The sequence below is a fragment of the Heterodontus francisci genome, chromosome 14 (genome assembly GCF_036365525.1).
Source record: "Heterodontus francisci isolate sHetFra1 chromosome 14, sHetFra1.hap1, whole genome shotgun sequence".
NCBI lineage: Eukaryota > Metazoa > Chordata > Chondrichthyes > Heterodontiformes > Heterodontidae > Heterodontus > Heterodontus francisci.
This window is the reverse complement of record NC_090384.1, coordinates 10,779,636-11,761,671: the sequence shown is the minus strand read 5'-3', so window position 1 is coordinate 11,761,671 and position 982,036 is coordinate 10,779,636. Positions and strand designations below refer to the sequence as shown.

The 982,036-nt window shown below is 44.2% G+C and overlaps 3 protein-coding genes across 8 annotated transcripts in view; all 3 read right to left on the bottom strand.

Annotated features, from left to right (window-relative positions):
• The window catches only part of fbxo3 (F-box protein 3), a 48,362-nt gene extending 7,456 nt beyond the window's left edge, over nucleotides 1–40,906 (bottom strand). The window contains exons 1-10 of the mRNA XM_068046779.1: nucleotides 40,746–40,906; nucleotides 21,579–21,668; nucleotides 17,721–17,884; nucleotides 17,132–17,246; nucleotides 8,003–8,207; nucleotides 5,653–5,698; nucleotides 1,614–1,698; nucleotides 1,299–1,421; nucleotides 932–1,035; nucleotides 433–503 (exon numbers count right to left, since the gene is read on the bottom strand). Coding sequence (XP_067902880.1) covers nucleotides 433–503; nucleotides 932–1,035; nucleotides 1,299–1,421; nucleotides 1,614–1,698; nucleotides 5,653–5,698; nucleotides 8,003–8,207; nucleotides 17,132–17,246; nucleotides 17,721–17,884; nucleotides 21,579–21,668; nucleotides 40,746–40,861 — 1,119 coding nt within the window. The 5' untranslated portion in view covers nucleotides 40,862–40,906. The remainder of the gene's footprint in view (nucleotides 1–432; nucleotides 504–931; nucleotides 1,036–1,298; nucleotides 1,422–1,613; nucleotides 1,699–5,652; nucleotides 5,699–8,002; nucleotides 8,208–17,131; nucleotides 17,247–17,720; nucleotides 17,885–21,578; nucleotides 21,669–40,745) is intronic.
• Nucleotides 40,907–60,739: 19,833 nt separating this feature from the next.
• rapsn (receptor-associated protein of the synapse, 43kD) lies at nucleotides 60,740–883,115 on the bottom strand. Its single transcript, XM_068046786.1, has 7 exons — nucleotides 883,059–883,115; nucleotides 776,759–777,807; nucleotides 669,172–669,270; nucleotides 654,548–654,670; nucleotides 337,818–337,871; nucleotides 332,553–332,752; nucleotides 60,740–61,449 (listed from the first exon to the last, which is right to left on the bottom strand). Exons 2-7 carry the CDS (start codon nucleotides 777,467–777,469, stop codon nucleotides 61,377–61,379), a joined length of 1,260 nt encoding a protein of 419 aa, XP_067902887.1. The 5' UTR covers nucleotides 777,470–777,807; nucleotides 883,059–883,115; the 3' UTR covers nucleotides 60,740–61,376.
• A 36,834-nt stretch (nucleotides 883,116–919,949) lies between these two features.
• The window catches only part of celf1 (cugbp, Elav-like family member 1), a 271,714-nt gene continuing 209,627 nt past the window's right edge, over nucleotides 919,950–982,036 (bottom strand). For 3 of the 6 annotated variants that reach the window (XM_068045883.1, XM_068045884.1, XM_068045885.1), the window contains 7 exons: nucleotides 981,956–982,031; nucleotides 980,321–980,449; nucleotides 953,041–953,151; nucleotides 948,149–948,334; nucleotides 935,169–935,312; nucleotides 926,760–926,927; nucleotides 919,951–920,789 (listed from right to left, as the gene is read on the bottom strand). In XM_068045883.1, coding sequence (XP_067901984.1) covers nucleotides 926,800–926,927; nucleotides 935,169–935,312; nucleotides 948,149–948,334; nucleotides 953,041–953,151; nucleotides 980,321–980,449; nucleotides 981,956–982,031 — 774 coding nt within the window. In that variant the 3' untranslated portion in view covers nucleotides 919,951–920,789; nucleotides 926,760–926,799. Of the gene's footprint in view, nucleotides 920,790–926,759; nucleotides 926,928–935,168; nucleotides 935,313–948,148; nucleotides 948,335–953,040; nucleotides 953,152–980,320; nucleotides 980,450–981,955; nucleotides 982,032–982,036 lie in introns of all 6 variants that reach the window. The other 3 variants (XM_068045886.1, XM_068045888.1, XM_068045887.1) reach the window with 2 other exon arrangements.

The following is a 982,036-nucleotide window of genomic DNA, read 5'->3' as shown; positions in this document are numbered from 1 at the left end:
GCTGTCTTTAAATAGGAGATAGCTCGGGTACAATCAATGCACATTCCACGAGGGGGGGTGGGGGGAAGGGAGGTCAAACAGATCCAGATCTCCCCGGATGACAAAAGACAGAGACACAGAAAGTAAAATGAAGCAGAAAAAGGGTGGATACGACAGATGTCAGGTAGATAATACAATTGAGAACCAGGCTGAATGTGGAATGTTCTGGGGGTAAGTGAAAAAACTAGTGAGAAGGAAAGAGAGAGAAGAGGAGACTGGCACCTCACATAAAAGGGAATCTAAAAGTCTTCTATAGGAATATAAATAGTAAAAGGATGGTAAAAAGAGAAGTGAACCCGGGTCCCTGGAGCTGTGAGGCTGCAGTGCTAACCACTGCGCCGCCCAATCCTTAATTATAAACACTAGCAATATCCTAACAGATGTCAGGCTCACTGGTCTACTATTTCCTGGTTTTCCTTTGTCCTCTTTCTTAAAAACCCGAGTGACATCAGCAATTTTCCAACCTATTTAGAATGGTTTCCAAATCAGGAGAATTTTGGAAGATTATAATTAGGGTATCTGCAATGTTCTCACCTACTTCCTTTAAAACCCTGCAATGGAATCCACCTGATCCTGGGGATTTGTCACTCTTTAGTGCCATTATTGCCTTCATTATTGTTATTTTGCTTTTAATTTTGTTCAGTCCCTGTCCCTGATTCAATATTACTTTCCTTGCAATGTCTGGCATACTGATCTTCCTCTACTGTAAATACTGCGGCAAAGTAATTGTTCAGCGTGTCTGACATATTCTTATTTTCACGGACAATATCACAGTTATCAAGGGACCCATATTGCTCCTGACCACTCTCTTGCTGAATGTAATTCTAAACGTTCATGTATCAGTTTTGATATCACTTGCAAGTTCTTCATCCTCCTTTTTTGTAGTTCTTACTATTTGCTTTGTCATCTTTTGTTCTTTGTATCTCTCCCCATGGTTTTTTTTCTTTTTTATACGTATTTTCTTTTTGCCTTATGTTGTCCATGGCACAAGAAACTCTTCAGAGAAAGGGAGATTGAGGCTATTTGCTCCAGTGAAGGGTAAAGCCGGCAGTGAGCGGATGGACCAAATGGCCAGTCTCCCTGTTGTAATTTGGATGTATTGTCACCAGAGTCTATGCTTATTCGACCACTGACATTCAGTGCCCTCAGTACAACATGACAATAGGTTCTGTCCAGTTTCGCAAGTGCTATTTGCCCTGCTCATGCTCTATCCTATCCTAGACATAGGATTAAGCAGTGACAGGGAAAGGCTAGCTTACCTGATCCTATAGGAGTAGAAGTAGTGGGGTGGGTGCACCGAACTCAGCTCCGGGAGGAAGGAGGTGGACACGGATATAATGATGTCACCTGTTCGAGCCACACATCTCTCATCATGGACATACCTGAGAAAGAGGGAACCATGTTAACCCAACAAGAGAGGCTGAACTGCTATTCAACACAACCCAGCACGGACCCTGATGACACTGTAACAGAGTTATATACACTGTGGTGAACACAGCGGGCCAGGCCAGGCCAGCGCGTGGTCACGCTTTGCCAAGATGCACATGCACACACATTGTATGAGATACACTGACCGAAAGATCTGGTCCCGGATGATGGGATAACGTCCTGATGTTACATTGAACACAAATGTGGTGAACCATTCTGTGAATGAGGAGCCTGGAAACAGGAAAAGAATCATTAACCCTTGACTGCCCGACACTCTGCCATGAGAACCATTAACCCTTCGCTGCCTGAGATACTGCAGGAAGAACCGTTAACCATTCACTGCCCGAGATACCATAGAGAATACAGAAATAGCTGTAAATCAGGACGTGGAAGGGAGGGAGGAACACAAGAAAATTACCATCACCAGGGAAGTGGTACTGAGAAAATTGTTGGAGCTGCGGGCTGACAAGTCCCCAGGTCCTGATGGACTTCATCCTAGGATCTTAAAAGAAGTGGCTAGTGAGATAGTTGCTGCGTTGGCTTTAATTTTCCAAAATTCCCTAGTTTCGGGAAAGGTTCCATTAGATTGGAAAATAGCGAATGTAACTCCTTTATTCAAAAAGGGAGACAGAAAGCAGGAAACTACAGGGCAGTTAGCTTAACATCTGTCTTAGGTAAAATGTTAGAAGCTATTAAAGACTTTTATAGTAGGGCACTTAGAAAAATTCAAGGTAATCAGGCAGAGTCAACATGGTTTTGTGAAAAGGAAATCATGTTTAACCAATTTATTGGAGTTCTTTGTAGTAATGTATGCTGTGGATAAAGGGGAACCAGTGGATGTACTGTACTTAGATTTCTAGAAGACATTTGATAAGGCGCCCCATCAAAGGTCACTGCAGAATATAAAAGCTCCTGGTGTCGGGGGTAACATATTGGCATGGATAGAAGATGGGCTAGCTAACAGGAAACACAGTAGGCATAAATGGAGCATTTTTCAGTTGGATGGAACGAGTGGTGTGCCACAGGGATCTGTGCTGGGGCCTCAACTTTTTACAATTTATATAAATGACTTGGATGAAGGGACCGAAGGTTTGGTTGCTAAATTTGCTGATAAGACAATGATAGATTAGATTAGATTAGAGATACAGCACTGAAACAGGCCCTTCGGCCCACCGAGTCTGTGCCGACCATCAACCAACCATTGGTCGGAAAGTAAGTTGTGAAGAGGACATAAGGAGGCAAATATCTGGCAAATGGAGTATAATGTCGGATAATGTGAAATTGTCCATTTTGGCAGGAAGAATAAAAAAGCATATTATCTAAATGGTGAGATTGCAGAGCTCTGAGATGCAGAGGGATCTGGGTGTCCTAGGCCTTGAATCGCAACAGGTCAGTATGCATGTACAGCAAGTAATTAGGAAAGCTAATAGAATGTTATCGTTTATCACGAGGGGAATTGAATAAAAAAGTAGGGAGGTTATGCTTCAGCTATCCAGGGCATTGGTGAGACCGCATCTGGAGTACTGTGTGCAGTATTGGTCTCCTTAATTAAGGAAGGATGTAAATGCATTGGAAGCACTTCAGAGAAGACTAATAGCTGGAATGGGCGGGCTGCCTTATGAGGAAAGATTGGACAGGCTTGGCTTGTATCCGCTGGAGTTTAGAAGAGTAAAAGGCGTATTTATTGAAACATGTAAGATTCTGAGGGGTTTTGACAGGATGGATGTAGAAAGGATGTTTAAGACTGAGATGAAGAGAAATTTTTTCACTCAGAGTTGAGTCTTTGAAACACTTCTTCAAAAGGCAGGGGAAGCAGTCTTTGAATATTTTTAAGGCTGAGGTAGATAGATTCTTGATACGCAATGGGGTGAAAGGTTATCGGGGATAGGCGGGAACGTGGAGTTAAAATTGCAATCAGATCAGCCATGATCTTATTGAATGGCAGCGCAGGCTCGAGGGGGCAAGTGGCCTACTCCTGCTCCAGATTCGTATGTTCGTATACTGCAGTACAAACCATTAACCCTTCAGCATCTGACCAAACACTGCAATGAGAACCATTAACCCTTCACTGCCCGAGATACTGCAATGAGAAACATTAACCCTTCACTGCCCGAGATACTGCAGTGAGAAACATTAACCTGTCACTGTCCGAGATACTGCAGTGAGTAACATTAACCCTTCACTGCCCGAGATACTGCAATGAGAACCATTAACCATTCAGCGCCCGAGATACTGCAGTGAGAAACATTAACCCTTCACTGCCCGAGATACTGCAATGAGAAACATTAACCCTTCACTGCCCGAGATACTGCAGTGAGAAACATTAACCTGTCACTGTCCGAGATACTGCAGTGAGTAACATTAACCCTTCACTGCCCGAGATACTGCAATGAGAACCATTAACCATTCAGCGCCCGAGATACTGCAGTGAGAAACATTAACCCTTCACTGCCCAAGATACTGCAGTGAGAAACATTAACCCTTCACTGCCTGAGATACTACAATGAGAAACATTAACCTTTCACTGCCTGAGATACTGCAGTGAGAAACATTAACCCTTCACTGCCCGAGATACTGCAGTGAGAACCATTAACCCTTCATTGCCCAAGATACTGCAGTGAGAAACATTAACCCTTCACTGTCAAAGATACTGCAGTGAGAAACATTAACCCTTCACTGCCTGAGATACTACAATGAAAAACATTAACCTTTCACTGCCTGAGATACTGCAGTGAGAAACATTAACCCTTCACTGCCTGACCATACACTGCAGTAACCATTAACCCTTCACTGCCCGAAATATTGCAGTGAGAACCATTAACCCTTCACTGCCCGAGATACTGCAGTGCGAACGAATAACCCTTTACTGCCCGAAATACTGCAGTGAGAACCATTAACCCTTCACTGCCCGAGATACTGCAGTGAGAAACATTGACCCTTCACTGCCTGAGATACATCAGTGAGAACCATTAACCCTTTACTGCCCGAGATACTGCAGTGAGAAACGTTGACCCTTCACTGCCTGAGATACATCAGTGAGAACCATTAACCCTTCACTGCCTGAGATACATCAGTGAGAACCATTAACCCTTCACTGCCCGAGATACTACAGTGCGAACGAATAACCCTTTACTGCCCGAGATACTGCAGTGAGAAACATTAACCCTTCACTGCCCGAGATACTGCAGGGAGAACGATTAACCCTTTACTGCCTGAGATACATCAGTGAGAACCATTAACCCTTCACTGCCTGAGATACTGCAGTGCGAACGAATAACCCTTCACTGCCCGAGATACTGCAGTGAGAACCATTAACCCTTTACTGCCTGAGATACATCAGTGAGAACCATTAACCCTTCACTGCCTGAGATACTGCAGTGAGAACGATTAACCCTTCACTGCCCGAGATACTGCAGTGAGAAACATTAACCCTTTACTGCCCGAGATACTGCAGTGAGAAACATTAACCCTTCACTGCCCGAGATACTGCAGTGAGAAACATTAACCCTTCACTGCCCGAGATACTGCAGTGAGAACCAATAATCCTTCACCTACTGACCATACAGTGAGCAGCATTCACACATCACTGCCCAAACTGTCAGATCTATTAATGAAGAACGAAGTTGGAGTGTGACACAATCACTAAGTTATAAAGACAGGAAGCTAGATGTTTGAGAGCGAGAACAGCAGGTTCCAAGAGACTAATACATTGCTGGTTGCACTGAGATGGTGAGGTCTGAGATACTGGGTTAAACACTGATGTTGCTCCTCTTCCAGTGCATTCAAAGGTATCTGCACACAGTGAGTGCACAGCTCAGGACTAATTCCCAAAGCACACTACAGAGGAGGAGACAGAACAGTCAAGATGGCAATATATACTGAAACCCTGAAATTAAAAACGCGACACAACCATCAGCTGCTGAGTTTAGGAGGATGGGGTGAAAGATAAGATTGTCTCATGATTCCTCACAAATGAATCGCCATGAGTTCGGGAAAAAGGCGTTGAAATGGATGAACAGCCATGATCGTATTGAATGGTGGAGCAGGCTCGATGGGCTGAATGGCCTACTCCTGCTCCTATGTTCCGATCAGCACAGATTTGGCCATATTCCCCTACAGCCAATCAAATGGTGCCATTTCCACAATGTTCTTTATCTACAAGGAGAGGCTAATAGAATTCCGTGCCTGTGATGAACATGTCGACCACTGAAGGGTCTGAAGCCATCTGGTCCTGTGGGTAAGAGAAAACACAAATCACTCACTGACCAGCCTCTGAGGGCAAACAGCAGTTATGCAGAAAACACATAACACAGGCCAGAAACTGAGATCAGGTAGCTGTTACACTGCAGCAGGCATCACTCACGCTGGGCACCGAGGTCAGGCAGCTGTTATACTGCAGCAGGCATCACTCACTCTGGGCACTGAGGTCAGGCAGCTGTTAAATTGCAACAGGCATCACTCACACTGGGCACCGAGGTCAGACAGCTGTTGTACTATAGCAGGCATCACTCACTCCGGGCACTGAGATCAGACAGATGAGTGGGTAGGAATGGATGTGCGTTGGTGAGACCGAGAGCTCTGTTTCGTGCTCTGTGAGAGTTGCAAAGTACTCATTTAATATCTCAACCATGCCCCCCTACCTCCACGAGTAAATCATCTTTCAGGTTCCTAATCAGCCCCACACTCTTCCTTTTACTACCTTTTTACCATATATACATTTATCAAAGACTTTTGGATTCCCCTTGATGTGAGGTGCCAGTCTCTTCCCATTCTCTCTTTTACTACTTTTTTTTTTATAAACTCTACTATATTCAGCCTGGTTCTCAATTGTATCAACCTGACATCTGCCATATGCATCCTTTCTCTGCTTCATTTTCCTCTCTATGTCTTTCATCACCCAGAGAGCTCTGGATCTGTTTGCCCCCCCTTGCCCCCCCCAAGGGAATATACCTTTATTGTATTTGAACTATCTCCTGTTTTTAAAGGCAGCCCATTGTTTAGTTACAGTTTTGCCTGACACTCCTCGATTCAAATTTATCTGGGCCAGATCCATTCCTGCCCTATTGAGATTGGCACCCCTCAATTAATTTTTACTCTGGATTGCTCCTTGTCCTTTTCGAAAGCTAACCTAAACCTCATGATTCAATGATCACTGTCCCCTAAATGATCTCCAACTGACAGTTGACCCACCTCATCCCCCAGAACCAGATCAAGCAATGCCTCCTTCCTCTTTGAAATGTAAAAATACTGATCTAGAAAATTCTCCTGAACAAACTCTAGAAACTCTCCCACTCTCTGCCCTTTACACTATTACTATCCCAGTCTATATTAGGATAATTCAAGTCCCTGATACAACTATTCGATAATTTTTGCACTCATCATTTCCTTGCAAACTTGTTCCTCTATATCTTTCCCACTAGTTGGTAGCCTACAGAATATACCCAGAATGGTACCTCGACTGTTTCTTAGCTCTAACCAAACAGATCTCTCCGTGACCCCTCCAGGACATCTCTCTTCGGCACTGTAATGTTCCCTGAATCAATACAGCTACTCCACCTCCTTTCTTTCTTTCCTTCCTTATCTTCGCCTTATATCTAGGAATATTTAGTACCCAGTCCTGCCCTTTCTTGAGCCAGGTCTCCGTTATGGCCACATCATATTTCCACGTGACTATCTGTGCCTGCAGCTCACCAGTCTTATTTACCACACTCTGTGCATTCACATACATGCACAGTAACCCTAATTTATGCCTTATTACATTCCTTTTTACTCTGACCCCCAACTAATAACTTACTAATTCCTACTCTAGTGTCATCTGTCTTTCCCAATTCTTTGTGCACCTTTGTCTTTCTTTATTACAACCTGGTTCCCACACCTGTCAAGTTCGCTTAAATGCTCCCCAATAGCACGAGCAAACTGCCCCACAAGAACTTTGGTCCCAGCTCTGTTTCGGTGCAATCTGTCCAGCCTCTACAGGGCTCATCTCCCCCAGTAACAGTGCTAATGTCCTAACAATCTAAAATCCACCCTCCTGCAGCACCATCTCTCCAGCAACACATTCATCTGTTCTATCCTCCGATTTCTGTACTCACTAGTATGCCGTACTAGGAGTAATCTGGAGATTAGTATCTTTGAGATCCTGTGTGCTCATTTCTTCCCTAGTTTCCTAAACCCTGCCTGCAGGCATTTATTCCTCTTTCTACCCATGTCAATGGCACCGATATGGACCACGACAGCTGGCTGTTCACCCTTCACCCTCAGATTGCTCTGTAGCCATACTGGCAGAGTGCTGGACGGCCAGAGGGGCAGTACTGAGGGGTACTACACCGTCAGAAGACAGTACTAAACATTAAAAAAGGTTATATGTTCATTTATCTCACTGCAGTTCACGGGATCTTACTGTGGACAAATTGGCTCCTGAATTGCAACATTTGACTTCAACAGTATTTCACTGGTTGTAAAGCAATTTGGGGACATCCTGAGGTGGTGAAAGGTGCTACAGAGATGCATGTCTGTTGTAATGGCAGTTCCTTACCACACAGTGGTAGAAGATGTCATATGGTTTTCGCCCCTCCACCTCATCCAGCGCCATGTACTGGCTGAGCCCTGTGTGAATGCAGAATGTCAGCGGGAGGCAGTGCTTCAGGCCCTTGCGCTGCTGGAAGCCTCCTGCAGCTGTGTCGATGTCTAAGAGATCCTCGGAGCGGTAGTGACTGGACAGAGCCATACTGCCCATCAGCCTGTGGAGAGGGGGGAAAGACAGCATTAATCTGCCAGTCTCCCTCAGTTTCTTAATACAAAAGCAAAATACTGTGGATGCTGGAAATGCTAAATAAAAGCAGAACATGCTATAAAATACTCAGGTCAGGAAGCATCTGTGGAGAGAAAAATGGAGTTAATGTTTCAGGTTGGTGACCTTTCATCAGAACTGGAAAAAGGTTTTATGCAAGTACAGAGGCAGGAAAAGGTGGTGGGGTAGAGAGGAAGAACAAAAGAAAAGGTCAGTAATAGGGTGGAAGGTGAGAGATTAAATGACAAGATGGAATGCGGTTGCAAGGCAAAAGGGAATGGTAATGGGACAAGTAAAGAAAAAGAATGTTCTAGAGGAGTGTAAATGGGAAATAACAAGATCGGCAACAACTACAGTCCAAAAGAAATGAAATTATTGAACTCAATGTGGAAACAGGAAGGCTGTAAAGTCGTGAATCAAAAGACGAGGTGCTGTTCCTTGAGCTTACGTTGAGCTTCACTGGAACAGTCTGGGAGGCCGAGGACAGAGCTGTTTGAATGGGAGCAAGGTGGAGAATTAAAATGACAGGTGACTGGAAGCCCAGGGTGTGCTTCCAGACTGAATGGAGGTATTCCATAAAGCAGTCATCAAATCTACATTCATGGAGAAGACTCGGAGGGCAAAGTTCCAGACTGGTATGTATGATATATGATAGAGGTTTACAAAGTTATGAGCGGCATGGACAGAGTGGATAGTCAGAAGCTTTTTCCCAGGGTGGAAGAGTCAGTTACTAGGGGACATAGGTTTAAGGTGCGAGGGGCAAAGTTTAGAGGGGATGTGCGAGGCAGGTTTTTTTACACAGAGGGTGGTGAGTGCCTGGAACTTGCTGCCAGGGGAGGTGGTGGAAGCAGATACGATAGTGACGTTTAAGAGACATCTTGACAAATATATGAAGAGGAAGGGAATAGAGGGATATGGGCCCCGGAAGTGCAGGTGTTAGTTTAGGCAGGCATCAAGATCAGCGCAGGCTTGGAGGGCCGAATGGCCTGTTCCTGTGCTGTACTGTTCTTTGTAAGTATTAAAAAAAAACTTACCTTGGGTTAAAAAAAACTGAAAAGTGACGTCACAGGAAAGCTGTGACCTGATTGGCTGGTAGGGAAGTTGTACTGAATTTGAAAATAAAAATTGATAAAAATTGATTAAAACCCTAATTAACAAGTAGAGTAACTAAACCAGAGGGAGGAGATTACTGTATTTAGTCAGCATTTAATATTTATAGTAGGAATCTAGCACTAGGGACCATATAGTTAATTAAAACAAATTAGTAAGGATTTAACAAGTATTTATTTATTTTATATTAATTAATTATTTAGTGCTAGAAATGTCAGTTAGAAGGGTGAAGTGCTTCACCTGAGAGATGTGGGAGGTCTGTGATGCTTCCAGCGTTCCGGATGACTACATCTGCAGGAAGTGTACCCAGTTGCAGCTCCTCACAGAACGCATGGATCGGTTGGAGCGGCAACTGGATGCACTTAGGAGCATGCAGGTGGCAGAGAGCGTCATAGACAGGAGTTTTAGAGAAGTGGATACACCCAAAGTGCAGGCAGATAGATGGGTGACCGCTAGAAGGTGCAGGCAGTCAGTGCAGGAATCCCCTGTGGCTATCCCCCTCTCTAACAAGTATGCAGTTTTGGATACTGTTGGGGGGATGGCCTATCAGGGGAAAACGGCAGCAGCCAGAGCAGTGGCACCACGGCTGGCACTGTTGTTCAGCAGGGAGGGACAAAGCGCAGAAGAGCAATAGTTATAGGGGACTCGATAGTCAGGGGCACAGATAGGCGCTTCTGTAGACGTGAAAGAGACTCCAGGATGGTATGTTGCCTCCCTGGTGCCAGGGTCAAGGATGTCTCTGAACAGACAGGGGACTTTCTGAAGGGTGACGGTGAAGAGCCAGAGGTTGTGGTACACATCGATACCAAACACATGGGCAGGAAGAGTGATGAGGTCCTGCAGGGGGAGTTTAGGAAGTTAGGTAGAAAGTTAAAAGACAGGAACTCTAGGGTTGTAATCTCGGGATTACTCCCTGTGTCACGTGCCAGTGAGGCTCCATAATTCCATAAGTTTTAAGGTACTTGTGAATAAGGATAAAAGTAGTCCTCGGGTGAAGGTGCTAAATTGGGGGAAGGCTAATTATAACAATATTAGGCAGGAACTGAAGAATTTAGATTGAGGGCAGCTGTTTGAGGGTAAATCAACATCTGACATGTGGGAGTCTTTCAAACGTCAGTTGATTAGAATCCAGGACCAGCATGTTCCTGTGAGGAAGGATAAGTTTGGCAAGTTTCAGGAACCTTGGATAACGCGGGATATTGTGAGCCTCGTCAAAAAGAAAAAGGAAGCATTCGTAAAGGCTGGAAGGCTAGGAACAGACGAATCCCTTGAGGAATATAAAGACAGTCGGAAGGAACTTAAGCAAGGAGTCAGGAGGGCTAAAAGGGCTTATGAGAAGTCATTGGCAAACAGGGTTAAGGAAAATCCCAAGGCTTTTTATACACATACAAAGAGCAAGAGGGTAACCAGGGAAAGGGTTAGCCCACTCAAGGACAGAGAAGGGAATCTATGTGTGGAGCCAGAGGAAATGGGCGAGGTACCAAATGAGTACTTTGCATCAGTATTCACCAAAGAGAAGGACTTGGTGGATGATGAGCCTAGGGAAGGGAGTGTAGATAGTCTCAGTCATCTCATTATCAAAAAGGAGGAGCTGTTGGGCGTCTTGCAAAGCATTAAGGTAGATAAGTCCCCAGGGCCTGATGGGATCTACCCTAGAATACTGAGGGAGGCAAGGGAGGAAATTGCTGGGGCCTTGACAGAAATCTTTGCATCCTCATTGGCTACAGGTGAGATCCCAGAGGACGGGAGAACAGCCAATGGTGTTCCTTTGTTTAAGAAGGGTAGCAAGGATAATCCAGGAAATTATAGGCCGGTGAGCCATACGTCAGTGGCAGTGAAATTATTGGAGAGGATTCTTCGGGACAGGATTCACTCCTATTTGGAAACAAATGGACTTATTAGCGAGAGGCAGCATGGTTTTGTGAAGGGGAGGTCGTGTCTCACTAATTTGATAGAGTTGTTTGAGGAAGTGACAAAGATGATTGATGAAGGAAGGGCAGTGGATGTTATCTATATGGACTTCAGTAAAGCCTTTGACAAGGTCCCTCATGGCAGACTGATACAAAAAGTGAAGTCACATGGGATCAGAGGTGAGCTGGCAAGATGGATATAGAACTGGCTCGGTCATAGAAGACAGAGGGTATCAGTGGAAGGGTGTTTTTCTGAATGGAGGGCTGTGACTAGTGGTGTTCCGCAGGGATCAGTGCTGGGACCTTTGCTGTTTGTAGTATATATAAATGATTTGGAGGAAAATGTAGCTGGTCTGATTAGTAGGTTTGTGGACGACACAAAGGTTGGTGGAGTTGCAGACAGTGATGAGGATGGTCAGAGGATACAGCAGGATATAGATCGGACGGAGACTTGGGCGGAGAAATGGCAGATGGAGATTAATCTGCACAAACATGAGCTAATGCATTTTGGAAGTATACAGTAAATGGCAGAACCCTTCGGAGTATTGACAGGCAGAGAGATATGGGCGTACAGGTCCACAGGTCACTGAAAGTGGCAACGCAGGTGGATAAGGTAGTCAAGAAGGCATACAGCATGCTTGCCTTCATCGGTCGGGGCACAGAGTATAAAAATAGGCAAGTCATGCTGCAGCTGTACAGAACCTTAGTTAGGCCACACTTAGAATATTGCGTGCAATTCTGGTCGCCACACTACCAGAAGGACGTGAAGGCTTTGGAGAGGGTACAGAAGAGATTTACCAGGATGTTGCCTGGTCTGGAGGGCATTAGCTATGAGGAGAGGTTGGATAAACTCGGATTGTTTTCACTGGAACGATGGAGGTGGAGGGGCGACATGACAGAGGTTTATAAAGTTATAAGTGGCATGGACAGAGTGGATAGTCAGAAGCTTTTTCCCAGGGTGGAAGAGTCAGTTACTAGGGAACAGAGGTTTAAGGTGAGAGGGGCAATGTTTAGAGGGGATGTGCGAGGCAAGTTCTTTACACAGAGGGTGGTGAGTGCCTGGAACCTGCTGCCGGGGGAGGTGGTGGAAGCAGGTATGATAGCGATGTTTAAGAGGCATCTTGACAAATACATGAATAGGTTGGGAATCGAGGGATACGGACCCCGGAAGTGCAGAAGGTTTTAGTTTCGGCAGGCATCAAGATCGGCGCAGGCTTGGAGGGCCGAATGGTCTGTTCCTGTGCTGTACTGTTCTTTGTTCCCAGTGTACAGCACACCACATTGGGAGCAAATGCAGTATAATAAATTGAAAGTACAGATAAGTCGCTACCTCACCTGGAGGAAATGCTTGGGCACTGGACGATGACAGGGGAGGATGTAAAAAGACAGGTGTTGTCACTCCTGCGCTTGCATGGAAAGGTGCCTTGGCAAGGGGAGGGGGCACTGAGGGTGATTGAGGAGTGGACTAGGATGTCGCGGAGGAAATGGTCCCTTGGGAATATTGACAGGCAAGGAGAGAGGAAGATGTGTTTGGTGGTGGCATCGTGCTGGAAGTGGTGAAAATGGCAGAGGATGATTTGAACAGAGAATCTGGAAGGGTGGAAAGTGAGGACAAGGAGAACTCTATCGTGGTTCCAGGAGGGAGGAGAAGGGGTGAGAAAGTATCTGAAATGAAGCAGATGAGAGAAACTGGGAGAATAAAGTCCTTGCAGGAAGCAGAGGAAGGAAGGTAAGAGAAGAGCAGAGAATGGAAGCAAAGAAGATGAAATTTTCAAGTTTGGGGCAAAAGCAGGAAACTGCAATAATGTTCATCAAAGTAAGGGAAAAAGAGGAGAACCAAGCCCCACCAAACCGAAAACATGACCCACTGTACAGACTGTGAGAAACCCCCGAGAACACGACCCAGTGTACAGGGAGAAACGGAGAACACGACCCACTGTACACACAGCAAAAACCCCCAAGAACACGACCTACTGTACACACAGCGAGAAACCGAGAACACGACCCACTGTACACACAGCGAGAAACCGAGAACACGACCCACTGTACACACAGCGAGAAACCGAGAACACGACCCACTGTACAGTGAGAAACCGAGAACACGACCCACTGTACACACAGCGAGAAACCGAGAACACGACCAACTGTACACACAGCGAGAAACCGAGAACACGACCCACTGAACACACAGCGAGAAACCGAGAACACGACCAACTGTACACACAGCGAGAAACCGAGAACACGACCCACTGTACACACAGCGAGAAACCCCCAACACGACCCACTGTACACACAGCGAGAAACCGAGAACACGACCCACTGTACACACAGCGAGAAACCCCCAACACGACCCACTGTACACACAGCGAGAAACCCCCAACACGACCCACTGTACACACAGCGAGAAACGGAGAACACGACCCACTGTACACACAGCAAAAACCCCCAAGAACACGACCTACTGTACACACAGCGAGAAACCGAGAACACGACCCACTGTACACACAGCGAGAAACCGAGAACACGACCCACTGTACACACAGCAAAAACCCCTAAGAACACGACCCACTGTACACACAGCGAGAAACCCCCAACACGACCCACTGTACACACAGCGAGAAACCGAGAACACGACCCACTGTACACACAGCGCGAAACCGAGAACACGACCCACTGTACACACAGCGAGAAACCGAGAACACGACCCACTGTACAGTGAGAAACCGAGAACACGACCCACTGTACACACAGCGAGAATCCGAGAACACGACCAACTGTACACACAGCGAGAAACCGAGAACACGACCCACTGAACACACAGCGAGAAACCGAGAACACGACCAACTGTACACACAGCGAGAAACCGAGAACACGACCAACTGTACACACAGCGAGAAACCGAGAACACGACCAACTGTACACACAGCGAGAAACCGAGAACACGACCCACTGAACACACAGCGAGAAACCGAGAACACGACCAACTGTACACACAGCGAGAAACCGAGAACACGACCAACTGTACACACAGCGAGAAACCGAGAACACGACCAACTGTACACACAGCGAGAAACCGAGAACACGACCCACTGTACAGACAGTGAGAAACCGAGAACACGACCCACTGTACACACAGCGAGAAACTGAGAACACGACCCACTGTACACACAGCAGGAAACCCCCGAGAACACGACCCACTGTACACACAGGGAGAAACCGAGAACACGACCCACTGCACACACAGCGAGAAACCCCCGAGAACACGACCCACTGTACACACAGCGAGAAACCGAAACCACGACCCACTGTACACAATGTGAAATCAAGAACACGATCCACTGTATACACAGCAAGAAACCCCCGACAACACGACCCAGTGTTCAGGGAGAAAAGGAGAACACGACCCACTGTACACACAGCAAAAACCCCCGAGAAAACGACCCACTGTACACACAGCGAGAAACCGAGAACACGACCCACTGTACACACAGCGAGAAACCGAGAACACGACCCACTGTACAGACAGCGAGAAACCGAGAACACAACCCACTGTACACAGTGAGAAACCGAGAACACGACCCACTGAACACACAGCGAGAAACCCCCAACACGACCCACTGTACACAGAGCGAGAAACTGAGAACATGACCCACTGTACACACAGCGGGAAACCGAGAACACAACCAACTGTACAGTGAGAAACCCCCCAGAACACGACCCACTCGACACACAGCGAGAAACCCCCGAGAACACGACCCACTGTACACACAGGGAGAAACCCCCGAGAACACGACCCACTGTACACACAGGGAGAAACCCCGAGAACACGACCCACTGCACACACTGCGAGAAACCCCCGAGAACACGACTCACTGCACACACTGCGAGAAACCCCCGAGAACACGACTCACTGTGCACACAGGGAGAAACCCCCGAGAACACGACCCACTGCACACATAGCGAGAAATCGAGAACACGACCCACTGTACACACAGCAAGAAACCGAGAACACGACCCACTGTACACATAGCGAGTAACCGAGAACACGATCCACTGTACACACAGCGAGAAACCGAGAACACGACCCACTGTACACACAGCGAGACGAGCACACGACCCACTGTTCACACAGCGAGAAACCGAGAACACGACCCACTGTACACAGTGAGACAATGAGAACACGACCCACTGTACACACAGCGGGAAACCGAGAACACGACCCACTGCACACACAGCGAGAAACCGAGAACACGACCCACTGTACACAGTGAGACAATGAGAACACGACCCACTGTACACACAGCGGGAAACCGAGAACACGACCCACTGTACACACAGCGGGAAACCGAGAACACGACCCACTGTACACACAGCGAGAAACCCCCAACACGACCCACTGTACACACAGCGAGAAATCGAGAACACGACCCACTGTACACACAGCAAGAAACCGAGAACACGACCCACTGTACACATAGCGAGTAACCGAGAACACGACCCACTGTACACACAGCGGGAAACCGAGAACACGACCCACTGTACACACAGCGCGAAATCCCCAACACGACCCACTGCACACATAGCGAGAAACCGAGAACACGACCCACTGCACACACAGCGAGAAACCGAGAACACGACCCACTGTACACACAGTGAGAAACCCCCAAGAACATGACCCACTGTACACACAGTGAGAAACCCCCAAGAACATGACCCACTGTACACACAGCGAGAAACCCCCGAGAACACGACCCACTGTACACACAGCAAGAAACCCCCGAGAACATGACCCACTGTACACAGTGAGAAACCGAGAACACGACCCACTGTACACAGCGAGAAACCGAAAACACGACTCACTGTACACACAGCGAGAAACCGAGAACACAACCCACTGTACACAGCGAGAAACCGAGAACACAACCCACTGTACACACAGCGAGAAACCGAGAACACGACCAACTGTACACACAGCGAGAAACAGAGAACACGACCAACTGTACACACAGCGAGAAACTGAGAACACGACCAACTGTACACACAGCGAGAAACCGAGAACACGACCCACTGTACAGTGAGAAACCGAGAACACGACCCACTGTACAGACAGTGAAAAACCCCCAACACGACCCACTGTACACAGAGCGCGAAACCGAGAACACGACCGGCTGTACACAGTGAGAAACCGAGAACACGACCCACTGTGCACACAGAGGGAAACCGAGAACACAACCAACTGTACACAGTGAGAAACCCCCAAGAACACGACCCACCCGACACACAGCGAGAAACCGAGAACACGACCCACTGCACACAGTGAGAAACCCCCAACACGACCCACTGCACACACAGCGAGAAACCGAGAACACGACCCACTGTACACACAGCGAGAAACCGAGAACACGACCAACTGTACAGACAGTGAGAAACCGAGAACACGACCCACTGTACAGTGAGAAACCGAGAACACGACCCACTGTACACACAGCGAGAAACCGAGAACACAACCCACTGTACACACAGCGAGAAACCCCCAACACGACCCACTGTACACACAGCGAGAAACCGAGAACACAACCCACTGTACACACAGCGAGAAACCCCCAACACGACCCACTGTACACACAGCGAGAATCCGAGAACACGACCCACTGTACACACAGCGAGAAACCGAGAACACGACCCACTGTACACACAGTGAGAAACCGAGAACATGACCAACTGTACACACAGCGAGAAACCCCCAACACGACCCACTGTACACACAGCGAGAAACCGAGAACACGACCCACTGTACACACAGCGAGAAATCGAGAACACAACCCACTGTACACACGTTTCGTCAATACCTTACCCAGGGACGACCAGCCGCTGCCCATTGTGTATGCGAAGTGAACAGCGGTAATCATTGGGTATCTTGAAGTGAATCCGCTTTTCGACTGCATCTAACTCTTCTTCAGTTATACCCGCTGTGGACAAAAGGAGTCCAGACTTCAGAAACAATCTCAGCTGCTCAAAACACAAACAGAATGCATCCACAAAAGGGGCAGCAATGAGAGGGCCCAGTGGGTAGGTGTCTCTATCCATCCTCATCTGCCTCTTCCCTGCGTTCCCCTCCATTACCCCTCAAAGCCTGTGGCTTTCCTCATCTTCACCCCATCCCCCTCACGCGCTCTGTAATCCTCCCCTTAGCGGCAGCACCCCTCCCCCCCCCACAGAGATTAGAGTCTCTGGGCAGACACTTTGATGAAATCTGCTGCTGTGCATCAGCAGTTTGTCGTGCTGACATTAGCTATTCCGAGCTCGGGATGTTTGTGGCACTGCCCAAAACCCACTCCGCCCCTTCACCACCCCCCCCCCCTCCCCCGGACCTCTCCAATATCGCAGCACCAGCCTTGCCGGGCACCACATCACTATTTGAATGACCACCCTTGTCTAGTTACCATTCAGTGAGGCGATCATACGAGGACACATCCGCCCCAAATACTCCTTCAAATCCTCCCAGGCCCTTTTCTGTTCTGCATAGTGATCGATGTATCGGCCCAAGTCGCAGTAGAACTGGCGGAACAGTTCCATCCAACCAATATTCCACTTCGCTTTATCACCCCTGACAGGAGGCAGCAAGCACATGTGAGTGATAAATATTCAGCAAGCTGAACATTCAAAATGCCTGTGTATACACAACTCTTACATCAACAAACACACACAAGTGCACACGCAGAAACAGGCAATTACAAAATCATTAAATGTTGCTGAAAACAGAGACTTTTGTCCAAGGTTTCGTCTTGCACTCATCAGGACAATTCAAAAGAGTACCAATATAAGAGAAACAACAAATTTATAATGTATGAGAAGCGAGTGCTGATTGGTTGGCAAGTGGACTCTGATTGGTAGAGGCTTTGCCATGAAGAATGCACCAGTTTATAGTGACTGATAGTTAACTGCTAAGCTTTGTTTGAAACTTAAGTGACAGCCATTCGCTCGTTCATTCCTCAGGGCAATGCCTTGACCAGAGTCAAGTTGCCTGGTTTAAATTTCAAACAAAGCTTGCAGTTAACTATCAGTCACCGTAAATTGGTGCATTCTCCATGGCAAAGCCTCTACCAGAGTTCACTTGCCAGCCAATCAGCACTCTCTTCTCATACAGTATAAAGTTGTTGCTTTCCCTTGTATTGGTATTCTTGCGAATTGTCTTGATGAGTGCAAGACACAAAGCTTTGAAAACACGTCTCTATTTTCAGCAATACTCAAGTTCTGTACTATCAATTGACAAATCATTGAATGGTTACTGCACACAGGCGGCCATTCAGCCCATTATGTGCATGCCGGCTCTCTGCAAGAGCAACTCACTAATCCCACTTTCCTGCCTTTTCCCAGTAGCCCTGCAAATCTTTCCTCTTCAGGTGATTATCCAATTCCCTTTTGAAAGCCTCAATTGAATCTGCCTCTACCATTCTCAGGCAGTGCATTCCAGATCTTAACCACTCGCTACGTAAAAAAATTTTCATCAAGTTGCCGTTGGTTCTTTTGCCATTCACCTAAAATCGGTGTCCGCTGGTTCTTGACTCTTCCGCCAATGGGAACAGTTTCTCTCCATCTACTCTGTCCAGACCGCTCATGATTCTGAACACCTCTATAAAACCTCCTCTCAACCTTTTCTTCAAGGAGAACAGCCCAGCTCCTCCAATCTAGGCACGTACCTGAAGTCCCTCATTCTTAGAGCCATTCTTGTGAATCTTCTCTGCACCCTCTCTAAAGTCTTCACATCCTTCCTAAAGTGTGGTGCCTAGATTTGGACAATACTCCGGGGGTGGGGGGGAGAAGACGCGCATGCCAACAGTGCCCGTGGGGGAGGGGGGAGACGCGCACGCCAACAGCGCCCGTTTGATTTTTCATGTCCATATGTGGGTTAAAATCCCCCACAATTATCGCAGTACTTTTCTCACAAGCTGCCATTTTTTCTTCCTTTATACCCTGTCCCACAGTGTGGTTAATGTTAGGTTGCCTGTACACCACTCCCACAAGAGACTCTGCCCAACCTGCTTCTACATCCTGGTTTCCTGAACTTCGGTCATCCCTCTCTATTGCGCTATCATTGATTAACAGAGCTACCACTCCTCCTTTTCTGAGCTTCCTGCCCTTCTTAAATGCCATGTACCCTTCAATATTCAGGTCCTAATCTGTCATCCTGCCACCCATGTCTCTGAATTGCATATCAGATCGTACTTATTTATTTCTATTTGCGCTCTCAGTTCATCTGTTTTGATTTGAATGCTATGTGCATTCAGATACAGAGCCTTTAGTTTTAACATAGAACAGAACAAAAAAAAAGTACAGCACAGTACAGGCCCTTCGGCCCACGATGTTGTGCCAAACCTTTAACCTACTCTAAGATTAAACTAACTACCTACCCTTCATTCTACTATCGTCCATGTACCTATCCAAGAGTCGCTTAAATGTCCCTAATGTATCTGCTTCTACTACCACCGCTGGCAGCGCATTCCACGCACCCACCACTCTCTGTGTAAAGAACCTACCTCTGACATCTCCCTGAAACCTTCCTCCAATCACCTTAAAATTATGCCCCCTTTTATTATTGTAACCTCTAGCCTTATCTGTTGATTTACTCTTAGACTTGTATGCTCTGTTCCTTCCTGTCAGTCTGTTTATCATGTCCTATATTAATACCTCTCTCCTTGATTTACCATATCTTTCCAAATTTGAGCCCTTGCCCCACTATTCAGTTTAAACCCTCTCTACTTCCCTAGTTACGTGGCTCGCTAGAACACCGGCCCCAGCACGATTCAGGTGTGGACCGTCCCAATGGTACAGCTACCACTTTCCCCAGTACTGGTGCCAGTGCCCCATGAACCGAAACCCACTTCTACCACACTGGTCTTTGAGCCACGCGTTAATTTCTCTAATCTTATTTGCCCTATGCTAATTTGTACGTGGTTCAGGTAATAATCCAAAGATTATTACCTTTAAGGTTCTGCTTCTTAATTTGGTGCCTAGTTCTTCATACTGACTATGCAGAACCTCTTTCCTTGTCCTGCCTATGTTGTTGGTAACCACATGGTCCACGACGACTGGATCCTCCTCCTCCCACTGTAAGTTCCTCTCCAGCCTTGCGCAGATGTCCTGAGCACTGGCACCAGGCAGGCAACACAGCCGTCTGGACTCTCGCTCTTTGCTGCAGAGAACATTTTCATTCCCCTACTACCACTGCATTTCTTTTTTCTCCCTCCATTTGAATGGCTTCCTGTACCATGGTGCCATGGTACAGGTTGTTCATCCACCCTGCAGCCCACACTCTCATCCAAACAAGCTGAAAGAACCTCAAACCTATTGGACAATCACAAAGGCTGAGGCTCCTGCACTCCTGCCCTCTGGGTCCCCTTACCTGTCTCAGCTGCAGCCACACTCTCCTGTGCCTGACCACTGACCAAATCAGAAGACCCTATTCTAAGGGGTGTGACTGCCTCCTGGTAACTTTCCCCCTCCCTGATGTGGCACAGTGTCTGTAGCTCAGACTCCAGTTCAATGACTTTGAGCCGAAGCTCTTCGAGCCGCAAACACTTACTGCAGACGTGTTTGCCCTGGATCACACTGGCATCCAGGACTCCCACATGCTGCAGCCGTGACACATCACCTGTCCTGCCATCCTTAATGTGTTTTAATTTACGACTTAATTATTTGATTACCTTCTGACCACACAAGGAGATTGGTCTGTGTGGATAGATTGAATAGGCTAGGCCTATATTCAATGGAATTTACAAGAATGACAGGTGACGTCATTGAATTGTATAAAATTCTTAAGGGGCTTGACAAGGTAGATGCTGAGAAAATGTTTCCCCTAACTGAGGAATCTAAAGCACAGGGTCAGTGTTAGAATAAGGGTTCGGCCATTTAGGACTGAGATGAGGAGACATTTCTTCATGCAGAGGGTTGTGAATCTTTGGAATTCTCTACCCCAGACGGCTGTGGATATTTACACAAGATAGAGGTGGATTGATTTTGGATACTATGGAAGTAAGGGCAGTGACAATAGTCTAGGAAGGTGGAGTTGAGGTAGATGATTAGCCATGGTCTTGTCGAATAGAACAGGCGGCTCGAAGGGCCAAATGGCCTATTCCAGCTCCACTTTCCATACAGTTACAGAGATACATAGTACACTGTACAGACAGGAGAGGTAAATTGCATAGACACAATCACAGTATAGGGTAAGGGACACGACACTCAAAGGGCCGTTAGTGAACAGGCCTCACCCTCCCCGCTCACCCCACCATCCTGATACTCACTCTGACAGCAGCCAGTATCTCTTGCAGTGCCTTTTCCACAGAGGGTCATGACTGCACAGCTGATGGAATCTCCGACACACAGACCTGCAACTAGAGTGGGTGGGGAAGAGAGAGAAGACATGTGCTGCTCGATAATTAGTGATAATGACTGCTGTCTTGGCGCAACTTCAATATTCTGCTTTACACAAAGACCGAAAAGAGCTAAAACTATTTCAATTATAGGACATTCAGCCAGTACACTGCTTCCCTCTCCTTTGTTTGTTTTCTCTTCCTGTCCTGCTCTCCCAGTCACCACCCCCCACCCCACTTTCAGTCGCTCACTCCCTGCCTGTGTGTCTGTACCTGGCTCTGTCTCTAGCGCTTACTCTGCCTGTCACACTCTTTACCCATCATTCGTGTTGTGTGGCACTATCACTGTGCTAAATGGGATAGACTTCGAACAGATCTAGCAATGCAAAACTGAGCATCCATGAGGCGTTGAGGGCCATCAGCAGCAGCAGAATTGTACTCAACCACAATCTGTAACCTCAGGGCGGCACAGTGGCGCAGTGGTTAGCACCGCAGCTTCACAGCTCCAGCGACCCGGGTTCAATTCTGGGTACTGCCTGTGTGGAGTTTGCAAGTTCTCCCTGTGTCTGCGTGGGTTTTCTCCGGGTGCTCCGGTTTCCTCCCACATGCCAAAGACTTGCAGGTTGATAGGTAAATTGGCCATTAGCAATTGCCCCTAGTATAGGTAGGTGGTAGGGAAATATATGGACAGGTGGGGATGTGGTAGGAATATGGGATTAATGTAGGATTAGTATAAATGGGTGGTTGATGGTCGGCACAGACTCGGTGCGCTGAAGGGCCTGTTTCAGTGCTGTATCTCTGAACTCATGGCCTGGCATATCCCCCACTCTACCATTACCATCAAGCCAGGAGACCAACCCTGGTTCAATGAAGAGTGCAGAGGGCATGCCAGGAGCAGCACCAGGCATACTTCAAAATGAGGTGTCAACCTGGTGAAGCTACAACGCAGGACAACTTGCATGCCAAACTGCATAAGTAGCATGCAATAGACAGAGCTAAGCGATCCCATAACCAACGGATCAGATCTAAGCTCTGCAGTCCTACCACATCCAGTCGTGAATGGTGGTGGACAATTAAACAACTAACTGGAGGAGGTGGCTCCACAAATATCCCCATCCTCAATGATGGCGGAGCCCAGCACATCAGTGCGAAAGATAAGGCTGAAGCATTTGCAACAATCTTCAGCCAGAAGTGCCGAGTTAATGATCCATCTGGGCCCCCTCCATTACAGATGCTAGACTTCAGCCAATTCGATTCACACCGCATGATATCAAGAAATGACTGAAGGCACTGGATACTGCAAAGGCTATGGGTCCTGACAATATTCCAGCGATAGTACTGAAGACCTGTGCTCCAGAACCTGCTGTGCCCCGAGCCAAGCTGTTCCAGTACAGCTACAACACTGGCATCTACCCTCCAATGTGGAAAATTGCCCAGGTATGTCCTGTACACAAAAAGCAAAACAAGTCCAACCCGGCCAATTACCGCTCCATCAGTCTACTCTCAATCACCAGTAAAGTGATGGAAGGTGTCATCAACAGTGCCATCAAGCAGCACCTGCTTAGCAATAACCTGCTCAGTGACGCTCAGTTTGGGTTCCGCCAGGGCCACTCAGCTCCTGACCTCATTACAGCCTTGGTTCAAACATGGACAAAAGAGCTGAACTCAAGAGGTGAGGTGAGAGTGACTGCCCTTGATATCAAGGCAGCATTTGAACGAGTATGGCATCAAGGAGCCCTAGCAAAACTGAAGTCAATGGGAATCAGGAGGAAAGCTCTCTGCTGGTTGGAGTCATACCTAGCACAAAGGAAGATGGCTGTGGTTGTTGGAGGTCAATCATCTGAGCTCCAGGACACCACTGCAGGAGTTCCTCAGGGTAGTGTCCTAGGCCCAATCATCTTCAGCTGCTTCATCAATTACCTTCCTTCAATCATAAGGTCAGAAGTGGGGATGTTCGCTGATGATTGCACAATGTTCAGCACCATTCACGACTCCTCAAATACTGAAGCAGTCCGTGTAGAAATGCAGCAAGACCTGGACAAAATCCAGGCTTGGGCTGATAAGTGGCAAGTAACATTTGCGCCATACAAGTGCCAGGCAATGACCATCTCCAACAAGAGAGAATCTAACCATCTCCCCTTGACATTCAATGGCATTACCGTCGCTGAATCCCCCACTTTCAACATCCTAGGGGCTACCATTGACCAGAAACTGAATTGGAGTAGCCATATAAATACCGTGGCTACATGAGCAGGTCAGAGGCTAGGAATCCTGCGGCGAGTAACTCACCTCCCGACTCCCAAAAGCCTGTCCACCTTCTACAAGGTACAAGTCAGGAGTGTGATGGAATACTCTCCACTTGCCTGGATGGGTGCAGCTCCAACAACACTCAAGAAGCTCGACACCATCCAGGACAAAGCAACCTGCTTGATTGGCACACCATCTACAAACATTCACTCCCTCCACCACTGACGCACAGTGGCAGCAGTGTGTACCATCTACAAGATCCACTGCAGCAACGCACCAAGGGTCCTTCGACAGCATCTTCCAAACCTGCAACCTCTACCACCTCGAAGGACAAGAGCAGCAGATGCATGGGAACATCACCACCTGCAAGTTCCCGTCCAAGTCACACACCATCCTGACTTGGAACTATATCGCCGTTCCTTCACTGTCGCTGGGTCAAAATCCTGGAACTCCCTTCCCAACAGCACTGTGGGTGTACCTACCCCACATGGACTGCAGCGGTTCAAGGAGGCAGCTCACCACCACTTTCTCAAGGGCAATTAGGGATGGACAATAAATGTAGCGTAGCCAGTGACGCCCACATCCCATGAATGAATAAAAAAAAATTCTACCCATCAAGTCTACACTGACTCTTTTGCAGAGCTACCAAGTTAGTTTTATTCCACCATGCTTTCCTCATACCTCTACAATTTTATTTTCTCCAAGTATTTATCCAATTCCTCCCTACTGCTGAGTATGTTTTACCACCCTTTCCAAGCAATGTATTCAAATTCCAACTATTCGCTGTGTAAAACTGTTTGTCATGTCACCTCTGGTTCATCTGCCAATCCATCTTCAACCTCTGGTTCTGGACCCTTCAGCCATTGGAAACCCATTCTCTTTGTTAACTCTATCTATACCCTTAGGATTTTAAACAACTCTATCAAATCTCATTCTCCGCTCTCAGGAAAACAACCCCAGCTTCTTCAGTTTATCTATGTCACTGTAATCCCTCATCCCTGGAACCATTCTGGTAAACCTCCTCCTCACCCTCTCCAAAACTTTCAGGTCTTCCTTAAAGTGTGGTGCCCAGAATTGGACACAATACTCCATCTCGGGCCAAACTAATGTTTTACATAGGTTCAGTATAACTTCCTGACTTTTGTACACTATACTAAAGGCCTGCTACCTGACCCAAACTTGATGGGACCCAACATGTGTTGGGTTTTGGTCGAGTCCAGCTTTCGGGTTCGGGTCGGGCTGGGCTGGGTCGGACACAGTCCCACAGTATTACCCTTTGCTCTGCTGGGAAGTTGAGTTTAGTAAGTGTCAAAAGTTGAAAAGCCTGCCTGATCTGGGAGTCCAGGACATCAAGGAGGGAGACTCGGTGTGCACAGTGAGCGACTCTTTTGTTGCTTACCAGCACAAACTGAAAAAGTGAAAAACGGATTTGGAATCAGAAGGTAGGTAAAGTGAACATTCTGGTGGTGGGGTTGGGCCGGGCGCAGGAAAAAATGGAAGGACTCGGGCCGGTTGGACTCAGGTCCGATGTGGTACTGTCAGGTTCGGGTTGGGTTTTTTTTCCTGACCTGAGGAGGCCTTTACTCTACGCCTCTATTTATAAAGTCCAGGATCCCATTTGCCTTAACTGTTTTGTTAACCTGTGCTGACACCTTCAAAGATTTGTCCACAAAATCCCCCAGGTCTCTCTTTGAAACTGTACCAATGAACTTGTATTACCTCCTCAAATGTATCATCTCATAATTGTGTGTTGAATTTCATCTGCCGACATTTAGGGAGGATAGGCAAAAAGAAAAAGGAGATGGGGTAGCGCTGTTAGTAAAGGATGAGATCAGTACATTAGTGAGAGGGGATCGTAGATTAGGAGATCAAATTGTAGAAGTTTGGGTGGAGCCAAGAAACAACAAGGGGTAGCAAACATTGATAGGAGTTGTTTATAGCAGTGGTAATGTAGGGTGTGGTATATATCAGAAAATTAGAGGTGCATGTAACAAGGGTAATACAGTAATTATAGGGACATCAATCTACATATAAACTGGGTAAACCTAATTAGCACTAATGCTGTGGAGGATGAATTTCTGGAATGTATACAAGATGGTTTTCTAGAACAGCATATTGAGGAACTCACTAGAGAACAAACTATTTTAGATCTAGTATTGTGCAATGAGAAAGTGCTAATTAATAATCTATTGTAAAGGAACCTCTAGGGAACAGTGATCATATGATTGAATTTCACAATAAATTTAAAAGTGATGTCATTCAATCTGAAACTAGGGTCTTAAATCTAAACAAAGGAAACTAGGAAGCTATGAGGGACAAACTGGCTGTGGTAGACAGGGAAACTACATGACAAGGTATGAAGGTAGACAGGCAATGGCTAGCATTTAAAGAATTAATACATAGTTTACAACAGATTTACAATTCCTTTGAGGCACAAAAACCCAGTGGGAAAGGTGATCCAGCCATGGCTAACAAGAGAAGTTAAAGACTGTATTAAAGAGCAAAGGAAGAGGCTTATAAAGTTGCCAAAAAAGTAGTAAGCCTAAGGATTGGGAGCATTTTAGAATTCAGCAAAGAAGGACCAAGGAACTGACAGAGAAAATGGAACATGAAAGTAAACAAGCAAGAAACAAATAGACTGTAAAAAGCTTCCACAGGTATGTAAAAAGGAAAAGATTAGCAAAGACAAATGTCAGAGTCATTTATGGCACAGAGGGAGGCCATTCAGCCCATTGAGTCCATGCTGGCTCTCCGAGTAGCTATGCTGTCAGTCCACATTCGCTGGCTCGATCCCTGGAGCCCTGCAAGTCCATTTCTCCCAGGTGGCTATCCAACCTCCTTTTGAAGTCATTGATCATCTCCACTTCCATCACTCTTGTGGGCAATGAGTTCCAGGTCATTACCACCTGCTTCATAAAAATATACTTCCTCATGTCCCCCTGCATCTTTTGCCCAAAACTTCCAATTTATGTCCCCTCGTCCTTGTACACCATTCTGCCATCACCATCCCCACTTCCTTTAGCAACCTGGGATACCAAGCCATGCAGATCAGGTGACTTATCTACCTGAGCATAGCCAGCCTTTTTAGTACCCCACCCCCGACCCTGTCAATCTTTATCCTATCCATTGCCTGTACTCTCTCTGCTTCTACTGATAGTTTGTCAGCCTCCATTTCCTTAGTGAGCACTCTGAGTACATTAGCCTTGCCCTGTGCCTCTAATCATATATTACCCTCTCTGTCCCTAAGAAGCCCCACTCCTCTTACTGCTTGCTACTATTTACATACTTTGGGTTTCCTTTTATGTTGACTGTCATTTTATTTTCACTACTAGCGAGAGACAGCATGGTTTTGTGAAGGGGAGGTCGTGTCTCACTACTTTGATTGAGTTTTTTGAGGAAGTAACAAAAATGATTGATGAAGGAAGGGCAGTGGATGTTATCTATATGGACTTTAGTAAAGGCTTTGACAAGGTCCCGCATGGCAGACTGGTACAAAAGGTGAAGTCACACAGGATCAGAGGTGAGCTGGCAAGATGGATACAGAACTGGCTCTGTCATAGAAGACAGAGGGCATCAGTGGATGGGTGTTTTTCTGAATGGAGGGATGTGACTAGTGGTGTTCCGCAGGAATCAGTGCCAGGACCTTTGCTGTTTGTAGTATATATAAATGATTTAGAGGAAAATGTAGCTGGTCTGATTAGTAAGTTTGCGGATGACACAAAGGTTGGTGGAGTTGCGGATAATGATGAGGATTGTCAGAGGATACAGCAGGATATCAATCGGTTGGAGACTTGGGCGGAGAAATGGCAGATTGAGTTTAATCCGGACAAATGTGAGGTAATGCATTTTGGAAGGTCTAATGCAGGTGGGAAGTATACAGTAAATGGCAGAACCCTTAGGAGTATTGACAGGCACAGCGATATGGGCGTACAGGTCCACAGGTCACTGAAAGTGGCAACGCAGGTGGATAAGGTAGTCAAGAAGGCATACGGCATGCTTGCCTTCATCGGTCGGGGCATAGAGTATAAAAATTGGCAAGTCATGCTGCAGCTGTACAGAACCTTAGTTAGGCCACACTTAGAATATTGCGTGCAATTCTGGTCGCCATACTACCAGAAGGACGTGGAGGCTTTGGAGAGGGTACAGAGGAGGTTTACCAGGATGTTGCCTGGTCTGGAGGGCATTAGCTATGAGGAGGTTGGAAAAACTCGGATTGTTTTCACTGGAACGACGGAGGTGGAGGGGCGACATGATAGAGGTTTACAAAGTTATGAGCGGCATGGACAGAGTGGATAGTCAGAAGCTTTTTTCCAGGGTGGAAGAGTCAGTTACTAGGGGACATAGGTTTAAGGTGCGAGGGGCAAAGTTTAGAGGGGATGTGCGAGGCACGTTTTTTTTTTACACAGAGGGTGGTGAGCGCCTGGAACTTGCTGTCAGGGGGGTGGTGGAAGCAGATACAATAGCGACGTTTAAGAGACATCTTGACAAATACATGAATAGGATGGGAATAGAGGGATACGGACCCCGGAAGTGCAGAAGGTTTTAGTTTAGGCAGGCATCAAGATCGGCGCAGGCTTGGAGGGCCGAATGGCCTGTTCCTGTGCTGTACTGTTCTTTGTTTGTTCTCTCCGTCAGTCTTATTTTCCTCTTCTGGTCCCCTCTCAACTTATTGTATATGGCCTGGTTCGCAATTGATGAGTTCAGCTGACATGCATCATACACACTCTTTTTTTGTGTCATCGTCATCTCTATCAGCACCAAACAAGGAGCCCACTACAGGCAGAGACAAGAAAATCTATAATGGGGAATAAGTAAATGGCAGAGAAACTAAAATACTTTGTGTCTGTCTTCACAGAGGAAGATACAGAAAAACCTCCCAGGAATACTAGAGAACCAAAGGACTGATGAGAATGAAGAATGGGCGGCACAGTGGCGCAGTGGTTAGCACCGCAGCCTCACAGCTCCAGCGACCCGGGATCAATTCTGGGTACTGCCTGTGTGGAGTTTCCAAGTCCCCCCTGTGTCTGCGTGGATTTCCTCCGGGTGCTCCGGTTTCCTCTCACATGCCAAAGACTTGCAGGTTGATAGGTAAATTGGCCATTATAAATTGCCACTAGTATAGGTAGGTGGTAGGGAAATATAGGGACAGGTGGGGATGTGGTAGGAATATGGGATTCGAGTAGGATTAGTATAAATGCGTGGTTAATGGTCGGCACAGACTCGGTGGGCCGAAGGGCCTGTTTCAGTGCTGTATCTCTAAACTAAACTAAAACTGAAAGAAATTAGTATTAGTAAAATAGTAGTACTGGAGAAATTAATGGGGCTGAAAGTTGAGTCCCTATCGGCAACCAACTAGTGGGAAAGATATAGAGGAACAAATCTGTTAGGAAATTAGATAGCAGTGCAAAATTTATAGGATAATGATAATGAGGGAATTCATTTATTGCTGAAAATAGAAACATGTTGAAGCTTTTTGTCTTGCACTCATCAGGACAATCTGTAAGAATACCAATGTAAGGGAAAGGAACCACTTTATACTGCACGAGAAGACAGAGCTGATTGGTTGGCAAGTGAACTGTATTTGGTAGAGGCGTTGTCATGGAGAACGCACCAGTTTAACGTGACTGACAGTTAACAGTCAAGCTTTGTTTAAAATTTAAACCAGGCAGCTTGACTCTGATTGATCAAGACATTGCCCTGAGGATGAACCAGAAAATGGCTGCCACTTGTTTTGCTTGGATGAAACAGGTGCAATGTATATGTTCTTTCTGTCTGCAAAGAACAGGGTCTTGTGTAGCTTCCAGTATGTGCAAATGTGCCACACTGCGAGCCCAACTGACAATCTTAAATTGGTTGTCAGTGTAATTCTTAGCACACTGAGGATTATTTAGCAAATGTGGTCCAATCGCGGAATCACATCTAATGTTGGACACTGCGTTTTGAGTTTCGCAAGCACGGACTGGTTGGGTACGGCCTGTACCTTGCCCGTTGCAAACTGCAGAGGGGACATGTTGTTTGATACGATCCGCCAGTCTTTGGGACATATGGCCTAGCATCGTACTGGCATTGAAATTCATATATCACGTTACTAATTTGTGTGACAGACAGGACATCTTTTTTGGCTTGACGGCAGCATCCTGTCAGTGGTGAACACCACACATATTGTGACTGCAGAGTAGCAATGTGAAACAGCTAGCTTCACCTGTTGCTCAAATTTTTGGATAATGTGAGGTAGACTGGGCACTTTTCAGGGCCGAAAATGATGGCCTTCGTCCCGTTCCGAAGTTTGTGTGAAGTAGTTCAGCCATGATCTAGTTGAATGGCAGAGCAGGCTTGAGGGGCTGAATGGTCTCTCTGCTCCTATTTCCTATATTACATGTACCCACCCATTCCACCAGCCTGTCCATACCTTCCTGAAGTCTATTACTATCTTCCTCACTCTACTACACTTCCAAGTTTCATGTCATCTGCCCTGTACCCTCAAGTCCAATTCATTAATGCATCTCAAAGCAGCAGTGATTCAGCTACTGAACCTCAGGGAACATCGCTGTATACCTCCCTCCTGTCTGAAGAACAGCCAATCATCACAGCTCGCAGTTTCCTATCACTTAACCAGTTTTGTATCCATGCTACTACTGACCCTTGTATCCCATGAGCTTCAATTTTCCTAACAAGCCTAATACCTGGTACGTTATCATATGTCCTTTGGAAGTCCCTAAACACAGCATCAACTGCACTGTCCTCAACCACCCTCTCTGTTACCTCATCAAAATCTCAGTGAAGATTTGCCTTGAATAAACCCGTGCCAATTATCCTTCATTAGTCGGTGCTTATTCTCCTGTTGATATTCTGCTGAATTATTGTGTCTAAAAGCCTCCCCAGCATCAAAGTTAAACTGACTAGCCTTTAACTACCAGACTTACCCTTCCCACCTTTTTTTGTAATTTTCTAGTCCTCTGGCACCACCCCTGTATCTGCGAAGGATTGGAAGATTATGGCCAGTGCCTCCACAATGTTCACCCTGACTTTCCTCAGCATCCTTGGATGCATCCCATCCAGACTGGGTGACATACCCCCTTTAAATACTGTCACCCTTTCTCGTAGTTTCTCTAATTTTTATGCCATCCAGTATCCCAGCAATCTCCACATTTACCATAACTTTAGCAAAGTCCTCTTCCTCACAATCTGTGCCAGGCTTTCTCTCCCCCGTCTCTCTCTCTCTCTGCCACCTTTGCCTCCTTCTTTCACATAGATGCCCTCCACCTTTCTCTGCCTCTCAATCTTTCAGTCTGGCTCTCTCCAACTCAGATTCCTCCCCCTCTAATTCCCGTTCTAACACTGACACTCCCTCCCCCTCTCGACATAATTCCTATAATTTAAGAGGGAAATAGAACATGTTGGGGCAAAGCCAATTTTACTAAACTGAGGAGTCATTTAGCGAAAGTGGACTGGAAACAGCGACTTGAAGGTAAATCAGTGTCAGAACAGTGGGAGGCATTCAAAAGGGAGAGTCAAGGGGTTCAGAGTAAACATGTTCCCACAAAGAAAAAGGGTGAGGCAGCCAAATCTACAGCCCCATGGATGTCAAGGAGCCGACAGGGTAATATAAGGCAGAAAAGGAAAGCTTATGTCCAACACCAAGAACTCAATACTACAGAAAGCAAAGAGTATAGAAAGTGAAGGGGTGAAATCAAAAAGGAAATTAGGAAAGCAAAGAGAGAGCATGAAAGAATATTGACAAGAAAAACATCTTTGGGTTCACCTTGATTTTATCAATACATTATACCATATATGCACATATAATACACATCTAGAATACGCTGCCTGAGAACGTGGTGGAGCAGGTTCAACTGAAGCATTCAAAAGGGAATTAGACAATTATCTGAAAAGGAAGAACGTGCAGGGTTATGGGGAGAAGGCAGGGGAATGGTACTGAGGGAGTTGCTCTTTCAGAGAGCTGGTGCAGACACAACGGGCCGAATGGCTGCCTTCTGCACTAACAATTCTGTGATTCTCTGAATACATTAAGAGTAAGAGATTAACTAAGGAGAGAGGAGGGCCTATAAAAGACCGTAGTGTAGGAGCGGAAGATATTGGTATGTTTTTAATGAATACTTTGCGTCTGTCTTCACAAAAGAGAGGGACAATGCAGAGATAAGGAGGAAGAGTGTGAAGTAGTGGATGTGATAAACATAGGGAGAAAAGTATTAATCGGATTAGCATCCTTGAAAGTCGATAAATCACCAGGGCCAGATGAAATGTACCCTAGGCTGTTAAAAGAAGCAAGAGAGGAAAGAGCAGAGGGTCTGACCATCATTTTACAGTCCTCACTGGATACAGGTGTGCTGAGATGACTGGAGAACTGCTAACATCATACCTCTGTTTAAAAAGGGAGCGAGGGATAGACTGAATAATTACAGGCCAGTCAGTCTAACCTCAGTAGTGGGCAAACTATTGGAATCTATTCTGAGAGACAGGATAAACTGTCACTTAGAAAGGCACAGGTTAATCAAGCATAGATTTGTTGAGGAAAGATCTTGTTTGACCAACTTGAATTTTTTGAAGTAACAAGGAAGATAGTGCAGTTGATGTGGTGAACATGGATTTTAGCAAGGCTTTTGACAAGGTCCCACATGGCAGACTTGTTAAAAAAAAAAATACCATGGGATCCAGGGAAATGCAGCAAGATGGATACAAAATTGGCTCAGTGGCAGGATAAAAAGGGTAATTGTTGACGGGTGTTTTAGCAACTGGAGGGTTGTTCCCAGTGGCGTTCTGCTGGGCTCAGTACTGGGTCCCCTGCTTTTTGTGGTATATATTAATGACAAATGTAGAGCCAGAAGACATAAAGATTGGCCATGTGGTAGATAGTGAGGAGAATGGCTGCAGGAAGATATTGGATGGGAAGATGGGCAGAAAAGTGGCAAATGGAATTCAACCTGGAGAAGTGTGAGGTGATGCATTTGGGGAGGTCAAACAAGGCAAAGGAAAACACGATAAATGGGAAAATACTGAGAAGTGTAGAGAAAGTGAAGGATCTTGGAGTGATTGTCCACAAATCCCTGAAGGTAACAGGACAAGTCGATAAGGTGGTTAAGAAGGTATATGGACTCCTTCCCTTTATCAGCCGAGGTATAGAATATAAGAGCAGGGAGGTTATGCTGGAACTGTATAACTCATTGGTTAGGCCACAACTTGAGTACTGTGTGCAGTTCTGGTCACCTCATTACAGAAAGGATGCAATTGCACTGGAGAGGTTACAGAGGAGATTTACCAGGATGTTGCCAGGACTGGAAAAATGCAGTTGAGAAAAGATTGGATAGGCTGGGATTCTCCTTGGAACAGAGAATGCTGAGGGAGATCTGATTGAAATGTACAAGATTTTGAGGGGCCTGGATAGAGGGAGGTGAAGGGTCTGTTCACCTTAGCAGAAAGGTCAGTGATGAGGGGGCATAGATTTAAAGTGATTGCTGGAAAAATTAGAGGGGAGGTGAGGAAAAACCGTTGCACCCAGAGGATGGTGGGGGTCTGGAACTCATTGCCTGAAAGGATGGTTGAGGCAGAAAACCCTCAACTCATTCAAACGGAGTCTGGATATGCACCTCAAGTGCCGTAATCTGCAGGGCGACAGACCAAATGCTGGAAGGTGGAATTAGAATAGGTCGATCGTTTTTTGGCCGGCACAGACACGATGGGCCGAGTGGCCTCTTTCTGTGCCTTAAACTTCCTATGATTCCGCATCCAGCGAATTATAGACCAGTCAGCTGAACATCAACGATAGGAAAAATAATGCAATCCCTACTAAAGGAGAAGAACAGCTAGAAAAGTATAATAATGAATAGTCAGCATGGATTTCAAAAGAAAATATCTTGCTTGACCAACCTATTGAATTGTTGCAGGAAGTAAGAGAGAGTAGACAATGGTAATGTAGAGATTAAGTGGCGCAGTGGTTAGCACTGCAGCCTCACAGTTCCAGCGATCCGGGTTCGGTTCCGGGTACTGCCTGTGCAGAGTGTGCAAGTTCTCCCTGTGACCGCGCGGGTTTCAGCCGGGTGCTCCGGTTTTCTCCCACAGCCAAAGACTTGCAGGTTGATAGGTAAACTGGCCATTGTAAATTGCCCCTAGTGTAGATAGGTGGAAGGAGAATTGAGGGAAGGTGGGAATATGGGATTAATGTAGGGTTAGTATAAAATGGGTGCTAGATGGTAGGCACAGACTCAGTGGGCCGAAGGGCCTGTTTCAGTGCAGTATCTCTAAAAAAAAATGTAGTTCATCTGGATTTTCAAAAGGCCTTCGATAAGGTGCCGCATAATCAACTAATGGATAATGAATGTGGAGTCAGCAGACAAGTGGCAAAATGGATTTCTTGCTCGCTGGCTTCAAGACAGAAAGTAGAGCAAAGGATTAAAGGGTAAAAAATTCAGGGTGGCAGGAGGAGGGAAGGATCTGTGCTGGGACAGCTGCTGTTCACAATTTATATTAATGATTTGGACTTTGGAATCAAAAACACTTTCTAAACTTGCAGATGACACCAAATTGGGGAGGATAGTCAATACTGAGGGGTATGCAACAAATTACAGGAGGACATGGACAAACCTGTAGAATGGGCAAATAATTGGCAAATGACGTCCAACACAGTTAAATGAGAGGTAGTACATTTTAGTAGGCGGAAAAGGGAAGTCACACAATACTTGGAACGTGCAAGTCTAGGTGGGATAGGGGAACAAAGTTCTTCCTCACATCCCCCTGCATCACTTGCCCAAAACGTCAGATCTGTGTCCCCAAGGCTTTATACCATCAGGCGAATGAGAACAGCTTTTCTTGTCATCCACTGCCCTCTCCTCACACACTACCCCGCTCCCCTCATACCCTCCCCCTCCTTCCTTCCTGTTGTCTCACACACTTCCCCCACCCCCTCACTCACTCCTGCCCGCACATCCTCCCCCTCGCCCTCCTTCCCTCACCCTTCCTTCACATCCTCCTCTGCCTTCAGTCTCCGCACTCCCCCTCCTTCCCTCCCCTCTCCCCTCCCTCCCTCCCCTCCTTCCCTCCCCTCCCCCTCCTTCCCCTCTCCTTCCCTCCCCTCTCCCCGCACTCCCCCTCCTTCCATCCCTCCCCTCTCCTCGCACTCCCCCCTCCCTTCCCTTCTCCTCGCACTCCCCCCTCCCTTCCCCTCTCCCCGCACAGCCCCTCCCTTCCCCTCGCAGTCCCCCTCCTTCCCTCTCCCCCGCCTTCCCTCCCTCCTTCCTTCCCTCCCTACCCTCTCCCCCTCCTTCCCTCCCTACCCTCTCCCCCTCCTTCCCTCCCTACCCTCTCCCCCTCCTTCCCTCCCTACCCTCTCCCCCTCCTTCCCTCCCTCCTCCTCCTCCTCCTTCCTAACCTCCCCCTCTTCCTCCCCTCTCCCCCTCCTTCCTTCCCTCCCTTCCCTCTCCCCCTCCTTCCCTCCCTCACCCCCACTCCCTCCCCACTAACAACCCTCCCTCCCCTCCCCCCCCCACTCCCCCTCCTTCCCTCCCCTCTCCCCCTCCTTCCCTCTCCCCCCCCATCTCCCCCTCCTCCTCCTTCCTTCCCTCCCTCCCCTCTCCCCCTCCTTCCCTCCCACCACTCCCCCTCCTGCCTTCCCTCCCTCCCCTCTCCCCTTCCTTCACTCCCCTCCCTCTCCCCTCCCATCTCCCCCTCCCCTCTCCCCCCACACACCCTCCTTCCCTCCCCTCTCTCCCCACTCCTTCCCTCCCTCCCCTCTCCCCCCACTGTCCCTCCTTCCTTCCCTACCTCTCCTCTCCCCCTCCTTCTTTCCCTCCCTCCCCTCACCCCCCTCCTTGCCCTCTCCCCTCCCCCTCCCTCCCCTTCCTTACCTCTCTGCCCTCTCCCCCCACTGCCCCTCCGTCCTTCCCTACCTCCCCTCTCCCCCTCCTTCCCTCCCACCCCCTCCTTCCCAACCTCCCCTCTCCCCCTCCTTCCCAACCTCCCCTCTCCCCCCCCCTTCCCAACCTCCCCTCTCCCCCCCCCTTCCCAACCTCCCCTCTCCCCCCCCTCCCCCCTTCCCAACCTCCCCTCTCCCCCCCTTCCCAACCTCCCCTCTTCCCCCCCCTTCCCAACCTCCCCTCTCACCCCCCTTCCCTCCCTCACACCCACTAACAACCCTCCCTCCCCTCTCTCCCCACTCCCCCTCCTTCCCACCCCTCTCCCCCTCCTTCCCTCCCTCCCCCTCCTTCCCCCCACTCCCCCTCCTCCCCCCCCCCCCATCTGCCCCTCCTCCCCCCCCCCCATCTCCCCCTCCTCCCCCCCCCCCCATCTCCCCCTCCTCCCCCCCCCCCCCATCTCCCCCTCCACCCCCCCCCCCCATCTCCCCCTCCTCCCCCCCCCCATCTCCCCCTCCTCCCCCCCCCATCTCCCCCTCCTCCCCCCCCCATCTCCCCCTCCTCCTCCTTCCTTCCCTCCCTCCCCTCTCCCCCTCCTTCCCTCCCTCCCCTCTCCCCCTCCTTCCCTCCCTCCCCTCTCCCCCTCCTTCCCTCCCTCCCCTCTCCCCCTCCTTCCCTCCCTCCAATCTCCCACCACTCCCCCTCCTGCCTTCCCTCCCTCCCCTCTCCCCCTCCTTCCCTCCCCTCCCTCCCATCTCCCCCCACTCCCCCTCCTTCCCTCCCATCACCCCCTCCCCTCTCCCCCCACACACCCTCCTTCCCTCCCTCCCCTCTCCTTCCCTCCCTCCCCTCTCCCCCCACTGTCCCTCCTTCCTTCCCTACCTCTCCTCTCCCCCTCCTTCCCTCCCTCCCCCTCCTTCCCAACCTCCCCTCTCCCCCCCCTTCCCAACCTCCCCTCTCTCTCCCCCCCTTCCCAACCTCCCCTCTCCCCCCCCCCCTTCCCAACCTCCCCTCTCCCCCCCCCCCTTCCCAACCTCCCCTCTCTCCCCCCCCCCTTCCCAACCTCCCCTCTCTCCCCCCCCCCCTTCCCAACCTCCCCTCTCCCCCCCCACTTCCCAACCTCCCCTCTCCCCCCCCCCCCCTTCCCAACCTCCCCTCTCCCCCCCCCCCCCCTTCCCAACCTCCCCTCTCCCCCCCCCCCTTCCCAACCTCCCCTCTCCCCCCCCTTCCCAACCTCCCCTCTCCCCCCCCTTCCCAACCTCCCCTCTCCCCCCACTCCCCCTCCTTCCCTCAATCCCCTCTCCCCCCACTTCCCTCAATCCCCTATCCATCCCTCCCCGCACCCCCTCTCCCCGCACTCCCCCTCCTTCCCTCCCCTCTGCCCGCACTCGCCCCCTTCCCTCCCCTCTGTCCGCACTCCCCGCCCCTCTGTCCGCACTCCCCGCCCCGCACTCGCCCCCTTCCCTCCCCTCTGTCCGCACTCCCCGCCCCGCACTCGCCCCCTTCCCTCCCCTCTGTCCGCACTCCCCGCCCCGCACTCGCCCCCTTCCCTCCCCTCTGTCCGCACTCCCCTCAGACCTTCCCTCATACCCGCACTCCCCTCAGACCTTCCCTCATACCCGCACTCCCCTCAGACCTTCCCTCATACCCGCACTCCCCTCAGACCTTCCCTCATACCCGCACTCCCCTCAGACCTTCCCTCATACCCGCACTCCCCTCAGACCTTCCCTCATACCCGCACTCCCCTCAGACCTTCCCTCATACCCGCACTCCCCTCAGACCTTCCCTCATACCCGCACTCCCCTCAGACCTTCCCTCATACCTTCCCTCATACCCGCACTCCCCTCATACCTTCCCTCATACCCGCACTCCCCTCATACCTTCCCTCATACCCGCACTCCCCTCATACCTTCCCTCATACCCGCACTCCCCTCATACCTTCCCTCATACCCGCACTCCCCTCATACCTTCCCTCATACCCGCACTCCCCTCATACCTTCCCTCATACCCGCACTCCCCTCATACCTTCCCTCATACCCGCACTCCCCTCATACCTTCCCTCATACCCGCACTCCCCTCATACCTTCCCTCATACCCGCACTCCCCTCATACCTTCCCTCATACCCGCACTCCCCTCATACCTTCCCTCATACCCGCACTCCCCTCATACCTTCCCTCATACCCGCACTCCCCTCATACCTTCCCTCATACCCGCACTCCCCTCATACCTTCCCTCATACCCGCACTCCCCTCATACCTTCCCTCATAACCGCACTCCCCTCATACCTTCCCTCATACCCGCACTCCCCTCATACCTTCCCTCATACCCGCACTCCCCTCATCCCTTCCCTCATACCCGCACTCCCCTCATCCCTCCCCTCATACCCGCACTCCCCTCATACCTCCCCTCATACCTCCCCTCATACCCGCACTCCCCTCATACCTCCCCTCATACCTCCCCTCATACCCGCACTCCCCTCATACCTCCCCTCATACCCGCACTCCCCTCATACCTCCCCTCATACCCGCACTCCCCTCATACCTCCCCTCATACCCGCACTCCCCTCATACCTCCCCTCATACCCGCACTCCCCTCATACCTCCCCTCATACCCGCACTCCCCTCATACCTCCCCTCATACCCGCACTCCCCTCATACCTCCCCTCATACCCGCACTCCCCTCATACCTCCCCTCATACCCGCACTCCCCTCATACCTCCCCTCATACCTCCCCTCATACCTCCCCTCATACCTCCCCTCATACCTCCCCTCATACCCGCACTCCCCTCATACCTCCCCTCATACCCGCACTCCCCTCATACCTCCCCTCATACCCGCACTCCCCTCATACCTCCCCTCATACCCGCACTCCCCTCATACCTCCCCTCATACCCGCACTCCCCTCATACCTCCCCTCATACCCGCACTCCCCTCATACCTCCCCTCATACCCGCACTCCCCTCATACCTCCCCTCATACCCGCACTCCCCTCATACCTCCCCTCATACCCGCACTCCCCTCATACCTCCCCTCATACCCGCACTCCCCTCATACCTCCCCTCATACCCGCACTCCCCTCATACCTCCCCTCATACCCGCACTCCCCTCATACCTCCCCTCATACCCGCACTCCCCTCATACCTCCCCTCATACCCGCACTCCCCTCATACCTCCCCTCATACCCGCACTCCCCTCATACCTCCCCTCATACCCGCACTCCCCTCATACCTCCCCTCATACCCGCACTCCCCTCATACCTTCCCTCATACCCGCACTCCCCTCATACCTTCCCTCATACCCGCACTCCCCTCATACCTTCCCTCATACCCGCACTCCCCTCATACCTTCCCTCATACCCGCACTCCCCTCATACCTTCCCTCATACCCGCACTCCCCTCATACCTTCCCTCATACCCGCACTCCCCTCATACCTTCCCTCCCCGCACTCCCCTCATACCTTCCCTCCCCGCACTCCCCTCATACCTCCCCTCATACCTCCCCTCATACCTCCCCTCATACCTCCCCTCATACCCGCACTCCCCTCATACCTTCCCTCATACCCGCACTCCCCTCATACCTTCCCTCATACCCGCACTCCCCTCATACCTTCCCTCCCCGCACTCCCCTCATACCTTCCCTCCCCGCACTCCCCTCATACCTCCCCTCATACCCGCACTCCCCTCATACCTCCCCTCATACCCGCACTCCCCTCATACCTCCCCTCATACCCGCACTCCCCTCATACCTCCCCTCATACCCGCACTCCCCTCATACCTCCCCTCATACCCGCACTCCCCTCATACCTCCCCTCATACCCGCACTCCCCTCATACCTCCCCTCATACCCGCACTCCCCTCATACCTCCCCTCATACCCGCACTCCCCTCATACCTCCCCTCATACCCGCACTCCCCTCATACCTCCCCTCATACCCGCACTCCCCTCATACCTCCCCTCATACCCGCACTCCCCTCATACCTCCCCTCATACCCGCACTCCCCTCATACCTCCCCTCATACCCGCACTCCCCTCATACCTTCCCTCATACCCGCACTCCCCTCATACCTTCCCTCATACCCGCACTCCCCTCATACCTTCCCTCATACCCGCACTCCCCTCATACCTTCCCTCATACCCGCACTCCCCTCATACCTTCCCTCATACCCGCACTCCCCTCATACCTTCCCTCATACCCGCACTCCCCTCATACCTTCCCTCATACCCGCACTCCCCTCATACCTTCCCTCATACCCGCACTCCCCTCATACCTTCCCTCATACCCGCACTCCCCTCATACCTTCCCTCATACCCGCACTCCCCTCATACCTTCCCTCCCCGCACTCCCCTCATACCTTCCCTCCCCGCACTCCCCTCATACCTTCCCTCCCCGCACTCCCCTCATACCTTCCCTCCCCGCACTCCCCTCATACCTTCCCTCCCCGCACTCCCCTCATACCTTCCCTCCCCTCCCCATCCCTCCCTCTTCATTCCCTCCCCTCACTATCGTCCTCCATCTCCTAACAACTCTCCCCACACCCCTCATCTTCTACCCCTTCCTCAGCCCCTAACCCCTACCCTTCCACATTCTCTCCTCACCCTCCTCCTCCTGCCCTCTCACCTCCATCCCCTCCCTCATCTCCTCCCCCTCCTGAACCCTGCCCACCCTCAATCCTTCATCCACACCCTCCCACACATTCACCCCTTCCTCCCCTCACGATAACCCTCCCCCCATTCCCTCCTCAGCCCCTAACCAGTCTCCCCCACTCCTCCTTCTATCTCCTCCGAACATCTCCTGCTCTTACCCTCACCCACCTCCTCTCTCCTCCACTCCCCTTCCCCAGCCCCTCCTCACCTCTCACATCACGCTCCTTCTCCTCACCTCCTCCCCCTCGCCTCTCAACTCCTTCCCTGACCCCCGCCCCTCCGGGCCTGCTCGTCAGCCTCTAATTCTCGCCTCCCGATTCTGGTCCTAGTTTCTCCGCCGCAGCTACCTGATCAGGTCTCGATATCCGAGAAAGGAGAGGACGAGGAGGAGAGGCTCTGAGGGCAGGAGCTGCGCACACAGCTGATCCTCGGCCTCAACAACATCCAAGCCCGCGGCCGCCATCTTACCGCCGGATCCGAGCCTGCCCCGAAGGCGGAGCTTCCGTACAGCCCCACCCCTGGGCGGAGCTCCGCAGAGTCCCTCCCCCTCAGGGCGGAGCTCCGCAGAGTCCCTCCCCCTCAGGGCGGAGCTCCCGTACAGCCCCACCCCCGGGCGGAGCTCCGCAGAGTCCCTCCCCCTCAGGGCGGAGCTCCCGTACAGCCCCACCCCCGGGCGGAGCTCCGCAGAGTCCCTCCCCCTCAGGGCGGAGCTCCCGTACAGCCCCACCCCTAGGGCGGAGCTCCGCAGAGTCCCTCCCCCTCAGGGCGGAGCTCCCGTACAGCCCCACCCCTAGGGCGGAGCTCCGCAGAGTCCCTCCCCCTCAGGGCGGAGCTCCCGCACAGCCCCACCCGCGGGCGGAGCTTCCGCACAGCCCCACCCCCGGCCGGAGCTCCGCAGAGTCCCTCCCCCTCAGGGCGGAGCTCCCGTACAGCCCCACCCCTAGGGCGGAGCTCCGCAGAGTCCCTCCCCCTCAGGGCTGAGCTCCCGTACAGCCCCACCCCAAGGGCGGAGCTTCGCAGAGTCCCTCCCCTTCAGGGCGGAGCTCCCGCACAGCCCCACCCCCGGGCGGATGTTCCGCACAGCCCCACCCCCGGGCGGAGCTCCCGCACAGCCCCACCCCTGGGCGGAGCTCCCGCACAGCCCCACCCCTGGGCGGAGCTCCCGCACAGCCCCACCCCTGGGCGGAGTTCCCGCACAGCCCCACCCCCGGGCGGAGCTCCCGCACAGCCCCACCCCCGGGCGGAGCTCCCGCACAGCCCCACCCCTGGGCGGAGTTCCCGCACAGCCCCACCCCTGGGCGGAGCTCCCGCACAGCCCCACCCCTGGGCGGAGCTCCCGCACAGCCCCACCCCTAGGGCGGAGCTCTGCAGAATCCCTCCCCTCAGGGCGGAGCTCCCACACAGCCCCACCCCTAGGGCGGAGCTCCGCAGAGTCCCTCCCCCTCAGGGCGGAGCTCCCGCACAGCCCCACCCCTAGTGCGGAGCTCCAGCACAGCCCCACCCCTGGGCGGAGCTCCAGCACAGCCCCATCTCTGGGCGGAGCTCCCACACAGCCCCACCCTCTACCTCACCTCCGGGGCGGTGATCCCGCACAGATCCTCCCCTAGGGCGGAGCTCCGCAGAATCCCTCCCCCTCAGGGCGGAGCTCCCACACAACCCCACCCTCTCCCCTCTTCGGGACGGAGATCCCGCTCAGCCCCTCCCCCTCAGGGCGGAGCTCCTGCAATGGCGAGCTCCCTAGGTGGAGATCCCACACAGACCCTCCCCCTGTGAATGAGGTGAGAGTAACTGCCCCTGACATCAAGGAACCCCAGCAAAACCGGAGTCAGAACCTTGCACGAAGGAAGATGGTTGTGGTTATTGAGGTCAATCATCTGAGCTCCAAGAAAGCATTGCAGGAGTTCCTCAGGGTAGTGTCCTAGGCCCAACCATCTTCAGCTGCTTCATCAATGACCTTTCCTTCACCCCAGGCCCTCAGTGGCAGCAGTGTGTTTCATCTGTAAGATGAACTGCAGCAACTTGCCGAGTAATGTTCGACAACAACTTCCAAGCCCACGACCTCTTCCACCTTGAAGGAGAAGGGCAGCAGACGCATGGAAAGAGCACCATCAGCAAGTTCCCCTCCAAATCACACACCATGCAGTTTATCAACCTTCATTCACCATCACTGGGTCAAAACCTTGGCAGCCCTCCCAAACAGCACCTACACAGATGGACTGCAGTGACTCAAGAAGGTGGCTCCGTACCACCTTCTCAGGGGCAATAACTGCTGGCCTTCCCTGTGACTGAATAAGTAAAACATAAAGCACCTTACCCATCCTTTCCCTCTATTATCATCAGCCCTACATATTCATCTTTTCTCTATGTCCTTTAATCCCACCTACCCACCTTCTCCCCTATCCCCAAACCTCACCTTCACCCCTATCCCCAAACCTCACCTTCTCCCCTATCCCCAAACCTCACCTTCTCCCCTATCCCCAAACCTCACCTTCTCCACTATCCCCAAACCTCACCTTCTCCCCTATACCCAAACGTCACCTTCTCCCCTATCCCCAAACGTCACCTTCTCCCCTATCCCCAAACGTCACCTTCTCCCCTATCCCCAAACGTCACCTTCTCCACTATCCCCAAACGTCACCTTCTCCCCATCCCCAAACCTCACCTTCTCCCCATATCCCCCACCTACCCACCTTCTCCCCCATCCCCAAATCTCACCTTCTCCACTATCCCCAAACGTCACCTTCTCCCCATCCCCAAACGTCACCTTCTCCCCATCCCCAAACCTCACCTTCTCCCCATATCCCCCACCTACCCACCTTCTCCCCCATCCCCAAACCTCACCTTCTCCCCATCCACAAACCTCACCTTCTCCCCTATCCCCAAACGTCACCTTCTCCCCTATCCCCAAACGTCACCTTCTCCCCTATCCCCAAACGTCACCTTCTCCCCTATCCCCTATCCCCAAACGTCACCTTCTCCCCTATCCCCAAACGTCACCTTCTCCACTATCCCCAAACGTCACCTTCTCCCCATCCCCAAACCTCACCTCCCCATATCCCCCACCTACCCACCTTCTCCCCCATCCCCAAATCTCACCTCTCCTATCCCCAAACCTCACCTTTTCCCTATCCCCAAACCCCACCTTCTCCCCTATCCCCAAACCTCACCTTCTCCCCTATCCCCAAACCCCACCTTCTCCCCTATCCCCAAACCTCACCACCTCCCCTATCCCCAAACCTCACCTCCCCATCTCCCCCACTTACCCACCTTCTCCCCATCCCCAAACCTCACCTTCTCCCCATCCCCAAACCTCACCTTCTCCCCCATCCCCAAACCTCACCTTCTCCCCCATCCCCAAACCTCACCTTCTCCCCCATCCCCAAACCTCACCTTCTCCCCTATCCCCAAACCTCACCTTCTCCCCATCTCCCCCACTTACCCACCTTCTCCCCATCCCCAAACCTCACCTTCTCCCCATCCTCAAATGTCACCTTCTCCCCATCCCCAAACCTCACCTTCTCCCCATCCCCAAACCTCACCTTCTCCCCCATCCCCAAACCCCACCTTCTCCCCTATCCCCAAACCCCACCTTCTCCCCCATCCCCAAACCTCACCTTCTCCCCTATTCTCAAACCTCACCTTCTCCCCTATTCCCCACCCTAAGCTACCCACCTTCTCCCCATATACCCCACCCCCACCGACCTACCTTCTCCTCATGTCCCCCACCCCCACCTACCTTCCTTCTCTCCATATCCCCCAACCCACCTACCCTCCTCTTCCCCTTATCCCCCACCCTCAACTACCGCCCCTTCTCTCCATATCCCCCAACCCTACCTACCCTCCTTCTCCCCATATACACCACCCTCACCTACCCTCCTTCTCCCCATATCCCCCACTCTCACCTACCTTCCTTCTCCCCATATCCCCCAACCCCCACCTACCCTCCTTCCCTCCATATCCCCCACCCTCACCTACCCACCTTCTCCCCATGTCCTCCAACCCCACCTACCCTCCTTTTCTCCATATCCCCCACCCTCACCTACCTTCCTTTTCCCCAAATCCTCCACCCTCACCTCCCCTCCCCTCCTTCTCCCCTCCTTCACCTTCTCTCCTTTCACCCATATCCCCCACCCTCACCTACCCTCCTTCTCTCCATATCCCCCACCCTCACCTACTCTCCTTCCCCCCCATATCCCGCACCCTCACCTACCTTCCTTTTCCCCATATCCCCCACCCTCACCTACCCTCCTTCCCCCCCATATCCCGCACCCTCACCTACCTTCCTTTTCCCCATATCCCCCACCCTCACCTACCCTCCTTCCCCCCCATATCCCCCACCCTCACCTACCCTCCTTCCCCCACTATCCCGCACCCTCACCTACCTTCCTTTTCCCCATATCCCCCACCCTCACCTACCCTCCTTCTCCCCATAATCTCTCCACCATTAGGGGTTCAGGTATGTTCTCATAACATGGAAGCATTGGAGAAAATGCAAAAACAATTGACAAGGATGGTACTAGAACTGGGAGATTGCAACTACCAGGAAAGATTGAACAGGTTGTGACCTTTTTCTTTCAAAAAGAGATCCAGCAGAGACTTGATAGAGGTCTTTAAAATTAGGAGTCGATTAGACAGGGTAGATATGGAGAGAATGTTTCCACTCTTGGGAGAATCCAAATCTCGGGACCATAAATGTAAGATAGTTACTAATAAATCCAATCGGGAAATAAGGAGAAATTTCTTTACTCAGTGAGTGGTGAGAATGTGGAACTCGATACAACAGGAAATGGTTGAGGCACATAGGTTAGATACTTTCACAGAATCACAGAATTGTTACAGCACAGAAGGAGGCTATTCGGCCCATTGTGTCTGCATGGCTCTTCAAAAGAACATTTCACCAAGTACCACTTCCCCGCCCTCCCCCCTTCTACCCGTAACCTTGCACTTTCTTCCTTTTCATATAACAGTCAAATTTCCTTTTCATTGCCTCCACTACACTCTCAGGCAGTGCATTCCAGACCTTAACCACTCGCTGCGTGAAAAAGATTTTCCTTATGTCACTTTTGCTTCTTTTCCCAATTTCTTTAATTCTGTGCCCTCTCGTTCTCGATCCTTTCATGAGTGGGAATAGTTTCTCTCTACTCTGTCCAGACCCCTCATGATTTTGAATACCTCTATCAAATCACCTCTCAGCCTTCTCTTCTCCAAGGAAAACAGTCCTAACTTCTCCAATCATCTTCATAACTGAAATTCCTCATCCCTGGAAACACTCTCATGAATCTTTTCTGTCCTCCCTCCAAAGCCTTCACATCTTTCCTAACATGCGGTGCCCAGAACTGGGCCCAATACTCCAGCTGATCTCCTTAATTTACTCAAATCTCTCCAAGTGCCAATTAATTTTTTTCCCAATTATTGTTTCTAAAACCTTACCCAACTGATGTTAAACTGACCAGCCTATACTTACCAGGAATGTCCTTATACTCATTCTTGCATAAGGGTGTCACACATTTGCTACTTTCAATCCTTTCTGGCACCTCCCTCATATCTAGGGAAAATTGGAAAATTATGGCAAGCCCTTCTGCTATCTCCATTGCACTTCCTTCAGCAACCTGGGATGCAAGCCATCCAAATCAGGTGACTTATCCACTCTCAACATAGCCAGCCATTCCAGTACATCCTGCCCATCAATTTTCACCCCATCCATTACCTCTACCGTCTCTGCTTCTACTGATATTTTGTCAGCATCCTCTTAGTAAACATCGATACAATGTACTCATTAAGTATTATAACCTTGGCCTGCTCCCTGTTACAGCCACGTGGTGAAGGGTAAGGGTGGTTCCCACTGTCCAATTCCCACCTGACAGCAGCAAGTGTTTTTTGTTATTAGGGTTTAACCCCCTTGTGTTTTATTTGTCAAATAAACAGACAGTGACAGGTTTTCTTGTAGGTTTCAGACAGAAGATGAATTATTCATTGAGCAATACACCTTATCCCAAAATTGTCGCAACCTCATCCACTCTCACATTCATTCGAATACTCCCACACAAGAGACAGAGAAGAAAAGGGGTCATTGTTTTTTAAGTGACGTAGGGTTTTGGGTGTTCACGGTAAACCTGTTTAATTCTCTCAGAAGTCAAGTTCCTGGTGGTTGCAGGCCTGAGCTGTTTGTAGATTTCTCTGTGGGTTGAAAGTTCAGTTTGAAGACAGAGAATCACTTCCAATTCACTGCTGCACCAGTTGTAAATGTAGAATTATCACCCTCTTTGTCCCTATCGGACTGACCTCACCTTTTACTACCTACTTACTATTTACATGTCAGTCGAAGATGTTTAGATTCCCATTTATGTTAACTGCCATTTTATTTTCATATTCTCTCTTTGTCAGTCTTATTTCCCTCTTTATTTCCTCTCTTATTGTATTTGGCCTTGTATTTGGTTCTCAATAGAAGAATTCACCTGACATGCATCATACACCCTCTGTTTTCCGTTTCATTATATTCTCTATCTTCCTCATCATCTGAGGAGCCCTGGCGTTGGTTCCTTTACCTTTCACTCTTGTTGGAATGTACCGAGCCTGTAGCTGAAACTTCTCCTTCTTAAAGATCAACCATTGTTCTGTTACAGTTTTTCCTGTCTATCTGTAGTTCCATTTTACCCTGGCTAGATCCCCTCTCATCCCATTGAAGATAGCCCTCTTCCAATTTAGAAGTTTTACTTTAGATTGTTCTTTGCTCTTGTCCATTACTAATCTAAACCTTATGATACAATGATCACTCTTACCCAAGTGTACCCCACAGACACTTGATCCAATTGGCTCACCTCATTCCTCAGCACCAGATCCAGCAATGTCTCCTTCTTAATTGGACTGGAACATACTGGTCAAGGAAGTTCTCCTGAAAACATTTCAGAAATTCTTCCCCCTCCTTTCCCTTTACTCCAACATTATCCTAATTGACATTTGGGTAGTTAAAGTCCCCCAATGTCACCACTCTATTGTTCATGCACATCTCTGTGATTTCCCTGCAGATTTTCTCCTCTATCTCTCTCTCACTATTTAAGGCCAAAGAATACCCCCAGTAGTATACTAAATGGCTTCTGTCCTTGCCCCCTTTCCAACACTACAGTGTCTTCTCTAATGAGTAATGCCACCCCACCTCACTTTTTCCTTCCTTATCTTTTCTGAACATTTTGTATCCTTGAATATCGAACACCGAGTATTCACCATTTTTAAGGAACATTTCCATTATTGCCACTACATTATGTTCCTGCATGGCTATTTGTGCTTGTAGCTCACCAACCTCATTCACCACACTTTGTGTATTCATATATATGCATTCTGAACCAGCCTTTGTATTCCTCATAGTACTTCTTATTCTGCTCCTTTATAATATACCACTTTGTTCTCTAGTACCATCCAACACTCTCTCTCCTTTATGCACCTTATTCCTCTTTTCTGCTTCTATTTACTGGTGCCCATCCCTCCTGCCAATTTAGTTTAAACCCTCCTGAACCACACTAGTGAACCTCCCTGATAGGACATTTGTCCCATTCCTAGTTAGGTGCAGCCTGTCCCTTTTGAATAGGTGCTTCCTGCCAAAAATGGCCCCAATGCCCCAAGAATCTGAAGCCCTCTCTCCTGCACCATGCCTCTAGCCATGCATTGATCCTCCCCATCTTCCTATTACTAGTGTGTGACACAGAGAGTAAACCAGAAATTACTACCTTGGAGGTCCTATTCTTTAACTTTCTCCCCAGCTCCTGAAGGTCTGACTGTAGGACCTCAGTACCTGTTCTCTCTATTTTGTTGGTACCAACGTGTGCCACAACTTCTGGTTCACCCCCTTCCTCCTGCAGAATATTCTGCACCGACTCCGTGATGTCCTTTACCCTGACACCAGGGAGGTAACACACCATGCAGGACTCACGATGATGGTTACAGAATGCCTGTCTGTCCCCTTAACTATGGAATCTTTCTATAACGACTGCATTTCTACTCTTGGCTCTTCCCTCCTGTGCAGTCCCTTGCCCATTGGTGCCATGGTTTGAACTGCACTCCTTCAATGTGTTGACACTCTCAGCTGTTTCCAAAGCTGAATACCAGTTTGAGAGTGGCACACATCCTGAAGGCTCCTGCACCTCCTGCTTCTTCTTATTTTTCCAGATGGCCACCCATCCACTTTCCTGAAATCACCCTGCCTGTGGGGTGATCACCTCCTGGAATGTCCGATCCTGGAAACTCTCATCCTCCCTGATGCTCCGCAGTGTCTCCAGCTGTCCCTCAAGCTCAGAAATCCTGAGCTCAAGCTCAAGCAGCTAGAGATGCTTCCTACACACCTGGTTCCCTAAGATACATGAAGTGTCCTGAAGTTCCCACATGGTGCAGGAATTGCAAGAAACAGGCCTCAGCTACCCATCTATGGTCTTAAAAAAACTCTATTCCCTCTTTCAGAATCTGGTGAGTATGTTGTTTACACTATTAACTTTAATAATGCCTCCAGACCTTTTCTGTGCAAATACTCAATACTAATTCCCTTACTGTTATACTTACCCTGATTAATATTTGAGTAATTAGTTTAATAGTTAGCTCTAAATGTACAGTTTCCCAGTCCTAATTTAAACCACTACCCTAGTTTTTTTTTAACAAAATCTAATACTCACCAACCAATCACCAACCAATTGCTTCTTTGGAAATACACTGATCAGGTCCGTGTTTTTCCTGCTGTCTCTCTCTCACATTTATATTCTCTGCTGCTGCTGTTGGCTGTGGTCTGGCTGTGCTGTTCCCCGCTCTCTCTCTCTCCTTTATCCTCTGTCGCACTGCTGATGTCTCAGTTGTATGCCTTTGTCAGGATGTTGCTTGACTAGTCTATGTCCCAATTTTGGCACAAGTCCCCAGATGTTAATGAAGAGGACTTTGCAGTGTTGGCTGGGCTCTGTGTGCTTTTGTCATTTCTGGTGCCTAGGTCAAAGTTGGGTGGCCTGTCCAGTTTTATTCTTCTTTTATTACTTTTGTTGTGGTGTGATACAATTGAGTGGCTTGGTAGGCCATTTCAGAGGGCAGTTAGACCACCTAAACAGAGCAGGGACAGTTGTGTGAGGGGTGGTTTGCTGGTGCTTTTGGGGAGGGTTCGAACTAACTTGGCAGTGGGGTGGAAACCAAGATGTAGTATTGGAAAGGGGAAATGAAGTATTGGGAGGGACACATAGCACTAGAATAAGAAATAGTAAAGTATTAGGTGGGTCCAGCCTAAGAGGGAATCCAGTAAGTTCTAAATTAGGTTTACAGTGCATGTATGTAAACACACGGAGCATAGTGAATAAGGTTGGTGAGCCTCAGGCACAGACAGCCATATGGGAATATGATGTAGTGATAATGGAGACCTGCCTCAAAAGGTATCCAGGAAAGATAGAGAAGGAAAGAATAGAGGAAGGGTGGGGGTATTGATTAAGGAGAATATTACAGTGCTGGAAAGAGAGGATATTCTAGAGGGGTCAAGGACAGAATCTATTTGGTTAGAGCTAAGAAACAATAGAGGTTCCATTATTGAGTGCACCCTAGATGACTCAAGCTAGTGGGAAAGATATATAGGAATAAAGTTGCTGGGCAATTACAGAGAGGTGCAAAAGCTATTGTGGTGGCCAGGTGGTATGACATGGGTGGTTCCCATTGTTCAACTCCCCACCTGACCACAGCAAGTGTATTTGTATTAGAATTTAACCCCTTGCTGTTTTATTTTTTCAAATAACCAGACAGTGACAGGTTTTCTTGTAGGTTTTAAAAACAGAAAAGTCAGTTGTTTATTGATCACTACACCTTATCCTGAAATTGTCGCAACCGCCTCCACTCATGCATTCGCTCGTGCGCACACACATATGCACACAAGAAGAAACACATAGAGAAGGGAAGGAGGAAGGTGGATTTTAGTGGGACAGAAAGGTTACAATAAACGTCTTCTCTTGAGATTGTTGCAGGCCTGAGATGATTGTAAATGTCTCTCTTGATTGAAGGTTCTGTTGAAGATGGTGGGTCACTTTGAGGTCTCGTAGCTTCACCTTCTGAGTCAGTCTCTCTCTCTCTCTTTCTCTCTCTGTCTTTGTTTTAAGGTGAAACTATCTCTAACCTCCTGTTAGAGAAACTCTGGTTTCTCCCCATGGTGATCACACAATGGCCCAGGATGTGGCTACTTCACACCTCCTTCGTTTTAGAAGAAGACATTCAATTTTGATGAAAGGTCACCGAACTGAAACTTTAACTTTGCTTCTCTCTCCACAGATGCTGCCAAACCTGCTGAGTATTTTCCAGTACTTTTTGTTTTTATTTTAGTTCTCCAGCATCAGCAGTATTTTGCTTTTATTCAATTCTGGAATGTTTTTAGGATAGGTGTAAAATGGGTTTCATTAACACCTTTTGGCTTTGAAGATTTGCCTTTTGTCTTTGTCAGACTGTTTGTATACATAAAAGACCCCTTTTTCTTCAATGGCCATTTAAAACAAAGGTTCAATTTTTCATAACTCTTCAGAGTTAGTCTGTGAATGTTGTATCATCACACTTTTGGTATGTGTGACACCTCTCCCAAAAGAGAAAAAATGAAATTCCTTGGATTTAATGTTTATTTTTTGGGGGGGCGGGGTGCAGGGTTAAGTAAGAGGGAAAAAAGAAACAGTAAGACAGTTTAGGGTCACATCACTTTACGCATTAATTTCATTCACTCTTCAGGCTTCCAGCCCCAAATCTGATATCAATTTGACTAGACAGTGTTCTTTACATTCTGGACAATACGTCAGCTAGGACATTGTCTGTTCCCGCTATGTGTGAAATTTTCTGGTTGACTGGTTGGAGGAGTAAACCCCATCGAAAAAGCCTGGTGTTTTTATTTTGAATTTTTCCAGGAAGGTGAGTGGATTGTGGTCCGTATGCATTTGAATCTCTTTATGCCCGTTATTGGCGCAGACCTCGAATGTTTAAGAGCTAAGAGGAGCCCTAATGCTTCCTTTTCGAAAGTGGAGTATTTCTTTTGGTGTCTGTTCAGTTTTTTGGGGAAATAACCAATTGTTCTTTCCAAACCTGAATCATCATCCTGGAGTAGGACTAGTGTCAATGGGCATTTTATTGAAATTTTGTTGAAAGTCGGTGCTGCCAATACCGGGTCATTTGTTAGAATTGCCTTCAACTTTGCAAATACTAGCTAACATTGCTCTGACCACATCACTTTTCCTCAGCAGGCTGAGGTGCTGAAATTAGGAACAAATTTGCAGTAGTTTACCTTATTCACCTTTTTCCCTACACTATATGGGCCACTAAACCTTTGAGGCCTTTAAAGGTTTGCCCTGCAGGGGTAGCAGTACCAGAACTTGGTCCCCTGGTTTAAACTCATGGACTGCAGCTTTCTTATCTGCCTGCCATTTCATTTTATCCAGAGAAGTTTTGAGGTATTCCTTTGCTATCACACAGGCCTGGGAAAGTCTCTCCCGGACGTGGTCACCTAGTTTAGTATTAAGGTTTCCTCGCTTTGATCTAGGAACATTTCCTTGATCAATTTTAGTGGGCCTCTCGTCTCATGTCTGAAAATCAATTTGAGGGGAGGAAAGCCTATGGATTCATTGGGGGAATCCCCAGTAGCAAAAAGCAAGAAAATGACTCCTTTGTCTCAGTCGTAGGGATATTCATTGCAATACACTCGGAGCCTAGTTTTTAGGGTCTGATGGTACCATTCCAGAGCCCCATGTGATTGGGGGTGATACTCTGAAGATTTCAGCTGGTCAATACCGAGGCACTGTATGACCTCCTGCAACATTCAGAACATGAAATTGGTTCCCTGATCAGACTGTATTTCTCTGGGGAGTGCGTATCTAGTGAAGAACTGGGTTAACCCCTCGACTACAGCTTTGGTAGTATTTTCCTCGGGAGTATGCCTTCTGGGAATCTGGTGGTCATATTCATGTTAGTTAACAGGTACTGGTTTTGGATAGCAGGTTCCATGCAATTGATTAGAACTCTACTGAAAGGTTTTTCAAAAGCAAGAATGGGGATCAGTGGTGCAGGTTTAATAGCAGGTTGGGGTTTCCCAATAATCTGGCAGGTCTGGCAGAATTTAACCACATCCTTGTGGAGTTGTGGCCAGTAAAAGTGTCAGCTAATTTGGGCTTGGGTCTTTTGGATACCCACATGTCCAGTGTCATGAGGACCCCGCCTGCCAAGAATGAGGCATATTAATTTCATCATATGAACATTAATTTTAAACTGTTGCTGGAGTGAAGAAATGACTTGTTTATAAAGAGATCAGCAGTGGCTGGAAGAACATTAGTATACTAAGAGACAGTGCTTGGAGAGACAAAAGAATTATTCACTGATTCAATTAACAGAGATTGGGCAATGGTGATCCACACCTTGTTGGTGTAAGAGACAGCACTACACCCCACACCGAGAGCTTTGGAATATACAAACGCAAGAGTTTGTTGAAAAAACTTAGTCACGTGACTAACCTGCTAGCCAAATTGGAGTTTTGAATTGTGTTCACAGGACAGTTTCGGGACAGACGGCAGGTTGCAATTGAACCTGGAATAAGACAGCCTCTCGCCTGGCTGGCTCTCTCTCGCTTTCTCACAAACCTCCGGACCCACTGAAGTTTCTTAAACCTTAAGAGAGAAAAGACTCCGATATCGAAACAAGTTAAAGCATGCAGTGGGCTCCAATGAACAGCAAGACTTACCAGCAACCAAAGACTCCACATTGAACTCAAAGACCGTAAATAACTACCAGATATTGCCTCACACTTTTCCTCTTCTACTTTTTCTGTCTCTATCTGCGTGTGTGTTTATCGCATATGCATGCTAGTGTAGTCGCTTCGTGTATTCATAGTCGTTATTTGAATTAGAGTTTAAGACTAATAAACTTCCACCTTTCTGGTTTAAATCTAAGAAAACCTGTCTGATTTTTTCGCCTTACAATTGGAAAGCAATGAACAAGGATTCACTGATTGGGAGTTAAAGCACAGTGTTTTTAAAATTAAATCCTGTTACAGTTAAACCAGGCAAAGGCTGAGAGGGAACCCCCAAGACCCCTTTCACACCTGGTCGTAACACCACCCATAGGGATTTCATGGGCAATTCACAGAATCTCTCTGCGATATTTAGGGGGGACTACAATTTGGTGAACTACTGTCCACTCCACCTCTGTGGGTCACTCCTCATTAAAATTTCATTTTTTAAATAGTAACACTCAAGCACCTTCCCTGCATCTGCCTCGGAATAAGCAGTCTGCCTTTGTTTTAAATCAGGCTCTGCTTTTTGGGCTTCAATTATGGAGGGTCTGTCCTATAGAGTCATAGAGTCATACAGCACAGAAACAGACCCTTTGGCCCATCGTGTCTGTGCTGGCCATCAAACACCTAACTATTCTAATCCCATCTTCCATCACTTGGTCCTTAGCCTTGTATGCTATGCCATTTCAAGTGCTTATCTAATACTTCTTAAATGTTGTGAGGGTTCCTGCCTCTACCACCTCTTCAGGCAGTGTGTTCCAGATTCCAACTACCCTCTGGGTGAAAAATTGTTTCCTCAAATACCCTCTAAATCTCTGCCCCTTAGCTTAAATCTATGCCCCCTGGTTATTGACCCCTCCGCGAAGGGAAAAGGTTTCTTCCCATCTAATCTATCAATGCCCCTCATAATTTTGTATACCTCAATCATGTCCCCCCTCAGACTTCTCTGCTCTAAGGAAAACAACCCTAGCCTTTTCAGTCTCTTTTCATAGCTGAAATGCTCCAGCCCAGGCAACATCCTGGTGAATCTCCTCTGCACCCTCTCCAGTGCAATCACATCCTTCCTATAGTGTGGTGACCAGAACAGTACACAGTACTCCAGCTATGGCCTGACTAATGTTTTATGCAGCTCCATCATAATCTCCCTGCTCTTATATTCTATGCCTCAGCTAATAAAGGCAAGTATACCATATGCCTTCCTAACCATCTTATTTACCTGTGCTGCTGCCTTCAGTGATCTATGGACAAATACACCTCTGCACTTCCTTCTGTACTTCCTAGGGTCCTACCATCCATTGTACATTCCCTTGCCTTGTTAGTCCTCCCAAAATGCATCACCTCACACTTCTCAGGATTAAATTCCATTTGCCACTGCTCCGCCCATCTTACCAGCCCATCTACATCATCCTGTAATCTCAGGCTTTCCTCCTCACTATTTACAACACCACCAATTATCGTGTCATCTGCGAACTTACTGATCATTCCTCCTATACTCACGTCTAAATCGTTAATGTGCAAGGCAAACAGCAAGGGTCCCAGGACCAACCCCTGCGGTACACCACTAATCACAGGCTTCCACTAGCTGAAACAACCCTTGACCATCACCCTCTGCCTCCTGCCACTAAGCCAATTTTGGATCCAATTTGCCAAATTGCCCTGGATCCCATGGGATCTTACCTTCTTAACCAATCTCCCATGCAGGACCTCATCAAAACCTTACTGAAGTCCATGTAGACTGCATCAACTGCTTTCCACTCATCTACACATCTAGTCACCTCCTCGAAAAATTCAATCAAGTTAGTTAGACACGATCTCCTTCTGACAAAGCCATGCTGACTATCCCTGATTAATCCTTGCCTCTCCAAGTGGAGATTAATCCTGTTCCTCAGAAATGTTAGACTCACCGGCCTGTAATTACCTGGTTTATCCCTGCTACCCTTCTTGAAAAATGGTACCACATTCACTGTCCTCCAGTCCTCTGGTACCTCTCCTGTGGCCAGAGAGGATTTGAAAATTTCTGTCAGAGCCCCTGCTATCTCCTCCCTTGCCTCAAATAACAGCCTGGGATACATCTCATCTGGGCCTGGGGATTTATCCACTTTTAAGCCCACTAAAACAGCTAATACTTCCTCCCTTTCAATGCTAATATGTTCAAGTATATCACAATTCCCCTCCCTGATCTCCACACCTACATCGTCCTTCTCTATAGTGAACACAGATGAAAAGTAATCATTTAAAACCTCACCTACGTCCTCCGGCTCCACACACAGATTGCCACTTTGGTCCCTAATGGGCCTTACTCTTTCCCTGCTTTTTCTCTTGCCCTTAATATACTTATAAAATGCCTTAGGATTTTCCCTTATCTTGCCTGCCAGTGTTTTTTCACGTCCCCTCCTAATTACTTTTCTAAGTACCCCGCCCCCCCCCCCTACACTATCTATACTTCTCTAGTGCCTCCGCTGTTTTCAGTGCTCCGAATCTGCCATAAGCCTCCTTTCTTTCCTGATCCAATCCTCTATATCCCTGGACATCCAGGGTTCCTTGGAGTTGTTGGTCCTACCCTTCACCTTAACGGGTACATGTTGGCTCTGAACTCTCACTATTTCCTTTTTGAATGACTCCCACTGGTCTGGTGTAGATTTTCCTACAAATAGCTGCTCCCAGTCCGCTTTGGCCAGATCCTGTTTTATCATATCGAAATCGGCCTTCCCCCAATTCAGTACCTTTATTTCCAGTCCCTCTGTGTCCTTTTCCACAACTACCTTAAATCTTACAGAGCTATGGTAACTATCCCCGAAATGCTCCCTCACTGACACTTCTACCACTTGTCCGGCTTCATTCTCCAGGATTAGGTCCAGTACTGCTCCTATATTTCCCCATAATCTCTGAAAAGAGTTTCAGCCAGCCAGACCTCTGAGTCATCGGATTTATTTTCTGGCTCACCTCTCTCTGGGGGAGCTTGCTTGGCCATGGCCCTTGTTACTGCACAGGTAGGAAAGATTCCAGGGACTTCCTCCTGTATTTGCTCTGTCTCCTTGGTCTAATATCACTGGGGCTGCAACCACCTTACCTCCAGCCAAATCATTGCTGAGTAGCAGGTCTATGCCAGCCGTGGGTAGATTTTTTTAAATTATTGATTCATGAGATGCGGGCGTCGCTGGCTAGACCATAATTTATGCCCATCCTTAATTGCCCTTGAGAAGGTGGTGGTGAGCTGCCTTCTTGAACCGCTGCAGTCCATGTGGGGTAGGTACACCCACAGTGCTGTTAGGAAAGGATTTCCTGGAATTTGACCTGTGACAGTGAAGGAAGACGATATAGTTCCAAGTTAGGATGGTATGTGACTTGGAGGGGAACTTGCAGGTGGTGGTGTTCCCATGCATTTGCTGCCCTTGTCTTTCTAGGTAGTAGAGGTCACGGGTCTGGAAAGTGCTGTCGAAGGAGCCTTGGTGAGTTGCTGCAGTGCATCTTCTAGATGGTACACACTGCTGCCATTGTGCGTCGGTGGTGGAGAGAATGAATGCTGAAAGTGGTAGATGGGGTGCCAATCAAGCGGGCTGCTTTGTCCTGGATGATGTCGAGCTTCCTGAGTGTTGTTGGAGCTGCACCCATCCAGGCAAGTGGAGAGTATTCCATCACACTCCTGACTTGTGCCTTGTAGATGGTGGACAGGCTTTGGGGAGTCAGGAGGTGAGTTACTCGCCTCAGGATTCCTAGCCTCTGACCTGCTCTTGTAGCCATGGTATTTATATGGCTACTCCAGTTCAGTTTCTGGTCAATGGTAACCCCCAGTATGTTGATAGTGGGGGATTCAGTGATGGTAATGGCATTGAACATCAGGGGAGATGGTTAGATTCTCTCTTGTTTGAGATGGTAATTTCCTGGCACTTGTGTGGCGTGAATGTAGCTTGCCACTTATCAGCCCAAGCCTGGATGTTGTCCAGGTCTTGCTGCATCTGGACATGGGCTGTTTCAATACCTGAGGAGTCACGAATGGTACTGAATATTGTGCAATCATCAGACAACATCCACACATACAGTGATCCCACACTGCTCAGCCATTTTCCTCAACTCCTCCATGGACAATGCTTTGAACTTACCCTAAGTTATTTCACCCTGGCTTGGGGAGCTACTAGCTTCAGTCAGACGTTAGTATTCTAGCACACACAACCACAAGAAAACCTGTATTGAAATCTTTTCTCTTTTGTTTGGGATCAATTTGGCTTCCTACTTCCAATTTCTCATTTGTCTGTGGGTCAAATCCAGGACAGTAGCCCCCAAATTTCTGTTATGACTAGGTGAGAAGGAGTCTAGGGGCTCCCTCACAGCCTTTGCCTGGTTTAGCTGTGACAATTCTTATTTCTCTCCCATATTCTGTAAAAACTAAGAGCTCATTCCCCCTTTATTTCGCCAAGCCTTCTTTCCCCGTCCAACTCCTACCTCCACCCCCAGATTGTCTTACACTGAACAAGGTCCCTTAGTTGAGGTCTCAGACTCCAACCAGTCAATGTCAGTTTCAAACCAAACTTTAAGACCAAACAAGCAACAGGCTGAAAACTTCCAGACAAGGCCAAGATTGAGGGATATCTAATGAGGATATATTTGACACGCAAGTGTTAAATCCTGAGTTTCTAATTGCCCTGAATATTACTGAGAGCCAAATTTAAAGGATCAGGTTGATTAATGGAGGAACAGCAAATGCAGAAATACTAAGGCAGTGCTCCTAGACTTAGTGAAAATACTTACATTCATGCTCACTGATTTATTCAGTCTAGACAAAGCACACAATTCACACCTGATAACATTGCATTTTCTATATCAAACCATATCATAATAATGCAAAGAACAGTAACATTACTACAATCAATCAATCACACACAGATGTGTAGACAATGCCAGAAATCTGTAAGGGTCGAATCAGAGATTGAGTCAGGGATTGAGGGCGAGGGCAGGGATTGAGTCAGGGATTGAGGGCGAGGGCCAGGATTGAGGGTGAAGACAGGGATTGCGGGTGAGGGCAGGGATTGCGGGTGAGGGCAGGGATTGAGTCAGGGATGAGGGCGAGGGCAGATATTGAGTCAGGGATTGAGGGTGAAGGCAGGGATTGAGGGTGAGGGCAGGGATTGAGTCAGGGATTGAGGGTGAAGGCAGGGATTGAGTCAGGGATTGAGGGTGAGGGCAGGGATTGAGTCAGGGATTGAGGGTGAGGGCAGGGATTGAGTCAGGGATTGAGGGTGAGGGCAGGGATTGAGTCAGGGATTGAGGGTGAGGGCAGGGATTGAGGGCGAGGGCAGGAATTGAGGGCGAGAGCAGAGATTGAGTCAGGGATTGAGGGCGAGGGCCGTGATTTAGGGCGAGAGCAGGGATTGAGTCCAGGATTGAGTGTGAGGGCAGGGATTGAGTCAGGGATTGAGGGCGAGGGCCAGGATTGAGAGTAAGGGCAGGGATTGAGTCAGGGATTGTGGGCGAGGGCCAGGATTGAGAGTGAGGGCAGGGATTGAGTCAGGGATTGAGGGTGAGGGCAGGGATTGAGTCAGGGATTGTGGGTGAGGGCAGGGATTGAGGGTGAGGTCAGGGATTGAGGGTGAGGGCAGGGATTGAGGGTGAGGGTGGGATTTGAGGGTGAAGGCGGGATTTGAGGGTGAGGGTAGGGATTGAGTCAGGGATTGAGGGTGAGGGCAGGGATTGAGTCAGGGATTGAGGGTGAGGGCAGGGATTGAGGGTGAGGGTGGGATTTGAGGGTGAGCGTAGGGATTGAGTCAGGGATTGAGGGTGAGGGCAGGGATTGAGTCAGGGATTGAGGGCGAGGGCCGGGATTGAGGGTGAGGGCAGGGATTGAGTCAGGGATTGAGGGTGAAGGCAGGGATTAAGTTAGGGATTGAGGGTGAGGGCAGGGATTGAGTCAGGGATTGAGGGTGAGGGCAGGGATTGAGTCAGGGATTGTGGGTGAGGGCAGGGATTGAGGGTGAGGGCAGGGATTGAGGGTGAGGGTGGGATTTGAGGGTGAAGGCGGGATTTGAGGGTGAGGGTAGGGATTGAGTCAGGGATTGAGGGTGAGGGCAGGGATTGAGTCAGGGATTGAGGGAAAGGGCAGGGATTGAGGGTGAGGGTGGGATTTGAGGGTGAGGGTAGGGATTGAGTCAGGGATTGAGGCAGGGATTGAGTCAGGGATTGAGGGCGAGGGCCGGGATTGAGGGTGAGGGCAGGGATTGAGTCAGGGATTGAGGGTGAGGGCAGGGATTGAGGGTGAGAGCAGGGATTGAGACAGGGATTGAGGGTGAGGGAAGGGAATGAGGGTGGGGGCAGGGATTGAGTCAGGGATTGAGTCAGAGATTGACGGTGAGGGCAGGGACTGAGGGTGAGTTCACAGGGAAAGGGTGAGATCACAAACTGTGTCACAGTTTGACGGAGGTCATGGATTGAAGGCGAGGTGATGAGTTAAATCAGGAATTGAGGATGAGGTGAGGGGCTTGAATCCAGCTTCAGTTATGATTTGGGTGAAGGGTTGGGAATAAGAGTGAGGTTGAGGATGAGGTCCTGGACTGGGGTGAGGATAAAATTACCACTGAGTGAGAGGGGTGAGGATGAGGTCAGAGTTGAGTGAGGGGTTGAGGATGGGGTCAGAGTTGAGTGAGGGGTTGAGGAAGAGGTCAGAGTTGAGTGAGGGGTGAGGATGAGAGCAGAATTTCACACCAGATGATGATGCAATTGGAACTCCGGGTAAAGGTGAAGGGTCAGGATAAGAACTGGGTTGAGAGTGAGGAAACTGCTTGAATTGGGGGCAAGGATGAGGTTTGGGTTGATTTTATAGTTGGTCCTTTCAGGTGGGAATCAGTTTGACGGTTCAGGAGACGTAGAAAAGAGGCTGGGATTGAGTGAATTGAGGATGAGATCAGTGTGAAGTAGGGATAAAGATGAAGTTGATGCTAATATTGGGGTGAAGGTGAGATGGGGTTGAGATGAGCTGAGGATGAGTGTTGGGGTTAATTTGGGGATGAGGATGAGGTCAGGGGTTTAAATTGGAATAGTGTTGAGGTCAGTGCTGTGTGGAGGACCTGAGCATGTGCTGTGGATAATAATTGAGGCAATGATCAGGGTTAGAATAAGGTCAGGAACTGGGAGCCAAGGTTGGTGATGGATGGGTCAGCGGTTGGGCAGATCAGGTTATGAGGAGGTTTGTTTTGGAAAGGGGTCATGGAGTTAAAGTTAGAATGGTATGGTTTTAAGATGAGGAAAGATGGGGTCAGGTTTTCGGATGAGGTTGGAGGTTGGGATGGGGTCAGATTGCAGATCAGGTTGGAATGGGGTTAGGGGTCAGAATGGAGCTGTCACAAGCTCTCTGCTTTCCCAGCCTCACTGAGATTTTTTTGATAGAATTTGACTCCTTTCTCAGGGATCTCCAGCTTTTACCCCAGAGACAAAACTAATTCAAAACTCAAAGCAAAACAAGAAGACAGAAAGCGGCAGAAATACTCAGCAGGACAGGCAGCATCTGTGGAGAGAGAAATAGAGTTAACTTGTCAGATCGATGTCCATTTCAGTTCTGATGAAAGGTCACAGACCTGAACCGTTAACTCTGCTTCTCTCTCCACAGATGCTGCCTGACCTGTTGAGTATTTCCAGCACTATTTTTATTTCAGATTTCCAGCATCTGCAGTATTTTAGCTTTATTAAGAAAGAAAACATTTTAACAACACAAGATGAATTAGGCTTGGAAGAATTGCTTCCCGACTTCATGCTAGGCTCTGAATGAAACGTTAAAATCTTCCAAAATCAGGCAAACAGAGCTCCTTTTCTATTAAAGCCCAGTGTTCGAACCTTCAGATTAACAAAGCTGTGAGGAAGGGGACACCAGCTAGTGATTCTCAGACAGTGACCCCAATACATTAAACCCAGGCATCAGTCACATATACTACCATCTGATACAATGAACCATCTCAGCAAGCACTGAGTGGGACCGCTGGCTGTAAAAGTCCAACATTCGAACAGCTTCATTGTGTCCGCGACCATAACTTCCAACCCACCACTGTCTACAAAGGAGTCATCAGTCACCCACGAGGAGTGAGGCGAGCCTCAGATTCTCCATCCAATCACGAGGTATAGTCAGGCAGTTGCTCCAACATGTGTCTTACTTTCTGGGTTCCAGTAATTCTGCCTTCTGAATCCATTGCTCTTGGCGAAGGATTGAATAAAGAATAAATTTCGCACCTTCCCCTTGTCATACATAGCCTGGTTTCACAGCTGACCGTCTGCAATTCGGGCAGGCCCTGGTACCATTGCTTTCTAAACATCTGGAAGAAAAGTGCATACCATTAGAAGTAGTCCCTTGCCAAGTCACCTCCCAAATGTCGACAGGCACAAGAGTTCAGGCAAGAGCTTAACTTGCTGCCTGCTTTGTTATGCCCCAAAAGTGGGAAAGGACTGGATCAAAATCACAATTGAAACAGCTGCAAGGCCAACAATCAGTGAGTATAACACCCAGCACCCAGTTACTGACCATTACATACAGAGAGTGTAACACCCTGCACCCAGTGACTGACCATCACATGAAGAGAGTATAACACCCAGCACCCCGTTACTGACCATCACATACAGAGAGTATAACACCCAGCACCCAGTGACTGACCATCACATGAAGAGAGTATAACACCCAGCACCCAGTGACTGACCATCACATGAAGAGAGTACAACACCCAGCACCCAGTTACTGACCATTACATACAGAGAGTGTAACACCCTGCACCCAGTGACTGACCATCACATGAAGAGAGTATAACACCCAGCACCCCGTTACTGACCATCACATACAGAGAGTATAACACCCAGCACCCAGTTACTGACCATCACATGAAGAGAGTATAATACCCTGCACCCAGTTACTGACCATGACATACAGAGAGTGTAACACCCTGCACCCAGTTACTGACCATCACATACAGAGAGTATAACACCCAGCACCCAGTTACTGACCATCACATGAAGAGAGTATAATACCCTGCACCCAGTTACTGACCATTACATACAGAAAGTATAACACCCAGCACCCAGTGACTGACCATCACATGAAGAGAGTATAATACCCTGCACCCAGTTACTGACCATTACATACAGAGAGTATAACACCCAGCACCCAGTTACTGACCATCACATGAAGAGAGTAAAATACCCTGCACCCAGTTACTGACCATTACATACAGAGAGTATAACACCCTGCACCCAGTTACTGACCATGACATACAGAGAGTGTAACACCCAGCACCCAGTGACTGACCATCACATGAAGAGAGTATAATACCCAGCACCCAGTTACTGACCATCACATACAGAGAGTATAACACCCAGCACCCAGTGACTGACCATCACATGAAGAGAGTATAACACCCAGCACCCAGTGACTGACCATCACATACACAGAGTATAACACCCAGCACCCAGTTATTGACCATCACATACAGAGAGAATAACACCCAGCACCCAGTGACTGACCATCACATGAAGAGAGTATAATACCCAGCACCCAGTTACTGACCATCACATACAGAGAGTATAACACCCAGCACCCAGTGACTGACCATCACATGAAGAGAGTATAACACCCAGCACCCAGTGACTGACCATCACATACACAGAGTATAACACCCAGCACCCAGTGACTGACCATCACATGAAGAGAGTATAATACCCAGCACCCAGTTACTGACCATCACATACAGAGAGTATAACACCCAGCACCCAGTGACTGACCATCACATGAAGAGAGTATAACACCCAGCACCCAGAGACTGACCATCACATACAGAGAGTATAACACCCAGCACCCAGTTATTGACCATCACATACAGAGAGTATAACACCCTGCACCCAGTTATTGACCATCACATACAGAGAGAATAACACCCAGCACCCAGTGACTGACCATCACATGAAGAGAGTATAACACCCAGCACCCAGTGACTGACCATCACATGAAGAGAGTATAACACCCAGCACCCAGTTACTGACCATCACATACACAGAGTATAACACCCAGCACCCAGTTACTGACCATCACATACAGAGAGAATAACACCCAGCACCCAGTTACTGACCATCACATACAGAGAGTATAACACCCAGCACCCAGTGACTGACCATCACATGAAGAGAGTATAACAACCAGCACCCAGTGACTGACCATCACATACACAGAGTATAACACCCAGCACCCAGTTACTGACCATGACATACAGAGAGAATAACACCCAGCACCCAGTTATTGACCATCACATACAGAGAGTATAACACCCAGCACCCAGTTACTGACCATCAAATACAGAGAGTATAACACCCTGCACCCAGTTATTGACCATCACATACAGAGAGTATAACACCCAGCACCCAGTTATTGACCATCACATACAGAGAGTATAACACCCAGCACCCAGTTATTGACCATCACATACAGAGAGTATAACACCCAGCACCCAGTTATTGACCATCACATACAGAGAGTATAACACCCAGCACCCAGTTACTGACCATCACATACAGAGAGTGTAATACCCAGCACCCAGTGACTGACCATCACATGAAGAGAGTACAACACCCAGCAACCAGTTACTGACCATCAAATACAGAGAGTATAACACCCAGCACCCAGTTACTGACCATCACATGAAGAGAGTATAATACCCTGCACCCAGTTACTGACCATGACATACAGAGAGTGTAACACCCTGCACCCAGTTACTGACCATCACATACAGAGAGTATAACACCCAGCACCCAGTTACTGACCATCACATGAAGAGAGTATAATACCCTGCACCCAGTTACTGACCATTACATACAGAGAGTATAACACCCAGCACCCAGTGACTGACCATCACATGAAGAGAGTATAATACCCTGCACCCAGTTACTGACCATTACATACAGAGAGTATAACACCCAGCACCCAGTTACTGACCATCACATGAAGAGAGTATAATACCCTGCACCCAGTTACTGACCATTACATACAGAGAGTATAACACCCTGCACCCAGTTACTGACCATGACATACAGAGAGTGTAACACCCAGCACCCAGTGACTGACCATCACATGAAGAGAGTATAATACCCAGCACCCAGTTACTGACCATCACATACAGAGAGTATAACACCCAGCACCCAGTGACTGACCATCACATGAAGAGAGTATAACACCCAGCACCCAGTGACTGACCATCACATACACAGAGTATAACACCCAGCACCCAGTTATTGACCATCACATACAGAGAGAATAACACCCAGCACCCAGTGACTGACCATCACATGAAGAGAGTATAATACCCAGCACCCAGTTACTGACCATCACATACAGAGAGTATAACACCCAGCACCCAGTGACTGACCATCACATGAAGAGAGTATAACACCCAGCACCCAGTGACTGACCATCACATACACAGAGTATAACACCCAGCACCCAGTGACTGACCATCACATGAAGAGAGTATAATACCCAGCACCCAGTTACTGACCATCACATACAGAGAGTATAACACCCAGCACCCAGTGACTGACCATCACATGAAGAGAGTATAACACCCAGCACCCAGTGACTGACCATCACATACAGAGAGTATAACACCCAGCACCCAGTTATTGACCATCACATACAGAGAGTATAACACCCTGCACCCAGTTATTGACCATCACATACAGAGAGAATAACACCCAGCACCCAGTGACTGACCATCACATGAAGAGAGTATAACACCCAGCACCCAGTGACTGACCATCACATGAAGAGAGTATAACACCCAGCACCCAGTTACTGACCATCACATACACAGAGTATAACACCCAGCACCCAGTTACTGACCATCACATACAGAGAGAATAACACCCAGCACCCAGTTACTGACCATCACATACAGAGAGTATAACACCCAGCACCCAGTGACTGACCATCACATGAAGAGAGTATAACAACCAGCACCCAGTGACTGACCATCACATACACAGAGTATAACACCCAGCACCCAGTTACTGACCATGACATACAGAGAGAATAACACCCAGCACCCAGTTATTGACCATCACATACAGAGAGAATAACACCCAGCACCCAGTTATTGACCATCACATACACAGAGTATAACACCCAGCACCCAGTTACTGACCATGACATACAGAGAGAATAACACCCAGCACCCAGTTATTGACCATCACATACAGAGAGTATAACACCCAGCACCCAGTTATTGACCATCACATACAGAGAGTATAACACCCAGCACCCAGTTATTGACCATCACATACAGAGAGTATAACACCCAGCACCCAGTTACTGACCATCACATACAGAGAGTGTAATACCCAGCACCCAGTGACTGACCATCACATGAAGAGAGTACAACACCCAGCACCCAGTTACTGACCATCAAATACAGAGAGTATAACACCCAGCACCCAGTTACTGACCATCAAATACAGAGAGTATAACACCCTGCACCCAGTTATTGACCATCACATACAGAGAGTATAACACCCAGCACCCAGTTACTGACCATCACATACAGAGAGTGTAATACCCAGCACCCAGTGACTGACCATCACATGAAGAGAGTACAACACCCAGCACCCAGTTACCGACCATCAAATACAGAGAGTATAACACCCAGCATCCAGTTACTGACCATCAAATACAGAGAGTATAACACCCTGCACCCAGTTATTGACCATCACATACAGAGAGTATAACACCCAGCACCCAGTTATTGACCATCACATACAGAGAGTATAACACCCAGCACCCAGTTATTGACCATCACATACAGAGAGTATAACACCCAGCACCCAGTTATTGACCATCACATACAGAGAGTATAACACCCAGCACCCAGTTACTGACCATCACATACAGAGAGTATAACACCCAGCACCCAGTTACTGACCATCACATACAGAGAGTATAACACCCAGCACCCAGTTATTGACCATCACATACAGAGAGTATAACACCCAGCTCCCAGTTATTGACCATCACATACAGAGAGTATAACACCCAGCACCCAGTTACTGACCATCACATACAGAGAGTATAACACCCAGCACCCAGTTATTGACCATCACATACAGAGAGTATAACACCCAGCACCCAGTTACTGACCATCACATACAGAGAGTATAACACCCAGCTCCCAGTTACTGACCATCAAAAACAGAGAGTATACCACCCAGCACCCAGTTACTGACCGTGACATACAGAGAGTATAACACCCAGCACCCAGTTATTGACCATCACATACAGAGAGTATAACACCCAGCACCCAGTTACTGACCATCAAAAACAGAGAGTATAACACCCAGCACCCAGTTACTGACCGTGACATACAGAGAGTATAACACCCAGCACCCAGTTACTGACCATCACATACAGAGAGTATAACACCCAGCACCCAGTTACTGACCATCAAAAACAGAGAGTATAACACCCAGCACCCAGTTACTGACCATTACCTACAGAGAGTATAACACCCAGCACCCAGTTACTGACCATCACATACAGGGAGTATAACACCCAGCACCCAGTTACTGACCATCAAAAACAGAGAGTATAACACCCAGCACCCAGTTACTGACCGTGACATACAGAGAGTATAACACCCAGCACCCAGTTACTGACCATCACATACAGAGAGTATAACACCCAGCACCCAGTTACTGACCATCAAAAACAGAGAGTATAACACCCAGCACCCAGTTACTGACCGTGACATACAGAGAGTATAACACCCAGCACCCAGTTACTGACCATCACATACAGAGAGTATAACACCCAGCACCCAGTTACTGACCATCACATACAAAGTATAACACCCAGCACCCAGTTACTGACCATCACATACAGAGTATAACACCCAGCACCCAGTTACTGACCATCACATACAGAGTATAACACCCAGCACCCAGTTACTGACCATCACATACAGAGAGTATAACACCCAGCACCCAGTTACTGACCATCACATACAGAGAGTATAACACCCAGCACCCAGTTACTGACCATCAAAAACAGAGAGTATAACACCCTGCACCCAGTTACTGACCGTGACATACAGAGAGTATAACACCCTGCACCCAGTTACTGACCGTGACATACAGAGTATAACACCCTGCACCCAGTTACTGACCGTGACATACAGAGTGTATAACACCCTGCACCCAGTTACTGACCGTGACATACAGAGAGTATAACACCCAGCACCCAGTTACTGACCATCAAAAACAGAGAGTATATCACCCAGCACCCAGTTACTGACCATCACACACAGAGAGTATAACACCCAGCACCCAGTAACTGACCATCACATACAGAGAGTATAACACCCTGCACCCAGTTACTGACCGTGACATACAGAGAGAATAACACCCAGCACCCAGTTACTGACCATCACATACAGAGAGTATAACACCCAGCACCCAGTTACTGACCATCACATACAGAGTGTATAACACCCAGCACCCAGTTACTGACCATTACATACAGAGAGTATAACACCCAGCATCCAGTTACTGACCATCACATACAGAGAGTATAACACCCAGCACGCAGTTACTGACCATCACATACAGAGATTATATCACCCAGCACCCAGTTACTGACCATCACATACAGAGAGTATAACACCCAGCACCCAGTTACTGACCATCACATACAGAGAGTATAACACCCAGCACCCAGTTACTGACCATCATATACAGAGAGTATAACACCCTGCACCCAGTTACTGACCATCACATACAGAGAGTATAACACCCTGCACCCAGTTACTGACCATCACATACAGAGAGTATAACACCCAGCACCCAGTTACTGACCATTACACACAGAGAGTATAACACCCAGCACCCAGTTACTGACCATCACATTCAGAGAGTATATCACCCAGCACCCAGTTACTGACCATCACACACAGAGAGTATAACACCCAGCACTCAGTTACTGACCATCACATACAGAGAGTATAACACCCAGCACCCAGTTACTTCCCATCACATACAGAGAGTATAACACCCAGCACCCAGTTACTGACCATCACATACAGAGAGTATAACACCCTGCACCCAGTTACTGACCATCACATACAGAGAGTATAACACCCAGCACCCAGTTACTGACCATCACATACACAGAGTATAACACCCAGCACCCAGTTACTGACCATCACATACAGAGAGAATAACACCCAGCACCCAGTTACTGACCATCACATACAGAGAGTATAACACCCAGCACCCAGTGACTGACCATCACATGAAGAGAGTATAATACCCAGCACCCAGTGACTGACCATCACATACACAGAGTATAACACCCAGCACCCAGTTACTGACCATGACATACAGAGAGAATAACACCCAGCACCCAGTTATTGACCATCACATACAGAGAGAATAACACCCAGCACCCAGTTATTGACCATCACATACAGAGAGTATAACACCCTGCACCCAGTTATTGACCATCACAGACAGAGAGTATAACACCCAGCACCCGGTTACTGACCATCACATACAGAGAGTATAACACCCAGCACCCAGTTACTGACCATCACATACAGAGAGTGTAATACCCAGCACCCAGTGACTGACCATCACATGAAGAGAGTACAACACCCAGCACCCAGTTACTGACCATCAAATACAGAGAGTATAACACCCAGCACCCAGTTACTGACCATCAAATACAGAGAGTATAACACCCTGCACCCAGTTATTGACCATCACATACAGAGAGTATAACAACCAGCACCCAGTTATTGACCATCACATACAGAGAGTATAACACCCAGCACCCAGTTATTGACCATCACATACAGAGAGTATAACACCCAGCTCCCAGTTACTGACCATCAAAAACAGAGAGTATACCACCCAGCACCCAGTTACTGACCGTGACATACAGAGAGTATAACACCCAGCACCCAGTTATTGACCATCACATACAGAGAGTATAACACCCAGCACACAGTTACTGACCATCAAAAACAGAGAGTATAACACCCAGCACCCAGTTACTGACCGTGACATACAGAGAGTATAACACCCAGCACCCAGTTACTGACCATCACATACAGAGAGTATAACACCCAGCACCCAGTTACTGACCATTATATACAGAGAGTACAACACCCAGCACCCAGTTACTGACCATCAAAAACAGAGAGTATAACACCCAGCACCCAGTTACTGACCATTACCTACAGAGAGTATAACACCCAGCACCCAGTTACTGACCGTGACATACAGAGAGTATAACACCCAGCACCCAGTTACTGACCATCACATACAGAGAGTATAACACCCAGCACCCAGTTACTGACCATTATATACAGAGAGTATAACACCCAGCACCCAGTTACTGACCATCACATACAGAGAGTATAACACCCAGCACCCAGTTACTGACCGTGACATACAGAGAGTATAACACCCAGCACCCAGTTACTGACCATCACATACAGAGAGTATAACACCCAGCACCCAGTTACTGACCATTATATACAGAGAGTACAACACCCAGCACCCAGTTACTGACCATCAAAAACAGAGAGTATAACACCCAGCACCCAGTTACTGACCATTACCTACAGAGTGTATAACACCCAGCACCCAGTTACTGACCATCACATACAGAGAGTATAACACCCAGCACCCAGTTACTGACCATCAAAAACAGAGAGTATAACACCCAGCACCCAGTTACTGACCGTGACATACAGAGAGTATAACACCCAGCACCCAGTTACTGACCATCACATACAGAGAGTATAACACCCAGCACCCAGTTACTGACCATCAAAAACAGAGAGTATAACACCCAGCACCCAGTTACTGACCGTGACATACAGAGAGTATAACACCCAGCACCCAGTTACTGACCATCACATACAGAGAGTATAACACCCAGCACCCAGTTACTGACCATCACATACAAAGTATAACACCCAGCACCCAGTTACTGACCATCACATACAGAGTATAACACCCAGCACCCAGTTACTGACCATCACATACAGAGAGTATAACACCCAGCACCCAGTTACTGACCATCAAAAACAGAGAGTATAACACCCAGCACCCAGTTACTGACCGTGACATACAGAGAGTATAACACCCTGCACCCAGTTACTGACCGTGACATACAGAGAGTATAACACCCAGCACCCAGTTACTGACCATCAAAAACAGAGAGTATATCACCCAGCACCCAGTTACTGACCATCACACACAGAGAGTATAACACCCAGCACCCAGTAACTGACCATCACATACAGAGAGTATAACACCCTGCACCCAGTTACTGACCGTGACATACAGAGAGTATAACACCCAGCACCCAGTTACTGACCATCACATACAGAGAGTATAACACCCAGCACCCAGTTACTGACCATTACATACAGAGAGTATAACACCCAGCACCCAGTTACTGACCATCACATACAGAGAGTATAACACCCAGCACGCAGTTACTGACCATCACATACAGAGATTATATCACCCAGCACCCAGTTACTGACCATCACATACAGAGAGTATAACACCCAGCACCCAGTTACTGACCATCACATACAGAGAGTATAACACCCAGCACCCAGTTACTGACCATCATATACAGAGAGTATAACACCCTGCACCCAGTTACTGACCATCACATACAGAGAGTATAACACCCTGCACCCAGTTACTGACCATCACATACAGAGAGTATAACACCCTGCACCCAGTTACTGACCATCACATACAGAGAGTATAACACCCAGCACCCAGTTACTGACCATCACATACAGAGAGTATAACACCCAGCACCCAGTTACTGACCATCACATACAGAGATTATATCACCCAGCACCCAGTTACTGACCATCACATACAGAGAGTATAACACCCAGCACCCAGTTACTGACCATTACATTCAGAGAGTATAACACCCAGCACCCAGTTACTGACCATCACATACAGAGAGTATAACACCCAGCACCCAGTTACTGACCATCACATACAGAGATTATATCACCCAGCACCCAGTTACTGACCATCACATACAGAGATTATATCACCCAGCACCCAGTTACTGACCATCACATTCAGAGAGTATATCACCCAGCACCCAGTTACTGACCATCACACACAGAGAGTATAACACCCAGCACTCAGTTACTGACCATCACATACAGAGAGTATAACACCCAGCACCCAGTTACTTCCCATCACATACAGAGAGTATAACACCCAGCACCCAGTTACTGACCATCACATACAGAGAGTATAACACCCTGCACCCAGTTACTGACCATCACATACAGAGAGTATAACACCCAGCACCCAGTTACTTCCCATCACATACAGAGAGTATAACACCCAGCACCCAGTTACTGACCATCACATACAGAGAGTATAACACCCTGCACCCAGTTACTGACCATCACATACAGAGAGTATAACACCCAGCACCCAGTTACTGACCATCACACACAGAGAGTATAACACCCAGCACCCAGTTACTGACCATCACATTCAGAGAGTATATCACCCAGCACCCAGTTACTGACCATCACATACAGAGAGTATATCACCCAGCACCCAGTTACTGACCATCACATACAGAGAGTATAACACCCAGCACCCAGTTACTGACCATCACATACAGAGAGTATAACACCCTGCATCCAGTTACTGACCATCACATACAGAGAGTATATCACCCAGCACCCAGTTACTGACCATCACATACAGAGAGTATAACACCCAGCACCCAGTTACTGACCATCACATACAGAGAGTATAACACCCTGCATCCAGTTACTGACCATCACATACAGAGAGTATATCACCCAGCACCCAGTTACTGACCATCACACACAGAGAGTATAACACCCTGCACCCAGTTACTGACCATCACATACAGAGAGTATATCACCCAGCACCCAGTTACTGACCATCACATTCAGAAAGTATAACACCCAGCACCCAGTTACTGACCATCACATTCAGAGAGTATAACACCCAGCACCCAGTTACTGACCATCACACACAGAGAGTATAACACCCTGCACCCAGTTACTGACCATCACATACAGAGAGTATATCACCCTGCACCCAGTTACTGACCATCACATTCAGAGAGTATAACACCCAGCACCCAGTTACTGACCATCACATACAGAGATTATAACACCCTGCACCCAGTTACTGACCATCACATACAGAGAGTATAACACCCTGCACCCAGTTACTGACCACCACATACAGAGAGTATAACACCCAGCACCCAGTTACTGACCATCACATACAGAGAGTATAACACCCTGCACCCAGTTACTGACCATCACATACAGAGAGTATAACACCCAGCACCCAGTTACTGACCGTGACTTACAGAGAGTATAACACCCAGCACCCAGTTACTGACCATCACATACAGAGAGTTTAACACCCTGCACCCAGTTACTGACCATCACATACAGAGAGTATAACACCCTGCACCCAGTTACTGACCATCACATACAGAGAGTATATCACCCTGCACCCAGTTACTGACCATCACATTCAGAGAGTATAACACCCAGCACCCAGTTACTGACCATCACACACAGAGAGTATAACACCCAGCACCCAGTTACTGACCATCACATTCAGAGAGTATATCACTCAGCACCCAGTTACTGACCATCACACACAGAGAGTATAACACCCAGCACCCAGTTACTGACCATCACATACAGAGAGTATATCACCCAGCACCCAGTTACTGACCATCACATACAGAGAGTATATCACCCAGCACCCAGTTACTGACCATCACATACAGAGAGTATAACACCCAGCACCCAGTTACTGACCATCACATACAGAGAGTATAACACCCTGCACCCAGTTACTGACCATCACATACAGAGAGTATAACACCCAGCACCCAGTTACTGACCATCACATACAGAGAGTATAACACCCTGCACCCAGTTACTGACCATCACATACAGAGAGTATATCACCCTGCACCCAGTTACTGACCATCACATTCAGAGAGTATAACACCCAGCACCCCGTTACTGACCATCACATACAGAGAGTATAACACCCAGCACCCAGTTACTGACCATCACATACAGAGAGTATAACACCCAGCACCCAGTTACTGACCATCACACACAGAGAGTATAACACCCAGCACCCAGTTACTGACCATCACATACAGAGAGTATATCACCCCGCACCCAGTTACTGACCATCACATACAGAGAGTATAACACCCAGCACCCAGTTACTGACCATCACATACAGAGAGTATAACACCCTGCATCCAGTTACTGACCATCACATACAGAGAGTATAACACCCTGCACCCAGTTACTGACCATCACATACAGAGAGTATATCACCCTGCACCCAGTTACTGACCATCACATTCAGAGAGTATAACACCCTGCACCCAGTTACTGACCATCACATACAGAGAGTATATCACCCTGCACCCAGTTACTGACCATCACATTCAGAGAGTATAACACCCTGCACCCAGTTACTGACCATCACATACAGAGAGTATATCACCCAGCACCCAGTTACTGACCATTACATACAGAGAGTATAACACCCTGCACCCAGTTACTGACCATCACATACAGAGAGTATAACACCCAGCACCCCGTTACTGACCATCACATACAGAGAGTATAACACCCAGCACCCAGTTACTGACCATCACATACAGAGAGTATAACACCCAGCACCCAGTTACTGACCATCACATACAGAGAGTATAACACCCAGCACCCAGGTACTGACCATCACATACAGAGAGTATAACACCCAGCACCCAGTTACTGACCATCACATACAGAGATTATATCACCCTGCACCCAGTTACTGACCATCACATACAGAGAGTATAACACCCTGCACCCAGTTACTGACCATCACACACAGAGAGTATAACACCCTGCACCCAGTTACTGACCATCACATACAAATATTATAACACCCTGCACCCAGTTACTGACAATCACACACAGAGAGTATAACACCCAGCACCCAGTTACTGACCATCACACACAGAGAGTATAACACCCTGCACCCAGTTACTGACCATTACATACAGAGAGTATAACACCCAGCACCCAGTTACTGACCATCACATACAGAGAGTATAACACCCAGCACCCAGTTAATGACCATCACATACAGAGAGTATAACACCCTGCACCCAGCTACTGACCATCACATTCAGAGAGTATAACACCCTGCACCCAGTTACTGACCATCACATACAGAGAGTATAACACCCAGCACCCAGTTACTGACCATCACATACTGAGAGTATAAGACCCAGCACCCAGTTACTGACCATCACATACAGAGAGTATAACACCCAGCACCCAGTTACTGACCATCACATACAGAGAGTATAACACCCAGCACCCAGTTACTGACCATCACATGCAGAGAGTATAACACCCAGCACCCAGTTACTGACCATCAAAAACAGAGAGTATAACACCCAGCACCCAGTTACTGACCGTGACATACAGAGAGTATAACACCCAGCACCCAGTTACTGACCATCACATACAGAGAGTATAACACCCAGCACCCAGTTACTGACCATCAAAAACAGAGAGTATAACACCCAGCACCCAGTTACTGACCGTGACATACAGAGAGTATAACACCCAGCACCCAGTTACTGACCATCACATACAGAAAGTATAACACCCAGCACCCAGTTACTGACCGTGACATACAGAGAGTATAACACCCAGCACCCAGTTACTGACCATCACATACAGAAAGTATAACACCCAGCACCCAGTTACTGACCGTGACATACAGAGAGTATAACACCCAGCACCCAGTTACTGACCATCACATACAGAGAGTATAACACCCAGCACCCAGTTACTGACCATCACATACAGAAAGTATAACACCCTGCACCCAGTTACTGACTGTGACATACAGAGTATAACACCCTGCACCCAGTTACTGACCGTGACATACAGAGAGTATAACACCCTGCACCCAGTTACTGACCGTGACACACAGAGAGTATAACACCCAGCACCCAGTTACTGACCATCAAAAACAGAGAGTATATCACCCAGCACCCAGTTACTGACCATCACACACAGAGAGTATAACACCCAGCACCCAGTAACTGACCATCACATACAGAGAGTATAACACCCAGCACCCAGTTACTGACCATCACACACAGAGAGTATAACACCCAGCACCCAGTAACTGACCATCACATACAGAGAGTATAACACCCTGCACCCAGTTACTGACCGTGACATACAGAGAGTATAACACCCAGCACCCAGTTACTGACCATCACATACAGAGAGTATAACACCCAGCACCCAGTTACTGACCATCACATACAGAGAGTATAACACCCAGCACCCAGTTACTGACCATCAAATACAGAAAGTATAACACTCAGCACCCAGTTACTGACCATCACATACAGAGAGTATAACACCCAGCACCCAGTTACTGACCATCAAATACAGAAAGTATAACACTCAGCACCCAGTTACTGACCATCACACACAGAGAGTATAACACCCAGCACCCAGTAACTGACCATCACATACAGAGAGTATAACACCCAGCACCCAGTTACTGACCATCACACACAGAGAGTATAACACCCAGCACCCAGTAACTGACCATCACATACAGAGAGTATAACACCCTGCACCCAGTTACTGAACGTGACATACAGAGAGTATAACACCCAGCACCCAGTTACTGACCATCACATACAGAGAGTATAACACCCAGCACCCAGTTACTGACCATCACATACAGAGAGTATAACACCCAGCACCCAGTTACTGACCATCAAATACAGAAAGTATAACACCCAGCACCCAGTTACTGACCATCAAATACAGAAAGTATAACACTCAGCACCCAGTTACTGACCATTACATACAGAGAGTATAACACCCAGCACGCAGTTACTGACCATCACATACAGAGATTATATCACCCAGCACCCAGTTACTGACCATCACATACAGAGAGTATAACACCCAGCACCCAGTTACTGACCATCACATACAGAGATTATAACACCCTGCACCCAGTTACTGACCATCACATACAGAGAGTATAACACCCAGCACCCAGTTACTGACAGTGACATACAGAGAGTATAACACCCAGCACCCAGTTACTGACCGTGACATACACAAAGTATAACACCCAGCACCCAGTTACTGACCATCACATAAAGAGAGTATAACACCCAGCACCCAGTTACTGACCGTGACATACAGAGAGTATAACACCCAGCACCCAGTTATTGACCATCACATACAGAGAGTATAACACCCAGCACCCAGTTACTGACCGTGACATACAGAGAGTATAACACCCAGCACCCAGTTACTGACCATCACATACAGAGAGTATAACACCCAGCACCCAGTTACTGACCGTGACATACAGAGAGTATAACACCCTGCACCCAGTTACTGACCACCACATACAGAGAGTATAACACCCAGCACCAAGTTACTGACCATCACATACAGAGAGTATAACACCCTGCACCCAGTTACTGACCATCACATACAGAGAGTATAACACCCAGCACCCAGTTACTGACCGTGACATACAGAGAGTATAACACCCAGCACCCAGTTACTGACCATCACATACAGAGAGTATAACACCCTGCACCCAGTTACTGACCATCACATACAGAGAGTATAACACCCTGCACCCAGTTACTGACCATCACATACAGAGAGTATATCACCCTGCACCCAGTTACTGACCATCACATTCAGAGAGTATAACACCCAGCACCCAGTTACTGACTATCACACACAGAGTGTATAACACCCAGCACCCAGTTACTGACCATCACATTCAGAGAGTATATCACCCAGCACCCAGTTACTGACCATCACACACAGAGAGTATAACACCCAGCACCCAGTTACTGACCATCACATACAGAGTGTATATCACCCAGCACCCAGTTACTGACCATCACATACAGAGAGTATAACACCCAGCACCCAGTTACTGACCATCACATACAGAGAGTATAACACCCTGCATCCAGTTACTGACCATCACATACAGAGAGTATATCACCCAGCACCCAGTTACTGACCATCACATACAGAGAGTATAACACCCTGCACCCAGTTACTGACCATCACATACAGAGAGTATATCACCCTGCACCCAGTTACTGACCATCACATTCAGAGAGTATAACACCCAGCACCCAGTTACTGACCATCACATACAGAGAGTATAACACCCAGCACCCAGTTACTGACCATCACATACAGAGAGTATAACACCCAGCACCCAGTTACTGACCATCACATACAAATATTATAACACCCTGCACCCAGTTACTGACCATCACACACAGAGAGTATAACACCCAGCACCCAGTTACTGACCATCACATACAGAGAGTATAACACCCTGCACCCAGCTACTGACCATCACATTCAGAGAGTATAACACCCTGCACCCAGTTACTGACCATCACATACAGAGAGTATAACACCCAGCACCCAGTTACTGACCATCACATACAGAGAGTATAACACCCAGCACCCAGTTACTGACCATCACATACAGAGAGTATAACACCCAGCACCCAGTTACTGACCATCAAAAACAGAGAGTATAACACCCAGCACCCAGTTACTGACCATCACACACAGAGAGTATAACACCCAGCACCCAGTTACTGACCATCACACACAGAGAGTATAACACCCAGCACCCAGTTACTGACCATAAAAAACAGAGAGTATAACACCCAGCACCCAGTTACTGACCATCACATACAGAGAGTATAACACCCAGCACCCAGTTACTGACCATCACATACAGAGAGTATAACACCCAGCACCCAGTTACTGACCATCACATACAGAGAGTATAACACCCAGCACCCAGTTACTGACCATCACATACAGAGAGTGTAACACCCAGCACCCAGTTATTGACCATCACATACAGAGAGTATAACACCCAGCACCCAGTTATTGACCATCACATATAGAGAGTATAACACCCAGCACCCAGTTACTGACCATCAAAAACAGAGAGTATAACACCCAGCACCCAGTTCCTGACCGTGACATACAGAGAGTATAACACACAGCACCCAGTTACTGACCATCAAAAACAGAGAGTATAACACCCAGCACCCAGTTACTGACCATCAAAAACAGAGAGTATAACACCCAGCACCCAGTTCCTGACCGTGACATACAGAGAGTATAACACCCAGCACCCAGTTACTGACCATCAAAAACAGAGAGTATAACACCCAGCACCCAGTTACTGACCGTGACATACAGAGAGTATAACACCCTGCACCCAGTTTGACCGTGACATACAGAGTATAACACCCTGCACCCAGTTACTGACCGTGACATACAGAGAGTATAACACCCTGCACCCAGTTACTGACCGTGACATACAGAGAGTATAACACCCAGCACCCAGTTACTGACCATCAAAAACAGAGAGTATAACACCCAGCACCCAGTTACTGACCATCACATACAGAGAGTATAACACCCAGCACCCAGTTACTGACCATCACATACAGAGAGTATAACACCCTGCACCCAGTTACTGACCATCACATGCAGAGAGTATAACACCCAGCACCCAGTTACTGACCATCACATTCAGGGAGTATAACACCCAGCACCCAGTTACTGACCATCAAAAACAGAGAGTATAACACCCAGCACCCAGTTACTGACCGTGACATGCAGAGAGTATAACACACAGCACCCAGTTATTGACCATCACATACAGAGAGTATAACACACAGCACCCAGTTACTGACCATCAAAAACAGAGACTATAACACCCAGCAACCAGTTACTGACCGTGACATACAGAGAGTATAACACCCAGCCCCCAGTTACTGACCGTGACAAACAGAGAGTATAACACCCTGCACCCAGTTTGACCGTGACATACAGAGTATAACACCCTGCACCCAGTCACTGACCGTGACATACAGAGAGTATAACACCCTGCACCCAGTTACTGACCGTGACATACAGAGAGTATAACACCCAGCACCCAGTTACTGACCATCAAAAACAGAGAGTATAACACCCAGCACCCAGTTACTGACCATCACATACAGAGAGTATAACACCCAGCACCCAGTTACTGACCATCACATACAGAGAGTATAACACCCAGCACCCAGTTACTGACCATCACATGCAGAGAGTATAACACCCAGCACCCAGTTACTGACCATCACACACAGAAAGTATAACACCCAGCACCCAGTTACTGACCATCACATTCAGGGAGTATAACACCCAGCACCCAGTTACTGTCCATCACATACAGAGAGTATAACACCCAGCACCCAGTTACTGACCATCACATACACAAAGTATAACACCCAGCACCCAGTTACTGACCATCACATACAGAGAGTATAACACCCAGCACCCAGTTACTGACCATCACATACACAAAGTATAACACCCAGCACCCAGTTACTGACCATCGCATTCAGAGAGTATAACACCCAGCACCCAGTTACTGACCATCACATACAGAGAGTATAACACCCAGCACCCAGTTACTGACCATCACATACAGAGATTATATCACCCAGCACCCAGTTACTGACCATCACATACAGAGAGTATAACACCCAGCACCCAGTTACTGACCATCACATACACAAAGTATAACACCCAGCACCCAGTTACTGACCATCACATACAGAGAGTATAACACCCAGCACCCAGTTACTGACCATCACATACAGAGATTATATCACCCAGCACCCAGTTACTGACCATCACATAGAGAGATTATATCACCCTGCACCCAGTTACTGACCATCACATACAGAGAGTATAACACCCAGCACCCAGTTACTGACCATCACATACAGAGATTATATCACCCTGCACCCAGTTACTGACCATCACATACAGAGAGTATAACACCCAGCACCCAGTTACTGACCATCACATACAGAGATTATATCACCCAGCACCCAGTTACTGACCATCACATACAGAGAGTATAACACCCTGCACCCAGTTACTGACCATCACATGCAGAGAGTATAACACCCTGCACCCAGTTACTGACCATCACACACAGAGAGTATAACACCCTGCACCCAGTTACTGACCATCACACACAGAGAGTATAACACCCAGCACCCAGTTACTGACCATCACATACAGAGAGTATAACACCCAGCACCCAGTTACTGACCATCACATACAGAGAGTATAACAACCAGCACCCAGTTACTGACCATCACATACAGAGAGTATAACACCCAGCACCCAGTTACTGACCATCACATACAGAGAGTATAACACCCAGCACCCAGTTACTGACCATTACATACAGAGAGTATAACACCCAGCACCCAGTTACTGACCATCACATACAGAGAGTGTAACACCCAGCACCCAGTTATTGACCATCACATACAGAGAGTGTAACACCCAGCACCCAGTTATTGACCATCACATACAGAGAGTATAACACCCAGCACCCAATTATTGACCATCACATATAGAGAGTATAACACCCAGCACCCAGTTACTGACCATCAAAAACAGAGAGTATAACACCCAGCACCCAGTTACTGACCGTGACATACAGAGAGTATAACACCCAGCACCCAGTTATTGACCATCACATATAGAGAGTATAACACCCAGCACCCAGTTACTGACCATCAAAAACAGAGAGTATAACACCCAGCACCCAGTTACTGACCGTGACATACAGAGAGTATAACACACAGCACCCAGTTATTGACCATCACATACAGAGAGTATAACACCCAGCACCCAGTTACTGACCATCAAAAACAGAGAGTATAACACCCAGCACCCAGTTACTGACCGTGACATACAGAGAGTATAACACCCAGCACCCAGTTACTGACCGTGACATACAGAGAGTATAACACCCTGCACCCAGTTTGACCGTGACATACAGAGCATAACACCCTGCACCCAGTTACTGACCGTGACATACAGAGTATAACACCCTGCACCCAGTTACTGACCGTGACATACAGAGAGTATAACACCCTGCACCCAGTTACTGACCGTGACATACAGAGAGTATAACACCCAGCACCCAGTTACTGACCATCACATACAGAGAGTATAACACCCAGCACCCAGTTACTGACCATCACATACAGAGAGTATAACACCCAGCACCCAGTTACTGACCATCACATACAGAAAGTATAACACCCAGCACCCAGTTACTGACCATCACATTCAGGGAGTATAACACCCAGCACCCAGTTACTGTCCATCACATACAGAGAGTATAACACCCAGCACCCAGTTACTGACCATCACATACAGAGAGTATAACACCCAGCACCCAGTTACTGACCATCACATACAGAGATTATATCACCCAGCACCCAGTTACTGACCATCACATACAGAGAGTATAACACCCAGCACCCAGTTACTGACCATCACATACAGAGAGTATAACACCCAGCACCCAGTTACTGACCATCACATACAGAGATTATATCACCCAGCACCCAGTTACTGACCATCACATACAGAGAGTATAACACCCAGCACCCAGTTACTGACCATTACATACAGAGAGTATAACACCCTGCACCCAGTTACTGACCACCACATACAGAGAGTATAACACCCAGCACCCAGTTACTGACCATCACATACAGAGAGTATAACACCCAGCACCCAGTTACTGACCGTGACATACAGAGAGTACAACACCCAGCACCCAGTTACTGACCATCACATACAGAGAGTATAACACCCTGCACCCAGTTACTGACCATCACATACAGAGAGTATAACACCCAGCACCCAGTTACTGACCGTGACATACAGAGAGTATAACACCCAGCACCCAGTTACTGACCATCACATACAGAGAGTATAACACCCTGCACCCAGTTACTGACCATCACATACAGAGAGTATAACACCCTGCACCCAGTTACTGACCATCACATACAGAGAGTATATCACCCTGCACCCAGTTACTGACCATCACATTCAGAGAGTATAACACCCAGCACCCAGTTACTGACCATCACACACAGAGAGTATAACACCCAGCACCCAGTTACTGACCATCACATTCAGAGAGTATATCACCCAGCACCCAGTTACTGACCATCACACACAGAGAGTATAACACCCAGCACCCAGTTACTGACCATCACATACAGAGAGTATATCACCCAGCACCCAGTTACTGACCATCACATACAGAGAGTATAACACCCAGCACCCAGTTACTGACCATCACATACAGAGAGTATAACACCCTGCATCCAGTTACTGACCATCACATACAGAGAGTATATCACCCAGCACCCAGTTACTGACCATCACATACAGAGAGTATAACACCCTGCACCCAGTTACTGACCATCACATACAGAGAGTATATCACCCTGCACCCAGTTACTGACCATCACATTCAGAGAGTATAACACCCAGCACCCAGTTACTGACCATCACATACAAATATTATAACACCCTGCACCCAGTTACTGACCATCACACACAGAGAGTATAACACCCAGCACCCAGTTACTGACCATCACATACAGAGAGTATAACACCCTGCACCCAGCTACTGACCATCACATTCAGAGAGTATAACACCCTGCACCCAGTTACTGACCATCACATACAGAGAGTATAACACCCAGCACCCAGTTACTGACCATCACATCCAGAGAGTATAACACCCAGCACCCAGTTACAGACCATCAAAAACAGAGAGTATAACACCCAGCACCCAGTTACTGACCATAAAAAACAGAGAGTATAACACCCAGCACCCAGTTACTGACCATCACATACAGAGAGTATAACACCCAGCACCCAGTAACTGACCATCACATACAGAGAGTACAACACCCAGCACCCAGTTACTGACCATCACATACAGAGAGTATAACACCCAGCACCCAGTTACTGACCATCACATACAGAGAGTATAACACCCAGCACCCAGTTACTGACCATCACATACAGAAATTATAACACCCTGCACACAGTTACTGACCGTGACATACAGAGTATAACACCCTGCACCCAGTTACTGACCATCACATACAGAGAGTATAACACCCAGCACCCAGTTACTGACCATCAAAAACAGAGAGTATAACACCCAGCACCCAGTTACTGACCATCACATACAGAGAGTATAACACCCAGCACCCAGTAACTGACCATCACATACAGAGAGTATAACACCCAGCACCCAGTTACTGACCATCACATACAGAGAGTATAACACCCAGCACCCAGTTACTGACCATCACATACAGAAAGTATAACACCCAGCACCCAGTTACTGACCATCACATACAGAGAGTATAACACCCAGCACCCAGTTACTGACCATCACATACAGAAAGTATAACACCCAGCACACAGTTACTGACCATCACATACAGAGAGTATAACACCCAGCACCCAGTTACTGACCATCACATACAGAAAGTATAACACCCAGCACCCAGTTACTGACCATCACATACAGAGAGTATAACACCCAGCACCCAGTTACTGACCATCACATTTCTAGAGTATAACACCCAGAACCCAGTTACTGACCATCACATACAGAAAGTATAACACCCAGCACCCATTTACTGACCATCACATTCAGAGAGTATAACACCCAGCACCCAGTTACTGACCATCACATACAGAGAGTATAACACCCAGCACCCAGTTACTGACCATCACATACAGAAAGTATAACACCCAGCACCCAGTTACTGACCATCACATTCAGAGAGTATAACACCCAGCACACAGTTACTGACCATCACATACAGAAAGTATAACACCCAGCACCCAGTTACTGACCATCAAATACAGAAAGTATAACACCCAGCACCCAGTTACTGACCATCACATTCAGAGAGTATAACACCCTGCACCCAGTTACTGACCATCACATACAGCGAGTATAACACCCTGCACCCAGTTACTGACCATCACATACAGAGAGTATAACACCCAGCACTCAGTTACTGACCATCACATACAGAGAGTATAACACCCAGCACCCAGTTACTGACCATCACATACAGAGATTATATCACCCAGCACCCAGTTACTGACCATCACATACAGAGAGTATAACACCCAGCACCCAGTTACTGACCATCACATACAGAGAGTATAACACCCAGCACCCAGTTACTGACCATCACATACAGAGTGTATAACACCCAGCACCCAGTTACTGACCATCACATACAGAGATTATATCACCCAGCACCCAGTTACTGACCATCACATACAGAGAGTATAACACCCAGCACCCAGTTACTGACCATCACATACAGAGATTATAACACCCTGCACCCAGTTACTGACCATCACATACAGAGAGTATAACACCCAGCACCCAGTTACTGACCGTGACATACAGGGAGTATAACACCCAGCACCCAGTTACTGACCATCACATACAGAGAGTATAACACCCTGCACCCAGTTACTGACCATCACATACAGCGAGTATAACACCCAGCACCCAGTTACTGACCATCACATACAGAGAGTATAACACCCAGCACCCAGTTACTGACCATCACATACAGAGAGTATAACACCCAGCACCCAGTTACTGACCATCACATACAGAAAGTATAACACCCAGCACCCATTTACTGACCATCACATTCAGAGAGTATAACACCCAGCACCCAGTTACTGACCATCACATACAGAGAGTATAACACCCAGCACCCAGTTACTGACCATCACATACAGAAAGTATAAAACCCAGCACCCAGTTACTGACCATCACATTCAGAGAGTATAACACCCAGCACCCAGTTACTGACCATCAAATACTGAAAGTATAACACTCAGCACCCAGTTACTGACCATCACAGACACAAAGTATAACACCCAGCACCCAGTTACTGACCATCACATACAGAGAGTATAACACCCAGCACCCAGTTACTGACCATCACATACAGAGAGTATAACACCCAGCAGCCAGTTACTGACCATCACATGCAGAGATTATATCACCCAGCACCCAGTTACTGACCATCACATACAGAGAGTATAACACCCAGCACCCAGTTACTGACCATCACATACAGAGATTATAACACCCTGCACCCAGTTACTGACCATCACATACAGAGAGTATAACACCCAGCACCCAGTTACTGACCGTGACATACAGAGAGTATAACACCCAGCACCCAGTTACTGACCATCACATACAGAGAGTATAACACCCTGCACCCAGTTACTGACCATCACATACAGCGAGTATAACACCCTGCACCCAGTTACTGACCATCACATACAGAGAGTATAACACCCAGCACTCAGTTACTGACCATCACATACAGAGAGTATAACACCCAGCACCCAGTTACTGACCATCAAATACAGAGATTATATCACAGAGCACCCAGTTACTGACCATCACATACAGAGAGTATAACACCCAGCACCCAGTTACTGACCATCACATACAGAGAGTATAACACCCAGCACCCAGTTACTGACCATCACATACAGAGAGTATAACACCCAGCACCCAGTTACTGACCATTACATACAGAGATTATAACACTCTGCACCCAGTTACTGACCATCACATACAGAGAGTATAACACCCAGCACCCAGTTACTGACCGTGACATACAGAGAGTATAACACCCAGCACCCAGTTACTGACCATCACATACAGAGAGTATAACACCCAGCACCCAGTTACTGACCGTCACATACAGAGAGTATAACACCCAGCACCCAGTTACTGACCATCACATACAGAGAGTATAACACCCAGCACCCAGTTACTGACCATCACATACAGAGAGTATAACACCCAGCACCCAGTTACTGACCATTACATACAGAGATTATAACACTCTGCACCCAGTTACTGACCATCACATACAGAGAGTATAACACCCTGCACCCAGTTACTGACCATCACATACAGAGAGTATAACACCCAGCACCCAGTTACTGACCGTGACATACAGAGAGTATAACACCCAGCACCCAGTTACTGACCATCACATACAGAGAGTATAACACCCAGCACCCAGTTACTGACCATCACATACAGAGAGTATAACACCCAGCACCCAGTTACTGACCATCACATACAAAGAGTATAACACCCAGCACCCAGTTACTGACCATCACATACAGAGAGTATAACACCCAGCACCCAGTTACTGACCATCACATACAAAGAGTATAACACCCAGCACCCAGTTACTGACCATCACATTCAGAGAGTATAACACCCAGCACCCAGTTACTGACCATCACATACAGAGAGTATAACACCCAGCACCCAGTTACTGACCATCACATACAGAGAGTATAACACCCAGCACCCAGTTACTGACCATCACATACAGAGATTATATCACCCTGCACCCAGTTACTGACCATCACATACAGAGAGTATAACACCCAGCACCCAGTTATTGACCATCACATACAGAGAGTATAACACCCTGCACCCAGTTATTGACCATCACATACAGAGAGTATAACACCCAGCACCCAGTTATTGACCATCACATCCAGAGAGTATAACACCCAGCACACAGTTACTGACCATCACATACAGAGAGTATAACACCCAGCACCCAGTTACTGACCATCACATACAGAGAGTATAACACCCAGCACCCAGTTACTGACCATCACATACAGAAAGTATAACACCCAGCACCCATTTACTGACCATCACATTCAGAGAGTATAACACCCAGCACCCAGTTACTGACCATCACATACAGAGAGTATAACACCCAGCACCCAGTTACTGACCATCACATACAGAGATTATATCACCCAGCACCCAGTTACTGACCATCACATACAGAGAGTATAACACCCAGCACCCAGTTACTGACCATCACATACAGAGATTATAACACCCTGCACCCAGTTACTGACCATCACATACAGAGAGTATAACACCCAGCACCCAGTTACTGACCGTGACATACAGAGAGTATAACACGCAGCACCCAGTTACTGACCATCACATACAGAGAGTGTAACACCCTGCACCCAGTTACTGACCATCACATACAGAGAGTATAACACCCAGCACTCAGTTACTGACCATCACATACAGAGAGTATAACACCCAGCACCCAGTTACTGACCATCACATACAGAGATTATATCACCCAGCACCCAGTTACTGACCATCACATACAGAGAGTATAACACCCAGCACCCAGTTACTGACCATCACATACAGAGAGTATAACACCCAGCACCCAGTTACTGACCATCACATACAGAGAGTATAACACCCAGCACCCAGTTACTGACCATTACATACAGAGATTATAACACCCTGCACCCAGTTACTGACCATCACATACAGAGAGTATAACACCCAGCACCCAGTTAATGACCATCACATACAGAGAGTATAACACCCAGCACCCAGTTACTGACCGTGACATACAGAGAGTATAACACCCTGCACCCAGTTACTGACCATCACATACAGAGAGTATAACACCCAGCACCCAGTTACTGACCGTGACATACAGAGAGTATAACACCCAGCACCCAGTTACTGACCATCACATACAGAGAGTATAACACCCAGCACCCAGTTACTGACCATCACATACAGAGAGTATAACACCCAGCACCCAGTTACTGACCATCACATACAAAGAGTATAACACCCTGCACCCAGTTACTGACCATCACACACAGAGAGTATAACACCCAGCACCCAGTTACTGACCATCACATACAGAGAGTATAACACCCAGCACCCAGTTACTGACCATCACATACAGAGAGTATAACACCCTGCACCCAGCTACTGACCATCACATTCAGAGAGTATAACACCCTGCACCCAGTTACAGACCATCACATACAGAGAGTATAACACCCAGCACCCAGTTACTGACCATCACACACAGAGAGTATAACACCCAGCACCCAGTTACTGACCATCACACACAGAGAGTATAACACCCAGCACCCAGTTACTGACCATTACATACAGAGAGTATAACACCCAGCACCCAGTTACTGACCATCACATACAGAGAGTATAACACCCTGCACCCAGTTACTGACCATCAAAAACAGAGAGTATAACACCCAGCACCCAGTTACTGACCATCACATACAGAGAGTATAACACCCAGCACCCAGTAACTGACCATCACATAGAGAGAGTACAACACCCAGCACCCAGTTACTGACCATCACATACAGAGAGTATAACACCCAGCACCCAGTTACTGACCATCACATACAGAGAGTATAACACCCAGCACCCAGTTACTGACCATCACATACAGAAAGTATAACACCCTGCACACAGTTACTGACCGTGACATACAGAGTATAACACCCTGCACCCAGTTACTGACCATCACATACAGAGAGTATAACACCCAGCACCCAGTTACTGACCATCAAAAATAGAGAGTATAACACCCAGCACCCAGTTACTGACCATCACATACAGAGAGTATAACACCCAGCACCCAGTTACTGACCATCACATACAGAGAGTATAACACCCAGCACCCAGTTACTGACCATCACATACAGAACGTATAACACCCAGCACCCAGTTACTGACCATCACATACAGAGAGTATAACACCCAGCACCCAGTTACTGACCATCACATACAGAAAGTATAACACGCAGCACACAGTTACTGACCATCACATACAGAGAGTATAACACCCAGAACCCAGTTACTGACCATCACATACAGAAAGTATAACACCCAGCACCCATTTACTGACCATCACATTCAGAGAGTATAACACCCAGCACCCAGTTACTGACCATCACATACAGAGAGTATAACACCCAGCACCCAGTTACTGACCATCACATACAGAAAGTGTAACACCCAGCACCCAGTTACTGACCATCACATTCAGAGAGTATAACACCCAGCACCCAGTTACTGACCATCAAATACAGAAAGTATAACACCCAGCACCCAGTTACTGACCATCACATACAGAGTGTATAACACCCAGCACCCAGTTACTGACCATCACATACAGAGATTATATCACCCAGCACCCAGTTACTGACCATCACATACAGAGAGTATAACACCCAGCACCCAGTTACTGACCATCACATACAGAGATTATAACACCCTGCACCCAGTTACTGACCATCACATACAGAGAGTATAACACCCAGCACCCAGTTACTGACCATCACATACAGAGATTATAACACCCTGCACCCAGTTACTGACCATCACATACAGAGAGTATAACACCCAGCACCCAGTTACTGACCGTGACATACAGGGAGTATAACACCCAGCACCCAGTTACTGACCGTCACATACAGAGATTATAACACCCAGCACCCAGTTACTGACCATCACATACAGAAAGTATAACACATAGCACCCATTTACTGACCATCACATTCAGAGAGTATAACACCCAGCACCCAGTTACTGACCATCACATACAGAGAGTAAAACACCCAGCACCCAGTTACTGACCATCACATACAGAAAGTATAACACCCAGCACCCAGTTACTGACCATCACATTCAGAGAGTATAACACCCAGCACCCAGTTACTGACCATCAAATACAGAAAGTATAACACTCAGCACCCAGTTACTGACCATCACAGACACAAAGTATAACACCCAGCACCCAGTTACTGACCATCACATACAGAGAGTATAACACCCAGCACCCAGTTACTGACCATCACATACAGAGATTATATCACCCAGCACCCAGTTACTGACCATCACATACAGAGAGTATAACACCCAGCACCCAGTTACTGACCATCACATACAGAGATTATAACACAATGCACCCAGTTACTGACCATCACATACAGAGAGTATAACACCCAGCACCCAGTTACTGACCATCACATACAGAAAGTGTAACACCCAGCACCCAGTTACTGACCATCACATTCAGAGAGTATAACACCCAGCACCCAGTTACTGACCATCAAATACAGAAAGTATAACACCCAGCACCCAGTTACTGACCATCACATACAGAGTGTATAACACCCAGCACCCAGTTACTGACCATCACATACAGAGATTATATCACCCAGCACCCAGTTACTGACCATCACATACAGAGAGTATAACACCCAGCACCCAGTTACTGACCATCACATACAGAGATTATAACACCCTGCACCCAGTTACTGACCATCACATACAGAGAGTATAACACCCAGCACCCAGTTACTGACCGTGACATACAGGGAGTATAACACCCAGCACTCAGTTACTGACCGTCACATACAGAGAGTATAACACCCAGCACCCAGTTACTGACCGTGACATACAGGGAGTATAACACCCAGCACCCAGTTACTGACCATCACATACAGAAAGTATAACACCCAGCACCCAGTTATTGACCATCACATACAGAGAGTATAACACCCAGCACCCAGTTACTGACCGTGACATACAGGGAGGATAACACCCAGCACCCAGTTACTGACCCTCACATACAGAAAGTATAACACCCAGCACCCATTTACTGACCATCACATTCAGAGAGTATAACACCCAGCACCCAGTTACTGACCATCACATACAGAGAGTATAACACCCAGCACCCAGTTACTGACCGTGACATACAGGGAGTATAACACCCAGCACCCAGTTACTGACCATCACATACAGAGAGTATAACACCCAGCACCCAGTTACTGACCATCACATACAGAGAGTATAACACCCAGCACCCAGTTACTGACCATCACATACAGAGAGTATAACACCCAGCACCCAGTTACTGACCGTGACATACAGGGAGTATAACACCCAGCACCCAGTTACTGACCGTCACATACAGAGAGTATAACACCCAGCACCCAGTTACTGACCGTGACATACAGGGAGTATAACACCCAGCACCCAGTTACTGACCATCACATACAGAAAGTATAACACCCAGCACCCAGTTACTGACCATCACATACAGAGAGTATAACACCCAGCACCCAGTTACTGACCGTGACATACAGGGAGTATAACACCCAGCACCCAGTTACTGACCATCACATACAGAAAGTATAACACCCAGCACCCATTTACTGACCATCACATTCAGAGAGTATAACACCCAGCACCCAGTTACTGACCATCACATTCAGAGAGTATAACACCCAGCACCCAGTTACTGACCATCACATACAGAGAGTATAACACCCAGCACCCAGTTACTGACCGTGACATACAGGGAGTATAACACCCAGCACCCAGTTACTGACCATCACATACAGAAAGTATAACACCCAGCACCCATTTACTGACCATCACATTCAGAGAGTATAACACCCAGCACCCAGTTACTGACCATCACATACAGAGAGTAAAACACCCAGCACCCAGTTACTGACCATCACATACAGAAAGTATAACACCCAGCACCCAGTTACTGACCATCACATTCAGAGAGTATAACACCCAGCACCCAGTTACTGACCATCAAATACAGAAAGTATAACACTCAGCACCCAGTTACTGACCATCACAGACACAAAGTATAACACCCAGCACCCAGTTACTGACCATCACATACAGAGAGTATAACACCCAGCACCCAGTTACTGACCATCACATACAGAGATTATATCACCCAGCACCCAGTTACTGACCATCAAATACAGAGAGTATAACACCCAGCACCCAGTTACTGACCATCACATACAGAGATTATAACACAATGCACCCAGTTACTGACCATCACATACAGAGAGTATAACACCCAGCACCCAGTTACTGACCGTGACATACAGAGAGTATAACACCCAGCACCCAGTTACTGACCATCACATACAGAGAGTATAACACCCTGCACCCAGTTACTGACCATCACATACAGCGAGTATAACACCCTGCACCCCGTTACTGACCATCACATACAGAGAGTATAACACCCAGCACTCAGTTACTGACCATCACATACAGAGAGTATAACACCCAGCACCCAGTTACTGACCATCACATACAGAGAGTATAACACCCAGCACCCAGTTACTGACCATCACATACAGAGAGTTTAACACCCAGCACCCAGTTACTGACCATCACATACAGAGAGTATAACACCCAGCACCCAGTTACTGACCATTACATACAGAGATTATAACACCCTGCACCCAGTTACTGACCATCACATACAGAGAGTATAACACCCAGCACCCAGTTACTGACCGTGACATACAGAGAGTATAACACCCTGCACCCAGTTACTGACCATCACATACAGAGAGTATAACACCCAGCGCCCAGTTACTGACCGTGACATACAGAGAGTATAACACCCAGCACCCAGTTACTGACCATCACATACAGAGAGTATAACACCCAGCACCCAGTTACTGACCATCACATACAAAGAGTATAACACCCTGCACCCAGTTACTGACCATCACACACAGAGAGTTTAACACCCAGCACCCAGTTACTGACCATCACATACAGAGAGTATAACACCCAGCACCCAGTTACTGACCATCACATACAGAGAGTATAACACCCTGCACCCAGCTACTGACCATCACATTCAGAGAGTATAACACCCTGCACCCAGTTACTGACCATCACATACAGAGAGTATAACACCCAGCACCCAGTTACTGACCATCACACACAGAGAGTATAACACCCAGCACCCAGTTACTGACCATCACACACAGAGAGTATAAGACCCAGCACCCAGTTACTGACCATCACATACAGAGAGTATAACACCCAGCACCCAGTTACTGACCGTGACATACAGGGAGTATAACACCCAGCACCCAGTTACTGACCATCACATACAGAAAGTATAACACCCAGCACCCATTTACTGACCATCACATTCAGAGAGTATAACACCCAGCACCCAGTTACTGACCATCACATACAGAGAGTATAACACCCAGCACCCAGTTACTGACCGTGACATACAGGGAGTATAACACCCAGCACCCAGTTACTGACCATCACATACAGAGAGTATAACACCCAGCACCCAGTTACTGACCATCACATACAGAGAGTATAACACCTAGCACCCAGTTACTGACCATCACATACAGAGAGTATAACACCCAGCACCCAGTTACTGACCGTGACATACAGGGAGTATAACACCCAGCACCCAGTTACTGACCGTCACATACAGAGAGTATAACACCCAGCACCCAGTTACTGACCGTGACATACAGGGAGTATAACACCCAGCACCCAGTTACTGACCATCACATACAGAAAGTATAACACCCAGCACCCAGTTACTGACCATCACATACAGAGAGTATAACACCCAGCACCCAGTTACTGACCGTGACATACAGGGAGTATAACACCCAGCACCCAGTTACTGACCATCACATACAGAAAGTATAACACCCAGCACCCATTTACTGACCATCACATTCAGAGAGTATAACACCCAGCACCCAGTTACTGACCATCACATTCAGAGAGTATAACACCCAGCACCCAGTTACTGACCATCACATACAGAGAGTATAACACCCAGCACCCAGTTACTGACCGTGACATACAGGGAGTATAACACCCAGCACCCAGTTACTGACCATCACATACAGAAAGTATAACACCCAGCACCCATTTACTGACCATCACATTCAGAGAGTATAACACCCAGCACCCAGTTACTGACCATCACATACAGAGAGTAAAACACCCAGCACCCAGTTACTGACCATCACATACAGAAAGTATAACACCCAGCACCCAGTTACTGACCATCACATTCAGAGAGTATAACACCCAGCACCCAGTTACTGACCATCAAATACAGAAAGTATAACACTCAGCACCCAGTTACTGACCATCACAGACACAAAGTATAACACCCAGCACCCAGTTACTGACCATCACATACAGAGAGTATAACACCCAGCACCCAGTTACTGACCATCACATACAGAGATTATATCACCCAGCACCCAGTTACTGACCATCACATACAGAGAGTATAACACCCAGCACCCAGTTACTGACCATCACATACAGAGATTATAACACAATGCACCCAGTTACTGACCATCACATACAGAGAGTATAACACCCAGCACCCAGTTACTGACCGTGACATACAGAGAGTATAACACCCAGCACCCAGTTACTGACCATCACATACAGAGAGTATAACACCCTGCACCCAGTTACTGACCATCACATACAGCGAGTATAACACCCTGCACCCCGTTACTGACCATCACATACAGAGAGTATAACACCCAGCACTCAGTTACTGACCATCACATACAGAGAGTATAACACCCAGCACCCAGTTACTGACCATCACATACAGAGATTATATCACCCAGCACCCAGTTACTGACCATCACATACAGAGAGTATAACACCCAGCACCCAGTTACTGACCATCACATACAGAGAGTATAACACCCAGCACGCAGTTACTGACCATCACATACAGAGAGTATAACACCCAGCACCCAGTTACTGACCATTACATACAGAGATTATAACACCCTGCACCCAGTTACTGACCATCACATACAGAGAGTATAACACCCAGCACCCAGTTACTGACCGTGACATACAGAGAGTATAACACCCTGCACCCAGTTACTGACCATCACATACAGAGAGTATAACACCCAGCACCCAGTTACTGACCGTGACATACAGAGAGTATAACACCCAGCACCCAGTTACTGACCATCACATACAGAGAGTATAACACCCAGCACCCAGTTACTGACCATCACATACAAAGAGTATAACACCCTGCACCCAGTTACTGACCATCACACACAGAGAGTTTAACACCCAGCACCCAGTTACTGACCATCACATACAGAGAGTATAACACCCAGCACCCAGTTACTGACCATCACATACAGAGAGTATAACACCCTGCACCCAGCTACTGACCATCACATTCAGAGAGTATAACACCCTGCACCCAGTTACTGACCATCACATACAGAGAGTATAACACCCAGCACCCAGTTACTGACCATCACACACAGAGAGTATAACACCCAGCACCCAGTTACTGACCATCACACACAGAGAGTATAAGACCCAGCACCCAGTTACTGACCATTACATACAGAGAGTATAACACCCAGCACCCAGTTACTGACCATCACATACAGAGAGTATAACACCCTGCACCCAGTTACTGACCATCAAAAACAGAGAGTATAACACCCAGCACCCAGTTACTGACCATCACATACAGAGAGTATAACACCCAGCACCCAGTAACTGACCATCACATACAGAGAGTACAACACCCAGCACCCAGTTACTGACCATCACATACAGAGAGTATAACACCCAGCACCCAGTTACTGACCATCACATACAGAGAGTATAACACCCAGCACCCAGTTACTGACCATCACATACAGAAAGTATAACACCCTGCACACAGTTACTGACCATCACATACAGAGAGTATAACACCCAGCACCCAGTTACTGACCATCACATACAGAGAGTATAACACCGAGCACCCAATTACTGACCATCACATACAGAGAGTATAACACCCTGCACCCAGTTACTGACCATCACATACAGAGAGTATAACACCGAGCACCCAATTACTGACCATCACATACAGAGAGTATAACACCCTGCACCCAGTTACTGACCGTGACATACAGAGTATAACACCCTGCACCCAGTTACTGACCATCACATACAGAGAGTATAACACCCTGCACCCAGTTACTGACCGTGACATACAGAGAGTATAACACCCAGCACCCAGTTACTGACCATCAAAAACAGAGAGAATAACACCCAGCACCCAGTTACTGACCATCACATACAGAGAGTATAACACCCAGCACCCAGTAACTGACCATCACATACAGAGAGTATAACACCCAGCACCCAGTTACTGACCATCACATACAGAGAGTATAACACCCAGCACCCAGTTACTGACCATCACATACAGAAAGTATAACACCCAGCACCCAGTTACTGACCATCACATGCAGAGAGTATAACAACCAGCACCCAGTTACTGACCATCACATACAGAAAGTATAACACCCAGCACACAGTTACTGACCATCACATACAGAGAGTATAACACCCAGCACCCAGTTACTGACCATCACATACAGAAAGTATAACACCCAGCACCCAGTTACTGACCATCACATACAGAAAGTATAACACCCAGCACCCAGTTACTGACCATCACATACAGAGAGTATAACACCCAGCACCCAGTTACTGACCATCACATATATAGAGTATAACACCCAGAACCCAGTTACTGACCATCACATACAGAGAGTATAACACCCAGCACCCAGTTACTGACCATCACATACAGAAAGTATAACACCCAGCACCCAGTTACTGACCATCACATTCAGAGAGTATAACACCCAGCACCCAGTTACTGACCATCAAATACAGAAAGTATAACACTCAGCACCCAGTTACTGACCATCACATACAGAAAGTATAACACCCTGCACACAGTTACTGACCATCACATACAGAGAGTATAACACCCAGCACCCAGTTACTGACCATCACATACAGAGAGTATAACACCGAGCACCCAATTACTGACCATCACATACAGAGAGTATAACACCCTGCACCCAGTTACTGACCATCACATACAGAGAGTATAACACCGAGCACCCAATTACTGACCATCACATACAGAGAGTATAACACCCTGCACCCAGTTACTGACCGTGACATACAGAGTATAACACCCTGCACCCAGTTACTGACCATCACATACAGAGAGTATAACACCCTGCACCCAGTTACTGACCGTGACATACAGAGAGTATAACACCCAGCACCCAGTTACTGACCATCAAAAACAGAGAGAATAACACCCAGCACCCAGTTACTGACCATCACATACAGAGAGTATAACACCCAGCACCCAGTAACTGACCATCACATACAGAGAGTATAACACCCAGCACCCAGTTACTGACCATCACATACAGAGAGTATAACACCCAGCACCCAGTTACTGACCATCACATACAGAAAGTATAACACCCAGCACCCAGTTACTGACCATCACATGCAGAGAGTATAACAACCAGCACCCAGTTACTGACCATCACATACAGAAAGTATAACACCCAGCACACAGTTACTGACCATCACATACAGAGAGTATAACACCCAGCACCCAGTTACTGACCATCACATACAGAAAGTATAACACCCAGCACCCAGTTACTGACCATCACATACAGAAAGTATAACACCCAGCACCCAGTTACTGACCATCACATACAGAGAGTATAACACCCAGCACCCAGTTACTGACCATCACATATATAGAGTATAACACCCAGAACCCAGTTACTGACCATCACATACAGAGAGTATAACACCCAGCACCCAGTTACTGACCATCACATACAGAAAGTATAACACCCAGCACCCAGTTACTGACCATCACATTCAGAGAGTATAACACCCAGCACCCAGTTACTGACCATCAAATACAGAAAGTATAACACTCAGCACCCAGTTACTGACCATCACAGACACAAAGTATAACACCCAGCACCCAGTTACTGACCATCACATACAGAGAGTATAACCCCCAGCACCCAGTTACTGACCATCACATACAGAGAGTATAACACCCAGCACCCAGTTACTGACCATCACATACAGAGTGTATAACACCCAGCACCCAGTTACTGACCATCACATACAGAGATTATATCACCCAGCACCCAGTTACTGACCATCACATACAGAGAGTATAACACCCAGCACCCAGTTACTGACCATCACATACAGAGATTATAACACCCTGCACCCAGTTACTGACCATCACATACAGAGAGTATAACACCCAGCACCCAGTTACTGACCGTGACATACAGAGAGTATAACACCCAGCACCCAGTTACTGACCATCACATACAGAGAGTATAACACCCAGCACCCAGTTACTGACCATCACATACAGAGAGTATAACACCCAGCACCCAGTTACTGACCATCACATACAGAGATTATATCACCCAGCACCCAGTTACTGACCATTACATACAGAGATTATAACACCCTGCACCCAGTTACTGACCATCAAATACAGAGAGTATATCACCCAGCACCCAGTTACTGACCATCACATACAGAGAGTATAACACCCAGCACCCAGTTACTGACCATTACATACAGAGATTATAACACACTGCACCCAGTTACTGACCATCACATACAGAGAGTATAACACCCAGCACCCAGTTGCTGACCAACACATACAGAGAGTATAACACCCTGCACCCAGTTACTGACCATCACATACAGAGAGTATAACACCCAGCACCCAGTTACTGACCATCACATACAGAGAGTATAACACCCTGCACCCAGTTACTGACCATCACATACAGAGAGTATAACACCCAGCACCCAGTTACTGACCATCACATACAGAGAGTATAACACCCAGCACCCAGTTACTGACCATTACATACAGAGAGTATAACACCCAGCACCCAGTTACTGACCATCACATACAGAGAGTATAACACCCTGCACCCAGTTACTCACCATCAAAAACAGAGAGTATAACACCCAGCACCCAGTTACTGACCATCACATACAGAGAGTATAACACCCAGCACCCAGTAACTGACCATCACATACAGAGAGTACAACACCCAGCACCCAGTTACTGACCATCACATACAGAGAGTATAACACCCAGCACCCAGTTACTGACCATCACATACAGAGAGTATAACACCCAGCACCCAGTTACTGACCATCACATACAGAAAGTATAACACCCAGCACCCAGTTACTGACCATCACATTCAGAGAGTATAACACCCAGCACCCAGTTACTGACCATCACATACAGAGAGTATAACACCCAGCACCCAGTTACTGACCATTACATACAGAGAGTATAACACCAAGCACCCAGTTACTGACCATCACATACAGAGAGTATAACACCCAGCACCCAGTTACTGACCATCACATACAGAGATTATATCACCCAGCACCCAGTTACTGACCATCACATACAGAGATTATAACACCCAGCACCCAGTTACTGACCATTACATACAGAGAGTATAACACCCAGCACCCAGTTACTGACCATTACATACAGAGAGTATAACACCCAGCACCCAGTTACTGACCATCACATACAGAGATTATATCACCCTGCACCCAGTTACTGACCATCACATACAGAGAGTATAACACCCAGCACCCAGTTATTGACCATCACATACAGAGAGTATAACACCCAGCACCCAGTTATTGACCATCACATCCAGAAAGTATAACACCCAGCACCCAGTTACTGACCATCACATACAGAGAGTATAACACCCAGCACCCAGTTACTGACCATCACATACAGAGAGTATAACACCCAGCACCCAGTTACTGACCATCACATACAGAGATTATATCACCCAGCACCCAGTTACTGACCATTACATACAGAGATTATAACACCCTGCACCCAGTTACTGACCATCAAATACAGAGAGTATATCACCCAGCACCCAGTTACTGACCATCACATACAGAGAGTATAACACCCAGCACCCAGTTACTGACCATTACATACAGAGATTATAACACACTGCACCCAGTTACTGACCATCACATACAGAGAGTATAACACCCAGCACCCAGTTGCTGACCAACACATACAGAGAGTATAACACCCTGCACCCAGTTACTGACCATCACATACAGAGAGTATAACACCCAGCACCCAGTTACTGACCATCACATACAGAGAGTATAACACCCTGCACCCAGTTACTGACCATCACATACAGAGAGTATAACACCCAGCACCCAGTTACTGACCATCACATACAGAGAGTATAACACCCAGCACCCAGTTACTGACCATTACATACAGAGAGTATAACACCCAGCACCCAGTTACTGACCATCACATACAGAGAGTATAACACCCTGCACCCAGTTACTCACCATCAAAAACAGAGAGTATAACACCCAGCACCCAGTTACTGACCATCACATACAGAGAGTATAACACCCAGCACCCAGTAACTGACCATCACATACAGAGAGTACAACACCCAGCACCCAGTTACTGACCATCACATACAGAGAGTATAACACCCAGCACCCAGTTACTGACCATCACATACAGAGAGTATAACACCCAGCACCCAGTTACTGACCATCACATACAGAAAGTATAACACCCAGCACCCAGTTACTGACCATCACATTCAGAGAGTATAACACCCAGCACCCAGTTACTGACCATCACATACAGAGAGTATAACACCCAGCACCCAGTTACTGACCATTACATACAGAGAGTATAACACCAAGCACCCAGTTACTGACCATCACATACAGAGAGTATAACACCCAGCACCCAGTTACTGACCATCACATACAGAGATTATATCACCCAGCACCCAGTTACTGACCATCACATACAGAGATTATAACACCCAGCACCCAGTTACTGACCATTACATACAGAGAGTATAACACCCAGCACCCAGTTACTGACCATTACATACAGAGAGTATAACACCCAGCACCCAGTTACTGACCATCACATACAGAGATTATATCACCCTGCACCCAGTTACTGACCATCACATACAGAGAGTATAACACCCAGCACCCAGTTATTGACCATCACATACAGAGAGTATAACACCCAGCACCCAGTTATTGACCATCACATCCAGAAAGTATAACACCCAGCACCCAGTTACTGACCATCACAGACAAAGAGTATAACACCCAGCACCCAGTTACTGACCATCACATACAGAGAGTATAACACCCAGCACCCAGTTACTGACCATCACATACAGAAAGTATAACACCCAGCACCCATTTACTGACCATCACATTCAGAGAGTATAACACCCAGCACCCAGTTTCTGACCATCACATACAGAGAGTATAACACCCAGCACCCAGTTACTGACCATCACATACAGAAAGTATAACACCCAGCACCCAGTTACTGACCATCACATTCAGAGAGTATAACACCCAGCACCCAGTTACTGACCATCAAATACAGAAAGTATAACACTCAGCACCCAGTTACTGACCATCACAGACACAAAGTATAACACCCAGCACCCAGTTACTGACCATCACATACAGAGAGTATAACACCCAGCACCCAGTTACTGACCATCACACACAGAGTGTATAACACCCAGCACCCAGTTACTGACCATCACATACAGAGATTATATCACCCAGCACCCAGTTACTGACCATCACATACAGAGAGTATAACACCCAGCACCCAGTTACTGACCATCACATACAGAGATTATAACACCCTGCACCCAGTTACTGACCATCACATACAGAGATTATAACACCCAGCACCCAGTTACTGACCATCACATACAGAGAGTATAACACCCTGCACCCAGTTGCTGACCATCACATACAGAGAGTATAACACCCTGCACCCAGTTACTGACCATCACATACAGAGAGTATAACACCCAGCACCCAGTTACTGACCATCAAATACAGAGAGTATAACACACTGCACCCAGTTACTGACCATCACATACAGAGAGTATAACACCCAGCACCCAGTTACTGACCATCACATACAGAGAGTATAACACCCAGCACCCAGTTACTGACCATTACATACAGAGAGATAACACCCAGCACCCAGTTACTGACCATCACATACAGAGAGTATAACACCCTGCACCCAGTTACTCACCATCAAAAACAGAGAGTATAACACCCAGCACCCAGTTACTGACCATCACATACAGAGAGTATAACACCCAGCACCCAGTAACTGACCATCACATACAGAGAGTTCAACACCCAGCACCCAGTTACTGACCATCACATACAGAGAGTATAACACCCAGCACCCAGTTACTGACCATTACATACACAGAGTATAACACCCAGCACCCAGTTATTGACCATCACATACAGAGAGTATAACACCCAGCACCCAGTTACTGACCATCACATACAGAGATTATATCACCCAGCACCCAGTTACTGACCATCACATACAGAGATTATAACACCCTGCACCCAGTTACTGACCATCACATACAGAGAGTATAACACCCAGCACCCAGTTACTGACCATCACATACAGAGATTATATCACCCAGCACCCAGTTACTGACCATCACATACAGAGATTATAACACCCAGCACCCAGTTACTGACCATCACATACAGAGAGTATAACACCGAGCACCCAGTTATTGACCATCACATCCAGAGAGTATAACACCCAGCACACAGTTACTGACCATCACATACAGAGAGTATAACACCCAGCACCCAGTTACTGACCATCGCATACAGAGATTATATCACCCAGCACCCAGTTACTGACCATCACATACAGAGAGTATAACACCCTGCACCCAGTTATTGACCATCACATACAGAGAGTATAACACCCAGCACCCAGTTATTGACCATCACATCCAGAGAGTATAACACCCAGCACACAGTTATTGACCATCACATACAGAGAGTATAACACCCAGCACCCAGTTACTGACCATCACATACAGAGAGTATAACACCCAGCACCCAGTTACTGACCATTACATACAGAGAGTATAACACCCAGCACCCAGTTACTGACCATCACATACAGAGATTATAACACCCAGCACCCAGTTACTGACCATTACATACAGAGAGTATAACACCCAGCACCCAGTTACTGACCATCACATACAGAGAGTATAACACCCAGCACCCAGTTACTGACCATTACATACAGAGAGTATAACACCCAGCACCCAGTTACTGACCATCACATACAGAGATTATAACACCCAGCACCCAGTTACTGACCATTACATACAGAGAGTATAACACCCAGCACCCAGTTACTGACCATCACATACAGAGATTATATCACCCTGCACCCAGTTACTGACCATCACATACAGAGAGTATAACACCCAGCACCCAGTTATTGACCATCACATACAGAGAGTATAACACCCAGCACCCAGTTATTGACCATCACATACAGAGAGTATAACACCCAGCACCCAGTTATTGACCATCACATACAGAGAGTATAACACCCAGCACCCAGTTATTGACCATCACATCCAGAGAGTATAACACCCAGCACCCATTTACTGACCATCACATTCAGAGAGTATAACACCCAGCACCAAGTTACTGACCATCACATACAGAGAGTATAACACCCAGCACCCAGTTACTGACCATCACATACAGAAAGTATAACACCCAGCAACCAGTTACTGACCATCACATTCAGAGAGTATAACACCCAGCACCCAGTTACTGACCATCAAATACAGAAAGTATAACACTCAGCACCCAGTTACTGACCATCACAGACACAAAGTATAACACCCAGCACCCAGTTACTGACCATCACATACAGAGAGTATAACCCCCAGCACCCAGTTACTGACCATCACATACAGAGAGTATAACACCCAGCACCCAGTTACTGACCATCACATACAGAGTGTATAACACCCAGCACCCAGTTACTGACCATCACATACAGAGATTATATCACCCAGCACCCAGTTACTGACCATCACATACAGAGAGTATAACACCCAGCACCCAGTTACTGACCATCACATACAGAGATTATAACACCCTGCACCCAGTTACTGACCATCACATACAGAGAGTATAACACCCAGCACCCAGTTACTGACCGTGACATACAGAGAGTATAACACCCAGCACCCAGTTACTGACCATCACATACAGAGAGTATAACACCCTGCACCCAGTTACTGACCATCACATACAGCGAGTATAACACCCTGCACCCAGTTACTGACCATCACATACAGAGAGTATAACACCCAGCACCCAGTTACTGACCATCACATACAGAGATTATATCACCCAGCACCCAGTTACTGACCATCACATACAGAGAGTATAACACCCAGCACCCAGTTACTGACCATTACATACAGAGATTATAACACCCTGCACCCAGTTACTGACCATCAAATACAGAGAGTATATCACCCAGCACCCAGTTACTGACCATCACATACAGAGAGTATAACACCCAGCACCCAGTTACTGACCATTACATACAGAGATTATAACACACTGCACCCAGTTACTGACCATCACATACAGAGAGTATAACACCCAGCACCCAGTTGCTGACCATCACATACAGAGAGTATAACACCCTGCACCCAGTTACTGACCATCACATACAGAGAGTATAACACCCAGCACCCAGTTACTGACCATCACATACAGAGAGTATAACACCCTGCACCCAGTTACTGACCATCACATACAGAGAGTATAACACCCAGCACCCAGTTACTGACCATCACATACAGAGAGTATAACACCCAGCACCCAGTTACTGACCATTACATACAGAGAGTATAACACCCAGCACCCAGTTACTGACCATCACATACAGAGAGTATAACACCCTGCACCCAGTTACTCACCATCACAAACAGAGAGTATAACACCCAGCACCCAGTTACTGACCATCACATACAGAGAGTATAACACCCAGCACCCAGTAACTGACCATCACATACAGAGAGTACAACACCCAGCACCCAGTTACTGACCATCACATACAGAGAGTATAACACCCAGCACCCAGTTACTGACCATCACATACAGAGAGTATAACACCCAGCACCCAGTTACTGACCATCACATACAGAAAGTATAACACCCAGCACCCAGTTACTGACCATCACATTCAGAGAGTATAACACCCAGCACCCAGTTACTGACCATCACATACAGAGAGTATAACACCCAGCACCCAGTTACTGACCATTACATACAGAGAGTATAACACCCAGCACCCAGTTACTGACCATCACATACAGAGAGTATAACACCCAGCACCCAGTTACTGACCATCACATACAGAGATTATATCACCCAGCACCCAGTTACTGACCATCACATACAGAGATTATAACACCCAGCACCCAGTTACTGACCATTACATACAGAGAGTATAACACCCAGCACCCAGTTACTGACCATTACATACAGAGAGTATAACACCCAGCACCCAGTTACTAACCATCACATACAGAGATTATATCACCCTGCACCCAGTTACTGACCATCACATACAGAGAGTATAACACCCAGCACCCAGTTATTGACCATCACATACAGAGAGTATAACACCCAGCACCCAGTTATTGACCATCACATCCAGAAAGTATAACACCCTGCACCCAGTTACTGACCATCACATACAGAGAGGATAACACCCAGCACCCAGTTACTGACCATCACATACAGAGAGTATAACACCCAGCACCCAGTTACTGACCATCACATACAGAAAGTATAACACCCAGCACCCATTTACTGACCATCACATTCAGAGAGTATAACACCCAGCACCCAGTTTCTGACCATCACATACAGAGAGTATAACACCCAGCACCCAGTTACTGACCATCACATACAGAAAGTATAACACCCAGCACCCAGTTACTGACCATCACATTCAGAGAGTATAACACCCAGCACCCAGTTACTGACCATCAAATACAGAAAGTATAACACTCAGCACCCAGTTACTGACCATCACAGACACAAAGTATAACACCCAGCACCCAGTTACTGACCATCACATACAGAGAGTATAACACCCAGCACCCAGTTACTGACCATCACACACAGAGTGTATAACACCCAGCACCCAGTTACTGACCATCACATACAGAGATTATATCACCCAGCACCCAGTTACTGACCATCACATACAGAGAGTATAACACCCAGCACCCAGTTACTGACCATCACATACAGAGATTATAACACCCTGCACCCAGTTACTGACCATCACATACAGAGATTATAACACCCAGCACCCAGTTACTGACCATCACATACAGAGAGTATAACACCCTGCACCCAGTTGCTGACCATCACATACAGAGAGTATAACACCCTGCACCCAGTTACTGACCATCACATACAGAGAGTATAACACCCAGCACCCAGTTACTGACCATCAAATACAGAGAGTATAACACACTGCACCCAGTTACTGACCATCACATACAGAGAGTATAACACCCAGCACCCAGTTACTGACCATCACATACAGAGAGTATAACACCCAGCACCCAGTTACTGACCATTACATACAGAGAGATAACACCCAGCACCCAGTTACTGACCATCACATACAGAGAGTATAACACCCAGCACCCAGTTACTGACCATCACATACAGAGAGTATAACACCCAGCACCCAGTAACTGACCATCACATACAGAGAGTTCAACACCCAGCACCCAGTTACTGACCATCACATACAGAGAGTATAACACCCAGCACCCAGTTACTGACCATCACATACAGAAAGTATAACACCCAGCACCCAGTTACTGACCAGCACATTCAGAGAGTATAACACCCAGCACCCAGTTACTGACCATCACATACAGAGAGTATAACACCCAGCACCCAGTTACTGACCATTACATACACAGAGTATAACACCCAGCACCCAGTTACTGACCATCACATACAGAGAGTATAACACCCAGCACCCAGTTACTGACCATCACATACAGAGATTATATCACCCAGCACCCAGTTACTGACCATCACATACAGAGATTATAACACCCTGCACCCAGTTACTGACCATCACATACAGAGAGTATAACACCCAGCACCCAGTTACTGACCATCACATACAGAGATTATATCACCCAGCACCCAGTTACTGACCATCACATACAGAGATTATAACACCCAGCACCCAGTTACTGACCATCACATACAGAGAGTATAACACCCAGCACCCAGTTATTGACCATCACATCCAGAGAGTATAACACCCAGCACACAGTTACTGACCATCACATACAGAGAGTATAACACCCAGCACCCAGTTACTGACCATCGCATACAGAGATTATATCACCCAGCACCCAGTTACTGACCATCACATACAGAGAGTATAACACCCTGCACCCAGTTATTGACCATCACATACAGAGAGTATAACACCCAGCACCCAGTTATTGACCATCACATCCAGAGAGTATAACACCCAGCACACAGTTACTGACCATCACATACAGAGAGTATAACACCCAGCACCCAGTTACTGACCATCACATACAGAGAGTATAACACCCAGCACCCAGTTACTGACCATTACATACAGAGAGTATAACACCCAGCACCCAGTTACTGACCATCACATACAGAGATTATAACACCCAGCACCCAGTTACTGACCATTACATACAGAGAGTATAACACCCAGCACCCAGTTACTGACCATCACATACAGAGAGTATAACACCCAGCACCCAGTTACTGACCATCACATACAGAGAGTATAACACCCAGCACCCAGTTACTGACCATTACATACAGAGAGTATAACACCCAGCACCCAGTTACTGACCATCACATACAGAGATTATAACACCCAGCACCCAGTTACTGACCATTACATACAGAGAGTATAACACCCAGCACCCAGTTACTGACCATCACATACAGAGATTATATCACCCTGCACCCAGTTACTGACCATCACATACAGAGAGTATAACACCCAGCACCCAGTTATTGACCATCACATACAGAGAGTATAACACCCAGCACCCAGTTATTGACCATCACATACAGAGAGTATAACACCCAGCACCCAGTTATTGACCATCACATACAGAGAGTATAACACCCAGCACCCAGTTATTGACCATCACATCCAGAGAGTATAACACCCAGCACACAGTTACTGACCATCACATACAGAGAGTATAACACCCAGCACCCAGTTACTGACCATCACATACAGAAAGTACAACACCCAGCACCCAGTTACTGACCATCACATACAGAGAGTATAACACCCAGCACCCAGTTACTGACCATCACATACAGAAAGTACAACACCCAGCACCCAGTTACTGACCATCACATACAGAGAGTATAACACCCAGCACACAGTTACTGACCATCACATACAGAGAGTATAACACCCAGCACCCAGTTACTGACCATCACATACAGAAAGTACAACACCCAGCACCCAGTTACTGACCATCACATACAGAGAGTATAACACCCAGCACCCAGTTATTGACCATCACATCCAGAGAGTATAACACCCAGCACACAGTTACTGACCATCACATACAGAGAGTATAACACCCAGCACCCAGTTACTGACCATCACATACAGAAAGTACAACACCCAGCACCCAGTTACTGACCATCACATACAGAGAGTATAACACCCAGCACCCAGTTACTGACCATCACATACAGAGAGTATAACAACCAGCACCCAGTTACTGACCATCACATACAGAAAGTATAACACCCAGCACCCATTTACTGACCATCACATTCAGAAAGTATAACACCCAGCACCCATTTACTGACCATCACATTCAGAGAGTATAACACCCTGCACCCAGTTACTGACCATCACATGCAGAGAGTATAACACCCAGCACCCAGTTACTGACCATCACATACAGAGAGTATAACACCCAGCACCCAGTTACTGACCATTACATACAGAGAGTATAACACCCAGCACCCAGTTATTGACCATCACATACAGAGAGTATAACACCCAGCACCCAGTTATTGACCATCACATACAGAGAGTATAACACCCAGCACCCAGTTATTGACCATCACATCCAGAGAGTATAACACCCAGCACCCAGTTACTGACCATCACATATATAGAGTATAACACCCAGAACCCAGTTACTGACCATCACATACAGAAAGTATAACACCCAGCACCCATTTACTGACCATCACATTCAGAGAGTATAACACCCAGCACCAAGTTACTGACCATCACATACAGAGAGTATAACACCCAGCACCCAGTTACTGACCATCACATACAGAAAGTATAACACCCAGCAACCAGTTACTGACCATCACATTCAGAGAGTATAACACCCAGCACCCAGTTACTGACCATCAAATACAGAAAGTATAACACTCAGCACCCAGTTACTGACCATCACAGACACAAAGTATAACACCCAGCACCCAGTTACTGACCATCACATACAGAGAGTATAACCCCCAGCACCCAGTTACTGACCATCACATACAGAGAGTATAACACCCAGCACCCAGTTACTGACCATCACATACAGAGTGTATAACACCCAGCACCCAGTTACTGACCATCACATACAGAGATTATATCACCCAGCACCCAGTTACTGACCATCACATACAGAGAGTATAACACCCAGCACCCAGTTACTGACCATCACATACAGAGATTATAACACCCTGCACCCAGTTACTGACCATCACATACAGAGAGTATAACACCCAGCACCCAGTTACTGACCGTGACATACAGAGAGTATAACACCCAGCACCCAGTTACTGACCATCACATACAGAGAGTATAACACCCTGCACCCAGTTACTGACCATCACATACAGCGAGTATAACACCCTGCACCCAGTTACTGACCATCACATACAGAGAGTATAACACCCAGCACCCAGTTACTGACCATCACATACAGAGATTATATCACCCAGCACCCAGTTACTGACCATCACATACAGAGAGTATAACACCCAGCACCCAGTTACTGACCATTACATACAGAGATTATAACACCCTGCACCCAGTTACTGACCATCAAATACAGAGAGTATATCACCCAGCACCCAGTTACTGACCATCACATACAGAGAGTATAACACCCAGCACCCAGTTACTGACCATTACATACAGAGATTATAACACACTGCACCCAGTTACTGACCATCACATACAGAGAGTATAACACCCAGCACCCAGTTGCTGACCATCACATACAGAGAGTATAACACCCTGCACCCAGTTACTGACCATCACATACAGAGAGTATAACACCCAGCACCCAGTTACTGACCATCACATACAGAGAGTATAACACCCTGCACCCAGTTACTGACCATCACATACAGAGAGTATAACACCCAGCACCCAGTTACTGACCATCACATACAGAGAGTATAACACCCAGCACCCAGTTACTGACCATTACATACAGAGAGTATAACACCCAGCACCCAGTTACTGACCATCACATACAGAGAGTATAACACCCTGCACCCAGTTACTCACCATCACAAACAGAGAGTATAACACCCAGCACCCAGTTACTGACCATCACATACAGAGAGTATAACACCCAGCACCCAGTAACTGACCATCACATACAGAGAGTACAACACCCAGCACCCAGTTACTGACCATCACATACAGAGAGTATAACACCCAGCACCCAGTTACTGACCATCACATACAGAGAGTATAACACCCAGCACCCAGTTACTGACCATCACATACAGAAAGTATAACACCCAGCACCCAGTTACTGACCATCACATTCAGAGAGTATAACACCCAGCACCCAGTTACTGACCATCACATACAGAGAGTATAACACCCAGCACCCAGTTACTGACCATTACATACAGAGAGTATAACACCCAGCACCCAGTTACTGACCATCACATACAGAGAGTATAACACCCAGCACCCAGTTACTGACCATCACATACAGAGATTATATCACCCAGCACCCAGTTACTGACCATCACATACAGAGATTATAACACCCAGCACCCAGTTACTGACCATTACATACAGAGAGTATAACACCCAGCACCCAGTTACTGACCATTACATACAGAGAGTATAACACCCAGCACCCAGTTACTAACCATCACATACAGAGATTATATCACCCTGCACCCAGTTACTGACCATCACATACAGAGAGTATAACACCCAGCACCCAGTTATTGACCATCACATACAGAGAGTATAACACCCAGCACCCAGTTATTGACCATCACATCCAGAAAGTATAACACCCAGCACCCAGTTACTGACCATCACATACAGAGAGGATAACACCCAGCACCCAGTTACTGACCATCACATACAGAGAGTATAACACCCAGCACCCAGTTACTGACCATCACATACAGAAAGTATAACACCCAGCACCCATTTACTGACCATCACATTCAGAGAGTATAACACCCAGCACCCAGTTTCTGACCATCACATACAGAGAGTATAACACCCAGCACCCAGTTACTGACCATCACATACAGAAAGTATAACACCCAGCACCCAGTTACTGACCATCACATTCAGAGAGTATAACACCCAGCACCCAGTTACTGACCATCAAATACAGAAAGTATAACACTCAGCACCCAGTTACTGACCATCACAGACACAAAGTATAACACCCAGCACCCAGTTACTGACCATCACATACAGAGAGTATAACACCCAGCACCCAGTTACTGACCATCACACACAGAGTGTATAACACCCAGCACCCAGTTACTGACCATCACATACAGAGATTATATCACCCAGCACCCAGTTACTGACCATCACATACAGAGAGTATAACACCCAGCACCCAGTTACTGACCATCACATACAGAGATTATAACACCCTGCACCCAGTTACTGACCATCACATACAGAGATTATAACACCCAGCACCCAGTTACTGACCATCACATACAGAGAGTATAACACCCTGCACCCAGTTGCTGACCATCACATACAGAGAGTATAACACCCTGCACCCAGTTACTGACCATCACATACAGAGAGTATAACACCCAGCACCCAGTTACTGACCATCAAATACAGAGAGTATAACACACTGCACCCAGTTACTGACCATCACATACAGAGAGTATAACACCCAGCACCCAGTTACTGACCATCACATACAGAGAGTATAACACCCAGCACCCAGTTACTGACCATTACATACAGAGAGATAACACCCAGCACCCAGTTACTGACCATCACATACAGAGAGTATAACACCCAGCACCCAGTTACTGACCATCACATACAGAGAGTATAACACCCAGCACCCAGTAACTGACCATCACATACAGAGAGTTCAACACCCAGCACCCAGTTACTGACCATCACATACAGAGAGTATAACACCCAGCACCCAGTTACTGACCATCACATACAGAAAGTATAACACCCAGCACCCAGTTACTGACCAGCACATTCAGAGAGTATAACACCCAGCACCCAGTTACTGACCATCACATACAGAGAGTATAACACCCAGCACCCAGTTACTGACCATTACATACACAGAGTATAACACCCAGCACCCAGTTACTGACCATCACATACAGAGAGTATAACACCCAGCACCCAGTTACTGACCATCACATACAGAGATTATATCACCCAGCACCCAGTTACTGACCATCACATACAGAGATTATAACACCCTGCACCCAGTTACTGACCATCACATACAGAGAGTATAACACCCAGCACCCAGTTACTGACCATCACATACAGAGATTATATCACCCAGCACCCAGTTACTGACCATCACATACAGAGATTATAACACCCAGCACCCAGTTACTGACCATCACATACAGAGAGTATAACACCCAGCACCCAGTTATTGACCATCACATCCAGAGAGTATAACACCCAGCACACAGTTACTGACCATCACATACAGAGAGTATAACACCCAGCACCCAGTTACTGACCATCGCATACAGAGATTATATCACCCAGCACCCAGTTACTGACCATCACATACAGAGAGTATAACACCCTGCACCCAGTTATTGACCATCACATACAGAGAGTATAACACCCAGCACCCAGTTATTGACCATCACATCCAGAGAGTATAACACCCAGCACACAGTTACTGACCATCACATACAGAGAGTATAACACCCAGCACCCAGTTACTGACCATCACATACAGAGAGTATAACACCCAGCACCCAGTTACTGACCATTACATACAGAGAGTATAACACCCAGCACCCAGTTACTGACCATCACATACAGAGATTATAACACCCAGCACCCAGTTACTGACCATTACATACAGAGAGTATAACACCCAGCACCCAGTTACTGACCATCACATACAGAGAGTATAACACCCAGCACCCAGTTACTGACCATCACATACAGAGAGTATAACACCCAGCACCCAGTTACTGACCATTACATACAGAGAGTATAACACCCAGCACCCAGTTACTGACCATCACATACAGAGATTATAACACCCAGCACCCAGTTACTGACCATTACATACAGAGAGTATAACACCCAGCACCCAGTTACTGACCATCACATACAGAGATTATATCACCCTGCACCCAGTTACTGACCATCACATACAGAGAGTATAACACCCAGCACCCAGTTATTGACCATCACATACAGAGAGTATAACACCCAGCACCCAGTTATTGACCATCACATACAGAGAGTATAACACCCAGCACCCAGTTATTGACCATCACATACAGAGAGTATAACACCCAGCACCCAGTTATTGACCATCACATCCAGAGAGTATAACACCCAGCACACAGTTACTGACCATCACATACAGAGAGTATAACACCCAGCACCCAGTTACTGACCATCACATACAGAAAGTACAACACCCAGCACCCAGTTACTGACCATCACATACAGAGAGTATAACACCCAGCACCCAGTTACTGACCATCACATACAGAGAGTATAACAACCAGCACCCAGTTACTGACCATCACATACAGAAAGTATAACACCCAGCACCCATTTACTGACCATCACATTCAGAAAGTATAACACCCAGCACCCATTTACTGACCATCACATTCAGAGAGTATAACACCCTGCACCCAGTTACTGACCATCACATGCAGAGAGTATAACACCCAGCACCCAGTTACTGACCATCACATACAGAGAGTATAACACCCAGCACCCAGTTACTGACCATTACATACAGAGAGTATAACACCCAGCACCCAGTTACTGACCATCACATACAGAGAGTATAACACCCTGCACCCAGTTACTCACCATCAAAAACAGAGAGTATAACACCCAGCACCCAGTTACTGACCATCACATACAGAGAGTATAACACCCAGCACCCAGTAACTGACCATCACATACAGAGAGTACAACACCCAGCACCCAGTTACTGACCATCACATACAGAGAGTATAACACCCAGCACCCAGTTACTGACCATCACATACAGAGAGTATAACACCCAGCACCCAGTTACTGACCATCACATACAGAAAGTATAACACCCAGCACCCAGTTACTGACCATCACATTCAGAGAGTATAACACCCAGCACCCAGTTACTGACCATCACATACAGAGAGTATAACACCCAGCACCCAGTTACTGACCATTACATACAGAGAGTATAACACCCAGCACCCAGTTACTGACCATCACATACAGAGAGTATAACACCCAGCACCCAGTTACTGACCATCACATACAGAGATTATATCACCCAGCACCCAGTTACTGACCATCACATACAGAGATTATAACACCCAGCACCCAGTTACTGACCATTACATACAGAGAGTATAACACCCAGCACCCAGTTACTGACCATTACATACAGAGAGTATAACACCCAGCACCCAGTTACTAACCATCACATACAGAGATTATATCACCCTGCACCCAGTTACTGACCATCACATACAGAGAGTATAACACCCAGCACCCAGTTATTGACCATCACATACAGAGAGTATAACACCCAGCACCCAGTTATTGACCATCACATCCAGAAAGTATAACACCCAGCACCCAGTTACTGACCATCACATACAGAGAGGATAACACCCAGCACCCAGTTACTGACCATCACATACAGAGAGTATAACACCCAGCACCCAGTTACTGACCATCACATACAGAAAGTATAACACCCAGCACCCATTTACTGACCATCACATTCAGAGAGTATAACACCCAGCACCCAGTTTCTGACCATCACATACAGAGAGTATAACACCCAGCACCCAGTTACTGACCATCACATACAGAAAGTATAACACCCAGCACCCAGTTACTGACCATCACATTCAGAGAGTATAACACCCAGCACCCAGTTACTGACCATCAAATACAGAAAGTATAACACTCAGCACCCAGTTACTGACCATCACAGACACAAAGTATAACACCCAGCACCCAGTTACTGACCATCACATACAGAGAGTATAACACCCAGCACCCAGTTACTGACCATCACACACAGAGTGTATAACACCCAGCACCCAGTTACTGACCATCACATACAGAGATTATATCACCCAGCACCCAGTTACTGACCATCACATACAGAGAGTATAACACCCAGCACCCAGTTACTGACCATCACATACAGAGATTATAACACCCTGCACCCAGTTACTGACCATCACATACAGAGATTATAACACCCAGCACCCAGTTACTGACCATCACATACAGAGAGTATAACACCCTGCACCCAGTTGCTGACCATCACATACAGAGAGTATAACACCCTGCACCCAGTTACTGACCATCACATACAGAGAGTATAACACCCAGCACCCAGTTACTGACCATCAAATACAGAGAGTATAACACACTGCACCCAGTTACTGACCATCACATACAGAGAGTATAACACCCAGCACCCAGTTACTGACCATCACATACAGAGAGTATAACACCCAGCACCCAGTTACTGACCATTACATACAGAGAGATAACACCCAGCACCCAGTTACTGACCATCACATACAGAGAGTATAACACCCAGCACCCAGTTACTGACCATCACATACAGAGAGTATAACACCCAGCACCCAGTAACTGACCATCACATACAGAGAGTTCAACACCCAGCACCCAGTTACTGACCATCACATACAGAGAGTATAACACCCAGCACCCAGTTACTGACCATCACATACAGAAAGTATAACACCCAGCACCCAGTTACTGACCAGCACATTCAGAGAGTATAACACCCAGCACCCAGTTACTGACCATCACATACAGAGAGTATAACACCCAGCACCCAGTTACTGACCATTACATACACAGAGTATAACACCCAGCACCCAGTTACTGACCATCACATACAGAGAGTATAACACCCAGCACCCAGTTACTGACCATCACATACAGAGATTATATCACCCAGCACCCAGTTACTGACCATCACATACAGAGATTATAACACCCTGCACCCAGTTACTGACCATCACATACAGAGAGTATATCACCCAGCACCCAGTTACTGACCATCACATACAGAGATTATATCACCCAGCACCCAGTTACTGACCATCACATACAGAGATTATAACACCCAGCACCCAGTTACTGACCATCACATACAGAGAGTATAACACCCAGCACCCAGTTATTGACCATCACATCCAGAGAGTATAACACCCAGCACACAGTTACTGACCATCACATACAGAGAGTATAACACCCAGCACCCAGTTACTGACCATCGCATACAGAGATTATATCACCCAGCACCCAGTTACTGACCATCACATACAGAGAGTATAACACCCTGCACCCAGTTATTGACCATCACATACAGAGAGTATAACACCCAGCACCCAGTTATTGACCATCACATCCAGAGAGTATAACACCCAGCACACAGTTACTGACCATCACATACAGAGAGTATAACACCCAGCACCCAGTTACTGACCATCACATACAGAGAGTATAACACCAAGCACCCAGTTACTGACCATCACATACAGAGAGTATAACACCCAGCACCCAGTTACTGACCATCACATACAGAGAGTATAACACCCAGCACCCAGTTACTGACCATCACATACAGAGATTATAACACCCAGCACCCAGTTACTGACCATTACATACAGAGAGTATAACACCCAGCACCCTGTTACTGACCATCACATACAGAGATTATATCACCCTGCACCCAGTTACTGACCATCACATACAGAGAGTATAACACCCAGCACCCAGTTATTGACCATCACATACAGAGAGTATAACACCCAGCACCCAGTTATTGACCATCACATACAGAGAGTATAACACCCAGCACCCAGTTATTGACCATCACATACAGAGAGTATAACACCCAGCACCCATTTACTGACCATCACATTCAGAAAGTATAACACCCAGCACCCAGTTACTGACCATCACATACAGAGAGTATAACACCCAGCACCCAGTTACTGACCATCACATACAGAAAGTATAACACCCAGCACCCATTTACTGACCATCACATTCAGAAAGTATAACACCCAGCACCCATTTACTGACCATCACATTCAGAGAGTATAACACCCAGCACCCAGTTTCTGACCATCACATACAGAGAGTATAACACCCAGCACCCAGTTACTGACCATCACATACAGAAAGTATAACACCCAGCACCCAGTTACTGACCATCACATTCAGAGAGTATAACACCCAGCACCCAGTTACTGACCATCAAATACAGAAAGTATAACACCCTGCACCCAGTTACTCACCATCAAAAACAGAGAGTATAACACCCAGCACCCAGTTACTGACCATCACATACAGAGAGTATAACACCCAGCACCCAGTAACTGACCATCACATACAGAGAGTTCAACACCCAGCACCCAGTTACTGACCATCACATACAGAGAGTATAACACCCAGCACCCAGTTACTGACCATCACATACAGAGAGTATAACACCCAGCACCCAGTTACTGACCATCACATACAGAAGGTATAACACCCAGCACCCAGTTACTGACCAGCACATTCAGAGAGTATAACACCCAGCACCCAGTTACTGACCATCACATACAGAGAGTATAACACCCAGCACCCAGTTACTGACCATTACATACACAGAGTATAACACCCAGCACCCAGTTACTGACCATCACATACAGAGAGTATAACACCCAGCACCCAGTTACTGACCATCACATACAGAGATTATATCACCCAGCACCCAGTTACTGACCATCACATACAGAGAGTATAACACCCAGCACCCAGTTACTGACCATCACATACAGAGATTATATCACCCAGCACCCAGTTACTGACCATCACATACAGAGAGTATAACACCCAGCACCCAGTTATTGACCATCACATCCAGAGAGTATAACACCCAGCACACAGTTACTGACCATCACATACAGAGAGTATAACACCCAGCACCCAGTTATTGACCATCACATCCAGAGAGTATAACACCCAGCACACAGTTACTGACCATCACATACAGAGAGGATAACACCCAGCACCCAGTTATTGACCATCACATCCAGAGAGTATAACACCCAGCACACAGTTACTGACCATCACATACACAGAGTATAACACCCAGCACCCAGTTACTGACCATCACATACAGAGAGTATAACACCCAGCACCCAGTTACTGACCATCACATACAGAGAGTATAACACCCTGCACCCAGTTACTGACCATCACATACAGAGAGTATAACACCCAGCACCCAGTTACTGACCATCACATACAGAGATTATATCACCCAGCACCCAGTTACTGACCATCACATACAGAGATTATAGCACCCAGTTACTGACCATCACATACAGAGAGTATAACACCCAGCACCCAGTTATTGACCATCACATCCAGAGAGTATAACACCCAGCACACAGTTACTGACCATCACATACAGAGAGTATAACACCCAGCACCCAGTTACTGACCATCACATACAGAGATTATATCACCCAGCACCCAGTTACTGACCATCACATACAGAGAGTATAACACCCTGCACCCAGTTATTGACCATCACATACAGAGAGTATAACACCCAGCACCCAGTTACTGACCATCACATACAGAGAGTATAACACCCAGCACCCAGTTACTGACCATTACATACAGAGAGTATAACACCCAGCACCCAGTTACTGACCATCACATACAGAGATTATAACACCCAGCACCCAGTTACTGACCATTACATACAGAGAGTATAACACCCAGCACCCAGTTACTGACCATCACATACAGAGAGTATAACACCCAGCACCCAGTTACTGACCATTACATACAGAGAGTATAACACCCAGCACCCAGTTACTGACCTTCACATACAGAGATTATAACACCCAGCACCCAGTTACTGACCATTACATACAGAGAGTATAACACCCAGCACCCAGTTACTGACCATCACATACAGAGATTATATCACCCTGCACCCAGTTACTGACCATCACATACAGAGAGTATAACACCCAGCACCCAGTTATTGACCATCACATACAGAGAGTATAACACCCTGCACCCAGTTATTGACCATCACATACAGAGAGTATAACACCCAGCACCCAGTTATTGACCATCACATACAGAGAGTATAACACCCAGCACCCAGTTATTGACCATCACATCCAGAGAGTATAACACCCAGCACACAGTTACTGACCATCACATACAGAGAGTATAACACCCAGCACCCAGTTACTGACCATCACATACAGAAAGTATAACACCCAGCACCCAGTTACTGACCATCACATACAGAGAGTATAACACCCAGCACCCAGTTACTGACCATCACATACAGAGTGTATAACACCCAGCACCCAGTTACTGACCATCACATACAGAAAGTATAACACCCAGCACCCAGTTACTGACCATCACATACAGAGAGTATAACACCCAGCACCCAGTTACTGACCATCACATACAGTGTGTATAACACCCAGCACCCAGTTGCTGACCATCACATACAGAGAGTATAACACCCAGCACCCAGTTACTGACCATCACATACAGAAAGTATAACACCCAGCACCCAGTTACTGACCATCACATACAGAGAGTATAACACCCAGCACCCAGTTACTGTCCATCACATACAGAAAGTATAACACCCAGCACCCAGTTACTGACCATCACATTCAGAGAGTATAACACCCAGCACCCAGTTTCTGACCATCACATACAGAGAGTATAACACCCAGCACCCAGTTACTGACCATCACATACAGAAAGTATAACACCCAGCACCCAGTTACTGACCATCACATACAGAGAGTATAACACCCAGCACCCAGTTATTGACCATCACATACAGAGAGTATAACACCCAGCACCCAGTTATTGACCATCACATACAGAGAGTATAACACCCAGCACCCAGTTACTGACCATCACATACAGAAAGTATAACACCCAGCACCCAGTTACTGACCATCACATACAGAGAGTATAACACCCAGCACCCAGTTATTGACCATCACATACAGAGAGTATAACACCCAGCACCCAGTTATTGACCATCACATACAGAGAGTATAACACCCAGCACCCAGTTATTGACCATCACATCCAGAGAGTATAACACCCAGCACACAGTTACTGACCATCACATACAGAGAGTATAACACCCAGCACCCAGTTACTGACCATCACATACAGAAAGTATAACACCCAGCACCCAGTTACTGACCATCACATACAGAGAGTATAACACCCAGCACCCAGTTACTGACCATCACATACAGAGTGTATAACACCCAGCACCCAGTTACTGACCATCACATACAGAAAGTATAACACCCAGCACCCATTTACTGACCATCACATTCAGAGAGTATAACACCCAGCACCCCGTTTCTGACCATCACATACAGAGAGTATAACACCCAGCACCCAGTTACTGACCATCACATTCAGAGAGTATAACACCCAGCACCCAGTTACTGACCATCAAATACAGAAAGTACAACACTCAGCACCCAGTTACTGACCATCACAGACACAAAGTATAACACCCAGCACCCAGTTACTGACCATCACATACAGAGAGTATAACACCCAGCACCCAGTTACTGACCATCACATACAGAGAGTATAACACCCAGCACCCAGTTACTGACCATCACATACAGAGATTATATCACCCAGCACCCAGTTACTGACCATCACATACAGAGAGTATAACACCCAGCACCCAGTTACTGACCATCACATACAGAGATTATAACACCCTGCACCCAGTTACTGACCATCACATACAGAGAGTATAACACCCAGCACCCAGTTACTGACCGTGACATACAGAGAGTATAACACCCAGCACCCAGTTACTGACCATCACATACAGAGAGTATAACACCCTGCACCCAGTTACTGACCATCACATACAGCGAGTATAACACCCTGCACCCAGTTACTGACCATCACATAGAGAGTATAACACCCAGCACTCAGTTACTGACCGTCACATACAGAGAGTATAACACCCAGCACCCAGTTACTGACCATCACATACAGAGATTATATCACCCAGCACCCAGTTACTGACCATCACATACAGAGAGTATAACACCCAGCACCCAGTTACTGACCATTACATACAGAGATTATAACACCCTGCACCCAGTTACTGACCATCAAATACAGAGAGTATAACACACTGCACCCAGTTACTGACCATCACATACAGAGAGTATAACACCCAGCACCCAGTTGCTGACCATCACATACAGAGAGTATAACACCCAGCACCCAGTTACTGACCATCACATACAGAGAGTATAACACCCTGCACCCAGTTACTGACCATCACATACAGAGAGTATAACACCCAGCACCCAGTTACTGACCATCACATACAGAGAGTATAACACCCAGCACCCAGTTACTGACCATCACATACAGAGAGTATAACACCCAGCACCCAGTTACTGACCATCACATACAGAGAGTATAACACCCAGCACCCAGTTACTGACCATCACACACAGAGAGTATAACACCCAGCACCCAGTTAATGACCATTACATACAGAGATTATAACACCCTGCACCCAGTTACTGACCATCACATACAGAGAGTATAACACCCAGCAGCCAGTTACTGACCGTGACATACAGAGAGTATAACACCCTGCACCCAGTTACTGACCATCACATACAGAGAGTATAACACCCAGCACCCAGTTACTGACCGTGACATACAGAGTGTATAACACCCAGCACCCAGTTACTGACCATCACATACAGAGAGTATAACACCCAGCACCCAGTTACTGACCATCACATACAAAGAGTATAACACCCTGCACCCAGTTACTGACCATTACACACAGAGAGTATAACACCCAGCACCCAGTTACTGACCATCACATACAGAGAGTATAACACCCAGCACCCAGTTACTGACCATCACATACAGAGAGTATAACACCCTGCACCCAGCTACTGACCATCACATTCAGAGAGTATAACACCCTGCACCCAGTTACTGACCATCACATACAGAGAGTATAACACCCAGCACCCAGTTACTGACCATCACATACAGAGATTATAACACCCAGCACCCAGTTACTGACCATTACATACAGAGAGTATAACACCCAGCACCCTGTTACTGACCATCACATACAGAGATTATATCACCCTGCACCCAGTTACTGACCATCACATACAGAGAGTATAACACCCAGCACCCAGTTATTGACCATCACATACAGAGAGTATAACACCCAGCACCCAGTTACTGACCATCACATACAGAGAGTATAACACCCAGCACCCAGTTATTGACCATCACATACAGAGAGTATAACACCCAGCACCCAGTTATTGACCATCACATCCAGAGAGTATAACACCCAGCACACAGTTACTGACCATCACATACAGAGAGTATAACACCCAGCACCCAGTTACTGACCATCACATACAGAAAGTACAACACCCAGCACCCAGTTACTGACCATCACATACAGAGAGTATAACACCCAGCACCCAGTTACTGACCATCACATACAGAGAGTATAACACCCAGCACCCAGTTACTGACCATCACATACAGAAAGTATAACACCCAGCACCCATTTACTGACCATCACATTCAGAAAGTATAACACCCAGCACCCATTTACTGACCATCACATTCAGAGAGTATAACACCCAGCACCCAGTTTCTGACCATCACATACAGAGAGTATAACACCCAGCACCCAGTTACTGACCATCACATACAGAAAGTATAACACCCAGCACCCAGTTACTGACCATCACATTCAGAGAGTATAACACCCAGCACCCAGTTACTGACCATCAAATACAGAAAGTATAACACCCTGCACCCAGTTACTCACCATCAAAAACAGAGAGTATAACACCCAGCACCCAGTTACTGACCATCACATACAGAGAGTATAACACCCAGCACCCAGTAACTGACCATCACATACAGAGAGTTCAACACCCAGCACCCAGTTACTGACCATCACATACAGAGAGTATAACACCCAGCACCCAGTTACTGACCATCACATACAGAGAGTATAACACCCAGCACCCAGTTACTGACCAGCACATACAGAAGGTATAACACCCAGCACCCAGTTACTGACCAGCACATTCAGAGAGTATAACACCCAGCACCCAGTTACTGACCATCACATACAGAGAGTATAACACCCTGCACCCAGTTACTGACCATTACATACACAGAGTATAACACCCAGCACCCAGTTACTGACCATCACATACAGAGAGTATAACACCCAGCACCCAGTTACTGACCATCACATACAGAGATTATATCACCCAGCACCCAGTTACTGACCATCACATACAGAGAGTATAACACCCAGCACCCAGTTACTGACCATCACATACAGAGATTATATCACCCAGCACCCAGTTACTGACCATCACATACAGAGAGTATAACACCCAGCACCCAGTTATTGACCATCACATCCAGAGAGTATAACACCCAGCACACAGTTACTGACCATCACATACAGAGAGTATAACACCCAGCACCCAGTTATTGACCATCACATCCAGAGAGTATAACACCCAGCACACAGTTACTGACCATCACATACAGAGAGTATAACACCCAGCACCCAGTTATTGACCATCACATCCAGAGAGTATAACACCCAGCACACAGTTACTGACCATCACATACACAGAGTATAACACCCAGCACCCAGTTACTGACCATCACATACAGAGAGTATAACACCCAGCACCCAGTTACTGACCATCACATACAGAGAGTATAACACCCTGCACCCAGTTACTGACCATCACATACAGAGAGTATAACACCCAGCACCCAGTTACTGACCATCACATACAGAGATTATATCACCCAGCACCCAGTTACTGACCATCACATACAGAGATTATAGCACCCAGTTACTGACCATCACATACAGAGAGTATAACACCCAGCACCCAGTTATTGACCATCACATCCAGAGAGTATAACACCCAGCACACAGTTACTGACCATCACATACAGAGAGTATAACACCCAGCACCCAGTTACTGACCATCACATACAGAGATTATATCACCCAGCACCCAGTTACTGACCATCACATACAGAGAGTATAACACCCTGCACCCAGTTATTGACCATCACATACAGAGAGTATAACACCCAGCACCCAGTTACTGACCATCACATACAGAGAGTATAACACCCAGCACCCAGTTACTGACCATTACATACAGAGAGTATAACACCCAGCACCCAGTTACTGACCATCACATACAGAGATTATAACACCCAGCACCCAGTTACTGACCATTACATACAGAGAGTATAACACCCAGCACCCAGTTACTGACCATCACATACAGAGAGTATAACACCCAGCACCCAGTTACTGACCATTACATACAGAGAGTATAACACCCAGCACCCAGTTACTGACCTTCACATACAGAGATTATAACACCCAGCACCCAGTTACTGACCATTACATACAGAGAGTATAACACCCAGCACCCAGTTACTGACCATCACATACAGAGATTATATCACCCTGCACCCAGTTACTGACCATCACATACAGAGAGTATAACACCCAGCACCCAGTTATTGACCATCACATACAGAGAGTATAACACCCAGCACCCAGTTATTGACCATCACATACAGAGAGTATAACACCCAGCACCCAGTTATTGACCATCACATACAGAGAGTATAACACCCAGCACCCAGTTATTGACCATCACATCCAGAGAGTATAACACCCAGCACACAGTTACTGACCATCACATACAGAGAGTATAACACCCAGCACCCAGTTACTGACCATCACATACAGAAAGTATAACACCCAGCACCCAGTTACTGACCATCACATACAGAGAGTATAACACCCAGCACCCAGTTACTGACCATCACATACAGAGTGTATAACACCCAGCACCCAGTTACTGACCATCACATACAGAAAGTATAACACCCAGCACCCAGTTACTGACCATCACATACAGAGAGTATAACACCCAGCACCCAGTTACTGACCATCACATACAGAGTGTATAACACCCAGCACCCAGTTGCTGACCATCACATACAGAGAGTATAACACCCAGCACCCAGTTACTGACCATCACATACAGAAAGTATAACACCCAGCACCCAGTTACTGACCATCACATACAGAGAGTATAACACCCAGCACCCAGTTACTGACCATCACATTCAGAGAGTATAACACCCAGCACCCAGTTTCTGACCATCACATACAGAGAGTATAACACCCAGCACCCAGTTACTGACCATCACATACAGAAAGTATAACACCCAGCACCCAGTTACTGACCATCACATACAGAGAGTATAACACCCAGCACCCAGTTATTGACCATCACATACAGAGAGTATAACACCCAGCACCCAGTTATTGACCATCACATACAGAGAGTATAACACCCAGCACCCAGTTATTGACCATCACATACAGAGAGTATAACACCCAGCACCCAGTTATTGACCATCACATCCAGAGAGTATAACACCCAGCACACAGTTACTGACCATCACATACAGAGAGTATAACACCCAGCACCCAGTTACTGACCATCACATACAGAAAGTATAACACCCAGCACCCAGTTACTGACCATCACATACAGAGAGTATAACACCCAGCACCCAGTTACTGACCATCACATACAGAGTGTATAACACCCAGCACCCAGTTACTGACCATCACATACAGAAAGTATAACACCCAGCACCCATTTACTGACCATCACATTCAGAGAGTATAACACCCAGCACCCCGTTTCTGACCATCACATACAGAGAGTATAACACCCAGCACCCAGTTACTGACCATCACATTCAGAGAGTATAACACCCAGCACCCAGTTACTGACCATCAAATACAGAAAGTACAACACTCAGCACCCAGTTACTGACCATCACAGACACAAAGTATAACACCCAGCACCCAGTTACTGACCATCACATACAGAGAGTATAACACCCAGCACCCAGTTACTGACCATCACATACAGAGAGTATAACACCCAGCACCCAGTTACTGACCATCACATACAGAGATTATATCACCCAGCACGCAGTTACTGACCATCACATACAGAGAGTATAACACCCAGCACCCAGTTACTGACCATCACATACAGAGATTATAACACCCTGCACCCAGTTACTGACCATCACATACAGAGAGTATAACACCCAGCACCCAGTTACTGACCGTGACATACAGAGAGTATAACACCCAGCACCCAGTTACTGACCATCACATACAGAGAGTATAACACCCTGCACCCAGTTACTGACCATCACATACAGCGAGTATAACACCCTGCACCCAGTTACTGACCATCACATAGAGAGTATAACACCCAGCACTCAGTTACTGACCGTCACATACAGAGAGTATAACACCCAGCACCCAGTTACTGACCATCACATACAGAGATTATATCACCCAGCACCCAGTTACTGACCATCACATACAGAGAGTATAACACCCAGCACCCAGTTACTGACCATTACATACAGAGATTATAACACCCTGCACCCAGTTACTGACCATCAAATACAGAGAGTATAACACACTGCACCCAGTTACTGACCATCACATACAGAGAGTATAACACCCAGCACCCAGTTGCTGACCATCACATACAGAGAGTATAACACCCAGCACCCAGTTACTGACCATCACATACAGAGAGTATAACACCCTGCACCCAGTTACTGACCATCACATACAGAGAGTATAACACCCAGCACCCAGTTACTGACCATCACATACAGAGAGTATAATACCCAGCACCCAGTTACTGACCATCACATACAGAGAGTATAACACCCAGCACCCAGTTACTGACCATCACATACAGAGAGTATAACACCCAGCACCCAGTTACTGACCATCACACACAGAGAGTATAACACCCAGCACCCAGTTAATGACCATTACATACAGAGATTATAACACCCTGCACCCAGTTACTGACCATCACATACAGAGAGTATAACACCCAGCAGCCAGTTACTGACCGTGACATACAGAGAGTATAACACCCTGCACCCAGTTACTGACCATCACATACAGAGAGTATAACACCCAGCACCCAGTTACTGACCGTGACATACAGAGTGTATAACACCCAGCACCCAGTTACTGACCATCACATACAGAGAGTATAACACCCAGCACCCAGTTACTGACCATCACATACAAAGAGTATAACACCCTGCACCCAGTTACTGACCATTACACACAGAGAGTATAACACCCAGCACCCAGTTACTGACCATCACATACAGAGAGTATAACACCCAGCACCCAGTTACTGACCATCACATACAGAGAGTATAACACCCTGCACCCAGCTACTGACCATCACATTCAGAGAGTATAACACCCTGCACCCAGTTACTGACCATCACATACAGAGAGTATAACACCCAGCACCCAGTTACTGACCATCACACACAGAGAGTATAACACCCAGCACCCAGTTACTGACCATCACACACAGAGTATAACACCCAGCACCCAGTTACTGACCATTACATACAGAGAGTATAACACCCAGCACCCAGTTACTGACCATCACATACAGAGAGTATAACACCCAGCACCCAGTTACTGACCATCACATACAGAGAGTATAACACCCAGCACCCAGTTACTGACCATCACACACAGAGAGTATAACACCCAGCACCCAGTTACTGACCATCACACACAGAGAGTATAACACCCAGCACCCAGTTACTGACCATTACATACAGAGAGTATAACACCCTGCACCCAGTTACTGACCATCAAAAACAGAGAGTATAACACCCAGCACCCAGTTACTGACCATCACATACAGAGAGTATAACACCCAGCACCCAGTAACTGACCATCACATACAGAGAGTTCAACACCCAGCACCCAGTTACTGACCATCACATACAGAGAGTATAACACCCAGCACCCAGTTACTGACCATCACATACAGAGAGTATAACACGCAGCACCCAGTCACTGACCATCACATACAGAAAGTATAACACCCTGCACCCAGTTACTGACCGTGACATACAGAGTATAACACCCTGCACCCAGTTACTGACCATCACATACAGAGAGTATAACACCCTGCACCCAGTTACTGACCATCACATACAGAGAGTATAACACCCAGCACCCAGTAACTGACCATCACATACAGAGAGTATAACACCCAGCACCCAGTTACTGACCATCACATACAGAGAGTATAACACCCAGCACCCAGTTACTGACCATCACATACAGAAAGTATAACACCCAGCACCCAGTTACTGACCATCACATACAGAGAGTATAACACCCAGCACCCAGTTACTGACCATCACATACAGAAAGTATAACACCCAGCACCCAGTTACTGACCATCACATACAGAGAGTATAACACCCAGCACACAGTTACTGACCATCACATACAGAGAGTATAACACCCAGCACCCTGTTACTGACCATCACATACAGAAAGTATAACACCCAGCACCCAGTTACTGACCATCACATACAGAGAGAATAACACCCAGCACCCAGTTACTGACCATCACATACAGAGAGTATAACACCCAGCACCCAGTTACTGACCATCACATACAGAAAGTATAACACCCAGCACCCATTTACTGACCATCACATTCAGAGAGTATAACACCCAGCACCCAGTTACTGACCATCACATTCAGAGAGTATAACACCCAGCACCCAGTTACTGACCATCACATACAGAAAGTATAACACCCAGCACCCAGTTTCTGACCATCACATTCAGAGAGTATAACACCCAGCACCCATTTACTGACCATCACATTCAGAGAGTATAACACCCAGCACCCAGTTACTTCCCATCACATACAGAGAGTATAACACCCAGCACCCAGTTACTGACCATCACATACAGAAAGTATAACACCCAGCACCCAGTTACTGACCATCACATTCAGAGAGTATAACACCCAGCACCCAGTTACTGTCCATCACATACAGAGAGTATAACACCCAGCACCCAGTTACTGACCATCAAATACAGAAAGTATAACACTCAGCACCCAGTTACTGACCATCACAGACACAAAGTATAACACCCAGCACCCAGTTACTGACCATCACATACAGAGAGTATAACACCCAGCACCCAGTTACTGACCATCACATACAGAGATTATATCACCCAGCACCCAGTTACTGACCATCACATACAGAGAGTATAACACCCAGCACCCAGTTACTGACCATCACATACAGAGAGTATAACACCCTGCACCCAGTTACTAACCATCACATACAGAGAGTATAACACCCAGCACCCAGTTACTGACCGTGACATACAGAGTGTATAACACCCAGCACCCAGTTACTGACCATCACATACAGATAGTATAACACCCAGCACCCAGTTACTGACCATCACATACAGAGAGTATAACACCCAGCACCCAGTTACTGACCATCACATACAGAGAGTATAACACCCAGCACCCAGTTACTGACCATCACATACAGAGAGTATAACACCCAGCACCCAGTTACTGACCATCACATACAGAGAGTATAACACCCTGCACCCAGTTACTGACCATCACATACAGCGAGTATAACACCCTGCACCCAGTTACTGACCATCACATACAGAGCGTATAACACCCAGCACTCAGTTACTGACCATCACATACAGAGAGTATAGCACCCAGCACCCAGTTACTGACCATCACATACAGAGATTATATCACCCAGCACCCAGTTACTGACCATCACATACAGAGAGTATAACACCCAGCACCCAGTTACTGACCATTACATACAGAGATTATAACACCCTGCACCCAGTTACTGACCATCAAATACAGAGAGTATAACACACTGCACCCAGTTACTGACCATCACATACAGAGAGTGTAACACCCAGCACCCAGTTGCTGACCATCACATACAGAGAGTATAACACCCTGCACCCAGTTACTGACCATCACATACAGAGAGTACAACACCCAGCACCCAGTTACTGACCATCACATACAGAGAGTATAACACCCTGCACCCAGTTACTGACCATCACATACAGAGAGTATAACACCCAGCACCCAGTTACTGACCATCACATACAGAGAGTATAACACCCAGCACCCAGTTACTGACCATCACATACAGAGAGTATAACACCCAGCACCCAGTTACTGACCATTACATACAGAGATTATAACACCCTGCACCCAGTTACTAACCATCACATACAGAGAGTATAACACCCAGCACCCAGTTACTGACCGTGACATACAGAGAGTATAACACCCTGCACCCAGTTACTGACCATCACATACAGAGAGTATAACACCCAGCACCCAGTTACAGACCGTGACATACAGAGAGTATAACACCCAGCACCCAGTTACTGACCATCAAATACAGAGAGTATAACACCCAGCACCCAGTTACTGACCATCACATACAAAGAGTATAACACCCTGCACCCAGTTACTGACCATCACACACAGAGAGTATAACACCCAGCACCCAGTTACTGACCATCACATACAGAGAGTATAACACCCAGCACCCAGTTACTGACCATCACATACAGAGAGTATAACACCCTGCACCCAGCTACTGACCATCACATTCAGAGAGTATAACACCCTGCACCCAATTACTGACCAACACATACAGAGAGTATAACACCCAGCACCCAGTTACTGACCATCACACACAGAGAGTATAACACCCAGCACCCAGTTACTGACCATCACACACAGAGAGTATAACACCCAGCACCCAGTTACTGACCATTACATACAGAGAGTATAACACCCAGCACCCAGTTACTGACCATCACATACAGAGAGTATAAAACCCTGCACCCAGTTACTGACCATCAAAAACAGAGATTATAACACCCAGCACCCAGTTACTGACCATCAAATACAGAGAGTATAACACCCAGCACCCAGTTACTGACCATCACACACAGAGTGTATAACACCCAGCACCCAGTTACTGACCATCACAGACACAAAGTATAACACCCAGCACCCAGTTACTGACCATCACATACAGAGAGTATAACACCCAGCACCCAGTTACTGACCATCACACACAGAGTGTATAACACACAGCACCCAGTTACTGACCATCACATACAGAGATTATATCACCCAGCACCCAGTTACTGACCATCACATACAGAGAGTATAACACCCAGCACCCAGTTACTGAACATCACATACAGAGAGTATAACACCCAGCATCCAGTTACTGACCATCACATACAGAGAGTATAACACCCAGCACCCAGTTACTGACCATCACATACAGAGATTATAACACCCTGCACCCAGTTACTGACCATCACATACAGAGATTATAACACCCAGCACCCAGTTACTGACCATCACATACAGAGAGTATAACACCCTGCACCCAGTTGCTGACCATCACATACAGAGAGTATAACACCCTGCACCCAGTTACTGACCATCACATACAGAGAGTATAACACCCTGCACCCAGTTGCTGACCATCACATACAGAGAGTATAACACCCTGCACCCAGTTATTGACCATCAAATACAGAGAGTATAACACACTGCACCCAGTTACTGACCATCACATACAGAGAGTATAACACCCAGCACCCAGTTACTGACCATCACATACAGAGAGTATAACACCCTGCACCCAGTTACTCACCATCAAAAACAGAGAGTATAACACCCAGCACCCAGTTACTGACCATCACATACAGAGAGTATAACACCCAGCACCCAGTAACTGACCATCACATACAGAGAGTTCAACACCCAGCACCCAGTTACTGACCATCACATACAGAGAGTATAACACCCAGCACCCAGTTACTGACCATCACATACAGAGAGTATAACACCCAGCACCCAGTTACTGACCATCACATACAGAAAGTATAACACCCAGCACCCAGTTACTGACCAGCACATGCAGAGAGTATAACACCCAGCACCCAGTTACTGACCATCACATACAGAGAGTATAACACCCAGCACCCAGTTACTGACCATCACATACAGAGATTATATCACCCAGCACCCAGTTACTGACCATCACATACACAGAGTATAACACCCAGCACCCAGTTACTGACCATCACATACAGAGATTATATCACCCAGCACCCAGTTACTGACCATCACATACAGAGAGTATAACACACTGCACCCAGTTATTGACCATCACATACAGAGAGTATAACACCCAGCACCCAGTTATTGACCATCACATCCAGAGAGTATAACACCCAGCACACAGTTACTGACCATCACATACAGAGAGTATAACACCCAGCACCCAGTTACTGACCATCACATACAGAGAGTATAACACCCAGCACCCAGTTACTGACCATTACATACAGAGAGTATAACACCCAGCACCCAGTTACTGACCATCACATACAGAGATTATAACACCCAGCACCCAGTTACTGACCATTACATACAGAGAGTATAACACCCAGCACCCAGTTACTGACCATTACATACAGAGAGTATAACACCCAGCACCCAGTTACTGACCATCACATACAGAGAGTATAACACCCAGCACCCAGTTACTGACCATTACATACAGAGAGTATAACACCCAGCACCCAGTTACTGACCATCACATACAGAGATTATATCACCCTGCACCCAGTTACTGACCATCACATACAGAGAGTATAACACCCAGCACCCAGTTATTGACCATCACATACAGAGAGTATAACACCCAGCACCCAGTTATTGACCATCACATACAGAGAGTATAACACCCAGCACCCAGTTATTGACCATCACATACAGAGAGTATAACACCCAGCACCCAGTTATTGACCATCACATCCAGAGAGTATAACACCCAGCACACAGTTACTGACCATCACATACAGAGAGTATAACACCCAGCACCCAGTTACTGACCATCACATACAGAAAGTACAACACCCAGCACCCAGTTACTGACCATCACATACAGAGAGTATAACACCCAGCACCCAGTTACTGACCATCACATACAGAGAGTATAACACCCAGCACCCAGTTACTGACCATCACATACAGAAAGTATAACACCCAGCACCCATTTACTGACCATCACATTCAGAAAGTATAACACCCAGCACCCATTTACTGACCATCACATTCAGAGAGTATAACACCCAGCACCCAGTTTCTGACCATCACATACAGAGAGTATAACACCCAGCACCCAGTTACTGACCATCACATACAGAAAGTATAACACCCAGCACCCAGTTACTGACCATCACATTCAGAGAGTATAACACCCAGCACCCAGTTACTGACCATCAAATACAGAAAGTATAACACCCTGCACCCAGTTACTCACCATCAAAAACAGAGAGTATAACACCCAGCACCAAGTTACTGACCATCACATACAGAGAGTATAACACCCAGCACCAAGTAACTGACCATCACATACAGATAGTTCAACACCCAGCACCCAGTTACTGACCATCACATACAGAGAGTATAACACCCAGCACCCAGTTACTGACCATCACATACAGAGAGTATAACACCCAGCACCCAGTTACTGACCATCACATACAGAAGGTATAACACCCAGCACCCAGTTACTGACCAGCACATTCAGAGAGTATAACACCCAGCACCCAGTTACTGACCATCACATACAGAGAGTATAACACCCAGCACCCAGTTACTGACCATTACATACACAGAGTATAACACCCAGCACCCAGTTACTGACCATCACATACAGAGAGTATAACACCCAGCACCCAGTTACTGACCATCACATAAAGAGATTATATCACCCAGCACCCAGTTACTGACCATCACATACAGAGAGTATAACACCCAGCACCCAGTTACTGACCATCACATACAGAGATTATATCACCCAGCACCCAGTTACTGACCATCACATACAGAGATTATAACACCCAGCACCCAGTTACTGACCATCACATACAGAGAGTATAACACCCAGCACCCAGTTATTGACCATCACATCCAGAGAGTATAACACCCAGCACACAGTTACTGACCATCACATACAGAGAGTATAACACCCAGCACCCAGTTACTGACCATCACATACAGAGAGTATAACACCCAGCACCCAGTTATTGACCATCACATCCAGAGAGTATAACACCCAGCACCCAGTTACTGACCATCACATACAGAGAGTATAACACCCAGCACCCAGTTATTGACCATCACATCCAGAGAGTATAACACCCAGCACCCAGTTACTGACCATCACATACAGAGAGTATAACACCCAGCACCCAGTTACTGACCATCACATCCAGAGAGTATAACACCCAGCACACAGTTACTGACCATCACATACAGAGAGTATAACACCCAGCACCCAGTTACTGACCATCACATACAGAGATTATATCACCCAGCACCCAGTTACTGACCATCACATACAGAGAGTATAACACCCTGCACCCAGTTATTGACCATCACATACAGAGAGTATAACACCCAGCACCCAGTTACTGACCATCACATACAGAGAGTATAACACCCAGCACCCAGTTACTGACCATTACATACAGAGAGTATAACACCCAGCACCCAGTTACTGACCATCACATACAGAGATTATAACACCCAGCACCCAGTTACTGACCATTACATACAGAGAGTATAACACCCAGCACCCAGTTACTGACCATCACATACAGAGAGTATAACACCCAGCACCCAGTTACTGACCATTACATACAGAGAGTATAACACCCAGCACCCAGTTACTGACCTTCACATACAGAGATTATAACACCCAGCACCCAGTTACTGACCATTACATACAGAGAGTATAACACCCAGCACCCAGTTACTGACCATCACATACAGAGATTATATCACCCTGCACCCAGTTACTGACCATCACATACAGAGAGTATAACACCCAGCACCCAGTTATTGACCATCACATACAGAGAGTATAACACCCAGCACCCAGTTATTGACCATCACATACAGAGAGTATAACACCCAGCACCCAGTTATTGACCATCACATACAGAGAGTATAACACCCAGCACACAGTTACTGACCATCACATACAGAGAGTATAACACCCAGCACCCAGTTACTGACCATCACATACAGAAAGTATAACACCCAGCACCCAGTTACTGACCATCACATACAGAGAGTATAACACCCAGCACCCAGTTACTGACCATCACATACAGAGTGTATAACACCCAGCACCCAGTTACTGACCATCACATACAGAAAGTATAACACCCAGCACCCAGTTACTGACCATCACATACAGAGAGTATAACACCCAGCACCCAGTTACTGACCATCACATACAGAGTGTATAACACCCAGCACCCAGTTACTGACCATCACATACAGAAAGTATAACACCCAGCACCCAGTTACTGACCATCACATACAGAGTGTATAACACCCAGCACCCAGTTTCTGACCATCACATACAGAGAGTATAACACCCTGCACCCAGTTACTGACCATCACATACAGAGAGTACAACACCCAGCACCCAGTTACTGACCATCACATACAGAGAGTATAACACCCTGCACCCAGTTACTGACCATCACATACAGAGAGTATAACACCCAGCACCCAGTTACTGACCATCACATACAGAGAGTATAACACCCAGCACCCAGTTACTGACCATCACATACAGAGAGTATAACACCCAGCACCCAGTTACTGACCATTACATACAGAGATTATAACACCCTGCACCCAGTTACTGACCATCACATACAGAGAGTATAACACCCAGCACCCAGTTACTGACCGTGACATACAGAGAGTATAACACCCTGCACCCAGTTACTGACCATCACATACAGAGAGTATAACACCCAGCACCCAGTTACAGACCGTGACATACAGAGAGTATAACACCCAGCACCCAGTTACTGACCATCAAATACAGAGAGTATAACACCCAGCACCCAGTTACTGACCATCACATACAAAGAGTATAACACCCTGCACCCAGTTACTGACCATCACACACAGAGAGTATAACACCCAGCACCCAGTTACTGACCATCACATACAGAGAGTATAACACCCAGCACCCAGTTACTGACCATCACATACAGAGAGTATAACACCCTGCACCCAGCTACTGACCATCACATTCAGAGAGTATAACACCCTGCACCCAATTACTGACCAACACATACAGAGAGTATAACACCCAGCACCCAGTTACTGACCATCACACACAGAGAGTATAACACCCAGCACCCAGTTACTGACCATCACACACAGAGAGTATAACACCCAGCACCCAGTTACTGACCATTACATACAGAGAGTATAACACCCAGCACCCAGTTACTGACCATCACATACAGAGAGTATAAAACCCTGCACCCAGTTACTGACCATCAAAAACAGAGATTATAACACCCAGCACCCAGTTACTGACCATCAAATACAGAGAGTATAACACCCAGCACCCAGTTACTGACCATCACACACAGAGTGTATAACACCCAGCACCCAGTTACTGACCATCACAGACACAAAGTATAACACCCAGCACCCAGTTACTGACCATCACATACAGAGAGTATAACACCCAGCACCCAGTTACTGACCATCACACACAGAGTGTATAACACCCAGCACCCAGTTACTGACCATCACATACAGAGATTATATCACCCAGCACCCAGTTACTGACCATCACATACAGAGAGTATAACACCCAGCACCCAGTTACTGACCATCATATACAGAGAGTATAACACCCAGCACCCAGTTACTGACCATCACATACAGAGAGTATAACACCCAGCACCCAGTTACTGACCATCACATACAGAGAGTATAACACCCAGCACCCAGTTACTGACCATCACATACAGAGATTATAACACCCTGCACCCAGTTACTGACCATCACATACAGAGATTATAACACCCAGCACCCAGTTACTGACCATCACATACAGAGAGTATAACACCCTGCACCCAGTTGCTGACCATCACATACAGAGAGTATAACACCCTGCACCCAGTTACTGACCATCACATACAGAGAGTATAACACCCTGCACCCAGTTGCTGACCATCACATACAGAGAGTATAACACCCTGCACCAAGTTATTGACCATCAAATACAGAGAGTATAACACACTGCACCCAGTTACTGACCATCACATACAGAGAGTATAACACCCAGCACCCAGTTACTGACCATCACATACAGAGAGTATAACACCCTGCACCCAGTTACTCACCATCAAAAACAGAGAGTATAACACCCTGCACCCAGTTACTGACCATCACATACAGAGAGTATAACACCCAGCACCCAGTTACTGACCATCACATACAGAGAGTATAACACCCAGCACCCAGTTACTGACCATCACATACAGAAAGTATAACACCCAGCACCCAGTTACTGACCAGCACATTCAGAGAGTATAACACCCAGCACCCAGTTACTGACCATCACATACAGAGAGTATAACACCCAGCACCCAGTTACTGACCATCACATACAGAGATTATATCACCCAGCACCCAGTTACTGACCATCACATACACAGAGTATAACACCCAGCACCCAGTTACTGACCATCACATACAGAGATTATATCACCCAGCACCCAGTTACTGACCATCACATACAGAGAGTATAACACCCTGCACCCAGTTATTGACCATCACATACAGAGAGTATAACACCCAGCACCCAGTTATTGACCATCACATCCAGAGAGTATAACACCCAGCACACAGTTACTGACCATCACATACAGAGAGTATAACACCCAGCACCCAGTTACTGACCATCACATACAGAGAGTATAACACCCAGCACCCAGTTACTGACCATTACATACATAGAGTATAACACCCAGCACCCAGTTACTGACCATCACATACAGAGATTATAACACCCAGCACCCAGTTACTGACCATTACATACAGAGAGTATAACACCCAGCACCCAGTTACTGACCATTACATACAGAGAGTATAACACCCAGCACCCAGTTACTGACCATCACATACAGAGAGTATAACACCCAGCACCCAGTTACTGACCATTACATACAGAGAGTATAACACCCAGCACCCAGTTACTGACCATCACATACAGAGATTATATCACCCTGCACCCAGTTACTGACCATCACATACAGAGAGTATAACACCCAGCACCCAGTTATTGACCATCACATACAGAGAGTATAACACCCAGCACCCAGTTATTGACCATCACATACAGAGAGTATAACACCCAGCACCCAGTTATTGACCATCACATACAGAGAGTATAACACCCAGCACCCAGTTATTGACCATCACATCCAGAGAGTATAACACCCAGCACACAGTTACTGACCATCACATACAGAGAGTATAACACCCAGCACCCAGTTACTGACCATCACATACAGAAAGTACAACACCCAGCACCCAGTTACTGACCATCACATACAGAGAGTATAACACCCAGCACCCAGTTACTGACCATCACATACAGAGAGTATAACACCCAGCACCCAGTTACTGACCATCACATACAGAAAGTATAACACCCAGCACCCATTTACTGACCATCACATTCAGAAAGTATAACACCCAGCACCCATTTACTGACCATCACATTCAGAGAGTATAACACCCAGCACCCAGTTTCTGACCATCACATACAGAGAGTATAACACCCAGCACCCAGTTACTGACCATCACATACAGAAAGTATAACACCCAGCACCCAGTTACTGACCATCACATTCAGAGAGTATAACACCCAGCACCCAGTTACTGACCATCAAATACAGAAAGTATAACACCCTGCACCCAGTTACTCACCATCAAAAACAGAGAGTATAACACCCAGCACCAAGTTACTGACCATCACATACAGAGAGTATAACACCCAGCACCCAGTAACTGACCATCACATACAGATAGTTCAACACCCAGCACCCAGTTACTGACCATCACATACAGAGAGTATAACACCCAGCACCCAGTTACTGACCATCACATACAGAGAGTATAACACCCAGCACCCAGTTACTGACCATCACATACAGAAGGTATAACACCCAGCACCCAGTTACTGACCAGCACATTCAGAGAGTATAACACCCAGCACCCAGTTACTGACCATCACATACAGAGAGTATAACACCCAGCACCCAGTTACTGACCATTACATACACAGAGTATAACACCCAGCACCCAGTTACTGACCATCACATACAGAGAGTATAACACCCAGCACCCAGTTATTGACCATCACATCCAGAGAGTATAACACCCAGCACACAGTTACTGACCATCACATACAGAGAGTATAACACCCAGCACCCAGTTACTGACCATCACATACAGAGAGTATAACACCCAGCACCCAGTTACTGACCATTACATACATAGAGTATAACACCCAGCACCCAGTTACTGACCATCACATACAGAGATTATAACACCCAGCACCCAGTTACTGACCATTACATACAGAGAGTATAACACCCAGCACCCAGTTACTGACCATTACATACAGAGAGTATAACACCCAGCACCCAGTTACTGACCATCACATACAGAGAGTATAACACCCAGCACCCAGTTACTGACCATTACATACAGAGAGTATAACACCCAGCACCCAGTTACTGACCATCACATACAGAGATTATATCACCCTGCACCCAGTTACTGACCATCACATACAGAGAGTATAACACCCAGCACCCAGTTATTGACCATCACATACAGAGAGTATAACACCCAGCACCCAGTTATTGACCATCACATACAGAGAGTATAACACCCAGCACCCAGTTATTGACCATCACATACAGAGAGTATAACACCCAGCACCCAGTTATTGACCATCACATCCAGAGAGTATAACACCCAGCACACAGTTACTGACCATCACATACAGAGAGTATAACACCCAGCACCCAGTTACTGACCATCACATACAGAAAGTACAACACCCAGCACCCAGTTACTGACCATCACATACAGAGAGTATAACACCCAGCACCCAGTTACTGACCATCACATACAGAGAGTATAACACCCAGCACCCAGTTACTGACCATCACATACAGAAAGTATAACACCCAGCACCCATTTACTGACCATCACATTCAGAAAGTATAACACCCAGCACCCATTTACTGACCATCACATTCAGAGAGTATAACACCCAGCACCCAGTTTCTGACCATCACATACAGAGAGTATAACACCCAGCACCCAGTTACTGACCATCACATACAGAAAGTATAACACCCAGCACCCAGTTACTGACCATCACATTCAGAGAGTATAACACCCAGCACCCAGTTACTGACCATCAAATACAGAAAGTATAACACCCTGCACCCAGTTACTCACCATCAAAAACAGAGAGTATAACACCCAGCACCAAGTTACTGACCATCACATACAGAGAGTATAACACCCAGCACCCAGTAACTGACCATCACATACAGATAGTTCAACACCCAGCACCCAGTTACTGACCATCACATACAGAGAGTATAACACCCAGCACCCAGTTACTGACCATCACATACAGAGAGTATAACACCCAGCACCCAGTTACTGACCATCACATACAGAAGGTATAACACCCAGCACCCAGTTACTGACCAGCACATTCAGAGAGTATAACACCCAGCACCCAGTTACTGACCATCACATACAGAGAGTATAACACCCAGCACCCAGTTACTGACCATTACATACACAGAGTATAACACCCAGCACCCAGTTACTGACCATCACATACAGAGAGTATAACACCCAGCACCCAGTTACTGACCATCACATACAGAGATTATATCACCCAGCACCCAGTTACTGACCATCACATACAGAGAGTATAACACCCAGCACCCAGTTACTGACCATCACATACAGAGATTATATCACCCAGCACCCAGTTACTGACCATCACATACAGAGATTATAACACCCAGCACCCAGTTACTGACCATCACATACAGAGAGTATAACACCCAGCACCCAGTTATTGACCATCACATCCAGAGAGTATAACACCCAGCACACAGTTACTGACCATCACATACAGAGAGTATAACACCCAGCACCCAGTTATTGACCATCACACCCAGAGAGTATAACACCCAGCACACAGTTACTGACCATCACATACACAGAGTATAACACCCAGCACCCAGTTACTGACCATCACATCCAGAGAGTATAACATTCAGCACCCAGTTACTGACCATCACATACAGAGAGTATAACACCCAGCACCCAGTTATTGACCATCACATCCAGAGAGTATAACACCCAGCACCCAGTTACTGACCATCACATACAGAGAGTATAACACCCAGCACCCAGTTATTGACCATCACATCCAGAGAGTATAACACCCAGCACCCAGTTACTGACCATCACATACAGAGAGTATAACACCCAGCACCCAGTTACTGACCATCACATCCAGAGAGTATAACACCCAGCACACAGTTACTGACCATCACATACAGAGAGTATAACACCCAGCACCCAGTTACTGACCATCACATACAGAGATTATATCACCCAGCACCCAGTTACTGACCATCACATACAGAGAGTATAACACCCTGCACACAGTTATTGACCATCACATACAGAGAGTATAACACCCAGCACCCAGTTACTGACCATCACATACAGAGAGTATAACACCCAGCACCCAGTTACTGACCATTACATACAGAGAGTATAACACCCAGCACCCAGTTACTGACCATCACATACAGAGATTATAACACCCAGCACCCAGTTACTGACCATTACATACAGAGAGTATAACACCCAGCACCCAGTTACTGACCATCACATACAGAGAGTATAACACCCAGCACCCAGTTACTGACCATTACATACAGAGAGTATAACACCCAGCACCCAGTTACTGACCTTCACAAAAAGAGATTATAACACCCAGCACCCAGTTACTGACCATTACATACAGAGAGTATAACACCCAGCACCCAGTTACTGACCATCACATACAGAGATTATATCAGCCTGCACCCAGTTACTGACCATCACATACAGAGAGTATAACACCCAGCACCCAGTTATTGACCATCACATACAGAGAGTATAACACCCAGCACCCAGTTATTGACCATCACATACAGAGAGTATAACACCCAGCACCCAGTTATTGACCATCACATACAGAGAGTATAACACCCAGCACACAGTTACTGACCATCACATACAGAGAGTATAACACCCAGCACCCAGTTACTGACCATCACATACAGAAAGTATAACACCCAGCACACAGTTACTGACCATCACATACAGAGAGTATAACACCCAGCACCCAGTTACTGACCATCACATACAGAGTGTATAACACCCAGCACCCAGTTACTGACCATCACATACAGAAAGTATAACACCCAGCACCCAGTTACTGACCATCACATACAGAGAGTATAACACCCAGCACCCAGTTTCTGACCATCACATACAGAGAGTATAACACCCAGCACCCAGTTACTGACCATCACATACAGAAAGTATAACACCCAGCACCCAGTTACTGACCATCACATTCAGAGAGTATAACACCCAACACCCAGTTACTGACCATCAAATACAGAAAGTATAACACTCAGCACCCAGTTACTGACCATCACAGACACAAAGTATAACACCCAGCACCCAGTTACTGACCATCACATACAGAGAGTATAACACCCAGCACCCAGTTACTGACCATCACATACAGAGATTATATCACCCAGCACCCAGTTACTGACCATCACATACAGAGAGTATAACACCCAGCACCCAGTTACTGACCATCACATACAGAGATTATAACACCCTGCACCCAGTTACTGACCATCACATACAGAGAGTATAACACCCAGCACCCAGTTACTGACCGTGACATACAGAGAGTATAACACCCAGCACCCAGTTACTGACCGTGACATACAGAGAGTATAACACCCAGCACCCAGTTACTGACCATCACATACAGAAAGTATAACACCCAGCACCCAGTTACTGACCATCACATTCAGAGAGTATAACACCCAGCACCCATTTACTGACCATCACATTCAGAGAGTATAACACCCAGCACCCAGTTACTGACCATCACATACAGAGAGTATAACACCCAGCACCCAGTTACTGACCATCACATACAGAAAGTATAACACTCAGCACCCAGTTACTGACCATCACATTCAGAGAGTATAACACCCAGCACCCAGTTACTGACCATCACATACAGAGAGTATAACACCCAGCACCCAGTTACTGACCATCACATTCAGAGAGTATAACACCCAGCACCCAGTTACTGTCCATCACATACAGAGAGTATAACACCCAGCACCCAGTTACTGACCATCAAATACAGAAAGTATAACACTCAGCACCCAGTTACTGACCATCACAGACACAAAGTATAACACCCAGCACCCAGTTACTGACCATCACATACAGAGAGTATAACACCCAGCACCCAGTTACTGACCATCACATACAGAGATTATATCACCCAGCACCCAGTTACTGACCATCACATACAGAGAGTATAACACCCAGCACCCAGTTACTGACCATCACATACAGAGAGTATAACACCCTGCACCCAGTTACTAACCATCACATACAGAGAGTATAACACCCAGCACCCAGTTACTGACCGTGACATACAGAGAGTATAACACCCAGCACCCAGTTACTGACCATCACATACAGATAGTATAACACCCAGCACCCAGTTACTGACCATCACATACAGAGAGTATAACACCCAGCACCCAGTTACTGACCATCACATACAGAGAGTATAACACCCAGCACCCAGTTACTGACCATCACATACAGAGAGTATAACACCCAGCACCCAGTTACTGACCATCACATACAGAGAGTATAACACCCTGCACCCAGTTACTGACCATCACATACAGCGAGTATAACACCCTGCACCCAGTTACTGACCATCACATACAGAGAGTATAACACCCAGCACTCAGTTACTGACCATCACATACAGAGAGTATAACACCCAGCACCCAGTTACTGACCATCACATACAGAGATTATATCACCCAGCACCCAGTTACTGACCATCACATACAGAGAGTATAACACCCAGCACCCAGTTACTGACCATCACATTCAGAGAGTATAACACCCAGCAACCAGTTACTGTCCATCACATACAGAGAGTATAACACCCAGCACCCAGTTACTGACCATCACATACAGAGATTATATCACCCAGCACCCAGTTACTGACCATCACATACAGAGAGTATAACACCCAGCACCCAGTTACTGACCATCACATTCAGAGAGTATAACACCCAGCACCCAGTTACTGTCCATCACATACAGAGAGTATAACACCCAGCACCCAGTTACTGACCATCACATACAGAGAGTATAACACCCAGCACCCAGTTACTGACCATCACATACAGAGAGTATAACACCCAGCACCCAGTTACTGACCATCACATACAGAGAGTATAACACCCTGCACCCAGTTACTGACCATCACATACAGCGAGTATAACACCCTGCACCCAGTTACTGACCATCACATACAGAGAGTATAACAGCCAGCACTCAGTTACTGACCATCACATACAGAGAGTATAACACCCAGCACCCAGTTACTGACCATCACATACAGAGATTATATCACCCAGCACCCAGTTACTGACCATCACATACAGAGAGTATAACACCCAGCACCCAGTTACTGACCATTACATACAGAGATTATAACACCCTGCACCCAGTTACTGACCATCAAATACAGAGAGTATAACACACTGCACCCAGTTACTGACCATCACATACAGAGAGTGTAACACCCAGCACCCAGTTGCTGACCATCACATACAGAGAGAATAACACCCTGCACCCAGTTACTGACCATCACATACAGAGAGTACAACACCCAGCACCCAGTTACTGACCATCACATACAGAGAGTATAACACCCTGCACCCAGTTACTGACCATCACATACAGAGAGTATAACACCCAGCACCCAGTTACTGACCATCACATACAGAGAGTATAACACCCAGCACCCAGTTACTGACCATTACATACAGAGATTATAACACCCTGCACCCAGTTACTGACCATCACATACAGAGAGTATAACACCCAGCACCCAGTTACTGACCGTGACATACAGAGAGTATAACACCCTGCACCCAGTTACTGACCATCACATACAGAGAGTATAACACCCAGCACCCAGTTACAGACCGTGACATACAGAGAGTAGAACACCCAGCACCCAGTTACTGACCATCAAATACAGAGAGTATAACACCCAGCACCCAGTTACTGACCATCACATACAAAGAGTATAACACCCTGCACCCAGTTACTGACCATCACACACAGAGAGTATAACACCCAGCACCCAGTTACTGACCATCACATACAGAGAGTATAACACCCAGCACCCAGTTACTGACCATCACATACAGAGAGTATAACACCCTGCACCCAGCTACTGACCATCACATTCAGAGAGTATAACACCCTGCACCCAATTACTGACCAACACATACAGAGAGTATAACACCCAGCACCCAGTTACTGACCATCACACACAGAGAGTATAACACCCAGCACCCAGTTACTGACCATCACACACAGAGAGTATAACACCCAGCACCCAGTTACTGACCATTACATACAGAGAGTATAACACCCAGCACCCAGTTACTGACCATCACATACAGAGAGTATAACACCCAGCACCCAGTTACTGACCATCACATACAGAGAGTATAACACCCTGCACCCAGCTACTGACCATCACATTCAGAGAGTATAACACCCTGCACCCAATTACTGACCAACACATACAGAGAGTATAACACCCAGCACCCAGTTACTGACCATCACACACAGAGAGTATAACACCCAGCACCCAGTTACTGACCATCACACACAGAGAGTATAACACCCAGCACCCAGTTACTGACCATTACATACAGAGAGTATAACACCCAGCACCCAGTTACTGACCATCACACACAGAGAGTATAACACCCAGCACCCAGTTACTGACCATCACATACAGAGAGTATAACACCCTGCACCCAGCTACTGACCATCACATTCAGAGAGTATAACACCCTGCACCCAATTACTGACCAACACATACAGAGAGTATAACACCCAGCACCCAGTTACTGACCATCACACACAGAGAGTATAACACCCAGCACCCAGTTACTGACCATCACATACAGAGAGTATAACACCCAGCACCCAGTTACTGACCATCACATACAGAGAGTATAACACCCAGCACCCAGTTACTGACCATCACATACAGAGGGTATAACACCCAGCACCCAGTTACTGACCATCACATACAGAGAGTATAACACCCAGCACCCAGTTACTGACCATCACACACAGAGAGTATAACACCCAGCACCCAGTTACTGACCATTACATACAGAGAGTATAACACCCAGCACCCAGTTACTGACCATCACATACAGAGAGTATAACACCCAGCACCCAGTTACTGACCATCACACACAGAGAGTATAACACCCAGCACCCAGTTACTGACCATCACACACAGAGAGTATAACACCCAGCACCCAGTTACTGACCATTACATACAGAGAGTACAACACCCAGCACCCAGTTACTGACCATCACATACAGAGAGTATAACACCCAGCACCCAGTTACTGACCATCAAATACAGAAAGTATAACACTCAGCACCCAGTTACTGACCATCACAGACACAAAGTATAACACCCAGCACCCAGTTACTGACCATCACATACAGAGAGTATAACACCCAGCACCCAGTTACTGACCATCACACACAGAGTGTATAACACCCAGCACCCAGTTACTGACCATCACATACAGAGATTATATCACCCAGCACCCAGTTACTGACCATCACATACAGAGAGTATAACACCCAGCACCCAGTTACTGACCATCACATACAGAGAGTATAACACCCTGCACCCAGTTACTGACCATCAAAAACAGAAAGTATAACACTCAGCACCCAGTTACTGACCATCACAGACACAAAGTATAACACCCAGCACCCAGTTACTGACCATCACATACAGAGAGTATAACACCCAGCACCCAGTTACTGACCATCACATACAGAGAGTATAACACCCAGCACCCAGTTACTGACCATCACATACAGAGAGTATAACACCCAGCACCCAGTTACTGACCATCACATACAGAGAGTATAACACCCAGCACCCAGTTACTGACCATCACATACAGAGAGTATAACACCCAGCACCCAGTTACTGACCATCACATACAGAGATTATAACACCCAGCACCCAGTTACTGACCATCACATACAGAGAGTATAACACCCAGCACCCAGTTGCTGACCATCACATACAGAGAGTATAACACCCTGCACCCAGTTACTGACCATCACATACAGAGAGTATAACACACTGCACCCAGTTACTGACCATCACATACAGAGAGTATAACACCCAGCACCCAGTTACTGACCATCACATACAGAGAGTATAACACCCTGCACCCAGTTACTCACCATCAAAAACAGAGAGTATAACACCCAGCACCCAGTCACTGACCATCACATACAGAGAGTATAACACCCAGCACCCAGTAACTGACCATCACATACAGAGAGTTCAACACCCAGCACCCAGTTACTGACCATCACATACAGAGAGTATAACACCCAGCACCCAGTTACTGACCATCACATACAGAAAGTATAACACCCAGCACCCAGTTACTGACCAGCACATTCAGAGAGTATAACACCCAGCACCCAGTTACTGACCATCACATACAGAGAGTATAACACCCAGCACCCAGTTACTGACCATCACATACAGAAAGTATAACACCCAGCACCCAGTTACTGACCAGCACATTCAGAGAGTATAACACCCAGCACCCAGTTACTGACCATCACATACAGAGAGTATAACACCCAGCACCCAGTTACTGACCATCACATACAGAGATTATATCACCCAGCACCCAGTTACTGACCATCACATACAGAGAGTATAACACCCTGCACCCAGTTATTGACCATCACATACAGAGAGTATAACACCCAGCACCCAGTTATTGACCATCACATCCAGAGAGTATAACACCCAGCACACAGTTACTGACCATCACATACAGAGAGTATAACACCCAGCACCCAGTTACTGACCATCACATACAGAGAGTATAACACCCAGCACCCAGTTACTGACCATTACATACAGAGAGTATAACACCCAGCACCCAGTTACTGACCATCACATACAGAGATTATAACACCCAGCACCCAGTTACTGACCATTACATACAGAGAGTATAACACCCAGCACCCAGTTACTGACCATTACATACAGAGAGTATAACACCCAGCACCCAGTTACTGACCATCACATACAGAGAGTATAACACCCAGCACCCAGTTACTGACCATTACATACAGAGAGTATAACACCCAGCACCCAGTTACTGACCATCACATACAGAGATTATAACACCCAGCACCCAGTTACTGACCATTACATACAGAGAGTATAACACCCAGCACCCAGTTACTGACCATCACATACAGAGATTATATCACCCTGCACCCAGTTACTGACCATCACATACAGAGAGTATAACACCCAGCACCCAGTTATTGACCATCACATACAGAGAGTATAACACCCAGCACCCAGTTATTGACCATCACATAAAGAGAGTATAACACCCAGCACCCAGTTATTGACCATCACATACAGAGAGTATAACACCCAGCACCCAGTTACTGACCATCACATACAGAGAGTATAACACCCTGCACCCAGTTACTAACCATCACATACAGAGAGTATAACACCCAGCACCCAGTTACTGACCGTGACATACAGAGAGTATAACACCCAGCACCCAGTTACTGACCATCACATACAGATAGTATAACACCCAGCACCCAGTTACTGACCATCACATACAGAGAGTATAACACCCAGCACCCAGTTACTGACCATCACATACAGAGAGTATAACACCCAGCACCCAGTTACTGACCATCACATACAGAGAGTATAACACCCAGCACCCAGTTACTGACCATCACATACAGAGAGTATAACACCCTGCACCCAGTTACTGACCATCACATACAGCGAGTATAACACCCTGCACCCAGTTACTGACCATCACATACAGAGAGTATAACACCCAGCACTCAGTTACTGACCATCACATACAGAGAGTATAACACCCAGCACCCAGTTACTGACCATCACATACAGAGATTATATCACCCAGCACCCAGTTACTGACCATCACATACAGAGAGTATAACACCCAGCACCCAGTTACTGACCATTACATACAGAGATTATAACACCCTGCACCCAGTTACTGACCATCAAATACAGAGAGTATAACACACTGCACCCAGTTACTGACCATCACATACAGAGAGTGTAACACCCAGCACCCAGTTGCTGACCATCACATACAGAGAGTATAACACCCTGCACCCAGTTACTGACCATCACATACAGAGAGTACAACACCCAGCACCCAGTTACTGACCATCACATACAGAGAGTATAACACCCTGCACCCAGTTACTGACCATCACATACAGAGAGTATAACACCCAGCACCCAGTTACTGACCATCACATACAGAGAGTATAACACCCAGCACCCAGTTACTGACCATCACATACAGAGAGTATAACACCCAGCACCCAGTTACTGACCATTACATACAGAGATTATAACACCCTGCACCCAGTTACTGACCATCACATACAGAGAGTATAACACCCAGCACCCAGTTACTGACCATCACATACCGAGAGTATAACACCCTGCACCCAGTTACTGACCATCACATACAGAGAGTATAACACCCAGCACCCAGTTACAGACCGTGACATACAGAGAGTATAACACCCAGCACCCAGTTACTGACCATCAAATACAGAGAGTATAACACCCAGCACCCAGTTACTGACCATCACATACAAAGAGTATAACACCCTGCACCCAGTTACTGACCATCACACACAGAGAGTATAACACCCAGCACCCAGTTACTGACCATCACATACAGAGAGTATAACACCCAGCACCCAGTTACTGACCATCACATACAGAGAGTATAACACCCTGCACCCAGCTACTGACCATCACATTCAGAGAGTATAACACCCTGCACCCAATTACTGACCAACACATACAGAGAGTATAACACCCAGCACCCAGTTACTGACCATCACACACAGAGAGTATAACACCCAGCACCCGGTTACTGACCATCACACACAGAGAGTATAACACCCAGCACCCAGTTACTGACCATTACATACAGAGAGTATAACACCCAGCACCCAGTTACTGACCATCACATACAGAGAGTATAAAACCCTGCACCCAGTTACTGACCATCAAAAACAGAGATTATAACACCCAGCACCCAGTTACTGACCATCACACACAGAGAGTATAACACCCAGCACCCAGTTACTGACCATCAAATACAGAAAGTATAACACTCAGCACCCAGTTACTGACCATCACAGACACAAAGTATAACACCCAGCACCCAGTTACTGACCATCACATACAGAGAGTATAACACCCAGCACCCAGTTACTGACCATCACACACAGAGTGTATAACACCCAGCACCCAGTTACTGACCATCACATACAGAGATTATATCACCCAGCACCCAGTTACTGACCATCACATACAGAGAGTATAACACCCAGCACCCAGTTACTGACCATCACATACAGAGATTATAACACCCTGCACCCAGTTACTGACCATCACATACAGAGATTATAACACCCAGCACCCAGTTACTGACCATCACATACAGAGAGTATAACACCCTGCACCCAGTTGCTGACCATCACATACAGAGAGTATAACACCCTGCACCCAGTTACTGACCATCACATACAGAGAGTATAACACCCTGCACCCAGTTGCTGACCATCACATACAGAGAGTATAACACCCTGCACCCAGTTATTGACCATCAAATACAGAGAGTATAACACACTGCACCCAGTTACTGACCATCACATACAGAGAGTATAACACCCAGCACCCAGTTACTGACCATCACATACAGAGAGTATAACACCCTGCACCCAGTTACTCACCATCAAAAACAGAGAGTATAACACCCAGCACCCAGTTACTGACCATCACATACAGAGAGTATAACACCCAGCACCCAGTAACTGACCATCACATACAGAGAGTTCAACACCCAGCACCCAGTTACTGACCATCACATACAGAGAGTATAACACCCAGCACCCAGTTACTGACCATCACATACAGAAAGTATAACACCCAGCACCCAGTTACTGACCAGCACATTCAGAGAGTATAACACCCAGCACCCAGTTACTGACCATCACATACAGAGAGTATAACACCCAGCACCCAGTTACTGACCATTACATACACAGAGTATAACACCAGCACCCAGTTACTGACCATCACATACAGAGATTATATCACCCAGCACCCAGTTACTGACCATCACATACAGAGAGTATAACACCCTGCACCCAGTTATTGACCATCACAAACAGAGAGTATAACACCGAGCACCCAGTTATTGACCATCACATCCAGAGAGTATAACACCCAGCACACAGTTACTGACCATCACATACAGAGAGTATAACACCCAGCACCCAGTTACTGACCATCACATACAGAGAGTATAACACCCAGCACCCAGTTACTGACCATTACATACAGAGAGTATAACACCCAGCACCCAGTTACTGACCATCACATACAGAGATTATAACACCCAGCACCCAGTTACTGACCATTACATACAGAGAGTATAACACCCAGCACCCAGTTACTGACCATTACATACAGAGAGTATAACACCCAGCACCCAGTTACTGACCATCACATACAGAGAGTATAACACCCAGCACCCAGTTACTGACCATTACATACAGAGAGTATAACACCCAGCACCCAGTTACTGACCATCACATACAGAGATTATAACACCCAGCACCCAGTTACTGACCATTACATACAGAGAGTATAACACCCAGCACCCAGTTACTGACCATCACATACAGAGATTATATCACCCTGCACCCAGTTACTGACCATCACATACAGAGAGTATAACACCCAGCACCCAGTTATTGACCATCACATACAGAGAGTATAACACCCAGCACCCAGTTATTGACCATCACATAAAGAGAGTATAACACCCAGCACCCAGTTATTGACCATCACATACAGAGAGTATAACACCCAGCACCCAGTTATTGACCATCACATCCAGAGAGTATAACACCCAGCACACAGTTACTGACCATCACATACAGAGAGTATAACACCCAGCACCCAGTTACTGACCATCACATACAGAAAGTACAACAACCAGCACCCAGTTACTGACCATCACATACAGAGAGTATAACACCCAGCACCCAGTTACTGACCATCACATACAGAGAGTATAACACCCAGCACCCAGTTACTGACCATCACATACAGAAAGTATAACACCCAGCACCCATTTCCTGACCATCACATTCAGAAAGTATAACACCCAGCACCCATTTACTGACCATCACATTCAGAGAGTATAACACCCAGCACCCAGTTTCTGACCATCACATACAGAGAGTATAACACCCAGCACCCAGTTACTGACCATCACATACAGAAAGTATAACACCCAGCACCCAGTTACTGACCATCACATTCAGAGAGTATAACACCCAGCACCCAGTTACTGACCATCAAATACAGAAAGTATAACACCCTGCACCCAGTTACTCACCATCAAAAACAGAGAGTATAACACCCAGCACCCAGTTACTGACCATCACATACAGAGAGTATAACACCCAGCACCCAGTAACTGACCATCACATACAGAGAGTTCAACACCCAGCACCCAGTTACTGACCATCACATACAGAGAGTATAACACCCAGCACCCAGTTACTGACCATCACATACAGAGAGTATAACACCCAGCACCCAGTTACTGACCATCACATACAGAAGGTATAACACCCAGCACCCAGTTACTGACCAGCACATTCAGAGAGTATAACACCCAGCACCCAGTTACTGACCATCACATACAGAGAGTATAACACCCAGCACCCAGTTACTGACCATTACATACACAGAGTATAACACCCAGCACCCAGTTACTGACCATCACATACAGAGAGTATAACACCCAGCACCCAGTTACTGACCATCACATACAGAGATTATATCACCCAGCACCCAGTTACTGACCATCACATACAGAGAGTATAACACCCAGCACCCAGTTACTGACCATCACATACAGAGATTATATCACCCAGCACCCAGTTACTGACCATCACATACAGAGATTATAACACCCAGCACCCAGTTACTGACCATCACATACAGAGAGTATAACACCCAGCACCCAGTTATTGACCATCACATCCAGAGAGTATAACACCCAGCACACAGTTACTGACCATCACATACAGAGAGTATAACACCCAGCACCCAGTTATTGACCATCACATCCAGAGAGTATAACACCCAGCACACAGTTACTGACCATCACATACACAGAGTATAACACCCAGCACCCAGTTACTGACCATCACATACAGAGAGTATAACACCCAGCACCCAGTTACTGACCATCACATACAGAGAGTATAACACCCTGCACCCAGTTACTGACCATCACATACAGAGAGTATAACACCCAGCACCCAGTTACTGACCATCACATACAGAGATTATATCACCCAGCACCCAGTTACTGACCATCACATACAGAGATTATAACACCCAGCACCCAGTTACTGACCATCACATACAGAGAGTATAACACCCAGCACCCAGTTACTGACCATCACATACAGAGAGTATAACACCCAGCACCCAGTTATTGACCATCACATCCAGAGAGTATAACACCCAGCACACAGTTACTGACCATCACATACAGAGATTATATCACCCAGCACCCAGTTACTGACCATCACATACAGAGAGTATAACACCCTGCACCCAGTTACTGACCATCACATACAGAGATTATATCACCCAGCACCCAGTTACTGACCATTACATACAGAGAGTATAACCCCCAGCACCCAGTTACTGACCATCACATACAGAGAGTATAACACCCAGCACCCAGTTACTGACCATCACATACAGAGAGTATAACACCCTGCACCCAGTTACTGACCATCACATACAGAGAGTATAACACCCAGCACCCAGTTACTGACCATCACATACAGAGATTATATCACCCAGCACCCAGTTACTGACCATCACATACAGAGATTATAACACCCAGCACCCAGTTACTGACCATCACATACAGAGAGTATAACACCCAGCACCCAGTTATTGACCATCACATCCAGAGAGTATAACACCCAGCACCCAGTTACTGACCATCACATACAGAGATTATATCACCCAGCACCCAGTTACTGACCATCACATACAGAGAGTATAACACCCAGCACCCAGTTACTGTCCATTACATACAGAGAGTATAAAACCCAGCACTCAGTTACTGACCATCACATACAGAGATTATAACACCCAGCACCCAGTTACTGACCATCACATACGGAGAGTATAACACCCAGCACCCAGTTATTGACCATCACATCCAGAGAGTATAACACCCTGCACCCAGTTATTGACCATCACATACAGAGAGTATAACACCCAGCACCCAGTTACTGACCATCACATACAGAGAGTATAACACCCAGCACCCAGTTACTGACCATTACATACAGAGAGTATAACACCCAGCACCCAGTTACTGACCATTACATACAGAGAGTATAACACCCAGCACCCAGTTACTGTCCATTACATAGAGAGTATAACACCCAGCACCCAGTTACTGACCATTACATACAGAGAGTATAACACCCAGCACCCAGTTACTGACCATCACATACAGAGAGTATAACACCCAGCACCCAGTTACTGACCATTACATACAGAGAGTATAACACCCAGCACCCAGTTACTGACCATTACATACAGAGAGTATAACACCCAGCACCCAGTTACTGACCTTCACATACAGAGATTATAACACCCAGCACCCAGTTACTGACCATCACATAAAGAGAGTATAACACCCAGCACCCAGTTATTGACCATCACATCCAGAGAGTATAACACCCAGCACACAGTTACTGACCATCACATACAGAGAGTATAACACCCAGCACCCAGTTACTGACCATCACATACAGAAAGTATAACACCCAGCACCCAGTTACTGACCATCACATACAGAGAGTATAACACCCAGCACCCAGTTAATGACCATGACATACAGAGAGTATAACACCCAGCACCCAGTTACTGACCATCACATACAGAGTGTATAACACCCAGCACCCAGTTACTGACCATCACATACAGAAAGTATAACACCCAGCACCCATTTACTGACCATCACATACAAAGAGTATAACACCCAGCACCCAGTTTCTGACCATCACATACAGAGAGTATAACACCCAGCACCCAGTTACTGACCATCACATTCAGAGAGTATAACACCCAGCACCCAGTTACTGACCATCAAATACAGAAAGTATAACACTCAGCACCCAGTTACTGACCATCACAGACACAAAGTATAACACCCAGCACCCAGTTACTGACCATCACATACAGAGAGTATAACACCCAGCACCCAGTTACTGACCATCACATACAGAGAGTATAACACCCAGCACCCAGTTACTGACCATCACATACAGAGATTATATCACCCAGCACCCAGTTCCTGACCATCACATACAGAGAGTATAACACCCAGCACCCAGTTACTGACCATCACATACAGAGATTATAACACCCTGCACCCAGTTACTGACCATCACATACAGAGAGTATAACACCCAGCACCCAGTTACTGACCGTGACATACAGAGAGTATAACACCCAGCACCCAGTTACTGACCATCACATACAGAGAGTATAACACCCAGCACCCAGTTACTGAACATTACATACAGCGAGTATAACACCCTGCACCCAGTTACTGACCGTGACATACAGAGAGTATAACACCCAGCACCCAGTTACTGACCATCACATACAGAGAGTATAACACCCTGCACCCAGTTACTGACCATCACATACAGAGATTATATCACCCAGCACCCAGTTACTGACCATCACATACAGAGATTATAACACCCTGCACCCAGTTACTGACCATCAAATACAGAGAGTATAACACACTGCACCCAGTTACTGACCATCACATACAGAGAGTATAACACCCAGCACCCAGTTGCTGACCATCACATACAGAGAGTATAACACCCAGCACCCAGTTACTGACCATCACATACAGAGAGTATAACACCCTGCACCCAGTTACTGACCATCACATACAGAGAGTATAACACCCAGCACCCAGTTACTGACCATCACATACAGAGAGTATAACACCCAGCACCCAGTTACTGACCATCACATACAGAGAGTAGAACACCCAGCACCCAGTTACTGACCATCACATACAGAGAGTATAACACCCAGCACCCAGTTACTGAACATCACATACAGAGAGTATAACACCCAGCACCCAGTTAATGACCATTACATACAGAGATTATAACACCCTGCACCCAGTTACTGACCATCACATACAGAGAGTATAACACCCAGCACCCAGTTACTGACCGTGACATACAGAGAGTATAACACCCTGCACCCAGTTACTGACCATCACATACAGAGAGTATAACACCCAGCACCCAGTTACTGACCGTGACATACAGAGAGTATAACACCCAGCACCCAGTTACTGACCATCACATACAGAGAGTATAACACCCAGCACCCAGTTACTGACCATCACATACAAAGAGTATAACACCCTGCACCCAGTTACTGACCATTACACACAGAGAGTATAACACCCAGCACCCAGTTACTGAACATTACATACAGCGAGTATAACACCCTGCACCCAGTTACTGACCGTGACATACAGAGAGTATAACACCCAGCACCCAGTTACTGACCATCACATACAGAGAGTATAACACCCTGCACCCAGTTACTGACCATCACATACAGAGATTATATCACCCAGCACCCAGTTACTGACCATCACATACAGAGATTATAACACCCTGCACCCAGTTACTGACCATCAAATACAGAGAGTATAACACACTGCACCCAGTTACTGACCATCACATACAGAGAGTATAACACCCAGCACCCAGTTGCTGACCATCACATACAGAGAGTATAACACCCAGCACCCAGTTACTGACCATCACATACAGAGAGTATAACACCCTGCACCCAGTTACTGACCATCACATACAGAGAGTATAACACCCAGCACCCAGTTACTGACCATCACATACAGAGAGTATAACACCCAGCACCCAGTTACTGACCATCACATACAGAGAGTAGAACACCCAGCACCCAGTTACTGACCATCACATACAGAGAGTATAACACCCAGCACCCAGTTACTGAACATCACATACAGAGAGTATAACACCCAGCACCCAGTTAATGACCATTACATACAGAGATTATAACACCCTGCACCCAGTTACTGACCATCACATACAGAGAGTATAACACCCAGCACCCAGTTACTGACCGTGACATACAGAGAGTATAACACCCTGCACCCAGTTACTGACCATCACATACAGAGAGTATAACACCCAGCACCCAGTTACTGACCGTGACATACAGAGAGTATAACACCCAGCACCCTGTTACTGACCATCACATACAGAGAGTATAACACCCAGCACCCAGTTACTGACCATCACATACAAAGAGTATAACACCCTGCACCCAGTTACTGACCATTACACACAGAGAGTATAACACCCAGCACCCAGTTACTGACCATCACATACAGAGAGTATAACACCCAGCACCCAGTTACTGACCATCACATACAGAGAGTATCACACCCTGCACCCAGCTACTGACCATCACATTCAGAGAGTATAACACCCTGCACCCAGTTACTGACCATCACATACAGAGAGTATAACACCCAGCACCCAGTTACTGACCATCACACACAGAGAGTATAACACCCAGCACCCAGTTACTGACCATCACACACAGAGAGTATAACACCCAGCACCCAGTTACTGACCATTACATACAGAGAGTATAACACCCAGCACCCAGTTACTGACCATCACATACAGAGAGTATAACACCCAGCACCCAGTTACTGACCATCACATACAGAGAGTATAACACCCAGCACCCAGTTACTGACCATCACACACAGAGAGTATAACACCCTGCACCCAGTTACTGACCATCAAAAACAGAGAATATAACACCCAGCACCCAGTTACTGACCATCACATACAGAGAGTATAACACCCAGCACCCAGTAACTGACCATCACATACAGAGAGTTCAACACCCAGCACCCAGTTACTGACCATCACATACAGAGAGTATAACACCCAGCACCCAGTTACTGACCATCACATACAGAGAGTATAACACGCAGCACCCAGTCACTGACCATCACATACAGAAAGTATAACACCCTGCACCCAGTTACTGACCGTGACATACAGAGTATAACACCCTGCACCCAGTTACTGACCATCACATACAGAGAGTATAACACCCTGCACCCAGTTACTGACCATCACATACAGAGAGTATAACACCCAGCACCCAGTTACTGACCATCACATACAGAGAGTATAACACCCAGCACCCAGTTACTGACCATCACATACAGAGAGTATAACACCCAGCACCCAGTTACTGACCATCACATACAGAAAGTATAACACCCAGCACCCAGTTACTGACCATCACATACAGAGAGTATAACACCCAGCACCCAGTTACTGACCATCACATACAGAAAGTATAACACCCAGCACCCAGTTACTGACCATCACACACAGAGAGTATAACACCCAGCACCCAGTTACTGACCATTACATACAGAGAGTATAACACCCAGCACCCAGTTACTGACCATCACATACAGAGAGTATAACACCCAGCACCCAGTTACTGACCATCACATACAGAGAGTATAACACCCAGCACCCAGTTACTGACCATCACACACAGAGAGTATAACACCCAGCACCCAGTTACTGACCATCACACACAGAGAGTATAACACCCAGCACCCAGTTACTGACCATTACATACAGAGAGTATAACACCCTGCACCCAGTTACTGACCATCAAAAACAGAGAGTATAACACCCAGCACCCAGTTACTGACCATCACATACAGAGAGTATAACACCCAGCACCCAGTAACTGACCATCACATACAGAGAGTTCAACACCCAGCACCCAGTTACTGACCATCACATACAGAGAGTATAACACCCAGCACCCAGTTACTGACCATCACATACAGAGAGTATAACACGCAGCACCCAGTCACTGACCATCACATACAGAAAGTATAACACCCTGCACCCAGTTACTGACCGTGACATACAGAGTATAACACCCTGCACCCAGTTACTGACCATCACATACAGAGAGTATAACACCCTGCACCCAGTTACTGACCATCACATACAGAGAGTATAACACCCAGCACCCAGTAACTGACCATCACATACAGAGAGTATAACACCCAGCACCCAGTTACTGACCATCACATACAGAGAGTATAACACCCAGCACCCAGTTACTGACCATCACATACAGAAAGTATAACACCCAGCACCCAGTTACTGACCATCACATACAGAGAGTATAACACCCAGCACCCAGTTACTGACCATCACATACAGAAAGTATAACACCCAGCACCCAGTTACTGACCATCACATACAGAGAGTATAACACCCAGCACACAGTTACTGACCATCACATACAGAGAGTATAACACCCAGCACCCTGTTACTGACCATCACATACAGAAAGTATAACACCCAGCACCCAGTTACTGACCATCACATACAGAGAGAATAACACCCAGCACCCAGTTACTGACCATCACATACAGAGAGTATAACACCCAGCACCCAGTTACTGACCATCACATACAGAAAGTATAACACCCAGCACCCATTTACTGACCATCACATTCAGAGAGTATAACACCCAGCACCCAGTTACTGACCATCACATACAGAGAGTATAACACCCAGCACCCAGTTACTGACCATCACATACAGAAAGTATAACACCCAGCACCCATTTACTGACCATCACATTCAGAGAGTATAACACCAGCACCCAGTTACTGACCATCACATTCAGAGAGTATAACACCCAGCACCCAGTTACTGACCATCACATTCAGAGAGTATAACACCCAGCACCCATTTACTGACCATCACATTCAGAGAGTATAACACCCAGCACCCAGTTACTGACCATCACATACAGAGAGTATAACACCCAGCACCCAGTTACTGACCATCACATACAGAAAGTATAACACCCAGCACCCAGTTACTGACCATCACATTCAGAGAGTATAACACCCAGCACCCAGTTACTGACCATCAAATACAGAAAGTATAACACTCAGCACCCAGTTACTGACCATCACAGACACAAAGTATAACACCCAGCACCCAGTTACTGACCATCACATACAGAGAGTATAACACCCAGCACCCAGTTACTGACCATCACATACAGAGAATATATCACCCAGCACCCAGTTACTGACCATCACATACAGAGAGTATAACACCCAGCACCCAGTTACTGACCATCACATACAGAGAGTATAACACCCTGCACCCAGTTACTGACCATCACATACAGAAAGTATAACACCCAGCACCCAGTTACTGACCATCACATACAGAGAGTATAACACCCAGCACACAGTTACTGACCATCACATACAGAGAGTATAACACCCAGCACCCTGTTACTGACCATCACATACAGAAAGTATAACACCCAGCACCCAGTTACTGACCATCACATACAGAGAGAATAACACCCAGCACCCAGTTACTGACCATCACATACAGAGAGTATAACACCCAGCACCCAGTTACTGACCATCACATACAGAAAGTATAACACCCAGCACCCATTTACTGACCATCACATTCAGAGAGTATAACACCCAGCACCCAGTTACTGACCATCACATACAGAGAGTATAACACCCAGCACCCAGTTACTGACCATCACATACAGAAAGTATAACACCCAGCACCCATTTACTGACCATCACATTCAGAGAGTATAACACCCAGCACCCAGTTACTGACCATCACATTCAGAGAGTATAACACCCAGCACCCACTTACTGACCAACACATACAGAAAGTATAACACCCAGCACCCAGTTACTGACCATCACATTCAGAGAGTATAACACCCAGCACCCATTTACTGACCATCACATTCAGAGAGTATAACACCCAGCACCCAGTTACTGACCATCACATACAGAGAGTATAACACCCAGCACCCAGTTACTGACCATCACATACAGAAAGTATAACACCCAGCACCCAGTTACTGACCATCACATTCAGAGAGTATAACACCCAGCACCCAGTTACTGACCATCAAATACAGAAAGTATAACACTCAGCACCCAGTTACTGACCATCACAGACACAAAGTATAACACCCAGCACCCAGTTACTGACCATCACATACAGAGAGTATAACACCCAGCACCCAGTTACTGACCATCACATACAGAGAATATATCACCCAGCACCCAGTTACTGACCATCACATACAGAGAGTATAACACCCAGCACCCAGTTACTGACCATCACATACAGAGAGTATAACACCCTGCACCCAGTTACTAACCATCACATACAGAGAGTATAACACCCAGCACCCAGTTACTGACCGTGACATACAGAGAGTATAACACCCAGCACCCAGTTACTGACAATCACATACAGAGAGTATAACACCCAGCACCCAGTTACTGACCATCACATACAGAGAGTATAACACCCAGCACCCAGTTACTGACCATCACATACAGAGAGTATAACACCCAGCACCCAGTTACTGACCATCACATACATAGATTATATCACCCAGCACCCAGTTACTGACCATCACATACAGAGAGTATAACACCCTGCACCCAGTTACTGACCATCACTTACAGAGAGTATAACACCCAGCACCCAGTTACTGACCATCACTTACAGAGAGTATAACACCCAGCACCCAGTTACTGACCATCACATACAGAGAGTATAATACCCTGCACCCAGTTACTGACCATCACATACAGCGAGTATAACACCCTGCACCCAGTTACTGACCATCACATACAGAGAGTATAACGCCCAGCACTCAGTTACTGACCATCACATACAGAGAGTATAACACCCAGCACCCAGTTACTGACCATCACATACAGAGAGTATAACGCCCAGCACTCAGTTACTGACCATCACATACAGAGAGTATAACACCCAGCACCCAGTTACTGACCATCACATACAGAGAGTATAACACCCAGCACCCAGTTACTGACCATTACATACAGAGATTATAACACCATGCACCCAGTTACTGACCATCAAATACAGAGGTATAACACACTGCACCCAGTTACTGACCATCACATACAGAGAGTATAACACCCAGCACCCAGTTACTGACCATCACATACAGAGAGTATAACGCCCAGCACTCAGTTACTGACCATCACATACAGAGAGTATAACACCCAGCACCCAGTTACTGACCATCACATACAGAGAGTATAACACCCAGCACCCAGTTACTGACCATCACACACAGAGAGTATAACACCCAGCACCCAGTTACTGACCATCACATACAGAGAGTATAACACCCTGCACCCAGTTACTGACCATCACATACAGAGAGTATAACACCCAGCACCCAGTTACTGACCATCACACACAGAGAGTATAACACCCAGCACCCAGTTACTGACCATCACATACAGAGAGTATCACACCCAGCACCCAGTTACTGACCATCACATACAGAGAGTATAACACCCAGCACCCAGTTACTGACCATCACATACAGAGAGTATAACACCCAGCACCCAGTTACTGACCCTCAAAAACAGAGAGTATAACACCCAGCACCCAGTTACTGACCATCACATACAGAGAGTATAACACCCAGCACCCAGTTACTGACCATCACACACAGAGAGTATAACACCCAGCACCCAGTTACTGACCATCACATACAGAGAGTATAACACCCTGCACCCAGTTACTGACCATCACATACAGAGAGTATAACACCCAGCACCCAGTTACTGACCATCACACACAGAGAGTATAACACCCAGCACCCAGTTACTGACCATCACATACAGAGAGTATAACACCCAGCACCCAGTTACTGACCATCACATACAGAGAGTATAACACCCAGCACCCAGTTACTGACCATCACATACAGAGAGTATAACACCCAGCACCCAGTTACTGACCCTCAAAAACAGAGAGTATAACACCCAGCACTCAGTTACTGACCGTGACATACAGAGAGTATAACACCCAGCACCCAGTTACTGACCATTACATACAGAGATTATAACACCCAGCACCCCGTTACTGACCATCACATACAGAGAGTATAACACCCAGCACACAGTTACTGACCATCACATACAGAGAGTATAACACCCAGCACCCAGTTGCTGACCATCACATACAGAGAGTATAACACCCTGCACCCAGTTACTGACCATCACATACAGAGAGTATAACACCCAGCACCCAGTTACTGACCATCACATAGAGAGTATAACACCCAGCACCCAGTTACTGACCATCACATACAGAGAGTATAACACCCAGCACCCAGTTACTGACCATTACATACAGAGATTATAACACCCTGCACCCAGTAACTGACCATCACATACAGAGAGTATAACACCCAGCACCCAGTTACTGACCATCACATACAGAGAGTATAACACCCAGCACCCAGTTACTGACCATCACATACAGAAAGTATAACACCCAGCACCCAGTGACTGACCATCACATACAGAGAGTATAACACCCAGCACCCAGTTACTGACCATCACATACAGAAAGTATAAAACCCAGCACCCAGTTACTGACCATCACATACAGAGAGTATAACACCCAGCACACAGTTACTGACCATCACATACAGAGAGTATAACACCCAGCACCCAGTTACTGACCATCACATACAGAAAGTATAACACCCAGCACCCAGTTACTGACCATCACATACAGAGAGTATAACACCCAGCACCCAGTTACTGACCATCACATACAGAGAGTATAACACCCAGCACCCAGTTACTGACCATCACATACAGAAAGTATAACACCCAGCACCCATTTACTGACCATCACATTCAGAGAGTATAACACCCAGCACCCAGTTACTGACCATCACATACAGAGAGTATAACACCCAGCACCCAGTTACTGACCATCACATACAGAAAGTATAACACCCAGCACCCAGTTACTGACCATCACATTCAGAGAGTATAACACCCAGCACCCAGTTACTGACCATCAAATACAGAAAGTATAACACCCAGCACCCAGTTACTGACCATCACATACAGAGAGTATAACACCCAGCACCCAGTTACTGACCATCAAATACAGAAAGTATAACACTCAGCACCCAGTTACTGACCATCACAGACACAAAGTATAACACCCAGCACCCAGTTACTGACCATCACATACAGAGAGTATAACACCCAGCATCCAGTTACTGACCATCACATACAGAGAGTATAACACCCAGCACCGAGTTACTGACCATCACATACAGAGATTATATCACCCAGCACCCAGTTACTGACCATCACATACAGAGAGTATAACACCCAGCACCCAGTTACTGACCATCACATTCAGAGAGTATAACACCCAGCACCCAGTTACTGACCGTGACATACAGAGAGTATAACACCCAGCACCCAGTTACTGACCATCACATACAGAGAGTATAACACCCAGCACCCAGTTACTGACCATCACATACAGAGAGTATAACACCCAGCACCGAGTTACTGACCATCACATACAGAGATTATATCACCCAGCACCCAGTTACTGACCATCACATACAGAGAGTATAACACCCAGCACCCAGTTACTGACCATCACATTCAGAGAGTATAACACCCAGCACCCAGTTACTGACCATCACATACAGAGAGTATAACACCCAGCACCCAGTTACTGACCATCACATACAGAGAGTATAATACCCTGCACCCAGTTACTGACCATCACATACAGCGAGTATAACACCCTGCACCCAGTTACTGACCATCACATACAGAGATTATATCACCCAGCACCCAGTTACTGACCATCACATACAGAGAGTATAATACCCTGCACCCAGTTACTGACCATCACATACAGAAAGTACAACACCCAGCACCCAGTTACTGACCATCACATACAGAGAGTATAACACCCAGCACCCAGTTACTGACCCTCAAAAACAGAGAGTATAACACCCAGCACCCAGTTACTGACCATCACATACAGAAAGTACAACACCCAGCACCCAGTTACTGACCATCACATACAGAGAGTATAACACCCAGCACCCAGTTACTGACCATCACATACAGAAAGTACAACACCCAGCACCCAGTTACTGACCATCACATACAGAGAGTATAACACCCAGCACCCAGTTACTGACCATCATATACAGAGAGTATAACACCCAGCACCCAGTTACTGACCATCACATACAGAAAGTACAACACCCAGCACCCAGTTACTGACCATCACATACAGAGAGTATAACACCCAGCACCCAGTTACTGACCCTCAAAAACAGAGAGTATAACACCCAGCACCCAGTTACTGACCGTGACATACAGAGAGTATAACACCCAGCACCCCGTTACTGACCATCACATACAGAGAGTATAACACCCAGCACCCAGTTACTGACCGTGACATACAGAGAGTATAACACCCAGCACCCCGTTACTGACCATCACATACAGAGAGTATAACACCCAGCACCCAGTTACTGACCATCACATACAGAGAGTATAACACCCAGCACCCAGTTACTGACCATTACATACAGAGATTATAACACCCTGCACACAGTTACTGACCATCACATACAGAGAGTATAACACCCAGCACCCAGTTACTGACCGTGACATACAGAGAGTATAACACCCAGCACCCAGTTGCTGACCATCACATACAGAGAGTATAACACCCAGCACCCAGTTACTGACCATCACATACAGAGTGTATAACACCCAGCACCCAGTTACTGACCATTACATACAGAGATTATAACACCCTGCACCCAGTTGCTGACCATCACATACAGAGAGTATAACACCCAGCACCCAGTTACTGACCGTGACATACAGAGAGTATAACACCCAGCACCCAGTTACTGACCATCACATACAGAGAGTATAACACCCTGCACCCAGTTACTGACCATCACATACAGAGAGTATAACACCCTGCACCCAGTTACTGACCATCACATACAGAAAGTATATCACCCTGCACCCAGTTACTGACCATCACATTCAGAGAGTATAACACCCAGCACCCAGTTACTGACCATCACACACAGAGAGTATAACACCCAGCACCCAGTTACTGACCATCACATACAGAGAGTATATCACCCAGCACCCAGTTACTGACCATCACACACAGAGAGTATAACACCCAGCACCCAGTTACTGACCATCACATACAGAGAGTATATCACCCAGCACCCAGTTACTGACCATCACATACAGAGAGTATAACACCCTGCACCCAGTTACTGACCATCACATACAGAGAGTATATCACCCAGCACCCAGTTACTGACCATCACATACAGAGAGTATAACACCCTGCACCCAGTTACTGACCATCACATACAGAGAGTATATCACCCTGCACCCAGTTACTGACCATCACATTCAGAGAGTATAACACCCAGCACCCCGTTACTGACCATCACATACAGAGAGTATAACACCCTGCACCCAGCTACTGACCATCACATTCAGAGAGTATAACACCCTGCACCCAGTTACTGACCATCACATACAGAGAGTATAACACCCTGCACCCAGCTACTGACCATCACATTCAGAGAGTATAACACCCTGCACCCAGTTACTGACCATCACATACAGAGAGTATAACACCCAGCACCCAGTTACTGACCATCACATACAGAGAGTATAACACCCAGCACCCAGTTACTGACCATCACATACAGAGAGTATAACACCCAGCACCCAGTTACTGACCATCACATACTGAGAGTATAACACCCAGCACCGAGTTACTGACCATCAAAAACAGAGAGTATAACACCCAGCACCCAGTTACTGACCGTGACATACAGAGAGTATAACACCCAGCACCCAGTTACTGACCATCACATACAGAGAGTATAACACCCAGCACCCAGTTACTGACCGTGACATACAGAGAGTATAACACCCAGCACCCAGTTACTGACCATCAAAAACAGAGAGTATAACACCCAGCACCCAGTTACTGACCATCACATACAGAGAGTATAACACCCAGCACCCGGTTACTGACCATCACATACAGAGAGTATAACACCCAGCACCCAGTTACTGACCATCAAAAACAGAGAGTATAACATCCTGCACCCAGGTATTGACCATCACATACAGAGAGTATAACACCCAGCACCCAGTTACTGACCATCACATACAGAGAGCATAACACCCAGCACCCAGTTACTGACCATCACATACAGAGAGTATAACACCCAGCACCCAGTTACTGACCGTGACATACAGAGAGTATAACACCCAGCACCCAGTTACTGACCATCACATACAGAGAGTATAACACCCAGCACCCAGTTATTGACCATCACATACAGAGAGTATAACACCCAGCACCCAGTTACTGACCATCACATACAGAGAGTATAACACCCAGCACCCAGTTATTGACCATCACATACAGAGAGTATAACACCCAGCACCCAGTTACTGACCATCACATACAGAGAGTATAACATTCTGCACCCAGTTATTGACCATCACATACAGAGTGTATAACACCCAGCACCCAGTTACTGAACTTCACATACAGAGAGTATAACACCCAGCACCCAGTTACTGACCATCACATCCAGAGAGTATAACACCCAGCACCCAGTTACTGACCATCAAAAACAGAGAGTATAACACCCAGCACCCAGTTACTGACCATCACATACAGAGAGTATAACACCCAGCACCCAGTTACTGACCATCACATACAGAGAGTATAACACCCAGCACCCAGTTATTGACCATCACATACAGAGAGTATAACACCCAGCACCCAGTTACTGACCATCACATACAGAGAGTATAACACCCAGCACCCAGTTACTGACCATCACATACAGAGAGTATTTCACCCTGCACCCAGTTACTGACCATCACATTCAGAGAGTATAACACCCAGCACCCAGTTACTGACCATCAAAAACAGAGAGTATAACACCCAGCACCCAGTTACTGACCATCACATCCAGAGAGTATAACACCCAGCACCCATTTACTGACCATGACATACAGAGAGTATAACACCCAGCAACCAGTTACTGACCATCACATACAGAGAGTATAACACCCAGCACCCATTTACTGACCATGACATACAGAGAGTATAACACCCAGCACCCAGTTACTGACCATCACATACAGAGAGTATTTCACCCTGCACCCAGTTACTGACCATCACATTCAGAGAGTATAACACCCAGCACCCAGTTACTGACCATCACATACAGAGAGTATAACACCCAGCACCCAGTTACTGACCATCACATACAGAGAGTATAACACCCAGCACCCAGTTACTGACCATCACATACAGAGAGTATAACACCCTGCACCCAGTTACTGACCATCACATACAGAAAGTATATCACCCTGCACCCAGTTACTGACCATCACATTCAGAGAGTATAACACCCAGCACCCAGTTACTGACCATCACACACAGAGAGTATAACACCCAGCACCCAGTTACTGACCATCACATACAGAGAGTATATCACCCAGCACCCAGTTACTGACCATCACACACAGAGAGTATAACACCCAGCACCCAGTTACTGACCATCACATACAGAGAGTATATCACCCAGCACCCAGTTACTGACCATCACATACAGAGAGTATAACACCCTGCACCCAGTTACTGACCATCACATACAGAGAGTATATCACCCAGCACCCAGTTACTGACCATCACATACAGAGAGTATAACACCCTGCACCCAGTTACTGACCATCACATACAGAGAGTATATCACCCTGCACCCAGTTACTGACCATCACATTCAGAGAGTATAACACCCAGCACCCCGTTACTGACCATCACATACAGAGAGTATAACACCCTGCACCCAGCTACTGACCATCACATTCAGAGAGTATAACACCCTGCACCCAGTTACTGACCATCACATACAGAGAGTATAACACCCTGCACCCAGCTACTGACCATCACATTCAGAGAGTATAACACCCTGCACCCAGTTACTGACCATCACATACAGAGAGTATAACACCCAGCACCCAGTTACTGACCATCACATACAGAGAGTATAACACCCAGCACCCAGTTACTGACCATCACATACAGAGAGTATAACACCCAGCACCCAGTTACTGACCATCACATACTGAGAGTATAACACCCAGCACCGAGTTACTGACCATCAAAAACAGAGAGTATAACACCCAGCACCCAGTTACTGACCGTGACATACAGAGAGTATAACACCCAGCACCCAGTTACTGACCATCACATACAGAGAGTATAACACCCAGCACCCAGTTACTGACCGTGACATACAGAGAGTATAACACCCAGCACCCAGTTACTGACCATCAAAAACAGAGAGTATAACACCCAGCACCCAGTTACTGACCATCACATACAGAGAGTATAACACCCAGCACCCGGTTACTGACCATCACATACAGAGAGTATAACACCCAGCACCCAGTTACTGACCATCAAAAACAGAGAGTATAACATCCTGCACCCAGGTATTGACCATCACATACAGAGAGTATAACACCCAGCACCCAGTTACTGACCATCACATACAGAGAGCATAACACCCAGCACCCAGTTACTGACCATCACATACAGAGAGTATAACACCCAGCACCCAGTTACTGACCGTGACATACAGAGAGTATAACACCCAGCACCCAGTTACTGACCATCACATACAGAGAGTATAACACCCAGCACCCAGTTATTGACCATCACATACAGAGAGTATAACACCCAGCACCCAGTTACTGACCATCACATACAGAGAGTATAACACCCAGCACCCAGTTATTGACCATCACATACAGAGAGTATAACACCCAGCACCCAGTTACTGACCATCACATACAGAGAGTATAACATTCTGCACCCAGTTATTGACCATCACATACAGAGTGTATAACACCCAGCACCCAGTTACTGAACTTCACATACAGAGAGTATAACACCCAGCACCCAGTTACTGACCATCACATCCAGAGAGTATAACACCCAGCACCCAGTTACTGACCATCAAAAACAGAGAGTATAACACCCAGCACCCAGTTACTGACCATCACATACAGAGAGTATAACACCCAGCACCCAGTTACTGACCATCACATACAGAGAGTATAACACCCAGCACCCAGTTATTGACCATCACATACAGAGAGTATAACACCCAGCACCCAGTTACTGACCATCACATACAGAGAGTATAACACCCAGCACCCAGTTACTGACCATCACATACAGAGAGTATTTCACCCTGCACCCAGTTACTGACCATCACATTCAGAGAGTATAACACCCAGCACCCAGTTACTGACCATCAAAAACAGAGAGTATAACACCCAGCACCCAGTTACTGACCATCACATCCAGAGAGTATAACACCCAGCACCCATTTACTGACCATGACATACAGAGAGTATAACACCCAGCAACCAGTTACTGACCATCACATACAGAGAGTATAACACCCAGCACCCATTTACTGACCATGACATACAGAGAGTATAACACCCAGCACCCAGTTACTGACCATCACATACAGAGAGTATTTCACCCTGCACCCAGTTACTGACCATCACATTCAGAGAGTATAACACCCAGCACCCAGTTACTGACCATCACATACAGAGAGTATAACACCCAGCACCCAGTTACTGACCATCACATACAGAGAGTATAACACCCAGCACCCAGTTACTGACCATCACATACAGAGAGTATAACACCCAGCACCCAGTTACTGACCATCACATACAGAGAGTATTTCACCCTGCACCCAGTTACTGACCATCACATTCAGAGAGTATAACACCCAGCACCCAGTTACTGACCATCAAAAACAGAGAGTATAACACCCAGCACCCAGTTACTGACCATCACATCCAGAGAGTATAACACCCAGCACCCATTTACTGACCATGACATACAGAGAGTATAACACCCAGCACCCAGTTCCTGACCATCACATACAGAGAGTATAACACCCAGCACCCAGTTGCTGACCATCACATACAGAGAGTATAACACCCTGCACCCAGTTACTGACCATCACATATAGAGAGTATAACACCCAGCACCCAGTTACTGACCATCACATACAGAGAGTATAACACCCTGCACCCAGTTACTGACCATCACATACAGAGAGTATAACACCCAGCACCCAGTCACTGACCATCACATACAGAGAGTATAACACCCAGCACACAGTTACTGACCATCACATACAGAGAGTATAACACCCAGCACCCAGTCACTGACCATCACATACAGAGAGTATAACACCCTGCACCCAGTTACTGACCATCACATACAGAGAGTATAACACCCAGCACCCAGTCACTGACCATCACATACAGAGAGTATAACACCCAGCACACAGTTACTGACCATCACATACAGAGAGTATAACACCCTGCACCCAGTTACTGACCATCACATATAGAGAGTATAACACCCAGCACCCAGTTACTGACCATCACATACAGAGAGTATAACACCCTGCACCCAGTTACTGACCATCACATACAGAGAGTATAACACCCAGCACCCAGTTACTGACCATCACATACAGAGAGTATAACACCCAGCACACAGTTACTGACCATTACATACAGAGATTATAACACCCTGCACCCAGTTACTGACCATCACATACAGAGAGTATAACACCCAGCACCCAGTTACTGACCGTGACATACAGAGAGTATAACACCCAGCACCCAGTTACTGACCATCACATACAGAGAGTATAACACCCTGCACCCAGTTACTGACCATCACATACAGAGAGTATAACACCCTGCAACCAGTTACTGACCATCACATACAGAGAGTATATCACCCTGCACCCAGTTACTGACCATCACATTCAGAGAGTATAACACCCAGCACCCAGTTACTGACCATCACACACAGAGAGTATAACACCCAGCACCCAGTTACTGACCATCACATACAGAGAGTATATCACCCAGCACCCAGTTACTGACCATCACACACAGAGAGTATAACACCCAGCACCCAGTTACTGACCATCACATACAGAGAGTATATCACCCAGCACCCAGTTACTGACCATCACATACAGAGAGTATAACACCCAGCACCCAGTTACTGACCATCACATACAGAGAGTATAACACCCTGCACCCAGTTACTGACCATCACATACAGAGAGTATATCACCCAGCACCCAGTTACTGACCATCACATACAGAGAGTATAACACCCTGCACCCTGTTACTGACCATCACATACAGAGAGTATAACACCCTGCACCCAGTTACTGACCATCACATTCAGAGAGTATAACACCCAGCACCCCGTTACTGACCATCACATACAGAGAGTATAACACCCAGCACCCAGTTACTGACCATCACATACAGAGAGTATAACACCCAGCACCCAGTTACTGACCATCACATACAGAGAGTATATCACCCTGCACCCAGTTACTGACCATCACATTCAGAGAGTATAACACCCAGCACCCCGTTACTGACCATCACATACAGAGAGTATAACACCCAGCACCCCGTTACTGACCATCACATACAGAGAGTATATCACCCAGCACCCAGTTACTGACCATCACACACAGAGAGTATAACACCCAGCACCCAGTTACTGACCATCACATACAGAGAGTATAACACCCAGCACCCAGTTACTGACCATCACATACAGAGAGTATAACACCCAGCACCCAGTTACTGACCATCACATACAGAGATTATAACACCCAGCACCCAGTTACTGACCATCACATACAGAGAGTATAACACCCAGCACCCCGTTACTGACCATCACATACAGAGAGTATAACACCCAGCACCCAGTTACTGACCATCACATACAGAGAGTATAACACCCAGCACCCAGTTACTGACCATCACATACAGAGAGTATAACACCCAGCACCCAGTTACTGACCATCACATACAAAGAGTATAACACCCAGCACCCAGTTACTGACCATCACACACAGAGAGTATAACACCCAGCACCCAGTTACTGACCATCACATACAGAGAGTATAACACCCAGCACCCAGTTACTGACCATCACACACAGAGAGTATAACACCCAGCACCCAGTTACTGACCATCACATACAGAGAGTATATCACCCAGCACCCAGTTACTGACCATCACACACAGAGAGTATAACACCCAGCACCCAGTTACTGACCATCACATACAGAGAGTATATCACCCAGCACCCAGTTTCTGACCATCACATACAGAGAGTATAACACCCAGCACCCCGTTACTGACCATCACATACAGAGAGTATAACACCCTGCACCCAGTTACTGACCATCACATACAGAGAGTATATCACCCAGCACCCAGTTACTGACCATCACATACAGAGAGTATAACACCCTGCACCCTGTTACTGACCATCACATACAGAGAGTATATCACCCTGCACCCAGTTACTGACCATCACATTCAGAGAGTATAACACCCAGCACCCCGTTACTGACCATCACATACAGAGAGTATAACACCCAGCACCCAGTTACTGACCATCACATACAGAGAGTATAACACCCAGCACCCAGTTACTGACCATCACATACAGAGAGTATATCACCCTGCACCCAGTTACTGACCATCACATTCAGAGAGTATAACACCCAGCACCCCGTTACTGACCATCACATACAGAGAGTATAACACCCAGCACCCCGTTACTGACCATCACATACAGAGAGTATAACACCCAGCACCCAGTTACTGACCATCACATACAGAGAGTATAACACCCAGCACCCAGTTACTGACCATCACATACAGAGATTATAACACCCAGCACCCAGTTACTGACCATCACATACAGAGAGTATAACACCCAGCACCCCGTTACTGACCATCACATACAGAGAGTATAACACCCAGCACCCAGTTACTGACCATCACATACAGAGAGTATAACACCCAGCACCCAGTTACTGACCATCACATACAGAGAGTATAACACCCAGCACCCAGTTACTGACCATCACATACAAAGAGTATAACACCCAGCACCAAGTTACTGACCATCACATACAGAGAGTATAACACCCTGCACCCAGCTACTGACCATCACATTCAGAGAGTATAACACCCTGCACCCAGTTACTGACCATCACATACAGAGAGTATAACACCCAGCACCCAGTTACTGACCATCACATACAGAGAGTATAACACCCAGCACCCAGTTACTGACCATCACATACAGAGAGTATAACACCCAGCACCCAGTTACTGACCATCACATACAGAGAGTATAACACCCAGCACCCAGTTACTGACCATCAAAAACAGAGAGTATAACACCCAGCACCCAGTTACTGACCGTGACATACAGAGAGTATAACACCCAGCACCCAATTACTGACCATCACATCCAGAGAGTATAACACCCAGCACCCAGTTACTGACCATGACATACAGAGAGTATAACACCCAGCACCCAGTTACTGACCATCACATACAGAGAGTATAACACCCAGCACCCAGTTACTGACCATCAAAAACAGAGAGTATAACACCCAGCACCCAGTTACTGACCATCACATACAGAGAGTATAACACCCAGCACCCAGTTACTGACCATCACATACAGAGAGTATAACACCCAGCACCCAGTTACTGACCATCAAAAACAGAGAGTATAACATCCTGCACCCAGTTATTGACCATCACATACAGAGAGTATAACACCCAGCACCCAGTTACTGACCATCACATACAGAGAGTATAACACCCAGCACCCAGTTACTGACCATCACATACAGAGTGTATAACACCCAGCACCCAGTTACTGACCATCACATACAGAGAGTATAACACCCAGCACCCAGTTACTGACCGTGACATACAGAGAGTATAACACCCAGCACCCAGTTATTGACCATCACATACAGAGAGTATAACACCCAGCACCCAGTTACTGAAAATCACATCCAGAGAGTATAACACCCAGCACCCAGTTACTGACCATGACATACAGAGAGTATAACACCCAGCACCCAGTTACTGACCTTCACATACAGAGAGTATAACACCCAGCACCCAGTTACTGACCATCACATCCAGAGAGTATAACACCCAGCACCCAGTTACTGACCATGACATACAGAGAGTATAACACCCAGCACCCAGTTACTGACCATCACATACAGAGAGTATAACACCCAGCACCCAGTTACTGACCATGACATACAGAGAGTATAACACCCAGCACCCAGTTACTGACCATCACATACAGAGAGTATAACACCCAGCACACAGTTACTGACCATCAAAATCAGAGAGTATAACACCCAGCACCCAGTTACTGACCATCACATACAGAGAGTATAACACCCAGCACCCAGTTACTGACCATCACATACAGAGAGTATAACACCCAGCACCCAGTTACTGACCATCACATCCAGAGAGTATAACACCCAGCACACAGTTACTGACCATCACATACAGAGAGTATAACACCCAGCACACAGTTACTGACCATTACATACAGAGATTATAACACCCTGCACCCAGTTACTGACCATCACATACAGAGAGTATAACACCCAGCACCCAGTTACTGACCGTGACATACAGAGAGTATAACACCCAGCACCCAGTTACTGACCATCAAAAACAGAGAGTATAACATCCTGCACCCAGTTATTGACCATCACATACAGAGAGTATAACACCCAGCACCCAGTTACTGACCATCACATCCAGAGAGGATAACACCCTGCACCCAGTTACTGACCATGACATACAGAGAGTATAACACCCAGCACCCAGTTACTGACCATCACATACAGAGAGTATAACACCCAGCACCCCGTTACTGACCATCACATACAGAGAGTATAACACCCAGCACCCAGTTACTGACCATCAAAAACAGAGAGTATAACACCCAGCACCCAGTTACTGACCATCACATACAGAGAGTATAACACCCAGCACCCGGTTACTGACCATCACATACAGAGAGTATAACACCCAGCACCCAGTTACTGACCATCAAAAACAGAGAGTATAACATCCTGCACCCAGGTATTGACCATCACATACAGAGAGTATAACACCCAGCACCCAGTTACTGACCATCACATACAGAGAGTATAACACCCAGCACCCAGTTACTGACCATCACATACAGAGAGTATAACACCCAGCACCCAGTTACTGACCGTGACATACAGAGAGTATAACACCCAGCACCCAGTTACTGACCATCACATACAGAGAGTATAACACCCAGCACCCAGTTATTGACCATCACATACAGAGAGTATAACACCCAGCACCCAGTTACTGACCATCACATACAGAGAGTATAACACCCAGCACCCAGTTATTGACCATCACATACAGAGAGTATAACACCCAGCACCCAGTTACTGACCATCACATACAGAGAGTATAACATTCTGCACCCAGTTATTGACCATCACATACAGAGTGTATAACACCCAGCACCCAGTTACTGAACTTCACATACAGAGAGTATAACACCCAGCACCCAGTTACTGACCATCACATCCAGAGAGTATAACACCCAGCACCCAGTTACTGACCATCAAAAACAGAGAGTATAACACCCAGCACCCAGTTACTGACCATCACATACAGAGAGTATAACACCCAGCACCCAGTTACTGACCATCACATACAGAGAGTATAACACCCAGCACCCAGTTATTGACCATCACATACAGAGAGTATAACACCCAGCACCCAGTTACTGACCATCACATACAGAGAGTATAACACCCAGCACCCAGTTACTGACCATCACATACAGAGAGTATTTCACCCTGCACCCAGTTACTGACCATCACATTCAGAGAGTATAACACCCAGCACCCAGTTACTGACCATCAAAAACAGAGAGTATAACACCCAGTACCCAGTTACTGACCATCACATACAGAGAGTATAACACCCAGCAACCAGTTACTGACCATCACATACAGAGAGTATAACACCCAGCACCCAGTTACTGACCGTGACATACAGAGAGTATAACACCCAGCACCCAGTTGCTGACCATCACATACAGAGAGTATAACACCCTGCACCCAGTTACTGACCGTGACATACAGAGAGTATAACACCCAGCACCCAGTTGCTGACCATCACATACAGAGAGTATAACACCCAGCACCCAGTTACTGACCGTGACATACAGAGAGTATAACACCCAGCACCCAGTTGCTGACCATCACATACAGAGAGTATAACACCCTGCACCCAGTTACTGACCATCACATATAGAGAGTATAACACCCAGCACCCAGTTACTGACCATCACATACAGAGAGTATAACACCCTGCACCCAGTTACTGACCATCACATACAGAGAGTATAACACCCAGCACCCAGTCACTGACCATCACATACAGAGAGTATAACACCCAGCACACAGTTACTGACCATCACATACAGAGAGTATAACACCCAGCACCCAGTCACTGACCATCACATACAGAGAGTATAACACCCTGCACCCAGTTACTGACCATCACATACAGAGAGTATAACACCCAGCACCCAGTCACTGACCATCACATACAGAGAGTATAACACCCAGCACACAGTTACTGACCATCACATACAGAGAGTATAACACCCTGCACCCAGTTACTGACCATCACATATAGAGAGTATAACACCCAGCACCCAGTTACTGACCATCACATACAGAGAGTATAACACCCTGCACCCAGTTACTGACCATCACATACAGAGAGTATAACACCCAGCACCCAGTTACTGACCATCACATACAGAGAGTATAACACCCAGCACACAGTTACTGACCATTACATACAGAGATTATAACACCCTGCACCCAGTTACTGACCATCACATACAGAGAGTATAACACCCAGCACCCAGTTACTGACCGTGACATACAGAGAGTATAACACCCAGCACCCAGTTACTGACCATCACATACAGAGAGTATAACACCCTGCACCCAGTTACTGACCATCACATACAGAGAGTATAACACCCTGCAACCAGTTACTGACCATCACATACAGAGAGTATATCACCCTGCACCCAGTTACTGACCATCACATTCAGAGAGTATAACACCCAGCACCCAGTTACTGACCATCACACACAGAGAGTATAACACCCAGCACCCAGTTACTGACCATCACATACAGAGAGTATATCACCCAGCACCCAGTTACTGACCATCACACACAGAGAGTATAACACCCAGCACCCAGTTACTGACCATCACATACAGAGAGTATATCACCCAGCACCCAGTTACTGACCATCACACACAGAGAGTATAACACCCAGCACCCAGTTACTGACCATCACATACAGAGAGTATATCACCCAGCACCCAGTTACTGACCATCACATACAGAGAGTATAACACCCAGCACCCGGTTACTGACCATCACATACAGAGAGTATATCACCCAGCACCCAGTTACTGACCATCACATACAGAGAGTATAACACCCTGCACCCAGTTACTGACCATCACATACAGAGAGTATATCACCCAGCACCCAGTTACTGACCATCACATACAGAGAGTATAACACCCTGCACCCTGTTACTGACCATCACATACAGAGAGTATATCACCCTGCACCCAGTTACTGACCATCACATTCAGAGAGTATAACACCCAGCACCCCGTTACTGACCATCACATACAGAGAGTATAACACCCAGCACCCAGTTACTGACCATCACATACAGAGAGTATAACACCCAGCACCCAGTTACTGACCATCACATACAGAGAGTATATCACCCTGCACCCAGTTACTGACCATCACATTCAGAGAGTATAACACCCAGCACCCCGTTACTGACCATCACATACAGAGAGTATAACACCCAGCACCCCGTTACTGACCATCACATACAGAGAGTATATCACCCAGCACCCAGTTACTGACCATCACACACAGAGAGTATAACACCCAGCACCCAGTTACTGACCATCACATACAGAGAGTATAACACCCAGCACCCAGTTACTGACCATCACATACAGAGAGTATAACACCCAGCACCCAGTTACTGACCATCACATACAGAGATTATAACACCCAGCACCCAGTTACTGACCATCACATACAGAGAGTATAACACCCAGCACCCCGTTACTGACCATCACATACAGAGAGTATAACACCCAGCACCCAGTTACTGACCATCACATACAGAGAGTATAACACCCAGCACCCAGTTACTGACCATCACATACAGAGAGTATAACACCCAGCACCCAGTTACTGACCATCACATACAAAGAGTATAACACCCAGCACCCAGTTACTGACCATCACACACAGAGAGTATAACACCCAGCACCCAGTTACTGACCATCACATACAGAGAGTATAACACCCAGCACCCAGTTACTGACCATCACACACAGAGAGTATAACACCCAGCACCCAGTTACTGACCATCACATACAGAGAGTATATCACCCAGCACCCAGTTACTGACCATCACACACAGAGAGTATAACACCCAGCACCCAGTTACTGACCATCACATACAGAGAGTATATCACCCAGCACCCAGTTTCTGACCATCACATACAGAGAGTATAACACCCAGCACCCCGTTACTGACCATCACATACAGAGAGTATAACACCCTGCACCCAGTTACTGACCATCACATACAGAGAGTATATCACCCAGCACCCAGTTACTGACCATCACATACAGAGAGTATAACACCCTGCACCCTGTTACTGACCATCACATACAGAGAGTATATCACCCTGCACCCAGTTACTGACCATCACATTCAGAGAGTATAACACCCAGCACCCCGTTACTGACCATCACATACAGAGAGTATAACACCCAGCACCCAGTTACTGACCATCACATACAGAGAGTATAACACCCAGCACCCAGTTACTGACCATCACATACAGAGAGTATATCACCCTGCACCCAGTTACTGACCATCACATTCAGAGAGTATAACACCCAGCACCCCGTTACTGACCATCACATACAGAGAGTATAACACCCAGCACCCCGTTACTGACCATCACATACAGAGAGTATAACACCCAGCACCCAGTTACTGACCATCACATACAGAGAGTATAACACCCAGCACCCAGTTACTGACCATCACATACAGAGATTATAACACCCAGCACCCAGTTACTGACCATCACATACAGAGAGTATAACACCCAGCACCCCGTTACTGACCATCACATACAGAGAGTATAACACCCAGCACCCAGTTACTGACCATCACATACAGAGAGTATAACACCCAGCACCCAGTTACTGACCATCACATACAGAGAGTATAACACCCAGCACCCAGTTACTGACCATCACATACAAAGAGTATAACACCCAGCACCAAGTTACTGACCATCACATACAGAGAGTATAACACCCTGCACCCAGCTACTGACCATCACATTCAGAGAGTATAACACCCTGCACCCAGTTACTGACCATCACATACAGAGAGTATAACACCCAGCACCCAGTTACTGACCATCACATACAGAGAGTATAACACCCAGCACCCAGTTACTGACCATCACATACAGAGAGTATAACACCCAGCACCCAGTTACTGACCATCACATACAGAGAGTATAACACCCAGCACCCAGTTACTGACCATCAAAAACAGAGAGTATAACACCCAGCACCCAGTTACTGACCGTGACATACAGAGAGTATAACACCCAGCACCCAATTACTGACCATCACATCCAGAGAGTATAACACCCAGCACCCAGTTACTGACCATGACATACAGAGAGTATAACACCCAGCACCCAGTTACTGACCATCACATACAGAGAGTATAACACCCAGCACCCAGTTACTGACCATCAAAAACAGAGAGTATAACACCCAGCACCCAGTTACTGACCATCACATACAGAGAGTATAACACCCAGCACCCAGTTACTGACCATCACATACAGAGAGTATAACACCCAGCACCCAGTTACTGACCATCAAAAACAGAGAGTATAACATCCTGCACCCAGTTATTGACCATCACATACAGAGAGTATAACACCCAGCACCCAGTTACTGACCATCACATACAGAGAGTATAACACCCAGCACCCAGTTACTGACCATCACATACAGAGTGTATAACACCCAGCACCCAGTTACTGACCATCACATACAGAGAGTATAACACCCAGCACCCAGTTACTGACCGTGACATACAGAGAGTATAACACCCAGCACCCAGTTATTGACCATCACATACAGAGAGTATAACACCCAGCACCCAGTTACTGACCATCACATCCAGAGAGTATAACACCCAGCACCCAGTTACTGACCATGACATACAGAGAGTATAACACCCAGCACCCAGTTACTGACCTTCACATACAGAGAGTATAACACCCAGCACCCAGTTACTGACCATCACATCCAGAGAGTATAACACCCAGCACCCAGTTACTGACCATGACATACAGAGAGTATAACACCCAGCACCCAGTTACTGACCATCACATACAGAGAGTATAACACCCAGCACCCAGTTACTGACCATGACATACAGAGAGTATAACACCCAGCACCCAGTTACTGACCATCACATACAGAGAGTATAACACCCAGCACACAGTTACTGACCATCAAAATCAGAGAGTATAACACCCAGCACCCAGTTACTGACCATCACATACAGAGAGTATAACACCCAGCACCCAGTTACTGACCATCACATACAGAGAGTATAACACCCAGCACCCAGTTACTGACCATCACATCCAGAGAGTATAACACCCAGCACACAGTTACTGACCATCACATACAGAGAGTATAACACCCAGCACACAGTTACTGACCATTACATACAGAGATTATAACACCCTGCACCCAGTTACTGACCATCACATACAGAGAGTATAACACCCAGCACCCAGTTACTGACCGTGACATACAGAGAGTATAACACCCAGCACCCAGTTACTGACCATCACATACAGAGAGTATAACACCCTGCACCCAGTTACTGACCATCACATACAGAGAGTATAACACCCTGCAACCAGTTACTGACCATCACATACAGAGAGTATATCACCCTGCACCCAGTTACTGACCATCACATTCAGAGAGTATAACACCCAGCACCCAGTTACTGACCATCACACACAGAGAGTATAACACCCAGCACCCAGTTACTGACCATCACATACAGAGAGTATATCACCCAGCACCCAGTTACTGACCATCACACACAGAGAGTATAACACCCAGCACCCAGTTACTGACCATCACATACAGAGAGTATATCACCCAGCACCCAGTTACTGACCATCACATGCAGAGAGTATAACACCCAGCACCCAGTTACTGACCATCACATACAGAGAGTATAACACCCTGCACCCAGTTACTGACCATCACATACAGAGAGTATATCACCCAGCACCCAGTTACTGACCATCACATACAGAGAGTATAACACCCTGCACCCTGTTACTGACCATCACATACAGAGAGTATATCACCCTGCACCCAGTTACTGACCATCACATTCAGAGAGTATAACACCCAGCACCCCGTTACTGACCATCACATACAGAGAGTATAACACCCAGCACCCAGTTACTGACCATCACATACAGAGAGTATAACACCCAGCACCCAGTTACTGACCATCACATACAGAGAGTATAACACCCAGCACCCAGTTACTGACCATCACATACAGAGATTATAACACCCAGCACCCAGTTACTGACCATCACATACAGAGAGTATAACACCCAGCACCCCGTTACTGACCATCACATACAGAGAGTATAACACCCAGCACCCAGTTACTGACCATCACATACAGAGAGTATAACACCCAGCACCCAGTTACTGACCATCACATACAGAGAGTATAACACCCAGCACCCAGTTACTGACCATCACATACAAAGAGTATAACACCCAGCACCAAGTTACTGACCATCACATACAGAGAGTATAACACCCTGCACCAGGTTACTGACCATCACATTCAGAGAGTATAACACCCTGCACCCAGTTACTGACCATCACATACAGAGAGTATAACACCCAGCACCCAGTTACTGACCATCACATACAGAGAGTATAACACCCAGCACCCAGTTACTGACCATCACATACAGAGAGTATAACACCCAGCACCCAGTTACTGACCATCACATACAGAGAGTATAACACCCAGCACCCAGTTACTGACCATCAAAAACAGAGAGTATAACACCCAGCACCCAGTTACTGACCGTGACATACAGAGAGTACAACACCCAGAACCCAGTTACTGACCATCACATACAGAGAGTATAACACCCAGCACCCAATTACTGACCATCACATCCAGAGAGTATAACACCCAGCACCCAGTTACTGACCATGACATACAGAGAGTATAACACCCAGCACCCAGTTACTGACCATCACATACAGAGAGTATAACACCCAGCACCCAGTTACTGACCATCAAAAACAGAGAGTATAACACCCAGCACCCAGTTACTGACCATCACATACAGAGAGTATAACACCCAGCACCCAGTTACTGACCATCACATACAGAGAGTATAACACCCAGCACCCAGTTACTGACCATCAAAAACAGAGAGTATAACATCCTGCACCCAGTTATTGACCATCACATACAGAGAGTATAACACCCAGCACCCAGTTACTGACCATCACATCCAGAGAGGATAACACCCTGCACCCAGTTACTGACCATGACATACAGAGAGTATAACACCCAGCACCCAGTTACTGACCATCACATACAGAGAGTATAACACCCAGCACCCAGTTACTGACCATGACATACAGAGAGTATAACACCCAGCACCCAGTTACTGACCATCACATACAGAGAGTATAACACCCAGCACCCAGTTACTGACCATCACATACAGAGAGTATAACACCCAGCACCCAGTTACTGACCATCACATACAGAGAGTATAACACCCAGCACCCAGTTACTGACCGTGACATACAGAGAGTATAACACCCAGCACCCAGTTACTGACCATCACATACAGAGAGTATAACACCCAGCACACAGTTACTGACCATCAAAATCAGAGAGTATAACACCCAGCACCCAGTTACTGACCATCACATACAGAGAGTATAACACCCAGCACCCAGTTACTGACCATCACATACAGAGAGTATAACACCCAGCACCCAGTTACTGACCATCACATCCAGAGAGTATAACACCCAGCACACAGTTACTGACCATCAAAAACAGAGAGTATAACACCCAGCACCCAGTTACTGACCATCACATACAGAGAGTATAACACCCAGCACCCAGTTACTGACCATCACATACAGAGAGTATAACACCCAGCACCCAGTTACTGACCATCACATACAGAGAGTATAACACCCAGCACCCAGTTACTGACCATCACATACAGAGAGTATAACACCCAGCACCCAGTTATTGACCATCACATCCAGAGAGTATAACACCCAGCACACAGTTACTGACCATCACATACAGAGAGTATAACACCCAGCACCCAGTTACTGACCATCAAAAACAGAGAGTATAACACCCAGCACCCAGTTACTGACCATCACATACAGAGAGTATAACACCCAGCACCCAGTTACTGACCATCACATACAGAGAGTATAACACCCAGCACCCAGTTACTGACCATCAAAAACAGAGAGTATAACATCCTGCACCCAGTTATTGACCATCACATACAGAGAGTATAACACCCAGCACCCAGTTACTGACCATCACATCCAGAGAGGATAACACCCTGCACCCAGTTACTGACCATGACATACAGAGAGTATAACACCCAGCACCCAGTTACTGACCATCACATACAGAGAGTATAACACCCAGCACCCAGTTACTGACCATGACATACAGAGAGTATAACACCCAGCACCCAGTTACTGACCATCACATACAGAGAGTATAACACCCAGCACCCAGTTACTGACCATCACATACAGAGAGTATAACACCCAGCACCCAGTTACTGACCATCACATACAGAGAGTATAACACCCAGCACCCAGTTACTGACCGTGACATACAGAGAGTATAACACCCAGCACCCAGTTACTGACCATCACATACAGAGAGTATAACACCCAGCACACAGTTACTGACCATCAAAATCAGAGAGTATAACACCCAGCACCCAGTTACTGACCATCACATACAGAGAGTATAACACCCAGCACCCAGTTACTGACCATCACATACAGAGAGTATAACACCCAGCACCCAGTTACTGACCATCACATCCAGAGAGTATAACACCCAGCACACAGTTACTGACCATCAAAAACAGAGAGTATAACACCCAGCACCCAGTTACTGACCATCACATACAGAGAGTATAACACCCAGCACCCAGTTACTGACCATCACATACAGAGAGTATAACACCCAGCACCCAGTTACTGACCATCACATACAGAGAGTATAACACCCAGCACCCAGTTACTGACCATCACATACAGAGAGTATATCACCCTGCACCCAGTTACTGACCATCACATTCAGAGAGTATAACACCCAGCACCCAGTTACTGACCATCAAAAACAGAGAGTATAACACCCAGCACCCAGTTACTGACCATCACATACAGAGAGTATAACACCCAGCACCCAGTTACTGACCATCACATACAGAGAGTATAACACCCAGCACCCAGTTATTGACCATCACATACAGAGAGTATAACATCCTGCACCCAGTTATTGACCATCACATACAGAGAGTATAACACCCAGCACCCAGTTACTGACCATCACATACAGAGAGTATAACGCCCAGCACCCAGTTACTGACCATGACATACAGAGAGTATAACACCCAGCACCCAGTTACTGACCATCACATACAGAGAGTATAACACCCAGCACCCAGTTACTGACCATCACATACAGAGAGTATAACACCCAGCACCCAGTTACTGACCATCACATACAGAGAGTATAACATCCTGCACCCAGTTATTGACCATCACATACAGAGAGTATAACACCCAGCACCCAGTTACTGACCATCACATACAGAGAGTATAACACCCAGCACCCAGTTACTGACCATCAAAAACAGAGAGTATAACACCCAGCACCCAGTTACTGACCATGACATACAGAGAGTATAACACCCAGCACCCAGTTACTGACCATGACATACAGAGAGTATAACACCCAGCACCCAGTTATTGACCATCACATACAGAGAGTATAACACCCAGCACCCAGTTATTGACCATCAAAAAAGGAGAGTATAACACCCAGCACCCAGTTACTGACCATCACATCCAGAGAGTATAACACCCAGCACCCAGTTACTTACCATCACATACAGAGAGTATAACACCCAGCACCCAGTTACTGACCATCACATACAGAGAGTATAACACCCAGCACCCAGTTATTGACCATCAAAAAAGGAGAGTATAACACCCAGCACCCAGTTACTGACCATCACATCCAGAGAGTATAACACCCAGCACCCAGTTACTGACCATGACATCCAGAGAGTATAACACCCAGCACCCAGTTACTGACCATGACATACAGAGAGTATAACACCCAGCACCCAGTTATTGACCATCACATACAGAGAGTATAACACCCAGCACCCAGTTATTGACCATCAAAAAAGGAGAGTATAACACCCAGCACCCAGTTACTGACCATCACATCCAGAGAGTATAACACCCAGCACCCAGTTACTTACCATCACATACAGAGAGTATAACACCCAGCACCCAGTTACTGACCATCAAAAAAGGAGAGTATAACACCCAGCACCCAGTTACTGACCATCACATACAGAGAGTATAACACCCAGCACCCAGTTACTGACCATCACATACAGAGAGTCTAACACCCAGCACCCAGTTATTGACCATCACATACAGAGAGTATAACACCCAGCACCCAGTTACTGACCGTGACATACAGAGAGTATAACACCCTGCACCCAGTTACTGACCGTGACATACAGAGTATAACACGCTGCACCCAGTTACTGACCGTGACATACAGAGAGTATAACACCCTGCACCCAGTTACTGACCGTGACATACAGAGAGTATAACACCCAGCACCCAGTTACTGACCATCAAAAACAGAGAGTATAACACCCAGCACCCAGTTACTGACCATCACATACAGAGAGTATAACACCCAGCACCCAGTTACTGACCATCACATACAGAGAGTATAACACCCAGCACCCAGTTACTGACCATCACATACAGAAAGTATAACACCCAGCACCCAGTTACTGACCATCACATTCAGAGAGTATAACACCCAGCACCCAGTTACTGTCCATCACATACAGAGAGTATAACACCCAGCACCCAGTTACTGACCATCACATGCACAAAGTATAACACCCAGCACCCAGTTACTGACCATCACATACAGAAAGTATAACACCCAGCACCCAGTTACTGACCATCACATTCAGAGAGTATAACACCCAGCACCCAGTTACTGTCCATCACATACAGAGAGTATAACACCCAGCACCCAGTTACTGACCATCACATGCACAAAGTATAACACCCAGCACCCAGTTACTGACCATCACATACAGAGAGTATAACACCCAGCACCCAGTTACTGACCATCACATGCACAAAGTATAACACCCAGCACCCAGTTACTGACCATCACATACAGAGAGTATAACACCCAGCACCCAGTTACTGACCATCACATACAGAGAGTATATCACCCTGCACCCAGTTACTGACCATCACATACAGAGAGTATAACACCCAGCACCCAGTTACTGACCATCACATACAGAGAGTATAACACCCAGCACCCAGTTACTGACCATCACATACACAAAGTATAACACCCAGCACCCAGTTACTGACCATTACATACAGAGAGTATAACACCCAGCACCCAGTTACTGACCATCACATACAGAGACTATATCACCCAGCACCCAGTTACTGACCATCACATACAGAGAGTATAACACCCTGCACCCAGTTACTGACCATCACATACAGAGAGTATAACACCCTGCACCCAGTTACTGACCATCACATACAGAGAGTATATCACCCAGCACCCAGTTACTGACCATCACATTCAGAGAGTATAACACCCAGCACCCAGTTACTGACCATCACATTCAGAGAGTATAACACCCAGCACCCAGTTACTGACCATCACACACAGAGAGTATCACACCCAGCACCCGGTTACTGACCATCACACACAGAGAGTATAACACCCAGCACCCAGTTACTGACCATCACATACAGAGAGTATAACACCCTGCACCCAGTTACTGACCATCACATACAGAGAGTATATCACCCTGCACCCAGTTACTGACCATCACATTCAGAGAGTATAACACCCAGCACCCAGTTACTGACCATCACACATGAGAGTATAACACCCAGCACCCAGTTACTGACCATCACAAACAGAGAGTATAACACCCTGCACCCAGTTACTGACCATCACATACAGAGAGTATAACACCCTGCACCCAGTTACTGACCATCACATTCAGAGAGTATAACACCCAGCACCCAGTTACTGACCATCACATACAGAGATTATATCACCCAGCACCCAGTTACTGACCATCACATACAGAGATTATATCACCCTGCACCCAGTTACTGACCATCACATACAGAGAGTATAACACCCAGCACCCAGTTACTGACCATCACATACAGAGACTATATCACCCAGCACCCAGTTACTGACCATCACATACAGAGAGTATAACACCCTGCACCCAGTTACTGACCATCACATACAGAGAGTATATCACCCAGCACCCAGATACTGACCATCACATTCAGAGAGTATAACACCCAGCACCCAGTTACTGACCATCACATTCAGAGAGTATAACACCCAGCACCCAGTTACTGACCATCACACACAGAGAGTATAACACCCAGCACCCGGTTACTGACCATCACACACAGAGAGTATAACACCCAGCACCCAGTTACTGACCATCACATACAGAGAGTATATCACCCTGCACCCAGTTACTGACCATCACATTCAGAGAGTATAACACCCAGCACCCAGTTACTGACCATCACACATGAGAGTATAACAACCAGCACCCAGTTACTGACCATCACACACAGAGAGTATAACACCCTGCACCCAGTTACTGACCATCACATACAGAGAGTATAACACCCTGCACCCAGTTACTGACCATCACATTCAGAGAGTATAACACCCAGCACCCAGTTACTGACCATCACATACAGAGAGTATAACACCCTGCACCCAGTTACTGACCATCACATACAGAGAGAATAACACCCTGCACCCAGTTACTGACCATCACATACACAAAGTATAACACCCAGCACCCAGTTACTGACCATCACATACAGAGAGTATAACACCCAGCACCCAGTTACTGACCATCACATACAGAGAGTATAACACCCTGCACCCAGTTACTGACCATCACATACAGAGAGTATAACACCCTGCACCCAGTTACTGACCATCACATACAGAGAGTATAACACCCAGCACCCAGTTACTGACCATCACATACAGAGATTATATCACCCAGCACCCAGTTACTGACCATCACATACAGAGAGTATGACACCCAGCACCCAGTTACTGACCATCACATACACAAAGTATAACACCCAGCACCCAGTTACTGACCATTACATACAGAGAGTATAACACCCAGCACCCAGTTACTGACCATCACATACAGAGCGTATAACACCCAGCACCCAGTTACTGACCATCACATACAGAGAGTATAACACCCAGCACCCAGTTACTGACCATCACATACAGAGATTATATCACCCTGCACCCAGTTACTGACCATCACATACAGAGAGTATAACACCCAGCACCCAGTTACTGACCATCACATACAGAGATTATAACACCCTGCACCCAGTTACTGACCATCACATACAGAGATTATATCACCCTGCACCCAGTTACTGACCATCACATACAGAGAGTATAACACCCAGCACCCAGTTACTGACCATCACATACAGAGATTATATCACCCTGCACCCAGTTACTGACCATCACATACAGAGAGTATAACACCCAGCACCCAGTTACTGACCATCACAGACAGAGATTATAACACCCTGCACCCAGTTACTGACCATCACATACAGAGATTATATCACCCTGCACCCAGTTACTGACAATCACATACAGAGATTATATCACCCAGCACCCAGTTACTGACCATCACATACAGAGAGTATAACACCCTGCACCCAGTTACTGACCATCACATACAGAGAGTATAACACCCTGCACCCAGTTACTGACCATCACATACAGAGAGTATATCACCCTGCACCCTGTTACTGACCATCACATTCAGAGAGTATAACACCCAGCACCCAGTTACTGACCATCACACACAGAGAGTATAACACCCAGCACCCAGTTACTGACCATCACACACAGAGACTATAACACCCAGCACCCAGTTACTGACCATGACATACAGAGAGTATAACATCCAGCACCCAGTTACTGACCATCACATACAGAGAGTATAACACCCTGCACCCAGTTACTGACCATCACATACAGAGAGTATAACACCCTGCACCCAGTTACTGACCATCACATACAGAGAGTATAACACCCAGCACCCAGTTACTGACCATCAAAAACAGAGAGTATAACACCCAGCACCCAGTTACTGACCGTGACAGACAGAGAGTATAACACCCAGCACCCAGTTACTGACCATCACATACAGAGAGTATAACACCCAGCACCCAGTTACTGACCATCACATACAGAGAGTATAACACCCAGCACCCAGTTATTGACCATCACATACAGAGAGTATAACACCCAGCACCCAGTTACTGACCATCACATACAGAGAGTATAACACCCAGCACCCAGTTATTGACCATCACATACAGAGAGTATAACACCCTGCACCCAGTTACTGACCATCAAAAACAGAGAGTATAACACCCAGCACCCAGTTACTGACCGTCACATACAGAGAGTATAACACCCAGCACCCAGTTACTGACCATCACATACAGAGAGTATATCACCCTGCACCCAGTTACTGACCATCACATTCAGAGAGTATAGCACCCAGCACCCAGTTACTGACCATCACACATGAGAGTATAACAACCAGCACCCAGTTACTGACCATCACACACAGAGAGTATAACACCCTGCACCCAGTTACTGACCATCACATACAGAGAGTATAACACCCTGCACCCAGTTACTGACCATCACATTCAGAGAGTATAACACCCAGCACCCAGTTACTGACCATCACATACAGAGAGTATAACACCCTGCACCCAGTTACTGACCATCACATACAGAGAGAATAACACCCTGCACCCAGTTACTGACCATCACATTCAGAGAGTATAACACCCAGCACCCAGTTACTGACCATCACATACACAAAGTATAACACCCAGCACCCAGTTACTGACCATCACATACAGAGAGTATAACACCCAGCACCCAGTTACTGACCATCACATACAGAGAGTATAACACCCTGCACCCAGTTACTGACCATCACATACAGAGAGTATAACACCCTGCACCCAGTTACTGACCATCACATACAGAGAGTATAACACCCAGCACCCAGTTACTGACCATCACATACAGAGATTATATCACCCAGCACCCAGTTACTGACCATCACATACAGAGAGTATGACACCCAGCACCCAGTTACTGACCATCACATACACAAAGTATAACACCCAGCACCCAGTTACTGACCATTACATACAGAGAGTATAACACCCAGCACCCAGTTACTGACCATCACATACAGAGCGTATAACACCCAGCACCCAGTTACTGACCATCACATACAGAGAGTATAACACCCAGCACCCAGTTACTGACCATCACATACAGAGATTATATCACCCTGCACCCAGTTACTGACCATCACATACAGAGAGTATAACACCCAGCACCCAGTTACTGACCATCACATACAGAGATTATAACACCCTGCACCCAGTTACTGACCATCACATACAGAGATTATATCACCCTGCACCCAGTTACTGACCATCACATACAGAGAGTATAACACCCAGCACCCAGTTACTGACCATCACATACAGAGATTATATCACCCTGCACCCAGTTACTGACCATCACATACAGAGAGTATAACACCCAGCACCCAGTTACTGACCATCACAGACAGAGATTATAACACCCTGCACCCAGTTACTGACCATCACATACAGAGATTATATCACCCTGCACCCAGTTACTGACAATCACATACAGAGATTATATCACCCAGCACCCAGTTACTGACCATCACATACAGAGAGTATAACACCCTGCACCCAGTTACTGACCATCACATACAGAGAGTATAACACCCTGCACCCAGTTACTGACCATCACATACAGAGAGTATATCACCCTGCACCCTGTTACTGACCATCACATTCAGAGAGTATAACACCCAGCACCCAGTTACTGACCATCACACACAGAGAGTATAACACCCAGCACCCAGTTACTGACCATCACACACAGAGACTATAACACCCAGCACCCAGTTACTGACCATGACATACAGAGAGTATAACACCCAGCACCCAGTTACTGACCATCACATACAGAGAGTATAACACCCTGCACCCAGTTACTGACCATCACATACAGAGAGTATAACACCCTGCACCCAGTTACTGACCATCACATACAGAGAGTATAACACCCAGCACCCAGTTACTGACCATCAAAAACAGAGAGTATAACACCCAGCACCCAGTTACTGACCGTGACAGACAGAGAGTATAACACCCAGCACCCAGTTACTGACCATCACATACAGAGAGTATAACACCCAGCACCCAGTTACTGACCATCACATACAGAGAGTATAACACCCAGCACCCAGTTATTGACCATCACATACAGAGAGTATAACACCCAGCACCCAGTTACTGACCATCACATACAGAGAGTATAACACCCAGCACCCAGTTATTGACCATCACATACAGAGAGTATAACACCCTGCACCCAGTTACTGACCATCAAAAACAGAGAGTATAGCACCCAGCACCCAGTTACTGACCGTCACATACAGAAAGTATAACACCCAGCACCCAGTTACTGACCATCAAAAACAGAGAGTATAACATCCTGCACCCAGTTATTGACCATCACATACAGAGAGTATAACACCCAGCACCCAGTTACTGACCATCACATACAGAGAGTATAACACCCAGCACCCAGTTACTGACCATCACATACAGAGAGTATAACACCCAGCACCCAGTTACTGACCGTGACATACAGAGAGTATAACACCCAGCACCCAGTTATTGACCATTACATACAGAGAGTATAACACCCAGCACCCAGTTACTGACCATCACATACAGAGAGTATAACATCCTGCACCCAGTTATTGACCATCACATACAGAGAGTATAACACCCAGCACCCAGTTACTGACCATCACATACAGAGAGTATAACACCCAGCACCCAGTTACTGACCATCACATCCAGAGAGTATAACTCCCAGCAACCAGTTACTGACCATCAAAAACAGAGAGTATAACACCCAGCACCCAGTTACTGACCATCACATACAGAGAGTATAACACCCAGCACCCAGTTACTGACCATCACATACAGAGAGTATAACACCCAGCACCCAGTTACTGACCATCACATCCAGACAGTATAACACCCAGCACCCAGTTACTGACCATCAAAAACAGAGAGTATAACACCCAGCACCCAGTTACTGACCATCACATACAGAGAGTATAACACCCAGCACCCAGTTACTGACCATCACATACAGAGAGTATAACACCCAGCACCCAGTTATTGACCATCACATACAGAGAGTATAACACCCAGCACCCAGTTATTGACCATCACATACAGAGAGTATAACACCCAGCACCCAGTTACTGACCATCACATACAGAGAGTATATCACCCTGCACCCAGTTACTGACCATCACATTCAGAGAGTATAACACCCAGCACCCAGTTACTGACCATCAAAAACAGAGAGTATAACACCCAGCACCCAGTTACTGACCATCACGTACAGAGAGTATAACACCCAGCACCCAGTTACTGACCATCACATACAGAGAGTATAACACCCAGCACACAGTTATTGACCATCACATACAGAGAGTATAACATCCTGCACCCAGTTATTGACCATCACATACAGAGCGTATAACACCCAGCACCCAGTTACTGACCATCACATACAGAGAGTATAACACCCAGCACCCAGGTACTGACCATCACATCCAGAGAGTATAACACCCAGCACCCAGTTACTGACCATCAAAAACAGAGAGTATAACACCCAGCACCCAGTTATTGACCATCACATACAGAGAGTATAACATCCTGCACCCAGTTATTGACCATCACATACAGAGAGTATAACACCCAGCACCCAGTTACTGACCATCACATACAGAGAGTATAACACCCAGCACCCAGTTACTGACCATCACATCCAGAGAGTATAACACCCAGCACCCAGTTACTGACCATCAAAAACAGAGAGTATAACACCCAGCACCCAGTTACTGATCATCACATACAGAGAGTATAACACCCAGCACCCAGTTACTGACCATCACATACAGAGAGTATAACACCCAGCACCCAGTTACTGACCATCACATACAGAGAGTATAACACCCAGCACCGAGTTACTGACCATGACATACAGAGAGTATAACACCCAGCACCCAGTTATTGACCATCACATACAGAGAGTATAACACCCAGCACCCAGTTACTGACCATCAAAAAAGGAGAGTATAACACCCAGCACCCAGTTACTGACCATCACATACAGAGAGTATAACACCCAGCACCCAGTTACTGACCATCACATACAGAGAGTATAACACCCAGCACCCAGTTACTGACCGTGACATACAGAGAGTATAACACCCAGCACCCAGTTACTGACCATCAAAAAAGGAGAGTATAACACCCAGCACCCAGTTACTGACCATCACATACAGAGAGTATAACACCCAGCACCCAGTTACTGACCATCAAAAAAGGAGAGTATAACACCCAGCACCCAGTTACTGACCATCACATACAGAGAGTATAACACCCAGCACCCAGTTACTGACCATCACATACAGAGAGTATAACACCCAGCACCCAGTTACTGACCGTGACATACAGAGAGTATAACACCCTGCACCCAGTTACTGACCGTGACATACAGAGTATAACACCCTGCACCCAGTTACTGACCGTGACATACAGAGAGTATAACACCCTGCACCCAGTTACTGACCGTGACATACAGAGAGTATAACACCCAGCACCCAGTTACTGACCATCAAAAACAGAGAGTATAACACCCAGCACCCAGTTACTGACCATCACATACAGAGAGTATAACACCCAGCACCCAGTTACTGACCATCACATACAGAGAGTATAACACCCAGCACCCAGTTACTGACCATCACATACAGAAAGTATAACACCCAGCACCCAGTTACTGACCATCACATTCAGAGAGTATAACACCCAGCACCCAGTTACTGTCCATCACATACAGAGAGTATAACACCCAGCACCCAGTTACTGACCATCACATACACAAAGTATAACACCCAGCACCCAGTTACTGACCATCACATACAGAGAGTATAACACCCAGCACCCAGTTACTGACCATCACATACACAAAGAATAACACCCAGCACCCAGTTACTGACCATCACATACAGAGAGTATAACACCCAGCACCCAGTTACTGACCATCACATACACAAAGTATAACACCCAGCACCCAGTTACTGACCATTACATGCAGAGAGTATAACACCCAGCACCCAGTTACTGACCATCACATACAGAGAGTATAACACCCAGCACCCAGTTATTGACCATCACATACAGAGAGTATAACATCCTGCACCCAGTTATTGACCATCACATACAGAGATTATATCACCCTGCACCCAGTTACTGACCATCACATACAGAGAGTATAACACCCAGCACCCAGTTACTGACCATCACACACAGAGAGTATAACACCCAGCACCCAGTTACTGACCATCACACACAGAGACTATAACACCCAGCACCCAGTTACTGACCATCACATACAGAGAGTATGACACCCAGCACCCAGTTACTGACCATCACATACAGAGAGTATAACACCCTGCACCCAGTTACTGACCATCACATACAGAGAGTATAACACCCAGCACCCAGTTACTGACCATCACATACAGAGAGTATAACACCCAGCACCCAGTTACTGACCATCACATACAGAGAGTATAACACCCTGCACCCAGTTACTGACCATCACATACAGAGAGTATAACACCCTGCACCCAGTTACTGACCATCAAAAACAGAGAGTATAACACCCAGCACCCAGTTACTGCCCATCACATACAGAGAGTATAACACCCAGCACCCAGTAACTGACCATCACATACAGAGAGTACAACACCCAGCACCCAGTTACTGACCATCACATACCGAGAGTATAACACCCAGCACCCAGTTACTGACCGTCACATACAGAAGGTATAACACCCAGCACCCAGTTACTGACCATCAAAAACAGAGAGAATAACATCCTGCACCCAGTTATTGACCATCACATACAGAGCGTATAACACCCAGCACCCAGTTACTGACCATCACATACAGAGAGTATAACACCCAGCACCCAGTTACTGACCATCACATACAGAGAGTATAACACCCAGCACCCAGTTACTGACCGTGACATACAGAGAGTATAACACGCAGCACCCAGTTATTGACCATCACATACAGAGAGTATAACACCCAGCACCCAGTTACTGACCATCACATACAGAGAGTATAACATCCTGCACCCAGTTATTGACCATCACATACAGAGAGTATATCACCCTGCACCCAGTTACTGACCATCACATTCAGAGAGTATAACACCCAGCACCCAGTTACTGACCATCACATACAGAGAGTAAAACACCCAGCACCCAGTTAATGACCATCACATACAGAGAGTATAACACCCAGCACACAGTTACTGACCATCACATACAGAGAGTATAACACCCTGCACCCAGTTACTGACCATCACATACAGAGAGAATAACACCCTGCACCCAGTTACTGACCATCACATTCAGAGAGTATAACACCCAGCACCCAGTTACTGACCATCACATACACAAAGTATAACACCCAGCACCCAGTTACTGACCATCACATACAGAGAGTATAACACCCAGCACCCAGTTACTGACCATCACATACAGAGAGTATAACACCCTGCACCCAGTTACTGACCATCACATACAGAGAGTATAACACCCTGCACCCAGTTACTGACCATCACATACAGAGAGTATAACACCCAGCACCCAGTTACTGACCATCACATACAGAGATTATATCACCCAGCACCCAGTTACTGACCATCACATACAGAGAGTATGACACCCAGCACCCAGTTACTGACCATCACATACACAAAGTATAACACCCAGCACCCAGTTACTGACCATTACATACAGAGAGTATAACACCCAGCACCCAGTTACTGACCATCACATACAGAGCGTATAACACCCAGCACCCAGTTACTGACCATCACATACAGAGAGTATAACACCCAGCACCCAGTTACTGACCATCACATACAGAGATTATATCACCCTGCACCCAGTTACTGACCATCACATACAGAGAGTATAACACCCAGCACCCAGTTACTGACCATCACATACAGAGATTATAACACCCTGCACCCAGTTACTGACCATCACATACAGAGATTATATCACCCTGCACCCAGTTACTGACCATCACATACAGAGAGTATAACACCCAGCACCCAGTTACTGACCATCACATACAGAGATTATATCACCCTGCACCCAGTTACTGACCATCACATACAGAGAGTATAACACCCAGCACCCAGTTACTGACCATCACAGACAGAGATTATAACACCCTGCACCCAGTTACTGACCATCACATACAGAGATTATATCACCCAGCACCCAGTTACTGACAATCACATACAGAGATTATATCACCCAGCACCCAGTTACTGACCATCACATACAGAGAGTATAACACCCTGCACCCAGTTACTGACCATCACATACAGAGAGTATAACACCCTGCACCCAGTTACTGACCATCACATACAGAGAGTATATCACCCTGCACCCTGTTACTGACCATCACATTCAGAGAGTATAACACCCAGCACCCAGTTACTGACCATCACACACAGAGAGTATAACACCCAGCACCCAGTTACTGACCATCACATACAGAGATTATAACACCCTGCACCCAGTTACTGACCATCACATACAGAGATTATATCACCCTGCACCCAGTTACTGACCATCACATACAGAGAGTATAACACCCAGCACCCAGTTACTGACCATCACATACAGAGATTATATCACCCTGCACCCAGTTACTGACCATCACATACAGAGAGTATAACACCCAGCACCCAGTTACTGACCATCACAGACAGAGATTATAACACCCTGCACCCAGTTACTGACCATCACATACAGAGATTATATCACCCTGCACCCAGTTACTGACAATCACATACAGAGATTATATCACCCAGCACCCAGTTACTGACCATCACATACAGAGAGTATAACACTCTGCACCCAGTTACTGACCATCACATACAGAGAGTATAACACCCTGCACCCAGTTACTGACCATCACTTACAGAGAGTATATCACCCTGCACCCTGTTACTGACCATCACATTCAGAGAGTATAACACCCAGCACCCAGTTACTGACCATCACACACAGAGAGTATAACACCCAGCACCCAGTTACTGACCATCACACACAGAGACTATAACACCCAGCACCCAGTTACTGACCATGACATACAGAGAGTATAACACCCAGCACCCAGTTACTGACCATCACATACAGAGAGTATAACACCCTGCACCCAGTTACTGACCATCACATACAGAGAGTATAACACCCTGCACCCAGTTACTGACCATCACATACAGAGAGTGTAACACCCAGCACCCAGTTACTGACCATCAAAAACAGAGAGTATAACACCCAGCACCCAGTTACTGACCGTGACAGACAGAGAGTATAACACCCAGCACCCAGTTACTGACCATCACATACAGAGAGTATAACACCCAGCACCCAGTTATTGACCATCACATACAGAGAGTATAACACCCAGCACCCAGTTACTGACCATCACATACAGAGAGTATAACACCCAGCACCCAGTTATTGACCATCACATACAGAGAGTATAACACCCTGCACCCAGTTACTGACCATCAAAAACAGAGAGTATAACACCCAGCACCCAGTTACTGACCATCACATACAGAGAGTATAACACCCAGCACCCAGTTACTGACCGTCACATACAGAAAGTATAACACCCAGCACCCAGTTACTGACCATCAAAAACAGAGAGTATAACATCCTGCACCCAGTTATTGACCATCACATACAGAGAGTATAACACCCAGCACCCAGTTACTGACCATCACATACAGAGAGTATAACACCCAGCACCCAGTTACTGACCATCACATACAGAGAGTATAACACCCTGCACCCAGTTACTGACCATCACATACAGAGAGTATATCACCCTGCACCCTGTTACTGACCATCACATTCAGAGAGTATAACACCCAGCACCCAGTTACTGACCATCACACACAGAGAGTATAACACCCAGCACCCAGTTACTGACCATCACATACAGAGATTATAACACCCTGCACCCAGTTACTGACCATCACATACAGAGATTATATCACCCTGCACCCAGTTACTGACCATCACATACAGAGAGTATAACACCCAGCACCCAGTTACTGACCATCACATACAGAGATTATATCACCCTGCACCCAGTTACTGACCATCACATACAGAGAGTATAACACCCAGCACCCAGTTACTGACCATCACAGACAGAGATTATAACACCCTGCACCCAGTTACTGACCATCACATACAGAGATTATATCACCCTGCACCCAGTTACTGACAATCACATACAGAGATTATATCACCCAGCACCCAGTTACTGACCATCACATACAGAGAGTATAACACTCTGCACCCAGTTACTGACCATCACATACAGAGAGTATAACACCCTGCACCCAGTTACTGACCATCACATACAGAGAGTATATCACCCTGCACCCTGTTACTGACCATCACATTCAGAGAGTATAACACCCAGCACCCAGTTACTGACCATCACACACAGAGAGTATAACACCCAGCACCCAGTTACTGACCATCACACACAGAGACTATAACACCCAGCACCCAGTTACTGACCATGACATACAGAGAGTATAACACCCAGCACCCAGTTACTGACCATCACATACAGAGAGTATAACACCCTGCACCCAGTTACTGACCATCACATACAGAGAGTATAACACCCTGCACCCAGTTACTGACCATCACATACAGAGAGTATAACACCCAGCACCCAGTTACTGACCATCAAAAACAGAGAGTATAACACCCAGCACCCAGTTACTGACCGTGACAGACAGAGATTATAACACCCAGCACCCAGTTACTGACCATCACATACAGAGAGTATAACACCCAGCACCCAGTTATTGACCATCACATACAGAGAGTATAACACCCAGCACCCAGTTACTGACCATCACATACAGAGAGTATAACACCCAGCACCCAGTTATTGACCATCACATACAGAGAGTATAACACCCTGCACCCAGTTACTGACCATCAAAAACAGAGAGTATAACACCCAGCACCCAGTTACTGACCATCACATACAGAGAGTATAACACCCAGCACCCAGTTACTGACCGTCACATACAGAAAGTATAACACCAAGCACCCAGTTACTGACCATCAAAAACAGAGAGTATAACATCCTGCACCCAGTTATTGACCATCACATACAGAGAGTATAACACCCAGCACCCAGTTACTGACCATCACATACAGAGAGTATAACACCCAGCACCCAGTTACTGACCATCACATACAGAGAGTATAACACCCAGCACCCAGTTACTGACCGTGACATACAGAGAGTATAACACCCAGCACCCAGTTATTGACCATTACATACAGAGAGTATAACACCCAGCACCCAGTTACTGACCATCACATACAGAGAGTATAACATCCTGCACCCAGTTATTGACCATCACATACAGAGAGTATAACACCCAGCACCCAGTTACTGACCATCACATACAGAGAGTATAACACCCAGCTCCCAGTTACTGACCATCACATACAGAGAGTATAACACCCAGCACCCAGTTACTGACCATCACATACAGAGAGTATAACACCCAGCACCCAGTTACTGACCATCACATCCAGAGAGTATAACACCCAGCAACCAGTTACTGACCATCAAAAACAGAGAGTATAACACCCAGCACCCAGTGACTGACCATCACATACAGAGAGTATAACACCCAGCACCCAGTTACTGACCATCACATACAGAGAGTATAACACCCAGCACCCAGTTACTGACCATCACATACAGAGAGTATAACACCCAGCACCCAGTTACTGACCATCACATACAGAGAGTATAACACCCAGCACCCAGTTACTGACCATCACATACAGAGAGTATAACACCCAGCACCCAGTTACTGACCATCACATACAGAGAGTATAACACCCAGCACCCAGTTACTGACCATCACATCCAGAGAGTATAACACCCAGCACCCAGTTACTGACCATCAAAAACAGAGAGTATAACACCCAGCACCCAGTTACTGACCATCACATACAGAGAGTATAACACCCAGCACCCAGTTACTGACCATCACATACAGAGAGTATAACACCCAGCACCCAGTTATTGACCATCACATACAGAGAGTATAACACCCAGCACCCAGTTATTGACCATCACATACAGAGACTATAACATCCTGCACCCAGTTACTGACCATCACATACAGAGAGTATAACACCCAGCACCCAGTTACTGACCATCACATACAGAGAGTATAACACCCAGCACCCAGTTACTGACCATCACATACAGAGAGTATAACACCCAGCACCCAGTTATTGACCATCATATACAGAGAGTATAACACCCAGCACCCAGTTATTGACCATCACATACAGAGAGTATAACACCCAGCACCCAGTTACTGACCATCACATACAGAGAGTATATCACCCTGCACCCAGTTACTGACCATCACATTCAGAGAGTATAACACCCAGCACCCAGTTACTGACCATCAAAAACAGAGAGTATAACACCCAGCACCCAGTTACTGACCATCACGTACAGAGAGTATAACACCCAGCACCCAGTTACTGACCATCACATACAGAGAGTATAACACCCAGCACACAGTTACTGACCATCACATACAGAGAGTATAACACCCAGCACCCAGTTACTGACCATCACATACAGAGTGTATAACACCCAGCACCCAGTTACTGACCATCACATCCAGAGAGTATAACACCCAGCACCCAGTTACTGACCATCAAAAACAGAGAGTATAACACCCAGCACCCAGTTACTGACCATCACATACAGAGAGTATAACACCCAGCACCCAGTTACTGACCATCACATACAGAGAGTATAACACCCAGCACCCAGTTATTGACCATCACATACAGAGAGTATAACACCCAGCACCCAGTTATTGACCATCACATACAGAGAGTATAACATCCTGCACCCAGTTACTGACCATCACATACAGAGAGTATAACACCCAGCACCCAGTTACTGACCATCACATACAGAGAGTATAACACCCAGCACCCAGTTACTGACCATCACATACAGAGAGTATAACACCCAGCACCCAGTTATTGACCATCACATACAGAGAGTATAACACCCAGCACCCAGTTATTGACCATCACATACAGAGAGTATAACACCCAGCACCCAGTTACTGACCATCACATACAGAGAGTATATCACCCTGCACCCAGTTACTGACCATCACATTCAGAGAGTATAACACCCAGCACCCAGTTACTGACCATCAAAAACAGAGAGTATAACACCCAGCACCCAGTTACTGACCATCACGTACAGAGAGTATAACACCCAGCACCCAGTTACTGACCATCACATACAGAGAGTATAACACCCAGCACCCAGTTATTGACCATCACATACAGAGAGTATAACATCCTGCACCCAGTTATTGACCATCACATACAGAGAGTATAACACCCAGCACCCAGTTACTGACCATCACATACAGAGAGTATAACACCCAGCACCCAGTTACTGACCATCACATCCAGAGAGTATAACACCCAGCACCCAGTTACTGACCATCAAAAACAGAGAGTATAACACCCAGCACCCAGTTATTGACCATCACATACAGAGAGTATAACATCCTGCACCCAGTTATTGACCATCACATACAGAGAGTATAACACCCAGCACCCAGTTACTGACCATCACATACAGAGAGTATAACACCCAGCACCCAGTTACTGACCATCACATACAGAGAGTATAACACCCAGCACCCAGTTACTGACCATCAAAAACAGAGAGTATAACACCCAGCACCCAGTTACTGACCATCACATACAGAGAGTATAACACCCAGCACCGAGTTACTGACCATGACATACAGAGAGTATAACACCCAGCACCCAGTTACTGACCATCACATACAGAGAGTATAACACCCAGCACCCAGTTATTGACCATCACATACAGAGAGTATAACACCCAGCACCCAGTTACTGACCATCAAAAAAGGAGAGTATAACACCCAGCACCCAGTTACTGACCATCACATACAGAGAGTATAACACCCAGCACCCAGTTACTGACCATCACATACAGAGAGTATAACACCCAGCACCCAGTTACTGACCGTGACATACAGAGAGTATAACACCCAGCACCCAGTTACTGACCATGACATACAGAGAGTATAACATCCAGCACCCAGTTACTGACCATGTCATACAGAGAGTATAACACCCAGCACCCAGTTACTGACCGTGACATACAGAGAGTATAACACCCAGCACCCAGTTACTGACCATGACATACAGAGAGTATAACACCCTGCACCCAGTTACTGACCGTGACATACAGAGTATAACACCCTGCACCCAGTTACTGACCGTGACATACAGAGAGTATAACACCCAGCACCCAGTTACTGACCATGACATACAGAGAGTATAACACCCTGCACCCAGTTACTGACCGTGACATACAGAGTATAACACCCAGCACCCAGTTACTGACCATCAAAAACAGAGAGTATAACACCCAGCACCCAGTTACTGACCATCACATACAGAGAGTATAACACCCAGCACCCAGTTACTGACCATCACATACAGAGAGTATAACACCCAGCACCCAGTTACTGACCATCACATACAGAAAGTATAACACCCAGCACCCAGTTACTGACCATCACATTCAGAGAGTATAACACCCAGCACCCAGTTACTGACCATCACATACAGAGAGTATAACACCCAGCACCCAGTTATTGACCATCACATACAGAGAGTATAACATCCTGCACCCAGTTACTGACCATCACATACAGAGAGTATAACACCCAGCACCCAGTTACTGACCATCACATACAGAGAGTATAACACCCAGCACCCAGTTACTGACCATCACATACAGAGAGTATAACACCCAGCACCCAGTTATTGACCATCACATACAGAGAGTATAACACCCAGCACCCAGTTATTGACCATCACATACAGAGAGTATAACACCCAGCACCCAGTTACTGACCATCACATACAGAGAGTATATCACCCTGCACCCAGTTACTGACCATCACATTCAGAGAGTATAACACCCAGCACCCAGTTACTGACCATCAAAAACAGAGAGTATAACACCCAGCACCCAGTTACTGACCATCACGTACAGAGAGTATAACACCCAGCACCCAGTTACTGACCATCACATACAGAGAGTATAACACCCAGCACCCAGTTATTGACCATCACATACAGAGAGTATAACATCCTGCACCCAGTTATTGACCATCACATACAGAGAGTATAACACCCAGCACCCAGTTACTGACCATCACATACAGAGAGTATAACACCCAGCACCCTGTTACTGACCATCACATCCAGAGAGTATAACACCCAGCACCCAGTTACTGACCATCAAAAACAGAGAGTATAACACCCAGCACCCAGTTATTGACCATCACATACAGAGAGTATAACATCCTGCACCCAGTTATTGACCATCACATACAGAGAGTATAACACCCAGCACCCAGTTACTGACCATCACATACAGAGAGTATAACACCCAGCACCCAGTTACTGACCATCACATCCAGAGAGTATAACACCCAGCACCCAGTTACTGACCATCAAAAACAGAGAGTATAACACCCAGCACCCAGTTACTGACCATCACATACAGAGAGTATAACACCCAGCACCGAGTTACTGACCATGACATACAGAGAGTATAACACCCAGCACCCAGTTACTGACCATCACATACAGAGAGTATAACACCCAGCACCCAGTTATTGACCATCACATACAGAGAGTATAACACCCAGCACCCAGTTACTGACCATCAAAAAAGGAGAGTATAACACCCAGCACCCAGTTACTGACCATCACATACAGAGAGTATAACACCCAGCACCCAGTTACTGACCATCACATACAGAGAGTATAACACCCAGCACCCAGTTACTGACCGTGACATACAGAGAGTATAACACCCTGCACCCAGTTACTGACCGTGACATACAGAGTATAACACCCTGCACCCAGTTACTGACCGTGACATACAGAGAGTATAACACCCTGCACCCAGTTACTGACCGTGACATACAGAGAGTATAACACCCAGCACCCAGTTACTGACCATCAAAAACAGAGAGTATAACACCCAGCACCCAGTTACTGACCATCACATACAGAGAGTATAACACCCAGCACCCAGTTACTGACCATCACATACAGAGAGTATAACACCCAGCACCCAGTTACTGACCATCACATACAGAAAGTATAACACCCAGCACCCAGTTACTGACCATCACATTCAGAGAGTATAACACCCAGCACCCAGTTACTGTCCATCACATACAGAGAGTATAACACCCAGCACCCAGTTACTGACCATCACATACACAAAGTATAACATCCAGCACCCAGTTACTGACCATCACATACAGAGAGTATAACACCCAGCACCCAGTTACTGACCATCACATACACAAAGTATAACACCCAGCACCCAGTTACTGACCATCACATTCAGAGAGTATAACACCCAGCACCCAGTTACTGACCATCACATACAGAGAGTATAACACCCAGCACCCAGTTACTGACCATCACATACAGAGATTATATCACCCAGCACCCAGTTACTGACCATCACATACAGAGAGTATAACACCCAGCACCCAGTTACTGACCATCACATACACAAAGTATAACACCCAGCACCCAGTTACTGACCATTACATAGAGAGAGTATAACACCCAGCACCCAGTTACTGACCATCACATACAGAGAGTATAACACCCAGCACCCAGTTATTGACCATCACATACAGAGAGTATAACATCCTGCACCCAGTTATTGACCATCACATACAGAGATTATATCACCCTGCACCCAGTTACTGACCATCACATACAGAGAGTATAAGACGCAGCACCCAGTTACCGACCATCACACACAGAGAGTATAACACCCAGCACCCAGTTACTGACCATCACACACAGAGACTATAAAACCCAGCACCCAGTTACTGACCATCACATACAGAGAGTATGACACCCAGCACCCAGTTACTGACCATCACATACAGAGAGTATAACACCCTGCACCCAGTTACTGACCATCACATACAGAGAGTATAACACCCTGCACCCAGTTACTGACCATCACATACAGAGAGTATAACACCCAGCACCCAGTTACTGACCATCAAAAACAGAGAGTATAACACCCAGCACCCAGTTACTGACCATCACATACAGAGAGTATAACACCCAGCACCCAGTTACTGACCATCACATACAGAGAGTATAAAACCCAGCACCCAGTTACTGACCATCACATACAGAGAGTATAACACCCAGCACCCAGTTATTGACCATCACATACAGAGAGTATAACACCCAGCACCCAGTTACTGACCATCACATACAGAGAGTATAACACCCAGCACCCAGTTATTGACCATCACATACAGAGAGTATAACACCCAGCACCCAGTTACTGACCATCACATACAGAGAGTATAACACCCTGCACCCAGTTACTGACCATCAAAAACAGAGAGTATAACACCCAGCACCCAGTTACTGCCCATCACATACAGAGAGTATAACACCCAGCACCCAGTTACTGACCATCAGATACAGAGAGTATAACACCCAGCACCCAGTTACTGACCGTGACATACAGAGAGTATAACACGCAGCACCCAGTTATTGACCATCACATACAGAGAGTATAACACCCAGCACCCAGTTACTGACCATCACATACAGAGAGTATAACATCCTGCACCCAGTTATTGACCATCACATACAGAGAGTATATCACCCTGCACCCAGTTACTGACCATCACATTCAGAGAGTATAACACCCAGCACCCAGTTACTGACCATCACATACAGAGAGTATAACACCCAGCACCCAGTTAATGACCATCACATACAGAGAGTATAACACCCAGCACACAGTTACTGACCATCACATACAGAGAGTATAACACCCAGCACCCAGTTATTGACCATCACATACAGAGTATAACACCCAGCACCCAGTTACTGACCATCACATACAGAGAGTATAACACCCAGCACCCAGTTATTGACCATCACATACAGAGAGTATAACATCCTGCACCCAGTTATTGACCATCACATACAGAGAGTATAACACCCAGCACCCAGTTACTGACCATCACATACAGAGAGTATAACACCCAGCACCCAGTTACTGACCATCACATCCAGAGAGTATAACACCCAGCACCCAGTTACTGACCATCAAAAACAGAGAGTATAACACCCAGCACCCAGTTACTGACCAGGACATACAGAGAGTATAACACCCAGCACCCAGTTACTGACCATAACATACAGAGAGTATAACACCCAGCACCCAGTTACTGACCATCACATACAGAGAGTATAACACCCAGCACCCAGTTATTGACCATCACATACAGAGAGTATAACATCCTGCACCCAGTTATTGACCATCACATACAGAGAGTATAACACCCAGCACCCAGTTACTGACCATCACATCCAGAGAGTATAACACCCAGCACCCAGTTACTGACCATCAAAAACAGAGAGTATAACACCCAGCACCCAGTTACTGACCAGGACATACAGAGAGTATAACACCCAGCACCCAGTTACTGACCATCACATACAGAGAGTATAACACCCAGCACCCAGTTACTGACCATCACATACAGAGAGTATAACACCCAGCACCCAGTTATTGACCATCACATACAGAGAGTATAACATCCTGCACCCAGTTATTGACCATCACATACAGAGAGTATAACACCCAGCACCCAGTTACTGACCATCACATACAGAGAGTATAACACCCAGCACCCAGTTACTGACCATCAAAAACAGAGAGTATAACACCCAGCACCCAGTTACTGACCATCACATACAGAGAGTATAACATCCAGTACCCAGTTACTGTCCATCACATACAGAGAGTATAACACCCAGCACCCAGTTACTGACCATCACATACAGAGAGTATAACACCCAGCAGCCAGTTACTGACCATCACATACAGAAAGTATAACACCCAGCACCCAGTTACTGACCATGACATACAGAGAGTATAACACCCAGCACCCAGTTACTGTCCATCACATACAGAGAGTATAACACCCAGCACCCAGTTACTGACCATCACATACAGAGAGTATAACACCCAGCACCCAGTTACTGACCATCACATACACAAAGTATAACACCCAGCACCCAGTTACTGACCATCACATTCAGAGAGTATAAAACCCAGCACCCAGTTACTGACCATCACATACAGAGAGTATAAAACCCAGCACCCAGTTGCTGACCATCACATACACAAAGTATAACACCCAGCACCCAGTTACTGACCATTACATACAGAGAGTATAACACCCAGCACCCAGTTACTGACCATCACATACAGAGAGTATAACACCCAGCACCCAGTTACTGACCATCACATACAGAGATTATATCACCCAGCACCCAGTTACTGACCATCACATACAGAGATTATATCACCCTGCACCCAGTTACTGACCATCACATACAGAGAGTATAACACCCAGCACCCAGTTACTGACCATCACATACAGAGAGTATAACACCCAGCACCCAGTTACTGACCATCACATACAGAGATTATATCACCCAGCACCCAGTTACTGACCATCACATACAGAGATTATATCACCCTGCACCCAGTTACTGACCATCACATACAGAGAGTATAACACCCAGCACCCAGTTACTGACCATCACATACAGAGACTATATCACCCAGCACCCAGTTACTGACCATCACATACAGAGAGTATAACACCCTGCACCCAGTTACTGACCATCACATACAGAGAGTATAACACCCTGCACCCAGTTACTGACCATCACATACAGAGAGTATATCACCCAGCACCCAGTTACTGACCATCACATTCAGAGAGTATAACACCCAGCACCCAGTTACTGACCATCACATTCAGAGAGTATAACACCCAGCACCCAGTTACTGACCATCACACACAGAGAGTATAACACCCAGCACCCGGTCACTGACCATCACACACAGAGAGTATAACACCCAGCACCCAGTTACTGACCATCACATACAGAGAGTATAACACCCTGCACCCAGTTACTGACCATCACATACAGAGAGTATATCACCATGCACCCAGTTACTGACCATCACATTCAGAGAGTTTCACACCGAGCACCCAGTTACTGACCATCACACATGAGAGTATAACACCCAGCACCCAGTTACTGACCATCACACACAGAGAGTATAACACCCTGCACCCAGTTACTGACCATCACATACAGAGAGTATAACACCCTGCACCCAGTTACTGACCATCACATTCAGAGAGTATAACACCCAGCACCCAGTTACTGACCATCACATACAGAGATTATATCACCCAGCACCCGGTTACTGAACATCACATACAGAGATTATATCACCGTGCACCCAGTTACTGACCATCACATACAGAGAGTATAACACCCAGCACCCAGTTACTGACCATCACATACAGAGATTATATCACCCTGCACCCAGTTACTGACCATCACATACAGAGAGTATAACACCCAGCACCCAGTTACTGACCATCACATACAGAGACTATATCACCCAGCACCCAGTTACTGACCATCACATACAGAGATTATAACACCCTGCACCCAGTTACTGACCATCACATACAGAGAGTATAACACCCTGCACCCAGTCACTGACCATCACATACAGAGAGTATATCACCCAGCACCCAGTTACTGACCATCACATTCAGAGAGTATAACACCCAGCACCCAGTTACTGACCATCACATTCAGAGAGTATAACACCCAGCACCCAGTTACTGACCATCACACACAGAGAGTATAACACCCAGCACCCGGTTACTGACCATCACACACAGAGAGTATAACACCCAGCACCCAGTTACTGACCATCACATACAGAGAGTATAACACCCTTCACCCAGTTACTGACCATCACATACAGAGTGTATATCACCCTGCACCCAGTTACTGACCATCACATTCAGAGAGTATAACACCCAGCACCCAGTTACTGACCATCACACATGAGAGTATAACACCCAGCACCCAGTTACTGACCATCACACACAGAGAGTATAACACCCTGCACCCAGTTACTGACCATCACATACAGAGAGTATAACACCCTGCACCCAGTTACTGACCATCACATTCAGAGAGTATAACACCCAGCACCCAGTTACTGACCATCACACACAGAGACTATAAAACCCAGCACCCAGTTACTGACCATCACATTCAGAGAGTATAACACCCAGCACCCAGTTACTGACCATCACACATGAGAGTATAACACCCAGCACCCAGTTACTGACCATCACACACAGAGAGTATAACACCCTGCACCCAGTTACTGACCATCACATACAGAGAGTATAAGACGCAGCACCCAGTTACCGACCATCACACACAGAGAGTATAACACCCAGCACCCAGTTACTGACCATCACACACAGAGACTATAAAACCCAGCACCCAGTTACTGACCATCACATACAGAGAGTATGACACCCAGCACCCAGTTACTGACCATCACATACAGAGAGTATAACACCCTGCACCCAGTTACTGACCATCACATACAGAGAGTATAACACCCTGCACCCAGTTACTGACCATCACATACAGAGAGTATAACACCCAGCACCCAGTTACTGACCATCAAAAACAGAGAGTATAACACCCAGCACCCAGTTACTGACCATCACATACAGAGAGTATAACACCCAGCACCCAGTTACTGACCATCACATACAGAGAGTATAAAACCCAGCACCCAGTTACTGACCATCACATACAGAGAGTATAACACCCAGCACCCAGTTATTGACCATCACATACAGAGAGTATAACACCCAGCACCCAGTTACTGACCATCACATACAGAGAGTATAACACCCAGCACCCAGTTATTGACCATCACATACAGAGAGTATAACACCCAGCACCCAGTTACTGACCATCACATACAGAGAGTATAACACCCTGCACCCAGTTACTGACCATCAAAAACAGAGAGTATAACACCCAGCACCCAGTTACTGCCCATCACATACAGAGAGTATAACACCCAGCACCCAGTTACTGACCATCAGATACAGAGAGTATAACACCCAGCACCCAGTTACTGACCGTGACATACAGAGAGTATAACACGCAGCACCCAGTTATTGACCATCACATACAGAGAGTATAACACCCAGCACCCAGTTACTGACCATCACATACAGAGAGTATAACATCCTGCACCCAGTTATTGACCATCACATACAGAGAGTATATCACCCTGCACCCAGTTACTGACCATCACATTCAGAGAGTATAACACCCAGCACCCAGTTACTGACCATCACATACAGAGAGTATAACACCCAGCACCCAGTTAATGACCATCACATACAGAGAGTATAACACCCAGCACACAGTTACTGACCATCACATACAGAGAGTATAACACCCAGCACCCAGTTATTGACCATCACATACAGAGTATAACACCCAGCACCCAGTTACTGACCATCACATACAGAGAGTATAACACCCAGCACCCAGTTATTGACCATCACATACAGAGAGTATAACATCCTGCACCCAGTTATTGACCATCACATACAGAGAGTATAACACCCAGCACCCAGTTACTGACCATCACATACAGAGAGTATAACACCCAGCACCCAGTTACTGACCATCACATCCAGAGAGTATAACACCCAGCACCCAGTTACTGACCATCAAAAACAGAGAGTATAACACCCAGCACCCAGTTACTGACCAGGACATACAGAGAGTATAACACCCAGCACCCAGTTACTGACCATAACATACAGAGAGTATAACACCCAGCACCCAGTTACTGACCATCACATACAGAGAGTATAACACCCAGCACCCAGTTATTGACCATCACATACAGAGAGTATAACATCCTGCACCCAGTTATTGACCATCACATACAGAGAGTATAACACCCAGCACCCAGTTACTGACCATCACATCCAGAGAGTATAACACCCAGCACCCAGTTACTGACCATCAAAAACAGAGAGTATAACACCCAGCACCCAGTTACTGACCAGGACATACAGAGAGTATAACACCCAGCACCCAGTTACTGACCATCACATACAGAGAGTATAACACCCAGCACCCAGTTACTGACCATCACATACAGAGAGTATAACACCCAGCACCCAGTTATTGACCATCACATACAGAGAGTATAACATCCTGCACCCAGTTATTGACCATCACATACAGAGAGTATAACACCCAGCACCCAGTTACTGACCATCACATACAGAGAGTATAACACCCAGCACCCAGTTACTGACCATCAAAAACAGAGAGTATAACACCCAGCACCCAGTTACTGACCATCACATACAGAGAGTATAACATCCAGTACCCAGTTACTGTCCATCACATACAGAGAGTATAACACCCAGCACCCAGTTACTGACCATCACATACAGAGAGTATAACACCCAGCAGCCAGTTACTGACCATCACATACAGAAAGTATAACACCCAGCACCCAGTTACTGACCATGACATACAGAGAGTATAACACCCAGCACCCAGTTACTGTCCATCACATACAGAGAGTATAACACCCAGCACCCAGTTACTGACCATCACATACAGAGAGTATAACACCCAGCACCCAGTTACTGACCATCACATACACAAAGTATAACACCCAGCACCCAGTTACTGACCATCACATTCAGAGAGTATAAAACCCAGCACCCAGTTACTGACCATCACATACAGAGAGTATAAAACCCAGCACCCAGTTGCTGACCATCACATACACAAAGTATAACACCCAGCACCCAGTTACTGACCATTACATACAGAGAGTATAACACCCAGCACCCAGTTACTGACCATCACATACAGAGAGTATAACACCCAGCACCCAGTTACTGACCATCACATACAGAGATTATATCACCCAGCACCCAGTTACTGACCATCACATACAGAGATTATATCACCCTGCACCCAGTTACTGACCATCACATACAGAGAGTATAACACCCAGCACCCAGTTACTGACCATCACATACAGAGAGTATAACACCCAGCACCCAGTTACTGACCATCACATACAGAGATTATATCACCCAGCACCCAGTTACTGACCATCACATACAGAGATTATATCACCCTGCACCCAGTTACTGACCATCACATACAGAGAGTATAACACCCAGCACCCAGTTACTGACCATCACATACAGAGACTATATCACCCAGCACCCAGTTACTGACCATCACATACAGAGAGTATAACACCCTGCACCCAGTTACTGACCATCACATACAGAGAGTATAACACCCTGCACCCAGTTACTGACCATCACATACAGAGAGTATATCACCCAGCACCCAGTTACTGACCATCACATTCAGAGAGTATAACACCCAGCACCCAGTTACTGACCATCACATTCAGAGAGTATAACACCCAGCACCCAGTTACTGACCATCACACACAGAGAGTATAACACCCAGCACCCGGTCACTGACCATCACACACAGAGAGTATAACACCCAGCACCCAGTTACTGACCATCACATACAGAGAGTATAACACCCTGCACCCAGTTACTGACCATCACATACAGAGAGTATATCACCATGCACCCAGTTACTGACCATCACATTCAGAGAGTTTCACACCGAGCACCCAGTTACTGACCATCACACATGAGAGTATAACACCCAGCACCCAGTTACTGACCATCACACACAGAGAGTATAACACCCTGCACCCAGTTACTGACCATCACATACAGAGAGTATAACACCCTGCACCCAGTTACTGACCATCACATTCAGAGAGTATAACACCCAGCACCCAGTTACTGACCATCACATACAGAGATTATATCACCCAGCACCCGGTTACTGAACATCACATACAGAGATTATATCACCGTGCACCCAGTTACTGACCATCACATACAGAGAGTATAACACCCAGCACCCAGTTACTGACCATCACATACAGAGATTATATCACCCTGCACCCAGTTACTGACCATCACATACAGAGAGTATAACACCCAGCACCCAGTTACTGACCATCACATACAGAGACTATATCACCCAGCACCCAGTTACTGACCATCACATACAGAGATTATAACACCCTGCACCCAGTTACTGACCATCACATACAGAGAGTATAACACCCTGCACCCAGTCACTGACCATCACATACAGAGAGTATATCACCCAGCACCCAGTTACTGACCATCACATTCAGAGAGTATAACACCCAGCACCCAGTTACTGACCATCACATTCAGAGAGTATAACACCCAGCACCCAGTTACTGACCATCACACACAGAGAGTATAACACCCAGCACCCGGTTACTGACCATCACACACAGAGAGTATAACACCCAGCACCCAGTTACTGACCATCACATACAGAGAGTATAACACCCTTCACCCAGTTACTGACCATCACATACAGAGTGTATATCACCCTGCACCCAGTTACTGACCATCACATTCAGAGAGTATAACACCCAGCACCCAGTTACTGACCATCACACATGAGAGTATAACACCCAGCACCCAGTTACTGACCATCACACACAGAGAGTATAACACCCTGCACCCAGTTACTGACCATCACATACAGAGAGTATAACACCCTGCACCCAGTTACTGACCATCACATTCAGAGAGTATAACACCCAGCACCCAGTTACTGACCATCACATACAGAGAGTATAACACACTGCACCCAGTTACTGACCATCACATACAGAGAGTATAATACCCTGCACCCAGTTGCTGACCATCACATTCAGTGAGTATAACACCCAGCACCCAGTTACTGACCATCACATACACAAAGTATAACACCCAGCACCCAGTTACTGACCATCACATACAGAGGGTATAACACCCAGCACCCAGTTACTGACCATCACATACAGAGAGTATAACACCCAGCACCCAGTTACTGACCATCACATACACAAAGTATAACACCCAGCACCCAGTTACTGACCATCACATACAGAGAGTATAACACCCAGCACCCAGTTACTGACCATCACATACACAAAGTATAACACCCAGCACCCAGTTACTGACCATCACATTCAGAGAGTATAACACCCAGCACCCAGTTACTGACCATCACACACAGAGAGTATAACACCCAGCACCCAGTTACTGACCATCACATACACAAAGTATAACACCCAGCACCCAGTTACTGACCATCACATACAGAGAGTATAACACCCAGCACCCAGTTACTGACCATCACATACACAAAGTATAACACCCAGCACCCAGTTACTGACCATCACATTCAGAGAGTATAACACCCAGCACCCAGTTACTGACCATCACATACAGAGAGTATAACACCCAGCACCCAGTTACTGACCATCACATGCAGAGATTATATCACCCAGCACCCAGTTACTGACCATCACATACAGAGAGTATGACACCCAGCACCCAGTTACTGACCATCACATACACAAAGTATAACACCCAGCACCCAGTTACTGACCATCACATACAGAGAGTATAACACCCAGCACCCAGTTACTGACCATCACATACACAAAGTATATCACCCAGCACCCAGTTACTGACCATCACATACAGAGATTATATCACCCTGCACCCAGTTACTGACCATCACATACAGAGAGTATAACACCCAGCACCCAGTTACTTACCATCACATACAGAGATTATATCACCCTGCACCCAGTTACTGACCATCACATACAGAGAGTATAACACCCAGCACCCAGTTACTGACCATCACATACACAAAGTATAACACCCAGCACCCAGTTACTGACCATCACATACAGAGAGTATAACACCCAGCTCCCAGTTACTGACCATCACATACACAAAGTATAACACCCAGCACCCAGTTACTGACCATCACATTCAGAGAGTATAACACCCAGCACCCAGTTACTGACCATCACACACAGAGAGTATAACACCCAGCACCCAGTTACTGACCATCACATACACAAAGTATAACACCCAGCACCCAGTTACTGACCATCACATACAGAGAGTATAACACCCAGCACCCAGTTACTGACCATCACATACACAAAGTATAACACCCAGCACCCAGTTACTGACCATCACATTCAGAGAGTATAACACCCAGCACCCAGTTACTGACCATCACATACAGAGAGTATAACACCCAGCACCCAGTTACTGACCATCACATACAGAGATTATATCACCCAGCACCCAGTTACTGACCATCACATACAGAGAGTATGACACCCAGCACCCAGTTACTGACCATCACATACACAAAGTATAACACCCAGCACCCAGTTACTGACCATCACATACAGAGAGTATAACACCCAGCACCCAGTTACTGACCATCACATACACAAAGTATATCACCCAGCACCCAGTTACTGACCATCACATACAGAGATTATATCACCCTGCACCCAGTTACTGACCATCACATACAGAGAGTATAACACCCAGCACCCAGTTACTTACCATCACATACAGAGATTATATCACCCTGCACCCAGTTACTGACCATCACATACAGAGAGTATAACACCCAGCACCCAGTTACTGACCATCACATACAGAGATTATATCACCCAGCACCCAGTTACTGACCATCACATACAGAGAGTATAACACCCTGCACCCAGTTACTGACCATCACATACAGAGAGTATAACACCCTGCACCCAGTTACTGACCATCACATACAGAGAGTATATCACCCTGCACCCAGTTACTGACCATCACATTCAGAGAGTATAACACACAGCACCCAGTTACTGACCATCACACACAGAGAGTATAACACCCAGCACCCAGTTACTGACCATCACATACACAAAGTATAACACCCAGCACCCAGTTACTGACCATCACATACAGAGAGTATAACACCCAGCACCCAGTTACTGACCATCACATACACAAAGTATAACACCCAGCACCCAGTTACTGACCATCACATTCAGAGAGTATAACACCCAGCACCCAGTTACTGACCATCACATACAGAGAGTATAACACCCAGCACCCAGTTACTGACCATCACATACAGAGATTATATCACCCAGCACCCAGTTACTGACCATCACATACAGAGAGTATGACACCCAGCACCCAGTTACTGACCATCACATACACAAAGTATAACACCCAGCACCCAGTTACTGACCATTACATACAGAGAGTATAACACCCAGCACCCAGTTACTGACCATCACATACAGAGAGTATAACACCCAGCACCCAGTTACTGACCATCACATACAGAGATTATATCACCCAGCACCCAGTTACTGACCATCACATACAGAGATTATATCACCCTGCACCCAGTTACTGACCATCACATACAGAGAGTATAACACCCAGCACCCAGTTACTGACCATCACATACAGAGATTATATCACCCTGCACCCAGTCACTGACCATCACATACAGAGAGTATAACACCCAGCACCCAGTTACTGACCATCACATACAGAGATTATATCACCCAGCACCCAGTTACTGACCATCACATACAGAGAGTATAACACCCTGCACCCAGTTACTGACCATCACATACAGAGAGTATAACACCCTGCACCCAGTTACTGACCATCACATACAGAGAGTATATCACCCTGCACCCAGTTACTGACCATCACATTCAGAGAGTATAACACCCAGCACCCAGTTACTGACCATCACACACAGAGAGTATAACACCCAGCACCCAGTTACTGACCATCACACACAGAGACTATAACACCCTGCACCCAGTTACTGACCATCACACACAGAGAGTATAACACCCAGCACCCAGTTACTGACCATCACATACAGAGAGTATAACACCCAGCACCCAGTTACTGACCATCACATACAGAGAGTATAACACGCTGCACCCAGTTACTGACCATCACATTCAGAGAGTATAACACCCTGCACCCTGTTACTGACCATCACATACAGAGAGTATAACACTCAGCACCCAGTTACTGACCATCACATACAGAGAGTATAACACCCTGCACCCAATTACTGACCATCACATACAGAGAGTATAACACCCTGCACCCAGTTACTGACCATCACATACAGAGAGTATAACACCCAGCACCCAGTTACTGACCATCACATACAGAGAGTATAACACCCAGCACCCAGTTACTGACCATCAAAAACAGAGAGTATAACACCCAGCACCCAGTTACTGACCGTGACAGACAGAGAGTATAACACCCAGCACCCAGTTACTGACCATCACATACAGAGAGTATAACACCCAGCACCCAGTTACTGACCATCACATACAGAGAGTATAACACCCAGCACCCAGTTATTGACCATCACATACAGAGAGTATAACACCCAGCACCCAGTTACTGACCATCACATACAGAGAGTATAACACCCAGCACCCAGTTATTGACCATCACATACAGAGAGTATAACACCCTGCACCCAGTTACTGACCAACAAAAACAGAGAGTATAACACCCAGCACCCAGTTACTGACCATCACATACAGAGAGTATAACACCCAGCACCCAGTAACTGACCATCACATACAGAGAGTACAACACCCAGCACCCAGTTACTGACCATCACATACAGAGAGTATGACACCCAGCACCCAGTTACTGACCGTCACATACAGAAAGTATAACACCCAGCACCCAGTTACTGACCATCACATTCAGAGAGTATAACACCCAGCACCCAGTTACTGACCATCACATACAGAGAGTATAACACCCAGCACCCAGTTACTGACCATTACATACAGAGAGTATAACACCCAGCACCCAGTTACTGACCATCACATACAGAAAGTATAACACCGAGCACCCAGTTACTGACCATCACATACAGAAAGTATAACTCCCAGCACCCAGTTACTGACCATTACATACAGAGACTATAAAACCCAGCACCCAGTTACTGACCATCACATACAGAGAGTATAACACCCAGCACCCAGTTACTGACCATCACATACAGAGATTATATCACCCTGCACCCAGTTACTGACCATCACATACAGAGAGTATAACACCCAGCACCCAGTAACTGACCATCACATACAGAGAGTACAACACCCAGCACCCAGTTACTGACCATCACATACAGAGAGTATAACACCCAGCACCCAGTTACTGACCGTCACATACAGAAAGTATAACACCCAGCACCCAGTTACTGACCATCACATTCAGAGAGTATAACACCCAGCACCCAGTTACTGACCATCACATACAGAGAGTATAACACCCAGCACCCAGTTACTGACCATTACATACAGAGAGTATAACACCCAGCACCCAGTTACTGACCATCACATACAGAAAGTATAACACCGAGCACCCAGTTACTGACCATCACATACAGAAAGTATAACACCCAGCACCCAGTTACTGACCATTACATACAGAGACTATAAAACCCAGCACCCAGTTACTGACCATCACATACAGAGAGTATAACACCCAGCACCCAGTTACTGACCATCACATACAGAGATTATATCACCCTGCACCCAGTTACTGACCATCACATACAGAGAGTATAACACCCAGCACCCAGTTACTGACCATCACATACAGAGAGTATAACACCCAGCACCCAGTTACTGACCATCACATACAGAGATTATATCACCCTGCACCCAGTTACTGACCATCACATACAGAGAGTATAACACCCAGCACCCAGTTACTGACCATCACATACAGAGATTATATCACCCTGCACCCAGTTACTGACCATCACATACAGAGAGTATAACACCCTGCACCCAGTTACTGACCATCACATACAGAGAGTATAACACCCTGCACCCAGTTACTGACCATCACATACAGAGAGTATAACACCCAGCACCCAGTTACTGACCATCACATACAGAGAGTATAACACCCAGCACCCAGTTACTGACCATCACATACAGAGAGTATAACACCCAGCACCCAGTTACTGACCATCACATACATAGATTATATCACCCTGCACCCAGTTACTGACCATCACATACAGAGAGTATAACACCCAGCACCCAGTTACTGACCATCACATACAGAGAGTATAACACCCAGCACCCAGTTACTGACCATCACATACAGAGAGTATAACACCCTGCACCCAGTTACTGGCCATCACATACAGAGAGTATAACACCCTGCACCCAGTTACTGACCATTACATACAGAGAGTATAACACCCAGCACCCAGTTACTGACCATCACATGCAGAGAGTATAACACCCTGCACCCAGTTACTGACCATTACATACAGAGAGTATAACACCCTGCACCCAGTTACTGACCATTACATACAGAGAGTATAACACCCAGCACCCAGTTACTGACCATCACATACAGAAAGTATAACACCCAGCACCCAGTTACTGACCATTACATACAGAGAGTATAACACCCAGCACCCAGTTACTGACCATCACATACAGAGAGTATAACACCCAGCACCCAGTTACTGACCATCACATACAGAGAGTATAAAACCCAGCACCCAGTTGCTGACCATCACATACACAAAGTATAACACCCAGCACCCAGTTACTGACCATTACATACAGAGAGTATAACACCCAGCACCCAGTTACTGACCATCACATACAGAGAGTATAACACCCAGCACCCAGTTACTGACCATCACATACAGAGATTATATCACCCAGCACCCAGTTACTGACCATCACATACAGAGATTATATCACCCTGCACCCAGTTACTGACCATCACATACAGAGAGTATAACACCCAGCACCCAGTTACTGACCATCACATACAGAGAGTATAACACCCAGCACCCAGTTACTGACCATCACATACAGAGATTATATCACCCAGCACCCAGTTACTGACCATCACATACAGAGATTATATCACCCTGCACCCAGTTACTGACCATCACATACAGAGAGTATAACACCCAGCACCCAGTTACTGACCATCACATACAGAGACTATATCACCCAGCACCCAGTTACTGACCATCACATACAGAGAGTATAACACCCTGCACCCAGTTACTGACCATCACATACAGAGAGTATAACACCCTGCACCCAGTTACTGACCATCACATACAGAGAGTATATCCCCCAGCACCCAGTTACTGACCATCACATTCAGAGAGTATAACACCCAGCACCCAGTTACTGACCATCACATTCAGAGAGTATAACACCCAGCACCCAGTTACTGACCATCACACACAGAGAGTATAACACCCAGCACCCGGTCACTGACCATCACACACAGAGAGTATAACACCCAGCACCCAGTTACTGACCATCACATACAGAGAGTATAACACCCTGCACCCAGTTACTGACCATCACATACAGAGAGTATATCACCATGCACCCAGTTACTGACCATCACATTCAGAGAGTTTCACACCGAGCACCCAGTTACTGACCATCACACATGAGAGTATAACACCCAGCACCCAGTTACTGACCATCACACACAGAGAGTATAACACCCTGCACCCAGTTACTGACCATCACATACAGAGAGTATAACACCCTGCACCCAGTTACTGACCATCACATTCAGAGAGTATAACACCCAGCACCCAGTTACTGACCATCACATACAGAGATTATATCACCCAGCACCCGGTTACTGACCATCACATACAGAGATTATATCACCGTGCACCCAGTTACTGACCATCACATACAGAGAGTATAACACCCAGCACCCAGTTACTGACCATCACATACAGAGATTATATCACCCTGCACCCAGTTACTGACCATCACATACAGAGAGTATAACACCCAGCACCCAGTTACTGACCATCACATACAGAGACTATATCACCCAGCACCCAGTTACTGACCATCACATACAGAGATTATAACACCCTGCACCCAGTTACTGACCATCACATACAGAGAGTATAACACCCTGCACCCAGTCACTGACCATCACATACAGAGAGTATATCACCCAGCACCCAGTTACTGACCATCACATTCAGAGAGTATAACACCCAGCACCCAGTTACTGACCATCACATTCAGAGAGTATAACACCCAGCACCCAGTTACTGACCATCACACACAGAGAGTATAACACCCAGCACCCGGTTACTGACCATCACACACAGAGAGTATAACACCCAGCACCCAGTTACTGACCATCACATACAGAGAGTATAACACCCTTCACCCAGTTACTGACCATCACATACAGAGTGTATATCACCCTGCACCCAGTTACTGACCATCACATTCAGAGAGTATAACACCCAGCACCCAGTTACTGACCATCACACATGAGAGTATAACACCCAGCACCCAGTTACTGACCATCACACACAGAGAGTATAACACCCTGCACCCAGTTACTGACCATCACATACAGAGAGTATAACACCCTGCACCCAGTTACTGACCATCACATTCAGAGAGTATAACACCCAGCACCCAGTTACTGACCATCACATACAGAGAGTATAACACACTGCACCCAGTTACTGACCATCACATACAGAGAGTATAATACCCTGCACCCAGTTGCTGACCATCACATTCAGTGAGTATAACACCCAGCACCCAGTTACTGACCATCACATACACAAAGTATAACACCCAGCACCCAGTTACTGACCATCACATACAGAGGGTATAACACCCAGCACCCAGTTACTGACCATCACATACAGAGAGTATAACACCCAGCACCCAGTTACTGACCATCACATACACAAAGTATAACACCCAGCACCCAGTTACTGACCATCACATACAGAGAGTATAACACCCAGCAACCAGTTACTGACCATCACATACACAAAGTATAACACCCAGCACCCAGTTACTGACCATCACATTCAGAGAGTATAACACCCAGCACCCAGTTACTGACCATCACACACAGAGAGTATAACACCCAGCACCCAGTTACTGACCATCACATACACAAAGTATAACACCCAGCACCCAGTTACTGACCATCACATACAGAGAGTATAACACCCAGCACCCAGTTACTGACCATCACATACACAAAGTATAACACCCAGCACCCAGTTACTGACCATCACATTCAGAGAGTATAACACCCAGCACCCAGTTACTGACCATCACATACAGAGAGTATAACACCCAGCACCCAGTTACTGACCATCACATACAGAGATTATATCACCCAGCACCCAGTTACTGACCATCACATACAGAGAGTATGACACCCAGCACCCAGTTACTGACCATCACATACACAAAGTATAACACCCAGCACCCAGTTACTGACCATCACATACAGAGAGTATAACACCCAGCACCCAGTTACTGACCATCACATACAGAGATTATATCACCCTGCACCCAGTTACTGACCATCACATACAGAGAGTATAACACCCAGCACCCAGTTACTTACCATCACATACAGAGATTATATCACCCTGCACCCAGTTACTGACCATCACATACAGAGAGTATAACACCCAGCACCCAGTTACTGACCATCACATACAGAGAGTATAACACCCAGCACCCAGTTACTGACCATCACATACAGAGATTATATCACCCTGCACCCAGTTACTGACCATCACATACAGAGATTATATCACCCAGCACCCAGTTACTGACCATCACATACAGAGAGTATATCACCCAGCACCCAGTTACTGACCATCACATACAGAGATTATATCACCCTGCACCCAGTTACTGACCATCACATACAGAGAGTATAACACCCAGCACCCAGTTACTTACCATCACATACAGAGATTATATCACCCTGCACCCAGTTACTGACCATCACATACAGAGAGTATAACACCCAGCACCCAGTTACTGACCATCACATACACAAAGTATAACACCCAGCACCCAGTTACTGACCATCACATACAGAGAGTATAACACCCAGCTCCCAGTTACTGACCATCACATACACAAAGTATAACACCCAGCACCCAGTTACTGACCATCACATTCAGAGAGTATAACACCCAGCACCCAGTTACTGACCATCACACACAGAGAGTATAACACCCAGCACCCAGTTACTGACCATCACATACACAAAGTATAACACCCAGCACCCAGTTACTGACCATCACATACAGAGAGTATAACACCCAGCACCCAGTTACTGACCATCACATACACAAAGTATAACACCCAGCACCCAGTTACTGACCATCACATTCAGAGAGTATAACACCCAGCACCCAGTTACTGACCATCACATACAGAGAGTATAACACCCAGCACCCAGTTACTGACCATCACATACAGAGATTATATCACCCAGCACCCAGTTACTGACCATCACATACAGAGAGTATGACACCCAGCACCCAGTTACTGACCATCACATACACAAAGTATAACACCCAGCACCCAGTTACTGACCATCACATACAGAGAGTATAACACCCAGCACCCAGTTACTGACTATGACATACAGAGAGTATAACACCCAGCACCCAGTTACTGACCATCACATACAGAGAGTATGACACCCAGCACCCAGTTACTGACCATCACATACACAAAGTATAACACCCAGCACCCAGTTACTGACCATCACATACAGAGAGTATAACACCCAGCACCCAGTTACTGACCATCACATACAGAGAGTATGACACCCAGCACCCAGTTACTGACCATCACATACACAAAGTATAACACCCAGCACCCAGTTACTGACCATCACATACAGAGAGTATAACACCCAGCACCCAGTTACTGACCATCACATACACAAAGTATAACACCCAGCACCCAGTTACTGACCATCACATTCAGAGAGTATAACACCCAGCACCCAGTTACTGACCATCACATACAGAGAGTATAACACCCAGCACCCAGTTACTGACCATCACATACAGAGATTATATCACCCAGCACCCAGTTACTGACCATCACATACAGAGAGTATGACACCCAGCACCCAGTTACTGACCATCACATACACAAAGTATAACACCCAGCACCCAGTTACTGACCATCACATACAGAGAGTATGACACCCAGCACCCAGTTACTGACCATCACATACACAAAGTATAACACCCAGCACCCAGTTACTGACCATCACATACACAAAGTATATCACCCAGCACCCAGTTACTGACCATCACATACAGAGATTATATCACCCTGCACCCAGTTACTGACCATCACATACAGAGAGTATAACACCCAGCACCCAGTTACTTACCATCACATACAGAGATTATATCACCCTGCACCCAGTTACTGACCATCACATACAGAGAGTATAGCACCCAGCACCCAGTTACTGACCATCACATACAGAGATTATATCACCCAGCACCCAGTTACTGACCATCACATACAGAGAGTATAACACCCTGCACCCAGTTACTGACCATCACATACAGAGAGTATAACACCCTGCACCCAGTTACTGACCATCACATACAGAGAGTATATCACCCTGCACCCAGTTACTGACCATCACATTCAGAGAGTATAACACACAGCACCCAGTTACTGACCATCACACACAGAGAGTATAACACCCAGCACCCAGTTACTGACCATCACATACACAAAGTATAACACCCAGCACCCAGTTACTGACCATCACATACAGAGAGTATAACACCCAGCACCCAGTTACTGACCATCACATACACAAAGTATAACACCCAGCACCCAGTTACTGACCATCACATTCAGAGAGTATAACACCCAGCACCCAGTTACTGACCATCACATACAGAGAGTATAACACCCAGCACCCAGTTACTGACCATCACATACAGAGATTATATCACCCAGCACCCAGTTACTGACCATCACATACAGAGAGTATGACACCCAGCACCCAGTTACTGACCATCACATACACAAAGTATAACACCCAGCACCCAGTTACTGACCATTACATACAGAGAGTATAACACCCAGCACCCAGTTACTGACCATCACATACAGAGAGTATAACACCCAGCACCCAGTTACTGACCATCACATACAGAGATTATATCACCCAGCACCCAGTTACTGACCATCACATACAGAGATTATATCACCCTGCACCCAGTTACTGACCATCACATACAGAGAGTATAACACCCAGCACCCAGTTACTGACCATCACATACAGAGATTATATCACCCTGCACCCAGTCACTGACCATCACATACAGAGAGTATAACACCCAGCACCCAGTTACTGACCATCACATACAGAGATTATATCACCCAGCACCCAGTTACTGACCATCACATACAGAGAGTATAACACCCTGCACCCAGTTACTGACCATCACATACAGAGAGTATAACACCCTGCACCCAGTTACTGACCATCACATACAGAGAGTATATCACCCTGCACCCAGTTACTGACCATCACATTCAGAGAGTATAACACCCAGCACCCAGTTACTGACCATCACACACAGAGAGTATAACACCCAGCACCCAGTTACTGACCATCACACACAGAGACTATAACACCCTGCACCCAGTTACTGACCATCACACACAGAGAGTATAACACCCAGCACCCAGTTACTGACCATCACATACAGAGAGTATAACACCCAGCACCCAGTTACTGACCATCACATACAGAGAGTATAACACGCTGCACCCAGTTACTGACCATCACATTCAGAGAGTATAACACCCTGCACCCTGTTACTGACCATCACATACAGAGAGTATAACCCTCAGCACCCAGTTACTGACCATCACATACAGAGAGTATAACACCCTGCACCCAGTTACTGACCATCACATACAGAGAGTATAACACCCTGCACCCAGGTACTGACCATCACATACAGAGAGTATAACACCCAGCACCCAGTAACTGACCATCACATACAGAGAGTATAACACCCAGCACCCAGTTACTGACCATCAAAAACAGAGAGTATAACACCCAGCACCCAGTTACTGACCGTGACAGACAGAGAGTATAACACCCAGCACCCAGTTACTGACCATCACATACAGAGAGTATAACACCCAGCACCCAGTTAATGACCATCACATACAGAGAGTATAACACCCAGCACCCAGTTATTGACCATCACATACAGAGAGTATAACACCCAGCACCCAGTTACTGACCATCACATACAGAGAGTATAACACCCAGCACCCAGTTATTGACCATCACATACAGAGAGTATAACACCCTGCACCCAGTTACTGACCAACAAAAACAGAGAGTATAACACCCAGCACCCAGTTACTGACCATCACATACAGAGAGTATAACACCCAGCACCCAGTAACTGACCATCACATACAGAGAGTACAACACCCAGCACCCAGTTACTGACCATCACATACAGAGAGTATGACACCCAGCACCCAGTTACAGACCGTCACATACAGAAAGTATAACACCCAGCACCCAGTTACTGACCATCACATACAGAGAGTATAACACCCAGCACCCAGTTACTGACCATCACATACAGAGAGTATAACACCCAGCACCCAGTTACTGACCATTACATACAGAGAGTATAACACCCAGCACCCAGTTACTGACCATCACATACAGAAAGTATAACACCGAGCACCCAGTTACTGACCATCACATACAGAAAGTATAACTCCCAGCACCCAGTTACTGACCATTACATACAGAGACTATAAAACCCAGCACCCAGTTACTGACCATCACATACAGAGAGTATAACACCCAGCACCCAGTTACTGACCATCACATACAGAGATTATATCACCCTGCACCCAGTTACTGACCATCACATACAGAGAGTATAACACCCAGCAAACAGTAACTGACCATCACATACAGAGAGTACAACACCCAGCACCCAGTTACTGACCATCACATACAGAGAGTATAACACCCAGCACCCAGTTACTGACCGTCACATACAGAAAGTATAACACCCAGCACCCAGTTACTGACGATCACATTCAGAGAGTATAACACCCAGCACCCAGTTACTGACCATCACATACAGAGAGTATAACACCCAGCACCCAGTTACTGACCATTACATACAGAGAGTATAACACCCAGCACCCAGTTACTGACCATCACATACAGAAAGTATAACACCGAGCACCCAGTTACTGACCATCACATACAGAAAGTATAACACCCAGCACCCAGTTACTGACCATTACATACAGAGACTATAAAACCCAGCACCCAGTTACTGACCATCACATACAGAGAGTATAACACCCAGCACCCAGTTACTGACCATCACATACAGAGATTATATCACCCTGCACCCAGTTACTGACCATCACATACAGAGAGTATAACACCCAGCACCCAGTTACTGACCATCACATACAGAGAGTATAACACCCAGCACCCAGTTACTGACCATCACATACAGAGATTATATCACCCTGCACCCAGTTACTGACCATCACATACAGAGAGTATAACACCCAGCACCCAGTTACTGACCATCACATACAGAGATTATATCACCCTGCACCCAGTTACTGACCATCACATACAGAGAGTATAACACCCTGCACCCAGTTACTGACCATCACATACAGAGAGTATAACACCCTGCACCCAGTTACTGACCATCACATACAGAGAGTATAACACCCAGCACCCAGTTACTGACCATCACATACAGAGAGTATAACACCCAGCACCCAGTTACTGACCATCACATACAGAGAGTATAACACCCAGCACCCAGTTACTGACCATCACATACATAGATTATATCACCCTGCACCCAGTTACTGACCATCACATACAGAGAGTATAACACCCAGCACCCAGTTACTGACCATCACATACAGAGAGTATAACACCCAGCACCCAGTTACTGACCATCACATACAGAGAGTATAACACCCTGCACCCAGTTACTGGCCATCACATACAGAGAGTATAACACCCTGCACCCAGTTACTGACCATTACATACAGAGAGTATAACACCCAGCACCCAGTTACTGACCATCACATGCAGAGAGTATAACACCCTGCACCCAGTTACTGACCATTACATACAGAGAGTATAACACCCTGCACCCAGTTACTGACCATTACATACAGAGAGTATAACACCCAGCACCCAGTTACTGACCATCACATACAGAAAGTATAACACCCAGCACCCAGTTACTGACCATTACATACAGAGAGTATAACACCCAGCACCCAGTTACTGACCATCACATACAGAGAGTATAACACCCAGCACCCAGTTACTGACCATCACATACAGAGATTATATCACCCAGCACCCAGTTACTGACCATCACATACAGAGATTATATCACCCTGCACCCAGTTACTGACCATCACATACAGAGAGTATAACACCCAGCACCCAGTTACTGACCATCACATACAGAGATTATATCACCCAGCACCCAGTTACTGACCATCACATACAGAGAGGATAACACCCTGCACCCAGTTACTGACCATCACATACAGAGAGTATAACACCCTGCACCCAGTTACTGACCATCACATACAGAGAGTATATCACCCTGCACCCAGTTACTGACCATCACATTCAGAGAGTATAACACTCAGCACCCAGTTACTGACCATCACACACAGAGAGTATAACACCCAGCACCCAGTTACTGACCATCACACACAGAGAGTATAACACCCAGCACCCAGTTACTGACCATCACATACAGAGAGTATAACACCCAGCACCCAGTTACTGACCATCACATACAGAGAGTATAACACCCTGCACCCAGTTACTGACCATCACACACAGAGAGTATAACACCCAGCACCCAGTTACTGACCATCACATACAGAGAGTATAACACCCAGCACCCAGTTACTGAACATCACATTCAGAGAGTATAACACCCTGCACCCAGTTACTGACCATCACATACAGAGAGTATAACACCCAGCACCCAGTTACTGACCATTACATACAGAGAGTATAACACCCAGCACCCAGTTACTGACCATCACATACAGAGAGTATAACACCCAGCACCCAGTTATTGACCATCACATACAGAGAGTATAACACCCAGCACCCAGTTACTGACCATTACATACAGAGAGTATAACACCCAGCACCCAGTTACTGACCATCACATGCAGAGAGTATAACACCCAGCACCCAGTTACTGACCATTACATACAGAGAGTTTTACCCCCAGCACCCAGTTACTGACCATTACATACAGAGACTATAACACCCAGCACCCAGTTACTGACCATCACATACAGAGAGTATAACACCCAGCACCCAGTAACTGACCATTACATACAGAGAGTATAACACCCAGCACCCAGTTACTGACCATCACATACAGAGAGTATAACACCCAGCACCCAGTTACTGACCATCACATACAGAGAGTATAACACCCAGCACCCAGTTACTGACCATCACATACAGAGAGTATAACACCCAGCACCCAGTTACTGACCATCACATACAGAGATTATATCACCCAGTTACTGACCATCACATACAGAGATTATATCACCCAGCACCCAGTTACTGACCATCACATACAGAGATTATATCACCCAGCACCCAGTTACTGACCATCACATACAGAGAGTATATCACCCTGCACCCAGTTACTGACCATCACATTCAGAGAGTATAACACTCAGCACCCAGTTACTGACCATCACACACAGAGAGTATAACACCCAGCACCCAGTTACTGACCATCACACACAGAGAGTATAACACCCAGCACCCAGTTACTGACCATCACATTCAGAGAGTATAACACTCAGCACCCAGTTACTGACCATCACACACAGAGAGAATAACACCCTGCACCCAGTTACTGACCATCACATTCAGAGAGTATAACACTCAGCACCCAGTTACTGACCATCACACACAGAGAGAATAACACCCTGCACCCAGTTACTGACCATCACATACAGAGAGTATATCACCCTGCACCCAGTTACTGACCATCACATTCAGAGAGTATAACACTCAGCACCCAGTTACTGACCATCACACACAGAGAGAATAACACCCTGCACCCAGTTACTGACCATCACATACAGAGAGTATATCACCCTGCACCCAGTTACTGACCATCACATTCAGAGAGTATAACACTCAGCACCCAGTTACTGACCATCACACACAGAGAGTATAACACCCAGCACCCAGTTACTGACCATCACACACAGAGAGTATAACACCCAGCACCCAGTTACTGACCATCACATACAGAGAGTATAACACCCTGCACCCAGTTACTGACCATCACACACAGAGATTATAACACCCAGCACCCAGTTACTGACCATCACATACAGAGAGTATAACACCCAGCACCCAGTTACTGACCATCACATTCAGAGAGTATAACACCCTGCACCCAGTTACTGACCATTACATACAGAGAGTATAACACCCTGCACCCAGTTACTGACCATCACATACAGAGAGTATAACACCCAGCACCCAGTTACTGACCATTGCATACAGAGAGTATAACACCCAGCACCCAGTTACTTACCATCACATGCAGAGAGTATAACACCCAGCACCCAGTTACTGACCATTACATACAGAGAGAATAACCCCCAGCACCCAGTTACTGACCATTACATACAGAGAGTATAACACCCAGCACCCAGTTACTGACCATCACATACAGAGAGTATAACACCCAGCACCCAGTTACTGACCATCACATACAGAGATTATATCACCCTGCACCCAGTTACTGACCATCACATACAGAGAGTATAACACCCAGCACCCAGTTACTGACCATCACATACAGAGAGTATAACACCCAGCACCCAGTTACTGACCATCACATACAGAGATTATATCACCCTGCACCCAGTTACTGACCATCACATACAGAGAGTATAACACCCAGCACCCAGTTACTGACCATCACATACAGAGATTATATCACCCTGCACCCAGTTACTGACCATCACATACAGAGAGTATAACACCCTGCACCCAGTTACTGACCATCACATACAGAGAGTATAACACCCTGCACCCAGTTACTGACCATCACATACAGAGAGTATAACACCCAGCACCCAGTTACTGACCATCACATACAGAGAGTATAACACCCAGCACCCAGTTACTGACCATCACATACAGAGAGTATAACACCCAGCACCCAGTTACTGACCATCACATACATAGATTATATCACCCTGCACACAGTTACTGACCATCACATACAGAGAGTATAACACCCAGCACCCAGTTACTGACCATCACATACAGAGAGTATAACACCCAGCACCCAGTTACTGACCATCACATACAGAGAGTATAACACCCTGCACCCAGTTACTGGCCATCACATACAGAGAGTATAACACCCTGCACCCAGTTACTGACCATTACATACAGAGAGTATAACACCCAGCACCCAGTTACTGACCATCACATGCAGAGAGTATAACACCCTGCACCCAGTTACTGACCATTACATACAGAGAGTATAACACCCTGCACCCAGTTACTGACCATTACATACAGAGAGTATAACACCCAGCACCCAGTTACTGACCATCACATACAGAAAGTATAACACCCAGCACCCAGTTACTGACCATTACATACAGAGAGTATAACACCCAGCACCCAGTTACTGACCATCACATACAGAGAGTATAACACCCAGCACCCAGTTACTGACCATCACATACAGAGATTATATCACCCAGCACCCAGTTACTGACCATCACATACAGAGATTATATCACCCTGCACCCAGTTACTGACCATCACATACAGAGAGTATAACACCCAGCACCCAGTTACTGACCATCACATACAGAGATTATATCACCCAGCTACTGACCATCACATACAGAGAGGATAACACCCTGCACCCAGTTACTTACCATCACATACAGAGAGTATAACACCCTGCACCCAGTTACTGACCATCACATACAGAGAGTATATCACCCTGCACCCAGTTACTGACCATCACATTCAGAGAGTATAACACTCAGCACCCAGTTACTGACCATCACACACAGAGAGTATAACACCCAGCACCCAGTTACTGACCATCACACACAGAGAGTATAACACCCAGCACCCAGTTACTGACCATCACATACAGAGAGTATAACACCCAGCACCCAGTTACTGACCATCACATACAGAGAGTATAACACCCTGCACCCAGTTACTGACCATCACACACAGAGAGTATAACACCCAGCACCCAGTTACTGACCATCACATACAGAGAGTATAACACCCAACACCCAGTTACTGAACATCACATTCAGAGAGTATAACACCCTGCACCCAGTTACTGACCATCACATACAGAGAGTATAACACCCAGCACCCAGTTACTGACCATTACATACAGAGAGTATAACACCCAGCACCCAGTTACTGACCATCACATACAGAGAGTATAACACCCAGCACCCAGTTATTGACCATCACATACAGAGAGTATAACACCCAGCACCCAGTTACTGACCATTACATACAGAGAGTATAACACCCAGCACCCAGTTACTGACCATCACATGCAGAGAGTATAACACCCAGCACCCAGTTACTGACCATTACATACAGAGAGTTTTAACCCCAGCACCCAGTTACTGACCATTACATACAGAGACTATAACACCCAGCACCCAGTTACTGACCATCACATACAGAGAGTATAACACCCAGCACCCAGTAACTGACCATTACATACAGAGAGTATAACACCCAGCACCCAGTTACTGACCATCACATACAGAGAGTATAACACCCAGCACCCAGTTACTGACCATCACATACAGAGAGTATAACACCCAGCACCCAGTTACTGACCATCACATACAGAGAGTATAACACCCAGCACCCAGTTACTGACTATCACATACAGAGATTATATCACCCAGTTACTGACCATCACATACAGAGATTATATCACCCAGCACCCAGTTACTGACCATCACATACAGAGATTATATCACCCAGCACCCAGTTACTGACCATCACATACAGAGAGTATATCACCCTGCACCCAGTTACTGACCATCACATTCAGAGAGTATAACACTCAGCACCCAGTTACTGACCATCACACACAGAGAGTATAACACCCAGCACCCAGTTACTGACCATCACACACAGAGAGTATAACACCCAGCACCCAGTTACTGACCATCACATTCAGAGAGTATAACACTCAGCACCCAGTTACTGACCATCACACACAGAGAGAATAACACCCTGCACCCAGTTACTGACCATCACATTCAGAGAGTATAACACTCAGCACCCAGTTACTGACCATCACACACAGAGAGAATAACACCCTGCACCCAGTTACTGACCATCACATACAGAGAGTATATCACCCTGCACCCAGTTACTGACCATCACATTCAGAGAGTATAACACTCAGCACCCAGTTACTGACCATCACACACAGAGAGAATAACACCCTGCACCCAGTTACTGACCATCACATACAGAGAGTATATCACCCTGCACCCAGTTACTGACCATCACATTCAGAGAGTATAACACTCAGCACCCAGTTACTGACCATCACACACAGAGAGTATAACACCCAGCACCCAGTTACTGACCATCACACACAGAGAGTATAACACCCAGCACCCAGTTACTGACCATCACATACAGAGAGTATAACACCCTGCACCCAGTTACTGACCATCACACACAGAGATTATAACACCCAGCACCCAGTTACTGACCATCACATACAGAGAGTATAACACCCAGCACCCAGTTACTGACCATCACATTCAGAGAGTATAACACCCTGCACCCAGTTACTGACCATTACATACAGAGAGTATAACACCCTGCACCCAGTTACTGACCATCACATACAGAGAGTATAACACCCAGCACCCAGTTACTGACCATTGCATACAGAGAGTATAACACCCAGCACCCAGTTACTGACCATCACATGCAGAGAGTATAACACCCAGCACCCAGTTACTGACCATTACATACAGAGAGAATAACCCCCAGCACCCAGTTACTGACCATTACATACAGAGAGTATAACACCCAGCACCCAGTTACTGACCATCACATACAGAGAGTATAACACCCAGCACCCAGTAACTGACCATTACATACAGAGAGTATAACACCCAGCACCCAGTTACTGACCATCACATACAGAAAGTATAACACCCAGCACCCAGTTACTGACCATTACATACAGAGAGTATAACACCCAGCACCCAGTTACTGACCATCACATACAGAGAGTATAACACCCAGCACCCAGTTACTGACCATCACATACGGAGATTATATCACACTGCACCCAGTTACTGACCATCACATACAGAGAGTATAACACCCAGCACCCAGTTACTGACCATCACATACAGAGAGTATAACACCCAGCACCCAGTTACTGACCATCACATACAGAGATTATATCACCCTGCACCCAGTTACTGACCATCACATACAGAGAGTATAACACCCAGCACCCAGTTACTGACCATCACATACAGAGATTATATCACCCAGCACCCAGTTACTGACCATCACATACAGAGAGTATAACACCCTGCACCCAGTTACTGGCCATCACATACAGAGAGTATAACACCCTGCACCCAGTTACTGACCATTACATACAGAGAGTATAACACCCAGCACCCAGTTACTGACCATCACATGCAGAGAGTATAACACCCTGCACCCAGTTCCTGACCATTACATACAGAGAGTATAACACCCTGCACCCAGTTACTGACCATTACATACAGAGAGTATAACACCCAGCACCCAGTTACTGACCATCACATACAGAAAGTATAACACCCAGCACCCAGTTACTGAACATTACATACAGAGAGTATTACACCCAGCACCCAGTTACTGACCATCACATACAGAGAGTATAACACCCAGCACCCAGTTACTGACCATCACATACAGAGATTATATCACCCAGCACCCAGTTACTGACCATCACATACAGAGATTATATCACCCTGCACCCAGTTACTGAGCATCACATACAGAGAGTATAACACCCAGCACCCAGTTACTGACCATCACATACAGAGATTATATCACCCAGCACCCAGTTACTGACCATTACATACAGAGAGTATAACACCCTGCACCCAGTTACTGACCATCACATACAGAGAGTATAACACCCTGCACCCAGTTACTGACCATCACATACAGAGAGTATATCACCCTGCACCCAGTTACTGACCATCACATTCAGAGAGTATAACACTCAGCACCCAGTTACTGACCATCACACACAGAGAGTATAACACCCAGCACCCAGTTACTGACCATCACACACAGAGAGTATAACACCCAGCACCCAGTTACTGACCATCACATACAGAGAGTATAACACCCAGCACCCAGTTACTGACCATCACATACAGAGAGTATAACACCCTGCACCCAGTTACTGACCATCACACACAGAGAGTATAACACCCAGCACCCAGTTACTGACCATCACATACAGAGAGTATAACACCCAGCACCCAGTTACTGACCATCACATTCAGAGAGTATAACACCCTGCACCCAGTTACTGACCATCACATACAGAGAGTATAACACCCAGCACCCAGTTACTGACCATTACATAGAGAGTATAACACCCAGCACCCAGTTACTGACCATCACATACAGAGAGTATAACACCAAGCACCCAGTTACTGACCATCACATACAGAAAGTATAACACCCAGCACCCAGTTACTGACCATTACATACAGAGAGTATAACACCCAGCACCCAGTTACTGACCATCACATGCAGAGAGTATAACACCCAGCACCCAGTTACTGACCATTACATACAGAGAGTTTTACCCCCAGCACCCAGTTACTGACCATTACATACAGAGAGTATAACACCCAGCACCCAGTTACTGACCATCACATACAGAGAGTATAACACCCAGCACCCAGTAACTGACCATTACATACAGAGAGTATAACACCCAGCACCCAGTTACTGACCATCACATACAGAGAGTATAACACCCAGCACCCAGTTAATGACCATCACATACAGAGAGTATAACACCCAGCACCCAGTTACTGACCATCACATACAGAGAGTATATCACCCAGCACCCAGTTACTGACCATCACATACAGAGATTATATCACCCTGCACCCAGTTACTGACCATCACATACAGAGAGTATAACACCCAGCACCCAGTTACTGACCATCACATACAGAGATTATATCACCCAGCACCCAGTTACTGACCATCACATCCAGAGAGTATAACACCCTGCACCCAGTTACTGACCATCACATACAGAGAGTATATCACCCTGCACCCAGTTACTGACCATCACATTCAGAGAGTATAACACTCAGCACCCAGTTACTGACCATCACACACAGAGAGTATAACACCCAGCACCCAGTTACTGACCATCACTCACAGAGAGTATAACACCCAGCACCCAGTTACTGACCATCACATACAGAGAGTATAACACCCTGCACCCAGTTACTGACCATCACATACAGAGAGTATAACACCCAGCACCCAGTTACTGACCATCACATACAGAGATTATATCACCCAGCATCCAGTTACTGACCATCACATACAGAGAGTATATCACCCTGCACCCAGTTACTGACCATCACATTCAGAGAGTATAACACTCAGCACCCAGTTACTGACCATCACACACAGAGAGTATAACACCCAGCACCCAGTTACTGACCATCACACACAGAGAGTATAACACCCAGCACCCAGTTACTGACCATCACATACAGAGAGTATAACACCCTGCACCCAGTTACTGACCATCACATACAGAGAGTATAACACCCAGCACCCAGTTACTGACCATCACATTCAGAGAGTATAACACCCTGCACCCAGTTACTGACCATTACATACAGAGAGTATAACACCCTGCACCCAGTTACTGACCATCACATACAGAGAGTATAACACCCAGCACCCAGTTACTGACCATTGCATACAGAGAGTATAACACCCAGCACCCAGTTACTGACCATCACATGCAGAGAGTATAACACCCAGCACCCAGTTACTGACCATTACATACAGAGAGTATAACCCCCAGCACCCAGTTACTGACCATTACATACAGAGAGTATAACACCCAGCACCCAGTTACTGACCATCACATTCAGAGAGTATAACACCCTGCACCCAGTTACTGACCATTACATACAGAGAGTATAACACCCAGCACCCAGTTACTGACCATCACATTCAGAGAGTATAACACCCTGCACCCAGTTACTGACCATTACATACAGAGAGTATAACACCCTGCACCCAGTTACTGACCATCACATACAGAGAGTATAACACCCAGCACCCAGTTACTGACCATTGCATACAGAGAGTATAACACCCAGCACCCAGTTACTGACCATCACATGCAGAGAGTATAACACCCAGCACCCAGTTACTGACCATTACATACAGAGATTATATCACCCTGCACCCAGTTACTGACCATCACATACAGAGAGTATAACACCCAGCACCCAGTTACTGACCATCACATACAGAGATTATATCACCCAGCACCCAGTTACTGACCATCACATACAGAGAGTATAACACCCTGCATCCAGTTACTGACCATCACATACAGAGAGTATATCACCCTGCACCCAGTTACTGACCATCACATTCAGAGAGTATAACACTCAGCACCCAGTTACTGACCATCACACACAGAGAGTATAACACCCAGCACACAGTTACTGACCATCACACACAGAGAGTATAACACCCAGCACCCAGTTACTGACCATCACATACAGAGAGTATAACACCCTGCACCCAGTTACTGACCATCACATACAGAGAGTATAACACCCAGCACCCAGTTACTGACCATCACATACAGAGATTATATCACCCAGCACCCAGTTACTGACCATCACATACAGAGAGTATATCACCCTGCACCCAGTTACTGACCATCACATTCAGAGAGTATAACACTCAGCACCCAGTTACTGACCATCACACACAGAGAGTATAACACCCAGCACCCAGTTACTGACCATCACACACAGAGATTATAACACCCAGCACCCAGTTACTGACCATCACATACAGAGAGTATAACACCCAGCACCCAGTTACTGACCATCACATTCAGAGAGTATAACACCCTGCACCCAGTTACTGACCATTACATACAGAGAGTATAACACCCTGCACCCAGTTACTGACCGTCACATACAGAGAGTATAACACCCAGCACCCAGTTACTGACCATTGCATACAGAGAGTATAACACCCAGCACCCAGTTACTGACCATCACATGCAGAGAGTATAACACCCAGCACCCAGTTCCTGACCATTACATACAGAGAGTATAACCCCCAGCACCCAGTTACTGACCATTACATACAGAGAGTATAACACCCAGCACCCAGTTACTGACCATCACATACAGAGAGTATAACGCCCAGCACCCAGTAACTGACCATTACATACAGAGAGTATAACACCCAGCACCCAGTTACTGACCATCACATACAGAGAGTATAACACCCAGCACCCAGTTACTGACCATCACATACAGAGAGTATAACACCCAGCACCCAGTTACTGACCATCACATACAGAGAGTATAACACCCAGCACCCAGTTACTGACCATCACATACAGAGAGTATAACACCTAGCACCCAGTTAGTGACCATCACATACAGAGAGTATAACACCCAGCACCCAGTTACTGACCATGACATACAGAGAGTATAACACCCTGCACCCAGTTACTGACCATCACATACAGAGAGTATAACACCCAGCACCCAGTTAATGACCATCAAAAACAGAGAGTATAACACCCAGCACCCAGTTACTGACCATCACATACAGAGAGTATAACACCCAGCACCCAGTTACTGACCATCACAAACAGAGAGTATAACACCCTGCACCCAGTTAATGACCATCACATACAGAGAGTATAACACCCAGCACCCAGTTAATGACCATCAAAAACAGAGAGTATAGCACCCAGCACCCAGTTACTGACCATCACATACAGAGAGTATAACACCCAGCACCCAGTTACTGACCATCACATACAGAGAGTATAAAACCCTGCACCCAGTTACTGACCATCACATCCAGAGAGTATAACACCCAGCACCCAGTTAATGACCATCAAAAACAGAGAGTATAACACCCAGCACCCAGTTACTGACCATCACATACAGAGAGTATAACACCCAGCACCCAGTTACTGACCATCAAAAACAGAGAGTATAACACCCAGCACCCAGTTACTGACCATCACAGACAGAGAGTATAACACCCAGCACCCAGTTACTGACCATCACATACAGAGAGTACAACACCCTGCACCCTGTTACTGACCATCACATACACAGAGTATAACACCCAGCTCCCAGTTACTGACCATCACATACAGAGAGTATAACACCCAGCACCCAGTTACTGACTATGACATACAGAGAGTATAACACCCAGCACCCAGTTAATGACCATCAAAAACAGAGAGTATAACACCCAGCACCCAGTTACTGACCATCACATACACAGAGTATAACACCCAGCACCCAGTTACTGACCATCACATACAGAGAGTATAACACCCAGCACCCAGTTAATGACCATGACATACAGAGAGTATAACACCCAGCACCCAGTTACTGACCATCACATACAGAGAGTATAACACCCAGCACCCAGTTACTGACCATGACATACAGAGAGTATAACACCCAGCACCCAGTTACTGACCATCACATACAGAGAGTATAACACCCAGCACCCAGTTACTGACCATCACATACAGAGTGTATAACATCCAGCACCCAGTTACTGACCGTGACATACAGAGAGTATAACACCCAGCACCCAGTTACTGACCATCACATACACAGAGTATAACACCCAGCACCCAGTTAATGACCATCAAAAACAGAGAGTATAACACCCAGCACCCAGTTACTGACCATCACATACAGAGAGTATAACACCCAGCACCCAGTTACTGACCATGACATACAGAGAGTATAACACCCAGCACCCAGTTACTGACCATCACATACAGAGAGTATAACACCCAGCACCCAGTTACTGACCATCACATACAGAGAGTATAACACCCTGCACCCAGTTACTGACCATCACATATAGAGAGTATAACACCCAGCACCCAGTTACTGACCATCACATACAGAGAGTATAACACCCAGCACCCAGTTACTGACCATCACATACAGAGAGTATAACACCCTGCACCCAGTTACTGACCATCACATATAGAGAGTATAACACCCAGCACCCAGTTACTGACCATCACATACAGGGAGTATAACACCCAGCACCCAGTTACTGACCATCACATACAGAGAGTATAACACCCTGCACCCAGTTACTGACCATCACATACAGAGAGTATAACACCCTGCACCCAGTTACTGACCATCACATATAGAGAGTATAACACCCAGCACCCAGTTACTGACCATCACATACAGAGAGTATAACACCCAGCACCCAGTTACTGACCATCACATACAGAGAGTATAACACCCTGCACCCAGTTACTGACCATCACATATAGAGTGTATAACACCCAGCACCCAGTTACTGACCATGACATACAGAGAGTATAACACCCAGCACCCAGTTACTGACCATCACATACAGAGAGTATAACACCCAGCACCCAGTTACTGACCATCACATACAGAGAGTATAACACCCAGCACCCAGTTACTGACCATGACATACAGAGAGTATAACACCCAGCACCCAGTTAATGACCAGCAAAAACAGAGAGTATAACACCCAGCACCCAGTTACTGACCATCACATACAGAGAGTATAACACCCAGCACCCAGTTACTGACCATCACATACAGAGAGTATAACACCCAGCACCCAGTTACTGACCGTGACATACAGAGAGTATAACACCCAGCACCCAGTTAATGACCAGCAAAAACAGAGAGTATAACACCCAGCACCCAGTTACTGACCATCACATACAGAGTGTATAACACCCAGCACCCAGTTACTGACCATCACATACAGAGAGTATAACACCCAGCACCCAGTTACTGACCATCACATACAGAGAGTATAACACCCAGCACCCAGTTACTGACCATCACATACAGAGTGAAAAAGACCCAGCACCCAGTTACTGACCATCACATACAGAGAGTATAACACCCAGCACCCAGTTACTGACCATCAAAAACAGAGAGTATAACACCCAGCACCCAGTTACTGACCATCACATACAGAGAGTATAACACGCAGCACCCAGTTACTGACCATCACATACAGAGTGAAAAAGACCCAGCACCCAGTTACTGACCATCACATACAGAGAGTATAACACCCAGCACCCAGTTACTGACCATCAAAAACAGAGAGTACAACACCCAGCACCCAGTTACTGACCATCACATACAGAGAGTATAACACGCAGCACCCAGTTACTGACCATCACATACAGAGAGTATAACACCCAGCACCCAGTTACTGACCATCACATACAGAGAGTATAACACCCAGCACCCAGTTACTGACCATCACATACAGAGAGTATAACACCCAGCACCCAGTTATTGACCATCGCATACAGAGAGTATGACACACAGCACCCAGTTACTGACCATCAAAAACAGAGAGTATAACACCCAGCACCTAGTTACTGACCGTGACATACAGAGAGTATAACACCCAGCACCCAGTTACTGACCATCACATACAGAGAGTATAACACCCAGCACCCAATTACTGACCATCACATACAGAGAGTATAACACCCAGCACCCAGTTATTGACCATCACATACAGAGAGTATAACACACAGCACCCAGTTACTGACCATCAAAAACAGAGAGTATAACACCCAGCACCCAGTTACTGACCGTGACATACAGAGAGTATAACACCCAGCACCCAGTTACTGACCATCAAAATCAGAGAGTATAACACCCAGCACCCAGTAACTGACCATCACATACAGAGAGTATAACACCCAGCACCCAGTTACTGACCATCACATACAGAGAGTATAACTCCCAGCACCCAGTTACTGACCATCACATACAGAAAGTATAACACCCAGCACCCAGTAACTGACCATCACATACAGAGAGTATAACTCCCAGCACCCAGTTACTGACCATCACATACAGAAAGTATAACACCCAGCACCCAGTTACTGACCATCACATTCAGAGAGTATAACACCCAGCACCCAGTTACTGACCATCACATACAGAAAGTATAACACCCAGCACCCAGTTACTGACCATCACATACAGAAAGTATAACACCCAGCACCCAGTTACTGACCATCACATACAGAAAGTATAACACCCAGCACCCAGTTACTGACCATCACATACAGAGAGTATAACACCCTGCACCCAGTTACTGACCATCACATATAGAGAGTATATCACCCAGCACCCAGTAACTGACCATCACATACAGAGAGTATGACACCCAGCACCCAGTTACTGACCATCACATACAGAGAGTATAACACCCAGCACCCAGTTACTGACCATCACATACAGAGAGTATAACACCCTGCACCCAGTTACTGACCATCACATACAGAGAGTATAACACCCAGCACCCAGTTACTGACCATCAAAAACAGAGAGTATAACACCCAGCACCCAGTTACTGACCATCACATACACAGAGTATAACACCCAGCACCCAGTTACTGACCATCACATACAGAGAGTATAACACCCAGCTCGCAGTTATTGACCATCACATACAGAGAGTATAACACCCAGCACCCAGTTACTGACCATCACATACAGAGAGTATAACACCCAGCACCCAGTTACTGACCATCACATACAGAGAGTATAACACCCAGCACCCAGTTACTGACCATGACATACAGAGAGTATAACACCCAGCACCCAGTTACTGACCATGACATACAGAGAGTATAACACCCAGCACCCAGTTACTGACCATCACATACAGGGAGCATAACACCCAGCTCGCAGTTATAGACCATCACATACAGAGAGTATAACACCCTGCACCCAGTTACTGACCATCACCTACAGAGAGTATAACACCCAGCACCCAGTTACTGACCATCACATACAGAGAGTATAACACCCAGCACCCAGTTACTGACCATCACATACAGGGAGTATAACACCCAGCTCGCAGTTATAGACCATCACATACAGAGAGTATAACACCCTGCACCCAGTTACTGACCATCACCTACAGAGAGTATAACACCCAGCACCCAGTTACTGACCATCACATACAGAGAGTATAACACCCGGCACCCAGTTACTGACCATCACATACAGAGACTATAACACCCAGCTCGCAGTTATTGACCATCACATACAGACACTATAACACCCAGCACCCAGTTACTGACCATCACATACAGAGAGTATAACACCCTGCACCCAGTTACTGACCATCACATACAGAGAGTATAACACCCTGCACCCAGTTACTGACCATCACATACAGAGAGTATAACACCCTGCACCCAGTTACTGACCATCACATACAGAGAGTATAACACCCAGCTCGCAGTTACTAACCATCACATACAGAGAGTATAACACCCAGCTCGCAGTTACTAACCATCACATACAGAGAGTATAACACCCAGCACCCAGTTACTGACCATCACATACAGAGAGTATAACACCCAGCACCCAGTTACTGACCATCACATACAGAGAGTATAACACCCAGCACCCAGTTACTGACTATGACATACACAGAGTATAACACCCTGCACCCAGTTACTGACCATCACATACAGAGAGTATAACACCCAGCACCCAGTTAATGATCATCAAAAACAGAGAGTATCACACCCAGCACCCAGTAACTGACCATTACATACAGAGAGTATAACACCCAGCACCCAGTTACTGACCATCACATACAGAGAGTATAACACCCAGCACCCAGTTACTGACCATTACATACAGAGAGTATAACCCCCAGCACCCAGTTACTGACCATCACATACAGAGAGTATAACACCCAGCACCCAGTTACTGACCATCACATACAGAGAGTATAACACCCTGCACCCTGTTACTGACCATCACATACAGAGAGTATAACACCCAGCACGTAGTTACTGACCATCACATACAGAGACGATAACACCCAGCTCGCAGTTATTGACCATCACATACAGAGACTATAACACCCAGCTCGCAGTTATTGACCATCACATACAGAGAGTATAACACCCAGCACCCAGTTACTGACCATCACATACAGAGAGTATAACACCCTGCACCCAGTTACTGACCATCACATACAGAGACTATAACACCCAGCTCGCAGTTATTGACCATCACATACAGAGACTATAACACCCAGCTCGCAGTTACTGACCATCACATACAGAGAGTATAACACCCAGCACCCAGTTAATGACCATCAAAAACAGAGAGTATAACACCCAGCACCCAGTTACTGACCATCACATACAGAGAGTATAACACCCAGCACCCAGTTACTGACCATCACATACAGAGAGTATAACACCCTGCACCCAGTTACTGACCATCACATACAGAGAGTATAACACCCAGCACCCAGTTAATGACCATCAAAAACAGAGAGTATAACACCCAGCACCCAGTTACTGACCATCACAGACAGAGAGTATAACACCCAGCACCCAGTTACTGACCATCACATACACAGAGTATAACACCCAGCTCCCAGTTACTGACCATCACATACACAGAGTATAAAACCCAGCACCCAGTTACTGACCATCACATACAGAGAGTATAACACCCAGCACCCAGTTACTGACCATCACATACAGAGAGTATAACACCCAGCACCCAGTTACTGACCATCACATCCAGAGAGTATAACACCCAGCACCCAGTTACTGACCATCACATACAGAGAGTATAACACCCAGCACCCAGTTACTGACCATCACATACAGAGAGTATAACACCCAGCACCCAGTTACTGACCATCACATACAGAGAGTATAACACCCAGCACCCAGTTAATGACCATCAAAAACAGAGAGTATAACACCCAGCACACAGTTAATGACCATCAAAAACAGAGAGTATAACACCCAGCTCCCAGTTACTGACCATCACATACAGAGAGTATAACACCCAGCACCCAGTTACTGACCATCACATACAGAGAGTATAACACCCAGCACCCAGTTACTGACCATCACATACAGAGATTATAACACCCAGCACCCAGTTACTGACCATCACATACAGAGAGTATAACACCCAGCACCCAGTTACTGACCATCACATACAGAGATTATAACACCCAGCACCCAGTTACTGACCATCACATACAGAGAGTATAACACCCAGCACCCAGTTACTGACCATCACATACAGAGAGTATAACACCCAGCACCCAGTTACTGACCATCACATACAGAGAGTATAACACCCAGCACCCAGTTACTGAACATCACATACAGAGAGTATAACACCCAGCACCCAGTTACTGACCATCACATACAGAGAGTATAACACCCAGCACCCAGTTAATGATCATCAAAAACAGAGAGTATCACACCCAGCACCCAGTAACTGACCATTACATACAGAGAGTATAACACCCAGCACCCAGTTACTGACCATCACATACAGAGAGTATAACACCCAGCACCCAGTTACTGACCATTACATACAGAGAGTATAACCCCCAGCACCCAGTTACTGACCATCACATACAGAGAGTATAACACCCAGCACCCAGTTACTGACCATCACATACAGAGAGTATAACACCCGGCACCCAGTTACTGACCATCACATACAGAGACGATAACACCCAGCTCGCAGTTATTGACCATCACATACAGAGACTATAACACCCAGCTCGCAGTTATTGACCATCACATACAGAGAGTATAACACCCAGCACCCAGTTACTGACCATCACATACAGAGAGTATAACACCCTGCACCCAGTTACTGACCATCACATACAGAGACTATAACACCCAGCTCGCAGTTACTGACCATCACATACAGAGAGTATAACACCCAGCACCCAGTTACTGACAATCACATGCAGAGAGTATAACACCCAGCACCCAGTTACTGACCATTACATACAGAGAGTATAACACCCAGCACCCAGTAACTGACCATCACATACAGAGAGTATAACACCCAGCAACCAGTTACTGACAATCACATGCAGAGAGTATAACACCCAGCACCCAGTTACTGACCATTACATACAGAGAGTATAACACCCAGCACCCAGTAACTGACCATTACATACAGAAAGTATAACACCCAGCACCCAGTTACTGACCATCACATTCAGAGAGTATAACACCCAGCACCCAGTTACTGACCATCACATACAGAAAGTATAACACCCAGCACCCAGTTACTGACCATCACATACAGAAAGTATAACACCCAGCACCCAGTTACTGACCATTACATACAGAGAGTATATCACCCTGCACCCAGTTACTGACCATCACATACAGAGAGTATAACACCCTGCACCCAGTTACTGACCATCACATCTAGAGAGTATATCACCCAGCACCCAGTAACTGACCATCACATACAGAGAGTATGACACCCAGCACCCAGTTACTGACCATCACATACAGAGAGTATAACACCCAGCACCCAGTTACTGACCATCACATACAGAGAGTATAACACCCTGCACCCAGTTACTGACCATCACATACAGAGAGTATAACACCCAGCACCCAGTTAATGACCATCAAAAACAGAGAGTATAACACCCAGCACCCAGTGACTGACCATCACATACACAGAGTATAACACCCAGCACCCAGTTACTGACCATCACATACAGAGAGTATAACACCCAGCTCGCAGTTATTGACCATCACATACAGAGAGTATAACACCCAGCACCCAGTTACTGACCATCACATACAGAGAGTATAACACCCAGCACCCAGTTACTGACCATGACATACAGAGAGTATAACACCCAGCTCGCAGTTATAGACCATCACATACAGAGAGTATAACACCCTGCACCCAGTTACTGACCATCACCTACAGAGAGTATAACACCCAGCACCCAGTTACTGACCATCACATACAGAGAGTATAACACCCGGCACCCAGTTACTGACCATCACATACAGAGACTATAACACCCAGCTCGCAGTTATTGACCATCACATACAGACACTATAACACCCAGCACCCAGTTACTGACCATCACATACAGAGAGTATAACACCCTGCACCCAGTTACTGACCATCACATACAGAGAGTATAACACCCTGCACCTAGTTACTGACCATCACATACAGAGAGTATAACACCCAGCTCGCAGTTACTAACCATCACATACAGAGACTATAACACCCAGCACCCTGTTACTGACTATGACATACACAGAGTATAACACCCTGCACCCAGTTACTGACCATCACATACAGAGAGTATAACACCCAGCACCCAGTTACTGACCATCACATACAGAGAGTATAACACCCAGCACCCAGTTACTGACTATGACATACACAGAGTATAACACCCTGCACCCAGTTACTGACCATCACATACAGAGAGTATAACACCCAGCACCCAGTTACTGACTATGACATACACAGAGTATAACACCCTGCACCCAGTTACTGACCATCACATACAGAGAGTATAACACCCAGCACCCAGTTACTGACCATTACATACAGAGAGTATAACCCCCAGCACCCAGTTACTGACCATCACATACAGAGAGTATAACACCCAGCACCCAGTTAATGATCATCAAAAACAGAGAGTATCACACCCAGCACCCAGTAACTGACCATTACATACAGAGAGTATAACACCCAGCACCCAGTTACTGACCATCACATACAGAGAGTATAACACCCAGCACCCAGTTACTGACCATTACATACAGAGAGTATAACCCCCAGCACCCAGTTACTGACCATCACATACAGAGAGTATAACACCCAGCACCCAGTTACTGACCATCACATACAGAGAGTATAACACCCTGCACCCAGTTACTGACCATCACATACAGAGAGTATAACACCCAGCACCCAGTTACTGACCATCACATACAGAGACGATAACACCCAGCTCGCAGTTATTGACCATCACATACAGAGACTATAACACCCAGCTCGCAGTTATTGACCATCACATACAGAGAGTATAACACCCAGCACCCAGTTACTGACCATCACATACAGAGAGTATAACACCCTGCACCCAGTTACTGACCATCACATACAGAGACTATAACACCCAGCTCGCAGTTATTGACCATCACATACAGAGACTATAACACCCAGCTCGCAGTTACTGACCATCACATACAGAGAGTATAACACCCAGCACCCAGTTAATGACCATCAAAAACAGAGAGTATAACACCCAGCACCCAGTTACTGACCATCACATACAGAGAGTATAACACCCAGCACCCAGTTACTGACCATCACATACAGAGAGTATAACACCCTGCACCCAGTTACTGACCATCACATACAGAGAGTATAACACCCAGCACCCAGTTAATGACCATCAAAAACAGAGAGTATAACACCCAGCACCCAGTTACTGACCATCACAGACAGAGAGTATAACACCCAGCACCCAGTTACTGACCATCACATACACAGAGTATAACACCCAGCTCCCAGTTACTGACCATCACATACACAGAGTATAAAACCCAGCACCCAGTTACTGACCATCACATACAGAGAGTATAACACCCAGCACCCAGTTACTGACCATCACATACAGAGAGTATAACACCCAGCACCCAGTTACTGACCATCACATACAGAGAGTATAACACCCAGCACCCAGTTACTGACCATCACATACAGAGAGTATAACACCCTGCACCCAGTTACTGACCATCACATACAGAGAGTATAACACCCAGCACCCAGTTACTGACCATCACATACAGAGAGTATAACACCCAGCACCCAGTTACTGACCATCACATACAGAGAGTATAACACCCAGCACCCAGTTACTGACCATCACATACAGAGAGTATAACACCCTGCACCCAGTTACTGACCATCACATACAGAGAGTATAACACCCAGCACCCAGTTACTGACCATCACATACAGAGAGTATAACACCCTGCACCCAGTTACTGACCATCACATACAGAGAGTATAACACCCAGCACCCAGTTACTGACCATCACATACAGAGAGTATAACACCCAGCACCCAGTTACTGACCATCACATACAGAGAGTATAACACCCAGCACCCAGTTACTGACCATCACATACAGAGACTATAACACCCAGCACCCAGTTACTGAACATCACATACAGAGAGTATAACACCCAGCACCCAGTTACTGACCATCACATACAGAGAGTATAACACCCAGCACCCAGTTAATGATCATCAAAAACAGAGAGTATCACACCCAGCACCCAGTAACTGACCATTACATACAGAGAGTATAACACCCAGCACCCAGTTACTGACCATCACATACAGAGAGTATAACACCCAGCACCCAGTTACTGACCATTACATACAGAGAGTATAACCCCCAGCACCCAGTTACTGACCATCACATACAGAGAGTATAACACCCAGCACCCAGTTACTGACCATCACATACAGAGAGTATAACACCCGGCACCCAGTTACTGACCATCACATACAGAGACGATAACACCCAGCTCGCAGTTATTGACCATCACATACAGAGACTATAACACCCAGCTCGCAGTTATTGACCATCACATACAGAGAGTATAACACCCAGCACCCAGTTACTGACCATCACATACAGAGAGTATAACACCCTGCACCCAGTTACTGACCATCACATACAGAGACTATAACACCCAGCTCGCAGTTATTGACCATCACATACAGAGACTATAACACCCAGCTCGCAGTTACTGACCATCACATACAGAGAGTATAACACCCAGCACCCAGTTACTGACAATCACATGCAGAGAGTATAACACCCAGCACCCAGTTACTGACCATTACATACAGAGAGTATAACACCCAGCACCCAGTTACTGACCATCACATACAGAGAGTATAACACCCTGCACCCAGTAACTGACCATCACATACAGAGAGTATAACACCCTGCACCCAGTTACTGACCATCACATACAGAGAGTATAACACCCTGCACCCAGTAACTGACCATCACATACAGAGAGTATAACACCCTGCACCCAGTTACTGACTATCACATACAGAGAGTATAACACCCAGCACCCAGTAACTGACCATTACATACAGAGAGTATAACACCCAGCACCCAGTTACTGACCATCACATACAGAGAGTATAACACCCTGCACCCAGTTACTGACCATTACATACAGAGAGTATAACACCCAGCACCCAGTAACTGACCATTACATACAGAGAGTATAACACCCAGCACCCAGTTACTGACCATCACATACAGAGAGTATAACACCCAGCACCCAGTTACTGACCATTACATACAGAGAGTATAACACCCAGCACCCAGTTACTGACCATCACATACAGAGAGTATAACACCCTGCACCCAGTTACTGACCATCACATACAGAGAGTATAACACCCTGCACCCAGTTACTGACCATGACATACAGAGAGTATGACACCCAGCACCCAGTTACTGACCATCACACACAGAGAGTATAACACCCTGCACCCAGTTACTGACCATCACATACAGAGAGTATAACACCCAGCACCCAGTTACTGACCATTACATAGAGAGTATAACACCCAGCACCCAGTTAATGACCATCAAAAACAGAGAGTATAACACCCAGCACCCAGTTACTGACCATCACATACAGAGAGTATAACACCCAGCACCCAGTTACTGACCATCACATACAGAGAGTATAACACCCTGCACCCAGTTACTGACCATCACAGACAGAGAGTATAACACCCAGCACCCAGTTACTGACCATCACATACACAGAGTATAACACCCTGCACCCAGTTACTGACCATCACATACAGAGAGTATAACACCCAGCACCCAGTTAATGACCATCAAAAACAGAGAGTATAACACCCAGCACCCAGTTACTGACCATCACATACAGAGAGTATAACACCCAGCACCCAGTTACTGACCATCACATACAGAGAGTATAACACCCAGCACCCAGTTACTGACCATTACATACAGAGAGTATAACCCCCAGCACCCAGTTACTGACCATCACATACAGAGAGTATAACACCCAGCACCCAGTTACTGACCATCACATACAGAGAGTATAACACCCAGCACCCAGTAACTGACCATTACATACAGAGAGTATAACCCCCAGCACCCAGTTACTGACCATTACATACAGAGAGTATAACACACAGCACCCAGTTACTGACCATCACATACAGAGAGTATAACACACAGCACCCAGTAACTGACCATTACATACAGAGAGTATAACACCCAGCACCCAGTTACTGACCATCACATACAGAGAGTATAACACCCTGCACCCAGTTATTGACCATCACATACAGAGAGTATAACACCCAGCACCCAGTTACTGACCATGACATACAGAGAGTATAACACCCTGCACCCAGTTACTGACCATCACATACAGAGAGTATAACACCCAGCACCCAGTTAATGACCATCAAAAACAGAGAGTATAACACCCAGCACCCAGTTACTGACCATCACATACAGAGAGTATAACACCCAGCACCCAGTTACTGACCATCACATACAGAGAGTATAACACCCTGCACCCAGTTACTGACCATCACATACAGAGAGTATAACACCCAGCACCCAGTTACTGACCATCACATACAGAGAGTATAACACCCTGCACCCAGTTATTGACCATCACATACAGAGAGTATAACACCCAGCACCCAGTTACTGACCATGACATACAGAGAGTATAACACCCTGCACCCAGTTACTGAACATCACATACAGAGTGTATAACACCCAGCACCCAGTTAATGACCATCAAAAACAGAGAGTATAACACCCAGCACCCAGTTATTGACCATCACATACAGAGAGTATAACACCCAGCACCCAGTTACTGACCATCACATACAGAGAGTATAACACCCAGCACCCAGTTACTGACCATCACATACAGAGAGTATAACACCCAGCATCCAGTTACTGACCATCACATACAGAGAGTATAACACCCTGCACCCAGTTACTGACCATCACATACAGAGAGTATAACACCCAGCACCCAGTTAATGACCAACAAAAACAGAGAGTATAACACCCAGCACCCAGTTACTGACCATCACATACAGAGAGTATAACACCCAGCATCCAGTTACTGACCATCACATACAGAGAGTATAACACCCAGCACCCAGTTACTGACCATCACATACAGAGAGTATAACACCCAGCACCCAGTTACTGACCATCACATACAGAGAGTATAACACCCTGCACCCAGTTACTGACCATCACATACAGAGAGTATAACACCCAGCACCCAGTTACTGACCATCACATACAGAGACGATAACACCCAGCTCGCAGTTATTGACCATCACATACAGAGACTATAACACCCAGCTCGCAGTTATTGACCATCACATACAGAGAGTATAACACCCAGCACCCAGTTACTGACCATCACATACAGAGAGTATAACACCCTGCACCCAGTTACTGACCATCACATACAGAGACTATAACACCCAGCTCGCAGTTATTGACCATCACATACAGAGACTATAACACCCAGCTCGCAGTTACTGACCATCACATACAGAGAGTATAACACCCAGCACCCAGTTAATGACCATCAAAAACAGAGAGTATAACACCCAGCACCCAGTTACTGACCATCACATACAGAGAGTATAACACCCAGCACCCAGTTACTGACCATCACATACAGAGAGTATAACACCCTGCACCCAGTTACTGACCATCACATACAGAGAGTATAACACCCAGCACCCAGTTAATGACCATCAAAAACAGAGAGTATAACACCCAGCACCCAGTTACTGACCATCACAGACAGAGAGTATAACACCCAGCACCCAGTTACTGACCATCACATACACAGAGTATAACACCCAGCTCCCAGTTACTGACCATCACATACACAGAGTATAAAACCCAGCACCCAGTTACTGACCATCACATACAGAGAGTATAACACCCAGCACCCAGTTACTGACCATCACATACAGAGAGTATAACACCCAGCACCCAGTTACTGACCATCACATACAGAGAGTATAACACCCAGCACCCAGTTACTGACCATCACATACAGAGAGTATAACACCCAGCACCCAGTTACTGACCATCACATACAGAGAGTATAACACCCAGCACCCAGTTACTGACCATCACATACAGAGAGTATAACACCCAGCACCCAGTTACTGACCATCACATACAGAGAGTATAACACCCAGCACCCAGTTACTGACCATCACATACAGAGAGTATAACACCCAGCACCCAGTTACTGACCATCACATACAGAGATTATAACACCCAGCACCCAGTTACTGACCATCACATACAGAGAGTATAACACCCAGCACCCAGTTACTGACCATCACATACAGAGAGTATAACACCCTGCACCCAGTTACTGACCATCACATACAGAGAGTATAACACCCAGCACCCAGTTACTGACCATCACATACAGAGAGTATAACACCCAGCACCCAGTTACTGACCATCACATACAGAGAGTATAACACCCAGCACCCAGTTACTGACCATCACATACAGAGACTATAACACCCAGCACCCAGTTACTGAACATCACATACAGAGAGTATAACACCCAGCACCCAGTTACTGACCATCACATACAGAGAGTATAACACCCAGCACCCAGTTAATGATCATCAAAAACAGAGAGTATCACACCCAGCACCCAGTAACTGACCATTACATACAGAGAGTATAACACCCAGCACCCAGTTACTGACCATCACATACAGAGAGTATAACACCCAGCACCCAGTTACTGACCATTACATACAGAGAGTATAACCCCCAGCACCCAGTTACTGACCATCACATACAGAGAGTATAACACCCAGCACCCAGTTACTGACCATCACATACAGAGAGTATAACACCCGGCACCCAGTTACTGACCATCACATACAGAGACGATAACACCCAGCTCGCAGTTATTGACCATCACATACAGAGACTATAACACCCAGCTCGCAGTTATTGACCATCACATACAGAGAGTATAACACCCAGCACCCAGTTACTGACCATCACATACAGAGAGTATAACACCCTGCACCCAGTTACTGACCATCACATACAGAGACTATAACACCCAGCTCGCAGTTATTGACCATCACATACAGAGACTATAACACCCAGCTCGCAGTTACTGACCATCACATACAGAGAGTATAACACCCAGCACCCAGTTACTGACAATCACATGCAGAGAGTATAACACCCAGCACCCAGTTACTGACCATTACATACAGAGAGTATAACACCCAGCACCCAGTTACTGACCATCACATACAGAGAGTATAACACCCTGCACCCAGTAACTGACCATCACATACAGAGAGTATAACACCCTGCACCCAGTTACTGACCATCACATACAGAGAGTATAACACCCTGCACCCAGTAACTGACCATCACATACAGAGAGTATAACACCCTGCACCCAGTTACTGACTATCACATACAGAGAGTATAACACCCAGCACCCAGTAACTGACCATTACATACAGAGAGTATAACACCCAGCACCCAGTTACTGACCATCACATACAGAGAGTATAACACCCTGCACCCAGTTACTGACCATTACATACAGAGAGTATAACACCCAGCACCCAGTAACTGACCATTACATACAGAGAGTATAACACCCAGCACCCAGTTACTGACCATCACATACAGAGAGTATAACACCCAGCACCCAGTTACTGACCATTACATACAGAGAGTATAACACCCAGCACCCAGTTACTGACCATCACATACAGAGACTATAACACCCTGCACCCAGTAACTGACCATCACATACAGAGAGTATAACACCCTGCACCCAGTTACTGACCATGACATACAGAGAGTATGACACCCAGCACCCAGTTACTGACCATCACACACAGAGAGTATAACACCCTGCACCCAGTTACTGACCATCACATACAGAGAGTATAACACCCAGCACCCAGTTACTGACCATTACATAGAGAGTATAACACCCAGCACCCAGTTAATGACCATCAAAAACAGAGAGTATAACACCCAGCACCCAGTTACTGACCATCACATACAGAGAGTATAACACCCAGCACCCAGTTACTGACCATCACATACAGAGAGTATAACACCCTGCACCCAGTTACTGACCATCACAGACAGAGAGTATAACACCCAGCACCCAGTTACTGACCATCACATACACAGAGTATAACACCCTGCACCCAGTTACTGACCATCACATACAGAGAGTATAACACCCAGCACCCAGTTAATGACCATCAAAAACAGAGAGTATAACACCCAGCACCCAGTTACTGACCATCACATACAGAGAGTATAACACCCAGCACCCAGTTACTGACCATCACATACAGAGAGTATAACACCCAGCACCCAGTTACTGACCATTACATACAGAGAGTATAACCCCCAGCACCCAGTTACTGACCATCACATACAGAGAGTATAACACCCAGCACCCAGTTACTGACCATCACATACAGAGAGTATAACACCCAGCACCCAGTAACTGACCATTACATACAGAGAGTATAACCCCCAGCACCCAGTTACTGACCATTACATACAGAGAGTATAACACACAGCACCCAGTTACTGACCATCACATACAGAGAGTATAACACACAGCACCCAGTAACTGACCATTACATACAGAGAGTATAACACCCAGCACCCAGTTACTGACCATCACATACAGAGAGTATAACACCCTGCACCCAGTTATTGACCATCACATACAGAGAGTATAACACCCAGCACCCAGTTACTGACCATGACATACAGAGAGTATAACACCCTGCACCCAGTTACTGACCATCACATACAGAGAGTATAACACCCAGCACCCAGTTAATGACCATCAAAAACAGAGAGTATAACACCCAGCACCCAGTTACTGACCATCACATACAGAGAGTATAACACCCAGCACCCAGTTACTGACCATCACATACAGAGAGTATAACACCCTGCACCCAGTTACTGACCATCACATACAGAGAGTATAACACCCAGCACCCAGTTACTGACCATCACATACAGAGAGTATAACACCCTGCACCCAGTTATTGACCATCACATACAGAGAGTATAACACCCAGCACCCAGTTACTGACCATGACATACAGAGAGTATAACACCCTGCACCCAGTTACTGAACATCACATACAGAGTGTATAACACCCAGCACCCAGTTAATGACCATCAAAAACAGAGAGTATAACACCCAGCACCCAGTTATTGACCATCACATACAGAGAGTATAACACCCAGCACCCAGTTACTGACCATCACATACAGAGAGTATAACACCCAGCACCCAGTTACTGACCATCACATACAGAGAGTATAACACCCAGCATCCAGTTACTGACCATCACATACAGAGAGTATAACACCCTGCACCCAGTTACTGACCATCACATACAGAGAGTATAACACCCAGCACCCAGTTAATGACCAACAAAAACAGAGAGTATAACACCCAGCACCCAGTTACTGACCATCACATACAGTGAGTATAACACCCAGCACCCAGTTACTGACCATCACATACAGAGAGTATAACACCCTGCACCCAGTTACTGACCATCACATACAGAGAGTATAACACCCAGCACCCAGTTAATGACCATCAAAAACAGAGAGTATAACACCCAGCACCCAGTTACTGACCATCACATACAGAGAGTATAACACCCAGCACCCAGTTACTGACCATCACATACAGAGAGTATAACACCCTGCACCCAGTTACTGACCATCACAGACAGAGAGTATAACACCCAGCACCCAGTTACTGACTATGACATACACAGAGTATAACACCCTGCACCCAGTTACTGACCATCACATACAGAGAGTATAACACCCAGCACCCAGTTAATGACCATCAAAAACAGAGAGTATAACACCCAGCACCCAGTTACTGACCATCACATACAGAGAGTATAACACCCAGCACCCAGTTACTGACCATCACATACAGAGAGTATAACACCCAGCACCCAGTTACTGACCATTACATACAGAGAGTATAACCCCCAGCACCCAGTTACTGACCATCACATACAGAGAGTATAACACCCAGCACCCAGTTACTGACCATCACATACAGAGAGTATAACACCCAGCACCCAGTAACTGACCATTACATACAGAGAGTATAACCCCCAGCACCCAGTTACTGACCATTACATACAGAGAGTATAACACACAGCACCCAGTTACTGACCATCACATACAGAGAGTATAACACACAGCACCCAGTAACTGACCATTACATACAGAGAGTATAACACCCAGCACCCAGTTACTGACCATCACATACAGAGAGTATAACACCCTGCACCCAGTTATTGACCATCACATACAGAGAGTATAACACCCAGCACCCAGTTACTGACCATGACATACAGAGAGTATAACACCCAGCACCCAGTTACTGACCATCACATACAGAGAGTATAACACCCAGCACCCAGTTAATGACCATCAAAAACAGAGAGTATAACACCCAGCACCCAGTTACTGACCATCACATACAGAGAGTATAACACCCAGCACCCAGTTACTGACCATCACATACAGAGAGTATAACACCCTGCACCCAGTTACTGACCATCACATACAGAGAGTATAACACCCAGCACCCAGTTACTGACCATCACATACAGAGAGTATAACACCCTGCACCCAGTTATTGACCATCACATACAGAGAGTATAACACCCAGCACCCAGTTACTGACCATGACATACAGAGAGTATAACACCCTGCACCCAGTTACTGACCATCACATACAGAGTGTATAACACCCAGCACCCAGTTAATGACCATCAAAAACAGAGAGTATAACACCCAGCACCCAGTTATTGACCATCACATACAGAGAGTATAACACCCAGCACCCAGTTACTGACCATCACATACAGAGAGTATAACACCCAGCACCCAGTTACTGACCATCACATACAGAGAGTATAACACCCAGCACCCAGTTACTGACCATCACATACAGAGAGTATAACACCCTGCACCCAGTTACTGACCATCACATACAGAGAGTATAACACCCAGCACCCAGTTAATGACCAACAAAAACAGAGAGTATAACACCCAGCACCCAGTTACTGACCATCACATACAGAGAGTATAACACCCAGCACCCAGTTACTGACCATCACATACAGAGAGTATAACACCCTGCACCCAGTTACTGACCATCACATACAGAGAGTATAACACCCAGCACCCAGTTAATGACCATCAAAAACAGAGAGTATAACACCCAGCACCCAGTTACTGACCATCACAGACAGAGAGTATAACACCCAGCACCCAGTTACTGACCATCACATACAGAGAGTATAACACCCTGCACCCAGTTACTGACCATCACAGACACAGAGGAGAACACCCAGCTCCCAGTTACTGACCATCACATACACAGAGTATAACACCCAGCTCCCAGTTACTGACCATCACATACAGAGAATATAACACCCAGCACCCAGTTATTGACTATGACATACACAGAGTATAACACCCTGCACCCAGTTACTGGCCATCACATACAGAGAGTATAACACCCAGCACCCAGTTAATGACCATCAAAAACAGAGAGTATCACACACAGCACCCAGTAACTGACCATTACATACAGAGAGTATAACACCCAGCACCCAGTTACTGACCATCACATACAGAGAGTATAACACCCAGCACCCAGTAACTGACCATTACATACAGAGAGTATAACCCCCAGCACCCAGTTACTGACCATTACATACAGAGAGTATAACACCCAGCACCCAGTTACTGACCATCACATACAGAGAGTATAACACACAGCACCCAGTAACTGACCATCACATACAGAGAGTATAACACCCAGCACCCAGTTACTGACCATGACATACAGAGAGTATGACACCCAGCACCCAGTTACTGACCATCACATACAGAGAGTATAACACCCTGCACCCAGTTACTGACCATCACATACAGAGAGTATAACACCCAGCACCCAGTTAATGACCATCAAAAACAGAGAGTATAACACCCAGCACCCAGTTACTGACCATCACATACAGAGAGTATAACACCCAGCACCCAGTTACTGACCATCACATATAGAGAGTATAACACCCTGCACCCAGTTACTGACCATCACATACAGAGAGTATAACACCCAGCACCCAGTTAATGACCATCAAAAACAGAGAGTATAACACCCAGCACCCAGTTACTGACCATCACATACAGAGAGTATAACACCCAGCACCCAGTTACTGACCATCACATACAGAGAGTATAACACCCTGCACCCAGTTACTGACCATCACATACACAGAGTATAACACCCAGCTCCCAGTTACTGACCATCACATACAGAGAGTATAACACCCAGCACCCAGTTAATGACCATCAAAAACAGAGAGTATAACTCCCAGAACCCAGTTACTGACCATCACAGACAGAGAGTATAACACCCTGCACCCAGTTACTGACCATAACATACACAGAGTATAACACCCAGCTCCCAGTTACTGACCATCACATACAGAGAGTATAACACCCAGCACCCAGTTACTGACCATCACATACAGAGAGTATAACACCCTGCACCCAGTTACTGACCATCACAGACAGAGAGTATAACACCCAGCACCCAGTTACTGACTATGACATACACAGAGTATAACACCCTGCACCCAGTTACTGACCATCACATACAGAGAGTATAACACCCAGCACCCAGTTAATGACCATCAAAAACAGAGAGTATAACACCCAGCACCCAGTTACTGACCATCACATACAGAGAGTATAACACCCAGCACCCAGTTACTGACCATCACATACAGAGAGTATAACACCCAGCACCCAGTTACTGACCATTACATACAGAGAGTATAACCCCCAGCACCCAGTTACTGACCATCACATACAGAGAGTATAACACCCAGCACCCAGTTACTGACCATCACATACAGAGAGTATAACACCCAGCACCCAGTAACTGACCATTACATACAGAGAGTATAACCCCCAGCACCCAGTTACTGACCATTACATACAGAGAGTATAACACACAGCACCCAGTTACTGACCATCACATACAGAGAGTATAACACACAGCACCCAGTAACTGACCATTACATACAGAGAGTATAACACCCAGCACCCAGTTACTGACCATCACATACAGAGAGTATAACACCCTGCACCCAGTTATTGACCATCACATACAGAGAGTATAACACCCAGCACCCAGTTACTGACCATGACATACAGAGAGTATAACACCCAGCACCCAGTTACTGACCATCACATACAGAGAGTATAACACCCAGCACCCAGTTAATGACCATCAAAAACAGAGAGTATAACACCCAGCACCCAGTTACTGACCATCACATACAGAGAGTATAACACCCAGCACCCAGTTACTGACCATCACATACAGAGAGTATAACACCCTGCACCCAGTTACTGACCATCACATACAGAGAGTATAACACCCAGCACCCAGTTACTGACCATCACATACAGAGAGTATAACACCCTGCACCCAGTTATTGACCATCACATACAGAGAGTATAACACCCAGCACCCAGTTACTGACCATGACATACAGAGAGTATAACACCCTGCACCCAGTTACTGACCATCACATACAGAGTGTATAACACCCAGCACCCAGTTAATGACCATCAAAAACAGAGAGTATAACACCCAGCACCCAGTTATTGACCATCACATACAGAGAGTATAACACCCAGCACCCAGTTACTGACCATCACATACAGAGAGTATAACACCCAGCACCCAGTTACTGACCATCACATACAGAGAGTATAACACCCAGCACCCAGTTACTGACCATCACATACAGAGAGTATAACACCCTGCACCCAGTTACTGACCATCACATACAGAGAGTATAACACCCAGCACCCAGTTAATGACCAACAAAAACAGAGAGTATAACACCCAGCACCCAGTTACTGACCATCACATACAGAGAGTATAACACCCAGCACCCAGTTACTGACCATCACATACAGAGAGTATAACACCCTGCACCCAGTTACTGACCATCACATACAGAGAGTATAACACCCAGCACCCAGTTAATGACCATCAAAAACAGAGAGTATAACACCCAGCACCCAGTTACTGACCATCACAGACAGAGAGTATAACACCCAGCACCCAGTTACTGACCATCACATACAGAGAGTATAACACCCTGCACCCAGTTACTGACCATCACAGACACAGAGGAGAACACCCAGCTCCCAGTTACTGACCATCACATACACAGAGTATAACACCCAGCTCCCAGTTACTGACCATCACATACAGAGAATATAACACCCAGCACCCAGTTATTGACTATGACATACACAGAGTATAACACCCTGCACCCAGTTACTGGCCATCACATACAGAGAGTATAACACCCAGCACCCAGTTAATGACCATCAAAAACAGAGAGTATCACACACAGCACCCAGTAACTGACCATTACATACAGAGAGTATAACACCCAGCACCCAGTTACTGACCATCACATACAGAGAGTATAACACCCAGCACCCAGTAACTGACCATTACATACAGAGAGTATAACCCCCAGCACCCAGTTACTGACCATTACATACAGAGAGTATAACACCCAGCACCCAGTTACTGACCATCACATACAGAGAGTATAACACACAGCACCCAGTAACTGACCATCACATACAGAGAGTATAACACCCAGCACCCAGTTACTGACCATGACATACAGAGAGTATGACACCCAGCACCCAGTTACTGACCATCACATACAGAGAGTATAACACCCTGCACCCAGTTACTGACCATCACATACAGAGAGTATAACACCCAGCACCCAGTTAATGACCATCAAAAACAGAGAGTATAACACCCAGCACCCAGTTACTGACCATCACATACAGAGAGTATAACACCCAGCACCCAGTTACTGACCATCACATATAGAGAGTATAACACCCTGCACCCAGTTACTGACCATCACATACAGAGAGTATAACACCCAGCACCCAGTTAATGACCATCAAAAACAGAGAGTATAACACCCAGCACCCAGTTACTGACCATCACATACAGAGAGTATAACACCCAGCACCCAGTTACTGACCATCACATACAGAGAGTATAACACCCTGCACCCAGTTACTGACCATCACATACACAGAGTATAACACCCAGCTCCCAGTTACTGACCATCACATACAGAGAGTATAACACCCAGCACCCAGTTAATGACCATCAAAAACAGAGAGTATAACTCCCAGAACCCAGTTACTGACCATCACAGACAGAGAGTATAACACCCTGCACCCAGTTACTGACCATAACATACACAGAGTATAACACCCAGCTCCCAGTTACTGACCATCACATACAGAGAGTATAACACCCTGCACACAGTTACTGACCATCACATACAGAGAGTATAACACCCAGCACCCAGTTAATGACCATCAAAAACAGAGAGTATAACTCCCAGAACCCAGTTACTGACCATAACAGACAGAGAGTATAACACCCTGCACCCAGTTACTGACCATAACATACAGAGAGTATAACACCCTGCACACAGTTACTGACCATCACAGACAGAGAGTATAACACCCTGCACCCAGTTACTGACCATCACATACAGAGAGTATAACACCCAGCACCCAGTTAATGACCATCAAAAACAGAGAGTATCACACCCAGCACCCAGTAACTGACCACTACATACAGAGAGTATAACACCCAGCACCCAGTTACTGACCATCACATACAGAGAGTATAACACCCAGCACCCAGTTACTGACCATCACATACAGAGAGTATAACACCCAGCACCCAGTTACTGACCATTACATACAGAGAGTATAACCCCCAGCACCCAGTTACTGACCATCACATACAGAGAGTATAACACCAAGCACCCAGTTACTGACCATCACATACAGAGAGTATAACACCCAGCACCCAGTAACTGACCATTACATACAGAGAGTATAACCCCCAGCACCCAGTTACTGACCATCAAAAACAGAGAGTATCACACCCAGCACCCAGTAACTGACCATCACATACAGAGAGTATAACACCCAGCACCCAGTTACTGACCATCACATACAGAGAGTATAACACCCAGCACCCAGTTACTGACCATCACATACAGAGAGTATAACACCCAGCACCCAGTTACTGACCATTACATACAGAGAGTATAACCCCCAGCACCCAGTTACTGACCATCACATACAGAGAGTATAACACCCAGCACCCAGTTACTGACCATCACATACAGAGAGTATAACACCCAGCACCCAGTAACTGACCATGACATACAGAGAGTATAACCCCCAGCACCCAGTTACTGACCATTACATACAGAGAGTATAACACCCAGCACCCAGTTACTGACCATCACATACAGAGAGTATAACACCCAGCACCCAGTTACTGACCATCACATACAGAGAGTATAACACCCAGCACCCAGTTACTGACCATCACATACAGAGAGTATAACACCCAGCACCCAGTTACTGACCATCACATACAGAGAGTATAACACCCAGCACGCAGTTACTGACCATCACATACAGAGAGTATAACACCCAGCACCCAGTTACTGACCATCACATACAGAGAGTATAACACCCTGCACCCAGTTACTGACCATCACAGACACAGAGTATAACACCCAGCACCCAGTTAATGACCATCAAATACAGAGAGTATAACACCCTGCACCCAGTTACTGACCATCACATACACAGAGTATAACACCCAGCTCCCAGTTACTGACCATCACATACAGAGAGTATAACACCCAGCACCCAGTTACTGACCATCACAGGCAGAGAGTATAACACCCAGCACCCAGTTACAGACCATCACATACAGAGAGTATAACACCCTGCACCCAGTTACTGACCATAACATACACAGAGTATAACACCCAGCACCCAGTTACTGACCGTGACATACAGAGAGTATAACACCCAGCACCCAGTTATTGACCATCACATACAGAGAGTATAACACCCAGCACCCAGTTACTGACCATCACATACAGAGAGTATAACATCCTGCACCCAGTTATTGACCATCACATACAGAGAGTATAACACCCAGCACCCAGTTACTGACTATGACATACACAGAGTATAACACCCAGCACCCAGTTAATGACCATCAAAAACAGAGAGTATCACACCCAGCACCCAGTTACTGACCATCACATACAGAGAGGATAACACCCAGCACCCAGTTACTGACCATCACATACAGAGAGTATAACACCCAGCACCCAGTTACTGACCATCACATACAGAGAGTATAACACCCAGCACCCAGTTACTGACCATCACATACAGAGAGTATAACACCCAGCACCCAGTTACTGACCATCACATACAGAGAGTATAACACCTAGCACCCAGTTACTGACCATCACATACAGAGAGTATAACACCCAGCACCCAGTTACTGACCATGACATACAGAGAGTATAACACCCTGCACCCAGTTACTGACCATCACATACAGAGAGTATAACACCCAGCACCCAGTTAATGACCATCAAAAACAGAGAGTATAACACCCAGCACCCAGTTACTGACCATCACATACAGAGAGTATAACACCCAGCACCCAGTTACTGACCATCACATACAGAGAGTATAACACCCTGCACCCAGTTATTGACCATCACATACAGAGAGTATAACACCCAGCACCCAGTTACTGACCATGACATACAGAGAGTATAACACCCAGCACCCAGTTACTGACCATCACATACAGAGAGTATAACACCCTGCACCCAGTTACTGACCATCACATACAGAGAGTATAACACCCAGCACCCAGTTAATGACCATCAAAAACAGAGAGTATAACACCCAGCACCCAGTTACTGACCATCACATACAGAGAGTATAACACCCAGCACCCAGTTACTGACCATCACATACAGAGAGTATAACACCCTGCACCCAGTTATTGACCATCACATACAGAGAGTATAACACCCAGCACCCAGTTACTGACCATGACATACAGAGAGTATAACACCCAGCACCCAGTTACTGACCATCACATACAGAGAGTATAACACCCTGCACCCAGTTACTGACCATCACATACAGAGAGTATAACACCCAGCACCCAGTTAATGACCATCAAAAACAGAGAGTATAACACCCAGCACCCAGTTACTGACCATCACACACAGAGAGTATAACACCCAGCACCCAGTTACTGACCATCACATACAGAGAGTATAACACCCTGCACCCAGTTACTGACCATCACATACAGAGAGTATAACACCCAGCACCCAGTTACTGACCATCACATACAGAGAGTATAACACCCAGCACCCAGTTAATGACCATCACACACAGAGAGTATAACACCCAGCACCCAGTTACTGACCATCACACACAGAGAGTATAACACCCAGCACCCAGTTACTGACCATCACATACAGAGAGTATAACACCCAGCACCCAGTTACTGACCATCACACACAGAGAGTATAACACCCAGCACCCAGTTACTGACCATCACATACAGAGAGTATAACACCCAGCACCCAGTTACTGACCATCACATACAGAGAGTATAACACCCAGCTCCCAGTTACTAACCATCACGCACAGAGAGTATAACACCCAGCACCCAGTTACTGACCATCACATACAGAGAGTATAACACCCAGCACCCAGTTACTGACCATCACAAACAGAGAGTATAACACCCAGCACCCAGTTACTGACCATCACATACAGAGAGTATAACACCCAGCACCCAGTTAGTGACCATCACATACAGAGAGTATAACACCCAGCACCCAGTTACTGACCATCACATACAGAGAGTATAACACCCAGCACCCAATTACTGACCATCACATACAGAGAGTATAACACCCAGCACCCAGTTACTGACCATCACATACAGAGAGTATAACACCCTGCACCCAGTTACTGACCATCACATACAGAGAGTATAACACCCAGCACCCAGTTACTGACCATCACATACAGAGAGTATAACACCCAGCACCCAATTACTCACCATCACATACAGAGAGTATAACACCCTGCACCCAGTTACTGACCATAACATACACAGAGTATAACACCCAGCACCCAGTTACTGACCGTGACATACAGAGAGTATAACACCCAGCACCCAGTTATTGACCATCACATACAGAGAGTATAACACCCAGCACCCAGTTACTGACCATCACATACAGAGAGTATAACACCCAGCACCCAGTTACTGACCATCACATACAGAGAGTATAACACCCAGCACCCAGTTACTGACCATCACATACAGAGAGTATAACACCCAGCACCCAATTACTGACCATGACATACAGAGAGTAAAACACCCAGCACCCAGTTACTGACCATGACATACAGAGAGTATAACACCCAGCACCCAGTTACTGACCATCACATACAGAGAGTATATCACCCAGCACCCAGTTACTGACCATCACATACAGAGAGTATAACACCCAGCACCCAGTTACTGACCATCACATACAGAGAGTATAACACCCAGCACCCAGTTACTGACCATCACACACAGAGTGTATAACACCCAGCACCCAGTTACTGACCATCACATACAGAGAGTATAACACCCAGCACCCAGTTACTGACCATCACATACAGAGAGTATAACACCCAGCACCCAGTTACTGACCATCACATACAGAGTGTATAACACCCAGCACCCAGTTACTGACCATCACATACAGAGAGTATAACACCCAGCACCCAGTTACTGACCATCACATACAGAGAGTATAACACCCAGCACCCAGTTACTGACCATCACATACAGAGAGTATAACACCCAGCACCCAGTTACTGACCATCAAAAACAGAGAGTATAACACCCAGCACCCAGTTACTGACCATCACATACAGAGTGTATAACACCCAGCACCCAGTTACTGACCATCACATACAGAGAGTATAACACCCAGCACCCAGTTATTGACCATCACATACAGAGAGTATAACACCCAGCACCCAGTTATTGACCATCACATACAGAGAGTATAACACCCAGCACCCAGTTACTGACCATCACATACAGAGAGTATAACACCCAGCACCCAGTTACTGACCATCACATACAGAGAGTATAACACCCAGCACCCAGTTACTGACCATCACATACAGAGAGTATAACACCCAGCACCCAGTTACAGACCATCACATACAGAGAGTATAACACCCAGCACCCAGTTACTGACAATCACATACAGAGAGTATAACACCCAGCACCCAGTTACTGACCATCACACACAGAGTGTATAACACCCAGCACCCAGTTACTGACCATCACATACAGAGAGTATAACACCCAGCACCCAGTTACTGACCATCACATACAGAGAGTATAACACCCAGCACCCAGTTACTGACCATCACATACAGAGTGTATAACACCCAGCACCCAGTTACTGACCATCACATACAGAGAGTATAACACCCAGCACCCAGTTACTGACCATCACATACAGAGAGTATAACACCCAGCACCCAGTTACTGACCATCAAAAACAGAGAGTATAACACCCAGCACCCAGTTACTGACCATCACATACAGAGTGTATAACACCCAGCACCCAGTTACTGACCATCACATACAGAGAGTATAACACCCAGCACCCAGTTATTGACCATCACATACAGAGAGTATAACACCCAGCACCCAGTTATTGACCATCACATACAGAGAGTATAACACCCAGCACCCAGTTACTGACCATCACATACAGAGAGTATAACACCCAGCACCCAGTTACTGACCATCACATACAGAGAGTATAACACCCAGCACCCAGTTACTGACCATCACATACAGAGAGTATAACACCCAGCACCCAGTTACTGACCATCACATACAGAGAGTATAACACCCAGCACCCAGTTACTGACCATCACATACAGAGAGTATAACACCCAGCACCCAGTTACTGACCATCAAATACAGAGAGTATAACACCCAGCACCCAGTTACTGACCATCAAATACAGAGAGTATAACACCCAGCACCCAGTTACTGACCATCACATACAGAGAGTATAACACCCAGCACCCAGTTACTGACCATCACATACAGAGAGTATAACACCCAGCACCCAGTTACTGACCATCACATACAGAGAGTATAACACCCAGCACCCAGTTACTGACCATCACATACAGAGAGTATAACACCCAGCACCCAGTTACTGACCATCACATACAGAGAGTATAACACCCAGCACCCAGTTACTGACCATCACATACAGAGAGTATAACACCCAGCACCCAGTTACTGACCATCAAATACAGAGAGTATAACACCCAGCACCCAGGTAATGACCATCAAAAACAGAGAGTATAACACCCAGCACCCAGTTACTGACCATCACATACAGAGAGTATAACACCCAGCACCCAGTTACTGACCATCACATACAGAGAGTATAACACCCAGCACCCAGTTACTGACCATCACATACAGAGAGTATAACACCCAGCACCCAGTTACTGACCATCAAATACAGAGAGTATAACACCCAGCACCCAGTTAATGACCATCAAAAACAGAGAGTATAACACCCAGCACCCAGTTACTGACCATCACATACAGAGAGTATAACACCCAGCACCCAGTTACTGACCATCACATACAGAGAGTATAACACCCAGCACCCAGTTACTGACCATCACATACAGAGAGTATAACACCCAGCACCCAGTTACTGACCATGACATACAGAGAGTATAACACCCAGCACCCAGTTACTGACCATCAAATACAGAGAGTATAACACCCAGCACCCAGTTAATGACCATCAAAAACAGAGAGTATAACACCCAGCACCCAGTTACTGACCATCACATACAGAGAGTATAACACCCAGCACCCAGTTAATGACAATCAAAAACAGAGAGTATAACACCCAGCACCCAGTTACTGACCATCACACACAGAGAGTATAACACCCAGCACCCAGTTACTGACCATCACATACAGAGAGTATAACACCCAGCACCCAGTTACTGACCATCACATACAGAGAGTATAACACCCAGCACCCAGTTACTGACCATCACATACAGAGAGTATAACACCCAGCACCCAGTTACTGACCATCACATACAGAGAGTATAACACCCAGCACCCAGTTAATGACCATCACACACAGAGAGTATAACACCCAGCACCCAGTTACTGACCATCACATACAGAGAGTATAACACCCAGCACCCAGTTACTGACCATCACACACAGAGAGTATAACACCCAGCACCCAGTTACTGACCATCACATACAGAGAGTATAACACCCAGCACCCAGTTACTGACCATCACATACAGAGAGTATAACACCCAGCTCCCAGTTACTAACCATCACGCACAGAGAGTATAACACCCAGCACCCAGTTACTGACCATCACATACAGAGAGTATAACACCCAGCACCCAGTTACTGACCATCACATACAGAGAGTATAACACCCAGCACCCAGTTACTGACCATCACGCACAGAGAGTATAACACCCAGCACCCAGTTACTGACCATCACAAACAGAGAGTATAACACCCAGCACCCAGTTACTGACCATCACATACAGAGAGTATAACACCCAGCACCCAGTTAGTGACCATCACATACAGAGAGTATAACACCCAGCACCCAGTTACTGACCATCACATACAGAGAGTATAACACCCAGCACCCAATTACTGACCATCACATACAGAGAGTATAACACCCAGCACCCAGTTACTGACCATCACATACAGAGAGTATAACACCCTGCACCCAGTTACTGACCATCACATACAGAGAGTATAACACCCAGCACCCAGTTACTGACCATCACATACAGAGAGTATAACACCCAGCACCCAATTACTCACCATCACATACAGAGAGTATAACACCCTGCACCCAGTTACTGACCATAACATACACAGAGTATAACACCCAGCACCCAGTTACTGACCGTGACATACAGAGAGTATAACACCCAGCACCCAGTTATTGACCATCACATACAGAGAGTATAACACCCAGCACCCAGTTACTGACCATCACATACAGAGAGTATAACACCCAGCACCCAGTTACTGACCATCACATACAGAGAGTATAACACCCAGCACCCAGTTACTGACCATCACATACAGAGAGTATAACACCCAGCACCCAATTACTGACCATGACATACAGAGAGTAAAACACCCAGCACCCAGTTACTGACCATGACATACAGAGAGTATAACACCCAGCACCCAGTTACTGACCATCACATACAGAGAGTATATCACCCAGCACCCAGTTACTGACCATCACATACAGAGAGTATAACACCCAGCACCCAGTTACTGACCATCACATACAGAGAGTATAACACCCAGCACCCAGTTACTGACCATCACATACAGAGAGTATAACACCCAGCACCCAGTTACTGACCATCAAAAACAGAGAGTATAACACCCAGCACCCAGTTACTGACCATCACATACAGAGTGTATAACACCCAGCACCCAGTTACTGACCATCACATACAGAGAGTATAACACCCAGCACCCAGTTATTGACCATCACATACAGAGAGTATAACACCCAGCACCCAGTTATTGACCATCACATACAGAGAGTATAACACCCAGCACCCAGTTACTGACCATCACATACAGAGAGTATAACACCCAGCACCCAGTTACTGACCATCACATACAGAGAGTATAACACCCAGCACCCAGTTACTGACCATCACATACAGAGAGTATAACACCCAGCACCCAGTTACTGACCATCACATACAGAGAGTATAACACCCAGCACCCAGTTACTGACCATCACATACAGAGAGTATAACACCCAGCACCCAGTTACTGACCATCACACACAGAGTGTATAACACCCAGCACCCAGTTACTGACCATCACATACAGAGAGTATAACACCCAGCACCCAGTTACTGACCATCACATACAGAGAGTATAACACCCAGCACCCAGTTACTGACCATCACATACAGAGTGTATAACACCCAGCACCCAGTTACTGACCATCACATACAGAGAGTATAACACCCAGCACCCAGTTACTGACCATCACATACAGAGAGTATAACACCCAGCACCCAGTTACTGACCATCACATACAGAGAGTATAACACCCAGCACCCAGTTACTGACCATCAAAAACAGAGAGTATAACACCCAGCACCCAGTTACTGACCATCACATACAGAGTGTATAACACCCAGCACCCAGTTACTGACCATCACATACAGAGAGTATAACACCCAGCACCCAGTTATTGACCATCACATACAGAGAGTATAACACCCAGCACCCAGTTACTGACCATCACATACAGAGAGTATAACACCCAGCACCCAGTTACTGACCATCACATACAGAGAGTATAACACCCAGCACCCAGTTACTGACCATCACATACAGAGAGTATAACACCCAGCACCCAGTTACTGACCATCACATACAGAGAGTATAACACCCAGCACCCAGTTACTGACCATCACATACAGAGAGTATAACACCCAGCACCCAGTTACTGACCATCAAATACAGAGAGTATAACACCCAGCACCCAGTTACTGACCATCACATACAGAGAGTATAACACCCAGCACCCAGTTACTGACCATCAAATACAGAGAGTATAACACCCAGCACCCAGTTACTGACCATCACATACAGAGAGTATAACACCCAGCACCCAGTTATTGACCATCACATACAGAGTGTATAACACCCAGCACCCAGTTACTGACCATCACATACAGAGAGTATAACACCCAGCACCCAGTTATTGACCATCACATACAGAGAGTATAACACCCAGCACCCAGTTATTGACCATCACATACTGAGAGTATAACACCCAGCACCCAGTTACTGACCATCACATACAGAGAGTATAACACCCAGCACCCAGTTACTGACCATCACATACAGAGAGTATAACACCCAGCACCCAGTTACTGACCATCACATACAGAGAGTATAACACCCAGCACCCAGTTACTGACCATCACATACAGAGAGTATAACACCCAGCACCCAGTTACTGACCATCACATACAGAGAGTATAACACCCAGCACCCAGTTACTGACCATCACACACAGAGTGTATAACACCCAGCACCCAGTTACTGACCATCACATACAGAGAGTATAACACCCAGCACCCAGTTACTGACCATCACACACAGAGAGTATAACACCCAGCACCCAGTTACTGACCATCACATACAGAGTGTATAACACCCAGCACCCAGTTACTGACTATCACATACAGAGAGTATAACACCCAGCACCCAGTTACTGACCATCACATACAGAGAGTATAACACCCAGCACCCAGTTACTGACCATCACATACAGAGAGTATAACACCCAGCACCCAGTTACTGACCATCAAAAACAGAGAGTATAACACCCAGCACCCAGTTACTGACCATCACATACAGAGTGTATAACACCCAGCACCCAGTTACTGACCATCACATACAGAGAGTATAACACCCAGCACCCAGTTATTGACCATCACATACAGAGAGTATAACACCCAGCACCCAGTTACTGACCATCACATACAGAGAGTATAACACCCAGCACCCAGTTACTGACCATCACATACAGAGAGTATAACACCCAGCACCCAGTTACTGACCATCACATACAGAGAGTATAACACCCAGCACCCAGTTACTGACCATCACATACAGAGAGTATAACACCCAGCACCCAGTTACTGACCATCACATACAGAGAGTATAACACCCAGCACCCAGTTACTGACCATCAAATACAGAGAGTATAACACCCAGCACCCAGTTACTGACCATCAAATACAGAGAGTATAACACCCAGCACCCAGTTACTGACCATCACATACAGAGAGTATAACACCCAGCACCCAGTTACTGACCATCACATACAGAGAGTATAACACCCAGCACCCAGTTACTGACCATCACATACAGAGAGTATAACACCCAGCACCCAGTTACTGACCATCACATACAGAGAGTATAACACCCAGCCCCCAGTTACTGACCATCACATACAGAGAGTATAACACCCAGCACCCAGTTACTGACCATCACATACAGAGAGTATAACACCCAGCACCCAGTTACTGACCATCAAATACAGAGAGTATAACACCCAGCACCCAGGTAATGACCATCAAAAACAGAGAGTATAACACCCAGCACCCAGTTACTGACCATCACATACAGAGAGTATAACACCCAGCACCCAGTTACTGACCATCACATACAGAGAGTATAACACCCAGCACCCAGTTACTGACCATCACATACAGAGAGTATAACACCCAGCACCCAGTTACTGACCATCAAATACAGAGAGTATAACACCCAGCACCCAGTTACTGACCATCACATACAGAGAGTATAACACCCAGCACCCAGTTACTGACCATCACATACAGAGAGTATAACACCCAGCACCCAGTTACTGACCATCACATACAGAGAGTATAACACCCAGCACCCAGTTACTGACCATGACATACAGAGAGTATAACACGCAGCACCCAGTTACTGACCATCAAATACAGAGAGTATAACACCCAGCACCCAGTTAATGACCATCAAAAACAGAGAGTATAACACCCAGCACCCAGTTACTGACCATCACATACAGAGAGTATAACACCCAGCACCCAGTTACTGACCATCACATACAGAGAGTATAACACCCAGCACCCAGTTACTGACCATCACATACAGAGAGTATAACACCCAGCACCCAGTTACTGACCATGACATACAGAGAGTATAACACCCAGCACCCAGTTACTGACCATCACATACAGAGAGTATAACACCCAGCACCCAGTTACTGACCATCACATACAGAGAGTATAACACCCAGCACCCAGTTACTGACCATCACATACAGAGAGTATAACACCCAGCACCCAATTACTGACCATCACATACAGAGAGTATAACACCCAGCACCCAGTTACTGACCATCACATACAGAGAGTATAACACCCTGCACCCAGTTACTGACCATCACATACAGAGAGTATAACACCCAGCACCCAGTTACTGACCATCACATACAGAGAGTATAACACCCAGCACCCAATTACTGACCATCATATACAGAGAGTATAACACCCTGCACCCAGTTACTGACCATAACATACACAGAGTATAACACCCAGCACCCAGTTACTGACCGTGACATACAGAGAGTATAACACCCAGCACCCAGTTATTGACCATCACATACAGAGAGTATAATACCCAGCACCCAGTTACTGACCATCACATACAGAGAGTATAACACCCAGCACCCAGTTACTGACCATCACATACAGAGAGTATAACACCCAGCACCCAGTTACTGACCATCACATACAGAGAGTATAACACCCAGCACCCAGTTACTGACCATCAAATACAGAGAGTATAACACCCAGCACCCAGTTAATGACCATCAAAAACAGAGAGTATAACACCCAGCACCCAGTTACTGACCATCACATACAGAGAGTATAACACCCAGCACCCAGTTACTGACCATCACATACAGAGAGTATAACACCCAGCACCCAGTTACTGACCATCACATACAGAGAGTATAACACCCAGCACCCAGTTACTGACCATGACATACAGAGAGTATAACACCCAGCACCCAGTTACTGACCATCACATACAGAGAGTATAACACCCAGCACCCAGTTACTGACCATCACATACAGAGAGTATAACACCCAGCACCCAGTTACTGACCATCACATACAGAGAGTATAACACCCTGCACCCAGTTACTGACCATCACATACAGAGAGTATAACACCCTGCACCCAGTTACTGACCATAACATACACAGAGTATAACACCCAGCACCCAGTTACTGACTATGACATACACAGAGTATAACACCCAGCACCCAGTTACTGACCATCACATACAGAGAGTATAACACCCAGCACCCAGTAACTGACCATCACATACAGAGAGTATAACACCCAGCACCCAGTTACTGACCATCACATACAGAGAGTATAACACCCAGCACCCAGTTACTGACCATCACATGCAGAGAGTATAACACCCAGCACCCAGTTACTGACCATCACATACAGAGAGTATAACACCCAGCACCCAGTTACTGACCATTACATACAGAGAGTATAACCCCCAGCACCCAGTTACTGACCATCACATACAGAGAGTATAACACCCAGCACCCAGTAACTGACCATTACATACAGAGAGTATAACCCCCAGCACCCAGCTACTGACCATTACATACAGAGAGTATAACACCCAGCACCCAGTTACTGACCATCACATACAGAGAGTATAACACCCAGCACCCAGTAACTGACCATTACATACAGAGAGTATAACACCCAGCACCCAGTTACTGACCATCACATACAGAGAGTATAACACCCAGCACCCAGTTACTGACCATCACATACAGAGAGTATAACACCCAGCACCCAGTTACTGACCATCACATACAGAGAGTATAACACCCAGCACCCAGTTACTGACCATTACATACAGAGAGTATAACCCCCAGCACCCAGTTACTGACCATCACATACAGAGAGTATAACACCCAGCACCCAGTAACTGACCATTACATACAGAGAGTATAACCCCCAGCACCCAGCTACTGACCATTACATACAGAGAGTATAACACCCAGCACCCAGTTACTGACCATCACATACAGAGAGTATAACACCCAGCACCCAGTAACTGACCATTACATACAGAGAGTATAACACCCAGCACCCAGTTACTGACCATCACATACAGAGAGTATAACACCCAGCACCCAGTTACTGACCATCACATACAGAGAGTATAACACCCAGCACCCAGTTACTGACCATCACATACAGAGAGTATAACACCCAGCACCCAGTTACTGACCATCACATACAGTGAGTATAACACCCAGCACCCAGTTACTGACCATCACATACAGAGAGTATAACACCCAGCACCCAGTTACTGACCATCACATACAGAGAGTATAACACCCAGCACCCAGTTACTGACCATCACATACAGAGAGTATAACACCCAGCACCCAGTTACTGACCATCACATACAGAGAGTATAACACCCAGCACCCAGTTACTGACCATCACATACAGAGAGTATAACACCCAGCACCCAGTAACTGACCATTACATACAGAGAGTATAACACCCAGCACCCAGTTACTGACCATCACATACAGAGAGTATAACACCCAGCATCCAGTTACTGACCATCACATACAGAGAGTATAACACCCAGCACCCAGTTACTGACCATCACATACAGTGAGTATAACACCCAGCACCCAGTTACTGACCATCACATACAGAGAGTATAACACCCAGCACCCAGTTACTGACCATCACATACAGAGAGTATAACACCCAGCACCCAGTTACTGACCATCACATACAGAGAGTATAACACCCAGCACCCAGTTACTGACCATCACATACAGAGAGTATAACACCTAGCACCCAGTTACTGACCATCACATACAGAGAGTATAACACCCAGCACCCAGTTACTGACCATCACATACAGAGAGTTTAACACCCAGCACCCAGTTACTGACCATCACATACAGAGAGTATAACACCCTGCACCCAGTTATTGACCATCACATACAGAGAGTATAACACCCAGCACCCAGTTACTGACCATCACATACAGAGAGTATAACACCCAGCACCCAGTTACTGACCATCACATACAGAGAGTATAACACCCAGCACCCAGTAACTGACCATTACATACAGAGAGTATAACACCCAGCACCCAGTTACTGACCATCACCTACAGAGAGTATAACACCCAGCACCCAGTTACTGACCATCACATACAGAGAGCATAACACCCAGCACCCAGTTACTGACCATCACATACAGAGAGTATAACACCCAGCACCCAGTTACTGACCATCACATACAGTGAGTATAACACCCAGCACCCAGTTACTGACCATCACATACAGAGAGTATAACACCCAGCACCCAGTTACTGACCATCACATACAGAGAGTATAACACCCAGCACCCAGTAACTGACCATTACATACAGAGAGTATAACACCCAGCACCCAGTTACTGACCATCACATACAGAGAGTATAACACCCAGCATCCAGTTACTGACCATCACATACAGAGAGTATAACACCCAGCACCCAGTTACTGACCATCACATACAGTGAGTATAACACCCAGCACCCAGTTACTGACCATCACATACAGAGAGTATAACACCCAGCACCCAGTTACTGACCATCACATACAGAGAGTATAACACCCAGCACCCAGTTACTGACCATCACATACAGAGAGTATAACACCCAGCACCCAGTTACTGACCATCACATACAGAGAGTATAACACCTAGCACCCAGTTACTGACCATCACATACAGAGAGTATAACACCCAGCACCCAGTTACTGACCATCACATACAGAGAGTTTAACACCCAGCACCCAGTTACTGACCATCACATACAGAGAGTATAACACCCTGCACCCAGTTATTGACCATCACATACAGAGAGTATAACACCCAGCACCCAGTTACTGACCATCACATACAGAGAGTATAACACCCAGCACCCAGTTACTGACCATCACATACAGAGAGTATAACACCCAGCACCCAGTTACTGACCATCACATACAGAGAGTATAACACCCAGCACCCAGTTACTGACCATCACATACAGAGAGGATAACACCCTGCACCCAGTTACTGACCATTACATACAGAGAGTATAACACCCAGCACCCAGTTACTGACCATCACATACAGAGAGTATAACACCCAGCACCCAGTAACTGACCATCACATACAGAGTGTATAACACCCAGCACCCAGTTACTGACCATCACATACAGAGAGTATAACACCCAGCACCCAGTTACTGACCATCACATACAGAGAGTATAACACCCAGCACCCAGTTACTGACCATCACATACAGAGAGTATAACACCCAGCACCCAGTAACTGACCATCACATACAGAGAGTATAACACCCAGCACCCAGTTACTGACCATCACATACAGTGAGTATAACACCCTGCACCCAGTTACTGACCATTACATACAGAGAGTATAACACCCAGCACCCAGTTACTGACCATCACATACAGAGAGTATAGCACCCAGCACCCAGTAACTGACCATCACATACAGAGAGTATAACACCCAGCACCCAGTTACTGACCATCACATACAGAGAGTATAACACCCAGCACCGAGTTACTGACCATCACATACAGAGAGTATAACACCCAGCACCCAGTTACTGACCATCACATACAGTGAGTATAACACCCAGCACCCAGTTACTGACCATCACATACAGAGAGTATAACACCCAGCACCCAGTTACTGACCATCACATACAGAGAGTATAACACCCAGCACCCAGTTACTGACCATGACATACAGACAGTATAACACCCTGCACCCAGTTACTGACCATCACATACAGAGAGTATAACACCCAGCACCCAGTTAATGACCATCAAAAAGAGAGAGTATAACACCCAGCACCCAGTTACTGACCATCACACACAGAGAGTATAACACCCAGCACCCAGTTACTGACCATCACATACAGAGAGTATAACACCCAGCACCCAGTTACTGACCATCACATACAGAGAGTATAACCCCCAGCACCCAGTTACTGACCATCACATACAGAGAGTATAACACCCAGCACCCAGTTACTGACCATGACATACAGAGAGTATAACACCCAGCACCCAGTTACTGACCATCACATACAGAGAGTTTAACACCCAGCACCCAGTTACTGACCATCACATACAGAGAGTATAACACCCTGCACCCAGTTATTGACCATCACATACAGAGAGTATAACACCCAGCACCCAGTTACTGACCATCACATACAGAGAGTATAACACCCAGCACCCAGTTACTGACCATCACATACAGAGAGTATAACACCCAGCACCCAGTTACTGACCATCACATACAGAGAGTATAACACCCAGCACCCAGGTTCTGACCATCACATACAGAGAGTATAACACCCTGCACCCAGTTACTGACCATCACATACAGAGAGTATAACACCCAGCACCCAGTTACTGACCATCACATACTGAGAGTATAACACCCAGCACCCAGTTACTGACCATCACATACAGAGAGTATAACACCCAGCACCCAGTTACTGACCATCACACACAGAGAGTATAACACCCAGCACCCAGTTACTGACCATCACATACAGAGAGTATAACACCCAGCACCCAGTTACTGACCATCACATACAGAGAGTATAACACCCAGCACCCAGTTACTGATCATCACATACAGAGAGTATAACACCCAGCACCCAGTTACTGACCATCACACAGAGAGTATAACACCCAGCACCCAGTTACTGACCATCACACACAGAGAGTATAACACCCAGATCGCAGTTATTGACCATCACATACAGAGAGTACAACACCCAGCACCCAGTTACTGACCATCACACAGAGAGTATAACACCCAGCACCCAGTTACTGACCATCACACACAGAGAGTATAACACCCAGCACCCAGTTACTGACCATCACACACAGAGAGTATAACACCCAGCACCCAGTTACTGACCATCACACAGAGAGTATAACACCCAGCACCCAGTTACTGACCATCACACACAGAGCGTATAACACCCAGCACCCAGTTACTGACCATCACACACAGAGAGTATAACACCCAGCACCCAGTTACTGACCATCACATACAGAGAGTATAACACCCAGCACCCAGTTAATGACCATCAAAAACAGAGAGTATAACACCCAGCACCCAGTTACTGACCATCACATACAGAGAGTATAACACCCAGCACCCAGTTACTGACCATCACATACAGAGAGTATAACACCCAGCACCCAGTTAATGACCATCAAAAACAGAGAGTATAACACCCAGCACCCAGTTACTGACCATCACATACAGAGAGTATAACACCCAGCACCCAGTTTCTGACCATCACATACAGAGAGTATAACACCCTGCACCCAGTTACTGACCATCACATACAGAGAGTATAACACCCAGCACCCAGTTAATGACCATCAAAAACAGAGAGTATAACACCCAGCACCCAGTTACTGACCATCACATACAGAGAGTATAACACCCAGCACCCAGTTTCTGACCATCACATACAGAGAGTATAACACCCTGCACCCAGTTACTGACCATCACATACAGAGAGTATAACACCCAGCACCCAGTTACTGACCATCACAGACAGAGAGTATAACACCCAGCACCCAGTTACTGACCATCACATACAGAGAGTATAACACCCTGCACCCAGTTACTGACCATCACATACACAGAGTATAACACCCAGCTCCCAGTTACTGACCATCACATACAGAGAGTATAACACCCAGCACCCAGTTAATGACCATCAAAAACAGAGAGTATAACACCCAGCACACAGTTACTGACCATCACATACAGAGAGTATAACACCCAGCACCCAGTTACTGACCATAACATACACACAGTATAACACCCAGCACCCAGTTACTGACCATCAAAAACAGAGAGTATAACACCCAGCACACAGTTACTGACCATCACATACAGAGAGTATAACACCCTGCACCCAGTTACTGACCATCACATACAGAGAGTATAACACCCAGCACCCAGTTACTGACCATCACATACAGAGAGTATAACACCCAGCACCCAGTTACTGACCATCACATACAGAGAGTATAACACCCAGCACCCAGTTACTGACCATCACATACAGAGAGTATAACACCCAGCACCCAGTAACTGACCATCACATACAGAGAGTATAACACCCAGCACCCAGTTACTGACCATCACATACAGAGAGTATAACACCCTGCACCCAGTTACTGACCATTACATACAGAGAGTATAACACCCAGCACCCAGTTACTGACCATCACATACAGAGAGTATAACACCCAGCACCCAGTAACTGACCATCACATACAGAGAGTATAACACCCAGCACCCAGTTACTGACCATCACATACAGAGAGTATAACACCCAGCACCCAGTTACTGACCATCACATACAGAGAGTATAACACCCAGCACCCAGTTACTGACCATCACATACAGAGAGTATAACACCCAGCACCCAGTTACTGACCATCACATACAGAGAGTATAACACCCAGCACCCAGTTACTGACCATGACATACAGAGAGTATAACACCCTGCACCCAGTTACTGACCATCACATACAGAGAGTATAACACCCAGCACCCAGTTAATGACCATCAAAAAGAGAGAGTATAACACCCAGCACCCAGTTACTGACCATCACACACAGAGAGTATAACACCCAGCACCCAGTTACTGACCATCACATACAGAGAGTATAACACCCAGCACCCAGTTACTGACCATCACATACAGAGAGTATAACCCCCAGCACCCAGTTACTGACCATCACATACAGAGAGTATAACACCCAGCACCCAGTTACTGACCATGACATACAGAGAGTATAACCCCCAGCACCCAGTTACTGACCATCACATATAGAGAGTATAACACCCTGCACCCAGTTATTGACCATCACATACAGAGAGTATAACACCCAGCACCCAGTTACTGACCATCACATACAGAGAGTATAACACCCAGCACCCAGTTACTGACCATCACATACAGAGAGTATAACACCCAGCACCCAGTTACTGACCATCACATACAGAGAGTATAACACCCAGCACCCAGTTTCTGACCATCACATACAGAGAGTATAACACCCTGCACCCAGTTACTGACCATCACATACAGAGAGTATAACACCCAGCACCCAGTTACTGACCATCACATACAGAGAGTATAACACCCAGCACCCAGTTACTGACCATCACATACAGAGAGTATAACACCCAGCACCCAGTTACTGACCATCACATACAGAGAGTATAACACCCAGCACCCAGTTACTGACCATCACATACAGAGAGTATAACACCCAGCACCCAGTTACTGACCATCACATACAGAGAGTATAACACCCAGCACCCAGTTACTGACCATCACATACAGAGAGTATAACACCCAGCACCCAGTTACTGACCATCACACAGAGAGTATAACACCCAGCACCCAGTTACTGACCATCACACACAGAGAGTATAACACCCAGATCGCAGTTATTGACCATCACATACAGAGAGTACAACACCCAGCACCCAGTTACTGACCATCACACAGAGAGTATAACACCCAGCACCCAGTTACTGACCATCACACACAGAGAGTATAACACCCAGCACCCAGTTACTGACCATCACACACAGAGAGTATAACACTCAGCACCCAGTTACTGACCATCACACAGAGAGTATAACACCCAGCACCCAGTTACTGACCATCACACACAGAGCGTATAACACCCAGCACCCAGTTACTGACCATCACACACAGAGAGTATAACACCCAGCACCCAGTTACTGACCATCACATACAGAGAGTATAACACCCAGCACCCACTTAATGACCATCAAAAACAGAGAGTATAACACCCAGCACCCAGTTACTGACCATCACATACAGAGAGTATAACACCCAGCACCCAGTTAATGACCATCAAAAACAGAGAGTATAACACCCTGCACCCAGTTATTGACCATCACATACAGAGAGTATAACACCCAGCACCCAGTTACTGACCATCACATACAGAGAGTATAACACCCAGCACCCAGTTACTGACCATCACATACAGAGAGTATAACACCCAGCACCCAGTTAATGACCATCAAAAACAGAGAGTATAACACCCAGCAGCCAGTTACTGACCATCACATACAGAGAGTATAACACCCAGCACCCAGTTTCTGACCATCACATACAGAGAGTATAACACCCTGCACCCAGTTACTGACCATCACATACAGAGAGTATAACACCCAGCACCCAGTTAATGACCATCAAAAACAGAGAGTATAACACCCAGCACCCAGTTACTGACCATCACAGACAGAGAGTATAACACCCAGCACCCAGTTACTGACCATCACATACAGAGAGTATAACACCCTGCACCCAGTTACTGACCATCACATACACAGAGTATAACACCCAGCTCCCAGTTACAGACCATCACATACAGAGAGTATAACACCCAGCACCCAGTTAATGACCATCAAAAACAGAGAGTATAACACCCAGCACACAGTTACTGACCATCACATACAGAGAGTATAACACCCAGCACCCAGTTACTGACCATAACATACACACAGTATAACACCCTGCACCCAGTTACTGACCATCACATACAGAGAGTATAACACCCAGCACCCAGTTACTGACCATCACATACAGAGAGTATAACACCCAGCACCCAGTTACTGACCATCACATACAGAGATTATAACGCCCAGCACCCAGTAACTGACCATCACATACAGAGAGTATAACACCCAGCACCCAGTTACTGACCATCACATACAGAGAGTATAACACCCTGCACCCAGTTACTGACCATTACATACAGAGAGTATAACACCCAGCACCCAGTTACTGACCATCACATACAGAGAGTATAACACCCAGCACCCAGTAACTGACCATCACATACAGAGAGTATAACACCCAGCACCCAGTTACTGACCATCACATACAGAGAGTATAACACCCAGCACCCAGTTACTGACCATCACATACAGAGAGTATAACACCCAGCACCCAGTTACTGACCATCACATACAGAGAGTATAACACCCAGCACCCAGTTACTGACCATCACATACAGAGAGTATAACACCCAGCACCCAGTTACTGACCATGACATACAGAGAGTATAACACCCTGCACCCAGTTACTGACCATCACATACAGAGAGTATAACACCCAGCACCCAGTTAATGACCATCAAAAAGAGAGAGTATAACACCCAGCACCCAGTTACTGACCATCACACACAGAGAGTATAACACCCAGCACCCAGTTACTGACCATCACATACAGAGAGTATAACACCCAGCACCCAGTTACTGACCATCACATACAGAGAGTAGAAACCCCAGCACCCAGTTACTGACCATCACATACAGAGAGTATAACACCCAGCACCCAGTTACTGACCATGACATACAGAGAGTATAACACCCAGCACCCAGTTACTGACCATCACATACAGAGAGTATAACACCCTGCACCCAGTTATTGACCATCACATACAGAGAGTATAACACCCAGCACCCAGTTACTGACCATCACATACAGAGAGTATAACACCCAGCACCCAGTTACTGACCATCACATACAGAGAGTATAACACCCAGCACCCAGTTAATGACCATCAAAAACAGAGAGTATAACACCCAGCACCCAGTTACTGACCATCACATACAGAGAGTATAACACCCAGCACCCAGTTTCTGACCATCACATACAGAGAGTATAACACCCTGCACCCAGTTACTGACCATCACATACAGAGAGTATAACACCCAGCACCCAGTTACTGACCATCACATACAGAGAGTATAACACCCAGCACCCAGTTACTGACCATCACATACAGAGAGTATAACACCCAGCACCCAGTTACTGACCATCACATACAGAGAGTATAACACCCAGCACCCAGTTACTGACCATCACATACAGAGAGTATAACACCCAGCACCCAGTTACTGACCATCACATACAGAGAGTATAACACCCAGCACCCAGTTACTGATCATCACATACAGAGAGTATAACACCCAGCACCCAGTTACTGATCATCACATACAGAGAGTATAACACCCAGCACCCAGTTACTGACCATCACACAGAGAGTATAACACCCAGCACCCAGTTACTGACCATCACACACAGAGAGTATAACACCCAGATCGCAGTTATTGACCATCACATACAGAGAGTACACCACCCAGCACCCAGTTACTGACCATCACACAGAGAGTATAACACCCAGCACCCAGTTACTGACCATCACACACAGAGAGTATAACACCCAGCACCCAGTTACTGACCATCACACACAGAGAGTATAACACCCAGCACCCAGTTACTGACCATCACACAGAGAGTATAACACCCAGCACCCAGTTACTGACCATCACACACAGAGCGTATAACACCCAGCACCCAGTTACTGACCATCACACACAGAGAGTATAACACCCAGCACCCAGTTACTGACCATCACATACAGAGAGTATAACACCCAGCACCCAGTTAATGACCATCAAAAACAGAGAGTATAACACCCAGCACCCAGTTACTGACCATCACATACAGAGAGTATAACACCCAGCACCCAGTTAATGACCATCAAAAACAGAGAGTATAACACCCTGCACCCAGTTATTGACCATCACATACAGAGAGTATAACACCCAGCACCCAGTTACTGACCATCACATACAGAGAGTATAACACCCAGCACCCAGTTACTGACCATCACATACAGAGAGTATAACACCCAGCACCCAGTTAATGACCATCAAAAACAGAGAGTATAACACCCAGCACCCAGTTACTGACCATCACATACAGAGAGTATAACACCCAGCACCCAGTTTCTGACCATCACATACAGAGAGTATAACACCCTGCACCCAGTTACTTACCATCACATACAGAGAGTATAACACCCAGCACCCAGTTAATGACCATCAAAAACAGAGAGTATAACACCCAGCACCCAGTTACTGACCATCACATACAGAGAGTATAACACCCTGCACCCAGTTACTGACCATCACATACACAGAGTATAACACCCAGCTCCCAGTTACTGACCATCACATACAGAGAGGATAACACCCAGCACCCAGTTAATGACCATCAAAAACAGAGAGTATAACACCCAGCACACAGTTACTGACCATCACATACAGAGAGTATAACACCCAGCACCCAGTTACTGACCATAACATACACACAGTATAACACCCTGCACCCAGTTACTGACCATCACATACAGAGAGTATAACACCCAGCACCCAGTTACTGACCATCACATACAGAGAGTATAACACCCAGCACCCAGTTACTGACCATCACATACAGAGAGTATAACACCCAGCACCCAGTAACTGACCATCACATACAGAGAGTATAACACCCAGCACCCAGTTACTGACCATCACATACAGAGAGTATAACACCCTGCACCCAGTTACTGACCATTACATACAGAGAGTATAACACCCAGCACCCAGTTACTGACCATCACATACAGAGAGTATATCACCCAGCACCCAGTTACTGACCATCACATACAGAGAGTATAACACCCAGCACCCAGTTACTGACCATCACATACAGAGAGTATAACACCCAGCACCCAGTTACTGACCATCACATACAGAGAGTATAACACCCAGCACCCAGTTACTGACCATCACACAGAGAGTATAACACCCAGCACCCAGTTACTGACCATCACACACAGAGAGTATAACACCCAGATCGCAGTTATTGACCATCACATACAGAGAGTACAACACCCAGCACCCAGTTACTGACCATCACACAGAGAGTATAACACCCAGCACCCAGTTACTGACCATCACACACAGAGAGTATAACACCCAGCACCCAGTTACTGACCATCACACACAGAGAGTATAACACTCAGCACCCAGTTACTGACCATCACACAGAGAGTATAACACCCAGCACCCAGTTACTGACCATCACACACAGAGCGTATAACACCCAGCACCCAGTTACTGACCATCACACACAGAGAGTATAACACCCAGCACCCAGTTACTGACCATCACATACAGAGAGTATAACACCCAGCACAGACTTAATGACCATCAAAAACAGAGAGTATAACACCCAGCACCCAGTTACTGACCATCACATACAGAGAGTATAACACCCAGCACCCAGTTAATGACCATCAAAAACAGAGAGTATAACACCCTGCACCCAGTTATTGACCATCACATACAGAGAGTATAACACCCAGCACCCAGTTACTGACCATCACATACAGAGAGTATAACACCCAGCACCCAGTTACTGACCATCACATACAGAGAGTATAACACCCAGCACCCAGTTAATGACCATCAAAAACAGAGAGTATAACACCCAGCACCCAGTTACTGACCATCACATACAGAGAGTATAACACCCAGCACCCAGTTTCTGACCATCACATACAGAGAGTATAACACCCTGCACCCAGTTACTGACCATCACATACAGAGAGTATAACACCCAGCACCCAGTTAATGACCATCAAAAACAGAGAGTATAACACCCAGCACCCAGTTACTGACCATCACAGACAGAGAGTATAACACCCAGCACCCAGTTACTGACCATCACATACAGAGAGTATAACACCCTGCACCCAGTTACTGACCATCACATACACAGAGTATAACACCCAGCTCCCAGTTACTGACCATCACATACAGAGAGTATAACACCCAGCACTAAGTTAATGACCATCAAAAACAGAGAGTATAACACCCAGCACACAGTTACTGACCATCACATACAGAGAGTATAACACCCAGCACCCAGTTACTGACCATAACATACACACAGTATAACACCCTGCACCCAGTTACTGACCATCACATACAGAGAGTATAACACCCAGCACCCAGTTACTGACCATCACATACAGAGAGTATAACACCCAGCACCCAGTTACTGACCATCACATACAGAGAGTATAACACCCAGCACCCAGTAACTGACCATCACATACAGAGAGTATAACACCCAGCACCCAGTTACTGACCATCACATACAGAGAGTATAACACCCTGCACCCAGTTACTGACCATTACATACAGAGAGTATAACACCCAGCACCCAGTTACTGACCATCACATACAGAGAGTATAACACCCAGCACCCAGTAACTGACCATCACATACAGAGAGTATAACACCCAGCACCCAGTTACTGACCATCACATACAGAGAGTATAACACCCAGCACCCAGTTACTGACCATCACATACAGAGAGTATAACACCCAGCACCCAGTTACTGACCATCACATACAGAGAGTATAACACCCAGCACCCAGTTACTGACCATCACATACAGAGAGTATAACACCCAGCACCCAGTTACTGACCATGACATACAGAGAGTATAACACCCTGCACCCAGTTACTGACCATCACATACAGAGAGTATAACACCCAGCACCCAGTTAATGACCATCAAAAAGAGAGAGTATAACACCCAGCACCCAGTTACTGACCATCACACACAGAGAGTATAACACCCAGCACCCAGTTACTGACCATCACATACAGAGAGTATAACACCCAGCACCCAGTTACTGACCATCACATACAGAGAGTAGAAACCCCAGCACCCAGTTACTGACCATCACATACAGAGAGTATAACACCCAGCACCCAGTTACTGACCATGACATACAGAGAGTATAACACCCAGCACCCAGTTACTGACCATCACATACAGAGAGTATAACACCCTGCACCCAGTTATTGACCATCACATACAGAGAGTATAACACCCAGCACCCAGTTACTGACCATCACATACAGAGAGTATAACACCCAGCACCCAGTTACTGACCATCACATACAGAGAGTATAACACCCAGCACCCAGTTAATGACCATCAAAAACAGAGAGTATAACACCCAGCACCCAGTTACTGACCATCACATACAGAGAGTATAACACCCAGCACCCAGTTTCTGACCATCACATACAGAGAGTATAACACCCTGCACCCAGTTACTGACCATCACATACAGAGAGTATAACACCCAGCACCCAGTTACTGACCATCACATACAGAGAGTATAACACCCAGCACCCAGTTACTGACCATCACCTACAGAGAGTATAACACCCAGCACCCAGTTACTGACCATCACATACAGAGAGCATAACACCCAGCACCCAGTTACTGACCATCACATACAGAGAGTATAACACCCAGCACCCAGTTACTGACCATCACATACAGAGAGTATAACACCCAGCACCCAGTTACTGATCATCACATACAGAGAGTATAACACCCAGCACCCAGTTACTGATCATCACATACAGAGAGTACAACACCCAGCACCCAGTTACTGACCATCACACAGAGAGTATAACACCCAGCACCCAGTTACTGACCATCACACACAGAGAGTATAACACCCAGATCGCAGTTATTGACCATCACATACAGAGAGTACACCACCCAGCACCCAGTTACTGACCATCACACAGAGAGTATAACACCCAGCACCCAGTTACTGACCATCACACACAGAGAGTATAACACCCAGCACCCAGTTACTGACCATCACACACAGAGAGTATAACACCCAGCACCCAGTTACTGACCATCACACAGAGAGTATAACACCCAGCACCCAGTTACTGACCATCACACACAGAGCGTATAACACCCAGCACCCAGTTACTGACCATCACACACAGAGAGTATAACACCCAGCACCCAGTTACTGACCATCACATACAGAGAGTATAACACCCAGCACCCAGTTAATGACCATCAAAAACAGAGAGTATAACACCCAGCACCCAGTTACTGACCATCACATACAGAGAGTATAACACCCAGCACCCAGTTAATGACCATCAAAAACAGAGAGTATAACACCCTGCACCCAGTTATTGACCATCACATACAGAGAGTATAACACCCAGCACCCAGTTACTGACCATCACATACAGAGAGTATAACACCCAGCACCCAGTTACTGACCATCACATACAGAGAGTATAACACCCAGCACCCAGTTAATGACCATCAAAAACAGAGAGTATAACACCCAGCACCCAGTTACTGACCATCACATACAGAGAGTATAACACCCAGCACCCAGTTTCTGACCATCACATACAGAGAGTATAACACCCTGCACCCAGTTACTGACCATCACATACAGAGAGTATAACACCCAGCACCCAGTTAATGACCATCAAAAACAGAGAGTATAACACCCAGCACCCAGTTACTGACCATCACATACAGAGAGTATAACACCCTGCACCCAGTTACTGACCATCACATACACAGAGTATAACACCCAGCTCCCAGTTACTGACCATCACATACAGAGAGGATAACACCCAGCACCCAGTTAATGACCATCAAAAACAGAGAGTATAACACCCAGCACACAGTTACTGACCATCACATACAGAGAGTATAACACCCAGCACCCAGTTACTGACCATAACATACACACAGTATAACACCCTGCACCCAGTTACTGACCATCACATACAGAGAGTATAACACCCAGCACCCAGTTACTGACCATCACATACAGAGAGTATAACACCCAGCACCCAGTTACTGACCATCACATACAGAGAGTATAACACCCAGCACCCAGTAACTGACCATCACATACAGAGAGTATAACACCCAGCACCCAGTTACTGACCATCACATACAGAGAGTATAACACCCTGCACCCAGTTACTGACCATTACATACAGAGAGTATAACACCCAGCACCCAGTTACTGACCATCACATACAGAGAGTATAACACCCAGCACCCAGTAACTGACCATCACATACAGAGAGTATAACACCCAGCACCCAGTTACTGACCATCACATACAGAGAGTATAACACCCAGCACCCAGTTACTGACCATCACATACAGAGAGTATAACACCCAGCACCCAGTTACTGACCATCACATACAGAGAGTATAACACCCAGCACCCAGTTACTGACCATCACATACAGAGAGTATGACACCCAGCACCCAGTTACTGACCATGGCATACAGAGAGTATAACACCCTGCACCCAGTTACTGACCATCACATACAGAGAGTATAACACCCAGCACCCAGTTACTGACCATCACACAGAGAGTATAACACCCAGCACCCAGTTACTGACCATCACATACAGAGAGTATAACACCCAGCACCCAGTTACTGACCATCACATACAGAGAGTATAACCCCCAGCACCCAGTTACTGACCATCACATACAGAGAGTATAACACCCAGCACCCAGTTACTGACCATGACATACAGAGAGTATAACACCCAGCACCCAGTTACTGACCATCACATACAGAGAGTTTAACACCCAGCACCCAGTTACTGACCATCACATACAGAGAGTATAACACCCTGCACCCAGTTATTGACCATCACATACAGAGAGTATAACACCCAGCACCCAGTTACTGACCATCACATACAGAGAGTATAACACCCAGCACCCAGTAACCGACCATCACATACAGAGAGTATAACACCCAGCACCCAGTTACTGACCATCACATACAGAGAGTATAACACCAAGCACCCAGTTACTGACCATCACATACAGAGAGTATAACACCCAGCACCCAGTTACTGACCATCACATACAGAGAGTATAACACCCAGCACCCAGTTACTGACCATCACATACAGAGAGTATAACACCCAGCACCCAGTTACTGACCATGACATACAGAGAGTATAACACCCTGCACCCAGTTACTGACCATCACATACAGAGAGTATAACACCCAGCACCCAGTTAATGACCATCAAAAAGAGAGAGTATAACACCCAGCACCCAGTTACTGACCATCACACACAGAGAGTATAACACCCAGCACCCAGTTACTGACCATCACATACAGAGAGTATAACACCCAGCACCCAGTTACTGACCATCACATACAGAGAGTATAACCCCCAGCACCCAGTTACTGACCATCACATACAGAGAGTATAACACCCAGCACCCAGTTACTGACCATGACATACAGAGAGTATAACACCCAGCACCCAGTTACTGACCATCACATACAGAGAGTTTAACACCCAGCACCCAGTTACTGACCATCACATACAGAGAGTATAACACCCTGCACCCAGTTATTGACCATCACATACAGAGAGTATAACACCCAGCACCCAGTTACTGACCATCACATACAGAGAGTATAACACCCAGCACCCAGTTACTGACCATCACATACAGAGAGTATAACACCCAGCACCCAGTTTCTGACCATCACATACAGAGAGTATAACACACTGCACCCAGTTACTGACCATCACATACAGAGAGTATAACACCCAGCACCCAGTTACTGACCATCACATACAGAGAGTATAACACCCAGCACCCAGTTACTGACCATCACATACAGAGAGTATAACACCCAGCACCCAGTTACTGACCATCACATACAGAGAGTATAACACCCAGCACCCAGTTACTGACCATCACATACAGAGAGTATAACACCCAGCACCCAGTTACTGACCATCACATACAGAGAGTATAACACCCAGCACCCAGTTACTGATCATCACATACAGAGAGTATAACACCCAGCACCCAGTTACTAACCATCACACAGAGAGTATAACACCCAGCACCCAGTTACTGACCATCACACACAGAGAGTATAACACCCAGATCGCAGTTATTGACCATCACATACAGAGAGTACAACACCCAGCACCCAGTTACTGACCATCACACAGAGAGTATAACACCCAGCACCCAGTTACTGACCATCACACACAGAGAGTATAACACCCAGCACCCAGTTACTGACCATCACACACAGAGAGTATAACACCCAGCACCCAGTTACTGACCATCACACAGAGAGTATAACACCCAGCACCCAGTTACTGACCATCACACACAGAGCGTATAACACCCAGCACCCAGTTACTGACCATCACACACAGAGAGTATAACACCCAGCACCCAGTTACTGACCATCACATACAGAGAGTTTAACACCCAGCACCCAGTTAATGACCATCAAAAACAGAGAGTATAACACCCAGCACCCAGTTACTGACCATCACATACAGAGAGTATAACACCCAGCACCCAGTTAATGACCATCAAAAACAGAGAGTATAACACCCTGCACCCAGTTATTGACCATCACATACAGAGAGTATAACACCCAGCACCCAGTTACTGACCATCACATACAGAGAGTATAACACCCAGCACCCAGTTACTGACCATCACATACAGAGAGTATAACACCCAGCACCCAGTTAATGACCATCAAAAACAGAGAGTATAACACCCAGCACCCAGTTACTGACCATCACATACAGAGAGTATAACACCCAGCACCCAGTTTCTGACCATCACATACAGAGAGAATAACACCCTGCACCCAGTTACTGACCATCACATACAGAGAGTATAACACCCAGCACCCAGTTTATGACCATCAAAAAAGGAGAGTATAACACCCAGCACCCAGTTACTGACCATCACATACAGAGAGTATAACACCCAGCACCCAGTTACTGACCATCACAGACAGAGAGTATAACACCCAGCACCCAGTTACTGACCATCACATACAGAGAGTATAACACCCTGCACCCAGTTACTGACCATCACATACACAGAGTATAACACCCAGCTCCCAGTTACTGACCATCACATACAGAGAGTATAACACCCAGCACCCAGTTACTGACCATCACATACAGAGAGTATAACACCCAGCACCCAGTTAATGACCATCAAAAACAGAGAGTATAACACCCAGCACACAGTTACTGACCATCACATACAGAGAGTATAACACCCAGCACCCAGTTACTGACCATAACATACACACAGTATAACACCCTGCACCCTGTTACTGACCATCACATACAGAGAGTATAACACCCAGCACCCAGTTACTGACCATCACATACAGAGAGTATAACACCCAGCACCCAGTTACTGACCATCACATACAGAGAGTATAACACCCAGCACCCAGTAACTGACCATCACATACAGAGAGTATAACACCCAGCACCCAGTTACTGACCATCACATACAGAGAGTATAACACCCTGCACCCAGTTACTGACCATTACATACAGAGAGTATAACACCCAGCACCCAGTTACTGACCATCACATACAGAGAGTATAACACCCAGCACCCAGTAACTGACCATCACATACAGAGAGTATAACACCCAGCACCCAGTTACTGACCATCACATACAGAGAGTATAACACCCAGCACCCAGTTACTGACCATCACATACAGAGAGTATAACACCCAGCACCCAGTTACTGACCATCACATACAGAGAGTATAACACCCAGCACCCAGTTACTGACCATCACATACAGAGAGTATAACACCCAGCACCCAGTTACTGACCATGACATACAGAGAGTATAACACCCTGCACCCAGTTACTGACCATCACATACAGAGAGTATAACACCCAGCACCCAGTTACTGACCATGACATACAGAGAGTATAACACCCTGCACCCAGTTACTGACCATCACATACAGAGAGTATAACACCCAGCACCCAGTTACTGACCATGACATACAGAGAGTATAACACCCTGCACCCAGTTACTGACCATCACATACAGAGAGTATAACACCCAGCACCCAGTTACTGACCATCACACACAGAGAGTATAACACCCAGCACCCAGTTACTGACCATCACACACAGAGAGTATAACACCCAGCACCCAGTTACTGACCATCACATACAGAGAGTATAACCCCCAGCACCCAGTTACTGACCATCACATACAGAGAGTATAACACCCAGCACCCAGTTACTGACCATGACATACAGAGAGTATAACACCCAGCACCCAGTTACTGACCATCACATACAGAGAGTTTAACACCCAGCACCCAGTTACTGACCATCACATACAGAGAGTATAACACCCTGCACCCAGTTATTGACCATCACATACAGAGAGTATAACACCCAGCACCCAGTTACTGACCATCACATACAGAGAGTATAACACCCAGCACCCAGTTACTGACCATCACATACAGAGAGTATAACACCCAGCACCCAGTTAATGACCATCAAAAACAGAGAGTATAACACCCAGCACCCAGTTACTGACCATCACATACAGAGAGTATAACACCCAGCACCCAGTTACTGACCATCACATACAGAGAGTATAACACCCAGCACCCAGTTACTGACCATCACATACAGAGAGTATAACACCCAGCACCCAGTTACTGACCATCACATACAGAGAGTATAACACCCAGCACCCAGTTACTGACCATCACATACAGAGAGTATAACACCCAGCACCCAGTTACTGACCATCACATACAGAGAGTATAACACCCAGCACCCAGTTACTGATCATCACATACAGAGAGTATAACACCCAGCACCCAGTTACTGACCATCACACAGAGAGTATAACACCCAGCACCCAGTTACTGACCATCACACACAGAGAGTATAACACCCAGATTGCAGTTATTGACCATCACATACAGAGAGTACAACACCCAGCACCCAGTTACTGACCATCACACAGAGAGTATAACACCCAGCACCCAGTTACTGACCATCACACACAGAGAGTATAACACCCAGCACCCAGTTACTGACCATCACACACAGAGAGTATAACACCCAGCACCCAGTTACTGACCATCACACAGAGAGTATAACACCCAGCACCCAGTTACTGACCATCACACACAGAGCGTATAACACCCAGCACCCAGTTACTGACCATCACACACAGAGAGTATAACACCCAGCACCCAGTTACTGACCATCACATACAGAGAGTATAACACCCAGCACCCAGTTAATGACCATCAAAAACAGAGAGTATAACACCCAGCACCCAGTTACTGACCATCACATACAGAGAGTATAATACCCAGCACCCAGTTAATGACCATCAAAAACAGAGAGTATAACACCCTGCACCCAGTTATTGACCATCACATACAGAGAGTATAACACCCAGCACCCAGTTACTGACCATCACATACAGAGAGTATAACACCCAGCACCCAGTTACTGACCATCACATACAGAGAGTATAACACCCAGCACCCAGTTAATGACCATCAAAAACAGAGAGTATAACACCCAGCACCCAGTTACTCACCATCACATACAGAGAGTATAACACCCAGCACCCAGTTTCTGACCATCACATACAGAGAGTATAACACCCTGCACCCAGTTACTGACCATCACATACAGAGAGTATAACACCCAGCACCCAGTTACTGACCATCACAGACAGAGAGTATAACACCCAGCACCCAGTTACTGACCATCACATACAGAGAGTATAACACCCTGCACCCAGTTACTGACCATCACATACACAGAGTATAACACCCAGCTCCCAGTTACTGACCATCACATACAGAGAGTATAACACCCAGCACCCAGTTAATGACCATCAAAAACAGAGAGTATAACACCCAGCACACAGTTACTGACCATCACATACAGAGAGTATAACACCCAGCACCCAGTTACTGACCATAACATACACACAGTATAACACCCTGCACCCAGTTACTGACCATCACATACAGAGAGTATAACACCCTGCACCCAGTTACTGACCATCACACACAGAGAGTATAACACCCAGCACCCAGTTACTGACTATCACATACAGAGAGTATAACACCCAGCACCCAGTTACTGACCATCACATACAGAGAGTATAACACCCTACACCCAGTTACTGACCATCACATACAGAGAGTATAACACCCAGCACCCAGTTACTGACCATCACAGACAGAGAGTATAACACCCAGCACCCAGTTACTGACCATCACATACAGAGAGTATAACACCCTGCACCCAGTTACTGACCATCACATACACAGAGTATAACACCCAGCTCCCAGTTACTGACCATCACATACAGAGAGTATAACACCCAGCACCCAGTTACTGACCATCACATACAGAGAGTATAACACCCAGCACCCAGTTACTGACCATGACATACAGAGAGTATAACACCCAGCACCCAGTTACTGACCATCACATACAGAGAGTATAACACCCAGCACCCAGTTACTGACCATCACATACAGAGAGTATAACACCCAGCACCCAGTTACTGACCATGACATAGAGAGAGTATAACACCCAGCACCCAGTTACTGACCATCACATACAGAGAGTATAACACCCAGCACCCAGTTAATGACCATCAAAAACAGAGAGTATAACACCCAGCACCCAGTTACTGACCATCACATACAGAGTGTATAACACCCAGCACCCAGTTACTGACCATCACATACAGAGAGTATAACACCCAGCACCCAGTTAATGACCATCACATACAGAGAGTATAACACCCAGCACCCAGTTACTGACCATGACATAGAGAGAGTATAACACCCAGCACCCAGTTACTGACCATCACATACAGAGAGTATAACACCCAGCACCCAGTTACTGACCATCACATACAGAGTGTATAACACCCAGCACCCAGTTACTGACCATCAAAAACAGAGAGTATAACACCCAGCACCCAGTTACTGACCATCACATACAGAGTGTATAACACCCAGCACCCAGTTACTGACCATCACATACAGAGAGTATAACACCCAGCACCCAGTTAATGACCATCAAAAACAGAGAGTATAACACCCAGCACCCAGTTACTGACCATCACATACAGAGAGTATAACACCCAGCACCCAGTTACTGACCATCACATACAGAGAGTATAACACCCAGCACCCAGTTACTGACCATCACACACAGAGAGTATAACACCCAGCACCCAGTTACTGACCATCACATACAGAGTGTATAACACCCAGCACCCAGTTACTGACCATCACATACAGAGAGTATAACACCCAGCACCCAGTTAATGACCATCAAAAACAGAGAGTATAACACCCAGCACCCAGTTACTGACCATCACATACAGAGAGTATAACACCCAGCACCCAGTTACTGACCATCACATACAGAGAGTATAACACCCAGCACCCAGTTAATGACCATCAAAAACAGAGAGTATAACACCCAGCACCCAGTTACTGACCATCACATACAGAGAGTATAACACCCAGCACCCAGTTACTGACCATCACATACAGAGAGTATAACACCCAGCACCCAGTTACTGACCATCACACACAGAGAGTATAACACCCAGCACCCAGTTACTGACCATCACATACAGAGTGTATAACACCCAGCACCCAGTTACTGACCATCACACACAGAGAGTATAACACCCAGCACCCAGTTACTGACCATCACATACAGAGTGTATAACACCCAGCACCCAGTTACTGACCATCACATACAGAGAGTATAACACCCAGCACCCAGTTACTGACCATCACATACAGAGTGTATAACACCCAGCACCCAGTTACTGACCATCACATACAGAGAGTATAACACCCAGCACCCAGTTAATGACCATCAAAAACAGAGAGTATAACACCCAGCACCCAGTTACTGACCATCACATACAGAGAGTATAACACCCAGCACCCAGTTACTGACCATCACATACAGAGAGTATAACACCCAGCACCCAGTTACTGACCATCACACACAGAGAGTATAACACCCAGCACCCAGTTACTGACCATCACATACAGAGTGTATAACACCCAGCACCCAGTTACTGACCATCACATACAGAGTGTATAACACCCAGCACCCAGTTACTGACCATCACATACAGAGTGTATAACACCCAGCACCCAGTTACTGACCATCAAAAACAGAGAGTATAACACCCAGCACCCAGTTACTGACCATCACATACAGAGTGTATAACACCCAGCACCCAGTTACTGACCATCACATACAGAGAGTATAACACCCAGCACCCAGTTAATGACCATCAAAAACAGAGAGTATAACACCCAGCACCCAGTTACTGACCATCACATACAGAGAGTATAACACCCAGCACCCAGTTACTGACCATCACATACAGAGAGTATAACACCCAGCACCCAGTTACTGACCATCACACACAGAGAGTATAACACCCAGCACCCAGTTACTGACCATCACATACAGAGTGTATAACACCCAGCACCCAGTTACTGACCATCACATACAGAGAGTATAACACCCAGCACCCAGTTACTGACCATCACATACAGAGAGTATAACACCCAGCTCCCAGTTACTGACCATCACATACAGAGAGTATAACACCCAGCACCCAGTTACTGACCATCACATACAGAGAGTATAACACCCAGCACCCAGTTACTGACCATGACATACAGAGAGTATAACACCCAGCACCCAGTTACTGACCATCACATACAGAGAGTATAACACCCAGCACCCAGTTACTGACCATGACATACAGAGAGTATAACACCCAGCACCCAGTTACTGACCATCACATACAGAGAGTATAACACCCTGCACCCAGTTACTGACCATCACATACAGAGAGTATAACACCCAGCACCCAGTTACTGACCATCACATACAGAGAGTATAACACCCAGCACCCAATTACTGACCATCATATACAGAGAGTATAACACCCTGCACCCAGTTACTGACCATAACATACACAGAGTATAACACCCAGCACCCAGTTACTGACCGTGACATACAGAGAGTATAACACCCAGCACCCAGTTATTGACCATCACATACAGAGAGTATAATACCCAGCACCCAGTTACTGACCATCACATACAGAGAGTATAACACCCAGCACCCAGTTACTGACCATCACATACAGAGAGTATAACACCCAGCACCCAGTTACTGACCATCACATACAGAGAGTATAACACCCAGCACCCAGTTACTGACCATCAAATACAGAGAGTATAACACCCAGCACCCAGTTAATGACCATCAAAAACAGAGAGTATAACACCCAGCACCCAGTTACTGACCATCACATACAGAGAGTATAACACCCAGCACCCAGTTACTGACCATCACATACAGAGAGTATAACACCCAGCACCCAGTTACTGACCATCACATACAGAGAGTATAACACCCAGCACCCAGTTACTGACCATGACATACAGAGAGTATAACACCCAGCACCCAGTTACTGACCATCACATACAGAGAGTATAACACCCAGCACCCAGTTACTGACCATCACATACAGAGAGTATAACACCCAGCACCCAGTTACTGACCATCACATACAGAGAGTATAACACCCTGCACCCAGTTACTGACCATCACATACAGAGAGTATAACACCCTGCACCCAGTTACTGACCATAACATACACAGAGTATAACACCCAGCACCCAGTTACTGACTATGACATACACAGAGTATAACACCCAGCACCCAGTTACTGACCATCACATACAGAGAGTATAACACCCAGCACCCAGTAACTGACCATCACATACAGAGAGTATAACACCCAGCACCCAGTTACTGACCATCACATACAGAGAGTATAACACCCAGCACCCAGTTACTGACCATCACATGCAGAGAGTATAACACCCAGCACCCAGTTACTGACCATCACATACAGAGAGTATAACACCCAGCACCCAGTTACTGACCATTACATACAGAGAGTATAACCCCCAGCACCCAGTTACTGACCATCACATACAGAGAGTATAACACCCAGCACCCAGTAACTGACCATTACATACAGAGAGTATAACCCCCAGCACCCAGCTACTGACCATTACATACAGAGAGTATAACACCCAGCACCCAGTTACTGACCATCACATACAGAGAGTATAACACCCAGCACCCAGTAACTGACCATTACATACAGAGAGTATAACACCCAGCACCCAGTTACTGACCATCACATACAGAGAGTATAACACCCAGCACCCAGTTACTGACCATCACATACAGAGAGTATAACACCCAGCACCCAGTTACTGACCATCACATACAGAGAGTATAACACCCAGCACCCAGTTACTGACCATTACATACAGAGAGTATAACCCCCAGCACCCAGTTACTGACCATCACATACAGAGAGTATAACACCCAGCACCCAGTAACTGACCATTACATACAGAGAGTATAACCCCCAGCACCCAGCTACTGACCATTACATACAGAGAGTATAACACCCAGCACCCAGTTACTGACCATCACATACAGAGAGTATAACACCCAGCACCCAGTAACTGACCATTACATACAGAGAGTATAACACCCAGCACCCAGTTACTGACCATCACATACAGAGAGTATAACACCCAGCACCCAGTTACTGACCATCACATACAGAGAGTATAACACCCAGCACCCAGTTACTGACCATCACATACAGAGAGTATAACACCCAGCACCCAGTTACTGACCATCACATACAGTGAGTATAACACCCAGCACCCAGTTACTGACCATCACATACAGAGAGTATAACACCCAGCACCCAGTTACTGACCATCACATACAGAGAGTATAACACCCAGCACCCAGTTACTGACCATCACATACAGAGAGTATAACACCCAGCACCCAGTTACTGACCATCACATACAGAGAGTATAACACCCAGCACCCAGTTACTGACCATCACATACAGAGAGTATAACACCCAGCACCCAGTAACTGACCATTACATACAGAGAGTATAACACCCAGCACCCAGTTACTGACCATCACATACAGAGAGTATAACACCCAGCATCCAGTTACTGACCATCACATACAGAGAGTATAACACCCAGCACCCAGTTACTGACCATCACATACAGTGAGTATAACACCCAGCACCCAGTTACTGACCATCACATACAGAGAGTATAACACCCAGCACCCAGTTACTGACCATCACATACAGAGAGTATAACACCCAGCACCCAGTTACTGACCATCACATACAGAGAGTATAACACCCAGCACCCAGTTACTGACCATCACATACAGAGAGTATAACACCTAGCACCCAGTTACTGACCATCACATACAGAGAGTATAACACCCAGCACCCAGTTACTGACCATCACATACAGAGAGTTTAACACCCAGCACCCAGTTACTGACCATCACATACAGAGAGTATAACACCCTGCACCCAGTTATTGACCATCACATACAGAGAGTATAACACCCAGCACCCAGTTACTGACCATCACATACAGAGAGTATAACACCCAGCACCCAGTTACTGACCATCACATACAGAGAGTATAACACCCAGCACCCAGTAACTGACCATTACATACAGAGAGTATAACACCCAGCACCCAGTTACTGACCATCACCTACAGAGAGTATAACACCCAGCACCCAGTTACTGACCATCACATACAGAGAGCATAACACCCAGCACCCAGTTACTGACCATCACATACAGAGAGTATAACACCCAGCACCCAGTTACTGACCATCACATACAGTGAGTATAACACCCAGCACCCAGTTACTGACCATCACATACAGAGAGTATAACACCCAGCACCCAGTTACTGACCATCACATACAGAGAGTATAACACCCAGCACCCAGTAACTGACCATTACATACAGAGAGTATAACACCCAGCACCCAGTTACTGACCATCACATACAGAGAGTATAACACCCAGCATCCAGTTACTGACCATCACATACAGAGAGTATAACACCCAGCACCCAGTTACTGACCATCACATACAGTGAGTATAACACCCAGCACCCAGTTACTGACCATCACATACAGAGAGTATAACACCCAGCACCCAGTTACTGACCATCACATACAGAGAGTATAACACCCAGCACCCAGTTACTGACCATCACATACAGAGAGTATAACACCCAGCACCCAGTTACTGACCATCACATACAGAGAGTATAACACCTAGCACCCAGTTACTGACCATCACATACAGAGAGTATAACACCCAGCACCCAGTTACTGACCATCACATACAGAGAGTTTAACACCCAGCACCCAGTTACTGACCATCACATACAGAGAGTATAACACCCTGCACCCAGTTATTGACCATCACATACAGAGAGTATAACACCCAGCACCCAGTTACTGACCATCACATACAGAGAGTATAACACCCAGCACCCAGTTACTGACCATCACATACAGAGAGTATAACACCCAGCACCCAGTTACTGACCATCACATACAGAGAGTATAACACCCAGCACCCAGTTACTGACCATCACATACAGAGAGGATAACACCCTGCACCCAGTTACTGACCATTACATACAGAGAGTATAACACCCAGCACCCAGTTACTGACCATCACATACAGAGAGTATAACACCCAGCACCCAGTAACTGACCATCACATACAGAGTGTATAACACCCAGCACCCAGTTACTGACCATCACATACAGAGAGTATAACACCCAGCACCCAGTTACTGACCATCACATACAGAGAGTATAACACCCAGCACCCAGTTACTGACCATCACATACAGAGAGTATAACACCCAGCACCCAGTAACTGACCATCACATACAGAGAGTATAACACCCAGCACCCAGTTACTGACCATCACATACAGTGAGTATAACACCCTGCACCCAGTTACTGACCATTACATACAGAGAGTATAACACCCAGCACCCAGTTACTGACCATCACATACAGAGAGTATAGCACCCAGCACCCAGTAACTGACCATCACATACAGAGAGTATAACACCCAGCACCCAGTTACTGACCATCACATACAGAGAGTATAACACCCAGCACCGAGTTACTGACCATCACATACAGAGAGTATAACACCCAGCACCCAGTTACTGACCATCACATACAGTGAGTATAACACCCAGCACCCAGTTACTGACCATCACATACAGAGAGTATAACACCCAGCACCCAGTTACTGACCATCACATACAGAGAGTATAACACCCAGCACCCAGTTACTGACCATGACATACAGACAGTATAACACCCTGCACCCAGTTACTGACCATCACATACAGAGAGTATAACACCCAGCACCCAGTTAATGACCATCAAAAAGAGAGAGTATAACACCCAGCACCCAGTTACTGACCATCACACACAGAGAGTATAACACCCAGCACCCAGTTACTGACCATCACATACAGAGAGTATAACACCCAGCACCCAGTTACTGACCATCACATACAGAGAGTATAACCCCCAGCACCCAGTTACTGACCATCACATACAGAGAGTATAACACCCAGCACCCAGTTACTGACCATGACATACAGAGAGTATAACACCCAGCACCCAGTTACTGACCATCACATACAGAGAGTTTAACACCCAGCACCCAGTTACTGACCATCACATACAGAGAGTATAACACCCTGCACCCAGTTATTGACCATCACATACAGAGAGTATAACACCCAGCACCCAGTTACTGACCATCACATACAGAGAGTATAACACCCAGCACCCAGTTACTGACCATCACATACAGAGAGTATAACACCCAGCACCCAGTTACTGACCATCACATACAGAGAGTATAACACCCAGCACCCAGGTTCTGACCATCACATACAGAGAGTATAACACCCTGCACCCAGTTACTGACCATCACATACAGAGAGTATAACACCCAGCACCCAGTTACTGACCATCACATACTGAGAGTATAACACCCAGCACCCAGTTACTGACCATCACATACAGAGAGTATAACACCCAGCACCCAGTTACTGACCATCACACACAGAGAGTATAACACCCAGCACCCAGTTACTGACCATCACATACAGAGAGTATAACACCCAGCACCCAGTTACTGACCATCACATACAGAGAGTATAACACCCAGCACCCAGTTACTGATCATCACATACAGAGAGTATAACACCCAGCACCCAGTTACTGACCATCACACAGAGAGTATAACACCCAGCACCCAGTTACTGACCATCACACACAGAGAGTATAACACCCAGATCGCAGTTATTGACCATCACATACAGAGAGTACAACACCCAGCACCCAGTTACTGACCATCACACAGAGAGTATAACACCCAGCACCCAGTTACTGACCATCACACACAGAGAGTATAACACCCAGCACCCAGTTACTGACCATCACACACAGAGAGTATAACACCCAGCACCCAGTTACTGACCATCACACAGAGAGTATAACACCCAGCACCCAGTTACTGACCATCACACACAGAGCGTATAACACCCAGCACCCAGTTACTGACCATCACACACAGAGAGTATAACACCCAGCACCCAGTTACTGACCATCACATACAGAGAGTATAACACCCAGCACCCAGTTAATGACCATCAAAAACAGAGAGTATAACACCCAGCACCCAGTTACTGACCATCACATACAGAGAGTATAACACCCAGCACCCAGTTACTGACCATCACATACAGAGAGTATAACACCCAGCACCCAGTTAATGACCATCAAAAACAGAGAGTATAACACCCAGCACCCAGTTACTGACCATCACATACAGAGAGTATAACACCCAGCACCCAGTTTCTGACCATCACATACAGAGAGTATAACACCCTGCACCCAGTTACTGACCATCACATACAGAGAGTATAACACCCAGCACCCAGTTAATGACCATCAAAAACAGAGAGTATAACACCCAGCACCCAGTTACTGACCATCACATACAGAGAGTATAACACCCAGCACCCAGTTTCTGACCATCACATACAGAGAGTATAACACCCTGCACCCAGTTACTGACCATCACATACAGAGAGTATAACACCCAGCACCCAGTTACTGACCATCACAGACAGAGAGTATAACACCCAGCACCCAGTTACTGACCATCACATACAGAGAGTATAACACCCTGCACCCAGTTACTGACCATCACATACACAGAGTATAACACCCAGCTCCCAGTTACTGACCATCACATACAGAGAGTATAACACCCAGCACCCAGTTAATGACCATCAAAAACAGAGAGTATAACACCCAGCACACAGTTACTGACCATCACATACAGAGAGTATAACACCCAGCACCCAGTTACTGACCATAACATACACACAGTATAACACCCAGCACCCAGTTACTGACCATCAAAAACAGAGAGTATAACACCCAGCACACAGTTACTGACCATCACATACAGAGAGTATAACACCCTGCACCCAGTTACTGACCATCACATACAGAGAGTATAACACCCAGCACCCAGTTACTGACCATCACATACAGAGAGTATAACACCCAGCACCCAGTTACTGACCATCACATACAGAGAGTATAACACCCAGCACCCAGTTACTGACCATCACATACAGAGAGTATAACACCCAGCACCCAGTAACTGACCATCACATACAGAGAGTATAACACCCAGCACCCAGTTACTGACCATCACATACAGAGAGTATAACACCCTGCACCCAGTTACTGACCATTACATACAGAGAGTATAACACCCAGCACCCAGTTACTGACCATCACATACAGAGAGTATAACACCCAGCACCCAGTAACTGACCATCACATACAGAGAGTATAACACCCAGCACCCAGTTACTGACCATCACATACAGAGAGTATAACACCCAGCACCCAGTTACTGACCATCACATACAGAGAGTATAACACCCAGCACCCAGTTACTGACCATCACATACAGAGAGTATAACACCCAGCACCCAGTTACTGACCATCACATACAGAGAGTATAACACCCAGCACCCAGTTACTGACCATGACATACAGAGAGTATAACACCCTGCACCCAGTTACTGACCATCACATACAGAGAGTATAACACCCAGCACCCAGTTAATGACCATCAAAAAGAGAGAGTATAACACCCAGCACCCAGTTACTGACCATCACACACAGAGAGTATAACACCCAGCACCCAGTTACTGACCATCACATACAGAGAGTATAACACCCAGCACCCAGTTACTGACCATCACATACAGAGAGTATAACCCCCAGCACCCAGTTACTGACCATCACATACAGAGAGTATAACACCCAGCACCCAGTTACTGACCATGACATACAGAGAGTATAACCCCCAGCACCCAGTTACTGACCATCACATATAGAGAGTATAACACCCTGCACCCAGTTATTGACCATCACATACAGAGAGTATAACACCCAGCACCCAGTTACTGACCATCACATACAGAGAGTATAACACCCAGCACCCAGTTACTGACCATCACATACAGAGAGTATAACACCCAGCACCCAGTTACTGACCATCACATACAGAGAGTATAACACCCAGCACCCAGTTTCTGACCATCACATACAGAGAGTATAACACCCTGCACCCAGTTACTGACCATCACATACAGAGAGTATAACACCCAGCACCCAGTTACTGACCATCACATACAGAGAGTATAACACCCAGCACCCAGTTACTGACCATCACATACAGAGAGTATAACACCCAGCACCCAGTTACTGACCATCACATACAGAGAGTATAACACCCAGCACCCAGTTACTGACCATCACATACAGAGAGTATAACACCCAGCACCCAGTTACTGACCATCACATACAGAGAGTATAACACCCAGCACCCAGTTACTGACCATCACATACAGAGAGTATAACACCCAGCACCCAGTTACTGACCATCACACAGAGAGTATAACACCCAGCACCCAGTTACTGACCATCACACACAGAGAGTATAACACCCAGATCGCAGTTATTGACCATCACATACAGAGAGTACAACACCCAGCACCCAGTTACTGACCATCACACAGAGAGTATAACACCCAGCACCCAGTTACTGACCATCACACACAGAGAGTATAACACCCAGCACCCAGTTACTGACCATCACACACAGAGAGTATAACACTCAGCACCCAGTTACTGACCATCACACAGAGAGTATAACACCCAGCACCCAGTTACTGACCATCACACACAGAGCGTATAACACCCAGCACCCAGTTACTGACCATCACACACAGAGAGTATAACACCCAGCACCCAGTTACTGACCATCACATACAGAGAGTATAACACCCAGCACCCACTTAATGACCATCAAAAACAGAGAGTATAACACCCAGCACCCAGTTACTGACCATCACATACAGAGAGTATAACACCCAGCACCCAGTTAATGACCATCAAAAACAGAGAGTATAACACCCTGCACCCAGTTATTGACCATCACATACAGAGAGTATAACACCCAGCACCCAGTTACTGACCATCACATACAGAGAGTATAACACCCAGCACCCAGTTACTGACCATCACATACAGAGAGTATAACACCCAGCACCCAGTTAATGACCATCAAAAACAGAGAGTATAACACCCAGCAGCCAGTTACTGACCATCACATACAGAGAGTATAACACCCAGCACCCAGTTTCTGACCATCACATACAGAGAGTATAACACCCTGCACCCAGTTACTGACCATCACATACAGAGAGTATAACACCCAGCACCCAGTTAATGACCATCAAAAACAGAGAGTATAACACCCAGCACCCAGTTACTGACCATCACAGACAGAGAGTATAACACCCAGCACCCAGTTACTGACCATCACATACAGAGAGTATAACACCCTGCACCCAGTTACTGACCATCACATACACAGAGTATAACACCCAGCTCCCAGTTACAGACCATCACATACAGAGAGTATAACACCCAGCACCCAGTTAATGACCATCAAAAACAGAGAGTATAACACCCAGCACACAGTTACTGACCATCACATACAGAGAGTATAACACCCAGCACCCAGTTACTGACCATAACATACACACAGTATAACACCCTGCACCCAGTTACTGACCATCACATACAGAGAGTATAACACCCAGCACCCAGTTACTGACCATCACATACAGAGAGTATAACACCCAGCACCCAGTTACTGACCATCACATACAGAGATTATAACGCCCAGCACCCAGTAACTGACCATCACATACAGAGAGTATAACACCCAGCACCCAGTTACTGACCATCACATACAGAGAGTATAACACCCTGCACCCAGTTACTGACCATTACATACAGAGAGTATAACACCCAGCACCCAGTTACTGACCATCACATACAGAGAGTATAACACCCAGCACCCAGTAACTGACCATCACATACAGAGAGTATAACACCCAGCACCCAGTTACTGACCATCACATACAGAGAGTATAACACCCAGCACCCAGTTACTGACCATCACATACAGAGAGTATAACACCCAGCACCCAGTTACTGACCATCACATACAGAGAGTATAACACCCAGCACCCAGTTACTGACCATCACATACAGAGAGTATAACACCCAGCACCCAGTTACTGACCATGACATACAGAGAGTATAACACCCTGCACCCAGTTACTGACCATCACATACAGAGAGTATAACACCCAGCACCCAGTTAATGACCATCAAAAAGAGAGAGTATAACACCCAGCACCCAGTTACTGACCATCACACACAGAGAGTATAACACCCAGCACCCAGTTACTGACCATCACATACAGAGAGTATAACACCCAGCACCCAGTTACTGACCATCACATACAGAGAGTAGAAACCCCAGCACCCAGTTACTGACCATCACATACAGAGAGTATAACACCCAGCACCCAGTTACTGACCATGACATACAGAGAGTATAACACCCAGCACCCAGTTACTGACCATCACATACAGAGAGTATAACACCCTGCACCCAGTTATTGACCATCACATACAGAGAGTATAACACCCAGCACCCAGTTACTGACCATCACATACAGAGAGTATAACACCCAGCACCCAGTTACTGACCATCACATACAGAGAGTATAACACCCAGCACCCAGTTAATGACCATCAAAAACAGAGAGTATAACACCCAGCACCCAGTTACTGACCATCACATACAGAGAGTATAACACCCAGCACCCAGTTTCTGACCATCACATACAGAGAGTATAACACCCTGCACCCAGTTACTGACCATCACATACAGAGAGTATAACACCCAGCACCCAGTTACTGACCATCACATACAGAGAGTATAACACCCAGCACCCAGTTACTGACCATCACATACAGAGAGTATAACACCCAGCACCCAGTTACTGACCATCACATACAGAGAGTATAACACCCAGCACCCAGTTACTGACCATCACATACAGAGAGTATAACACCCAGCACCCAGTTACTGACCATCACATACAGAGAGTATAACACCCAGCACCCAGTTACTGATCATCACATACAGAGAGTATAACACCCAGCACCCAGTTACTGATCATCACATACAGAGAGTATAACACCCAGCACCCAGTTACTGACCATCACACAGAGAGTATAACACCCAGCACCCAGTTACTGACCATCACACACAGAGAGTATAACACCCAGATCGCAGTTATTGACCATCACATACAGAGAGTACACCACCCAGCACCCAGTTACTGACCATCACACAGAGAGTATAACACCCAGCACCCAGTTACTGACCATCACACACAGAGAGTATAACACCCAGCACCCAGTTACTGACCATCACACACAGAGAGTATAACACCCAGCACCCAGTTACTGACCATCACACAGAGAGTATAACACCCAGCACCCAGTTACTGACCATCACACACAGAGCGTATAACACCCAGCACCCAGTTACTGACCATCACACACAGAGAGTATAACACCCAGCACCCAGTTACTGACCATCACATACAGAGAGTATAACACCCAGCACCCAGTTAATGACCATCAAAAACAGAGAGTATAACACCCAGCACCCAGTTACTGACCATCACATACAGAGAGTATAACACCCAGCACCCAGTTAATGACCATCAAAAACAGAGAGTATAACACCCTGCACCCAGTTATTGACCATCACATACAGAGAGTATAACACCCAGCACCCAGTTACTGACCATCACATACAGAGAGTATAACACCCAGCACCCAGTTACTGACCATCACATACAGAGAGTATAACACCCAGCACCCAGTTAATGACCATCAAAAACAGAGAGTATAACACCCAGCACCCAGTTACTGACCATCACATACAGAGAGTATAACACCCAGCACCCAGTTTCTGACCATCACATACAGAGAGTATAACACCCTGCACCCAGTTACTTACCATCACATACAGAGAGTATAACACCCAGCACCCAGTTAATGACCATCAAAAACAGAGAGTATAACACCCAGCACCCAGTTACTGACCATCACATACAGAGAGTATAACACCCTGCACCCAGTTACTGACCATCACATACACAGAGTATAACACCCAGCTCCCAGTTACTGACCATCACATACAGAGAGGATAACACCCAGCACCCAGTTAATGACCATCAAAAACAGAGAGTATAACACCCAGCACACAGTTACTGACCATCACATACAGAGAGTATAACACCCAGCACCCAGTTACTGACCATAACATACACACAGTATAACACCCTGCACCCAGTTACTGACCATCACATACAGAGAGTATAACACCCAGCACCCAGTTACTGACCATCACATACAGAGAGTATAACACCCAGCACCCAGTTACTGACCATCACATACAGAGAGTATAACACCCAGCACCCAGTAACTGACCATCACATACAGAGAGTATAACACCCAGCACCCAGTTACTGACCATCACATACAGAGAGTATAACACCCTGCACCCAGTTACTGACCATTACATACAGAGAGTATAACACCCAGCACCCAGTTACTGACCATCACATACAGAGAGTATATCACCCAGCACCCAGTTACTGACCATCACATACAGAGAGTATAACACCCAGCACCCAGTTACTGACCATCACATACAGAGAGTATAACACCCAGCACCCAGTTACTGACCATCACATACAGAGAGTATAACACCCAGCACCCAGTTACTGACCATCACACAGAGAGTATAACACCCAGCACCCAGTTACTGACCATCACACACAGAGAGTATAACACCCAGATCGCAGTTATTGACCATCACATACAGAGAGTACAACACCCAGCACCCAGTTACTGACCATCACACAGAGAGTATAACACCCAGCACCCAGTTACTGACCATCACACACAGAGAGTATAACACCCAGCACCCAGTTACTGACCATCACACACAGAGAGTATAACACTCAGCACCCAGTTACTGACCATCACACAGAGAGTATAACACCCAGCACCCAGTTACTGACCATCACACACAGAGCGTATAACACCCAGCACCCAGTTACTGACCATCACACACAGAGAGTATAACACCCAGCACCCAGTTACTGACCATCACATACAGAGAGTATAACACCCAGCACAGACTTAATGACCATCAAAAACAGAGAGTATAACACCCAGCACCCAGTTACTGACCATCACATACAGAGAGTATAACACCCAGCACCCAGTTAATGACCATCAAAAACAGAGAGTATAACACCCTGCACCCAGTTATTGACCATCACATACAGAGAGTATAACACCCAGCACCCAGTTACTGACCATCACATACAGAGAGTATAACACCCAGCACCCAGTTACTGACCATCACATACAGAGAGTATAACACCCAGCACCCAGTTAATGACCATCAAAAACAGAGAGTATAACACCCAGCACCCAGTTACTGACCATCACATACAGAGAGTATAACACCCAGCACCCAGTTTCTGACCATCACATACAGAGAGTATAACACCCTGCACCCAGTTACTGACCATCACATACAGAGAGTATAACACCCAGCACCCAGTTAATGACCATCAAAAACAGAGAGTATAACACCCAGCACCCAGTTACTGACCATCACAGACAGAGAGTATAACACCCAGCACCCAGTTACTGACCATCACATACAGAGAGTATAACACCCTGCACCCAGTTACTGACCATCACATACACAGAGTATAACACCCAGCTCCCAGTTACTGACCATCACATACAGAGAGTATAACACCCAGCACTAAGTTAATGACCATCAAAAACAGAGAGTATAACACCCAGCACACAGTTACTGACCATCACATACAGAGAGTATAACACCCAGCACCCAGTTACTGACCATAACATACACACAGTATAACACCCTGCACCCAGTTACTGACCATCACATACAGAGAGTATAACACCCAGCACCCAGTTACTGACCATCACATACAGAGAGTATAACACCCAGCACCCAGTTACTGACCATCACATACAGAGAGTATAACACCCAGCACCCAGTAACTGACCATCACATACAGAGAGTATAACACCCAGCACCCAGTTACTGACCATCACATACAGAGAGTATAACACCCTGCACCCAGTTACTGACCATTACATACAGAGAGTATAACACCCAGCACCCAGTTACTGACCATCACATACAGAGAGTATAACACCCAGCACCCAGTAACTGACCATCACATACAGAGAGTATAACACCCAGCACCCAGTTACTGACCATCACATACAGAGAGTATAACACCCAGCACCCAGTTACTGACCATCACATACAGAGAGTATAACACCCAGCACCCAGTTACTGACCATCACATACAGAGAGTATAACACCCAGCACCCAGTTACTGACCATCACATACAGAGAGTATAACACCCAGCACCCAGTTACTGACCATGACATACAGAGAGTATAACACCCTGCACCCAGTTACTGACCATCACATACAGAGAGTATAACACCCAGCACCCAGTTAATGACCATCAAAAAGAGAGAGTATAACACCCAGCACCCAGTTACTGACCATCACACACAGAGAGTATAACACCCAGCACCCAGTTACTGACCATCACATACAGAGAGTATAACACCCAGCACCCAGTTACTGACCATCACATACAGAGAGTAGAAACCCCAGCACCCAGTTACTGACCATCACATACAGAGAGTATAACACCCAGCACCCAGTTACTGACCATGACATACAGAGAGTATAACACCCAGCACCCAGTTACTGACCATCACATACAGAGAGTATAACACCCTGCACCCAGTTATTGACCATCACATACAGAGAGTATAACACCCAGCACCCAGTTACTGACCATCACATACAGAGAGTATAACACCCAGCACCCAGTTACTGACCATCACATACAGAGAGTATAACACCCAGCACCCAGTTAATGACCATCAAAAACAGAGAGTATAACACCCAGCACCCAGTTACTGACCATCACATACAGAGAGTATAACACCCAGCACCCAGTTTCTGACCATCACATACAGAGAGTATAACACCCTGCACCCAGTTACTGACCATCACATACAGAGAGTATAACACCCAGCACCCAGTTACTGACCATCACATACAGAGAGTATAACACCCAGCACCCAGTTACTGACCATCACCTACAGAGAGTATAACACCCAGCACCCAGTTACTGACCATCACATACAGAGAGCATAACACCCAGCACCCAGTTACTGACCATCACATACAGAGAGTATAACACCCAGCACCCAGTTACTGACCATCACATACAGAGAGTATAACACCCAGCACCCAGTTACTGATCATCACATACAGAGAGTATAACACCCAGCACCCAGTTACTGATCATCACATACAGAGAGTACAACACCCAGCACCCAGTTACTGACCATCACACAGAGAGTATAACACCCAGCACCCAGTTACTGACCATCACACACAGAGAGTATAACACCCAGATCGCAGTTATTGACCATCACATACAGAGAGTACACCACCCAGCACCCAGTTACTGACCATCACACAGAGAGTATAACACCCAGCACCCAGTTACTGACCATCACACACAGAGAGTATAACACCCAGCACCCAGTTACTGACCATCACACACAGAGAGTATAACACCCAGCACCCAGTTACTGACCATCACACAGAGAGTATAACACCCAGCACCCAGTTACTGACCATCACACACAGAGCGTATAACACCCAGCACCCAGTTACTGACCATCACACACAGAGAGTATAACACCCAGCACCCAGTTACTGACCATCACATACAGAGAGTATAACACCCAGCACCCAGTTAATGACCATCAAAAACAGAGAGTATAACACCCAGCACCCAGTTACTGACCATCACATACAGAGAGTATAACACCCAGCACCCAGTTAATGACCATCAAAAACAGAGAGTATAACACCCTGCACCCAGTTATTGACCATCACATACAGAGAGTATAACACCCAGCACCCAGTTACTGACCATCACATACAGAGAGTATAACACCCAGCACCCAGTTACTGACCATCACATACAGAGAGTATAACACCCAGCACCCAGTTAATGACCATCAAAAACAGAGAGTATAACACCCAGCACCCAGTTACTGACCATCACATACAGAGAGTATAACACCCAGCACCCAGTTTCTGACCATCACATACAGAGAGTATAACACCCTGCACCCAGTTACTGACCATCACATACAGAGAGTATAACACCCAGCACCCAGTTAATGACCATCAAAAACAGAGAGTATAACACCCAGCACCCAGTTACTGACCATCACATACAGAGAGTATAACACCCTGCACCCAGTTACTGACCATCACATACACAGAGTATAACACCCAGCTCCCAGTTACTGACCATCACATACAGAGAGGATAACACCCAGCACCCAGTTAATGACCATCAAAAACAGAGAGTATAACACCCAGCACACAGTTACTGACCATCACATACAGAGAGTATAACACCCAGCACCCAGTTACTGACCATAACATACACACAGTATAACACCCTGCACCCAGTTACTGACCATCACATACAGAGAGTATAACACCCAGCACCCAGTTACTGACCATCACATACAGAGAGTATAACACCCAGCACCCAGTTACTGACCATCACATACAGAGAGTATAACACCCAGCACCCAGTAACTGACCATCACATACAGAGAGTATAACACCCAGCACCCAGTTACTGACCATCACATACAGAGAGTATAACACCCTGCACCCAGTTACTGACCATTACATACAGAGAGTATAACACCCAGCACCCAGTTACTGACCATCACATACAGAGAGTATAACACCCAGCACCCAGTAACTGACCATCACATACAGAGAGTATAACACCCAGCACCCAGTTACTGACCATCACATACAGAGAGTATAACACCCAGCACCCAGTTACTGACCATCACATACAGAGAGTATAACACCCAGCACCCAGTTACTGACCATCACATACAGAGAGTATAACACCCAGCACCCAGTTACTGACCATCACATACAGAGAGTATGACACCCAGCACCCAGTTACTGACCATGGCATACAGAGAGTATAACACCCTGCACCCAGTTACTGACCATCACATACAGAGAGTATAACACCCAGCACCCAGTTACTGACCATCACACAGAGAGTATAACACCCAGCACCCAGTTACTGACCATCACATACAGAGAGTATAACACCCAGCACCCAGTTACTGACCATCACATACAGAGAGTATAACCCCCAGCACCCAGTTACTGACCATCACATACAGAGAGTATAACACCCAGCACCCAGTTACTGACCATGACATACAGAGAGTATAACACCCAGCACCCAGTTACTGACCATCACATACAGAGAGTTTAACACCCAGCACCCAGTTACTGACCATCACATACAGAGAGTATAACACCCTGCACCCAGTTATTGACCATCACATACAGAGAGTATAACACCCAGCACCCAGTTACTGACCATCACATACAGAGAGTATAACACCCAGCACCCAGTAACCGACCATCACATACAGAGAGTATAACACCCAGCACCCAGTTACTGACCATCACATACAGAGAGTATAACACCAAGCACCCAGTTACTGACCATCACATACAGAGAGTATAACACCCAGCACCCAGTTACTGACCATCACATACAGAGAGTATAACACCCAGCACCCAGTTACTGACCATCACATACAGAGAGTATAACACCCAGCACCCAGTTACTGACCATGACATACAGAGAGTATAACACCCTGCACCCAGTTACTGACCATCACATACAGAGAGTATAACACCCAGCACCCAGTTAATGACCATCAAAAAGAGAGAGTATAACACCCAGCACCCAGTTACTGACCATCACACACAGAGAGTATAACACCCAGCACCCAGTTACTGACCATCACATACAGAGAGTATAACACCCAGCACCCAGTTACTGACCATCACATACAGAGAGTATAACCCCCAGCACCCAGTTACTGACCATCACATACAGAGAGTATAACACCCAGCACCCAGTTACTGACCATGACATACAGAGAGTATAACACCCAGCACCCAGTTACTGACCATCACATACAGAGAGTTTAACACCCAGCACCCAGTTACTGACCATCACATACAGAGAGTATAACACCCTGCACCCAGTTATTGACCATCACATACAGAGAGTATAACACCCAGCACCCAGTTACTGACCATCACATACAGAGAGTATAACACCCAGCACCCAGTTACTGACCATCACATACAGAGAGTATAACACCCAGCACCCAGTTTCTGACCATCACATACAGAGAGTATAACACACTGCACCCAGTTACTGACCATCACATACAGAGAGTATAACACCCAGCACCCAGTTACTGACCATCACATACAGAGAGTATAACACCCAGCACCCAGTTACTGACCATCACATACAGAGAGTATAACACCCAGCACCCAGTTACTGACCATCACATACAGAGAGTATAACACCCAGCACCCAGTTACTGACCATCACATACAGAGAGTATAACACCCAGCACCCAGTTACTGACCATCACATACAGAGAGTATAACACCCAGCACCCAGTTACTGATCATCACATACAGAGAGTATAACACCCAGCACCCAGTTACTAACCATCACACAGAGAGTATAACACCCAGCACCCAGTTACTGACCATCACACACAGAGAGTATAACACCCAGATCGCAGTTATTGACCATCACATACAGAGAGTACAACACCCAGCACCCAGTTACTGACCATCACACAGAGAGTATAACACCCAGCACCCAGTTACTGACCATCACACACAGAGAGTATAACACCCAGCACCCAGTTACTGACCATCACACACAGAGAGTATAACACCCAGCACCCAGTTACTGACCATCACACAGAGAGTATAACACCCAGCACCCAGTTACTGACCATCACACACAGAGCGTATAACACCCAGCACCCAGTTACTGACCATCACACACAGAGAGTATAACACCCAGCACCCAGTTACTGACCATCACATACAGAGAGTTTAACACCCAGCACCCAGTTAATGACCATCAAAAACAGAGAGTATAACACCCAGCACCCAGTTACTGACCATCACATACAGAGAGTATAACACCCAGCACCCAGTTAATGACCATCAAAAACAGAGAGTATAACACCCTGCACCCAGTTATTGACCATCACATACAGAGAGTATAACACCCAGCACCCAGTTACTGACCATCACATACAGAGAGTATAACACCCAGCACCCAGTTACTGACCATCACATACAGAGAGTATAACACCCAGCACCCAGTTAATGACCATCAAAAACAGAGAGTATAACACCCAGCACCCAGTTACTGACCATCACATACAGAGAGTATAACACCCAGCATCCAGTTTCTGACCATCACATACAGAGAGTATAACACCCTGCACCCAGTTACTGACCATCACATACAGAGAGTATAACACCCAGCACCCAGTTTATGACCATCAAAAAAGGAGAGTATAACACCCAGCACCCAGTTACTGACCATCACATACAGAGAGTATAACACCCAGCACCCAGTTACTGACCATCACAGACAGAGAGTATAACACCCAGCACCCAGTTACTGACCATCACATACAGAGAGTATAACACCCTGCACCCAGTTACTGACCATCACATACACAGAGTATAACACCCAGCTCCCAGTTACTGACCATCACATACAGAGAGTATAACACCCAGCACCCAGTTACTGACCATCACATACAGAGAGTATAACACCCAGCACCCAGTTAATGACCATCAAAAACAGAGAGTATAACACCCAGCACACAGTTACTGACCATCACATACAGAGAGTATAACACCCAGCACCCAGTTACTGACCATAACATACACACAGTATAACACCCTGCACCCTGTTACTGACCATCACATACAGAGAGTATAACACCCAGCACCCAGTTACTGACCATCACATACAGAGAGTATAACACCCAGCACCCAGTTACTGACCATCACATACAGAGAGTATAACACCCAGCACCCAGTAACTGACCATCACATACAGAGAGTATAACACCCAGCACCCAGTTACTGACCATCACATACAGAGAGTATAACACCCTGCACCCAGTTACTGACCATTACATACAGAGAGTATAACACCCAGCACCCAGTTACTGACCATCACATACAGAGAGTATAACACCCAGCACCCAGTAACTGACCATCACATACAGAGAGTATAACACCCAGCACCCAGTTACTGACCATCACATACAGAGAGTATAACACCCAGCACCCAGTTACTGACCATCACATACAGAGAGTATAACACCCAGCACCCAGTTACTGACCATCACATACAGAGAGTATAACACCCAGCACCCAGTTACTGACCATCACATACAGAGAGTATAACACCCAGCACCCAGTTACTGACCATGACATACAGAGAGTATAACACCCTGCACCCAGTTACTGACCATCACATACAGAGAGTATAACACCCAGCACCCAGTTACTGACCATGACATACAGAGAGTATAACACCCTGCACCCAGTTACTGACCATCACATACAGAGAGTATAACACCCAGCACCCAGTTACTGACCATGACATACAGAGAGTATAACACCCTGCACCCAGTTACTGACCATCACATACAGAGAGTATAACACCCAGCACCCAGTTACTGACCATCACACACAGAGAGTATAACACCCAGCACCCAGTTACTGACCATCACACACAGAGAGTATAACACCCAGCACCCAGTTACTGACCATCACATACAGAGAGTATAACCCCCAGCACCCAGTTACTGACCATCACATACAGAGAGTATAACACCCAGCACCCAGTTACTGACCATGACATACAGAGAGTATAACACCCAGCACCCAGTTACTGACCATCACATACAGAGAGTTTAACACCCAGCACCCAGTTACTGACCATCACATACAGAGAGTATAACACCCTGCACCCAGTTATTGACCATCACATACAGAGAGTATAACACCCAGCACCCAGTTACTGACCATCACATACAGAGAGTATAACACCCAGCACCCAGTTACTGACCATCACATACAGAGAGTATAACACCCAGCACCCAGTTAATGACCATCAAAAACAGAGAGTATAACACCCAGCACCCAGTTACTGACCATCACATACAGAGAGTATAACACCCAGCACCCAGTTACTGACCATCACATACAGAGAGTATAACACCCAGCACCCAGTTACTGACCATCACATACAGAGAGTATAACACCCAGCACCCAGTTACTGACCATCACATACAGAGAGTATAACACCCAGCACCCAGTTACTGACCATCACATACAGAGAGTATAACACCCAGCACCCAGTTACTGACCATCACATACAGAGAGTATAACACCCAGCACCCAGTTACTGATCATCACATACAGAGAGTATAACACCCAGCACCCAGTTACTGACCATCACACAGAGAGTATAACACCCAGCACCCAGTTACTGACCATCACACACAGAGAGTATAACACCCAGATTGCAGTTATTGACCATCACATACAGAGAGTACAACACCCAGCACCCAGTTACTGACCATCACACAGAGAGTATAACACCCAGCACCCAGTTACTGACCATCACACACAGAGAGTATAACACCCAGCACCCAGTTACTGACCATCACACACAGAGAGTATAACACCCAGCACCCAGTTACTGACCATCACACAGAGAGTATAACACCCAGCACCCAGTTACTGACCATCACACACAGAGCGTATAACACCCAGCACCCAGTTACTGACCATCACACACAGAGAGTATAACACCCAGCACCCAGTTACTGACCATCACATACAGAGAGTATAACACCCAGCACCCAGTTAATGACCATCAAAAACAGAGAGTATAACACCCAGCACCCAGTTACTGACCATCACATACAGAGAGTATAATACCCAGCACCCAGTTAATGACCATCAAAAACAGAGAGTATAACACCCTGCACCCAGTTATTGACCATCACATACAGAGAGTATAACACCCAGCACCCAGTTACTGACCATCACATACAGAGAGTATAACACCCAGCACCCAGTTACTGACCATCACATACAGAGAGTATAACACCCAGCACCCAGTTAATGACCATCAAAAACAGAGAGTATAACACCCAGCACCCAGTTACTCACCATCACATACAGAGAGTATAACACCCAGCACCCAGTTTCTGACCATCACATACAGAGAGTATAACACCCTGCACCCAGTTACTGACCATCACATACAGAGAGTATAACACCCAGCACCCAGTTACTGACCATCACAGACAGAGAGTATAACACCCAGCACCCAGTTACTGACCATCACATACAGAGAGTATAACACCCTGCACCCAGTTACTGACCATCACATACACAGAGTATAACACCCAGCTCCCAGTTACTGACCATCACATACAGAGAGTATAACACCCAGCACCCAGTTAATGACCATCAAAAACAGAGAGTATAACACCCAGCACACAGTTACTGACCATCACATACAGAGAGTATAACACCCAGCACCCAGTTACTGACCATAACATACACACAGTATAACACCCTGCACCCAGTTACTGACCATCACATACAGAGAGTATAACACCCTGCACCCAGTTACTGACCATCACACACAGAGAGTATAACACCCAGCACCCAGTTACTGACTATCACATACAGAGAGTATAACACCCAGCACCCAGTTACTGACCATCACATACAGAGAGTATAACACCCTACACCCAGTTACTGACCATCACATACAGAGAGTATAACACCCAGCACCCAGTTACTGACCATCACAGACAGAGAGTATAACACCCAGCACCCAGTTACTGACCATCACATACAGAGAGTATAACACCCTGCACCCAGTTACTGACCATCACATACACAGAGTATAACACCCAGCTCCCAGTTACTGACCATCACATACAGAGAGTATAACACCCAGCACCCAGTTACTGACCATCACATACAGAGAGTATAACACCCAGCACCCAGTTACTGACCATGACATACAGAGAGTATAACACCCAGCACCCAGTTACTGACCATCACATACAGAGAGTATAACACCCAGCACCCAGTTACTGACCATCACATACAGAGAGTATAACACCCAGCACCCAGTTACTGACCATGACATAGAGAGAGTATAACACCCAGCACCCAGTTACTGACCATCACATACAGAGAGTATAACACCCAGCACCCAGTTAATGACCATCAAAAACAGAGAGTATAACACCCAGCACCCAGTTACTGACCATCACATACAGAGTGTATAACACCCAGCACCCAGTTACTGACCATCACATACAGAGAGTATAACACCCAGCACCCAGTTAATGACCATCACATACAGAGAGTATAACACCCAGCACCCAGTTACTGACCATGACATAGAGAGAGTATAACACCCAGCACCCAGTTACTGACCATCACATACAGAGAGTATAACACCCAGCACCCAGTTACTGACCATCACATACAGAGTGTATAACACCCAGCACCCAGTTACTGACCATCAAAAACAGAGAGTATAACACCCAGCACCCAGTTACTGACCATCACATACAGAGTGTATAACACCCAGCACCCAGTTACTGACCATCACATACAGAGAGTATAACACCCAGCACCCAGTTAATGACCATCAAAAACAGAGAGTATAACACCCAGCACCCAGTTACTGACCATCACATACAGAGAGTATAACACCCAGCACCCAGTTACTGACCATCACATACAGAGAGTATAACACCCAGCACCCAGTTACTGACCATCACACACAGAGAGTATAACACCCAGCACCCAGTTACTGACCATCACATACAGAGTGTATAACACCCAGCACCCAGTTACTGACCATCACATACAGAGAGTATAACACCCAGCACCCAGTTAATGACCATCAAAAACAGAGAGTATAACACCCAGCACCCAGTTACTGACCATCACATACAGAGAGTATAACACCCAGCACCCAGTTACTGACCATCACATACAGAGAGTATAACACCCAGCACCCAGTTAATGACCATCAAAAACAGAGAGTATAACACCCAGCACCCAGTTACTGACCATCACATACAGAGAGTATAACACCCAGCACCCAGTTACTGACCATCACATACAGAGAGTATAACACCCAGCACCCAGTTACTGACCATCACACACAGAGAGTATAACACCCAGCACCCAGTTACTGACCATCACATACAGAGTGTATAACACCCAGCACCCAGTTACTGACCATCACACACAGAGAGTATAACACCCAGCACCCAGTTACTGACCATCACATACAGAGTGTATAACACCCAGCACCCAGTTACTGACCATCACATACAGAGAGTATAACACCCAGCACCCAGTTACTGACCATCACATACAGAGTGTATAACACCCAGCACCCAGTTACTGACCATCACATACAGAGAGTATAACACCCAGCACCCAGTTAATGACCATCAAAAACAGAGAGTATAACACCCAGCACCCAGTTACTGACCATCACATACAGAGAGTATAACACCCAGCACCCAGTTACTGACCATCACATACAGAGAGTATAACACCCAGCACCCAGTTACTGACCATCACACACAGAGAGTATAACACCCAGCACCCAGTTACTGACCATCACATACAGAGTGTATAACACCCAGCACCCAGTTACTGACCATCACATACAGAGTGTATAACACCCAGCACCCAGTTACTGACCATCACATACAGAGTGTATAACACCCAGCACCCAGTTACTGACCATCAAAAACAGAGAGTATAACACCCAGCACCCAGTTACTGACCATCACATACAGAGTGTATAACACCCAGCACCCAGTTACTGACCATCACATACAGAGAGTATAACACCCAGCACCCAGTTAATGACCATCAAAAACAGAGAGTATAACACCCAGCACCCAGTTACTGACCATCACATACAGAGAGTATAACACCCAGCACCCAGTTACTGACCATCACATACAGAGAGTATAACACCCAGCACCCAGTTACTGACCATCACACACAGAGAGTATAACACCCAGCACCCAGTTACTGACCATCACATACAGAGTGTATAACACCCAGCACCCAGTTACTGACCATCACATACAGAGAGTATAACACCCAGCACCCAGTTACTGACCATCACATACAGAGAGTATAACACCCAGCTCCCAGTTACTGACCATCACATACAGAGAGTATAACACCCAGCACCCAGTTACTGACCATCACATACAGAGAGTATAACACCCAGCACCCAGTTACTGACCATGACATACAGAGAGTATAACACCCAGCACCCAGTTACTGACCATCACATACAGAGAGTATAACACCCAGCACCCAGTTACTGACCATGACATAGAGAGAGTATAACACCCAGCACCCAGTTACTGACCATCACATACAGAGAGTATAACACCCAGCACCCAGTTACTGACCATCACATACAGAGAGTATAACACCCAGCACCCAGTTAATGACCATCAAAAACAGAGAGTATAACACCCAGCACCCAGTTACTGACCATCACATACAGAGAGTATAACACCCAGCACCCAGTTACTGACCATCACATACAGAGAGTATATCACCCAGCACCCAGTTAATGACCATCAAAAACAGAGAGTATAACACCCAGCACCCAGTTACTGACCATCACATACAGAGAGTATAACACCCAGCACCCAGTTACTGACCATCACATACAGAGTATAACACCCAGCACCCAGTTAATGACCATCAAAAACAGAGAGTATAACACCCAGCACCCAGTTACTGACCATCACATACAGAGTGTATAACACCCAGCACCCAGTTACTGACCATCACATACAGAGAGTATAACACCCAGCACCCAGTTAATGACCATCAAAAACAGAGAGTATAACACCCAGCACCCAGTTACTGACCATCACATACAGAGTGTATAACACCCAGCACCCAGTTACTGACCATCACATACAGAGAGTATAACACCCAGCACCCAGTTACTGACCATCACATACAGAGAGTATAACACCCAGCACCCAGTTACTGACCATCACATACAGAGAGTATAACACCCAGCACCCAGTTACTGACCATCACATACAGAGTGTATAACACCCAGCACCCAGTTACTGACCATCAAAAACAGAGAGTATAACACCCAGCACCCAGTTACTGACCATCACATACAGAGAGTATAACACCCAGCACCCAGTTATTGACCATCACATACAGAGAGTATAACACCCAGCACCCAGTTATTGACCATCACATACAGAGAGTATAACACCCAGCACCCAGTTACTGACCATCACATACAGAGAGTATAACACCCAGCACCCAGTTACTGACCATCACATACAGAGTGTATAACACCCAGCACCCAGTTACTGACCATCACATACAGAGAGTATAACACCCAGCACCCAGTTAATGACCATCAAAAACAGAGAGTATAACACCCAGCACCCAGTTACTGACCATCACATACAGAGAGTATAACACCCAGCACCCAGTTACTGACCATCACATACAGAGAGTATAACACCCAGCACCCAGTTACTGACCATCACACACAGAGAGTATAACACCCAGCACCCAGTTACTGACCATCACATACAGAGTGTATAACACCCAGCACCCAGTTACTGACCATCACATACAGAGTGTATAACACCCAGCACCCAGTTACTGACCATCACATACAGAGTGTATAACACCCAGCACCCAGTTACTGACCATCAAAAACAGAGAGTATAACACCCAGCACCCAGTTACTGACCATCACATACAGAGTGTATAACACCCAGCACCCAGTTACTGACCATCACATACAGAGAGTATAACACCCAGCACCCAGTTAATGACCATCAAAAACAGAGAGTATAACACCCAGCACCCAGTTACTGACCATCACATACAGAGAGTATAACACCCAGCACCCAGTTACTGACCATCACATACAGAGAGTATAACACCCAGCACCCAGTTACTGACCATCACACACAGAGAGTATAACACCCAGCACCCAGTTACTGACCATCACATACAGAGTGTATAACACCCAGCACCCAGTTACTGACCATCACATACAGAGAGTATAACACCCAGCACCCAGTTACTGACCATCACATACAGAGAGTATAACACCCAGCTCCCAGTTACTGACCATCACATACAGAGAGTATAACACCCAGCACCCAGTTACTGACCATCACATACAGAGAGTATAACACCCAGCACCCAGTTACTGACCATGACATACAGAGAGTATAACACCCAGCACCCAGTTACTGACCATCACATACAGAGAGTATAACACCCAGCACCCAGTTACTGACCATGACATAGAGAGAGTATAACACCCAGCACCCAGTTACTGACCATCACATACAGAGAGTATAACACCCAGCACCCAGTTACTGACCATCACATACAGAGAGTATAACACCCAGCACCCAGTTAATGACCATCAAAAACAGAGAGTATAACACCCAGCACCCAGTTACTGACCATCACATACAGAGAGTATAACACCCAGCACCCAGTTACTGACCATCACATACAGAGAGTATATCACCCAGCACCCAGTTAATGACCATCAAAAACAGAGAGTATAACACCCAGCACCCAGTTACTGACCATCACATACAGAGAGTATAACACCCAGCACCCAGTTACTGACCATCACATACAGAGTATAACACCCAGCACCCAGTTAATGACCATCAAAAACAGAGAGTATAACACCCAGCACCCAGTTACTGACCATCACATACAGAGTGTATAACACCCAGCACCCAGTTACTGACCATCACATACAGAGAGTATAACACCCAGCACCCAGTTAATGACCATCAAAAACAGAGAGTATAACACCCAGCACCCAGTTACTGACCATCACATACAGAGTGTATAACACCCAGCACCCAGTTACTGACCATCACATACAGAGAGTATAACACCCAGCACCCAGTTACTGACCATCACATACAGAGAGTATAACACCCAGCACCCAGTTACTGACCATCACATACAGAGAGTATAACACCCAGCACCCAGTTACTGACCATCACATACAGAGTGTATAACACCCAGCACCCAGTTACTGACCATCAAAAACAGAGAGTATAACACCCAGCACCCAGTTACTGACCATCACATACAGAGAGTATAACACCCAGCACCCAGTTATTGACCATCACATACAGAGAGTATAACACCCAGCACCCAGTTATTGACCATCACATACAGAGAGTATAACACCCAGCACCCAGTTACTGACCATCACATACAGAGAGTATAACACCCAGCACCCAGTTACTGACCATCACACAGAGAGTTTAACACCCAGCACCCAGTTACTGACCATCACACACAGAGCGTATAACACCCAGATCGCAGTTATTGACCATCACATACAGAGAGTACAACACCCAGCACCCAGTTACTGACCATCACACAGAGAGTATAACACCCAGCACCCAGTTACTGACCATCACACACAGAGCGTATAACACCCAGCACCCAGTTACTGACCATCACACACAGAGCGTATAACACCCAGCACCCAGTTACTGACCATCAAAAACAGAGAGTATAACACCCAGCACCCAGTTACTGACCATCACATACAGAGAGTATAACACCCAGCACCCAGTTACTGACCATCACATACAGAGAGTATAACACCCAGCACCCAGTTACTGACCATCACATACAGAGAGTATAACACCCAGCACCCAGTTACTGACCATCAAAAACAGAGAGTATAACACCCAGCACCCAGTTACTGACCATCACATACAGAGAGTATAACACCCAGCACCCAGTTACTGACCATCACACAGAGAGTATAACACCCAGCACCCAGTTACTGACCATCACACACAGAGAGTATAACACCCAGATCGCAGTTATTGACCATCACATACAGAGAGTACAACACCCAGCACCCAGTTACTGACCATCACACAGAGAGTATAACACCCAGCACCCAGTTACTGACCATAACATACACACAGTATAACACCCAGCACCCAGTTACTGACCATCACATACAGAGTGTATCACACCCAGCACCCAGTTACTGACCATCACATACAGAGAGTATAACACCCAGCACCCAGTTACTGACCATCACATACAGAGAGTATAACACCCAGCACCCAGTTACTGACCATCAAAAACAGAGAGTATAACACCCAGCACCCAGTTACTGACCATCACATACAGAGAGTATAACACCCAGCACCCAGTTACTGACCATCACACAGAGAGTATAACACCCAGCACCCAGTTACTGACCATCACACACAGAGAGTATAACACCCAGCACCCAGTTACTGACCATCACATACAGAGAGTATAACACCCAGCACCCAGTTACTGACCATCACATACAGAGAGTATAACACCCAGCACCCAGTTACTGACCATCACATACAGAGAGTATAACACCCTGCACCCAGTTATATAGAAACACAGAAAACAGGAGCAGGAGTAGACCCTTTGGGCATGCTCCACCATTCAAAAAAGATCATGGCTGTGGCGTAATGGTATTGGTTCCGCCGTCCGTGATGCTCGGTGTGGGTCACGTGGTGTTTGTCTCACGATCCGGATCACGCGGTGCGGCTCACAGACTTTGACCCATTCTTTGACGGGGTGCTCTCACTATGAATTCCCTTCTCTTGCTCACTTACTTTAGATGGAATAGGTGGGAACATGGCAGCGCCTGCAGTTGTGAGTTTTTATCTCCAATGGAATCTCCGCACATCCCGCAGTATAACTCCATGTCTTCCATACACTCATGGAATTTGACAACATGCTCTCGGAGGAGCCGCTGGGAGCCCTTTGCTCGATAGATGGTCTCACTCAAGCAGTGACCTTTCAGCATGTGCAGCTGGGGAGAGGCACAGTAAACAGCTTTCAGTATGAACAGAGTATATACGCACACACACACTCAGGCACATACATCAACTATTTACTATCTATATTAACTACTTAGAGGAAGGGACAGAGTGTTGTGTATCCAAATTTGCTGATGATACAAAAATAGGTGGGAAGGCATGTTGTGATGAGGACACAAGAATCTGTCAGGGGATATAGATAGGTTAAGTGAGTGGGCAAAAACTTGACAGATGGAGTTCAATGTAGGAAAGTGTGAGGTCATCTACTTTGGTAGGAAGAATAAAAAGACAGATTATTATTTAGATGGAGAAAAACTACAAAATACTGCAGTACAGAGGGATCTGGGTGTTCTTGTACATTAAACACAAAAGGTTAGCATGCAGGTGCAGCAAGTAATTAGGAAGGCAAATGGAATTTTGGCCTTTATTGCTCGGGGGTTAGAATTTAAAAATAGGGAAGTCTTGTTATAACTGTACAGGGTTTTGGTGAGGCCACACCTGGAGTATTGTGTACAGTTTTAGTCCCCGTATTTAAGGAAGGATATTCTAGCATTGGAGGCAGTTCAGAAAAGGTTCACTAATCTGAATCCTGGGATGAAGGGGTTGTCTTATCAAGAATGGCTAAACAGGTTAGGCCTTTATTCATTGGAGTTTAGAAGAATGAGAGATGATCTGATCGAAACATAAGATTTTAAGGGGGCTTGACAGGGTAGATGTTGAGAATATGTTTCCACTGGTGGGGGAATCTCAAACTAGGGGACATAGTTCCAGAATAAAGGGGCACACATTTAAAACTGAGATGCGAAGGAATTTCTTCTCTCAGAGGGTGGTGAATCTCTAGAATTCTCTGCCTCAGAGAGTTGTGGAGGCTAGGTCGCTAAATGTATTTAAGGAGGAGGTAGATAGATTTTTGAAATCTCGGGGAGTCGAGGATTAGGTGGAGCAGGCCCGAAAGAGGAGTTGAGGCCGGGAACAGATCAGCCATGATCTTATTGAATGGCGGGGCAGGCTTGAGGGGCTAAATGGCCTACTCCTGCTCCTATTTCTTATGTACACACACACAAACACAGACACACACAGCCAAACAAATACAAACTCACAGACACGCAAATACACAGACACACATACAGACACTGTCACATACACAGACAGTCACATACATATGCACACAAACAAACACAGTCAGACAGACACAGTCAGACAGACAGACACACACACACATACAGACACATTCAGATTCACACACATGCCCATACACAAAGACAGACACACACACAGACAAACACACGCACATGCAAACAGATACTGTCAACACACAGATAGACAGACATATACACAAACACAGACACACACAAACACAGACAGACACTGTCAGACACATACACACACAGACACAGACAGACACACAGACACAGACAGACACATTCAGACTCACACACATGCACATACACAAAGACAGATAGACAGACACACACATACAGACACTGTCAGACACATACACACACGCAGACACAGTCAGACACAAACATGTACATACAGACAAACAGTCTCACACACACACATATACACAGACAGTCAGACAGACAAACACACACTCTGTGAAAAATATGGGTTATGGTAGCATGTGGTTATGTTACTGGACAAGCAATCCAGTGATGTGAGTTAAAATCCCACCAAGGCTTCTGCGAAATTTAATTTCAGTTAATTAAATAAATCTAAAAAAAATCTATCAGTAATGGTGGCCATGATATTACTTGGTTGTCATTGTAAAGCCCTCATTCATTAATGTCCTCAGGGAAGGATATCTGCCATCCTTACCTTGTCTGGCCGATATGTGGCTCCAGACCCACGACAATGTGGTTAATTCTTAACTGTCCTCGGAAATGGCTGAGCAAGCCACTTATTAGACACAAAGTGGTAGCTCACCAACTCCATCTTGAGAGCAATTCAGGATGGGCAAAAAATGCTGGCCTTGCCAGTGATCCCCACATCCCATGAATGAATAAAATAAAAAGGCATCAGCAGGAACAGAGTGCAGCAGAGGGATCACACACACATATACAGATACATAGCCATCACCAGGCAAGAGATCTCTAGAAAGGAAGATGGCGTGTATCTTTGACATTCATAGCGAAAGCTTTTTTTAGATATGTCAGAAGTCAAAGGACCACTAACGGCCATATAAAGCCATTAAACGATACTGCAAGACAGAGAGTGTGTTACTCCTAGGCAGAGATTGTGTTACTCCTGGACAGAGTGTGGTACTCCTACACTGAGAATGTGTTACTCCTAGACAGAGAGCATGTTAATCTTCGACAGAGAGCATGTTACTCTTAGACAGTGTGTTACTCCTTCACAGTGAGTGTGTTACTCCTAGTCAGGGAATGTGTTACTCCTGAAAGATAGTGTTATTCCTGGCCAGGAGTGTTACTCCGAGACAGATATGTTTCTCTTAGACAGAGAGTGTGTTACTCATAGACAGAGAGTGTTACTCTTAGATAGAGAGTGCGTTACTCCAAGACAGAGTTTCTTACTCCTAGCCAGAGAATGTGTTACTCCGAAACAGAGAGTCTGTTAATCATAGACAGAGAGTGTGTCACTCCTGGACAGTCTGTTACTCCTAGACAGAGTGTGTTACTCCTAGACAGAGAGCGTGTTACTCCTGGAGAGTGTGTTACTCCTAGACAGAGAATGTGTTACTACTACACAGTGAGTGTGTTACTCCTAGACAGAGCGGGTTTTACTTTTAGACAGAGAATGTATTACTCCTAGACACAGTGTATTGCTCCTAGACAGAGTATGTTGCTCTTGACAGTGTGTTACTCCGAGACAGCGATTGGGTTACTCCTAGAGAGTGTGTTACTTCTAGAGAGTGTGTGTTACTCTTGACAGTGTGTTACTCCAAGACAGACAGTGTGTTACTCCAAGACCAGAGTGTGTTTCGCCTAGACAGAGAATGTGTTACTCCTAGACAGAGAGTATGTTACCCCGGGCAGAGAGTGTGTTACCCCGAGACAGAGAGTATGCTACCCCTGGACAGAGAGCATGTTACTCCTGGGCAGAGAGTGTGTTACTCCTGGGCAGACAGTGTGTTACCCCTAGACAGAGAGTGTGTTACTCCTGGGCAGAGAGTGTGTTTCTCCTGGGCAGAGAGTGTGTTACTCCTAGACTGTGAGTGTGTTACTCCTGGGCAGAGAGTGTGTTACTCCTAGACAGAGAGTATGTTACCCCTAGACAGAGAGTGTGTTACTCCTAGACAGAGAGTATGTTACCCCTAGACAGAGAGTGTGTTACTCCTGGGCAGAGAGTGTGTTACCCCTGGACAGGGAGTGTGATACTCCTGTGCAGAGAGTGTGTTACCCCTAGACAGAGAGTGTGTTACTCCTGGGCAAAGAGTGTGTTACTCCCAGACTGTGAGTATGTGACCCCTTGACAGAGAATGAGTTACTCCGAAACACAGAATGTGTTACTCCTGGACAGGCAACGTGTTTCTCCTAGACAGAGAGTATGTTACTCCTGGGCAGAGAGTGTTACCCCTAGACAGAGAGTGTGTTACTCCTGGGCAGAGAGTGTGTTACCCCTAGACCGAGAGTGTGTTACCCCTAGACAGAGAGTGTGTTACTCTCAGACAGAGAGTGCGTTACTCCTGGACAGAGAGAATGTTACCCCTAGACAGAGAGTGTGTTACTCCTGGGCAGAGAGTGTGTTACCCCTAGACAGAGAGTGTGTTACTCCTGGGCAGAGTGTGTGTTACTCCTAGACTGTGAGTATGTGACCCCTATACAGAGAATGTGTTACTCCTGGACAATGTGTTACTCCTAGACAGGGAGCGTGTTTCTCCTAGACAGAGAGTTTGTTACTCCTGGGCAGAGATTGTGTTACCCCTAGACAGAGAGTATGTTATTCCTAGACAGAGAGTATGTTACCCCTAGACAGAGAGTATGTTACTCCTAGACAGAGAGTATGTTACCCCTAGACAGAGAGTGTGTTACTTCTGGGCAGAGAGTGTGTTTCCCCTAGACAGAGAATGTGTTACCCCTAGATAGAGAATGTGTTACCCCTAGAGAGAGAGTGTGTTACTCCTGGGCAGAGAGTATGTTACCCCTAACAGAGAGTGTGTTACTCCTGGGCAGAGAGTGTGTTACCCCCAGACAGAGAGTATGTTACTCCTAGACAAAGAGTGTGTTACTCCTGGGCAGAGAGTGTGTTACCCCTAGACAGACAGTGTGTTACTCCTGGGCAGAGAGTGTGTTACCCCTGGGCAGAGAGTGTGTTACTCCTGAGCAGAGGGTGTGTTACCCCTAGACAGAGAGTGTGTTACCCCTAGACAGAGAGTGTGTTACTCCTGGGCAGAGAGTGTGTTACCCCTAGACAGAGAGCATGTTACTCCTAGACAGAGAGTGTGTTACTCCTAGACAGAGAGTGTGTTACCCCTAGACAGAGAGTATGTTACTCCTGGACAGAGAGTGTGTTACCCCCAGACAGAGAGTATGTTACCCCTAGACAGAGAGTATGTTACTCCTAGACAGAGAGTGTGTTACTCCTAGAGAGAGAGTGTGTTACCCCTAGACAGAGAGGATGTTACTCCTAGACAGAGCGTGTGTTACCCCTAGACAGAGAATGTGTTACCCCTAACAGAGAATGTGTTACCCCTAGACAGAGTGTGTGTTACCCCTGGACTGAGAGTGTGTTACTCCTGGACAGAGAGTGTGTTACCCCTGGACAGAGAATGTGTTACTCCTGGACAGAGAGTGTATTACCCCTGGACAGAGAATGTGTTACTCCTGGACAGAGAGTGTGTTACTGCAAGATAGAGAGATTTCATTACTCTGCAATGTAGAGCTGATGTTATTGGCATGAATCACATGCGGCACTGCAGACGGGTTTTTCTGCGATCACAATAAACTGAATGATTTTTGAGCCAACCTGCGTCATTCTGTGCTCAGCCTTCTATCACAAACATGCTTCCATCTCATAATATTGGAACGTGATTTTTGAATAATCAGTGTTTAATCATTTTCACATTGTTTGCTGTCTGACCTCCACAAGATCGCTTACCTTGTTGCCCACATCTTCAGCCAGTTCTTCTGCTTTCTCCACAATCTCTAGTGCCTAGAAAATATAAAGTGTAAATTCAGGTATAATGTACTTTGTAAATCCAGGAGTGTGATGCAGTGAAAATCCACATTCTTCAGATATTGGGACCAGTTCTCGGGCAGTAGGCACCTATCCAAAAGGGACGGGTTGCAACTCATCAGGAATGTAACCAAAGTTGTCGCAGGGAGGTTCACTAGTGTGGTTGGGGAGGGATTAAGCTAAATTGGCAGGGGGATGGTCACCAGCATATATTTGGCCTCCTTGTCTCGAGAGACAATGGGTAAGCGCCTGGAGGTGGTCAGTGGTTTGTGAAGCAGCGCCTGGAGTGGCGATAAAGGCCAATTCTAAAGTGACAGACTCTTCCACAGGTGCTGCAGAGAAATTTGTTTGTTGGGGCTGTTGCACAGTTGGCTCTCCCCTTGCACTTCTGTCCGTTTTCCTGCCAACTGCTAAGTCTCTTCGACTCGCCACGCTTTAGCCCCGCCTTTATGGCTGTCCACCAGCTCTGGCGATCGCTGGCAACTGACTCCCACGACTTGTGATCAATGTCACAGGACTTCATGTCACGTTTGCAGACGTCTTTAAAGCGGAGACAAGGACGGCCGGTGGGTCTGATACCAGTGACGAGCTCGCTGTACAATGTGTCCTTGGGGATCCTGCCATCTTCCATGCGGCTCACATGGCCAAACCATCTCAGGCGCCGCTGACTCAGTAGGGTGTATAAGCTGGGGATGTTGGCCGCCTCGAGGACTTCTGTGTTGGAGATACGGTCCTGCCACCTGATGCCAAGTATTCTCCGGAGGCAGCGAAGATGGAATGAATTGTGACGTCGCTCTTGGCTGACATACGTTGTCCAGGCCTCAAAGAACAAAGATAATTACAGCACAGGAACAGGCCCTTCGGCCCTCCAAGCCTGCGCCGATCCAGATCCTCTCTCTAAACATGTCGCCTGTTTTCTAAGGTTCTGTATCTCTTTTCTTCCTGCCCATTCATGTATCTGTCTAGATACATCTTAAAAGACTCCATCGTGCCCGCGTCTACCACCTCCGCTGGCAACGCGTTCCAGGTGCCCACCACCCTCTGCGTAAAGAACTTTCCACGCATATCCCCCCTAAACATTTCCCCTTTCACTTTGAACTAGTGTCTTCTAGTAATTGAAACCCCCACTCTGGGAAAAAGCCTCTTGCTGTCCACCCTGTCTATACCTCTCATGATTTTGTACACCTCAATCAGGTCCCCCCTCAACCTCCGTCTTTCTAATGAAAATAATCCTAATCTACTCAACCTCTCTTCATAGCCTGCGCCCTCCATACCAGGCAACATCCTGGTGAACCTCCTCTGCACCCTCTCCAAAGCATCCACATCCTTTTGATAATGTGGCGACCAGAACTGTACGCAGTATTCCAAATGTGGCCGAACCAAAGTCCTATACAACTGTAACATGACCTGCCAACTCTTGTACTCAATGCCCCGTCCGATGAAGGAAAGCATGCCGTATGCCTTCTTGACCACTCTATTTACCTGCGTTGCCACCTTCAGGGAACAGTGGACCTGAACACCCAAATCTCTCTGGACATCAATTTTCCCCAGGACTTTTCCATTTACTGTATAGTTCACTCTTGAATTGGATCTTCCAAAATGCATCACCTCGCATTTGCCCTGATTGAACTCCATCTGCCATTTCTCTGCCCAACTCTCTAATCTATCTATATTCTGCTGTATTCTCTGACAGTCCCCTTCACTATCTGCTACTCCACCAATCTTAGTGTCGTCTGCAAACTTGCTAATCAGTCCACCTATACTTTCCTCCAAATCATTAATGTATATCACAAACAACAGTGGTCCCAGCACGGATCCCTGTGGAACACCACTGGTCACACGTCTCCATTTTGAGAAACTCCCTTCTACTGCTACTCTCTGTCTCCTGTTGCCCAGCCAGTTCTTTATCCATCTAGCTAGTACACCTTGGACCCCAAGCGCCTTCACTTTCTCCATCAGCCTGCCATGGGGAACCTTATCAAACGCCTTACTGAAGTCCATGTATATGACATCGACAGCCCTTCCCTCATCAATCAACTTTGTCACTTCCTCAAAGAATTCTATTAAGTTGGTAAGACATGACCTTCCCTGCACAAAACCATGTTGCCTATCACTGATGAGCCCATTTTCTTCCAAATGGGAATAGATCCTATCCCTCAGTATCTTCTCCAGCAGCTTCCCTACCACTGACGTCAGGCTCACCGGTCTATAATTACCTGGATTATCCCTGCTACCCTTCTTAAACAAGGGGACAACATTAGCAATTCTCCAGTCCTCCGGGACCTCACCCGTGTTTAAGGATGTTGCAAAGATATCTGTTAAGGCCCCAGCTATTTCCTCTCTCGCTTCCCTCAGTAACCTGGGATAGATCCCATCCGGACCTGGGGACTTGTCCACCTTAATGCCCTTTAGAATACCCAACACTTCCTCCCTCCTTATGCCGACTTGACCTAGAGTAATCAAACATCTGTTCCTAACCTCAACATCCGTCATGTCCCTCTCCTCGGTGAATACCGATGCAAAGTACTCGTTTAGAATCTCACCCATTTTCTCTGAGTCCAAGCATAACATTCCTCCTTTGTCCTTTAGTGGGCCAATCCTTTCTCTAGTTACCCTCTTTCTCCTTATATATGAATAAAAGGCTTTGGGATTTTCTTTAACCCTGTTTGCTAAAGATATTTCATGACCCCTTTTAGCCCTCTTAATTCCTCGTTTCAGATTGGTCCTACATTCCCGATATTCTTTCAAAGCTTCGTCTTTCATCAGCCGCCTACACCTTATGTATGCTTCCTTTTTCCTCTTAGCTAGTCTCACAATTTCACCTGTCATCCATGGTTCCCTAATCTTGCCATTTCTATCCCTCATTTTCACAGGAACATGTCTCTCCTGAACACTAATCAACCTCTCTTTAAAAGCCTCCCACATATCACATGTGGATTTACCTTCAAACAGCTGCTCCCAATCTACATTTCCCAGCTCCTGCCGCATTTTGGTATAGTTGGCCTTCCCCCAATTTAGCACTCTTCCTTTAGGACCACGCTCGTCTTTGTCCATGAGTATTTTAAAGCTTACGGAATTGTGATCACTATTCCCAAAGTAGTCCCCTACTGAAACTTCAACAACCTGGCCGGGCTCATTCCCCAACACCAGGTCCAGTATGGCCCCTTCCCGAGTTGGACTATTTACATACTGCTCTAGAAAACCTTCCTGGGTGCTCCTTACAAATTCTGCTCCATCTGGACCTCTAACACTAAGTGAATCCCAGTCAATGTTGGGAAAATTAAAATCTCCTATCACCACCACCCTGTTGCTCCTACATCTTTCCATAATCTGTTTACATATTTGTACCTCTATCTCACGCTCGCTGTTGGGAGGCCTGTAGTACAGCCCCAACATTGTTACCGCACCCTTCCTATTTCTGAGTTCTGTCCATATTGCCTCACTGCTCGAGTCCTCCATAGTGCCCTCCTTCAGCACAGCTGTGATATCCTCTTTGACCAGTAATGCAACTCCTCCACCCCTTTTACCTCCCTCTCTATCCCGCCTGAAGCATCGATATCCTGGGATATTTAGTTGCCAATCATGCCCTTCCCTCAACCAAGTCTCAGTAATAGCAATAACATCATACTCCCAGGTACTAATCCAAGCCCTAAGTTCATCTGCCTTACCTACTACACTTCTTGCATTAAAACAAATGCACCTCAGACCACCAGTCCCTTTATATTCGTCATCTGCTCCCTGCCTGCTCTTCCCCTTAGTCACACTGACTTCATTATCTAGTTCCTTGCAGACTTTTGTTACTACCTCCTTACTGTCAACTGACCTCAATTGGTTCCCATCCCCCTGCCACATTAGTTTAAACCCTCCCCAACAGCGTTAGCAAAAGCACCTCCAAGGACATTGGTTCCAGTCCGGCCCAGGTGTAGACCGTCCAATTTGTAATAGTCCCACCTCCCCCAGAACCGGTCCCAATGTCCCAAAAATCTGAACCCCTCCTTCCTGCACCATCTCTCAAGCCACGCATTCATCCTGACTATTCTTTCATTTTTACTCTGACTATCACGTGGCACTGGTAGTAATCCTGAGATTACTACCTCTGAGGTCCTACTTTTTAACTTGGCTCCTAACTCCCTAAACTCTGCTTGTAGGACCTCATCCCGTTTTTTACCTATATCATTAGTGCCTATGTGCACAATGACAACTGGCTGTTCACCCTCCCCCTTTAGAATGTTCTGCAGCCGATCTGAGACATCCCTGACCCGTGCACCTGGGAGGCAACATACCATTCGGGAGCCTCGTTTTCGACCATAGAGCAAGGTACTGAGGACACAGGCCTGATACACTCGGACTTTTGTGTTCCGTGTCAGTGCGCCATTTTCCCACACTCTCTTGGCCAGTCTGGACATAGCAGTGGAAGCCTTTCCCATGCGCTTGTTGATTTCTGCATCTGGAGACCGGTTACTGGTGATAGTTGAGCCTCGGTAGGTGAACTCTTGAACCACTTCCAGAGCGTGGTCGCCGATATTGATGGATGGGGCATTTCTGACGTCCTGTCCCATGATGTTCGTTTTCTTGAGGCTGTTGGTTAGGCCAAATTCATTGCAGGCAGCCGCAATCCTGTCGATAAGTCTCTGCAGACACTCTTCAGTGTGAGATGTTAAAGCAGCATCGTCAGAAAAGAGGAGTTCCCTGATGAGGACATTCCGTACTTTGGACTTCGCTCTTAGACGGGCAAGGTTGAACAACCTGCCCCCTGATCTTGTGTGGAGGAAAGTTCCTTCTTCTGAAGACTTGAACGTATGTGAGAGCAGCAGGGAGAAGAAAATCCCAAACAGTGTAGGTACGAGAACACAGCCCTGTTTCACGCCACTCAGGATAGGAAAGGGGTCTGATGAGGTGCCGCTATGCTGAATTGTGCCTTTCATATTGTCATGGAATGAGGTGATGATACTTACTAGCTTTGGTGGACATCCAATCTTTTGTAGTAGTCTGAAGAGACCACGTCTGCTGACGAGGTCAAAGGCTTTGGTGAGATCAATGAAAGCAATGTAGAGGGGCATCTGCTGTTCATGTCATTTCTCCTGTAGCTGGCGAAGGGAGAACAGCATGTCAATGGTGGATCTCTCTGCTCGAAAGCCACACTGTGCCTCAGGGTAGACATGCTCAGCCAGCTTCTGGAGCCTGTTTAAAGCGACTCGAGCGAAGACTTTCCCCACTATGCTGAGCAGGGAGATTCCACGGTAGTTGTTTCACCAGCATAGAGAGTGCTTAATATCGAAGGATACAAAGTGTCCAGAAAAGATAGGGAAGGAAAAAAAGGGAGGTGGGGTGGCAGTACTGATTAGGGAAGACATTGAAGGAGAAGATGTCCTCGAGGCAGCAAAGACAGATTCCATTCGGTTAGAGTTGAGAAGCAAAAAGGGGACGATCACACTACTGGGGGTATTCTATAGGTCTTAAATAGTAAGAGATAGAGGAGCAGGGAAATCACAGAGACGTGCATGAACTATAGAGTGGTGATATTGGGGAACTTTAATTTTGTAAGTATCGATTAGGATAATGTTGGAGCAAAGGGTAAGGAGGGGAAGGAATTTCTGAAATGTGTTCAGGAGAAATTCCTTGACCAGTATGTTCCAGTCCAACTGTAAATCTGAGTTCTTTTTGCCTTCAGTCTGGTTCAGTAAATATACCGAGTCGGATGTGTAGGTAAAATCAATTACTTTATTTGCGCATTTAGCCGGCTGACTTACTCTAATGCAACGACACTGACTCCACCCCAGAGTCTGTCGGGTCCACCAGAGTAAGTGAAGTTTTTGATACAGGTACTACTGTTTGTACAGTAAGAATCATGCTACACCTCCTTGTTTAACCAATCAGTGCGATACAATTCGACTTCACCCATGTGGTGACATGCAGAACATCTGTTACTGAGGTTACAATACACTCCATTCTCAATACGTACTTGTTACTAATAAAATATTGTTTTGTACTAGCAAGATAAAACAAAGCGGACAAGCAAGCTAATTAGCAAGAGCATAGGAATCATCAATAATCATTCTGGTCTCACTCCCTACATGGATCATGAGTCTGTTTCTACTTTGTGACAAGTAATTGCGGCGCATCCTGCTATCTCTATTAGGTGTACATTCCTGAGTGTTTCGTGCAGTCTGCAGCTACAAGTAGTGGCAGCTCACGAAGATAAGAGGGGCCTAGCACTCCTTATCACTCACACAGGGATGGACATCATTTGATTCACAGGAGTCCATTTGTTCCAAACCACAGGGAGTCACACAATCAGGCCATAAAGAACAGATGACCTTGCAATTACCAGTGTCGGCTAGTCTTTACAGTCTCACACGCTCTGCCTTTACTTTTAACTATTTCATTGTGGTTTCTGCCACTTAAAATCAAAGCTCAGCAAAGCTACTATTCCTAACTTGGCTATATTTCCCATTAAGCATAGTGCCATGCCTTTCTGCTCACTTCCACACAACTAAGAAGAAGACATTGCTGGATCTGGTGCTGGGGAATGAAGTGGACCAAGTGTTTGTGGGGAACACTTGGGTAACAGTGATCATTGTATCATAAGGTTTAGATTAGTAATGGAGAAGAGCAAAGAACAATCTAAAGTAGAACGTCTAAATTGCAAATAGGGCCAACTTCAATGGGATGAGAGGGAATTTAGCCAATGTAAAATGGAACCAAAGTTAGACAGGAAAAGCTATAATGGAACAATGGGCGATCTTTAAGGAGGAGATGTTTCAGGTCCAGGCTAGGTACATTCCAACAATGGCAAAAGGTAAAGGAACCACAGCCAAGGCTCTTTGGATGATGTGGGTGATAGAAAATATGATGAAACAGAAAAGAGGGTATATGATGCATGTCAGGTGGGAACCTGGCCAAATACAATAAGTTGAGAGAAGTAAAGAGGAAAATAAGACTGACAAAGAGAGAATATGAGAATAGAATGGCAGTTAACATAAAAGGGAACCCAAATATCTTCCACTGACATGAAAATGGTAAGCAGGTAGTAAAAGGTAGGCTGGAACCTATTAGGGACAAAGAGGTGCAGGACAAGGTTAGAATACTTAATGAGTATTTTGTGTCAGTGTTTACAAAGGAAGAGGAATCTGTCAAAATATCAGTAGAAGTGGAAATGTAGAGGTAATGGATGGGGTGAAAAATGTTAGGAAGGATGTACTGGAAAGGCTGGCTATGCTTATCGGGGATAAGTGATTTGGTTCGGATGGCTTGCATCCCAGATTGCTAAAGGAGGTGGGGATGGAGATACTGGAAGGCCTTGCCATATTCTTCCAGTCGTCCCTATTTACAGAGGAGGTGTCAGAGGACTGGAAAGTGGCAAATGTGAGACCCTTATTCAAGAAAGGGTGTAAGGACAGTCCTAGTAACTACAGGCCAGTTAGTTTAATATCAGTGGTGGGTAAGGTTTTAGAAACAATAATCAGGGAAAACATCAACAGACACTTGGAGAGGTTTGAGTTAATTAAGGAGAGCCAGCACGGATTGTTAAAGACAGATCATGCTTGACTAATCTATTTGAATTCCTTGATGAAGTAACAGAGAAGGTTGATTAAATCGATGTCGCCTGCATAGAATTTTAGAAAGCGTTTGACAAAGTACTACATAAAAGGTTGGTCAACAATATTGAGGCTCATGGAATAGGAAGCTCAGTGTCAGCTCGGATAAAAAAAATGGCTCAAGGACAGAAAACAGCAAGTCATGGTAATTGGTTGTTTTACACTCTCCAGGATTGTAGCCAGTGGTATTCCTATGAGATCAAAAGAAATAGGAGCAGAAGACGACCATTCGGCCCCTCGAGCCTGCTCTGCCAGTCAGTAAGATCCTGGCTGATCTGATTGTGGTCTTAACTCCACTTTCCTCATAACCCATGACCCTCGACTCCCTTGATGACCAAAAACCTGTCTAACTCAGCCTTGAATATATTCAATGACCCAGCCTCCACTGCTCTCTGGGAAAGAGAATGCCAATGATTAACAACCTGCAGAGAAGAAATTCATCCTCATCTCAGCCTTAAATAGGAGACCCCTTATTCTGAAACTATATCCCCTAGTTCTAGATTCCCCCACAAGAGGAAACATCTTCTCTGCATCTACCCTGTCAAGCTCCCCTCCGATTCTTATACATCTGGATCAGATCACCTCCCATTCTTCTAAACTCCAATGAGTATAGGCCCAACCTGCTTAACCTTTCCTCAAAAGACAAACTCCTCATCCCAGGAATCAGCCAAGTGAACCTTCTCTGAACTGCTTCCAATGCAAGTATATCCCTCCATAAATAAGGTGAACAAAACTGTACACAGTACTCTAGGTGCGGTCTCACCAACACCCTGTACAGTTGTAGCAAGCCTTCACTACTTTTATACTCCATCCTCCATCTACCTGCATGCTAACCTGTTGTGATTCAAGGTTCAGTGCTGGGACCACTGCATTTTTTGACATATATTAATGACTTAAATATTGGAATACAGCGTAAAATTTCAAAATGATACCAAACTTGGAGATGTGGTAGAAAATGAGGATAATTAAAATTGACTGCAACAGGAAATTGATAGGCTAGCAGAATGGGCCGACAAGTGACAAATGGAATTGAATATAGACAAGTGTGAGGTAATGCATTTTGGCAGAAAGGGCAGGGAGAGGCAATATAGACTAAATGGCACAGTTATAAAGAGTGCAGGGACAGAGGGAGCTAAGGTGGGGGGGTGGGGGGGGTTCATGTGCATTAAGAGAGTAGTTAGCAAAGCATATGGGATCTTGGGCTTTATAAATAGAGGCATTGAGAACAAAAGCAGGGAAGTTATGCTGAACCTTTATAAAGCTTTGGTTACACCACAACTGGAGTATTGTGTCCAGTTCTGGTCACCACACTTGAGGAAGGATGTGAGGGTCCTTGAGAGGGTGCAGAGGAAATTTGCCAGAATGATTCCAGGGATGAGGGATTTTAGTTGCAAGGTTAGGTTGGAGAAGCTGGAGTTGGTCTCCTTGGAGCAGAGGAGATTGAGGGGAGATTTGATAGAGGTGTACAAGATTATGACAGGGTTAAATAAAGTAGACAAAGAAAAGCTGTTCCCATTAGCTGATGGTACAAGGACTGGGGAACACAGAACAAAGAACAATACAGCACAGGAACAGGCCATTTGGCCCGCCAAGCCTGCGCCGATCTTGATGCCTGCCTAAATTAAAACCTTCTGCACTTCCGGGGACCGTATCCCTCTATTCCCATCCTATTCATGTATTTGTCAAGATGCCTCTTAAACATCACTATCGTACCTGCTTCCACCACCTCCCCCGGCAACAAGTTCCAGGCACTCACCACCCTCTGTGTATTGAACTTGCCTCGCGCATCCCCTCTAAACTTTGCCCCAATTACCTTAAACCTATGTCCCCTAGTAACTGACTCTTCCACCCTGGGAAAAAGCTTCTGACTATCCACTCTGTCCATGCCGCTTATAACTTTGTAAACCTCTATCATGTCACCCCTCCACCTCCGTTGTTCCAGTGAAAACAATCCGAGTTTATCCAACCTCTCCTCATAGCTAATGCCCTCCAGACCAGGCAACATCCTGGTAAACCTCTTCTGTACCCTCTCCAAAGCCTCCACATCCTTCTGGTAGTGTGGCAACCAGAATTGTACGCAATATTCCAAGTGTGGCCCAGCTAAGGTTCTGTACAGCTGCAGCATGACTTGCCAATTTTTATACTCTATGCCCCGACCGATGAAGGCAAGCATGCCGTATGCCTTCTTGACTACCTTATCCACCTGCGTTGCCACTCTCAGTGACCTGTGGACCTGTACGCCCAGATCTCAATGCCTGTCAATACTCCTAAGGGTTCTGCCATTTACTGTATACTTCCCACCTGTATTAGATCTTCCAAAATGCATTACCTCACATTTGTCCGGATTAAACTCCATCTGCCATTTCTCCTCCCAAGTCTCCAACTGATCTATATCCTGCTGTATCCTCTGACAATCCTCATCATTATCCGCAACTCCACCAACCTTTGTGCCGTCCGCAAACTTACTAATCAGACCAGCTACATTTCCTCCAAATCATTTATATATACTACAAACAGCAAAGGTCCCAGCACTGATTCCTGCGGAACACCACTAGTCACAGCCCTCCATTCAGAAAAGCACCCTTCCACTGCTACCCTCTGTCTTCTGTGACTGAGCCAGTTCTGTATCCATCTTGCCAGCTCACCTCTGATCCTGTGTGACTTCACCTTTTGTACCAGTCTGCCAGGAGGGATCTTGTCAAAGGCTTTACTGAAGTCCATATAGATAACATCCACTGCTCTTCCTTCATCAATCATCTTCGTCACTTCCTCAAAAAACTCGATCAAGCTAGTGAGACACGACCTCCCCATCACAAAACCATGCTGCCTCTCGTTAATAAGTCCATTTGTTTCCAGATGGGATTAAATTCTGTCCCGAAGAATCCTCTCCAATAATTTCCCTACCGCTGACGTAAGGCTCACCGGCCTGTAATTTCCTGGGTTATCCTTGCTACCCTTCTTAAACAAAGGAACAACATTGGCTATTCTCCAGTCCTCTAGGACCTCACCTGTAGCCAATGAGGATATACAGATTTCTGTCAAGGCCCCAGCAATTTCTTCCCTTGCCTCCCTCAGTATTCTGGGGTAGATCCCATCAGACCCTGGGGACTCATCTACCTTAATGTTTTTCAAGACGCCCAACACCTCCTCCTTTTTGATATCGACATGACTCAGACTCCCTTCCCTTCCCTGGACACATCATCCACCAAGTCCATCTCTTCGGTGAATACTGATGCAAAGTACTCATTTGGTACCTCGCCCATTTCCTCTGACTCCACACATAGATTCCCTCCTCTGTCCTTGAGTGGGCCAACCCTTTCCCTGGTTACCCTCTTGTTCTTCATATACATATAAAAAGCCTTGGGATTCTCCTTAATCTCCTTAAGGTTTTGGGCAAGAGGGGGGACATGAGGAAGAACTTTTTAATGCAGCGAGTGGTAATGACCTGGATCCAGCGACCGACGAGGTGGAAGTGGAAATGATGCAAGATTTCAAAAGAAGGTTGGATGGCCACTTGAGTTAAACAAACGTGCAGGGCTACGGGGACACAGCAGAGGAATTGGACTGACTGGATTGCTCTAGAGAGCTAGCATAGACTCAATGGGCTGAATAGCCTCCTTCTGTGCTGTGAAGAATCTATGACATGCAGTGTAAACCATGGAGTGTAAACTTGTTGAATGTTTTTGTGACTGAAAGGCTTTTTCCAATAGGGCTCCGCAGGGCTCAGTTCTGGATCCCTGGCTTCTTGTTGTATATATCAATGATTTGGACTTGAATGTAGCAGGCATGATTAAGAAGTCCATGTGGTTAATAGCGAGGAGGATAGCTGTAGACTGCCGATATCAATGGACTGCTCCTGGGCAGAATAATGGCAAATAGAATTTAACCCAGAGAAGTGTAATGCAATTCTTTTGGAGAGGACAAACAAGGCAGAGGGACAGAAGGAAGCTGGACAGGCAGATAAGGTGATCAAGAGGACATACGGAATAGTTTTCTTTATTGGCCGAGGCCCAGAGTATAAGAGCAGGGAGGTTATGCTGGAACTGTCGAAAACACTAGTTAGACTGCTGCTGGAGTACTGAGTACAGTTCTGGTCACAGCATTACAGGAAGGGTGTGATCATACGAGAGAGGGTACAGAGGGGATTTACAAGGATGTTGCCAGGTCTGGAAAATTTTAGCTATGAGGAAAGATTGGATAGGCCAGGGTAGTTTTCTTTGGAACAGAGGGGGCTGAGGGGAGATTTAATTGAGGTGTATAAAATTATGAAGGACATGGATAGAGTCGATAGGAAGGATCTATTTCCATTAGCAGAGAGATGACCAACTGGGAAGATAGATTTAAATGAATTGGTAGAAGGATTACAGGGGAGTTGAGGAGTAATTTTTTCACCCAGAGGGTAGTGGGGATCTGGAACTCACTGCCTGAAAGGGTAGTAGAGGCAGAAACCGTCAACATTTAAAAAATACTTTGATATGCACTTGAAGTGCCATAAACTGCAAGGCTATAGACCAAGAGCTGGAAAGTGGGATTAGGCTGGATGGCTTTTTATTTGGACAGCACAGACATAATGGGCTGAATGGCCTCCTTCAGTGCTGTAAATATTTCAATGTTCTATATTTCTTTATATGTTTCAGTGTAAATCTAGTTTGAACCTCAGTGTAATTCCACTACTGACACCCACAAACAGCAATGAGATAATCACCTGATCATCTAGTGTCTCATGATATTGGTTGAGGGATAAAAATTGACTGGAGCTGCTGGGAGAATTCTCCTGCACTTCTTTCAATAGTGTCATGGCATCCTTACATCAGGTTGAGAAGAAAGTCTGGGCTTTGATACTGCCCCTGCGACAGTGCAGCACTCCCTCAGTACTGCCCCTCCGACAGTGCGGCACTCCCTCAGTACTGCCCCTGCGATAGTGCAGCATTCCCTCAGTACTGCCCCTGCGACAGTGCAGCACTCCCTCAGTACTGACCCTCTGACAGTGCAGCACTCCCTCAGTACTGCCCCTGCGACAGTGCAGCACTCCCTCAGTACTGACTCTCTGACAGTGCAGCACTCCCTCAGTACTGCCCTTGCGACAGTGCAGCACTCCCTCAGTACTGACTCTCTGACAGTGCAGCACTCCCTCAGTACTGCCCCTGCGACAGTGCAGCATTCCCGCAGTACTGACCCTCTGACAGTGCAGCACTCCCTCAGTACTGCCCCTCCGACAGTGCAGCACTCCCTCAGTACTGCCCCTCTGATAGTGCTGCACTCCATCAGTACTGTCCCTCTGACAGTGCAGCACTCCCTCAGTACAACCCCTCCGACAGTGCAGCACTCCCTCAATACTGACCCTCCGACAGTGCAGCACTCCCTCAGTACTGTCCCTTGAGGAGTATAGAAAGTGTAGGGGGGTACTTAAAAAAGTAGTTAGGAGAGCGAAGAGGGGACATGAAAAAACACTGGCGGACAAGATAAAGGAAAATCCTAAAGCGATTTATAAGTATATTAAGGGCAAGAGGATAAGCAGGGAAAGAGTAGGGCCCATTAGGGACCAAAGTGGCAATCTGTGTGTGGAGCTGGAGGAGGTAGTTGCGGTTTCAAATGATTACTTTTCATCTGTGTTCACCATGGAGAAGGACGATGTATGTGTAGAGATCAGGGAGGGGGATTGTGATATATTTGAACATATTAACATTGAAAGGAAGGAAGTATTAGATGTTTTGGTGGGTTTAAAAGTGGATAAATCCCCAGGCCCAGATGGGATGTACCCTCGGCTGTTACATGAGGCAAAGGAGGTGATAGCAGGGGCTTAGTTTAGTTTAGTTTAGAGATACAGCACTGAAACAGGCCCTTCGGCCCACCGAGTCTGTGCCGGCCATCAACCACCCATTTAGACTAATCCTACACTAATCCCATATTCCGACCACATCCCCACCATTCTCCTACCCCGTACCTACACTAAGGGCAATTTATAATGGCCAATTTACCTAACAACCTGCAAGTCTTTTGGCTGTGGGAGGAAACCGGAGCACCCGGAGAAAACCCACGCAGACACAGGGAGAACTTGCAAACTCCACACAGGCAGTACCCAGAATTGAACCCGGGACACTGGAGCTGTGAGGCTGCGGTGCTAACCACTGCGCCACTGTGCCGCCCACAGTAACACTGACTGCCACAAGGGAGATGGTGTTTAATATCCTGACACTGTAACACTGACTGTAACAAGGGAGATGGTGTTCAATAACCTGACACTGTAACACTGAGTGCAACAAAGAACAAAGATAAGAACAAAGATAATTACAGCACAGGAACAGGCCCTTCGGCCCTCCAAGCCTGCGCCGATCCAGATCCTCTATCTAAACATGTCGCCTATTTTCTAAGGTTCTGTATCTCTTTTCTTCCTGCCCATTCATGTATCTGTCTAGATACATCTTAAAAGACGCCATCATGCCCGCATCTACCACCTCCGCTGGCAACGCGTTCCAGGCACCCACCACCCTCTGCGTAAAGAACTTTCCACGCATATCCCCCCTAAACTTTTCCCCTTTCACTTTGAACTCATGTCCTCCAGTAATTGAATCCCCCACTCTGGGAAAAAGCCTCTTGCTATCCACCCTGTCTATACCTCTCATGATTTTGTACACCTCAATCAGGTCCCCCCTCAACCTCCGTCTTTCTAATGAAAATAATCCTAATCTACTCAACCTCTCTTCATAGCTAGCGCCCTCCATACCAGGCAACATCCTGGTGAACCTCCTCTGCACCCTCTCCAAAGCATCCACATCCTTTTGGTAATGTGGCGACCAGAACTGCACGCAGTATTCCAAATGTGGCCAAACCAAAGTCCTATACAACTGTAACATGACCTGCCAACGCTTGTACTCAATACCCCGTCCGATGAAGGAAAGCATGCCGTATGCCTTCTTGACCACTCTATTTACCTGCGTTGCCACCTTCAGGGAACAGTGGACCTGAACACCCAAATCTCTCTGGACATCAATTTTCCCCAGGACTTTTCCATTTACTGTATAGTTCACTCTTGAATTGGATCTTCCAAAATGCATCACCTCACATTTGCCCTGATTGAACTCCATCTGCCATTTCTCTGCCCAACTCTCCAATCTATCTATATTCTGCTGTATTCTCTGACAGTCCCCTTCACTATCTGCTACTCCACCAATCTTAGTGTCGTCTGCAAACTTGCTCATCAGTCCACCTATACTTTCCTCCAAATCATTAATGTATATCACAAACAACAGTGGTCCCAGCAGGGATCCCTGTGGAACACCACTGGTCACACGTCTCCATTTTGAGAAACTCCCTTCTACTGCTACTCTCTGTCTCCTGTTGCCCAGCCAGTTTTTTATCCATCTAGCGAGTACACCTTGGACCCCATGCGACTTCACTTTCTCCATCAGCCTACCATGGGGAACCTTATCAAACGCCTTACTGAAGTCCATGTATATGACATCGACAGCCCTTCCCTCATCAATCAACTTTGTCACTTCCTCAAAGAATTCTATTAAGTTGGTAAGACATGAGCTTCCCTGCACAAAACCATGTTGCCTATCACTGATAAGCCCATTTTCTTCCAAATGGGAATAGATCCTATCCCTCAGTATCTTCTCCAGCAGCTTCCCTACCACTGACGTCAGGCTCACCGGTCTATAATTACCTGGATTATCCCTGCTACCCTTCTTAAACAAGGGGACAACATTAGCAATTCTCCAGTCCTCCAGGACCTCATCCGTGTTTAAGGATGCTGCAAAGATATCTGTTAAGGCCCCAGGTATTTCCTCTCTCGCTTCCCTCAGTAACCTGGGATAGATCCCATCCGGACCTGGGGACTTGTCCACCTTAATGCCCTTTAGAATACCCAACACTTCCTCCCTCCTTATGCCGACTTGACCTAGTGTAATCAAACATCTGTTCCTAACCTCAACATCCGTCATGTCCCTCTCCTCGGTGAATAACGATGCAAAGTACTCGTTTAGAATCTCACCCATTTTCTCTGAGTCCAAGCATAACATTCCTCCTTTGTCCTTTAGTGGGCCAATCCTTTCTCTGGTTACCCTCTTGCTCCTTATATATGAATAAAAGGCTTTGGGATTTTCCTTAACACTGTTTGCTAAAGATATTTCATGACCCCTTTTAGCCCTCTTAATTCCTCGTTTCAGATTGGTCCTACATTCCCGATATTCTTTCAAAGCTTCGTCTTTCATCAGCCGCCTAGACCTTATGTATGCTTCCTTTTTCCTCTTAGCTAGTCTCACAATTTCACCTGTCATCCATGGTTCCCTAATCTTGCCATTTCTATCCCTCATTTTCACAGGAACATGTCTCTTCTGCACGCTAATCAACCTCTCTTTAAAAGCCTCCCACATATCACATGTGGATTTACCTTCAAACAGCTGCTCCCAATCTACATTCCCCAGCTCCTGTCGAATTTTGGTGTAGTTGGCCTTCCCCCAATTTAGCACTCTTCCTTTAGGACCACTCTCATCTTTGTCCATGAGTATTTTAAAGCTTACGGAATTGTGATCACTATTCCCAAAGTAGTCCCCTACTGAAACTTCAACAACCTGGGCGGGCTCATTTCCCAACACCAGGTCCAGTATGGCCCCTTCCCGAGTTGGACTATTTACATACTGCTCTAGAAAATCCTCCTGGATGCTCCTTACAAATTCTGCTCCATCTAGACCTCTAACACTAAGTGAATCCCAGTCAATGTTGGGAAAATTAAAATCTGCTATCACCACCACCCTGTTGCTCCTACATCTTTCCATAATCTGTTTACATATTTGTGCCTCTATTTCAAGCTCACTGTTGGGAGGCCTGTAGTACAGCCCCAACATTGTTACCGCACCCTTCCTATTTCTGAGTTCTGTCCATATTGCCTCACTGCTCGAGTCCTCCATAGTGCCCTCCTTCAGCACAGCTGTGATATCCTCTTTGACCAGTAATGCAACTCCTCCACGCCTTTTACCTCCCTCTCTATCCCGCCTGAAGCATCGATATCCTGGGATATTTAGTTGCCAATCATGCCCTTCCCTCAACCAAGTCTCAGTAATAGCAATAACATCATACTCCCAGGTACTAATCCAAGCCCTACGTTCATCTGCCTTACCTACTACACTTCTTGCATTAAAAAAAATGCACCTCAGACCACCAGTCCCTTTACATTCATCATCTGCTCCCTGCCTGCTCTTCCCCTTGGTCACACTGACTTCATTATCTAGTTCCTTACAGGCTTTTGTTACTACCTCCTTACTGTCAACTGAACTCCTCAATTGGTTCCCATCCCCCTGCCACATTAGTTTAAACCCTCCCCAACAGCGTTAGCAAAAGCACCCCCAAGGACATTGGTTCCAGTCCGGCCCAGGTGTAGACCGTCCAATTTGTAATAGTCCCACCTCCCCCAGAACCGGTCCCAATGTCCCAAAAATCTGAACCCCTCCTTCCTGCACCATCTCTCAAGCCACGCATTCATCCTGACTATTCTTTCATTTTTACTCTGACTATCACGTGGCACTGGTAGCCAATATGACACTGTAACACTGAGTGCAACAAGTAAGATGGTGTTCAATATCCTGACACTGTAACACTGAGTGCAACAAGGGAGATGGTGTTTAATATCCTGACAATGTAACACTGAGTGCAACAAGGGAGATGGTGTTTAATATCCTGACAATGTAACACTGAGTGCAACAAGGGAGATGGTGTTTAATATCCTGACACTGTAACACTGAGTGCAACAAGGGAGATGGTGTTTAATATCCTGACACTGTAACACTGAGTGCAACAAGGGAGATGGTGTTCAATATCCTGACACTGTAACACTGAGTGCAACAAGGGAGATGGTGTTTAATATCCTGACACTGTAACACTGAGTGCAACAAGGGAGATGGTGTTTAATATCCTGACAATGTAACACTGAGTGCAACAAGGGAGATGGTGTTTAATATCCTGACAATGTAACACTGAGTGCAACAAGGGAGATGGTGTTTAATATCCTGACACTGTAACACTGAGTGCAACAAGGGAGATGGTGTTTAATATCCTGACACTGTAACACTGAGTGCAACAAGGGAGATGGTGTTCAATATCCTGACACTGTAACACTGAGTGCAACAAGGGAGATGGTGTTTAATATCCTGACACTGTAACACTGAGTGCAACAAGGGAGATGGTGTTTAATATCCTGACACTGTAACACTGAGTGCAACAAGGGAGATGGTGTTTAATATCCTGACACTGTAACACTGACTGCAACAAGGGAGATGGTGTTTAATATCCTGACACTGTAACACTGTGTGTGACAAGTGAGATGGTGTTTAATATCCTGACACTGTAACACTGACTGCAACAAGGGAGATGGTGTTTAATATCCTGACACTGTAACACTGAGTGCAACAAGGGAGATGGTGTTTAATATCCTGACACTGTAACACTGACTGCAACAAGGGAGATGGTGTTTAATATCCTGACACTGTAACACTGAGTGTGACAAGGGTGATTGTGTTTAATATCCTGACACTGTAACACTGACTGCAACAAGGGAGATGGTGTTTAATATCCTGACACTGTAACACTGAGTGTGACAAGGGAGATTGTGTTTAATATCCTGACACTGTAACACTGACTGCAACAAGGGAGATGGTGTTTAATATCCTGACACTGTAACACTGAGTGTGACAAGGGTGATTGTGTTTAATATCCTGACACTGTAACACTGAGTGTGACAAGGGAGATTGTGTTTAATATCCTGACACTGTAACACTGACTGCAACAAGTGAGATGGTGTTTAATATCCTGACACTGTAACACTGAGTGTGACAAGGGAGATTGTGTTTAATATCCTGACACTGTAACACTGACTGCAACAAGGGTGATTGTGTTTAATATCCTGACACTGTAACACTGAGTGCAACAAGGGAGATGGTGTTTAATATCCTGACACTGTAACACTGAGTGCAACAAGGGAGATGGTGTTTAATATCCTGACACTGTAACACTGACTGCAACAACGGAGATGGTGTTTAATATCCTGACACTGTAACACTGAGTGCAACAAGTGAGATGGTGTTTAATATCCTGACACTGTAACACTGAGTGCAACAAGTGAGATTGTGTTTAATATCCTGACACTGTAACACTGAGTGCAACAAGTGAGATGCTGTTTAATATCCTGACAGTGTAACACTGAGTGTGACAAGGGTGATTGTGTTTAATATCCTGACACTGTAACACTGACTGCAACAAGTGAGATGCTGTTTAATATCCTGACAGTGTAACACTGAGTGTGACAAGGGTGATTGTGTTTAATATCCTGACACTGTAACACTGACTGCAACAAGTGAGATGCTGTTTAATATCCTGACAGTGTAACACTGAGTGCAACAAGTGAGATTGTGTTTAATATCCTGACACTGTAACACTGAGTGTGACAAGGGTGATTGTGTTTAATATCCTGACACTGTAACACTGACTGCAACAAGTGAGATGCTGTTTAATATCCTGACAGTGTAACACTGAGTGTGACAAGGGAGATTGTGTTTAATATCCTGACACTGTAACACTGAGTGCAACAAGTGAGATGGTGTTTAATATCCTGACACTGTAACACTGAGTGTGACAAGGGTGATTGTGTTTAATATCCTGACACTGTAACACTGACTGCAACAAGTGAGATGGTGTTTAATATCCTGACACTGTAACACTGAGTGCAACAAGGGAGATTGTGTTTAATATCCTGACACTGTAACACTGAGTGCAACAAGTGAGATGGTGTTTAATATCCTGACACTGTAACACTGAGTGTGACAAGGGTGATTGTGTTTAATATCCTGACACTGGAACACTGACTGCAACAAGTGAGATGGTGTTTAATATCCTGACACTGTAACACTGAGTGCAACAAGTGAGATGGTGTTTAATATCCTGACATTGTAACACTGAGTGCAACAAGGGAGATGGTGTTTAATATCCTGACATTGTAACACTGAGTGCAACAAGTGAGATGGTGTTTAATATCCTGACACTGTAACACTGAGTGTGACAAGGGTGATTGTGTTTAATATCCTGACACTGTAACACTGAGTGTGACAAGGGAGATTGTGTTTAATATCCTGACACTGCAACACTGAGTGCAACAAGTGAGATGGTGTTTAATATCCTGACACTGTAACACTGACTGCAACAAGTGAGATGGTGTTTAATATCCTGACACTGTAACACTGAGTGCAACAAGTGAGATGGTGTTTAATATCCTGACACTGTAACACTGACTGCAACAAGTGAGATGGTGTTTAATATCCTGACACTGTAACACTGAGTGTGACAAGGGTGATTGTGTTTAATATCCTGACACTGTAACACTGAGTGTGACAAGGGAGATTGTGTTTAATATCCTGACACTGCAACACTGAGTGCAACAAGGGAGATGGTGTTTAATATCCTGACACTGTAACACTGACTGAAACAAGTGTGATGGTGTTTAATATGCTGACACTGTAACACTGAGTGCAACAAGTGAGATGGTGTTTAATATCCTGACACTGTAACACTGACTGCAACAAGTGAGATGGTGTTTAATATCCTGACACTGTAACACTGAGTGTGACAAGGGTGATTGTGTTTAATATCCTGACACTGTAACACTGACTGCAACAAGTGAGATGGTGTTTAATATCCTGACACTGTAAAACTGAGTGCAACAAGGGAGATTGTGTTTAATATCCTGACACTGTAACACTGACTGCAACAAGTGAGATGGTGTTTAATATCCTGACACTGTAACACTGAGTGTGACAAGGGTGATTGTGTTTAATATCCTGACACTGTAACACTGAGTGTGACAAGGGAGATTGTGTTTAATATCCTGACACTGTAACACTGAGTGCAACAAGTGAGATGGTGTTTAATATCCTGACACTGTAACACAGACTGAAACAAGTGTGATGGTGTTTAATATCCGGACACTGTAACACTGAGTGTGACAAGGGAGATTGTGTTTAATATCCTGACACTGTAACACTGAGTGCAACAAGTGAGATGGTGTTTAATATCCTGACACTGTAACACTGAGTGTGACAAGGGTGATTGTGTTTAATATCCTGACACTGTAACACTGAGTGCAACAAGTGAGATGGTGTTTAATATCCTGACACTGTAACACTGACTGCAACAAGTGAGATGGTGTTTAATATCCTGACACTGTAACACTGAGAGCAACAAGGGAGATGGTGTTTAATATCCTGACACTGTAACACTGAATGCAACAAGTAAGATGGTGTTTAATATCCTGACACTGTAACACTGAGTGGAACAAGGGAGATTGTGTTTAATATCCTGACACTGTAACACTGAGTGTGACAAGTGAGATGGTGTTTAATATCCTGACACTGTAACACTGAGTGTGACAAGAGAGATTGTGTTTAATACCCTGACAATGTAACACTGAGTGTGAAAAGGGAGATTGTGTTTAATATCCTGACACTGTAACACTGACTGCAACAAGTGAGATGGTGTTTAATATCCTGACACTGTAACACTGAGTGTGACAAGGGTGATTGTGTTTAATATCCTGACACTGTAACACTGAGTGTGACAAGGGTGATTGTGTTTAATATCCTGACACTGTAACACTGACTGCAACAAGGGAGATTGTGTTTAATATCCTGACACTGTAACACTGAGTGTGACAAGGGAGATTGTGTTTAATATCCTGACACTGTAACACTGAGTGCAACAAGTGAGATGGTGTTTAATATCCTGACACTGTAACACTGAGTGTGACAAGGGAGATGGTGTTTAATATCCTGACACTGTAACACTGAGTGTGACAAGGGAGATTGTGTTTAATATCCTGACACTGTAACACTGAGTGCAACAAGGGAGATGGTGTTTAATATCCTGACACTGTAACACTGAGTGTGACAAGGGTGATTGTGTTTAATATCCTGACACTGTAACACTGAGTGTGACAAGGGAGATTGTGTTTAATATCCTGACACTGCAACACTGAGTGCAACAAGTGAGATGGTGTTTAATATCCTGACACTGTAACACTGACTGCAACAAGTGAGATGGTGTTTAATATCCTGACACTGTAACACTGAGTGCAACAAGTGAGATGGTGTTTAATATCCTGACACTGTAACACTGACTGCAACAAGTGAGATGGTGTTTAATATCCTGACACTGTAACACTGAGTGTGACAAGGGTGATTGTGTTTAATATCCTGACACTGTAACACTGAGTGTGACAAGGGAGATTGTGTTTAATATCCTGACACTGCAACACTGAGTGCAACAAGGGAGATGGTGTTTAATATCCTGACACTGTAACACTGACTGAAACAAGTGTGATGGTGTTTAATATGCTGACACTGTAACACTGAGTGCAACAAGTGAGATGGTGTTTAATATCCTGACACTGTAACACTGACTGCAACAAGTGAGATGGTGTTTAATATCCTGACACTGTAACACTGAGTGTGACAAGGGTGATTGTGTTTAATATCCTGACACTGTAACACTGACTGCAACAAGTGAGATGGTGTTTAATATCCTGACACTGTAAAACTGAGTGCAACAAGGGAGATTGTGTTTAATATCCTGACACTGTAACACTGACTGCAACAAGTGAGATGGTGTTTAATATCCTGACACTGTAACACTGAGTGTGACAAGGGTGATTGTGTTTAATATCCTGACACTGTAACACTGAGTGTGACAAGGGAGATTGTGTTTAATATCCTGACACTGTAACACTGAGTGCAACAAGTGAGATGGTGTTTAATATCCTGACACTGTAACACAGACTGAAACAAGTGTGATGGTGTTTAATATCCGGACACTGTAACACTGAGTGTGACAAGGGAGATTGTGTTTAATATCCTGACACTGTAACACTGAGTGCAACAAGTGAGATGGTGTTTAATATCCTGACACTGTAACACTGAGTGTGACAAGGGTGATTGTGTTTAATATCCTGACACTGTAACACTGAGTGCAACAAGTGAGATGGTGTTTAATATCCTGACACTGTAACACTGACTGCAACAAGTGAGATGGTGTTTAATATCCTGACACTGTAACACTGAGAGCAACAAGGGAGATGGTGTTTAATATCCTGACACTGTAACACTGAATGCAACAAGTAAGATGGTGTTTAATATCCTGACACTGTAACACTGAGTGGAACAAGGGAGATTGTGTTTAATATCCTGACACTGTAACACTGAGTGTGACAAGTGAGATGGTGTTTAATATCCTGACACTGTAACACTGAGTGTGACAAGAGAGATTGTGTTTAATACCCTGACAATGTAACACTGAGTGTGAAAAGGGAGATTGTGTTTAATATCCTGACACTGTAACACTGACTGCAACAAGTGAGATGGTGTTTAATATCCTGACACTGTAACACTGAGTGTGACAAGGGTGATTGTGTTTAATATCCTGACACTGTAACACTGAGTGTGACAAGGGTGATTGTGTTTAATATCCTGACACTGTAACACTGACTGCAACAAGGGAGATTGTGTTTAATATCCTGACACTGTAACACTGAGTGTGACAAGGGAGATTGTGTTTAATATCCTGACACTGTAACACTGAGTGCAACAAGTGAGATGGTGTTTAATATCCTGACACTGTAACACTGAGTGTGACAAGGGAGATGGTGTTTAATATCCTGACACTGTAACACTGAGTGTGACAAGGGAGATGGTGTTTAATATCCTGACACTGTAACACTGAGTGCAACAAGGGAGATGGTGTTTAATATCCTGACACTGTAACACTGAGTGCAACAAGTGAGATGGTGTTTAATATCCTGACACTGTAACACTGAGTGCAACAAGTGAGATGGTGTTTAATATCCTGACACTGTAACACTGAGTGCAACAAGTGAGATGGTGTTTAATATCCTGACACTGAAACACTGACTGCAACAAGTGAGATGGTGTTTAATATCCTGACACTGTAACACTGAGTGTGACAAGTGAGATGGTGTTTAATATCCTGACACTGTAACACTGAGTGTGACAAGAGAGATTGTGTTTAATATCCTGACACTGTAACACTGAGTGTGAAAAGGGAGATTGTGTTTAATATCCTGACACTGTAACACTGACTGCAACAAGTGAGATGGTGTTTAATATCCTGACACTGTAACTCTGAGTGTGACAAGGGTGATTGTGTTTAATATCCTGACACTGTAACACTGAGTGTGACAAGGGTGATTGTGTTTAATATCCTGACACTGTAACACTGACTGCAACAAGGGAGATTGTGTTTAATATCCTGACACTGTAACACTGAGTGTGACAAGGGAGATTGTGTTTAATATCCTGACACTGTAACACTGAGTGCAACAAGTGAGATGGTGTTTAATATCCTGACACTGTAACACTGAGTGTGACAAGGGAGATGGTGTTTAATATCCTGACACTGTAACACTGAGTGTGACAAGGGTGATTGTGTTTAATATCCTGACACTGTAACACTGAGTGTGACAAGGGTGATTGTGTTTAATATCCTGACACTGTAACACTGAGTGTGACAAGGGAGATGGTGTTTAATATCCTGACACTGTAACACTGAGTGCAACAAGTGAGATGGTGTTTATTATCCTGACACTGTAACACTGAGTGCAACAAGGGAGATGGTGTTTAATATCCTGACACTGTAACACTGAGTGTGACAAGGGAGATGGTGTTTAATATCCTGACACTGTAACACTGAGTGCAACAAGTGAGATGGTGTTTAATATCCTGACACTGTAACACTGACTGCAACAAGGGAGATGGTGTTTAATATCCTGACACTGTAACACTGAGTGTGACAAGGGTGATTGTGTTTAATATCCTGACACTGTAACACTGAGTGCAACAAGTGAGATGGTGTTTAATATCCTGACACTGTAACACTGACTGCAACAAGTGAGATGGTGTTTAATATCCTGACACTGTAACACTGAGTGCAACAAGGGAGATGGTGTTTAATATCCTGACACTGTAACACTGACTGCAACAAGTAAGATGGTGTTTAATATCCTGACACTGTAACACTGAGTGCAACAAGGGAGATTGTGTTTAATATCCTGACACTGTAACACTGATTGTGACAAGTGAGATGGTGTTTAATATCCTGACACTGTAACACTGAGTGTGACAAGAGAGATTGTGTTTAATACCCTGACAATGTAACACTGAGTGTGAAAAGGGAGATTGTGTTTAATATCCTGACACTGTAACACTGACTGCAACAAGTGAGATGGTGTTTAATATCCTGACACTGTAACACTGAGTGTGACAAGGGTGATTGTGTTTAATATCCTGACACTGTAACACTGAGTGTGACAAGGGTGATTGTGTTTAATATCCTGACACTGTAACACTGACTGCAACAAGGGAGATTGTGTTTAATATCCTGACACTGTAACACTGAGTGTGACAAGGGAGATTGTGTTTAATATCCTGACACTGTAACACTGAGTGCAACAAGTGAGATGGTGTTTAATATCCTGACACTGTAACACTGAGTGTGACAAGGGAGATGGTGTTTAATATCCTGACACTGTAACACTGAGTGTGACAAGGGAGATGGTGTTTAATATCCTGACACTGTAACACTGAGTGCAACAAGGGAGATGGTGTTTAATATCCTGACACTGTAACACTGAGTGCAACAAGTGAGATGGTGTTTAATATCCTGACACTGTAACACTGAGTGCAACAAGTGAGATGGTGTTTAATATCCTGACACTGTAACACTGAGTGCAACAAGTGAGATGGTGTTTAATATCCTGACACTGAAACACTGACTGCAACAAGTGAGATGGTGTTTAATATCCTGACACTGTAACACTGAGTGTGACAAGTGAGATGGTGTTTAATATCCTGACACTGTAACACTGAGTGTGACAAGAGAGATTGTGTTTAATATCCTGACACTGTAACACTGAGTGTGAAAAGGGAGATTGTGTTTAATATCCTGACACTGTAACACTGACTGCAACAAGTGAGATGGTGTTTAATATCCTGACACTGTAACACTGAGTGTGACAAGGGTGATTGTGTTTAATATCCTGACACTGTAACACTGAGTGTGACAAGGGTGATTGTGTTTAATATCCTGACACTGTAACACTGACTGCAACAAGGGAGATTGTGTTTAATATCCTGACACTGTAACACTGAGTGTGACAAGGGAGATTGTGTTTAATATCCTGACACTGTAACACTGAGTGCAACAAGTGAGATGGTGTTTAATATCCTGACACTGTAATACTGAGTGTGACAAGGGAGATGGTGTTTAATATCCTGACACTGTAACACTGAGTGTGACAAGGGTGATTGTGTTTAATATCCTGACACTGTAACACTGAGTGTGACAAGGGTGATTGTGTTTAATATCCTGACACTGTAACACTGAGTGTGACAAGGGAGATGGTGTTTAATATCCTGACACTGTAACACTGAGTGCAACAAGTGAGATGGTGTTTAATATCCTGACACTGTAACACTGAGTGCAACAAGTGAGATGGTGTTTAATATCCTGACACTGTAACACTGAGTGTGACAAGGGAGATGGTGTTTAATATCCTGACACTGTAACACTGAGTGCAACAAGTGAGATGGTGTTTAATATCCTGACACTGTAACACTGACTGCAACAAGGGAGATGGTGTTTAATATCCTGACACTGTAACACTGAGTGCAACAAGTGAGATGGTGTTTAATATCCTGACACTGTAACACTGAGTGCAACAAGTGAGATTGTGTTTAATATCCTGACACTGTAACACTGAGTGCAACAAGTGAGATGCTGTTTAATATCCTGACAGTGTAACACTGAGTGTGACAAGGGTGATTGTGTTTAATATCCTGACACTGTAACACTGACTGCAACAAGTGAGATGCTGTTTAATATCCTGACAGTGTAACACTGAGTGCAACAAGTGAGATTGTGTTTAATATCCTGACACTGTAACACTGAGTGTGACAAGGGTGATTGTGTTTAATATCCTGACACTGTAACACTGACTGCAACAAGTGAGATGCTGTTTAATATCCGGACACTGTAACACTGAGTGTGACAAGGGAGATTGTGTTTAATATCCTGACACTGTAACACTGAGTGCAACAAGTGAGATGGTGTTTAATATCCTGACACTGTAACACTGAGTGTGACAAGGGTGATTGTGTTTAATATCCTGACACTGTAACACTGAGTGCAACAAGTGAGATGGTGTTTAATATCCTGACACTGTAACACTGACTGCAACAAGTGAGATGGTGTTTAATATCCTGACACTGTAACACTGAGTGCAACAAGGGAGATGGTGTTTAATATCCTGACACTGTAACACTGAGTGCAACAAGTAAGATGGTGTTTAATATCCTGACACTGTAACACTGAGTGCAACAAGGGAGATTGTGTTTAATATCCTGACACTGTAACACTGAGTGTGACAAGTGAGATGGTGTTTAATATCCTGACACTGTAACACTGAGTGTGACAAGAGAGATTGTGTTTAATACCCTGACAATGTAACACTGAGTGTGAAAAGGGAGATTGTGTTTAATATCCTGACACTGTAACACTGACTGCAACAAGTGAGATGGTGTTTAATATCCTGACACTGTAACACTGAGTGTGACAAGGGTGATTGTGTTTAATATCCTGACACTGTAACACTGAGTGTGACAAGGGTGATTGTGTTTAATATCCTGACACTGTAACACTGACTGCAACAAGGGAGATTGTGTTTAATATCCTGACACTGTAACACTGAGTGTGACAAGGGAGATTGTGTTTAATATCCTGACACTGTAACACTGAGTGCAACAAGTGAGATGGTGTTTAATATCCTGACACTGTAACACTGAGTGTGACAAGGGAGATGGTGTTTAATATCCTGACACTGTAACACTGAGTGTGACAAGGGAGATGGTGTTTAATATCCTGACACTGTAACACTGAGTGCAACAAGGGAGATGGTGTTTAATATCCTGACACTGTAACACTGAGTGCAACAAGTGAGATGGTGTTTAATATCCTGACACTGTAACACTGAGTGCAACAAGTGAGATGGTGTTTAATATCCTGACACTGTAACACTGAGTGCAACAAGTGAGATGGTGTTTAATATCCTGACACTGAAACACTGACTGCAACAAGTGAGATGGTGTTTAATATCCTGACACTGTAACACTGAGTGTGACAAGTGAGATGGTGTTTAATATCCTGACACTGTAACACTGAGTGTGACAAGAGAGATTGTGTTTAATATCCTGACACTGTAACACTGAGTGTGAAAAGGGAGATTGTGTTTAATATCCTGACACTGTAACACTGACTGCAACAAGTGAGATGGTGTTTAATATCCTGACACTGTAACTCTGAGTGTGACAAGGGTGATTGTGTTTAATATCCTGACACTGTAACACTGAGTGTGACAAGGGTGATTGTGTTTAATATCCTGACACTGTAACACTGACTGCAACAAGGGAGATTGTGTTTAATATCCTGACACTGTAACACTGAGTGTGACAAGGGAGATTGTGTTTAATATCCTGACACTGTAACACTGAGTGCAACAAGTGAGATGGTGTTTAATATCCTGACACTGTAACACTGAGTGTGACAAGGGAGATGGTGTTTAATATCCTGACACTGTAACACTGAGTGTGACAAGGGTGATTGTGTTTAATATCCTGACACTGTAACACTGAGTGTGACAAGGGTGATTGTGTTTAATATCCTGACACTGTAACACTGAGTGTGACAAGGGAGATGGTGTTTAATATCCTGACACTGTAACACTGAGTGCAACAAGTGAGATGGTGTTTATTATCCTGACACTGTAACACTGAGTGCAACAAGGGAGATGGTGTTTAATATCCTGACACTGTAACACTGAGTGTGACAAGGGAGATGGTGTTTAATATCCTGACACTGTAACACTGAGTGCAACAAGTGAGATGGTGTTTAATATCCTGACACTGTAACACTGACTGCAACAAGGGAGATGGTGTTTAATATCCTGACACTGTAACACTGAGTGTGACAAGGGTGATTGTGTTTAATATCCTGACACTGTAACACTGAGTGCAACAAGTGAGATGGTGTTTAATATCCTGACACTGTAACACTGACTGCAACAAGTGAGATGGTGTTTAATATCCTGACACTGTAACACTGAGTGCAAAAAGGGAGATGGTGTTTAATATCCTGACACTGTAACACTGAGTGCAACAAGTAAGATGGTGTTTAATATCCTGACACTGTAACACTGAGTGCAACAAGGGAGATTGTGTTTAATATCCTGACACTGTAACACTGAGTGTGACAAGTGAGATGGTGTTTAATATCCTGACACTGTAACACTGAGTGTGACAAGAGAGATTGTGTTTAATACCCTGACAATGTAACACTGAGTGTGAAAAGGGAGATTGTGTTTAATATCCTGACACTGTAACACTGACTGCAACAAGGGAGATTGTGTTTAATATCCTGACACTGTAACACTGAGTGTGACAAGGGAGATTGTGTTTAATATCCTGACACTGTAACACTGAGTGCAACAAGTGAGATGGTGTTTAATATCCTGACACTGTAACACTGAGTGTGACAAGGGAGATGGTGTTTAATATCCTGACACAGTAACACTGAATGTGACAAGGGAGATGGTGTTTAATATCCTGACACTGTAACACTGAGTGCAACAAGGGAGATGGTGTTTAATATCCTGACACTGTAACACTGAGTGCAACAAGTGAGATGGTGTTTAATATCCTGACACTGTAACACTGAGTGCAACAAGTGAGATGGTGTTTAATATCCTGACACTGTAACACTGAGTGCAACAAGTGAGATGGTGTTTAATATCCTGACACTGAAACACTGACTGCAACAAGTGAGATGGTGTTTAATATCCTGACACTGTAACACTGAGTGTGACAAGTGAGATGGTGTTTAATATCCTGACACTGTAACACTGAGTTTGACAAGAGAGATTGTGTTTAATATCCTGACACTGTAACACTGAGTGTGAAAAGGGAGATTGTGTTTAATATCCTGACACTGTAACACTGACTGCAACAAGTGAGATGGTGTTTAATATCCTGACACTGTAACACTGAGTGTGACAAGGGTGATTGTGTTTAATATCCTGACACTGTAACACTGAGTGTGACAAGGGTGATTGTGTTTAATATCCTGACACTGTAACACTGACTGCAACAAGGGAGATTGTGTTTAATATCCTGACACTGTAACACTGAGTGTGACAAGGGAGATTGTGTTTAATATCCTGACACTGTAACACTGAGTGCAACAAGTGAGATGGTGTTTAATATCCTGACACTGTAACACTGAGTGTGACAAGGGAGATGGTGTTTAATATCCTGACACTGTAACACTGAGTGTGTCAAGGGTGATTGTGTTTAATATCCTGACACTGTAACACTGAGTGTGACAAGGGTGATTGTGTTTAATATCCTGACACTGTAACACTGAGTGTGACAAGGGAGATGGTGTTTAATATCCTGACACTGTAACACTGAGTGCAACAAGTGAGATGGTGTTTAATATCCTGACACTGTAACACTGAGTGCAACAAGTGAGATGGTGTTTAATATCCTGACACTGTAACACTGAGTGTGACAAGGGAGATGGTGTTTAATATCCTGACACTGTAACACTGAGTGCAACAAGTGAGATGGTGTTTAATATCCTGACACTGTAACACTGACTGCAACAAGGGAGATGGTGTTTAATATCCTGACACTGTAACACTGAGTGCAACAAGTGAGATGGTGTTTAATATCCTGACACTGTAACACTGAGTGCAACAAGTGAGATTGTGTTTAATATCCTGACACTGTAACACTGAGTGCAACAAGTGAGATGCTGTTTAATATCCTGACAGTGTAACACTGAGTGTGACAAGGGTGATTGTGTTTAATATCCTGACACTGTAACACTGACTGCAACAAGTGAGATGCTGTTTAATATCCTGACAGTGTAACACTGAGTGCAACAAGTGAGATTGTGTTTAATATCCTGACACTGTAACACTGAGTGTGACAAGGGTGATTGTGTTTAATATCCTGACACTGTAACACTGACTGCAACAAGTGAGATGCAGTTTAATATCCTGACAGTGTAACACTGAGTGTGACAAGGGAGATTGTGTTTAATATCCTGACACTGCAACACTGAGTGCAACAAGTGAGATGGTGTTTAATATCCTGACACTGTAACACTGAGTGTGACAAGGGTGATTGTGTTTAATATCCTGACACTGTAACACTGACTGCAACAAGTGAGATGGTGTTAAATATCCTGACACTGTAACACTGAGTGTGACAAGAGTGATTGTGTTTAATATCCTGACACTGTAACACTGAGTGTGACAAGGGTGATTGTGTTTAATATCCTGACACTGTAACACTGACTACAACAAGGGAGATTGTGTTTAATATCCTGACACTGTAACACTGAGTGTGACAAGGGAGATTGTGTTTAATATCCTGACACTGTAACACTGAGTGCAACAAGTGAGATGGTGTTTAATATCCTGACACTGTAACACTGAGTGTGACAAGGGAGATGGTGTTTAATATCCTGACACTGTAACACTGAGTGTGACAAGGGTGATTGTGTTTAATATCCTGACACTGTAACACTGAGTGTGACAAGGGAGATTGTGTTTAATATCCTGACACTGTAACACTGAGTGCAACAAGTGAGATGGTGTTTAATATCCTGACACTGTAACACTGACTGAAACAAGTGTGATGGTGTTTAATATGCTGACACTGTAACACTGAGTGTGACAAGGGAGATTGTGTTTAATACCCTGACACTGTAACACTGAGTGCAACAAGTGAGATGGTGTTTAATATCCTGACACTGTAACACTGAGTGTGACAAGGGTGATTGTGTTTAATATCCTGACACTGTAACACTGAGTGTGACAAGGGTGATTGTGTTTAATATCCTGACACTGTAACACTGACTGCAACAAGGGAGATTGTGTTTAATATCCTGACACTGTAACACTGAGTGTGACAAGGGAGATTGTGTTTAATATCCTGACACTGTAACACTGAGTGCAACAAGTGAGATGGTGTTTAATATCCTGACACTGTAACACTGAGTGTGACAAGGGAGATGGTGTTTAATATCCTGACACTGTAACACTGAGTGTGACAAGGGTGATTGTGTTTAATATCCTGACACTGTAACACTGAGTGTGACAAGGGTGATTGTGTTTAATATCCTGACACTGTAACACTGAGTGTGACAAGGGAGATGGTGTTTAATATCCTGACACTGTAACACTGAGTGCAACAAGTGAGATGGTGTTTAATATCCTGACACTGTAACACTGAGTGCAACAAGTGAGATGGTGTTTAATATCCTGACACTGTAACACTGAGTGTGACAAGGGAGATGGTGTTTAATATCCTGACACTGTAACACTGAGTGCAACAAGTGAGATGGTGTTTAATATCCTGACACTGTAACACTGACTGCAACAAGGGAGATGGTGTTTAATATCCTGACACTGTAACACTGAGTGCAACAAGTGAGATGGTGTTTAATATCCTGACACTGTAACACTGAGTGCAACAAGTGAGATTGTGTTTAATATCCTGACACTGTAACACTGAGTGCAACAAGTGAGATGCTGTTTAATATCCTGACAGTGTAACACTGAGTGTGACAAGGGTGATTGTGTTTAATATCCTGACACTGTAACACTGACTGCAACAAGTGAGATGCTGTTTAATATCCTGACAGTGTAACACTGAGTGCAACAAGTGAGATTGTGTTTAATATCCTGACACTGTAACACTGAGTGTGACAAGGGTGATTGTGTTTAATATCCTGACACTGTAACACTGACTGCAACAAGTGAGATGCAGTTTAATATCCTGACAGTGTAACACTGAGTGTGACAAGGGAGATTGTGTTTAATATCCTGACACTGCAACACTGAGTGCAACAAGTGAGATGGTGTTTAATATCCTGACACTGTAACACTGAGTGTGACAAGGGTGATTGTGTTTAATATCCTGACACTGTAACACTGACTGCAACAAGTGAGATGGTGTTAAATATCCTGACACTGTAACACTGAGTGTGACAAGAGTGATTGTGTTTAATATCCTGACACTGTAACACTGAGTGTGACAAGGGTGATTGTGTTTAATATCCTGACACTGTAACACTGACTACAACAAGGGAGATTGTGTTTAATATCCTGACACTGTAACACTGAGTGTGACAAGGGAGATTGTGTTTAATATCCTGACACTGTAACACTGAGTGCAACAAGTGAGATGGTGTTTAATATCCTGACACTGTAACACTGAGTGTGACAAGGGAGATGGTGTTTAATATCCTGACACTGTAACACTGAGTGTGACAAGGGTGATTGTGTTTAATATCCTGACACTGTAACACTGAGTGTGACAAGGGAGATTGTGTTTAATATCCTGACACTGTAACACTGAGTGCAACAAGTGAGATGGTGTTTAATATCCTGACACTGTAACACTGACTGAAACAAGTGTGATGGTGTTTAATATGCTGACACTGTAACACTGAGTGTGACAAGGGAGATTGTGTTTAATACCCTGACACTGTAACACTGAGTGCAACAAGTGAGATGGTGTTTAATATCCTGACACTGTAACACTGAGTGTGACAAGGGTGATTGTGTTTAATATCCTGACACTGTAACACTGAGTGCAACAAGTGAGATGGTGTTTAATATCCTGACACTGTAACACTGACTGCAACAAGTGAGATGGTGTTTAATATCCTGACACTGTAACACTGAGTGTGACAAGGGTGATTGTGTTTAATATCCTGACACTGTAACACTGACTGCAACAAGTGAGATGGTGTTTAATATCCTGACACTGTAACACTGAGTGTGACAAGGTTGATTGTGTTTAATATCCTGACACTGTAACACTGAGTGTGACAAGGGAGATTGTGTTTAATATCCTGACACTGTAACACTGAGTGCAACAAATGAGATGGTGTTTAATATCCTGACACTGTAACACTGACTGAAACAAGTGTGATGGTGTTTAATATCCTGACACTGTAATACTGAGTGTGACAAGGGAGATTGTGTTTAATATCCTGACACTGTAACACTGAGTGCAACAAGTGAGATGGTGTTTAATATCCTGACACTGTAACACTGAGTGTGACAAGGGTGATTGTGTTTAATATCCTGACACTGTAACACTGAGTGCAACAAGTGAGATGGTGTTTAATATCCTGACACTGTAACACTGACTGCAACAAGTGAGATGGTGTTTAATATCCTGACACTGTAACACTGAGTGTGACAAGGGAGATTGTGTTTAATATCCTGACACTGTAACACTGAGTGCAACAAGTGAGATGGTGTTTAATATCCTGACACTGTAACACTGAGTGTGACAAGGGTGATTGTGTTTAATATCCTGACACTGTAACACTGAGTGCAACAAGTGAGATGGTGTTTAATATCCTGACACTGTAACACTGACTGCAACAAGTGAGATGGTGTTTAATATCCTGACACTGTAACACTGAGTGCAACAAGGGAGATGGTGTTTAATATCCTGACACTGTAACACTGAGTGCAACAAGTAAGATGGTGTTTAATATCCTGACACTGTAACACTGAGTGCAACAAGTGAGATTGTGTTTAATATCCTGACACTGTAACACTGAGTGTGACAAGTGAGATGGTGTTTAATATCCTGACACTGCAACACTGAGTGTGACAAGAGAGATTGTGTTTAATACCCTGACAATGTAACACTGAGTGTGAAAAGGGAGATTGTGTTTAATATCCTGACACTGTAACACTGAGTGTGAAAAGGGAGATTGTGTTTAATATCCTGACACTGTAACACTGACTGCAACAAGTGAGATGGTGTTTAATATCCTGACACTGTAACACTGAGTGTGACAAGGGTGATTGTGTTTAATATCCTGACACTGTAACACTGAGTGTGACAAGGGTGATTGTGTTTAATATCCTGACACTGTAACACTGACTGCAACAAGGGAGATTGTGTTTAATATCCTGACACTGTAACACTGAGTGTGACAAGGGAGATTGTGTTTAATATCCTGACACTGTAACACTGAGTGCAACAAGTGAGATGGTGTTTAATATCCTGACACTGTAACACTGAGTGTGACAAGGGAGATGGTGTTTAATATCCTGACACTGTAACACTGAGTGAGACAAGGGAGATGGTGTTTAATATCCTGACACTGTAACACTGAGTGCAACAAGGGAGATGGTGTTTAATATCCTGACACTGTAACACTGACTGCAACAAGTGAGATGGTGTTTAATATCCTGACACTGTAACACTGAGTGCAACAAGTGAGATGGTGTTTAATATCCTGACACTGTAACACTGACTGCAACAAGTGAGATGGTGTTTAATATCCTGACACTGTAAAACTGAGTGCAACAAGTGAGATGGTGTTTAATATCCTGACACTGTAACACTGAGTGCAACAAGTGAGATGGTGTTTAATATCCTGACACTGTAACACTGAGTGCAACAAGTGAGATGGTGTTTAATATCCTGACACTGAAACACTGACTGCAACAAGTGAGATGGTGTTTAATATCCTGACACTGTAACACTGAGTGTGACAAGTGAGATGGTGTTTAATATCCTGACACTGTAACACTGAGTGTGACAAGAGAGATTGTGTTTAATATCCTGACACTGTAACACTGAGTGTGAAAAGGGAGATTGTGTTTAATATCCTGACACTGTAACACTGACTGCAACAAGTGAGAAGGTGTTTAATATCCTGACACTGTAACACTGAGTGTGACAAGGGTGATTGTGTTTAATATCCTGACACTGTAACACTGAGTGTGACAAGGGTGATTGTGTTTAATATCCTGACACTGTAACACTGACTGCAACAAGGGAGATTGTGTTTAATATCCTGACACTGTAACACTGAGTGTGACAAGGGAGATTGTGTTTAATATCCTGACACTGTAACACTGAGTGCAACAAGTGAGATGGTGTTTAATATCCTGACACTGTAACACTGAGTGTGACAAGGGAGATGGTGTTTAATATCCTGACACTGTAACACTGAGTGTGACAAGGGTGATTGTGTTTAATATCCTGACACTGTAACACTGAGTGTGACAAGGGTGATTGTGTTTAATATCCTGACACTGTAACACTGAGTGTGACAAGGGAGATGGTGTTTAATATCCTGACAATGTAACACTGAGTGCAACAAGTGAGATGGTGTTTAATATCCTGACACTGTAACACTGAGTGCAACAAGTGAGATGCTATTTAATATCCTGACAGTGTAACACTGAGTGTGACAAGGGTGATTGTGTTTAATATCCTGACACTGTAACACTGACTGCAACAAGTGAGATGCTGTTTAATATCCTGACAGTGTAACACTGAGTGCAACAAGGGAGATGGTGCTTAATATCCTGACACTGTAACACTGACTGCAACAAGTGAGATGGTGTTTAATATCCTGACACTGTAACACTGAGTGCAACAAGTGAGATGGTGTTTAATATCCTGACACTGTAACACTGACTGCAACAAGTGAGATGGTGTTTAATATCCTGACACTGTAACACTGAGTGCAACAAGTGAGATGGTGTTTAATATCCTGACACTGTAACACTGAGTGCAACAAGTGAGATGGTGTTTAATATCCTGACACTGTAACACTGAGTGCAACAAGTGAGATGGTGTTTAATATCCTGACACTGAAACACTGAGTGCAACAAGTGAGATGGTGTTTAATATCCTGACACTGTAACACTGAGTGTGACAAGTGAGATGGTGTTTAATATCCTGACACTGTAACACTGAGTGTGACAAGAGAGATTGTGTTTAATATCCTGACACTGTAACACTGAGTGTGAAAAGGGAGATTGTGTTTAATATCCTGACACTGTAACACTGACTGCAACAAGTGAGATGGTGTTTAATATCCTGACACTGTAACACTGAGTGTGACAAGGGTGATTGTGTTTAATATCCTGACACTGTAACACTGAGTGTGACAAGGGTGATTGTGTTTAATATCCTGACACTGTAACACTGACTGCAACAAGGGAGATTGTGTTTAATATCCTGACACTGTAACACTGAGTGTGACAAGGGAGATTGTGTTTAATATCCTGACACTGTAACACTGAGTGTGACAAGGGTGATTGTGTTTAATATCCTGACACTGTAACACTGAGTGTGACAAGGGTGATTGTGTTTAATATCCTGACACTGTAACACTGACTGCAACAAGGGAGATTGTGTTTAATATCCTGACACTGTAACACTGAGTGTGACAAGGGAGATTGTGTTTAATATCCTGACACTGTAACACTGAGTGCAACAAGTGAGATGGTGTTTAATATCCTGACACTGAAACACTGACTGCAACAAGTGAGATGGTGTTTAATATCCTGACACTGTAACACTGAGTGTGACAAGTGAGATGGTGTTCAATATCCTGACACTGTAACACTGAGTGTGACAAGGGAGATGGTGTTTAATATCCTGACACTGTAACACTGAGTGCAACAAGGGAGATGGTGTTTAATAACCTGACACTGTAACACTGAGTGTGACAAGGGTGATTGTGTTTAATATCCTGACACTGTAACACTGAGTGTGACAAGGTTGATTGTGTTTAATATCCTGACACTGTAACACTGAGTGTGACAAGGGAGATTGTGTTTAATATCCTGACACTGTAACACTGAGTGCAACAAATGAGATGGTGTTTAATATCCTGACACTGTAACACTGACTGAAACAAGTGTGATGGTGTTTAATATCCTGACACTGTAATACTGAGTGTGACAAGGGAGATTGTGTTTAATATCCTGACACTGTAACACTGAGTGCAACAAGTGAGATGGTGTTTAATATCCTGACACTGTAACACTGAGTGTGACAAGGGTGATTGTGTTTAATATCCTGACACTGTAACACTGAGTGCAACAAGTGAGATGGTGTTTAATATCCTGACACTGTAACACTGACTGCAACAAGTGAGATGGTGTTTAATATCCTGACACTGTAACACTGAGTGTGACAAGGGAGATTGTGTTTAATATCCTGACACTGTAACACTGAGTGCAACAAGTGAGATGGTGTTTAATATCCTGACACTGTAACACTGAGTGTGACAAGGGTGATTGTGTTTAATATCCTGACACTGTAACACTGAGTGCAACAAGTGAGATGGTGTTTAATATCCTGACACTGTAACACTGACTGCAACAAGTGAGATGGTGTTTAATATCCTGACACTGTAACACTGAGTGCAACAAGGGAGATGGTGTTTAATATCCTGACACTGTAACACTGAGTGCAACAAGTAAGATGGTGTTTAATATCCTGACACTGTAACACTGAGTGCAACAAGTGAGATTGTGTTTAATATCCTGACACTGTAACACTGAGTGTGACAAGTGAGATGGTGTTTAATATCCTGACACTGCAACACTGAGTGTGACAAGAGAGATTGTGTTTAATACCCTGACAATGTAACACTGAGTGTGAAAAGGGAGATTGTGTTTAATATCCTGACACTGTAACACTGAGTGTGAAAAGGGAGATTGTGTTTAATATCCTGACACTGTAACACTGACTGCAACAAGTGAGATGGTGTTTAATATCCTGACACTGTAACACTGAGTGTGACAAGGGTGATTGTGTTTAATATCCTGACACTGTAACACTGAGTGTGACAAGGGTGATTGTGTTTAATATCCTGACACTGTAACACTGACTGCAACAAGGGAGATTGTGTTTAATATCCTGACACTGTAACACTGAGTGTGACAAGGGAGATTGTGTTTAATATCCTGACACTGTAACACTGAGTGCAACAAGTGAGATGGTGTTTAATATCCTGACACTGTAACACTGAGTGTGACAAGGGAGATGGTGTTTAATATCCTGACACTGTAACACTGAGTGAGACAAGGGAGATGGTGTTTAATATCCTGACACTGTAACACTGAGTGCAACAAGGGAGATGGTGTTTAATATCCTGACACTGTAACACTGACTGCAACAAGTGAGATGGTGTTTAATATCCTGACACTGTAACACTGAGTGCAACAAGTGAGATGGTGTTTAATATCCTGACACTGTAACACTGACTGCAACAAGTGAGATGGTGTTTAATATCCTGACACTGTAAAACTGAGTGCAACAAGTGAGATGGTGTTTAATATCCTGACACTGTAACACTGAGTGCAACAAGTGAGATGGTGTTTAATATCCTGACACTGTAACACTGAGTGCAACAAGTGAGATGGTGTTTAATATCCTGACACTGAAACACTGACTGCAACAAGTGAGATGGTGTTTAATATCCTGACACTGTAACACTGAGTGTGACAAGTGAGATGGTGTTTAATATCCTGACACTGTAACACTGAGTGTGACAAGAGAGATTGTGTTTAATATCCTGACACTGTAACACTGAGTGTGAAAAGGGAGATTGTGTTTAATATCCTGACACTGTAACACTGACTGCAACAAGTGAGATGGTGTTTAATATCCTGACACTGTAACACTGAGTGTGACAAGGGTGATTGTGTTTAATATCCTGACACTGTAACACTGAGTGTGACAAGGGTGATTGTGTTTAATATCCTGACACTGTAACACTGACTGCAACAAGGGAGATTGTGTTTAATATCCTGACACTGTAACACTGAGTGTGACAAGGGAGATTGTGTTTAATATCCTGACACTGTAACACTGAGTGCAACAAGTGAGATGGTGTTTAATATCCTGACACTGTAACACTGAGTGTGACAAGGGAGATGGTGTTTAATATCCTGACACTGTAACACTGAGTGTGACAAGGGTGATTGTGTTTAATATCCTGACACTGTAACACTGAGTGTGACAAGGGTGATTGTGTTTAATATCCTGACACTGTAACACTGAGTGTGACAAGGGAGATGGTGTTTAATATCCTGACAATGTAACACTGAGTGCAACAAGTGAGATGGTGTTTAATATCCTGACACAGTAACACTGAGTGCAACAAGTGAGATGCTATTTAATATCCTGACAGTGTAACACTGAGTGTGACAAGGGTGATTGTGTTTAATATCCTGACACTGTAACACTGACTGCAACAAGTGAGATGCTGTTTAATATCCTGACAGTGTAACACTGAGTGCAACAAGGGAGATGGTGCTTAATATCCTGACACTGTAACACTGACTGCAACAAGTGAGATGGTGTTTAATATCCTGACACTGTAACACTGAGTGCAACAAGTGAGATGGTGTTTAATATCCTGACACTGTAACACTGACTGCAACAAGTGAGATGGTGTTTAATATCCTGACACTGTAACACTGAGTGCAACAAGTGAGATGGTGTTTAATATCCTGACACTGTAACACTGAGTGCAACAAGTGAGATGGTGTTTAATATCCTGACACTGTAACACTGAGTGCAACAAGTGAGATGGTGTTTAATATCCTGACACTGAAACACTGAGTGCAACAAGTGAGATGGTGTTTAATATCCTGACACTGTAACACTGAGTGTGACAAGTGAGATGGTGTTTAATATCCTGACACTGTAACACTGAGTGTGACAAGAGAGATTGTGTTTAATATCCTGACACTGTAACACTGAGTGTGAAAAGGGAGATTGTGTTTAATATCCTGACACTGTAACACTGACTGCAACAAGTGAGATGGTGTTTAATATCCTGACACTGTAACACTGAGTGTGACAAGGGTGATTGTGTTTAATATCCTGACACTGTAACACTGAGTGTGACAAGGGTGATTGTGTTTAATATCCTGACACTGTAACACTGACTGCAACAAGGGAGATTGTGTTTAATATCCTGACACTGTAACACTGAGTGTGACAAGGGAGATTGTGTTTAATATCCTGACACTGTAACACTGAGTGTGACAAGGGTGATTGTGTTTAATATCCTGACACTGTAACACTGAGTGTGACAAGGGTGATTGTGTTTAATATCCTGACACTGTAACACTGACTGCAACAAGGGAGATTGTGTTTAATATCCTGACACTGTAACACTGAGTGTGACAAGGGAGATTGTGTTTAATATCCTGACACTGTAACACTGAGTGCAACAAGTGAGATGGTGTTTAATATCCTGACACTGAAACACTGACTGCAACAAGTGAGATGGTGTTTAATATCCTGACACTGTAACACTGAGTGTGACAAGTGAGATGGTGTTCAATATCCTGACACTGTAACACTGAGTGTGACAAGGGAGATGGTGTTTAATATCCTGACACTGTAACACTGAGTGCAACAAGGGAGATGGTGTTTAATAACCTGACACTGTAACACTGACTGCAACAAGTGAGATGGTGTTTAATATCCTGACACTGTAACACTGAGTACAACAAGTGAGATGGTGTTTAATATCCTGACACTGTAACACTGACTGCAACAAGTGAGATGGTGTTTAATATCCTGACACTGTAACACTGAGTGCAACAAGTGAGATGGTGTTTAGTATCCTGACACTGTAACACTGAGTGCAACAAGTGAGATGGTGCTTAATATCCTGACACTGTAACACTGAGTGCAACAAGTGAGATGGTGTTTAATATCCTGACACTGAAACACTGACTGCAACAAGTGAGATGGTGTTTAATATCCTGACACTGTAACACTGAGTGTGACAAGGGTGATTGTGTTTAATATCCTGACACTGTAACACTGAGTGTGACAAGGGTGATTGTGTTTAATATCCTGACACTGTAACACTGAGTGTGACAAGGGAGATGGTGTTTAATATCCTGACACTGTAACACTGAGTGCAACAAGTGAGATGGTGTTTAATATCCTGACACTGTAACACTGAGTGCAACAAGTGAGATGCTGTTTAATATCCTGACAGTGCAACACTGAGTGTGACAAGGGTGATTGTGTTTAATATCCTGACACTGTAACACTGAGTGCAACAAGTGAGATGGTGTTTAATATCCTGACACTGTAACACTGAGTGTGACAAGGGAGATGGTGTTTAATATCTTGACACTGTAACACTGAGTGTGACAAGGGAGATGGTGTTTAATATCCTGACACTGTAACACTGAGTGCAACATGGGAGATGGTGTTTAATATCCTGACACTGTAACACTGACTGCAACAAGTGAGATGGTGTTTAATATCCTGACACTGTAACACTGAGTGCAACAAGTGAGATGGTGTTTAATATCCTGACACTGTAACACTGACTGCAACAAGTGAGATGGTGTTTAATATCCTGACACTGTAACACTGAGTGTGACAAGTGAGATGGTGTTTAATATCCTGACACTGTAACACTGAGTGTGACAAGAGAGATTGTGTTTAATATCCTGACACTGTAACACTGAGTGTGAAAAGGGAGATTGTGTTTAATATCCTGACAATGTAACACTGATTGCAACAAGTGAGATGGTGTTTAATGTCCTGACACTGTAACACTGAGTGTGACAAGGGTGATTGTGTTTAATATCCTGACACTGTAACACTGAGTGTGACAAGGGTGATTGTGTTTAATATCCTGACACTGGAACACTGACTGCAACAAGGGAGATTGTGTTTAATATCCTGACACTGTAACACTGAGTGTGACAAGGGAGATTGTGTTTAATATCCTGACACTGTAACACTGAGTGCAACAAGTGAGATGGTGTTTAATATCCTGACACTGTAACACTGAGTGTGACAAGGGAGATGGTGTTTAATATCCTGACACTGTAACACTGAGTGTGACAAGGGAGATGGTGTTTAATATCCTGACACTGTAACACTGAGTGCAACAAGGGAGATGGTGTTTAATATCCTGACACTGTAACACTGACTGCAACAAGTGAGATGGTGTTTAATATCCTGACACTGTAACACTGAGTGCAACAAGTGAGATGGTGTTTAATATCCTGACACTGTAACACTGACTGCAACAAGTGAGATGGTGTTTAATATCCTGACACTGTAACACTGAGTGCAACAAGTGAGATGGTGTTTAATATCCTGACACTGTAACACTGAGTGCAACAAGTGAGATGGTGTTTAATATCCTGACACTGTAACACTGAGTGCAACAAGTGAGATGGTGTTTAATATCCTGACACTGAAACACTGACTGCAACAAGTGAGATGGTGTTTAATATCCTGACACTGTAACACTGAGTGTGACAAGGGTGATTGTTTTTAATATCCTGACACTGTAACACTGAGTGTGACAAGGGTGATTGTGTTTAATATCCTGACACTGTAACACTGAGTGCAACAAGTGAGATGGTGTTTAATATCCTGACAATGTAACACTGAGTGTGACAAGGGAGATGGTGTTTAATATCCTGACACTGTAACACTGAGTGCAACAAGTGAGATGGTGTTTAATATCCTGACACTGTAACACTGACTGCAACAAGTGAGATGGTGTTTAATATGCTGACACTGTAACACTGACTGCAACAAGTGAGATGGTGTTTAATATCCTGACACTGTAACACTGAGTGTGACAAGGGAGATGGTGTTTAATATCCTGACACTGTAACACTGAGTGCAACAAGTGAGATGGTGTTTAATATCCTGACACTGTAACACTGACTGCAACAAGTGAGATGGTGTTTAATATGCTGACACTGTAACACTGACTGCAACAAGTGAGATGGTGTTTAATATCCTGACACTGTAACACTGACTGCAACAAGTGAGATGGTGTTTAATATCCTGACACTGTAACACTGACTGCAACAAGTGAGATGGTGTTTAATATCCTGACACTGTAACACTGAGTGTGACAAGGGTGATTGTGTTTAATATCCTGACACTGTAACACTGAGTGTGACAAGGGCGATTGTGTTTAATATCCTGACACTGTAACACTGACTGCAACAAGTGAGATGGTGTTTAATATCCTGACACTGTAACACTGAGTGTGACAAGGGAGATTGTGTTTAATATCCTGACACTGTAACACTGAGTGCAACAAGTGAGATGGTGTTTAATATCCTGACACTGTAACACTGACTGCAACAAGTGAGATGGTGTTTAATATCCTGACACTGTAACACTGAGTGTGACAAGGGAGATTGTGTTTAATATCCTGACACTGTAACACTGACTGCAACAAGTGAGATGGTGTTTAATATCCTGACACTGTAACACTGAGTGTGACAAGGGAGATTGTGTTAAATATCCTGACACTGTAACACTGAGTTCAACAAGTGAGATGGTGTTTAATATCCTGACACTGTAACACTGAGTGCAACAAGTGAGATGGTGTTTAATATCCTGACACTGTAACACTGACTGCAACAAGTGAGATGGTGTTTAATATCCTGACACTGTAACACTGAGTGCAACAAGTGAGATGGTGTTTAATATCCTGACACTGTAACACTGACTGCAACAAGTGAGATGGTGTTTAATATCCTGACACTGTAACACTGAGTGTGACAAGGGTGATTGTGTTTAATATCCTGACACTGTAACACTGAGTGTGACAAGGGTGATTGTGTTTAATATCCTGACACTGTAACACTGACTGCAACAAGTGAGATTGTGTTTAATATCCTGACACTGTAACACTGAGTGCAACAAGTGAGATGGTGTTTAATATCCTGACACTGTAACACTGACTGCAACAAGTGAGATGGTGTTTAATATCCTGACACTGTAACACTGAGTGCAACAAGTGAGATGGTGTTTAATATCCTGACACTGTAACACTGACTGCAACAAGTGAGATGGTGTTTAATATCCTGACACTGTAACACTGAGTGTGACAAGGATGATTGTGTTTAATATCCTGACACTGTAACACTGAGTGTGACAAGGGTGATTGTGTTTAATATCCTGACACTGTAACACTGAGTGTGACAAGGGTGATTGTGTTTAATATCCTGACACTGTAACACTGACTGCAACAAGTGAGATTGTGTTTAATATCCTGACACTGTAACACTGAGTGCAACAAGTGAGATGGTGTTTAATATCCTGACACTGTAACACTGAGTGTGACAAGGGAGATGGTGTTTAATATCCTGACACTGTAACACTGACTGCAACAAGTGAGATGGTGTTTAATATCCTGACACTGTAACACTGAGTGTGACAAGGGAGATGGTGTTTAATATCCTGACACTGTAACACTGACTGCAACAAGTGAGATGGTGTTTAATATCCTGACACTGTAACACTGAGTGTGACAAGGGAGATGGTGTTTAATATCCTGACACTGTAACACTGACTGCAACAAGTGAGATGGTGTTTAATATCCTGACACTGTAACACTGAGTGTGACAAGGGAGATGGTGTTTAATATCCTGACACTGTAACACTGACTGCAACAAGTGAGATTGTGTTTAATATCCTGACACTGTAACACTGAGTGCAACAAGTGAGATGGTGTTTAATATCCTGACACTGTAACACTGAGTGTGACAAGGGAGATGGTATTCAATATCCTGACACTGTAACACTGAGTGTGACAAGGGAGATAAGTTTAATATCCTGACACTGTAACACTGAGTGCAACAAGGGAGATGGTGTTAAATATCCTGACACTGTAACACTGACTGCAACAAGTGAGATGGTGTTTAATATCCTGACACTGTAACACTGACTGCAACAACTGAGATGGTGTTTAATACCCTGACACTGTAACACTGGGTGTGACAAGGGTGATTGTGTTTAATATCCTGACACTGTAACACTGACTGCAACAAGTGAGATGGTGTTTAATATCCTGACACTGTAACACTGAATGTGACAAGGGTGATTGTGTTTAATATCCTGACACTGTAACACCGAGTGCAACAAGGGTGATTGTGTTTAATATCCTGACACTGTGACACTGAGTGCAACAAGTGAGATGGTGTTTAATATCCTGACACTGTAACACTGAGTGTGACAAGGGTGATTGTGTTTAATATCCTGACACTGTAACACTGACTGCAACAAGTGAGATGGTGTTTAATATCCTGACACTGTAACACTGAGTGTGACAAGGGTGATTGTGTTTAATATCCTGACACTGTAACACAGTGCAACAAGGGAGATGGTGTTTAATATCCTGACACTGTAACACTGAGTGTGACAAGGGAGATGGTGTTTAATATCCTGACACTGTAACACTGAGTGCAACAAGAGAGATGGTGTTAAATATCCTGACACTGTAACACTGAGTGTGACAAGGGTGATTGTGTTTAATATCCTGACACTGTAACACTGAGTGTGACAAGGGAGATGGTGTTTAATATCCTGACACTGTAACACTGACTGCAACAAGTGAGATGGTATTCAATATCCTGACACTGTAACACTGAGTGTGACAAGGGAGATGGTGTTTAATATCCTGACACTGTAACACTGAGTGCAACAAGGGAGATGGTGTTAAATATCCTGACACTGTAGCACTGAGTGTGACAAGGGAGATGGTGTTTAATATCCTGACACTGTAACACTGACTGCAACAAGTGAGATGGTGTTTAATATCCTGACACTGTAACACTGACTGCAACAAGTGAGATGGTGTTTAATATCCTGACACTGTAACACTGACTGCAACAAGTGAGATGGTGTTTAATATCCTGACACTGTAACACTGACTGCAACAACTGAGATGGTGTTTAATATCCTGACACTGTAACACTGGGTGTGACAAGGGTGATTGTGTTTAATATCCTGACACTGTAACACTGACTGCAACAAGTGAGATGGTGTTTAATATCCTGACACTGTAACACTGAGTGCAACAAGTGAGATGGTGTTTAATATCCTGACACTGTAACACTGAGTGCGACAAGTGAGATGGTGTTTAATATCCTGACACTGTAACACTGACTGCAACAAGGGAGATGGTGTTTAATATCCTGACACTGTCACACTGACTGCAACAAGTGAGATGGTGTTTAATATCCTGACACTGTAACACTGACTGCAACAAGTGAGATGGTGTTTAATATCCTGACACTGTAACACTGAATGTGACAAGGGTGATTGTGTTTAATATCCTGACACTGTAACACTGAGTGCAACAAGGGTGATTGTGTTTAATATCCTGACACTGTGACACTGAGTGCAACAAGTGAGATGGTGTTTAATATCCTGACACTGTAACACTGAGTGTGACAAGGGTGATTGTGTTTAATATCCTGACACTGTAACACTGACTGCAACAAGTGAGATGGTGTTTAATATCCTGACACTGTAACACTGAGTGTGACAAGGGTGATTGTGTTTAATATCCTGACACTGTAACACAGTGCAACAAGGGAGATGGTGTTTAATATCCTGACACTGTAACACTGAGTGTGACAAGGGAGATGGTGTTTAATATCCTGACACTGTAACACTGAGTGCAACAAGAGAGATGGTGTTAAATATCCTGACACTGTAACACTGAGTGTGACAAGGGTGATTGTGTTTAATATCCTGACACTGTAACACTGAGTGTGACAAGGGAGATGGTGTTTAATATCCTGACACTGTAACACTGACTGCAACAAGTGAGATGGTATTCAATATCCTGACACTGTAACACTGAGTGTGACAAGGGAGATGGTGTTTAATATCCTGACACTGTAACACTGAGTGCAACAAGGGAGATGGTGTTAAATATCCTGACACTGTAGCACTGAGTGTGACAAGGGAGAGGGTGTTTAATATCCTGACACTGTAACACTGACTGCAACAAGTGAGATGGTGTTTAATATCCTGACACTGTAACACTGACTGCAACAAGTGAGATGGTGTTTAATATCCTGACACTGTAACACTGACTGCAACAACTGAGATGGTGTTTAATATCCTGACACTGTAACACTGGGTGTGACAAGGGTGATTGTGTTTAATATCCTGACACTGTAACACTGACTGCAACAAGTGAGATGGTGTTTAATATCCTGACACTGTAACACTGAGTGCAACAAGTGAGATGGTGTTTAATATCCTGACACTGTAACACTGAGTGTGACAAGGGTGATTGTGTTTAATATCCTGACACTGTAACACTGAGTGTGACAAGGGTGATTGTGTTTAATATCCTGACACTGTAACACTGACTGCAACAAGTGAGATGGTGTTTAATATCCTGACACTGTAACACTGAGTGCAACAAGTGAGATGGTGTTTAATATCCTGACACTGTAACACTGAGTGTGACAAGGGTGATTGTGTTTAATATCCTGACACTGTAACACTGAGTGTGACAAGGGTGATTGTGTTTAATATCCTGACACTGTAACACTGACTGCAACAAGGGAGATTGTGTTTAATATCCTGACACGGTAACACTGAGTGTGACAAGGGTGATTGTGTTTAATATCCTGACACTGTAACACTGAGTGCAACAAGTGAGATGGTGTTTAATATCCTGCACTGTAACACTGAGTGCAACAAGGGAGATGGTGTTTAATATCCTGACACTGTAACACTGAGTGTGACAAGGGTGATTGTGTTTAATATCCTGACACTGTAACACTGAAACACTGACTGCAACAAGTGAGATGGTGTTTAATATCCTGACACTGTAACACTGAGTGCAACAAGGGAGATGGTGTTTAATATCCTGACACTGTAACACTGACTGCAACAAGGGAGATGGTGTTTAATATCCTGACACTGTAACACTGAGTGCAACAAGTGAGATGGTGTTTAATATCCTGACACTGTAACACTGAGTGTGACAAGGGTGATTGTGTTTAATATCCTGACACTGCAACACTGAGTGCAACAAGTGAGATGGTGTTTAATATCCTGACACTGGAACACTGAGTGTGACAAGGGTGATTGTGTTTAATATCCTGACACTGTAACACTGAGTGCAACAAATGAGATGGTGTTTAATATCCTGACACTGTAACACTGACTGCAACAAGGGAGATGGTGTTTAATATCCTGACACTGTAACACTGAGTGCAACAAGTGAGATGGTGTTTAATATCCTGACACTGTAACACTGACTGCAACAAGGGAGTTGGTGTTTAATATCCTGACACTGTCACACTGAGTGCAACAAGTGAGATGGTGTTTAATATCCTGACACTGTAACACTGAGTGCAACAAGTGAGATGGTGTTTAATATCCTGACACTGTAACACTGAGTGTGACAAGGGTGATTGTGTTTAATATCCTGACACTGTAACACTGAGTGCAACAAGGGAGATGGTGTTTAATATCCTGATACTGTAACACTGAGTGTGACAAGGGTGATTGTGTTTAATATCCTGACACTGTAACACTGACTGCAACAAGGGAGATGGTGTTTAATATCCTGACACTGTAACACTGAGTGTGACAAGGGAGATGGTGTTAAATATCCTGACACTGTAACACTGAGTGTGACAAGGGAGATGGTGTTTAATATCCTGACACTGTAACACTGACTGCAACAAGGGAGATGGTGTTTAATATCCTGACACTGTAACACTGAGTGCAACAAGTGAGATGGTGTTTAATATCCTGACACTGTAACACTGACTGTAACAAGGGAGATGGTGTTTAATATCCTGACACTGTAACACTGAGTGCAACATGTGAGATGGTGTTTAATATCCTGACGCTGTAACACTGACTGCAACAAGTGAGATGGTGTTTAATATCCTGACACTGTAACACTGAGTGTGACAAGGGTGATTGTGTTTAATATCCTGACACTGTAACACTGAGTGCAACAAGGGAGATGGTGTTTAATATCCTGACACTGTAACACTGAGTGTGACAAGGGTGATTGTGTTTAATATCCTGACACTGTAACACTGACTGCAACAAGGGAGATGGTGTTTAATATCCTGACACTGTAACACTGAGTGTGACAAGGGAGATGGTGTTAAATATCCTGACACTGTAACACTGACTGCAACAAGTGAGATGGTGTTTAATATCCTGACACTGTAACACTGAGTGTGACAAGGGAGATGGTGTTTAATATCCTGACGTTGTAACACTGAGTGTGACAAGGGAGATGGTGTTTAATATCCTGACACTGTAACACTGAGTGCAACAAGTGAGATGGTGTTTAATATCCTGACACTGTAACACTGAGTGTGACAAGGGTGATTGTGTTTAATATCCTGACACTGTAACACTGACTGCAACAAGGGAGATGGTGTTTAATATCCTGACACTGTAACACTGAGTGCAACAAATGAGATGGTGTTTAATATCCTGACACTGTAACACTGAGTGCAACAAGGGAGATGGTGTTTAATATCCTGACACTGTAACACTGACTGCAACAAGGGAGATGGTGTTTAATATCCTGACACTGTAACACTGAGTGCAACAAGTGAGATGGTGTTTAATATCCTGACAATGTAACACTGAGTGTGACAAGGGTGATTGTGTTTAATATCCTGACACTGCAACACTGAGTGCAACAAGTGAGATGGTGTTTAATATCCTGACACTGGAACACTGAGTGTGACAAGGGTGATTGTGTTTAATATCCTGACACTGTAACACTGAGTGCAACAAATGAGATGGTGTTTAATATCCTGACACTGTAACACTGACTGCAACAAGGGAGATGGTGTTTAATATCCTGACACTGTAACACTGAGTGCAACAAGTGAGATGGTGTTTAATATCCTGACACTGTAACACTGACTGCAACAAGGGAGTTGGTGTTTAATATCCTGACACTGTCACACTGAGTGCAACAAGTGAGATGGTGTTTAATATCCTGACACTGTAACACTGAGTGCAACAAGTGAGATGGTGTTTAATATCCTGACACTGTAACACTGAGTGTGACAAGGGTGATTGTGTTTAATATCCTGACACTGTAACACTGAGTGCAACAAGGGAGATGGTGTTTAATATCCTGATACTGTAACACTGAGTGTGACAAGGGTGATTGTGTTTAATATCCTGACACTGTAACACTGACTGCAACAAGGGAGATGGTGTTTAATATCCTGACACTGTAACACTGAGTGTGACAAGGGAGATGGTGTTAAATATCCTGACACTGTAACACTGAGTGTGACAAGGGAGATGGTGTTTAATATCCTGACACTGTAACACTGACTGCAACAAGGGAGATGGTGTTTAATATCCTGACACTGTAACACTGAGTGCAACAAGTGAGATGGTGTTTAATATCCTGACACTGTAACACTGACTGTAACAAGGGAGATGGTGTTTAATATCCTGACACTGTAACACTGAGTGCAACATGTGAGATGGTGTTTAATATCCTGACGCTGTAACACTGACTGCAACAAGTGAGATGGTGTTTAATATCCTGACACTGTAACACTGAGTGTGACAAGGGTGATTGTGTTTAATATCCTGACACTGTAACACTGAGTGCAACAAGGGAGATGGTGTTTAATATCCTGACACTGTAACACTGAGTGTGACAAGGGTGATTGTGTTTAATATCCTGACACTGTAACACTGACTGCAACAAGGGAGATGGTGTTTAATATCCTGACACTGTAACACTGAGTGTGACAAGGGAGATGGTGTTAAATATCCTGACACTGTAACACTGACTGCAACAAGTGAGATGGTGTTTAATATCCTGACACTGTAACACTGAGTGTGACAAGGGAGATGGTGTTTAATATCCTGACGTTGTAACACTGAGTGTGACAAGGGAGATGGTGTTTAATATCCTGACACTGTAACACTGAGTGCAACAAGTGAGATGGTGTTTAATATCCTGACACTGTAACACTGAGTGTGACAAGGGTGATTGTGTTTAATATCCTGACACTGTAACACTGACTGCAACAAGGGAGATGGTGTTTAATATCCTGACACTGTAACACTGAGTGCAACAAATGAGATGGTGTTTAATATCCTGACACTGTAACACTGACTGCAACAAGTGAGATGGTGTTTAATATCCTGACACTGTAACACTGAGTGTGACAAGGGTGATTGTGTTTAATATCCTGACACTGTAACACTGAGTGCAACAAGGGAGATGGTGTTTAATATCCTGACACTGTAACACTGAGTGTGACAAGGGTGATTGTGTTTAATATCCTGACACTGTAACACTGACTGCAACAAGGGAGATGGTGTTTAATATCCTGACACTGTAACACTGAGTGTGACAAGGGAGATGGTGTTAAATATCCTGACACTGTAACACTGACTGCAACAAGTGAGATGGTGTTTAATATCCTGACACTGTAACACTGAGTGTGACAAGGGAGATGGTGTTTAATATCCTGACGCTGTAACACTGAGTGCAACAAGTGAGATGGTGTTTAATATCCTGACACTGTAACACTGAGTGTGACAAGGGTGATTGTGTTTAATATCCTGACACTGTAACACTGAGTGCAACAAGGGTGATTGTGATTAATATCCTGACACTGTAACACTGAGTGTGACAAGGGTGATTGTGTTTAATATCCTGACACTGTAACACTGACTGCAACAAGGGAGATGGTGTTTAATATCCTGACACTGTAACACTGAGTGCAACAAGTGAGATGGTGTTTAATATCCTGAAACTGCAACACTGAGTGCAACAAGTGAGATGGTGTTTAATATCCTGACACTGTAACACTGAGTGTGACAAGGGAGATTGTGTTTAATATCCTGACACTGTAACACTGAGTGCAACAAGTGAGATGGTGTTTAATATCCTGACACTGTAACACTGACTGCAACAAGTGAGATGGTGTTTAATATCCTGACACTGTAACACTGAGTGCAACAAGTGAGATGGTGTTTAATATCCTGACACTGTAACACTGAGTGTGACAAGGGTGATTGTGTTTAATATCCTGACACTGTAACACTGAGTGCAACAAGGGAGATGGTGTTTAATATCCTGACACTGTCACACTGAGTGTGACAAGGGTGATTGTGTTTAATATCCTGACACTGTCACACTGACTGCAACAAGGGAGATGGTGTTTAATATCCTGACACTGTAACAGTGAGTGTGACAAGGGAGATGGTGTTAAATATCCTGACACTGTAACACTGAGTGTGACAAGGGAGATGGTGTTTAATATCCTGACACTGTAACACTGAGTGCAACAAGTGAGATGGTGTTTAATATCCTGACACTTTAACACTGAGTGCAACAAGTGAGATGGTGTTTAATATCCTGACACTGTAACACTGAATGTGACAAGGGTGATTGTGTTTAATATCCTGACACTGTAACACTGAGTGCAACAAGGGAGATGGTGTTTAATATCCTGACACTGTAACACTGACTGCAACAAGGGAGATGGTGTTTAATATCCTGACACTGTAACACTGAGTGCAACAAGTGAGATGGTGTCTAATATCCTGACACTGTAACACTGACTGCAACAAGGGAGATGGTGTTTAATATCCTGACACTGTAACACTGAGTGCAGCAAGTGAGATGGTGTTTAATATCCTGACACTGTAACACTGACTGCAACAAGGGAGATGGTGTTTAATATCCTGACACTGTAACACTGAGTGCAACAAGTGAGATGGTGTTTAATATCCTGACACTGTAACACTGACTGCAACAAGTGAGATGGTGTTTAATATCCTGACACTGTAACACTGAGTGTGACAAGGGTGATTGTGTTTAATATCCTGACACTGTAACACAGAGTGCAACAAGGGAGATGGTGTTTAATATCCTGACACTGTAACACTGAGTGTGACAAGGGTGATTGTGTTTAATATCCTGACACTGTAACACTGACTTCAACAAGGGAGATGGTGTTTAATATCCTGACACTGTAACACTGAGTGTGACAAGGGAGATGGTGTTAAATATCCTGACACTGTAACACTGACTGCAACAAGTGAGATGGTGTTTAATATCCTGACACTGTAACACTGAGTGTGACAAGGGAGATGGTGTTTAATATCCTGACACTGTAACACTGAGTGTGACAAGGGAGATGGTGTTTAATATCCTGACACTGCAACACTGAGTGTGACAAGGGAGATGGTGTTTAATATCCTGACACTGTAACACTGAGTGTGACAAGGGAGATGGTGTTTAATATCCTGACACTGTAACACTGAGTGTGACAACTGAGATGGTGTTTAATATCCTGACACTGTAACACTGAGTGTGACAAGGGAGATGGTGTTTAATATCCTGACACTGTAACACTGAGTGCAACAAGGGAGATGGTGTTTAATATCCTGACACTGTAACACTGAGTGTGACAAGGGAGATGGTGTTTAATATCCTGACACTGTAACACAGAGTGTGACAAGGGAGATGGTGTTAAACCTCCTGACACTGTAACACTGATTGTGACAAGGGAGATGGTGTTTAATATCCTGACACTGCAACACTGACTGCAACAAGTGAGATGGTGTTTAATATCCTGACACTGTAACACTTAGTGTGACAAGGGTGATTGTGTTTAATATCCTGACACTTTAACACTGAGTGCAACAAGGGAGATGGTGTTTAATATCCTGACACTGTAACACTGACTGCAACAAGTGAGATGGTGTTTAATATCCTGACACTGTAACACTGAGTGTGACAAGGGAGATGGTGTTTAATATCCTGACACTGTAACACTGAGTGCAACAAGGGAGATGGTGTTTAATATCCTGACACTGTAACACTGAGTGTGACAAGGGAGATGGTGTTTAATATCCTGACACTGTAACACTGAGTGTGACAAGGGAGATGGTGTTTAATATCCTGACACTGTAACACTGAGTGTGACAAGGGAGATGGTGTTTAATATCCTGACACTGTAACACTGACTGCAACAAGTGAGATGGTGTTTAATATCCTGACACTGTAACACTGACTGCAACAACTGAGATGGTGTTTAATATCCTGACACTGTAACACTGGGTGTGACAAGGGTGATTGTGTTTAATATCCTGACACTGTAACACTGAGTGTGACAAGGGAGATGGTGTTAAATATCCTGACACTGTAACACTGAGTGTGACAAGTGAGATGCTGAATAATATCCTGACACTGTAACACTGAGTGTGACAAGGGTGATTGTGTTTAATATCCTGACACTGTAACACTGAGTGTGACAAGGGAGATGGTGTTAAATATCCTGACACTGTAACACTGAGTGTGACAAGGGAGATGGTGTTTAATATCCTGACACTGTAACACTGAGAGCAACAAGTGAGATGGTGTTTAATATCCTGACACTGTAACACAGAGTGCAACAAGTGAGATGGTGTTTAATATCCTGACACTGTAACACTGAGTGTGACAAGGGTGATTGTGTTTAATATCCTGACACTGTAACACTGAGTGCAACAAGTGAGATGGTGTTTAATATCCTGACACTGTAACACTGACTGCAACAAGGGAGATGGTGTTTAATATCCTGACACTGTAACACTGAGTGCAACAAGTGAGATGGTGTTTAATATCCTGACACTGTAACACTGACTGCAACAAGGGAGATGGTGTTTAATATCCTGACACTGTAACACTGAGTGCAACAAGTGAGATGGTGTTTAATATCCTGACACTGTAACACTGACTGCAACAAGGGAGATGGTGTTTAATATCCTGACACTGTAACACTGAGTGCAACAAGTGAGATGGTGTTTAATATCCTGACACTGTAACACTGACTGCAACAAGTGAGATGGTGTTTAATATCCTGACACTGTAACACTGAGTGTGACAAGGGTGATTGTGTTTAATATCCTGACACTGTAACACTGAGTGCAACAAGGGAGATGGTGTTTAATATCCTGACACTGTAACACTGAGTGTGACAAGGGTGATTGTGTTTAATATCCTGACACTGTAACACTGACTGCAACAAGGGAGATGGTGTTTAATATCCTGACACTGTAACACTGAGTGTGACAAGGGAGATGGTGTTAAATATCCTGACACTGTAACACTGACTGCAACAAGTGAGATGGTGTTTAATATCCTGACACTGTAACACTGAGTGTGACAAGGGAGATGGTGTTTAATATCCTGACGCTGTAACACTGAGTGTGACAAGGGAGATGGTGTTTAATATCCTGACACTGTAACACTGAGTGCAACAAGTGAGATGGTGTTTAATATCCTGACACTGTAACACTGAGTGTGACAAGGGTGATTGTGTTTAATATCCTGACACTGTAACACTGACTGCAACAAGGGAGATGGTGTTTAATATCCTGACACTGTAACACTGAGTGCAACAAGTGAGATGGTGTTTAATATCCTGACACTGTAACACTGACTGCAACAAGTGAGATGGTGTTTAATATCCTGACACTGTAACACTGAGTGTGACAAGGGTGATTGTGTTTAATATCCTGACACTGTAACACTGAGTGCAACAAGGGAGATGGTGTTTAATATCCTGACACTGTAACACTGAGTGTGACAAGGGTGATTGTGTTTAATATCCTGACACTGTAACACTGACTGCAACAAGGGAGATGGTGTTTAATATCCTGACACTGTAACACTGAGTGTGACAAGGGAGATGGTGTTAAATATCCTGACACTGTAACACTGACTGCAACAAGTGAGATGGTGTTTAATATCCTGACACTGTAACACTGAGTGTGACAAGGGAGATGGTGTTTAATATCCTGACGCTGTAACACTGAGTGTGACAAGGGAGATGGTGTTTAATCTCCTGACACTGTAACACTGAGTGCAACAAGTGAGATGGTGTTTAATATCCTGACACTGTAACACTGAGTGTGACAAGGGTGATTGTGTTTAATATCCTGACACTGTAACACTGAGTGCAACAAGGGTGATTGTGATCAATATCCTGACACTGTAACACTGAGTGTGACAAGGGTGATTGTGTTTAATATCCTGACACTGTAACACTGACTGCAACAAGGGAGATGGTGTTTAATATCCTGACACTGTAACACTGAGTGCAACAAGTGAGATGGTGTTTAATATCCTGACACTGCAACACTGAGTGCAACAAGTGAGATGGTGTTTAATATCCTGACACTGTAACACTGAGTGTGACAAGGGAGATTGTGTTTAATATCCTGACACTGTAACACTGAGTGCAACAAGTGAGATGGTGTTTAATATCCTGACACTGTAACACTGACTGCAACAAGTGAGATGGTGTTTAATATTCTGACACTGTAACACTGAGTGCAACAAGTGAGATGGTGTTTAATATCCTGACACTGTAACACTGAGTGTGACAAGGGTGATTGTGTTTAATATCCTGACACTGTAACACTGAGTGCAACAAGGGAGATGGTGTTTAATATCCTGACACTGTAACACTGAGTGCAACAAGGGAGATGGTTTTAAATATCATGACACTGTAACACTGAGTGTGACAAGGGAGATGATGTTTAATATCCTGACACTGTAACAGTGAGTGCAACAAGTGAGATGGTGTTTAATATCCTGACACTGTAACACTGAGTGCAACAAGTGAGATGGTGTTTAATATCCTGACACTGTAACACTGAATGTGACAAGGGTGATTGTGTTTAATATCCTGACACTGTAACACTGAGTGCAACAAGGGAGATGGTGTTTAATATCCTGACACTGTAACACTGACTGCAACAAGGGAGATGGTGTTTAATATCCTGACACTGTAACACTGAGTGCAACAAGTGAGATGGTGTCTAATATCCTGACACTGTAACACTGACTGCAACAAGGGAGATGGTGTTTAATATCCTGACACTGTAACACTGAGTGCAGCAAGTGAGATGGTGTTTAATATCCTGACACTGTAACACTGACTGCAACAAGGGAGATGGTGTTTAATATCCTGACACTGTAACACTGAGCGCAACAAGTGAGATGGTGTTTAATATCCTGACACTGTAACACTGACTGCAACAAGTGAGATGGTGTTTAATATCCTGACACTGTAACACTGAGTGTGACAAGGGTGATTGTGTTTAATATCCTGACACTGTAACACTGACTGCAACAAGGGAGATGGTGTTTAATATCCTGACACTGTAACACTGAGTGTGACAAGGGAGATGGTGTTAAATATCCTGACACTGTAACACTGACTGCAACAAGTGAGATGGTGTTTAATATCCTGACACTGTAACACTGAGTGTGACAAGGGAGATGGTGTTTAATATCCTGACGCTGTAACACTGAGTGTGACAAGGGAGATGGTGTTTAATATCCTGACACTGTAACACTGAGTGCAACAAGTGAGATGGTGTTTAATATCCTGACACTGTAACACTGAGTGTGACAAGGGTGATTGTGTTTAATATCCTGACACTGTAACACTGAGTGCAACAAGGGTGATTGTGATTAATATCCTGACACTGTAACACTGAGTGTGACAAGGGTGATTGTGTTTAATATCCTGACACTGTAACACTGACTGCAACAAGGGAGATGGTGTTTAATATCCTGACACTGTAACACTGAGTGCAACAAGTGAGATGGTGTTTAATATCCTGGCACTGCAACACTGAGTGCAACAAGTGAGATGGTGTTTAATATCCTGACACTGTAACACTGAGTGTGACAAGGGAGATTGTGTTTAATATCCTGACACTGTAACACTGAGTGCAACAAGTGAGATGGTGTTTAATATCCTGACACTGTAACACTGACTGCAACAAGTGAGATGGTGTTTAATATCCTGACACTGTAACACTGAGTGCAACAAGTGAGATGGTGTTTAATATCCTGACACTGTAACACTGAGTGTGACAAGGGTGATTGTGTTTAATATCCTGACACTGTAACACTGAGTGCAACAAGGGAGATGGTGTTTAATATCCTGACACTGTAACACTGAGTGCAACAAGGGAGATGGTGTTAAATATCCTGACACTGTAACACTGAGTGTGACAAGGGAGATGATGTTTAATATCCTGACACTGTAACACTGAGTGCAACAAGTGAGATGGTGTTTAATATCCTGACACTGTAACACTGAGTGCAAAAAGTGAGATGGTGTTTAATATCCTGACACTGTAACACTGAATGTGACAACGGTGATTGTGTTTAATATCCTGACACTGTAACACTGAGTGCAACAAGGGAGATGGTGTTTAATATCCTGACACTGTAACACTGACTGCAACAAGGGAGATGGTGTTTAATATCCTGACACTGTAACACTGAGTGCAACAAGTGAGATGGTGTCTAATATCCTGACACTGTAACACTGACTGCAACAAGGGAGATGGTGTTTAATATCCTGACACTGTAACACTGAGTGCAGCAAGTGAGATGGTGTTTAATATCCTGACACTGTAACACTGACTGCAACAAGGGAGATGGTGTTTAATATCCTGACACTGTAACACTGAGTGCAACAAGTGAGATGGTGTTTAATATCATCACACTGTAACACTGACTGCAACAAGTGAGATGGTGTTTAATATCCTGACACTGTAACACTGAGTGTGACAAGGGTGATTGTGTTTAATATCCTGACACTGTAACACTGAGTGCAACAAGGGAGATGGTGTTTAATATCCTGACACTGTAACACTGAGTGTGACAAGGGTGATTGTGTTTAATATCCTGACACTGTAACACTGACTGCAACAAGGGAGATGGTGTTTAATATCCTGACACTGTAACACTGAGTGTGACAAGGGAGATGGTGTTAAATATCCTGACACCGTAACACTGACTGCAACAAGTGAGATGGTGTTTAATATCCTGACACTGTAACACTGAGTGTGACAAGGGAGATGGTGTTTAATATCCTGACACTGTAACACTGAGTGTGACAAGGGAGATGGTGTTTAATATCCTGACACTGCAACACTGAGTGTGACAAGGGAGATGGTGTTTAATATCCTGACACTGTAACACTGAGTGTGACAAGTGAGATGGTGTTTAATATCCTGACACTGTAACACTGAGTGTGACAAGGGAGATGGTGTTTAATATCCTGACACTGTAACACTGAGTGCAACAAGGGAGATGGTGTTTAATATCCTGACACTGTAACACTGAGTGTGACAAGGGAGATGGTGTTTAATATCCTGACACTGTAACACAGAGTGTGACAAGGGAGATGGTGTTAAACCTCCTGACACTGTAACACTGATTGTGACAAGGGAGATGGTGTTTAATATCCTGACACTGCAACACTGACTGCAACAAGTGAGATGGTGTTTAATATCCTGACACTGGAACACTTAGTGTGACAAGGGTGATTGTGTTTAATATCCTGACACTGTAACACTGAGTGCAACAAGGGAGATGGTGTTTAATATCCTGACACTGTCACACTTAGTGTGACAAGGGTGATGGTGTTTAATATCCTGACACTGTAACACTGACTGCAACAAGTGAGATGGTGTTTAATATCCTGACACTGTAACACTGAGTGTGACAAGGGAGATGGTGTTTAATATCCTGACACTGTAACACTGAGTGCAACAAGGGAGATGGTGTTTAATATCCTGACACTGTAACACTGAGTGTGACAAGGGAGATGGTGTTTAATATCCTGACACTGTAACACTGAGTGTGACAAGGGAGATGGTGTTTAATATCCTGACACTGTAACACTGAGTGTGACAAGGGAGATGGTGTTTAATATCCTGACACTGTAACACTGAGTGTGACAAGGGAGATGGTGTTTAATATCCTGACACTGTAACACTGAGTGTGACAAGGGAGATGGTGTTTAATATCCTGACACTGTAACACTGACTGCAACAAGTGAGATGGTGTTTAATATCCTGACACTGTAACATTGACTGCAACAACTGAGATGGTGTTTAATATCCTGACACTGTAACACTGGGTGTGACAAGGGTGATTGTGTTTAATATCCTGACACTGTAACACTGAGTGTGACAAGGGAGATGGTGTTTAATATCCTGACACTGTAACACTGACTGCAACAAGTGAGATGGTGTTTAATATCCTGACACTGTAACACTGAGTGTGACAAGTGAGATGCTGAATAATATCCTGACACTGTAACACTGAGTGTGACAAGGGTGATTGTGTTTAATATCCTGACACTGTAACACTGACTGCAACAAGTGAGATGGTGTTTAATATCCTGACACTGTAACACTGAGTGCAACAAGTGAGATGGTGTTTAATATCCTGACACTGTAACACTGAGTGTGACAAGGGTGATTGTGTTTAATATCCTGACACTGTAACACTGAGTGTGACAAGGGTGATTGTGTTTAATATCCTGACACTGTAACCCTGACTGCAACAAGGGAGATTGTGTTTAATATCCTGACACGGTAACACTGAGTGTGACAAGGGTGATTGTGTTTAATATCCTGACAGTGTAACACTGAGTGCAACAAGTGAGATGGTGTTTAATATCCTGCACTGTAACACTGAGTGCAACAAGGGAGATGGTGTTTAATATCCTGACACTGTAACACTGAGTGTGACAAGGGTGATTGTGTTTAATATCCTGACACTGTAACACTGAAACACTGACTGCAACAAGTGAGATGGTGTTTAATATCCTGACACTGTAACACTGAGTGCAACAAGGGAGATGGTGTTTAATATCCTGACACTGTAACACTGACTGCAACAAGGGAGATGGTGTTTAATATCCTGACACTGTAACACTGAGTGTGACAAGGGAGATGGTGTTTAATATCCTGACACTGTAACACAGAGTGTGACAAGGGAGATGGTGTTAAACCTCCTGACACTGTAACACTGATTGTGACAAGGGAGATGGTGTTTAATATCCTGACACTGCAACACTGACTGCAACAAGTGAGATGGTGTTTAATATCCTGACACTGTAACACTGAGTGTGACAAGGGTGATTGTGTTTAATATCCTGACACTGTAACACTTAGTGTGACAAGGGTGATTGTGTTTAATATCCTGACACTGTAACACTGAGTGCAACAAGGGAGATGGTGTTTAATATCCTGACACTGTAACACTGACTGCAACAAGTGAGATGGTGTTTAATATCCTGACACTGTAACACTGACTGCAACAAGTGAGATGGTGTTTAATATCCTGACACTGTAACACTGAGTGTGACAAGTGAGATGCTGAATAATATCCTGACACTGTAACACTGAGTGTGACAAGGGTGATTGTGTTTAATATCCTGACACTGTAACACTGACTGCAACAAGTGAGAAGGTGTTTAATATCCTGACACTGTAACACTGAGTGCAACAAGTGAGATGGTGTTTAATATCCTGACACTGTAACACTGAGTGTGACAAGGGTGATTGTGTTTAATATCCTGACACTGTAACACTGAGTGTGACAAGGGTGATTGTGTTTAATATCCTGACACTGTAACCCTGACTGCAACAAGGGAGATTGTGTTTAATATCCTGACACGGTAACACTGAGTGTGACAAGGGTGATTGTGTTTAATATCCTGACAGTGTAACACTGAGTGCAACAAGTGAGATGGTGTTTAATATCCTGCACTGTAACACTGAGTGCAACAAGGGAGATGGTGTTTAATATCCTGACACTGTAACTCTGAGTGTGACAAGGGTGATTGTGTTTAATATCCTGACACTGTAACACTGAAACACTGACTGCAACAAGTGAGATGGTGTTTAATATCCTGACACTGTAACACTGAGTGCAACAAGGGAGATGGTGTTTAATATCCTGACACTGTAACACTGACTGCAACAAGGGAGATGGTGTTTAATATCCTGACACTGTAACACTGAGTGTGACAAGGGAGATGGTGTTTAATATCCTGACACTGTAACACAGAGTGTGACAAGGGAGATGGTGTTAAACCTCCTGACACTGTAACACTGATTGTGACAAGGGAGATGGTGTTTAATATCCTGACACTGCAACACTGACTGCAACAAGTGAGATGGTGTTTAATATCCTGACACTGTAACACTGAGTGTGACAAGGGTGATTGTGTTTAATATCCTGACACTGTAACACTTAGTGTGACAAGGGTGATTGTGTTTAATATCCTGACACTGTAACACTGAGTGCAACAAGGGAGATGGTGTTTAATATCCTGACACTGTAACACTGACTGCAACAAGTGAGATGGTGTTTAATATCCTGACACTGTAACACTGAGTGTGACAAGGGAGATGGTGTTTAATATCCTGACACTGTAACACTGACTGCAACAAGTGAGATGGTGTTTAATATCCTGACACTGTAACACTGAGTGTGACAAGGGAGATGGTGTTTAATATCCTGACACTGTAACACTGAGTGCAACAAGGGAGATGGTGTTTAATATCCTGACACTGTAACACTGAGTGTGACAAGGGAGATGGTGTTTAATATCCTGACACTGTAACACTGAGTGTGACAAGGGAGATGGTGTTTAATATCCTGACACTGTAACACTGAGTGTGACAAGGGAGATGGTGTTTAATATCCTGACACTGTAACACTGAGTGTGACAAGGGAGATGGTGTTTAATATCCTGACACTGTAACACTGAGTGTGACAAGGGAGATGGTGTTTAATATCCTGACACTGTAACACTGACTGCAACAAGTGAGATGGTGTTTAATATCCTGACACTGTAACATTGACTGCAACAACTGAGATGGTGTTTAATATCCTGACACTGTAACACTGGGTGTGACAAGGGTGATTGTGTTTAATATCCTGACACTGTAACACTGAGTGTGACAAGGGAGATGGTGTTTAATATCCTGACACTGTAACACTGACTGCAACAAGTGAGATGGTGTTTAATATCCTGACACTGTAACACTGAGTGTGACAAGTGAGATGCTGAATAATATCCTGACACTGTAACACTGAGTGTGACAAGGGTGATTGAGTTTAATATCCTGACACTGTAACACTGACTGCAACAAGTGAGATGGTGTTTAATATCCTGACACTGTAACACTGAGTGCAACAAGTGAGATGGTGTTTAATATCCTGACACTGTAACACTGAGTGTGACAAGGGTGATTGTGTTTAATATCCTGACACTGTAACACTGAGTGTGACAAGGGTGATTGTGTTTAATATCCTGACACTGTAACCCTGACTGCAACAAGGGAGATTGTGTTTAATATCCTGACACGGTAACACTGAGTGTGACAAGGGTGATTGTGTTTAATATCCTGACAGTGTAACACTGAGTGCAACAAGTGAGATGGTGTTTAATATCCTGCACTGTAACACTGAGTGCAACAAGGGAGATGGTGTTTAATATCCTGACACTGTAACACTGACTGCAACAAGGGAGATGGTGTTTAATATCCTGACACTGTAACACTGAGTGCAACAAGTGAGATGGTGTTTAATATCCTGACACTGTAACACTGAGTGTGACAAGGGTGATTGTGTTTAATATCCTGACACTGCAACACTGAGTGCAACAAGTGAGATGGTGTTTAATATCCTGACACTGGAACACTGAGTGTGACAAGGGTGATTGTGTTTAATATCCTGACACTGTAACACTGAGTGCAACAAATGAGATGGTGTTTAATATCCTGACACTATAACACTGAGTGCAACAAGTGAGATGGTGTTTAATATCCTGACACTGTAACACTGAGTGTGACAAGGGTGATTGTGTTTAATATCCTGACACTGTAACACTGAGTGCAACAAGGGAGATGGTGTTTAATATCCTGATACTGTAACACTGAGTGTGACAAGGGTGATTGTGTTTAATATCCTGACACTGTAACACTGAGTGCAACAAGTGAGATGGTGTTTAATATCCTGACACTGTAACACTGAGTGTGACAAGGGTGATTGTGTTTAATATCCTGACACTGTAACACTGAGTGCAACAAGTGAGATGGTGTTTAATATCCTGACACTGTAACACTGAGTGCAACAAGTGAGATGGTGTTTAATATCCTGACACTGTAACACTGACTGCAACAATGGAGATGGTGTTTAATATCCTGACACAGTAACACTGAGTGCAACAAGTGAGATGGTGTTTAATATCCTGACACTGTAACACTGACTGCAACAAGGGAGATGGTGTTTAATATCCTGACACTGTAACACTGAGTGCAACAAGTGAGATGGTGTTTAATATCCTGACACTGGAACACTGACTGCAACAAGTGAGATGGTGTTTAATATCCTGACACTGTAACACTGAGTGTGACAAGGGTGATTGTGTTTAATATCCTGACACTGTAACACTGAGTGTGACAAGGGTGATTGTGTTTAATATCCTGACACTGTAACCCTGACTGCAACAAGGGAGATTGTGTTTAATATCCTGCACTGTAACACTGAGTGCAACAAGGGAGATGGTGTTTAATATCCTGACACTGTAACACTGAGTGTGACAAGGGTGATTGTGTTTAATATCCTGACACTGTAACACTGAAACACTGACTGCAACAAGTGAGATGGTGTTTAATATCCTGACACTGTAACACTGAGTGCAACAAGGGAGATGGTGTTTAATATCCTGACACTGTAACACTGACTGCAACAAGGGAGATGGTGTTTAATATCCTGACACTGTAACACTGAGTGCAACAAGTGAGATGGTGTTTAATATCCTGACACTGCAACACTGAGTGCAACAAGTGAGATGGTGTTTAATATCCTGACACTGGAACACTGAGTGTGACAAGGGTGATTGTGTTTAATATCCTGACACTGTAACACTGAGTGCAACAAATGAGATGGTGTTTAATATCCTGACACTATAACACTGAGTGCAACAAGTGAGATGGTGTTTAATATCCTGACACTGTAACACTGAGTGTGACAAGGGTGATTGTGTTTAATATCCTGACACTGTAACACTGAGTGCAACAAGGGAGATGGTGTTTAATATCCTGATACTGTAACACTGAGTGTGACAAGGGTGATTGTGTTTAATATCCTGACACTGTAACACTGACTGCAACAAGCGAGATGGTGTTTAATATCCTGACACTGTAACACTGAGTGTGACAAGGGAGATGGTGTTAAATATCCTGACACTGTAACACTGAGTGTGACAAGGGAGATGGTGTTTAATATCCTGACACTGTAACACTGAGTGCAACAAGTGAGATGGTGTTTAATATCCTGACACTGTAACACAGAGTGCAACAAGTGAGATGGTGTTTAATATCCTGACACTGTAACACTGAGTGTGACAAGGGTGATTGTGTTTAATATCCTGACACTGTAACACTGAGTGCAACAAGTGAGATGGTGTTTAATATCCTGACACTGTAACACTGACTGCAACAAGGGAGATGGTGTTTAATATCCTGACACTGTAACACTGAGTGCAACAAGTGAGATGGTGTTTAATATCCTGACACTGTAACACTGACTGCAACAATGGAGATGGTGTTTAATATCCTGACACTGTAACACTGAGTGCAACAAGTGAGATGGTGTTTAATATCCTGACACTGTAACACTGACTGCAACAAGGGAGATGGTGTTTAATATCCTGACACTGTAACACTGAGTGCAACAAGTGAGATGGTGTTTAATATCCTGACACTGGAACACTGACTGCAACAAGTGAGATGGTGTTTAATATCCTGACACTGTAACACTGAGTGTGACAAGGGTGATTGTGTTTAATATCCTGACACTGTAACACTGAGTGCAACAAGGGAGATGGTGTTTAATATCCTGACACTGTAACACTGAGTGTGACAAGGGTGATTGTGTTTAATATCCTGACACTGTAACACTGACTGCAACAAGGGAGATGGTGTTTAATATCCTGACACTGTAACACTGAGTGTGACAAGGGAGATGGTGTTAAATATCCTGACACTGTAACACTGACTGCAACAAGTGAGATGGTGTTTAATATCCTGACACTGTAACACTGAGTGTGACAAGGGAGATGGTGTTTAATATCCTGACACTGTAACACTGAGTGCAACAAGTGAGATGGTGTTTAATATCCTGACACTGTAACACTGAGTGTGACAAGGGTGATTGTGTTTAATATCCTGACACTGTAACACTGAGTGCAACAAGGGTGATTGTGATTAATATCCTGACACTGTAACACTGAGTGTGACAAGGGTGATTGTGTTTAATATCCTGACACTATAACACTGACTGCAACAAGGGAGATGGTGTTTAATATCCTGACACTGTAACACTGAGTGCAACAAGTGAGATGGTGTTTAATATCCTGACACTGCAACACTGAGCGCAACAAGTGAGATGGTGTTTAATATCCTGACACTGTAACACTGAGTGTGACAAGGGAGATTGTGTTTAATATCCTGACACTGTAACACTGAGTGCAACAAGTGAGATGGTGTTTAATATTCTGACACTGTAACACTGACTGCAACAAGTGAGATGGTGTTTAATATCCTGACACTGTAACACTGAGTGCAACAAGTGAGATGGTGTTTAATATCCTGACACTGTAACACTGACTGCAACAAGGGAGATGGTGTTTAATATCCTGACACTGTAACACTGAGTGCAACAAGTGAGATGGTGTTTAATATCCTGACACTGGAACACTGACTGCAACAAGTGAGATGGTGTTTAATATCCTGACACTGTAACACTGAGTGTGACAAGGGTGATTGTGTTTAATATCCTGACACTGTAACACTGAGTGCAACAAGGGAGATGGTGTTTAATATCCTGACACTGTAACACTGAGTGTGACAAGGGTGATTGTGTTTAATATCCTGACACTGTAACACTGACTGCAACAAGGGAGATGGTGTTTAATATCCTGACACTGTAACACTGAGTGTGACAAGGGAGATGGTGTTAAATATCCTGACACTGTAACACTGACTGCAACAAGTGAGATGGTGTTTAATATCCTGACACTGTAACACTGAGTGTGACAAGGGAGATGGTGTTTAATATCCTGACACTGTAACACTGAGTGCAACAAGTGAGATGGTGTTTAATATCCTGACACTGTAACACTGAGTGTGACAAGGGTGATTGTGTTTAATATCCTGACACTGTAACACTGAGTGCAACAAGGGTGATTGTGATTAATATCCTGACACTGTAACACTGAGTGTGACAAGGGTGATTGTGTTTAATATCCTGACACTATAACACTGACTGCAACAAGGGAGATGGTGTTTAATATCCTGACACTGTAACACTGAGTGCAACAAGTGAGATGGTGTTTAATATCCTGACACTGCAACACTGAGCGCAACAAGTGAGATGGTGTTTAATATCCTGACACTGTAACACTGAGTGTGACAAGGGAGATTGTGTTTAATATCCTGACACTGTAACACTGAGTGCAACAAGTGAGATGGTGTTTAATATTCTGACACTGTAAACACTGACTGCAACAAGTGAGATGGTGTTTAATATCCTGACACTGTAACACTGAGTGCAACAAGTGAGATGGTGTTTAATATCCTGACACTGTAACACTGAGTGTGACAAGGGTGATTGTGTTTAATATCCTGACACTGTAACACTGAGTGCAACAAGGGAGATGGTGTTTAATATCCTGACACTGTCACACTGAGTGTGACAAGGGTGATTGTGTTTAATATCCTGACACTGTCACACTGACTGCAACAAGGGAGATGGTGTTTAATATCCTGACACTGTAACAGTGAGTGTGACAAGGGAGATGGTGTTAAATATCCTGACACTGTAACACTGAGTGTGACAAGGGAGATGGTGTTTAATATCCTGACACTGTAACACTGAGTGCAACAAGTGAGATGGTGTTTAATATCCTGACACTGTAACACTGAGTGCAACAAGTGAGATGGTGTTTAATATCCTGACACTGTAACACTGAATGTGACAAGGGTGATTGTGTTTAATATCCTGACACTGTAACACTGAGTGCAACAAGGGAGATGGTGTTTAATATCCTGACACTGTAACACTGACTGCAACAAGGGAGATGGTGTTTAATATCCTGACACTGTAACACTGAGTGCAACAAGTGAGATGGTGTCTAATATCCTGACACTGTAACACTGACTGCAACAAGGGAGATGGTGTTTAATATCCTGACACTGTAACACTGAGTGCAACAAGTGAGATGGTGTTTAATATCCTGACACTGTAACACTGAGTGTGACAAGGGAGATTGTGTTTAATATCCTGACACTGTAACACTGAGTGCAACAAGTGAGATGGTGTTTAATATTCTGACACTGTAACACTGACTGCAACAAGTGAGATGGTGTTTAATATCCTGACACTGTAACACTGAGTGCAACAAGTGAGATGGTGTTTAATATCCTGACACTGTAACACTGAGTGTGACAAGGGTGATTGTGTTTAATATCCTGACACTGTAACACTGAGTGCAACAAGGGAGATGGTGTTTAATATCCTGACACTGTCACACTGAGTGTGACAAGGGTGATTGTGTTTAATATCCTGACACTGTCACACTGACTGCAACAAGGGAGATGGTGTTTAATATCCTGACACTGTAACAGTGAGTGTGACAAGGGAGATGGTGTTAAATATCCTGACACTGTAACACTGAGTGTGACAAGGGAGATGGTGTTTAATATCCTGACACTGTAACACTGAGTGCAACAAGTGAGATGGTGTTTAATATCCTGACACTGTAACACTGAGTGCAACAAGTGAGATGGTGTTTAATATCCTGACACTGTAACACTGAATGTGACAAGGGTGATTGTGTTTAATATCCTGACACTGTAACACTGAGTGCAACAAGGGAGATGGTGTTTAATATCCTGACACTGTAACACTGACTGCAACAAGGGAGATGGTGTTTAATATCCTGACACTGTAACACTGAGTGCAACAAGTGAGATGGTGTCTAATATCCTGACACTGTAACACTGACTGCAACAAGGGAGATGGTGTTTAATATCCTGACACTGTAACACTGAGTGCAACAAGTGAGATGGTGTTTAATATCCTGACACTGTAACACTGACTGCAACAAGAGAGATGGTGTTTAATATCCTGACACTGTAACACTGAGTGCAACAAGTGAGATGGTGTTTAATATCCTGACACTGTAACACTGACTGCAACAAGTGAGATGGTGTTTAATATCCTGACACTGTAACACTGAGTGTGACAAGGGTGATTGTGTTTAATATCCTGACACTGTAACACTGAGTGCAACAAGGGAGATGGTGTTTAATATCCTGACACTGTAACACTGAGTGTGACAAGGGTGATTGTGTTTAATATCCTGACACTGTAACACTGACTGCAACAAGGGAGTTGGTGTTTAATATCCTGACACTGTAACACTGAGTGTGACAAGGGAGATGGTGTTAAATATCCTGACACTGTAACACTGACTGCAACAAGTGAGATGGTGTTTAATATCCTGACACTGTAACACTGAGTGTGACAAGGGAGATGGTGTTTAATATCCTGACACTGTAACACTGAGTGTGACAAGGGAGATGGTGTTTAATATCCTGACACTGCAACACTGAGTGTGACAAGGGAGATGGTGTTTAATATCCTGACACTGTAACACTGAGTGTGACAAGGGAGATGGTGTTTAATATCCTGACACTGTAACACTGAGTGTGACAAGTGAGATGGTGTTTAATATCCTGACACTGTAACACTGAGTGTGACAAGGGAGATGGTGTTTAATATCCTGACACTGTAACACTGAGTGCAACAAGGGAGATGGTGTTTAATATCCTGACACTGTAACACTGAGTGTGACAAGGGAGATGGTGTTTAATATCCTGACACTGTAACACTGAGTGCAACAAGGGAGATGGTGTTAAATATCCTGACACTGTAACACTGACTGCAACAAGTGAGATGGTGTTTAATATCCTGACACTGTAACACTGACTGCAACAACTGAGATGGTGTTTAATATCCTGACACTGTAACACTGGGTGTGACAAGGGTGATTGTGTTTAATATCCAGACACTGTAACACTGAGTGTGACAAGGGAGATGGTGTTTAATATCCTGACACTGTAACACTGACTGCAACAAGTGAGATGGTGTTTAATATCCTGACACTGTAACACTGAGTGTGACAAGTGAGATGCTGAATAATATCCTGACACTGTAACACTGAGTGTGACAAGGGTGATTGTGTTTAATATCCTGACACTGTAACACTGACTGCAACAAGTGAGATGGTGTTTAATATCCTGACACTGTAACACTGAGTGCAACAAGTGAGATGGTGTTTAATATCCTGACACTGTAACACTGAGTGTGACAAGGGTGATTGTGTTTAATATCCTGACACTGTAACACTGAGTGTGACAAGGGTGATTGTGTTTAATATCCTGAAACTGTAACACTGATTGCAACAAGGGAGATTGTGTTTAATATCCTGCACTGTAACACTGTGTGCAACAAGGGAGATGGTGTTTAATATCCTGACACTGTAACACTGAGTGTGACAAGGGTGATTGTGTTTAATATCCTGACACTGTAACACTGAAACACTGACTGCAACAAGTGAGATGGTGTTTAATATCCTGACACTGTAACACTGAGTGCAACAAGGGAGATGGTGTTTAATATCCTGACACTGTAACACTGACTGCAACAAGGGAGATGGTGTTTAATATCCTGACACTGTAACACTGAGTGCAACAAGTGAGATGGTGTTTAATATCCTGACACTGTAACACTGAGTGTGACAAGGGTGATTGTGTTTAATATCCTGACACTGCAACACTGAGTGCAACAAGTGAGATGGTGTTTAATATCATGACACTGGAACACTGAGTGTGACAAGGGTGATTGTGTTTAATATCCTGACACTGTAACACTGAGTGCAACAAATGAGATGGTGTTTAATATCCTGACACTGTAACACTGAGTGCAACAAGTGAGATGGTGTTTAATATCCTGACACTGTAACACTGAGTGCAACAAGTGAGATGGTGTTTAATATCCTGACACTGTAACACTGACTGCAACAAGGGAGTTGGTGTTTAATATCCTGACACTGTCACACTGAGTGCAACAAGTGAGATGGTGTTTAATATCCTGACACTGTAACACTGAGTGCAACAAGTGAGATGGTGTTTAATATCCTGACACTGTAACACTGAGTGTGACAAGGGTGATTGTGTTTAATATCCTGACACTGTAACACTGAGTGCAACAAGGGAGATGGTGTTTAATATCCTGATACTGTAACACTGAGTGTGACAAGGGTGATTGTGTTTAATATCCTGACACTGTAACACTGACTGCAACAAGGGAGATGGTGTTTAATATCCTGACACTGTAACACTGAGTGTGACAAGGGAGATGGTGTTAAATATCCTGACACTGTAACACTGAGTGTGACAAGGGAGATGGTGTTTAATATCCTGACACTGTAACACTGAGTGCAACAAGTGAGATGGTGTTTAATATCCTGACACTGTAACACTGAGTGTGACAAGGGTGATTATGTTTAATATCCTGACACTGTAACACTGAGTGCAACAAGTGAGATGGTGTTTAATATCCTGACACTGTAACACTGACTGCAACAAGGGAGATGGTGTTTAATATCCTGACACTGTAACACTGAGTGCAACAAGTGAGATGGTGTTTAATATCCTGACACTGTAACACTGACTGCAACAAGGGAGATGGTGTTTAATATCCTGACACTGTAACACTGAGTGCAACAAGTGAGATGGTGTTTAATATCCTGACACTGTAACACTGACTGCAACAAGGGAGATGGTGTTTAATATCCTGACACTGTAACACTGAGTGCAACAAGTGAGATGGTGTTTAATATCCTGACACTTTAACACTGACTGCAACAAGTGAGATGGTGTTTAATATCCTGACACTGTAACACTGAGTGTGACAAGGGTGATTGTGTTTAATATCCTGACACTGTAACACTGAGTGCAACAAGGGAGATGGTGTTTAATATCCTGACACTGTAACACTGAGTGTGACAAGGGTGATTGTGTTTAATATCCTGACACTGTAACACTGACTGCAACAAGGGAGATGGTGTTTAATATCCTGACACTGTAACACTGAGTGTGACAAGGGAGATGGTGTTAAATATCCTGACACTGTAACACTGACTGCAACAAGTGAGATGGTGTTTAATATCCTGACACTGTAACACTGAGTGTGACAAGGGAGATGGTGTTTAATATCCTGAAACTGTAACACTGAGTGCAACAAGGGAGATGGTGTTTAATATCCTGACACTGTAACACTGAGTGTGACAAGGGAGATGGTGTTTAATATCCTGACACTGTAACACTGAGTGTGACAAGGGAGATGGTGTTTAATATCCTGACACTGTAACACTGAGTGTGACAAGGGAGATGGTGTTTAATATCCTGACACTGTAACACTGACTGCAACAAGTGAGATGGTGTTTAATATCCTGACACTGTAACATTTAGTGTGACAAGGGTGATTGTGTTTAATATCCTGACACTGTAACACTGAGTGCAACAAGGGAGATGGTGTTTAATATCCTGACACTGTAACACTGAGAGTGACAAGGGTGATTGTGTTTAATATCCTGACACTGTAACACTGACTGCAACAAGTGAGATGGTGTTTAATATCCTGACACTGTAACACTGAGTGCAACAAGGGAGATGGTGTTTAATATCCTGACACTGTAACACTGAGTGTGACAAGGGAGATGATGTTTAATATCCTGACACTGTAACACTGAGTGCAACAAGTGAGATGGTGTTAAATATCCTGACACTGTAACACTGACTGCAACAAGTGAGATGGTGTTTAATATCCTGACACTGTAACACTGAGTGCAACAAGTGAGATGGTGTTTAATATCCTGCACTGTAACACTGAGTGCAACAAGGGAGATGGTGTTTAATATCCTGACACTGTAACACTGAGTGTGACAAGGGTGATTGTGTTTAATATCCTGACACTGTAACACTGAAACACTGACTGCAACAAGTGAGATGGTGTTTAATATCCTGACACTGTAACACTGAGTGCAACAAGGGAGATGGTGTTTAATATCCTGACACTGTAACACTGACTGCAACAAGGGAGATGGTGTTTAATATCCTGACACTGTCACACTGAGTGCAACAAGTGAGATGGTGTTTAATATCCTGACACTGTAACACTGAGTGTGACAAGGGTGATTGTGTTTAATATCCTGACACTGCAACACTGAGTGCAACAAGTGAGATGGTGTTTAATATCCTGACACTGGAACACTGAGTGTGACAAGGGTGATTGTGTTTAATATCCTGACACTGTAACACTGAGTGCAACAAATGAGATGGTGTTTAATATCCTGACACTGTAACACTGAGTGCAACAAGTGAGATGGTGTTTAATATCCTGACACTGTAACACTGACTGCAACAAGGGAGATGGTGTTTAATATCCTGACACTGTAACACTGAGTGCAACAAGTGAGATGGTGTTTAATATCCTGACACTGTAACACTGACTGCAACAAGTGAGATGGTGTTTAATATCCTGACACTGTAACACTGAGTGTGACAAGGGTGATTGTGTTTAATATCCTGACACTGTAACACTGAGTGCAACAAGGGAGATGGTGTTTAATATCCTGACACTGTAACACTGAGTGTGACAAGGGTGATTGTGTTTAATATCCTGACACTGTAACACTGACTGCAACAAGGGAGATGGTGTTTAATATCCTGACACTGTAACACTGAGTGTGACAAGGGAGATGGTGTTAAATATCCTGACACTGTAACACTGACTGCAACAAGTGAGATGGTGTTTAATATCCTGACACTGTAACACTGAGTGTGACAAGGGAGATGGTGTTTAATATCCTGACACTGTAACACTGAGTGTGACAAGGGAGATGGTGTTTAATATCCTGACACTGTAACACTGAGTGCAACAAGTGAGATGGTGTTTAATATCCTGACACTGTAACACTGAGTGTGACAAGGGTGATTGTGTTTAATATCCTGACACTGTAACACTGAGTGCAACAAGGGTGATTGTGATTAATATCCTGACACTGTAACACTGAGTGTGATAAGGGTGATTGTGTTTAATATCCTGACACTGTAACACTGACTGCAACAAGGGAGATGGTGTTTAATAACCTGACACTGTAACACTGACTGCAACAAGGGAGATGGTGTTTAATATCCTGACACTGTAACACTGAGTGCAACAAGTGAGATGGTGTCTAATATCCTGACACTGTAACACTGACTGCAACAAGGGAGATGGTGTTTAATATCCTGACACTGTAACACTGAGTGCAACAAGTGAGATGCTGTTTAATATCCTGACACTGTAACACTGAGTGTGACAAGGGTGATTGTGTTTAATATCCTGACACTGTAACACTGAGTGCAACAAGGGTGATTGTGATTAATATCCTGACACTGTAACACTGAATGTGACAAGGGTGATTGTGTTTAATATCCTGACACTGTAACACTGAGTGCAACAAGGGAGATGGTGTTTAATATCCTGACACTGTAACACTGACTGCAACAAGGGAGATGGTGTTTAATATCCTGACACTGTAACACTGAGTGCAACAAGTGAGATGGTGTCTAATATCCTGACACTGTAACACTGACTGCAACAAGGGAGATGGTGTTTAATATCCTGACACTGTAACACTGAGTGCAACAAGTGAGATGGTGTTTAATATCCTGACACTGTAACACTGAGTGTGACAAGGGAGATTGTGTTTAATATCCTGACACTGTAACACTGAGTGCAACAAGTGAGATGGTGTTTAATATTCTGACACTGTAACACTGACTGCAACAAGTGAGATGGTGTTTAATATCCTGACACTGTAACACTGAGTGCAACAAGTGAGATGGTGTTTAATATCCTGACACTGTAACACTGAGTGTGACAAGGGTGATTGTGTTTAATATCCTGACACTGTAACACTGAGTGCAACAAGGGAGATGGTGTTTAATATCCTGACACTGTCACACTGAGTGTGACAAGGGTGATTGTGTTTAATATCCTGACACTGTCACACTGACTGCAACAAGGGAGATGGTGTTTAATATCCTGACACTGTAACAGTGAGTGTGACAAGGGAGATGGTGTTAAATATCCTGACACTGTAACACTGTGTGTGACAAGGGAGATGGTGTTTAATATCCTGACACTGTAACACTGAGTGCAACAAGTGAGATGGTGTTTAATATCCTGACACTGTAACACTGAGTGCAACAAGTGAGATGGTGTTTAATATCCTGACACTGTAACACTGAATGTGACAAGGGTGATTGTGTTTAATATCCTGACACTGTAACACTGAGTGCAACAAGGGAGATGGTGTTTAATATCCTGACACTGTAACACTGACTGCAACAAGGGAGATGGTGTTTAATATCCTGACACTGTAACACTGAGTGCAACAAGTGAGATGGTGTCTAATATCCTGACACTGTAACACTGACTGCAACAAGGGAGATGGTGTTTAATATCCTGACACTGTAACACTGAGTGCAACAAGTGAGATGGTGTTTAATATCCTGACACTGTAACACTGACTGCAACAAGGGAGATGGTGTTTAATATCCTGACACTGTAACACTGAGTGCAACAAGTGAGATGGTGTTTAATATCCTGACACTGTAACACTGACTGCAACAAGTGAGATGGTGTTTAATATCCTGACACTGTAACACTTAGTGTGACAAGGGTGATTGTGTTTAATATCCTGACACTGTAACACTGAGTGCAACAAGGGAGATGGTGTTTAATATCCTGACACTGTAACACTGAGTGTGACAAGGGTGATTGTGTTTAATATCCTGACACTGTAACACTGACTGCAACAAGGGAGTTGGTGTTTAATATCCTGACACTGTAACACTGAGTGTGACAAGGGAGATGGTGTTAAATATCCTGACACTGTAACACTGACTGCAACAAGTGAGATGGTGTTTAATATCCTGACACTGTAACACTGAGTGTGACAAGGGAGATGGTGTTTAATATCCTGACACTGTAACACTGAGTGTGACAAGGGAGATGGTGTTTAATATCCTGACACTGCAACACTGAGTGTGACAAGGGAGATGGTGTTTAATATCCTGACACTGTAACACTGAGTGTGACAAGGGAGATGGTGTTTAATATCCTGACACTGTAACACTGAGTGTGACAAGTGAGATGGTGTTTAATATCCTGACACTGTAACACTGAGTGTGACAAGGGAGATGGTGTTTAATATCCTGACACTGTAACACTGAGTGCAACAAGGGAGATGGTGTTTAATATCCTGACACTGTAACACTGAGTGTGACAAGGGAGATGGTGTTTAATATCCTGACACTGTAACACTGAGTGCAACAAGGGAGATGGTGTTAAATATCCTGACACTGTAACACTGACTGCAACAAGTGAGATGGTGTTTAATATCCTGACACTGTAACACTGACTGCAACAACTGAGATGGTGTTTAATATCCTGACACTGTAACACTGGGTGTGACAAGGGTGATTGTGTTTAATATCCAGACACTGTAACACTGAGTGTGACAAGGGAGATGGTGTTTAATATCCTGACACTGTAACACTGACTGCAACAAGTGAGATGGTGTTTAATATCCTGACACTGTAACACTGAGTGTGACAAGTGAGATGCTGAATAATATCCTGACACTGTAACACTGAGTGTGACAAGGGTGATTGTGTTTAATATCCTGACACTGTAACACTGACTGCAACAAGTGAGATGGTGTTTAATATCCTGACACTGTAACACTGAGTGCAACAAGTGAGATGGTGTTTAATATCCTGACACTGTAACACTGAGTGTGACAAGGGTGATTGTGTTTAATATCCTGACACTGTAACACTGAGTGTGACAAGGGTGATTGTGTTTAATATCCTGAAACTGTAACACTGATTGCAACAAGGGAGATTGTGTTTAATATCCTGCACTGTAACACTGTGTGCAACAAGGGAGATGGTGTTTAATATCCTGACACTGTAACACTGAGTGTGACAAGGGTGATTGTGTTTAATATCCTGACACTGTAACACTGAAACACTGACTGCAACAAGTGAGATGGTGTTTAATATCCTGACACTGTAACACTGAGTGCAACAAGGGAGATGGTGTTTAATATCCTGACACTGTAACACTGACTGCAACAAGGGAGATGGTGTTTAATATCCTGACACTGTAACACTGAGTGCAACAAGTGAGATGGTGTTTAATATCCTGACACTGTAACACTGAGTGTGACAAGGGTGATTGTGTTTAATATCCTGACACTGCAACACTGAGTGCAACAAGTGAGATGGTGTTTAATATCATGACACTGGAACACTGAGTGTGACAAGGGTGATTGTGTTTAATATCCTGACACTGTAACACTGAGTGCAACAAATGAGATGGTGTTTAATATCCTGACACTGTAACACTGAGTGCAACAAGTGAGATGGTGTTTAATATCCTGACACTGTAACACTGAGTGCAACAAGTGAGATGGTGTTTAATATCCTGACACTGTAACACTGACTGCAACAAGGGAGTTGGTGTTTAATATCCTGACACTGTCACACTGAGTGCAACAAGTGAGATGGTGTTTAATATCCTGACACTGTAACACTGAGTGCAACAAGTGAGATGGTGTTTAATATCCTGACACTGTAACACTGAGTGTGACAAGGGTGATTGTGTTTAATATCCTGACACTGTAACACTGAGTGCAACAAGGGAGATGGTGTTTAATATCCTGATACTGTAACACTGAGTGTGACAAGGGTGATTGTGTTTAATATCCTGACACTGTAACACTGACTGCAACAAGGGAGATGGTGTTTAATATCCTGACACTGTAACACTGAGTGTGACAAGGGAGATGGTGTTAAATATCCTGACACTGTAACACTGAGTGTGACAAGGGAGATGGTGTTTAATATCCTGACACTGTAACACTGAGTGCAACAAGTGAGATGGTGTTTAATATCCTGACACTGTAACACTGAGTGTGACAAGGGTGATTATGTTTAATATCCTGACACTGTAACACTGAGTGCAACAAGTGAGATGGTGTTTAATATCCTGACACTTTAACACTGACTGCAACAAGGGAGATGGTGTTTAATATCCTGACACTGTAACACTGAGTGCAACAAGTGAGATGGTGTTTAATATCCTGACACTGTAACACTGACTGCAACAAGGGAGATGGTGTTTAATATCCTGACACTGTAACACTGAGTGCAACAAGTGAGATGGTGTTTAATATCCTGACACTGTAACACTGACTGCAACAAGGGAGATGGTGTTTAATATCCTGACACTGTAACACTGAGTGCAACAAGTGAGATGGTGTTTAATATCCTGACACTTTAACACTGACTGCAACAAGTGAGATGGTGTTTAATATCCTGACACTGTAACACTGAGTGTGACAAGGGTGATTGTGTTTAATATCCTGACACTGTAACACTGAGTGCAACAAGGGAGATGGTGTTTAATATCCTGACACTGTAACACTGAGTGTGACAAGGGTGATTGTGTTTAATATCCTGACACTGTAACACTGACTGCAACAAGGGAGATGGTGTTTAATATCCTGACACTGTAACACTGAGTGTGACAAGGGAGATGGTGTTAAATATCCTGACACTGTAACACTGACTGCAACAAGTGAGATGGTGTTTAATATCCTGACACTGTAACACTGAGTGTGACAAGGGAGATGGTGTTTAATATCCTGAAACTGTAACACTGAGTGCAACAAGGGAGATGGTGTTTAATATCCTGACACTGTAACACTGAGTGTGACAAGGGAGATGGTGTTTAATATCCTGACACTGTAACACTCAGTGTGACAAGGGAGATGGTGTTTAATATCCTGACACTGTAACACTGAGTGTGACAAGGGAGATGGTGTTTAATATCCTGACACTGTAACACTGACTGCAACAAGTGAGATGGTGTTTAATATCCTGACACTGTAACATTTAGTGTGACAAGGGTGATTGTGTTTAATATCCTGACACTGTAACACTGAGTGCAACAAGGGAGATGGTGTTTAATATCCTGACACTGTAACACTGAGAGTGACAAGGGTGATTGTGTTTAATATCCTGACACTGTAACACTGACTGCAACAAGTGAGATGGTGTTTAATATCCTGACACTGTAACACTGAGTGCAACAAGGGAGATGGTGTTTAATATCCTGACACTGTAACACTGAGTGTGACAAGGGAGATGATGTTTAATATCCTGACACTGTAACACTGAGTGCAACAAGTGAGATGGTGTTTAATATCCTCACACTGTAACACTGACTGCAACAAGTGAGATGGTGTTTAATATCCTGACACTGTAACACTGAGTGCAACAAGTGAGATGGTGTTTAATATCCTGCACTGTAACACTGAGTGCAACAAGGGAGATGGTGTTTAATATCCTGACACTGTAACACTGAGTGTGACAAGGGTGATTGTGTTTAATATCCTGACACTGTAACACTGAAACACTGACTGCAACAAGTGAGATGGTGTTTAATATCCTGACACTGTAACACTGAGTGCAACAAGGGAGATGGTGTTTAATATCCTGACACTGTAACACTGACTGCAACAAGGGAGATGGTGTTTAATATCCTGACACTGTCACACTGAGTGCAACAAGTGAGATGGTGTTTAATATCCTGACACTGTAACACTGAGTGTGACAAGGGTGATTGTGTTTAATATCCTGACACTGCAACACTGAGTGCAACAAGTGAGATGGTGTTTAATATCCTGACACTGGAACAATGAGTGTGACAAGGGTGATTGTGTTTAATATCCTGACACTGTAACACTGAGTGCAACAAATGAGATGGTGTTTAATATCCTGACACTGTAACACTGAGGGCAACAAGTGAGATGGTGTTTAATATCCTGACACTGTAACACTGACTGCAACAAGGGAGATGGTGTTTAATATCCTGACACTGTAACACTGAGTGCAACAAGTGAGATGGTGTTTAATATCCTGACACTGTAACACTGACTGCAACAAGTGAGATGGTGTTTAATATCCTGACACTGTAACACTGAGTGTGACAAGGGTGATTGTGTTTAATATCCTGACACTGTAACACTGAGTGCAACAAGGGAGATGGTGTTTAATATCCTGACACTGTAACACTGAGTGTGACAAGGGTGATTGTGTTTAATATCCTGACACTGTAACACTGACTGCAACAAGGGAGATGGTGTTTAATATCCTGACACTGTAACACTGAGTGTGACAAGGGAGATGGTGTTAAATATCCTGACACTGTAACACTGACTGCAACAAGTGAGATGGTGTTTAATATCCTGACACTGTAACACTGAGTGTGACAAGGGAGATGGTGTTTAATATCCTGACACTGTAACACTGAGTGTGACAAGGGAGATGGTGTTTAATATCCTGACACTGTAACACTGAGTGCAACAAGTGAGATGGTGTTTAATATCCTGACACTGTAACACTGAGTGTGACAAGGGTGATTGTGTTTAATATCCTGACACTGTAACACTGAGTGCAACAAGGGTGATTGTGATTAATATCCTGACACTGTAACACTGAGTGTGATAAGGGTGATTGTGTTTAATATCCTGACACTGTAACACTGACTGCAACAAGGGAGATGGTGTTTAATAACCTGACACTGTAACACTGAGTGCAACAAGTGAGATGGTGTTTAATATCCTGACACTGCAACACTGAGTGCAACAAGTGAGATGGTGTTTAATATCCTGACACTGTAACACTGAGTGTGACAAGGGTGATTGTGTTTAATATCCTGACACTGTAACACTGAGTGCAACAAGTGAGATGGTGTTTAATATCCTGACACTGTAACACTGAGTGCAACAAGTGAGATGGTGTTTAATATCCTGACACTGTAACACTGAGTGTGACAAGGGAGATGGTGTTTAATATCCTGACACTGTAACACTGAGTGTGACAAGGGAGATGGTGTTTAATATCCTGACACTGCAACACTGAGTGTGACAAGGGAGATGGTGTTTAATATCCTGACACTGTAACACTGAGTGCAACAAGGGAGATGGTGTTTAATATCCTGATACTGTAACACTGAGTGTGACAAGGGTGATTGTGTTTAATATCCTGACACTGTAACACTGACTGCAACAAGGGAGATGGTGTTTAATATCCTGACACTGTAACACTGAGTGTGACAAGGGAGATGGTGTTAAATATCCTGACACTGTAACACTGAGTGTGACAAGGGAGATGGTGTTTAATATCCTGACACTGTAACACTGAGTGCAACAAGTGAGATGGTGTTTAATATCCTGACACTGTAACACTGAGTGTGACAAGGGTGATTATGTTTAATATCCTGACACTGTAACACTGAGTGCAACAAGTGAGATGGTGTTTAATATCCTGACACTGTAACACTGACTGAAACAAGGGAGATGGTGTTTAATATCCTGACACTGTAACACTGAGTGCAACAAGTGAGATGGTGTTTAATATCCTGACACTGTAACACTGACTGCAACAAGGGAGATGGTGTTTAATATCCTGACACTGTAACACTGAGTGCAACAAGTGAGATGGTGTTTAATATCCTGACACTGTAACACTGACTGCAACAAGGGAGATGGTGTTTAATATCCTGACACTGTAACACTGAGTGCAACAAGTGAGATGGTGTTTAATATCCTGACACTGTAACACTGACTGCAACAAGGGAGATGGTGTTTAATATCCTGACACTGTAACACTGAGTGCAACAAGTGAGATGGTGTTTAATATCCTGACACTTTAACACTGACTGCAACAAGTGAGATGGTGTTTAATATCCTGACACTGTAACACTGAGTGTGACAAGGGTGATTGTGTTTAATATCCTGACACTGTAACACTGAGTGCAACAAGGGAGATGGTGTTTAATATCCTGACACTGTAACACTGAGTGTGACAAGGGTGATTGTGTTTAATATCCTGACACTGTAACACTGACTGCAATAAGGGAGATGGTGTTTAATATCCTGACACTGTAACACTGAGTGTGACAAGGGAGATGGTGTTAAATATCCTGACACTGTAACACTGACTGCAACAAGTGAGATGGTGTTTAATATCCTGACACTGTAACACTGAGTGTGACAAGGGAGATGGTGTTTAATATCCTGAAACTGTAACACTGAGTGCAACAAGGGAGATGGTGTTTAATATCCTGACACTGTAACACTGAGTGTGACAAGGGAGATGGTGTTTAATATCCTGACACTGTAACACTGAGTGTGACAAGGGAGATGGTGTTTAATATCCTGACACTGTAACACTGAGTGTGACAAGGGAGATGGTGTTTAATATCCTGACACTGTAACACTGACTGCAACAAGTGAGATGGTGTTTAATATCCTGACACTGTAACACTTAGTGTGACAAGGGTGATTGTGTTTAATATCCTGACACTGTAACACTGAGTGCAACAAGGGAGATGGTGTTTAATATCCTGACACTGTAACACTGAGAGTGACAAGGGTGATTGTGTTTAATATCCTGACACTGTAACACTGACTGCAACAAGTGAGATGGTGTTTAATATCCTGACACTGTAACACTGAGTGCAACAAGGGAGATGGTGTTTAATATCCTGACACTGTAACACTGAGTGTGACAAGGGAGATGATGTTTAATATCCTGACACTGTAACACTGAGTGCAACAAGTGAGATGGTGTTAAATATCCTGACACTGTAACACTGACTGCAACAAGTGAGATGGTGTTTAATATCCTGACACTGTAACACTGAGTGCAACAAGTGAGATGGTGTTTAATATCCTGCACTGTAACACTGAGTGCAACAAGGGAGATGGTGTTTAATATCCTGACACTGTAACACTGAGTGTGACAAGGGTGATTGTGATTAATATCCTGACACTGTAACACTGAAACACTGACTGCAACAAGTGAGATGGTGTTTAATATCCTGACACTGTAACACTGAGTGCAACAAGGGAGATGGTGTTTAATATCCTGACACTGTAACACTGACTGCAACAAGGGAGATGGTGTTTAATATCCTGACACTGTCACACTGAGTGCAACAAGTGAGATGGTGTTTAATATCCTGACACTGTAACACTGAGTGTGACAAGGGTGATTGTGTTTAATATCCTGACACTGCAACACTGAGTGCAACAAGTGAGATGGTGTTTAATATCCTGACACTGGAACACTGAGTGTGACAAGGGTGATTGTGTTTAATATCCTGACACTGTAACACTGAGTGCAACAAATGAGATGGTGTTTAATATCCTGACACTGTAACACTGAGTGCAACAAGTGAGATGGTGTTTAATATCCTGACACTGTAACACAGAGTGCAACAAGTGAGATGGTGTTTAATATCCTGACACTGTAACACTGAGTGCAACAAGTGAGATGGTGTTTAATATCCTGACACTGTAACACTGACTGCAACAAGTGAGATGGTGTTTAATATCCTGACACTGTAACACTGAGTGTGACAAGGGTGATTGTGTTTAATATCCTGACACTGTAACACTGAGTGCAACAAGGGAGATGGTGTTTAATATCCTGACACTGTAACACTGAGTGTGACAAGGGTGATTGTGTTTAATATCCTGACACTGTAACACTGACTGCAACAAGGGAGATGGTGTTTAATATCCTGACACTGTAACACTGAGTGTGACAAGGGAGATGGTGTTAAATATCCTGACACTGTAACACTGACTGCAACAAGTGAGATGGTGTTTAATATCCTGACACTGTAACACTGAGTGTGACAAGGGAGATGGTGTTTAATATCCTGACACTGTAACACTGAGTGTGACAAGGGAGATGGTGTTTAATATCCTGACACTGTAACACTGAGTGCAACAAGTGAGATGGTGTTTAATATCCTGACACTGTAACACTGAGTGTGACAAGGGTGATTGTGTTTAATATCCTGACACTGTAACACTGAGTGCAACAAGGGTGATTGTGATTAATATCCTGACACTGTAACACTGAGTGTGATAAGGGTGATTGTGTTTAATATCCTGACACTGTAACACTGACTGCAACAAGGGAGATGGTGTTTAATAACCTGACACTGTAACACTGAGTGCAACAAGTGAGATGGTGTTTAATATCCTGACACTGCAACACTGAGTGCAACAAGTGAGATGGTGTTTAATATCCTGACACTGTAACACTGAGTGTGACAAGGGTGATTGTGTTTAATATCCTGACACTGTAACACTGAGTGCAACAAGTGAGATGGTGTTTAATATCCTGACACTGTAACACTGAGTGCAACAAGTGAGATGGTGTTTAATATCCTGACACTGTAACACTGAGTGTGACAAGGGAGATGGTGTTTAATATCCTGACACTGTAACACTGAGTGTGACAAGGGAGATGGTGTTTAATATCCTGACACTGCAACACTGAGTGTGACAAGGGAGATGGTGTTTAATATCCTGACACTGTAACACTGAGTGCAACAAGGGAGATGGTGTTTAATATCCTGATACTGTAACACTGAGTGTGACAAGGGTGATTGTGTTTAATATCCTGACACTGTAACACTGACTGCAACAAGGGAGATGGTGTTTAATATCCTGACACTGTAACACTGAGTGTGACAAGGGAGATGGTGTTAAATATCCTGACACTGTAACACTGAGTGTGACAAGGGAGATGGTGTTTAATATCCTGACACTGTAACACTGAGTGCAACAAGTGAGATGGTGTTTAATATCCTGACACTGTAACACTGAGTGTGACAAGGGTGATTATGTTTAATATCCTGACACTGTAACACTGAGTGCAACAAGTGAGATGGTGTTTAATATCCTGACACTGTAACACTGACTGCAACAAGGGAGATGGTGTTTAATATCCTGACACTGTAACACTGAGTGCAACAAGTGAGATGGTGTTTAATATCCTGACACTGTAACACTGACTGCAACAAGGGAGATGGTGTTTAATATCCTGACACTGTAACACTGAGTGCAACAAGTGAGATGGTGTTTAATATCCTGACACTGTAACACTGACTGCAACAAGGGAGATGGTGTTTAATATCCTGACACTGTAACACTGAGTGCAACAAGTGAGATGGTGTTTAATATCCTGACACTTTAACACTGACTGCAACAAGTGAGATGGTGTTTAATATCCTGACACTGTAACACTGAGTGTGACAAGGGTGATTGTGTTTAATATCCTGACACTGTAACACTGAGTGCAACAAGGGAGATGGTGTTTAATATCCTGACACTGTAACACTGAGTGTGACAAGGGTGATTGTGTTTAATATCCTGACACTGTAACACTGACTGCAACAAGGGAGATGGTGTTTAATATCCTGACACTGTAACACTGAGTGTGACAAGGGAGATGGTGTTAAATATCCTGACACTGTAACACTGACTGCAACAAGTGAGATGGTGTTTAATATCCTGACACTGTAACACTGAGTGTGACAAGGGAGATGGTGTTTAATATCCTGACACTGTAACACTGAGTGCAACAAGGGAGATGGTGTTTAATATCCTGACACTGTAACACTGAGTGTGACAAGGGAGATGGTGTTTAATATCCTGACACTGTAACACTGAGTGTGACAAGGGAGATGGTGTTTAATATCCTGACACTGTAACACTGAGTGTGACAAGGGAGATGGTGTTTAATATCCTGACACTGTAACACTGACTGCAACAAGTGAGATGGTGTTTAATATCCTGACACTGTAACACTTAGTGTGACAAGGGTGATTGTGTTTAATATCCTGACACTGTAACACTGAGTGCAACAAGGGAGATGGTGTTTAATATCCTGACACTGTAACACTGAGAGTGACAAGGGTGATTGTGTTTAATATCCTGACACTGTAACACTGACTGCAACAAGTGAGATGGTGTTTAATATCCTGACACTGTAACACTGAGTGCAACAAGGGAGATGGTGTTTAATATCCTGACACTGTAACACTGAGTGTGACAAGGGAGATGATGTTTAATATCCTGACACTGTAACACTGAGTGCAACAAGTGAGATGGTGTTTAATATCCTGCACTGTAACACTGAGTGCAACAAGGGAGATGGTGTTTAATATCCTGACACTGTAACACTGAGTGTGACAAGGGTGATTGTGTTTAATATCCTGACACTGTAACACTGAGTGCAACAAGGGAGATGGTGTTTAATATCCTGACACTGTAACACTGAGTGTGACAAAGGTGATTGTGTTTAATATCCTGACACTGTAACACTGAGTGCAACAAGGGAGATGGTGTTTAATATCCTGACACTGTAACACTGAGTGTGACAAGGGTGATTGTGTTTAATATCCTGACACTGTAACACTGACTGCAACAAGGGAGATGGTGTTTAATATCCTGACACTGTCACACTGAGTGCAACAAGTGAGATGGTGTTTAATATCCTGACACTGTAACACTGAGTGTGACAAGGGTGATTGTGTTTAATATCCTGACACTGCAACACTGAGTGCAACAAGTGAGATGGTGTTTAATATCCTGACACTGGAACACTGAGTGTGACAAGGGTGATTGTGTTTAATATCCTGACACTGTAACACTGAGTGCAACAAATGAGATGGTGTTTAATATCCTGACACTGTAACACTGAGTGCAACAAGTGAGATGGTGTTTAATATCCTGACACTGTAACACTGACTGCAACAAGGGAGATGGTGTTTAATATCCTGACACTGTAACACTGAGTGCAACAAGTGAGATGGTGTTTAATATCCTGACACTGTAACACTGACTGCAACAAGTGAGATGGTGTTTAATATCCTGACACTGTAACACTGAGTGTGACAAGGGTGATTGTGTTTAATATCCTGACACTGTAACACTGAGTGCAACAAGGGAGATGGTGTTTAATATCCTGACACTGTAACACTGAGTGTGACAAGGGTGATTGTGTTTAATATCCTGACACTGTAACACTGACTGCAACAAGGGAGATGGTGTTTAATATCCTGACACTGTAACACTGAGTGTGACAAGGGAGATGGTGTTAAATATCCTGACACTGTAACACTGACTGCAACAAGTGAGATGGTGTTTAATATCCTGACACTGTAACACTGAGTGTGACAAGGGAGATGGTGTTTAATATCCTGACACTGTAACACTGAGTGTGACAAGGGAGATGGTGTTTAATATCCTGACACTGTAACACTGAGTGCAACAAGTGAGATGGTGTTTAATATCCTGACACTGTAACACTGAGTGTGACAAGGGTGATTGTGTTTAATATCCTGACACTGTAACACTGAGTGCAACAAGGGTGATTGTGATTAATATCCTGACACTGTAACACTGAGTGTGATAAGGGTGATTGTGTTTAATATCCTGACACTGTAACACTGACTGCAACAAGGGAGATGGTGTTTAATAACCTGACACTGTAACACTGAGTGCAACAAGTGAGATGGTGTTTAATATCCTGACACTGCAACACTGAGTGCAACAAGTGAGATGGTGTTGAATATCCTGACACTGTAACACTGAGTGTGACAAGGGTGATTGTGTTTAATATCCTGACACTGTAACACTGAGTGCAACAAGTCAAATGGTGTTTAATATCCTGACACTGTAACACTGAGTGCAACAAGTGAGATGGTGTTTAATATCCTGACACTGTAACACTGAGTGTGACAAGGGAGATGGTGTTTAATATCCTGACACTGTAACACTGAGTGTGACAAGGGAGATGGTGTTTAATATCCTGACACTGCAACACTGAGTGTGACAAGGGAGATGGTGTTTAATATCCTGACACTGTAACACTGAGTGCAACAAGGGAGATGGTGTTTAATATCCTGATACTGTAACACTGAGTGTGACAAGGGTGATTGTGTTTAATATCCTGACACTGTAACACTGACTGCAACAAGGGAGATGGTGTTTAATATCCTGACACTGTAACACTGAGTGTGACAAGGGAGATGGTGTTAAATATCCTGACACTGTAACACTGAGTGTGACAAGGGAGATGGTGTTTAATATCCTGACACTGTAACACTGAGTGCAACAAGTGAGATGGTGTTTAATATCCTGACACTGTAACACTGAGTGTGACAAGGGTGATTATGTTTAATATCCTGACACTGTAACACTGAGTGGAACAAGTGAGATGGTGTTTAATATCCTGACACTGTAACACTGACTGCAACAAGGGAGATGGTGTTTAATATCCTGACACTGTAACACTGAGTGCAACAAGTGAGATGGTGTTTAATATCCTGACACTGTAACACTGACTGCAACAAGGGAGATGGTGTTTAATATCCTGACACTGTAACACTGAGTGCAACAAGTGAGATGGTGTTTAATATCCTGACACTGTAACACTGACTGCAACAAGGGAGATGGTGTTTAATATCCTGACACTGTAACACTGAGTGCAACAAGTGAGATGGTGTTTAATATCCTGACACTTTAACACTGACTGCAACAAGTGAGATGGTGTTTAATATCCTGACACTGTAACACTGAGTGTGACAAGGGTGATTGTGTTTAATATCCTGACACTGTAACACTGAGTGCAACAAGGGAGATGGTGTTTAATATCCTGACACTGTAACACTGAGTGTGACAAGGGTGATTGTGTTTAATATCCTGACACTGTAACACTGACTGCAACAAGGGAGATGGTGTTTAATATCCTGACACTGTAACACTGAGTGTGAAAAGGGAGATGGTGTTAAATATCCTGACACTGTAACACTGACTGCAACAAGTGAGATGGTGTTTAATATCCTGACACTGTAACACTGAGTGTGACAAGGGAGATGGTGTTTAATATCCTGACACTGTAACACTGAGTGCAACAAGGGAGATGGTGTTTAATATCCTGACACTGTAACACTGAGTGTGACAAGGGAGATGGTGTTTAATATCCTGACACTGTAACACTGAGTGTGACAAGGGAGATGGTGTTTAATATCCTGACACTGTAACACTGAGTGTGACAAGGGAGATGGTGTTTAATATCCTGACACTGTAACACTGACTGCAACAAGTGAGATGGTGTTTAATATCCTGACACTGTAACACTTAGTGTGACAAGGGTGATTGTGTTTAATATCCTGACACTGTAACACTGAGTGCAACAAGGGAGATGGTGTTTAATATCCTGACACTGTAACACTGAGAGTGACAAGGGTGATTGTGTTTAATATCCTGACACTGTAACACTGACTGCAACAAGTGAGATGGTGTTTAATATCCTGACACTGTAACACTGAGTGCAACAAGGGAGATGGTGTTTAATATCCTGACACTGTAACACTGAGTGTGACAAGGGAGATGATGTTTAATATCCTGACACTGTAACACTGAGTGCAACAAGTGAGATGGTGTTTAATATCCTGCACTGTAACACTGAGTGCAACAAGGGAGATGGTGTTTAATATCCTGACACTGTAACACTGAGTGTGACAAGGGTGATTGTGTTTAATATCCTGACACTGTAACACTGAAACACTGACTGCAACAAGTGAGATGGTGTTTAATATCCTGACACTGTAACACTGAGTGCAACAAGGGAGATGGTGTTTAATATCCTGACACTGTAACACTGACTGCAACAAGGGAGATGGTGTTTAATATCCTGACACTGTCACACTGAGTGCAACAAGTGAGATGGTGTTTAATATCCTGACACTGTAACACTGAGTGTGACAAGGGTGATTGTGTTTAATATCCTGACACTGCAACACTGAGTGCAACAAGTGAGATGGTGTTTAATATCCTGACACTGGAACACTGAGTGTGACAAGGGTGATTGTGTTTAATATCCTGACTCTGTAACACTGAGTGCAACAAATGAGATGGTGTTTAATATCCTGACACTGTAACACTGAGTGCAACAAGTGAGATGGTGTTTAATATCCTGACACTGTAACACTGACTGCAACAAGGGAGATGGTGTTTAATATGCTGACACTGTAACACTGAGTGCAACAAGTGAGATGGTGTTTAATATCCTGACACTGTAACACTGACTGCAACAAGTGAGATGGTGTTTAATATCCTGACACTGTAACACTGAGTGTGACAAGGGTGATTGTGTTTAATATCCTGACACTGTAACACTGAGTGCAACAAGGGAGATGGTGTTTAATATCCTGACACTGTAACACTGAGTGTGACAAGGGTGATTGTGTTTAATATCCTGACACTGTAACACTGAGTGCAACAAGGGAGATGGTGTTTAATATCCTGACACTGTAACACTGAGTGTGACAAGGGTGATTGTGTTTAATATCCTGACACTGTAACACTGACTGCAACAAGGGAGATGGTGTTTAATATCCTGACACTGTAACACTGAGTGCAACAAGTGAGATGGTGTTTAATATCCTGACACTGTAACACTGACTGCAACAAGGGAGATGGTGTTTAATATCCTGACACTGTAACACTGAGTGCAACAAGTGAGATGGTGTTTAATATCCTGACACTTTAACACTGACTGCAACAAGTGAGATGGTGTTTAATATCCAGACACTGTAACACTGAGTGTGACAAGGGTGATTGTGTTTAATATCCTGACACTGTAACACTGAGTGTGACAAGGGAGATGGTGTTAAATATCCTGACACTGTAACACTGACTGCAACAAGGGAGATGGTGTTTAATATCCTGACACTGTAACACTGAGTGCAACAAGGGAGATGGTGTTTAATATCCTGACACTGTAACACTGACTGCAACAAGGGAGATGGTGTTTAATATCCTGACACTGTAACACTGAGTGCAACAAGTGAGATGGTGTTTAATATCCTGACACTTTAACACTGACTGCAACAAGTGAGATGGTGTTTAATATCCTGACACTGTAACACTGAGTGTGACAAGGGTGATTGTGTTTAATATCCTGACACAGTAACACTGAGTGCAACAAGGGAGATGGTGTTTAATATCCTGACACTGTAACACTGAGTGTGACAAGGGTGATTGTGTTTAATATCCTGACACTGTAACACTGACTGCAACAAGGGAGATGGTGTTTAATATCCTGACACTGTAACACTGAGTGTGACAAGGGAGATGGTGTTAAATATCCTGACACTGTAACACTGACTGCAACAAGTGAGATGGTGTTTAATATCCTGACACTGTAACACTGAGTGTGACAAGGGAGATGGTGTTTAATATCCTGACACTGTAACACTGAGTGCAACAAGGGAGATGGTGTTTAATATCCTGACACTGTAACACTGAGTGTGACAAGGGAGATGGTGTTTAATATCCTGACACTGTAACACTGAGTGTGACAAGGGAGATGGTGTTTAATATCCTGACACTGTAACACTGAGTGTGACAAGGGAGATGGTGTTTAATATCCTGACACTGTAACACTGACTGCAACAAGTGAGATGGTGTTTAATATCCTGACACTGTAACACTTAGTGTGACAAGGGTGATTGTGTTTAATATCCTGACACTGTAACACTGAGTGCAACAAGGGAGATGGTGTTTAATATCCTGACACTGTAACACTGAGAGTGACAAGGGTGATTGTGTTTAATATCCTGACACTGTAACACTGACTGCAACAAGTGAGATGGTGTTTAATATCCTGACACTGTAACACTGAGTGCAACAAGGGAGATGGTGTTTAATATCCTGACACTGTAACACTGAGTGTGACAAGGGAGATGATGTTTAATATCCTGACACTGTAACACTGAGTGCAACAAGTGAGATGGTGTTAAATATCCTGACACTGTAACACTGACTGCAACAAGTGAGATGGTGTTTAATATCCTGACACTGTAACACTGAGTGCAACAAGTGAGATGGTGTTTAATATCCTGACACTGTAACACTGAGTGCAACAAGGGAGATGGTGTTTAATATCCTGACACTGTAACACTGAGTGTGACAAGGGTGATTGTGTTTAATATCCTGACACTGTAACACTGAAACACTGACTGCAACAAGTGAGATGGTGTTTAATATCCTGACACTGTAACACTGACTGCAACAAGGGAGATGGTGTTTAATATCCTGACACTGTCACACTGAGTGCAACAAGTGAGATGGTGTTTAATATCCTGACACTGTAACACTGAGTGCAACAAGGGAGATGGTGTTTAATATCCTGACACTGTCACACTGAGTGCAACAAGTGAGATGGTGTTTAATATCCTGACACTGTAACACTGACTGCAACAAGGGAGATGGTGTTTAATATCCTGACACTGTCACACTGAGTGCAACAAGTGAGATGGTGTTTAATATCCTGACACTGTAACACTGAGTGTGACAAGGGTGATTGTGTTTAATATCCTGACACTGCAACACTGAGTGCAACAAGTGAGATGGTGTTTAATATCCTGACACTGGAACACTGAGTGTGACAAGGGTGATTGTGTTTAATATCCTGACTCTGTAACACTGAGTGCAACAAATGAGATGGTGTTTAATATCCTGACACTGTAACACTGAGTGCAACAAGTGAGATGGTGTTTAATATCCTGACACTGTAACACTGACTGCAACAAGGGAGATGGTGTTTAATATCCTGACACTGTAACACTGAGTGCAACAAGTGAGATGGTGTTTAATATCCTGACACTGTAACACTGACTGCAACAAGTGAGATGGTGTTTAATATCCTGACACTGTAACACTGAGTGCAACAAGGGAGATGGTGTTTAATATCCTTACACTGTAACACTGAGTGTGACAAGGGTGATTGTGTTTAATATCCTGACACTGTAACACTGACTGCAACAAGGGAGATGGTGTTTAATATCCTGACACTGTAACACTGAGTGTGACAAGGGAGATGGTGTTTAATATCCTGACACTGTAACACTGAGTGTGACAAGGGAGATGGTGTTTAATATCCTGACACTGTAACACTGAGTGCAACAAGTGAGATGGTGTTTAATATCCTGACACTGTAACACTGAGTGTGACTAGGGTGATTGTGTTTAATATCCTGACACTGTAACACTGAGTGCAACAAGGGTGATTGTGATTAATATCCTGACACTGTAACACTGAGTGTGACAAGGGTGATTGTGTTTAATATCCTGACACTGTAACACTGACTGCAACAAGGGAGATGGTGTTTAATAACCTGACACTGTAACACTGAGTGCAACAAGTGAGATGGTGTTTAATATCCGAACACTGCAACACTGAGTGCAACAAGTGAGATGGTGTTTAATATCCTGACACTGTAACACTGAGTGTGACAAGGGTGATTGTGTTTAATATCCTGACACTGTAACACTGAGTGCAACAAGTGAGATGGTGTTTAATATCCTGACACTGTAACACTGAGTGCAACAAGTGAGATGGTGTTTAATATCCTGACACTGTAACACTGAGTGTGACAAGGGAGATGGTGTTTAATATCCTGACACTGTAACACTGAGTGTGACAAGGGAGATGGTGTTTAATATCCTGACACTGCAACACTGAGTGTGACAAGGGAGATGGTGTTTAATATCCTGACACTGTAACACTGAGTGTGACAAGGGAGATGGTGTTTAATATCCTGACACTGTAACACTGAGTGTGACAAGTGAGATGGTGTTTAATATCCTGACACTGTAACACTGAGTGTGACAAGGGAGATGGTGTTTAATATCCTGACACTGTAACACTGAGTGCAACAAGGGAGATGGTGTTTAATATCCTGACACTGTAACACTGAGTGTGACAAGGGAGATGGTGTTTAATATCCTGACACTGTAACACTGAGTGTGACAAGGGAGATGGTGTTAAACCTCCTGACACTGTAACACTGATTGTGACAAGGGAGATGGTGTTTAATATCCTGACACTGCAACACTGACTGCAACAAGTGAGATGGTGTTTAATATCCTGACACTGTAACACTTAGTGTGACAAGGGAGATGGTGTTTAATATCCTGACACTGAAACACTGACTGCAACAAGTGAGATGGTGTTTAATATCCTGACACTGTAACACTGAGTGTGACAAGGGAGATGGTGTTTAATATCCTGACACTGTAACACTGAGTGCAACAAGGGAGATGGTGTTTAATATCCTGACACTGTAACACTGAGTGTGACAAGGGAGATGGTGTTTAATATCCTGACACTGTAAAACTGAGTGTGACAAAGGAGATGGTGTTTAATATCCTGACACTGTAACACTGAGTGTGACAAGGGAGATGGTGTTTAATATCCTGACACTGTAACACTGAGTGCAACAAGTGAGATGGTGTTTAATATCCTGACACTGTAACACTTAGTGTGACAAGGGTGATTGTGTTTAATATCCTGACACTGTAACACTGAGTGCAACAAGGGAGATGGTGTTTAATATCCTGACACTTTAACACTGAGAGTGACAAGGGTGATTGTGTTTAATATCCTGACACTGTAACACTGACTGCAACAAGTGAGATGGTGTTTAATATCCTGACACTGTAACACTGAGTGCAACAAGGGAGATGGTGTTTAATATCCTGACACTGTAACACTGAGTGTGACAAGGGAGATGGTGTTTAATATCCTGACACTGTAACACTGAGTGCAACAAGTGAGATGGTGTTAAATATCCTGACACTGTAACACTGACTGCAACAAGTGAGATGGTGTTTAATATCCTGACACTGTAACACTGACTGCAACAAGTGAGATGGTGTTTAATATCCTGACACTATAACACTGAGTGTGACAAGGGTGATTGTGTTTAATATCCTGACACTGTAACACTGAAACACTGACTGCAACAAGTGAGATGGTGTTTAATATCCTGACACTGTAACACTGAGTGCAACAAGGGAGATGGTGTTTAATATCCTGACACTGTAACACTGACTGCAACAAGGGAGATGGTGTTTAATATCCTGACACTGTCACACTGAGTGCAACAAGTGAGATGGTGTTTAATATCCTGACACTGTAACACTGAGTGTGACAAGGGTGATTGTGTTTAATATCCTGACACTGTAACACTGAGTGCAACAAATGAGATGGTGTTTAATATCCTGACACTGTAACACTGACTGCAACAAGGGAGATGGTGTTTAATATCCTGACACTGTAACACTGAGTGCAACAAGTGAGATGGTGTTTAATATCCTCACACTGTAACACTGACTGCAACAAGGGAGTTGGTGTTTAATATCCTGACACTGTAACACTGAGTGCAACAAGTGAGATGGTGTTTAATATCCTGACACTGTAACACTGAGTGCAACAAGTGAGATCGTGTTTAATATCCTGACACTGTAACACTGAGTGTGACAAGGGTGATTGTGTTTAATATCCTGACACTGTAACACTGAGTGCAACAAGGGAGATGGTGTTTAATATCCTGATACTGTAACACTGAGTGTGACAAGGGTGATTGTGTTTAATATCCTGACACTGTAACACTGACTGCAACAAGGGAGATGGTGTTTAATATCCTGACACTGTAACACTGAGTGTGACAAGGGAGATGGTGTTAAATATCCTGACACTGTAACACTGAGTGTGACAAGGGAGATGGTGTTTAATATCCTGACACTGTAACACTGAGTGCAACAAGTGAGATGGTGTTTAATATCCTGACACTGTAACACAGAGTGCAACAAGTGAGATGGTGTTTAATATCCTGACACTGTAACACTGAGTGTGACAAGGGTGATTGTGTTTAATATCCTGACACTGTAACACTGAGTGCAACAAGTGAGATGGTGTTTAATATCCTGACACTGTAACACTGACTGCAACAAGGGAGATGGTGTTTAATATCCTGACACTGTAACACTGAGTGTGACAAGGGTGATTGTGTTTAATATCCTGACACTGTAACACTGAGTGCAACAAGTGAGATGGTGTTTAATATTCTGACACTGTAACACTGAGTGTGACAAGGGTGATTGTGTTTAATATCCTGACACTGTAACACTGAGTGCAACAAGGGTGATTGTGATTAATATCCTGACACTGTAACACTGAGTGTGACAAGGGTGATTGTGTTTAATATCCTGACACTGTAACACTGAGTGCAACAAGTGAGATGGTGTTTAATATCCTGACACTGTAACACAGAGTGCAACAAGTGAGATGGTGTTTAATATCCTGACACTGTAACACTGAGTGTGACAAGGGTGATTGTGTTTAATATCCTGACACTGTAACACTGAGTGCAACAAGTGAGATGGTGTTTAATATCCTGACACTGTAACACTGACTGCAACAAGGGAGATGGTGTTTAATATCCTGACACTGTAACACTGAGTGCAACAAGTGAGATGGTGTTTAATATCCTGACACTGTAACACTGACTGCAACAAGGGAGATGGTGTTTAATATCCTGACACTGTAACACTGAGTGCAACAAGTGAGATGGTGTTTAATATCCTGACACTGTAACACTGACTGCAACAAGGGAGATGGTGTTTAATATCCTGACACTGTAACACTGAGTGCAACAAGTGAGATGGTGTTTAATATCCTGACACTGTAACACTGACTGCAACAAGTGAGATGGTGTTTAATATCCTGACACTGTAACACTTAGTGTGACAAGGGTGATTGTGTTTAATATCCTGACACTGTAACACTGAGTGCAAGAAGGGAGATGGTGTTTAATATCCTGACACTGTAACACTGAGTGTGACAAGGGTGATTGTGTTTAATATCCTGACACTGTAACACTGACTGCAACAAGGGAGATGGTGTTTAATATCCTGACACTGTAACACTGAGTGTGACAAGGGAGATGGTGTTAAATATCCTGACACTGTAACACTGACTGCAACAAGTGAGATGGTGTTTAATATCCTGACACTGTAACACTGAGTGTGACAAGGGAGATGGTGTTTAATATCCTGACACTGTAACTCTGAGTGCAACAAGTGAGATGGTGTTTAATATCCTGACACTGTAACACTGAGTGTGACAAGGGTGATTGTGTTTAATATCCTGACACTGTAACACTGAGTGCAACAAGGGTGATTGTGATTAATATCCTGACACTGTAACACTGAGTGTGACAAGGGTGATTGTGTTCAATATCCTGACACTGTAACACTGAAACACTGACTGCAACAAGTGAGATGGTGTTTAATATCCTGACACTGTAACACTGAGTGCAACAAGGGAGATGGTGTTTAATATCCTGACACTGTAACACTGACTGCAACAAGGGAGATGGTGTTTAATATCCTGACACTGTAACACTGAGTGCAACAAGTGAGATGGTGTTTAATATCCTGACACTGCAACACTGAGTGCAACAAGTGAGATGGTGTTTAATATCCTGACACTGTAACACTGAGTGTGACAAGGGTGATTGTGTTTAATATCCTGACACTGTAGCACTGAGTGTGACAAGGGTGATTGTGTTTAATATCCTGGCACTGTAACACTGAAACACTGACTGCAACAAGTGAGATGGTGTTTAATATCCTGACACTGTAACACTGAGTGCAACAAGGGAGATGGTGTTTAATATCCTGACACTGTAACACTGACTGCAACAAGGGAGATGGTGTTTAATATCCTGACACTGTCACACTGAGTGCAACAAGTGAGATGGTGTTTAATATCCTGACACTGTAACACTGAGTGTGACAAGGGTGATTGTGTTTAATATCCTGACACTGCAACACTGAGTGCAACAAGTGAGATGGTGTTTAATATCCTGACACTGGAACACTGAGTGTGACAAGGGTGATTGTGTTTAATATCCTGACACTGTAACACTGAGTGCAACAAATGAGATGGTGTTTAATATCCTGACACTGTAACACTGACTGCAACAAGGGAGATGGTGTTTAATATCCTGACACTGTAACACTGAGTGCAACAGGTGAGATGGTGTTTAATATCCTGACACTGTAACACTGACTGCAACAAGGGAGTTGGTGTTTAATATCCTGACACTGTAACACTGAGTGCAACAAGTGAGATGGTGTTTAATATCCTGACACTGTAACACTGAGTGCAACAAGTGAGATGGTGTTTAATATCCTGACACTGTAACACTGAGTGTGACAAGGGTGATTGTGTTTAATATCCTGACACTGTAACACTGAGTGCAACAAGGGAGATGGTGTTTAATATCCTGATACTGTAACACTGAGTGTGACAAGGGTGATTGTGTTTAATATCCTGACACTGTAAGACTGACTGCAACAAGTGAGATGGTGTTTAATATCCTGACACTGTAACACTGAGTGTGACAAGGGAGATGGTGTTAAATATCCTGACACTGTAACACTGAGTGTGACAAGGGAGATGGTGTTTAATATCCTGACACTGTAACACTGAGTGCAACAAGTGAGATGGTGTTTAATATCCTGACACTGTAACACAGAGTGCAACAAGTGAGATGGTGTTTAATATCCTGACACTGTAACACTGAGTGTGACAAGGGAGATTGTGTTTAATATCCTGACACTGTAACACTGAGTGCAAGAAGGGAGATGGTGTTTAATATCCTGACACTGTAACACTGAGTGTGACAAGGGTGATTGTGTTTAATATCCTGACACTGTAACACTGACTGCAACAAGGGAGATGGTGTTTAATATCCTGACACTGTAACACTGAGTGTGACAAGGGAGATGGTGTTAAATATCCTGACACTGTAACACTGACTGCAACAAGTGAGATGGTGTTTAATATCCTGACACTGTAACACTGAGTGTGACAAGGGAGATGGTGTTTAATATCCTGACACTGTAACTCTGAGTGCAACAAGTGAGATGGTGTTTAATATCCTGACACTGTAACACTGAGTGTGACAAGGGTGATTGTGTTTAATATCCTGACACTGTAACACTGAGTGCAACAAGGGTGATTGTGATTAATATCCTGACACTGTAACACTGAGTGTGACAAGGGTGATTGTGTTCAATATCCTGACACTGTAACACTGAAACACTGACTGCAACAAGTGAGATGGTGTTTAATATCCTGACACTGTAACACTGAGTGCAACAAGGGAGATGGTGTTTAATATCCTGACACTGTAACACTGACTGCAACAAGGGAGATGGTGTTTAATATCCTGACACTGTAACACTGAGTGCAACAAGTGAGATGGTGTTTAATATCCTGACACTGCAACACTGAGTGCAACAAGTGAGATGGTGTTTAATATCCTGACACTGTAACACTGAGTGTGACAAGGGTGATTGTGTTTAATATCCTGACACTGTAGCACTGAGTGTGACAAGGGTGATTGTGTTTAATATCCTGGCACTGTAACACTGAAACACTGACTGCAACAAGTGAGATGGTGTTTAATATCCTGACACTGTAACACTGAGTGCAACAAGGGAGATGGTGTTTAATATCCTGACACTGTAACACTGACTGCAACAAGGGAGATGGTGTTTAATATCCTGACACTGTCACACTGAGTGCAACAAGTGAGATGGTGTTTAATATCCTGACACTGTAACACTGAGTGTGACAAGGGTGATTGTGTTTAATATCCTGACACTGCAACACTGAGTGCAACAAGTGAGATGGTGTTTAATATCCTGACACTGGAACACTGAGTGTGACAAGGGTGATTGTGTTTAATATCCTGACACTGTAACACTGAGTGCAACAAATGAGATGGTGTTTAATATCCTGACACTGTAACACTGACTGCAACAAGGGAGATGGTGTTTAATATCCTGACACTGTAACACTGAGTGCAACAGGTGAGATGGTGTTTAATATCCTGACACTGTAACACTGACTGCAACAAGGGAGTTGGTGTTTAATATCCTGACACTGTAACACTGAGTGCAACAAGTGAGATGGTGTTTAATATCCTGACACTGTAACACTGAGTGCAACAAGTGAGATGGTGTTTAATATCCTGACACTGTAACACTGAGTGTGACAAGGGTGATTGTGTTTAATATCCTGACACTGTAACACTGAGTGCAACAAGGGAGATGGTGTTTAATATCCTGATACTGTAACACTGAGTGTGACAAGGGTGATTGTGTTTAATATCCTGACACTGTAAGACTGACTGCAACAAGTGAGATGGTGTTTAATATCCTGACACTGTAACACTGAGTGTGACAAGGGAGATGGTGTTAAATATCCTGACACTGTAACACTGAGTGTGACAAGGGAGATGGTGTTTAATATCCTGACACTGTAACACTGAGTGCAACAAGTGAGATGGTGTTTAATATCCTGACACTGTAACACAGAGTGCAACAAGTGAGATGGTGTTTAATATCCTGACACTGTAACACTGAGTGTGACAAGGGTGATTGTGTTTAATATCCTGACACTGTAACACTGAGTGCAACAAGTGAGATGGTGTTTAATATCCTGACACTGTAACACTGACTGCAACAAGGGAGATGGTGTTTAATATCCTGACACTGTAACACTGAGTGCAACAAGTGAGATGGTGTTTAATATCCTGACACTGTAACACTGACTGCAACAAGGGAGATGGTGTTTAATATCCTGACACTGTAACACTGAGTGCAACAAGTGAGATGGTGTTTAATATCCTGACAGTGCAACACTGACTGCAACAAGGGAGATGGTGTTTAATATCCTGACACTGTAACACTGAGTGCAACAAGTGAGATGGTGTTTAATATCCTGACAGTATAACACTGACTGCAACAAGTGAGATGGTGTTTAATATCCTGACACTGTAACACTGAGTGTGACAAGGGTGATTGTGTTTAATATCCTGACACTGGAACACTGAGTGCAACAAGGGAGATGGTGTTTAATATCCTGACACTGTAACACTGAGTGTGACAAGGGTGATTGTGTTTAATATCCTGACACTGTAACACTGAGTGCAACAAGGGAGATGGTGTTTAATATCCTGACACTGTAACACTGACTGCAACAAGGGAGATGGTGTTTAATATCCTGACACTGTAACACTGAGTGCAACAAGTGAGATGGTGTTTAATATCCTGACACTGCAACACTGAGTGCAACAAGTGAGATGGTGTTTAATATCCTGACACTGTAACACTGAGTGTGACAAGGGTGATTGTGTTTAATATCCTGACACTGTAGCACTGAGTGTGACAAGGGTGATTGTGTTTAATATCCTGACACTGTAACACTGAAACACTGACTGCAACAAGTGAGATGGTGTTTAATATCCTGACACTGTAACACTGAGTGCAACAAGGGAGATGGTGTTTAATATCCTGACACTGTAACACTGACTGCAACAAGGGAGATGGTGTTTAATATCCTGACACTGTCACACTGAGTGCAACAAGTGAGATGGTGTTTAATATCCTGACACTGTAACACTGAGTGTGACAAGGGTGATTGTGTTTAATATCCTGACACTGCAACACTGAGTGCAACAAGTGAGATGGTGTTTAATATCCTGACACTGGAACACTGAGTGTGACAAGGGTGATTGTGTTTAATATCCTGACACTGTAACACTGAGTGCAACAAATGAGATGGTGTTTAATATCCTGACACTGTAACACTGACTGCAACAAGGGAGATGGTGTTTAATATCCTGACACTGTAACACTGAGTGCAACAGGTGAGATGGTGTTTAATATCCTGACACTGTAACACTGACTGCAACAAGGGAGTTGGTGTTTAATATCCTGACACTGTAACACTGAGTGCAACAAGTGAGATGGTGTTTAATATCCTGACACTGTAACACTGAGTGCAACAAGTGAGATGGTGTTTAATATCCTGACACTGTAACACTGAGTGTGACAAGGGTGATTGTGTTTAATATCCTGACACTGTAACACTGAGTGCAACAAGGGAGATGGTGTTTAATATCCTGATACTGTAACACTGAGTGTGACAAGGGTGATTGTGTTTAATATCCTGACACTGTAACACTGACTGCAACAAGTGAGATGGTGTTTAATATCCTGACACTGTAACACTGAGTGTGACAAGGGAGATGGTGTTAAATATCCTGACACTGTAACACTGAGTGTGACAAGGGAGATGGTGTTTAATATCCTGACACTGTAACACTGAGTGCAACAAGTGAGATGGTGTTTAATATCCTGACACTGTAACACAGAGTGCAACAAGTGAGATGGTGTTTAATATCCTGACACTGTAACACTGAGTGTGACAAGGGTGATTGTGTTTAATATCCTGACACTGTAACACTGAGTGCAACAAGTGAGATGGTGTTCAATATCCTGACACTGTAACACTGACTGCAACAAGGGAGATGGTGTTTAATATCCTGACACTGTAACACTGAGTGCAACAAGTGAGATGGTGTTTAATATCCTGACACTGTAACACTGACTGCAACAAGGGAGATGGTGTTTAATATCCTGACACTGTAACACTGAGTGCAACAAGTGAGATGGTGTTTAATATCCTGACAGTGCAACACTGACTGCAACAAGGGAGATGGTGTTTAATATCCTGACACTGTAACACTGAGTGCAACAAGTGAGATGGTGTTTAATATCCTGACAGTATAACACTGACTGCAACAAGTGAGATGGTGTTTAATATCCTGACACTGTAACACTGAGTGTGACAAGGGTGATTGTGTTTAATATCCTGACACTGGAACACTGAGTGCAACAAGGGAGATGGTGTTTAATATCCTGACACTGTAACACTGAGTGTGACTAGGGTGATTGTGTTTAATATCCTGACACTGTAACACTGACTGCAACAAGGGAGATGGTGTTTAATATCCTGACACTGTAACACTGAGTGTGACAAGGGAGATGGTGTTAAATATCCTGACACTGTAACACTGACTGCAACAAGTGAGATGGTGTTTAATATCCTGACACTGTAACACTGAGTGTGACAAGGGAGATGGTGTTTAATATCCTGACACTGTAACACTGAGTGTGACAAGGGAGATGGTGTTTAATATCCTGACACTGTAACACTGAGTGCAACAAGTGAGATGGTGTTTAATATCCTGACACTGTAACACTGACTGCAACAAGTGAGATGGTGTTTAATATCCTGACACTGTAACACTTAGTGTGACAAGGGTGATTGTGTTTAATATCCTGACACTGCAACACTGAGTGCAAGAAGGGAGATGGTGTTTAATATCCTGACACTGTAACACTGAGTGTGATAAGGGTGATTGTGTTTAATATCCTGACACTGTAACACTGACTGCAACAAGGGAGATGGTGTTTAATATCCTGACACTGTAACACTGAGTGTGACAAGGGAGATGGTGTTAAATATCCTGACATTGTAACACTGACTGCAACAAGTGAGATGGTGTTTAATATCCTGACACTGTAACACTGAGTGTGACAAGGGAGATGGTGTTTAATATCCTGACACTGTAACACTGAGTGCAACAAGTGAGATGGTGTTTAATATCCTGACACTGTAACACTGAGTGTGACAAGGGTGATTGTGTTTAATATCCTGACACTGTAACACTGAGTGCAACAAGGGTGATTGTGATTAATATCCTGACACTGTAACACTGAGTGTGACAAGGGTGATTGTGTTTAATATCCTGACACTGTAACACTGAAACACTGACTGCAACAAGTGAGATGGTGTTTAATATCCTGACACTGTAACACTGAGTGCAACAAGGGAGATGGTGTTTAATATCCTGACACTGTAACACTGACTGCAACAAGGGAGATGGTGTTTAATATCCTGACACTGTAACACTGAGTGCAACAAGTGAGATGGTGTTTAATATCCTGACACTGTAACACTTAGTGTGACAAGGGTGATTGTGTTTAATATCCTGACACTGCAACACTGAGTGCAAGAAGGGAGATGGTGTTTAATATCCTGACACTGTAACACTGAGTGTGACAAGGGTGATTGTGTTTAATATCCTGACACTGTAACACTGACTGCAACAAGGGAGATGGTGTTTAATATCCTGACACTGTAACACTGAGTGTGACAAGGGAGATGGTGTTAAATATCCTGACATTGTAACACTGACTGCAACAAGTGAGATGGTGTTTAATATCCTGACACTGTAACACTGAGTGTGACAAGGGAGATGGTGTTTAATATCCTGACACTGTAACACTGAGTGTGACAAGGGAGATGGTGTTTAATATCCTGACACTGTAACACTGAGTGCAACAAGTGAGATGGTGTTTAATATCCTGACACTGTAACACTGAGTGTGACAAGGGTGATTGTGTTTAATATCCTGACACTGTAACACTGAGTGCAACAAGGGTGATTGTGATTAATATCCTGACACTGTAACACTGAGTGTGACAAGGGTGATTGTGTTTAATATCCTGACACTGTAACACTGAAACACTGACTGCAACAAGTGAGATGGTGTTTAATATCCTGACACTGTAACACTGAGTGCAACAAGGGAGATGGTGTTTAATATCCTGACACTGTAACACTGACTGCAACAAGGGAGATGGTGTTTAATATCCTGACACTGTAACACTGAGTGCAACAAGTGAGATGGTGTTTAATATCCTGACACTGCAACACTGAGTGCAACAAGTGAGATGGTGTTTAATATCCTGACACTGTAACACTGAGTGTGACAAGGGTGATTGTGTTTAATATCCTGACACTGTAACACTGAGTGCAACAAGTGAGATGGTGTTTAATATCCTGACACTGTAACACTGACTGCAACAAGTGAGATGGTGTTTAATATCCTGACACTGTAACACTGAGTGCAACAAGTGAGATGGTGTTTAATATCCTGACACTGTAACACTGACTGCAACAAGGGAGATGGTGTTTAATATCCTGATACTGTAACACTGAGTGTGACAAGGGTGATTGTGTTTAATATCCTGACACTGTAACACTGACTGCAACAAGGGAGATGGTGTTTAATATCCTGACACTGTAACACTGAGTGTGACAAGGGAGATGGTGTTAAATATCCTGAAACTGTAACACTGACTGCAACAAGTGAGATGGTGTTTAATATCCTGACACTGTAACACTGACTGCAACAAGGGAGATGGTGTTTAATATCCAGACACTGTAACACTGAGTGCAACAAGTGAGATGGTGTTTAATATCCTGACACTGTAACACTGACTGCAACAAGTGAGATGGTGTTTAATATCCTGACACTGTAACACTGAGTGCAACAAGTGAGATGGTGTTTAATATCCTGACACTGTAACACTGACTGCAACAAGGGAGATGGTGTTTAATATCCTGACACTGTAACACTGACTGCAACAAGTGAGATGGTGTTTAATATCCTGACACTGTAACACTGAGTGCAACAAGGGAGATGGTGTTTAATATCCTGACACTGTAACACTGAGTGCAACAAGTGAGATGGTGTTTAATATCCTGACACTGTAACACTGACTGCAACAAGTGAGATGGTGTTTAATATCCTGACACTGTAACACTGAGTGTGACAAGGGTGATTGTGTTTAATATCCTGACACTGTAACACTGAGTGCAACAAGGGAGATGGTGTTTAATATCCTGATACTGTAACACTAAGTGCAACAAGTGAGATGGTGTTTAATATCCTGACACTGTAACACTGAGTGTGACAAGGGTGATTGTGTTTAATATCCTGACACTGTAACACTGAGTGCAACAAGGGAGATGGTGTTTAATATCCTGACACTGGACACTGAGTGTGACAAGGGAGATGGTGTTAAATATCCTGACACTGTAACACTGAGTGTGACAAGGGAGATGGTGTTTAATATCCTGACACTGTAACACTGAGTGCAACAAGTGAGATGGTGTTTAATATCCTGACACTGTAAAACAGAGTGCAACAAGTGAGATGGTGTTTAATATTCTGACACTGTAACACTGAGTGTGACAAGGGTGATTGTGTTTAATATCCCGACACTGTAACACTGAGTGCAACAAGTGAGATGGTGTTTAATATCCTGACACTGTAACACTGACTGCAACAAGGGAGATGGTGTTTAATATCCTGACACTGTAAACACTGAGTGCAACAAGTGAGATGGTGTTTAATATCCTGACACTGTAACACTGACTGCAACAAGGGAGATGGTGTTTAATATCCTGACACTGTAACACTGAGTGCAACAAGTGAGATGGTGTTTAATATCCTGACACTGTAACACTTAGTGTGACAAGGGTGATTGTGTTTAATATCCTGACACTGTAACAATGAGTGCAAGAAGGGAGATGGTGTTTAATATCCTGACACTGTAACACTGAGTGTGACAAGGGAGATGGTGTTTAATATCCTGACACTGTAACACTGACTGCAACAAGGGAGATGGTGTTTAATATCCTGACACTGTAACACTGAGTGTGACAAGGGAGATGGTGTTTAATATCCTGACACTGTAACACTGAGTGTGACAAGGGAGATGGTGTTTAATATCCTGACACTGTAACACTGAGTGTGACAAGGGAGATGGTGTTTAATATCCTGACACTGTAACACTGAGTGCAACAAGTGAGATGGTGTTTAATATCCTGACACTGTAACACTGAGTGTGACAAGGGAGATGGTGTTTAATATCCTGACACTGTAACACTGACTGCAACAAGGGAGATGGTGTTTAATATCCTGACACTGTAACACTGAGTGTGACAAGGGTGATTGTGTTTAATATCCTGACACTGTAACAATGAGTGCAAGAAGGGAGATGGTGTTTAATATCCTGACACTGTAACACTGAGTGTGACAAGGGAGATGGTGTTTAATATCCTGACACTGTAACACTGAGTGTGACAAGGGAGATGGTGTTTAATATCCTGACACTGTAACACTGAGTGCAACAAGTGAGATGGTGTTTAATATCCTGACACTGTAACACTGAGTGTGACAAGGGAGATGGTGTTTAATATCCTGACACTGTAACACTGACTGCAACAAGGGAGATGGTGTTTAATATCCTGACACTGTAACACTGAGTGTGACAAGGGAGATGGTGTTTAATATCCTGACACTGTCACACTGAGTGTGACAAGGGAGATGGTGTTTAATATCCTGACACTGTAACACTGAGTGTGACAAGGGAGATGGTGTTTAATATCCTGACACTGTAACACTGAGTGCAACAAGGGAGATGGTGTTTAATATCCTGATACTGTAACACTGAGTGTGACAAGGGTGATTGTGTTTAATATCCTGACACTGTAACACTGACTGCAACAAGTGAGATGGTGTTTAATATCCTGACACTGTAACACTGAGTGTGACAAGGGAGATGGTGTTAAATATCCTGACACTGTAACACTGAGTGTGACAAGGGAGATGGTGTTTAATATCCTGACACTGTAACACTGAGTGCAACAAGTGAGATGGTGTTTAATATCCTGACACTGTAACACTGAGTGCAACAAGTGAGATGGTGTTTAATATCCTGACACTGTAACACTGACTGCAACAAGGGAGATGGTGTTAAATATCCTGACACTGTAACACTGAGTGTGACAAGGGAGATGGTGTTTAATATCCTGACACTGTAACACTGACTGCAACAAGGGAGATGGTGTTAAATATCCTGACACTGTAACACTGAGTGTGACAAGGGAGATGGTGTTTAATATCCTGACACTGTAACACTGAGTGCAACAAGTGAGATGGTGTTTAATATCCTGACACTGTAACACAGAGTGCAACAAGTGAGATGGTGTTTAATATCCTGACACTGTAACACTGAGTGCAACAAGTGAGATGGTGTTTAATATCCTGACACTGTAACACTGACTGCAACAAGGGAGATGGTGTTTAATATCCTGACACTGTAACACTGAGTGCAACAAGTGAGATGGTGTTTAATATCCTGACACTGCAACACTGACTGCAACAAGGGAGATGGTGTTTAATATCCTGACACTGTAACACTGAGTGCAACAAGTGAGATGGTGTTTAATATCCTGACAGTATAACACTGACTGCAACAAGTGAGATGCTGTTTAATATCCTGACACTGTAACACTGAGTGTGACAAGGGTGATTGTGTTTAATATCCTGACACTGGAACACTGAGTGCAACAAGGGAGATGGTGTTTAATATCCTGACACTGTAACACTGAGTGTGACAAGGGTGATTGTGTTTAATATCCTGACACTGTAACACTGACTGCAACAAGGGAGATGGTGTTTAATATCCTGACACTGTAACACTGAGTGTGACAAGGGAGATGGTGTTAAATATCCTGACACTGTAACACTGACTGCAACAAGTGAGATGGTGTTTAATATCCTGACACTGTAACACTGAGTGTGACAAGGGAGATGGTGTTTAATATCCTGACACTGTAACACTGAGTGTGACAAGGGAGATGGTGTTTAATATCCTGACACTGTAACACTGAGTGCAACAAGTGAGATGGTGTTTAATATCCTGACACTGTAACACTGACTGCAACAAGTGAGATGGTGTTTAATATCCTGACACTGTAACACTTAGTGTGACAAGGGTGATTGTGTTTAATATCCTGACACTGCAACACTGAGTGCAAGAAGGGAGATGGTGTTTAATATCCTGACACTGTAACACTGAGTGTGACAAGGGTGATTGTGTTTAATATCCTGACACTGTAACACTGACTGCAACAAGGGAGATGGTGTTTAATATCCTGACACTGTAACACTGAGTGTGACAAGGGAGATGGTGTTAAATATCCTGACATTGTAACACTGACTGCAACAAGTGAGATGGTGTTTAATATCCTGACACTGTAACACTGAGTGTGACAAGGGAGATGGTGTTTAATATCCTGACACTGTAACACTGAGTGTGACAAGGGAGATGGTGTTTAATATCCTGACACTGTAACACTGAGTGCAACAAGTGAGATGGTGTTTAATATCCTGACACTGTAACACTGAGTGTGACAAGGGTGATTGTGTTTAATATCCTGACACTGTAACACTGAGTGCAACAAGGGTGATTGTGATTAATATCCTGACAATGTAACACTGAGTGTGACAAGGGTGATTGTGTTTAATATCCTGACACTGTAACACTGAAACACTGACTGCAACAAGTGAGATGGTGTTTAATATCCTGACACTGTAACACTGAGTGCAACAAGGGAGATGGTGTTTAATATCCTGACACTGTAACACTGACTGCAACAAGGGAGATGGTGTTTAATATCCTGACACTGTAACACTGAGTGCAACAAGTGAGATGGTGTTTAATATCCTGACACTGTAACACTTAGTGTGACAAGGGTGATTGTGTTTAATATCCTGACACTGCAACACTGAGTGCAAGAAGGGAGATGGTGTTTAATATCCTGACACTGTAACACTGAGTGTGACAAGGGTGATTGTGTTTAATATCCTGACACTGTAACACTGACTGCAACAAGGGAGATGGTGTTTAATATCCTGACACTGTAACACTGAGTGTGACAAGGGAGATGGTGTTAAATATCCTGACATTGTAACACTGACTGCAACAAGTGAGATGGTGTTTAATATCCTGACACTGTAACACTGAGTGTGACAAGGGAGATGGTGTTTAATATCCTGACACTGTAACACTGAGTGTGACAAGGGAGATGGTGTTTAATATCCTGACACTGTAACACTGAGTGCAACAAGTGAGATGGTGTTTAATATCCTGACACTGTAACACTGAGTGTGACAAGGGTGATTGTGTTTAATATCCTGACACTGTAACACTGAGTGCAACAAGGGTGATTGTGATTAATATCCTGACACTGTAACACTGAGTGTGACAAGGGTGATTGTGTTTAATATCCTGACACTGTAACACTGAAACACTGACTGCAACAAGTGAGATGGTGTTTAATATCCTGACACTGTAACACTGAGTGCAACAAGGGAGATGGTGTTTAATATCCTGACACTGTAACACTGACTGCAACAAGGGAGATGGTGTTTAATATCCTGACACTGTAACACTGAGTGCAACAAGTGAGATGGTGTTTAATATCCTGACACTGCAACACTGAGTGCTACAAGTGAGATGGTGTTTAATATCCTGACACTGTAACACTGAGTGTGACAAGGGTGATTGTGTTTAATATCCTGACACTGTAACACTGAGTGCAACAAGTGAGATGGTGTTTAATATCCTGACACTGTAACACTGACTGCAACAAGTGAGATGGTGTTTAATATCCTGACACAGTAACACTGAGTGCAACAAGTGAGATGGTGTTTAATATCCTGACACTGTAACACTGACTGCAACAAGGGAGATGGTGTTTAATATCCTGACACTGTAACACTGAGTGTGACAAGGGTGATTGTGTTTAATATCCTGACACTGTAACACTGACTGCAACAAGGGAGATGGTGTTTAATATCCTGACACTGTAACACTGAGTGTGACAAGGGAGATGGTGTTAAATATCCTGAAACTGTAACACTGACTGCAACAAGTGAGATGGTGTTTAATATCCTGACACTGTAACACTGAGTGTGACAAGGGAGATGGTGTTTAATATCCTGACACTGTAACACTGAGTGTGACAAGGGAGATGGTGTTTAATATCCTGACACTGTAACACTGACTGCAACAAGTGAGATGGTGTTTAATATCCTGACACTGTAACACTGAGTGCAACAAGTGAGATGGTGTTTAATATCCTGACACTGTAACACTTAGTGTGACAAGGGTGATTGTGTTTAATATCCTGACACTGCAACACTGAGTGCAAGAAGGGAGATGGTGTTTAATATCCTGACACTGTAACACTGAGTGTGACAAGGGTGATTGTGTTTCATATCCTGACACTGTAACACTGACTGTAACAAGGGAGATGGTGTTTAATATCCTGACACTGTAACACTGAGTGTGACAAGGGAGATGGTGTTAAATATTCTGACATTGTAACACTGACTGCAACAAGTGAGATGGTGTTTAATATCCTGACACTGTAACACTGAGTGTGACAAGGGAGATGGTGTTTAATATCCTGACACTGTGACACTGAGTGTGACAAGGGAGATGGTGTTTAATATCCTGACACTGTAACACTGAGTGCAACAAGTGAGATGGTGTTTAATATCCTGACACTGTAACACTGAGTGTGACAAGGGTGATTGTGTTTAATATCCTGACACTGTAACACTGAGAGCAACAAGGGTGATTGTGATTAATATCCTGACACTGTAACACTGAGTGTGACAAGGGTGATTGTGTTTAATATCCTGACACTGTAACACTGAAACACTGACTGCAACAAGTGAGATGGTGTTTAATATCCTGACACTGTAACACTGAGTGCAACAAGGGAGATGGTGTTTAATATCCTGACACTGTAACACTGACTGCAACAAGGGAGATGGTGTTTAATATCCTGACACTGTAACACTGAGTGCAACAAGTGAGATGGTGTTTAATATCCTGACACTGTAACACTTAGTGTGACAAGGGTGATTGTGTTTAATATCCTGACACTGCAACACTGAGTGCAAGAAGGGAGATGGTGTTTAATATCCTGACACTGTAACACTGAGTGTGACAAGGGTGATTGTGTTTAATATCCTGACACTGTAACACTGACTGCAACAAGGGAGATGGTGTTTAATATCCTGACACTGTAACACTGAGTGTGACAAGGGAGATGGTGTTAAATATCCTGACATTGTAACACTGACTGCAACAAGTGAGATGGTGTTTAATATCCTGACACTGTAACACTGAGTGTGACAAGGGAGATGGTGTTTAATATCCTGACACTGTAACACTGAGTGTGACAAGGGAGATGGTGTTTAATATCCTGACACTGTAACACTGAGTGCAACAAGTGAGATGGTGTTTAATATCCTGACACTGTAACACTGAGTGTGACAAGGGTGATTGTGTTTAATATCCTGACACTGTAACACTGAGTGCAACAAGGGTGATTGTGATTAATATCCTGACACTGTAACACTGAGTGTGACAAGGGTGATTGTGTTTAATATCCTGACACTGTAACACTGAAACACTGACTGCAACAAGTGAGATGGTGTTTAATATCCTGACACTGTAACACTGAGTGCAACAAGGGAGATGGTGTTTAATATCCTGACACTGTAACACTGACTGCAACAAGGGAGATGGTGTTTAATATCCTGACACTGTAACACTGAGTGCAACAAGTGAGATGGTGTTTAATATCCTGACACTGCAACACTGAGTGCAACAAGTGAGATGGTGTTTAATATCCTGACACTGTAACACTGAGTGTGACAAGGGTGATTGTGTTTAATATCCTGACACTGTAACACTGAGTGCAACAAGTGAGATGGTGTTTAATATACTGACACTGTAACACTGACTGCAACAAGTGAGATGGTGTTTAATATCCTGACACTGTAACACTGAGTGCAACAAGTGAGATGGTTTTTAATATCCTGACACTGTAACACTGACTGCAACAAGGGAGATGGTGTTTAATATCCTGACACTGCAACACTGAGTGCTACAAGTGAGATGGTGTTTAATATCCTGACACTGTAACACTGAGTGTGACAAGGGTGATTGTGTTTAATATCCTGACACTGTAACACTGAGTGCAACAAGTGAGATGGTGTTTAATATCCTGACACTGTAACACTGACTGCAACAAGTGAGATGGTGTTTAATATCCTGACACAGTAACACTGAGTGCAACAAGTGAGATGGTGTTTAATATCCTGACACTGTAACACTGACTGCAACAAGGGAGATGGTGTTTAATATCCTGACACTGTAACACTGAGTGTGACAAGGGTGATTGTGTTTAATATCCTGACACTGTAACACTGACTGCAACAAGGGAGATGGTGTTTAATATCCTGACACTGTAACACTGAGTGTGACAAGGGAGATGGTGTTAAATATCCTGAAACTGTAACACTGACTGCAACAAGTGAGATGGTGTTTAATATCCTGACACTGTAACACTGAGTGTGACAAGGGAGATGGTGTTTAATATCCTGACACTGTAACACTGAGTGTGACAAGGGAGATGGTGTTTAATATCCTGACACTGTAACACTGACTGCAACAAGTGAGATGGTGTTTAATATCCTGACACTGTAACACTGAGTGCAACAAGTGAGATGGTGTTTAATATCCTGACACTGTAACACTTAGTGTGACAAGGGTGATTGTGTTTAATATCCTGACACTGCAACACTGAGTGCAAGAAGGGAGATGGTGTTTAATATCCTGACACTGTAACACTGAGTGTGACAAGGGTGATTGTGTTTCATATCCTGACACTGTAACACTGACTGTAACAAGGGAGATGGTGTTTAATATCCTGACACTGTAACACTGAGTGTGACAAGGGAGATGGTGTTAAATATTCTGACATTGTAACACTGACTGCAACAAGTGAGATGGTGTTTAATATCCTGACACTGTAACACTGAGTGTGACAAGGGAGATGGTGTTTAATATCCTGACACTGTGACACTGAGTGTGACAAGGGAGATGGTGTTTAATATCCTGACACTGTAACACTGAGTGCAACAAGTGAGATGGTGTTTAATATCCTGACACTGTAACACTGAGTGTGACAAGGGTGATTGTGTTTAATATCCTGACACTGTAACACTGAGAGCAACAAGGGTGATTGTGATTAATATCCTGACACTGTAACACTGAGTGTGACAAGGGTGATTGTGTTTAATATCCTGACACTGTAACACTGAAACACTGACTGCAACAAGTGAGATGGTGTTTAATATCCTGACACTGTAACACTGAGTGCAACAAGGGAGATGGTGTTTAATATCCTGACACTGTAACACTGACTGCAACAAGGGAGATGGTGTTTAATATCCTGACACTGTAACACTGAGTGCAACAAGTGAGATGGTGTTTAATATCCTGACACTGTAACACTTAGTGTGACAAGGGTGATTGTGTTTAATATCCTGACACTGCAACACTGAGTGCAAGAAGGGAGATGGTGTTTAATATCCTGACACTGTAACACTGAGTGTGACAAGGGTGATTGTGTTTAATATCCTGACACTGTAACACTGACTGCAACAAGGGAGATGGTGTTTAATATCCTGACACTGTAACACTGAGTGTGACAAGGGAGATGGTGTTAAATATCCTGACATTGTAACACTGACTGCAACAAGTGAGATGGTGTTTAATATCCTGACACTGTAACACTGAGTGTGACAAGGGAGATGGTGTTTAATATCCTGACACTGTAACACTGAGTGTGACAAGGGAGATGGTGTTTAATATCCTGACACTGTAACACTGAGTGCAACAAGTGAGATGGTGTTTAATATCCTGACACTGTAACACTGAGTGTGACAAGGGTGATTGTGTTTAATATCCTGACACTGTAACACTGAGTGCAACAAGGGTGATTGTGATTAATATCCTGACACTGTAACACTGAGTGTGACAAGGGTGATTGTGTTTAATATCCTGACACTGTAACACTGAAACACTGACTGCAACAAGTGAGATGGTGTTTAATATCCTGACACTGTAACACTGAGTGCAACAAGGGAGATGGTGTTTAATATCCTGACACTGTAACACTGACTGCAACAAGGGAGATGGTGTTTAATATCCTGACACTGTAACACTGAGTGCAACAAGTGAGATGGTGTTTAATATCCTGACACTGCAACACTGAGTGCAACAAGTGAGATGGTGTTTAATATCCTGACACTGTAACACTGAGTGTGACAAGGGTGATTGTGTTTAATATCCTGACACTGTAACACTGAGTGCAACAAGTGAGATGGTGTTTAATATACTGACACTGTAACACTGACTGCAACAAGTGAGATGGTGTTTAATATCCTGACACTGTAACACTGAGTGCAACAAGTGAGATGGTTTTTAATATCCTGACACTGTAACACTGACTGCAACAAGGGAGATGGTGTTTAATATCCTGACACTGTAACACTGACTGCAACAAGTGAGATGGTGTTTAATATCCTGACACTGTAACACTGAGTGCAACAAGGGAGATGGTGTTTAATATCCTGACACTGTAACACTGAGTGCAACAAGTGAGATGGTGTTTAATATCCTGACACTGTAACACTGACTGCAACAAGTGAGATGGTGTTTAATATCCTGACACTGTAACACTGAGTGTGACAAGGGTGATTGTGTTTAATATCCTGACACTGTAACACTGAGTGCAACAAGGGTGATTGTGATTAATATCCTGACACTGTAACACTGAGTGTGACAAGGGTGATTGTGTTTAATATCCTGACACTGTAACACTGAGTGCAACAAGGGAGATGGAGTTTAATATCCTTGATACTGTAACACTAAGTGCAACAAGTGAGATGGTGTTTAATATCCTGACACTGTAACACTGAGTGTGACAAGGGTGATTGTGTTTAATATCCTGACACTGTAACACTGAGTGCAACAAGGGAGATGGTGTTTAATATCCTGACACTGGACACTGAGTGTGACAAGGGAGATGGTGTTAAATATCCTGACACTGTAACACTGAGTGTGACAAGGGAGATGGTGTTTAATATCCTGACACTGTAACACTGAGTGCAACAAGTGAGATGGTGTTTAATATCCTGACACTGTAACACAGAGTGCAAATAGTGAGATGGTGTTTAATATCCTGACACTGTAACACTGAGTGTGACAAGGGTGATTGTGTTTAATATCCCGACACTGTAACACTGAGTGCAACAAGTGAGATGGTGTTTAATATCCTGACACTGTAACACTGACTGCAACAAGGGAGATGGTGTTTAATATCCTGACACTGTAACACTGAGTGCAACAAGTGAGATGGTGTTTAATATCCTGACACTGTAACACTGACTGCAACAAGGGAGATGGTGTTTAATATCCTGACACTGTAACACTGAGTGCAACAAGTGAGATGGTGTTTAATATCCTGACACTGTAACACTGACTGCAACAAGTGAGATGGTGTTTAATATCCTGACACTGTAACAATGAGTGCAAGAAGGGAGATGGTGTTTAATATCCTGACACTGTAACACTGAGTGTGACAAGGGAGATGGTGTTTAATATCCTGACACTGTAACACTGACTGCAACAAGGGAGATGGTGTTTAATATCCTGACACTGTAACACTGAGTGTGACAAGGGAGATGGTGTTTAATATCCTGACACTGTAACACTGAGTGTGACAAGGGAGATGGTGTTTATTATCCTGACACTGTAACACTGAGTGTGACAAGGGAGATGGTGTTTAATATCCTGACACTGTAACGCTGAGTGCAACAAGTGAGATGGTGTTTAATATCCTGACACTGTAACACTGAGTGTGACAAGTGAGATGGTGTTTAATATCCTGACACTGTAACACTGACTGCAACAAGGGAGATGGTGTTTAATATCCTGACACTGTAACACTGAGTGTGACAAGGGTGATTGTGTTTAATATCCTGACACTGTAACAATGAGTGCAAGAAGGGAGATGGTGTTTAATATCCTGACACTTTAACACTGACTGCAACAAGGGAGATGGTGTTTAATATCCTGACACTGTAACACTGAGTGTGACAAGGGAGATGGTGTTTAATATCCTGACACTGTAACACTGAGTGTGACAAGGGAGATGGTGTTTAATATCCTGACACTGTAACACTGAGTGTGACAAGGGAGATGGTGTTTAATATCCTGACACTGTAACACTGAGTGCAACAAGTGAGATGGTGTTTAATATCCTGACACTGTAACACTGAGTGTGACAAGGGAGATGGTGTTTAATATCCTGACACTGTAACACTGACTGCAACAAGGGAGATGGTGTTTAATATCCTGACACTGTAACACTGAGTGTGACAAGGGAGATGGTGTTTAATATCCTGACACTGTCACACTGAGTGTGACAAGGGAGATGGTGTTTAATATCCTGACACTGTAACACTGAGTGTGACAAGGGAGATGGTGTTTAATATCCTGACACTGTAACACTGAGTGTGACAAGGGAGATGGTGTTTAATATCCTGACACTGTAACACTGAGTGTGACAAGGGTGATTGTGTTTAATATCCTGACACTGTAACACTGACTGCAACAAGGGAGATGGTGTTTAATATCCTGACACTGTAACACTGAGTGTGACAAGGGAGATGGTGTTAAATATCCTGACACTGTAACACTGACTGCAACAAGTGAGAATGTGTTTAATATCCTGACACTGTAACACTGAGTGTGACAAGGGAGATGGTGTTTAATATCCTGACACTGTAACACTGAGTGTGACAAGGGAGATGGTGTTTAATATCCTGACACTGTAACACTGAGTGCAACAAGTGAGATGGTGTTTAATATCCTGACACTGTAACACTGAGTGTGACAAGGGTGATTGTGTTTAATATCCTGACACTGTAACACTGAGTGCAACAAGGGTGATTCTGATTAATATCCTGACACTGTAACACTGAGTGTGACAAGGGTGATTGTGTTTAATATCCTGACACTGTAACACTGAAACACTGACTGCAACAAGTGAGATGGTGTTTAATATCCTGACACTGTAACACTGAGTGCAACAAGGGAGATGGTGTTTAATATCCTGACACTGTAACACTGACTGCAACAAGGGAGATTGTGTTTAATATCCTGACACTGTAACACTGAGTGCAACAAGTGACATGGTGTTTAATATCCTGACACTGCAACACTGAGTGCAAAAAGTGAGATGGTGTTTAATATCCTGACACTGTAACACTGAGTGTGACAAGGGTGATTGTGTTTAATATCCTGACACTGTAACACTGAGTGCAACAAGTGAGATGGTGTTTAATATCCTGACACTGTAACACTGACTGCAACAAGTGAGATGGTGTTTAATATCCTGACACTGTAACACTGAGTGCAACAAGGGAGATGGTGTTTAATATCCTGACACTGTAACACTGAGTGCAACAAGGGAGATGGTGTTTAATATCCTGACACTGTAACACTGAGTGTGACAAGGGTGATTGTGTTTAATATCCTGACACTGTAACACTGAGTGCCAGAAGTGAGATGGTGTTGAATATCCTGACACTGTAACACTGACTGCAACAAGTGAGATGGTGTTTAATATCCTGACACTGTAACACTGAGTGTGACAAGGGTGATTGTGTTTAATATCCTGACACTGTAACACTGAGTGCAACAAGTGAGATGGTGTTGAATATCCTGACACTGTAACACTGACTGCAACAAGTGAGATGGTGTTTAATATCCTGACACTGTAACACTGAGTGTGACAAGGGTGATTGTGTTTAATATCCTGACACTGTAACACTGAGTGCAACAAGGGAGATGGTGTTTAATATCCTGACACTGTAACACTGAGTGTGACAAGGGTGATTGTGTTTAATATCCTGACACTGTAACACTGACTGCAACAAGGGAGATGGTGTTTAATATCCTGACACTGTAACACTGAGTGTGACAAGGGAGATGGTGTTAAATATCCTGACACTGTAACACTGACTGCAACAAGTGAGATGGTGTTTAATATCCTGACACTGTAACACTGAGTGTGACAAGGGAGATGGTGTTAAATATCCTGACACTGTAACACTGAGTGTGACAAGGGAGATGGTGTTTAATATCCTGACACTGTAACACTGAGTGTGACAAGGGTGATTGTGTTTAATATCCTGACACTGTAACACTGAAACACTGACTGCAACAAGTGAGATGGTGTTTAATATCCTGACACTGTAACACTGAGTGCAACAAGGGAGATGGTGTTTAATATCCTGACACTGTAACACTGACTGCAACAAGGGAGATGGTGTTTAATATCCTGACACTGTAACACTGAGTGCAACAAGTGAGATGGTGTTTAATATCCTGACACTGCAACACTGAGTGCAACAAGTGAGATGGTGTTTAATATCCTGACACTGTAACACTGAGTGTGACAAGGGTGATTGTGTTTAATATCCTGACACTGTAACACTGAGTGCAACAAGTGAGATGGTGTTTAATATCCTGACACTGTAACACTGACTGCAACAAGTGAGATGGTGTTTAATATCCTGACACTGTAACACTGAGTGCAACAAGTGAGATGGTGTTTAATATCCTGACACTGTCACACTCAGTGTGACAAGGGTGATTGTGTTTAATATCCAGACACTGTCACACTGACTGCAACAAGGGAGATGGTGTTTAATATCCTGACACTGTAACACTGAGTGTGACAAGGGAGATGGTGTTAAATATCCTGACACTGTAACACTGAGTGTGACAAGGGAGATGGTGTTTAATATCCTGACACTGTAACACTGAGTGCAACTAGTGAGATGGTGTTTAATATCCTGACACTGTAACACTGAGTGCAACAAGTGAGATGGTGTTTAGTATCCTGACACTGTAACACTGAGTGTGACAAGGGTGATTGTGTTTAATATCCTGACACTGTAACACTGAGTGCAACAAGGGAGATGGTGTTTAATATCCTGACACTGTAACACTGACTGCAACAAGGGAGATGGTGTTTAATATCCTGACACTGTAACACTGAGTGCAACAAGTGAGATGGTGTTTAATATCCTGACACTGTAACACTGAGTGCAACAAGTGAGATGGTGTTTAATATCCTGACACTGCAACACTGAGTGCAACAAGTGAGATGGTGTTTAATATCCTGACACTGTAACACTGAGTGTGACAAGGGTGATTGTGTTTAATATCCTGACACTGGAACACTGAGCGCAACAAGTGAGATGGTGTTTAATATCCTGACACTGTAACACTGACTGCAACAAGTGAGATGGTGTTTAATATCCTGACACTGTAACACTGAGTGCAACAAGTGGGATGGTGTTTAATATCCTGACACTGTAACACTGAGTGTGACAAGAGTGATTGTGTTTAATATCCTGACACTGTAACACTGAGTGCAACAAGGGAGATGGTGTTTAATATCCTGACACTGTCACACTGAGTGTGACAAGGGTGATTGTGTTTAATATCCTGACACTGTCACACTGACTGCAACAAGGGAGATGGTGTTTAATATCCTGACACTGTAACACTGAGTGTGACAAGGGAGATGGTGTTAAATATCCTGACACTGTAACACTGACTGCAACAAGTGAGATGGTGTTTAATATCCTGACACTGTAACACTGAGTGTGACAAGGGAGATGGTGTTAAATATCCTGACACTGTAACACTGAGTGTGACAAGGGAGATGGTGTTTAATATCCTGACACTGTAACACTGAGTGTGACAAGGGTGATTGTGTTTAATATCCTGACACTGTAACACTGAAACACTGACTGCAACAAGTGAGATGGTGTTTAATATCCTGACACTGTAACACTGAGTGCAACAAGGGAGATGGTGTTTAATATCCTGACACTGTAACACTGACTGCAACAAGGGAGATGGTGTTTAATATCCTGACACTGTAACACTGAGTGCAACAAGAGAGATGGTGTTTAATATCCTGACACTGCAACACTGAGTGCAACAAGTGAGATGGTGTTTAATATCCTGACACTGTAACACTGAGTGTGACAAGGGTGATTGTGTTTAATATCCTGACACTGTAACACTGAGTGCAACAAGTGAGATGGTGTTTAATATCCTGACACTGTAACACTGACTGCAACAAGTGAGATGGTGTTTAATATCCTGACACTGTAACACTGAGTGCAACAAGTGAGATGGTGTTTAATATCCTGACACTGTCACACTGAGTGTGACAAGGGTGATTGTGTTTAATATCCTGACACTGTCACACTGACTGCAACAAGGGAGATGGTGTTTAATATCCTGACACTGTAACACTGAGTGTGACAAGGGAGATGTTGTTAAATATCCTGACACTGTAACACTGAGTGTGACAAGGGAGATGGTGTTTAATATCCTGACACTGTAACACTGAGTGCAACAAGTGAGATGGTGTTTAATATCCTGACACTGTAACACTGAGTGCAACAAGTGAGATGGTGTTTAATATCCTGACACTGTAACACTGAGTGTGACAAGGGTGATTGTGTTTAATATCCTGACACTGTAACACTGAGTGCAACAAGGGAGATGGTGTTTAATATCCTGACACTGTAACACTGACTGCAACAAGGGAGATGGTGTTTAATATCCTGACACTGTAACACTGAGTGCAACAAGTGAGATGGTGTTTAATATCCTGACACTGTAACACTGAGTGCAACAAGTGAGATGGTGTTTAATATCCTGACACTGCAACACTGAGTGCAACAAGTGAGATGGTGTTTAATAGCCTGACACTGTAACACTGAGTGTGACAAGGGTGATTGTGTTTAATATCCTGACACTGGAACACTGAGCGCAACAAGTGAGATGGTGTTTAATATCCTGACACTGTAACACTGACTGCAACAAGTGAGATGGTGTTTAATATCCTGACACTGTAACACTGAGTGCAACAAGTGGGATGGTGTTTAATATCCTGACACTGTAACACTGAGTGTGACAAGAGTGATTGTGTTTAATATCCTGACACTGTAACACTGAGTGCAACAAGGGAGATGGTGTTTAATATCCTGACACTGTCACACTGAGTGTGACAAGGGTGATTGTGTTTAATATCCTGACACTGTCACACTGACTGCAACAAGGGAGATGGTGTTTAATATCCTGACACTGTAACACTGAGTGTGACAAGGGAGATGGTGTTAAATATCCTGACACTGTAACACTGACTGCAACAAGTGAGATGGTGTTTAATATCCTGACACTGTAACACTGAGTGTGACAAGGGAGATGGTGTTAAATATCCTGACACTGTAACACTGAGTGTGACAAGGGAGATGGTGTTTAATATCCTGACACTGTAACACTGAGTGTGACAAGGGTGATTGTGTTTAATATCCTGACACTGTAACACTGAAACACTGACTGCAACAAGTGAGATGGTGTTTAATATCCTGACACTGTAACACTGAGTGCAACAAGGGAGATGGTGTTTAATATCCTGACACTGTAACACTGACTGCAACAAGGGAGATGGTGTTTAATATCCTGACACTGTAACACTGAGTGCAACAAGTGAGATGGTGTTTAATATCCTGACACTGCAACACTGAGTGCAACAAGTGAGATGGTGTTTAATATCCTGACACTGTAACACTGAGTGTGACAAGGGTGATTGTGTTTAATATCCTGACACTGTAACACTGAGTGCAACAAGTGAGATGGTGTTTAATATCCTGACACTGTAACACTGACTGCAACAAGTGAGATGGTGTTTAATATCCTGACACTGTAACACTGAGTGCAACAAGTGAGATGGTGTTTAATATCCTGACACTGTCACACTGAGTGTGACAAGGGTGATTGTGTTTAATATCCTGACACTGTCACACTGACTGCAACAAGGGAGATGGTGTTTAATATCCTGACACTGTAACACTGAGTGTGACAAGGGAGATGGTGTTAAATATCCTGACACTGTAACACTGAGTGTGACAAGGGAGATGGTGTTTAATATCCTGACACTGTAACACTGAGTGCAACAAGTGAGATGGTGTTTAATATCCTGACACTGTAACACTGAGTGCAACAAGTGAGATGGTGTTTAATATCCTGACACTGTAACACTGAGTGTGACAAGGGTGATTGTGTTTAATATCCTGACACTGTAACACTGAGTGCAACAAGGGAGATGGTGTTTAATATCCTGACACTGTAACACTGACTGCAACAAGGGAGATGGTGTTTAATATCCTGACACTGTAACACTGAGTGCAACAAGTGAGATGGTGTTTAATATCCTGACACTGTAACACTGAGTGCAACAAGTGAGATGGTGTTTAATATCCTGACACTGCAACACTGAGTGCAACAAGTGAGATGGTGTTTAATATCCTGACACTGTAACACTGAGTGTGACAAGGGTGATTGTGTTTAATATCCTGACACTGGAACACTGAGCGCAACAAGTGAGATGGTGTTTAATATCCTGACACTGTAACACTGACTGCAACAAGTGAGATGGTGTTTAATATCCTGACACTGTAACACTGAGTGCAACAAGTGGGATGGTGTTTAATATCCTGACACTGTAACACTGAGTGTGACAAGAGTGATTGTGTTTAATATCCTGACACTGTAACACTGAGTGCAACAAGGGAGATGGTGTTTAATATCCTGACACTGTCACACTGAGTGTGACAAGGGTGATTGTGTTTAATATCCTGACACTGTCACACTGACTGCAACAAGGGAGATGGTGTTTAATATCCTGACACTGTAACACTGAGTGTGACAAGGGAGATGGTGTTAAATATCCTGACACTGTAACACTGACTGCAACAAGTGAGATGGTGTTTAATATCCTGACACTGTAACACTGAGTGTGACAAGGGAGATGGTGTTAAATATCCTGACACTGTAACACTGAGTGTGACAAGGGAGATGGTGTTTAATATCCTGACACTGTAACACTGAGTGTGACAAGGGTGATTGTGTTTAATATCCTGACACTGTAACACTGAAACACTGACTGCAACAAGTGAGATGGTGTTTAATATCCTGACACTGTAACACTGAGTGCAACAAGGGAGATGGTGTTTAATATCCTGACACTGTAACACTGACTGCAACAAGGGAGATGGTGTTTAATATCCTGACACTGTAACACTGAGTGCAACAAGTGAGATGGTGTTTAATATCCTGACACTGCAACACTGAGTGCAACAAGTGAGATGGTGTTTAATATCCTGACACTGTAACACTGAGTGTGACAAGGGTGATTGTGTTTAATATCCTGACACTGTAACACTGAGTGCAACAAGTGAGATGGTGTTTAATATCCTGACACTGTAACACTGACTGCAACAAGTGAGATGGTGTTTAATATCCTGACACTGTAACACTGAGTGCAACAAGTGAGATGGTGTTTAATATCCTGACACTGTCACACTGAGTGTGACAAGGGTGATTGTGTTTAATATCCTGACACTGTCACACTGACTGCAACAAGGGAGATGGTGTTTAATATCCTGACACTGTAACACTGAGTGTGACAAGGGAGATGGTGTTAAATATCCTGACACTGTAACACTGAGTGTGACAAGGGAGATGGTGTTTAATATCCTGACACTGTAACACTGAGTGCAACAAGTGAGATGGTGTTTAATATCCTGACACTGTAACACTGAGTGCAACAAGTGAGATGGTGTTTAATATCCTGACACTGTAACACTGAGTGTGACAAGGGTGATTGTGTTTAATATCCTGACACTGTAACACTGAGTGCAACAAGGGAGATGGTGTTTAATATCCTGACACTGTAACACTGACTGCAACAAGGGAGATGGTGTTTAATATCCTGACACTGTAACACTGAGTGCAACAAGTGAGATGGTGTTTAATATCCTGACACTGTAACACTGAGTGCAACAAGTGAGATGGTGTTTAATATCCTGACACTGCAACACTGAGTGCAACAAGTGAGATGGTGTTTAATATCCTGACACTGTAACACTGAGTGTGACAAGGGTGATTGTGTTTAATATCCTGACACTGGAACACTGAGTGCAACAAGTGAGATGGTGTTTAATATCCTGACACTGTAACACTGACTGCAACAAGTGAGATGGTGTTTAATATCCTGACACTGTAACACTGAGTGCAACAAGTGGGATGGTGTTTAATATCCTGACACTGTAACACTGAGTGTAACAAGAGTGATTGTGTTTAATATCCTGACACTGTAACACTGAGTGCAACAAGGGAGATGGTGTTTAATATCCTGACACTGTCACACTGAGTGTGACAAGGGTGATTGTGTTTAATATCCTGACACTGTCACACTGACTGCAACAAGGGAGATGGTGTTTAATATCCTGACACTGTAACACTGAGTGTGACAAGGGAGATGGTGTTAAATATCCTGACACTGTAACACTGAGTGTGACAAGGGAGATGGTGTTTAATATCCTGACACTGTAACACTGGGTGCAACAAGTGAGATGGTGTTTAATATCCTGACACTGTAACACTGAGTGCAACAAGTGAGATGGTGTTTAATATCCTGACACTGTAACACTGAGTGTGACAAGGGTGATTGTGTTTAATATCCTGACACTGTAACACTGAGTGCAACAAGGGAGATGGTGTTTAATATCCTGACACTGTAACACTGACTGCAACAAGGGAGATGGTGTTTAATATCCTGACACTGTAACACTGAGTGCAACAAGAGAGATGGTGTCTAATATCCTGACACTGTAACACTGACTGCAACAAGGGAGATGGTGTTTAATATCCTGACACTGTAACACTGAGTGCAACAAGTGAGATGGTGTTTAATATCCTGACACTGTAACACTGACTGCAACAAGGGAGATGGTGTTTAATATCCTGACACTGTAACACTGAGTGCAACAAGTGAGATGGTGTTTAATATCCTGACACTGTAACACTGACTGCAACAAGTGAGATGCTGTTTAATATCCTGACACTGTAACACTGAGTGTGACAAGGGTGATTGTGTTTAATATCCTGACACTGTAACACTGAGTGCAACAAGGGAGATGGTGTTTAATATCCTGACACTGTAACACTGAGTGTGACAAGGGAGATGGTGTTTAATATCCTGACACTGTAACACTGAGTGTGACAAGGGTGATTGTGTTTAATATCCTGACACTGTAACACTGAAACACTGACTGCAACAAGTGAGATGGTGTTTAATATCCTGACACTGTAACACTGAGTGCAACAAGGGAGATGGTGTTTAATATCCTGACACTGTAACACTGACTGCAACAAGGGAGATGGTGTTTAATATCCTGACACTGTAACACTGAGTGCAACAAGTGAGATGGTGTTTAATATCCTGACACTGCAACACTGAGTGCAACAAGTGAGATGGTGTTTAATATCCTGACACTGTAACACTGAGTGTGACAAGGGTGATTGTGTTTAATATCCTGACACTGTAACACTGAGTGCAACAAGTGAGATGGTGTTTAATATCCTGACACTGTAACACTGACTGCAACAAGTGAGATGGTGTTTAATATCCTGACACTGTAACACTGAGTGCAACAAGTGAGATGGTGTTTAATATCCTGACACTGTCACACTGAGTGTGACAAGGGTGATTGTGTTTAATATCCTGACACTGTCACACTGACTGCAACAAGGGAGATGGTGTTTAATATCCTGACACTGTAACACTGAGTGTGACAAGGGTGATTGTGTTTAATATCCTGACACTGGAACACTGAGTGCAACAAGTGAGATGGTGTTTAATATCCTGACACTGTAACACTGACTGCAACAAGTGAGATGGTGTTTAATATCCTGACACTGTAACACTGAGTGCAACAAGTGGGATGGTGTTTAATATCCTGACACTGTAACACTGAGTGTGACAAGAGTGATTGTGTTTAATATCCTGACACTGTAACACTGAGTGCAACAAGGGAGATGGTGTTTAATATCCTGACACTGTCACACTGAGTGTGACAAGGGTGATTGTGTTTAATATCCTGACACTGTCACACTGACTGCAACAAGGGAGATGGTGTTTAATATCCTGACACTGTAACACTGAGTGTGACAAGGGAGATGGTGTTAAATATCCTGACACTGTAACACTGAGTGTGACAAGGGAGATGGTGTTTAATATCCTGACACTGTAACACTGGGTGCAACAAGTGAGATGGTGTTTAATATCCTGACACTGTAACACTGAGTGCAACAAGTGAGATGGTGTTTAATATCCTGACACTGTAACACTGAGTGTGACAAGGGTGATTGTGTTTAATATCCTGACACTGTAACACTGAGTGCAACAAGGGAGATGGTGTTTAATATCCTGACACTGTAACACTGACTGCAACAAGGGAGATGGTGTTTAATATCCTGACACTGTAACACTGAGTGCAACAAGAGAGATGGTGTCTAATATCCTGACACTGTAACACTGACTGCAACAAGGGAGATGGTGTTTAATATCCTGACACTGTAACACTGAGTGCAACAAGTGAGATGGTGTTTAATATCCTGACACTGTAACACTGACTGCAACAAGGGAGATGGTGTTTAATATCCTGACACTGTAACACTGAGTGCAACAAGTGAGATGGTGTTTAATATCCTGACACTGTAACACTGACTGCAACAAGTGAGATGGTGTTTAGTGTCCTGACACTGTAACACTGAGTGTGACAAGGGTGATTGTGTTTAATATCCTGACACTGTAACACTGAGTGCAACAAGGGAGATGGTGTTTAATATCCTGACACTGTAACACTGAGTGTGACAAGGGTGATTGTGTTTAATATCCTGACACTGTAACACTGAGTGCAACAAGGGAGATGGTGTTTAATATCCTGACACTGTAACACTGAGTGCAACAAGAGAGATGGTGTCTAATATCCTGACACTGTAACACTGACTGCAACAAGGGAGATGGTGTTTAATATCCTGACACTGTAACACTGAGTGCAACAAGAGAGATGGTGTCTAATATCCTGACACTGTAACACTGACTGCAACAAGGGAGATGGTGTTTAATATCCTGACACTGTAACACTGAGTGCAACAAGTGAGATGGTGTTTAATATCCTGACACTGTAACACTGACTGCAACAAGGGAGATGGTGTTTAATATCCTGACACTGTAACACTGAGTGCAACAAGTGAGATGGTGTTTAATATCCTGACACTGTAACACTGACTGCAACAAGTGAGATGGTGTTTAGTGTCCTGACACTGTAACACTGAGTGTGACAAGGGTGATTGTGTTTAATATCCTGACACTGTAACACTGAGTGCAACAAGGGAGATGGTGTTTAATATCCTGACACTGTAACACTGAGTGTGACAAGGGTGATTGTGTTTAATATCCTGACACTGTAACACTGAGTGTGACAAGGGAGATGGTGTTAAATATCCTGACACTGTAACACTGTGTGCAACAAGTGAGATGGTGTTTAATATCCTGACACTGTAACACTGAGTGTGACAAGGGTGATTGTGTTTAATATCCTGACACTGTAACACTGAGTGCAACAAGGGTGATTCTGATTAATATCCTGACACTGTAACACTGAGTGTGACAAGGGTGATTGTGTTTAATATCCTGACACTGTAACACTGAGTGCAACAAGGGAGATGGTGTTTAATATCCTGACACTGTAACACTGAAACACTGACTGCAACAAATGAGATGGTGTTTAATATCCTGACACTGTAACACTGAGTGCAACAAGGGAGATGGTGTTTAATATCCTGACACTGTCACACTGAGTGTGACAAGGGTGATTGTGTTTAATATCCTGACACTGTCACACTGACTGCAACAAGGGAGATGGTGTTTAATATCCTGACACTGTAACACTGAGTGTGACAAGGGAGATGGTGTTTAATATCCTGACACTGTAACACTGAAACACTGAGTGCAACAAGTGAGATGGTGTTTAATATCCTGACACTGTAACACTGAGTGTGACAAGGGTGATTGTGTTTAATATCCTGACACTGGAACACTGAGCGCAACAAGTGAGATGGTGTTTAATATCCTGACACTGTAACACTGACTGCAACAAGTGAGATGGTGTTTAATATCCTGACACTGTAACACTGAGTGCAACAAGTGGGATGGTGTTTAATATCCTGACACTGTAACACTGAGTGTGACAAGAGTGATTGTGTTTAATATCCTGACACTGTAACACTGAGTGCAACAAGGGAGATGGTGTTTAATATCCTGACACTGTCACACTGAGTGTGACAAGGGTGATTGTGTTTAATATCCTGACACTGTCACACTGACTGCAACAAGGGAGATGGTGTTTAATATCCTGACACTGTAACACTGAGTGTGACAAGGGAGATGGTGTTAAATATCCTGACACTGTAACACTGAGTGCAACAAGTGAGATGGTGTCTAATATCCTGACACTGTAACACTGACTGCAACAAGGGAGATGGTGTTTAATATCCTGACACTGTAACACTGAGTGCAACAAGTGAGATGGTGTTTAATATCCTGACACTGTAACACTGACTGCAACAAGGGAGATGGTGTTTAATATCCTGACACTGTAACACTGAGTGCAACAAGTGAGATGGTGTTTAATATCCTGACACTGTAACACTGACTGCAACAAGTGAGATGGTGTTTAATATCCTGACACTGTAACACTGAGTGTGACAAGGGTGATTGTGTTTAATATCCTGACACTGTAACACTGAGTGCAACAAGGGAGATGGTGTTTAATATCCTGACACTGTAACACTGAGTGTGACAAGGGTGATTGTGTTTAATATCCTGACACTGTAACACTGAGTGCAACAAGGGAGATGGTGTTTAATATCCTGACACTGTAACACTGAGTGTGACAAAGGAGATGGTGTTAAATATCCTGACACTGTAACACTGACTGCAACAAGTGAGATGGTGTTTAATATCCTGACACTGTAACACTGAGTGTGACAAGGGAGATGGTGTTTAATATCCTGACACTGTAACACTGAGTGTGACAAGGGAGATGGTGTTTAATATCCTGACACTGTAACACTGTGTGCAACAAGTGAGATGGTGTTTAATATCCTGACACTGTAACACTGAGTGTGACAAGGGTGATTGTGTTTAATATCCTGACACTGTAACACTGAGTGCAACAAGGGTGATTCTGATTAATATCCTGACACTGTAACACTGAGTGTGACAAGGGTGATTGTGTTTAATATCCTGACACTGTAACACTGAGTGCAACAAGGGAGATGGTGTTTAATATCCTGACACTGTAACACTGAAACACTGACTGCAACAAATGAGATGGTGTTTAATATCCTGACACTGTAACACTGAGTGCAACAAGGGAGATGGTGTTTAATATCCTGACACTGTCACACTGAGTGTGACAAGGGTGATAGTGTTTAATATCCTGACACTGTCACACTGACTGCAACAAGGGAGATGGTGTTTAATATCCTGACACTGTAACACTGAGTGTGACAAGGGAGATGGTGTTAAATATCCTGACACTGTAACACTGAGTGTGACAAGGGAGATGGTGTTTAATATCCTGACACTGTAACACTGAGTGCAACAAGTGAGATGGTGTTTAATATCCTGACACACTAACACTGAGTGCAACAAGTGAGATGGTGTTTAATATCCTGACACTGTAACACTGAGTGTGACAAGGGTGATTGTGTTTAATATCCTGACACTGTAACACTGAGTGCAACAAGGGAGATTGTGTTTAATATCCTGACACTGTAACACTGACTGCAACAAGGGAGATGGTGTTTAATATCCTGACACTGTAGCACTGAGTGCAACAAGTGAGATGGTGTTTAATATCCTGACACTGTAACACTGAGTGCAACAAGTGAGATGGTGTTTAATATCCTGACACTGCAACACTGAGTGCAACAAGTGAGATGGTGTTTAATATCCTGACACTGTAACACTGACTGCAACAAGTGAGATGGTGTTTAATATCCTGACACTGTAACACTGAGTGCAACAAGTGAGATGGTGTTTAATATCCTGACACTGTAACACTGAGTGTGACAAGAGTGATTGTGTTTAATATCCTGACACTGTAACACTGAGTGCAACAAGGGAGATGGTGTTTAATATCCTGACACTGTCACACTGAGTGTGACAAGGGTGATTGTGTTTAATATCCTGACACTGTCACACTGACTGCAACAAGGGAGATGGTGTTTAATATCCTGACACTGTAACACTGAGTGTGACAAGGGAGATGGTGTTAAATATCCTGACACTGTAACACTGAGTGTGACAAGGGAGATGGTGTTTAATATCCTGACACTGTAACACTGAGTGCAACAAGTGAGATGGTGTTTAATATCCTGACACTGTAACACTGAGTGCAACAAGTGAGATGGTGTTTAATATCCTGACACTGTAACACTGAGTGTGACAAGGGTGATTGTGTTTAATATCCTGACACTGTAACACTGAGTGCAACAAGGGAGATGGTGTTTAATATCCTGACACTGTAACACTGACTGCAACAAGGGAGATGGTGTTTAATATCCTGACACTGTAACACTGAGTGCAACAAGTGAGATGGTGTCTAATATCCTGACACTGTAACACTGACTGCAACAAGGGAGATGGTGTTTAATATCCTGACACTGTAACACTGAGTGCAACAAGTGAGATGGTGTTTAATATCCTGACACTGTAACACTGACTGCAACAAGGGAGATGGTGTTTAATATCCTGACACTGTAACACTGAGTGCAACAAGTGAGATGGTGTTTAATATCCTGACACTGTAACACTGACTGCAACAAGTGAGATGGTGTTTAATATCCTGACACTGTAACACTGAGTGTGACAAGGGTGATTGTGTTTAATATCCTGACACTGTAACACTGAGTGCAACAAGGGAGATGGTGTTTAATATCCTGACACTGTAACACTGAGTGTGACAAGGGTGATTGTGTTTAATATCCTGACACTGTAACACTGAGTGCAACAAGGGAGATGGTGTTTAATATCCTGACACTGTAACACTGAGTGCAACAAGTGAGATGGTGTTTAATATCCTGACACTGTAACACTGAATGTGACAAGGGTGATTGTGTTTAATATCCTGACACTGTAACACTGAGTGCAACAAGTGAGATGGTGTTTAATATCCTGACACTGTAACACTGAGTGCAACAAGGGAGATGGTGTTTAATATCCTGACACTGTAACACTGAGTGCAACAAGTGAGATGGTGTTTAATATCCTGACACTGTAACACTGAGTGTGACAAGGGTGATTGTGTTTAATATCCTGACACTGTAACACTGAGTGCAACAAGTAAGATGGTGTTTAATATCCTGACACTGTAACACTGAGTGTGACAAGGGTGATTGTGTTTAATATCCTGACACTGTAACACTGAGTGCAACAAGTGAGATGGTGTTTAATATCCTGACACTGTAACACTGAGTGCAACAAGTGAGATGGTGTTTAATATCCTGACACTGTAACACTGAGTGCAACAAGTGAGATGGTGTTTAATATCCTGACACTGTAACACTGAGTGCAACAAGTGAGATGGTGTTTAATATCCTGACACTGTAACACTGAGTGCAACAAGGGAGATGGTGTTTAATATCCTGACACTGTAACACTGAGTGCAAAAAGTAAGATGGTGTTTAATATCCTGACACTGTAACACTGAGTGTGACAAGGGTGATTGTGTTTAATATCCTGACACTGTCACACTGACTGCAACAAGGGAGATGGTGTTTAATATCCTGACACTGTAACACTGAGTGTGACAAGGGAGATGGTGTTAAATATCCTGACACTGTAACACTGAGTGTGACAAGGGAGATGGTGTTTAATATCCTGACACTGTAACACTGAGTGCAACAAGTGAGATGGTGTTTAATATCCTGACACTGTAACACTGAGTGCAACAAGTGAGATGGTGTTTAATATCCTGACACTGTAACCCTGAGTGTGACAAGGGTGATTGTGTTTAATATCCTGACACTGTAACACTGAGTGCAACAAGGGAGATGGTGTTTAATATCCTGACACTGTAACACTGACTGCAACAAGGGAGATGGTGTTTAATATCCTGACACTGTAACACTGAGTGCAACAAGTGAGATGGTGTCTAATATCCTGACACTGTAACACTGACTGCAACAAGGGAGATGGTGTTTAATATCCTGACACTGTAACACTGAGTGCAACAAGTGAGATGGTGTTTAATATCCTGACACTGTAACACTGACTGCAACAAGGGAGATGGTGTTTAATATCCTGACACTGTAACACTGAGTGCAACAAGTGAGATGGTGTTTAATATCCTGACACTGTAACACTGACTGCAACAAGTGAGATGGTGTTTAATATCCTGACACTGTAACACTGAGTGTGACAAGGGTGATTGTGTTTAATATCCTGACACTGTAACACTGAGTGCAACAAGGGAGATGGTGTTTAATATCCTGACACTGTAACACTGAGTGTGACAAGGGTGATTGTGTTTAATATCCTGACACTGTAACACTGAGTGCAACAAGGGAGATGGTGTTTAATATCCTGACACTGTAACACTGAGTGCAACAAGTGAGATGGTGTTTAATATCCTGACACTGTAACACTGAATGTGACAAGGGTGATTGTGTTTAATATCCTGACACTGTAACACTGAGTGCAACAAGTGAGATGGTGTTTAATATCCTGACACTGTAACACTGAGTGCAACAAGGGAGATGGTGTTTAATATCCTGACACTGTAACACTGAGTGCAACAAGTGAGATGGTGTTTAATATCCTGACACTGTAACACTGAGTGTGACAAGGGTGATTGTGTTTAATATCCTGACACTGTAACACTGAGTGCAACAAGTAAGATGGTGTTTAATATCCTGACACTGTAACACTGAGTGTGACAAGGGTGATTGTGTTTAATATCCTGACACTGTAACACTGAGTGCAACAAGTGAGATGGTGTTTAATATCCTGACACTGTAACACTGAGTGCAACAAGTGAGATGGTGTTTAATATCCTGACACTGTAACACTGAGTGCAACAAGTGAGATGGTGTTTAATATCCTGACACTGTAACACTGAGTGCAACAAGTGAGATGGTGTTTAATATCCTGACACTGTAACACTGAGTGCAACAAGGGAGATGGTGTTTAATATCCTGACACTGTAACACTGAGTGCAAAAAGTAAGATGGTGTTTAATATCCTGACACTGTAACACTGAGTGTGACAAGGGTGATTGTGTTTAATGTCCTGACACTGTGACACTGAGTGCAACAAGTGAGATGGTGTTTAATATCCTGACACTGTAACACTGAGTGCAACAAGGGAGATGGTGTTTAATATCCTGACACTGTAACACTGAGTGCAACAAGTGAGATGGTGTTTAATATCCTGACACTGTAACACTGAGTGCAACAAGTGAGATGGTGTTTAATATCCTGACACAGTAACACTGAGTGTGACAAGGGAGATTGTGTTTAATATCCTGACACTGTAACACTGAGTGCAACAAGGGAGATTGTGTTTAATATCCTGACACTGTAACACTGAGTGCAACAAGGGAGATGGTGTTTAATATCCTGACACTGTAACACTGAGTGCAACAAGGGAGATTGTGTTTAATATCCTGACACTGTAACACTGAGTGCAACAAGGGAGATTGTGTTTAATATCCTGACACTGTAACACTGAGTGCAACAAGGGAGATGGTGTTTAATATCCTGACACTGTAACACTGAGTGCAACAAGGGAGATTGTGTTTAATATCCTGACACTGTAACACTGAGTGTGACAAGGGAGATGGTGTTTAATATCCTGACACTGTAACACTGAGTGTGACGAGGGTGATTGTGTTTAATATCCTGACAATGTAACACTGACTGCAACAATGGAGATGGTGTTTAATATCCTGACACTGTAACACTGAGTGCAACAAGTGAGATGGTGTTTAATATCCTGACACTGTAACACTGAGTGCAACAAGGGAGATGGTGTTTAATATCCTGACACTGTAACACTGAGTGCAACAAGTGAGATGGTGTTTAATATCCTGACACTGTAACACTGACTGCAACAAGTGAGATGTTGTTTAATATCCTGACACTGTAACACTGACTGCAACAAGGGAGATTGTGTTTAATATCCTGACACTGTAACACTGAGTGCAACAAGTGAGATGGTGTTTAATATCCTGACACTGTAACACTGAGTGCAACAAGTGAGATGGTGTTTAATATCCTGACACTGCAACACTGACTGCAACAAGTGAGATGTTGTTTAATATCCTGACACTGTAACACTGACTGCAACAAGTGAGATGGTGTTTAATATCCTGACACTGTAACACTGAGTGCAACAAGGGTGATTGTGTTTAATATCCTGACACTGCAAAACTGAGTGCAACAAGTGAGATGGTGTTTAATATCCTGACACTGTAACACTGAGTGCAACAAGGGAGATGGTGTTTAATATCCTGACACTGTAACACTGACTGCAACAAGTGAGATGGTGTTTAATATCCTGACACTGTAACACTGAGTGTGACAAGGGTGATTGTGTTTAATATCCTGACACTGTAACACTGAGTGCAACAAGGGAGATGGTGTTTAATATCCTGACACTGTAACACTGAGTGTGACAAGGGTGATTGTGTTTAATATCCTGACACTGTAACACTGAGTGCAACAAGGGAGATGGTGTTTAATATCCTGACACTGTAACACTGAGTGCAACAAGTGAGATGGTGTTTAATATCCTGACACTGTAACACTGAATGTGACAAGGGTGATTGTGTTTAATATCCTGACACTGTAACACTGAGTGCAACAAGTGAGATGGTGTTTAATATCCTGACACTGTAACACTGAGTGCAACAAGGGAGATGGTGTTTAATATCCTGACACTGTAACACTGAGTGCAACAAGTGAGATGGTGTTTAATATCCTGACACTGTAACACTGAGTGTGACAAGGGTGATTGTGTTTAATATCCTGACACTGTAACACTGAGTGCAACAAGTAAGATGGTGTTTAATATCCTGACACTGTAACACTGAGTGTGACAAGGGTGATTGTGTTTAATATCCTGACACTGTAACACTGAGTGCAACAAGTGAGATGGTGTTTAATATCCTGACACTGTAACACTGAGTGCAACAAGTGAGATGGTGTTTAATATCCTGACACTGTAACACTGAGTGCAACAAGTGAGATGGTGTTTAATATCCTGACACTGTAACACTGAGTGCAACAAGTGAGATGGTGTTTAATATCCTGACACTGTAACACTGAGTGCAACAAGGGAGATGGTGTTTAATATCCTGACACTGTAACACTGAGTGCAAAAAGTAAGATGGTGTTTAATATCCTGACACTGTAACACTGAGTGTGACAAGGGTGATTGTGTTTAATGTCCTGACACTGTGACACTGAGTGCAACAAGTGAGATGGTGTTTAATATCCTGACACTGTAACACTGAGTGCAACAAGGGAGATGGTGTTTAATATCCTGACACTGTAACACTGAGTGCAACAAGTGAGATGGTGTTTAATATCCTGACACTGTAACACTGAGTGCAACAAGTGAGATGGTGTTTAATATCCTGACACAGTAACACTGAGTGTGACAAGGGAGATTGTGTTTAATATCCTGACACTGTAACACTGAGTGCAACAAGGGAGATTGTGTTTAATATCCTGACACTGTAACACTGAGTGCAACAAGGGAGATGGTGTTTAATATCCTGACACTGTAACACTGAGTGCAACAAGGGAGATTGTGTTTAATATCCTGACACTGTAACACTGAGTGCAACAAGGGAGATTGTGTTTAATATCCTGACACTGTAACACTGAGTGCAACAAGGGAGATGGTGTTTAATATCCTGACACTGTAACACTGAGTGCAACAAGGGAGATTGTGTTTAATATCCTGACACTGTAACACTGAGTGTGACAAGGGAGATGGTGTTTAATATCCTGACACTGTAACACTGAGTGTGACAAGGGTGATTGTGTTTAATATCCTGACAATGTAACACTGACTGCAACAATGGAGATGGTGTTTAATATCCTGACACTGTAACACTGAGTGCAACAAGTGAGATGGTGTTTAATATCCTGACACTGTAACACTGAGTGCAACAAGGGAGATGGTGTTTAATATCCTGACACTGTAACACTGAGTGCAACAAGTGAGATGGTGTTTAATATCCTGACACTGTAACACTGACTGCAACAAGTGAGATGTTGTTTAATATCCTGACACTGTAACACTGACTGCAACAAGGGAGATTGTGTTTAATATCCTGACACTGTAACACTGAGTGCAACAAGTGAGATGGTGTTTAATATCCTGACACTGTAACACTGAGTGCAACAAGTGAGATGGTGTTTAATATCCTGACACTGCAACACTGACTGCAACAAGTGAGATGTTGTTTAATATCCTGACACTGTAACACTGACTGCAACAAGTGAGATGGTGTTTAATATCCTGACACTGTAACACTGAGTGCAACAAGGGTGATTGTGTTTAATATCCTGACACTGCAAAACTGAGTGCAACAAGTGAGATGGTGTTTAATATCCTGACACTGTAACACTGAGTGCAACAAGGGAGATGGTGTTTAATATCCTGACACTGTAACACTGAGTGCAACAAAGGGAGATTGTGTTTAATATCCTGACACTGTAACACTGAGAGCAACAAGGGAGATGGTGTTTAATATCCTGACACTGTAACACTGACTGCAACAAGTGAGATAGTGCTTAATATCCTGACACTGTAACACTGAGTGCAACAAGTGAGATGGTGTTTAATATCCTGACACTGTAACACTGAGTGCAACAAGTGAGATGGTGTTTAATATCCTGACACTGTAACACTGAGTGCAACAAGTGAGATGGTGTTTAATATCCTGACACTGTAACACTGAGTGCAACAAGTGAGATGCTGTTTAATATCCTGACACTGTAACACTGAGTGTGACAAGGGTGATTGTGTTTAATATCCTGACACTGTTACACTGAGTGCAACAAGTAAGATGGTGTTTAATATCCTGACATTGTAACACTGAGTGTGACAAGGGTGATTGTGTTTAATATCCTGACACTGTAACACTGAGTGTGACAAGGGTGATTGTGTTTAATATCCTGACACTGTAACACTGAGTGCAACAAGTGAGATGGTGTTTAATATCCTGACACTGTAACACTGAGTGCAACAAGTGAGATGGTGTTTAATATCCTGACACTGTAACACTGAGTGCAACAAGTGAGATGGTGTTTAATATCCTGACACTGTAACACTGAGTACAACAAGTGAGATGCTGTTTAATATCCTGACACTGTAACACTGAGTGTGACAAGGGAGATTGTGTTTAATATCCTGACACTGTAACACTGACTGCCACAAGTGAGATGGTGTTTAATATCCTGACACTGTAACACTGAGTGTGACAAGGGTGATTGTGTTTAATATCCTGACACTGTAACACTGAGTGCAACAAGTGAGATGGTGTTTAATATCCTGACACTGTAACACTGAGTGCAACAAGTGAGATGGTGTTTAATATCCTGACACTGTAACACTGAGTGCAACAAGTGAGATGGTGTTTAATATCCTGACACTGTAACACTGAGTGCAACAAGTGAGATGGTGTTTAATATCCTGACACTGTAACACTGAGTGCAACAAGGGAGATGGTGTTTAATATCCTGACACTGTAACACTGAGTGCAACAAGTGAGATGGTGTTTAATACCCTGACACTGTAACACTGAGTGTGACAAGGGTGATTGTGTTTAATATCCTGACACTGTAACACTGAGTGCAACAAGTGAGATGGTGTTTAATATCCTGACACTGTAACACTGAGTGCAACAAGTGAGATGGTGTTTAATATCCTGACACTGTAACACTGAGTGTGACAAGGGTGATTGTGTTTAATATCCTGACACTGTAACACTGAGTGCAACAAGTAAGATGGTGTTTAATATCCTGACACTGGAACACTGAGTGTGACAAGGGTGATTGTGTTTAATATCCTGACACTGTAACACTGAGTGCAACAAGTGAGATGGTGTTTAATATCCTGACACTGTAACACTGAGTGCAACAAGTGAGATGGTGTTTAATATCCTGACAATGTAACACTGACTGCAACAATGGAGATGGTGTTTAATATCCTGACACTGTAACACTGAGTGCAACAAGTGAGATGGTGTTTAATATCCTGACACTGTAACACTGAGTGCAACAAGGGAGATGGTGTTTAATATCCTGACACTGTAACACTGAGTGCAACAAGTGAGATGGTGTTTAATATCCTGACACTGTAACACTGACTGCAACAAGTGAGATGTTGTTTAATATCCTGACACTGTAACACTGACTGCAACAAGGGAGATTGTGTTTAATATCCTGACACTGTAACACTGAGTGCAACAAGTGAGATGGTGTTTAATATCCTGACACTGTAACACTGAGTGCAACAAGTGAGATGGTGTTTAATATCCTGACACTGCAACACTGACTGCAACAAGTGAGATGTTGTTTAATATCCTGACACTGTAACACTGACTGCAACAAGTGAGATGGTGTTTAATATCCTGACACTGTAACACTGAGTGCAACAAGGGTGATTGTGTTTAATATCCTGACACTGCAAAACTGAGTGCAACAAGTGAGATGGTGTTTAATATCCTGACACTGTAACACTGAGTGCAACAAGGGAGATGGTGTTTAATATCCTGACACTGTAACACTGAGTGCAACAAAGGGAGATTGTGTTTAATATCCTGACACTGTAACACTGAGAGCAACAAGGGAGATGGTGTTTAATATCCTGACACTGTAACACTGACTGCAACAAGTGAGATAGTGCTTAATATCCTGACACTGTAACACTGAGTGCAACAATTGAGATGGTGTTTAATATCCTGACACTGTAACACTGAGTGCAACAAGTGAGATGGTGTTTAATATCCTGACACTGTAACACTGAGTGCAACAAGTGAGATGGTGTTTAATATCCTGACACTGTAACACTGAGTGCAACAAGTGAGATGCTGTTTAATATCCTGACACTGTAACACTGAGTGTGACAAGGGTGATTGTGTTTAATATCCTGACACTGTTACACTGAGTGCAACAAGTAAGATGGTGTTTAATATCCTGACATTGTAACACTGAGTGTGACAAGGGTGATTGTGTTTAATATCCTGACACTGTAACACTGAGTGTGACAAGGGTGATTGTGTTTAATATCCTGACACTGTAACACTGAGTGCAACAAGTGAGATGGTGTTTAATATCCTGACACTGTAACACTGAGTGCAACAAGTGAGATGGTGTTTAATATCCTGACACTGTAACACTGAGTGCAACAAGTGAGATGGTGTTTAATATCCTGACACTGTAACACTGAGTGCAACAAGTGAGATGGTGTTTAATATCCTGACACTGTAACACTGAGTACAACAAGTGAGATGCTGTTAAATATCCTGACACTGTAACACTGAGTGCAACAAGTGAGATGGTGTTTAATATCCTGACACTGTAACACTGAGTGTGACAAGGGTGATTGTGTTTAATATCCTGACACTGTAACACTGAGTGCAACAAGTGAGATGGTGTTTAATATCCTGACACTGTAACACTGAGTGCAACAAGTGAGATGGTGTTTAATATCCTGACACTGTAACACTGAGTGTGACAAGGGTGATTGTGTTTAATATCCTGACACTGTAACACTGAGTGCAACAAGTAAGATGGTGTTTAATATCCTGACACTGGAACACTGAGTGTGACAAGGGTGATTGTGTTTAATATCCTGACACTGTAACACTGAGTGCAACAAGTGAGATGGTGTTTAATATCCTGACACTGTAACACTGAGTGCAACAAGGGAGATTGTGTTTAATATCCTGACACTGTAACACTGAGTGCAACAAGGGAGATTGTGTTTAATATCCTGACACTGTAACACTGAGTGCAACAAGGGAGATGGTGTTTAATATCCTGACACTGTAACACTGAGTGCAACAAGTGAGATGGTGTTTAATATCCTGACACTGTAACACTGAGTGCAACAAGTGAGATGGTGTTTAATATCCTGACACAGTAACACTGAGTGTGACAAGGGAGATTGTGTTTAATATCCTGACACTGTAACACTGAGTGCAACAAGGGAGATTGTGTTTAATATCCTGACACTGTAACACTGAGTGCAACAAGTGAGATAGTGCTTAATATCCTGACACTGTAACACTGAGTGCAACAATTGAGATGGTGTTTAATATCCTGACACTGTAACACTGAGTGCAACAAGTGAGATGGTGTTTAATATCCTGACACTGTAACACTGAGTGCAACAAGTGAGATGGTGTTTAATATCCTGACACTGTAACACTGAGTGCAACAAGTGAGATGCTGTTTAATATCCTGACACTGTAACACTGAGTGTGACAAGGGTGATTGTGTTTAATATCCTGACACTGTTACACTGAGTGCAACAAGTAAGATGGTGTTTAATATCCTGACATTGTAACACTGAGTGTGACAAGGGTGATTGTGTTTAATATCCTGACACTGTAACACTGAGTGTGACAAGGGTGATTGTGTTTAATATCCTGACACTGTAACACTGAGTGCAACAAGTGAGATGGTGTTTAATATCCTGACACTGTAACACTGAGTGCAACAAGTGAGATGGTGTTTAATATCCTGACACTGTAACACTGAGTGCAACAAGTGAGATGGTGTTTAATATCCTGACACTGTAACACTGAGTGCAACAAGTGAGATGGTGTTTAATATCCTGACACTGTAACACTGAGTACAACAAGTGAGATGCTGTTAAATATCCTGACACTGTAACACTGAGTGCAACAAGTGAGATGGTGTTTAATATCCTGACACTGTAACACTGAGTGTGACAAGGGTGATTGTGTTTAATATCCTGACACTGTAACACTGAGTGCAACAAGTGAGATGGTGTTTAATATCCTGACACTGTAACACTGAGTGCAACAAGTGAGATGGTGTTTAATATCCTGACACTGTAACACTGAGTGTGACAAGGGTGATTGTGTTTAATATCCTGACACTGTAACACTGAGTGCAACAAGTAAGATGGTGTTTAATATCCTGACACTGGAACACTGAGTGTGACAAGGGTGATTGTGTTTAATATCCTGACACTGTAACACTGAGTGCAACAAGTGAGATGGTGTTTAATATCCTGACACTGTAACACTGAGTGCAACAAGGGAGATTGTGTTTAATATCCTGACACTGTAACACTGAGTGCAACAAGGGAGATTGTGTTTAATATCCTGACACTGTAACACTGAGTGCAACAAGGGAGATGGTGTTTAATATCCTGACACTGTAACACTGAGTGCAACAAGTGAGATGGTGTTTAATATCCTGACACTGTAACACTGAGTGCAACAAGTGAGATGGTGTTTAATATCCTGACACAGTAACACTGAGTGTGACAAGGGAGATTGTGTTTAATATCCTGACACTGTAACACTGAGTGCAACAAGGGAGATTGTGTTTAATATCCTGACACTGTAACACTGAGTGCAACAAGTGAAATGGTGTTTAATATCCTGACACTGTAACACTGAGTGCAACAAGTGAGATGGTGTTTAATATCCTGACACTGTAACACTGAGTGTGACAAGTAAGATGGTGTTTAATATCCTGACACTGTAACACTGAGTGCAACAAGTAAGATGGTGTTTAATATCCTGACACTGTAACACTGAGTGTGACAAGGGTGATTGTGTTTAATATCCTGACACTGTAACACTGAGTGCAACAAGTAAGATGGTGTTTAATATCCTGACACTGTAACACTGAGTGTGACAAGGGTGATTGTGTTTAATATCCTGACACTGTAACACTGAGTGCAACAAGTGAAATGGTGTTTCATATCCTGACACTGTAACACTGAGTGCAACAAGTGAGATGGTGTTTAATATCCTGACGCTGTAACACTGAGTGCAACAAGTGAGATGGTGTTCAATATCCTGACACTGTAACACTGAGTGCAACAAGGGAGATGGTGTTTAATATCCTGACACTGTAACACTGAGTGCAACAAGTGAGATGGTGTTTAATATCCTGACACTGTAACACTGAGTGTGACAAGGGTGATTGTGTTTAATATCCTGACACTGTAACACTGAGTGCAACAAGTGAGATGGTGTTTAATATCCTGACACTGTAACACTGAGTGCAACAAGGGAGATGGTGTTTAATATCCTGACACTGTAACACTGAGTGCAACAAGTGAGATGGTGTTTAATATCCTGACACTGTAACACTGACTGCAACAAGTGAGATAGTGCTTAATATCCTAACACTGTAACACTGAGAGCAACAAGGGAGATGGTGTTTAATATCCTGACACTGTAACACTGACTGCAACAAGTGAGATAGTGCTTAATATCCTGACACTGTAACACTGAGTGCAACAAGTGAGATGGTGTTTAATATCCTGACACTGTAACACTGAGTGCAACAAGTGAGATGGTGTTTAATATCCTGACACTGTAACACTGAGTGCAACAAGTGAGATGGTGTTTAATATCCTGACACTGTAACACTGAGTGCAACCAGTGAGATGCTGTTTAATATCCTGACACTGTAACACTGAGTGTGACAAGGGTGATTGTGTTTAATATCCTGACACTGTTACACTGAGTGCAACAAGTAAGATGGTGTTTAATATCCTGACATTGTAACACTGAGTGTGACAAGGGTGATTGTGTTTAATATCCTGACACTGTAACACTGAGTGTGACAAGGGTGATTGTGTTTAATTTCCTGACACTGTAACACTGAGTGCAACAAGTGAGATGGTGTTTAATATCCTGACACTGTAACACTGAGTGCAACAAGTGAGATGGTGTTTAATATCCTGACACTGTAACACTGAGTGCAACAAGTGAGATGGTGTTTAATATCCTGACACTGTAACACTGAGTGCAACAAGTGAGATGGTGTTTAATATCCTGACACTGTAACACTGAGTACAACAAGTGAGATGCTGTTTAATATCCTGACACTGTAACACTGAGTGCAACAAGTGAGATGGTGTTTAATATCCTGACACTGTAACACTGAGTGTGACAAGGGTGATTGTGTTTAATATCCTGACACTGTAACACTGAGTGCAACAAGTGAGATGGTGTTTAATATCCTGACACTGTAACACTGAGTGCAACAAGTGAGATGGTGTTTAATATCCTGACACTGTAACACTGAGTGTGACAAGGGTGATTGTGTTTAATATCCTGACACTGTAACACTGAGTGCAACAAGTAAGATGGTGTTTAATATCCTGACACTGGAACACTGAGTGTGACAAGGGTGATTGTGTTTAATATCCTGACACTGTAACACTGAGTGCAACAAGTGAGATGGTGTTTAATATCCTGACACTGTAACACTGAGTGCAACAAGGGAGATTGTGTTTAATATCCTGACACTGTAACACTGAGTGCAACAAGGGAGATTGTGTTTAATATCCTGACACTGTAACACTGAGTGCAACAAGGGAGATGGTGTTTAATATCCTGACACTGTAACACTGAGTGCAACAAGTGAGATGGTGTTTAATATCCTGACACTGTAACACTGAGTGCAACAAGTGAGATGGTGTTTAATATCCTGACACAGTAACACTGAGTGTGACAAGGGAGATTGTGTTTAATATCCTGACACTGTAACACTGAGTGCAACAAGGGAGATTGTGTTTAATATCCTGACACTGTAACACTGAGTGCAACAAGTGAAATGGTGTTTAATATCCTGACACTGTAACACTGAGTGCAACAAGTGAGATGGTGTTTAATATCCTGACACTGTAACACTGAGTGTGACAAGTAAGATGGTGTTTAATATCCTGACACTGTAACACTGAGTGCAACAAGTAAGATGGTGTTTAATATCCTGACACTGTAACACTGAGTGTGACAAGGGTGATTGTGTTTAATATCCTGACACTGTAACACTGAGTGCAACAAGTAAGATGGTGTTTAATATCCTGACACTGTAACACTGAGTGTGACAAGGGTGATTGTGTTTAATATCCTGACACTGTAACACTGAGTGCAACAAGTGAAATGGTGTTTAATATCCTGACACTGTAACACTGAGTGCAACAAGTGAGATGGTGTTTAATATCCTGACGCTGTAACACTGAGTGCAACAAGTGAGATGGTGTTCAATATCCTGACACTGTAACACTGAGTGCAACAAGGGAGATGGTGTTTAATATCCTGACACTGTAACACTGAGTGCAACAAGTGAGATGGTGTTTAATATCCTGACACTGTAACACTGAGTGTGACAAGGGTGATTGTGTTTAATATCCTGACACTGTAACACTGAGTGCAACAAGTGAGATGGTGTTTAATATCCTGACACTGTAACACTGAGTGCAACAAGGGAGATGGTGTTTAATATCCTGACACTGTAACACTGAGTGCAACAAGTGAGATGGTGTTTAATATCCTGACACTGTAACACTGAGTGCAACAAGTGAGATGGTGTTTAATATCCTGACACTGTAACACTGAGTGTGACAAGTAAGATGGTGTTTAATATCCTGACACTGTAACACTGAGTGTGACAAGGGTGATTGTGTTTAATATCCTGACACTGTAACACTGAGTGCAACAAGTGAAATGGTGTTTAATATCCTGACACTGTAACACTGAGTGCAACAAGTGAGATGGTGTTTAATATCCTGACGCTGTAACACTGAGTGCAACAAGTGAGATGGTGTTTAATATCCTGACACTGTAACACTGAGTGCAACAAGGGAGATGGTGTTTAATATCCTGACACTGTAACACTGAGTGCAACAAGTGAGATGGTGTTTAATATCCTGACACTGTAACACTGAGTGTGACAAGGGTGATTGTGTTTAATATCCTGACACTGTAACACTGAGTGCAACAAGTGAGATGGTGTTTAATATCCTGACACTGTAACACTGAGTGCAACAAGGGAGATGGTGTTTAATATCCTGACACTGTAACACTGAGTGCAACAAGTGAGATGGTGTTTAATATCCTGACACTGTAACACAGAGTGCAACAAGTGAGATGCTGTTTAATATCCTGACACTGTAACACTGAGTGCAACAAGGGAGATGGTGTTTAATATCCTGACACTGTAACACTGACTGCCACAAGTGAGATGGTGTTTAATATCCTGACACTGTAACACTGAGTGCAACAAGGGAGATGGTGTTTAATATCCTGACACTGTAACACTGAGTGTGACAAGGGTGATTGTGTTTAATATCCTGACACTGGCACACTGAGTGTGACAAGGGTGATTGTGTTTAATATCCTGACACTGTTACACTGAGCGCAACAAGGGAGATGGTGTTTAATATCCTGACACTGTAACACTGAGTGCAACAAGTGAGATGGTGTTTAATATCCTGACACTGTAACACTGAGTGCAACAAGGGAGATGGTGTTTAATATCCTGACACTGTAACACTGAGTGCAACAAGGGAGATTGTGTTTAATATCCTGACACTGTAACACTGAGTGCAACAAGGGAGATTGTGTTTAATATCCTGACACTGTAACTCTGAGTGCAACAAGGGAGATGGTGTTTAATATCCTGACACTGTAAACTGAGTGCAACAAGGGAGATGGTTTTTAATATCCTGACACTGTAACACTGAGTGCAACAAGGGAGATGGTGTTTAATATCCTGACACTGTAACACTGAGTGCAACAAGTGAGATGGTGTTTAATATCCTGACACTGTAACACTGACTGCAACAAGTGAGAAGTTGTTTAATATCCTGACACTGTAACACTGACTGCAACAAGGGAGATTGTGTTTAATATCCTGACACTGTAACACTGAGTGCAACAAGTGAGATGGTGTTTAATATCCTGACACTGTAACACTGAGTGCAACAAGGGTGATTGTGTTTAATATCCAGACATTGTAACACTGAGTGTGACAAGGGAGATGGTGTTTAATATCCTGACACTGTAACACTGAGTGTGACAAGGGTGATTGTGTTTAATATCCTGACACTGTAACACTGACTGCAACAATGGAGATGGTGTTTAATATCCTGACACTGTAACACTGAGTGTGACAAGGGAGATTGTGTTTAATATCCTGACACTGTAACACTGAGTGCAACAAGGGTGATTGTGTTTAATATCCTGACACTGTAACACTGAGTGTGACAAGGGAGATGGTGTTTAAGATCCTGACACTGTAACACTGAGTGCAACAAGTGAGATGGTGTTTAATATCCTGACACTGCAACACTGACTGCAACAAGTGAGATGTTGTTTAATATCCTGACACTGTAACACTGACTGCAACAAGGGAGATTGTGTTTAATATCCTGACACTGTAACACTGAGTGCAACAAGTGAGATGGTGTTTAATATCCTGACACTGTAACACTGATTGCAACAAGGGACATGGTGTTTAATATCCTGACACTGTAACACTGAGTGCAACAAGGGAGATGGTGTTTAATATCCTGACACTGCAACACTGAGTGCAACAAGTGAGATGGTGTTTAATATCCTGACACTGTAACACTGAGTGCAACAAGTGAGATGGTGTTTAATATCCTGACACTGTAACACTGAGTGCAACAAGTGAGATGGTGTTTAATATCCTGACACTGTAGCACTGAGTGCAACAAGTGAGATGGTGTTTAATATCCTGACACTGTAACACTGAGTGCAACAAGGGTGATTGTGTTTAATATCCTGACACTGCAACACTGAGTGCAACAAGTGAGAAGGTGTTTAATATCCTGACACTGTAACACTGAGTGCAACAAGGGAGATGGTGTTTAATATCCTGACACTGTAACACTGAGTGCAACAAAGGGAGATGGTGTTTAATATCCTGACACTGTAACACTGAGAGCAACAAGGGAGATGGTGTTTAATATCCTGACACTGTAACACTGACTGCAACAAGTGAGATGGTGCTTAATATCCTGACACTGTAACACTGAGTGCCACAAGTGAGATGGTGTTTAATATCCTGACACTGTAACACTGAGTGCAACAAGTGAGATGGTGTTTAATATCCTGACACTGTAACACTGAGTGCAACAAGTGAGATGGTGTTTAATATCCTGACACTGTAACACTGAGTGCAACAAGTGAGATGCTGTTTAATATCCTGACACTGTAACACTGAGTGTGACAAGGGTGATTGTGTTTAATATCCTGACACTGTAACACTGAGTGCAACAAGTAAGATGGTGTTTAATATCCTGACATTGTAACACTGAGTGTGACAAGGATGATTGTGTTTAATATCCTGACACTGTAACACTGAGTGTGACAAGGGTGATTGTGTTTAATATCCTGACACTGTAACACTGAGTGCAACAAGTGAGATGGTGTTTAATATCCTGACACTGTAACACTGAGTGCAACAAGTGAGATGGTGTTTAATATCCTGACACTGTAACTCTGAGTGCAACAAGTGAGATGGTGTTTAATATCCTGACACTGTAACACTGAGTGCAACAAGTGAGATGCTGTTTAATATCCTGACACAGTAACACTGAGTGTGACAAGTAAGATGGTGTTTAATATCCTGACACTGTAACACTGAGTGCAACAAGTAAGATGGTGTTTAATATCCTGACACTGTAACACTGAGTGTGACAAGTAAGATGGTGTTTAATATCCTGACACTGTAACACTGAGTGCAACAAGTGAGATGGTGTTTAATATCCTGACACTGTAACACTGAGTGTGACAAGGGTGATTGTGTTTAATATCCTGACACTGTAACACTGAGTGCAACAAGTAAGATGGTGTTTAATATCCTGACACTGTAACACTGAGTGCAACAAGGGAGATGGTGTTTAATATCCTGACACTGTAACACTGAGTGCAACAAGTGAGATGGTGTTTAATATCCTGACACTGTAACACTGACTGCAACAAGTGAGAAGTTGTTTAATATCCTGACACTGTAACACTGACTGCAACAAGGGAGATTGTGTTTAATATCCTGACACTGTAACACTGAGTGCAACAAGTGAGATGGTGTTTAATATCCTGACACTGTAACACTGAGTGCAACAAGGGTGATTGTGTTTAATATCCAGACATTGTAACACTGAGTGTGACAAGGGAGATGGTGTTTAATATCCTGACACTGTAACACTGAGTGTGACAAGGGTGATTGTGTTTAATATCCTGACACTGTAACACTGACTGCAACAATGGAGATGGTGTTTAATATCCTGACACTGTAACACTGAGTGTGACAAGGGAGATTGTGTTTAATATCCTGACACTGTAACACTGAGTGCAACAAGGGTGATTGTGTTTAATATCCTGACACTGTAACACTGAGTGTGACAAGGGAGATGGTGTTTAAGATCCTGACACTGTAACACTGAGTGCAACAAGTGAGATGGTGTTTAATATCCTGACACTGCAACACTGACTGCAACAAGTGAGATGTTGTTTAATATCCTGACACTGTAACACTGACTGCAACAAGGGAGATTGTGTTTAATATCCTGACACTGTAACACTGAGTGCAACAAGTGAGATGGTGTTTAATATCCTGACACTGTAACACTGATTGCAACAAGGGAGATGGTGTTTAATATCCTGACACTGTAACACTGAGTGCAACAAGGGAGATGGTGTTTAATATCCTGACACTGCAACACTGAGTGCAACAAGTGAGATGGTGTTTAATATCCTGACACTGTAACACTGAGTGCAACAAGTGAGATGGTGTTTAATATCCTGACACTGCAACACTGACTGCAACAAGTGAGATGTTGTTTAATATCCTGACACTGTAACACTGACTGCAACAAGGGAGATTGTGTTTAATATCCTGACACTGTAACACTGAGTGCAACAAGTGAGATGGTGTTTAATATCCTGACACTGTAACACTGATTGCAACAAGGGAGATGGTGTTTAATATCCTGACACTGTAACACTGAGTGCAACAAGGGAGATGGTGTTTAATATCCTGACACTGCAACACTGAGTGCAACAAGTGAGATGGTGTTTAATATCCTGACACTGTAACACTGAGTGCAACAAGTGAGATGGTGTTTAATATCCTGACACTGTAACACTGAGTGCAACAAGTGAGATGGTGTTTAATATCCTGACACTGTAACACTGAGTGCAACAAGTGAGATGGTGTTTAATATCCTGACACTGTAACACTGAGTGCAACAAGGGTGATTGTGTTTAATATCCTGACACTGCAACACTGAGTGCAACAAGTGAGATGGTGTTTAATATCCTGACACTGTAACACTGAGTGCAACAAGGGAGATGGTGTTTAATATCCTGACACTGTAACACTGAGTGCAACAAAGGGAGATGGTGTTTAATATCCTGACACTGTAACACTGAGAGCAACAAGGGAGATGGTGTTTAATATCCTGACACTGTAACACTGACTGCAACAAGTGAGATGGTGCTTAATATCCTGACACTGTAACACTGAGTGCCACAAGTGAGATGGTGTTTAATATCCTGACACTGTAACACTGAGTGCAACAAGTGAGATGGTGTTTAATATCCTGACACTGTAACACTGAGTGCAACAAGTGAGATGGTGTTTAATATCCTGACTCTGTAACACTGAGTGCAACAAGTGAGATGCTGTTTAATATCCTGACACTGTAACACTGAGTGTGACAAGGGTGATTGTGTTTAATATCCTGACACTGTAACACTGAGTGCAACAAGTAAGATGGTGTTTAATATCCTGACATTGTAACACTGAGTGTGACAAGGGTGATTGTGTTTAATATCCTGACACTGTAACACTGAGTGTGACAAGGGTGATTGTGTTTAATATCCTGACACTGTAACACTGAGTGCAACAAGTGAGATGGTGTTTAATATCCTGACACTGTAACACTGAGTGCAACAAGTGAGATGGTGTTTAATATCCTGACACTGTAACACTGAGTGCAACAAGTGAGATGGTGTTTAATATCCTGACACTGTAACACTGAGTGCAACAAGTGAGATGCTGTTTAATATCCTGACACAGTAACACTGAGTGTGACAAGTAAGATGGTGTTTAATATCCTGACACTGTAACACTGAGTGCAACAAGTAAGATGGTGTTTAATATCCTGACACTGTAACACTGAGTGTGACAAGTAAGATGGTGTTTAATATCCTGACAATGTAACACTGAGTGCAACAAGTGAGATGGTGTTTAATATCCTGACACTGTAACACTGAGTGTGACAAGGGTGATTGTGTTTAATATCCTGACACTGTAACACTGAGTGCAACAAGTAAGATGGTGTTTAATATCCTGACACTGTAACACTGAGTGTGACAAGGGTGATTGTGTTTAATATCCTGACACTGTAACACTGAGTGCAACAAGTGAGATGGTGTTTAATATCCTGACACTGTAACACTGAGTGCAACAAGTGAGATGGTGTTTAATATCCTGACACTGTAACACTGAGTGCAACAAGTGAGATGGTGTTTAATATCCTGACACTGTAACACTGAGTGCAACAAGGGAGATGGTGTTTAATATCCTGACACTGTAACACTGAGTGCAACAAGTGAGATGGTGTTTAATATCCTGACACTGTAACACTGAGTGTGACAAGGGTGATTGTGTTTAATATCCTGACACTGTAACACTGACTGCAACAAGGGAGATTGTGTTTAATATCCTGACACTGTAACACTGAGTGCAACAAGTGAGATGGTGTTTAATATCCTGACACTGTAACACTGAGTGCAACAAGGGTGATTGTGTTTAATATCCAGACATTGTAACACTGAGTGTGACAAGGGAGATGGTGTTTAATATCCTGACACTGTAACACTGAGTGTGACAAGGGTGATTGTGTTTAATATCCTGACACTGTAACACTGACTGCAACAATGGAGATGGTGTTTAATATCCTGACACTGTAACACTGAGTGTGACAAGGGAGATTGTGTTTAATATCCTGACACTGTAACACTGAGTGCAACAAGGGTGATTGTGTTTAATATCCTGACACTGTAACACTGAGTGTGACAAGGGAGATGGTGTTTAATATCCTGACACTGTAACACTGAGTGTGACAAGGGTGATTGTGTTTAATATCCTGACACTGTAACACTGAGTGCAACAAGTGAGATGGTGTTTAATATCCTGACACTGTAACACTGAGTGCAACAAGGGAGATGGTGTTTAATATCCTGACACTGTAACACTGAGTGCAACAAGTGAGATGGTGTTTAATATCCTGACACTGTAACACTGAGTGCAACAAGTGAGATGGTGTTTAATATCCTGACACTGTAACACTGAGTGCAACAAGTGAGATGGTGTTTAATATCCTGACACTGTAACACTGAGTGCAACAAGTGAGATGGTGTTTAATATCCTGACACAGTAACACTGAGTGTGACAAGGGTGATTGTGTTTAATATCCTGACACTGTAACACTGAGTGCAACAAGTGAGATGGTGTTTAATATCCTGACACTGTAACACTGAGTGCAACAAGGGAGATGGTGTTTAATATCCTGACACTGTAACACTGAGTGCAACAAGTGAGATGGTGTTTAATATCCTGACACTGTAACACTGAGTGCAACAAGTGAGATGGTGTTTAATATCCTGACACTGCAACACTGACTGCAACAAGTGAGATGTTGTTTAATATCCTGACACTGTAACACTGACTGCAACAAGGGAGATTGTGTTTAATATCCTGACACTGTAACACTGAGTGCAACAAGTGAGATGGTGTTTAATATCCTGACACTGTAACACTGAGTGCAACAAGGGAGATGGTGTTTAATATCCTGACACTGTAACACTGAGTGCAACAATGGAGATGGTGTTTAATATCCTGACACTGTAACACTGAGTGTGACAAGGGAGATGGTGTTTAATATCCTGACACTGCAACACTGAGTGCAACAAGTGAGATGGTGTTTAATATCCTGACACTGTAACACTGAGTGCAACAAGTGAGATGGTGTTTAATATCCTGACACTGTAACACTGAGTGCAACAAGTGAGATGGTGTTTAATATCCTGACACTGTAACACTGAGTGCAACAAGTGAGATGGTGTTTAATATCCTGACACTGTAACACTGAGTGCAACAAGGGTGATTGTGTTTAATATCCTGACACTGCAACACTGAGTGCAACAAGTGAGATGGTGTTTAATATCCTGACACTGTAACACTGAGTGCAACAAGGGAGATGGTGTTTAATATCCTGAGACTGTAACACTGAGTGCAACAAAGGGAGATTGTGTTTAATATCCTGACACTGTAACACTGAGAGCAACAAGGGAGATGGTGTTTAATATCCTGACACTGTAACACTGACTGCAACAAGTGAGATGGTGCTTAATATCCTGACACTGTAACACTGAGTGCAACAAGTGAGATGGTGTTTAATATCCTGACACTGTAACACTGAGTGCAACAAGTGAGATGGTGTTTAATATCCTGACACTGTAACACTGAGTGCAACAAGTGAGATGGTGTTTAATATCCTGACACTGTAACACTGAGTGCAACAAGTGAGATGCTGTTTAATATCCTGACACTGTAACACTGAGTGTGACAAGGGTGATTGTGTTTAATATCCTGACACTGTAACACTGAGTGCAACAAGTAAGATGGTGTTTAATATCCTGACATTGTAACACTGAGTGTGACAAGGGTGATTGTGTTTAATATCCTGACACTGTAACACTGAGTGTGACAAGGGTGATTGTGTTTAATATCCTGACACTGTAACACTGAGTGCAACAAGTGAGATGGTGTTTAATATCCTGACACTGTAACACTGAGTGCAACAAGTGAGATGGTGTTTAATATCCTGACACTGTAACACTGAGTGCAACAAGTGAGATGGTGTTTAATATCCTGACACTGTAACATTGAGTGCAACAAGTGAGATGCTGTTTAATATCCTGACACTGTAACACTGAGTGTGACAAGGGAGATTGTGTTTAATATCCTGACACTGTAACACTGAGTGCAACAAGTGAGATGGTGTTTAATATCCTGACACTGTAACACTGAGTGCAACAAGGGAGATGGTGTTTAATATCCTGACACTGTAACACTGAGTGCAACAAGTGAGATGGTGTTTAATATCCTGACACTGTAACACTGAGTGTGACAAGGGTGATTGTGTTTAATATCCTGACACTGTAACACTGAATGCAACAAGTAAGATGGTGTTTAATATCCTGACACTGTAACACTGAGTGTGACAAGGGTGATTGTGTTTAATATCCTGACACTGTAACACTGAGTGCAACAAGTGAGATGGTGTTTAATATCCTGACACTGTAACACTGAGTGCAACAAGTGAGATGGTGTTTAATATCCTGACACTGTAACACTGAGTGCAACAAGGGAGATGGTGTTTAATATCCTGACACTGTAACACTGAGTGCAACAAGTAAGATGGTGTTTAATATCCTGACACTGTAACACTGAGTGTGACAAGGGTGATTGTGTTTAATATCCTGACACTGTAACACTGAGTGCAACAAGTGAGATGGTGTTTAATATCCTGACACTGTAACACTGAGTGCAACAAGGGAGATGGTGTTTAATATCCTGACACTGTAACACTGAGTGCAACAAGGGAGATTGTGTTTAATATCCTGACACTGTAACACTGAGTGCAACAAGGGAGATGGTGTTTAATATCCTGACACTGTAACACTGAGTGCAACAAGTGAGATGGTGTTTAATATCCTGACACTGTAACACTGAGTGCAACAAGTGAGATGGTGTTTAATATCCTGACACAGTAACACTGAGTGTGACAAGGGAGATTGTGTTTAATATCCTGACACTGTAACACTGAGTGCAACAAGGGAGATTGTGTTTAATATCCTGACACTGTAACACTGAGTGCACAAGGGAGATGGTGTTTAATATCCTGACACTGTAACACTGAGTGCAACAAGGGAGATTGTGTTTAATATCCTGACACTGTAACACTGAGTGCAACAAGGGAGATTGTGTTTAATATCCTGACACTGTAACACTGAGTGCAACAAGGGAGATGGTGTTTAATATCCTGACACTGTAACACTGAGTGCAACAAGTGAGATGGTGTTTAATATCCTGACACTGTAACACTGAGTGCAACAAGGGAGATGGTGTTTAATATCCTGACACTGTAACACTGAGTGCAACAAGTGAGATGGTGTTTAATATCCTGACACTGTAACACTGAGTGCAAAAAGTGAGATGGTGTTTAATATCCTGACACAGTAACACTGAGTGTGACAAGTAAGATGGTGTTTAATATCCTGACGCTGTAACACTGAGTGCAACAAGTAAGATGGTGTTTAATATCCTGACACTGTAACACTGAGTGTGACAAGTAAGATGGTGTTTAATATCCTGACACTGTAACACTGAGTGCAACAAGTAAGATGGTGTTTAATATCCTGACACTGTAACACTGAGTGTGACAAGGGTGATTGTGTTTAATATCCTGACACTGTAACACTGAGTGCAACAAGTAAGATGGTGTTTAATATCCTGACACTGTAACACTGAGTGTGACAAGGGTGATTGTGTTTAATATCCTGACACTGTAACACTGAGTGCAACAAGTGAGATGGTGTTTAATATCCTGACACTGTAACACTGAGTGCAACAAGTGAGATGGTGTTTAATATCCTGACACTGTAACACTGAGTGCAACAAGTGAGATGGTGTTTAATATCCTGACACTGGAACACTGAGTGCAACAAGGGAGATGGTGTTTAATATCCTGACACTGTAACACTGAGTGCAACAAGTGAGATGGTGTTTAATATCCTGACACTGTAACACTGAGTGTGACAAGGGTGATTGTGTTTAATATCCTGACACTGTAACACTGAGTGCAACAAGTGAGATGGTGTTTAATATCCTGACACTGTAACACTGAGTGCAACAAGGGAGATGGTGTTTAATATCCTGACACTGTAACACTGAGTGCAACAAGTGAGATGGTGTTTAATATCCTGACACTGTAACACTGAGTGCAACAAGTGAGATGCTGTTTAATATCCTGACACTGTAACACTGAGTGTGACAAGGGAGATTGTGTTTAATATCCTGACACTGTAACACTGACTGCCACAAGTGAGATGGTGTTTAATATCCTGACACTGTAACACTGAGTGCAACAAGTGAGATGGTGTTTAATATCCTGACACTGTAACACTGAGTGCAACAAGGGTGATTGTGTTTAATATCCTGACACTGCAACACTGAGTGCAACAAGTGAGATGGTGTTTAATATCCTGACACTGTAACACTGAGTGCAACAAGGGAGATGGTGTTTAATATCCTGACACTGTAACACTGAGAGCAACAAGGGAGATGGTGTTTAATATCCTGACACTGTAACACTGAGTGCAACAAGTGAGATGGTGCTTAATATCCTGACACTGTAACACTGAGTGTGACAAGGGTGATGGTGTTTAATATCCTGACACTGTATCACTGAGTGCAACAAGTAAGATGGTGTTTAATATCCTGACACTGCAACACTGAGTGCAACAAGTGAGATGGTGTTTAATATCCTGACACTGTAACACTGAGTGCAACAAGGGAGATGGTGTTTAATATCCTGACACTGTAACACTGAGAGCAACAAGGGAGATGGTGTTTAATATCCTGACACTGTAACACTGAGTGCAACAAGTGAGATGGTGCTTAATATCCTGACACTGTAACACTGAGTGCAACAAGTGAGATGGTGTTTAATATCCTGACACTGTAACACTGAGTGCAACAAGTGAGATGGTGTTTAATATCCTGACACTGTAACACTGAGTGTGACAAGGGTGATTGTGTTTAATATCCTGACACTGCAACACTGAGTGCAACAATTAAGATGGTGTTTAATATCCTGACATTGTAACACTGAGTGTGACAAGGGTGATTGTGTTTAATATCCTGACACTGTAACACTGAGTGTGACAAGGGTGATTGTGTTTAATATCCTGACACTGTAACACTGAGTGCAACAAGTGAGATGGTGTTTAATATCCTGACACTGTAACACTGAGTGCAACAAGTGAGATGGTGTTTAATATCCTGACACTGTAACACTGAGTGCAACAAGTGAGATGGTGTTTAATATCCTGACACTGTAACACTGAGTGCAACAAGTGAGATGCTGTTTAATATCCTGACACTGTAACACTGAGTGTGACAAGGGAGATTGTGTTTAATATCCTGACACTGTAACACTGACTGCCACAAGTGAGATGGTGTTTAATATCCTGACACTGTAACACTGAGTGTGACAAGGGTGATTGTGTTTAATATCCTGACACTGTAACACTGAGTGCAACAAGTGAGATGGTGTTTAATATCCTGACACTGTAACACTGAGTGCAACAAGTGAGATGGTGTTTAATATCCTGACACTGTAACACTGAGTGCAACAAGTGAGATGGTGTTTAATATCCTGACACTGTAACACTGAGTGCAACAAGTGAGATGGTGTTTAATATCCTGACACTGTAACACTGAGTGCAACAAGGGAGATGGTGTTTAATATCCTGACACTGTAACACTGAGTGCAACAAGGGAGATGGTGTTTAATATCCTGACACTGTAACACTGAGTGCAACAAGGGAGATGGTGTTTAATATCCTGACACTGTAACACTGAGTGCAACAAGGGAGATGGTGTTTAATATCCTGACACTGTAACACTGAGTGCAACAAGGGAGATTGTGTTTAATATCCTGACACAGTAACACTGAGTGTGACAAGGGAGATTGTGTTTAATATCCTGACACTGTAACACTGAGTGCAACAAGGGAGATTGTGTTTAATATCCTGACACTGTAACACTGAGTGCAACAAGGGAGATGGTGTTTAATATCCTGACACTGTAACACTGAGTGCAACAAGGGAGATTGTGTTTAATATCCTGACACTGTAACACTGAGTGCAACAAGGGAGATTGTGTTTAATATCCTGACACTGTAACACTGAGTGCAACAAGGGAGATGGTGTTTAATATCCTGACACTGTAACACTGAGTGCAACAAGTGAGATGGTGTTTAATATCCTGACACTGTAACACTGAGTGCAACAAGTGAGATGGTGTTTAATATCCTGACACTGTAACACTGAGTGCAACAAGTGAGATGGTGTTTAATATCCTGACACTGTAACACTGAGTGCAACAAGTGAGATGGTGTTTAATATCCTGACACTGTAACACTGAGTGTGACAAGTAAGATGGTGTTTAATATCCTGACGCTGTAACACTGAGTGCAACAAGTGAGATGGTGTTTAATATCCTGACACTGTAACACTGAGTGCCACAAGTGAGATGGTGTTTAATATCCTGACACTGTAACACTGAGTGCAACAAGTGAGATGGTGTTTAATATCCTGACACTGTAACACTGAGTGCAACAAGTGAGATGGTGTTTAATATCCTGACACTGTAACACTGAGTGCAACAAGTGAGATGCTGTTTAATATCCTGACACTGTAACACTGAGTGTGACAAGGGTGATTGTGTTTAATATCCTGACACTGTAACACTGAGTGCAACAAGTAAGATGGTGTTTAATATCCTGACATTGTAACACTGAGTGTGACAAGGATGATTGTGTTTAATATCCTGACACTGTAACACTGAGTGTGACAAGGGTGATTGTGTTTAATATCCTGACACTGTAACACTGAGTGCAACAAGTGAGATGGTGTTTAATATCCTGACACTGTAACACTGAGTGCAACAAGTGAGATGGTGTTTAATATCCTGACACTGTAACTCTGAGTGCAACAAGTGAGATGGTGTTTAATATCCTGACACTGTAACACTGAGTGCAACAAGTGAGATGCTGTTTAATATCCTGACACAGTAACACTGAGTGTGACAAGTAAGATGGTGTTTAATATCCTGACACTGTAACACTGAGTGCAACAAGTAAGATGGTGTTTAATATCCTGACACTGTAACACTGAGTGTGACAAGTAAGATGGTGTTTAATATCCTGACACTGTAACACTGAGTGCAACAAGTGAGATGGTGTTTAATATCCTGACACTGTAACACTGAGTGTGACAAGGGTGATTGTGTTTAATATCCTGACACTGTAACACTGAGTGCAACAAGTAAGATGGTGTTTAATATCCTGACACTGTAACACTGAGTGCAACAAGGGAGATGGTGTTTAATATCCTGACACTGTAACACTGAGTGCAACAAGTGAGATGGTGTTTAATATCCTGACACTGTAACACTGACTGCAACAAGTGAGAAGTTGTTTAATATCCTGACACTGTAACACTGACTGCAACAAGGGAGATTGTGTTTAATATCCTGACACTGTAACACTGAGTGCAACAAGTGAGATGGTGTTTAATATCCTGACACTGTAACACTGAGTGCAACAAGGGTGATTGTGTTTAATATCCAGACATTGTAACACTGAGTGTGACAAGGGAGATGGTGTTTAATATCCTGACACTGTAACACTGAGTGTGACAAGGGTGATTGTGTTTAATATCCTGACACTGTAACACTGACTGCAACAATGGAGATGGTGTTTAATATCCTGACACTGTAACACTGAGTGTGACAAGGGAGATTGTGTTTAATATCCTGACACTGTAACACTGAGTGCAACAAGGGTGATTGTGTTTAATATCCTGACACTGTAACACTGAGTGTGACAAGGGAGATGGTGTTTAAGATCCTGACACTGTAACACTGAGTGCAACAAGTGAGATGGTGTTTAATATCCTGACACTGCAACACTGACTGCAACAAGTGAGATGTTGTTTAATATCCTGACACTGTAACACTGACTGCAACAAGGGAGATGGTGTTTAATATCCTGACACTGTAACACTGAGTGCAACAAGTGAGATGGTGTTTAATATCCTGACACTGTAACACTGATTGCAACAAGGGAGATGGTGTTTAATATCCTGACACTGTAACACTGAGTGCAACAAGGGAGATGGTGTTTAATATCCTGACACTGCAACACTGAGTGCAACAAGTGAGATGGTGTTTAATATCCTGACACTGTAACACTGAGTGCAACAAGTGAGATGGTGTTTAATATCCTGACACTGCAACACTGACTGCAACAAGTGAGATGTTGTTTAATATCCTGACACTGTAACACTGACTGCAACAAGGGAGATTGTGTTTAATATCCTGACACTGTAACACTGAGTGCAACAAGTGAGATGGTGTTTAATATCCTGACACTGTAACACTGATTGCAACAAGGGAGATGGTGTTTAATATCCTGACACTGTAACACTGAGTGCAACAAGGGAGATGGTGTTTAATATCCTGACACTGCAACACTGAGTGCAACAAGTGAGATGGTGTTTAATATCCTGACACTGTAACACTGAGTGCAACAAGTGAGATGGTGTTTAATATCCTGACACTGTAACACTGAGTGCAACAAGTGAGATGGTGTTTAATATCCTGACACTGTAACACTGAGTGCAACAAGTGAGATGGTGTTTAATATCCTGACACTGTAACACTGAGTGCAACAAGGGTGATTGTGTTTAATATCCTGACACTGCAACACTGAGTGCAACAAGTGAGATGGTGTTTAATATCCTGACACTGTAACACTGAGTGCAACAAGGGAGATGGTGTTTAATATCCTGACACTGTAACACTGAGTGCAACAAAGGGAGATGGTGTTTAATATCCTGACACTGTAACACTGAGAGCAACAAGGGAGATGGTGTTTAATATCCTGACACTGTAACACTGACTGCAACAAGTGAGATGGTGCTTAATATCCTGACACTGTAACACTGAGTGCCACAAGTGAGATGGTGTTTAATATCCTGACACTGTAACACTGAGTGCAACAAGTGAGATGGTGTTTAATATCCTGACACTGTAACACTGAGTGCAACAAGTGAGATGGTGTTTAATATCCTGACACTGTAACACTGAGTGCAACAAGTGAGATGCTGTTTAATATCCTGACACTGTAACACTGAGTGTGACAAGGGTGATTGTGTTTAATATCCTGACACTGTAACACTGAGTGCAACAAGTAAGATGGTGTTTAATATCCTGACATTGTAACACTGAGTGTGACAAGGGTGATTGTGTTTAATATCCTGACACTGTAACACTGAGTGTGACAAGGGTGATTGTGTTTAATATCCTGACACTGTAACACTGAGTGCAACAAGTGAGATGGTGTTTAATATCCTGACACTGTAACACTGAGTGCAACAAGTGAGATGGTGTTTAATATCCTGACACTGTAACACTGAGTGCAACAAGTGAGATGGTGTTTAATATCCTGACACTGTAACACTGAGTGCAACAAGTGAGATGCTGTTTAATATCCTGACACAGTAACACTGAGTGTGACAAGTAAGATGGTGTTTAATATCCTGACACTGTAACACTGAGTGCAACAAGTAAGATGGTGTTTAATATCCTGACACTGTAACACTGAGTGTGACAAGTAAGATGGTGTTTAATATCCTGACAATGTAACACTGAGTGCAACAAGTGAGATGGTGTTTAATATCCTGACACTGTAACACTGAGTGTGACAAGGGTGATTGTGTTTAATATCCTGACACTGTAACACTGAGTGCAACAAGTAAGATGGTGTTTAATATCCTGACACTGTAACACTGAGTGTGACAAGGGTGATTGTGTTTAATATCCTGACACTGTAACACTGAGTGCAACAAGTGAGATGGTGTTTAATATCCTGACACTGTAACACTGAGTGCAACAAGTGAGATGGTGTTTAATATCCTGACACTGTAACACTGAGTGCAACAAGGGAGATGGTGTTTAATATCCTGACACTGTAACACTGAGTGCAACAAGTGAGATGGTGTTTAATATCCTGACACTGTAACACTGAGTGCAACAAGTGAGATGCTGTTTAATATCCTGACACTGTAACACTGAGTGTGACAAGGGAGATTGTGTTTAATATCCTGACACTGTAACACTGACTGCCACAAGTGAGATGGTGTTTAATATCCTGACACTGTAACACTGAGTGCAACAAGTGAGATGGTGTTTAATATCCTGACACTGTAACACTGAGTGCAACAAGGGTGATTGTGTTTAATATCCTGACACTGCAACACTGAGTGCAACAAGTGAGATGGTGTTTAATATCCTGACACTGTAACACTGAGTGCAACAAGGGAGATGGTGTTTAATATCCTGACACTGTAACACTGAGAGCAACAAGGGAGATGGTGTTTAATATCCTGACACTGTAACACTGAGTGCAACAAGTGAGATGGTGCTTAATATCCTGACACTGTAACACTGAGTGTGACAAGGGTGATGGTGTTTAATATCCTGACACTGTATCACTGAGTGCAACAAGTAAGATGGTGTTTAATATCCTGACACTGCAACACTGAGTGCAACAAGTGAGATGGTGTTTAATATCCTGACACTGTAACACTGAGTGCAACAAGGGAGATGGTGTTTAATATCCTGACACTGTAACACTGAGAGCAACAAGGGAGATGGTGTTTAATATCCTGACACTGTAACACTGAGTGCAACAAGTGAGATGGTGCTTAATATCCTGACACTGTAACACTGAGTGCAACAAGTGAGATGGTGTTTAATATCCTGACACTGTAACACTGAGTGCAACAAGTGAGATGGTGTTTAATATCCTGACACTGTAACACTGAGTGTGACAAGGGTGATTGTGTTTAATATCCTGACACTGCAACACTGAGTGCAACAATTAAGATGGTGTTTAATATCCTGACATTGTAACACTGAGTGTGACAAGGGTGATTGTGTTTAATATCCTGACACTGTAACACTGAGTGTGACAAGGGTGATTGTGTTTAATATCCTGACACTGTAACACTGAGTGCAACAAGTGAGATGGTGTTTAATATCCTGACACTGTAACACTGAGTGCAACAAGTGAGATGGTGTTTAATATCCTGACACTGTAACACTGAGTGCAACAAGTGAGATGGTGTTTAATATCCTGACACTGTAACACTGAGTGCAACAAGTGAGATGCTGTTTAATATCCTGACACTGTAACACTGAGTGTGACAAGGGAGATTGTGTTTAATATCCTGACACTGTAACACTGACTGCCACAAGTGAGATGGTGTTTAATATCCTGACACTGTAACACTGAGTGTGACAAGGGTGATTGTGTTTAATATCCTGACACTGTAACACTGAGTGCAACAAGTGAGATGGTGTTTAATATCCTGACACTGTAACACTGAGTGCAACAAGTGAGATGGTGTTTAATATCCTGACACTGTAACACTGAGTGCAACAAGTGAGATGGTGTTTAATATCCTGACACTGTAACACTGAGTGCAACAAGTGAGATGGTGTTTAATATCCTGACACTGTAACACTGAGTGCAACAAGGGAGATGGTGTTTAATATCCTGACACTGTAACACTGAGTGCAACAAGGGAGATGGTGTTTAATATCCTGACACTGTAACACTGAGTGCAACAAGGGAGATGGTGTTTAATATCCTGACACTGTAACACTGAGTGCAACAAGGGAGATGGTGTTTAATATCCTGACACTGTAACACTGAGTGCAACAAGGGAGATTGTGTTTAATATCCTGACACAGTAACACTGAGTGTGACAAGGGAGATTGTGTTTAATATCCTGACACTGTAACACTGAGTGCAACAAGGGAGATTGTGTTTAATATCCTGACACTGTAACACTGAGTGCAACAAGGGAGATGGTGTTTAATATCCTGACACTGTAACACTGAGTGCAACAAGGGAGATTGTGTTTAATATCCTGACACTGTAACACTGAGTGCAACAAGGGAGATTGTGTTTAATATCCTGACACTGTAACACTGAGTGCAACAAGGGAGATGGTGTTTAATATCCTGACACTGTAACACTGAGTGCAACAAGTGAGATGGTGTTTAATATCCTGACACTGTAACACTGAGTGCAACAAGTGAGATGGTGTTTAATATCCTGACACTGTAACACTGAGTGCAACAAGTGAGATGGTGTTTAATATCCTGACACTGTAACACTGAGTGCAACAAGTGAGATGGTGTTTAATATCCTGACACTGTAACACTGAGTGTGACAAGTAAGATGGTGTTTAATATCCTGACGCTGTAACACTGAGTGCAACAAGTGAGATGGTGTTTAATATCCTGACACTGTAACACTGAGTGCCACAAGTGAGATGGTGTTTAATATCCTGACACTGTAACACTGAGTGCAACAAGTGAGATGGTGTTTAATATCCTGACACTGTAACACTGAGTGCAACAAGTGAGATGGTGTTTAATATCCTGACACTGTAACACTGAGTGCAACAAGTGAGATGCTGTTTAATATCCTGACACTGTAACACTGAGTGTGACAAGGGTGATTGTGTTTAATATCCTGACACTGTAACACTGAGTGCAACAAGTAAGATGGTGTTTAATATCCTGACATTGTAACACTGAGTGTGACAAGGATGATTGTGTTTAATATCCTGACACTGTAACACTGAGTGTGACAAGGGTGATTGTGTTTAATATCCTGACACTGTAACACTGAGTGCAACAAGTGAGATGGTGTTTAATATCCTGACACTGTAACACTGAGTGCAACAAGTGAGATGGTGTTTAATATCCTGACACTGTAACTCTGAGTGCAACAAGTGAGATGGTGTTTAATATCCTGACACTGTAACACTGAGTGCAACAAGTGAGATGCTGTTTAATATCCTGACACAGTAACACTGAGTGTGACAAGTAAGATGGTGTTTAATATCCTGACACTGTAACACTGAGTGCAACAAGTAAGATGGTGTTTAATATCCTGACACTGTAACACTGAGTGTGACAAGTAAGATGGTGTTTAATATCCTGACACTGTAACACTGAGTGCAACAAGTGAGATGGTGTTTAATATCCTGACACTGTAACACTGAGTGTGACAAGGGTGATTGTGTTTAATATCCTGACACTGTAACACTGAGTGCAACAAGTAAGATGGTGTTTAATATCCTGACACTGTAACACTGAGTGCAACAAGGGAGATGGTGTTTAATATCCTGACACTGTAACACTGAGTGCAACAAGTGAGATGGTGTTTAATATCCTGACACTGTAACACTGACTGCAACAAGTGAGAAGTTGTTTAATATCCTGACACTGTAACACTGACTGCAACAAGGGAGATTGTGTTTAATATCCTGACACTGTAACACTGAGTGCAACAAGTGAGATGGTGTTTAATATCCTGACACTGTAACACTGAGTGCAACAAGGGTGATTGTGTTTAATATCCAGACATTGTAACACTGAGTGTGACAAGGGAGATGGTGTTTAATATCCTGACACTGTAACACTGAGTGTGACAAGGGTGATTGTGTTTAATATCCTGACACTGTAACACTGACTGCAACAATGGAGATGGTGTTTAATATCCTGACACTGTAACACTGAGTGTGACAAGGGAGATTGTGTTTAATATCCTGACACTGTAACACTGAGTGCAACAAGGGTGATTGTGTTTAATATCCTGACACTGTAACACTGAGTGTGACAAGGGAGATGGTGTTTAAGATCCTGACACTGTAACACTGAGTGCAACAAGTGAGATGGTGTTTAATATCCTGACACTGCAACACTGACTGCAACAAGTGAGATGTTGTTTAATATCCTGACACTGTAACACTGACTGCAACAAGGGAGATGGTGTTTAATATCCTGACACTGTAACACTGAGTGCAACAAGTGAGATGGTGTTTAATATCCTGACACTGTAACACTGATTGCAACAAGGGAGATGGTGTTTAATATCCTGACACTGTAACACTGAGTGCAACAAGGGAGATGGTGTTTAATATCCTGACACTGCAACACTGAGTGCAACAAGTGAGATGGTGTTTAATATCCTGACACTGTAACACTGAGTGCAACAAGTGAGATGGTGTTTAATATCCTGACACTGCAACACTGACTGCAACAAGTGAGATGTTGTTTAATATCCTGACACTGTAACACTGACTGCAACAAGGGAGATTGTGTTTAATATCCTGACACTGTAACACTGAGTGCAACAAGTGAGATGGTGTTTAATATCCTGACACTGTAACACTGATTGCAACAAGGGAGATGGTGTTTAATATCCTGACACTGTAACACTGAGTGCAACAAGGGAGATGGTGTTTAATATCCTGACACTGCAACACTGAGTGCAACAAGTGAGATGGTGTTTAATATCCTGACACTGTAACACTGAGTGCAACAAGTGAGATGGTGTTTAATATCCTGACACTGTAACACTGAGTGCAACAAGTGAGATGGTGTTTAATATCCTGACACTGTAACACTGAGTGCAACAAGTGAGATGGTGTTTAATATCCTGACACTGTAACACTGAGTGCAACAAGGGTGATTGTGTTTAATATCCTGACACTGCAACACTGAGTGCAACAAGTGAGATGGTGTTTAATATCCTGACACTGTAACACTGAGTGCAACAAGGGAGATGGTGTTTAATATCCTGACACTGTAACACTGAGTGCAACAAAGGGAGATGGTGTTTAATATCCTGACACTGTAACACTGAGAGCAACAAGGGAGATGGTGTTTAATATCCTGACACTGTAACACTGACTGCAACAAGTGAGATGGTGCTTAATATCCTGACACTGTAACACTGAGTGCCACAAGTGAGATGGTGTTTAATATCCTGACACTGTAACACTGAGTGCAACAAGTGAGATGGTGTTTAATATCCTGACACTGTAACACTGAGTGCAACAAGTGAGATGGTGTTTAATATCCTGACACTGTAACACTGAGTGCAACAAGTGAGATGCTGTTTAATATCCTGACACTGTAACACTGAGTGTGACAAGGGTGATTGTGTTTAATATCCTGACACTGTAACACTGAGTGCAACAAGTAAGATGGTGTTTAATATCCTGACATTGTAACACTGAGTGTGACAAGGGTGATTGTGTTTAATATCCTGACACTGTAACACTGAGTGTGACAAGGGTGATTGTGTTTAATATCCTGACACTGTAACACTGAGTGCAACAAGTGAGATGGTGTTTAATATCCTGACACTGTAACACTGAGTGCAACAAGTGAGATGGTGTTTAATATCCTGACACTGTAACACTGAGTGCAACAAGTGAGATGGTGTTTAATATCCTGACACTGTAACACTGAGTGCAACAAGTGAGATGCTGTTTAATATCCTGACACAGTAACACTGAGTGTGACAAGTAAGATGGTGTTTAATATCCTGACACTGTAACACTGAGTGCAACAAGTAAGATGGTGTTTAATATCCTGACACTGTAACACTGAGTGTGACAAGTAAGATGGTGTTTAATATCCTGACAATGTAACACTGAGTGCAACAAGTGAGATGGTGTTTAATATCCTGACACTGTAACACTGAGTGTGACAAGGGTGATTGTGTTTAATATCCTGACACTGTAACACTGAGTGCAACAAGTAAGATGGTGTTTAATATCCTGACACTGTAACACTGAGTGTGACAAGGGTGATTGTGTTTAATATCCTGACACTGTAACACTGAGTGCAACAAGTGAGATGGTGTTTAATATCCTGACACTGTAACACTGAGTGCAACAAGTGAGATGGTGTTTAATATCCTGACACTGTAACACTGAGTGCAACAAGTGAGATGGTGTTTAATATCCTGACACTGTAACACTGAGTGCAACAAGGGAGATGGTGTTTAATATCCTGACACTGTAACACTGAGTGCAACAAGTGAGATGGTGTTTAATATCCTGACACTGTAACACTGAGTGTGACAAGGGTGATTGTGTTTAATATCCTGACACTGTAACACTGACTGCAACAAGGGAGATTGTGTTTAATATCCTGACACTGTAACACTGAGTGCAACAAGTGAGATGGTGTTTAATATCCTGACACTGTAACACTGAGTGCAACAAGGGTGATTGTGTTTAATATCCAGACATTGTAACACTGAGTGTGACAAGGGAGATGGTGTTTAATATCCTGACACTGTAACACTGAGTGTGACAAGGGTGATTGTGTTTAATATCCTGACACTGTAACACTGACTGCAACAATGGAGATGGTGTTTAATATCCTGACACTGTAACACTGAGTGTGACAAGGGAGATTGTGTTTAATATCCTGACACTGTAACACTGAGTGCAACAAGGGTGATTGTGTTTAATATCCTGACACTGTAACACTGAGTGTGACAAGGGAGATGGTGTTTAATATCCTGACACTGTAACACTGAGTGTGACAAGGGTGATTGTGTTTAATATCCTGACACTGTAACACTGAGTGCAACAAGTGAGATGGTGTTTAATATCCTGACACTGTAACACTGAGTGCAACAAGGGAGATGGTGTTTAATATCCTGACACTGTAACACTGAGTGCAACAAGTGAGATGGTGTTTAATATCCTGACACTGTAACACTGAGTGCAACAAGTGAGATGGTGTTTAATATCCTGACACTGTAACACTGAGTGCAACAAGTGAGATGGTGTTTAATATCCTGACACTGTAACACTGAGTGCAACAAGTGAGATGGTGTTTAATATCCTGACACAGTAACACTGAGTGTGACAAGGGTGATTGTGTTTAATATCCTGACACTGTAACACTGAGTGCAACAAGTGAGATGGTGTTTAATATCCTGACACTGTAACACTGAGTGCAACAAGGGAGATGGTGTTTAATATCCTGACACTGTAACACTGAGTGCAACAAGTGAGATGGTGTTTAATATCCTGACACTGTAACACTGAGTGCAACAAGTGAGATGGTGTTTAATATCCTGACACTGCAACACTGACTGCAACAAGTGAGATGTTGTTTAATATCCTGACACTGTAACACTGACTGCAACAAGGGAGATTGTGTTTAATATCCTGACACTGTAACACTGAGTGCAACAAGTGAGATGGTGTTTAATATCCTGACACTGTAACACTGAGTGCAACAAGGGAGATGGTGTTTAATATCCTGACACTGTAACACTGAGTGCAACAATGGAGATGGTGTTTAATATCCTGACACTGTAACACTGAGTGTGACAAGGGAGATGGTGTTTAATATCCTGACACTGCAACACTGAGTGCAACAAGTGAGATGGTGTTTAATATCCTGACACTGTAACACTGAGTGCAACAAGTGAGATGGTGTTTAATATCCTGACACTGTAACACTGAGTGCAACAAGTGAGATGGTGTTTAATATCCTGACACTGTAACACTGAGTGCAACAAGTGAGATGGTGTTTAATATCCTGACACTGTAACACTGAGTGCAACAAGGGTGATTGTGTTTAATATCCTGACACTGCAACACTGAGTGCAACAAGTGAGATGGTGTTTAATATCCTGACACTGTAACACTGAGTGCAACAAGGGAGATGGTGTTTAATATCCTGAGACTGTAACACTGAGTGCAACAAAGGGAGATTGTGTTTAATATCCTGACACTGTAACACTGAGAGCAACAAGGGAGATGGTGTTTAATATCCTGACACTGTAACACTGACTGCAACAAGTGAGATGGTGCTTAATATCCTGACACTGTAACACTGAGTGCAACAAGTGAGATGGTGTTTAATATCCTGACACTGTAACACTGAGTGCAACAAGTGAGATGGTGTTTAATATCCTGACACTGTAACACTGAGTGCAACAAGTGAGATGGTGTTTAATATCCTGACACTGTAACACTGAGTGCAACAAGTGAGATGCTGTTTAATATCCTGACACTGTAACACTGAGTGTGACAAGGGTGATTGTGTTTAATATCCTGACACTGTAACACTGAGTGCAACAAGTAAGATGGTGTTTAATATCCTGACATTGTAACACTGAGTGTGACAAGGGTGATTGTGTTTAATATCCTGACACTGTAACACTGAGTGTGACAAGGGTGATTGTGTTTAATATCCTGACACTGTAACACTGAGTGCAACAAGTGAGATGGTGTTTAATATCCTGACACTGTAACACTGAGTGCAACAAGTGAGATGGTGTTTAATATCCTGACACTGTAACACTGAGTGCAACAAGTGAGATGGTGTTTAATATCCTGACACTGTAACATTGAGTGCAACAAGTGAGATGCTGTTTAATATCCTGACACTGTAACACTGAGTGTGACAAGGGAGATTGTGTTTAATATCCTGACACTGTAACACTGAGTGCAACAAGTGAGATGGTGTTTAATATCCTGACACTGTAACACTGAGTGCAACAAGGGAGATGGTGTTTAATATCCTGACACTGTAACACTGAGTGCAACAAGTGAGATGGTGTTTAATATCCTGACACTGTAACACTGAGTGTGACAAGGGTGATTGTGTTTAATATCCTGACACTGTAACACTGAATGCAACAAGTAAGATGGTGTTTAATATCCTGACACTGTAACACTGAGTGTGACAAGGGTGATTGTGTTTAATATCCTGACACTGTAACACTGAGTGCAACAAGTGAGATGGTGTTTAATATCCTGACACTGTAACACTGAGTGCAACAAGTGAGATGGTGTTTAATATCCTGACACTGTAACACTGAGTGCAACAAGGGAGATGGTGTTTAATATCCTGACACTGTAACACTGAGTGCAACAAGTAAGATGGTGTTTAATATCCTGACACTGTAACACTGAGTGTGACAAGGGTGATTGTGTTTAATATCCTGACACTGTAACACTGAGTGCAACAAGTGAGATGGTGTTTAATATCCTGACACTGTAACACTGAGTGCAACAAGGGAGATGGTGTTTAATATCCTGACACTGTAACACTGAGTGCAACAAGGGAGATTGTGTTTAATATCCTGACACTGTAACACTGAGTGCAACAAGGGAGATGGTGTTTAATATCCTGACACTGTAACACTGAGTGCAACAAGTGAGATGGTGTTTAATATCCTGACACTGTAACACTGAGTGCAACAAGTGAGATGGTGTTTAATATCCTGACACAGTAACACTGAGTGTGACAAGGGAGATTGTGTTTAATATCCTGACACTGTAACACTGAGTGCAACAAGGGAGATTGTGTTTAATATCCTGACACTGTAACACTGAGTGCACAAGGGAGATGGTGTTTAATATCCTGACACTGTAACACTGAGTGCAACAAGGGAGATTGTGTTTAATATCCTGACACTGTAACACTGAGTGCAACAAGGGAGATTGTGTTTAATATCCTGACACTGTAACACTGAGTGCAACAAGGGAGATGGTGTTTAATATCCTGACACTGTAACACTGAGTGCAACAAGTGAGATGGTGTTTAATATCCTGACACTGTAACACTGAGTGCAACAAGGGAGATGGTGTTTAATATCCTGACACTGTAACACTGAGTGCAACAAGTGAGATGGTGTTTAATATCCTGACACTGTAACACTGAGTGCAAAAAGTGAGATGGTGTTTAATATCCTGACACAGTAACACTGAGTGTGACAAGTAAGATGGTGTTTAATATCCTGACGCTGTAACACTGAGTGCAACAAGTAAGATGGTGTTTAATATCCTGACACTGTAACACTGAGTGTGACAAGTAAGATGGTGTTTAATATCCTGACACTGTAACACTGAGTGCAACAAGTAAGATGGTGTTTAATATCCTGACACTGTAACACTGAGTGTGACAAGGGTGATTGTGTTTAATATCCTGACACTGTAACACTGAGTGCAACAAGTAAGATGGTGTTTAATATCCTGACACTGTAACACTGAGTGTGACAAGGGTGATTGTGTTTAATATCCTGACACTGTAACACTGAGTGCAACAAGTGAGATGGTGTTTAATATCCTGACACTGTAACACTGAGTGCAACAAGTGAGATGGTGTTTAATATCCTGACACTGTAACACTGAGTGCAACAAGTGAGATGGTGTTTAATATCCTGACACTGGAACACTGAGTGCAACAAGGGAGATGGTGTTTAATATCCTGACACTGTAACACTGAGTGCAACAAGTGAGATGGTGTTTAATATCCTGACACTGTAACACTGAGTGTGACAAGGGTGATTGTGTTTAATATCCTGACACTGTAACACTGAGTGCAACAAGTGAGATGGTGTTTAATATCCTGACACTGTAACACTGAGTGCAACAAGGGAGATGGTGTTTAATATCCTGACACTGTAACACTGAGTGCAACAAGTGAGATGGTGTTTAATATCCTGACACTGTAACACTGAGTGCAACAAGTGAGATGCTGTTTAATATCCTGACACTGTAACACTGAGTGTGACAAGGGAGATTGTGTTTAATATCCTGACACTGTAACACTGACTGCCACAAGTGAGATGGTGTTTAATATCCTGACACTGTAACACTGAGTGCAACAAGTGAGATGGTGTTTAATATCCTGACACTGTAACACTGAGTGCAACAAGGGTGATTGTGTTTAATATCCTGACACTGCAACACTGAGTGCAACAAGTGAGATGGTGTTTAATATCCTGACACTGTAACACTGAGTGCAACAAGGGAGATGGTGTTTAATATCCTGACACTGTAACACTGAGAGCAACAAGGGAGATGGTGTTTAATATCCTGACACTGTAACACTGAGTGCAACAAGTGAGATGGTGCTTAATATCCTGACACTGTAACACTGAGTGTGACAAGGGTGATGGTGTTTAATATCCTGACACTGTATCACTGAGTGCAACAAGTAAGATGGTGTTTAATATCCTGACACTGCAACACTGAGTGCAACAAGTGAGATGGTGTTTAATATCCTGACACTGTAACACTGAGTGCAACAAGGGAGATGGTGTTTAATATCCTGACACTGTAACACTGAGAGCAACAAGGGAGATGGTGTTTAATATCCTGACACTGTAACACTGAGTGCAACAAGTGAGATGGTGCTTAATATCCTGACACTGTAACACTGAGTGCAACAAGTGAGATGGTGTTTAATATCCTGACACTGTAACACTGAGTGCAACAAGTGAGATGGTGTTTAATATCCTGACACTGTAACACTGAGTGTGACAAGGGTGATTGTGTTTAATATCCTGACACTGCAACACTGAGTGCAACAATTAAGATGGTGTTTAATATCCTGACATTGTAACACTGAGTGTGACAAGGGTGATTGTGTTTAATATCCTGACACTGTAACACTGAGTGTGACAAGGGTGATTGTGTTTAATATCCTGACACTGTAACACTGAGTGCAACAAGTGAGATGGTGTTTAATATCCTGACACTGTAACACTGAGTGCAACAAGTGAGATGGTGTTTAATATCCTGACACTGTAACACTGAGTGCAACAAGTGAGATGGTGTTTAATATCCTGACACTGTAACACTGAGTGCAACAAGTGAGATGCTGTTTAATATCCTGACACTGTAACACTGAGTGTGACAAGGGAGATTGTGTTTAATATCCTGACACTGTAACACTGACTGCCACAAGTGAGATGGTGTTTAATATCCTGACACTGTAACACTGAGTGTGACAAGGGTGATTGTGTTTAATATCCTGACACTGTAACACTGAGTGCAACAAGTGAGATGGTGTTTAATATCCTGACACTGTAACACTGAGTGCAACAAGTGAGATGGTGTTTAATATCCTGACACTGTAACACTGAGTGCAACAAGTGAGATGGTGTTTAATATCCTGACACTGTAACACTGAGTGCAACAAGTGAGATGGTGTTTAATATCCTGACACTGTAACACTGAGTGCAACAAGGGAGATGGTGTTTAATATCCTGACACTGTAACACTGAGTGCAACAAGGGAGATGGTGTTTAATATCCTGACACTGTAACACTGAGTGCAACAAGGGAGATGGTGTTTAATATCCTGACACTGTAACACTGAGTGCAACAAGGGAGATGGTGTTTAATATCCTGACACTGTAACACTGAGTGCAACAAGGGAGATTGTGTTTAATATCCTGACACAGTAACACTGAGTGTGACAAGGGAGATTGTGTTTAATATCCTGACACTGTAACACTGAGTGCAACAAGGGAGATTGTGTTTAATATCCTGACACTGTAACACTGAGTGCAACAAGGGAGATGGTGTTTAATATCCTGACACTGTAACACTGAGTGCAACAAGGGAGATTGTGTTTAATATCCTGACACTGTAACACTGAGTGCAACAAGGGAGATTGTGTTTAATATCCTGACACTGTAACACTGAGTGCAACAAGGGAGATGGTGTTTAATATCCTGACACTGTAACACTGAGTGCAACAAGTGAGATGGTGTTTAATATCCTGACACTGTAACACTGAGTGCAACAAGTGAGATGGTGTTTAATATCCTGACACTGTAACACTGAGTGCAACAAGTGAGATGGTGTTTAATATCCTGACACTGTAACACTGAGTGCAACAAGTGAGATGGTGTTTAATATCCTGACACTGTAACACTGAGTGTGACAAGTAAGATGGTGTTTAATATCCTGACGCTGTAACACTGAGTGCAACAAGTGAGATGGTGTTTAATATCCTGACACTGTAACACTGAGTGCAACAAGGGAGATGGTGTTTAATATCCTGACACTGTAACACTGAGTGCAACAAGGGAGATTGTGTTTAATATCCTGACACTGTAACACTGAGTGCAACAAGGGAGATTGTGTTTAATATCCTGACACTGTAACACTGAGTGCAACAAGGGAGATGGTGTTTAATATCCTGACACTGTAACACTGAGTGCAACAAGTGAGATGGTGTTTAATATCCTGACACTGTAACACTGAGTGCAACAAGTGAGATGGTGTTTAATATCCTGACACTGTAACACTGAGTGTGACAAGTAAGATGGTGTTTAATATCCTGACGCTGTAACACTGAGTGCAACAAGTAAGATGGTGTTTAATATCCTGACACTGTAACACTGAGTGTGACAAGTAAGATGGTGTTTAATATCCTGACACTGTAACACTGAGTGCAACAAGTAAGATGGTGTTTAATATCCTGACACTGTAACACTGAGTGTGACAAGGGTGATTGTGTTTAATATCCTGACACTGTAACACTGAGTGCAACAAGTAAGATGGTGTTTAATATCCTGACACTGTAACACTGAGTGTGACAAGGGTGATTGTGTTTAATATCCTGACACTGTAACACTGAGTGCAACAAGTGAGATGGTGTTTAATATCCTGACACTGTAACACTGAGTGCAACAAGTGAGATGGTGTTTAATATCCTGACACTGTAACACTGAGTGCAACAAGTGAGATGGTGTTTAATATCCTGACACTGTAACACTGAGTGCAACAAGGGAGATGGTGTTTAATATCCTGACACTGTAACACTGAGTGCAACAAGTGAGATGGTGTTTAATATCCTGACACTGTAACACTGAGTGTGACAAGGGTTATTGTGTTTAATATCCTGACACTGTAACACTGAGTGCAACAAGTGAGATGGTGTTTAATATCCTGACTCTGTAACACTGAGTGCAACAAGGGAGATGGTGTTTAATATCCTGACACTGTAACACTGAGTGCAACAAGTGAGATGGTGTTTAATATCCTGACACTGTAACACTGAGTGTGACAAGGGAGATTGTGTTTAATATCCTGACACTGTAACACTGACTGCCACAAGTGAGATGGTGTTTAATATCCTGACACTGTAACACTGAGTGCAACAAGTGAGATGGTGTTTAATATCCTGACACTGTAACACTGAGTGCAACAAGGGTGATTGTGTTTAATATCCTGACACTGCAACACTGAGTGCAACAAGTGAGATGGTGTTTAATATCCTGACACTGTAACACTGAGTGCAACAAGGGAGATGGTGTTTAATATCCTGACACTGTAACACTGAGTGCAACATAGGGAGATTGTGTTTAATATCCTGACACTGTAACACTGAGAGCAACAAGGGAGATGGTGTTTAATATCCTGACACTGTAACACTGAGTGCAACAAGTGAGATGGTGCTTAATATCCTGACACTGTAACACTGAGTGCAACAAGTGAGATGGTGTTTAATATCCTGACACTGTAACACTGAGTGCAACAAGTGAGATGGTGTTTAATATCCTGACACTGTAACACTGAGTGTGACAAGGGTGATTGTGTTTAATATCCTGACACTGCAACACTGAGTGCAACAATTAAGATGGTGTTTAATATCCTGACATTGTAACACTGAGTGTGACAAGGGTGATTGTGTTTAATATCCTGACACTGTAACACTGAGTGTGACAAGGGTGATTGTGTTTAATATCCTGACACTGTAACACTGAGTGCAACAAGTGAGATGGTGTTTAATATCCTGACACTGTAACACTGAGTGCAACAAGTGAGATGGTGTTTAATATCCTGACACTGTAACACTGAGTGCAACAAGTGAGATGGTGTTTAATATCCTGACACTGTAACACTGAGTGCAACAAGTGAGATGCTGTTTAATATCCTGACACTGTAACACTGAGTGTGACAAGGGAGATTGTGTTTAATATCCTGACACTGTAACACTGACTGCCACAAGTGAGATGGTGTTTAATATCCTGACACTGTAACACTGAGTGTGACAAGGGTGATTGTGTTTAATATCCTGACACTGTAACACTGAGTGCAACAAGTGAGATGGTGTTTAATATCCTGACACTGTAACACTGAGTGCAACAAGTGAGATGGTGTTTAATATCCTGACACTGTAACACTGAGTGCAACAAGTGAGATGGTGTTTAATATCCTGACACTGTAACACTGAGTGCAACAAGTGAGATGCTGTTTAATATCCTGACACTGTAACACTGAGTGTGACAAGGGAGATTGTGTTTAATATCCTGACACTGTAACACTGACTGCCACAAGTGAGATGGTGTTTAATATCCTGACACTGTAACACTGAGTGTGACAAGGGTGATTGTGTTTAATATCCTGACACTGTAACACTGAGTGCAACAAGTGAGATGGTGTTTAATATCCTGACACTGTAACACTGAGTGCAACAAGTGAGATGGTGTTTAATATCCTGACACTGTAACACTGAGTGCAACAAGTGAGATGGTGTTTAATATCCTGACACTGTAACACTGAGTGCAACAAGTGAGATGGTGTTTAATATCCTGACACTGTAACACTGAGTGCAACAAGGGAGATGGTGTTTAATATCCTGACACTGTAACACTGAGTGCAACAAGGGAGATGGTGTTTAATATCCTGACACTGTAACACTGAGTGCAACAAGGGAGATGGTGTTTAATATCCTGACACTGTAACACTGAGTGCAACAAGGGAGATGGTGTTTAATATCCTGACACTGTAACACTGAGTGCAACAAGTGAGATGGTGTTTAATATCCTGACACTGTAACACTGAGTGCAACAAGTGAGATGGTGTTTAATATCCTGACACTGTAACACTGAGTGCAACAAGTGAGATGGTGTTTAATATCCTGACACTGTAACACTGAGTGCAACAAGGGTGATTGTGTTTAATATCCTGACACTGCAACACTGAGTGCAACAAGTGAGATGGTGTTTAATATCCTGACACTGTAACACTGAGTGCAACAAGGGAGATGGTGTTTAATATCCTGACACTGTAACACTGAGTGCAACAAGTGAGATGGTGTTTAATATCCTGACACTGTAACACTGAGTGCAACAAGTGAGATGGTGTTTAATATCCTGACACTGTAACACTGAGTGCAACAAGTGAGATGGTGTTTAATATCCTGACACTGTAACACTGAGTGCAACAAGTGAGATGCTGTTTAATATCCTGACACTGTAACACTGAGTGTGACAAGGGTGATTGTGTTTAATATCCTGACACTGTAACACTGAGTGCAACAAGTGAGATGCTGTTTAATATCCTGACACTGTAACACTGAGTGTGACAAGGGAGATTGTGTTTAATATCCTGACACTGTAACACTGACTGCCACAAGTGAGATGGTGTTTAATATCCTGACACTGTAACACTGAGTGTGACAAGGGTGATTGTGTTTAATATCCTGACACTGTAACACTGAGTGCAACAAGTGAGATGGTGTTTAATATCCTGACACTGTAACACTGAGTGCAACAAGTGAGATGGTGTTTAATATCCTGACACTGTAACACTGAGTGCAACAAGTGAGATGGTGTTTAATATCCTGACACTGTAACACTGAGTGCAACAAGTGAGATGGTGTTTAATATCCTGACACTGTAACACTGAGTGCAACAAGGGAGATGGTGTTTAATATCCTGACACTTTAACACTGAGTGCAACAAGGGAGATGGTGTTTAATATCCTGACACTGTAACACTGAGTGCAACAAGGGAGATGGTGTTTAATATCCTGACACTGTAACACTGAGTGCAACAAGGGAGATGGTGTTTAATATCCTGACACTGTAACACTGAGTGCAACAAGTGAGATGGTGTTTAATATCCTGACACTGTAACACTGAGTGCAACAAGTGAGATGGTGTTTAATATCCTGACACTGTAACACTGAGTGCAACAAGTGAGATGGTGTTTAATATCCTGACACTGTAACACTGAGTGCAACAAGTGAGATGATGTTTAATATCCTGACACTGTAACACTGAGTGCAACAAGGGTGATTGTGTTTAATATCCTGACACTGCAACACTGAGTGCAACAAGTGAGATGGTGTTTAATATCCTGACACTGTAACACTGAGTGCAACAAGGGAGATGGTGTTTAATATCCTGACACTGTAACACTGAGTGCAACAAGTGAGATGGTGTTTAATATCCTGACACTGTAACACTGAGTGCAACAAGTGAGATGGTGTTTAATATCCTGACACTGTAACACTGAGTGCAACAAGTGAGATGGTGTTTAATATCCTGACACTGTAACACTGAGTGCAACAAGTGAGATGCTGTTTAATATCCTGACACTGTAACACTGAGTGTGACAAGGGTGATTGTGTTTAATATCCTGACACTGTAACACTGAGTGCAACAAGTAAGATGGTGTTTAATATCCTGACATTGTAACACTGAGTGTGACAAGGGTGATTGTGTTTAATATCCTGACACTGTAACACTGAGTGTGACAAGGGTGATTGTGTTTAATATCCTGACACTGTAACACTGAGTGCAACAAGTGAGATGGTGTTTAATATCCTGACACTGTAACACTGAGTGCAACAAGTGAGATGGTGTTTAATATCCTGACACTGTAACACTGAGTGCAACAAGTTAGATGGTGTTTAATATCCTGACACTGTAACACTGAGTGCAACAAGTGAGATGCTGTTTAATATCCTGACACTGTAACACTGAGTGTGACAAGGGAGATTGTGTTTAATATCCTGACACTGTAACACTGACTGCCACAAGTGAGATGGTGTTTAATATCCTGACACTGTAACACTGAGTGTGACAAGGGAGATTGTGTTTAATATCCAGACATTGTAACACTGAGTGCAACAAGGGTGATTGTGTTTAATATCCTGACATTGTAACACTGAGTGTGACTAGGGTGATTGTGTTTAATATCCTGACACTGTAACACTGACTGCCACAAGTGAGATGGTGTTTAATATCCTGACACTGTAACACTGAGTGCAACAAGGGAGATGGTGTTTAATATCCTGACACTGTAACACTGAGTGTAACAAGGGTGATTGTGTTTAATATCCTGACACTGGCACACTGAGTGTGACAAGGGTGATGGTGTTTAATATCCGGACACTGTAACACTGAGTGCAACAAGGGAGATGGTGTTTAATATCCTGACACAGTAACACTGACTGCCACAAGTGAGATGGTGTTTAATATCCTGACACTGGCACACTGAGTGTGACAAGGGTGATTGTGTTTAATATCCTGACACTGTAACACTGAGCGCAACAAGGGAGATGGTGTTTAATACCCTGACACTGTAACACTGAGTGCAACAAGTGAGATGGTGTTTAATATCCTGACACTGTAACACTGAGTGCAACAAGGGAGATGGTGTTTAATATCCTGACACTGTAACACTGAGTGCAACATAGGGAGATTGTGTTTAATATCCTGACACTGTAACACTGAGAGCAACAAGGGAGATGGTGTTTAATATCCTGACACTGTAACACTGAGTGCAACAAGTGAGATGGTGCTTAATATCCTGACACTGTAACACTGAGTGCAACAAGTGAGATGGTGTTTAATATCCTGACACTGTAACACTGAGTGCAACAAGTGAGATGGTGTTTAATATCCTGACACTGTAACACTGAGTGTGACAAGGGTGATTGTGTTTAATATCCTGACACTGCAACACTGAGTGCAACAATTAAGATGGTGTTTAATATCCTGACATTGTAACACTGAGTGTGACAAGGGTGATTGTGTTTAATATCCTGACACTGTAACACTGAGTGTGACAAGGGTGATTGTGTTTAATATCCTGACACTGTAACACTGAGTGCAACAAGTGAGATGGTGTTTAATATCCTGACACTGTAACACTGAGTGCAACAAGTGAGATGGTGTTTAATATCCTGACACTGTAACACTGAGTGCAACAAGTGAGATGGTGTTTAATATCCTGACACTGTAACACTGAGTGCAACAAGTGAGATGCTGTTTAATATCCTGACACTGTAACACTGAGAGTGACAAGGGAGATTGTGTTTAATATCCTGACACTGTAACACTGACTGCCACAAGTGAGATGGTGTTTAATATCCTGACACTGTAACACTGAGTGTGACAAGGGTGATTGTGTTTAATATCCTGACACTGTAACACTGAGTGCAACAAGTGAGATGGTGTTTAATATCCTGACACTGTAACACTGAGTGCAACAAGTGAGATGGTGTTTAATATCCTGACACTGTAACACTGAGTGCAACAAGTGAGATGGTGTTTAATATCCTGACACTGTAACACTGAGTGCAACAAGTGAGATGCTGTTTAATATCCTGACACTGTAACACTGAGTGTGACAAGGGAGATTGTGTTTAATATCCTGACACTGTAACACTGACTGCCACAAGTGAGATGGTGTTTAATATCCTGACACTGTAACACTGAGTGTGACAAGGGTGATTGTGTTTAATATCCTGACACTGTAACACTGAGTGCAACAAGTGAGATGGTGTTTAATATCCTGACACTGTAACACTGAGTGCAACAAGTGAGATGGTGTTTAATATCCTGACACTGTAACACTGAGTGCAACAAGTGAGATGGTGTTTAATATCCTGACACTGTAACACTGAGTGCAACAAGTGAGATGGTGTTTAATATCCTGACACTGTAACACTGAGTGCAACAAGGGAGATGGTGTTTAATATCCTGACACTGTAACACTGAGTGCAACAAGGGAGATGGTGTTTAATATCCTGACACTGTAACACTGAGTGCAACAAGGGAGATGGTGTTTAATATCCTGACACTGTAACACTGAGTGCAACAAGGGAGATGGTGTTTAATATCCTGACACTGTAACACTGAGTGCAACAAGTGAGATGGTGTTTAATATCCTGACACTGTAACACTGAGTGCAACAAGTGAGATGGTGTTTAATATCCTGACACTGTAACACTGAGTGCAACAAGTGAGATGGTGTTTAATATCCTGACACTGTAACACTGAGTGCAACAAGTGAGATGGTGTTTAATATCCTGACACTGTAACACTGAGTGCAACAAGGGTGATTGTGTTTAATATCCTGACACTGCAACACTGAGTGCAACAAGTGAGATGGTGTTTAATATCCTGACACTGTAACACTGAGTGCAACAAGGGAGATGGTGTTTAATATCCTGACACTGTAACACTGAGTGCAACAAGTGAGATGGTGTTTAATATCCTGACACTGTAACACTGAGTGCAACAAGTGAGATGGTGTTTAATATCCTGACACTGTAACACTGAGTGCAACAAGTGAGATGGTGTTTAATATCCTGACACTGTAACACTGAGTGCAACAAGTGAGATGCTGTTTAATATCCTGACACTGTAACACTGAGTGTGACAAGGGTGATTGTGTTTAATATCCTGACACTGTAACACTGAGTGCAACAAGTGAGATGCTGTTTAATATCCTGACACTGTAACACTGAGTGTGACAAGGGAGATTGTGTTTAATATCCTGACACTGTAACACTGACTGCCACAAGTGAGATGGTGTTTAATATCCTGACACTGTAACACTGAGTGTGACAAGGGTGATTGTGTTTAATATCCTGACACTGTAACACTGAGTGCAACAAGTGAGATGGTGTTTAATATCCTGACACTGTAACACTGAGTGCAACAAGTGAGATGGTGTTTAATATCCTGACACTGTAACACTGAGTGCAACAAGTGAGATGGTGTTTAATATCCTGACACTGTAACACTGAGTGCAACAAGTGAGATGGTGTTTAATATCCTGACACTGTAACACTGAGTGCAACAAGGGAGATGGTGTTTAATATCCTGACACTGTAACACTGAGTGCAACAAGGGAGATGGTGTTTAATATCCTGACACTGTAACACTGAGTGCAACAAGGGAGATGGTGTTTAATATCCTGACACTGTAACACTGAGTGCAACAAGGGAGATGGTGTTTAATATCCTGACACTGTAACACTGAGTGCAACAAGTGAGATGGTGTTTAATATCCTGACACTGTAACACTGAGTGCAACAAGTGAGATGGTGTTTAATATCCTGACACTGTAACACTGAGTGCAACAAGTGAGATGGTGTTTAATATCCTGACACTGTAACACTGAGTGCAACAAGTGAGATGGTGTTTAATATCCTGACACTGTAACACTGAGTGCAACAAGGGTGATTGTGTTTAATATCCTGACACTGCAACACTGAGTGCAACAAGTGAGATGGTGTTTAATATCCTGACACTGTAACACTGAGTGCAACAAGGGAGATGGTGTTTAATATCCTGACACTGTAACACTGAGTGCAACAAGTGAGATGGTGTTTAATATCCTGACACTGTAACACTGAGTGCAACAAGTGAGATGGTGTTTAATATCCTGACACTGTAACACTGAGTGCAACAAGTGAGATGCTGTTTAATATCCTGACACTGTAACACTGAGTGTGACAAGGGTGATTGTGTTTAATATCCTGACACTGTAACACTGAGTGCAACAAGTAAGATGGTGTTTAATATCCTGACACTGTAACACTGAGTGCAACAAGTGAGATGGTGTTTAATATCCTGACACTGTAACACTGAGTGCAACAAGTGAGATGGTGTTTAATATCCTGACACTGTAACACTGAGTGCAACAAGTGAGATGGTGTTTAATATCCTGACACTGTAACACTGAGTGCAACAAGTGAGATGGTGTTTAATATCCTGACACTGTAACACTGAGTGCAACAAGTGAGATGGTGTTTAATATCCTGACACTGTAACACTGAGTGCAACAAGGGTGATTGTGTTTAATATCCTGACACTGCAACACTGAGTGCAACAAGTGAGATGGTGTTTAATATCCTGACACTGTAACACTGAGTGCAACAAGGGAGATGGTGTTTAATATCCTGACACTGTAACACTGAGTGCAACAAGTGAGATGGTGTTTAATATCCTGACACTGTAACACTGAGTGCAACAAGTGAGATGGTGTTTAATATCCTGACACTGTAACACTGAGTGCAACAAGTGAGATGCTGTTTAATATCCTGACACTGTAACACTGAGTGTGACAAGGGTGATTGTGTTTAATATCCTGACACTGTAACACTGAGTGCAACAAGTAAGATGGTGTTTAATATCCTGACATTGTAACACTGAGTGTGACAAGGGTGATTGTGTTTAATATCCTGACACTGTAACACTGAGTGTGACAAGGGTGATTGTGTTTAATATCCTGACACTGTAACACTGAGTGCAACAAGTGAGATGGTGTTTAATATCCTGACACTGTAACACTGAGTGCAACAAGTGAGATGGTGTTTAATATCCTGACACTGTAACACTGAGTGCAACAAGTTAGATGGTGTTTAATATCCTGACACTGTAACACTGACTGCCACAAGTGAGATGGTGTTTAATATCCTGACACTGTAACACTGAGTGTGACAAGGGAGATTGTGTTTAATATCCAGACATTGTAACACTGAGTGCAACAAGGGTGATTGTGTTTAATATCCTGACATTGTAACACTGAGTGTGACTAGGGTGATTGTGTTTAATATCCTGACACTGTAACACTGACTGCCACAAGTGAGATGGTGTTTAATATCCTGACACTGTAACACTGAGTGCAACAAGGGAGATGGTGTTTAATATCCTGACACTGTAACACTGAGTGCAACAAGTGAGATGGTGTTTAATATCCTGACACTGTAACACTGAGTGCAACAAGTGAGATGGTGTTTAATATCCTGACACTGTAACACTGAGTGCAACAAGTGAGATGGTGTTTAATATCCTGACACTGTAACACTGAGTGCAACAAGGGAGATGGTGTTTAATATCCTGACACTGTAACACTGAGTGCAACAAGGGAGATGGTGTTTAATATCCTGACACTGTAACACTGAGTGCAACAAGGGAGATGGTGTTTAATATCCTGACACTGTAACACTGAGTGCAACAAGGGAGATGGTGTTTAATATCCTGACACTGTAACACTGAGTGCAACAAGTGAGATGGTGTTTAATATCCTGACACTGTAACACTGAGTGCAACAAGTGAGATGGTGTTTAATATCCTGACACTGTAACACTGAGTGCAACAAGTGAGATGGTGTTTAATATCCTGACACTGTAACACTGAGTGCAACAAGTGAGATGGTGTTTAATATCCTGACACTGTAACACTGAGTGCAACAAGGGTGATTGTGTTTAATATCCTGACACTGCAACACTGAGTGCAACAAGTGAGATGGTGTTTAATATCCTGACACTGTAACACTGAGTGCAACAAGGGAGATGGTGTTTAATATCCTGACACTGTAACACTGAGTGCAACAAGTGAGATGGTGTTTAATATCCTGACACTGTAACACTGAGTGCAACAAGTGAGATGGTGTTTAATATCCTGACACTGTAACACTGAGTGCAACAAGTGAGATGGTGTTTAATATCCTGACACTGTAACACTGAGTGCAACAAGTGAGATGCTGTTTAATATCCTGACACTGTAACACTGAGTGTGACAAGGGTGATTGTGTTTAATATCCTGACACTGTAACACTGAGTGCAACAAGTAAGATGGTGTTTAATATCCTGACATTGTAACACTGAGTGTGACAAGGGTGATTGTGTTTAATATCCTGACACTGTAACACTGAGTGTGACAAGGGTGATTGTGTTTAATATCCTGACACTGTAACACTGAGTGCAACAAGTGAGATGGTGTTTAATATCCTGACACTGTAACACTGAGTGCAACAAGTGAGATGGTGTTTAATATCCTGACACTGTAACACTGAGTGCAACAAGTTAGATGGTGTTTAATATCCTGACACTGTAACACTGAGTGCAACAAGTGAGATGCTGTTTAATATCCTGACACTGTAACACTGAGTGTGACAAGGGAGATTGTGTTTAATATCCTGACACTGTAACACTGACTGCCACAAGTGAGATGGTGTTTAATATCCTGACACTGTAACACTGAGTGTGACAAGGGAGATTGTGTTTAATATCCAGACATTGTAACACTGAGTGCAACAAGGGTGATTGTGTTTAATATCCTGACATTGTAACACTGAGTGTGACTAGGGTGATTGTGTTTAATATCCTGACACTGTAACACTGACTGCCACAAGTGAGATGGTGTTTAATATCCTGACACTGTAACACTGAGTGCAACAAGGGAGATGGTGTTTAATATCCTGACACTGTAACACTGAGTGTAACAAGGGTGATTGTGTTTAATATCCTGACACTGGCACACTGAGTGTGACAAGGGTGATGGTGTTTAATATCCGGACACTGTAACACTGAGTGCAACAAGGGAGATGGTGTTTAATATCCTGACACAGTAACACTGACTGCCACAAGTGAGATGGTGTTTAATATCCTGACACTGGCACACTGAGTGTGACAAGGGTGATTGTGTTTAATATCCTGACACTGTAACACTGAGCGCAACAAGGGAGATGGTGTTTAATACCCTGACACTGTAACACTGAGTGCAACAAGTGAGATGGTGTTTAATATCCTGACACTGTAACACTGAGTGCAACAAGGGAGATGGTGTTTAATATCCTGACACTGTAACACTGAGTGCAACAAGGGAGATTGTGTTTAATATCCTGACACTGAAACACTGAGTGCAACAAGGGAGATGGTGTTTAATATCCTGACACTGTAACACTGAGTGCAACAAGTGAGATGGTGTTTAATATCCTGACACTGTAACACTGAGTGCAACAAGTGAGATGGTGTTTAATATCCTGACACAGTAACACTGAGTATGACAAGGGAGATTGTGTTTAATATCCTGACACTGTAACACTGAGTGCAACAAGGGTGATTGTGTTTAATATCCTGACACTGTAACACTGAGTGCAACAAGTAAGATGGTGTTTAATATCCTGACATTGTAACACTGAGTGTGACAAGGGTGATTGTGTTTAATATCCTGACACTGTAACACTGAGTGTGACAAGGGTGATTGTGTTTAATATCCTGACACTGTAACACTGAGTGCAACAAGTGAGATGGTGTTTAATATCCTGACACTGTAACACTGAGTGCAACAAGTGAGATGGTGTTTAATATCCTGACACTGTAACACTGAGTGCAACAAGTGAGATGGTGTTTAATATCCTGACACTGTAACACTGAGTGCAACAAGTGAGATGGTGTTTAATATCCTGACACTGTAACACTGAGTGCAACAAGTGAGATGGTGTTTAATATCCTGACACTGTAACACTGAGTGCAACAAGGGTGATTGTGTTTAATATCCTGACACTGCAACACTGAGTGCAACAAGTGAGATGGTGTTTAATATCCTGACACTGTAACACTGAGTGCAACAAGGGAGATGGTGTTTAATATCCTGACACTGTAACACTGAGTGCAACAAGTGAGATGGTGTTTAATATCCTGACACTGTAACACTGAGTGCAACAAGTGAGATGGTGTTTAATATCCTGACACTGTAACACTGAGTGCAACAAGTGAGATGGTGTTTAATATCCTGACACTGTAACACTGAGTGCAACAAGTGAGATGCTGTTTAATATCCTGACACTGTAACACTGAGTGTGACAAGGGTGATTGTGTTTAATATCCTGACACTGTAACACTGAGTGCAACAAGTAAGATGGTGTTTAATATCCTGACATTGTAACACTGAGTGTGACAAGGGTGATTGTGTTTAATATCCTGACACTGTAACACTGAGTGTGACAAGGGTGATTGTGTTTAATATCCTGACACTGTAACACTGAGTGCAACAAGTGAGATGGTGTTTAATATCCTGACACTGTAACACTGAGTGCAACAAGTGAGATGGTGTTTAATATCCTGACACTGTAACACTGAGTGCAACAAGTTAGATGGTGTTTAATATCCTGACACTGTAACACTGAGTGCAACAAGTGAGATGCTGTTTAATATCCTGACACTGTAACACTGAGTGTGACAAGGGAGATTGTGTTTAATATCCTGACACTGTAACACTGACTGCCACAAGTGAGATGGTGTTTAATATCCTGACACTGTAACACTGAGTGTGACAAGGGAGATTGTGTTTAATATCCAGACATTGTAACACTGAGTGTAACAAGGGTGATTGTGTTTAATATCCTGACACTGTAACACTGAGTGTGACTAGGGTGATTGTGTTTAATATCCTGACACTGTAACACTGACTGCCACAAGTGAGATGGTGTTTAATATCCTGACACTGTAACACTGAGTGCAACAAGGGAGATGGTGTTTAATATCCTGACACTGTAACACTGAGTGTAACAAGGGTGATTGTGTTTAATATCCTGACACTGGCACACTGAGTGTGACAAGGGTGATGGTGTTTAATATCCGGACACTGTAACACTGAGTGCAACAAGGGAGATGGTGTTTAATATCCTGACACAGTAACACTGACTGCCACAAGTGAGATGGTGTTTAATATCCTGACACTGGCACACTGAGTGTGACAAGGGTGATTGTGTTTAATATCCTGACACTGTAACACTGAGCGCAACAAGGGAGATGGTGTTTAATACCCTGACACTGTAACACTGAGTGCAACAAGTGAGATGGTGTTTAATATCCTGACACTGTAACACTGAGTGTGACAAGGGAGATTGTGTTTAATATCCTGACACTGTAACACTGACTGCCACAAGTGAGATGGTGTTTAATATCCTGACACTGTAACACTGAGTGTGACAAGGGTGATTGTGTTTAATATCCTGACACTGTAACACTGAGTGCAACAAGTGAGATGGTGTTTAATATCCTGACACTGTAACACTGAGTGCAACAAGTGAGATGGTGTTTAATATCCTGACACTGTAACACTGAGTGCAACAAGTGAGATGGTGTTTAATATCCTGACACTGTAACACTGAGTGCAACAAGTGAGATGGTGTTTAATATCCTGACACTGTAACACTGAGTGCAACAAGGGAGATGGTGTTTAATATCCTGACACTGTAACACTGAGTGCAACAAGGGAGATGGTGTTTAATATCCTGACACTGTAACACTGAGTGCAACAAGGGAGATGGTGTTTAATATCCTGACACTGTAACACTGAGTGCAACAAGGGAGATGGTGTTTAATATCCTGACACTGTAACACTGAGTGCAACAAGTGAGATGGTGTTTAATATCCTGACACTGTAACACTGAGTGCAACAAGTGAGATGGTGTTTAATATCCTGACACTGTAACACTGAGTGCAACAAGTGAGATGGTGTTTAATATCCTGACACTGTAACACTGAGTGCAACAAGTGAGATGGTGTTTAATATCCTGACACTGTAACACTGAGTGCAACAAGGGTGATTGTGTTTAATATCCTGACACTGCAACACTGAGTGCAACAAGTGAGATGGTGTTTAATATCCTGACACTGTAACACTGAGTGCAACAAGGGAGATGGTGTTTAATATCCTGACACTGTAACACTGAGTGCAACAAGTGAGATGGTGTTTAATATCCTGACACTGTAACACTGAGTGCAACAAGTGAGATGGTGTTTAATATCCTGACACTGTAACACTGAGTGCAACAAGTGAGATGGTGTTTAATATCCTGACACTGTAACACTGAGTGCAACAAGTGAGATGCTGTTTAATATCCTGACACTGTAACACTGAGTGTGACAAGGGTGATTGTGTTTAATATCCTGACACTGTAACACTGAGTGCAACAAGTGAGATGCTGTTTAATATCCTGACACTGTAACACTGAGTGTGACAAGGGAGATTGTGTTTAATATCCTGACACTGTAACACTGACTGCCACAAGTGAGATGGTGTTTAATATCCTGACACTGTAACACTGAGTGTGACAAGGGTGATTGTGTTTAATATCCTGACACTGTAACACTGAGTGCAACAAGTGAGATGGTGTTTAATATCCTGACACTGTAACACTGAGTGCAACAAGTGAGATGGTGTTTAATATCCTGACACTGTAACACTGAGTGCAACAAGTGAGATGGTGTTTAATATCCTGACACTGTAACACTGAGTGCAACAAGTGAGATGGTGTTTAATATCCTGACACTGTAACACTGAGTGCAACAAGGGAGATGGTGTTTAATATCCTGACACTGTAACACTGAGTGCAACAAGGGAGATGGTGTTTAATATCCTGACACTGTAACACTGAGTGCAACAAGGGAGATGGTGTTTAATATCCTGACACTGTAACACTGAGTGCAACAAGGGAGATGGTGTTTAATATCCTGACACTGTAACACTGAGTGCAACAAGTGAGATGGTGTTTAATATCCTGACACTGTAACACTGAGTGCAACAAGTGAGATGGTGTTTAATATCCTGACACTGTAACACTGAGTGCAACAAGTGAGATGGTGTTTAATATCCTGACACTGTAACACTGAGTGCAACAAGTGAGATGGTGTTTAATATCCTGACACTGTAACACTGAGTGCAACAAGGGTGATTGTGTTTAATATCCTGACACTGCAACACTGAGTGCAACAAGTGAGATGGTGTTTAATATCCTGACACTGTAACACTGAGTGCAACAAGGGAGATGGTGTTTAATATCCTGACACTGTAACACTGAGTGCAACAAGTGAGATGGTGTTTAATATCCTGACACTGTAACACTGAGTGCAACAAGTGAGATGGTGTTTAATATCCTGACACTGTAACACTGAGTGCAACAAGTGAGATGGTGTTTAATATCCTGACACTGTAACACTGAGTGCAACAAGTGAGATGCTGTTTAATATCCTGACACTGTAACACTGAGTGTGACAAGGGTGATTGTGTTTAATATCCTGACACTGTAACACTGAGTGCAACAAGTAAGATGGTGTTTAATATCCTGACATTGTAACACTGAGTGTGACAAGGGTGATTGTGTTTAATATCCTGACACTGTAACACTGAGTGTGACAAGGGTGATTGTGTTTAATATCCTGACACTGTAACACTGAGTGCAACAAGTGAGATGGTGTTTAATATCCTGACACTGTAACACTGAGTGCAACAAGTGAGATGGTGTTTAATATCCTGACACTGTAACACTGAGTGCAACAAGTTAGATGGTGTTTAATATCCTGACACTGTAACACTGAGTGCAACAAGTGAGATGCTGTTTAATATCCTGACACTGTAACACTGAGTGTGACAAGGGAGATTGTGTTTAATATCCTGACACTGTAACACTGACTGCCACAAGTGAGATGGTGTTTAATATCCTGACACTGTAACACTGAGTGTGACAAGGGAGATTGTGTTTAATATCCAGACATTGTAACACTGAGTGCAACAAGGGTGATTGTGTTTAATATCCTGACATTGTAACACTGAGTGTGACTAGGGTGATTGTGTTTAATATCCTGACACTGTAACACTGACTGCCACAAGTGAGATGGTGTTTAATATCCTGACACTGTAACACTGAGTGCAACAAGGGAGATGGTGTTTAATATCCTGACACTGTAACACTGAGTGTAACAAGGGTGATTGTGTTTAATATCCTGACACTGGCACACTGAGTGTGACAAGGGTGATGGTGTTTAATATCCGGACACTGTAACACTGAGTGCAACAAGGGAGATGGTGTTTAATATCCTGACACAGTAACACTGACTGCCACAAGTGAGATGGTGTTTAATATCCTGACACTGGCACACTGAGTGTGACAAGGGTGATTGTGTTTAATATCCTGACACTGTAACACTGAGCGCAACAAGGGAGATGGTGTTTAATACCCTGACACTGTAACACTGAGTGCAACAAGTGAGATGGTGTTTAATATCCTGACACTGTAACACTGAGTGCAACAAGGGAGATGGTGTTTAATATCCTGACACTGTAACACTGAGTGCAACAAGGGAGATTGTGTTTAATATCCTGACACTGAAACACTGAGTGCAACAAGGGAGATGGTGTTTAATATCCTGACACTGTAACACTGAGTGCAACAAGTGAGATGGTGTTTAATATCCTGACACTGTAACACTGAGTGCAACAAGTGAGATGGTGTTTAATATCCTGACACAGTAACACTGAGTATGACAAGGGAGATTGTGTTTAATATCCTGACACTGTAACACTGAGTGCAACAAGGGTGATTGTGTTTAATATCCTGACACTGTAACACTGAGTGCAACAAGTAAGATGGTGTTTAATATCCTGACATTGTAACACTGAGTGTGACAAGGGTGATTGTGTTTAATATCCTGACACTGTAACACTGAGTGTGACAAGGGTGATTGTGTTTAATATCCTGACACTGTAACACTGAGTGCAACAAGTGAGATGGTGTTTAATATCCTGACACTGTAACACTGAGTGCAACAAGTGAGATGGTGTTTAATATCCTGACACTGTAACACTGAGTGCAACAAGTGAGATGGTGTTTAATATCCTGACACTGTAACACTGAGTGCAACAAGTGAGATGGTGTTTAATATCCTGACACTGTAACACTGAGTGCAACAAGTGAGATGGTGTTTAATATCCTGACACTGTAACACTGAGTGCAACAAGGGTGATTGTGTTTAATATCCTGACACTGCAACACTGAGTGCAACAAGTGAGATGGTGTTTAATATCCTGACACTGTAACACTGAGTGCAACAAGGGAGATGGTGTTTAATATCCTGACACTGTAACACTGAGTGCAACAAGTGAGATGGTGTTTAATATCCTGACACTGTAACACTGAGTGCAACAAGTGAGATGGTGTTTAATATCCTGACACTGTAACACTGAGTGCAACAAGTGAGATGGTGTTTAATATCCTGACACTGTAACACTGAGTGCAACAAGTGAGATGCTGTTTAATATCCTGACACTGTAACACTGAGTGTGACAAGGGTGATTGTGTTTAATATCCTGACACTGTAACACTGAGTGCAACAAGTAAGATGGTGTTTAATATCCTGACATTGTAACACTGAGTGTGACAAGGGTGATTGTGTTTAATATCCTGACACTGTAACACTGAGTGTGACAAGGGTGATTGTGTTTAATATCCTGACACTGTAACACTGAGTGCAACAAGTGAGATGGTGTTTAATATCCTGACACTGTAACACTGAGTGCAACAAGTGAGATGGTGTTTAATATCCTGACACTGTAACACTGAGTGCAACAAGTTAGATGGTGTTTAATATCCTGACACTGTAACACTGAGTGCAACAAGTGAGATGCTGTTTAATATCCTGACACTGTAACACTGAGTGTGACAAGGGAGATTGTGTTTAATATCCTGACACTGTAACACTGACTGCCACAAGTGAGATGGTGTTTAATATCCTGACACTGTAACACTGAGTGTGACAAGGGAGATTGTGTTTAATATCCAGACATTGTAACACTGAGTGCAACAAGGGTGATTGTGTTTAATATCCTGACACTGTAACACTGAGTGTGACTAGGGTGATTGTGTTTAATATCCTGACACTGTAACACTGACTGCCACAAGTGAGATGGTGTTTAATATCCTGACACTGTAACACTGAGTGCAACAAGGGAGATGGTGTTTAATATCCTGACACTGTAACACTGAGTGTAACAAGGGTGATTGTGTTTAATATCCTGACACTGGCACACTGAGTGTGACAAGGGTGATGGTGTTTAATATCCGGACACTGTAACACTGAGTGCAACAAGGGAGATGGTGTTTAATATCCTGACACAGTAACACTGACTGCCACAAGTGAGATGGTGTTTAATATCCTGACACTGGCACACTGAGTGTGACAAGGGTGATTGTGTTTAATATCCTGACACTGTAACACTGAGCGCAACAAGGGAGATGGTGTTTAATACCCTGACACTGTAACACTGTGTGCAACAAGTGAGATGGTGTTTAATATCCTGACACTGTAACACTGAGTGCAACAAGGGAGATGGTGTTTAATATCCTGACACTGTAACACTGAGTGCAACAAGGGAGATTGTGTTTAATATCCTGACACTGAAACACTGAGTGCAACAAGGGAGATGGTGTTTAATATCCTGACACTGTAACACTGAGTGCAACAAGTGAGATGGTGTTTAATATCCTGACACAGTAACACTGAGTATGACAAGGGAGATTGTGTTTAATATCCTGACACTGTAACACTGAGTGCAACAAGGGTGATTGTGTTTAATATCCTGACACTGTAACACTGAGTGCAACAAGTAAGATGGTGTTTAATATCCTGACATTGTAACACTGAGTGTGACAAGGGTGATTGTGTTTAATATCCTGACACTGTAACACTGAGTGTGACAAGGGTGATTGTGTTTAATATCCTGACACTGTAACACTGAGTGCAACAAGTGAGATGGTGTTTAATATCCTGACACTGTAACACTGAGTGCAACAAGTGAGATGGTGTTTAATATCCTGACACTGTAACACTGAGTGCAACAAGTGAGATGGTGTTTAATATCCTGACACTGTAACACTGAGTGCAACAAGTGAGATGGTGTTTAATATCCTGACACTGTAACACTGAGTGCAACAAGGGTGATTGTGTTTAATATCCTGACACTGCAACACTGAGTGCAACAAGTGAGATGGTGTTTAATATCCTGACACTGTAACACTGAGTGCAACAAGTGAGATGGTGTTTAATATCCTGACACTGTAACACTGAGTGCAACAAGGGAGATGGTGTTTAATATCCTGACACTGTAACACTGAGTGCAACAAGGGAGATGGTGTTTAATATCCTGACACTGTAACACTGAGTGCAACAAGTGAGATGGTGTTTAATATCCTGACACTGTAACACTGAGTGCAACAAGTGAGATGGTGTTTAATATCCTGACACTGTAACACTGAGTGCAACAAGTGAGATGGTGTTTAATATCCTGACACTGTAACACTGAGTGCAACAAGTGAGATGGTGTTTAATATCCTGACACTGTAACACTGAGTGCAACAAGGGTGATTGTGTTTAATATCCTGACACTGCAACACTGAGTGCAACAAGTGAGATGGTGTTTAATATCCTGACACTGTAACACTGAGTGCAACAAGGGAGATGGTGTTTAATATCCTGACACTGTAACACTGAGTGCAACAAGTGAGATGGTGTTTAATATCCTGACACTGTAACACTGAGTGCAACAAGTGAGATGGTGTTTAATATCCTGACACTGTAACACTGAGTGCAACAAGGGAGATGGTGTTTAATATCCTGACACTGTAACACTGAGTGCAACAAGTGAGATGGTGTTTAATATCCTGACACTGTAACACTGAGTGCAACAAGTGAGATGGTGTTTAATATCCTGACACTGTAACACTGAGTGCAACAAGTGAGATGGTGTTTAATATCCTGACACTGTAACACTGAGTGCAACAAGTGAGATGCTGTTTAATATCCTGACACTGTAACACTGAGTGTGACAAGGGTGATTGTGTTTAATATCCTGACACTGTAACACTGAGTGCAACAAGTAAGATGGTGTTTAATATCCTGACATTGTAACACTGAGTGTGACAAGGGTGATTGTGTTTAATATCCTGACACTGTAACACTGAGTGTGACAAGGGTGATTGTGTTTAATATCCTGACACTGTAACACTGAGTGCAACAAGTGAGATGGTGTTTAATATCCTGACACTGTAACACTGAGTGCAACAAGTGAGATGGTGTTTAATATCCTGACACTGTAACACTGAGTGCAACAAGTTAGATGGTGTTTAATATCCTGACACTGTAACACTGAGTGCAACAAGTGAGATGCTGTTTAATATCCTGACACTGTAACACTGAGTGTGACAAGGGAGATTGTGTTTAATATCCTGACACTGTAACACTGACTGCCACAAGTGAGATGGTGTTTAATATCCTGACACTGTAACACTGAGTGTGACAAGGGAGATTGTGTTTAATATCCAGACATTGTAACACTGAGTGCAACAAGGGTGATTGTGTTTAATATCCTGACATTGTAACACTGAGTGTGACTAGGGTGATTGTGTTTAATATCCTGACACTGTAACACTGACTGCCACAAGTGAGATGGTGTTTAATATCCTGACACTGTAACACTGAGTGCAACAAGGGAGATGGTGTTTAATATCCTGACACTGTAACACTGAGTGTAACAAGGGTGATTGTGTTTAATATCCTGACACTGGCACACTGAGTGTGACAAGGGTGATGGTGTTTAATATCCGGACACTGTAACACTGAGTGCAACAAGGGAGATGGTGTTTAATATCCTGACACAGTAACACTGACTGCCACAAGTGAGATGGTGTTTAATATCCTGACACTGGCACACTGAGTGTGACAAGGGTGATTGTGTTTAATATCCTGACACTGTAACACTGAGCGCAACAAGGGAGATGGTGTTTAATACCCTGACACTGTAACACTGAGTGCAACAAGTGAGATGGTGTTTAATATCCTGACACTGTAACACTGAGTGCAACAAGGGAGATGGTGTTTAATATCCTGACACTGTAACACTGAGTGCAACAAGGGAGATTGTGTTTAATATCCTGACACTGAAACACTGAGTGCAACAAGGGAGATGGTGTTTAATATCCTGACACTGTAACACTGAGTGCAACAAGTGAGATGGTGTTTAATATCCTGACACTGTAACACTGAGTGCAACAAGTGAGATGGTGTTTAATATCCTGACACAGTAACACTGAGTATGACAAGGGAGATTGTGTTTAATATCCTGACACTGTAACACTGAGTGCAACAAGGGTGATTGTGTTTAATATCCTGACACTGTAACACTGAGTGCAACAAGTAAGATGGTGTTTAATATCCTGACATTGTAACACTGAGTGTGACAAGGGTGATTGTGTTTAATATCCTGACACTGTAACACTGAGTGTGACAAGGGTGATTGTGTTTAATATCCTGACACTGTAACACTGAGTGCAACAAGTGAGATGGTGTTTAATATCCTGACACTGTAACACTGAGTGCAACAAGTGAGATGGTGTTTAATATCCTGACACTGTAACACTGAGTGCAACAAGTGAGATGGTGTTTAATATCCTGACACTGTAACACTGAGTGCAACAAGTGAGATGGTGTTTAATATCCTGACACTGTAACACTGAGTGCAACAAGTGAGATGGTGTTTAATATCCTGACACTGTAACACTGAGTGCAACAAGGGTGATTGTGTTTAATATCCTGACACTGCAACACTGAGTGCAACAAGTGAGATGGTGTTTAATATCCTGACACTGTAACACTGAGTGCAACAAGGGAGATGGTGTTTAATATCCTGACACTGTAACACTGAGTGCAACAAGTGAGATGGTGTTTAATATCCTGACACTGTAACACTGAGTGCAACAAGTGAGATGGTGTTTAATATCCTGACACTGTAACACTGAGTGCAACAAGTGAGATGGTGTTTAATATCCTGACACTGTAACACTGAGTGCAACAAGTGAGATGCTGTTTAATATCCTGACACTGTAACACTGAGTGTGACAAGGGTGATTGTGTTTAATATCCTGACACTGTAACACTGAGTGCAACAAGTAAGATGGTGTTTAATATCCTGACATTGTAACACTGAGTGTGACAAGGGTGATTGTGTTTAATATCCTGACACTGTAACACTGAGTGTGACAAGGGTGATTGTGTTTAATATCCTGACACTGTAACACTGAGTGCAACAAGTGAGATGGTGTTTAATATCCTGACACTGTAACACTGAGTGCAACAAGTGAGATGGTGTTTAATATCCTGACACTGGCACACTGAGTGTGACAAGGGTGATGGTGTTTAATATCCGGACACTGTAACACTGAGTGCAACAAGGGAGATGGTGTTTAATATCCTGACACAGTAACACTGACTGCCACAAGTGAGATGGTGTTTAATATCCTGACACTGGCACACTGAGTGTGACAAGGGTGATTGTGTTTAATATCCTGACACTGTAACACTGAGCGCAACAAGGGAGATGGTGTTTAATACCCTGACACTGTAACACTGAGTGCAACAAGTGAGATGGTGTTTAATATCCTGACACTGTAACACTGAGTGCAACAAGGGAGATGGTGTTTAATATCCTGACACTGTAACACTGAGTGCAACAAGGGAGATTGTGTTTAATATCCTGACACTGAAACACTGAGTGCAACAAGGGAGATGGTGTTTAATATCCTGACACTGTAACACTGAGTGCAACAAGTGAGATGGTGTTTAATATCCTGACACTGTAACACTGAGTGCAACAAGTGAGATGGTGTTTAATATCCTGACACAGTAACACTGAGTATGACAAGGGAGATTGTGTTTAATATCCTGACACTGTAACACTGAGTGCAACAAGGGTGATTGTGTTTAATATCCTGACACTGTAACACTGAGTGCAACAAGTAAGATGGTGTTTAATATCCTGACATTGTAACACTGAGTGTGACAAGGGTGATTGTGTTTAATATCCTGACACTGTAACACTGAGTGTGACAAGGGTGATTGTGTTTAATATCCTGACACTGTAACACTGAGTGCAACAAGTGAGATGGTGTTTAATATCCTGACACTGTAACACTGAGTGCAACAAGTGAGATGGTGTTTAATATCCTGACACTGTAACACTGAGTGCAACAAGTGAGATGGTGTTTAATATCCTGACACTGTAACACTGAGTGCAACAAGTGAGATGGTGTTTAATATCCTGACACTGTAACACTGAGTGCAACAAGTGAGATGGTATTTAATATCCTGACACTGTAACACTGAGTGCAACAAGGGTGATTGTGTTTAATATCCTGACACTGCAACACTGAGTGCAACAAGTGAGATGGTGTTTAATATCCTGACACTGTAACACTGAGTGCAACAAGTGAGATGGTGTTTAATATCCTGACACTGTAACACTGAGTGCAACAAGGGAGATGGTGTTTAATATCCTGACACTGTAACACTGAGTGCAACAAGGGAGATTGTGTTTAATATCCTGACACTGAAACACTGAGTGCAACAAGGGAGATGGTGTTTAATATCCTGACACTGTAACACTGAGTGCAACAAGTGAGATGGTGTTTAATATCCTGACACTGTAACACTGAGTGCAACAAGTGAGATGGTGTTTAATATCCTGACACTGTAACACTGAGTGCAACAAGTGAGATGGTGTTTAATATCCTGACACTGTAACACTGAGTGCAACAAGTGAGATGGTATTTAATATCCTGACACTGTAACACTGAGTGCAACAAGGGTGATTGTGTTTAATATCCTGACACTGCAACACTGAGTGCAACAAGTGAGATGGTGTTTAATATCCTGACACTGTAACACTGAGTGCAACAAGGGAGATGGTGTTTAATATCCTGACACTGTAACACTGAGTGCAACAAGTGAGATGGTGTTTAATATCCTGACACTGTAACACTGAGTGCAACAAGTGAGATGGTGTTTAATATCCTGACACTGTAACACTGAGTGCAACAAGTGAGATGCTGTTTAATATCCTGACACTGTAACACTGAGTGTGACAAGGGTGATTGTGTTTAATATCCTGACACTGTAACACTGAGTGCAACAAGTAAGATGGTGTTTAATATCCTGACACTGTAACACTGACTGCCACAAGTGAGATGGTGTTTAATATCCTGACACTGTAACACTGAGTGTGACAAGGGAGATTGTGTTTAATATCCAGACATTGTAACACTGAGTGCAACAAGGGTGATTGTGTTTAATATCCTGACATTGTAACACTGAGTGTGACTAGGGTGATTGTGTTTAATATCCTGACACTGTAACACTGACTGCCACAAGTGAGATGGTGTTTAATATCCTGACACTGTAACACTGAGTGCAACAAGGGAGATGGTGTTTAATATCCTGACACTGTAACACTGAGTGTAACAAGGGTGATTGTGTTTAATATCCTGACACTGGCACACTGAGTGTGACAAGGGTGATGGTGTTTAATATCCGGACACTGTAACACTGAGTGCAACAAGGGAGATGGTGTTTAATATCCTGACACAGTAACACTGACTGCCACAAGTGAGATGGTGTTTAATATCCTGACACTGGCACACTGAGTGTGACAAGGGTGATTGTGTTTAATATCCTGACACTGTAACACTGAGCGCAACAAGGGAGATGGTGTTTAATACCCTGACACTGTAACACTGAGTGCAACAAGTGAGATGGTGTTTAATATCCTGACACTGTAACACTGAGTGCAACAAGGGAGATGGTGTTTAATATCCTGACACTGTAACACTGAGTGCAACAAGGGAGATTGTGTTTAATATCCTGACACTGAAACACTGAGTGCAACAAGGGAGATGGTGTTTAATATCCTGACACTGTAACACTGAGTGCAACAAGTGAGATGGTGTTTAATATCCTGACACTGTAACACTGAGTGCAACAAGTGAGATGGTGTTTAATATCCTGACACAGTAACACTGAGTATGACAAGGGAGATTGTGTTTAATATCCTGACACTGTAACACTGAGTGCAACAAGGGTGATTGTGTTTAATATCCTGACACTGTAACACTGAGTGCAACAAGTAAGATGGTGTTTAATATCCTGACATTGTAACACTGAGTGTGACAAGGGTGATTGTGTTTAATATCCTGACACTGTAACACTGAGTGTGACAAGGGTGATTGTGTTTAATATCCTGACACTGTAACACTGAGTGCAACAAGTGAGATGGTGTTTAATATCCTGACACTGTAACACTGAGTGCAACAAGTGAGATGGTGTTTAATATCCTGACACTGTAACACTGAGTGCAACAAGTGAGATGGTGTTTAATATCCTGACACTGTAACACTGAGTGCAACAAGTGAGATGGTGTTTAATATCCTGACACTGTAACACTGAGTGCAACAAGTGAGATGGTGTTTAATATCCTGACACTGTAACACTGAGTGCAACAAGGGTGATTGTGTTTAATATCCTGACACTGCAACACTGAGTGCAACAAGTGAGATGGTGTTTAATATCCTGACACTGTAACACTGAGTGCAACAAGGGAGATGGTGTTTAATATCCTGACACTGTAACACTGAGTGCAACAAGTGAGATGGTGTTTAATATCCTGACACTGTAACACTGAGTGCAACAAGTGAGATGGTGTTTAATATCCTGACACTGTAACACTGAGTGCAACAAGTGAGATGGTGTTTAATATCCTGACACTGTAACACTGAGTGCAACAAGTGAGATGCTGTTTAATATCCTGACACTGTAACACTGAGTGTGACAAGGGTGATTGTGTTTAATATCCTGACACTGTAACACTGAGTGCAACAAGTAAGATGGTGTTTAATATCCTGACATTGTAACACTGAGTGTGACAAGGGTGATTGTGTTTAATATCCTGACACTGTAACACTGAGTGTGACAAGGGTGATTGTGTTTAATATCCTGACACTGTAACACTGAGTGCAACAAGTGAGATGGTGTTTAATATCCTGACACTGTAACACTGAGTGCAACAAGTGAGATGGTGTTTAATATCCTGACACTGTAACACTGAGTGCAACAAGTTAGATGGTGTTTAATATCCTGACACTGTAACACTGAGTGCAACAAGTGAGATGCTGTTTAATATCCTGACACTGTAACACTGAGTGTGACAAGGGAGATTGTGTTTAATATCCTGACACTGTAACACTGACTGCCACAAGTGAGATGGTGTTTAATATCCTGACACTGTAACACTGAGTGTGACAAGGGAGATTGTGTTTAATATCCAGACATTGTAACACTGAGTGCAACAAGGGTGATTGTGTTTAATATCCTGACACTGTAACACTGAGTGCAACAAGTGAGATGCTGTTTAATATCCTGACACTGTAACACTGAGTGTGACAAGGGTGATTGTGTTTAATATCCTGACACTGTAACACTGAGTGCAACAAGTAAGATGGTGTTTAATATCCTGACATTGTAACACTGAGTGTGACAAGGGTGATTGTGTTTAATATCCTGACACTGTAACACTGAGTGTGACAAGGGTGATTGTGTTTAATATCCTGACACTGTAACACTGAGTGCAACAAGTGAGATGGTGTTTAATATCCTGACACTGTAACACTGAGTGCAACAAGTGAGATGGTGTTTAATATCCTGACACTGTAACACTGAGTGCAACAAGTTAGATGGTGTTTAATATCCTGACACTGTAACACTGAGTGCAACAAGTGAGATGCTGTTTAATATCCTGACACTGTAACACTGAGTGTGACAAGGGAGATTGTGTTTAATATCCTGACACTGTAACACTGACTGCCACAAGTGAGATGGTGTTTAATATCCTGACACTGTAACACTGAGTGTGACAAGGGAGATTGTGTTTAATATCCAGACATTGTAACACTGAGTGCAACAAGGGTGATTGTGTTTAATATCCTGACATTGTAACACTGAGTGTGACTAGGGTGATTGTGTTTAATATCCTGACACTGTAACACTGACTGCCACAAGTGAGATGGTGTTTAATATCCTGACACTGTAACACTGAGTGCAACAAGGGAGATGGTGTTTAATATCCTGACACTGTAACACTGAGTGTAACAAGGGTGATTGTGTTTAATATCCTGACACTGGCACACTGAGTGTGACAAGGGTGATGGTGTTTAATATCCGGACACTGTAACACTGAGTGCAACAAGGGAGATGGTGTTTAATATCCTGACACAGTAACACTGACTGCCACAAGTGAGATGGTGTTTAATATCCTGACACTGGCACACTGAGTGTGACAAGGGTGATTGTGTTTAATATCCTGACACTGTAACACTGAGCGCAACAAGGGAGATGGTGTTTAATACCCTGACACTGTAACACTGAGTGCAACAAGTGAGATGGTGTTTAATATCCTGACACTGTAACACTGAGTGCAACAAGGGAGATGGTGTTTAATATCCTGACACTGTAACACTGAGTGCAACAAGGGAGATTGTGTTTAATATCCTGACACTGAAACACTGAGTGCAACAAGGGAGATGGTGTTTAATATCCTGACACTGTAACACTGAGTGCAACAAGTGAGATGGTGTTTAATATCCTGACACTGTAACACTGAGTGCAACAAGTGAGATGGTGTTTAATATCCTGACACAGTAACACTGAGTATGACAAGGGAGATTGTGTTTAATATCCTGACACTGTAACACTGAGTGCAACAAGGGTGATTGTGTTTAATATCCTGACACTGTAACACTGAGTGCAACAAGTAAGATGGTGTTTAATATCCTGACATTGTAACACTGAGTGTGACAAGGGTGATTGTGTTTAATATCCTGACACTGTAACACTGAGTGTGACAAGGGTGATTGTGTTTAATATCCTGACACTGTAACACTGAGTGCAACAAGTGAGATGGTGTTTAATATCCTGACACTGTAACACTGAGTGCAACAAGTGAGATGGTGTTTAATATCCTGACACTGTAACACTGAGTGCAACAAGTGAGATGGTGTTTAATATCCTGACACTGTAACACTGAGTGCAACAAGTGAGATGGTGTTTAATATCCTGACACTGTAACACTGAGTGCAACAAGTGAGATGGTGTTTAATATCCTGACACTGTAACACTGAGTGCAACAAGGGTGATTGTGTTTAATATCCTGACACTGCAACACTGAGTGCAACAAGTGAGATGGTGTTTAATATCCTGACACTGTAACACTGAGTGCAACAAGGGAGATGGTGTTTAATATCCTGACACTGTAACACTGAGTGCAACAAGTGAGATGGTGTTTAATATCCTGACACTGTAACACTGAGTGCAACAAGTGAGATGGTGTTTAATATCCTGACACTGTAACACTGAGTGCAACAAGTTAGATGGTGTTTAATATCCTGACACTGTAACACTGAGTGCAACAAGTGAGATGCTGTTTAATATCCTGACACTGTAACACTGAGTGTGACAAGGGAGATTGTGTTTAATATCCTGACACTGTAACACTGACTGCCACAAGTGAGATGGTGTTTAATATCCTGACACTGTAACACTGAGTGTGACAAGGGAGATTGTGTTTAATATCCAGACATTGTAACACTGAGTGCAACAAGGGTGATTGTGTTTAATATCCTGACACTGTAACACTGAGTGTGACTAGGGTGATTGTGTTTAATATCCTGACACTGTAACACTGACTGCCACAAGTGAGATGGTGTTTAATATCCTGACACTGTAACACTGAGTGCAACAAGGGAGATGGTGTTTAATATCCTGACACTGTAACACTGAGTGTAACAAGGGTGATTGTGTTTAATATCCTGACACTGGCACACTGAGTGTGACAAGGGTGATGGTGTTTAATATCCGGACACTGTAACACTGAGTGCAACAAGGGAGATGGTGTTTAATATCCTGACACAGTAACACTGACTGCCACAAGTGAGATGGTGTTTAATATCCTGACACTGGCACACTGAGTGTGACAAGGGTGATTGTGTTTAATATCCTGACACTGTAACACTGAGCGCAACAAGGGAGATGGTGTTTAATACCCTGACACTGTAACACTGAGTGCAACAAGTGAGATGGTGTTTAATATCCTGACACTGTAACACTGAGTGCAACAAGGGAGATGGTGTTTAATATCCTGACACTGTAACACTGAGTGCAACAAGGGAGATTGTGTTTAATATCCTGACACTGAAACACTGAGTGCAACAAGGGAGATGGTGTTTAATATCCTGACACTGTAACACTGAGTGCAACAAGTGAGATGGTGTTTAATATCCTGACACAGTAACACTGAGTATGACAAGGGAGATTGTGTTTAATATCCTGACACTGTAACACTGAGTGCAACAAGGGTGATTGTGTTTAATATCCTGACACTGTAACACTGAGTGCAACAAGTAAGATGGTGTTTAATATCCTGACATTGTAACACTGAGTGTGACAAGGGTGATTGTGTTTAATATCCTGACACTGTAACACTGAGTGTGACAAGGGTGATTGTGTTTAATATCCTGACACTGTAACACTGAGTGCAACAAGTGAGATGGTGTTTAATATCCTGACACTGTAACACTGAGTGCAACAAGTGAGATGGTGTTTAATATCCTGACACTGTAACACTGAGTGCAACAAGTGAGATGGTGTTTAATATCCTGACACTGTAACACTGAGTGCAACAAGTGAGATGGTGTTTAATATCCTGACACTGTAACACTGAGTGCAACAAGGGTGATTGTGTTTAATATCCTGACACTGCAACACTGAGTGCAACAAGTGAGATGGTGTTTAATATCCTGACACTGTAACACTGAGTGCAACAAGGGAGATGGTGTTTAATATCCTGACACTGTAACACTGAGTGCAACAAGTGAGATGGTGTTTAATATCCTGACACTGTAACACTGAGTGCAACAAGTGAGATGGTGTTTAATATCCTGACACTGTAACACTGAGTGCAACAAGTGAGATGGTGTTTAATATCCTGACACTGTAACACTGAGTGCAACAAGTGAGATGCTGTTTAATATCCTGACACTGTAACACTGAGTGTGACAAGGGTGATTGTGTTTAATATCCTGACACTGTAACACTGAGTGCAACAAGTAAGATGGTGTTTAATATCCTGACATTGTAACACTGAGTGTGACAAGGGTGATTGTGTTTAATATCCTGACACTGTAACACTGAGTGTGACAAGGGTGATTGTGTTTAATATCCTGACACTGTAACACTGAGTGCAACAAGTGAGATGGTGTTTAATATCCTGACACTGTAACACTGAGTGCAACAAGTGAGATGGTGTTTAATATCCTGACACTGTAACACTGAGTGCAACAAGTTAGATGGTGTTTAATATCCTGACACTGTAACACTGAGTGCAACAAGTGAGATGCTGTTTAATATCCTGACACTGTAACACTGAGTGTGACAAGGGAGATTGTGTTTAATATCCTGACACTGTAACACTGACTGCCACAAGTGAGATGGTGTTTAATATCCTGACACTGTAACACTGAGTGTGACAAGGGAGATTGTGTTTAATATCCAGACATTGTAACACTGAGTGCAACAAGGGTGATTGTGTTTAATATCCTGACACTGTAACACTGAGTGTGACTAGGGTGATTGTGTTTAATATCCTGACACTGTAACACTGACTGCCACAAGTGAGATGGTGTTTAATATCCTGACACTGTAACACTGAGTGCAACAAGGGAGATGGTGTTTAATATCCTGACACTGTAACACTGAGTGTAACAAGGGTGATTGTGTTTAATATCCTGACACTGGCACACTGAGTGTGACAAGGGTGATGGTGTTTAATATCCGGACACTGTAACACTGAGTGCAACAAGGGAGATGGTGTTTAATATCCTGACACAGTAACACTGACTGCCACAAGTGAGATGGTGTTTAATATCCTGACACTGGCACACTGAGTGTGACAAGGGTGATTGTGTTTAATATCCTGACACTGTAACACTGAGCGCAACAAGGGAGATGGTGTATAATATCCTGACACTGTAACACTGAGTGCAACAAGTGAGATGGTGTTTAATATCCTGACACTGTAACACTGAGTGCAACAAGGGAGATGGTGTTTAATATCTTGACACTGTATCACTGAGTGCAACAAGGGAGATTGTGTTTAATATCCTGACACTGAAACACTGAGTGCAACAAGGGAGATGGTGTTTAATATCCTGACACTGTAACACTGAGTGCAACAAGTGAGATGGTGTTTAATATCCTGACACTGTAACACTGAGTGCAACAAGTGAGATGGTGTTTAATATCCTGACACAGTAACACTGAGTATGACAAGGGAGATTGTGATTAATATCCTGACACTGTAACACTGAGTGCAACAAGGGTGATTGTGTTTAATATCCTGACACTGTAACACTGAGTGTAACAAGTAAGATGGTGTTTAATATCCTGACATTGTAACACTGAGTGTGACAAGGGTGATTGTGTTTAATATCCTGACACTGTAACACTGAGTGTGACAAGGGTGATTGTGTTTAATATCCTGACACTGTAACACTGAGTGCAACAAGTGAGATGGTGTTTAATATCCTGACACTGTAACACTGAGTGCAACAAGTGAGATGGTGTTTAATATCCTGACACTGTAACACTGAGTGCAACAAGTGAGATGGTGTTTAATATCCTGACACTGTAACACTGAGTGCAACAAGTGAGATGGTGTTTAATATCCTGACACTGTAACACTGAGTGCAACAAGGGTGATTGTGTTTAATATCCTGACACTGCAACACTGAGTGCAACAAGTGAGATGGTGTTTAATATCCTGACACTGTAACACTGAGTGCAACAAGGGAGATGGTGTTCAATATCCTGACACTGTGACACAGACTGCCACAAGTGAGTTGGTGTTCAATATCCTGACACTGTAACACTGACTGCCACAAGTGAGATGGTGTTTAATATCCTGACAATGTAACACTGAGTGCAACAAGTGAGATGGTGTTTAATATCCTGACAATGTAACACTGAGTGTGACAAGTGAGATGGTGTTTAATATCCTGACACTGTAACACTGAGTGTGACAAGGGAAATGGTGTTCAATATCCTGACACTGTGACACAGACTGCCACAAGTGAGTTGGTGTTCAATATCCTGACACTGTAACACTGACTGCCACAAGTGAGATGGTGTTTAATATCCTGATACTGTAACACTGAGTGCAACAAGTGAGATGGTGTTTAATATCCTGACAATGTAACACTGAGTGTGACAAGTGAGATGGTGTTTAATATCCTGACACTGTAACACTGACTGCCACAAGTGAGATGGTGTTTAATATCCTGACACTGCAACACTGAGTGCAACAAGTGAGATGGTGTTTAATATCCTGACACTGTAACACTGAGTGCAACAAGTGAGATGGTGTTTAATATCCTGACACTGTAACACTGAGAGTGACAAGGGTGATTGTGTTTAATATCCTGACACTGTAACACTGAGTGCAACAAGTGAGATGGTGTTTAATATCCTGACACTGTAACACTGAGTGCAACAAGTGAGATGGTGTTTAATATCCTGACACTGTAACACTGAGTGTGACAAGGATGATTGTGTTTAATATCCTGACACTGTAACACTGAGTGCAACAAGTGAGATGGTGTTTAATATCCTGACACTGTAACACTGAGTGCAACAAGTGAGATGGTGTTTAATATAATGACACTGTAAAACTGACTGCCACAAGTGAGATGGTGTTTAATATCCTGACACTGTAACACTGACTGCAACAAGTCAGATGGTGTTTAATATCCTGACACTGTAACACTGACTGCAACAAGTCAGATGGTGTTTAATATCCTGACACTGTGACACTGACTGCCACAAGTGAGATGGTGTTTAATATCCTGACACTGTAACACTGAGTGCAACAAGTAAGATGGTGTTTAATATCCTGACACTGTAACACTGAGTGCAACAAGTGAGATGGTGTTTAATATCCTGACACTGTAACACTGAGTGTGACAAGGGTGATTGTGTTTAATATCCTGACACTGGAACACTGAGTGCAACAAGGGAGATGGTGTTTAATATCCTGACACTGTAACACTGAGTGTGACAAGGGTGATTGTGTTTAATATCCTGACACTGTGACACTGAGTGCAACAAGGGAGATGGTGTTTAATATCCTGACACTGGAACACTGAGTGTGACAAGGGTGATTGTGTTTCATATCCTGACACTGTAACACTGAGTGCAACAGGGGAGATGGTGTTTAATATCCTGACACTGTAACACTGTGTGTGACAAGTGAGATGGTGTTTAATATCCTGACACTGTAACACTGAGTGCAACAAGTGAGATGGTGTTTAATATCCTGACACTGTAACACTGAGTGTGACAAGGGAGATGGTGTTCAATATCCTGACACTGTGACACAGACTGCCACAAGTGAGTTGGTGTTCAATATCCTGACACTGTAACACTGACTGCCACAAGTGAGATGGTGTTTAATATCCTGACACTGTAACACTGAGTGCAACAAGTGAGATGGTGTTTAATATCCTGACAATGTAACACTGAGTGTGACAAGTGAGATGGTGTTTAATATCCTGACACTGTAACACTGACTGCCACAAGTGAGATGGTGTTTAATATCCTGACACTGCAACACTGAGTGCAACAACTGAGATGGTGTTTAATATCCTGACACTGTAACACTGAGTGCAACAAGTGAGATGGTGTTTAATATCCTGACACTGTAACACTGAGTGTGACAAGGGTGATTGTGTTTAATATCCTGACACTGTAACACTGAGTGCAACAAGTGAGATGGTGTTTAATATCCTGACACTGTAACACTGAGTGCAACAAGTGAGATGGTTTTAATATCCTGACACTGTAACACTGAGTGTGACAAGGGTGATTGTGTTTAATATCCTGACACTGTAACACTGAGTGCAACAAGTGAGATGGTGTTTAATATCCTGACACTGTAACACTGAGTGCAACAAGTGAGATGGTGTTTAATATAATGACACTGTAACACTGACTGCCACAAGTGAGATGGTGTTTAATATCCTGACACTGTCACACTGACTGCAACAAGTCAGATGGTGTTTAATATCCTGACACTGTAACACTGACTGCCACAAGTAAGATGGTGTTTAATATACTGACACTGTGACACTGACTGCCACAAGTGAGATGGTGTTTAATATCCTGACACTGTAACACTGAGTGCAACAAGTAAGATGGTGTTTAATATCCTGACACTGTAACACTGAGTGCAACAAGTGAGATGGTGTTTAATATCCTGACACTGTAACACTGACTGCAACAAGTGAGATGGTGTTTAATATCCTGACACTGTAACACTGACTGCAACAAGGGAGATGGTGTTTAATATCCTGACACTGTAACACTGAGTGCAACAAGTGAGATGGTGTTTAATATCCTGACACTGTAACACTGACTGCAACAAGGGAGATGGTGTTTAATATCCTGACACTGTAACACTGAGCGCAACAAGTGAGATGGTGTTTAATATCCTGACACTGTATCACTGACTGCAACAAGGGAGATGGTGTTTAATATCCTGACACTGTAACACTGACTGCAACAAGGGAGATGGTGTTTAATATCCTGACACTGTAACACTGAGTGCAACAAGTGAGATGGTGTTTAAGATCCTGACACTGTAACACTGAGTGCAACAAGTGAGATGGTGTTTAATATCCTGACACTGTAACACTGAGTGTGACAAGGGTGATTGTGTTTAATATCCTGACACTGGAACACTGAGTGCAACAAGGGAGATGGTGTTTAAGATCCTGACACTGTAACACTGAGTGCAACAAGTGAGATGGTGTTTAATATCCTGACACTGTAACACTGAGTGTGACAAGGGTGATTGTGTTTAATATCCTGACACTGGAACACTGAGTGCAACAAGGGAGATGGTGTTTAATATCCTGACACTGTAACACTGAGTGCAACAAGGGTGATGGTGTTTAATATCCTGACACTGTAACACTGTGTGTGACAAGTGAGATGGTTTTTAATATCCTGACACTGTAACACTGAGTGCCACAAGTAAGATGGTGTTTAATATAATGACACTGTAACACTGAGTGCAACAAGTGAGATGGTGTTTAATATCCTGACACTGTAACACTGAGTGTGACAAGGGTGATTGTGTTTAATATCCTGACACTGTAACACTGAGTGCAACAAGTGAGATGGTGTTTAATATCCTGACACTGTAACACTGAGTGCAACAAGTGAGATGGTGTTTAATATAATGACACTGTAACACTGACTGCCACAAGTGAGATGGTGTTTAATATCCTGACACTGTAACACTGACTGCAACAAGTCAGATGGTGTTTAATATCCTGACACTGTAACACTGAGTGCAACAAGTAAGATGGTGTTTAATATCCTGACACTGTAACACTGAGCGCAACAAGTGAGATGGTGTTTAATATCCTGACACTGTATCACTGACTGCAACAAGGGAGATGGTGTTTAATATCCTGACACTGTAACACTGACTGCAACAAGGGAGATGGTGTTTAATATCCTGACACTGTAACACTGAGTGCAACAAGTGAGATGGTGTTTAAGATCCTGACACTGTAACACTGAGTGCAACAAGTGAGATGGTGTTTAATATCCTGACACTGTAACACTGAGTGTGACAAGGGTGATTGTGTTTAATATCCTGACACTGGAACACTGAGTGCAACAAGGGAGATGGTGTTTAAGATCCTGACACTGTAACACTGAGTGCAACAAGTGAGATGGTGTTTAATATCCTGACACTGTAACACTGAGTGTGACAAGGGTGATTGTGTTTAATATCCTGACACTGGAACACTGAGTGCAACAAGGGAGATGGTGTTTAATATCCTGACACTGTAACACTGAGTGCAACAAGGGTGATGGTGTTTAATATCCTCACACTGTAACACTGACTGCAACAAGGGAGATGGTGTTTAATATCCTGACACTGTAACACTGTGTGTGACAAGTGAGATGGTGTTTAATATCCTGACACTGTAACACTGAGTGTGACAAGGGTGATTGTGTTTAATATCCTGACACTGGAACACTGACTGCCACAAGTGAGATGGTGTTTAATATCCTGACACTGTTACACTGACTGCAATAAGTCAGATGGTGTTTAATATCCTGACACTGTAACACTGACTGCCACAAGTAAGATGGTGTTTAATATACTGACACTGTGACACTGACTGCCACAAGTGAGATGGTGTTTAATATCCTGACACTGTAACACTGAGTGCAACAAGTAAGATGGTGTTTAATATCCTGACACTGTAACACTGAGTGCAACAAGTGAGATGGTGTTTAATATCCTGACACTGTAACACTGACTGCAACAAGTGAGATGGTGTTTAATATCCTGACACTGTAACACTGACTGCAACAAAGGAGATGGTGTTTAATATCCTGACACTGTAACACTGAGTGCAACAAGTGAGATGGTGTTTAATATCCTGACACTGTAACACTGAGTGTGACAAGGGTGATTGTGTTTAATATCCTGACACTGTAACACTGAGCGCAACAAGTGAGATGGTGTTTAATATCCTGACACTGTATCACTGACTGCAACAAGGGAGATGGTGTTTAATATCCTGACACTGTAACACTGACTGCAACAAGTGAGATGGTGTTTAATATCCTGACACTGTATCACTGACTGCAACAAGGGAGATGGTGTTTAATATCCTGACACTGTAACACTGACTGCAACAAGTGAGATGGTGTTTAATATCCTGACACTGTAACACTGAGTGCAACAAGTGAGATGGTGTTTAATATCCTGACACTGTAACACTGACTGCAACAAGGGAGATGGTGTTTAATATCCTGACACTGTAACACTGAGTGTGACAAGGGTGATTGTGTTTAATATCCTGACACTGGAACACTGAGTGCAACAAGGGAGATGGTGTTTAATATCCTGACACTGTAACACTGAGTGCAACAAGGGTGATGGTGTTTAATATCCTCACACTGTAACACTGACTGCAACAAGTGAGATGGTGTTTAATATCCTGACACTGTAACACTGTGTGTGACAAGTGAGATGGTGTTTAATATCCTGACACTGTAACACTGAGTGCCACAAGTTAGATGGTGTTTAATATCCTGACACTGTAACACTGAGTGTGACAAGGGTGATTGTGTTTAATATCCTGACACTGGAACACTGAGTGCAACAAGGGAGATGGTGTTTAATATCCTGACACTGTAACACTGAGTGTGACAAGGGTGATTGTGTTTAATATCCTGACACTGTGACACTGAGTGCAACAAGGGAGATGGTGTTTAATATCCTGACACTGGAACACTGAGTGTGACAAGGGTGATTGTGTTTAATATCCTGACACTGTAACACTGAGTGCAACAGGGGAGATGGTGTTTAATATCCTGACACTGTAACACTGTGTGTGACAAGTGAGATGGTGTTTAATATCCTGACACTGTAACACTGAGTGTGACAAGGGAGATGGTGTTCAATATCCTGACACTGTAACACTGACTGCCACAAGTGAGTTGGTGTTCAATATCCTGACACTGTAACACTGACTGCCACAAGTGAGATGGTGTTTAATATCCTGACACTGTAACACTGAGTGCAACAAGGGAGATGGTGTTCAATATCCTGACACTGTAACACTGACTGCCACAAGTGAGATGGTTTTTAATATCCTGACACTGTAACACTGAGTGCAACAAGTGAGATGGTGTTCAATATCCTGACACTTTAACACTGAGTGCAACAAGTAAGACGGTGTTTAATATCCTGACACTGTAACACTGAGTGCAACAAGTGAGATGGTGTTTAATATCCTGACACTGGAACACTGAGTGCAACAAGGGAGATGGTGTTTAATATCCTGACACTGTAACACTGAGTGTGACAAGGGTGATTGTGTTTAATATCCTGACACTGTAACACTGAGTGCAACAAGGGAGATGGTGTTTAATATCCTGACACTGTAACACTGAGTGTGACAAGGGTGATTGTGTTTAATATCCTGACACTGTAACACTGACTGCAACAAGTGAGATGGTGTTTAATATCCTGACACTGTAACACTGTGTGTGACAAGTGAGATGGTGTTTAATATCCTGACACTGTAACACTGAGAGTGACAAGGGAGATGGTGTTCAATATCCTGACACTGTGACACTGACTGCCACAAGTGAGTTGGTGTTCAATATCCTGACACTGTAACACTGAGTGCAACAAGTGAGATGGTGTTTAATATCCTGACACTGGAACACTGAGTGCAACAAGGGAGATGGTGTTTAATATCCTGACACTGTAACACTGAGTGTGACAAGGGTGATTGTGTTAATATCCTGACACTGTAACACTGAGTGCAACAAGGGAGATGGTGTTTAATATCCTGACACTGTAACACTGAGTGTGACAAGGGTGATTGTGTTTAATATCCTGACACTGTAACACTGACTGCAACAAGTGAGATGGTGTTTAATATCCTGACACTGTAACACTGTGTGTGACAAGTGAGATGGTGTTTAATATCCTGACACTGTAACACTGAGTGTGACAAGGGAGATGGTGTTTAATATCCTGACACTGTGACACTGACTGCAACAAGGGAGATGGTGTTTAATATCCTGACACTGTAACACTGAGTGTGACAAGGGAGATTGTGTTTAATATCCTGACACTGTAACACTGACTGCAACAAGTGCGATGGTGTTGAATATCCTGACACTGCAACACTGAGTGTGACAAGGGAGAATGTGTTTAATATCCTGACACTGTAACACTGAGTGCAACAGTGAGATGGTGTTTAATATCCTGACACTGTAACACTGACTGCAACAAGTGCGATGGTGTTGAATATCCTGACACTGCAACACTGAGTGTGACAAGGGAGATTGTGTTTAATATCCTGACACTGTAACACTGACTGCAACAAGTGAGATGGTGTTTAATATCCTGACACTGTAACACTGAGTGCAACAAGTGAGATGGTGTTTAATATCCTGACACTGTAACACTGAGTGCAACAAGTGAGATGGTGTTTAATATCCTGACACTGTAACACTGACTGCAACAAGTGAGATGGTGTTTAATATCCTGACACTGTAACACTGAGTGCAACAAGTGAGATGGTGTTTAATATCCTGACACTGTAACACTGACTGCAACAAGTGAGATGTTGTTTAATATCCTGACACTGTAACACTGAGTGCAACAAGTGAGATGGTGTTTAATATCCTGACACTGTAACACTGACTGCAACAAGTGAGATGGTGTTTAATATCCTGACACTGTAACACTGAGTGCAACAAGTGAGATGGTGTTTAATATCCTGACACTGTAACACTGAGTGCAACAAGTGAGATTGTGTTTAATATCCTGACACTGTAACACTGAGTGCGACAAGGGTGATTGTGTTTAATATCCTGACACTGTAGCACTGAGTGCAACAAGTGAGATGGTGTTTAATATCCTGACACTGTAACACTGAGTGCAACAAGTGAGATGGTGTTTAATATCCTGACACTGTAACACTGACTGCCACAAGTGAGATGGTGTTTAATATCCTGACACTGTAACACTGACTGCAACAAGTCAGATGGTGTTTAATATCCTGACACTGTAACACTGACTGCCACAAGTAAGATGGTATTTAATATACTGACACTGTAACACTGAGTGCAACAAGTAAGATGGTGTTTAATATCCTGACACTGTAACACTGAGTGCAACAAGTGAGATGGTGTTTAATATCCTGACACTGTAACACTGACTGCAACAAGTGAGATGGTGTTTAATATCCTGACACTGTAACACTGACTGCAACAAGGGAGATGGTGTTTAATATCCTGACACTGTAACACTGAGTGCAACAAGTGAGATGGTGTTTAATATCCTGACACTGTAACACTGAGTGTGACAAGGGTGATTGTGTTTAATATCCTGACACTGTAACACTGAGCACAACAAGTGAGATGGTGTTTAATATCCTGACACTGTATCACTGACTGCAACAAGGGAGATGGTGTTTAATATCCTGACACTGTAACACTGAGTGCAACAAGTGAGATGGTGATTAAGATCCTGACACTGTAACACTGAGTGCAACAAGTGAGATGGTGTTTAATATCCTGACACTGTAACACTGAGTGTGACAAAGGTGATTGTGTTTAATATCCTGACACTGGAACACTGAGTGCAACAAGGGAGATGGTGTTTAATATCCTGACACTGTCACACTGAGTGCAACAAGGGAGATGGTGTTTAATATCCTGACACTGTAACACTGAGTGCAACAAGGGTGATGGTGTTTAATATCCTGACACTGGAACACTGAGTGCAACAAGGGAGATGGTGTTTAATATCCTGACACTGTAACACTGAGTGTGACAAGGGTGATTGTGTTTAATATCCTGACACTGTAACACTGAGTGCAACAAGTGAGATGGTGTTTAATATCCTGACACTGTAACACTGAGTGCAACAAGTGAGATGGTGTTTAATATCCTGACACTGTAACACTGAGTGTGACAAGGGTGATTGTGTTTAATATCCTGACACTGTAACACTGAGTGCAACAAGTGAGATGGTGTTTAATATCCTGACACTGTAACACTGAGTGCAACAAGTGAGATGGTGTTTAATATCCTGACACTGTAACACTGAGTGCAACAAGTGAGATGGTGTTTAATATCCTGACACTGTAACACTGAGTGCAACAAGTGAGATGGTGTTTAATATCCTGACACTGTAACACTGACTGCAACAAGTCAGATGGTGTTTAATATCCTGACACTGTAACACTGACTGCCACAAGTAAGATGGTGTTTAATATACTGACACTGTGACACTGACTGCCACAAGTGAGATGGTGTTTAATATCCTGACACTGTAACACTGAGTGCAACAAGTAAGATGGTGTTTAATATCCTGACACTGTAACACTGAGTGCAACAAGTGAGATGGTGTTTAATATCCTGACACTGTAACACTGACTGCAACAAGGGAGATGGTGTTTAATATCCTGACACTGTAACACTGACTGCAACAAGGGAGATGGTGTTTAATATCCTGACACTGTAACACTGAGCGCAACAAGTGAGATGGTGTTTAATATCCTGACACTGTATCACTGACTGCAACAAGGGAGATGGTGTTTAATATCCTGACACTGTAACACTGACTGCAACAAGGGAGATGGTGTTTAATATCCTGACACTGTAACACTGAGTGCAACAAGTGAGATGGTGTTTAAGATCCTGACACTGTAACACTGAGTGCAACAAGTGAGATGGTGTTTAATATCCTGACACTGTAACACTGAGTGTGACAAGGGTGATTGTGTTTAATATCCTGACACTGGAACACTGAGTGCAACAAGGGAGATGGTGTTTAAGATCCTGACACTGTAACACTGAGTGCAACAAGTGAGATGGTGTTTAATATCCTGACACTGTAACACTGAGTGTGACAAGGGTGATTGTGTTTAATATCCTGACACTGGAACACTGAGTGCAACAAGGGAGATGGTGTTTAATATCCTGACACTGTAACACTGAGTGCAACAAGGGAGATGGTGTTTAATATCCTCACACTGTAACACTGACTGCAACAAGGGAGATGGTGTTTAATATCCTGACACTGTAACACTGTGTGTGACAAGTGAGATGGTGTTTAATATCCTGACACTGTAACTCTGAGTGCCACAAGTAAGATGGTGTTTAATATAATGACACTGTAACACTGAGTGCAACAAGTGAGATGGTGTTTAATATCCTGACACTGTAACACTGAGTGTGACAAGGGTGATTGTGTTTAATATCCTGACACTGTAACACTGAGTGCATAAGTGAGATGGTGTTTAATATCCTGACACTGTAACACTGAGTGCAACAAGTGAGATGGTGTTTAATATAATGACACTGTAACACTGACTGCCACAAGTGAGATGGTGTTTAATATCCTGACACTGTAACACTGACTGCAACAAGTCAGATGGTGTTTAATATCCTGACACTGTAACACTGACTGCCACAAGTAAGATGGTGTTTAATATACTGACACTGTGACACTGACTGCCACAAGTGAGATGGTGTTTAATATCCTGACACTGTAACACTGAGTGCAACAAGTAAGATGGTGTTTAATATCCTGACACTGTAACACTGAGTGCAACAAGTGAGATGGTGTTTAATATCCTGACACTGTAACACTGACTGCAACAAGTGAGATGGTGTTTAATATCCTGACACTGTAACACTGACTGCAACAAGGGAGATGGTGTTTAATATCCTGACACTGTAACACTGAGTGCAACAAGTGAGATGGTGTTTAATATCCTGACACTGTAACACTGACTGCAACAAGGGAGATGGTGTTTAATATCCTGACACTGTAACACTGAGCGCAACAAGTGAGATGGTGTTTAATATCCTGACACTGTATCACTGACTGCAACAAGGGAGATGGTGTTTAATATCCTGACACTGTAACACTGACTGCAACAAGGGAGATGGTGTTTAATATCCTGACACTGTAACACTGAGTGCAACAAGTGAGATGGTGTTTAAGATCCTGACACTGTAACACTGAGTGCAACAAGTGAGATGGTGTTTAATATCCTGACACTGTAACACTGAGTGTGACAAGGGTGATTGTGTTTAATATCCTGACACTGGAACACTGAGTGCAACAAGGGAGATGGTGTTTAAGATCCTGACACTGTAACACTGAGTGCAACAAGTGAGATGGTGTTTAATATCCTGACACTGTAACACTGAGTGTGACAAGGGTGATTGTGTTTAATATCCTGACACTGGAACACTGAGTGCAACAAGGGAGATGGTGTTTAATATCCTGACACTGTAACACTGAGTGCAACAAGGGTGATGGTGTTTAATATCCTCACACTGTAACACTGACTGCAACAAGGGAGATGGTGTTTAATATCCTGACACTGTAACACTGTGTGTGACAAGTGAGATGGTGTTTAATATCCTGACACTGTAACACTGAGTGCCACAAGTAAGATGGTGTTTAATATAATGACACTGTAACACTGACTGCCACAAGTGAGATGGTGTTTAATATCCTGACACTGTAACACTGACTGCAACAAGTCAGATGGTGTTTAATATCCTGACACTGTAACACTGACTGCCACAAGTAAGATGGTGTTTAATATACTGACACTGTGACACTGACTGCCACAAGTGAGATGGTGTTTAATATCCTGACACTGTAACACTGAGTGCAACAAGTAAGATGGTGTTTAATATCCTGACACTGTGACACTGAGTGCAACAAGTGAGATGGTGTTTAATATCCTGACACTGGAACACTGAGTGCAACAAGGGAGATGGTGTTTAATATCCTGACACTGTAACACTGAGTGTGACAAGGGTGATTGTGTTTAATATCCTGACACTGTAACACTGAGTGCAACAAGGGAGATGGTGTTTAATATCCTGACACTGTAACACTGAGTGTGACAAGGGTGATTGTGTTTAATATCCTGACACTGTAACACTGACTGCAACAAGTGAGATGGTGTTTAATATCCTGACACTGTAACACTGTGTGTGACAAGTGAGATGGTGTTTAATATCCTGACACTGTAACACTGAGTGTGACAAGGGAGATGGTGTTTAATATCCTGACACTGTGACACTGACTGCAACAAGGGAGATGGTATTTAATATCCTGACACTGTAACACTGAGTGTGACAAGGGAGATTGTGTTTAATATCCTGACACTGTAACACTGACTGCAACAAGTGCGATGGTGTTGAATATCCTGACACTGCAACACTGAGTGTGACAAGGGAGAATGTGTTTAATATCCTGACACTGTAACACTGAGTGCAACAGTGAGATGGTGTTTAATATCCTGACACTGTAACACTGACTGCAACAAGTGCGATGGTGTTGAATATCCTGACACTGCAACACTGAGTGTGACAAGGGAGATTGTGTTTAATATCCTGACACTGTAACACTGACTGCAACAAGTGAGATGGTGTTTAATATCCTGACACTGTAACACTGAGTGCAACAAGTGAGATGGTGTTTAATATCCTGACACTGTAACACTGAGTGCAACAAGGGAGATGGTGTTTAATATCCTGACACAGTAACACTGAGTGTGACAAGGGTGATTGTGTTTAATATCCTGACACTGTAGCACTGAGTGCAACAAGTGAGATGGTGTTTAATATCCTGACACTGTAACACTGACTGCCACAAGTGAGATGGTGTTTAATATCCTGACACTGTAACACTGAGTGCAACAAGGGAGATGGTGTTTAATATCCTGACACAGTAACACTGAGTGTGACAAGGGTGATTGTGTTTAATATCCTGACACTGTAGCACTGAGTGCAACAAGTGAGATGGTGTTTAATATCCTGACACTGTAACACTGACTGCCACAAGTGAGATGGTGTTTAATATCCTGACACTGTAACACTGACTGCAACAAGTGAGATGGTGTTTAATATCCTGACACTGTAACACTGACTGCAACAAGGGAGATGGTGTTTAATATCCTGACACTGTAACACTGAGTGCAACAAGTGAGATGGTGTTTAATATCCTGACACTGTAACACTGAGTGTGACAAGGGTGATTGTGTTTAATATCCTGACACCGTAACACTGAGCACAACAAGTGAGATGGTGTTTAATATCCTGACACTGTATCACTGACTGCAACAAGGGAGATGGTGTTTAATATCCTGACACTGTAACACTGACTGCAACAAGGGAGATGGTGTTTAATATCCTGACACTGTAACACTGAGTGCAACAAGTGAGATGGTGATTAAGATCCTGACACTGTAACACTGAGTGCAACAAGTGAGATGGTGTTTAATATCCTGACACTGTAACACTGTGTGTGACAAAGGTGATTGTGTTTAATATCCTGACACTGGAACACTGAGTGCAACAAGGGAGATGGTGTTTAATATCCTGACACTGTAACACTGAGTGCAACAAGGGAGATGGTGTTTAATATCCTGACACTGTAACACTGAGTGCAACAAGGGTGATGGTGTTTAATATCCTGACACTGGAACACTGAGTGCAACAAGGGAGATGGTGTTTAATATCCTGACACTGTAACACTGAGTGTGACAAGGGTGATTGTGTTTAATATCCTGACACTGTAACACTGAGTGCAACAAGTGAGATGGTGTTTAATATCCTGACACTGTAACACTGAGTGCAACAAGTGAGATGGTGTTTAATATCCTGACACTGTAACACTGAGTGTGACAAGGGTGATTGTGTTTAATATCCTGACACTGTAACACTGAGTGCAACAAGTGAGATGGTGTTTAATATCCTGACACTGTAACACTGAGTGCAACAAGTGAGATGGTGTTTAATATAATGACACTGTAACACTGACTGCCACAAGTGAGATGGTGTTTAATATCCTGACACTGTAACACTGACTGCAACAAGTCAGATGGTGTTTAATATCCTGACACTGTAACACTGACTGCCACAAGTAAGATGGTGTTTAATATACTGACACTGTGACACTGACTGCCACAAGTGAGATGGTGTTTAATATCCTGACACTGTAACACTGAGTGCAACAAGTAAGATGGTGTTTAATATCCTGACACTGTAACACTGAGTGCAACAAGTGAGATGGTGTTTAATATCCTGACACTGTAACACTGACTGCAACAAGTGAGATGGTGTTTAATATCCTGACACTGTAACACTGACTGCAACAAGGGAGATGGTGTTTAATATCCTGACACTGTAACACTGAGTGCAACAAGTGAGATGGTGTTTAATATCCTGACACTGTAACACTGACTGCAACAAGGGAGATGGTGTTTAATATCCTGACACTGTAACACTGAGCGCAACAAGTGAGATGGTCTTTAATATCCTGACACTGTATCACTGACTGCAACAAGGGAGATGGTGTTTAATATCCTGACACTGTAACACTGACTGCAACAAGGGAGATGGTGTTTAATATCCTGACACTGTAACACTGAGTGCAACAAGTGAGATGGTGTTTAAGATCCTGACACTGTAACACTGAGTGCAACAAGTGAGATGGTGTTTAATATCCTGACACTGTAACACTGAGTGTGACAAGGGTGATTGTGTTTAATATCCTGACACTGGAACACTGAGTGCAACAAGGGAGATGGTGTTTAAGATCCTGACACTGTAACACTGAGTGCAACAAGTGAGATGGTGTTTAATATCCTGACACTGTAACACTGAGTGTGACAAGGGTGATTGTGTTTAATATCCTGACACTGGAACACTGAGTGCAACAAGGGAGATGGTGTTTAATATCCTGACACTGTAACACTGAGTGCAACAAGGGTGATGGTGTTTAATATCCTCACACTGTAACACTGACTGCAACAAGGGAGATGGTGTTTAATATCCTGACACTGTAACACTGTGTGTGACAAGTGAGATGGTGTTTAATATCCTGACACTGTAACACTGAGTGCCACAAGTAAGATGGTGTTTAATATAATGACACTGTAACACTGACTGCCACAAGTGAGATGGTGTTTAATATCCTGACACTGTAACACTGACTGCAACAAGTCAGATGGTGTTTAATATCCTGACACTGTAACACTGACTGCCACAAGTAAGATGGTGTTTAATATACTGACACTGTGACACTGACTGCCACAAGTGAGATGGTGTTTAATATCCTGACACTGTAACACTGAGTGCAACAAGTAAGATGGTGTTTAATATCCTGACACTGTAACACTGAGTGCAACAAGTGAGATGGTGTTTAATATCCTGACACTGTAACACTGACTGCAACAAGTGAGATGGTGTTTAATATCCTGACACTGTAACACTGACTGCAACAAGGGAGATGGTGTTTAATATCCTGACACTGTAACACTGAGTGCAACAAGTGAGATGGTGTTTAATATCCTGACACTGTAACACTGACTGCAACAAGGGAGATGGTGTTTAATATCCTGACACTGTAACACTGAGCGCAACAAGTGAGATGGTGTTTAATATCCTGACACTGTATCACTGACTGCAACAAGGGAGATGGTGTTTAATATCCTGACACTGTAACACTGACTGCAACAAGGGAGATGGTGTTTAATATCCTGACACTGTAACACTGAGTGCAACAAGTGAGATGGTGTTTAAGATCCTGACACTGTAACACTGAGTGCAACAAGTGAGATGGTGTTTAATATCCTGACACTGTAACACTGAGTGTGACAAGGGTGATTGTGTTTAATATCCTGACACTGGAACACTGAGTGCAACAAGGGAGATGGTGTTTAATATCCTGACACTGTAACACTGAGTGCAACAAGGGTGATGGTGTTTAATATCCTCACACTGTAACACTGACTGCAACAAGGGAGATGGTGTTTAATATCCTGACACTGTAACACTGTGTGTGACAAGTGAGATGGTGTTTAATATCCTGACACTGTAACACTGAGTGCCACAAGTAAGATGGTGTTTAATATCCTGACACTGTAACACTGAGTGTGACAAGGGTGATTGTGTTTAATATCCTGACACTGGAACACTGACTGCCACAAGTGAGATGGTGTTTAATATCCTGACACTGTTACACTGACTGCAATAAGTCAGATGGTGTTTAATATCCTGACACTGTAACACTGACTGCCACAAGTAAGATGGTGTTTAATATACTGACACTGTGACACTGACTGCCACAAGTGAGATGGTGTTTAATATCCTGACACTGTAACACTGAGTGCAACAAGTAAGATGGTGTTTAATATCCTGACACTGTAACACTGAGTGCAACAAGTGAGATGGTGTTTAATATCCTGACACTGTAACACTGACTGCAACAAGTGAGATGGTGTTGAATATCCTAACACTGTAACACTGACTGCAACAAGGGAGATGGTGTTTAATATCCTGACACTGTAACACTGAGTGCAACAAGTGAGATGGTGTTTAATATCCTGACACTGTAACACTGAGTGTGACAAGGGTGATTGTGTTTAATATCCTGACACTGTAACACTGAGCGCAACAAGTGAGATGGTGTTTAATATCCTGACACTGTATCACTGACTGCAACAAGGGAGATGGTGTTTAATATCCTGACACTGTAACACTGACTGCAACAAGGGAGATGGTGTTTAATATCCTGACACTGTAACACTGAGTGTGACAAGGGTGATTGTGTTTAATATCCTGACACTGGAACACTGAGTGCAACAAGGGAGATGGTGTTTAATATCCTGACACTGTAACACTGAGTGCAACAAGGGTGATGGTGTTTAATATCCTCACACTGTAACACTGACTGCAACAAGTGAGATGGTGTTTAATATCCTGACACTGTAACACTGTGTGTGACAAGTGAGATGGTGTTTAATATCCTGACACTGTAACACTGAGTGCCACAAGTTAGATGGTGTTTAATATCCTGACACTGTAACACTGAGTGTGACAAGGGTGATTGTGTTTAATATCCTGACACTGTGACACTGAGTGCAACAAGGGAGATGGTGTTTAATATCCTGACACTGGAACACTGAGTGTGACAAGGGTGATTGTGTTTAATATCCTGACACTGTAACACTGAGTGCAACAGGGGAGATGGTGTTTAATATCCTGACACTGTAACACTGTGTGTGACAAGTGAGATGGTGTTTAATATCCTGACACTGTAACACTGAGTGTGACAAGGGAGATGGTGTTCAATATCCTGACACTGTGACACTGACTGCCACAAGTGAGTTGGTGTTCAATATCCTGACACTGTAACACTGACTGCCACAAATGAGATGGTGTTTAATATCCTGACACTGTAACACTGAGTGCAACAAGGGAGATGGTGTTCAATATCCTGACGCTGTAACACTGACTGCCACAAGTGAGATGGTTTTTAATATCCTGACACTGTAACACTGAGTGCAACAAGTGAGATGGTGTTCAATATCCTGACACTGTAACACTGAGTGCAACAAGTGAGATGGTGTTTAATATCCTGACACTGTAACACTGAGTGCAACAGGGGAGATGGTGTTTAATATCCTGACACTGTAACACTGTGTGTGACAAGTGAGATGGTGTTTAATATCCTGACACTGTAACACTGAGTGTGACAAGGGAGATGGTGTTCAATATCCTGACACTGTAACACTGAGTGCAACAAGTAAGACGGTGTTTAATATCCTGACACTGTAACACTGAGTGCAACAAGTGAGATGGTGTTTAATATCCTGACACTGGAACACTGAGTGTGACAAGGGTGATTGTGTTTAATATCCTGACACTGTAACACTGAGTGCAACAGGGGAGATGGTGTTTAATATCCTGACACTGTAACACTGTGTGTGACAAGTGAGATGGTGTTTAATATCCTGACACTGTAACACTGAGTGTGACAAGGGAGATGGTGTTCAATATCCTGACACTGTAACACTGAGTGCAACAAGTAAGACGGTGTTTAATATCCTGACACTGTAACACTGAGTGCAACAAGTGAGATGGTGTTTAATATCCTGACACTGGAACACTGAGTGCAACAAGGGAGTTGGTGTTTAATATCCTGACACTGTAACACTGAGTGTGACAAGGGTGATTGTGTTTAATATCCTGACACTGTAACACTGAGTGCAACAAGGGAGATGGTGTTTAATATCCTGACACTGTAACACTGAGTGTGACAAGGGTGATTGTGTTTAATATCCTGACACTGTAACACTGACTGCAACAAGTGAGATGGTGTTTAATATCCTGACACTGTAACACTGTGTGTGACAAGTGAGATGGTGTTTAATATCCTGACACTGTAACACTGAGTGTGACAAGGGAGATGGTGTTCAATATCCTGACACTGTGACACTGACTGCCACAAGTGAGTTGGTGTTCAATATCCTGACACTGTAACACTGAGTGCCACAAGTAAGATGGTGTTTAATATAATGACACTGTAACACTGACTGCCACAAGTGAGATGGTGTTTAATATCCTGACACTGTAACACTGACTGCAACAAGTCAGATGGTGTTTAATATCCTGACACTGTAACACTGACTGCCACAAGTAAGATGGTGTTTAATATACTGACACTGTGACACTGACTGCCACAAGTGAGATGGTGTTTAATATCCTGACACTGTAACACTGAGTGCAACAAGTAAGATGGTGTTTAATATCCTGACACTGTAACACTGAGTGCAACAAGTGAGATGGTGTTTAATATCCTGACACTGTAACACTGACTGCAACAAGTGAGATGGTGTTTAATATCCTGACACTGTAACACTGACTGCAACAAGGGAGATGGTGTTTAATATCCTGACACTGTAACACTGAGTGCAACAAGTGAGATGGTGTTTAATATCCTGACACTGTAACACTGACTGCAACAAGGGAGATGGTGTTTAATATCCTGACACTGTAACACTGAGCGCAACAAGTGAGATGGTGTTTAATATCCTGACACTGTATCACTGACTGCAACAAGGGAGATGGTGTTTAATATCCTGACACTGTAACACTGACTGCAACAAGGGAGATGGTGTTTAATATCCTGACACTGTAACACTGAGTGCAACAAGTGAGATGGTGTTTAAGATCCTGACACTGTAACACTGAGTGCAACAAGTGAGATGGTGTTTAATATCCTGACACTGTAACACTGAGTGTGACAAGGGTGATTGTGTTTAATATCCTGACACTGGAACACTGAGTGCAACAAGGGAGATGGTGTTTAATATCCTGACACTGTAACACTGAGTGCAACAAGGGTGATGGTGTTTAATATCCTCACACTGTAACACTGACTGCAACAAGGGAGATGGTGTTTAATATCCTGACACTGTAACACTGTGTGTGACAAGTGAGATGGTGTTTAATATCCTGACACTGTAACACTGAGTGCCACAAGTAAGATGGTGTTTAATATCCTGACACTGTAACACTGAGTGTGACAAGGGTGATTGTGTTTAATATCCTGACACTGGAACACTGACTGCCACAAGTGAGATGGTGTTTAATATCCTGACACTGTTACACTGACTGCAATAAGTCAGATGGTGTTTAATATCCTGACACTGTAACACTGACTGCCACAAGTAAGATGGTGTTTAATATACTGACACTGTGACACTGACTGCCACAAGTGAGATGGTGTTTAATATCCTGACACTGTAACACTGAGTGCAACAAGTAAGATGGTGTTTAATATCCTGACACTGTAACACTGAGTGCAACAAGTGAGATGGTGTTTAATATCCTGACACTGTAACACTGACTGCAACAAGTGAGATGGTGTTGAATATCCTAACACTGTAACACTGACTGCAACAAGGGAGATGGTGTTTAATATCCTGACACTGTAACACTGAGTGCAACAAGTGAGATGGTGTTTAATATCCTGACACTGTAACACTGAGTGTGACAAGGGTGATTGTGTTTAATATCCTGACACTGTAACACTGAGCGCAACAAGTGAGATGGTGTTTAATATCCTGACACTGTATCACTGACTGCAACAAGGGAGATGGTGTTTAATATCCTGACACTGTAACACTGACTGCAACAAGGGAGATGGTGTTTAATATCCTGACACTGTAACACTGAGTGTGACAAGGGTGATTGTGTTTAATATCCTGACACTGGAACACTGAGTGCAACAAGGGAGATGGTGTTTAATATCCTGACACTGTAACACTGAGTGCAACAAGGGTGATGGTGTTTAATATCCTCACACTGTAACACTGACTGCAACAAGTGAGATGGTGTTTAATATCCTGACACTGTAACACTGTGTGTGACAAGTGAGATGGTGTTTAATATCCTGACACTGTAACACTGAGTGCCACAAGTTAGATGGTGTTTAATATCCTGACACTGTAACACTGAGTGTGACAAGGGTGATTGTGTTTAATATCCTGACACTGTGACACTGAGTGCAACAAGGGAGATGGTGTTTAATATCCTGACACTGGAACACTGAGTGTGACAAGGGTGATTGTGTTTAATATCCTGACACTGTAACACTGAGTGCAACAGGGGAGATGGTGTTTAATATCCTGACACTGTAACACTGTGTGTGACAAGTGAGATGGTGTTTAATATCCTGACACTGTAACACTGAGTGTGACAAGGGAGATGGTGTTCAATATCCTGACACTGTGACACTGACTGCCACAAGTGAGTTGGTGTTCAATATCCTGACACTGTAACACTGACTGCCACAAATGAGATGGTGTTTAATATCCTGACACTGTAACACTGAGTGCAACAAGGGAGATGGTGTTCAATATCCTGACGCTGTAACACTGACTGCCACAAGTGAGATGGTTTTTAATATCCTGACACTGTAACACTGAGTGCAACAAGTGAGATGGTGTTCAATATCCTGACACTGTAACACTGAGTGCAACAAGTGAGATGGTGTTTAATATCCTGACACTGTAACACTGAGTGCAACAGGGGAGATGGTGTTTAATATCCTGACACTGTAACACTGTGTGTGACAAGTGAGATGGTGTTTAATATCCTGACACTGTAACACTGAGTGTGACAAGGGAGATGGTGTTCAATATCCTGACACTGTAACACTGAGTGCAACAAGTAAGACGGTGTTTAATATCCTGACACTGTAACACTGAGTGCAACAAGTGAGATGGTGTTTAATATCCTGACACTGGAACACTGAGTGTGACAAGGGTGATTGTGTTTAATATCCTGACACTGTAACACTGAGTGCAACAGGGGAGATGGTGTTTAATATCCTGACACTGTAACACTGTGTGTGACAAGTGAGATGGTGTTTAATATCCTGACACTGTAACACTGAGTGTGACAAGGGAGATGGTGTTCAATATCCTGACACTGTAACACTGAGTGCAACAAGTAAGACGGTGTTTAATATCCTGACACTGTAACACTGAGTGCAACAAGTGAGATGGTGTTTAATATCCTGACACTGGAACACTGAGTGCAACAAGGGAGATGGTGTTTAATATCCTGACACTGTAACACTGAGTGTGACAAGGGTGATTGTGTTTAATATCCTGACACTGTAACACTGAGTGCAACAAGGGAGATGGTGTTTAATATCCTGACACTGTAACACTGAGTGTGACAAGGGTGATTGTGTTTAATATCCTGACACTGTAACACTGACTGCAACAAGTGAGATGGTGTTTAATATCCTGACACTGTAACACTGTGTGTGACAAGTGAGATGGTGTTTAATATCCTGACACTGTAACACTGAGTGTGACAAGGGAGATGGTGTTCAATATCCTGACACTGTGACACTGACTGCCACAAGTGAGTTGGTGTTCAATATCCTGACACTGTAACACTGAGTGCAACAAGTGAGATGGTGTTTAATATCCTGACACTGGAACACTGAGTGCAACAAGGGAGATGGTGTTTAATATCCTGACACTGTAACACTGAGTGTGACAAGGGTGATTGTGTTTAATATCCTGACACTGTAACACTGAGTGCAACAAGGGAGATGGTGTTTAATATCCTGACACTGTAACACTGACTGCAACAAGTGAGATGGTGTTTAATATCCTGACACTGTAACACTGTGTGTGACAAGTGAGATGGTGTTTAATATCCTGACACTGTAACACTGAGTGTGACAAGGGAGATGGTGTTCAATATCCTGACACTGTGACACTGACTGCCACAAGTGAGTTGGTGTTCAATATCCTGACACTGTAACACTGACTGCCACAAGTGAGATGGTGTTTAATATCCTGACACTGTAACACTGAGTGCAACAAGGGAGATGGTGTTCAATATCCTGACACTGTAACACTGACTGCCACAAGTGAGATGGTTTTTAATATCCTGACACTGTAACACTGAGTGCAACAAGTGAGATGGTGTTCAATATCCTGACACTGTAACACTGAGTGCAACAAGTAAGACGGTGTTTAATATCCTGACACTGTAACACTGAGTGCAACAAGTGAGATTGTGTTTAATATCCTGACACTGGAACACTGAGTGCAACAAGGGAGATGGTGTTTAATATCCTGACACTGTAACACTGAGTGTGACAAGGGTGATTGTGTTTAATATCCTGACACTGTAACACTGAGTGCAACAAGGGAGATGGTGTTTAATATCCTGACACTGTAACACTGAGTGTGACAAGGGTGATTGTGTTTAATATCCTGACACTGTAACACTGACTGCAACAAGTGAGATGGTGTTTAATATCCTGACACTGTAACACTGACTGCCACAAGTAAGATGGTGTTTAATATCCTGACACTGTAACACTGACTGCCACAAGTGAGATGGTGTTTAATATCCTGACACTGTAACACTGAGTGTGACAAGGGAGATGGTGTTCAATATCCTGACACAGTAACACTGACTGCCACAAGTGAGATGGTGTTTAATATCCTGACACTGTAACACTGACTGCAACAAGTGAGATGGTGTTCAATATCCTGACACTGTAACACTGACTGCCACAAGTGAGATGGTGTTTAATATCCTGACACTGTAACACTGAGTGTGAAAAGGGAGATGGTGTTCAATATCCTGACACAGTAACACTGACTGCCACAAGTGAGATGGTGTTTAATATCCTGACACTGTAACACTGACTGCAACAAGTGAGATGGTGTTCAATATCCTGACACTGTAACACTGACTGCCACAAGTGAGATGGTGTTTAATATCCTGACACTGTAACACTGAGTGCAACAAGGGAGATGGTGTTCAATATCCTGACACTGTAACACTGAGTGCAACAAGGGAAATGGTGTTCAATATCCTGACACTGTAACACTGAGTGCAACAAGGGAGATGGTGTTCAATATCCTGACACTGTAACACTGAGTGCAACAAGGGAGATGGTGTTCAATATCCTGACACTGTAACACTGACTGCCACAAGTGAGTTGGTGTTTAATATCCTGACACTGCAACACTGAGTGCAACAAGGGAGATGGTGTTCAATATCCTGACACTGTAACACTGAGTGCAACAAGTAAGATGGTGTTTAATATCCTGACACTGTAACACTGAGTGCAACAAGTGAGATGGTGTTTAATATCCTGACACTGTAACACTGACTGCCACAAGTAAGATGGTGTTTAATATCCTGACACTGTAACACTGACTGCCACAAGTAAGATGGTGTTTAATATCCTGACACTGTAACACTGACTGCCACAAGTAAGATGGTGTTTAATATCCTGACACTGTAACACTGACTGCCACAAGTAAGATGGTGTTTAATATCCTGACACTGTAACACTGACTGCCACAAGTAAGATGGTGTTTAATATCCTGACACTGCAACACTGAGTGTGACAAGGGTGATTGTGTTTAATATCCTGACACTGTAACACTGACTGCCACAAGGAAGATGGTGTTTAATATCCTGACACTGTAACACTGAGTGCAACAAGTGAGATGGTGTTTAATATCCTGACACTGTAACACTGACTGCCACAAGTGAGATGGTGTTTAATATCCTGACACTGTAACACTGAGTGCAACAAGGGAGATGGTGTTTAATATCCTGACACTGTAACACTGACTGCCACAAGTGAGATGGTGTTTAATATCCTGACACTGTAACACTGACTTCAACAAGTGAGATGGTGTTTAATATCCTGACACTGTAACACTGAGTGCAACAAGTACGATGGTGTTTAATAACCTGACACTGTAACACTGAGTGTGACAAGGGAGATTGTGTTTAATATCCTGACACTGTAACACTGACTGCCACAAGTAAGATGGTGTTTAATATCCTGACACTGTAACACTGACTGCCACAAGTAAGATGGTGTTTAATATCCTGACACTGTAACACTGAGTGTGACAAGTGAGATGGTGTTTAATATCCTGACACTGTAACACTGAGTGTGACAAGGGTGATTGTGTTTAATATCCTGACACTGTAACACTGAGTGTGATAAGTGAGATGGTGTTTAATATCCTGACACTGTAACACTGAGTGCAACAAGTGAGATGGTGTTTAATATCCTGACACTGTAACACTGAGTGTGACAAGTGAGATGGTGGTTAATATCCTGACACTGTAACACTGAGTGTGACAAGGGTGATTGTGTTTAATATCCTGACACTGTAACACTGAGTGCAACAAGTGAGATGGTGTTTAATATCCTGACACTGTAACACTGAGTGTGACAAGTGAGATGGTGTTTAATATCCTGACACTGTAACACTGAGTGTGACAAGGGTGATTGTGTTTAATATCCTGACACTGTAACACTGAGTGTGACAAGTGAGATGGTGTTTAATATCCTGACACTGTAACACTGAGTGTGACAAGGGTGATTGTGTTTAATATCCTGACACTGTAACACTGAGTGCAACAAGTAAGATGGTGTTTAATATCCTGACACTGTAACACTGAGTGCAACAAGTGAGATGGTGTTAATATCCTGACACATTAACACTGAGTGTGACAAGTGAGATGGTGTTTAATATCCTGACACTGTAACACTGAGTGTGACAAGGGTGATTGTGTTTAATATCCTGACACTGTAACACTGAGTGCAACAAGTAAGATGGTGTTTAATATCCTGACACTGTAACACTGAGTGCAACAAGTAAGATGGTGTTTAATATCCTGACACTGTAACACTGAGTGCAACAAGTGAGATGGTGTTTAATATCCTGACACAGTAACACTGAGTATGACAAGGGAGATTGTGTTTAATATCCTGACACTGTAACACTGAGTGCAACAAGGGTGATTGTGTTTAATATCCTGACACTGTAACACTGAGTGCAACAAGTAAGATGGTGTTTAATATCCTGACATTGTAACACTGAGTGTGACAAGGGTGATTGTGTTTAATATCCTGACACTGTAACACTGAGTGTGACAAGGGTGATTGTGTTTAATATCCTGACACTGTAACACTGAGTGCAACAAGTGAGATGGTGTTTAATATCCTGACACTGTAACACTGAGTGCAACAAGTGAGATGGTGTTTAATATCCTGACACTGTAACACTGAGTGCAACAAGTGAGATGGTGTTTAATATCCTGACACTGTAACACTGAGTGCAACAAGTGAGATGGTGTTTAATATCCTGACACTGTAACACTGAGTGCAACAAGGGTGATTGTGTTTAATATCCTGACACTGCAACACTGAGTGCAACAAGTGAGATGGTGTTTAATATCCTGACACTGTAACACTGAGTGTGACAAGTAAGATGGTGTTTAATATCATGACACTGTAACACTGAGTGTGACAAGGGTGATTGTGTTTAATATCCTGACACTGTAACACTGACTGCAACAAGTGAGATGGTGTTTAATATCCTGACACTGTAACACTGAGTGTGACAAGGGTGATTGTGTTTAATATCCTGACACTGTAACACTGACTGCAACAAGTGAGATGGTGTTTAATATCCTGACACTGTAACACTGAGTGTGACAAGGGAGATTGTGTTTAATATCCTGACACTGTAACACTGAGTGTGACAAGGGAGATTGTGTTTAATATCCTGACACTGTAACAATGACTGCAACAAGGGAGATTGTGTTTAATATCCTGACACTGTAACACTGAGTGTGACAAGGGTGATGGTGTTTAATATCCTGACACTGTAACACTGAGTGTGACAAGGGAGATTGTGTTTAATATCCTGACACTGTAACACTGACTGCAACAAGTGAGATGGTGTTTAATATCCTGACACTGTAACACTGAGTGTGACAAGGGAGATGGTGTTTAATATCCTGACACTGTAACACTGAGTGTGACAAGGGAGATTGTGTTTAATATCCTGACACTGTAACACTGACTGCAACAAGGGAGATTGTGTTTAATATCCTGACACTGTAACACTGAGTGTGACAAGGGTGATTGTGTTTAATATCCTGACACTGTAACACTGACTGCAACAAGGGAGATGGTGTTTAATATCCTGACACTGCAACACTGACTGCAACAAGTGAGATGGTGTTTAATATCCTGACACTGTAACACTGAGTGTGACAAGGGAGATGGTGTTTAATATCCTGACACTGTAACACTGAGTGCAACAAGGGAGATGGTGTTTAATATCCTGACATTGTAACACTGAGTGTGACAAGGGAGATGGTGTTTAATATCCTGACACTGTAACACTGAGTGCAACAAGTAAGATGGTGTTTAATATCCTGACATTGTAACACTGAGTGTGACAAGTGAGATGCTGTTTAATATCCTGACACTGTAACACTGAGTGTGACAAGTGAGATGGTGTTTAATATCCTGACACTGTAACACTGACTGCCACAAGTAAGATGGTGTTTAATATCCTGACACTGTAACACTGACTGCCACACGTAAGATGGTGTTTAATATCCTGACACTGTAACACTGACTGCCACAAGTGAGATGGTGTTTAATATCCTGACACTGTAAAACTGAGTGTGACAAGGGAGATGGTGTTTAATATCCTGACACTGTAACACTGAGTGCAACAAGGGAGATGGTGTTTAATATCTTGACACTGCAACACTGACTGCAACAAGTGAGATGGTGTTTAATATCCTGACACTGGAACACTGAGTGCAACAAGTGAGATGGTGTTTAATATCCTGACATTGTAACACTGAGTGTGACAAGGGAGATGGTGTTTAATATCCTGACACTGTAACACTGAGTGCAACAAGGGAGATGGTGTTTAATATCCTGACATTGTAACACTGAGTGTGACAAGGGAGATGGTGTTTAATATCCTGACACTGTAACACTGAGTGCAACAAGTAAGATGGTGTTTAATATCCTGACATTGTAACACTGAGTGTGACAAGTGAGATGCTGTTTAATATCCTGACACTGTAACACTGAGTGTGACAAGTGAGATGGTGTTTAATATCCTGACACTGTAACACTGACTGCCACAAGTAAGATCGTGTTTAATATCCTGACACTGTAACACTGACTGCCACACGTAAGATGGTGTTTAATATCCTGACACTGTAACACTGACTGCCACAAGTGAGATGGTGTTTAATATCCTGACATTGTAACACTGAGTGTGACAAGGGTGATTGTGTTTAATATCCTGACACTGTAACACTGAGTGTGACAAGGGAGATGGTGTTCAATATCCTGACACTGTAACACTGACTGCCACAAGTGAGATGGTGTTTATTATCCTGACACTGTAACACTGACCGCAACAAGTGAGATGGTGTTCAATATCCTGACACTGTAACACTGACTGCCACAAGTGAGATGGTGTTTAATATCCTGACACTGTAACACTGACTGCCACAAGTGAGTTGGTGTTTAATATCCTGACACTGTAACACTGAGTGCAACAAGGGAGATGGTGTTCAATATCCTGACACTGTAACACTGAGTGCAACAAGGGAGATGGTTTTCAATATCCTGACACTGTAACACTGAGTGCAACAAGGGAGATGGTGTTCAATATCCTGACACTGTAACACTGACTGCCACAAGTGAGTTGGTGTTTAATATCCTGACACTGTAACACTGAGTGCAACAAGGGAGATGGTGTTCAATATCCTGACACTGTAACACTGAGTGCAACAAGTAAGATGTTGTTTAATATCCTGACACTGTAACACTGAGTGCAACAAGTGAGATGGTGTTTAATATCCTGACACTGTAACACTGACTGCCACAAGTAAGATGGTGTTTAATATCCTGACACTGTAACACTGACTGCCACAAGTAAGATGGTGTTTAATATCCTGACACTGTAACACTGACTGCCACAAGTAAGATGGTGTTTAATATCCTGACACTGTAACACTGACTGCCACAAGTAAGATGGTGTTTAATATCCTGACACTGTAACACTGACTGCCACAAGTGACATGGTGTTTAATATCCTGACACTGTAACACTGACTGCCACAAGTAAGATGGTGTTTAATATCCTGACACTGGAACACTGACTGCCACAAGTGAGATGGTGTTTAATATCCTGACACTGTAACACTGAGTGTGACAAGTGAGATGGTGTTTAATATCCTGACACTGTAACACTGAGTGTGACAAGGGTGATTGTGTTTAATATCCTGACACTGTAACACTGAGTGTGACAAGTGAGATGGTGTTTAATATCCTGACACTGTAACACTGAGTGCAACAAGTGAGATGCTGTTTAATATCCTGACACTGTAACACTGAGTGTGACAAGTGAGATGGTGTTTAATATCCTGACACTGTCACACTGAGTGTGACAAGGGTGAATGTGTTTAATATCCTGACACTGTAACACTGAGTGTGACAAGTGAGATGGTGTTTAATATCCTGACACTGTAACACTGAGTGTGACAAGGGTGATTGTGTTTAATATCCTGACACTGTAACACTGAGTGCAACAAGTAAGATGGTGTTTAATATCCTGACACTGTAACACTGAGTGTGACAAGGGTGATTGTGTTTAATATCCTGACACTGGAACACTGACTGCCACAAGTAAGATGGTGTTTAATATCCTGACACTGAAACACTGAGTGTGACAAGGGTGATTGTGTTTAATATCCTGACACTGTAACACTGAGTGTGACAAGTGAGATGGTGTTTAATATCCTGACACTGTAACACTGAGTGTAACAAGGGTGATTGTGTTTAATATCCTGACACTGTAACACTGAGTGCAACAAGTAAGATGGTGTTTAATATCCTGACACTGTAACACTGAGTGCAACAAGTGAGATGGTGTTTAATATCCTGACACTGTAACACTGAGTGTGACAAGGGTGATTGTGTTTAATATCCTGACACTGTCACACTGAGTGCAACAAGTAAGATGGTGTTTAATATCCTGACACTGAAACACTGAGTGCAACAAGTAAGATGGTGTTTAATATCCTGACACTGTAACACTGAGTGCAACAAGTGAGATGGTGTTTAATATCCTGACACTGTAACACTGAGTGTGACAAGGGTGATTGTGTTTAATATCCTGACACTGTAACACTGAGTGCAACAAGTGAGATGGTGTTTAATATCCTGACACTGTAACACTAAGTGTGACAAGTAAGATGGTGTTTAATATCCTGACACTGTAACACTGAGTGTGAGAAGGGTGATTGTGTTTAATATCCTGACACTGTAACACTCACTGCCACAAGTAAGATGGTGTTTAATATCCTGACACTGTAACACTGAGTGTGACAAGGGTGATTGTGTTTAATATCCTGACACTGTAACACTGACTGCAACAAGTGAGATGGTGTTTAATATCCTGACACTGTAACACTGAGTGTGACAAGGGAGATTGTGTTTAATATCCTGACACTGTAACACTGACTGCAACAAGGGAGATTGTGTTTAATATCCTGACACTGTAACACTGACTGCAACAAGGGAGATTGTGTTTAATATCCTGACACTGTAACACTGAGTGTGACAAGGGTGATGGTGTTTAATATCCTGACACTGTAACACTGAGTGTGACAAGGGAGATTGTGTTTAATATCCTGACACTGTAACACTGACTGCAACAAGTGAGATGGTGTTTAATATCCTGACACTGTAACACTGAGTGTGACAAGGGAGATGGTGTTTAATATCCTGACACTGTAACACTGAGTGTGACAAGGGAGATTGTGTTTAATATCCTGACACTGTAACACTGACTGCAACAAGGGAGATTGTGTTTAATATCCTGACACTGTAACACTGAGTGTGACAAGGGTGATTGTGTTTAATATCCAAACACTGTAACACTGACTGCAACAAGGGAGATGGTGTTTAATATCCTGACACTGCAACACTGACTGCAACAAGTGAGATGGTGTTTAATATCCAGACACTGTAACACTGAGTGCAACAAGGGAGATGGTGTTTAATATACTGACACTGCAACAATGACTGCAACAAGTGAGATGGTGTTTAATATCCTGACACTGTAACACTGAGTGCAACAAGGGAGAAGGTGTTTAATATCCTGACATTGTAACACTGAGTGTGACAAGGCAGATGGTGTTTAATATCCTGACACTGTAACACTGAGTGCAACAAGTAAGATGGTGTTTAATATCCCGAAATTGTAACACTGAGTGTGACAAGTGAGATGGTGTTTAATATCCTGACACTGTAACACTGATTGTGACAAGTGAGATGGTGTTTAATATCCTGACACTGTAACACTGACTGCCACAAGTAAGATGGTGTTTAATATCCTGACACTGTAACACTGACTGCCACAAGTAAGATGGTGTTTAATATCCTGACATTGTAACACTGAGTGTGACAAGTGAGATGGTGTTTAATATCCTGACACTGTAACACTGAGTGTGACAAGTGAGATGGTGTTTAATATCCTGACACTGTAACACTGACTGCCACAAGTAAGATGGTGTTTAATATCCTGACACTGTAACACTGAGTGTGACAAGTGAGATGGTGTTTAATATCCTGACACTGTAACACTGAGTGTGACAAGTGAGATGGTGTTTAATATCCTGACACTGTAACACTGACTGCCACAAGTAAGATGGTGTTTAATATCCTGACACTGTAACACTGAGTGTGACAAGTGAGATGGTGTTTTATATCCTGACACTGTAACACTGAGTGCAACAAGTAAGATGGTGTTTAATATCCTGACACTGTAACACTGAGTGTGACAAGTGAGATGGTGTTTAATATCCTGACACTGTAACACTGAGTGCAACAAGTAAGATGGTGTTTAATATCCTGACACTGTAACACTGAGTGCAACAAGTGAGATGGTGTTTAATAACCTGACACTGTAACACTGACTGCCACAATTAAGATGGTGTTTAATATCCTGACACTGTAACACTGAGTGCAACAAGGGAGATGGTGTTTAATATCCTGACACTGTAACACTGAGTGCAACAAGTGAGATGGTGTTTAATATCCTGCCATTGTAACTCTGAGTGTGACAAGGGAGATGGTGTTTAATATCCTGACACTGTAACACTGAGTGTGACAAGGGAGATGGTGTTTAATATCCTGACACTGTAACGCTGAGTGCAACAAGGGAGATTGTGTTTAATATCCTGACACTGTAACACTGAGTGCAACAAGTGAGATGGTGTTTAATATCCTGACACTGCAACACTGACTGCAACAAGTGAGATGGTGTTTAATATCCTGACACTGTAACACTGAGTGCAACAAGGGAGATGGTGTTTAATATCCTGACATTGTAACACTGAGTGTGACAAGGCAGATGGTGTTTAATATCCTGACACTGTAACACTGAGTGCAACAAGTAAGATGGTGTTTAATATCCCGAAATTGTAACACTGAGTGTGACAAGTGAGATGGTGTTTAATATCCTGACACTGTAACACTGATTGTGACAAGTGAGATGGTGTTTAATATCCTGACACTGTAACACTGACTGCCACAAGTAAGATGGTGTTTAATATCCTGACACTGTAACACTGACTGCCACAAGTAAGATGGTGTTTAATATCCTGACATTGTAACACTGAGTGTGACAAGTGAGATGGTGTTTAATATCCTGACACTGTAACACTGAGTGTGACAAGTGAGATGGTGTTTAATATCCTGACACTGTAACACTGACTGCCACAAGTAAGATGGTGTTTAATATCCTGACACTGTAACACTGAGTGTGACAAGTGAGATGGTGTTTAATATCCTGACACTGTAACACTGAGTGTGACAAGTGAGATGGTGTTTAATATCCTGACACTGTAACACTGACTGCCACAAGTAAGATGGTGTTTAATATCCTGACACTGTAACACTGAGTGTGACAAGTGAGATGGTGTTTTATATCCTGACACTGTAACACTGAGTGCAACAAGTAAGATGGTGTTTAATATCCTGACACTGTAACACTGAGTGTGACAAGTGAGATGGTGTTTAATATCCTGACACTGTAACACTGAGTGCAACAAGTAAGATGGTGTTTAATATCCTGACACTGTAACACTGAGTGCAACAAGTGAGATGGTGTTTAATAACCTGACACTGTAACACTGACTGCCACAATTAAGATGGTGTTTAATATCCTGACACTGTAACACTGAGTGCAACAAGGGAGATGGTGTTTAATATCCTGACACTGTAACACTGAGTGCAACAAGTGAGATGGTGTTTAATATCCTGCCATTGTAACTCTGAGTGTGACAAGGGAGATGGTGTTTAATATCCTGACACTGTAACACTGAGTGTGACAAGGGAGATGGTGTTTAATATCCTGACACTGTAACACTGAGTGCAACAAGTGAGATGGTGTTTAATATCCTGACACTGCAACACTGACTGCAACAAGTGAGATGGTGTTTAATATCCTGACACTGTAACACTGAGTGCAACAAGGGAGATGGTGTTTAATATCCTGACATTGTAACACTGAGTGTGACAAGGGAGATGGTGTTTAATATCCTGACACTGTAACACTGAGTGCAACAAGTAAGATGGTGTTTAATATCCTGACATTGTAACACTGAGTGTGACAAGTGAGATGGTGTTTAATATCCTGACACTGTAACACTGAGTGTGACAAGTGAGATGGTGTTTAATATCCTGACACTGTAACACTGACTGCCACAAGTAAGATGGTGTTTAATATCCTGACACTGTAACACTGACTGCCACAAGTAAGATGGTGTTTAATATCCTGACATTGTAACACTGAGTGTGACAAGTGAGATGCTGTTTAATATCCTGACACTGTAACACTGAGTGTGACAAGTGAGATGGTGTTTAATATCCTGACACTGTAACACTGACTGCCACAAGTAAGATGGTGTTTAATATCCTGACACTGTAACACTGAATGTGACAAGTGAGATGGTGTTTAATATCCTGACACTGTAACACTGAGTGTGACAAGTGAGATGGTGTTTAATATCCTGACACTGTAACACTGACTGCCACAAGTAAGATGGTGTTTAATATCCTGACACTGTAACACTGAGTGTGACAAGTGAGATGGTGTTTAATATCCTGACACTGTAACACTGAGTGCAACAAGTAAGATGGTGTTTAATATCCTGACATTGTAACACTGAGTGTGACAAGTGAGATGGTGTTTAATATCCTGACACTGTAACACTGAGTGTGACAAGTGAGATGGTGTTTAATATCCTGACACTGTAACACTGACTGCCACAAGTAAGATGGTGTTTAATATCCTGACACTGTAACACTGACTGCCACAAGTAAGATGGTGTTTAATATCCTGACACTGTAACACTGACTGCCACAAGGAAGATGGTGTTTAATATCCTGACACTGTAACACTGACTGCCACAAGTAAGATGGTGTTTAATATCCTGACACTGTAACACTGAGTGTGAAAAGTGAGATGGTGTTTAATATCCTGACACTGTAACACTGACTGCCACAAGTAAGATGGTGTTCAATATCCTGACAATAACACTGAGTGTGACAAGTGAGATGGTGTTTAATATCCTGACACTGTAACACTGAGTGCAACAAGTAAGATGGTGTTTAATATCCTGACACTGTAACACTGAGTGCAACAAGTAAGATGGTGTTTAATATCCTGACACTGTAACACTGACTGCAACAAATGAGATGGTGTTTAATATCCTGACATTGTAACACTGAGTGCAACAAGGGTGATTGTGTTTAATATCCTGACAGTGTAACACTGAGTGCAACAAGTAAGATGGTGTTTAATATCCTGACATTGTAACACTGAGTGTGACAAGTGAGATGGTGTTTAATATCCTGACATTGTAACACTGAGTGTGACAAGGGAGATGGTGTTTAATATCCTGACAGTGTAACACTGAGTGCAACAAGGGTGATTGTGTTTAATATCCTGACACTGTAACACTGACTTTAACAAGTAAGATGGTGTTTAATATCCTGACACTGTAACACTGAGTGCAACAAGGGAGATGGTGTTCAATATCCTGACACTGTAACACTGAGTGCAACAAGTAAGATGGTGTTTAATATCCTGACACTGTAACACTGAGTGCAACAAGTGAGATGGTGTTTAATATCCTGACACTGTAACACTGACTGCCACAAGTAAGATGGTGTTTAATATCCTGACACTGTAACACTGACTGCCACAAGTAAGATGGTGTTTAATATCCTGACACTGTAACACTGACTGCCACAAGTAAGATGGTGTTTAATATCCTGACACTGTAACACTGACTGCCACAAGTGAGATGGTGTTTAATATCCTGACACTGTAACACTGAGTGCAACAAGGGAGATGGTGTTTAATATCCTGACACTGTAACACTGAGTGCAACAAGTAAGATGGTGTTTCATAACCTGACACTGTAACACTGAGTGTGACAAGGGAGATTGTGTTTAATATCCTGACACTGTAACACTGACTGCCACAAGTAAGATGGTGTTTAATATCCTGACACTGTAACACTGACTGCCACAAGTAAGATGGTGTTTAATATCCTGACACTGTAACACTGACTGCCACAAGTAAGATGGTGTTTAATATCCTGACACTGTAACACTGAGTGTGACAAGTGAGATGGTGTTTAATATCCTGACACTGTAACACTGAGTGTGACAAGGGTGATTGTGTTTAATATCCTGACACTGTCACACTGAGTGCAACAAGGGAGATGGTGTTTAATATCCTGACACTGTAACACTGAGTGTGACAAGGGTGATTGTGTTTAATATCCTGACACTGTAACACTGAGTGTGACAAGTGAGATGGTGTTTAATATCCTGACACTGTAACACTGAGTGCAACAAGTGAGATGGTGTTTAATATCCTGACACTGTAACACTGAGTGTGACAAGTGAGATGGTGTTTAATATCCTGACACTGTAACACTGAGTGTGACAAGGGTGATTGTGTTTAATATCCTGACACTGTAACACTGAGTGTGACAAGTGAGATGGTGTTTAATATCCTGACACTGTAACACTGAGTGTGACAAGGGTGATTGTGTTTAATATCCTGACACTGTAACACTGAGTGCAACAAGTAAGATGGTGTTTAATATCCTGACACTGTAACACTGAGTGTGACAAGGGTGATTGTGTTTAATATCCTGACACTGTAACACTGACTGCCACAAGTAAGATGGTGTTTAATATCCTGACACTGTAACACTGAGTGCAACAAGTAAGATGGTGTTTAATATCCTGACACTATAACACTGAGTGCAACAAGTGAGATGGTGTTTAATATCCTGACACTGTAACACTGAGTGTGACAAGGGTGATTGTGTTTAATATCCTGACACTGGAACACAGAGTGCAACAAGTGAGATGGTGTTTAATATCCTGACACTGTAACACTAAGTGTGACAAGTAAGATGGTGTTTAATATCCTGACACTGTAACACTGAGTGTGAGAAGGGTGATTGTGTTTAATATCCTGACACTGTAACACTGACTGCCACAAGTAAGATGGTGTTTAATATCCTGACACTGTAACACTGAGTGTGACAAGGGTGATTGTGTTTAATATCCTGACACTGTAACACTGACTGCAACAAGTGAGATGGTGTTTAATATCCTGACACTGTAACACTGAGTGTGACAAGGGAGATTGTGTTTAATATTCTGACACTGTAACACTGACTGCAACAAGGGAGATTGTGTTTAATATCCTGACACTGTAACACTGACTGCAACAAGGGAGATTGTGTTTAATATCCTGACACTGTAACACTGAGTGTGACAAGGGTGATGGTGTTTAATATCCTGACACTGTAACACTGAGTGTGACAAGGGAGATTGTGTTTAATATCCTGACACTGTAACACTGACTGCAACAAGTGAGATGGTGTTTAATATCCTGACACTGTAACACTGAGTGTGACAAGGGAGATGGTGTTTAATATCCTGACACTGTAACACTGAGTGTGACAAGGGTGATTGTGTTTAATATCCTGACACTGTAACACTGACTGCAACAAGTGAGATGGTGTTTAATATCCTGACACTGTAACACTGAGTGTGACAAGGGTGATTGTGTTTAATATCCAAACACTGCAACACTGACTGCAACAAGGGAGATGGTGTTTAATATCCTGACACTGCAACACTGACTGCAACAAGGGAGATGGTGTTTAATATCCTGACACTGCAACACTGACTGCAACAAGTGAGATGGTGTTTTATATCCTGACACTGTAACACTGACTGCCACAAGTAAGATGGTGTTTAATATCCTGACACTGTAACACTGACTGCCACAAGTAAGATGGTGTTTAATATCCTGACATTGTAACACTGAGTGTGACAAGTGAGATGGTGTTTAATATCCTGACACTGTAACACTGAGTGTGACAAGTGAGATGGTGTTTAATATCCTGACACTGTAACACTGACTGCCACAAGTAAGATGGTGTTTAATATCCTGACACTGTAACACTGAGTGTGACAAGTGAGATGGTGTTTAATATCCTGACACTGTAACACTGAGTGTGACAAGTGAGATGGTGTTTAATATCCTGACACTGTAACACTGACTGCCACAAGTAAGATGGTGTTTAATATCCTGACACTGTAACACTGAGTGTGACAAGTGAGATGGTGTTTAATATCCTGACACTGTAACACTGAGTGCAACAAGTAAGATGGTGTTTAATATCCTGACACTGTAACACTGAGTGTGACAAGGGAGATGGTGTTTAATATCCTGACACTGTAACACTGAGTGTGACAAGGGTGATTGTGTTTAATATCCTGACACTGTAACACTGACTGCAACAAGGGAGATTGTGTTTAATATCCTGACACTGTAACACTGACTGCAACAAGTGAGATGGTGTTTAATATCCTGACACTGTAACACTGAGTGTGACAAGGGAGATGGTGTTTAATATCCTGACACTGTAACACTGAGTGTGACAAGGGTGATTGTGTTTAATATCCTGACACTGTAACACTGACTGCAACAAGTGAGATGGTGTTTAATATCCTGACACTGTAACACTGAGTGTGACAAGGGTGATTGTGTTTAATATCCAAACACTGCAACACTGACTGCAACAAGGGAGATGGTGTTTAATATCCTGACACTGCAACACTGACTGCAACAAGGGAGATGGTGTTTAATATCCTGACACTGTAACACTGACTGCAACAAGTGAGATGGTGTTTAATATCCTGACACTGTAACACTGACTGCCACAAGTAAGATGGTGTTTAATATCCTGACACTGTAACACTGACTGCCACAAGTAAGATGGTGTTTAATATCCTGACATTGTAACACTGAGTGTGACAAGTGAGATGGTGTTTAATATCCTGACACTGTAACACTGAGTGTGACAAGTGAGATGGTGTTTAATATCCTGACACTGTAACACTGACTGCCACAAGTAAGATGGTGTTTAATATCCTGACACTGTAACACTGAGTGTGACAAGTGAGATGGTGTTTAATATCCTGACACTGTAACACTGAGTGTGACAAGTGAGATGGTGTTTAATATCCTGACACTGTAACACTGACTGCCACAAGTAAGATGGTGTTTAATATCCTGACACTGTAACACTGAGTGTGACAAGTGAGATGGCGTTTAATATCCTGACACTGTAACACTGAGTGCAACAAGTAAGATGGTGTTTAATATCCTGACACTGTAACACTGAGTGTGACAAGTGAGATGGTGTTTAATATCCTGACACTGTAACACTGAGTACAACAAGTAAGATGGTGTTTAATATCCTGACACTGTAACACTGAGTGCAACAAGTAAGATGGTGTTTAATATCCTGACACTGTAACATTGACTGCAACAAATGAGATGGTGTTTAATATCCTGACATTGTAACACTGAGTGCAACAAGGGTGATTGTGTTTAATATCCTGACAGTGTAACACTGAGTGCAACAAGTAAGATGGTGTTTAATATCCTGACATTGTAACACTGAGTGTGACAAGTGAGATGGTGTTTAATATCCTGACATTGTAACACTGAGTGTGACAAGGGAGATTGTGTTTAATATCCTGACACTGTAACACTGACTGCCACAAGTAAGATGGTGTTTAATATCCTGACACTGTAACACTGACTGCCACAAGTAAGATGGTGTTTAATATCCTGACACTGTAACACTGAGTGTGACAAGTGAGATGGTGTTTAATATCCTGACACTGTAACACTGAGTGTGACAAGGGTGATTGTGTTTAATATCCTGACACTGTAACACTGAGTGTGACAAGTGAGATGGTGTTTAATATCCTGACACTGTAACACTGAGTGTGACAAGTGAGATGGTGTTTAATATCCTGACACTGTAACACTGAGTGTGACAAGGGTGATTGTGTTTAATATCCTGACACTGTAACACTGAGTGTGACAAGTGAGATGGTGTTTAATATCCTGACACTGTAACACTGAGTGTGACAAGGGTGATTGTGTTTAATATCCTGACACTGTAACACTGAGTGCAACATGTAAGATGGTGTTTAATATCCTGACACTGTAACACTGAGTGTGACGAGGGTGATTGTGTTTAATATCCTGACACTGTAACACTGACTGCCAGAAGTAAGATGGTGTTTAATATCCTGACACTGTAACACTGAGTGTGACAAGGGTGATTGTGTTTAATATCCTGACACTGTAACACTGAGTGTGACAAGTGAGATGGTGTTTAATATCCTGACACTGTAACACTGAGTGTGACAAGGGTGATTGTGTTTAATATCCTGACACTGTAACACTGAGTGCAACAAGTAAGATGGTGTTTAATATCCTGACACTGTAACACTGAGTGCAACAAGTGAGATGGTGTTTAATATCCTGACACTTTAACACTGAGTGTGACAAGTGAGATGGTGTTTAATATCCTGACACTGTAACACTGAGTGTGACAAGGGTGATTGTGTTTAATATCCTGACACTGTAACACTGAGTGCAACAAGTAAGATGGTGTTTAATATCCTGACACTGTAACACTGAGTGCAACAAGTAAGATGGTGTTTAATATCCTGACACTGTAACACTGAGTGCAACAAGTGAGATGGTGTTGAATATCCTGACACTGTAACACTGAGTGTGACAAGGGTGATTGTGTTTAATATCCTGACACTGTAACACTGAGTGCAACAAGTGAGATGGTGTTTAATATCCTGACACTGTAACACTGAGTGTGACAAGTAAGATGGTGTTTAATATCCTGACACTGTAACACTGAGTGTGACAAGGGTGATTGTGTTTAATATCCTGACACTGTAACACTGACTGCCACAAGTAAGATGGTGTTTAATATCCTGACACTGTGACACTGAGTGTGACAAGGGTGATTGTGTTTAATATCCTGACACTGTAACACTGAGTGTGACAAGGGAGATTGTGTTTAATATCCTGACACTGTAACACTGACTGCAACAAGTGAGATGGTGTTTAATATCCTGACACTGTAACACTGAGTGTGACAAGGGAGATTGTGTTTAATATCCTGACACTGTAACACTGAGTGTGACAAGGGAGATTGTGTTTAATATCCTGACACTGTAACACTGACTGCAACAAGGGAGGTTGTGTTTAATATCCTGACACTGTAACACTGAGTGTGACAAGGGTGATGGTGTTTAATATCCTGACACTGTAACACTGAGTGTGACAAGGGAGATTGTGTTTAATATCCTGACACTGTAACACTGACTGCAACAAGTGAGATGGTGTTTAATATCCTGACACTGTAACACTGAGTGTGACAAGTGAGATGGTGTTTAATATCCTGACACTGTAACACTGAGTGTGACAAGGGTGATTGTGTTTAATATCCTGACACTGTAACACTGACTGCAACAAGGGAGATTGTGTTTAATATCCTGACACTGTAACACTGAGTGTGACAAGGGTGATTGTGTTTAATATCCTGACACTGTAACACTGAGTGTGACGAGGGTGATTGTGTTTAATATCCTGACACTGTAACACTGACTGCCACAAGTAAGATGGTGTTTAATATCCTGACACTGTAACACTGAGTGTGACAAGGGTGATTGTGTTTAATATCCTGACACTGTAACACTGAGTGTGACAAGTGAGATGGTGTTTAATATCCTGACACTGTAACACTGAGTGTGACAAGGGTGATTGTGTTTAATATCCTGACACTGTAACACTGAGTGCAACAAGTAAGATGGTGTTTAATATCCTGACACTGTAACACTGAGTGCAACAAGTGAGATGGTGTTTAATATCCTGACACTTTAACACTGAGTGTGACAAGTGAGATGGTGCTTAATATCCTGACACTGAAACACTGAGTGTGACAAGGGTGATTGTGTTTAATATCCTGACACTGTAACACTGAGTGCAACAAGTAAGATGGTGTTTAATATCCTGACACTGTAACACTGAGTGCAACAAGTAAGATGGTGTTTAATATCCTGACACTGTAACACTGAGTGCAACAAGTGAGATGGTGTTTAATATCCTGACACTGTAACACTGAGTGTGACAAGGGTGATTGTGTTTAATATCCTGACACTGTAACACTGAGTGCAACAAGTGAGATGGTGTTTAATATCCTGACACTGTAACACTGAGTGTGACAAGTAAGATGGTGTTTAATATCCTGACACTGTAACACTGAGTGTGACAAGGGTGATTGTGTTTAATATCCTGACACTGTAACACTGAGTGTGACAAGGGAGATTGTGTTTAATATCCTGACACTGTAACACTGACTGCAACAAGTGAGATGGTGTTTAATATCCTGACACTGTAACACTGAGTGTGACAAGGGAGATTGTGTTTAATATCCTGACACTGTAACACTGAGTGTGACAAGGGAGATTGTGTTTAATATCCTGACACTGTAACACTGACTGCAACAAGGGAGGTTGTGTTTAATATCCTGACACTGTAACACTGAGTGTGACAAGGGTGATGGTGTTTAATATCCTGACACTGTAACACTGAGTGTGACAAGGGAGATTGTGTTTAATATCCTGACACTGTAACACTGACTGCAACAAGTGAGATGGTGTTTAATATCCTGACACTGTAACACTGAGTGTGACAAGGGAGATGGTGTTTAATATCCTGACACTGTAACACTGAGTGTGACAAGGGTGATTGTGTTTAATATCCTGACACTGTAACACTGACTGCAACAAGGGAGATTGTGTTTAATATCCTGACACTGTAACACTGAGTGTGACAAGGGTGATTGTGTTTAATATCCTGACACTGTAACACTGAGTGTGACGAGGGTGATTGTGTTTAATATCCTGACACTGTAACACTGACTGCCACAAGTAAGATGGTGTTTAATATCCTGACACTGTAACACTGAGTGTGACAAGGGTGATTGTGTTTAATATCCTGACACTGTAACACTGAGTGTGACAAGTGAGATGGTGTTTAATATCCTGACACTGTAACACTGAGTGTGACAAGGGTGATTGTGTTTAATATCCTGACACTGTAACACTGAGTGCAACAAGTAAGATGGTGTTTAATATCCTGACACTGTAACACTGAGTGCAACAAGTGAGATGGTGTTTAATATCCTGACACTTTAACACTGAGTGTGACAAGTGAGATGGTGTTTAATATCCTGACACTGAAACACTGAGTGTGACAAGGGTGATTGTGTTTAATATCCTGACACTGTAACACTGAGTGCAACAAGTAAGATGGTGTTTAATATCCTGACACTGTAACACTGAGTGCAACAAGTAAGATGGTGTTTAATATCCTGACACTGTAACACTGAGTGCAACAAGTGAGATGGTGTTTAATATCCTGACACTGTAACACTGAGTGTGACAAGGGTGATTGTGTTTAATATCCTGACACTGTAACACTGAGTGTGACAAGGGAGATTGTGTTTAATATCCTGACACTGTAACACTGACTGCAACAAGTGAGATGGTGTTTAATATCCTGACACTGTAACACTGAGTGTGACAAGGGAGATTGTGTTTAATATCCTGACACTGTAACACTGAGTGTGACAAGGGAGATTGTGTTTAATATCCTGACACTGTAACACTGACTGCAACAAGGGAGGTTGTGTTTAATATCCTGACACTGTAACACTGAGTGTGACAAGGGTGATGGTGTTTAATATCCTGACACTGTAACACTGAGTGTGACAAGGGAGATTGTGTTTAATATCCTGACACTGTAACACTGACTGCAACAAGTGAGATGGTGTTTAATATCCTGACACTGTAACACTGAGTGTGACAAGGGAGATGGTGTTTAATATCCTGACACTGTAACACTGAGTGTGACAAGGGTGATTGTGTTTAATATCCTGACACTGTAACACTGACTGCAACAAGGGAGATTGTGTTTAATATCCTGACACTGTAACACTGAGTGTGACAAGGGTGATTGTGTTTAATATCCTGACACTGTAACACTGAGTGTGACGAGGGTGATTGTGTTTAATATCCTGACACTGTAACACTGACTGCCACAAGTAAGATGGTGTTTAATATCCTGACACTGTAACACTGAGTGTGACAAGGGTGATTGTGTTTAATATCCTGACACTGTAACACTGAGTGTGACAAGTGAGATGGTGTTTAATATCCTGACACTGTAACACTGAGTGTGACAAGGGTGATTGTGTTTAATATCCTGACACTGTAACACTGAGTGCAACAAGTATGATGGTGTTTAATATCCTGACACTGTAACACTGAGTGCAACAAGTGAGATGGTGTTTAATATCCTGACACTTTAACACTGAGTGTGACAAGTGAGATGGTGTTTAATATCCTGACACTGAAACACTGAGTGTGACAAGGGTGATTGTGTTTAATATCCTGACACTGTAACACTGAGTGCAACAAGTAAGATGGTGTTTAATATCCTGACACTGTAACACTGAGTGCAACAAGTAAGATGGTGTTTAATATCCTGACACTGTAACACTGAGTGCAACAAGTGAGATGGTGTTTAATATCCTGACACTGTAACACTGAGTGTGACAAGGGTGATTGTGTTTAATATCCTGACACTGTAACACTGAGTGCAACAAGTGAGATGGTGTTTAATATCCTGACACTGTAACACTGAGTGTGACAAGTAAGATGGTGTTTAATATCCTGACACTGTAACACTGAGTGTGACAAGGGTGATTGTGTTTAATATCCTGACACTGTAACACTGAGTGCAACAAGGGAGATGGTGTTTAATATCCTGACATTGTAACACTGAGTGTGACAAGGGAGATGGTGTTTAATATCCTGACACTGTAACACTGAGTGTGACAAGTGAGATGGTGTTTAATATCCTGACATTGTAACACTGAGTGCAACAAGTACGATGGTGTTTAATAACCTGACACTGTAACACTGAGTGTGACAAGGGAGATTGTGTTTAATATCCTGACACTGTAACACTGACTGCCACAAGTAAGATGGTGTTTAATATCCTGACACTGTAACACTGACTGCCACAAGTAAGATGGTGTTTAATATCCTGACACTGTAACACTGAGTGTGACAAGTGAGATGGTGTTTAATATCCTGACACTGTAACACTGAGTGTGACAAGGGTGATTGTGTTTAATATCCTGACACTGTAACACTGAGTGTGACAAGTGAGATGGTGTTTAATATCCTGACACTGAAACACTGAGTGCAACAAGTGAGATGGTGTTTAATATCCTGACACTGTAACACTGAGTGTGACAAGTGAGATGGTGTTTAATATCCTGACACTGTAACACTGAGTGTGACAAGGGTGATTGTGTTTAATATCCTGACACTGTAACACTGAGTGCAACAAGTGAGATGGTGTTTAATATCCTGACACTGTAACACTGAGTGTGACAAGTGAGATGGTGTTTAATATCCTGACACTGTAACACTGAGTGTGACAAGGGTGATTGTGTTTAATATCCTGACACTGTAACACTGAGTGTGACAAGGGAGATTGTGTTTAATATCCTGACACTGTAACACTGACTGCAACAAGTGAGATGGTGTTTAATATCCTGACACTGTAACACTGAGTGTGACAAGGGAGATGGTGTTTAATATCCTGACACTGTAACACTGAGTGTGACAAGGGAGATTGTGTTTAATATCCTGACACTGTAACACTGACTGCAACAAGGGAGATTGTGTTTAATATCCTGACACTGTAACACTGAGTGTGACAAGGGTGATTGTGTTTAATATCCTGACACTGTAACACTGACTGCAACAAGGGAGATGGTGTTTAATATCCTGACACTGCAACACTGACTGCAACAAGTGAGATGGTGTTTAATATCCTGACACTGGAACACTGAGTGCAACAAGTGAGATGGTGTTTAATATCCTGACATTGTAACACTGAGTGCAACAAGTGAGATGGTGTTTAATATCCTGACACTGTAACACTGAGTGCAACAAGGGAGATGGTGTTTAATATCCTGACATTGTAACACTGAGTGTGACAAGGGAGATGGTGTTTAATATCCTGACACTGTAACACTGAGTGTGACAAGTGAGATGGTGTTTAATATCCTGACATTGTAACACTGAGTGCAACAAGTACGATGGTGTTTAATAACCTGACACTGTAACACTGAGTGTGACAAGGGAGATTGTGTTTAATATCCTGACACTGTAACACTGACTGCCACAAGTAAGATGGTGTTTAATATCCTGACACTGTAACACTGAGTGCAACAAGTGAGATGGTGTTTAATATCCTGACACTTTAACACTGAGTGAGACAAGTGAGATGGTGTTTAATATCCTGACACTGAAACACTGAGTGTGACAAGGGTGATTGTGTTTAATATCCTGACACTGTAACACTGAGTGCAACAAGTAAGATGGTGTTTAATATCCAGACACTGTAACACTGAGTGCAACAAGTAAGATGGTGTTTAATATCCTGACACTGTAACACTGACTGCAACAAGGGAGATTGTGTTTAATATCCTGACACTGTAACACTGAGTGTGACAAGGGTGATTGTGTTTAATATCCTGACACTGTAACACTGACTGCAACAAGGGAGATGGTGTTTAATATCCTGACACTGCAACACTGACTGCAACAAGTGAGATGGTGTTTAATATCCTGACACTGGAACACTGAGTGCAACAAGTGAGATGGTGTTTAATATCCTGACATTGTAACACTGAGTGCAACAAGTGAGATGGTGTTTAATATCCTGACACTGTAACACTGAGTGCAACAAGGGAGATGGTGTTTAATATCCTGACATTGTAACACTGAGTGTGACAAGGGAGATGGTGTTTAATATCCTGACACTGTAACACTGAGTGTGACAAGTGAGATGGTGTTTAATATCCTGACATTGTAACACTGAGTGCAACAAGTACGATGGTGTTTAATAACCTGACACTGTAACACTGAGTGTGACAAGGGAGATTGTGTTTAATATCCTGACACTGTAACACTGACTGCCACAAGTAAGATGGTGTTTAATATCCTGACACTGTAACACTGACTGCCACAAGTAAGATGGTGTTTAATATCCTGACACTGTAACACTGAGTGTGACAAGTGAGATGGTGTTTAATATCCTGACACTGTAACACTGAGTGTGACAAGGGTGATTGTGTTTAATATCCTGACACTGTAACACTGAGTGTGACAAGTGAGATGGTGTTTAATATCCTGACACTGTAACACTGAGTGCAACAAGTGAGATGGTGTTTAATATCCTGACACTGTAACACTGAGTGTGACAAGTGAGATGGTGTTTAATATCCTGACACTGTAACACTGAGTGTGACAAGGGTGATTGTGTTTAATATCCTGACACTGTAACACTGAGTGCAACAAGTGAGATGGTGTTTAATATCCTGACACTGTAACACTGAGTGTGACAAGTGAGATGGTGTTTAATATCCTGACACTGTAACACTGAGTGTGACAAGGGTGATTGTGTTTAATATCCTGACACTGTAACACTGAGTGTGACAAGTGAGATGGTGTTTAATATCCTGACACTGTAACACTGAGTGCAACAAGTAAGATGGTGTTTAATATCCTGACACTGTAACACTGAGTGTGACGAGGGTGATTGTGTTTAATATCCTGACAATGTAACACTGACTGCCACAAGTAAGATGGTGTTTAATATCCTGACACTGTAACACTGAGTGTGACAAGGGTGATTGTGTTTAATATCCTGACACTGTAACACTGAGTGTGACAAGGTTGATTGTGTTTAATATCCTGACACTGTAACACTGAGTGTGACAAGGTTGATTGTGTTTAATATCCTGACACTGTAACACTGAGTGCAACAAGTAAGATGGTGTTTAATATCCTGACACTGTAACACTGAGTGCAACAAGTGAGATGGTGTTTAATATCCTGACACTTTAACACTGAGTGTGACAAGTGAGATGGTGTTTAATATCATGACACTGTAACACTGAGTGTGACAAGGGTGATTGTGTTTAATATCCTGACACTGTAACACTGAGTGCAACAAGTAAGATGGTGTTTAATATCCTGACACTGTAACACTGAGTGCAACAAGTAAGATGGTGTTTAATATCCTGACACTGTAACACTGAGTGCAACAAGTGAGATGGTGTTGAATATCCTGACACTGTAACACTGAGTGTGACAAGGGTGATTGTGTTTAATATCCTGACACTGTAACACTGAGTGCAACAAGTGAGATGGTGTTTAATATCCTGACACTGTAACACTGAGTGTGACAAGTAAGATGGTGTTTAATATCCTGACACTGTAACACTGAGTGTGACAAGGGTGATTGTGTTTAATATCCTGACACTGTAACACTGACTGCCACAAGTAAGATGGTGTTTAATATCCTGACACTGTAACACTGAGTGTGACAAGGGTGATTGTGTTTAATATCCTGACACTGTAACACTGAGTGTGACAAGGGAGATTGTGTTTAATATCCTGACACTGTAACACTGACTGCAACAAGTGAGATGGTGTTTAATATCCTGACACTGTAACACTGAGTGTGACAAGGGAGATTGTGTTTAATATCCTGACACTGTAACACTGAGTGTGACAAGGGAGATTGTGTTTAATATCCTGACACTGTAACACTGACTGCAACAAGGGAGATTGTGTTTAATATCCTGACACTGTAACACTGAGTGTGACAAGGGTGATGGTGTTTAATATCCTGACACTGTAACACTGAGTGTGACAAGGGAGATTGTGTTTAATATCCTGACACTGTAACACTGACTGCAACAAGTGAGATGGTGTTTAATATCCTGACACTGTAACACTGAGTGTGACAAGGGAGATGGTGTTTAATATCCTGACACTGTAACACTGAGTGTGACAAGGGAGATTGTGTTTAATATCCTGACACTGTAACACTGACTGCAACAAGGGAGATTGTGTTTAATATCCTGACACTGTAACACTGAGTGTGACAAGGGTGATTGTGTTTAATATCCTGACACTGTAACACTGAGTGTGACGAGGGTGATTGTGTTTAATATCCTGACACTGTAACACTGACTGCCACAAGTAAGATGGTGTTTAATATCCTGACACTGTAACACTGAGTGTGACAAGGGTGATTGTGTTTAATATCCTGACACTGTAACACTGAGTGTGACAAGTGAGATGGTGTTTAATATCCTGACACTGTAACACTGAGTGTGACAAGGGTGATTGTGTTTAATATCCTGACACTGTAACACTGAGTGCAACAAGTAAGATGGTGTTTAATATCCTGACACTGTAACACTGAGTGCAACAAGTGAGATGGTGTTTAATATCCTGACACTTTAACACTGAGTGTGACAAGTGAGATGGTGTTTAATATCCTGACACTGAAACACTGAGTGTGACAAGGGTGATTGTGTTTAATATCCTGACACTGTAACACTGAGTGCAACAAGTAAGATGGTGTTTAATATCCAGACACTGTAACACTGAGTGCAACAAGTAAGATGGTGTTTAATATCCTGACACTGTAACACTGAGTGCAACAAGTGAGATGGTGTTTAATATCCTGACACTGTAACACTGAGTGTGACAAGGGTGATTGTGTTTAATATCCTGACACTGTAACACTGAGTGCAACAAGTGAGATGGTGTTTAATATCCTGACACTGTAACACTGAGTGTGACAAGTAAGATGGTGTTTAATATCCTGACACTGTAACACTGAGTGTGACAAGGGTGATTGTGTTTAATATCCTGACACTGTAACACTGAGTGTGACGAGGGTGATTGTGTTTAATATCCTGACACTGTAACACTGAGTGTGACAAGGGAGATTGTGTTTAATATCCTGACACTGTAACACTGAGTGCAACAAGTGAGATGGTGTTTAATATCCTGACACTGTAACACTGAGTGTGACAAGGGAGATGGTGTTTAATATCCTGACACTGTAACACTGAGTGTGACAAGGGAGATTGTGTTTAATATCCTGACACTGTAACACTGACTGCAACAAGGGAGATTGTGTTTAATATCCTGACACTGTAACACTGAGTGTGACAAGGGTGATTGTGTTTAATATCCTGACACTGTAACACTGACTGCAACAAGGGAGATGGTGTTTAATATCCTGACACTGTAACACTAAGTGTGACAAGTAAGATGGTGTTTAATATCCTGACACTGTAACACTGAGTGTGAGAAGGGTGATTGTGTTTAATATCCTGACACTGTAACACTCACTGCCACAAGTAAGATGGTGTTTAATATCCTGACACTGTAACACTGAGTGTGACAAGGGTGATTGTGTTTAATATCCTGACACTGTAACACTGACTGCAACAAGTGAGATGGTGTTTAATATCCTGACACTGTAACACTGAGTGTGACAAGGGAGATTGTGTTTAATATCCTGACACTGTAACACTGACTGCAACAAGGGAGATTGTGTTTAATATCCTGACACTGTAACACTGACTGCAACAAGGGAGATTGTGTTTAATATCCTGACACTGTAACACTGAGTGTGACAAGGGTGATGGTGTTTAATATCCTGACACTGTAACACTGAGTGTGACAAGGGAGATTGTGTTTAATATCCTGACACTGTAACACTGACTGCAACAAGTGAGATGGTGTTTAATATCCTGACACTGTAACACTGAGTGTGACAAGGGAGATGGTGTTTAATATCCTGACACTGTAACACTGAGTGTGACAAGGGAGATTGTGTTTAATATCCTGACACTGTAACACTGACTGCAACAAGGGAGATTGTGTTTAATATCCTGACACTGTAACACTGAGTGTGACAAGGGTGATTGTGTTTAATATCCAAACACTGTAACACTGACTGCAACAAGGGAGATGGTGTTTAATATCCTGACACTGCAACACTGACTGCAACAAGTGAGATGGTGTTTAATATCCAGACACTGTAACACTGAGTGCAACAAGGGAGATGGTGTTTAATATACTGACACTGCAACAATGACTGCAACAAGTGAGATGGTGTTTAATATCCTGACACTGTAACACTGAGTGCAACAAGGGAGAAGGTGTTTAATATCCTGACATTGTAACACTGAGTGTGACAAGGCAGATGGTGTTTAATATCCTGACACTGTAACACTGAGTGCAACAAGTAAGATGGTGTTTAATATCCCGAAATTGTAACACTGAGTGTGACAAGTGAGATGGTGTTTAATATCCTGACACTGTAACACTGATTGTGACAAGTGAGATGGTGTTTAATATCCTGACACTGTAACACTGACTGCCACAAGTAAGATGGTGTTTAATATCCTGACACTGTAACACTGACTGCCACAAGTAAGATGGTGTTTAATATCCTGACATTGTAACACTGAGTGTGACAAGTGAGATGGTGTTTAATATCCTGACACTGTAACACTGAGTGTGACAAGTGAGATGGTGTTTAATATCCTGACACTGTAACACTGACTGCCACAAGTAAGATGGTGTTTAATATCCTGACACTGTAACACTGAGTGTGACAAGTGAGATGGTGTTTAATATCCTGACACTGTAACACTGAGTGTGACAAGTGAGATGGTGTTTAATATCCTGACACTGTAACACTGACTGCCACAAGTAAGATGGTGTTTAATATCCTGACACTGTAACACTGAGTGTGACAAGTGAGATGGTGTTTTATATCCTGACACTGTAACACTGAGTGCAACAAGTAAGATGGTGTTTAATATCCTGACACTGTAACACTGAGTGTGACAAGTGAGATGGTGTTTAATATCCTGACACTGTAACACTGAGTGCAACAAGTAAGATGGTGTTTAATATCCTGACACTGTAACACTGAGTGCAACAAGTGAGATGGTGTTTAATAACCTGACACTGTAACACTGACTGCCACAATTAAGATGGTGTTTAATATCCTGACACTGTAACACTGAGTGCAACAAGGGAGATGGTGTTTAATATCCTGACACTGTAACACTGAGTGCAACAAGTGAGATGGTGTTTAATATCCTGCCATTGTAACTCTGAGTGTGACAAGGGAGATGGTGTTTAATATCCTGACACTGTAACACTGAGTGTGACAAGGGAGATGGTGTTTAATATCCTGACACTGTAACGCTGAGTGCAACAAGGGAGATTGTGTTTAATATCCTGACACTGTAACACTGAGTGCAACAAGTGAGATGGTGTTTAATATCCTGACACTGCAACACTGACTGCAACAAGTGAGATGGTGTTTAATATCCTGACACTGTAACACTGAGTGCAACAAGGGAGATGGTGTTTAATATCCTGACATTGTAACACTGAGTGTGACAAGGGAGATGGTGTTTAATATCCTGACACTGTAACACTGAGTGCAACAAGTAAGATGGTGTTTAATATCCTGACATTGTAACACTGAGTGTGACAAGTGAGATGGTGTTTAATATCCTGACACTGTAACACTGAGTGTGACAAGTGAGATGGTGTTTAATATCCTGACACTGTAACACTGACTGCCACAAGTAAGATGGTGTTTAATATCCTGACACTGTAACACTGACTGCCACAAGTAAGATGGTGTTTAATATCCTGACATTGTAACACTGAGTGTGACAAGTGAGATGCTGTTTAATATCCTGACACTGTAACACTGAGTGTGACAAGTGAGATGGTGTTTAATATCCTGACACTGTAACACTGACTGCCACAAGTAAGATGGTGTTTAATATCCTGACACTGTAACACTGAATGTGACAAGTGAGATGGTGTTTAATATCCTGACACTGTAACACTGAGTGTGACAAGTGAGATGGTGTTTAATATCCTGACACTGTAACACTGACTGCCACAAGTAAGATGGTGTTTAATATCCTGACACTGTAACACTGAGTGTGACAAGTGAGATGGTGTTTAATATCCTGACACTGTAACACTGAGTGCAACAAGTAAGATGGTGTTTAATATCCTGACATTGTAACACTGAGTGTGACAAGTGAGATGGTGTTTAATATCCTGACACTGTAACACTGAGTGTGACAAGTGAGATGGTGTTTAATATCCTGACACTGTAACACTGACTGCCACAAGTAAGATGGTGTTTAATATCCTGACACTGTAACACTGACTGCCACAAGTAAGATGGTGTTTAATATCCTGACACTGTAACACTGACTGCCACAAGGAAGATGGTGTTTAATATCCTGACACTGTAACACTGACTGCCACAAGTAAGATGGTGTTTAATATCCTGACACTGTAACACTGAGTGTGAAAAGTGAGATGGTGTTTAATATCCTGACACTGTAACACTGACTGCCACAAGTAAGATGGTGTTCAATATCCTGACAATAACACTGAGTGTGACAAGTGAGATGGTGTTTAATATCCTGACACTGTAACACTGAGTGCAACAAGTAAGATGGTGTTTAATATCCTGACACTGTAACACTGAGTGCAACAAGTAAGATGGTGTTTAATATCCTGACACTGTAACACTGACTGCAACAAATGAGATGGTGTTTAATATCCTGACATTGTAACACTGAGTGCAACAAGGGTGATTGTGTTTAATATCCTGACAGTGTAACACTGAGTGCAACAAGTAAGATGGTGTTTAATATCCTGACATTGTAACACTGAGTGTGACAAGTGAGATGGTGTTTAATATCCTGACATTGTAACACTGAGTGTGACAAGGGAGATGGTGTTTAATATCCTGACAGTGTAACACTGAGTGCAACAAGGGTGATTGTGTTTAATATCCTGACACTGTAACACTGACTTCAACAAGTAAGATGGTGTTTAATATCCTGACACTGTAACACTGAGTGCAACAAGGGAGATGGTGTTCAATATCCTGACACTGTAACACTGAGTGCAACAAGTAAGATGGTGTTTAATATCCTGACACTGTAACACTGAGTGCAACAAGTGAGATGGTGTTTAATATCCTGACACTGTAACACTGACTGCCACAAGTAAGATGGTGTTTAATATCCTGACACTGTAACACTGACTGCCACAAGTAAGATGGTGTTTAATATCCTGACACTGTAACACTGACTGCCACAAGTAAGATGGTGTTTAATATCCTGACACTGTAACACTGACTGCCACAAGTGAGATGGTGTTTAATATCCTGACACTGTAACACTGAGTGCAACAAGGGAGATGGTGTTTAATATCCTGACACTGTAACACTGAGTGCAACAAGTAAGATGGTGTTTCATAACCTGACACTGTAACACTGAGTGTGACAAGGGAGATTGTGTTTAATATCCTGACACTGTAACACTGACTGCCACAAGTAAGATGGTGTTTAATATCCTGACACTGTAACACTGACTGCCACAAGTAAGATGGTGTTTAATATCCTGACACTGTAACACTGACTGCCACAAGTAAGATGGTGTTTAATATCCTGACACTGTAACACTGAGTGTGACAAGTGAGATGGTGTTTAATATCCTGACACTGTAACACTGAGTGTGACAAGGGTGATTGTGTTTAATATCCTGACACTGTCACACTGAGTGCAACAAGGGAGATGGTGTTTAATATCCTGACACTGTAACACTGAGTGTGACAAGGGTGATTGTGTTTAATATCCTGACACTGTAACACTGAGTGTGACAAGTGAGATGGTGTTTAATATCCTGACACTGTAACACTGAGTGCAACAAGTGAGATGGTGTTTAATATCCTGACACTGTAACACTGAGTGTGACAAGTGAGATGGTGTTTAATATCCTGACACTGTAACACTGAGTGTGACAAGGGTGATTGTGTTTAATATCCTGACACTGTAACACTGAGTGTGACAAGTGAGATGGTGTTTAATATCCTGACACTGTAACACTGAGTGTGACAAGGGTGATTGTGTTTAATATCCTGACACTGTAACACTGAGTGCAACAAGTAAGATGGTGTTTAATATCCTGACACTGTAACACTGAGTGTGACAAGGGTGATTGTGTTTAATATCCTGACACTGTAACACTGACTGCCACAAGTAAGATGGTGTTTAATATCCTGACACTGTAACACTGAGTGCAACAAGTAAGATGGTGTTTAATATCCTGACACTATAACACTGAGTGCAACAAGTGAGATGGTGTTTAATATCCTGACACTGTAACACTGAGTGTGACAAGGGTGATTGTGTTTAATATCCTGACACTGGAACACAGAGTGCAACAAGTGAGATGGTGTTTAATATCCTGACACTGTAACACTAAGTGTGACAAGTAAGATGGTGTTTAATATCCTGACACTGTAACACTGAGTGTGAGAAGGGTGATTGTGTTTAATATCCTGACACTGTAACACTGACTGCCACAAGTAAGATGGTGTTTAATATCCTGACACTGTAACACTGAGTGTGACAAGGGTGATTGTGTTTAATATCCTGACACTGTAACACTGACTGCAACAAGTGAGATGGTGTTTAATATCCTGACACTGTAACACTGAGTGTGACAAGGGAGATTGTGTTTAATATTCTGACACTGTAACACTGACTGCAACAAGGGAGATTGTGTTTAATATCCTGACACTGTAACACTGACTGCAACAAGGGAGATTGTGTTTAATATCCTGACACTGTAACACTGAGTGTGACAAGGGTGATGGTGTTTAATATCCTGACACTGTAACACTGAGTGTGACAAGGGAGATTGTGTTTAATATCCTGACACTGTAACACTGACTGCAACAAGTGAGATGGTGTTTAATATCCTGACACTGTAACACTGAGTGTGACAAGGGAGATGGTGTTTAATATCCTGACACTGTAACACTGAGTGTGACAAGGGTGATTGTGTTTAATATCCTGACACTGTAACACTGACTGCAACAAGTGAGATGGTGTTTAATATCCTGACACTGTAACACTGAGTGTGACAAGGGTGATTGTGTTTAATATCCAAACACTGCAACACTGACTGCAACAAGGGAGATGGTGTTTAATATCCTGACACTGCAACACTGACTGCAACAAGGGAGATGGTGTTTAATATCCTGACACTGCAACACTGACTGCAACAAGTGAGATGGTGTTTTATATCCTGACACTGTAACACTGACTGCCACAAGTAAGATGGTGTTTAATATCCTGACACTGTAACACTGACTGCCACAAGTAAGATGGTGTTTAATATCCTGACATTGTAACACTGAGTGTGACAAGTGAGATGGTGTTTAATATCCTGACACTGTAACACTGAGTGTGACAAGTGAGATGGTGTTTAATATCCTGACACTGTAACACTGACTGCCACAAGTAAGATGGTGTTTAATATCCTGACACTGTAACACTGAGTGTGACAAGTGAGATGGTGTTTAATATCCTGACACTGTAACACTGAGTGTGACAAGTGAGATGGTGTTTAATATCCTGACACTGTAACACTGACTGCCACAAGTAAGATGGTGTTTAATATCCTGACACTGTAACACTGAGTGTGACAAGTGAGATGGTGTTTAATATCCTGACACTGTAACACTGAGTGCAACAAGTAAGATGGTGTTTAATATCCTGACACTGTAACACTGAGTGTGACAAGGGAGATGGTGTTTAATATCCTGACACTGTAACACTGAGTGTGACAAGGGTGATTGTGTTTAATATCCTGACACTGTAACACTGACTGCAACAAGGGAGATTGTGTTTAATATCCTGACACTGTAACACTGACTGCAACAAGTGAGATGGTGTTTAATATCCTGACACTGTAACACTGAGTGTGACAAGGGAGATGGTGTTTAATATCCTGACACTGTAACACTGAGTGTGACAAGGGTGATTGTGTTTAATATCCTGACACTGTAACACTGACTGCAACAAGTGAGATGGTGTTTAATATCCTGACACTGCAACACTGACTGCAACAAGGGAGATGGTGTTTAATATCCTGACACTGCAACACTGACTGCAACAAGGGAGATGGTGTTTAATATCCTGACACTGTAACACTGACTGCAACAAGTGAGATGGTGTTTAATATCCTGACACTGTAACACTGACTGCCACAAGTAAGATGGTGTTTAATATCCTGACACTGTAACACTGACTGCCACAAGTAAGATGGTGTTTAATATCCTGACATTGTAACACTGAGTGTGACAAGTGAGATGGTGTTTAATATCCTGACACTGTAACACTGAGTGTGACAAGTGAGATGGTGTTTAATATCCTGACACTGTAACACTGACTGCCACAAGTAAGATGGTGTTTAATATCCTGACACTGTAACACTGAGTGTGACAAGTCAGATGGTGTTTAATATCCTGACACTGTAACACTGAGTGTGACAAGTGAGATGGTGTTTAATATCCTGACACTGTAACACTGACTGCCACAAGTAAGATGGTGTTTAATATCCTGACACTGTAACACTGAGTGTGACAAGTGAGATGGCGTTTAATATCCTGACACTGTAACACTGAGTGCAACAAGTAAGATGGTGTTTAATATCCTGACACTGTAACACTGAGTGTGACAAGTGAGATGGTGTTTAATATCCTGACACTGTAACACTGAGTACAACAAGTAAGATGGTGTTTAATATCCTGACACTGTAACACTGAGTGCAACAAGTAAGATGGTGTTTAATATCCTGACACTGTAACATTGACTGCAACAAATGAGATGGTGTTTAATATCCTGACATTGTAACACTGAGTGCAACAAGGGTGATTGTGTTTAATATCCTGACAGTGTAACACTGAGTGCAACAAGTAAGATGGTGTTTAATATCCTGACATTGTAACACTGAGTGTGACAAGTGAGATGGTGTTTAATATCCTGACATTGTAACACTGAGTGTGACAAGGGAGATTGTGTTTAATATCCTGACACTGTAACACTGACTGCCACAAGTAAGATGGTGTTTAATATCCTGACACTGTAACACTGACTGCCACAAGTAAGATGGTGTTTAATATCCTGACACTGTAACACTGAGTGTGACAAGTGAGATGGTGTTTAATATCCTGACACTGTAACACTGAGTGTGACAAGGGTGATTGTGTTTAATATCCTGACACTGTAACACTGAGTGTGACAAGTGAGATGGTGTTTAATATCCTGACACTGTAACACTGAGTGTGACAAGTGAGATGGTGTTTAATATCCTGACACTGTAACACTGAGTGTGACAAGGGTGATTGTGTTTAATATCCTGACACTGTAACACTGAGTGTGACAAGTGAGATGGTGTTTAATATCCTGACACTGTAACACTGAGTGTGACAAGGGTGATTGTGTTTAATATCCTGACACTGTAACACTGAGTGCAACATGTAAGATGGTGTTTAATATCCTGACACTGTAACACTGAGTGTGACGAGGGTGATTGTGTTTAATATCCTGACACTGTAACACTGACTGCCAGAAGTAAGATGGTGTTTAATATCCTGACACTGTAACACTGAGTGTGACAAGGGTGATTGTGTTTAATATCCTGACACTGTAACACTGAGTGTGACAAGTGAGATGGTGTTTAATATCCTGACACTGTAACACTGAGTGTGACAAGGGTGATTGTGTTTAATATCCTGACACTGTAACACTGAGTGCAACAAGTAAGATGGTGTTTAATATCCTGACACTGTAACACTGAGTGCAACAAGTGAGATGGTGTTTAATATCCTGACACTTTAACACTGAGTGTGACAAGTGAGATGGTGTTTAATATCCTGACACTGTAACACTGAGAGTGACAAGGGTGATTGTGTTTAATATCCTGACACTGTAACACTGAGTGCAACAAGTAAGATGGTGTTTAATATCCTGACACTGTAACACTGAGTGCAACAAGTAAGATGGTGTTTAATATCCTGACACTGTAACACTGAGTGCAACAAGTGAGATGGTGTTGAATATCCTGACACTGTAACACTGAGTGTGACAAGGGTGATTGTGTTTAATATCCTGACACTGTAACACTGAGTGCAACAAGTGAGATGGTGTTTAATATCCTGACACTGTAACACTGAGTGTGACAAGTAAGATGGTGTTTAATATCCTGACACTGTAACACTGAGTGTGACAAGGGTGATTGTGTTTAATATCCTGACACTGTAACACTGACTGCCACAAGTAAGATGGTGTTTAATATCCTGACACTGTGACACTGAGTGTGACAAGGGTGATTGTGTTTAATATCCTGACACTGTAACACTGAGTGTGACAAGGGAGATTGTGTTTAATATCCTGACACTGTAACACTGACTGCAACAAGTGAGATGGTGTTTAATATCCTGACACTGTAACACTGAGTGTGACAAGGGAGATTGTGTTTAATATCCTGACACTGTAACACTGAGTGTGACAAGGGAGATTGTGTTTAATATCCTGACACTGTAACACTGACTGCAACAAGGGAGGTTGTGTTTAATATCCTGACACTGTAACACTGAGTGTGACAAGGGTGATGGTGTTTAATATCCTGACACTGTAACACTGAGTGTGACAAGGGAGATTGTGTTTAATATCCTGACACTGTAACACTGACTGCAACAAGTGAGATGGTGTTTAATATCCTGACACTGTAACACTGAGTGTGACAAGTGAGATGGTGTTTAATATCCTGACACTGTAACACTGAGTGTGACAAGGGTGATTGTGTTTAATATCCTGACACTGTAACACTGACTGCAACAAGGGAGATTGTGTTTAATATCCTGACACTGTAACACTGAGTGTGACAAGGGTGATTGTGTTTAATATCCTGACACTGTAACACTGAGTGTGACGAGGGTGATTGTGTTTAATATCCTGACACTGTAACACTGACTGCCACAAGTAAGATGGTGTTTAATATCCTGACACTGTAACACTGAGTGTGACAAGGGTGATTGTGTTTAATATCCTGACACTGTAACACTGAGTGTGACAAGTGAGATGGTGTTTAATATCCTGACACTGTAACACTGAGTGTGACAAGGGTGATTGTGTTTAATATCCTGACACTGTAACACTGAGTGCAACAAGTAAGATGGTGTTTAATATCCTGACACTGTAACACTGAGTGCAACAAGTGAGATGGTGTTTAATATCCTGACACTTTAACACTGAGTGTGACAAGTGAGATGGTGCTTAATATCCTGACACTGAAACACTGAGTGTGACAAGGGTGATTGTGTTTAATATCCTGACACTGTAACACTGAGTGCAACAAGTAAGATGGTGTTTAATATCCTGACACTGTAACACTGAGTGCAACAAGTAAGATGGTGTTTAATATCCTGACACTGTAACACTGAGTGCAACAAGTGAGATGGTGTTTAATATCCTGACACTGTAACACTGAGTGTGACAAGGGTGATTGTGTTTAATATCCTGACACTGTAACACTGAGTGCAACAAGTGAGATGGTGTTTAATATCCTGACACTGTAACACTGAGTGTGACAAGTAAGATGGTGTTTAATATCCTGACACTGTAACACTGAGTGTGACAAGGGTGATTGTGTTTAATATCCTGACACTGTAACACTGAGTGTGACAAGGGAGATTGTGTTTAATATCCTGACACTGTAACACTGACTGCAACAAGTGAGATGGTGTTTAATATCCTGACACTGTAACACTGAGTGTGACAAGGGAGATTGTGTTTAATATCCTGACACTGTAACACTGACTGCAACAAGGGAGGTTGTGTTTAATATCCTGACACTGTAACACTGAGTGTGACAAGGGTGATGGTGTTTAATATCCTGACACTGTAACACTGAGTGTGACAAGGGAGATTGTGTTTAATATCCTGACACTGTAACACTGACTGCAACAAGTGAGATGGTGTTTAATATCCTGACACTGTAACACTGAGTGTGACAAGGGAGATGGTGTTTAATATCCTGACACTGTAACACTGAGTGTGACAAGGGTGATTGTGTTTAATATCCTGACACTGTAACACTGACTGCAACAAGGGAGATTGTGTTTAATATCCTGACACTGTAACACTGAGTGTGACAAGGGTGATTGTGTTTAATATCCTGACACTGTAACACTGAGTGTGACGAGGGTGATTGTGTTTAATATCCTGACACTGTAACACTGACTGCCACAAGTAAGATGGTGTTTAATATCCTGACACTGTAACACTGAGTGTGACAAGGGTGATTGTGTTTAATATCCTGACACTGTAACACTGAGTGTGACAAGTGAGATGGTGTTTAATATCCTGACACTGTAACACTGAGTGTGACAAGGGTGATTGTGTTTAATATCCTGACACTGTAACACTGAGTGCAACAAGTAAGATGGTGTTTAATATCCTGACACTGTAACACTGAGTGCAACAAGTGAGATGGTGTTTAATATCCTGACACTTTAACACTGAGTGTGACAAGTGAGATGGTGTTTAATATCCTGACACTGAAACACTGAGTGTGACAAGGGTGATTGTGTTTAATATCCTGACACTGTAACACTGAGTGCAACAAGTAAGATGGTGTTTAATATCCTGACACTGTAACACTGAGTGCAACAAGTAAGATGGTGTTTAATATCCTGACACTGTAACACTGAGTGCAACAAGTGAGATGGTGTTTAATATCCTGACACTGTAACACTGAGTGTGACAAGGGTGATTGTGTTTAATATCCTGACACTGTAACACTGAGTGCAACAAGTGAGATGGTGTTTAATATCCTGACACTGTAACACTGAGTGTGACAAGTAAGATGGTGTTTAATATCCTGACACTGTAACACTGAGTGTGACAAGGGTGATTGTGTTTAATATCCTGACACTGTAACACTGAGTGCAACAAGGGAGATGGTGTTTAATATCCTGACATTGTAACACTGAGTGTGACAAGGGAGATGGTGTTTAATATCCTGACACTGTAACACTGAGTGTGACAAGTGAGATGGTGTTTAATATCCTGACATTGTAACACTGAGTGCAACAAGTACGATGGTGTTTAATAACCTGACACTGTAACACTGAGTGTGACAAGGGAGATTGTGTTTAATATCCTGACACTGTAACACTGACTGCCACAAGTAAGATGGTGTTTAATATCCTGACACTGTAACACTGACTGCCACAAGTAAGATGGTGTTTAATATCCTGACACTGTAACACTGAGTGTGACAAGTGAGATGGTGTTTAATATCCTGACACTGTAACACTGAGTGTGACAAGGGTGATTGTGTTTAATATCCTGACACTGTAACACTGAGTGTGACAAGTGAGATGGTGTTTAATATCCTGACACTGAAACACTGAGTGCAACAAGTGAGATGGTGTTTAATATCCTGACACTGTAACACTGAGTGTGACAAGTGAGATGGTGTTTAATATCCTGACACTGTAACACTGAGTGTGACAAGGGTGATTGTGTTTAATATCCTGACACTGTAACACTGAGTGCAACAAGTGAGATGGTGTTTAATATCCTGACACTGTAACACTGAGTGTGACAAGTGAGATGGTGTTTAATATCCTGACACTGTAACACTGAGTGTGACAAGGGTGATTGTGTTTAATATCCTGACACTGTAACACTGAGTGTGACAAGGGAGATTGTGTTTAATATCCTGACACTGTAACACTGACTGCAACAAGTGAGATGGTGTTTAATATCCTGACACTGTAACACTGAGTGTGACAAGGGAGATGGTGTTTAATATCCTGACACTGTAACACTGAGTGTGACAAGGGAGATTGTGTTTAATATCCTGACACTGTAACACTGACTGCAACAAGGGAGATTGTGTTTAATATCCTGACACTGTAACACTGAGTGTGACAAGGGTGATTGTGTTTAATATCCTGACACTGTAACACTGACTGCAACAAGGGAGATGGTGTTTAATATCCTGACACTGCAACACTGACTGCAACAAGTGAGATGGTGTTTAATATCCTGACACTGGAACACTGAGTGCAACAAGTGAGATGGTGTTTAATATCCTGACATTGTAACACTGAGTGCAACAAGTGAGATGGTGTTTAATATCCTGACACTGTAACACTGAGTGCAACAAGGGAGATGGTGTTTAATATCCTGACATTGTAACACTGAGTGTGACAAGGGAGATGGTGTTTAATATCCTGACACTGTAACACTGAGTGTGACAAGTGAGATGGTGTTTAATATCCTGACATTGTAACACTGAGTGCAACAAGTACGATGGTGTTTAATAACCTGACACTGTAACACTGAGTGTGACAAGGGAGATTGTGTTTAATATCCTGACACTGTAACACTGACTGCCACAAGTAAGATGGTGTTTAATATCCTGACACTGTAACACTGAGTGCAACAAGTGAGATGGTGTTTAATATCCTGACACTTTAACACTGAGTGAGACAAGTGAGATGGTGTTTAATATCCTGACACTGAAACACTGAGTGTGACAAGGGTGATTGTGTTTAATATCCTGACACTGTAACACTGAGTGCAACAAGTAAGATGGTGTTTAATATCCAGACACTGTAACACTGAGTGCAAAAAGTAAGATGGTGTTTAATATCCTGACACTGTAACACTGACTGCAACAAGGGAGATTGTGTTTAATATCCTGACACTGTAACACTGAGTGTGACAAGGGTGATTGTGTTTAATATCCTGACACTGTAACACTGACTGCAACAAGGGAGATGGTGTTTAATATCCTGACACTGCAACACTGACTGCAACAAGTGAGATGGTGTTTAATATCCTGACACTGGAACACTGAGTGCAACAAGTGAGATGGTGTTTAATATCCTGACATTGTAACACTGAGTGCAACAAGTGAGATGGTGTTTAATATCCTGACACTGTAACACTGAGTGCAACAAGGGAGATGGTGTTTAATATCCTGACATTGTAACACTGAGTGTGACAAGGGAGATGGTGTTTAATATCCTGACACTGTAACACTGAGTGTGACAAGTGAGATGGTGTTTAATATCCTGACATTGTAACACTGAGTGCAACAAGTACGATGGTGTTTAATAACCTGACACTGTAACACTGAGTGTGACAAGGGAGATTGTGTTTAATATCCTGACACTGTAACACTGACTGCCACAAGTAAGATGGTGTTTAATATCCTGACACTGTAACACTGACTGCCACAAGTAAGATGGTGTTTAATATCCTGACACTGTAACACTGAGTGTGACAAGTGAGATGGTGTTTAATATCCTGACACTGTAACACTGAGTGTGACAAGGGTGATTGTGTTTAATATCCTGACACTGTAACACTGAGTGTGACAAGTGAGATGGTGTTTAATATCCTGACACTGTAACACTGAGTGCAACAAGTGAGATGGTGTTTAATATCCTGACACTGTAACACTGAGTGTGACAAGTGAGATGGTGTTTAATATCCTGACACTGTAACACTGAGTGTGACAAGGGTGATTGTGTTTAATATCCTGACACTGTAACACTGAGTGCAACAAGTGAGATGGTGTTTAATATCCTGACACTGTAACACTGAGTGTGACAAGTGAGATGGTGTTTAATATCCTGACACTGTAACACTGAGTGTGACAAGGGTGATTGTGTTTAATATCCTGACACTGTAACACTGAGTGTGACAAGTGAGATGGTGTTTAATATCCTGACACTGTAACACTGAGTGCAACAAGTAAGATGGTGTTTAATATCCTGACACTGTAACACTGAGTGTGACGAGGGTGATTGTGTTTAATATCCTGACAATGTAACACTGACTGCCACAAGTAAGATGGTGTTTAATATCCTGACACTGTAACACTGAGTGTGACAAGGGTGATTGTGTTTAATATCCTGACACTGTAACACTGAGTGTGACAAGGTTGATTGTGTTTAATATCCTGACACTGTAACACTGAGTGTGACAAGGTTGATTGTGTTTAATATCCTGACACTGTAACACTGAGTGCAACAAGTAAGATGGTGTTTAATATCCTGACACTGTAACACTGAGTGCAACAAGTGAGATGGTGTTTAATATCCTGACACTTTAACACTGAGTGTGACAAGTGAGATGGTGTTTAATATCATGACACTGTAACACTGAGTGTGACAAGGGTGATTGTGTTTAATATCCTGACACTGTAACACTGAGTGCAACAAGTAAGATGGTGTTTAATATCCTGACACTGTAACACTGAGTGCAACAAGTAAGATGGTGTTTAATATCCTGACACTGTAACACTGAGTGCAACAAGTGAGATGGTGTTGAATATCCTGACACTGTAACACTGAGTGTGACAAGGGTGATTGTGTTTAATATCCTGACACTGTAACACTGAGTGCAACAAGTGAGATGGTGTTTAATATCCTGACACTGTAACACTGAGTGTGACAAGTAAGATGGTGTTTAATATCCTGACACTGTAACACTGAGTGTGACAAGGGTGATTGTGTTTAATATCCTGACACTGTAACACTGACTGCCACAAGTAAGATGGTGTTTAATATCCTGACACTGTAACACTGAGTGTGACAAGGGTGATTGTGTTTAATATCCTGACACTGTAACACTGAGTGTGACAAGGGAGATTGTGTTTAATATCCTGACACTGTAACACTGACTGCAACAAGTGAGATGGTGTTTAATATCCTGACACTGTAACACTGAGTGTGACAAGGGAGATTGTGTTTAATATCCTGACACTGTAACACTGAGTGTGACAAGGGAGATTGTGTTTAATATCCTGACACTGTAACACTGACTGCAACAAGGGAGATTGTGTTTAATATCCTGACAATGTAACACTGAGTGTGACAAGGGTGATGGTGTTTAATATCCTGACACTGTAACACTGAGTGTGACAAGGGAGATTGTGTTTAATATCCTGACACTGTAACACTGACTGCAACAAGTGAGATGGTGTTTAATATCCTGACACTGTAACACTGAGTGTGACAAGGGAGATGGTGTTTAATATCCTGACACTGTAACACTGAGTGTGACAAGGGAGATTGTGTTTAATATCCTGACACTGTAACACTGACTGCAACAAGGGAGATTGTGTTTAATATCCTGACACTGTAACACTGAGTGTGACAAGGGTGATTGTGTTTAATATCCTGACACTGTAACACTGAGTGTGACGAGGGTGATTGTGTTTAATATCCTGACACTGTAACACTGACTGCCACAAGTAAGATGGTGTTTAATATCCTGACACTGTAACACTGAGTGTGACAAGGGTGATTGTGTTTAATATCCTGACACTGTAACACTGAGTGTGACAAGTGAGATGGTGTTTAATATCCTGACACTGTAACACTGAGTGTGACAAGGGTGATTGTGTTTAATATCCTGACACTGTAACACTGAGTGCAACAAGTAAGATGGTGTTTAATATCCTGACACTGTAACACTGAGTGCAACAAGTGAGATGGTGTTTAATATCCTGACACTTTAACACTGAGTGTGACAAGTGAGATGGTGTTTAATATCCTGACACTGAAACACTGAGTGTGACAAGGGTGATTGTGTTTAATATCCTGACACTGTAACACTGAGTGCAACAAGTAAGATGGTGTTTAATATCCAGACACTGTAACACTGAGTGCAACAAGTAAGATGGTGTTTAATATCCTGACACTGTAACACTGAGTGCAACAAGTGAGATGGTGTTTAATATCCTGACACTGTAACACTGAGTGTGACAAGGGTGATTGTGTTTAATATCCTGACACTGTAACACTGAGTGCAACAAGTGAGATGGTGTTTAATATCCTGACACTGTAACACTGAGTGTGACAAGTAAGATGGTGTTTAATATCCTGACACTGTAACACTGAGTGTGACAAGGGTGATTGTGTTTAATATCCTGACACTGTAACACTGAGTGTGACGAGGGTGATTGTGTTTAATATCCTGACACTGTAACACTGAGTGTGACAAGGGAGATTGTGTTTAATATCCTGACACTGTAACACTGAGTGCAACAAGTGAGATGGTGTTTAATATCCTGACACTGTAACACTGAGTGTGACAAGGGAGATGGTGTTTAATATCCTGACACTGTAACACTGAGTGTGACAAGGGAGATTGTGTTTAATATCCTGACACTGTAACACTGACTGCAACAAGGGAGATTGTGTTTAATATCCTGACACTGTAACACTGAGTGTGACAAGGGTGATTGTGTTTAATATCCTGACACTGTAACACTGACTGCAACAAGGGAGATGGTGTTTAATATCCTGACACTGCAACACTGACTGCAACAAGTGAGATGGTGTTTAATATCCTGACACTGGAACACTGAGTGCAACAAGTGAGATGGTGTTTAATATCCTGACACTGTAACACTGAGTGCAACAAGGGAGATGGTGTTTAATATCCTGACATTGTAACACTGAGTGTGACAAGGGAGATGGTGTTTAATATCCTGACACTGTAACACTGAGTGCAACAAGTAAGATGGTGTTTAATATCCTGACATTGTAACACTGAGTGTGACAAGTGAGATGCTGTTTAATATCCTGACACTGTAACACTGAGTGTGACAAGTGAGATGGTGTTTAATATCCTGACACTGTAACACTGACTGCCACAAGTAAGATGGTGTTTAATATCCTGACACTGTAACACTGACTGCCACACGTAAGATGGTGTTTAATATCCTGACACTGTAACACTGAGTGTGACAAGGGTGATTGTGTTTAATATCCTGACACTGTAACACTGAGTGTGACAAGGGAGATGGTGTTCAATATCCTGACACTGTAACACTGACTGCCACAAGTGAGATGGTGTTTAATATCCTGACACTGTAACACTGACCGCAACAAGTGAGATGGTGTTCAATATCCTGACACTGTAACACTGACTGCCACAAGTGAGATGGTGTTTAATATCCTGACACTGTAACACTGACTGCCACAAGTAAGATGGTGTTTAATATCCTGACACTGTAACACTGAGTGTGACAAGGGTGATTGTGTTTAATATCCTGACACTGTAACACTGACTGCAACAAGTGAGATGGTGTTTAATATCCTGACACTGTAACACTGAGTGTGACAAGGGAGATTGTGTTTAATATTCTGACACTGTAACACTGACTGCAACAAGGGAGATTGTGTTTAATATCCTGACACTGTAACACTGACTGCAACAAGGGAGATTGTGTTTAATATCCTGACACTGTAACACTGAGTGTGACAAGGGAGATTGTGTTTAATATCCTGACACTGTAACACTGACTGCAACAAGTGAGATGGTGTTTAATATCCTGACACTGTAACACTGAGTGTGACAAGGGAGATGGTGTTTAATATCCTGCCACTGTAACACTGAGTGTGACAAGGGTGATTGTGTTTAATATCCTGACACTGTAACACTGAGTGTGACAAGGGTGATTGTGTTTAATATCCAAACACTGCAACACTGACTGCAACAAGGGAGATGGTGTTTAATATCCTGACACTGCAACACTGACTGCAACAAGGGAGATGGTGTTTAATATCCTGACACTGTAACACTGAGTGTGACAAGGGAGATGGTGTTTAATATCCTGACACTGGAACACTGACTGCAACAAGTGAGATGGTGTTTAATATCCTGACACTGCAACACTGACTGCAACAAGTGAGATGGTGTTTAATATCCTGACACTGTAACACTGACTGCCACAAGTAAGATGGTGTTTAATATCCTGACACTGTAACATTGACTGCCACAAGTAAGATGGTGTTTAATATCCTGACATTGTAACACTGAGTGTGACAAGTGAGATGGTGTTCATTATCCTGACACTGTAACACTGAGTGTGACAAGTGAGATGGTGTTTAATATCCTGACACTGTAACACTGACTGCCACAAGTAAGATGGTGTTTAATATCCTGACACTGTAACACTGACTGCCACAAGTAAGATGGTGTTTAATATCCTGACACTGTAACACTGAGTGTGACAGGTGAGATGGTGTTTAATATCCTGACACTGTAACACTGAGTGTGACAAGTGAGATGGTGTTTAATATCCTGACACTGTAACACTGACTGCCACAAGTAAGATGGTGTTTAATATCCTGACATTGTAACACTGAGTGCAACAAGGGTGATTGTGTTTAATATACTGACACTGTAACACTGACTGCCACAAGTAAGATGGTGTTTAATATCCTGACACTGTAACACTGACTGCCACAAGTAAGATGGTGTTTAATATCCTGACATTGTAACACTGAGGGTGACAAGTGAGATGGTGTTTAATATCCTGACATTGTAACACTGAGTGCAACAAGTACGATGGTGTTTAATAACCTGACACTGTAACACTGAGTGTGACAAGGGAGATTGTGTTTAATATCCTGACACTGTAACACTCACTGCCACAAGTAAGATGGTGTTTAATATCCTGACACTGTAACACTGACTGCCACAAGTAAGATGGTGTTTAATATCCTGACACTGTAACACTGAGTGTGACAAGTGAGATGGTGTTTAATATCCTGACACTGTAACACTGAGTCTGACAAGGGTGATTGTGTTTAATATCCTGACACTGTAACACTGAGTGTGACAAGTGAGATGGTGTTTAATATCCTGACACTGTAACACTGAGTGCAACAAGTGAGATGGTGTTTAATATCCTGACACTGTAACACTGAGTGTGACAAGTGAGATGGTGTTTAATATCCTGACACTGTAACACTGAGTGTGACAAGGGTGATTGTGTTTAATATCCTGACACTGTAACACTGAGTGCAACAAGTGAGATGGTGTTTAATATCCCGACACTGTAACACTGAGTGTGACAAGTGAGATGGTGTTTAATATCCTGACACTGTAACACTGAGTGTGACAAGGGTGATTGTGTTTAATATCCTGACACTGTAACACTGAGTGTGACAAGTGAGATGGTGTTTAATATCCTGACACTGTAACACTGAGTGTGACAAGGGTGATTGTGTTTAATATCCTGACACTGTAACACTGAGTGCAACATGTAAGATGGTGTTTAATATCCTGACACTGTAACACTGAGTGTGACGAGGGTGATTGTGTTTAATATCCTGACACTGTAACACTGACTGCCACAAGTAAGATGGTGTTTAATATCCTGACACTGTAACACTGAGTGTGACAAGGGTGATTGTGTTTAATATCCTGACACTGTAACACTGAGTGTGACAAGTGAGATGGTGTTTAATATCCTGACACTGTAACACTGAGTGTGACAAGGGTGATTGTGTTTAATATCCTGACACTGTAACACTGAGTGCAACAAGTAAGATGGTGTTTAATATCCTGACACTGTAACACTGAGTGCAACAAGTGAGATGGTGTTTAATATCCTGACACTTTAACACTGAGTGTGACAAGTGAGATGGTGTTTAATATCCTGACACTGTAACACTGAGTGTGACAAGGGTGATTGTGTTTAATATCCTGACACTGTAACACTGAGTGCAACAAGTAAGATGGTGTTTAATATCCTGACACTGTAACACTGAGTGCAACAAGTGAGATGGTGTTGAATATCCTGACACTGTAACACTGAGTGTGACAAGGGTGATTGTGTTTAATATCCTGACACTGTAACACTGAGTGCAACAAGTGAGATGGTGTTTAATATCCTGACACTGTAACACTGAGTGTGACAAGTAAGATGGTGTTTAATATCCTGACACTGTAACACTGAGTGTGACAAGGGTGATTGTGTTTAATATCCTGACACTGTAACACTGACTGCCACAAGTAAGATGGTGTTTAATATCCTGACACTGTAACACTGAGTGTGACAAGGGTGATTGTGTTTAATATCCTGACACTGTAACACTGAGTGTGACAAGGGAGATTGTGTTTAATATCCTGACACTGTAACAATGACTGCAACAAGTGAGATGGTGTTTAATATCCTGACACTGTAACACTGAGTGTGACAAGGGAGATTGTGTTTAATATCCTGACACTGTAACACTGAGTGTGACAAGGGAGATTGTGTTTAATATCCTGACACTGTAACACTGACTGCAACAAGGGAGGTTGTGTTTAATATCCTGACACTGTAACACTGAGTGTGACAAGGGTGATGGTGTTTAATATCCTGACACTGTAACACTGAGTGTGACAAGGGAGATTGTGTTTAATATCCTGACACTGTAACACTGACTGCAACAAGTGAGATGGTGTTTAATATCCTGACACTGTAACACTGAGTGTGACAAGGGAGATGGTGTTTAATATCCTGACACTGTAACACTGAGTGTGACAAGGGTGATTGTGTTTAATATCCTGACACTGTAACACTGACTGCAACAAGGGAGATTGTGTTTAATATCCTGACACTGTAACACTGAGTGTGACAAGGGTGATTGTGTTTAATATCCTGACACTGTAACACTGAGTGTGACGAGGGTGATTGTGTTTAATATCCTGACACTGTAACACTGAGTGCAACAAGTAAGATGGTGTTTAATATCCTGACACTGTAACACTGAGTGCAACAAGTGAGATGGTGTTTAATATCCTGACACTTTAACACTGAGTGTGACAAGTGAGATGGTGTTTAATATCCTGACACTGAAACACTGAGTGTGACAAGGGTGATTGTGTTTAATATCCTGACACTGTAACACTGAGTGCAACAAGTAAGATGGTGTTTAATATCCTGACACTGTAACACTGAGTGCAACAAGTAAGATGGTGTTTAATATCCTGACACTGTAACACTGAGTGCAACAAGTGAGATGGTGTTTAATATCCTGACACTGTAACACTGAGTGTGACAAGGGTGATTGTTTTTAATATCCTGACACTGTAACACTGAGTGCAACAAGTGAGATGGTGTTTAATATCCTGACACTGTAACACTGAGTGTGACAAGTAAGATGGTGTTTAATATCCTGACACTGTAACACTGAGTGCGACAAGGGTGATTGTGTTTAATATCCTGACACTGTAACACTGAGTGTGACGAGGGTGATTGTGTTTAATATCCTGACACTGTAACACTGACTGCCACAAGTAAGATGGTGTTTAATATCCTGACACTGTAACACTGAGTGTGACAAGGGTGATTGTGTTTAATATCCTGACACTGTAACACTGAGTGTGACAAGGGAGATTGTGTTTAATATCCTGACACTGTAACACTGACTGCAACAAGTGAGATGGTGTTTAATATCCTAACACTGTAACACTGAGTGTGACAAGGGAGATTGTGTTCAATATCCTGACACTGTAACACTGACTGCAACAAGGGAGATTGTGTTTAATATCCTGACACTGTAACACTGAGTGTGACAAGGGTGATGGTGTTTAATATCCTGACACTGTAACACTGAGTGTGACAAGGGAGATTGTGTTTAATATCCTGACACTGTAACACTGACTGCAACAAGTGAGATGGTGTTTAATATCCTGACACTGTAACACTGAGTGTGACAAGGGAGATGGTGTTTAATATCCTGACACTGTAACACTGAGTGTGACAAGGGAGATTGTGTTTAATATCCTGACACTGTAACACTGACTGCAACAAGCGTGATTGTGTTTAATATCCTGACACTGTAACACTGAGTGTGACAAGGGTGATTGTGTTTAATATCCTGACACTGTAACACTGACTGCAACAAGGGAGATGGTGTTTAATATCCTGACACTGCAACACTGACTGCAACAAGTGAGATGGTGTTTAATATCCTGACACTGGAACACTGAGTGCAACAAGTGAGATGGTGTTTAATATCCTGACATTGTAACACTGAGTGCAACAAGTGAGATGGTGTTTAATATCCTGACACTGTAACACTGAGTGCAACAAGGGAGATGGTGTTTAATATCCTGACATTGTAACACTGAGTGTGACAAGGGAGATGGTGTTTAATATCCTGACACTGTAACACTGAGTGTGACAAGTGAGATGGTGTTTAATATCCTGACATTGTAACACTGAGTGCAACAAGTACGATGGTGTTTAATAACCTGACACTGTAACACTGAGTGTGACAAGGGAGATTGTGTTTAATATCCTGACACTGTAACACTGACTGCCACAAGTAAGATGGTGTTTAATATCCTGACACTGTAACACTGACTGCCACAAGTAAGATGGTGTTTAATATCCTGACACTGTAACACTGAGTGTGACAAGTGAGATGGTGTTTAATATCCTGACACTGTAACACTGAGTGTGATAAGGGTGATTGTGTTTAATATCCTGACACTGTAACACTGAGTGTGACAAGTGAGATGGTGTTTAATATCCTGACACTGTAACACTGAGTGCAACAAGTGAGATGGTGTTTAATATCCTGACACTGTAACACTGAGTGTGACAAGTGAGATGGTGTTTAATATCCTGACACTGTAACACTGAGTGTGACAAGGGTGATTGTGTTTAATATCCTGACACTGTAACACTGAGTGCAACAAGTGAGATGGTGTTTAATATCCTGACACTGTAACACTGAGTGTGACAAGTGAGATGGTGTTTAATATCCTGACACTGTAACACTGAGTGTGACAAGGGTGATTGTGTTTAATATCCTGACACTGTAACACTGAGTGTGACAAGTGAGATGGTGTTTAGTATCCTGACACTGTAACACTGAGTGCAACAAGTAAGATGGTGTTTAATATCCTGACACTGTAACACTGAGTGTGACGAGGGTGATTGTGTTTAATATCCTGACAATGTAACACTGACTGCCACAAGTAAGATGGTGTTTAATATCCTGACACTGTAACACTGAGTGTGACAAGGGTGATTGTGTTTAATATCCTGACACTGTAACACTGAGTGTGACAAGTGAGATGGTGTTTAATATCCTGACACTGTAACACTGAGTGTGACAAGGGTGATTGTGTTTAATATCCTGACACTGTAACACTGAGTGCAACAAGTAAGATGGTGTTTAATATCCTGACACTGTAACACTGAGTGCAACAAGTGAGATGGTGTTTAATATCCTGACACTTTAACACTGAGTGTGACAAGTGAGATGGTGTTTAATATCCTGACACTGTAACACTGAGTGTGACAAGGGTGATTGTGTTTAATATCCTGACACTGTAACACTGAGTGCAACAAGTAAGATGGTGTTTAATATCCTGACACTGTAACACTGAGTGCAACAAGTAAGATGGTGTTTAATATCCTGACACTGTAACACTGAGTGCAACAAGTGAGATGGTGTTGAATATCCTGACACTGTAACACTGAGTGTGACAAGGGTGATTGTGTTTAATATCCTGACACTGTAACACTGAGTGCAACAAGTGAGATGGTGTTTAATATCCTGACACTGTAACACTGAGTGTGACAAGTAAGATGGTGTTTAATATCCTGACACTGTAACACTGAGTGTGACAAGGGTGATTGTGTTTAATATCCTGACACTGTAACACTGACTGCCACAAGTAAGATGGTGTTTAATATCCTGACACTGCAACACTGAGTGTGACAAGGGTGATTGTGTTTAATATCCTGACACTGTAACACTGAGTGTGACAAGGGAGATTGTGTTTAATATCCTGACACTGTAACACTGACTGCAACAAGTGAGATGGTGTTTAATATCCTGACACTGTAACACTGAGTGTGACAAGGGAGATTGTGTTTAATATCCTGACACTGTAACACTGAGTGTGACAAGGGAGATTGTGTTTAATATCCTGACACTGTAACACTGACTGCAACAAGGGAGATTGTGTTTAATATCCTAACACTGTAACACTGAGTGTGACAAGGGTGATGGTGTTTAATATCCTGACACTGTAACACTGAGTGTGACAAGGGAGATTGTGTTTAATATCCTGACACTGTAACACTGACTGCAACAAGTGAGATGGTGTTTAATATCCTGACACTGTAACACTGAGTGTGACAAGGGAGGTGGTGTTTAATATCCTGACACTGTAACACTGAGTGTGACAAGGGAGATTGTGTTTAATATCCTGACACTGTAACACTGACTGCAACAAGGGAGATTGTGTTTAATATCCTGACACTGTAACACTGAGTGTGACAAGGGTGATTGTGTTTAATATCCTGACACTGTAACACTGAGTGTGACGAGGGTGATTGTGTTTAATATCCTGACACTGTAACACTGACTGCCACAAGTAAGATGGTGTTTAATATCCTGACACTGTAACACTGAGTGTGACAAGGGTGATTGTGTTTAATATCCTGACACTGTAACACTGAGTGTGACAAGTGAGATGGTGTTTAATATCCTGACACTGTAACACTGAGTGTGACAAGGGTGATTGTGTTTAATATCCTGACACTGTAACACTGAGTGCAACAAGTAAGATGGTGTTTAATATCCTGACACTGTAACACTGAGTGCAACAAGTAAGATGGTGTTTAATATCCTGACACTGTAACACTGAGTGCAACAAGTGAGATGGTGTTTAATATCCTGACACTGTAACACTGAGTGTGACAAGGGTGATTGTGTTTAATATCCTGACACTGTAACACTGAGTGCAACAAGTGAGATGGTGTTTAATATCCTGACACTGTAACACTGAGTGTGACAAGTAAGATGGTGTTTAATATCCTGACACTGTAACACTGAGTGTGACAAGTGAGATGGTGTTTAATATCCTGACACTGTAACACTGAGTGTGACAAGGGAGATTGTGTTTAATATCCTGACACTGTAACACTGACTGCAACAAGGGAGATAGTGTTTAATATCCTGACACTGTAACACTGAGTGTGACAAGGGTGATGGTGTTTAATATCCTGACACTGTAACACTGAGTGTGACAAGGGAGATTGTGTTTAATATCCTGACACTGTAACACTGACTGCAACAAGTGAGATGGTGTTTAATATCCTGACACTGGAACACTGAGTGTGACAAGGGAGATGGTGTTTAATATCCTGACACTGTAACACTGAGTGTGACAAGGGAGATTGTGTTTAATATCCTGACACTGTAACACTGACTGCAACAAGGGAGATTGTGTTTAATATCCTGACACTGTAACACTGAGTGTGACAAGGGTGATTGTGTTTAATATCCTGACACTGTAACACTGACTGCAACAAGGGAGATGGTGTTTAATATCCTGACACTGCAACACTGACTGCAACAAGTGAGATGGTGTTTAATATCCTGACACTGGAACACTGAGTGCAACAAGTGAGATGGTGTTTAATATCCTGACATTGTAACACTGAGTGCAACAAGTGAGATGGTGTTTAATATCCTGACACTGTAACACTGAGTGCAACAAGGGAGATGGTGTTTAATATCCTGACATTGTAACACTGAGTGTGACAAGGGAGATGGTGTTTAATATCCTGACACTGTAACACTGAGTGCAACAAGTAAGATGGTGTTTAATATCCTGACATTGTAACACTGAGTGTGACAAGTGAGATGCTGTTTAATATCCTGACACTGTAACACTGAGTGTGACAAGTGAGATGGTGTTTAATATCCTGACACTGTAACACTGACTGCCACAAGTAAGATGGTGTTTAATATCCTGACACTGTAACACTGACTGCCACACGTAAGATGGTGTTTAATATCCTGACACTGTAACACTGAGTGTGACAAGTGAGATGGTGTTTAATATCCTGACACTGTAACACTGACTGCCACAAGTAAGATGGTGTTTAATATCCTGACACTGTAACACTGACTGCCACACGTAAGATGGTGTTTAATATCCTGACACTGTAACACTGAGTGTGACAAGTGAGATGGTGTTTAATATCCTGACACTGTAACACTGACTGCCACAAGTAAGATGGTGTTTAATATCCTGACACTGTAACACTGACTGCCACACGTAAGATGGTGTTTAATATCCTGACACTGTAACACTGACTGCCACAAGTGAGATGGTGTTTAATATCCTGACACTGTAACACTGAGTGTGACAAGGGTGATTGTGTTTAATATCCTGACACTGTAACACTGAGTGTGACAAGGGAGATGGTGTTCAATATCCTGACACTGTAACACTGACTGCCACAAGTGAGATGGTGTTTAATATCCTGACACTGTAACACTGACCGCAACAAGTGAGATGGTGTTCAATATCCTGACACTGTAACACTGACTGCCACAAGTGAGATGGTGTTTAATATCCTGACACTGTAACACTGACTGCCACAAGTGAGTTGGTGTTTAATATCCTGACAATGTAACACTGAGTGCAACAAGGGAGATGGTGTTCAATATCCTGACACTGTAACACTGAGTGCAACAAGGGAGATGGTGTTCAATATCCTGACACTGTAACACTGACTGCCACAAGTGAGTTGGTGTTTAATATCCTGACACTGTAACACTGAGTGCAACAAGGGAGATGGTGTTCAATATCCTGACACTGTAACACTGAGTGCAACAAGTGAGATGGTGTTTAATATCCTGACACTGTAACACTGACTGCCACAAGTAAGATGGTGTTTAATATCCTGACACTGTAACACTGACTGCCACAAGTAAGATGGTGTTTAATATCCTGACACTGTAACACTGACTGCCACAAGTAAGATGGTGTTTAATATCCTGACACTGTAACACTGACTGCCACAAGTAAGATGGTGTTTAATATCCTGACACTGTAACACTGACTGCCACAAGTAAGATGGTGTTTAATATCCTGACACTGCAACACTGAGTGTGACAAGGGTGATTGTGTTTAATATCCGGACACTGTAACACTGAGTGCCACAAGTAAGATGGTGTTTAATATCCTGACACTGTAACACTGAGTGCAACAAGTGAGATGGTGTTTAATATCCTGACACTGTAACACTGACTGCCACAAGTGAGATGGTGTTAAATATCCTGACACTGTAACACTGAGTGCAACAAGGGAGATGGTGTTTAATATCCTGACACTGTAACACTGACTGCCACAAGTGAGATGGTGTTTAATATCCTGACACTGTAACACTGACTGCAACAAGTGAGATGGTGTTTAATATCCTGACACTGTAACACTGACTGCCACAAGTAAGATGGTGTTTAATATCCTGACACTGTAACACTGACTGCCACAAGTGAGATGGTGTTTAATATCCTGACACTGTAACACTGACTGCCACAAGTAAGATGGTGTTTAATATCCTGACACTGGAACACTGAGTGCAACAAGTGAGATGGTGTTTAATATCCTGACATTGTAACACTGAGTGCAACAAGTGAGATGGTGTTTAATATCCTGACACTGTAACACTGAGTGCAACAAGGGAGATGGTGTTTAATATCCTGACATTGTAACACTGAGTGTGACAAGGGAGATGGTGTTTAATATCCTGACACTGTAACACTGAGTGCAACAAGTAAGATGGTGTTTAATATCCTGACATTGTAACACTGAGTGTGACAAGTGAGATGCTGTTTAATATCCTGACACTGTAACACTGAGTGTGACAAGTGAGATGGTGTTTAATATCCTGACACTGTAACACTGACTGCCACAAGTAAGATGGTGTTTAATATCCTGACACTGTAACACTGACTGCCACACGTAAGATGGTGTTTAATATCCTGACACTGTAACACTGACTGCCACAAGTGAGATGGTGTTTAATATCCTGACACTGTAACACTGAGTGTGACAAGGGTGATTGTGTTTAATATCCTGACACTGTAACACTGAGTGTGACAAGGGAGATGGTGTTCAATATCCTGACACTGTAACACTGACTGCCACAAGTGAGATGGTGTTTAATATCCTGACACTGTAACACTGACCGCAACAAGTGAGATGGTGTTCAATATCCTGACACTGTAACACTGACTGCCACAAGTGAGATGGTGTTTAATATCCTGACACTGTAACACTGACTGCCACAAGTGAGTTGGTGTTTAATATCCTGACACTGTAACACTGAGTGCAACAAGGGAGATGGTGTTCAATATCCTGACACTGTAACACTGAGTGCAACAAGGGAGATGGTGTTCAATATCCTGACACTGTAACACTGACTGCCACAAGTGAGTTGGTGTTTAATATCCTGACACTGTAACACTGAGTGCAACAAGGGAGATGGTGTTCAATATCCTGACACTGTAACACTGAGTGCAACAAGTAAGATGGTGTTTAATATCCTGACACTGTTACACTGAGTGCAACAAGTGAGATGGTGTTTAATATCCTGACACTGTAACACTGACTGCCACAAGTAAGATGGTGTTTAATATCCTGACACTGTAACACTGACTGCCACAAGTAAGATGGTGTTTAATATCCTGACACTGTAACACTGACTGCCACAAGTAAGATGGTGTTTAATATCCTGACACTGTAACACTGACTGCCACAAGTAAGATGGTGTTTAATATCCTGACACTGTAACACTGACTGCCACAAGTAAGATGGTGTTTAATATCCTGACACTGCAACACTGAGTGTGACAAGGGTGATTGTGTTTAATATCCTGACACTGTAACACTGAGTGCCACAAGTAAGATGGTGTTTAATATCCTGACACTGTAACACTGAGTGCAACAAGTGAGATGGTGTTTAATATCCTGACACTGTAACACTGACTGCCACAAGTGAGATGGTGTTAAATATCCTGACACTGTAACACTGAGTGCAACAAGGGAGATGGTGTTTAATATCCTGACACTGTAACACTGACTGCCACAAGTGAGATGGTGTTTAATATCCTGACACTGTAACACTGACTGCAACAAGTGAGATGGTGTTTAATATCCTGACACTGTAACACTGAGTGCAACAAGTAAGATGGTGTTTAATAACCTGACACTGTAACACTGACTGCCACAAGTAAGATGGTGTTTAATATCCTGACACTGTAACACTGACTGCCACAAGTAAGATGGTGTTTAATATCCTGACACTGTAACACTGACTGCCACAAGTGAGATGGTGTTTAATATCCTGACACTGTAACACTGACTGCCACAAGTAAGATGGTGTTTAATATCCTGACACTGTAACACTGACTGCCACAAGTGAGATGGTGTTTAATATCCTGACACTGTAACACTGAGTGCAACAAGGGAGATGGTGTTTAATATCCTGACACTGTAACACTGAGTGTGACAAGGGTGATTGTGTTTAATATCCTGACACTGTAACACTGAGTGCAACAAGTAAGATGGTGTTTAATATCCTGACACTGTAACACTGAGTGCAACAAGTGAGATGGTGTTTAATATCCTGACACTGTAACACTGAGTGTGACAAGTGAGATGGTGTTTAATATCCTGACACTGTAACACTGAGTGTGACAAGGGTGATTGTGTTTAATATCCTGACACTGTAACACTGAGTGCAACAAGTAAGATGGTGTTTAATATCCTGACACTGTAACACTGAGTGTGACAAGGGTGATTGTGTTTAATATCCTGACACTGGAACACTGACTGCCACAAGTAAGATGGTGTTTAATATCCTGACACTGTAACACTGAGTGTGACAAGGGTGATTGTGTTTAATATCCTGACACTGTAACACTGACTGCCACAAGTAAGATGGTGTTTAATATCCTGACACTGTAACACTGACTGCCACAAGTGAGATGGTGTTTAATATCCTGACACTGTAACACTGAGTGCAACAAGGGAGATGGTGTTTAATATCCTGACACTGTAACACTGAGTGTGACAAGGGTGATTGTGTTTAATATCCTGACACTGTAACACTGAGTGCAACAAGTAAGATGGTGTTTAATATCCTGACACTGTAACACTGAGTGCAACAAGTGAGATGGTGTTTAATATCCTGACACTGTAACACTGAGTGTGACAAGTGAGATGGTGTTTAATATCCTGACACTGTAACACTGAGTGTGACAAGGGTGATTGTGTTTAATATCCTGACACTGTAACACTGAGTGTGACAAGTGAGATGGTGTTTAATATCCTGACACTGTAACACTGAGTGTGACAAGGGTGATTGTGTTTAATATCCTGACACTGTAACACTGAGTGCAACAAGTAAGATGGTGTTTAATATCCTGACACTGTAACACTGAGTGTGACAAGGGTGATTGTGTTTAATATCCTGACACTGTAACACTGAGTGTGACAAGTGAGATGGTGTTAAATATCCTGACACTGTAACACTGAGTGCAACAAGGGAGATGGTGTTTAATATCCTGACACTGTAACACTGACTGCCACAAGTGAGATGGTGTTTAATATCCTGACACTGTAACACTGACTGCAACAAGTGAGATGGTGTTTAATATCCTGACACTGTAACACTGAGTGCAACAAGTAAGATGGTGTTTAATAACCTGACACTGTAACACTGACTGCCACAAGTAAGATGGTGTTTAATATCCTGACACTGTAACACTGACTGCCACAAGTAAGATGGTGTTTAATATCCTGACACTGTAACACTGACTGCCACAAGTGAGATGGTGTTTAATATCCTGACACTGTAACACTGACTGCCACAAGTAAGATGGTGTTTAATATCCTGACACTGTAACACTGACTGCCACAAGTGAGATGGTGTTTAATATCCTGACACTGTAACACTGAGTGCAACAAGGGAGATGGTGTTTAATATCCTGACACTGTAACACTGAGTGTGACAAGGGTGATTGTGTTTAATATCCTGACACTGTAACACTGAGTGCAACAAGTAAGATGGTGTTTAATATCCTGACACTGTAACACTGAGTGCAACAAGTGAGATGGTGTTTAATATCCTGACACTGTAACACTGAGTGTGACAAGTGAGATGGTGTTTAATATCCTGACACTGTAACACTGAGTGTGACAAGGGTGATTGTGTTTAATATCCTGACACTGTAACACTGAGTGTGACAAGTGAGATGGTGTTTAATATCCTGACACTGTAACACTGAGTGTGACAAGGGTGATTGTGTTTAATATCCTGACACTGTAACACTGAGTGCAACAAGTAAGATGGTGTTTAATATCCTGACACTGTAACACTGAGTGTGACAAGGGTGATTGTGTTTAATATCCTGACACTGTAACACTGAGTGTGACAAGTGAGATGGTGTTAAATATCCTGACACTGTAACACTGAGTGCAACAAGGGAGATGGTGTTTAATATCCTGACACTGTAACACTGACTGCCACAAGTGAGATGGTGTTTAATATCCTGACACTGTAACACTGACTGCAACAAGTGAGATGGTGTTTAATATCCTGACACTGTAACACTGAGTGCAACAAGTAAGATGGTGTTTAATAACCTGACACTGTAACACTGACTGCCACAAGTAAGATGGTGTTTAATATCCTGACACTGTAACACTGACTGCCACAAGTAAGATGGTGTTTAATATCCTGACACTGTAACACTGACTGCCACAAGTGAGATGGTGTTTAATATCCTGACACTGTAACACTGACTGCCACAAGTAAGATGGTGTTTAATATCCTGACACTGTAACACTGACTGCCACAAGTGAGATGGTGTTTAATATCCTGACACTGTAACACTGAGTGCAACAAGGGAGATGGTGTTTAATATCCTGACACTGTAACACTGAGTGTGACAAGGGTGATTGTGTTTAATATCCTGACACTGTAACACTGAGTGCAACAAGTAAGATGGTGTTTAATATCCTGACACTGTAACACTGAGTGCAACAAGTGAGATGGTGTTTAATATCCTGACACTGTAACACTGAGTGTGACAAGTGAGATGGTGTTTAATATCCTGACACTGTAACACTGAGTGTGACAAGGGTGATTGTGTTTAATATCCTGACACTGTAACACTGAGTGTGACAAGTGAGATGGTGTTTAATATCCTGACACTGTAACACTGAGTGTGACAAGGGTGATTGTGTTTAATATCCTGACACTGTAACACTGAGTGCAACAAGTAAGATGGTGTTTAATATCCTGACACTGTAACACTGAGTGTGACAAGGGTGATTGTGTTTAATATCCTGACACTGGAACACTGACTGCCACAAGTAAGATGGTGTTTAATATCCTGACACTGTAACACTGAGTGTGACAAGGGTGATTGTGTTTAATATCCTGACACTGTAACACTGACTGCCACAAGTAAGATGGTGTTTAATATCCTGACACTGTAACACTGACTGCCACAAGTGAGATGGTGTTTAATATCCTGACACTGTAACACTGAGTGCAACAAGGGAGATGGTGTTTAATATCCTGACACTGTAACACTGAGTGTGACAAGGGTGATTGTGTTTAATATCCTGACACTGTAACACTGAGTGCAACAAGTAAGATGGTGTTTAATATCCTGACACTGTAACACTGAGTGCAACAAGTGAGATGGTGTTTAATATCCTGACACTGTCACACTGAGTGTGACAAGTGAGATGGTGTTTAATATCCTGACACTGTAACACTGAGTGTGACAAGGGTGATTGTGTTTAATATCCTGACACTGTAACACTGAGTGTGACAAGTGAGATGGTGTTTAATATCCTGACACTGTAACACTGAGTGTGACAAGGGTGATTGTGTTTAATATCCTGACACTGTAACACTGAGTGCAACAAGTAAGATGGTGTTTAATATCCTGACACTGTAACACTGAGTGTGACAAGGGTGATTGTGTTTAATATCCTGACACTGGAACACTGACTGCCACAAGTAAGATGGTGTTTAATATCCTGACACTGTAACACTGAGTGTGACTAGGGTGATTGTGTTTAATATCCTGACACTGTAACACTGAGTGTGACAAGTGAGATGGTGTTTAATATCCTGACACTGTAACACTGAGTGTAACAAGGGTGATTGTGTTTAATATCCTGACACTGTAACACTGAGTGCAACAAGTAAGATGGTGTTTAATATCCAGACACTGTAACACTGAGTGCAACAAGTGAGATGGTGTTTAATATCCTGACACTGTAACACTGAGTGTGACAAGTGAGATGGTGTTTAATATCCTGACACTGTAACACTGAGTGTGACAAGGGTGATTGTGTTTAATATCCTGACACTGTCACACTGAGTGCAACAAGTAAGATGGTGTTTAATATCCTGACACTGTAACACTGAGTGCAACAAGTAAGATGGTGTTTAATATCCTGACACTGTAACACTGAGTGTGACAAGGGTGATTGTGTTTAATATCCTGACACTGTAACACTGAGTGCAACAAGTGAGATGGTGTTTAATATCCTGACACTGTAACACTAAGTGTGACAAGTAAGATGGTGTTTAATATCCTGACACTGTAACACTGAGTGTGAGAAGGGTGATTGTGTTTAATATCCTGACACTGTAACACTGACTGCCACAAGTAAGATGGTGTTTAATATCCTGACACTGTAACACTGAGTGTGACAAGGGTGATTGTGTTTAATATCCTGACACTGTAACACTGACTGCAACAAGTGAGATGGTGTTTAATATCCTGACACTGTAACACTGACTGCAACAAGGGAGATTGTGTTTAATATCCTGACACTGTAACACTGACTGCAACAAGGGAGATTGTGTTTAATATCCTGACACTGTAACACTGAGTGTGACAAGGGTGATGGTGTTTAATATCCTGACACTGTAACACTGAGTGTGACAAGGGAGATTGTGTTTAATATCCTGACACTGTAACACTGAGTGTGACAAGGGAGATGGTGTTTAATATCCTGACACTGTAACACTGAGTGTGACAAGGGAGATTGTGTTTAATATCCTGACACTGTAACACTGACTGCAACAAGGGAGATTGTGTTTAATATCCTGACACTGTAACACTGAGTGTGACAAGGGTGATTGTGTTTAATATCCAAACACTGTAACACTGACTGCAACAAGGGAGATGGTGTTTAATATCCTGACACTGCAACACTGACTGCAACAAGTGAGATGGTGTTTAATATCCTGACACTGTAACACTGAGTGCAACAAGGGAGATGGTGTTTAATATCCTGACACTGCAACACTGACTGCAACAAGTGAGATGGTGTTTAATATCCTGACACTGTAACACTGAGTGCAACAAGGGAGATGGTGTTTAATATCCTGACATTGTAACACTGAGTGTGACAAGGGAGATGGTGTTTAATATCCTGACACTGTAACACTGAGTGCAACAAGTAAGATGGTGTTTAATATCCCGAAATTGTAACACTGAGTGCGACAAGTGAGATGGTGTTTAATATCCTGACACTGTAACACTGAGTGTGACAAGTGAGATGGTGTTTAATATCCTGACACTGTAACACTGACTGCCACAAGTAAGATGGTGTTTAATATCCTGACACTGTAACACTGACTGCCACAAGTAAGATGGTGTTTAATATCCTGACATTGTAACACTGAGTGTGACAAGTGAGATGGTGTTTAATATCCTGACACTGTAACACTGAGTGTGACAAGTGAGATGGTGTTTAATATCCTGACAGTGTAACACTGACTGCCACAAGTAAGATGGTGTTTAATATCCTGACACTGTAACACTGACTGCCACAAGTAAGATGGTGTTTAATATCCTGACACTGTAACACTGAGTGTGACAAGTGAGATGGTGTTTAATATCCTGACACTGTAACACTGAGTGTGACAAGTGAGATGGTGTTTAATATCCTGACACTGTAACACTGACTGCCACAAGTAAGATGGTGTTTAATATCCTGACACTGTAACACTGGGTGTGACAAGTGAGATGGTGTTTAATATCCTGACACTGTAACACTGAGTGCAACAAGTAAGATGGTGTTTAATATCCTGACACTGTAACACTGAGTGTGACAAGTGAGATGGTGTTTAATATCCTGACACTGTAACACTGAGTGCAACAAGTAAGATGGTGTTTAATATCCTGACACTGTAACACTGAGTGCAACAAGTAAGATGGTGTTTAATATCCTGACACTGTAACACTGACTGCAACAAATGAGATGGTGTTTAATATCCTGACATTGTAACACTGAGTGCAACAAGGGTGATTGTGTTTAATATCCTGACAGTGTAACACTGAGTGCAACAATAAGATGGTGTTTAATATCCTGACATTGTAACACTGAGTGTGACAAGTGAGATGGTGTTTAATATCCTGACACTGTAACACTGAGTGTGACAAGGGAGATGGTGTTTAATATCCTGACAGTGTAACACTGAGTGCAACAAGGGTGATTGTGTTTAATATCCTGACACTGTAACACTGACTGCAACAAGTAAGATGGTGTTTAATAACCTGACACTGTAACGCTGAGTGCAACAAGGGAGATTGTGTTTAATATCCTGACACTGTAACACTGAGTGCAACAATTGAGATGGTGTTTAATATCCTGACACTGCAACACTGACTGCAACAAGTGAGATGGTGTTTAATATCCTGACACTGTAACACTGAGTGCAACAAGGGAGATGGTGTTTAATATCCTGACATTGTAACACTGAGTGTGACAAGGGAGATGGTGTTTAATATCCTGACACTGTAACACTGAGTGCAACAAGTAAGATGGTGTTTAATATCCTGACACTGTAACACTGAGTGTGACAAGTGAGATGGTGTTTAATATCCTGACATTGTAACACTGAGTGTGACAAGGGAGATGGTGTTTAATATCCTGACACTGTAACACTGAGTGCAACAAGTAAGATGGTGTTTAATATCCTGACATTGTAACACTGAGTGCAACAAGGGTGATTGTGTTTAATATCCTGACACTGTAACACTGACTGCAACAAGTAAGATGGTGTTTAATATCCTGACACTGCAACACTGAGTGCAACAAGGGAGATGGTGTTCAATATCCTGACACTGTAACACTGAGTGCAACAAGTAAGATGGTGTTTAATATCCTGACACTGTAACACTGAGTGCAACAAGTGAGATGGTGTTTAATATCCTGACACTGTAACACTGACTGCCACAAGTAAGATGGTGTTTAATATCCTGACACTGTAACACTGACTGCCACAAGTAAGATGGTGTTTAATATCCTGACACTGTAACACTGACTGCCACAAGTAAGATGGTGTTTAATATCCTGACACTGTAACACTGACTGCCACAAGTAAGATGGTGTTTAATATCCTGACACTGTAACACTGACTGCCACAAGTAAGATGGTGTTTAATATCCTGACACTGCAACACTGAGTGTGACAAGGGTGATTGTGTTTAATATCCTGACACTGTAACACTGACTGCCACAAGTAAGATGGTGTTTAATATCCTGACACTGTAACACTGAGTGCAACAAGTGAGATGGTGTTTAATATCCTGACACTGTAACACTGACTGCCACAAGTGAGATGCTGTTTAATATCCTGACACTGTAACACTGAGTGCAACAAGGGAGATGGTGTTTAATATCCTGACACTGTAACACTGACTGCCACAAGTGAGATGGTGTTTAATATCCTGACACTGTAACACTGACTGCAACAAGTGAGATGGTGTTTAATATCCTGACACTGTAACACTGAGTGCAACAAGTAAGATGGTGTTTAATAACCTGACACTGTAACACTGAGTGTGACAAGGGAGATTGTGTTTAATATCCTGACACTGTAACACTGACTGCCACAAGTAAGATGGTGTTTAATATCCTGACACTGTAACACTGACTGCCACAAGTAAGATGGTGTTTAATATCCTGACACTGTAACACTGACTGCCACAAGTAAGATGGTGTTTAATATCCTGACACTGTAACACTGAGTGTGACAAGTGAGATGGTGTTTAATATCCTGACACCGTAACACTGAGTGCAACAAGGGAGATGGTGTTTAATATCCTGACACTGTAACACTGAGTGTGACAAGGGTGATTGTGTTTAATATCCTGACACTGTAACACTGAGTGCAACAAGTAAGATGGTGTTTAATATCCTGACACTGTAACACTGAGTGCAACAAGTGAGATGGTGTTTAATATCCTGACACTGTAACACTGAGTGTGACAAGTGAGATGGTGTTTAATATCCTGACACTGTAACACTGAGTGTGACAAGGGTGATTGTGTTTAATATCCTGACACTGTAACACTGAGTGTGACAAGTGAGATGGTGTTTAATATCCTGACACTGTAACACTGAGTGCAACAAGTGAGATGGTGTTTAATATCCTGACACTGTAACACTGAGTGTGACAAGTGAGATGGTGTTTAATATCCTGACACTGTAACACTGAGTGTGACAAGGGTGATTGTGTTTAATATCCTGACACTGTAACACTGAGTGTGACAAGTGAGATGGTGTTTAATATCCTGACACTGTAACACTGAGTGTGACAAGGGTGATTGTGTTTAATATCCTGACACTGTAACACTGAGTGCAACAAGTAAGATGGTGTTTAATATCCTGACACTGTAACACTGAGTGTGACAAGGGTGATTGTGTTTAATATCCTGACACTGTAACACTGACTGCCACAAGTAAGATGGTGTTTAATATCCTGACACTGTAACACTGAGTGTAACAAGGGTGATTGTGTTTAATATCCTGACACTGTAACACTGAGTGTGACAAGTGAGATGGTGTTTAATATCCTGACACTGTAACACTGAGTGTAACAAGGGTGATTGTGTTTAATATCCTGACACTGTAACACTGAGTGCAACAAGTAAGATGGTGTTTAATATCCTGACACTGTAACACTGAGTGCAACAAGTGAGATGGTGTTTAATATCCTGACACTGTAACACTGAGTGTGACAAGTGAGATGGTGTTTAATATCCTGACACTGTAACACTGAGTGTGACAAGGGTGATTGTGTTTAATATCCTGACACTGTAACACTGAGTGCAACAAGTAAGATGGTGTTTAATATCCTGACACTGTAACACTGAGTGCAACAAGTAAGATGGTGTTTAATATCCTGACACTGTAACACTGAGTGCAACAAGTGAGATGGTGTTTAATATCCTGACACTGTAACACTGAGTGTGACAAGGGTGATTGTGTTTAATATCCTGACACTGGAACACTGAGTGCAACAAGTGAGATGGTGTTTAATATCCTGACACTGTAACACTAAGTGTGACAAGTAATATGGTGTTTAATATCCTGACACTGTAACACTGAGTGTGAGAAGGGTGATTGTGTTTAATATCCTGACACTGTAACACTGACTGCCACAAGTAAGATGGTGTTTAATATCCTGACACTGTAACACTGAGTGTGACAAGGGTGATTGTGTTTAATATCCTGACACTGTAACACTGACTGCAACAAGTGAGATGGTGTTTAATATCCTGACACTGTAACACTGAGTGTGACAAGGGAGATTGTGTTTAATATTCTGACACTGCAACACTGACTGCAACAAGTGAGATGGTGTTTAATATCCTGACACTGTAACACTGAGTGCAACAAGGGAGATGGTGTTTAATATCCTGACATTGTAACACTGAGTGTGACAAGGGAGATGGTGTTTAATATCCTGACACTGTAACACTGAGTGCAACAAGTAAGATGGTGTTTAATATCCTGACATTGTAACACTGAGTGTGACAAGTGAGATGGTGTTTAATATCCTGACACTGTAACACTGAGTGTGACAAGTGAGATGGTGTTTAATATCCTGACACTGTAACACTGACTGCCACAAGTAAGATGGTGTTTAATATCCTGACACTGTAACACTGACTGCCACAAGTAAGATGGTGTTTAATATCCTGACACTGGAACACTGAGTGTGACAAGTGAGATGGTGTTTAATATCCTGACACTGTAACACTGAGTGTGACAAGTGAGATGGTGTTTAATATCCTGACACTGTAACACTGACTGCCACAAGTAAGATGGTGTTTAATATCCTGACACTGTAACACTGAGTGTGACAAGTGAGATGGTGTTTAATATCCTGACACTGTAACACTGAGTGCAACAAGTAAGATGGTGTTTAATATCCTGACACTGTAACACTGAGTGTGACAAGTGAGATGGTGTTTAATATCCTGACATTGTAACACTGAGTGTGACAAGTGAGATGGTGTTTAATATCCTGACATTGTAACACTGAGTGTGACAAGGGAGATGGTGTTTAATATCCTGACAGTGTAACACTGAGTGCAACAAGGGTGATTGTGTTTAATATCCTGACACTGTAACACTGACTGCAACAAGTAAGATGGTGTTTAATATCCTGACACTGTAACACTGAGTGCAACAAGGGAGATGGTGTTTAATATCCTGACACTGTAACACTGAGTGCAACAAGTGAGATGGTGTTTAATATCCTGACACTGTAACACTGACTGCCACAAGTAAGATGGTGTTTAATATCCTGACACTGTAACACTGACTGCCACAAGTAAGATGGTGTTTAATATCCTGACACTGTAACACTGACTGCCACAAGTAAGATGGTGTTTAATATCCTGACACTGTAACACTGACTGCCACAAGTAAGATGGTGTTTAATATCCTGACACTGTAACACTGACTGCCACAAGTAAGATGGTGTTTAATATCCTGACACTGCAACACTGAGTGTGACAAGGGTGATTGTGTTTAATATCCTGACACTGTAACACTGACTGCCACAAGTAAGATGGTGTTTAATATCCTGACACTGTAACACTGAGTGCAACAAGTGAGATGGTGTTTAATATCCTGACACTGTAACACTGACTGCCACAAGTGAGATGGTGTTTAATATCCTGACACTGTAACACTGAGTGCAACAAGGGAGATGGTGTTTAATATCCTGACACTGTAACACTGACTGCCACAAGTGAGATGGTGTTTAATATCCTGACACTGTAACACTGACTGCAACAAGTGAGATGGTGTTTAATATCCTGACACTGTAACACTGAGTGCAACAAGTAAGATGGTGTTTAATAACCTGACACTGTAACACTGAGTGTGACAAGGGAGATTGTGTTTAATATCCTGACACTGTAACACTGACTTCCACAAGTAAGATGGTGTTTAATATCCTGACACTGTAACACTGACTGCCACAAGTAAGATGGTGTTTAATATCCTGACACTGTAACACTGACTGCCACAAGTAAGATGGTGTTTAATATCCTGACATTGTAACACTGAGTGTGACAAGGGAGATGGTGTTTAATATCCTGACAGTGTAACACTGAGTGCAACAAGGGTGATTGTGTTTAATATCCTGACACTGTAACACTGACTGCAACAAGTAAGATGGTGTTTAATATCCTGACACTGTAACACTGAGTGCAACAAGGGAGATGGTGTTTAATATCCTGACACTGTAGCACTGAGTGCAACAAGTGAGATGGTGTTTAATATCCTGACACTGTAACACTGACTGCCACAAGTAAGATGGTGTTTAATATCCTGACACTGTAACACTGACTGCCACAAGTAAGATGGTGTTTAATATCCTGACACTGTAACACTGACTGCCACAAGTAAGATGGTGTTTAATATCCTGACACTGTAACACTGACTGCCACAAGTAAGATGGTGTTTAATATCCTGACACTGTAACACTGACTGCCACAAGTAAGATGGTGTTTAATATCCTGACACTGCAACACTGAGTGTGACAAGGGTGATTGTGTTTAATATCCTGACACTGTAACACTGACTGCCACAAGTAAGATGGTGTTTAATATCCTGACACTGTAACACTGAGTGCAACAAGTGAGATGGTGTTTAATATCCTGACACTGTAACACTGACTGCCACAAGTGAGATGGTGTTTAATATCCTGACACTGTAACACTGAGTGCAACAAGGGAGATGGTGTTTAATATCCTGACACTGTAACACTGACTGCCACAAGTGAGATGGTGTTTAATATCCTGACACTGTAACACTGACTGCAACAAGTGAGATGGTGTTTAATATCCTGACACTGTAACACTGAGTGCAACAAGTAAGATGGTGTTTAATAACCTGACACTGTAACACTGAGTGTGACAAGGGAGATTGTGTTTAATATCCTGACACTGTAACACTGACTTCCACAAGTAAGATGGTGTTTAATATCCTGACACTGTAACACTGACTGCCACAAGTAAGATGGTGTTTAATATCCTGACACTGTAACACTGACTGCCACAAGATGGTGTTTAATATCCTGACACTGTAACACTGAGTGTGACAAGTGAGATGGTGTTTCATATCCTGACACTGTAACACTGAGTGCAACAAGGGAGATGGTGTTTAATATCCTGACACTGTAACACTAAGTGTGACAAGGGTGATTGTGTTTAATATCCTGACACTGTAACACTGAGTGCAACAAGTAAGATGGTGTTTAATATCCTGACACTGTAACACTGAGTGCAACAAGTGAGATGGTGTTTAATATCCTGACACTGTAACACTGAGTGTGACAAGTGAGATGGTGTTTAATATCCTGACACTGTAACACTGAGTGTGACGAGGGTGATTGTGTTTACTATCCTGACACTGTAACACTGACTGTGACAAGTGAGATGGTGTTTAATATCCTGACACTGTAACACTGAGTGCAACAAGTGAGATGGTGTTTAATATCCTGACACTGTAACACTGAGTGTGACAAGTGAGATGGTGTTTAATATCCTGACACTGTAACACTGAGTGTGACAAGGGTGATTGTGTTTAATATCCTGACACTGTAACACTGAGTGTGACAAGTGAGATGGTGTTTAATATCCTGACACTGTAACACTGAGTGTGACAAGGGTGATTGTGTTTAATATCCTGACACTGTAACACTGAGTGCAACAAGTAAGATGGTGTTTAATATCCTGACACTGTAACACTGAGTGTGACAAGGGTGATTGTGTTTAATATCCTGACACTGTAACAATGACTGCCACAAGTAAGATGGTGTTTAATATCCTGACACTGTAACACTGAGTGTGACAAGGGTGATTGTGTTTAATATCCTGACACTGTAACACTGAGTGTGACAAGTGAGATGGTGTTTAATATCCTGACACTGTAACACTGAGTGTAACAAGGGTGATTGTGTTTAATATCCTGACACTGTAACACTGAGTGCAACAAGTAAGATGGTGTTTAATATCCTGACATTGTAACACTGAGTGCAACAAGTGAGATGGTGTTTAATATCCTGACACTGTAACACTGAGTGTGACAAGTGAGATGGTGTTTAATATCCTGACACTGTAACACTGAGTGTGACAAGGGTGATTGTGTTTAATATCCTGACACTGTAACACTGAGTGCAACAAGTAAGATGGTGTTTAATATCCTGACACTGTAACACTGAGTGCAACAAGTAAGATGGTGTTTAATATCCTGACACTGTAACACTGAGTGCAACAAGTGAGATGGTGTTTAATATCCTGACACTGTAACACTGAGTGTGACAAGGGTGATTGTGTTGAATATCCTGACACTGGAACACTGAGTGCAACATGTGAGATGGTGTTTAATATCCTGACACTGTAACACTAAGTGTGACAAGTAAGATGGTGTTTAAAATCCTGACACTGTAACACTGAGTGTGAGAAGGGTGATTGTGTTTAATATCCTGACACTGTAACACTGACTGCCACAAGTAAGATGGTGTTTAATATCCTGACACTGTAACACTGACTGCCACAGGTAAGATTGTGTTTAATATCCTGACACTGTAACACTGACTGCCACAAGTAAGATGGTGTTTAATATCCTGACACTGTAACACTGAGTGTGACAAGTGAGATGGTGTTTAATATCCTGACACTGTAACACTGAGTGCAACAAGGGAGATGGTGTTTAATATCCTGACACTGTAACACTAAGTGTGACAAGGGTGATTGTGTTTAATATCCTGACACTGTAACACTGAGTGCAACAAGTAAGATGGTGTTTAATATCCTGACACTGTAACACTGAGTGCAACAAGTGAGATGGTGTTTAATATCCTGACACTGTAACACTGAGTGTGACAAGTGAGATGGTGTTTAATATCCTGACACTGTAACACTGAGTGTGACGAGGGTGATTGTGTTTACTCTCCTGACACTGTAACACTGAGTGTGACAAGTGAGATGGTGTTTAATATCCTGACACTGTAACACTGAGTGCAACAAGTGAGATGGTGTTTAATATCCTGACACTGTAACACTGAGTGTGACAATTGAGATGGTGTTTAATATCCTGACACTGTAACACTGAGTGTGACAAGGGTGATTGTGTTTAATATCCTGACACTGTAACACTGAGTGTGACAAGTGAGATGGTGTTTAATATCCTGACACTGTAACACTGAGTGTGACAAGGGTGATTGTGTTTAATATCCTGACACTGTAACACTGAGTGCAACAAGTAAGATGGTGTTTAATATCCTGACACTGTAACACTGAGTGTGACAAGGGTGATTGTGTTTAATATCCTGACACTGTAGCACTGACTGCCACAAGTAAGATGGTGTTTAATATCCTGACACTGTAACACTGAGTGTGACAAGGGTGATTGTGTTTAATATCCTGACACTGTAACACTGAGTGTGACAAGTGAGATGGTGTTTAATATCCTGACACTGTAACACTGAGTGTAACAAGGGTGATTGTGTTTAATATCCTGACACTGTAACACTGAGTGCAACAAGTAAGATGGTGTTTAATATCCTGACATTGTAACACTGAGTGCAACAAGTGAGATGGTGTTTAATATCCTGACACTGTAACACTGAGTGTGACAAGTGAGATGGTGTTTAATATCCTGACACTGTAACACTGAGTGTGACAAGGGTGATTGTGTTTAATATCCTGACACTGTAACACTGAGTGCAACAAGTAAGATGGTGTTTAATATCCTGACACTGTAACACTGAGTGCAACAAGTAAGATGGTATTTAATATCCTGACACTGTAACACTGAGTGCAACAAGTGAGATGGTGTTTAATATCCTGACACTGTAACACTGAGTGTGACAAGGGTGATTGTGTTGAATATCCTGACACTGGAACACTGAGTGCAACATGTGAGATGGTGTTTAATATCCTGACACTGTAACACTAAGTGTGACAAGTAAGATGGTGTTTAAAATCCTGACACTGTAACACTGAGTGTGAGAAGGGTGATTGTGTTTAATATCCTGACACTGTAACACTGACTGCCACAAGTAAGATGGTGTTTAATATCCTGACACTGTAACACTGAGTGTGACAAGGGTGATTGTGTTTAATATCCTGACACTGTAACACTGACTGCAACAAGTGAGATGGTGTTTAATATCCTGACACTGTAACACTGAGTGTGACAAGGGAGATTGTGTTTAATATTCTGACACTGTAACACTGAGTGCAACAAGGGAGATTGTGTTTAATATCCTGACACTGTAACACTGACTGCAACAAGGGAGATTGTGTTTAATATCCTGACACTGTAACACTGAGTGTGACAAGGGTGATGGTGTTTAATATCCTGACACTGTAACACTGAGTGTGACAAGGGAGATTGTGTTTAATATCCTGACACTGTAACACTGACTGCAACAAGTGAGATGGTGTTTAATATCCTGACACTGTAACACTGAGTGTGACAAGGGAGATGGTTTTTAATATCCTGACACTGTAACACTGAGTGTGACAAGGGAGATTGTGTTTAATATCCTGACACTGTAACACTGACTGCAACAAGGGAGATTGTGTTTAATATCCTGACACTGTAACACTGAGTGTGACAAGGGTGATTGTGTTTAATATCCAAACACTGTAACACTGACTGCAACAAGGGAGATGGTGTTTAATATCCTGACACTGCAACACTGACTGCAACAAGTGAGATGGTGTTTAATATCCTGACACTGTAACACTGAGTGCAACAAGGGAGATGGTGTTTAATATCCTGACACTGCAACACTGACTGCAACAAGTGAGATGGTGTTTAATATCCTGACACTGTAACACTGAGTGCAACAAGGGAGATGGTGTTTAATATCCTGACATTGTAACACTGAGTGTGACAAGGGAGATGGTGTTTAATATCCTGACACTGTAACACTGAGTGCAACAAGTAAGATGGTGTTTAATATCCTGACATTGTAACACTGAGTGTGACAAGTGAGATGGTGTTTAATATCCTGACACTGTAACACTGAGTGTGACAAGTGAGATGGTGTTTAATATCCTGACACTGTAACACTGACTGCCACAAGTAAGATGGTGTTTAATATCCTGACACTGTAACACTGACTGCCACAAGTAAGATGGTGTTTAATATCCTGACATTGTAACACTGAGTGTGACAAGTGAGATGGTGTTTAATATCCTGACACTGTAACACTGAGTGTGACAAGTGAGATGGTGTTTAATATCCTGACACTGTAACACTGACTGCCACAAGTAAGATGGTGTTTAATATCCTGACACTGTAACACTGACTGCCACAAGTAAGATGGTGTTTAATATCCTGACACTGTAACACTGAGTGTGACAAGTGAGATGGTGTTTAATATCCTGACACTGGAACACTGAGTGTGACAAGTGAGATGGTGTTTAATATCCTGACACTGTAACACTGACTGCCACAAGTAAGATGGTGTTTAATATCCTGACACTGTAACACTGAGTGTGACAAGTGAGATGGTGTTTAATATCCTGACACTGTAACACTGAGTGCAACAAGTAAGATGGTGTTTAATATCCTGACACTGTAACACTGAGTGTGACAAGTGAGATGGTGTTTAATATCCTGACACTGTAACACTGAGTGCAATATGTAAGATGATGTTTAATATCCTGACACTGTAACACTGAGTGCAACAAGTAAGATGGTGTTTAATATCCTGACACTGTAACACTGACTGCAACAAATGAGATGGTGTTTAATATCCTGACATTGTAACACTGAGTGCAACAAGGGTGATTGTGTTTAATATCCTGACAGTGTAACACTGAGTGCAACAAGTAAGATGGTGTTTAATATCCTGACATTGTAACACTGAGTGTGACAAGTGAGATGGTGTTTAATATCCTGACATTGTAACACTGAGTGTGACAAGGGAGATGGTGTTTAATATCCTGACAGTGTAACACTGAGTGCAACAAGGGTGATTGTGTTTAATATCCTGACACTGTAACACTGACTGCCACAATTAAGATGGTGTTTAATATCCTGACACTGTAACACTGAGTGCAACAAGGGAGATGGTGTTTAATATCCTGACACTGTAACACTGAGTGCAACAAGTGAGATGGTGTTTAATATCCTGACATTGTAACTCTGAGTGTGACAAGGGAGATGGTGTTTAATATCCTGACACTGTAACACTGAGTGCAACAAGTAAGATGGTGTTTAATATCCTGACATTGTAACACTGAGTGTGACAAGTGAGATGGTGTTTAATATCCTGACATTGTAACACTGAGTGTGACAAGGGAGATGGTGTTTAATATCCTGACAGTGTAACACTGAGTGCAACAAGGGTGATTGTGTTTAATATCCTGACACTGTAACACTGACTGCAACAAGGGAGATGGTGTTTAATATCCTGACACTGTAACACTGAGTGCAACAAGGGAGATGGTGTTTAATATCCTGACACTGTAACACTGAGTTAAACAAGTGAGATGGTGTTTAATATCCTGACACTGTAACACTGACTGCAACAAGGGAGATGGTGTTTAATATCCTGACACTGTAACACTGACTGCCACAAGTAAGATGGTGTTTAATTTCCTGACACTGTGACCCTGAGTGTGACAAGGGAGATGGTGTTTAATATCCTGACACTGTGACACTGAGTGTGACAAGGGAGATTGTGTTTAATATCCTGACACTGTAACACTGACTGCCACAAGTGAGATGGTGTTTAATTTCCTGACACTGTGACCCTGAGTGTGACAAGGGAGATGGTGTTTAATATCCTGACACTGTGACACTGAGTGTGACAAGGGAGATGGTGTTTAATTTCCTGACACTGTAACACTGACTGCCACAAGTGAGATGGTGTTTAATATCCTGACACTGTAACACTGACTGCAACAAGCGAGATGGTGTTTAATATCCTGACACTGTAACACTGACTGCAACAAGGGAGATGGTGTTTAATATCCTGACACTGTAACACTGAGTGCAACAAGGGAGATGGTGTTTAATATCCTGACACTGTAACACTGAGTGCAACAAGTGAGATGGTGTTTAATATCCTGACACTGTAACACTGAGTGTGACAAGGGAGATTGTGTTTAATATCCTGACACTGTAACACTGACTGCCACAAGTGAGATGGTGTTTAATTTCCTGACACTGTGACCCTGAGTGTGACAAGGGAGATGGTGTTTAATATCCTGACACTGTGACACTGAGTGTGACAAGGGAGATGGTGTTTAATTTCCTGACACTGTAACACTGACTGCCACAAGTGAGATGGTGTTTAATATCCTGACACTGTAACACTGACTGCAACAAGTGAGATGGTGTTTAATATCCTGACACTGTAACACTGACTGCAACAAGGGAGATGGTGTTTAATATCCTGACACTGTAACACTGACTGCAACAAGGGTGATTGTGTTTAATATCCTGACAGTGTAACACTGAGTGTGACAAGTGAGATGGTGTTTAATATCCTGACATTGTAACACTGAGTGTGACAAGGGAGATGGTGTTTAATATCCTGACAGTGTAACACTGAGTGCAACAAGGGTGATTGTGTTTAATATCCTGACACTGTAACACTGACTGCAACAAGGGAGATGGTGTTTAATATCCTGACACTGTAACACTGACTGCCACAAGTGAGATGGTGTTTAATATCCTGGACACAGTCTGAATTCAGGTATCAGGCAATGTCTTGATACCAGGTGTGGGTAAGTGTTCCAAGTAGTCATGGTGTGGCAGGCAGTTAGACCCTGTTCTTAGTGCAGATCAAGGGCAGGGATGATGGTGAGTCTAAGTGTGCTCAGCACTGTCCTCTAAAATCTGGGTATCACTGCAAATGAAGTCAATTTACCGATCGAGCTTGGGTTTCACGAGTGAAATAGATGGTCAATTGTAAAAGCCTGGTCTTCCTCCTGGATAGTGACTCCCTCAGGAGTGATATCAGATGTAGCACAGTGTCCCAGGCAGCAGCTTTAGGTTCAGGGGTGAAGGGGCAGGGAAGGGGAGCCTCAGAAATAAACTGAGCTGAATTGAAGCACTCAGGTGTAAGTTAGAGAGTGCAATGTGACTGTGATATTGTATTGACTCACCCATCACAAGGGAACATTTGCATATCTTCACTGGCTCTTTGTGACAGAATCACATTTCTATCATCAAGTTCCAAGTGATGTAAGAACAAAGAAGCTTTGACAAAAAAAACTGATATCATTGCACAGAACTCAATAATGAATCGAGATAAGATTTGTGCAAAGTATTAACAATTTTACTCCCACTCTGTACCTTTCAGGTTGGACACCAGTGTCCTACATTTGGGAACGATTTGAAATCCAGATATTAGGATGCAATTTCCATACATACTGGGGTCTTTCTGTGATAACTGCAGTAGAAGGAGTACTGAAGTATTAGTTGTCACAATGCATTAGACATTGTGGATCAACTCCAGGACCTCCATTCAACACACCTCTCTGAGGACACGGGGGTCAGACTCTATCGACAATTTCCTTTCACCTTTCACCCCTGGCCCAATTTTAACTCACTCAAAATCCATTCACTTACACAGAGTTAACATCGGGTCCTGGATTGAAATTCAGGAATCTCCTAACTGGACACCACATTGTGTTAAAGCTGGACCATTATCTCTGGTTACTGAGTTCTAATTCACTCCATGTCTGACTGTGTGTCTCAGTGTGTTGCCCTTTCACCTCTTCAATTTGGGTTCCAACAGAATGTTCTTCATGTCATCGTTTCAAAGCCTTTCATGATTTTGAATCTCTAATGAAATCTCCCTTTAACCTTCTCTGCTTGAAGGAGGATAAGCCAAGTTTCTCCACTGACTTCACATAACTGAAGTCCAGCATACCTGGTACCTTTTCTCCAAAACCTTTCTGCATTCTCTGTGAGGCCTTGACATCCTTCCTAAGATACAGTTTTTAACAATCATCTCAACTTCTTCTGATTTGTGGACATAAACCACAACTCCCAGCAGCCTCCCTGTTCCTGCACCCACTTTAAAATTGCACCATTTAATAGACTTTGGGGGCCTTGGACTGAGTGTAATACAAGAGGGATTGGCCGTCAAAATGATTTCAATACCTGAATTGCAACTCCTAGACCCAGGTTGTAATCCCTGCCCAAGGAACCTTGCTGTGGTAAAGTGTTTAATGGTATTCATTTGGTTCCAGGAGAAACAATTCAAACCAGCACCAAAGTCATGAGCTGATGTCCGTCTGTTACACTCTGTTCTTTTACCTCGAGTCTCTTGAATGAATTTCAAATGGGAGGTGGGCACAGTGAGTTAGAAATTGAAATGTATTTTCCCCATATTCTGGCACAGAAGGTGTTCAAAGTTGACCAATTTAGCTGTGGCACACCCTGAGCCCAATCTGTGCAGGCATTGGTTCAACTGCTAAACCTGTGGGCCCATTGATTCACCATCCCACAAAGCCCCTTGTATATTTTAATGAGGGGTTTAATGTCTGTTTGAGGAACTGTTTCCTGGAATTGCACCAGCCTGTACAGAGCTGCTGCTCGGCCAGCTTCATTCACAATAACAATGTCAACATGCAGCTTCATCAGTGCACATTTGGGGGGAAGATCCTGGAACTCACTATTTCCAGCACTGTGGATGTACCTTCACCACACGGGCTGCAGCAGGTCAAGAAGACAGTTCACCGTCATCTTCTCAAAGGCAATTTGGGTGAGTAATAAATGTTGAGCTTGTCAGTGATGACCACATCCCCAGGATAAATGAATCAAAAAAGCACTGTTATCTTGTGACACTTCTGAGGCAAGAGGGACAGTGTCAAACATTGTGTGAAGGCCAATCCTCCCCATGTGGGTTTAAACTTGTGTCACAGAAATGGGAAAACAGAGGTTTCACTCCCTGTTGCACCAGCTCGAACCTTTTTCCAGGTCCGTCAGGAAGGATGTGGACATAAGAGGGGTGACAATCCCAGGCAGCGATGGCACTCAAGTCAAAGCCTCCCTGTACATGGACAATGTCGCCATCTTTGCTCAGATCCGCTGTCAGTTCACTGACTGATGAGCCTCTGCGACCAATTTAAACTGGCTTTGAGAGCCAAAGTAAATCATGTCAAAAATGAGACCATGTCCTTTGTCCCCTTCACCCTCAGGTCAGACTACCTGAAAGTGCTGGGGATATGGTTCGGAGGGGCTGGGGCATGCACCAAAATCTGGAAGGAGTGAACAGGCAAGGTGAAACAGAAACTGGTCATGTGGGAGCAGTGTTCCCTCATCATTGTGGGTAAGAAGCTGGTCATCAGGTGCGAGGTGCTCGTGTTGTTACTGTACGTGGAGCAGGTCTGACCCATACCCCACTCCTACACCATGGCGGTCACTCGAGATATCTTCCACTTTATCTGGAGATCGAAAATGGACCATGTCCACAGGGATGTGATGTTCAAACCTCTGGATAAAGGGGGAAAAAATGTACCTAATATTGCCTTCACACTGATGGTCACCTTCGTGTGCGGCTGCATCAAGCTGTGCGTAGACTCTCATTCTCAAACACCAAGTGTCACTATGTGCTGAGGTTCTGTCTGTCACCAGTGTTGTAAAGGATGGGTCTGGTCACATTGCAGTGGAATGCTCCATTCAATTGGACCGTGCCGTACCACCTATCCTTTGTGGAAATGTTTGTGCAGAAAAACATCTTTGCCCACAAGTTCATCAGACAGCGGTCTGCAAATACAGTCCTCAAGACCCTGCTGGGAAAGGAGATGGAGGATTCTGTTGGATGGTTCCCTAAGCAGACTGCCAAAGTTATTTTGCTGAATATCTCATTGCCAGAACTTTCAAACAAGCACCAAGACGTAGCTTAGCAGGTGGTGGAGAAGGGCCTTCCCCGTCAGATCGTTCCTACATGTCCGGAGTCTCACTGCCTCTGCACGTGGCCCCTCGAGGTGGCTGTGGTGGGGAAGAGACCGTCATCCACCTCCTTCTGGAATGTGTCTTTGCAAAGCAGGGGTGGAAAGAGAAGCAGTGCTTTTTGTTGAGATTGATCCCAAGCAGCTTTGTAACACAGGTGTCTGTGCTCGATGGGTTGTTCCCAGGGACACACACCGAGATAGAACAAAGAACATAGAACATTACAGCGCAGTACAGGCCCTTCGGCCCTCGATGTTGCACCAACCTGTGAAACCATCTGACCTACACTATTCCATTTTCATCCATATGTCTATCCAATGACCACTTAAATGCCCTTAAAGTTGGCGAGTCTACTACTGTTGCAGGCAGGGCGTTCCACGCCCCTACTACTCTCTGAGTAAAGAAACTACCTCTGACATCTGTCCTATATCTATCACCCCTCAACTTAAAGCTATGTCCCGTCGTGTTTGCCATCACCATCCGAGGAAAAAGACTCTCACTATCCACCCTATCTAACCCTCTGATTATCTTATATGTCTCTATTAAGTCACCTCTCCTCCTCCTTCTCTCCAACGAAAACAACCTCAAGTCCCTCAGCCTTTCCTCGTAAGACCTTCCCTTCATACCAGGCAACATCCGAGTAAATCTCCTCTGCACCCTTTCCAAAGCTTCCACATCCTTCCTATAATGCGGTGACCAGAACTGCACGCAATACTTCAGGTGCGGCCGCACCAGAGTTTTGTACAGCTGCAGCATGACCTCGTGGCTCCGAAACTCGATCCCCCTACTGCTAAAAGCTAACACACCATATGCCTTCTTAACAGCCCTATTAACCTGGGTGGCAACTTTCAGGGATTTATGTACCTGGACACCAAGATCTCTCTGCTCATCTACACTACCAAGAATCTTCCCATTAGCCCAGTACTCTGCATTCTTGTTACTCCTTCCAAAGTGAATCACGTCACACTTTTCCGCATTAAACTCCATTTACCATCTCTCAGCCCAGCTCTGTAGCCTATCTATGTCCCTCTGTAACCTACAACATCCTTCGGCACTATCCACAACTCCACCGACCTTCGTGTCATCCGCAAATTTACTAACCCACCCTTCTACACCCTCATCCAGGTCATTTATAAAAATGACAAACAGCAGTGGCCCCAAAACAGATCCTTGCAGTGCACCACTAGTAACTAAACTCCAGGATGAACATTTGCCATCAACCACCACCCTCTGTCGTCTTTCAGCTAGCCAATTTCTGATCCAAGGCACTAAATCACCTTCAATCCCATACTTTCGTATTTTCTGCAATAGCCTACCGTGGGGAACCTTATCAAACTCCTTACTGAAATCCATATACACCACATCCACTGCTTTACCCTCATCCACCTGTTTGGTCACCTTCTCAAAAAACTCAATAAGGTTTGTGAGGCACGACCTACCCTTCACAAAACCGTGCTGACTATCGCTAATGAACTTATTCTTTTCAAGATGATTATAAATCCTATCTCTTATAACCTTTTCCAACATTTTACCCACAACCGAAGTAAGGCTCACAGGTCTATAATTACCAGGGCTGTCTCTACTCCCCTTCTTGAACAAGGGGACAACATTTGCTATCCTCCAGTCTTCCGGCACTATTCCTGTCGACAATGATGACATAAAGATCAAGGACAAAGGCTCTGCAATCTCCTCCCTGGCTTCCCAGAGAATCCTAGGATAAATCCCATCTGGCCCAGGGGACTTATCTATTTTCACGCTTTCCAAAATTGCTAACACCTCCTCCTTGTGAACCTCAATCCCATCTAGCCTAGTAGTCTGTATCTCAGTATTCTCCTCGACAACATTTTCTTTCTCTACTGTAAATACTGACGAAAAATATTCATTTAACGCTTCCCCTATCTCCTCTGATTCCACACACAACTTCCCACTACTATCCTTGATTGGCCCTAATCTAACTCTAGTCATTCTTTTATTCCTGATATACCTATCGAAAGCCTTAGGGTTTTCCTTGATCCTATCCGCCAATGACTTCTCGTGTCCTCTCCTCGCTCTTCTAAGCTCTCCCTTTAGATCCTTCCTGGCTAGCTTGTAACTCCCAAGCGCCCTAACTGAGCCTTCACGTCTCATCCTAACATAAGCCTTCTTCTTCCTCTTGACATCATGTCTAACTAACTTGATTGAATTTTTCGAGGAGGTGACTAGATGAGTAGATGAGGGTAAAGCAGTTGATGTAGTCGACATGGACTTCAGTAAGGCATTTGATAAGGTCCCGCATGGGAGATTGGTTAAGAAGGTAAGAGCCCATGGGATCCAGGGCAATTTGGCAAACTGAATCCAAAATTGGTTCAGTGGCAGGAGGCAGAGGGTAATGGTCGAGGGTTGTTTTTGTGAGTGAAAGCCTGTGACCAGTGGCGTACCGCAGGGATCGGTGCTGGGACCCTTGCTGTTTGTAGTGTACATTAATGATTTAGAAGTGAACATAGGAGGTATGATCAGTAAGTTCGCAGATGACACGAAAATTGGTGATGTCGTAAAGTGAGGAGGAAAGCCTTAGATTACAGGACGATATAGATGGCTGGTAAGATGGGCGGAGCAGAGTAAATGGAATTTAATCCTGAGAAGTGTGAGGTGATGCATTTTGGGAGGACTAACAAGGCAAGGGAATGTACAATGGATGGCAGGACCCTAGGAAGTCCAGAGAGTCAGAGGGACCTTGATGTACTTGGCCATAGATCACTGAATGCAGCAGCACAAGTAGATAAGGTGGTTAGGAAGGCATATGGGATACTTGCCTTTATTAGCTGAGTCATAGAATATAAGAGCAGGGAGGTTATGATGGAGCTGTATAAAATGCTAGTTAGGCCACAGCTGTAGTACTGTGTACAGTTCTGGTCACCACACTATAGGAAGGATGTGATTGCACTGGAGAGGGTGCAGAGAAGATTCATCAGGATGTTGTTTGGGCTGGAGTATTTCAGCTATGAAGAGAGACTGAAAAGGCTCGGGTTGTTTTCCTAAGAGCAGAGAAGGCTGAGGCGGGACGTGATTGATGTGTACAAAATTATGAGGGGTATTGATAGGGTAGATAGGAAGAGACTTTTTCCCTTTGCGGAGGGGTAAATAACCAGGGGGCACAGATTTAAGGTAAGGAGCAGGAGGTTTAGAGGGGATTTGAGGAAAGATTTTTTCACCCAGAGGGTGGTTGGAATCTGGAACGCACTGCCTGAAGAGGTGGTAGAGGCAGGAACCCTCACAACATTTAAGAAGTATTAGATAAGCACTTGAAATGGCATAGCATACAAGGCTACGGGCCAAGTGCTGGAAAATGGGACGAGAATAATTGGGTGCTTGATGGTCGGCTCCGGACACGATGTGACGAAGGGCCTGTTTCTGTGCTGCATAACTCTCTGACTCTATCACTCTATGACTGCACTTCAAAAGTACTTCATTGGCTCTGGAATGTTTTGAGACGTTCGGTGGTCAATAAAAGCATCGTGTAAATACAGGAGTCAGCACACTGACAGGAGATCGACAGGAGTCAGCACACTGACAGGAGACTGACAGGAATCAGCACACTGACAGGAGACTGACAGGAGTCAGCGCAGTGACAGGAGACTGACAGGAGACTGACAGGAGACTGACAGGAATCAGCACACTGACAGGAGACTGACAGGAGTCAGCACACTGACATGAGACTGACAGGAGTCAGCACACTGACAGGAGACTGACAGGAGTCAGCGCAGTGACAGGAGACTGACAGGAATCAGCACACTGACAGGAGACTGACAGGAGTCAGCACACTGACAGGAGACTGACAGCAGACTGACAGGAATCAGCACACTGACAGGAGACTGACAGGAGTCAGCACACTGACAGAAGTCAGCACACTGACAGGAGATCGACAGGAGTCAGCACACTGACAGGAGACTGACAGGAGTCAGCACAGTGACAGGAGACTGACAGGAGTCAGCACACTGACAGGAGATCGACAGGAGTCAGCACACTGACAGGAGACTGACAGGAGTCAGCACACTGACAGGAGACTGACAGGAGACTGACAGGAGTCAGCGCAGTGACAGGAGACTGACAGGAATCAGCACACTGACAGGAGACTGACAGGAGTCAGCACACTGACAGGAGACTGACAGGAGACTGACAGGAATCAGCACACTGACAGGAGACTGACAGGAGTCAGCACACTGACAGAAGTCAGCACACTGACAGGAGATCGACAGGAGTCAGCACACTGACAGGAGACTGACAGGAGTCAGCACAGTGTCAGGAGACTGACAGGAGTCAGCACACTGACAGGAGATCGACAGGAGTCAGCGCAGTGACAGGAGACTGACAGGAGTCAGCACACTGACAGGAGACTGACAGGAGACTGACAGGAATCAGCACACTGACAGGAGACTGACAGGAGTCAGCACACTGACAGAAGTCAGCACACTGACAGGAGATCGACAGGAGTCAGCACACTGACAGGAGACTGACAGGAGTCAGCACAGTGACAGGAGACTGACAGGAGTCAGCACACTGACAGGAGATCGACAGGAGTCAGCGCAGTGACAGGAGACTGACAGGAGTCAGCACACTGACAGGAGACTGACAGGAGTCAGCACACTGACAGGAGATCGACAGGAGTCAGCACACTGACAGGAGACTGACAGGAGACTGACAGGAATCAGCACACTGACAGGAGACTGACAGGAGTCAGCACATGACAGAAGTCAGCACACTGACAGGAGATCGACAGGAGTCAGCACACTGACAGGAGACTGACAGGAGTCAGCACAGTGACAGGAGATCGACAGGAGTCAGCACACTGACAGGAGACTGACAGGAGTCAGCACACTGACAGGAGATCGACAGGAGTCAGCACACTGACAGGAGACTGACAGGAGTCAGCACACTGACAGGAGTCAGCGCAGTGACAGGAGACTGACAGGAGTCAGCACACTGACAGGAGACTGACAGGAGTCAGCACACTGACAGGAGATCAACAGGAGTCAGCACACTAACAGGAGATCGACAGGAGTCAGCACACTGACAGGAGACTGACAGGAGACTGACAGGAATCAGCACACTGACAGGAGACTGACAGGAGTCAGCACACTGACAGAAGTCAGCACACTGACAGGAGATCGACAGGAGTCAGCACACTGACAGGAGACTGACAGGAGTCAGCACAGTGACAGGAGACTGACAGGAGTCAGCACACTGACAGGAGACTGACAGGAGTCAGCACACTGACAGGAGATCGACAGGAGTCAGCACACTGACAGGAGACTGACAGGAGTCAGCACAGTGACAGGAGACTGACAGGAGTCAGCACACTGACAGGAGACTGACAGGAGTCAGCACACTGACAGGAGATCAACAGGAGTCAGCACACCGACAGGAGATCGACACGAGTCAGCACACCGACAGGAGATCGACAGGAGTCAGCACACTGACAGGAGACTGACAGGAGTCAGCACACTGACAGGAGATCGACAGGAGTCAGGACAGTGACAGGAGAGTGACAGGTGTCAGCACACTGACAGGAGATCGACAGGAGTCAGCACACTGACAGGAGACTGACAGGAGGCTGACAGGAGTCAGCACACTGACAGGAGATTGACAGGAGTCAGCACACTGACAGGATGCTGACAGGAGACTGACAGGAGTCAGAACACTGAGAGGAGATTGACAGGAGGCTGACAGGAGTCAGCACACTGACAGGAAATCGACAGGAGTCAGCACACTGACAGGAGATTGACAGGAGTCAGCACACTGACAGGAGACTGACAGGAGTCAGCACACTGACAGGAGATCGACAGGAGTCAGGACAGTGACAGGAGATCGACAGCAGTCAGGACAGTGACAGGAGACTGACAGGAGTCAGCACACTGACAGGAGATCAACAGGAGTCAGCACACTGACAGGAGATTGACAGGAGTCAGCACACCGACAGGAGACTGACAGGAGTCAGCACACTGACAGGAGATCAACAGGAGTCAGGACAGTGACAGAAGAGTGACAGGAGTCAGCACACCGACAGGAGATCGACATGAGTCAGCACACCGACAGGAGATCGACAGGAGTCAGCACACTGACAGGAGACTGACAGGAGTCAGCACACTGACAGGAGATCGACAGGAGTCAGGACAGTGACAGAAGAGTGACAGGAGTCAGCACACTGACAGGAGATCGACAGGAGTCAGCACACTGACAGTAGATTGACAGGAGTCAGCACACTGACAGGAGACTGACAGGAGTCAGCACACTGACAGGAGACTGACAGGAGTCAGGACAGTGACAGGAGATCGACAGCAGTCAGGACAGTGACAGGAGAGTGACAGGAGTCAGCACACTGACAGGAGATCAACAGGAGTCAGCACACCGACAGGAGATCGACAGGAGTCAGCACACCGACAGGAGATCGACAGGAGTCAGCACACTGACAGGAGACTGACAGGAGTCAGCACACTGACAGGAGATCGACAGGAGTCAGGACAGTGACAGGAGACTGACAGGAGTCAGCACACTGACAGGAGATCAACAGGAGTCAGCACACTGACAGGAGATCGACAGCAGTCAGGACAGTGACAGAAGAGTGACAGGAGTCAGCACACTGACAGGAGATCGACAGGAGTCAGCACACTGACAGGAGATTGACAGGAGTCAGCACACTGACAGGAGACTGACAGGAGGCTGACAGGAGTCAGCACACTGACAGGATGCTGACAGGAGTCTGACAGGAGTCAGAACACTGAGAGGAGATTGACAGGAGGCTGACAGGAGTCAGAACACTGACAAAAGACTGACAAGAGACTGACAGGGGGCTGACAGGAGTCAGCACACTGACAGGAGATCGACAGGAGTCAGGACAGTGACAGGAGATCGACAGCAGTCAGGACAGTGACAGGAGAGTGACAGGAGTCAGCACACTGACAGGAGATCGACAGGAGTCAGCACACTGACAGGAGATTGACAGGAGTCAGCACACTGACAGGAGACTGACAGGAGGCTGACAGGAGTCAGCACACTGACAGGAGACTGACAGGAGTCAGCACACTGACAGGAGACTGACAGGAGTCAGGACAGTGACAGGAGATCGACAGCAGTCAGGACAGTGACAGGAGAGTGACAGGAGTCAGCACACTGACAGGAGACTGACAGGAGTCAGGACAGTGACAGGAGATCGACAGCAGTCAGGACAGTGACAGGAGACTGACAGGAGTCAGCACACTGACAGGAGATCAACAGGAGTCAGCACACCGACAGGAGATCGACAGGAGTCAGCACACCGACAGGAGATCGACAGGAGTCAGCACACTGACAGGAGACTGACAGGAGTCAGCACACTGACAGGAGATCGACAGGAGTCAGGACAGTGACAGGAGACTGACAGGAGTCAGCACACTGACAGGAGATCAACAGGAGTCAGCACACTGACAGGAGATCGACAGCAGTCAGGACAGTGACAGAAGAGTGACAGGAGTCAGCACACTGACAGGAGATCGACAGGAGTCAGCACACTGACAGGAGATTGACAGGAGTCAGCACACTGACAGGAGACTGACAGGAGGCTGACAGGAGTCAGCACACTGACAGGATGCTGACAGGAGTCTGACAGGAGTCAGAACACTGAGAGGAGATTGACAGGAGGCTGACAGGAGTCAGCACACTGACAGGAGACTGACAGGAGTCAGAACACTGACAAAAGACTGACAAGAGACTGACAGGGGGCTGACAGGAGTCAGCACACTGACAGGAGATCGACAGGAGTCAGGACAGTGACAGGAGATCGACAGCAGTCAGGACAGTGACAGGAGAGTGACAGGAGTCAGCACACTGACAGGAGGCTGACAGGAGTCAGAACACTGACAAAAGACTGACAGGAGGCTGACAGGAGTCAGAACACTGAGAGGAGATTGACAGGAGGCTGACAGGAGTCAGCAGACTGACAGCAGACTGACAGGAGTTAGAACACTGACAAAAGACTGACAGGAGGCTGACAGGAGTCAGTGCACTGACAGGAGACTGACAGGAGTCAGAACACTGACAGGACACTTGCCACCACTGTTGGTTAACACGTGGTCTTTAGTCGGCTAACGATAGTCATATTATAATTATCATAATTATAGACCTGTGAGCCTTACTTCGGTTGTGGGTAAAATGTTGGAAAAGGTTATAAGAGACAGGATTTATAATCATCTTGAAAAGAATAAGTTCATTAGCGATAGTCAGCACGGTTTTGTGACGGGTAGGTCGTGCCTCACAAACCTTATTGAGTTTTTCGAGAAGGTGACCAAACAGGTGGATGAGGGTAAAGCAGTGGATGTGGTGTATATGGATTTCAGTAAGGCGTTTGATAAGGTTCCCCACGGTAGGCTATTGCAGAAAATACGGAAGTATGGGGTTGAAGGGGATTTAGAGCTTTGGATCAGAAATTGGCTAGCTGAAAGAAGACAGAGGGTGGTGGTTGATGGCAAATGTTCATCCTGGAGTTTAGTTACTAGTGGTGTACTGCAAGGATCTGTTTTGGGGCCACTGCTGTTTGTCATTTTTATAAATAACCTGGAAGAGGGTGTAGAAGGGTGGGTTAGTAAATTTGCAGATGACACTAAGGTCGGTGGAGCTGTGGATAGTGCCGAAGGATGTTGTAGGGTACAGAGGGACATAGATAGGCTGCAGAGCTGGGCTGAGAGATGGCAAATGGAGTTTAATGCGGAAAAGTGCGAGGTGATTCACTTTGGAAGGAGTAACAGGAATGCAGAGTACTGGGCTAATGGGAAGATTCTTGGTAGTGTAGATGAACAGAGAGATCTTGGTGTCCAGGTGCATAAATCCCTGAAGGTTGCTACCCAGGTTAATAGGGCTGTTAAGAAGGCATATGGTGTGTTAGCTTTTATTAGTAGGGGGATCGAGTTTCGGAGCCACGAGGTCATGATGCAGCTGTACAAAACTCTGGTGAGACCGCACCTGGAGTATTGCGTGCAGTTCTGGTCACCGCATTATAGGAAGGATGTGGAAGCTATGGAAAGGGTGCAGAGGAGATTTACTAGGATGTTACCTGGTATGGAGGGAAGGTCTTACGAGGAAAGGCTGAGGGACTTGAGGTTGTTTTCGTTGGAGAGAAGGAGGAGGAGAGGTGACTTAATAGAGACATATGAGATAATCAGAGGGTTAGATAGGGTGGATAGTGAGAGTCTTTTTCCTCGGATGGTGATGGCAAACATGAGGGGACATAGCTTTAAGTTGAGGGGTGATAGATATAGGACAGATGTCAGAGGTAGTTTCTTTACACAGAGAGTAGTAGGGGCGTGGAACGCCCTGCCTGCAACAGTAGTAGACTCGCCAACTTTAAGGGCATTTAAGTGGTCATTGGATAGACATATGGATGAAAATGGAATAGTGTAGGTCAGATGGTTTCACAGGTCGGTGCAACATCGAGGGCCGAAGGGCCTGTACTGTGCTGTAATGTTCTAATTCTAATTAATTAAAATATTCTCTCCCGCCAGTGCTCTGCCTTCCCAGATCAATAGTTACCCACTCGTGTATTGCTGCAGTCACACCCAATCTCCAAGATGTGCCCACAACCCACCTCCCCCTCCTTATACTGCAGTGCCATCGCCACACTCTCCTCAATGCCAATGGTTAATGTGGTGCAGTTGTATTCGAGGATGTTGGCACAGCTGTCAGCCAACTGGCTATGGGCATTGTCTCCTACCTTGTCTTGCTCCTTCTGAATTAGCCAACACTTCGCGATTCCTATCAGAACCTGGGCCTGCCCGAGACGGTTGCCAATCTCTGCCATGATACTCAGCGAGGATTCATAACGAGGAAATGCTTTCTGGAAAACACAAGTCAGGTTTCACCAACAACAGGTCATTTCACTCACTTACACCTGAATCTCCGCCTCCCTGAGGGATGATCGAAAGCACTGTTTACTGTGGGATACTGTACAGCCTGTATGCTTTTGCTACATGATTTGAAAATGCTGGCTACAAAATTCATTAAAACATCACAAATTCAAACAGTCGAAAGAAGAGAGGTTTTAGAGGGGCAGGTGTGAATTACAGGAAGTAGAGGGGCAGGTGTGAGTTACAGGAAGTAGAGGGGCAGGTGTGAGTTACAGGAAGTAGAGGGGCAGGTGTGAGTTACAGGAAGTAGAGGGGCAGGTGTGAGTTACAGGAAGTAGAGGGGCAGGTGTGAGTTACAGGAAGTAGAGGGGCAGGTGTGAATTACAGGAAGTAGAGGGGCAGGTGAGCATTACAAGCAGTAGATGGGCAAGTGTGAGTCCAGGTTTTAGTGAGGCAGGTGCGAGTTAAAGGCAGCAAAGAGGCAGGTGTGAGTTACAGGATGTAGAGGGGCTGCTGTCAGTTCCAGGCAGCAGAGATTCAGGTGTATGTTACAGGCAGTAGAGAGGCAGATGTGAGTTACAGGCAGTAGAGATTCAGGTGTATGTTACAGACAGTTGGGAGGCAGATGTGCTTTACATGAAGCAGAGGGGCAGCTGTGAGTTACAGGCAGTAGAGGGGCAGGTGGAAGTTACAGGGTGGCGTAGTGGTATTATCACTGGACTAGTAATCCAGAGACCCAGGGTATTTCTCTGGGGACATGGGTTCGAATCCCACCACAGCAGAAGGTGGAATTTGAATTTAATTAATAAATCTGGAATTAAAAGCTAGTCTAATGATGGCCATGAAACCATTGTTGATTGTTGTAAAAACCCATCTGGTTCACTAATGTCCTTTAGGGAAGGAAATCTGCTGTCCTTACCTGGTCTGGCCTACATGTGACTCCAGACCCACAGCAATGAGGTTGACTCTTACATGCCTCTGAAATGGCCTAGCAAGCCACTCAGTTGTACATAACCGCTACGAAGTCAATAAAAAGGAATAAAACCGGATGGACCACCCGGCATCGACCTCGGCACCGAAAACGACAACGGCAAACCCAGCCCTGTCGACCCTGCAATGTCCTCCTTACTACATCTGGGGGCTTGTGCCAAAGTTGGGAGAGCTGTCTGACAGACTAGTCAAACAACAGCCTGACATAGTCATACTCACGGAGTCATACCTTACAGACAATGTCCCAGACACTGCCATCACCATCCCCGGGTATGTCCTGTCCCACCATAGGACAGACCTACCAGAGGTGGTGGCACAGTGGTCTACAGTAGGGAGGGAGTTGCACTGGGAGTCCTCAACATTGACTCCGGACCCCATAAAGTCTCATGGCATCAGGTCAAACATGGACAAGGAAACCTCCTGCTGAGTACCACCTACTGCCCTCCCTCAGCTGATGACTCAGTACTCCTCCATGTTGAACACCACTTGGAGGAAGCACTGAGGGTGCAAGGGCACAAAATGTACTCTGGGTGGGGGACTTCAATGTCCATCACCAAGAGTGGCTCAATAGCACTACTACTGACCAAGCTGGCAAAGTCCTAAAGGACATAGCTGCTAGACTGGGTCTGCGGCAGGTGGTGGGGGAACCAACACGAGGGAAAAACATACTTGACCTCGTTTTCTCCAATCTGCCTGCCGCAGATGCTTCTGTCCATGACTGTATTGGTAGGAGTGACCACCGCACAGTCCTTGTGGAGACGAAGTCCCGCCTTCACATTGAGGATACCGTCCATCGTGTTGTGTTGCACTATCACCGTGCTGAATAGGATAGATTTCAAACAGATCTAGCAATGCAAAACTGGGCGGCACAGTGGCGCAGTGGTTAGCACTGCAGCCTCACAGCTCCAGGGACCCGGGTTCGATTCTGGGTACTGCCTGTGCGGAGTTTGCAAGTTCTCCCTGTGTCTGCGTGGGTTTCCTCCGGGTGCTCCGGTTTCCTCCCACATGCCAAAGACTTGCAGGTTGATAGGTTAATTGGCCATTATAAATTGCCCCTAGTATAGGTAGGTGGTAGGGAAATATATAGGGACCGGTGGGGATGTTATTGGAATATGGGATTCGTGTAGGATTAGTATAAATGGGTGGTTGATGGTCGGCACAGACTCGGTGGGCCGAAGGGCCTGTTTCAGTGCTGTATCTCTAAACTAAACTTAACTAAAAATCTGTAACCTCATGGCCCAGCATATCCCCCACTCTACCATTACCATCAAGCCAGCAGACCAACCCTGGTTCAATGAAGAGTGCAGGAGGGTATGCCAGGAGCAGCACCAGGCATACCTCAAAATGAGGTGTCAACCTGGTGAAGCTACAACACAGGACTTTTTGCGTGCCAAATTGCGTAAGCAGCATGCGAGACAGAGCTAAGCGATCCCATAACCAACGGATCAGATCTAAGCTCTGCAGTCCTGCCACATACAGCCGTGAATGTTGGTGGACAATTAAACGACTAACTGGAGGAGGTGGCTCCACAAATATCCCCATCGTCAATGATGGGGGAGCCCAGCACATCAGTGCAAAAGATAAGGCTGAAGCATTTGCAACAATCTTCAGCCAGAAGTGCCGAGTTAATGATCCATCTCGGCCTCCTCCTGAAGTCTCCAGCATCACAGATGCCAGACTTCAGCCAATTTGATTCACTCCGCGTGATATCAAAAAACGACTGAAGGCATTGGATAATGCAAAAGCTATGGGCCCTGACAATATTCTGGCAATAGTACTGAAGACCTGTGCTCCAGAACTTGCCGCGCCCCTATCCAAGCTGTTCCATTACAGCTACAACACTGGCATCTACCCTGCAATGTGGAAAATTGCCCAGGTATGTCCTGTACACAAAAAGCAGGACAAGTCCAACTCCATCAGCCTACTGTCAGTCATCGTAAAGTGATGGAAGGTGTCATCAACAGTGCCATCAAGCGGCACTTGCTTAGCAATAACCTGCTCAGTGACGCTCAGTTTGGGTTCCGCCAGGGTCACTCAGCTCCTGACCTCATTACAGCCTTGGTTCAAACCTGGACAAAAGAGCTGAACTCAAGAGGTGAGGTGAGAGTGACTGCCCTTGACATCAAGGCAGCATTTGACTGAGTATGGCATCAAGGAGCCCGAGCAAAACTGAGGTCAGTGGGAATCCTCTGTTGGCTGGAGTCATACCTAGCACAAAGGAAGATGGTTGTGGTTGTTGGAGGTCAATCATCTGACCTCCAGGACACCACTGCAGGAGTTCCTCAGGGTAGTGTCCTCGGCCCAACCATCTTCAGCTGCTTCATCAATTACCTTCCTTCAATCATAAGGTCAGAAGTGGGGATGTTCGCTGATGATTGCACAATGTTCAGCACCATTCGTGACCCCTCAGATACTGAAGCAGTCCGAGTAGAAATGCAGCAAAACCTGGACAATATCCAGGCTTGGGCTGATAAATGGCAAGTAACATTCGCCCCACACAAGTGCCAGGCAATGACCATCTCTAACAGGAGAGAATCTAACCATCTCCCCTTGACATTCAACGCTGAATCCCCCACTATCAACATCCTAGGGGCTACCATTGACCAGAAACTGAACTGGAGTAGCCATATAAATACCGTGGCTCCAAGAGCAGGTCAGAGGCTAGGAATCCTGAGGCGAGTAACTCACCTCCTGACTCCCCAAAGCCTGTCCACCATCTGCAAGGCACAAGTCAGGAGTGTGATGGAATACTCTCCACTTGTTTGGATGGGTGCAGCTCCAACAACACTCAAGAAGCTTGACACCATCCAGGACAAAGCAGCCCGCTTGATTTGCACCCCATCGACAGACATTCACTCCCTCCACCACCGACACACAGTGGCAGCAGTGTGTACCATCTACCACTGCAGCAATGCACCAAGGCTCCTTTGACAGCACCTTCCAAACCCGCGACCTCTACCAACTGGAAGGACAAGGGCAGCAAATACATGGGAACATCACCACCTGCAAGTTCCCCTCCAATTCACACACCATCCTGACTTGGAACTATATCGTCGTTCCTTCACTGTCGCTGGGTCAAAATCCTGGAACTCCCTTCCTAACAGCACTGTGGGTATACCTACCCCAAATGGACTGCAGCGGTTCAAGAAGGCAGCTCACCACCACCTTCTCAAGGGCAATTAGGGATGGGCAATAAATGCTGGCCTGGCCAGCGAAGCCCACATTCCATGAATGAATAAAAAGAAAAAAAAAGAATGGCAGCTGAGAGTTATCGGCAGTGGCTGGTGTGAATTACAGGCAATAGGGAGGCAGGTGTAAGTTACAGTCCATAGAAGGGCATGTGTGAGTTACAAACAGCAGATGGGCAGCTATGGATTACAGGCAGTAGAGGGGCAGGTGCAAGTAAAAGGTAATAGAGGGGCAGGAGTGAGTTACAAGCAGTAGAGGGGCAGGTGTGAGTTACAAGCAGTAGAGGAACAGGAGGGAGTATCAGGTAGTAGAGGGGCAGGTGTGAGATACAAGCAGCAGAGGGGCAGGTGCAAGTTACAGGTTACAGAGGGGCAGGTGTGAGTTACAAGCAGTAGAGGGACAGGAGGGAGTTATAGGTAGTAGAGGGGAAGGTGTGAGATACAGGCAGCAGAGGGGCAGGTGTGAGTTACAAGCAGTAGAGGGGCAGGTGTGAGTTACAAGCAGTAGAGGAACAGGAGGGAGTATCAGGTAGTAGAGGGGAAGGTGTGAGATACAGGCAGCAGAGGGGCAGGTGCAAGTTACAGGTTACAGAGGGGCAGGTGTGAGTTACAAGCAGTAGAGGGACAGGAGGAAGTTACAGGTAGTAGAGGGGAAGGTGTGAGCTACAGGAAGCAGAGGGACAGGTGTGAGTTACAAGCAGTAGACAGGCAGGTATGTGGGCAGGGGAGGGGCATGTGAAAGTTACAGGCAATAGAGGGCAGGAGTAAGCTACATGCAGTAGAGGGACAGTTCTGAGTTACAGGCTGTAGAGAAGCAGGAGGAGGTTACAAGCAGCAGAGGTACAGGTATGAGTCACAGGCATTGGAGGGCAGGTATGAGTTACAGGCATTACAAAGCCAGGTCTTAGTTGCAGGCAGAATAAGGGCAGGTGTGGATTACAGGCAGTATAGGGGCAGGTGACAGTTACAGGCTTTAGAGGGGCAGGTGTGGATTACAGGCAGTAAAGCGGCAGTGGTGTTTTTCAGGTAGTTGAGGGGTAGATATGGTTTTCAGGCGTAAGTTAAGGCAGGTGAGGAGAAGATGTGAGTTAAAGTCAGTAGAGGGGGAGGTGTAAGTTACTGGCAGTGGAGGCACTGGTACAACTTACAGGCAGTAGAGAGGCTGGTGTGTGTTACAGGTAGCTGATGCGAAAGTGTGAGCTACAGGCAGTAGAGTGGCAGGTGTACGTTATAGACAATAGAGAGATAGGAGTGAGTTAAAGCAGTAGAGGTGCAGGTGTGTGTTCCAGGCAGTAGAGTGGCAAGAGGGAGTTACGAGATATATAGGGATGGGTGTGAGATGCAGGCAGCAGAGGGGCATGTCTGACTTTCAGGCAGTAGGGAGACAGTTGTGAGTTACAGGCAGCAGAGGGGCAGGTGAGTGTTACAGAAAACAGAGGGGCAGTTGTAGTTTACCAGCAGTAAAGGGGCAGGAATGTGTTCCAGGCATTAGAGGGTCAGGTGCAACTTACAAACAATAGAGGGATAGCTGTAAATGGAGGCAGGTGAGAGGTGGGTGTGATCATTGGAGGGGTCGGTTTGAGTTACTGGCAGTAGAGAGGCTGGTACGAGTTACAGGCAGTAGAGCGCCAGGTGTGAGTAACAGGCAGTGGAGAGGCTGGTGTGAGTTACAGGCAGTGGAGGGGCAGGTGTGAGTTACAGACAGCAGAGGGATAAGTGTGAGTAACATGCAGCAGTGGGACAGGTGCGAGTTACAGGCAGCAGCGGGATAGGTGTGAGTAACAGGTAGCAGCGGGACAGGTGTGAGTTACAGGCAGCAGAGGGTCAGGTGTGAGTTACAAGCAGTAGAGGAACAGGAGGGAGTATCAGGTAGTAGAGGGGCAGGTGTGAGATACAAGCAGCAGTGGGACAGGTGTGATTAACAGGCAACAGCGGGACAGGTGTGAGTTACAGGCAGCAGCGGGACAGGTGTGAGTTACAGGCAGCAGCGGGACTGTTCAGTTACATGTAACAGTGGGACAGGTGTGAGTTACAGGCAGCAGCGGGACTGTTCAGTTAAAGGCAGCAGCAGGTCAGGTGCAAGTTACAGGCAGCAGCGGGATAGGTGTGATTAACAAGCAGCAGCGGGACAGGTGTGAGTTACAGGCAGCAGCGGGACTGTTCAGTTACAGGCAGCAGCAGGACAGGTGCAAGTTACAGGCAGCTGCGGGGCAGGTGTGTTACAGGCAGCGGCGGGGCAGGTGTATTACAGGCAGCAGCGGGACACGTGTGAGTTACAGGAAGCAGAGGAACCAGTTTGAGTAACAGGCAGCGGTGGAACAGTTGATTTACAGGCAGCAGAGGTACAGGTGTGAGCTGCAGGCAGCAGAGGGGCATGTCTGAGTTGCAAGCAGTAGAGGGACCATTGTGTGTTTCAGGCAGTTGAGGGGCAGGGTATGTGTTACTTACAACAGAGGGGCAGATGTAGTTTAACAGCAGTAGAGGGACAGGAATGGGTTCCAGGCATTAGAGGGTCAGGTGCAACTTACAAGCAATAGAGGGACAGTTGTAAATGGAGGCAGGTGAGAGCTGGGTATGTCATCAGAGCGGCAGGTTTGAGTTACTGGCAGTAGAGAGACTGGTGTGAGTTACAGGCAGTAGAGGGGCAGGTGTGAGAAAAAGGCTGGTGTGAGTTATAGGCAGTAGAGAGGCTGGTGTGAGTTACAGGCAGTAGAGGGGAAGGTGTGGGTTAGAGGCAGTAGAGAGGCAGGTGTGGGTTAGCAGCAGAAGAGGGGCAGGTGTAGGTTACAGGCAGCAGCAGGACAGGTGTGAGTTACAGGCAGCAGAGAGGCAGGTATAAGTTACAGGCATTAGAGGGATAGGTGTGAGTTACAGGCATTAGAGGGGCAGTGTGAATTATAGGTATGTGAGGGGCAGGTGTGAGTTACAAGCATTAAAGGGGCAGGTCTGAGTTACAGGCATGTGAGGGGCAGGTTTAGGTTAAGGGCATCAGAGGGGCAGATGTGAGTTACAGGCAGCAGAGGGATATGTGTGAGTTACAGGCAGCAGAGAGATAGGTGTGAGTTACAGGCAGCAGCGGAACAGGTGTGAGTTACAGGCAGCAGCGGAACAGGTGTGAGTTACAGGCAACAGCGGAACAGGTGTGAGTTACAGGCAGCAGCGGAACAGGTGTGAGTTACAGGCAGCAGCGGAACAGGTGTGAGTTACGGGCAGCAATGGGACAGGTGAGAGTTACAGACATCAGCGGAACAGGTGTGAGTTACAGGCAGCAGCGGGACAGGTGTGAGTTACGGGCAGAAGTGGGACAGGTGTGAGTTACAAGCAGTAGAGGGGCAGGTGTGAGTTACAAGCAGTAGAGGAACAGGAGGGAGTATCAGGTAGTAGAGGGGAAGGTGTGAGATACAGGCAGCAGAGGGGCAGGTGCAAGTTACAGGTTACAGAGGGGCAGGTGTGAGTTACAAGCAGTAGAGGGACAGGAGGAAGTTACAGGTAGTAGAGGGGAAGGTGTGAGCTACAGGAAGCAGAGGGACAGGTGTGAGTTACAAGCAGTAGACAGGCAGGTATGTGGGCAGGGGAGGGGCATGTGAAAGTTACAGGCAATAGAGGGCAGGAGTAAGCTACATGCAGTAGAGGGACAGTTCTGAGTTACAGGCTGTAGAGAAGCAGGAGGAGGTTACAAGCAGCAGAGGTACAGGTATGAGTCACAGGCATTGGAGGGCAGGTATGAGTTACAGGCATTACAAAGCCAGGTCTTAGTTGCAGGCAGAATAAGGGCAGGTGTGGATTACAGGCAGTATAGGGGCAGGTGACAGTTACAGGCTTTAGAGGGGCAGGTGTGGATTACAGGCAGTAAAGCGGCAGTGGTGTTTTTCAGGTAGTTGAGGGGTAGATATGGTTTTCAGGCGTAAGTTAAGGCAGGTGAGGAGAAGATGTGAGTTAAAGTCAGTAGAGGGGGAGGTGCAAGTTACTGGCAGTGGAGGCACTGGTACAACTTACAGGCAGTAGAGAGGCTGGTGTGTGTTACAGGTAGCTGATGCGAAAGTGTGAGCTACAGGCAGTAGAGTGGCAGGTGTACGTTATAGACAATAGAGAGATAGGAGTGAGTTAAAGCAGTAGAGGTGCAGGTGTGTGTTCCAGGCAGTAGAGTGGCAAGAGGGAGTTACGAGATATATAGGGATGGGTGTGAGATGCAGGCAGCAGAGGGGCATGTCTGACTTTCAGGCAGTAGGGAGACAGTTGTGAGTTACAGGCAGCAGAGGGGCAGGTGAGTGTTACAGAAAACAGAGGGGCAGTTGTAGTTTACCAGCAGTAAAGGGGCAGGAATGTGTTCCAGGCATTAGAGGGTCAGGTGCAACTTACAAACAATAGAGGGATAGCTGTAAATGGAGGCAGGTGAGAGGTGGGTGTGATCATTGGAGGGGTCGGTTTGAGTTACTGGCAGTAGAGAGGCTGGTACGAGTTACAGGCAGTAGAGCGCCAGGTGTGAGTAACAGGCAGTGGAGAGGCTGGTGTGAGTTACAGGCAGTGGAGGGGCAGGTGTGAGTTACAGACAGCAGAGGGATAAGTGTGAGTAACATGCAGCAGTGGGACAGGTGCGAGTTACAGGCAGCAGCGGGATAGGTGTGAGTAACAGGTAGCAGCGGGACAGGTGTGAGTTACAGGCAGCAGAGGGTCAGGTGTGAGTTACAAGCAGTAGAGGAACAGGAGGGAGTATCAGGTAGTAGAGGGGCAGGTGTGAGATACAAGCAGCAGTGGGACAGGTGTGATTAACAGGCAACAGCGGGACAGGTGTGAGTTACAGGCAGCAGCGGGACAGGTGTGAGTTACAGGCAGCAGCGGGACTGTTCAGTTACATGTAACAGTGGGACAGGTGTGAGTTACAGGCAGCAGCGGGACTGTTCAGTTAAAGGCAGCAGCAGGTCAGGTGCAAGTTACAGGCAGCAGCGGGATAGGTGTGATTAACAAGCAGCAGCGGGACAGGTGTGAGTTACAGGCAGCAGCGGGACTGTTCAGTTACAGGCAGCAGCAGGACAGGTGCAAGTTACAGGCAGCTGCGGGGCAGGTGTGTTACAGGCAGCGGCGGGGCAGGTGTATTACAGGCAGCAGCGGGACACGTGTGAGTTACAGGAAGCAGAGGAACCAGTTTGAGTAACAGGCAGCGGTGGAACAGTTGATTTACAGGCAGCAGAGGTACAGGTGTGAGCTGCAGGCAGCAGAGGGGCATGTCTGAGTTGCAAGCAGTAGAGGGACCGTTGTGTGTTTCAGGCAGTTGAGGGGCAGGGTATGTGTTACTTACAACAGAGGGGCAGATGTAGTTTAACAGCAGTAGAGGGACAGGAATGGGTTCCAGGCATTAGAGGGTCAGGTGCAACTTACAAGCAATAGAGGGACAGTTGTAAATGGAGGCAGGTGAGAGCTGGGTATGTCATCAGAGCGGCAGGTTTGAGTTACTGGCAGTAGAGAGACTGGTGTGAGTTACAGGCAGTAGAGGGGCAGGTGTGAGAAAAAGGCTGGTGTGAGTTATAGGCAGTAGAGAGGCTGGTGTGAGTTACAGGCAGTAGAGGGGAAGGTGTGGGTTAGAGGCAGTAGAGAGGCAGGTGTGGGTTAGCAGCAGAAGAGGGGCAGGTGTAGGTTACAGGCAGCAGCAGGACAGGTGTGAGTTACAGGCAGCAGAGAGGCAGGTGTAAGTTACAGGCATTAGAGGGATAGGTGTGAGTTACAGGCATTAGAGGGGCAGTGTGAATTATAGGTATGTGAGGGGCAGGTGTGAGTTACAAGCATTAAAGGGGCAGGTCTGAGTTACAGGCATGTGAGGGGCAGGTTTAGGTTAAGGGCATCAGAGGGGCAGATGTGAGTTACAGGCAGCAGAGGGATATGTGTGAGTTACAGGCAGCAGAGAGATAGGTGTGAGTTACAGGCAGCAGCGGAACAGGTGTGAGTTACAGGCAGCAGCGGAACAGGTGTGAGTTACAGGCAACAGCGGAACAGGTGTGAGTTACAGGCAGCAGCGGAACAGGTGTGAGTTACAGGCAGCAGCGGAACAGGTGTGAGTTACGGGCAGCAATGGGACAGGTGAGAGTTACAGGCATCAGTGGAACAGGTGTGAGTTACAGGCAGCAGCGGGACAGGTGTGAGTTACAGGCAGAAGTGGGACAGGTGTGAGTTACAGGCAGCAATGGGACAGGTGAGAGTTACAGGCATCAGCGGAACAGGTGTGAGTTACAGGCAGCAATGGGACAGGTGAGAGTTACAGGCATCAGCGGAACAGGTGTGAGTTACAGGCAGCAGCGGGACAGGTGTGAGTTACGGGCAGAAGTGGGACAGGTGTGAGTTACAGGCAGCAGCGGAGCAGGTGTGAGTTACAGACAACAGTGGGATAGGTGTGAGTTACAGGCAGCAGCGGGACAGGTGTGAGTTACAGGCAGCAGCGGGACAGGTGAGAGTTACGGGCAGAAGTGGGACAGGTGTGAGTTACAGGCAGCAGCGGAGCAGGTGTGAGTTACAGGCAGTAGCGGGACAGGTGTGAGTTACAGGCAGCAGCGGGACACGTGTGAGTTACAGGCAGCAACAGGACAGGTGTGAATTACAGGTACCAGTCGGACAGTTATGAGTGTTAAATGCAATCTATCCTTTGATTGAAGTTGTGTTGTTGACTCTGGGATGTTTGCAATGGAAGGTGCTGTCATTAGTATTGCCTTTGTCCTCTCCCTTGTGATACTGTGGACACAGTGGAGCCCAGTGAACTGCACCTTCTGCTCAGTACAGCCTGGATAGTTTTGCTCAATGCGGTGTTTATTCTGTTCATTCTTGTCAGACAGTGGTGGGAAGATGAGTGTTTGTGAATATTGCTCATGCTTAAAGCTGGGCCATCCTCTGGCAAGTACAAGACAGTGTGACTAAAGTGACAATCAAGCAGAGAAGAGAGGAGGCAACACATCTCATTGTATTTGGCTGGAAGATATAACTACCTGCTTGTGGAGAAAGTATCTGGAACACCAAAGTCAAAGAAGTTTCCTGTTGAAGTGTGAGAGGCTGCAGGGACCAGCTATATCCGATTCCCAATATTAGTTAGTGTAGTGGGAGTAAACTCTGTGAATGTTAAGATGCATTTTTACTTGCAAATCTCATGCAAAAAAGCTGGCAGGATTCTAAGGGCTGAGTGCTGTGCTGTCTTCAAAAGAACAGTCCATGGAGGAGAAGGGTTTTTTTAAACTAAGGAACAGTAGCAGTGTCTGTACAGTAGAGCAGGTAGTGCCAGAACTATGTCTGTGTACTGTTTCTGTACTAAAGAACAAAGACCAAAAAACAATACAGCACAGGAAGAGGCCATTCGGCCCTCCAAGCCTGCGCCGATCTTGATGCCTGCCTAAACTAAAACCTTCTGCACTTCCGGGGTCCGTATCCCTCTATTCCCATCCTATTCATGTATTTGTCAAGATGTCTCTTAAACGTCTCTATGGTACCTGCTTCCACCACCTCCCCTGGCATCAAGTTCCAGGCACTCACCACCCTCTGTGTAAAGAACTTGCCTCGCACATCCCCTCTAAACTTTGCCCCTCACACCTTAAACCTATGTCCCCTAGTAACTGACTCTTCCACCCTGGGAAAAAGCTTCTGACTATCCACTCTGTCCATGCCTCTCATAACTTTGTAAACCTCTATCATGTCGCCCCTCCACCTCCGTCGTTCCAGTGAAAACAATCCGAGTTTATCCAACCTCTCCTCATAGCTAATGCCCTCCAGACCAGGCAACATCCTGGTAAACCTCTTCTGTACCCTCTCCAAAGCCTCCACGTCCTTCTGGTAGTGTGGCGACCAGAATTGCACGCAATATTCTAAGTGTGGCCTAACTAAAGTTCTGTACAGCTGCAGCATGACTTGCCTATTTTTATACTCTATTCCCCGACCGATGAAGGCAAGCATGCCGTATGCCTTCTTGACTACCTTATCCACCTGCGTTGCCACTTTCAGTGACCTGTGGGCCTGTCCGCCCAGATCTCTCTGCCTGTCAATACTCCAAAGGGTTCTGCCATTTACTGTATACTTCCCACCTGTATTAGACCTTCCAAAATGCATTACCTCACATTTGTCCGAATTAAACTCGATCTGCCATTTCTCCGCCCAAGTCTCCAACCGATCTATATCCTGCTGTATCCTCTGACAATCCTCATCACTATCCGCAACTCCACCAACCTTTGTGTCATCCACAAACTTACTAATCAGACCAGCTACATTTTCCTCCAAATCATTTATATATACTACAAATAGCAAAGTTCCCAGCACTGATCCCTGCGGAACACCACTATTCACATCCCTCCATTCAGAAAAGCACTCTTCCACTGCTACCCTCTGTCTTCCATGACCGAGCCAGTTCTGTATCCATCTTGCCAGCTCACCTCTGATCCCATGTGACTTCACCTTTTGTACCAGTCTGCCCTGAGGGACCTTGTCAAAGGCTTTACTGAAGTCCATATAGATAACATCCACTGCCCTTCCTTCATCAATCATCTTCGTCACTTCCTCAAAAAACTCTATCAAATTAGTGAGACACGACCTCCCCTTCACAAATCCATGCTGCCTCTCGCTAATAAGTCCATTTGTTTCCAAATGGGAGTAAATCCTGTCCCGAAGAATCCTCTCTAATAATTTCCCTTCCACTGACGTAAAGCTCACCGGCCTATAATTTCCTGGATTATCCTTGCTGCCCTTCTTAAACAAAGGAACAACATTGACTATTCTCCAGTCCTCTGGGACCTCACCTGTAGCCAATGAGGATGCAAAGATTTCTGTCAAGGCCCCAGCAATTTCCTCCCTTGCCTCCCTCAGTATTCTGGGGTAGATCCCATCAGGCCTTGGGGACTTATCTACCTTAATGCTTTGCAAGACACCCAACACCTCCTCCTTTTTGATAATGAGATGACTGAGACTATCTGCACTCCCTTCCCTAGAGTCATCATCCACCAAGTCCTTCTGTTTGGTAAATACTGATGCAAAGTACTCATTTAGTACCTCGCCCATTTCCTCTGGCTCCACACATAGATTCCCTTCTCTGTCCTTGAGTGGGCCAACCCTTTCCCTGGTTACCCTCTTGCTCTTTATATATGGATAAAAAGCCTTGGGATTTTCCTTAATCCTGTTTGCCAATGACTTCTCATAACCCCTTTTAGCTCCCCTGACTCCTTGCTTAAGTTCCTTTCTACTGTCTTTATATTCCTCAAGGGATTCATCTGTTCCTAGCCTTTCAGCCCTTACGAATGCTTCCTTTTTCTTGTTGACGAGGCTCACAATATCAGAACTGGATCAGAACTGGAACGTGGTAGACTTTACCCTTATATTTAGTATAATGTATCATCATCTTGTATTTAGATAGCAATTTAATGTAGAAAATATACCAAGGTATCAATGGACTCAATATCCCCCTCCAGTGCACCTTGGCTACAGTGTGTACGATCTGCAGGTTGCACTGCAGTAACACGCCAAGGTTCAGTAGAACTCCCCCTCTCCTCCCACCTCCCACCTCTTCCACCAACGCCCCCCCCCCCACCCCTCGCCATGCCACTGCAGCATTCACCACTGAAAAGGATAAGGGCAGCAGATGCATGGGAACACCATCAAGTTCCCCTCCAAGTCACACACCATCCTGACTTGGAATTATATCGCCGTTCCTTCACTGTTGCTGGGTCTAAATCCTGGAACTCCCTTCCTAACAGCACTGTGGGTGTACCTACCCCATATGGACTGCAGCGGTTCAAGAAGGCAGCTCACCACCACCTTCTCAAGGGATTTATTAGGGATGTGCAAAAATGCTGGCCTGGTCATCCCCAAAACAAAGTCAAAACAAAATCTGATTTCCAGAAAGGTTAACGAAGCAGCAGAGATGTCCTCCAACTGGAAGCTGAATGTTGGAATTACACCAGTTATACAAGTGAGAATTTCTGGTTCTTCAAAGATTTCACAGCTCATAGGAACATGGGACTTGGGAGCAGGAGTAGGCCATTTGGCCCTTCGAGCCCACTCCACCATTCGATAAGATCATGGCTGATCTGGTTGTGGTCTCAACTCCACTTTCCTGCCTGACCCCCATAACCCTTGACTTCCTTGTTTATCAAAACTCTCTCCAACTCAGCCTTGAATAAATTCAGTGACCCAGCCACCACTGCTCTCTTGGGTAGAGGATTCCACGCTAATTACACTTAGAGAAACAACATTTTTCCTCATCTCCGTCTTAAACAGGAGACCTCTTATTCTTAGATTCAGGCCCACAAAGTCCTACAAAGCAACTTCACAATTGGAAACAAGATCAATATCCTTACCACGACATCAGTGCGATGTCGATGAATGTCAGCAAAACATAGCAGGCACAGGGCTTGTAGAGGTCGATCTCTGTGCTGTATCGCGATCTTCATCGACTCCTAGGGAATCACACAAACACACACATCATTAACGCCCGCCATCAATCTAGCCTGCCCAACAATAATATATGCATCTATCTCACGTACATGTCAAAAATGCATGCATAATCACATAAGCACAATACACAATAAATCCTTTGTACATCAATGTCTCATACACAAGTCAACAATGTGCCTGCAACAAACCCACGCACACAGCAATAACTCACAAATGCATCAATGACTCGCAAAGGGATCAATAACACGCAAAGGGATCAATAACACGCACACGCATCAATGACTCGCACAGGCTTCAAAAACTCACAAAGGCATCAATAACTCGTAAAGGCTTCAATAACTCACACACACCGGGAAAGAAGGAGACTGAGTGAGACCAGCGGTCTTTACAGAGTGCTTCTTTAAAAAGGCAAACAGTAACATCAGAGGCAAGCTGCAAGGTGATTGGTTGGTGAGTTGCAGCTGTTAGAATAGAGAGATCGAGAGATACAGCACTGAAACAGGCCCTTCGGCCCACCGAGTCTGTGGCGATCATAAACCACCCATTTATACTAATCCTCCATTAATCCCATATTCCCTACCTTCCCTCAATTCCCCTACCACCTACCTACACTAGGGATAATTTATAATGGCCAATTTACCTATCAACCTGCAAGTCTTTGGCTGTGGGAGGAAACCGGAGCACCCGGCGGAAACCCACGCAGTCACAGGGAGAACTTGCAAACTCCACACAGGCAGTACCCAGAATCGAACCCGGGTGGCTGGAGCTGTGAGGCTGCGGTGCTAACCACTGCACCACTGTGCCACCCGTCCTGTTAGAATTTTGTTGGTTTCGATGAGATCCCCTCTCATTCTTCGAAACAATGCAAACCTAATCGACGCAATCTCTCTTCATATGTCAGTCCTGCCATCCCAGGAATCAGTCTGGTAAACCTTCGCTGCATTCCCTCCATAGCAAGAACATCCTTCCTCAGATAAGGAGACTAAAACTGCACACAATACTCCAGATGTGGTCTCAACAAGGCCTTGTATAATTTCAGCAAGACATCCTTGCTCCTGTACTTGAATTTTCTCGCTATGAAGGCCAACATACCATTTGCCTCATATCCTGCAATGCACCCATTCGCACTGACTTGTCAAGCTTATTCTATTTATACCATTCCTCATCCATTTCACTTGCATCAACACCAGACTGTTTACATGCATATCCTCACTTCCCTCACATCTTGACCTCTTGTTTCCTCACTCAACCACTGCCAATCACTCCAATAAACGTTATCTGATTCATCTCATTCAACTCCACCTATTCTCAGATTTCCTAAAATGCACCATCACCACATTGCTCAAAGGCATGCCAGTCACACTCGTGATGCATTTGTCTGAGTGTCATCTTCACCATATCCATCAGATCCGCGCATGCCTAAGTACCTTAAAAAAAATGAGAAAGTTGTTTTTTGTTGTTGGAAAAAAATTCTCTGGTGATAAGGTGAGTACTACGAAAGTGTTTTTTTTAAGGACTTTGGATTGAAGTGGGTAGAACAAGGCCCCTAGTATAATTAGTATTTTTAAATTAAGGGAGTAACTAATTAATCTAAGGGTAAGTCATGACAGGAGAGCTCAGCCCCGTGATATGCTCCTCCTGCTCTAAGTAGGAAATCAGGGACGCTTCCAGTGTCCCTGACGACCATGTGTGCAGGACGTGTATCTATCTGCAGCTACTGGCTACCCACATTACGGAGCTGGAACTGCGGGTGGATTCACTGTGGAGCATCCGTTATGCTGAGGACGTTGTGGATAGCACGTTTAGTGAGGTGGTGACACTGCAGGTAACGGCTGCACAGGCAGAAAAGGGATGGGTGACCACCAGGCAGAGTAGTAGGCGCAGGCAGGTAGTGAAGGAGTCCCCTGTGGCCATCCCCCTCTCAAACAGATATACCGCTTTGGATACTGTTGGGGGGGGATGACCTCCCAGGGAAAGCAGCAACAGCCAAGTTCATGGCACCACGGAGGGCTCTGCTGCACAGCAGGGGAGGAAAAGGGTTGGAAGAGCTATAGTGATAGGGGATTCTATCGTAAGGGGTGCAGATAGGCGTTTCTGTGGCCACAAATGAGACTCCAGGATGGTATGTTGCCTCCCTGGTGCTAGGGTCAAGGATGTTTCGGAGGGGCTGCAGGACATTCTGAAAGGGGAGGGCGAGCAGCCAGAGGTTGTGGTCCATATTGGTACTAACGACATAGGCAGGAAGAGAGATGAGGTCCTGAAAAGTGAATATAGGGAGTTAGGCAGAAGGTTAAAAAGCAGGACCTCGAGGGTTGTAATCTCAAGATTACTCCCTGTGCCACGTGCTAGTGAGGGTAGGAATAGGAGGATTAGGAAAATGAAGGTGTGGCTGAAGAGCTGATGTAGGCGGGAGGGCTTCAGCTACTTGGATCATTGGGATCTCTTCTGGTGCAGAGGTGATCTGTATAAGAAGGACGGGTTGCATCTGAACTGGAAGGGGACCAATATCCTTGCGGGGAGGTTTGCGAGTACTACTCGGGAGGGTTTAAACTCGTCTTGCAGGGGGGTGGGACCCAAAGTAGTAGTCTCTCAGATGAGATAGTTGAGGCAAATGTAGAGGTTAAAGCAAGCAAGTCCAGTAGGCAGGCCGTGCAGGGGCAGGACAGGGAGCGTGGAAGGTCTGGTAGGCTAAACTGCATTTACGTTAATGCAAGAAGCCTTACAGGTAAGGCAGATGAACTCAGAGCATTGATCGGTACATGGGATTGTGATATTATAGCTATTACGGAAACGTGGTTGAAGGATGGACAGGACTGGCAATTCAATGTTCCGAGGTACCGATGCTTCCGGCGTGACAGAGGTGGAGGTAAGACAGGAGGGGGATTTGCACTATTGATTAGGGAGGACATCACGGCAGTACTTAGAGAGGATATCCCGGGGGGAACGTCCAGCGAGGCCATATGGGTAGAACTTAGAAAGAAGAAAGGGGTGATCACTTTGATGGGATTATACTATAGGCCCCCCAATAGTCAGAGGGAAGTGGAGGAGCATATAAGTAGGGAAATCACAGATAGGTGTATGAATTATAGGGTTGTAACAATAGGTGATTTTAACTTCCCTAATATTGACTGGGACTGCCTTAATGATAAGGGATCAGATGGGGAAGAATTTGTTAAGTGTGTCCAGGATAGTTTTCTGAAACAGTATGTGGATGGCCCTACTGGAGAAGGGGCTACACTCGACCTCCTTTTAGGAAAAGAGGATGGGCAGGTGGTTGATGTGTCAGTGGGGGAGCACTTTGGGACCAGTGACCATAACTCTATTAGCTTCAAGATAGTTATGGAAAAGGATAGGACTGGTCCTCAGGTTGAAGTCCTAAATTGGGGGAAGGCTAATTTCGATGGCATCAGACAGGAACTCTCAAAACTTGAATGGGAGAGGCTGTTTACAGGTAAAGGGACGTCTGGCAAGTGGGAGGCTTTTAAAAGTGAGATAGGAAGAGTTCAGGGCCGGCATGTTCCTGTTAGATGGAAGGGCAAGGCTGGCAAGTTTAGGGAACTTTGGTTGACGAGGGATATTGAGGGTCTGGTCAGGACAAAGAAGGAGGCATATGCCAGGTATAGGCAGCTGGGATTGAGCTAGTCCCTCGAGGAGTATAGGGGATGTAGGAGTACACTTAAGAAGGAAATTAGGAGGGCAAAAAGGGGCCATGAGATTTCCCTGGCAGATAAGATAAAGGAGAATCCTAAAAGATTCTATAAGTATATTAAGAGTAAAAGGGTAGCTAGGAAGAGAGTAGGTCCCCTTAAGGATCAGTGTGGCAATCTATGTGTGGAGCCACGGGAAACGGGCAAGGTCTTAAATGAATATTTCTTGTCCATATTTACCGTGGAGAAGTTCATGGAAGCTAGTGAGTTCAAGGGAGGTAACACCGATATCCTGGAGCATATCAATATTACAAAGTAGGAGGTGTTGGAGGTTTTGAAGCGAATTAAGGTGGATAAATCCCCAGGGCCTGACCAGGTGTATCCTAGGATGCTATGGGAAGCAAGGGAGGAGATTACTGGGACCCTGGCAGAGATTTTTGTATCATCGTTAGCCACGGGTGAGGTACCGGAAGACTGGAGGATAGCTAATGTTGTGCCTTTATTTAAGCAGGGCAGCAGGGATAAGCCAGGGAACTACAGGCCGGTGAGCCTTACATCAGTGGTGGGAAAGTTATTGGAAGGGATTCTGAGAGACAGGATTTATATGCATTTGGAAAGGCATGGTCTGATTAGGGATAGTCAGCATGGCTTTGTTCATGGGAAATCATGTCTCACGAATTTAATTGAGTTTTCCGAGGAGGTAACCAAGAGGATTGACGAGGGCAGGGCGATGGACGTTGTCTACATGGACTTTACCAAGGCCTTTGACAAGGTCCCACATGGTAGGCTGGTCCAGAAGGTTCAAACACATGGGATCCAGGGTGAGATAGCAAATTGGGTACAAAATTGGCTTGGTGATAGGAGGCAGAGGATGGTAGTGGAGGGTTGTTTTTCAGATTGGAGGCCGGTGACCAGTGGTGTGCCGCAGGGATCGGTGCTGGGCCCTCTGTTGTTTGTCATATATATTAATGACTTGGATGTGAATGTAAGAGGCATGATTAGTAAGTTTGCAGATGACACCAAAATTGGTGGTATAGTGGACAGTGAAGAAGGTTGTCTAAGGTTACAACAGGATATAGATCAACTGGAAAAGTGGGCAAGGGAGTGGCAAATGGAATTTAACGCAGACAAGTGTGAAGTGATGCATTTTTTTGGGGGGTACAGAAGAGGTTTACCAGGATGTTGCCTGGTCTGGAGGGCATTAGCTATAAGGAGAGGTTGGATAAACTCGGATTGTTTTCACTGGAACGACGGAGGTGGAGGGGCGACATGATAGAGGTTTACAAAGTTATGAGAGGCATGGACAGAGTGGATAGTCAGAAGCTTTTTCCCAGGGTGGAAGAGTCAGTTACTAGGGGACATAGGTTTAAGGTGTGAGGGGCAAAGTTTAGAGGGGATGTGCGAGGCAAGTTCTTTACACAGAGGGTGGTGAGTGCCTGGAACTTGCTGCCAGGGGAGGTGGTGGAAGCAGGTACGATAGCGACGTTTAAGAGGCATCTTGACAAATACATGAATAGGATGGGAATAGAGGGATACGGTCCCCGGAAGTGCAGAAGGTTTTAGTTTAGATAGGCATCAGGATCGGCGCAGGCTTGGAGGGATGAATGGCCTGTTCCTGTGCTGTACTGTTCTTTGTTCTTTTTGTTCTTTTGGGAAGTTAAACCAGGGCAGGACATATGCAGTGAATGGTAGGGCCCTGGGGAGTGTTGTTGAGCAGAGAGACCTGGGGGGGTGCAAGTACATAGTTCCCTGAAAGTGGCAACACAGGTAGACAAGGTGGTGAAGAAGGCCGAGGCATTGAGTACAAGAGTTGGGACGTCATGTTACAGTTGTACATAACGTTGGTTCGGCCGCATTTGGAGTACTGTGTGCAGTTCTGGTCGCCGGACTACAGGAAAGATGTGATTAAGCTAGAGAGGGTGCAGAAAAGATTCACGAGGATGTTGCCTGGTTTGGAGGGCTTGAGTTATAAAGAGAGATTGGATAGGCTGGGTCTGTTTTCCCTGGAGTGAAGGAGGCTGAGAGGGGACATGATAGAGGTATATAAAATTATGAGAGGCATAGATAGGGTAGATAGCAAGAGTCTGTTTCCCATGGTAGGAGTGACTAAAACTAGAGGGCATAGATTTAAGGTTAGAGGGAGGAGGTTTAAAGGGGATCAAAGGGGTAAATTATACACACAAAGAATAGTGGGTATCTGGAATGAGCTGCCTGAGGAGGTGGTGGAGGCAGGAACAGTAGCGACATTTAAGAGGCATCTGGACAGGTACTTGAATGAGCAAGGCATAGAGGGATATGGAATTAATGCAGGCAGGTGGGATTAGTATAGATAGGCATTATGGTCGGCATGGACGGGTGGGCTGAAGGGCCTGTTTCTATACTGCACGACTCGATGACTCTATGACACATCAATGACTTGCACACACATCAATGACTCACACACAAATTAAGAACTTGCAAAGGCATCAATGACACAGACACTCATCAATGACTTGCAAAGACTTCAATGACTCGCAAAGACCTCAATGACTCGCAAATGCATCAATAAGTCGTAAAGGCTTCAATGACTCACTCAGGCATCAAAAACTGGCAAAGGCATCGATAAATCACACACACATAAATGCCTCGCAAATGCATCAATAACTCGCAAAGGGATAAATGACTCACAAATGCTTCAATTACTCGTAAAGGCATCAATGAATCGCAAATGATTCAATAAGTCACTCAGGCATCAATAACTGACACAACAAATCAATGACTCGCAAAGGCTTCATTAACTCACAAAGGCATCAATAACTCGTAATGGCATCATTGAATCGCAAATGATTCAATAACTCGCAAAGGCATCAATAATTCACAAAGGCATCGATAATTCGCAAATGCATCAATAACTCGTAATGGCATCAATAAATCGCAAATGATTCAATAACTCGCAAAGGCATCAATAATTCACAAAGGCATCGATAATTCGCAAATGCATCAAAAACTCACAAATGCATCGATAACTCACAAATGCATCAATAACTCGTAATGGCATCAATGAATCGCAAATGATTCAATAACTCGCAAATGATTCAATGACTCACAAAGGCTTCGATAACTCGCAAATGCATCAAAAACTCACAAATGCATCAATAACTCGCAAATGCATCAAAAACTCATAAATGCATCGATAACTCATAAATGCATCGATAACTCACAAATGCATCGATAACTCACAAATGCATCAATAATGCACAAATGCATCAATAACTCATAAATGCATCGATAACTCATAAATGCATCGATAACTCACAAATGCATCAATAACTCGCAAATGCATCGAAAACTCACAAATGCATCAATAATGCACAAATGCATCAATAACTCATAAATGCATCGAAAACTCACAAATGCATCGATAACTCACAAATGCATCAATAACTCATAAATGCAACAATAATGCACAAATGCATCAATAACTCATAAATGCATCGAAAAGTCACAAATGCATCAATAACTCGCAAATGCATCGAAAACTCACAAATGCATCAATAACTCGCAGATGCATCAAAAACTCATAAATGCATCGATAACTCATAAATGCATCGACAACTCACAAATGCATCGATAACTCACAAATGCATCAATAATGCACAAATGCATCAATAACTCATAAATGCATCGATAACTCATAAATGCATCGATAACTCACAAATGCATCAATAACTCGCAAATGCATCGAAAACTCACAAATGCATCGATAACTCACAAATGCATCAATAATGCACAAATGCATCAATAACTCATAAATGCATCGAAAACTCACAAATGCATCGATAACTCACAAATGCATCAATAACTCATAAATGCATCAATAATGCACAAATGCATCAATAATTCATAAATGCATCGAAAACTCACAAATGCATCAATAACTCGCAAATGCATCGAAAACTCACAAATGCATCAATAACTCGCAGATGCATCAATAACTCGCAGATGTATCAATAACTCGCAGATGTATCGAAAACTCACAAATGCATCCATAACTCGCAGATGCACCAATAACTCATAAATGCATCGATAACTCACAAATGCATCAATAACTCGCAGATGCATCAATAACTCGCAGATGTATCGAAAACTCACAAATGCATCCATAACTCGCAGATGCACCAATAACTCATAAATGCATCGATAACTCACAAATGCATCGATAACTCACAAATGCATCGATAACTCACAAATGCATCAATAACTCACAAATGCATCGATAACTCACAAATGCATCAATAACTCGCAGATGCACCAATAACTCATAAATGCATCGATAACTCACAAATGCATCAATAACTCGCAAATGCATCAATAACTCACAAATGCATCGATAACTCACAAATGCATCAATAACTCGCAGATGTATCGAAAACTCACAAATGCATCCATAACTCGCAGACGCATCAATAACTCGCAGATGTATCGAAAACTCACAAATGCATCAATAACTCGCAGATGCACCAATAACTCATAAATGCATCGATAACTCACAAATGCATCGATAACTCACAAATGCATCAATAACTCGCAGATGCACCAATAACTCATAAATGCATCGATAACTCACAAATGCATCAATAACTCGCAAATGCATCAATAACTCACAAATGCATCGATAACTCACAAATGCATCAATAACTCGCAAATGCATCAATAACTCGCAAATGCATCAATAACTCATAAATGCATCGATAACTCGCAAATGCATCAATAACTCACACAGGCATCAATAATGCACAAATGCATCAATAACTCATAAATGCATCAAAAACTCACAAATGCATCAATAACTCGCAAATGCATCAATAACTCACAAATGCATCAATAATGCACAAATGCATCAATAACTCATAAATGCATCGATAACTCATAAATGCATCGATAACTCACAAATGCATCAATAACTCGCAAATGCATCAATAACTCATAAATGCATCGAAAACTCACAAATGCATCAATAACGCATAAATGCATCGATAACTCACAAATGCATCAATAACTCGCAAATGCATCAATAACTCACAAATGCATCAATAACTCATAAATGCATCGATAACTCACAAATGCATCAATAACTCATAAATGCATCGATAACTCACAAATGCATCAATAACTCGCAAATGCATCAATAACTCATAAATGCATCGATAACTCACAAATGCATCAATAACTCGCAAATGCATCAATAACTCATAAATGCATCGATAACTCACAAATGCATCAATAACTCGCAAATGCATCAATAACTCATAAATGCATCGATAACTCACAAATGCATCAATAACTCATAAATGCATCGATAACTCACAAATGCATCAATAACTCATAAATGCATCGATAACTCACAAATGCATCAATAACTCGCAAATGCATCAATAACTCGCAAATGCATCAATAACTCATAAATGCATCGATAACTCACAAATGCATCAATAACTCATAAATGCATCGATAACTCACAAATGCATCAATAACTCGCAAATGCATCAATAACTCATAAATGCATCGAAAACTCACAAATGCATCAATAACTCATAAATGCATCGAAAACTCACAAATGCATCAATAATGCACAAATGCATCAATAATTCATAAATGCATCGAAAACTCACAAATGCATCGAAAACTCACAAATGCATCAATAACTCACAAATGCATCGAAAACTCACAAATGCATCAATAACTCGCAAATGCATCGAAAACTCACAAATGCATCGATAACTCGCAAATGCATCAATAACTCACAAATGTTTCGATAACTCATAAATGCATCAATAACTCATAAATGCATCGAAAACTCATAAATGCATCGATAACTCACAAATGCATCAATAACTCATAAATGCATCGATAACTCACAAATGCATCGATAACTCATAAATGCATCGATAACTCACAAATGCATCAATAACTCACAAATGTTTCGATAACTCATAAATGCATCAATAACTCATAAATGCATCGATAACTCACAAATGCATCAATAACTCATAAATGCATCGATAACTCACAAATGCATCGATAACTCACACAGGCATCGATAACTCACAAATGCATCAATAACTCACACAGGCATCAATAACTCACAAATGCATCAATAACTCACAAATGCATCAATAACTCACACAGGCATCAATAACTCACAAATGCATCGATAACTCACAAATGCATCGATAACTCACAAATGCATCAATAACTCACACAGGCATCAATAACTCACAAATGCATCAATAACTCACAAATGCATCGATAACTCATAAATGCATCGATAACTCACAAATGCATCGATAACTCACAAATGCATCAATAACTCATAAATGCATCGATAACTCGCAAATGCATCAATAACTCACAAAGGCATCAATGACTCGCAAAGGCACCAATGACTCGCAAAGGCATCAATGACTCGCAAAGGCACCAATGACTCGCAAAGGCACCAATGACTCGCAAAGGCTTCAATGACTCGCAAATGCATCAATGACTCGCAAAGGCATCAATGACTCGCAAAGGCACCAATGACTCGCAAAGGCATCAATGACTCGCAAAGGCACCAATGACTCGCAAAGGCATCAATGACTCGCAAATGCATCAATAACTCGCAAATGCATCAATAACTCGCAAAGGCACCAATGACTCGCAAAGGCATCAATGACTCGCAAAGGCACCAATGACTCGCAAAGGCATCAATGACTCGCAAATGCTTCAATAACCCGCAAAGGCATCAATGACTCGCAAATGCATCAATGACTCGCAAAGGCATCAATGACTCGCAAAGGCACCAATGACTCGCAAAGGCATCAATGACTCGCAAAGGCATCAATGACTCGCAAATGCATCAATGACTCGCAAAGGCATCAATGACTCGCAAAGGCCTCAATGACTCACAAAGGCATCAATAACTCGCAAAGGCACCAATGACTCGCAAAGGCTTCAATGACTCGCAAATGCTTCAATAACCCGCAAAGGCATCAATGACTCGCAAATGCATCAATGACTCGCAAAGGCATCAATGACTCGCAAAGGCACCAATGACTCGCAAATGCATCAATGACTCGCAAAGGCCTCAATGACTCACAAAGGCATCAATAACTCGCAAAGGCATCAATAACTCGCAAATGCATCAATAACTCGCAAAGGCATCAATGACTCACAAATGCATCAATGACTCGCAAAGGCCTCAATGACTCACAAAGGCATCAATAACTCGCAAAGGCATCAATGACTCGCAAAGGCATCAATGACTCGCAAAGGCATCAATGACTCGCAAAGGCACCAATGACTCGCAAATGCATCAATGACTCGCAAAGGCCTCAATGACTCACAAAGGCATCAATAACTCGCAAAGGCATCAATAACTCGCAAATGCATCAATAACTCGCAAAGGCATCAATGACTCACAAATGCATCAATGACTCGCAAAGGCCTCAATGACTCACAAAGGCATCAATAACTCGCAAAGGCATCAATGACTCGCAAATGCTTCAATAACCCGCAAAGGCATCAATGACTCGCAAATGCATCAATGACTCGCAAAGGCATCAATGACTCGCAAAGGCACCAATGACTCGCAAAGGCATCAATGACTCGCAAATGCATCAATGACTCGCAAAGGCATCAATGACTCGCAAAGGCATCAATGACTCGCAAAGGCCTCAATGACTCACAAAGGCATCAATGACTCGCAAAGGCATCAATGACTTGTAAAGGCATCAATGACTCGCAAATGCATCAATGGCTCGCAAAGGCATCAATAACTCACAAATGCATCAATAACTCGCAAAGGCATCAATGACTCGCAAAGGCATCAATGACTCACAAATGCATCAATAACTCACAAATGCATCAATAACTCGCAAAGGCATCAATGACTCGCAAAGGCATCAATGACTCACAAATGCATCAATAACTCGCAAAGGCATCAATAAATCGCGAATGTATGAATGACTCGCAAAGGCATCAATGACTCACAAATGCATCAATAACTTGCAAAGGCATCAATAAATCGCAAATGCATCAATGACTCGCAAAGGCATCAATGACTCACAAATGCATCAATAACTCGCAAAGGCATCAATAAATCGTGAATGTATGAATGACTCGCAAAGGCATCAATAACTCGCAAAGGCATCAATGACTCGCAAAGGCATCAATGACTCACAAATGCATCAATAACTCGCAAAGGCATCAATAAATCGCGAATGTATGAATGACTCGCAAAGGCTTCAATGACACGCAGAGGCATCACTGTGCCACAGCCTCACAGCTCCAGCGACCTGGGATCGATTCTGGGTACTGCCTGTGCAGAGTTTGCAAGTTCTCCCTGTGACCGCATGGGTTTTCGCCGGGTGCTCCTGTTTCTTCCCACAGCCAAAGATTTGCAGGTTGATAGGTAAATTGGCCATTATAAATTGCCCCTAGTACAGGTAGGTGGGAGGGGAATTGGAGATGTGGTAGGAATGTGGGATTAATGTACTATTAGTATAAATGGGTGGTTGATGGTTGGCACAGACTCGGTGGGCCGAAGGGCCTGTTTCAGTGCTGTATCTCTAAATAAAATAAATAAATAACTAACTCACAAAGGCATCAATAACTCACAAAGGTGTCAATAACGAGCAAAGACTTTAATAACTCGCAAAGGCATCAATAACTTGTAAAAGCATCAATGACTTGTAAAGGCATCAATAAATCACACACACATCAATAACTCGCAAAGGCACCAATGAATCGCAAATCCATGAACAACTCGCAAAGGCATCAATAACTCACACAGGCATCAATGACTCGCAAACGCTTCAATGACTTGCAAAGGCTTCAATATCTCACACACACATGAATCGCTCGCAAAGGCATCAATAACTCAAAAGAACAACGAACTGTACAGCACAGGAACAGGCCATTCGGCCCTCCAAGCCTGCGCCGCTCTTGATGCCTGTCTAAACTAAAACCTTCTGCACTTCCGGGGCCCATATCCCTCTATTCCCATCCTATTCATGTATTTGTCAAGATGCCTCTTAAACATCGCTATCGTATCTGCTTCCACCACCTCCCCCGGCAGCAAGTTCCAGGCACTCACCACCCTCTGTGTAAAGAACTTCCCTCACACATCCCCTCTAAACTTTGCACCTCGCACCTTAAACCTATGTCCCCTAGTAACTGACTCTTCCACCCTGGGAAAAAGCTTCTGACTATCCACTCTGTCCATGCCGCTCATAACTTTGTAAACCTCTATCAGGTCACCTCTCCACCTCCGTCGTTCCAGTGAAAACTATCCGAGTTTATCCAAGCTCTCCTCATAGCTAATACCCTCCAGACCAGGCAACATCAACTCAGAAAGGCATCAATAAATCACAAAGGCATCAATAACTCAGAAAGGCATCAATAACTCGCTCAGCGTGAGTGTATGCTGATATTATATCAGTGCGACTGTATGCCAGTATTACATTAGTGTGAGCGTATGCTGGTATTATATGTGAGTGTACGGTAGTATTGTATCAGTGTGAGTGTAGGCTCGTTTCCCATGCGCTTGTTGATTTCTGCATCGAAAGGCAAGTTACTGGTGATAGTTGAGACAAGGTAGGTGAACGATTAGATTAGAGAGATACAGCACTGAAACAGGCCCTTCGGCCCACCGAGTCTGTGCCAACCAACAATCACCCACTTATACTAATCCTACATTAATCCCATATTCTCTACCACATCCCCACCATTCTCCTACCACCTACCTACAATAGGGGCAATTTACAATGGCCAATTTACCTATCAACCTGAAAGTCTTTGGCTGTGGGAGGAAACCAGAGCACCCGGCAGAAATCCACGCAGTCACAGGGAGAACTTGCAAATTCCGCACAGGCAGTACCCAAAACCGAACCCGGGTCGCTGGAGCTGTGAGGCTGTGGTGCTAACCACTGCACCACTGTGCCGCCCGTAAACCACTCGAACCACTTCCAGAGTGTGGCCACCGATATTGATGGATGGAGCATTTCTGACGTCCTGTCCCATGATGTTCGTTTTCTTTAGGCTGATGGTTAGCAAAATTCGTTGCAGGCATCGTCAGCAAAGTGGAGTTCCCTGATGAAGACTTTCCGTACTTTGGTCTTTACTCTAAGATGGGCAAGGTTGAACAACCTGCCATCTGATCTTGTGTGGAGGAAAATTCCTTTCCCTGAAGACTTGAACGCGTGTGAGAGCAGCAGGGAGAAGAAGATCCCAAACAGTGTAGGTACGAGAACCCAGACCTGTTTCATGCCACTCAGGATTGGAAAGGGGTCTGATGAGGCGCCGCTATGCTGAATTGTGCCTTTCATATTGTCATGGAATGAGGTGATGATATTTAGTAGCTTTGGTGGACATCCAATCTTTTGTAGTAGTCTGAAGAGACCACGTCTGCTGACGAGGTCAAAGGCTTTGGTGAGATCAATGAAAGCAACGGAGAGGGGCATCTGTTGTTCACGGCATTTCTCCTGTAGCTGACGAAGGGAGAACAGCATGTCAATGGTGGATCTCACTGCTCGAAAGCCACACTGTGCCTCAGGGTATACACGTTCAGCCAGCTTCTGGAGTCCGTTTAAAACGACTCGAGCGAAGACTTTCCCCACTATGCTGAGCAGGGAGATTGCATGGTAGTTGTTGCAGTCACCGCAGTCACTCTTGTTCTTATAGAGGGTGATGATATTGGCATCGCGCATGTCCTGTGGTACTGCTCCCTCGTCCCAGCACAGGCATAGCAGTTCATGGAGTGCTGAAAGTATTGCAGGCTTGGCACTCTTGATTATTTCAGGGGTAATGCCGTCCTTCCCAGGGGCTTTTCCGCTGGCTCGAGAATCAATGGCATCACTGTGTTCCGATTTTGTTGGCTGTTCGTCCAGCTCATCCATGACTGGCAGAGTCTGGGCTGCATTGAGGGCAGTCTCTGTGACAACATTTTCCCTGGAGTACAGTTCTAGGTAGTGCTCAACCCAGCGGTCCATTTGCTTGCGTTGGTCAGTGATTGTGTCCCCTGATTTAGATTTGAGGGGGGCGATCTTCTTGATGGTTGGCCCAAAAGCTCTCTTAATGCCATCATACATTCCTCTGATGTTTCCGGTGTCGGAGGCCAGCTGAATAGGATTGCATAGGTGTTGCCAGTAGTCATTTGCACAGCGCCTGGCTGTTCTTTGTGCAGCGCTTCTAGCTGCTTTCAGTGCTATGGATGTTAACTCGCTGGGGGCTTTCTTGGAGTTCAACAGCGCTTAGTGGCTATGACAGGTTCCAGCTCTTCAAAGTGAGATTGAAACCAGTCTGCATTCTGCTTCTCAAGTTTGCCATAGGTGGTCATTGCTGAGTCACAGATGGCGTCTCTGATGTGGACCCACATGATCTCAGCATCCCCGGAAGGAGTGTTTTGAAGGGCTTTTTCAAATGAAGTTAGAAACTTATGTAACAGCTGTGGACAAGAAATTCTGCTCGTGTTGATGCGCGGGCGGCCCTTCTGCTTGGAGTGATGCAACTTCTTTGGTTTGAGACTAACCTTGCTGCACACCAGGGAGTGGTCGGTGTCGCAGTCCGCACTGTGGAAGCTGCGTGTGATTTGAACGCTATTTAAAGAGGCTCGCCTTGTGACGATGAGGTCCAGCTGGTGCCAACAACGTGATCTTGGGTGCCTCCAAGAAACCTGGTGACAGGGTTTAGTATGAAAGAATGAGCTGGTGATGCAGAGGTTATGATAGGTACACAACTCCAGCAGTCTTTGTCCATTCTCATTCATCCTTCCAATGCCATAGCGCCCAAGGCAGGAGGGCCATGAGTCATGGTCGGCCCCAACCCTGGCATTAAAGTCCCCCAGCAGGAACAGATGTTCGGTATTAGGAATGCTACTAATGATATTATGGAGTTCCTCGTAGAACTGGTCTTTAACTTCAGGTGGGGAGCAGAGTGTTGGAGCATAGATGCTGAGTAGGTTTACTGGACCAGAGGTGGTGAGCAGTCGGATGGACAGTAAGCGTTCTGAGCCATTTGAGGGAGGCTCTACCATGCTGAGCTAAGAGTTTCTGATGGCGAAGCCCACTCCATCCTGTCTTGGTTCTTCAGGATCCCTACCCTGCCAGAAGAAGGTGTAGTCTTGCTCTGTTAGAGATCCACTCGCAGGGAGGTGAGTCTCCTGAAGTGCTGCAATGTCCACATTGAGTCTACTGAACTCGTTGTTAATGATGGCGGTCTTCCGAGAATCATTGATGTGTGTAAGGTCTTCTGACAGGCCAGGACACATAGTTCTGACGTTCCAGCTTGCAAAGCGAAGGGCTGGTACCTTCTTTCTGTTTTTTGTCGTGCTGGTTGGTGCCGTGTTGGAGTGCACTTTTCAGTCAATGACCCTGAGCTCCAAGCACCCATTGAAGGAGGTGGACTGTGGCGGGACAGAACCTTACTGACCAGGGGTTGCCCGGTTTGAGGCGGGCAGTAGCTGTCCAGTGAGATGCGATGACCTCTCCCACCGACAAAGGCGACCCGTGGCGCCCAAACTCTACGCCAATTGAGCTGGACGTATAACCCATAACTGCTGCCTTCCGTGTTGTTTTGGTCGCTGTGAGGTGATTATGGAGTGACCTCTCCATGGCACACGCCTGGGCGGAATGTATGCAGGTTGTGAGTTACCCAAGCGTCAAAAAGCTCCTCTCGGCCTTCCTGGTGGGGTCCAAAGGAGTGCAGAGCACGATGTTTGGCACTGGTATGGCTGCAGGAACTGCCGGAAACATGCCAAAGGTGACACATGACCGTCTTTGGGGTTCCGCTCCAGAATTTTTGTTCTGATTTACTTCCTTAGGCTTGGTCTCTCCCGAGACGCCCACAAAGAAGTAGGGTTGTTAACTCCTATCCCTGAGCAGAGGCCCTAACAAGTAGGCTGTGTGATTTCATGCAGGGAGAGGGAAGGGGGGACGGGGTGATGGGGGAAGTGGGTGCGGGGGATGCGGGGGGAAGGCAATGGGGGGAAGGGGGTGCAAGGGGGGGAAGGGGGTGCGAGGGGAGGGAAGGGGGAGCGAGGGGGGGAGGGAGTGTGAGGGGGAGGGGGTACGAGGGTGTGGCTGGGAAGGGAATGCGGCAGGTGGGGGGAAGTGGGTGCAATGGAGTGCGAGGGGGTGCTGGCAAGGAGGTGTGCAGGGGGGGAGGGGGTGGGGGAAGAGGGTGCGGGGAGTGAACTGGGAAAGGGGTGCAAGTGAGCAGGGAGTGGAGGGAAGGGGGTGCGAGGGGGTGAGCTGGGAAGCTGATGCGAGGGGGGAGGGTGTGGGGGGAAGGGCGTGAAGGGGAGAGGTCCGGCAGGGGTCGCGACCTTGCTGAGGGGGCCAGCCCACAGCCCGCAAGGCCTCCTCGAAGTCGGCGTCCTCCAGGCTGACACTGTGCTCGTGGTTGCCATCCAGCTCACAGTGGAGGTTCCTTCCCGGCTCCCAGCTTTGATGGCGGAAGGGTGACCGAGGCCGGATTGAGGCCCTGAGCCTCAACAACCGCCTCATGGGCACTCAGGCCACCTTTCACGTCCCTGGCCTGCCCCTTCCAGATGGGCGCATAGCTCCCTTCATCAATTCTTACATTGCAACACATCCCACATGGTCTGCGCTATATTGTTGGACTCAAACACCTTCCCTCCATCAGCTAGTGAGTGTCGGCTGGTATTACATCAGTGTGAGTGTCGGCTGGTATTACATCAGTGTGAGTGTACGCTGGTATTATATCAGTGTGAGTGTCGGCTGGTATTACATCAGTGTGAGTGTCGGCTGGTATTACATCAGTGTGAGTGTCGGCTGGTATTACATCAGTGTGAGTGTCGGCTGGTATTATATCAGTGTGAGTGTACGCTGGTAATACATCAGTGTGAGTGTCGGCTGGTATTACATCAGTGTGAGTGTCGGCTGGTATTACATCAGTGTGAGTGTCGGCTGGTATTACATCAGTGTGAGTGTACGCTGGTATTATATCAGTGTGATGTACGCTGGTATTATATCAGTGTGATGTACGCTGGTATTACATCAGTGTGATGTACGCTGGTATTATATCAGTGTGAGTGTCGGCTGGTATTACATCAGTGTGAGTGTCGGCTGGTATTACATCAGTGTGAGTGTCGGCTGGTATTACATCAGTGTGAGTGTTGGCTGGTATTACATCAGTGTGAGTGTACGCTGGTATTATATCAGTGTGAGTGTACGCTGGTATTATATCAGTGTGATGTACGCTGGTATTACATCAGTGTGATGTACGCTGGTATTATATCAGTGTGAGTGTCGGCTGGTATTACATCAGTGTGAGTGTCGGCTGGTATTACAACAGTGTGAGTGTCGGCTGGTATTATATCAGTGTGAGTGTTGGCTGGTATGACATCAGTGTGAGTGTACGCTGGTATTACATCAGTGTGAGTGTCGGCTGGTATTATATCAGTGTGAGTGTACGCTGGTATTATATCAGTGTGACTGTCGGCTGGTATTATATCAGTGTGAGTGTCGGCTGGTATGACATCAGTGTGAGTGTACGCTGGTATTATATCAGTGTGAGTGTCGGCTGGTATTACATCAGTGTGAGTGTCGGCCGGTATTATATCAGTGTGAGTGTCGGCTGGTATTACATCAGTGTGAGTGTCGGCTGGTATTACATCAGTGTGAGTGTCGGCTGGTATTACATCAGTGTGAGTGTTGGCTGGTATTACATCAGTGTGAGTGTACGCTGGTATTATATCAGTGTGAGTGTACGCTGGTATTATATCAGTGTGATGTACGCTGGTATTACATCAGTGTGATGTACGCTGGTATTATATCAGTGTGAGTGTCGGCTGGTATTACATCAGTGTGAGTGTTGGCTGGTATTACATCAGTGTGAGTGTACGCTGGTATTATATCAGTGTGAGTGTCGGCTGGTATTACATCAGTGTGAGTGTCGGCTGGTATTACATCAGTGTGAGTGTTGGCTGGTATTACATCAGTGTGAGTGTACGCTGGTATTATATCAGTGTGAGTGTACGCTGGTATTATATCAGTGTGATGTACGCTGGTATTACATCAGTGTGATGTACGCTGGTATTATATCAGTGTGAGTGTCGGCTGGTATTACATCAGTGTGAGTGTCGGCCGGTATTATATCAGTGTGAGTGTCGGCTGGTATTACATCAGTGTGAGTGTCGGCTGGTATTACATCAGTGTGAGTGTACGCTGGCATTACATCAGTGTGAGTGTCGGCTGGTATTACATCAGTGTGAGTGTCGGCCGGTATTATATCAGTGTGAGTGTCGGCTGGTATTACATCAGTGCGAGTGCCGGCTGGTATTACATCAGTGTGAGTGTCGGCTGGTATTATATCAGTGCGAGTGTCGGCTGGTATTACATCAGTGTGAGCGCCGGCTGGTATTACATCAGTGTGAGTGTACGCTGGTATTATATCAGTGTGAGTGTCGGCTGGTATTATATCAGTGTGATGTACGCTGGTATTATGTCAGTGTGAGTGTCGGCTGGTATTATATCAGTGTGAGTGTCGGCTGGTATTACATCAGTGTGAGTGTCGGCTGGTATTATATCAGTGTGAGTGTCGGCTGGTATTACATCAGTGTGAGTGCCGGGTGGTATTATATCAGTGTGAGTGTACGCTGGTATTACATCAGTGTGAGTGCCGGCTGGTATTACATCAGTGTGAGTGTCGGCTGGTATTATATCAGTGTGAGTGTCGGCTGGTATTACATCAGTGTGAGTATCGGCTGGTATTACATCAGTGTCAGTGTAGGCTGGTATTATATCAGTGCGAGTGTCCGCTGGTATTACATCAGAGCGAGTATCGGCTGGTATTACATCAGTGTGAGTGTCGGCTGGTATTATATCAGAGTGAGTGTCGGCTGGTATTATATCAGTGTGAGTGTCGGCTGGTATTATATCAGTGTGAGTGTCGGCTGGTATTATACCAGTGTGAGTGTCAGCTGGTATTATATCAGAGCGAGTGTCCGCTGGTATTACATCAGTGTGAGTGTCTGCTGGTATTACATCAGTGTGAGTGTCGGCTGGTATTATATCAGTGTGAGTGTACGCTGGTATTATATCAGTGTGATGTACGCTGGTATTACATCAGTGTGATGTACGCTGGTATTATATCAGTGTGAGTGTCGGCTGGTATTACATCAGTGTGAGTGTCGGCTGGTATTACATCAGTGTGAGTGTACGCTGGTATTATATCAGTGTGAGTGCACGCTGGTATTATATCAGTGTGATGTACGCTGGTATTACATCAGTGTGATGTACGCTGGTATTATATCAGTGTGAGTGTCGGCTGGTATTACATCAGTGTGAGTGTCGGCCGGTATTATATCAGTGTGAGTGTCCGCTGGTATTACATCAGTGTGAGTGTCGGCTGGTATTATATCAGTGTGAGTGTACACTGGTATTATATCAGTGTGATGTACGCTGGTATTACATCAGTGTGATGTACGCTGGTATTATATCAGTGTGAGTGTCGGCTGGTATTACATCAGTGTGAGTGTCGGCCGGTATTATATCAGTGTGAGTGTCCGCTGGTATTACATCAGTGTGAGTGTCGGCTGGTATTACATCAGTGTGAGTGTACGCTGGTATTACATCAGTGTGAGTGTCGGCCGGTATTATATCAGTGTGAGTGTCGGCTGGTATTACATCAGTGTGAGTGTCGGCCGGTATTATATCAGTGTGAGTGTCGGCTGGTATTACATCAGTGTGAGTGTACGCTGGTATTACATCAGTGTGAGTGTCGGCCGGTATTATATCAGTGTGAGTGTACGCTGGTATTATATCAGTGTGAGTGTCGGCTGGTATTACATCAGTGTGAGTGTACGCTGGTATTACATCAGTGTGAGTGTCGGCCGGTATTATATCAGTGTGAGTGTACGCTGGTATTACATCAGTGTGAGTGTCGGCTGGTATTACATCAGTGTGAGTGTACGCTGGTATTACATCAGTGTGAGTGTCGGCCGGTATTACATCAGTGTGAGTGTCCGCTGGTATTACATCAGTGTGAGTGTCGGCTGGTATTACATCAGTGTGAGTGTACGCTGGTATTACATCAGTGTGAGTGTCGGCCGGAATTATATCAGTGTGAGTGTACGCTGGTATTATATCAGTGTGAGTGTCGGCTGGTATTACATCAGTGTGAGTGTCGGCTGGTATTATATCAGTGTGAGTGTCGGCTGGTATTATATCAGTGTGAGTGTCGGCTGGTATTACATCAGTGTGAGTGTACGCTGGTATTATATCAGTGTGAGTGTCGGCTGGTATTACATCAGTGTGAGTGTACGCTGGTATTATATCAGTGTGAGTGTACGCTGGTATTACATCAGTGTGAGAGTACGCTGGTATTATATCAATGTGAGTGTCCGCTGGTATTACATCAGTGTGAGTGTCGGCTGGTATTACATCAGTGTGAGTGTCGGCTGGTATTACATCAGTGTGAGAGTACGCTGGTATTATATCAATGTGAGTGTCCGCTGGTATTACATCAGTGTGAGTGTCGGCTGGTATTACATCAGTGTGAGTGTCGGCTGGTATTATATCAGTGTGAGTGTCGGCTGGTATTACATCAGTGTGAGAGTACGCTGGTATTATATCAGTGTGAGTGTCGGCTGGTATTACATCAGTGTGAGAGTACGCTGGTATTATATCAATGTGAGTGTCCGCTGGTATTACATCAGTGTGAGTGTCGGCTGGTATTATATCAGTGTGAGTGTCGGCTGGTATTACATCAGTGTGAGAGTACGCTGGTATTATATCAGTGTGAGTGTCGGCTGGTATTACATCAGTGTGAGTGTCGGCTGGTATTACATCAGTGTGAGGGTACGCTGGTATTATATCAGTGTGAGTGTACGCTGGTATTATATCAGTGTGAGTGTCGGCTGGTATTATATCAGTGTGAGTGTCGGCTGATATTATATCAGTGTGAGTGTCGGCTGGTATTACATCAGTGTGAGTGTACGCTGCTACTACATCAGTGTGAGTGTACGCTGGTATTATATCAATAAGAGTGTCCGCTGGTATTATATCAGTGTGAGTGTACGCTGGTATTACATCAGTGTGAGTGTCCGCTGGTATTATATCAGTGTGAGTGTACGCTGGTCTTACATCAGTGTGAGTGTCCGCTGGTATTACATCAGTGTGAGTGTACGCTGGTATTACATCAGTGTGAGTGTCGGCTGGTATTACATCAGTGTGAGTGTCGGCTGGTATTACATCAGTGTGAGTGTCGGCTGGTATTATATCAGTGTGAGTGTCGGCTGGTATTATATCAGTGTGAGTGTCGGCTGGTATTATATCATGTGAGTGTACGCTGGTATTATATCATGTGAGTGTCGGCTGGTATTACATCAGTGTGAGTGTCGGCTGGTATTATATCAGTGCGAGTGTCGGCTGGTATTACATCAGTGTGAGTGCCGGCTGGTATTACATCAGTGTGAGTGTACGCTGGTATTACATCAGTGTGAGTGTCGGCTGTTACTACGTCAGTGTGAGTGTACGCTGGTATTATATCAGTGTGAGTGTCGGCTGTTATTACGTCAGTGTGAGTGTACGCTGGCATTACATCAGTGTGAGTGCCGGCTGGTATTGCATCAGTGTGAGTGTCGGCTGTTATTACGTCAGTGTGAGTGTACGCTGGTATTATATCAGTGTAGGTGTCGGCTGTTATTACGTCAGTGTGAGTGTACGCTGGTATTACATCAGTGTGAGTGCCGGCTGGTATTACATCAGTGTGAATGTCGGCTGGTATTATATCAGTGCGAGTGTCGGCTGGTATTACATCAGTGTGAGTGCCGGCTGGTATTACATCAGTGTGAGTGTCGGCTGGTATTACATCAGTGTGAGTGTCGGCTGGTATTATATCAGTGTGAGTGTCGGCTGGTATTACATCAGTGTGAGTGCCGGCTGGTATTATATCAGTGTGAGTGTACGCTGGTATTACATCAGTGTGAGTGCCGGCTGGTATTACATCAGTGTGAGTGTCGGCTGGTATTATATCAGTGTGAGTGTCGGCTGGTATTACATCAGTGTGAGTATCGGCTGGTCTTACATCAGTGTCAGTGTAGGCTGGTATTATATCAGTGCGAGTGTCCGCTGGTATTACATCAGAGCGAGTATCGGCTGGTATTACATCAGTGTGAGTGTCGGCTGGTATTATATCAGAGTGAGTGTCGGCTGGTATTATATCAGAGTGAGTGTCGGCTGGTATTATATCAGTGTGAATGTCGGCTGGTATTATATCAGTGTGAGTGTCGGCTGGTATTATACCAGTGTGAGTGTCGGCTGGTATTATATCAGTGTGAGTGTCAGCTGGTATTATATCAGTGCGAGTGTCGGCTGGTATTATATCAGTGTGAGTGTACGCTGGTATTACATCAGTGTGAGTGTCGGCTGGTATTACATCAGTGTGAGTGTCGGCTGGTATTATATCAGTGTGAGTGTACACTGGTATTACATCAGTGTGAGTGTCGGCTGGTATTATATCAGTGTGAGTGTACGCTGGTATTACATCAGTGTGAGTGTCGGCTGGGATTATATCAGTGTGAGTGTCGGCTGTTATTATATCAGTGTGAGTGTACACTGGTATTACATCAGTGTGAGTGTCGGCTGGTATTACATCAGTGTGAGTCTACGCTGGTGTTAGATCAGTGTGAGTCTACGCTGGCGTTAGATCAGTGTGAGTGTCAGCTGGTATTATATCAGTGTGAGTGTCGGCTGGTATTATATCAGTGTGAGTGTCGGCTGGTATTACATCAGTGTGAGTGTCGGCTGGTATTATATCAGTGTGAGTGTACGCTGGTATTACATCAGTGTGAGTGTCGGCTGGTATTATATCAGTATGAGTCTACGCTGGTGTTAGATCAGTGTGAGTCTACGCTGGTGTTAGATCAGTGTGAGTCTACGCTGGCGTTAGAACAGTGTGAGTGTCAGCTGGTATTATATCAGTGTGAGTGTCGCCTGGTATTATATCAGTGTGAGTGTCGGCTGGTATTACATCAGTGTGAGTGTACGCTGGTATTATATCAGTGTGAGTGTCGGCTGGTATTACATCAGTGTGAGTGTACGCTGGTATTATATCAGTGTGAGTGTCGGCTGGTATTATGTCAGTGTGAGTGTCGGCTGGTAATATATCAGTGTGAGTGTCGGCTGGTATTACATCAGTGTGAGTGTCGGCTGGTATTACATCAGTGTGAGTGTACGCTGGTATTATATCAGTGTGAGTGTACGCTGGTATTACATCAGTGTGAGTTTACGCTGGTATTATATCAGTGTGAGTGTCGGCTGGTATTATATCAGTGTGAGTGTCGGCTGGTATTACATCAGTCTGAGTGTACGCTGGTATTATATCAGTGTGACTGTCGGCTGGTATTATATCAGTGTGACTGTCGGCTGGTATTATATCAATGTGAGTGTCGGCTTGTGTTATATCAGTGTGAGTGTCGGCTGGTATTCCATCAGTGTGAGTGTACGCTGGTATTACATCAGTGTGAGTGTCGGCTGGTATTCTATCAGTGTGAGTGTCGGCTGGTATTACATCAGTGTGAGTGTACGCTGGTATTACATCAGTGTGAGTGTCGGCTGGTATTATATCAGTGTGAGTGTCGGCTGGTATTATGTCAGTGTGATTGTCGGCTGGTATTATATCAGGGTGAGTGTACGCTGGTATTACATCAGATGAGTGTACGCTGGTATTATATCAGTGTGAGTGTCGGCTGTTATTATATCAGTGTGAGTGTACACTGGTATTACATCAGTGTGAGTGTCGGCTGGTATTACATCAGTGTGAGTCTACGCTGGTGTTAGATCAGTGTGAGTCTACGCTGGCGTTAGATCAGTGTGAGTGTCAGCTGGTATTATATCAGTGTGAGTGTCGGCTGGTATTATATCAGTGTGAGTGTCGGCTGGTATTACATCAGTGTGAGTGTCGGCTGGTATTATATCAGTGTGAGTGTACGCTGGTATTACATCAGTGTGAGTGTCGGCTGGTATTATATCAGTATGAGTCTACGCTGGTGTTAGATCAGTGTGAGTCTACGCTGGTGTTAGATCAGTGTGAGTCTACGCTGGCGTTAGATCAGTGTGAGTGTCGCCTGGTATTATATCAGTGTGAGTGTCGGCTGGTATTACATCAGTGTGAGTGTACGCTGGTATTATATCAGTGTGAGTGTCGGCTGGTATTACATCAGTGTGAGTGTACGCTGGTATTATATCAGTGTGAGTGTCGGCTGGTATTATGTCAGTGTGAGTGTCGGCTGGTAATATATCAGTGTGAGTGTCGGCTGGTATTACATCAGTGTGAGTGTCGGCTGGTATTACATCAGTGTGAGTGTACGCTGGTATTATATCAGTGTGAGTGTACGCTGGTATTACATCAGTGTGAGTTTACGCTGGTATTATATCAGTGTGAGTGTCGGCTGGTATTATATCAGTGTGAGTGTCGGCTGGTATTACATCAGTCTGAGTGTACGCTGGTATTATATCAGTGTGACTGTCGGCTGGTATTATATCAGTGTGACTGTCGGCTGGTATTATATCAATGTGAGTGTCGGCTTGTGTTATATCAGTGTGAGTGTCGGCTGGTATTCCATCAGTGTGAGTGTACGCTGGTATTACATCAGTGTGAGTGTCGGCTGGTATTCTATCAGTGTGAGTGTCGGCTGGTATTACATCAGTGTGAGTGTACGCTGGTATTACATCAGTGTGAGTGTCGGCTGGTATTATATCAGTGTGAGTGTCGGCTGGTATTATGTCAGTGTGATTGTCGGCTGGTATTATATCAGGGTGAGTGTACGCTGGTATTACATCAGATGAGTGTACGCTGGTATTATATCAGTGTGTGTGTCGGCTGGTATTACATCAGTGTGAGTGTGCGCTGGTATTATATCAGTGTGAGTGTCGGATGGTATTACATCAGTGTGAGTGTCGGCTGGTATTACATCAGTGCGAGTGTCCGCTGGTATTATATCAGTGTGAGTGTCCGCTGGTATTATATCAGTGTGAGTGTCGGCTGGTATTACATCAGTGTGAGTATCGGCTGGTATTACATCAGTGTGAGTGTCGGCTGGTATTATATCAGTGCGAGTGTCCGCTGGTATTACATCAGTGTGAGTATCGGCTGGTATTACATCAGTGTGAGTGTCGGCTGGTATTATATCAGTGTGAGTGTCGGCTGGTATTATATCAGTGCGAGTGTCCGCTGGTATTACATCAGTGTGAGTGTCGGCTGGTATTACATCAGTGTGAGTGTACGCTGGTATTATATCAGTGTGAGTGTCCGCTGGTATTATATCAGTGTGAGTGTCGGCTGGTATTACATCAGTGTGAGTGTAGGCTGGTATTACATCAGTGTGAGTCTACGCTGGTATTAGATCAGTGTGAGTGTCGGCTGGTATTACATCAGTGTGAGTGTCGGCTGGTATTACATCAGTGTGAGTGTCCGCTGGTATTATATCAGTGTGAGTGTCGGGTGATATTATATCAATGTGAGTGTCGGCTGGTATTATATCAGTGTGAGTGTCGGCTGGTATTATATCAGTGTGAGTGTCGGGTGGTATTATATCAATGTGAGTGTCGGCTGGTATTATATCAGTGTGAGTGTCGGCTGGTATTATATCAGTGTGAGTGTCGGGTGGTATTATATCAGTGTGAGTGTCGGCTGGTATTATATCAGTGTGAGTGTCGGGTGGTATTATATCAGTGTGAGTGTCGGCTGGTATTATATCAGTGTGAGTGTCGGGTGGTATTATATCAGTGTGAGTGTCGGGTGGTATTATATCAGTGTGAGTGTCGGCTGGTATTACATCAGTGTGAGTGTCGGGTGGTATTATATCAGTGTGAGTGTCGGCTGGTATTACATCAGTGTGAGTGTCGGCTGGTATTACATCAGTGTGAGTGTACGCTGGTATTATATCAGTGTGAGTGTACGCTGGTATTACATCAGTGTGAGTTTACGCTGGTATTATATCAGTGTGAGTGTCGGCTGGTATTATATCAGTGTGAGTGTCGGCTGGTATTACATCAGTCTGAGTGTACGCTGGTATTATATCAGTGTGACTGTCGGCTGGTATTATATCAGTGTGACTGTCGGCTGGTATTATATCAATGTGAGTGTCGGCTTGTGTTATATCAGTGTGAGTGTCGGCTGGTATTCCATCAGTGTGAGTGTACGCTGGTATTACATCAGTGTGAGTGTCGGCTGGTATTCTATCAGTGTGAGTGTCGGCTGGTATTACATCAGTGTGAGTGTACGCTGGTATTACATCAGTGTGAGTGTCGGCTGGTATTATATCAGTGTGAGTGTCGGCTGGTATTATGTCAGTGTGATTGTCGGCTGGTATTATATCAGGGTGAGTGTACGCTGGTATTACATCAGATGAGTGTACGCTGGTATTATATCAGTGTGTGTGTCGGCTGGTATTACATCAGTGTGAGTGTGCGCTGGTATTATATCAGTGTGAGTGTCGGATGGTATTACATCAGTGTGAGTGTCGGCTGGTATTACATCAGTGCGAGTGTCCGCTGGTATTATATCAGTGTGAGTGTCCGCTGGTATTATATCAGTGTGAGTGTCGGCTGGTATTACATCAGTGTGAGTATCGGCTGGTATTACATCAGTGTGAGTGTCGGCTGGTATTATATCAGTGCGAGTGTCCGCTGGTATTACATCAGTGTGAGTATCGGCTGGTATTACATCAGTGTGAGTGTCGGCTGGTATTATATCAGTGTGAGTGTCGGCTGGTATTATATCAGTGCGAGTGTCCGCTGGTATTACATCAGTGTGAGTGTCGGCTGGTATTACATCAGTGTGAGTGTACGCTGGTATTATATCAGTGTGAGTGTCCGCTGGTATTATATCAGTGTGAGTGTCGGCTGGTATTACATCAGTGTGAGTGTAGGCTGGTATTACATCAGTGTGAGTCTACGCTGGTATTAGATCAGTGTGAGTGTCGGCTGGTATTACATCAGTGTGAGTGTCGGCTGGTATTACATCAGTGTGAGTGTCCGCTGGTATTATATCAGTGTGAGTGTCGGGTGATATTATATCAATGTGAGTGTCGGCTGGTATTATATCAGTGTGAGTGTCGGCTGGTATTATATCAGTGTGAGTGTCGGGTGGTATTATATCAATGTGAGTGTCGGCTGGTATTATATCAGTGTGAGTGTCGGCTGGTATTATATCAGTGTGAGTGTCGGGTGGTATTATATCAGTGTGAGTGTCGGCTGGTATTATATCAGTGTGAGTGTCGGGTGGTATTATATCAGTGTGAGTGTCGGCTGGTATTATATCAGTGTGAGTGTCGGGTGGTATTATATCAGTGTGAGTGTCGGGTGGTATTATATCAGTGTGAGTGTCGGCTGGTATTACATCAGTGTGAGTGTCGGGTGGTATTATATCAGTGTGAGTGTCGGCTGGTATTATATCAGTGTGTGTGTCGGGTGGTAATATATCAATGTGAGTGTCGGCTGGTATTATATCAGTGTGAGTGTACGCTGGTATTACATCAGTGTGAGTGTCGGCTGGTATTATATCAGTGTGTGTGTCGGGTGGTAATATATCAATGTGAGTGTCGGCTGGTATTATATCAGTGTGACTGTCGGCTGGTATTATATCAGTGTGAAAGTCGGCTGGTATTACATCAGTGTGTGTGTCGGCTGGTATTATGTCAGTGTGAGTATCGGCTGGTATTACATCAGTGTGACTGTCGGCTGGTATTATATCAGTGTGAGTGTCGGCTGGTATTACATCAGTGTGTGTGTCGGCTGGTATTATGTCAGTGTGAGTATCGGCTGGTCTTACATCAGTGTGTGTGTCGGCTGGTATTATGTCAGTGTGAGTGTCAGCTGGTATTACATCAGTGTGAGTGTCGGCTGGTATTATGTCAGTGTGAGTATCGGCTGGTCTTACATCACTGTGTGTGTCGGCTGGTATTATGTCAGTGTGAGTGTCAGCTGGTATTACATCAGTGTGAGTGTCGGCTTGTATTACATCAGTGTGTGTGTCGGCTGGTATTATGTCAGTGTGAGTGTCAGCTGGTATTACATCAGTGTGTGTGTCGGCTGGTATTATGTCAGTGTGAGTATCGGCTGGTATTGCATCAGTGTGTGTGTCGGCTGGTATTACATCAGTGTGAGTGTCGGATGGTATTATATCAGTGTGAGTGTCGGCTGGTATTACATCAGTGTGAGTGTACGCTGGTATTATATCAGTGTGAGTGTCGGCTGGTATTATATCAGTGTGAGTGTCGGCTGGTATTACATCAGTGTGAGTGTCGGCTGGTGTTATATCAGTGTGAGTGTCGGCTGGTATTACATCAGTGTGAGTGTACGCTGGTATTATATCAGTGTGAGTGTACGCTGGTATTACATCAGTGTGAGTTTACGCTGGTATTATATCAGTGTGAGTGTCGGCTGGTATTATGTCAGTGTGAGTGTCGGCTGGTATTATATCAGTGTGAGTGTCGGCTGGTATTACATCAGTGTGAGTGTCGGCTGGTATTATATCAGTGTGAGTGTCGGCTGGTATTACATCAGTGTGAGTGTACGCTGGTATTATATCAGTGTGAGTGTACGCTGGTATTACATCAGTGTGAGTTTACGCTGGTATTATATCAGTGTGAGTGTCGGCTGGTATTATATCAGTGTGAGTGTCGGCTGGTATTACATCAGTGTGAGTGTACGCTGGTATTATATCAGTGTGAGTGTACGCTGGTATTACATCAGTGTGAGTGTACGCTGGTATTACATCAGTGTGACTGTCGGCTGGTATTCTATCAGTGTGACTGTCGGCTGGTATTATATCAATGTGAGTGTCGGCTTGTGTTATATCAGTGTGAGTGTCGGCTGGTATTCCATCAGTGTGAGTGTACGCTGGTATTACATCAGTGTGAGTGTACGCTGGTATTACATCAGTGTGAGTGTCGGCTGGTATTATATCAGTGTGAGTGTCGGCTGGTATTATGTCAGTGTGATTGTCTGCTGGTATTATATCAGTGTGAGTGTACGCTGGTATTACATCAGTGTGTGTGTCGGCTGGTATTACATCAGTGCGAGTGTCCGCTGGTATTATATCAGTGTGAGTGTCGGCTGGTATTATATCAGTGTGAGTGTCGGCTGGTATTATGTCAGTGTGATTGTCGGCTGGTATTATATCAGTGTGAGTGTACGCTGGTATTACATCAGTGCGAGTGTCCGCTGGTATTATATCAGTGTGAGTGTCGGCTGGTATTATATCAGTGTGAGTGTCGGCTGGTATTATGTCAGTGTGATTGTCGGCTGGTATTATATCAGTGTGAGTGTACGCTGGTATTATATCAGTGTGAGTGTCGGCTGGTATTATGTCAGTGTGATTGTCGGCTGGTATTACATCAGATGAGTGTACGCTGGTATTATATCAGTGTGAGTGTCGGATGGTATTACATCATTGTGAGTGTCGGCTGGTATTACATCAGTGTGAGTGTCGGCTGGTATTACATCAGTGTGAGTGTACGCTGGTATTATATCAGTGTGAGTGTCGGATGGTATTACATCAGTGTGAGTGTCGGCTGGTATTACATCAGTGTGAGTGTCCGCTGGTATTACATCAGTGTGAGTGTCGGCTGGTATTACATCAGTGTGAGTGTCGGCTGGTATTACATCAGTGCGAGTGTCCGCTGGTATTACATCAGTGTGAGTGTGCGCTGGTATTACATCAGATGAGTGTCCGCTGGTATTATATCAGTGTGAGTGTCGGCTGGTATTACATCAGAGTGAGTGTCGGGTGGTATTACATCAGTGTGAGTGTCGGCTGGTATTACATCAGTGTGAGTGTCGGCTGGTATTACATCAGTGTGAGTGTCGGCTGGTATTACATCAGTGTGAGTGTCGGCTGGTATTACATCAGATGAGTGTCCGCTGGTATTATATCAGTGTGAGTGTCGGCTGGTATTACATCAGTGTGAGTGTACGCTGGTATTACATCAGATGAGTGTACGCTGGTATTATATCAGTGTGAGTGTCGGATCGTATTACATCAGTGTGAGTGTCGGCTGGTATTACATCAGTGTGAGTGTGCGCTGGTATTATATCAGTGTGTGTGTCGGCTGGTATTACATCAGTGTGAGTGTCGGCTGGTATTATATCAGTGTGAGTGTCGGCTGGTATTATATCAGTGCGAGTGTCCGCTGGTATTACATCAGTGTGAGTATCGGCTGGTATTATATCAGTGTGAGTGTCGGCTGGTATTACATCAGAGTGAGTGTCCGCTGGTATTATATCAGTGTGAGTGTCGGCTGGTATTACATCAGTGTGAGTGTACGCTGGTATTACATCAGATGAGTGTACGCTGGTATTATATCAGTGTGAGTGTCGGATGGTATTACATCAGTGTGAGTGTCGGCTGGTATTACATCAGTGTGAGTGTGCGCTGGTATTATATCAGTGTGTGTGTCGGCTGGTATTACATCAGTGTGAGTGTCGGCTGGTATTATATCAGTGTGAGTGTCGGCTGGTATTATATCAGTGCGAGTGTCCGCTGGTATTACATCAGTGTGAGTATCGGCTGGTATTACATCAGTGTGAGTGTACGCTGGTATTACATCAGATGAGTGTACGCTGGTATTATATCAGTGTGAGTGTCGGATGGTATTACATCAGTGTGAGTGTCGGCTGGTATTACATCAGTGTGAGTGTGCGCTGGTATTATATCAGTGTGTGTGTCGGCTGGTATTACATCAGTGTGAGTGTCGGCTGGTATTATATCAGTGTGAGTGTCGGCTGGTATTATATCAGTGCGAGTGTCCGCTGGTATTACATCAGTGTGAGTGTCGGCTGGTATTATATCAGTGCGAGTGTCCGCTGGTATTACATCAGTGTGAGTGTCGGCTGGTATTACATCAGTGTGAGTGTCCGCTGGTATTATATCAGTGTGAGTGTCGGCTGGTATTATATCAGTGCGAGTGTCCGCTGGTATTACATCAGTGTGAGTGTCGGCTGGTATTATATCAGTGTGAGTGTCGGCTGGTATTACATCAGTGCGAGTGTCCGCTGGTATTACATCAGTGTGAGTGGCAGCTGGTATTACATCAGTGTGAGTGTCCGCTGGTATTATATCAGTGTGAGTGTCGGGAGGTATTATATCAAAGTGAGTGTCAGCTGGTATTATATCAGTGTGAGTGTCGGCTGGTATTATATCAGTGCGAGTGTCCGCTGGTATTACATCAGTGTGAGTGTCGGCTGGTATTACATCAGTGTGAGTGTACGCTGGTATTATATCAGTGTGAGTGTCCGCTGGTATTATATCAGTGTGAGTGTCGGCTGGTATTACATCAGTGTGAGTGTAGGCTGGTATTACATCAGTGTGAGTCTACGCTGGTATTAGATCAGTGTGAGTGTCGGCTGGTATTACATCAGTGTGAGTGTCGGCTGGTATTACATCAGTGTGAGTGTCCGCTGGTATTATATCAGTGTGAGTGTCGGGTGGTATTATATCAATGTGAGTGTCGGCTGGTATTATATCAGTGTGAGTGTCGGCTGGTATTATATCAGTGTGAGTGTCGGGTGGTATTATATCAATGTGAGTGTCGGCTGGTATTATATCAGTGTGAGTGTCGGCTGGTATTATATCAGTGTGAGTGTCGGGTGGTATTATATCAGTGTGAGTGTCGGCTGGTATTATATCAGTGTGAGTGTCGGGTGGTATTATATCAGTGTGAGTGTCGGCTGGTATTATATCAGTGTGAGTGTCGGGTGGTATTATATCAGTGTGAGTGTCGGCTGGTATTACATCAGTGTGAGTGTCGGGTGGTATTATATCAGTGTGAGTGTCGGCTGGTATTATATCAGTGTGTGTGTCGGGTGGTAATATATCAATGTGAGTGTCGGCTGGTATTATATCAGTGTGAGTGTACGCTGGTATTACATCAGTGTGAGTGTCGGCTGGTATTATATCAGTGTGTGTGTCGGGTGGTAATATATCAATGTGAGTGTCGGCTGGTATTATATCAGTGTGACTGTCGGCTGGTATTATATCAGTGTGAGAGTCGGCTGGTATTACATCAGTGTGTGTGTCGGCTGGTATTATGTCAGTGTGAGTATCGGCTGGTATTACATCAGTGTGACTGTCGGCTGGTATTATATCAGTGTGAGTGTCGGCTGGTATTACATCAGTGTGTGTGTCGGCTGGTATTATGTCAGTGTGAGTATCGGCTGGTCTTACATCAGTGTGTGTGTCGGCTGGTATTATGTCAGTGTGAGTGTCAGCTGGTATTACATCAGTGTGAGTGTCGGCTGGTATTATGTCAGTGTGAGTATCGGCTGGTCTTACATCACTGTGTGTGTCGGCTGGTATTATGTCAGTGTGAGTGTCAGCTGGTATTACATCAGTGTGAGTGTCGGCTTGTATTACATCAGTGTGTGTGTCGGCTGGTATTATGTCAATGTGAGTGTCAGCTGGTATTACATCAGTGTGTGTGTCGGCTGGTATTATGTCAGTGTGAGTATCGGCTGGTATTGCATCAGTGTGTGTGTCGGCTGGTATTACATCAGTGTGAGTGTCGGCTGGTATTATATCAGTGTGAGTGTCGGCTGGTATTACATCAGTGTGAGTGTACGCTGGTATTATATCAGTGTGAGTGTCGGCTGGTATTATATCAGTGTGAGTGTCGGCTGGTATTACATCAGTGTGAGTGTCGGCTGGTGTTATATCAGTGTGAGTGTCGGCTGGTATTACATCAGTGTGAGTGTACGCTGGTATTATATCAGTGTGAGTGTACGCTGGTATTACATCAGTGTGAGTTTACGCTGGTATAATATCAGTGTGAGTGTCGGCTGGTATTATGTCAGTGTGAGTGTCGGCTGGTATTATATCAGTGTGAGTGTCGGCTGGTATTACATCAGTGTGAGTGTCGGCTGGTATTATATCAGTGTGAGTGTCGGCTGGTATTACATCAGTGTGAGTGTACGCTGGTATTATATCAGTGTGAGTGTACGCTGGTATTACATCAGTGTGAGTTTACGCTGGTATTATATCAGTGTGAGTGTCGGCTGGTATTATATCAGTGTGAGTGTCGGCTGGTATTACATCAGTGTGAGTGTACGCTGGTATTATATCAGTGTGAGTGTACGCTGGTATTACATCAGTGTGAGTGTACGCTGGTATTACATCAGTGTGACTGTCGGCTGGTATTCTATCAGTGTGACTGTCGGCTGGTATTATATCAATGTGAGTGTCGGCTTGTGTTATATCAGTGTGAGTGTCGGCTGGTATTCCATCAGTGTGAGTGTACGCTGGTATTACATCAGTGTGAGTGTACGCTGGTATTACATCAGTGTGAGTGTCGGCTGGTATTATATCAGTGTGAGTGTCGGCTGGTATTATGTCAGTGTGATTGTCTGCTGGTATTATATCAGTGTGAGTGTACGCTGGTATTACATCAGTGTGTGTGTCGGCTGGTATTACATCAGTGCGAGTGTCCGCTGGTATTATATCAGTGTGAGTGTCGGCTGGTATTATATCAGTGTGAGTGTCGGCTGGTATTATGTCAGTGTGATTGTCGGCTGGTATTATATCAGTGTGAGTGTACGCTGGTATTACATCAGTGCGAGTGTCCGCTGGTATTATATCAGTGTGAGTGTCGGCTGGTATTATATCAGTGTGAGTGTCGGCTGGTATTATGTCAGTGTGATTGTCGGCTGGTATTATATCAGTGTGAGTGTACGCTGGTATTATATCAGTGTGAGTGTCGGCTGGTATTATGTCAGTGTGATTGTCGGCTGGTATTACATCAGATGAGTGTACGCTGGTATTATATCAGTGTGAGTGTCGGATGTTATTACATCAGTGTGAGTGTCGGCTGGTATTACATCAGTGTGAGTGTCGGCTGGTATTACATCAGTGTGAGTGTACGCTGGTATTATATCAGTGTGAGTGTCGGATGGTATTACATCAGTGTGAGTGTCGGCTGGTATTACATCAGTGTGAGTGTCCGCTGGTATTACATCAGTGTGAGTGTCGGCTGGTATTACATCAGTGTGAGTGTCGGCTGGTATTACATCAGTGCGAGTGTCCGCTGGTATTACATCAGTGTGAGTGTGCGCTGGTATTACATCAGATGAGTGTCCGCTGGTATTATATCAGTGTGAGTGTCGGCTGGTATTACATCAGAGTGAGTGTCGGGTGGTATTACATCAGTGTGAGTGTCGGCTGGTATTACATCAGTGTGAGTGTCGGCTGGTATTACATCAGTGTGAGTGTCGGCTGGTATTACATCAGATGAGTGTCCGCTGGTATTATATCAGTGTGAGTGTCGGCTGGTATTACATCAGTGTGAGTGTACGCTGGTATTACATCAGATGAGTGTACGCTGGTATGAGATCAGTGTGAGTGTCGGATCGTATTACATCAGTGTGAGTGTCGGCTGGTATTACATCAGTGTGAGTGTGCGCTGGTATTATATCAGTGTGTGTGTCGGCTGGTATTACATCAGTGTGATTGTCGGCTGGTATTACATCAGATGAGTGTACGCTGGTATTATATCAGTGTGAGTGTCGGATGTTATTACATCAGTGTGAGTGTACGCTGGTATTATATCAGTGTGAGTGTCGGGAGGTATTATATCAAAGTGAGTGTCAGCTGGTATTATATCAGTGTGAGTGTCGGCTGGTATTATATCAGTGCGAGTGTCCGCTGGTATTACATCAGTGTGAGTATCGGCTGGTATTACATCAGTGTGAGTGTACGCTGGTATTACATCAGATGAGTGTACGCTGGTATTATATCAGTGTGAGTGTCGGATGGTATTACATCAGTGTGAGTGTCGGCTGGTATTACATCAGTGTGAGTGTGCGCTGGTATTATATCAGTGTGTGTGTCGGCTGGTATTACATCAGTGTGAGTGTCGGCTGGTATTATATCAGTGTGAGTGTCGGCTGGTATTATATCAGTGCGAGTGTCCGCTGGTATTACATCAGTGTGAGTGTCGGCTGGTTTTATATCAGTGCGAGTGTCCGCTGGTATTACATCAGTGTGAGTGTCGGCTGGTATTACATCAGTGTGAGTGTCCGCTGGTATTATATCAGTGTGAGTGTCGGCTGGTATTATATCAGTGCGAGTGTCCGCTGGTATTACATCAGTGTGAGTGTCGGCTGGTATTATATCAGTGTGAGTGTCGGCTGGTATTACATCAGTGCGAGTGTCCGCTGGTATTACATCAGTGTGAGTGTCGGCTGGTATTACATCAGTGTGAGTGTCCGCTGGTATTATATCAGTGTGAGTGTCGGGAGGTATTATATCAAAGTGAGTGTCAGCTGGTATTATATCAGTGTGAGTGTCGGCTGGTATTATATCAGTGTGAGTGTCGGGTGGTATTATATCAATGTGAGTGTCGGCTGGTATTATATCAGTGTGAGTGTCGGGTGGTATTATATCAGTGTGAGTGTCGGCTGGTATTATATCAGTGTGAGTGTCGGCTGGTATTATATCAGTGTGAGTGTCGGGTGGTATTATATCAGTGTGAGTGTCGGCTGGTATTATATCAGTGTGAGTGTCGGGTGGTATTATATCAGTGTGAGTGTCGGGTGGTATTATATCAGTGTGAGTGTCGGCTGGTATTACATCAGTGTGAGTGTCGGCTGGTATTATATCAGTGTGTGTGTCGGCTGGTATTACATCAGTGTGAGTGTCGGCTGGTATTATATCAGTGTGTGTGTCGGGTGGTAATATATCAATGTGAGTGTCGGCTGGTATTATATCAGTGTGACTGTCGGCTGGTATTATATCAGTGTGAGTGTCTGCTGGTATTACATCAGTGTGTGTGTCGGCTGGTATTATGTCAGTGTGAGTATCGGCTGGTATTACATCAGTGTGACTGTCGGCTGGTATTATATCAGTGTGAGTGTCGACTGGTATTACATCAGTGTGTGTGTCGGCTGGTATTATGTCAGTGTGAGTATCGGCTGGTATTACATCAGTGTGACTGTCGGGTGGTATTATATCAGTGTGAGTGTCGGCTGGTATTACATCAGTGTGAGTGTCGGCTGGTATTATATCAGTGTGTGTGTCGGGTGGTAATATATCAATGTGAGTGTCGGCTGGTATTATATCAGTGTGACTGTCGGCTGGTATTATATCAGTGTGAGTGTCTGCTGGTATTACATCAGTGTGTGTGTCGGCTGGTATTATGTCAGTGTGAGTATCGGCTGGTATTACATCAGTGTGACTGTCGGCTGGTATTATATCAGTGTGAGTGTCGACTGGTATTACATCAGTGTGTGTGTCGGCTGGTATTATGTCAGTGTGAGTATCGGCTGGTCTTACATCAGTGTGTGTGTCGGCTGGTATTATGTCAGTGTGAGTGTCAGCTGGTATTACATCAGTGTGAGTGTCGGCTGGTATTATGTCAGTGTGAGTATCGGCTGGTCTTACATCAGTGTGTGTGTCGGCTGGTATTATGTCAGTGTGAGTGTCAGCTGGTATTACATCAGTGTGAGTTTCGGCTGGTATTACATCAGTGCGAGTGTCGGCTGGTATTACATCAGTGCGAGTGTCGGCTGGTATTATATCAGTGTGAGTGTCGGCTGGTATTATATCAGTGTGAGTGTCGGCGGGTATTACATCAGTGTGAGTGTCGGCTGGTATTACATCAGTGCGAGTGTCGGCTGGTATTATATCAGTGTGAGTGTCGGCTGGTATTATATCAGTGTGAGTGTCGGCGGGTATTACATCAGTGTGAGTGTCGGCTGGTATTACATCAGTGTGAGTGTCGGCTGGTATTATATCAGTGTGAGTGTCGGCTGGTATTACATCAGTGTGAGTATCGGCTGGTATTACATCAGTGTGAGTGTCGGCTGGTATTATATCAGTGTGAGTGTCGGCTGGTATTACATCAGTGTGAGTATCGGCTGGTATTACATCAGTGTGAGTGTCGGCTGGTATTATATCAGTGTGAGTGTCGGCTGGTATTATATCAGTGCGAGTGTCCGCTGGTATTACATCAGTGTGAGTGTAGGCTGGTATTACATCAGTGTGACTCTACGCTGGTATTAGATCAGTGTGAGTGTCGGCTGGTATTACATCAGTGTGAGTGTCCGCTGGTATTATATCAGTGTGAGTGTCGGCTGGTATTATATCAGTGTGAGTGTCGGGTGGTATTATATCAGTGTGAGTGTCGGGTGGTATTATATCAGTGTGAGTGTCGGCTGGTATTACATCAGTGTGAGTGTCGGCTGGTATTATATCAGTGTGAGTGTCGGGTGGTATTATATCAAAGTGAGTGTCGGCTGGTATTATATCAGTGTGAGTGTCGGGTGGTATTATATCAAAGTGAGTGTCGGCTGGTATTATATCAGTGTGAGTGTCGGCTGGTATTATATCAGTGTGAGTGTCGACTGGTATATCAGTGTGAGTGTCGGGTGGTATTATATCAGTGTGAGTGTCAACTGGTATTATATCAGTGTGAGTGTCGGGTGGTATTATATCAGTGTGAGTGTCGGGTGGTATTATATCAGTGTGAGTGTCGACTGGTATTACATCAGTGTGAGTGTCGGGTGGTATTATATCAGTGTGAGTGTCGGCTGGTATTACATCAGTGTGAGTGTCGGCTGGTATTATATCAGTGTGTGTGTCGGGTGGTAATATATCAATGTGAGTGTCGGCTGGTATTATATCAGTGTGACTGTCGGCTGGTATTATATCAGTGTGAGTGTCGGCTGGTATTACATCAGTGTGTGTGTCGGCTGGCATTATGTCAGTGTGAGTATCGGCTGGTATTACATCAGTGTGACTGTCGGCTGGTATTATATCAGTGTGAGTGTCGGCTGGTATTACATCAGTGTGTGTGTCGGCTGGTATTATGTCAGTGTGAGTATCGGCTGGTCTTACATCAGTGTGTGTGTCGGCTGGTATTACATCAGTGTGAGTGTCGGCTGGTATTATGTCAGTGTGAGTATCGGCTGGTCTTACATCAGTGTGTGTGTCGGCTGGTATTATGTCAGTGTGAGTGTCATCTGGTATTACATCAGTGTGTGTGTCGGCTTGTATTACATCAGTGTGTGTGTCGGCTGGTATTATGTCAGTGTGAGTGTCAGCTGGTATTACATCAGTGTGTGTGTCGGCTGGTATTATGTCAGTGTGAGTATCGGCTGGTATTGCATCAGTGTGTGTGTCGGCTGGTATTACATCAGTGTGAGTGTCGGCTGGTATTATATCAGTGTGAGTGTCGGCTGGTATTACATCAGTGTGAGTGTACGCTGGTATTATATCAGTGTGAGTGTCGGCTGGTATTATATCAGTGTGAGTGTCGGCTGGTATTACATCAGTGTGAGTGTCGGCTGGTGTTATATCAGTGTGAGTGTCGGCTGGTATTACATCAGTGTGAGTGTACGCTGGTATTACATCAGTGTGAGTTTACGCTGGTATTATATCAGTGTGAGTGTCGGCTGGTATTATGTCAGTGTGAGTGTCGGCTGGTATTATATCAGTGTGAGTGTCGGCTGGTATTACATCTGTGTGAGTGTCGGCTGGTATTATATCAGTGTGAGTGTCGGCTGGTATTACATCAGTGTGAGTGTACGCTGGTATTATATCAGTGTGAGTGTACGCTGGTATTACATCAGTGTGAGTTTACGCTGGTATTATATCAGTGTGAGTGTCGGCTGGTATTATATCAGTGTGAGTGTCGGCTGGTATTACAACAGTGTCAGTGTACGCTGGTATTATATCAGTGTGAGTGTACTCTGGTATTACATCAGTGTGAGTGTACGCTGGTATTACATCAGTGTGACTGTCGGCTGGTATTCTATCAGTGTGACTGTCGGCTGGTATTATATCAATGTGAGTGTTGGCTTGTGTTATATCAGTGTGAGTGTCGGCTGGTATTCCATCAGTGTGAGTGTACACTGGTATTACATCAGTGTGAGTGTCGGCTGGTATTCTATCAGTGTGAGTGTACGCTGGTATTACATCAGTGTGAGTGTACGCTGGTATTACATCAGTGTGAGTGTCGGCTGGTATTATATCAGTGTGAGTGTCGGCTGGTATTATGTCAGTGTGATTGTCGGCTGGTATTATATCAGTGTGAGTGTACGCTGGTATTACATCAGATGAGTGTATGCTGGTATTATATCAGTGTGTGTGTCGGCTGGTATTACATCAGTGTGAGTGTGCGCTGGTATTATATCAGTGTGAGTGTCGGATGGTATTACATCAGTGTGAGTGTCGGCTGGTATTACATCAGTGCGAGTGTCCGCTGGTATTATATCAGTGTGAGTGTCGGCTGGTATTATATCAGTGTGAGTGTCGGCTGGTATTATATCAGTGTGAGTGTCCGCTGGTATTACATCAGTGTGAGTGTCGGCTGGTATTATATCAGTGTGAGTGTCGGCTGGTATTATATCAGTGTGAGTGTCGGCTGGTATTATATCAGTGTGAGTGTCCGCTGGTATTATATCAGTGTGAGTGTCGGCTGGTATTATATCAGTGTGAGTGTCCGCTGGTATTATATCAGTGTGAGTGTCGGCTGGTATTATATCAGTGTGAGTGTCCGCTGGTATTATATCAGTGTGAGTGTCGGCTGGTATTATATCAGTGTGAGTGTACGCTGGTATTATATCAGTGTGAGTGTCCGCTGGTATTACATCAGTGTGAGTGTACGCTGGTATTATATCAGTGTGAGTGTCGGCTGGTATTATATCAGTGTGAGTGTCGGCTGGTATTATATCAGTGTGAGTGTCCGCTGGTATTATATCAGTGTGAGTGTCGGCTGGTATTATATCAGTGTGAGTGTCCGCTGGTATTATATCAGTGTGAGTGTCGGCTGGTATTATATCAGTGTGAGTGTCGGCTGGTATTATATCAGTGTGAGTGTCGGCTGGTATTATATCAGTGCGAGTGTCCGCTGGTATTACATCAGTGTGAGTGTACGCTGGTATTACATCAGATGAGTGTACGCTGGTATTACATCAGTGTGAGTGTCCGCTGGTATTATATCAGTGTGAGTGTCGGCTGGTATTATATCAGTGCGAGTGTCCGCTGGTATTACATCAGTGTGAGTGTCGGCTGGTATTATATCAGTGTGAGTGTCGGCTGGTATTACATCAGTGCGAGTGTCCGCTGGTATTACATCAGTGTGAGTGTCGGCTGGTATTACATCAGTGTGAGTGTCCGCTGGTATTATATCAGTGTGAGTGTCGGGAGGTATTATATCAAAGTGAGTGTCAGCTGGTATTATATCAGTGTGAGTGTCGGCTGGTATTATATCAGTGTGAGTGTCGGGTGGTATTATATCAATGTGAGTGTCGGCTGGTATTATATCAGTGTGAGTGTCGGGTGGTATTATATCAGTGTGAGTGTCGGCTGGTATTATATCAGTGTGAGTGTCGGCTGGTATTATATCAGTGTGAGTGTCGGGTGGTATTATATCAGTGTGAGTGTCGGCTGGTATTATATCAGTGTGAGTGTCGGGTGGTATTATATCAGTGTGAGTGTCGGGTGGTATTATATCAGTGTGAGTGTCGGCTGGTATTACATCAGTGTGAGTGTCGGCTGGTATTATATCAGTGTGTGTGTCGGCTGGTATTACATCAGTGTGAGTGTCGGCTGGTATTATATCAGTGTGTGTGTCGGGTGGTAATATATCAATGTGAGTGTCGGCTGGTATTATATCAGTGTGACTGTCGGCTGGTATTATATCAGTGTGAGTGTCTGCTGGTATTACATCAGTGTGTGTGTCGGCTGGTATTATGTCAGTGTGAGTATCGGCTGGTATTACATCAGTGTGAGTGTCGGCTGGTATTATATCAGTGTGTGTGTCGGGTGGTAATATATCAATGTGAGTGTCGGCTGGTATTATATCAGTGTGACTGTCGGCTGGTATTATATCAGTGTGAGTGTCTGCTGGTATTACATCAGTGTGTGTGTCGGCTGGTATTATGTCAGTGTGAGTATCGGCTGGTATTACATCAGTGTGACTGTCGGCTGGTATTATATCAGTGTGAGTGTCGACTGGTATTACATCAGTGTGTGTGTCGGCTGGTATTATGTCAGTGTGAGTATCGGCTGGTCTTACATCAGTGTGTGTGTCGGCTGGTATTATGTCAGTGTGAGTGTCAGCTGGTATTACATCAGTGTGAGTGTCGGCTGGTATTATGTCAGTGTGAGTATCGGCTGGTCTTACATCAGTGTGTGTGTCGGCTGGTATTATGTCAGTGTGAGTGTCAGCTGGTATTACATCAGTGTGAGTGTCGGCTGGTATTACATCAGTGCGAGTGTCGGCTGGTATTACATCAGTGCGAGTGTCGGCTGGTATTATATCAGTGTGAGTGTCGGCTGGTATTATATCAGTGTGAGTGTCGGCGGGTATTACATCAGTGTGAGTGTCGGCTGGTATTACATCAGTGCGAGTGTCGGCTGGTATTATATCAGTGTGAGTGTCGGCTGGTATTATATCAGTGTGAGTGTCGGCGGGTATTACATCAGTGTGAGTGTCGGCTGGTATTACATCAGTGTGAGTGTCGGCTGGTATTATATCAGTGTGAGTGTCGGCTGGTATTACATCAGTGTGAGTATCGGCTGGTATTACATCAGTGTGAGTGTCGGCTGGTATTATATCAGTGTGAGTGTCGGCTGGTATTACATCAGTGTGAGTATCGGCTGGTATTACATCAGTGTGAGTGTCGGCTGGTATTATATCAGTGTGAGTGTCGGCTGGTATTATATCAGTGCGAGTGTCCGCTGGTATTACATCAGTGTGAGTGTAGGCTGGTATTACATCAGTGTGACTCTACGCTGGTATTAGATCAGTGTGAGTGTCGGCTGGTATTACATCAGTGTGAGTGTCCGCTGGTATTATATCAGTGTGAGTGTCGGCTGGTATTATATCAGTGTGAGTGTCGGGTGGTATTATATCAGTGTGAGTGTCGGGTGGTATTATATCAGTGTGAGTGTCGGCTGGTATTACATCAGTGTGAGTGTCGGCTGGTATTATATCAGTGTGAGTGTCGGGTGGTATTATATCAAAGTGAGTGTCGGCTGGTATTATATCAGTGTGAGTGTCGGGTGGTATTATATCAAAGTGAGTGTCGGCTGGTATTATATCAGTGTGAGTGTCGGCTGGTATTATATCAGTGTGAGTGTCGACTGGTATATCAGTGTGAGTGTCGGGTGGTATTATATCAGTGTGAGTGTCAACTGGTATTATATCAGTGTGAGTGTCGGGTGGTATTATATCAGTGTGAGTGTCGGGTGGTATTATATCAGTGTGAGTGTCGGCTGGTATTACATCAGTGTGAGTGTCGGGTGGTATTATATCAGTGTGAGTGTCGGCTGGTATTACATCAGTGTGAGTGTCGGCTGGTATTATATCAGTGTGTGTGTCGGGTGGTAATATATCAATGTGAGTGTCGGCTGGTATTATATCAGTGTGACTGTCGGCTGGTATTATATCAGTGTGAGTGTCGGCTGGTATTACATCAGTGTGTGTGTCGGCTGGCATTATGTCAGTGTGAGTATCGGCTGGTATTACATCAGTGTGACTGTCGGCTGGTATTATATCAGTGTGAGTGTCGGCTGGTATTACATCAGTGTGTGTGTCGGCTGGTATTATGTCAGTGTGAGTATCGGCTGGTCTTACATCAGTGTGTGTGTCGGCTGGTATTACATCAGTGTGAGTGTCGGCTGGTATTATGTCAGTGTGAGTATCGGCTGGTCTTACATCAGTGTGTGTGTCGGCTGGTATTATGTCAGTGTGAGTGTCATCTGGTATTACATCAGTGTGTGTGTCGGCTTGTATTACATCAGTGTGTGTGTCGGCTGGTATTATGTCAGTGTGAGTGTCAGCTGGTATTACATCAGTGTGTGTGTCGGCTGGTATTATGTCAGTGTGAGTATCGGCTGGTATTGCATCAGTGTGTGTGTCGGCTGGTATTACATCAGTGTGAGTGTCGGCTGGTATTATATCAGTGTGAGTGTCGGCTGGTATTACATCAGTGTGAGTGTACGCTGGTATTATATCAGTGTGAGTGTCGGCTGGTATTATATCAGTGTGAGTGTCGGCTGGTATTACATCAGTGTGAGTGTCGGCTGGTGTTATATCAGTGTGAGTGTCGGCTGGTATTACATCAGTGTGAGTGTACGCTGGTATTACATCAGTGTGAGTTTACGCTGGTATTATATCAGTGTGAGTGTCGGCTGGTATTATGTCAGTGTGAGTGTCGGCTGGTATTATATCAGTGTGAGTGTCGGCTGGTATTACATCTGTGTGAGTGTCGGCTGGTATTATATCAGTGTGAGTGTCGGCTGGTATTACATCAGTGTGAGTGTACGCTGGTATTATATCAGTGTGAGTGTACGCTGGTATTACATCAGTGTGAGTTTACGCTGGTATTATATCAGTGTGAGTGTCGGCTGGTATTATATCAGTGTGAGTGTCGGCTGGTATTACAACAGTGTCAGTGTACGCTGGTATTATATCAGTGTGAGTGTACTCTGGTATTACATCAGTGTGAGTGTACGCTGGTATTACATCAGTGTGACTGTCGGCTGGTATTCTATCAGTGTGACTGTCGGCTGGTATTATATCAATGTGAGTGTTGGCTTGTGTTATATCAGTGTGAGTGTCGGCTGGTATTCCATCAGTGTGAGTGTACACTGGTATTACATCAGTGTGAGTGTCGGCTGGTATTCTATCAGTGTGAGTGTACGCTGGTATTACATCAGTGTGAGTGTACGCTGGTATTACATCAGTGTGAGTGTCGGCTGGTATTATATCAGTGTGAGTGTCGGCTGGTATTATGTCAGTGTGATTGTCGGCTGGTATTATATCAGTGTGAGTGTACGCTGGTATTACATCAGATGAGTGTATGCTGGTATTATATCAGTGTGTGTGTCGGCTGGTATTACATCAGTGTGAGTGTGCGCTGGTATTATATCAGTGTGAGTGTCGGATGGTATTACATCAGTGTGAGTGTCGGCTGGTATTACATCAGTGCGAGTGTCCGCTGGTATTATATCAGTGTGAGTGTCGGCTGGTATTATATCAGTGTGAGTGTCGGCTGGTATTATATCAGTGTGAGTGTCCGCTGGTATTACATCAGTGTGAGTGTCGGCTGGTATTATATCAGTGTGAGTGTCGGCTGGTATTATATCAGTGTGAGTGTCGGCTGGTATTATATCAGTGTGAGTGTCCGCTGGTATTATATCAGTGTGAGTGTCGGCTGGTATTATATCAGTGTGAGTGTCCGCTGGTATTATATCAGTGTGAGTGTCGGCTGGTATTATATCAGTGTGAGAGTCCGCTGGTATTATATCAGTGTGAGTGTCGGCTGGTATTATATCAGTGTGAGTGTACGCTGGTATTATATCAGTGTGAGTGTCCGCTGGTATTACATCAGTGTGAGTGTACGCTGGTATTATATCAGTGTGAGTGTCGGCTGGTATTATATCAGTGTGAGTGTCGGCTGGTATTATATCAGTGTGAGTGTCCGCTGGTATTATATCAGTGTGAGTGTCGGCTGGTATTATATCAGTGTGAGTGTCCGCTGGTATTATATCAGTGTGAGTGTCGGCTGGTATTATATCAGTGTGAGTGTCGGCTGGTATTATATCAGTGCGAGTGTCCGCTGGTATTATATCAGTGCGAGTGTCCGCTGGTATTATATCAGTGTGAGTATCGGCTGGTATTACATCAGTGTGAGTGTCGGCTGGTATTACATCAGTGTGAGTGTCGGCTGGTATTATATCAGTGCGAGTGTCCGCTGGTATTATATCAGTGTGAGTATCGGCTGGTATTACATCAGTGTGAGTGTCGGCTGGTATTACATCAGTGTGAGTGTCGGCTGGTATTACATCAGTGCGAGTGTCCGCTGGTATTACATCAGTGTGAGTGTCGGCTGGTATGACATCAGTGTGAGTGTCGGCTGGTATTATATCAGTGCGAGTGTCCGCTGGTATTATATCAGTGTGAGTATCGGCTGGTATTACATCAGTGTGAGTGTCGGCTGGTATTACATCAGTGTGAGTGTCGGCTGGTATTATATCAGTGCGAGTGTCCGCTGGTATTACATCAGTGTGAGTGTCGGCTGGTATTACATCAGTGTGAGTATCGGCTGGTATGACATCAGTGTGAGTGTCGGCTGGTATTATATCAGTGCGAGTGTCCGCTGGTATTACATCAGTGTGAGTATCGGCTGGTATGACATCAGTGTGAGTGTCGGCTGGTATTATATCAGTGCGAGTGTCCGCTGGTATTACATCAGTGTGAGTATCGGCTGGTATGACATCAGTGTGAGTGTCGGCTGGTATTATATCAGTGCGAGTGTCCGCTGGTATAACATCAGTGTGAGTATCGGCTGGTATTATATCAGTGTGAGTGTCGGCTGGTATTATATCAGTGTGAGTGTCGGCTGGTATTATATCAGTGCGAGTGTCCGCTGGTATTACATCAGTGTGAGTGTAGGCTGGTATTACATCAGTGTGAGTCTACGCTGGTATTAGATCAGTGTGAGTGTCGGCTGGTATTACATCAGTGTGAGTGTCGGCTGGTATTACATCAGTGTGAGTGTCCGCTGGTATTATATCAGTGTGAGTGTCGGGTGGTATTACATCAGTGTGAGTGTCGGCTGGTATTATATCAGTGTGAGTGTCGGGTGGTATTATATCAATGTGAGTGTCGGCTGGTATTATATCAGTGTGAGTGTCGGCTGGTATTATATCAGTGTGAGTGTCGGGTGGTATTATATCAGTGTGAGTGTCGGCTGGTATTATATCAGTGTGAGTGTCGGGTGGTATTATATCAGTGTGAGTGTCGGCTGGTATTATATCAGTGTGAGTGTCGGGTGGTATTATATCAGTGTGAGTGTCGGGTGGTATTATATCAGTGTGAGTGTCGGCTGGTATTACATCAGTGTGAGTGTCGGGTGGTATTATATCAGTGTGAGTGTCGGGTGGTATTATATCAGTGTGAGTGTCGGCTGGTATTACATCAGTGTGTGTGTCGGGTGGTAATATATCAATGTGAGTGTCGGCTGGTATTATTTCAGTGTGACTGTCGGCTGGTATTATATCAGTGTGAGTGTCGGCTGGTATTACATCAGTGTGTGTGTCGGCTGGTATTATGTCAGTGTGAGTATCGGCTGGTATTACATCAGTGTGACTGTCGGCTGGTATTATATCAGTGTGAGTGTCGGCTGGTATAACATCAGTGTGAGTGTCGGCTGGTATTATATCAGTGTGAGTGTCGGCTGGTATTATGTCAGTGTGAGTGTCAGCTGGTATTACATCAGTGTGAGTGTCGGCTGGTATTATATCAGTGTGAGTGTCGGCTGGTATAACATCAGTGTGAGTGTCGGCTGGTATTATATCAGTGTGAGTGTCGGCTGGTATTATATCAGTGTGAGTGTCGGCTGGTATTATATCAGTGTGAGTGTCGGCTGGTATTATATCAGTGTGAGTGTCGGCTGGTATTGCATCAGTGTGTGTGTCGGCTGGTATTATGTCAGTGTGAGTATCGGCTGGTCTTACATCAGTGTGTGTGTCGGCTGGTATTACATCAGTGTGAGTGTCGGCTGGTATTATGTCAGTGTGAGTATCGGCTGGTCTTACATCAGTGTGTGTGTCGGCTGGTATTATGTCAGTGTGAGTGTCAGCTGGTATTGCATCAGTGTGAGTGTCGGCTTGTATCACATCAGTGTGTGTGTCGGCTGGTATTATGTCAGTGTGAGTGTCAGCTGGTATTACATCAGTGTGTGTGTCGGCTGGTATTATGTCAGTGTGAGTATCGGCTGGTATTGCATCAGTGTGTGTGTCGGCTGGTATTATGTCAGTGTGAGTATCGGCTGGTCTTACATCAGTGTGTGTGTCGGCTGGTATTACATCAGTGTGAGTGTCGGCTGGTATTATGTCAGTGTGAGTATCGGCTGGTCTTACATCAGTGTGTGTGTCGGCTGGTATTATGTCAGTGTGAGTGTCAGCTGGTATTGCATCAGTGTGAGTGTCGGCTTGTATCACATCAGTGTGTGTGTCGGCTGGTATTATGTCAGTGTGAGTGTCAGCTGGTATTACATCAGTGTGTGTGTCGGCTGGTATTATGTCAGTGTGAGTATCGGCTGGTATTGCATCAGTGTGTGTGTCGGCTGGTATTATGTCAGTGTGAGTGTCAGCTGGTATTACATCAGTGTGAGTGTTGGCTGGTATTATAACAGTGCGAGTGTCGGCTGGTATTACATCAGTGTGTGTGTCGGCTGGTATTATGTCAGTGTGAGTGTCAGCTGGTATTACATCAGTGTGAGTGTCCGCTGGTATTACATCAGTGTGAGTGTACGCTGGTATTATATCAGTGTGAGTGTCGGCTGGTATTACATCAGTGTGAGCGTCGGCTGGTATTACATCAGTGTGAGTGTACGCTGGTATTATATCAGTGTGAGTGTCGGCTGGTATTACATCAGTGTGAGTGTACGCTGGTATTATATCAGTGTGAGTGTCGGCTGGTATTACATCAGTGTGAGTGTCGGCTGGTATTACATAAGTGTGAGTGTACGCTGGTATTATATCAGTGTGAGTGTCGGCTGATATTATATCAGTGTGAGTGTACGCTGGAATTACATCAGTGTGAGTGTCCGCTGGTATTATATCAGTGTGAGTGTCCGCTGGTTGCATATCAGTGTGAGTGTCGGCTGGTATTACATCAGTGTGAGTGTCGGCTGGTATTACGTCAGTGTGAGTGTCGGCTGGTATTATATCAGTGCGAGTGTCGGCTGGTATTACATCAGTGTGAGTGTCGGCTGGTATTATATCAGTGTGAGTGTACGCTGGTATTACATCAGTGTGAGTGTACGCTGGTATTACATCAGTGTGAGAGAACGCTGGTATTATATCAGTGTGAGTGTCCGCTGGTATTACATCAGTGTGAGTGTCGGCTGGTATTACATCAGTGTGAGTGTACGCTGGTACTACATCAGTGTGAGTGTACGGTGGTATTATATCAATAAGAGTGTCCGCTGGTATTATATCAGTGTGAGTGTACGCTGGTACTACATCAGTGTGAGTGTACGGTGGTATTATATCAATAAGAGTGTCCGCTGGTATTATATCAGTGTGAGTGTACGCTGGTATTACATCAGTGTGAGTGTACGCTGGTATTATATCAGTGTGAGTGTACGCTGGTCTTACATCACTGTGAGTGTCCGCTGGTATTACATCAGTGTGAGTGTACGCTGGTATTACATCAGTGTGAGTGTACGCTGGTATTATATCAGTGTGAGTGTCGGCTGGTATTACATCAGTGTGAGTGTCGGCTGGTATTATATCAGTGTGAGTGTACGCTGGTATTATATCAGTGTGAGTGTCGGGTGGTATTATATCAGTGTGAGTGTACGCTGGTATTATATCAGTGTGAGTGTCGGCTGGTATTACATCAGTGTGAGTGTACGCTGGTATTACATCAGTGTGAGTGTACGCTGGTATTATATCATGTGAGTGTCGGCTGGTATTACATCAGTGTGAGTGCCGGCTGGTATTACGTATGTGTGAGTGTCGGCTGGTATTACATCAGTGTGAGTGTCGGCTGGTATTACATCAGTGTGACTGTCGGCTGGTATTACATCAGTGTGAGTGTCGGCTGTTATTACGTCAGTGTGAGTGGACGCTGGTATTATATCAGTGTGAGTGTCGGCTGTTATTACGTCAGTGTGAGTGTACGCTGGTATTACATCAGTGTGAGTGCCGGCTGGTATTATATCAGTGTGAGTGTCGGCTGGTATTACATCAGTGTGAGTGTCGGCTGGTATTACATCAGTGTGAGTGTCGGCTGGTATTACATCAGTGTGAGTGCCGGCTGGTATTATATCAGTGTGAGTGTACGCTGGTATTACATCAGTGTGAGTGCCGGCTGGTATTACATCAGTGTGAGTGTCGGCTGGTATTATATCAGTGTGAGTGTCGGCTGGTATTACATCAGTGTGAGTATCGGCTGGTATTATATCAGAGTGAGTGTAGGCTGGTATTATATCAGTGCGAGTGTCCGCTGGTATTATATCAGTGTGAGTGTCCGCTGGTATTACATCAGTGTGAGTGTCGGCTGGTATTACATCAGTGTGACTGTCGGCTGGTATTATATCAGTGTGACTGTCGGCTGGTATTATATCAGTGTGACTGTCGGCTGGTATTATATCAATGTGAGTGTCGGCTGGAATTAGATCAGTGTGAGTGTCGGCTGGTCTTACATCAGTGTGAGTGTACGCTGGTATTACATCAGTGTGACTGTCGGCTGGTATTACATCAGTGTGAGTGTCGGCAGGTATTACAGCAGTGTGACTGTCGGCTGGTATTATATCAGTGTGACTTTCGGCTGGTATTACATCAGTGTGAGTGTCGGCTGGTATTACATCAGTGTGAGTGTCGGCAGGTATTATATCAGTGTGACTTTCGGCTGGTATTATATCAGTGTGACTTTCGGCTGGTATTACATCAGTGTGAGTGTCGGCTGGTATTCCATCAGTGTGAGTGTCGGCTGATATTACATCAGTGTGAGTGTCGGCAGGTATTACATCAGTGTGACTTTCGGCTGGTATTACAACAGTGTGAGTGCCGGCTGGTATTACATCAGTGTGACTTTCGGCTGGTATTACATCAGTGTGACTGTCGGCTGGTATTACATCAGTGTGAGTGTCGGCTGGTATTACATCAGTGTGAGTGTCGGCAGGTATTACATCAGTGTGACTTTCGGCTGGTATTACATCAGTGTGAGTGTCGGCTGGTATTACATCAGTGTGACTTTCGGCTGGTATTACATCAGTGTGAGTGTCGGCTGGTATTACATCAGTGTGACTTTCGGCTGGTATTACACCAGTGTGACTTTCGGCTGGTATTACATCAGTGTGAGTGTCGGCTGGTATTATATCAGTGTGACTTTCGGATGGTATTACATCAGTGTGTCGGCTGGTATTACATCAGTGTGAGTGCCGGCTGGTATTATATCAGTGTGAGTGTACGCTGGTATTACATCAGTGTGAGTGCCGGCTGGTATTACATCAGTGTGAGTGTCGGCTGGTATTACATCAGTGTGAGTATCGGCTGGTATTATATCAGAGTGAGTGTAGGCTGGTATTATATCAGTGCGAGTGTCCGCTGGTATTATATCAGTGTGAGTGTCCGCTGGTATTACATCAGTGTGAGTGTCGGCTGGTATTACATCAGTGTGACTGTCGGCTGGAATTATATCAGTGTGACTGTCGGCTGGTATTATATCAGTGTGACTGTCGGCTGGTATTATATCAATGTGAGTGTCGGCTGGAATTAGATCAGTGTGAGTGTCGGCTGGTCTTACATCAGTGTGAGTGTACGCTGGTATTACATCAGTGTGACTGTCGGCTGGTATTACATCAGTGTGAGTGTCGGCAGGTATTACAGCAGTGTGACTGTCGGCTGGTATTATATCAGTGTGACTTTCGGCTGGTATTACATCAGTGTGACTGTCGGCTGGTATTATATCAGTGCGAGTGTCGGCTGGTATTATATCAATGTGACTTTCGGCTGGTATTACATCAGTGTGAGTGTCGGCTGGTATTACATCAGTGTGAGTGTCGGCAGGTATTATATCAGTGTGACTTTCGGCTGGTATTATATCAGTGTGACTTTCGGCTGGTATTACATCAGTGTGAGTGCCGGCTGGTATTACATCAGTGTGACTTTCGGCTGGTATTACATCAGTGTGACTGTCGGCTGGTATTACATCAGTGTGAGTGTCGGCTGGTATTACATCAGTGTGAGTGTCGGCAGGTATTACATCAGTGTGAGTGTCGGCTGGTATTACATCAGTGTGACTTTTGGCTGGTATTACATCAGTGTGACTTTCGGCTGGTATTACATCAGTGTGAGTGTCGGCTGGTATTACATCAGTGTGAGTGTCGGCTGGTATTACATCAGTGTGAGTGTCGGCTGGTATTACATCAGTGTGACTTTCGGCTGGTATTACACCAGTGTGACTTTCGGCTGGTATTACATCAGTGTGAGTGTCGGCTGGTATTACATCAGTGTGACTTTCGGCTGGTATTATATCAGTGTGACTTTCGGCTGGTATTACATCAGTGTGAGTGTCGGCTGGTATTATATCAGTGTGACTTTCGGATGGTATTACATCAGTGTGTCGGCTGGTATTACATCAGTGTGAGTGTCGGCTGGTATTACATCAGTGTGACTTTCGGCTGGTATTACATCAGTGTGACTGTCGGCTGGTATTATATCAGTGTGAGTGTCGGCTGGTATTACATCAGTGTGAGTGTACGCTGGTATTACATCAGTGTGACGTTCGGCTGGTATTACATCAGTGTGAGTGTCGGCTTGTATTACATCAGTGTGACTTTCGGCTGGTATTACATCAGTGTGAGTGTCGGCTGGTATTCTATCAGTGTGAGTGTCGGCTGGTATTACATCAGTGTGAGTGTCGGCTGGTATTACATCAGTGTGAGTGTCGGCCGGTATTATATCAGTGTGAGTGTCGGCAGGTATTATATCAGTGTGAGTGTCGGCTGGTATTATATCAGTGTGAGTGTCGGCAGGTATTATATCAGTGAGAGTGTCGGCTGGTATTATATCAGTGTGAGTGTCGGCTGGTATTATATCAGTGTGAGTGTCAGCAGGAATTACATCAGTGTGAGTGTACGCTGGTATTATATCAGTGTGAGTGTCGGCAGGTATTATATCAGTGTGAGTGTCGGCTGGTATTATATCAGTGTGAGTGTCCGCTGGTATTACATCAGTGTGAGTGTACGCTGGCATTATATCAGTGAGAGTGTCGGCTGGTATTATATCAGTGTGAGTGTACGCTGGTATTACATCAGTGTGAGTGTACGCTGGTATTATATCAGTGTGAGTGTACGCTGGTATTATATCAGTGAGAGTGTCGGCTGGTATTATATCAGTGTGAGTGTCGGCTGGTATTATATCAGTGTGAGTGTCGGGTGGTATTATATCAGTGTGACTGTCGGCTGGTATTATATCAGTGTGAGTGTACGCTGGTATTACATCAGTGTGAGTGTACGCTGGTATTATATCAGTGTGAGTGTCGGCTGGTATTATATCAGTGTGAGTGTCGGCTGGTATTATATCAGTGTGACTGTCGGCTGGTATTGTATCAGTGTGACTGTCGGCTGGTATTGTATCAGTGTGACTGTCGGCTGGTATTATATCAGTGTGAGGTTATGCTAGTATTATATCAGTGTGACTGTCGGCTGGTATTGTATCAGTGTGAGTGTCGGCTGGTATTGGATCAGTGTGACTGTCGGCTGGTATTGTATCAGTGTGACTGTCGGCTGGTATTATATCAGTGTGACTGTCGGCTGGTATTACATCAGTGTGACTGTCGGCTGGTATTATATCAGTGTGACTGTCGGCTGGTTTTATATCAGTGTGAGTGTACGCTGGTATTACATCAGTGTGACTGTCGGCTGGTATTACATCAGTGTGAGTGTCGGCTGGTATTATATCAGTGTGAGTGTTGACTGTTGTTATATCAGTGTGACTGTCGGCTGGTATTACATCAGTGTGAGTGTCGGCTGGTATGACATTAGTGTGAGTGTTGGCTGGTGTTACATCAGTCTGACTGTTGGCTGGTATTAGATCAGTGTGACTGTCGGCTGGTATTATATCAGTGTGAGTGTCGGCTGGTATTATATCAGTGTGACTGTCGGCTGGTATTATATCATTGTGAGTGTACGCTGGTATTACATTAGTGTGAGTGTCGGCTGGTATTACATCAGTGTGACTGTCGGCTGGTATTATATCAGTGTGACTGTCGGCTGGTATTATATTAATGTGAGTGTCGGCAGGTATTAAATCAGTGTGAGTGTCGGCTGGTATTATATCAGTGTGAGTGTACGCTGGTATTACATCAGTGTGACTGTCGGCTGGTGATACATCAGTGTGAGTGTCGGCTGGTATTATATCAGTGTGAGTGTCGGCTGTTATTATATCAGTGTGACTGTCCGCTGGAATTAGATCAGTGTGAGTGTCGGCTGGTATTACATCAGTGTGAGTGTCGGCTGGTATTATATCAGTGTGAGTGTACGCTGGTATTGCATCAGTGTGACTGTCGGCTGGTATTATATCAGTGTGAGTGTCGGCTGGTATTACGTCAGTGTGAGTGTACGCTGGTATTACATCAGTGTGAGTGTCGGCTGGTATTGCATCAGTGTGAGTGTCGGCAGGTATTACATCAGTGTGACTGTCGGCTGGTATTATATCAGTGTGACTTTCGGCTGGTATTACATCAGTGTGAGTGTCGGCTGGTATTACATCAGTGTGAGTGTCGGCAGGTATTACATCAGTGTGAGTGTCGGCTGGTATTACATCAGTGTGACTTTCGGCTGGTATTACATCAGTGTGAGTGTCGGCTGGTATTACATCAGTGTGACTTTCGGCTGGTATTACATCAGTGTGACTTTCGGCTGGTATTACATCAGTGTGAGTGTCGGCTGGTATTACATCAGTGTGAGTGTCGGCTGGTATTACATCAGTGTGACTTTCGGCTGGTATTACATCAGTGTGAGTGTCGGCTGGTATTACATCAGTGTGACTTTCGGCTGGTATTACATCAGTGTGAGTGTCGGCTGGTATTATATTAATGTGAGTGTCGGCAGGTATTAAATCAGTGTGAGTGTCGGCTGGTATTATATCAGTGTGAGTGTACGCTGGTATTACATCAGTGTGACTGTCGGCTGGTATTACATCAGTGTGAGTGTCGGCTGGTATTATATCAGTGTGAGTGTACGCTGGTATTACATCAGTGTGACTGTCGGCTGGTAATACATCAGTGTGAGTGTCGGCTGGTATTATATCAGTGTGAGTGTCGGCTGTTATTATATCAGTGTGACTGTCCGCTGGAATTAGATCAGTGTGAGTGTCGGCTGGTATTACATCAGTGTGAGTGTCGGCTGGTATTATATCAGTGTGAGTGTACGCTGGTATTACATCAGTGTGACTGTCGGCTGGTATTATATCAGTGTGAGTGTCGGCTGGTATTACGTCAGTGTGAGTGTACGCTGGTATTACATCAGTGTGAGTGTCGGCTGGTATTGCATCAGTGTGAGTGTCGGCAGGTATTAAATCAGTGTGACTGTCGGCTGGTATTATATCAGTGTGACTTTCGGCTGGTATTACATCAGTGTGAGTGTCGGCTGGTATTACATCAGTGTGAGTGTCGGCAGGTATTACATCAGTGTGAGTGTCGGCTGGTATTACATCAGTGTGACTTTCGGCTGGTATTACATCAGTGTGAGTGTCGGCTGGTATTACATCAGTGTGACTTTCGGCTGGTATTACATCAGTGTGACATTCGGCTGGTATTACATCAGTGTGAGTGTCGGCTGGTATTACATCAGTGTGAGTGTCGGCTGGTATTACATCAGTGTGACTTTCGGCTGGTATTACATCAGTGTGAGTGTCGGCTGGTATTACATCAGTGTGACTTTCGGCTGGTATTACATCAGTGTGAGTGTCGGCAGGTATTACATCAGTGTGAGTGTCGGCTGGTATTACATCAGTGTGACTTTCGGCTGGTATTACATTAGTGTGACTTTCGGCTGGTATTACATCAGTGTGAGTGTCGGCTGGTATTACATCAGTGTGAGTGTCGGCTGGTATTACATCAGTGTGAGTGTCGGCTGGTATTATATCAGTGTGAGTGTCGGCTGGTATTACATCAGTGTGAGTGTACGCTGGTATTACATCAGTGTGACTTTCGGCTGGTATTACATCAGTGAAGTGTCGGCTGGTATTACATCAGTGTGACTTTCGGCTGGTATTACATCAGTGTGAGTGTCGGCTGGTATTATATCAGTGTGAGTGTCGGCTGGTATTACATCAGTGTGAGTGTCGGCTGGTATTATATCAGTGTGAGTGTCGGCTGGTATTATATCAGTGTGAGTGTCGGCTGGTATTATATCAGTGTGAGTGTACGCTGGTATTACATCAGTGTGACTTTCGGCTGGTATTACATCAGTGTGAGTGTCGGCTGGTATTATATCAGTGTGAGTGTCGGCTGGTATTACATCAGTGTGAGTGTCGGGTGGTATTATATCAGTGTGAGTGTCGGCTGGTATTATATCAGTGTGAGTGTCGGCTGGTATTATATCAGTGTGAGTGTACGCTGGTATTACATCAGTGTGACTTTCGGCTGGTATTACATCAGTGAAGTGTCGGCTGGTATTACATCAGTGTGACTTTCGGCTGGTATTACATCAGTGTGAGTGTCGGCTGGTATTACATCAGTGTGAGTGTCGGCTGGTATTATATCAGTGTGAGTGTCGGCTGGTATTACATCAGTGTGAGTGTACGCTGGTATTACATCAGTGTGACTTTCGGCTGGTATTACATCAGTGAAGTGTCGGCTGGTATTACATCAGTGTGACTTTCGGCTGGTATTACATCAGTGTGAGTGTCGGCTGGTATTATATCAGTGTGAGTGTCGGCTGGTATTACATCAGTGTGAGTGTCGGCTGGTATTATATCAGTGTGAGTGTCGGCTGGTATTATATCAGTGTGAGTGTCGGCTGGTATTATATCAGTGTGAGTGTCGGCTGGTATTATATTAATGTGAGTGTCGGCAGGTATTACATCAGTGTGAGTGTCGGCTGGTATTACATCAGTGTGACTTTCGGCTGGTATTACATCAGTGTGTGTGTCGGCTGGTATTACATCAGTGTGACTTTCGGCTGGTATTACATCAGTGTGACTTTCGGCTGGTATTACATCAGTGTGTGTGTCGGCTGGTATTACATCAGTGTGAGTGTCGGCTGGTATTACATCAGTGTGACTTTCGGCAGGTATTACATCAGTGTGAGTGTCGGCTGGTATTACATCAGTGTGACTTTCGGCTGGTATTACATCAGTGTGTGTGTCGGCTGGTATTACATCAGTGTGAGTGTCGGCTGGTATTACATCAGTGTGACTTTCGGCTGGTATTACATCAGTGTGAGTGTCGGCTGGTATTACATCAGTGTGACTTTCGGCTGGTATTACATCAGTGTGAGTGTCGGCTGGTATTATATCAGTGTGAGTGTACGCTGGTATTACATCAGTGTGACTGTCGGCTGGTATTACATCAGTGTGAGTGTCGGCTGGTATTAAATCAGTGTGAGTGTACGCTGGTATTACATCAGTGTGACTGTCGGCTGGTAATACATCAGTGTGAGTGTCGGCTGGTATTATATCAGTGTGAGTGTCGGCTGTTATTATATCAGTGTGACTGTCCGCTGGAATTAGATCAGTGTGAGTGTCGGCTGGTATTACATCAGTGTGAGTGTCGGCTGGTATTATATCAGTGTGAGTGTACGCTGGTATTACATCAGTGTGACTGTCGGCTGGTATTATATCAGTGTGAGTGTCGGCTGGTATTACGTCAGTGTGAGTGTACGCTGGTATTACATCAGTGTGAGTGTCGGCTGGTATTGCATCAGTGTGAGTGTCGGCAGGTATTACATCAGTGTGACTGTCGGCTGGTATTATATCAGTGTGACTTTCGGCTGGTATTACATCAGTGTGAGTGTCGGCTGGTATTACATCAGTGTGAGTGTCGGCTGGTATTACATCAGTGTGACTTTCGGCTGGTATTACATCAGTGTGAGTGTCGGCTGGTATTACATCAGTGTGACTTTCGGCTGGTATTACATCAGTGTGAGTGTCGGCAGGTATTACATCAGTGTGAGTGTCGGCTGGTATTACATCAGTGTGACTTTCGGCTGGTATTACATTAGTGTGACTTTCGGCTGGTATTACATCAGTGTGAGTGTCGGCTGGTATTACATCAGTGTGAGTGTCGGCTGGTATTACATCAGTGTGAGTGTCGGCTGGTATTATATCAGTGTGAGTGTCGGCTGGTATTACATCAGTGTGAGTGTACGCTGGTATTACATCAGTGTGACTTTCGGCTGGTATTACATCAGTGAAGTGTCGGCTGGTATTACATCAGTGTGACTTTCGGCTGGTATTACATCAGTGCGAGTGTCGGCTGGTATTATATCAGTGTGAGTGTCGGCTGGTATTACATCAGTGTGAGTGTCGGCTGGTATTATATCAGTGTGAGTGTCGGCTGGTATTATATCAGTGTGAGTGTCGGCTGGTATTATATCAGTGTGAGTGTACGCTGGTATTACATCAGTGTGACTTTCGGCTGGTATTACATCAGTGTGAGTGTCGGCTGGTATTATATCAGTGTGAGTGTCGGCTGGTATTACATCAGTGTGAGTGTCGGGTGGTATTATATCAGTGTGAGTGTCGGCTGGTATTATATCAGTGTGAGTGTCGGCTGGTATTATATCAGTGTGAGTGTCGGCTGGTATTATATCAGTGTGAGTGTCGGCTGGTATTACATCAGTGTGACTTTCGGCTGGTATTACATCAGTGTGAGTGTCGGCTGGTATTACATCAGTGTGAGTGTCGGCTGGTATTATATCAGTGTGAGTGTCGGCTGGTATTACATCAGTGTGAGTGTACGCTGGTATTACATCAGTGTGACTTTCGGCTGGTATTACATCAGTGAAGTGTCGGCTGGTATTACATCAGTGTGACTTTCGGCTGGTATTACATCAGTGTGAGTGTCGGCTGGTATTATATCAGTGTGAGTGTCGGCTGGTATTACATCAGTGTGAGTGTCGGCTGGTATTATATCAGTGTGAGTGTCGGCTGGTATTATATCAGTGTGAGTGTCGGCTGGTATTATATCAGTGTGAGTGTACGCTGGTATTACATCAGTGTGACTTTCGGCTGGTATTACATCAGTGTGAGTGTCGGCTGGTATTATATCAGTGTGAGTGTCGGCTGGTATTACATCAGTGTGAGTGTCGGGTGGTATTATATCAGTGTGAGTATCGGCTGGTATTATATTAATGTGAGTGTCGGCAGGTATTAAATCAGTGTGAGTGTCGGCTGGTATTATATCAGTGTGAGTGTACGCTGGTATTACATCAGTGTGACTGTAAGCTGGTATTACATCAGTGTGAGTGTCGGCTGGTATTATATCAGTGTGAGTGTACGCTGGTATTACATCAGTGTGACTGTCGGCTGGTAATACATCAGTGTGAGTGTCGGCTGGTATTATATCAGTGTGAGTGTCGGCTGTTATTATATCAGTGTGACTGTCCGCTGGAATTAGATCAGTGTGAGTGTCGGCTGGTATTACATCAGTGTGAGTGTCGGCTGGTATTATATCAGTGTGAGTGTACGCTGGTATTACATCAGTGTGACTGTCGGCTGGTATTATATCAGTGTGAGTGTCGGCTGGTATTACGTCAGTGTGAGTGTACGCTGGTATTACATCAGTGTGAGTGTCGGCTGGTATTGCATCAGTGTGAGTGTCCGCAGGTATTATATCAGTGTGAGTGTACGCTGGTATTACATCAGTGTGACTTTCGGCTGGTATTACATCAGTGAAGTGTCGGCTGGTATTACATCAGTGTGACTTTCGGCTGGTATTACATCAGTGTGAGTGTCGGCTGGTATTACATCAGTGTGAGTGTCGGCTGGTATTATATCAGTGTGAGTGTCGGCTGGTATTACATCAGTGTGAGTGTACGCTGGTATTACATCAGTGTGACTTTCGGCTGGTATTACATCAGTGAAGTGTCGGCTGGTATTACATCAGTGTGACTTTCGGCTGGTATTACATCAGTGTGAGTGTCGGCTGGTATTATATCAGTGTGAGTGTCGGCTGGTATTACATCAGTGTGAGTGTCGGCTGGTATTATATCAGTGTGAGTGTACGCTGGTATTACATCAGTGTGACTTTCGGCTGGTATTACATCAGTGTGAGTGTCGGCTGGTATTATATCAGTGTGAGTGTCGGCTGGTATTACATCAGTGTGAGTGTCGGGTGGTATTATATCAGTGTGAGTGTCGGCTGGTATTATATCAGTGTGAGTGTCGGCTGGTATTATATCAGTGTGAGTGTCAGCAGGAATTACATCAGTGTGAGTGTACGCTGGTATTATATCAGTGTGAGTGTCGGCAGGTATTATATCAGTGTGAGTGTCGGCTGGTATTACATCAGTGTGACTTTCGGCTGGTATTACATCAGTGTGAGTGTCGGCTGGTATTATATCAGTGTGAGTGTCGGCTGGTATTATATCAGTGTGAGTGTCGGCTGGTATTATATCAGTGTGAGTGTACGCTGGTATTACATCAGTGTGACTTTCGGCTGGTATGACATCAGTGAAGTGTCGGCTGGTATTACATCAGTGTGACTTTCGGCTGGTATGACATCAGTGTGAGTGTCGGCTGGTATTACATCAGTGTGAGTGTCGGGTGGTATTATATCAGTGTGAGTGTCGGCTGGTATTATATCAGTGTGAGTGTCAGCAGGAATTACATCAGTGTGAGTGTACGCTGGTATTATATCAGTGTGAGTGTCGGCAGGTATTATATCAGTGTGAGTGTCGGCTGGTATTATATCAGTGTGAGTGTACGCTGGTATTACATCAGTGTGAGTGTACGCTGGTATTATATCAGTGTGAGTGTCGGCTGGTATTATATCAGTGTGAGTGTACGCTGGTATTACATCAGTGTGAGTGTACGCTGGTATTATATCAGTGTGAGTGTACGCTGGTATTATATCAGTGAGAGTGTCGGCTGGTATTATATCAGTGTGAGTGTCGGCTGGTATTATATCAGTGTGAGTGTACGCTGGTATTACATCAGTGTGAGTGTACGCTGGTATTATATCAGTGTGAGTGTACGCTGGTATTACATCAGTGTGAGTGTACGCTGGTATTATATCAGTGTGAGTGTCGGCTGGTATTATATCAGTGTGAGTGTCGGCTGGTATTATATCAGTGTGACTGTCGGCTGGTATTGTATCAGTGTGACTGTCGGCTGGTATTGTATCAGTGTGACTGTCGGCTGGTATTATATCAGTGTGAGGTTATGCTAGTATTATATCAGTGAGAGTGTCGGCTGGTATTGTATCAGTGTGACTGTCGGCTGGTATTGTATCAGTGTGACTGTCGGCTGGTATTATATCAGTGTGACTGTCGGCTGGTATTACATCAGTGTGACTGTCGGCTGGTATTATATCAGTGTGACTGTCGGCTGGTATTATATCAGTGTGAGTGGTCGCTGGTATTACATCAGTGTGACTGTCGGCTGGTATTACATCAGTGTGAGTGTCGGCTGGTATTATATCAGTGTGAGTGTTGACTGTTATTATATCAGTGTGACTGTCGGCTGGTATTACATCAGTGTGAGTGTCGGCTGGTATGACATTAGTGTGAGTGTTGGCTGGTATTACATCAGTGTGACTGTTGGCTGGTATTACATCAGTGTGACTGTCGGCTGGTATTATATCAGTGTGAGTGTCGGCTGGTATTATATCAGTGTGACTGTCGGCTGGTATTATATCATTGTGAGTGTACGCTGGTATTACATTAGTGTGAGTGTCGGCTGGTATTACATCAGTGTGACTGTCGGCTGGTATTATATCAGTGTGACTGTCGGCTGGTATTATATTAATGTGAGTGTCGGCAGGTATTAAATCAGTGTGAGTGTCGGCTGGTATTATATCAGTGTGAGTGTACGCTGGTATTACATCAGTGTGACTGTCGGCTGGTATTACATCAGTGTGAGTGTCGGCTGGTATTATATCAGTGTGAGTGTACGCTGGTATTACATCAGTGTGACTGTCGGCTGGTAATACATCAGTGTGAGTGTCGGCTGGTATTATATCAGTGTGAGTGTCGGCTGTTATTATATCAGTGTGACTGTCCGCTGGAATTAGATCAGTGTGAGTTTCGGCTGGTATTACATCAGTGTGAGTGTCGGCTGGTATTATATCAGTGTGAGTGTACGCTGGTATTACATCAGGTGACTGTCGGCTGGTATTATATCAGTGTGAGTGTCGGCTGGTATTACGTCAGTGTGAGTGTACGCTGGTATTACATCAGTGTGAGTGTCGGCTGGTATTGCATCAGTGTGAGTGTCGGCAGGTATTACATCAGTGTGACTGTCGGCTGGTATTATATCAGTGTGACTTTCGGCTGGTATTACATCAGTGTGAGTGTCGGCTGGTATTACATCAGTGTGAGTGTCGGCAGGTATTACATCAGTGTGAGTGTCGGCTGGTATTACATCAGTGTGACTTTCGGCTGGTATTACATCAGTGTGAGTGTCGGCTGGTATTACATCAGTGTGAGTGTCGGCTGGTATTACATCAGTGTGACTTTCGGCTGGTATTACATCAGTGTGAGTGTCGGCTGGTATTACATCAGTGTGACTTTCGGCTGGTATTACATCAGTGTGAGTGTCGGCAGGTATTACATCAGTCTGAGTGTCGGCTGGTATTACATTAGTGTGACTTTCGGCTGGTATTACATCAGTGTGAGTGTCGGCTGGTATTACATCAGTGTGAGTGTCGGCTGGTATTACATCAGTGTGACTTTCGGCTGGTATTACATCAGTGTGAGTGTCGGCTGGTATTATATCAGTGTGAGTGTCGGCTGGTATTACATCAGTGTGAGTGTACGCTGGTATTACATCAGTGTGACTTTCGGCTGGTATTACATCAGTGAAGTGTCGGCTGGTATTACATCAGTGTGACTTTCGGCTGGTATTACATCAGTGTGAGTGTCGGCTGGTATTATATCAGTGTGAGTGTCGGCTGGTATTACATCAGTGTGAGTGTCGAGTGGTATTATATCAGTGTGAGTGTTGGCTGGTATTATATCAGTGTGAGTGTCGGCTGGTATTATATCAGTGTGAGAGTCGGCTGGTATTATATCAGTGTGAGTGTACGCTGGTATTACATCAGTGTGAGTGTACGCTGGTATTATATCAGTGTGAGCGTACGCTGGTATTACATCAGTGTGAGTGTACGCTGGTATTACATCAGTGTGAGTGTCGGCTGGTATTATATCAGTGTGACTGTCGGCTGGTATTACATCAGAGTGAGTGTACGCTGGTATTACATCAGTGTGAGTGTACGCTGGTATTATATCAGTGTGAGTGTACGCTGGTATTACATCAGTGTGAGTGTACGCTGGTATTATATCAGTGTGAGTGTCGGCTGGTATTATATCAGTGTGACTGTCGGCTGGTATTACATCACTGTGAGTGTACGCTGGTATTACATCAGTGTGAGTGTACGCTGGTATTATATCAGTGTGAGTGTACGCTGGTATTATATCAGTGTGAGTGTACGCTGGTATTACATCAGTGTGAGTGTACGCTGGTATTACATCAGTGTGAGTGTCGGCTGGTATTACATCAGTGTGAGTGTACGCTGGTATTACATCAGTGTGAGTGTCGGCTGGTATTACATCAGTGTGAGTGTATGCTGGTATTACATCAGTGTGAGTGTATGCTGGTATTACATCAGTGTGAGTGTCGGCTGGTATTACATCAGTGTGAGTGTATGCTGGTATTACATCAGTGTGAGTGTCGGCTGGTATTATATCAGTGTGAGTGTACGCTGGTATTACATCAGTGTGAGTGTACGCTGGTATTACATCAGTGTGAGTGTCGGCTGGTATTACATCAGTGTGAGTGTACGCTGGTATTACATCAGTGTGAGTGTATGCTGGTATTACATCAGTGTGAGTGTCGGCTGGTATTATATCAGTGTGAGTGTACGCTGGTATTATATCAGTGTGAGTGTCGGCTGGTATTATATCAGTGTGAGTGTAGGCTGGTATTATATCAGTGTGAGTGTACGCTGGTATTACATCAGTGTGAGTGTACGCTGGTATTATATCAGTGTGAGTGTACGCTGGTATTATATCAGTGTGAGTGTACGCTGGTATTACATCAGTGTGAGTGTCGGCTGGTATTATATCAGTGTGAGTGTACGCTGGTATTATATCAGTGTGAGTGTAGGCTGGTATTATATCAGTGTGAGTGTACGCTGGTATTATATCAGTGTGACTGTCGGCTGGTATTATATCAGTGTGAGTGTACGCTGGTATTATATCAGTGTGAGTGTACGCTGGTATTATATCAGTGTGAGTGTACGCTGGCATTATATCAGTGTGACTGTCGGCTGGTATTATATCAGTGAGACTGTCGGCTGGTATTATATCAGTGTGAGGTTATGCTAGTATTATATCAGTGAGAATGTCGGCTGGTATTATATCAGTGTGAGTGTCGGCTGGTATTATATCAGTGTGAGTGTACGCTGGTATTACATCAGTGTGAGTGTACGCTGGTATTACATCAGTGTGAGTGTACGCTGGTATTATATCAGTGTGAGTGTACGCTGGTATTACATCAGTGTGAGTGTACGCTGGTATTATATCAGTGTGAGTGTCGGCTGGTATTATATCAGTGTGACTGTCGGCTGGTATTACATCAGTGTGAGTGTACGCTGGTATTACATCAGTGTGAGTGTCGGCTGGTATTACATCAGTGTCAGTGTACGCTGGTATTACATCAGTGTGAGTGTCGGCTGGTATTATATCAGTGTGAGTGTCGGCTGGTATTACATCAGTGTGAGTGTACGCTGGTATTATATCAGTGTGAGTGTCGGCTGGTATTATATCAGTGTGACTGTCGGCTGGTATTATATCAGTGTGAGTGTCGGCTGGTATTATATCAGTGTGAGTGTACGCTGGTATTACATCAGTGTGACTGTCGGCTGGTATTACATCAGTGTGAGTGTCGGCTGGTATTATATCAGTGTGAGTCTCGGCTGTTATTATATCAGTGTGACTGTCGGCTGGAATTATATCAGTGTGAGTGTCGGCTGGTATTACATCAGTGTGAGTGTCGGCAGGTATTACATCAGTGTGACTTTCGGCTGGTATTATATCAGTGTGACTTTCGGCTGGTATTACATCAGTGTGTGTGTCGGCAGGTATTACATCAGTGTGACTTTCGGCTGGTATTACATCAGTGTGAGTGTCGGCTGGTATTACATCAGTGTGACTTTCGGCTGGTATTACATCAGTGTGAGTGTCGGCTGGTATTACATCAGTGTGACTTTCGGCTGGTATTACATCAGTGTGAGTGTCGGCTGGTATTACATCAGTGTGAGTGTCGGCAGGTATTACATCAGTGTGACTGTCGGCTGGTATTATATCAGTGTGACTTTCGGCTGGTATTACATCAGTGTGTGTGTCGGCAGGTATTACATCAGTGTGAGTGTCGGCTGGTATTACATCAGTGTGACTTTCGGCTGGTATTACATCAGTGTGAGTGTCGGCTGGTATTACATCAGTGTGACTTTCGGCTGGTATTACATCAGTGTGAGTGTCGGCTGGTATTACATCAGTGTGAGTGTCGGCTGGTATTACATCAGTGTGACTTTCGGCTGGTATTACATCAGTGTGAGTGTCGGCAGGTATTACATCAGTGTGACTGTCGGCTGGTATTATATCAGTGTGACTTTCGGCTGGTATTACATCAGTGTGAGTGTCGGCAGGTATTACATCAGTGTGAGTGTCGGCTGGTATTACATCAGTGTGACTTTCGGCTGGTATTACATCAGTGTGAGTGTCGGCTGGTATTACATCAGTGTGACTTTCGGCTGGTATTACATCAGTGTGAGTGTCGGCTGGTATTACATCAGTGTGACTTTCGGCTGGTATTACATCAGTGTGAGTGTCGGCTGGTATTACATCAGTGTGAGTGTCGGCTGGTATTACATCAGTGTGAGTGTACGCTGGTATTACATCAGTGTGACTTTCGGCTGGTATTACATCAGTGTGAGTGTCCGCTGGTATTACATCAGTGTGACTTTCGGCTGGTATTACATCAGTGTGACTGTCGGCTGGTATTATATCAGTGTGAGTGTCGGCTGGTATTACATCAGTGTGAGTGTCGGCTGGTATTATATCAGTGTGAGTGTCGGCTGGTATTACATCAGTGTGAGTGTCGGCTGGTATTACATCAGTGAGAGTGTCGGCTGGTATTATATCAGTGTGAGTGTCGGCTGGTATTACATCAGTGTGAGTGTACGCTGGTATTATATCAGTGTGAGTGTCGGCTGGTATTATATCAGTGTGAGTGTCGGCTGGTATTATATCAGTGTGAGTGTACGCTGGTATTACATCAGTGTGAGTGTCGGCTGGTATTATATCAGTGTGTGTGTCGGCTGGTATTACATCAGTGTGAGTGTACGCTGGTATTACATCAGTGTGAGTGTCGGCTGGTATTACATCAGTGTGACTGTCCGCTGGTATTACATCAGTGTGACTGTCGGCTGGTATTATATCAGTGTGAGTGTACGCTGGTCTTACATTAGTGTGAGTGTCGGCTGGTATTACATCAGTGTGAGTGTCGGCTGGTATTACATCAGTGTGAGTGTACGCTGGTATTACATCAGTGTGAGTGTCGGCTGGTATTACATCACTGTGACTGTAGGCTGGTATTATATCAGTGTGAGTATCGGCTGGTATTATATCAGTGTGACTGTCAGCTGGTATTATATCAATGTGAGTGTACGCTGGTATTACATCAGTGTGAGTGTCGGCTGGTATTACATCAGTGTGAGTGTCAGCTGGTAATACATCAGTGTGAGTGTCCGCTGGTATTACATCAGTGTGAGTGTCGGCTGGTATTACATCAGTGTGAGTGTCAGCTGGTAATACATCAGTGTGAGTGTCCGCTGGTATTACATCAGTGTGAGTGTCGGCTGGTATTATATCAATGTGAGTGTCGGCTGGAATTAGATCAGTGTGAGTGTCGGCTGGTCTTACATCAGTGTGAGTGTACGCTGGTATTACATCAGTGTGACTGTCGGCTGGTATTACATCAGTGTGAGTGTCGGCAGGTATTACAGCAGTGTGACTGTCGGCTGGTATTATATCAGTGTGACTTTCGGCTGGTATTACATCAGTGTGACGGTCGGCTGGTATTATATCAGTGTGAGTGTCGGCTGGTATTACATCAGTGTGAGTGTACGCTGGTATTACATCAGTGTGAGTGTCGGCTGGTATTACATCAGTGTGAGTGTACGCTGGTATTACATCAGTGTGAGTGTATGCTGGTATTACATCAGTGTGAGTGTCGGCTGGTATTATATCAGTGTGAGTGTACGCTGGTATTACATCAGTGTGAGTGTCGGCTGGTATTATATCAGTGTGAGTGTAGGCTGGTATTATATCAGTGTGAGTGTACGCTGGTATTATATCAGTGTGACTGTCGGCTGGTATTATATCAGTGTGAGTGTAGGCTGGTATTATATCAGTGTGAGTGTACGCTGGTATTATATCACTGTGAGTGTAGGCTGGTATTACATCAGTGTGAGTGTACGCTGGTATTATATCAGTGTGAGTGTCGGCTGGTATTATATCAGTGTGAGTGTAGGCTGGTATTATATCAGTGTGAGTGTACGCTGGTATTATATCAGTGTAACTGTCGGCTGGTATTATATCAGTGTGAGTGTACGCTGGTATTATATCAGTGTGAGTGTACGCTGGTATTATATCAGTGTGAGTGTACGCTGGCATTATATCAGTGTGACTGTCGGCTGGTATTATATCAGTGAGACTGTCGGCTGGTATTATATCAGTGTGAGGTTCTGCTAGTATTATATCAGTGAGAATGTCGGCTGGTATTATATCAGTGTGAGTGTCGGCTGGTATTATATCAGTGTGAGTGTACGCTGGTATTACATCAGTGTGAGTGTACGCTGGTATTACATCAGTGTGAGTGTACGCTGGTATTAAATCAGTGTGAGTGTACGCTGGTATTACATCAGTGTGAGTGTACGCTGGTATTATATCAGTGTGAGTGTCGGCTGGTATTATATCAGTGTGACTGTCGGCTGGTATTACATCAGTGTGAGTGTACGCTGGTATTACATCAGTGTGAGTGTCGGCTGGTATTACATCAGTGTGAGTGTACGCTGGTATTACATCAGTGTGAGTGTCGGCTGGTATTATATCAGTGTGAGTGTCGGCTGGTATTACATCAGTGTGAGTGTACGCTGGTATTATATCAGTGTGAGTGTCGGCTGGTATTATATCAGTGTGACTGTCGGCTGGTATTATATCAGTGTGAGTGTCGGCTGGTATTATATCAGTGTGAGTGTACGCTGGTATTACATCAGTGTGACTGTCGGCTGGTATTACATCAGTGTGAGTGTCGGCTGGTATTATATCAGTGTGAGTGTACGCTGGTATTACATCAGTGTGAGTGTACGCTGGTATTATATCAGTGTGAGTGTACGCTGGTATTACATCAGTGTGAGTGTACGCTGGTATTATATCAGTGTGAGTGTCGGCTGGTATTATATCAGTGTGACTGTCGGCTGGTATTACATCAGTGTGAGTGTACGCTGGTATTACATCAGTGTGAGTGGCGGCTGTTATTACATCAGTGTGAGTGTACGCTGGTATTATATCAGTGTGAGTGTCGGCTGGTATTACATCAGTGTGAGTGTACGCTGGTATTACATCAGTGTGAGTGTCGGCTGGTATTATATCAGTGTGTGTGTCGGCTGGTATTACATCAGTGTGAGTGTACGCTGGTATTACATCAGTGTGAGTGTCGGCTGGTATTACATCAGTGTGACTGTCGGCCTGTATTACATCAGTGTGACTGTCGGCTGGTATTATATCAGTGTGAGTGTACGCTGGTATTACATTAGTGTGAGTGTCGGCTGGTATTATATCAGTGTGAGTGTCGGCTGGAATTACATCAGTGTGAGTGTCGGCTGGTATTACATCAGTGTGAGTGTACGCTGGTATTACATCACTGTGACTGTAGGGTGGTATTATATCAGTGTGAGTATCGGCTGGTATTATATCAGTGTGACTGTCAGCTGGTATTATATCAATGTGAGTGTACGCTGGTATTATATCAGTGTGAGTGTCGGCTAGTATTATATCAGTTTGAGTGTACGCTGGTATCACATCAGTGTGAGTGTACGCTGGTATTATATCAGTGTGAGTGTCGGCTGGTATTATATCAGTGTGAGTGTACGCTGGTATTACATCAGTGTGAGTGTACGCTGGTATTATATCAGTGTGAGTGTACGCTGGTATTACATCAGTGTGAGTGTACGCTGGTATTATATCAGTGTGAGTGTCGGCTGGTATGATATCAGTGTGACTGTCGGCTGGTATTACATCAGTGTGAGTGTACGCTGGTATTGCATCAGTGTGAGTGTCGGCTGTTATTGCATCAGTGTGAGTGTACGCTGGTATTATATCAGTGTGAGTGTCGGCTGGTATTACATCAGTGTGAGTGTACGCTGGTATTATATCAGTGTGAGTGTCGGCTGGTATTATATCAGTGTGAGTGTCGGCTGGTATTATATCAGTGTGAGTGTACGCTGGTATTACATCAGTGTGAGTGTCGGCTGGTATTATATCAGTGTGTGTGTCGGCTGGTATTACATCAGTGTGAGTGTACGCTGGTATTACATCAGTGTGAGTGTCGGCTGGTATTACATCAGTGTGACTGTCGGCTGGTATTACATCAGTGTGACTGTCGCTGGTATTATATCAGTGTGAGTGTACGCTGGTCTTACATTAGTGTGAATGTCGGCTGGTATAATATCAGTGTGAGTGTCGGCTGGTATTACATCAGTGTGAGTGTCGGCTGGTATTACATCAGTGTGAGTGTACGCTGGTATTACATCAGTGTGAGTGTCGGCTGGTATTACATCACTGTGACTGTAGGCTGGTATTATATCAGTGTGAGTATCGGCTGGTATTATATCAGTGTGACTGTCAGCTGGTATTATATCAATGTGAGTGTACGCTGGTATTACATCAGTGTGAGTGTCGGCTGGTATTACATCAGTGTGAGTGTCAGCTGGTAATACATCAGTGTGAGTGTCCGCTGGTATTACATCAGTGTGAGTGTCGGCTGGTATTACATCAGTGTGAGTGTCAGCTGGTAATACATCAGTGTGAGTGTCCGCTGGTATTACATCAGTGTGAGTGTCGGCTGGTATTATATCAATGTGAGTGTCGGCTGGAATTAGATCAGTGTGAGTGTCGGCTGGTCTTACATCAGTGTGAGTGTACGCTGGTATTACATCAGTGTGACTGTCGGCTGGTATTACATCAGTGTGAGTGTCGGCAGGTATTACAGCAGTGTGACTGTCGGCTGGTATTATATCAGTGTGACTTTCGGCTGGTATTACATCAGTGTGACTGTCGGCTGGTATTATATCAGTGTGAGTGTCGGCTGGTATTACATCAGTGTGAGTGTACGCTGGTATTACATCAGTGTGAGTGTCGGCTGGTATTACATCAGTGTGAGTGTACGCTGGTATTACATCAGTGTGAGTGTATGCTGGTATTACATCAGTGTGAGTGTCGGCTGGTATTATATCAGTGTGAGTGTACGCTGGTATTACATCAGTGTGAGTGTCGGCTGGTATTATATCAGTGTGAGTGTAGGCTGGTATTATATCAGTGTGAGTGTACGCTGGTATTATATCAGTGTGACTGTCGGCTGGTATTATATCAGTGTGAGTGTAGGCTGGTATTATATCAGTGTGAGTGTACGCTGGTATTATATCAGTGTGAGTGTAGGCTGGTATTACATCAGTGTGAGTGTACGCTGGTATTATATCAGTGTGAGTGTCGGCTGGTATTATATCAGTGTGAGTGTAGGCTGGTATTATATCAGTGTGAGTGTACGCTGGTATTATATCAGTGTAACTGTCGACTGGTATTATATCAGTGTGAGTGTACGCTGGTATTATATCAGTGTGAGTGTACGCTGGTATTATATCAGTGTGAGTGTACGCTGGCATTATATCAGTGTGACTGTCGGCTGGTATTATATCAGTGAGACTGTCGGCTGGTATTATATCAGTGTGAGGTTCTGCTAGTATTATATCAGTGAGAATGTCGGCTGGTATTATATCAGTGTGAGTGTCGGCTGGTATTATATCAGTGTGAGTGTACGCTGGTATTACATCAGTGTGAGTGTACGCTGGTATTACATCAGTGTGAGTGTACGCTGGTATTATATCAGTGTGAGTGTACGCTGGTATTACATCAGTGTGAGTGTACGCTGGTATTATATCAGTGTGAGTGTCGGCTGGTATTATATCAGTGTGACTGTCGGCTGGTATTACATCAGTGTGAGTGTACGCTGGTATTACATCAGTGTGAGTGTCGGCTGGTATTACATCAGTGTGAGTGTACGCTGGTATTACATCAGTGTGAGTGTCGGCTGGTATTATATCAGTGTGAGTGTCGGCTGGTATTACATCAGTGTGAGTGTACGCTGGTATTATATCAGTGTGAGTGTCGGCTGGTATTATATCAGTGTGACTGTCGGCTGGTATTATATCAGTGTGAGTGTCGGCTGGTATTATATCAGTGTGAGTGTACGCTGGTATTACATCAGTGTGACTGTCGGCTGGTATTACATCAGTGTGAGTGTCGGCTGGTATTATATCAGTGTGAGTCTCGGCTGTTATTATATCAGTGTGACTGTCGGCTGGAATTATATCAGTGTGAGTGTCGGCTGGTATTACATCAGTGTGAGTGTACGCTGGTATTACATCAGTGTGACTGTCGGCTGGTATTACATCAGTGTGAGTGTCGGCTGGTATTATATCAGTGTGAGTCTCGGCTGTTATTATATCAGTGTGACTGTCGGCTGGAATTATATCAGTGTGAGTGTCGGCTGGTATTACATCAGTGTGAGTGTACGCTGGTATTACATCAGTGTGAGTGTCGGCTGGTATTACATCAGTGTGAGTGTCGGCAGGTATTACATCAGTGTGACTGTCGGCTGGTATTATATCAGTGTGACTTTCGGCTGGTATTACATCAGTGTGAGTGTCGGCAGGTATTACATCAGTGTGAGTGTCGGCTGGTATTACATCAGTGTGACTTTCGGCTGGTATTACATCAGTGTGAGTGTCGGCTGGTATTACATCAGTGTGACTTTCGGCTGGTATTACATCAGTGTGAGTGTCGGCTGGTATTACATCAGTGTGAGTGTCGGCTGGTATTACATCAGTGTGACTTTCGGCTGGTATTACATCAGTGTGAGTGTCGGCAGGTATTACATCAGTGTGACTGTCGGCTGGTATTATATCAGTGTGACTTTCGGCTGGTATTACATCAGTGTGAGTGTCGGCAGGTATTACATCAGTGTGAGTGTCGGCTGGTATTACATCAGTGTGACTTTCGGCTGGTATTACATCAGTGTGAGTGTCGGCTGGTATTACATCAGTGTGACTTTCGGCTGGTATTACATCAGTGTGAGTGTCGGCTGGTATTACATCAGTGTGACTTTCGGCTGGTATTACATCAGTGTGAGTGTCCGCTGGTATTACATCAGTGTGACTTTCGGCTGGTATTACATCAGTGTGAGTGTCGGCTGGTATTATATCAGTGTGAGTGTCGGCTGGTATTACATCAGTGTGAGTGTCGGCTGGTATTATATCAGTGTGAGTGTCGGCTGGTATTACATCAGTGTGAGTGTCGGCTGGTATTACATCAGTGAGAGTGTCGGCTGGTATTATATCAGTGTGAGTGTCGGCTGGTATTACATCAGTGTGAGTGTCGGCTGGTATTATATCAGTGAGAATGTCGGCTGGTATTACATCAGTGTGAGTGTCGGCTGGTATTATATCAGTGTGAGTGTACGCTGGTATTACATCAGTGTGAGTGTACGCTGGTATTATATCAGTGTGAGTGTACGCTGGTATTACATCAGTGTGAGTGTACGCTGGTATTATATCAGTGTGAGTGTCGGCTGGTATTATATCAGTGTGAGTGTCGGCTGGTATTATATCAGTGTGAGTGTACGCTGGTATTACATCAGTGTGAGTGTACGCTGGTATTATATCAGTGTGAGTGTACGCTGGTATTACATCAGTGTGAGTGTACGCTGGTATTATATCAGTGTGAGTGTCGGCTGGTATTATATCAGTGTGACTGTCGGCTGGTATTACATCAGTGTGAGTGTACGCTGGTATTACATCAGTGTGAGTGTCGGCTGTTATTACATCAGTGTGAGTGTACGCTGGTATTATATCAGTGTGAGTGTCGGCTGGTATTACATCAGTGTGAGTGTACGCTGGTATTATATCAGTGTGAGTGTCGGCTGGTATTATATCAGTGTGAGTGTACGCTGGTATTACATCAGTGTGAGTGTCGGCTGGTATTATATCAGTGTGTGTGTCGGCTGGTATTACATCAGTGTGAGTGTCGGCTGGTATTACATCAGTGTGACTGTCGGCTGGTATTACATCAGTGTGACTGTCGGCTGGTATTATATCAGTGTGAGTGTACGCTGGTATTACATTAGTGTGAGTGTCGGCTGGTATTACATCAGTGTGAGTGTCGGCTGGTATTACATCAGTGTGACTGTCGGCTGGTATTATATCAGTGTGAGTGTACGCTGGTATTACATTAGTGTGAGTGTCGGCTGGTATTATATCAGTGTGAGTGTCGGCTGGTATTATATCAGTGTGAGTCTCGGCTGTTATTATATCAGTGTGACTGTCGGCTGGAATTATCTCAGTGTGAGTGTCGGCTGGTATTACATCAGTGTGAGTGTACGCTGGTATTACATCAGTGTGACTGTCGGCTGGTATTACATCAGTGTGAGTGTCGGCTGGTATTATATCAGTGTGAGTCTCGGCTGTTATTATATCAGTGTGACTGTCGGCTGGAATTATATCAGTGTGAGTGTCGGCTGGTATTACATCAGTGTGAGTGTACGCTGGTATTACATCAGTGTGAGTGTCGGCTGGTATTACATCAGTGTGAGTGTCGGCAGGTATTACATCAGTGTGACTGTCGACTGGTATTATATCAGTGTGACTTTCGGCTGGTATTACATCAGTGTGAGTGACGGCAGGTATTACATCAGTGTGACTTTCGGCTGGTATTACATCAGTGTGAGTGTCGGCTGGTATTACATCAGTGTGACTTTCGGCTGGTATTACATCAGTGTGAGTGTCGGCTGGTATTACATCAGTGTGAGTGTCGGCTGGTATTACATCAGTGTGACTTTCGGCTGGTATTACATCAGTGTGAGTGTCGGCTGGTATTACATCAGTGTGAGTGTCGGCTGGTATTACATCAGTGTGACTTTCGGCTGGTATTACATCAGTGTGAGTGTCGGCAGGTATTACATCAGTGTGACTGTCGGCTGGTATTATATCAGTGTGACTTTCGGCTGGTATTACATCAGTGTGAGTGTCGGCAGGTATTACATCAGTGTGAGTGTCGGCTGGTATTACATCAGTGTGACTTTCGGATGGTATTACATCAGTGTGAGTGTCGGCTGGTATTACATCAGTGTGACTTTCGGCTGGTATTACATCAGTGTGAGTGTCGGCTGGTATTACATCAGTGTGACTTTCGGCTGGTATTACATCAGTGTGAGTGTCCGCTGGTATTACATCAGTGTGACTTTCGGCTGGTATTACATCAGTGTGAGTGTCGGCTGGTATTATATCAGTGTGAGTGTCGGCTGGTATTACATCAGTGTGAGTGTCGGCTGGTATTATATCAGTGTGAGTGTCGGCTGGTATTACATCAGTGTGAGTGTCGGCTGGTATTACATCAGTGAGACTTTCGGCTGGTATTACATCAGTGTGAGTGTCGTCTGGTATTATATCAGTGTGAGTGTCGGCTGGTATTACATCAGTGTGAGTGTCGGCTGGTATTATATCAGTGTGAGTGTCGGCTGGTATTACATCAGTGTGAGTGTCGGCTGGTATTATATCAGTGTGAGTGTCGGCTGGTATTACATCAGTGTGAGTGTCCGCTGGTATTACATCAGTGTGACTTTCGGCTGGTATTACATCAGTGTGAGTGTCGGCTGGTATTATATCAGTGTGAGTGTCGGCTGGTATTACATCAGTGTGAGTGTCGGCTGGTATTATATCAGTGTGAGTGTCGGCTGGTATTACATCAGTGTGACTGTCGGCTGGTATTATATCAGTGTGAGTGTCGGCTGGTATTACATCAGTGTGACTTTCGGCTGGTATTACATCAGTGTGAGTGTCGGCTGGTATTATATCAGTGTGAGTGTCGGCTGGTATTACATCAGTGTGAGTGTCGGCTGGTATTATATCAGTGTGAGTGTCGGCTGGTATTACATCAGTGTGACTGTCGGCTGGTATTATATCAGTGTGAGTGTCGGCTGGTATTACATCAGTGTGAGTGTCGGCTGGTATTACATCAGTGTGAGTGTCCGCTGGTATTACATCAGTGTGAGTGTCGGCTGGTATTATATCAGTGTGAGTGTCGGCTGGTATTACATCAGTGTGAGTGTCGGCTGGTATTATATCAGTGTGAGTGTCGGCTGGTATTACATCAGTGTGAGTGTCGGCTGGTATTACATCAGTGTGAGTGTCCGCTGGTATTACATCAGTGTGACTTTCGGCTGGTATTACATCAGTGTGAGTGTCGGCTGGTATTATATCAGTGTGAGTGTCGGCTGGTATTACATCAGTGTGAGTGTCGGCTGGTATTATATCAGTGTGAGTGTCGGCTGGTATTACATCAGTGTGACTGTCGGCTGGTATTATATCAGTGTGAGTGTCGGCTGGTATTACATCAGTGTGACTTTCGGCTGGTATTACATCAGTGTGAGTGTCCGCTGGTATTACATCAGTGTGACTTTCGGCTGGTATTACATCAGTGTGAGTGTCGGCTGGTATTATATCAGTGTGAGTGTCGGCTGGTATTACATCAGTGTGAGTGTCGGCTGGTATTATATCAGTGTGAGTGTCGGCTGGTATTACATCAGTGTGACTGTCGGCTGGTATTATATCAGTGTGAGTGTCGGCTGGTATTACATCAGTGTGAGTGTCGGCTGGTATTATATCAGTGAGAATGTCGGCTGGTATTACATCAGTGTGAGTGTCGGCTGGTATTATATCAGTGTGAGTGTACGCTGGTATTACATCAGTGTGAGTGTACGCTGGTATTATATCAGTGTGAGTGTACGCTGGTATTACATCAGTGTGAGTGTACGCTGGTATTATATCAGTGTGAGTGTCGGCTGGTATTATATCAGTGTGAGTGTACGCTGGTATTACATCAGTGTGAGTGTACGCTGGTATTATATCAGTGTGAGTGTACGCTGGTATTACATCAGTGTGAGTGTACGCTGGTATTATATCAGTGTGAGTGTCGGCTGGTATTATATCAGTGTGACTGTCGGCTGGTATTACATCAGTGTGAGTGTACGCTGGTATTACATCAGTGTGAGTGTCGGCTGTTATTACATCAGTGTGAGTGTACGCTGGTATTATATCAGTGTGAGTGTCGGCTGGTATTACATCAGTGTGAGTGTACGCTGGTATTATATCAGTGTGAGTGTCGGCTGGTATTATATCAGTGTGAGTGTACGCTGGTATTACATCAGTGTGAGTGTCGGCTGGTATTATATCAGTGTGTGTGTCGGCTGGTATTACATCAGTGTGAGTGTCGGCTGGTATTACATCAGTGTGACTGTCGGCTGGTATTACATCAGTGTGAGTGTACGCTGGTATTACATTAGTGTGAGTGTCGGCTGGTATTATATCAGTGTGAGTGTCGGCTGGTATTACATCAGTGTGAGTGTCGGCTGGTATTACATCACTGTGACTGTAGGCTGGTATTATATCAGTGTGAGTATCGGCTGGTATTATATCAGTGTGACTGTCAGCTGGTATTATATCAATGTGAGTGTACGCTGGTATTATATCAGTGTGAGTGTTGGCTAGTATTATATCAGTGTGAGTGTACGCTGGTATTACATTAGTGTGAGTGTCGGCTGGTATTATATCAGTGTGAGTGTCGGCTGGTATTACATCAGTGTGAGTGTCGGCTGGTATTACATCACTGTGACTGTAGGCTGGTATTATATCAGTGTGAGTATCGGCTGGTATTATATCAGTGTGACTGTCAGCTGGTATTATATCAATGTGAGTGTACGCTGGTATTATATCAGTGTGAGTGTTGGCTAGTATTATATCAGTGTGAGTGTACGCTGGTATCACATCAGTGTGAGTGTACGCTGGTATTATATCAGTGTGAGTGTCGGCTGGTATTATATCAGTGTGAGTGTACGCTGGTATTACATCAGTGTGAGTGTACGCTGGTATTATATCAGTGTGAGTGTACACTGGTATTACATCAGTGTGAGTGTACGCTGGTATTATATCAGTGTGAGTGTCGGCTGGTATTATATCAGTGTGACTGTCGGCTGGTATTACATCAGTGTGAGTGTACGCTGGTATTACATCAGTGTGAGTGTCGGCTGGTATTACATCACTGTGACTGTAGGCTGGTATTATATCAGTGTGAGTATCGGCTGGTATTATATCAGTGTGAGTGTACGCTGGTATCACATCAGTGTGAGTGTACGCTGGTATTATATCAGTGTGAGTGTCGGCTGGTATTACATCAGTGTGAGTGTACGCTGGTATTATATCAGTGTGAGCGTACGCTGGTATTACATCATTGTGAGTGTACGCTGGTATTATATCAGTGTGAGTGTCGGCTGGTATTATATCAGTGTGACTGTCGGCTGGTATTACATCAGTGTGAGTGTACGCTGGTATTACATCAGTGTGAGTGTCGGCTGTTATTACATCAGTGTGAGTGTCGGCTGGTATTACATCAGTGTGAGTGTACGCTGGTATTACATCATTGTGACTGTCGGCTGGTATTATATCAGTGTGAGTGTCGGCTGGTATTACGTCAGTGTGAGTGTACGCTGGTATTACATCAGTGTGAGTGTCGGCTGGTATTGCATCAGTGTGAGTGTCGGCAGGTATTACATCAGTGTGAGTGTCGGCAGGTATTACATCAGTGTGAGTGTCGGCTGGTATTATATCAGTGTGACTTTCGGCTGGTATTACATCAGTGTGAGTGTCGGCTGGTATTACATCAGTGTGAGTTTCGGCAGGTATTACATCAGTGTGAGTGTCGGCTGGTATTATATCAGTGTGACTTTCGGCTGGTATTACATCAGTGTGAGTGTCGGCTGGTATTACATCAGTGTGAGTTTCGGCAGGTATTACATCAGTGTGAGTGTTGGCTGGTATTACATCAGTGTGACTTTCGGCTGGTATTACATCAGTGTGAGTGTCGGCTGGTATTACATCAGTGTGAGTTTCGGCAGGTATTACATCAGTGTGAGTGTCGGCTGGTATTACATCAGTGTGACTTTTGGCTGGTATTACATCAGTGTGAGTGTCGGCTGGTATTACATCAGTGTGACTTTCGGCTGGTATTACATCAGTGTGAGTGTCGGCTGGTATTACATCAGTGTGACTTTCGGCTGGTATTACATCAGTGTGAGTGTCGGCTGGTATTACATCAGTGTGACTTTCGGCTGGTATTACATCAGTGTGAGTGTCGGCAGGTATTACATCAGTGTGAGTGTCGGCTGGTATTACATCAGTGTGACTTTCGGCTGGTATTACATTAGTGTGACTTTCGGCTGGTATTACATCAGTGTGAGTGTCGGCTGGTATTATATCAGTGTGAGTGTCGGCTGGTATTACATCAGTGTGACTTTCGGCTGGTATTACATCAGTGTGACTTTCGGCTGGTATTACATCAGTGTGAGTGTCGGCTGGTATTATATCAGTGTGAGTGTCGGCTGGTATTACATCAGTGTGAGTGTCGGCTGGTATTATATCAGTGTGAGTGTCGGCTGGTATTACATCAGTGTGACTTTCGGCTGGTATTACATCAGTGTGACTTTCGGATGGTATTACATCAGTGTGAGTGTCGGCTGGTATTACATCAGTGTGACTTTCGGCTGGTATTACATCAGTGAAGTGTTGGCTGGTATTACATCAGTGTGACTTTCGGCTGGTATTACATCAGTGTGAGTGTCGGCTGGTATTATATCAGTGTGAGTGTCGGCTGGTATTACATCAGTGTGAGTGTCGGCTGGTATTATATCAGTGTGAGTGTACGCTGGTATTACATCAGTGTGAGTGTACGCTGGTATTATATCAGTGTGAGCGTACGCTGGTATTACATCAGTGTGAGTGTACGCTGGTATTATATCAGTGTGAGTGTCGGCTGGTATTATATCAGTGTGACTGTCGGCTGGTATTACATCAGTGTGAGTGTACGCTGGTATTACATCAGTGTGAGTGTACGCTGGTATTATATCAGTGTGAGTGTACGCTGGTATTATATCAGTGTGAGTGTACGCTGGTATTATATCAGTGTGACTGTCGGCTGGTATTACATCAGTGTGAGTGTACGCTGGTATTACATCAGTGTGAGTGTACGCTGGTATTATATCAGTGTGAGTGTACGCTGGTATTATATCAGTGTGAGTGTCGGCTGGTATTACATCAGTGTGAGTGTACGCTGGTATTACATCAGTGTGAGTGTCGGCTGGTATTACATCAGTGTGAGTGTACGCTGGTATTACATCAGTCTGAGTGTACGCTGGTATTATATCAGTGTGAGTGTCGGCTGGTATTATATCAGTGTGAGTGTCGGCTGGTATTATATCAGTGTGAGTGTACGCTGGTATTACATCAGTGTGAGTGTACGCTGGTATTATATCAGTGTGAGTGTCGGCTGGTATTATATCAGTGTGAGTGTCGGCTGGTATCATATCAGTGTGAGCGTACGCTGGTATTACATCAGTGTGAGTGTACGCTGGTATTATATCAGTGTGAGTGTCGGCTGGTATTATATCAGTGTGACTGTCGGCTGGTATTACATCAGTGTGAGTGTACGCTGGTATTACATCAGTGTGAGTGTCCGCTGGTATTACATCAGTGTGACTTTCGGCTGGTATTACATCAGTGTGAGTGTCGGCTGGTATTATATCAGTGTGAGTGTCGGCTGGTATTACATCAGTGTGAGTGTCGGCTGGTATTATATCAGTGTGAGTGTCGGCTGGTATTACATCAGTGTGAGTGTCGGCTGGTATTATATCAGTGAGAATGTCGGCTGGTATTACATCAGTGTGAGTGTCGGCTGGTATTATATCAGTGTGAGTGTACGCTGGTATTACATCAGTGTGAGTGTACGCTGGTATTATATCAGTGTGAGTGTACGCTGGTATTACATCAGTGTGAGTGTACGCTGGTATTATATCAGTGTGAGTGTCGGCTGGTATTATATCAGTGTGAGTGTACGCTGGTATTACATCAGTGTGAGTGTACGCTGGTATTATATCAGTGTGAGTGTACGCTGGTATTACATCAGTGTGAGTGTACGCTGGTATTATATCAGTGTGAGTGTCGGCTGGTATTATATCAGTGTGACTGTCGGCTGGTATTACATCAGTGTGAGTGTACGCTGGTATTACATCAGTGTGAGTGTCGGCTGTTATTACATCAGTGTGAGTGTACGCTGGTATTATATCAGTGTGAGTGTCGGCTGGTATTACATCAGTGTGAGTGTACGCTGGTATTATATCAGTGTGAGTGTCGGCTGGTATTATATCAGTGTGAGTGTACGCTGGTATTACATCAGTGTGAGTGTCGGCTGGTATTATATCAGTGTGTGTGTCGGCTGGTATTACATCAGTGTGAGTGTCGGCTGGTATTACATCAGTGTGACTGTCGGCTGGTATTACATCAGTGTGAGTGTACGCTGGTATTACATTAGTGTGAGTGTCGGCTGGTATTATATCAGTGTGAGTGTCGGCTGGTATTACATCAGTGTGAGTGTCGGCTGGTATTACATCACTGTGATTGTAGGCTGGTATTATATCAGTGTGAGTATCGGCTGGTATTATATCAGTGTGACTGTCAGCTGGTATTATATCAATGTGAGTGTACGCTGGTATTATATCAGTGTGAGTGTTGGCTAGTATTATATCAGTGTGAGTGTACGCTGGTATCACATCAGTGTGAGTGTACGCTGGTATTATATCAGTGTGAGTGCCGGCTGGAATTATATCAGTGTGAGTGTACGCTGGTATTACATCAGTGTGAGTGTACGCTGGTATTATATCAGTGTGAGTGTACACTGGTATTACATCAGTGTGAGTGTACGCTGGTATTATATCAGTGTGACTGTCGGCTGGTATTACATCAGTGTGAGTGTACGCTGGTATTACATCAGTGTGAGTGTCGGCTGGTATTACATCACTGTGACTGTAGGCTGGTATAATATCAGTGTGAGTATCGGCTGGTATTATATCAGTGTGAGTGTACGCTGGTATCACATCAGTGTGAGTGTACGCTGGTATTATATCAGTGTGAGTGTCGGCTGGTATTATATCAGTGTGAGTGTACGCTGGTATTACATCAGTGTGAGTGTACGCTGGTATTATATCAGTGTGAGTGTACGCTGGTATTACATCATTGTGAGTGTACGCTGGTATTATATCAGTGTGAGTGTCGGCTGGTATTATATCAGTGTGACTGTCGGCTGGTATTACATCAGTGTGAGTGTACGCTGGTATTACATCAGTGTGAGTGTCGGCTGTTATTACATCAGTGTGAGTGTACGCTGGTATTATATCAGTGTGAGTGTCGGCTGGTATTATATCAGTGTGAGTGTCGGCTGGTATTACATCAGTGTGAGTGTACGCTGGTATTATATCAGTGTGAGTGTCGGCTGGTATTATATCAGTGTGAGTGTCGGCTGGTATTATATCAGTGTGAGTGTACGCTGGTATTACATCAGTGTGAGTGTCGGCTGGTATTATATCAGTGTGTGTGTCGGCTGGTATTACATCAGTGTGAGTGTACGCTGGTATTACATCAGTGTGAGTGTCGGCTGGTATTACATCAGTGTGACTGTCGGCTGGTATTATATCAGTGTGAGTGTACGCTGGTATTACATTAGTGTGAGTGTCGGCTGGTATTATATCAGTGTGAGTGTCGGCTGGTATTACATCAGTGTGAGTGTCGGCTGGTATTACATCAGTGTGAGTGTACGCTGGTATTACATCAGTGTGAGTGTCGGCTGGTATTACATCACTGTGACTGTAGGCTCGTATTATATCAGTGTGAGTATCGGCTGGTATTATATCAGTGTGACTGTCAGCTGGTATTATATCAATGTGAGTGTACGCTGGTATTACATCAGTGTGAGTGTCGGCTGGTATTACATCAGTGTGAGTGTCAGCTGGTAATACATCAGTGTGAGTGTCCGCTGGTATTACATCAGTGTGAGTGTCGGCTGGTATTACATCAGTGTGACTGTCGGCTGGTATTATATCAGTGTGACTGTCGGCTGGTATTATATCAGTGTGACTGTCGGCTGGTATTATATCAATGTGAGTGTCGGCTGGAATTAGATCAGTGTGAGTGTCGGCTGGTCTTACATCAGTGTGAGTGTACGCTGGTATTACATCAGTGTGACTGTCGGCTGGTATTACATCAGTGTGAGTATCGGCAGGTATTACAGCAGTGTGACTGTCGGCTGGTATTATATCAGTGTGACTTTCGGCTGGTATTACATCAGTGTGACTGTCGGCTGGTATTATATCAGTGTGAGTGTCGGCTGGTATTATATCAGTGTGACTTTCGGCTGGTATTACATCAGTGTGAGTGTCGGCTGGTATTACATCAGTGTGAGTGTCGGCAGGTATTATATCAGTGTGACCTTCGGCTGGTATTATATCAGAGTGACTTTCGGCTGGTATTACATCAGTGTGACTGTCGGCTGGTATTCCATCAGTGTGAGTGTCGGCTGATATTACATCAGTGTGAGTGTCGGCAGGTATTACATCAGTGTGACTTTCGGCTGGTATTACATCAGTGTGAGTGCCGGCTGGTATTACATCAGTGTGACTTTCGGCTGGTATTATATCAGTGTGACTGTCGGCTGGTATTACATCAGAGTGAGTGTCGGCTGGTATTACATTAGTGTGAGTGTTGGCTGGTATTACATCAGTGTGACTGTCGGCTGGTATTACATCAGTGTGACTGTCGGCTGGTATTATATCAGTGTGAGTGTCGGCTGGTATTATATCAGTGTGACTGTCGGCTGGTATTATATCATTGTGAGTGTACGCTGGTATTACATTAGTGTGAGTGTCGGCTGGTATTACATCAGTGTGACTGTCGGCTGGTATTATATCAGTGTGACTGTCGGCTGGTATTATATCAATGTGAGTGTCGGCAGGTATTAAATCAGTGTGAGTGTCGGCTGGTATTATATCAGTGTGAGTGTACGCTGGTATTACATCAGTGTGACTGTCGGCTGGTATTACATCAGTGTGAGTGTCGGCTGGTATTATATCAGTGTGAGTGTACGCTGGTATTACATCAGTGTGACTGTCGGCTGGTATTACATCAGTGTGAGTGTCGGCTGGTATTATATCAGTGTGAGTGTCGGCTGTTATTATATCAGTGTGACTGACCGCTGGAATTAGATCAGTGTGAGTGTCGGCTGGTACTACATCAGTGTGAGTGTACGCTGGTATTACATCATTGTGACTGTCGGCTGGTATTACATCAGTGTGACTTTCGGCTGGTATTACATCAGTGAAGTGTTGGCTGGTATTACATCAGTGTGACTTTCGGCTGGTATTACATCAGTGTGAGTGTCGGCTGGTATTATATCAGTGTGAGTGTCGGCTGGTATTACATCAGTGTGAGTGTCGGCTGGTATTATATCAGTGTGAGTGTACGCTGGTATTACATCAGTGTGAGTGTACGCTGGTATTATATCAGTGTGAGCGTACGCTGGTATTGCATCAGTGTGAGTGTACGCTGGTATTATATCAGTGTGAGTGTCGGCTGGTATTATATCAGTGTGACTGTCGGCTGGTATTACATCAGTGTGAGTGTACGCTGGTATTACATCAGTGTGAGTGTACGCTGGTATTATATCAGTGTGAGTGTACGCTGGTATTATATCAGTGTGAGTGTACGCTGGTATTATATCAGTGTGACTGTCGGCTGGTATTACATCAGTGTGAGTGTACGCTGGTATTACATCAGTGTGAGTGTACGCTGGTATTATATCAGTGTGAGTGTACGCTGGTATTATATCAGTGTGAGTGTCGGCTGGTATTACATCAGTGTGAGTGTACGCTGGTATTACATCAGTGTGAGTGTCGGCTGGTATTACATCAGTGTGAGTGTACGCTGGTATTACATCAGTCTGAGTGTACGCTGGTATTATATCAGTGTGAGTGTCGGCTGGTATTATATCAGTGTGAGTGTCGGCTGGTATTATATCAGTGTGAGTGTACGCTGGTATTACATCAGTGTGAGTGTACGCTGGTATTATATCAGTGTGAGTGTCGGCTGGTATTATATCAGTGTGAGTGTCGGCTGGTATCATATCAGTGTGAGCGTACGCTGGTATTACATCAGTGTGAGTGTACGCTGGTATTATATCAGTGTGAGTGTCGGCTGGTATTATATCAGTGTGACTGTCGGCTGGTATTACATCAGTGTGAGTGTACGCTGGTATTACATCAGTGTGAGTGTCCGCTGGTATTACATCAGTGTGACTTTCGGCTGGTATTACATCAGTGTGAGTGTCGGCTGGTATTATATCAGTGTGAGTGTCGGCTGGTATTACATCAGTGTGAGTGTCGGCTGGTATTATATCAGTGTGAGTGTCGGCTGGTATTACATCAGTGTGAGTGTCGGCTGGTATTATATCAGTGAGAATGTCGGCTGGTATTACATCAGTGTGAGTGTCGGCTGGTATTATATCAGTGTGAGTGTACGCTGGTATTACATCAGTGTGAGTGTACGCTGGTATTATATCAGTGTGAGTGTACGCTGGTATTACATCAGTGTGAGTGTACGCTGGTATTATATCAGTGTGAGTGTCGGCTGGTATTATATCAGTGTGAGTGTACGCTGGTATTACATCAGTGTGAGTGTACGCTGGTATTATATCAGTGTGAGTGTACGCTGGTATTACATCAGTGTGAGTGTACGCTGGTATTATATCAGTGTGAGTGTCGGCTGGTATTATATCAGTGTGACTGTCGGCTGGTATTACATCAGTGTGAGTGTACGCTGGTATTACATCAGTGTGAGTGTCGGCTGTTATTACATCAGTGTGAGTGTACGCTGGTATTATATCAGTGTGAGTGTCGGCTGGTATTACATCAGTGTGAGTGTACGCTGGTATTATATCAGTGTGAGTGTCGGCTGGTATTATATCAGTGTGAGTGTACGCTGGTATTACATCAGTGTGAGTGTCGGCTGGTATTATATCAGTGTGTGTGTCGGCTGGTATTACATCAGTGTGAGTGTCGGCTGGTATTACATCAGTGTGACTGTCGGCTGGTATTACATCAGTGTGAGTGTACGCTGGTATTACATTAGTGTGAGTGTCGGCTGGTATTATATCAGTGTGAGTGTCGGCTGGTATTACATCAGTGTGAGTGTCGGCTGGTATTACATCACTGTGATTGTAGGCTGGTATTATATCAGTGTGAGTATCGGCTGGTATTATATCAGTGTGACTGTCAGCTGGTATTATATCAATGTGAGTGTACGCTGGTATTATATCAGTGTGAGTGTTGGCTAGTATTATATCAGTGTGAGTGTACGCTGGTATCACATCAGTGTGAGTGTACGCTGGTATTATATCAGTGTGAGTGCCGGCTGGAATTATATCAGTGTGAGTGTACGCTGGTATTACATCAGTGTGAGTGTACGCTGGTATTATATCAGTGTGAGTGTACACTGGTATTACATCAGTGTGAGTGTACGCTGGTATTATATCAGTGTGACTGTCGGCTGGTATTACATCAGTGTGAGTGTACGCTGGTATTACATCAGTGTGAGTGTCGGCTGGTATTACATCACTGTGACTGTAGGCTGGTATAATATCAGTGTGAGTATCGGCTGGTATTATATCAGTGTGAGTGTACGCTGGTATCACATCAGTGTGAGTGTACGCTGGTATTATATCAGTGTGAGTGTCGGCTGGTATTATATCAGTGTGAGTGTACGCTGGTATTACATCAGTGTGAGTGTACGCTGGTATTATATCAGTGTGAGTGTACGCTGGTATTACATCATTGTGAGTGTACGCTGGTATTATATCAGTGTGAGTGTCGGCTGGTATTATATCAGTGTGACTGTCGGCTGGTATTACATCAGTGTGAGTGTACGCTGGTATTACATCAGTGTGAGTGTCGGCTGTTATTACATCAGTGTGAGTGTACGCTGGTATTATATCAGTGTGAGTGTCGGCTGGTATTATATCAGTGTGAGTGTCGGCTGGTATTACATCAGTGTGAGTGTACGCTGGTATTATATCAGTGTGAGTGTCGGCTGGTATTATATCAGTGTGAGTGTCGGCTGGTATTATATCAGTGTGAGTGTACGCTGGTATTACATCAGTGTGAGTGTCGGCTGGTATTATATCAGTGTGTGTGTCGGCTGGTATTACATCAGTGTGAGTGTACGCTGGTATTACATCAGTGTGAGTGTCGGCTGGTATTACATCAGTGTGACTGTCGGCTGGTATTATATCAGTGTGAGTGTACGCTGGTATTACATTAGTGTGAGTGTCGGCTGGTATTATATCAGTGTGAGTGTCGGCTGGTATTACATCAGTGTGAGTGTCGGCTGGTATTACATCAGTGTGAGTGTACGCTGGTATTACATCAGTGTGAGTGTCGGCTGGTATTACATCACTGTGACTGTAGGCTCGTATTATATCAGTGTGAGTATCGGCTGGTATTATATCAGTGTGACTGTCAGCTGGTATTATATCAATGTGAGTGTACGCTGGTATTACATCAGTGTGAGTGTCGGCTGGTATTACATCAGTGTGAGTGTCAGCTGGTAATACATCAGTGTGAGTGTCCGCTGGTATTACATCAGTGTGAGTGTCGGCTGGTATTACATCAGTGTGACTGTCGGCTGGTATTATATCAGTGTGACTGTCGGCTGGTATTATATCAGTGTGACTGTCGGCTGGTATTATATCAATGTGAGTGTCGGCTGGAATTAGATCAGTGTGAGTGTCGGCTGGTCTTACATCAGTGTGAGTGTACGCTGGTATTACATCAGTGTGACTGTCGGCTGGTATTACATCAGTGTGAGTATCGGCAGGTATTACAGCAGTGTGACTGTCGGCTGGTATTATATCAGTGTGACTTTCGGCTGGTATTACATCAGTGTGACTGTCGGCTGGTATTATATCAGTGTGAGTGTCGGCTGGTATTATATCAGTGTGACTTTCGGCTGGTATTACATCAGTGTGAGTGTCGGCTGGTATTACATCAGTGTGAGTGTCGGCAGGTATTATATCAGTGTGACCTTCGGCTGGTATTATATCAGAGTGACTTTCGGCTGGTATTACATCAGTGTGACTGTCGGCTGGTATTCCATCAGTGTGAGTGTCGGCTGATATTACATCAGTGTGAGTGTCGGCAGGTATTACATCAGTGTGACTTTCGGCTGGTATTACATCAGTGTGAGTGCCGGCTGGTATTACATCAGTGTGACTTTCGGCTGGTATTATATCAGTGTGACTGTCGGCTGGTATTACATCAGAGTGAGTGTCGGCTGGTATTACATTAGTGTGAGTGTTGGCTGGTATTACATCAGTGTGACTGTCGGCTGGTATTACATCAGTGTGACTGTCGGCTGGTATTATATCAGTGTGAGTGTCGGCTGGTATTATATCAGTGTGACTGTCGGCTGGTATTATATCATTGTGAGTGTACGCTGGTATTACATTAGTGTGAGTGTCGGCTGGTATTACATCAGTGTGACTGTCGGCTGGTATTATATCAGTGTGACTGTCGGCTGGTATTATATCAATGTGAGTGTCGGCAGGTATTAAATCAGTGTGAGTGTCGGCTGGTATTATATCAGTGTGAGTGTACGCTGGTATTACATCAGTGTGACTGTCGGCTGGTATTACATCAGTGTGAGTGTCGGCTGGTATTATATCAGTGTGAGTGTACGCTGGTATTACATCAGTGTGACTGTCGGCTGGTATTACATCAGTGTGAGTGTCGGCTGGTATTATATCAGTGTGAGTGTCGGCTGTTATTATATCAGTGTGACTGACCGCTGGAATTAGATCAGTGTGAGTGTCGGCTGGTACTACATCAGTGTGAGTGTACGCTGGTATTACATCATTGTGACTGTCGGCTGGTATTATATCAGTGTGAGTGTCGGCTGGTATTACGTCAGTGTGAGTGTACGCTGGTATTACATCAGTGTGAGTGTCGGCTGGTATTGCATCAGTGTGAGTGTCGGCAGGTATTACATCAGTGTGACTGTTGGCTGGTATTATATCAGTGTGACTTTCGGCTGGTATTACATCAGTGTGAGTGTTGGCTGGTATTACATCAGTGTGAGTTTCGGCAGGTATTACATCAGTGTGAGTGTCGGCTGGTATTACATCAGTGTGACTTTCGGCTGGTATTACATCAGTGTGAGTGTCGGCTGGTATTACATCAGTGTGACTTTCGGCTGGTATTACATCAGTGTGAGTGTCGGCTGGTATTACATCAGTGTGACTTTCGGCTGGTATTACATCAGTGTGAGTGTCGGCTGGTATTACATCAGTGTGACTTTCGGCTGGTATTACATCAGTGTGAGTGTCGGCAGGTATTACATCAGTGTGAGTGTCGGCTGGTATTACATCAGTGTGACTTTCGGCTGGTATTACATTAGTGTGACTTTCGGCTGGTATTACATCAGTGTGAGTGTCGGCTGGTATTATATCAGTGTGAGTGTCGGCTGGTATTACATCAGTGTGACTTTCGGCTGGTATTACATCAGTGTGAGTGTCGGCTGGTATTATATCAGTGTGAGTGTCGGCTGGTATTACATCAGTGTGAGTGTCGGCTGGTATTATATCAGTGTGAGTGTCGGCTGGTATTACATCAGTGTGACTTTCGGCTGGTATTACATCAGTGTGACTTTCGGCTGGTATTACATCAGTGTGAGTGTCGGCTGGTATTACATCAGTGTGACTTTCGGCTGGTATTACATCAGTGAAGTGTTGGCTGGTATTACATCAGTGTGACTTTCGGCTGGTATTACATCAGTGTGAGTGTCGGCTGGTATTATATCAGTGTGAGTGTCGGCTGGTATTACATCAGTGTGAGTGTCGGCTGGTATTATATCAGTGTGAGTGTACGCTGGTATTACATCAGTGTGAGTGTACGCTGGTATTATATCAGTGTGACTGACCGCTGGAATTAGATCAGTGTGAGTGTCGGCTGGTATTACATCAGTGTGAGTGTACGCTGGTATTACATCATTGTGACTGTCGGCTGGTATTATATCAGTGTGAGTGTCGGCTGGTATTACGTCAGTGTGAGTGTACGCTGGTATTACATCAGTGTGAGTGTCGGCTGGTATTGCATCAGTGTGAGTGTCGGCAGGTATTACATCAGTGTGACTGTTGGCTGGTATTATATCAGTGTGACTTTCGGCTGGTATTACATCAGTGTGAGTGTCGGCTGGTATTACATCAGTGTGAGTTTCGGCAGGTATTACATCAGTGTGAGTGTCGGCTGGTATTACATCAGTGTGACTTTCGGCTGGTATTACATCAGTGTGAGTGTCGGCAGGTATTACATCAGTGTGAGTGTCGGCTGGTATTACAGCAGTGTGACTTTCGGCTGGTATTACATTAGTGTGACTTTCGGCTGGTATTACATCAGTGTGAGTGTCGGCTGGTATTATATCAGTGTGAGTGTCGGCTGGTATTACATCAGTGTGACTTTCGGCTGGTATTACATCAGTGTGACTTTCGGCTGGTATTACATCAGTGTGAGTGTCGGCTGGTATTATATCAGTGTGAGTGTCGGCTGGTATTACATCAGTGTGAGTGTACGCTGGTATTACATCAGTGTGACTTTCGGCTGGTATTACATCAGTGAAGTGTTGGCTGGTATTACATCAGTGTGACTTTCGGCTGGTATTACATCAGTGTGAGTGTCGGCTGGTATTATATCAGTGTGAGTGTCGGCTGGTATTACATCAGTGTGAGTGTCGGCTGGTATTATATCAGTGTGAGTGTACGCTGGTATTACATCAGTGTGAGTGTACGCTGGTAGTATATCAGTGTGAGCGTACGCTGGTATTACATCAGTGTGAGTGTACGCTGGTATTATATCAGTGTGAGTGTCGGCTGGTATTATATCAGTGTGACTGTCGGCTGGTATTACATCAGTGTGAGTGTACGCTGGTATTACATCAGTGTGAGTGTACGCTGGTATTATATCAGTGTGAGTGTACGCTGGTATTATATCAGTGTGAGTGTACGCTGGTATTATATCAGTGTGACTGTCGGCTGGTATTACATCAGTGTGAGTGTACGCTGGTATTACATCAGTGTGAGTGTACGCTGGTATTATATCAGTGTGAGTGTACGCTGGTATTACATCAGTGTGAGTGTCGGCTGGTATTACATCAGTGTGAGTGTACGCTGGTATTACATCAGTGTGAGTGTCGGCTGGTATTACATCAGTGTGAGTGTACGCTGGTATTACATCAGTCTGAGTGTACGCTGGTATTATATCAGTGTGAGTGTCGGCTGGTATTATATCAGTGTGAGTGTCGGCTGGTATTATATCAGTGTGAGTGTACGCTGGTATTACATCAGTGTGAGTGTACGCTGGTATTATATCAGTGTGAGTGTCGGCTGGTATTATATCAGTGTGAGTGTCGGCTGGTATCATATCAGTGTGAGCGTACGCTGGTATTACATCAGTGTGAGTGTACGCTGGTATTATATCAGTGTGAGTGTCGGCTGGTATTATATCAGTGTGACTGTCGGCTGGTATTACATCAGTGTGAGTGTACGCTGGTATTACATCAGTGTGAGTGTACGCTGGTATTATATCAGTGTGAGTGTACGCTGGTATTATATCAGTGTGAGTGTCGGCTGGTATTATATCAGTGTGACTGTCGGCTGGTATTACATCAGTGTGAGTGTACGCTGGTATTACATCAGTGTGAGTGTACGCTGGTATTATATCAGTGTGAGTGTACGCTGGTATTATATCAGTGTGAGTGTACGCTGGTATTACATCAGTGTGAGTGTCGGCTGGTATTACATCAGTGTGAGTGTCGGCTGGTATTAGATCAGTGTGAGTGTCGGCTGGTATTACATCAGTGTGAGTGTCGGCTGGTATTATATCAGTGTGAGTGTACGCTGGTATTACATCAGTCTGAGTGTACGCTGGTATTACATCAGTGTGAGTGTCGGCTGGTATTACATCAGTGTGAGTGTACGCTGGTATTACATCAGTGTGAGTGTCGGCTGGTATTATATCAGTGTGAGTGTACGCTGGTATTATATCAGTGTGAGTGTACGCTGGTATTATATCAGTGTGAGTTTACGCTGGTATTACATGAGTGTGAGTGTACGCTGGTATTATATCAGTGTGACTGTCGGCTGGTATTATATCAGTGTGAGTGTACGCTGGTATTATATCAGTGTGAGTGTCGGCTGGTATTATATCAGTGTGAGTGTACGCTGGTATTATATCAGTGTGAGTGTACGCTGGTATTATATCAGTGTGAGTTTACGCTGGTATTACATCAGTGTGAGTGTACGCTGGTATGATATCAGTGTGACTGTCGGCTGGTATTATATCAGTGTGAGTGTATGCTGGTATTATATCAGTGTGAGTGTCGGCTGGTATTATATCAGTGTGAGTGTCGGCTGGTATTAGATCAGTATGAGTGTCGGCTGGTATTACATCAGTGTGAGTGTACGCTGGTATTATATCAGTGTGACTGTCGGCTGGTATTACATCAGTGTGAGTGTACGCTGGTATTACATCAGTGTGAGTGTCGGCTGGTATTAGATCAGTGTGAGTGTCGGCTGGTATTATATCAGTGTGAGTGTACGCTGGTATTATATCAGTGTGAGTGTACGCTGGTATTACATCAGTCTGAGTGTACGCTGGTATTACATCAGTGTGAGTGTCGGCTGGTATTACAACAGTGTGAGTGTACGCTGGTATTACATCAGTGTGAGTGTACGCTGGCATTACATCAGTGTGAGTGTCGGCTGGTATTATATCAGTGTGAGTGTACGCTGGTATTATATCAGTGTGAGTGTACGCTGGTATTATATCAGTGTGAGTTTACGCTGGTATTACATCAGTGTGAGTGTACGATGGTATTATATCAGTGTGACTGTCGGCTGGTATTATATCAGTGTGAGTGTACGCTGGTATTATATCAGTGTGAGTGTCGGCTGGTATTATATCAGTGTGAGTGTACGCTGGTATTATATCAGTGTGAGTGTACGCTGGTATTATATCAGTGTGAGTTTACGCTGGTATTACATCAGTGTGAGTGTACGCTGGTATTATATCAGTGTGACTGTCGGCTGGTATTATATCAGTGTGAGTGTACGCTGGTATTATATCAGTGTGAGTGTCGGCTGGTATTATATCAGTGTGAGTGTACGCTGGTATTATATCAGTGTGAGTGTACGCTGGTATTATATCAGTGTGCGTTTACGCTGGTATTACATCAGTGTGAGTGTACGCTGGTATTATATCAGTGTGACTGTCGGCTGGTATTATATCAGTGTGAGTGTACGCTGGTATTATATCAGTGTGAGTGTACGCTGGTATTATATCAGTGTGAGTGTACGCTGGTATTATATCAGTGTGACTGTCGGCTGGTATTATATCAGTGAGACTGTCGGCTGGTATTATATCAGTGTGAGGTTATGCTAGTATTATATCAGTGAGAATGTCGGCTGGTATTATATCAGTGTGAGTGTACGCTGGTATTACATCAGTGTGAGTGTACGCTGGTATTATATCAGTGTGAGTGTACGCTGGTATTACATCAGTGTGAGTGTACGCTGGTATTATATCAGTGTGAGTGTCGGCTGGTATTATATCAGTGTGACTGTCGGCTGGTATTACATCAGTGTGAGTGTACGCTGGTATTACATCAGTGTGAGTGTACGCTGGTATTATATCAGTGTGAGTGTCGGCTGGTATTATATCAGTGTGACTGTCGGCTGGTATTACATCAGTGTGAGTGTCGGCTGGTATTACATCAGTGTGAGTGTACGCTGGTATTACATCAGTGTGAGTGTCGGCTGGTATTATATCAGTGTGAGTGTCGGCTGGTATTACATCAGTGTGAGTGTACGCTGGTATTATATCAGTGTGAATGTCGGCTGGTATTATGTCAGTGTGACTGTCGGCTGGTATTATATCAGTGTGAGTGTCGGCTGGTATTATATCAGTGTGGGTGTCCGCTGGTATTACATCAGTGTGAGTGTCGGCTGGTATTACATCAGTGTGACTGTCGGCTGGTATTATATCAGTGTGACTGTCGGCTGGTATTATATCAGTGTGACTGTCGGCTGGTATTATATCAATGTGAGTGTCGGCTGGAATTAGATCAGTGTGAGTGTCGGCTGGTCTTACATCAGTGTGAGTGTACGCTGGTATTACATCAGTGTGACTGTCGGCTGGTATTACATCAGTGTGAGTGTCGGCAGGTATTACAGCAGTGTGACTGTCGGCTGGTATTATATCAGTGTGACTTTCGGCTGGTATTACATCAGTGTGACTGTCGGCTGGTATTATGTCAGTGTGAGTGTCGGCTGGTATTATATCAATGTGACTTTCGGCTGGTATTACATCAGTGTGAGTGTCGGCTGGTATTACATCAGTGTGAGTGTCGGCAGGTATTATATCAGTGTGACTTTCGGCTGGTATTATATCAGTGTGACTTTCGGCTGGTATTACATCAGTGTGAGTGACGGCTGGTATTCCATCAGTGTGAGTGTCGGCTTATATTACATCAGTGTGAGTGTCGGCAGGTATTACATCAGTGTGACTTTCGGCTGGTATTACATCAGTGTGAGTGCCGGCTGGTATTACATCAGTGTGACTTTCGGCTGGTATTACATCAGTGTGACTGTCGGCTGGTATTACATCAGTGTGAGTGTCGGCTGGTATTACATCAGTGTGAGTGTCGGCAGGTATTACATCAGTGTGAGTGTCGGCTGGTATTACATCAGTGTGACTTTCGGCTGGTATTACATCAGTGTGAGTGTCGGCTGGTATTACATCAGTGTGACTTTCGGCTGGTATTACATCAGTGTGAGTGTCGGCAGGTATTACATCAGTGTGAGTGTCGGCTGGTATTACATCAGTGTGACTTTCGGCTGGTATTACATTAGTGTGACTTTCGGCTGGTATTGCATCAGTGTGAGTGTCGGCTGGTATTACATCAGTGTGAGTGTCGGCTGGTATTACATCAGTGTGACTTTCGGCTGGTATTACATCAGTGTGACTTTCGGCTGGTATTACATCAGTGTGAGTGTCGGCTGGTATTATATCAGTGTGAGTGTCGGCTGGTATGACATCAGTGTGAGTGTACGCTGGTATTACATCAGTGTGACTTTCGGCTGGTATTACATCAGTGAAGTGTTGGCTGGTATTACATCAGTGTGACTTTCGGCTGATATTACATCAGTGTGAGTGTCGGCTGGTATTATATCAGTGTGAGTGTCGGCTGGTATTACATCAGTGTGAGTGTCGGCTGGTATTATATCAGTGTGAGTGTACGCTGGTATTATATCAGTGTGAGCGTACGCTGGTATTACATCAGTGTGAGTGTACGCTGGTATTATATCAGTGTGAGTGTCGAATGGTATTATATCAGTGTGACTGTCGGCTGGTATTACATCAGTGTGAGTGTACGCTGGTATTACATCAGTGTGAGTGTACGCTGGTATTATATCAGTGTGAGTGTACGCTGGTATTACATCAGTGTGAGTGTACGCTGGTATTATATCAGTGTGAGTGTCGGCTGGTATTACATCAGTGTGAGTGTACGCTGGTATTATATCAGTGTGAGTGTACGCTGGTATTATATCAGTGTGAGTGTACGCTGGTATTACATCAGTGTGAGTGTACGCTGGTATTACATCAGTGTGAGTGTCGGCTGGTATTACATCAGTGTGAGTGTACGCTGGTATTACATCAGTGTGAGTGTACGCTGGTATTACATCAGTGTGAGTGTCGGCTGGTATTACATCAGTTTGAGTGTACGCTGGTATTACATCAGTGTGAGTGTACGCTGGTATTACATCAGTGTGAGTGTCGGCTGGTATTATATCAGTGTGAGTGTACGCTGGTATTACATCAGTGTGAGTGTACGCTGGTATTACATCAGTGTGAGTGTACGCTGGTATTACATCAGTGTGAGTGTCGGCTGGTATTACATCAGTGTGAGTGTACGCTGGTATTACATCAGTGTGAGTGTCGGCTGGTATTACATCAGTGTGAGTGTACGCTGGTATTATATCAGTGTGAGTGTACGCTGGTATTACATCAGTGTGAGTGTACGCTGGTATTACATCAGTGTGAGTGTCGGCTGGTATTACATCAGTGTGAGTGTACGCTGGTATTACATCAGTGTGAGTGTACGCTGGTATTACATCAGTGTGAGTGTCGGCTGGTATTATATCAGTGTGAGTGTACGCTGGTATTACATCAGTGTGAGTGTACGCTGGTATTACATCAGTGTGAGTGTACGCTGGTATTATATCAGTGTGAGTGTCGGCTGGTATTATATCAGTGTGAGTGTAGGCTGGTATTACATCAGTGTGAGTGTACGCTGGTATTATATCAGTGTGACTGTCGGCTGGTATTATATCAGTGTGAGTGTACGCTGGTATTATATCAGTGTGAGTGTACGCTGGTATTATATCAGTGTGAGTGTACGCTGGTATTATATCAGTGTGAGTGTACGCTGGTATTATATCAGTGTGAGTGTACGCTGGTATTATATCAGTGTGACTGTCGGCTGGTATTATATCAGTGAGACTGTCGGCTGGTATTATATCAGTGTGAGGTTATGCTAGTATTATATCAGTGAGAATGTCGGCTGGTATTATATCAGTGTGAGTGTACGCAGGTATTATATCAGTGTGAGTGTACGCTGGTATTATATCAGTGTGACTGTCGGCTGGTATTACATCAGTGTGAGTGTACGCTGGTATTACATCAGTGTGAGTGTCGGCTGGTATTACATCAGTGTGAGTGTCGGCTGGTATTACATCAGTGTGAGTGTACGCTGGTATTACATCAGTGTGAGTGTACGCTGGTATTACATCAGTGTGAGTGTCGGCTGGTATTATATCAGTGTGAGTGTACGCTGGTATTACATCAGTGTGAGTGTACGCTGGTATTACATCAGTGTGAGTGTACGCTGGTATTACATCAGTGTGAGTGTCGGCTGGTATTACATCAGTGTGAGTGTACGCTGGTATTACATCAGTGTGAGTGTCGGCTGGTATTACATCAGTGTGAGTGTACGCTGGTATTATATCAGTGTGAGTGTACGCTGGTATTACATCAGTGTGAGTGTACGCTGGTATTACATCAGTGTGAGTGTCGGCTGGTATTACATCAGTGTGAGTGTACGCTGGTATTACATCAGTGTGAGTGTACGCTGGTATTACATCAGTGTGAGTGTCGGCTGGTATTATATCAGTGTGAGTGTACGCTGGTATTACATCAGTGTGAGTGTACGCTGGTATTACATCAGTGTGAGTGTACGCTGGTATTATATCAGTGTGAGTGTCGGCTGGTATTATATCAGTGTGAGTGTTGGCTGGTATTACATCAGTGTGAGTGTACGCTGGTATTATATCAGTGTGACTGTCGGCTGGTATTATATCAGTGTGAGTGTACGCTGGTATTATATCAGTGTGAGTGTACGCTGGTATTATATCAGTGTGAGTGTACGCTGGTATTATATCAGTGTGACTGTCGGCTGGTATTATATCAGTGAGACTGTCGGCTGGTATTATATCAGTGTGAGGTTATGCTAGTATTATATCAGTGAGAATGTCGGCTGGTATTATATCAGTGTGAGTGTACGCTGGTATTATATCAGTGTGAGTGTACGCTGGTATTACATCAGTGTGAGTGTACGCTGGTATTATATCAGTGTGAGTGTCGGCTGGTATTACATCAGTGTGAGTGTACGCTGGTATTATATCAGTGTGAGTGTACGCTGGTATTACATCAGTGTGAGTGTACGCTGGTATTATATCAGTGTGAGTGTCGGCTGGTATTATATCAGTGTGACTGTCGGCTGGTATTACATCAGTGTGAGTGTACGCTGGTATTACATCAGTGTGAGTGTACGCTGGTATTATATCAGTGTGAGTGTCGGCTGGTATTATATCAGTGTGACTGTCGGCTGGTATTACATCAGTGTGAGTGTCGGCTGGTATTACATCAGTGTGAGTGTACGCTGGTATTACATCAGTGTGAGTGTCGGCTGGTATTATATCAGTGTGAGTGTCGGCTGGTATTACATCAGTGTGAGTGTACGCTGGTATTATATCAGTGTGAGTGTCGGCTGGTATTATGTCAGTGTGACTGTCGGCTGGTATTATATCAGTGTGAGTGTCGGCTGGTATTATATCAGTGTGAGTGTCCGCTGGTATTACATCAGTGTGAGTGTCGGCTGGTATTACATCAGTGTGACTGTCGGCTGGTATTATATCAGTGTGAGTGTGCGCTGGTATTATATCAGTGTGACTGTCGGCTGGTATTACATCAGTGTGAGTGTACGCTGGTATTACATCAGTGTGAGTGTACGCTGGTATTATATCAGTGTGAGTGTCGGCTGGTATTATATCAGTGTGACTGTCGGCTGGTATTACATCAGTGTGAGTGTCGGCTGGTATTACATCAGTGTGAGTGTACGCTGGTATTACATCAGTGTGAGTGTCGGCTGGTATTATATCAGTGTGAGTGTCGGCTGGTATTACATCAGTGTGAGTGTACGCTGGTATTATATCAGTGTGAGTGTCGGCTGGTATTATGTCAGTGTGACTGTCGGCTGGTATTATATCAGTGTGAGTGTCGGCTGGTATTATATCAGTGTGAGTGTCCGCTGGTATTACATCAGTGTGAGTGTCGTCTGGTATTACATCAGTGTGACTGTCGGCTGGTATTATATCAGTGTGACTGTCGGCTGGTATTATATCAGTGTGACTGTCGGCTGGTATTATATCAATGTGAGTGTCGGCTGGAATTAGATCAGTGTGAGTGTCGGCTGGTCTTACATCAGTGTGAGTGTATGCTGGTATTACATCAGTGTGACTGTCGGCTGGTATTACATCAGTGTGAGTGTCGGCAGGTATTACAGCAGTGTGACTGTCGGCTGGTATTATATCAGTGTGACTTTCGGCTGGTATTACATCAGTGTGACTGTCGGCTGGTATTATATCAGTGTGAGTGTCGGCTGGTATTATATCAATGTGACTTTCGGCTGGTATTACATCATTGTGAGTGTCGGCTGGTATTACATCAGTGTGAGTGTCGGCAGGTATTATATCAGTGTGACTTTCGGCTGGTATTATATCAGTGTGACTTTCGGCTGGTATTACATCAGTGTGAGTGTCGGCTGGTATTCCATCAGTGTGAGTGTCGGCTGATATTACATCAGTGTGAGTGTCGGCAGGTATTACATCAGTGTGACTTTCGGCTGGTATTACATCAGTGTGACTGTCGGCTGGTATTACATCAGTGTGAGTGTCGGCTGGTATTACATCAGTGTGAGTGTCGGCAGGTATTACATCAGTGTGAGTGTCGGCTGGTATTACATCAGTGTGACTTTCGGCTGGTATTACATCAGTGTGAGTGTCGGCTGGTATTACATCAGTGTGAGTGTCGGCTGGTATTACATCAGTGTGACTTTCGGCTGGTATTACACCAGTGTGACTTTCGGCTGGTATTACATCAGTGTGAGTGTCGGCTGGTATTACATCAGTGTGACTTTCGGCTGGTATTACATCAGTGTGAGTGTCGGCTGGTATTATATCAGTGTGACTTTCGGCTGGTATTACATCAGTGTGTCGGCTGGTATTACATCAGTGTGAGTGTCGGCTGGTATTACATCAGTGTGACTTTCGGCTGGTATTATATCAGTGTGAGTGTACGCTGGTATTACATCAGTGTGACGTTCGGCTGGTATTACATCAGTGTGAGTGTCGGCTTGTATTACATCAGTGTGACTTTCGGCTGGTATTACATCAGTGTGAGTGTCGGCTGGTATTATATCAGTGTGACGTTCGGCTGGTATTACATCAGTGTGAGTGTGCGCTGGTATTACATCAGTGTGACGCTCGGCTGGTATTACATCAGTGTGACGTTCGGCTGGTATTACATCAGTGTGAGTGTACGCTGGTATTATATCAGTGTGACTTTCGGCTGGTATTACATCAGTGTGAGTGTCGGCTTGTATTACATCAGTGTGACTTTCGGCTGGTATTACATCAGTGTGAGTGTCGGCTGGTATTATATCAGTGTGAGTGTCGGCTGGTATTACATCAGTGTGAGTGTACGCTGGTATTACATCAGTGTGACGTTCGGCTGGTATTACATCAGTGTGAGTGTCGGCTTGTATTACATCAGTGTGACTTTCGGCTGGTATTACATCAGTGTGAGTGTCGGCTTGTATTACATCAGTGTGACTTTCGGCTGGTATTACATCAGTGTGAGTGTACGCTGGTATTACATCAGTGTGAGTGTCGGCTGGTATTCTATCAGTGTGAGTGTCGGCTGGTATTACATCAGTGTGAGTGTCGGCTGGTATTACATCAGTGTGAGTGTCGGCTGGTATTATATCAGTGTGAGTGTCGGCAGGTATTATATCAGTGTGAGTGTCGGCTGGTATTATATCAGTGTGAGTGTCGGCTGGTATTATATCAGTGTGAGTGTCGGCAGGTATTATATCAGTGTGAGTGTCGGCTGGTATTATATCAGTGTGAGTGTCAGCAGGAATTACATCAGTGTGAGTGTACGCTGGTATTACATCAGTGTGAGTGTACGCTGGTATTATATCAGTGTGAGTGTCGGCTGGTATTATATCAGTGTGAGTGTACGCTGGTATTATATCAGTGTGAGTGTCGGCTGGTATTATATCAGTGTGAGTGTCGGCTGGTATTATATCAGTGTGAGTGTACGCTGGTATTATATCAGTGTGAGTGTACGCTGGTATTATATCAGTGTGAGTGTCGGCTGGTATTATATCAGTGTGAGTGTACGCTGGTATTATATCAGTGTGAGTGTCGGCTGGTATTATATCAGTGTGAGTGTACGCTGGTATTATATCAGTGTGAGTGTCGGCTGGTATTATATCAGTGTGAGTGTCAGCAGGAATTACATCAGTGTGAGTGTACGCTGGTATTACATCAGTGTGAGTGTACGCTGGTATTATATCAGTGTGAGTGTCGGCTGGTATTATATCAGTGTGAGTGTACGCTGGTATTATATCAGTGTGAGTGTCGGCTGGTATTACATCAGTGTGAGTGTACGCTGGTATTATATCAGTGTGAGTGTCGGCTGGTATTATATCAGTGTGAGTGTCGGCTGGTATTACATCAGTGTGAGTGTACGCTGGTATTACATCAGTGTGAGTGTCGGCTGGTATTATATCAGTGTGAGTGTACGCTGGTATTACATCAGTGTGAGTGTCGGCTGGTATTACATCAGTGTGAGTGTACGCTGGTATTACATCAGTGTGAGTGTCGGCTGGTATTATATCAGTGTGAGTGTACGCTGGTATTATATCAGTGTGAGTGTCGGCTGGTATTATATCAGTGTGAGTGTACGCTGGTATTATATCAGTGTGAGTGTACGCTGGTATTATATCAGTGTGACTGTCGGCTGGTATTATATCAGTGAGACTGTCGGCTGGTATTATATCAGTGTGAGGTTATGCTAGTATTATATCAGTGAGAATGTCGGCTGGTATTATATCAGTGTGAGTGTACGCTGGTATTATATCAGTGTGAGTGTACGCTGGTATTACATCAGTGTGAGTGTACGCTGGTATTATATCAGTGTGAGTGTCGGCTGGTATTACATCAGTGTGAGTGTACGCTGGTATTATATCAGTGTGAGTGTACGCTGGTATTACATCAGTGTGAGTGTACGCTGGTATTATATCAGTGTGAGTGTCGGCTGGTATTATATCAGTGTGAGTGTTGGCTGGTATTACATCAGTGTGAGTGTACGCTGGTATTATATCAGTGTGACTGTCGGCTGGTATTATATCAGTGTGAGTGTACGCTGGTATTATATCAGTGTGAGTGTACGCTGGTATTATATCAGTGTGAGTGTACGCTGGTATTATATCAGTGTGAGTGTACGCTGGTATTATATCAGTGTGAGTGTACGCTGGTATTATATCAGTGTGACTGTCGGCTGGTATTATATCAGTGAGACTGTCGGCTGGTATTATATCAGTGTGAGGTTATGCTAGTATTATATCAGTGAGAATGTCGGCTGGTATTATATCAGTGTGAGTGTACGCTGGTATTATATCAGTGTGAGTGTACGCTGGTATTACATCAGTGTGAGTGTACGCTGGTATTATATCAGTGTGAGTGTCGGCTGGTATTACATCAGTGTGAGTGTACGCTGGTATTATATCAGTGTGAGTGTACGCTGGTATTACATCAGTGTGAGTGTACGCTGGTATTATATCAGTGTGAGTGTCGGCTGGTATTATATCAGTGTGACTGTCGGCTGGTATTACATCAGTGTGAGTGTACGCTGGTATTACATCAGTGTGAGTGTACGCTGGTATTATATCAGTGTGAGTGTCGGCTGGTATTATATCAGTGTGACTGTCGGCTGGTATTACATCAGTGTGAGTGTCGGCTGGTATTACATCAGTGTGAGTGTACGCTGGTATTACATCAGTGTGAGTGTCGGCTGGTATTATATCAGTGTGAGTGTCGGCTGGTATTACATCAGTGTGAGTGTACGCTGGTATTATATCAGTGTGAGTGTCGGCTGGTATTATGTCAGTGTGACTGTCGGCTGGTATTATATCAGTGTGAGTGTCGGCTGGTATTATATCAGTGTGAGTGTCCGCTGGTATTACATCAGTGTGAGTGTCGGCTGGTATTACATCAGTGTGACTGTCGGCTGGAATTATATCAGTGTGAGTGTGCGCTGGTATTATATCAGTGTGACTGTCGGCTGGTATTACATCAGTGTGAGTGTACGCTGGTATTACATCAGTGTGAGTGTACGCTGGTATTATATCAGTGTGAGTGTCGGCTGGTATTATATCAGTGTGACTGTCGGCTGGTATTACATCAGTGTGAGTGTCGGCTGGTATTACATCAGTGTGAGTGTACGCTGGTATTACATCAGTGTGAGTGTCGGCTGGTATTATATCAGTGTGAGTGTCGGCTGGTATTACATCAGTGTGAGGTTATGCTAGTATTATATCAGTGAGAATGTCGGCTGGTATTATATCAGTGTGAGTGTACGCTGGTATTATATCAGTGTGAGTGTACGCTGGTATTACATCAGTGTGAGTGTACGCTGGTATTATATCAGTGTGAGTGTCGGCTGGTATTACATCAGTGTGAGTGTACGCTGGTATTATATCAGTGTGAGTGTACGCTGGTATTACATCAGTGTGAGTGTACGCTGGTATTATATCAGTGTGAGTGTCGGCTGGTATTATATCAGTGTGAGTGTTGGCTGGTATTACATCAGTGTGAGTGTACGCTGGTATTATATCAGTGTGACTGTCGGCTGGTATTATATCAGTGTGAGTGTACGCTGGTATTATATCAGTGTGAGTGTACGCTGGTATTATATCAGTGTGAGTGTACGCTGGTATTATATCAGTGTGAGTGTACGCTGGTATTATATCAGTGTGAGTGTACGCTGGTATTATATCAGTGTGACTGTCGGCTGGTATTATATCAGTGAGACTGTCGGCTGGTATTATATCAGTGTGAGGTTATGCTAGTATTATATCAGTGAGAATGTCGGCTGGTATTATATCAGTGTGAGTGTACGCTGGTATTATATCAGTGTGAGTGTACGCTGGTATTACATCAGTGTGAGTGTACGCTGGTATTATATCAGTGTGAGTGTCGGCTGGTATTACATCAGTGTGAGTGTACGCTGGTATTATATCAGTGTGAGTGTACGCTGGTATTACATCAGTGTGAGTGTACGCTGGTATTATATCAGTGTGAGTGTCGGCTGGTATTATATCAGTGTGACTGTCGGCTGGTATTACATCAGTGTGAGTGTACGCTGGTATTACATCAGTGTGAGTGTACGCTGGTATTATATCAGTGTGAGTGTCGGCTGGTATTATATCAGTGTGACTGTCGGCTGGTATTACATCAGTGTGAGTGTCGGCTGGTATTACATCAGTGTGAGTGTACGCTGGTATTACATCAGTGTGAGTGTCGGCTGGTATTATATCAGTGTGAGTGTCGGCTGGTATTACATCAGTGTGAGTGTACGCTGGTATTATATCAGTGTGAGTGTCGGCTGGTATTATGTCAGTGTGACTGTCGGCTGGTATTATATCAGTGTGAGTGTCGGCTGGTATTATATCAGTGTGAGTGTCCGCTGGTATTACATCAGTGTGAGTGTCGGCTGGTATTACATCAGTGTGACTGTCGGCTGGAATTATATCAGTGTGAGTGTGCGCTGGTATTATATCAGTGTGACTGTCGGCTGGTATTACATCAGTGTGAGTGTACGCTGGTATTACATCAGTGTGAGTGTACGCTGGTATTATATCAGTGTGAGTGTCGGCTGGTATTATATCAGTGTGACTGTCGGCTGGTATTACATCAGTGTGAGTGTCGGCTGGTATTACATCAGTGTGAGTGTACGCTGGTATTACATCAGTGTGAGTGTCGGCTGGTATTATATCAGTGTGAGTGTCGGCTGGTATTACATCAGTGTGAGTGTACGCTGGTATTATATCAGTGTGAGTGTCGGCTGGTATTATGTCAGTGTGACTGTCGGCTGGTATTATATCAGTGTGAGTGTCGGCTGGTATTATATCAGTGTGAGTGTCCGCTGGTATTACATCAGTGTGAGTGTCGGCTGGTATTACATCAGTGTGACTGTCGGCTGGTATTATATCAGTGTGACTGTCGGCTGGTATTATATCAGTGTGACTGTCGGCTGGTATTATATCAATGTGAGTGTCGGCTGGAATTAGATCAGTGTGAGTGTCGGCTGGTCTTACATCAGTGTGAGTGTACGCTGGTATTACATCAGTGTGACTGTCGGCTGGTATTACATCAGTGTGAGTGTCGGCAGGTATTACAGCAGTGTGACTGTCGGCTGGTATTATATCAGTGTGACTTTCGGCTGGTATTACATCAGTGTGACTGTCGGCTGGTATTATATCAGTGTGAGTGTCGGCTGGTATTATATCAATGTGACTTTCGGCTGGTATTACATCATTGTGAGTGTCGGCTGGTATTACATCAGTGTGAGTGTCGGCAGGTATTATATCAGTGTGACTTTCGGCTGGTATTATATCAGTGTGACTTTCGGCTGGTATTACATCAGTGTGAGTGTCGGCTGGTATTCCATCAGTGTGAGTGTCGGCTGATATTACATCAGTGTGAGTGTCGGCAGGTATTACATCAGTGTGACTTTCGGCTGGTATTACATCAGTGTGACTGTCGGCTGGTATTACATCAGTGTGAGTGTCGGCTGGTATTACATCAGTGTGAGTGTCGGCAGGTATTACATCAGTGTGAGTGTCGGCTGGTATTACATCAGTGTGACTTTCGGCTGGTATTACATCAGTGTGAGTGTCGGCTGGTATTACATCAGTGTGAGTGTCGGCTGGTATTACATCAGTGTGACTTTCGGCTGGTATTACACCAGTGTGACTTTCGGCTGGTATTACATCAGTGTGAGTGTCGGCTGGTATTACATCAGTGTGACTTTCGGCTGGTATTACATCAGTGTGAGTGTCGGCTGGTATTATATCAGTGTGACTTTCGGCTGGTATTACATCAGTGTGTCGGCTGGTATTACATCAGTGTGAGTGTCGGCTGGTATTACATCAGTGTGACTTTCGGCTGGTATTATATCAGTGTGAGTGTACGCTGGTATTACATCAGTGTGACGTTCGGCTGGTATTACATCAGTGTGAGTGTCGGCTTGTATTACATCAGTGTGACTTTCGGCTGGTATTACATCAGTGTGAGTGTCGGCTGGTATTATATCAGTGTGACGTTCGGCTGGTATTACATCAGTGTGAGTGTGCGCTGGTATTACATCAGTGTGACGTTCGGCTGGTATTACATCAGTGTGACGTTCGGCTGGTATTACATCAGTGTGAGTGTACGCTGGTATTATATCAGTGTGACTTTCGGCTGGTATTACATCAGTGTGAGTGTCGGCTTGTATTACATCAGTGTGACTTTCGGCTGGTATTACATCAGTGTGAGTGTCGGCTGGTATTATATCAGTGTGAGTGTCGGCTGGTATTACATCAGTGTGAGTGTACGCTGGTATTACATCAGTGTGACGTTCGGCTGGTATTACATCAGTGTGAGTGTCGGCTTGTATTACATCAGTGTGACTTTCGGCTGGTATTACATCAGTGTGAGTGTCGGCTTGTATTACATCAGTGTGACTTTCGGCTGGTATTACATCAGTGTGAGTGTACGCTGGTATTACATCAGTGTGAGTGTCGGCTGGTATTCTATCAGTGTGAGTGTCGGCTGGTATTACATCAGTGTGAGTGTCGGCTGGTATTACATCAGTGTGAGTGTCGGCTGGTATTATATCAGTGTGAGTGTCGGCAGGTATTATATCAGTGTGAGTGTCGGCTGGTATTATATCAGTGTGAGTGTCGGCTGGTATTATATCAGTGTGAGTGTCGGCAGGTATTATATCAGTGTGAGTGTCGGCTGGTATTATATCAGTGTGAGTGTCAGCAGGAATTACATCAGTGTGAGTGTACGCTGGTATTACATCAGTGTGAGTGTACGCTGGTATTATATCAGTGTGAGTGTCGGCTGGTATTATATCAGTGTGAGTGTACGCTGGTATTATATCAGTGTGAGTGTCGGCTGGTATTATATCAGTGTGAGTGTCGGCTGGTATTATATCAGTGTGAGTGTACGCTGGTATTATATCAGTGTGAGTGTACGCTGGTATTATATCAGTGTGAGTGTCGGCTGGTATTATATCAGTGTGAGTGTACGCTGGTATTATATCAGTGTGAGTGTCGGCTGGTATTATATCAGTGTGAGTGTACGCTGGTATTATATCAGTGTGAGTGTCGGCTGGTATTATATCAGTGTGAGTGTCAGCAGGAATTACATCAGTGTGAGTGTACGCTGGTATTACATCAGTGTGAGTGTACGCTGGTATTATATCAGTGTGAGTGTCGGCTGGTATTATATCAGTGTGAGTGTACGCTGGTATTATATCAGTGTGAGTGTCGGCTGGTATTACATCAGTGTGAGTGTACGCTGGTATTATATCAGTGTGAGTGTCGGCTGGTATTATATCAGTGTGAGTGTCGGCTGGTATTACATCAGTGTGAGTGTCGGCTGGTATTACATCAGTGTGAGTGTCGGCTGGTATTATATCAGTGTGAGTGTACGCTGGTATTACATCAGTGTGAGTGTCGGCTGGTATTACATCAGTGTGAGTGTACGCTGGTATTACATCAGTGTGAGTGTACGCAGGAATTACATCAGTGTGAGTGTACGCTGGTATTACATCAGTGTGAGTGTCGGCTGGTATTATATCAGTGTGAGTGTCGGCTTGTATTACATCAGTGTGAGTGTACGCTGGTATTATATCAGTGTGAGTGTACGCTGGTATTACATCAGTGTGAGTGTACGCTGGTATTATATCAGTGTGAGTGTACGCTGGTATTACATCAGTGTGAGTGTACGCTGGTATTATATCAGTGTGAGTGTCGGCTGGTATTACATCAGTGTGAGTGTCGGCTGGTATTATATCAGTGTGAGTGTACGCTGGTATTACATCAGTGTGAGTGTCGGCTGGTATTATATCAGTGTGAGTGTACGCTGGTATTACATCAGTGTGAGTGTCGGCTGGTATTATATCAGTGTGAGTGTCGGCTGGTATTATATCAGTGTGAGTGTCAGCAGGAATTACATCAGTGTGAGTGTCGGCTGGTATTACATCAGTGTGAGTGTCGGCTGGTATTATATCAGTGTGAGTGTCGGCTTGTATTACATCAGTGTGAGTGTACGCTGGTATTATATCAGTGTGAGTGTACGCTGGTATTACATCAGTGTGAGTGTACGCTGGTATTATATCAGTGTGAGTGTACGCTGGTATTACATCAGTGTGAGTGTACGCTGGTATTACATCAGTGTGAGTGTCGGCTGGTATTACATCAGTGTGAGTGTACGCTGGTATTACATCAGTGTGAATGTCGGCTGGTATTACATCAGTGTGAGTGTACGCTGGTATTACATCAGTGTGAGTGTCGGCTGGTATTACATCAGTGTGAGTGTACGCTGGTATTACATCAGTGTGAGTGTCGGCTGGTATTACATCAGTGTGAGTGTACGCTGGTATTACATCAGTGTGAGTGTCGGCTGGTATTACATCAGTGTGAGTGTACGCTGGTATTATATCAGTGTGAGTGTACGCTGGTGTTTATTTGTTTGAAGCTGATGTTTTGATCTAATATATGAGTTTGTGGGGATGGCCCCTTCAGATAATGGAGAGAGGTTCCGTGGCACCTCGGATACCCTGAGGGGCCATTGTGAAAATGGAAATCCTTTCTTTCCTGAAGTCTTTTGGAAAAACAGCTCACTCAAACATCCACTATCACTAGTCAGGGAGATGGCACCCACAGAGCGCCCTCTGACCTCCTTCACTGTGTACCAGCTGCATAATGGAAGCAAGGTCATGTTTCCTCTATGCTATGAAGGATGTGCACAAGTTGACTCGAAGTTACTACGTTTGCATGGTCATGAAAATGAACTTTAAGGGCTCACGTACTGAAACAAATCATTCATGCCGTCCAAACACAAAAATCAGGTTCCACCTTTTGGGGCAGGGAGAACCCAGGCTGGATCCCTTTCGGATTTCCACTCCCAAACGGGAATCCCCTCACAAACTTTGCTTGAAAATCAGTGTCTGTCACTCTGAATCTCCGAAAGCTTTATCCTCTGTTCCCACTCCCCTCTCAGAATTGCTCACAATTGCTAATTATTTAATAAAAGGTTGGCAGTGTCCCGGTGAGTCTTACCTCGCAGCATTCCATGGCATCTTCCAAACGACCCAACTTCCGGTAAGCTACTGCCATGTGGTACTGGCTCATTGCCTTATACTTCAGGCTCCAGCCCTTGCCATAATCACTGACCAGCTCAGCACCTTTGCAGGGGAAGAAGAGGGCCTTCTCGTAATCCTTCAGCTGAATGTAGAAATTGCCCAGGCTGCAGCATACCCGACACTCTAGCATCTTGTCATCATTGCTGTGTGCATAGCGCAAAGCCTTCTCAAAGCACTCGAGGGCCTTCTGGAAGGAGCTGAGGCCTAGGTAGGCGTTTCCCATGCTCAAGCAGACCTGCCCATTCAACTGTAACCCCACTGTGGTGCCTTGCATGCTCAAGCAGGTCTTGCAATAGGAGACAGTCTTGGGGAATTCACACAGCTTCTCATTGCTCCGGGCAAGGTTGAGGTAAGACTCGGTGACGTAATCAGAGTCAGCAATCTCTCGGGCCACATCAATTTGAGTCACGGCAAACTTCATCATGTCCTTGTACTTGCCCATCTCCGAGTGAGCAGTGATCAGGCAGCCCAGAACCCGGAACCTTCCGGGCAGGTCGGTGGTATTTTCCAAGACCCGGTTCCAGATGCCAAGGGCTTTGGCAGTCTCGTTAGATTGGTAGAGACGTAGGCCTTTCTCAATTTGGTGCTTGGTCTGGTCCTGGCCCATGTCCCCTTCAAACAGGAGCATAGAAAGCTCTTGGTCAAGATGCAGCCTCGCCCAAAGTGGAGAGGCCCGGGGTTGGGGAAGTGGATCGGTGAGGGATGAGGGATGTAAGGATAATGTTAGGAGTTGAGCAGAAAATGGAATGAGTGCCACACAGAGAAATCTTTTCTCATCTCCCAAGTCCGGTTCACAAAGGGCTTCATTCAGGATCTGAATCGCAGAAACTGGCAAAGCTGAAACTCAATCAGTCAGAGACTCACCGCTTCATCATGTCCCCAGCGAGGGAGCAAGAGGATTGGCTGCAGCTGTCAATGTCCATTCCAGGCATGTTACAGTTGAGGAATTGCATCTGTGCTGTCAATCTGCAAGGTCAGCACAAGAAACAGCTCGAGGTCACAGCACAGCTACAGGAACTGATTCAAGCACAAAGTAACCATGACATCCTCCAACAAGGCTCAGTGAATAACCCTCCAAAGAATCCTTGTAAACAATCCTCTGAAAACCCCCCTCCAAACTAACACCCCGAATACACCTCTCCAAATAAACACCCCGAATGCCCCCCTCCGAATAAACACTCGGAATACCCCCCACCGAATAAACACCCCGAATACCCCTCTCAAAATAGAAACCCACAATACAGCTCGCCAAATAAACACCCCGAATACCCCTCTCAAAATAAACACCCAGAAAGCCCCAGTCCAAATAAATACCCAGAATACTCCTCTCCAAATAAACACCAAGAAAGCCCCAGTCCAAATAAACACCCCGAATACTCCTCTCCAAATAAACACCAAGAAATCCCCAGTCCAAATAAACATCCCGAATACCCCTCTCAAAATAGAAACCCACAATACAGCTCACCAAATAAACATCCCGAACACCCCTCTCCAAATAAACACCCAGAAAGCCCCAGTCCAAATAAACACCCCGAATACTCCTCTCCAAATAAACACCAAGAAAGCACCAGTCCAAATAAACATCCCGAATACTCCTCTCCAAATAAACATCCTGAACACACCTCTCCAAATAAACACCCCGAATACTCCTCTCCAAATAAACACCAAGAAAGCCCCAGTCCAAATAAACAAGCCGAATACTCCTCTCCAAATATACACCAAGAAATCCCCACAACAAATAAACATCCCGAATACCCCTCTCCAAACAAACATCCCGAATACCCCTCTCCAAATAAACATCCTGAATACACCTCTCCAAATAAACACCAAGAAATCCCCACAACAAATAAACATCCCGAATACTCCTCTCCAAATAAACATCCTGAACACACCTCTCCAAATAAACATCCCGAATACTCCTCTCCAAATAAACACCAAGAAAGCCCCAGTCCAAATAAACACCCCGAATACTCCTCTCCAAATAAACACCAAGAAATCCCCACAACAAATAAACATCCCGAATACTCCTCTCCAAATAAACATCCTGAACACACCTCTCCAAATAAACATCCCGAATACCCCTCTCCAAATAATCATCCCGAATACCCCTCTCCAAATAAACACCCCGAATACCCCTCTCCAAATAAACACCCCGAATACCCCTCTCCAAATAAACATCCCGAATACCCCTCTCCAAATAAACACAGAGAAAGCCCCACTCCAAATAAACAACCCGAATACCCCTCTCCAAATAAACACCCCGAATACCCCTCTCCAAATAAACACCCCGAATACCTCTCTCCAAATAAACACCCCGAATACCCCTCTCCAAATAAACACCCAGAAAGCCCCACTCCAAATAAACACCCCGAATACCTCTCTCCAAATAAACATCCCGAATACCCCTTTCCAAATAAACACCCAGAAAGCCCCTCTCCAAACAAACACCCCGAATACCTCTCTCCAAATAAACATCCTGAATACCCCTTTCCAAATAAACATCCCGAATACCCCTCTCCAACTAAACACAGAGAAAGCCCCACTCCAATTAAACACCCCGAATACCCCTCTCCAAATAAACACCCCGAATACCTCTCTCCAAATAAACATCCTGAATACCCCTTTCAAAATAAACACCCAGAAAGCCCCTCTCCAAATAAACACCCCGAATACCTCTCTCCAAATAAGCATCCTGAATACCGCTTTCCAAATAAACATCCCGAATACCCCTCTCCAAATAAACACAGAGAAAGCCCCACTCCAAATAAACACCCCGAATACCCCTCTCCAAATAAACACCCCAAATACCCCTCTCCAAATAAACATCCTGAATACACCTCTCCAAATAAACACCCCGAATACCCCACTCCAAATAAACACCCAGAAAGCCCCTCTCCAAATAAACACCCCGAATACCCCTCTCCAAATAAACACCCAGAATGACCCTCTCCAAATAAACACCCCGAATACCTCTCTCCAAATAAACACCCCGAATACCCCTCTCCAAATAAACACCCCGAATACCCCTCTCCAAATCAACACCCAGAAAGCCCCTCTCCAAATAAACACCCCGAATACCTCTCCAAATAAACACCCCGAATACCCCTCTCCAAATAAACACCCAGAAAGCCCCTGTCCAAATAAACACCCCGAATACCTCTCTCCAAATAAACATCCTGAATACCCCTCTCCAAATAAACACAGAGAAAGCCCCACTCCAAATAAACACCCCGAATACCCCTCTCCAAATAAACACCCCGAATACACCTCTCCAAATAAACATCCCGAATACCTCTCTCCAAATAAACACCCCGAATACCTCTCTCCAAATAAACATCCTGAATACCCCTCTCCAAATAAACACAGAGAAAGCCCCACTCCAAATAAACACCCCGAATACCCCTCTCCAAATAAACACCCCGAATACATCTCTCCAAATAAACACCCCGAATACCTCTCTCCAAATAAACACCCCGAATACCCCTCTCCAAATAAACATCCTGAATACACCTCTCCAAATAAACATCCTGAATACACCTCTCCAAATAAACACCCCGAATACCCCTCTCCAAATAAACACCCCGAATACCCCTCTCCAAGTAAACACCCCGAATACCCCTCTCCAAATAAACACCCTGAATACACCTCTCCAAATAAACACCCCGAATACCCCTCTCCAAATAAACACCCCGAATACCCCTCTCCAAATAAACATCCTGAATACACCTCTCCAAATAAACACCCCGAATACCCCTCTCCAAATAAACACCCCGAATACCCCTCTCTAAATAAACACCCCAAATACCCCTCTCCAAATAAACACCCAGAAAGCCCCTCTCCAAATAAACACCCCGAATACCCCTCTCCAAATAAACACCCAGAATGACCCTCTCCAAATAAACACCCCGAATACCTCTCTCCAAATAAACACCCCGAATACCCCTCTCCAAATAAACACCCCGAATACCCCTCTCCAAATCAACACCCAGAAAGCCCCTCTCCAAATAAACACCCCGAATACCTCTCCAAATAAACACCCCGAATACCCCTCTCCAAATAAACACCCAGAAAGCCCCTGTCCAAATAAACACCCCGAATACCTCTCTCCAAATAAACATCCTGAATACCCCTCTCCAAATAAACACAGAGAAAGCCCCACTCCAAATAAACACCCCGAATACCCCTCTCCAAATAAACACCCCGAATACACCTCTCCAAATAAACATCCCGAATACCTCTCTCCAAATAAACACCCCGAATACCTCTCTCCAAATAAACATCCTGAATACCCCTCTCCAAATAAACACAGAGAAAGCCCCACTCCAAATAAACACCCCGAATACCCCTCTCCAAATAAACACCCCGAATACATCTCTCCAAATAAACACCCCGAATACCTCTCTCCAAATAAACACCCCGAATACCCCTCTCCAAATAAACATCCTGAATACACCTCTCCAAATAAACATCCTGAATACACCTCTCCAAATAAACACCCCGAATACCCCTCTCCAAATAAACACCCCGAATACCCCTCTCCAAGTAAACACCCCGAATACCCCTCTCCAAATAAACACCCTGAATACACCTCTCCAAATAAACACCCCGAATACCCCTCTCCAAATAAACACCCCGAATACCCCTCTCCAAATAAACATCCTGAATACACCTCTCCAAATAAACACCCCGAATACCCCTCTCCAAATAAACACCCCGAATACCCCTCTCTAAATAAACACCCCAAATACCCCTCTCCAAATAAACACCCCGAATACCCCTCTCCAAATAAACATCCTGAATACACCTCTCCAAATAAACACCCCGAATACCCCACTCCAAATAAACACTCCGAATACCACTCTCCAAATAAACACCCCGAATACCCCTCTCCAAATAAACATCCTGAATACACGTCTCCAAACAAACATCCCGAATACCCCTCTCCAAATAAACATCCTGAATACACCTCTCCAAACAAACATCCCGAATACCCCTTGCCAAATAAACATCCTGAATACACCTCTCCAAACAAACATCCCGAATACCCCTCTCCAAATAAACATCCTGAATACACCTCTCCAAATAAACCTCCCGAATACCCCTCTCCAAATAAACACCCAGAAAGCCCCACTCCAAATAAACATCCCGAATACCCCTCTCCAAATAAATACCCCGAATACCCCTCTCAAAACAAACATCCCGAATACCCCTCTCCAAATAAACACTCCGAATACCCATCTCCAAATAAACACCCCGAATACCCCTCTCCAAATAAACATCCTGAATACACCTCTCCAAATAAACATCCCGAATACCCCTCTCCAAATAAACACCCAAGAAGCCCGACTCCAAATAAACACCCCGAATACCCCTCTCGAAATACACATCCTGAATACACCTCTCCAAATAAACATCCTGAATACGCACTCCAAATAAACACCCCGAACACCCCTCTCCAAATAAACACGCCGAATACTCCTCTCCAAATAAACACCCAGAATAAGCCTCTCCAAATAAACATCCAGAATACCCCTCTCCAAATAAACACCCCGAATACCCCTCTCCAAATAAACACCCCGAATACCCCTCTCCAAATAAACACCCCGATTACCCCTCTCTAAATAAACACCCCGAATACCCCTCTCCAAATAAATATCCAGAATACCCCTCTCCAAATAAACATCCAGACTACCACTCTCCAAATAAACACCCCGAATACCCCTCTCCAAATAAACATCCCGAATACCCCTCTCCAAATAAACACCCAGAAAGCCCCACTCCAAAAAAACATCCTGAATACACCTCTCGAAACAAACATCCCGAATACCCCTCTCCAAATAAACATCCCGAATACCCCTCTCCAAATAAACATCCTGAATACACCTCTCCAAATAAACATCCCGAATACCCCTTTCCAAATAAACACCCAGAAAGCCCCACTCCAAATAAACACCCCGAATACCCCTCTGCAAATAAACACCCAGAAAGCCCCACTCAAAATAAGCACCCCGAATACCCCTCTCCAAATAAACATCCTGAATACACCTCTCCAAATAAACACTCCGAATACCCCTCTCCAAATAAATATCCTGAATACACCTCTCCAAACAAACATCCCGAACACCCCTCTGCAAATAAATACCCCTCTCCAAATAAACACCCCGAATATCCCTTTCCAAATAAGCACCCAGAAAGCCCCTCTCCAAATAAACACCCCGAATACCTCCCTCCAAATAAACACTCCGAATACCCCTCTCCAAATAAATATCCTGAATACACCTCTCCAAACAAACATCCCGAACACCCCTCTGCAAATAAACACCCCAAATACCCCTCTCCAAATAAACACCCAAGAAGCCCGACTCCAAATAAACACCCCGAATACCCCTCTAAAAATACACATCCTGAATACACCTCTCCAAATAAACATCCTGAATACGCACTCCAAATAAACACCCCGAACACCCCTCTCCAAATAAACACGCCGAATACTCCTCTCCAAACAAACACCCAGAATAAGCCTCTCCAAATAAACATCCAGAATACCCCTCACCAAATAAACACCCCGAATACACCTCTCCAAATAAACACCCCGAATACCCCTCTCCAAATAAACATCCCGAATACCCCTCTCCAAATAAATACCCCGAATACCCCTCTCAAAACAAACATCCCGAATACCCCTCTCCAAATAAACACTCCGAATACCCATCTCCAAATAAACACCCCGAATACCCCTCTCCAAATAAACATCCTGAATACACCTCTCCAAATAAACATCCCGAATACCCCTCTCCAAATAAACACCCAAGAAGCCCGACTCCAAATAAACACCCCGAATACCCCTCTCGAAATACACATCCTGAATACACCTCTCCAAATAAACATCCTGAATACGCACTCCAAATAAACACCCCGAACACCCCTCTCCAAATAAACACGCCGAATACTCCTCTCCAAACAAACACCCAGAATAAGCCTCTACAAATAAACATCCAGAATACCCCTCACCAAATAAACACCCCGAATACACCTCTCCAAATAAACACCCCGAATACCCCTCTCCAAATAAACACCCCGATTACCAATCTCTAAATAAACACCCCGAATACCCCTCTCCAAATAAATATCCAGAATACCCCTCTCCAAATAAACATCAAGACTACCACTCTCCAAATAAACACCCCGAATACCCCTCTCCAAATAAACATCCCGAATACCCCTCTCCAAATAAACACCCAGAAAGCCCCACTCCAAATAAACATCCTGAATACACCTCTCCAAACAAACATCCCGAATACCCCTCTCCAAATAAACATCCCGAATACCCCTCTCCAAATAAACATCCTGAATACACCTCTCCAAATAATCATCCCGAATACCCCTCTCCAAATAAACACCCAGAAAGCCCCACTCCAAATAAACACCCCGAATACCCCTCTGCAAATAAACACCCAGAAAGCCCCACTCAAAATAAGCACCCCGAATACCCCTCTCCAAATAAACATCCTGAATACACCTCTCCAAATAAACACTCCGAATACCCCTCTCCAAATAAATATCCTGAATACACCTCTCCAAACAAACATCCCGAACACCCCTCTGCAAATAAACACCCCAAATACCCCTCTCCAAATAATCATCCTGAATACACCTCTCCAAATAAACACCCCGAATATCCCTCTCCAAATAAACACCCAGAAAGCCCCTCTCCAAATAAACACCCCGAATACCTCCCTCCAAATAAACACTCCGAATACCCCTCTCCAAATAAATATCCTGAATACACCTCTCCAAACAAACATCCCGAACACCCCTCTGCAAATAAACACCCCAAATACCCCTCTCCAAATAATCATCCTGAATACACCTCTCCAAATAAACACCCCGAATATCCCTCTCCAAATAAACACCCAGAAAGCCCCACACCAAATAAACACCCCGAATACCCCTCTGCAAATAAACACCCAGAAAGCCCCACTCAAAATAAGCACCCCGAATACCCCTCTCCAAATAAACATCCTGAATACACCTCTCCAAATAAACACTCCAAATACCCCTCTCCAAATAAATATCCTGAATACACCTCTCCAAACAAACATCCCGAACACCCCTCTGCAAATAAACACCCCAAATACCCCTCTCCAAATAATCATCCTGAATACACCTCTCCAAATAAACACCCCGAATATCCCTCTCCAAATAAACACCCAGAAAGCCCCTCTCCAAATAAACACCCCGAATACCTCCCTCCAAATAAACACCCCGAATACCTCTCAAAATAAACACCCAGAAAGCCCCTCTCCAAATAAACACCCCGAATACCTCTCTCCAAATAAACACCCCGAATACCCCTCTCAAATAAACACCCCGAATACCCCTCTCCAAATAAACACCCCGAATACCCCTCTCCAAATAAACACCCCGAATACATCTCTCCAAATAAACACCCCGAATACCCCTCTCCAAATAAACACCCAGAAAGCCCCTCTCCAAATAAACACCCCGAATACCCCTCTCCAAATAAACACAGAGAAAGACCCACTCCAAATAAACACCCCGAATACCCCTCTCCAAATAAACACCCCGAATACCCCTCTCCAAATAAACACCCCGAATACCTCTCTCCAAATAAACACCCCGAATACCCCTCTCCAAATAAACATCCTGAATACACCTCTCCAAATAAACATCCTGAATACACCTCTCCAAATAAACACCCCGAATACCCCTCTCCAAATAAACACCCCGAATACCCCTCTCCAAATAAACATCCTGAATACACCTCTCCAAATAAACACCCCGAATACCCCTCTCCAAATAAACATCCTGAATACACCTCTCCAAATAAACACCCCAAATACCCCTCTCCAAATAAACACCCCGAATACCCCTCTCCAAATAAACACCCCGAATACCCCTCTCCAAATAAACATCCTGAATACACCTCTCCAAATAAACACCCCGAATACCTCTCTCCAAATAAACACCTCGAATACCCCTCTCCAAATAAACATCCTGAATACACCTCTCCAAATAAACACCCCGAATACCCCTCTCCAAATAAACACCCCGAATACCCCTCACAAAATAAACACCCCGAATACCCCTCTCCAAATAAACATCCTGAATACACCTCTCCAAATAAATACCCCGAATACCCCTCTCCAAATAAACACCCCGAATACCCCACTCCAAATAAACACCCCGAATACCCCTCTCCAAATATACATCCTGAATACACCTCTCCAAATAAACACTCCGAATACCCCTCTCCAAATAAACACCCCGAATATCCCTCTCCAAATAAACATCCTGAATACACCTCTCCAAATAAACATCCCGAATACCGTTCTCCAAATAAACACCCAGAAAGCCCGACTCCAAATAAACACCCCGAATACCCCTCTCCAAATAAACATCCAGAATACCCCTCACCAAATAAACATCCAGAATACCACTCTCCAAATAAACACCCCGAATACCCCTCTCCAAATCAACATCCCGAATACCCCTCTCCAAATAAACACCCAGAAAGCCCCACTCCAAATAAACACTCCGAACACCCCTCTCCAAATAAACACCACGAATACCCCTCTCCAAATAAACATCCTGAATACACCTCTCCAAACAAACATCCAGAATACCCCTCTCCAAATAAACATCCTGAATACACCTCTCCAAACAAACATCCCGAATTCCCCTCTCCAAATAAACATCCTGAATACCCCTCTCCAAACAAACATCCCGAATACCCCTCTCCAAATAAACATCCTGAATACCCTTCTCCAAATAAACACCCAGAAAGCCCCACTCCAAATAAACACCCCGAATACCCCTCTCCAAATAAACATCCTGAATACACCTCTCCAAATAAACATGCCGAATACCCCTCTCCAAATAAACACCCAGAAAGCCCCACTCCAAATAAACACCCCGAATACCCCTCTCCAAATAAACACCCAGAAAGCCCCACTCAAAATAAACACCCCGAATACCCCTCTCCAAATAAACATCCTGAATACACCTCTCCAAATAAACATCCCGAATACCCCTCTCCAAATAAACACCCAGAAAGCCCCACTCCAAATAAACATCCCGAATACCCCTCTCCAAATAAATACCCAGAATACCCCTCTCAAAACAAACACACCGAATACCCAACTCCAAATAAACATCCCGAATACCCCTCTCCAAATAAACATCCAGAATACCCCTCTCAAAACAAACACACCGAATACCCCTCTCCAAATAAACATCCCGAATACCCCTCTCCAAATAAACATCCTGAATACACCTCTCCAAATAAACATCCCGAATACCCCTCTCCAAATAAATACCCAGAATACCCCTCTCAAAACAAACATCCCGAATACCCCTTTCCAAATAAACATCCCGAATACCCCTCTCCAAATAAACACTCCGAATACCCCTCTCCAAATGAACACCCCGAATACCCCTCTCCAAATAAACATCCAGAATACCACTCTCCAAATAAACATCCAGAAAGCCCGACTCCAAATAAACACCCCGAATATCCCTCTCGAAATACACATCCTGAATACGCACTCCAAATCATCATCCTGAATACACCTCTCCAAATAAACATCCTGAATACAACTCTCCAAATAAACATCCCGAATACCCCTCTCCAAATAAACACCCCGAACACCCCTCTCCAAATAAACACGCCGAATACTCCTCTCCAAATAAACACCCTGAATAAGCCTCTCCAAATAAACATCTAGAATACCACTCTCCAAATAAACACCCCGAATACCCCTCTCCAAATAAACACCCCGAAAACCCCTCTCCAAATAAACACCCCGAATACCCCTCTCTAAATAAACACCCCGAATACCCCTCTCCAAATAAATATCCAGAATACCCCTCTCCAAATAAACATCCAGAATACCACTCTCCAAATAAACACCCCGAATACCCCTCTCCAAATAAACATCCCAAATACCCCTCTCCAAATAAACACCCCGAATACCCCTCTCCAAATAAACACCCCGAATACCCCTCTCCAAATAAATATCCAGAATACCCCTCTCCAAATAAACATCCAGAATACCCCTCTCCAAATAAACATCCAGAATATCCGTCTTCAAATAAACACCCCGAATACCCCTCTCCAAATAAACATCCAGAATATCCCTCTCCAAATAAACACCCCGAATACCCCTCTCCAAATAAACATCCCGAATACCCCTCTCCAAATAAACACCCAGAAAGCCCAACTCCAAGTAAACACCCCGAATACCCCTCTCCAAATAAACATCCAGAATACCCCTCTCCAAATAAACATCCAGAATACCACTCTCCAAATAAACACCCCGAAAACCCCTCTCCAAATAAACACCCCGAATACCCCTCTCTAAATAAACACCCCGAATACCCCTCTCCAAATAAATATCCAGAATACCCCTCTCCAAATAAACATCCAGAATACCACTCTCCAAATAAACACCCCGAATACCCCTCTCCAAATAAACATCCCGAATACCCCTCTCCAAATAAACACCCCGAATACCCCTCTCCAAATAAACACCCCGAATACCCCTCTCCAAATAAATATCCAGAAAACCCCTCTCCAAATAAACATCCAGAATACCCCTCTCCAAATAAACATCCAGAATATCCGTCTTCAAATAAACACCCCGAATACCCCACTCCAAATAAACACCCCGAATATCCCTCTCCAAATAAACATCCTGAATACACCTCTCCAAATAAACATCCCGAATACCCCTCTCCAAATAAACACCCAGAAAGCCCGACTCCAAATAAACACCCCGAATACCCCTCTCCAAATAAACATCCAGAATACCCCTCTCCAAATAAACATCCAGAATACCACTCTCCAAATAAACACCCCGAATACCCCTCTCCAAATAAACATCCCGAATACCCCTCTCCAAATAAACACCCAGAAAGCCCCACTCCAAATAAACACTCCGAATACCCCTCTCCAAATAAACACCCCGAATACCCCTCTCCAAATAAACACCCCGAATACCTCTCTCCAAATAAACACCCCGAATACCCCTCTCCAAATAAACATCCTGAATACACCTCTCCAAATAAACATCCTGAATACACCTCTCCAAATAAACACCCCGAATACCCCTCTCCAAATAAACACCCCGAATACCCCTCTCGAAATAAACATCCTGAATACACCTCTCCAAATAAACACCCCGAATACCCCTCTCCAAATAAACATCCTGAATACACCTCTCTAAATAAACACCCCAAATACCCCTCTCCAAATAAACACCCCGAATACCCCTCTCTAAATAAACACCCCGAATACCCCTCTCCAAATAAACATCCTGAATACACCTCTCCAAATAAACACCCCGAATACCTCTCTCCAAATAAACACCCCGAATACCCCTCTCCAAATAAACATCCTGAATACACCTCTCCAAATAAACACCCCGAATACCCCTCTCCAAATAAACACCCCGAATACCCCTCACAAAATAAACACCCCGAATACCCCTCTCCAAATAAACATCCTAAATACACCTCTCCAAATAAATACCCCGAATACCCCTCTCCAAATAAACACCCCGAATACCCCACTCCAAATAAACACCCCGAATACCCCACTCCAAATATACATCCTGAATACACCTCTCCAAATAAACACTCCGAATACCCCTCTCCAAATAAACACCCCGAATATCCCTCTCCAAATAAACATCCTGAATACACCTCTCCAAATAAACATCCCGAATACCGTTCTCCAAATAAACACCCAGAAAGCCCGACTCCAAATAAACACCCCGAATACCCCTCTCCAAATAAACATCCAGAATACCCCTCTCCAAATAAACATCCAGAATACCACTCTCCAAATAAACACCCCGAATACCCCTCTCCAAATCAACATCCCGAATACCCCTCTCCAAATAAACACCCAGAAAGCCCCACTCCAAATAAACACTCCGAACACCCCTCTCCAAATAAACACCACGAATACCCCTCTCCAAATAAACATCCTGAATACACCTCTCCAAACAAACATCCAGAATACCCCTCTCCAAATAAACATCCTGAATACACCTCTCCAAGCAAACATCCCGAATTCCCCTCTCCAAATAAACATCCTGAATACCCCTCTCCAAACAAACATCCCGAATACCCCTCTCCAAATAAACATCCTGAATACCCTTCTCCAAATAAACACCCAGAAAGCCCCACTCCAAATAAACACCCCGAATACCCCTCTCCAAATAAACATCCTGAATACACCTCTCCAAATAAACATGCCGAATACCCCTCTCCAAATAAACACCCAGAAAGCCCCACTCCAAATAAACACCCCGAATACCCCTCTCCAAATAAACACCCAGAAAGCCCCACTCAAAATAAACACCCCGAATACCCCTCTCCAAATAAACATCCTGAATACACCTCTCCAAATAAACATCCCGAATACCCCTCTCCAAATAAACACCCAGAAAGCCCCACTCCAAATAAACATCCCGAATACCCCTCTCCAAATAAATACCCAGAATACCCCTCTCAAAACAAACACACCGAATACCCCACTCCAAATAAACATCCCGAATACCCCTCTCCAAATAAACATCCAGAATACCCCTCTCAAAACAAACACACCGAATACCCCTCTCCAAATAAACATCCCGAATACCCCTCTCCAAATAAACATCCTGAATACACCTCTCCAAATAAACATCCCGAATACCCCTCTCCAAATAAATACCCAGAATACCCCTCTCAAAACAAACATCCCGAATACCCCTTTCCAAATAAACATCCCGAATACCCCTCTCCAAATAAACACTCCGAATACCCCTCTCCAAATAAACACCCCGAATACCCCTCTCCAAATAAACATCCAGAATACCACTCTCCAAATAAACATCCAGAAAGCCCGACTTCAAATAAACACCCCGAATATCCCTTTCGAAATACACATCCTGAATACGCACTCCAAATAATCATCCTGAATACACCTCTCCAAATAAACATCCTGAATACAACTCTCCAAATAAACATCCCGAATACCCCTCTCCAAATAAACACCCCGAACACCCCTCTCCAAATAAACACGCCGAATACTCCTCTCCAAATAAACACCCAGAATAAGCCTCTCCAAATAAACATCTAGAATACCACTCTCCAAATAAACACCCCGAATACCCCTCTCCAAATAAACACCCCGAAAACCCCTCTCCAAATAAACACCCCGAATACCCCTCTCTAAATAAACACCCCGAATACCCCTCTCCAAATAAATATCCAGAATACCCCTCTCCAAATAAACATCCAGAATACCACTCTCCAAATAAACACCCCGAATACCCCTCTCCAAATAAAGATCCCGAATACCCCTCTCCAAATAAACACCCCGAATACCCCTCTCCAAATAAACACCCCGAATACCCCTCTCCAAATAAATATCCAGAATACCCCTCTCCAAATAAACAACCAGAATTCCCCTCTCCAAATAAACATCCAGAATATCCGTCTTCAAATAAACACCCCGAATACCCCTCTCCAAATAAACATCCAGAAGATCCCTCTCCAAATAAACACCCCGAATACCCCTCTCCAAATAAACATCCAGAATACCCCTCTCCAAATAAACATCCAGAATACCCCTCTCCAAATAAACATCCAGAATACCCCTCTCCAAATAAACATCCAGAATATCACTCTCCAAATAAACACCCCGAATATCCCTCTCCAAATAAACATCCAGAATCTCCCTCTCCAAATAAATATCCAGAATACCCCTCTCCAAATAAACACCCCGAATACCCCTCATAAAATAAACACCCCGAATACCCCTCTCCAAATAAACATCCTGAATACACCTCTCCAAATAAACACCCCGAATACCCCTCATAAAATAAACACCCCGAATACCCCTCTCCAAATAAACATCCTGAATACACCTCTCGAATTAAACACCCCGAATACCCCACTCCAAATAAACACTCCGAATACCCCTCTCCAAATAAACACCCCGAATACCCCTCTCCAAATAAACATCCTGAATACACCTCTCCAAACAAACATCCCGAATACCCCTCTCCAAATAAACATCCAGAATACCACTCTCCAAATAAACATCCAGAAAGCCAGACTCCAAATAAACACCCCGAATATCCCTCTCGAAATACACATCCTGAATACGCACTCCAAATAAACATCCTGAATACACCTCTCCAAATAAACATCCTGAATACAACTCTCCAAATAAACATCTCGAATACCCCTCTCCAAATAAACACCCCGAAGACCCCTCTCCAAATAAACACGCCGAATACTCCTCTCCAAATAAACACCCAGAATAAGCCTCTCCAAATAAACATCTAGAATACCACTCTCCAAATAAACACCCCGAATACCCCTCTCCAAATAAACACCCCGAAAACCCCTCTCCAAATAAACACCCCGAATACCCCTCTCTAAATAAACACCCCGAATACCCCTCTCCAAATAAATATCCAGAATACCCCTCTCCAAATAAACATCCAGAATACCACTCTCCAAATAAACACCCCGAATACCCCTCTCCAAATAAACATCCCGAATACCCCTCTCCAAATAAACACCCCGAATACCCCTCTCCAAATAAACACCCCGAATACCCCTCTCCAAATAAATATCCAGAATACCCCTCTCCAAATAAACATCCAGAATACCCCTCTCCAAATAAACATCCTGAATACCCTTCTCCAAATAAACACCCAGAAAGCCCCACTCCAAATAAACACCCCGAATACCCCTCTCCAAATAAACATCCTGAATACACCTCTCCAAATAAATACCCCGAATACCCCTCTCCAAATAAACACCCAGAAAGCCCCACTCCAAATAAACACCCCGAATACCCCTCTCCAAATAAACACCCAGAAAGCCCCACTCAAAATAAACACCCCGAATACCCCTCTCCAAATAAACATCCTGAATACACCTCTCCAAATAAACATCCCGAATACCCCTCTCCAAATAAACACCCAGAATACCCCTCTCCAAATAAATACCCAGAATACCCCTCTCAAAACAAACACACCGAATACCCCACTCCAAATAAACATCCCGAATACCCCTCTCCAAATAAACATCCAGAATACCCCTCTCAAAACAAACACACCGAATACCCCTCTCCAAATAAACATCCCGAATACCCCTCTCCAAATAAACATCCTGAATACACCTCTCCAAATAAACATCCCGAATACCCCTCTCCAAATAAATACCCAGAATACCCCTCTCAAAACAAACATCCCGAATACCCCTTTCCAAATAAACATCCCGAATACCCCTCTCCAAATAAACACTCCGAATACCCCTCTCCAAATGAACACCCCGAATACCCCTCTCCAAATAAACATCCAGAATACCACTCTCCAAATAAACATCCAGAAAGCCCGACTCCAAATAAACACCCCGAATATCCCTCTCGAAATACACATCCTGAATACGCACTCCAAATAATCATCCAGAATACACCTCTCCAAATAAACATCCCGAATACCCCTCTCCAAATAAACACCCCGAACACCCCTCTCCAAATAAACACGCCGAATACTCCTCTCCAAATAAACACCCAGAATAAGCCTCTCCAAATAAACATCTAGAATACCACTCTCCAAATAAACACCCCGAATACCCCTCTCCAAATAAACACCCCGAAAACCCCTCTCCAAATAAACACCCCGAATACCCCTCTCTAAATAAACACCCCGAATACCCCTCTCCAAATAAATATCCAGAATACCCCTCTCCAAATAAACATCCAGAATACCACTCTCCAAATAAACACCCCGAATACCCCTCTCCAAATAAACATCCCGAATACCCCTCTCCAAATAAACACCCCGAATACCCCTCTCCAAATAAACACCCCGAATACCCCTCTCCAAATAAATATCCAGAATACCCCTCTCCAAATAAACATCCAGAATACCCCTCTCCAAATAAACATCCAGAATATCCGTCTTCAAATAAACACCCCGAATACCCCTCTCCAAATAAACATCCAGAATATCCCTCTACAAATAAACACCCCGAATACCCCTCTCCAAATAAACATCCAGAATACCCCTCTCCAAATAAACATCCAGAATACCCCTCTCCAAATAAACATCCAGAATACCCCTCTCCAAATAAACATCCAGAATATCCCTCTCCAAATAAACACCCCGAATACCCCTCTCCAAATAAACATCCAGAATATCCCTCTCCAAATAAATATCCAGAATACCCCTCTCCAAATAAACACCCCGAATACCCCTCATAAAATAAACACCCCGAATACCCCTCTCCAAATAAACATCCTGAATACACCTCTCCAAATAAACACCCCGAATACCCCTCTAAAAATAAACACCCCGAATACCCCACTACAAATAAACACCCCGAATACCCCTCTCCAAATAAACATCCTGAATACACCTCTCGAAATAAACACCCCGAATACCCCACTCCAAATAAACACTCCGAATACCCCTCTCCAAATAAACACCCCGAATACCCCTCTCCAAATAAACATCCTGAATACACCTCTCCAAACAAACATCCCGAATACCCCTCTCCAAATAAACATCCAGAATACCACTCTCCAAATAAACATCCAGAAAGCCCGACTCCAAATAAACACCCCGAATATCCCTCTCGAAATACACATCCTGAATATGCACTCCAAATAAACATCCTGAATACACCTCTCCAAATAAACATCCTGAATACAACTCTCCAAATAAACATCCCGAATACCCCTCTCCAAATAAACACCCCGAAGACCCCTCTCCAAATAAACACGCCGAATACTCCTCTCCAAATAAACACCCAGAATAAGCCTCTCCAAATAAACATCTAGAATACCACTCTCCAAATAAACACCCCGAATACCCCTCTCCAAATAAACACCCCGAAAACCCCTCTCCAAATAAACACCCCGAATACCCCTCTCTAAATAAACACCCCGAATACCCCTCTCCAAATAAATATCCAGAATACCCCTCTCCAAATAAACATCCAGAATACCACTCTCCAAATAAACACCCCGAATACCGCTCTCCAAATAAACATCCCGAATACCCCTCTCCAAATAAACACCCCGAATACCCCTCTCCAAATAAACACCCCGAATACCCCTCTCCAAATAAATATCCAGAATACCCCTCTCCAAATAAACATCCAGAATACCCCTCTCCAAATAAACATCCAGAATATCCGTCTTCAAATAAACACCCCGAATACCCCTCTCCAAATAAACATCCAGAATATCCCTCTCCAAATAAACACCCCGAATACCCCTCTCCAAATAAACATCCAGAATACCCCTCTCCAAATAAACATCCAGAATATCCCTCTCCAAATAAACACCCCGAATATCCCTCTCCAAATAAATATCCAGAATACCCGTCTCCAAATAAACATCCAGAATACCCCTCTCCAAATAAACACCCCGAATACCCCTCTCCAAATAAACACCCCGAAAACCCCTCTCCAAATAAACACCCCGAATACCCCTCTCTAAATAAACACCCCGAATACCCCTCTCCAAATAAATATCCAGAATACCCCTCTCCAAATAAACATCCAGAATACCACTCTCCAAATAAACACCCCGAATACCCCTCTCCAAATAAACATCCCGAATCCCCCTCTCCAAATAAACACCCCGAATACCCCTCTCCAAATAAACACCCCGAATACCCCTCTCCAAATAAATATCCAGAATACCCCTCTCCAAATAAACATCCAGAATACCCCTCTCCAAATAAACATCCAGAATATCCGTCTTCAAATAAACACCCCGAATACCCTTCTCCAAATAAACATCCAGAATATCCCTCTCCAAATAAACACCCCGAATACCCCTCTCCAAATAAACATCCAGAATACCCCTCTCCAAATAAACATCCAGAATACCCCTCTCCAAATAAACATCCAGAATACCCCTCTCCAAATAAACATCCAGAATATTACTCTCCAAATAAACACCCCGAATATCCCTCTCGAAATACACATCCTGAATACGCACTCCAAATAAACATCCTGAATACACCTCTCCAAATAAACATCCTGAATACAACTCTCAAAATAAACATCCCGAATACCCCTCTCCAAATAAACACCCCGAACACCCCTCTCCAAATAAACACGCCGAATACTCCTCTCCAAATAAACACCCAGAATAAGCCTCTCCAAATAAACATCTAGAATACCACTCTCCAAATAAACACCCCGAATACCCCTCTCCAAATAAACACCCCGAAAACCCCTCTCCAAATAAACACCCCGAATACCCCTCTCTAAATAAACACCCCGAATACCCCTCTCCAAATAAATATCCAGAATACCCCTCTCCAAATAAACATCCAGAATACCACTATCCAAATAAACACCCCGAATACCCCTCTCCAAATAAACATCCCGAATACCCCTCTCCAAATAAACACCCCGAATACCCCTCTCCAAATAAACACCCCGAATACCCCTCTCCAAATAAATATCCAGAATACCCCTCTCCAAATAAACATCCAGAATACCCCTCTCCAAATAAACATCCAGAATATCCGTCTTCAAATAAACACCCCGAATACCCCTCTCCAAATAAACATCCAGAATATCCCTCTCCAAATAAACACCCCGAATACCCCTCTCCAAATAAACATCCAGAATACAACTCTCCAAATAAACATCCAGAATACCCCTCTCCAAATAAACATCCAGAATACCCCTCTCCAAATAAACATCCAGAATATCCCTCTCCAAATAAACACCCCGAATACCCCTCTCCAAATAAACATCCAGAATATCCCTCTCCAAATAAATATCCAGAATACCCCTCTCCAAATAAACATCCAGAATACCCCTCTCCAAATAAACACCCCGAATACCCCTCTCCAAATAAACACCCCGAATACCCCTCACAAAATAAACACCCCGAATACCCCTCTCCAAATAAACATCCTGAATACACCTCTCCAAATAAACACCCCGAATACCCCTCTCCAAATTAACACCCCGAATACCCCACTCCAAATAAACACCCCGAATACCCCTCTCCAAATAAACATCCTGAATACACCTCTCCAAATAAACACCCCGAATACCCCACTCCAAATAAACACTCCGAATACCCCTCTCCAAATAAACACCCCGAATACCCCTCTCCAAATAAATATCCTGAATACACCTCTCCAAACAAACATCCCGAATACCCCTCTCCAAATAAACACCCCGAATACCCCTCTCCAAATAAACATCCTGAATACACCTCTCCAAATAAACACCCCGAATACCCCTCTCCAAATAAACATCCTGAATACACCTCTCCAAACAAACATCCCGAATACCCCTCTCCAAATAAACACCCCGAATACCCTCTCCAAATAAACATCCTGAATACACCTCTCCAAATAAACATCCCGAATACCCCTCTCCAAATAAACACCCAGAAAGCCCCACTCCAAATAAACATCCCGAATACCCCTCTCCAAATTAACACCCCGAATACCCCTCTCCAAATAAACACCCTGAATACCCCTCTCCAAATAAACACCCCGAATACCCCTCTCTAAATAAACACCCCGAATACCCCTCTCCAAATAAATATCCAGAATACCCCTCTCCAAATAAACATCCAGAATACCACTCTCCAAATAAACACCCCGAATACCCCTCTCCAAATAAACATCCCGAATACCCCTCTCCAAATAAACACCCAGAAAGCCCCGCTCCAAATAAACACTCCGAATACCCCTCTCCAAATAAACACCACGAATACCCCTCTCCAAATAAACATCCTGAATACACCTCTCCAAACAAACATCCCGAATACCCCTCTCCAAATAAACATCCTGAATACACCTCTCCAAACAAACATCCCGAATACGCCTCTCCAAATAAACATCCTGAATACCCCTCTCCAAACAAACATCCCGAATACCCCTCTCCAAATAAACATCCTGAATACCCCTCTCCAAATAAACACCCAGAAAGCCCCACTCCAAATAAAGACCCCGAATACCCCTCTCCAAATAAACACCCCGAATACCCATCTCCAAATAAACACCCTGAATACACCTCTCCAAATAAACACCCCGAATACCCCTCTCCAAATAAACACCCCGAATACCCCTCTCCAAATAAACATCCTGAATACACCTCTCCAAATAAGCACCCCGAATACCCCTCTCCAAATAAACACCCCGAATACCCCTCTCCAAATCAACACCCCAAATACCCCTCTCCAAATAAACACCCCGAATACCCCTCTCCAAATAAACATCCTGAATACACCTCTCCAAATAAACACCCCGAATACCCCACTCCAAATAAACACTCCGAATACCCCTCTCCAAATAAACACCCCGAATACCCCTCTCCAAATAAACATCCTGAATACACCTCTCCAAACAAACATCCCTAATACCCCTCTCCAAATAAACATCCTGAATACACCTCTCCAAACAAACATCCCGAATACCCCTTGCCAAATAAACATCCTGAATACACCTCTCCAAACAAACATCCCGAATACCCCTCTCCAAATAAACATCCTGAATACACCTCTCCAAATAAACCTCCCGAATACCCCTCTCCAAATAAACACCCAGAAAGCCCCACTCCAAATAAACATCCCGAATACCCCTCTCCAAATAAATACCCCGAATACCCCTCTCAAAACAAACATCCCGAATACTCCTCTCCAAATAAACACTCCGAATACCCATCTCCAAATAAACACCCCGAATACCCCTCTCAAAATAAACATCCTGAATATACCTCTCCAAATAAACATCCCGAATACCCCTCTCCAAATAAACACCCAAGAAGCCCGACTCCAAATAAACACCCCGAATACACCTCTCGAAATACACATCCTGAATACACCTCTCCAAATAAACATCCTGAATACGCACTCCAAATAAACACCCCGAACACCCCTCTCCAAATAAACATCCTGAATACGCACTCCAAATAAACACCCCGAACACCCCTCTCCAAATAAACATCCTGAATATACCTCTCCAAATAAACATCCCGAATACGCACTCCAAATAAACACCCCGAACACCCCTCTCCAAATAAACACGCCGAATACTCCTCTCCAAATAAACACCCAGAATAAGCCTCTCCAAATAAACATCCAGAATACCCCTCTCCAAATAAACACCCCGAATACCCCTCTCCAAATAAACACCCCGAATAACCCTCTCCAAATAAACACCCCGATTACCCCTCTCTAAATAAACACCCCGAATACCCCTCTCCAAATAAATATCCAGAATACCCCTCTCCAAATAAACATCCAGACTACCACTCTCCAAATAAACACCCCGAATACCCCTCTCCAAATAAACATCCCGAATACCCCTCTGCAAATAAACACCCAGAAAGCCCCACTCAAAATAAGCATCCCGAATACCCCTCTCCAAATAAACATCCTGAATACACCTCTCCAAATAAACACTCCGAATACCCCTCTCCAAATAAATATCCTGAATACACCTCTCCAAACAAACATCCCGAACACCCCTCTGCAAATAAACACCCCAAATACCCCTCTCCAAATAATCATCCTGAATACACCTCTCCAAATAAACACCCCGAATACCCCTCTCCAAATAAACACCCAGAAAGCCCCTCTCCAAATAAACACCCCGAATACCTCTCTCCAAATAAACACCCCGAATACCTCTCCAAATAAACACCCAGAAAGCCCCTCTCCAAATAAACACCCCGAATACCTCTCTCCAAATAAACACCCCGAATACCCCTCTCCAAATAAACATCCTGAATACACCTCTCCAAATAAACATCCTGAATACACCTCTCCAAATAAACACCCCGAATACCCCTCTCCAAATAAACACCCCGAATACCCCTCTCCAAATAAACATCCTGAATACACCTCTCCAAATAAACACCCCGAATACCCCTCTCCAAATAAACATCCTGAATACACCTCTCCAAATAAACACCCCAAATACCCCTCTCCAAATAAACACCCCGAATACCCCTCTCCAAATAAACACCCAGAAAGCCCCTCTCCAAATAAACACCCCGTATACCTCTCTCCAAATAAACACCCCGAATACCTCTCCAAATAAACACCCAGAAAGCCCCTCTCCAAATAAACACCCCGAATACCTCTCTCCAAATAAACACCCCGAATACCCCTCTCCAAATAAACACCCCGAATACCCCTCTCCAAATAAACACCCAGAAAGCCCCTCTCCAAATAAACACCCCGAATACATCTCTCCAAATAAACACCCCGAATACCCCTCTCCAAATAAACACCCAGAAAGCCCCTCTCCAAATAAACACCCCGAATACCTCTCTCCAAATAAACATCCTGAATACCCCTTTCCAAATAAACATCCCGAATACCCCTCTCCAAATAAACACAGAGAAAGCCCCACTCCAAATAAACACCCCGAATACCCCTCTCCAAATAAACACCCCGAATACCCCTCTCCAAATAAACACCCCGAATACCTCTCTCCAAATAAACACCCCGAATACCCCTCTCCAAATAAACATCCTGAATACACCTCTCCAAATAAACATCCTGAATACACCTCTCCAAATAAACACCCCGAATACCCCTCTCCAAATAAACACCCCGAATACCCCTCTCCAAATAAACATCCTGAATACACCTCTCCAAATAAACACCCCGAATACCCCTCTCCAAATAAACATCCTGAATACACCTCTCCAAATAAACACCCCAAATACCCCTCTCCAAATAAACACCCCGAATACACCTCTCCAAATAAACACCCCGAATACCCCTCTCCAAATAAACATCCTGAATACACCTCTCCAAATAAACACCCCGAATACCTCTCTCCAAATAAACACCCCGAATACCCCTCTCCAAATAAACATCCTGAATACACCTCTCCAAATAAACACCCTTAATACACCTCTCCAAATAAATACCCCGAATACCCCTCTCCAAATAAACACCCCGAATACCCCACTCCAAATAAACACCCCGAATACCCCTCTCCAAATAAACATCCTGAATACACCTCTCCAAATAAACACTCCGAATATCCCTCTCCAAATAAACACCCCGAATATCCCTCTCCAAATAAACATCCTGAATACACCTCTCCAAATAAACATCCAGAATACCACTCTCCAAATAAACACCCCGAATACCCCTCTCCAAATAAACACCCCGAATACCCCTCTCCAAATAAACATCCAGAATACCCCTCTCCAAATAAACATCCAGAATACCACTCTCCAAATAAACACCCCGAATACCCCTCTCCAAATAAACATCCCGAATACCCCTCTCCAAATAAACACCCAGAAAGCCCCACTCCAAATAAACACTCCGAATACCCCTCTCCAAATAAACACCACGAATACCCCTCTCCAAATAAACATCCTGAATACACCTCTCCAAACAAACATCCAGAATACCCCTCTCCAAATAAACATCCTGAATACACCTCTCCAAACAAACATGCCGAATTCCCCTCTCCAAATAAACATCCTGAATACCCCTCTCCAAACAAACATCCCGAATACCCCTCTCCAAATAAACATCCTGAATACCCCTCTCCAAATAAACACCCAGAAAGCCCCACTCCAAATAAACACCCCGAATACCCCTCTCCAAATAAACATCCTGAATACACCTCTCCAAATAAACATCCCGAATATCCCTCTCCAAATAAACACCCAGAAAGCCCCACTCCAAATAAACACCCCGAATACCCCTCTGCAAATAAACACCCAGAAAGCCCCACTCAAAATAAACACCCGGAATACCCCTCTCCAAATGAACATCCTGAATACACCTCTCCAAATAAACATCCCGAATACCCCTCTCCAAATAAACACCCAGAACGCCCCACTCCAAATAAACATCCCGAATACCCCTCTCCAAATAAATACCCAGAATACCCCTCTCAAAACAAACACCCCGAATACCCCACTCCAAATAAACATCCCGAATACCCCTCTCCAAATAAATACCCAGAATACCCCTCTCAAAACAAACACCCCGAATACCCCTCTCCAAATAAACATCCCGAATACCCCTCTCCAAATAAACATCCAGAATACCCCTATCAAAAGAAACACACCGAATACCCCTCTCCAAATAAACATCCCGAATACCCCTCTCCAAATAAACATCCTGAATACACCTCTCCAAATAAACATCCCGAATACCCCTCTCCAAATAAATACCCAGAATACCCCTCTCAAAACAAACATCCAGAATACTCCTTTCCAAATAAACATCCCGAATACCCCTCTCCAAATAAACACTCCGAATACCCCTCTCCAAATGAACACCCCGAATACCCCTCTACAAATAAACATCCAGAATACCACTCTCCAAATAAACACCCCGAATACCCCTCTCCAAATAAACATCCCGAATACCCCTCTCCAAATAAACACCCAGAAAGCCCCACTCCAAATAAACACTCCGAATACCCCTCTCCAAATAAACACCACGAATACCCCTCTCCAAATAAACATCCTGAATACACCTCTCCAAACAAACATCCAGAATACCCCTCTCCAAATAAACATCCTGAATACACCTCTCCAAACAAACATTCCGAATTCCCCTCTCCAAATAAACATCCTGAATACCCCTCTCCAAACAAACATCCCGAATACCCCTCTCCAAATAAACATCCTGAATACCCCTCTCCAAATAAACACCCAGAAAGCCCCACTCCAAATAAACACCCCGAATACCCCTCTCCAAATAAACACCCTGAATACACCTCTCCAAATAAACATCCCGAATATCCCTCTCGAAATAAACACCCAGAAAGCCCCACTCCAAATAAACACCCCGAATACCCCTCTGCATATAAACACCCAGAAAGCCCCACTCAAAATAAACACCCGGAATACCCCTCTCCAAATAAACATCCTGAATACACCTCTCCAAATAAACATCCCGAATACCCCTCTCCAAATAAACACCCAGAACGCCCCACTCCAAATAAACATCCCGAATACCCCTCTCCAAATAAATACCCAGAATACCCCTCTCAAAACAAACACCCCGAATACCCCACTCCAAATAAACATCCCGAATACCCCTCTCCAAATAAACATCCCGAATACCCCTCTCCAAATAAATACCCAGAATACCCCTCTCAAAACAAACACCCCGAATACCCCACTCCAAATAAACATCCCGAATACCCCTCTCCAAATAAACATCCCGAATACCCCTCTCCAAATAAATACCCAGAATACCCCTCTCAAAACAAACACCCCGAATACCCCTCTCCAAATAAACATCCCGAATACCCCTCTCCAAATAAACATCCAGAATACCCCTATCAAAACAAACACACCGAATACCCCTCTCCAAATAAACATCCCGAATACCCCTCTCCAAATAAACATCCTGAATACACCTCTCCAAATAAACATCCCGAATACCCCTCTCCAAATAAATACCCAGAATACCCCTCTCAAAACAAACATCCAGAATACCCCTTTCCAAATAAACATCCCGAATACCCCTCTCCAAATAAACATCCAGAATACCCCTATCAAAACAAACACACCGAATACCCCTCTCCAAATAAACATCCCGAGTACCCTTCTCCAAATAAACATCCTGAATACACCTCTCCAAATAAACATCCCGAATACCCCTCTCCAAATAAACATCCAGAATACCCCTATCAAAACAAACACACCGAATACCCCTCTCCAAATAATCATCCCGAATACCCCTCTCCAAATAAACATCCTGAATACACCTCTCCAAATAAACATCCCGAATACCCCTCTCCAAATAAATACCCAGAATACCCCTATCAAAACAAACACACCGAATACCCCTCACAAAATAAACACCCCGAATACCCCTCTCCAAATAAACATCCTGAATACACCTCTCCAAATAAATACCCCGAATACCCCTCTCCAAATAAACACCCCGAATACCCCACTCCAAATAAACACCCCGAATACCCCTCTCCAAATAAACATCCTGAATACACCTCTCCAAATAAACACTCCGAATACCCCTCTCCAAATAAACACCCCGAATATCCCTCTCCAAATAAACATCCTGAATACACCTCTCCAAATAAACACCCAGAAAGCCCGACTCAAAATAAACACCCCGAATACCCCTCTCCAAATAAACATCCAGAATACCCCTCTCCAAATCAACATCCAGAATACCACTCTCCAAATAAACACCCCGAATACCCCTCTCCAAATAAACATCCCGAATACCCCTCTCCAAATAAACACCCAGAAAGCCCCACTCCAAATAAACACTCCGAATACCCCTCTCCAAATAAACACCACGAATACCCCTCTCCAAATAAACATCCTGAATACACCTCTCCAAACAAACATCCAGAATACCCCTCTCCAAATAAATATCCTGAATACACCTCTCCAAACAAACATCCCGAATTCCCCTCTCCAAATAAACATCCTGAATACCCCTCTCCAAACAAACATCCAGAATACCCCTCTCCAAATAAACATCCTGAATACCCCTCTCCAAATAAACACCCAGAAAGCCCCACTCCAAATAAACACCCCGAATACCCCTCTCCAAATAAACATCCTGAATACACCTCTCCAAATAAACATCCCGAATATCCCTCTCCAAATAAACACCCAGAAAGCCCCACTCCAAATAAACACCCCGAATACCCCTCTGCAAATAAACACCCAGAAAGCCCCACTCAAAATAAACACCCGGAATACCCCTCTCCAAATAAACATCCTGAATACACCTCTCCAAATAAACATCCCGAATACCCCTCTCCAAATAAACACCCAGAACGCCCCACTCCAAATAAACATCCCGAATACCCCTCTCCAAATAAATACCCAGAATACCCCTCTCAAAACAAACACCCCGAATACCCCACTCCAAATAAACACCCCGAATACCCCACTCCAAATAAACATCCCGAATACCCCTCTCCAAATAAACATCCCGAATACCCCTCTCCAAATAAATACCCAGAATACCCCTCTCAAAACAAACACCCCGAATACCCCACTCCAAATAAACATCCCGAATACCCCTCTCCAAATAAACATCCCGAATACCCCTCTCCAAATAAATACCCAGAATACCCCTCTCAAAACAAACACCCCGAATACCCCTCTCCAAATAAACATCCCGAATACCCCTCTCCAAATAAACATCCAGAATACCCCTATCAAAACAAACACACCGAATACCCCTCTCCAAATAAACATCCCGAATACCCTTCTCCAAATAAACATCCTGAATACACCTCTCCAAATAAACATCCCGAATACCCCTCTCCAAATAAATACCCAGAATACCCCTCTCAAAACAAACATCCAGAATACCCCTTTCCAAATAAACATCCCGAATACCCCTCTCCAAATAAACACTCCGAATACCCCTCTCCAAATGAACACCCCGAATACCCCTCTCCAAATAAACATCCAGAATACCACTCTCCAAATAAACACCCCGAATACCCCTCTCCAAATAAACATCCCGAATACCCCTCTCCAAATAAACACCCAGAAAGCCCCACTCCAAATAAACACTCCGAATACCCCTCTCCAAATAAACACCACGAATACCCCTCTCCAAATAAACATCCTGAATACACCTCTCCAAACAAACATCCAGAATACCCCTCTCCAAATAAACATCCTGAATTCACCTCCCCAAACAAACATTCCGAATTCCCCTCTCCAAATAAACATCCTGAATACCCCTCTCCAAACAAACATCCCGAATACCCCTCTCCAAATAAACATCCTGAATACCCCTCTCCAAATAAACACCCAGAAAGCCCCACTCCAAATAAACACCCCGAATACCCCTCTCCAAATAAACATCCTGAATACACCTCTCCAAATAAACATCCCGAATATCCCTCTCCAAATAAACACCCAGAAAGCCCCACTCCAAATAAACACCCCGAATACCCCTCTGCAAATAAACACCCAGAAAGCCCCACTCAAAATAAACACCCGGAATACCCCTCTCCAAATAAACATCCTGAATACACCTCTCCAAATAAACATCCCGAATACCCCTCTCCAAATAAACACCCAGAACGCCCCACTCCAAATAAACATCCCGAATACCCCTCTCCAAATAAATACCCAGAATACCCCTCTCAAAACAAACACCCCGAATACCCCACTCCAAATAAACATCCCGAATACCCCTCTCCAAATAAACATCCCGAATACCCCTCTCCAAATAAATACCCAGAATACCCCTCTCAAAACAAACACCCCGAATACCCCTCTCCAAATAAACATCCCGAATACCCCTCTCCAAATAAATACCCAGAATACCCCTCTCAAAACAAACACCCCGAATACCCCACTCCAAATAAACATCCCGAATACCCCTCTCCAAATAAACATCCCGAATACCCCTCTCCAAATAAATACCCAGAATACCCCTCTCAAAACAAACACCCCGAATACCCCTCTCCAAATAAACATCCCGAATACCCCTCTCCAAATAAACATCCAGAATACCCCTATCAAAACAAACACACCGAATACCCCTCTCCAAATAAACATCCCGAATACCCCTCTCCAAATAAACATCCTGAATACACCTCTCCAAATAAACATCCCGAATACCCCTCTCCAAATAAATACCCAGAATACCCCTCTCAAAACAAACATCCAGAATACCCCTTTCCAAATAAACATCCCGAATACCCCTCTCCAAATAAACACTCCGAATACCCCTCTCCAAATGAACACCCCGAATACCCCTCTCCAAATAAACATCCAGAATACCACTCTCCAAATAAACATCCAGAAAGCCCGACTCCAAATAAACACCCCGAATATCCCTCTCGAAATACACATCCTGAATACACCTCTCCAAATAAACATCCTGAATACGCACTCCAAATAAACATCCTGAATACACCTCTCCAAATAAACATCCTGAATACAACTCTCCAAATAAACATCCCGAATACACCTCTCCAAATAAACACCCCGAACACCCCTCTCCAAATAAACACGCCGAATACTCCTCTCCAAATACACACCCAGAATAAGCCTCTCCAAATAAACATCCAGAATATCCCCCTCCAAATAAACACCCCGAATACCCCTCTCCAAATAAATATCAAGAATACCCCTCTCCAAATAAACATCCAGAATATCCGTCTTCAAATAAACACCCCGAATACCCCTCTCCAAATAAACATCCAGAATATCCCCCTCCAAATAAACATCCAGAATACCCCTCTCCAAATAAACATCCAGAATATCCCCCTCCAAATAAACACCCCGAATACCCCTCTCCAAATAAATATCAAGAATACCCCTCTCCAAATAAACATCCAGAATATCCGTCTTCAAATAAACACCCCGAATACCCCTCTCCAAATAAACATCCAGAATACCCCTCTCCAAATGAACACCCCGAATACCCCTCTCCAAATAAACATCCAGAATACCACTCTCCAAATAAACATCCAGAAAGCCCGACTCCAAATAAACACCCCGAATATCCCTCTCGAAATACACATCCTGAATACACCTCTCCAAATAAACATCCTGAATACGCACTCCAAATAAACATCCTGAATACACCTCTCCAAATAAACATCCTGAATACAACTCTCCAAATAAACATCCCGAATACACCTCTCCAAATAAACACCCCGAACACCCCTCTCCAAAGAAACACGCCGAATACTCCTCTCCAAATACACACCCAGAATAAGCCTCTCCAAATAAACATCCAGAATATCCCCCTCCAAATAAACACCCCGAATACCCCTCTCCAAATAAATATCAAGAATACCCCTCTCCAAATAAACATCCAGAATATCCGTCTTCAAATAAACACCCCGAATACCCCTCTCCAAATAAACATCCAGAATATCCCCCTCCAAATAAACACCCTGAATACCCCTCTCCAAATAAACATCCAGAATATCCCTCTCCAAATAAACATCCAGAATACCCCTCTCCAAATAAACATCCAGAATATCCGTCTTCAAATAAACACCCCGAATACCCCTCTCCAAATAAATATCCAGAATACCCCTCTCCAAATAAACATCCAGAATATCCGTCTTCAAATAAACACCCCGAATACCCCTCTCCAAATAAACATCCCGAATACCCCTCTCCAAATAAACATCCAGAATACCCCTCTCCAAATAAACATCCAGAATACCCCTCTCCAAATAAACACCCCGAATACCCCTCTCGAAATAAATATCCAGAATACCCCTCTCCAAATAAACATCCAGAATACCCCTCTCCAAATATACATCCAAAATACCCCTCTCCAAATAAACATCCAGAATATCCGTCTTCAAATAAACACCCCGAATACCCCTCTCCAAATAAACATCCCGAATACCCCTCTCCAAATAAACATCCAGAATACCCCTCTCCAAATAAACATCCAGAATACCCCTCTCCAAATAAACATCCAGAATACCCCTCTCCAAATAAACACCCCGAATACCCCTCTCCAAATAAATATCCAGAATACCCCTCTCCAAATAAATATCCAGAATACCCCTCTCCAAATAAACATCCAGAATACCCCTCTCCAAATATACATCCAAAATACCCCTCTCCAAATAAACATCCAGAATATCCGTCTTCAAATAAACACCCCGAATAGCCCTCTCCAAATAAACATCCCGAATACCCCTCTCCAAATAAACATCCAGAATACCCCTCTCCAAATAAACATCCAGAATACCCCTCTACAAATAAACATCCAGAATACCCCTCTCCAAATAAACACCCCGAATACCCCTCTCCAAATAAATATCCAGAATACCCCTCTCCAAATAAATATCCAGAATACCCCTCTCCAAATAAACACCCCGAATACCTAACTCCAAATAAACATCCCGAATACCCCTCTCCAAATAAATATCCAGAATACCCCTCTCCAAATAAATATCCAGAATACCCCTCTCCAAATAAACATCCAGAATACCCCTCTCCAAATAAACACCCCGAATACCCCTCTCCAAATAAACATCCAGAATATCCCTCTCCAAATAAACATCCAGAATACCCCTCTCCAAATAAACATCCAGAATATCCGTCTTCAAATAAACACTCCGAATACACCTCTCCAAATAAATATCCAGAATACCCCTCTCCAAATAAACATCCAGAATACCCCTCTCCAAATATACATCCAAAATACCCCTCTTCAAATAAACACCCCGAATACCCCTCTCCAAATAAACATCCCGAATACCCCTCTCCAAATAAACATCCAGAATACCCCTCTCCAAATAAACATCCAGAATACCCCTCTCCAAATAAACACCCCGAATACCCCTCTCCAAATAAATATCCAGAATACCCCTCTCCAAATAAATATCCAGAATACCCCTCTCCAAATAAATATCCAGAATACCCCTCTCCAAATAAACATCCAGAATACCCCTCTCCAAATATACATCCAAAATACCCCTCTCCAAATAAACATCCAGAATATCCGTCTTCAAATAAACACCCCGAATACCCCTCTCCAAATAAACATCCCGAATACCCCTCTCCAAATAAACATCCAGAATACCCCTCTCCAAATAAACATCCAGAATACCCCTCTCCAAATAAACATCCAGAATACCCCTCTCCAAATAAACACCCCGAATACCCCTCTCTAAATAAATATCCAGAATACCCCTCTCCAAATAAATATCCAGAATACCCCTCTCCAAATAAACACCCCGAATACCCCTCTCCAAATAAACATCCCGAATGCCCCTCTCCAAATAAATATCCAGAATACCCCTCTCCAAATAAACATCCAGAATACCCCTCTCCAAATAAACACCCCGAATACCCCTCTCCAAATAAATATCCAGAATACCCCTCTCCAAATAAACATCCAGAATACCCCTCTCCAAATAAACATCCAGAATACCCCTCTCCAAATATACATCCAAAATACCCCTCTCCAAATAAACATCCAGAATATCCGTCTTCAAATAAACACCCCGAATACCCCTCTCCAAATAAACACCCCGAATACCCCTCTCCAAATAAACATCCCGAATACCCCTCTCCAAATAAACATCCCGAATCCCCCTCTCCAAATAAACACCCCGAATACCCCTCTCCAAATAAACATCCAGAAAGCCGTCTTCAAATAAACATCCAGAATACCCCTCTCCAAATAAACATCCAGAATATCCGTCTTCAAATAAACACCCCGAATACCCCTCTCGAAATAAACATCCAGAATACCACTCTCCAAATAAACATCCAGAATATCCGTCTTCAAATAAACACCCCGAATACCCCTCTCCAAATAAACATCCAGAATACCGCTCTCCAAATAAACATCCAGAATATCCGTCTTTAAATAAACACCCCGAATACCCCTCTCCAAATAAACATCCAGAATACCCCTCTCCAAATAAACATCCGGAATATCCGTCTTCAAATAAACACCCCGAATACCCCTCTCCAAAAAACATCCAGAATGTCCGTCTTCAAATAAATATCCAGAATACCCCTCTCCAAATAAACAAACCGAATACCCCTCTCCAAATAAACATCCAGAATACCCCTCTCCAAATAAACACCCCGAATACCCCTCACCAAATAAACATCCAGAATACCCCTCTCCAGTTAAACACCCCGAATACCCCTCTCCAAATAAACATCCGGAATATCCGTCTTCAAATAAATATCCAGAATACCCCTCTCCAAATAAACACCCCGAATACCCCTCTCCAAATAAACATCCAGAATACCCCTCTCCAAATAAACTCCCCGAATACCCCTCTCCAAATAAACATCCAGAATACCCCTCTCCAAATAAACACCCCGAATACCCCTCTCCAAATAAACATCCAGAATATCCGTCTTCAAATAAATATCCAGAATACCCCTCTCCAAATAAACACCCCGAATACCCCTCTCCAAACAAACATCCAGAATACCCCTCTCCAAATAAACATCCAGAATACCCCTCTCCAAATAAACATCCAGAATACCCCTCTCCAAATAAACATCCAGAATATCCTTCTTCAAATAAACACCCCGAATACCCCTCTCCAAATAAACATCCAGAAAATCCGTCTTCAAATAAACACCCCGAATACCCCTCTCCAAATAAACATCCAGAATATCCCTCTCCAAATAAACACCCCGAATACCCCTCTCCAAATAAACATCCAGAATATCCCTCTCCAAATAAACACCCCGAATACCCCTCTCCAAATAAACATCCAGAATACCCCTCTCCAAATAAACATCCAGAATATCCCTCTCCAAATAAACACCCCGAATACCCCTCTCCAAATAAATATCCAGAATACCCCTCTCTAAATAAACACCCCGAATACCCCTCTCCAAATAAACATCCAGAATATCCGTCTTCAAATAAACATCCAGAATATCCGTCTTCAAATAAACATCCTGAATACCCCTCTCCAAATAAACATCCAGAATATCCGTCTTCAAATAAACATCCAGAATACCCCTCTCCAAATAAACATCCCGAATATCCGTCTTCAAATAAACATCCAGAATACCCCTCTCCAAATAAACATCCAGAATATCCGTCTTCAAATAAACACCCCGAATACCCCTCTCCAAATAAACATCCAGAATATCCGTCTTCAAATAAACACCCCGAATACCCCTCTCCAAATAAACATCCAGAATACCCCTCTCCAAATAAACATCCAGAATATCCGTCTTCAAATAAACACCCCGAATACCCCTCTCCAAATAAACATCCAGAAAATCCGTCTTCAAATAAACACCCCGAATACCCCTCTCCAAATAAACATCCAGAATATCCCTCTCCAAATAAACACCCCGAATACCCCTCTCCAAATAAACATCCAGAATATCCCTCTCCAAATAAACACCCCGAATACCCCTCTCCAAATAAACATCCAGAATACCCCTCTCCAAATAAACATCCAGAATATCCCTCTCCAAATAAACACCCCGAATACCCCTCTCCAAATAAATATCCAGAATACCCCTCTCTAAATAAACACCCCGAATACCCCTCTCCAAATAAACATCCAGAATATCCGTCTTCAAATAAACATCCAGAATATCCGTCTTCAAATAAACATCCTGAATACCCCTCTCCAAATAAACATCCAGAATATCCGTCTTCAAATAAACATCCAGAATACCCCTCTCCAAATAAACATCCCGAATATCCGTCTTCAAATAAACATCCAGAATACCCCTCTCCAAATAAACATCCAGAATATCCCTCTCCAAATAAACACCCCGAATACCCCTCTCCAAATAAACATCCAGAATATCCCTCTCCAAATAAACACCCCGAATACCCCTCTCCAAATAAACATCCAGAATATCCCTCTCCAAATAAACACCCCGAATACCCCTCTCCAAATAAACATCCAGAATACCCCTCTCCAAATAAACATCCAGAATATCCCTCTCCAAATAAACACCCCGAATACCCCTCTCCAAATAAACATCCAGAATACCCCTCTCCAAATGAACACCCCGAATACCCCTCTCCAAATAAACATCCAGAATACCACTCTCCAAATAAACATCCAGAAAGCCCGACTCCAAATAAACACCCCGAATATCCCTCTCGAAATACACATCCTGAATACACCTCTCCAAATAAACATCCTGAATACGCACTCCAAATAAACATCCTGAATACACCTCTCCAAATAAACATCCTGAATACAACTCTCCAAATAAACATCCCGAATACACCTCTCCAAATAAACACCCCGAACACCCCTCTCCAAAGAAACACGCCGAATACTCCTCTCCAAATACACACCCAGAATAAGCCTCTCCAAATAAACATCCAGAATATCCCCCTCCAAATAAACACCCCGAATACCCCTCTCCAAATAAATATCAAGAATACCCCTCTCCAAATAAACATCCAGAATATCCGTCTTCAAATAAACACCCCGAATACCCCTCTCCAAATAAACATCCAGAATATCCCCCTCCAAATAAACACCCTGAATACCCCTCTCCAAATAAACATCCAGAATATCCCTCTCCAAATAAACATCCAGAATACCCCTCTCCAAATAAACATCCAGAATATCCGTCTTCAAATAAACACCCCGAATACCCCTCTCCAAATAAATATCCAGAATACCCCTCTCCAAATAAACATCCAGAATATCCGTCTTCAAATAAACACCCCGAATACCCCTCTCCAAATAAACATCCCGAATACCCCTCTCCAAATAAACATCCAGAATACCCCTCTCCAAATAAACATCCAGAATACCCCTCTCCAAATAAACACCCCGAATACCCCTCTCCAAATAAATATCCAGAATACCCCTCTCCAAATAAACATCCAGAATACCCCTCTCCAAATATACATCCAAAATACCCCTCTCCAAATAAACATCCAGAATATCCGTCTTCAAATAAACACCCCTAATACCCCTCTCCAAATAAACATCCCGAATACCCCTCTCCAAATAAACATCCCGAATACCCCTCTCCAAATAAACATCCAGAATACCCCTCTCCAAATAAACATCCAGAATACCCCTCTCCAAATAAACATCCAGAATACCCCTCTCCAAATAAACACCCCGAATACCCCTCTCCAAATAAATATCCAGAATACCCCTCTCCAAATAAATATCCAGAATACCCCTCTCCAAATAAACATCCAGAATACCCCTCTCCAAATATACATCCAAAATACCCCTCTCCAAATAAACATCCAGAATATCCGTCTTCAAATAAACACCCCGAATAGCCCTCTCCAAATAAACATCCCGAATACCCCTCTCCAAATAAACATCCAGAATACCCCTCTCCAAATAAACATCCAGAATACCCCTCTACAAATAAACATCCAGAATACCCCTCTCCAAATAAACACCCCGAATACCCCTCTCCAAATAAATATCCAGAATACCCCTCTCCAAATAAATATCCAGAATACCCCTCTCCAAATAAACACCCCGAATACCTAACTCCAAATAAACATCCCGAATACCCCTCTCCAAATAAATATCCAGAATACCCCTCTCCAAATAAATATCCAGAATACCCCTCTCCAAATAAACATCCAGAATACCCCTCTCCAAATAAACACCCCGAATACCCCTCTCCAAATAAACATCCAGAATATCCCTCTCCAAATAAACATCCAGAATACCCCTCTCCAAATAAACATCCAGAATATCCGTCTTCAAATAAACACTCCGAATACCCCTCTCCAAATAAATATCCAGAATACCCCTCTCCAAATAAACATCCAGAATACCCCTCTCCAAATATACATCCAAAATACCCCTCTTCAAATAAACACCCCGAATACCCCTCTCCAAATAAACATCCCGAATACCCCTCTCCAAATAAACATCCAGAATACCCCTCTCCAAATAAACATCCAGAATACCCCTCTCCAAATAAACACCCCGAATACCCCTCTCCAAATAAATATCCAGAATACCCCTCTCCAAATAAATATCCAGAATACCCCTCTCCAAATAAATATCCAGAATACCCCTCTCCAAATAAACATCCAGAATACCCCTCTCCAAATATACATCCAAAATACCCCTCTCCAAATAAACATCCAGAATATCCGTCTTCAAATAAACACCCCGAATACCCCTCTCCAAATAAACATCCCGAATACCCCTCTCCAAATAAACATCCAGAATACCCCTCTCCAAATAAACATCCAGAATACCCCTCTCCAAATAAACATCCAGAATACCCCTCTCCAAATAAACACCCCGAATACCCCTCTCTAAATAAATATCCAGAATACCCCTCTCCAAATAAATATCCAGAATACCCCTCTCCAAATAAACACCCCGAATACCCCTCTCCAAATAAACATCCCGAATGCCCCTCTCCAAATAAATATCCAGAATACCCCTCTCCAAATAAACATCCAGAATACCCCTCTCCAAATAAACACCCCGAATACCCCTCTCCAAATAAATATCCAGAATACCCCTCTCCAAATAAACATCCAGAATACCCCTCTCCAAATAAACATCCAGAATACCCCTCTCCAAATATACATCCAAAATACCCCTCTCCAAATAAACATCCAGAATATCCGTCTTCAAATAAACACCCCGAATACCCCTCTCCAAATAAACACCCCGAATACCCCTCTCCAAATAAACATCCCGAATACCCCTCTCCAAATAAACATCCCGAATCCCCCTCTCCAAATAAACACCCCGAATACCCCTCTCCAAATAAACATCCAGAAAGCCGTCTTCAAATAAACATCCAGAATACCCCTCTCCAAATAAACATCCAGAATATCCGTCTTCAAATAAACACCCCGAATACCACTCTCGAAATAAACATCCAGAATACCACTCTCCAAATAAACATCCAGAATATCCGTCTTCAAATAAACACCCCGAATACCCCTCTCCAAATAAACATCCAGAATACCGCTCTCCAAATAAACATCCAGAATATCCGTCTTTAAATAAACACCCCGAATACCCCTCTCCAAATAAACATCCAGAATACCCCTCTCCAAATAAACATCCGGAATATCCGTCTTCAAATAAACACCCCGAATACCCCTCTCCAAAAAACATCCAGAATGTCCGTCTTCAAATAAATATCCAGAATACCCCTCTCCAAATAAACAAACCGAATACCCCTCTCCAAATAAACATCCAGAATACCCCTCTCCAAATAAACACCCCGAATACCCCTCTCCAAATAAACATCCAGAATACCCCTCTCCAGTTAAACACCCCGAATACCCCTCTCCAAATAAACATCCGGAATATCCGTCTTCAAATAAATATCCAGAATACCCCTCTCCAAATAAACACCCCGAATACCCCTCTCCAAATAAACATCCAGAATACCCCTCTCCAAATAAACTCCCCGAATACCCCTCTCCAAATAAACATCCAGAATACCCCTCTCCAAATAAACACCCCGAGTACCCCTCTCCAAATAAACATCCAGAATATCCGTCTTCAAATAAATATCCAGAATACCCCTCTCCAAATAAACACCCCGAATACCCCTCTCCAAACAAACATCCAGAATACCCCTCTCCAAATAAACATCCAGAATACCCCTCTCCAAATAAACATCCAGAATACCCCTCTCCAAATAAACATCCAGAATATCCTTCTTCAAATAAACACCCCGAATACCCCTCTCCAAATAAACATCCAGAATACCCCTCTCCAAATAAACATCCAGAATATCCGTCTTCAAATAAACACCCCGAATATCCCTCTCCAAATAAACATCCAGAAAATCAGTCTTCAAATAAACACCCCGAATACCCCTCTCCAAATAAACATCCAGAATATCCCTCTCCAAATAAACACCCCGAATACCCCTCTCCAAATAAACATCCAGAATATCCCTCTCCAAATAAACACCCCGAATACCCCTCTCCAAATAAACATCCAGAATACCCCTCTCCAAATAAACATCCAGAATATCCCTCTCCAAATAAACACCCCGAATACCCCTCTCCAAATAAATATCCAGAATACCCCTCTCTAAATAAACACCCCGAATACCCCTCTCCAAATAAACATCCAGAATATCCGTCTTCAAATAAACATCCAGAATATCCGTCTTCAAATAAACATCCTGAATACCCCTCTCCAAATAAACATCCAGAATATCCGTCTTCAAATAAACATCCAGAATACCACTCTCCAAATAAACATCCCGAATATCCGTCTTCAAATAAACATCCAGAATACCCCTCTCCAAATAAACATCCAGAATATCCCTCTCCAAATAAACACCCCGAATACCCCTCTCCAAATAAACATCCAGAATATCCGTCATTAAATAAACACCCCGAATACCCCTCTCCAAATAAATATCCAGAATACCCCTCTCCAAATAAACATCCAGAATACCCCTCTCCAAATAAACATCCAGAATACCCCTCTCCAAATAAACATCCAGAATATCCGTCTTCCAATAAACACCCCGAATACCCCTCTCCAAATAAACATCCAGAATATCCCTCTCCAAATAAACACCCCGAATACCCCTCTCCAAATAAACATCCAGAATACCCCTCTCCAAATAAACATCCAGAATACCCCTCTCCAAATAAACATCCAGAATACCTCTCTCCAAATAAACATCCAGAATATCCGTCTTCAAATAAACACCCCAAATACCCCTCTCCAAATAAACATCCAGAATACCCCTCTCCAAATAAACATCCAGAATAACCCTCTCCAAATAAACATCCAGAATATCCGTCTTCAAATAAACATCCCGAATACCCCTCTCCAAATAAACATCCAGAATATCCGTCTTCAAATAAACATCCAGAATATCCGTCTTCAAATAAACATCCAGAATATCCGTCTTCAAATAAACATCCCGAATACCCCTCTCCAAATAAACATCCAGAATATCCGTCTTCAAATAAACATCCAGAATATCCGTCTTCAAATAAACATCCCGAATACCCCTCTCCAAATAAACATCCAGAATATCCGTCTTCAAATAAACATCCAGAATATCAGTCTTCAAATAAACATCCCGAATACCCCTTTCCAAATAAACATCCAGAATATCCGTCTTCAAATAAACATCCAGAATATCCGTCTTCAAATCAACATCCTGAATACCCCTCACCAAATAAACATCCCGAATACCCCTCTCCAAATAAACATCCAGAATAACCGTCTTCAAATAAACACCCCGAATACCCCTCTCCAAATAAACATCCAGAATACCCCTCTCCAAATAAACATCCAGAATACCCCTCTCCAAATAAACATCCTGAATATCCCTCTCCAAATAAACACCCCGAATACCCCTCTCCAAATAAACTTCCAGAATATCCGTCTTCAAATAAACATCCAGAATATCCGTCTTCAAATAAACATCCAGAATATCCGTCTTCAAATAAACATCCCGAATACCCCCCTCCAAATAAACACCCCGAATACCCCTCTCCAAATAAACATCCAGAATATCCCTCTCCAAATAAACACCCCGAATACCCCTCTCCAAATAAACATCCAGAATATCCCTCTCCAAATAAACAACCCGAATACCCCTCTCCAAATAAACATCCAGAATATCCGTCTTCAAATAAACATCCCGAATACCCCTCTCCAAATAAACATCCAGAATATCCCTCTCCAAATAAACACCCCGAATACCCCTCTCCAAATAAACATCCAGAATATCCGTCTTCAAATAAACATCCAGAATATCCGTCTTCAAATAAACATCCCGAATACCCCTCTCCAAATAAACATCCAGAATATCCGTCTTCAAATAAACATCCAGAATATCCGTCTTCAAATAAACATCCCGAATACCACCCTCCAAATAAACATCCAGAATATCCGTCTTCAAATAAATATCCAGAATATCCGTCTTCAAATCAACATCCTGAATACCCCTCTCCAAATAAACACCCCGAATACCCCTCTCCAAATAAACATCCAGAATACCCCTCTCCAAATAAACACCCCGAATACCCCACTCCAAATAAACATCCGGAATATCCGTCTTCAAATAAACATTCAGAATACCCCTCTCCAAAAAAACACCCCGAATACCCCTCTCCAAATAAACATCCCGAATACCCCTCTCCAAATAAACACCCCGAATACCCCTCTCCAAATAAACATCCAGAATATCCGTCTTCAAATAAACATCCAGAATATCCGTCTTCAAATAAACATCCTGAATACCCCTCTCCAAATAAACATCCAGAATACCTCTCCAAATAAACATCCTGAATACCCCTCTCCAAATAAACATCCAGAATATCCGTCTTCAAATAAACATCCAGAATATCCGTCTTCAAATAAACATCCCGAATACCCCTCTCCAAATAAACATCCAGAATATCCGTCTACAAATAAACATCCAGAATATCAGTCTTCAAATAAACATCCCGAATACCCCTCTCCAAATAAACATCCAGAATATCCGTCTTCAAATAAACATCCAGAATATCCGTCTTCAAATCAACATCCTGAATACCCCTCTCCAAATAAACATCCCGAATACCCCTCTCCAAATAAACACCCCGAATACCCCTCTCCAAATAAACATCCAGAATATCCGTCTTCAAATAAACACCCCGAATACCCCTCTCCAAATAAACATCCCGAATACCCCTCTCCAAATAAACATCCAGAATACCCCTCTCCAAATAAACATCCTGAATATCCCTCTCCAAATAAACACCCCGAATTCCCCTCTCCACATAAACATCCAGAATATCCGTCTTCAAATAAACATCCAGAATATCCGTCTTCAAATAAACATCCAGAATATCCGTCTTCAAATAAACATCCCGAATACCCCCCTCCAAATAAACACCCCGAATACCCCTCTCCAAATAAACATCCAGAATATCCCTCTCCAAATAAACACCCCAAATACCCCTCTCCAAATAAACATCCAGAATATCCCTCTCCAAATAAACAACCCGAATACCCCTCTCCAAATAAACATCCAGAATATCCGTCTTCAAATAAACATCCCGAATACCCCTCTCCAAATAAACATCCAGAATATCCCTCTCCAAATAAACACCCCGAATACCCCTCTCCAAATAAACATCCAGAATATCCGTCTTCAAATAAACATCCAGAATATCCGTCTTCAAATAAACATCCCGAATACCCCTCTCCAAATAAACATCCAGAATATCCGTCTTCAAATAAACATCCAGAATATCCGTCTTCAAATAAACATCCCGAATACCACCCTCCAAATAAACATCCAGAATATCCGTCTTCAAATAAACATCCAGAATATCCGTCTTCAAATCAACATCCTGAATACCCCTCTCCAAATAAACATCCCGAATACCCCTCTCCAAATAAACATCCAGAATATCCGTCTTCAAATAAACACCCCGAATACCCCTCTCCAAATAAACACCCCGAATACCCCTCTCCAAATAAACACCCCGAATACCCCTCTCCAAATAAACACCCCGAATACCCCTCTCCAAATAAACATCCCGAATACCCCTCTCCAAATAAACATCCCGAATACCCCTCTCCAAATAAACACCCCGAATACCCCTCTCCAAATAAACATCCCGAATACCCCTCTCCAAATAAACACCCCGAATACCCCTCTCCAAATAAACATCCGGAATATCCGTCTTCAAATAAACATCCAGAATACCCCTCTCCAAATAAACACCCCGAATACCCCTCTCCAAATAAACATCCCGAATACCCCTCTCCAAATAAACACCCCGAATACCCCTCTCCAAATAAACATCCAGAATATCCGTCTTCAAATAAACATCCAGAATATCCGTCTTCAAATAAACATCCTGAATACCCCTCTCCAAATAAACATCCAGAATACCCCTCTCCAAATAAACATCCTGAATACCCCTCACCAAATAAACATCCAGAATATGCGTTTTCAAATAAACATCCCGAATACCCCTCTCCAAATAAACATCCAGAATATCCGTCTTCAAATAAACATCCCGAATACCCCTCTCCTAATAAACATCCAGAATATCCATCTTCAAATAAACATCCAGAATATCCGTCTTCAAATAAACATCCAGAATACCCCTCTCCAAATAAACATCCCGAATACCCCTCTCCAAATAAACATCCCGAATACCCCTCTCCAAATAAACATCCAGAATATCCGTCTTCAAATTAACATCCCGAATACCCCACTCCAAATAAACATCCAGAATATCCGTCTTCAAATAAACATCCCGAATACCCCTCTCCAAAGAAACATCCAGAATATCCGTCTTCAAATAAACATCCCGAATACCCCTCTCCAAATAAACATCCCGAATACCCCTCTCCAAATAAACATCCCGAATACCCCTCTCCAAATAAACATCCCGAATACCCCTCTCCAAATAAACATCCAGAATATCCATCTTCAAATAAACATCCCGAATACCCCTCTCCAAATAAACATCCCGAATACCCCTCTCCAAATAAACATCCAGAATATCCGTCTTCAAATAAACATCCCGAATACCCCTCTCCAAATAAACACCCCGAATACCCCTCTCCAAATAAACATCCCGAATACCCCTCTCCAAATAAACATCCCGAATACCCCTCTCCAAATAAACATCCCGAATACCCCTCTCCAAATAAACACCCCGAATACCCCTCTCCAAATAAACATCCCGAATACCCCTCTCCAAATAAACACCCCGAATACCACTCTCCAAATAAACATCCGGAATATCCGTCTTCAAATAAACATCCAAAATACCCCTCTCCAAATAAACACCCCGAATACCCCTCTCCAAATAAACATCCCGAATACCCCTCTCCAAATAAACACCCCGAATACCCCTCTCCAAATAAACATCCAGAATATCCGTCTACAAATAAACATCCAGAATATCAGTCTTCAAATAAACATCCCGAATACCCCTCTCCAAATAAACATCCAGAATATCCGTCTTCAAATAAACATCCAGAATATCCGTCTTCAAATCAACATCCTGAATACCCCTGTCCAAATAAACATCCCGAATACCCCTCTCCAAATAAACACCCCGAATACCCCTCTCCAAATAAACATCCAGAATATCCGTCTTCAAATAAACACCCCGAATACCCCTCTCCAAATAAACATCCCGAATACCCCTCTCCAAATAAACATCCAGAATACCCCTCTCCAAATAAACATCCTGAATATCCCTCTCCAAATAAACACCCCGAATTCCCCTCTCCACATAAACATCCAGAATATCCGTCTTCAAATAAACATCCAGAATATCCGTCTTCAAATAAACATCCAGAATATCCGTCTTCAAATAAACATCCCGAATACCCCCCTCCAAATAAACACCCCGAATACCCCTCTCCAAATAAACATCCAGAATATCCCTCTCCAAATAAACACCCCAAATACCCCTCTCCAAATAAACATCCAGAATATCCCTCTCCAAATAAACAACCCGAATACCCCTCTCCAAATAAACATCCAGAATATCCGTCTTCAAATAAACATCCCGAATACCCCTCTCCAAATAAACATCCAGAATATCCCTCTCCAAATAAACACCCCGAATACCCCTCTCCAAATAAACATCCAGAATATCCGTCTTCAAATAAACATCCAGAATATCCGTCTTCAAATAAACATCCCGAATACCCCTCTCCAAATAAACATCCAGAATATCCGTCTTCAAATAAACATCCAGAATATCCGTCTTCAAATAAACATCCCGAATACCACCCTCCAAATAAACATCCAGAATATCCGTCTTCAAATAAACATCCAGAATATCCGTCTTCAAATCAACATCCTGAATACCCCTCTCCAAATAAACATCCCGAATACCCCTCTCCAAATAAACATCCAGAATATCCGTCTTCAAATAAACACCCCGAATACCCCTCTCCAAATAAACACCCCGAATACCCCTCTCCAAATAAACACCCCGAATACCCCTCTCCAAATAAACACCCCGAATACCCCTCTCCAAATAAACATCCCGAATACCCCTCTCCAAATAAACATCCCGAATACCCCTCTCCAAATAAACACCCCGAATACCCCTCTCCAAATAAACATCACGAATACCCCTCTCCAAATAAACACCCCGAATACCCCTCTCCAAATAAACATCCGGAATATCCGTCTTCAAATAAACATCCAGAATACCCCTCTCCAAATAAACACCCCGAATACCCCTCTCCAAATAAACATCCCGAATACCCCTCTCCAAATAAACACCCCGAATACCCCTCTCCAAATAAACATCCAGAATATCCGTCTTCAAATAAACATCCAGAATATCCGTCTTCAAATAAACATCCTGAATACCCCTCTCCAAATAAACATCCAGAATACCCCTCTCCAAATAAACATCCTGAATACCCCTCACCAAATAAACATCCAGAATATGCGTTTTCAAATAAACATCCCGAATACCCCTCTCCAAATAAACATCCAGAATATCCGTCTTCAAATAAACATCCCGAATACCCCTCTCCTAATAAACATCCAGAATATCCATCTTCAAATAAACATCCAGAATATCCGTCTTCAAATAAACATCCAGAATACCCCTCTCCAAATAAACATCCCGAATACCCCTCTCCAAATAAACATCCCGAATACCCCTCTCCAAATAAACATCCAGAATATCCGTCTTCAAATTAACATCCCGAATACCCCACTCCAAATAAACATCCAGAATATCCGTCTTCAAATAAACATCCCGAATACCCCTCTCCAAAGAAACATCCAGAATATCCGTCTTCAAATAAACATCCCGAATACCCCTCTCCAAATAAACATCCCGAATACCCCTCTCCAAATAAACATCCCGAATACCCCTCTCCAAATAAACATCCCGAATACCCCTCTCCAAATAAACATCCAGAATATCCATCTTCAAATAAACATCCCGAATACCCCTCTCCAAATAAACATCCCGAATACCCCTCTCCAAATAAACATCCAGAATATCCGTCTTCAAATAAACATCCCGAATACCCCTCTCCAAATAAACACCCCGAATACCCCTCTCCAAATAAACATCCCGAATACCCCTCTCCAAATAAACATCCCGAATACCCCTCTCCAAATAAACATCCCGAATACCCCTCTCCAAATAAACACCCCGAATACCCCTCTCCAAATAAACATCCCGAATACCCCTCTCCAAATAAACACCCCGAATACCACTCTCCAAATAAACATCCGGAATATCCGTCTTCAAATAAACATCCAAAATACCCCTCTCCAAATAAACACCCCGAATACCCCTCTCCAAATAAACATCCCGAATACCCCTCTCCAAATAAACACCCCGAATACCCCTCTCCAAATAAACATCCAGAATATCCGTCTTCAAATAAACATCCAGAATATCCGTCTTCAAATAAACATCCTGAATACCCCTCTCCAAATAAACATCCAGAATACCCCACTCCAAATAAACATCCTGAATACCCCTCACCAAATAAACATCCAGAATATGCGTCTTCAAATAAACATCCCGAATACCCCTCTCCAAATAAACATCCAGAATATCCGTCTTCAAATAAACATCCCGAATACCCCTCTCCTAATAAACATCCAGAATATCCATCTTCAAATAAACATCCAGAATATCCGTCTTCAAATAAACATCCAGAATACCCCTCTCCAAATAAACATCCCGAATACCCCTCTCCAAATAAACATCCAGAATATCCGTCTTCAAATTAACATCCCGAATACCCCACTCCAAATAAACATCCAGAATATCCGTCTTCAAATAAACATCCCGAATACCCCTCTCCAAAGAAACATCCAGAATATCCGTCTTCAAATAAACATCCCGAATACCCCTCTCCAAATAAACATCCCGAATACCCCTCTCCAAATAAACATCCCGAATACCCCTCTCCAAATAAACATCCCGAATACCCCTCTCCAAATAAACATCCAGAATATCCGTCTTCAAATAAACATCCCGAATACCCCTCTCCAAATAAACATCCCGAATACCCCTCTCCAAATAAACATCCAGAATATCCGTCTTCAAATAAACATCCAGAATATCCGTCTTCAAATAAACACCCCGAATACCCCTCTCCAAATAAACATCCCGAATACCCCCCTCCAAATAAACACCCCGAATACCCCTCTCCAAATAAACATCCAGAATATCCCTCTCCAAATAAACACCCCAAATACCCCTCTCCAAATAAACATCCGGAATATCCCTCTCCAAATAAACAACCCGAATACCCCTCTCCAAATAAACATCCAGAATATCCGTCTTCAAATAAACATCCCGAATACCCCTCTCCAAATAAACATCCAGAATATCCCTCTCCAAATAAACATCCAGAATATCCCTCTCCAAATAAACACCCCAAATACCCCTCTCCAAATAAACATCCAGAATATCCCTCTCCAAATAAACAACCCGAATACCCCTCTCCAAATAAACATCCAGAATATCCGTCTTCAAATAAACATCCCGAATACCACCCTCCAAATAAAAATCCAGAATATCCGTCTTCAAATAAACATCCAGAATATCCGTCTTCAAATCAACATCCTGAATACCCCTCTCCAAATAAACATCCCGAATACCCCTCTCCAAATAAACATCCAGAATATCCGTCTTCAAATAAACACCCCGAATACCCCTCTCCAAATAAACATCCAGAATATCCCTCTCCAAATAAACATCCAGAATATCCGTCTTCAAATAAACATCCCGAATACCCCTCTCCAAATAAACATCCCGAATACCCCTCTCCAAATAAACATCCCGAATACCCCTCTCCAAATAAACATCCCGAATACCCCTCTCCAAATAAACATCCAGAATATCCATCTTCAAATAAACATCCCGAATACCCCTCTCCAAATAAACATCCCGAATACCCCTCTCCAAATAAACATCCAGAATATCCGTCTTCAAATAAACATCCCGAATACCCCTCTCCAAATAAACACCCCGAATACCCCTCTCCAAATAAACATCCCGAATACCCCTCTCCAAATAAACATCCCGAATACCCCTCTCCAAATAAACATCCCGAATACCCCTCTCCAAATAAACACCCCGAATACCCCTCTCCAAATAAACATCCCGAATACCCCTCTCCAAATAAACACCCCGAATACCACTCTCCAAATAAACATCCGGAATATCCGTCTTCAAATAAACATCCAAAATACCCCTCTCCAAATAAACACCCCGAATACCCCTCTCCAAATAAACATCCCGAATACCCCTCTCCAAATAAACACCCCGAATACCCCTCTCCAAATAAACATCCAGAATATCCGTCTACAAATAAACATCCAGAATATCAGTCTTCAAATAAACATCCCGAATACCCCTCTCCAAATAAACATCCAGAATATCCGTCTTCAAATAAACATCCAGAATATCCGTCTTCAAATAAACACCCCGAATACCCCTCTCCAAATAAACATCCCGAATACCCCTCTCCAAATAAACATCCAGAATACCCCTCTCCAAATAAACATCCTGAATATCCCTCTCCAAATAAACACCCCGAATTCCCCTCTCCACATAAACATCCAGAATATCCGTCTTCAAATAAACATCCAGAATATCCGTCTTCAAATAAACATCCAGAATATCCGTCTTCAAATAAACATCCCGAATACCCCCCTCCAAATAAACACCCCGAATACCCCTCTCCAAATAAACATCCAGAATATCCCTCTCCAAATAAACACCCCAAATACCCCTCTCCAAATAAACATCCAGAATATCCCTCTCCAAATAAACAACCCGAATACCCCTCTCCAAATAAACATCCAGAATATCCGTCTTCAAATAAACATCCCGAATACCCCTCTCCAAATAAACATCCAGAATATCCCTCTCCAAATAAACACCCCGAATACCCCTCTCCAAATAAACATCCAGAATATCCGTCTTCAAATAAACATCCAGAATATCCGTCTTCAAATAAACATCCCGAATACCCCTCTCCAAATAAACATCCAGAATATCCGTCTTCAAATAAACATCCAGAATATCCGTCTTCAAATAAACATCCCGAATACCACCCTCCAAATAAACATCCAGAATATCCGTCTTCAAATAAACATCCAGAATATCCGTCTTCAAATCAACATCCTGAATACCCCTCTCCAAATAAACATCCCGAATACCCCTCTCCAAATAAACATCCAGAATATCCGTCTTCAAATAAACACCCCGAATACCCCTCTCCAAATAAACACCCCGAATACCCCTCTCCAAATAAACACCCCGAATACCCCTCTCCAAATAAACACCCCGAATACCCCTCTCCAAATAAACATCCCGAATACCCCTCTCCAAATAAACATCCCGAATACCCCTCTCCAAATAAACACCCCGAATACCCCTCTCCAAATAAACATCCCGAATACCCCTCTCCAAATAAACACCCCGAATACCCCTCTCCAAATAAACATCCGGAATATCCGTCTTCAAATAAACATCCAGAATACCCCTCTCCAAATAAACACCCCGAATACCCCTCTCCAAATAAACATCCCGAATACCCCTCTCCAAATAAACACCCCGAATACCCCTCTCCAAATAAACATCCAGAATATCCGTCTTCAAATAAACATCCAGAATATCCGTCTTCAAATAAACATCCTGAATACCCCTCTCCAAATAAACATCCAGAATACCCCTCTCCAAATAAACATCCTGAATACCCCTCACCAAATAAACATCCAGAATATGCGTTTTCAAATAAACATCCCGAATACCCCTCTCCAAATAAACATCCAGAATATCCGTCTTCAAATAAACATCCCGAATACCCCTCTCCTAATAAACATCCAGAATATCCATCTTCAAATAAACATCCAGAATATCCGTCTTCAAATAAACATCCAGAATACCCCTCTCCAAATAAACATCCCGAATACCCCTCTCCAAATAAACATCCCGAATACCCCTCTCCAAATAAACATCCAGAATATCCGTCTTCAAATTAACATCCCGAATACCCCACTCCAAATAAACATCCAGAATATCCGTCTTCAAATAAACATCCCGAATACCCCTCTCCAAAAAAACATCCAGAATATCCGTCTTCAAATAAACATCCCGAATACCCCTCTCCAAATAAACATCCCGAATACCCCTCTCCAAATAAACATCCCGAATACCCCTCTCCAAATAAACATCCCGAATACCCCTCTCCAAATAAACATCCAGAATATCCATCTTCAAATAAACATCCCGAATACCCCTCTCCAAATAAACATCCCGAATACCCCTCTCCAAATAAACATCCAGAATATCCGTCTTCAAATAAACATCCCGAATACCCCTCTCCAAATAAACACCCCGAATACCCCTCTCCAAATAAACATCCCGAATACCCCTCTCCAAATAAACATCCCGAATACCCCTCTCCAAATAAACATCCCGAATACCCCTCTCCAAATAAATACCCCAAATACCCCTCTCCAAATAAACATCCCGAATACCCCTCTCCAAATAAACACCCCGAATACCACTCTCCAAATAAACATCCGGAATATCCGTCTTCAAATAAACATCCAAAATACCCCTCTCCAAATAAACACCCCGAATACCCCTCTCCAAATAAACATCCCGAATACCCCTCTCCAAATAAACACCCCGAATACCCCTCTCCAAATAAACATCCAGAATATCCGTCTTCAAATAAACATCCAGAATATCCGTCTTCAAATAAACATCCTGAATACCCCTCTCCAAATAAACATCCAGAATACCCCTCTCCAAATAAACATCCTGAATACCCCTCACCAAATAAACATCCAGAATATGCGTCTTCAAATAAACATCCCGAATACCCCTCTCCAAATAAACATCCAGAATATCCGTCTTCAAATAAACATCCCGAATACCCCTCTCCTAATAAACATCCAGAATATCCATCTTTAAATAAACATCCAGAATATCCGTCTTCAAATAAACATCCAGAATACCCCTCTCCAAATAAACATCCCGAATACCCCTCTCCAAATAAACATCCAGAATATCCGTCTTCAAATTAACATCCCGAATACCCCACTCCAAATAAACATCCAGAATATCCGTCTTCAAATAAACATCCCGAATACCCCTCTCCAAAGAAACATCCAGAATATCCGTCTTCAAATAAACATCCCGAATACCCCTCTCCAAATAAACATCCCGAATACCCCTCTCCAAATAAACATCCCGAATACCCCTCTCCAAATAAACATCCCGAATACCCCTCTCCAAATAAACATCCAGAATATCCGTCTTCAAATAAACATCCCGAATACCCCTCTCCAAATAAACATCCCGAATACCCCTCTCCAAATAAACATCCAGAATATCCGTCTTCAAATAAACATCCAGAATATCCGTCTTCAAATAAACACCCCGAATACCCCTCTCCAAATAAACATCCCGAATACCCCCCTCCAAATAAACACCCCGAATACCCCTCTCCAAATAAACATCCAGAATATCCCTCTCCAAATAAACACCCCAAATACCCCTCTCCAAATAAACATCCGGAATATCCCTCTCCAAATAAACAACCCGAATACCCCTCTCCAAATAAACATCCAGAATATCCGTCTTCAAATAAACATCCCGAATACCCCTCTCCAAATAAACATCCAGAATATCCCTCTCCAAATAAACATCCAGAATATCCCTCTCCAAATAAACACCCCAAATACCCCTCTCCAAATAAACATCCAGAATATCCCTCTCCAAATAAACAACCCGAATACCCCTCTCCAAATAAACATCCAGAATATCCGTCTTCAAATAAACATCCCGAATACCACCCTCCAAATAAACATCCAGAATATCCGTCTTCAAATAAACATCCAGAATATCCGTCTTCAAATCAACATCCTGAATACCCCTCTCCAAATAAACATCCCGAATACCCCTCTCCAAATAAACATCCAGAATATCCGTCTTCAAATAAACACCCCGAATACCCCTCTCCAAATAAACATCCAGAATATCCCTCTCCAAATAAACATCCAGAATATCCGTCTTCAAATCAACATCCTGAATACCCCTCTCCAAATAAACATCCCGAATACCCCTCTCCAAATAAACATCCAGAATATCCGTCTTCAAATAAATACCCCGAATACCCCTCTCCAAATAAACACCCCGAATACCCCTCTCCAAATAAACACCCCGAATACCCCTCTCCAAATAAACATCCCGAATACCCCTCTCCAAATAAACATCCCGAATACCCCTCTCCAAATAAACACCCCGAATACCCCTCTCCAAATAAACATCCCGAATACCCCTCTCCAAATAAACACCCCGAATACCCCTCTCCAAATAAACATCCGGAATATCCGTCTTCTAATAAACATCCAGAATACCCCTCTCCAAATAAACACCCCGAATACCCCTCTCCAAATAAACATCCCGAATACCCCTCTCCAAATAAACACCCCGAATACCCCTCTCCAAATAAACATCCAGAATATCCGTCTTCAAATAAACATCCAGAATATCCGTCTTCAAATAAACATCCTGAATACCCCTCTCCAAATAAACATCCAGAATACCCCTCTCCAAATAAACATCCTGAATACCCCTCACCAAATAAACATCCAGAATATGCGTCTTCAAATAAACATCCCGAATACCCCTCTCCAAATAAACATCCAGAATATCCGTCTTCAAATAAACATCCCGAATACCCCTCTCCAAATAAACATCCTGAATACCCCTCACCAAATAAACATCCAGAATATCCGTCTTCAAATAAACATCCCGAATACCCCTCTCCAAATAAACATCCTGAATACCCCTCACCAAATAAACATCCAGAATATCCATCTTCAAATAAACATCCAGAATATCCGTCTTCAAATAAACATCCAGAATACCCCTCTCCAAATAAACATCCCGAATACCCCTCACCAAATAAACATCCAGAATATCCGTCTTCAAATTAACATCCCGAATACCCCACTCCAAATAAACATCCAGAATATCCGTCTTCAAATAAACATCCCGAATACCCCTCTCCAAAGAAACATCCAGAATATCTGTCTTCAAATAAACATCCCGAATACCCCTCTCCAAATAAACATCCCGAATACCCCTCTCCAAATAAACATCCAGAATACCCCTCTCCAAATAAACATCCTGAATACCCCTCACCAAATAAACATCCAGAATATGCGTCTTCAAATAAACATCCCGAATACCCCTCTCCTAATAAACATCCAGAATATCCATCTTCAAATAAACATCCAGAATATCCGTCTTCAAATAAACATCCAGAATACCCCTCTCCAAATAAACATCCCGAATACCCCTCTCCAAATAAACATCCAGAATATCCGTCTTCAAATTAACATCCCGAATACCCCATTCCAAATAAACATCCAGAATATCCGTCTTCAAATAAACATCCCGAATACCCCTCTCCAAAGAAACATCCAGAATATCCATCTTCAAATAAACATCCCGAATACCCCTCTCCAAATAAACATCCCGATTACCCCTCTCCAAATAAACATCCCGAATACCCCTCTCCAAATAAACATCCCGAATACCCCTCTCCAAATAAACATCCAGAATATCCGTCTTCAAATAAACATCCCGAATACCCCTCTCCAAATAAACACCCCGAATACCCCTCTCCAAATAAACATCCAGAATACCCCTCTCCAAATAAACATCCAGAATACCCCTCTCCAAAATAAACATCCTGAATATCCCTCTCCAAATAAACACCCCGAATACCCCCCTCCAAATAAACACCCCGAATACCCCTCTCCAAATAAACATCCAGAATATCCCTCTCCAAATAAACACCCCGAATACCCCTCTCCAAATAAACATCCAGAATATCCCTCTCCAAATAAACAACCCGAATACCCCTCTCCAAATAAACATCCAGAATATCCGTCTTCAAATAAACATCCCGAATACCCCTCTCCAAATAAACACCCCGAATACCCCTCTCCAAATAAACATCCCGAATACCCCTCTCCAAATAAACATCCCGAATACCCCTCTCCAAATAAACACCCCGAATACCCCTCTCCAAATAAACTTCCCGAATACCCCTCTCCAAATAAACACCTCGAATACCCCTCTCCTAATAAACATCCGGAATATCCGTCTTCAAATAAACATCCAGAATACCCCTCTCCAAATAAACTCCCCGAATACCCCTCTCCAAATAAACATCCCGAATACCCCTCTCCAAATAAACACCCCGAATACCCCTCTCCAAATAAACATCCAGAATATCCGTCTTCAAATAAACATCCAGAATATCCGTCTTCAAATAAACATCCTGAATACCCCTCTCCAAATAAACATACAGAATACCCCTCTCCAAATAAACATCCTGAATACCACCCTCCAAATAAACATCCAGAATATCCGTCTGCAAATAAACATCCAGAATATCCGTCTTCAAATAAACATCCCAAATACCCCTCTCCAAATAAACATCCAGAATATCCGTCTACAAATAAACATCCAGAATATCAGTCTTCAAATAAACATCCCGAATCCCCCTCTCCAAATAAACATCCAGAATATCCGTCTTCAAATAAACATCCAGAATATCCGTCTTCAAATCAACATCCTGAATACCCCTCTCCAAATAAACATCCCGAATACCCCTCTCCAAATAAACACCCCGAATACCCCTCTCCAAATAAACATCCAGAATATCCGTCTTCAAATAAACACCCCGAATACCCCTCTCCAAATAAACATCCAGAATACCCCTCTCCAAATAAACATCCAGAATACCCCTCTCCAAATAAACATCCTGAATATCCCTCTCCAAATAAACACCCCGAATACCCCTCTCCAAATAAACATCCAGAATATCCGTCTTCAAATAAACATCCAGAATATCCGTCTCCAAATAAACATCCCGAATACCCCCCTCCAAATAAACACCCCGAATACCCCTCTCCAAATAAACATCCAGAATATCCCTCTCCAAATAAACACCCCGAATACCCCTCTCCAAATAAACATCCAGAATATCCCTCTCCAAATAAACAACCCGAATACCCCTCTCCAAATAAACATCCAGAATATCCGTCTTCAAATAAACATCCCGAATACCCCTCTCCAAATAAACATCCAGAATATCCCTCTCCAAATAAACACCCCGAATACCCCTCTCCAAATAAACATCCAGAATATCCGTCTTCAAATAAACATCCAGAATATCCGTCTTCAAATAAACATCCCGAATACCCCTCTCCAAATAAACATCCAGAATATCCGTCTTCAAATAAACATCCAGAATATCCGTCTTCAAATAAACATCCCGAATACCACCCTCCAAATAAACATCCAGAATATCCGTCTTCAAATAAACATCCAGAATATCCGTCTTCAAATAAACATCCCGAATACCCCTCTCCAAATAAACATCCCGAATACCCCTCTCCAAATAAACATCCCGAATACCCCTCTCCAAATAAACACCCCGAATACCCCTCTCCAAATAAACTTCCCGAATACCCCTCTCCAAATAAACACCCCGAATACCCCTCTCCTAATAAACATCCGGAATATCCGTCTTCAAATAAACATCCAGAATACCCCTCTCCAAATAAACACCCCGAATACCCCTCTCCAAATAAACATCCCGAATACCCCTCTCCAAATAAACACCCCGAATACCCCTCTCCAAATAAACATCCAGAATATCCGTCTTCAAATAAACATCCAGAATATCCGTCTTCAAATAAACATCCTGAATACCCCTCTCCAAATAAACATACAGAATACCCCTCTCCAAATAAACATCCTGAATACCACCCTCCAAATAAACATCCAGAATATCCGTCTTCAAATAAACATCCAGAATATCCGTCTTCAAATAAACATCCCAAATACCCCTCTCCAAATAAACATCCAGAATATCCGTCTACAAATAAACATCCAGAATATCAGTCTTCAAATAAACATCCCGAATCCCCCTCTCCAAATAAACATCCAGAATATCCGTCTTCAAATAAACATCCAGAATATCCGTCTTCAAATCAACATCCTGAATACCCCTCTCCAAATAAACATCCCGAATACCCCTCTCCAAATAAACACCCCGAATACCCCTCTCCAAATAAACATCCAGAATATCCGTCTTCAAATAAACACCCCGAATACCCCTCTCCAAATAAACATCCAGAATACCCCTCTCCAAATAAACATCCAGAATACCCCTCTCCAAATAAACATCCTGAATATCCCTCTCCAAATAAACACCCCGAATACCCCTCTCCAAATAAACATCCAGAATATCCGTCTTCAAATAAACATCCAGAATATCCGTCTTCAAATAAACATCCAGAATATCAGTCTTCAAATAAACATCCCGAATACCCCCCTCCAAATAAACACCCCGAATACCCCTCTCCAAATAAACATCCAGAATATCCCTCTCCAAATAAACACCCCGAATACCCCTCTCCAAATAAACATCCAGAATATCCCTCTCCAAATAAACAACCCGAATACCCCTCTCCAAATAAACATCCAGAATATCCGTCTTCAAATAAACATCCCGAATACCCCTCTCCAAATAAACATCCAGAATATCCCTCTCCAAATAAACACCCCGAATACCCCTCTCCAAATAAACATCCAGAATATCCGTCTTCAAATAAACATCCAGAATATCCGTCTTCAAATAAACATCCCGAATACCCCTCTCCAAATAAACATCCAGAATATCCGTCTTCAAATAAACATCCAGAATATCCGTCTTCAAATAAACATCCCGAATACCACCCTCCAAATAAACATCCAGAATATCCGTCTTCAAATAAACATCCAGAATATCCGTCTTCAAATCAACATCCTGAATACCCCTCTCCAAATAAACATCCCGAATACCCCTCTCCAAATAAACATCCAGAATATCCGTCTTCAAATAAACACCCCGAATACCCCTCTCCAAATAAACACCCCGAATACCCCTCTCCAAATAAACACCCCGAATACCCCTCTCCAAATAAACATCCCGAATACCCCTCTCCAAATAAACATCCCGAATACCCCTCTCCAAATAAACACCCCGAATACCCCTCTCCAAATAAACATCCCGAATACCCCTCTCCAAATAAACACCCCGAATACCCCTCTCCAAATAAACATCCGGAATATCCGTCTTCAAATAAACATCCAGAATACCCCTCTCCAAATAAACACCCCGAATACCCCTCTCCAAATAAACATCCCGAATACCCCTCTCCAAATAAACATCCCGAATACCCCTCTCCAAATAAACATCCAGAATATCCGTCTTCAAATAAACATCCCGAATACCCCTCTCCAAATAAACATCCCGAATACCCCTCTCCAAATAAACATCCCGAATACCCCTCTCCAAATAAACATCCAGAATATCCGTCTTCAAATAAACATCCCGAATACCCCTCTCCAAATAAACATCCAGAATATCCGTCTCCAAATAAACATCCCGAATACCCCTCTCCAAATAAACATCCAGAATATCCGTCTTCAAATAAACATCCCGAATACCCCTCTCCAAATAAACATCCAGAATATCCGTCTCCAAATAAACATCCAGAATATCCGTCTTCAAATAAACATCCCGAATACCCCTCTCCAAATAAACATCACGAATACCCCTCTCCAAATAAACATCCCGAATACCCCTCTCCAAATAAACATCCCGAATACCCCTCTCCAAATAAACATCCAGAATATCCGTCTTCAAATAAACATCCCGAATACCCCTCTCCAAATAAACAACCAGAATATCCGTCTCCAAATAAACATCCAGAATAACCATCTTCAAATAAACATCCAGAATATCCGTCTTCAAATAAACATCCCGAATACCCCTCTCCAAATAAACATCCCGAATACCCCTCTCCAAATAAACATCCAGAATATCCGTCTTCAAATAAACATCCCGAATACCCCTCTCCAAATAAACATCCCGAATACCCCTCTCCAAATAAACATCCCGAATACCACTCTCCAAATAAACATCCAGAATATCCGTCTCCAAATAAACATCCCGAATACCCCTCTCCAAATAAACATCCAGAATATCCATCTCCAAATAAACATCCAGAATATCCGTCTTCAAATAAACATCCCGAATACCCCTCTCCAAATAAACATCCCGAATACCCCTCTCCAAATAAACATCCCGAATACCCCTCTCCAAATAAACATCCAGAATATCCGTCTTCAAATAAACATCCCGAATACCCCTCTCCAAATAAACATCCCGAATACCCCTCTCCAAATAAACATCCCGAATACCACTCTCCAAATAAACATCCAGAATATCCGTCTCCAAATAAACATCCCGAATACCCCTCTCCAAATAAACATCCAGAATATCCGTCTTCAAATAAACATCCCGAATACCCCTCTCCAAATAAACGTCCAGAATATCCGTCTCCAAATAAACATCCGGAATACCCATCTCCAAATAAACATCCCGAATACCCCTCTCCAAATAAACATCCCGAATACCCCTCTCCAAATAAACATCCCGAATACCCCTCTCCAAATAAACATCCAGAATAACCCTCTTCAAATAAACATCCCGAATACCCCTCTCCAAATAAACATCCAGAATATCCGTCTTCAAATAAACATCCAGAATATCCGTCTCCAAATAAACATCCAGAATATCCGTCTTCAAATAAACACCCCGAATACCCCTCTCCAAATAAACATCCCGAATACCCCTCTCCAAATAAACATCCCGAATACCCCTCTCCAAATAAACATCCCGAATACCCCTCTCCAAATAAACATCCAGAATATCCGTCTTCAAATAAACATCCCGAATCCCCCTCTCCAAATAAACATCCAGAATATCCCTCTCCAAATAAACATCCCGAATACCCCTCTCCAAATAAACATCCAGAATATCCGTCTTCAAATAAACATCCCGAATACCCCTCTCCAAATAAACATCCAGAGTATCCGTCTCCAAATAAACATCCGGAATACCCCTCTCCAAATAAACATCCGGAATACACCTCTCCAAATAAACATCCAGAATATCCGTCTCCAAATAAACATCCAGAATATCCGTCTTCAAATAAACATCCAGAATATCCGTCTTCAAATAAAGACCCCCAAATACCCCTCTCCAAATAAACATCCCGAATACCCCTCTCCAAATAAACATCCCGAATACCCCTCTCCAAATAAACATCCAGAATAACCATCTTCAAATAAACATCCAGAATATCCGTCTCCAAATAAACATCCAGAATATCCGTCTTCAAATAAACATCCCGAATACCCCTCTCCAAATAAACATCCAGAATATCCGTCTCCAAATAAACATCCAGAATAACCATTTTCAAATAAACATCCAGAATATCCGTCTCCAAATAAACAACCAGAATATCCGTCTTCAAATAAACACCCCGAATACCCCTCTCCAAATAAACATCCCGAATACCCCTCTCCAAATAAACATCCCGAATACCCCTCTCCAAATAAACATCCCGAATATCCGTCTTCAAATAAACATCCCGAATACCTCTCTCCAAATAAACATCCAGAATATCCCTCTCCAAATAAACATCCCGAATACCCCTCTCCAAATAAACATCCAGAATATCCGTCTTCAAATAAACATCCCGAATACCCCTCTCCAAATAAACATCCAGAATATCCGTCTCCAAATAAACATCAGGAATACCCCTCTCCAAATAAACATCCCGAATACCCCTCTCAAAATAAACATCCCGAATACCCCTCTCCAAATAAACATCCAGAATATCCGTCTTCAAATAAACATCCCGAATACCCCTCTCCAAATAAACATCCAGAATACCCCTCTCCAAATAAACATCCCGAATACCCCTCTCCAAATAAACATCCCGAATACCCCTCTCCAAATAAACATCCAGAATATCTATCTTCAAATAAACATCCCGAATACCCCTCTCCAAATAAACATCCCGAATACCCCTCTCCAAATAAACATCCAGAATATCCGTCTTCAAATAAACATCCCGAATACCCCTCTCCAAATAAACATCCAGAATATCCGTCTCCAAATAAACATCCCGAATACCCCTCTCCAAATAAACATCCAGAATATCCGTCTTCAAATAAACACCCCGAATACCCCTCTCCAAATAAACATCCCGAATACCCCTCTCCAAATAAACATCCAGAATAACCATCTTCAAATAAACATCCAGAATATCCGTCTCCAAATAAACATCCGGAATACCCCTCTCCAAATAAACATCCGGAATACACCTCTCCAAATAAACATCCCGAATACCCCTCTCCAAATAAACATCCAGAATAACCATCTTCAAATAAACATCCAGAATATCCGTCTCCAAATAAACATCCAGAATATCCGTCTTCAAATAAACACCCCGAATACCCCTCTCCAAATAAACATCCCGAATACCCCTCTCCAAATAAACATCCAGAATAACCATCTTCAAATAAACATCCAGAATATCCGTCTCCAAATAAACATCCGGAATACCCCTCTCCAAATAAACATCCGGAATACACCTCTCCAAATAAACATCCCGAATACCCCTCTCCAAATAAACATCCAGAATAACCATCTTCAAATAAACATCCAGAATATCCGTCTCCAAATAAACATCCAGAATATCCGTCTTCAAATAAACACCCCGAATACCCCTCTCCAAATAAACATCCCGAATACCCCTCTCCAAATAAACATCCAGAATAACCATCTTCAAATAAACATCCAGAATATCCGTCTCCAAATAAACATCCAGAATATCCGTCTTCAAATAAACATCCCGAATACCCCTCTCCAAATAAACATCCAGAATATCCGTCTCCAAATAAACATCCAGAATAACCATCTTCAAATAAACATCCAGAATATCCGTCTCCAAATAAACCTCCAGAATATCTGTCGTCAAATAAACACCCCGAATACCCCTCTCCAAATAAACATCCCGAATACCCCTCTCCAAATAAACATCCCGAATACCCCTCTCCAAATAAACATCCCGAATATCCGTCTTCAAATAAACATCCCGAATACCTCTCTCCAAATAAACATCCAGAATATCCCTCTCCAAATAAACATCCCGAATACCCCTCTCCAAATAAACATCCCGAATACCCCTCTCCAAATAAACAACCAGAATATCCGTCTCCAAATAAACATCCAGAATAACCATCTTCAAATAAACATCCAGAATATCCGTCTTCAAATAAACATCCCGAATACCCCTCTCCAAATAAACATCCCGAATACCCCTCTCCAAATAAACATCCAGAATATCCGACTTCAAATAAACATCCCGAATACCCCTCTCCAAATAAACATCCCGAATACCCCACTCCAAATAAACATCCCGAATACCACTCTCCAAATAAACATCCAGAATATCCGTCTCCAAATAAACATCCCGAATACCCCTCTCCAAATAAACATCCAGAATATCCGTCTTCAAATAAACATCCCGAATACCCCTCTCCAAATAAACGTCCGGAATATCCGTCTCCAAATAAACATCCGGAATACCCCTCTCCAAATAAACATCCCGAATACCCCTCTCCAAATAAAAATCCCGAATAACCCTCTCCAAATAAACATCCAGAATAACCCTCTTCAAATAAACATCCCGAATACCCCTCTCCAAATAAAAATCCCGAATAACCCTCTCCAAATAAACATCCCGAATACCCCTCTCCAAATAAACATCCCAAATACCCCTCTCCAAATAAAAATCCCGAATAACCCTCTCCAAATAAACATCCAGAATAGCCGTCTTCAAATAAACATCCAGAATATCCGTCTCCAAATAAACATCCAGAATATCCGTCTTCAAATAAACACCCCGAATACCCCTCTCCAAATAAACATCCCGAATACCCCTCTCCAAATAAACATCCCGAATACCCCTCTCCAAATAAACATCCCGAATACCCCTCTCCAAATAAACATCCAGAATATCCGTCTTCAAATAAACATCCCGAATACCCCTCTCCAAATAAACATCCAGAATATCCCTCTCCAAATAAACATCCCGAATACCCCTCTCCAAATAAACATCCAGAATATCCGTCTTCAAATAAACATCCCGAATACCCCTCTCCAAATAAACATCCAGAATATCCGTCTCCAAATAAACATCCGGAATACCCCTCTCCAAATAAACATCCGGAATACACCTCTCCAAATAAACATCCAGAATATCCGTCTCCAAATAAACATCCAGAATATCCGTCTTCAAATAAACATCCAGAATATCCGTCTCCAAATAAACACCCCGAATACCCCTCTCCAAATAAACATCCCGAATACCCCTCTCCAAATAAACATCCAGAATAACCATCTTCAAATAAACATCCAGAATATCCGTCTCCAAATAAACATCCAGAATATCTGTCTTCAAATAAACATCCCGAATACCCCTCTCCAAATAAACATCCAGAATATCCGTCTCCAAATAAACATCCAGAATAACCATCTTCAAATAAACATCCAGAATATCCGTCTCCAAATAAACATCCAGAATATCCGTCTTCAAATAAACATCCCGAATACCCCTCTCCAAATAAACATCCAGAATATCCGTCTCCAAATAAACATCCAGAATAACCATCTTCAAATAAACATCCAGAATATCCGTCTCCAAATAAACATCCGGAATACCCCTCTCCAAATAAACATCCGGAATACACCTCTCCAAATAAACATCCCGAATACCACTCTCCAAATAAACATCCAGAATAACCATCTTCAAATAAACATCCAGAATATACGTCTCCAAATAAACACCCCGAATACCCCTCTCCAAATAAACATCCCGAATACCCCTCTCCAAATAAACATCCAGAATAACCATCTTCAAATAAACATCCAGAATATCCGTCTCCAAATAAACATCCAGAATATCCGTCTCCAAATAAACATCCAGAATATCCGTCTTCAAATAAACATCCCGAATACCCCTCTCCAAATAAACATCCAGAATATCCGTCTCCAAATAAACATCCAGAATAACCATCTTCAAATAAACATCCAGAATATCCGTCTCCAAATAAACGTCCAGAATATCCGTCTTCAAATAAACACCCCGAATACCCCTCTCCAAATAAACATCCCGAATACCCCTCTCCAAATAAACATCCCGAATACCCCTCTCCAAATAAACATCCCGAATATCCGTCTTCAAATAAACATCCCGAATACCTCTCTCCAAATAAACATCCAGAATATCCCTCTCCAAATAAACATCCCGAATACCCCTCTCCAAATAAACATCCCGAATACCCCTCTCCAAATAAACATCCCGAATACCCCTCTCCAAATAAACATCCAGAATATCTGTCTTCAAATAAACATCCCGAATACCCCTCTCCAAATAAACATCCCGAATACCCCTCTCCAAATAAACATCCCGAATACCCCTCTCCAAATAAACATCCAGAATATCCGTCTTCAAATAAACATCCCGAATACCCCTCTCCAAATAAACATCCAGAATATCCGTCTCCAAATAAACATCCCGAATACCCCTCTCCAAATAAACATCCAGAATATCCGTCTTCAAATAAACATCCCGAATACAACTCTCCAAATAAACATCCAGAATATCCGTCTCCAAATAAACATCCAGAATATCCGTCTTCAAATAAACATCCCGAATACCCCTCTCCAATTAAACTTCCCGAATACCCCTCTCCAAATAAACATCCAGAATATCCGTCTCAAAATAAACATCCAGAATAACCATCTTCAAATAAACATCCAGAATATCCGGCTTCAAATAAACATCCCGAATACCCCTCTCCAAATAAACATCCCGAATACCCCTCTCCAAATAAACATCCATAATATCCGTCTTCAAATAAACATCCCGAATACCCCTCTCCAAATAAACATCCGGAATACCCCTCTCCAAATAAACATCCCGAATACCCCTCTCCAAATAAACATCCCGAATACACCTCTCCAAATAAAAATCCCGAATACCCCTCTTCAAATAAACACCCCGAATACCCCTCTCCAAATAAACATCCAGAATATCCGTCTCCAAATAAACATCCAGAATATCCGTCTTCAAATAAACACCCCGAATACCATTGTCCAAATAAACATCTCGAATACCCCTCTCCAAATAAACATCCCGAATACCCGTCTCCAAATAAACATCCCGAATACCCCTCTCCAAATAAACATCCCGAATACCCCTCTCCAAATAAACATCCCGAATACCCCTCTCCAAATAAACATCCAGAATATCCGTCTTCAAATAAACATCCCGAATACCCCTCTCCAAATAAACATCCAGAATACCCCTCTTCAAATAAACATCCAGAATATCCGTCTTCAAATAAACATCCCGAATACCCCTCTCCAAATAAACATCCCGAATACCCCTCTCCAAATAAACATCCAGAATATCCGTCTTCAAATAAACATCCCGAATACCCCTCTCCAAATAAACATCCCGAATACCCCTCTCCCAATAAACATCTAGAATATCCGTCTCCAAATAAACATCCCGAATACCCCTCTCCAAATAAACATCCAGAATATCCATCTCCAAATAAACATCCAGAATATCCGTCTTCAAATAAACATCCCGAATACCCCTCTGCAAATAAACATCCCGAATACCCCTCTCCAAATAAACATCCCGAATACCCCTCTCCAAATAAACATCCCGAATACCACTCTCCAAATAAACATCCCGAATACCCCTCTCCAAATAAACATCCCGAATACCCCTCTCCAAATAAACATCCCGAATACCACTCTCCAAATAAACATCCAGAATATCCGTCTCCAAATAAACATCCCGAATACCCCTCTCCAAATAAACAACCAGAATATCCGTCTCCAAATAAACATCCGGAATACCCCTCTCCAAATAAACATCCCGAATACACCTCTCCAAATAAAAATCCCGAATACCCCTCTCCAAATAAACATCCAGAATATCCGTCTTCAAATAAACATCCCGAATACCCCTCTCCAAATAAACAACCAGAATATCCGTCTCCAAATAAACATCCGGAATACCCCTCTCCAAATAAACATCCCGAATACACCTCTCCAAATAAAAATCCCGAATACCCCTCTCCAAATAAACATCCAGAATAGCCGTCTTCAAATAAACATCCCGAATACCCCTCTCCAAATAAACATCCAGAATATCCGTCTTCAAATAAACATCCAGAATATCCGTCTTCAAATAAACACCCCGAATATCCATCTCCAAATAAACATCCCGAATACCCCTCTCCAAATAAACATCCAGAATATCCGTCTTCAAATAAACATCCCGAATACCCCTCTCCAAATAAACATCCAGAATACCCCTCTCCAAATAAACATCCCGAATACCCCTCTCCAAATAAACATCCCGAATACCCCTCTCCAAATAAACATCCAGAATATCCGTCTTCAAATAAACATCCCGAATACCCCTCTCCAAATAAACATCCAGAATATCCGTCTTCAAATAAACATCCCGAATACCCCTCTCCAAATAAACATCCAGAATATCCGTCTCCAAATAAACATCCGGAATACCCCTCTCCAAATAAACATCCGGAATACACCTCTCCAAATAAACATCCAGAATATCCGTCTCCATATAAACATCCAGAATATCCGTCTTCAAATAAACATCCAGAATATCCGTCTTCAAATAAACACCCCGAATACCCCTCTCCAAATAAACATCCCGAATACCCCTCTCCAAATAAACATCCAGAATAACCATCTTCAAATAAACATCCAGAATATCCGTCTCCAAATAAACATCCAGAATATCCGTCTTCAAATAAACATCCCGAATACCCCTCTCCAAATAAACATCCAGAATATCCGTCTCCAAATAAACATCCAGAATAACCATCTTCAAATAAACATCCAGAATATCCGTCTCCAAATAAACATCCAGAATATCCGTCTTCAAATAAACACCCCGAATACCCCTCTCCAAATAAACATCCCGAATACCCCTCTCCAAATAAACATCCCGAATACCCCTCTCCAAATAAACATCCCGAATATCAGTCTTCAAATAAACATCCCGAATACCTCTCTCCAAATAAACATCCAGAATATCCCTCTCCAAATAAACATCCCGAATACCCCTCTCCAAATAAACATCCCGAATACCCCTCTCCAAATAAACATCCAGAATAACCATCTTCAAATAAACATCCAGAATATCCGTCTCCAAATAAACATCCAGAATATCCGTCTTCAAATAAACACCCCGAATACCCCTCTCCAAATAAACATCCCGAATACCCCTCTCCAAATAAACATCCAGAATAACCATCTTCAAATAAACATCCAGAACATCCGTCTCCAAATAAACATCCAGAATATTCGTCTTCAAATAAACATCCCGAATACCCCTCTCCAAATAAACATCCAGAATATCCGTCTCCAAATAAACATCCAGAATAACCATCTTCAAATAAACATCCAGAATATCCGTCTCCAAATAAACCTCCAGAATATCCGTCGTCAAATAAACACCCCGAATACCCCTCTCCAAATAAACATCCCGAATACCCCTCTCCAAATAAACATCCCGAATACCCCTCTCCAAATAAACATCCCGAATATCCGTCTTCAAATAAACATCCCGAATACCTCTCTCCAAATAAACATCCAGAATATCCCTCTCCAAATAAACATCCCGAATCCCCCTCTCCAAATAAACATCCCGAATACCCCTCTCCAAATAAACATCCAGAATATCCGTCTTCAAATAAACATCCCGAATACCCCTCTCCAAATAAACATCCCGAATACCCCTCTCCAAATAAACATCCCGAATACCACTCTCCAAATAAACATCCAGAATATCCGTCTCCAAATAAACATCCCGAATACCCCTCTCCAAATAAACATCCAGAATATCCATCTCCAAATAAACATCCAGAATATCCGTCTTCAAATAAACATCCCGAATACCCCTCTCCAAATAAACATCCCGAATACCCCTCTCCAAATAAACATCCCGAATACCCCTCTCCAAATAAACATCCGGAATACCCCTCTCCAAATAAACATCCCGAATACCCCTCTCCAAATAAACATCCCGAATACCCCTCTCCAAATAAAAATCCCGAATAACCCTCTCCAAATAAACATCCAGAATAACGCTCTTCAAATAAACATCCCGAATACCCCTCTCCAAATAAACATCCCGAATACCCCTCTCCAAATAAACATCCAGAATAGCCGTCTTCAAATAAACATCCAGAATATCCGTCTCCAAATAAACATCCAGAATATCCGTCTTCAAATAAACATCCCGAATACCCCTCTCCAAATAAACGTCCAGAATATCCGTCTCCAAATAAACATCCGGAAAACCCCTCTCCAAATAAACATCCCGAATACCCCTCTCCAAATAAACATCCCGAATACCCCTCTCCAAATAAAAATCCCGAATAACCCTCTCCAAATAAACATCCAGAATAACCCTCTTCAAATAAACATCCCGAATACCCCTCTCCAAATAAACATCCCGAATACCCCTCTCCAAATAAACATCCAGAATAGCCGTCTTCAAATAAACATCCAGAATATCCGTCTCCAAATAAACATCCAGAATATCCGTCTTCAAATAAACACCCCGAATACCCCTCTCCAAATAAACATCCAGAATACCCCTCTCCAAATAAACATCCCGAATACCCCTCTCCAAATAAACATCCCGAATACCCCTCTCCAAATAAACATCCAGAATATCCGTCTTCAAATAAACATCCCGAATACCCCTCTCCAAATAAACATCCAGAATATCCCTCTCCAAATAAACATCCCGAATACCCCTCTCCAAATAAACATCCAGAATATCCGTCTTCAAATAAACATCCCGAATACCCCTCTCCAAATAAACATCCAGAATATCCCTCTCCAAATAAACATCCGGAATACCCCTCTCCAAATAAACATCCGGAATACACCTCTCCAAATAAACATCCAGAATATCCGTCTCCAAATAAACATCCAGAATATCCGTCTTCAAATAAACATCCAGAATATCCGTCTTCAAATAAACACCCCGAATACCCCTCTCCAAATAAACATCCCGAATACCCCTCTCCAAATAAACATCCAGACTAACCATCTTCAAATAAACATCCAGAATATCCGTCTCCAAATAAACATCCAGAATATCTGTCTTCAAATAAACATCCCGAATACCCCTCTCCAAATAAACATCCAGAATATCCGTCTCCAAATAAACATCCAGAATAACCATCTTCAAATAAACATCCAGAATATCCGTCTCCAAATAAACATCCAGAATATCCGTCTTCAAATAAACATCCCGAATACCACTCTCCAAATCAACATCCAGAATATCCGTCTTCAAATAAACACCCCGAATACCCCTCTCCAAATAAACATCCCGAATACCCCTCTCCAAATAAACATCCAGAATAACCATCTTCAAATAAACATCCAGAATATCCGTCTCCAAATAAACATCCGGAATACCCCTCTCCAAATAAACATCCGGAATACACCTCTCCAAATAAACATCCCGAATACCACTCTCCAAATAAACATCCAGAATAACCATCTTCAAATAAACATCCAGAATATACGTCTCCAAATAAACATCCAGAATATCCGTCTTCAAATAAACACCCCGAATACCCCTCTCCAAATAAACATCCCGAATACCCCTCTCCAAATAAACATCCAGAATAACCATCTTCAAATAAACATCCAGAATATCCGTCTCCAAATAAACATCCAGAATATCCGTCTTCAAATAAACATCCCGAATACCCCTCTCCAAATAAACATCCAGAATATCCGTCTCCAAATAAACATCCAGAATAACCATCTTCAAATAAACATCCAGAATATCCGTCTCCAAATAAACGTCCAGAATATCCGTCTTCAAATAAACACCCCGAATACCCCTCTCCAAATAAACATCCCGAATACCCCTCTCCAAATAAACATCCCGAATACCCCTCTCCAAATAAACATCCCGAATATCCATCTTCAAATAAACATCCCGAATACCTCTCTCCAAATAAACATCCAGAATATCCCTCTCCAAATAAACATCCCGAATACCCCTCTCCAAATAAACATCCCGAATACCCCTCTCCAAATAAACATCCCGAATACCCCTCTCCAAATAAACATCCAGAATATCTGTCTTCAAATAAACATCCCGAATACCCCTCTCCAAATAAACATCCAGAATATCCGTCTTCAAATAAACATCCCGAATACAACTCTCCAAATAAACATCCAGAATATCCGTCTCCAAATAAACATCCAGAATATCCGTCTTCAAATAAACATCCCGAATACCCCTCTCCAAATAAACATCACGAATACCCCTCTCCAAATAAACATCCCGAATACCCCTCTCCAAATAAACATCCCGAATACCCCTCTCCAAATAAACATCCAGAATATCCGTCTTCAAATAAACATCCCGAATACCCCTCTCCAAATAAACATCCCGAATACCCCTCTCCAAATAAACATCCAGAATATCCGTCTTCAAATAAACATCCCGAATACCCCTCTCCAAATAAACATCCGGAATACCCCTCTCCAAATAAACATCCCGAATACCCCTCTCCAAATAAACATCCCGAATACACCTCTCCAAATAAACATCCCGAATACCCCTCTTCAAATAAACATCCAGAATATCCGTCTTCAAATCAAGACCCCGAATACCCTTGTCCAAATAATCATCTCGAATACCCCTCTCCAAATAAACATCCCGAATATCCCTCTCCAAATAAACATCCCGAATACCCCTCTCCAAATAAACATCCCGAATACCCCTCTCCAAATAAACATCCCGAATACCCCTCTCCAAATAAACATCCAGAATATCCGTCTCCAAATAAACATCCAGAATAACCATCTTCAAATAAACATCCAGAATATCCGTCTCCAAATAAACGTCCAGAATATCCGTCTTCAAATAAACACCCCGAATACCCCTCTCCAAATAAACATCCCGAATACCCCTCTCCAAATAAACATCCCGAATACCCCTCTCCAAATAAACATCCCGAATATCCATCTTCAAATAAACATCCCGAATACCTCTCTCCAAATAAACATCCAGAATATCCCTCTCCAAATAAACATCCCGAATACCCCTCTCCAAATAAACATCCCGAATACCCCTCTCCAAATAAACATCCCGAATACCCCTCTCCAAATAAACATCCAGAATATCTGTCTTCAAATAAACATCCCGAATACCCCTCTCCAAATAAACATCCCGAATACCCCTCTCCAAATAAACATCCCGAATACCCCTCTCCAAATAAACATCCAGAATATCCGTCTTCAAATAAACATCCCGAATACCCCTCTCCAAATAAACATCCAGAATATCCGTCTCCAAATAAACATCCCGAATACCCCTCTCCAAATAAACATCCAGAATATCCGTCTTCAAATAAACATCCCGAATACAACTCTCCAAATAAACATCCAGAATATCCGTCTCCAAATAAACATCCAGAATATCCGTCTTCAAATAAACATCCCGAATACCCCTCTCCAAATAAACATCACGAATACCCCTCTCCAAATAAACATCCCGAATACCCCTCTCCAAATAAACATCCCGAATACCCCTCTCCAAATAAACATCCAGAATATCCGTCTTCAAATAAACATCCCGAATACCCCTCTCCAAATAAACATCCCGAATACCCCTCTCCAAATAAACATCCAGAATATCCGTCTTCAAATAAACATCCCGAATACCCCTCTCCAAATAAACATCCGGAATACCCCTCTCCAAATAAACATCCCGAATACCCCTCTCCAAATAAACATCCCGAATACACCTCTCCAAATAAACATCCCGAATACCCCTCTTCAAATAAACATCCAGAATATCCGTCTTCAAATCAAGACCCCGAATACCCTTGTCCAAATAATCATCTCGAATACCCCTCTCCAAATAAACATCCCGAATATCCCTCTCCAAATAAACATCCCGAATACCCCTCTCCAAATAAACATCCCGAATACCCCTCTCCAAATAAACATCCCGAATACCCCTCTCCAAATAAACATCCAGAATATCCGTCTTCAAATAAACATCCCGAATACCCCTCTCCAAATAAACATCCAGAATATCCGTCTTCAAATAAACATCCCGAATACCCCTCTCCAAATAAACATCCAGAATAACCATCTTCAAATAAACATCCAGAATATCCGTCTTCAAATAAACATCCCGAATACCCCTCTCCAAATAAACATCCCGAATACCACTCTCCAAATAAACATCTAGAATATCCGTCTCCAAATAAACATCCCGAATACCCCTCTCCAAATAAACATCCAGAATATCCATCTCCAAATAAACATCCAGAATATCCGTCTTCAAATAAACATCCCGAATACCCCTCTGCAAATAAACATCCCGAATACCCCTCTCCAAATAAACATCCCGAATACCCCTCTCCAAATAAACATCCCGAATACCCCTCTCCAAATAAACATCCAGAATATCCGTCTTCAAATAAACATCCAGAATATCCGTCTCCAAATAAACATCCCGAATACCCCTCTCCAAATAAACATCCAGAATATCCGTCTTCAAATAAACATCCCGAATACCCCTCTCCAAATAAACAACCAGAATATCCGTCTCCAAATAAACATCCGGAATACCCCTCTCCAAATAAACATCCCGAATACCCCTCTCCAAATAAACATCCCGAATACACCTCTCCAAATAAAAATCCCGAATACCCCTCTCCAAATAAACATCCAGAATAGCCGTCTTCAAATAAACATCCCGAATACCCCTCTCCAAATAAACATCCCGAATACCCCTCTCCAAATAAACATCCCGAATACACCTCTCCAAATAAACATCCCGAATACCCCTCTCCAAATAAAAATCCCGAATACCCCTCTCCAAATAAACATCCAGAATATCCGTCTTCAAATAAACACCCCGAATATCCTTGTCCAAATAAACATCTCGAATACCCCTCTCCAAATAAACATCCCGAATACCCCTCTCCAAATAAACATCCCGAATACCCCTCTCCAAATAAACATCCAGAATATCCGTCTTCAAATAAACATCCAGAATATCCGTCTTCAAATAAACATCCCGAATACCCCTCTCCAAATAAACATCCAGAATATCCGTCTTCAAATAAACATCCCGTATACCCCTCTCCAAATAAACATCCAGAATATCCGTCTCCAAATAAACATCCGGAATACCCCTCTCCAAATAAACATCCGGAATACACCTCTCCAAATAAACATCCAGAATATCCGTCTCCAAATAAACATCCAGAATATCCGTCTTCAAATAAACATCCCGAATACCCCTCTCCAAATAAACATCCAGAATATCCGTCTCCAAATAAACATCCAGAATAACCATCTTCAAATAAACATCCAGAATATCCGTCTCCAAATAAACATCCAGAATATCCGTCTTCAAATAAACACCCCGAATACCCCTCTCCAAATAAACATCCCGAATACCCCTCTCCAAATAAACATCCCGAATACCCCTCTCCAAATAAACATCCCGAATACCCCTCTCCAAATAAACATCCAGAATATCCGTCTTCAAATAAACATCCCGAATACCCCTCTCCAAATAAACATCCAGAATATCCGTCTCCAAATAAACATCCGGAATACCCCTCTCCAAATAAACATCCCGAATACCCCTCTCCAAATAAACATCCCGAATACCCCTCTCCAAATAAACATCCAGAATATCCGTCTTCAAATAAACATCCCGAATACCCCTCTCCAAATAAACATCCAGAATACCCCTCTCCAAATAAACATCCCGAATACCCCTCTCCAAATAAACATCCCGAATACCCCTCTCCAAATAAACATCCCGAATACCCCTCTCCAAATAAACATCCAGAATATCTGTCTTCAAATAAACATCCCGAATACCCCTCTCCAAATAAACATCCCGAATACCCCTCTCCAAATAAACATCCAGAATATCCATCTCCAAATAAACATCCAGAATATCCGTCTTCAAATAAACATCCAGAATATCCGGCTCCAAATAAACATCCAGAATATCCGTCTTCAAATAAACACCCCGAATACCCCTCTCCAAATAAACATCCCGAATACCCCTCTCCAAATAAACATCCCGAATACCCCTCTCCAAATAAACATCCCGAATACCCCTCTCCAAATAAACATCCAGAATATCCGTCTTCAAATAAACATCCCGAATACCCCTCTCCAAATAAACATCCAGAATATCCCTCTCCAAATAAACATCCCGAATACCCCTCTCCAAATAAACATCCAGAATATCCGTCTTCAAATAAACATCCCGTATACCCCTCTCCAAATAAACATCCAGAATATCCGTCTCCAAATAAACATCCGGAATACCCCTCTCCAAATAAACATCCGGAATACACCTCTCCAAATAAACATCCAGAATATCCGTCTCCAAATAAACATCCAGAATATCCGTCTTCAAATAAACATCCAGAATATCCGTCTTCAAATAAACACCCCGAATACCCCTCTCCAAATAAACATCCCGAATACCCCTCTCCAAATAAACATCCAGAATAACCATCTTCAAATAAACATCCAGAATATCCGTCTTCAAATAAACACCCCGAATACCCCTCTCCAAATAAACATCCCGAATACCCCTCTCCAAATAAACATCCAGAATATCCGTCTTCAAATAAACATCCCGTATACCCCTCTCCAAATAAACATCCAGAATATCCGTCTCCAAATAAACATCCGGAATACCCCTCTCCAAATAAACATCCGGAATACACCTCTCCAAATAAACATCCAGAATATCCGTCTCCAAATAAACATCCAGAATATCCGTCTTCAAATAAACATCCGGAATACACCTCTCCAAATAAACATCCAGAATATCCGTCTTCAAATAAACATCCCGAATACCCCTCTCCAAATAAACATCCAGAATATCCGTCTTCAAATAAACATCCCGTATACCCCTCTCCAAATAAACATCCAGAATATCCGTCTCCAAATAAACATCCGGAATACCCCTCTCCAAATAAACATCCGGAATATACCTCTCCAAATAAACATCCAGAATATCCGTCTCCAAATAAACATCCAGAATATCCGTCTTCAAATAAACATCCCGAATACCCCTCTCCAAATAAACATCCAGAATATCCGTCTCCAAATAAACATCCAGAATAACCATCTTCAAATAAACATCCAGAATATCCGTCTCCAAATAAACATCCAGAATATCCGTCTTCAAATAAACACCCCGAATACCCCTCTCCAAATAAACATCCCGAATACCCCTCTCCAAATAAACATCCCGAATACCCCTCTCCAAATAAACATCCCGAATATCCGTCTTCAAATAAACATCCCGAATACCTCTCTCCAAATAAACATCCAGAATATCCCTCTCCAAATAAACACCCCGAATACCCCTCTCCAAATAAACATCCAGAATATCCGTCTTCAAATAAACATCCCGAATACCCCTCTCCAAATAAACATCCAGAATATCCGTCTCCAAATAAACATCCGGAATACCCCTCTCCAAATAAACATCCCGAATACCCCTCTCCAAATAAACATCCCGAATACCCCTCTCCAAATAAACATCCAGAATATCCGTCTTCAAATAAACATCCTGAATACCCCTCTCCAAATAAACATCCAGAATACCCCTCTCCAAATAAACATCCCGAATACCCCTCTCCAAATAAACATCCCGAATACCCCTCTCCAAATAAACATCCAGAATATCTGTCTTCAAATAAACATCCCGAATACCCCTCTCCAAATAAACATCCCGAATACCCCTCTCCAAATAAACATCCAGAATATCCATCTCCAAATAAACATCCAGAATATCCGTCTTCAAATAAACATCCCGAATACCCCTCTCCAAATAAACATCCCGAATACCCCTCTCCAAATAAACATCCCGAATACCCCTCTCCAAATAAACATCCCGAATACCCCTCTCCAAATAAACATCCAGAATATCCGTCTTCAAATAAACATCCCGAATACCCCTCTCCAAATAAACATCCCGAATACCCCTCTCCAAATAAACATCCCGAATACCACTCTCCAAATAAACATCCAGAATATCCGTCTCCAAATAAACATCCCGAATACCCCTCTCCAAATAAACAGCCAGAATATCCGTCTTCAAATAAACATCCCGAATACCCCTCTCCAAATAAACGTCCAGAATATCCGTCTCCAAATAAACATCTGGAATACCCCTCTCCAAATAAACATCCCGAATACCCCTCTCCAAATAAACATCCCGAATACCCCTCTCCAAATAAAAATCCCGAATACCCCTCTCCAAATAAACATCCAGAATAACCCTCTTCAAATAAACATCCCGAATACCCCTCTCCAAATAAACATCCAGAATATCCGTCTTCAAATAAACATCCAGAATATCCGTCTCCAAATAAACATCCAGAATATCCGTCTTCAAATAAACACCCCGAATACCCCTCTCCAAATAAACATCCCGAATACCCCTCTCCAAATAAACATCCCGAATACCCCTCTCCAAATAAACATCCAGAATATCCGTCTTCAAATAAACATCCCGAATACCCCTCTCCAAATAAACATCCAGAATATCCCTCTCCAAATAAACATCCCGAATACCCCTCTCCAAATAAACATCCAGAATATCCGTCTTCAAAAAAACATCCCGTATACCCCTCTCCAAATAAACATCCAGAATATCCGTCTCCAAATAAACATCCGGAATACCCCTCTCCAAATAAACATCCGGAATACACCTCTCCAAATAAACATCCAGAATATCCGTCTCCAAATAAACATCCAGAATATCCGTCTTCAAATAAACATCCAGAATATCCGTCTTCAAATAAACACCCCGAATACCCCTCTCCAAATAAACATCCCGAATACCCCTCTCAAAATAAACATCCAGAATAACCATCTTCAAATAAACATCCAGAATATCCGTCTCCAAATAAACATCCAGAATATCCGTCTTCAAATAAACATCCCGAATACCCCTCTCCAAATAAACATCCAGAATATCCGTCTCCAAATAAACATCCAGAATAACCATCTTCAAATAAACATCCAGAATATCCGTCTCCAAATAAACATCCAGAATATCCGTCTTCAAATAAACACCCCGAATACCCCTCTCCAAATAAACATCCCGAATACCCCTCTCCAAATAAACATCCCGAATACCCCTCTCCAAATAAACATCCCGAATATCCGTCTTCAAATAAACATCCCGAATACCCCTCTCCAAATAAACATCCAGAATACCTCTCTCCAAATAAACATCCAGAATATCCCTCTCCAAATAAACATCCCGAATACCCCTCTCCAAATAAACATCCCGAATACCCCTCTCCAAATAAACATCCCGAATATCCGTCTTCAAATAAACATCCCGAATACCCCTCTCCAAATAAACATCCAGAATACCTCTCTCCAAATAAACATCCAGAATATCCCTCTCCAAATAAACATCCCGAATACCCCTCTCCAAATAAACATCCAGAATATCCGTCTTCAAATAAACATCCCGAATACCCCTCTCCAAATAAACATCCCGAATACCCCTCTCCAAATAAACATCCCGAATACCCCTCTCCAAATAAACATCCCGAATATCCGTCTTCAAATAAACATCCCGAATACCCCTCTCCAAATAAACATCCAGAATACCTCTCTCCAAATAAACATCCAGAATATCCCTCTCCAAATAAACATCCCGAATACCCCTCTCCAAATAAACATCCAGAATATCCGTCTTCAAATAAACATCCCGAATACCCCTCTCCAAATAAACATCCAGAATACCTCTCTCCAAATAAACATCCAGAATATCCCTCTCCAAATAAACATCCCGAATACCCCTCTCCAAATAAACATCCAGAATACCCCTCTCCAAATAAACATCCAGAATATCCGTCTCCAAATAAACATCCGGAATACCCCTCTCCAAATAAACATCCCGAATACCCCTCTCCAAATAAACATCCCGAATACCCCTCTCCAAATAAACATCCAGAATATCTGTCTTCAAATAAACATCCCGAATACCCCTCTCCAAATAAACATCCCGAATACCCCTCTCCAAATAAACATCCCGAATACCCCTCTCCAAATAAACATCCCGAATACCCCTCTCCAAATAAACATCCAGAATATCCGTCTTCAAATAAACATACCGAATACCCCTCTCCAAATAAACATCCAGAATATCCGTCTCCAAATAAACATCCCGAATACCCCTCTCCAAATAAACATCCAGAATATCCGTCTTCAAATAAACATCCCGAATACCCCTCTCCAAATAAACATCCAGAATATCCGTCTCCAAATAAACATCCAGAATATCCGTCTTCAAATAAACATCCCGAATACCCCTCTCCAAATAAACATCACGAATACCCCTCTCCAAATAAACATCCCGAATACCCCTCTCCAAATAAACATCCAGAATATCCGTCTTCAAATAAACATCCCGAATACCCCTCTCCAAATAATCATCCAGAATATCCGTCTCCAAATAAACATCCAGAATAACCATCTTCAAATAAACATCCAGAATATCCGTCTCCAAATAAACATCCAGAATATCCGTCTTCAAATAAACACCCCGAATACCCCTCTCCAAATAAACATCCCGAATACCCCTCTATAAATAAACATCCCGAATACCCCTCTCCAAATAAACATCCCGAATACCCCTCTCCAAATAAACATCCCGAATACCCCTCTCCAAATAAACATCCAGAATATCCGTCTTCAAATAAACATCCAGAATACCCCTCTCCAAATAAACATCCAGAATATCCCTCTCCAAATAAACATCCCGAATACCCCTCTCCAAATAAACATCCAGAATATCCGTCTTCAAATAAACATCCCGAATACCCCTCTCCAAATAAACATCCAGAATACCTCTCTCCAAATAAACATCCAGAATATCCCTCTCCAAATAAACATCCCGAATACCCCTCTCCAAATAAACATCCAGAATATCCGTCTTCAAATAAACATCCCGAATACCCCTCTCCAAATAAACATCCAGAATATCCGTCTCCAAATAAACATCCGGAATACCCCTCTCCAAATAAACATCCCGAATACCCCTCTCCAAATAAACATCCCGAATACCCCTCTCCAAATAAACATCCAGAATATCTGTCTTCAAATAAACATCCCGAATACCCCTCTCCAAATAAACATCCCGAATACCCCTCTCCAAATAAACATCCCGAATACCCCTCTCCAAATAAACATCCAGAATATCCGTCTTCAAATAAACATACCGAATACCCCTCTCCAAATAAACATCCAGAATATCCGTCTCCAAATAAACATCCCGAATACCCCTCTCCAAATAAACATCCAGAATATCCGTCTTCAAATAAACATCCCGAATACCCCTCTCCAAATAAACATCCAGAATATCCGTCTCCAAATAAACATCCAGAATATCCGTCTTCAAATAAACATCCCGAATACCCCTCTCCAAATAAACATCACGAATACCCCTCTCCAAATAAACATCCCGAATACCCCTCTCCAAATAAACATCCAGAATATCCGTCTTCAAATAAACATCCCGAATACCCCTCTCCAAATAATCATCCAGAATATCCGTCTCCAAATAAACATCCAGAATAACCATCTTCAAATAAACATCCAGAATATCCGTCTCCAAATAAACATCCAGAATATCCGTGTTCAAATAAACACCCCGAATACCCCTCTCCAAATAAACATCCAGAATATCCGTCTTCAAATAAACATCCAGAATACCCCTCTCCAAATAAACATCCAGAATATCCCTCTCCAAATAAACATCCCGAATACCCCTCTCCAAATAAAAATCCAGAATATCCGTCTTCAAATAAACATCCCGAATACCCCTCTCCAAATAAACATCCAGAATATCCGTCTCCAAATAAACATCCGGAATACCCCTCTCCAAATAAACATCCGGAATACACCTCTCCAAATAAACATCCCGAATACCCCTCTCCAAATAAACAACCAGAATAACCGTCTTCAAATAAACATCCAGAATACCCCTCTCCAAATAAACACCCCGAATACCCCTCTCCAAATAAACATCCCGAATACCCCTATCCAAATAAACACCCCGAATACCCCTCTCCAAATAAACTTCCAGAATATCCGTCTTCAAATAAACATCCAGAATATCCGTCTTCAAATAAACATCCCTAATACCCCTCTCCAAATAAATATCCCGAATACCCCTCTTCAAATAAACATCCAGAATATCCATCTCCAAATAAACATCCAGAATATCCGTCTTCAAATAAACATCCCGAATACCCCTCTCCAAATAAACATCCAGAATATCCATCTTAAAATAAACATCCAGAATATCCATCTCCAAATAAACATCCCGAATACCCCTCTCCAAATAAACATCCCGAAAATCCATCTCCAAATAAACATCCAGAATATCCATCTTCAAATAAACATCCCGAATACCCCTCTCCAAATAAACATCCAGAATATCCATCTCCAAATAAACTTCCCGAACACCCCTCTCCAAATAAACATCCCGAATATCCATCTCCAAATAAACATCCCGAATACCCCTCTCCAAATAAACATCCCGAATATCCATCTCCAAATAAACATCCAGAATATCCATCTTCAAATAAACATCCCGAATACCCCTCTCCAAATAAACATCCAGTATATCCATCTCCAAATAAACATCCCGAATACCCCTCTCCAAATAAACATCCAGAATATCCCTCTCCAAATAAACATCCCGAATACCCCTCTCCAAATAAACATCCCGAATTCCCCTCTCCAAATAAAAATCCAGAATATCCGTCTTCAAATAAACATCCCGAATACCCCTCTCCAAATAAACATCCAGAATATCCGTCTTCAAATAAACATCCTGAATACCCCTCTCCAAATAAACATCCAGAATACCCCTCTCCAAATAAACATCCCGAATACCCCTCTCCAAATAAACATCCCGAATACCCCTCTCCAAATAAACATCCAGAATATCTGTCTTCAAATAAACATCCCGAATACCCCTCTCCAAATAAACATCCCGAATACCCCTCTCCAAATAAACATCCAGAATATCCATCTCCAAATAAACATCCAGAATATCCGTCTTCAAATAAACATCCCGAATACCCCTCTCCAAATAAACATCCCGAATACCCCTCTCCAAATAAACATCCCGAATACCCCTCTCCAAATAAACATCCCGAATACCCCTCTCCAAATAAACATCCAGAATATCCGTCTTCAAATAAACATCCCGAATACCCCTCTCCAAATAAACATCCCGAATACCCCTCTCCAAATAAACATCCCGAATACCACTCTCCAAATAAACATCCAGAATATCCGTCTCCAAATAAACATCCCGAATACCCCTCTCCAAATAAACAGCCAGAATATCCGTCTTCAAATAAACATCCCGAATACCCCTCTCCAAATAAACGTCCAGAATATCCGTCTCCAAATAAACATCTGGAATACCCCTCTCCAAATAAACATCCCGAATACCCCTCTCCAAATAAACATCCCGAATACCCCTCTCCAAATAAAAATCCCGAATACCCCTCTCCAAATAAACATCCAGAATAACCCTCTTCAAATAAACATCCCGAATACCCCTCTCCAAATAAACATCCAGAATATCCGTCTTCAAATAAACATCCAGAATATCCGTCTCCAAATAAACATCCAGAATATCCGTCTTCAAATAAACACCCCGAATACCCCTCTCCAAATAAACATCCCGAATACCCCTCTCCAAATAAACATCCCGAATACCCCTCTCCAAATAAACATCCAGAATATCCGTCTTCAAATAAACATCCCGAATACCCCTCTCCAAATAAACATCCAGAATATCCCTCTCCAAATAAACATCCCGAATACCCCTCTCCAAATAAACATCCAGAATATCCGTCTTCAAAAAAACATCCCGTATACCCCTCTCCAAATAAACATCCAGAATATCCGTCTCCAAATAAACATCCGGAATACCCCTCTCCAAATAAACATCCGGAATACACCTCTCCAAATAAACATCCAGAATATCCGTCTCCAAATAAACATCCAGAATATCCGTCTTCAAATAAACATCCAGAATATCCGTCTTCAAATAAACACCCCGAATACCCCTCTCCAAATAAACATCCCGAATACCCCTCTCAAAATAAACATCCAGAATAACCATCTTCAAATAAACATCCAGAATATCCGTCTCCAAATAAACATCCAGAATATCCGTCTTCAAATAAACATCCCGAATACGCCTCTCCAAATAAACATCCAGAATATCCGTCTCCAAATAAACATCCAGAATAACCATCTTCAAATAAACATCCAGAATATCCGTCTCCAAATAAACATCCAGAATATCCGTCTTCAAATAAACACCCCGAATACCCCTCTCCAAATAAACATCCCGAATACCCCTCTCCAAATAAACATCCCGAATACCCCTCTCCAAATAAACATCCCGAATATCCGTCTTCAAATAAACATCCCGAATACCCCTCTCCAAATAAACATCCAGAATACCTCTCTCCAAATAAACATCCAGAATATCCCTCTCCAAATAAACATCCCGAATACCCCTCTCCAAATAAACATCCCGAATACCCCTCTCCAAATAAACATCCCGAATATCCGTCTTCAAATAAACATCCCGAATACCCCTCTCCAAATAAACATCCAGAATACCTCTCTCCAAATAAACATCCAGAATATCCCTCTCCAAATAAACATCCCGAATACCCCTCTCCAAATAAACATCCAGAATATCCGTCTTCAAATAAACATCCCGAATACCCCTCTCCAAATAAACATCCCGAATACCCCTCTCCAAATAAACATCCCGAATACCCCTCTCCAAATAAACATCCCGAATATCCGTCTTCAAATAAACATCCCGAATACCCCTCTCCAAATAAACATCCAGAATACCTCTCTCCAAATAAACATCCAGAATATCCCTCTCCAAATAAACATCCCGAATACCCCTCTCCAAATAAACATCCAGAATATCCGTCTTCAAATAAACATCCCGAATACCCCTCTCCAAATAAACATCCAGAATACCTCTCTCCAAATAAACATCCAGAATATCCCTCTCCAAATAAACATCCCGAATACCCCTCTCCAAATAAACATCCAGAATACCCCTCTCCAAATAAACATCCAGAATATCCGTCTCCAAATAAACATCCGGAATACCCCTCTCCAAATAAACATCCCGAATACCCCTCTCCAAATAAACATCCCGAATACCCCTCTCCAAATAAACATCCAGAATATCTGTCTTCAAATAAACATCCCGAATACCCCTCTCCAAATAAACATCCCGAATACCCCTCTCCAAATAAACATCCCGAATACCCCTCTCCAAATAAACATCCCGAATACCCCTCTCCAAATAAACATCCAGAATATCCGTCTTCAAATAAACATACCGAATACCCCTCTCCAAATAAACATCCAGAATATCCGTCTCCAAATAAACATCCCGAATACCCCTCTCCAAATAAACATCCAGAATATCCGTCTTCAAATAAACATCCCGAATACCCCTCTCCAAATAAACATCCAGAATATCCGTCTCCAAATAAACATCCAGAATATCCGTCTTCAAATAAACATCCCGAATACCCCTCTCCAAATAAACATCACGAATACCCCTCTCCAAATAAACATCCCGAATACCCCTCTCCAAATAAACATCCAGAATATCCGTCTTCAAATAAACATCCCGAATACCCCTCTCCAAATAATCATCCAGAATATCCGTCTCCAAATAAACATCCAGAATAACCATCTTCAAATAAACATCCAGAATATCCGTCTCCAAATAAACATCCAGAATATCCGTCTTCAAATAAACACCCCGAATACCCCTCTCCAAATAAACATCCCGAATACCCCTCTATAAATAAACATCCCGAATACCCCTCTCCAAATAAACATCCCGAATACCCCTCTCCAAATAAACATCCCGAATACCCCTCTCCAAATAAACATCCAGAATATCCGTCTTCAAATAAACATCCAGAATACCCCTCTCCAAATAAACATCCAGAATATCCCTCTCCAAATAAACATCCCGAATACCCCTCTCCAAATAAACATCCAGAATATCCGTCTTCAAATAAACATCCCGAATACCCCTCTCCAAATAAACATCCAGAATACCTCTCTCCAAATAAACATCCAGAATATCCCTCTCCAAATAAACATCCCGAATACCCCTCTCCAAATAAACATCCAGAATATCCGTCTTCAAATAAACATCCCGAATACCCCTCTCCAAATAAACATCCAGAATATCCGTCTCCAAATAAACATCCGGAATACCCCTCTCCAAATAAACATCCCGAATACCCCTCTCCAAATAAACATCCCGAATACCCCTCTCCAAATAAACATCCAGAATATCTGTCTTCAAATAAACATCCCGAATACCCCTCTCCAAATAAACATCCCGAATACCCCTCTCCAAATAAACATCCCGAATACCCCTCTCCAAATAAACATCCAGAATATCCGTCTTCAAATAAACATACCGAATACCCCTCTCCAAATAAACATCCAGAATATCCGTCTCCAAATAAACATCCCGAATACCCCTCTCCAAATAAACATCCAGAATATCCGTCTTCAAATAAACATCCCGAATACCCCTCTCCAAATAAACATCCAGAATATCCGTCTCCAAATAAACATCCAGAATATCCGTCTTCAAATAAACATCCCGAATACCCCTCTCCAAATAAACATCACGAATACCCCTCTCCAAATAAACATCCCGAATACCCCTCTCCAAATAAACATCCAGAATATCCGTCTTCAAATAAACATCCCGAATACCCCTCTCCAAATAATCATCCAGAATATCCGTCTCCAAATAAACATCCAGAATAACCATCTTCAAATAAACATCCAGAATATCCGTCTCCAAATAAACATCCAGAATATCCGTGTTCAAATAAACACCCCGAATACCCCTCTCCAAATAAACATCCAGAATATCCGTCTTCAAATAAACATCCAGAATACCCCTCTCCAAATAAACATCCAGAATATCCCTCTCCAAATAAACATCCCGAATACCCCTCTCCAAATAAAAATCCAGAATATCCGTCTTCAAATAAACATCCCGAATACCCCTCTCCAAATAAACATCCAGAATATCCGTCTCCAAATAAACATCCGGAATACCCCTCTCCAAATAAACATCCGGAATACACCTCTCCAAATAAACATCCCGAATACCCCTCTCCAAATAAACAACCAGAATAACCGTCTTCAAATAAACATCCAGAATACCCCTCTCCAAATAAACACCCCGAATACCCCTCTCCAAATAAACATCCCGAATACCCCTATCCAAATAAACACCCCGAATACCCCTCTCCAAATAAACTTCCAGAATATCCGTCTTCAAATAAACATCCAGAATATCCGTCTTCAAATAAACATCCCTAATACCCCTCTCCAAATAAATATCCCGAATACCCCTCTTCAAATAAACATCCAGAATATCCATCTCCAAATAAACATCCAGAATATCCGTCTTCAAATAAACATCCCGAATACCCCTCTCCAAATAAACATCCAGAATATCCATCTTAAAATAAACATCCAGAATATCCATCTCCAAATAAACATCCCGAATACCCCTCTCCAAATAAACATCCCGAAAATCCATCTCCAAATAAACATCCAGAATATCCATCTTCAAATAAACATCCCGAATACCCCTCTCCAAATAAACATCCAGAATATCCATCTCCAAATAAACTTCCCGAACACCCCTCTCCAAATAAACATCCCGAATATCCATCTCCAAATAAACATCCCGAATACCCCTCTCCAAATAAACATCCCGAATATCCATCTCCAAATAAACATCCAGAATATCCATCTTCAAATAAACATCCCGAATACCCCTCTCCAAATAAACATCCAGTATATCCATCTCCAAATAAACATCCCGAATACCCCTCTCCAAATAAACATCCAGAATATCCCTCTCCAAATAAACATCCCGAATACCCCTCTCCAAATAAACATCCCGAATTCCCCTCTCCAAATAAAAATCCAGAATATCCGTCTTCAAATAAACATCCCGAATACCCCTCTCCAAATAAACATCCAGAATATCCGTCTCCAAATAAACATCCGGAATACCCCTCTCCAAATAAACATCCGGAATACACCTCTCCAAATAAACATCCCGAATACCCCTCTCCAAATAAACATCCAGAATAACCGTCTTCAAATAAACATCCAGAATACCCCTCTCCAAATAAACACCCCGAATACCCCTCTCCAAATAAACATCCCGAATACCCCTATCCAAATAAACACCCCGAATACCCCTCTCCAAATAAACTTCCAGAATATCCGTCTTCAAATAAACATCCAGAATATCCGTCTTCAAATAAACATCCCGAATACCCCTCTCCAAATAAACACCCCGAATACCCCTCTCCAAATAAACATCCCGAATACCCCTATCCAAATAAACACCCCGAATACCCCTCTCCAAATAAACTTCCAGAATATCCGTCTTCAAATAAACATCCAGAATATCCGTCTTCAAATAAACATCCCGAATACCCCTCTCCAAATAAATATCCCGAATACCCCTCTTCAAATAAACATCCAGAATATCCATCTCCAAATAAACATCCAGAATATCCGTCTTCAAATAAACATCCCGAATACCCCTCTCCAAATAAACATCCAGAATATCCATCTTAAAATAAACATCCAGAATATCCATCTCCAAATAAACATCCCGAATACCCCTCTCCAAATAAACATCCCGAAAATCCATCTCCAAATAAACATCCAGAATATCCATCTTCAAATAAACATCCCGAATACCCCTCTCCAAATAAACATCCAGAATATCCATCTCCAAATAAACTTCCCGAACACCCCTCTCCAAATAAACATCCCGAATATCCATCTCCAAATAAACATCCCGAATACCCCTCTCCAAATAAACATCCCGAATATCCATCTCCAAATAAACATCCAGAATATCCATCTTCAAATAAACATCCCGAATACCCCTCTCCAAATAAACATCCAGTATATCCATCTCCAAATAAACATCCCGAATACCCCTCTCCAAATAAACATCCAGAATATCCCTCTCCAAATAAACATCCCGAATACCCCTCTCCAAATAAACATCCCGAATTCCCCTCTCCAAATAAAAATCCAGAATATCCGTCTTCAAATAAACATCCCGAATACCCCTCTCCAAATAAACATCCAGAATATCCGTCTCCAAATAAACATCCGGAATACCCCTCTCCAAATAAACATCCGGAATACACCTCTCCAAATAAACATCCCGAATACCCCTCTCCAAATAAACATCCAGAATAACCGTCTTCAAATAAACATCCAGAATACCCCTCTCCAAATAAACACCCCGAATACCCCTCTCCAAATAAACATCCCGAATACCCCTATCCAAATAAACACCCCGAATACCCCTCTCCAAATAAACTTCCAGAATATCCGTCTTCAAATAAACATCCAGAATATCCGTCTTCAAATAAACATCCCGAATACCCCTCTCCAAATAAATATCCCGAATACCCCTCTTCAAATAAACATCCAGAATATCCATCTCCAAATAAACATCCAGAATATCCGTCTTCAAATAAACATCCCGAATACCCCTCTCCAAATAAACATCCAGAATATCCATCTTAAAATAAACATCCAGAATATCCATCTCCAAATAAACATCCCGAATACCCCTCTCCAAATAAACATCCCGAAAATCCATCTCCAAATAAACATCCAGAATATCCATCTTCAAATAAACATCCCGAATACCCCTCTCCAAATAAACATCCAGAATATCCATCTCCAAATAAACTTCCCGAACACCCCTCTCCAAATAAACATCCCGAATATCCATCTCCAAATAAACATCCCGAATACCCCTCTCCAAATAAACATCCCGAATATCCATCTCCAAATAAACATCCAGAATATCCATCTTCAAATAAACATCCCGAATACCCCTCTCCAAATAAACATCCAGAATATCCATCTCCAAATAAACATCCCGAATACCCCTCTCCAAATAAACATCCAGAATATCCCTCTCCAAATAAACATCCCGAATACCCCTCTCCAAATAAACATCCAGAATATCCGTCTCCAAATAAACATCCCGAATACCCCTCTCCAAATAAACATCCAGAATACCCCTCTCCAAATAAACATCCCGAATACCCCTCTCCAAATAAACATCCCGAATACCCCTCTCCAAATAAACATCCCGAATACCCCTCTCCAAATAAACATCCAGAATATCCGTCTTCAAATAAACATCCCGAATACCCCTCTCCAAATAAACATCCCGAATACCCCTCTCCAAATAAACATCCCGAATACCACTCTCCAAATAAACATCCAGAATATCCGTCTCCAAATAAACATCCCGAATACCCCTCTCCAAATAAACAGCCAGAATATCCGTCTTCAAATAAACATCCCGAATACCCCTCTCCAAATAAACGTCCAGAATATCCGTCTCCAAATAAACATCTGGAATACCCCTCTCCAAATAAACATCCCGAATACCCCTCTCCAAATAAACATCCCGAATACCCCTCTCCAAATAAAAATCCCGAATACCCCTCTCCAAATAAACATCCAGAATAACCCTCTTCAAATAAACATCCCGAATACCCCTCTCCAAATAAACATCCAGAATATCCGTCTTCAAATAAACATCCAGAATATCCGTCTCCAAATAAACATCCAGAATATCCGTCTTCAAATAAACACCCCGAATACCCCTCTCCAAATAAACATCCCGAATACCCCTCTCCAAATAAACATCCCGAATACCCCTCTCCAAATAAACATCCCGAATACCCCTCTCCAAATAAACATCCAGAATATCCGTCTTCAAATAAACATCCCGAATACCCCTCTCCAAATAAACATCCAGAAAATCCCTCTCCAAATAAACATCCCGAATACCCCTCTCCAAATAAACATCCAGAATATCCGTCTTCAAATAAACATCCCGTATACCCCTCTCCAAATAAACATCCAGAATATCCGTCTACAAATAAACATCCGGAATACCCCTCTCCAAATAAACATCCGGAATACACCTCTCCAAATAAACATCCAGAATATCCGTCTCCAAATAAACATCCAGAATATCCGTCTCCAAATAAACATCCAGAATATCCGTCTTCAAATAAACATCCAGAATATCAGTCTTCAAATAAACATCCCGAATACCCCTCTCCAAATAAACATCCCAAATACCCCTCTCCAAATAAACATCCGGAATAACCATCTTCAAATAAACATCCAGAATATCCGTCTCCAAATAAACATCCAGAATATCCGTCTTCAAATAAACATCCCGAATACCCCTCTCCAAATAAACATCCAGAATATCCGTCTCCAAATAAACATCCAGAATAACCATCTTCAAATAAACATCCAGAATATCCGTCTCCAAATAAACATCCAGAATATCCGTCTTCAAATAAACACCCCGAATACACCTCTCCAAATAAACATCCCGAATACCCCTCTCCAAATAAACATCCCGAATACCCCTCTCCAAATAAACATCCCGAATATCCGTCTTCAAATAAACATCCCGAATACCTCTCTCCAAATAAACATCCAGAATATCCCTCTCCAAATAAACATCCCGAATACCCCTCTCCAAATAAACATCCAGAATATCCGTCTTCAAATAAACATCCCGAATACCCCTCTCCAAATAAACATCCAGAATATCCGTCTCCAAATAAACATCCGGAATACCCCTCTCCAAATAAACATCCCGAATACCCCTCTCCAAATAAACATCCCGAATACCCCTCTCCAAATAAACATCCAGAATATCCGTCTTCAAATAAACATCCCGAATACCCCTCTCCAAATAAACATCCAGAATACCCCTCTCCAAATAAACATCCCGAATACCCCTCTCCAAATAAACATCCCGAATACCCCTCTCCAAATAAACATCCAGAATATCTGTCTTCAAATAAACATCCCGAATACCCCTCTCCAAATAAACATCCCGAATACCCCTCTCCAAATAAACATCCCGAATACCCCTCTCCAAATAAACATCCCGAATACCCCTCTCCAAATAAACATCCCGAATACCCCTCTCCAAATAAACATCCAGAATACCCCTCTCCAAATAAACATCCCGAATACCCCTCTCCAAATAAACATCCAGAATACCCCTCTCCAAATAAACATCCCGAATACCCCTCTCCAAATAAACATCCCGAATACCCCTCTCCAAATAAACATCCAGAATATCTGTCTTCAAATAAACATCCCGAATACCCCTCTCCAAATAAACATCCCGAATACCCCTCTCCAAATAAACATCCCGAATACCCCTCTCCAAATAAACATCCCGAATACCCCTCTCCAAATAAACATCCCGAATACCCCTCTCCAAATAAACATCCAGAATATCCGTCTTCAAATAAACATCCCGAATACCCCTCTCCAAATAAACATCCAGAATATCCGTCTCCAAATAAACATCCCGAATACCCCTCTCCAAATAAACATCCAGAATATCCGTCTTCAAATAAACATCCCGAATACCCCTCTCCAAATAAACATCCAGAATATCCATCTTCAAATAAACATCCCGAATACCCCTCTCCAAATAAACATCCGGAATACCCCTCTCCTAATAAACATCCCGAATACCCCTCTCCAAATAAACATCCCGAATACCCCTCTCCAAATAAACATCCAGAATATCCGTCTTCAAATAAACATCCCGAATACCCCTCTCCAAATAATCATCCAGAATATCCGTCTCCAAATAAACATCCAGAATAACCATCTTCAAATAAACATTAAGAATATCCGTCTCCAAATAAACATCCAGAATATCCGTCTTCAAATAAACACCCCGAATACCCCTCTCCAAATAAACATCCCGAATACCCCTCTATAAATAAACATCCCGAATACCCCTCTCCAAATAAACATCCCGAATACCCCTCTCCAAATAAACATCCCGAATACCCCTCTCCAAATAAACATCCAGAATATCCGTCTTCAAATAAACATCCAGAATACCCCTCTCCAAATAAGCATCCAGAATATCCCTCTCCAAATAAACATCCCGAATACCCCTCTCCAAATAAACATCCAGAATATCCGTCTTCAAATAAACATCCCGAATACCCCTCTCCAAATAAACATCCAGAATATCCGTCTCCAAATAAACATCCGGAATACCCCTCTCCAAATAAACATCCGGAATACACCTCTCCAAATAAACATCCCGAATACCCCTCTCCAAATAAACATCCAGAATAACCGTCTTCAAATAAACATCCAGAATACCCCTCTCCAAATAAACACCCCGAATACCCCTCTCCAAATAAACATCCCGAATACCCCTATCCAAATAAACACCCCGAATACCCCTCTCCAAATAAACTTCCAGAATATCCGTCTTCAAATAAACATCCAGAATATCCGTCTTCAAATAAACATCCCGAATACCCCTCTCCAAATAAATATCCCGAATACCCCTCTTCAAATAAACATCCAGAATATCCATCTCCATATAAACATCCAGAATATCCATCTCCAAATAAACATCCCGAATACCCCTCTCCAAATAAACATCCCGAAAATCCATCTCCAAATAAACATCCAGAATATCCATATTCAAATAAACATCCCGAATACCCCTCTCCAAATAAACATCCAGAATATCCATCTCCAAATAAACTTCCCGAACACCCCTCTCCAAATAAACATCCCGAATATCCATCTGCATATAAACATCCCGAATACCCCTCTCCAAATAAACATCCCGAATATCCATCTCCAAATAAACATCCAGAATATCCATCTTCAAATAAACATCCCGAATACCCCTCTCCAAATAAACATCCAGAATATCCATCTCCAAATAAACATCCCGAATACCCCTCTCCAAATAAACATCCCTAATATCCATCTCCAAATAAACATCCAGAATATCCATCTTCAAATAAACATCCCGAATACCCCTCTCCAAATAAACATCCAGAATATCCATCTCCAAATAAACATCCAGAATATCCATCTTCAAATAAACATCCCGAATACCCCTCTCCAAATAAACATCCAGAATATCCATCTCCAAATAAACATCCAGAATATCCATCTCCAAATAAACATCCAGAATATCCATCTCCAAATAAACATCCCGAATACCCCTCTCCAAATAAACATCCCGAATATCCATCTCCAAATAAACATCCAGAATATCCATCTTCAAATAAACATCCCTAATACCCCTCTCCAAATAAACATCCCGAATACCCCTCTCCAAATAAACATCCAGAATACCCCTCTCCAAATAAACATCCCGAATACCCCTCTCCAAATAAACATCCAGAATACCCCTCTCCAAATAAACATCCCGAATACCCCTCTCCAAATAAACATCCCGAATACCCCTCTCCAAATAAACATCCAGAATATCTGTCTTCAAATAAACATCCCGAATACCCCTCTCCAAATAAACATCCCGAATACCCCTCTCCAAATAAACATCCCGAATACCCCTCTCCAAATAAACATCCCGAATACCCCTCTCCAAATAAACATCCAGAATATCCGTCTTCAAATAAACATCCCGAATACCCCTCTCCAAATAAACATCCAGAATATCCGTCTCCAAATAAACATCCCGAATACCCCTCTCCAAATAAACATCCAGAATATCCGTCTTCAAATAAACATCCCGAATACCCCTCTCCAAATAAACATCCAGAATATCCATCTTCAAATAAACATCCCGAATACCCCTCTCCAAATAAACATCCGGAATACCCCTCTCCTAATAAACATCCCGAATACCCCTCTCCAAATAAACATCCCGAATACCCCTCTCCAAATAAACATCCAGAATATCCGTCTTCAAATAAACATCCCGAATACCCCTCTCCAAATAATCATCCAGAATATCCGTCTCCAAATAAACATCCAGAATAACCATCTTCAAATAAACATTAAGAATATCCGTCTCCAAATAAACATCCAGAATATCCGTCTTCAAATAAACACCCCGAATACCCCTCTCCAAATAAACATCCCGAATACCCCTCTATAAATAAACATCCCGAATACCCCTCTCCAAATAAACATCCCGAATACCCCTCTCCAAATAAACATCCCGAATACCCCTCTCCAAATAAACATCCAGAATATCCGTCTTCAAATAAACATCCAGAATACCCCTCTCCAAATAAGCATCCAGAATATCCCTCTCCAAATAAACATCCCGAATACCCCTCTCCAAATAAACATCCAGAATATCCGTCTTCAAATAAACATCCCGAATACCCCTCTCCAAATAAACATCCAGAATATCCGTCTCCAAATAAACATCCGGAATACCCCTCTCCAAATAAACATCCGGAATACACCTCTCCAAATAAACATCCCGAATACCCCTCTCCAAATAAACATCCAGAATAACCGTCTTCAAATAAACATCCAGAATACCCCTCTCCAAATAAACACCCCGAATACCCCTCTCCAAATAAACATCCCGAATACCCCTATCCAAATAAACACCCCGAATACCCCTCTCCAAATAAACTTCCAGAATATCCGTCTTCAAATAAACATCCAGAATATCCGTCTTCAAATAAACATCCCGAATACCCCTCTCCAAATAAATATCCCGAATACCCCTCTTCAAATAAACATCCAGAATATCCATCTCCATATAAACATCCAGAATATCCATCTCCAAATAAACATCCCGAATACCCCTCTCCAAATAAACATCCCGAAAATCCATCTCCAAATAAACATCCAGAATATCCATATTCAAATAAACATCCCGAATACCCCTCTCCAAATAAACATCCAGAATATCCATCTCCAAATAAACTTCCCGAACACCCCTCTCCAAATAAACATCCCGAATATCCATCTGCATATAAACATCCCGAATACCCCTCTCCAAATAAACATCCCGAATATCCATCTCCAAATAAACATCCAGAATATCCATCTTCAAATAAACATCCCGAATACCCCTCTCCAAATAAACATCCAGAATATCCATCTCCAAATAAACATCCCGAATACCCCTCTCCAAATAAACATCCCTAATATCCATCTCCAAATAAACATCCAGAATATCCATCTTCAAATAAACATCCCGAATACCCCTCTCCAAATAAACATCCAGAATATCCATCTCCAAATAAACATCCAGAATATCCATCTTCAAATAAACATCCCGAATACCCCTCTCCAAATAAACATCCAGAATATCCATCTCCAAATAAACATCCAGAATATCCATCTCCAAATAAACATCCAGAATATCCATCTCCAAATAAACATCCCGAATACCCCTCTCCAAATAAACATCCCGAATATCCATCTCCAAATAAACATCCAGAATATCCATCTTCAAATAAACATCCCTAATACCCCTCTCCAAATAAACATCCCGAATATCCATCTCCAAATAAACATCCAGAATATCCGTCTTCAAATAAACATCCCTAATACCCCTCTCCAAATAAACATCCAGAATATCCATCTCCAAATAAACATCCAGAATATCCGTCTTCAAATAAACATCCCTAATACCCCTCTCCAAATAAACATCCAGAATATCCCTCTCCAAATAAACATCCCGAATATCCATCTCCAAATAAACATCCAGAATATCCGTCTTCAAATAAACACCCCGAATACCCCTCTCCAAATAAACATCCCGAATACCCCTCTCGAAATAAACACCCCGAATACCCCTGTCCAAATAAACATCCAAAATATCCGTCTGCAAATAAACACCCCGAATACCCCTCTCCAAATAAACATCCCGAATACCCCTCTCCAAATAAACACCCCGAATACCCCTCTCCAAATAAACATCCAGAATATCCGTCTTCAAATAAACATCCCTAATACCCCTCTCCAAATAAACATCCAGAATACCCATCTCCAAATAAACATCCAGAATATCCGTCTTCAAATAAACATCCCGAATACCCCTCTCCAAATAAACATCCCGAATACCCCTCTCCAAATAAACATCCCGAATACCACTCTCCAAATAAACATCCAGAATATCCGTCTCCAAATAAACATCCCGAATACCCCTCTCCAAATAAACAGCCAGAATATCCGTCTTCAAATAAACATCCCGAATACCCCTCTCCAAATAAACGTCCAGAATATCCGTCTCCAAATAAACATCTGGAATACCCCTCTCCAAATAAACATCCCGAATACCCCTCTCCAAATAAACATCCCGAATACCCCTCTCCAAATAAAAATCCCGAATACCCCTCTCCAAATAAACATCCAGAATAACCCTCTTCAAATAAACATCCCGAATACCCCTCTCCAAATAAACATCCAGAATATCCGTCTTCAAATAAACATCCAGAATATCCGTCTCCAAATAAACATCCAGAATATCCGTCTTCAAATAAACACCCCGAATACCCCTCTCCAAATAAACATCCCGAATACCCCTCTCCAAATAAACATCCCGAATACCCCTCTCCAAATAAACATCCCGAATACCCCTCTCCAAATAAACATCCAGAATATCCGTCTTCAAATAAACATCCCGAATACCCCTCTCCAAATAAACATCCAGAAAATCCCTCTCCAAATAAACATCCCGAATACCCCTCTCCAAATAAACATCCAGAATATCCGTCTTCAAATAAACATCCCGTATACCCCTCTCCAAATAAACATCCAGAATATCCGTCTACAAATAAACATCCGGAATACCCCTCTCCAAATAAACATCCGGAATACACCTCTCCAAATAAACATCCAGAATATCCGTCTCCAAATAAACATCCAGAATATCCGTCTCCAAATAAACATCCAGAATATCCGTCTTCAAATAAACATCCAGAATATCAGTCTTCAAATAAACACCCCGAATACCCCTCTCCAAATAAACACCCCGAATACCCCTCTCCAAATAAACATCCCGAATACCCCTCTCCAAATAAACATCCGGAATAACCATCTTCAAATAAACATCCAGAATATCCGTCTCCAAATAAACATCCAGAATATCCGTCTTCAAATAAACACCCCGAATACACCTCTCCAAATAAACATCCCGAATACCCCTCTCCAAATAAACATCCCGAATACCCCTCTCCAAATAAACATCCCGAATATCCGTCTTCAAATAAACATCCCGAATACCTCTCTCCAAATAAACATCCAGAATATCCCTCTCCAAATAAACATCCCGAATACCCCTCTCCAAATAAACATCCAGAATATCCGTCTTCAAATAAACATCCCGAATACCCCTCTCCAAATAAACATCCAGAATATCCGTCTCCAAATAAACATCCGGAATACCCCTCTCCAAATAAACATCCCGAATACCCCTCTCCAAATAAACATCCCGAATACCCCTCTCCAAATAAACATCCAGAATATCCGTCTTCAAATAAACATCCCGAATACCCCTCTCCAAATAAACATCCAGAATACCCCTCTCCAAATAAACATCCCGAATACCCCTCTCCAAATAAACATCCCGAATACCCCTCTCCAAATAAACATCCAGAATATCTGTCTTCAAATAAACATCCCGAATACCCCTCTCCAAATAAACATCCCGAATACCCCTCTCCAAATAAACATCCCGAATACCCCTCTCCAAATAAACATCCCGAATACCCCTCTCCAAATAAACATCCCGAATACCCCTCTCCAAATAAACATCCAGAATACCCCTCTCCAAATAAACATCCCGAATACCCCTCTCCAAATAAACATCCAGAATACCCCTCTCCAAATAAACATCCCGAATACCCCTCTCCAAATAAACATCCCGAATACCCCTCTCCAAATAAACATCCAGAATATCTGTCTTCAAATAAACATCCCGAATACCCCTCTCCAAATAAACATCCCGAATACCCCTCTCCAAATAAACATCCCGAATACCCCTCTCCAAATAAACATCCCGAATACCCCTCTCCAAATAAACATCCAGAATATCCGTCTTCAAATAAACATCCCGAATACCCCTCTCCAAATAAACATCCAGAATATCCGTCTCCAAATAAACATCCCGAATACCCCTCTCCAAATAAACATCCAGAATATCCGTCTTCAAATAAACATCCCGAATACCCCTCTCCAAATAAACATCCAGAATATCCGTCTCCAAATAAACATCCAGAATATCCATCTTCAAATAAACATCCCGAATACCCCTCTCCAAATAAACATCCGGAATACCCCTCTCCTAATAAACATCCCGAATACCCCTCTCCAAATAAACATCCCGAATACCCCTCTCCAAATAAACATCCAGAATATCCGTCTTCAAATAAACATCCCGAATACCCCTCTCCAAATAATCATCCAGAATATCCGTCTCCAAATAAACATCCAGAATAACCATCTTCAAATAAACATTAAGAATATCCGTCTCCAAATAAACATCCAGAATATCCGTCTTCAAATAAACACCCCGAATACCCCTCTCCAAATAAACATCCCGAATACCCCTCTATAAATAAACATCCCGAATACCCCTCTCCAAATAAACATCCCGAATACCCCTCTCCAAATAAACATCCCGAATACCCCTCTCCAAATAAACATCCAGAATATCCGTCTTCAAATAAACATCCAGAATACCCCTCTCCAAATAAGCATCCAGAATATCCCTCTCCAAATAAACATCCCGAATACCCCTCTCCAAATAAACATCCAGAATATCCGTCTTCAAATAAACATCCCGAATACCCCTCTCCAAATAAACATCCAGAATATCCGTCTCCAAATAAACATCCGGAATACCCCTCTCCAAATAAACATCCGGAATACACCTCTCCAAATAAACATCCCGAATACCCCTCTCCAAATAAACATCCAGAATAACCGTCTTCAAATAAACATCCAGAATACCCCTCTCCAAATAAACACCCCGAATACCCCTCTCCAAATAAACATCCCGAATACCCCTATCCAAATAAACACCCCGAATACCCCTCTCCAAATAAACTTCCAGAATATCCGTCTTCAAATAAACATCCAGAATATCCGTCTTCAAATAAACATCCCGAATACCCCTCTCCAAATAAATATCCCGAATACCCCTCTTCAAATAAACATCCAGAATATCCATCTCCATATAAACATCCAGAATATCCATCTCCAAATAAACATCCCGAATACCCCTCTCCAAATAAACATCCCGAAAATCCATCTCCAAATAAACATCCAGAATATCCATCTTCAAATAAACATCCCGAATACCCCTCTCCAAATAAACATCCAGAATATCCATCTCCAAATAAACTTCCCGAACACCCCTCTCCAAATAAACATCCCGAATATCCATCTGCATATAAACATCCCGAATACCCCTCTCCAAATAAACATCCCGAATATCCATCTCCAAATAAACATCCAGAATATCCATCTTCAAATAAACATCCCGAATACCCCTCTCCAAATAAACATCCAGAATATCCATCTCCAAATAAACATCCCGAATACCCCTCTCCAAATAAACATCCCTAATATCCATCTCCAAATAAACATCCAGAATATCCATCTTCAAATAAACATCCCGAATACCCCTCTCCAAATAAACATCCAGAATATCCATCTCCAAATAAACATCCAGAATATCCATCTTCAAATAAACATCCCGAATACCCCTCTCCAAATAAACATCCAGAATATCCATCTCCAAATAAACATCCAGAATATCCATCTCCAAATAAACATCCAGAATATCCATCTCCAAATAAACATCCCGAATACCCCTCTCCAAATAAACATCCCGAATATCCATCTCCAAATAAACATGCAGAATATCCATCTTCAAATAAACATCCCTAATACCCCTCTCCAAATAAACATCCCGAATATCCATCTCCAAATAAACATCCAGAATATCCGTCTTCAAATAAACATCCCTAATACCCCTCTCCAAATAAACATCCAGAATATCCATCTCCAAATAAACATCCAGAATATCCGTCTTCAAATAAACATCCCTAATACCCCTCTCCAAATAAACATCCAGAATATCCCTCTCCAAATAAACATCCCGAATATCCATCTCCAAATAAACATCCAGAATATCCGTCTTCAAATAAACACCCCGAATACCCCTCTCCAAATAAACATCCCGAATACCCCTCTCGAAATAAACACCCCGAATACCCCTGTCCAAATAAACATCCAAAATATCCGTCTGCAAATAAACACCCCGAATACCCCTCTCCAAATAAACATCCCGAATACCCCTCTCCAAATAAACACCCCGAATACCCCTCTCCAAATAAACATCCAGAATATCCGTCTTCAAATAAACATCCCTAATACCCCTCTCCAAATAAACATCCAGAATACCCATCTCCAAATAAACATCCAGAATATCCGTCTTCAAATAAACATCCCTAATACCCCTCTCCAAATAAACATCCAGAATACCCCTCTCCAAATAAACATCCAGAATATCCGTCTTCAAATAAACATCCCTAATACCCCTCTCCAAATAAACATCCAGAATATCTGTCTTCAAATAAACATCCCTAATACCCCTCTCCAAATAAACATCCAGAATATCTGTCTTCAAATAAACATCCCTAATACCCCTCTCCAAATAAACATCCAGAATACCCCTCTCCAAATAAACATCCAGAATACCCCTCTCCAAATAAACATCCAGAATATCTGTCTTCAAATAAACATCCCTAATACACCTCCCCAAATAAACATCCAGAATACCCCTCTTCAAATAAACATCCAGAATATCTGTCTTCAAATAAACATCCCTAATACCCGTCTCCAAATAAACATCCAGAATACCCCTCTCCAAATAAACATCCAGAATACCCCTCTCCAAATAAACATCCAGAATATCTGTCTTCAAATAAACATCCCTAATACCCCTCTCCAAATAAACATCCAGAATACCCCTCTCCAAATAAACATCCAGAATACCCATCTCCAAATAAACATCCCGAATACCCCTGTCCAAATAAACATCCAGAATATCCGTCTTCAAATAAACATCCCTAATACCCCTCTCCAAATAAACATCCAGAATACCCCTCTCCAAATAAACATCCAGAATATCCGTCTTCAAATAAACATCCCTAATACCCCTCTCCAAAAAAACATCCAGAATACCCCTCTCCAAATAAACATCCAGAATACCCCTCTCCAAATAAACATCCAGAATATCCGTCTTCAAATAAACACCCAGAATACCCCTCTCCAAATAAACATCCCTAATACCCCTCTCCAAATAAACACCCAGAATATCCGTCTTCAAATAAACACCCCGAATACCCCTCTCCAAATAAACATCCAGAATACCCCTCTCCAAATAAACATCCAGAATACCCATCTCCAAATAAACATCCAGAATATCCGTATTCAAATAAACATCCAGAATATCCGTCTTCAAATAAACATCCCGAATACCCCTCTCCAAATAAACATCCAGAATATCCGTCTTCAAATAAACATCTCGAATATCCATCTCCAAATAAACATCCAGAATATCCGTCTTCAAATAAACATCCCTAATACCCCTCTCCAAATAAACACCCCGAATACCCCTCTTCAAACAAACATCCCGAATACCCCTCTCCAAATAAATATCCAGAATATCCGTCTTCAAATAAACATCCAGAATATCCGTCTTCAAATAAACATCCCAAATACCCCTCTCCAAATAAATATCCAGAATACACCTCTCCAAATAAACATCCAGAATATCCATCTCCAAATCAACATCCAGAATATCCCTCTCCAAATAAACATCCCGAATACCCCTCACCAAATAAACATCCAGAATATCCGTCTTCAAATAAACATCCCGAATACCCCTCTCCAAATAAACATCCAGAATATCCGTCTCCAAATAAACATCCGGAATACCCCTCTCCAAATAAACATCCGGAATACACCTCTCCAAATAAACATCCCGAATACCCCTCTCCAAATAAACATCCAGAATAACCGTCTTCAAATAAACATCCAGAATACCCCTCTCCAAATAAACACCCCGAATACCCCTCTCCAAATAAACATCCCGAATACCCCTATCCAAATAAACACCCCGAATACCCCTCTCCAAATAAACTTCCAGAATATCCGTCTTCAAATAAACATCCCGAATACCCCTCTCCAAATAAATATCCCGAATACCCCTCTTCAAATAAACATCCAGAATATCCATCTCCATATAAACATCCAGAATATCCATCTCCAAATAAACATCCCGAATACCCCTCTCCAAATAAACATCCCGAAAATCCATCTCCAAATAAACATCCAGAATATCCATCTTCAAATAAACATCCCGAATACCCCTCTCCAAATAAACATCCAGAATATCCATCTCCAAATAAACTTCCCGAACACCCCTCTCCAAATAAACATCCCGAATATCCATCTGCAAATAAACATCCCGAATACCCCTCTCCAAATAAACATCCCGAATATCCATCTCCAAATAAACATCCAGAATATCCATCTTCAAATAAACATCCCGAATACCCCTCTCCAAATAAACATCCAGAATATCCATCTCCAAATAAACATCCCGAATACCCCACTCCAAATAAACATCCCTAATATCCATCTCCAAATAAACATCCAGAATATCCATCTTCAAATAAACATCCCGAATACCCCTCTCCAAATAAACATCCAGAATATCCATCTCCAAATAAACATCCAGAATATCCATCTTCAAATAAACATCCCGAATACCCCTCTCCAAATAAACATCCAGAATATCCATCTCCAAATAAACATCCAGAATATCCATCTCCAAATAAACATACAGAATATCCATCGCCAAATAAACATCCCGAATACCCCTCTCCAAATAAACATCCCGAATATCCATCTCCAAATAAACATCCAGAATATCCATCTTCAAATAAACATCCCTAATACCCCTCTCCAAATAAACATCCCGAATATCCATCTCCAAATAAACATCCAGAATATCCGTCTTCAAATAAACATCCCTAATACCCCTCTCCAAATAAACATCCAGAATATCCATCTCCAAATAAACATCCAGAATATCCGTCTTCAAATAAACATCCCTAATACCCCTCTCCAAATAAACATCCAGAATATCCCTCTCCAAATAAACATCCCGAATATCCATCTCCAAATAAACATCCAGAATATCCGTCTTCAAATAAACACCCCGAATACCCCTCTCCAAATAAACATCCCGAATACCCCTCTCGAAATAAACACCCCGAATACCCCTGTCCAAATAAACATCCAGAATATCCGTCTGCAAATAAACACCCCGAATACCCCTCTCCAAATAAACATCCCGAATTCCCCTCTCCAAATAAACACCCCGAATACCCCTCTCCAAATAAACATCCAGAATATCCATCTTCAAATAAACATCCCAAATACCCCTCTCCAAATAATCATCCAGAATGCCCCTCTCCAAATAAACATCCCGAATATCCATCTCCAAATAAACATCCAGAATATCCGTCTTCAAATAAACATCCCTAATACCCCTCTCCAAATAAACATCCAGAATATCCATCTCCAAATAAACATCCAGAATATCCATCTCCAAATAAACATCCCGAATACCCCTCTCCAAATAAACATCCCGAATATCCATCTCCAAATAAACATCCAGAATATCCGTCTTCAAATAAACATCCCTAATACCCCTCTCCAAATAAACATCCCGAATATCCATCTCCAAATAAACATCCAGAATATCCGTCTTCAAATAAACATCCCTAATACCCCTCTCCAAATAAACATCCAGAATATCCGTCTTCAAATAAACATCCCGAATACCCCTCTCCAAATAAACATCCCGAATATCCATCTCCAAATAAACATCCAGAATATCCGTCTTCAAATAAACATCCCTAACACCCCTCTCCAAATAAACATGCCGAATATCCCTCTCCAAATAAACATCCAGAATATCCATCTTCAAATAAACATCCCGAATACCCCTCTCCAAATAAACATCCAGAATATCCATCTCCAAATAAACATCCAGAATATCCATCTTCAAATAAACATCCTGAATACCCCTCTCCAAATAAACATCCAGAATATCCATCTTCAAATAAACATCCCGAATACCCCTCTCCAAATAAACATCCAGAATATCCGTCTTCAAATAAACATCCCGAATACCCCTCTCCAAATAAACATCCAGAATATCCGTCTTCAAATAAACATTCCGAATACCCCTCTCCAAATAAACATCCAGAATACCCCTCTCCAAATAAACATCCAGAATATCCGTCTTCAAATAAACATCCCGAATACCCCTCTCCAAATAAACATCCCGAATACCCCTCTCCAAATAAACATCCAGAATACCCCTCTCCAAATAAACATCCAGAATATCCGTCTTCAAATAAACATCCAGAATATCCGTCTTCAAATAAACATCCAGAATTTCCATCTTCAAATAAACATCCCGAATACCCCTCTCCAAATAAACATCCCGAATACCCCTCTCCAAATAAACTTCCCGAATACCCCTCTCCAATTAAATACCCCGAATACCCCTCTCCAAATAAACATCCAGAATACCCCTCTCCAAATAAACACCCTGAATACCCCTCTCCAAATAAATACCCCGAATACCCCTCTCCAAATAAACATCCCGAATACCCCTCTCCAAAAAAACATCCCGAATACCCCTCTCCAATTAAATACTCCGAATACCCCTCTCCAAATAAACATCCCGAATACCCCTCTCCAAATAAATACCCCGAATACCCCTCTCGAAATAAACATCCAGAATACCCCTCTCCAAATAAACACCCTGAATACCCCTCTCCAAATAAATACCCCGAATACCCCTCTCCACATTAACACCCTGAATATGCCTCTCCAAATAAACATCCAAAAAACCCCTTTGAAAATAAGCACCCAGAATACACCTCTCCAGATCAACACCCCGAATACCCCTCTCCAAATAAACACCAAGAATACCCCTCTCCAAATAAATACCCCGAATACCCCTCTCCAAATAAACATCCAGAATACCCCTCTCCAAATAAACATCCAGAATACCCCTCTCCAAATAAACATCCAGAATACCCCTCTCCAAATAAACATCCCGAATACCCCTCTCCAAATAAACATCCAGATTATCCGTCTTTAAATAAACATCCCGAATACCCCTCTCCAAATAAACATCCAGAATACCCCTCTCCAAATAAACATCCAGAATACCCCTCTCCAAATAAACGTCCAGAATATCCGTCTTTAAATAAACATCCCGAATACCCCTCTCCAAATAAACATCCAGAATACCCCTCTCCAAATAAACATCCAGAATATCCGTCTTTCAATAAACATCCCGAATACCCCTCTCCAAATAAACGTCCAGAATATCCGTCTTTAAATAAACATCCCGAATACCCCTCTCCAAATAAACATCCCGAATACCCCTCTCCAAATAAACATCCCGAATACCCCTCTCCAAATAAACATCCAGATTATCCGTCTATAAATAAACATCCCTAATACCCCTCTTCAAATAAACATCCCGAATATCCGTCTTCAAATAAACATCCCGAATACCCCTCTCCAAATAAACATCCAGAATACCCCTCTCCAAATAAACATCCAGAATATCCGTCTTTAAATAAACACCCCGAATACCCCTCTCCAAATAAACATCCAGAATATCCGTCTTTAAATAAACATCCCGAATACCCCTCTCCAAATAAACATCCCGAATACCCCTCTCCAAATAAACATCCCGAATACCCCTCTCCACATAAACATCCAGAATATCCGTCTTTAAATAAACATCCCTAATACCCCTCTCCAAATAAACATCCATAATATCCGTCTTCAAATAAACATCCAGAATATCCATCTTCAAGTAAACATCCCGAATACCCCTCTCCAAATAAACATCCAGAATACCCCTCTCCAAATAAACACCCCGAATACCCCTCTCCAAAAAAACATTCAGAATATCCGTCTTCAAATGAACATCCAGAATACCCCTCTCCAAATAAACATCCAGAATATCCGTCTTCAAGTAAACATCCCGAATACCCCTTTCCAAATAAACACCCTGAATACCCCTCTCCAAATAAATACCCCGAATACCCCTCTCCAAATGAACATCCAGAATATCCGTCTTCAAATAAACATCCCGAATACCCCTCTCCAAATAAATACCCCGAATACCCCTCTCCAAATAAACATCCAGAATACCCCTCTCCAAATAAACACCCTGAATACCCCTCTCCAAATAAATACCCCGAATACCCCTCTCCAAATAAACATCCCGAATACCCCTCTCCAAATAAACACCCAGAATACCCCTCTCCACATTAACACCCTGAATATGCCTCTCCAAATAAACATCCAAAAAACCCCTTTGCAAATAAGCACCCAGAATACACCTCTCCAAATAAACACCCCGAATACCCCTCTCCAAATAAACACCAAGAATACCCATCTCCAAATAAATACCCCGAATACCCCTCTCCAAATAAACATCCAGAATACCCCTCTCCAAATAAACAGCACGCAATACCCCTCTCCAAATAAACATCCCCAATACCCCTCTCCAAATAAACACCCCGAATACCCCTCTCCAAATAAACATCCCGAATACCCCTCTCCAAATAAACACCCAGAATACCCCTCTCCACATTAACACCCTGAATATGCCTCTCCAAATAAACATCCAAAAAACCCCTCTCCAAATAAATATCCAGAATACCCCTCTCCAAATAAACACCCTTAATACCCCTCTCCATATAAACACACCGAATACCCCTCCCCTAATTAACACCCCGAATACCCCTCTCCAAATAAACACCCAAAGAACACCCCTCCAAATAAACACACAGAAAATCCCTCTCCAAATAAACACCCAGAATACCCCTCTCCAAATTAACATCCATAAAATCCCTCTCCAAATAAACACCCTGAATACCCCTCTCCAAATAAACACCCTGAATACCCCTCTCCGAATAAACACCCTGAATACCCCTCTCCAAATAAACAACCTGATAACCCCACATTGGTGGGCGTTGTTTATCCGCCTCCAAACAGCAGTGGTAATGTAAATCACCGTATAAATCAGGAAATTAGCGATGCATGTAACGAGGTAATATTGTAATCATGGGGGATTTCAATCTACATATAGACTGGGTAAATTTTATTAGTACTAATTTTGTGGAGGACAAATTTTTGGAATGTATGCATAATTGTTTTGTTACAGTCAGGTGAGGAGGGGTACTATTTGTTTAACCGCAACAGGTTTATTTTTTTAATGTGGATGTGCTGGCCAATTCAGTAGGTTTTTGATTACATACTTGCTATGGTCATAACAAGAATCAAACGGACAGGTTATTTTGAGTTAACAAAGAAATAGATAATTCTATTGTACCTAAACTGAACTATAAAACTAACAAACAATGCGGCAACCTTTACTCGTGTGCACACTGGAGGTTTACACACACAAATTGGTTACAGAGTGGGGAAAGGTATATTGGTTGAGTTAGAATCCATAAAAGAATAAAAAAAATACACTCTTTGAGGTTTGGTGATTCAGCTGGCTTCTACCTGAATTCAGTGGTCTTGAGGCTTTTAGTTTGAAGAGGTCGATGACTGGTAAAATGAGTTTCTTGGAGATAGCGACACGGATGATTTCCTCCAGTGGGTTTTTTGATTGTAGCTGGAGTATGCAACGTTTGTCAGTCAACATGTAGAATCTGAAAGCTTTCAAACTGCAGTGGAGATGGGGAGCGGGGAGCCCCCACTTAGAACATAAGAACTAGGAGCAGGAGTAGGCAATTCAGCCCCTCGAGCCTGCTCCACCATTCAATACGATCATGGCTGATCTCATCTCGGGCTCAACTCCACTTTCCTGCCCGTTCTCCATAACCCTTCAATCCATTACTAATTAAAAATCTGTCTATCTCCTTAAATTTACTCTTTTTCCCAGCATCCACCGCACTCTGAGGTAGTGAATTCCACTGACTCACGACCCTTTGAGAGAAGTAATTTCTCCTCATCTCTGTTTTAAATCTGCTGCCCCTTATCCTAAAACTATGACCTCTCATTCTAGATTCACCCACAAGACGAAACATCCTCTCTACATCTACTTTGTCATCTTATATACCTCAATTAGATCTCCTCTCATTCTTCTAAACTCTAGAGAGTAAAGGCCTAAACTGCTCAATGTCTCTTCATAAGATAAACTCCTCATCCCTGGAATCAATATAGTGAACCTCCTCTGAACTGCCTCCAATGTAGCTACATCCCTCCTCAAGTAAGGAGACCAAAACTGTACACAGTATTCCAGGTGCGGTCTCACTAATGCCTTGTACAGTTGCAGCAACACTTCCCTACTTTTATATTCTATTCCTTTCGCAATAAATGCCAAAATTCCATTTGCCTTCCTTTTTTCCCGCTGCACCTGCATACTAGTTTTCTGCGATTCATGCACGAGGACACCCAGATCCCTCTGCACCAAAGCACTCTGAAGTTTCTCTCCATTTAGATAATAATTTGCCTTTCTATTCTTCCGACCAAAATGGATAATCTCACACTTATCCACGTTAAACTCCATCTGCCACATTTTGGCCCATTCACCTAACCTATCCATATCCATTTGTAAATTTCTTATTTCTTTATTGCAACTTACTATCCCACCTATTTTAGTGTCATCTGCAAATTTGGCTATAGAACCTTCTAGCCCTGCATCCAAGTCATTAATATAGATTGCAAATAGTTGGGGCCCGAGGACTGAACCCTGCGGCACCCCACTAGTTACATCTTGCCAACCAGAAAATGACCCATTTATCCCGACTCTCTGTTTTCTGTTGGTTAGCCAATCCTCTATCCAAGCTAATAAGTTGCCCCTAACCCCATGTGATCTTATCTTGTGTATTAACCTTTTGTGCAGCACCGTCTCAAATGCCTTCTGGAAGTCCAGATATACTACATCTACTGGATCCCCATTATTGACTTTGCTTGCTACAGCTTCGAAGAACTCTAGCAAATTAGTCAAACACGATTTACCCTTCATAAAACCATGCTGACTCTGATGGATTGTGTTTTGACTTTCTAAATGTCCTGTTATTACTTCCTTAATAATGGATTCTAACAATTTCCCAATGACAGATGTTAAACTAACTGGTCTATAGTTTCCTACTTTCTACCTCCCTCCCTATTTGAATAAGGGCGTTATATTAGCTTTTTCCAATCCACTGGAACCTTTCCTGCATCCAGGGAATTTAGGAATATTATAACCAATGGATCCACTATCTCTGCTGCCACTTCCTTTAAGACCCTAGGATGTAGACCATCAGGCCCTGGGGACTTGTCTGCCTTCGATCCCAATAATTTGCTCAGTATTTTTTCCCTAGTGATGAGGATTGTTCTAAGTTCCTCCCTTTCTATAACCTCTGCATTACCTGTTACTATTGGGATGGTACTAGTGTCCTCCACCGTGAAAACTGAGGCAAAATACTGATTTAGTGTCTCTGCCATTTCTGTGTTCCCCTCTATTAACTCCCCAGTCTCATCCTCCAAAGGACCAACATTCACTTTAGCTACTCTCTTACCTTTTCTATACTTATAGAAGCTTTTGCTATCCGTTTTTATAGTTTGCGCTAGTTTTCTTTCATAATTTACCTCTGCTCTTTTTATTACTTTTTTAGAACCCCTTTGTGGATCTTTAAAAGTTTCCCAATCTTCCAGCCTGCCACTGTTTTTGCAATATGGTATGCCTTAGTTTTTGTCTTTATGTTATCCTTAACTTTCTTGCTTAGCCATGGTTATTTTCTCCCCCTCTTAGAATCTTTCTTCCTCTCTGGACTATATTTTAGTTGGGAGGAATTGAATATCTCCTTAAACATCTGCCACTGCTCATCAACTGTCCTACCTTTTAGTCTTCCTGCCCAGTCCACTCGGGCCAAATCTGTCCTCATGCCTATGTAATTACCTTTTTTTAACTCCAGAATGCTAGTGTGGGACTCCAGTTTCTCATCCTCAAACTCAATTTGAAATTCTAGTATGCTATGATCACTCTTCCCTCGAGGATCCTTAACTATGAGATCATTAATTAATCCCACCTCATTACACATTACCAAATCTAGAATAATGGCTCTCTGGTTGGTTCCACAACATATTGCTCCAAAAAACAATCTCTAATACATTCAATAAACTCTCCCTCGAGGCTACCCTTGCCAATTTGATTAATCCAGTCTCGATGCATATTAAAATCACCCATGATTATTGCCGTACCTTTCTTACAAGCCCCCAGTATTTCCTGGTCTATACTGTGCCCCACTGCGGAACTACTGTTTTGGAGACCTATAGATTACTCCCACCAGGGACTACGTTCCCTTGCTATTTCTACCCAGACTGATTCTCCTTCTTGATCTCCAGTGCCTATATCATTTCTCAATACAGCACTAACAAAGCTACACCATCTCCTTTTCCTTCCTGCCTATCCTTCTGAAATACTGAGTACCCTTGGATATTCAATTGTCAAACCCGGTTTCCCTGAAATCACGTCTCAGTAATCGCCACTAAATCATACCGATTCGTCTCTATTTGTGCTGTTAATTCATTTATTTTATTCCGAATGCTTCGTGCATTCAAATACAAAGCCTTTAAGTTTGTTCTATTATTAAATTTCCCTGTTCTTGTACAATTCCTTGGTGCAATATGATGTTCACACGTTCTGTTCCTTCCTTTTATTTTCTGGTAACAATCAGCCTCATCACTAACCTGCACTCCTACCTTCTCCTTTAACTTCCTGTTTTTCCATGTAACTTGCTCCCACTATTTAGTTTAAAGCCCTATCTACAGTCCTAGTTATGCGATTCGCCAGGACTCTGGTCCCATCATGATTCAGGTGGAGGCCGTCCCATCGGAACAGCTCCCTCCTTCCCCAGTACTGGTGCCAATGTCCCACGAATTCAAACCCATTTCTCGCACACCAATCTTTGAGCCACGCATTTACCTCTTTAATCTTATTGATCCTTTGCCAATTTGCTCGTGGCTCAGGTAGTAATCCAGAGATTATTACCTTTTTGGTTCTGCTTTTTAATTTAGCCCCTAGCTGCTCATATTCCCTCAGCAGAACCTCTATCTCACTCTACCTATATCATTGGTACCTATGTGGACCATGACAACTGGATCATTCACCTCCCACTCCAAGTTCCTCTGCAGTCCAGATGAGATATCCTGAACCCTGGCACCAGGTAAGTAACAGAGCCTTCGGGAGTCTCGATCCTGGCCACAGAGAACAGTGTCTATGCATCTAACTATACAATCCCCTATTACGACTACACTTCTCTTTTCTCCCTAGCTCCCTGTACCACAGTGCTGTGGTCAGTTTGCTCATCCTCCCTACAGTCACTGCTCACGTCCACACAGGGAGCAAGAATCTCGAACCTGTTGGACAAGGACAAGGACTGAGGCTCCTGCAGCACTACCTCCTGGATCCCTCTACCTGCCTCACTCATAGTCACACCCTCCTGTCCCTGACCACTGGCCGAATTCAACGTAGTTAATCTAAGGGGTGTGACTGTCTCCTGAAACACAGCGTCCTGGTAACTCTCCCCCTCCCTGATGTGTCGCAGTGTCTGAAGGTCAGACTCCAGCTCATCAATTCTGAGCCGGAGTTCCTCGAGCAACCAACACTTGCTACAGATGTGGTCACAAGGAATCACAATGGGGTCCACCAGCTCCCACATCATGCAGATACAACACATCGCCTGGCCCTGCATCATTTAAATTTATTTTTAAAATTTCCGACTGGTCTTTAGTTTTTTAATCTGCTTTAGTTTTTAGTTTATATACTTATCAAGTCTTACTCTAAATTTGATTTCAATTAAATTAAATTAAAAGCTTACCTGAATACTGACCCCAGCTGCTCTCTGTTTCCCTGCTCCCACTATTAAATGTGACGTCACTCTAATGTCACTTTTCGATTTTTCCCCAATTCCGCTCCTGCTGCTCCCGCTCTGCTCCTCTCTCTCTCTGAATCTGGTTTGACACGCTTTTTGAACCTCCACTCCTCGGGCTCTGCTCCTCTCTCTCTCTCTCTGACTCTGGTTTGACGCGCTTTTTGAACTTCCACTCCTCGGGCTCTGCTCCTCTCTCTCTCTCTCTGACTCTGGTTTGACGCGCTTTTTGAACCTCCACTCCTCGGGCTCTGCTCCTCTCTCTCTCTCTCTGACTCTGGTTTGACGCGCTTTTTGAACCTCCACTCCTCGGGCTCTGCTCCTCTCTCTCTCTCTGACTCTGGTTTGACGCGCTTTTTGAACCTCCACTCCTCGGGCTCTGCTCCTCCCTCATTTAAGGTTTACCCATGTCAGAGTTCAGTTGTTTCTTCTCTGCTGCAGAGAAAACACCAGCTTAAAACCACAGATGGGGAGGGGCTTGTCACATGACAGTCACTCTGATTCAAACACAGCAGTGAGCAGTATTTCTCTGCTTGCTGAAAAGAACAGATAGTTCCTTTAAACTTCCTGGGTCTTGGGAAATGCACAGACATTTCGTCTTCCTCCTCACAGTCCTTTGCAATGTAGGTTACAGTGTAGCAAACGATGTGATCATCTTAAGCTGCCAGCAGTCATCCCTTTTTAAAATGTCTTTTAAAATTACTTCCCAAAAAAATACAAATTCAGATCTCCAGTCAGTGGACCAAAGAAAATCATCATTCAACAAAACACACTGGCGTAACATCTCCCCACCATGCGAAATGAAATGTGACAACAGGAACATTTCATTATGAGGTCACAAATTAAATAAGAAACTGTACACACACACTCATCAGTTTCACTGTCATGGCCATACTCTAGTTTATTTTTTATTCAGGATTGTGCACGGGCACAACTGGGGAACTCCAACTGCTCTGACTGTGCTCAATCAGCTTGTGCTTCAACATACACTGAATTTCCTTGTGCATTTCTACAATATCTTCCTTTTCCAATTTCTCTATATCAGTGAACTCAACCCTGGCTTCAAAGTTGTTCATAACTTTGTGAAGATCATCCAGTGCTTTTTGTACATGGTTTTTCCTGTGCTCCAACAGGTCAACTTGCTCGCTTTGCAGAGCACTTTGCAAACCAACTGTCACCTAGTAAAATGCTGACTTCATTTGTGTGGATTAGCTGTCCTGGCATAAATGCAAGTGGGCCAAATGGCACCATAACATCATAAGACACTTTGTCAGGTAAAGTTTTAAGTCTGCCTTGAAGTGCTTCATAGTCATTTTATACTTTAACCCTGTGCTGGATTTTTTTCCTTGCAGCTTGAGATCACCTATCAACTTCATCCTGCATCTGTTCCTGTTGTTCCAGCTCATCCAGCCTGGTCCACAATTCCTCCTCAGTTAGGATACTTGACTTGCAATCACCACCACCATCACCGCCCTCCAAATCTGCCACAAAAACCTTTATGGGCTTTGGATTTTCCTTTCGCTTATGAGCTTTCTTATGTGTCTCCCTTCAGAATTTAAATCTTTAATTTCTAGGTCTCCAGTCTGAATTTCCTCCCGCACCTGGGTCAGTTTCCTGGGACCTAGGTGATAGGGATTTTGTTTTATGGGAGGGTTCTCTCCTATATCCATATCATGTCGGGTTAGTGTTGTGCATCCTGGTTTGTTCCTGCAGTGAGCTGTGAGCAGCCTTGTTAGGTCTCCTCTCTGTTCTGTGTTTAAATTGGAGAGTATGGTGTCTAATTTCCCTAACATTTCAGTATTAAATAGACATTGGCGGGGGCGGCACAGTGGCGCAGTGGTTAGCACCACAGCCTCACAGCTCCAGTAACCCGGGTTCAATTCTGGGTACTGCCTGTGTGGAGTTTGCAAGTTCTCCCTGTGTCTGCGTGGGTTTCCTCCGGGTGCTCTGGTTTCCTCCCACAGCCAAAGACTTGCAGGTTAATAGGTAAATTGGCCATTAGCAATTGCCCCTAGTATAGGTAGGTGGTAGGGAAATATAGGGACAGGTGGGGATGTTGTAGGAATATGGAATTAGTGTAGGATTAGTATAAATGGGTGGTTGATGGCCGGCACAGAATCGGTGGGCCGAAGGGCCTGTTTCAGTGCTGTATCTCTTATTTGGTAGTACAGAAACATCGGAATGTAGGAACAGGAGTAGGCCATTCGGCCCATCGAGCCTGCCCCACCATTCAATACGATTGTGGCTGATCATCCACATCAATGCCTTTTTCCCACAACAGAGACATTTTGTCGAAGTTTTTTCTCTTGCACTCATCAGGATGATTCACAAAAATACCAAAATAAGGGATAGCAACAAATTATACTGTCTGAGAAGAGAGTGCTGATAGGTTGTCAAGTGTACTCTGATTGGTAGAGGTGTTGCCATGGAGAATGTACCAGTTTATGGTGACTAATAGTTAACTGCCAAGCATTGTTTGAAATTTAAACCAGGCAGCTTGACTCTGATTGGTCAAGGCATTGCCCTGAGGAATGAACTAGTGAATTGCTGTAACTTATTTTGTTCAGCTGAAACAGGCACAATGTGTGTACATATTCTTTCCATCTGCAAAGAACAGGGCCCTGTGTATTAATCTCTGTAGCTTCTAGTGTACGCAAATGCGCCACACTGTGAGCCCGACTGACAATCTTAAATTGGTTGTCGGCTTAATTCTTAGCACGCTGTGGATTATTTCGCAAATGTTGTCCAATCGTAGAATCATATCTAACGTCGGACTGTGTTTTGAATTTTGCAAGTACGGGCTGGTCAGATACAGCCTGTACCTTGCCTGTTGTGAACAGCGGAAGGGAAATATTGTTTGATACAATCCGCCAGTCTTTGGGATATATACCAAGCATCACACTGGCATTGAAATTCATATAGCACATTACTCAGTTGTGTGATAGACAGGATGTCTTTTTGACCTGACGGCAGCATCCTGTTAGTGGTGAACACCACACATGTTGATACTGCATAGTAGCAGTGTGAAACAGCTAGCTTCACCTCTTGCTCAAATTTTTGGGATAGATTACCCTTCCAGGGTAATTTGAGGTAGACTGGGCACTTTTCAGGGCCGAAAATGGCGGCCTTAGACCCATTCATAAGTTTGCGTGATATACAGTGGGAAATGATCTGATCAGGGTAGCCATTGTCATGCAGGATATCTTTGATTCGCTCTATTTCAGCATCAAGCTTGCATAGTGAGCAAACAGCTCGGGCCCTATTTACAAGGTTGCAATAAGGTCAATCTTGTAGCGTGTGGAACTGTCAGAATCCCAAAGCGTGTATAGACCAGTGCAGGTAGATTTGTGGTAGACCAAGGTAGAGAATCCCCTAGCAGATTTCTCAACTAGTACATCAAGGAAAGGGAGCTCATTTGACAGCTCCATTTCAAAGGTGAATTTGAGCGCAGGATGGAGCCCCTTAAGACCTGTTCAGGAGTTCACTTGCCAACCAATCAGCACTCTCTTCTCATACAGTATAAATTTGTTGCTTTCCCTTACATTGGTATTCTTGTGAATTGTCCTGATGAGTGCAAGATGAAAAGCTTTGACAGAATGTCTCTGTTTCCAATAATTTCAGTGTTAGCTAACTGGTCGGTAAGAGGTTCAATTTGGGAATCCTCCAGGTCTCCCTCTAACTCGTCCTCACTGTCCCTTTCGCCGTCCTCTTTCTGACTGCCTGACAGACTTGTGCTTGTTTGCCCCCTTCCCAGCTGTGATACTGTTTTAACATATCGATGTGGCACAGCCTTTGCTGTTTCCTACGATCTGTCAATTATATAATTCATCTCTTTATTACTCTGTACGGGCCACTGAACTGGGCCTTCAATGGTTCTCCCTGTATCGGTAATAGCACTAACACATGGTCTCCGGGCTGAAATGTTCTGGCCTTGGCATGTTTATCTGCCTGCCTTTTCATCACTGTCTAGGACGTTTTTAGATGTTCCTGAGCCACCGCATAGGCTCTTGTGAACCGTTCTCGGAACAAAATGTAGTGTAACAGGGAAGATTCGTCTCCCAAAAACCTCTTGATTAGTTTTAGAGGACCTCTCACCTCGTGTCCATAAACTAATTCAAAGGGACTGAAGCCAGTGGACTCATTGGGTGAGCCTCTGGAAGCAAACAGAAGAAATCCCAGCCCTTTGTCTCAGTCATAGAGGTATGCCCTGATCATTGTTTTCAGGGTCTGGTGACTGTGGGTGGTAGGCTGAGGACTTTAGTTGGGTTATTCCCAGATTACCCATAGCCTTTTGAAAAATACTGGACATAAAATTTGTGCCCTTATCCGACTGGATCTCAGTAGGCAGCCCATATCAGGTAAAGAATTGGGTTAACCCCTCCACCATGACCTTGGCAGAGATAGTTCTTAGAGGGATAGTCTCTGGAAATAGGGCAGCCCGATCCATAACAGAACAAAAAAAGAACAAAGAACAGTACAGCACAGGAACAGGCCATTCGGCCCTCCAAGCCTGCGCCGATCTTGATGCCTGCCTAAACTAAAACCTTCTGCACTTCCGGGGTCCATATCCCTCTATTCCCATCCTATTCATGTATTTGTCAAGATGCCTCTTAAACGTCGCTATCGTACCTGCTTCCACCACCTCCGCCGGCAGCAAGTTCCAGGCACTCACCACCCTCTGTGTAAAGAACTTGCCTCGCACATCCCCTCTAAACTTTGCCCCTCGCACCTTAAACCTATGTACCCTAGTAACTGACTCTTCCACACTGGGAAAAAGCTTCTGACTATCCACTCTGTCAATGCCACTCATAACTTTGTGGAATTAGGGGTGCAAGTTTTATTGTAGGTTGAGGCTTCCCCACAACCTGGCACGTGTGGCAAGTCTTACAGAACTCCAACACATCCTTGTGGTCAGTGAAAATGCTGTTTGATTCGGGCTTGGGTTTTTCTGATACTGACATGTCCAACCATTGGAATCTCGTGGGCTATCCCCAATATTTCCCTACGGTACCTCAGCAGCAACACTACCTGGTGAACCACTGTCCACTCTTCATTTGCAGGTCTATGAGGAGGTCTCCATTTCCTCTTCTTTAAATAGTATCACTCTGGAACTCCCTCATAACCAGACAGCAGGGTCATGTCTGCAGAGCCAGTTCAGCCTCCTCTGATGGAGCTAGTTTGGCCATGGACCAGGTCACCACACAGTCAGGAAAAATGCCGGGGACCTTTTCCAGTAACTATTCTGTCTTCCTGACCTCTTTCGGTCTCTCTAAAACCACTGGGGTAGCTACCACCTTTGCCCCCACCAGATCATTACCCAGGAGCAGGTCAACCCCGTGTACAGGTAAACAGAGGACAATCCCCACAGTTACTGGTCCTGAAACAAGGTCGCACTCCAGGTGCACCTGGTATAAAGGGATGGGCATATAGTTTCCTCCAATCCCGCTAGCACTCCAGCATTCAATGCACTCTCTGGGGGAAAGGTCATGCCTTTTCCCAGCAGAAGGGATTGGGTGGGCCTCTGTATCCCTAAGTATAATTATGGGCTTACTGACCTCACTCGAGGGGTATGGGGTCAGTTTTCCTCTGGACACAAAATCCCGGTAACTCTCAGGGATTTTGTTAGTTTTCTCACACTCTCAGCAGTATGTTTACTGGGTTTTACTGCCACAGTTAAAACCACAGCCTGATCTGCTGTACTTTCCATCAGGATCCCTTTTCCTGCACTGGTCTGGTATACCCTGACTAAACCTATGGGTTTTCCCCATAACTTCCAGCAATCAGCTCGAAGGTGACCTGCCTTGTTAAATGGATACATACAGACTTCCGGGCGTCAGTCCTGTTCTCAGCACCTTCCTTTTTGGCCGAAGGAGGATCCCCTCTGTTTCCAGCTCTCTCTTCCTGCTCGTGGCTGTTCATCCTCCTATCACTCTCCCAGCTTCTGTCCTTTTCAGGTTTTTGGAAGTGGCCAGGGAAGGGTTTCCCTTGGGGCAAGGGCTTGTGAATAAGTATATAATCATCAGCCAGGATTCACAGAATTACAGAATCGCTACAATGCAGAAGAGGCCATTTGGCCCATCATGTCTGCACCAGCTCTCTGAAAGAGCAACTCCCTCAGCTCCATTCCCCTGCCTTCTCACCATAACCCTGCACATTCTTCCTTTTCATTTCACTGTCTGATTCCCATTTGAATACTTCACCTGCCTCCACCACGTTCTCAGGCAGCGCATTCCAGACCTTAACCACTCGCTGCATGAAAACATTTTCCCTCATGTCACTTTTGCTTCTCTTACCAAATACTTTAAATCTGTGCCCTCTCGTACTCGATCCTTTCACGAGTGGGAACAGTTTCTCTCTATCTACTCTGTCCAAACCCCTCATGATTTTGAATACCTTTATTAAATCACCTCTCAGCCTTCTCTTCTCCTTTGCAGTGGATCTTTTAATATGAGATTACTAATTAACCCTGCCTCATTGTACAATACTAGATCTAAAATAACTTTATCCCCAGTTCCACAATGTATTGCTCCAAGCAACTTTCACGAAAACATTCTCCAAACTCATCTTCCAGACCACCTTTGCCAATTTGATTAGTCCAGTCTATATGAAGATTAAAATCCCCCTCAATTATTACATCGCCTTTGTTACATGCTTCAGTAATTTCTTGTTTAATGTTCTGTAAATATTGTAATGGGGGTCTATAAACTACTCCACCAGTGTTTTCTGACCATAACTCTTCCTAATCTTCACCTATACTAATTCTACTTCCTGATCTTCTGAGGCCAGATCTTTCTCCGAATGTCATCCCTATCAGGGCTACCCCTCCTCCTTTTCCATTTTGCCTGTCTTTTTGTCCTCCTTTCCTATTCTGCCTGTTACGATATTCACGGGGGGATGTAGGGGTGACCCCTTAATTGACATGGAAATGTATTTGCTGTCCAATTAGCAGCAGGGGTGGGAACGGAGACTGGACTGTTCAAGTGTGGTCCTGATTTAAACAAATCACGGCAGCCGTTACTGTAGCTGCTGTTCAATACAATCTGATGTCGTCTCCAGGAGAGCCAAGAGCCTGGAATCCAGGGCAGGGCTGCCCCTCGTTTCTCCAATGTGGATCTTGAGGCTATATTAGAGGCTGTGAAGGAGAGGAAGGAGGTCCTCTTCCCAGAGGAGGCAGCCATCCACACAGACGAAAGGAGCCTGACAGGACATCGCTGCGATTGTGAGTGGCAGAAGTATCAACCCGAGATTCTGGATCCAATGCCGGAAATGGCTGAACGACCTCATATGCTCTGGCAAGTTGAGTGCCACCCCCAACCCTCAGGACAGGCCTCTGGGTATTCACCCTCCTGCTGAGGATTCACACGGTGCATGTGATATGGGAAGAGTGCACGCCATGGGCACTTAATGATCCTTCAGAATGGATCAGAGCCATAGAGCTGCTGAGGATCTGTCACCACTGAGACATGCAGCTGCTAATGAATAGGAGCAGCTGGCATTGGCTATTCAGGACAGCAGTGCTTTATCTCACTCCCTTTTGTCCTTACAGGAGAAACAGGCACACAATGCACAGGAGAGAGTCCAAACGGGAGGAGGTGACCCCTGCACTCATGGAAGATCGAGTGATGAAAATAGCCGGGATCACAGACCAGGAGGAAGTTGGCCCTGGTGAAATGGGCACTCATAGTGGAGATAGTGATTATAGAGAGCAATGCGCTCATTAAGAGGGTGCACTGAACTCCACTGACATCCGACAGCATGCTGAGCACTGAGTTGCAATGGGAAGCCTCAGCACTGCAGAGACTTCTGCTTTCCAAGACTCGTTCTTATGATCTTCTCTTGTGTCTCTCACAGGCACAGACATCCACACATGGAGACTCTCTCCGTCCCAAGCAGTTGTACAAGAGCAGCAGCAAGAAACACCATCACACCTTAAATGTGCACCGTCCACCAGTGCAGATACTCTGATCTTGAGGCAGAGGGAGCACTGGGAAGTCCCCCTTGGAAAATGAAGGAGAGACACAGCCCTGCTCAGCTGAACACAGATGTAGGGCCTCAGGAGTCACAGGAAAGGAGGCTCTACCTGGAACAGCAGCAGTAGATATGCTCCCACATGTCAGAAGAGTTCCCTGACCCAGGGGTCATGGGCAGAGGATGGAGAAGTGCATCCAGCTCAAGTGTGCCATCGTGGCTCAGGGCTATGAGTGCATGAGCTCCTCCATTGAGGCAGCGGCCAATCTCGTGGACAGCCATATGTGACACCACTTGGGAGTGCATACAGGAGCTGTGCACTGACATCCACAGAATGCACGTTACACAGTGCAACCTGAACCAGTCAGTGGCACTGGTGGTGCAGAGATGTTTGGGAAGGGTTCAGGATGTCATGGAGGAGGATGAGGGTGCCACTGCCTTCATTGTCCTTGGCCTCCTTACTTCCTCTGACAGTGGGAACCTCTGTGCAATAGGGCCAAGTAACGGAGACTGCCCCTGCAATGATGCAGATGCAGCAGCTGTGGCAATGCTCCCATATGCACCTCCACAATGTCTGCCACACGCGTCTCAGCTGCAAGCAGACACAAGTGAGCAGGCTGCCTCTACCTGCTCCGAGGCCACAAGAGAAGCACCACGTAGGAGTGGTCAGGTGAGCAGGCCAACGCATTCTGTGGAGCACTGGGGGTGTCCTCGTAATGCCTGTGTGCACTGTTTCCCTTTCTTAACACTGTTCACATGAGACTTCAAGCTGCACATCTGAGAATCCTTTTCTTGGTGACGTGCCAAAAAAAAGTGGTATGAGGTGGTGAAGGAGATCAAAGTACCGGCATCCTTGAGTCAGAGGGACTCAGTTGAAGCATTCTTGAATCAAATGATCCGTGATATCCACAGAATCCTGACGATACTTTCCCCGCACCATGCCCAGCTACCTTCTTGTGCAGCCAGGGCACCTCAGTGTTCTGCATCCTCTCCCTCTCACCATTTAATGTAATTAATATGTCCCATTTTGGTAGGTTTGTTTTCCATCACACATCTCTTGCTAGTCTATTCTCATATCTGTCATAGTACTGATAATGTAGTTCACAGTATAAATCAGGAAATTAGAAGTGCATTAGAGGTGCACAAAGGCAATACAGTAATCACAGGGGACTTCAATTTACATATAGACTGGATAACCTAATTAGCACTAAAGCTGTGGAGGATGAATTCCTAGAGTGTATATGAGATGGTTTTCTAGAACAGTATGTTAAGAAATCAACTAGAGCACAGGCTATTTTAGATCTAGTATTGTGTAATGAGAAAGGGCTCATTAATAATCTTGTTGTAAAGGAGCCTCTAGGAAAGAGTGACTATAATATGATAGAATTTTACATTAAGTTTGAAAGTGATGCAGCCAGGGTCTTAAATCTAAACAAAGGAAACTACAAAAGTATGCGGGGCAAATTGGCTGTGGTAGATTGGAAACTACATTAAAAGGTATAATGGTAGACAGGCAATGGCTAGCACTTTTTTTTAAAAATTCATTCATGGGATGTGGGCGTCACTGGCTCGGCCAGCATTCATTGCCCAACCCTAATTGCCCTTGAGAAGGTGGTGGTGAGCTGCCTTCTTGAACCACTGCAGTCCATGTGAGGTAGGTACACCCACAGTGCTGTTAGGAAGGGAGTTCCAGGATTTTGACCCAGTGACAGTCAAGGAACGGCGATATAGTTCCAAGTCAGGATGGTTTGTTACTTGGAGGGGAACTTGCAGGTGGTTGTGTTACCATGCATTTGCCGCCCTTGTCCTTCTATTTGGGAGAGGTCGCGGATTTGGAAGGTGCTGTCTAAGGAGCCTTGGTGCATTGCTGCAGTGCATCTTGTAGATGGTACACACTGCGTCGGTGGTGGAGGGAGTGAATGTTTGTAGATGGGGTGCCAATCAAGCGGGCTGCTTTGTCCTGGATGGTGTCGAGCTTCTTGAGTGTTTTTGGAGCTGCACCCATCCAGGTAAGTGGAGAGTATTCCATCACACTCCTGACTTGTGCCTTGTAGATGGTGGACAGGCTTTGGGGAGTCAGGAGGTGAGTTACTCGCCTCAGGATTCCTAGCCTCTGACCTGCTCTTGTAGCCACGGTATTTATATGGCTACTCCAGTTCAGTTTCTGGTCAATGGTAGCCCCTAGGATGTTGATAGTGGGGGAATGCCATTGAATGTCAAGGGGAGATGGTTAGATTCTCTCTTGTTGGAGATGATCATTGCCTGGCACTTGTGTGGCGTGAATGTTACTTGCCATTTATCAGCCCAAGCCTGGATACTGTCCAGGTCTTGCTGCATTTCTACACGGACTGCTTCAGTAACTGAGGAGTCGCGAATGGTGCTGAACATTGTGCAATCATCAGTGAACATCTCCACTTCTGACCTTATGATTGAAGGAAGGTCATTGATGAAGCAGATGTAGGGCACTTAAAGAATTAATACATGGCTTACAACAAATTTACATTCCTTTGAGGTACAAAAACGCAGCAGGAAAGGTGATCCAACCATGGCTAAAAAGAGAAGTTAAAGATTGTATTAGATCAAAGGAAGAGGCTTATAAAGTTGCCAAAGTAGTAAGCCTGAGGATTGGGAGCAAAGGAGAACCAAGAAACTGATAAAGAAAGAAAAAATAGAATATGAAAGTAAACTAGCGAGAAACATAAAAAAAGACTGTAAAAGCTTCTACAGGTATGTAAAAAGGAAACGATTAGCAAAAACAAATGTGGGCCCACTACAAGCAGAGACAGCAGAATTTATAATGGGGAATAAGGAAATGGCAGAGAAACTAAACACATACTTTGTGTCTGTCTCCATGGAGAATATACAAAAAACCTCCCAGGAATACAAGAGAACAAGGGACTAGCAAGAATGAAGAACTGAAAGAAATTAGTATTAGTAAAAAAGTAGTACAGATGGAATTAATGGGACTGAAAGTTGATAAATCCCCTGGATCTGATGAACAACATCCCAGAGTGTTGAACAAGGTGGCTGCAGAGATAGTGGATGCGTTGGTGGTTATCTTCCAAAATTCTATAGATTCTGGAGTGGTTCCTGCAGATTGGAAGGTAGCAAATGTAACAACACTATTTAAGAAAGGTGGGGAGATAGAAAACTACAGGCTTGATATCAGTAGTAGGGAAAATGCTAGAATCTATTATAAAGGATGCGATAACTGGACACCCAGAAAATAATGGTAGGATTGGGCAGAGTCAACATGGGTTTCTGAAAGGGAAATGTTTGCCAAACCTGTTAAGAGCTTTTTGAGGATGTAACCAGAATAGATTAAGGGGAACCAGTGGATGTGGTGTATTTGGATTTTCAGAAGGCTTTCGATAACCACACGGGTTAGTAAGCAAAATTAGAGCAAATGGGACTGGACTTAATATACTGGCATGGATTGAGAATGGATTAATGGACAGAAAACAGAGAATAGGAATAAACGAGTCATTCTTAGGTTGGCAGGCTCTGACTAGTGGGGGACCGCAAGCATCAGTGCTAGGGCCCCAGCTATTCACAAACTATATCAATGATTTGGATGTGGGGACCAAATGTAATATTGCCAAGCTTGCTGATGACACAAAACTAGGTGGGAATATGAGTTGTGAGGAGGATGCAAAGAGGCTTCAAGGGGATTTAGACAGACTAAGTAAGTGGCGAAGAACATGGCAGATGGAATATAATGTGGAAAAATGTGAAGTTATCCACTTTCGTAGGAAAAACATACATGCAGAGTATTTCTTAAATGGTGAGAGATTGGGAAGTGTTGATGTCCAAAGGAACCTGGGTATCCTTGTTCGTAAATCATTGAAAGCTAACATGCAGCAAGCAATTAAGAAGACCAATGGTAAATTGGCCTTTATTCCGAGAGGATTTGAGCACAAGACTAAAGAGATCTTGCTGCAATTATAGAGCCTTGGTGAGACCACACCTGGAGTATAGTGTACAGCTTTGGTCTCCTTACCTAAGAAAGGATATACGTCCCATATAGGGAGTGCAACAAAGGTTCACCAGACTGATCCCTGGGATGGCGGGATTGTCCTATGAGGAGAGACTGAGGAAACTGGGCCTGTATTCTCCAGGGTTTAGAAGAATGATGTCAGGCAAACCCCCACCTGCCAAGACTGAGGCACACAATATTTCGCCACATGAACATTACATAGAACAGTACAGCACAGTACAGGCCCTTCAGCCCACGATGTTGTGCCGAACCTTTAACCTACTTTCAGATCAAACTACCTACATACCTTTCATTCTACTATCATCCATGTACCTATCCAAGAGTCACTTAAATGTCCCTAATGTATCTGCTTCTACTACCACCGCTGGCAGTGCATTCCAGGCACTCACCACTCTCTGTGTAAAAAACCTACCTCTGACATCTCCCCGAAACCTTCCTCGAATCACCTTAAAATTATGCCCCCTGGTGATAGCCCTTTCCGCCCTGGGAAAAAGTCTCTGGCTATCCACTCTATCTATGCCTCGCATCATCTTGTACCCCTCTATCAAGTCACCTCTCATTCTTCTTTGCTCCAATGAGAAAAGCCCTAGCTCCCTCAACCTTTCTTCATAAGACATGCCCTCCAGTCCAGGCAGCATCCTGGTAAATCTCCTCTGCACCCTCTCTAAAGCTTCCACATCCTTCCTATAATGAGGCGACCAGAACTGAACACAATATTCCCACTGTGGTCTAACCAGGGCTTTATAGAGCTGCAGCATAACCTCATGGCTCTTAAACTCAATCCCCCTGTTAATGAAAGCCAACACACCATACGCTTCCTTAACAACCCTATCAACTTGGGTGGCAACTTTGAGCGATCTATGGATATGGACCCCAAGATCCCTCTGTTCCTCCACACTACCAAGAATCCTGTCTTTAAGCCTGTATTCTGCATTCAAATTCGACCTTCCAAAATGAATCACTTCACACTTTTCCAGGTTGAAATCCATTTGCCACTTCTCAGCCCAGCTCTGCATCCTGTCAATGTCCCGTTGCAACCTACAACAGCCTTCCACACTATCCACAACTCCAGCAATCTTCGTGTCATTGGCAAACTTGCTAACCCAGCCTTCCACTTCCTCATCCAAGTCATTTATAAAAATCACAAAGAGCAGAGGTCCCAGAACAGATCTCTGCGGAACACCACTGGTCACCGAGCTCCAGGCTGAATACTTTCCATCTACTACCACCCTCTTCCATGGGCCAGCCAATTCTGTATCCAGACAGCCAACTTTCCCTATATCCCATGCCTCCTTACTTTCTGAATGAGCCTACCATGGGGAACCTTATCAAACGCCTTGCTAAAATCCATATACACCACATCCACTGCTCTTCCTTCATCAATGTGTTTTGTCACTTCCTCAAAGAATTCAATAAGGCTTGTGAGGCATGACCTGCCCCTCACAAAGCTATGCTGACTGTCTCTAATCAAACCATGCTTTTCCAAATGATCATAAATCCTGTCTCTCAGAATCCTCTCCAATAGTTTGCCCACTACCGACGTAAGACTGACTGGTCTATAATTCCCAGGGTTATCCCTATTTCCTTTCTTGAACAAGGGAATAACATTTGCCACCCTCCAACCATCTGGTACTACTCCAGTGGACAGTGAGGACGCAAAGATCATCGCCAAAGGTGCGGCAATCTCTTCCCTCGCTTCCCGTAATATCCTTGGGTATATCCCATCTGGCCCCGGGGACTTATCTGTCCTCATATCATTCAAAATTTCCAGCACATCCTCCCTCTTAACATCAACCTGTTCGAGCATATCAGCCTGTTTCACGCAGTCCTCACAAACGACCAGGTCCCTCTCACTAGTGAATACTGAAGTAAAGTATTCATTTAGGTCCTCCCCTACCTCCTCCGACTCCAGGCACAAGTTCCCTCCACTAACCCTGATCGGCCCTACCCTCACTCTGGCCATCCTCTTGTTCCTCACAGTAGTGTAGAACGCCTTGGGATTTTCCTTAATCCTACCTGCCAAGACTTTTTCATGTCCCCTTCTAGCTCTCCTAAGTCCATTTTTCAGTTCCTTCCTGGCTACCTTATAACCCTCTAGCGCCCTGTCTGATCCTTGCTTCCTCAACCTGAAGTAAGCTTCCTTCTTCCTCTTGACTAGCTGTTCCACATCTCTTGTCACCCAAGGTTCCTTCACCCTACCATCCCTTCCTTGCCTCATCGGGACAAACCTATCCAGCAGTCGCAGCAAGTACTCCCTGAACAACCTCCACATTTCTGTCATGCATTTCCCTGAGAACATCTGTTCCCAATTTATGCTCCCCAGTTCCTGCCTAATAGCATTGTAATTTCCCCTCCCCCAATTAAATATTTTCCCATCCCGTCTGCTCCTGTCCCTCTCCATGACTAGAGTAAAGGTCAGGGAGTTGTGATCACTATCACCAAAATGCTCTCCCACCGAGAGATCTGCCACCTGGCCTGGTTCGTTGCCAAGCACCAAGTCTAACATAGCCTCCCCTCTAGTTGGCCTATCTACATATTGAGTCAGGAAACCTTCCTGGACACATCTGACAAAAACTGCTCCATCCAAACTATTTGCGCTAAGGAGGTTCCAATCAATATTAGGGAAGTTGAAGTCACCCATGACAACAACCCTGTTACTTTTGCACCTTTCCAAAATCTGCCTCCCAATCTGTTCCTCCGTGTCTCTGTTGCTATTGGGGGGGTCTATAGAAAACTCCCAACAAAGTGACTGCTCCTTTCCTGTTTCTGACTTCCACCCATAATGACTCAGTAGACAAACCCTCCTCGACGACCTCCCTTTCTACAGCTGTGATACTATCCCTGATTAGCAATGCCACTCCCCCACCTCTTTTATCTCCCTCCCTATTCCTTTTGAAACATCTAAACCCTGGAACATCCAACATCCATTCCTGCCCCTGTGATATCCAAGTCTCCGTAATGGCCACAACATCATAGCTCCAAGTACTGATCCATGCTCTAAGTTCATCACCCTTATTCCTGACACTTCTTGCGTTAAAACCCATCACACTGGCTGCAACTTTGCCCTGTCAACTGTCTAACCTTCCTCACAGACTCTCTGCACTCTGTATCTGCCTGTTCAACAGCTACCTCATCCACTGATACGAAACTCCGGTTCCCATCCCCCTGCCAAACTAGTTTAAACCCTCCTGAAGAGCGCTAGCAAACCTCCCGTCCAGGATATTGGTGCCCCTCCAGTTCAGATGCAACCCGTCCTTCTTGTACAGATCCCACCTTCCCCAGAAGGTATCCCAATGATCCACATATCTGAAGCCCTCCCTCCTACACCAGCTCTGTAGCCACGTGTTCAGCTGCACTCGCTCCCTGTTTCTAGCCTCACTAGCACGTGGCACCGGTATCAATCCTGAGATTACTACTCTGCTCGTCCTGCCTTTTAGCTTCCAACCTAACTCCCTATATTCACTTTTCAGGTCCTCATCCCTTTTCCTAGCTATGTCATTGGTACCGATGTGTACCACGACCTATGGCTGCTCCCCCTCCCCCTTCAGAATCCTGTGGACTTGATCCGAGATATCCCTGACCCTGGCACCCGGGAGGCAACATTCCATCCGGGAGTCTCGTTCGCGACCACAGAATCTCCTGCCTGTTCCTCTAACCATTGAATCTCCTATCACTATCGCTCTCCTATTCTCCCCCCTTCCCTTCTGAGCCACAGAGCCAGGCTCAGTGCCAGAGACCTGGCCGCTGTGGCTTTCCCCTGGTAGGTTCCCCCCCCCCAACCGTATCCAAAACGGTATACTTATTATTGAGGGGAACGGCCACAGGGGATCCCTGCACTGTGCACCTTAAAACTTAAAATTTGCAAGCACCTGACTGGAAAGACATTTGCATAGTACCAGACAATGTGGAAACAAAGGGAGCCAGTCCCTGCCCCAATACATAGAAGATACTAGGTCAAGCCAGTCGGTCACGCGACCACCTGTTGGCCAACTAGGCGAGTTTTAAACTGGATTTTGAACTCAGAATGCCGTGTGTTCCTGGTTGGAACTGAAGCAGAACCTCTCCTGTCTGCCTGCTCCATCTCTTTCCCACGGAACTGAATCTTGTGAAGACATGTAAACTCGAAGAGAGGAAAGTGTCCTACGTGAACACGCTTTAAGAAGCATACTGGGCCCCAAAGAAACGCAAGACCATATCTTCAATCAAGGACTAGAGCGAGCTCAAAAAACAGTAACAAGATATTGCCTCAAACCTTTCACCTTATAATTTCTTCTTTTCTGTCCCTATTTGCATGTGTGTATCATGTGTGCATGCTAGCGTGGGTGTGGCGTGTATCCGTAGTCGTTAACCATATTAGTTTAAGGTTTACTAAATCTCACCTTTCTTCTTTAAACCAAAGAAAGCCTGTTTGTGCTCATTTCTTTGCCTTATAATTGGAAATTTGTGAACAAGGATTCACAAAGGGGGAGCTCAAAACACAGTGTGTTTAAAATTAAACCCTGTTACAATAAGACCAGATGAAGATAGTGGCAGACCCTGAGACACCTTTCTCACCTGGTCGTAACAATGAGAAGTGATCGCATTGAAGCATACAAAATTTTTACAAGGCTCGACAGGGCATGAGGGATGTTTCCCTTGGCTGGGGGTCTAGAAACACGGGACACAGTCTCAGAATAAGAGGTAGGCCATTTAGGACTGAAATGAGGAGAAATTTCTTCACTAAGAAGGTGGGGAATCTTTGGAATTCTCTGTTCCAGAGGGACGTGTAGGCTCAGTCATTGAGTAAGTTCAAGACAGAGATCGACAGATTCCTAGATATTAAAGATATCAAGGAATATGGGGATAGTGCGGGAAAATTGCATTGAGGTAGAAGATCAGCCATTATCCAGTTGAATGGCGGAGCAGGTTCAAGGGGCCAAATGGCCTACTCCTGCTCCTATTTCCTATGTTCCTCTTTCCTTATCAATTTCTTGGTCCCCCTTTGCCGAAATCTAAAATCCTCCAAATCCTCAGGCTTACTACTCTTAGTCAATATCACAAGCCTCTTCCTTTGCTCTAATACTATCTTTAACTCCTCTTGTCAGCCACGGGTTGGACTAGTTTTTCTATGGAGTTTTTGTGCCTTAGGGTGAAGGCCGGCTTCCCGAACCGAACCCGACGGGACCTGACGACGTGTTGGGTTCAGGTCGGGTTGCACTTCCGGGTCCGCCATTCGGGCTCGGGTCGGGTCGGGTCGGACACGCTCTCTCACAACCTGAGGTAAGTGGCTCCACTGTTAATGTAATTTTTGGATTAGAAAGGTGGTTTTGTTACAGTTATTTTAAGCAGATCAGCAACAAAGTGAAAAACGGAAGGTGGGGTGGGGTGGGGTGGGGTCAGGCGTGGGAAAAAATGAAAGGACTCAGGCCGGGTTGGGCCCGTTGTGGTTCTGATGGGCTCGGGTTGGATTTCATTTGCAGACCCAAGCCGGCCTTTACCTTAGGAGAATGTATATTTGTTGCTAATTATGCATTAGTTCTTTAAATGTTAGCTATTGCTTGTCTAATGTCATATCTTTTAATCTAGTTTCCCCATTCTACTTTAGCCAACTCGCCCCTCATACCTACATACTTTGCTTTGTTTATATTTAAGACCCATGATAAACTCAGAGGTGATGACAGCGAAATGGCAGAAATATTAAAGAATTTCTTTACTTTAGTACTTATCAGGTGTCTTACAAGGTGGGCATGATATTAGAAGAAATTAAAAAGGCATTTTAAAGATAGAAAGGAAGGAGATATAATTGAAAAACTAAATCAAACTTGGAAAGGTCAAAATGGATGTATTGTGTCCACACATATTAGAAGTTAGGGAAGAGATAGTAGACACACTATTACATAAAAACTCATTAGAAAAGGGTACAATACCAGAGACTGGCAGGCATCTAAATTTATACCTATATTTAAAAAGGGAGCTCGAGTAAGTCCAGGGAAATATAGACCAGTTAGCTTAATGTCAGTGGTAGGAAAGATAATGAGACTGAAAATAATAGTCAGCATGGATTTCAAAAGGGAAGGTTGTGCTTGATCAACCTTATTAAATTCTTTGACAAAGTAGCAGAAGGCGTAAAAAAAGGGTTATGGAGTAGATGTAATATATTTTAATTTCCAAAAGACTTTTGATAAAATACTGCAGAGTAGGGTCATAAAAAAGATGAGAGAATGTGGCGTACGGACAAGCAGCAGAATGGACCTGCTGACGACAAAACAGAAGAGAGAGAGAGAGTCAGCATGAAATGTATTTACTCAGATTGGCAAAAAGGGAAAGTTGTGTCCCACAGGGATCAGTGCTGGAACCACTGTTGTTCAGCATTTACAAAAATGGACTCAGGAATTGGATGTACAATTTCAAAATTTTCAGGCAACACCAAATTTGGAGGTGTGTGCAGTTATAGGAAGAGGACTGTGACAAAATACAGGAAGACATGGATAAACTTGTAGAATGGGTGCATAACTGCAAAATGAGTTTCAATATAGCTAAGTGTGAGTTGGTGCATTTTGGTAGGAAGAATAAGTAGGCCATATAGTTCTTGGAAGATGAGAGTTTAAAGACGCAAATCGTTAAGTAGGCAGGTTAATAAGGTCAGAAAAATTTAAACAAAGCACTATGTTTTCTTTCTAGAAGGATACAATTGAAAAGCAAAGAGGTTATATTAAACTTGTATAGAACCTTGGTTAGATCATACTTAAGAGCACAGTGCACAATTTTGATTTCCATATTGTAAAAAAGATACAGATGCACTGGACAAGGTGCTAAAAAGATTTAAGAGGATGATACCAAAACTGAGAAGTCATACCTATCAAGAACCTGTTCTCTAGAAATGAGAAGGCTGAGGGGTGACCTGTTTGAAGTCTTTAAAATTATGAAAGGGTTGATAGAATAGACCGAGAGAAAAGGGTAGATGTATAATCTGTATTTTAAGAAGGGAGATAGAACAGGTTCAGGGAACTATTGCCACATTGGTGGTAGGAAAAATATCGGAATCCCTACTAATGGAACAAATAGAAAAACATCTAGAAACTAGAAACATTATAATGAATAGTTAGCATGGATTTCAAAAGGAAAAGTCATGCTTGGCCAATCTTATTGAATGCTTTGAAGAGGTAATAGAGAGAATAGACAAAGAAAGAAATAAAGACTAGCATTTATATAGTGCCTTTCATGACCTCAGGATGTCAAAAAGTACTTTACAGAAAATATAGTACATTTTGAAGTGTAATAATGTAGAAAAGAGTAATGCAGTAGATGTAACTTATCTAGGTTTCCAAAGGCCTTCGATTCGATACCACATTGATTAATGAATTAGGTCAGAGCATGTGGAATTGGGGACAAGTAGCAAAATGGATAGTTAACTTGCTTCAAGACACAAAGCAGAAAGAAGGGCTAAAGGATATTCTGAGAGGCAAAAGTGGAAAGCTGGGTGCCACTAGGATTAGTGCTGGGACCATGGTTGTTCACAATTTATATTAACGATTTAGACTTTGAAATCAAAAACACAATTTTTATGTTAGGACCCCCGAGGACCACCAACAAACGAAAAGAATCAAATCCAATGAATGACCCCAATTTAGGAAACAAAAACCAAACAAGATTTCACTTTTATAAATTTTACTTTAACATTCAAACCAAAACCAACATAGATTAAAAATGAACTAATGGTTAAATCACAGTAGATATATATTTTAAAGATTATACGTTAATTAGCAGATGCATCAAGGACACAAGAACACAAGAATTAGGAGCAGGAGTAGGTTCGACTCCTCGAACCTGCTCCGCCATTTGATAAGATCATGGCTAATCTGATTGTGGCCTCAACTCTACTTTCCTATCTGCCCCCCATAACTACTGACTCCCTTCTCGATCAAAAATCTATCTAACTCAGCCTAGAATATATTCAATGACCCAGCCTCCACTGCTCTCTGAGGAAGAGAATTCCACAGACTAATGACACACAGAGAAAACATTTCTCCTCATCTCAGCCTTAAATGGGAGACCCCTAATTTTTTAACTCTGTCTCCTTGTTCTAGACGCTCCCACAAGGGGAAACATCCTCTCAGCATCCACCCTGTCAAATCCCCTCAGGATCTTGTATGTTTCAATAAGATCACCTCTCATTCTTTGAAACTCCAATGGGTATAGGCCCAACCTACTCAACCTTTCCTCATAAAATAACCCCTTCATCCAAGGAATCAGTTGAGTAACCTTCTCTGAACTGCTTCCAATGTAATTATATCCTTTCGTAAGTAAGGAGACCAAAACTGTACACAGTACTCCAGAAGCGGTCTAACTAAGACCCTGTACAGCTGTAGCAACACTTCCCTAAGTTTATACTTGATTCCCCTTGCAATAAATGCCAACATTCCATTTGTCTTCCTAATCTAACTTTTTGTGTTTCGTATACCAGGACACCCAGATCCCTCTGTACTGTAGCGTTCTGCAGTCTATCTTCATTTAAATATACCGTTTTTCTATTCTTCCTGCCAAAGTGGACACATTCACATGTTCCCACATTATACTCCATCTGTCAATTTTTTGCTCACTCACTTAACCTATCTAAGTCACTTTATAGACTCTTTATGTCCTCTTGACAGCTTACTTTCCTACCTTTGTGTCATCAGCAAATTTAGCTACCATACATTCAGTCCCTTCATCCAAGTCATTGATATAGATTGTAAATAGTTGAGGCCCCAGCACTGATTCCTGTGGCACTCCACTAGTTACAGCTTGCCAACCCGAAAAAGTCTCTTTATCCCTTCTCTGCTTCCTGTTAGCTAATCAATTCTCTATCCATGCTAATATGTTACCTGCTACACCATGAGCTCTTATTTTGTGTAGTAACCTTTGATGTGGCACCTTATCAAATGCCTTTTAGAATTACAAGTATACTACATCTACGGGTTCCCCTTTATCCACCTTGCTTATTACTTCCTCAAAGAACATCAATAAATTCCGCAAATACGATTTCCCTTTCACGAAACCATGTTGACTCTGCCTGATTGTATTATCATTTTTTAAATGTCCTGCTATTACTTTCTTAATAATGGATTCTAGCATTTTCCCTGTGACAGATATTAGGCTAACTCATCGACAGTTTCCTGCTTTCTGTCTCTCTTCTTTCAGGAACAAAGGTGTTACATTTGCAATTTTCCAATCCACTGGGACCTTTCCAGAATCTAGGGAATTATGGAACATCACAACCAATGCATTTACTATCTCTGCAGTCACTTCTTTTAAGACCCCAGGATACAGGCCATCCTGGGGACTTGTCAGCCTTTAGTTCTAATAGTTTTCCCAGTACTCTTTCCCTCGTGATTGTTTTAAGTTCCTCCCTCCCTTTAACCTCTCGATTTTCAAGTATTCTTCGGATTTTTGTGTCTTCTTCTAGAAGACAGACAAAAAAATACCTGTTCAACGCTTCCGCCATTTCCTTGTTTCCCATTATTAATTCTTCGGTCTTACCCTCTAAGGGACCAATGCTCACTTTATTTACTCTTTTCTTTTTAAAATACTTGTAGAAAATCTATCAGTTTTTATATTTCTAGCTAGCATTCTTTCATACTCTAAGTTTCCCTCCTTTTTTTATTCATTTTTTGCTGGTTTCTAAAATCTGTCCAATCTCTGACCTACTGCTACTCTTTGCAGCATTGTCCGCTTTTTCTTTCTATTTGATACTGCCCTTAATTTCCTTAGTTAGCCATAGACGGCGCATCCTTCTCAGAGTCTGTCTTTCTCAATGGAATATATCTTTGTTGAGAGTTATGAAATGTTTCCTTAAATGTCTGTCATTGCTTCTCTATTGTTGTCTTTTAACCTATTTTCCCTGTTCACTTTAGCCAACTCTGTCCTCATACCATTGTAATTATCTTTATTAAAATTTAAGGCAAGTCCTTACAGTCTGCTCGGTCTTACAACACAACAAAATAAGGACCTTCCTCAGGTAACTTTTCAAGTCTGTTCCTTCAGGATGAGGATCTGGAAGTAATGATGTCCGGTCCATAGCAGGCGATGCAACCTTGCCTTTTATGGCACAGTCTTGTTGCCTCTTGAACCACCACATCCTTGCCCACTACCACCCTGGCAGCTCCACTGATAATGTTTCAGTCGCTGAAGACAATGGTAGCAACTTGTGTCTTCCAAGAGTCAGCTACCAGAAAACAGGTTTCAATTCAAAGAGCTTGTCCTTTTAACCAACAGCTCTTAGCTTTTTCCAGTTCAGCAGCCCTGGGAGATTCTTTTAAAACAACACACAGCTTTGCAGCTTTTCAGTCTCTTTAAACAACCAACCTCCCAGCTTTACCAGCTGGCTTCTTGTGAAAATCTCACAACCTTTCCCTGAGTTCACACACTCTGGTGTTTTCTCAAAAAACTCTCACAGCTTCTTCCTTTGCTGGTTTAACATCCTGTAGAGACTTAACAAACTAAAACTAAAAACTGCCTGGCACGTGTATCTGGTTAAAAAAAAAACTGGTTACCCTCAGTCACAACACTGCTTGTTTGTCTAACCTGGGTTCAACTTGGAAATCCCCCAGCCTCAAATCAGGGACCATCTCTCAAACACAAACTGTATAGGAATCAGTTTACACAAGAAGACTCCATAATTCTAAATTTACGGGTGACACCAAGTTGTGGAAGATGGTCAATACTGAGGAGGACTACAAGTAGTTTCAAGAAAACATTAATAAACTTGCAGAACGGGCAGATAATTGGCAAATAAATTTCAACATAAATAAATATGAAGTATTACATTTTGGTAAGAAAAGTAAGGAGGTCACATATTACTTGGAAAATAAGAATCCAAATAGGGTACAGGAACAAATGGGTACAAATATACAAATCACTAAAAGTAGCAACACAGGTCAATAAGGCCACTGAAAAAAAAACAAGCACTCGGGTTTATTTCTAGAGAGCTAGAATTGAAAAGTAGAGAACTTATGCTAAACTTGTATTGAACAAATACTTAAGAGTACTATGTACAGGATATAGAGGGACTGGAGAAGGTTCAAAAAAGATTAACAAGGTTGAGAGCAGAACTCTGAGGTTACAGTTATCAGGAAAGGATGGACAGGCTTGATCTTTTTTCTCTTGATAGTAGAATTCTTTAAAATTATGAAAGGCTTTGATGAAGTAGGGAGAGACAGAGAGAGAGAGTGTGTTTCCACTTGTGGGGAAGAGCAGAACTAGAGGCCATCAAAGGAAGATGGTCACCAAAAAATCAAATATGGAATTTGGAAGAAACTTGTTTATCCAGAGTCACAGAGATACAGCACTGAAACAGGCCCTTCGGCCCACCGAGTCTGTGCCGACCAACAACCACCCATTTATACTAATCCTACATTAATCCCACATCCCTACCATTCTCCTACCACCTACCTACAGTAGAGGCAATTTACAATGGCCAATTTACCTATCAACCTGCAAGTCTTTGGCTGTGGGAGGAAACCAGAGCACCCAGCAGATACCCACGCGGTCACAGGGAGAACTTGCAAACTCTGCACAGGCAGTACCCAGAACCGAATGCGGGTGGCTGGAGCTGTGAGGCTGCGGTGCTAACCACTGCACCACGAAAGTGGTGAGAATGCAAACTTACTATCACAGAAAGTAGTTGAGGTGAATTGTATTGATGCATTTAAGGGGAGGCTGGATAAGCATATGAAAGGAATAGAGGATTGTGCTGATAGAGTTAGATAAGAAAAGGAGGCTTGAGTGGAGCATAAACAGTGGCATCGACTGGTTGTGTTGAATGGCTTGTTGCCGTGCTGTACATTCTATGCAAGATGTTTCCACTTGTGGGGAGACCAAAATGGGATAGCATAAATATAAGATAGTCACACAGGGAATTCAGGAGAAACTTCCTCTACCCAGAGCATGGTTAGATGGTGGAAATTGCTACCACAAGGAGTAGCTGAGGCAAATAGCAGAGATGCAATTAAAGAGAAGATAGATAAACATGAGAAAGGAATAGAAGATAATAGTGATGGGGTGAGAAGAAGGGTGGCAGGAGGTTGTGCGAAGCATAAACACCAGCATGGACCAGTCAGGGGAATGGCCTGTTTCTGTATGTAAATTCCATGTAAAAATATTGATTACTTCAAACTGAGGAAATAATCAGCTGTTTGACACCAAAGGGACAGATTCAAAGTGGCATCAATGGCCCAGGCTGGGAGTGAAGAGTTGGAATTCATACTGAGCACTTAATCTAAATTTATTCTAATTCACCAGAGGGAAAGATGCTTTGAGATTAAATGCTAGATTGTTGCAGCACAGAAATAGCCACTCAGCCATGAACCACTCATTCTAAAGGACTTGCATTTACATAGTGACTTACACATCCTCAGGCTGTCCCAAAGTGCTTTATAGGAAATGAAGTTCTTTTGAAGTGTATCCACTGTTGGCTTTAGCATTGCTGTTTTCAGACATTTAAATCTCCACTAAACAAATTGATAGGTTCTGCTACAAATGTGTCTCAAATTCATGCCCATTTTTCCTGGAATTCCATGTTTGGATCCATCCAATCAGGTTTGCGCCACACCAGAGTACTGAAATGACTCTTAGCAAAGTCAAAAATTACATCCCATGTGACTGTGACAAAGGCAAACTATAATTCGTCACCTTTTTTGACATGTCTGCAGCCTTTGGCACAGCTGAACACACCATCCTTCTCCAATGCCTCGCCACCGTCGTCCAGCTGGGTTGGACTGCTGTCACCTGGTTCCATTTTTATCTAACATAGCCAGGTACCACCTACAATGGCTTCTCTTCCTGCTTCCTCTGGTGTCCCCGAAGAATCTATCCTTGGCCTCTTCCTGTTTTCCATCTACATGCTGCCCCTCTGCAGCAACATCCGAAAGCACAATGTTGGTTTTCACATGTACGCTGACGCTCTACCTCATCACCATTTCTCTCAACTCCTCCACTGTCTCTAAGTTATCAGACTGTTTATCTGACATCCAGCACTGGATGAGCAGAAATTTTCTCCAATTAAATATCGAGAAATATTGATCCCCGCCATAAACTCCATTTCTTCTTCACTGCTCCCCTCTCTCGCCCAGGCAAATATCTGAGATTATTCGCAATCTGGGTGTCATTTTTGACCTTGGGATGAGTTTTCAACATCATATCTGTGCCATCATGAAGACTGCCTATTTCCACCTTTGTAACATCACTCATCTCCAGCCCTGCCTCAGCTCTTGTTGCTGTTGAAACCCTCATATATGCCTTTTGTTACTTCTAAACTTTACTACTCTAATGCACTCCCGGCCAGTCTCCCATGTTCCACCCTTCATAAACTTAAGGTCATCCAAAACCCTGCTGCCTGTGTCCTAACTCGCACCATTCATCCATCACCCCTGTGCTCACTGACTCTCAGTTAAACAAAGCCTCAACTTTAAAATTCTCAGCCTCGTTTTTAAATTCCTCCATAGCCTCACCCCTCCCTATCTCTGTAATCTCCTCCAGTCCCACAATCCTCTGAAAGTTCGGCGCTGCTGTAATGACATCCTCTTCAACATCCCAGATTTTAATTGCTGCGTCATTGGTGGCCTTGACTTCAGCTGCCTCGGGCCTAAGCTCTGGCATTCCCTCCCTAAAATTCCTATGCTTTCCTCCTTTAAGACATGCATTAAAACCTACCTCTCTGACCAAGCTTTTGGTCATCTGACCTAATATCTTATGTAGCTTAGTGTCATATTTTGTTTTATAATGCCTCTGTGAAGCACCTTAGGATGTTTTATGTTACGATGTTATATAAATACAAATTATTATTTTTGTTGTCTGCTGCAGCTGGTCCACAGTACATTTTTTCACAGAGAAGTGAATTCAAACAACTCATTGAATTGACTCATACACTTGGTAAACAGCCAATCTACAGAATGATCAGTTGCAGGCTTACATTCAGACAGAACTGCAAGTGTAGTGAATGACCTGGCTCTCTGCAGGTATGTTGGCAGGTATTGTCGCATGGCCGGTCACACACCACCAGGACCTGAGCTATTGTGAAAGATGCTATGCTAATATAAATCCTTTCTATTTCCATAGTTCTTGTTGCCAGTGGGCAAACCCAACTGATTGTGTGTAAATATGATCAGCTGATCCCAGCACAAATGGTTTCATCCCATTTGTACTCATGAAGTTAGTGTGGGTTTCTGCTGTCTGATTACAGGAGTGCACATTTAGTCCAGCAGGAAGTGGCTCAATGGACGCCTCATCACTGACAGGCATTTCCTCAAGCCTTTGATATCATTCAATTGAATTTGGCATCGGCACACAGGAGACTCCTTTTGATCTGGATGGGGACCTCGAAGCAGGTAATCCACAATACACGAGACAGACTGGTGAATGAAGTTATCCCATCCCATCCGTACCAGGTGAATGTAGGACAGTGGTTTTGATTGACAGCTGTGGCTGGGGGTTGGGGCTGTAAGAAGCTGACAAACCGTTTCCAGTATGGGCTTTTGATTTAGGGGCTTTGTACTCACAGCCACAGTTTAAAACTATCCATGGGTTACCTCTGTCCGCATTGCCTTATGAGAGATTCTTTTGGCGGGTAGTTTTACATTCAGGGTCAGTGCACATAAGCGTCTTTGCTTCAACAGTCTTTATTAAAAATTGAATTTTACTTAGTGATTAAAAAAAGCTTGTCAAAATGTTCTACTGAAAACCTGAAGTATCAAAGAGTGACCTAAAACAGGCTGTTGAATAGCATAGTTTAAAAATCAATTAGGTTATTTGCCAGGTTCCTTCAATCCTATCCTAAATAGACGCCAGCGTAAAAGAGTGAAATCCAGAAGCGTCCACATTTAGGCAGTCCTGGGATATTGTTGTTTGTTATTATAGTAAACACCCTTCGCAATGTGCACTGCTCATTTACCTGTTTCTACAGACAATTAGGAGACACACTGCACCCAGCCAACCGCTTGTGATCAGAGGTTGGCTGTTCAAACTCAGAAAATATCCTCCTGCTTTCTTTGAGTCTCGCAGTATTCAGTGACATGTTTAGGTATCAGAATCCAGTGGCAGGTTGGATTGCTGGAATACTTCAGAATCTCCTTTGTTTGAATCAGAGCCAAGTTACAAAGACAGTGAAACATAGTAACACATATAACCGATCACTTGTAACACCAACACACAACCGGAATCCCCCTCCCCATCCATCCACCTACCTTGTACAGGCTATTTGGCTTTAGGCTCCAGATCACCCATCCAACCTCCCAAGTAATGGCCCTTCAAAAACCAAAGGCAAACAAGTTGGACTGAGCCCACCCACCACACAGGTTGCCTACATTGATAGGCCTGTCTGTACAGTCCCAGATCACCAGGAACAGACAACCCAAACAGCAAAATTATCTCTATTTAGTGTTTACTCTTCAAAAACCCTCAATCTCATTTCTAACCTGATTGGCGTGAAATTAAACCTGTAGAGAGCAGAGTTGGGGTTGAAGCCCTATCAATACAAGACATCCAGGAATTAGGGTTATGGGATAAAGACTCCAAACTGTGTTAGAAAATCCACAAGTACTCACTCTTTTTAGGATTGCAATATTGCTCTCAAATTCCTGCACAAAAACTTTGAAGCAGGAGCTTTCGACAACATACAAAGGTAGGTTTGCTCAGACTTGGCCCACCTTATTGTCTTGGGAAGGGCCCAAATCAAATACAACATCATGTGGAGTTGTGTAGGTATGTTTTAGTTGGCAGCTCTTTTGCAGTTCAACAGACATTGAGTTACATTTTCAATGTCCCAGTCAGTTGTCTAGAAAATATTTTTCAACAGGTCTTGTAAAATTGAGTATTTCAACTGAAGTCATCAGAGAAATGGATCGGCTTTTATCAGATCACCTGGCTCCAGAGCTCATAACAGCCTTAATCCAAACATGGACAAAAAAGATGAATTCCAAGAGGTGAGATGACAATAAAAGTCCTTAGCTTTGAAGCTACATTTGACCCAGTGGAGCACCAAGGAGCCCTGGCAAAATTGAAGTCAAGTGAATTGAGGGAAAACTTTCCACTGGCTGCAGTTGGACCTAGCACAAAGATAGATATTCTGTTTGTTGGAGGGCAATCATCTCAGCCTCAGGACATCATTGCAATTCTTCAGGGCAGTATCCTAGGCCCAACCATCTTCAGCTGCTTTATCAATGACCATCTCTCCATCATAAGGTCAAAAGCAGGGATATTTGTGGATGATTGCACAGGGGTTCAGTTCTATTTGCAATTCTCAGCTAAGAGGCAGTGTGTGCCCACATGCAGCAAGAGCTGGTCAACATTCAGGCTTGGGTAAAGAGACAAGTAACAATCACACCACTTAAGTGCCAGGCAATAATTATCTCCATAAGAGAAAGTGTGACCACCTCACCATGATGTTAAATGGCATTACCATCGCAGAATGCTCCACCATTAACATGAGCATTGACCAGAAACTAAACTGGACTAGACACAAATACTGTGGCTACAAGAAGTCACAGGCTGGGAATTCTGCAGTGAGTGGTTCAGTTTCTGACTCTTCAAAGCCTCTCCATCACTGACAAGATACAGGATTGTGAAGAAATACTATCCACTTTCCTAGATGGGAGCAGCTGGGAGAAGTCAGACACCATCCAGGACAAAGCAGCCTGATTAATTGATAGCCCATTCACCATCTTAAACATTCACTCCCTCCAAAACCGGTGCACAGTATGTACCATCTGCAGGATGCACTGCAGCAACTCGTCAAGACTTCTTGGACAGCACATTCCAAACCTGTGACTTCAACCACCTAGAAGGTCAAAGGCAGGTGGTGTATGGGAACACCATCATCTGCAAGTCACACATCATCTTCACTTGGAAATAATTGCTATTCCTTCATTTTCATTGGCTCAAAATCCTGTAATACTCTACCTAAAAGTACTGTGGGAGTACCTTCTCCGCATGGACTGCAGTGGTTCAACCATCACATTCTCAAGAACATTAAAGATGAGTAATAAATGCTGTATCTGATGGCAATATCCACATCCCAAGAATGAATATAAAAAAGTACACACAGATACATGCATCAGACAGGTACACAGACCCGTGCGCACGCACATGCATCAAAAAAGGAGGCAGGTGACAGAATCTTCTCAAACTGTTTAATAGTAAATACTAAACAAGGAAGGTACCACACTCTCATACAAAATGACTGCAAAATCTGTGTGTGCAGTTAAAACAGTTTAGTACCCAGTCAAGACAAAAATAGTAGGAAAAATCTGAAACAAATACCAGCTTTATTCAAACTAGCAACATTTTGCCATTCCTCTACACAAACTGTTGGCTCCAAAACAACTTACAAGTGGTTTTTCGATTTTTTTATTATTAATTCCATAATTTGTCAAGGTTACATCACAAAAAAAATCACACTAGATTATGACACTTCGCAAAAAAAAGCTTTTCCTTTGTAATAAGAGAGCAAAATCGCATTTTACTTTAGTAGAGAGGTTTGGTCATTGTGGCAAACTTTTAGAAATCAGTAACGTTCACATTTGTTAATCGTTTTATAGTCCTCGTATAAAAGGCAAAGTTGTACAAAACCTATAGAGTTAAATACAATCAGTTTGTACCAATAAAAAGCCCACAGGATTCTGAATTGTTTGTTAACTCACAAAGCAGCAAGGGTTTGGAAAATCACACACTCAAGTATTCTGTGTTTGTTTGCAATCTTTACATTATCAAAAGACAAGATGGCAAATAAATATTCGCTATGTATTTTCCACAGGATTCTGGTGCGGGCGGCACAGTCAGGCTACTGAGTGCCCATGCTGAAACTGGAGAATTGGCAATGGTGCTGGAGAAGGAGCATAGCCAAGGAGTGTCTGAGGGGTGATGCAACAACAGTGTAACATGCACCCACCCACCCCACCACACATACCACCCCCCAATGCCAGTCTATGGCAGGAATCCGGGTCCCCCAGGTGGAGTGCAGGCTGTCCAGGTCTATTGTGCTGGGCTGTAATTCTGATTAAGTGCTTAATGGGAGGAAGAGATTGGAACCATGGTGGAGGTACTTTGCAGGCACACCTAGTGCGCTGATGTGACCCATATTTGCTAGACCTGACATGGCTGCTTGTCCCTGCACAAGTTAGTAGGGCTTGTAAAATTGAAGCACTGAGTAGTGAGGATTCATGTGCCAATACTGTATCCCCATTCGAAACACAGAACTGAGAGTCCCTTACCCCAGTGTGCACTTACTCAGGCTCAGACTCTCATGTGTGGTAGTCAGGCCCTGGGATCAACCCAGCTTGGTGTGGACCAAGGATAAGTCACCCAACTAACTGGGCCAAATTCGGCAACTAGGACGAACAATCCTGACTGCCACGGCTCATGGTGGAACAGCAGGTGAACCAATCACTGCCTTCCAAGCTTGCAAATCAAAAACATAGGAGTTGTGAGAATTTTAATTCTTTAAAATTTATCTGAAAAACATTATTAACAGGAGTTGTTGAATTTCACAGCTATTAATTTGCTAGATTAAGAAATTCTGGAACATGCATTGTGCTGGGAGCTCAGATCAGTGCACCATTAGTTAACTTCATTGCCTGGCCTTGCCCAAGCCCAAGTGTTTTTTGGTGTCCTTAAGAGACAGGGGTGCAAGGTGGGGTGGGGGGGGGGGGTGCATTTAAGAGGCAGGGCTATGGGGGTGGGGAGTTCTGTAAGAGACAGAACCATGGGGGGCTCTTTAAGAGATGGGGTTGTGCGAGGGAGGGTCGTTAAGAGGCAGGGCTGCTACACTCTATCACCAGGCCTGCTGGGGCAGGTGGTGTGGAATGAAAAGTACACGTAGCTCTATAATCTATTACACCCACGGGCTGAAAGAGGTTGTGTAGGGGAGAGGTGGGATTGATTGGTGGGTGTGCGTCAGGGTTGAAAGGTGGAGTTGAAGTTGAGGGTTGGGAGATGTGAGGTGGGGGATGCGGGTTAAGGCTGACAGTTGCGGAGTGGGATTGGAAATTGAGGGGTGGTTGGCATTTGAGGGTTGGGGGTTGCACCGATCAGGCATGCTTGTGCGAATTCAGTTGGGGGTGGAGGGGGGGTTTCCGAGAGAGGGGATGGAATCGCCACCCTCACGGTGCCTGCCAGCAGTCAGCAGAAAGCACCCCAACTCTCACCTGTTCCAAACCACTATGTAAGAGGACCAGCACTGTACTTCTCCAGAAACCCAGCTGTGATTCACTTCATATAATAACCAATTCTCAGCCTTTGTGAACTCTCCCTCCCACCCACCTTCATATAATGACATCGCACATAGATTCCACCAAACACTGTAAGTCACCTGAGGTCTACTTCTCAGGAAATCAAACATTTATATAAATGTAAACAAAAACACAGAAGTTCACTGCGCAAAGCCCACCTGCACTAAAGTGTGTGGGGTCACCGGGAGCTGCTTTAACATCACAGTTTGCACGCTGGGTTAAAGCAGAAAGAGGGGAGAGGTTCAACAGGACACACCTGGTCTGTATGATATTTGCCACAACGCAGTTCAAAAATATACTTTATTTAAACCTCCAACTCAACCTTTTTTTGCACTTTATCAAACAGTAAATTTGAAATCAGGAAGACAGAAAAGCTGTACAAAGTGGAAAAGGCTGTAACATGCAAATAACACTTGGCACTAAATCGAGTTAACAACAAGTCACATCACACTTTGCTGAGGATTTGAGCGTAGATACAATACATGCAAGGTATATTCACACCAAACTCGACAACATTAAACTACATACTTTCCTTGTTTCTTCAAACACTTACTGCTAACGACAGAAAACCAAAGTGCCATAAATAAACCATATGGGAAATGGGCGACACTTTGAAAGAAGCTAATCAAATATTTCTTTACTGATGTCACTCCAGTATAACCATGGGGGGAGAGGGAGAGGGGAGGGGGGGAGGGGGGGGTTGGGGAGGGGGGGGTTGGGGAGGGGAGTGGAGGGGGGAGGGGGGAGTTGGGGAAGGGAGGGAAGGGAGGGAAGGGAGTGGGGAGTGGCGGGGAGTTGGAGAGGGGAGGGGCGTGGGGTTGGGTGAGGAGTGGGGGAAAGTGTTGGATGAGTGAAGAAGGGGTTTGGGGAGGGGGAGGCGGGGTTTGGGGAGGGGGAGGCGGGGGTTTGGGGAGGGGGAGCGGGGGTTTGGGGAGGGGAGGCGGGGGTTTGGGAGGGGGAGGCGGGGTTTGGGGAGGGGAGGCGGGGGTTTGGGAGGGGAGGCGGGGGTTTGGGGAAGGGGAGGCGGGGGTTTGGGAAGGGGGAGGGGGGTTTGGGAAGGAGAGGGGGGTTTGGGAAGGAGAGGGGGGGTTTGGGGAAGGAGAGTGGGGGTTTGGGGAAGGAGAGGGGGGGTTGGGGAAGGAGAGGGGGGGTTTGGGGAAGGAGAGGGGGGGTTTGGGAAGGAGAGGGGGGTTTGGGGAAGGAGAGGGGGGTTTGGGGAAGGAGAGGGGGGTTTGGGGAAGGAGAGGGGGGTTTGGGGAAGGAGAGGGGGGTTTGGGGAAGGAGAGGGGGGGTTTGGGGAAGGAGAGGGGGGGTTTGGGAAGGAGAGAGGGGGGTTTGGGAAGGAGAGAGGGGGTTTGGGGAAGGAGAGAGGGGGTTTGGGGAAGGAGAGAGGGGGTTTGGGGAAGGAGAGAGGGGGTTTGGGGAAGGAGAGAGGGGGTTTGGGGAAGGAGAGAGGGGGGTTTGGGGAAGGAGAGAGGGGGTTTGGGGAAGGAGAGAGGGGGTTTGGGGAAGGAGAGAGGGGGTTTGGGGAAGGAGAGAGAGGGTTTGGGGAAGGGGGGAGGGGGTTTGGGGAAGGGGGGAGGGCGAGGAGGGGGAGGGCGAGAGGGAGGTAAGGATTGTGAAAAGGGGAAGGGGTGTTGAACTAGTGAAGAGAAACCAAATACCCTGCCAACTTATGAAGAAGGCATCTCAGCTTCATCTCCCTTAGAGCAAACAGACAAACACTCCACACTGCCCTAAAATCACTGCACACTTAAAAACAACGGAAACAGGATCGATCACACAACTCATTTCCTGCTTTTTTTGTCGATTGGCTGTTGGAGATATAAAGCCCTCTGCTAATGCTAGAAAGGGCGCTTCGCAAAAAGGAGTAGAAAGAAGTGTCAAATGCTGCAATTTAGTTAAGAAATTCTAGAAAATAGACTCTTAAAGAAGATTTAAATGTAACAATCTTTTGTAAGCTTGTTTAAAGCAGCCTGCCCCAGCAGCACTGAGGGGGAAGTGGAAGGGGGAGGGGTGAACAAAAGGTTTCTGAAATACATCAAATTTAATAAGGTCAAAGGTCAGTAGAGGTCAAGCATCAGAGAAGCTCAGAGACAACGAGGGGACGATGAACTTGGACGTCACAGCAACATGCTAGGCAGACGATGAACAAACGGCACGAAGATATCTAGAAAAAAACAAAACCAGAAAGGGAGAAGGACCAAGTTACACAAAGCCATAAAAAAGGAAGAAACAAATAAAATAAAATTAAAAACAAAACACAATGATACAGTGCATGGGGTCAATGCATAATTTCAACAATGGGACAGGGAACAGCACATGCTAAACACTACAAACAAATGTAATTCACACACATACAAGTATGACACCAGACGGCCCTAAGCCACCCAAAGGGGCCAGGGAGGGGGAGAAGAGGAAGGGGCAGGGGCCCTCGCCCTGTGTCCTTTTATTTGCAGCTTGCATCTACAACATCACCATCAGCTCTAAGAAAAAAAAATCTTTTTAAAAGGGAGAATAACCGTAAGTAAATGGACAGACATAATAACTGGGCAAGACTGGCACAGATACTCAGGATGAGAAAAATTGATTGAAAAGAGTCGTAAAGGTAAAGTTATGTAAAAAACCTACTACAAGCTACATACCCTCAAGCACCAATGATAGATTATGACTGGCCCGGGTTCATGGAAGAAAAGCTGATCCACCACTCCAAAAACACAGGTCATGAATCACTTTAATAACCAGTTGCAGGCCAGGGCTCCTCATTTGAAAGAAGGAAAGACTGACATTTCTATAGTACCTTTTTACCATCTCAGGATGTTCTCCCAAAGCCTCTTACAGTACTTTTTGAAGTGTAGTCACTGTTGCAATGCAGGAAATGCAGCAACCAATTTGCACACGAGGGTCCCACAACAGCAATACGATAATAAAGAAATAATCTGTTTAGTGATGTTGGTTGAGGATAATTATTCGCCAGGACACTAGGGAGAACCCTCCTGCTCTTCTGCCAATAGTGTCCTAAAATCTTTTACATCAACCTGAGAGGGCAGACGGGGCCTCACATTAACATGTCATTCAAAAGATGGCACCTCCGACAATGCAGCACGCCTTCAGTGTTGCTCCTAACACAGTGCAGTGCTCTCTCAGCACTAACCCTCGAATAGCGAGGCACACCCTCAGTACTGATTTTCCGTTAGTGCAGCGCTCCCTCAGCACTACCCCTACGACTGCAGCGCTCCTTCAGTACTACCTCTCCAGCAGTGTGGCACTCCCTCGGTACTGCCCCTCTGACAGTGCAGTTCTCCCTCAGTACTGCCCCTCTGACAATGCTGTGCTCCCTCAGTACTGCCCCTCCGACAGTGCAGCGCTCCCTCCGTACTGCCCCTCCGACAGTGCAGCACTCTCCCACAGTACTGCTCCTCCGACAGCATGGTGCTTCCTCAGTATTGCCCCTCCGACAGCGCAGCACGTCCTCAGTACTGCCTCTCCAACAGGGCAGCACTCCTTCAGTACTACCCCTCTGGCAGTGCAGCCTTCCCTCAGTACTGGCCCCTCTGGCAGTGAGGCACTCCCTCAATACTGCACCTCCGACAGTGCAGCGCTCCCTCAGCACTGTCCCTCCGACTGTGCAGCACTCCCTCAGCACTCCCCCTCCAATAGTGCAGCACTCCCTCAGCACTGCACCTTCGACAGTGCGGGTGCTCCCTCAGCACTGCCCCTCCGACTGTGCAGCACTCCCCCTCCGATAGTGCAGCACTCCCTTAGCACTGCACCTTCGACAGTGCGGTGCTCCCTCAGCACTGCCTCTCCGACAGCACGGTGCTCCCTCAGTACTGCCCCTCCGACAGCGCGGAGCTCCCTCAGCACTGTCCCTCCGACAGCGAGGAGTTCCCTCAGTACTGCCCCTCCAACAGCAAGGCACTCCCTCAGTACTGACTTTCCGACAGCACGGCACTCCCTCAGTACTGCCCCTCCGATAGTGCGGAGTTCCCTCAGTACTGCCCTCTGACAGCACGGTACTCCCTCAGTACTGCCCCTCTGGCAGCACGACACTCCCTCAGTACTGCCCCTCTGACAGCACGACACTCCCTCAGTACTGCCCCTCTGACAGCACGACACTCCCTCAGTACTGTACTGACAGTGTCAGCCTGGATCCTGAGCTCAGATCTCTGGAGTGGTAGGAAAAGGATTTCTACTTTTGGATTTTGAGTCCTGCCCTTCCTCACGCACAGCCCAAGTTCCCTGGTGCGAGCTACGATTCATGTCAACTGCACATCGGAAGTTAAGTTCTTCAGCCATTAATGGAGAAAGCTGCGATTCAGCAACTTTGGGAGGGAGGGAGTGGAGCTCCTCACATGCACCGAGAGTTCAATGTGGTGGGGTGGGGGGTTTGCAGAGCTGTTCCACAAGAGCTGTGTTTGGATGTGGACTGCTTGCTTTTGGAGGATGCCTCTCTCTCCCTGCACAAGTCAGATACCCAGCACAACATCAGCAATTACTCTGCGGCCCCTACAACATGGATCATTCACAAGCCCGAGATCCACATTTACAGTCGTGTCAACGACATTGTTAATGAAAGAGCCAAACTGTTCAGTGGGAGGTCATACTCCAACACCGTCACTTACACATACCACCATTTGATTGAGTTTCGCCAGCTCTAAATTTAAAATCAAATCTTCTGTTTCTCTCCAAACAGTTGTTTAAAAAAAAACAATAAGTTTCAAGTATTTGGATCAGAGTGTCAGAGGGACCCTGTATCAGTAGTTCCACCTCAAACATTGCATATAACAGCCATGTAAACCAATCGCCTACAAAACACTGACTTCCCCAGTATAATATCTCAGATAATAAATAATCTCCAACACTTGGGAGCAGTAAAAAACTTCTATAAAAATAGAAAAGGTAGAACTGTAATTATACATTCATCCCAATCTCTTTTTTGTGCATTTTTAAAACAAATTCACATTATTCTCCTGGAAGTTTTTAAGTTGAATGTGTGAAAACAAAAAACATTGTGTTTATTTTTTTAAAAAACCTCACCAATTCCAAAAAAACGACTGGAGAGAATAAAATTCAAGGAGGAGGTTGACGTGACCCTCCAAACATCTGAAACCAGATTAGCAAGTCAGACACGGTATGTCAACTGCACCGTTATCTTTGGAGTTACAGAGAGGAAGTGTGATCATGATGACAGTGCTGGACCCATTGAGGAGTGATGGAGTGTCTCACACAAAGTGGGGGGCGGGGGGGGGGGAAAGATGGAGAGCGCACGAGAGAAAGAGTGAGAAAGAGGGTGAGCACAAGAGGGAATGCATGAAAGAGAGACAGAACACACCAGAGACAGCGCACATGAGAGGGGGGGTCACGCAAGCGAGGGAGGTAGAGTGGGGACACGCACACGCGAGTGTGCGGCAAAAGTGGGGCAAGCGTACAAGAGAGGCAGAGCATGGCGTGCACATGAGGGGGTGCAACAGGCGCTTGAGAAGGCGCAGGACAGAGCAGCGGCACGCACACGAGAGAGAGAGAAGTGGGGGCATGCACACGCATGTGAAAGAGAGACACAGAGCGGGAGCATACGCACGAGAGAATGGGCAGGGTGGAGCGGGGGCGTGTGCATGAGAGGGGGGCAGAGCGGAGGAGTGATGGAGCGGCGGAGCAGGGGCATGCACGTGAGTGAGGGGCGGGGCAGAAAGGGGCCATGCTCACGAGAGAGGGGTGGGACGGAACAGGGGCATGTGCACGAGGGGGGACGGGGCGGAGGCGCTCGTACAAGCGGAGGAGGGGTGCAGGCGTGTGGGAGGTGGGTTGAAGCAGGGAGGTGTGCACGAGAGAGGGCTGAGCTGGGCGTGACAGAGGGGCAGAGCAGGGGCGGGGACAGGCGCCGAGCTGGGGTGTGGCAGAGAGGTGGAGCACCTGAGAGAAAACAGAGCACCTGAGAGAGGGAACACAAGCGCGAATGAGTGAGAAAGTTCGAGGAGGAGTAGACGTCAAAAGAGAAAGGAAGGAGGAGGAGGAAGAATAGGAAGAGGGGTGAAGAGGAGGAGGAGGAGTGGGGAAAGGGAGGAGGAGCGGGGAAAGGGAGGAGGAGGAGGAGCGGGGAAAGGGGGGAGGAGGAGGAGCGGGGAAAGGGGGGAGGAGGAGGAGCGGGGGTGGGGGGGGGAGGAGGAGGAGCGGGGGTGGGGGGGGAGGAGGAGGAGCGGGGGTGGGGGGGGAGGAGGAGGAGCGGGGGTGGGGGGGGAAGGAGGAGGAGCGGGGGTGGGGGGGGAAGGAGGAGGAGCGGGGGTGGGGGGGGAAGGAGGAGGAGCGGGGGTGGGGGGGGAGGAGGAGGAGCGGGGGTGGGGGGGGAGGAGGAGGAGCGGGGGTGGGGGGGGGAGGAGGAGGAGCGGGGGTGGGGGGGAAGGAGGAGGAGCGGGGGTGGGGGGGGGAGGAGGAGGAGCGGGGGTGGGGGGGGAGGAGGAGGAGCGGGGGTGGGGGGGGAAGGAGGAGGAGCGGGGGTGGGGGGGGAGGAGGAGGAGCGGGGGTGGGGGGGGAAGGAGGAGGAGCGGGGGTGGGGGGGGAAGGAGGAGGAGCGGGGGTGGGGGGGAGGAGGAGGAGCGGGGGTGGGGGGGGAGGAGGAGGAGCGGGGGTGGGGGGAGGAGGAGGAGCGGGGGTGGGGGGGGAGGAGGAGCAGCGGGGGTGGGGGGAGGAGGAGGAGCGGGGGTGGGGGGAGGAGGAGGAGCGGGGGTGGGGGGAGGAGGAGGAGCGGGGGTGGGGGGAGGAGGAGGAGCGGGGGTGGGGGGAGGAGGAGGAGCGGGGGTGGGGGGAGGAGGAGGAGCGGGGGTGGGGGGAGGAGGAGGAGCGGGGGTGGGGGGAGGAGGAGGAGCGGGGGTGGGGGGAGGAGGATCAGCGGGGGTGGGGGGAGGAGGATCAGCGGGGGTGGGGGGAGGAGGATCAGCGGGGGTGGGGGGAGGAGGAGCAGCGGGGGTGGGGGGAGGAGGAGGAGCGGGGGTGGGGGGAGGAGGAGGAGCGGGGGTGGGGGGAGGAGGAGGAGCGGGGGTGGGGGGAGGAGGAGGAGCGGGGGTGGGGGGAGGAGGAGGAGCGGGGGTGGGGGGAGGAGGAGGAGCGGGGGTGGGGGGAGGAGGATCAGCGGGGGTGGGGGGAGGAGGATCAGCGGGGGTGGGGGGAGGAGGATCAGCGGGGGTGGGGGGAGGAGGATCAGCGGGGGTGGGGGGAGGAGGATCAGCGGGGGTGGGGGGAGGAGGATCAGCGGGGGTGGGGGGAGGAGGAGCAGCGGGGGTGGGGGAAGGAGGAGCAGCAGCAGGGGAAGAGAGGCAGGGGAAAGAGGAGAAGCAGGGGAACGAGGAGGAGAACAAGAAGGAGGATGGAGGCAGAGGTGCAGAGGCAAAAGGAGGAAGAGGAGCAGGGGGAAGAGAAGGAGAAGCAGTGGGAAGGGGAGGAGAAGGAGTGGGGAAGAGGAGGAGAAGGGAGAATGGGTGAGAAAAGTGAAGCAAAGGGAGGGAAAGTGGGAGAGATGGAAAGGAAGATGGTGAACAAGGAAAAGAAGTAAGCCGAAGAGAAGAAGGTGGAAGAGGAGGAGGAGGTACTGGCATCGCGTTCAGGAACTAAAACCGTCAGCATTGACCAGTTCCTTTTGGTGTACTCCATTCCTTCATCATCTCAGTTAATATGCCAATGGTGTATTTTTTGGTATGGAAAAATGTGACAAGAGGCAACTCTGGTAGAAAATCCTTCAATCCTCAAAAGGGTGGTTGCACACTAATTGCTTTGGCAGATACCACTGAACGTAGCCGTTCTCACCAGTAACACATTTGGCCGTCAGTACACAGCAAATTCCAAATTCTCAATGATATGGCAGTTAAAATTTCAGTGAAGAAAACACCTTTAGACTACCCTTGTACTGAGCATCAGTACATCTGTGTGTGTGTATATATATATATATATATATTATATAAAAACAAAGTTCATAACAGAAAATCGTACCATTAATTTTGTCAAGAAAACAGAAGTGAAACACACACACACACTCACACACACTGAAAGACTGAGAGTGCAGAGAATGGCCCCAGTCACGTTGGGGTTACTCGAGGAGTTCGACGACCACCCTCTCTCGCGATTGTTTCCACAGCTGCGCCCAACTTACCAGTGAACATGTTTAAAGTCAAGTTTATTTTGACTAAAGCTCAGTATGGCTTGCTGTCATTCTTCGATCGCTTGAGTTGGACTTTCAGGCGCTTCATTCCGATCTGAAAGCCATTCATTGCTTGTATGGCAGCCTGTGAGGAGACTGGATTGTCATAGCTTACAAACCCTGCAACCAAAAACAGAGCAGCAGAGTCAACAGGAAAGGCTCAGACAAACACCTGGCCAACATTCAAACAGCCCATCCTACCCAGGAGTGCAACTCTGTTAAGGGGACAGGGGAGAGGGAAGCAGGTTCAGACACAGGGTAGAGAACTTAATGCCTGCGCAGTTAAGAAACATATTACTCCCTTTAAACTGTTCAATTAAAAAATAACAGGGATTAAAGTCTACAGGCTGGATAGAGTCCATGATGGGGTTGTGTGTACACGAGCTGTAGGAGAAGCTTAAATGGAGGGCTTGAGTCCATGATGAAGTACAGTGTAAATGGGCTGTGGAAGGCGATGACATGGGCCAGTCCTGCCACTCCAACTGCGCAGCGGACCTTCAGTACTGACCCTCTGACAGTGTAACTTTCCCTCAGTACTGCAGCACTCCCTTAGTACCACACCTCCATAGTGCAGCACTCCCTCAGCACTGACCCTCCAACAATGCAGTGCTCTCTCAGTACCACCCCTCCGACAGTGTGGCGCTCCCTCAGTACCGCCCCTCCGACAGTGTGGCGCTCCCTCAGTACTGCCCCTCCGAAAGTACCGCGCTTCCTCAGCACTGCCCCACCAACAGTGCGACACTCCCTCAGTACTGCCCCTCCAACAGTGCGGCGCTCCCTCAGTACTGCCCCTCCGACAGTGTGGCGCTCCCTCAGTACCGCCCCTCCGACAGTGTGGCGCTCCCTCAGTACTGCCCCTCCGAAAGTACCGCGCTTCCTCAGCACTGCCCCTCCAACAGTGCGACACTCCCTCAGTACTGCCCCTCCAACAGTGCGGCGCTCCCTCAGTACTGCCCCTCCAACAGTGCGGCGCTCCCTCAGTACTGCCTCTCCGACAACATGGCGCTTCCTCAGTACTGACCATCCAACAGTTCTGTGCTCCCTCAGTACTGTCAACAGTGCGGCGCTTCCTCAGTACTGCCCCCTGACAGTTCTGTGCTCCCTCAGTACTGTCAACAGTGCGGCGCTTCCTCAGTACTGCCCCCTGACAGTTCTGTGCTCCCTCAGTACTGCCCCCTGACAGTTCTGTGCTCCCTCAGTACTGTCAACAGTGCGGCGCTTCCTCAGTACTGCCCCCTGACAGTTCTGTGCTCCCTCAGTACTGCCCCTCCGACAGTGTGGCGCTTCCTCAGTACTGCCCCACCAACAACGTGGCGTTTCCTCAGTACTGCCCCTCTGACAGTGCAGCACTCCCTCAATATTGACCCTCCGACAGTGTGGCATTCCCTCAGTATTGACCCTCCAACAGTGCGGCGGTCCCTCAGTACTGACCCTCCAACAATGCAGTGCTCTCTCATTATTGCCCCTCCCACAGTGTGGCGCTCCCTCAGTACTGCCCCTCCGACAGTGCGACACTCCCTCAGTACTGCCTCTCCAACAGTACCGTGCTCCCTCAGCACTGCCTCTCCGACAACGTGGCGCTTCCTCAGTACTGCCCCTCCAACAGTGCGGCGCTCCCTCAGTACTGCCCCCTGACAGTTCTGTGCTCCCTCAGTACTGCCCCTCCGACAGTGTGGCGCTTCCTCAGTACTGCCCCACCAACAACGTGGCGTTTCCTCAGTACTGCCCCTCTGACAGTGCAGCGCTCCCTCAATATTGACCCTCCGATAATGTGGCGTTCCCTCAGTATTGACCCTCCAACAATGCAGTGCTCTCTCATTATCGCCCCTCCCAGTGTGGCGCTCCCTCAGTACTGCCCCTCCGACAGTACCGCGCTCCCTCAGTACTATCCTCCGACAGTACCGTGCTTCCTCAGTACTGCCCCTCCAACAGTGCGACACTCCCTCAGTACTGCCCCTCCGACAGTGCAGCGCTCCCTCAGTACTGACCCTCCGACAGTGCAGTGCTGCCTCAGTACTGCCCCTCTGACAGCGCGAAGCTCCCTCAGTACTGCCCCTCCGACAGTGCGGCGCTCCCTCAGTACCGCCCCACCAACTCTGCAGCACTCTCTCAGTACCGCCTCTCTGACAGTGCAGCACCCCTTCAGTACCGCCCCACTGACTGTGTGGCGCTCCCTTATTGCTACCCTGCAACAATGCAGTGCTCCTTCTGCACTTACTGTGGTGCCAGCCTGGTTCTGGACTCCAGAGTGTGAAAAATCTATCACTGAGCCTCAGCTAACGTTTCAACCAGTCTGATTTCTCCTGTCTCCACCAAAAAAGACAAACCAAAATCTAGAACCGAATCACAGCTCGCAACAGTGAGTGCTTAACAAATCAGAGAGGGGCCTGCAATATCTTCAGCCTTCTACATTTGCTCCTGCTCTGCTTTCAATGAGCGCTCAGTGCCCTCTTACGGGCCAACTGTATTTAAATACTCCTCCAGACCCTGACAACAGGAGGTCACACTTGCGTATAACTGGACCGGAGCCACACCAAGAGACTGCAAACAAACATTGGGTTTGGTAATATCGCAGTTAGGTTACAGGACTAGTAATTCAAAGGCCTGGACTTATAATCCAGAGTGATGAGTTCAAATCCCATCACAACAGTTTATGGATATGAATTGAGTTAATGAAACAGATCTGGAATAAAAGATAATACCCGTAATGGTGATTATACAGCTAACAGACTGTCACTAAAAACCAAACTGGTTCAATGATGTCCTTTAGTGAAGGAAATCTGCCGTCCTTACCAGAGCTGGTATGTATATGTAACTCCTGCCCCATAGCAATGTGGTTAACTCTGCCCTCTAGAATGGAGAAATGGCTTAGCAAGGCACTCAGCTGCATCAAAAAAGTATAACAAGAATAAAACCAAAGGGACCACCAGGCATCAGATTCGAAAACGACAAAGGCCCAGTCAACCCTGCAAAATCCTCCTCACAAACATCTGGGAACCTTTGGTGCAAAATTAGGAGAGCTGTCCCACAGACTAGTCAAGCAACATTCTGACAAATTCATATTCACTGAGCCACTGCTTACAGCCAATGTCCCAGACTCCTCCATCACCATCCCTGGTCACCAGAGGTGGTGGCACAGTAAAACACAGTTGGGAGGGAGTTGCCCTGGGAATCCTCAACATTCACTCCAGACACCACAAAGTCTCATGGCATCAGATCAAACATGGACAAGGAAACAGAATCACAGAAACAAAGAATTGTTACAGCACAAAAGGAGGCCATGCAGCCCATCGTGTCTGCACCGGCTCTCCTAAGGAGCAATTCACCTCATGCCATTCCCCTGCTTTCTCCCTGTGACCCTGCACACTCTTCCTGTTCAGATAACAGTCTACTTCACTTTTAAATGCCTCAATTGAACCACCACACTCTCAGGCAGCACATTACAGACCTTAATGAATCGCTGCGTGAAGAAGTTTTTCCACATGTCACTTTTGCTTCTTTTGCTAATCACTATAAATCTGTTCCCTTTCGTTCTCGATCCTTTCACGAGTGGGAACAGTTTCTCTCTATCTACTCCGTCCAGATCCCTCTTGATTTTGAGCACCTCTATCAAATCATCTGTCAGCCTTCCCTTCTCCAAGGAAAACAGACCCAACTTCTCCAATCTATCTTCATAACTGAAGCTCCTCAGCCCTGGAACCATTCTTATAAATCTTTTCTGCACTCCCTCCAATGCCTTCACATCTTTCCTGATTACCACCTCCCTCAGCTGATAAATCAGTCCTTCTCCATTTGGCCAACACTTAGAAGAAGCACTGAGGGTAGCAATGTGGGGAACTTCAACCTCCATCAACAAGACTGTCTCGGCAGCACGACTATTGACCGAGTTTGCCGACTCCCAAAGGATATATTTGCCAGACTGGGTCTGTAGCAGGTGCTGAGAGAATCAACAAGAAAGAAAAACCTACTTGGCCTCATCCTCACAAATCTATCTGTCACAAGGTGCAACGGTGCATGATCGCATTGATTAGAGTGACCATTGCATAGTCCTTGTGAAGATTGAGGATACCCTACATTGCATTATGCAGCACTACCACCGTGCTGAATGGATTAGATTCAGAAAAGATTTAGCAGCTCAAAACTGAGCATCCATTGAGATGCAGTGGACCATCAGCAGCAGAATTGTATTCCACCACAATCTGTAACCTCTTGGCCCAGCATATCCCTCACTCTACCATTATCAAGATTCAAAGAGGAGTGTGGAAATGCATGCCAAGAGCAGCGTCAGACATACCTAAAAATGAGGTGTCAACCTGGTGAAGCTACAATACAGGACTACATGCATGCTAAACAGGAAAAGCAGCATGCAATAGACAGAGCTAAACAATCCCACAACCATAAGTTCAGATCAAAGCTCTGCACTCCTGCTACATCCAGTTGTGAATGGTGGTGACAATTAAACTAACAGGAGGAGAAGGCTCCATGAACATCCCCATCTTTAATGATAATGGGGCCCAGCACGTCAGTGCAAGAGATGAGACAGAAGCATTTTCAATAATCTCTAGCCAGCAGTGCTGAGTGGATGATCCATCCTGGCCTCCTCTGGAGGTCATAAGAAAAAGGAGCAAGAATAGGCCATTAGGCCCTTTGAACTTGCTCTGCCATTCAGTACGGTTATTGATCTTTCACCTCAACTTCACCTTCCAACACAGTCTCCATATTCCTTGATTCCCTTAGTATCCAAAAATCTGATGACCTCTGTCTTGAATATACTCAACGACTGAGTATCCACAGCTCTCTGGGATAGAGAATTCCAAGGATTCACAGACCAATCCTTTGACTCTTAGTTCTAGATTCCCCAGGCAGGGGAAACATCCCATCATCATCTACCCGGTTGAGTGCCTTAAAAAGTCAGGTTGTTTCAATAAGATCCCCTCTCATTCTTCTAAACATTAGGGAATATAAGCCTAGTCTACTCAACCTCTCCTCATAGGATAATTTCCTCAATCCACAAATCAGTCTAGTGCTTCTTTGTTGCACTCCCTCTAAGGCAAGTACATCTTTTCTCTGCTAAGCAGACCAAAACCCTAATCCAGGTCTGGTCTCACCAAGACCCTATATAATTACAGTACTACTTCTTTACTCTTATACTCCAATCCCTTTGTAATAAAGGTTAATATACCTTTATTGGGCGGCACAGTGGCGCAGTGGTTAGCACCGCAGCCTCACAGTTCCAGCTACCCGGGTTCAATTCTAGGTACTGCCTGTGTGGAGTTTGCAAGTTCTCCCTGTGTCCACGTGGGTTTCCTCCGGGTGCTCCGGTTTCCTCCCACATGCCAAAGACTTGCAGGTTGATAGGTAAATTGGCCATTAGCAATTGCCCCTAGTATAGGTAGGTGGTAGGGAAATATAGGGACAGGTGAGGATGTGGTAGGAATATGGAATTAGTGTAGGATTAGTATAAATGGGTGGTTGATGGTCGGCACAGACTCGGTGGGCCGAAGGGCCTGTTTCAGTGCTGTATCTATAAACTAAACTAAACATACCATACCATTTGTTTTCCTAACTGCAATTTGTGCCTGCAGGTTAGCTTTCTGTGATTCATGTGCAAGGACATTCAAATCCCACTGAATACCAACAGTTCCCAGTCTCTCACCATTTAAAAATATTCTGCTTTTCTATTTTTCCTACCAAAGTGAATGAAGTCATACTTCTTCACAATATATTCCATCTGCCACCTTCTTACCCACTCACTTAGCGTGTCTATATCTGATATGTCGAACATTCCTTGTTCCAGTCCTACTCAGGCTTCCTCCCCCAACTCTTTCTGGTACATTGATGACTGTATCGGTGCCATTTCCTGGTCCTGCCCCGAACTGGAAAACTTTATCAACTTTGCCTTTAATTTCCATCCTTCTCTCACCTTTACATGGTCCATCTATGACACTTCCCTTCCCTTCCTCAACTTCTCTGTCTCCATCTCTGGGGATAGACTGACCACTGGTATTCATTATAAGCCCACCGACTCCCACAGCTACCTCGACTACACTTCTTCACACCCTGCCTCCATTCCATTCTCCCAATTTCTCTGTCTCTGATGCATCTGTTCTGATGATGCAACCTTCCATAACAGCGCTTCTGACATGTCTTCCCATTTTCCTCAACCGAGGATTCCCCCCAACTGTGGTTGCCAGGGCCATCAACCGTGACCGGCCCATTTCCCACACTTCTGCCCTCACCCCTTCCCCTCCCTCCCAAAATCACAACAGGGTTCCCCTTGTCCTCACTTTGCACCCCACTTGTCTCCATATCCAAAGGATCATCCTCCGCCATTTCCGCCACCTCCAGCGTGATGCCACCACCAAACGCATCTTCCCCTCCTCTCCTGCCAGCATTCTGAAGGGGTCATTCCCTCCACGACATCGTGGTCCACTTCTCCATTACTCCCGACACCTCGTCCCATTCCCACGCAATTGCAGGAGATCCAATACCTGCCCTTATATCTCCTCTCTCCTCACTATCCAAGGCCCCAAACACTTCTTTTAGGTGAAGCAGCCATTTACCTGTACTTCTTTCAATTTAGTATACTGTACTTGCTGCTCACAATCCAGTTGTCTCTACAATGGGGAGACCAAACACAGTTCGTTGACCGCCTGTGGAACACCTCCGCTCAGTCCGCAAGCATGACCCTGGTCGCTTGCCATTTCAATACCCCCTCCCCAGCTCTCATGCCCACATCTCTGTCCTGGGCTTGCTGCAGTGTTCCAGTGATCAACACAAGCTCGAGGAACAGCACCTCATTTACCAATTAGGCATGCTACAGCCTACTGGACTGAACATTGAGTTCAATAATTTCAGAGCATGACTGGTCCATTTTTATTTTTACTTTATTTTATTTGTTTCATCTTTTTTTTTAACCATGTGCCTGCCCACTGTTTTTTTCATATTTGTGCTTTTGGCTAGGGCTGTTCATTATTCTATCATTTAACACCCTCTCTGCACTAATGCTTTGTCTTTTACCACACGATTAGCACACTCTTTTTGCCTTTGCCCCATGACCTTCTTGCCAGTTAATCTCTCTGGCCCTCTGTCCTATCAACACCTTCCCTTTTGTTCTCTTTTCCCCCCCACCCCAGATTTATTTGCTTAAAACCTATTACATTTCTAACCGTTGCCAGTTCTGATGAAAGGTCACTGACCTGAAACCTGTTTCTCTCTCCACAGATGCTGCCAGGCAATGACCAGCTCCAACAAAAGAGAGTCTAACCACCTCCCATTGCCATTCAATGCCATTAACATAGCTGATCCTCCACTACCGACATCCTTGGGGGGCACTATTTTCCAGAAACTTAACTGGATCAGCTATCTAAATACTGTGGCTGTAAGAACAGAGGTTTGGAATTCTGCAGCAAGTAACTCACCTCCTGACTCCCCAAAGCCTTTCCATCACCTACACGGTACAAGTCAATGCAACGTGGCTGCAATGTTTACCTCGACATAATGCAACTTGCCAAGGCTTCTCGATTTTTATTCCATGCTCATTTCCATCATGGTTGGTTTTCCACCAAAGCCCTTTTACCCACAGATTGGTGTCCAGCATCTGAATTTGTCAGATTCCAAATGGGGGGCGGGGGAGTTGGGGGCTGCGTGGGGGGGGGGGGGGGTCAGGTAATAGCAGAATTGGAGAGTCTCTGTTAATTGGGGATGGCTGTTTTTTGTTTTCACCTTGTCTTTCAGCTGGAATAGAGCCTGGTATTTCAGGATTCCTTCTTAAACCGCACCTTCAAAATGTGTGACTTTTTAAAAAGAAACTAGTAAAGCTTGTTCCGTAAAAGTCTGGGAAATATGAACTGTGACCTTAAAGCTGAGGCCCACAAACAGTTGTTAGGGACTGCTTCAATATCTGGAGGGAAGTCTGGAATCCTGAAATACCAGGCTCTATTCCAGCTGAAAGACAAGGTGAAAACAAAAAACAGCCATCCCCAATTAACAGAGACTCTCCAATTCTGCTATTACCTGACCCCCCACGCAGCCCCCAGCTTCCCCCCCAAACCCACCATTTGGAATCTGACAAATTCTGATGCTGGACACCAATCTGTGGGCAAAAGGGCTTTGGTGGAAAACCAACCTTGATGGAAATCAGCATGGAATAGAAATAGAGAACCTTGACAGAGGCACTGTAGGTTAAGTATCACCAGTCAGTCAGCTCTCTGTCCTCCCATGAGCAAGGGTGCTGGTGCCCAGAAAGTCAATGGCCTCACTCCGACAACAAGCTCGCAACCACCTGCTACCATGCCACTACATTTAGTATGGAGACTTCACATCACAACAGGCTTTCACCCATTTCAGCAACATACCCACCAAAACATTTGCTCAAGTTCGTCTGTTTGTCAATGAAAACCTTGGCAGAAACGACATTCCCGAAAGGCATAAACATCTGGAGCAGGTCCTGATCTCCAAACTCCTGGGGCAGGTGGTATATAAACAGATTGCCTCCCTCTGGTCCTAAAAGAATAAACAGATGTAGGAGAAGGGTTGGGGGGTGGGGGGTGGTGGAAGAGAGAGCAAGAGAAAGAGAGACAGAGAACAAAATTATCAGCTGAAGCTAAACTCAACGCAGAGAGAAGGGCATGCAGAGGACAACAGGGTCTACACAACAGTGCGGGGTGATGGAGCTGCCCTCTGCACCAATGAGTGACAACATTGTACAGCAACATAAGCTCTGACACTTCATCACTTAACAACAAAGCTCATGAAGATAGGTCAAGTAGTGGGAAAAGCTCCCACACTGCCAGACCTTGCCGATCCATCCTTGCCCCAAACCACCCACACCCTGAACCCACCCACACCCTGAAGAACACACATCCCCAACCCCCAACACACTTAGAACCCCCACGCTCCCCATCCATCCACATACAGCCCCTGCCCCGATCCACCCACCTACCCACACTGCCCCCACCCCGACCCATCGGTCAACACTATACAGGATACAAGTAACACCCCAGAAATAGCTGTAAATCAGGAAATGGAAGGGAGGGATAAACCCAAGAAAATTACAACCACCAGAGAAGCTGTACTGAACAAACTGTTGGAGATGCGAGCTGACAAGTCTCTAGGTCCGGATGGACTTCATTCTAGGGTCTTAAAAGAAGTGGCTAGTGAGATAGTTGATGCATTGGTTTTAATTTTCCAAAATTCCCTAGATACGGGGAAGGCTCCACAGATTGGAAAATAACCAATGTAACTCCTTTATTCAATAAGGGAGGGAAACAGAAAGCAGGAAACCACAGACCAGTTAGCTGAACATTTGTCATAGGGAAAATGTTAGAAACTATTATTAAAGGGTACTTCGAAAAATTCAAGGTAATCAGGCAGAGTCAACAAGGTTTTGTGAAACAGAAATCATGTTTAACCAATTTATTGGAATGCTCTGAAGTATTAACATGTGCTATGGATAAAGAGGAACCAGTTGATGTACTCTACTTAGATTTCCAGAAGGCATTTGATAACGTGCCCCATCAAAGGTTATTGCAGAAAATAAAAGCACATGGTGCAAGGGGCAACATATTGGCAAGGATAGAAAATTGGCTAGCAAACAGGAATTAGAGCAAGCATAAATGGGTCATTTTCTGGTTGGCAAGATGTAACGAGTGGTGTACCACAGGGATCAGTGCTGAGGCCTCAACTTTTTACAATTTATATAAATGACGTGGATGAAGGGACCGAAGGTATGGTTGCTAAATTTGTTGATGACAGAAAGATAGGTAGGAAAGTAAGTTGCGAAGAGGACATAAGGAGGCTACAAAGGGATATAGACAGGATAAATGAGTGGGCAAAGATCTGGCAAATGGACTATTCGTGGGAAAATGTGAAATTGTCCATTTTGGCAGGAAGAATAAAAAAAGCATATTATCTAAATGGTGAGACACTGCAGAGTTCTGAGATGCAGAGGGATTTGGGTGTCATGGTGCATGAATCGCAACAGGTTGGTATGCAGGTACAGCAAGTAATTAGGAAAGCTAATAGAATGTTATCGTTTATCACGAGGGGAATTGAATATAAAAGTAGGGAGGTTATGCTACAGTTATACAGGGCATTGGTGAGACCACATCTGGAGGACTGTGTACAGTACTGGTCTCCTTATTCAAGGAAAGATGTAAATGCGTTGGAGGCAGTACAGAGAAGGTTTAACTAGACTAATAACTGGAATGGGCGGGTTGTCTTATGAGGAAAGGTGGGACAGGCTAGGCTTGTACCTGCTGGAGTTTAGAAGAGTAACAGGCGACTTGATTGAAACATACAAGATCCTGAAGGGTCTTGACAGGGTGGATGGGGAAAGGATGCTTCCTCTTGTGGGAGAATCTAGAACTGGGGTCACTGTCTAAAAATAAGGTGTCACATATTTAAGACAGAGATGAGGAGAAATTTTTTTCACTTAGAGGGTCGTAAGTCTTTGGAACTCTCTTCCACAAAAGGCGGTGGAAACAGAGTCTTTGAATATTTTAAATGGCAGAGGTAGACAGATTTGTGATCAGCAAGGGGGTGAAAGGTTACCGGGAATAGGCGGGAATGTGGAGGTGAGGTTACAATCAGATCAGCCATGATCCGTTGAATGGTGGAGCAGGCTCGAGGCTGAGTGGCCTAATTCATACGTTCATTCATATGTACCCACCCACACCAAACCCACAAATATGTACACACCCCCGAACCCCTACCCCGCCACACACGCACAAATAACACCCAAACGCCCAAGCCCCACATGCACACGACCCCACCCCGCCCCAAGCCCCATACACAACCCCGCAGCCCCTACACACAAAAATACCCGAGGCCAACACCCACATCTCTGAACTTCCCACCCCACCGCCGCACACAAATCCCAAGCACCCCTCCCCCACCCCCTCCACACACACATCCCAACACACACTTCCCGCCCCCGCAAGGGGAAGTGAGAAAACAAACAAGAGAAAAAAAACAGGGTATGGGAAGAGACTGGCAACTAATATAAAAGAAAACCCAAAAATCTTCTATAGGCATATAATTAGTAAAAGGGTGGCAAAAGGAGGAGTGGGGCCGATTAAAAGGGGATTTATGTGTGGAGGCAGGAGTCTTGGCTGAGTCATGGCACTCTGCATTTGTTACCAAGGAAGAAGATGCTGCCCAAGTCATACTGAAAGAGTAAATAATTGAGACACTGGATGGGTTAAAACTTAATGAAGAGGTGTTAGATTGGCTGGCTGTGCTTAAAGTTGATAAGGCGCAAGGACTGGATGAGATGCATCCAAGGATACCAAGGGAGGTAAGACTGGAAATTGCAGACGTACTGGCCATAATCGTCCAACCTTCCTTTGATACGGGGTGATGCCTGAGGACTGGCGAATGGCAAATATTACACCCTTGTTCAAAAAAGGGTGTAAGGATATGGGTCAGTCAGTTTAATCTGAATGGTGGGAATGCGCAGTGGTTAGCACCGCAGCTCCAGCGACCCAGGTTCAGTTCTGGGTACTGCCTGTGTGGAATTTGCATGTTCTCCCTGTGACCACATGGGTTTCCGCCGGGTGCTCCGGTTTCCTCCCACAGCCAAAGACTTGCAGGTTGATAGGTAAATTGGCCATTGTAAATTGCCCCTAGTGTAGGTAGGTGATAGGAGAATGGTGGGGTTGTGGTAGGGAATATGGGATTAATGTAGGATTAGTATAAATGGGCGGTTGTTGGTCGACACAGACTCAATGGGCCGAAGGGCCTGTTTCAGTGCTGTATCTCTCTATGACTCTATGACAGTCTTCACCTGAACCGTGCTGGGACCAGTGTTCTGGCGAGTTGTATAACTAAGACAATAGAGTGGGCTTTAAACTAAATAATGGGGTGAGGGATCAAAGAACAAAGAACAGTACAGCACAGGAACAGACCATTCAGCCCTCCAAGCCTGCGCCGATCATGATGCCTGTCTAAATTAAAACCTTCTGCGCTTCCGGGGTCTGTATCCCTCTATTCCCATCCTATTCACGTATGTCAAGATGCCTTTTAAACATTACTATCGTACCGTTTCCACCACCTCCCCCGGCAGCAAGTTCCAGGCACTCACCACCCTCTGTGCAAAAAAACTTGCCTCGCACATTCCCTCTAAACTTTGCCCCTCGCACCTTAGACCTATGTCCCCTAGTAACTGACTTTCCCACCCTGGGAAAAAGCTTCTGACTATCCACTCTGTCCATGCCACTCATAACTTTATAAACCTCTATCATGTCGCCCCTCCACCTCCGTTATTCCAGTGAAAACAATCCGAGATTATCCAACCTCTCCTCATAGCTAATACCCTCCAGACCAGGCAACATCCTGGTAAACCTCTTCTGTACCCTCTCCAAAGCCTCCACATCTTTCTGGTAGTGTGGCGACCAGAATTGTACGCAATATTCCAAATGTGGCCGAACTAAGGTTCCGCACAGCTGCAGCATGACTTGCCAATTTTTATACTCTATGCCCTGACCGATGAAGGCAAGCATGCCGTATGCCTTCTTGACTACCTTATCCACCTGCATTGCCACTTCCAGTGATCTGTGGACCTGTACGCCCAGATCGTTCTGCCTGTCAATACTCCTCAGGGTTCTGCCATTTACTGTATACTTCCCACCTGTATTAGACCTTCCAAAATGCATTACCTCACATTTTTCCGGATTAAACTCCATCTGCCATTTCTCCTCCCAAGTCTCCAACTGATCTATATCCTGCTGTATCCTCTGACAATCCTCATCACTGTCCGCAACTCCACCAACCATTGTGTCGTCCGCAAACTTACTAATCAGACCAGCTACATTTTCCTCCAAATCATTTATATATACTACAAACAGCAAAGGTCCCAGCACTGATCCCTGCAGAACACCACTGGTCACAGCCCTCCATTCAGAAAAGCACCCATCCACTGATACCCTCTGTCTTCTATGACCGAGCCAGTTCTGTATCCATCTTGCCAGCTCACCTCTGATCCCGTGTGACTTCACCTTTTGTACCAGTCTGCCATGAGGGACCATGTCAAAGGCTTTACTGAAGTCCATATAAACAACATCCACTGCCCTCCCTTCATCAATCATCTTCGTCACTTCCTCAAAAAACTCAATCAAGTTAGTGAGACACGACCTCCCCTTCACAAAACCATGCTGCCTCTCGCTAATAAGTCCACTTGTTTCCAAATGGGAGTAAATCCTGTCCCGAAGAATCCTCTCCAATAATTTCCCTACCACTGACGTAAGGCTCACCGGCCTATAATTTCCTGGATTCTCCTTGCTACCCTTCTTAAACAAAGGAACAACATTGGCTACTCTCCAGTCCTCTGGGACCTCACCTGTAGCCAATGAGGATACAAAGATTTCTGTCAAGGCCCCAGCAATTTCCTCCCTTGCCTCACCCTGTATTCTGGGGTAGATCCCATCAGGCCCTGGGGACGTATCTGCCTTAATGTTTTTTAAGGCGCCCAACACCTCTTCCTTTTTGATATCGACATGACCCAGACTATCTACACACCCTTCCCTAGACTCATCATCCGCCAAGTCCTTTGGTGAATACTGATGCATAGTACTCATTTAGTACCTCGCCCATTTCCTCTGGCTCCACGCATAGATTCCCTCCTCTGTCCTTGAGTGGGCCAACCCTTTCCCTGGCTACCCTCTTGCTCTTTATATACGTATAAAAATCCTTGGGATTCTCCTTAATCTTGTTTGCCAATGACTTTTCATGACCCCTTTTAACCCTCCTGACTCCTTGCTTAAGTTCCTTCCTACTTTCTTTATATTGGACAGGCCAACCAGGGGCGATGCCACATTGGATTTGGTACTGGGTAATGAACCCGGCCAGGTGTTCGATTTAGATGTAGGTGAGCACTTTGGCGATAGTGATCACAATTCGGTTAGGTTTACCTTAGCGATGGGCAGGGACAGGTATATACCGCAGGGCAAGAATTATAGCTGGGGGAAAGGAAATTATGACGCGATTAGGCAAGATTTAGGATGTGTAGGATGGGGAAGGAAACTGCAGGGGATGGGCACAAACGAAATGTGGAGCTTATTCAAGGAGCAGCTAATGCGTGTCCTTGATAAGTATGTACCTGTCAGGCAGGGAGGAAGTTGTCGAGCGAGGGAGCCGTGGTTTACTCAAGAAGTTGAAGCGCTTGTCAAGAGGAAGAGGGCGGCTTATGTTAGGATGAGACGTGAAGGCTCAGTTAGGGCGCTTGAGAGTTACAAGCTAGCCAGGAAGGATCTAAAGGGAGGGCTAAGAAGAGCAAGGAGAGGACACGAGAAGTCATTGGCGGATAGGATCAAAGAAAACCCTAAGGCTTTCTATAGGTATATCAGGAATAAAAGAATGATAAGAGTTAGAACAGGGCCAATCAAGGATAGTAGTGGGAAGTTGTGTGCGGAATCAGAGGAGATAGGGGAAGCGTTAAATGAATATTTTTCGTCAGTATTTACAGTAGAGAAAGAAAGTGTTGTCGAGGAGATTACTGAGATACAGCCTACTAGGCTAGATGGGATTGAGATTCACAAGGAGGAGGTGTTAGCAATTTTGGAAAGAGTGAAAATAGATAAGTCCCCTGGGCCAGATGGGATTTATCCTAGTATTCTCTGGGAAGCCAGGGAGGAGATTGCAGAGCCGTTGTTGTTGACCTTTATGTCGTCATTGTCGACAGGAGTAGTGCCGGAAGACTGGAGGATAGCAAATGTTGTCCCCTTGTTCAAGAAGGGGAGTAGAGACAGCCCTGGTAATTTTAGACCTGTGAGCCTTACTTCGGTTGTGGGTAAAATGTTGGAAAAGGTTATAAGAGATAGGATTTATAATCATCTTGAAAAGAATAAGTTCATTTGCGATAGTCAGCACGGTTTTGTGAAAGGTAGGTCGTGCCTCACAAACCTTATTGAGTTTTTCGAGAAGGTGACCAAACAGGTGGATGAGGGTAAAGCCGTGGATGTGGTGTATATGGATTTCAGTAAGGCGTTTGATAAGGTTCCCCACGGTAGGCTATTGCAGAAAATACGGAAGTATGGGGTTGAAGGTGATTTAGAGCTTTGGATCAGAAATTGGCTAGCTGAAAGAAGACAGAGGGTGGTGGTTGATGGCAAATGTTCATCCTGGAGTTTAGTTACTAGTGGTGTACCGCAAGGTTCTGTTTTGGGGCCACTGCTGTTTGTCATTTTTATAAATGACCTGGATGAGGGTGTAGAAGGGTGGGTTAATAAATTTGCGGATGACACGAAGGTCGGTGGAGTTGTGGATAGTGCCGAAGGGTGTTGTAGGGTACAGAGGGACATAGATAGGCTGCAGAGCTGGGCTGAGAGATGGCAAATGGAGTTTAATGCGGAGAAGTGTGAGGTGATTCACTTTGGAAGGAGTAACAGTAATGCAGAGTACTGGGCTAATGGGAAGATTCTTGGTAGTGTAGATGAGCAGAGAGATCTTGGTGTCCAGGTACATAAATCCCTGAAAGTTGCTACCCAGGTTAATAGGGCTGTTAAGAAGGCATATGGTGTGTTAGCTTTTATTAGTAGGGGGATCGAGTTTCGGAGCCACGAGGTCATGATGCAGCTGTACAAAACTCTGGTGAGGCCGCACCTTGAGTATTGCGTGCAGTTCTGGTCACCGCATTATAGGAAGGATGTGGAAGCTTTGGAAAGGGTGCAGAGGAGATTTACTAGGATGTTGCCTGGTATGGAGGGAAGGTCTTACGAGGAAAGGCTGAGGGACTTGGGGTCATTTTCGTTAGAGAGGAGGAGGAGGAGAGGGGACTTAATAGAGACATACAAGATAATCAGAGGGTTAGATAGGGTGGATTGTGAGAGTCTTTTTCCTCGGATGATGATGGCAAACACGAGGGGACATAGCTTTAAGTTGAGGGGTGAAAGATATAGGACAGATGTCAGAGGTAGTTTCTTTACTCAGAGAGTAGTAGGGGCGTGGAACGCCCTGCCTGCAACAGTAGTAGACTCGCCAACTTTAAGGGCATTTAAATGGTCATTGGATAGATATATGGATGAAAATGGAATCGTGTAGGTCAGATGGTCGGCGCAACATCGAGGGCCGAAGGGCCTGTACTGCGCTGTAATGTTCTAATTCTAATTCTAATTCCTCAAGGGCTTCGTCTATTCCTCGCCTTCTAGCCCTTACGAATGCTTCCTTTTTCTTTTTGACTAGGCTCACAATATCCCTCGTTGTCGAAGGTTCCCTAAACTTGCCAAACTTATCCTTCTTCCTCACAGGAACATGCCTGGATTCTAATCAACTGACGTTTGAAAGACTCACACGTCAGATGTTGATTTACCCTCAAACAGCCGCCCCCAATCTAAATTCTTCAGTTCCTGCCTAATATTGTTATAATTAGCCTTCCCCCAATTTAGCACCTTCACCCAAGGATTACTCTTACCCTTATCCACAAGTACCTTAAAACTTACGAAATTATGGTCACTGTTCCCGAAATGCTCCCCTACTGAAACCTCGACCACCTGGCCGGGCTCATTCCCCAATACCAGGTCCAGTACGGCCCCTTCCCTAGTTGGACTATCTACATACCGTTTCAAGAAGCCCTCCTGGATGCTCCTTACAAATTCTGCCCCATCCAAGCCCCTAGCACTAAGTGAGTCCCAGTCAATATAGGGGAAGTTAAAATCACCCACCACAACAACCCTGTTGCTTTTACATCTTTCCAAAATCTGTCTACATATCTGCTCCTCTACCTCCCGCTGGCTGTTGGGAGGCCAGTAGTAAACCCCCAACATTGTGACTGCACGCTTCCTATTCCTGAGCTCTCCCCATATTGCCTCGCTGCATGAGCCCTCCCGCAGTACAGCAAGAGAGGAAGATAGCAATAAGGGTAATGACAACCAAACTGTGGCAGGAAGGGACAGAGCGTGCAAACTCAAGATGCTCCAGCAGATAAGACCAGAGGTTGTGAATTTACGGGGAGGGGGTGGGGGGTGGGGTTTGGGGGGTGGCGGGGCGGCAGTGAAGAGAGGGTTCTGGAGAGGGGAGATTTAGAAATCCAAAGAGAAAGGCCAAGGCTTCGGAACAGTATAGTGTTGTGGGTCAAGACAAGCAGAATGGGACAGAGAGTTTAACAAAAATTGTACAACAGAAAATAAGGTTATTGAAGGGAATAGAAGCAAAAAAAATGAAATAAAGATTCTTTATGTGAATGCGTGAAAGATCTGCAAGAAAACAGATGAACTAGTTGCACAAATAGAGGTAGATGATTTAAACCTATTTAAGGGCAGCAGGGATAAGCCAGGGAACTACAGGCCGGTGAGCCTTACATCAGTGGTGGGAAAGTTATTGGAAGGGATTCTGAGAGACAGGATTTATATGCATTTGGAAAGGCATCGTCTGATAAAGGATAGTCAGCATGGCTTTGTGTGTGGGAAATCATGTCTCACGAATTTGATTGAGTTTTTCGAGGTGGTGACCTAGAGGACTAACGAGGGCAGGGCGATGGACGTTGTCTACATGGACTTTAGCAAGGCCTTTGACAAGGTCCCGCATGGTAGGCTGGTTCAGAAGGTTCAAACACATGGGATCCAGAGTGAGCTAGCAAATTGGATACAAAATTGGCTTGGTGATAGGAGGCAGAGGGTGGTAGTGGAGGGTTGTTTTTCAGATTGGAGGCCGGTGACCAGTGGTGTACCGCAGGGATTGGTGCTGGGCCCTCTGTTGTTTGTCATATATATTAATGACTTGGATGTGAATGCAAGGGGCATGATTAGTAAGTTTGCGGATGACACCAAAATTGGTGGTATAGTGGACAGTGAAGAAGGTTGTCTAAGGTTACAACATGATATAGATCAACTGGGAAAGTGGGAAAGGGATTGGCAAATGGAATTTAATGCAGACAAGTGTGAAGTGATGCATTTTGGGAAGTTACACCAGGGCAGGACATATACAGTGAATGGCAGGGCCCTGGGGAGTGTTGTTGAGCAGAGAGACCTTGGGGTGCAAGTACATAGTTCCCTGAAAATGGCAACACAGGTAGACAGGGTGGTGAAGGCGGCATATGGCATGCTTGCCTTCATCGGCCGAGGCACTGAGTACAAGAGTTGGGACGTCATGTTACAGTTGTACATAACGTTGGTTAGGCTGCTTTTGGAGTACTGTGTGCAGTTCCGGTCGCCGCACTACAGGAAAGATGCGAATAAACTAGAAAGGGTGCAGAAAAGATTCACAAGGATGTTGCCCGGTTTGGAGGGCTTGAGTTATAAAGAGAGATTGGATAGGCTGTGTCTGTTTTCCCTGCAGCAAAGGAGGCTGAGAGGAGACATGATAAGTAGTACATAAAATTATGAGAGGCATAGATAGGGTAGATAGCAAGAGTCTGTTTCCCATGGTAAGGGTGACTAAAACTAGAGGGCATAGATTTAAGGTGAGAGGGAGGAGGTTTAAAGGGGATCAAAGGGGTAAATCTTTCACACAAAGAATAGTGGGTATCTGGAATGAGCTGCCTGAGGTGGTGGTGGAGGCAGGAACAGTTGCGACATTTAAGAGGCATCTGGACAGGTACTTGAATGTGCAAGGCATAGAGGGATATGGAATTAGTGCAGGCAGGTAGGATCTGTATAGATAAGCATTATGGTCGGCATGGACGCGGTGGGCCGAAGGGCCTGTTTCTATGCTGTACGACTCTATGACTGTATGACTCTAATCGCCATTACAGAGACATGGTTACATGGTGGTCAAGGTTAGGAAATTAATATTCCAGGGTACACAATGTTTGAGAAAGACAGACAGAATGGCAAAGTAGGAGGAGTAGCTCTGATGGTAAAAGATGACATAAGGGCATTAGTGAAAAAGGATCTGGCCTCAGAGATCATGAAGTAGAATCAGTATGGTTGGAAATTAGGAATAGCAATAATTATAAAACACTGGTGGGAGTTATTTTTAGTAGTTATACCACTAGACAGAACATTGAACAAGAAATTATTCTAACAAAGGCAATGTAATAATTGTGGGGAATTTAATCTTCATATCGACTGGGACAATGAAATTGGCAGGAGTGGTTTAGAAGATGAGTTTGTAGAACATTTTGGGGACAGTTTCTTGGAGCAATACGTTGTGGAACCAATTAGGAATAAAGTTCTCTTAGATCTAGTATTGTGTAATGAAGCAGGGTTAATTAGTAATGTCTTGGTAAGAGATACACTGGGAAACAGTGATCATAATATTATTCACAGACTTCCATGTCAAATTTGAAAGTGACATGCTCCAATCACAAACGAGAACCTTAAACTTAAACAAAGCCAATTACGTAGGTATAAGGGGAGAACTGGCTAAGGTAAATTGGTTAATTAGAGTAAAAGGTATGGCAGTAAATGAACTTTGGGAAAGCTTCAAAGAAACAATTCACGATGTTCAACAAAAATACATTCCACTGAAAAACAAAAACTCAGCAAGAAAGACTCATCCGTGGCTCACTCAGGAAGTTAAGGATAGTATTAGGTTAAAAGAAGCAGCTTGCAATGTTGAAAAAAAGAGTTACAAGTCTGAGGATTTGGAAGTGTTTTAGAAACCAGCAAAGGGTCACCAAGTTGATAAAAAAAAGGAAAAACCAGAATATGAGAGTAAACTAGCCAGTAACATAAAAGCAGATTGTAAGAGTTTTATCTTCTTTGGCCTCCTTGTCTCGCGAGACAATGGGAAAGCACCTGAAGGTGGTCAGTGGTTTGTGAAGCAGCACCTGGAGTGGCTATAAAGGCCAATTCTAGAGTGACAGAGTCTTCCACAGGTGCTGCAGATAAAATTGGTTGTCGGGGCTGTTACACAGTTGGCTCTCTCCTTGCGCTTCTGTCTTTTTTCCTGCCAACTGCTATGAATATGAGAGCAAACTAGCCAGTAACATAAAAGCAGATTGTAAGAGTTTTATAGGTACATAAAAAGAGAGTAGCTAAGGTAAACGTTGGCCCCTTTGAAGCCGAGCCAAGAGAAATTATGACGGGGAATGAGGAAATGGCAGAGGCATTGAACAAATATTTTGTGTCTGTCTTCACAGCAGAAAACACAAGTTTCATGCCAGAAATAGACTGTAACCTAGGGGCTAAAAAGTGAGGAAATAAGGTAATTAATATCAGCCAAGAAAAGGAAATGGAGAAACTTAAGGGACTAAAATCTGACAAATTTCCAGGACCTGATGGCCGACACCTTAGGGTTCTAAAAGGGATAGCTGCAGAGATAGTGAATGCACTGGCTTTGATTTTCCAAAATTCCTTCGATTTGGCAACAGTCCCATCAGATTGGAAGTCGGCAAATGTTACACCGCTTTTCAAGAAAGGAGGGAGAGAGAAAACAGGGAAGTACAGGCCAGTTAGCCAAACATCAGTCATTGGGAAAATGCTGGAATCTATTATAAAAGAAGTCTTAACAATGCACTTGGGAAAGCACAGAATGACAGAATCACAGTATCACAGAACATGGTTTTACTAAAGGGAAATCCTATTTGACAATTTTATTAGTTTTTTGAGGATGTAACTAGTAGGGCAGATAAAGAGGAACCAGTAGATGTAGTATCCCTGGATTTCCAAAAGGCATTCGATAAGGTGCCACACATAAGGTTAATAGGCAAGATAAGGTGTTGGGTGTAATATATTAGCGTGGATAGATATTGGCTAATGGACAGGAAGGAACGAGTGGGCCTAAACAGGGCATTTTCAAATTGACAGACAGCAAACAGCGGAGTGCCGCAAGGATCAGTGTTGGGGCCTCAGCTATTTACAATCTATATTAATAATTTAAATGAAGAGACAGAGAACAACGTATCTGATGATACAAAGGTAGGTGGAAAGGTAAACTGTGGGGAGGACACAGAGAGGCTGGAAAGAAATATAGACAGTTTAAAAGAATGGGCAACAAGATGGAGCATAATGTAGGGATGTGTGAAGTTATTCACTTTAGTCGTAAGAATAGAAAAGCAGAATATTTTTAAAAATGTGTACAACTTGTAAGTATCAATGTTCAAAGAGCCTTGGATATGCTTGTACAAGGAACACAGAAATTTAGTATGCAGGTACAGCAAGCAATTAGGAAGGCCTTTATTGCAAGGGGATTGGACTATGGGAATAAACAAGTTTTGCTACAAATATACAGGGTTTTGGTGAGGCCACATCTGGAGTACTGTGTGCAGTTTTGGTCTCCACATTTAAGAAAGGATATACTTGCATTGGAGGCAGTACAGCAAAGGTTCACTAGATTGGTCCCTGGGATGAGGGGGTTGTCCTGTGATGAGAGGTTTTTCCAGCTGGCCTACTGAATTTTAGATAGAAAGGTCGAAACTTAGGCTGGTGCCCAAAGCCTGATGGGACTGTGCTATTCATACTTGCCTTCTTTCTGGCTCCCTGCTGCGCTCAGGCTCTGCTGGGTCAGGAGACTCTGGTTGTAGAGGGAGGGGAGTGCTGCCGCTGCATACTGCTGGATCCCCGAGTACGCCTGGGTCAGAGCGTCCATCGTACTGCATGTACCGTTGGATAGGCCACCAGTTCCAAGTCCTCCGTTCAAAGCTGCCATGCCTATATCAAGGTTACAGTTCATATCAACTTCCAGAATTTGATACACAAACCAGTAACAGAAAGGAATGGACTGGAGCCCGACACCCACCAAATCCCCCACCAGACTGGAACCCGACACCCACCAAATCCCCCACCAGACTGGAGCCCGACACCCACCAAATCCCCCACCAGACTGGAGCCCGACACCCACCAAATCCCCCACCAGACTGGAACCTGACACCCACCAAATCCCCCACCAGACTGGAGCCCGACACCCACCAAATCCCCCACCAGACTGGAGCCCGACACCCACCAAATCCCCCACCAGACTGGAGCCCGACACCCACCACATCTCCCACCAGACTGGAGCCCGACACCCACCAAATCCCCCACCAGACTGGAGCCCGACACCCACCAAAACCCCAACCAGACTGGAGCCCGACACCCACCAAATCCCCAACCTACTGGAACCCGACACCCACCAAATCCCCCACCAGACTGGAGCCCGACACCCACCAAATCCCCAACCTACTGGAACCCGACACCCACCAAATCCCCCACCAGACTGGAGCCCGACACCCACCAAATCCCCCACCAGACTGGAGCCCGACACCCACCAAATCCCCCACCAGACTGGAGCCCGACACCCACCAAATCCCCCACCAGACTGGAGCCCGACACCCACCAAATCCCCAACCTACTGGAGCCCGACACCCACCAAATCCACCACCAGACTGGAGCCCGACACCCACCAAATCCCCCACCAGACTGGAGCCCGACACCCACCAAATCCCCCACCAGACTGGAGCCCGACACCCACCAAATCCCCCACCAGACTGGAGCCCGACACCCACCAAATCCCCCACCAGACTGGAGCCCGACACCCACCAAATCCCCCACCAGACTGGAGCCCGACACCCACCAAATCCTCCACCAGACTGGAGCCCGACACCCACCAAATCCCCCACCAGACTGGAACCTGACACCCACCAAATTCCCCACCAGACTGGAGCCCGACACCCACCAAATCCTCCACCAGACTGGAACCCGACACCCACCAAGTCCCCAACCTACTGGAACCCGACACCCACCAAATCCCCCACCAGACTGGAGCCCGACACGCACCAAATCCCCCACCAGACTGGAGCCCGACACCCACCAAATCCCCCACCAGACTGGAGCCCGACACCCACCAAATCCCCCACCAGACTGGAGCCCGACACCCACCAAATCCCCCACCAGACTGGAGCCCGACACCCACCAAATCCCCCACCAGACTGCAGCCCGACACCCACCAAATCCCCCACCAGACTGGAACCTGACACCCACCACATCCCCCACCAGACTGGAGCCCGACACCCAGCACATCCCCCACCAGACTGGAGCCCGACACCCACCAAATCCCCCACCAGACTGGAGCCCGACACCCACCAAATCCCCCACCAGACTGGAGCCCGACACCCACCAAATCCCCCACCAAATCCCCCACCAGACTGGAGCCCGACACCCACCAAATCCTCCACCAGACTGGAGCCCGACACCCACCAAATCCCCCACCAGACTGGAACCTGACACCCACCAAATTCCCCACCAGACTGGAGCCCGACACCCACCAAATCCTCCACCAGACTGGAACCCGACACCCACCAAATCCCCCACCAGACTGGAACCTGACACCCAGCACATCCCCCACCAGACTGGAGCCCGACACCCACCAAATCCCCCACCAGACTGGAGCCCGACACCCACCAAATCCCCCACCAGACTGGAGCCCGACACCCACCAAATCCCCCACCAGACTGGAGCCCGACACCCACCAAATCCTCCACCAGACTGGAGCCCGACACCCACCAAATCCCCCACCAGACTGCAGCCCGACACCCACCAAATCCCCCACCAGACTGGAGCCCGACACCCACCAAATCCTCCACCAGACTGGAGCCCGACACCCACCAAATCCCCCACCAGACTGGAGCCCGACACCCACCAAATCCCCCACCAGACTGGAGCCCGACACCCACCAAATCCCCCACCAGACTGGAGCCCGACACCCACCAAATCCCCCACCAGACTGGAGCCCGACACCCACCAAATCCTCCACCAGACTGGAGCCCGACACCCACCAAATCCCCCACCAGACTGGAGCCCGACACCCACCAAATTCCCCACCAGACTGGAGCCCGACACCCACCAAGTCCTCCACCAGACTGGAACCCGACACCCACCAAGTCCCCAACCTACTGGAACCCGACACCCACCAAATCCCCCACCAGACTGGAGCCCGACGCCCACCAAATTCCCCACCAGACTGCAGCCCGACACCCACCAAATCCCCCACCAGACTGGAGCCCGACACCCACCACATCCCCCACCAGACTGGTGCCCGACACCCACCACATATGCCAACAGACTGGAGCCCGACACCCACCACATACGCCAACAGACTGCAGCCCGACACCCACCAAATCCCCCACCAGACTGGAGCCCGACACCCACCACATCCCCCACCAGACTGGAGCCCGACACCCACCAAATCCCCAACCTACTGGAACCTGACACCCACCAAATTCCCCACCAGACTGGAGCCCGACACCCACCAAATCCTCCACCAGACTGGAACCCGACACCCACCAAGTCCCCAACCTACTGGAACCCGACACCCACCAAATCCCCCACCAGACTGGAGCCCGACACCCACCAAATCCCCCACCAGACTGGAGCCCGACACCCACCAAATCCCCCACCAGACTGGAGCCCGACACCCACCAAATCCCCCACCAGACTGGAGCCCGACACCCACCAAATCCCCCACCAGACTGGAGCCCGACACCCACCAAATCCCCCACCAGACTGCAGCCCGACACCCACCAAATCCCCCACCAGACTGGAACCTGACACCCACCACATCCCCCACCAGACTGGAGCCCGACACCCAGCACATCCCCCACCAGACTGGAGCCCGACACCCACCAAATCCCCCACCAGACTGGAGCCCGACACCCACCAAATCCCCCACCAGACTGGAGCCCGACACCCACCAAATCCCCCACCAGACTGGAGCCCGACACCCACCAAATCCTCCACCAGACTGGAGCCCGACACCCACCAAATCCCCCACCAGACTGGAACCTGACACCCACCAAATTCCCCACCAGACTGGAGCCCGACACCCACCAAATCCTCCACCAGACTGGAACCCGACACCCACCAAATCCCCCACCAGACTGGAACCCGACACCCACCAAATTCCCCACCAGACTGGAACCCGACACCCACCAAATCCTCCACCAGACTGGAGCCTGACACCCACCAAATCCCCCCACCAGACTGCAGCCCGACACCCACCAAATCCCCCACCAGACTGGAACCTGACACCCACCAAATCCTCCACCAGACTGGAACCCGACACCCACCAAGTCCCCAACCTACTGGAACCCGACACCCACCAAATCCCCCACCAGACTGGAGCCCGACGCCCACCAAATTCCCCACCAGACTGCAGCCCGACACCCACCAAATCCCCCACCAGACTGGAACCCGACACCCACCAAGTCCCCAACCTACTGGAACCCGACACCCACCAAATCCCCCACCAGACTGGAACCTGACACCCACCAAATCCTCCACCAGACTGGAACCCGACACCCACCAAGTCCCCAACCTACTGGAACCCGACACCCACCAAATCCCCCACCAGACTGCAGCCCGACACCCACCAAATCCCCCACCAGACTGGAGCCCGACACCCACCACATCCCCCACCAGACTGGTGCCCGACACCCACCACATATGCCAACAGACTGCAGCCCGACACCCACCAAATCCGCCACCAGACTGGAGCCCGACACCCACCACATCTCCCACCAGACTAGAGCCCGACACCCACCACATCCCCCACCAGACTGGAGCCCGACACCCACCACATCCCCCACCAGACTGGAGCCGGACACCCACCACATCCCCCACCAGACTGGAGCCCGACACCCCCACATACCCCACCAGACTGGAGCCCGACACCCACCACATCCCCCACCAGACTGGAGCCTGATCCCCAAAGCCAACCAAACTAGATCCTGACCCTTCCCCCTTCCCACACTGGACCCTGACCCTTCCCCCTCCCCAGACCGGACCTTGACCCTTCCCCCTCCTCACACTGGACCCTGACCTTTCCCCCTCATCACACTGGACCTTGACCTTTCCCCCTCCCCACACTGGACCCTGACCCTTCCCCCTCCCCCTCCTCAAATTGGACCTTGACCCTTCCCCCTCCGCACACTGGACCCTGACCCTTCACTCTCCCCACACTAGATCCTGACACCCTTCCCCCTCCTCAGATCGGACCTTGACCCTTCCCCAGATTGGACCCTGACCCTTCCCACTCCTCAGACTGAAGCCTTAACCCTACCCCCCCCTCCCCCAACCCTAACATCTCCCACCAGACAGGAGCCTGACAGGCCCAGACGCAATGTAGATACAATATATACACCTCCACCATCATTGCACGATTTGCTCTTTGTTCACTTACTGTGAGTGAAACATGATGCGTTTGGTCCCATAATAAAGGCTGCACTGAAGAAAGGCCTCCATTTGGGAATGTCATGAGGTGGTGATAAAGTGCTAAATATAAATGCATATCAGATCTGCCACTAAGTATCACTAACATGAACAGTGTTGTCTGAACATTGCAAAAATAGAGTTGCTTTTAAATTGGACGGAGCTTCTTGCACCTGCTAAAGAGCTGACATTAAGGCCTCCTGTCGCCCCTGCCAGTGTCTGCAGTGCCCCCAGGGATGTCATCGGGTTCACTGAGGAGTTTGTACTGTTGCTGCTGGAAGAACCTGCAGGCAAAAAGGAAGAGGGCGATAACAAACTGATCTACTTTAAACTCTCTGAATACACAAACTTCAAATATTAGTAAGGCAACGTGTCAATCTCCATGGCAATGCACAGCAACAGTCAATAATAACTGTACTCTTTACATGAAGTGGGGAGAACAGGACCAGGAAGCACATATGCAATTCGGTATGTAATTTTAGATAATACTTGGATCTAACATAATTTGCAGTTAAATAGCAAAACCTACAGTCATTTGGAAAGCAGATCTGCTTGAAGCTAAGGAGTTTACAGGCCGAGAAGCTGGGAATAGAAAACAAATCCACTGCTGGAGGGTGTAAGCACATCGTGACATGTTTACTGAGGTCCATTATAAATGTGGATGTGGAATATTTACAATGGAAAAAGTTGGCCAAAGTTTGAGAAATGCAAGAAGAATTAACGTTGTGTAGACAAATGTGCATGCGGACAAAGTTTACAACATATTATAAATAATGTATTCCATACAGTGATTTTTTTTCAAACAAATTTTCACAATATCTGAACAGATTAATGCACGGAGGGGACTTGGGTCGTGGCTAATGCGTTGGTGCCTTACCCCAACTGATTAATACACTCAGGAGATTGGGACACTAGTCAATTAATTCGTGCCCTTACCTCAACCAGCTAATGCACTCAGGGGTCTGCTGGCTGTGGTCAATGCATTCAAGCCTTTACCTGAACTAGTTAATGTATTCAGGAGACTACTAGCTGTGATCAATGCATTGGTACCCAGTGCCCTACCACGAATTGGTTAACAATACACTGAGCGGACTGCTAGCTGTTAGCAGTGCTTTGGTGCCCTCACAAGAACTTTCTAATGCACTCAGTGGACTGAGGCTTGGTGCTTTTTCCCGAACAGATAATGCCCTCAACTGTCTGTGGTCAATGCATTAGTGCTCCTCATCTGAACTGGTTAATACATTCAGGGACTAGAGACACCATCAGTCAATCACAGTTTCAGCCACCAGTTCAGATTCTGACAATGTGTTCATTTTAGATAGCATACTGGAGGAATATGCATGTGGTGAGATAACAGGCACAAATGTGCAGGAACCAGGGCTGGGAAAAGAGTAATGCAGGTGCCAGTTCACTGGAGGGCAAGCGCACACACTAGCTCTGCTCCAGAGGACTCAAACATCCAAGGCTACAGAAGCAGGTTGATGGGTACACACATCCAAATGCTTGATGCACTGGGAACCCTGCTGGAAAGCCTGTGCTTAATGCCAAGGAGCATGTAGGAGTTCAGCACCAACTGGCACATGGCTTTGTGCAGAGCCAATATGGAATGGGTGGTCACCTCCTTCAGCACACTTATACAGCCCACCATGATGCAGCATCTCGATCTGTCAGTCGATGTGCCAATTGTAGCTCAAGCAGCTTCCAGTAAAAATAAAAACAAGAAATGCTGGAATTACTCAGCAGCGTTAACGTTGCAGGTCACTGACCCTTCATCAGAACCTGACCTGAAACGTTAACTCTGCTTCTCTCTCCACAGTTGCTGCCAGACCTGCTGAGTATTTCCAGCATTTCTTGCTTTTATTTCAGATCTCCATCATCCACTGTATTTTGCTTTTATTTTAGCTTCCAGCAAAAGTCTGATTGCTACACTGGACACTCAGCCCTGCTAGTCTCTGGCAAGGAATGAGATGAAGGTGTCTCTCTTTATATAGAGAGCCTTAGTGAACTCCCTTATGCACCGTGCACTGTAATCTGAGATGCTGCTTATTTATTTTTTTTATTTAGAGATACAGCACTGAAACAGGCCCTTCGGCCCACCGAGTCTGTGCCGACCATCAACCACCCATTTATACTAATCCTATACTGATTCCATATTCCTACCACATCCCCATCTGTCCCTATATTTCCCTACCACCCACCTATACTAGGGGCAATTTATAATGGCCAATTTACCTATCAACCTGCAAGTCTTTGGCATGTGGGAGGAAACCGGAGCACCCGGAGGAAACCCACGCAGACACAGGGAGAACTTGCAAACTCCACACAGGCAGTACCCAGAATTGAACCCGGGTCGCTGGAGCTGAGGCGCTAACCACTGCGCCAGTAGCAGCCTGGAAGGAACCACACAAATAAATGTTCACAGCCACTGTCACCTTGACTGCCACGGGCAATGGAGTCCATGCCTTGCTCCAAGGTTGGAGTTGTGTTTGCAGCAGATTTCAGTCATAACCTCTTTAGTGAAATGCAGACGTCCCACGTATTGTTTCTCGCTGAAGTTGGGGTAAAAGAATGTCTCCCTAAATACCCTCTCCGCATATGGCCTCCTGCTTGAGAGTCCTCCTCTTTCTCCTCTCTTCCAGCAGCTTGTCTTGGTCTGCATTATTTTTCATTCTCCCAGTCATCCTCTATTCCCAGAGGAAGTGTTACCAGGCCATCCATTTCCTGAAGCATCTTTGGTCAGCACAGGATTTTAAATGATCAGTAAAGTAACTTAGCACCAGCCAGACCACTCCCTGTAGGCTACTAAAACTTTAGGCAAGTATTGGGAACCTTCCAAAACGTGTACCATTGCGCCAACAGCTGGAAAAAATATTCCAGCAACTAACCTGTAAGTAGATTATGATGCCTTTTAATTGTGCTGCTGGGGGTCCTTCATGCTGTTGAATGTGTGAGGTTAAGGGCATAGGCTGTAGCGTGGAGCTCAAAAATGACAGCACTAGCATCAAATCAGCATTGAATACTTGACGGACATCGTGATCTGCCTGCTCCACATGCCACCAGCAGCCGTTAGGTGTGCATCAATAAACCCTTTTACAAATATGGCGTCCAGTGCACATTTCGTTGGAAGTGTGCATGTGCATTGCGGACACCATTTTTGAACTTTAGGAGGCCTCACAGCACCCAAATAAACGGCTGATCTGAACATCAACTTCACCAACTCACCTTTGACCCATATTCCTTGATATCCTTACTTAATAAAAATCTGTCAATCTCAGTCTTGAAAATTTCAAATGACCCGGAATCCACATCCTTATAGGGATGTTTATCTGATCCAGCCAGATCCTCTGAACAAGCTGAACAATATAATGTCGAAGAAGGGTCACTGACCCGAAACGTTAACTCTGCTTCTCTTTCCACAGATGCTGCCAGACCTGCTGAGTGAATCCAGCATTTCTTGTTTTTGTTTCAGATTTCCAGCATCCGCAGTATTTTGCTTTTAATATAATGTCGAAAGCTGGTTTAACTCTCATCTTTTCATCTCACTCAAAAAAAAATTCAAATAACTGTCACACTTAGTTCTGCCTGTAGCTGCCTACTACAGTCATACAACTTGACAAATACAACATTTTACTCTCTCATATTTTTAAAGGGATCTTTCTATTCATGTAGGCAGGTAAAGATTGCTCCAGAAGAAGACAAGACAAAGAGAATCTAACGCAAAGAGAATCTGGAGAAGTGCCTAGCACCATCTTATGTACACTATAGTCAAAGAAAAAAACTTTCCATTAAATTGAACAAATCTACACGATACATGCCTGAAGGGTTCACCTCTCTGGTGTCAATCATTGATAACATGTCATGTAAGGGTTCCAGAAGACATCAAAATGATAACTAAGCACCAAGTTCCATTTTTTATTCCATTAACTGTTCAACTGTCCGACACAGAACCAGAGACGACATAGCTTAGTTATGTATTACTAAAGAGCTACTCCTATTTCTATGAGCAGGGGAGTCATCCCCGGCACCCTGGCCAATATTTACCCTTCAATAAACATCACAAAACAAATGATCTGATCATTACCACTATGCTGTTTGTGGCAGCTTGCTGTGCGAAAATTTGCCATCACATTTTCTGCATTAAAACAGTGACTACACTTCAAAATTACTGTAAAGTGCTTTGGGATGTCCAGTAGTTGTGAAAGACACTATATAAATGCAAGTCTGTCTTTTTTCATTTTGAGAACACAAATTCAAGTAATTTGCAGGGCATTTTCCAACAACAAGGTAAAAGATGCAAAGGAAGCTGTTAAGGTAACTTCATTACTACAGTCAAGGGATCGGAAGGAAAGCGCTGCAATCAACAGGAGCTGGCCACAGTGTACTAGTGAGAGTGTTTCATCAGTATACAGCACATTTCAATGCAGTGTGTTGGAAACTGAGAACCACTGCTGCCATCAATGTGAAAAAGGTAGGTTGATTTTTCTTGTAAATAGCTCATCGAATTCATGGCATTTTTGGGGTGGTAAATAGAGTCAAATGCTTTCCACCTCATTGCCTGGTAGCCTAAAATTGGGCCAGAATTATTCTCCCCAAAAAGTACACAGCACTCTTCAAACCTAATATCCCACCCTTCTACTTGTAAATGGGATCATGTGCATAAGGCTGACCCATCTGATCCATATTCTCCAATTCCATCATAATATAAATGTTGGCACATCAAGGTCTTACTCAGACTTCTTTGTATGTCAATGTTTTCCCTTGGAGGCAGTTAAGGAGATTTATTAGCTGATGGCTGAACATAAGCAGCCAGCTTCCACCTAAAAATCACAGCACTGACAGCACAAGTCAAGATCACCACTGTGACTGAATCCTTACAGGCAGCATCTTTTGACCTTTGCCATCTAAAACAGGCAGCACTCATTGCTGCATGAAGATGCCTGATGTGCTTTTCACGTGAGCTGCTCAGTGTATTTTCTTCCCAACGGAACCAGATAAAAAGAGAGAGAGAGAGAGAGAGAGCACGCTATCAAGTCCCACAGACTGGCAGGATTCGCACATCAGCATTTTCTACTTCAGTATGTCTCTAGTCCAATGAGGAAGGATGTATTGCTGGAAAAAAAACAGAAAGTGCTAGAAATACTCAGCAGGTGTGGAGGGAAAAACAGAGTTAATGTTTCAGATCTGTGACCTTTCATCAGAATGGAGTGCTTATCGTACTGAAAGATAAATCATTAGTCCAGAGGGAATGTTAATGGCAGAATAATGAACAGCTCTGTCCAAAAGCAAAACCTGAAAAACAAGTTTAAGACATGGCAAAAAAAATAAAAAAGGTGGTCATGCTTTGAAATTGTTGAATTCAATGCTGAGTCCAGAAGGCTTTAGATTGTCTAATTGGAAGATGAGGTACAGTTTCATGAGCTTGCGTTGAAGTTCACTGGAACACTGCAGCAGGTCAAAGACAGAAGTGTGGGTGAGAGAGCAATTTGGCACACAACTGGAAGCTCGGGAGTCGTGCTTGTGGACTGAGCGGAGGTGTTCCACAAGGCAGTCACCCAATCCGCATTTGGTCAAGTACAGTATTCTAAATTTAAAGTAGTACAATTAAATCACTACTTCACCTGGAAGGAGTATTTAGGGACTTTGATGTTGCGAAGGAGGTAAAAGGGCAGGTACTACACCTCCTACGATTGCATGGGAAGGTGCCGAGGTGTCGGGGTGATGGAGGAGTGGGCGAGGGCATCATGGAGAGAACAATCCCTTCTGAATGCTGACAGGGGAGGGGAGGAGATGATGTGTTTGGTGGCATCATGTTGGAGGTGGTTAAAATGGCAGTGGATGATCCTTTGGATGTAGAGACTAGTGGGTGGAAAGTGAGGACAAGGGGAACTCTGTCACGATTCTGGGAGGGAGGGGAAGGGGTGAGGGCAGAACTGCGGGAAATGGGTCAGACATGGTTGAGGGCCCTATCAACCACAGTTGAGGAAAAAGGAAAACATATCAGAAGTGCTGTTGTCGAAAGTTGTATCGTCAGAACAAATGAGTCAGAGATGGCGGAATTGGGAGAATGGAATGGAATCCTTACAGGGGGCAGGGTGTGAGGACGTATGGTCGAGTTAGCTGTGAGTGTCAGTGGGCTTATAATGAATATTAGTGGACAGTCTAGCCCCAGAAATGGAGACAGAGAAGGAGAGGAAGGGAAGGGAAGTGTCGAAGATGGATCATGTGAAGGTGAGAGAAGGGTGGAGATTGGAAGCAAAATTGATGAGGTTTTCCAGTTCAGGGCGAAACAGGAAATGGCACTGATATAGTCATCAATGTACCGGAAAGAGTTGGTGGCGGGGGCCTAAGTAGGACTGGAACAAGTAATGTTCGACATATCCCACAAAAAGACAGGCATAACTGGGACCCATATGCGTACCCATAGCAACAACTAAGCGTTGCTGGATCTGGTTCTGGGGAATAAGGTAGGTTAAGTGAATTGTCAGTTGGGGAACATTTAGGGGACAATGATCATAATATCATAAGGTTTCGGTTAGCTATGGAGAAGGACAAGGAGTAATCCAGAGTTAAAATCATTAATTGGGGGAGGACCAACTTCAATGGAGCGAAAACAGATCTGGCCCAAGTAAACTTGAATCAAAGATTGGCAGGCAAAACTGTAACTGAATAATGGGCTGCCTATAAAAAGGAGATAGTTCAGGTACAGTCAAGGTACATTCTCACAAGGGGGAAAGGTAGGGCAAACAGATCCAGATCTCCCTGGATGACCAACGAGATAGAGAGTAATATGTAAAAGAAAAAGGGTGCATATGACAGATGTCAGGTGGCTAATATAATTGAGAACCAGGCTGAATATAGAAAGTTCAAAGAGAAAAAAAACAAATAACAGAAGCAAAGAGAGAGTATGAGACGAGACTTGCACCTCACATAAAAGCGAATCTAAAAGTCTTTATAGGTATTTAAATAGTAAAAGGGGGCAAAAGGAGGAGTGCAGCCAATTGGGGATCTAAAAGGGAATTTATGCATGGAGGCAGGGGGCTTGGATGCGGTACGGAATAAATACTTTGCATTTGTCTTTACCAAGGAAAAAGATGCTGCCCAATTCATAGTGAAAGAGGCTGTAGTTGAGGCACTGGATTGGCTGAAAATTGATAAAGAGGTATTAGATAGGCTGGCTATACTTAAAGTTGACAAGTCACCAGGACCGGATGAGATGCATACAAGGATAATGAGGAAAGTAAAGGTAGAAATTATGGAGGTACTGGCCATAATCTTCCAATCCTCCACCACCACAAGGGTGGTGCCAAAGAACTGGAGAATTGCAAATGTTGCACCCTTGTTCTTTCCACAGATGCTGCCAGACCTGCTGAGTGGATCCAGCATTTCTTGTTTTTATTTCAGATTTCCAGCATCCGCAGTATTTTGCTTTTATCAAAAAAGGGTGATAGGATAAACCCAGCAACTATAGGCAAGCCAGTTTAAACTCGATGGTGGGAAAGCTTTTAGAGATAATAATTCGGAACAAAATTAACAGACCCTTGGGCAAATGTGGATTAATTAAGGAAAACCAGCATGGATTTGTTAAGGGAAAATTGTGTTTAACTAACTTGCTTGAATTTTCTGATGTGGTAATATAGAGGGTTGATGAGCATAATGCAGTTCATGTGGTGTATATGGACTTTTTTTTATTCGTTCGTGGGATGTGGGCATTGCTGGTTAGACCAGCATTTGTTGCCCTTCCCTAATTGCCCTTGAGAAGGTGGTGGTGAGCTGCCTTCTTGAACTGCTACAGTCCTTGGGGTGTAGGTACACCAAGTGTTGTTAGGAAGGGAGTTCCAGGATTTTGACCCGGTGACAGTGAAGGAACGGCAATATAGTTCCAAGTCAGGATGGTGTGTGACTTGGAGGGGTACCTGCAGGTGGTGGTGCTCCCATGCATCTGCTGCCCTTCTCCTTCTAGGTGGTAGAGGTCGCAGGTTTGGAAGGTGCTGGCGAAGGAACCTTGGTGAATTGCTGCAGTGCATTTTGTAGATGGTATACACTGCTGCCACTGTGCATTGGTGGTGAAGGAAGTGAATGTTGAAGGTGGTGGATGGGGTAACAATCAAGTGGGCTGCTTTGTCCTAGATGGTGTCAAGCTTCTTCAGTGTTGTTGGAGCTGCACCCATCCAGGCAAGTGGAGAGTATTTCATCACACTCCTGACTTGTGCCTTGTAGATGGCTGACAGACATTAGGGAGACAGGAGATGAGTTACTCGTCGCAGAATTTCCAACCTCTGACCTGCTCTTGTAGCCACAGTATTTACGTGGCTTGTACAGTTCAGTTTCTGGTCAATGGTGATCCCCAGCATGTTGATAGTGGGGATTCAGAAATGGTAATGTCATTGAATGTCAAGGAGGGTTAGATTCTCTCTTGTTTTTGGTAGTCATTGCCTGGCACTTGTGTGGTGTGAATGATACTTGCCACTTATCAGCCCAAGCCTGGATGCTGTTCAGGTCTTGCTGCATATGGACATGGGCTACTTCAGTATCTGAAGAGTCGCGAATGGTGCTGAATTTTGTGCAGTCATCAGCGAACATTCCCACCTCTGACTTTATGATGGAGGGAAGGTCATTGATGAAGCAGCTGAAGATGGTTGGACCTAGGTCACTACCCCGAGGAACTGTTTCAGTGATATCCTGGGACTGGGATGACTGACCTCCAATAACCACAACCATCTTTCTTTGTGCTAGGTATGACTCAAACAAGCAGAGTGTTTCCCCCTGATTCCCATTGTCTCCAGTCTTGCTAGGGTTCCTTGAATGCCACACTCAGTCAAATGCTGCCTTGATATCAAGGCAATCGCTCTCACCTCACCTCTGGAGTTCAGCTCTTCTGCCCATGTTTAGACCAAGGCTATAATGAGGTCAGGAAAAGACTGGCCCTGACGGAACCCAAACTGAGCATCACTAAGCAGGTTATTGCTAAACAAGTGTTGCTTGATAGCACTGTCAACGACTCCTTCCATCACTTTGCTGATGATTGGGAGTAGACTCACAAAGCAGTAATTGGCCGGGTAATATGTGTCCTGCTTTTTTTGCACACGACATACCTGAGCAATTTTCCACTTTGCCGGGTTGATGGCAATGTTGTAGCTGTACTGAAACAGCTTGGCTAGGAGCGCGGCAAGTTCTGGAGCACAAGTCTTCAGTACTATTGCAGGAATATTGTCAGAGCTTATAGCCTTTGCAATATCCAGTGCCGTCAGTCGTTTTTTCATATCACATGGAGTGAATCAGATTGGCTGAAGACTGGAATCTGTGCTGCTGGGGACCTCAGGAGGATAACTTCCAAAAGGCATTTGATAAAGTACCACATAACAGGCTTGTCGGCAAAATTAGAGAATGTGGAATAAAAGGTACAGTAGCAACATGGATACAAAATTGGCTGAGTCACAGCAGACAGAGTATTTGTGAACGGTTGTTTTTCGGACTGGAGGAGGGTATATACTGCGGTTCCCCAGGGGTTGGTGTTAGGACCCCTGCTTATCCTGATACATATTAATGACCTATACTTGGGTGTACAGGGCACAATTTCAAAATGTGCAGATGACACAACTGTGAACTGTGAGGGGAATAGTAATAAACTTGGGCGGCACAGTGGCTAGCACCGCAGCCTCACAGCTCCAGCAACCCCGGTTCGATTCTGGGTACTGCCTATGCGGAGTTTGCAAGTTCTCCCTGTGACCGCGTGGGTTTTCGCCGGGTGCTCCGGTTTCCTCCCACAGCCAAAGACTTGCAGGTTGATAGGTAAATTGGCCATTAAAAATTGTCCCTAGCATAGCTAGGTGGTAGGGGAATTGAGGGAAGGTGGGGATGTGGTAGGAATATGGGATTAATGTAGGATTAGTATAAATGGGTGGTTGATGGTCGGCACAGACTCGTTGGGCCGAAGGGCCTGTTTCAGTGCTGTATCTCTAAATAAATAAATAAATAACTTCAGGAGGACATAGATAGGCTGGTGGAATAGCAGAAAAGTATGAAGTGATTCATTTTGGTAGGAAGAACAAGGAGCGGCAATATAAATTAAAGGGTAGAATACAGGAACAGAATGACCTGGGGGTATATGTGCACAAATTACTGAAGGCTGCAGGTTGAGAAAGTAGTTAATAAAAGCATACAGAATACGGGCTTTATAAATAGAGTACAAAAGCAAGGAAGTTATGATAAACCTGTATAAAACACTGGACCAGCCTCAACTGGAGTATTGTGTCCCATTTTGGGCACCACACTTTCAGAAGGATTTTAAGGTATTAGAGAGGGTGCAGCAAAGATTCACATGAATGGTTCCAAGGATGAGGAACTTCAGTTATGTGGATAGGTTGGAGAAGATGAGGATGCTCCCGTTGGAGAAGATTAAGAGGAGATTTGGTAGAGGTGTTCAAAGTCATGAGGATCTGGACAGAACAGACAGAGAGAAATTGTTCCCAATGGCAGAAGGATCCAGTATCATAAGACACTGATTTAAGGTGATTGGCAAAAGAAGCAACGGCGATATGAGGAAAACATTTTTTACACAGCAAGTGGTTAGGATCTGGACTGCACTGCCTGAGAGTGTGGTGGAGGCAGGTTCAATCGAGGCTTTCAAAAGAGAATTGGAAGAGAGAAAAATTGCAGGACCATGCATAAAAGGCTGGGGAGTGTGACTAGGTAATTTGCTCTTAGAGAGCTGGCACAGACACGATGGGCTGAATGCCCTCCTGTAACCATTCTATGATTCTATATGTAAGGAACAGAACCACATGGCAATAAGAGGTCACCCCTTAATAAAGTCACAACTGGTTTTAAGATCCACAAACATAAAGTAAAGTCATCAGAAAGGCAGTCCTGTACACTTTGAGGTTGGTCTGCAGTTTGATGGCGTTTGTGCCCCAGAGGGCCTCAAGAAGTTTGAGTAAGGTTGTATGTTAGTCCCTTAAAGGCAGAGACAGGAGAAATTATAATGGAGAACAAGGAAATATTTTTATCTGACATCACAGCAGAAGACATAAAAAGGATACCAAAAGCAGTGGGGAACCATGAGTGAGGAACTTAAATTAATTAATAATCGTAGAGAAAAAATAAAAGAGAAACAAATGGAACTAAAAGCCAAATGCCCTGGTCCTGATGGTCTACATCCTAGGATTTGCAACATGAACAGGAGTCGGTCATGTAGCCCTTGAGCCTATTCCACCATTCAGTGAGATCATGGCTGATCTGCGACCTAACTCCACTGTTGCCCCACATTTCTTATTGCCTGTGGATAACAAAGATCTATGAATCTCAGATTTAAAATTTACAATTGTCGTTTGTGGAAGAGTTCCACACCTCTACCACCCTTTGCAGTAGAGAAGTGTTTCCTAATTTCACTCCTGAAAGGTCTGTCTCTGATTTTTAGATTATGCCCCCTTGACCTAGATTTATCAACCAGCAGAAATAATTTCTATTTACCCTATCCCCTTCATATCTTGAAAATTGCTTCCAAATCATGGCTTAACCTTCTAAATTCTAGGGGATATCACTCTAGTCTGTGTAATCTCTCCTTGTAATTTAACCCTTGGAGTCCAGGTATCATTCTGGTAAACCTACACTGCACTCCCTTCATGGTCAATATATCCTTCCTGAGGTGTGATACCCAGAACTGCTCACAGTAACTCCAGGTGTGGTCTAACCAGGGCTTTGTATAGGTATAGCATGGCTTCTACATCCTTATATTCTGGTCCTCTAGATATTAAGGTTTAATAGATTTTAATGATCTATTTACCTGGACCCCACTGTTTCTAGCTTTTCACCATTTATAAAGTATCCTGCTCTATTCTTTTTAGATCCAAAGTGGATGACCTCTCACTCGCCTACATGGAGATTCATTTGCCACAGTTTTGCCCATTCACTTAATCTATCAATATCTCTTCATGCTTCCATCTACACGGCTTAAATGTCAGTGACAAATTTGGATATGTGGCTTTCTATCCCATCATCTAAGTCATTAATAAATACAGTGAATAGTTGAGACCCCAACACAGATCCTTTGGGACACCACTAGTCACTGCTTGCCAATTAGAGTACCTGCCCATTATTCCAACTCTCTGTCCCCTACAACTCAGCCAATTTCCTAACCTGGTCAATAATTTGGTTTCAATTCCATCGTTTTCAAGTTTAGCTAACAGTCTTTTTTACGAGTGATTTTATCAAGTGCCTTCTGGAAGTTCATACAAGTAACAGCCATAGACATTCCCCTATCTACTACTTTAGTCACCTAGATCACAGAAAGAGGCCACTTGGCCTCTTCAGAAAATTCAATCAGATCTGTTAGGCATGACCTACCCTTTACAAATACATGCTGGCTCGCTGTGATCAGCTGAAAATTTTCAAGGTGTCTTCTTCTTTGGCCTCCTTGTCTCGAGAGACAATGGGTAAGCGCCTGGAGGTGGTCAGTGGTTTGTGGAGCAGCACCTGGAGTGGCTATAAAGGCCAATTCTAGAGTGACAGAATCTTCCACAGGTGCTGCAGATAAAATTGGTTGTCGGGGCTGTTACACAGTTGGCTCTCCCCTTGCGCTTCTGTCTTTTTTCCTGCCAACTGCTAAGTCTGTTCGACTCGCCACACTTTAGCCCCGCCTTTATGGAGCTGGCGATCGCTGGCAACTGACTCCCACGACTTGTGATCAATGTCACAGGGCTTCATGTCGCGTTTGCAGACGTCTTTAAAGAGGAGACTTGGACGGCCAGTGGGTCTGATACAGCGAGCTCGCTGTACAATGTGTCTTTGCGGATCCTGCCATCTTCCATGCGGCTCAAATGGCCAAGTCATCTCAAGCGCCGCTGACTCAGTAGTGTGTATAAGCTGGTGATGTTGGCCGCCTCGAGGACTTCTGTGTTGGAGATACGGTCCTGCCACCTGATGCCAAGTATTCTCCGGAGGCAGCGAAGATGGAATGAATTGAGACGTCGCTCTTGGCTGACATACGTTGTCCAGGCCTCGCTGCCATAGAGCAAGGTACGGAAGACACAGGCTTGATACACTCGGACTTTTGTGCTCCATGTCAGTGCGCCATTTTCCCACACTCTCTTGGCCAGTCTGGACATAGGAGTGGAAGCCTTTCCCATGCGCTTGTTGATTTCTGCATCAAGAGACAGGTTACTGGTGATAGTTGAGCCTAGGTAGGTGAACTCTTGAACCACTTCCAGAGCGTGGTCGCCAATATTGATGGATGGAGCATTTCTGACGTCCTGTCCCATGATGTTCGTTTTCTTGAGGCTGTTGGTTAGACCAAATTCGTTGCAGGCAGCTGCAAACCTGTCGATGAGACTCTGCAGACACTCTTCAGTGTGAGATGTTAAAGCAGCATCGTTAGCAAAGAGGAGTTCCCTGATGAGGACTTTCCGTACTTTGGTCTTCACTCTTAGACGGGCAAGGTTGAACAACCTGCCACCTGATCTTGTGTGGAGGAAAATTCCTTCTTCTGAAGACTTGAACGCATGTGAGAGCAGCAGGGAGAAGAAAATCCCAAACAGTGTGGGTGCGAGAACACAGCCCTGTTTCACGCCACTCAGGATAGGAAAGGGGTCTGATGAGGTGCCGCTATGCTGAATTGTGCCTTTCATATTGTCATGGAATGAGGTGATGATACTTAGTAGCTTTGGTGGACATCCGATCTTTTCTAGTAGTCTGAAGAGACCACGTCTGCTGAAAATTTTCAAGGTGTTCAGTCAAGCTATTCTTATAGACTCTAGCAATTTCCTGACAACAGATGTTGGAATTATAGCCCTGGTTTTCATCTCTCATTTCTTAACTAGTCAAGAGACATGAGCAATTTTATAACCTAAAGGAACGGTTCCTGAATAGACAGAACTTTGGAAGATTATAATTAGGGCATCTGTAATGCTCTTGCCTACTTCCTTTACAACTCTGGGATGGAAGCCAAATGATTTTGGGGATTTTGTCAGTCCTATGGCAATATTTTGATTATTACTGTTATTTTGCTTAAGTTAATTTTAGAGAGTCCCTGAATCAATAATAGTGTTTATCTCAGCCTTGAATATACTCAACGATGGAGCATCCACAACCCTCTGGAGTAGAGAATTGTGAAGATTCAGAACACTCTGAATGAAGAAATTTCTCATCTCGGTTCTAAATGATCGACCCCTTATCCTGAGCCTGTGCCCCCTTGTTCTAGACTCCCCAGCCAGGGAAAAGCTCTCAGCGTCTAGCCCCTTCAGATATATTTCAATGAGATCACCTCTAATTCTTCTAAACACCAGAGAATATAGACTTAATTTACTCAGCCTTTCATCATAGGAGAACCTCTCATCCCAGGGATCAAATTTTATCACACAAACTAAATTCAGTAAAAACTGTCAATGGGTTACCATGGAGACTGGACCAAACAGATTGCTGAAGGTACGAGCCTTGAATCCAGGTGCAAATAAGAATAGCATTTTAAATATCTGTCATCAGGTGTGATCTTCCTATTGGCAAATGCTGGTGTGTCAAAGGTAATTGTTGCTGATACACTGAGTTTGGTAATAATATAGATATATTGAGTTTATTCATTTATTGATTAATCCTAATAAACTTATAAAATGAATGCCCTGGGGACACGGGTTCAAATCCCACCACGGCAGCTGGAATTGAATGCTGGTCATTGCTTGAAACTATACATTGTCGTAAAAACCCGTCTGGTTCACTAATGTCCTTCAGGGAAGGAAATCTGTCATCCTTACGTGGTCTGGCCCATATGTGACTCCAGACCCACAGCAATGCAGATGACTCTTATAACTGCCCTCTGACAAGGCCTAGCAAGCCACTCAGTTGTCAAGGGCAATCAGGGATGGATAACAAATGCTGGCCTTGCCAGTGATGCCCATGAAAGAATTTTTTAAAATCTAGTGAACCTTCACTGTACTGCCTCCAAGGCAAGTAAGGATATAGGTATAGATATGCCTTAGATATGGAAAGCAAAACTGCACACAGTACTCCAGGTGTGGTCTCACCAAAGCCCTGTACAATTGTATCATGACTTCCTTGTTGAGAGGGGAAAGACTGGTTCTTATTTTTGGATGTTTTTGACTGTGAAAATTAGTTGCCCATCAAGCTGCAGCATGCTGACCAGGGAAGAGAGAAGCAGGCAATTTTTTGCGAACCTTTTCTAGCCCCTCCTTCATGCCATAGAGGTGAGAAATGCTGTCTTAAAAAGGTTTACTCAGTGACCCAGGGGGCTGCTGAACTCCACTATTGCTTCATTCAGTAAACAGCAACACGAAGGCCTAAGCCACCAGTGTAACCTCAGCTGCTGCTTCGCTGTTCTCCCATCACTACAAAGCTTGTGGAATGAAGACCGTGAAGGTAATGATGAGAAGAACAGAGATATGAGATGAGTGGCCCGTGCATGTGAGATTGATTTAAGCGAGGGAAATTTGCACAGTTTGCTTTACTCCCTCTGCTCCCGACATCTGAATCCAGTGGTACATTGAGATTGAGGAGTCTGGAGACAGGAAGGGCTGCAGTGCAAGGCCAGCAGTATCCAATGCACCCATACTGGAAGAACTGAGCTTTCCACAAAGCCTTGTTACTCTGACTTCTTAGCAAAAGCTAGCATATCTGCCCAGTTCACCTAATTCATGGCTGCATTCCTCGTGCATGGAGATCTGATACCTAAGCACCAACAGAGAAAGGGTATGTGAGCCAAGAAGAGAATGAAGGCTAATGATTAGTAGAGGTTGGAGTTTGACAACAGAGCCTTTGCCTACGTTGGCTACCCTTACGAGGTCATTAAATCTCTTTCTGCATTGAGGGACAATTCTTGGGGTGGTGCCTATCAGTCTCCATACAGCCTGAATCACCTTTGTGCCCAGTCCCCAACAGTCTTACTCTACTGACTCTCAGTTCTGACAAAAGGATGCTTACAGATACATCTGAAAATGTGGGGCTGGCCCCTTCCAGTTGCTGATATCTCAAAGGCGACTACTGTCTTGTGACATTTTCATCTCTTCATTTCCTGCTCACGAGAAATGCATGTGATCTTTTACCTGGCTACAATGTTTTAGATAGTACAGGAATTAATTTCCCTCCCTCCCAACAACATTAAACCTTTGAGGGGAGGTATTACTACTCCAAACCTGCCCTGCATAGCTAATGAGGGCTTGTCACAAGGGTGTTCAAATTCCACCACTAACCCAGCAATGGAAAGAAAATCCAGCATCGGTGAAATATAACAAAAAGACAGAATTCTTGGATGGTGAGGCCACCCTTAATAAAGTCACAACTAGCTTTAAGATTCACACAGGAGCATGGCAGGCATTCTGAGTCCTGGTGCCGAAAACTACATTCTCCTAGTTTCCTACATCACAACAGTGACTAGTACTTCATTAGCTCTAAAGTGCTTTGGGACATCCTGAAGTGGTGAGAAGTGCAATATAAATGCCAGTCTTTTTGAAACAACTGATATCTCCACAATAGAAACCTCATACAGAACCTGACCAAAATCCTGCATCGATCAGGACATCATTCCTTGGAAATACATAAAATTAAAATCTGGACCAAAGAGGAAAAAATAGTGGAACAAGAAATCTATATGGTACGAGTTCTCTGGCAACTGTCACTAGTTCTTCAAGTCTTAGGCTGGAGTCCACAGAAGAATCATCAGCAAACAGCCCCACTCTTAACTTTATGACATAGGGCAGGTCACTGATGAAATTGCTGAAGAGAGTTGTGTCGAGGACAGTTTCCTGAGGAACTCATGCAGTGATGTTATGGAGCCATGAAGACTGGAATCAGACAACCACATATATCTTCCTCAACAATCAGGTATGACGCCAGCCACTAGAGGGTTTTCCTAATGACCCCTAACTGACTTTAGTTTGGCTCGGGCATCTTGGTGCCATACTTGGTTGAATGCTCATTGATATTGGGGGAAACCACTCTCAGCTGTCCTCTAATTTTCAGCTGTTTGCATCCATATCTGGATCAAGGCTGCGACAAGGTCTAGAATTGAGTAATTTTTGGGGAACCTAACTGAGTGTTAATGAGCAGGTTATTGGCAAATAGGCTGGTTCATTGACACTATTGATGACTGATTGGATGGTATTTGCTAGGTTAGATTTGTCCTCTTTTTCGCAGAACAGAGATCTCCAGGCAACATAAAGGGCGAAGAGGGAAGGAATTCCTAAATGTGTACAAGAATACTTTCTTGATCAGTGAGTTTCCAGCCCAACTAGGAAGGAAGCAGTGCTGCATCTAGTTCATTTAGAAAGCATTTGGAGAACAGTGATCTAATATCATCAGGTGTAGAACTGTTATAGAAAAGAACAAAGTACAATCAAGCATAAAAATATTTAAATAGAGGAGGGTTAAATATAGTGAATTGGAAAGGGATCTGGTCCGGGTGGAATGGAACCAAAAATTGGTAGGCAAAACAGTAATTAAGTAAAGTGAGGGCTTCAAAGTGGAGATGGTTCAGGCACACAGTAGACATGAGGAGGAAAGGAAGAGGATCCTAAGCTACAGCTCCCTGAATGACGAAAGATTTGGATGTTAAAATGAGACAGAAAAAGGAGGCTTATGACAATTGTACGGGTCATAACATATAGAGAACCAAGCTGAATATAGAGCGTACAGAGGAGATCTAAAACAAGGAACAAGGGGGAGTCAAACAGTAGATTAATGGTTAACATATAAGGACTCCAAAGGACTCTTAAAAACACATAAATAGTAAAAGGGTAGTCAAAAGACATGTGGGCCTATTAGAGACCAAAAAAAAAAAACAGGCCTGTGGAAACAAAGGGTATAACTGAGGTATTAAATCAGTACTCTGCATCTGTCTTCACTAGAGAAGAGGATGCTGCCAATGTCACAGTAAAGGAGGAGGCAGTAGTGATATTGGATAAGATAAAAATGAAGAGGGACTTAAAAGATTCTCAAAGTAGAAACGTCACCCGATCTGGATGGGATTCCACCTAGGTTAACTGTAAGGGTGGAAATTGCAGAGCCTCTGGCCAAAAGGCCCCAATCCTCCTTGGATAAGGGGGTGGTGCTAGAGGACTGGAGGATTGCAAACTGTACACCCGTTTAAAAAGGGTTGAGGGATAAACAGAGCAACTGCAGACCAGTTATCATAATTTCAGTGGTGGGAATAATTTGAGACAATGATCCAGGACAAAATTAATATGCATGTAGAAATGCATGGGCTAATAAATGACAGTCAGCACAGATTTGTTAAAAAGCAAATTGTGTTTGGCTAACTTGATTGAGTTCTTTGATGAAGTAACAGAGAGCGCCGATGGAGTGAAAGCGGTTGATGTTGTGTAAATGGACTTTCAAAAGATATTTGACAAAGAGGAAGTAATTAATGCACTAGAAGGATTTAAAATTGATAAGCAGAAGCTGTCTATACTTAAAGTTGATGAAGCACCAGGGCCAGATGAGATACATCCAAGGATACTGAGGGAAGTGAGAGGGGAAATTGCAGAAGCACTGTCCATAATTTTTCAATCATCCTTAGACTCGGGGGTGGTGCCAGAGGACTGGAGAATTACAAATATTACACCCTTGTTCAAAAAAGGATGTATGGATGAGCCCAGCAACTATAGGCCAGTCAGTTTAACCTTGGTGGTGGGGAAACTTCTAGAAACAATAATTCGGGACAAAATTAATAGTCACATGGACAAATGCAAGTTAATTAAGGAAAGCCAGCACATATTTGTTAACGGAAAATCGTGTTTAACTAATTTAGAGTTTTTTGAGGCGGTAACAGAGAGGGTTGATGACGGCATTGCTGTTGATGTGGTGTACATGGACTTCCAGAAGGCAGTTGATATAGTGTCGCACAACAGACTTGTGAGCAAAGTTATAGCTCATGGAATAAAAAGGACAGTAGCAACTTGGATACGAAATTGGCTGAGTCACAGAAAAGAGAGAGTAGTGGTTAATGGATGTTTTTCGGGCTGGAGGAAGGTTTGTAGTGGAGGTCCCCAGGGGTCAGTGTTGGGACCTTGCTCTTCCTGATATGCATTAATGACCTAGACCTTGGTTTACAGGGCATGATTTCAAAGTTTGCGGATGATACGAAACTTGGAAGCATTGTGAACTGTGAGGAGGATAGTGTAGAACTTCAAAAGGACAGACAAGGTGGTGGAATGGGTGGACAAGTGGCATATGAAGTTCAATGCGGAGAAATGTGAAGTGATTCATTTTGGTAGGAAGAACATGGAGAGACAATATAGAATAAAATGTACAATTCTAAAGGGAGTGCAGGAGCAGAGGGACCTGAGGATATTTGTGCAGAAGTCATTGAAGGTGGCAGGACAGGTTGAGAGCACAGTTAATAAAGCATACAGTATCATTGGCTTTATTCACAGGGACACAGAGTACAAGAGCAAGGAGGTAATGTTGAACTTGTATAAGGAACACCAGGTGGAGTATTGCGTCCAGGTCTTGGGCGCACAGTTTAGGAAAGATGTGAGGCTTTGGAAAAGATTCACGAGAATGGTTCCAGGGATGAGGGACTTCTGTTATGAAGATAGATTGGAGAAGTCAGGACTGTGACATGATAGAGGTTTACAAAGTTATGAGCGGCATGGACAGAGTGGATAGTCAGAAGCTTTTTCCCAGGGTGGAAGAGTCAGTTACTAGGGGATATAGGTTTAAGGTGCAAGGGGCAAAGTTTAGAGGGGATGTGTGAGGCAAGTTTTTTCACACAGAGGGTGGTGAGTGCCTGGAACTTGCTGCCAGGGAAGGTGGTGGAAGCAGATACAATAGCGACGTTTAAGAGACATCTTGACAAATATATGAAGAGGAAGGGAATAGAGGGATATGGGCCCCGGAAGTGCAGAAGGTGTTAGTTGCGGCAGGCATCAAGATCGGCGCAGGCTTGGAGGGCCGAATGGCCTGTTCCTGTGCTGTACTGTTCTTTGTTCCCCTTGGAGAAAAGAAAGCTGAGTGGTGATTTGATAGAAGTATTCAAAATCATGAGGGGTCGGGACAGAATAGATAGGGAGAAACTGTTTCCACTCGTGAAAGGATCGAGAAGGAGAGGGCACAGATTTAAATAAATGGGTAAGAGAAGCAAAAGTGACATGAGGAAAAACGTTTTCATGCAGCAAGTGGTTAAGGTTTGGAACGCACTGCCTGAGTGTGTGGTGGAGGCAGGTTCAATCAAAGCATTCAAAAAGGAATGAGACTGGTATCCGAAAAGTAGGAATGTGCAGGGTTACGGGGAGAATTTAGGGGAATGGCATAAGGTGAATTGCTCATTTGGCGAGCTGGTGTGGACATGATGGGCCGAATGGTCTCCTTCTGCGCTACAACAATTCTATGATCCTGTGAAGTACCAAATCATAGACTTGCTAGCAAAATTAAAAACCATGGGATTAAAAGGACAGTGACAGCATGGATACAAAAATTGGCTACTAGACAGAAAACAGTAGCGATGAATCATGATTTAAAGACTGGAAGCAAGTGTACAATTTTGTTTCAAAGGGGTCAGTATTGGGATCTTTGCTCTTTTTGATGTATATTAATGACCTGGCCTTGGGTAGAGAGCATAATTTCAATGTTTGTAGATGATCCAAAACTCAGAAACGTAGAAAATAACGAGGAGGTGAGTAGACTCAGGAGGAAATAGACTGACGAAATGGGCAGACATGCAGGGAAGTGTGAAGGAATACATTTTGATAGGAAGAACGAGGACAGGCAATATGAACTAAATGGGTACAATTTTAAAGGAGGTTCAGGAACAGAGACCCGAGGGGTAAATGTACACAAACTTTTGTTGGCGGTGGAATAAGTTGAGAAAGTTGAAAGGATGTTGGAAAGCAGATTCATAGAATGGCACAGAAGGAGGCCATTTGGCCCATCAAGCCCATGCCGGGTCTCGGCAAGAGCAATTCAGCTAGTTCCACTCCCTCACCCTTTTCATGTAACCTTGCAAATGTTTATCTTCAGGTGCTTATCCAATTCCAATTTGAAAGCCATGATTGAATCTGCCTCCACCACACTCTCAGTGCATTTCAGATCCTAAAAAGTTAATAATAGTTAATAACAGTCACTTAATAAATCTTGAATTTAAAAAAAAAAGCTTGTCTAATGATGGGCGTGAAATCATTGTCGATTGTCGTAAAAACCCATCTGGTTCACGAATGTCCTTTAGGGAAGGAAATCTGCCATCCTTACCTGGTCTGGCCTACATATGACTCCAGACCCACAGCAACATGGTTGCCCTCTGAAATGGCCTAGCAAGCCACTCAGTTGTATCCAACCACTACAAAATCAATAAGGAATGAAACCAGACGGACCACCAGGCATCGACCGAGGCACAGGAAATGACAACGGCAAACCCAGCCCTGTCAACCCTGCAAAGTCCTCCTTATTAACATCCGGGAGCTTGTGCCAAAGGTGGAAGACTAGTCAAGCAGCTGTCTCACACAGTCATACTCACAGAATCATACCTTACAATGTCCCAGACAACACCATCACCATTCCCAGGTATGACCTGTCCCACCGGCATTACCAGACCCAGCAGAGGTGACAGCACAGTGGCATACAGTCAGAAGGGAGTTGCCCTGGGAGTCCTCAACATCAACTCCAGACTCCATGAAGTCTCATGGCATCAGGTCAAACATGGGCAAGGAAACCTCCTGCTGATTACCACCTACTACCCCCACCCCCCCCCCTCAGGTGATCAATCAGGACTCCTCCATGTTGAACATCACTTGGAGGAAGCACTAAGGGTAGCAAGGACGTTGTATGTACTCTGGGTGGGGACTTGAATGTCCAACCCCAAGAGTGGCTCAGTAGCACCACTACTGACTGAGCTGGCCGAGTCCTAAAGGACATAGCTGTTAGATTGGGTTTGCGGCAGGTGTTGTGGGATCCAACATGAGGGAAAAACATAATTGACCTCATCCTCACCTATCTGCCTGCCACAGATGCATCTGTCCATGACGGTATTGGTAGGATTGACCACCGCACAGTCCTTGTGGAGACAAAGTCCCCTTTTCATATTGAGGATACCCTCCATTGTGTTGTGTGGCGCTACCACTGTGCTAAATGGGATAGACCCAACCAATTACCGCTCCATCAGTCTACTCTCGATCATCAGTAAAGTGATGGAAGGTGTCATCAACAGTGCTCTCATGCGGCACTTGCTTAGCAATAACATGCTCAGTGATGCTCAGTTTGGGACCTGCCAGGGTCACTCAGCTCCTGACCTCATTACAGCCTTGGTCCAAACAGGGACAAAACAGCTGAACTCAGGAGGTGAGGTGAGAGTGACTGCCCTTGACATCAAGGCAGCATTTGATCGAGTATGGCATCAAGGAACCCAAGCAAAACTAGAGTCAATGGAAATCAGGGGGAAAACTCTCCGCCGGTTGGAGTCATACCTAGTGCAAAGGAAGATGGTTGTGGTTAAGAGTTATACAGCACAGAAACAGGCCCTTCGGCTCATCATGTCTGTGCTGGCCAAGCACCTACCTATTCTAATCCCATTTTCCAGCACTTGGCCCATAGCCTTGTATGCTATGGCATTTCAAGGCTCATCTGAATACCTCTTAAATGTTGTGAGGGTTCCTACCTCTACCACCCCTTCAGGCAGTGTGTTCCAGATTCCAGCCACCCTCTGGGTGAAATTTTATTTCCTCAAATCCCCTCTAAACCTCCTGCCCGTTACCTTAACTCTATGCCCCCTGGTTATTGACCCCTCCGCTAAGGGAAAAAGTTACTTCCTATCTATCCTATCAATGCCCCTCATAATTTTGTATACCTCAATCAGGTCTCCCCACAGCCTTCTCTGCTCTAAGAAAAACAACCCTAGCCTTTTCAGTCTCTCTTCATAGCTGAAATGCTCCAGCCCAGCCAACATCCTGGTGAATCTCCTCTGCACCCTCTCCAGTGCAATCACATCCTTCCTATAGTGTGGTGACCAGAACGGTACACAGTACTCCAGCTGTGGCCTAACTAGCATTCTATGCAACTCCATCATAACCTCCCTGCTCTTATAGTCTAAGCCTCGGCTAATAAAGGCAAGTATCCCATGTGCCTCCCTAACCACCTTATTTACCTGTGCTGCTGCCTTCAGTGATCTATGTACAAGTACACCAAGGTCCCTCTGACCCTCCGTACTTCCAAGGGTCTGACCATCCATTGTATATTCCCTTGCCTTGTTAGTCCTCCCAAAATGCATCACCTCACACTTCTCTGGATTAAATTCCATTTGCCATTGCTCCGCCCATCTATATCGTCCTGTAATCTAAGGCTTTCCTCCTCACTATTTATACCACCAATTTTCTTGTCATCTGCGAACTTACTGATCATACCTCCTATATTCATATCTAAATCATTAACGTACACTACAAACAGCAAGGGTCCCAGCACAAATCCCTGCGGTACACCACTGGTCACAGGCTTCCACTCCTAAAAACAATCCTCGACCATCACCCTCTGCCTCCTGCCACTAAGCCAGTTTTGGATCCAATTTGCCAAATTGCCTTGGATTCCATGGGCTCTTACCTTCTTAACCAATCTCCCACGTGGGACCTTATCAAAAGTCTTACTGAAGTCCATGTAGACTACATCAACTGCTTTACCCTCATCTACACATCTAGTCACCTCCTCGAAAAATTCAATCACGTTTGTTAGCCAAGGTTGCTGGAGGTCAATTATCTCAGCTCCAGAACATCACTGCAGGAGTTCCTCAGGGTAGTGTCCTAGGCCCAACCATCTTCAGCTGCTTCATCAATGACCTTCCTTCAATCATAAGATCAAAAGTGGGAATGTTTGCTGATGATTGCAGAATGTTCAGCACCATTCGCGACTCCTCAGATACTGAAGTGTAGAAATGCAGCAAGACCTGTACAATATCCAGGCTTAGGCTGATATGTGTAAAATAACATTCGTGCCACACAAGTGCCAGGCAATGACCATCTCCAACAAGAGAGAATTTAACCATCTCCCCATGACATTCATTGACATTACGATCGCTGAATCCCCCACCATCAACATCCTGGTGGTTACCATTGACCAAAAACTGAACTGCAGTAGTCATATAAATACCGTGGCTACAAGAACAGGTCAGAGGCCAGGAATCCTGCAGCGAGTAACTCACCTCCTGACTCCCTTAAGCCTGTCCACCATCTACCAAGGCACAAGTCAGGAGTGTGATGGAATACTCTCCAATTGCCTGGACGGGTGCAGCTCCAACAACACTCAAGAAGCTCCACACCATCCAGGACAAAGCAACTCGCTTGATTGGCATCCCATCTACAAACATTCACTCCCTCCATCACCGACGCACAGTGGCAGCAGTGTGTACCATCTACAGGATGCACTTCAGCAATGCACCAAGGCTCCTTAGACAGCACCTTAAAAACCTTTGACTTCTACAACCCAGAAGGACAAGGGCAGCAGACGCATGAGAAAACCACAACCTGCAAGTTCCCCTCCAAGCCACACACCATCCTGACTTGAAACTTATCACTGCTCCTCACTGTCGCTGGGTCAAAATCCTGGAACTCCCTCCCTAACAGCACTGTGGATGTACATACCCAACATGGACTGCAGCGGTTCAAGAAGGCAGCTCATCACCACCTTCTCAACGGCAATTAGGGTTGGGCAATAAATGCTGGCCTAGCCAGCGACACCCACATCCCATGAATGAATAAAAAAAAAGGGCTGCGCAAAAGAGGTTTTCCTCATGTCACCTGTAGTTCTTTAAATCAGTGTCCTCTGGTTCTGACACCTCTGCCAATGGGTACAGTTTCTCTGTCTGGACCTCTCATGACTTTGAACACCTCTATCAAATCTCCTCTCAACCTTCCCTTCTCTAAGGAGAACATCCCCAGTTTCTCCAATTTATCCTCATCACTGAAGTCTGTCATCCCGGGAACCATTCTCATAAATATTTTCTATACCCTTTCTCAAGCTTTCACATCTTTCCTGAAGTGTGGTACCCAGAATTGGACAAAATACTCCAGTTGAGACCAAACCAGAGTTTTATAAAGGTTCACTAAAACTTCCTTGCTTTTGTTCTCTATGCCTCGATTTATAAAGCTCAGGCTTTGATATGCCTTTTTAATCACTTTCTCAACCTACCCTGCCACCTTTAATGATTTGTGCCCATATACCCCCAGGTCTCTGTTCCCTCTTTATTTTTTATTGCCTCTCCTCATTCTTCCGGACCCAAACCATCGCCTCTTTCAATGCAGCCCATTGCTCCATTACAGTTTTGCCTGGCAATCCTTCATTGCACTTTACCTGGGACAGATCTGTTTTCACACGACTGAAATTGGCCACCCCCCAATTTAGTATTTTTGCTGTAGATTTTGCCTTGCCTTTTTCCATAGCTAAGCTAAACTTTAAGATACTATGACTGTTCCCTAAATGTTCTCCTACTGCTCATTTTTTTTTATTATTTGTTTCATGGGATGTGGGTGTCATTTGTTGCCTTTTCCTAATTGCCCTTGAGAAGGTGCTGGTGAGCTGCTGTCTTGAACTGCTGCAGTCCATCTGGTGCGGGTACACCCACAGTTCGGTTAAGGACGGAGTTCCAGGATTTCGACCCAGCAACAGTGAAGGAAAGGCAATATATTTCCAAGTCAAGATGGTGTGTGGCTTGGAGGAGAACTTGCAGGTGGTGGTGTTTCACACATCTGCTGCCCTGGTGGAAGGTCACAGGTTTGGAAGGTGCTGTCGAAGGAGAGATGGTGAAGTGCATCTTAAATATGGTACACACTGCTGCCACTGTGCGTCAGTGGTGGAGAGAGTGAATATTTAAGATGGTAGATGGGATGCTCATCAAGCGGGCTCTTTTCTCCTGGACGATGTTGAGCTTCCTGCATGTTGTTGGAGCCACACAGGATAGCCAAGTGGAGAGTAGTCCATCACGCTCTTGACTTCTGCCTTGTAGATTATGGACAGGGTTTGGGGAATCAGGAGGTGGGTTACTTATCACGGAATACCCAGCCTCTGACCTGCTCTTGTAGCCACAGTATTGATGTGGCTGCTCCACTGATGTTTCTGGTCAATGATAACCCCCAGGATGTTGATAGTGGGGTTTTCAAAAATGGTAATGCCATTGAATGTCATGGGGAGATGGCAGTTCCTATTAATTTGACCCCACTTAATACCTTACTATTTCTTACTCTAGTGCAATCTCTCTCTCTCCCCTAATCTTTTGTGCACCTTGCGTATCGTTTCTAGTGTTACGCCCTGGTTCTCATCCCCTGCTAAATGCGTTTAAACCCTCCCCAATAGCACCAGCAAACCACCCCACGAGGACATAGTAACTTTCAAAACAGAATAAGATAAATACATGAAAGGAAAAAATAATCAGAGCTATGGGTAAAAAGCAGGCACGTGGGATTAATTGGATAGCTCTACCAAAGAGCCTGCACAGACACAATGAACCGAATGGTCTCCTTCTGTGTTGCATCATTCTAATGCACACAGGGGCATTCCTGGTTGTGGTCTTGTCACAGACCTCTAATTATTTTTCTCCTCAGATTAAAAAGTGTGTGTGCCTTTAAGACTTTATTAAAAACAGTGCACCTTTAGAGAGAGAACGTTCTGGAGATAGTGTGCCACAGCTGCATTTTTTGTTATCGTGGGCAACAGCAGGAGAGAAAGGTCACATGGTAATGTTTCCACTTGGCTGTGTGTGGAACTGGCAGAAACCAATTAGTTCTGAGAGACTTTCCAGCGAGGTGAACTGGAGAGAAAGAAATCTGTCTCGAACTACAAGCCAAGTTAATTCCCAAAGTAAAGAAGAAAAGTGTTCTTTTTCAAGAAACCATTTGTATTGTTGTGCTCATCGTTCAAAGAACTGTTTAATGCTTGCTGCAGCTGAAGAGTTGAATGCGTGTCTACTGAAGAATTATTTTAATCAAATCCACGCGACGACTTCAAGTGACGGTTGATTATTTTTCACATTAGAAGGCCTCATCCATCAGGAATGTAACCTACAAAAATTAACTTATTTTATTTATTAAGAGACAGCTAATTTTTAAAAACTCCACTTTTAAAACTGTTAGTTTCTTTGAGTGAGTGAGTGAGCGAGTGAGCGAGTGAGAGAGAGTGCAGGAGTTAGGTTAAAATAAGAAGTTAGAAGGTCTTTAGACATAGGTTTATCTTAATAAGATTTTGTTTTTTAATAAATAGTTAATTTGTTGTTGTCTAAAGATAGCTGGTTTGGTCTGTTTTATTCCGGGGGTTACTAGAGTGTTTAATTCGGCTGCTTTCCGATTGAGTGTGAATATAATATGCTGCGACCTGTGGAGTGATCGGACCGGATTGACAGTGCACTGCTCCCACCACGGTCCTAACAGTCTGAATTGGTTAATGCATTTGGGAACTGACGCCCTGGTCAATGTATTATGACCTTTACCGGAACTATTTAATGCACTCAGGAGAGGCTGCCCGTGGTCAATGCATGGGTACCCTTACCTGAACAGGTCAGTGCATTCAAGGGATTGCTGCCTGTGGACAATGCGTTGCTGCCTGGTGCTGTGTTTTGAGCTGCACTTGCAGCTGCAGCCAAAGCAGCGAGGTTCTGTAACTGCATGGCATTGAGACCTGAAAGAGAAAGAAAAACAGTATTAATACAACAGAAAGACCATATGTATTTGGCCAGGGCTGGCACTGTAGGATGTGTGTGAAACAAATTCTGAATGGTGGGAAATACCTCAGTCACGGGGCTTTCTGGCCCCAGGTTCTCCCAATTCACCGTCGACAAGAGCAGTTAAGCCACAGCCACGCTATCAATTTCACTTGAAGTGGTCCCAGGAACTAGAAAGCAGTCTCAGATAACCATCCACAGATATGCTTAAGGCTACGTTTGCTGACAACACAGGCACTAGGTGACGCAGTACTGGCACATACCAAATGCACCCTCAACAGAAACATCACTGACAGAAGCCTCAGGCAGCTGCCAGCAATAAAGATGGCTTTGCTCAATTTGACACAAAGAAATGAAATGAATGCAAATCACGCTCGCACCAACAGTAACACGCTCCCTCCCACACCCGCCTTCTCACCACTCCCGACTACCTGCCGCTCCAGCACGCCTTTCTCTCCCACACTCATCTGCTCGCCGCTCTATCCAGCCACTTGCTCCCCGCCTCGCCATCCGAAGAAGCGGTGGGGTGCAAGTGGAGTGCTAACGGCCAAGTGGGAAATGAGTGGCAGGATGCAGCAGCGAGCAGGCGGGAGCAGATTCGAGCAGGAGGACGTGGGAGAGAGCAAGGAAGAGAAGCAGTGATTGAAGTGCAAGTTGCGGGACAGAGTGGGGTACTGTTGGAGGGGATGGAGGCGGCGATCACGCCCAAAGAGGGGTGAAGCAGCACTCGGATGTCATTATGTCCGACATCATTACATGATGACGTCGGTGCATGCGCAGACCCATACTGGCAAATGTTCGGATGCACTGATAACGTCGGTGATCACTCTGCGCATGCTCTGCATTGTCAGGAAACACTCTGTATGTATAATACGCATGTCAGGCTGGCTTGGGTTTGGCCAAGAGTGTTTGGCTGGCCTGCGTTGGACAGCGAGTGCCCGGCTGGCCTGCGTTGGACAGCGAGTGGCCGGCTGGCCTGCGTTGGACAGCGAGTGCCCGGCTGGCCTGCGTTGGACAGCTAGTGCCCGGCTGGCCTGCGTTGGACAGCGAGTGCCCGGCTGGCCTGCGTTGGACAGCGAGTGCCCGGCTGGCCTGCGTTTGACAGCGAGTGTCTGGCTGGCCTGCGTTTGACAGCGAGAGTCTGGCTGGCCTGCGTTTGACAGCGAGTGTCTGGCTGGCCTGCGTTGGACAGCGAGTGTCAGGCTGGCCTGCGTTTGACAGCGAGTGTCTGGCTGGCCTGCGTTTGACAGCGAGAGTATGGCTGGCCTGCGTTTGACAGCGAGTGTCTGGCTGGCTTGCGTTTGACAGCGAGAGTCTGGCTGGCCTGCGTTTGACAGCGAGTGTCTGGCTGGCCTGCGTTTGACAGCGAGTGCCTGGCTGGCCTGCGTTTGACAGCGAGTGTCTGTGTGAGCAGTATGCTGATTGTTGCAGCGGATTAGAACTGACAGGGCAGAGGTACTCACCGGCCATGGGATGCAGGTTGCTCAGCGTATTGAGGTTCCCAGAGGACGCTGTCTGCTGTAGGAGCTGCAAATAAAGCTAGA

What these genes read in the sequence shown, in the direction of transcription:
- rapsn (XM_068046786.1), bottom strand. Translation starts at nt 777,469, where the DNA reads ATGCTCCTGTTTGAAGGGGACATGGGCCAGGACCAGACCAAGCACCAA. An exon ending in GACATCGCACTGATGTCGTG is followed by an intron (nt 654,671 to 669,171) that starts GTAAGGATATTG and finishes TGTGTTTTCCAG; the next exon opens with AAAGCATTTCCTCGTTATGA. An exon ending in TTCAGAAGGAGCAAGACAAG is followed by an intron (nt 337,872 to 654,547) that starts GTAGGAGACAAT and finishes TATATTTTCTAG; the next exon opens with GCACTAGAGATTGTGGAGAA.